The 872,834-nt window shown below is 44.9% G+C and overlaps 1 protein-coding gene, 2 long non-coding RNA genes and 1 other non-coding gene across 14 annotated transcripts; 3 read left to right on the forward strand and 1 right to left on the reverse strand.

Annotated features, from left to right (window-relative positions):
- Positions 1-76,364: 76,364 nt before the first annotated feature.
- Positions 76,365-768,772, reverse strand: NLGN1 (neuroligin 1). 11 transcript variants are annotated; one of them, XM_077348372.1, is made up of 8 exons: positions 768,150-768,772; positions 609,666-610,506; positions 609,113-609,172; positions 437,957-438,016; positions 416,822-416,974; positions 93,312-93,497; positions 80,568-81,357; positions 76,365-79,351 (listed from the first exon to the last, which is right to left on the reverse strand). In XM_077348372.1, the coding sequence occupies exons 2-8, from the start codon at positions 610,156-610,158 to the stop codon at positions 78,517-78,519; spliced, it is 2,577 nt and encodes an 858-aa protein (XP_077204487.1). In that variant the 5' UTR covers positions 610,159-610,506; positions 768,150-768,772; the 3' UTR covers positions 76,365-78,516. The 11 variants fall into 11 exon arrangements, with proteins under 11 accessions (XP_077204487.1, XP_077204486.1, XP_077204482.1 ...); XM_077348371.1 differs by having other exon boundaries at positions 93,285-93,497; positions 437,972-438,016; positions 768,150-768,771; XM_077348367.1 differs by having other exon boundaries at positions 93,285-93,497; positions 768,150-768,771.
- On the forward strand, positions 99,134-102,838 carry LOC143842969 (uncharacterized). Its single transcript, XR_013233411.1, has 4 exons — positions 99,134-99,442; positions 100,097-100,282; positions 100,881-100,964; positions 102,578-102,838. It is a non-coding gene; the product is annotated as an uncharacterized LOC143842969 (long non-coding RNA).
- Positions 313,138-327,895, forward strand: LOC143842970 (uncharacterized). The gene is made up of 3 exons (XR_013233412.1): positions 313,138-313,405; positions 313,928-314,024; positions 327,831-327,895. It is a non-coding gene; the product is annotated as an uncharacterized LOC143842970 (long non-coding RNA).
- Positions 540,107-540,177, forward strand: TRNAA-GGC (transfer RNA alanine (anticodon GGC)). Its single transcript has one exon. It is a non-coding gene; the product is annotated as a tRNA-Ala (tRNA).
- Positions 768,773-872,834: the final 104,062 nt, after the last annotated feature.

Genomic DNA, 872,834 nt, shown 5'->3' on the forward strand with positions numbered 1-872,834 from the left:
GTCTGTTGTGGGGAGAGGAAAGGGAAGGCGACTGTAAGCCGCTTTGAGCCTCCTTCGGGTAGGGAAAAGCGGCATATAAGAACCAACTCTTCTTCTTCTTCTACACCAGACCAGCTCGCCATAGGGTCACCATAAGTCACACACATGTCAGGTCTTTCTCAGCCCCACCTACCTCACAGGGTGTCTTTTGTGGGGACAGGTAAGGAAGGCAGATAGTAAACAGTGGAATCTGAGAACCAACTCTTCTTTGTTTTCTAAAGGGTTAATTTTTTTACTGTCCTTCTCTTCCGAAATGATCCTCTTCCCACTTTGCTGCTTCCTTCCGTGTAATCTGTTCTGACATCTAAAATGCCCCACATAATTTTTAAGTACTCCAGGTTATGTAAATTTTACACTATAAGCCAGACATTCACAGACACCAAATTGAGCTCCCATTCTATGGCAGTTCAGCATTTTTAGTTTACCCTTTTGGGAAGGAAATTGATGATGTGACATTTAAGGGTTTCATTAACAATTCAACGCTACCACTTTAAGCAGAATTACCCAGAATCTACTGAAAAAAATTACTGTAACATAAAGAAACAGAGCACTTGGATGACTGATAATTGAATTTAAAAGCTTTCCTTGGATCAGTTCACTCCAGGCAGTTTGGTGTAGTGGTCAGGAGCAGTGGCTTCTAAAGTGTCCAGCCAGGTTTGATTCCTTGCTCCTCCACATGCAGCCAGCTGGGTGACCTTGGACTAGTCACAGCTCTTTTAGAGCTTGTTTCAAAGCAATTCTATCAGAGCTCTCTCAGCCCCACCTACCTCACAGGGTGTCTGTTGTGGGGAGGGGAAGGTGATTGTAAGATACTCTGAGACTCCTTTGGGTAGTGAAAAGCAGGGTATAAACCTAATTCTTCTTCTTCTCTAGGCCAGACTAGTAGTGAATTTATCTGATTATTAGACATGTTGGCTTGCACAAGAAAAATAAAATTGTTTTACTCCCATAGCACCTTAGAAACGGTTCTCATACTGTTAGTGCTTTTCCCAAACCTGCGGTTATGAATTTTTGAGAGTCAAAGATCCCCTGAAAGCTCAAACCCAGAAAATCGTCTTGGTTTCTAAGTTGCCACTGGACACAAGTCTATCTGATTATCTGGCACTCACTGCACCGTTTCACGCCTGGCTTTATATGTGAAGAAACTGTAGGTCTCGAATCAGATTTTGATGCCTGTCATATTCACCCATGGCTCATGCCACGCTTGGCTTGGCCAGAGTCCCAAGGGGCTTCTCGGGCACCTGATAGTCCTCACTCCTAAAACGTTTCCCTCCCGCCTTCCCACATGAGGTTTCCTCCCTCTGGTTTCTGGGGCCATCAGTTTTCCTTTTCATTGTCATGTCTGTTCTGCCTGTTTCCTGGCTTGAGGGGCCAAACTGTGAACTGGACTTTCACTTTGATGATAAGGGGCACTTTCTGCAAGGTCCCAGAGTGTGGGGAAACCAACTATTGGGGTCTGTGTGTGAGCTGAACCCTATAACTGTCCTGGTTTTCTGTATGAAGCCAGTTTTGGCAACAAAGTCTGAAGTACCTATTAGCATGTATCTCCAAATAAACAAGAATCTTTAAACCGCCCGCGGCAACGCGGGCGCCGCGGACTAAATAAAGCTGTAAGGGCTGTTGGGGAGGAGTTAGGGCGGGACCTGTCCGGGATAAAAACTCGGAGAGGGCCAATCAGGAGCCGCAAAGTGGATCCTGATTGGCCCCCTCCGAGTGCCACTTGGGGGTCAAGTGGTCAATTGGGAGGCGCGTGTAGTGCGCCTCCCTATTAGCCACTTGACCCGCCCCGGACTCCGTGCCCACACTCCGTCCCTACATGGCTCGCTGCTTGCAAAGGAGCAGGGCGGCCGCATCAAAGACGCGGCCGCCCTGCTCCTTTCCCGCCACCGAGCCATGGCCCTTCCCTACCTACAAGCACTCTCCGCGAAGACCAGCCCTGTACCCTCGCCGCCGCCCAGGCCCTCCCGCACCCTTCCCAGGCCCACGACGATCGCCCATCCCCCGCAGCCGCCGCCCGCCGCCCCACCACACGAATTACCGCCTTCCCCGCCTGTTTCCCGACTTCACCGCCACCTCCGCGGCCAGTCCCTCAGCACCTCCGGATGCCGCCAAGATCGCCCAGCCAACCGACACGCCGCCCCCGAGCCGCTCCGCTCCCAGTGACGCAACTCCGCTTCCGCCCCCACCACACAACCCCGCCCGGCCGCCTGCTGCTTCCCTTCCTTCGACAAGCCGTCGGCCGCTCCAGGCCCCAAAATGGCCCCAAACAACGGCTCGACGCCGCGCCGACGCTCCGCCGACACATTGCAGCCCGCACCAAGAAGCCATCCCGATTCTCATCTTGCCTCCGGAACACCGCCGTCCCCCTGCCGCATGACCGCGCCGTGGTAAGTCTACCCCACGCCAAGCCACGCCCCTCAGCGACAGCCTCCAGCCCCGCGATCCAGGCCCGCCCGACCAGCTGCCTGCAAGCACCATCTCCTGGTGCTACCGTCCACTGTCGCCCCCGCATCCCAGGCCCCCGGGAAGCCTTCGCCTTGTGAGGGCTTCCCTGGGGAATCCGCCTAGCGCCCATTTTATTTAAAAAAATAAAATGGGCTTTATTTCTAGTAAAAAATAAAGTTCTTGTGTTCAGCAGTGGAATCAGCTGCCTAAGGATGCGGTGAGCTCCCCCTGCATTCTGCAGGGGGGTTGGACTAGATGACCCTGGATGTCCCTTCCAACTCCCTATGACTCTATGTTTCTACTACCGGATGTGACTCCAGCACATTCATCTTTCTTTGTTATTGTGATTCCTGGCAGCTGAATGTATATGACTCAATAAGACAGAAGAAGAAGAAGAAGAAGAAGAAGAAGAAGAAGAAGAAGAAGAAGAAGAAGAAGAAGAGTTCTTATATGCCGCTTTTCTCTACCCGAAGGAGTCTCAAAGCAGCTTACATTCACCTTCCCTTTCCTCTCCCCACAACAGACACTCTGTGAGTTGGGTGAGGCTGAGAGAGCCCTGATATTGCAGAAGAAGAAGAAGAAGAGTTGACTCGTATATATCACTGAGAGAGCCCTGAGATTATTGCTCAGTCAGAACAGCCTTATCAGTGCTGTGGGGAGCCCAAGGTCACCCAGCTGGCTGCATGTGGGGGAGTGCAGAATCAAACCTGGCTCACCAGATTAGAAGTCCGCACTCCTCACCACTACACCAAGCTGGCTCTCTTTCTTTGTTATTGCTACTCCTGGCAGCTGAATTTACATGACTCAGTCGGGCATTATAGGAAAGTCATTAGATTCATGACAATTCGTACATTCTTATCAGCCATCGTTCATTTCTGCCATCATCAAATAAGGAACACGCCAGTGGGAAGCAGCTGAACGAAGACACCACTTTGGACTGGTTGAGGTGTGCATGTCCATTGGTCATGTTCAGCAGCATCAGAGTGACTTTCCTGCAGGAATAAACTCTCACAGCTCTGACACTGCCGACTGAATGTTCAGACCACCCGATGTCAACTAGAACGCGTGGAGTCAGTTCACAAATGTTACACGCCAATCATCTGACACGGAGAATCGGAGGCAGCCAATCAAAGCAAACAAGGAAGAGTCCCGCCCCCTGGCTCAGATGAAGCATGCATGCTTTGTGTGTCGAAGGCCCCCAGGTTGAATCTCTTCCACATCACGTCCTAAGAGGACCTCGGGTGGTAAAGAATTAGGACACCCTGGGAAAGAACTGCTGCCGCTCAGAGTAAACGATATGGAGCAAGATAGAGTCAAGTGGGTAGCCGTGTTGGTCTGAAGCTTGCACTCGAAAGCTCACAGCTTGAATAAATCTTTGTTGGTCTTAAAGGTGCCAATGAACTCTGATTTTGCTTTTTTGATACTGAACAAGATCACTTGAATTTCTGGAATAAATCTTTGTGGGTCTTCAAGGTGCAACTGGACTCTGATTCTGTTTTTGTTGATACTGAACAAGATCACTCGAATTTCTTGAATAAATCTGAACAAGATCACTCAAATTTCCTGAATAAATCTTTGCTGGTCTTGGTGCCAATGGACTCTGATGTTGCTTTTTTGATACTGAACAAGATCATTCGAATTTCTTGAATAAATCTGAACAAGATCATTCGAATTTCCTGATTAAATCTTTGTTGGTCTTAAAGGTGCCACTGGACTCTGATTTTGCTTTTTTGATACTGCACAAGATCACTCGAATTTCTTCTTACCATCGAAGGCCCTGTCAGGCTCCTAGCTTCATGGCTCTGTGAACGGATGGCTTGTTTGGCGAGCTCGAAGATCAGCGGAGGTGATCTCTTGGAACGAGTCCTGCTCCATCATCTGGGAGTCTGGCTCCTGCTCGCTGGTCACAAGCAAGGAGCTGGTCCTTTGGCAGACCGTTTGGATGCGTCCAAGCAGATTGTGATGCCTTCAGCTTGCATAATTAGAGCTTTCTCGCATGATTACCCTGTTTTTTCACAGTTGCCTCTCCACCACCATCTGTCTGCTGCCTCCAGTTTTCAGAAGGTACATGGTAAAAAGGAAGGGGAGGGGGCACTGGAGATTTTACCTAAATGTTAGGTAAATTTCTCTGCAGAGCGAGTTCAGACGGGAGTCACTCTGCACCGGAGGGCTAATCTTGTCATAAGCTCTTGCCATAAGCAGATGCAAAAGGCAGGCAATGGCATCAACCCCATGTCAGCCACTCAAAGGATGCCCCCAGCTGCACAGGCACCAACAGGGTAAAAGGAAAAAAGGAAAGAGTCCAGGATCACTTCTGCAGTTATGCTTTTCCATGATGTTTTGACACATCAGCCTTCAAATGTAGATTCTGAATTTGTGCCTGACATTATTCACCTGTGGTTTTCTTCCATCCTTGGTCAAGACCCCAATCGCAGCATGTGTTTTGCATTTTCATCAGCAGCGTGGGAGGTCCTACCTCCTGTCATGCCTCCTCTGTTGTTATGGCCAGTACATGTGCAATAACACACTTGCGCACACGTGCAATGACATACAAATATGTGTTGTGACACAATCATGCTCAACGTTTCAGAACAAAATGTGGAAGGAAAAGGGGGGTAAGGCAGGAATGGAGGAGGAAGGCAGGCACCAATCCCAAGATTCCTCACTTGATAGCCACAAATTGCCTTCTAGGGGAGGGAAATTGTGATTACTCAGCCTCACCTACCTCACAACTCCTCCTCCTCCTCTTCTTCTTCTTCTTCTTCTTCTTCTTCTTCAGTAATATCTGGGCTCTCTCAGCCTCACCTCCCTCACAGGGTGTCTGTGGTGGGGAGAGGAAAGGGAAGGTGAATGTAAGCTGCTTTGAGACTTTTTCAGGTAGAGAAAAGTGGCATATAAAAGCCAACTCTTCTTCTTCAGTAATATCAGGGCTCTCTCAGCCTCACCTTCCTCACAGGGAGTCTATTGTGTGGAGAGGAAAGGGAAGGCGACTGTAAGCCGCTTTGAGACTCCTTCATGTAGAAAAAAGTGGCATATAAGAACCAACTCTTCTTCTTCTTCAGTAATATCAGGGCTCTCTCAGCCTCACCTTCCTCACAGGGTGTCTGTTGAGGGAAGAGGAAAGGGAAGGTGACTGTAAGCCGCTTTGAGACTCCTTCAGGTAGAGAAAAGCGGAGTATAAAAACCAACTCTTTTTCTTCAAAAAACAACAACAACAAAAACAGAATGAGTCTGTACTGTGGGCTTAACTGGCAGCCAGAAGGAAGCCTTCAACTAGCAGAAGCCCATGGACGATCAGAGGCAGCTCACCAGCGGATAACGAGTAAAAAGTAAAATATTAGAACATAAAAAAGCACTCCAGCCCAGACGACTAGATTTAGATGGGTATGTTTATTATATATGCACACAATTCTCAGGCAAAAGTTCAATGGGACCCAGGAGTCTGACAACCCGCAGTCAATCCGTAACGCAGTGCCTGATTCTTATTTTCTGCGTGCTGCTGTTGGGGAGAAATCTGAGCATCTGGAATTTTATCCTCCATGCAGAGAGAACAATGATTTGGATCCAGACAGCTCCTAAATGCAACTGTGCCCCTTCCCCCACCTTACAACCATCTTCTTCCACTTGGCTTTGGCCCATGCACTGATTCCCCATGATCCCCAGCATAGCCTTTTGGGGGTAATCATAAGAGATCCCTTTTTGTTTTTTACCAGCTGGCAAGCTGGTTGGATCTAATTCAATACAAAATTACCTTTATTCACTTTGGGGAGGGACTAGTCTTGGCAGCTTTGGGTTGGGACATACCTGGAGACTTTAGGGGTGGAGCTAGGAGTGGGCGGGATTTAGGGCAGGGAGGGACCTCAGTAGAGGAAAAGGCTATGGAGCCCACCAGACACAGCAGCCATTTTTTTCAGGGGGACTGAGCTTTGTAGTCCGGAGATAAGCTATAATTCCATGAAAACAGGAAGCTGCCTTTTACTGGATCAGACTACCAGTCCATCAAGGTCAGTATTGACTACTCAGTCTAGCAACAGCTCTCCAAGATCTTAGGTCAAGGTCTTTCACATCACCTGCTACCTTATCCTTTTTAACTAGAGATACCAGGGATTGAAATTGGGACCTTCTTCATCACATGAAGCTGCTCTACCCCTCTCCCTCTTGACAACTTAGGGTAGTTTCATGGTTTTCATGGCAACCATGATGTTTAGAGTTGGACCTGGTGATCTCAGCATGGATCCTGATAGAATCATAGAATCATAGAGTTGGAAGGGGCCATACAGCCCATCTAGTTCAACCCCCTGCTCAACGCAGGATCAGCCCAAAGCATCCTAAAGCATCGGTGATGTCCCCAAGAGCGACAATTCCCTCTCATCCACTTCTCAAGTTGCAATTATCTAAATTAGCCTTTCTCGACTTTTTAACGATTGAGAAAGCCCTGAAACATTCTTCAGGCTTTCAGAAACCCCAGAAGTGGCATGATCGTGCAGAATATGGTTGGGAAGCACAGCTGTGGATACACCCACCCAGGGCCCCTCCCCATCCTCTCCAGGCCCATCATTGGCTATTTTAGGATGGGAGGAGAGGTTGACATGACCATATATGGTCATATCACCTGATAAATGTTTAACAAATTAAATTTATATTAAAAAAATAATGAACTCCAACAGGAAACCCTACCAGGGCCATCAAAAAACCCAGGGTTTTGCGAAACCCTGGTTGAGAAAGCCAGATCTAAATAACAGCCATAAAACCACAAGTCTTCAGTACTCCCCCCCAAAAATTATACTGGATGCACAACAATTTCCAAATATCTGAGGATGGATGAAGCAGAGCTTCCTAGGTGGCAGATGCTCAGTCCAATATTGCATTTGCCAAATGAACAAGAATTACGATTTCAATATTCTCTGCGCTGGCTCGGTGAAGCGGCTTGCCATAAACCATTCCTTTCAGATCTGGACTGACATCAATCCAATGTGCTAATGCACAAATGCCACATACAAAATGGTCAGCGCTAATTCACATAAGCTCGCAGTGTCACAGCCATACCACTGTAGCCACCAAGGTGATCTTTTAATCAAAAGGCTCAAAGCCCCCTCCCTCACCCCCGTTTCACATGAGAGTCACAGAGGAAACCACACGGGCAACGCAGAGCTTGTGCTCACCCCCCCCCCCGCCCCCCACCGAGGCCTTTTAATTAGGTTGGGCAGCAAGGACCCTGGTTTCACCTTCGCTTCTCTGAAGGGTCTCAGGTTAATTCCAGCTGGGTTCAAATGCAATTTGAAAATGTTATACAGGCTTTATTGCTTCCCCTTGCAGCCGAGCAACAATATGAACTTGCTCGTGGACTTGAAAAACATGATTGCAAAACGAAATCCCAGTTTTGACAAGGCAACAGGAGTAGAAAGTACCAACGAGTTGCAACCCACTTATGGTGACTCCATAGGGTGGTCAAGGCAGGAGGTGGACTTCCTTGGTGGACTCCCATTCAAATATTAACCAGGGTCAGTGCTGCTTAGCATCCAAGATCTTACAAGATCAGGCTAGGTCAGGGCTGATGGGGCAAGAGCCTTCCATTTGCCATTGTTTAATTAATACCCACACCGCTTGCTTTTTAAAATTGTTCTAATGTAGCCTTGTAGAATAGGTTGGAGAAGACTCTTGCGAGTCCCTTGGACTGCAAGGCGAACAAACCGGTCAGTCCTAGAGGAGATCAGCCCTGACTGCTCCTTAGAAGGTCAGATCCTGAAGATTAAACTCAAATACTTTGGCCACCTCATGATAAGAAAGGACTCCCTGCAGAAGAGCCTAATGCTGGGAGCGATTGAGGACAAAAGAAGAAGGGGACGACAGAGAATGAGGTGGCTGGATGGAGTTACTGAAGCAGTCGGTGCAAACTTAAATGGACTCCGGGGAATGGTAGAGGACAGGAAGGCCTGGAGGATCATTGTCCACGGGGTCGTGATGGGTCAGACATGACTTCGCACCTAACAACAACAGAATAGGTTTACCAAACAAGATGGACCTCAGCTTGCCAGATATTATGGCAGGTCAAAAAACAAAAGGCCATCTTACTGTCCGGCTAAATGCATAGCAAACCCCAAACCCATTCCTTTTTCATTTCTGTGTTCCCATGCAAGTAGCCAGACCAGGAGATCTCTCTGAGCTTTTAGTGGCTGGTATGATTTAGTGGATCACAAGCTGTGCAGGCCCATATGAGATCAGCTCTTTGTGGCAAGATTGCCTCTAACCTAAAGAGGGGATACAAGCATCTGTCAGGAATATTTTAGCATCTGAACCTCACCCTAGTCTTGCCATTTGGTAGCACTCATCTCTTGTCCACAATGTTCTTATTTCCGCATCACAGTAACCCTTGTAGAGAGATTCTGACCTCCAGGCAGGGCCTGGGTGTCCTCTAGAACTACAGCTCATGTCCAGACTAAAGAGATCAGTTTCCTTGGAGAAAACAGATGCTTTGAAGGGTGGGCTCTGTACCCCATGGAGGTCTCTGTCCTTCCCAGACTCCATCCCGCTATTTCTAGGCATTGCATCTGGCAAACCTGCTCGCGATCCCCTGCCAGTGACTTGGGCGACCCTAGACCCTTATCATAACCCTGTGGAGCTATTATTATTCTCCTATCACAGACAGAGGACTGAGGATGAAAGAGTGGTTTGCTGAGACAGACTTTCTGGATGATATATGATTTGGTCAGAGCTCATTCTTTTAGGCACTATGTTTAGGGATGCCAACTCTGGTTGGCAGATTCCTGAAGATCTGGGGAATGGAGTCTGAGGAGAGAGCTCAGCTGGGTCTAATGCCACGGAGAACATGCTCCAAGACAGCCATTTCCTCCAGGGTAACTGGTCTCCATTGGCTGAAGATCAGTTGTGATTCCAGGAGGTTTCCAAGCCCCACCTGGAGGCTTAGAAGGAGGACTTCCAATACCCTTGCTGTAAGAAAGAAGAAGGCCTCTTTCACAGCAAATCCATGCACCCACACCACTGTTGGCTCACTCCTGAGTCAATGGGTCCAGGAATGCAAACCCGGTTTTGTGGCATCCCTGATTTCTGATGTATTCAGCCTTGCCTGGATGCTTCTCACACGGGCGCTTAGAGCAAGTGGCTTTCTTCCACCCTGAAGGCTTCACTGACACAAGAACACAAACTCCCCATTCCAAGCCTGGCAGGTCTTCAAGGATTGACAGCTGTTTCCTCTTGGTTGCTACTGCAACATATGGCTCAGTTTTGATGCAGCACAGAAAATGGGGAGGGTTTCTTTTCAAATTTCCCTTCCAGAAGGAGAGACGGAAGAGAAAAATGAGACACATGTCTCCTTTCCAGCATATGCTTGCAGATTTGCCCAACGCATAAAGCTGTCCCACGGAACCAAGAACCGAGATGCCTCTTAAGACCCCAGTGCTTTCAACACATAACTTATTTAGGTATTTATTTTAGAATTTATACCCCGCCTCTCTTGGGCCATGTCGCCTCGAGGCGGCTTACAGAATAAAAGAAGAAAACAGTATAACTCATAAAATCCCATTAAAACATAATAACATTAGTTATTAAATCTAAACAGTCACAAAGATGGCGGTGCAAACAATTTCCCCCAACCCAACTCAGCTGGTCCCAACCAAGGACCAAAATCATGGTCTTAATAGTGTGACTACTGGTCCTGACCTTCCATGTTCCATATGGAATGCACAGAATAGGGTGGGACTCCCAGATCGTAACTCCTGTCAATATAATTGTCCTCCTCCTTGGGCTTTGTGGGCTCCTCCTTGGGCTCCATCCCACTTGATCTCCCACCAGCCTCCGCAAGGCAACAGTCCTCCGGGATTTAATTTCTGGGTCCCCCCTCCACTTCCTGCATACGCCTTCGGCCTCCTGCCACTCAAGCTCCTCCCCAGCCAGCTTCCCATGCTGTCCTTTTAATTCCCTTTCCAATCCAAGTGCCTCCCCTTTTTGCCTTTTCCCCATTGAATCCCCTTGAGCCAAAACCTATTTCGTTCCACCGCCCTCAGGCCTTGATTCCTAGTATAGTGGTTATGGCCAACAGTCTCTAATCTGGAGAGCTGGGTTGGATTCACTCATCTCCACCCACTCCTCTTCCACATGAAGCCAGTTGGTGGCCTTGGGACAATCACAAGTCTCTCAGAGAGCCAGTTTGGTGTAGTGGTTAGGAGTGCGGACTTCTAATCTGACATGCCAGGTTCGATTCTGTGCTCCCCCACATGCAGCCAGCTGGGTGACCTTGGGCTCGCCATGGCACTGATAAAGCTGTTCTGACCGAGCAGTGATATCAGTGCTCTCTCAGCCTCACCAACCCCACAGGGTGCCTGTTGTGGGGAGAGGAATGGGAAGGTGACTATAAGCCGCTTTGAGCCTCCTTCGGGTAGGGAAAAGTGGCATATAAGAACTAACTCTTCTTCTTCTTTCTCGGCTTCATTTAGCTAACAGGGCATCTGTTGTGGGGAGAGAAAGCTGTTGTGAGACTCTCAGGTAGTGAAATGGGGGGAACAAAACCCAGCTCTTCCTTATCCTCTGCCCCTAGCCTAACACCCACCTGCTCTCTGCCCATCTCTGGTGAGCTGGAGGAAGCTGCTAATGTCCCTGCCTTCAGGTAAACTCCCCAGGTGTGAATCAGCCTCTGCTCCAGAATCTAAGACCCTGGGCATCTCTGGACAATCGCCTTCTGCTTCCCGAGTCTTCTCTAAATCAAATATGCCAAACAAAACACCAAGGCTAGCCTTTGTGCCCCAATACTTCAATTGGATGCCTTTGCTTAAAATACCCAGCCTTCTAGTTCTTTAGCCAGCCTAGTTTAATTAGGCCATAATTGTTATTTGTCTTTGCCACAGTCACACTGAGGAGCCAGTGCTAATAGGCTCTGTGCAAACAAAGGCACTGAGAACTGAAACAAGGGCTTCCTTTTCCAAAGTGGCTCGTCCGGGAAGTCAAAAGAGCAATTGCTGCTCTTTCTAGGGGGAGCAAGATTGGAGGCCAGCAACACCCTGAAGACCAACAAGGTTTCCTGGGTAGAAAAAAAGCTAAGGCTCTCTTCATCAGACATCTTGGGCTTTCAGAGGCTTATATCCTAGATGTCTTGTTGGTCTTTCAGACTGTAATCTTGCTCTTCTACTGCAGAACAAGGTGATGACCCACCTTGAAACTATTTCTAGGTGGGTCCACCTAATAATGCTCTCAAAGTATGGAATTCCACCCCACCCCCCACCCCCAAACCTTGTGAACCTTTAAGAAATAATGACTTTGTTTTTAAAGATGTGTTGCTCTCTTTTCAAGTTCCTTCCATGCAGATTTCAGATTTGGGCCTTGCGGGGAGTACATTTTACTTCCTGTAATTATGCTTTAGGATGCTTTGGGCTGATCCTGCGTTGAGCAGAGGGTTGGCCTAGATGGCCTGTATGGCCCCTTCCAACTCTATGATTTTATGATTCTATGATTCTACGGTTTAACTTCTTGGCTTTATGGTTTTACTTTTTGGTTTTTTGGTTTTAGTTCTTGGTTTTATGGATGCTTGTAGTCTAATGTCCTTGGTTTGTAGCATAGTTTAAGTGTCCTTTTGAATGGTGTTGCATGCCATTCTCATTGACTTTATGGTCCTGTGGTTTTTCATTGTTGTGATTCTATACAGGAAATGCCTTAAATGTGCTTTAGAGCAGCAATACTTGGATTGACTCAATAAAGAAGGGAAGGCTGATGCTAAATCAAGAAAAAAAGAAAAGGAAAAAAGAAGAAAGGGAGGAATCAAGTCAACAGATCTATAATAACAAGCCACTTTGGGTAAACTCTCATTTATTTTAGTTATACTTCACCTTTTGATTCCTCAAAGGCAGGTTACAGCCTCAAGAAACCTAGCAATATTTGATCAATTAGTCCGAAAGTAATACACAAGTTATTTATTTTATTTGTACCTCACCTTTCCGCAGTAACAGGTTGCAACCTCAAGAACTCCAGCAATATTTATTTCTGCTGCTTCTTCACGATGAGAAACAGAGAGGAAGTTAGCAGTTCCAAATCTGGTCTGGATTGAAAATCCCAAACAAAGTATAGTAAAACTCGAGTCAGCAGAAACAGAAGAACAAGTTTTGAATATAAAAGTATAAGGAAGTGGATTCTGAACAAAAATATACTTTATTTTTGATTGGGAGAGGTGTAATGGACTTTTAAATTCAGGTATATTAAAGAAGCTATGACTGGAAAGTGGAAATGATTAAACGTGCAGTGTGGAATATGTAGTAATGATGAAATCTGGGGCCTGGGGACCAAGCCCTCCGAGGAGAGGCTGAGGGACTTGGGAATATTCAGTCTGTAGAAGAGGAGGTTGAGAGAGGAGTCATTGGGAGGAGAGCAGGGAAAGGTTCCTGTTGGCAAAAGAGGCTAGGTCCTGCAGGAATGGGTTAAAACTAGATGGAAAACAGAGTTGGCTAGATATCAGGAAAAATATTTTCGCAGTCAGAGTAGTTCAGCCTAAGGAAGTGGCAAGCTCCCCCTCACTGTCTAGTCTTCAAGCAGTGGCTGGACAGATACTTATCCTGGACACTTTAGGCTGATCCTGCATTGAGCAGGGGGTTGGACTAGATGGCCCTTGTGACCCCTTCCGTGATTCTATGGATTTAATAAACTGTTGTAAAATAAATCAGCTATGGAATTTGAAATTTATAATGTTTTCAGTAACGATTATAGTAATTTATAGAAATACCTTGAAAATCAAAATTATAATGAAGAGGATGTTGGGGAGGGATACAAAGACAAAGACGGGCCATTAAGCAGACCATATATATGGTCTGCTTAATGGTTCCTCTTTTTCTTTGTATCCCTTTTCTATCATCCTGTTTTTTTTAAAAAAATAAAAATATTATGATTATTGTGCTTACTTCGGGGGTGTTGTGTGGGTGGGTGTTGCTATGTTCCACAGGATTATTTTATAGCCTCCTGGTATTACCGTGGTGAGCTGTGAATTACCATGCAATCAGAAAAGATTAATTCGCCCCTCTTTGGAATTAACATGCAATGCTAAAGGATTACGTTGTGGTCCTACTTAATTACTTGTGATGCTCTACGGGGGGGGGGGGGACGACATCAGCAGCTCCTGCTTTGAAAGAGAACATTGTGTTGCTTTACGTTTGGGTATTTTAAGAGAATGTATTATGTCTGTTGAAATGTAGCTTCCCACGTTATTATTATTATTTTTTCTTAATTTACTTGTTATCATGTTAGGAAACTGTAATTCACATTCTCTTCTGGAGTAACGGGAAACCTAGTATCCCTATCGAGTGCTAGCAGAAACTGTTTAGCATTTCTCTGTTCATGCTTCAGAAAATAATTAGGTTGTATGTCACATTTGGTATCAGGACATTTTGTGCCTCTTTTGTTTTGTTTCGGTAATTTCCCTGCTGATCCTTGCGTTTAGCCAGGGTTAGCCCAAGGATTTTGGGTCGCCTCGGCAGTGAATGAGTTTGCTATCCCTCTCCCAGGCCACGGGGAAACCACTGCATGCTCTCCTCACCCCTCCCCAAAGGCTTTATTCCCTCACCCTTCTTTCCTAGACCATTTATGCACTGGAGGTTTTATGCTGGACTGCAGGCTGGAGTTTTAGTTGTGGAAGGTTGCCCCACTTCTTCCTGCACCCACACGGGGGAGCATTTGGCCCAGTACACCCCATGCGCTCCTGATTTGTATTCCTGCATGAGAGGTGGGGCACTGAAGTTCCCAGTGCATAAATGGTCCTAGTGTAGCTTTTGTTTTTAATTACTCCCTTCTTAATTACTTACTTAATTACTCTACTCCCTTCTTTGGCTTTGGCTCTTTCCCTTTGGAGCTACCCCATGCAGCAGTCATTCCACTGGGTCATTATTCCTATGATCTAAACATATCTTTATGATGTGAATGATCTAAACCTTAGCTACCCGCGTGAGTTTGCTTTCGTCTTCCCTTCCCCTTCCTTGCTCAAACCACATGTAGGCAGCCAGTCTGGACTGTAAACCACTTTGACAGCTGTGGCTGAATGGCAGCAAGGAAAACCAACATGGCCTCAACAATGAGAAGATGTTCCCGGAGGTAGTCCAGCTGAGCATTGCTCTCTGCATTGAATAGATACCGTTTCTATTTTGAGCCCAACACCAAGAAAAACAGTGCAGAGATCAACCGGATTTTCAGGGCAGAAGCTTTTGAGACTCAAAATGCCCTTTGTCAGACAACTGGACTCGAACCTGACTGTTATACTGCAGATCCAGGCGGCTCCCTGCTGAAATGAACACCGAGATGTACAATTCTGGCGCTGCTCAACTTGGTGCTGCGTTGTTTTTATCGCAGCTGGCTGACGTCTCTTCCTCCATCTTACTGTGACTGTCTTTTGCTTTTTGTAAATCGTTGCATTTTGTTCAAAACACCTTGTTAAGCCACCTTGGAAAACAAATTGCCTGAAAGGCTACAAATGTGCAGTTATAAATTATGCTCGTTTTCTCCCTCTCTCTCTCCCTCTTTTCTGATTGAAGAACACTTTGAATACATCTTGCCCTCTCTTGCCTTATTTCCAATGACTGAAATGTACACGGCTTATGTTCCGTAGGAAAGTACATTATGACAAAATAACCAATAATCACATTGGAGAAAGTTGGATATTATGCATGCAGAAATACATACAATTGCAATATACTCTCTCCCCCCCCCCCACACACACACAGCTCCCTTTGCCCTAACAGCTGCTGTTTGCAATACTCCCTGAAGAATTCAAGCCGTGCTTCCAAGTGGGGGAGGAAAGAGATAAAATATGACTATCTTATCGGCAACGTTTTGATACAACGATTGTCATGCTAATGCAGTTACTGGCAGTATTGCTTTTCTTCAGCTGGTGCCCATGGAGGCTCCGCACAGCAGGTGAACGCCTCCCCGAGGCCCCCCCCTCCCACCCCCATTAGTACACAAATAGTAACGAAGGGTCAGGGGCAGAGAGCTTATCCCGGGTCAGACTGAAAAAGCCCAGAGCCATCAAAAGCTATTTGCCGATGTCCACCTGAGAGATCCAAAAGAGAAAAGTAACAAGGAGAGTTTGTGACAAAGCTGACACAGAGTCCTCTGAAAAGAGCAAAATCAATTGTGACATTTTTCATTTATTTGTAAATGCCTCTTTGGCAGGACGTTCACTCAAAACGACAGTTGCCTCTTACGGATCCAAAGAGGTGATGGCAAAATAGAGGCAGTCTGACAGCTGCTTTAATAAGATTCCGCGGGAAGACCACTCCAATGCTTCCCCGCCCCTATGCCCCTCGCCCCCATTCACTCCTTGCTTTCCATCCCCCTCATCTGGAAGAAAGCTTCCCAGTTCAGAAACACCACCTTCCGCCATATTTCCAGCCCGTTTCCTCCTCCTCCTCCTCCTCACCCCAAGAGCCCCAAAGAGTGTTTTCCCAACAAAACGTAAAGGTTACTAAACGTTGATTGTCTCCTGGCTCGATTCCACCCCTTTTGCCAGCAGGGTACGGTTTTTCTTCCTCGGTAAGCATTTCTGCAGCAGAAAACAAGTCTCGTTCTTCAGAATTAGCAAGGAATGTGTATTACCTTGTAGAATAATCAATGTTTGGGGGTTATTTTCTCCCCTCCTCTCTCACTGATTGTTAACTTGATTTTTAAAGGGCTGGCCAAAACTTCTCTGTGGCTTCATTGTTCTTCTTTATTACTCAACATTTTGTTATACTGCCTGGATTTTTTTTTCCGTATTGGCAACTTCAAGGGAGAAATTAACACTTAAAAAAAATCCCAGCCTTCTATGTGTTGCAAACAACCGTTACTATTTGTAGGTACCCATGTTCGTTCATAGTCATATGCTCTCCACATGATCCAATAAAAGTGTATATGGCATGATGGGCTTCTCACAAGGCTGCCTGGGTAGGCTACCAGTGGCATGATTTGGATATGCCAGGTATTGAAGTTGGACGCAACAGTCATTTTCCATCCATAAAATAGATTTCTAGGCTGGAAGAAATTCCTCCAGTCGGAGAAAGAGGCAGAAAGGTTTCCTCCAGCCTAAGTTCCTCCAGTCTATAAAAAAAACCTTCCCCCAACTTAAATAAATGGGTGTTCCATTGGTGGAAGAGCCTCTTAAATTGGAAAAAGTTTCTTTAGGCTGATAAAAGGTAAAGGTAAAGGTATCCCCTGTGCAAGCACCGAGTCATGTCTGATCCTTGGGGTGACGCCCTCTAGCATTTTCATGGCAGACTCAATACGGGGTGGTTTGCCAGTGCCTTCCCCAGTCATTACCGTTTACCCCCCAGCAAGCTGGATACTCATTTTACCGACCTCGGAAGGATGGAAGGCTGAGTCAACCTTGAGCCGGCTGCTGGGATCGAACTCCCAGCCTCATGGGCAAAGCTTTCAGACGGCTGCCTTACCACTCTGCACCACAAGAGGCTCTTCTTTAGGCTGAAGGAGGGCTTTAAAATGTATTGTCGAAGGCTTTCACCAACAGAATCAACAGGCTGTTTTGGGTTTTACAGGCTCTGTGGCCATGGCCTGGTAGTTCTAGACCCTGACATTTCACCAGTAACCGTGGCTGGCAAGTTGAGATAGGACACAGCAAGATGGAAACCTCTTCATGCCAAAGTGTGGAGCATGTGAACAGCGGCTAGGCATTTCATTTACTTCTTGATGTGAGTGCATGTAATGTATCACAGTCCTGTCTTATCGAGGAGTCTCTCAGGGTTTGGACTGGAATTAGGAAGTGCTTTCCCCATGTCTGGGTGGAGTTCCTGAGGAAGTCCATTAGGAAGTCTTTTTCTGTGGCTGGGTGGAGTGCCTAAGTAAACCCATTAGTCAAAGTCTTACTTGTCTTATCTGATGAACTATTGTGAGATTATTTAGAGTCCCAACTTTTATTCTGGTGTTTTTTCAGGGCTGGAAGTCAGGTTTAATTGATTTTCAGACTTTTTTTTTTACTGTATCAGTGTTTATGAATTTCAGTAGCTTCCCCACATTATTATTATTGTTGTTTTTATTATTATTATATTTATATACCGCCCTCCCCGGAGGCTCAGGAACATAGTTGCTGTTGGTATTGTCCAGTATTTCTTTGTCTTCAGAGAAGATTCTCTGTCCAGATTAGTTTAGAGCAGGGGTAGTCAAACTGCAGCCCTCCAGATGTCCATGGACTACAATTCCCAGGAGCCCCTGCCAGCATTCGCAGCATTCGCTGGCAGGGGCTCCTGGGAATTGTAGTCCATGGACATATGGAGGGCCGCAGTTTGACTACCCCTGGTTTAGAGCATATTCAGCTACTGATGATTTTTCAGGTTGCCTTCCGTGTTCTTTTATTCTTGTCGGAATGGTGTCGTCCCAAAGTATATGTGTCCACAGGTCCATGGTATGTGGTAGACCCCCTAACCTCAGCAGATCCTTTCATACATATTTTTACCCTCAACAAGCATCTATCCAGTCATATTTGATGGCTTAGAATTCCAAACTCAATTCTATATCCCTCAGCATCCAGTTCACACTTTCGGGAAAGGATCACATTAAACTTGCCAGGGTAGCCGATGCCCTTGGAAGCATGTTCCAAATAAATAGCTTATGTTTGTTAGAGTGGGAACGTAGTCTTGTCTAATCCATTTGGTTTCCTTGGATTGTGTTTGTGGCGCAGAGTGGTAAGGCAGCAGACATGCAGTTTGAAAGCTCTGCCCATGAGGCTGGGAGTACAATCCCAGCAGCCGGCTCAAGGTTGACTCAGCCTTCCATCCTTCCTGAAGTCGGTAAAATGAGTACCCAGCTTGCTGGGAGGTAAACGGTAATGACTGGGGAAGGCACTGGCAAACCACTCCGTATTGAGTCTGCCATGAAAATGCTAGAGGGCATCACCCCAAGGGTCAGACATGACCCAGTGCTTGCACAGGGGATACCTTTACCTTTTTTATGCCAATAAAGGTTTTCTGAGTCTTACAGATTTTTATCTGGAATGACAAGAAGCAACACATACCTATCAACACTACATGCTTTCTTCAACACTATGAGACAAGCTAAACTTTCAGCTGCCCAATGCAATGGCAGAGAATGTTCCCTAGGAAAGTCTTTCAGGCCCCAGTTCTTCTGCAAGCATCTGATTTGAGTGATGTACCTTCTCTTGGCCTCAGACTGAGAGACATGAAGGTTGAGAGGTAAGAGTGGTCCCTCTCACAGCTCCTCTCCCCCAGATTTACACCCTGCTGAGCTGGTATGTTGTCTTTGATATCCCCTGTGAACCTTTTAAAGGCTGTGCTCAGTGGCCTCCGTCTAATCAGGGGTTCTTCTGGGACATGCCCAAATCCATGAAGAAGAGTTGGTTTTCATACTCCCCTTTTCACTACTCAAAGGAGTCTCAAATTGGCTTATGATCGCCTTTCCTTCATCTCCCTACAACAGACACCCTGTGAAATAGGCGGGGCTCAGAGAGCTCTGACATAACTGCTCTGCCAGAACAGCCATAAGAGAACTGAGACTAGCCCAAGGTCACCCAGCTTGTTCTCCAGATTACAGGCCATCTCTCTTAACCACTACACCAAGCTGGCTCTGAACCCATCTCCTGAGCAAACTCTCCCACGCCACTCCCTTTCCCTGGGTGGAACTTATAGGCTGCTGACTGGCTGTCAAAGGCCTCTATGTCATTGGCTGTTCCTTAAAGAACCAGCCACCACTGGTCAGCTGACCGGTAGGTGGGCCTTTCCTGGGTGCATCCATGGTTCTACTGAACCTGGTGAATGTCAGACTGGGCAACATGGGGTTGGAAGAAGGAGGGATGTCTGGCAAGGTTCCAGCCAGCCCCGGACACTAAGCAAATCCTCCATTGCTGGGACTATTGTGAACCAGTAGGAAGTTCTCCCACCGCCGTCAAACAGCAAGATATATATTTAGAACTAAATACATCTCCCTTAAAGGATGTCGCAAGGTTTATTGAGATAATGCATGTGAAGTGCTTTGAACAATATAAGTCTACATAAATGCCAAGTATTACTATGATTATTAACTGGGAACACTTACATAGGTTAGTGTGGGCGTACGTTTTGCTTTAGCGCCCGCATTAGGAAGTTTTAAGGGAAAGGAAATTACGCAGTTAGCACGGAAGAGCCAAAGTCACAAAGGCTCCTGAGGGGAGCTGCAACGCGGCCCGCGATAAATAAATAAATGCCAGCGATTGCTTAATGGCCAATTTTCCTTAAACAGTCTCAAGGTCGATTATAATAATTGCGCAAGAGGCAGTGGTCTATTGTCTTTTCCCTCGGGGACTTGCCTCCAAATGACAAAGCATTTTCCATGCTCCCTCTCCGGTTGGAGAAAAGTTCCCTCTGATGCTGAAAGAAGCGCTTTGTTGATTTCCAAGTAATTATCCGCCATTTGCTCGTATTGGGTTTCCAAGAGCGAAATTGGGTTTCCAAGAGCGAAATTATCCAAAGGCCAAAGCGTGGAATAGAACAGGTTTGCAACCAAAGGGCAGATAAGAGACATAATAATGCTGTGAGATAATATCATAACTTTTCCAAACGACAAGAATGTCCAGGTAATTCAAGACTGGTCAAGTCCAAAGCAAGGTATAAACGGTATCCTCCACCTTCATTGTCTCTCCGTTGGGGAATAGATAATTTCTCATGGCTCTCTGCTAAGCCTCAGGTGGTTTTAACTTAATGAGATTTGTTCCAGCAGGGAGTGAAATCCCATGAGAAGGGATTAATATATTATTGGAGTTTGCTTCATCCGGCCAGTTCAGTGTAGTCAATCTTGATGCTGTTCAGTTGGTGGTATTCAGACCTTGTTTTCAAACAGAAAACCAGCTCCTAACTCTGCCATCGGATGCTCTGGTGAAATGTAAAATGCTAGAATATCTCGGGAGAGAAAGTTGGGACTCATCATATCCTTTGATTCCATAGTTCAGTTTCTGTAAGCTATCTTTAGTGTAAACACCATAGATCAGGGGTGGCAGAACTGTGGCACTCCAGATGTTCATGGACGATAAGTCCCATGAGGCCCTGTCAGCATGGCCAATTGACAAGGACTCAAGGGAATTGTAGTCCATGGACTTCTGGAGAGCCATAGTTGGCCATCCCTGTATAGAGTAAGACAGGCAAGGATCAATAGAATACATAATTGTATTGCTTCTACCCTCTGTAAAAAATTCCACAGAGGGATGATCTCCAGTTTCTCATTGATGGCAATTCAGTTTTGAACACCTCTTTTTATCTCTGTGAGATGCCAAGTCAGATCCAACATGATTTTTAAAAAGGGGATTTCCACTATGGATTTCCATCAGAAGATCCAGTGGTCATTCAATTGATAGAAGGGGTTCCAGTCAGCAGAATAGGACTTCTCCGCCTCTTTATTCCTTTTTGCAATTTGGAATTTGGGGAGATTTTATGATTGTTTTAGAGCCTCTTGTGGCACAGAATGGTAAGGCAGCAGATATGCAGCCTGAAAGCTCTGCCCATGAGGCTGGGAGTTCAATCCCAGCAGCCAGCTCAAGGTTGACTAAGCCTTCCATCCTTCCAAGGTCGGTAAAACGAATACCCAGCTTGCTGGGGGGTAAACGGTAATGACTGGGGAAGGCACTGGCAAACCACCCCGTATTGCGTCTGCCATGAAAAAGCTAGAGGGCATCACCCCAAGGGTCAGACATGACCCGGTGCTTGCATAGGGGATACCTTTACCTTTACCTTTACTATGATTGTTTTATGGGGTGTTTTAAACTGTTATGATGTTTTATCGTTAACTGCTGTGAGCCAGCTTGCTGGGAGCGGTGGTCTATAAATTGAATCAATCAATCAATAAATAATAACAATATTTATCTAAACTCTTCCTTGGGTTGTCTTTCTACCAAGTGAAGATTATTCTAGTTTATCTGGTGTTCTCTTCCTAGGTCTCATTTATCCTTCTTCTTGGTCATGTGGTCATGTGTTTACATTTTTCAACATATTCATGCATGTTTTTAATCTGGATTTAATTGGGGTTTTTTTAATTGTTTGCTGCCTAAATTGGGGGTGAAGGCAGCCTAAATGGTTTTAAATCAGAATTAATAGAGTCAGTGGTCACCAGGTTACTCTCCATCTTAGCTCCTGGGAGGGAGGGAGACAATCATAAAAATGACGACGCTTACTGGACCACTGAAAGAAGTTGTGAGAACAGCATCCACGAGTCACTTTGACGATTCCAAAGTGTTATTAGTGATTTGAATCACTGTTGTTGGTCTCATCAGATGTCAGCTCTTGTTGAAAGCTGTCCTGCTTTTTCAAAGAAAGCCACTGACATTTGAACAAGATCTTTGTCTGATTCCCTGTTATCTCCTCCCATAGTGGGTGACCCGGAGTGGGTGACCTTTTCTCCTATGACTCCTCCCCGCACTGATATGCCTGGTGCCAAGATTATTGAACTTTTAGCCAAAGGGGGGGGGGACCATTTGTATGGCTAAAGTTTTTGTATCCCCTTTGAACTGCTTTATTATGGTTGGCTTAATGCTAAAGGTATTTCTGGTTTTATTAAAGGTAAAGGTAAAGGTATCCCCTGTGCAAGCACCGAGTCATGTCTGACCCTTGGGGTGACGCCCTCTAGCGTTTTCATGGCAGACTCAATACGGGGTGGTTTGCCAGTGCCTTCCCCAGTCATTACCGTTTACCCCCCAGCAAGCTGGGTACTCATTTTACCGACCTCGGAAGGATGGAAGGCTGAGTCAACCTTGAGCCGGCTGCTGGGATTGAACTCCCAACCTCATGGGCAAAGCTTTCAGGCGGCTGCCTTACCACTCTGCGCCACAAGAGGCTCTTTTCTGGTTTTATTAGGATTTTTAAAAATTGTCTTAATACATTGTTTGACGGAAACATGAGTTTTATATATCTAAACAGGGAGGGGTGCTACACTGAGAGGTTTTTTTGGGGGGGGTATTCGTATACATACATACATGGAAAGAAATTATTACCATGTATATTAGAAGAAGAAGAAGAAGAAGAAGAAGAAGAAGAAGAAGAAGAAGAAGAAGAAGAAGAAGAAGAAGAAGAAGAAGAAGAAGAGTTGGTTCTTCTATGCCACTTTCCTCTACCCAAAGGAGGCTCAAAGCGGCTTACAGTCGCCTTCCCTTTCCTCTCCCCTGTGGGGTGGGTGAGGCTGAGAGAGCCCTGATATCACTGCCCGGTCAGAACAGTTTTATCAGTGCTGTGGCGAGCCCAAGGTCACCCAGCTGGCTGCATGTGGGGGAGCGGGGAATCAAACCCAGCTCACCAGATTAGAAGTCCGCACTCCTAACCACTACAACAAACTGGCCTTAGCAGAAATAATAACTTTAAATGCCATCTGTCTACGTAAAATCCTTCTCCAATCTGACACTGGCCACAGAAAGAGATCTGGGGCATGCCAGATTAGAAGTTCAAACCCGGCATGCCAGATTAGAAATTCGTACTCCTAACCACTACACCAAGCTGACTCACTAAGACTACTACCAAGATTTCTATGTTTTTTTCTTGAAAAGTCTTGCAACGTCAGAATACATACTGGGATCAGCAGGCCACGATCCTCCCTCTTGAGGGTTTTGGCCACACTGGGTGATTGCCCTTCTGCTGATTGGCTGCAGCTAGGGTGGGGACTGCAATATCACATCTGTATTGATTTCCATTGCAGTTCCTGCCCCCAATGCATAGCATAAGGTGTTTCCACATCCAAAATTGTTGCTGTGTAATGCTATTTACAATACTAATGCAGCACTGACCAGGATAGTCCAGGCAAGCTCTTGGAAGCTAAACTGGGCTGACCTTGGCTAGTATATGAATGGGAGACCTCCAGGGAATACTAGGGGTCAAGGCTTGGAGACAGGAAATGACAAAGCACCTCTGAATGTCCCTTGCCTGGCTGCCAGTCAGCCCTCGATCTCCTGGCTACACATAGGTAAAGGTATCCCCTGTGCAAGCACCGAGTCATGTCTGACCCTTGAGGTGACGCCCTCTAGCTTTTTCATGGCAGACTCAATACGGGGTAGTTTGCCAGTGCCTTCCCCAGTTATTACCGTTTAGCCCACAGCAAGCTGGGTCCTCATTTTACCGACCTCGGAAGGATGGAAGGCTGAGTCAACCTTGAGCCGGCTGCTGGGATCGAACTCCCAGGCTCATGGGCAGAGCTTTCAGGCGGCACGTCTGCTGCCTTACCACTCTGCGCCACAAGAGGCTCATCCACCTACATACTCCATACTCCATACACCTACATACTCCATGCTATAAATAATGGGGCAATTTAGTGGGGCAAATGACAGACTACCCAAATGGTAGGCTGCTCTGTGTCTGTTTTATGTCCTGGCTCAAAACAAAACAAAACAAGACAAAACAAAACCCTTTAACCTTATTTTTAATGCTGGTATTTTAATGGCTTTATTCAGTTTTAATTGTAAGCCGCCCCGGGAAGAAGAGGCGACGTGTGTATTTTCCAAATGAGTAAGTGAAATACATAAACATATCTCTAGACCTTGTCTTAAGGCAGGGGTAGTCAAACTGCGGCCCTCCAGATGTCCATGGACTACAATTCCCACGAGCCCCTGCCAGCATTCGCTGGCAGGGGCTCATGGGAATTGTAGTCCATGGACATCTGGAGGGCCGCAGTTTGACTACCCCTGTCCTAAGGAGTAGAGGGCAGCATCTCCCTTTGCATTCGCCATACATTTGTGAAATAGTTTTTGTGAGAGTGAAAAAACTCCGTGTCACCCCGTGAGCTTCAAGGCGAAGCAAGGATGTGAAAACCTCCTTTTCCGATCGCAGCCTACCTCACCCTGCTGGTTCCTCAGCATAGTCCATTCCCTGGATTTAGGGGCACTGTCCCCTGTGGGCCATTGGGATGTGCCATGCATGGAGCTTTGTTTGACCGTAGGACAGACCGGCAAATCTTCTCAGTAGAGTCCGAAGACGAGATTATTCAACGCCATTGACGGTTTTACCTCAGAATGTAACTGAAACCATTTATCTTAACAAAGGACACATCTGCGTTGCTGTCATGCCCGTCCACAGCCTTGTCTCAGAGAAAAAGTCAAGCTTGTATCCGATTTAACTTACACAGCTGATTTCTACCTTGAGAAGAATATCTGAGAGGGAGGAGGGGGCTGCATTCATGAATCTGCTTAACCTTTTCTCTTGGCACCACATCTGCCCTCCTATTAATTCTCTTCTCTTTGCTCTCCGTGAAAGACTTGGCTTTCCCCTCTATCTCACTCTGGAGGAGTAGCAGCCGAGAGCCTCATCAAATGACACACTCAATGAGAGCGAATACATAAAGGAGGTCTTGGGCTGTTCCTGCCCACGTGTAGAATGAAATGAAATAGCCGGGAGCCAACAAATAGAGCACATTCTTCAGAAGACTGTGTTTGGCTTTTCCTCTTTTGACTTTGCTTCCCAGTCTTGGAATGACAAAATTCACTGCAATCAACTGATTGATGCTAGTTGAGAACAGTGTCCAGTCTGTAACTCCAGTTTGCAATTCCAGATCATATGACCAGCGCAAATGTAGATATCATAGCCGTGTCAGCTTCCAGGTGGGACCTGGGGATCTCCCAGAATTATAGCTCATCTCCAGTCTACAGAAATCAGTTCCCCTTGAGAGAACGGATGCTTTGGTGGGCAGATATTATGGCATAGTTCCCCTCTGGGGTCCCTATCCTCCCCAGGCTCTATCACCAAATTTCCAGGGGTTCCAAACCTGGATCTGGGAAGCCTACCCTGACATCCTTCACTGTACAAAAGTCTAAAAGGATCCATTGCTATACAAAGAAAACAAAGGCAGAGATCATTAGAGTAAGACAAAATGCATTCACGATCTCTCATGGCAAGATATAAAAACTTTGCAACTGGTTCAATTATATCAGGGTTCTGGGATGTCAAAAGAATTTGAATCTTGCTTTCATCCAATCTGGGAAGCCTACCCTGCCATCCTTCACTGATGGCCAGGGTGGACCTGGCGACTCTAAGGTATTTTCAGGATCTGGATGAAGGGTAGTGGATGTGGGTCAGTGATAAAGCACCTGCTTGGTATGTAGCCAGTCCCAGGTTCAATCCCTTTCATCCCCAGTCAGAAAAGGGTCAAGAAGTACATGATGTCAAGGACCTCAGCTGAAGACCCTGGAGAACCACTTCCAGTCTGAGTGGACAATATTGACCTCAGTAGATCATCAGTCTGATTCAGTATAAGGCAATATCATGCGATCTTTGCAAGACCAGGCTGAGAATTGAGGGCAAGCTCTTGTATTCATTGGCCAGCTTGGAAAGTCTCCAGCTTGGCTGATCTACTTGTTGCAAGCTCTCTCAAGCCTCAGCTCGCTAAGAGCCATCAGGGCCAAGTTCTGCTGCTTCAGCAGAATCTATATGGCAACAGAGCAATCCAGACCATGGTTTATTTCTTGCTGCCATTCCAGATTTGTGGGAGCTTCACAGCAGTTACAGAACTGTGGCACAGTGAGAACTGTCTGGATTCACACCCTGCTGGATATTGTGCTACCATTCAGGCTTCCGCAATTTTTATCAGTCCCAGAACCTGTATTATGGAATGGTTCAGGACGACCTCTGCACACACAGGATAATGCACTTATAATAATGAACATTCTCCTGGGGTGATGAGCTCGGATTCCGATCACTCAGCCTCAGAACGTTCTGGGATGTATTTCATTCAGTTAACCTGCATCATTTTTCATTCTTCTAGATTGTCGTTTGTTGGTAGTCTTTTCCAGGTGGGCATTTGCCATCAAGTACTTAGCATTGAATACTGGCCCAGTTTCCGCCACGCCCATGGACATTTTTTTTTATTGATGGACCTTCTTCAGGTTGGTCACTCTAAAGACCTTGAGATGATCTGGTTTGCTTCAAGGGTAGGTTTTGGCACCAGCCAGGGATCCTTGCTTCTTAGCAAGAGGATCATTCCCCAGTAGGGATGCCAGCCTCCAGGCAAGACCTGGGGATCCCCCAAAATTATATCTCATCTTCAGATTTCAAAACTTGGTACCCCTGGAGAAAATGGATGCTTTGGAGAGGGGACTCTATGGCATTGTACCCCACTGAGGTCCCTGTCCTCACCAGGTTCCATCTGCAAATCTGCAAGAATTTTCCCAGTCTGAACATGGCAACCCTACCCACCCATCCTGCATGGCCAGCCAGTTTCCCAGGGCAAGACCAGGCAAGTGAATTTTGAGGTTTAAAAAGGCCCTTTCGGTGAGTACCATTTTATCAGTTCTGTTGCGTATATGGCCAGGCGAACGATCCTACAGAGGTCCAAGCACATGGTCTGAGGTAGGATTAGTCACCAGTGGGTTCTAACCATTGCACTCCAAGCACCCCACTACGGGATCCAATCAGTTTAAATCAACCAGTGGGATCTGGCCAATGGGGTAGGGCCACAGCCAATCTCTGCACGATCACACCACGACCTCCGTTGTTTCTCCAAGCCTGAAGAATGTTTCTCAACAGTAAAAAAAGCGGAGAAAGGTTGGTGTACTCCAAACAGATCTTAGCTAGTGTTTGTGTGTGCTGAAACTGGCAAATATGCATATTGCCTTGTTCACACAAAATCATGATTCGGCATCTGGGGTGGGTGGGATGTGCATGCGGTGCTCCCTGGGCATTCAAAGAGGCCGCAACAGAACCGTAACAACAGGAAAGGGCTTAAATCAAGATGAGGCGCTAAGAGGCACAAAGGAATTGCCAAGTGAAATTATGAATGCTGGTTTCCTTCCCAAATCTTCTGACGCTTGCTACTATTTTTGAGTTATCATCAGACCACTGCAGGGGCGAGTGTGCCAGTTTTCAATTAAATTTGACAAGCAAATAACATTTCAAACCCTATGAAAATGAACTGCTAAGGCCACCCCCCCCCCCAGCAGCCAGACAATTACAAATGCCGTGGCATTACGTTATGTTCCTCGTAGACAAAACCGTGTTTACACAGGATGATCAGGGAGCTCTCACACATAATGTACAAGCCAACGATACATTCTTTCTCTGGTTGCGGTTGTTGTTCCACGGGAGGCTGCATTATCCTAAACTATAATAATGGCAAAATTCAAGCCAAATGCACAACTGTTTCTGAGCTATATCGACAATGCATTTGAGACCAAGCCAGTCTTGAACTGCAAAACAAAATCAGAGTCCAGTGGCACCTTTAAGACCAACAAAGATTTATTCAAGGCGTGACCACTTGAAAGCTCACGTCTTGAATAAATCTTTGTTGGTCCTAATGGTGCCACTGGACTCTGATTTTGTTTTGTGGTGCTGCTTCAGACCAACACGGCTATCCACGTAAATCAGTCTTGAACTGTAAAGTCTTTCTGCAATCTATCAACCAAATGCTTCCCACTCATGGGCTGCTTTTAGTCATAAAGAAGTACTATTGTAACCAATTAGAACCTTGGGCTACCATGTTCTGTTCCCTCCCCCTTCCCCCCTTTATTCAGTCCATGGATCTAGATGACCTCCCTGACTGACAAAAAACTATAGTTTGTACAGGCTAAATATTGCTGTACAGAGATCCAAGGATTGTCTGGCAGCTGGGTAAGAGGCATCCTTCTTCTCCTGTCTCCATGTCATGACCTTTCTTGTTCCTTGAAGGTCACCCCTCCAAATACTAGCCAAGGCCAACCATGCTTAGCTTCCAAGATCTGAGAAGATCAGGCTGGCCTGAGCTATCCAGGTCCAGGATAGCATCTCAAATCCTTATAAGGCAGAAAGGCACCTTATCAAGATCTAGGTTATAGAATCATAGAATCATAGAGTTGGAAGGGGCCATACAGGCCATTTAGTCCAACCCCCTGCTCAACGCAGGATCAGCCCAAAGCATCCTAAAGCATCCAAGAAAAGTGTGTATCCAACCTTTGCTTGAAGGCTGCCAGTGAGGGGGAGCTCACCACCTCCTTAAGCAGCCTATTCCACTGCTGAACTACTCTGACTGTGAAAAAAAATTTCCTGCTATCTAGCCTATATCGTTGTACTTGTAGTGTAAACCCATTACTGCGTGTCCTCTCCTCTGCAGCCAACAGAAACAGCATCCTGCCCTCCTCCAAGTGACAACCTTTCAAATACTTAAAGAGGGCTATCATGTCCCCTCTCAACCTCCTCTTCTCCAGGCTGAACATTCCCAAGTCCCTCAACCTATCTTCATAGGCTTGGTCCCTTGGCCCCAGATCATCCTCATCGCTCTCCTCTGTACCCTTTCAATTTTATCCACGTCTTTCTTGACGTTATGTTTCCTCCAGAACTGCAGAGCACTCGATGGAGAGGGGAGGCAATCAATCTGAGGAGAAATTGGCAGGAGAATCGCCCCTCCCCTCCAGTGTTGCCAGTAAACTGTCTGTGTTAATTCTCTACCCAAAATCCAGGGGTGCACCCACAGTCATATGTTTTCCCCACCATTTCAACATTTTCTCCCCTGTGCTCTAACTGCTCTTAAGAGGAATGGGAGAGGAATAGGAAGGCAACTATAAGCCGCTTTGAGCCTCCTTCGGGTAGGGAAAAGCGGCGTATAAGGACCAACTCTTCTTCTTCTTCTTCTTCTTAAAGGTAGATCCAAGTGGGTAAGGTAAAGGTAAAGGTATCCCCTGTGCAAGCACCGAGTCATGTCTGACCCTTGGGGTGACGCCCTCTAGCGTTTTTCATGGCAGACTCAATACGGGGTGGTTTGCCAGTGCCTTCCCCAGTCATGATCGTTTACCCCCCAGCAAGCTGGGTACTCATTTTACCGACCTCGGGAGGATGGAAGGCTGAGTCAACCTTGAGCCGGCTGCTGGGATTGAACTCCCAGCCTTATGGGCAAAGCTTTCAGACGGCTGCCTTACCACTCTGCGCCACAAGAGGCTCTTTCCAAGTGGGTAGTGTGAGGAAAAGTGCCTGCACTCGAAAGCTCACGCCTTGAATAAATCTTTGTTGGTCTTAAAGGTGCCACTGGACTCTGATTTTGTTTTGTTGTGCTCTTTAAAGTCCCATGAGTTCAAAAAACAGCCTTGGGTCTATTGAAAGAAGCAATAAAACCGAGACAAATGGTTGCTTCCCCCCCCCCTCCCCAGTTTCCGCTTTGAGCAATTGTCCTAATCCACAAATCACTTGGCCGCCTCTCTACCCCCCCCCCCCCCATCACACAGACATTTGGAGGCACTAAAGAAAACCTCAGCCGATTGCCTAAGCAAAATTCTGGACTCTATCCTGTATCAAGAGATGTTCTGAGTAACCAGAGTATGTACTTTTCCTTTGTGCTTTTTTTTTTCCTTACAGGAATCTGAGATGGCTTACATGTAAATAATCAATAAAATTCATTTTTTTAAAAAACCCACTGGTTTGGCTACTATAGACAAACACAGTTGCTCTCCTGAAACCATATTCACAATCGTATATACAACAGGGTCCCAAGGGCATAAAAAAAGCATACAGCAAAATGGAATAATGTCTGGTTATGGTTGCCAGCCTCCAGGTTGCAGCTGGAGTTTCTCTCCTCCCCCTCCCCCATGATCCCAGGGCAAGGGCAACAGAAATCAGTTTACATAGAGAAAAATGCTTGTTTGGAAGGTAGACTCTATGACATTAGATCTCATTGATGTCCTTCTCTTCCCCAAATCCCACCTTCCTCAGGCTCCACCCACAAAATCACCAGGTATTTCCCAACCTGGACCTGTCAACTCTATGTAAAGTTCAAATGTGGGTGTGTGGGTGTGTTTGGGTTTTTTTGCTGCAATACATTGTACATGTAAAAGGTTCTATGCTTTACACAACCTGATAAATACAACCTCAAGTAGACTTTGTCCTAGATCAGCTCCTTTGAAACACAGAAGGTCCCCTAATTCTACTCCCTCTTTACTCGGTCTGTAAGCAAGTTTCCCACTCCATTACTATCAAGCTCGGAGTTGTCTGGCATCGGAGATCTGATGAGATCACAGCTTGAGGCCTTTTAATTTTCCTAGCTGTCATCTCATATGGCACATCGAGTCAGTTCACTAGCCCTAATCTAATAGGCAGTGTGCTGAAACTGTGAATATATCAATCAATACCTATTAAAGTGTATGTAAAATCTGGGAGGACGGGGAGGGGGAGGGGAATAACCTTCCAGGTATCCATTTCTCTCCTCCTCTCGTTCGTGTGGACCCCCCCCCCCAAAATCTCGTACAAAGTTTCCGCCTTCCTCCAGACTTGTGTAACATGTCTTTGGTCATTAGATCACCTCGAGGCCAGCAGCTTTCTTCCTTGCCAACGAAAGTCCTTGCCAGTTCGTTAGGTTAACCGCCTGTCCCCTTGTGGAAGAATGCAGTTGTATCTTCATTGACCTGTCAAGGCACTAGGGGGAAGGCAGAAGAAGACACGAGTTCAGCCTCCTGTGAAATCCCTGTCCCTGTCACTTCGGCGCCATTTCAATTTCCCTCGACATAACTGAGCCCTGGGATGTTTCTCAGATCCATCTCTTTCATATATATTCTAATTGCAGGCCTCTCTCCCACATCCCCAATCCATGTTGTCTGACACAGGCTGTAGAGGTTCTGAAGGTCTGCTGACATCACCTTAGGATAGGGCTGCCAGATCCAGGATGGAAAATAATTGGGTATTTTAGAGCCTCTTGTGGCGCAGGGTGGTAAGGCAGCAGAAATGCTGTCTGAAGCTGTCTGCCCATGAGGCTGGGAGTTCAATCCCAGCAGCCGGCTCAAGGTTTACTCAGCCTTCCATCCTTCCAAGGTCGGTAAAATGAGTACCCAGCTTGCTGGGGGGTAAATGGTAATGACTGGGGAAGGCACTGGCAAACCACCCCGTATTGAGTCTGCCAAGAAAACACTGGAGGGCATCACCCCAAGGGTCAGACATGACTCGGTGCTTGCACAGGGGATACCTTTACCTTTTACCTTTAGGGATGGAGACTGAGGAGGGCTGAGTTCGGGAAGAAGAGCGATCACAACATCCACATAAAATAACAGTCACCTGGGCCTTATTCTCCTTATTTATTTACTTATTTTCTTATTTATTTTCTGGAATTTCTATACCGCCCTCCAACAAGGCTCTGGGCAGTTTGCATAAAACGTCATGAATATACATCAAAATCTAGTGTCAACATAACAGTAGTTCCAAAGTTGATCATAACAGATTATAACAAAATACTACAACAGATTCACAGTGTGACAACAACCCCCAACACTTAACATGAACCGGTGGTAGGTCATCATGGCTCAGATCATGAAGGGGAGAGTTTGGGGGACCCGCAGATGTTGTTGAGTCGGTCGGCCTCAACCAAATGCTTGGTGGAGGAGCTTCCTTTTACACACCCTTTTGAATTGTGGTAGTTCAGTTTAGCCTTTTTCTCATAGGGAAAGTATTCCAACTCCTTGATCGAAGTCTAAAGAGTCAAGGACTTTGAATTAAAGAAAGACAAGTATTTTATTCAATGAGTGATTAAAATATGGAATTCACTGCCAGAGGATGTAGTGATGGCCACAGGCATAGACAGCTTTACAAGATGATTGCAGAAATTCAGGGAAGATTTGTATATCATTGGCTACTAGTCACAGTGACTAGAGCAGTAAACCTCTCTGTATTGCTGGCTGACAACACCAACCTGTTCTTAACTGGGAATTTATTATCTGAGACAGGATGCTGGACTAGATGGACCGTTGGACTGGTCCATCAGGACTCTTTGTATGTTCTTAAGGAGGGAGGACATCACAGTTTTTTGCAAAATTATACATGAGGTGGACAATAAGGATAGAGAGAACTGTTCCTCGTTACCTTAAATAATCATAGAATCACAGAATCCTAGAATCATAGAGTTGGAAGGGGCCACACAAGCCATCTAGTCCAAACCCCTGCTCAACGCAGGATCAGCCCAAAGCATCCTAAAGCATCCAAGAAAAGTGTGGCTCCAACCTTTCTTGAAGACTGCCAGTGAAGAATAGAATGGATGCCAATGAAGTCGATGGCCAGTAGATCCAAGACAGACCAAAAGAAGTACTGAAAGAATAATTAACACGTGGAATTTGCTGCCATGAGATAGTTTGCCAAGGATTCGGCAAATTTAGGGAGAATTGTTCCATTAGTTGCTGTTAGCCTAGTAACTAAATGGAACCACCTTGCTTAGATGCAGTAATTTTCTGAGAAGCAATGCTGGTGGGCAAAAATGAGGATAGTTTAATCCTCTGTGCCCTCTTTGTACATCTTCCCAGGGCCTGTGATGGGCAACTGTCTGAAAGCAGCTGGTGGCCTAGACGGGGCCTGGGTCTATCTAGCACAGCTGCTCTTCTGTTCTTATTTCATGCTGTCCTCCTAGTAAAGTATATGAAATGGGGAGTCTGTTTCTGCACAGGCTGAATAAGTTGCACTTTCTAAACCATGCTATTGGGTATATATTATCAGATGTCCGTTGTCAAGGAGAAATATTACTTTAGGAAACATAATTCAGACCTTTCCCGTTTCTCTTTCTTTCTTCCCCTCCTTTTCAGATTTTATGTTCCATTGACTTTATCATTACTGTAAAGAATAGCCCAGACTTTCCACTCCGTTGCTCCGGGAAGGATTCCTCTGCCCTCTTTTAAGCAAATAAAGCCAGGAGCATCACTTATTTCTCATTTCCTGTCATCAGACAACCTTGAGTGTTAAACCTTCCCTGCCTCTTCCTTGCTCTTGATTTTTCCATGATTACGATAAATAAAAATAAAAATAAACATCTCACTGTGACCTTGGACCAAACAAAGCTAAAGTAGCCAGCAATCTCTCTCTCTCTCTCTCTCTCTCTCTCTCTCTCTCTCTCTCTCTCTCTCTCTCTCTCTCTCTCTTCTGGAGAGGCATCGCTGCGATTAACTTGCAATTTTTTCATTTCAACCTGCCCCTGACGCTTGGCAGGTTAAAATTTTTCATTTTCGCACTTGGCTGAAGCTCGGCGAAGTAGTGATTACGGAGACAGTGACGGCCGGTTTTCCCGCCTTTTTCATCCTGCCGAACCAAACTCAAACAGCACTAAAGAGTCTCTCTTCGAGAGACGGGTTCGTCAGCTGAGAACAACAGGCTGGGGACCGGAAAAGTTAACAGCCGCTCTGGGTTGCTATAGCGAAAGGACACCGGCTGCTTCATCTCTAAAGCAGGAAGATTGAACATCAAGAATGCAGATAACTCCCCCACCGCCTCCCATTCGTGCCTCACAGAGAAAACGGTCTCTCGGCTGCCTCCAGCACTGAAAGATTACGCCGTTTCCGCAACAGCTTAACAGTTGTGATGTTCAATATGCTGCTGTGGGGAATTAGGGTTGACTTTACGCTGCTGGTAGCCTCCACTGCCAGCTCTGGGTTGGGAAATACCTGGAGACTTTGGGAGTAGAGCCAGGAGTAGATGGGATTTGGAGTGGGGAGGGGCCTCAATGGAGTAGAGTGCTATGGAGTCCACCCTCCCAAGCAGCCATTTTCTCCAGGGGGACTGATCTCTGTCACCTGGGGATGAGTGGTAAAACTGGGGGATTCCTTGGGGACTGTCATCCCTAGGGGAGGTAAAGGCAAAGGTAAAGGTATCCCCTGTGCAAGCACCGGGTCATGCCTGACCCTTGGGGTGACGCCCTCCAGCATTTTCTTGGCAGACTCAATACGGGGTGGTTTGCCAGTGCCTTCCCCAGTCATTACCGTTTACCCCCCAGCAAGCTGGGTACTCATTTTACCGACCTCGGAAGGATGGAGGGCTGAGTCAACCTTGAGCCGGCTGCTGGGATCAAACTCCCAGCCTCATGGGCAGAGCTTTCAGACGGCTGCCTTACCACTCTGCGCCACAATAGCTTCAATTTGTAAATCTGGAAAAAGTTGTGGTAAAGTAGTGGTTAAGAGTGGTGGCTTCTAATCCGTAGAACTGGGTTTGATTCCTCACTCCTCCACATGCAGCCAGATGGGTGACCTTGAGCTAGTCACAGTCCTGTTAGAGCTATTCTCGAAGAGTAGTTCTGTCAGGGGTCTCTTAACCCCACCTGCCTCACAGGGTGTCTGTTGTGGGGAGAGGAAGGGAAAGCAGGAAGTAGCCACTTTGAGACTCCTTCAGGCAGTGAAAAGTGGGGTATAAAAACCCATTCTTCTTCTGAGGTAGGTGGCACTTGGAGAGTTCTGAGAAAACTGGGACTGGCTGAAGGTCACTTGCAAGCTTCATGCAGAGGAGGAGTGGGGAAACAAACCCTGTTCTCCAGCTCAGAGTTCACTGCTCTGAAACCCTACAATCTTAATCCGAGAGGACTTCTTTTTCAGGGCTCTCCTTGCGCCATCAATCCCAGAAATTGAATGTGTTGGCCTCAGGTGGGACTCAACCAAGAACGTGGCCATCTGGCTGGTGTACCACAGACCCAATGCACCTCCAGACGCCCTGCCAACTCTGCTAGAGGAGGGAGGCCAGCATCTTCATGATGTCATCTCCTCACCTTAACCATAGGCCTAGCAGAACTGCTTTGTTTTACTGTTCAGTTCCCGGATCTTCTACTCAGCCCAAGAGTTCAAAATTCTCTTTCAACTCTATATTTAGCAACTCCCATCCATGCCTTTTAAAATCCTGAAATGGAACAAATTGATTATGCCACTGCTCTTGAATGTTGTTGAGAGGTTTCAGAAATGCTATACGAAAGAAGTGAGAAGAGCATCCTGGAGTTGCTACACAACAGAATATCTTGGAAGAGGGGATGATTTCTCTGCAGACTCAAGAACCTCCTTGCTCAGGAGGTGCTGGGAAGTCCATAGATAGGTCTAGGAAGGGCACGTTGCACTTGACCTCTATCAGATGCAGGCACTCCAAGAGGCAACCCTGGTCCCATGCTAGCTTCAGAATCCCCTTCCTTGCAGTTATCCTCAGGAACAAGGATGACCACAAACCTAGACAGATGTCACACTCAAAAGTGTTCACTTAGACCATTTATGCACTGGGAACTTTACTGCCCCAGCTCCCGTGCAAGAGCACAAATCGGGGGTGGATGAATTGCACCAGGCCAAATGCTCCCCCGTGTGGGTGCAGGAAGAGGAGGGGCAACCTGCCACGACTAAAACTCCAGCCAGCAGCCTGCCATGAAACCTCCAGTGCATAAACGGTCTTAGTGATGCACCTCCCTCATCCCATCTCATCTCCGAAAGGTCATGTACTGACCTGGGCTTCCAGCATCGCTGACACATCATGAAGGGTGGAGAAGCCAGGTTACTATAAAACATTAATTTGCCAGAAGCAACTCCGCTGCCCTCCAAGAAAACAAATTCCAACCCACGTGGTGCTTTAAAGCACTAGCATCTTGTATTTTACCTGGAAACGATGGGGGGGGGGTCACTGTAAATTGTTCAAGACTGGAGTAATACGGTCTTTATGACCCACTATGCCAAGACCAGAGATATGTAAGGGGAACTGACATTTGCAGGTATTTCCCATCCACCACTATTCCAATGTGCATGCACACTGTCAAGTTTCTATTTTCTACTTCCCCAAGTGAATCCTCTGTCAATCTATGACAGATTCGATTAATTTATCAGCTATTAACCACAATGGCGTAACTAAACCTCCTTGTTCAAAGGCAACACAGTCCTGAATACTTATTGCTGGAGGAAGCCAGAAGTGGTTAAGAGCAGTGGCTTCTAAGCTGGCGAGTGGGATTTGATTCCCTGCTCCTCCACATGCAGCTAGCTAGGTGACCTTGGGCTAGCCACAGTCTGGTTAGAGCTGTTCTGACCGAGCAGTCCTGTCTGAGCTCTCTCAGTCTCACCTGCCTCACAGGGGATCAGTCATGGGGAGAGGAAGAGAAGGCAATTGTAAGCTGTTTTGAGACGCCTTCAGGTAGGGAAAAGCAGGGTATAAAACCCAACTCTTTCCCTTCTTCTTTGCTCTAGCTTAAGGGCTTCCCAGATGTTCCTGGTTGGCCATTGTGAGATGCAATGCTGATGGGGACAGGCTGTGGCCTACCTGCTTGGCATGGAGAAGGTTCCAGGTTCAGTCTCCAGTATCTTCAGTGGAGGGGTGGGAATCACTTAGGTCATGATAGGAAAGGCCTACCTTCCTACCTGAGACCCTGGAGAGTTGCTGCCAGTCTGAGTAGGCAATGCTGACCTTGATAGACTGAAGGTCAGATTCAGTATAACGCAACTTAGTGTGTTTGTGGGACTATTTGGTCTGATCCATCTAAGTTCTTCTTCTACATCTCTGTGTCCTTGCCTTGTGTCTTCACCACACAGATCTACACAACATACTTATCACCATCCCGAGCACACTCCCCCCACCCCATGACTTGATTATTTTTACAGATTCTCTTCTGCCCTTCCAACCAGGCCCCCAGGAAGACGATATCTGTAAATGCTACCAAGTCACAACCAACTTACGGTAACTCCAGCCAGGAGCTTTCGGGGCAAATGAGAATGTGAGAACCAGAGAGAGCTGGTTGACCATTGACAGCCACTGCAGAGTCTTCCTCGGCCGCCTCCCTCCCAAATACCACTCCTGCTTACCTTCCAGGATCTGATGCGATCGGGCGAAGCCATGCCACCTCTCCTCCCCTCAAGGGAGGTTACAGCAACAATAACAGACCCGCATCAAATCCAATCCTGTGCATTCAAACTTAGCAGCACAGAGTTAGAAACAAAAGCACCTGACCGTTATCCCCCAAAGGATTCACTGGGGTGGAATAAGTGACCTTTGACTGGCGGCCAGGAAGCCAGAAAAGAACAGCCCTGCAGACTTCCAGCGTCCCAGAAAGAAGATAGCGCACCTGAAAAGACCCACAGTAAAAACACACACACACACACAATGGCATTCCACAGCTCTGCCTCCAGCCTTCCATCCTCCATACAAAAACCCCATTCCCCAGCCTCTGTGTTTTGTGACAGGTGTTTGTGGAGAAAGGCATTTATTGCTTGGCCCCTCAGGGGTTCGCTTCACTGCCTCGCCAGATAACGCTCTGCTCTCTTATCCTTTTCCAGCAGCTGAACTCTAAATCCAGCCCTCCAATCTCCCAACTTTTATTTGGTGCCAGTAAATCCCGGAGCTAGAACGAAGGAGACAACTTTCGCAGCGCTCGACAAAAAGATGTACATGTCAGGAGGGACTCGTTTTTTGATACTCCCAGCACGATCAGAGCGTTATAAAATAGTTAGCATCCTCCGGGGCCTGCTTAGAACGACAGCATCCATGCTCAGATCAACGAATCCTCTCCCTCTCTCTCTCGCTCGCTCTCTTTCTTTTTTTTATTAAAAAAGGAGATTACTGCAAATTATTATTTATGCATGGAATTATCACAAATTCCCCAAGGGACTTCACTTCAGACAGCAATTTCCTTAGAATATTTTTGGCACTGAAATTGGATGCAGAATTTTGTAATCCCAGGCAAACAATTCTTCTGAGTGGGTAGCAATGCATGCCAATCCTTGAGAGTCGTTCAGACATTATCAACAAGCAGGAGTTCAGGACGAGCATGCACCTGGTCTGTTCTCTGGCTAATGTACTCACTGGCCCTTTGCTCTGTGCAACAGAGTTGAGGTAGGAGACATTATTGTGACGTCCAAAACTGGTGATGGTAGAAGATTAGGCTGCACGGAATAACTCAGGATTTATTTCCAAGTAGACCTGCTTAGCATTGCTTCCAGGATTTGGGAACACTTTTTCACATCCATTTGTGGCTGGGGTTATCCAGATTACAGGGGGCAGGACATGATTAGGAAGCATACTTTGATATGGGATTACGAGAGCATGATGGAAATATGGATTGTAGTACACACTGGAAACATGCAAGTAACTGGACACTGAAAAGGAAAGTTACTGTATTTGCTGGCGTATAAGACGACTGGGCGTATAAAATGACCCCCCCAACATTTCCACTCAAAATACAGTACTATGGGCCACTATGGGCAGCTATGTCTATCCCAACTGAAGTGCACCCGGCGTATAGGACGACCCTCCCACTTGGAGGCATGTTTTTCAGGGGGGGAAAGTAGTCTTATACGCCAGCAAATACTGTAATAGATATATTTCTTTATTTCAAAGATTTCCAGCGGAAAACGTGATCAAATGTGGATCCAGACGTTCAACGCGACATCTATAGCCACATCTGCATCTGTCTCTGTCTGTCTAGCTATTTGTAGACTTGCAAATATATGTTCCTGTTGAACTTCTCTAGCCACATAAGAATGCCTTGCTTACATAAGACCATGTTTTCAAATGCAATTGTGTGGATTTTGGACATCCACGTATGAAGCAAAGCTTCATGTGTGGGACGTTCCAAGGTCTCCTCCTGCTCCCCCCTGGTCAACTGGGGGGTTGTGATGTCACTATGAACAGGACAAGGAAGCCACGTGAGTGTCTGCAGTGAGGGGGATATCAATGGCAATCAGACTGGAGAAAGAGAAAGGCCCAGGCCTTGTTGCTGGCATCAAACAGACAGTGATATGATCACACCAGTGACTTGCAGGCAAGGCTCTGGTAGGTGGACGTTAACTCTATGGTAAAACTGGCCACTGAGCTTTTGTCCTGGAGGAGTGGGTGGAAGAGTGGCTGCTGGTCAAAGACTAAACAAGCAAAACTGACATTAGCAACACCACCTTTGGGCCCGTTCATAAACAGCCTACAGACACATTCTGGGTCCCATTTTGTGTTCTGATAAGTGCACATTCAGACCTACTGTATCACTTTGACCGTTTACGCACTGGGAACTTCACTGCCCCAGCTCCTGTGAAGGAGCGCAAATCGGGGGCAGATGAGGCACACCAGGCCAAATGCTCCCCCATTGGGGTGCTGGAAGAGACGACTAAAACTCCAGTCTGCAGCCCGGCATGAAACCTCCAGTGCGTAAACGGTCTTTGGGAGTCAGTGGAATGATCTTCGAAGCCGGCACCTGACAAAGGGACCTCTGACTCTTGAAAGCTTATGCCCTGGAAATCTTGTTGGGCCTTCAAGCTGCTCCTGGACTTGAACCTTATTCTTCTCCCACAGATCAATATGGCTACCAAACAGAGTCTCTCTTGGGAATGGAGATGAAGGATCGCATGTTTCAGTGCTAGAAATTGAATATAGAAGACAGAAATTTAGGACTGAATATACTGGTTCCTAATGACTTGAGGGGACCACAAAGATCCCAAGCTCTACTTCTGATATGCGCATTACTCTGAAACTTTTTAAAAATTATAAAGTATTCTTCGAAGGGAGCATTTCAGGTAACAGCTACATCTTGATCATGGTAAACGAACCACATATGGGGGATTTTTTTTTTTTTTTTTGCAAGTTGGCTTTGATAAACAAGTTTGGAAAAATCTGAAATAGAAAAACACCAGCTGGGTATCATTCGGGCGGGGAGGGGGAGGGATGACCATATGAAAGGAAAATAACTACTAAAATGCCGATTGTCAGAAAGTACCTTGTTTTGCCTTGGAAGGAGGATGAAATAACATGTTTTAAAGCTTTAGATTGGCGTAGCCAGCGCTTGCGTTCAAATTTTGTGGCGGCTCTGTTGGGATTGTCCAGTTTGACATTTTAACCTTTAGAAATACTTGTCATGCAAACAAAAGGGTTTGGCAGTTCAGTATTGTGAAGTATTCCGTGACGCGTCCCCTGTTTGGATTCACAAAGTCACAAACAGTGAAAATATGTCAAAATTACAAGGTAAAGAGATTTCAGGACAGAATCCTGGGCTTCAGTTATTTAAGGCCCTAGCCTTAAGTTGCCTTCCCATTCCTCTCCCCACAACAGACACCCTGTGAGGGAGGTGAGGCTGAGAGAGCCCTGATATTACTGAAGAGTTAGTTCTTATAGGCCGCTTTTCTCTTCCCGAAGGAGTCTCAAAGTGGCTTACAGTTGCCTTCCCATTCCTCTCCCCACAACAGACACCCTGTGAGGGAGGTGAGCCTGAGAGAGCCCTGATATTACTGAAGAGTTAGTTCTTATAGGCCGCTTTTCTCTTCCTGAAGGAGTCTCAAAGTGGCTTACAGTTGCCTTCCCATTCCTCTCCCCACAACAGACACCCTGTGAGGTGGGTAAGGCTGAGAGAGCCCTGATAACGCTGCTTGGTCAGAGCAGCTTTATCAGTGCTGTGGCGAGCCCAGCTGGCTGCATGTGGGGGAGCGCAGAATCGAACCTGGCTCACCAGATTAGAAGTCTGCACTCCTAACCACCACACAAAACTGGCTCTATGGTGTATGTCAAGGTTGTGAATGCTGTATTTGTGAGTTTTTGATGTTGGATTGTTCTTGTATAGTAGAATGTTATGTTATGGTTTGGGGCGTTACTTTTAAAAACAAAAATGCAGACAGGAGTGAAAGTGTCTCTGTGTACCTGTGAGTTGTGTACACTGGGGTAGGTTGGTTGCGGCTTTCTGTGTTCCGTTGCTTAGGATTTGTCTCATCTTGGAAGGATGCCTTGCATACATAGAATCGTAGAATCATAGAATCATAGAGTTGGAAGGGGTCACACAGGCCATCTAGTCCAACCCCCTGCTCAACGCAGGATCAGCCCAAAGCATCCTAAAGCATCCAAGAAAAGTGTGTATCCAACCTTTGCTTGAAGACTGCCAGTGAGGGGGAGCTCACCACCTCCTTAGGCAGCCTATTCCACTGCTGAACTACTATAGGTGACTGTATATATAGGTGCATTGTGTTCCCCACTCACCCACCTGTATTGTAAGTGGATATTGTCCTGTAGCCTTCCTAGTTGTCATGGAGCATCATGTCTTGAAGCTCCAGTCCTTGAGTCATGCATTGTGTTCATGTTTACTAAGTGATGTTCTGTAGATCATAGTAATAGGCTGGTATTTGTTTGCGTCACCTGAAAGGAAAAGTAACTTGAGGTCAAGATTTGTGAGTTTGGTTTTGTGATTGCATGTCCAAGGTTGGCTGGAAGAAGCAGAAGAGCGGAGAGGGTGTCACAATGAATGTTTACTGAAAGTAAGTGATGTTGGCCGCCTTATATTGTTGTGTGCTTAATGCATTGTCTATCCTGTGGTGTGTGTGGTTGAATCTGAGCATTGTCTTCGGGAGTGTTGTTATGTGACCGCACTGTCATGTGTGCGATGTTGTGTGGGCCGTTGTTTGTGAGTTTGTCTTTCATTGTTGACTGGTGGATACCAATGCCATTGTTCGTGTTGGACGTGGGGACCGCCTGTAGTGGGATTTCATCTGATGAGGACAGAACACTGTTCCCCGTGAGTAAATGGATGCGGTTTTAACAGTGGACTTTGTGGCAGAGGAGTACAGTGAGGCGGTTGTGTTTTCCATGCATGGGGGTCGAATCTCTCTTGGTTTGTAAAGATGGTAATAGCATCCTTCCTCCTCCCATTCCATTGCTGCTTCCGAATAGGACCCTTTGAAACCATATATGTAAATGGGTGTTTGTGAGTGTGTGTGTGTGTGTGTGTGTGTGTGTGTGTTTGGTGGGCTGCAATCACTGCTTAGAATGGATGTTTTGACGTAGTGGTCTTTTGAAATGGCTTCATGTTTCCACTTATCCCTCCCATCTCCAGCGTTATGTGACTTTCTGAGGGGGATACTCTTGAACTCTTTTACTCACCTTTGTGTGTGTGTGTGTGTGTGTGTATGATGCTGGGGTCTTGATGTCCCCTTGTGGGGAAGTCACCCCTGGGCACGTGTTTTAATTTATGAAATTTTAGGGTGTTTTTTTTAGTGTTCTGTCTCTTTTTTTGGGTTGGTAGGCTGTTCTCTGGTCTGTCGGTCAATGGTCTTACAGTTGTATCCTGTATGGGGGGGGGGCATTAGTTAAATTTGGTGGATCCTTGCGCATTAAGCTTCCTTGCAGATGAAAACTGCCATAGAAATGACAGGCGTTGCAGTCATCCTCTGATCTGTGGGTTCTCAAAGAAAGCAAAGTATCGAAAGATAGTACTCACACCTGTCATCAGAAACTGATCATCCAATTTTGCAACCTCTAGCATCCTACTGCTTGCTGGGTGTTATTGGTATGCTGATTTACTGCCATTCATGATCTCAGGGTAACCAACCTTACAGGGTTGTTGTTGTTGTTGATGGGAGCTGGTGTGGGGGAAATGATGTTGCAAGCTGCTTTGTGTCCTCATTGGGGAGAGAAATGAGGTATACATAGCTAAAGATCAGCCTGTAATAGTCCAAGCTCATCCTTGCCAGGGCTGGGGAAGAAATTACCCACCCCCATGAGGGGAAGCCACATTTCTTCATGAAATTCTTCTCTTAAGACCATGCTGTAGCAGTCTTTGTTTCCATGTGATCTGCTTCTTCACGGGAGTGAACGACAACTATTATCTCATAGGTGCTTTCAGGAATGCTGCTGGCATGTGAATGTAAACCTGGTCTGTTTCTCCGTGGAATCAGACTCTGGAAATGTTGTTGGTTTTAAAGGCACCCCTGGACTTAAACATCGTTTGACTTTTAATGCAATATGTGTACCATCATTAGACTGCGCGAGGGGGAGACTTAGAAAAGGCATTTGTCTGAAGTGATCCCTTACATTTCAAGATACGGATTCGATTTTACTTTCAAATGATTAATTCCTACACCGATGCCATATTTTCCTGCTAACATTCATTCTTACTGAATGGGCTTTTTTTTTTAAAGTATCTTATGAACATTAGAACTGGGGGAAAATGTGTATTAGAAATGTGTCTTTTAGAAACAAGCCTTATGTAATATTCATGCAGAAAATTGCAAAGTTTAAATATTCATACCATCAAAGCTAATGGCCCAACACACACGCACACACACACACATGTAGAATGCAAGGAAGAAGCAAAACATTTCCTTTTAGCCACTTTTGAATGAGAAAAGTATCAAAGGGTTACCAAAGAGCAGTGGATTTGGTATGGACAGACCGTGGTCTTCACCACGGATTCCTGCAACGGATTGGGTGGTGGGAGTGCATGGGAAGGAGGTTGAGTTCACCCTCCAAAAAAAACTGGTCTTTGTTGGTTGGAGATCAATTGACATATTGGGAAATCTCCATGTGCCACCTGGAGCTTGGCAACCCTATTCTTTTCTCAAGAAGTGTCTGGCTTCTAAAATTCACTACCATGTGATATGAGGCCTGGAGGAGAGGATTATAACCCTGCATGAAATGAAGGAAGGAGAGGATTTCTTTGACAGGAGCTTTGCAAACCTTCATAGGAATGAAGAGACCAGTCCAAAGGGGAAGGGGGGAAATAGACTTCCCTATGGAGCCTCTCTTTACTGCCACCACACAAGCCTGAAGGCGTTGAGCAAGATGGTACTCGGAGCTGTTGGAGCTCAGGAATAGATTTCTGGCTTTTGTTGATGAGATGGAAGCCACAACAAAAACAGAAGAGGAACCAAAACAAAATCAAAGATGGAGAGGAGAAGTCATGGGGATAGGAGAAAATGGCATTCAAAAAAAAAGTTACAAAATCTCATGTTATTATTTTGGGGGAGAATCTTCTGAAATGAGAGCCATATTTTCAGTAACCCATCTCTGATTTATAGAACTCTTCTGGTATATAAATCTTGGGTTGATTGCTTTATCCAGAAATGGTAAAGCCCTCCTCTAGGTCTGCTGATTCCTGTTTTACCGTTCTGTGTTTTAGACTAGAGCTTTTATCCAATCCACAATCCAGACCCAACCTGTCACTTGGTGATATAATTTGCTGTTTCTGCTCCCAGCTTAATCAGAACACACTGCTCAAGTTTAGTGAAAATTTCCTTTTATTACACTCAGCCCTTTCTTTAAAAAAAAAAAAAAAAAACAGAAATTGACACACCACAAAATATAATGGGTAGTGGAGCTGGTAGGTCAAAAAAGGGGGGCGGATGGCACGGGGTGCAGAGCAGGAGGAACATCCCCAATGTGAGTGATGGATTAGTGACCTCTGAAGGGTGGGGGAAAGGGCAGCAAAGGGGGAAATCCAAGACAGTTATTATGCTTCTGAATTACCTTTACCGTCGGAGGGAAGCAAGGGGGAAAAAAAACATGGTAAAACCACCCTCGCAAAATGCAGGGAAACAACCACCAGAAAGCGAATTGAGCGCTCAAGGAATGAAAATCCAAGCGGAATATAAAAGAAAGCCCAATGGATGTGCGGGATCAAATGGAGACGAAAAAAAGATAACATAACAGGGTTAAACATGCAGAGTTAATCGGCTTTTCTGGACTAAATCCACACTCGTGTGCAGAACTAAAATTTAAAGCACAGCTTTTAGCTCATTTTAGCTAGTTTTCTGCCATGCAGAATATCCCCAGGAATGCATGATAAAAGCAAAGGGAAACACCAGTGCATAAAAGGCCAAACTCTGTGATTCCCAGGAGAAAACTGAATTTAAAAAAAAAGTAGCAGAGTGCAAGCACAGGATTCGAAGTAAAGCTCTACCGGATTGCCTTCACTGAAAATCGAGAGCAAGCTCTGCATGCAGAAAAGGCCTTTGTCTCGCTTTCATGCACGCACAACAAAAACAAACTCTCTAAGCCAGCATTATAAACTGAGAACACATGCTTTGCTCCCCCGCTTAAGGGGGGGGGGAAGAATCCTGGCCGATAATTGCCAATATACACCTGTCAGTTATGATATAGAAGCATCATTGTTTTCACTTCTGGCAGAATGCTGCAACTTTATCAACCTGCAAAAAAAGAACTTTGCTGGAGTCTTCTCTCCAAACACCATCTGCTCTCTCTCAAAAAACAGCATAATATTTGGGCAGAACGAAACTGCACTCTCCCTCTACCACCACCCCCTTCCTGCACTATCGTCCTTCCAGTGAAACAGCATCCTCCTCTTCATGATGAGAATTGCTTACCGAGGGAAACATATGGTCAAAGAAATTTTCCCTCACACCGCACCTTGCAAGAACACCTTTAATTAAGGCAAGCGAGAGTTGGTGAAAGTACGCTCGACTCCCCAAAAGTGAGGTTTTGTTCTTATTCTTCATGAGGAAATCCCATATTGTGTCAAAAAACTAACTAGAGGTTTGCCAAAGAATCATAGAATCATAGAGTTGGAAGGGGCCATACAGGCCATCTAGTCCAACCTCCTGCTCAACGCAGGATTAGCCCAGAGCATCCTAAAGGAAAGGAACTCTTTGTTATTTGTATGCTGATGTACTGCCATTTACAGGTCTTGACAACTGCTTGAATCCAATCTCAGCTATAATCGCTCTGCTAACTATGCATTTTGACTCTACTAGCCCTTCCTGGCAATTAAGTCCACTACCATCTCTCTATCTATGTGTAAGGGTTGAGGAAAATCTGTTTCACTGTATCTGAAGAAGTGTGCATACAGACAAAAGCTTATACCTTTCATAAAATCTCTGGAGCTCTTTTGTACTTGTAACAAATCAGCACTAGGCTCATGCTAGATACCCTAATAACAGAAGCCAGTGCTGGAGTCTGGAGCAAGAAAAACGGCAGAGGGAAAAAGACCAGCCCAAGGTCAACCCGTAAGGCTCATGGCAGAGTGGATATTTGATCCCGATCTGACTTGAGGAAACTCTGTTCATACACAATGGACTGCACTACAATGGAGCTCATTGGACTCCAGATCAAATTTTACATATTGACATTAAGGGAGTTGTAGCTAAGCAATAAAGAGCCTTTTGTGGCACAGAGTGGTAAGGCAGCAGACATGCAGTCTGAAAGCTTTGCCCATGAGGCTGGGGGTTCAATCCCAGCAGCCGGCTCAAGGTTGACTCAGCCTTCCATCCTTCCGAGGTCGGTAAAATGAGGACCGAGCTTGCTGGGGGGTAAACAGTAATGACTGGGGAAGGCACTGGCAAACCACCCCATATTGAGTCTGCCATGAAAATGCTAGAGGGCATCACCCCAAGGGTCAGACATGACCCGGTGCTTGCACAGGGGATACCTTTACCTTTTTACCTTAGCTAAGCAATAAAAATGCAGCATTTCATAGCATTATAAAGGCATATATAATCCATACTGCCCTGGGGGGGGCTGGCCATTCAACTTGCTGACTTAATTGTAAGAGTTTTCAGGGGACCACATTGGATTGTTGGATCAACAAATGCAAGTAGAAATGTGGGCACTGATTGCGGCTGGCAGAAATTAAAAGACTCTGGCAAAACCTTGAGTTATTGTGTGACTGGTTCAAGATCCATCCATTAATTGGTCAAGTGTTCAGATATATCATGAACTGAGCTGTTATGTGCCTCCCCCCCCCCTCTGTTTTCCTAACAATACAAACAAGACAAAAATATAATCAGTAAATGTAAAATACAAAAAAAATTATTAGCAGGCATCGTGGGCCCTTTAAAATATACAGAAAGGTTGCCTGGATTGATTGATAGGCAGAAGAGAGTTGTATATAAAGCGCGTTGCTCTCTTCCGCTATTTCCAGCAGCGGGCGAGAAGCGTGAAAAGGCAGCAGACAAAAGTGAGACAGCAAAATGGTGAGGAAGGGCAATAATATTTAGCACACCATTCAGAGAGTGTAACGCCATTTTTAGCGATGTGCGGAAATGCCCTTCCTTTTCTCCGCGGTTAAAAAGATGATGTAGATCCACCACTTTTTCTATTTTGTTCATGAAAATCACAACCGTGATAGATACTTTCGCCTAATTATTTTTGAAGGATTTATTCAAAATGGAAATGAATTTAAGCACTTCTGTGGGGCTTGCGCCTTCTAGCTTCTGGGCTGCATGTACAGGGCAAAAACGGGGCTCGATTGTGCCTCTGGTTACAGAGAATAGGAGAAATCCTAAAGAAGTCAAAATTGGATTGCAGTCATCATCTTGGTCTGGGTTTCATCCAGTTCTCTCTATGTTTGGGGGTGGTGCTGCGGGTTGCTGAAACCGTAGCCTGCCAGGGGTCCTGCCAGGGCATGATGCTCTTGTGGGGGACAGAGGATCCCCAGATGACCCCAGACGAGGAGAGGAGTGCTTGCAAACGATGCCAGTGGTCAACAGGAATCTCAAGTATCAAATCTGGCAGGTTCGTTGGTAACAAGAGCTCATTCTGGTTTCTGTTTGTGGAAGGGGAGGGAAATTAACCCAGCAAACCCAGTAATTTAAGGGGCCCACTGGAAAAGTAAACGCTGGAAAGAGGACAACACTCGGAAGCAAAAAAAAGCAGCAGTTTACATGAAAGCAAGCAGAGGCTCAAGGCATGCTTAGACAACAGGTGTTGTGACTTCGGTTGCCTCCCTACAGATCCCAAACCGGCCACATGGAAGAGCTGATAGCATGAATGAATGCGGAATTAAAAGGCTCCAGTCCTTTGAAGATTCAGATCCTGAGGACAGTGTAAACGTAATCACAGAAAGCTCAGCGTTTATTCTCTCTTTCACCTCATTCCAGTTGCACTGAAAAATAGAATCATAGAATCAAAGAGTTGGAAGGGGCCATACAGGCCATCTAGTCCAACCCCCTGCTCAACGCAGGATCAGCCCTAAGCATCCTAAAGCATCCAAGAAAAGTGTGTATCCAACCTTTGCTTGAAGACTGCCAGTGAGGGGGAGCTCACCACCTCCTTAGGCAGCCTTTTCCACTGCTGAACTACTCTGACTGTGAAAATTTTTCCCTGATATCTAGCCTATATCGTTGTACTTGAAGTTTAAACCCCTTCCTGTGTGTCCTCTCCTCTGCAGCCAGCAGAAACAGCATCCTGCCCTCCTCAAAGTGACAACCTTTCAAATACTTAAAGAGGGCTATCATGTCCCCTCTCAACCTCCTTTTCTCCAGGCTGAACATTCCCAAGTCCCTCAACCTTGAAGTAATGGGTTTAAACTTCAAGTACAACGATATAGGCTAGATATCAGGAAAATATTTTTCACAGTCAGAGTAGTTCAGCAGTGGAATAGGCTGCCTAAGGAGGTGGTGCGCTCCCCCTCACTGGCAGTCTTCAAGCAAAGGTTGGATACACACTTTTCTTGGATGCTTTAGGATGCTTAGGGCTAATCCTGCATTGAGCAGGGCTTTGGACTAGATGGCCTGTATGGCCCCTTCCAACTCTATGATTCTAGGATTCTAGGATTCTATAACCTATCTTCATAGGGCTTGGTCCCCTGGCCCCAGATCATCTTCTTCGCTCTCATTCTTCATCGCATACATTCCGCTGCTTTTTTCTCCATCAAGTCACAGCCAACTTATGGTGACACCATTGTGTTTTCAAGGTGAGGGATGAAGAGAAGTATTTTCCTGTTCCTTGCCTTTGTGTAGCAACCCTGTCCTTTCCTAGTGGTCTCCAATATCAGTACTAACCAGAGTACGGATGCCATTTCTCAGCTGTGACCTTGAGATTCCCCGGAATGACAGTAATTTGGAGGGTGGACTCCATAGCCTTATACAACAGTGAGGCCCCTCCCTTCTCCAAATCCCACCCACTCCCAGCTTTTCCCCCAAAGTCTCCAGGTACTGCTCATTAAATATGCAGATGACACGAAATCGGGAGGAGTAGTGAACACCGCAGAAGATACAGAGTTCACAAAGATCTGAACGTGTTGGGAAAGTGGGCAAAGGAGAGCAAGATGCAATTCATTAAGGAGAAGTGCAGAGTTCAACATCTGGGTCACAAAAATTAGGAGCATTCATGCTGGAGGGGAGATACACTTCAGGTAGCAGTGTGTGTGAACAAGACCTTGGGGTACTTGTGGACTGTAAGGTAAATATGAATAAATGTGATGCAGCGATAAAGAAGGCAAATGCAGTCTTGGGCTGCATCAACGGAGGCATCACATTGAAATTGCAAGATGTCCGCGTCCTGCTGTATACTGCATTGGTCAGACCCCACCTGGAGTCCTGGGTGCAGTTCAAGGAGGTGATGAGCTCCCCCTTACTAGTAGTCTTCAAGGAGCTAGTGGACAGATGCTGGATGCTTAGGGCTGATCCTGCGTAGAGCAGGGGGTTGGACAATATGGCCTGTTTGGCCCCTTCTGCCTCTATGATTCTAAATCAGAACTGGCATTTCTGCATAGCTCCTAGGACTGGACTAGTCTGGACTATCTGCTCTTAACAACTCATGTTCTAGTTATAAATCACAAAACAGCTCCCCCTTGCTCTCCACTGCCAGTCTCCCTCCATGTGTGTCTCTCTTACACATACACACACGATATTCCCAGTAGATATTTTGTCTTTCTGCCTCTGCCCCCCCTCACAGAATATTCTCAATAGATATTCACTCTCCCATACACATAAACACAAATCGACGCAAGAAACACACCCAAGATGCATACTGAGCCCAATACCCTTTTCCTCAAGCCACCAAATCACATGGGTTCATGTATCCCAATAACATGCTGCTTGGTTGACCCACAGAAAGTTGCAAAAACAAGCTCATTTGTAGCCAGATTCAAATGATGTTTACTTGGAAGGGAAAGCTTATTGGTTGTAATGGGATTTGCATCTCAGTATGTCTGCTCAGTAATTCTGCTTCTAATGCAATTCGTTCCCAGATTGGTATCTGTCTATATGACATTTACGAGGCATATGTAGAAATGAAATTTAAACACGGATTTAATCCTGTTGTTATTCTTCGTCCAGATGGATTGTCAGACCCAACTTCTTCATTCCCTGAGTGTGACCTTATTGGCACCATCTGAATTTTAATCCTCTTTCTTGAGTAAATGGTTCAAAGACTGATCGTACATCCTAGCAACATGGATTTTTCTCAACACACCGTCCCTGTTGCAGGGGCATTTGACTGTCCCATCCTTTATTTTCTTTTCTACCTTGCAATCCAGATCAATGGAGAAAGCGATTCTGCTAGGATTGGTCAGTGGAAAAAAGGAAATCAGGCCAACAAAGAACATGGTGGTTAGACATGATCAAAACGGATATTGCATGGCTGGGGGAGGCGGTGCAGGATCGGGAATTGTGACGACAGCTGTGCCATGAGATCACCAAGAGCTGGACTCAACTGAATGGCTGACAACAACTATGTAAACATCCCGCAACCATGAGATTAGCCCAGCAGGGACAAAAGCTCCAATCTAGCACTTGAATTTTACTCACAGGTAGTAGCTGAAGATCTGAAATTACTACTCTTCTCCGGATTACAGAGGGCAATGATGCTTAGAAAAGGGATGGTTTGGCAGGTGGACCACTCTGAAATCCCTCCCTCTCCAAAACCCTATCCTAGAATCATAGAATCATAGAGTTGGAAGGGGCCATACAGGCCATCTAGTCCAACCCCCTGCTCTACGCAGGATCAGCCCAGAGCATCCTAAAGCATCCAAGAAAAGTGTGTATCCAACCTTTGCTTGAAGACTGCCAGTGAGGGGGAGCTCACCACCTCCTTAGGCAGCCTATTCCACTGCTGAACTACTCTGACTGTGAAAAACTTTTTCCTGATATCTAGCCTATATCGTTGTACTTGTAGTTTAAACCCATTACTGTGTGTCCTCTCCTCTGCAGCCAACGGAAACAGCATCCTGCCCTCCTCCAAGTGACAACCTTTCAAATACTTAAAGAGGGCTATCATGTCCCCTCTCAGCCTCCTTTTCTCCAGGCTGAACATTCCCAAGTCCCTCAACCTATCTTCATAGGGCTTGGTCCCTTGGCCCCAGATCATCCTCCCCATGCTCTTCCCCCAAAATCTCCATGAATTTTCCAACCCAGAGTCCACAACCCTAGTTTTGTGAACAGGCAACAGACAGGTATTGTAAGAAAGTTTTGTCCCTGTCTGGTTTCTCAAGTTCAAGATTTATTTATTTCAAGGGGGTCTTTTGTTCTGCCTCTCCCCATTCAGAAGCATTTGCCTCATACAAAGGGCATCATAAGCAATCACAAATTCCTTGGGGCACATTGATTGGCTTGAGCCACTCATCTTAAGCATCAGCCAGAGGTTTTTGCATGCACTGGGGAACAAATATCGACATGTGCAATGCCTGTATAGCTTGAACAATCACTTCCTGCAAAGACCTACGAGGGCATCCTGATAGAAGCAGCTCCAATTCTGTCGACTTTATTAGCTTTACCTGTTTTCACACCAGGTCTCAATGGGCTTCCACCTTTATTTCTTTTCCCTACTCCCCTTTTCCCTCCCAAATTAAAAGGCAGCTTAACCAGTTGAATCTGTTGGGTATTTCTGTTCCCCAAATGACTTGGAGCTTGAGCCATTCACCCTAATGCAGTCGAAAGCAATTCAGTTATTATTAAAGTCTTATAATTTCAAACACACTTCTGTGATTGCTATTTAGATTGGAATCTTGGAATCTGAATCCCATGCGATATTACTAGTGAGACACAACTTGTGTGTGTGTGTGTGTGGGGGGGGGTGGTTAGAACAGCAGACTACAAGTTTTATTCCCCCATCCCTCCACATGCAGTCTGCTGGGTGACCTTCGGCTAACCACGGTTCTTTTAAGGGTCGCTCAGCCCCACCTACCTCGCAAAGTGTCTGTCGCGGGGAAAGGGAAGGGAAGGCGACTGGAAGCCACTTTGAGACTCCTTAAGGTAGAAAAAAGCAGGGTATTAAAACTAATCTTCTTCTAGTGCTGGCCTTAGCTGAAATCATAGCTCTAAGAACTATCTGGGTACATAAAACTCTTCTCCAAGCTGACACATGCAGACAGCTGGGTGACTTTTGCCCAACCACTTTGAGACTCCTTCGAGTAGTGAAAAGTGGGGTATAAAACCCAGCTTTTCTTCTTTTAGAAGAAGAAGAAGAAGAAGAAGAAGAAGAAGAAGAAGAAGAAGAATTGGTTCTTATATGCTGCTTTTCTCTACCCAAGGAATCTCAGAATGGCTTCACTCCTGTCCCCACAACAGACACCCTGTGAGGTGGGTGAGGCTTAGAGAGCGCTGATATCACTGCTTGGTCAGAACAGCTTTATGAGAGCTGTGGGGAGCCCAAGGTCACCCAGCTGGCTGCATGTGGAGGAACGGGGAATCAAACCCAGCTCACCAGATTAGAAGTCCGCACTCCTAACCACTACACCAAACTGGCCTTAGCAGAAATAATAACTTTAAATGCCATCTGTCTACGTAAAATCCTTCTCCAATCTGACACTGGCCCCAGAAAGAGATCTGGTTATCTTTGGGGTGAACTTCCCCATTTTTCACTCTCCCCTCACCCTCTTTTTTTTTTAAATGGTGGTCTCAGGCGAGGAAGCCTGGCAGTGGGTAACTGGAGACACAAGCTGCGTTTCCAGATGGCGATGAAAATGGAATCTGAAAACTAGCAGAGAGAAACAAAGAATCAGGAGGCTTCCGAGACAGACCCATAGGGAGTTAATCCTTATTTCAGGTCTGATACTACTTGGTAATGAGGGTCATTTAGCAATTTCCAACCGCTTCCATTCATTTCAGTGTCGCCTTATTTCCTGTGGCTAAGAATGCTCCAAAGGTGAATGGACTATTGAAGTGTGTTACCATAGTACGTAAGAAGTGGCTCTTTTTCGGTTCCAGCGAAAGCGATACATGCAGCTGACTCCGTGCCTACAGGAAAGCTTTCTGTTCTGAAGAGCTTATTATTTGATTTATTTCTATAAGGGTTAAAAAGATCACAGCAGAAGGCACCAATGAAAGAAGAATGGATTTGGGCGGGTTTTTTTTTTTTAATGGGAAAGAGTTGTCACCTAAAAACATGGACAACTTCCATAAGACCATGTGAGAAATTTAGATTAATTTTTGACAAGGGGGGCGGGAATGGTTTTTTGAACATGTAAGGCTTGGATCCTGCAGTAAATCTTCAGTACTAGAAGGAATTCCATTCAGAAAAAATGGATTTCCTTCCTGCCCCTTTTCAACGGAAGTCCCAGGAATAGCAGTCAGGGAACCTAGCCCAAATTATCCCTCTCTTGGTGTAGCCAGATTGTTGTAGTGGTTAAGAGCAGCGGCTTCTAATTTGGCAAGCCGGGATTGATTCCTTGACCCTCCATATGCAGCCAGCTGGGTGACTATAGGCTCATAGTTTAACTGCACTAACCTGTCTACAATCTTCTATGCTCCCACTGGGATAGGGTCACCAACACCAACTGTGGGGACTTGTGACCTTTTGATATCACTTCTGGGACAACCTGGAAATGATTTCACAACAGAGGGGTCACACTCTGGCACTCACCCCACTCTGTGGTTTGAACACAGAGGGTTCTTACCCCCCCCTCTTTTGGGGGGGGAATATGCTAGAGCAGGGGTAGTCAAACTGCGGCCCTCCAGATGTCCATGGACTACAATTCCCAGGAGCCCCTGCCAGCATTCGCTGGCAGGGGCTCCTGAGAATTGTAGTCCATGGACATCTGGAGGGCCGCAGTTTGACTACCCCTGTGCTAGAATATGCTCCCAAAGTGATGACATCAAGGTTGTGCCAGAAGTGAAGACACAATAGGGTGGTCTCCTTATGAAGGCCCACCCAGCAGTGCGGAAGGAAGGAGGGGTGCAAGCAGGAGGATCTCTCAGCAGACCAGAAGACTCAGCAGCCCCTCTCTGGGGTCTAGCCCCACGGAATGCAGGGCTACTTCTTTGTGAGTAAAGATGTGCATGCCCCAGCTGCAGAATCATATTAAGAGAAGGAAGGCAGAAATATCAGCTAATCAATCTCCTAACATCACAAAGGTGTTCTCTTGCCCTATATTCATTTTACTTTGTGTATTCCACTATTGAATAAAAGGTGCTCGTTTTTCAAAGAAAGGTTTGTTTTCTGTCTTCCTCCCTTAACCTGCACACAGTTTGTCAATTTAGACATAATTGCCGTGTCACATAATTTGATTTACCATCGTAGCAAAGGCATTTTATCTTGCTTCCACTGCAAATCGTTGACAGAGTGAACACTCTTCCGCTAGGGATCTCCAAAACCTTTCCTATTATTTTCTTAGATATTGCTGCATCTGACACCCCACGTTCAGAGTATTTACTTGCAAAAGGGGAGGCGTAATTTCCAGAAGAGCTGGGTTTCCTGGTTTGTTAATTTGATTCCTAACGAGCGTCGTTTCCCATTAATTTTAAGGTGCAGAAACCCATTTTATTTCTGATGTCTTACTTGTTTTTGTTAACAAAAATGCATATCCCCATACCTGCACATCTCTCCCACAGTAAAAGAAAATTGAAAACTCTTCTGGAGGGGGGAGGGAGCTGTATGTGGGGCAGCCTTTGACGATACCTTGAATGCGCCAACTGGTGCTAAATGCGGTGAAGCAACTCCTATGTGGAATCAGCCACTTGGAACATGCAAGAGCAGTGTCATGTCCACTGCTTTGGTTGCCTCTTTGCTTCCAGGTCCAGTTCAAAGAGCTGGTTCTCCTTTAACGTTCTTCATGGCCTGGGGCCTTCATGCCTCTTGAACCGCATCACCCAGAATACTCCTGTGTAGGGATGCCAGTCCCCAGGTGGAACCTGAAAATCCCCCAAAATTAAAGCTCATCTCCAAGCAACAGAGGTCAATTCCCCTAAGGAAAATGGCTGCTTTGGAGGATGGACTCCATAGCCAGTTTGGTGTAGTGGTTAGGAGTGCGGACTTCTAATCTGGCATGCCAGGTTCGATTCTGCGCTCCCCCACATGCAACCAGCTGGGTGACCTTGGGCTCGCCACGGTACTGATAAAACTGTTCTGACCGAGCAGGAATATCAGGGCTCTCTCAGCCTCACCCACCCCACAGGGTGTCTGTTGTGGGGAGAGGAAAGGGAAGGCGACTGTAAGCCGCTTTGAGCCTCCTTCGGGTAGGGAAAAGCGGCATATAAGAACCAGCTCTTCTTCTTCTTCTTCTTCTTCTTCTTCTTCTTCTTCTTCTTCTTCTTCTTCTTCTTCTTCTTCTTCTTCTTCTTCTTCTTCTTCTTCTTCTTCTTCTAGCATTATAGTCCATTTGGGGCCACTCCCTGCCCCAAATCTAACCCACTCCTGGCTCCATCCCCAAAGTCTCCAGGTATTTCCCAACTCAGAGCTGGCAATCTAGAGCACTGTTCCTCAGACACTCTTCTCCTGGTCATTAGTTCCCCCCAAGGTGGTCTTTCGGCAACCTGCCACATACATTCTTTGTAGGGACCCCCTTCCTCTCGAATGCTGTCCTCCCAAGAAGCTATGTTACCACTGACAATTTTGGGGCTTGAAGACAATACAACTGCCCTATCCTTTACTTGCATACAAAGCAAATACGTTCTTCAAAGGAATGTTCATCTTTAACTGTATATCCAGTTATATGTTCTTTGCTGCTCCCAGGAGGAAGGTCAGATTTAACAAACTTCAGTTACAAGAAGGAAAAATACACTAGAACTTTAGGAGAAATTTCTTGATATGTCTGTAAGTGCCACCCAATCACAGCTGATTTATGGTGACCCCCCAGCAATGGGTTTTCAAGTAGAGATGATGGGCCATTGCCTTCCTCTGCCAAGTTTCCCTTGGTGGTCACCCATCCAAGTACTGGTCCGGCTTAGCTTCTGAGACTGGATGAGATCAAGCTATTCCATGCCACTGTCCCTCCCTAAGCTTCCTAGTAATGACAACAATTAGACAATGGAGTCAATTATCTGGGGGAAGTTCTCTTTGCCTGGGAGACCTTCAAACAGGCGGTGAACAGCCACCTGTTAGGGACACTCTAACTTTGCATTTCCTGCAGTGGGTTGGACTACTCTAGAACCACAAAGAGACTATATTATCCTTTATATTGCTGGTGTGTGGAGTTGGTGGACCCTACAGTGAGCAGGTCAACTTTGAAGAAAAAATGGTAAAGAAATGACAAAGGGCAAAGAAAGTCAACTGGGATACTTAGTGAGAGGGTCATTTGAGTTTTGCCTGGAGGGTAATCCCAGCAGGCTAAGTATTTGCACTTGCTTTAATAGCAACCACAGCAGGGAGCAGAAACCCTAATCACTTCATTAGAATAACAAAATCATTAGAGGAAGATTTGGGAATGAAGTCTGTATTTTTAGACAAATTCTCTGGGACAGCATGCAGGCAAGTCCCAGAGCAGATCAAAGTTGCAGAGGTCACAGCTGTACCAAACAAGAAAAGTTTACTTTAGTTAGTTTAGTTTATTAGATTTTTAGAGTTCCCTCCCAGCAAGCTGGCTGAGAGTACACAGATAGGAAACGTACAATATCCACACTAAAACTGGATTTAAAATGAACGTTAATACATTTTTCCTCTGCAACATGCATGATTGTTCTCCAGTGACCCTACCTTTTCCCCATGATATCCAGGAGTAGATAAAAGCCATGATATTTGAAAAACCGCCACCAGCATAAGTGTAGATCTTTGCTTTTTGCAAATTAATTTACTGCTCTGTGCCTGCAACACTAACATAGCAAAGCAGAGGCACAGATCTTTCACATCCCCTCCCTGCCAAATTCTTATTTAAACTGGAGATGTCAGGGATTGAACCTTGGACCTAAGGCAAGGCAAACAGATGCTGATCCTGCATTCAGCAGGGGATAGGACTAGAGAGCCTATATGTCTCTCCCAACATTAGGATTCTGCCACTGAGCCACATCCCTCCCCAGTTGATCAATGCCAAGCCATTGTCTGAGTGAGTGTGAGTGTGTGTGTGTGTGTACACATGCATGGGCACAACATTGTATGTGTTTGTATCACACAACTCTCACTGGAAGTCTTCCAGTCTCTTAACTGGAGCGGCCTAACAGAGGAAGGACGTGATTCGCAACATTTTGCTGGCCTGTTCAAAATTATTTGAGAACCATTTGATGGCTAAAACAAGCCGTGCCTTGCTTTAATTTATAGCTGCAGCAGTTGTTGGCATGTTGCTGTCACTTTTCAAGCAATCAAACATTGCCCCGTGATGTGTACAAGCAATTCCCCGCTAGATGACCTGCTCAGCTCTAATTCTGATGAGTAGCAATGGGTCTCACACACACACAGCGGCAAACCAATAACATCAAGTATGGAGCAATAATAATAATTCCATGATGATTGTCTCCTGCTCTCCGATGTGGTGCTATTATTTTTAACAGCTTTACTAGAATAATTTGGTTTCTTCTCTGCCTGGTTGGCTTTTATAAAGTATAGGCAGCCTCCTGCTGATCCTGACACATGAATATGACTCAAAAGATCTTCCTCCAATCTTCTTAATTCACAGTCTGTTCAATGATTCAGTCTCAGGGCAGGCAACAATCTCGCCAGCCTCTGCTGTGTGGCTTTCCGGAGACATCTTCATTATAGAAGAAGAAGAAGAGTTGGTTCTTATATGCCGCTTTTCCCTACCCGAAGGAGTCTCCAAGGGGCTTACAGTCACCTTCCCATTCCTCTCCCCACAACAGACACCCTGTGGGGTGGGTGAGGCTGAGAGAGCCCTGATATCACTGCCCGGTCAGAACAGTTTTATCAGTGCTGTGGTGAGCCCAAAGTCATCCAGCTGGTTGCATATGGGGGAGCGCAGAATCGAACTTGGCATGCCAGATTAGAAGTCCGCACTCCTAACCACTACACCAAACTGGCTCTAGAATCATAGAACCATAGAGTTGGAAGGAGCCATCCAGGCCATCTAGTCCCATTCCCTGCTCAATGCACAATCAGCCTAAAACATCCATGACATTATATATTGTCTAGAAAATTAGCCAGAGGGAAATCCATCGTCCTAAACTTGGGAATAAAGCAATCTTAAGTAGCATCCATCCTTACCTAGGTGGTCTGTGCGGGCCCGTTCTCAGCAGATCTTGGAAGCTAAGCTGAGTCTGAAGAATCTCTTTGAGGTTTGTGGCTCATCCATATAGTTAAGTCGAATATTCCAGGAAGGTACAAACTTTGTAAACTACTGGGCTATGCTGTATTCATCCCATTGCTGTCTATATTCATCCCATTGCTGTCTATATATTCATCCCATTGCTGTATTCATCCCATTGCTGTATTCATCCCATTGCTGTCTATATAGTCTAACAACCTGATTTGTGTCCAGCAGCACCTTGGAGACCAAAAAAAGATTTGGGGGGTTTAAGATATGGAGAATCGAAGTTCCCTTAATCAGATAGGAGCTGGAAATCTCTGAGTCTTTATGTCCTAGTAGGAAGGTGGGAGGAGTGTTGCAAAGAAGGAACTCAGTGTTGCAAAGAAGGAATGCACATTGTGATCAACTTGGTTAGAGCAGAGGGGATAATCCTTGCGGGCAGAAAATTAACATCTGTAGATAAGAATCTGATGTCTCTATTCAGCCCTGGGGATCTATTGTTCTGAACTTGTGAATTAAAAGTGCGGAAGTTTCACATTACAATCTTCCCTTGAAGCTTCGTCATTTGAGGATTGTCATTCTCTGACCAGTAATAAACTCACCTGGGAAACTAAACTGTTCTCCCTCTGGTTTTGGGGTGCTGTCATTTTCAATACCAGATTTATGCCCATTTGTTCTTTCACAAGAGCCTCTTGTGGCACAGAGTGCTAAGGCAGCAGAAATGTTGTCTGAAAGCTCTACCCATGAGGCTGGGAGTTCGATCCCAGCAGCCGGCTCAAGGTTAACTCAGCCTTCCATCCTTCCGAGGTCGGTAAAATGAGTACCCAGCTTGCTGGGGGGTAAACGGTAATAACTGGGGAAGGCACTGGCAAACTACCCCGTATTGAGTCTGCCATGAAAACGCTAGAGGGCGTCACCCCAAGGGTCAGACATGACCCAGAGCTTGCACAGGGCATACCTTTACCTTTACCTTTACCTTTTATTCTTTCACATGGGTACTGACCTGTTCATCCAAAGTAGAGAATGGAGCGACATTGCAACATTTGAGGGCACATATAACTTTGGAGGATGAGCATGTGAACAAACCTGAGATGGCACAGTTGGGATTGTTAGGTCCCATGATTGTCACATCAGAGAGAATATAGGAACAGAATAGGCACCTTGGTTCGCTGCAGGCCCTCAGCATGTTAGGAAAGGCATTGTTGTAAGTGAGAAGTTGTTTAAGATTGTCTGTGGGCAAGAAAAAGGTTCCCTCCCAGCGCCGGTAAGAGAGGAGTACCGTGATTTAGCATCATCTGTCAGTCATTAATGATATATTGGACCAAGGGCAGCTGAGAGCTTTAATATGGCTCTCAGTTCCTTCTTGGCATTTCAGTTCATATCTGATGAAGGGAACTTTGGGAAGCGTGTATACCAGGGGTAGTCAAACTGCGGCCCTCCAGATGTCCATGGACTATAATTCCCAGGAGCCCCTGCCAGCATTCGCTGGCGAATGCTGGCAGGGGCTCCTGGGAATTGTAGTCCATGGACATCTGGAGGGCCGCAGTTTGACTAACCGTGGTGTATACTCTTGAAGACATATCTGTTGGCTTTTAAGGTAAGGTGACTCGATTTTAACATCGGTAAAGCGGGACACCATTGACCGGGGCGGTTCTTGATTAAAAATGTGGTCTATATGGAGCAATAAAAAGTTTCATAGAACAAATAGAACGCAAAAATAGTATTATAATGTATATTTTTAAAATTTCAACATAAGTACAATTTGCCAGGTACCCCCAGATGTCCCTCCACAAGTGGGACAATCTGGCCACCTTATTTTAAGGTGCTGCTGCTGAGGTTAGCCATCCAGTCGAGTCCAGCTCTTGGCCCGAGTGCTACTGGGCTCAAATTTTGCAGGCCAAGATGGCTACCCACCTGAAACTATATAGCCAAAGATATTGTCTTGAGAATGGCCCAAGCTTATGTGATGGTAGAACAAAGGGGGAGAAAGTTGAGGAGAGAACAGAGAGAGAGAGAGAGAGAGAGAGAGAGAGAAATGGCATTTTTTTTCACCTCAGGAACAAAATTGGAGATCACATGTGTGAGGAAGTGAATAACAATTCATCACAAGAGGCAATTTTCAACCAGCGCTAGCCCCCTGCAGCAGTTAAAATAAAGATGTTAAGTTGGGTACCTGATTGCTAAATGACTTTGCCCACTTTCACTTCAGCTTCCTGAAAGACAAATGTAAAGATTTTTTTTTCTTTTTTGGCCATTTCCCATGCTCACCAGAAGTTGCCTATTTTTAGCAGAAGCGATTGTTCTCTCGAAAATAGGCAACTGACTGATTAATTATCTCCATTGTACGCGCAAAGGGAATGTTCTTTGCTAGGTGAAAATGAAAAGCTGGAGCAGAAAAAGAAACTTATGAAAAATTAGTGGCGGCCGTAACCATGAAGCGGGAGAAAGATGAATTGGGGGGGGGATGTGCGGGGGGGGGGGATGAACCCCCCTCAGGCCATTTGTATGATCTCTTAGTGGGCCAGCTGTTGACAGCTGACTCTTGACAGGCCGTAGAGACACCAAAGGCTCTAGTGAAGTTTTGCTCGAAAAACATTACTCTTTGTGGGGTAGCCTTTGAAGACTGTTTCAGAGGCCTCGGTTTACACAGAACGGAGCTGCAAGGTCGACGGGAGATACGTCTGCTGAAGAACGTCCTCCAGCAGTCTTGGAAGAGCTATACCGGCTGATATGTCTCTAAGCAGAACAGAAAGGACTGGTCTTTACCTAAATGCTGTGGGAGTCTACTGTTGATAGAAAATGCTGCCCAGTTACCCCCGAATTATGGCGATCCTTGGGGGTTTTCCAGACAAGAGATACTCACACTTGGTTTGCCGTTGTCTGCCTCTGCATAAGACCCTGGTCTTTCTAGGTGGTTTCTCACCCAAAGACTAGCCGGGGACCACCTTACTTGGCTTCCAGGATCAGGCCATTTCCTCTCACACATGAGCAAATTTATTTTGGAGAATGCACAAGGGACGGATGAGGCACATTGTGGTTCAGGGGCTTCGCCCTGCTCTCTAGCCATGCCCTTTAAGTGAAGGGATGTTCATTTATCAAAACACGAGAAACTATTTTAACGCAGTATTAGGAGAAGGAGAGGGAGACCCCGTTTCATGAAGTCCTTTTCTAACTGGCTCATGTGAGCTGTAGAATTTAGATGAAGAAGAGCTGGTTTGTATACCCTGCTTTTCAATGCATGAAGGAGTCTCAAAGTGGCTTCCAATTGGCTTCCCTTTCCTCTCCCCACAACCCTGTGAGGGAGGTGAGGCTGAGAGAGCCCTGATATTACTGAAGAAGAAGAGTTGGTTCTTATATGCAGTTTTTTTCTACCCTAAGGAGTCTCGAAGTGATTTACATTCACCTTCCCTTTCCTCTCCCCACAACAGGCACCCTGTGAGGTAGGTGGGGCTGAAAGAGCTCTGACAGGACTGCTCTGTGAAAACAACACTATGAAGGCTGGGACAAGGCCAAGGTCACCCAGCTGGCTGCATGTGGGGGAGTAGGGAATCAAACTCGGCTCATCAGATTAGAATCCACCACTCTTAACTGCTACACCAAGCTGGCTCCACTGAATATGAAAAATATCATCCTTTTTGGAATACTTATTTGCAGAGAATTCCTGCGACAACCTTCCCCTCCCAGAATTCATACATTTTGGGATGGAGAAAAAAAAAAAAGAACAAGCTGAGAGAGTTGCATTAGATGTTCTAGATCCCTACACATTTTGCTGATTGCTTCGTCAGGGCATCTACGACAAGGTGAAAAATACAATCAGACATTTGATTAAAATGTACATACAGATTAATCATTAAAATATCCTTTAAAACATTACAATTGCTTATAAAATGCATTAATACCTAGTCTGACGGTGTTATAAGGGAACCTTGCATAATGCCACAGTTGGTAACAAAAAGTCTTTAACACTGAAAATGAGCTAAAAGATTATTCTTTTGCAAGGTCCGTAACAGAAAGGTAGAAAAATAGACATGACTACGTACCTTGTACAAAATGCCTCAGCTCCCATCTTGCACAACTGGATAAGCAGGGTAGAGCTCACTGTATTTTATAACCAGGCATGATGCAATGCAGCCAAAAAATGCCTGATCACCATGATGTCCAGAAGGTCCAGGCTCTCATTCAACCCATTTGGGTAGGGGGGGGGGAAATAATCTCAATCAAAGTATCCATTCACCTTCCCTCACCAATACCAGTTTGTCATTCTGGCCTGGTTACCCCCCCAAAAAAAAAAAAGAAAGAAAGAAAGGAAGGAAGGAAGGAAGGAAGGAAGGAAGGAAGGAAGGAAGGAAGGAAGGAAGGAAGGAAGGAAGGAAGAAAGAAAGAAAGAAAGAAAGGAAGGAAGGAAGGAAGGAAGGAAGGAAGGAAGAAAGAAAGAAAGAAAGAAAGAAAGAAAGAAAGAAAGAAAGAAAGAAAGAAAGAAAGAAAGAAAGAAAGAAAGAAAGAAAGAAAGAAAGAAAGAAAGAAAGAAAGAAAGAAAGAAAGAAAGAAAGAAAGAAATGCTGTGCAGATTGCAAACTCTGGATTCAGACATGTCTGGCAATTTGAGGGTGGCAACTGAGAGGGTAGGTTTGCAGGGCCTTAGCAGAGCACAACTGGTGCTGTTACTTGTGCTGTTCACAAAGCACACAATACACAATAGCACAAACATGAAGTTCATCAATAGCTCACTTTATACAAGTATGCAATAATCACATCTGCGACGATTAGTTAGTGGCTCTTCATATTTTGGAAGAGTCACTGTGGGAAGAGCAGTGTCTGGGCCTTGTCCGGGTAGATGGGTGGGTGGGTGGATGGATGGATAATGTCTCTGATAAGTCTGGATATTGGTTATAATTTCAGGAATTCTCCATCCTCGCACCTGGAGGATGGCAACCCTAGGCCAGACTAAAGAAGGAGCTGCTGGGTGGGCAGGGAGGGTATGCTGGACCCTCCCCAGTCTGGCTTGAACCAGAGTGGTGGCCACCAGATACATGTTAGCAGAGTTGAGAGCCAGTTTGGTGTAGTGGTTAGGAGTGTGGACTTCTAATCTGGCATACCGGGTTTGATTCTGCACTCCCCCACATGCAGCCAGCTGGGTGACCTTGGGCTCGCCACGGCACTGATAAAGCTGTTCTGACCGGGCAGTGATATCAGGGCTCTCGCAGCCTCTCCCACCTCACAGGGTGTCTGTTGTGGGGAGAGGAATGGGAAGGCGACTGTAAGCCGCTTTGAGACTCCTTCGGGTAGGGAAAAGGGGCATATAAGAACCAACTCTTCTTCTTCTTCTTCTTCTTCTTCTTCTTCTTCTTCTTCTTCTTCTTCTTCTTCTTCTTCTTCTTCTTCTTCTTCTTCTTCTTCTTCTTCAATACACAAAGACAAGTGGAGTGCCAGGATGCTTAAAAGAATCAGGTGGATCTGCTCAATGCAAAACGGGAATGTCATGAGGTTTAATTTCCGAACTTCATTGACATGTAGTTTTATCTTTCGTCTGTGTGACTGATCACCTTCTAAAACATCTTGCCTTTTTCTCTGCGCTTCCAAATACGGCTCTGGTTCCTAGTTTCTGCCCAGTCTGCTTTCCTTGACCTTGGCTTTCAGGGATGAAAGGCCTTAGTGGCCCATAATTTCCACTTCTGCAGCCTGGCCAGCTTTCGGGAAATGGCCCAGCCCTATAAAGATCCAAGTCTCTCGTCTTCCCCGGTGCAAGGCTCTGATTCTAAGGGCCCCCATTATGCAGCCAAGCTTCGACTTCCATCACAGTCGTATTCCAGGATGGTTTCCGACAGTCAAACCTTGAAATTTAAGTGTGTACCTGAGGCTGACAACACTTCAAGAATGTGCGGCAAAGGACTCAAATTGAGGCTAAAATGTTCCAACACGAGCACAGAAAGGAACGCTTGCCATCTGTGACTTGCCGGAAGCAACCTTTATAATGAGAGACAAGATGAGACTCAGAAAGATTCTATCTGACTGATTCCAAGCCTACCCCCGCCCCCCGCTGTTCAGGTTTTTTAAAAACCTACACATTGGGGTCAGGTACAGACCTGGGGACTGGAGGTTTTTTGGAGGTTTTTTTTTACAAACTCAGGGATAGAAGTGAGGTCTACATTGCAATTTCAGGGTAACATTGCAGCCCCCCCCCCCCCCACTAATGCTGTTGATATTCCTATGCCTTACTTAGTATTAGCTGATTGGGTTAGAAGCTGGAAAAGCCAGGTCAGTAGAGGACAGGGTGTGAGGAAATGGAAGAAGTAGGAAGGATGGGCAGGAAATCTGAAGGGGGGCAGGAAATGCTTCTAGGTAACACTGTGTGTGAATGAGACCTTGGGGTACTTGTGGTTTGTTAACTAAACATGAGCAGGCAGTGTGATGCAGTGGTAAAAAAGGCAAATGCCATTTGGGGCTGTATCAACAGGGGCATCACATCAAAATCACAAGATGTCATAGTCCCATTGTATACGGCACTGGTCAGACCACACCTGGAGTACTGTGTGCAGTTCTGGAGGCCTCACTTCAAGAAGGACGTAGATAAAATTGAAAGGGTACAGAGGAGAGCGACGAAGATGACCTGGGGCCAAGGGACCTAGCCCTATGAAGATAGGTTGAGGGACCTGGCTTTTTCTAAACCAATCAGAGGAGGAGCTCTGGGTGGGCGTGTCCACAGCTGTGCTTCCCAACCATATTCTTCATGATCACATCACTTCTGGGGTTTCTCAAAGCTTGAAGAATGTTTCAGGGGTTTCTCAATAGTAAAAAAATCAAGAAAGGCTAAAAAGGTCTTGTGAGTCCCTACTTGGTAGGATCTAAGTAGCAAATGATCACATACAAAATTATCTGAGAACCATCATGGCCCCTGAGGCCTTCAGATGAAGTGCTCTTGGGGCTCAGCAGTAGGTCACACGGACTGCCTGCAAAAGCTCCAAAATTCAGTCCTTGGCATCACTAGTTAAAGGGCTCAGGGTTGTTGGAAAAGATCTTTCTGTGCCTGTGATTCAAGAGATTGACTGGTTGTAAGAGCAGCTGGTATGGAGCTAGATGGAGCAAAGGACAGTGTGAGCAGCTGAATGAAATGGTTGTTGGTTTTAAGGAAAGTGTCTCAAAGTGGCTTAACAAAGTCTCAAAGTGGCTTTCCAAATGCCTTCCCTTTCCTCTCCCCACAACAGGCACCTTGTGAGGTAGGTGGGGCTGAGAGAGCTCTGAGAAAGACTGTTCTGTCAGAGTAGTTCTATCAGGACTGTGATGAGCGTAAGGTCACCCAGTTGGCTGCATATAGAGGAGTGGGGAATCAAACCCAGTTTGCCAGATTAGAACATCCTGCTCGTAACCACTACACAAAACTGGACAGCAATGAAGCAGAAAAAGGAGGAGGAGGAGGTATTTACCTGGCAAATCCCCAGGAAAACTTTTGTAACCTGCCCTGAGCCTTATCTGAAGAAGACATCTCAAGAAGTATCCGAAGACGTGTGCATATAGAAGAAGAAGAGCAGTTGGTTCTTATATGCTGCTTTTCTCTACCCGAAGGAGGCTCAAAGTGGCTTACAGTCACCTTCCCTTCCCTCTCCCCACAACAGACACCCTGTGAGGTGGGTAAGGCTGAGAGAGCCCTGATATCATTGCTCAGTCAGAACAATTTTATCAGTGCCATGGCAAGCCCAAGGTCACCCAGCTGGTTGCATGTGGGGGAGTGCAGAATTGAACCCAGCATGCCAGATTAGAAGTCCGCACTCCTAACCACTACACCAAACTGGCTGTCAACACTTATACCTTGAATAAACTTGGTTGGTCTTAATCTTGCCACTGGATTCAAACTGCGTTCTGCTGCTTCCGATCAACATGGCAGCCTACCTGAATCTAGACTCATTGGCACGGTCTTCATCAGGGGTGGGCAAACTGTGGCCCTCCAAATATCCATGGACTACAATTCCCATGAGCCCCTGCCAACATCTGCTCATGGGAATTGTATTACATGAACATCTGGAGGACCACAGTTTGCCCACCCCTGGTCTTCGTGCTGGGCGGGACAGTTTATATCCTTCTAAATCTCAGGTTCTATGGCTTCCATCAAGCCAGGGGTAGTCAACCTGTGGTCGTCCAGATGTTCATGGACTACAATTCCCATGAGCCCCTGCCAGAAAACACTGGCAGGGGGCTTGTGGGAATTGTAGTCCATGAACATCTGGAGGACCACAGGTTGACTACCCCTGTTTCTAGCCACCATCTAGCGACCCCGTGGTCCAGAACACAAATTCCTCCTAATTATGGGTCATTCTCTTAGCCGCCACATAACCTATTGTGTATTAAAAAAGAAAATCTGAATTGTCCTTCAGACTAACACTGGTGATCTCACCTTAATCACTCAAATCCCAAGGCCTAGAGAGGTAGCCATAAGAGACCCATAACTAAATTTTCCAGTACAAACACCCACAGCTCCATCTAATGACATCAAAAGATGTGCAGCTTAAGTATCCTGCGAATAGCATCCATGCCGAAATCAATCACACAATGCCATGGCTGGATGACAGGCAATAAAAAATGGGCTGTCATTTCAGAACAGACAAGCGCATTCATTTCCGGAGGGGAAAACATACAAATGAATGTCATCTCACAGTACGCCTGCCCAGCCTGCTTTCGGAAGCACCTGGGTGGGTGATGTACTCAGCGGCGTAATGAAAACAGAGACTCGGAGATTGGTGGGAAGGGAAGCCCTCGCGTTGTGCCTATTCCCCAAACCATTTGACTGCGAGATTTCTAAAATGGTACTGAGCACTTGTGAAAGAGGATGCCATGTTTCATCCTGTCCTTCTCTAGTGGCACAATTTGGAGGAGGTGAGGCAGTTTTCCTAGACAGGCTTACCTCTCGCATCCCAACAGTTGTAGGTTCAGATCCTGACACTTCCAACTTATTTTTGGGGTACCATGTCTGAGAAAGATACATGACAGCCTCCCCGCTCCACACACGCAACCCCTTTTTGTTGTCAAAAACGTAGGGTGACCCCATGGGGTTTGAAAGGAAAGAGACAAACAGAGGTGGTTGGCCATTGCCTGCCCCTGTATAGTAACTCTGAGCTACAGTTGATGGTCTTCCATACAAACCAAGGCCATTCAAACCAAGGCCGACCCTGCTTAGCTTCTGAGATCCGGCTACCCTGGGCTATCAAGGTCAGGCTACTGTAGCGATGGCTGCAACTGCTGAGATGGGGAATTGCTAGAGATTTTAGGAGAGGAGCCTGGGAACATAAGGCAGCCTTTTACCATTGAGAAAGCCCTGAAACATTCTTCAAGTTTCTAGAAACCCCAGACATGGAACGATGGTGCAGAATATCTTTGGGAAGCATAGCTCTGTACACGCCCACCCAGGGCCCCTCCCCTCCCCCCGTATATGAAGAAGAAGAAGAAGAAGAGTTGGTTCTTATATGCCGCTTTTCCCTACCCGAAGGAGGCTCAAAGCGGCTTACAGTCGCCTTCCCATTCCTCCCCCCACAACAGACACCCTGTGGGGTGGGTGAGGCTGAGAGAGCACTGATATCACTGCCCGGTCAGAACAGTTTTATCAGTGCCGTGGCGAGCCCAAGGTCACCCAGCTGGTTGCATGTGGGGGAGCGCAGAATCGAACCTGGCATGCCAGATTACAAGTCCGCACTCCTAACCACTACACCAAACTGGATATGGTCATATCACCTGATAAATATTTAACGAACTAGGGACCAAGCCTGTTGCATTCAAGAATACAACAGGTGCTAGATCGGGTGGGGTGGAAGAACACTGTGGGTGGCCTCCCCCCTCCCCCCAGGACCTGGAAAGGCTGCATCGGCAGGGGCAGATCTCACACGGCACGGATCTGCAGCCTCTGAACCTCAGAGGGAAGTGGGGTGGTCAGGGGTGGGGGATAGAAGGCGATTGGCTGGCTGCTGGACAGACAGGCAAGCTGGTTGGAGGAGAAGGCACTCAGGGGTGGGACAGCCGCCCTGAGTGGGTGTTAAGTGTTGAGTGGCAATTAAGCCACGAGGCCAGCTCCTCCTCCTAGGCTTTACCAGAAATATTAAGTGGAACAGATTTCATATATTTAACAAATTCTCAACCCTGGTTGAGAAAGCCTGACATAAGGGTTTAAGGCAGGGGTAGTCAAACTGCGGATCTCCAGATGTCCATGGACTACAATTCCCAGGAGCCCCCTGCCAGCATTCGCTGGCAGGGGCTCCTGGGAATTGTAGTCCATGGACATCTGAAGGGCCGCAGTGTGACTACCCCTGGTTTAAGGTGAGAAGGGACCTCAATGTGTTACGGTGCATAAAGCCAATCTTCTAAAGCAGCCCATACATTCCTATATACCAGAGCTGGTTGTAGGCAAGCTAGTTTGGGCAGCATGAAGGAAAGAAAGGCGAAGACCCCCTTTTATGGAACCAAAGATTCTGTTGTAAACGTGGGTTTGGAAAACGAAGGTGATTCAAGTTGTGAGAACCATAAACTTGGCCTGCTGCTATGCGAAGATCAAGATCCTATGACAATAGCCCTGAAAGCCATGTCCCTTTAATAGATCATTTGCCAACCTCTTCCTCCGGCAATTCACCCATGAAAGGCATGAGAATGCCGTACGATTCTACAGGCATTCGGGAATATGCATTCAATCAACACAGCATAACTTTATTCAGAGAAGCCTAATGTAAGAACCCAACGGAGCCCTTCCTAGCAGCCCTCTGGCCAGTATAAAACTATGAGTAAAACCTGGGCTGGAGGGGCCCTAGATTCTAGGATCTGGGAACTTGTATTAAACATGCAACAGATGGCCAAACATTACATACGCTGTTTCAAACTTAAGGTAGAAATACTCAAACCAGTCACACATCAGATTCAGGTTGTGTGAGATCACACAAGCCTGGTGAAATCTTATGCTTTCATTCACCTGATTCCCAGGTAGCTTCTCTGCTAATTTGTCATTTTTGTTCCGTTACTTTCTGTTGTTTCCTTCCAACTCTTCATCTTCTGATTAGGCCTCCTGATAATGATTCATAGTTGATGCCAGGAAGATAATATCTTCTGGAACATCAGGGGAAGATGCATCTCCCCAAATAAGGATACCTTCTTAATAAAAATAATATTTTTAACGGGCAGCAAATGGATTAGTTAGAGTTGTAAAGTATGCTTTTAAATTTTATGTACTTCTGATTGATGGTTCACGTTACCCGCCCGGGCCTATGGGAATTTTTAAAAAATTATTATTTATCAACTCTTCATCATCACATAGGCATCAGAATGAATACCCTCATAAGTCACATTTCTAGTGAATTGGAGAACAACTATAAGTTACTTTCAGAGAATTTGTTAGGATAGTTTTGCCTCAGGAGGAAATGAGGCATGATATAGTTAAGTGGGGTCTGTACTCACATGAGTGGCCACCAACAAAGGCTTTACAATGAGCAGAGACTTTCTTGGCGGTCTTCCATCCAAGGACCAACTAGGGTTGCAAGCTCCTGTTTGGGAAATACCTGGAGATTTTCGGAGTGGAATCTAAGTAGGATGGGATCTGGAGAGAAGAAGGTCTTCAGTGGGGTAGATGTCATAGAGTCCACCTTCCTAAGAAGCCATTTTCTCCAGGGGAACAGATCATCTCTATTGCCTGGAGATCACTTGTAATCTCAGGAGACTTCCAGCCACCATATAGAGGTTGGCAACCCTAATGTCAACTCTGCTTATCTTCCTAGATCTGATAAACTTAGGCTATACCATGTCATTTTATATCCACTGGTGATCCCTTAGTGGTTGTAAAGAACAAAAAAGTCCTGGTTAGCCTGGTTGTGAAGAACACAAAAGTCCTGGTTCAAATGACAACAGGGTCATTGGAATCTGTATAAGCTAGCTTCTTACATTGAATGGAACCATATTAGTACCTAGAGTTGCTAGATCTGGGTTGGGAAATACCCAGAGATTTTGGAGATGGAGCCTGAGGTGGGCAGGGTTGGGGAGATACAACAAGGTGTACGACATGGTGGATCAGTAAGCACCAGAAAAATACCTTCTGCAGTCACTCAGTTTAAAGCTGAGACACAAGCCATTGTGAGCCAGGTGTCATTGTGAGCTTATGTCCTGATTGGTTAATGCTGATGAAGAAAGTCATGAAATAGGCATTGCTATACCAGATTCCTGTTCAGCATGCATTGTAGAGAATTTCTCCTTTGGCTTGTGTTATTGTATATTTATGAACATAAAAACTATAGATATATATTTTGCTGTTATCTTCTTGGTTTGCTCCTGTTGCTTGAAAACATCTCTATGTAGGTGTCATTCACTTCTTGCCACATCTCCGGAATGATCTCTCTCTATGGAATCTACAAACACAGAATCCTTTACACAACAACATTAACCAAACTGAAGACAAACAGCTTGGCATGCACTGCGTGCAATTAATCAATTGATTCTTCTTGATACTTTTGCTGAGCAAATTTATCCGCTGCAGCTGGTGGCTGGCCACCCTACAAGATCCAGCATCGTTCCAGAATTAAATCCAATCAAAAAATAAATCTGTTTCAACAAGGCGTGTTCCGAAAACGGAAAACGTCTTCAGAGACCACTGAAGGACAGCTAAATGATAAATCTTCATTTCAAGCGAAAGAAGAAAATAATTCCCCTCCACAGCTGCAGCAGAAATCTTGACAAGCTTGTTGAAAGAATGATTAAAAAAAGGAGGAAAAAAAACGATTTCTCATCCAGAAACAATCGGTTCTTTGTAATTTATTTTGGAGTATTCCCCCCCACACACACAATGATCATCAAATTATCTAATGTTTGCTCATGTTAGATAGCGGCAGTGTATAACAAGTTATTATTAGAAAACTGGAAAGGCTAATATTTTTGAACTGTCACAAGAAAAAACAATTTACAAAACATCAAATGTATACTGTCACAGCAATGGATGGCTTTCTAAAAATTCCCATTCTGTTCGGCCTTTGTCACGAGAATGCCAAATATCTCTCTTTCTCGTGGCATATTTAACATAGATTTCACAGAGTTCTTGACGCTCTGTGGATTACATTTTGCAATGGGTTGAGGAAACAATATTCAATAAAAGAAAAAACTCAGGAAAACTTATTTGATTTGAAGTCATCATGCTTCCTTCAAAATCCCAATAAACTGACTGAGTTCCTTCAATAGGATGTTCGATATTTGTAGTAATCATGAATTGAATGCTTTCCTTGTTTTTTGAACTAAACAGTATATTTTGTGTGGTTCTACTGAGGGAGCCAATCCTACATTCACATGTAAGGGGGGGGGGGATGTCCTTAGCAGGAAAGCTGTGAAGCTCCACCAGAAGAAGAGTTGGTTCTTATATGCCGCTTTTGTCTACCAGAAGGAGTCTCAAAGTGGCATACAGTTGCCTTCCTATTCCTCTCCCCACAACAGACAACCTGTGAGAGAGGTGAGGCTGAGAGAGCCCTGATATTACTGAAGAAGAAGAGTTGGTTCTTAGATGCCGCTTTTCTCTACTTGAAGGAGTCTCAAAGTGGCTTGCATTCACCTTCCCTTTCCTCTCCCCATAACAAACACCCTGTGAGGTGGGTGAGGCTGAGAGAGCCCTGATATTACTGAAGAAGAAGAGTTGGTTCTTAGATGCCGCTTTTCTCTACTTGAAGGAGTCTCAAAGTGGCTTGCATTCACCTTCCCTTTCCTCTCCCCATAACAAACACCCTGTGAGGTGGGTGAGGCTGAGAGAGCCCTGATATTACTGAAGAAGAAGAAGAGTTGGTTCTTAGATGCCGCTTTTCTCTACTTGAAGGAGTCTCAAAGCGGCTTATATTCACCTTCCCTTTCCTCTCCCCATAACAGACCTTGTGAGGTGGGTGAAGCTGAGAGAGCCCTGATATTACTGCTCAGTTAGAACAGCTTTATTAGTGCTGCAGCAAGCCCAAGGTCACCCAGCTGGCTGCATGTGGGGAAGCAGGGATTCAAACCCAGCTCGCCAGGTTAGAAGTTCGCACTCCTAGCCACTACACCAAGCAACTGAGATGCCCAGCCGAACCTCTCATGCTTTCATGTGTATAGGATCCCCTGGGTCCACCCCCACCTGGCCCAACTTCCTTCTACCTGCTCCATCCAAGATAATAGAAAAGGGAAGGGAAGCCTTCCTTACCTCTTCCCTTAGTCTCCCTGCCCTGGTCTTTCTCTTGGCTGCTCAGGGATGCCTTTTAGCCTCTCCCATACTGGGCATCCCCAAGTCTAAAGCTTGGCTTTCTGACCATACTCCTCCACACCTCTGCTTGGTCCCTGCCTTACTCTTGGCTGTGTTAGAGTGATATGCCTGAGTCTCAGCCCCCATCCTCTCTTAGCCTTCCTCAAATGAATCTGGGCTTAAAGGTCCTCAGCTCCGGCTGGCAGGGAGGGGTCAAGTTGGGATCTGGTGTCCTCTCTGCCAAGTAGTTTGGGAAATATTTTGCACATCAGGCCACAAGGTATAACCGGCAAGTGGTTCAGTTCAAGTCAACTGTCTCATTCACCCTGAAAAGAAACAAAATGGCTAACACGGCAGGTCCTTTCCCCCCTAAACTTCCCAGGGCTAGGATTAATGCCTAAACATTGGTATACTTAACACATGACCACCAATCAAGGTCCCTTTCTGGTTATGGTTGTAATTCTTCTGCTAATGCTATGAATTATTATACTAGTGTAAAGACACCTTCCATGAGTAGAAGCAGAGGCAGAAAGGCCATGAGGTCCCACAGTGGAAATCCTGGTGGGTCAATGGCCAATGGACTGCCTGACCCCCAGTGCAGGTGGCCCCCAGAACGGGGAAGAGAGCTGCTACCACATGCCAGAAGCCCCCACCCTACACAGGGGAGATGGGTTTGAGGTTTGCAGGAATCAGCGTTGTGGCAAACTGGGAGCTGCTATGATGGGGGTGGGAGCTGCTGTCACAAGTTAGCAGCTCCTGCTTCATAGGAGCTAGCAACTGTGCCCCTCATAAGATGGAGGGCCATGGACAGGCATCACTGTGGGGAGTGGGCCAAGCCCTCTTCTTTCTTCCTTCCCTCTGCATTGGGGCAGAATCCTTCCAGAGCTGTTTTTGCCTCCCAGTCCACGCCAAGGTATAAATGCACTTTGCTTCATCCTCAACCAATAATCTTGATGCCTATTTAAAAATCAGTATATTGAATGCATAGGACCAAGCCAGCATTTCATTTATTTGTTCATATCATGCTGATCTGCTTTCCGCTGTTGCTTTTGCACCATTCACAGATACAGTTTTTTTATGAAATATATTATTTTCTTTTGGATTATCCTCACAAATATATTTACAAATGTGCAGTAGCCTTAAATCTAGTCTCTTCCATTTTTTGCTTGCAAGTCATATACCATTGGGAACTATTGTTTGGTCACTGGAAAAGCTCTCCACCAAATGATACAAGAAAGAAAATACCACATTCAAAGTAGATTTATGAATTTGGGGAGTAAGTATGTGACAGATATTTACGTACCACCCCATCACTCCATTAAACGTCTCCTATGTTCCATCACATTTTAATGAGCCCTGTGCAGAGGATCCATTCATGCGTCGACTCACCACGTGAGACTGGAAGAATGGGCATAATGCACTCATTGAGGAAGTACCCACCCACCCACACCTTCCCTGACATCAGCAACATTCAGAAAGCAACGACCATTGTCATGGGGAAATATGTACGGGCACTTCCTGTGTGTTTTTGAACTGTGCCAATAATTGGGTGATACAGTGGTGGCAGGGGGCGGGGCCAGAACACTTATTTCCTCCTCTCTCCCCATGTAATGAGTCAACACAAAGATGCTTCATTTCCACAGGGCTACATTTTCTCTATATTTGAAAACTTCAGTGGGTTTTAGTCTCTCTCCTCCCCCCAAAATATATCTTATGGTACAGGAGATTTACTTGGTTTCCAAGTAAATGTTGACTCCATGGTTGCACATGGGGTTCCCATTCCGTTTTACTCGGATTCTAGAAACACCTTGATCAAGTGGTTTCTTAGTCTCTGGGGTGCTGAGAGGCACCAACGTGGCTCTTTCCAACACTTCATTGAAGATAGACATTCGTTGGTGGAAGCCGCTCAGCAAGAGAATCTGTTTGTTGTCGTTGTAATAAATGCAGAGTTTACATTCGCAAGAGCGCCATCTATGCACTATAATGCATATTGTCTCCGGACTGGGGGAGGAGAAGCAACAGACCCCTGCAAACAGAATGGAAAGGGGAAGTCTAGAGTGTGAATTTGGTGGACTGACCCGGATACTTAGACAGACATCGGCTTTGTCACCAGCTCATAGCCAGCATCTTGTGACCATGTGAAAAGACCGCTATACTCCCAGAATTTTCATCATGATTTACACTCACAATGCTATGATTAGCTGTGCCCCAAATAAAAATTGTCATGCTCAGTACACCTAAATGATTTATTTTAACTAATAAAACAATGATCAGAGACGGTATCGAGAGAGCTGTTGCATGATGTATGGTCACCCATCAACAAGCATTAAATGTCATTTGGTGTTGATCACGTTAAGAAAAACACGTTCACATGTAGCCTTGGTCGGTGTCCACCGCTTATATTTCTCGGGGGTTTCCCTCTGGTTTGTTTTCATTAGTCAACATAGCAAAATATAATCTTCTTATTAAACAATAGTTATCTGATGGCAAACAATTCTTTTATTGGTTTACATTTGGCAGGTCACAGTCACAACCACATCAGGCAGAAATTGCACGTGGACCATCCTGAATTTTGAAGACTTTTTGTTTCAGCTTCTATGGGGAGAACTTTGACGGACCACCAGTCTACGATATATTAGTGCCACTGTCCAAAAATTAGGATGTCAAAGGAAAGGCTTCCAAGTGAATACCACTTCTTTTTTCCCATTGGTTCATCTCACCCAAACTCTGCGTGCTCAAAAGTTTAGAACCTTGCACTTGCATCATTTCTTTGAATTAAGCTTGTTCTTTCCTCTTCCTTTTGAAGAGGAACTTCTCCTTTTTGGGGGGCCATTTCAGCATTTGGCTAAGTGGATGCCATGTTGATTGGAAAGTGTCCAGCCCAATCGGAGTCATGTTTATTCAGCAGTAAGATCTGCTGTGTTTCAGAGGGTTTATGTTCAAGACAATATCAAAAGGATTTTGGATTCCAATTCTATGCCTGACTGCCTTGGAGGAAGGCTAGCTGAACATTATCAGGATAATAATAATGGAATTCTAACTCTCCATCAGAGTTTCGTGAATATATATATATATATATATATATATATATATATATATATATATATATATATATATATATATATATATATATATATATATATATATATATATATATATATATATATATATATATATATATATATATATATATATATATATATATATATATATATATATATATATATATATATATATATATATATATATATATATATATATATATATATATATATATATATATATATATATATATATATATATATATATATATATATATATATATATATATATATATATAATGTGATAGAACCACAAATGGCCATATCCACCCATACACCCCTCCCAAAATGGCCAATGATGCGTTTGGAGGGAGTGGGAAGGGGAGGAGCCCTAGGTGTGCGTGTACACATCTATGCTTCCCAACCATATTCTGCATGGTTGTACCACTTCTGGGGCTTCTCAAAGCCTGAATAATATTTCAGGAGTTCCTCAACAGTAAAAAAGTTGAGGAAAAATGGAGAATGGTTTAAGCCACTTTGGGTCCCACTGGGGAGAAAGGCAAAGTATAAATGAATTAAAGTAAAACAAATAATCAATAAATACATTGATTTTAGGAATCTTAGAAGGGGGCAATTCTGCTCACTGTCCTGTCAATGAATTTTTCAGGTTGCCAGCTCCATGTTGAGAAATACCTGGAGATTTTGGGGGTGGAGACTGGGGATGGCAGGGTTTGGGGAGGGGAGGGACTTAAATCGGTAGGATGAAATAGACTCCACCTTCCAAAGCAGCTATTTTTCTCCAACTGAATTCAGATCTGTTACCTGGAGTGGAGTTGTAAGAACGAGAGATCAACAGCTACCACCTGGAGGTTGTCAACCCGACTTACTTCTGAGTAAACACACTTAGGACTGGGCTGTATGACTTGTGTGTTTGTCACATACACATTTCCTCCCGTAAAGAACTGAACGATAGGGTTATGACCCCAAAAGTAGGGAGACATTTTGACAAGTAGAAGGTATACAGAAGTCTTCAAAAGCCAGAACAGTCTCAAGAAATAACTCTTTATTCTGAGACAGTTACCATTATTTCATTTAAAAAAATGACAAAACAGCAATAAACATTTGAGCTCTTTAATGAGCAAATCTCAGGTCTCTTAGCATTGGAATAATTGTAATATTCATTATCCAGATTAGCTTTATTTTTTTTTTCACTCGGTGGCCAACACGACTGGCCGAGAAGTACAAAGAATGTTTGTTTTCCATCTAGTATACAATTTTGCTGAGTGTGTAATAAGCTTTCAATCTTGAAAAAGAGTAACTGAAAAGAAACATTTCTGTTACTGCAGTTAGTTTGTCAGAGAAAGTTCTGCGCATTATCTTACAAACTATCAAAATTGCTAGTAATTTTTTTGAAAAAATGCAAAATAAAAAAAAAAGATTCACGTAACTTTACTCTAATAGAAATATAATACAGGAAAAGAGAAAAAGTACTCATCAGGGATGTGCTCTTTAGTCCATCTCAATTTTTTCCCTCTTTTTTAATATAAATGTACATCTGATTACATATTACAAACTTTTTTTTATTGATTGTGACATATCATTTTCTTTTTAAATTTGAAAGCAACTGAGGGGGGTACAAAGGCCGGATCATTTTTTCAACCATTCCTTCCCAATCTAAAAGACAATGTTAAATATGAGACGCAGAACTGAAACATTTCCCATGTTGACTCTTTCATTTTCAATATAGGGTTGGACCCAGGCAGCTTTTTCACATGCTTTTGGCCATTTCTGTTCCTTACTTACTACACTTCTGTCCCATGTAGCTTTTTTGGAGGCAATTCTCATGATCTCCCCACATAGGCTTCTTGGGTGGTCAAAAGAGATCTTGTTTCCCTTGACCACTAAGAAACAAGCTGCTTGGATCCAGCCCCATCCCTACCACATCTCTCCTTCCTACTCTGCAGAGCTCTTCTTAATGATATTCCCAGGGAGCATTCTTGTCTCTGAAGATACGCGGGCCAAGAAGGGAGTTGTCTGGAAATACCACAAGCAAAACTTTTGACCACATGCGAGATGAGACATCGAATGAACAAGAGAGGTTCGAACCAACGTGATCATTTGCGGTTGGGGAGGGGGGAAACCTTTACGTGTCGCAAAACCTTCTCGGAAATAAATCTTTGGATTTTTTTAAAAAAGAGAAAAGACTTGTATAAGCCTTAGAGACTGTAACAAATCCCCGTCAAAACAGTAACGGCATTGTCAAAACTGCCCCATCAGCATTGCAAACATTGTAAATTAATTAGGCAGAAAGAGAACATAACAACTGAACAGAGACGTTAGTTCATTTCCTTTTGGGATTCCTCTCCATGTGTTCCCTGCTCGGCACCTCCAGCATCATCAAACACCCCTTTAGAAAACTACTAGAATGCCTTCTATTACTTGGGACGCTACCGGGAATTGCCGGGTTGTCAATTAAGGTTTTTGATTTGGTTCTTATTCCTCCCCCCCACCCTTAAAAAAAAAAATAAACCTCCTTTAGGTTGTGCCAATTGAAGGAAGAAGCTTCTATTGAGAACCCCAATGGGACGAGAAGGATTTTAATTACGGCTTAATCAGCAGCACAGCCACCAAGCATAATAAATTACCATGCACATCGTGCTAAAAATATCCCATTTACTTTATTCCCACAGCCTTTATACTGACATTGCTTATGTGATAATGTCATATCTGCCACGTTCTAAAACTCTTTTCTCCTCCCCCTTTTCCTTGGCAGATTTCGGCAAATGAGCCCATTTCTAAGGCCTTTTATTTTTTTTTAAAACAGCATCGGTGCTTTGTATAATTATCCAAATATGTAAATATGGTCTACACAAGAAAACAGTTCGAAATCAAAACTGGTGAAAATTATCTGACATTCCGTTAATGTGTCCCTTGTGCATATTGAGAGAACCTTTTTTTTTTCAAAAAGAAAAATTTTCAGTCATCGTTTCCTTCCTGATTTTGTTGCACATGCCTAATTCCGTTACGTAACTTAAATCCTCAAACAAAAAAAAAAATTAATACTTGAATGTGAATGAAAAAAGTATCATTCAGGACAATTGCTTCAAGCAATTGTAAAAAGTTATACTTTTTCTTTTAAAAGTTCATTTGTATATATGTACAATTCATTTCCCCCCCCCCAAAACCCCCAAAGTTCTTGATATGTATATTCACATAATATTCCTCCATATTTAAATAGTAAGAGTCTTGTAGGTTGAAAGCCAAGTCACGTCTTCGATAATTATCCCCCACTGTAATCCACCAAAAAATAAAAGTTTGTTTCATCTTGTCTGGCTATACCCTAGTTGTTGAATGTGAATGGGGGTGGGGGTGAGGGTGGGGGTGAGGATGGGGCAGAGTGTTATTCTGTCCACCAGTAAATGTATTGAATGTGTGTAGGGGTTGAATCCCTGGTATAGTGTTAGGAATCATTGTAATGGTGTTGGGCGTCATTAAGGGAATATCATCAGGGGACCGCCTCATCGCTAGTGTATAGTCTGGGGGGCAGGCGGTCCGAAGAACCACCTCGTGTGGATGGATGGACTCACATTCATGACCCAAGTCACTGTGCTTCATTTGGAGGGACATTATTTCCTCTTCTTGTGCATGGGTAAGATCATTGGTAGTGGTGCGCTGTGGGCTCCCTCTCCGATGGACGTCATGTCTCCTCTTGTCCTTCTTGTAGTATAGAGCTGCAAAGGCTAAAATGTTCAGGAACAGCAAAGATGCGCCGACGGCAATAGTTACACTCAACTCCGTGGAATAGTCTCTTTGATCCCCGGAAATGAGGCTCGGCGGCTGCTTGGGGTCATCTTGCTTGGCTGTAGGAAAGGCTGAAGTCACAGGTACCGAATTTTTCCGTGTTGGCCTGAAAGTAATATCAGTTGATGGCACTTTAGTTGTCGTAGAGGTATACTGTGAAATGTCATTAAGATTGTGCAGGTGAGGTACCAATTCCAACCACAGGTTCACTTTGTTGGCCCTGTAATGCTCTTTCACGCGTGGTTTTAATCCAATGTGAAGGTAAAGCTGGTCTTTCTGGGAGTATCTGGTCCATGCTACTTCCTCAAACCGATTGGGTTTCGTGTGAATGAACTTTGTATCTTGAGGGACTGGCTGATTTGGATCCCTGCGGGGAGGAAAGTGGACATAAAAAAAAAAAGAATTACTCCAAAATACATTTTTTTTCTCATTGTATCAGCATTTCACAACACACACCATGAAACTGGCTCCTGCTAAGCTCCCTCCGATGCACTGCAAATGTACAACAATGGCATGTGGCCTGCAATTCCACTGAACAATGCGGAAATAGGCTACGTGTCAATAATTTTGCTTTATGTGCGTGTTCATGCTCTAGTAGCCATCCAGCTAAATGAACCAGCCAATTCCACGTGGCTTGAGGTTGATACAGAAATATAATAAACCCTGTTGACAGAAGAGCCAAGTTTGTCGCAGTTTTGTACGATAAGTGCGCATATTTCTATGGATACACTGAAAACCTTTAAACGATCACAAAATGCTAAAATTCAGTACGCACCAAGCCACCTATACAATCTGCCCTGACTGCTGTTCCAGTTGTTGGAGAATACCACTTACAAAACTCAGCAGGGCCCTGTTGCCACATGCTGGTTTGGTTGCCCCCAAAGGATATTACAGCTTGTACAGCAAACAATCCATCTCTTTCTTCTCCTGAAGCCCAACCTACACCTTGTTCCCTCTTGAGTTCGACATTCCCGTTCTTTTGCTCCCCTTGTTCCTCTGCCCCTGCATCTGAGCTGGTGGCGGAAACACAAACACACAAGCTGTCGGGCTGCGAGGCGGATGCATTTGAAACTGGCCAATGTCCTTAACAGGACTGACCATTTGACCAAAGCAACCTTCTGCTGCATTATTCCAATCTAAGCCTATTGATTTCAACAGGCCTAAACTTGGAAGAGAAAAGAGCTCTTTTTTTGTACCTGACTTCTTACTACCCAAAGGAATCTCAAAGCAGCTGATAGTCACCATCCCTTCCACACCCCACAACTGGCACTGTTTGAGGTAGGTGGGCTGAGAGAGCTCTGAGAGCTGGCTGCATATGGAGGAGGAGTTGGGAATCAAACCCGATTCTCCAAATTAGAGGCCGCCGATCTTCAACACTACACTTAGTGGGCTCGGGATTAACTCTGCATAGCATAGCACTGCACATGCATTACTCCTACTTGTAAACTGACTCCATGAAATATACGAAAGCGTGACAGGAAACGACCGTTTCACCACACCGCTATGACAACCGTTGCCGTGAGAAAAGCTGGGCCTTGAATCATGATCTCCAACGTAACGCTACGGGTCGATCGTGGACTTACCCGGTTTTTGCAAAGTTTGTCCAGTATGTCATCACAACTGCACTTAACATGACATCGTTTTTGGAAAAATTACAAGGAAACAATTCCGTAGGGCCTATCATTGGGATCCCCAAAACGTACGGGACCTCATCCCCGTGGGCAGCGTCTGCCCAGGCAGGCACCTGATCTGTTTGGCAATGATGGTAGAAGGCATAAAAATACGTGGGCGATCCAAAATTCGAATGGAGATCCGCCGTCGCCACCGCTGGCGCGACCCACTGATGATCTGTAAACAAAGCCAACAGCGTTTTCCTTCTTGTTTCTGGGTTGTGTCTATCTGCCCAGTCCGTGTACATGAATTTAATGGTTTCCCTTAGTATGTCTTTGCCTTCGGGGTACCCATACAAGTTATCCACAAAGTTAGAGACGGCAAAGTCGAAGTCGCTGGCCGAGATGCCGTCTTCGCTGTCCACAATGTTTTCCACAAACTTCAGCCCTTCTCCTTGGTTCACGCCCAACATGATGTCATAGTTGAGGAACTCCCCTTGCTCCATCAATATCTGAGGGTCATCTGGGATCACATCCCCGTCTATGACGGGACCGAAGGCTATGTGGTACCGAGCGGGCTGAATATCCTGGTCGACGAGTTCTCGGTAAGGCTTCTTCTGCAGACACTCGACCAGTTCTACTGTGTCGGACACGTTGCAGCCAACTTTTGTGGCCAGCATGCGGGCATATTTTGCGGGTTGGAAGCTGACGGCCCAGCTGGAGAGAGCCGTTCCGCTTTGAGCGATTGCCCGCTGAAAAAGTCCTGCATGGGGAGACAGAGGGCGAGAGGTTAGGAAGATGGACTGAAGCCATCACAATCTGACACATGCTTATAATCTCTGAATTAAGTCTGTTGGACGGTTAGATGTCTTTACCATTACCGCTTATGCTTAAAAATATATACTGTTGTTGTTGAAGCAGTTGTCTATAGAGGCAAATCATATAATGTAGGTGTATTATGTATATGTATATGTATATGTATATGTATATGTATATGTATATGTATATGTATATGTATATGTATATGTATATGTATAGGTCAGTCCTAGAGGAGATCAGCCCTGACTGCTCCGTAGAAGGCCAGATCCTGAAGATGAAACTCAAATACTTTGGCCACCTCATGAGAAGGAAGGACTCCCTGGAGAAGAGCCTAATGCTGGGGGCGATCGAGGGCAAAAGAAGGACGACAGAGAATGAGGTGGCTGGATGGAGTCCCTGAAGCAGTTGATGCAAACTTAAATGGACTTTGAGGAATGGTAGAGGACAGGAAGGCCTGGAGGATCATTGTCCATGGGGTCGCGATGGGTCAGATACGACTTCGCACCTAACAACAACAAATATGTATGTGTGTGTGTGTGTGTATAAAATAAACTCTAGTACATTGCAAACCAACAAAAGATAAGTCGGAAGTAAAGGGGGGGGGAGTTGGGTTTTTATTGATCTTCCACCATGTTGGTAATGTTGTTATGTCTTTTAATGGGGTTTTAATGGGGTTTTAAGACACTGTGACCCGCCACGAGCCACAAGGGAGTGGTGGGAAATAAATTGAATAATAATAATAATAATAATAATAATAATAATAATAATAATAATAATAATAATAATAATAATAATAATAATAAAGCAGGATTGCCAACCTCCAGGTGACACCTGGAGATCCCTCAATATTACTACTGCTCTCCAGGTGGCAGAGATCAGTTTCCCTGGAGAAAATGGCTGCTTTGGAGGGTGGAGTCTATGGCGTTATACTCCGCTGAGGTCCCTTCCTGCCCCAGACTCTGCTCTCCATGGGCTCTCTCTCCCTCCCCCCCCCATGTATTTCCCAACCCAGAGCTGGCAAACCTGTTGCAAATTGGTAAGAGGCGTCTTCAGAATTAACAATATTTATTTTAGGTGAGTAGCTAAATGGGTCTGAATCAGTGGAATACACTTTGAGTCTAGGGGTACCTTTAAGACCAGCAAAGTTTTATTCAAGGCATTTCATGTGCATGCTCACAAAACCTTATGCCTTGAACAAAACATTTGGTCTTAAAGGTGCCACCGGACTCCGGCATCTATTTAAATAGGCAATTTTGTGAGCCAGATCTCACTTCACAGCTGTGGCTCATGAAAGCTTAAGGATACAACTGGATTTTTGTTTTGTTTTGTGGCAAGATGGAAGTAGCGGTATATGCTAAGAGAGAGGAAGATCCGGCCCTGAAATATTAAACTGGAGTGCGGACACATGGGCAGAACTGCTTGCATATGGATTCTTTCAGCGTCTGTGCATGGCCCCCCAAATGTTGCATAGAACAAATGAAGGTTGCAAAGGTCTGAACTACTTGCTGTGTGTGATCTCATGACTTTGATCTCATTGAGGATGGAGCAGAGTTGTTCTCTCTTGCCCCGGAGGGACAGACCAGAACCAATGGGATGAAATTAATTCAAAAGAAATTCCATCTCAACATCTGGAAGAAGTACCTTACAGTCAGAGGAACAGGCTTCCTCGGGAGGTGGTGGGTTCTCCATCTTTGGAAATTTTTAAACAGAGGCTGGATAGCCATCTGACAGAGAGGCTGATTCTGTGAAGGCTCAAGGGGGTGGCAGGTTACAGTGGATGAGCGATAGGGTTGTGAGTGTCCTGAGTAGTACATGGGTTTGGACTAGATTAGCGATCCCCAACCTGTGGGCCGCGGACCACATGTGGTCCTTCGACTAATTGGAGGTGGGCCCCGAAGGACGCCTTCTCCCCCCCCCCCCCCCCCGGCCCTTTACTTCATCCCCTCCGGCCTTTTACAACACACTTCATTGTTGTGGCGTGTCTGTCTCTTATTTTGAAGGGATGTTTAAACATTACCATAGCGATCAGAGAGCGTTAGGGCAGTGGTTGAGAGTAGAGGAGTAAACTACCCCCCCCCACCGGGCCTCAGTAAAAGGCGTTGAGTGGTCCCCGGTGATAAAAAGATTGGGGACCACTGGACTAGATGACCCAGGAGGATCCTTCCAACTCTATGATTCTATTACTTCTCCAGTGGCTTCCTTGGAATCAAACGAGTCTGCCAACTGGTTTGGGGAAACCTAGCACATCTCAGTTTGCCTGTATTTAATGGATTAGGTTTGTCTCCTTAGCTGCTCACTTCTATATTGCGGCTTGCAATTAAAAAAAAATACTCAGCATGCAGCACATTCCTTTTCTTGTCCCCCCCTCTCCTCCCAATTGTCACTGTGGTGCAGAATTCAACTGGCTGAGATTGTCTAACCCACGCCAGGCAGAGGGACTTGGTGTGGCATTAGCTGCAAAATACCCAACCCAGGATATGTCTCGATCTCATGCATGGGCCCTTTGCCTTTCCCATGAGAAGGAAGCCATGTTTGAAATGGGCTGCCCCATGTTTATTAGAATGGGGCCCCTGCTTTTAAATATCCAGTCTTCATAAGGTGGTCAAGGAGATTATCTGGGTACGTATGATACACCTTGCTTATATGCTTGTGACTGCAGTCAATGCATGTACAAATTACAACATATTCAATACCTAACCTGGATGTATTTGAAAGCCAAGCTCCTACATATATGCATTCTAAAAAAAAATGGGGTGGGTCTGCAGCTCAGTGGTACAGCATCTACTTTGGCTGTAGAAGGTCCCAGTTTCAACTTCCAGTTCAAAGGGATAAGGTAATAGGTGATGAGAAGGACCTCTTGCTGATGCCCTCAAGAGCTGCTTTCAGCCTGAGTAGACAATGTAGACTGTCATACACCAAGGGTCTGATTCAGCATGAGACGGTTTCTTTCTCTCTCCCTCCTTCCCCATTGCTCTAATTCCTATAAAGTGTCATTGAGGCTTATAGCGATCCTATACAAACAGGAAAGAAGAGTGTTCTGAATTGTACCTACTAGTTTCAATTGCTAGATAGAATTTTGATTAATGGCACTTAAAGCCATCCCTTACTCCTCTCCATGCTCTTGTTCGCAGTTCTAATGTGTCTACTTGGGAGAATTAAAGGAGTTATGCCGCCATCTTATTCCCATCGTTTGTCAGGGGGTTTTATGGTTGTATTGTGATTGTATTGATTTGATATTTTGTAAACCACCACGGGACGGCTGTTGTCGAGAGTGGCGGTATAGAAATTGAAACATACATAAATAAAAATGAAAATACTTAGGTCACTATTATTCCCAAGCTGACATGTGACTTCTTAGACCTCCTCAAAGTTACAGATGAATGGCTGATTCTGTGAAGGTTCATGGGGGTGGCAGGTGACAGTGGACGAGTGATAGGGATGTGAGTGTCCTGCATAGGAGAGCCAGTTTGGTGTAGTGGTTAGGAGTGCGGACTTCTAATCTGGCATGCCGGGTTCGATTCTGCACTCCCCCACATGCAACCAGCTGGGTGACCTTGGGCTCGCCACGGCACTCATAAAACTGTTCTGACCGGGCAGTGATATCAGGGCTCTCTCAGCCTCACCCACCCCACAGGGTGTCTGTTGTGGGGAGAGGAATGGGAAGGTGACTGTAAGCCGCTTTGAGCCTCCTTCGGGTAGGGAAAAGCGGCATATAAGAACCAACTCTTCTTCTTCTTCTAGTGCAGGTGGTCAGACTAGATGACCCTGGAGGTCCCTTCCAACTCTATGATTCTTTGATTCTATGTATTTTGTTTAAGTAAATATATTTCCCCGGCCACCAGTCAGATCATCAGCTTATTTTTTCCCCCCATAGACTGACAAGGTGATTCGATTACGTAGCTGTCATGCTGAAATGTATTCATTTATTTTTCACATTTACATGGCATCCTTCCCCGAGGGATCAGGGCAAGCTTCCAATATATCAAATGTTCAAACAACAACAGATAAAAACATTTTAAACATCTAAAAATCATGTTTACATCAAAAACAGAGGAAGCCACCACCTCCTCCCTGGTAGGAGAAGAAGATGGTGAAATGCTTTGATATTAATTACCAATCGGGTGTACAGGGTTTTTACAATTTCTGTAGGGAGGCCAGTTTATTGGATATTTGTAAGCCTCAACCTAGGCTTGGTGGATCTGCACTGTCTTGCAGGCTCTGAGGAACTGTTTTAAGTCTCACAGGGCCCTGATCTTGTTCAGAAGAACTTCCCACCAGGCTGGCGCCAGGGCTGAAAAAGCCCTAGCTGTGGTTGAGGCCAATTTGACTCCTCTGAGACCAGGGATCTTGGCAGATTTAGTGTGCTCAATTGTAAATTTCAAGTCAAGTGTTCAGGCCAATCAGCTACTCAAGAACCCTTCCTGTTTTTGCAGTACCACTGCTCAATTAGAACTCTCCAGATCACCACACATGCTGCAATGTTGCATTTAGTTAGTTGGGTGACACAGAACCTGGTGTGTTTGCCAAGGGTTCCCTACTGAAGTGGTCCCCAACCTTTTTATCACTGGGGACCGGTCAACGCTTGACAATTTTACTGCGGCCTGGGGTCGGGGAGTAGTCTTTTGCCGAGGGACATCGCTGCCGCCGGAGCTCCTGCTCCACTTTCTTTCCCGCTGGCACCCCTGACTTCCCACTGCCCACTGGGGGGTGCTGCCAGCAGCAGCTGCGCAGTGCCATGCCGAGGGGGAGCTCCAGCCATAGTGGCTGCTGGAGAGCACCAAAGGTGAGCTGGTGGCAGAGTGGCAGGGCAGTCCCCGAGGCAGCAGCCGGGGAGGAGGACGAGGAGCTGTGGCTTGGTAGATACTGATCTACGGACCAGTCCTGGTCCCCGGCCTGGGGGCTGGGGACCGCTGCCCTAGTGCATCAAAGTGACAAAGCTCAAATATCCAGAAGTTCAGCCCGCTCGGCGCTCTCAGGGCTCTGGACTGCCACAAATAATACCATAACAGAAGATGCAACAGGAACCCCACCGTTGTTACTCTGCTGTTCCGTGACCCTGGAAGGAGTGGAATTAGATGGATGTGTGGAGTAGATGGATGTGTGAATGACACGAAAATCCACTAGCTGGACAATAAAATGCAAGGCATGCAACGTCTAGGGAGGAAGCATTCCCTGAGACGCAAACACAGGAAGAGGAAATGGAGCAGGGGGGAAAGAGGGAATGAAGACTGGAGAACAGGTAAACCAAACATGTAAATGAAACAAAGTAGGCCAGGAACTTCATTCTCACTGCTGTCCATATGGCTAACCACCCATCACCTACTCTGGATGAATTAAGTCCTCACTTTAGGGATGCCAGATCCCTGTTGGGGCAGGCAGAAACCTTCCACCTAAGACCCTTTAGAGCCACTGCCATTCAAAGCAGATAATATTGGCCTTGACAGACTAATGGCCACTGTCAGTATAAGGCAGCTTAAAGATGGAGTGAAGGAGGGTGAAAAGCAAGTCGATTATATTAGCACTTCTAGAATACAGGCGTGGCAGTGCAGTTATCAGGGCATCAATATTCAATGGGCTTGAACAGGGCTATCTGTTAATGAGACTGTTGGATTGAGGTGCCTTTGAACATTTCTCAATTAACAGAGATGCTGCTGGACAAATAACTGTTTATTAGACCAAAGGAAGCAATTTGAAGGTGTTCTGCTCAGAGGAAGGCTCAGAGTTCTAGAATGGGCCTCACTCCCTTGGAAGTGCCCTTAGAATTCCAGCCAACAGCTACCATCCATTCTTAGAAGACAGCTTATTCTCTTTCATTCTTTGTTGCACACCAATCAAATTCCTCAACATTTGGACCCCATTTCTCTGCCTCTTGCTTGATATTATCATGTAGCCACATGTCAATGATTTGCATTATTATAGTTTACCATGTGATTCCTGATTGGCTGGGTTCTCTTACTGGACTGATTCAGGAAATGAAAGAATTCAGCAGCAGTGGCCAGAAACAAAATGGCCCCATGGCAGCAGCTACTGACAGAAATAACAACACCAAACAAGAATGGACAAAGGTAATCATGTTGGATTTCAAGTCCTATTTCCATACCCACCATGAAGAAGAAGAAGGAAGAAAGAATAAAGAATAAAGAATAAAGAATAAAGAAGAAGAAGAAGAAGAAGAAGAAGAAGAAGAAGAAGAAGAAGAAGAAGAAGAGTTGTTTTTTATATGACACTTTACCAGGAATCTCAAAGTGGCTTAAAATCCCCATCCCTTTCCTCTCCCCACAATAGACACCCTGTGAAGTAGGTGGGGCTGAGAAAGCCCTGATATTACTGCTTGGTTAGAACAGCTCTATCAGTGCTGTGATGAGCCCAAGGTCATCCAGCTGGCTACATGTGGGGGAGTGGGGAATTAAACCCGGCTCGCCAGATTAGAAGTCCACGCTCCTAACCACTACACCAAGCTGGCTCTCCACTCAGGAACCACGCTCAGACACTGAAACCAGAGAATATTTGGTGAAGCTCTTCCCACTTACTAAATGGAAACACCAGGGAGTAAATCACTTTCGATATTGCTAACAGCCTAAATCCTTGGACCTTGTTCTGAAAGTGTTGGGTTCTCATTTGATGACCACGGGGCTGCTGCTTAACTGGGTTATGGATTGGGCTGTAAGTCACTTGTTCAGAAAGAGCTGATATAAACAGCAGAGCTTGTTAAATGCTCCATTAAAGGCTGGATGAAGTTAAAGGTGGTCGAAGTCCTTCAGCCATAAAGCTCAATTCAGCTACTTTGAAGACAAATTTCCCTCCCCACCCCCCACACACACACATTGAACGGTGATGGTGAAAAATGGATGAAAGGGATGAAAAGTAATGTGCCACTTCAACCCTCAAGCCATTTTCTCTGAAGTAGTTCCATGGAAATTGGGAACATTATTCTAGCCATTGTGGCCTTCCTACAGGAAGGAAGGATTCTTACAAAATAATGGACAGGATCCAGCCAGAGCTGAGCACTCTGAAGCTGTTTTCAATGGGGAATGACTGAAATCAAAGAAAGGTACAGTTCATCTCAATACATGTAAAGTTCCATGGCATATAATGGGCCCAACGAACTAATAAGTGTAAATAGGAAAGTGAAAACAAACATGAGTTTTGAGGCACTCAGAAGGACAAAGGTACAGTCCCAAAAACACTTTCTGCTGCTATGAGACCTTTTTGTTTCCAGCCTCACTGAACAGACCTGCGTATGCTTAGAAGATGAACAAGAAGAAGAGTTAACATTTATACCCCACTTTTCTCTACCTAAGGGGTCTCCAAGTGGCTTACAATTGCCTTTCCCTTCCTCTCCTCACAATGGTCACCTCGTAAGTTAGGTGGGCCTGAGAACTCTGAGAGAATTGTGACTAGCTCAAGGTTACCCAGCAGGCTTCAGGTAGAAGGGTGGGAAGCCATACTAGAGACTGTTGTTCTTAACCTCTAAACCACCAAGACTTGCACCCTCTCATCACTACCCCACACTAATTAGGATGATCCACCCCCAAGGAAGGGTCTCCTGGAAAGATGTCTACCTGAGTTTCTGGAGAGCCACTACCAGTAGACACTGGTGACTTTGATGGACCAAGGATCTGATTCCATATTAAGGCAGTTTCATATGTGTGTACTTTTGGGGAGGGGCTGTGGGTCAAACCGTTTGGACATGAGTGATATCGTCCAGATTTGCAGGACTGACTTCTCCGTCTGTTTGCACATTAAAATTTGCCGTTCCGGGTGCTGACCTAAACAGCCCTCTGACTTGACGCACATTTTGAAAATTCCCAGTTACAGCAATTTCAGCAGTCAAAGTGGAATCTAATTGGGGGCTTGCCCATGAAGAAATGTATGCATTCAGGATTTTCCCCACACCTGCCATTTTGAATCATTTGTGTATGCCCCTTTCCTTGTTACCATCCTTCCTCCCCCTCCCTCTTCCTGCTTCCCTCCATCTTCAAAATCTGACTTAACAAAATTGGGTGATCATGTTACAATGCTGGTTCTAGCAATTAAAAAATAGTGGCAGTCTTTCATGTTGTACTGCAGTAGCATTGTAATGTAATAACTCACTTAAAAAAAGATATCCAGTATACTTGGGGGGACGGGGGCAGGCGAATGAGGACACAGAAGGCACAACAAAAAGAAAGGCGTGAGCAGGCACCATTTTGCAAAAAAAAAAAAAAAGAAAGAAAGAAAGAAAGAAAAGGGAAAGGGGAAGGGAGCAAAGCATGATGGGAGGCTGCCCCCATCAGATTCAGATGAGGAAAGCATATCACAAATTTCAGCCTGGGAAATGAGGTGAGGAAAGCCCAAAAGCAGAAAGCCTAGAGTCAGCTTGCAACATCCAAAGGAAGTTCAGAGGTCAGATCCTTCAAAGGCCTAGGTCTGCCAAGTCCTGGGTTGAGGCCAAAGCAGAGATCAGACTGCATTTAACATTCTTGCATCCACCTCTAGGTTAATCTGCTCAAGAGGTAGAGGATATTTTTGGAGGGTTATTTGGGGATTTTATTGGGCTTTTATGTAGTTTTTATTATTGTAAGCCACCATGAGTCCCTGGAGAAGTGGCGGGATATAAATCTAACAATAAATAAATAAATAAAACCGAAGCTAAAACCAGGTATGTCTCCTAATGCAGAAACGGCCTCAGACGTACATCTGGTTGGTATGTGGAAGGTCACGGGTGCAATCCCTGGCATCCTTCCGCAAAAAGGATCATGTTGTTGTTGTTGTTGTTGTTGTTGTTTTCAATTTATTTCCCGCCACCCCCTTGCGGCTCGTGGCAGGTCACAGTGTCTTAAAACCCCGTTAAAACCCCATTAAAAGACATAAAAATACCCCAAACATGGCGGAAAAAATAAGCAAAAACCCCCAACTCCCACCCCCACTACTAGCAGGATGGAGAAGGAGGTTATGAAAGCTTTCTGTCTGAGACCCTGGAGAGCCGCTGCCTTGGGAAACCAAAGGTCTGACTCAGTAGAAGGCAAGTTCTTGTGTCAAATCAACTGCCTCAGAGTCTCTCAGTCTAACAACACATGCCAGGCCATCTCCCCAAAAGGATGAGGGTGCCAAAATGGAAGGCCTGTGTGACCTCAGAAAGAATTTCCTTCATGTATTTTTCCCCTCAGCCAACTGTCTTTCCTGACCTGGAGGAGAAAGGTGCTAATGACAGAAGGGGAAGAGATACAGAAGAGCAACCTTGATGCTTTGACAACTTCAGATCACACACACACACAAAACAACCCCCACAGACGCTTGTTCTTTCCTTGGGTGGCCCCCAAATGAAACTCTTAACAGTTTCAGATAAAAGGCTTCTGAGCTAACGGATCCTTTTCTTCGCAGTCGATAACAAGTTTGCAACAAGTCAGCCATTTGATACGAAGCAGGAAACTGTGCCACTGACTCCCCTACAGACATTGCTCCTCATAAAAAAAAAGAACCAAACAGGCCTTTCATAACGGATGAAATACAGTTGGCTTCGTACATACGGTGAATGCTTCTGCTTCGCTTTCTGAGACAAGCACCCTTAGGACAGGCCTCAGGAACAAGGCAATGATTATAAGTTTTTCTAGATGAAGTCTCGCCATCATGCGTTCGGCATCAAACCAAGAGTGTCCTTGCCTGCCCTCTCTTTCACCCAAACATCCATTTCTGCGTGTTCACATTGGGATGACTAATCCCCAAGTAAGGGAGCCAGTTCCCAGGTGGGACCTGGGGGATCCCCCGGTTTTACATCTCATCTCCAGGTGATAGAGATCAGTTTGCTTGAAGAAAATGGCTGCCTTGAAGGGTGGACTCCATAGCATTCTAGTCCCCTGAGGTCCATCCCTGCCTCTAATCCTGCCCACTCCTGGATCCGCCCCAAAGATTCCCCAACCTGGAGCTGGAAACCTTACCCCTAAGTGGTAAGGTTAGGGGTCTCCAGTCTGCAGAAATCAATTCCCCTACAGAACATGGATGCTTGGGAGAGTGGACTCTATGGCATCATAACCAACTTAGATCCCTCCCTTCCCCAGGACCTACTCCCAATTCTCCAGGAGTTTCCCAACCTGGAGTTGGCAACCCTAGAAGGAACTAGAGCTTTTTAGACCCCCCTCCTTCCCTCCAACTGAGTCCAAACTTTTAAAAAGAAAAAATGGGCTACGTTTGATGATGACTCCTGTTTTATGCGAAAGCGGCAGGAATTGCATTAAGGATTAACAGCTTGGAACAAACCAGCCGTCAGCCAGAGATGCTGGAGGATGCAGATTTCACCTGCCTTTCCCTCTCTCCCTCATCCCCGTGGACTGCTGGAAAGAGCATGCCTGGAGTCACAGGCCTCGTGGGGGGTGGAAGAAGAAGGGGATGAAATCGCTTCCAGTCCCACTTCCAACAGGGGTCTTGCATTTGCAGACGAGGGAGCATGGAACAATTTGACCTCCCTCCCCCTGCCCACTACAGCCCCCAAACCCCATGGGCCCCATGACGACAAAATGGACAGCTGGAGGTAGAAAAAAAAAAGCAAGTATCATAGAATCATAGAGTTGGAAGGGGCCACATAGGCCATCTAGTCCAACCCCCTGCTCAATGCAGGATCAGCCCAAAGCATCCTAAAGCATCCTAAATCAGAAGCACCCAGAGCTGGAAGAGGCCTCAAAGGGCCATCCAGTCCACCACTGTCGTTTTGGGGACTAAAAAATCGCACACTTCTGACAGGTGCTCATCCAATCTCCTCCTAAAAGCTTTCCACAAATGAGACTCCACCACCCTCCGAGGCAGGGTATTCCAGCTACAAACAGCCCTCTCCATCAGAAAATGCTTTCCAATATTTAAGCGGCACCTCCTTTCCTGTAATTTGAACCCACGGCCCCTAGCGCTTGTCTCCAAGGCTGCAGGAAATGAGTTGTCGCTCTCTTTGACATGCCTACTTTTTACTTAGTTCAACCCAGCTATCGCAGTTGGATCTAAGCGACTGTTTAGAGCAGGGGTAGTCAACCTGTGGTCCTCCAGATGTTCATGGACTACAATTCCCACGAGCCCCTGCCAGCAAATGCTGGCAGGGACTCATGGGAATTGTAGTCCAAGAACATCTGGAGGACCACAGGTTGACTACCCCTGGTTTAGAGCACAAAGGGATATGGGGGTAATATTACGAGCTTTTGGGTACTTTATTTTGACCCTGTCAGAATCAGAACGTCTCAAAATACTTTTAAAATGGTTCTCTTGGGTCTCAAATGGGGCACAAATAAAGGTGGCACCATTTGGACTATTGCCTTGAAATGGAAGAGCTTCACCCCCCCCCCATTCCCTTTGTAACTGGGCTCTAACTGATCCAAATGTCATTCCTCAATAGAGAGAAAGAACACAACCCGCATTAGCATTTTAGATCCTGTGGGTACATTTGGACTTGGACAGGGGGTGGTGGGTAAAACATACAGAGAAGGCCTAAGTTCAGGGAGGTGGAAGCCCTAGGTCATGAGGATTAATAGTTTTTTAAAGTACACTGGGGAAAAAGATGAGTGTGAGAGAATCAAACTGATACTTTGGTGGCAGCTTTCATTGAGACAATGTTATTTTAATTGGCACAGCCAATCAGATCTCCACTGTCCAATCAGAAGCCCACCCACTTTCTAAAAAGTGCTTGCCAGACATCAAGAAAGGTAGCAGGGGGTGCTTAGGTGACGATTGCTGTAAGGGAATGCATGACGTATGACGTGAGATATTTATACGAGAAGTATAGGCAACATCGTTATCATTGTTTTGGGCTTCCCTAGATGCAACAAAATACAAATATACAAGAGCATCACACAGAAGTCAGGGTGGTGGCATGCAGACACCAAAATTGTCAAAATTTGCAACCTGCAATAATACCTTTGGTTGAATTGCTCCAACGGTTACCTTCAGAATAATGGGATAAAGTCAAGAGATTGACACACGAACCGCCGGCACCAGATCCGAAAACGGTGATTCTCAGCGGGTCACCCCCGAAGAACCCAATGTTTTCACTTGTCCACCTCAAGGCCTGAATGAGATCAAGGAGGCCATAGTTGCCCTTGGCTGCTTGATCTCCAGTGCTCAAGAAACCTGCAAGTTGAAGAGGGGAAAGAGGGGGAGGGGGAAAGAGGGGGAAAAAAAAAAGGATTTAGGGCTTGGTTTTTCTCCCTTCTCCCCACCAGATTATGCATGTTGTACAGTCGTCATCTCACTACTGCTTGCAAATGTAAAGGGAGTTAAGTGCTGTGTAAATACATTGTGTTCCTTATCCACTTGGCAACAATTTTACAAGTGACTCATCATCCCAACTACAAATCCTTTGGTGTTTATTATAATAACGTTATGCATGACAAACGACAGCATGCATTATGCAGGCCCTTTGAAGAATATAGGCTGCCGTTCGGTATCAAATGGAATGCGAACTTCGGCTGCAATCCGTTTCACAATTGGGGGCTGCTCTCCTGCCCCCCCCCCACAAGCCCACCTGGCCCAATGGGTTCCTCGACAACGGGTGTTCAGCATCAAGCGGAAGGCAAAACGGGTCCAAGTCCCGGCAATCATGGCAATGACAGGGAGATGATATCTGTCCCTGGCACTAAGCCAAATGCCCCTAAATCCTTTTGTCTCTGTGGGCCCTTTGGCATTCTGACAAGCAATGTTTTCAGCCAATCACATTTCCAATTGATCTCTTAGTAGCCTTGTTGGGCTACTGAGTCCCACCTGACCCCACCCCTTTTTCAAAACACTTGGACCATTTCTGCACTGGGAACTATGCTGCCCCAGCTCCCATGTGAGAGCACAAATCCAGGGCAGGCGAGGTGCCACATGCTCCCCTGTGTGGGAGCAGGAAGAGATGGAGCAAGGTAGCCCAACTCAAACCCTAGCTTGCAGCCCGGCGTGATGCCTCCAGTGTGGAAACGGTCTTGTAGAGCAGCAGGAAAAGTATCAGCAGCCACCGAATGGGGGATTCCATTAACGTATTTCCTACATGTTTGCTCTTTCCCCAGGAATGCCCAAATGTCAAGAGACAACCCTATTGGCTGAAAGCGGTGAAGCATGGTCACATGGTTGTCAGCTGCTTGGTTAAACAAATCTTAGTTGATATAACAGTTTAAATCAGCAATTACATTTCCATTAGTTTGCATATAAATCAGATGATAGTTTTGGAGGGAGAAAACCAGCCTTCTTCTCTGGTTTTCAATGCAAGCCTATAGCTCAGCAAGCCCAGTCTCAGTCATGATATTCTTTCTGGTGTGGAGGTGAAGGTCCTAGGCCTCTTCTGACAAGGTACCCGCTACACGTCGATTCGTGAACACTTTACAGTACAAACAGTCAACACAGAGCAGCCTTTAGAAACCTTTTTGACCGTGGAGGATCCCCTTGAAATAATTTTTCAGGCTTTGAGGAGCCCTGGATGTGGAGTCAGCTGGCCACGCATCCCTGCCACGCCCCCAGAAGTGACATCACCACCTGCATTAACAGGCAGGCTTGAGGAGGACTGAAGGGGGAGAATGCAGGCTCCACCCCCTCCCAGGCACAGAAAACACAAGAGAATTCGCTCATGTTCAGGAGGGGAGAGCAACAGAAACTGCTGGACCCCTAGTTTATGGCCTGAGTCCATTAAGGCAGGAGGGGAAAGGTCGCAGACCCTCTCTGGAGCTCCCATGGATGACCGGGGATCCGCAAACCCCTGGTTGAGAATCGCTGACACAGAGGTTTTAACGTATCAAAAACCATTGATGAATTCTGCAGGGGCGGCTCTGTTTCAACGAATGTTTTCATTCCACCCGCATCTAAACCAGCACCGCATACACGGTTTCCTGTACCTAGTGGTACACGCTCTACCTACTTCCCAGAAGGCAAGTAGGAAACTCCCCTGGTGTAATCCAACTGCTTCCTTATACCACGGATTTCTACTTCCTAGAGTGCAGCTAAATCCCTAAGTGCTGTGATCCCAAATTTAGAAGGGTGTGACTCTTGTTTAGGATTGCACTGTAAGTTCCTTACCTTTGACGCACCCACCTTTTTGACCGGGCCTCTTGGAGGTCAATTTAAACATTACAAACCCCATATGGAGTCTGCCATAAAGTGCCCCCCGCCCCACAGCAAGCTTAACATATAAGAGGCTCTTATCAGTTTTAGATGCCTGCGGTCTCTTCACGCTGGAAGCAAACATCTGCTAGCAAGGAGATGCCTGTCTCTGGCCTTGATCCATACAGTAAGAGCCTCTTAATCCTTATCCCAACTGTGTGGAGTGCTTTGTAAGCATAAATAGACCCTCAAAGTCTGATTGATGAGAGGAGCAAGCTGTCACGGGGATTTCTCTTCAAACAGATCACATTCCTTCCCCTAAAGAAGCTGCTCACATGAATCTTGCCACCCGTTCCCAGCATGCCTCAGCTGATCATAGAGAGATCTGCTCCTTCCTGAGGCACATAAGTCTCCTTCCTTGGTGGGAGTGGAGAAATGTGCAAATGGTAGATAAGATGCACCATGGTTAAGACTTACTAAGTACCAGCATGGTGTAGTGATTAAGAAGGGCAGTTTCTAATCTGGCGAGCTGGGTTTGATCTCCTGCTCCTCCACATGCAGCCAGCAGGGTGACCTTGGGTTCGCCACAGGAGTGATAAAGCTGTTCTGACTGAGCAGTAATATCAGGGCTCTCTCAGCCCCACCTACCTCACAGGGTGTCTGTTGTGGGGACAAGAAAGGGAAGGTCATTGTGAGCTACTTTGAGACTCCCGGTTGAGAAAAATGGCATATAAAAAACCCTAATTCTTCTTCTTCTACTACTTTTACAAGAGGAAGATTTGCAGGTTTGGTCAGTGAGTCATTCAGACATTTCAGGGACATTTTATTTGATGCCTTTATAACCCTTATCCATTAATTTTTGTACTGATATTTACAGGGCTGATATCCTATTGTTTGTGTCAATATGAAGAAGAAGAGTTGGTTCTTATATGCTGCTTTTCTCTACCCGAAGGAGTCTAAAAGCTGCTTACAGGTATCATCTGGACATGGTATTGGGGTCAAAGTGGGTAGGCAGGTAGTTATGAATGTCCTGCATTCTGCAGGGGGCTGGACCCTGAAGGTCCCTTCCAACTCTATGATCCTATAAAGAAGAAAGGAGACAATCTTCCTAAATTCACAGAATAAGCATTTCTGTCAGATCTAGCCCCTCAAAATAGCCAATGATGGGCCTGGAGGGTTTGGGAAGGGGAAGGTCCCTAGGTGGGTTTGTCCACAGCTCTGCTTCCCAACCATATTCTGCACCATCAGGCCACTTCTGGGGTTTCTTGAAGCCTGAAGAACATTTCAGGGGTTTTTCAATGCTAAAAGAGTTGAGAAAGGTTCTTTCAGAGAAATAGAGATGGCTAAAAAGACTTCAACCTTCAAGACCTCAACCTGGAGAACTGCTACTCATCTGAGTAGACAATCCTGATCTTGAGAAATGCCTTATTTTAAGACTTCTACTTGGATTGGACTAGGACTGAGGTATATTTCCCACCCTACAACATTACAAAAGTTACATTTATTCAGTGCAAAACAACCTCATGCGGCTACGAGTGGAGCGGACCCATTCCCCCTGATACGAACAAACTTTAAGAGATGCAGCTGGGGTTGCGAAAATTTCAAATGCCAGTCTTTAACCTTGCAGAGACCAACATTCAACGCAGGAGAGTGCTCAGCTTGCACCCCTGCATTTTCCAGAGGGCAACAGTCTATGGGCTGTTTTAGAAACACCAGAAAACGCATGAACTTTTCATGAACTCAAAGAGGTGCTTCTGTTCATTACTGAATTTAATTATACAAAATGGGGACACTACCTTTCATTAGGAGGAAGAGGGGACAATATTTCCATACGCTCTTTAATTGAAAAATAGATGGCTTAGATTGCCCTTTTCAGAGTGGGTGACGGCACTGGGATAATATTAATAACCCATAATAGTCAAAAAAAGTAGGACTAATTCTGCCCCTAGCCATCTGAAAAAAAAAAATCTTGAATCATTCTTATAAATGTATGATCTTGGTGACCAAAGACAGAATCAGCTTAGTTGTTTGGTTTACTGCAGAGAAGTGTACAGCAGTGCAATTCTGTGCAGAGTTATTCCAGTCAAACTTCATTAATTTCAACAGCCTTCAAATGGAGTGACTCTGTGCAGGACTGCACTGTTGACATCTTTTGTAAATTCATGGGGTAGGAAATATTCACCAATCTCAGTCCGATCCATCTGGAGTCCATCAGAGCAGGCATTCATGTATGTATTCCTAACTAGGTGTTAACATCATGAATACACATGAGGAATCCACATGTGACTCTCCAGACCAACATTTTTTAAAAAGCTGAAATCTGCTGTGGCAGGGCTCAATTTGGTTCCCACTGCATGGAGCTTTTATTCCAACCCCAGATCGATTCAGTCCCTGCCCTCTACACAGAATACGATTTCCGTTTGGATTTGGGGCGATTTAAAATTTCTTTCTGCAGCAAGAAGGATTGATCCGGAGTGACCCTACCTTTATTGTGCGATATCTCAGAGTGCTTTTAATCCTGAATATATTACAAAATCGCATTGTTTTGAATCGGGGCTCTCCTCCGTGGTAGAAGACTGGTGATTGGCCACGGGTGGTCATGTGATGAATTTGCCTTAAAGGAGAAGCCCCTAATTTCTCTCAACTTCTGTCAGTCCTGGATTTCCCCCCCCCCCTTCTCTGCCTTTTTTGATCTTCTCCCCCTCCCCTCCAAGAAAAGAAAGAGGCTCCCTGCTTGGCTCCTCTCCCCCCACCCTTCAAGAAAAGAAAGAAAGAGGCTTGGTTCCCCCCCCCCTTCTGAACTACCCTAACCACGTGCAGAAGACTTTCCTGTTTCAATGGGGAGGGGGGGGGAAGAGGAAGATCTGAGTTCAAAGCAATCTGAATTCAACAGGATTGACAACGGAATAAACAAAGTAAGTGCAGACTCTGCCCAGGTCTCTCTGTGATGCTCTGTTGATTTAGAAGCCTGGTCTATACGCATTGTTGTGTTGTCTGAGTTATTTCAGAACAGATAAAATGTCTGGTATCCTAATCAATATTGTTCAGGGAAAATTAAAGGGTACAAGCCCTACAACAGGGTGGCCAAACTGTGGCTCTCCATATGTCCTGAGGTTCATGGGAATTGGAGCTCATGGGACATCTGGAGAGTCAAAGTTTGGCCACCCCTGTCCTGTGGCAATAAAACTGGCATGCAATGGTAGAGCATTTGAGGACAGCAACCTGGATCCCATGCATCTCCTGCCATACTTTGAAAATGCAAGTAGGAACCAAAATTCTTACTCATCATTGGGGGAAGCTTTTCAAGAAGACACATAGCATGAAAATGGAGCCTAAAGCCAGAGCCACTAAAAAAGTTATTTCAGCAATGACACAAAGGCACTTGTTTTTTCTCCATTGCAAAGGCAAAACATCAGCAGGCGAATGTTTCAGATTAATTTTTAACAGCTTGGTTCTATTAATAACTGCTCCGCTGCGATTTATCTGGACTAGTCTGGAGAAGTAATAACTTGTGATCCGTAACGGCAAGCATATGATACATCTTTGTTGCAAACTGCCTGAAGTCCATATCTGCGCAAGATGGATGAAGGCCAAGGTGATTTTCATTAGGTGAAACATTTCTATGGTATTGTTCCAAAGCTATCAGAAGCCCTCTAACATCACTGACTGCTAACACCACTGATGGATCATGTGCTTTCTGATATCTGGCCAGCCATATGTAGGAAGTCAAATAATACTTCTAAGCAAACAAAGCAATTTCATGCTTGTGCGTAGCTCAAGGGGCTGAGTACTGTACCTCCTAGAACTCCTATGGACTATCTTTTCCTTCAGGGGAAACCCCCTAATTGCAAATGGTTCGGTTCCAGACTTACAATGAGAGATGTCAAGCCTGGCCTGGCTACAAGTGGGATACTGTGGGGAGGAATGTGGTGGGAGACAAACGACAACCTGGCAAAAACTGGAAGTGACATCATACCACTCTAGGAGTTGCTTGAAAGTCTATGGTAAGAACACTGAATATTGTATTACTAATATTGTGGCCAGGAAGAGCGCCACCTGTTGGAATAGGCCAGATCTGTAGTGTGCATAACTCAGCAGCATATGACGACTAACCTACAGGGGGCATTGGAGAAAATGTGTAGTTAACATATTTTGATGAGGAACTTCCTTGTATTTTTCAAATAATCTTCTCCTGTTTCCTGATTGGCTCATTTAGATACTTCCTGCTCCTTTACTGATTGATTGGTTTAATTTCTTGCCTGCCGCTGTTCTCAAGCCGTCTCCCAGCAGACGACAGCAATACACCCCCCACAATAAAACAATACAATTCCAACATTAAAACCCATTCCAAGATGGCAGCAAAATTAAAAAAAACCCACCCTGACCCACCCACCCAGTCCTTTCGATTGTGGCTTGGGAGTTCAGCATGAGTTAAATATGAAATAAAGGTTGCGATTGATTTCGAAGAGTGAATTTGGTTTTACTTTGGGCAACTATCCTGCACTTAGATCAACTCTCCCATCAGGGTTTAGTGGGTGGGCAGCCCATCTGCAAACATTAAGGAACCCTTGATATTTGTGAAGTCAAAGGTAGGGCCTGACCAGGACATTTCAAGATTCGACTCAGTCCGTCCTTCATCTATTCCACTAACTTGCTAGGGATGGAGCCGTGGATACGCATCATTGTACAGAAGAAAAAACAGGAGAGCATCCAAGATCGTTTGCCCCTTTACAGCGAGGTCTGCTGAATATATCATCCGATTCGGCTTTGAAACGTGGGTCTCACAAAGCCTGTCAAACCCCTTCCTTTCACCGCGTCTGGAGCACCTTGAAGAACCCGCTAAGGCAAGAACCAGACGATAATTCCTTTCCAAGAGTCGAAGGTGTTAGAGAAAATACCCATTAATGTCTGATGTTACTGCCAAAAGCAAAATAAGAGAAATAAAATAAGCCGGTTACTGGTGCATTGCAATTCTTACAACAAGAGGCACCGTTTTCAGAAAGGAATTGAAAAGAGTTGTCTCTTCCAAGGCCTTAATTTTGGATGGGTAGCCAGGCTAGTCTGTGGCAACAAAATACAACAGCTGAGTTCATTAGCACTTTAGAGCAGCCCTTCTTTCTCTTTTTATCATTGAGAAATCCCAGAAGCGGTGAGATCCTGCGAAATCTGGTTGGGAAGCATAGCTGTGGACATGGCCAGCCTGGGCCCCTCCCCTTCCCAACCCTTACAGGCCCCTCATTGGCCATTTTGGGAGGGGGTGGAGCGGGTCGTCATGACCATATATGGTCACATGACATGATAAAGATTCAACACATTTAAAAATTCTATACAAAAATTAACTTCCATCCATTCAGGAAACCCTTCTGGGGCCCTCAAGAAACTGCAGGGTTTCATGAACCTTTGGCTGAGAATCCCTGCCTTAAAGTCTAACGTTTATTCCAGCTTAAGCTTTCATGGGCCAGAAGTCGTTTTATCCCAAGGACATCAGAAGACGAAGCCAGCCCTCACTCACAAAAGCTTATTACGGTAAGATGATGATGATACTTTTATTGGTACCCCCCCCCCCCCCAATCCCTGGTCACCTCAGGATAGAGGACAACAAGTTTAAAACAATCACACAGCTGAACGTCAAAGATATTGACCTGTTATTAGATCCTTTTCAATCAAGATTTAAACCAAAGGGAGTTATTTTTGCCCCTTTTTATCAGCCTGGTCAGTCCCGTGATGTTATTTACTGCAGTACCATGAAGAGCTACAAGTGCCCATTTCCAGCCTCTATTAAAGGGACAGGACATTTTTCTCCAAGCCAGTTAGCAGCTCAACATCTGGTCCACAACTCATTCAGAGTCACTTTACACATTCATATAACTCTATGGATAGTTCCCATGAGAGCTCTTTGTTTGGGTATCTTTGCTTCCTCCTCCCTTTCATTGTGGGTTCGCTGTTTCCCTCCCTTCCTCCCACCAGTTATGGTCTGTTCTCACCTCCTCATCAGCATTCATCTTAAGTTTCAACCCTTAACCAAGGGTAGTCGACCTGTGGCCCTCCAGATGTTCATGGACTACAATTCCCATGAGCTTATGGGAATTGTAGTCCATGGACATCTGGAGGACCACAGGTTGACTATCCCTGCCTTAAGCTACGCAGACAAGGCCAGAACCTAAAGGATCATCAACACAGGCTACCTTTGTTGGCAATACAAAAAAAAACACACACACAACCCCCATGCTAATCAAATCCCAGCCACTCCATCCCATGAAGGATATCCACAGAGACAAGCATAAAGGTGTGAATGGTAGATCACAAGCTATTTATCAATTGCTGCAATCTCCATTCAAGCTCAGAACAGCTGGTCCAAGAGTCTGAAGAGCTCTGGCCACTGTCGTTACCGTTTAACCCCCAGCAAGCTGAGTACTCATTTTACCGACCTCGGAAGGATGGAAGGCTGAGTCAACCTTGAGCCGGCTGCTGGGATTGAACTCCTGGCTCATTGGGCAAGTTGGACAACAGGGCATTTTTGCTATACAGCAGCCGCGGCTATTCATATAGGAATTTTTCCATTTAGTCTGAGGTTTTTCATTTAGTCTGAGGAAGAGTGCATGCACTCAAAAGCTCATGCCTTGAACAAATCTTTGTTGGTCTTAAAGGTCCTATTGGACTCTATGTTTGTTATAGTAATGTGTGTAACCCTACTCTCACTTACACAGCCTAGTTTTCTGCAGTGTTTCAAATACCACGTCTATGCTTTGCTTCAGATTGCTTTAAGCACAGTCCAGCTCTACTGTTTATCAGGTGTTCCATCCTATTGACTGTATTAGACTCACCCTGGGCAATCCACCTGAAGACTCGGGGAACCAAGCAAACTGGTACTCATTGGGGGTTTTCTGCAGGCTCACCCAACAGTATAAATAGGAGCTCTCCAGAGCCATCTCAGGTCAGGGCAGAGAAAATGGCGTCAGGCAAAATGCTCTTCCTCCACCACTGCTCTGATCAGATAAACTTTTACATCTCATCTCTCTTAGTCTTATTTTGGGGGGGGGGGCATCATCTGGACATGGAATTGGGTTGGGCAACTAGTTGTGAATTTCCTGCATTCTGCAAAGATTCTGCATAGAACCCTCTGATTCTATTCCCTTTAGGACTCTAGCTTGAGGCCGTGGATCAGTGGAGAAACACATGGAAGAAGCTTGGGTTCCAAATGCCGAGAAAGACCTTTCTCTGCCCGAGACCCTTGAGAGCTGCTCTCCCTGCAGGAGGCCAAAGTGAAACGGAGAGGCCAGCGCTTGGACTCAACACACGAGGCGGCTTCCTACGACCGACCGACTTCTGCAGAGAAAACTAGGCCCTGAGTCAGAGAACGGTGATGCGCTTCATAAGAACCCCACACAATAAATAGTGAGCATGCATTTCTTCTTTGTCTTCTGCTTCATTCCTTTTTCTGTTTGTAAGGACCAGCACACCGGGACAGTTCAAATTAAAACAGGAGAATCTCTTCCTAGGAATTCACACTTCCTATTTTTATTTTTTTGTGCCTCTGCAGCAGCAGAGTCATAGTTACAATCTTTCCAGCCCATCGGTGAAGGCCATCTGTCCCAAGGCATCCAACATCAGTTTCAAGGCAATATCGATCTGGTTCGCTTTGGTTGCAGAGCTAGAGTGTACAAACAACCTCCCCTCCTTTTAACGCAGCCCAGCCTCCCTTCCCGGAGGATTCGTGGTGGTGCTTTCAAAGCAAACATCAACTACTTCCCTAAGTGCCTTCCACATGTTGTCTGGAGCTAGAGGTCCCCCCCGGCAAGAATTGGGGACACAGGTGAACATGGAAACGGATATGCCTGTGTTTGGGAGTGGGGAGGAGGAGAAGCAAATTCTCATCTCAAGACCTCTTTCTTCCTAATATCCCACAGTAGGTATTAAGTGAAATCCGCAGATGAAGCTTAAATAAGAGGGAACAGTATGCTGCACAACAAGAATCTGCTACAAAACACCAGGAATTGCTCAAAAGCGAAGATTTAGAGCAGGGGTGGGCAAACTGTGGCCCTCCAGATGTCCATGGACTGCAATTCCCACGAGCCCCTGCTAGGGGCTCGTGGGAATTGCAGTCCATGGACATCTGGAGGGCCACAGTTTGCCCACCCCTGATTTAGAGGAATGGGAAGAGAGGGCTTCACATATGCTCTGCTATTTATTCTGTGTTTGAGACCCTCCCCCGATTTATAGGGTTTAGGGTTTCCATGGAGGGACAAAGGGGGAGGGGAGACACAAGCAGGCATGTGGTGCTATGTCACTTCCAGTGAAGAACTGGAATTAACATAGGGTAGCTGTAGGAAACATCAGAAACTATGGAAACCATAGAGATTCCCAAAATTCCTAGAGGTAGTCTATATCCTAGAGCTACTCTACATAGTATGCCACTGTTTTTTTTTCCCTCCACTCCTGCTGCTGCTAAGAGCTATGGTGGGCAATGGGATCCGGAAAGTTGTCAGATGGGATTTCAGACCTACGTAAAACAAGATGAACAAAGCTGCCCATCAATTGAGTTACCAGTAATTCAGCCTTGCTCAGTTGTTTTAGTCCTTCCCTTCTAACATATCTTGGGTCATCATTGGCCATTGCTGCAAGGGGAGGCACATCAACATGCCCGTATATGAATCTCAGCATACTATTTGAGAAAAGCAACATCTAGTATTTCTATTGAAGTGTTAGCTGGCACCTACGCCTGAGTAACACCACTTTGCTCCAACCTTCTAGGGAGGCAAAAACTGTTGAGCCATGTCTGCCAATGTACAATCTGTTTTCCTTTGTTCCTGAAAGCCAGCTTGGTGTAGTGGTTAAGAGTGGCAGCCTGTAAACTGGAGAACCGGGTTTGATTCCCCAGTCCACCTCCACAGGCAGTCATCTGGGAGACCTTGGGCCTGACACAGTTCTCTCAGAGCTCTCTCAGCCTCACAGGGTGTCTGTTGTGGGCAGAAGAAGGGATTGTAAGCTGCTTTGGGATACTTTTGGGTAGTAAAAAGCAGGATACCCCCCAAAAAACAAAAACACCTCTTGTTCTTCTTTGCTGTCCAGTAGGATTTCCTTATGGAGGAATACTCGTGAGAAAATGTCATGTTGTGCTGGAAAATGCATATGAATTTTGCAGCAAACTATTTATTTGTGACAAAGAAATAAACACACACACACACAGCCAAGGTTGGGTTTTTCATTGTCCTATGTGCTTATCCATGGGGGGGGGGGGGGGAAGAAATTCCAAATCAATTCTGTGCAGAAAATAAACGAAAAAATTGTAGTGATGATGTTATTGCATTGTTATAATGGAAACTCCAAATTGAATTAAGAAATGTTACAACTGAATTACAACAGACTGACTGAGGCAGAATCTCCCTCTGGTCCCATCATCAGGCTGTGGTGTGATTTGTTTGTTATTATTTCTATTCTATTGTTATTCTTTGCCCAAAAGGGCCAGAGAAATCACACTGAGCTAAATGACAGACAAACCATCGAGGAAAAGAAAAAGACTGTTCTGTCTGCCAAAGGAATGTGAAGGGCAAATCGTCACATTCCAATAAGCAGGGGCTGACAGAAAGTGAAACATTTTTGCTGTAATTAGCAACCAGCTCTTGGGACATTGATGTGAAATTGGAATCTGTAAAGCTCTGGACCAGGGGTAGTCAAACTGCGGCCCTCCAGATGTCCATGGACTACAATTCCCAGGAGCCCCCCTTTGTCATTGGGGCCTAATGTCCAGAGCAGGGGTAGTCAAACTGCGGCCCTCCAGATGTCCATGGTCTACATTCGCTGGCAGGGGCTCATGGGAATTGTAATCCATGGACATCTGGAGGGCCGCAGTTTGACTACCCGTGCTCTAACCCTTCCCTCCAAAACTCTGTACCCTTGGATTTACACCACATCCAAACAGCAGTTCTGACATCCTTGAGAGACTCAAATTATGCTCCCTTTAAATGTTCTTTGAGTTAGGGGAACAAAAATAAGCCTGAAGGGACAAGAGCAGGGCTGTAGAGCAGGTGGGGTAAGGCTTCCCAATGAAATTCTCATCCTACAGCCCTTGCAACCTTTGCAGAAAGAGTAGACCCGTAGCACCATTCCTGTGGTGACTTAGAATCTGTCTCCTCTTGCTTGTTTTGCTCACACGTGTGTTGACAGAGTTCGTTTGGCCGTCGACATTGGAAGAATGCCTCAAGTTCTCCACAGAACTGAACCATCTCTGTGGATTTGCTGGGGCAGATTGATAGTCCACGTAACAGAACTGGATGATCTGCAGGACTGAGATGGGTCCAAACTGCAAATGGTCACTGACAAAGTTTTATTTCTCCTAAATTTTTTGTGAACTGCAACTGAATTCCAGGGGACTGATTGGTTGTTTTGACAAAGAATTATCCTATGGCTGTATTTGGATGTGTGGCATGGTTTACTAATGTAACAGAATTAATTGTTGCTATATTTTCCCAGTGTCATGCAAGGAGTTCTTAGTCTGGGGAAGAGTTCTTGCACTCGAAAGCTCACGCCTTGAATTAATCTTTGTTGGTCTTAAAGGTGCCACTGGACTCTGATTTTATTGTGTGTGTGAAGGTGCCCTTATGAGAACAAAACACATTTGAGTACCCAGGTTATTATGAAGGAACAGAACAAAGTCTGAGTCCAGTGGCCTTTTTAAGAGCAATGAAGTTTTATTCAAGGTGTAAGTTTTCATGTGTGCGCACTTGTTAAAAAGTTAAAAATAGTACGAGGAAAATTGAGCTTGGACACCCAAGAATGGTGGTGGAACGTGTAGAGGGAGGGGAATGACCTTGAAATGGACAGCTGACCTTTGACGGGCAGCAAAAGGGCAGGAGGAGAGAAATACGACGGAATCTATATACTATTGAATTACCTTCAGCTTGGATGTGAAGCAAGGTGAAAATGAGCACAAAACCACCCTCAGAAATACCAAGAAAACAGCAGCCAGAAAGCAACCTGAGTGCTGAAAGCAGGAAAATGGAAAAAAAAGAAAACCTGGCAGACATGCATAGTGAAAACAAGGAAAGATACCTCTGCATAACATGTGCACCCCCGATTGGCCCCCAGAGCCCCGGACTACCATTCCCACCAGTTGGGAGGCACGCAGCACCTCCCAACCAGCCCACGCACTCCCATGCCTGCCTGCGGCCACCTGCCACCATTACTCCGCTTGCTGGCCACGCTACAGGTAGGTAGCCGGAGATGCACATGCCACCACCCCTCCCACCCCATCCTCCCCCCTCCCCGACAACTGCGCCCCTGCTCTGGCCACCGCCCCGACGCACCGCCCTCCCCGGAGCCCTGGGGGGAGACGCGCATGCCCTGGCCCATAGATGTGACTGTCCAAGTGAATTGCAGTTCCGCTGTGACAGCCTCAACAACCCCCCCCCTATTTTATGTAACCCCAAGCAGGCAGCAAAAAGCACCTGCACCTGGTGTGTGCTTCCGTGCACAGCTGGCTGACTGCATTCCACTTGCTGGGTGATGGTTTATGCAGGCCTGATGCGGCCAGAGCAGTTAAATACCCACAGTTCCACATTGTTGTTATGTGCGAAGTCGTGTCCGACCCATCGCGACCCCATGGACAATGATCCTCCAGGCCTTTCTGTCCTCTACCATTCCCCGGAGTCCATTTAAGTTTGCACCTACTGCTTCAGTGACTCCATCCAGCCACCTCATTCTCTGTCGTCCCCTTCTTCTTTTGCCCTCGATCGCTCCCAGCATTAGGCTCTTCTCCAGGGAGTCCTTCCACATAGGGCTGCCAAACTATCTGTTATGGGGGGAGACTTCCTGTGGGCAGTCCTGTTGCCGGGTGCTGAAATTGGCTTCCATAGTGAGATAATAATCCTATATCTCTGTTTTGCCCTGGGGGGTTGGGAAGGATGTCGGGGACGCAGCCAACGAATAATATTTGTCTACAAATATACAAATAATATTTGTCTCAGTGCAACAGGCTTCCTTGGGTGGTGGTGGGCTCTCCATCTTTGGAGATTTTTAAACAGAGGCTGGATAGCCATCTGACGGAGAGACTGATTCTGTGAAGGTTCAAGTGGTGGCAGGTGACAGTAGATGAGCAATTGGGATGTAAGTGTCCTGCATAGTGCAGAGGTTTGGACTAGATGACCCAGGAGGTCCCTTCCAACTCTATTATTCTATGATTTTATGATTCTTCTTTTCCTCCGATGCAGATGGATCCTGCCCCACCCAGATCAGGGACTTCAACTGCTGCAGAGCTGCTCATGGGGAAAATATCATGTTACCTGCTTCCTAGCTGAATAATCCTCCAGGAGCAGCAGAGCTGTGATATTCCGAACAATAACGGGGGGAAGAAGAAAAACACGACTGGCTGTGCTGCATCCCAAAATAAGCTCCACTCCGTGAATCCCATTGCAGAGCTGAAGTTTCCGGCCACTGCCAGTCCATGAGGTGACCAGAGGCTGCACTCATGTGCCGTGCAGAGCCACTGCAAACGCTCATTGGAAGGGGGTAGGTGAGGGCGGATGGTTGCCAAAGCAGAAATTACTGCAGCCACCCTTCCTCTCTGGACAGATCTGTCCCTTTATGTCCCGGACACGCCTACAATGAAAAGTGACCAGTGCCATGCAGAGAAAAAGGGTGAGCATTCGGTAAAGCTAGGAGTGGGGAGTCACTTGATCAGAACTGGGGAGCGGGCAGCTCACTCGCTTAGCTCAATTTGCTCAGCCGTGACAGATCAAAGACGGCCACTGGTTAGCAAATCATCCAGAGGTATCTCGCGCCTGGCCTTTTGCCCCGAACAAGATGACAACAAACCTCAGACAGGCACGGCCGAAGCGGTCGACGCACTGCCCAACGCACTAGTCTAGCAGCACGACTAACAGGGGCTGCTATCTGCTTTGCATGCACATCTCCTATTTCTTCCCTTCCCACCTCCTTTCCCTTGAGTCACCTTTGCAGCTTTTGCTGTCTCGCTGCCTCTTTGCACTCAGGGATATGCTATCGAAGGGTCAGGACGGATATCAGACGGGCTGTGGCTCAGGGGAAGGGCCTGCGTTGCATGCAGAAGGTTCCAGATTTGATACCCAGAAGGACTGAGGTTTGATCCCCAGTATCCCAAGTACACATTTTGCAGTTGTGTGTTATTATTATTACTAGGTGCAAAGCCCGTTCCTAAAAATGGGCTTTGAAAAGCTTTGAAAGCTTAAGGTGGCTTTGGGTGGCAACTCGCAGCCAGTGGGGCGGGTGGGGGCAGGCCAGAAGTCCCTTGTCAGCAGGCCCAGCCTAGCAGGCCAAGAGGCCCTCGTGAGCAGGCCCTCCACCACAACCCTTTGCCCAGGGCCCTCTCCTCTTACCTGCTGCTGTCTCCAGGCACTGAGGTGTCTGAGAGCAAAGAGACTAGAGTCCAGGGACGAAGGGCGGGAGCTGCAGGGGCAGGGCCAATCAGGGCAAAGGTGGCTGCACCCTGATTGGCCCTATTCCAACTTGGACAGCCAGACACGTCCCACCCCCTAGGCAGTTTCATAAATATATAGAGGAACAACAATGGATAAGGATTATTTATTATATTTTTTATCCTGCCACTCCCACAAAGGCTCGTTGCGGCTAACAATAAGCATAAAACCCCCATAAAACCCATAAAACAATTTATGTTCATTGTGTGAAAAGAAACCTACACAGAAACATGCTTGTTTTGCACACATTTCTTTAGTTTGCGTATCTTAAGACGATTTTCAAATGAAAACTATGTATGTTTAGGGCCATCGAGCCACAACCGACTTGTGGTGACCTCAGCAAGGGGCTTTTAAGGCCAGTGAAAAGCAAGGGTGGTTTGCCATTGCCTCCCTTCTACAGAACAGTTCTTGGCAGTCTCCTCTCCAAATTCAAACCTTGTTTACCTTCCAAAATATGATGAGAGCAGGCTATGCACCATGGCACCTTCCCTCCTGCACGAGGACTAGAAACCACTGTAAAAATCACAGTGAGAAGGGCAGACTGGGGAAAGGAAAGGGTTAAGGTCCTTTCCTGACCATCCCTTCCCCCCTGCTAATCCCGCGTTCCCATCCTGCTCTGCAAAGTGGAAGTCGCAATCTGACTTTGAAGACGTGCAAAGAAGGCCAGGCATAGTTCTGCTCTCAACATTCAGATCCATTGGTGTGCATGGAAAACTGTAGCAAAGGCTCAATTCTCGCCCCATCCCCGTCTCCCTCCCTCCCCTCCCATCTTGCTTTGGAAACAACCCCCGAGTGCAGTTGACATGTTGTCATGCTTCACGCATGAGATGAACAACTGGCCCACTTAATTTCACCCTGTTAACCAAACACCCAGATACTCTGGGGCTAATGGAGCCTTCGCATTGGCAGGTGAGCGGAGGCGAAATTTCATCTGTGCTAATTCGCCCAAAAACAGATGGTGCATGAATTACAGTGTGCTAGAGCTGCTTGGCAGAGTCTCTGTTTAGTCTCTTCCACTATTATTTAGATTAATGATCAAGGCTTTCTCTCCCTGTCCTGCTTGCTGTAACTGAAGCACACAAAGCGTGGCGGCAAAATAGAGGTCTTCCTGGAGAAATCCTACCTGTCTCATTGAAACAGAGGACAAAGCCACATGGACATTGGCAATCTTTCAGACCTTTCTGTGCTCCTCTCAGAAGCTACATCTCATAGAATCATACAGCTGGAAGGGACCTCCTGGGTCATCTAGTCCAACCCCCTGCACTGTGCAGGACACTCACATCCCAATCGCTCATCCACTGTAACCTGCCACCCCCTTGAACCTTCACAGAATCCGCCTCTCCGTCAGATGGCTATCCAGCCTCTGTTTAAAAATGTCCAAAGATGGAGAACCCACCACCTCCCGAGGAAGCCTGTTCCACTGAGAAAACGCTCTGTCAGGAACTTGTTCTGGATGTTTAGACGTAATTCTTTTGAATTAATTTCATCCCATTCGTTCTGGTCCGTCCCTCCAGGGCAGGAGAGAACAACTCTGCTCCACCCTCAGTGTGGCACCCTTTTAAATACTTGAAGATGGTGATCAGATCCCCTCCCAGTCGTCTCCTCTCCAGGTTAAACAAACCAAGTTCCCCCAACCTTTCCTCATATGTCTTGGTCTCCAAACCCCTCACCAACTTTGTTGCCCTCTGAAGTGCAAATGAGAAACAACCAAAACATCCAACCATGGGCTGAACCAGGTACGATGCTAGAGAACCTCATTCTGAGCTCCCTCTTCTCTAAAGGTGGCTCAGTGGCAGATGGGAAGGATCTAGATCAAGACCTTTGCAAACCCTTCCCCTACACATCTTTTCGAAGGAACAGGATTTGTTCTAGTGGAGAAAGCAACAGCAAATACCCTTCTAGGTTGTAAAACTGTTTCAGAGCACCAATTCTACAGCAACAACAAAAACCCTGCAGGGAAGATGGGTGTGTTCAAACCAGCAGCTGAACTACAACACTTCTGATTGTGGAAAGGTAAATGTTTCTGCTAGAGTTGCCAGGTCCCCCTTGTCCACGGGCAGAAGATGTCAGAAGATGTCAGTTGTCAGATCAAGGCTGGGAACGTATTGGGAGATTTGGGAGTGAACAGGGGCCTCAATGGGGCACAATGGCATAGCATTCCTTTCCGAATCATTCATTTTGTACAGGGATCTGATCTCTATAGTCTGAAGAAGAACTGTAATTCCAGGGACTACCTAGGTCCCACCTGGAGGCTGGCATCCTAGTCTCAGCTGATTCTACTTCACACAGTTTATGTTAGGAGAAAACAGTGGAAAGGGGAACAATCATTACTATTCTGGGCTCTGAGAGTCTGCTGAGGTTTTCTCAGAATCCCATCACGAATTTTCCATGGGATACAGGGGCGAGTCCCCCAGAGGGGTCTGTCCAACAAAGCAATCTCATTATAATTCTCAGGATCATCCTTCTTACGCTGACATCCCTTAACCCGTCAGTCTTGGAAAGAAATACAGGCTTGTTTGTTTTTTAAGGAGGGGAAGTTTTCACACAATAGCAAATGTCTTGACCTCCCTTTTCTACGACACAATGGTGAAAACTCAGAGTGTTGCTGATCTTCACTGCTAGGCAAAGTGCTTTCCATGGAGGCCTTCGAACATTATGCTCCCTTTCTGACAGTACTGCAAGTCACACTCTGTGGAAGGGTTACCTTCAAAACAAATGTTGCTATGATACGTTGAGGGCTGAATCACACAGTCAGTATTTTCATGTGGCACGCCACAATAGAGATGTTGCTGAACCCTGGAATGCATTCTCTCTGGAAAGTACTCTTCTGATTCGAGTGGTCTCTGCCACAGAACAGAACATTATGCAGATGTTTTTCACACATCTTTACACTGTGGCGCCGTGGACTGAATAAAGCCGTAAGGGCTTAGGGGGAGGAGTTAGGGCGGGGCTCTGTCCAATTGGCCCCTTCCTCCGGACAGACCATTGGCCTGGCCGATTCCTGCCCTGCCGACAAGGAAGCAACTGTGAGCTGCGCGGACACGTCAGGCCACTGGCAAGGGAGCCCCCGCCAGCTGCGCTGCGCGCGACTGCCGGGGGCTCACTTGCCTAGCGCCCGCTGTATTTATTTTACAGTGGGCTTGATTACTAGTTTTCAATAAAGCAGCTTAGGTGGATCAAATCAATTGGCCACAAGTGTCCACCAGATACCACCATAAGGCCTATAAGAAGGAGCACGGAGTCCAAAGTTTCACCAGTTCGGGTTGCTTAGTACAGGGGTAGTCAACCTGTGGTTCTCCAGATGTCCAAGGACTACAGTTCCCATGAGCTCATGGGAATTGTAGTCCATGGACATCTGGACGACCACGGGTTGACTACCCTGGCTTAGTACTACTACTCAGATGGTTCCTTCCCCCAACCATGGAAGTTCCATGTAGTCAGTGTAGTCAGCAGCCATTGATGGATCTTTCTCTATGAACATCTTTAATCCCCTTTTAAAGTCAACTGAAGGGGCCATCACTGGAATTAATGACAATGAATTACACAAGTTATGAGTAAAGAAGCAGTTCTCTTTGCTTTTCCCGAACTGTATCCCTGGATATGCATTAGTATCATGGTGGGAGCGTGGTGGAAATATGTATTACTGGATCTACACGATAACCGTTCATACCAAAAGGCTGCAAAGTTCAGAAACTCAGGGGAGATGATCAGAAGGATGTAGTGTGAGACATAACAATAAAACTACGTACAGAACGAAGCAAATGCCGTTCACCAAACCCAATTTCATAACCGGTTGAGAAACAGCCATCCATGGAATGCTCAAGCCCGCAGGAATTTCATATTCATCACCCTCAAAGAGAAATATGAACACCCCCCAATAGCTTACCTTTAGGTAATGCCTGCAGCTATACAGTCCCAGAATGCCTCACCATGGAAAGAGGATCAAGACTATAATTAGTCACTTGGCATTTACAGTATCTCTGTAAGATGTTTTATTTTGCAAAGGGGTTAATTTCTCCCCCTTTCCTGCAAAATGAGAGAGGGGGAGGGAAGGCATGTATTGAAGTTCTGCCTTGTTTCAACATTGCAATTTCTGATCTGAAAGTCACATTTCCAAATATCCTGGCTTTGAGGACTCTGCATTCTGCCCATGTCCCATTTTATATTATTATTATTATTATTATTATTATTATTATTATTATTATTATTATTATTATTATTATTATTATTATTATTAGTCACAGTTTCCAGTTTCTAGCCGGGGCAGAACACTTAGGAGTCTCTAAGTAGTGAGTTTGTCAAAGGTTTCTTTCCATACGCATACATCCAGATTGTACACAAGTGAATGAATGCATGTTCATTTCCATGTTTGGGCTCAAGGACCAGAATGCTGGCAGGGGCTCATGGGAATTGTAGTCTGTAGATATCTGGAGAGCCACATTTTCACCACTCCTGTTGTACAGTCTACAAGACACTTGAAGTACTGCACTCATACATGTCTTCCATCCACTACACAATATCACCCCCCTCTGGCTCCTTTTGACTGGCTGGAGCACCATCTGAAATGATTGCTCAGTCCCCGCCCCCGCACATTTTTCAAATTCTCTAACACTGGAGAAGCAATTAAAGCTCTTTAATATCTTTTTAAGAACGTGTCTTGATTTTTTGTTAAATGACTTCTTAAAAATTCAGACATTTTCAAGAAGGAATGAGACAATTTCCCTTACTTAACGTTACTTACTTTTGGAAGCCATTTAAAGCAGAAGAGAGGGGGGAAAAAACAGATCACGCTATCAATTGCTGCCACGGGCTTTAGTGGCAAGCGGGAAGGAGATCTAGAGTTTCCTGTGCCTGTCAACCGCAGCTTTGTCTTCCCTCAGTGACTAGATCACACCCTTTCTCAACTTTTTTACCATTGAGAAACCCCTGAAACATTCTTCGGGTTTTGAGAAACCCCAGAAGTGTCACCATCTTGCAGACCATGGTTGGGAACCACAGCTGTGGACAGGCCCATCATTGGCTATTTTGGGGGTCGACATGGCCATATAGGCTCATATCCTTAACACTATTTCGCTCCCTTATATATTTGGGAAACAGCCTCCTGGGAGGAGACTGTCCAGGGCCCTGTCCGTCCAGGTCCACCCTGATTGGCCCCTCTCCCTCCAACTCCCACCCTCCCTCTTTGCCTGCTAGAAGCCTTGTAGCTGTGGCCACCATTGTTGCCCACAAGAAGAGAGGCAGTGACAGGGGTTTGCGGCTTGCAGGTTCGCTTCTGCTGAGAGGGAGTCGTGGAGAGGGAGTTTTCAGCCTCCCTGCGGGCTGCAAAGCCCTGTTGCCACTGGCGGGGGTCTTTCCACTCCCTTTAGCCCACTTTGCGGGCCAAAGGGAGCCGCGGCCACCCTCTCACGCCCTCCTGCCTGCTGCCCCTTTTTAAAATGGGCTTTGATACTAGTCACCTGATAAATGCTAAACAAAGTTAGAAAATATACAAAAAATCAACTCCCACCCATTCAGGAAACCCTTCCAGGGCCATCAAGAAATCTCAGGGAGAAAGCCCAGACTAGAATTGCACAAAGGTACAATGGGTTTCCCCCCTCTGCATAAAGTCTACATAACAGGAGGGGTGTGTGGCACAGCTTGGTCCAAGAAGCTCACAAGCTCTCGGACTGTTAGCAGGATTGATACATGGGTGGGAGACCACCAAGGAAGACTCTTCAGGGGAAAGCAATGCCCAATCAGCTCTGCTTCTCACTAGCCTTGGAAGCCCCTTGCTTGGGTCACCATAAGGGTTGCAGCTTGATGGCACACATGTAAAACAAACAGAAATTGCCTCTGCATTTTGCCTTCTTTTCCTCCAGATCTAGGAAGCCTGCAGCACAAAACTGCAGTGATTCCAAAATAAATCCATCGATTCCTCTCCACGTTGATTTCAGTAGGCTTCGATCAGAATACTGCATAGGACCTTGCTGCAAAATAACAGGCTCTTAAAAAAAGAAGAAAGAAAGCTGGCAATGTGGACCAGCTAACAGCGAAAATGGGCAGTTGGTGGTACGCCCAGACTCCATGTCAAACCCTGGCCAAATGGACAATAGAGGCAACCCTACGCTTGGAAGCTAGAAAGGGCTGCCAGGGATTTTGAAGTGGGATTCAGCTAGTGCCCACGTTGTAACATTTGACCCAAATTTCATTTTTAATGGTTAATTTTGACAGCCAGCTCTTTGCTACCAGACTGTCTCAAGCCTGCTAAATGTGAATCTGACTGTGTGAATCACACTTAACAGGACACAGAGTCTTATATTTGTGATGGGCAGAATCAGGGGGGGGGGGATGCTCTGTTTCCAATCTGGAACAGACATGATCTTTTACTCAGGTACTAGACCATCTCCTGATGCCTGCTATGGCTTAATTATTCTGCTGGAGCCTTTTATACCAAAGGCCTCAAGCCCTTTGTACGGAGACATGATTAATAGATAGGGGAAACCGTTATGAAGCAAATCATTTCGTATTTCAGAAGCAATCCACGGCACATGCTTGCTCTATCCAATTTTGCAAGGGAGGTGGGGAGGCGGAGATTTCACCAAGGTACGGGCCTGTTTCATCCATTTTTAAATTAGCGTTAACAGCTGCCTCTGGTGTCAGCTACGCAGGGGGCTAAAAGAGTGAATTTTCACCCATGGTTCTTTTTTTCCCCCTTTCCCCGAAACATTTTATTGTCTCCCCTCCATGGCAAAAGAAAAAATCTAGCATATTTGCTCCCGCTGCGGGTATTTAATAGGTCTTTCGGTGTAATGAATGCGTTTGGGCAAAGCTAATGTACCGTAAAATCAAGTCGGCTGCATCACACTTGGAAACATACATACGTGCATTATGGGCAAAAATAAACAGCCATAGAGTCTAACTGACTATTGTGAACACACAATTAGGAACCTGCCTTACTGGTCTTGCAAGGTCATAATTGACTCTGATCAGTAGCAGCGCATCAGGAGGTCTGTCAGAGCAGTGGTCCCCCACCTTTGTATCACTGGGGACCACTCAACACCGGGGACCACTCACCAGGCACCACTCAACGCCTTTTACTGAGGCACGGTGGGGCGGGGGGTAGTTTACTCCTCTACTCTCAACCACTGCCCTAACGCTCTCTGATCGCTATGCTAATGTTTAAACATCCCTTCAAAATAAGATACAGACACGCCACAACAATGAACATAAGGAACATTTTATTTTCATGGAAATTTTAACTCATGACAATGACAAATCAATGGGAACCCTGAGCTTGTTTCTCTGCAACGAGATAGTCCCCTCTCCGATATTTAGCCACTATCATTCTGTTGTTGTTGTTGTTAGGTGTGAAGTTGTATCCGACCCATAGCGACCCCATGGGCAATGATCCTCCCAGCCTTCCTATCCTCTACCATTCCCCAGAGTCCATTTAAGTTTGCACCTACTGCTTCAGTTCTCCATCCAGCCACCTCATTCTCTGTTGTCCCCTTCTTCTTTTGCCCTCAATCGCTCCCAGCATTAGGCTCTTCTCCAGGGAGTCCTTCCTTCTCATGAGGTGGCTAAAGTATTTGAGCTTCATCTTCAAGATTTAGCTTTCTAAGGAGCAGACAGGGCTGCTCTCCTCTAGGACTGACCAGTTTCTACCATTGCACAATTCTAAGGTAAAGGTAAAGGTATCCCCTGTGCAAGCACCGAGTCATGTCTGACCCTTGGGGTGACACCCTCTAGCGTTTTCATGGCAGACTCAATACGGGGTGGTTTGCTAGTGCCTTCCCCAGTCATTACCGTTTACCCCCCCAGCAAGCTGGGTACTCATTTTACCGACCTCGGAAGGATGGAAGGGTGAGTCAACCTTGAGCCAGCTGCTGGGATCGAACTCCCAGCCTTATGGGCAAAGCTTTCAGCCAGCTGCCTTACCACTCTGCGCCACAAGAGGCTCTTTGCACAATTTTACAATCACTTTAAAGCCATTACTGCAGAGTAATCCCATCTGCTGCCAACAGGAACTGCTCCCTGCCCTCCTCCAATTAACAACTTTTCAAATGCTTAAAGAGAACAATCACGTCCCTTCTCAACCTCCCCTTCTCCAGGTGAGACCATGGCACTAAAATCAAGCTACGGGGTTCAAATTATGGACTACCTTTTCTTTGTAATTGCAGGCTCATTCTTCTAGATAGTTACCCAATATGGCCAATCCCCCCAATGTTTTAAATAAGCTAGAATCAACACTGAAACCACCCTATGTACAAGTTTACTGCCTTGGTGGTCCTTCTTAGAACAAAAAGGCAGGATATACGTTTTATAAAATTAATTAATGAATGATCATGGGGGTGGGAGACCCAAAACAGCTAGAGCCCAAAATCACAAAATCAATTGGCATGGATAGGGTAGATAACCCTCAACCAACCTCCAGATGCAATAAACAGGTAAGTGTTTCTTCTTTTCTCCTTCTGAATGATGCAGGAAGAACTCTCCTGGACAAGATCTCCCACTTAGAAATATAAGAGGCATATAATGATGGAACATAATCAGCAGCTTGAGGCATCTTCACCAGGCTTTCTGTAGGCATGCTTTTAACACTTGTGATTATAATGCAGCTATGTTTTCAAAAAACATTTTAGAGTGGTGACTTGGTAACCACTCATTTCTAAAGAGTGAAGCACATAAATACCCTAGACTAGCTAATAAGATATGTTTTCCTGGTGAGTCTGCTTGTTTTTATTTTGCTCTTGCCTGCACATGGGTTTATATCCACACTCAACACACACCCCTCTTTCTCTCCTCCCCACCCATTAGGACATGGAGCTGCAATCCTACCTTGGCAGGTTGTCAAGGGGAAGCAGGAAAAATGGAGCACTGAGGGGGTAGCCAGTAAAAAAAGGCTTCTCCTGTCCCTGGTTGATGATGTCAGCTGGCACCGAGCCACAGGCTGCTTGCTTAAAGCAGATGAGAGTCACCTGGAGCACCCAGCAGGTGACCCAATGAATCAAACATGGCTGGGGTAGACACAGGTGCAGGAGCAATGAGAAAGGGTAGCTGATTGGCTCCTTGAGAGGTCAAGGAGGCGGGGCCAAATCAGAGGGGAGAAATAAAAGGAGGGCGCCACAGGGAGGGAGGAAGTCATGCAGTGCCAGGTGGTCTAGTACTGTCCTGGGGAAGAAGAGGCATGACTTGCAGCAAGTGGTTGGCATCCTGTTACTCCCCAGTTCTGGAACACAGCAGTGGTGGGTGATGAACTGTTGCAAGGGGTCACCCACATATTTATGGGTTATGTTAGCTTCTTCTAGTTGTTTTCATTGTATTTTTTTTTTAATTTTGCAAACTGTTCCAAGAATCCTAGGGTTTCTTGGTACAACATAAAATAGGAATTAATTTATAAAAATGAGGGTATTAAAGAGGGGGGATTCCTTCCCTTCCCTTGATCTCAAATTGATTTTCTCCAAGCAAGACATAAAGGAAAGTTCTGCCATCTGTCTTAAAGGGTGGGATGGGAAAGTTAGGACAGAAATTCTTCTGAAAACCATTATGTAAGCAAGTCTGGTAGAGTGGTTAGCGTATTAGACTGGTGACACCTGGATCCAGGTCTTTGCCCACCATGAAACGCAGAGGTCTTTTTTTGTCTTTCTCCACCTAACTTAAGTTGTTGGGCTGCTGTGAGGAAAAAGGGAGAACCGCATAGTTGAGATCTTTATCCGACTTACCAGTTAAAAACGTTTTACAATAAACTGGGTTGTTTCTACAGGCCCAGTGGGAGTAGAAAGTGTTGGGGCTGTGCTGGAAATTTTGCACATGCAAAAGCTTTAGGGAATGCAACCCTTTCCTCCTCATTTGCTTCTATTGTGTATTCGGGCACTGGTAAATCTTATAGTTTGACTGAGACAATGGGCATAATGTTTATTTTTCCAAGAGCACGCACTGAATCACTCCAATCCAGAATTTAGCAGTTCAGCTCCAGGAAAAGGGATCCCCTTCTAAAGCCATTCATTTCAAAGGATTTTGAAGATTATAGGTCTGTTTAGAATTAGGATGGCATGATAAAATGACTGCCCTGAAACTCTGCTTTTATGCATGCTAAATAACGCACTTTGCCAACAGATTTTACTACGTGGAATGGCAAAATCCACTTGCAAGCAGTTCCTGAAGTAGAAAGTTCCTGTGTTTTTAGCATGTGGGAAAGTAACCTTTAAATTCCACATCCCAGGTTTTAGACTGCCTTGCTAAGAAATAATGTAAAAAAAAATAGAACCAATCCTGTGAATTCCAGAGGCCGCCGGTAGGCGGCAGTGAAGAATTCTCAGGTGGGCTCAGGTGGTTTCTGGTGGCTGAAACATTGAAGAGATATTGTGGCTCCCCAGAGTACAACTAGGCCCGTCAGAGTAATCCCCAGTTGTTTTCAGAACAAATGGATTTCAAAATGAGGAATTTTCCTTCAGCAAGCAGCAAGAGACGCTAGTGCCATGACAATGGCACGAACGGGTTCTGCTGACCATCTTGTTGAAGGTGGGCTGGCAAGGTGGAGATCCATCACCAGAAAAATTGGCCTTCCACAAACTGTGGGCAAGGATATGTATTTGTGGAGCTGCTCAGACAAGTAAAAAATTGAACAAGCTCCCTGTAGCTTTAATTGGATTTTCCCATGTTGTATACAACCCATGGCGCTCTGGATGGATAAATCCTGCTCTTGCTTCCTATTTATTCTACATGAGTGACTCTATATAATAGACTTATCAGTAAGAAAAAGCAATAGGCAAAAGGGGGAAAATACACATGGTGTTGAGCTCCTGCAGTGATCTCCAGAGACCGAGTGTGTATTATTTTGGGGTAAAAAACAAATCTCTCCCAAAGCACTCAAGCCATTAACACACAATATAGCTTCTCAAAAGACCACCTGGATAGGTGGCAATAACATCTAGTCGAGTGTAAATGTTATATAAAAGAGGAACACTGAGATCAGAGTTTAGGATGATTGATAATGTTTGCAGCAACATAGATCTTTCTACGATGCATGCACAGAGCTTCTGGACATCTCTGGGCTTCATTTATTATATTTATACCATACCTCCCCACATAATAATAACCAAGGTGGGTAACAATCTATTAAAATTACTATAACCAATTATATTTTTTTAAATGCCACTGTATTGCAGCCAGGCATACATCAAACTAAAAGAACATACTACAAAAGAGATACCACCCTGCCATATAACAGATCTAATGCCAACATTTAAAATCTCCAGAGTTACTAGAGCTTAATGAATAAGGTTGCCAGCCTCCAGGTGGTGGTTAGAGGTCTCCTGGGATTACAAGTGATCTGCAGGTGACAGAGATTGACTCATTCAGAGAAAATAGGTTCTTTGGAAGGTGGACTTTATAGCGTTCTACCTCAGTCGAAGCCCCTCCTCTGGCTAAACCCTGACTTCCTCACTCTCCAATCCAACAACTCCAACAAATCCAGGTCTTTCCCAACCTGGCTGATAACCCTATTAATAAAACATACACAGTAGTTTAAAAATGACTTAGAAGGGATTGAAAACATCTGAGAGGCTCACAGCTGAATCATGGTGAGGTTTTCAAACTAGAGGTTTCAAAGATAGAGGCATTCAGAGGTTGTTTACCACTGCCTGTTTACCACTGCCTGATTCACGGTAGCAACCCTTGTCTTCCTTGTTGGTCTCCCATCCAAATCCTAACCTGGGTCAACCCTGATCAGCTTCTGAGCTCTAGTGAGATTGGGCTAGCCAGGTCAAGCCATGGTCATCTTTGCCTGAAGCCTAAAAGTATGCAAGCATTGAGTCAGGCATGCCTCTAAAGGAAGGGAGTTCCATAACTGAGCTTTCTCTGTTCAACATAATAACTTACCCCTTGAACAGGAATTGTAGATGAGCTTTTAATGAAACACAGCAACATTTGTCCCCAGAATAGTCCTGTTCTCAGCCAATACCAACAAGCTAGTGGTCCCCAGTCTCAACCAGAGCCAGGGCCTTCTCTGCCTTGGCCCTTGCCTGGTGGAATAAGCTCCCAGAAAACACCAGGGCTCTCAAGATTTAGGTGGCATGGCTATTTGTAGTATAACAAAAATTTAAGGTGGATTTTTAAAATCACTGTGTGAGAAACACCATTTTGAGAATATGGGACAAATATAAAGCCAGGTTGTATCCAAAAGAATCATTATGGATTTTGACACCTGAAGCACATTTCAGGGGAACACCAATGGTGAGCAAATTGTGACATTTCCTCCCCATTTTTCAAGATAATCAAAGGAAATACTTGCCAGTGTTTTTTTAAGGCACAATTATCAGAAAGATTTTAGATAAAAAAGTTTTGAACAATCCAAGATGGAATTTGAAGTATGCTAAAATGTATACATTCTTCTTGAAATTTGAGACAGGAAAATGAAATAATGTATGATGAAATGAGTGGAATACTTCGAGTATAATATGCAAAGGGAACAATGGGGAAGCATGTGGTTGAAGTATGTGGTTGAAGGCTCTTAATAGTTTTCTGATCTTAAAGAAAAATTTTCCAGACAAAGTAGCTAGACAGCCAGTTTTGGTGTTGTGGTTAAGAGTGCGGACTTCCACGTTGGATTCCCCACTCCCCCACATGCAGCCAGCTGGGTGACCTTGGGCTCTTCAGGGTGCTGATAAAGCTGTTCTGACCAAGCAGTAATATCAGGGCTCTCTCAGCCTCACCCACCTCACAGGGTGCCTGTTGTGGGGAGAGGAAAGGGAATGCGACTGTAAGCCGCTTTGAGACTCCTTCGGGTAGAGGAAAGCGGCATATAAGAACCAACTCTTCTTCTTCTTCACGTACCCTAGTCCCAAGCCATATTTTGTTCTATATGACAGCAGCTGAATTTATATTTTAAAGTATTTGAATGCCCACCTTTTTCCTGATAAACTCAGGATCCAAGGCTAGGAACCAAGGCATATAAAATATAAAACAAGTGGATAAAAACAAATACAGGAACAAACCTGGTGTAGTGGCCAGGTGGGTTGATCTGGTACGTGCAGTCAGCAGGGTGAACCTGGGCATGTCATAGCCTTTATAGTGCTGTTCTCATACTTTTATTATTGTTATTATTATCCTTTAATTTATATCCCGCCTCCCCCCCCCCCCGGAGGCTCGAGGTGGGTCACATAAGATCAATCCCCTAAAAACAGTATCAAGAACAATAAAACACAGTACACCAATCACAACAAGGCAAGACGAGAATGGTGGCCAGGTTCATGCAACTAACCCAATTTCCATAACCCCACTAAAAGGAAGAAAAAAATGGGGGGGGGCCTGATGGCACACGCAACTATCACATTTGTGTTACAGCAGTAACATCAGAGCTCTCTCAGCCCCATCTTCCTCACAGGGCGCCTGCTGTGGGGGAGTGGAAGGGAAAGCAACTGGAAGCCACTTTGAGACTCCTTTTGATAGAGAAAAGTGGGGTATAGAATCATAGAGTTGGAAGGGGGCATACAGGCCATGTAGTTCAACCCCCTGCTCAACTCAGGATCAGCCCTAAGCATCCAAGAAAAGTGTGTATCCAATCTTTGCTTAAAGATTGCCAGTGAGGGGGAGCTCACCACCTCCTTAGGCAGCCTATTCCACTGCTGAATTACCCTGACTGTGATTTCCCCCCCCCCCCCTTATATCTAGCCTATATCGTTTTACTTGTACTTTAAACCCATTACTGCGTGTCCTCTCTTCTGCAGCCAACGGGAACAGCATCCTGCCCTCCTCCAAGTGACAATCTTTCAAATACTTAAAGAGGGCTATCATGTCCCCTCTCAACCTCCTTTTTCTCCAGGCTGAACATTCTCAAGTCCCTCAACCTATCTTCATAGGGCTTGGTCCCTTGGCCCCAGATCATCTTCGTCGCTCCAACTAGAAAACCAACTCTTCTAAAATAGATTAAAGCCACACTGGAACATCAAACTAAAAGCATGTAATATCTCACAACTGCATCCTGCTTTTTACCCAGATTCAAGCTGCCTCAAAAGTTCTCCAGAATAACTCTGTTTCACAGTGTCACCAAACTGCTTGGAACCCCCCTAAGAAAACATTCCAGACTTGATAAGAAGTAGAGTTGCCAGCTCTGAGTTAGGAAACACCTGGAGACTTTGAGGGTGGAGCCAGGAGTGGGCAGGACTTGGGTTGAGGAGGGACCTCAGTGGAGTATGATGTTAGGGAGTCCACCCTCCCAGGCAGCCCTTTTCTCCAGAGGACCTAATCTTTGTTGCCTGGAGATTCCAGGGGATCCTCAGATCCCACCTGGGGACTGGCATCCCTAACAAGAAGAAAGAGAAGGGACCGAAGCAAGAGAGAACGTCCTGGAGCTTGAAGAGAAATTTCGTTGGACTCCAGGGCTGGATGTAAAGGTTATTACAGTCTATCAGTTTAATAATAAAAAAAGATTCTTGTATAGAATTTCTTCTGCTGAAGGGAGCAAGCCTTGCCATTGATCTCCTGTCACATTCTGGCTTTCTGCTAGCATGAACAACTGCAGGGTGCCACAGAAAAGATCACTGCGGGGCTGAAGCTGTAATAACCCATTAGCATCCTGAGATAATTCTGGGAGTGGAAACACGAGGCAAGTGGGAAAGATGAAGCAATATGTCCTTTCCCCCTATGTTGTGCCCCTGTAAGCCCTAGTGGGGGAGTTTTCCAATGGCACTAAAGGGATTCTGAGGGACAAGCATATAACAGAGTTATTCTGGAGAACTTTTGAGGCAGCTTGAACCTGGACAAGCATATACCTAAGCTGCTAAAATGTTGGAATCTAAAGGGTCTGCAAATTACAGAGTGGGAGGGGAGCTCTCAAACAGGGGTAGAATCATAGAATCATAGAGTTGGAAGGGGCCATACAGGCCATCTAGTCCAACCCCCTGCTCAACGCAGGATTAGCCCTAAGCATCCTAAAGCATCCAAGAAAAGTGTGTATCCAACCTTTGCTTGAAGACTTCCAGGGTGTCTTGTTTCTCTCATGTTTGGTTCTGCTCATCTTCCATCTTCATATTTACACACCTGGACCAGTTGAGGGTAGCGAACACATTGGGCTACGGAGGAGAGGGAGGGTGGCTCAACCTAAAAGGACATTCCAAGCCCAATGTTTGAATTATTAGCAGCCTGAATAGCCCGGACTATCCTGAGTTCATCAGAAGCAGGGTTGTCGATGGTTAGTTAGTTGAGAGACCACCAGGGAAGACCAGGGTTGTGACACACAGGAAGGTGATGGCAAACCAACCATGAGGAGTCTCCATAAGTCACTGGTTATTTAATAATACTGTAATTAGGATTCATTCAGGCAAGGAATTCTGGGCAAGGAGCACTCAGGGGTAGTCAACCTGTGGTCCTCCAGATGTCCATGGACTACAGTTCCCATGAGCCCCTGCCAGCAAATTGTAGTCCATGGACATCTGGAGGACCACAGGTTGACTACCTCTAATCTAGAGCAATGGTCTTCAGCCCACAGATCACAGGTTTCTATGGAGCTGCTATTTATCTTGCTGCCTTTTGAAAGGACTTGCTTTCAAAAGGACTTGCTCCTGGAAAACATGCTCAGGGAGCAAGGGTGCCACACCACCTGCTTTTCATTTCATGCATGCTAAGAACAGAAGATACTGAGCCAAGATCACACAACAGTAGTAAAAACTCCCTTCCAGCACAGGCCACTTTATAGAACTCAACCCACGAAAGTCCTCCTCCACTTCTCTCTTCCTTCAACCTGGCCACCGCCACCCCACACCCCATCTCTTGGCCCATCAACATTCTACCTGTGCTTTCAGGAAAGAATTGCCATCCATATGATCACAACACCTCTTCCTGACTGTGACTCTGGTGTCTCATGACTTCCTGTCACATGCTTGCTATTCGGTGAGCATCTGGACAAGCTCTAGAGCAGGGGTGGCCAAACCGAGTCTCTCCAGAGGTTCATGGACTACCATTACCACGAACCCCTGCAAGCAGGCTATATGAGTGCACTGGCAGGTGCTCATGGTAATTGTAGTCCATGGACTTCTGGAGAGCCACAGTTTGGCCATCTGTGCTCTAGAGCAGGGGTAGTCAACCTGTGGTCCTCCAGATGTCCATGGACCACAATTCCCATGAGCCCCTGCCAGCAAATGCTGGCAGGGGCTCATGGGAATTGTGGTCCATGGACATCTGGAGGACCACAGGTTGACTACCCCTGCTCTAGAGGCCTTTCTCTTAACTGATCTAACGAGATTAGAAAATTACAAGTTGCTAGCCTTCTGAGTAAAGGATCCTATCCTATTTAGTTATATGCACTACCATGGGTAAGCAAGAACTTCCCTGTTCCAGCACTCTGTGGGCCGGAATAAAATCCATCAGACATTGGCAGAACCAATAAGCTTGTAGCTGCTCCACCCAAAATCATATGGGTAGAATACTATTCAGTATGCAAATAATATGGACCATCTAGATAGAATCCTAGAGTTGGAAGGGACCTCCTGGATCATCTAGTCCAACTCCCTGTACTATGCAGGACACTCACAACTGTATCGCTCATCCGCTGTCACCTGCCACCCCCTTGAACCTACACAGAATCAGCCTCTCCGTCAGATGACTATCCAGCCACTGTTTAAACATTTCCCAAGATAGAGAACCCACCACCTCCTGAGGAAGCCTGTTCCGCTGAGAAACCGCTCTGACTGTCAGGAACTTATGTCAGATGAAAAGGAACACTATGGAATAGCAACACAAAACATATCAGTCACTTAACTTACATTTGAAGATATTTACCAGGACTGTGCAGCTTCAGGAAATATGGCTACATGGAACCTTTCTGTCTAGAGACAGTCTCTCTCTCTAGATACCAAATGCCGGGGAGCAGAAGAAAACTGGTGCTTGTATAGGATATGGTTCTCCTCAGGCCATTTGGCTGGGCAACGATAGGTAAGATTTTATTCATTATTGGCCAACTGACTTGGAGAGATTCACAGCAATAAAAATACAATTAAAACCAAACCCGAAAAAAAAACCCCAAAACTACCCCTCCCCACCATACAATGCCTGGAAACGCCACCTCCCATCAAAGGTGGAATAGTTCGAGGGGGAAACCTGATCAGTGTTCCGCCACCCAGCCTCAACCAAATGCCTGGTGGAAGAGCTCCATCTTACAGGCCCTGTGGAACTGCAAGAGCACCGATAGGCCCTCAGCTCTTCCAGGAGCACATTCCACCAAGTCGGGGTCAGGACCAAAAAGGTCCTGGCCGAGGCCAGGCAGACCTCTGTTGGCAGAGTTATTAATGAAGCATCAGCGCACAACCTGTTTAAGAGTAGATAAAGTTTTATTTAGGGTCTAACATACTTGATAGGAAAGAGGAGAGATGGCGATAGGGTTCCTAAGTACTTCTCTAGTTGAGAAAGAGAGGGTAAGACTGAGGGGCTTTTTGCACGCCTTCAAAATCGCACAATGGTTGCCAATTGAAAACACTACTGATTTGCTGTTTTGCACAACGTCGTCGACAATCTGCCACACACCTGAAACCAATCTGCAAAAAGCGCTTCCTTGTAGCGCTTTCAGGGAAATCCCCAAAAGTGGATTCACCCTCCGGAAAGCGATACACTCCTGCAACCAATCTGCAACACTAGCGAAAAAGACCTGTGCGTTAACATTGTTGCGGTTTCTAAAAGTCCCTCCCCCTGGCTCTCTTCTCTGATCTTCCGGCGAAGCGATCGCCATTTTTTTTTTCTCCGAGCGAGCGGGGATAAACGCACCAGCGAGCCTCTTTCAGTTTAGAGGCTTCCCCGGCTTCAGTCCCTCCCCTTCAGTCACTAAGCACACTTCAGTCACTAAGCACACTACTAAGCAGTCACTTTATTTTTTACACATTCATTCAGCCGAAAATCGGGCCCGTGAGAGGGGGGGGATTTTTTTTTTCACTCGGAGGGAGCGTGGCAACGATCAAACGACAGCTCAAACACACCAGGCAGCTGGATGGGTCTCTCCGTTGCAATGAATTAACACAGATTAAAAAAAAACCTTTCTTAAAGGGAAAGGGGCTGTTTGGGAGCATGCTAACGGCTGCCCATTGGCTGCTTGACGGCCAGGGGCGGGACGAGCTCGGCAATAGCGCTTCCTTTCTAGCGATTTCTGCTGAGACCAGAAGCCTGTGGGAAACGCTACAAAATGCAACTGGATTCCACTACAAAGGCAGGTATGCATAACGACGAATTCCACTATTTTGAATGGCGATTTTTCATTCAGTGACCAATTTGCTACAAAGATCCCGGTGCGTAAAGCCCCTGTATCAAGAATTTCTGAGGAGGAGGAATTGGCCCTAAGAGTAGCATTCTGGAGACAGATCAGGAATTACATAAAAGAGAAGGTGCTGACCTCACTCTCCCATCTAATTGTCTTCTTCTTGTCCCCTTCATGGTTGCCTTCTTTGTGCATCAAACATTTTATTTTAAAACAGGATGGGCCCTGGGACTAACTCTTAAGAGGAGCAGAGGACAACATTTTGGTGCACTATTGTAAAATCAAATATAAAAGCGTCGGCACCAGCTACACCCCTCCCCCAACAACCGAACCCTTATGTCAGATTCCTCCCATTCAGTGGTACCTTCTACCACTAGCACCACTGATAAGCGATGCTTTTGTTTTCCTTACTGTCCTCAATTTTTAAAAGAATCAGTGCCATCGCCGTCTTCCTGCTTTCCAACAATGAGAAGCTTTCTTTAAAAGAGCACTATAAAGGAAACAGGGACGCTACATCACTGCCCCTTGCTGCAGAGCCTGCAGCACATTTTAAGAAATCATTTCTACATTAACAAAAGGAAATCTATGGGCCCGTTTTTTAATTAAGGCTTTAAAAAAGAGTGAACTTTTCTTGGTGAAGCCGGTGTCTGACTTTTCTAAAAAAGAAAATCTTTCATTTTTCAATATGAATTTACAGACATGTCACACATGCTGCAAGGGTTTTGTTCTGATTGTTTTTTTTAAACAAATATGGGCATTTTCCTCTTCCAGCCGCTACACAGTGTCTAATGAAATAGCAGGTTTCTCCCTGATCATAGAATCATAGAGTTGGAAGGGGCCATACAGGCCATCTAGTCCAGCCCCCTGCTCAATGCAGGATCAGCCCAAAGCATCCTAAAGCATCCAAGAAAAGTGTGCATTCAACCTCTGCTTGAAGACTGCCAGTGAGGGGGAGCTCACCACCTCCTTAGGCAGCCCATTCCACTACTCTGACTGTGAATTTTTTTTCCCTGATATCTAGCCTGTTGATGTAGCTTTCAAAGGGGGCAGTGGAAGCACAGAGCTAAAAGGGACTTGAAGGGTCATCTGTTTCCACCCCTCCATCATGCACTTCCAAAGGTCATCCAGTTCTCCCTCCCCAATGATGCCTGCTCCGTGCCCACGGTGACATCCAAGCAACAGCCAAAACAGCTGACACCCCCCCCCCCAAGTATCTGTTAGGTTAAAAAGGTGTCAAGCATCCATCTGCTCCTGTAGAGGTGTGAAGGAGGCCAGATCAATTGCAGACAGAAATGCCAAATGATTTCCCTGCAAGTCCTTCATTTATGTGCCTTAGGAGTAACAGCTCTATAGCTGCAACTCGATTAACTAGCTTTAGTGCCAATTAAAGAGCTTTTTAAAAAAGTGCTATTTGGCACATGGCCTTTAAGGTGCATCCACAAGAACCCTTTGCATGTTAAACATCACACTTCAAATGGTTGCGGCTGGATTGGGTTGGGAGGGATCTCCGGGGCCATCTAGTCCAACCCCCTGCACAGTGCAGGAACTCACAGCTACCTGCCCACCCACAATGACCCCAATTTTATGCCCAAGAGACACCCCCCACTCACAGCAAAAATCTCCAGAATCCAGCCAGGCTTGGAGGGAATTCACCGACCATCCCACAGGGGCAATCAGTAATTCCCTGGTTATGTAAAGAAGGGCCACAAGAGTAAGCTGCCCATCTGTCCCGACTTCCGCGGGACACTCACGCCTTCCAGGACATTGTCCCGCGTTCCATACAGGTCCTTTAAAGTCCCGCTTTCGCCTCCTCTTGGGGCACCATGAGCCATGGCCCACCCTCAGCCCCCACCTGACCTGCACCAATGGAGGCCATGCAGGCACACAAGACGCACTTGCAGGAGAGGCACTCAGGAGATGACGGTGAGCCCAGTCGGAGGGAGGGAGGGAGGTCACTGCTGCTGTGGTGCTGGGTCCTGCTACACCTCCCTTCAACTCTGATCACCTAACACAGGAGAGAAACACTGGCACATCCCTTCCTGCCCACCCACTCACAATCTAAGTTCATAAAATCAAACTTTCTGTTAGCTGACTATCTAGCCTCTGCTTAAAAACTTCCAAAGAAGTTTACCACTTGTAAATAAAACAAAGTGAATTCATTTAGTCATGCCCCCCCCCCTCTCCTCAAACACTTTTATTCTTTTTAACCTGGGCTAACTCAGGAGAACAGGGAATTATTGTACTAGTGACATGATGGATATCGGGTGTTTTGAATTTTGAAGAGAAGACGAAGCCCACTTTTGCTAGTGAGAAAAAGTAGAGATGAACAGGAAAGGTAAATGGCAACTGCTGAAAGGTACAATCTAGATTGCTGGAAACAAAGCATTGGGAATCTTAGGGCAGAGACATTATAATGAAACATGAGTCCAAACTCCTGAGGGTTGTCTACATTTTCCCCCAGTGCATCTTAAAGAAATGTCACCATTTTTTGAAGTAGCCCTCTCTTACCTTCAATTGCCCCCACTTGTCTTCAATGTAATCATCACAAAATCTGATTTATGTCCATTTATTAACCCTTGTGTCCTGAGTTCCCGGACTGGGTGGGACTGTGTCATGAATTGAACGACAAAAACGGAACAGCAGCCAAAGAAGTAGTACTTACAAATCAGGAGTAACTAGGAGAAACAATCACAGGAAGGAACAATATTTGCATAATCAAGGTGTTTTAGGGGGGGGGGAAAGAATTACCCCATTAAAACGGCTAGTTTCTTCTTGAAAAATCAAGAGTGGTAAATATTCAGCAGAGCTCTAATTACAATCCGAATAATGAGAAGCAAGAGCTGATCAGCCCCAATAATGTAGGAAGGATTTCCAGCCAATTAGTTTGCCAAACTGCAATCTAATCAGAGCCCTCGGCGGCTGATATCTTGAATGAGAGAATAGCTTTGGTTAACCTCCTAGAATGGGCGAGATGGATATTGCTGTCAAAGTGAATTAGTTGCAAGCTGTAACTGCCTGTTGTGAGCCTATGAGAATTAACCATGACTAAGGTCAGGCATCCTATATGTTTGTTGCTGCAAAATACAATGGACCAAAGAGCTTTCCTGTGTGACATCTACTGGAACAATTGGCCCACACTGGAAAATTGGGGAATGCACAAATGCATGAAGCAACTTTACACTCTGGATTGGGATATACCTGGAGACTTTGAGGGTAGAGCTGGGAGTGGGTGGAATTTGGTACAGGGAGGAACCCTAGTATAGAATAATATGGAGTCTACCTTCAAAAGCAGCCATGTTCTCTAGGGGAAGGTCACTGCTGAAGAGTAATGACACATTGTGATATTAATATTAGTATTTGCAGTAAAAGATAAAGGCATCCCCTGTGCAAGCACTGAGTCAGGTCTGACCCTTGGGGTGACACCCTCCAGCGTTTTCATGGTAGACTCAATATGGGTTGGTTAGCCATTCCCTTCCCCAGTCATTACCACTTACCCCCCAGCAAGCTGGGTACTCATTTTACAGACCTCAGAAGGATGGAAGGCTGAGTCAATCTTGAGCCGGTTGCTGGGATCGAACTCCCAACCTCATGGGCAGAGCTTTCAGACTGCATGTCTGCTGCCTTACCACTCTGCGCCACAAGAGGCTCATCTAGTATTTGCAGTAGACCCCTGCAAATTTAGATATTATATGACCATTTTGGGATTGAACCACATAAACCAAAATATTACCAGAGACTAAGTTATTTTCTATAATTTTGTCGCCCGTAAGAATACACTGAGAGAAGATTGAGTTATTAACAATGTTGAGAGTATCACTGATGAAGATATCAAAAATGGATTATACCTAGGAATCCGTTTTGAAATTGCTTTGAACATTGGCATAAATCATTTCATCTGGAGCAGTGGAAAAGAGCGAGATGGGCATGGTGGGACAAGAGGCAGAGCTTAACTGAGAAACCCCAGGGGGGGAAACAATTTATATACAATCATGAACAATGGATCTTCACACCATTGGTCAGTTTCAGTTTAATTTCTGTCAAAGAACACTTGCATAATTTAATGGTTGGGGGTCACCACAACATGAGGAATGATATTAAAAGGTCACAGCATTAGGAAGGTTGAGAACCACTGATTTAGGCTGATCCTGCATTGAGCAGGGGATCGGACTAGATGGCCTGTATGGTCCCGCTCAACTCTATGATTCTACTGCCAGACCTTTTAAACTGAATATGGGGAAGATTGATCTTGGGACCTTGTGCAAGCCAAGCAGAAGCTCTTCCGCTGAGCCACAGCCTCTCCCCAAGGAAAGGGCTAGGTGGAGCTAAGGGATCCCCCAAATGGCCAGGTTACAACCAAGCAAACCTAGTTACGACAACATTTCTACAATCTCAAAGCATAATCATAGTTTAAAGGTTTACTTAAGTGACTGTGCCGGGTTTCTGAAGCTGGAATCAGACGGATTTTAATTTAAGAGGATTAAATAGGATCAGTGTAGGCAAGTACATTTGACTACGTGGATCTGGAAGACCTCAAGAGGCAATTAACAAAACGTAGTGACATAATTCTTCAAAGGTATAATTCCAAATATCTCCCATACCCAGTTTTATAAAGATAGCAGGAGAAAGAACAAGCTTTAGAGTCACTCTGCCAGCTATCTGTATTTGGAAATGGGTTAGGGACGATTGGATCATTGTGGGGAAACTCAGCTTTGATTCTCAGGGCACTCCTTGAAGGAAATTACAGAAGACTTCTATCCTTTAGAGGGAATAGATTAGAGCTATTTTGATATTTTGTTTCTGATGCCTTTCTGAACAAAGAAATAAATATTGCTTGCCAAAGGCCATTAGTGGAGAGACAGCCACGTGGAGTCTCTTGCATTCAAGATGGTTCGGTGGTATCAGGTGTGATCAAATGGATTATCTTCAAAATGCAATTCCTGCTGGGCCTTTCCTACCTGACACACTCAAATCCTTCCTTAATGAACCCCTGTAGACTCGAAAATGATGTCCAGGGGCAGGTAATCCTAATGGATTTGCAGGCGCTATCTGAAATAAATCTGTTTGAAGTTGAGTTAATCTGCATTTTAATAGTTTACAAGCCGGGAAAGTCAAGATTTGGAAAGTTGAAGGGAGATGTGCTCAGCTGTATGGCAGTTGAAAGGCTGTATATTAAAAAAAACCCCGAAGTCCTGTATTCCCAATATGCAGGTGGCATTCACAGATGTACTGTTGTAACTGATTCAGGTATGAATCAGCCAAATCAGGTCCGAATCAACTTTGTTTCAATTGCTGAATCACAATTCAGCAGGATTCAACCATTCGAACAAGCAGCCTTTAAAGGGAACTTTAAAGGGAAAGAGAAAGGGGGAAGTTCCCCTTTTTGTCTTTTCTAGCCTCTGGGGAGGTGGGGGTTTGAGGGTAGAGGTGCCGTCATTGCACGGTTGCTACATAAGTGTCTCCTCCCCCAAGTTGCAAAAAAGACTGGACCCATCTGACCACCATCATTTCCTATGGTGAAAATTTATCAACAAACCAGAGAATCTGTTTTTATTCCCCATCATATAAAATAATGGAGATTAGATGGGGGCACCCTCTTTGGGTGCCTATAGAATTGTAACCCCTGGTCCAAACTTTTTACAACTTGGGGGTTCTTTTGAGGAGAGGCTTCTGCAGCCATGCTGCAAGTTTGGAGTTTCTATCTGACCCCCCCCCCATTGAGAATGGAAAAGACAAAAAGGTAAAATTTTCCCTGGACATCAATGTCACCATTGGTTTAAATGGCACCGACTTGACTTGGTTGAATCAATTCAACCAAATCATAGAATCATAGAGTTGGAAGGGGCCATACAGGCCATCTAGTCCAAACCCCTGCTCAACGCAGGATTAGCCCTAAGCATCCTAAAGCAGGATTAGCCCTAAGCATCCTAAATCCAAAAAACCTGTAGGTGATTTGGATGAATCAAATTTGGTCTGAATTGCTTTGGACTGAATCTGAAACAGTCTGATTTTTCCCCTTGAACATTCCTATCTAAAATGATTGAGACCCAAAGCAGAATTCCTGAGGGGGGGGGTATGAGAAAAATCACATGGGTAGGAAGGTGTAGCTATGCCCCGGATGGTCCAGGCTGGGCTGAGCTCTTCAGTTCAGATCTTACAAGTTAAGCTGTGTCAGCCCCAGTCAGTATTTAGATGGGAGACCACTAAGGGGTCGTACAGCAGAGGCAGGCAATGGGAAACCAGCTCTGAACACCTTATGCCTTGAAAACCTCACAGGGTTGCCATAAGTCAGTTGTGACTTGAAGGCAAAATACATAACTCAGCTTAGGATGTCATGGCATATCAGCCCTTTCGAGTGAGTTACGCATACAGTCCCTGGGACTTTTTTTGCTTTCCTATGCTTGGCACACTCGGTTTATGCTAACCTCAATCCATTCATCAACAGCTGGCAAGTGGCTAAAATCCAAGAACTCCGCAATGGAGTTTGTCGGATGCCACGGGTGTACGGCGGTTTTCTGTAGCTGATGGGGGAGTTTTGGCTGTAGAGACAATGGAAAGCGAAGAGGTGCTTCTCCACTCCAAATAGCCCCCGCCCCAAATAGATTTGAATTAAAATTGCACATTTGCAACACCCATTCCCCGCCTCTAAATGTGCTAATAGCACACTGCAAATACTTTTGTGCATATGAACATGTAACCTATAGTTTGTTCCTGATTGGAAATCCCTGAAGATTGGGGGGAGGGGGGGACAGCATAAAAAGGTCAGAGCTGGGCGAGGGGATGGGCCTCAGTAGGTTTAATGCCATAGAGTCTGCCCACCCAAAGCCGCCATTTCCTCCAGGGGATTTCACCTGAAAAGAACTGGCATTTTTGCACCCCGCTTCTATTTGCTGATGAATGAACATTTCCAAGGAAGGAAGGTGCATGTTAAGAGGTCAGTGTGTGAAACATCCTATGTGTTCCCTGATATTATTCAGAGATGATTCACATTCCCCCCTGTAGGGGCTATTTGTTTCTCTACTGGAAAGGATTTAGAAAAACTGGACATTGTGGAGAAACAGAGAGCCCTTAAAGGGGTGTGTGTGTATGTATATGAATATGTATGTATGTATGTAGGCTCATATATATATTGAAGTGAGAGGTCCAAGTCATTTTGTAATTTAATTGTAAAGTTGAATTATAAATCCATGATCATGTTAACGCCTTTCTGACCCGGACGGTGTTCCAGGAGTTGATAACATTCCCCTCTGACAAATCCCCTCGATATTAAAGTCACCTAGCTGCAAATTGGCTCCCCTCCCAACCTAATAACTTAGAGTCTGTCACTAAAACAAATGTAATATTAAAATGCCGACAACTGACCTAAAAATGGCCCCGGAGGGCAGGTCTGCAATTTCCTGAGCTGCACTTTCCTTATTCTCTCATTTGTTAAGTTTCGCAACATCAGTTTTTATACCGTTGCTGTTTGATTTGGTTGAGATGGTGGTTGCATGCTAATGAGCTGTCTTCTCTTTGACAAATGAGTTAATGTTTGATAGATTATGTCAGGGTGGAAGAAAACAAACCGCTTTCAAGTTCTAGGTATCTGTATGAGATGCATAATGCCACTCCATTCTCATCATGACTTAAAGCAGGGGTAGTCAACCTGTGGTCCTCCAGATGTCCATGGTCTACAATTCCCATTTGCTGGCAGGGGCTCATGGGAATTGTAGTCCATGGACATCTGGAGGACAACAGATTGACTACCCCTGACTTAAAGAACATACCAGTGATAAAGACCCAGAGATCCTTCCGTAGACCATTAGTCTTCAATGGCTAGCAGATAGGATTGGCAATACCCAGGTGGTGTCTGAACACCTGCAGAATGATTTCTGATCTCCAGACTCCAGAGATCAGTCTCCCAATGGCTTCTTGGAAGGGTGGGCTCCATGGCATTAAACCTAATGGAGGTCCCTTCCCAAGCTCAAATCTCAAGGAATTTCTCAGCCCAGCGTCGATAACCCTAGTTAAGATCAAACACAGGCTTCCATCAAAATAGATTGTGCAGAGAAGCAAGGAGCCAGCAAGGTAAAGAAAGCAAGAGAAACACAGCAAGAAGGAGGCTGGTGGGATACAGAGAAGAATTTAAAAAATGCAGAAGGGAATTGCAGAAGATGATACAAAATGCTAACCCAATAAAAGGGACAGCAGAAAACTGGGAATTCCAAATGAATTTCACAATTGAAGTAAATCAATTGGAAGGCTAGGACTCCCTTTGGTGGTGGGAAGAGCCCTTCAGTCACAGCTGACCTATGGCAGCTCTTAGGGTTTCAAGGCACGAGATGTTTAAAAGTGGTTTGTCCTTGTCTGATTCCACAACATGACCCTGGACATCCTTGGAGGTCTCTCCAGATACTAGCCAGGCCTGATCCCGCTTAGCTTCTGAGATCTGAAAAGACTGAGCTAGTCTGGGCCAGCCAGGTCAGGTTATAAGTTTCTTTACGCTTGCACTAACGCTGCAGTAGTAGTAGTTGTAGTAGTAGTAATAATAATAATCATTTATATACCACCTACACTCGCAGGCTCATGGCAGTGCACAACAATGGAAAAGAATCACAGGTTTAATATGAAAGCATACACATTAAAACATTCAAGTGCCCTTCGCAGTGTTCCACCATTCTAGAACGATGTTGTTGTTATTACTATGTTAATGTTATTGTTATCACCATGCTATTATTACAAATGGATCATTCTTGTTTCATGTCAACTGCCATGAGCCTTCGGGGAAGGCGGTATATAAATACAATAATAAATCTGATGGCGATCGTCAAGTATTTAAAAGGCTGCCATATAAAAGATGGAGGAGAGTTGTTCTCTCTTGTCCCGGAGGGATGGATCAGATCCAATGGGATGAAATTAATGCAAAAGAAATTCTGTCTAAACATCCAGAAGAAGTTCCTGACAGTTACAGCGGTTTCTCAGTGGAACAGGCTTCCTCGGGAGGGGGTGGGTTCTCCGTCTTTGGAAATTTTTAAGCAGAGGCTGGATAGCCACCTGATGGAGAGGCTGAGTCTGTGAAGGTTCAAGGGGGTGGCAGGTTACAGTACATGATCGATTGGGATGTGAGTGGCCTGCATAGCACAGATGGTTGGACTAGATGACCCAGGAGGTCCCTTCCCACTCTATTATTCTATGAAACAAACAAACAAAAACCTTTACAATCAAGTTCCACTCAGCTGTGTCCTCAGTGCAGTCCTTATTGTTTCTGGTGTAGCTACATAATGGCGATTTTCAACGCAGCATTTGGAAATAAAGCTTTTCTCTATCTGGTGTGGTAGGATATATGTCTGCTTGGTAGATTTCTGCTCGACTGCTGGATGCTATGCACGTTCCTTAGAAACAGAGTAATACCAAATAACCAATACCAACTCCAAGTGGAGTGCTGAATACTGAGCTGCCATCTCTGGGCTGGGGAATTCCTGAAGATTTTGGGCTGGACCCTGGAGAAGGATTTCTGCAGGGTATCATGCCGTTCAGCCCCCCCTTCCAAAATAGCCATTTTTCTTCAGGGGAACTGAACTCTGTCGCCTGGCAATCCCTGTAATTCCTTCAACTACTACCACGATCTGGGAAATCCTATGTAGAAGAAGAAGAGTTGGTTCTTATAGGCCGCTTTTCTCTACTGGAAGGAGTCTCAAAGCGGCTTCCGATTGCCTTCCCTTTCCCCTCCCCACAACAGACACCCTGTGAGGTAGGTGGGGTTGAGAGAGCCCTGATATTAACGCTCCATCTGAACAGCTCTATCAGGGCTGTGACAAGCCCAAGCTCACCCAGCTGGCTGCACGTGTAGGAGGAGCGGGGAGTCAAAACGGGCTCACCAGATTAGAAGCTGCCACTCCTAAGCACTACACTAGCGATTCCCAACCTGTGGACCGTGGACCATATGTGGTCCGTTGACTAATTGGAGGTGGGCCGCGAAGGACGCCTTCTCCCCCCCCCCTGGCCCTTTACTTCATCCCCCCCCCCGGCCCTTTACAACACACTTCGGGTGTCATTGTCTCCCGACACTCCCAGATGGGACTATCTCGTTGCAGAGAAACAAGCTCAGGGTTCCCATTGATTTGTCATGAGTTAAAATTTCCATGAAAATAAAATGTTCCTTATGTTCATTGTTGTGGCGTGTCTGTATCCTATTTTGAAGGGATGTTTAAACATTACCATAGCGATCAGAGAGCGTTAGGGCAGTGGTTGAGAGTAGAGGAGTAAACTACCCCCCCCCACCGGGCCTCAGTAAAATTGTCAAGCGTTGAGTGGTCCCCGGTCCCCGATAAAAAGGTTGGGGACCACTGCACTACACCAACCTGACTCTGTAGCGCTGAAGAGATAAGTGCTGTGCATCAGGGTGGTACTCCAAATGAAGTGAGTCTTCCACCAGCAGGGTTGTGGCTTTGGTTGGACCTCAGGAGCAAGTCTATAAAACTCTTTTCGAAAGGAGAGAAAGAGCTCTTGTAAAAATGCCACTCAGTTTTTACTGTGCTCTCCTTAAGGAAGGAGCTGCCCTACGATTCCTTACTAGTTCCGGAAATAGGGACCTATTTGTGAACAATACCGAAGAGCCCTTTATGGCTGGGCCATAACAATTATTTTGATGAAAGACGAATACAAGTAAACAATAGTCGAGCGGAATAGATATTTTACAAACCATGTCCATGCAGGCACGTGGCCCTAGTAAAATGGAGATTTCACTTTTGCTAAGTCATAAACCGGATGCTACTGTCAGCGCGATGACTCTTCAGCTGGTGAGATGATGGCTCTTTTATTGCACTTAATTATGCCTAATCTTTATTGATATCCATATGCCTGAACTCAGTTAACTGCTGTTGGTAAACACAGCCCAGTCTGCAGGCTTTGCTCTAGGGGAGATGGTGGTAGAACTGTACCCTTTAAAGCTGCCTAAGCAACGTTTCTACAGTAGCTGCCCCTACAGTGTAGGTTTCATTCTTTCTCTCATTCCTCTTTCCCAGTGTATTTTTTAATGCTCCTCTTGTCTCCTGCATTTGGGCTGTCTCGATGTTCATGGCTCTGCTGCCATTTTGTGGCTGCCCCCACCATCCTGTGTCAGAATTCCCCAGTCCCCAAAAGGTTAGGGACCCCTGATCTATTTTACCTGGCCGTTAAAATATATATATATGCATTCCATCAACTCCCTTAAGGAGCCTTCAGGGTAGCTGAATCAGCTCTTTAAAATTGATAGCAAGTTCAGCAGCTATTCCAACACAATCCTGAGTCACCACCAATAAATTGAAGCCGTTTCTTCTTTTGACTCTGAACTCGGTGTCCTAAACTAGACAAATTCGACCGTACAGCCAGACCTGCTTAACCATGCAGACTGAAGGGGTGGGCAGTTCTGGTGGTCCTTCTTTTGTGTAACTGTACAATGCACTTACAATGTTCAGACCTTCATGGAATGAGCCTGGACATTCCACATGATTATGTGAAGTATGTTCAAAAGACAATGATATTCACAAAACATGAGGACTCAGGGTTGCCTGGATCCTCCTGGCACGGGATGTGGGTGGGGGTAGGTTTACGAGATTCAGGTTGGGAAACTCCTAGAGATTTGAGGATGGAGCCTGGGGAGGACAAGGGCCTCAGTGGGGTACAATGTCATAGAGTCCATCCTCCAAAGGTTCTATTTTCGCCAGGGCAACTGATCTCTGTAGTCTGGACATGAGTTGTAATTCCAGGGGATCCCCATGTCCTACCTGGAGGCTGGCATCCCTATGAGGACTTGAGCCTAAAGCTATGGCTGATGAGGTTTTGATGCTGTAGGTGGCCTAGGACTATGGCCCTTTTCCACTATGATAACCTGGGTGCACGTGGAGCTGATGCTGCACTCTCCCACATCTGAGAATGGAGCCAGCAGTGTCCTTCCTTTCTCTCACCCCCCCCCCTACCCCTTGACAAGGGATATGGCTTGAGGTTGGGCTGGGGCAGGCCAGCATGGGGGAAGAAAGGATTCCCTGACCTCTAGGACTGCTACTGGTCATGGCTGGAGTTGCTGAGGCCAGTAGGGCTCCCTGTAGCTGCTACTTGCCAGGACCTGCCCTGAATTTCTTTTGAACTGCTCCAGCACCCTAAACAATCAGCTAGGTCTATGAGAGGTGCTCTGTGGCTGAGAATGGAGTTATTATAATAGAGGCAGCCTATTGTTTCAAACGTCCTGACATGGCTATCCCAGGCTATCCCAATCTCATCTGGATCTCAGAAGCTAAGCAGGGTTGGCCATGGCTAATATTTGGATGGGATACCTTCATGGCATACCAGGGTCATGACACAGAGGCAAACTTCTTTTGAACGTCTTTTGCCTTTAAAACCCTATGACACTTTCCACCCTCATAGCTTCTAATCCTAAAAAGTAGCTTCCCCTCTCAGACTATTCAGCCCATTGGCCCGCTGATAAAATGTTCATATTCTGGGTTGATTTTTTAAAATCTGTATCATTATAAGGGCCTGTAGTAACACCAAAATGTAGAATAATGACCCTCCTCCTCACCATTCTATTAGGAAAGAAAATGAATTGTCCTTATGTTTTAAAGCAGGGCTAGTCAACTTATGGTCCTCCAGATGTCCATGGGCTACAATTCTCATGAGCCCCTGCCAGCGTTTGCTGGCAGGGGCTCATGGGAATGGTAGTCCATGGACATCTGGAGGACCACAGGTTGACTCCCCCTGTTTTAAAGGATTCATGTTTTTATGATCAGATGTTGTATTATGTATATTTTATGAACCGCCGTGAGCCAGCAACGCTGGGAGTGGCAGCATAGAAATTCAATTATAATTTTTTTAAAAAAATTATTCATTCCGGAGCTTATTTGACTGCACAATATTTCCACCTGACTATTCGCTAAGACTGCATTTCAGAATGGTCCTTCTTAAATATAGTAGAGTTTCCTCCTTTTTTATGAACAGGTAGTTAAATGACTGCAGCTATCATTTTGAAAGTACAGGATATTGATGCAAAAGGAACCAACTAGTTGAAATCCAAATGGAGGAATATGAGAAAGATTGGAAATGGAGTTTGCTGCTAGAATGGATAATTGTACAGTTGGATCAGTAGAGAGACATTGCGTGGATGGGTGGGTGGCTCGGCGCTAGAACTTCCGTTTGGCATGTAGAAGGTCTAAAAGCTTCTGATGAAACCTTGTAACAACCTAGAAATGCATGGAACCCTTCTGGGAAATTATGCCACTCTTACTGAACACTTTACATCAGGGGTAGTCAACCTGTGGTCCTCCAGATGTCCATGGACTGCAATTCCCATTTTCTGGCAGGGGCTCATGGAAATTGTAGTTCATGAACATCTGGAGGACCACAGGTTGACTACCCCTGCTTTATATCACAAGTCTACCAATGTTACACCAGAGAGCAAATCTCCAAAGTCTGATGGCAACTCTGTTCTTTCTCCACTACCAATGTGCAATATCCGATAGGTGCAGTGACCATTAAGTAATAGAAGCTTCAATGGAAAGAGTCAATAGCACTCAACACTTTCCCTTTTAAGACAAAAGACGACTGGTCAGAAACCATCATGGCCTTCGTGTGGAGATCAATGTGGGCTGTTAAGAGCCCAGCTGAATGGGAAAAGCTCTTAATGGAATGGGCCATATATCACATAACTGCTATGTTCATCTCCGAAGCTTGAACACAAAGTGCAGGGCCATTTAAGCTCTCTGTTTAGTTAAGGCAAAAAACAGTGAACTATAATGGACCGGAAGACCCCAGAGAGACATGTCCTACAAGGTCGCTGGGAGTTCAGTATAGAAATGGTTTGGCCCTTCATTTAGCCTTCCCCGAGAATGTACTACCGTAAGTACTATCCATTTGAAGATTCTTAGAAGAACTTTTCAAGCTATTTTCTCTATAATAAGCAAAAAGAAAAAAGGAAAGAAAAAGGGAGGGGGGCATGCATCAGTGCTTCTGCTTGGGCTTTCTTTTTGACCTTAATGTCAAAAATGCATTTTCTCATGGTTGAAATGCTCAATAAATACTTTCGGGGCTTTAAAAATGCATATGGCTGCTGCCATCTAATGCTTCTGATAGGACAAACTGCTTAGTAAGTTTGCAGGTGTTTAGCAGAATGGGAGGACGGGAAACAGCATACGCCTTGATTGTTGTTTTCCCCCAATGGGTGAAGACTTTTCTGTTTCCTCTGGCATACGCATATATATGTCTATACCTATAAAAGGTTATAGAGCCTCTTGTGGTGTAGAGTGATAAGGCAGCCATCTGAAATCTTTGCCCATGAGGCTGGGAGTTCCATCCCAGCAGCCGGCTCAAGGTTGACTCAGCCTTCCATCCTTCCGAGGTCGGTAAAATGAGTACCCAGCTTGCTGGGGGGTAAACGGTAATGACTGGGGAAGGCACTGGCAAACCACCCCGTATTGAGTCTGCCATGAAGACGCTAGAGGGCGTCACCTCAAGGGTCAGACATGACCCGGTGCTTGCACAGGGGATACCTTTACCTTTATAAAAGCTTGGTTTTTAATGTCCTTTTTATTGTTCACCCCTTTGAGAGCTCTAACTAGGCAAAAAAGACAGGATACAAATGGACACTCGGGGATTCCCAACCAGGACTCCCTGAAGCTCTGGGACTACCTGAGAACTCCCCAGGGAATCCCCTGCTTTCCCCCTATATCCTGCTTTAATGGAGTCAGTCACAAGCTATTTACGGCATTGCTGTGGAAGCAAGGAATCGGCCTCTTCCATTGACCTGTAGGTGGCATTCTCTCATGGTCACCATGCCTGGGAAAGTGGATGAAGTCTGGACACCTACTTCAGCCTCAAACCACCTCCTTCCTCTCCCCTCCTCAGTTATCCTCAGGCATGGTGTGGCTAGCTGACATCAATTCTGGTCCAGTTCTTGGTCTCCTCAAAGCCTGGTAAGTATTTCAGGAACTTCTCCATGGTCAAAAGGTTAACAAAGTACAACGATATAGGCTAGATATCAGGAAAAAAATTGTCACAGTTAGAGTAGTTCAGCAGTGGAACAGGCTGCCTAAGGAGGTGGTGAGCTCCCCCTCACTGGCAATCTTCAAGCAAAGGTTGGATACACACTTTTCTTGGATGCTTTAGGATGCTTTGGGCTGATCCTGCATAGAGCAGGGGGTTGGACTAGATGGCCTGTGTGGCCCCTTCCAACTCTATGATTCTGTGATCCTATGATTCTATGACAAAGGCTGGAAGGGAGAATGAGCAGAAGCTTGCTGACCTCACCCCCTGCTTCCACAAAATTACCCAACAGTTCTGCAAATGCACAGAGGAAGTGCCTTCATATGCTCTGCATCGATGGAGTACAACATCACACTTGCATCCCAGAGAGTTCTGAAACTCACAACTTTATAATGAACAGTGGAAACTGGCAGCCTCCAGCAAACTTACTAGGAAGTAAGGCCTATTGAATTCTGTAGGACTTCATTTCAAGTAAGCTTTTTTTAGAAACGTGCTGAGAGCATGCTTTCATGAGTGGTTCAAAGAAAGTACATTTGGGCACAATCTAGTGGCCTCCTTTAGAGGTGGCCAAGAGCTTTTGTGTGCCCAATAAGACACTTGGGGTACTATTTTTATATTGTAGCACAAGCCGTTCTTGACAGCCCCTTGAGTTCCAAAAGCAGCTAGTGTGCTATTGGGACAGCAAAATACTTGCGACTGAAAATATAAATCAAATTTGAATTATAGTTGTTTGGATAATATAGCCCTTTTACCAAAAAAATAAGGAATATGAAGAGTTTCTTAAAAGTTTGTTGGATTTGTTTAAATCAAGTGCCATGCCCGATTTCTCATCTGCCCAGGGATTCTCTCAGCAGCTCTGGAAATTATTGTAAAGCTGTCTTATGCTTCAAGAGTTTGTCATCGCCATGGTCCCAACAGGTCTGTGATTTGGAAAGCTACTGCATGGGGGAGGAGTCTACTGGCAGAAGCTCTGGAGAGCTTCTTTAGTCTTGTGACACCAAACTTAAAAAAGTGGGGGAGGTATTTTGGCCAGTGCTCTAGTTCAGCTGCATAGTAACGCTAATTCCCTGCCCTACTTTGCAAATTTGCATGGTTCTCTCTTTGTGACTCTCTAATTTGAATCTGCACACTGGCTGTGTGATCATGGCAGTTTTTAAAAGTCTGCCGATCCCAAGCAATTCAAGTGTGGCAGTTTGCAGTAGGTCCATGTGGCTCAGCTACCATTTTTATGGTAGGCTTCTAGGGACTGTCAAAGTAATTCCCTTGTCAAACTTTTATTAAATAATGTGTTAAAGAGGGAAAATGTTTCCCAAACTTTAGGCTTCCCGTTGCATCTCATGTCAATTTCAATCTCTGCTGATGATCCTACCCCCATTATTTTGTTTGCATGCAGTACTGAAATCCTCTCTATTTTTGCACTGGGGATGCTTCTGTTGGTCTCCTCTCTACTCCCTCATTCAAGTCAATACCAGCAGAGAGCTAAACCTTGTACCGCTCTTTTTAACCCACCCCTTTAAAAAAATTAATTCAGCAATCCAAGACTACCAATAGTCTCAAATCCCTAGACTCATGTCACTTGTTCAAAACAATGACAAATTTTAAAATGAGGGGGAAATTGGAACTCATACACCGATGAAGGGGGATAGCAGAGAGTGCTTTTGAGTTATTTCCAACTTGGAAGAAAAACAAATGGAAAATCAACACAAAAGCACTCCCAGAAAATCTGAGAAAACAGCAACCAGAAAGCAAACTGAGCACCGAAGGGAGGAAAATCAATGCAGAATGAGAAAGAAAACCCAATGGACATGCACCGTGACAGCAAGGGAAAACACACATGCATAATAGGCCAGAGTCTGCCTGAAGCACATTTCCTCTTATCAGCCAGTGTTTCAACGCAGCAAAGGGGCCCTGCTGATCAACTACTGCAGTCTGTCTTCAAAGTGATACTATTCCCTGGATTACATGTGTTCTATGATACATCAGCTAGAGCTTTCATGGCCAAAATGTCAGCCATAAGAACAGTGGCTGTTTTGCTGACTCTGTTAAGGACTTTGGGTTTACAGTGGGTCCAACATTACTACTGAAGGAATAAGTTGACATCACTACAAAAATACATTTTTCTAACTTAGATTAGTTCCAGAGATGGTCCCCCATATCTTGACTTGGCTATCCTGGATTTTCAGGACTCGGGGGAGAAAAGACATTTGACTCCCCAAAACAACTGCTGTGAAGGGATTGGTGGCTTGTGTCGATTGACAACCCGGGGAGACAACTGCTGTGAAGGGATTGGTGGCTTGTGTTGATTGCCAACCCAAGGACCGGGGGGGGGGGGGCTTCGAATTGTCTACGCTTCCTGCTTCTCGGCCATCCCGTCAGGAGTCGTGACGAGGCAGTGGTACAACATGGAAGGGGTCTCCAATCAGGCAGTGTGCAAATGCTCCATTTCCTATTGCGAGTTTGCAAGCAGAAGGCAGCATGCATTTTATGCCTCTGTGTGGAATTGGTCAGGGTTTTGTGAAACCCTGCGGTTTCTTGACAGCCCTGGAAGGGTTTTCTGAATGAATGGGAGTTAAGTCTTTATCTATATCTATATCTATATCTATAGCTATATCTATATCTATAGCTATAGCTATAGCTATAGCTATAGCTATCTATAGCTATAGATAGCTATCTATAGCAGCTATAGCTATCTATCCATCTATCCATCCATCCATCTATCTATTTTTTTTAAAGTTGGTAAATATTTATTGTTGATATGACCATATGTGGTCATGTTAACCCATTCCCCCCTCCCCAAATGGCCAATGATGGGCTTGGAGAGAGTGGGAAGGGAAGGGACCCCAGGTGGGCATGTATACAGCTCTGCTTCCCAAGCATATTCTGCACAATCATGCTGCTTCTGTGGTTGCTCAAAGCCTGAAAAATGTTTCGAGGGTTTCTCAATCATAAAAAGATTTAGAAAGACTGCACTTCAGCACTACAGAAGCATTCAGAAAGTTGTTGTAATGAAGGCAAAGAGGCTGTGGACTAAACATGACATGTTGTTATAAGTATTATATTACTGTGTAACTCCTGATTAATTTAACGTGTTATAATGATACTTTTGCCTTGTTCCAGATCTGTTTCAGATTTCTACTTGGTTTTAGATTTCTGCAGCCAAACTCTACTACATTGTTTATTGGACGCCTCATCCAGTTAGATGTATCAACTCTCTCTGTGTATTCTGGGTCGGACACTACTTTGCACGACGTTGCACCTAACAACAATTTAAAATCTGTGAAACGTTTATCGAGTGATATGAACTACCCCCCCCAATGGCCAACGATGGAGCTGGAGGAGGACAGAGGGGCCCTGGGTGGGCATGTCCACAGCTCTGCTTTCCAACCATATTCTGCATGATAGCACCACATCTGGGGTTCCTTGAAGCCTAAAAAATGTTTCAGGGGTTTCTCTATTGTAACAAAGCACGGTTGCTATAAACAATGTAAACAGCATCAAATACAACTGGTGAACAGTATGGATGTTTCACAATCGGCCAGCACTGGTATAAACCAGAACAATTCACCGAGGGTTTGGTCTCATTCTAGAAACTGTATCAGTGAATACAGAACTGCACCCCTCAAGAGGCAACACAATTTTAGTGAAATCTCATTTACAGGTACAAAGTCTGCTGTAACCACATTGTATTTAACCATGTTTTTTTAATAATCCATACTTATATCATTAATAATGAGATAATACGACTTGTGGGCGGTTTCAGTTCTCTTCTTTCAGATGATTCATTTTTATGGATAGATTTTTAGTTATGTAGGCTTTAATATGCTGCTTTTCTTCCCACCAAGAATACAAAGTGGCTCGCGGTACAGGAATAGAACGCAGGCAAAGAAATAGAAGAAGAGATTAAAAGTCTATCAAATGCAGGCTTCAATGGTTGCATAAGGATTGGACATGCTGGAATCTCAAGTGTGAGCGTGATTGCCCAGATAAATTGCTCTGCCAACCAAGAAGAGTCATGCACCGCTACACACAGGCTTAAGAAAGGTATTAATTTCTGTGTCTAAGCCACGTGACGTTTCCTGTGTGTTTATATGGAATATATCTACACAATACTGTGATTTATAGCTACAGCATAATGCATAATTCTGATTTTTGATTGACATATAGCATTGAAAAATTAGTATATTTTACGGGAGGACAGGGAATGGACGGAATTCAGCACGAGGATACATAAAACAGCCCTATAATAAGACACCATGAGCTCAATTTGCACAAGGAGTTCATTTTGGGTTCATTTCCAGGTGCTGGGGATTAACTTCAAAGTCATTCACAACCTGGGACCCATGTGCCTAAAGAATGGCTTCTTTCTATATGAATCTGCTCCACTTTGCTCTCCCATCCCTACTCACTGACCCAACCATTCAAAATGTGTGTTCCTTTTCACCCTGGTGCAGGCTTTCTTGGTTGAGGTCTCCAACTTCTGGATGCAAAAAAGAAGAAACCATCAATCAGGGTGGCCTCTTCTAAAAGCCTTTTTTGTTGACTGTTGATGGGCTGCCTAGATTAGCCCATCTGTGAGCTACTTGGTCAACCAGCCTGACTGGCAGGCAAAGGTTTTGTGTGTGAGAGAGAGAGGATTGTCATAAGATTGTTTTATTGATATAATCATATTAAGAACATCTCAAGAGCCCTGCTGGATCAGCCCAGTGATCCATCTAGTCCAGCATTCCGTCTCACACAGTAGCCAATGAGTTCCTCTGGATGGCCAGAAACAGGGCCTAGAGACCGAAGCCTTCTCTTCTCCAGTGCTGTCTCCTGGCTCTGGGATTCAGAGATGAACTGCATCTGAACGTGGAGGTTCCTCTAAGATAGGAGCCTAAAAGGTTGAGTAGCAGCAGAATATATATTAAATATTAAAATGCAAATATTATTTCAATACATGTGTGCACATGTAGATAAAAACATCTATGAGTCAAAATGTTTTGGATTTGTGCAACAGTGTGTGATATATGTTGATATTTTTAAGTTTCATATATGCACATGTGTTGAAATAAATATTTGCATTTTAATATTTAATACATATTCTGCTGCTGCTTAATTTTTTAGATTCTTTGTTTGCGCACACAGGTTGGGTTACTTTGTTCCCTCTTTTGTTGTTTCATTTTGGTTCCTCTAAGTCACCATGGTTAGTAGCCTATGATAGGCTTCTCCTCCACAAATCCCTCCCTGCCTCCCTGCCTCCCTGCCTCCCTCCCTGCCTGCCTGCCTGCCTCCATCCATCCATCCATCCATCCATCCATCCATCCATCCATCCATCCATCCTTCCTTCCTTCCATCCATCCAATAATTTTGTTACTTTGCCTTGACTGCCTATTGTGTTGTAAGCTACTTTGTGCCTTTCAGGAAAGGTGGGATAAAAATGTTTTAAACTTAATTAAATGAGTCGCATTCATCCCTCAGTTGTAATTGATTATGATTAGCTACCAACATCATGTGTATTTGGTAACATGGAATATCGTTTTGTTTGTTTCATTTTCATACTGCAAAGCAGCGCGCATCAAGAAACAATTCCATCAGTTAAAACAAGTACTTCCATTAAAACAGATTCAAAAATAATAGAATAAATATCCAATAATATCCCGCAGAATCGTATCAAATAATGCAAGTACATGATGCAAGTACGTGAAACAAACATAATACAGGTACATGAATCCCGTCCCTAAAGCCAAAAGGAACCCTTCAATTAACCTCACATATCACAATACTTCACAATCAAGCGATATTATATACCCATACTTCCTACAGACAGGACATAATATTTAAATTAGATCTTACTAACATTCATATTAAGTTCAATGGAAGATAAAAATATTATAATTATATCCTTTTACTATACTTAGCAATCCATGCAGGAAGCCAAAGAGGTGAAATGTACGATCTGAAGAGAAACCAGAGTATAAAGAGGTGAAATGTAGATTCAGTTAAGGTAAAGGTTTCACAATGAGTGATCCTAGTGAGGCAAGAGTTGAGGATAAAAGGAAATCAGCCCAACCATTCTCTTCTTCACAAAGCAACATAGCTGATGTCATTGTGCCAGATTTGAGCCGCTGTAATTAGCCCAGTAATGAATATTAATATTCAACCAGGATCTTGCCAAGCATGTAATGCTAGGTAGGTAAGATCCCATTTCCCCCCAAATACAGACTCAAAATGGCTTGCAATACATCTCCTCTCCTCCATTTTATCTTCACAGCAAATCTGTGAGGTCAGCTGAGAGTCGACTGGCCCAAGATCACCCACAGAGTTTCCATGGGTTATATATAATTAACTTCCACTCATTTGGTAAACCCCTTCATTCCACTCATTTGGTAAACCCCATAAGCCAGAACCGAGACTGCCTGAACATCAGCATGGCTTCAAATGACACGAGTCACCCCACTCTTCTGCTTTGCACGCTGTGTCAGGCCCAGGAACCCAAGAGCAGGTCCTCCCTAATACCAGCTGCGGAAATTTTGCCATCGTCCCCGCCACCTCCGCACATCGCTCAAAAGAGTGCCATTGTCCCTTCTGACAAACGATCTGTGACAAATCAACAATACACATCCCTTGGAGCCGCTGCCGCTTTAAAAAATTCATACCCCCAAATGCGCTACCTCAAAGATAGCAGCCGAGCCTCAAAAACTTCCAAATATCGCAGCCTAATAAAAATTTTAAAGGCTTGAGACCCTCTCCTGGGACGAGCTGTCAGACATCTTTTGAAAAAGAAGAGAGGCCAGCTCCACCCTGGAGTAGGAATGCTTTGGCTTTGGGATTGGGGGGGGGGGGGAGAGACTCAGAAAGAGGGTGGTTTTCACTTCCACGGAATTAAAAAAAAGAAAAGAATTGAAGATAAGTTTTTTTGATGTCCCAATGACAAGGGTTTTGATCTTCCCTCAAAGATGATGGCCTTATCCGGGGCTCCAGAATCCTGTTTATCATAACAAAAAGAAAACCAGAAGATTCACACTGGTATTTTATACACACACAGAGAGAGATTCTACATATGGTGTGTGTATATTCTGAAGCAGTTGGTTGCTCTAAAGCAGGGGTAGTCAAACTGCGGCCCTCCAGATGTCCATGGACTACAATTCCCAGGAGCCCCTGCCAGCGAATGCTGGCAGGGGCTCCTGGGAATTGTAGTCCATGGACATCTGGAGGGCCGCAGTTTGACTACCCCTGCTCTAAAGAATTGCATACGTGCTTGTATTTTTGATACGTAGAAGTGGTGGGGAAAATCTAGAGGAATCTGCTTTTAAGTTTGAAGGATATATCTAAGCATCACGATGTCATAACTGATTTATGGAGACTCCTGCAAGAGGCTGTCAAGGCAAGTGAGGAGCAGAGGTCATTTGCTGTTGCCTTCCTCTGCACAGTCTTTCCTGGTGGTCTAGGGCAGGGGTAGTCAACCTGTGGTCCTCCAGATGTTCATGGACTACAATTCCCATGAGCCCCTGAATTGTAGTCCATGAACATCTGGAAGACCACAGATTGACTACCCCTGGTCTACGGAGGTGCTGTGGCTCCGTAGAAGAGCATCTGCTTGGCAGGCAGAAGCTCCCAGGTTCAACCCCCAATATCTCAAGTTAAAAGATCTGGCAGTAGGTGATGTGACTGACCCCAACAGAGACCCTGGAGAACTGCTGCCCGTCAGAGTACCGACTTGGATAGATCAGCAGTCTGATTCAGTATAAGGGAATGTCACGTGTCCATTTGCTCCCCTCCAAGTGCCAGCTCTGCTTAGATTCCGAGATCTGATCCGATCAGGCTATTCCATGCTGCCTTCCCTCCCCCCGTTGGCGATCCCTGTTAAATAGTCATGTTCAGTTTGGGCCTGGCTGCGCACAAGATAAAGGTTCATTTTAATTCCGTTTCATATTCCTCGGGTGTTTTGATCAAACATTGTCGGAAATTTTGCCTTTTCTTTCTGAGTCTTTCCTTCAAGGCTCCTTGTTGCATTCTGGGCAGAGGTGAAGGATAAATAAAGACCTTTGCTGAACTGTATTTTGTGGCTTCCCCCCCCCCCCCGGGTCACCTCATTGTCACTCTCCCTGCTCACCTATTTAACATCTAAGTGACAGCCAAGTCTGCAGCGTTATACAGAGACGTATTCACTTGCTCTTATAAAGTATGTAGATATCATTGACTTTCGTATGGGGATGCAGGGAGGGATGGTGCCACTGGTGAGAATGCATGCAAAAATGGAACAGTCTCCAGTCATGGAGGTCAAGAGTTTATTATAACACTGCCGGTTGTGGGGCAAGATGCCGTTTTGTGAGCAAAGCCCATAGCAAATCAATATGAGCAACACTCCCCAAGCTCATATTCCGCATTAGGTCTTTGCAAAAAGAGGCCAGCAGCAGGCGGCTAGGTAACGGGATACAATGCTAGCCCTGAAGTACAATAAAACAGACAGGAAAGCAGGACAGATGCCAGGCAGATGGTAAATATGGAGAGCCAGACAAACAGAGGTGCACCTGTTGTCTTGTTCCATGGCTTCCCAGAACTTAAGACACACGCCGGAAAAAATGCTTAGTTCCCAGGACAATTAGATTCCTGAATCAAAGCAGGGGAAAGTACCCCAATGTTAGTCCTGGTACTGCTCAGGCCACACATGATTCCAGCTCTGGATTCCAGCAGCAGAAGACATACCAGAGCCATGTTAAGCCATGTTGACTTCTGGCCTACTAAATACGGGGAGTGGCAGTAGGACCATTAACTGTAAAGATCTGGTGGGAGACATCTTGGCTTCCAGCCATACAGGATTCTCAATCATGACTCTAGAACCACAAGAACAAAATCAGCCTAATTGCAAAGCTAGAAAACCAAATGACCACCTTGTAGGACTGTTGATTTAAGTATGATCAGAATCAGCTCCACTAATGCTTTAAAAAGGGATAGGACAATAAAGCAATGTAGTAGTTACCAGAATTCTACAGGTGCGCCAAGTCATTTGGACCAACTCCTTGTTTCCTAGCTGAAGGTCTGCATATATATCTAGATGACTTCCCACTCCTTCATCAACCTCATCAAGGTTTCTACTTCTTAATTTCCTAGACAGCTCTGTTTCCTCATAGTAAATAGTAGAACCTGAGTCCCATTAGTAGGGACTGGTGGGGAGAAAAAACACTTGGAGGCCTATCCCAACCGGAAGGCAAGCTTGAACTCCTGGCGCAAAGCTTGCTTGAATGTCTACAGAAGCTTCAGAGGGCAGTTCCAAAAGTCAACAAGATGAGGCTGCAGCATAAGAACGGAAGGTAACAGCAAAACTCAGGGATTCCATCTCTAGGAAATGCCATTAAGAAATTAACGTCTGAATGTGCAGTTAACTTCTGCTAATGTTAAACCAAGTCTCCCACTTTTACAGAGCCTGCTACATGAAATCAATGCAATAGATTCACGACAGAGTCTCAAGGCCTTAAAGAAAGAACATGCTTTGGTTTTAATGAAATTGATAACGACGCACTAAAAACTCAGCTTTCCTGGGGCTTAATAAAAAGTGTCTCATATGGAAGCAGAGCGTATTAAACATTTTTTTCAAAAAAAAAACAAAACTCTAAGCCATTGATCAATAAGGAGGGATTTCAGTGAATTTTTTTAAAATAGTACAACAATTACCCACTAAACACACACTCAGCTTGAAGATATGACGTGTTGGAGTCAAGCTGAGTTTTCTCTGGATTATCAGTTTCGTCTCCAAAGGGAGGAAGGGCCCTGATGTCATAATCTCTCTCATTTGAACCAGTTTAGCAAAGATGATGCTCAAGAGGGGGAGGGGGGGCATTCCTGATGCCCTGACTTTCATTACACAGTAATACCATCATTAACAGAAAAAAAGGTCTCTAATTCCCTCCCACGGGAGGATAAGATTAGAAGGGGAGAGGAGCATGTGTCTGAGCACTAAATTCAGAAATCACACCGTAAACGGCACACTAAGGCTGCCCAGACGTACTGGCTGTAAAACTCTGATTTGATAGGGTGTCGGGCAGCAAGTTCTGACCCATACTACTGAGTGATGAATGCTACCAACAGTGCAGGTGCAAAACAGCATGTCTACACTCATGTGACTTGCATGAAAAAGAACATCTCCCATCAATCATCAGAAAGGCCAAAGCTGAGAGTGAGGAGAGCGACGAGGATGATCTGGGGCCAAGGGACCAAGCCCTATGAAGAGAGGTTGAGGGACTTGGGAATGTTCAGCCTGGAGAAAAGGAGGTTGAGAGGGGACATGATAGCCCTCTTTAAGTATTTGAAAGCTTTTCACTTGGAGGAGGGCAGGATGCTGTTTCTATTGGCTGCAGAGGAAAGGACACACAGTAATGGGTTTAAACTGCAAATACAATGATATAGGCTAGATATCAGGAAAACAAATCACAGTCAGAGTAGGTCAGCAGTGAAATAGGCTGCCAAAGGAGGTGGTGAGCTCCCCCTCACTGGCAGTCTTCAAGCAAAGGTTGGATGCACACTTTTCTTGGATGCTTTAGGATGCTTAGGGCTGATCCTGTGTTGAGCAGGAGGTTGGACTAGATGGCCTGTATGGCCCCTTCCAACTCTATGATCCTATGATCAGGGAGAAACCGGCTATTTCATTAGACACTGTGTAGCGGCTGGTAGAGGAAAATGCCCATATTTGTTTAAAAAAAAAACAATTGAACAAAACCCTTGCAGTATGTGTGACATGTCTGTAAATTCATATTGAAAAATGATTTTCTTTTTTAGAAAAGTCAGACACCGGCTTCACCAAGAAAAGTTCACTCCTTTTTAAAGCCTTAATTAAAAAACGGGCCCATAGATTTCCTTTTGTTAATGTAGAAATGATTTCTTAAAATGTGCTGCAGGCTCTGCAGCAAGGGGCAGTGATCTAGCGTCCCTGTTCAGAGTCAATTGTGATAGTCTTGAAGGTGTAACTGGACTCTTGTTTTACTTTCCTACTAGAATATCATCTAGCTCTCCTCCTTCCCCCATTCTGGACATAAATTATCGCCATCATTCCTTGTGCCTAGGTAAACAGTGCCCTACCATTATTTACAGTGAAACAAGAAGAAGAGTTGATTTTTTTTTGTATTCTGCCCAAAGCTGCTTACTCTCACCTACCCTTCTTCTATGCCAGCCTTTCTCAACTTTTTTTTTTTTTTTACTGTTGGGAAACCCCTGAAACATTCTTCAGGCTTTGAGAAACCCCAGAGATAGTTTGACCATGCAGAACAGGGGTAGTCAAACTGCGGCCCTCCAGATGTCCATGGACTACAATTCCCAGAAGCCCCTGCCAGCATTTGCTGGCAGGGGCTTCTGGGAATTGTGGTCCATGGACATCTGGAGGGCCGCAGTTTGACTACCCCTGATGCAGAATATGGTTGGGAAGCATAGCCCCTCCCCTTCCCACCCCCTCCAGGCCCATCATTGGCCATTTTGGGAGGGAGGGGCAGGTTGATGACCATATATGGTCATATCACCCAATAAATGTTTAACAAATTAATAAAAAGATTGACTTCCACCCATTCAGGCAACCCTTCTACGGCTGTCAAGAAACCCCAGAGTTTCACCAAAGCCTGGTTGAGAAAGGCTGCAGTAGACCAAGCTCAGGTCAGGCCACTGTTATTCTATTCTTAAGATTATAAATGATTCATCTACCACTGCTGTATAACTGACACAAAAATGATGCTGAGATATTTGTGAATATTAATAAGGGCAAATTTGGTGCAAGGAAGCAGCAAACTGGAACCACTGAAAATATACATCTAATATATAAATTAACATAAAAATTAAGACATTAATTAAGACATTAATTAACTCCCACCCATTCAGGAAATCCTTCCAGGGCCAGCAAAAACAAAAAACAAACAAACCCAGGGTTTCATGAAACAGCCTGCTCTATCCACATGAGACACCGTGTGAGGCAGGTGAGGCTGAGAGTGCTCTGAGAAGACTGTGACTGGCCCAAGGTCCCCCAGCTGGCTGCATGTGGAGGAGTGGAGAATCAAATCGGGCTCTCCAGATTAGAGGCCACGACTCTTAATCACTACACCATTTGCAATATATGGGATCTATAATATATGTGCAGAGTATAGTCTCCCTGCATGCTACCTGTTGTCTATTGCTCTACTGCCATGGTCCAGGTTCTTCAAGAGTCTTGAGAACTTCTGCTATATACTTACTTATGTACAATCATGACTGCGTTATGGCAACCCCAGCAAAATGCTTCCAAGGCAAGTAGCAGAGGTGGTTCGCCATTGCCTTCCCCTACAGCAGCTTCCTTAGCATTCTACAAGAAGAAGAAGAAGAAGAAGAAGAAGAAGAAGAAGAAGAAGAAGAAGAAGAAGAAGAAGAAGAAGAAGAAGAAGAAAGTTGGTTCTTATATGCTATCCAAGTACCAGTCCCAATTTGCTTCCGAGGTCTGACAAAATCGGGCTACGCCATGCCGCCTTCTCTCTCAGTCTTGCCACAACTCTCACGTAATAGCATTTTACAGCCAGCCTTTATGTACATCCCTGAATCAAATTTGATGGGCCAAGATAAGGAAGCCCTGGCATAGATGAAGCATGGAAATTGCCAGTTTGATTCCTCCTTCGGGGAAAGTGACCTGGAAGAATTCCTACAATACTTCTCACATTACTAATCCAAGATCACACGCTGAAATGTGTCAAGTAGGAGGCAGGTGGTGAAGCTCCAAAGTCTCACCTAGCCACCTACTCATTCTCATCTTGCTTTTTCCCCCTTGGCACAGAGAATGTGACAATATCCCAAGATTCTCTGCTTCTGACGTGCAGGAGGAAAGTTTGAACGAAGTTTTGGAATTCGTATCATTACCCGATAAATTAGATCAGTTAAAATGATGGCTGCCAAATGCGATCAATCTCTTCCTAAGTAAGAGTACAAGGCCTGCCATTTAGGGGTAATTACTGACTTCTACCCATTTCTAAAGATAGTGGCAGAAGGTTAGGCGTGAGCCATGCAATGATTCACTACGTAAGGACAGGTTGTGCCTTCCTCTTTCTTATATAACCTGCCAAAATTGAAGAGAATGCTTTATGCTGGGAAGATTAAATTTCACCTAATGCGTTTTGCATTTACACAGAGCAAAGAATATGTTTGGCGGGGTGTAACGAGCAGATAGCTTGCTGAAGTGTCTTTCGCTCCCATCTTAATTTGGGGGGAAGGATGTTAAGCTGCAGCTGACTCATGGTGACCCTGTAGGGGTTTCAAGTCAAGCGACATTCAGAACTGGGTTTTCTGTAATTTTAGAAAAGTCTGTATATGGCTTTAATGATGTTAGCCACTCCAAGACCATTGTCAGAGAGGGGTGGCCTAAAAATCAGATAGATAGATAGATAGATAGATAGATAGATAGATAGATAGATAGATAGATAGATAGATAGATAGATAGATAGATAGATAGATAGATAGATAGATAGATAGATAGATTGATTCATTGATTCATTGATTCATTGATTCATTGATTCATTGAATCATTGAATCATTGAATCATAGAGTTGGAAGGGGCCATACAGGCCATCTAGTCCAACCCCCTGCTCAATGCAGGATCAGCCCAAAGCATCCAAGAAAACTGTGTATCCAACCTTTGCTTGAAGACTGCCAGTGAGGGGGAGCTCTCCACCTCCTTAGGCAGCCTATTCCATGGATGGACGGATGGACGATGGATCATAGAATCAGAATCATAGAGTTGGGACCTCCAATGTCATGTAATCCAACCCCTTGCACAATGCAGGAAACTCACAATTACCTGCCCACCCACAGTGACCCCAATTGCATGCCCCAGTGATTCCCCCCATCCATCCTGGTCTGGAGGAAATTCACCAACAGACAGACAGGTTATTGCCGGCCTTTGCATAACAATCCCAGACTTCCTTCCTGGTCTCCCATGCAAGTGCTAACTTCTGCTTAGCTTCGGAGAGCTGATGATACCAGGCTAACCATGGCCATCCAGGCCAGGGCCATCTTAAACTATGAAGACTTACTTCTGGTTTGTGATCAAAAGGACAGTTACCGAACAGCCTGGAATTATACTAATGTAGGCAGGAGAAGACTGAATGTCTTAATCAAGCTTTGATCAGAAAACTGGGCTCCGATCGTCATCAACAACACACTCAGAAATTGAAGGTGGCAGCCAGGGTAGATCTGGACTAAGTTTTCCTGTAACAGAAGTGGTAGGGTAATTTCTACCTATTCCCCATTCTTGCTGCAGATTCCCAGTTAGCCTGCCATACATTTCTTGAGGGTCCCCTGCTCCCTAGGAGCTCCCTCATGAGGATTAGTGGGCTCCAATATATTTTTATGTATTGAATTTATTAAAATCTCTATGTCACCCTTCCCTGAGGGTGCAGGGAGGCTTACAACAAACATGAGATGAGAGGGGCTGGGATGATCCATTGCACAGAGAAGTTATTTGCCTATGCGGAAAATCTAGTCTGGATATGATGGGACTGGGACCTTTTCCGCACCAGCCTGGAGTTTGAACCGGGGCAGGTTACCCACCTCTTCCTAGGTCTGTACAGGGAAACATTTTCCATGATGGACCCAGTTCTCCCTGCATTTGTGCCTTCAAACAAGGCTGCCAGCTCGATGAAATTCTGCCACATGGCTTTGCCACTGGGGGCATTCATGGTTATTTTTAAGAAGGTGGGATTATGTTACAATGCTCTGCAGCACCATGGAGCTGCCTGGGGCATTTCCCCCCCTTCCAGGATGCTGTAGTCAAAGGAGAAGCAAGGTCAGACAGCCCGATTCTTCCCTGCCAGGCAGCCAGGGCTAGCATATGGGGTAAATGAGAGCCTGAGTTGAGCCATGCCTGAGATAGCCCTGGCCCACCACCAACTTCATCTAGGAGCGGGCATTAGTCCCGCAACTAGACGAAAACCAACCCAGACCAAATTCCTCATGCGGAATCGGTCTGGGATATACTATGCTACTTTTTCTGCCTCCTTGAAAGGAGGACAGGATTAAAAAAATAATAATAATTGTCATCTTTCAAATCTAGAGTCATGCACTGGGTTCCACTAAAATAGATGAAGCAAATATTTATCCTCCTTCATTCTGCTTTTTCTGTTTGTTTGTTTGTTTGTTTGGATGCCACTAGACTAATTCCAATACCATACATAATTAATCCCTACCTCCAGAAGACTGAATTAAATACATTTCAAAAATTATGAGGAGGGAAGAAAAAGAAATAAGCCACTTGTCAACATCTAAGCAGTAATTCAATAGCATGGCAAAATCCCTAGGGTGAAGATGAATAAACAATTCACAAGGAGCTGGTAAATTATCTTTTAGATCCCTCTTACTGCAAAGCTAGATGCTGGCCAGAGATGCTGAGCTTTATTAAACAATGACAATCCAGTGGATTGAAAATGAAGAGAGTCTCTGAGGACTCCCCCCCTCCCCCCCCAAAAAAAGAGAGAGAAAGGCTAGGCACCTCTATCATAGATAGAATCAAGAAGAGTAACAAGGGATGTTCTAAAAGGTATGGTTTGCCTTCAATTCTTTTCTTTACTGAACAACTGTAGTCTAAAGATTTCATTGTTTATTTTGTGTTAGGGATGTGACATTCAGTCTTATTTCCTTTTTCCTCTAAGGCACACCCTGGTTTCGCATCCTCTGTGAAGTTCCCCATTCATATTTCACATGGCTCCACAAAAACCTTGTTCCTTTGGATGACCTGTTCATAGAATCATAGGGATGGAAGGTACTTTCAGGGTAATCTAGTCCAACCCCCTGCACAATGCAGCAAACTCTCAACCAACTGCCCATCCACAGTGAACCCAATTCCACATCCAGATAATGCTCCCCCCCCCCCAAAGAAAAGAATCCCTGGCCAGTCTGGCCTGGAAGAAATTCACCTCCCCACCTCAAAGTGGTGATTGCTATTTCCCTGGGTATGCAAGGAAGGGATACAAGAGACAACCACTGGCACATCCCCTCCTGCTCACCCATTCATAATCTGCCTAAGTTCTATAATCAGCATTTCTGTCAGATGACTATCTAGCCCCTGCTTAAAAACGACCAAAGAAGGAGAACCCACCCCCCTCCTGAGGAAGCCTGTTCCACTGAGGAATCGTTTTGTCAGGAACTTCTTCCGGTTGTTTACCTGAAAAATCTTTTGAATTCTGTTACCTCACATCTAGGCGTTGGGAAGTGCCATAAAGCCACAGCCATTTCACGGTGACTCTATAGGGTTGTCACAGACAAAAAGAGGTGGCTTGCCATTGCCTGCATCTGTGAAGCAACACTAGAATTCCTTGGAGGTCCTCCATCCAAGAACTAACCAAGGCTAAGCCTGCTGAACTTCAAAGTTCTGATGAGATCAAGCTAACCGGGACCATCCAGATCAAGTCAATGTAAGCGTGTAAAGTACTGTTAAGTCGCAGCTGACTCATGGAGACCCCATATGTCTTTCAAAGCAAGAGTACAACATAAGTGGATTTCCATTGTCTGCCTCTGGATAGTGACCCTAGACTTCCTTGGTGGTTTCCCATTCAAATATTAACCAAGACCAAGCCTACTTCTGTTAACTTCAGGCTAGCTTGGGTCATCTATGGCTCATATCTTACACAATCTCATACCCTGGTTTCCACAAAAAAGTATATAGAAGCAACCAGGAGCTGAGGCCAATCCAGGTTTGCTGAGAAAGCATGCATGGGTGACACACCACCTTTTCCGATAGTACAGTAATGACTACCGGGAAACCACCAACCACTACTCACAATCTTTCCGTTCTGAGCAGTCACCATGCTGTGTGAACGTGCATATTTACTATGTGGATAAAATATACATAAACACCAAGTATCGGTCCATGCATACTGTAATTGCAAGTATGTGTTAAATATGTGCATTACCCATAACAGGTGTGAGGGCTTGGTGAGTTCTTGGGAAACTTTTCATGGGAGCATTGCAAGATATTGTTTATATGTGTATGTGTAATTTTGTCAAGTCACAGCCAACTTATGGTTGTCCTGTAGAGTTTTCAAGGCAAGAGAAATTCAGAGGTGATTTGCCCTGGCCTGCCTCTGCAGATGACCCTGGCATTTCTTGGTGGTCACCCAACCAAATACTAACCCATGCCAATCTTGCTTAGCTTCCCAAGATCTGACGGGTAGCCTGGACCATCCTAGGTCAGGCTTGGTAAGATAGTACATTGGTAATAAAACAGATCCATACAAGAATTCCCTAAGTTAAAATACGAGAACTTACATTTTAATTAAAGTAATGAGAAAGAAAACCTAAATGAGTATCCGCTTCCACTGAAATGACTCTCAGTTTACCAAAATGTACAGTGAGGGTATCTTAAGGAGAGATCCAGATACTAGCCGTACACCGCAGGTGAATTCTTCCAGCGCGTCAAATGTTCTGTTAGATTTGTCACTACCGGTGATGATACTGAGCAATGACAGCATTAAGTGGGTTACTGCGAAGTGGTATTTCACAAAGGTCCCTGTCACTTTTTATTTCAGTGTATCACTTTGCTGGGTGACAGGGCACGGTTTGGTTATAACAGGGTAAGGTTCCATATATTATGAGGGATGAATGCATGCGAGATTTTTTTAAAAGAAATGTTTAAGTAAGCTGTGTGTTTTGTGAGTGTGTTTCAATGTGGCCTTACATTGTTGTCAACATGCAATTTTGGCCATGACCCCAAATGTGTGGATAGACCTGCACACTTTGACAGAGAGAACTGACCAAGCGAGGGGCTGTAGCTCAGTGGACACACCCACCTGGGGACCCTCCCCTTCCCACCCCCTCCAGCTCCATCAATGGCCCTCTTGGGAGGGGGAGCGGGTCAACATGACTATATATGCTCAACTCACCTGATAAATTCTTAACACCTGGCTTAAACCCTGGTAATCTTGCTGGGCTTCAAATTGCTACGGGACTCTTTAACTGCAGAACAACGTGGCTACAGACCTGGAATGGAGCCACCAGCTATGGAGGAAAGTGAAAGCTTGGAGAGTGGACTTTATGGAATTACTAGGGGCCAAGCCTGTTGCATTCAGGAATTCAACAGGCACTAGATTAGGGGGGTGGAATGGAAGAACTCTGATGGCTTCCCCCTCCCCCAGGACCTGGAAAGGCTGTAGGCAGCTGTTGGCAGGGGCAGCTCTCACGTGGCAGGGATCTGCAGCCTCTGAGCCTTGGAGGGAAGTGGAAGGAGGAGGGGGTGGTCAGGGGTGGGAAGGCAATTGGCTAGTTGCTGGACAGACAGGCAAGCTGGTTGGAGGAGGCACTCATGGCCGGGACAGCTGCCCTGAGTGGGTGTTAAGTGCTGAGTGGGACTTAATCCATGAGACATGCGTCTCCTCCAAGCCCTTACCAGAAATATTAAGTGGAACAGATACCCCACTGAGGTCCCTCCCTTCTTTTTCCAAAACCCTGCTTTTCCAAGGGTCCACTGCCAAATCTCCAGGGATCACCCAAGCCAGAGCTATTATAGCACTATTTGCTCAAGAGAGTCAAGGTAGACCTATGCAAGACAGCACTGCTGCTCTTTAAATAAGTGGGCATAAGGAGAAATTTTGCCAAGTACTTCTGTCAAGCCCCCAGTCAGAGGCAGGACATTATAGCAGAAGCAAACAAGCAATGCAGACTTGTACCCTCCTCCCAGTTACCCCGGAGAGGCCTGGTAAATCTTCAAGGCATTAGTCTTTCCAGCCTACGAGCTGTGATAGTTTTTAATTGGGTCTCCTACAGCACCACATGTATCACCATAATGAAATCATAATGGGCCAGTTGTGCTTTTAATGACACGGATATAAATCTCCAGCCGTTTCATAGACTTTGGAGGAGTTGCTCTAATTTATACCAAAAAGAAATGAAATACTTTCAACACATTCAGCATGCATAAGTGCAGCTCCTAAATTAAGATTCAATGGGGAGGAGGGCTTCAGCCCCACCACGAAATGCACATTTGCCATGTTGTTCTTAATGTTCTTTATCAGCACCATGCATCTTAGAATCATAGGATCATAGAATTGGAAGGGACCGTGTGGGTCATCTAGTCTAACCCCCTGCACTATGTAGGACACTCACAACCCTATTGCTCATCCACTGTATCCTGCCACCCCCTTGAGCCTTCACAGAATCAGCCTCTCCGTCAGATGGCTATCTGGCCTCTGTTTAAAAATTTCCAAAGATGGAGAACCCACCACCTCCCGAGGAAGCCTGTTCCACTGAGAAACCACTCTAACTCAGGAACTTCTTCCTGATGTTTAGACGGAATTTCTTTTGCATTAATTCCATCCCATTGGTTCTGGTCCCTCCCTCTGGGTCAAGAGAGAACAACTCTGCTCCATCCTCTATATGGCACCCTTTTAAATACTTGAAGATGGTTATCAAATCCCCTCTCAGTCGTCTTCTCTTCAGGCTAAACAGACCAAGCTCCCTCAACCTTTCTTTATACGTCTTGTTCTCCAAACCCCTCACCATCTTTGTTGCCCTCCCCTGGACATGCTCCAGAGGTAGGGCATGTCACAGCTCCTTAGCAGGGCCAGACTCTTTGTGGCTAGTGCATCTGTGATATCAATCCAGAAAACCCTGAACTAGCCTTTATTGAATGCCCTCCAGTTTCTCTTTTGGGGAGTCTGTCTAGGCTAAAAATGGATGTCCTTGGGCAATGGGTTTCCTGGGCCCATTCTGCACACATAGGATAATGTACTTTCAATGTTCTTTGATGGCTGGATTTTCCTGTGCGGAACAAGAAAATCTACTTCTAAAGTGCATTGAAGGTACATTATCTATTGTGTGCAGAATAGGCCCTGGTACCCATTTTTTTTCCTCTTGAAGTAAATAGCCAGTCCTGGTGTGCCTTCACTTCCGGGTAGCCAAGAACTCAGGAAGTATCCTCTTCAGATCCCCTGGGAGCCCCCGTTCAGAAGAAGCTGCTGGCATAGTAGGAAAATGCTAAGTGGATTTACATTGCCCCACCACAATCTCCTGGCATTTGTTGCCTTAGACGGTGTTGGGAACTCAATTGAAACCCTATAAGAAAAGTTGAAGTTTAACCTTCCTAATGTTGCTCTTGCATTAAAAGATATGCAACATCGGAACATAGAGGTTCCACTTAACCATCATGGGCAACAATTACCAATGGACCACGAAGCTAAATCAAGACAGGTAGTCATGTTAGTCTGTCGGTAGCAGTAGAAAAGAACATATTAAAGATAACCTGAGGAAGTGAGGCATGACTCACGGAAGCTCATACCCTGCCACAAATTGTGTTAGTCTTTAAGGAGCTCCTGGACTCTTGCTTTTTTCTGCCGATGGACCATGTGTTTGTCTGATCCCCCTTTGCATGCCATCTGCCTACAAGTCATCACTCAATCCTACGGCAGTGAATTTCACAAGTTTGTTTTTTTAATGCCCACAGATGTTACCTAGATCTGTAATTAAGTTATTTAATGCTGATTAGTTATATTTCAACCCTCATGTTGCAATGAATTAACTTTCAGCTGCTGACAAATTCCTCCTCAGCACTGAAGCCAACTGCTTGTGTGTGCATGTACATTCTAATAAGAGCACGTATGTTATAATAATATGTTATGATAAGTGGTGGGTTAGGATCTAGGAGAATAGGGTTCAGATCCTTACTGGACCATGACATTTGCTTGGTAACCTTGGGTCAACAGCTTTACCTGCCCTCAAGTAGAGCTGCCAGGTCTACTGGTCCAGGTGGGGGCCTCTTGCTTTCCAGATGCACTGTCTCCCACAACTCCCCTGAAGCTGGAAGAACATCATAACATGCTGGTATAACCTGGAAGTGACATGGGTACACCGGGATCATGGTGGGGGGTTAGGCTCCGTTTTTTGAGAAAACTCTATGGTTTGAAGAAAATTCCACCATAAAGTTTTGCCTAAATGCCAGAGTGTCATCTCTGATGTTCAGATGTCACTTCTGAGTGATATCGGCACATCATGGTGATCCTCCCCACTCCCAGAATGCTCCTGTTGACAGTATAAAAGAACCTAGCAAACCTACCCCCAAGCATTGTTGGAAGCATAAGCTAGGTACTCTGCATTCTTTAAAGCAGGAACTGCAAAATGTGTTACACAAATGCGTTTGTTTGCAGTTTTGTACAGCCTCCCCATCCTGTAATAAAGATGACAATTCTACTGACTGACTTCCAACTGCACAGATGGGAGACTTGCTGTAGGGGGTTGGATTTGCCACACTGTTGCGGCCGTGGAAGAAGACCCCTAAGCAGGGTCTGTACTTGAATGCAGACCATCAAGGAAGGCTCTGCAGAGGATGACAATGGCCAACCACCTCTGCTTCTCCCTTGCCTTGAGCGGCTCTTACAGGGGAATCTAAGAATGGTTGGTACGTGGATGGGAGACCACCAAGGAAGGCTCTGCAGAGGAAGGCAATGGCCAACCACTTCTGCTTCTCCCTTGCCTTGAGAACCCCTTGCTGGGGGAAGCTAAGCAGGGTCTGTACTTGAATGGAGACCACCAAGGAAGGCTCTGCAGAAGAAGGCAATGGCCAACCACCTCTGCTTCTCCCTTGCCTTGAGAGCCCCTTGCTGGGGGAAGCTAAGCAGGGTCTGTACTTGAATGGAGACCACCAAGGAAGGCTCTGCAGAGGAAGGCAATGGCCAACCACCTCTGCTTCTCCCTTGCCCTGAGAGCCCCTTGCTGGGGGAAGCTAAGCAGGGTCTCTGCATGAATGGAGACCACCAAGGAAGGCTCTACAGGGAAAGGCAATGGCCAACCAACTCTGATTCTCACTCAAAGGCCCTTTGGTGGGGGGGGTCATGTTAATTTGTTGGGATGTGACAACACTTACATAAATAAAATATGTTTCCTGAGCAGGAACTACCTTAGACTAACTGATCATGCTTAATGTTAGATGCTGGGCAACATCCTTGTGCAGACAAGGAAAACGTGAGACCCCATAGCTCTGTTTTCTGTACCTCTGGCCTTGGAAAGAAAACAAAAATCAACAGCCACTTACAGGGAAAAAAAACTCTTAACTTCTGAAGATTCTCTTGCTGAAATATTTCCTCTGCTTCCTGGGTCTGAATCATTCCAGCACTTCCAAGTCGGCAAAAAGCGAAGAGTTTGACTTCTCTCATCCTTCACAATCTGATCCATATCAGCACGAAGCTTCTTTCCTCTCATCCCGCCCCCTGACCAAATGAGCAGAGACGCAATTAAGAAACTCTGGCTCCAGGCAACCCACAATCCATGGAAAGGTCGCTCCTCCTAAGGTCCCTGTTGATGAACATTCTGGTTTGGGCAATGTCCAAGCCACCATTAAAACGTATAATGATTAGGTGAGCACATCCAATTGCCCTACAGCAGACTGCTGTCTTATGCACTTAAAAACCAGCTCAAGAAGAGGATTGTCTCAGATAAGGTGACTAACTTTTGCATTGCTTAAGGGTAGAGTAGATCAGAGTGCATGCAGAAGGCCTCACGCTCCCTATGTGGCATCTGCCAGTCAAAGAACCTTTGAGTCCAGGGGGAAATGTGCATGAAAAGTCCTGGAGCAATGGTGACAGGATGAGCTCCCATCTCTGCTCTGTTGTTGTAGGTATTTAGCAAGGACATGGCCAGAGGCACAAGATGAAGGGTTTGGGCCCTTTGCCTGTGACCCTGCATGAACTAGCTCGGTCGATTCAGGACCAGTCTGCTATGCAAGAGCTGCGTGAAAGGCCGATTTCATGTTTCTATGGGCTACTTAATTTTTTCTCTCTGTGAGCCTTGAGAGCTCCCAGTCACAAAATGGCAGCCTGGTGGGTAGAGGCAGACACAAAAGAGACAAATCAGATAAAGATGGTGGCATTCCAGAGTAAGTGCAGGTCTGCAGTGCTCAGGTGGAGATACCGCCTGTTTTCCCAATGCAACCCACCCTCCCAGTGGAAATTGCCCTGCAGGTAAAGGTGCCAATTCCCGGTAGAGAATGAATATCTCTTGGGATTACAATTTATCTCCTGACGACAGAAATCAGATTGCCTGGAGAAAATGGCTGCTTTGGAAGGTGAACTCTGTGGCATTACATCCCACAGAAGACTCTCCCTTCTCTAAATCCTGCCCTCCCCAGGCTCTACCCCACCCTGGAATTGGCAATGCTACGTGCAGCGGGGGAAATATATAGTTACAGCTAGTTTTTTTTCCTTGAAGAAGCAAAGAGCCATCTTGGTGTAGTGGTTAGTACTGCGGACTTCTAATCTGGCATGCTGGGTTTGATTCCCCGCTCCCCCACATGCAGCCAGCTGGGTGACCTTGGGCTCATCACAGCACTGATGAAGCTGCTCTGACCAAGCAGTGATATCAGGGCTCTCTCAGCCTTACCCACCTCACAAGGTGTCTGTTGTGGGGAGAGGAAAGGGGAGGCAAACATAAGTCGCTTTGAGACTCCTTCAGGTAGAGAAAAGCAGCATATAAGAACCAACTCTTCTTTTTCATCAGGAATATCAGGGCTCTCTCAGCCTCGCCCAAGAACAAGAGTTGTTTTTTATTTGCCAACAGAGAAAATCAGCATATAAGAACCAACTCTTCTTCATCTTAAAATAGCAGCCCTGATCCCTGGCGAAAGAGACAAGAACGTGCTCCTTTCCCATCCAGAACAAGGTTTCACAAGCATGTAAGAAGAAGGTGGAGTTACACACCCCATCCAGAGAATGGTGAGTGCGTCCACAGGCAACTAGCTCCTTCATGGGGGAAAGGAGGAGAGAAGCACCACAGGATCTTGAAAGGCAAGGATAAGAAAAACCCATTTACAGCAGCACTGGAATAGAAGCAGAGAGCTTTCAATGACTTGGAGAATGACCGGTCGCTGCCGGGTGAACTTCTGTCAACCTCTGGCCTAAATATGCACTACTGTGTTTCTGTCTAAGCTATTTTAATGATAGCTGGAGGAGGGAGGGGATAGATCTACTTAATTATATAGACTAGATCATACTGGGCTAATAGCCTGACTTCATATACGCTCATGATGTAATGCCCGTTTTTAGATCACGGCACCACTCAAACTACAGTTCCTTTAACAGAGCTGGCTCCTGTTTCATTTCTTTGAAGAACTCAGGTTGGGTGGGGAATGGCTCCAATCCACCGGCACCCAGGAAGCAAAGAAGGCAAGGAGGAGGTGCTGTTAATGAAACTGCTCCAGTATTAGAAGCTACAAAAGACCCTCCCTTAGTCAGGCCAGCCAGCAGCAGGAAAGGAATGGTGCAGTCAGATCGTTGGCTGAAGGACGATCCTAAGCAAACAAACAGCCTTTTAGTTGTATTGAAGCCAATGAGCTTCAAGGGGTGGAATTCTGGAATTTACTGATAGCATCCAAGCCTTTTTGCTTATGTCACATCCAGGTGTACAGGCAATTTGGTAGCCCATATGCACATCACCATTAGTGCAACTTCCAACTTCGGGGAGGGGGGCTCTGGAGCTGCTGGTAGACAGTGCAAGGGGAGGGAGGCCCTTGGCCCTACCCCTAGCCCCCTCTCATGCCTCCCATGCCATCCACTCGCCTGTGTCCATTCGCACCTGGCTGAGAGGGGATCTGATAACCATCATCAAGTATTTAAAAGGCTGCCATGTAGAGGATGGAGCAGAACTGTTCTCTCTTGCCCCGGAGGGACAGACCAGAACCAATGGGATGAAATTAATTCAAAAGAAATTCCGTCTCAACATCCGGAAGAAGTTCCTGACAGTTAGGGAAGTTTCTCAGTGGAACAGGCTTCCTCGGGAGGTGGTGGGTTCCCCATCTTTGGAAATTTTTAAACAGAGGCTGGATAGCCATCTGACGGAGAGGCTGATTCTGTGAAGGCTCAAGGGGGTGGCAGGTTACAGTGGATGAGCGAGAGGGTTGTGAGTGTCCTGCACTGTGTTGAGGTTGGACTAGATGATCGAGGAGGTCCCTTCCGACACTATGATTCTATGGTTCTATTATTGTCATAAGCATTCCTGCCACCTGTGCTCATAGCTGCCTGCACCAAATTTGTGCCCTTTCCAATACCAGTGCTGACTGAAGTTTGCAGCTGCTGTGCGTCACCAGCATGCACTTCCCCATCAACGCTGGAAATCTGGAAGCATGGGCGGGGGAGTGCTTGCAAGCAAGCTGGGGAGAGGTGAACACCTGGGCATACTGTGACAGTGCGCCCCGTCAGAAGCCCTGGGCCCAGGCAGGTGCCCCACTTCAGAGTATGCTGACGCCAGCCCTAGATTCCTTGTTGTCTGAGAAGGGAAAGCCCTTGTAGGTTTACCTTAAATACAAACTTTACAAAACTCTTGTTTTTTCAGGGTTCTGGTTTGTGTATACTGAGACTTAGTCTGTGATGTTTCTTCCCACTGGCAAACTTTGTTGCTGGCCACGGCTCTGAGTGGTGGCGGGAGAAACATTTTAAAAGCAGCGATGTCACCAATGCGACGTCACTTCAAGGTATAACCCAGAAGTGATTAAGGGTAGCTCTAGGAATTGCCAGAAATACTACAGTAAAACCATAGGGTTTCCAGCGATTCCTAGAGCTACCCTTTATCAACTCTGGGATGACATAACGATGCTACCAATGTTGCTGACGTTGTGCTTCTCGTGTCTCCACACCCAGCCCTTCCACCTGTTGCTAGGTTTGGCCTGGCAACTTTAACTGATGTGGCAAGTAGTGGCCAAATAACATGGCAACCTTGTGATAACATGGAAATCTTCAAATACCATGGCAAGAGTTGCAAATAATGTACACCCCCAATCCCTGTGTCTTCCAGAGCCAGTTTGGTGTAGTGGTTAGGAGTGCGGACTTCTAATCTGGCATGCCGGGTTCGATTCTACGCTCCCCCACATGAAACCAGCTGGGTGACCTTGGGCTCCCCAGGGTGCTGATAAAGCTGTTCTGACCGGGCAGTGATATCAGCGTTCTCTCAGCCTCACCCACCCCACAGGGTGTCTGTTGTGGGGAGAGGAAAGGGAAGGCGACTGTAAGCCGCTTTGAGCCTCCTTCGGGTAGGGAAAAGCGGCATATAAGAACCAACTCTTCTTCTTCTTCTTCTTCTTCTTCTTCTTCTTCTTCTTCTTCTTCTTCTTCCTTGTACACATGGTGATAATATTTGAAATGTCTGAATCCATGAAGGATGACTCGAGGGAAAGTGACCCCATCAAAGGATCTATCCTAGATAGTGGTAGATGTGCTCAATCCTGTGCAGAAGGAGGCAAAGGCAAATCACTGTGGGTCATCTCTTACTTCCCAAATCGTATGATGAGATAAAAATTATGAATGGGGTTGTTATAAAAGAAATTCTCTTATACTCTTGGTCCATCAAAGTCGTTGATGTCTACTCAGACTGTCAGTGGCTCTCCAAGCTCTCCGGCTGAGATCTTACCTATCCCCTACCACCAGATCTTTTAACTGGGAGGCCCTGGGGACTACTCCTGGGACCTTCTCCTATCACAGCAGAGCCTCTGCCAAAGCCCCTGCCCAACTTAACCCCCACAAAGACCCTTTCAGCAAATGGCACCCATTGTGCTTGGCAAGCTTCCTTCCTGACATACCTTGGTCACGCGGATGCTGATGACGCTCACGGAAGCCGACCAAAGGTGAGCCACCAACAGGAGAGAATATAGCAGTTGCGATGGTGGGACTGAGAATGCCACAGTGTCGGCTTCCGCACGGAGCAGCAACGTTCGCACAACTGGCTCAGCAATTAACGGCCCAACTAAATCCAGCAAGCGCTGACTCAAAAACTAAGTCTGTGAGGGTGATTAAGCCACAGTGTCACTTCAGTTTTACAAGCACCGTCTCATCGTTTTCTGCTCTCGCTAAGAGAAATCGGTAGGAGCGCAAAGATTATTGCAGCTGACATTCCGGGGTGGGAAAACACCATATTTGCAGCGACAGATAAGTATCCTGAATAATGCAGCGGTTTTTGAAGAGTGATCTCAGGCTCCCTGAAAGAAGGGTGTGAAGGGCGATGTTCCAGCCCGCGTTTCCCAATTAAGCCAATGGTACAGAATAGAGAAGGGTAGCCTGGTCTAACAGCCTGGATCTATGTGCAATTGCAAACTAATTAGCACTTCCGATTGAAGAAACAGGCCTATGTAGTAATGCTTTTGTATCGTAAGAGCCATGGATGTCTCAGACAGGAAGCCCAGTTCCAGCAAATTAATGGCGAGGAACATAAAGACGCCCAGCGTTATACATGGGACGATAAGCATGGGGGAAGAGGTAATGACGTTTGGGGAAATAATCTTAGGATTTCAGCAGGACATGAAATTGCCCTTCATGATGAGAATGACTAACCCAATCTCTTCCTTCCAATTATGCCGGGGAAGAAAAACAGTTCAGAATTGCTATAGCAGTCAAATAGATGAGTCGGGTAGTGCTGGCCACCGTTGATCATTGGTTGAACACAGGGACTATTTTGAGTTACTCATCCAGGCACTTTTGACCTCAACATCCCCAGCCTCCAATCCACCTTTAGCCAAATTAATACACACAGGAAATCTCTCAGTTCTGAAGGGCCAACCAAAACCAGATATTTGGTTGAGGTCAATGAGCTGATGGAATACCACCTAGGGCCCTCCTCCAATGCTGGGTCACTGTGGGTGGGCAGGTAGTTGTGAATTTTCTGCATTCTACTGGGGGTTGAACTAGATGACCCTGGAGATCCATTCCAACTCTATGATTCTATAAATCTATGATTCCTCTCCCATCCTGGACTAGAAGGGAACAGTCTGGTTGACACCGGACAGCTACAGTGATTTGATACATTTTCCTGTTTAGTGTTTTTAACGTAGTATAGTTTTATTATGTTTGCAGACTACTTTTGTTGCAAACTGTGCCGAGAGGGATAGTCATAGAAATCCAATAATGAATAAAGAAATAGTAAGTAAAATAAAATTGTGCAAGGCAAGAAAAAAAGAGTCTTGCACCAAATGTGTCTCATCAAATGCATGCATTTGCCAGTATCTGTGCAGTACTAAATTGTATGAAAGCTCACACTAATGTATGAAAGCTCACACGGAAAGCATTAGTACTGTACGATAGAAAAAAATATACAAAACCAACAACAAAAAAAGAAAAGAAAAAAAGAAAAAAAAAGGAGGATGAAAATCACTGTGGAAACTATAATCCCATATAAAAAGAAATGGTGAATGTTTGCCCATCATAATCAGGAGTATTTCTAAGGTAGCCAACTCCAGATTGGGAAATTCCAGGAGATCTGGGGTGTGGCATTTAGAGGGCCTGGAGCTCAGTGGGGTATAATGCCATGGGGTATAATGCTCCTTCAAAGCAGCTATTTTTTCTTGGAAACTGAGTTCACACGCGATCTTTCCATCTCAGTCTTCCTCATCTGTTCCACTTAATATTTCTGGTAAGATCTTGGAGGAGGAGCGTGTCTCATGGCATAAGTGCCGCTCAGTGATTCATTGTCCCGCCCCTGAGTGCCTCCTCCTCCTCCAACTGGCTCTAGGCTGTATAATTTTGAGATGGAGTCTGAGAAGGGTGGGGTTTGGGGCAGGGAGGGACCTCAGTGGAGTAGAATGCTCTATAGTCCACCCCCCCCCCCCAAAGCAGCCATTTTCTACAGGGGAACTAATCTCTGTCACCTGGAGATGAGCTGTACAACTGAGAGATCCCCTGGTCCCACCTGGAGACTGGCATCCGTATGCCAATCTGAGTACGCAGTACTGACCTTGATGGGCCAATGGTCTGACACAGATACAGCATATGGCGTGTTCATGCATTTAGGTGTCCTTAAAATGAGAAGGAAATCTCCACATTATAACCAACTCATTTTCCTGATGATAGGGCAGAGTTCTCGACCCCATGGAGATAAGCCTTCATTTCCCACAGAAACCAATCTGCCATTTTGTTCTCTGTTTCTTTTTTCGGACACACATTTTACTTCCTTGTGATTTGCCCCTACCAAAGACATTGTATTTGAAAGGCCAGAGAAAGGAGAGATCAAAAAAAAATCTCCATACTCCACTTTTACCCTTCTCTGACCGCCTGACCTCCGGGTTAGCAGGACTTTGACAAAAGCCTACAGCAAGCAAAGGCTGACCAGGAGGTCTTGCAGAATATATTTTCCCCATCTCTTTGAATCCAAGAAAATGACCTTTACATTTTTCTAAAAAAGGATAAGCACAATGAGGATATTTAAGTGTCAGAGCGTTTGTCTCGCTCTTCTAAAACGGATAATTTTCTGAACATGGGAAGCTACATTACGTTAAGCCAGACCGCTGGTATATCAGGGTTAGTATTGTTTTCTCTGACAGGCAGCTGCTTTCCATGGTCTCAGGCAAGGATGCCAACCTCCAGGTTGTGGCTAGTCTCTGCTAGTCTCTAGGTGGGCTCTGGGATCCCCTGGAGTTACAGCTCATCTCCAGACTACTGGGATCAGTTCCTCTGTATGAAATGTCTGATTTGGAAGGGGGGATTCTATGGTATTTTACCCCAATGAAGTCCCTCCCTTCCTCAAACTTGTCCTTCTCAAAATCTTCTTGTAATTCCTAACTCTGAGCTGGCAACCCTAGTCTCAGATACGGGCCCATGATATCACCTACTACCTGATCTTTCTAAGCAGAGAGCTGTGCTCCTGTATTTGATAAATTACACAATGAGACTACTGATTTCCACCCCTAAATAACTCATATTTTCATGGATGGGGAGATATTGTGCAAATCCTCATCTCCCCTGTGGAAAACCAAGGTCAGAAGCACAGAAGAAGATGGCTTTTATCTGAATGGGGACACTTCACTTATTTATGAAATCACAGACCATTAGAGCTGGAATTAATCAAACAAGTCACCTAATCTAAAGACCTGTCCCAAGCTATAGTGCTCTGTATAAAGCTTCCTGGGAGGCAAAGGTTTTCCTACCTTATTCTTTTAAACATTCAAGGAAGAAGAAGCAACAATCTTATGAAGGTGCTTCTTTCTTTGTTGATTGAGCCAACAAGCAAGCCAGCACTTTCTGGCAGTACAAAGAGCCTTCTCTCACCTTGTAGCATAGCCAAAGTCCAACAGAAAACTAGGAATCTGAGAGGATCTATTAGCATAAGTGCAAACCAAGTATACTGGATTTTAGTTTGCTGGCTTCAAGTTTCCTGATGGTTTTTAAAGCACTTGTTGCAGTCACAGTCCTGGGTGTAGTCTGCATGGGGCTTTTTATCCACTCCCAGTCCGAATAAATCCCTGCCGTCTACACTGAATTCAATTTCCATTTTGATTTGGGGTACTTTAAATTTCCCCTCTGCAATATGCATGATTGATCCAGAGTGACCCTATCTTTTGCCTGTGATATCCAGAAGTGAATATAACCCTCAATATTTGAAAAATCAATATCAGGAAGTGTGAAGATTCCTGCTTTGTGCGAATAAACTCCCTTCTCCCAACCTCATAGCAAAGCAGTCTTCCCTAATTAGCTAGTGCATCAGTTCAAAGACTTCCTGGTTCCTGGTTGCAAAGCTTGTCTTAAAGTTACTGCGCTCCAGGAGCCCTAACTTCTCTCAGCAGAGCTTTGCCTTATTTCCCCCTCCTCTGCTGTCTCCAATCCTCCCCCCACCCCCGTCTTGTTCAAGAAAAGAAAAAGGCTTCTGCTACACTTGGCTCCCCCCGCCCTGTTCTGAGCTTTCCCAATCGAGTGCAGAACACTTTCTGTTTCAATTGGGGGGTGGGAGAGGAAGACCCGAGTTCAAATCAATCTGAATTCAGCAGGATCCATAACGGAAAAAGACAAAGTAAGTGCAGAATCAGCCCTGATTGGGGTCGAAGCTATGGTTCAGGGAAAGAAGGGGTTAAATGTCCCCCATAGTAGAGGAGAGCTAGAGAGCTACATCCCTGTGGCAGAGCATCTGGCTGGCATGCAGAAGGTCCCAGGTTCCATCCCTGTCATCACCCAATCATGTTTGTTTGTTCATTCACATTTAAGGTTGTACATCATTTGAAAAGTCTGTACCTCCTGACAGCCTGCAGAGCTACTGCCAATCAGATCTGGCAATACTAACGTGAGAATTACAGCAGGGGTAGTCAACCTGTGGTCCTACAGATGTTCATGGACTACAATTCCATTGCAAATGCTGGCAGGGGCTCATGGGAATTGTAGTCCATGGACATCTGGAGGACCACAGGTTGACTACCCCTGAATTACAGTGCACATTTAAAGAATGATCATGTCTACACTGTACATATAAAGACTAATAGGCACACACTGCTAGAACTTGTGCTCACTGTAACCTATTAGCAGAGTTCCTATAAGGCCCCTACCTTGGTTCATGGGTATTGTTCTGTCGCGAATCGCTCCTCCCATGTAAGCGGTTATTGGACCTAGTGGGTACCCTTGTTGCATTTGTCTATCTTCCCCCTTGGGATAAAAGAGAAGCTGGGGTAGTCAAACTGCGGCCCTCCAGATGTCCATGGACTACAATTCCCAGGAGCCCCCTGCCAGCATTCGCTGGCAGGGGGCTCCTGGGAATTGTAGTCCATGGACATCTGGAGGGCTGCAGTTTGACTACCCCTGAGCTAGAGGAAAGCTTAGGAAAACAGCGTAAGAGGAAGGCTTAAATTCTCTCGTTAGACACTGCAGTCCCCATTCTGACCCTCCCCCAATCTCTGAAGCTACAATTTTCCCTATAGATGGGGGGGGGGGGGAAGTACTGTATGTTTTCCTCTTGTGGTGGAAACAGCAGTCCAATGGGAGCATTCACTATTTTCTAAGAACGAGACTCCCCTGCTTCTCCTTTTTGAGAAATGAATCCATAACTCTATTAAATCCCCCCTCATTTCTCTCTCCAAGGGTCTGAGGTCGCTATAATACGATTGCCAACAGGAGGACATTATTAACGATTAAGCCCAAAGCAGAATTGGGATCTGCGGATCTCTAGCACTCTTTTCCTTTTACCGTACTCGTCTGTATAGTAAGGAAGTACAACTACCATCCCATCAAAGCATAAATTCTTTTACTTAAGAGCCACCGTAGGTAAGCCACATCAAACGACACATCTTATCTCCATTGCCTTGAAAGGTTAATTCTTTCATCTTGCAGTATCTCTCAAAACAGGTTTCTGAGTGATCTTATCAAGTGGGTAGGCAAGTGAGTAAATACCTCAATCTTCACAGTTGTCAGTCACATATAAACCTGTCCTTTGTCCAACAGCGTCCAAAGAGCCATTCTGGCTCCTCGATTTTGCTTGCTCCGAGCACCAAAATTACATCCGAAAGGAACCTGTGGCACATTATTCAACTCTGTAACTTCACCCTATGGAACTCCCTGGCCCCACACAAATGCTGTGCCACAAGGGGCTCCAGAATTTGCAGTCCTGGATTCTAAGATTTGTAAAACTGGAGGAGAAAAATCGTATGGAATATGTAGCCATTTTTGATGTTATTGAATTTATATGCCACCTCTCACCACCAAAGCAGCCCACATAAACGGACCCAACTGATGAAAAGCTAAATGGAAGAATTTTGCATTGCAGGCTCTGTGGGATTTGGATAAGCCTGGCAGAGCCCACTTACTGTCTGACAGCTGGTTCCACCAGAATGGGGCCACCATAAAGAAGGCTATCATCCTGGTAGATGCCAGGCGAACAACCTGAAGACAAGCACCACAGGTGGGTTTCAAAACAGGGTGGGGAAAATGTCAGAAAAAGGCAGTCTGCCAGGTATGTAGGTCCCAGCCCATTTAGAGCTTTAAAGCTAATGACCAGCATCTTGAATTTGATCCAAAATGCAATTGGCAGTTTTGATACTGAGTTATGTTAAGGATGGAGCAAGAAACAATACTCAGTAATGGGACTGCTAAGGAGTTCTTCCCCTTCTTACTTAAGGTTTAGGTAGACATTGAGTTAGATTGAGCACAACATCTCCTCTTGTGCAAGGGGAAGCACACTTGTGATATCCTCATTTGAGTGATACTGTACAACCAAAAAGTCTTGGGATTTCAGCAAGTCGACTCAACAGGATCTTCATCCTGAAAATGGTTCATAGAATATGGGAGAGGGAGGAGACTGACCACCAACAAAGCCCAAGGTTGCTACTCAAAGGCCGACCATAGCAAAGCTCCTCTGAACTTCTCTTCCCTTGAAAGCCCTATGGCGTCACCCTACGCTAGCAACTACTTGACTGTTGTTGTTGGAGTTATGCATAACTTCACCACCCTTGGAGTTATGCATAACTTCACTCCCTGACATGCTACCCTTTGCTTTGCTTGTGCAGTAGCCCACTGCATGGTGTCTGCAGGCTCAGAAAAGCTGGGGACCCCTAGACTAGATGCAGTTTGACTCCACCCAGCACACTAGCTTTCTTATTCGTCAGTGTCGTCAGGAAGGCAAGTGGGGAAGAACTGTATATGCCATGCTATGTAGAGAGCCAGTTTGGTGTAGTGGTTAGGAGTGCGGACTTCTAATCTGGCATGCCAGGTTCGATTCTGCGCTCCCCCACATGCAACCAGCTGGGTGGCCTTGGGCTCGCCACGGCACTGATAAAACTGTTCAGCCCGGGCAGTGATATCAGGGCTCTCTCAGCCTCACCCACCCCACAGGGTGTCTATTGTGGGGAGAGGAATGGGAAGTCAACTGTAAGCCGCTTTGAGCCTCCTTCAGGTAGGCAAAAGCGGCATATAAGAACCAACTCTTCTTCTTCTTCTTCTTCTTCTTCTTCTTCTTCTTCTTCTTCTTCTTCTATTTGTCATGCTAACTTCTTCTGAAGATGACTGGGACAAAACCAAATAGATCAGTGGTTCTCAAGCTTCCTAATGCCACGACCCCTTAATACAGTTCCTCATGTTGTGGTGACCCCCAACCATAAAATGATGCAAGGGTTCTTCCACAGAAATTAAACCAAAACCGACCAATGGCGTGAAAATCCATTGTTCAGGACTATATATAAATTGGGATTTCCCCGGGTTTTCTCAGTTCAGTTCTGCCTCTTGTCCCACCATGTCCATCTCGCTCTTTTCTGCTGGTCCAGACAGACGAATGCTCTATCTCAATCTACCTTGCAAGGCTGTTGTGTGGATGGCGCCCCTCCCGGCCAAGCTGCTTGCCCTGTCATGACCCTTGTGAAAGGATCGTACAACCCCCAGAGGGGTCCCGACCCCCCAGGCTGAGAACCACTGAGATAGATAGATGTAATTACTTAAGCGAACCGTCATTCCTGTAGTTCAGCCTTCCATCTTTCCTTGCTGCTTTGCAGCTCAGAACCCAAAGCAGTCATCCACTTGGGTTCACCCATTTTGATCTGGGAGCAATACTTGCAGTAGAAAACTGTATTCTCCATTCTCACTTTGATTAAGGACGCTGCCAAGCACAGGTATTGTTTAACTAAATTTGATAGTATTCTGGGGACGTAAAAGAGCATGGATCACCTCTGCCCCACTTCATGGGCTTTTCTCAATGCAAGAATTCTGCTTGACTTGGGACGAGAGGGGTCTGTGAACAGCTGTTTTCCCAGGTGGAAAGAAGCTTTATTGAACAAAATGGGCTCATTTCATGATTCATTACCCCACTTTTTAGTCCTCCTGCATACGCAGGCTCATTTCTGTTCCGCAGAGGAGATGAGCACACAATAAGGGTGGAAACAGTTCCATGGAAAAGGTTCAACAAACTCTTGCTCGTATAGCAAAAGGTTCAATGCATCCATTCTGCAGAAGATTAGAATTTGGGGTGGACTTTTTTGTTGTTGTTGTTGTTGTTGCTTTTTAGCCCTAATTTTCTATTCTATCCAGAGTGATTATTTCCCTTTCTTCTTAAACAAAACGGCAAGATTCAACAGCACTGCTGTATGAAAGATGGCTTTCATATTTGGGGCTTTCTTTTAGAAAACAGCTTCTGCAGCACTTCTGATGAGTTTACAATCCCCCATGCTGGAAGTTTATAGTGAATAGTGGGAATCAGAAGGAGGCATGCTAGGAATTCTGGGTCAAGGGACCACAGAATTGGTGAGTGGCAGGACACTGTTACCATTCTTGCCATACTGGACTGATTTGTTTACAGGCAACATCAAAGAAGGATGTGTCTCCTGCCTTGTTAGTAGAACATCCAACCTGCAGCTGACTTATGGTGACCCTGTAAGGTTTTCAGGGCAAGAGACAAACAGAGGCGGTTTTGCCATCACTTGGCTCTGCTAAGAGACTTTCTCCCATATCACCATAAATCTAAAGGAGGCTTCAAATATTGCTCAGTGGAGTTGTAGGAAAAATGCCAGTACTCCCCCTCCCCCCTCTGATGTTACAGTGTCATCATGTCTACATTAAGCTCAGTATAGAGGAACATTTCTGTGTGTCCTGCCGCAGGCATTTAAAACCTGGGCATGGCTAACAGTGGGATATAAAAATAAAATTGTTGCTGTTCCTGTTTTTGTTAGTGGCCTTTAACGTGCCTCGTGACAACAAATTCCACAATGAATTACTTGGGTGTCTGATGAATTATTCCTTTTCATCTATCCTGATCTTTTTGCTAATCAAGATCCCTGAGCAGACGGCCCAGGGCCTGTCTGGGCCTTTTTAGGATCGTTTGCCTTGTCTGCAGTACCCAAATAGATTGTCCACTAGAGTGGAAAACCATTTTTATGATTTTTATTCTACTGCAGAAGAACAAACATGACACAGATGTGATGATCCCAAAAGAGCCTGTGTGGCAAACAATAGAGATACATGAAATTATATAACTTCTCACTGGAGGTGGGTAAAGGTGATACGCTTACGGGTCAAACCAATAACCTAAGATCTCCACCCTTTGCACATCCCCCCCGGACCACCCCCCTGACCACCCTTTGCCAATTTGCAAAGTTACTGGAAAAGGCCCCAAAAGGCAATTTCCCGTTCCTCCCAGCCCTCTGTCCAACCCAAATGGTTTAACATAAACAATTCCAGTTACTTCCACTGGCCTTGGAAATAGTGCAGCTTAACACATCAACACAGGCCATACTGGCAATATATCAAGAGATAGCCAAGTACATCCATCTCACAAGCAAGGCCATTTTGATTAGGAACTAATTCCAAAAGCCAAGTTACAGAGAAGAAAAGGGGGAAAAAACATTACAGGATATTACAGAACCTTGCATTATCACATACAATGTTTTAACCATTGAATGGGTACTTTAGGAATCTTCGCATTTCATAGCACAACAAAAGTGAAAAGTTCACCCCCTTCTCCATCAGGGTGACTGTTTGTGAGTCTAAGCACACACGTCCCTGAGTCTTCTGATCATCAGTTGATGGATGTTGTAACTAAATGGTTCCATCTTGCAGGTGTTACTATCTGGCCTCTTCAGTCTATAGGTCCCTTATCATCTTCAAGGCCGGACTGTGGAATGGTCTAACTCAGGGGTAGTCAACCAGTGGTCCTTCAGAGGTTCATGTACTACAATTCCCATGAGCCCCTGCCAGCAAATGCTGGCAGGGGCTCATGGGAATTGTAGTACATGAACATCTGAAGGACCACTGGTTGACTACCCCTGGTCTAACTGGTTCTTTGTAGAAACTTGTGAGCCACAATGGAAGGTGGGAGAACCAGGAGTGGTAAGGATTCTGGCCAGAATGTATTCTGATTGGTGCGTTGTCATCACCCGACCCAAATTGGCCAAAAGTTATAGGTAGCCTAGGAGTTTTGGAATCAAGCTAGCTAGCTTAGATTTTGACAGGACAAAGCCTCAACCATGATCTGCCTGTCTGCAAGTGGACAATACTATACAGAATGCTTAGGCTAAAGCCTGAGACTGCTTGACCATAAGAATGTTCCATCTAATGCAACTTTTCATTGTGTTAGATAGTCAAGCTAGCATTCGTTATTTTCTTGAACCTACTTGCTTTTAGAAACCTGTGTTGCCTATTAATAGATTCACATTCTTTAGCTTGTTCTAATAAACTTTACATATATATTTTTTTACAAAAGTCTATTTCTTGTGTACACTTGACCTTGGGAACCCACGGGGTCCAATTTGGGACTCCTTGACACAGCATTGTGAGAGGAGGAAACCAATTCCACCCCTTTTCTTCTGTTCTCCTTGGACAGGGAGACGTTCAAGGGCAGGAGCCCAATCTATTTTATATGAAATGGCTCTTATTTACCCACAGCCCTTGTGAGACAGTGAACTGGTAATCAAAAGAGGTAAACAGGGAATTCCTGGCTGGGTTGCCCCGGGCATCACACTTCTGACCTTCTGTATTTCATTGCTTTGGTGCTCTATTAACAGGAGTCTTTATTCAAAGATACTTGTCTAATCTTGGTTTGGTTCTTCCACTACTGTGTAGGTTTATTAGTTCTCATTCTCATTAAACTAAGTGAAACCTCTTGTGGCCTTTGTATAGCAAATGCCCCAGGCTCCGGGGCATCTTGGTGAATTCCTTCAAGCTCAAGGATCAAAATGGTCCTCCTATAATATCCAGGTCATACACCGAGCAAGGGCAGCTGATGAAATGTTGTCCTTGTCTTTCTTTTATGAGCATTAATGATCATTCATAAGAGGAATGCAGAAAGAACATTGCTGGCGTTGCTCTGGGAAGTCTATCCTCTTATAATGGCTAGAAGCAATGTCACTCCTAAGCTTGAAGGGCAAAACAGGCACAAAATAATCATGGGGGGTATTACAAATCCCTCCCCCCCCCCAGGAGAGGTTATTACTGAGCTAGACTGTGGGATAATCAACAGGGGGGATAAAAGAAGGGAAGAAAAAATTGCTTCCTGAAGACTGCAAACAATGAGAAAACCCAAGCTAAGCCCTCATTCATTTCCTCTCTGTACCTACATTGCCCTGTGAACAAACCCTAAATGTGGTCGAATTACTACATGGAAAAGGAAGTCAGTTTGCTCCAGCCAGGAGGGCACTACATCGGGCAGAACAAAGTTCAGCTATCACCTCTGCCTTTTAATGCTGTCTTCCAGTCAGGCAGGCTGAATGTACAGAAGAAGAACGTGGCCACCAACTAGTCCTGTTCTCTGTGCCTTTGGGCACAGAGCGGATGGATACATGGAAGTTACCAGGAAGGACAGTGGGGAAATCTTGTCCCTCCCCTATATATTCAAAATATCTGGTAGGAAGGCAACTTGGTTCCATCTTCAGTCTTCGATCCCAAAAGCCTGGGAACAACAGGAGACTTTTGCCAGATGCTGGCATAGTGCCTTGGTCTACATAGTTTGCCATTTGTATAGATCAAGGGTAGTCAAACTGCGGCCCTCCAGATGTCCATGGACTACAATTCCCAGGAGCCCCCTGCCAGCAAATGCTGGCAGGGGGCTCCTGGGAATTGTAGTCCATGGACATCTGGAGGGCTGCAGTTTGACTACCCCTGGTATAGATAAAGACAAGGACTTCAGATTTTGCTATTAAAGCTCCAATGAATGTGCTCTGTTTGTCAAGGCTAAACCAGATGTGACGTGGGAAATCTATGAACAGAATGTCCCATTTTTTTTTTGGTAAAGAAAAGGCTAAAAACACCCACAAGGGTGACAAATTAGATCTGAGCTATAGTGTTGGTAAAGAGCTTATTCCTTCACCCCAGTACAAGTTTCCAATTTTTAAGCTAATGCACCATGAATTTGTGGTTTGCTTAGTAGAAGTAAACCATGGGCACCAGGTTTACTATACAATTTCCTTCTTAGAGCAAATAGTAAATATATGAGGACAGAGTTTAAAACGGGGGGGGGGGGGCACCAAAAATGGAACTTCCCCATACCTAGTGCCACAGACCCAATTCAATCCCCTCCCAAGTACAGGAGGTCTTGGTCATTTCAGCTGGTCCTCATTGAAGTGGTGAACCTCTTTCTCACCTTTTCAATTCAGAATGCTGATGGGGGATTATACAGCCAAGTGTTTCACCACTGTTAAAAATGATAATTCCTCCACACAAGTGAGGAGGCAAAGTCTAAAACAAAGCTCTTTTCTCTCAGTTCTATTTTATATGTGGGGGGTCATTTTGGGGCATGTCAGGATATGAGCTTCCATCCAGCATTTTGAAGTTCTACAAGCCTTGAGAGGGCCTTCTTGGTTGTGGGATCAAAATCCTGGAATTATCTCAACAGGAGACTTGTCTGTTCCCTTCTGTTGCCCTCTTCTGCTAGTGGGTGAAGACTATTATTGTTTTGTTTGGCATTCCCTTAATGATCCCTACTACCTGCCTGATGTTTTAATGTTTTCATGTCTCTGCATGTATTTCAGCTCTGCTTTAGTTGTTTTAAGGGTGTCTGTGTGGGTTTGAAAAGGGTTTTAAAATGCGATTTTATTTATGCATGTTTTAATGGGTTAGTAGTCCTGGTGGCCCTTGTGAGGGCAGAAAGGCAAGATATAAATTCAGTAAAATAAACAAGAATTAAAATAAAATGGACACAGATTTCATCCCCGTGAGAACTAAGCCTAAAAGTCCTACAAAATTCCTCTCTACACAATTCATTCAAGCTCCCTTCCTAAGGCTGTTTCCCCGTTTCCTGTACTGATGCCTGCTTTTATTCTACCTGTCCTGCTAGGAAGTTGCTAACCCCACCCCCTGTCTCTGTGCATTTGTCCAATCATCTTCTAAGGAGATTCAGCTGCACATATGCCTCCTCCCATTCTGCAAACCCTGTTGATCTTGAGGAAAGAGAGTTCACAGGGCCACATCCTCCAGGTCAGGGGTAGTCAAACTGCGGCCCTCCAGATGTCCATGGACATCTGGAGGGCCACAGTTTGACTACCCCTGCTCCAGGTGATGGCACTCTGGAGATGCCCAAGTGATCGTGCGGAGGCAGGGGTGTGGGGCCAGCCGGCTTGGGACTGTTCTCCTTCCTATGCATGTAGTGAACTTGTGGGGCAGTCATGTGCCCTAGGCCAGGGGTAGTTAACCTGTGGTCCTCCAGATGTTCATGGATTACAATTCCCAGGAGCCCCTGCCAGCGTTTGTTCATGGGAATTGTAGTCCATGAACATCTGGAGGGCCACAGGTTGACTACCCCTGGCCTAGGCTAAAAACCATCTGTTCCCCTTTGGGCTACTGGAAAATGTCAGACCTTCTTTTAGAACTGTTACTTCTGAGACTCCTCCAGGTACTTTCCTTTCTTACATCACTCCTTTGAAATTAACTGTGCTACAGCTTCATTTATCTAAGTAGCCTGCATAGGGGTGGGGCAGGATGTTGTCTCATTTAGATTAAATGGAGGGGGGGGGAAACAGCACACAGCAAATCTGGAAGCATGGCTCGCATTTTATTTGATCAAGGTACCATGTAAGGACGTTGCGAGTGTGAATGCACACACAGACTCACTTCCCACCCCCACTCTTGTTCCTCCTCTCAAGCAGACCAATGCACACGCTATAGAATTTCATAGCTCCTGTGATACATGTAACCTCACGCATGGCTTACGGATAAGGTGAGCGTGTGCCTTGCCTTGTTGATAGAAAACCATGAATTTTACAATGACCTGCCTCAAAATGTGCTTCTGGAAATGGGAAAAACAACAACACATCAACATTTCTCGAATTCTACAACAGGCATCGTTCAGTCCAGTTCCCAAATCACAACCTCCCAGTAAATTAGAAAGCTGCCTGAATTGGCTGAAATTCCTCCCCAAGTTAGACTGGGATTTTATGGTGTTTTTCTTCCTGGCCACAGTTCTGCATCTGGTAAAACAACCGGAGGCCACACAGCTTTTCAGTTAACCTGTGGGGCAGACTTCAGGGTTGACTGGATTTATTTTACAAGGAGAAAAGCTTGGATTAATTCTCTGGCACTTTTCAAAATGTCCTCAAGGCTCTGAACTGCTGGCTCCCCTATTAGTCACCCGACAGGCTTCAGTGTCAATCAGCTTATTTTTACAAGGTTGATTGATGCCATACTCTACTCCTGCAGCTACCTGGGGGACTGCATGTTACCTCCTCTCCTTTCTCGGTAGTGAAGTTGGAATAGCATTTCATAGTTGGCTTTCTCCTGATACAGCCAGCCAGCGCTGGGGCCAAAGTTCTCAAGGGTTCTGAGCCTCACCTAGAATGAATTCATGTTTGTGAAGATTACATCTCTGGAGTCTCTGTAGGAGACTTGGAAGTTGGGTCAAGAACTTGGGTTAGCTTAAAGGTTCGGCCATGAAAAGAGAGAGAAAGTTGCCTGTTGCATTTACAGCAGGCCTGCACAATTTGTCTTTTATCAGGCCCAAGATACCAGCTGTCCCGTGGCCTGCCAAGTATGTCTCATTGTGGCTGCATCAAGCACAAACAGGTCTTTTGAAGACCTGGTAGCCCACCATACCTGGGTAGAATTTATTTGACTTGACGGATTCGGTTGCTGGAAATCCAGACCCAAAAATGACTTGGCCAATGACCTGGAAAAGCAAGGGATTAGGGAGGTTGTTTTTTAATGAGAAAAGCACCATCATAGGAGAGACTTCCATTGTTGTTGACTGGAAACTATCTATTCACAACTCTAGATGATCCTTTGGGAAACTTAAACTGGTCAACAAATTGCACGAGTACTTATCTCCCCCACACGGACCAGTTTGTCAGTTTTGGGGCAAGTGCAATGCCACAATATCTAAGGCAGTGGTTCTCAACCTAGGGGTTGGGACCCCTTTGGGGGTCGAATGACCCTTTCACAGTAGTTGTGGCAGGGAGAGCAGCTTTGCTGGGGGGGGGCAGCACCACTGTTGCCACTCCTCCTGAAGGTGCCTGACAATTTATATACAATTTATAACCAATTTATATACAATCATGAACAATGGATCTTCACGCCATTGGTTAGTTTGGGTTTAATTTCTGTGAAAGAACCCTTGCATGATTTTGTGGTTGGGGGGGGGTCCCTACAACATGAGGAACTGTATTAAAGGGTTGCAGCATTAGGGAGGTTGAGAACGACTGATCTAAGGTGACCTTCACAGTTATGCAGCTTGTGGTCTGCACGCATGCTCCATGAACTATGTGCATGCTCAGTTACTAACAAATCACTGTGGGAAGGCCCCCTAATCACACAGCACTGTGGGGTCCCTGGAACTGCAAGGCCCGTAGCACATGCTCTATATGCTACTCAGATAAACCACTTCTGATAGGCCTGATCCACCAGCAAAAGCACTGACTGGTGGGCAGCAGCCCTATGCACAAGTACAGTAAGAATAAATAATTTATGACACTTTTTCTTCCATCAAGATCTTCCATCTTCCATCAAGGTGGCCTATATAGACTTCCCAAATTGTGTCCAGCCAGATGACACCCGGACCAACATCTTCTTAGCTCCCCTAAGGTTACTGTATATATTGTATATAATACAGAGTTAAATCCCACTGTCATAGACAAACATCTGGAAGGGAAATGGTATTCCAGAGGAGACAACAATTGTTCTTTGTGCCGATCTTTCTTGTGGATATTAAATCCAAAGGAACTAGGATGAAAGCTTCTGCCTATCTGCTCCCTCCCCCCTTCTCACTAGTGTAAAATATCGAGATCTACAAAAGAGGGAGCCGGGGGGGGGGGGGAGTACCCAATAAATCTTATTGAGAAAGCGGTGGAATAAAATCACTCTTCTCTACATATCCCCAAAGGTTAGAAGACTCATTCTTAATAGGAAAGCAGACAACAAGCAAAATAGGCAACTGGTATATTGACCTCGATTCCGTCTCGTTTACTGGGTATTCCGCGTACTTAGCAGTATGTTAATGCAGCCGGCTTCAAAGAAATCACACTCCGGGTGATGGGCTGGCAAACTTCCAAACATCTAATCCACAATGTGACTGACAGCAGTTTAGCTCCCAAAGGAGAGAGATTTTTTTTTTTTTAACATAATTTTCTTTTCCTCTGGAGTTATCTTTGGATTCAATTCAAGTCGTATGCTTTTCAAAAGCTACCAGCTTATTTACAGAAGTTATGTTTCTGGAGCAATTTCTTCTTTTTCTAAAATAAAATAAAAGGCCCTTGTGTTGTCTTTCCTTTCATATTCCCCCTCCTATGTACGATGGGAATTCTTTGTGCATGGCGATGCCTTGAAAAAGATAATTAATCTTTGTTAATGTGCATTCACGTAGAACAGTTTAGGTGAAACCTTTCCAAATTCTCTCTATAGTTCAATTAAGCAGGAGTACCGGACTGCTCTGGTTTGATGGGCAGCTAATTTCTAACAGAGATCATTGACTTGAGAAAGGTCTAAAGCAGGGGTAGTCAAACTGCGGCCCTCCAGATGTCCATGGACTACAATTCCCAGGAGCCCCCTGCCAGCGAATGCTGGCAGGGGGCTCCTGGGAATTGTAGTCCATGGACATCTGGAGGGCCGCAGTTTGACTACCCCTGGTCTAAAGGGCCAGAGATGTTAATTTTCCCCTGCTGATTTTTTGCTGGTGTGAGTTAAGAGTAGACATAGGCAAAAGGCGTGTTAACCCCTGTGTGCCAGTATGGATGGCAACGGATGCCCTGCCTAAGTCCTTAGCTGCTCACGTCTTGCATAAGCAAACGGACAAATCAACATTTTGGGCAGGTAACTGAAGAAATCAGACAGTCTTCTGCTCCTGTCACCACTTGGGAGAGAGTAAAAAAAATCCCCCTTTGAGTGCATTTCAGGTCATGCAATTACTGTAATTCAGTGCCTTTGAAGCTCTTCAGTATGGTATATAAAACTGTAGTGTAGACAATTCTGCTGCCTACATTCTTTTGTTACAATAGACAGTTTTACACACACACACACAAACATACAGAGAGAGAGAGAGTTTTCTAATTCATAATTTCTAGACTCACTGCATTGCTTTGTCCATTAGAGATCTTTGCTGTTTTACATTTATTTTTTGTATTTTGGAATCCAACTTGAGTCTCATTGATAAAGGCAGGCTATACATTAATATTTATTTTATTGATATTAACAAATTTCTACCCTCATAAGGGCCACCAAGGCAGCCAACACATTAAAATATACATAATAAGATTGTATTAACCCCCCTCCACTAAAAACAGCCTTCAAACTCATCATTGCAACTATTAAAACCGGAGCTAAAATACATCCAAAACCACAACAACAACTAAAAGATCATCACCATAGTGCAAGAGAAAGATGCAAATGAGGAAGGGGACTAAGCTGAGGATCAGACAGAAAACCTGTAAGATTCATTGTGGCTCTTGTGTGGGTCTCAATGTTGCACTAGGACATAAGAGACTATGGTTCGATTGAGTCATGAAGTTCATTAGATGACCTCTGGTTGTTCAGTAACTCTCCATCAGTCTCTCATAGGCTTGCGAGGAAGGTAGAGAAGCATGTAAAACACCTTGAGGCCCTTAGAAGAAGAGTGACATGAAAATAAATGGATGTCTTCATTTAAGCCAGGAGGGGTAATTCTCCATTGAAACAAATGGGACTTGGGCAAGAGCACTCAAACTGATTGTAATGGGGCTTACACAGGTATATTTCTGAAAAGACTGTGCCCATAGACTGTACAGATGACTTTCTTCGATCCTGTAGGGCAGAGCTCATGTGAGGCAGTCTTGGAACATTTCTTGGGCTAGTGGGATAGATCAGAAGCTTTTGTTTCAGCCGTTCATTTGATTTTAAAGCTTGCATTGAGATTGTAAGATCTGTGTCTGATTCTCCCATTTTTCTCTTTTCCTCCCTGCATTCATTTTTATAAGCAATTGTGTTTTGAGGAGTGCAGAAGGAGATGTGAAGATGTTCTTATTCCCCCTCCCCCAGACTTCATACACTGAGTACTGATTCTGTATGCTGATTGGGTGCTGATTTTTTGAGAACATCTTTTCCAAAGATCTAAAAAGCCAGACAGAATTGGAAATGACATTGAATTATGAAAATGGAGATTATCGACTGTACACAAAGTCAGAGACGAGGATTGCATGTTCTTCTAGATTTGGACAAGGAAGGTACAAGTTGCCCAAGCAGTGAATACCTGAGAAAACTATCTCTGTTAATGTCAGGGTATGTCCATCTCTGGACAAATTAGCTGACAGCAGGTACAGAAGGGGATGTACAGAGACCCTGCTCTTCCTTGACTTTGAATAGTCCCATGTTGTTGCCCTGCTAATAGACCATTGTAGAGAATTATGAAAGTAACAATGTTCAGTTTGTCATGTTTTGAGCTGAATCTGTTAAAGGAAGGAAAGGCAAGCAATTGATTTCAGTAAACAAAACAAGGTCACGAACATATGAAGCTGCCTTCTACTGAGTCACACCATGGATCTATCAAGGTCAGTATTGTCTACTCTGACAGCACTGGCTGTTCTATGTCTCCGACAGAAGTCTTTCAGATCAGATACTGCATGTGCATGTGTGTGTGTTGTGTGCTGTCAAGTTGCTTTTGACTTATGGCGACTTTATGAGTTAATAAGCTCATAAGAACTTGAGAGAAGCCATGTTGGATCAGCCAATGGCCCATCTAGTCCAGCATTCTGTGTCACACAGGGGCCAAAACCCAGGTACCAAACGTCCTGTAACAGCCTCACTCAGGGCTTGCAGACGAAAGGCCATGGCTTCCTTTGCTGAGTCAATCTATTTCTTGCTGGGACTTCTTTTCTAACCATCTTCAATTTTTCCTAGCATGACTGTCTTTTTCAGTATTCTCAGAAACTACCTGGTCCTTTTTACCTGCAGATTTGAGAGATTGAACCTGAGACCTTTTGCATGTGAAGTATGCAACCTACCATTGAACCACAGCCTCACCCATAATCCACAACATTCTGTTAAATTTCTGATGTCTTGTTCTCCCCTGCTCCCTAACTAGTATCTGGCAAGTCCTCTCTACCCAGCTTTGGCAAGAAGACCGGGGTAAAGGAGGGAGTTAGAAAACAATGTATTATTGAAAGGTATGCAACTTGTAAAGGTACAAAAATGGTAGAGGAGACAAGTGCCTCTGGGGCTCACCTTAATCCCTGGGGTGAAGAATTGGGCCTCCATACCAAGCAAAAGAGATCATGCCATGCTGGAGGATACATATTCCTGTTTCATTTTTTAAAAATAAAAAGTATGAGTATAGTGGGGAGGGGGTGGAGTCATTTCATGCAACTCCTTTCCAGGGTACTCACATGTGAAAAAAAAATGATGACTATTTTAGCCTACTGTTAACCATCAAGTTAATAAAGTATATTTGCAATGTAAGATGTCCACTCAACAAGGTATCTGTTACCCTTGGTCTTTTCAAATGTATTATCCTAAAGACACTCTCAAGGTCAGAATGGACATGGATTGCTGCCAATCTCCAAGAGCACCACCTACAAACCAGAGCACCAATAAACCAAATTGCATTAGGTATTATTCAAAGAGAATGTTAATGTCTAAGGAGAGATCTCGCTCAATACCCGGCACCTCCTCATCTGATGTGCAGCACAATATACGGCATTCAATGCCACATGCCTTCCCATAAGCACAATGAGATGGAATTCATTATTGTACATGCAAATTAACAAATGCCTGGAAGAGGTTTCCTTTCCTAAAGATAGGGATACTTCCTTCCCCAGAAACACTTCCCCCCTTCCCTCTTGGAAATGAACATCCACAACTGCAATATACCTTAAATGTATGTAATGGTGTATCTGCTGGCACATGAGCTCCGCAATGCGGGCATGAGGATATATTTTGCAACCTGACATTGATCAGCAGTTCTAGTGTTTGCCATTGCCTCCTTCTGTGAATCAACCCTACATATCCTTGGTGATCTCCCATCCAAGGACACTAGCTGTCTTTGCACAAATCCCCATCACCTCTTCAACTCTCAGAGGCATAGAAGCTCACTGTGAGTTGGGAGTTGGGCATCCCTTGAGGCTGAGAGGCTATGTCATCGGCTTTATTGGTTCATCCCAAGCGTGTCCCAGTGCAATATAAGATGACAAATCTTGCAAGGAAAAGAATCAGGGTTACAGAAAATAGATCATAGCTAAGAGCTTCTTAAAAGAGCTATGCATGTCCCGGTCACCCCTCTGAGGCCTGGCCTCTGAACCCAGAGAGATTGTCTCTATCAGGAGCCGAGAGCCCAGTCTGAAGCAAACGTACGATAACCTCTTTTAATGCAAGCTGGTTTTTAACTAGAGCCAGTAATGGAATCGAGTAGCGGAATGGATTACGCAGTGTCAGAGCAGCAGGGGTCTTGATATGAGGGAAAACTAGTGGAATTCTAGATGGAGATAAACCCCAATCAGATACAATGCCCAGCAGAATTTAATTTAAAATAAGCGAAAAGCTTAAAAAAAACCCCACTTCCCTTGGTATAATGGTTAAGAATGCTGGCTTAGCATCTGGCAAGCTGTGTTTGATTCCCCGCTCCTCCACATGCAGCCAGCTGTGGGTTCATCATGGCCTTTGATAGCCCTGTTCTCACAGAGCAGTCCTGTCAGGGATCTCTCAGCCCCACCTGCCTCACAGGGTGTCTGTTATGGGGAGAGGAAGGGAAGATGATGGTAAGCTGTGTTGAGACTCCTTTGGGTAGAGAAAGGTGGGGTATAAAAACCAACTCTTCTTCTAATAAACAGGAGCTATGCAGGAGTACACCTGTGGCTTCAAATAATACAGCATTTAGACACTACCACAGATATTCTTGGCATACATTTTTTTTAAAAAACCATATAATAAACCAAACTCTGGGAAGAGAAAACATATGAAAAAAGAGGCACATCAGAGAACTACAGCATAACAAATGCTTAATCTATTTTATATATAGAATATATACATATATACATTATCTGGATGTGTTCTCTGTTGTAGGCAATGTGAAACCATGGTTTAATTAACTATCTACAGTTAACTGTCTGAATCCATGCTACCACACTAACTATGGTTAGTTAAGAGAACAATGTTTGAATCCAGAGGCACCTCTATGACACACAAAGTTTTGTTCAAGGTATAAGCTTTTGTCTGTATCTGTAGAAGTGTGCATGCACACAAATGTTTATACTTTGAATAAAACTTTGTTGGTCTTAAAGGAGCCACCGGATTCAAACATTCTTCTGCTTTAGACCGAAATGGCTACCCATCTGGATCTATGGTTAGCTAGGGTACCTCCATCTTGGATGTGAAGCTGCTTAGTCAATCACAGTTTTGCCTCAGGGTTAACTATATTAAGTTACCTCAGGAATTTTACCCCTGATTTCACCTGACCTTCCCCCTCTATGTTGAATATAATATTTTGTTCGAATATTAAAACTTCTTGACTGTCCTTTAAGTCATAAATGTTATAGGGTGTTCCCATTATTTCCTTCAGGTTCCTGAGCTGAGCAAACAGCTGAAATATTTTATTGTAACAGGTTGGGATGGTCAAAATTCTTCAGGAAAGAAGAAAACAGATTACATATAGGACAGAAAAACAAAGGGAAAATCTTCTCTCTGAGGGATGGAAGTGGACCAGGGACATCCTACCAGGTTTCCCTGATCGTCCATTTGTGTGTTGAACCCTGCTTTCCCAAACTAACCACAAATAAAATAAATTATGCTTTTGTGCAATGTGCAAACTCTATGAGGCTATACAGAGAGCTGGCCTAAACAATTACCGCTCATTCATGCAAAAAGGTGGCAAATGCCAAAATATCTTTTTTTTTTTCTCTTCAGGTTTCCAAATGCTTTTTCTCTTCCCTAAAACTTGCCACACCCCACTGTCACCATTCCCTAAGTGACATGGGCCACATTTCCATAAGATGGGTTTCCCACTGAAGGATGCAACTCTCTGACCTTTTCTGCAATATCCCTACTTAGTATGGATATTATTCATGATGTCATTGAAATGCAGCCCTTAGCAGGATTTTTGCCCTGGCCTGGACCGCCCAGACTAGTCCAATCTCATCAGAGGTCTGAAGCTAAGTGGGGTTGGCTTGGTTAGTATTTGTGTGGGAGGCCAGCCAGGAAATCCACTGATACATAGAAACAGGCAATGACAGACCACCTCCGTACATCTCTTGCCTGAAAATCTTGTGGGGATGCTGCAAGCTGGCTGTGACTTCACAGCACTTTCCACCCACCAGAGGGATTCTTGCGCAAACAAGCCACATTACACGGGAGTGACTTCTGGAAGTCATCCCATGTCTGATATCCCAAACGTGTCAAAAGAAATAAGCAACAAACCCTTAAACTTCTGTGGAGCAGCAAACAATGTTATACGACGTTCCTTGGGGGCATCTTGAAGGGGAAAAAGATTTGAGAACATGCAGCATATTCTCGCTGCAAGAAAAGATCTCGCTGTTATGGTAATCCTTGAATAGCAGCCCAACTTTTCAAACGGCTCTGTGGTCGAGCACCTTCTTGGCATGCAGAAGGTCCTAGGTTCCGTCCCTGGAATCCCCAGATCCAACGGATCGGGTGATAGGTGCAAAGAAAGACATCCTGGAGAATGTCCAGCTGACCATCTGAACAGATGATACCAATCCTGATGGACCAATGGCCGGATTCAATATAAGGCAGTTTCACATGTGAAAAAAAATTGGTTGGATCCAGCCCGTTGTATGAGTCTGGGTAGGGACATAAAAGGTAAAGGTAAAGGTATCCCCTGTGCAAGCACCGATTCAAGTCTGACCCTTGGGGTGACGCCCTCCAGCGTTTTCATGGCAGACTCAATACGGGGTGGTTTGCCAGTGCCTTCCCCAGTCCTTACCGTTTACCCCCCAGCAAGCTGGGTACTCATTTTACCGACCTCGGAAGGATGGAAGGCTGAGTCAACCTTGAGCCGGCTGCTGGGATTGAACTCCCAACCTCATGGGCAGAGCTTTCAGACAACATTTCTGCTGCCTTACCACTCTACACCACAAGAGGCTCATGGGTAGGGACATAGATGTGGGTAATAAAGGACCAGTTAATGTCCTCCTTTCCTTTCCTTCACTGTTCTGAAATGTTGCTCTCCCCTGTGTTCAAACCCTCTTAAAGTTCTCTGAGGAACGGAATTGTTCATCGTGCTACTTTGAGTTCCATCAATGCCTTTGAATCTTTTCCAGTGTGGAACAAAAGCTGCTTTTGAACGTTCGGGATGGTGCGTCACAACCGGCGCGAACAGCCTCCCAACAGAGAGCGAGATGGCCGGCGGTAAGTGCAGCTGGCTGAGCAGCCATACAAGATTTATGTTCCGATGACGATGTTTATTTTATAGCTGTCGTCGGAGATTTTGTTTCGGAGAAGAAGCAGCACTGATAAAGAAGTTTAACTGTCTGTCAGATGCATCTTATAGTGCAGTTGCTCCGTTTACTTCCTTGTGAAATCTCATTCCGGGTCCAGTTCTCCAAACTACCTTCCATCTTAAGGAAGATCCTTAATTAGAGCAACTCTGACAATGCGCTGAAGTCTGGTGATCACGTGCATGGCCTCCCCTCCCTTCTGCCCCCCTTAATCTAATAGACTATTGCTTTTCTATTCTCAAAGAGATCAGGCTCAACTTTGACCATTCAGTCATCAGATTAGGTAAAGGTAAAGGTATCCCCTGTGCAAGCACCAAGTCATGTCTGACCCTTGGGGTGACGCCCTCCAGCGTTTTTATGGCAGACTCAATACAGGGTGGCCTTGACAGTGCCTTCCCCAGTCATTACTGTTTACCCCCCAGCAAGCTGGGTACTCATTTTCCTGACCTCGGAAGGATGGAAGGCTGAGTCAACTTTGAGCAGGCTGCTGGGATCAAACTCCCAACCTGATGGACGGACAGCTTCAAACAGCATTTCTGCTGCTTACCACTCTGCGCTACAAGAGGGATTACCTGTCCGTTAACTTGAATTCCCTGTCCTGACAGGTTGTCGACCCCTCCCAGGCTGTCCAATCAGCCAATCAACACGGAGATAACAACTTCAATTATGTATCTTTTTGGAATCCTCAGTCAAGGGGGCTCCCCCCCTCCCTACATGCTGAGCTTTCTTTTCCCCAGGGCCTTTCACAAGAAATTTCAATTCGTACCTTCATTTCCCCCCCTCCTGCTTAGCATCTGAATAGGCTTTTCATTTCTTAACGACTGTACTTGAAAGAAGATACAGCTTGTGATTGAAAGCACGATTGGGTTATCCGTTGGCAAGGCATAATTTGGTGCAAAGCTATTTCTACCTCTTTTCTGCACCTGTAATGTTGGGGAATAGGCTGACACCATAAACATTTGGCGCCTGTCAAAGCAAACAAATTCATCAAGCTGGGGAAAGTTCTTTTATTAATTTCAACGGTGCAATTTTTTTTTGTCATGTGCCAAACAAACCAACCACAGAGCAGTTCCATTCTATTTTGTAAAATGGGATAAACTGTGTAGAATTACAATACCGGGCGTCAACTGCAGAGAAGAGCATTTTCACCTTACTTAGCAATCTGTTTGTGTGCAGAAACAAGCAAATAAAGGGATAAGAACTGGCCTGACAGCCTTTATTTTAGAAGACATGAAGAAGCTTATTTCCTTGATTTGGACAAAGGGACTTTAAGGGATAGAAACACTTGAAATCCTGTGCCAGCCAACTGTTTTTTTTTTTTTAAGAACCTGTACTGATGAGACAGAATTTGCTCTGGCTCACCCAGGTTATCGCCCTGGAAAATCTGTTTTGCCTGCAATAGCGGGCTTAAGGAATGATCCGCCACTGGGTGGCAGTGCCAGGCAGTCTGGCAGGCCTCTCCAAGGGTCAAATTGGGCAAGAACGGGAGAGAAATCCAGCAGGTGTGCAGGTTCTTCCAAACTCCGGAACTAGCCGTCAAACGGGAAATCCACTAAGCGGGTCAGCCTTTCTGAGGATCCGATCTAGCTGTAGGGTTGTTGGGTCTGGAATGGGAAATACCTGGAGATTTTCTTTGGGGGGGTGGAACCTGGGGAGGGGGGTCGGTGAGGGGAGAAGCCTAAGCAGATTATAATGCCATACAAATCCACCTTCCAAAGTAGCTGTTTTCTCTAGAGGAACTGATCTATTTCAGTTCCACATGGCCTGTAAGGTAAGGTGGCACTCTTCCACCTCAACTATGGCTGAGGCCAAGGCAGCCTAATGTGGGCCTCCCTCCACCCCTCTGAGGTCTCCCCCACCACCCCCTTTCCAAGCCACTAAATAATGGGCAGGAAAAATGGAAAGATGGCTGGAACATGGAAGGCAACATGGTTACTTTAAAGTAGCTGCTGGTCAGAGAGCTGGTTTCATTTGAACCCATTTTAATTGTAACGTTAGAGCTAATAAATCATGCATTACTGTACTTTCTTTTATTATGTTGCAAACCACTCTGAGACCGTGTTGGGAGAGAGGCAGTCTAGACCAGGGATAGTCAACCTGTGGTCCTCCAGATGTTCATGGCCTACAATTCCCATGAGCCCCTGCCAGCAAACGCTGGCAGGGGCTCATGGGAATTGTAGTCCATGAGCATCTGGAGGACCACAGGTTGACTACCCCTAATCTAGAAGTTTCAGCAGCAGCAGCAACAGCATTACTAGTAGCAGCAGCATTGTGAGTTTCCTGCATTCTGCAGGGGGTTGGACAAGATGACCAGAGGTACCTTCCAACTCCATCATCATCATCTCCATTGTCTGGAGACCAGCTGTAATTCAGGGAACTCTCTGGCCACTATCTGAAGGTCAGCAACCCTATCCGGCAGGTACAAAGGAGAAATCCTGCTGGCAGGCAAATCCTTCAAAGGTCAGATCTATCAGTCAGGGAGCAAAAAGAGAACCAGACACACAGGCCATGGCTTAGAACATTGCTGGCCATGGGGGAGGGGTTGCCGGAAGAAGGCAGATTTGGGGAGAGGAGGGAGCTCTGCAATTATATGGTATCACAGAATCTGCCCTCCGAAGCTGCAATGTCCTCCAGGGTAATTGATCTCTACAGTCATGAAGAATCCCAAGCTCAATTTGGGAACAGGCAACACTAAGCTCTTAACAGGGTCAAATCTACCACTTAGAAAGAAAATCCAACAAAAGGCCATTATTGGGGTCAGAACTAGCATGCATGAAGGGCAAATCCAGCAGGCAGGTAGGTCTTTACAAAGGTTAAGATCAGGGATGTGCAAAAAAAAAATTATTTTAATTTAAAAATCTAGCATTTTCCTGTCTGGGTGATTTGAAAAAAAAAATCAGTATTTCTGGAAAATCCTAGATCCAAATAGCAGTATGGCAAGATATGGGACTTTTCAGAAATACTGAATTGGTTCAGGTCCTATGGAGCCGAGATGGAAAAAAAAGAAGCCATTTTAAGCAAAAAGCCAGCCCAACCATGGAGATGGCTGGGTGACTTCTGCAGCGTGATTTAAGCCGGGTCACAGAACAAGCTGTCCCCAGCATCTTTGTGTAGTGAGAAGTGTCTCGCTGTTACCCACAAACCAGAGATCAGCTGGGGGGGGGGGAGGTGGAGTTCAAAGCTCGGCGCCATCTTGGCTGGGGCTGGCTCCTCTTCAATATAGCTGAATATGGCTGAATAAAAGCCCCCCCCCCCACATACACACACATACGCCATTCAGGTGTTATTCAAGCTCTTTTATACCACTAGTCCGTCAGATTGCATTAGGATGCTTTGGGCTGATCCTGCGTTGAGCAGGGGGTTGGACTAGATGGCCTGTATGGCCCCTTCCAACTCTATGATTCTATGATTCGTTGATCTGTCATTGGCTTAAATAATTACCAAAAAATACCGGTAAGTTATTTTCCAGGTATTTATTTGGCTCAGTTTATGCCAAATGCACACGCCTAGTCCAGACTTACTGTTGTCCTGATGTCATTGGTGATTCTTGGGAAGAGCACCTGAGGAGAAGGAGCAGAGCATGACTTCATTCTTCATGCATGACCAGCATCAGCCAGCCTTGAACACACATGAAGGAGTCACAGCCTGCCCCATTCCCTCCAACAGGAAGGAGAGAGGGAGAGATGCTGAGGCTGCACTGACATATTCCTGGATGTAATTTCCACCATGCCTCCCTAAAACCTGGAGCCAACTTTGATCAAAGCCTGCTTTAGGATGCTTTGGGCTGATCCTGCATTGAGCAGGGGGTTGGACTAGATGGCCTGTATGGCCCCTTCCAACTCTACGATTCTGTGATTCTGTGAAAGCCCTTCCAAATAGGGTTACCAGGTTTCCCTCCCGGGAGGGGGCAGATTGAGGTTTGGAAATTTCAGGATGAATGGAACCTGCGGAGGACAAAGACTTCAGTGGGGTAAAATACCATAGCGTCTACCCTCCAAAGCATCCATTTTCTCCAGGGGAACTCATCTCAGTTGTCTGGAGATGAGGTGTAATTCTGGGGGAAGCTCAGGTCCCACCTGGAGGTTCATATCCCTGCCTCTGACATTGAACCTTCCAATCTTGAGCTGCCACTGGATCATCATACAGGCCACATCAGCAGAGAAGCTCCTGAAAAAATCACAAGAGGGAAAATCTGGGCAATTATGTTTCTTTTCCCAGCTTTTAGGAAAACATTTTTAGCCCATGTTCAATTTTGGAGCTATGAACAGCCTTCCGTGTTCCAAAAGCTCATCTCTCTGAGGTCACACAGGGGCAACTTGTTGATTGGTGAAAGTGAAGTCTTTGTGCACAGTTTACATAAATTGGCACAAAATGCAACATGCCCTTCTGTCCCTTCAAGTCTCACACTTAGGCTCGACGCTGAAACAAAAGAAGCACAACAAAGTCCTTGCCAAGGAGAAAACAAGCTACAAAATTGGAAGCCGGGAAGACAGTTTGTTAAAGCTACATAAACTGACAAGCATTATGTTTTCTATCACTTTCCCCTCTTTTCACAGTGGACCGTGACTCATATTCTATTCTCCCAAGCTGTTTGCTTGCAGGATTTTGCAAAACGACTAGTATCAACTTAGCATTTAGGTGGGCTGGGTCTGCCATACGGCGTTTTGCTCAGAGATCTTGTTGTTAAAATAAACTAATTACAAATAAATGTGGCTGACACTTTCCAGATGTATTCTATGGTTTGCCGGATGTTCTTCCAATTTGGTGAGACGCACAGGGGAAAAAGTTGAAAGTCAGTAGCTCTCTATATTTCTCTATATTTAAAATACAAAGGGCCAAATATGGGAAGGGTTTAATGTAACCCAACCAACCCCCTAATTTTCTTTTGTATCAATGCTTTGCAGTTCAGCTGTGGTATCTCGGGAGGTTCATAACCTTTTGAGAAATGTTATCAATGACATTCAAGTCCCCTTTTGGGCCACAGCCTTGCAATTTAATCCAGGGCTATGGCTGCTGTCCCAGTTTCTCCCAGCATCCATGGAGCTGGTGGTTGGGCAGCATCCCAATTATACAAACTTGCTGTTCCCACTCTGGCTTGCCAAGAGATTGGAGTTAGCATCAGTCTTCTATAACTAGGGTTGGATCCTATGAAATATGAGAAGACTTCACAGATTACAACTTTCCTGTCCTCACCCCCCACACCCCTTCTAAGCATTCTCTCACACACCACCACCCTGGTTGTAGTATTCTCCCAGAATCAGAAGGAGAGTTGGTTTTTATATCCCACTTTTCACTGCCGGAAGGAGTCTCAAAGCAGCTTATAAGAGCCAGTTTGGTGTAGTGGTTAGGAGTCCAGACTTCTAATCTGGCAAGCTGGGTTTGAATCTGTGGAAAGGGAAGGTGATTGTAAGCCGTTTTGAGACTCCTTCGGGTAGAGAAAAGCAGCATATAAGAACCAACTCTTCTTCTTCTTCAGTAATCTCAGGGCTCCCTCAGCCTCACCTCCCTCACAGGGTGTCTGTTGTGGGGAGAGGAAAGGGAAGGTGGATGTCAGCCACTTTGAGACTCCTTCAGGTAGAGAAAAGCAGCATATAAGAACCAGCTCTTCTTCTTCTTCAGTAATCTCAGGGCTCCCTCAGCCTCACCCACCTCACAGGGTGTCTGTTTTGGGGAGAGCAAAGGGAAGGTGGATGTCAGCCACTTTGAGACTCCTTCAGGTAGAGAAAAGCAGCATATAAGAACCAGCTCTTCTTCTTCTTCTTCTTCTTCTTCTTCTTCTTCTTCTTCTTCTTCTTCTTCTTCTTCTTCTTCTTCTTCTTCTTCTTCTTCTTCTTCTTCTTCTTCTTCTTCTTCTTCTTCTTCTATAAACACCTTCCCTTCCTCTCCCTACAACAGTAACCCTGTGAGGGAGGTGAGCCTGAGAAAGCCCTGATATTACTGCTCAGTCAGAACAGCTTTATCAGTGCTGTGGCGAGCCCAAGGTCACCCAGCTGGCTGCATGTGGGGGAGTGGAGAATCATACCTGGCTCTCCAGATTAAATGCCATTGCTCTTAACTACTACACCATACTGGCTCTCCATGCCTTACAACTGATATCCAGGCTACAGAGACCAATTCCTCTGGAGGACATTGCTGTTTTAGAGGATAGACTTTTTGGTCTACCATAGAATTTAGGATAAACAGAAGTTCTAGAGTGACATCATATCTTCTCTGAGGTTCTTCCTCTCTCCAGGCACTGTACCAAAATCCCCAGGAATTTCTCAAGCCAGAGGTGGAATCCATACATCATATAGAAGTGAGGATAGATGCTGTTCAGCAGCCCCACAGGGGTACCACCCCTTTCCTTTCTTTAAACCCGGTTCTCAGAAGGCAGTGATAGCAGCGACATAATCTCTCCCCCACTCTCTTTTCATACTTTCCTCCTAGATCCTGGAATAACAGTATGTAAGTTATAGACCAGGGATAGTCAAACTGTGGCCCTCCAGATGTCCATGGACTACAATTCTCATGAGTCCCTGCCAGCGTTCGCTGGCGGGGGCTCATGGGAATTGTAGTCCATGGACATCTGGAGGGCCTCTCTTTGACTATCCCTGGGATAGACTAACCCTAGGAAAAGTAGTCCTGCAGTCTTCCAAAACCAATCTTAGAAATTTCCCATGTTAACTCAAAGAACAGAGAGCAGAATGTGGGCTGAGCCACTGGCTTGGAGGAAGAACCTTTTCTAAAAGTCCCTATGAACTCACTCTTTTCCAGCCAGCTATGGTCAAAGGGAGGACTCAGAGCTCCAAGAAGTAATTCACATTGGTCCACTTTGAGGCAGGATTCCCCCCTTCCATTTCTGTACATAATCCTTTTTACCAAAAACATAATCTGATGATGTCACCCAAGGGGGGAAAATTGCTGGCAGTCTTTTAATAAAACAACTACACTTTTCATTTGCAGACTCTTGTCATTTTCAACCACAGGATATTTAATGGTGTTACCTTTTCTAGACTCCCCAATTACCCAGTTGTGCTTTGATGGTTTTTGCCGGTCTCAGTTTATTATTCTTAATACGAGGATGGCCACGTATGTACTTGATCCATCGCCTATGAAGCACCTTCATAATTCCCCCCTTTAAAATTAGCTCTGGTCATTTCAAGATTAATTTATCTCTAATGTCATGTCCTGTTCCGACTCCACTTAAAGCTGCTACCTCCCGTACTTTGTGCTAAAGAAGTCAATGTCATCCCTTCATGAACCTGCAAATTAATGCCGGGCAGCTCACCTTCTCTGCCTTTTTGAATGTGGAGAACAAAGCAGTGCTTGGGGGGGAGGGGGGGAGATGGCTGGCTACCCTCTGCTTTTGAAGAGTCTCTCTTCTACTTTCTGGTTTAAATGTTCAGGTAACAGATGGATAAACCTTGCCGTTGAACACTGCAGGTTACTATGTCCTACAATATTGATCATGATCTAAGGGGTAGTCTAACTGTGGCCCTCCAGATGTCCATGGACTACAATTCCCATGAGCCCCTCCCAGCGTTTGCTGAGAATTGTAGTCCTTGGACATCTGGAGGACCGCAGTTTGACTATCCCTGATAACAACCCATGAAGGCAGTGGTCCCCAACCTTTTTTTGGCTGGGGACTGGCAGGGTGACGGCCACGCCCGCGCAGCGCGATTTCGGCCGCGCAGCACGCATGTGCGCATGTGAAGCTGGGCCGCGCATGCGCAATGCATGGCACGGCCCTTATTCCCTCTCCCCGCCCTCCCGCAGTAAGAAGCTTCCCGGCTGCAGGCTTGCGGCCCGGGAAGTTTCTTACTGCGGGGGGGGGGGGGGCGGGGAGAGGGAACCGCGGCCCGGCGCCCTGGCCTTCACGGCCCAGCACCGGGCCGCGGACCGCAGGTTGGGGACCACTGCATGAAGGGACAGAAGGTTTAACAAGGATTTTAAGGTAGTGTCCATGCACGGGGGGCACACCAAAGTCCAGTGAAGATATGGACAGCAATGCAGCAGCTTCAATACAAGCACAGAGATCCAGCTGCTTCCCCCTTGGAAAGGGGATCCACATGGGCCATTGATTGTGAACAATGGGGAATCGCCCCAAGGGCATCACAATGGTCTCATTTCAGTTTTAACCTTTAAAAGCCTCACCGTTCTGGTTCGATCCTATACGAGAATAAACAAATAAGAACAAAGAACCCTTTACTTCATTTATTCTGCAATAATTTTAGTAACATTTATAGTAGCCTTGGGATTGATTATTATTAGACCTGGCAGCAGTGTTCATTACAGTCAACCATGGGAGCCTAATGTCTAGCCCAGGGGTAGTCAACCTGTGGTCCTCCAGATGTCCATGGACTACAATTCCCATGAGCCCCTGCCAGCAAATGCCACGTTGGCTAGCCCAGGGGTAGTCAACCTGTGGTCCTCCAGATGTCCATGGACTACATTTCCCATGAGCCCCTGCCAGTGTTTCCTGGCAGGGGCTCATGAGAATTGTAGTCCATGGACATCTGGAGGACCACAGGTTGACTACCCCTGGGCTAGCCAACGTGGCGATTCAAGGCATGGCCCTTAAAAGGCTGCAATCTTTCCTCCAAGGAAAGGGAATTCCACAAATCCCTACCTGCATCCATCATCACCAAAGGGACTTATTTCTAGTAAATGTGCTTATGATCAGGGTGTCAGACTTAAACAAAAAGAAGAAGATAATCCTACAGGAAAGAGCTTCATCCAAATAGACCTGCCCTGGGACCTGTAAATAAGGGCTAGGGGAATCTATGCTGAATGGAAGCTCTTAAAGTCAAGTTCTCAATTTATTACATAATACTTCTTTTGCATTTTCAGCCCTGAAGTTAAATGAATGCCGATCAGGCCCAGGGACTTGGAGCAGTATGAATTTATATTAAAAATGCAGAAAGTACAGTATACACGGAGGTGCAATCTATTGACTGTGTCAGTAATAGCAGCTTTTTCATTTTCCCCTTGTAATCAAAGTCATCGCTTGCATTCAGAATGGATTCCCAGCCTTTATTAATCTCATCAAGGAAGCTGTCTTGGGTTTGGAATCCTATTGATTTTGGTCTTAAAGAGACAGTAGGAACTTCTTTGCTTGTGTCTTGTTCACAATTTATTTCAAATCTGTTATTTGTTTTTAAAAAAAGAAGAAGTGTTGGTTCTTATATGCCGCTTTTCTCTACCCAAAGGAGTCTCAAAGGGGCTTACAGTCGCCTTCCCTTTCCTCTCCCCACAACAGACACCCTGTGAGGTAGATGAGGCTGAGAAAGCCCGCATTTTACTGCTCGGTCAGAACAGTACTATCAGGACTGTAACTAGCCCAAGATGACCCAGCTGGCTGCATGTGGAGGAGTGCGGAATCAAACCTGGCTCGCCAGATTAGAAGTCCACACTCCTAACCACTACACCAAGCTGCCTCTGCAATGGGTCTAAGCACAATTAATATTTGGATTGAAGGCCTCCAAGTAACCCCAAGGTTGCTACACAGAGAACGGCAATGCCAAACCACATTGGAACATTTCCTGCCGTGAAAATCCTACAAGGTCACCATAAATTGGCTACGACTTGATAGAACTTGATACCACCATCATCTCCGGTTAAAAGGATCAGACCACAGAGAATGCAAAAGACCTCTGTCTGAGACCTTGGAAAAGCTGCTGCCAGTCAGAGCGGACATTACTGACCTTGATGGATTCAGGAAGTGACTCTGCTTTAAGATGATGTTCTAGGAATCCCTTAAACCTCTATGGTTGTTATCATAGAGTGTTAGAGGTACCTAGAGCATGTACTGGAAGCAATGTCCCATAGCCAGGGCCCTGAAAATAATGCTGGGCAATAGGGATGCCACCTCTGGATTGGGCAGATTTGGAGATTTGGGGAGTGGAGCCTGAGTGGGACAGGGCTTGAGGAGGGAAGGCTACAATGCCATACAACCCACCTCCCAAAATAATACCTTTCCCCAGGGGAACTGAGCTCTGAGTTCTGGAGATCAATTGTAACAGCAGGAGATCTCCAGGTGCCATCTGAAAGTTGGGAACCGCACAAGGCAAGCATTGTTGCTATACTCATTGTTCTCACAGTACGCTGAATAAGTGCTTTAGGATGCTTTGGGCTGATCCTGCTTTGAGCAGGGGGTTGGACTAGATGGCCTGTATGGCCCCTTCCAACTCTACGATTCTATGATTCTGTGTGTAGGTTAGGGACCGGTCAACGCTTGACAATTTTACTAAGGCTCAGGGGGGTAGTCTTTTGCCAAGGGACGTCGGCACCGCCCCCTGAGCCCGTGCTCGGTTGCTTTCCCGCTGGCACCCCTGACTTCCTGCTGTCCACTGGGCAGCAGCTGTGCAGTGCCACGTCGAGGAGGAGCCCCAGCCATGGTGGCTGCTGGAGATCACCAAAGATGAGCCGGCAGCAGAGTGGCAGGGCAGCCCCCGAGGCAGCAGCCGGGAAGGACAAGGAGGAGTCCCGGCCCAGTACTAATCGATCCACGGACTGGTACTGGTCCTCAGACCGGGGGCTGGGGACCACTGGGTTAGGGGAAGGGTCCATTTTATTGACAGAAAAGGAGTCATGCTGATGCGACTACATCATTTCCGGGGTGATACTGGAAAGGACATTGGCACGACAATCCAGGATTCGCTGAAGTTTGGCTTTCACCACAGAGTTCCGGGTGATTGCAGCATGGGTGTGATGCCAAATGGCCCCCTTGTGTGCATGGATCAAACCCCACCCCAAAAGCAGTCTTGATGCCATTGCATGTAAGGCTGCACGAAGCATCTTTTGGTGCGGTGCTACTGATATTACCTAAAACAACGTCAATTATCTTGATGCACGCCAAATTAATCTTAGAGGGTTCCTTCGTAGTGCTTTATCAACTCGCACATGGATATCAGTTGCACAGATAGAATCATAGAATCACAGAATCATAGAGTTGGAAGGGGCCATACAGGCCATCTAGTCCAACCCCCTGCTCAACGCAGGATCAGCCCAAAGCAGCCTAAAGCATCCAAGAAAAGTGTGTCTCCAACCTTTGCTTGAAGACTGCCAGTGAGGGGGAGCTCACCACCTCCTTAGGCAGCCTATTCCACCGCTGAACTACTCTTGACTGTGAAAAACTTTTTCCTGATATCTAGCCTGCAAATGCAAATGAGTGTAAGAAATGGAAAGCTGTGGGAAATGATTCATGCACAACGTTCTGGCCAAACTGTGAACATTAAAAGGGAGCAAGATTCCTAATGCCTCAGATCCTGTTTTGTAAGAAGACCAAACAGTCTGGAATTCCAGAATTAAACCTATGGTGTAATTCTTACTCTAATGGTCCAAACTCTTTGACATAGAGGTGAGATGCTACCCGTTAAATCACGGCAGAACTGTGTGTACAGAATGAATGGACCACCCCGTTTACATCTTGAATGAGTCAGAGTCAGAGTACCTTTATTGGCATCAAAACGGCAAAGCACAAAAGTAACAGTTTCAGTCACAGATTCCATAATGGAAAGACTTTCCTTTCAAATTGCCAGCAAAGACTTAGCTAACTGTACAATTATTGCTGAGTCTCTCGCACTTAGTATAGCTTTAATCCACTCTTTCACGTCAACACAGAAAGATCACGGTTTCTTCAAATATTCCGCAGGGGTAGTCAAACTGCGGCCCTCCAGATGTCCATGGACTTCAATTCCCATGAGCCCCTGCCAGTTTGCTGGTAAGATCTCATGGGAATTGTAGTCCATGGACATCTGGAGGGCCGCAGTTTGTCTACCCCTGAGCTAAAGGGCGACAATATAAAGCAAACATAGGATACTGCAAGAGTATGTGACATAAGGTGTCAGGGACATTACACCCGTGCAAACAGTGTCTCTCCTGAGAAGGGATCATCGAAAATCTACCTCAAGTGAAGTTTGAAGGTTAGATGTTTAGGTGAGCTAACAGAAATGCTCTTTTTAACAGGTGTGCCTTTAAAGCAGGGGTAGTCAACCTGTGGTCCTCCAGATGTTCATGGACTACAATTCCCAGGAGCCTCTGCCAGCATTTGTTTTTAGGGGCTCATGGGAATTGTAGTTCATGAACATCTGGAGGACCACAGGTTGACTATCCCTGCTCTAAAGTATGGAGACTCAAGGGCATGGTTTTGTATATTAAAGGAATATCCCAGAAACGGGGAGAAGATACGCTGTTAGTAGAGAAATCCAATAACTGTATAGTTAATGTTTTGGATATGAAATAAAATGAAATAGAAACGCCAAGGAAAGGACTACAGGAAAACTGCAGATCCCCAAAATATATAAAATGTGACGGTTCCTCTTCCATAGGATTGCCCAACATTTCACTCAGTATTCTTAGATTAAACAGGTTTTTGGAAACAAATCTTGACTGACAGGAGATTTGAATCCATTCCAAGAGGCATGAATCAGTTATAATGGGACGGGGAACGAAACACTTTAAAGTGGCTGACACTCTGATTTACAATTAAAGCTCAATAAATGTTTATGCAAAAAAAAAAAAAGCAGTCACACGATCACCGGCTTAATTTTTCAGCTTGCTAAATAGGGTGGCTAACAGCACAGTGTGGTGGTCACGAGAATAGCTGTCTTGTGGATGACAGTAGGCAAATAATATTAGCAGGATCGACCCTCGATTCAGTCTTGGTGTAGGGGACTCTAATGCAGCCAGCAAACATGTATTGTAACCTATTTCTGACAACCCTCTGGTTTTAGTAGTTCAAGGCCAACCTTCCCCCCCCCCCCCACGACCACTCCAGTAAGAGATCCTTATAAAGCTCTCTGTATGCCCTCCCTAAACTGGAATGCTGAGACATGCAAATGGAGGATTCTCTGATCCTGGACAATGTCTAATGTTATACCCAAGACATTCAAATGAGAATGTTGGTAGATTCAGGTGCATAGCCAGGTTGGTCTGAAACAATATAACAGAGTTTGAGACTAGCAGGACCTTTAAGACCAACAATGTTTAATTCTGGGTAGAATCTTTCATGAGTATCTGCATCCGATGTATTATTATTATTATCATCATCATCATCATCATCATCATCATCATTATTATTATTATTATCCCGCCACTCTCTGGAGACTCTCGTGGCAGGTTACACAAAAAGGCAGAATTAAACCCCATTAAAATAAATCAGTGGTCCCCAACCTTTTTATCACCGGGGACCGGTCAACGCTTGACAATTTTACTGAGGCCCCGGGGGGGGGGGAGTCTTTTGCCGAGGGACATTGCCACCGCCTGAGTCCCTGCTTCACTTGCTTTCCCGCTGGCGCCCCTGACTTCCTGCCAAGCACTGGGGGGCGCTGCCAGCAGCAGCTGCGCAGTGCCATGCCGAGGGGGAGCCCCAGCCATGGCGGCCGCTGGAGAGCACCAAAGATGAGCCAGCAGCAGAGTGGCAGAGCAGCCGTGGAGGAGGACGAGGAGGAGCTGCAGCCCGGTACCGACTGATTCACAGACCGATACCGGTCTCCGGACCAAGGGTTGGGGACCACTGAACTAAACCCCATAAAACCCATAAAATGGTGGCATAATCCCCCAACCTTCCCCAATGTACAATAAAACCGCCACAGGTACAGGATCCCAGACGGTAATACTGCTGGCTGGATGGGGGGGGGCAGTTGTCCCTGAAACCCGGCCTCAACCAAAGACCTGGCGGAAGAGCTCCATTTTACAGGCCCTGCAGAACTGAGACAGCTCTGTCAGGGCCCTCAGCTCTTCTGGAAGCTCATTTCGCCTGGTCGGGGCCACGACCGAAAAAGCCCTGGCCCGGCTCGAGGCCAGGCGTGCTGCTCTTATACCCAGAATTAAACTTTGTTGGTCTTAAAGGTGCCAATGGACTTGAGCTCTCTTCAAATGAGAATATTGTCGGTGTACAGGATGCTTTACCAGTTTGGGCACCTGAGCCAAAGCCCAAATGTTGCCACTACTTGGAGCTGAAGTTGGTTTGGCTTGGTGGATCACATGCTGTGCAGAGTCTAGGCCAGGGGTAGTCAAACTGCGGCCCTCCAGATGTCCATGGACCACAACTCCCAGAAGCCCCTGCCAGCGAATGCTGGCAGGGGCTTCTGGGAATTGTGGTCCATGGACATCTGGAGGGCCGCAGTTTGACTACCCCTGGTCTAGGCACTGGCGTATGCTAAAGTCTGCTCTCAATCCAGGCACAGTTCATGTGAAATCAGTGAATACACACAAACCCGACCATGTTCTTGCCATCAGAAACGCCAGCCCCTTCCACTGTGCATTATGGAAGCAAAACTCAAACATCTGCATGCAAGATGGAGCGACCTGACAGCAGGGTGGAAGAAGAACAACTTGGGAGAAATTAGGCCAGAGAGCCAGCTTGAGAGAACCAGAGTTCCAAAGTCCTGTCGATATGGAACAACTCTTCAATGAAGCAACCTGTGACCCTGAAGCTCAAGGGTCACTCAGTGCCCAAGGGCAGTTAGAGCTTTTGCTGAGCCGGTTTCATCTAGAATAGTACATCAACCCTCCCCAGCCATGTGCACGGGATCAGGTATAAGGAGTGTGCACTGCAAGACAAATCAGAGGCTGTCGAAGCATCTCGGCAAACTGCAGTCGAGCGGAGTTGCAAATTAATTCCCCCAAAGCAAAGGAAAACAGCCATCCCCACTGGGACCATTCGTGCGGGTCTGGAGGACAAGCCTGGAGAGCCGAAGGCTCAGGGTTGTCTCTGCACCACTAATTCAGCTTACAAGACTGATTAGGGGCTGGAGGAGAGCACCGGGTTATCCGGGAAACTGGGATAGACGACAGCCACTGGATTGTGCAGATGCTAGTTTTGCACTTGGAATTTACAGATCAGTTGCTTGAGCAAATCTTTCCCAAAAGCAACAGGAGGCAATTAATTAACGCTCCACTTTGCGGGAGAGGTAGGGATCGGAATTGGGTTTGCTTCCTGTGAGGTGAAGGGAGATGTTTGTATGTCAACGCGGAGATGTTGATTGAAAGCAAGCATCTGCAAGGCTCCAAAGTGAAATGACACCCCGCGAACTTCCTCTCCTTGAAGCCTTATACGGGGAAAGCCAAACCCTCCCTATGAAATATCTCAGGCTCCCATTGAATCAAAGGAGAGGCAGATCTTAGGTTACTCTCCATAGGTGAGGGGTGAATTTCAGAGGTGTGCAGCCTCAAATCAGTCAGGTTGGAGTCACTTTATCCTTCCACCCGCACAATTTTGTGAACTGAAACCTCCAAATTTATTAGTCCTTTAAGGCAGGGGTAGTCAACCTGTGGTCCTCCAGATGTGCATGGACTACAATTCCCATGAGCCCCTGCCAGCGTTTGCTGGCAGGGGCTCATGGGGATTGTAGTCCATGGACATCTGGAGGACCACAGGTTGACTACCCCTGCTTTAAGGTACACCTTTCTTTTCCCTGTCTCTTTTTAAGAGAGCTAAAATAAGTAACTGGGTGAAGATGGGTGAAAGGGTTATGCTCCCTCTTCCTCAAGCTCAGCTAGCCCCAATCAAAAATTGCTGGAAAGATTGAGGTAAGTCTTCATAGCCATAGGTAGGGTTGCCAACCTCCAGGGGGTGGCTGGAGATCTACTACCTCCAGGTGACAGGAATCAGTTCACCTGGAGCAAATGGCAGATTCAGAAGGTGGACTTTACAGCATTCCATCCCACTGAAGTCCTTCCCTTCCCTTCCCCTCCTCAAACCCAACCCCCCTGAGGCTCCACCCCCCCCCCAATTATCCAGGTGTTTTCCAACCTAGAGCTGGGAAACCTATTCATAAGGGAATAAAAGTATGATAAAATAAGCTGAGATGGAAAGATGGCTCAGAAATGGTTCCTTCACAGGAACTAGTTACAAACAACTGCAAACCTTTAAATGCCACTGATGACTCTCAGTGGTAAGGGCAGCAGGCAGACAGTTGGGGAAGGCACGGCAAACTGGGGAGCATAGTAGTGACACTAGAGGTAGGGGGCCTTCCCTGCAGTCCCTCGCCAGTGAGGAAACTGGAAAGAGGAGAAGGGAGAGTGTGGAGTGAACAGTCGGCCTTCTGCAGCACTCTCCAATGGCAGAGAAGCCAAGTGGCAAATGATAGGTCCTTAGTGGGGGAGGACACTCCTACGGAGAGGCAATCAGAGGCCTGGGGGCAAGCATGGCAGGCCTCTGATTGGTTCTCAGTGTGGAGGGCCTTCCCTACTGAGGGCCAATCAGCGGCCTAACCATGGTTCCTGAGGTCACCCCAGCCCTCTGATTGGCCCTCAGTGGGAAGGAGGGCCCATCAGAAGCCCAGCATGTCCTCGGGTAGTGCGGTCACAATTTTACGTGATACGATATTTTAATGTACAAAGCACTAGAAAGTATGAAACAAAAAGAAATCTTGCAAGGAACAAGCTGGGATGTAAAGGTGGGTCTGAAGCTACAAATTAGTGAAGAGCACCGAGTGAAGGAGAACCAATTTGCAAGCACAATAGCCTTTGCATGGAAGGGAAGTGGCATCAAAAGACCTCTCTAAATCATCAAGGTCTTCCAAAGAAGAAAGCACTCTTTTTGTTCCCTTCTAAGCACCAAGCTTTGAATGAACCTCACAGCAGCGTTTCATCAATACTTAGTTATCTGAATTACTTTGTTTAAGCCAGTGCCGCTAATGGCACTTAAGACCTACTAAAAGCAGCTCTACAGGCTGATGAAGGTGTGCACACTTGAAGCAAGGGGCTAGCATTGACCAGCACTTCCCCCCTTGATGAGAACTTTCATTGCCTCTTGGTGTATTGCAGTTTCCTACATGGAGCTTCAACACGGGTGGGAGAGAATGTGGATGAAGCCTTGCCTATGGTTGCCTTACCAACTAAAGAACGTTGTCTCCACATAGCGTCTGCAGTCTATTTCCTTGAGCCAGGATAGGAAGGTATGCCATCAGAATACCATTCCAGGCAGGTGTATTTAACCAGGGCAGAAATCTTTCTATAGGAGGCCTCTGCAATTGTATTGCTGCTTTGGGTCTTAGATATTGATTATAACAATTTCAGTTTGGACCAGTTTTTGGAAACGATTGTATTGATACTGAAATGTCTGGAGCTTTTGTGTGGGGCTTCTGCTTGACCACTGAAAACAGCTGTTCGGACAAAAGCGTATATGTTCAGGGTCACATTATCATGTTTGATAAAACTGCATGATTTTATTCTGACTTGAGTCTACCACTTGGGCCTATAAGTGTTTAAAATTTATTTATAATAAATTTGTGTATATAAATACATAATAAATGTATGTATTTTCCTATAGGTGCCTCTTGGCAGTTTGGTGTAGTGGTTAGGAGTGCAGACATCTAATCTGGCAAGCCAGGTTCGATTCTGCACTTACCCACATGCAGCCAGCTGGGTGACCTTGGGCTCGCCATGGTACTGATAAAACTGTTCTGACCTAGGAGTAATATCAGGGCTCTCTCAGCCCCACCTCCCTCACGAAGAAGTCTGTTGTGTGGAGAAGAAAGGGAAGGTGACTCCTTCAGTAGAGAAAAGCTGCATACAAGAACCAACTCTTCTTCTTCTTCTTCTTCTTCTTCTTCATATATTGTGTTATATAGTAAGGTACAGCATTACTAAGCCCCATCCAATGGGATGAAGGCACCATTCATGATGGTAACCTCCACAAGGGCACAATAACAAAGAATGAATTAATCTTTCTCCTCCACTCCTGAAGACGATGATGTTAGCCACTCAATCGTGTCTGACTTTGCCAATCCTATGGCTCAGCTATCTCCATGTCTTTTGATCTTGCACCGCTTCTTTTAGTTGTATAATGCCATGTTCTTTGTCAGCCTGATTTCCTTTTACCACTGACCAATCCTAGCGAGCCCAAGTTCACCCAGCTGGCTGCATGTACGGGAGCGTGGAATCAAACAAGGCTTACCAGATTAGAAGTCCACGCTCCTAACCACTACAGAGCCAGTTTGGTGTAGTGGTTAGGAGTGCCGACTTCTAATCTGGCATGCCGGGTTCGATTCTGCACTCCCCCACATGCAACCAGCTGGGTGACCTTGGGCTTGCCACGGCGCTGATAAAACGGGCAGTGATATCAGGGCTCTCTCAGCCTCACCCACCCCACAGGGTGTCTGTTGTGGGGAGAGGAATGGGAAGGCAACTATAAGCCGCTTTGAGCCTCCTTCGGGTAGGGAAAAGTAGCATATAAGAACCAACTCTTCTTTTCTTCTTCTATACCAAACTGGATTAGAATTCTGCTTTGGTCATGACATTCGCCTTGATGTACACTTTGTTAGGATCCACTGACAATGGTGAAGGTTCCATCATTTGTTAGTACAAACAGTGGCTGGGATGGGAAACTAGGATCTCAAAAAGTCATCAGGAGGATTTTTCTCAACTTTGACCCAGGATCGTCTGTTGAGATTTGATGAAGGCAGTTTGTTGCCTTAGCAAAAGCCATTGAAGGCACTGCGACTGCTCCAGCGCGATTTCGGCATTACAGCTCAGATAGGCCATGGTTCCGTAAGCGATGATCACATTCCGCTGCAGAAATTGCGGGTTTTTAATCAGGGAGCCGGAAGATTATCACCGCAATCTGTTGCATTTTACACTGACAAATGACTTATTTTCTAAGCAATTTGCTACTTAAAAGTTTTATCAGGGAAATCTGTCTAGTTTTCCGAAGTGTTCTTTATTGCCAAATCTGAATTAAAAAAGAAAAAAGAAAAAAGAAAAGACACAGAAGAGAAGAATCATCACAGTTCAAGGTCATCTCACTGCCAAGTTTGCAACTAAGCCTCGGATGACTTTGCCGCTTTTCAGAGGGTTTTGAATAATTGGTCGCCCGTTAAGTGAACAGCTGCATAATCTTTGTTTATACATTTTTAATAATAATAATAAAAAAAAGGCCGTGGCTGCCTTTGTGAATTCTGTCAGTCAAGGGGAGACGGGAGGCAAAAGTCTATTTGAGAATGCCTTGGGGGTCTGCAAATGAGGTTCCCTCTCTCCTCGACGCCCTTCCGTTGATTTCTTCAGGCCTTCGTTGCAAACACAGGCCCTTTGTGTGATAAGTGGGGAAGGTTTGAGTGATGGGGATAGATATCTTGTCAGTGGAACAGCAGCTGCAGTGCATTTATGGTTGAAAGCCATTTTAATAGTGAGTCACTTTGCATTACGTGCGCTAATTCCTTGATGTTAATATGCTGTCTAGCTGAGCCTTCTTGGATCCGTTGAGTCTTCTTCGCCTTGGCATGCGGGGCTGACTCTTGCAAGGTCAGAGGCATGGGTATTTCAACCCTCCCCCCCATCAGCACTTAAAGACTTAGGATCAGTTAAATACTACAATACCTCCCAACCAAAGGGACATCCAGGTTGCTGAAATGTGAGGAATGCAGCTCTGTCTGTTTGTTTATGTATTTAGAATTTTTCTTGACTACATTTCGATTTTGGTGTGCTTTTAAGGCAGGTCTGTGGAAAGCTGTAGTCTGCAGGTATATCTCCAGCTGATGTGTGGGGACCAAAGTTTATGGCTGAGCTGTGATATGATATAGGTAAAGGTAAAGGTATCCTCTGTGCAAGCACCGGGTCCGGCTGCTGGGATCGAACTCCCAGCCTCATGGGCAGAGCTTCAGACTGCATGTCTGCTGCCTTACCACTCTGCGCCACAAGAGGCTCTTATGATATAGGTAGATAGCCCTATATACCTGAAGGGCTGCCTACACCATTATGAACCACTGGTCACCCAGCCACTTAGCCAGCTTTAGAGGCCTGGCTTCAGTTGGGTCTTGCCTTCTGAGATTAGGATGGTGGCAACTTGAGGGAGGGCCTTCTCGGTTGTAACACCAAACTCTGGAACTCTCTCCTCGATGGAATTCATCTATCACCTTCTGTTGCAATCTTCCTTCATCGGGTGAAGATTTTTGTTTGTTTGTTTCATTTGGCATGGCATTCCCTCACTGATCCCTCATTCCTGACCAACCAGCCTGGTGTAGTGGTTAAGAGCGACAGCTTCTAATCTGGAGAGCTGGATTTGATTCCCCACCTTTCCACATACAGCCAGTTGGGTGACATTGGGCTAGTCATAGAGCTGTTCTCAAAGAGGACTATCATTTCCATGAGCTCCTGTCAGCACATGAACTTTGTAGTCCATGGACATTTGAAGAGCCACAATTTGGCCACCCCTGCTTCAGGCTGATCCTATACTGAGCAGTAGGGCTGCACAAGAAGAAGAAGAAGAGTTGGTTCTTATATGCCGCTTTTCTCTACCTGAAGGAGGCTCAAAGCAGCCTTCCCTTTCCTCTCCCCACAACAGACCCACTGTGAGGTGGGTGAGGCCGAGAGAGCCCTGATATTACGGAAGAAGAGTTGGTTCTTATATGCCGCTTTTCTCTACCCGAAGGGTCTCAAAGCGGCTTACAGTCGCCTTCCCATTCCTCTCCCCACAACAGACACCCTGTGAGGTGGGTGAGGCTGAGAGAGCCCTGATATTACTGCTCGGTCAGAACAGTTTAATCAGGGCTGTGGTGAGCCCAAGGTCACCCATCTGGCTGCATGTGGGGAGTGCAGAATCGAACCTGGCATGCCAGATTAGAAGTCCACACTCCTAACCACTACACCAAACTGGCTCTCAAGAGAGCTGATATGGCCCCTTCCAACTCTGCAATTCAATGACTCATGGCTGTGCATTTGTTGAACTTTCCAAAGCATAAGGATCCTTTAAATAAAAAATCCACCTCTTCAGCTGTCCCCTACAAAGCACAATGATGAGCCATCATATTGCATGACCCAATTTTTATGTCCACATTGCAGATCAAAGAACATTAGTAATTAAGGAATATACACTTCTCATTTTAATTGATGTAGCCATCATTAGCATAGTGGGTCACTGCTGGCACTGTGTATCTTCAGATGCTGAGATGCTGCTCAAATACTGACAGTGTACAGAAATCCAGCAGAGTGACTGCAGAGGTTGTTAGAGAAAATACATTCATGCCCAGCTTCACATAGAATTTTATATGTAAATATAGCAAGTAAAGCTACATTGTCGATGGAAATGTTCAAATGGGTAGGCCATGGATCAGCACAGAAACCCTTTTTGCACCTCCGATAAGAGATAGGGGACTAGGACCGACCCATCCTCCCACCCACTCACCCATAAACTCAATGTGTGGTCAGTAATAGAATCATAGGAGTTGGAAGGGGCCCTACAGGACATCTAGTCCAACTCCCTGCTCAGTGCAGGATCACCCTAAAGCATCCATGATAAGTCTCTGTCCAGCCACTGCTTAAAGACTGCCAGAGAGATGGATCTCACCATTTCCTTAGGCATCCAATTCCACTGCTGAACTACTCTGTGAAAATTTCCCCCCTGATATCTAGCTGGTACCATTCTCCACGTAGTTTAAACACCATTACTGCGGGTCCTCTCCTTTGCTGCCAACAGGAACCGCTCCCTGCCCTTTTTCCAAGGAACAACCTTTCATATACTTAGAAGAACTGAGTTTTGTACCCTGCTTTTCTCTACCCGTAAATGTCTCAAGGCGGCTGACAATTGCCTACCCTTCCTCTCCCCACAACAGATACCCTGTGAGATAAGTGAGACTGAGAGTGCTCTGAGGGAATTATGACTGGCCCAAGGTCACCCAGCTGGCTGCCTGTGGAGGAGGAGTGGGGAATCAAACCCGGTTCTCCAGATTAGCAGCTGCTGCTCTTAACCACCATACCAAGCTGGCTGTGTGTGAACAGAACCTACATGTATGATGTCTGTACATACAACTAAGAACTCTACCAAAAGTAGCCTCCTCTACACAGAGAAGCCTAATTATACTTTGCACATGTGTTCAGTCTGTGCGATGGGGATATGGCTTGGTATCAGAGCATCTGCTGGCATGCAGAAGGTCCCAGGTTCAATCCCCACAGCATCAGGTATTTGTGATACGAAAGACACCTGGAGAACTGGGGCCAGGCTGAAAAGATACTACTGCAGTGGTTCTCAACCTGGGGGTCCCTTTGGGAGTCAAAGAACCCTTTCACAGGGGTCGTGGCTGGACAAGCAGCTTGGCCGAGGGGGTGCCATCTACACAACAGTCTTGTGGGGTAGATCGAGATAGAGTGTTTGTCTGTCTGGAGCAGTGGAAAAGAGCGAGATCGGCATGGTGGGACAAGAGGCAGAACTGAACTGAGAAACCCTGGAAAAAACCAACCATGAACAATGGATCTTCACGCCATTGCTCACTTGTGATTTAATTTCTGTGAAAGAACCCTTGCATCATTTTATGGTTGGGGGGTCACCACAACACGAGGAACTGTATTAAAGGGTCGAAGCATTAGGAAGGTTGAGAACCACTGAACTACTGCCTTTGGTGGACATGATTCATGATAAGGCAGCCTTATAAATTCATGTGATACGCCTAACTGAACATGCATCTGGGAGCGATGGGGGCTGCTGTCACTGCAATTCCACCATCCCCGTTGGCATGTTCACCCACTTGAGACTGGGGTAATGTGAAAAAGGAATAGAATTAGATATGCAGAAGCTCATGGACACTGACAAACTTAAATGTCCCTTTGTGGATTGCAGCAGGGAAGGGAATTCCGCTACAAGCTTTCCTTCTCCCAAGTTGAGGCAGGTGCCTTGACTAGCAGGGACCTCCATAGGATACAATGCCATAGAGCAGGGGTAGTCAACCTGTGGTGCTCCAGATGTTCATGGACTACAATTCCCATGAGCCCCGGCCAGCAAACGCTGGCAGGGGCTCATGGGAATTGTAGTCCATGGACATGTGGAGGACCATAGGTTGACTACCCATGCCATAAAGGAGGCTTTCTCAACCAGAGTCAGGAATACCAGGCACAGAAACTGCGAGAGAACTCATGCTTGGGAGAGGTGAGGGGGAGCAATGGAAGCAGTTGGTTCCCTAGCTTGTGGATGTCCATTAAGTCAGAAGAGGAAACGCTGTGGACCTTCTTCGAAGCTCCTATGGACCGGTTTTTGGGAATCCCTGGCATAGACCAAGACTTGACTATGTGCTAAATTCAGGAAACTTCCTTCTTCTGAATCAAACCACTGGTCTATCATGGTCAGTACTGTCTACTCTGACTGGTAGAAGCTCTCCAGGATCCCAGGTGGACTGGCGAGGTCTTTCATATCACCTACCACCAGATCCTAAGAGCCTCTTGTGGCAGCAGACATGCAGTCTGAAAGCTCTGCCCATGAGACTGGGAGTTCAATCCCAGCAGCCGGCTCAAAGTTGACTCAGCCTTCCATCCTTCCGAGGTTGGTAAAATGAGTACCCAGCTTGCTGGGGGGTAAACGGTAATGACTGGGGAAGGCACTGGCAAGGCCACCCCGTATTGAGTCTGCCATGAAAATGCTGGAGGGCGTCACCGCAAGGGTCAGACATGACCCAGTGCTTGCACAGGGGATACCTTTACCTTTACCACCAGATCCTACCAAACTCAGGACCTTCTGCATGCCAAGCAGATATTCCACCACTGAGCCGCAGTCCCTTCACCTGGATTCACCAAGCTCCAGGCTGAGCATCTCTCTTCCAGCAATACTGCCAATTAGTAAGCGAAACTCAAGTGTATTTTATACTCGAACCCCCAAAACACATGCACCCGTGCACACAAGAGAATCTACCATTTGGCAAAGCTTTGAAAAGCACATGTAAGGTAATGTGAAATTTTATTTATATCCCGACCTTCCTCAAAGGTTCAAGGCGGGTCACAATAGAAGTATAACAACAGATATCATACCATAACAGTGAAATAAACAGGAAATGCAGTTTATATTCAGTTTAAAATTGAATTCATTCTAAAACACTGCCTCCTCTCTGGCGAGGGGAGGCATGTAAGCCTGTTTGATGGTCAATGGGGGGCAGGGGGTGATTCAACTAATGTTTTGGACAGGAAGGCTAGAATTTTAGTCTTATTTCAGCATACAGCATGCAAGGCCACCTTCAGTTTTCCATACCTTATTTATTACAGGCTATTACAGCAGGTCGATATCAAATATAAAAGAAGCTATGACTGAAAACAAGAATACAACAAATATATACATATATATTTACTCCCGGGCTATAATTTACAATAAAAAAAATCCAATAACACATTTAAACCTGTTACTATGATGGGAAATTGAAACTGACATAGTCAGCTGAATATCAATAAGATACTATGAAATTATCGGTGATCAAGAAGCAGAGAACAACCACCGTTAAAGGATGGATTTGAAGTGTTTGAATCTATATGTATAAATGACAGAACGGATCCAAATTCTCGTCAGTGATTCTGAGGTGTACTTAACCAAAACCTTTGACGGGCCCAGGATTCTAGATACATCTCCTCCAAACTAAAGCTAACCAATGATCATCAGCAAATCAGCACATTAATTACGAGTCACGATACTCTTCGCTACAGTGAACAACTAAATAGCAAGATCTCTTATAGCATGCAAATATGTTTGAGAATTAGCTAACAATACCAGTGGGTCCTCTTGAAATCTGAAAACCAATCATTTTGTTGACTAGATGTCATGTTGTTCTTTTCCACTGCAATTTCCTGTTGCATAGAGGGAAACACAGCCCAGATCTGGGCTCGGAAATTCCTAGAGACTTTTGGGGGGAGGGTGGGGGAGGGCTCCAATTGGGTATAATGCCATAAAGTCCAACTTCCAAAGAGGCCATTTTTGTCCAGGGAAACCAATCTCTGTTTCCTGAAGATCAGTTATCACCCCTCTCTTTCATAGAATCATAGAGTTGGAAGGGTCTTCCATGGTCCAACCCCCTCAAAAGGGCTTTCTTTTGAGATTCAGTGGAACATTTTTCTGCTGTATCCAACCCTTTGTGTGCATGCAAGATGTATGATTGTAGGTTTAGAATCACTGAGTTGGAAGGGACTTCCAGGGTCATCTTGCCCAACCCCCCCCCCACGGATCTCTGGTCAGTCTGGTCTGGAGGAAATTTACCTTCTGAGCCCAAAGTGACAATCAGCATTTCCCTGGGCATGCAAGAAAGGGCCACAAGAGCCAAACTCAGACACAATCCTTTCTGCCCTCCCACTTCCAATTTGTCTAACTTCACAAAATCAATGCTTCGTGTTTGCATGTAGACTTTCATGGAGTGACCTGTTGTGCTCTCTGTGAACTTTAATAAACTGCTCTTGGGCTTTTGGCAAAGAAAAGTCTCAGCTCCTTTTGTGTCCCTGAGAAGTGCATCCCAGGTTTCTGACCCTACTCCAAAGTCACCCAGCTGGCTGCATGCAGAGGAGTGATGAGTCAAACTCAGTTCTCCAGATTAGAGTCCACCACTCCACACTACACCAACAATGCCTTAAAAAAAAGAAAAAGAAAGAAAGAATGCCACCAGGTTCCCTTGGCTCGGTGCCTAGGCTAATCCATCTTTTACTGCCCTCTTATTTTTATCTTGTCAGGGCTCTCTGTGGGCAGGCTGCTGATCCCTTCACCCCTCCCTTCCACGGAGGTGCGGATCACGTTGTTAATAACAGCTGATGCTCCACAACTCTGCACAATCGGGGGCATGTGACAAAGCGTCAGAAGCATTTTAACGCCTCCAAAAATGTGCCGTATCAGACATTCTTTTGTGATGAAACGAGATACAAATGCGGTGCTCAATTAATTGACAAAATTAATTCATTAATCACAGATTTTTTCCCTGTGAAACGATATGTTTTTTTTTTTGCTGACAGATGTATGGCAGTAACCGTTCACTGCAATGGCTTTGATTCGGCGAAATGTATCAGATGATTTTCCAAACTATAAGTCACACCTCTGGCTTATTTCTGCAGATCCTTCTGAAGGCAGGTCACGCCATTTCTGCCTTTTTAGGTCATATTCACACCTGGAGGTTAACAAACCCCTTGGTGCTCTAGATCTGCCATCATTACGGAATTATCTGCACGGTTATATACAAAGTTGGGGAAATGAGAGGTGAAAAGCTGTCGTTTTACTTTTGTGCTCTTGTGGCCATTTGTCTTAATTATGATCAGATCCCTAACAGAGTCCCTTGGATTGCCAGGTGCACCATAGCAAGGGTGGGAGAGCCTGTCTCTTTCCATTTTGTTCCTTCCATATCTCGACATCACAAGCCTCTAAATTCCATTCCGTTTAATTGCTGATGTTCCCATAAAGACATGAGAAGACCCATGCTACATTCAATTAGTGGTCCATGTAGCCCTGCATATTGTTTACTACTAGGGTTGCCATGTTCCTCCCCGCCAGCCAGTGTGTGTGGGGTGGGGGTGGGGGTGGGGAGGGGGAGATACAGTGTCCAGTTCCAAGTTGGGAAACTTCTGGAGATTTAGGGCTGGAAACCTAGAGTGAAAAGGGACCTCAGTGGGGTACAGTGTCATAAAGTCCACCCAACAAAACTTTCATTTCCCCCAAGGGAACTGATTTCTGGAGCATGGAGATGAGCTGTGATCCTTAGGCTGCATTTGGAGGTTGGCATCCCTATTTCATAGAATAGCAAAACACTCGGGGAGGGGGGGGAGCAAACTGGGCATGAAGACCAATGCCTCTCCCTGACATTGCTTCCTAGCAGTAGTATTCCAAGGTTGCAGCTTAAAGGTTCCTTTTAGTCTTCAGGGCTAGTAGCCACTGATGGACCTATCACCCCTCAGTCTAAATTCCCCCTTCAAGCCATCTATGTTCATGGTCATCATTACAATTGCTGCTAGAGAATTTCACAACCGAATTATCCATTGAGTACAGAAATGTATTCTTTGGCCTTCGGTGCCCCTGAGTTCTCGCATTATACTATTCCTGATACGTTTATGTCGTATTATCCCATGTGATGATGCCCTTGATATATGACTTTTACACCCAAGAGCTGATGCAAGATAATGTTGGAAATGTGGTTGTGTTGACGGGAAAAAAATTCAGCCTAATGAAACAGAACATGCTTCAATAATAAAGAATCACGGGCTCCATTTGCAAAATTAAGTTACAATTAAGTTGTTGGCATGTGTGTCCATTTCCTGGGGTTTGGCCAGAAAAGCATGGGAGATATCAACTTTTGTGAAGCTAAGCTTATCTAGGTGGAGTCAATACCTGGGTGGGCAGCCCATATCCTATCCTTGCATTCCAGGATAGAAAAAAGGCAGAGAGAAATCAGAGGTAATCATGGTCTGAAACAAGTCCCTGCCTTTTATTTTTAACATTAAGTCTCAAGATGAGTATCAAAAAACTCAAAAGTGTGCTCACTGGGGGCGGAAGGTTGTTTTTGACTTTTTCTTTGGATCAATGTGGTCTTAACAGTCAGGTGACTTATCTCGAAAGTCTTAACTCCCTCTCTTGTGGGAATCTTGGATGGCTTCCAAGAACCAGACTTCATTTAGGAAAAGAAAGTGATTTATTGAAGAAAGATGACTAGCTCATCAGGGGAACCGTGCTAAGACTGAGGATCTTAGGTAAGCTTACCACTCTCAACCCTGAGCACCCAGCCCCTCCCAGTGCCAAATGGTTTGGGTGGGAAAGATACCTGTTGATGAATTAGGCACCCTGGCTTTCAGAACCTACATAGTTCCCAAGGCAACGAAACAGGCTTTTCACACCTAGACCTTAACAGAGGATAGAACCAGCTGTAGCTTCAAAGACAAAACATTCTCTGGGGTCATGGGATCCTGTCTAACAAGCAAGTGATACTAACCAAGGCAGCAGGCTAGATGCAATAAAACAGAATACAATGCAGATCAAGAGAGACGGCAAGCATCAATCATGATTTTGACACACCTTGCCCATTGTAACAAAGGGCCTTTTTGCTAGACATTCAGTCCATTCATTTTTCTCAGACTCCCAATTTATTTAGTCAACACACTGCACTCGAAACCAGTTCCTGGCTCTTCCATGCACAGATCCAGTCCAACCACATGGGAGTGTGCCACAAGCAGTGGCTCTCTTGTCTGCCTTGTTCCTCTTCACCTACAAGGCATTAACCACTTCCAGGGGTTTTCCTGAGGAGCGTCATGACTTTTCCTGTACTCTAGTAAAAATATATCCCCACAAATCAAGACGAAGCAGACTCCGACTAAGTGGCTGAGAAGATTTACATTCTATTGCTAACCCAGTTATTACTCCGCTGAAAAGCCCACAGCATCAATATAATGAATCCCTCAACCTCTGCCGCCAGCACAATTTTTCTTCCCAACCTCATTGGCTCCCAACTTTCTGCTTGACCTTTTACAATCTGTGTGCGGCAGAACTTCATTACAACCTTTTAATGATGCACAAATGGCACACAACACCAAGGTCACAGCAGATCCCAGGCGAGAACTTTTCAAGCACCACTAGAACATTCGGGGACAGGACTTCATTTAAAGAGGCGGCGTAACCCATGGAGGAAGGCGAAATTCTGGTATCTAGCTACGCAGGAGCTGCTAATGCAAGTGGTGATGAGAAATCAAGAGTTAGTGATACAGACTAACTTCTCCTGGTCATCTAAGAGAGCTGTCAGAACAGCAGGAGGACCACAGATTCAGAATGGGGACTTTCAAATCAATGTAGATACAAATAAATGCAAAGGGGTGCCAGATTTCACATTAATCTTCTACCTTTCGCCGTCCCAATTACCAGTTTTGTTTGGCAGTGACAACAATGAAAGAGCAAGCTCAGGGAAATGTCATTATTTAGTGGCTGAGCACTATCATTCATGTTTAAGATTAGTGCTTCCTCTATGATACCAAACGGATTTTGCAATGTAATCCTAAGGAGAATCCAACCTCATTGACTTAGGTGGATTTACCTTGTAACCCTCTTAGGACTGCCTCACGAGAAAATGTTGTCTTCAAACTATAGTGTATTTACCCTGCTTACCCAAAAAGAAGACAAAGCATTTTTTTAATATGTGCTTCCAATAAAAAAGAGGGGACTGCCTGAAATGTTCAGACAATTAACAATAATTTCACAACAACCAAAGATACCCTTGCATATAACAGCTAAGGCAGCCTTTCTCAACCTTTTTATCTCTGAGAACCCCCTGAAACGTTCTTCAGGCTTTGAGAACCCCCGGGAGTGATGCCAGCTGGCCACACTTCCCGGCCACACCCCAAGAAGTCATATCTCACTAGGAGTGACATCACCCAGAAATTCCGACTAGATTCACATCATGCTCCATTGCCCCCTGCAATAGAAATGGCCCAGCAGACTACTCCACTGGGCCAGGAACAGGGCTAGGGCAGGCACCCACCACTCCCTCGTCCCATGCTGCCCCCAATGCAGTTAAGTTAAAATGAGAGCATTTACCTCTCTGGACTTCAGTCACTACCAGGTGCGATGAATCTTGGCCAGCAAGGTTTTTTGTGACTAGGGCACTTCCCCTTTCCTTCCCTTCCAAGTCCATCATTGGCCCTTTTGGGGGGTGGGTGTAGGTATCACCTGATAACTCTCTCTCTCTCTCTCTCCCCTCCCCCTCTCCCCCCCCTCCCCCCTCCCTCCCTCCCTCCCTCTGTCCGTCCGTCCGTCCGTCCGTCCGTCCGTCCGTCCGTCCGTCCGTCCGTCCGTCTATCTATCTATCTATCTATCTATCTATCTATCTATCTATCTATCTATCTATCTATCTATCTATCTATCAATCAACTCCCACCCAATTGGAAAAAAAAACCATTCTGGGGCCATCATGAATCCCCAGGGTTTCATGAAACCCCTGGTGAGAAAGCTTGAAGTATTTTTTTTTCAACCAGTCATTGTGTATATCATGAATAGTGTATGTGCAGCAGACATGCTGACAGATACGTACGTGCTCCATCTGCAGGGTTTTTTGCTGCCTTATGGTGACCCCTCAAGAGGTTTTCAATGCAAGAGACATTCAGAGGTGCCTAGGATAGCAACCTTGGCCTTCCTTGGCGGTCTTCCTTCCAAGTACTAAGGAGAGCCACCTGACATGATCATGCTAGCCTGAGCTCCACTATTTATTTTACAGCTTGATAATGAAAGGAGCTAAGCATGCATGTCCCTCCCAGAGTTAATGCAAAGATTAGAGTTATTACAGAACAGTGGTCAAGTTTAATAGTTTGTAAGCTTGTTAGGGACTAAAACTTGGTTGACTTATTTTTGCATCGGGGCTTGTTAAACTAAAATTTAACAAAGATTAAACTAAAGAACATGCCTGAGAGGGTCTTCTGGATTAATAAAACGTGGATCGATTTAATTCAGATATTTTTTTTCTGGTTGATGCCCTTTTTTTGTTTGTTTTCCTGCTGTTTGAACATGTTTAGGACTGCCATTGTTATGGCCAATGGCGAAACCAATGCAGTGTATGAATGGTGAGGCAGATTCTTTCTCTCATCTTGGCCAGAGGCAGCATCAGTTCAATGAGTTGGACCAATGTCTCCTTGTCCGCAAGACTGGATCAAGCAACTCCTTCCGCAAAGTCTCCCTCCAACAAGGAAATATGGTTTTCTCATGGAGAAAGAGCTCACTGGTCAGAAAGAATTCTTTCTCCAGACTTGGTGGAAGGCAGCCATTGGATCCAGCGCACTTCTGACCCCAAAAGAGAAAACCAACCAGTACCCTTTCCTTCCTCCTCAATCAATGTTACACTTCCCAATTTAATTTTTACTTGTTGTATTTCACCCTTTTAGTTTTCTGCATGAAGCTGTCTTATCTCGAGTTAGATTGTTGGTCTAGCAAGGTCAATAATATCTAATCTGATTGGCATCCCAGCTCTCTAGGTTCTTCCTGTATGCTTCCTATTCATCAACTCCCTGGAAATCAAAACAATAGCACACCAGGGAGTTTCTAAACTACCTCCTCACTTGCTAGGATGGCCAAATCTCCCCTGGCAAAAATGGGGGGAACAGGATTGACAGGTCGATGGGAAATGCCTGGAGATTTCGGGACGGAATCTGGATAGGACAGGGAGTTCAGTAGGGAAGAACACGACTGTCAAAAAATTCATTTTCTTTAGAGGAACTCTCTGTAGTCTGGAGATTAACTGTCATTCTGGGGGATCCCAGGTCCCTCTGGAGGGTGGCATCCCTATCATGTACTATGACATTTATAGGAAACTTTTAATGTAGGAAGGAACCTTAAAATGGAATTCTTCATGGATGGTTTAAGTTCTTCTGAAGTCCTACCACTGCTGCTTGTGTAGACCAAGGCCTAAGTGCCATCTTTCTTGTCCAAAAGCGACTGTAGCAGAAGCCTCTGTGGCTGGCATCTAATCAAATGGACTTGAATCTCCAGTTGTCAGTACCCCCTTGCAACTAGTGAGATATGGGGACTTACCAAAATAAACAGAAAGGCCCAGGACTCATTGCCAGCATCACAGAGGAAGTGATGTCATCATACTGCAATATCATGACATCGCTCTGGTATTTGGGTAAAAGCTCCCTAGTAAAATCAGCTTCTACCACAGAATTTTTGTCCAAATATCAGAGCATTGCCAGGGCATTGCCAATGTGATGACATTGCATGTACCAGACGTGAAACTGCCATATCACCAGCAATGTTGCCTGGGCCTCTCTCTCTCTCTCTCCTGTCAGCCAGCTGATTGGTGACAGGGGGGAGAGATTGGTGACAAGGGACCTCCTGCTCCACTGGGGGGGGGGGGCTGGCAGCCCTCTGTATTATATAGTTGAGAAGTTGTCTACCAAAGAACCAATTTCTCTTTCCATGTCTTACACACCACCACCTTCAGCGACAAGCTCCTGTCTTCAGACACAAATATATGGAAAGAGAGTTTCCAAGTCTGGATTCAGAAATTACGATTTGGGAGAGGAGCCTGTGGTGGGTGGAGTCTGGAGAAGAAAGGGACCTGCTGGTTTTAACGCTAGAGAGTCTACCCCAAAGGGTGCCATTTTCTCCAGGGGGGCTGATCTCTGCCAATTCGCTCTTCAGGGCACCTCAAAAATCCCCAGTACATTGTACTAATGAGTACTGCCATGGAAAAGTCCTGCTCACTGGTAAGGTGGATAATTTGTGATTGTAATCAAAGCCTGAATTGTTATATTTATCAGACAACTCTTTTTTTCCTTCATGGAGATACAGTGAACCACTGAGAAACTGCAAGATCATTTTTCCAGTGTGGTGGTTCCCCTGTGGTGTTAGAGGCTCCGGGAGTCTTCCAGAGAAAGAAGTCCAAGGTGGAGAAGGAAAGCCACTCAATATGGGCTCTGTTAGTTCTTATCACTGGCTTTCTTTGACAAGCTTCCTGCAGAGGCTTTATTGACACCACCGCTGCCTATGCATCATCATTAGTAAATGTCAGCTCAACCCCGCTTAATTTTGTTGTGATGAAAAAATTACACAAGTTATGACTTCACTTCTGTTCTAATTACAATTTAAGGCCAATTTAAGACCAATTAGGTTCATGGTGAGTTTTCGCTCCATCATTAATAGATGTTTAGATTTTACATCACGCGCACACACACACACACGTTGCAATGCATCCATCCAGTCACGATGCTTCCAGCAGTATCCTTGTGCATTTGCACGAACGATGACAAAATGACAGAGTGCCATTAGGGGAGATGAAAAAAAAATAAGACCCAACTCAAGATGTCAATCAGCAAGTAATTTGTCTTCATGTATGAAAACCAATGTCTTGAAGTATCTCACATTTTCAGAGCCGGCTTGGTTTAGTGGTTAGGAGTGCAGACTTCTAATCTGGCAAGCCGGGTTTGATTCTCTGGTTCCCCACATGCAACCAGATGGGTGACCTTGGGCTCCCCACAGCACTGATAAAACTGTTCTGACCAAGCAGTCCTGTCCGAGCTCTCGCAGCCCCATCTACCATCTACCTCATAGGGTGCCTGTTGTGGGGAGAGGAAGGGAAGGTGGTTGTAAACTGCTGGGCCATTGATAAAGGCAATAGCGCTGAAATGCATTTGGTCCATGGAGGCATTTGCATGTATCTATGTATCTATGTATTGATTTTATCGAGGCTATACTGAAAGCCTTGGGTTTTTAGCGAGATTAATAAATACTGGTACTATTTTTTTTAAATAGTGGTCCACCCTGTATAGGCTTCAGTTCATTTCCCTTGTGTTGACCTTTTTAGGTTCCCAACAAAGAAAACATAGGACATTTGGGGTGACCCGGCCCTCAGAAACTTTCTCATCTTAAGCAGAAAGTTGATTTAAACGTTGCCGGTTCACTCCCTCACATCTCCAGCATAAAGGATCTCAGCAGACATGTTTGAGAACCTGGAAAACCTCTGTTAGTCAGACTAGACAGGATTAATTAATCTGGGCCAGTGATCTTATTCACTAAGAAGCAGTTTTCTATCTTTATGATTTCTGTTTGCAAACTTCAGCAACTTTGTTTTTATCACCACAAACATGAACCGTGATGAAATAAATTGTTTTTTTATAATCCTGTCACAATTGATCTCCTTGTTGTATGTGTGTACGGTATACGCATACACTATTATAGAAGGAGAAGGAGAAGGAGGAGGAGGAGGAGGAGGAGGAGGAGGAGGAGGAGCTGGTTCTTATATGCCGCTTTTCTCTACCTGAAGGAGGCTCAAAGTGGCTTCCAATCGCCTTCCCATTCCTCTACCCACAACAGACAGCCTGTGAGGTAGGTGAGACTGAGAGAGCCCTGATATTACTGAAGGAGAAGAGTTGGTTCTTTTATGCTGCTTTTTTCTACCCGAAGGAGGCTCAAACCGGTTTACAGTTACCTTCCCTTTCCTCACAACAGACACCCTGTGAGGTGGGTGAGGCTGAGAGAGCCCTGATATTACTGCTCGGTCAGAACAGCTTTATCAGTGCTGTAGATCGGGGGTAGTCAACCTGTGGTCCTCCAGATGTCCATGGACTCCAGATGTCCATGGACTACCAGCATTTGCTGGCAGGGGCTCATGGGAATTGTAGTCTATGGACATCTGGAGGACCACAGGTTGACTACCCCTGCTGTAGATCACCTCCCCCTGGTACTTCACACAGAGTTCTCTAACTGAGAGAATCCAGACCAAACAGCTCTCAGTGGCTTGAATGACGAGATCGCTATGGGGTCTAGCTGGAAGGACATACAGGAGATGGTATTTATCGCCCCCATACCTGGCAACAACCCTCCGTTACTCTCTGATTCTTTGTTGAATACTAACTTGACGCCATGCTCCCTGCCTCTCTTTCCCTGTTGCTTTCGCTTCCAAACAGTGATCCGAAAAATGTGTTTTGATCGCCTTCTCGTCCTTCTGAAACGCTGACCCTCCCCAGTACGCCTCTACATTTCAATGTCTTTCAAACTTTGCATACAACTCATTGTAAATTATAAATCAGTCCCCAAGGCCCCTGCTTGCCAAAGCCAATTGCAGAACGAATCCCGTTAACCCTCTAATGAAGTCCCCAGATGGGGCAGCCGCGTTCGGAAGAACAAAAGGAGACGGGCTCCTGTGCGTTTCAGCAGCACACTGGGCATGAAGATGGATTGGTGTCCTGCCTTGTTCTAAACGAATGCTTTGGGTAAATTAGCCCGTAACCAGCAGACAAGAAAGAACAGTGCTTTAAATGGTATCCACACTTTACATTTCCCAGCTGACGTTCCCGTGCGCCGCTTTGAAGCGAGAGTGGTAATATCTCAATAAGAGCCTGTAGTTGCAAGTCGGAAAGTCACATTAATAAGCCACTCTGGATCTCTTTGGGATCCCTGAAGCTTCAAAAAGGGTTTATGCTGGGAGGGGAGACCATGCTGGCTTCAGAGAGTAAGGGCGGTTTCAGCCTGCTTTATGGATATTTCTCGAGCAAAACCACAGAATGCCGCTAAGGAATTTCCGTGTTGGAAAAAAAAACTGAGGACCGCTAAAGAAAGACAAGTTAGAGATACTAATCACTAGTGTTGCCAGTTCGGGGTTGGGAAATATTTGGGGATATGGGGGGTGGGGGTGGGGGTGGAGGGGGGGTTGGGGAAGGACAGAGGAGAGCGACGAAGATGATCTGGGGCCAAGGGACCAAGCCCTATGAAGATAGGTTGAGGGACTTGGGAATGTTCAGCCTGGAGAAAAGGAGGTTGAGAGGGGACATGATAGCCCTCTTTAAGTATTTGAAAGGTTGTCACTTGGAGGAGGGCAGGATGCTGTTTCTGTTGGCTGCAGAGGAGAGGACACGCAGTAATGGGTTTAAACTTCAAGTACAACGATATAGGCTAGATATCAGGAAAAAAATTTTCACAGTCAGAGTAGTTCAGCAGTGGAATAGGCAACCTAAGGAGGTGTTGAGCTCCCCCTCACTGGCAGTCTTCAAGCAAAGGTTGGATACACACTTTTCTTGGATGCTTTAGGATGCTTAGGGCTAGTCCTGCGTTAAGCAGGGGGTTGGACTAGATGGCCTGTATGGCCCCTTCCAACTCTATGATTCTATGATTCTATGACCTCATCAGGCCTTAGACTCCACCTTCCCCAAACCCTATTTTCTTCAAGGGAACTGATCTCTGTCACCCGAAGATCAATTGTAATACAGAGAGATTCTATGAGATCTCCAGGCCCCAACTGGAGGATGGCAACACCGCTAACCATGCTTGCTTTTGATCAGGTCAGTGGTCGGGGTCAAAGTGTAAGCTTGTCTAATTTAGTTTGAAATTATATACATTCCTGCATTTTGTGTATTTAGTTTTATCCTGACCTGGATGACCCCCGTCAGATGTACCCAGAACATCAGAGTTTGGAAGCTGGCCAGGATGTGGATGGGAATACGGAGGTCATGCCTTCAAAGCAGGCACTGGCAAACCACCTCTGAACATCTCATGCCTTGAACACATAATTGATTTACTGCATTTGTTTATCCTTCCTCTTTCCCGAAGAGTTCCAACAGTGTCCACAGTCCTCCCTCTTCCTTTTTTATCATCACAACCACCTTGCAAGGTAGGCCAGGCAGAAAGGAGATGACAGGTCCAGAGCCACTCATAACTCCAACCGGAGTGCCGGCGGCCATAGGCGATGTGTGAAAATCCATCTCTGCCCCCACGCAGCCTTTTCCCACCCCTCTTCCCAACCCATTCCTCATTCCTGATACGTTCCGTCTCGTCACCTGTTCCCCCGGTGCCGTGGAGTGAAGGGAAGCCTCATTGCCACTTTACTTCCCTAAAATATTGATGTTTCTCCTTTCCTGGAATCATCGTGTGCAATTTAGGCTGCCGGATATCAAAGAACAAATGTTGTTCGGCGTCTCTCCGTCCTCAACCTTCACTTCATTGCGCATTCCTTTCCATCAGCGGTGGCGTTTGCCTTGTCTGTTAAACATGACGTCATTCTTCCAGACCTTTTCTTTTAGGCTTCGTTGGAGACTGGGGCTGACTCAGCCACCTGCAAGAGCTACAGAAGGTCAATGGGGTGCAGGAGGGAGCGGCACGTCACGTTTGCCCTGATCTGGACAGCCTGATCTCATCGGAGACGGGAAGCTAAGCACGATTGTCCCTGGGCAGGATTTGGATGGGGGACCGCCAAAAGAAGTCCAGGATTGTTGCATGAAGGTGGCCAATGGTTACCTGTCTATGAGCACCTCTTCTCTTGAAAGCCCCATGGAGTTGCCATAAATTGGTTGTAGGCACTGGGTTGACCCAATGCATCTGTGCCTGCCATGCTTGTGATTGAGATGTGGGAGAAAGCAGAAGGCTAATTCGTTAGAAGCCTATTGCCTATTGCTTATAGTGCAGCATTTAGGGATACCAGTCTGTAGGTGGGACCTGGAGATCCACCAGTTTTGCAGCTCATCTCCAGACTACAGAGATTAAATCCCTTGGAGAAAACAGCTGCTTTGGAGAGTGGACTCCTTAGCATTATACTTCAGTGAGGTCCTTTCCCATGCCAAATCATGCCTACTCCCAACTCCACCCCCAAAGCCTCCCGGCATTTCCTGAAGGAGTCTCAAAGTGGTTTCCAATTGCCTTCCCTTTCCTCTCCCCACAAGAGACACCCTGTGAGGTGGGTTGAGGCCAAGAGAGCCCCGACATTACTGCTTGGTCAGAACAGCTTTATCAGTGCAATAGCGAGCCCAAGGTTGCATGTGGGGGAGTGGGGAATTGAACCCAGCACGCCAGATTAGAAGGCCACACTCCTAACCACTACACCAGGGGTAGTCAAACTGCGGCCCTCCAGATGTCCATGGACTACAATTCCCATGAGCCCTCTGCCAGTGAATGCTGGCAGGGGGCTCATGGGAATTGTAGTTCATGGACATCTGGAGGGCCGCAGTTTGACTACCCCTGCACTACACAAAGCTGGCTCTCTGAAAGGCCACTGATCTGACTCATTATAAGGCAGGTTTAAGGGTCCAAAAGCCAATTTGATTATCAGTTTTACTCCTCTTCTCCCACGTTTACTTAGGCCTTACACCACTACACTTAACAGAGCATGAGAGGGCGTACCTCCTCTTCAACGCAACAGAGGCTTGCAGAATGTTTCTGAACCACTGAGAGGGGACATGATAGCCCTCTTTAAGTATTTGAAAGGTTGTCACATGGAGGAGGGCAGGATGCTGTTCCCGTTGGCTGCAGAGGAGAGGACACGCAGTAATGGATTTAAACTACAAGTACAACGATATAGGCTTGATATCAGGAAAAAAAATTCACAGAGTAGTTCAGCAGTGGAATAGGCTGCCTAAGGAGGTGGTGAGCCCCCCCTTACTGGCAGTCTTCAAGCAAAGGTTGGATACACACTTTTCTTGGATGCTTTAGGATGCTTTGGGCTGATCCTGCATTGAGCAGAGGGTTAGACTAGATGGCCTGTATGGCCCCTTCCAACTCTATGATTCTATGATTCTAACCTTACTTGCAGTTTAATTTCCCTTTTGCTATAATATATATTGAAGATCACCAAAAAGCACAGTGAAGTCCCCCATGTCTTTCCGAAGTTAATGGGAGCTGCAGGGGCTCAGTTGGCATTTGAGAAGATTAATGCTCCCCTCCACTGGCTTCCGCTACAAAACCACCTCAACACGTTTTATTGTGCACCTTATTGCTTAGGCAGTTATTGTGCATTTTCCCTAAATATCGAATTCCAATGGCGGCGTTCCTGACTCTAATAGGGGTTTTGTTTGTTTGTTTGTAGTCAGTTTGAAATCAGGATTCACAGTGGAATGACAGACCGCTGAAAGTTTTCCACTGCGATTCTCTCACTTATAGTAATTAGTAACGAGCATTTTTGCCGGGTAGCATTATTTAAACTCCATTTGCTTCACAGGCTGTTGCATTATTAAACCTCCCTTCTCTGGGGGACTAGGTTTCAACTCCTGGTGCCACTGGTGGAAAACAGGACAGCACACGCCTTGTGGGGTCAAAGGGCAAACGTTGTTGTTCGGTCCGGCCAATCAGGTGACTGGAAGGAGATGCTCCTGATAATCCGTAGAATGGCCTGGAGTACAATTAACTGCCTAGTAAGCCTGGGGGCAAGACGAAGCACGAACGATTCCTCACAGATTTTCATAATGAGGCAAGGAGAAAAATCATAGGGAACTCCTCTAAGGTAAGGAGACAGCTTTAATGGGAGACTGAGGGATGCTCTATGTGTTTTATGGAGTGTCGTCCATCCAGAGGTTGCCCAGATGTTGCCAGGTAATGGTAAGCCATACAGCTGGTAATCTCTGTTTTAAGAGAAATATTGGGGCAACAAAGCCTCACACATTGATTGCTTGCAGTGGCTTAAGCCAGAGAGGGTGGGAAAAGCAGGAGGATTTCTGTGACTACTGCAGGTTGACTTGAAGATTCAGCAGAACAGCCTAAGGGAAAAGGGAAACAGAAGGGCTATTGACAAGGATTATGGTACACACAGAGGTCAAGAAGACTGAGACAAAGAGGAAAAGGTCAGAAGGACGTGTCTGAATGACTGTTTATGCACTGGGATCTTCACTGCCCCAGCTCCCATGCAGGAGCACAAATTGGGGGGTGGATGTCGTGCACCGGGCCAAATGCTCCCCCGTGTGGGTGCCGGAAGAGGTGGGGCAACCTGCCATGACTAAAACTCCAGCCTGCAGACCAGCATGAAACTTCCAGTGCATAAATGGTCAGTGGGAAAGGAAAAAAACATGAATGGGAGGAGGGAAGAATATTTGACCAGGAACTGGAGAGACAGAATCTGAGGTTGACATTTTGGAACTGTGATACCTAACCAACTTCAGGACTGCCCAATTTTGGACTAATCAACTTTGGGATTGAATGGAGCTGTCATCTACTTCCATAGTGCTTGATTAATGGTATAGGCTATAATCAATCAACAAACCTATTTGATTTGTATGTGATCATTCCAAAAGGAAATAAGAATCATGCACACTGCCTTTGTTCTTAGAACATTTTCCTAGCTGTTGTTATCTTCATATTCAAAGGACCACAGTGCTGAAACCTTTTCTACAGCCACCAGAATAGAGCTTGTGAATAGAGCTTGTGTTGAGTTCACCTATATGAATGAATAGAGCTTTTCTCCAAATCAACACTGCACATGTAGCTGTCTATCCTGCATGTGTAGACATTGAGTGGACTTAGACCTACAAGTGTAGACAATGAGGGGACTTATACACTGGACTTACACAGCTGTGTGAAGAACTACGCATGCACCACATGCAGAACAAAGATGTAAGAAATTACCTTTTCTAGACAGATCATAGAATCGTTGAATCATAGAGTCATAGAATCATAGAGTTGGAAGGAGCCATACAGGCCATCTAGTCCAACCACCTGCTCAACGCAGGATCAGCCCTAAGCATCCTAAAGCATCCAAGAAAAGTGTGTATCCAGCCTTTGCTTGAAGACTGCCAGATACTAGGCTTACAGTTGCCTTTCCATTCCCATTCCTCCACAACAGACACCCTGTGAGGTGGGTGAGGCTGAGAGAGCCCTAATATCACTGCTTGGTCAGAGCAGTTTTATCAGTGCCATGGTGAGCCCAAGGTCACCCAGCTGGCTGCATGTGGGGAAGCGGGGAATCAAACCCAGCATGCCAGATTAGAAGTCCACATTCTTAACCACTACACCAAACTGGATCTCAGTCCAGGGTTTCTACGCACAGCTAGACAATGGCAAACCACTTATGTTTGTCTCTTGCCTTGAAAACCCCAGTGGTTCACCATCAGTCAACTGAGACTTGGTGGCACTTTCCACCAACATGCAAATCCACTCTGAAGGAGAAAGAGAACATACAGACTCAGCCATCAATGTAGTGATTCAGTGGAAGTGATTCAGGAGGAAGATCATCTTGTAGAAGGCACTGGACCATTGGTAGCAGGATGGCTTTATTGATGCAACATACTCATCAAGGATAACAAGCAGAATAACAGAATCAAGTGGCTCCTTGAAGACCAAGAAAGTTTAATTCTGGGTACAGGCTTTCATGTACAGGCACACAATACATAGACTCAGATACAAGACTTTCTCAGCCATTACATATAGGTACCGACTACTGACTCAAATAACTGATATTTCTGTGGAGGAGTGACTTAAGTGTAGTTGCATCTGCCCGGTATTGGAAATGGAAACAGGAACCCTTCTGTATGGTCTTACACATATTGCCCTGTCTCTGTGTTTATTTTATTACTTTCTCCAGCAAACATCTGGAAACATGGAGCAGAAACAAGAGAAACAAAGTTACAACAACATGCTTTAAAAAATGAAACAGATGCTCTTGGGTGGGTTGGATAAACAGCGTGATCCATGTTATTCTTGGTTAAGTGAAGCCCTGGGATTAAGGACTCGATGGTTTGCTGTTACTCAGCCTGCGTCTGCTAACAATGGAAGCAGCATCTGCTATGGGAAAGGCGACTATTGCTTTCCCAACATTTTTTTTCATCACAATGCAGATCTGCCCCCCATAATTCTGGTGCTTTGGTCCAAATCAAGGGGCCTTTTACTGATGCAACAAGTTGTTTTGGTGGCAGAGTTTCTGGAGTTAGGCCAAGACTACTCGTGCTGGGTGGAAATGCTACTGTTAGTAGAACCGATCCATAAGATTCAACCCAATGGATTGTATCAATCCAGCCCAGTTCCACTCTTTATTATAGCCCTGCCCCAAATGGCTTTTTTAAAATATGCAGGTCCCATGTGTGTGGTGGCATGACACCATGATTCACAGCATGGCTTTTGCTGTTGGACAAAGGGAGACCATCTTCTCTTAAAACTGGTTGGATTTAATCCATCATTTCTCGTTGATGAGTAATCCAGATTTAGCTCTTTTCTCGTAGGCCCACTAATAACACAATTTATTGGCAGAATGCCCTGGCAGAGATAGGTAGCCCAGGTTACCCCAATTTGGTCAGATCTCAGAAGCCAAGCAGAGGTGGTTCCAGTGAATATTTGGATGGGAGACGTCCAAGGAAATCCAGGATCACAACACTCAGACAAGCAATGGGAAACCATCTCTGAATATGTCTTTTCTTGAAAATCTCATGAGGTTATCATAAATCAGCTGTGACTTGTGAGCAAAAAAGGTTCCAAAATCCAAGTATATCCCAGCAGCTACCTATTAACCAATTGTATACTGCTTTAAAAATGATGAAATGATGACCTTGATCCTTACTTTAATGGTAACTAGTTTCCAAAAAGGATCTGAAGGAGGACTGTAGGTCACTTGGCAACCCTACATGAAAGAGACCAAACTAGGTCTTTGTCGCCTCAGTGTTTGGATGAAACTCTCAACTGGATCTGCTTCAGCAGAAAGCTTCCTACACTAGAACATGGATGGACAATTTGTGGCTCACCAGATGTCCATAGACTCCAATTATCATAATCCTCTGCTGGCATAATGGTAATTGTAGTTCATGGACATCTGGAGAGCCACAGTATGAGCACTAGAAGAATGAATAACTGCATACAGAAGTTCTACCTGTATCCACCTGTTGCATACTGGAATAGAGGTGGAGTCAAGCAAACAAACAAACAATGTTCAAGTTCACATATTAATAGAGGGCAGTCATAGCCCTCCCCCTCTTATTCCTAGGAACCACATGGCAAGTACTATGCAAATATATCCCTCTACGTCAGCCTTTCTCAACTTATTTACCATTGAGAAACTCCTGAAACATCCCAGAAATGGGCCATTATACAGAATATGGTTGGGAAGCATAGCTGTGTAACATGCCCACCCAGGGACCTTCCCCTTCTCACCCCCTCCAGGCTCATCACTGGTCATTTCGGGAGGAGCCGGCAGGTTGCCATGATCATATATGGTCACTGGCAGTCTTCAAGCAAAGGTTGGATACGCTCTTCTCTTGGATGCTTTAGGACGATCCTGCGTTGAGCAGGGGGTTGGACTAGATGGCCTGTATGGCCCCTTCCAACTCTATGATTCTATGATTCTATGCTTTGGGCTAATCCCGCGTTGAGCAGGGGGTTGGACTAGATGGCCTGTATGGCCCATTCCAACTCTATGATTCTATGATTCTATGCTTTGGGCTAATCCCGCGTTGAGCAGGGGGTTGGACTAGATGGCCTGTATGGCCCATTCCAACTCTATGATTCTATGATTCTATGCTTTGGGCTAATCCCGCGTTGAGCAGGGGGTTGGACTAGATGGCCTGTATGGCCCATTCCAACTCTATGATTCTATGATTCTATGCTTTGGGCTAATCCCGCGTTGAGCAGGGGGTTGGACTGTATGGCCCATTCCAACTCTATGATTCTATGATTCTATGCTTTGGGCTGATCCTGTGTTGAGCAGGGGGTTGGACTAGATGGCCTGTATGGCCCATTCCAACTCTATGATTCTATGATTCTATGCTTTGGGCTAATCCTGCGTTGAGCAGGGGGTTGGACTAGATGGCCTGTTTGCCCATTCAAACTCTATGATTCTATGATTCTATGCTTTGGGCTGATCCTACGTTGAGCAGGGGGTTGGACTCGATGGCCTGTATGGCCCATTCCAACTCTATGATTCTATGATTCTATGCTTTGGGCTGATCCTGCATTGAGCAGGGGGTTGGACTAGATGGCCTGTATGGCCCATTCCAACTCTATGATTCTATGATTCTATGCTTTGGGCTAATCCTGCGTTGAGCAGGGGGTTGGACTAAATGGCCTGTATGGCCCATTCCAACTCTATGATTCTATGATTCTATGCTTTGGGCTGATCCTGCGTTGAGCAGGGGGTTGGACTAGATGGCCTGTATGGTTCCTTCCAATTCTATGATTCTGTGATTCTATGATTCTATATCACCCGATAAATATTTAACAAATTTTATATATAAATTAATTAACTCCCACCCATTCAGGAAACACTTCCATGAAACCCTGGTTAAGAAAACCTGCTCTACATTCATCTTATTCCTCTTGTTTTTATTTTATTCTTTTCTTTCAAGATTAGGAGGACCTCTTAAAGCTGGGATTTATTTCGTTTTTGAAGTGTCACCGAATTACTGCTGTGATTTAACAAGAATATTATGTAGCTCTGAAAGGATAATATGGCAGTCACTCAATTTTCGTATCCCCCAAACAAATAATGTTTTTATAGTAAACCTGGTGTTAAAATACTCTCCGCATTGGCATAAACATAAAAACACTGTACATTTTCCATAGCACTTTCCATATAAAAACCATGCGCATGTTCCCCCTTAGCATTTTTGTTCATGGGGAATCAATTAACAATAAAGTTAATTGCCACCTATAAAATTGCTAATTGAGTCAAATTACAAGTGATGGCTTTTTAATTTGGAGGAATGATTGGCTGAAATGGCTACCTCAAACTGAATAAGGGATCCTGCATTAGATTTTATGGACTGCATTTCTGGGGGGGGGGGGGGGGAGAGGAGAAAAGAAAAACAAGAATTCAAGATCTCATAGATACTAAACATAATGTTTTGCTCTGCATCGGGAAGGAGAATAATACGGGAATGTCCACGTCAAAAGATACCCTCAGGGAATTGGGGGAGGGGAATTTATATTGGATATAAGGGTCCCCTTTTCACGGAAGATACTCACATTAGGGAGTTCTCTTAATCTCAATAAGCCACACAATAGGAAAATAAGTTGTCTTCAGTTTAATTTCCTGAAATACTGTGCTGTTCAGTCTTATCGGGTTGCCAAACTCCAGGTGGGGCCTGGAGCTCACCTGACATGACAACTGATGTGCAGGCCATAGAGATCTCCCTCAAGCAAACAGCAGCTTTGGAAGGTGAACATTATGGAAGCACCTTCCTGCTAAGATCTCCCTCCCCCCACCAAATTCTCCCTTCATCAGGCTCTTCTCCTGAATCTCCAGGACTTTCCCAACCCGAATCTGGCAACCCTTCCTCAGGAGGCCCTGTGTTCAAATCTTCATGCAACCATATGTAATCTACCGAAAGCTGCCTTATACCAAATGAGGCCACTGGTCCACCCAAGCGACTATGGCCTGACATTGACTCATACTGCCTTCTGTCTTAAGAGGAGAAAGAGCTTTACGTTCTATTAGAGAGGTCTTAGCTGGAAATGGCAGGGATTGAACCAAGGTCCTTCTGAATGCAAAATATGATACTCACCGGGCGACCTTTCTTCTAACATACTCTCCCAACCTAATCTCTCTCTCTCTCTCTCAAAGCTGTTCTGAAGATAAAATGGAATAATGCACTGTGCGTTCTGGCTTTCTGGCTTTCTGGGAGGAAAGGCAGAATTCAGCCGGCAGAAATAATTGGGCCACGTCTCCTGGAGTGCTGGACTAAGACCTGGGAAAGTTGTGTTCAAAACCTCACGCTGCTGGGAAGCTGGTGGCATGACCCTGGGCAATCGTTCTCTCTGCCTAACCTATTTCACAAGGCTGTCGTCAAGGGGAAAGGAAGAAAGGGGATCCACAGATGCCGCTCTGGAGGAAGGGGAGGATAAAAGGCGACTCGAGAGAGAAGGCACATCCGATAGCGCCTTTGAATTCAGGGCCCACCTTTGAAAACCCCGCGCAGTTTGGATTAAAGGTGGGTGCCCACTGCTTCCCATGCCACGTCATCTTTTGTCCCAAGCTTAAAGGCAAGTCCATGAAAGCAACAACAATCACCAAGTATTTTCAGCGGCTCTTGGGCCAGAGGTCTCTGCACTGGGCCATCCCCACCAGAATAAAAACCACCACCTATGCCAGGGAAACAAGCAAGGTTTATTTTTCCTTCTTGTGTCTTCTGCCATCCCAGGCCTTGCTGAAAGAAAACCACAGGAAATCCACGGAAACACAAAATCATCCCGAAAGTGTCCAATCCTTGCAAGTCATCCCGATTTGCATCATTTCGTTAAACGCATTCTCTCCTCTATCCTTTGGGATCAGAACAGAGTACAGTCGTTCTCCCAGACAGAAAGATGCTCCCAAGGGGCTCGCGATCTCATTAATTGGACTAATTAGGGAGTTTAGGAAATTAAAAAAAAAAGACCTACAATATTAAACACTGCGATTTAATGCTGCGTAAGTTAGAAGTGATTAAAGAGCAACCCTATGAAGAATTATTCCAATCTAAGGACTAGATTACTCTGCAGAGGCTAAGGTTAATTTTTGCCAAATTGACTTGCATTCCTGGTCTTAATTCTTCCCCACTGTGGAAGGTGTTTTGGTTTCCCCTCAGCAGGTTCAGGTGTGACATTCCATTCCATTTCCTTACCCCATCAAAAGAAAGGGTAGTCAACCTGTGGTCCTCCAGATGTCCATGGGCTACAATTCCCACGAGCCCCTGCCAGCAAACGCGTTTGCTGGCAGGGGCTCGTGGGAATTGTAGTCCATGGACATCTGGAGGACCCCTGGTTGACTACCCCTGGTGTAGAGTAACATTTTTGAACACTCAAAATCGTTTTGTGCTGAGTCAGGTCAGCATTGTCTTCTCTGACTTTCTGAGGTCTCAACTGGAGGTCTTGACATCACGGACAGCCTAATCCTTTTAACTGGAGATGCCAAGGTTTGAACCTGGGACCCTTCCTAAGCAAAGCAGATGCTCTGGCACAGCCCCTCTCTTCTCTCACACACACACACACACTCTCACACGTACACACACCACCGGCAGCACCTACCGACCTCACAACCTGAATGAAGTACCGCCACTGAAGCTGGTCATGTGTTTTTTGCTTATTAAAATTTTTCTCCTGCCTCCTGTGGGCAGCAGCGATGCTCAGCAGAATAAACTCTCGATGAGCATGTGACAGATAAATGAACCCTGCTTTTAACAGATTCTTCGCAGAGAATTTGGCAATACCGAACACGAAGGTCGGACTGTTTTTCAGCACAGGATTCCCCACGGTTCGGATATGCGTTAGGCTTTAGGAAATGCAAGCCACCCACTCTGGGGAGGGGGTATTAATCCAAATGGAATACAGAGTGTTGATCCATGTGTCCTCTGTCCTGAATTGCTTCTTTCTCTGAATAAATTCTCTCAGCCTAATCTAACATCCAGGGCCCCTTCTGGCAGAGCTGCCTGCTTTATTCCTGCCATTATGTGCCTTTTCTGTCATTCTTAGAAAGCCTGGTTCAATAGCCTTTCATCTATTTGTTTCCCTATTTGTCTGAATCCCATTATTATCATCGGTGAATATATTTGGGCAAGTAAATTCCCCAAGCAGCAGAGGGATACAGCCTCGCCGGTCCACTGCATTTGTTCCTCACGCTTCCGTAAAGGGCCCCAGTGGATCTCATTTGCTTGAGCTCGCCAGTGTCCGACTGCAGTGCTCGTTCTGACTGCAAAGCCTTCATATTGCCGCGGATTTAAAGAAACAACAGAGCGGCCCATGGATTAGATTAGATTTGTTGAAATACGGCTCCAAGCCAGCTGCAAAACTCACACCTTTGGCAAAACCGGAATCATGGCAGCGTACAAGCGGCCAACAATAAAAACACTTAAAAAATCAGACATTTAAAAACGTTAGATTCAAATGAATAGCCATGTTGGTCTGAAGCAGCACAATAAAATCAGAGTCCAGTGGCACCTTTAAGACCAACAAAGATTTAGTCAAGGCGTGAGCTTTCGAGTGCAAGCACCCTTTGTCAGACTATGAACTGGCCAGCCAACAAATACACAGACACCGTTCTGGAGGAAGAGGAGGATAAAAGGCCACTCGAGAAAGAAGGCCAGTCTGATAACCCCTTTGAATTCAGGGCCCACCTTTGAAAACCTATGATGCAGAGAAGGAGTCCTGCCTGTACCAGTGTGGATTCTGCTATGTAACACTGGGGTCTGATGCTACCCAAGAAACACAGAAAAGGGGCACATAGGGTCTCTTCCATATAGGGTCACCAGCTCTAATCTAGCAACCACCAGGAAATGTGGGTCACAAACGCAGGCATTGTACAACATCACTTCTGGTTATGCAACTGGAAATAACAGTCAACAGTCAACAAGTTGAGGCCGGGCCAGAAAGACCGGATCCCTCCCTTTATAGGCCCATAGACCAGACATTGCCAGTAGATACCCCTTCTGGGGTGGTGGTGGCTGCTGTGGTAGGGGTAGGGGGAGAGGGGTAGTTCATAGATGGGGTTTTGCCGCTAGTTTTGGTCTCTTGTTATCTATGTTTTATGTGGATTTTAAAGATTTGACTGTAAACCGCCACGAGCTGGCTGGGTCGGGGAGTGGCAGTGACTAAATACGATTATAAATAGGTAGGTAGGAGGGTAGGAAGGAAGGAAGGAAGGAAGGAAGGAAGGAAAGAAGGAAGGAAGGAAGGAAGGAAGGAAGGAAGGAAGGAAGGAAGATAGATAGATAGATAGATAGATAGATAGATAGATAGATAGATAGATAGATAGATAGATAGATAGATAGATAGATAGATAGATAGATAGATAGATAGATAGATAGATAGATAGATAGATAGATAGATAGATGCCAAACCATTGAATGCACTTTAAGAGAAAATCCATTTCCAAAGCACATTGAAGGTACATTATCCGACATGCATGGGCCTGTGTTGGCACTGAAACACTGTGGAATCCTGACCAACCAGAATGGTTCTTTCTCTAAGGAACTTCCTGAAATCCAGGCTCTGATTTTGTTTACGTGATATTGTTCCCTGCCTAAGAGGCCCTTATTTTGAGCTGTTGACTCTCTTTCGACTCACTTCAGCTCCTGATTATTCCGCTCGATGCATAAACAAATCGAGGGCTGAAATGAAGCCGGGCCGTTCTCTGAGGACAGCCCAAGGAACGAAGACCCTCCTCCTATATCATCCCAGACGTCAGTCCAGATAATGTGGATATCCTTCTGCACAAAAGGCGAAGCAGACACATGGGCAACACATAATTAAAACAGCGCAGAAGCTGAGTTTTAGTAGATACTAATTGATATGTTTGGTTCTTAATTACCAGACCAACTTGCTAGCTCTTGATTTCATGTTAGAGATTAGCATAAGAGCCTTTTCATGTACTTTAAGATTTAATCAAGCAGGCAGTGCTGAACAACCACTTTTGCAGATTGCTCTTTACTACAGTATGTTAAGCAGAATGTCTATATGGATTGGAATCAGGGCTTAGAACAGCTGATCTGAGCACCGGTTAAATTGCTGGGCAAGGACCCAGGAGACCCAGGTTCAAATTCCCCTTCTGCTACAAAGCTGGCACTGCAATCCTCATCAGAGTCATACTTTTCTGAACCTACTGACTTTAGGGTTGCCAGCCTCCAGGTGGGACCTGCAGATCCCTGGGATCAGGTCCCCTGGAGAAAATGAATGCTTTGGAGAGAGGGTTGTATGGCATTATATACTACTGAGGTCCTTGTCCTCCCCAGGGATTTCCCTACCTGAACCTGGCTCTAGTGACTGGAAGGACCTGGCAAACTTAACTAGACAAAAGGTTGTAACTGTCTAGGATTACTCTGTGCATGATCTTGGACAAGTTAATCTGGCATGCCCTACTACAACTTACAGGGCAGTTGAAAATAAACATGTGATCATGTATGCCACCAAGAACCCCCTTTGAAGAATGGCTATGGCTCAGTGATAGAGCATCTCTGCTAAATGCAGACAGTCACCATCACCTCCCAAAACCTCCAATTAAAGCAACCTTTCCCAACTTTTTTCTGTTGAGAAACCCTTGGAACATTCTTCACACTTTGATAAACCCCAGAAGTAGCATGACGCACTCCCTCTTAGACCTATCATTGGCTTTTTGGGAGGGGTCAACATGACCCTATAGGGTCGTATTGCACGTTAAACGTTTAACAAATTAAGCAAACAAACAAATAACTCCCACCCATTTGGGAAATCTTTCCATGGCCATCAAGAAACTTCAGGGTTTCATGAAACGCTTGTTGAGATAGCCTGAGTTAATGAAAAGATCAGGTAGTCAGTGATTTGTAAAAAAAAAAAAAGTCTCTCCCTCAGAAACCAGAGAGCTGCTTACAGTCAGAATTGACAACTGACTTTGAATGACCTCTTCTCTGATTCAGTAAAAATCAGATTCATGTGTGGATGCAAAGTGAAGAACAAAAATCTGAGATGAGGTTTTTTTTTGCGCAAAATCCCCTGAAGTCACCAAACAAGTTTTGCTTTGAAAAACAAAGGTTTTCCAGAAGAGATTAAGTAGGGTGTGCAAAGCTCTGCAATTATTAACCCAGTGGGTTTTACTGCATGCTAGCTTCTTTCCAGTTAATAAATATTCAATATTCTACATTTTCACAATATTGGATATTCAGTCTTAAGGGACTAATTGCTCACCAGGTTTATGTAGATATGTCTGCAGAAATAGGCCTGTTCCATAAACCAGACACTGATGAGCAAACAGGGGAAAGTATATGCCCCACACTACTATTTGTCTTTTGTACTGTTAGCTCTGAGCTGTGGTCATTGGAGTGATGTCACACAGGAGAACCGTCAAGATTGTGACCTGCTGCTCCATCTACTGACCAAACGCTCCTACAGCAGTCAAAGAGAAGTTGAAAGGGGAAAAGAAAAATCAATCTGAGAACCTTTTCTTTGCCCATCGCAAACAGAACCGAAAACCTAAGTTCTGGCACGGATGAAATGTAGCCTAGATCTTCAACCAACAGTCTAACTGAACAGAGATGTCACAGCTAGAAATACACACTGAAAAAGGTTGAATATAGAGGAGTCAAAGGGAGGCCATTTCCAGCGTTCCTAAAAAGAAAAATACTTGTCCCAGTCAGTTCTAACAAACTACTACGTTTTAAAGCAAGGAATAGCTTGATTACAGTGCAAAGAGTTGTTCTAATGCCACACAGAAGGCCCAGCACTGTCATGAGCTGTTTCCCTGGGGTGTATTTCATTGTGTGTGCCCCATTCCAGGGTAGTTCAACGGTGGAATTGGCTGCCTAAGGAGGTGGTGAGCCTCCCCCTCAATGGCCGTCTTCAAGCAGCAGCTGGACAGATCCTTCTCCTGGGCCCATTCCGCTCACACTGGATAATGCACTTTCAGTGTGCTTTTGGGGCTGGATTGAAAGCACATTATCTAGCATGTGCAGAATGATCTTTGGATGCTGTAGGCTGATCCCGCATTGAGCAGGGGGTTAGACTAGATGGCCTGCTTGATTAAATCTCCAACTCTATGGTTCTAAGATTTTATGCCCCAGTTCCAAGGCATTTAGAACATTTTTGAATAGTGTGTTTTGTAGTTGGGGTGCTTTATCTGAGACAGTGACATTTTCTGTAGGTAGTAGCTTCAAAGCCCGTTCCTAAGAATGGGCCTTGAAAGGGTCCCCTCCCCTGGCCAGGCAGCTTAAGGTGGCTTTGGCCGGCAGCTCACAGCCAGATCAAATGGGGTGGACAGGGGCTGGGCAGCTCGTTAACAGGGCTGGGACAGAGCTCCTTAGCAGGCAGTCAGCAGGCCGGGAGGCCCTCGCTAGTAAGCCTTCCACCATGACCCTTTGCCCAGGGCCTCTTCCCTTACTGCTGCCAGCTCCAGGTACTGAGGCATCTGAGAGCGAAGAGTCCAGGGATGGAGGGCAGGAGCTGCAGGGGCAGGACAAATCAGGGCAAAGCTGGCTAAACCCTGATTGGCCCTATTCCAACTTGGACAGCCAGACACGTCCCACCCCCTAGGCTGTTTCACAAATATATAGAGTAACAACAATAAGGATGGCCATGGAGAAGTTATTGCAATGATCCTTCTATGACATCTTTATCCTCCCTTCTTCTTTCTCCCCAATGCACACGGGTTCTCCCCTCCCCCCTTCTGTCATAATGGCAGCATTGGTCAGGACAAGAGGCAGCAGCTGGCCAAAGGTTATTCCACAAGCTTCATGATGCAGCAGAGATTTGATCCTGGGTCTGCTTGGTCCTCATTGGACATGCTAACTATCCCACCATATTGGCTTAGAGCAGCTAGGGATCAATTATTATGGCAAAGAAGCAGCATCCAACTGGGCAAGTCACAGAGTTCTCTCAGCCTCACCTCCCTCGCAGGGTGTCTGTTGTGGGGAGAGAAAGGGTAGGTGATTGTAAGCTGCTTTGAGGTTCCTTCAGGTAGTAAAAAGCGAGGTACAAAAATTCAGCCTTTTCTTCTCTTTTCTCCAGCAAGGCTTTTTTTTTTTTTAATGTTGCTTTGGCAGCAACGACGATCAAAGCACAAGGATCTTGACTGGCTGACTGGAAGTAAGCCACAGTAGCCATTTTGTGGCCAGCTCTGCTTCCCATGGCAGCCATTTTGCAACTGCCATTTCCCAGGCTATGCATATCAGTCTGTGTTAAAATTCCAGATCAATAAACCCTACCATTTGATGTTGGCTGATCAGTTCTCAGTGGCATCAATGGCTGCCATTCTGTTAGGGTCAGCAGCATTTTTCCCCGTGTGGGTTTGATGCACCCCTGATGCAAGCCTCTTCCACAGACTCATTGAGCAGCTCAGGTCTGATAGGCCCTGCTGAGCAAAGTGACTTCGACTGTCAAAGAAGAGAACAAGGGACAGAGCATGAACATGCCCTGAGCTGATGACATTGTGACAGGGGTGGTTTTAGACACTGTTTGTAGTTGGCAAATAAAAGTTCTGGGATTGATGATCAAAACCCTATATTGCGCCCGTGCCTTTGAAATATGCACTGGAGACCATTCTCCAGGTTCATTCACCCCACCTTGCGAGATGGAGACCAGGAAGAGGGACCTCAGGACCACCACTCCATTTATCCAGTTCCTTCTCCAAATAGGTGTGTGAGGAACCGACAATAATCACATAAACGCTAATCTAAGCCTGGTTTTCATTTTTCAGGGCTTGCATAGATTGATCTATAGTTTCATTAATGCTTGAGGTTATTGATTTTTTCCCAAGGTTCATCTGTTTTTATGATGGTTGCATCACTTCTGTGGTTTTTTCCTTCTCGGTTTAGATTTGTATTTAAATAAATCTCATCACAGGCAGCTTTCTGGCCTTTCAAAAAATAAAAGGAGGCTAAAATAGCTAAGTAACATTTTAGAAGAAGAGCTTTTCACTGCCCGAAAGAGTCCGAAAGTGGCTTACTAACACCTTTCCCTTCCTCCCCCCACAAAAGACTCCCTGTGAGGTAGATGGAGCTGAGAGAGCTCTAAAAGAACTCGTCTGCAAGAATACTCCTAACAGAACTGTGACTATCCCAAGGCCACCCAGCTGGCTATATGTCGAGGAGTGGGGAATCAAACCTAATTCTTCAGATTAGAGGCTGCCACTCTCCACCACTACACCCTGCTTAAATTGGGCTCCTTAGGTAAACTTTGGCAATGAAACATGGGAAACGAGAAACACCGGAGAGCATCTGAGCATGTCCAGAATACTTTTCTGAGAAATTCCAAATCACCTCCTCAGATAACTCTAACTGCCAAACATGGATTTGGAACGCAGAAAATACAGAACTCTTAGGGGAGGAATTCTGGATGTCAGACTTGCCTACCTGACATCACAGGCTAGCCCAGGGGTAGTCAAACTGCGAGCCTCCAGATGTCCATGGACTACAATTCCCATGAGCCCCTGCCAGCAAACACTGGCAGGGGCTCATGGGATTTGTAGTCCATGGACATCTGGAGGGCTGCTGACTACCCCTGCTAGAACAATACAATCAGGCATGACCCCATCCCGCACCCCCTGTAGCGTGTGAAATACCAGAAGGAAACAGGGATAACCACCAGCAGCTCTCTTGCTATACATGGAGACCTCCCCCCCCCTCCTCACCGCCGGTCTGGCTGGTCATTAAGTTCTCCTTTTCCCCCTCAAGTCTCTAAGACCCAAGTAAGGATAAAAAATCAAATCCAGTGAAAATGTAAAGAACAATAAACTATATTCCAGCCTAAGCTTTTGTGACGTAGCCTTCAACTTCACCTGATGCCCAAAATGAACTCAAGCTCAGGAGAGCTCATGCTGAGGTAAACTTTGCTAGTCTTTATGATGACACTTGATTCCTCCTTAGCTTGGCCATTACAGAGTGTCACCTGGAAAAAGTACTTCTTAAGATTCCTGGAGAATATTTCAAAATTTAACAAGATCCCTTGTTTATAGGATGACGAAGCTAGCCTCTGGGTCAAGGATGCACTTCCTGTGCCAAGAGAAGGAAAGAGAGGAAAACCTGTCCCGCAAATAAGGGAAATAAAATAAAAAAGCTTTTCCATGATCATTACTGCAGGTGTGTGTTGACTTGGATTCGAATTCAGTATTGGGTGCATCCCTGTTTGACATTCTGGTGGGTCATGAACTTAACGTGACCCTGAGATCTTTTTCATTTTTAACTGTCAAGTGACAGCCAATTTACGGTGATCCCATAGGATTTATAGCCAGGAACATTCGGAGATGGCTTGCCATGACCTGACTCTGCGTTGGGACCCAGGACTTCCTTGGTGGTCTCCCATCCAGATGCTGACCAGGGCTGACCATGCTTAGCTTCCCAAATCCATACAGGAGAGAAACTATACACCTGCTAGGAGCGCAGAAAGGGCTTTGCTTGGCCATCAATGGATTCGCACAGGGAAGACACATAAATGTCTGGAATGTGGAAAGATTCTCTACTTTACTTCAGTGTTCTCCATCATTTCAGGCATTCCTGTATCCAGCCTACAGTTCAGTGGCAAAACATCTGCTTGGCATGCAGAAGGTCCCCAGCACTTCAAGTTAAAGAGATCAGGTAGTAGGCAATGTGAAAGACCTCTGCCTCAGACCCTGGAGAGCTACTGCCAGCCAGATCAGAGAATGTTAACCTGGGCTGATTGTGCACTTACTTTGTTTATTCTATTGTTCATCCTGTTGAATTCAGATCAATTTGAAGTTGGGTCTTTCTCTATCCCCCCCCCCCCCATGAAACAGAAAAGTGTTCTGCACATGATTAGGGAAGTTCAGAAGGGAGCCAAGTGCAGCAGGAGGATTGGAGACAGCAGAGGAGGGGAAATAAATCCAAGAGGCAAATTTCGGCCAAGAGAAGTTAGGGTTTCTGGAGCTTCTGCTGAGAGAAGTTAGGGCTTCCCCTTTAAGGGAAGCCTTACACCTGGGAACGAGGAAGCCCTTTGAACTGACACCCTGGCCAATCAGAGATTTTCTACAGCGTTGAAGGCTTGGCAGCAAGTTATTTCGGGGAAAGCAGAGAGCTGCACGCTTACTCATGCTGATTTTTCAAATATCGAGGGTTATATCCACTCCAGGATATTGCAGGGGAAAGGCAGGGTCACTCTGGATCAATCCTGCTTGTTGCAGATGAAAAATTTAAATCGCCCCAATTCAAAATAGAAATCACATTCAGTGTAGACAACAGGAACTGAATTGACCTAGGATTGGAATAAAAGCAGATTCAGCCCTGGCTACTAACTGGTCTGACTCAGGAAAAGGCCATTTTGTGTGTCTGTGGCTCAGGTGTCTGTCTTATCTGAACTTGCCCTGCTGCTGACAGCTTCATTAAATCCCTGCTGTGTATATCGATTCTAAAATGTCTCAGAAAAAAAAATGGCCATTAGGGACAAGGTCTTTTCTGTCGTTGCATGTACATGTGTGCAGACAGTGTGCTCTTCTGCGTTTGAGGTATCAGATGAGACATAGGGTAGGTGGGTTTTTGATGGATTTGTTTTTACCTGGGTTATGACTGGTGGCTGATTGTGTATAGGGTTTTCCCACATCTTAACAATGGATCAGCCTTTCTCTACATTTTTACCATTGGGAAACCCCTGAGACATTCTTCAGGCTTCAAGAAACCCCAGAAGTGGCATGATTTTACAGAATACGGTTGGGAAGCATAGCTGTGTACGCACCCACCTGGGGCCCGTCCCCTTTCTACCCACTCCAGGCCCATTACTTGCCATTTGGGGAGGGGAGGCATGATATAGTCATATCGCATGATAAACGTTTAATAAAGTTTAAAATACATTTAAAAAAATAACTAACTCCCACCCATTCCAGGGCCATCAAGAAACCGCAGGGTTTCATGAAACCTTGGCTGAAAAAGCCTGCAATAGATACTGGGAGCCCACACACCATGCAGAATGGAACTGTGTGCTAAGCACAGGCCTCACAACACCTGTGTTCACCATCTGGTATCAATAGGCAAATTTACCAGGTTCATACAGGCCCAGGACACATGAACCCTGAAAATTCCAGTGGTCGGTTCACAGGTACCAAGGCTAAATGTGCATGGCATTTTCGTTGCTCCTGTTTACACAGAACCTGGCAGCCACACAATATCACGATAGGGTTGCCAGATCCCCAGTGGCCACTGGTGGTGGTGGGGAGCTAGCAATGGCCCCATTATTATTGTTGTTGTTGTTGTTGTGAAACTTTTATACCACCGTTCCCTTAGGCTCACGGCGGTTTACAAGATAAAAATTACAATGAAACCCATAGTTAAACCATTAAAACCAATCCACACTATCAACTTTATCGTGCATTGATATCAACCATTATGCATGGTTGGTGGACTCGTAGCATGTGTTCCCATAATATTTGACAAGATCTACAGTCTCACTGAGTTCTACTGATTCTCAACGTTATTTCCAATTGTATTGAGAATGGTGAAGCTGATGAATGGTTTGACTGGCCCAAGCACAAAAAAACAAAACAAAAAAACCCAGCAATAGTTGTTATTTATATGCCAGAGTATTAACCCACAGCTGCAGCCGTCTCCCCAAATTTCAACGTACAATTACCGATGGGGTTACTTCTCTACCGCATGTAGGTCAGTCTTCATAACAACACTGCCATATTTCCAGTGACACCAAAAAGCTAATGGAAATGACTGCAGGGTGTCCTCTCCTTATTTACATATTTTAACAAGAAACAGGAGGAGAAATAAATTGCATTGAGGAATCGTTTATCCACAGGGACTGGAGATCCTTTTGTCCTATTAAACTATATCACCATTAATTTTAATTGCCTCGCTTTGGTGGCAGGCACGAAGAAAACAACCCTCGCTGCAAAAAGTAAGATAAATATATTTGAAGTGCAGAAACTTTGCTCGTCATAAAGAGAGTGGAATTTTTTCCATGCACAACCCTCTACCTGCAATCCTTTCTGAAGGCAGCCATTGCGCTGTGGATCTGGGAAAGCAGCATTCCCCCACAATAAAAGCCCTTGCGTAATTGTATCAGACGCCCGTAAAAGCGTTCATTCCTGCTAACTTTAATATTATGAAGTGCTTGGCAAATTGGAAGGAATGAGAGGAGAACAATTAACATAATTATGAATCTGGGGAGAGTGACTTGCGGAGGAAGTTAAGGAATCTTGCTTATGTATACAGAGTTCTGCCAAAGCCAGCCCAGCCAAGGGTAATAGCCGTGTTATAAACAAGCAATGGCAGTCTTCAGAGACAATGTGCGAGGCGATCACTTGAATGAACGGGCTGCATAAGGAGATGTTTAATAGGTATGTTTAATAGTAGTACTTATGGTACTTCGTGGCGTGTCAAGTACTATTGAGGAAAAGCAATCTAGGAGCCTGCCTATCTCACAAGTGACTCACGAATGCTCCTCACTTGACATTTTGCATTTGGGTACACATTCCCAAGTACATAGCTCCTTTGTCACACGTTGGTTCTGAAGGGCACGCGTACGCTTCAAGTTGCTTCAGCAGAGCTTGTCGGGAAAGGCAGCAAAACTTATGCGCCGCATTCTAGACACAAGGATCTGCTCGCTGGACCGTGCAAGTCCAGGATTTTGAGTCTGAAAACCGCCAACCAGATGCTTCCAAATGGAGGAAGGGGAAGGGCCATCTCCCAAGGACAGAACATCTGTTTTGCACACAGAAGGTTCCTTCTCCAGTAAAAGGGATTAGACCAGTGGTCCCCAACCCCCAGTCCGGGGACCGGGACTGGTCCGTAGATCAGTCAGTACCGGTCCGCAGCTCCTCCTCGTCCTCCTCCCTGTCTACTGTCTTGGGGGCTGCCCTGCCACTGGCTCACCTTTGGTGCTCTCCAGTGGCCACTATGGCTGGGGCTCCCCCTCGGTGTGGCACTGCGCAGCTGTTGCTGGCAGCGCCTCCAGCAAGCAGCGGGCCTCAGTAAAATTGTCAAGTATTAACCGGTCCCCGATGATTAAAAGGTTGGGGACCACTGGATTAGACAACTGGTGAAGTTAAGGGCCTCAATCCGAGATTCCAGAGAGCCACAGTCAGTCAGAGTAGACAATTCTTCAACACAGTCAGAACAGATTTTGACAAACCAATGGACTTTGGTAGACTACAGTCAAGGGTGTGCACCAGATAACTTTCCTCTGACATTTGTTCTCAGTATTTGGTATATCAGAGATAATACTGCTCCTCTAATTAGAGATTCCCTTTAGGAAGTATTATTAACAGTCCTTTATAGGCATAGCCCCCATTTTTTTTTGGTATGTTATTTTTTCAGAGCCAACTTTGTGTAGTGGTTAAGAGCAGCAGCTTCCAATGTGGAGAGCTGGGTTTGATTCCCCACTCCACCACATAGAGCCAGCTGGATCACAATCCTGTTAGAGCTGTCCTTGTAGAGCAGTTCTATCAGAGTTCTCTCAAGCCAACCTCCCTCGCAGAGTGTCTGTTGTGGGGAGAGGAAGGGAAGGTGATTGTAAGCCGCTTTGAGACTCCTTCGGGTAGTGAAAGGTGGGGTATAAAAAACAATTCTTCTTCTTTTCATATTGTTGATATTTTGGACATTTTATTATAAAATAAGCTAGCTATCTCATCCTTTCTTCCCTAGGGTTGCCAGCTCAGGTTGGGAAGTACCTTGGGAAGTACTCCCCCCCCCCCACACACACACCAGTTTTTGCACTAGCTAGGATATGGGCTATCTCAGCTCTCCGCCCAGATATAGGAAAAGTCTGTCAAAACTGACAAACAAAAGCAGTTAACCCCCTGATGAAATTATCTTGCACTCAAATGACAAAGGGCATCCATTAACAGAACGTATAATATAATGGGATATTGACAGACTCATATTCTAACTAGTCAGTTTAATTTGGAATGTTTATTTTTTTTTTGCTGTGGTCTCACAGCTGTCAAACAGAATCTCTATTAACCATACTTGTGGGGACGGGGAAAAACAGTAGAATTTTTTCCGGTGTGTCCTAACGTTCTGATAACCTCCGACTGATGAATTCCCACAGATGCATTCATAATCACTGAAAAAAACCCAGAGATAATAACTGCTTCACCTTTTAAACACTCACGGTGTGAACTACAGAATGTCCAGCCAAATTTCCTGAATCCATGTGGCAATTAGAATCAATCATTCTTACACAAGCCCAAGAGCATCTACTGTGGGCAAGTATATTTTTCTCTCCTTTTCAGTACAAAAGGGCATCTCATGTCATGATCCAGGTGAAAGATGATGTTCTCTTTAAAGGGAAGTGCTATTCTTTTTTTCCCCCCTCCCCTCTTAAGCATTACTTCCAGTAAAATACAAATCAGGTACAGCTCTTCAAGCTCCTTGCCTTTGTGACCTGAGCAAATGCCCTGCTGGGGAGTCTCAAAGCAGCCTCAGGGTTTGTTTTCTATTTCTTCCCCTTAAAGGTTCAGTGGAGAAGAACTTGATTGAAGAAGACCCAATGAGGCATGATTGGTCTGACTTCCACTGTTAGCTTGCTGACCACATGACATGTTTAACTCCAAGCGCTAGTTAAAGTCTCCCCAGATTCAGGTCAGCCGAAAGAATTGCTATGTCATCTACGGAGGCGCTTGAGACTTCAAATGGCAGCCATGGAGTTACTAGAAAAGAGTCTGTAAAGAACTGTTTGGGGTAGACCAGCCTTTCTCAACTTTTTTCTTTTTTTACCACAGAGAAACACTGAAATAGTCTTCAAGTTTTGAAAGGACCCAGAGGTGGCGTGATCATGCAGAATATGGCTGGGAAGCATAGCTGTGTATGCACCCATGACCCCTCCCCTTCTCACCCATTCCAGGCCCGTCATTGGCCATTTTTGGAAAGGGGGAAGGTTGACATACATGACCATATATGGTCATAAAGGTAAAGGTATCCCCTGTGCAAGCACCGAGTCATGTCTGACCCTTGGGGTGTCACCCTCCAGCGTTTTCATGGCAGACTAAATACGGGGTGGTTTGCCAGTGCCTTCCCCAGTCATTACCGTTTTTTACTGACCTCGGAAGGATGGAAGGCCCATCTCACAGCTCTCCATGAATTTTCCAACCTGGAACTGTAAATCCTAGTCCACATAAGCAAGCTATAGTCTACATTGACTGGCAGGTAATTCTTCCAGATCTTTGCCAAGGCCTTCTATTACTCCTTTCTAAGATCCCTTTAACTTGGATGCTTTAGGATGCTGATCCTGCGTTGAGCAGGAGGTTGGACTAGATGGCCTGTATTGCCCCTTCCAACTCTATGGTTCTATGATTCTAACTTGAAACCCTCATGGATCAAAACTAAGATCAGATGCATGCAAAGAATATAATAGACATAAGTATATGTGTGCCACAACCAACTGATGGTGATCCCAGGATTCCCAAGGCAAGAGGTGAGCAGAGGTGGTTTGCCATTCCTTTCCTCTGCATAGCAACCCCTGTCTACCCTTGTGGTCTCACATCCACGTACCAACCATGGTACACCCTGATTAGCTTCCAACTTCTGTGACAAGACTGGGAAAGTCAGGAAGACCATTCAGGCTGCTGTAAAAATTATACTTTACCAATGAACCATGAACATTCCCATATGTGGTAAAGTCCCATCTGAGTTCATATAAAAAGTTGTATTCCTATTGAACAGAGTGATTTAAAGAAAACAGAGTTTATTATGGATTCTAATAATACAAAGGCTTTCAATAAGCTAAGTGCATAAGGGAGGGTTTTAATATGTACATTAGCATCTAGCAGCCATTCCATACATGTTGGATAATTCACTTTTAATGTGCTTTTGCAGCTGGATTGTCCTGTGTAAAACAGGAAAATCTACTAATAAAGTGCATTGAAAGTGTGTGCGGAACGTGTGCGGAATGGGCCAAAGTTCTGTTATATTGTAGTTCAGATCAAATGGCAGGAAGGTACAACAGTAATTTCAAACTGCAACTGGTTGGTGATCCCTGGCACCAAAGAAACTCATTGGACCTCAACCAGGGCCACAGCTTTCTCAGTCCTGCCCCCCACCTGGTGGATTGAGCTCCCTGAAGAGATCAGGGCCCTTCTGAACGACCACAATTCCAAAGGGCCTGTAAAAGAGAGCTCCTCCACCAGACCGACTCATCAACATCTGCTGGTCCCCTAAACACCCACCTCCATGATCTGAGCCATGCTGACCTTCCATGGGTTTGTGCTGAGAGTTTTTGGTGCACTGTGAATCTGTTATGATCAATTTTGGAACTGTTTGTTCTCACAAGATTATGAGGTATACTCATGATGTTTTATGTAAATTGCCCAGAGCTTTGTGGGACGGCAGCATAGAAATTCAAGGAAGGAAGGAAGGAAGGAAGGAAGGAAGGAAGGAAGGAAGGAAGGAAGGAAGGAAGGAAGGAAGGAAGGAAGGAAGGAAGGAAGGAAGGAAGGAAGGAAGGAAGGAAGGAAATGAGCTTTGAAATTAGTGACATGGCAGCTTCTGTATGAAGATTAATTCTGTTTATAGAATGGGAAGAAATCCCATTAAGTTATTTTAATCTCTTTTTAAAAAAGGGGGATTGTGCAATACGGCCACAAGCGGTGGCACACCAAACTCCCTGCATACAAACCACCTAGTTCTGCCAACCTGGGGTTAGTTCTGGCCCAAGGTGGATTGCTGAATTGCACTTACATCCTTATCACGCTTAAGTGATCTTGAAACAAATCTTCTGTCAGCTACTGCTATCACTGAGAGCTTGGAAGAGTGCTTAAAGAGGGTAAAGGGTAATTTAAGGACATTGTTATTGATTTAAGGAAGGTTTTCCTTGTACGTAGCTGAAAGCTTCTGAACTTAAAGAGAAATAATCATTTGTATTCATTTCTGGCACTTGTGCTTTCTTAGCATGAACATCCTGGACCACCTGGGCTTAGCATGCAGATGCCAGACTATCGACTATGAAAGGATAATAGATTCTCCACGAACTTTGAAGCCCCACAAGGACATATCTGAAGGCGTTCTACAGTCCAGCAATTAATCACATGGCCCAGGGCCTGGTGAAGCATAATTATTCACATTACAAAGAGATCATTGGGCAATGTGGCCTGAGCTAAGAATCAATTCACATTTTTTCCCCTATAGCTACATTCTAGTGACTAATTTGAAACTCACACTTTACTCAAGATGCTCATGATTTCCGTGTACCATTGTGGATTGACTACCCTTGAGAGATCTGAGTAGATGCAGATCAGAATGTGGGTGCTGAAAATGCTTCCAGAAAAGGGGAAGGGGAGCTACGGCTTACTCCGCGTATAGAATCATAGAATCACAGAATCATAGAGTTGGAAGGGGCCATACAGGCCATAGAATCATAGAATCATAGAGTTGGAAGGGGCCATACAGGCCATCTAGTCCAACCCCCTGCTCAACGCAGGATCAGCCCTAAGCATCCTAAAGCATCCAAGAAAAGTGTGTATCCAACCTTTGCTTGAAGACTGCCAGTGATATATACAGAATTCCCGATTCAATCCCTGCCATTTCTTGTTCAAAAGATCAGATGGCAAGTGATAAAAAAGAACCTTTATCGGAGACCCTGAAGAGCCACGACCAGTCAGAGTAGACAATACTTGCCTTGATAAACGAATGCTCTGACTCAGTATTAGGCAACCATGCAGGCCTTGATAAATATTCTTTGGTTCTAGAAGCCAGCTCACAATTTTAGGAATCAGGCTCATATTTCATCCTTCTGGGTTGCCAGCTCTGGGTTGGGAAATAACTGGTGATTTTAGGGGTGGAGCCTGAGGAGGGTGGGGCTTGGAAAGCAAAGGGGGTATATTGCCATGGAGTCCACCTTCCAAGGTGGCCATTTTTTCCAGGTGAGAATGGCCTGTTGCCTGGAGATCTCTAGCCATCACCAGGAGACTGGCAACTTGATTGCTGACCTATCAACATTTGCTGCCACAATGCAATTTCTAGGCACCATTGAGAGCCCTGACTTCATGTATGTGTTCAAAGGTATGTGTTCAAAGAGAGATTATGCTGCTCCAAGAGGGGAAAATAAATACATTTCAGCCTCATGCAGGCTGAAAATCATCTACAAACTGCCAACAGCTAACTGTGTTGTTTGCTAAACATTACAAAATGCCATTTGCTTGTTCATCTCCCAAATAACCCAATAAAAAAAAATTGTTCTTGCATCAGATGTTCCACATCAAAAACCTGTTTTGGAGGAAAGCACAGCAATAGGTTGTTTACTAATTCCTGTTTCCAAATCAAGGAGCCATTATCTTAAGAAGGCCCCTGTACAGTTATAACTACCTTGAGAAGTGCCATTAATCAAGTTGCCGATTGTCGAGACAACTGCCGTGATACCTGGAGAATCCTTGCATGGCAGACAACCAAGGGGGGAAAGCCACATTAGCATATCCTGTTCACCTTCTTTAGATGCAGGCATGCCTCCGCTGCCTTCTTACATTCAAAGGGGAATAGACGTAATAGTACAAACAAAATTGTCAGAAGTTGTCATATATTCAGGCTTTGCAGGATGCCCTCATGTCCAAGTGGCTCTAATGTCCTAATGAACAGATCCAGAAGTACTTTCATGGGTATCCAACTTCTCCTAGGTGTGACTCCGGGGAATGGTAGAGGACAGAAAGGTCTGGAGGATCATTGTCCATGGGGTCGCGATGGGTCGGACACGACTTCGCAAATAACAACAACAACAACAACTCCTCCTAGAAGGATGGTCACATTTTCCTTGGCCTCTGGTGAGAAGTGAGGGGCATAGAATTGCCAGCTCTAGGTTAGGAAACTCCTGGAGATTTGGGGGTGAAACCTGGGGGAAACAGGTATTCCAGTGGGGTGAAATTTCATAGATTCTACCTTTCAAAGTATCAATTTTTTCCAGGGGGACTGATCTCAACAGCCTGGAGATACCTGTAATTCTGGAAGATCTCCAGTCCCCATCTGAAGGATGTCAGAACAACAAACAAGACAGATAGTAGTAGGAAAGTACACTCAAGGGACCTAACAGCCTGCTTTAAGACATTCTTATGCAAAGCTGTGGTCCACTGGATTGTTATGGGAAAACAAGATGTATTTGTGAGTCCTAACAGACCCTGAAAGAAGCTTTTTGAAACAGTAAACATACCCAGGAGAGCTACTGGTCTTCATTTGTTTATAAGAAGACTCTTGTCTTTTGGAACATGGTCACAGCAGCCAGGGACTCCATGAAAATCTCCATCAGGCAAGAAAAGAATTTCCCATAGGCTTTTTGTGAACTATGTGTACTAATGACTTTTTGGGTTATTATTGATGGCTGTTATTAATAGATGTTATTTGTTAATACATGATGGATATTTTGAATAAGGGTCTCCACTTTTTGTACACGGTATTTTGTATATTTCTGGAGTGTCTTATCCAAAGGTTAGCATCCCAATTTCATATAGTAACCAAACACTCTGGAGGGCCAACAAATGGCACAAAGGCCAAGGCCTTCCTTTGCTATGGCTTCCACCTTTCCCACTGGGAGCCTGGCATCCCTATTAAAAATGGGCACAAACTGAGAATTTCTGGTTCAGTTTGGGGTGATTCCAAAAACCCCCAAAGGGGGGGAATCACCTAGGAAGAGATAAATGGCTACCAGCCATTTCAGAGGTCCATTTTACTTTTCCTGCTTTGAAGTGGGAAGGGGGAAATTGATAGTTACAGTGGCTGACAGTTTTTTAAACCAAACAGCTGATAGGTAGACCTGCCAATATGTTAGGTTTCAATGGTTGGCGGCCATCATACCCACTGATTTCGCTCCCTCCCACTTTGAAACAGGGGAAGTGGAATTGACTGGTGAAATGGCTGACAGCCATTTCAGTGGTTCATTTCACTTCCCCTTTCTTGTGGACAGCTTAAATAGCTGACAGATATTTAAACCTAACAGCTGATAGGTGGAACACCCTGCTCAGCGATTAGGTTTAAACTATCTGAACCCTGGAATGTCCAGAAAATGTTTGGGGAAGCTGGTTTTCCGAAACACAGATGAAGCAACATATATGATTACATGAAATGCAAGTGCCTTGAATACACAAGGCAATGACGCACATTAAGGAGTGTGCTGGACAGAAAATCATTATTATTTGTGGGAATGGTATCTAACAGTGAAGCAGCAGCCCCCTCCCAGGCTACTTGTGAAAGCAGCAAAATCAGGGCACCTACAGGTATGGCAGGGGGTCTCTAAAAATTTGGAAGACTCTCCAGAAAAAGATATGGTTTAGCCAAAAAGGAAGAAAAAGGAGAAAGAACAGCATGCCAAGGTCTGAACATTGTCTCTTAACATTTTCTTCCCGGTACCCATATGAGGAGCAACAGGTAGAGCAGGCTATAGGTGGACGGTCTCCCACTGATGCAGAAGTTCCTCACTCATTCTCATTTCAAGTTAAGTCAATCAAAGGGTTGATGATGGATTCCTAGAGAGTACCTGGCTGTTCCAGGTGCCCCAAGATCACAGTCGTTGTACCTAAGGTTCCCAGCCCCCACCCTGCCACCAGGCCCCTCCCTCTACCATTGATCAGGTGGTCAGCATGGGGAGTTACCAGGAGAAAGAGGAAGGCCCAGGCAATGTGGCTGTCATGTGACGAGCTCACTTCAGGTGCTCACAGGACATGGCATACCAGGGATGTCTGGGCAATGCACTGTTAAAGATAAAGGTTAGCATCCTGTGCAAGCACTGGGTCATGTCTGACCCTTGGGGTGATGCCCTCTACCATTTTCATGGCAGACTCAATACGGGGTGGTTTGCCAGTCCCTTCCCCAGTCATTACCATTTACCCCCCAGCAAGCTGGGTACTCATTTTACTGACCTCGGAAGAATGGAAGCCTGAGTCAACCTTGAGCCGGCTGCTGGGATTGAACTCCCAGCTCCATGGGCAGAGCTTTCAGACTGCATGTCTGCTGCCTTACCACTCTGCGCCACAAGAGGCTCTAATGCACTGTTATTTGGGCAAAATCTATATGGTAGAAGCCGTTTTCACCATACAGTTTTCAACCAAATGCCAGAGCACCACCTGGGCATCACAGCATGATGACATAATTTACTGTGTGCGCCAGAAGTGATATAGCCTCTCTTGGCAACCCATTCTTATATCATATAGTCACTTATTAAGGAATTGTTTCTTATGAAGAACGCTGATGGGACATTCCACACCCTGAAAATAAAGTGTGACACTTACCCCTTCCAGACACCATGTTTTTGGCATTTCAAATGACGTCATCAACATCCAGCGTCCCAGCAGCAATCTGGCAGCCACACCCTCCATTTTAACTTGCTAGTTGGGGAATCCACAAAACTGGATTCCCCCAGCTTTGATGCGTGTGCAGGAGGAGAACAACCAGCAACAACCAGCAAGATAGCAATGTATAACAACGTGGCCAGAAGTACGGCAATCCCCATCTCCAGCACCCACCCTTGTGTCCACCTCCCTTTCCCTTCTCCCTGGAATGGGGCTTTTTTTGGAGCAAGCTGCCTGGACCAACGGATACACGTTGGTCCATAGAGGCAGAACAAAAGAAATTCCCACCCACCAGTTGGCACACAAAGCGTGCCACTCAACCCTCCCCCCAATAAAATCTTGAAAAAAGTTACTTCTCTTCATCTTCAAGTGTCAAACTTCCAAAATGGGCTGGCTAAACTATGCACTATACTTCTATGATTATATGCATTGGCATAGCAATGGAGAAGTTTTACTTTAAAAACAATTGCTTTCCCTTTTAAGCTAGGAGAAAGCTGATTGGCTGGCAGCGATGATTGACAGGCAGTGGGAGATTTGCTGGTATTGCGACTCCCTCTCTGCAATCATTGTAATCAGCCGCGCGGAATGCCAGGAAGCGTCAGAAAGTGGGAGAAGAAAGCGAGAGAGCGAGGAGGTGAGAAATGGTGGAAGGTGCAGTTTTTTATAGCGTTAAGCAATTGTGGTTGCTTAACGCTATGTTTTTAGAAGTGCGGAATGGCCCTGATGATTTTCACAATATCTTGCTTCTGCCTTCTTTGTCATGCAGCCAAGGCCTTCCATTTAAATGTTGTTAAGAACCCGAGAAGTGTATCCTTCAGAAATTATTTTCTTTTTAAACTCTAATCATTGCTTGATCATACTTTTGCTTATTTATCCTTGGGCTCCATTATGGATTTTAACTTGTTTTTCCACAGTTGTAATTACCATATGTTTTCATTAATCTGATTCTGTTAGCTCTCCGTGTGCCTAAGCGATCATGGTGTCAATCAATTATTCTGCTAGCCCATGCATCAACCCAATTAGGGCAGCTTTTGGATTCTCTCGCTCCAGTCCTTAATGCTGAAGATTAGGTGTCTGTAAAATCATCAGCAGCATCATTAGCGGATTTAAGAGAGAAGGGGACGTTTAACAAAGAGGAAAACAGATATTTTTTTGCTTTTGCATTTAGATTAAGAGTCTGCTGGCATAGCCCATCAATATTGGCTGGGCTAACTAACTAAACAAATCCCTTGAGCTCCTTATTACAGGGTGTGTTTGGAAGGCATGTCATCTGGCGAACATGCTGAACCTAAGCAGAAAGGGATCTCTGTAAGAGTCCACCTGGGAATCTCATGAAAGCCACCCTGAGTTCTGTGACAGAAGACAGGTAGGATAGAAGCATGCATTAAAAATAAAATCATTTAGAGATGCTATAAAGCTGTGCTTTTCATTTATGCATATCTCATTCCTAACATTCAAAACCACGAGGTCCAGTAACTGTGGAAGACAGACCACGTTTTCAACGTAACTGCCTGAGATATCAGGTAAACACCTAGCAATTCAGTCTTCACGTCCTGAGAAACCGATCCAGTAAATCACTTAACTTGTGACCAACTGCATGACTGTCGTCGTTCCTATGGAAAATGATGGTTTCCAATCCTCTGGGGTAACAGAAAACAGCTATGCTCCACCCTCTTTGTGACAGTCCTTTGAGTACTTTAAGATGGCTATCATATCACTTCTTAGTTGTTTAACTTCCAGGCTTAACCTTTCCTCATATAAGATTTTGGTTATTACTTTTACGGCCATACGTGGTCTGGGCCCAGTGTACCTGAGGGATCGCCTCCCCGCCTACACCCCTCAAAGAGCCTTGCACACTACCACCTCCAACGTCCTAGTGGTCCCTGGCCTCAAGGAAGCCCACTTGACCTCAACTAGGGCCAGAGCTTTCTCCATCCTGGCCCCCACCTGGTGGGACGAGCTCCCAGAGGAGATCAGGGCCCTGACCTGCAAAAGACAGCAATTCTGCCAGGCATTTGGTTGAGGTCGATCTGAGCCACCGCTTCCCACTGGCCCTTCAAGCCTCCCTCCGACAATCATTACAGATCTGCCCAAACCACTGGGCCTCAGTACGAGTGAATCAACGTTTCTAGTATTCTCCTGTTCTACAATGTTTATTACTATCATTATCTTGTTTTCATCGTTACTGTTGTTACCACATCACTATAAACTGAGTTAACTGTATTGTTCCCGTTTCATGGAAGACACCCTGAGCCTTTGGGGAGGGCGGTATATAAATAAAATAAATTAAAAAAAAAATTTTTGGAGGGTAGACTCCATAGCATTATATCCCACTGAGGTCCCTCCCCATCCAAAATCCTGTCCATTCCTGGCTGCACCCCTAGAGTTTCCAGATATTTCCCAACCAAAAGCTGGTAAACCTACATGCGATGCTAGCACAATATCTTCTGCTTCACTATTGTAAAACAATGGGTCACAGGATACCCAATGTTCCTAACTGGCATGTGTATACATTGACATCCCTTTGGCTATTTTTTTTTCAAATTCATGCTTTATGGAAAGTTGACAATTTACTAATTATTACCACTTAGAATTCATCACAGCACTAAAACAAAGAAGCCTCTGTACACAAATGAGCAGTCAAAATATTTATCTTTCCATCAAGCTATTTTTCTCGTATAAAATAGCGTAGAACTGAAACATGTTTGGTATGCCAGCAGCAACACATGTTTCTCACTGAAATACTCAAAAAGACTTTAGATGTCTGAGGCAGGCTTTCTCATCCAGGGTTTCATGAAACTTGCACACTTCCAGGGTTTCAGGAAACCCTGGGATTTCTTGATGGTCCTGGAAGGGTCTCTTGAAAGGGTGGGAGTTGTCTGTCTGTCTGTCTGTCTGTCTGTCTGTCTGTCTGTCTGTCTATCTATCTATCTATCTATCTATCTATCTATCTATCTATCTATCTATCTATCTATCTATCTATCTATCTATCTATCTATCTATCTATCTATCTATCTATCTATCTATCTATCTATCTATCTATCTATCTATCTATGTTAAATGTTTATCAGGTGATATGACCATATATGGTCAATGTCAACCTGCCCTCCCTGCCCCCCCCCCCAATGGCCAATGTATGTTTCTGGGGTTTCTCAATGGTAAAGAAATTGAGAACGGCTGGCTTGATTAATTGTGCCAGGGCCAGTTACTGGATCAACCAATTATTGGGTTTCAGCATTTTAGCCACTGAGCCAGAACACGGTTGCAAATAATACTGGGCTTGCTTGGAAGAGCTGCTACGGAGCCAATTAGAAGTCAGGTACAAACCTGGGGAAGGCACTGGCAAACCACCCCGTATTGAGTCTGCCATGAAAACGCTGGAGGGCGTCACCCCAAGGGTCACACATGACTCGGTGCTTGTACAGGGGATACCTTTACCTTTTTATAAAACTCTATGCAAAGCTGGCATTTCTCACACCGGGAATGCCCAGGAGTCCTGTGAGGGTTCTTCAGGAAGTCTGCAATGCCTTTGCAAGGACAGAGAACAAACTCCTTCCACACCGATCCAGCTAATACATAAACCGAGGCCTCTCCGTTTTCTGTAAATGGGGGGTGGGTGGGGGAACTCTCCCCTGAAGAGGACAGAATCCGCTGCTTTCTCTTGTGTGGGAGCTCCTGGATCACATCACAGTACTAGCCAGAGAACAAGCTGGCTGGTTGCCAGGATCGACTCGGTTAAGGACCCCTATTTGGCTAAGAGGCACCGAGGAAACACAGTGCACCTAGAGAGATTACAAGTATTTCTGGCATAAAATTGAATTGGTTTCCACTCTATTTTCCAGTGCAAAGGACTTTGCCATAGAAACAGGCAACAATAGGCAATGCTTCTTTTCAGCTGAATCCTGGCAGTTCAGGTTATGTGTTGCTCTGGCCTTTTCTATTTCTGCCAGAAATTTTGGTGCTTTCTCCCCTGGGCCCGTTGCCACTTCTGCCCCGTTGATCTCTCTCTAGGAGTTATTATTCTGGGGTCTGACATTTTAGCTGTTTTTAATATGAGGCTTTGAGTCCTGCTGAATGGGAGAACAACAAGAAACAAATATTTTACGTTCTATAAATACATTTTAAAAAGCAATCAATAAGGAAGGTTTTTGAGGTCTCCAGTGCAAAATTACATAAGGGGTGCGAGAGGGATGAACTAGGATCCTTGAGTTATAGCTTGGGTTGCCAAGGCCCGAGTAGGAAGCCCCCCTTCCCGTTGTTTTTGCCCATTGCTACTCTGAGTGGCAGCAGGATTAAAACAACCAAACAACAGCAGGATTAAAACAACAGAACAACAACTACCATGAGAGCAAATATGACATGATACCCTTTCAATTTTAAAAAACGGAAGTGACATAAGATATCTCTAGGAATCATCAAGAGAAATTTTCTCTTAAATCTTCTTGTACTCAGTAAAGACTCCAGCAAATTGACAATATAATGATGAAGCTTTCTGCTTCTCTTAAAACTTCCTGCTGACTTTGTTGGACCAAGAGCCTTCACAGATGTCTTGAAATTCCACATCAGGTCATATTCTACAACAACTCTCTTCTTTCCAGCCCGTTTTCTCTGAAAGATATTCTAAGCTATGCTAGAAAAAACCCTGAGAAGTATTACTATCAAAGCATCTTCTTGGCCCAAGGAGAAATCTTTGCCTAGCTTTTGTTTGCAGAGTTCAACTGAGCAGCTAGTGATGCAAAGAAGAGATTATTGTGCAAATTCAGATACATGGTCATGGAGGACGGGTGTGCATAATTCATACTGGTTACTGTAATAATGCCGTACCCAGAGTGCCTGCTCTCACACACCGCATACCAAGTGCACCATCTGGCTGTAAAAGAGATCCCTCATGCTACGCACTTAGCACATTTCTGTATGGTTCACCTCAAGCAGGTAGGTCCCAGTGCATTTTTAAAGACACCCGGAAAACCTGTTTAGATAATATATATTTATTTAGAATGTTTTGTACACTGCCTCTCCAGAGACCTGCTGGAGGCAACTTACATTGCAAACAATAAAGCAAAATCTTTTTTCTAAAAGGCAAAGCCATTAAAACAAAAAACTAAAAATGGCAATGCCATCAAAGGCATACCAAGATGAAAAGACATAAAGAGACATCTTGGCCCACAGAAAATCCAGAATAAGACACACCATAAATGCAGCATTTTTCATTGGTGGTAGAAAGTGACATCAAGCTGCAGCAAATGTATGGTGATCCCATAGGGCAGGGGTAGTCAACCTGTGGTCCTCCAGATGTTCATGGACTACAATTCCCATGAGCCCCTCCAAGCAAATGCTGGCAGGGGCTCATGGGAATTATAGTCCATGGAGATCTGGAGGACCACAGGTTGACTACCCCTGCCATAGGACACGGGTGGCCGAACTGTGGCTCTCCAGATGTCCATGGACTACAATTCCCATGATAACCTAGGTAATAACTATGGTTGCTGGCAGGGGCTCATGGTAAAGTCCATGGACATCTAGAGAGCCACAGTCTGGCCACCCCCACTGTAGGGTTTTCAAGGCAAAAGACATTCAAAGGTTGTTTGCCATGGCCTGCCCCTGTGTAGCAACTCATGAATTCCTTGGTGGTCGCCCATTCCAGATAAACTTCTGAGATCTTACAAAAATGTTTGTTTACATTGGGAATTTTTATTTATAAATACGTTAAGCAAGACTAATTAAACAGTCCATTCTATTTGTTCCTGGGCATTTTTACCCTGTAAAGATTGATTTTCAAAAATTTGCTATACTGCATCATATTTCCCATTCCATCTCTGGTATTTCTTCCCCCTTACATTGTTTCAGATCAATAAAGGAGGACTTGCAGATGGGGAGGGGGGTGACCATCTGTGTCACCACCACCTGTGACAAGGCTGACTATGGAGAAGAGCAAGGCACTGTTTCTCACTTCTCACCATCTTAAGCAGGTCTATTCCGAATTCAATTTCTATTTACTCAGTAGGGCTTACTCCTGGGAAAATGGGAGTTTTATTGGTAGCACTCAAAGTAACTAGGCTGCAGCCATAGAGGTATCCTGACCCATGTCACAACATGATCATTTTTACAAAAGGGCAGGTAGTCTGCAGACAAACATTAAAATAATATAACTATTACTGCCTTGAATGATCTCTTTTAACTATGTCATAATTAGTCATATATTCATGATGGCCTGTACAACGGCCCGTTATTAATTTTCTCAGAGTCTTAGCCAGCCAAAATGACACTTTTGCAGATATCATGGTCAATCTCTTTGTCTCTCTTTGACAATCACGACGAGCCAATGAGTACTGATGACTGGAAATGCCATTTCTTCCCAGAGAGTGAACCCATTGTACTCATGACCTTCATCCCATCATCCATCATCCATGCAGGTGACAGTGGATGAGCAATAGGGTGTGTCCTGCATAGTGCAGGGGGTTGGGCTAGATGACCCAGGAGGTCACTTCCAACTCTAGGATTCTATGATTCTATCTCGGTTGGCAATAGACCTCTTAGCAGAAGTTGCTGGAAGAACACAACGGCAGATCACGATCTCCACACCATGCTTGTGAGTTTTCCAGACATGCACATATACCATGATGTTGTTGAAAACAGCATAGAGGACTACATGTACTTTGAATTCAACAGGCCAGTGTTATCTTAGCTATAGAATAGAGCATTAAAAGGAATTCATGGCCATTGCTCATGACCCTCTTGAGGGTGAGGATGCCTCAGGACTCCAGCATTTTACAAGTGCTTCAATCCCCCGCCCCCCTCAGGATATTTTAGCACAATGTCTTTTAATCTCCTTAGCCTGAGACTATCCCTATCCCAAGAGATTCTAGAGATCTCAGCCAGGACTAGGTAAAGTCTTAGGTCAATTAAAAGAGCAGCAGCTAGAAACTCATCCCTACCTCCTGAATCACACACTAAACTACACAGTGTCTTGTTATAATTAGGCAAAGGTCTAGTGTGTTGTTGAGTTGTAGCCAGCCCACGGCAACCCCATGAAATTTCCCCTCATGAGGTTTTCAGAACAAGAGATGAGCACAGCAACCCATCTGGGTGGTCCCCCATTCAAGAACTGAGCTTGGAGAAAATTGGTAGTTACTGAGCTTTAATCAGGCTGGTACGGGCTGCTAATTTTGATGAATTTTGATGCGATCGGGCTAATCTGGGCTGTTAAAACTAGAGAGCTCACTATTTTCTTTTAAAAAATCTTTGTATCTGGATGTTGAGCGCTGCCATGCGTGTTACGTCTTTAAGATTTTGAGGAAAGGTGATACCTGTCCAAGCACTCATCATTGGGGAGTGAGGTGAGAAACCTTTTTGTTTCCCTTTTCTTTGCCCACTCTAGACCCTTCACTGTGTGAGGTCGACTGAAATGCTGATGGTTTCAGATGGCAGCCATGTTGGTCTCCAGCAGGACTACTAGAGTCCAGTCGCATCTCAGAGACCAATAAAATTGTGTGTGTGGGGGGAGAGATAATAAACTCTCAAGTGTTAAAGCATCCTTCATCCCTTAGCATCTGACAAAAGGAGTTTGACCTTGGAAACTTATACCCTGAAAATCTTGACAGTCTCTAAAGTGCTAATGGACTATAACTGTGATTATGATGTGTGAATGACAACAGCTAGGCAGAGGGTCAGGATGGAAGAAAGTGTGGAGAAGAAGCGTAGGGAAAAGAGGATTGGGGATTGACTTGCTGGCAAGCAATCAAATTTCCTTAGCCTGCCCTAACCTCTCTGATGTGTGAGGATGAAAGGGACTAGAAAATAATGAATGCATCGTCCCCTGAGAAGATGTTCTATGGTAGCGATCCCCAACCTGTGGGCCACGGACCACATGTGGTCCTTCGACTAATTGGAGGTGGGCCATTAAGGGCCCCTTCTCCCCCCCCCGGCCCTTTACTTCATCACCCCCGGCCCTTCACAACACACTTTGGGTGTCATTGTCTCCCATCACTCCCAGATGGGACTATCTAGTTGCAGAGAAACAAGCTCAGGGTTCCCATTGATTTGTCATTGTCATGAGTTAAAATTTCCATGAAAATAAAATGTTCCTTATGTTCATGGTTGTGGCATGTCTGTATCTTATTTTGAAGGGATATTTAAACATTACCATAGCGATCAGAGAGGGTTAGGGCAGTGGTTGAGAGTAGAGGAGTAAACTACCCCCCCAACGGGCCTCAGTAAAAGGCGGTGAGTGATCCCCGGCGTTGAATGGTCCCCGGCGTTGAGTGGTCCCCGGCGATAAAAAGGTTGGGGACCACTGCTATGGGTCACTTCCGATACACATGGGATTGAGCTGGAAGGAAGAGGGTGGGGGACACTTGAAAAGGAGGATAGACAGAGGGAGACATGACAAAACAGGAAGGTTTGGAGATCGTCCCTATAAAACCATATGTTGCTAAGGAAGAGATTAGGCATGGGTGACCTGTGCCTTGCTTAATTTTGCTGATATTCACAAATCTCTTTAATCCATCTGTCAGATATTTATCCCATCCTTCCTCCATGAAACTTGGGGCAATGTGGAGGTAGACTGGATGGAGAGTCGCCCCGTAAGCTTCTTAACAGAATGAATTTTGCAACACTGGGTTCCATTTTTACAAGATAATAATAAAACACACTCACATACCCACTAGGGCTCATTCCGCACATGCTGGATAATGCACTTTCAATGTGCTTTTGCAGCTGGATTTTCCTGTGTAAAGAAGTAAAATCTATTTCTAAAGCACACTGGAAGAACATTTTCTAAGGTGCGCACAATGAGCCGTGTCCCCATAACCTAGCCCAATATTCCAACACACATTTCCTCTAAAGTCATCAGCAAAATTAGCTTGAATATCATGTAAAGTTCGAAGTGATCCACCATCATCCTTGCTCACAGGTAGCTTAAACGAGGAAGGGGATCTATACATGTGTGATGTGGCTTGAACTCACTTGTCCCCTTCCCTCCTATTGGACGGGGTGGATGCCTGTTGGCACTCAAACTTTTTCGCCCTCCCTTGCCTCCACCAGTCTGAGGAACTGTGTGGACCAGGGGTAGTCAAACTGCGGCCCTCCAGATGTCCATGGACTACAATTCCCAGAAGCCCCTGCCAGCATTCGCTGGCAGGGGGCTCCTGGGAATTGTAGTCCATGGACATCTGGAGGGCCGCAGTTTGACTACCCCTGCTCTAGGCTGTACGAATGATCTTACTTTCTGTGTACCGGACATGAGCAAAGCTAAAACTTTGAAAAAAAAGACGGGTCAAAGCTGATTGTTCCCAGTTCCCTAAATCTTGGCTTGCACCTTTTCACAGGGTGTGTTCAACTCTTTCTCTCCCAGAGGGAGAGTGTCGCTCTGACCTATCATCCAATGGGGCTTGAGTCTGCTTGCTTCCCGCTGTTTCCTTTACCCAGCCATAATCAGGAGCAGGTTTCTCTTGCAGACATTCTTTTTGAGAAAGGAAAAGATCAGCAATTAATTATCACTGGAAGAACTTGACTATATTCTGGCGCTCAGCTGACATAGTCTAGTCCCCTTTTTTAATAGAAACTGATGGAATTCTAAAGACACGTTTAACCCTTTAGTGCCTGGAGTCTAACAATCCAAACGGCTTCTTTTTTTCAACAGCAGCCTTTCATTTCTACAAGGTTAATTTCTGCACAGGCCCCAAAATAAAATCAGAGGAACCATAATCATTTTCAATTCAGTGTTTAGCCGATGGTGAACTTTTTCGATTATATACTATTTTTCTGTTCTGCTGTGTGTGTTCCGAAGTTTCGAGTCGATTTTCCAACATAAAGGTATTTTTAATAGGGGCATTGGATGATTTATATATACTGTGTAGAACTACGTATTGTAGAATCATTTATTGTGTGGTTTTTCTTATCTAAAGGGTTGATAAAGTATTTTATATCACATACTAACTTACAACAGTTACCATTTCCACAGGCAAAATGGCCCTGAGGAGAATTCGTGCCAGGTAGAACTGTTTGTCGACTAGTACATTTTTGGATGTTACTATGGCTTGGATGTTTCCTCAGTTCTCCTAAACACATTCATAGGGTATTTTTATCACATAAAGGAATATTCTCTAGCAAATGTCATTTTTTACAGATAGTCTTCTTTATACTAAAATTTATATTGTTATAGGAAAGAACGCATATAATCCGCTCACAAGCAGCTTTCTCCTTGTCCATGAGTAATTTCTTCCTATCAGATGCCAAGGCTTTTTGATAGGCAGACGAGTATGCAATTTGGATAACCCCTACAAGCTATATTGTGCTTCTAATATTTGAACAATTTTGTCTAAGTCTTAAGAACTGGCTGGATGGTAAACTATTTCACATACACTTAGGGTGGTGATTGCCATATCTCAAAATAGATTTTTTTAATCTGTTTTTCTAAAATAACAATTTGTATAAATTATATCCTGTTCCCTTCTGACCATGACATCTAAAAAGTTGATTTTCTTGTCATCCACATGTAGGGGAAATTTAATATTTTAAAGAGGATTTTCTTGGAAAGGGTGCTTTTGCATTTCCCTCGGAATGATTATTATGCTTGGATTGTGTTGCCAGTTCACAAATTCCTGACGGGTGAAGTAGGAATTAATAAAGTAGTAAAAGATGAAACTGAAAGGGGAAAAATGATTATATTTTGTATGAAATATGTATAAAAGTGACTGATTTTGTCAGCTCCGATATATGTAATGGACTTTCACAAGAAAAGGAAGATTTCTTCAATCAAATAGGCAGGATTTTTACATTAAGAAAATGTGTAAATTCAAAGAAGAGAAATTAATTTGCAGGAATTGTCCACACGCATAAATTTCAACTTAACATTTAGCCAAAGCAACTCCTGTTGCTGAAGAGACAATCAACAGGCAATAGGAACAGCTCCACCAAAACAGAAAGGTGCATGAACAGACTCTCTCTTAGGTGACCTTGACTTTCTTTGGACTACACACCCAACCCGGACTCCTGCGGAAACAGGTGGGGAATGCCACTAATAGTGGTTAGATCTTAGAATCATAGAATCATAGAGTTGGAAGGGGCCATACAGGCCATCTATCCCAACCCCCTGCTCAACGCTGGATCAGCCCAAAGCATCCTAAAGCATCCAAGAAAAGTGTGTATCCAACCTTTGCTTGAAGACTGCCAGTGAGGGGGAACTCACCACCTCCTTAGGCAGCCTATCTTACTCTTACATATACTAAAATTAAATCATTTTCAGTGTAAAATGGGCTCTATTTTCCATCTAGAAATGAAGAGTCAAGAAGTTTGAGGAAGCAGTGTTTTAGTGATCATGATTTACAGGATACAGCCATTTTTGCAATATATATATATATATATATATATATATATATATATATATATATATATATATATATATATATTCCACTAGAAAAAGAAAGAGCGGCACAGAGGAATACACCTTGCACTTCTGTTCCTCAGCATCTCTTTAATAATGGATTTCTTTGCCCTCTTCCAAAATGCCCAAAAGTTTGTACAACTCTGCATTAGGTCTTGGAAACAATAGAAGAATTTCTAGGTCATCGTGCTGAATAAAACATGATCCATTGTGAATTCTGACAGGGCTCATTATGCAAGTCACCTAGTCTGACATTGGTGCTAAGAGAAATTGTGAAATTCATATGCTCACATGTTGGTTGCTCAGGAAGCATTGCTTCCTGTCCCTTTACATTCCCAGGCTTTGTGTTCCGCACACCGTAAGCAAGAGGCATAATGCATCTAGTGCAACTAACTTTAAATAAAATCCCCCACCCCGCCGCCCAGTTTGGGACACTTAAAATGTGCCTTAAAAAAGAGGCCAACTGATTCAAAGCCTTAAATTGACACATCCCACTCCAAAGCCTGGTGCTGGAGTATGATAGGCTGTATAACTGGGGCAGATAGAAAACCACGGGGTGCAAAATGGTTTAATATAGCCTGACTTTGTAGGATCTCAGAAACTAAGCAGGATCAGTACTTGGATGAGAGACCACCAAGGAAGTCTCTGCAGGGGAAGGCAATGGTAAAGCACCTCTGCTTAAACACTAGCCTTGAAAACCCTAGGGGATCACTATAAGTCAGCTATGACTTGACAGCACATTACACACTCACAGGAAGAGAACAGCTAATGGCACCAAAACTCATAATTACCCAGACTTGCTGAAATGGTAGTGCTCAGACACAACACAAATAGGAAGCCATTCTCCATGCCTCTCCCTGTTCTTGCCTGGGTTAGATTTGAACTGGAGCCAGAGAGGTAGCCTGTCCTTCTTTCCCTGGTACTTGGAACATAGGGATATTATTGCCGTAGGACAGCAAAACTCAGGAAAGTAGATTTCCCAGGACTATGAGAAGAATGGTCAAACAAGGGAACTTTTGATTGAACAAACCCTGAACTCTCAAGGATCTAAAACGAATAACTGAGGCTATCAGACTTTGGTCATATCATGAGAAGAATAGACTCACCCAAAAAAGCAATGTTAGAAAAAGTTTAAAAGCAGCAGGAAAAAAAGGTCAGTTTTTTCAGTATTTGTTTTTTGTTTATATACCCCTAGTTTTTAAAAAGCAGCACCCGGAGAAAACTCCATTTCCCAAGTTCCTTGGCATTGACACTAACCGTGTCATTTTATTGCAAAGAAACTTCAAGAACAGACTGGAAATGGAGATTGCGGAGATGCAAGTTATTACAACACTCAAAACAATGGAATCCCCAGGCCTCAACAGGGATATTGGTTGTTTATCTCACTACATATGTTTAACTCATTCAACTCTTATATCTATATTCTTTACAATCCATTCTTCTTTTCATTTGGGAGAATGGGACTGTAATGTGATCTAAGTATATATGTAATGTAATTCAGAATCTAATTCTCTGGTTTTCAGACAGGAGAACAAACACAGCAGGGCTTGTCACTTGTGGGGATGATTCCATGCTTGGGTGGAGACGGACGGGACTAGCAACAAGCCTCTTTTACTTACCACTTTCCACAACTGGGAAAGTGTCTGCCATTAATCACTAACCTTAACATTTTTTTTAATCCCCTATGTTTGTGTGAATGACAACTGAACCCAAAGGACAGATTTTGTTATTCTAACAAGGAATTATCCAGCCATTGTCATCATGCTGCATAATTTTTGTGACGCTGTTTACTCTCTCCTTACATCTGTACTCTTATGATTTTTGTTCCATTGACTGAAAAAAATGTGCCTGCACATGAAAGCTCATGCCTTGAATAAAACTTTGTTGATCTTAAAGGTGCCTTTGAACTCACATTTTGTAGCACCATCCTAAATAATTCAAAGGCCTCGAAAAGGATTTGACTCTGTACAGTAAAGACACAACCTTTTAGGAACCAGGGAGGGAGAAAGTTTTTCTGGCATGACCTTCTTCCCACTGTGTTGCTGTCACCACACTGGATCTGGCTAGGTAAGTATGAAAGGGAGAGGTAGGGGAACTTGGAAACCTTGTTGTGCTAACGTAATCAGGATAGTACATTTTTTAAAAATGCGTTGGGAGAAATAGTTTAGTTTTTCCAGTAGAATTTCAATGCAGACTAGGGGTAGACAGTCTGTTGCTCCAGAGAACTCGAAATTCATCCTGGAAAGGTACCCCACTCATGACATACTGCAATGTACATGACACAGAATCATTGATATTATATGTAAAACACAGGCATTTCAATCTATGGGTAATAACAGACCACTGATTGGCAACGGTGCTCAGAAAGAACAAATTATACATCACATCTAAAGCCCTAAAGTGCTATATTGTATTACAATAATAAATACAATTACCATATGCTGCGTCATAATAAAAGACATTAGAGGGCACCTGGAGTTATCCTTAGATTTCCATGGAGCTTGTCTGTACTAGTGAAGAAATAACTAGAGCTAAGTCCAATGGTACCAAAAAAAAAAACTTGTTTTCTGCTTTCCACCCCCAGTAACTTAACACAGGGGTAGTCAACCTGTGGTCCTCCAGATGTCTATGGACTACAATTCTCATGAGCCCCTGCCAGCATTTGCTGGAATTACAAATTACAATTTGCTGGAATTGTAGTCCATGGACATCTGGAGGACCACAGGTTGACTACCCCTGATTTAACAGACATGGAAGAATCCCATCTTGGGATAGGCTTGCACACTTAATTGTTAGTTACGTTCATCAGTCATGGGTGGTCTCCTGCTGCAGAGCTATGCAAGTCGATTCAAGTCAGCTCTTGGTTTTACAGGTTCATCCCCTTGACCATGATTAGTCACAGATCATTCAATATACGCATACACTTTCCCTTCCTGTTAACAGCCAGTGGCTTGGACTTTATCACTCACATATTTTCTCATGTAGAATGGGTCTTTCCTGAGGGTCCAGACTCATATGAACAAAGCTGCCTGGTAGTGGCTGAAATCCTCGGTCTGTCAAAAATTAGTAATGTCTGCAGAGACAGGTAGTGGCTCTCCAGGATCTCAGGCTGAGGTCTTCCACATCACCTATGACACCTGGTCTTTTGAGCTGCTGAGGATTGAACCTGGGACTTTCTGCAAACTTAACAGATGCTCCGTCACTGTGCCACAGCCCCTCCCCAAAGGACAGACAGCAATAGAAAGGAGGAGACTGACAAAAGTTGGGTATGATGGAGTGTATCTCTACACCCTCTTCCCCACACAGAGGTAAATGTTTCCCTCCGAAATGAAGCTCTGTGTCCCACCCTGTCACAGTTCCATCTCTTCTGTTTTGTTCAGCCCCGAGCGCTTCATAGAAGGGGTACAGCCATCTTTTATTACAATCCTTCAGCCAGAAGGGCACTGAGACTTATTCAAACAAATAAAAGATTTTTCTAACAGTACAAAGAAGTAAGGGGTGTTGAAATGGAAAGGCCACTTTTCTTTTTCCAAATCAATGGACTTTTAGTTTCTAATTCGCAGTTCCAGGCTTTCCTTTCAGATGTTAAAGTCCTTAGCTTAACATGGAGGTTTTCTTTCACTGTTTTTATTCTTAAAAATGTCAATTTGCTTTGTTGAGTTCCCCTGAACCACCCTCTGGTTCTTAGAAAAGGGGCATTCTGAGCATGGACCCCAACTTTCCCCCTTTCTGGATGAACCCAACGCCCACTACCTCCTGAGATGACAAGCTCAGCTCCACACATAGATTCCTTGGGAAATACACCCCTAATTTCCCCTTACAACTGGGCAGAAGTCCTCTTTTTTTTCCTTAGAAGGCTTCCCCGTCCAGTGTGGCTTAATTTGGGCACAAACAACTGCCTCCCCAAATTCTGTCTGCCAAATCGCTGCCCTAGTTGCCAGGGCTAATCCTGCGTTGAGCAGGGGGTTGGACTAGATGGCCTGTATGGCCCCTTCCAACTCTATGATTCTATGATTCTATGATTCTATGCCATGTGGATTAGTTCGGATGAGTTTTCACTAAGGTTTTTTTGAACCAGACTTCTCTCCAGCCCTCCAGCCCACAGCTAGTAATATTCCTCTCAACTATGGCTAGCCAGTCACAGAGCTCAGAGCCAGGTGTCATGGGATATCCACTCTAGGAATTTTGATCCATCACTACCTATAGCTGTTGTTACAGTACTCTTTGTTTTCTAGGTGCTGTCCATCACATTGGGACACCTTCCTCCCTGAATGACTGGAAGTTTCTAAAGGCACCATTGTACTACAAAGGCACCACTTCCTCTTTGTGAAAGTCTATATCCTGGGAATGACTGGGGAAGGCACTGGCAAACCACCCCGTATTGAGTCTGCCATGAAAACGCTAGAGGGCGTCACCCCAAGGGTCAGACATGACCTGGTGCTTGCACAGGGGATACCTTTACCTTTACCTTTAGATCCTGGGAAACGTTGTGTGTCATTAAGATTCTACTGGCCTCAGGCTTAGTTCTCCTGCTACAGGCTAACTCGGCTAGTCACTCCAAACACTCTTTGTTGTGTCGTTACAAGTTCCCACCAGACTGTCCACCTTCTTGACTTCCTGATTCTCTTCCCTAGAATTCCAGCTCACTCTTTAGAAAAGTTGACTGATGCACTAGCTGGAAAAGGCATGACTCTGTCGAGATCCACATCTGGTGTCACTTCTCCCAAGAGGCACCGACCTTTTCCTGTGCAAGACACTGCTAGGCAAGGATGCAAATTCCACCTATAACAAAGAACGGCCCATCATTCAAATAGATTCACTAGACATGTGTTCACACACTGTTGCTTTGGAGCATGTTGAGTTGGCAGCTTGGGATATGGAATGTAAGCCAAAACACTTTGCAGCACAGTTGATCTAATTTTGAGCAATGGGTGATAGAATGATAATGAACGTGATATATCCTACAGCCAAAAGGGATGCGTAGTTAAGCAATGCAAACAAAAAAAAAGTTCACTCTTATGCGCAAAAATATAGCCTTTACAAAGAAAAAGCTCTTCATACAACTGGGAGCAGATAATTATTTTGTCTCCTGTGACCATCTATATCAGGGGTAGTCAAACTGCGACCCTCCAGATGTCCATGGACTCCAGCCTACCAGGCAGAGAAGGTTGGAGTTTGGGGAGAGAGTTCCCCATGGATGTTACCTTTTGACCATGGAGGAGCCCCTGAAATAACTGTTCAGACTTCGAGGAGCCCTGGAAGTGATGTCAGCTGGCTATGCCCCGCTTCCACATCCCCAGGAGTGACATCACTACCCACACCCTTAGACCTCCTTTTGTCCCCCCCCCCCCCCCCACACACACACATCTTCATTACTACTATGACAGCTCTGCCTATTATAGGCTGGAAATAAGAGTAGGAGCTGAGAAGACAGCCCAGACCCATTCCAACACCATGCCATTTCAGAGCTTCTGTGGACCCCCTTCAGAGTACCCGTAGACCACCAGGGGTCTGCAGATCCCCAGTTGGGAATCCCTGTTCTAGAGTCCGTAGGCTGAAGATCAGTTGTAATTCCAGGACAACTATAGGCTGCAGCTGAAAGATGGCCACTCTATGCCCAACACAGAATTTTTGATGATCAAAACAAACCCACTTTCTTTTTCAGTAGGAAAAAAAATGGCTGGATCTACCATATTCACACATTTCCAAATTTTAGTGCCTTTAAGAACACCTTTACTTCAAGCCCTTGCAGGTAGAAGGCTGGTAGACCCTTTGATTTGGTTAACTGAGATCCATTGAACATACCTCAAAACAGAGTCATGGATGATCCTCTCACACAAATATAAATAAATAAAATGAAACATCGTGCAGAACCAACCCAAACAACATGTGAAAAAAATGGCATGGCTTCTTCAGCTCCATAGGACCCCAGGGTGCCCAGGGACACTGAGCTAGTGCTTCCCTTCCTTTCCCCCCCCATTTCAGCATTCCTGCTCCTAAACAAATGAAAATGCAATACATGGTCTTGTAAGAACAGCATGTGTCAGGAGACAGTGTATCTTCTCTGGACAAGGGCAATAATTCCTTTTTCTTCAGCAATGACTCTTAACAATTCCTCTAATCCTAAATTTGCCAAGCTTGCTTTCATTCTTTCTTCTACCATTTGATAAATTAATGCACTGCTCTTGCCAAGCCTACCTACGCGATCAACAGTTTAATTGCAGCCCAGTAAATAATGCTGAAAATCCAGCCTCTTATTAGTATTATTTAAATACCAAAATACATTTTGAAAGGCCTGAAAGATTTCGCATATTTAAAGACTAAACATCTTTATGGCAGTAATTTATAGTTTTGCATTAGCCTCCTTGCCTTTTTATATATATTCCTGACTTCTGCAGAGGGTACCGAGCATAAAAAAGGGTTATTATAATTGCTTCTATTTATGGGGAAGTGGCAGCTGTGCCTCAGATTTGCCATGAGAAGCAGCGAAGATGCAGAACGCCACCTATACAAGTTGAAGTTCTTGAAATTTCCACAAAATAGTTCAGTCCTTTTACAGTTAGGTGGATCTGGTCTAAACTGCATGGAATTGACCAAGGAGGTCCCTTCCAACTCTATGCTTCTGTGAATTTAGAGTCTGTACAGAGGATTATACCATGTGCTGAAGAGGGAACATCATGTTTGAATTCTACACCATGTGGAAAAATCCCTACAAATTAATTCCCCTCAACCATACCTAGTATCTCTGGAAGCACCATAAGGTAAAGGTATCCCCTGTGCAAGCACCGGGTCATGTCTGACCCTTGGGGTGACGCCCTCCAGCGTTTTCATGGCAGACTCAATACGGGGTGGTTTGCCAGTGCCTTCCCCAGTCATTACCGTTTTACCCCCCAGCAAGCTGGGTACTCATTTTACCGACCTCGGAAGGATGGAAGGCTGAGTCAACCTTGAGCTGGCTGCTGGGATCGAACTCCCAACCTCATGGACAGACAGCTTCAGACAGCATTTCTGCCGCTTACCACTCTGCGCCACAAGAGGCTCTGGAAACAGCATAGAGGAACACTAAAAATATCTGGCCTGCAGTCTAAAGTGGTAACATCCACCCTGCCAGCTCTTGCCTACCTCATTTTATTGCAGGTTACACCACGTTGAAGCAGCGGCACAACAAAGGGAAAATGTGGTAGGTGAGGCAGTATCCTGCCAGTACTACTGGCAAAAACTGATAATAATGCCAAGATTACCAAGAGCAAAACTCTATGAATTGCCAAAGGTTCTGTGTTTTATGTGGAAAATCCTGCAGCCTTGGCCCTACCATCAGGATGGCACTTCTGTTTTTTCCCTGGCATGATGCTGGCACACCTGTCCCCCATCCCCAAAACCCTCCTCTGAGGTGGTAGCTTGGCATTCCCAGATCTAAGAACTAGTTATATGTTCAACAGAATTCTGTTCAAGCTTCTCCTTAACCAAACATTTCTTTCTTCTATTCCTGATTACCTAAATCAAGAAAAGCATGATGAGAGTGTGTCTCTGTTGCTTTCCCTAAATTTCTCCTACACTCCCCTTTGGCCACTAGATCTTTTAAACATCTTGCAAGACTGGGAGCTCTACCTTATGGTTGTTCTACTTCTTTCTGATTCTATACTTCTTAGCATCTATATGAAGAAGGCTTTCCAACCCTAGCTGGTACCCCAACAGGACAATTCAGCGAGTGAAGCATCCTAAACTCTTATGTGTTGAATTCTGAGTGAATCCAAAAGGGCTGTTCCCGTACATCAAGATATCACTTCTATTTTTTAGTCTGTTAAGACACTGGATAATGACATGTCATCAAATTCCCCTCTTCGCCCTATCACCATATCAAGCAGTGACCAGGGTTCCGGAGGGAGGGGGGTCTCCCACTATAGCAGGAAACCTGAGCGTCCTAATATGAAGTCACTCGTTGAGAGCAAACAGAGTTATAGTTTGCCATCAACATGCCAAATCCTTTTTAGCTATTACAGAGCATCTAGGAATCTATAATCGGCTGGATGGAGGTGCATAAATAATTTCTGCTGCTCTTCCAAAGATTGGTTGAAAGGTATCTATTTTACGTGGCCTTTTAGAAATGGAGACAGTAGTTATGTGATTCTATTGATCAAGCTCCACCCATGGCTCTCCCTCCCCCCGGTATTTGTTTTATAGGATGTTTTAAATCGTTTTTGATATGTCTAATTTTTTTTTAGTACTTCCATTTCGTATGCTACTTTAAAATATCCTGGCGACACATGGGATAGGCAATTCTGTTAATTCTAAATAAATAAGAATGCAGGCGTAACCAAGACCGACTAATCTCCAAGACAAAAACTAAATACTACTTAAAAGAAAATGTTTAAAAGGGATAATAAATCCATACACAAAAGGTTTTTTTCCCGTCATGATCTTAAATCAGAAAAACTAGAAGAACAGCCCATTTTAATGTAATGTGCCGTCCTCACCCAGAAGTGACATTGACATGTTTGGGTCATGGGGAGAGGGGGGACGCTCTAGTTTGAGGGCATAGTTCTATGGTTAGAATCAAATTTTACCATAGAGTTTTCCCCAAAAGCTCTCCAATATATTTGATGTGTGACTTCTGGATGATGTCAGCGCATTGTGTGGTACTCGGAAAATAGTCCTTCCATTCCCCACTAGCAGTGCCAATGGATTCTAATAAAATTAGCACCACTTAAGAAAGGGGCTACAGTTCCCCCCTCCACAACACCAGAGCCTCTGCATGTGTGTGTGTGCAGGAAAAAAAATCAAAATACAGAAGGGGCAACTACTAGTGCTAATTTATACAAAAAAAATTTGAAATATTAAACAAAATTGGACGGCTATTTGTACCTTCCTGTTGCCTTCCATTTAATAGCCACGGGGTCAAACATCATTCTGCATCCCTCTAAATTAAACCCTCCCTGCAAATGGATGGCTAACATCCCTCAACAGCAGGAAATAGAATTTATTAGAGTCCCTTCTTAAATGGCACCGCTGAGCTAGGTAATTGATGGAGCAATATAACAGATTATTAATGGTTGCTGCCTCTGCTAATTCTATTGTATGCACTTTTAAGGACTACTGAGGTAATTCCATTTTTTGTCTTTATTTGGTTTTGTGGGCGTACAAATATGATTTCGCTTCTGTATGTGTGTGCGTGTCGTTTCTTTTCATGCATACTTCTGGTTATTTCCCCCCATGAGAACACAACATTTGGACAGCACAGGCAATTTGTGAAACCACACCTGGTTTATCTTTCTTTTTCTCCAGGAAGGCCCATAGCGGCTTACTTCAGGTTATCTGATTTCAGCCACACAACAAGAGTGGCTGCTAAATTTCTCCTAAAACAATTCAAAAAATTAAACAAATATATACATAATTTTAAAAAATCATATTAAATGCATCAGAAATTTGTTCCTCCCCACAGTTAGTCATCATCTGTGAGGTAAACCCATCACCAAAAGCTAATCAATTACTGAATACACACTCTGTTTCACATTGACCACAAAAGATCAATCGACCCTATATATTTATGATTTTGGTAAGCAGTTAATTTCACTAGAACATAAATCTGTTTTATTTTCAACAAGTACGTCTGTATCTTTGGCATATTATTTTGTTTACAATGTCTGCGGTAAACCAGCCTAACAGCAGTTACCATATGCACAGCATTCAGTCACTGGTCACCAGGGATGTAGAGTGAATAATCTTTACACCGCTCTTCAGGAGCGGTATAAATAAAAGAGTAAGGGGTGTGGGGGAGGGCTTGTTCTGGGATGGGGAAGGGATGCCATTGGCCCCTTGCCCATGGACTGACAAATCGGGAGGCACTTCGCGCCTCCTGACCCCCACCCCCAACTAGGGCCTCCTTCACCCAACAGCCACCATTATGCGACTGTCTGACGACAAGGAAGGTAGGCGGCCGGACGGCCTACCCAACCTGTCGCCCTTGGGCGGGGGGGGGGGGGCTTCGGGACGTACCAAGGAACAGCCCCGCCATGTCTGCGATGTGGCGGGGCTGTCCTTGGGCCCTGCCCAAAGCCTCCAAGTCACCTTGGAGCCGGGGAGGGCTTCACCCGGGCCAGGGACAGCCTCGCTGCGTCGCAGACTGAAAACTTCAGTCAACACTCGGGTCCAATCAGTGGACACCACTGCCTTTTAAAAGTGATTTACAAATGTCATGAGGGCTTGATCCAGGCCCCAGTGTGGTAGGCTGGGGCACTCTGCTCCCACCCCCACCCACCGTGAACCTTTTCAAGTTTCAAAACAGCCACACCTTGAAGAGAGTTAAAATGGCGGCAGTATCCACAGGCAGGACACATGGATGTCTAATCTGGTTGAGGATTTGAACTCGGGTCTCCCCAAGGCTATTCAGTCTATTCTCTGCTGCCCAAAAAGAATGCTTTACATTGCCTTATGGCTAGGTCACCTGAATTTGTATGGGAAGCTGGTTGGGTTTTCTTTTCCTATTTGCAAAAAACTGAGCAAGCAAAATTTCAAGCTCATTTTCCCCCTCTTTCCTCATAAGCAGTCATCCCAACATTCTACTGAAAACAGGAAGAAACAATGAATCAGCTCCTCTAGGATCAGAGTTAAACAATTTTCCCATCAGAACATAAAGCAATGTAGGCTTTTGTCTTCCTTGTCATGGCCTAGTGTGCTGAGATGCTCTGGGGCATGCCTCAACTGACGTGCATTTTAACGCACTGGCCAGGTGGGCAGATTCGATTCAGTCTGCCTCCGTAAGCCAATTGTTACCCTCTGAGCTCCATTGTGCAGCAGGATAGGAGTGAGGGTGCAGGCCAATTTCAACTGTCAGTCAGCCCCCATTTCAGGATGCTTGATAGTAATGAAGCACATTAGCCCGGATGTCTTCAGTAAGACAAAGGCTTCCTCGGTTTGATGAGGCTTGGTGAGGAGGGCTTAGAATTAATTCATAATTTCTTTTGTGTTTGTCATGTTTTGTGAAAATGAACTGCCACTCAATTTTTCATAAGCTGTGCACGCAAGCAGCAGAGGCTTAATTTCAGTCTCTGTGCTGACAGGCCTGAGTAATTTTGTGAACAAATTATGGCCACACACAGTGACCGAGACTCGGATAATTGGAGCAGCAACAATCCGGCATGCAAATATTAACAGAGATCCCCAAAGTCTTTCTCTGGGCCTGCATTTTCAGAGGGATTTAGTCTATCTGCGGTTGCGTTGGGAAATTCTTGGAGATCTGGGAGGTGGGAGTTGGAAAAGGAGGAGTTAGGGGATGGGAGGGGCTTTAGTGGGGTATAATGTCACAGAGTCCACCATCCAAAGTGGAACGTTTCCTCAAGGGGAACAGATCTCTGTTGCCTGGAGATCAGTAGTAATCCCAGGAGACCTCCAGAAACTACCTGCAGGTTGTCTGGTGTAATATCACAATCAATAATAATAAAAAATACCAATGAAAACTGCAAAAAAAAATCCCTTGCTGGCCTTGTAATAGGTTGAGTGCAAAGGAGGAAACTTAAAACTCATTTTGCATTTTGCAGAGTTCATATTTTTTGCCGAGGGGGGAGTAGATAGGCTCCCCCCTCCCCACTGTGTGAAGGGGGAAGAGGAGAGGGTGTTCTTAACAGTCGAAAGGGGTTTGCTTCCCCCATGCTTCTTGCCAGCACTCCACAAAGCAAAAGGCTTTCATTGTCTTCTCCTTAAGAGTTTCATGAGGCCTTGTTATTGATTGCTTCCTGTGGACCTATAAGCCTCACTGCGGTTTCATGCTAGACTGGGAAACAGTTGTGTGCAAACAACCACAGGTGATTAGTGATCAATGAATTATTTTAGCTGACAAGATAAATGCAACCAAACATGAACACTGATGTAAAAAGGCTTCTTAGATTTCCTTCTGAGTACCTCTAAGGCAGATTGGTTGTTGTTGTTTTTTTTCCCCTCTCTCTAAAGGCAGCAAAATAAAACCCCATGAAGAATCGATGCAGCTTGTTGAGTTACTCTCTGATTATGAAGGGGGGAAACACTTTATATTCCTGTTCTCAATTAGAAGCCTTCTTACGGGTTCTCAGTTCTGATTTGTTTTGGTCTGAACAATTACAAGGCCGAAAGAAAGAACAGGTTCTGCTGGGGAGTGCTAATTGATCAGCGCTAACATCCCGGGGCCCAGATCTCTGCTGTGACATATAAAAAATTTTATGAACTGCATTTGGCTGGCAAACATCTGGAGCACGGGTTTGGTTAACACACTCTTATCATATCCAAGCTAGACTACTTGCCATATACTCTGCTTGGGGCTGCCCTCAAAGGCAGTTCTGAAGCTTCAACTACTACAAAATGCAGGAAAAAATTACTAACTGGTATAAATTACAGGTCTTGGCCTGTTTGGCTCAGGTTGGCTCCATCTCATCAGATCTCAGGAGCCAAACAGGGTTGGCTCTGGTTACTATTTGGATGGAAGGCCACCAAGGAGGTCTGGTCTAGCTATGCAGAGGCTGGCAATAGCAAACCACCACTGAACATCTCTTGCTTGGGAGACCTTATGAGTCTCCAAAAGTTGCCTGCAAATTAACGGCACTTTCTGCCTACCTTACATTATAGACCACCCATGAGAGATCACTGATGTAGATGAATCCGTGTCTGAGAGAATTAAGATTGCGTCTCTCTCTCTCTCTATTTTTCTCAGAATTAGCCATAAGCAGAAAGCACTGGTAGGCTTGGCTTCTTCCCACTCCTACTTCTCCAAGCTGGGCCTTTAACCTCAGTTCTTTGACGCTCGGCCTTCCTTGCTTCACTGAGCTACGCAAGCCCCTTTGCCATGACAAGGCAGTACTCCTTGAAGGGGAGGAGATCCTACCTGAAACCAAATCATTCCCAAAGAAAAGTGTGGCTTGCCACTAGACTGCATTGGAGGAGGTTATCTTCAGCATTCAGAACCTTTCCTGAATTGTGACACATATTAAAACTTGTTGCCATCTCTGAGTGGGGAAATACCAGGACATTTTGGAGGTGGAGCCTAGGGAAGCTGGGGTTTGGAGAAGGGAAGGACTTCAGCCTGGTACCAGGCCCTAGAGTCCACCCTCCAAAACAGCATTATGCCCTTGTGAGGTTCCTCACCACCTGAATGGGCCTTTAACCCACCAGAAAGATGATTGCTGAAATGGAAGGACCTCTGTTGATCAAAAGCCATGTCCGGCAGGGAGCTGTGATGAGGAAAGGGAAATACGCAGGTATGTCCGTACTTCGTCCATCAACAGCTTTCCCCCAATGTCAATTCCACCTCCATTCTTTTGGCTCCGGAAATGGGGCAGGGGAAAGAGAGAGACCTTCTTCTGTAGGATGTTGTTTTTTAAAGCCAGAGCTAATTCTGCCTATCCCATGAATTCCTGAGGAAAGGAGAGGGAAACTGTTCAAACACCAACTCAAACATACCTGTGTCCACACAGCAATTGTCTATGAAATGAGGTTGAAGACTGTTGCTCTTATTTGCTAAAATTCGAAAGCAGTTCTCCCTGGGGTCAGGAGCATATCCTTGAGAACTACACAACAATTAAAGGGGTTGGCGTAACACTGAAAACATCTCTTAGGCCAGTGGTTCTCAACCTGGGGGTCAGGACCCTTTCACAGGGGTCGTGGCGGGGCAAGCAGCTTGGCTGGCGGGGGGGGGGTGCCATCCACACAACAGCCTTGTGGGGTAGATCTTGTTTTTATTATTTATTCATCCATTATCTATTTATTTTATTTATATACCGTCTTCCTCTCAGGGCGGTTTACATGAAACGGGAACAATACAATACAATTAACTCAGTTTATAGTAATGTGTTAACAACAGTAACAAGATAATGATAGTAATGAACATTGTAGGACAGGAGAATACTAGAACCTTGATTAACTTGTACTGAGGCCCAGTGGTTTGGGCAGATCTGTAATGATTGTCGGAGGGAGGCTTGGGGGGCCGGTGGGAAGCTGTGGTTCGGATCGACCTCCATCAAATGCCTGGTGGAAGAGCTGCCTTTTGCCGGCCAGGCGGAACTGTTCGAGTTCCGTCAGGGCCCTGATTTGTATTTGCTGGCTGATTTGGGGGCTGGTTTGTAGGCGGACAGAGATTTTGTTGAGGTGGGAGGGTTTTACACATTGTTTCTGCATGCTTCTCAGAATTATCAATGGTCTCAGGAAGGCATAATACCACTTGCCCATGAATTATTCCCTCTGCCTACCCCAAAATCCCCTGATACACTTCTAAATAAATTGAAATGGCTTCTCTGCATTACAAATGCTCTAGAATCTCATTCCTCTTAATGATATTAATCTCCCGGTACCAAAATATTAAAACATTATTTCATCTCAGCAGTGTTCGGGTTGTTTTTGTTTTTTTTTTAACACAAGTACGTTCAAAATACATTCATGCCCACCGTCTGCAAGGGTTGGATACGTCCTCCCATTTTAATCGCCAATTTTTCCTTCTGAGTCTCTGACTGCAGGCCTGAAAAACCAGTTTTGCTTTAAAAAAAAAAAAACATTAAACCAAATCTGGCAGAAGCAAAGCGAGGAAGGGCTGAAGGTTCCTCCGCCGCTTTTTGCTGACCTGCAAAGAAAATTAAGCTGTTACATATTGATTGGCGCTGGAAAGGCTCCAGCCTCACTCCGCGTGGCAGCCCCTAAAGCCAATTACCATCCTGCATCCTTAGCCAAAGTTCCAGTCACAGGGAAGATTTCTCAAAGGACCTCCTTCCAAAGGAGCTTCTCCCCTATTCATCCTATGTTGTTGTTAACAGCCCCAAGCTGGATTTGGGCAGGGCAGGAGACAGATAGATAGATAGATAGATAGATAGATAGATAGATAGATAGATAGATAGATAGATAGATAGATAGATAGATAGATAGATAGATAGATAGGTAGGTAGGTAGGTAGGTAGGTAGGTAGGTAGGTAGGTAGGTAGGTGGACAGACGGACGGACGGACGGACAGACAGACAGACAAAGAAAGAGCTGGTTTTAATAACCCATTTTTCACTACCTAGAATCATAGAATCATAGAGTTGGAAGGGGCCATACAGGCCATCTAGTCCAACCCCCTGCTCAACGCAGGATTAGCCCTAAGCATCCTAAAGCATCCAAGAAAAGTGTGTATCCAACCTTTGCTTGAAGACTGCCAGTGAGGGGGAGCTCACCACCTCCTTAGGCAGCCTATTCCACTGCTGAACTACTCTGACTGTGAAAAACTTTTTCCTGATATCTAGCCTATATCGTTGTACTTGAAGTTTAAACCCATTACTGCGTGTCCTCTCCTCTGCAGCCAACGGAAACAGCATCCTGCCCTCCTCCAAGTGACAACCTTTCAAATACTTAAAGAGGGCTATCATGTCCCCTCTCAACCTCCTTTTCTCCAGGCTGAACATTCCCAAGTCCCTCAACCTATCTTCATAGGGCTTGGTCCCTTGGCCCCAGATCATCTTCGTCGCTCTCCTCTGTACCCTTTCAATTTTATCGACGTCCTTCTTGAAGTGAGGCCTCCAGAACTGCACACAGTACTCCTAGTGTGGTCTGACCAGTGCCGTATACAATGGGACTATGACATCTTGTGATTTTGATGTGATGCCCCTGTTGATACAGCCCAAAATGGCATTTGCCTTTTTTACCGCTGCATCACACTGCCTGCTCATGTTTAGTTTACAATCTGAAGGCATCTCAAAGCAACTCCCCGTGACTGGCATCCCAAACCGTTCACATTTCACCTCAGCCCAAAGAGGCCACCCAACACGACTGTAGTCAACCCCGAAATAAATGCTTTAAAAGGCCTGAGCCCAGTTTCTAAAAAAAGTTTGGGGCTGTTAACAACAGCATAGGATAAATTACACAGAGTTAAAAAATTATAAAACAATCAATACACTTGATTAACAAGACAGATAACCATTTCTTTAAAATTCAATTGCCAACCAAACTCTAATTCCCGCCAGTCAATATTCTTGTTTCCGGGGTGGGGGTGGGGAGGTTGTCGCAGGAGGGGGCCAATGAAAATGTTAGAATCATAGAATCATAGAGTTGGAAGGGGCCATACAGGCCATCTAGTCCAACCCCCTGCTATAGTTGCTAGACTATCGGCCTCAACCGAACGCCTGGCGGAAGAGCCCTGTCTTACAGGCCCTTTGAAACTGAGCTAACTCTTGTAGCTCTTCTTCTTCTATTATATCATGTCCCTATTTCAGAAGGGAGGGCCCTTTTGAGAAGGTGATGTGATCCCACGGTTTCCCCCTGGTGGTTCGTTATACCCGGGATGCATGTTGCAGTCTGTTACTGTGAAACGCCTGCAAATGGTGCATTCTTCATTCTTCCGGGATGCCTTTGGCAAAAGCCCCTTTGCTGTAACAATCCCCTTCGGTTTTGGTGAGCCAAACCCAGCCTGACAGCTGCCACCGGAACAGCCACAGAGTCGCAGCTCCTCTGGGTACCTTAACAATTTTAACTGGGTGGCTGCTCCGAGTCAGTAGGGCGCCTGACGCTTTACAAGCCTAAACGAAGCTCGTTCTAATGACACCTGGGGTTTAATTACTATAATAAAATAAAATGTAATCAGATTTTGATCCATGTGGCACATGAAATAAACTCAGGCAAATATACTGCAGACGTATATTTAACTGCATTGTTATTTGTTTTCCTGGGCACACTTTTCAACTCGGGTAAATAGAATGCTTTTCTTGCACGAACGGCTGCTTGGTTAAGTAAATCCCTTTTTTATTAGCTTTTGCATTCAAAGTCTGGCGAGTGCATTAAATGGGAAGAACTAGCTATTTCCAGCACCTGGCACCATATATTTGCCTAGTTAACAATCAATCCGGTCCTAAAGATTTGATTAATACGTTCAGCTAACAAAAGAACCCAATGAATCCAGAAGCGTCGTCTTCATGCACATTTTAATCTCTAGGGCAAAATCCTGGGTTACCAATTCACAGAATGTCATCCTTCTGCAAACCCTGGTGGTGCCGGAGAAGAAAAGGATGCAGGGAGACATACTGAAAACTGTCAATCTGCAAGCAGCGTTATTTCACTCCAGACGGATTTTAAGTTACCATCACACATGGCTCAAGTAACAGCCTCTTTGGGGAAGACGGTGATAACTGGAGGACAGACTGTGCCTTAAAACACCCTTTATAGGCCTGTACTAATATAAACTTTAAACTCAGGTTAGTGATTAATGGTGGCATCCAGAACTTGTGCTATGCCACAATTTGCTGCAGTGGGCATGTCGTCTTCTTCAAAACTTCTTACCTCTTTCTTCTGTAAGCCCTGATTAAATTAGATTCAAATGGGTAGTCATGTTGGTCTGAAGTAGCACACAGTTTACTAATTCAACGGAATTAATTTTTGCTATATATTCCCACTGTCATGTGGGGCAGGGGTAGTCAACCTGTGGTCCTCCAGATGTTCATGGACTACAATTCCCATGAGCAAACGCTGGCAGGGGCTCATGGGAATTGTAGTCCATGAACATCTGGAGGACCACAGATTGACTATCCCTGATGTAGGCAGTTCTTAGTCTGAGGAAGAGTGCTTGCACTCGAAAGCTCACGCCTTGAATAAATCTATGCTGGTGATAAAGGTGCCACTGGACTCTGATTTTATTGCCCTGATTAAATTGTGTTTCAGAGACCTGACTTATGGGAATTTAACAAGCTCTACTTTAGCAAGACAGAGCCTCTTGTGGCACAGAGTGGTAAGGCAGCCGTCTGAAAGCTTTGTCCATAAGGCTGGGAGCTCAATCCCAGCAGCCGGCTCAAGGTTGACTCAGCCTTCCATCCTTCCGAGGTCGGTAAAATGAGTACCCAGCTTGCTGGGGGGTAAACGGTCATGACTGGGGAAGGCACTGGCAAACCACCCCGTATTGAGTCTGCCATGAAAACGCTAGAGGGCGTCACCCCAAGGGTCAGACATGACTTGGTGCTTGCACAGGGGATACCTTTACCTTTACCTTACTTTAGCAAGGTGACTGCATTTATGCACCACAAGGGAAAGGGATTGTTTCAGGTGGGGAGCTATATTGGTCTGAAGCAGCAGAACAAACTTTGAGTCCCATGGCACCTTTATCCCCCCTTCCCCAAGAGTCAGTGATCAACATTTGCTTAGGATCTCTTACCCTAAAGAAATAAAACTGGCCTTTTCGGCCCTGGCCCTGGCTTGGTGCCCAGTGAGATCAAAGCCCTGTGGGACCTCAAACAGTTCTTCAGGGCTTGTAAGAAGAGCTGTTCCACTGGCCAATGGTTGAGGCCTGTAAATAACATCTAAGTCCAAAAGCCTCCCTACTCAACCCAAACCTACCAAACTAAATCTCGGCAGAAGACCACAAGTAATCGCCCCCCCCCTCTCTTTTCTTTATACAGAAGGTGGGTCAGGCAAAAATGTATTAACATTTAAAGCCCCGCCAATCAGCTGATCCTCAGTATTAGCTGGATATTTCTCTCCCGTAGACCCATCTGAGGCTGTGCAGAGTTAGTTATCTGTAGTTTTAGAGGGGTTTGTAGGGGAAACCCCTCAATCAGCTGAATCGCAAATCAGCTGTATCAACCCAAATCAATTTACGCATCTCTGATTTAGCTGATTTAAACTGCTGGGATGTGAGATTCGGCTCAGGTAAGGCTGAAAAGTAGTCAAACTGCGACCCTCCAGATGCCCATGGACTACAATTCCCATGAGCCCCTGCCAGCATTCGCTGGCAGGGGTTCATGGGAATTGTAGTCCATGGACATCTGGAGGGCCACAGTTTGACTACCCCTGATCTAAGTATTTTCGGGCTTATCCAAGCTGAATCGGCCACTCCTATAAGGCAGCTTCATAAGTCCACAAGTCAAGTTGTCCTTGAAGAGTCTATTTTGTTACTGAAAACATGGTGGTCATAATGCAGTGCAATAAGAATACCACTTTCTGTGCTATAACTGCATGGAGGAGAGCAAAGTGTCTTTCTCAAGGCAATAGCACCATTAACAAGAGCAGCATAACAGAACTGTGCACATACCTTAAAGGCCTGCAGGAATGATTGATGCAGCGTGCTAATTCCTGTTGGCTAAAGAATGTTATTGCACCAAAAAAGGTCATTTCTTCAATCTTCTGGAACATCTTCAGTTTCAGAGTTGCAATTTAGAAACTTTAGTTACCTACTACAGAGGAAAGCTAATCATGTCTAGGACTTGGTATTCTTTAAAGCTTCTCCTCTGTGTACAATGAAAGTATCTTTAAAACATAAAGACCACAAGGAGTTCATTAAAAAAAAAAGAACAACCCAAAGATGTTTTGGTTTATTTGTCTTGAAGTTTGGACACGTTATTACCAATGTGGTTTGCACAAGCAATGAACCCAAATAAAATCTCAATTTTTTTCTTTGCAAGGTTAGCCATGTTCTACTCTAGGAATGAAGGAACGGGTCATTTTCTTTTCATTTGTATTTTGGTCACTATTTTCACTTCTCAGCTTTTCTTGGCTAATCGGGGTGATTTGTTTGTACTGCATAGACATATACATTTTTATATGTACTATATAAGATATTGATACAGATGACACTTGGATGTCATGCTACATTTCTGACAGAAGGGTAAGACGGCTGAGCTAGAGAATATGTATGATGCAAGACAGGTTGGGCAGGTCCTCTGATTCCCAAATGTTAGGAAACCATTGGGTTGCCATCTTTGGGCTGGAGACTTCAGGGGTAGAGCCTGGAGTGGGTGGCAATTGGGTCAGGGAGGAACTTTAGTGTAATATAATGTTATGGAGTCCACCATTCAAAGCAGTCATTTTCTACAGGGGAATTGATCTCTTAAGTCCTGAGATGAGCTATAATTCCAGGGGATCCCCAGGTCCCACTTGGGGACTGGCATCCTTAGGGAACAAACGTCCCCATGGATGGTGGACCATGAAGCTGAATTAAGCTCATGAACAAAGCACAGGGGGAAAGAGGGCCTACAGCCTTCCCTCCCATGCTACTTTTTTCAAGCTGAAATGGCTGTTGTTATTTTAATTTTGGCTTCCGTCATAAGCCGCCTTGAACCAAGAGGAAAGGCACAATATAAATCTTTTAAATAAATAAATAAACATGGTCTGATGCCAAAGAGGCAAGTTTTCCTATGCTCCTCTTTCCTTCACTTGTTTTGTTCGAGCACAGAACGACAAAGAAACTAAAACTCTTCAGTCTCGAATTATGAGCAAGTGAATTCCACTGGTTAAAGCCAAGACTGTGATGTTGAAATTGCAGTGCAGGGGAATCCTGCCATTACTATTATCTGAAACCATTTATTAAGCCATTGTAAACCAAATGGCAGTGGAAACATCACATGGGCTACCAGTCCTAAAGAACAGTTTCCTCGGAACAAGCCCCATCAAATGAAATGTGAATTGCCTTAGGGTGGACAGGATCAGATGCTTCCGTAGGTCTTTGTTATTGGTTGTGTCCCAGGAAAACAGAAGGGGTTGGCTTAACACAGGACAGATCCCTTCCCTACTGAGTAACTAGTTCAAGATTATGAATTAAGTTTGTTCAGCCTGGAGAAAAGGAGGTTGAGAGGGGACATGATAGCCGTCTTTAAGTATTTGAAAGGTTGTCACTTGGAGGAGGGCAGGATGCTTTTCCCATTGGCTTCAGAGGAAAGGACACGCAGTAATGGGTTTAAACTACAAGTACAACAATATAGGCTAGATATCAGGAAAAAATTTTTCACAGAGAGTAGTTCAGTAGAGGAATAGGCTGCCTAAGGAGGTGGTGAGCTCACTGGCAGTCTTCAAGCAAAGGTTGGATACACACTTTTCCTGGATGCTTTAGGATGGTTAGGGCTGATCCTGCGTTGAGCAGGAGGTTGGACTAGATGGCCTGTATGGCCCCTTCCAACTCTATGATTCCGTGACTCTATTATTTTAAAAAATGTATATCCTAACAGCCAAGTCACAACACAGCTCTCATGACAGCCCTTTTACCCTGATCCCTTCCCAGATGACTCCCATCCGGAACACGTCATTCACCCAACATTCTCTGAACCGCATCTGCAATATAGATGGAAGTGAAGGATAAAAAACTTCACGCGTGCCCCAATCCCCTAATTCTCACAGAAGCCAAAAAGAATCACCTGCAAGCACTCCGTTTCAGGGATAGAGCCATAACTAGTCTTTCAGTTACGCACACTTCATCCACATTTCATTTTTCAGATGACTTGACTCACAACAGCTTTCCCCTGAGGTGCACCTTGTAATTCTTTGCTGTGGAACACCACGGCTGTTGAAAGCTGAAGAAACCCCACCTGAATTTGCACAGTAGGTATTAGCTTGCCTTTGGCATGTGAGAAAGAAATGGGCTTACTGGATCAGAGCCAAGCCGAAAGAGAGAAGTACCACAGGCTCAGAATTCCCTAATCTTATTTTCAACAAGACGTTCAGGGCCTACATTCGGCAAGGTATTTTCTGCTATTCAGGTGAGCAACGGCTGGCTCTCATTGCTTCCAAAAGAGAAATAACATGTCTTAGGGTAAAGCCTTTGTTAGGGTTGACGCCACCGTGTAATTTTGTCCGCTGCTGTTTGGTCCGATGTAATATCTTCTTTTTTTGAAACTATTCAGTCATGAGATTAATAAAAAAGGCAGAAAGGACACCAAAGGACTTGCAGATTTGAAACGTTAAAAATACCCCGGGAAACCAAAAATAAAAACCACAAACCTCAACGCAGCTCCCAGATGATAAAAACTCTCCCGCACACATAATATTAGCAAATACAGCATGGTAAAATACAGATTTTAAACAACCCTAACAACTTCATCAGTATAAGGTCAAAAGCATCAGTCTCTCCCTGTTCATTGGCAGCTAACCCAGTAAAAAAAAGAGAGAGAGAAGCAAAATAGCCCAGCTATTATTATACTGTGTTCCTCAAGCACTTCAAGCCCCAGAAGGCCAACAAACAGGGTTGCCTCCTATGGGACGGGGAATGCCTGGAGATTTGGGGGGTAGAACCTGGGGATGGAAGGATTCAGGTGGTGAGGAACCTCACAAGGGCATAATGCTGTTTTGGAGAGTGGACTCTCGGGCCTTGTACCAGGCTGAAGTCTTTCCCTTCTCCAAACCCCAGCTTCCCTAGGCTCCGCCTCCAAAATGTCCTGGTATTTCCCCACTCAGAGATGGCAACAAGTTTTAATATGTGTCACAATTCAGGAAAGGTTCTGAATGCTGAAGATAACCTCCTCCAATGCAGTCTAGTGGCAAGCCACACTTTTCTTTGGGAATGATTTGGTTTCAGGTAGGATCTCCTCCCCTTCAAGGAGCACTGCCTTGTCATGGCAAAGGGGCTTGCGTAGCTCAGTGAAGCAAGGAAGGCCGAGCGTCAAAGAATTGAGGCTTTTGAACTCTGGTGCTGGAGAAGACTCTTGCAAGTCCCTTGGACTGCAAGGCAAACAAACCGGTCAGTCCTAGAGGAGATCAGCCCTGACTGCTCCTTAGAAGGCCAGATCCTGAAGATGAAACTCAAATACTTTGGCCACCTCATGAGAAGGAAGGGCTCCCTGGAGAAGAGCCTAATGCTGGGAGCGATTGAGGGCAAAAGAAGAAGGGGACGACAGAGAATGAGGTGGCTGGATGGAGTCATTGAAGCAGTGGGTGTGAACTTAAATGGACTCCGGGGAATAGTAGAGGACAGGAAGGCCTGGAGGATCATTGTCCATGGGGTCATGATGGGTCGGACACGAGGTCGCAACTAACAATAACAACAAAGATCTCCTCATCTCAGTTAATTTAACCTGGCGATACTATTAACCTCAGTTTTTCATTCGACAACGCGCGTTCTCCTCCCACTCTCTCTTTTTGTTGTTGTTGGTCTCCGTCTGAGCCCTATTTTCTTGGCCCATGCGAGAGGGCATCCCACCTACTTTTATTCCATTATCCTAAGTGCTTAAATTTCATTTCCAATGAAGCATGCCCTAATGAATATTTATGAATAGGTCCCGCAGTGTTCCCTCGGTGTGCAGACTTCCCCTCACAGCAGGCTGTAGCTTTACAGTATGCCTTTTTATTACTAAAATGTTAGCCATACAACTCGAATCCATGAAGAAAGAAAATAAGAAAATAACAGTGGTTTCCATAGGCTTTGAACACTTTCATCTGAGGAGTTGCATGGGTCTCAGGCTCTCCCAGACCCTGGCGCGCTTCTCAGATTGCATTTAATGCGAGGTATTCAACTTTTAATTATCATTGTTTTTTACAGTTAGATCTTGCAAGGTGATCCTTGGAAAATGCCCGGAAGTGTGATCTGGTAGAGGGATTATCTACATCAAGAAACTTCCAGTGCTTCCAATTACCTGCTCGACAGGAAGCCATTGATCCCCTTCTGTTGTCATCTTCCACCAGTGTGGTAAAGACTGTTTTGCTTCCTTTGGCATTCCCTCAGGGATCTCTCCTTCCTGACCGATGTTTTTATTATTGCTTTTTCCCAATATTTTAGCTCTTGTTTTAAATGTTATTGTTAATGCTATTTTGATGTTTTAAAAATGTCATCTTATTGTGTGCGTTTTGAGCTGTTAGCTACTTCGGTGGTTCTTGTGGAGGCAGAAAGATGGAGTAGAAAACTCCTGTATTGGATTTTTTTGGGGACAGAAAGATGGGCAGGAAGATGAAGTATTTGTCTTACAAAAACTAGATTGGAAACCTGGACAAGACCAATGCACGGAAAATGCATGAAACACCTAATACATTTTGAGCTCTATCCAGTCCTTCTTCAAGGCAATAGATAGCATTGAATGCAGACCTTTAGAACCCAAGGCGGTTAGCCTCTTGGTAAAGGAATGTGCAGTTTTAAATGCGATCATTTCTTTGGATAAGTACACTTGTGGTATTGCTTCGTGGTATTTCCATCAAGTGCTGATGGCATTATGCCGTTTTGTGGCTTGAAGACCAAACAGAGGGAAGAACCTCAAACAATTCCATAGGGCCTGCAAAAGGGAGTTCCTCCGCCAGGCATTTAGTTGAGGTCGACCTGAACAAATTACCTTCCATTGGCTCCCGAGCCTTCCTCCCACGAAAACCACCGCTGATTGGTCCAACCCACAGAGCTGTCAGTATGCCAGAGTTAAACTACTGTTCTCACCATTGTTCTTCTATTCCACTGGTCTATTGCCATCACTGTATTGTTACTGTTTACAACTACTAATTTATCTATACTGCTCCCTGTTGCTAAATTTCATGTAAACTGCCCTGAGCCTCACGGGAGGGCGGTATATAAAGAGAATGAATGAATGAATGAATGAATGAATGAATGAATGAATGAATGAATGAATGAATGAATGAACCAACGAATTAATGAGGTGTAAGGATGGCAGCTCAACATGTCTCAGATCTAAAAATTATCATTGGATTTTGGCAGTGAAAGCATATTGCTCAATTGAAAGACCCCTCCCTTTCCTAAATCTGCTTAGGCAGTTACAGGGTGTTTTCTTGATCTCCAGATGGAATGAAATCTTGCACACTTCTAGCTGATGGTCTCTAGCAATGCATGCTTAATCTGCAGGGACCTGATTTTATCTACAGAGTATTCTTGCTGCAAAGTGCCCACAATTCATCTTCACAATCTGCTTGCCTCTGAAAAAAAGTCCTGACTGTTCCTATCAAAGAGATGGCAGGAATCCAAGGGTGTATTGAGGTCGAGTCCAAAGACCTGCTTGGTGAATTCATAGCAAAGTATATATTTGAACCCAGCTCATCTTGTGCAGACAGAAAAGGCAAGTTTCGCTCCTTAAAGGATTTGGAGGCTATATTGAAAGACTTGACCTTCAAAGTGCTGAATGTTCTTGGGCTGTATGTGAGTGAGTGGTAGGGCTCATATGAAACTGCCCACAGTTGATCTCTGGGGACCAGCATTCCCTGACAGCTACAACTGTTGAACACCTGGACCCAGGCTTTCTCTGAAATGCACCCTAGACTCATTCCCTTACAAAACTCCACTGAGAACATCTTATGGAGTTCCATCATAATGAGCTTTCCAGGGGCTAAGCCTTCCCCCTAAATAGCATGAGTTTTATGCTGGTTTAATATTGTGTTCTACTATGATTTGGAGAAATTTTTTATTGGGAGATAGGGCTGCCAAGCTCTGGGCAGGTAGGAGGCAGCCTCCACTCGAAGCTCCTATTCCCTGCAGCTGCAGAAGTGGCAAGGTCCTCTCTAAGAATTACTAGAAACTCTATGGTTTTACCAAAGGTACGTCCAGCAATTCTTAGAAAATCGTGACACCACCTTGGGAATTTTCCTGGAAGGCACATCATGCCATTGATGCTGGCAGCCCCCGTGTCCCCTCTTTTGGTCTCCTGCAAGGCTGTGCTTGCCAACCTTGTTGGAGGAATATGATTTTTTGTGTCATTTATTGTTGGTCAGTTTAGTATTAATATTCTTCCTGGTACTCTTTTTATTCTTTAAAAATTAACGTTGCCATCAGCTGGCTGAGTGCTCTCCAGCAGAAGACGTAGTGCATGCATTTTAGGAGTAAAACTAAATAAAGTTGTGTTCTGCACTTAAACCAAAAATATCCCGAACGTAGAAAGACAAAGGGAGTTTGCTCTAATAATAAATTTTGTGCACATGGTATTCCCTTGCTCCTTCTTTTAGTCCTTTCTGCTAAATTCTTTTCTTCCAATTGAGCAGATTTCAAGCATTTCACCTGGGCTGAGAAGAAGAGTATCATGGGTTGGATGGCCTTTGAATAGGGTTGCCATATTTAGGTTTTGAAATCCCTGGAGACGTTGGGGTGGAGCCAGGAGTGGGCAGGATTTGGGGTGAAGAGGGACCTCAATTGATTCTTTTGTGAATGCAGTAATGCAGAAATCAGGCACTTGGATACTAGCACCAGCATCAAGAAAACAGAAATTATCATTGGCTAGCTCACAGCATCCAGCCTGCAACTGGTTGCTGGAGGGCTCTGCGTAGTGTCAATCACGGGCTTTAGTGGGAACCTCTAAACTATATATAAGTTCAGGTGTTGAGCTGTTGTTTTAGTTCAGTCGTGTGCAATCAATAAAGAGGTGGCACAAGAGCAACTCTGACCTTATTGAACCCCCTATTCAGAAGAGCACACCCTCCAAAGCAGCCATTTTCTCCAGGGGGAACTGATCCCTATTGACTGGGATTTAGAATTTTAGAATCATAGAATAACAATTGGAAGGGACCTCCTGGGTCATCTAATCTAGTGGTGCCCAACCTTTTTATCACCGGGGACCACTCAACGCCTTTTACTAAGGCCCGGTGGGGGGGGGTAGTTTACTCCTCTACTCTCAACCACTGCCCTAACGCTCTCTGATCGCTATGGTAATGTTGAAATATCCCTTCAAAATAAGATACAGACACGCCACAACAATGAAGTGTTGGCTGGGGGGGATGAAGTAAAGGGCCGGGGGGGGGGAGAAGGTGTACTTCGGGGCCCACCTCCAATTAGTCGAAGGACCACATGTGGTCCGCAGCCCACAGGTTGGGGATCACTAATCTAGTCCAACCCCCTGCACTGGGCAGGACACTCACAACTCTCTCGCTCATCTACTGTAACCTGCCAACCCCCTTAAGCCTTCACAGAATCAGCCTCTCTATCTAGCCTCTGTTTAAAAATCTCCGAAGATGGAAATGAGCTATAATTCCAGGGGATCCCCAGGTCCCCCATGGGGACTGGCACCCTACCTGTGAGGAGGCACACTGTGAAGGAGAGGAGGGCTCTGCATTCCAACCCAGCACAGACTCCATTGTTGAAAGCTGACATCCCCCACACAAAAAAAAAATCTCTTTCATTCTATACAATTGGAACAGAAATGGGAGTCTGTGAGTGCCCTTTGTAAGTTGGCCTCAGGGCCTTCAAGAGAATGCCTAAATGAAGAAAAAAAAAGATTAGCATTAACAGAGATGTATGGGAATTGGTAAATTAGCCCATGAAATAATTTGCATAAATGCATTAAAATAAAGAAGCTGTATAAAACTTCTCAGCAACGCCTCATTTACCATCCGTATCGCAACTTTTATGACTGAGTGCCGCTGAACATCCCGAGACAACAGATGGCGCATACCAAATCATAATCAGGTAACAAACTAATGAGTTATTATTGGATAGCGTGATTTATTTATTTTACATCCACAATCTATCATACCACTAACTAAAGCTTATTTGCCCTCAAGTCAGACAGGCAGGGAGTTACTATTCTACGATTGGCATCCTTCAGGTGGCACCTGGAGATCTCCTGGGATTACAATTGATCTTCAGGTGACCAAGATCAGTCCCCATGGAGAAGATGGCTACTGAACATTAGTAAGGCTGGCTATTTCACATGATGCTTTCAAAGGCAGAAGATCATCCCCCCATGAGCTGGTGTTCCACTTCAGCATCCACATGGTTAAGAAGACCTAGCAGATGCATAACTATGTAGTGTCATAAATTACCACATGGTGGGGAAAGTCTGTCTAAAATTGAAATCAGCCTTCCTCTATGTCTTGTCCTCATAAGTGATGTTTATTTAATTCATTCATATTTCTTCAAGAAAACTTGTTCAACAGTCCACTGCTTAGGAAAGATTTCAGAATCTTCAGCTCCTATTAATTTCACTCAAAATATCCCCCGTTGGGTTCTGTTTTGCCGCTCACAAAATGAAGCCCTTATGCTACGGTTTTACAAAATGTGGTGTTTCCTAGCACTTTCTTTTTTAGTGGGGTGCGTTTTTCAAAGATACTTGTGCACCAGTATTCACTATTGAACACAAACAATGTCCACAGTACATTTGATACGCAGGTTTTCCAACCAAACTGTGGGTCATTACAGTTTAGTACCACAGAGTTAAATTTTGCTCTTTGAGCTGCCCCTTGGAATCATATAATTGGACCAATACAAACAAATCAAGTAAGTGCCCAAGCCATTCCATCCAAGTCTGCATGAGTCCACTTAACGTATTTTCTGAAGACCCCAATTTGGTCACTAGAACCAACCCCCAATGAGGTTGATTGGGAGAAATACCATGTAGAGCAGGGGTAGTCAAACTGCAGCCCTCCAGATGTCCATGGACCACAATTCCCAGAAGCCCTTGCCAGCGAATGCTGGCAGGGGCTTCTGGGAATTGTAGTCCATGGACATCTGGAGGGCCGCAGTTTGACTACCCCTGATGTAGAGTATCGAAATAAACACCCTTTGGTGAAGAGGCAGGCTTGAAAATTGACATTTCATAAACTTTCCAATCAGACTTTCTTCTTATTTTAGACAGTAGATATATTAAGGCTGATCTGCTTTGTTACCAGCTCAGTGCTGAAATATTTGACCTTACTAGTCCTCATTGGCCGTCACTGGATTTGACCTCACTAGTCCTCATTTATGACACTGGAATTATTCATGCCATCAATAGGAAAGTTACTGGCGCACATGACAACTCTGGCTCCTTTTGAAACATGCAGCTTCTTTAGTGGTTTGCCTGTGCTTGGGATGGATATCAAGATGCTCCCCAAATTTCTCCCAAACATGATCAAAACTCAATAGAAAAACTTCCATCAAAATGCTGTTGCATTGTGCTGTGAACCAGTAAACTAAACTCTAAAATATGATGAGTCAGACTGGTCAAGTGATATTTCTCCACAGTGGGAAATTAGAGAAGATGATTCTTCCCCACTGGGGACAGGTATCTTTGCATTTTATATGTAAAAAAAAAATCCAGGTTTTGAGCTTGGAAAGGACAGTGAAAGACAGAGCCTGTTGTGAGTTTGCTAGGGTGCAATGGTATAGTTGGGGAAATGGCATAGTTGGCCTCCCTCTTTTTGTGGTTTACAATCTATTTCATAATTGTCCAGTGCTACCTTCTCCAAAAGGAATCGCCTAGTTAGTTCTCATGGTCATCCTCCAAAAGCGGCCCTGCTCAAGAGCCTCAAATGCCCATGAAGCAAGCGGTAATTCACCAGTTATAGGAATTTGGGAGTGGGGGAAGTGAACAGAAGTGAATGAACTGGTCCTGCAGCTATGCAAGACATTTGAACAAAAGCAAGTAATTGGATAACGAGGATAGTAGACAGAAGGGCAAATCATTCATCATTTGTCACTGGAAGGAAAATTAACTCATTTTACTTTTACTGTGAAGATAGATCAAGATGGGTAACTGTGTTAGTTTGTCTGTGGTGGTAGAAAAGAGCAAAAGTCCAGTAGTGGCTTAAAAACTAACAAAATTAGTGTCAGGTAGGGCTTCCAGCTGTAAGTTGGGAAATACCTGGGGACTTTGGAGGTGGAGTCAGGAGAGGATGGGACTTGGGGCAAGGAGAGACATCCACCCTCCAAAGAAGCCATTTTCTCCAGGGGTACTGATCTCTTTGGTCTGGAGATGAATTCTAATTCCAGGGGATCCCCAGGTCTCACCTGAGAACTGGCATCTCTGGGTCAGGTATTCACTTTTACAAGTCACTGCTCATTTCTTCAGATATCTGGAAAAGTGAGCAGTGACTCACAAAAGTCCATACTCTGCCACTCATTTTGTTAGTGTTTAAGATGCTACTGGATTCTTGCTGTCTTCTAAAGGTAAAGGTATCCCCTGTGCAAGCACTGGGTCATGTCTGACCCTTGGGGTGATGCCCTCTAGCGTTTTCATGGCAGACTCAATACGGGGTGGTTTGCCAGTGCCTTCCCCAGTCATTACTGTTTATCTAAGCATGTGCAAAAAAATAAAAAAAAAATGGACATTGGAAACAGTGGAGGTCGGATGGGGGCACCTTCTTTTGGTTCCTGGAGTCCCTGGTCTTATATGCCACTTATATGCCACTTCATAAAAGTGCTCTCTTGAACAATTCCGTCATATGTAATTTGTAAGATTGCAGGAATGTGGGAGCTCCAGTCTCTACCTCATTAGCTTGGAAGACGTAGCTGTGGCAGAATTCTTAATTATGGTTTGGAGCAGGGGTAGTCAAACTGCGGCCCTCCAGATCTCCATGGATTACAATTCCCAGGAGCCCCTGCCAGCATTCGCTGGCAGGGGCTCCTGGGAATTGTAATCCATGGACATCTGGAGGGCCACAGTTTGACTACCCCTGGTTTGGAGCATATCTCCCTATCCTCCCCGGTCTTGTAGTAGGTGTTCCCTTCTCCCTTTGTATTTTGGCACAAGTTACCTCTAGCATTACATCCGTATTGCCATTTCCCCAAGGCCTTAGTATCCCATCTCTCTAGAGTCTGCACATTCATTTCCAGTGATGTGCAAACTTTGAATTGATACCATTTGTTATTACCAAAAACACTACACAAAAACAGCAGCGCAGATGTAACATGCACCCTAACATTGTTTTTTTTTTTGTTGCCTCAGAGGGTCAGACCAGAACCAATGGGTCGAAATTAATTCAAAAGAATTTTCGACTAAACATCCGGAAGAAGTTCCCAACAGTTCGAGTGGTTCCTCAGTGGAACAGGCTTCGTCGGGAGGTGGTGGGTGCCACGAGAGGCCAATCCTCCTGGGGACCACAGTGCAATGTGCTAAAGTATTTTTGCCCCCCCCCCAAAGCTCACCAAGCACTAAAACCACTCCATGAACAGTGGCTACTTTGGCACTTGAAAAGTTGGAGGAGGAGGAAGAAGAGTTAGTTCTTATATGCCACTTTTCTCTACCTGAAGAAGTCTCTAAGTGGCTTACATTTGCCTTCCCTTTCCTCTCCCCACACAGACACCCTGTGAGATGTGTGAGGCTGAGAGAGCCCTGATATTCCTGCTTGTTTAGAAGAGCTTCATCAGTGCTGTGGCGAGCCCAAGGTCACCCAGCTGGCTGCGTGTGGGGGAGCACAGAATTGAACCCGGCTCCCAAGATTAGAAGTCCACACTCCTAACCACTACACCAAGCTGGAAGGGAACAAAAACACGGCATGGCCCGCCAGATCACGACCAGGACCATGAGCATTTTAAAATAATTTCAAAATGGCCGCAGCATCCTTGTGGCAGGCACAAGAATGCCGTCATGTCTAGTTTGGCCCCCAGTGCCCGAGAGAACTGTTTTCAACAGATGCTGACATGTCTGACATTCCTTACTGTGGCTTCAGGATTACGGCATGCCCCACGGAATCCCTTTGAAAAGAGAAAGCATCAGGGGAAACGGTGCCAACGAGAATGACATCATCCTCATTGCTCAATCAGGTTCGCTTGAACATGTTAAGTATTCCGGGGGAGAGAGGGAAAAGTTAATTTTAAGCACTTATTGTCAGCAAGGCCGCATAAAGCATCTTCGGGAGAGAAGGCAAAGATTCCTTTTCCAAACGCTGCCCAGGAGACGTTTGATTTAATGGATGACTCTATTAAAGCAAGTTACTAAACATTTATCTTCCCGAGCCTGTGATTTCTCTCGTGCACAATATGCAAACGTTATTTGTGTTGCGGCCTCATATTTCCTCGCTGACAACTCCCCTGAAATGTCTTCCGGTCCTCTGCCCGACAATCTTGCTCTCTGCTGGGGTTCCCGGCGCCTTGTTAAGGCAAGAATTGAACAGTGTTCCTGCCCCCTCAAAGGCAATGCCTCAAAAAACTTTAGGCCATACGTTACTGAATTATTTATCAGAAAGTTACTATGCAAACAAGGATTAAATAATTCTCTTTGAGCTTCTGGTGGTAAACATGGGAGCTACAGGCAGGCTGCCTAGATGATATCTATGTTCTTTACCAACTTGCCGATGAATTGAATTTCCTCCCCTTCCCATCGGAAAGGCAAAGTCTCAAAGTTTGGGCCTATTATAAAAAGAAAAGTGTGTATTCTGTCTCTTTACAGGTGCCGGGATTTGAGTTTCAAGCGATGACCTTGGAAGGAAGTGACCTAACTTGAGCAACCCTAGCTCGCTCTGGCTAAGAGATAAGAATAACACTTACGACCCCTCCGTATACAGGGGCTCTTCCGCCAGGTTTATGGTTGAGGCTGGAGACGGCAAGGTAGATCAGCGCCCCCCTCCGGGTATGAGTAGGACATCGCTTTGACCTCCTTCTCTACCCCTCTAGTAGTGGGGTTGGGAATGGGTTTTCCACAATGTTGGGGTTTTTATGTGTTTTAATGGGGTTTTAACGGGGATTTTATAAGACTCTGTAACCCACCACAAGCCGGTCTCGGAAGTGGCAGGGAATACATCAAAAATAAAATAAAATAAAATAAAATAAAATAAAATAAAATAAAATAAAATAAAATAAAATAAAATAAAATAAAATAAAATAAAATAAAATAAAATAAAATAATAAAATAAAATAAAATAAAATAAAATAAAATAAAATAAAATAACAATAATGGAAGAGACTGCTTTAGCAATCACTTGCAACTGGCTCGCCCACTTGGGAAAATCCAGTAGCAAACAGCTGCGATAGCACTACAGTAGTACCCTGTACGGATGCATACCATGCAAGGTAGCATCCTTGCATGGCTAAACCAGAGTTTATCAGGCCAATATTCCATAGCCTCTGTAAGAGCCTTGATTTCAGGTATGCTCATTAATCTAAGCAATGCTTCTTCCTGTCCAGATATTTCCTTGCTTCTCCCCCTTTCTCTCTGACTTTGCATTTCCCCATCCTTTCATGTACAGCAGCTGCTTCTGACAGCAGAGTGAAAGTGCAAACTCGCTCTTGAGAGCAGTTTATCTGAACAATGAGCTGACCCTGAGTCAACCTGTGTGGGGCCTACCTGCACACTGGGGTCTTACGAATCATGCATATACTATAATGCAATTCTGGTTCAGGGATTTCAGCAATGGCTCTGCAAGCAAATTAAAAATGGCTCCAGTGTCCTGTTCCGTTCGCATTCGCTGTGTGTTTTAAACAAAACCTCTTGTGGTGCAGGATGGTAAGGCAGCCAACATGCTGCCTGAAGCTATTATCATGAGGCTCGGAGTTCAATCCCAGCAGCCGGCTCAAGGTTGACTCAGCCTTCCATCCTTCCGAGGTCGGTAAAATGAGTACCCAGCTTGCTGGGGGGTAAACGGTAATGACTGGGGAAGGCACTGGCAAACCACCCCGTATTGAGTCTGCCATGAAGACGCTAGAGGGCATCACCCCAAGGGTCAGACATGACTCGGTGCTTGCACAGGGGATACCTTTACCTTTTATACTTATACGTGGCTATGTACCAGCCCTATAAAACACCTTGAGACTTATGGGCTATTGCTGAATGCTGCTAATTTGCTACTTACGCTTTGATTTTGCTTTATACTGTTAATGTCGAGGTGTTGTGTTGGTTTTGAATTTACTGTTAATTTTAACCCATCTTGTAGCTCATCCTGAGTCATACTAGGAGGGTGGTATAAAAAATTAATATCTACTACAGAATAATAATGTTTCCAAGGCATGTGATTCTTGTAGCTAAAAATATGAACTCCGACAACTCAGAAAGCCTAACTTCAGGAGAAGATGAACCTCCCAGCTGCTATGGACCTCTCTGCCTCAGATGGTTATGCTGAGTCAGAGAATAATTTTGTTCTTCCTACCTCTCTTCTTCCATCCCACCCCAGTTTATCTTTCCTCCTGACTGGAAGGTCATGTTGGTAGCAGAAGTAGCCAAGGGAAGGAACATTTCTTGCCTCTTCCCTCTCCCATCTCCTACATAAACTGCCTTAAACTGAGTCTGACCTATCAAGGTCAGACCTATCTATGTGGTTCTATGTGAGAGCCAGTTTGGTGTAGTGGTTAGGAGTGCGGACTTCTAATCTGGCATGCCGGGTTCGATTCTGCGCTCCCCCACATGCAACCAGCTGGGTGACCTTGGGCTCGCCACGGCGCTGATAAAATTGTTCTGACCGGGCAGTGATATCAGGGCTCTCTCAGCCTCACCCACCTCACAGGGTGTCTGTTGTGGGGAGAGGAATGGGAAGGCGACTGTAAGCCGCTTTGAGCCTCCTTCGGGTAGGGAAAAGCGGCATATAAGAACCAACTCTTCTTCTTCTTCTTCTCCAGAGTCTCAGACAGAGTCTACCACATCAACTGCAGCTTGGGTCCTTTTTAACTGGAGATGCTTGGGGTTGAAACGGGGACATTCTGCATGCCAAGCAGCTGCTCTACCACTGAGCCCCTTTCACCATCACCCCTTCTACATATCTTCCTTTCCCCCCCTCCTGTTACGCTAGATAATATGCATCACACCTGTTGTATTTTGTAGAAGTAGCTGCTAGAACACATACCATGATACAGGCATGCTGGGGGATTTCAGACATCTGAAGGGGGAAATCAGCTGATGCTCTCTCTTGTTTCCATTCCAAGGAACAAGAAAAGGGAAACAGATCAAGAGAAAACTGGAGAGAGACTATGAAAATCCTTCCTCTTAACTGCTTCCTGCTGCCACTATTCCTTCCCCACAAGGACAGCAGATAAATGAAGGTGGGGAAGAAGAGTATTTCTGACCAGGGCACCTATAATTCCAGAGTGGGTCAAACGCCTTCAAAAATTCCGACAGTTCCAGCTAGGATAAAATGAGTAATTCTGAAGCGTTATCGGCAAAGAAGTTCACTTATCTAACTGTGAATCCAAGGAAAGGGCTAAGAGGGGCTCTAATAGCAACTGATTTTTGCCACGTTTCAAGGTGTTGCTTATGACCGAGCTTTGAAATCTCATCCTGTGTGGCTGAACTCAAACGCTTGCTTGCCCCGACCCTCTCATTGCTGCATGCTGGCAGACCTGCAAGTCGGTCAGGAATACACAGCGGATTTGATGCTCGGTTTGACCTCGACATATCCGTTCATGTCCTCAGAAAGGGCATGAGGATACCAGGGGCTGAAGGACAGACTTTGCCCATGTCGTCATTCCCAGGGATTCTCCTTCCTGACTACGCTGCAGACTGCTCTGCAATCATTATGGCTGGAGCCACTTTGCTACTGAAAGCACTTTACGAGGATCGGGGCTTTAGGTAGCACAGAAGCATGATGTGCAAAGTCAGCTTCAAACACGGCATTGCACAGGAGGAACCTGAAAGTGCAGAAGCAACTTCTGACATCACTTTAATGCCTTTTCTCCGTATCCATCAACACAGGAACTGTCAGGTCTGGGGGAGAATGTTGGCTATCACCAACACGTCCGGTTCCAGATTTGAAGGGGCGCTGGGTAGAGAGCTCCTATCACCGTGACCCCACATGCCCTCCTTCTCCCACCCCTGCCTGTGCGTCCTCCCCCATGGTGGCTAGTGAGCCCTCCATCTGCCCCTGCTCACCATGCCCTGCAGCCCTTTCCCCAGGGGCACAGGGCAGTGAGTCTTCCTAGGGGCATGGGGTAGAGCACCAGGGAATAAGTGAGTGAAGGGGAGGGTGGACAGTGGTGGGCCTTGCTAGAAGCTCTGGGCCCTGGGAATTGCCACACTTTGGAGTATACAGATGCTGGCCTTAAACACCAATTGGATTTGAGGATGCTTGCAAAAGGTATACTGGATAGTTTTCGGCAAACTTCTGCGTACAGGCTTGGAAATGGCAATATTCCATAGAGCAGGGGTAGTCAACCTGTGGTCCTCCAGATGTTCATGGACTACAATTCCCATGAGCCCCTGCCAGCAAACGCTGGCAGGGGCTCACGGGAATTGTAGTCCATGAACATCTGGAGGACCGCAGGTTGACTACCCCTGCCGTAGAGAATACATATACACCAGTCATTGTTTAATAACCACTCAGACTTCACTATGATCAGGAAGAGTTCACAGGACAGACCTATTCATCTTCTGGCAAAGGCAGCTTTGACTCTAAAGAGATTAAACCCTGAAAAATCTGGTTGGCCTCTTAACTTGCTAGTGGACGCAAATCTAACTCTTCTACTGCAGGCCAACAAAGCTACCCCCTGAAATGATCTTCCATTTCATCTGGAGCTTCTGAAAGTGGGACCCGAAGGTCAGAGAACCTGGAGTACTGGTCACACAAGGTTGTCATCTTGCCTGGCCTCTCTTTCGTGGCCATGAACCCTGAGTCCTCATAATACCCAAACCCTACCAGAGAATAGGAGTCCACAATCAGGAGGGGATAAAATGTGGGTCCTCATCTGAGGAAGGACATGGGATGGGGAGGTGTAGCGTGCAGCAAAAAACAACCCTTTTGCTCTTCCCCTATTCATGGAAAAGCTCATGCATGAAGAGAGAGTGTCCTTTCTGTTAATTTACTTTCTCCACTGCACCTGCACTGGTCCTGATGCTCCCTCAACCTTTAGGAAGGACATAAACATGATTCCAACATATATTGGAAGTTAGAATCATATGTATGTATGTATGTATGTATGTATGTATGTATGTATGTATGTGAACATGTGTATATAAACACACATACACATGCTTCTAACTTCCAGTACACCTGTGCTGTAATACTTTTGGGTTGAAAGAAGGAAAAGAAAATCAGAAAGGTAACTGGAACAAACGTGGATTTGTTATGAACAAAAGAAGGTAGTACTTTTGTCAATGGGGGGGGGGGAAATTGTGATAAATTGCTGGGCACAAAGCAATTCCTGGCCAGAGAAGAGATAAAACAATCATTTGTAGCTGTCTAAACAAAGCATGATTCCACCTTTATCACTTTACATTGCTTGTAAAGCCAAATGTAAAATGGGATCCAGGATTTGCTGAAGTGAACTCCCCGTGAAGACGAAGATTGCTTTTTAAAAGTCTTCAGATTTAAAGATGTTTGGAAACACATATAGAATTCTTGAGTTTAAGCATGGGGGGTGGGGGCAGACTGGTATGTCCTGATGGGAAATAGACAGTTCAGACTCTGGGGTGTGAAAAGGTTGATAAGGGAGGGGGAGAGGATGGTGCCCTATAATGTTATCCCTCAGCTAAGTCCTTGAAGACACAGCCTGTCATTGACTGCAGGACTGAACTGGTGGGTCAGCTCCAGGACACCTGCCTATCTCTTGGGAGAAGGGAATCATGCATCATGATGGTGGGTGGGCTTAAAAGAAGAACAGAAAAACCAAACATCTTTCAGAATCAGACCAAGGTTCAGCTAATACATCACCCTGTCTAGGCAGATGTCCTTGAGACCCTTAGAAGAGGAACCAGCAGGGCTGTTTTTACGTCCTTATGAAGTCTTTTTAGGCAGTGGTCCCCAACCTTTTTATCACCGGGAACCACTCAACGCCAGGGACCACTCAACGCCTTTTACTGAAGCCCGGTGTGGGGGGGGGTAGTTTACTCCTCTACTCTCAACCACTGCCCTAACGCTCTCTGATCGATATGGTAATGTTTAAACATCCCTTCAAAATAAGATACAGACACGCCACAACAATGAACATAAGGAACATTTTATTTTCATGGAAATTTTAACTCATGACAATGACAAATCAATGGGAACCCTGAGCTTGTTTCTCTGCAACGAGATAGTCCCATCTGGGAGTGATGGGAGACAAGGACACCCGAAGTGTGTTGTAAAGGGCCGGGGGGGGGTGAAGTAAAGGGCCGGGGGGGGGGAGGTGTCCTTCGTGGTCCACCTCCAATTAGTCAAAGGACCACATGTGGTCCGCGGCCCACAGGTTGTGGATCGCTATTGTAGAGGATAGCAAAGGCAAACCACCTCTGCCTAATCCAGGGATTCCCAAACAGGGGTGCAGGGATACCCAGGGATGACAGGATTGTTTTGACTCAGCTAATACTGGTCTGCACTTTGCTTCTGTAGCCCATTTCCGTAATTTTTAAAAGATGATGTTTTGTACAAGGACCCAGCTTCATTGGCAATTAGAACAAATGTAAACCTCTTCAGCTTGTATAAACAGGTGAAGTGAGGATTTTTGTTTCACTATTAACTACTTGACATTTATTTACTTTGCATTTCATCAACCATTTTTTTGTCTCTCATATCCCAGAGAATCCTTCTGGGAGATATGCATTTTCTGCTAGAGACTAAACCATGCTTAATGTTTCTCAACAGCAGTCTATAGCTTTTTGGTATTTATGACCCAAATAAGCTTTCATAAGGAACATGACTATTCTCTACAAGCCAGAAGAGGCTGAAGAAGACACTGAGGAGAAGGAGGAGGAGAAGGAGGAGGAGGAGGAAACCATTATGGTATTGGTTCTTATATGCCGCTTTTCTCTACCTGGAGTTTCAAAGTGGCTTACAATCCCCTTCCTTTTCCTCTCCCAACAACAGACACCCTATGAGGTGGGTGAGGCTGAGAGAGCCCTGATATCACTGCTTGGTCAGAACAGCTTAATCAGTGCCATGTGGAGCCCAAGGTCACCCAGCTGGCTACATGTGGGAGAGGAGTGGGGAATCAAACCCTGCTTGCCAGATTAGAAGTCCACACTCCTAACCACTCCACAACGCTGCCTCTCTTATATATATGTGACTGTTGCCCAGGTTTTCTCCAGGATCTCTCCCGAGTGAAATTTCATCCATGTACACACTGACATATAATGCTGATGCCAACCAACTTGATAAGTTTATTCATGGGGATTAATCTTGAAGAATGAATAAACATTAGCAATTTCTTAAAGATGTTTATATCCCACATCCCAAGAGTTATAAGTGTGTGTATGTGTGTAAAGTGCCATCATGTCACGGTTTGGAATGATATTACAAAAAGAAAATGTTTCATTCCTTGAACTATATGTATGTCAAATTTTTGCTCTGTACATGTTGTTGGAATACATTTCTACCAGTGACTGAGGCCAAAGTTTACATAGACAGACACACAAGCAGGCTGGCAGGCAGGCAGATAGATAGAAGAAGAGTTGGGTCTTATGTGCCACTTTTCTCTACCCATATGAGTCTCAAAGCAGCTTACATTTGCCTTCTCTTTCCTCTTTCCACAACAGACACCCTGGGAGGTAGAATAAGAAAAGTTGGATCTTATATGCCACTTTTCCCTACCCGAGGGAATCTCAAAGCGGCTTACAGTCGCCTTTCCTCTCCCTACAACAGACACCCTGTGAGCCCTGATATTACTGCTCGGTCAGAACAGCTTTATCAGTGCTGTGGGGAGCCCAAGGTCACTCAGCTGGTTGCATGTGGGGGAGTGAGGAATCAAACCCGGCTCACTAGATTAGAAGTCTGCACTCCCAGCCACTATACCAAGCTGGCTCTCCATAGAAAGACAGATATTATGGGTGGAAAGAATGAGGAAAAATATCTCTCTGTGTTCCCTCCCTCATAAGAATTAATTTTACAGGAAAAAGGTTCCGAACAGGCAAAGACAGTCACGGGCCATAATTAAATGACATGAGTCCTTATTGCCCCATGTGATGGTGGCCACTAATTTAGAAGGCTCCAGAAAAGGATTCAGGCAAATCTATGGAAGTTAGGCGTCACAATAACTTGGTAGCTAAATAAAGCCATTTGCTCTCCACCAGGACCACCCTGAAGAATTTCGTTCTCCAAGATGATTTTGACCACATTATATGGTTGTATGGCAATTATCACCTGGGAGGTATTATCTGATGCAGTAGCAGCTCAGCTCCATTGTCCCTCTCTGAAATGCACCTTTTCTTCATAATAACTTCTCATGAGCCAGCCAGCTGGATATCAGGCTGAACGGCTTCTGGGAAAGATGGCTGCTAATGTGCTTTTTAAAACTGCGACTGCGTGGCATTTTTAAAATTCATTTATATATATATTTGAATCCCGGTATTAAATTGGACAATCTGAAGTTTTGAAAGTGACCGTGGAGGAATCTTGTAGGGAAAAGAAATGATTATTCTTCCTCCATAAAGTATCATGCCATTGTTCTTGTCAAGTGTCCCTGCAGCCCATCTCCTTAGAATTTCCACAAATTGTACTATGGCATTCTTGTCTTGAAGCACCAGTACAATTTCATGTCTCTTTTGGAAAGCTGAGCTTTTCAAAGGGATATTGTTAACCGGTACCTGAAGGGATGTTTTTATGAGGCTGTGATTCATCATGGAACTCCTAATATGTGCATTAAGTATCTTGTGTACAACAATTGGTATGTAGTTGATAGAAAAATATGATATTGAATACAACAACCAACCAAAGTGCTTTGAATGAAGGATGGATGGTCACTGTAGCAAAGAGTTACTATAAACAATCTTGTTGCTCTTTAGGTCATTCTATTGCTGACCAAAATGGCGACCCTTTCAAACAAGTTACAAGCTGCCGCTTTAGGATGCTTTGGGCTGATCCTGCGTTGAGCAGGGGGTTGGACTAGATGGCCTGTATGGCCCCTTCCAACTCTATGATTCTGTAAGTGCCGACGATGGATTCTTTATGGAGATACAATTAACAGTTTAGGCTGTGGCATTCAAATTTCATGTACAAATTGAGCAACTATAAGGACTGACCATAGACTGAAAAACAAGATAGCCCCTATGTTAATCCTCTCATGACAGTTAGAGCAGTTTCCCAGTGGATCGGGCTTCCTTGGGAGGTGGGGGATTCTCCTTCTTTGGAAGTTGTTAAACAGAGGCTAGATATCCATCTGACAGAAATGCTGATTCAGTCAATTTAGGCAGATTGTGAGTGGGTGGGCAGGAAGTGATGTGTCAGAGCTTGGATCTTCTGGCCCTTTCTTGCATGCCGATCACTACTTTGGAGTCAGGAGGTGAATTTCTCCAAGGCAAGATTGGGCAGGGATTCTGGTTTTCCTGTGGGGGCATCATCTGGACATGGAATTGAGGTCACTGTGGGTGGGCAGGTAGTTGTTAATTTCCTGCATTATGCAGGGGGTTGGACTAGATAACCCTGGAGGCCCCTTCCATGTATGTGAAATGGTAATTTATACATATCTGAGCATTTACTGGGAAAAATAATCTACTACAGTAGCTAATATTACAACTTTCTGGGATGATTAAGATCACAACATTTGTTCCAGATGTTATCATGTCTGTAATTAGCTATAATCCTAATATAAATTATTTAGCCAAGTTCTCTGAACGGTGAGGTAGTAAAACACCTGATTAATAATTAGAATGAGTAAAATTGCAAAGGCTTAAAAGAAGAATGGCTTATATTGTATTAAATATGCTAGTCTCGTTGTAATGGGCATTATATGTTGGTCATTTGTGAGTTATCAGTGATTCATAAAGATTTACCCCCACTAAGAGACAGAATTCTGGGTTTGGTGGAATTTCTGTCTGATACAGACATCCAAGTCTTTTCTTACTTTGATGTTACGACAGTGCTCTGAAGAAGAAGAAAAGCAAAACCAATCTCTTTGAAAATGCAAAATCTTGTTTTCCTTGGCTCCCTCTTCTTTCCTTCTTCTCCCTTTGTTCCCTTTCTGATGTTCCACGTGGAATTTTCAAACTTGCAAAGGCAAAATGAGATGTTTTGTTTGGGAATGATAATAATAATAATAATTAAACAGACTGTTGTGCCCCCTAAGAGATGTCTGTGGAATGACTTTCAAAGGCAAACGGAGGCCCTGTTTGGATTCAGCCATGGTGACCATCACCTTGGGGGCCTTGATATTCTCTATGTGTATCTGCCAGGTTGATTTGACCTCAGTGGCTTATTTGTTATAAATTTTTAAAAGAAAGCTTAGTGGAAACTGTTGCTTTTTTGTCCCTCCCTTTGACAGCGAAGATTTCAGGAAAAAATGTTTTGGCTCTGTCCCACAAATCTCTCTGCCAGCCAAAGTCCCTTTCATTTCCAGTGGGCTTAAGCGGCTAAATTCACAACTCCTCAGTGCACTGGCCATGAAACATTCCTGCGAGAAGCCGGTAATTCACAAGGACTTGGAAGATTATAGCAGCATATAAACTCCTCCATCGGTTCTATATCTTGATTGGTTTCACTATTTTTATCCTGCTTTTCTTCTTCCCAGTGGAGACCCAAACTCATTTATAAAAATATGAAAATACAAGTTATGAAAATGCAAGTTAAATAAACAGAAAGAAATACAGTACACTACATCCGGATTTAGTCCTGTACCAGCAGGCCTAGCTCACTCAGGCTTTGAACACTGAAGTGTAAGGAACAAAGGTTCTTTGGTTCTTGGTCCTTGGCTCATACTTAAGTCTCATGCCTCGGACCACATTACACTAAATATTCACAGATAGAAGGGGAACAAGAGCTCAGACCAGATCTTATTCATCACCCATAGATGTAGTCCTCCAATTATTTTACAATTATGCAACTCTCGTATAACATCTATTGTATCAAATGGCTTCATGGTTTACTAGGTCAGTCAGTGGAAGCCTTACTTGGCCTCTTTAATCTGCAAGAGATGGGGAATGCATGCTGGAAATTCCACTCACATGCCTCTGACTTCCTTGCATAGTTAGTGCAAAGGGGGAATTGTGCTACTTTGGGAACTGCAGGATCTTTAACAGTCTAAAGTCCTCAGAAAATGTCCAAGCTAACCATCCTCTGGAAGCCACCCCAAACATCACTTACTCCATTATAAATAAACAGGAAATGGTTCCTGGCCCTTCTAGGGAAAACCTCAGTGGTTGCCAATCACTTGCTTGTGTAGAAGAGGCCATTTGGTTTACACATTACTCAGAAGTCATAATCTAGATTTTCAGGGGCTCTAAAACCATTAAGATACTGGCCACCTTGAAATTTGTTATTCTTATATTCCCCATTTCTCCATTCTTATATTCCACATAGACCCAAGCTACTGCATAGAAGGTTCCCAGATTCCCTACCCAGGCACTGACCAGACCCACAGCTGCTTGGCCACAATAATGCTGTCCAGCAAGTGTCTTCCAACCATACTAGATTGGCAAATGAGCTCAGTGCCACTAAATCAATAACAGCCCTGTACATGGCAAAGGCAAGTCCTCTGTTCTATCACAGCAGATTGATGAAGACGATGTGAGCCATTCACTCATGCCTGACACTTGGTGATCCTATGCGTCAGCTACAGATTAGAGTCAGGCATTAACCAAGAGGCATCACTTGGTACATTAGTCTGCCATGGAAGTCTGCTATGTGACCTTGGGTTAAAGAAGAAGAGTTGGTTCTTATATGCTGTTTTTATCTACTAGAAGGAGTCCCGAAGTGGCTTATATTTGCCTTCCCTTCCTCTCCCCACAACAGACACCCTGTGAGGGAGGTGAGGCCAAGAGAGCCCTGAGATTACTGAAGAGGAAGGAGAAGGAGAAGAAGGAGAAGAGTTGGTTCTTATTTGCCACTTTTTTCTACCCGAAGGAGTCTCAAAGTGGCTTACATTCGCCTTCCCTTTCCTCTCCCCGCAACAGACACCCTGTGAGGGAGGTGAGGCTGAGAGAGCCCTGATATTACTGCTCGGTCATAACAGCTTTATCAGTGCTGTCATGAGCCTAAGGTCACCCAGCTGGCTACACGTGGAGGAGAAGCCGGGAAATATCTGGAGATATTGGGGGTGAAGATTGAGGATGGTGAAGTATGGGGAGGGGAGGGACTTCAATGCCATAAAGTCCACTTTCCAACTCACCCTATTTCCCCCAGGTGAACTTATCTCACTCACTTGCAGATAAATTGCAATCCCAGGAGATTAAGAGGCTTCATGATATATTAACAGTGCCAACGAGATACACCCATCTGTTGAAGTTGATGAGCCTAGAAGAGGGGAACTTTGCTTAGGACTGTACAATAAGTGCTACTCTGGATGCGAAAATCGGGTCACGTGGAAGTTCAAAGCGTGGGGAGAAACTTGAACCGGAGACAAACTTGGAGCCTTCGGGCCTATGAGCCATGGAGTCACATACATAGAATCATAGATTCATAGAGTTGGAAGGGGCCCTACAGGCCATCTAGTCCAACCCCCTGCTCAACGCAGCATCAACCCAAAGCATCCTAAAGCATCCAAGAAAAGTGTGTATCCAACCTTTGCTTGAAGACTGCCAGTGAGGGGGAGCTCACCACCTCCTTAGGCAGCCTATTCCACTGCTGAACTACTGACTGTGAAATTTTTTCCCCTGAGATCTAGCCTATATCGTTGTACTTGTAGTTTAAACCCATTACTGTGCGTCCTCTCCTCTTATGGCTACAAGTTGCAAGGTACCCTTTTTTTTGTTTTTTTCCAGAACGAGGCGGGTTATGCATCTCCAAAACTGGTGGCCTCGTCGAGGTAGTTGACATTCCTTCTGAGTAAGCGGAGAAACACGTTTTTGAAGGGTGAATAAATAAGGGGGCTTTGTAGGGAGAGAGAGAGAGAGAGAAAAATTAAGGGGGGAGGGCTTTCAAGCAGAACAGAAACAAACATGGCCGAGACAAAGGGAGGCTTTCATATGCTACCATTTCGTGGCTTTTCAACGAGTATCAATGCAGAGAGCCGTTCCTTTCACTCAGTAAACAGAGGGACCTTTGCTGAACTGATAGTGAGTCAGAACCCGTCAACAGAAAAACCGCCTCGGGTCACATGACCACCAAGAACTGTTGTTGCCATAGCAACGGCACTATGACAAATTAGTCCTGTCTCTGCTAAGCATTCTGTTTGCCTAGATGTCTTAGAAGGTGCCGCATGCACTTATTTATTTATTTCCCCCCCAAGCATTTGTTTTCCTCTTGGCTTGGCTTTCTCTTCCTCTTCCCCCTCCCTCCCTCCCTCCCTCCCCACACCTCATCTCCCGAGCTCGTAACCCGATGGAACTTATTCGGTAGGTTGGCTGACATTTCGCTGTGTCGCCCCAAAAGACTTCTGGCCCCAGACCCATCGATTCCTTCTCTGGTCGGGATGGGATCTGTGACTCCCGGCTATTTCATTTAGAATCGTCGAAGGGTTTGGAGGGCTGCTTATATATTTAAAGCACATTGGAACGCCGCCGCATGTGCATCCTGACAAGGTCTGGCTCCTTGTTTTCAAAGCTCCTCCAACAGAGGTTAATATGGATTTATTTCAGGTCTAGTTATTTTCATATTGGTTAATAATTGAGATAAACTGCTCAACTTTCCAGCGCCAGAAGGGAGAAGTTACTGGGAATAGAGGCAGCAGAGCTTATAATAACCTAAGCAGTTTCTTATAAATTAATACATCTAGAAGATTTCTTTTTTTGCCTCGCTTTTTTCACAATACACAGGATTTTTCTTAGTATGGTCTTTTTCTTTCTTTCTTTCTTTCTTTCTTTCTTTCTTTCTTTCTTTCTTTCTTTCTTTCTTTCTTTCTTTTTTTTTTTACATAGATGAATATGACCGTTTCCAATAGATGAAGAATCCTCCGTGTTCCTTTTTTTGTGAATAACGATAGGAACTCTTAAGGATTATTTTTTATGAAATCAGGTAATTCTCATATGACATCTAACAAGTGAGCAAATATATTTGGGCTTAAGCTTTAATTGCCAAGTTGCAGAGATGGGCCTGGCTATCTAGTAGGATTATCACTATTACCAGAGTATTGCTACCAACATCCCAGAACTAATGGCAACATTTCTGTGTCACATGGGTAGTTCTTAGACACATTGCTTCCTGTGGGAAGATTTGTACTCTTTGGGGGGAGGAGAGTTCCACCTCCCCTCCAGTAAGCTGGGGATGGGGAGGTGGGGCCTGGCACCAAGGGAGCTCTGCCTCCACTGGGCAGGGGTCTGACACCCCTACAATCTATGCATGGCTATCCCACCTTTTCCCCAAGGAATATAAGGCGAGGGGGTAGAAGATTTTCCCCACTTTCTCCTCCTAGTAGGCTATACTGAGAGAGATTGACTGGCTGATGTTATCCAGGTGTGCAATTTATTTTTTATCCATCCAGCTGTTGACAAAAAGTGCTGATAGACAAGGACTTCAGCAGAATTCCCCTCTTCTTAATAGCCTTTCCCAACCCCTGGTTGTCTGATGCTGCAGAACCTCCATGTACAAAAGACTACACATTTGGGAGGCTGCAATGAGAGGTGGGGGAAAGAGGCATTCGCAAAAGGGCTGCCAACCTCCAGGTAGGGCCTGAAGATCTCCTGCTATTACAACAGCTCTCTAGATAATGAAGACTAGTTTCCCTGGAGAAAGTCATTGCTCAATGGCATTGTACCCAGATGACCTCTTTCTCCTCTCCAAGCCCCACCATCCCCGGGTCCGCCCACAAATCTCCAGGAATGATCCAGTTTATTTATTTTTGTATGTATATGTTGCCCTTCCCCAAGGGCTCAGGGAATCAGATTTGCATTAAAAGTCTCCAGTTGCGGGGAGAAGCAAAGTGTGTTGCTATTGACTGCTGAATACAGATGTTGGTCATTTGTCCTGGGAGGTCAGCTTACTGGTGACATTTGTAAGTCTCAAGCCTGGCGGAATAATTCTGTCTTACAGGCCCTGCAGAACTGCTTAAGGTCCTGCAGGGTCCTGATCTCACTGGGGAGAGCATGTCACCAGGTCAATGCCAGAGCGGAAAACGCCCCAGCCATGGTTGAGGCCAATATGACTTCTATGGGGCTGGGGATCTTGAACATATATTGTGTGATCGATCATCAATTTCCTTTGGGGGACATAGAGGAGAAAGTGTTTTGTAAGTTGTGGGGGTTTTATAGCTGGCTTGGAGCCATATTTCCATAAATCTAGGGGAGAAGGCAGTTTTTCAGGTACAAAGGTCCCAGACCTTTTTACGGCAGGGGTAGTCAAACTGTGGCCCTCCAGATGTCCACGTACTTCAATCCCCATGAGCCCCTGCCAGCAAACGCTGGCAGGGGCTCACAGGAATTGTAGGCCATGGACATCTGGAAAGCTGCAGTTTGGTTTAGGTCCTTAAAGGTAAAAACCAGAACTTGGATCTTGATTTGGGATCTTCAACCTGGAACAAGTGCAGCTGGGAGTTAAGAGGTAGGCAACCAAAATTTATAGAGTTCTGCTGACAAAAGAGGAAGAAGGGGAAACTTCTGAATGTGCATCTTTATGCACTGATGATCTTTGACCCAACTTTCTAACAAATTGCTGAACTCAGCTCCAAATGCAAATGGTACATTCTTCACACATGTTTAATGATGGAATGTCCTGTAAATGATCTTTTATCAGGATCACCTTTACTGCACAGTTGTGAGGACAAACCGTGAAAGATCTGCTAAGGACTCAGCATACCAATTTGACAACTGGGATTTAGAGCATTAAAATTCTCTTTCGTTGTGGCTCACAACTCTCAAATACCACAGGGAGGCATGAACTCCAATGTTGGAGCCAAATTGAACCTAATGGCTTTGGGAGAAAAAAAATGCTAATAGCAATTGCCCAGGAAAGGGGATCTTAAATGAACTCTGCAGAAGCACTGAGGAATAAGACCCAAGGCTTTCCCCTACAGGCTTTTCTAATTTGAATTACTATTTGCAGTCTACATTTTAGGATGGTGGAGTGTGGCCTTCTAGCACAAGTAACTTACTGTGCAAGCGCATAGCTGCTTGACAGAGTCCTTAGAGACAAATGTCAAAAGACATGTTGTTGTTGTTATGTGCGAAGTCGTGTCCGACCCATCGCGACCCCATGGACAATGATCCTCCAGGCCTTCCTGTCCTCTACCATTCCCCGGAGTCCATTTAAGTTTGCACCTACTGCTTCAGTGACTCCATCCAGCCACCTCATTCTCTGTCGTCCCCTTCTTCTTTTGCCCTCGATCGCTCCCAGCATTAGGCTCTTCTCCAGGGAGTCCTTCCTTCTCATGAGGTGGCCAAAATATTTGAGTTTCATCTTCAGGATCTGGCCTTCTAAAGAGCAGTCAGGGCTGATCTCCTCTAGGACTGACCGGTTTGTTCGCCTTGCAGTCCAAGGGACTCGCAAGAGTCTTCTCCAGCACCAGAGTTCAAAAGCCTCCATTCTTTGACGCTCGGCCTTCCTTATGGTCCAACTTTCGCAGCCATACATTGCAACTGGGAAGACCATAGCCTTGACTAAACGCACTTTTGTTGGAAGGGTGATGTCTCTGCTTTTTAGGATGCTGTCTAGATTTGCCATAGCTTTCCTCCCCAGGAGCAAGCGTCTTTTAATTTCTTTGCTGCAGTCCCCATCTGCAGTGATCTTGGAGCCCAGGAAAATAAAATCTGTCACTATCTCCATTTCTTCCCCTTCTATTTGCCAGGAATTGAGAGGGCCGGATGCCATGATCTTTGTTTTCTTGATGTTGAGTTTCAAGCCAACTTTTGCACTCTCCTCCTTCACCCGCATCAACAGGATCTTTAGTTCCTCTTCACTTTCTGCCATTAGAGTGGTATCATCTGCATATCTGAGGTTGTTGATATTTCTCCCTGCAATCTTGATCCCAATTTGTGACTCCTCTAATCCCGCATTTCTCATGATGTGCTCTGCATACAAGTTAAATAGGCAAGGCGACAGTATACAGCCTTGCCGAACTCCTTTCTCAATTTTGAACCAGTCAGTGATTCCATGTTCAGTTCTCACTGTTGCTTCTTGACCTGCATATAAATTTCTCAAGAGACAAATAAGATGCTCTGGTATTCCCATCTCTTTAAGAACTTGCCACAATTTGTTGTGCTCCACACAATCAAAGGCTTTAGCATAGTCAATGAAGCAGAAGTAGACGTTCTTCTGGTACTCCCTAGCTTTCTCCATGATCCAGCGTATGTTGGCAATTTGATCTCTAGTTCCTCTGCCTCTTCGAAATCCTGCCTGTACTTCTGGAAGTTCTCGGTCCACATATTGCTGGAGCCTAGCTTGTAGGATTTTGAGCATAACTTTGCTAGCATGAGAAATTAGTGCAATGGTGCGGTAGTTTGAACATTCTTTGGCATTGCCCTTCTTTGGGATTGGAATGTAAACTGACCTTTTCCAATCCTGTGGCCATTGTTGAGTTTTCCAAATTTGCTGGCATATTGAGTGTAGCACTTTTACTGCATCGTCCTTTAAGATTTTGAATAGTTCAACTGGAATGCTGTCACTACCACTAGCTTTATTGTTGCTCAGACTTCCTAAGGCCCATTTGACTTCACATTCCAGGATGTCTGGCTCCAGGTCAGTAACTACCCCATTGTGGTCATCAGGGATGTTAAGCTCGCTCTTGTATAGTTCTTCTGTATAATTTTGCCACCTTTGTTTAATCTCTTCTGCTTCTGTGAGGTCCCTACCATTTTGGTCCCTTATCATACCCACCTTTGCATGAAACGTTCTCTTCATATCTCCAATTTTCTTGAAAAGATCTCTGGTCCTCCCCATTCTATTGTTTTCTTCTATTTGTTTGCACTGTTCATTTAAGAAGGCATTCTTATCTCTTCTAGCTTTTCTCTGGAATTCTGCATTCAATTGGGTGTATCTTTCTCTTTCTCCCTTGCCTTTCACTTCCCTTCTCTCCTTAGCTATTTGTAAAGCTTCCTCAGACAGCCATTTTGATTTCTTGCATTTCTTTTTCTTTGGGATGGTTTTAGTTGCTACCTCTTGTACAATGTTGCGAACCTCCGTCCATAGTTCTTCAGGCACTCTGTCTATCAGATCTAATTCCTTAAATCTATTTGTCACCTCCACTGTGTATTCGTCGGGGATATGATTTAATTCATACCTGAGTGGCCTAGTGCTTTTCCCTACTTTCTTCAATTTAAGCCTAAATTTTGCAACAAGAAGCTCATGATCTGAACCACAATCAGCTCCTGGTCTTGTTTTTATTGACTGGATAGAACTTTTCCATCTTTGGCTGCAGAGCACATAGTCAATCTGATTTCTGTGTTGACCGTCTGGTGATGTCCATGTGTAGAGTCGTCTCTTGGGTTGTTGGAAAAGAGTGTTTGCTATGACCATTGTATTCTCTTGACAAAATTCTACCAGCCTGTGCCCTGCTTCATTTTGTACTCCAAGGCCAAACTTGCCTGTTATCCCGGTTATCTTTTGGCTTCCTACTTTAGCATTCCAATCCCCCATGATGATAAGCACATCATTTTTGGGCGTTGCTTCTAGAAGGTGTTGTAGGGCTTCATAGAACTGATCAACTTCATCCTCTTCAGCAGCAGTGGTTGGGGCGTAGACCTGGATCACTGTGATGTTGAATGGTTTGCCTTGGATTCGAACTGAGATCATTCTGTCATTTTGGGGATTGTATCCCAAGACTGCTTTTCCTACTCTCTTATTGATTATGAAGGCTACTCCATTTCTTCTGCGAGATTCTTGTCCACAGTAGTATACCTGATGGTCATCTGAATTAAATTCACCCATTCCTGTCCATTTTAGTTCACTGATTCCTAAAATGTCGATGTTCAGTCTTCTCATTTCTTGTTTAACCACGTCCAGCTTGCCTTGATTCATGGTATGCCTATTGGAACTGTCCATAGAGTTTTCATGGCAAAGATACTGGAGTGGTTTGCCATTTCCTTCTCCAGTGGATCACCTTTTGTCAGAGCTCTCAGCTATGACCTGTCCGTCTTGGGTGGCCCTGCACGGTATAGCTCATAGCTTCACTGAACTACGCAAGCCCCCTTGCCACAACAAGGCAGCGATCCTTGAAGGGGGTCAAAAGACATAAAGGTGATCAAATTAAGACTTCCCCTGGCCATCATGTTTATATCAAAATTCCGTTTTGTTCTCTGGAGAAAGCCATGCCAATTAAAATGGCATATAACCCATATGAGTTTGTAGTGTAGGGATGCCTTCTGTATGAGAAGACACACACAATATTTTAAGAAATCCCACTCTCTTGCCTTCTTCATAAATGGTCACATCTGACTGATCCTAAACTAGGTATATCAGGCAAATCATACAATTGCTGTCCACTTGGCCAAATATGAGGATTAAATGCATTGTTTTAGTTGAGTACGCGATGTGAAATTTGCACCCTAAATCTCAGACTCCCCAGATGACTATAAAAAGGGTCTAGTGTGCTTTTAACTCAAATCCAGATGTTTCAGGATGCAGATATGAATCGAGAGTTAAAAATGTCATTAGGATTTGGCTAGAATGTAGGGCAACCCCCTTCCATCCATGATTCCCAAAGATTCCGAGTTATCAAAGTTCAAATCTATGTAGGAAACATTCTTCATTCAGTTATTGAAATAGTACTAGTCTGTCATAGCCGTCCAAAGTTTCAATCAAAGAACTTAGGGCAACATATGGATTCCTTCCTTCCTCCCTCCCACCCTCCCTCCCTCCCTCCCTCCCTACCTACCTACCTACCTTACTCTTTCTCAGAGGCTCAGGATAGCTAACAGAAAAGTTCAAGATATATAGTAAAATCAAATATTAAGTGTCCAAATTCTAAAATTAATATTTTAAAAATTAAATAATTAACCCAGTTGGTTCAAAGCCTACGGCTGCCTCCTCTTTATGAGGAACTTTCAAATGGCTGCTGAATTGAGAGGACCACACAGAGGCTGTCTTGGTGCTATTTCTAGGCCTCAGCCATAGGCCTGGTAGAATAGCTTCACTTTTCAGGCCCTGCAGAACTGTTAAGGCAAAGCATTCCACCAGGCTGGGGATAGGCCTGTCAACCCCTGGGTGGGTGGGGGAATACCCTGCCCCAAGCTCCCTGAGGATCACAACCATGATGATGTCACTTCCAAGGAAAATCCAGAAGCAATGGCGGTAGCTCTAGGTATCACCAGAAAATCCAGCAATTCTAAGAGCTACCACTGTTGCTTTGGGATTTTCCCTAGAGGTGACATTATCATGCTTAGGTTTACCAGCTCTGGGTTGGGAAATATCAGACTTTGGAGATGGAACAAGTAGTGGGCAGGATTTCGGGCAGGTAAGAACCTCAGTGGAGTATAATGCTATGGAGTCCATCCTCCAAAGCAACCATTTTCTTCAGGGGAACTAATCTCTTTAATCTGGAGATAAACTGTAATTCCAGGGGATCCCCAGGTCCCACCTGGGGCCTGGCATCTCTAACATGCTCACAGTCCTGGCCACCTCCACCACATCCCTGCAGCAAACCCTCTTGCTGGTTGCCAGGTATAACTCACAACCACAGCCCTGTTAGAAGGACAAAGGATGATTCTCCCAAGGTCATCATGCAAGATATGCAGCACTTGAACTCAGAATTATCTGGTCATAGGCTGCTACTCTAACCACCGTGCCAAACTTCATCTCTGCAGAAGCAATTATTTCAAGGCACGGATCACTTACATTTAATCTCTGGCAAACGTATCCTGTTTTGTGTTCCTGTGTCAGTGTGAGGAACTATATTTCTGGAGTTTGTGTGTGTGTGTATGTGGGGGGGGGGAATTCCCTATAGACCTCTTCACCGATTAACAGGTACTCAAGCTTCACAGTGGCATTAACCGAAACCGAGGCGTGCATGTCAAGGGGGGAGAAGGGAGCTAAGTGTGGTGAGCCTCTCTTAATTAGAATATTTTAATGAAAAAATTGCATTGACATTTGTGCCGTGGTGGCTAAAAATAGTATTTTATTGCTTTAGACAGATCTGGGTCTTCATTCTAAAACGGATACCTACTTGAGCAAACCTTTCATATGCAAATACTTTCTTTTGCAGTACACGGAGGCGGCTCTTAAGAGGAACTTTACCATGGCATTCAGGATCAGATTCCTAGATTGGGGGGGGGGGGCTTCCAAATTGTAAAGTTTTGGTTTGTTGGTTTAACAATACTTTAAAAAAAAACTCCTTCTGCCATCACGTTACTGTCTTTCCACCTGAAGGCATTCAAGGCAGTGTACATAAAAAAATAAACAAAGCTTACAGGGGAAATGCTGTGCTTGGTGACATGGAAATAGTCATGGACATGATGTCCATGCGTCCTGCTCCCCTGCCTCCCTAAGCACAGCATAAGAGGCAGGGAAGCAGCTGTAGCAGCAGCCCCAGCAACAGTGGTGAAGGAGGGGGCAGAGCAAGCGGGGCTCCCCCTATCCCTCCGGTGGCCCCTGGCATGGCGGCTGTCAGTGAGTGTTACATTCTCATAGATTATGTCTTCCATATAATCTGCGACAATCTGATTTCAGGACTCCCTCCCCCCCCCCCGAAAAAAAAAAGATCCTTTAAAATAAGCCCACAGTGTGAAGCTATTCACTTGATGAAGCTCCCTTATCCCATAAAGTCAGATCCTAGCTCTGTTTTCCTCAGCGTTATCTGCTCTGAGCATCAGTGACTCTGCAGGGCCACAAATAGAGAAAGACCTTTCCCAATGCCTGTGACTTGTTTTTTTTTTTTTTTTTTTGAGCAAGTGCTGCCAAGTGATGACTTTTTGCATACCAAGTCTTTGCTAGACGTAGAGTTGCCGACTCCAGAAATTCCTGGAAATTGTGAAATGGAGGCTCAGGACAGTGGGCCTTGGGGAGGAACTCAGAGGGGTATAATGTTGTGCAGTCCCCCATCCTACAGGAGAATTGTACTCTGGAGATCAGCCATAATTCCAGGCCCTCTCCAGGCCCCACATGGAAGATGGTAACCCTAGCTATCCCCCGCAGCTCTGGCCCACCCCCATAGCTGTTAAAATAAGAGCCGAAGGACTGATGTGAGAAACGGTGTGATTAGGTTCTCTCACATCACTTAGTTAAGATTGCTTTAAAGCAAATGAGCAGCTCCTTGTAACTGCTTTGAAGGCCGGGTAGGAGCCAGTGGTAGAGCCTTTGCTCTTCATACAGAAGGTCCTGGTTCCAGGCCCTGGGATCTCCAACAAAAGAAGGGTGAAGTAATAGATCCTATAAAACAGTGGTCCCCAACCTTTCTGAGGCTGGGGACCGGCAAGGCAACTATCCCGCCTGCGCATCATGCATGTGCGGCCGAAATCACGCATGCGCAAAAGTGCCGGGCATGCGCGATTTCGGCCGCGCATGCGCAGTCCGCGGCACGGCCCTGATTCCCTTTCCCCGCCCTCCCGCAGTAAGAAGCTTCCCGGGCCGCAAGCTTGCGGCCTGGGAAGTTTTTTACTGCGGGGGGGGGGGGGAGAGGGAGTCGCGGCCCGGCGCCATGGCCTTCGCGGCCCGGCACCGGGCCGCAGGTTGGGAACAATGCTATAAAACTCCCGGATCCTGAAAGAGCAGGCAGTCCTGAACTTGAGAGGCCACACGTCAGATACAAAACGAGATGTGTTCAAGACTCCTTGCACCACAAATGTTTTAATACAAGTATCATGAGACTTTTAGTAAAAAGGTAAAGGTATCCCCTGTGCAAGCACCGAGTCATGTCTGACCTTTGGGGTGACACCCTCTAGTGTTTTCATGGCAGACTCAATATGGGGTGGTTTGCCAGTGCCTTCCCCAGTCATTACCGTTTACCCCCCAGCAAGCTGGGGACTCATTTTACCAACCTCAGAAGGATGGAAGGCTGAGTCAACCTTGAGTGGGCTGCTGGGATCGAACTCCCAGCCGCATGGGCAGAGCTTCAGACAGCATGTCTGCTGCCTTACCACTCTGCGCCACAAGAGGCTCTTACAACATTCACCTTACATCCTGGCTAGTCTCCATCTTTATGTCTAACAATGAAGTGTGATCTTCATCTGCCGATCCCTAACTCTATTCTCACACAAAAAAATATTTTTCTGCAAACCTGGGGCATGGGCGGGGGGAGGGAGAGAGAGATGCATGCGGTGTCCAGTCTAACTTGTGGCCAAGGCAATGATATACCCCATTGATCTGATGCCTCCTGCACATCCCATTCTGGAGGAGGTACCGCAAGCGACTGGAAGCCATATGTGGCTCTCTCAACCATGACAATGGAACAAATACTTGGGAAACTGTTTAGGCAGTCTTGCCAGGTGAAAATGAGCATAACAGAATGAGTGTACAAAATGAATCCTGCTCACATAGCCAAGCGAGAAGAAAAGCAGCCAGAGACGGAGGCTGCAGAGGATCAGCTGCCAGCTAAAAATTCCAGATTTGCTACTAAACATTACCACCTCTGACCATCCAAAACTAAGCAGAATTATACTCTTGTAAGTCCAGTGAAGTCAATGGGCTTAGCAAGATGTAACTTTGTTTAGTGGCCCACTGTTAAGAAGTGGGGGACTCAAGCACTAGGAACAGATTTTACGGTCTAGTTATTGTCTAGTGACCAGAATGTGTTTAGCTATATTTTATATTTATAATTTTGTATTTGTAATGTAGAAGAAGAAGAAGAAGAAGAAGAGTTGGTTCTTATATGCCAGTTTTCCCTACCCAAAGGAAGCTCAAAGCGGCTTACAGTCGCCTTCCCATTCCTCTCCCCACAACAGACACCCTGTGAGGGAGGTGAGGCTGAGAGAGCCCTGAGATTACTGAAGAAGAAGAGTTGGTTCTTATATGCCACTTTTCTCTACTCGAAGGAGTCTCAAAGCGGCTTACATTCACCTTCCCTTCCTCTCCCCACAACAGACACCCTGTGAGGTGGGTGAGGCTGAGAGAGCCCTGATATCACTGCCAGGTCAGAACAGCTTTATCAGTGCCGTGGCTAGCCCAAGGTCACCCAGCTGGCTGCATGTGGGGGAGTGCAGAATCGAACCTGGCATGCCAGATTAGAAGTCCGCACTCCTAACCACTACACCAAACTGGCTCTCTTGTTGTTGTTGTTGATGTTGTTGTTGTTGTTAATGTTGTTGTTATTTCAATTTATTGCCCATCACTCCCAAATGGCTTGTGGTGGGTTACCATCCTCTGAATAAAATCCCAATAAAACCTCCATTAAAACCCCAGACATAAAACAAACATAGATCCAGTAATCACAGCACAAAAAGGAGATACAGAGGAAAAAAACAATTAGAAGCACTAACAATTCTCCCAATTAAAATCTCACAGAGGGGTGCAGGTCTTATTTTATGATGGGTGGCATAAAAATGGAAATAGTAATATTAATAATAATAATTTCTTCAGCCCCGGAAATAAACCGTATCTACAGGATAATTTTTGGAAGCCTGCACATTTTTAGAAAGGTGGCTTATGAAAACAGAATTGGATTTTACATGCCCTCAAAGGGCTGGCCTTCTTCAGCCCACATACTCATTAAAATTGGAATAAAAAAACGAAGGCAGCATTCAGTTTGACAGATTGCGCCTCTGTAGCAGCCTCACCGAATAATGATTTCAGACAAATGACACCATTTGCGACGGAGGCAATGATGCACTTGGAACAAACTAACCCAGGACCGACCAAGGGCGGCACAGGGACTTAATCGGTTTTATAAGCAATTGATGGAAATGCCGTTCGTTGTTGAGGACGGCACATGGAAAATCTTTTCGATAATTAGTTTCTCTTATCAGTGAGGTTGGCCTAGCTATTTGGTTTCAAGTCTACCTATTTGGCACTGAACTTTGCCATGCTAGAAAGGGGATGGGAAACCACCATACAGAAAGGGATTTCGAACAGGAAGAAAATCTTATATCATCGGACATGATGACATGGACTCATTAGGATCTCCTGTAGCACTGCCAGGAAGTAAACTTGCAACCGGTTATCTTTCTAATAAGCACAAAATATCAGACTTTGTAGAATGGGGCTACCCCAGTTCCCTCTCTTGCTATGGCCTAAATACCCACACATTTTGCTCCTGGACGTCCGTAAACCCCTTAGGAGCAGTACAGGGAGCAAACTGAAGAATCGGAAGGAATTGTTAATCCCTTCTTCCGTAAATGGACGTGTCCCTATTTGTATATCACGTAGACTGACCTGATATGTGCTTATTCTGCCATAACTGAGTCCAAAGGGACTTTCTTCCATGTGCAACAAACTGAACAGAATTTGTAGAGGACCAAGTGGGGAAGGGCTGCAGTTCGGAGACTGAACATTTGACTAAATGCAGAATGTCCCAGGATGAAGTCCCAGCATCTCCAGTTTAAAGGATCTAGGAGTAGGTGATGTGAAAGACCTCTGTCTGAGCCCTTAGAGAATGACTGACTATGCAAGGAAGGTTAATGTCCTCAGATGGGGACCTGGAAACCCTATAAAGCTCTCTCCTCCAAAGGGAGCCAACCCAGTAGGGTTGCCAGGTCTCTGATGGCCATCAGCCGTGGATGGGGGTGGGGGTAGGGCTTCCTGGTTGAGGTTGGAAGGCTCCTGGAAATTTGGGGATGGAGCCTGGAGAGGACAGGGACTTCAGTGGGGCACCATGCCATAGAATCCACCCTCCAAAGCATTCAGTTTCTCCAGAGGAACTGATCTCTGTAGTCTGGAGATGAACTGTAATTCCAAGGGATCCCCAGATCCCACCTGGACATTGACACCCCTAGAATGCATAGAGCAATGGCTCATATCCCTGTATGAGGACCGACAGAGCTTCCCATGTGATTCCTCTCTCCCATTTCATTTCACTCCTGGATGAGTGGAAAACACACAGCATACCAGAATAAATAAGGGTCACAGAATAGAGTTCTGCAGACTGTTTCTTTGCATGGAAATATGATTCCTCAGTCTTTCTGTGGCCTGAAATAGGAAAAATATATTCCACTCTGTCTCCTGCTGTGTGCATGCAGAACTATTACGCAGGCTCTAACCCAACGTATGAAGAGGTATAAAAAAGGAGTTAAATAAATGGAAGGACTGAGCAAAAGAGACCTAGCTGGGTTAAAGAACTTTGAAAGCAAAGACTATGACCTTGAATCTGCCCTTAAGAAGGTTCGTGACCTTAAAAGGGGGTACAGAATGAAGAGTTCAGTAGGTTAAACAGCTTAATCTAAGGGAGACCAGATAGATGAAACTTTCTTATCCAATCCTATACTGAAGGTTTGAGTAAAAGTGTTCAAATTGCATGCCCAAATTAAGTTATACAACCAGAAGCCTGTGGCAAATGTCAGCATTTGGGGTCATTGTGGCGCTGCGGCACCCATTATGTTATTTCAGCTGCAGAACAGAAATCCTGGCACAGCCCTGAGAGATAAGGAATGGCAGAGGTAGATAATTTCCAGCAGGAACAGATATTGCCCTGGCCTCTCTGACCACAAAGACCAGCCTAGCAGGTGGCATCTCTGCGAGCCAGCCACTGTGAATTGTTCTATGGCTTGGGTGGACTGTCTGCCAAGGAGAACACAAGAAAGAATAGTCCACATTTTGGAGAAGACACCTGCACTCCTTGTAATATCAGCCAATCAGGCATCATTTTCATTCTGAACCGGGTGGATCTTGTGTGGACATGATGTTCAAGCATAAGTTGAGGTCCAAGAGGGTTGGAACAACTAAACTCAAACTATGTGTACTGCAAATCACAAGGTAAAGGCAAACCTTCTCCCAAGGTTGATAAATTCCTGGCACAACTCTGGCTTCCGTTTCTTTAAATCAGGGGTAGTCAAACTGTGGCCCTCCAGATGTCCATGGACTACAATTCCCAGGAGCCCCTGCCAGCATTTGCTGGCAGGGGCTTCTAGGAACTGTAGTCCATGGACATCTGGAGGGCCACAGTTTGACTACCCCTGCCTTAAATGATTATATGCAGATTACATTCTCAAAGTTTAGGAAGCTTTGAGTTGTTCCATGTATGTAATTCATGGTACAGCTCAGGGAGCCAAAGACCATGCTGATATCACCAAGGCCATGATGGAGCAATATATTCAGAAGCAGGCTTGTAACAACCTGAATTTTCAAGCAGAAGGAAGGGGGAGGGTATATGTAGGGGTGGGGAGAAATGGCTCAGTTTCCAAACTTAAAGAAGGAGTACTTCCGCCCACTGTAAATAAGAAGATATCAGGGAGGTAACACCCAGAAGCAAAGGCTTTCTCCCAGATTATTACCCTGCCTAGTAAGATAATTTGAAAGTGGGATGGGGGGAAGAGCAGGAAGAAGGAACACAAACAAACATGACATAAACCAAAGCCAATACTGTGCATGGCAAATTCTGGTTTGGATGGGAAGGAGAAAGATGGGAGACCTGAAGGCCATGCTCCACGCAGACTAATTTGGATGGGGAAAACATTAGTCAGTTGTCATAGCCCACCAGCTTCAGGGACATTTGGAGGCAGAACAAAACAAGTCTTGATGCTATAGTCTGTATAATGTTCCATGTAAGTTATATAATGTTCAGTGTAAACTGCCAGAGCTGCAAAGAAATGGGCGGTATAGAAATATAAATGAATGAATGAATGAATGAATGAATGAATGAATGAATGAATGAATGAATGAATGAGATGTGTGCAAGTCCCCTGTTCATTCCTTTCTGGGGATTTTTGTCAGTCCAGACTTTCTGTTTTATGCTGCTGCTTTCATTTGCAATCCATATGCATACAGTATGGGTTTCATATGTCATTTTCCATGGACCATATATGATCAAAGTGTGAAGCTGACACACCAATGGCAATGAAAAAGGTGCATGGCTGTACCGGCAGAAGGTGATGAAGGAAAGAGACAATGGGGTCAAAACAAGGAATCCCTGTGTGGATTTGCACAGGGCCTTGCGGGGCTACCAAGAAAGAAAATCAGAAGTTGTTAAAAGATAAATCCCAGGTACGTTCATTTCATGCATATCCATAAATTTGTGCTTCCTTTTCCTCCCTGCCCCCTTCAACTATTCCTCCTTCCTTTTAGTTCTGATGAACATTTCTCAGCAATCAAAGTACTGAATGATGTCAGATCCCAAAATGATATGTCTCATGCTGAATTAGACCAACAAAGTCAGTACTGTCTATTCAGATCGGTGGTGGTTCCCCAATATCTCAGGTAGAGATCTTTCCCATCACCTCTAGCCTGGTCCTTTGAAATGGAGATTCCAGGGATAGAACCTGGGATTATCTGTATCCAAAGCAGAGGCTATTCCACTGAGCTACAGCCCCGCCCCTTGATTTACAAGCTAAGTGAAAGTTTTAAGCCATTCAAAAAAGTGTAAGCAGATGTCACTGTAACAATTTTGAAAACACTGTGATAAAATATTCAGTTAGAGGCTGTTACATTGCAAGGTGATTCTAACAGTGACCAGCTCTCCTCATTTCTCAATACCTTGACAGCAGTACTTCTACATAATGTGTTGTAATGTCTCTGACGACCCAAGGCATGACGTCCAGATTGTCTTCTTAAACACAGGCAAGTTTATTTGCAAGATAAATAAAAGAAAGCAGCAGCAGCGAGTATGAAGGAGGTGAGAGCAAAGAGAGAATAATAGACCAGAAATGCAAGATTGCTTAAAAGCATTGCAGGTGCGTTAAGAGAGTGATCTTACTTAAAGAAACATACATCACACTTGTACTGAGTAGTTCGATGAATTTATTTTTTGCAGACTCTGATGCCTCCACTGTATTTATGCTTGAGGAGTGGGCTTCTCCGCATGGCCCTAAATTAAGGTGACCAGATTTTAACATTGGTAAAGCGGGACACCATTGACCGGGGTGGGGGGAGAGGTTCGTGATTAAAATTTTGGTCTATATGGAGCAACAAAAAGTTGCATAGAACACATAGAACGCAAAAATAGTATTGTAATATATATCTTTTATTTTCAACATAAGTACACTTTGCCAGGTGCCCCCAGATGCCTCTCCAAAAGTGGGGCAATCTGGTCACCTTACCCTAAGTGAGGCCAATTGCCTTTTCAGTCTTGTCTTGTGTTTAAGGAGACAGGGCCCTTGGTGATTCAGTTCATTATGACCAAAAGTTAAGCCAGAGGATACATTACAGTTGCTGCATGGAGCACCATATGAAAAAGGTTAACCTAGGCGTAAACTGCACGGAGCTTTTATTCCAGCCCCAGATCGATTCAGTCCCTGCCAGAATTCAATTTCTGTTTGGATTTTGGGCGATTTAAATTTTCCTTCTGCAGCAAGAAGGATTGATTCGAAGTGACTCTACCTTTATTGTGCCATATCTCAGAGTGCTGAAAATCCTCAATATTCATTTGGGAAAGAAAGCTCTGTGGTAGAGAACCCCTGATAGGCCACACCTGGTCATGTGACACGCTTGCCTTAAAGGAGAAGCCCCTAATTTCTCTCAACTTCTGTCGGTCCTGGATTTTTCCTCCCTCCTCTGCCTTTTTCGATCCTCTCCCCCTCCCCTCCCAGAAAAGAAAGAGGCTCCCTGCCTGGCTCCTCTCCCCCCCCCCTTCAAGAAAAGAAAGAAAGAGGCTTGCCTCCCCCCCCTTCTGAGCCTCCCTAACCACGTGCAGAAGACTTTCCTGTTTCAATGGGGGGGGGGAAGGAAGAATCGGGTTCAAAGCGATCTGAATTCAACAGGATTGACAATGGAATAAAGAAAGTAAGTGCAGACTCTGCCCTACTCTGCTGTCCCTCTCCCCAGGAATGGTTAGTAATTTATGAGTTTGTTTGTTCATGCCCTGCTTTTCTCCCTGCAAGGGTCCAAAGGAAAAATCCTAAACAGAGCAGCATGCTACAGATTCCCTGAGATGAATGCCCCAGATTAACCTGATCCTGCTAAATCTCAGAAGCTAAACAGGATTGCCCCTACTTGGCAGTTGTATGCGAGACCCCCACTGAGGTCCAGGGTTTCTAAGCAGAGGCAGGCAATGGCAAACCACCTCTGAAAGTCCCTTGCCTTAAAGACGCTGAGAGATTGTCGGAAGTTGGCCGCAACCTGACAACTCTTTCCACTACTGAGCAATGAACAAACAAACTACCGTATCTCAGATCAGACAAGATCTTATTAGCTGTCCTGTCTGAAGAAACAGGTTGTGAGTCAGGCAGTAAGAGGCTCTTGGCTCTTGCTCTTCACCTCTGGCCTTCCATAAGCTTTACAGAGTACCTGAAACAGGGCAGCGGAAAAGCCAATCCTCAGCAACGCAGTTAAGCAGCAAGCAGACATTCTACACATCTTTTTTTTATATAAACCTTACTGTCCTTCCAATGACGTGATGAGCCTCTGATTGGCCCTCTCTGGGGGACATTCCCCCCAAGAGGGGGACTGCGATCTCTAACTGAGAGCCAATCAGAGACTCTTCCCCACCCCCCTGTTCCTCCTCCGTGCCAATTCCAGGCACTTGGGCTGAGGAGGAAGAGCCAGAGGAGAGCTGAGGGTGGCCATTCAGCTGTGCCCTGCCCCACTGTGCTTTGCAGCCTCCTGGCCAGTGGGAAGCCAGGGAGGATCATGTTGTAAAGATGGGCTTTACTACTACTATACAATATTTGTCCAATGCTAACATCCCCACTCTTGCTCTACCACCTAGATTTGCCAACCTCCATCTGGTAGAATCATAGAATCATTGATCATAGAATCATAGAATAATAGAGCTGGAAGGGACCTCATGGGGCATCTAGTCCAACCCCCTGTACTATGCAGGACACTCCCATCCCAATTACTCATCTACTGTAACCTGCCACCCCATTGAACCTTCACAAAATCAGCCTCTCCGTTAGATGGCTATCCAGCCTCTGTTTAAAAATGTCCAAAGATAAAGAACCCACCACCTCCCGAGGAAGCCTGTTCTGCTGAAAAACCGCTCTGTCAGGAACTTCTTCCGGATATTTAGATGGAATTTCTTTTGAATTAATTTCATCCCATTCATTCTGGTCTGTCCCTCTGGGGCAAGAGAGAAGAACTCTGCTCCATCCTCTACATGGCAGCCTTTTAAATACTTGAAGATGGTTATCAAATCCCCTCTCCGTCACATCCTCTCCAGGCTAAACAGACCGAGCTCCCCCAACCTTTCTTCATACGTCTTGGTCTCCAAACCCCTCACCATCTTTGTTGCCCTCCTCTGGACCCGTTCCAGTTTGTCAACATCCCTCTTCAATTGGGGTGCTCAGTACTCCAAGTGATAATTGGAGAGCTCCTGGGATTCGAAATAATCTCAAGGTAACAAAGCTGGCCTCTTTGGAAAATGGACTCATAGCATGAAGAACCAGTTTGGTGTAGTGGTTAGGAGTGCAGACTTCTAATCTGGCATTCTGGGTTTGATTCTGCACTCCCCCACATGCAGCCAGCTGGGTGACCTTGGGCTCGCCACAGCACTGATAAAACTGTTCTGGGCTTTATCAGTGCTGTGCTCTCTCAGCATCAGGGCTCTCTCAGCCTCACCCACCTCACAGGATGTCTGTTGTGGGGAGAGGAAAGGGAAGGCAGCTGTAAGCTGCTTTGAGACTCCTATGGGGAGAGAAAAGTGGCATATAAGAAACTCCTCCTTCTCCTTCTCCTCCTCCTTCATTATACCTCATTCCCTCCCCTCTCCAAACCTGACTGTCCTCTGGCTCCACATTTAAAATCTCCAGGCATTTCCCAACTCAGAGATGGCAACTCTGCCACCGGCATCTCTCTCTTATACAGTTAGAGAAGCTCCAGTTTTAAAGTTCCAACTTTAAAGAATGCCTGTTGTATAGGAAAGCACCACTGCACTCATAATGATGTCAGCACAGGTCACAGCTCCCAGATGGTGGTTATTCGTTTGGATAAAAATAGCACAAGGCATTTCTCATCCAAGATTCCCTCCTAAGGCCCTCCAAAGGTCTCCACTGCCGCTCATAGAGTGGTGCACATTTGAGTTTTGCCCTATGCACCTCCCCCAGAATCTCGTTAATGAAGTTGACCCACTTCGCAAGAATGATGAGGGATTAATTAAATGTTTATGGAACTCTTTGGAAATTTTGACATGAAAGGTAGTTTGTAAACACACACATTGATAAACACAATTTATGCATTTCCCCCCACTCATAGACTGATGATGCATGGACATTTCCCCTTGTTTTCACTGTGCACGTTGGTTGTATTTTCTTTGTCATTCTGTATTCATATCCTTCCCTTCAGAACTCAGCTTGCTTTCTGTTTGCTGTTTTCCCAGGTTTTCTTAGAGTGCTTTTATGATGATTTCCTCCTTTGTTCTGTATTCAAGCTGAAGGTAAGTCAAAAACACAGAGATCCCCTTGGATTTTCCTCCTGCCATTTTGTCACTCCTACCCACAAAGAAGGTACCTTCCATGATCCTTTCCCCTTCACTGATTCACAGCCTCCATTTTCCCATCATTTTAAAATTTTAATTTTGTTTTTACAAGTGGCATGGGTCTTGCTGGTTTCAGATCGCTGAATAAAAAAAGAACGGGGCAGGGGGAATTTAAACGGAGCTGCACAGGTTTTGTTCCCTGCTGGTATTGACTTGAAAGGGGGATCAGAGAGGAGGCAAACAGCAGTGCAAAAAAAAAAATACTTCCACTGCTGCATGCAAACAAAAGAAAGCCGAAATTGCCAGCACTGAATGAATTGCAAAGAGGGGAAGACACTGGGAAGCTTAAAGCTTCGGAAACATTTTTTTTTCTCTTTAATGCTTTAATGAGCAAAGTGGGGAGGGCATTTTGGTAGTCTCTAGAACAGTGGTCCCCAACCTTTTTATCGCTGGGGACCGGCCGACGCTTGACAATTCTACTGCGACTCAGGGGGGTAGTCTTTTGCCGAGGGACGTCACTGCTGCCTGAGCCCCTGCTATGCTTGCTTTCCTGCTGGCACCCCTGACTTCCCGCCGTCCGCCGGGGGGGTGGGGGGTGCTGCCAGCAGCAGCTGCGCAGTGCCACACAGAGGGGGAGCCCCAGCCATGGTGGCCGCTGGAGAGCACCAAAGGTGAGCCGGCGGCAGAGTAGCAGGGCAGCCAGGGAGGAGGACAAGGGGGAGCCGCTACCCGGTACTGACTGATCCACGAACCGGTCCCGGGGGTTGGGGATCGCTGCTCTAGAAGACTAACATAAAAATGGCAGCTGAGCCACATGGATCGTCTGCAAACTGCTGAACTTAAAAATTGGTTGGGATCAACCCATTTGGAGGAAGAGTGAAATCCTCACAGGACAGGCTTGAAAAAAAATGCCAAGATCATGATCACTGTACATGATCAAATTAGAGAATGACGGGGAAAACCACACAACTTTCTAAGGAAGGGCAGGAGAGTGGCATTACTATGCAGCAGTGCTAGGGCATCAGCGGAAATACACACACACCTCCCCCCCCCCCCAATTTATTGAGAAAAGTCTTTAAAAAGCTCTCCAAAGCTTCTGCCGGAGGACTCCTTTCCCATACAAATTGCAGCGCTGTGAAAAGTGTAGTAGAGTTGCAGCCAGAATAGCATAGGCATACAAACACACACACACACACACACATGCATGTTGCCAACCATCACAGCTTGCAATGCCAGTGTCAGTGGATTCCACTGTGCATTCTGTGCACTCATTGTGTTTCCCCTTATTATGACTTATTATGAGTGTGCGACTCTCGTTTTTCACAGCAAATGATAACACAACAGAGAATTCCCCGGCAGTCCACAATATGGAAAACAGGGCTTTGCAGCTGCTTGTCGATTAAAAAAAAATCTGGCCCATTTCAATAGTGGGTCAGTTGCAACCCTTTGTCTGGCTTGCATCTGTTCCATTTCAATCCACAGTCTAGTGCTAAAATGCATGCAGAAAACCTGGACCATGAGGATTTTAATGGAAGGCACTTCGTGGACACTACCGCACAGCTACAATAAGGCAATTACACAATTAAAGGGGGGGGGACAACTTTGGGCACTACCTCTCACATGTCACAAGTGAATCAGAGTCCAGGAGCACCTTTAAGACCAACAAAGATTTATTCAAGGTGTGAGCTTTCGAGTGCAAGCACTCTTGGTCAGACTAAGTCACAAGTGATATTCCATCATGATTTAGAAAAGTGTGTGTGTTTTAATTGTAGCTGCAGAATAAAGACAACAGAGGAAAAAGAATGGTGTGCAAGGTAAGCACAGATCCTGAAGTATAGATGCTCTGAACATCTGCACTAAGATATTTGTGCGAAATAGGCCACAGCTAGAAAAACCCAATTAAAGTTCACAATGATTCAATCCTAAAACTCCCTGAGCAAACAGGCTGAAACTTCAAGGAGGGAAAAAGGCTCTGGTAACCATCAGGACATCTTGGCAAAATTGCAGAACAAAAAGGTGTGAAGGAGCTGAAAGTAGGCCTGCCAACTACAGGCTGAGAAATTTCGGGATGGTTGGACAGGGCAAGGATTTCGACGGAGTGTAATGCCAGACCCACAGCAGGGGTCTCTTGGTTAGAAGCATAGAATCCCAGAATCATAGAGTTGGAAGGGGCCACACAGGCCATCTAGTCCAACCCCCTGCTCAACGCAGGATCAGCCCTAAGCACCCTAAAGCATCCAAGAAAAGTGTGTATCCAACCTTTGCTTGAAGACTGCCAGTGAGGGGGAGCTCACCTATTCCACTGCTGAACTACTCTGACTGTGAACTCTGTCTCTATCTTCTGGTTCTCATTGCTGTTCAAAACAGTGGTAGGAGACTTTTTAAAACAAAATTATCACTGGGGCAATTGCATGCTGTCACTGCTGGGAAAAACACTGGAAGTAACATAATGGCCATCTAACAATTTCCAGGAACTCTATGATAATACTAAAGAACTGCCAGCGATTTTTAGAGAACACTGATGTCACTTCTGATTTTCCCAGGGGTTATGTCAACCCTCTATGTGAATCCAGCATTTCTAGAGAAGCACAGTGGCACTTCTGGGAAATACCCAGACATCACACTGTCACCAATGCTACTCTCCATGTCCCAGTCCATGACTGTTTTCTTCCAGTAGTTGCCAGGCCAGGTCAGACAACCCTACAAAGAATTCATTCTCCAAGGCAGCCATTCTCGCCCAGGAAAGTGATTCACATAGTCAGGAGGTAAAAGGTAAAGGTATCCCCTGTGCAAGCACCGAGTCATGTCTGACCCTTGGGGTGACGCCCTCTAGCGTTTTCATGGCAGACTCAATATGGGGTGGTTTGCCAGTGCCTTCCCCAGTCATGACCGTTTACCCCCCAGCAAGCTGGGTACTCATTTTACCGACCTCGGAAGGATGGAAGGCTGAGTCAACCTTGAGCCGGCTGCTGGGATTGAACTCCCAGCCTCATGGGCAGAGCTTCAGACAGCATGTCTGCTGCCTTACCACTCTGCGCCACAAGAGTAGTCAGGAGATTAGTTGTAATTCCTGTGGATCGCCAGGTCTAAACTGGAGATTCTCAGCTGAAAGAAAATTGCAAGTCACCAGCCTGAATTTCCATAATTCGGAACATACAACATACCTTGACACAAAACTCCAAGTGGCTTCAGATATTTACATGTTATAACAGACTTAGAATCATAGAATCATAGAGTTGGTAGGGACCTCCTGGGTCATACAAGTACAACGATATAGGCTAGATATCAGAAAAAAAATTTCACAGTCAGAGTAGTTCAGCAGTGGAATAGGCTGCCTACGGAGGTGGTGAGCTCCCCCTCACTGGCAGTCTTCAAGCAAAGGCTGGATACACACTTTTCTTGGATGCTTTAGGCTGATCCTGCATTGAACAGGGGGTTGGACTAGATGGCCTGTATGGCCCCTTCCAACTCTATGATTCTATGATCTAGTCCAACCTCCTGCACTATGCAGGACACATCCCTATCGCTCATCCACTGTAACCTGCCACCCCCTTGAGCCTTCACAGAATCAGCCTCTCCTGAAGAGACCTCTGGACAGTCTCTTCAGGAAAAGATTTATGGATCTCTGAAAAGATCAGGGACAGGACGACAGACATTCCAACAGCAGGTCCTGGGAGAGCAAGGGTATAGTTACAAGGCCTTCGGAACAATGGGTCACCTTACAGAAAAATCGTGCAGCCCAATAACCACAAGACACAAGGCAAACACCACAGATCCTAGAACATGAGAATTTTTCCTCTTGCTTTGACTTGACACTTTAAGAGAATTTACTAGGATTTTGCCACTGACAATGCCACCTTTTCATTTGTACCCAAAAGAAAATATGAAAAACACAAATGTAGATGATCTACCTTAAAGAAATCCATATCACCAGCAAATTAGATCAAGTTTGGAATAAGGGCCGGGGGAAAAAAAAAGTGTATGTGCAAAACAGATTCTACAGCATTGTTCCCATGACGGCATGCCCTTCCTGGTACAGGGATTTGCATAAACGTACCTTACACAAAAATCTGATGGCAGGGCATTACATTTTGTTAAAGTTATGAGGCCAGAAGAGGGAAGCAGCATACAAAGCATGAATTCGTTCAGGCACAGGCAGAGGAGAGTTTGATGACCAGCAGATTCATCAGGGACCCATTGGAAATTGGGAAGCAGCCAAACCTAGAATTGGAATGGGACTATAGTGGGCTGCCAATGAATCTGACGGGGTGAAGCATCTTCCAGGGGCGGGGGAGGTTTTGGATTTTACACCAACTGACCTTGAAGTGATGAACCACACGCAACCTTAGCATACATCAGGGGTAGTCAAACTGTGGGCCTCCAGATGTCCATGGACTACAATTCCCAGAAGCCCCTGCCAGCGAATGCTGGCAGGGGCTCCTGGGAATTGTAGTCCATGGACATCTGGAGAGCCGCAGTTTGACTACCCCTGGCATACATGGTCACATAACACACATAGAGAGCAACCACAGCCATTCAGCAGTTGTGCTCGTACATGTTACAGTGGCGGTGATCAAGAGGACCCTTGCAGCTCTTTCACCAAATCATGAATGGTTACATCAGCCATTCTCAACTTTTTTCACCATTGAGAACCCCAGAACATTCTTCAGGCTTTGAGAAACCCCAGAAGTGGTGCAATGGGGCAGAATATGGTTGGGAAGCAGAGCTGTGGACATGCCCACCTGCAGCCCCCTTTCCAACCTCTCCAGGTCCATCATTGGCCATTTGCTATGTGGAGGGTGAGGGTTACATGACCACATATGGTCATATCACCTGGTAAATGTATACATTATATGTAAAATGTATACATTTACCAGGTGATATGGCCATTTGGGAAAACCTTCCAGGGCAGTCAAGAAACCCCGACCCACATATAAGCCGAGGCACCTAATTTCACCACAAAATCTGGGCAAACTTATTGACTCACGTATAAGCCGAGGGTGGGAAATGCCCCATCATTACAGGCTCTCCCACCCAGCATTGCCATTCCTTTGCCATTCAAGGCAAAAGGGAAAAAATAAGATCAGAGTCCCTCAGTCAAACCACTGGTGTCCTACAAGCTGCCAGAGCAAGCTCAGCTTGCAGTTGTTGTTGTTATGTGCGAAGTCGTGTCCGACCCATCACGACCCCATGGACAATGATCCTCCAGGCCTTCCTGTCCTCTACAGCTTGCAGTACACGTTTGCAAAAAGCAATGCAACATCTGGCTGGCTGGAGCAGGCTTTTATGTCAATTACCGTACATACCCGCATATAAGCCAAGGAGGGCTTTTTCAGTGTGAAAAAGGCGCTGAAAAACTAGGCTTATACGCAAGTATATAGGGTATATAAAATCAAATGTCAGAATTTTTTAGAACCACAGATTAATCATTGTTTGCATCAGCCATGATTACTGAGATCAATAAAGAGTTTGTAGCCAGCGAGATTTTAGGAGGAATTGGAGGAGAAAAGGAGGGCACAGGTAGTGGAAGGGAGGCCCGGGATTTTGATGTCGCTGTTATCTCGATCCTAAAAGTCTGACCTGAGCATTTAGAAGTGAATGCAGGTTCCATAACATTCTTAAAAGCCTACCCCAGAGGCCAGTGAGTATCACTCCTGGAATTTCCTTCTGTCCTGATGGTGAGAAATGGGGCCCCATGTTTGAAAAAAATGTCTGGCAACCAAATGAGTCCTTAAAAACCAAAGATTTTTCTCAGTTGGATGGAGTATACATAACTCGGATAGGCAACCCCCAGGAAGGAGATCTCTGGAAGTTACAAGGAGTTACAAGGGGCCTCCAGGCTGTAGAGATCAGTTCCCCTGGCGAAAAACCCCCAGTTCCTATGGTGGGTGGACTCTATGGTATTATCAAAGTCCTTCAATTTCACTGGCCCTGCACTCTCCGGTTTCCAGCCCCAAACCACCTGGAATTTCCCAACCCGGAGCAACACAGACTCCGAGCTGAGATTGGAAAACTAGCATTCCATATCTGATTATTTCTCCTGGACCTTTCCAGTTAAAGGCAGCATTTCCCTCCAATACAAGGAAACCCCCACTGATGCTTCTTCCTGGAAGGCCCCTTGTGCCAGAGAAAAGTGGTGTCATCAGTAGAACAGATCTATGGAATCCATAGACTCTGCTATGAAAAGGGCTACAGTTAAAGTTGGCTGGAACATTTTAGCAGGCAGTTTAGCAGGCAGCACAGGAGACGCTTCGATGCGTGGCGCTTAAGATTTGCTGCACTGAAAAGAGCAAAATAAAGCAAAAGTTGAAAGGCCCTTTTTATTTCATGGCAGGCTGGAGACAGAGAGAGAAAGCGGGAGAAGTGCATCTGCTTGCAAATAACATGGTTCAGCTTCATGCACAGTCAGAGGTGGGGTATACAGAACAGAAAGTGAGAACCTCCCAGGATGCAAAGCCTGACCTCTGGCACCTTTCTTCCTGGTTCTCTTTGTCAACATCTCCTAAAGGAGAGCAGATACATCTGGGTAAAACATAACCCTGCAATTAGGCAGCAAGCAAGGTCAAAACGGAAAGGTGGTTGCTGAGCTACTTAGTAACTTGCCGTTTGTCTCCCCAGCCAAGCATCTTTGTCACGAAGCCTCGCATATGCAGGATAACATTACCGGCATGCTCTGCTGCCAATGACATATTCTCCAACAAATGTTGTTTCCCCCCCCTGAAAGTCTTTATTCCATTTGTCGGTACAACAGGCTGTCAAGGGAGTATCCATTGTCAACGTGACGGGGGAAGAGTCTTTAGAGCAGTACAAAGGCAAGACGGAGATGCCTGCATGCCCAGGCATGGCTGCTGGTCACCGGGATGCTCTGAGAACAAAGGTGATAGTGCAAACAGGCTATGATGTAGGATTTAATTAAATGCCAGGCCTGGACATGTAAGACTTCACTCCATCATTTGTTGCTCTCCTGGATGCCCTTGCCTACGGAAGGACTTGGTAATGGTCAGAAATCCCCAAGAACTTTCAAAGAGCTGGTGGGCTGACCCAATAAAGCTCCTGCTTCTAAAATTAGGGCACCAGGTTCTTGCTAATTGGGGAGGGGGCAGAAGCGATGGGGGAAGAGGGTCAGGAACCAAACTGAGCGACCTGGTCCAAGTGAAATGCCAGTTTGGGACAGGGAGGGCTACCTTGCTACGCAGTCAGGAAAACTGCTAAAACCTAACAAGTCTACCACCAAGGCAGTTGGACAGAACTGTTCCTCCTAGAGGGAGTGACTCTTGGGGAATTCTGAGGGATCCCTACCCTGTTTTCAAAGTCTTTGAAAGATTCCTGTCCTAGCTTCAAATCCACCCTGAATAACCCAAAATGGGGGAAAGTTTGGGAAGAACTGCATGCCAAACCCTTTACATTCTAAAGAACATCAAGGCGATTTGTGCGGTTGTTGTTGTTGTTGTCAGCCATTCAGTCGTGTCTGACTTTAGGCGATCCCCGATCCTGCGCCACCTCCCTCAGCAGCAAAATGTTCTGGCCAGTGTCCATTTTGATGGCCTCCAACCACCATGCTCTTTGTCTGGAGTCAGACTCAGGTGCAGGTTGGAGATCCCTCAGTACGACCACTGTCTCCAAGTAACAGAAATCAGTTCCCCTGCAAAAAATGGCCAATCTGAATGGTGGACCCTGCTGAGGTCCCTGCCCTCCCCCAAACCTTGCCCTCCTCAGGCTCCACCCTCAAAACTTCCAGGTATTTCTCAACCCAGAGCTGGAAGCCCTATACATACCAGTCCTTCATCTATAACTTCAAGTATCTACTGCTGAGCCTGCTGCTTGGATAACCACGCCCTCACCCCTCCGTCCAAAATGGATGTGCCCTTACCATCTTAACCCTGCATAGGCATCATCACTATAAGGTGAATAGCTATGAACAGGCAAATGCCAGCAGCACAGAACTGCACAGTAGAACTCCAGTTTTGCACACCATTGAGGCAGGAGTAAGTTATTAAATTACAGGGTTTTTTGGCTCGCCCAAGGGCATCTCAGCTTTGGCATTACCATTGGACTTTTAAGTAGATTTTCCATCTCCTCTTTTTAAACATTTTATGACCTGAAGACACATCAGTCCTCACGTGCTTACTTAACTCAAACCTTCTTGTTGTATTGACTTCACTTTTGTTATTAAAAAAAAATAGCTTGAAGGTTTGGACCACTAAACGTGGCTGACAAGTACGTAAATAAATAAATAGCTGCCCCCCTTCTGACATTTAATAGTGATGTTCCACATCAAGATCAATTAGATTTCATCATTTCATGCTGACTCTTAGTAAAGCCATGTCAGGCCATATGGAAGGCTCAAAGCTTGAAAACCTTGCTGGGACCGTAGATTTTTGTGCCAACGAAGGCGAAACAGCAGCGAACGTAAGATTTGGCTCCGGAGACTGTGAAATGCAGGCAATGTTCCTCTTTGATGTCTTTTGCTAGCTCTTCCATGATTGGCATCTGGGCCCTCCGCAGGCGCCTCTCCTTCACAGGCCTACCGTTAATTACATAATTAAATGAGGCTTTTCATAATGAAGTCACAACACTGATCAGAAGGCAAGTTTAGATGCTTTCCCCCCCAGTTTATTTCCTACACGGGCCCTTTGTTTATTGGACTTGTTTCGTTCCTTTGAAGAGGATCAACGTGGCACACCAAAGTGATGCGCATGATATGGGGCAGAGGGTTGGCAGTTCTGGGGACATTTTTGGAGATTTGGGAGGGTGGCCAGAGGAGGGCAGAGAATGAGGAGAGAGTTCAGCAGGATGTAACGTTCTAGAGCAGGGGGGGCACAAACTGTGGCTCTCCAGATGTGCATGGAGTGAAATTCCCAAGACCTCCTGTTGGCAGGGGTTCATGGGAGCTGCAGTCCACAGACATCTGCCCACCCCTGTCTTGTTAAGGCTGGCATTTTCTCTAGAGGGATTCCTGTCACTGTAAGATCAGCTGCATTGGTCCCAACAATCAATCAATCAATCAACCAACCAACCAACCAACCAACCAACCAACCAACCAACCAACCAATCAATCAATCAATCAATCAAATCTCTTAAACTAATCAGAAATGACTCTATACTGCAATCACTAGGATCTTAAAAAATCCCAGAGTTTTAAATATTTAAGATGATAGGAAACAGCGGTTCCACAGTGGAACGGGCTTCCTCGGGAGGTGGTGGGTTCTCCATCTTTGGAAATTTTTAAACAGAGGCTGGATAGCCATCTGACGGAGAGGCTGATTCTGTGAATGCTCAAGGGGGCGGCAGGTTACAGTGGATGAGAGATAGGGTTGTGAGTGTCCTGCATAGTGCAGGGGGTTGGACTAGGTGACCCAGGAGGCCCCTTCCAACTCTATGATTCTATGAAATAAGAAACAGAATCATCGTACAGACAGGAATCCACTCTCTTCTGCCTCCCTTTTTCTTCTTTTGTGTAAATATTGATGTGTGCAAAAGTGATGACCCAACAAGGTTTGGTTGGCATGAGACAGAAAGAGAAGCCTGGTGAAATCCAGTAAATCAGGTGTCATCAGATGGCCCCTAGAGCACTGGCCAGTAGAGCTTTCACAAGATTCTCTAAAAAAACAACAACAGAAGCTTATCAAAACACAGGCCACCTTGAATCTTGCTCTAAAACACTAACAAATGGCCAAAAATATCACAGAGGCCTTGGTTACACCAGAAGGGAGATGTTTTGTTAACTTGACACAATAGCCTTCTTTAAAACAGGGGCCAAGGCTCCCTTGCTGTTTCGGCCAGTCCTCCTTTTTCGCCAGGGCAAAGTCGAGGTCGCAGTATGTTTACGCTCCATTGTGAACTCCACCACTTTCTCTACAAAGCAGATAATAATCATAGAATCATAGAATCATAGAGTTGGAAGGGGCCACACAGGCCATCTAGTCCCACCCCCTGCTCAACGCAGGATCAGCCCAAAGCATCCTAAAGCATCCAAGAAAAGTGTGTATCCAACCTTTGCTTGAAGACTGCCAGTGAGGGGGAGCTCACCACCTCCTTAGGCAGCCTATTCCACTGCTGAACTACTCTGACTGTGAAATTTTTTTTCCTGATATCTAGCCTATATCGTTGTACTTGAAGTTTAAACCCATTACTGCGTGTCCTTTCCTCTGCAGCCAGCAGAAACAGCATCCTGCCCTCCTCCAAGTGACAACCTTTCAAATACTTAAAGAGGGCTATCATGTCCCCTCTCAACCTCCTTTTCTCCAGGCTGAACATTCCCAAGTCCCTCAATCATAATGTTTCTGTACTGTGGACAGCACTTCACACTTAAGAGAAGCAGGAACACTGTGATTAAATTGCCCTGGCATTGCTAATGGATAAGCCTCGGAAAAGGAAATTAAAACACGCCAAGGCTATTCATATAGCTGAGGAAGAGAATCCATAGTGGTATTCTGGTTGGAGTGTCAGACTAGGGCAGGCTTTCTCAATGAGGGTTTCATGAAACACTGGGGTTTCTTGATGATTACAGAAGGGCTTCCCAAATGGGTGGGAGTGGCCTCCCCAATGGTCATTGATGGGCCTGGAGGGAGTGGTAAGGGGAGGGGAAGGTTAGGGCTCCAGGTAGGTGTGTCCACAGGTACGCTTCTCAACCATATCCTGCATGATCATGCCAGTTTTTGGGTTTCTCAAAGCCTGAAGAATGTTTCAGCGGTTTCTCAATAGTAAAAAATTGAGAAAGGCTAGACCAGGGGTAGTCAACCTGTGGTCCTCCAGATGTCCATGGACTACAATTCCCATGAGCCCCTGGCAGCGTTTGCTGGCAGGGGCTCATGAGAATTGTAGTCCATGGACATCTGGAGGACCACAGGTTGACTACCCCTGGGCTAGACTATGGTTTAGGAGATTTGAATGCAAATTCTCCCACTGACATACTGGTCTCAGGGTGATCTTAGGCCAGGTGCACTCTTTCAACCTAACCGACTTCACAGGGCTGTAGTGAGGCTCAAATGGGGAATCGAGAAGTATGGACACTGCCCTGAGTATTTTAGAGGATGAGTGGAATTAAATGCATGGCAGAAATAAGAAACTTGAACCTGCCGCTAAACAGGGAAAGGCCTGTGTTGAGTTTCCCTTCATACTCCATAACAATAAACACAGTTTATCTGATGTCTGGAATGGTTCTCCAGCTTGGAGAGAGTGAGCTTGGTGTAGTGGTTAGGAGTGCCAACTTAAATCTAGCGAGCTGGGTTTGATTCCCTGCTTCTTTTCCACATGCAGCCAGCTGGGTGACCTTGGGCTTGCCACAGCACTGAGAAAGCTGTTCTGGCCGAGCAGGAATATCAGGGCTCTCTCAGCCTCACCCACCTCACAGGGTGTCTGTTATGGGGAGAGGAAAGGGAAGGCAAATGTAAGCCACTTTGAGACTCCTTCGGGTAGAGAAAAATGGCATTTAAGAACCAACTCTTCTTTTTCATTAATCAATTATTATTAGGGTTGCCAGGCAATAGAGATCAATTCACTTTCATTAAATGGCCATTTTGTCTGAGCTTATACTCCCACTGAAGCCCCTCCCCTCTCTAAAACCTCCCTCCCTTAGGCTCTACCCTCAAATCACCAGGTATTTCCTTATCAGGAGCTGGCAACCCTAATTATTGTGGATCAAATGACAGTTCCTTCTTGGCCGCACCTTCTGGTGATTATCTCAGACCCCTTTTATCCATCTTTTCACTGGCCTCAATTTCTATCTTTCTGGTGTGCTCGTTATCTAGGTATTTCACTGAATATTTGATACTGGGGGGAAAACCAGTCATACAGCTTTGCGTTCAACATAGCACCATAAATGTATGTTAGGAATTTCCTTTATTGGCTTCAACATATTATAAGTTGTGCACAATGAACGTTAATTTAATTTAATATTTTGTGGACACCTAACCTTTTGGTTGGTTAGGTTTGTTATCACCTTTTTGGTTTCCTTGTGGTCTTAAAGCTGCCACTGGACATTAGACTTTGTCCTATTGCTTCAGACCAACATGGCTACCCACCTGGATTTTCTCCCATCGCTCGGAACAGTATGGTTGATCAGATATCTGTGGTTGCTTCCATATGACTCCTTGTAGTGAGCGTCTACCACATGGCACCTTGCCATCCACTCTGTCTTAAATACATGGTGGTAGAGGAAGAGCAGAATAGCAGAGATGAAAAACATACCACTCCATGCAGTATGTAAAGATCCCACGATACACTTAAGTAAAGAGGAACACAGATCAAAATATCTTCTGTATCTCTCAGAATAGATACATAAGTGCAGACTGCGGAGCACAAAGCATTCCCAAAAGCTGTATAGGTTAGTGGGGGCCAGTACAGATTTTGGTTCAGAGATAGAACAGTAAGCCTGAACCTAAAATAAGGATCCTTTGTGTATTTCCCAAAATGTTCAGCTACTAAATGCTAGCACATTAGCGTGAGTTTTCCTTAATAAATTTGGTAAGTTAAAAATCAAGCGTATTTCGACCCCCAAGGGCATAGTTTCCATCTCCCCAATAAATGTTATGAACAAATCAAAAGAGAGAGTTGCAGGAGAAGCTATTTAACAACCATATTATTGAAGTAGCTACCAGCAACCCACTCAGTCTCTTAATACGGATGATAGCTTCTGCACAGATATTTGTCTCTCAAATGAATTGATTACTGGATTTTTACTGATTTTTTTTTAATTCAGTAGAAAGTCTGAGCAATTACCAATCAATTATTTTTTGTATTTTTTCCAATTATTTCCATTTTCTGCCATAAAACCATAAAATAGGAAATTAATTTTTGCACATTCTCTGTCTGTTTTATAGGGTGATTAAAAAGCCTCAGATTGTCACTAACTCAATGTGGCCAATATCATTAAAAAGAAAGACTAATTGGATGGCATTTCTCGATTTGGAGTCCAAATTTCTCTGACTGAACCACTTGGCCACAAGTACACCTTGTACACATTGCCAATAAGCTGAATTTGTAAAGGAGGGTCCTGGGTATGACATATGTACAATGCCAAGGGAATTGGAATGGTTATAAATATAGCCTGAAGTCATCCGATCACAGATATTAAGCAGAGTTAATACTTCAATGAGAGATCAGCAAGGGAGGCTCTGCAGAAGAAGGCAATGGCCAACCACCTCTGCTTCTCACTTGAGAGCCAGCATGGTGCAGAGCATGTCCCTTCAGAGAAGTGGGCATGGAAGTAAGATGTGGGAGCCAGTCACTCAATTGATCAATCATTTCCATTGAGGAGAAAGAGACCAGCCTGTAGACCAGTGGTTCTCAACCTCCCTAATGCCGCGACCCTTTAATACAGTTCCTCATGTTGTGGTGACCCCCAACCATAAAACTATGCAAGAGTTCTTTCACAGCCACAAACCAAAGCTGACCAATGGTGTGAAGATCCATTGTTCATGATTGTATATAAATTGTTTTTTTTCCCCCGGGGTTTCTCTGTTCAGTCCTGCCTCTTGTCCCACCATGCATATCTCGGTCTTTTCCGCGGCTCCTGACAGACAAACGCTCTATCTCGATCTACCCCACAAGGCTGTTGTGTGGATGGTCCCTCCCGGCCAAGCTGCCTGCTCTGCCGCAACCCCTGTGAAAGGGTTGTTCGACCCCCAAAGGGTCCTGACCCCCAGGTTCATAACTACTGCTGTAGAGGAAATGGGCTGCAGTGATGTCTAGTGATGTTGGCAGCCATCCACACTTCTGCAGAGCTATCCCATAACCCCCAGGGATCCCTGGAACCCTGTTTGGGAATCCCTGGTGTAGTAGCTAAAGAAGGGTGAGCTCTAACCCAGAGAAACAGGTTTGATTTCCCACTCCTTCCCCACATGTAGCCAGTCGAGTGACCTTGAGTTAGACACAGTTCTCTTAGATCTTTTCTCACAGAGCAGTTCTCTTAGAAGTCTCTCAGCCCCACCTACTTCACTGGGTGTCTGTTGCAGGGAAAGGTGTTTGAACGCCACTTTGGGATTCTTTCAGGTAGTGAAAAGCGGGATATAAAAACCAGCTCTTCTTCTTCTTGCTCTGAACACCACTTTTTGGAGTTGCTATATGCCATTTCCCCCTTCAAGGATCGCTGCCTTGTTGTGGCAAGGGGGCTTGCGTAGTTCAGTGAAGCTATGAGCTATGCCGTGCAGGGCCACCCAAGACGGACAGGTCATAGCTGAGAGCTCTGACAAAAGGTGATCCACTGGAGAAAGAAATGGCAAACCACTCCAGTATCTTTGCCATGAAAACTCTATGGACAGTTCCAATAGGCATAACGATATGACGCTGGAAGATGAGCCCCTCAGGTCGGAAGGTGTCCAATATGCTACTGGGGATGAGCAGACGGCTAGTACGAGTAGCGCCAGAATGAATGAAGCGGCTGGGCCAAAGCCGAAAGGACGCTCAGTTGTGGAAGTAACTGGTGGCGAAAAGACAGTCCGATGCTGTAAAGATTTTTATTCCATAGGAACCTGGAACGTCAGATCCATGAATCAAGGCAAGCTGGACGTGGTTAAACAAGAAATGACAAGACTGAACATCGACATTTTAGGAATCAGTGAACTAAAATGGACAGGAATGGGTGAATTTAATTCAGATGACCATCAGGTATACTACTGTGGACAAGAATCTCGCAGAAGAAATGGAGTAGCCTTCATAATCAATAAGAGAGTAGGAAAAGCAGTCTTGGGATACAATCCCCAAAATGACAGAATGATCTCAGTTCGAATCCAAGGCAAACCATTCAACATCACAGTGATCCAGGTCTACGCCCCAACCACTGCTGCTGAAGAGGATGAAGTTGATCAGTTCTATGAAGCCCTACAACACCTTCTAGAAGCAACGCCAAAAAATGATGTGCTTATTATCATGGGGGATTGGAATGCTAAAGTAGGAAGCCAAAAGATAACCGGGATAACAGGCAAGTTTGGCCTTGGAGTACAAAATGAAGCAGGGCACAGGCTGGTAGAATTTTGTCAAGAGAATACAATGGTCATAGCAAACACTCTTTTCCAGCAACCCAAGAGACGACTCTACACATGGACATCACCAGACGGTCAACACAGAAATCAGATTGACTATGTGCTCTGCAGCCAAAGATGGAAAAGTTCTATCCAGTCAATAAAAACAAGACCAGGAGCTGATTGTGGTTCAGATCATGAGCTTCTTGTTGCAAAATTTAGGCTTAAATTGAAGAAAGTAGGGAAAAGCACTGGGCCACTCAGGTATGAACTAAATCATATCCCTGACGAATACACAGTGGAGGTGACAAATAGATTTAAGGAATTAGATCTGATAGACAGAGTGCCTGAAGAACTATGGATGGAGGTTCGCAACATTGTACAAGAGGTAGCAACTAAAACCATCCCAAAGAAAAAGAAATGCAAGAAATCAAAATGGCTGTCTGAGGAAGCTTTACAAATAGCTAAGGAGAGAAGGGAAGTGAAAGGCAAGGGAGAAAGAGAAAGATACACCCAACTGAATGCAGAATTCCAGAGAAAAGCTAGAAGAGATAAGAATGCCTTCTTAAATGAACAGTGCAAACAAATAGAAGAAAACAATAGAATCGGGAGGACCAGAGATCTTTTCAAGAAAATTGGAGATATGAAGAGAACGTTTCATGCAAAGATGGGTATGATAAGGGACCAAAATGGTAGGGACCTCACAGAAGCAGAAGAGATTAAACAAAGGTGGCAAAATTATACAGAAGAACTATACAAGAGCGAGCTTAACATCCCTGATGACCACAATGGGGTAGTTACTGACCTGGAGCCAGACATCCTGGAATGTGAAGTCAAATGGGCCTTAGGAAGTCTGAGTAACAATAAAGCTAGTGGTGGTGACAGCATTCCAGTTGAACTATTCAAAATCTTAAAGGACGATGCAGTAAAAGTGCTACACTCAATATGCCAGCAAATTTGGAAAACTCAACAATGGCCACAGGATTGGAAAAGGTCAGTTTACATTCCAATCCCAAAGAAGGGCAATGCCAAAGAATGTTCAAACTACCGCACCATTGCACTAATTTCTCATGCTAGCAAAGTTATGCTCAAAATCCTACAAGCTAGGCTCCAGCAATATGTGGACCGAGAACTTCCAGAAGTACAGGCAGGATTTCGAAGAGGCAGAGGAACTAGAGATCAAATTGCCAACATACGCTGGATCATGGAGAAAGCTAGGGAGTACCAGAAGAACATCTACTTCTGCTTCATTGACTATGCTAAAGCCTTTGATTGTGTGGAACACAACAAATTGTGGCAAGTTCTTAAAGAGATGGGAATACCAGAGCATCTTATTTGTCTCTTGAGAAATTTATATGCAGGTCAAGAAGCAACAGTGAGAACTGAACATGGAATCACTGACTGGTTCAAAATTGAGAAAGGAGTTCGGCAAGGCTGTATACTGTCGCCTTGCCTATTTAACTTGTATACAGAGCACATCATGAGAAATGCGGGATTAGAGGAGTCACAAATTGGGATCAAGATTGCAGGGAGAAATATCAACAACCTCAGATATGCAGATGATACCACTCTAATGGCAGAAAGTGAAGAGGAACTAAAGAGCCTGTTGATGCGGGTGAAGGAGGAGAGTGCAAAAGTTGGCTTGAAACTCAACATCAAGAAAACAAAGATCATGGCATCCGGCCCTCTCAATTCCTGGCAAATAGAAGGGGAAGAAATGGAGATAGTGACAGATTTTATTTTCCTGGGCTCCAAGATCACTGCAGATGGGGACTGCAGCAAAGAAATTAAAAGACGCTTGCTCCTGGGGAGGAAAGCTATGGCAAATCTAGACAGCATCCTAAAAAGCAGAGACATCACCCTGCCAACAAAAGTGCGTTTAGTCAAGGCTATGGTCTTCCCAGTTGCAATGTATGGCTGCGAAAGTTGGACCATAAGGAAGGCCGAGCGTCAAAGAATTGAGGCTTTTGAACTCTGGTGCTGGAGAAGACTCTTGCGAGTCCCTTGGACTGCAAGGCGAACAAACCGGTCAGTCCTAGAGGAGATCAGCCCTGACTGCTCTTTAGAAGGCCAGATCCTGAAGATGAAACTCAAATATTTTGGCCACCTTATGAGAAGGAAGGACTCCCTGGAGAAGAGCCTAATGCTGGGAGCGATCGAGGGCAAAAGAAGAAGGGGACGACAGAGAATGAGGTGGCTGGATGGAGTCACTGAAGCAGTAGGTGCAAACTTAAATGGACTCCAGGGAATGGTAGAGGACAGGAAGGCCTGGAGGATCATTGTCCATGGGGTCGCGATTGGTCGGACACGACTTCGCACATAACAACAACAACAACATATGCCATTTGATGGCACTTACGTATGCAGCTACATCAAGGAAAACCAGCCGCAAATTGAGAGTCAAAGCCAGGTAAACATTGTTTTGGTGGGAGAACATGAAAATGAAGGGACATATGTATGCTGAAGGAACAATAACAGCATGCCAAGATCACCCTTCTTCATTCGGTGGGATGCAACATTTCCTGATGAGACCAGACCATCTCCTGTCAACTGATATGCAAGGGGATTGTTGGATCAGAGGTCAAACCCTAGCAGGACCCAGCCACATAGTTGACCCTCCCAGCTTCAGTTCTTAAGAAACCTGAGTTCATAAACGTGGTAGGTTATTTTGTTTAAATAAATGAGACTTGGATTTGTATTTGAAAAATGAATGGTCAGTATTTAAATGGAAAATGCCAGGACACAATCTGGGTTTAAGTGTTTGGACTCACAACAGTGCTCTATATTAGCGATCCCCAACCTGTGGGCCGCAGACCACATGTGGTCTGTCGACTAATTGGGGGTGGGACGCAAAGGACGCCTCCCCCCCCAGCCCTTTACTTCATCCCCCCCGGCCCTTCACAACACACTTTGGGTGTCCTTGTCTCCCATCACTCCCAGATGGGACTATCTCATTGCAGAGAAACAAGCTCAGGGTTCCCATTGATTTGTCATTGTCATGAGTTAAAATGTCCATGAAAATAAATTGTTCCTTATGTTCATTGTTGTGGCGTGTCTGTATCTTATTTTGAAGGGATGTTTAAACATTACCATAGTGACCAGAGTCAGAGAGCGTTAGGGCAGTGGTTGAGAGTGGAGGAGTAAACTACTCCCCCCCCCCCACCGGACCTCAGTAAAACTGTCAAGCGTTGAGTGGTCCCCGGTGATAAAAAGGTTGGGGACCACTGCTCTATATGATAATGTACACACTGATGCTATCCCGGCTACAGCCTAAATGATCCTCTGTCTACTAGTCCCCCCAGTATAAAGAGTAGGAGCATTAATTGCCAGACTCTAACCTGCTTGCATTTCTCTGTACGAGGAATTCTTGGAGAAGTCAAAGCAAAACATGACCTAATAGAGAAACCAACTTCTGTAATTTCTCAGCTTGTGCTATATAAATTCCACATGTGGTTACATGGCTGTCGAAGCTGGTGGGTCTCCTGATGGCACCTGGGTTTTGGCCACTCTATGATTCTATGTTATTTTGGAATGAGTTCAAAGGAAAACCTGAAATCTGGTCTGAATCCATGGGGAAGGAAACCTTGGGAGCATGCTCAGAATGGAGCTTCATAATAATCAGGCCATTAGATGTGTGTTAAAATTGACAAATTGGGACTGCGGTCCTAGCAGGAGACAGGCAGCTTTCCTGGCTCTCTTAAAAGACACACTCCTTGTTGATGCTTGCACCTACAGGCAGTGGAGATCAGCGTGTTTCCAAAGGGTAGTGTCAATAATTCATAGCCAGTCAGATGCAGCATAGAGCGCTATGAGGTTGCGCTTTGAAAGGGTGAACATTCTCGCTCTCCCCTGCACTGTTTCTAGCCCACCACGATGGGCTTCTCCTTTGAAAGTGAACATCCCTGGCTGAAATGATTCCTTTCAACAGTGGCCAATTTGTAAGTTAAATGACGACAAAACGTGTGCATAATTGTTGGGAATTCTTTCAAATGTCACACAGAGATCACAATTTCAAGTCCCGCGGCTGTCACATATAAATAGATCGAGAGGAAGGGGGGGGGAGGATAAAAGCCATCTGAACAGAGAACCACAAGAGGAGCTGGAGGCAAGAGGCTCAGATGACATGAAAAAGAAGGAGAGCGCGTAGCCTGCCCTTGGGCTGGAGAAGCAGGCACTGGCTAGCGAAGGGGAAACGTTCAAAAAGAAAGCTAGAATAGTCTTCTTTAAAGAAAAAAATGGACCAGTCATCCGGCCCAGAGCCTCCTGTGATCAGCTCAGGCTGAAAACCAGGAGCTAAAGCTTAGAATCATAGAATCATAGAGTTGGAAGGGGCCATACAGGCCATCTAGTCCAACCCCCTGCTCAACGCAGGATCAGCCCTAAGCATCCTAAAGCATCCAAGAAAAGTGTGTATCCAACCTTTGCTTGAAGACTGCCAGTGAGGGGGAGCTCACCACCTCCTTAGGCAGCCTATTCCACTGCTGAACTACTCTGACTGTGAAAATTTTTTTCCTGATATCTAGCCTATATCGTTGCTTCCTTCAACTGGACTGAGAACACAACTTACACATGCAACACATTGGCCCCCGCCTATGGGGCTATTACGTGAGCCCCACAGTATTATCCCATACAATGCGTGGATGGATAATGCTATGGAATTTGCTAGTTGACAAAGACAATCAAAGTTAATTGAGCAATTTCGCCTTGGCAAAGATGGCTGGGGGCGGGCGGGGAGAGAATCTTTGTCTCTCAGTAAATAGGAACTCTCAGTGAATAGGAACACACAGCGATGTCATGGCCAAAATTTAAATCAATGACTATGCCATGAGGAATGGGATTAAGTAGGGCTGCATCCAGTGTTCGCCCGTTTTTATTTTCCCAGGCAAAAGAAGCGGCCAGCTCATGCAATGGTCCCTGCTCACTAGCAGTTTAGTGTAGTTGTTAAGAGCAGCTTCTTCTAATCTGGAGAGCTGGATCTGATTCCCTGTTCTTCCACATGCAGCCAGCTGGGTTATTTATTTATTTATTACAAGCTGGGTTCTGTTTCTGGGAATTTTGGTGGCAATTCCAAGGATTTTGGTGGCAATTCCTCCAAGGAACACTAGGGTCATGACATGGAGATAGGAAATGGCAAACTGTCTTCAAATATCCCTTGCCTGGCTGCTAGAGGTAAAGGTATCCCCCGTGCAAGTACCGGGTCATGTCTGACCCTTGGGGTGACACCCTCTAGCGTTTTCATGGCAGACTCAATACGGGGTGATTTGCCAGTGCCTTCCCCAGTCATTACCGTTTACCCCCCAGCAAGCTGGGTACTCATTTTACCGACCTCGGAAGGATGGAAGGCTGAGTCAACCTTGAGCCGGCTGCTGGGATTGAACTCCCAGCCTCATGGGCAGACAGCTTCAGACAGCATTTCTGCTGCCTTACCACTCTGTGCCACAAGAGGCTCTGCCTGGCTGCTAGACAATCCTCAGATTTCTTGGCTGCACTACACAAGATATATAATTTCAGAGAAGGGTGTCGCCAGTCCTGCTACTGAAGATCCTTCAGTCTTCCTTCCCAAGATCCTTTAGGCAGAGATGTCAGAGTCTAAGACTAGAACCAGATATATGCACCATGGCCCATGGCTGGAGGAAGGATTTACTAGCACAAACCTCTAGCATCTGCTTTTCCAGCAACAAGTTCAGTGAGCAAAGATAAATGGTATTATTTAATTGATTTATTTGTTCAATTTATATACCACCCCGCACCGTGACGTCCCAGGAAAATCCGGAGTTCCTGAATGTTTGAAGACCACCATACATACATGGGTTCTATACACTTATTCCATATATTCTATACACTAGGAGTAGTCAACCTGTGGTCCTCCAGATGTTCATGGACTACAATTCCCATGAGCCCCTGCCAGCAAACGCTGGCAGGGGTTCATGGGAATTGTAGTCCATGGACATCTGGAGGACCACAGGTTGACTACCCCTGCTATACACAATTCTTAATCCCTCCTATACAGGTCTGCTCTGCTCTTGGGAAATATCTGAAAAGAACTCATGTTCACTAATGCTTTATTCTCCAGATGAAGTACTAGAAACATATTTGTCTCACCATTCAGCACACCCTTTTTAGAAGCCTTTCTCTGGAGAGAAAAAAAAGATGGATCTCATTCACGTTCTTGTTGTATAGGCACCCACTGAAACGTTGTCCCTAGGCTTTGTACAATTTGATGGTAGTCATCAAAATCTGTTACATATATATTTTAAAGTGCTCTCTGTAAAATCAGCAAAAATTGCCATTGTCAATAAAAAAAATATTATAAGCTGCAGGCTATAAAGCTAGGGAAAAAGAGAAGGGAAACCAGACACTAGAAATATGTTATATATACTGTATCATTAGAAAACATTTTGGCTTCATTTCTTGAGTGTTGGCTTTGGAGCTGTGTCATCAAAGTTAATGGGGCTACTCTGCAATAAATGGCTTGATTAAATGAACGGTGTCATCAACAAAGCCTAAATTTGTACATTCGCACTTAAGTCAATCTGGGGTGTGTAGGTGCGGACTGAATATTGTTAGTTGTTGGTTCAATGTCCCTGACCCCTCCACCCAGTCAACTCACTTGTACCTATTCCAACTCACTAGACTTCTAAACAGTAGACCAGAGCCATAAATGGACTGTTATTGTTGTATTGTTAGGTGCGAAGTCGTGTCTGACCCATCGTGACCCCATGGATAATGATCCTTCAGGCCTTCCTGGACTAGCCCATTGCAAACTGTCTTGCCTTCCCTCCAGCTCTGTAAGGTGATCCTGCATGATACAAAAACAAAGAGGGACAGGTATGGACCTCTAGAAACTACAACAACCAACTGATTCTACCACGGGATTAAGACCACAGAGGAGGGCAACAAAGCTGGTGAGGGGTTTGGAGACCAAGATGTATGAAGAAAGGTTGGGGGACACTCAAGGTCACCCAGCTGGCTGCATGTGGGGGAATGCAGAATCAAACCCGGAATGCCAGATTAGACATCTGCACTCCTAACCACTTCACCAAACTGGCTCTTCATGCTATGAGTCTTTTTCCAAAGAGGCCAGCTTTGTTACCTTGAGATGATTTCGAATCCCAGGAGCTCTCCAATTATCACTTGGAGTACTGTGTTCAATTTTGAGCACCCCAATTGAAGAGGGATGTTGACAAACTGGAGCGTGTCCAGAGGAGGGCAACAAAGATGGTGAGGGGTTTGGAGACCAAGACGTATGAAGAAAGGTTGGGGGAGCTCGGTCTGTTTAGCCTAGAGAGGATGTGACGGAGAGGGGATTTGATAACCATCTTCAAGTATTTAAAGTGCTGCCATGTAGAGGATGGAGCAGAGTTGTTCTCTCTTGCCCTGGGGGAACAGACCAGAACCAATGGGATGAGATTAATTCAAAGGAAATTCCGTCTAAACATCAGGAAGAACTTCCTGACAGTGAGAGTGGTTTCTCAGTGGAAGAGGCTTCCTCGAGAGGTGGTGGGTTCTCCATCTTTGGACATTTTTAAACAGAGGCTGGATAGCCATCTGACGGAGTGGCTAATTCTGTTAAGGCAAAGGGGTGGCAGGTGACAGTGGATGAGCAATAGGGTTGTGAGTATCCTGCATAGTGCAGGAGGTTGGACTAGATGACCCAGGAGGTCCTTTCCAACTCTATTATTCTATGATTCTATGAATCCTTACTCGTGGCTGAAAGTGCTATCAAGTTACAGCTACCTTCCAGTGACATGTAGGGAAGAGATGCTCAGAGGTGGCTTGCCATTGGCTGCCTCTATGAAGCACCTTTGGACTTCCATGTTGGTTCCCCATCCAATTGCTGCAAACCCAGCTTAGCAGCCAAGAACTGAAGAGGCTGGGCTAGCCAGAACCATCCAGGTCAGGGAAAGGCCTTGTTAGTTTCCAGTAATGCTAGTAACATTTGGAGAATTGGAGATCACAGGTTGCCACCGATTTAAGCTCTAAGAAACCCCCCAGATGAACTTCCCACTGTGGCAAATCATCTGAAGAATTTCAAAGGAAGCCTGAATGTTTACATGAAGATAATGACATTTCTTAGAACATTAGGAAGGTTCTGTATATTCTGTGACAAAACAGAAAAGGCTGGAACCTATGCGTGAGCAGAGAACGGTGCAGGACATAGAATCACATTTCTGCCCCCAAAGGAAACTCATATTGGAAAGGGTGATCATAAGTAAGCCCAACAGTACTCAATTGCGGGGCCTCAGAAAGAGGATAATACCAGTACTTTTAGGTACCGGGTCTAGGTTGGGAAATACCTGGACATTTTTATTTTAATTTTGAATTGATATGCCGCCCTTCCCTGTTTTACAACGTTTCATAAGATAAAAATGATTAAAACATATTAAGCATTTTTAAACTGCTGTCGTACATCGACTGCTCTCCCCCGGGCTTCTTCTTGAACACCGTTGACCTCCTTCTCTTCCACCACCCCCTTTTTAGGAAGGGGGGTAGGAAGGGGATTTTATTATTGTACCGCCATGCTGTGATGTTTTTAAGTCTTTTAATGGGAGTTTTAATGGGGTTTTAAGACACTGTAACCCGCCACGAGCCATTTGGGAGTGGCGGGAAATAAATCAAAATAATACTAATACTAATACTAATACTAATACTAATACTAATAATAAACCACCAATCACATTTACAATACAACAACTGGAAGCTCCCCGCCTTCTCTCCCGTAGGAGGGAGGGGGAGGTACAGTGCTTTGTGTTCATTTCTGAATGGTGTACGGATGCTTACCCTTTGTGTAGGAAGGCTTGTTCATTTGCTAGCCTCAATCACAGGCCCAGTGGAACAGCTCTGTTTTGCAGCTCCTGTAGACCCTGATCCATCCCGAGGGCCCTGATCCCATCTGGGTGCAGCCTGAGGAGGGTGGGGTTTGAGGCATAATGCTCTCGACTACAACTTCCAGGTGAAATCCTCTTATCTGAAGAAATGTCTATATTATATGATGAATTAATTGGTGTTGAGAGCCAGCTTGGTGTACTGGTTGGTGTAGAGAGCGGACTTCTAATCTGGTGAGCCAGGTTTGATTCCCTGCTCCTCCTCCACGTGCAAGCAGCTGAGTGACCTTGGGCTCACCACAGCACTGATAAAGCTGTACAGACCAAGCATTAATATCTGGGCTCTCTCAGCCTCACCTCCCTCACAGGGCATCTGCTGTGGGAAGAGGAAAGGGAAGGCAAATATCAGCCGCTTGGAGACTCCTTCAGGTAGAGAAAAGTGGCATATAAGAACCAACTCTTCTGCTTCATTAATCAATTATTATTAGTGTTGCCAGACTAACAATTCATCTCCAGGGAACAGAGATCAATTCAATTTCATTAAATGACCGTTTTCGGATCGTATGACCTTATATGCCCCTTGAAGCCCCTCCCCAAACCCTGCCTTCCTTAGGCCCCACCCCCCAAATCCCCAGGCAACCCTAATTATTGTGGCTCAAATGACAGCTCCTTCTTGACCGCACCTTCTGTTGATTATCTCAGACCCTTTATATGCATCTTTTCACTGGCCTCAATTTCTATCTTTTTGGTGTGCTCGTTATCTAGGTGTTTTACTGAATATTTGATATGGGGGGGGGGGTAAAGCAGTCATACAGCTTTGCGTTCAACATAGCAGCATAAATGTGTGTTGGAATTTCCTTTACTGGCTTCAACACCCCAGAAATGAAAGGAATCTACATTTCTGTGCTGCTTTCATGACCTTGAAGCAGCAGAGAATGCTATCCAGAGGGACTGCGTGTGCATAAGCACTGTGCTGAAGTGTCAGAGGGAGGCTCATAGACTATAAAAGAACAGTAAAATCAAAAATAACAGGGAGGGGGGGAAAGGAAGAGAGAATTTAAAAATAACATTTAACCAACCAACCCCTCCTCCCCCCCCAAAAAAAACACACTAGAGTATCCGATCAGCATTAAGATTTGTTTTTAGTTTTTAAGTTAGCTGCTGAAACCGACAGAAAGACACAAAGAGATGATGTGCTATTTCTTGGAGCATTAGAATGCTTCCCGACGGCATGCAGCCTTAAATAATTCACTAGATTGGGATACTTGCTAGATCTGGAATTCACGCTTCAACATCAGTCTGTAGCATCTGTGACTTCCCCCAAAAGGACAGAGAGGAGAAAGTCCCAGGAGAAATGCCTTAAATCTGATCTTGTTTTACAAACCGAGCACTCTGGTTTCCACTCCTTTCTCTACCCTCTGGATACCGCCGCATCCACCTCCGACTGTGTTCTTCTTGCATTGTTCAAGTTTTCTCTTGCCACGTTCCTCTCCATTTTAATCGTTCAGAATGGATTACTGGCCACAGAACATGCACTGCAGGGTGCTACTTGCATGTGCTCTTTAAACACAAGCATGGATTACAGTCGGTAGGGATGTTATAAGAACTGTTCCACATCCTGATTTCTGATGAACACACCTCTTCCAACTCACAGCCTCATGTAAGGGCTGGCGCACATGGACTCCCTACTGTCGGGATCTGTCTGTTGGCCAACTCTTGCCATGGTTCTTTGGCATTGCCATTGGCCAGGAATCAATGATGTATCATAGAGTTGGAAGGGGCCACACAGGCCATCTAGTCCAACCCCCTGCTCAACGCAGGATCAGCCCAAAGCATCCTAAAGCATCCAAGAAAAGTGTGTATCCAACCGTTGCTTGAAGACTGACAGCGATATCAATGGTAGCTGTATTGTTAATTGTAAAATGCGGGGGAAGCCTGTTAATACCAACAGGGGAGGAGGCTTGGGAAAGGACACCTGTTTGTAACCGTCTCCATTGTTCGGCCTCCGTTGCGTATCTCTTGTTCTTTTTGCATAGCCCAATTGCCAGTTTTTCCTTCAGAAGAGGGAGAGGGGAGCTTGGACATTATCGCGGGGACTGGACTTGGAGCGGCCATGCACATGTGATGGTGCGGAACTAATCTGCCTGCTTTTTACAAGAAGGCCTGCCTTTTCACCATCGGGGCATTTTCATGTGTGTTTTGGGGTGGGACACTTGGGGTTATATAGATCAGCGTATTGCCTATCAAATTAGTTTCAACAAGAATAATCATGCCCTTCGTACCGCTACCTACTTTTTGCTGCTACTCCAAGTGTCTTCATTCAGAAAATTGGCAGTGATCTGACATCGGCCAGTACCGCATGGCAGTGTAGCAGTTACCACCAGGATCGATCACACAGTGACACCAGTTGCATGAACTGGAACCTTCATCTGTGTAGGGGTCTATTTATGCGGTGACATGGTGTCATTGGTCACTCAGCTTTTGTCCATTCACAAACTACTATGACTGTGTATCTACCCCGTCTTCAAAACCACCAGAACCACCATTTGCCTGACGATGGATCTGATTGTGGCTCATTCATGGCCCCCAAGCACTTGTTGGAAATCCAGTGCAACTTCTGAACAAGCCTTAAAATAACCTGCACCTTCCCTTCTTGAAGAATTGTTCCCTGTCTCCTTGTTAATGGATGCCTAATTTCTACTAACAGCCTAGAGCCTGGGTAAATGCAATGGTTCCATAGGAAGGCCCCCCTTCAGTAGAAGCCCTGGAAACCAGCTCACCGTCTTGGCTTTGTTTTTGGAACGTACATTACCATTGAAAAGGAAGCCTCCATAAAGCCATTAAATCCAGAGTCGAAAATTACTTAACTGCATCAGTGGACAAATGTTCCATTTGTTTAATGGATAACCTGGCCCTGATCAACCTTATCCAGATTGCTATATCAGGGGAAGTAAATTAAAGGCAATTTAAAGCCTCTTCCAACATGTGCAACAACAAATAAGGAGGGGGGGGGAGGAAGTACAGCATGACCCTCCATGTTAAAATGAAAGAGGAATTGTATGATTAACATCAAAGGCAAATGTAATTCTTTTTTCTTCTTTTTTAAAGCATCAAACTACACAGGAGAAGACATTCAGGCCTATCAGTCATACCCCCTAGATCCTTTCTGGCCAACTTTTCTCCTCCAAACTGGACCTGTGATTTAATGACCCAAATCTTCTCCCAACAGACTTGAGTTTCACCTGACTGTTGTGTGCTAAAAAAGAAGCCACACAACTGAGATCACAGGTATTTTGGATCCTTATTTGGAAGAGTACAAGATGTTCTTCATTAAAGTATTCCCCCTCCCCTCTCCAAGTCATAAAAAGTAACTAGAGACATCAAATGGCACCAAGAGGAGTACAAGAACAGGACCATAACAGATGCCATCTTCACCTGCTCTAGTGACCCTGGTGTTAATTCATTTAGCTAATTTGCTTTTAAAGACCCCCATGTGCTCCCTTTTGTTAAAAAAGGAAGTTGCTCTTCTGTGCAGCTTCCTTCAAATTAAATCAAGGCCTGTTCAGAAGGTCTGACTAAGCTGTAAGGAATGGAAGAGCTTAAAGCGCCCATAATGGACAGATTATTTAATCAAATTAAGCACTTAATTAAGTAAAAAATATATTCTTTTTTACTTACCTAAAGTTTGGGGGAATTAATAATAGATGTCAGCTGATGTTTTGCAGTCTCTGCCTAATTTCACTTGTGTGCACATATAGCACATTTGAATGTTTTTTGCTACTTGAATTCCATGGCGGGTTATATTTGAGGTCAAAATGTGGAGCTCCAGGGAGCAATCATAAGAAGGTCTAAGAGATGAGTCTCATTTTTTTTTTAACCTAAGGAACATGTGATTCTTTTTTCTATATGCCATGATGTGATTTTGCACATTGTAAAATGGAAATGGTAAGAAACGGATGTGCCAGCATGGTCAAAGATGTATTTTTCTCTGTATACCGCGAGAGGTGAAACTATATAAAAACTGGTGCGTGCTGTGTGCTGTCAAACTGTTTCCAATTTACGGCGACCCATGAATAAATGATCCAAAAAGTTCTTTCGTTAACAGCATTGCTCAGGTCTTGCTAACGGAAGGGGGTGGCTTCCTTGACTGTATGTATCCATCTCATGGTGGGACCTTTTTTTTTTAGTAGTTTCAAGTTTTATTTATAATCCATTTCATAAAAATACATTTAACTGTCTCAAAAAATAACATGTGAGTAAATTATATTACATTTACAAATAGTCCTTTTGTTCTCCTCCTGCCTTTAACTTCTCTGAACATTAAGGACTTTTCCAGGGCCTCTCGCCTTCTCTTCATGTGACCACAGTTGGGTCATGAAAGCTTAAACTATTGAATTGCTGGTCAACACTGAACAGTGATGGAAGCTTCTCAATGGGAATTTTATTTCCTTCTCCTGTGCAAAGAGAAGAGTTCCCGACGGTATGCAGCCTTAAATAATTCACTAGATTGAGATAATTGCTAGATCTGGAATTCTGGTATTACAGGTGCAAACTGACCAGAAAAAGCAAGCCCAACCCAGCCTGTTCTAGAGCCCTAATGGGTCTGGTTTTATATACATCTGCCTTGTATTTAAACCAGGGGTAGTCAACCTGTGGTCCTCCAGATGTTTATGGATTACAATTTCCATGAGCCCCTGCCAGCAAATGGATTTGCTGTGATCTGGATTTGGATTTTCAGAGTCTGACCAAAACCCAGTGGAGATATTGTTTTGTTACAGAGAAATTATTCCAGCTGTTCTGGAAGAAACCACTACGGTGAAGAAACCAATGGTTTTTTCCAGCTTGCACACTGCTCACAGTTATGTGTGTGAAAAGACAACAGGACCATTCCTCTAATGCCTTAGCTATTTCAGGGCTTGAGGATGCTTCAAGTACAGCCTCATGACTGCAGAAAATATTATCCAGACATCACATTCAAAAGTACAGATGTTGTTTCCTGAAGGTTATCACATGAGGTTGTTTTATCCTTTCATTATGTGTTTTTTTTAAATCCCAGTCATTCTCCAAAGAACTCAGAGCAGCAGGAGATACATGATCTCCATCATCCAATCTGTCCTCCAAGACTATGAGATAGGTCATAAGAACCCAACAGGATCTTGCTGTATCAGACCAGTAGTCCATTTAGTCCAAACTGTGAATCTTCAGATGTCCATGGACTACATTTCCCAGAAGCCCCCCTGCCAGCTACATTTCCCAGAAGTCCCCCCATCCTCTCCTCTCCCCAGTCCTCCTCGGGTCTGCCCATTTACATCACTTCTGATGGGGGCCGTGGCCAGGAGGTTTGACCAGTTGTCTTCTGGTGCTCCTCGAAGCCTCAAAAATTATTTCAGGGACTCCTCCATGGTCAAAAGGTTTAAAAAGTCTGCCCTAAGGCAGGGGTAGTCAACCTGTGGTCCTCTAGATGTCAATGGACTACATTTCCCATGAGCCCCTGCTAGCAAATGCTGGCAGGGGCTCATGGGAAGTGTAGCCCATGGACATCTGGAGGACCACAGGTTGACTACACCTGCCCTCAGGTATTCCAGCTGTGACCTTACAAAATGCAGTCCTAAACAGAATGACACTGGTTACAGCCCAATGAAGACATTAGGGTTAGAAGGGAGTAACTCTGTGTAGGATTGCACTGCCCTAATGGTAGTAGGGCAGAGAACAAAATGCAGCCCAAAGGATGAGGATTAACCAGCAGTGTTTTCTTTAGATCATATTAAAAATTCACACACTTTACAGATGTTTGCATTTCCACATATGCTCTGGATATATATTCTGCGTGGTATCCATGAGTTATCTACATGATTAAACATTTGAGATGCCCCTGTTAAGTCTCTCTTGCTCTGTCTTCATTCACTTGTTAATTTTCTTAGGACTTTTGGAATATTCATTCTTGGCTGATTCATATGCAGTTTTTATTATCATAAATCACTTTAAGACCCTTATGAGGCTGAATAGCCAAATGTCGGTTTTAAAATAAATAATAAATAAGATTTTATGATGATCATTTTTTAACATTAGAAATCTAAAAAGCCATAAAGCCATATGGAAATGTGAACAGTTGACTTTATTACAAAATTATAGCACAGTTGACATAGTCCATTAAATTATCTTTAAAAAAAAAACATAATACAGAGAGTTGTTGAGGTTGCTTCTGTATGCTTCCGCTTTCCAATATTTTGGATGTGATATTGAGTACATGTTCATGCGCATTGGCCATTAAAGCTACTAGGAAGAATAGGGACCAACTCCCACTTGTATGGGGGTCATCCAGGTCCAGGGGCCACCCATTGCCAGGACCACCCCAGACCCCTCCCAAAAGGGGCAGATTCTCACAGGTGGGAGAATGTGGGTTGCTGGAGTGAGGGATGTGGCCTCCTGGCCCACCCTCACCTGGCACAATCTCCCTGGGATGAGGAAGATGATGCAGCCACTATGCCCAGTTTCTCCAGGATGACACTTGGGACAGGGCTACTCCATCCAGCCATACTGAGGGACAGGATGGTACCACCCTGTCTCACCTTGTCCAGTGACAGGTGGTTCAGGGCTGTCCACCTACGCTTGTCTCACAAGAGATGCACCCACTTGGCCACATCCAGTCCACCTGGCCATATCCAGCCCAGCCTCCTTGGCCAGGCACCTCCTGCTCTAGTCTGAATGCTCCCTTCCTGTTTTGAGGGGAAGTGTGTACAGGGTTGGCAAGCTGTCAGAGCCTTTTCCAATGCCATTGCTCTGCCCCCCTACCCATTCAATGTGGCACATGTAACATGTGCTATTGGGCCCTGTGCTTCCAGGGGTCCCACAGGGATCAAGGCCATAATCTCTCTCCTTGCCCCTTTCCCCTTTCTGACACTCTGAGTGACACCCCTTACCACAATGGGGGGGGCCCTCCACCCCAGTCTGGTTGCTCCCACCGCAAATGTACTCTGCTAGGGCCCTGCGAATCCTTAAACTGGCTCTGGTGCCTATCATGCTTACTCCCAGGAAAGTGTGCTGAGAATCTGAATTGTGCATGACCTCTATCCTCTGCAATTTGCAAGCTCAACCTTCACTTTCCATTATTTAAAGGTAAAGGTATCCCCTGTGCAAGCACCGGGTCATGTCTGACCCTTGGGGTGACGCCCTCTAGCATTTCCATGGCACTGGTTTGCCAGTGCCTTCCCCAGTCATTACCATTTACCCCCAGCAAGCTGGGTACTCATTTTACGAACCTCGGAAGGATGGAAGGCTGAGTCAACCTTGAGCCGGCTGCTGGAATTGAACTCCCAGCCTCATGGGCAGAGCTTCAGTCAGCATGTCTGCTGCCTTACCACTCTGCGCCCCAAGAGGCTCTTATTACCCTTATTTATATAAAAACTCATTTATGAACTGTTATTTGAAAGCAGGCAAAGGCCTCCATGGCAACTATGACTGCATGCTAGGCGGGCTTCACAATGCTTGGAACGCTACTGTAGTTTCTGCTCTGTGCAGAAATGCTCCAGCCAGTGCAGATAGTTTCTAATTGTTCCTGACCATTTGGCAGCAGATTTAGATGATCTTCAGACTGGAATGGGGGGACCTCACCCACGCCTAACTGAATAAACCTCACAAAGCTATGTCATGCCCACGCTGTCAACAACGGTAAGGAGCTCCACTAAGCTTGGCACCACTGGAATTGCATTAAAAGAGAATCTGGTCCTCAATTTTAACAGTTCACAGAACCTGACTTCCTTTATGAGAGCTGCTCTTTAATTATTCATACGAGAGAACAGAACGCAGCGCAAAATCTCTATTTGCTGGCAAAGCCCAAACGGAGGAAGTGGCAAGAGACCAAAGACCTCAAAGCAAGCTGCAGGGCATTGGTGGGACAAGAAGCAGTTCTTGCACATGTCCTCAAGCTAAGTTCACGAAATCCCCAACATTTTGGCAATGCTGCACAGAGGGGTTTCCTCTGGCTGGGCAAGGAAGCTTTGGGGCCAACGCATTTATAGTTTTTTTTCCCCCTTTTTAATTCAAACCTAAAGAACATTCTTTAACTCGATTGTCATTTCTGGAATAGAACACAGGTACACTTTAGGACAGTGCAGTTCCCCAGATTTCTTCTACAGAAATGTCAAGAGCAATCACAAAGTGGGCTTCTGCATAAGACACACAATGTCTGCAAACAAAGCGAGGTCTGGAATTCCCAGAGATGCTTAGCTGACACAAGACCCATCCTTCTCAAAGCAGCATAAAATGGAGGGCTGCTCTGGGTCCTTTGCCAATTCCAGGCAAAAATCTCTCAGATCAGCTGCCATGACCTAAGCCTGCAATCATATGGATTGTGGGAGTTAAGCTTTTAGAGTCCTGGATCAGTGGTGTGGATGGAGGTCAAATGTGAGATGCTTTTGTTTCCTCGCTCTCTTTATGGTTTTAATTATTCTCCCCATGATGAATGCCATTTTGGGCTGTATCAACAGGGGCATCACCTCAAAATCACAAGATGTCATAGTCCCATTGTATACGGCACTGGTCAAACCACACCTGGAGTACTGTGTGCAGTTCTGGAGGCCTCACTTCAAGAAGGACGTCGATAAAATTGAAAGGGTACAGAGGAGAGCGACGAGGATGATCTGGGGCCAAGGGACCAAGCCCTATGAAGATAAGTTGAGGGACTTGGGAATGTTCAGCCTGGAGAAAAGGAGGTTGAGAGGGGACATGATAGCCCTCTTTAAGTATCTGAAAGATTGTCACTTGGAGGAGGGCAGGATGCTGTTTCCATTGGCTGCAGAGAAAAGGATGCACAGTAATGGGTTTAAACTACAAGTACAACGATATAGGCTAGATATCAGGGAAAAAAAATTCACTGTCAGAGTAGTTCAGCCGTGGAATAGGCTGCCTAAGGAGGTGGTGAGCTCCCCCTCACTGGCAGTCTTCAAGCAAAGGTTGGATACACACTTTTCTTGGATGCTTTAGGATGCTTTCGGCTGATCCTGCGTTGAGCAGGGGGTTGGACTAGATGGCCTGTGTGACCCCTTCCAACTCTATGATTCTACTGTAGATTACGCAGGAAAGACTGTCAAGAGGGAATGGTGGACATTGGTAGGTCACAGGCCTAACTTGTGAACTTTCCGAAATCCGATAATGCTTGGCTAGAGGGACCGTAGTTTGATCCAACAAGATCATTACACAACTGTGATTGTATGGCTGCTACCCACTTTTCCTCTCCTGTGGAGCAAATATCCCTTTACTGAGCCCTGAGTTATGAAACCTTCTTTGTCCAGAGCACAAAATGGTGACACTCCCACAGCTTTGGCTGCCCTTTTCGGATTCCTCTCGCCTTAAGCCTTAACTCCACTAACTGCTAGTTTCTGACACTGATTCAATTACTGTGGTTAAATGCCTTCATAATGTCGCCGTAATTAAATCAGGGGAAAAATTATGAAAACACAGTATTACTCATCAAAAGGAGGGGCCGGGTGGGCTTGCCACATGCTGAGCCAGCCCTCACTTCCTCTTGCCGCAAGTGACAGACCCTTCACTGTGCACCCATTTTGCTTGTTTTATCATTCCTGCTCACTTATCGGAGCATTTAAGTGCCACAGGTTTTCACAAAGTGAGCAAACTGCGTTTCAGAAGGGAGTTTAATGGAAAGCTGGAGAAGAATTCTACATATTGGATTAAGTATTACTCACTTACACTCCATCACTCTTTATGCCTTAAAAGGGGAAATACACACGGTGAGTGGGGACGGGAAAGATGGCCGCAAGACAAAACAAAATCTTTGGGTTCATGTTTTTGGGTCCTGGGGTTGGAATAAAAGCTCTGTGCACTTTACACCTTGGTCTCTCCAACTGTAGCATTGATAAAGAGTCCAAAGAGACGGCATACTGAGAGAGCAGCGATCATCTTGTCCGGGGATCTTTAAAGTTCAAACAATACAAGAAGGATACATAGGACAGATGAGGGGTGGCCAAACTGTGGCTCTCCAGATGTCCATGGACTACAATTCCTATGAGCCCAATGCTGGCAGGGGCTCATGGTAATTGTAGTCCATGGATATCTGGAGAGCCGCAGTTTGGCCACTCTAGATCTTCAAAACTAAATACAAAATACAAAACTTTCTATGGAATAGGCTGTATAATAAAATATACTGGATTATATCTTATCTAATAAACAAACAAACAAAAAACAATTTTTTTAAATGATCTCAAAAACTTGATTGAAGTAAATTTTCTAAATACGCTCATTCACATCTGGTTTGTAGACAGATTCATTTCTCAGTGTGCCGTATGATAAGTACACTGATTATAAACTTGCTTCATTCCACTTCATCAGATACATGCACATATTCCTCTAGCATTCATGATTCCAGTACTCCGACATACAGAGCTTCTGCAGTGACCATACATAGCCATACATACATAGGGGCTCATGGGAATTGTAGTCCAGGGACATCTGGAGGGCTGCAGTTTGACTACCCCTGGTATAGCCTATTCTGTACACACTTTTTGTATTTTATCTTCAAATTTCAGCCATATAGGGCCCGACTTGAACGGGAGCAGAAAGGGATGTCGGACTGATAATCTCTCCACCCTGTATGGTTTCATCCATCAACATTTTGGCAAGCAAACCCATGAATGAAGCTACGTAGTGAAGATGACATTTTCCTTCTCCTGTAGAGTGGACATCCCTTTACCCCTTGAGTTAGGAAACCAGAGCCAAAATTCTGCACAAAATGGAGACTCTCCATTTTGAGATAATGTTCATGAAAGTATTCCCAGACCATTTGAGAGCCAGTTTGGTGTAGTGGTTAGGAGTGCGGACTTCTAATCTGGCATGCCGGGTTCGATTCTGCGCTCCCCACATGCAACCAGCTGGGTGACCTTGGGCTCGCCATGGCACTGATAAAACTGTTCTGACCGAGCAGTGATATCAGGGCTCTCTCAGCCTCACCCACCCCACAGGGTGTCTGTTGTGGGGAGAGGAATGGGAAGGCGACTGTAAGCCGCTTTGAGCCTCCTTCGGATAGGGAAAAGCGGCATATAAGAACCAACTCTTCTTCTTCTTCTTCATTTAGGATTTTAAAAGTAATGAATTTTGAAACAAATGTATTATTGAAGAGGAAGGGGAGGAGGAAGAAGAAGATTAAGGTAATTATGAAGATAGTGGTAGGGGTGGTGGTAATATCCCCTTTTTCATCTTCAGATTGACTCATCCTCCTGTCAACCTCTTGGTCACATAAATCAGAAATATAATTATCACAACTTTTCTCCGGGTAAACAATTGCAAAGAGGAACCTTTAGTCTGCTCCTACTAAAGAAGAATTTTCTGTGATTATCGTTTGGCCTTTCCCAGTTACATGGCTGTGACCGCACTAAAGCAGTTTGGATCGAAACGTCTATGATAGAGATCTGAAGATTCAAAGCAATTACAGTGCAGGGTTTATATTTTGTATCTGCCACACACACACACCCCAGAAAAAAAAAAAAAAAAGAAAAGGTTAGAACCGCTAGAAGAACCGGTGCCCTGACAACGATGATAAATCAACCATTTAAAAATCTTCTATTGCTCCCGAGCGAACAGAAGTCAAATGTGTACAATGATAGGGCTTCCCCTCTAAAGCACAATGGTGTGTGGCCTGGATGTGTGTGTGTGGGGGGGGGGGGGGGTGGAGCATCTTCTGAGAAGAGAATGCAATGCCTGAGAAGAAGAAACTCATCACTGTGATGCAAACGGACTGAAGACAACGGAAGATCAGGCTCTAATTAAAAAATGTGACAGTAAACGATAATCTGCTAAGCAAGTTGCCGATATGTACATTTATTCGCTCCCACAACAATGAGCTGAGACATGTTCCCAAAGTGATGCTCATGTCTCATTTCCGCAACGGAGACAAAGGCAATTTTTACCGTTGCTTGATTTGATGAAGCACGAGAAGATAACTTTTTACTGTACCGAAGTATGGAAGAAACCTTTTAGATAACAAAGACAACAGATGAGGGTGTTAAAGGGTAATGACAGATGCGGCGTTTTTAACAGAGCTGTAGGAGTGGGTTGTTCCCTCGCGGTGGGAGCCCAACTGCATTGTTTGCCACTAGAGCGCCGCCAGAAAAGATGCGCAGGGAAACAAATGTGAAAGGAATTCATTTCACTGGTGAATGGAAAGCCATGAGATGCCTGAATCAAATGAAAATGGGAGGGAGGATGTTTTCTGGACTGAAACCGCCCCCAAAGCCTCGTTCAGGGAACCATAACAGAAATGTATGGGCTGTCGGGTCACTTCCTCTGAGGAGAAATGTCAGTTTTGACTGTTGCCTTGAAATCAGGAAGAGCACGTGGTAGAAAGGATTCATTCTCCCTTGTGCCACATAGGGCCAGTGCAGCACCTACTAGTTCATTTATCAGTAAAAATGGCCATTTATGGCTCTAGTATGGCACTTACATCTAGGATTTACCATCAAGTCACAGCTGATTTAGGGAAATCCCATGGAGTTTTCAAGGCCAGAGGTGTTCAGAGGTGGTTTGCCGTTGTCTACCTCTGTGTCATAGAATCATAGAATCATAGAGTTGGAAGGGACCAAATGGGTCATCCAGTCCAACCCCCTGCACTATGCAGGACACTCACATCCCAATCGCTCATCTCACATCTACTGTCACCTGCCACCCCTTTGCCTTCACAGAATCAGCCTCTCCATCAGATGGCTATCTAGCCTCTGTTTAAAAATTTCCAAAGATGGAGAACTCTGGTCATGACCCTGGACTTTCTTGGTGGTCTCCCACCCAAATACTAATCAGGGCTGACACTGCTTAGCTTCTGAGATGTGATGAGATGGGGCTAGCTATTCTATTGAGGTTCCAGCATACATATTTTGCTTGTTTTTTTTTAAGGCTATTTCCATGACACTTATTCAGAGTCCTGTTCAAAGTGGCCTACAGACAGATTAAAGATACAAATGCAAATGGCTCCATGCTATTCTTTTATCATTAGTGTTTCCTGCTGGGATTGCCAACCTCCCGGCGGCACCTGGCGATCTCCCGCTCACTTCCCCTGGAGAAAGGGTGAACTCTATAGTAGCGATCCCCAACCTGTGGGCCACAGACCACATGTGGTCTGTTGACTAATTAGAGGTGGGCCACGAAGGATGCCTTCTCCCCCCCCCCGGCCCTTTACTTCATCCCCCCCCAGCCCTTTACAACACACTTTGGGTGTCATTGTCTCCCATCACTCCCAGATGGGACTATCTCGTTGCAGAGAAACAAGCTCAGGGTTCCCATTGATTTGTCATTGTCATGAGTTAATATTTCCATGAAAATAAAGTGTTCCTTATGTTCATTGTTGTGGCGTGTCTGTATCTTATTTTGAACGGATGTTTAAACATTACCATAGCAATCAGAGAGCGTTAGGGCAGTGGTTGAGAGTAGAGGAGTAAACTACCCCCCCCCCACCGGGCATCAGTAAAAGGCGTTGAGTGGTCCCCGGTGATAAAAAGGTTGGGGACCACTGCTCTATAGCATCATGTCCTGATGAGGTCCCCAAACCTCATCCTCTCCAGGAACTGCCCCTAGAATCCCCAGGCCTTTTCCAACCCAAAGATGGCAGCAATTCCCAACAAATTTAATACACTTCTGTCTACTCTTCCTAACCAGTTTGTTCCTTGTCATTATCTGCATCTTTACTATTTCCCGAATCCTCTGTTTAAAAAGCAATTATATCATTTAGGAGCAAATGCAATTTTCCAATAAGAGGCTATACTCAATTTTGATCTTATACAGTGACGAGCTAATGAATTCCTATAATCACTGACTTACTCCAAGTAGTCAGCAATTCCCCTTATTCAATTTATCCAATCCGAGTTCACTGTTTTCCAAATTCATGAATTAATTAAGTTGTGTCCATGTTTTCAAAGTCTCAAAATTAATCTAATCCATTTACGCTTTCAGGTTTATCGATTAACGGAAAGTCTGCTGAATAAGTTTCTCATCTGTGCATTTGTGCTGCTCCGGTCTACACTCTGCCCGAGGCAAGGACCATGAACATGTATATTGGAAACAACAATAAAAGAGACGGCTCTTGAGTTAATCAGAAATAGTGCTTAGGATAAGACAAGAGGGGGAATTGAGATTACATTCCCCCTCCATTCTCCAACATTTTATTTGCCTTCCTTCTAGGGATGCCAGCCTCCAGGTGGGACCTGGGGAACTCCCAGAAGGACAGCTTATCTCCAGACTGCAGAGATCAGTTCCCCAGGAGAAAGTGGATGTTTCTGGAGGATGGACTCTATGGATCTGTACAACACGGGGATCCCTGTCCTCCCCAGATTACACCTCCATATCTCTAGGAATGGATCAGGCAACTCCATCCAACCACCAATGGTCAGGGAGATCCTGGCACTTCTTCTTCCTTCATGGTTGCCCACCCTTCTCTCCGACTGAACTTTCTGTTCTACCGAACAAGCAAACAAATTCTCTTGACAGACCCCTCATCTCAGCAGCCATTCCGAGTTGCCTAGGCAACCAGTGTTGTCTGGTTGCTAGGCAAATCCAAAATGACTTTGGAGCTTTTCTAATATAGACTCACAAAATCTCAGCACAAACTATTTTATGATTGTTTTTTTTTCCATTCTCCTCCCACCCACTTTCGTTAAGATTTTTCTGCAAGTCTGGGTTTTCCCATTATGATTGCAGGACAGTCTCCGCAGCGCTTACCTGGCCCCACTGTGTAGATTTTTCAATCTGCATGCTTGGGGCTAAGTTGAAAGGAAGGCATAAGATTCAGTGGTGTGAAGTCTAACCAGCAGGTGGGTAGGAAAACCCCCAACCAGTTAAATTTATCTTCTCAAGTGAAAAGTGCAAGTTTGAATAGGGACCTCCATAAGAATGGATGCATGCTCTATTCTGATTCTTGAACTATAGTTGAGCCTTCATATTACTATGTTGCAGCTTTGTTCTTCTCCGCAAGGTTAATTGACAGTACGTTCAAACGTCTGTTTAGAATCAAGTTTTTTTCAGTGGCTATGCCATACCTTTGGAACAGCTACCTGGAAAAGAGGTTGGCGAGGGGGGTTTCTACCCTCCCGTTTTTCAGGTTAGGTGGCAAAACAGCCTTTCTGGAAAAAGCTTGGTAAAAGCGGGAATACTCTGTGGGGAAGGGGGACAAGATGCTTTTAAATTCGGCTTCATTTCCCCCCTATCTGTTGTTTTATCAACTTGCATGTGTATTCTTGCTAACTGCCTTGGGTTCTGAAATAGGAGACAGCTGGGGATACAAAAATGGGATGTGAATAAGAATAAGAAGAATTGGATTTTATACCCCACTTATCACTACCCAAAAGGATTACTATCACCTTCCATTGCTCTCCCCATAACAGACACCCTGCCAAGTAGGTGAAGCTGAGAAAGCTCTGAGAGAACGGATCTGAAAGAGGAGCTCTAACAGAACTGTGAACACCCCAAGGTAATCCAGTTGTCTACATTTGAAGGAGTGGGGAATCAAACCTGTTTCTCTGGATTAGAGGCTATGGCTATTAACCACAAGAGATAGAGGCAGGCAGGCAGGCAGGCAGGCAGGCAGACAGACAGACAGACAGAGTGAAAAAAGGGGCAGAGAGAGAGAGAGAGAGAGAGAGAGAGAGAGAGAGAGAGAGATGACGAAAACCACTGGAAACCATGGTGTGTTTTCACTTCAATAAAAATTTCATTTGGACTCAATATTTTCAGGTTTAAATCTGACATTCAAAAAAAAGATAATGAAAAAAAGATATGAAGCCTAAGGATTATTGTAGGAATTCAAGTAAAGAGACAACTCTGAAAATTAAAGTTTGCGTGTTTACAGTAGGATAACAATCAGTGACAAAATTCATCACTACTTTTACCAGTTCAGTCACATACAGCAGCACACAACATTTAATCAGAAAGCAAGCAGTCAAGTCAAGATAGTAGGAAAGCTTTTGTAACAATACTCTTTTGAATTTTTCTTTCTCTCTCTTTTTTTTTACAATCAATCCATAGGGACCAGTCGAGAACTCAGAATAGAAATAAACTAAAACTGACTGTCTTCAGGATCTTGGGGAAACTAAACATACAAAATAGCCCTTTGAATGCTTCCAGACAGCAATAAGGGAAGGGAAGATTCCCTGGATTTACTTTTTCGAGGGGCCTGACTGCTAACTCAAATGAGAACAGCGACCAAAATCTACCCTGTTACAGACCTGCTAATGAGGGAATCTGTTTCCACCTCTCCGGATTCACAACTACAAAAAAGAAGCTGAGGTGGCAATAAATTCAACAATGGATTTTTTAAACCAGAGAATGGTCATGTCTCAGAATGCTCTGCCACGTCATGGATAAGCCATCTCCTTACAATCTCCTGGTTCATTCTATAGGAGGATCAAAGTGTCCTTTTCCAACAACCTCCAACCTTTTTTCCCTGTAAAATGGGAATAGCTAGAGCTAACAACTGCCAGAAATCAGTAGGTAACCCTAACACCTTACAGGATTCAACCAATCAATGATCTAACACAGCATTCTCAGAGTGGCAAGTTGGATACCCTCAAAATCCCACAAAGGAGGTCTAGATTGTCCTCTAGGTCAAGGGTAGTCAACCTGTGGTCCTCCAGATGTTCGTGGACTACAATTCCCATGAGTCCCATGGGAACTGTAGTCCATGAACATCTGGAGGACCACAGGTTGACTACCCTTGTTATAATGCATGCCGATCACATTTGCGGTTAAAGGCAGAGCCACATAAATGGTTAAACCAGAGATGGCTTAGAGGTTTTGGTGGCTCTGGAACCTCTCTCAGGGACTTCCTTGACTGAGTAATCTCATTTGGAGGGGGAGGAGGAAATGGGACCCAGCTGAACCACTTTGTATATTAAAGGTACTTCATAAGGGATTCATAATAACAGGGGCTTGAGGCACAGCAGCAGAGGAATTTGGCCTACACAGGTGGAGTCTGCCTGCTGTGCTTGTTTCAAGGAACAAAATGGAGGATAAGCCAGATCTCCATATCAGGAACGGGCTCTGTACCAGCTTGAAAAGCTTGTGGGGATGTGGAGATGCTGTGAGGAGAGCCAGCCTTTTGCCAAAAGCCTCTAGGCAGCCAGTGTCTGTAATCTCTAAGGAGATTATCCCGCACCCCATGTAAGACATATACTTTTAGAATATTAAACAGTGGAAGCTACATCAGAGCAATGAAGTGTGTGTGTGTGTGTGGGGGCTTTAAGGGAAGAGCAGTAACCTTATTTGATATGAAAAAGAAAGTCTCTTTTCATGAAGGGATCACTGCATATTCTGTTTGAATCATTGTTACTTTAATGAAAGGAAAGGGGGAGGGCGAACGGGAAGTGAGGAAATCCTTGGCGACTCAAAGCGCTCATCAAATTTTAGTGCTCTTCGGTATCATAACATCTTTCTATATTAAAGGCACATGCATTAAAAGTAATGAAATGTTCCATATTTACAAGTCACCTTCACACAAGTTTTCCTCCCTTCATTTTTACTGCATTGAGAAATTCCGGAGACATTTCAAACATTTATTTTTCCTGCTGCAACTTCTTCTTTTCCCCCCTCTAAGCTATGTTAGTGGTCTGCACTCCTGCGATACCCATGAATGGGAGAGGGGGAATCTTATTTATTTAATTTATACCCCACTTTTGTCCTCAATGCACATACATGATTTGCAACATTCTCCCATTCTATCTTTTTTGCTCACAGCAACCCTGTGGTGTAGGTCCTACAGTGGTCCCCAACCTGCGGGCCGCGGCCCGGTGCAGGCCGCAAAGGCCATGGCACCGGGCCGTGGCTCCCTCTCCCCGCCCCGCCCCCGCAGTAAAAAACTTCCCAGGCCGCAAGCTTGCGGCCCGGGAAGCTTCTTACTGCGGGAGGCGGGGAGAGGGAATCAGGGCCGGGCCGCGCCTGTGCGGGCCACGCCCGCTCGGCCCGATCCGCGGGCGCGGCCCGTGGGCGCGGCCCGATCCGTGGGTGCGGCCCGGGCACGGGGCGCGGGCGCGGCTCGGGTGTGGCCCGATCCGCGGGCGCGGCGTGGGCGCGGCCCGTGGGCGCGGCCCGTGGGCGCGGCCCGATCCGCGGGCGTGGCCCGCACGGGCGCGGTCCGCGGGGGCGCGGCACGATGCCCTGCCGGTCCCCAGCCTCGGAAAGGTTGGGGACCACTGTAGGTTAGGCTGAAAACGTGCAACTGACCAATAATCACTCAGCAGGGTCCTGTGGCCCAATGAGGATTCAAACCTGGTTTTCCTGCATCTTAGCCTAACACTCTAACTACTACACTACATTGGTCCTTGCCTTCCTGTCATGTTGTAAATAATTTGGTGGGTGGATGGACCTTTGATACAGTAATCTTGTAAGCTGGTTTCTCAAAAGAGGGCCAGATTCAAGATGACATTTAATTTATTGATTGTTGCACGCGAGCACATAGTGGCACACTGCAAACAGATAAAACTTCTGACTATTTTAGATTGGCTACACAAAATTGAAAGACTGCATTTTTTTAAAAAAAAAATCAATGCATTAAAATACTTGTTGTTATTCAGATACAGTTATTGAAAGACAGATGTTTATAATTTTGCTTTACGGTCAGATGTGCAGAGGTGAGATTCGATAGCATGCATTTTGTTACAACTATATTACAAGAGCTTCAGGAATCATGGAAGGAACTAATTAGGGATGGGTATAAACCAAAACATTCCAGTTCACCAAGCCCAGAAACAAACCACATAGGTTTGAGCTGGTCCATTTTGCTTCCCCTTGCTTGGAAGTGGGAGGGAGGGAGTAGGAAGGAGCAAAATGGAACTCTAAAATGGCTTGGATGCAGATAGGTTCTTTGGAACTTTCTGCAGTCCTCCCCTGGAATCTCTTCTACAAGCCCTCCATGTATGATGTCTCTAGCTTGCACAGGATCTGTCTATATACTGAACCTGCACCTGTCAAAATGACCACTGTGGTCATTTTGACAGGTGCAGGTTCAGGAGTGTATAGAAAGCACCCTGTGTAAGCTAGAGACACCAAACATGCAGTGGATCTTTGGCTGACCCTCCTCTACCTTCCCTGCAAGTTAAGAGAGGATTGGATTTACAGAATCCAAGTAATACCCTCCCCCCAAAAAAATGAAGATGCCTCCAGGCCCATGCTTTCTGGGAAGATGACAGGTGGTAGAGGAGAGTCAGCTTTGCTGCCTCCAGCACATGGGGAGGGAAGCTATTCTACCACCTCATGAACCAAACCAGTTTGTCAGGAAGTTAAAAGTTTTTTGATGGTCCATGATTCAAGAACGATTCAATTTTTCGCTTCTTTGAAACAGAACTTCCTTTTGCAGACATCTTTCAGGGTTTTTTAGGAGAGCAGAGTTTCAATATTATCCTTGAATAAATACAAATATTAGTATAATTTTAGGGGCCTGACTCCTCTCTTTCCCATTGAATCCACTCCACTCTAGCTGCTATTATCTGGGGATTTTCAATTCGACCATGGCAAGGAAGAGACCCCTGCCTCACCCATCCATTACAGTGCTCAGAAGCACTGGGCTATATATACAGGCTAGGAACAATTTTTTAAATTGTGAATCTGGCCTACTAGATGGTAGAGTTGCAATCCTAAGTACAATGAATACTATGGGATTTAATTCTTAATACAGTTTAAATATACTCTTGCTTATATGTTTTAATTTTAATATGCTAAAAATCGGGAGCCTTCCAAAAAAAGAGCAAGTGGACAGAAATAGTGAATGTTCCACCTGGAACAGAGGATATGGCGTTAAGTTGGCTTCAGATTATATGCAGGGTGCACTTACACATCACTGCTTGCCAGCCAAGCCTCAATCATGAGAAGTAGAATGGCAGCCAGAAGAAGGGGAACTTGGCTGGAAGAAGATGTGAGAACTTCCCTTCTAAGAGAGTACTCAAGGGACCACTCACCAACTCCTGCAATCACAGATATATAAGGCTCCTAGCTGGAGTGAGGAAGGGAGGAGAAGCAGAAGCAAGCAAGGCCAGAAGTCAGAGCAGCCAGCTCTTGTTGTGGAAGGAAGAATCATAGAATCATAGAATCATAGAGTTGGAAGGGGCCAGACAGGCCATCTAGTCCAACCCTCTGCTCAACGCAGGATCAGCCCTAAGCGTCCTAAAGCATCCAAGAAAAGTGTGTATCCAACCTTTGCTTGAAGACTGCCAGTGAGGGGGAGCTCACCACCTCCTTAGGCAGCCTATTCCACTGCTGAACTACTCTGACTGTGAAATATTTTTTCCTGATATCTAGCCTATATCGTTGTACTTGAAGTTTAAACCCATTACTGCAAGTCCTCTCCTCTGCAGCCAAGAAGAATGTTTTTGCTTGCAGCAGCCACCTCACCAGTAACTTTGGAAGCCACTTGCTTTGATGGGTGAAGCCTCTATGCAAAAAACTTTGTAGCCTTTTTAATGCAAAAATACCAGACCTTTTACTGTCCTTTCCCCACTTTTTTTTCTTGCAAAAGTAGACCTGACATCACTTGAACCCATTTATAGATTCACTTTGCCTTCCTTATATACATACATAGCTTCAACATGATAATTCATGGAGAGGAGGAATTAAACAGCTGAGTGCTATGGGTGCCTGAGCTTTGCTGGCTAGCAGAGCACCTAGAATGGTCAAAATGCTATTATGGAGGATAAGAACAAGAGGGGGTTGACAGAGGGAATCATGGAGACCAAAAACAAATAATGTTGCTATTGTCTTTTTTGCAAGAAAGGGACAGGATGAACAGCAGTAAATGGTGCCTCCTGAGGCAGGAAGAACAGTATGCTTCAGTATGCTTCAGTATGCTTTAGGATGCTTAGGGCTGATCCTGCATTGAGCAGGGGGTTGGACTAGATGGCCTGCATGGCCCCTTCCAACTCTATGATTCTATGGTTCTATGATTCTATGAGTTTGAAGGAAAACGCCCCAAAGGTGATAGGAGGAGACAAGCAGGTTGGACGGCTGCACGGAAAGAGGTTGGGGGCTGCATGCAGCCCATGGGCCTCAGGTTAGGGACCCCTGCTTTAAATGAATAGGATTTCTTTAAAGCAACTAGGGAATTGTATTCTGCATTTACCCCTAAGCACAGGCGATTTTTGAGTCAATAATTGAGCAATTCAATTTGGATACTGGGAGATTAATGTTCATTTCTGCTGTTTATTCTACTTGACATAATCAAGCAGAACATCCAACTAGGCTAATTTCAAAATTAATCCATAAAATAAACCATAATCAGACAAATGGCCTATATCACTTTGTCTTTGCCTCTCGTTAAAAGACCTGAGAATGCTCTCCCAGGCTCCTGAACCAGGCCCGGAACCCTTTGTCTTCTCTAAAAGCTGATCCATATTGGTCTAGAGGCTCAGACCCGTGCTGGAGCTTGACACACGGAGTAGGTATAATTCATAAGCAAACCTGCATACTCTGGAATCTGGAACTCCAGAACAGAGGTCTGAATTTTAGGGCACACGAGTCAGAACTCCGCCATACCAAAAATTCAAGGGCTGCTTTAAAAAAAGGATGCCTGTGTTGATTTTTCTCCCCCCCCCTTTCTTTAGTGTTTAATAAAATTAGGGATGCCAGCCACCAGATGGGACCTGGGGGTCCCACAGAATTACAACTCATCTCCAGACTACAGATACTAGGAGAAAACAGATACTCTAAGGGTGAACTCCAAGACATAACCCATTGAAGTTTCTGTCCTCCCCAGGCTACAAAACTCCCCAGGAGTTTCCCAAGCAGTATGTGGCCACCCTAACTGCACATCCCCTGACAGTGGGGACCCTGGACAAAACATTTCCCCATTCTGCCTCTAATCTTGTTGTAATGTTAGGAGTGCGGATTTCTAATCTAGTGAGCTGGGTTTGATTCTGCACTCCCCCACATGCAGCCAGCTGGGTGACCTCGGTCTCGCCCCAGCACTGATAGAGCTATTCTCACAGAGCAGTAATATCAGAGCTCTTCCAGCCCCACTTACCTCACAGGGTGTCTGTTGTAGGGAGAGGAAAGGGAAGGGGAATGTAAGCCGCTTTGAGACTCCTTCAAATAGAGAAAAGTGGCATATAAGAACCAACTCTTCTTCTTCTTCAGTAATCTCAGGGCTCTCTCAGCCTCACCTCCCTCACAGGGTGTCTGTTGTGGGGAGCGGAAAGGGGAGGCAACTGTAAGCCTCTTGGAGACTCCTTCGGGTAGAGAAAAGTGCCATATAAGAACCAACTCTTCTTCTTCATCATCATCATCATCCAAAAGAGACAGAAATTCACAATAGGATGGTAAAAAGACACAAGATAAATGTATGCTAATTTTCGCTGTACCGTTTCGATTCTAGTATATGTACAGAAAAGCGAGCATAAGGTACACGGTATATCTGATACACCTCATGACACATAGTCGTGCCTTGTAGCACATTAATGTTTTCCCTTCACAAGTGCCATTGTCTGGGCATGCAATGCCTGCTCCATCTCTGCAAATAAAAAGGCAACTTAATATAAAAGGGCAACAGATTTTATTCTACATTTTTGGTGGATTTCATCATAATGTTACCTAGAATTTCATTTGCTTTGTCTTTTGCTTCCACTGCTACTATAATAAAACCACATGGTCCAAAAACAAATCAACAACATCTACCCCAAAAACAGAGCTTTACAGATTGCCAATCAGATGGCAATTAATGCAAAAATGCTTTTGATGCAACCCAAACACCTGATTCCTCAATTAGCAGCGATAGAGACATCTTGACGAAAACTGAAAGAGCAGCAGGTGACCAGCTCGCCAATGGTTATTTTTAGGAGAAATTGTTTCTGTATCTGCAGGAATCAATCTATCTTTGCTCATTTTTTAAAAATAATAATTGTTGTTTCAGAGAAAAGAGGGAGGATAAGGAAGGACGCATCATTCACGGTTAAAGAGAAGTTATACTGTGTAAACTGCTGGTGAATTACTATTCAGGGCAGAAGAGAAAGCTGGAGGTAGGACTAATGAGGCACACAGTGGGTTCCAATTGGGGTGCCATTTCAGGTGTGGTTTGGAGGAGGCAGAGATTTCAGCAGGGGAAGTCCCTCTGCGAGGTTTAATGGTTTGCACTTAGATATATTCCGTTCTCTATTGAACTGAACGGCAAGGGGGAAGCCCTCCTGGTAATCGGCATGACAGTCAGAAATTTAGAGGATATTGCTCTCCTGCTAGGAAGGGCCAGGTGAAATCAGACTCCAGTAGACGAAGAATAAGCACTGCTAAGCAAGAAAAGGTACAAGCCGTGTACAGTGTCACTTAGGGTCTAAAAAGGACATGGGGGAAAGCCTGATGAGAACACCATCTGGAAGGCTTCCTGTTGTTGGTCACAATGGGATCACTGATAACAGCCCTAAAGAGCCTTTTATGCACCAAGAGACCTCACCCTTTCTATCTCCTAGCAAATTCTAGTCTGTCTCTCTCTCTCTGAAAGCCCTTCTCTGCCAAGAGCAAGAGGATAGCTGTAAGCCTCTTCTTGTTCTAGTCTGAAGCCCGAATAATAGCCAAAGTAAAGGAGTTGCAAAAAATCCCTCATGGAGAATTCCTGGAATTTCTTTTTGTGGGGAGTCACCCTTTGGTAAGCCACAGGAATCAACAGCTTTAAAGGGGATTATATAGATCAGGGGTAGTCAACCTGTGGTCCTCCAGATGTTCATGGACTACAATTCCCATGAGCCCCTGCCAGCATTCACTGGCAGGGGCTCATGGGAATTGTAGTCCATGAACATCTAGAGGACCACAGGTTAACTACCCCTGATATAGATTCATGGAGGGCACTAGCCATGGTGACTGAAGGGAACCTCCTCATTCAGAGGCACTAAGCGTCTGAATCTCAGAGCCAGGAGGCAACATTAGGGGATGGCCTCAGCCTGTATGCCCTGTTCCCCTCTGGAAGAACTGGCTTGCTGCTGTGTGAGACAGGATGCTGAGCCAGATGGACCACTGGCCTGATCCTGCAGGGCTTTTAATATGCTGTTATGGCACAGTTGAGGAAAGGACCTCAGAGTGGCATAATGCCAAAGAGTCCACCCTCCAAAGCAGCCATTTTCTCCCGGGGAACTGTTCTCACTAGTGTGGAGTTAAGTTGTAATTCCAGGAGATCTCCTGCCCTCACCTAGAGATTCACCCAAAGCAAACGAAACCAATAGGCAAAAGGATATGTCTTCTTGAGATTTATTAAATCCTAAATAATTTAACGTTTAGTCACGGCTATGGTCTTCCCAGTTGCAACGTATGGCTGTGAAAGTTGGACCATAAGGAAGGCCGAGCGTCAAAGGATTGAGGCTTTTGAACTCTGGTGTTGGAGAAGACTTGCGAGTCCCTTGGACTGCAAGGCGAACAAACCGGTCAGTCCTAGAGGAGATCAACCCTGACTGCTCTTTAGAAGGCCAGATCCTGAAGATGAAACTCAAATACTTTGGCCACCTCATGAGAAGGAAGGACTCCCTGGAGAAGAGCCTAATGCTGGGAGCGATGGAGGGCAAAAGAAGAAGGGGACGACAGAGAATGAGGTGGCTGGATGGAGTCTCTGAAGCAGTAGGTGCAAACTTAAATGGACTCGGGGGATTGGTAGAGGACAGGAAGGCCTGGAGGATCATTGTCCATGCGGTCGCGATGGGTCAGACACGACTTCGCACATAACAACAACAACAACAACAAATAATTTAACAATTGATCTTGGCAACTCACCTAGAAATTGATAAACGGGTTATACAAGTGAAGTTGGTTTTTTACCTGTACCCGCCATTCTGAGTAGTTTGGGCACGCACTTCTCTTAATCACCATCCTACCTCCCCCTCCCTTCCTCCCACTCCTAAGGGAAAGGTGCCCTAACACTCCCCTCTGCCACCTGGAGCATAATTCAGAGATCACCTAATAATTCAGTGGTGCCTGCTTGTGCCTTTATTTCAATTGCACCCCTTCATTTCATCATTCATCACCAAGCAGAGGCTGGAGGTGGTGTTACAGCCAAGTGGCCCCCACCTTCACCTCAGGCCCCTCACTGATTGCCTGGCCACTCAGGATGGCACGGTCATTGTCCCCAGCAGCAGCCATCACCCAGACGGTTGCTGCTACTTCCACTGTTCCTAAATATTATAAAAGCAGTCTTTCACGTTACAATGCAGCAGTGCTGTAACATTATAACCTTGTTAAAAAAAAACAGGGCAAGGTAATAGAGGGCATTGAATGGTGAAAGGAAGGGGTGCAATTAAAAGCAAGGTGCAAGCAGGCACCATTTTGCAAAAAGAAAAAGGTTTTCAAAAGGGAAAGAGAGCAAAGCATCATGGGAGGTTGCCTCCTTCTTACAATGAGGAAAACATATGGTGAACTACTGCCCGGAAAATGAGGGAATGAAACATGGAAAGCAAAGTGTCAACACATAGCATCCAATGGAAATCCAAAGCAAGGCTAAAACAAGGTATGTCTCCTAATGCAGGGGTAGTCAACCTGTGGTCCTCCAGATGTCCATGGACTGCAATTCCCATGAGCCCCTGGAGGACCACAGGTTGACTACACCTGTCCTAATGCATAAACAGTTTCCCAGGAAATAAATTGTTTATTAACACAAAAGGATTTTTTTAAAAACAATAAAATGAAAACCCTTCCCATTCAGCCTAGTTCAAAATGAAACATCAAAAGTAGAAAGTTGCACAGACAACAAACATTACACTTTGTGAAGACAAGCTGACTGAGCTGAACCAGATATTTTGATTCCACTGAGATTGAATGTATCATTTTAATAAAAAATTAGAAAAAATATTATAAATTAATTTCCTTCTTTTTAAAACATTAAAAGACTTTACCTTTAGAAATTTCTATTGATATGTTGAGCTGATTTTTGCTGTTTCTGCTAAAAAGGAGGGTAGAACACCTTCCCTAAAGGAAAAGGCTAAAAAGAAGGTGAATGGGGAGGGAAGATGACAAAGGTTTATCGTCTTGCCCATCAGTTCAGGTCTTCCTCACCAACTCTATGCTCTGTACCTCCACCTGCAGACTTTTAGGTTCTGACCACAGACAGGACTTCTTAAGTGGTGGCACCTTGCCTTTGGAGTGCCCTCCCCATTGAGCACTGCCTGCCAGCTACTTTGTTTTACCTTTTTTTTAACCCAACCCTATAATTATCTTTATAATTGCAGAAATGCTCTCTGTCTAATTTAATTAGGTAGGGAAATAACTTGAGCACAGTAGCATTATTAAGAGTAATTCGCTTAATACCAGTTTGTATACTTTCTCACTAAAATCCAACCTTCTTTCTTTCTTTCTTTCTTTCTTTCTTTCTTTCTTTCTTTCTTTCTTTCTTTCTTTCTTTCTTTCTTTCTTTCTTTCTTTCTTTCTTTCTTTCTTTCTTTCTTTCTTTCTTTCTTTCTTTCTTTCTTTCTTTCTTTCTTTCTTTCTTTCTTCCTTCCTTCCTTCCTTCCTTCCTTCCTTCCTTCCTTCTTTTCTTTTCGGAATTTTGAGTCTATTTTTAGTCAATTCAATTTTAACCAAGGGAAAATTCAAAGAGAGGAGAGACAGGAAGAGCATTGTGATGGACTGCACTTTTAAAAGTTTAGAAGTGTTGTACAAGCAGGTAAATGACTCTGGAGGTTTAATCCTGCACATAAACAGAGTGCCTTGAGTGACAGGCTGCTCAAAGCAATCTGTTTGGTTAGCAACAGCTGAGCAGAGAAAGAGCTGAGAGCTGAATGGTGAAAATAATTCAATCTGATTTTTGCTTTAACTCAGTGGTCCCCAACCTGCGGGGCTCCCTCTCCCTGCCCCCCCCCCCCCGCAGTAAAAAACTTCCCAGGCCGCGCCCCGATGCCCTGCCGGTCCCCAACCTCAGAAAGGTTGGGGACCACTGCTTTAACTGATTTGAGTCTGATCTCAACCTTAGCTGAGGACAGTTTTACACAGACAGAGAACTGAGGAAAAGTTGGCAAGAAATTTTAGTAAGTTAGGTGAAGACTCTCATTTGAGCCAAAGAAACAGGATAGACCTAGTGAAAAATATCAACCCAGTCAAACAGGGAGTTATTTCTGAGAGTACAGAGATACCTGGCCTGGCGTGGTTTGAAGCTGTCTTTAGATTCCTTAAGAGTCAGTTAAAAATTCAAAATAATTACTGGCGCTTCACGAGAAGAGATTTGGGTACTGGAAAGCATGTACCAGCCCTCTGGAAACCAAAAAAGTCAGATAATATATTTTTAAATTTTATTTCTTATATTTGTATGCTTCCACTCTTGGCACAGCCAGCTCATGGCATGTTGATTACAAATTTAAATTGTACAGCTGAAAACAGTAACCCACCCATACCCACCCACTCCCCTGAAACACTCTCCCCCAACTGCCTGACATCAACCCAACTGTGTACCCAGGAAGACATGGTGATTTCACTGGAGATAAGCAGAATAACAGAATATTCAAAGAAAGTGTAATAGAGTGTTTGGGAAAACATGAGAACAAAAGCCTCTCAAGATAAAGATTTAGTCTGAAACATAAGAACTAAAGACTGTACACATGCTGATTTTACCTAGTTATCAAGTTACCTCAGAAGTTATCAGCCCCTGATTTCCCCTAACCTTTCCCTTCTATGTTAAATAAAACATTTTGTTATTTTGGAATTTTAAAACTCCCTGAGTGTCATTTGTTTACTAAGTCTCCCACTGGTGGCTAGCCTGCCTGATGAGGAGTGATATGTAATCCTATATCCCATAATCATTTGGGTATAAACATGGATTCCCTATAAAGGCCACACAGAGCTGAATCTTTTACATCACAGAAAAACTGAAATAATTTCATTCCTCCAATCTAATTGAGAAGTCAACAGCAGCTCATAAACAAGAATGGGCTTCCAGAAAACAAAACCATTGAAACTTCTGCACAAACCCCACAACAAGAACATTATTGCTTTACGCCGTGGACAATGGCTCGCTTTGAAGTATCGAGCTCTGTGCAAAGCACAGAAAATAAAAGCAAGTAATGAGGTATCATGAGAAATTATCGGGGGCTGAGCTTGCAGCCCCCTGAAATCAATATAAGCCAGTTTCCGTGATCTGCTTTTTCCCACTGCAGTCATCTCGAATGTCATAACATTTTAGTGAACATTCACCTTATGAGCCCCTATAATGAAAAAAGGCAGCCAGGGGTTGGATGGGAGATGATGATGATGAAAAAGATCCAAAGCAATGTTAATAAAGGAACAGAAACAACTACAGATAATGAGGCGTCCAAAGAAGTATCTGGCTTGCTGAATAGGAGGAGGGGGAATCAAGCCTCAGTATGAACACCTTTGCACGATGTGAATGTCAGGCAACAGGGAAGCCCTGAACCTTACTGCAGCATGAGCAGTGTCCTCCATCTTGCCCTCGAGGCAAACTTTCAGACCCTTTACCAATGGGACTCCAAAAGAAAATCATGTAGGATGGTTTATGTCAGTGGTTCTCAACCTTCCTAATGCCGCGACCCTTTAATACAGTTCCTCATGTTGGGGTGATCCCCCAATGATAAAATTATCCAAGTGTTCTTTCACAGAAATTAAACCGAAGCTGGTCAATGGTGTGAAGAGCCATTGTTCATGATTGTATATGCATTGGTTTTCTCCTGGGGTTTCTTAGTTCAGTTCTGCCTCTTGTCCCACCATGCCGATCTCGCTCTTTTCCACTGCTCCAGACAGACGAATGTTCTATCTTGATCTACCCGACAAGGCTGTTGCATGGATGGCACCCTCCCCCACCCTGGCCAAGCTGCTTACCCTGCCGCGACCCCTGTGAAAGACTCATCAGACCCCCAAAGGGTTCCCGACCCCCAGGCTGAGAACCACTGGTTTAGATTGTACACCTCAAGGCAATAAAATGGCCAAGAGGACAGGTACTTGGTGTATGGGTGTGTATAACAAAGGACTCTTCTGGGGGTGGAACAGGGACCATGAGCAATCTGCATAAGGGGGCATTGTAGTTTCCTGTCAACAGAGGCTAAGCGACTCCTTCTCAGGGGTGTGGGGCAGGCTTTAGAATTCATTTGCTAAACCCACATGAAATGTCACTAAGAATCAAGACTACTATAAAATATGGATAGTCCTTTTGCTTTAATCTAAGTGTTCCCAACTCTTTGCCCTCCATCCCTAGCAATGCTGTGGTTGCCAGTGTTTAAGGCAGCTTCAGCAGCCGTGCTGCTAACAGTGGACTGGCCTGTGTTAAGCAATGGTTTTTAGTCTCGTCCCAGAAACTAAGCAGGGCCACCACAGGTTAGTGCTTGGATGAGAGACCATCACAGAAATCCAGGGTTGCTACACAGAGGCAGGCAATGAGGAACCACCTCTGTTCTTCTCTTACCTTTAAAAACCCATGGGAGACACAGCTGTGCCTTGATGGCACTTTTGACCGCCACTGTTTTCCTCATGCAGTGGAAATCTTAACCTGGGCCCATTATGCACACGCTGGATAATGCACTTTCAATGTGCTTTTGCAGCTGGATTTTCCTGCATGGAATAGGATAATCTTCTTCTAAAGTGCACTGAAAATGCATTATCCAATATGTGCAGACTGCTTTCCTGAAGTGTAAAGAGCTGTTAAAGCGAAAAGGACAGAAGTGGATTAAAAAGAAGAAGAAGAAAAAGAAGTTGGTTCTTATATGCCGCTTTTCCCTACCCGAAGGAGGCTCAAAGTGGCTTACAGTTGCCTTCCCATTCCTCTCCTCACAACAGACACCCTGTGGGGTGGGTGAGGCTGAGAGAGCCCTGATATCACTGCCCGGTCAGAACAGTTTTATCAGCGTTGTGGCGAGCCCAAGGTCACCCAGCTCGTTGCATGTGGGGGAGTGCAGAATCGAACCCGGCATGCCAGATTAGAAGTCCGCACTTCTAACCACTACACCAAACCAAATTTATGGTTCCAAAAGCTACAAATTTTTTAAAAAGCATGAATTGATTGTTCAGCAGGAGTCCTGTTTTGCCTTTGAGACTTTGGCTGTTAAAAGAATATTAGGAATAGCATTTTAAAAAAATGATGCTGGGCAATGGCCAGATGTACAAAAGATAACTGTCTGGGCAGATTTTTTGGCATAGACCGATACTTAGATTACCTATTGAGAAAATGCATAGTTGAGTTCATGCCAGAGTGCATGGACTTTGGCCTTTAATTCAAGATTCAACAGTCTGGTTTGAGGGTAATTTATAATTGCAAATCTTCCTGTCCAGGCCTTGAGGTCATTGGATTATCGGAAATAAAGACAATTCCTCATCACTGCTGTGCCTGCCCCAAAATCTCCATTATAATTTTGCTACGTCTGTTTGAAAACTGAGCCTCTGGCTTTTCACTTCTCATTGTGAGGCAGGAGGGCAGGTCCTGGCATACAAAGAATGCAAAAACACAGATTCTTTGGCATAAACTGGCCACAGCTTTATTGCAAACATGGACATAAACAAAAGGCACACAACCATAAGGAGCAGAATCCCATCAGCCCCTCCCCTGCTGCCATCAGCAGACAGCAGCCCCAGAGGGAGGGAAGACCCGTCAGCAGGCCTGCCCACGGGGCTGAGTGACCAGATGGTCAGGCTCCCCCTATTGGGAAAGCGAGCATAGGAAAGCTCCATGGGAGTCCACCTCTATTAAAGCTCTCCCAGCCACTCCGCAAAGTAATGCAGGCAGCTCCCCAGCCGGAGAGTGGCCTCCAATCACATGTGCAGCTTCTTGGGGAAGCTCCCACCAATGGGCAGCAACCTGATCCACAGGCACGGGTTGCGCCCCACTAAGGATCTGCCCCCTTACAAACCACCAGCTGTGACAAAGATAATAAATAACAAAACAATATAATCAGAGCACGGAAAACAGGGAGGGAAGCAGGCAAGGGCCGGAGCAGCGGATGGCAAAGGAGGCCCCGTGAGTGCACCAGCCCCTTTAAAGCCCGCGGCCCAATGCTGCCCCTGGGTCTCATATGATCATTAGATCCTGGCTGTTCATACATGCACATGCACAGGAGACCACCCACTTCTTTGTCTGCTGGGCTCCTCGACACAATGGCTGCCACATGCTGAGGACTGCAATGGCGTTTCTGGTTTCTTGATACCAAATTTTCCCCATAAAAAGTATGATTTTTAAAACTTTCCTTTCATATGAATAGCACATCCTACATGCTAACAACATACAATGTAATCCTAAGAACTTCTTAGGAGGCGTTCCCATTGAATGAACTTCAGTCGCATTCTGATAAATCTCTACATACTAATACTAACCATACACAGTACAAATAAATCCACAAAACTAAGAGCAAAAACTGGAGAACCAAGAACTGCTACTTTATACTGAGTCAGGCCATACATTTATCAAGTGATATGACCATATATGGTCATACCATATATCTCCCCTCCCTAAATGGCCAATAACAGGCCTGGAGGGGGTGGGAACGGGAGGGACTCCAGGTGGGTGTGTCCACCACTTCTGGGATTTCTTGAAGTTTGAAGAATGTTTCAGGGGTTTCTCAACAGTAAAATGTTGAGAAAGGTTGGTTTACTCTGACTGGTAGCAGCTCTTCAGGATGTCAAGTAGAGATCTTTCTCATCACTTCCTATCTGATCCTTTCAACTGTAGATGCAGGGGACTGAACCCGGGACCTTCTGCATGCAAAACAGATGAACATATCAAGTTGTCTCCTCCTAAATCAGACCATTGGTCGATCGCAGTCACTATTGTCTACTCAGAATGGCAGTAGCTCACCAGGGACTTGTGATCTTTCCCATCATCTGATTCTTTTTTAATCAGAGACACAGGGCATTGAAGCTGGGGCCTTCTGCCTGCCAAGCCCTGAGCCACAACCCCTTCCTTATATAAGGGAACGGAATAAGGAACATTGACTCATCCCCACTTTGACTCTACTGAAAATGCACTAATTCCAGCAGTTTCCAGTAGAGCTTTAAACAGTTTATTGTGTTCATGCTCTCTCTCTCTGTCATTTCTGCCAAGTCTAAAATCAGAACAGCTCCCTTCGTATTAAAATCCCTCTGACAAATCTCACCTTTTAACAGGCAAGATGTCAAAGGTGCAGTTTAACAATCAAGCCTTCTACCTCGCTGAATTATTTGCTATTTAAAATCTCTCTAGAAGCACAGAGCTCCCATTATGCTGTTTCTGCCAACTCTCATGCCTCTACTTTGCAACTTAGTGTTGGGGGGGGGAGGGTCCCACCAGGGATGAGTCTCAGCTTCAATATATTTGACAGGTTCACCTGTTAGTACTCATTATGGTCATTATGAACTATTACTGTTCATTACGGTGTTATGCCAGTGACACCCAGATTAGCTGCACTAATGGTGAGAAGGGAGGCAGGATAAAAATACCCTACCTGCACCCAATCCGGAAAACCTGGGTGAGGTGCTATTAATTTCACTGTTCCATTGCAGAAAACTGACATCGTTTTTGCAAATTTCACATGGCCTAAAAGGTGGCAGCCCAGGCTGTTGTCAGGGGCTGGATAAAGAGATCATAGCACTCCTATACTGGATACCCAAAGGTTTCCAGGCACAGTGCAAAATGCTGGTTCTTACTTGTAAAACTCTATCTGGCTTGAGACCAGGGTACTAAAAGGACCTTTTCTACCAATGTTATGCAGCCCACCTGTTAAGATTTGTCTTTCAAGACCTTTTTATGTGTACCTCTGCCTGCAGTGGTGAGGTAGGCAGCAACCAGGGATGGGCTTTTTCAGTGGTGGCCCCTTGTCTCTAGAATGTCCTTGCTGTTTAGGTTTGTCCAGTATTTACCTTACTCTCCTTTAGGCTTGAGGTCAAAACACTTACATCCACACAGACATTTAATTATAGGACTTTGATCATTTAAATTAGATTTCAGAATGAACTTTATATTTCAATGGAATTTTAAATAAAGATGGTGAGGGGTGTGGAGACCAAGACATATGAGGAAAGGTTGGGGGAGCTTGGTCTGTTTAGTTTGAAGGGGAGGCGACTGAGAGGGGATCTGATAACCATCTTCAAATATATAAAGGCTGCCATGTACAGGATGGAGCAGAGTTGTTCTCTCTTGCCCTGGAGGGACGGACCATAACCAACAGGATGAAATTAATCCAAAATAAATTCCATCTAAACATCCAGAAGAAGTTCCTGACAGCTAGAGCGGTTCCTCAGTGGGACAGGCTTCCTTGGGAGGTGGTGGGTTCTCCATCTTTGGAAATTTTTTAACAGAAGCAGGATAGCTACCTGATGGAGAGGCTGATTCTGTGAAGGTTCAAGGGGGTGGCAGGTTACAGGAGATGAGTGATTGGGACCTGAGTGTCTTGCATAGTGCATATAGAGTTCATTCTGACTAGATGACCCAGGAGATCCCTTCCAACTCTATCATTCTATGATTCTATGAAATGCATTTATATCATTTTTTTTTTTTAGTTTTCTGGGAATGTCTTCTTGGAACTCAAAAACCAGCTTTGGGGCTAAGCTCCAGCCTCAATTAAGCCCTGTCCACAGATTTCCATTTGTATCAAGAAGCAAACCAGTACTCCATTAATAAAAACACACTTCATCTTTTGTTTTGCTCCCCCCCATCTACCACTAACTTCATCAACAACCAGGGGTTAAAAGAAAAACCTAATTAAAGCAGAATAGAAGGGAGGGGGGTAGAAATATTGCCACAGTTCCATTTTTTCCCTTAGTATCATTATTTTGCCTGACATATTTCACATTGGCAGCAGGGCTCAATGGTACAATACCAGGTAGCCCCGGGTGTTTTGATTAAACCATTAAGCGAAACCAAGATTGAAATATTACCAGGACAGACAATAAATATACCACACAATTTCAGGAGCTTGAAAAACTATGCCTACATAAAAGCAGCAATTAATAGGAAAATGCTTTGTAGGAATGAGTTTCTGTCATCCTTTATAGTTCCATCAGATCCTTCTATCCCATGAGCCAGGACTTCCTCCAGGTCATTCGGCCCCATGTTCCATTCATTCTAAATTCCGATATGACCAAGAGAACTTCTACTGTGAATTCCAGAACTTCTGCACAGAGAGTTTCCCATTCAACTTATTTGCCTCCCCATCTCTTATGACTTTATTTCATCTACACTAAGCTTTCGCAACGAGGGTTTTGTGAATCCCTGGACTTTCTTGGAAAGGTTTTCTGAATGGGTGAGAGTTAGTTTTTTAAACATTCATTTTAAATTTGTTAAACATTTATCGGGTTATATGACCACATGTGGCCAATAATGGGCCTGGAGGAAGTGGGAAGGGGAGGGGACCAGGGCGGGAGTGTACACAGCTCTGCTCCCCAACCATATTCTGCACAATCACACCACTTGTTCAGTTTCTCAGTGGTAAAAAAAGGCTGGGAAAAGGATGGGGAAGAAATGGAGATAGTGACAGATTTTATTTTCCTGCGCTCCAAGATCACTGCAGATGGGGACTGCAGCAAAGAAATTAAAAGACGCTTGCTCCTGGGGAGGAAAGCTATGGCAAATCTAGACAGCATCCTAAAAAGCAGAGACATCACCCTGCCAACAAAAGTGCGTTTAGTCAAGGCTATGGTCTTCCCAGTTGCAATGTATGGCTGCGAGAGTTGCACCATAAGGAAGGCCGAGCATCAAAGAATTGAGGCTTTTGAACTTTGGTGCTGGAGAAGACTCTTGCGAGTCCCTTGGACTGCAAGGCGAACAAACCGGTCAGTCCTAGAGGAGATCAACCCTGACTGCTCTTTAGAAGGCAAGATCCTGAAGATGAAACTCAAATACTTTGGCCACCTCATGAGAAGGAAGGACTCCCTGGAGAAGAGCCTAATGCTGGGAGCGATCGAGGGCAAAAGAAGAAGGGGACGACAGAGAATGAGGTGGCTGGATGGAGTCACTGAAGCAGTAGGTGCAAACTTAAATGGGCTCCGGGGAATGGTAGAGGACAGGAAGGCCTGGAGGATCATTGTCCATGGGGTCGCGATGGGTCGGACACGACTTTGCACATAACAACAACAACAAAAAAAGGCTGATTTACAACCTGCGTTTCTCCCCAGTGATGATCCAGAACAGCTGACATCATTCTCCTCATCTGCATTTTAACTCTCCAACAATCCTGGAGGGAGGGTTAGTATGAGTGTGTGTGGCCAAGGAAAGTCCCATAGGCTAGCCACTATATTGCACTGAGTGCTCGTACAAATTTTAATTATTTCTCAAATTTATTGAAAGCAGTCTTAACACAATCTGATGTATGGATGCACTTGCCACTGTTCCCTTTCACCAGTTAAATACTACCAAGGCAGAATCCTGAAAGAACTGTATCTACAGTCGCAGTAAGACTGTCTTTAAAATACTATATCAAGGCACAAGTGAACACGGGAAGAAGTGAGGAATACTGAAAGCTACATCAAAAAGGTTAAATAAAATGTATTATAACAGACTAGTGATACCAATCTCATTCATAGTTAGCTTTGGGTCTTGTAAGATAGGCAGAGTTATAAAGCATGTAAAACTACATTCTTGTAAACTATTTTACTATCTTCTGGACGGAGATGGGTACAAACCAGCCCACAAGCTAAAATTTGGGCCAAACTTGGGCTGGTTTGGAGCTTGGGGACCAATGTTCAGAGAAGGCTCATTCCCAAAACATTTGCCAGACAGGTCAGTTCAGTCCAACTTTTGGAACCAATCATTTAAGCCTCACAGCTAAGGAGTACAGGATCCCTAGTAGCCATTTCACCCTTTGTTTTTGCTCTCCACCACTTTGAGCAAAACCAAAGGGTTAAACAATGCCCCTTCTTAGGCAAAGTCCCTTTCTCCTGGTTGCAGTGAACCACTGGCCAGGAAGAAAAGATAAAGGAATTCCTTTCCTAGGAGACCACCCACCATTTTCCTGGTCACGGAGAAACATGATTGGGAGAAAGGGGGAACCAAACTCGCCTGGTTAGGGGCTCAGTCCATGGGCTACGCCAACCCCTGAACCAAATTGCCTTTTTTTAGGTTCGTGCCCATCCTGGGTAGAGATGGTTTTGATACTCATCTAATACCATTTTCTGTCTTGTTTACTCATACCATCTTAACATGTTACACCTTATTCCAAGTCATTGTGATCCTAAGCTGATTGCATTGGTTTACACAGGTAGTCCACCTGGAGTGGGGTTGCAGATCCGGGTTGGGAACTATCATATTCTTCATTTATAAATGTCTTTCCAGCCAAGGCTTCAGGGACAGGAAGTCACTTTTGTATCTGAAAGATTCCACCCAAAATAGATATCTGCCCCCAAAGAGTTGGTAGTTTAACAGAAAAAGAGAGATAAAAGGTAAAGGAACAAAGGGGGGGAGGGTAATGGGAACATAAACATGTTTCACTGTCTTTAGGTTTTTGACATGGTTGAAAGGAAGGGGCCAAAGGTGACGTGGGTACAGAAGAGTAGAGTGACAGTGACTCTACCTGAACTATGATCCCTTCTTTAGTGTTGTAAAAAAGGCATGTTTGTTCTTTAGGTTCATGTACACACTAGAGTTGTCAGTTCCTGGTTAGGAAACACCTGAAGATTTTGGGGCTGAAGTCTAAGGAGTTTGGGGAGTCTTAAAAGTTTGGGTAGGGTCTTCTGTGGCCATTTTATTTAGGTAAACTGATTGTTGCCTATAAACCAGGGGTCTTCAACCCCCGGTCCGCGGCCCGGTACCAGGCCGCTAAGGCCATGGTACCAGGCCACCAGCGGCCGCGCCTGCCTTCCCCCCCTGCAGTGAGAGGGAGGGAAGAGGCAGGCGCGGCCGCTGGCATGCCAGCGACGCAAATGCGCACGTGCGGAGCCACCGCGCATGCTTGTTTGCGCCCCCTGCTGGCGAAAATGCGCACATGCGGCTGTTCTGTGCATTCACATTAGTGCCACCTAGTGGCGAAAACGTGCATGCACGGCAACTGCGCATGCGTGTTTACGTGAAGCTGCTGTGGCCGGGCCGCCGGCTCTCTCGCACCCTCGGAGGCGGTCCCCGACTACAAGAAGGTTGGGGACCGCTACTATAAACCATACAAGAATGTCTTATCTATTTCGCTTCCTGAGGCTAGGGTTGCCACTGCCAGGTCTAGGTAGGGAGCTACTTGGAGATTGGTGGGGGTTGGAGCCTGAGGAAAGTGGGGCTTGGGGAAGGGATGGACTTCAATGGGGTATAATGCCATAGAGACCACCTTCCGAAGTGGCAATTTTCTCCAAGTGAGTTGTTCTCTGTCACTTGTAAATCAATTGTAATTTCAAGAGACCTCCAGCCACCACCTGGAGGCTGGCAACCCTACCAGAGACCCCCGCAGAGCCCTGCCAGTCAGAATAAATAATACTAAAGTTGAACGAATTCTCTGATTTAGTGCAAAAGCAAGCCTCTGATTTATCAACATTTATTAACAATGCAATATGATGCTTTTGTTTAAATAGATATTTGTGTTATTTATCTTGGTGCACTAGAGACCATTCTGATCTGTTAAGGGGAAAGTCAATCGAAAGGATACCATATGCTTTGAGGGCAAGGGGGACTGATATTCAGAGAACAACGGGGTAATATGCTGAATTTCATCACCCGTACACGCTGATCAAAGTACCGAAATAGCAAATTAGATTGCATGAAGAGCTCTATAAATATCCGTCAGAATAAAATGATTGAATCACAGCGAAAGTAAAGCTTTGTTTTCCAAGAATTTTGATAGCCAATTTAAAATACACTAATCAGATTTCTTACTTCGAAAGCTGTCTTCTTTATCAAGCCAATGTTTGCCTTGCAAACTGTAGGCTTGGAGACCTCCCTGCCGACGGAAAGGACTTTAGACAGATCTCTGCAGGAGCAATTAGGAACTATTTATTTCAGCTGGGTAAAAAATAAAAAATAATCCATCAAGGACCACATGTTATTCTATCTGAAATATGGATCCAAGCTCCATAATATACAGTGTCAGGTCAAATGGTATTAAGAACATAATTAAAAGATATTGGCCCTTGTGGGAAAATTTTGTCAGACATATGCCGTTGTGGATCTTGGGGATAGAAATATGTGTAGATCAAGGGAGAAATTTTGCAATTAGGAGATCACAGCTGTGCTAAAGTGAGTTTTTTTTTTAAATTTCAACAAAATTAACTTTTATGTTTATCATTAAAAAAAAAATCAGAAAACAAGGACAATGGCCCAAGCCTATACACCAGCCTATCTCAACTTCTGGACCATTGAAAACCCTCTGAAACATTCTTCAGGCTTTGAAAAAACCCAGAAATAGTGCAATCCTGCAGAACATGATAGGGAAGCATAGCTGTGTATGTGCCCACTTTAAGGAACTGATGTGCTCTCTTTCCATTACTAACATTTAACCTGGTGAATAAGAGTGACAGAGTAGTACATCTGCTCCAAAGAGCCATCTCGTGTAGTGGTTAGACCCAGGTGGGTAGCCATGGGGGTCTGAAGCAACCAAACAAATTTTGAGTCTAGTGACATCTTCAAGACAAACAGAGTTTTATTGTTCAAAGTATAAGCTTTTGTGTGTGTGCACACTTCTTCAGAATCTCCTGTGGTAGGGAGTTCCACAAATTAACGATATGCCATGTGAAGAAATTATTCTTTTCAATTGCCTTGAATTTTCCACACTTCAACTTCAGTTGTTTTTTTTTTTTGCAAAACCTCCCAAACTAGCCTTTTGCATTAATGATACTAATTCATCCTTCTTGCAAAATGAGCAGCTTAATAGGCAGAACGAGCCTGGGTGAAGAAAGTTGAGCTACACTTCAGTAGGGTTCATTTGAGCCATTTTGTCAACATCTGTAAGTGCATTACCATTAGCAGGAACACTTACCAGTATAATACCAGCTTTTAATCACCCAAAGTGAGGCTTTTAAACTTTCCCCTCATCTCTTTCACTTGAATGTTGAGATTCATTTTGGGGAGGACTTGAATGGCAGGTCTCTGAAGACATGACAATGTAGGGGCCTGTGTATGCACACACGCCACTATCAACTGTAATTGTGCAATTTAATTCCTCTACAATTTCTTTTGTTATGGCGTTAACTTCCTTAGCATTGTGGAAGATGGGCTGAAAAGGGCTATACTTTGACTGGTGTGTTTTAAGTGAGTGTTGTCCTATGGTGTAGGCAAATTTCAGATGGGAAGTTGCCCTTTCTGTATTTATTTATTTATTTGGATGTTTATACTGCCTTTCCATACGGCTCTGGGTGGTTTACATAGCATGTTGTAAAAATAGTTACATAGAACATAGAAACATAGAATCAAAGAGTTGGAAGGGGCCATACAGGCCATCTAGTCCAACGCCCTGCTCAACGCAGGATCAGCCCAAAGCATCCTAAAGCATCCAAGAAACATTATAACAATCTGTCAGATAACAATCATAACACAACATAGCATGTTAACCCAAACAGTATTTCAACAGATCAACAACAATGACATATTCCTGGGGAGGTCAGATTGTTTAGTTATGGAAGGGGCATCTGAGGGGGCAACCAGCAGATGTTTTGAGTTGGTTGGCCTCAAGAAAATGCCTGGTGGAGGAGCTCTCTTCTGCAGGCCCTGCGGAATTTTGGAAGTTCGGACAGGGCTCTGATCTCCTCAGGGAGCTCATTCCCCCAGGTGGGGGGCAGGACCAAGAAGGTTCTGGCCCTTGTTGAGGTCTGGCATGCTTCTTTGGGGCCAGGGATCCGCAGCCAGTTGGAGGTCATGGAGCTTAAGGCTATTTGGGGGGTATAGGCAGGGAGGCGGTCTCTCAAATTCACTGGGCCCAGACCATGTATGGCCTTAAAGGTGATTACCAAAACCTTAAACTTAATCCGGAATTCAAATGGGAGCCAGCCAAGTTGTTGGAGTACCAGCCGGATGTGGGATCTCCATGATGTTTTAGAGAGAATCCTGGCTGCAGCGTTCTGCACCATTTATAGTTTCCTCATAAAAGATAAGGGCCTGCGCAGAACGAGTTGCAGAAGTCCAGCCTAGCGGTATCCCTTGCCCGCAACACTATCTTTCAGAAGAGATAAAATCCCAAGGTTCTTTTTTATCAGAAGAACAAAAACTTGCAAAAATAGAGCAATAGTTTAGTTTCATAGCAATTTAAAAAAATGGTTATAAATACCCAAGATTCAACCAGCAAGAGAGATTCAGAGAAGATCTGTGATATTCATATCCCAAAAGAAAAAAACAATTTGTCTACAATACTGGATAAGTACTTTATCAGCAGCATCCTAAGCACATCTACTTAGGAGAATCCTTCTCAAGTCTACTCAAAAGGGTAAGTACTTTCGGGAAAGTATCTTTAGGACTGCCTTATATCAACAGGCTTCAGGAAGTTGTCCAGATTCCATGGAAGAGAAGAAGTTCAGCAACTTTGAAGTTAAGACCCAAAATGGAGAAAGATGCTGAATTTTGCAGGTTTATCAGAACAAATTGACTATCTAATAATACTGAATATCATATCCTGCCGAGCATAACACCATACTGTAGCAAATTTAATGCCAAATGTGTATGCAAAATGATAATTCAGAAATCCCCACACTTGCCAAAACGACATATTTGCCATTCCAGAACTGATCTAAAATGTGGTTCCTCGTTTCAGTAAGCTCAAAATATGTACACATATGACCCTGACTATTTCATAGATGTTTAATACTCTGTTAAAAACATTCAAGCAACAAGGCTGGTGAATATCTGTGTTGGAGACCCTCTGATCTGTCAGGTGAGATGGCACTGAAGAAGAAGAAGAAGAAGAAGAGTTGGTTCTTATATGCCGCTTTTCCCTACCTGAAGAAGGCTCAAAGCGGCTTAGAGTCGCCTTCCCTTTCCTCTCCCCACAACAGACACCCTGTGGGGTGGGTGAGGCTGAGAGAGCCCTGATATCACTGCTCGGTCAGAACAGCTTTATCAGTGCTGTGGCGAGCCCAAGGACACCCAGCTGGTTGCATGTGGGGGAGCGCAGAATCGAACCCGGCATGCCAGATTAGAAGTCTGCACTCCTAACCACTACACCAAACTGGCTCACTGGACAAAGTAGAACAATGTATCCATTGTATAAATGTGTCATAATATGTTGTGACTAGGACCAGTCCAAAATACATGCATCTAAGAATACAACAGAGAATTGGTGGCTTAAATGGACTCTGGGGAATGTTAGAGGACAGGAAGGCCTGGAGGACCATTGTCTGTGGAGTTGTGAAGGCTAGGAGACGACTTCGCAACTAACGACAACAAAGAATCCAAATAAGATCACCAGGAAAACTAAATGTGGTTTAGTATGAACTATAAAGGTGGCTAATTGATTATTTGACCTAATAAACCAGCTAAATATTATTCAATTTCTAGAAGACATGACTGGAAAGGATTAGGTCCTCTTGTCCTCATTATTAATAATAATTGTGTGCTTCCAAGTTGCACATGTTGACCTCAGGACCATAGGTTTTTTTTTTTTTAAGGTGAATGATGAACAGAGGTTGTTTGTCACTGCCCTCCCTTGCATAGCAGCTCCACTCTTCCTTGGTGGTCTCCCATCCAAGTATGAACCATGGTTGAACCTGCTTAGCTTTTAGTCTGTAATGAGATCAGGCTAGGCTGGCCCATCAGGCTCAGGTACGCAAAGCAAGGAAGGATTTCCCTACGTTAGGACCCTGAGAGATGCTACCAGTAACAGCCTGTTCTCCAAGTGGAGAAAAGGAGGAATAATTTCAAATTTCCCCAGACCCAATTTAGCCTGTGGTCCATTCACTATCTTTGCAGTGTGTCACTCATGTATAAACTCTTTGCCAGTTGGCTTGAATTGTGTGCTCTGGTTTCAGAATCATTAGACTGTGATCTGTCATTCATTTTCAAGAACAAAGTTATAATAACTGAAGTGACAAAAAAAAAACAAAGTAATGTTGCCTAATATTAGGCATGGCATATCTTCAGAAGAAGAAAAAAAACATTTCCAGATGTTCTTGTTGTGAGATTGTGTGCCTCACCGGAGGTGCAAGGGTGGCCCAAAAGAGCTTGCTTCCATATGCTTGCTTTACCCTGGCCATCTGTTTCTGGAACTGAGAAGACAGTCCAGTGCTACACAGCAGACACTCGGAAGAGGCAGCTTTTGGGGACTTCAGTGGAGGCTGGAGGAAGTTGTGTCTCCAAGCGCCAGCTTCTCCAGGCCAAGTTCATAAATAGCTCTAGCCTGGGCAAGAGGAAATGGAATAAAACCAAGGCTCTCCCGTTTAGCATAGTTCAGAGGCAGATTCATCTTCCTCCAGTACCTGAAGCTCCAAGTTTAGCAGAACTCATTTTAGCTTACCCACACAGGTGAGCATCCATCCATCTGGCAGATAGATGACAGAAAGATATAGTAATTTTTCTCAATAGTGATACAATCCTACTCTATCCCAGCATAGTTTCCATCCATTGAAAAAGAAGAGTGCCAGAAAAATGTTAAGATGGCATAACACTCCATCCTACCTCACTATGGTTGTGGGACAGAACACTGCACAATGATCTAGCTTCATACCAAGTTGGTTCATTGAGTTGCTTATGGAGTACACTCAAGTACAGCAAACCTCAAGAAGAATAGGGAATTGGGTGTAAGTACAATGAACAACACATGCATTAGTACTTGCTTCTGTCTGTCTATCTGTCTACCTATCCATGACCCTTCTTGATTGTTGTCAGGGGCAGCCCGACACCCCTAGATTGTTGCCAGGAAAGAAAATCAAAAAGAACCATGAATGCTACTCTGAGTTCCTTGGGGAAGAGTGAGATAAATATGTGATAGAAAGAAAGTTATCCTCAGTGCAGTACTCTGTGCTAATTTCCAGATTACTAACATTTCACCACCACACTGAGCCAGTGAGCTGTAGGGTTTAAGAGTATCAAACGACAATAGGCCATGAGAAACTACCACAATTCAGATGATATCCATTAAAAGAAGCAGCAAAGTGATAGAATTCTAGAATGTAACAGATTGAAAGGAGTGCCCCTCCCAATCAACTAAAATAATTAGAGCAAAGCAATATGCTGTTTTTCCTGTTTGTGGAACTTTCCTTTTTGCATGTGCGTATGTGTGTGCCTGTGCATGTGTGCACACCATATGCACTCACAGCCAACGTGGGCTGCCTGTCTAGTTAAAAGCAATAGAAAATGCAAAAAGGCAAAGGTGTCTTTCCCCAGTCTCTTCCAAAAGGTTATGTAATATGAAAAGACCCTTATTATAATAGCATTAAGAGGCTCCTGGGTGTTTTTACAGCATCGTTAATATAGCATGTGGGCAGTTGAAAGTACATGGCCTTTGGCCTGATGTTTCCCAACACACGAGGCATGCATTAATGGCTCTGCAAAGCATGCCTTATAATGTCCCTGTGCCTTCATAAACACTTCATGCTCAAATGCTCAACTACTTTCAATTATGCTTTCCATTTAATTCTGTGCCACAGCCACAAATGTGGGGGGAGAGAAGAAGACTTTCACCTTAAGCACCGATTTATATTTATGGATGCTTTCACATGTCTGAGGCCTGCAAAACCCTGAACCGCCATCCCCACAAAGGGCCTCTGTCCCTTTCATAGACACAATGTCTAGGTTCTCTGAGAAAAGAGCAGTAGAATGAGAACCATAAGCATTCTTGTTAGGAAATCCTTTGTCTAATATCATACCGGAAGTGAGGACTCCACCCCACATGCAGAGAGGAAAGTGGAAGAAAAGGTATTAGGCAGGGAAATGACAATGTGGCCAGCTTGGGGTAGTGGTTAGGAGCAGTGACCTCTGTCTCCTGGAGATGAGCTGTAAAATTAGTTTAAAATGGTGGTTGCATCCTTGTGGCATCTTTGAGTTTCTTGTTGCATCTAGCTTGGCCCTAAATTAAGGGAGAAAGGCTTTGTTTGATATAGTAAGTCTCCTTTTCTGCTGGACAAAATCTCTGGCTGTCGAAAGAAGAAGAAGAAGAGTTGGTTCTTATATGCCACTTTCCTCTACCCAGAGGAGGCTCAAAGTGGCTTACAATCTCCTTCCCTTTTCTCTACCCACAACAGACCCCATGTGAGGTAGGTGAGGCTGAGAGAGCCCTGATATCACAGCTCAGTCAGAACAGTTTTAATGGTGCTGTGGCAAGCCTAAGGTCCGCCAGCTGGCTGCATGTGGGGGAGTGCAGAATCAAACCCGGTATGCCAGATTAGAAGTCCGCACTCCTAACCACTACACCAAACTGGCTCTCAAGAGAATGGAATGGAAGAAAATGATTGAACCCCACTTGGTGGAAAAGAGTCCTTGGATCCAGCCCACACAATCAGAGGCCCATGGTGAATACAGAGAAGTAGTGCCCCCCTTCTCTCCCATCTAGGACTGTTTATATTGTTTTGCATTTTACAGATTCTCACCCAGTGGGAGGAAAGATGTTAGCATGAACCATCTCTGAATGACAAGAATGAAGTTTCATTGTATAATGGGTCTCCCCACTCCACATTTTCACTGGCTAGCATTTCTAAATGCTCATCCCACGAAGCTGCAAGCTCCATCAATACAACCATTCTTGTTGATCAGTGATGGTGCATTCCGCACAATGTGGAATTCTTCACTGTAAGAAGTATTGGAATCGGAGGACACACACATAAGTGTTGCACTCCCAATGGGTTTGAGGAGGACAAACTTGCTATAGGTGATAGAACTACACAGCTGGGGGAAGCTCTTTCTTGTGTCTGAGGGACTTCTGTATGAGAAGAAAACCACTCAGAAAAGAACTGCTGGCTCATCATATTTCTGTGCTCTCTCTTTGGAGCCTTGATATATAGCCCAATAAGAAAAAACAACAACTATAGTATACAATCCATTGACTCACAACCATCAATTCTCTTCCAAAGCAACACTAAATACAGAATGGGATTTATTCAAGGATTGCCACCCCAGGTCAAGGCGGGGCACCCCGCCCCCAGGTTCCATTGCCCATTATGCCTGCCGTAGCAACAGTATTACAATTAATGCAGCCTCATGTACTTATGGGAAGTTCTTACCAGAAGTGACTCTAGGACCAATTATGCATGATGGCAGCTGCTTGGGGTCGCTGCTGGTTTCTTCTGGTTGAGAGCAGGCTCTGCCACTTCTTGTGTACAAATGGGAGAAGATTTCCCTCGCTGGACACTGTCAGCCCCAGATTTCTGCATACACACACACAGCCAGGGCACCTTGCCATGGGGCGAGCGGTGGTTACTTTCAGGAAGGCGGGATTATATCACAGCGCAAAATCACATTTGTGGAAGCTTAAAAAACCTCCCTATTCAACTCCACACTGCCATGAGGTGGGGCATTTTCTGACCCTGCTGGGGCATCATGCACATGGGCCTGGCCCAACATGACCATCAATGGTGCTTGCAGCAAAAAACACATTTGTGTTCCCTTGCCATGGGGGACAGTAGGCCCCAAAGAGTGCCAGGGCCGAGAGGGGACTTGGCCAGCACCGATGTCATGGGTAAGCAGGGATTAACTCTGCTGCCATGCGAGCACCAGCCTGGCCTTTTCCCCTTGTGCGGAATCAGTCTACGAATCACAAGAATCTCTGAGGTTTTATCACAGACTGTCCAGCATTTCCTAGAGCTATTTTTCGTCACTTCTGATAAGCACAGATGGGTAATTAAAAAAAAAAAAAGACCCATGATTCAGCTTTCCCTCCTCAACCTTCCCCACCTATCGCCAGTTTGTTACATTTCCTAAGGCCAATCAGATCTAACTTTTTAAAATCACAAATGCTTGAAAGTATTCTCTTGGAAAACAGCACCATGGACAGCTCTCCTGTCTTTCAATTTTAAGCTTAGCAGAATGCATAACCTCCTCTTTAAAAAGTGCTTCAAATCATATTGGGCCTATAAAAGATGATAAATAATGATGGGTTAGTCCAAGATGTGTGATTAACCTTAATTTGTTTCTTACAGCTGAGGTATCTTTTAAAAGAACGAAAGCCTCAAACACCCCATGTATTGCTTGGTCAAAGCAGCTTTTAGCCTGCCAGTGGTCAGGAGAACATATATTATCCTACTGATCTTCAAAAAGCTTTTTAAAAAGGGAGGTATTAGTGCTTATTATGTAAATAAGCCTGGAGGCAATTTTCATAACATGCAAAAGAGGAACTCCTAAAAAAAAATCCACATTCATGTAATTTACCCCACAGACACAAATAAAATTCCTTTATATTTAACAGCCTGTCATGTAATTATACATTTAAGGTCATTTCCAAGCCACACACACACACAAAGTGTGTTATTTCCTTGACAGGAACTGGAGGGGTTCAAGTTAAGAATGCAACATACAAAAAAAAAACACGACTTATTTATTCTCAGCTGGAGTTCAATGCAAATTGCTCTATTATGCTGTACAATTTTCTCTCCTTGGCTTCTACGGCAGACCGTTATCCGGGGACCACCCGTCAAAACGAGACAAATAATTCTGGGCTCTGTTTTGCCCTTAGCACTGTCGAGAGAATTCGGGGTCCTGGAGCTTATGAATTTATTGTCTGATATATGACTTGTTTGAAGCCATTAAGTGGTGTTGTTATGGGCTGTAATGTAGAGCTGACATTAAAGAAGACACCACCTTGACCCAGTACTTCATAATACGTCTCAATTTTCTGTATCTAAAGAATGGAGACGCTGCTTGGATCCGCACATAGCTGTGCACAGACAAACATCTGTAAGGGAAAGAATGGACTTAACAGTAATTTTGAAAGAGCCTAAGAAATGCCGTGCTGGATCAGACCAGTGGTTTACCTTCTTCAGCATCCTGTGTTGAATTGTGGCCAACCAGTTGCCTTGGAGGGCCAAGGCCTTTCCTTGATATCGCTTTCTAACACTTGTGTGTACACGCTTTCTGCCTCTGAATGTGGAGTTTCCCTATCAACATCTTGGCTTGTTCCCTTTGATGGACATCTCCTCCACGAATGCTTCCATTGTAACGTGAGGAGGAGGAGGGTGATACGGAAGAATTTCTATTTACCGTGCTGTGTTATTTTTAATTGCAGTTTGTAGGGGAGGGGACAGAAAAATAACAGATTTGCTCTTTAGTATCAGTAAATCTAGCAAACATCAGTCTGGTATGTAGGGGGGAAATACCAATCATAGAAAACATAAAGATTTCATTTGGATAAATGAGTAGGGACTGCGGTTTATGCTGCCGTGTATAGCTTTGTACCATTTAAGGTGTCATTTGAATATTATGCTATATTTCAGTTATTCTTGGGGGTTCCAGACTTCTAAAATCATGAAGCTTTGGTTACTGAATGTCCCATTTTTGTGACTGTACCAGCTCACTTTGTGCAATTCACCATGAGTTATAGTGGAAAAGGTGATCTGTCTATCCATCTATCTACCTGTTGTCTGTTCTCTCTCCACTTCCAGACATACATGACTTTTTTGACCACTGACATGTCATAAACAGCCATTTTTAATGTCATGAATTGAAGAACCTCAACATTCAAAAACCAGTTGGAAAACATTTTAACCTTCCAGAACATTCATTTGCTGGCCTGAGAGGAACGGTTCACTTACAAAGGAATTTCAACGGGAGATTAGAAAGAGACTGCTGAGTTACAACTGATAATGAAACTCAAGACAATGCCTCCACCTGGACTGAATCAAGATGGAGGTTTCCTGGTTCATTAGCAATGCTGATTTCTACATGCCTCCTACCCCTCTGAATGTCATACCTAACCCAATTGCACCTGCTACTGACATTCACTGTCTATTAAAAATAAAATACAAAATTCTGTGTGATGTTAACTATTCCAGATTATTCATACAAACACCCTACAAACACACAGCGTATCTCAGTTATACAGAGAGGCTCCCAGTAAACAGTTTAGATCAGGGGTAGTCAAACTGCGGCCCTCCAGATGTCCATGGACTACAATTCCCAGAAGCCCCTGCCAGCATCTGCTGGCAGGGGCTCCTGGGAATTGTAGTCCATGGACATCTGGAGGGCTGCAGTTTGACTTACCCTGGTTTAGATAAACTTTCAGCAGCAGCATCAAGCATTGGCAATGAGTTCACTTTATGTCTTTTTACAAAGAGCATTACCGAATGCTAAATGAAGTCCCTCCATTTCTTTGAGATTAAGTGTTTCTAACTCTAGCCAGCTTGTTTCCTTAGAAGTGGATAACCAGAGAATTAAATATCTCCATTGGTAAGCATCGTAATGCAGAGACATATTAAGGAGGGCCCACCATTCTTGATCTGCTTGAGTTAAAAATAAATGGATCAAATTTTAATTGCCAGCCCTTCAAAATCTCATCTGAAATATAAAGTGGTAGCACATAAAGTATTTTAAAAGGTGATTTTGGGAGAGTGGGCATTTTGACCCTTGCAATTCAAGTAGTCGCTGCTGTTTTTTTGCTTTGTCCATCTAAACAGGTCCATTTTTATCTGCCTCCACAGGAATTTATAGTTACAATGGTACATTTCATTTAATTTTTTTTGGAATGAGTATTCCTAGATATTTAAAACCAATATGCTATTGGTATAGTTAAGGTATTCAAGGCTTTCAGCCACATTATAGGGGAAATATTACAACATATCTTAGATTTAGTGAAATGAACCCTGAGACCAGAAATTTGATTGCATTTTAATAGTTCTTTCTTTATAGATTGTACAGCTACTGTCAAATCAGAGGCGAGGCTGTACCTTCATAGCTTCCATGGCAAAAGCAAAAATGAAAATATACGAGGCAATCCAAATTTATATTAATTACACCAAGCAATCCAAATTTATACTTACCTTTGTAGGGTATTTTTTAAAATCTATACAATGCATGAACATCTATAATTAAGAACAGGTCACCAGGGTCTTTTACACAAAACCAACCCAATAAATACATATCTGAAGATATTTAGAGCCACTGCAAAAAAAAAAGGAAGGAAGGAAGGAAGGAAGGAAGGAAGGAAGGAAGGAAGGAAGGAAGGAAGGAAGGAAGGAAGGAAGGAAGGAAGGAAGGAAGGAAGGAAGGAAGGAAGGAAGGAAGGAAGGAAGGAAGGAAGGAAGGAAGAAAGAAAGAAAGAAAGAAAGAAAGAAAGAAAGAAAGAAAGAAAGAAAGAAAGAAAGAAAGAAAGAAAGAAAGAAAGAAAGAAAGAGTTGAATGGGAAAGGGTAAACATAATTGTATACATTTGCTTCATCTGCATAATTTTGCTGCCTCCAGAGCCAAAGGCTTGAATTACATTTACTTAAGCCTGAGCTTTTCCAAATCACAGAAAACATGAGATTGAATTTTGATTTTTGGTTCAAAAAAGAATGGGCAGTATGAGAACAGAGCTAGCTCTGCTGTCACCACTTCCTTCCTACGTATCCCACCCGGTGGTGTTCTCCTCACTAGCATCCTTGTTAAGAGACACATAACAATAGTGGGATGGCAAATGGGGGGGGGGGAAGTACCCTCTGCTCAATAATTTCACTCCCACACTTTGGTCAATGCAAGTGACCCACATTTCAGAAAGAAACAGAACGGTTCAGCCAGCACATGTCGTTTGAGCCTAAGGATGCAATTATATTTGATGATAGGTGATCTTGGAATAGATTCTCTGTGGTTTCTATAAAAGCAAATAGCAGATAAAAAGGTAAAGGTATCCCCTGTGCAAGCACCGAGTCATGTCTGACCCTTGGGGTGACGCCCTCTAGCGTTTTCATGGCAGACTCAATACGGGGTGGTTTGCCAGTGCCTTCCCCAGTCATTACCGTTTACCCCCCAGCAAGCTGGGTACTCATTTCACCGACCTCGGGAGGATGGAAGGCTGAGTCAACCTTGAGCCGGCTGCTGGGATTGAACTCCCAACCTTATGGGCAGACAGCTTCAGACAGCATATCGCTGCCTTACCACTCTGCGCCACAAGAGGCTCAAAATAGCAGATACAGAGAATATAATCAGGATCAGAGTTGAGATACATGGATGGGATTCTAACTCTTTTCCCATATGCTATTTTCACTGTCTCCCCATTCCAGGTACTCTCTGTCCAACAAAGACAACAGGCAGACATTCAATAGGAGCCTGTATGTTTCACTGCAACCATTTCCACACTGGAAACTTTGCTGTCCCGGCTCCTCTGCGGGAACACAAATCTGGGGCAGATGAGGTGCACTGGGCCAAATGATCTCCTGTGCAGGAGCAAGAAGAGGTAGGGCAACCTACCCTGGCTCAAACTCCAGCCTGCAGCCTGGCACAAAGCCTCCAGTGCAGAAATGGTCTGCATGGGGCAAAAGCAGGGGGAATGGTTGTCGTGCCCATGTTACAGACTTGATCCAAATCTCTTTCTCCATGCCCATAGCTCATCTTGATCGTTAAAAGAAAGTGGAATATCCCATTCAAAAATCTGTCATATCTAGCTTCTACTGTGCATTTTCAAGGAATATGATACAAACAAAAGAAGGTACAGAGGAAGAAAATAAAGACTGGGGCAAATGTACGGCAGAAGGGTTGCCAATGCCCTGTAGGACTGATGGCATCAATCCTGTGTAGGAATGACTGGAAACTCTATGGTTCAAGCAAAGAGTTCAAAGAAGACAATTCCTATGAGGGCCACATTTCTGGTGTTTTTTACCATAGTTTCCAATGATTTCTAGACAGGTATTGTATCATGTATGGGTTTTCCCCAAGAGTGGCATCACACCATCACTGAAAACTGCCCCCCCCCCCATGTTCCCACCTCATCCCCAGTTTCTCCCTAGTTGTCATGGTCAGCCTGGAAACCCTGGATGGCAGCCAAGATAGAGACTTTGTGAAGTGAGCGGATGCATTCACTGGTAAATCACTGGTGCTGACTTTTCTTTTAAGGTACACATCAGCCACTGGGCATTTGGGAGGCAATCCTCCCCCTATGAGTTGCCAATTTTAGGAACAAAACAGATATAGAAAAGGTAACATGTACTTCTACAGGACTTGATGATAGGCGAGTTCAAGCAAGAAATGAGGGACCAAGCCTTTATTTTTTCAGATTTTTTGGAGGGAGTTAAAGCCAGGTCCATACACAACTTTCAGCTCATCAACCTGAACCCAACTCATGAGCCTGATTAAAACACCCAGCTTGTTCTGTCCACTGGGCTCAATCCCTCACATCTAGAACAAAAAAGGGTTGTCAGCAACAAGAACGAGAAAAAGACCCGAACTGGAGACTGCAGAATGATATGGCCAATCAGAATAGACAATATTGGCCCACAACGAGGCCAGAGGAAGGCACCTGCATACATTTAGGCACATCCTTGGAAGAAAGCCAAATGCTGCTCTTAGGATCTGATGCTGAGAACTTTGCTAGCCTTCTTGAATATCCACACTAACCTCCAAGTAAGGTTGTGATGTGATGCATTTCCCCATTGCCCGCAAGTAGCAGCCAATGAACTGGAGTCAGGAACAGGAAAATTATTATTATTATTATTATTATTATTATTATTATTATTATTATTATTACTACTACTACTACTACTACTACTACTACTACTACTACTACTACTACTACTACTACTATACAGAGCCTCTTGTTGTGCAGAGTGGTAAGGCAGCCGTCTGAAAGCTTTGCCCATGAGGCTGGGAGTTCAATCCCAGCAGCCGGCTCAAGGTTGACTCAGCCTTCCATCCTTCCGAGGTCGGTTAAATGAGTACCCAGCTTGCTGGGGGGTAAACGGTAATGACTGGGGAAGGCACTGGCAAACCACCCCGTATTGAGTCTGCCATGAAAACGCTAGCGGGCGTCACCCCAAGGGTCAGACATGACTCGGTGCTTGCACAGGGGATACCTTTAACTTTACCTTACTACTACTACTACTACTACTACTATATTTATTTCCTGCCACTCCCAAGACCAGCTTGTGGCGGGATACAGAATGTCCAATAAAAACCCCATTAAAACCCTATTAAAACAAACAATGAAATCAGAACAGAACAGAACAACAAGGCAGTAATACTTCAAATGCCCCAATCCAACCTCTGGAGGGATGGAAAAAAGGGTAAAGATGACAGGAACTAAGTGCTGCCAAACACCAGGGGGGGCCCAGCGATCTTCCTCACTACCCCAGCATCAATCATAAACCTGACCCACCTGATGGCAACCTAAATGACCAACCTAATGGCATCATCAGGTTTCTCCCTTGCACGGGCCATGACCAGACTGATGCATCTCAGCAACAGCCATTTGTCCTCTGTACCATTTAGTGAGATCCTGAAGTTACATGGCAACCCCAGGTAGAATGCAGCTCAAGTAGATCAACCCTAAGAAGCCTGGCTAGGACTCTAGTGGGAAGTTCTCTATGGTGTGATGCCTACGTTCTAGAATTCTCCCATGTAATCTGATACGGGACCAGTGGGACAAGTTGCACTGTTACATGAGTGTACAAATAACTGAGAAAAGGCTGTAAAATACCCTCATTAAGGGATCCCAACTAAGAACTATAAATTGCACTGGCTTTCTCTTCTCCCAAACAGCAAGGGGCTCAAATAAGACAATCCCAACCAGGGCCACATATTTGATGTGTTTTGCTATTAATTCCCCATCTTTACTTTCACGTTAATGTACCTTTAATTAGGCAATAATATATAATCTTCTATTCATTTATCATCTCTGCTCAAAGCAGGGGGCGGGGAGCCCCCCGGATGGCACTGGAGAGAGAGCGACTAAATAAAATGCCAGCTCTTGGCAGCACCTTTAATGTGTCATAAAAGATAATGGATGTGCCAGTCGCTTACATGCTAATGATTTAACATTTTCCTAAGTTTTATTTTGTGTTATACTATGAAATGTAAAGGAAAGGGGGAGAGGGGTATTCTAAGGCAATGCAAAGCACGGGGATAAAACTTATTAACAGAACAGTGCTCTGGTAATATTCATAGATCCTCAGAGCAGGGGCAGTCAACGTGTGGTCCTCCAGATGTCCATGGACTACAATTCCCATGAGCCCCTGCCAGCGAATACTGGCAGGGGCTCATGGGAATTGTAGTCCATGGACATCTGGAGGACCACACGTTGACTACCCCTGTCTTAGAGCACTCTGTGCACAGAAGGGAAATTTCTGATGACTGTGGTGCCAGACCCTGCAAATTCTGGCAAACCCAGAAGCCTCAGAATCCACTGTATGTCCTCAAGGGGGCCATTTAGAAACTGGGCAAAAAACAAAATGCAATAAACCAACTTATAAAAAACCCCATGCTAGGAAATCTGAATCCTTGAAAACTGCAAAGTGCTGGAGTGGAGTTCTAATTCAAAAAGAAGGGACATTTCCACACCTGATATTAAACCACTGTAAGCCCTGTGCCAAGGTAAAAAATGCCACCCAAAGCTAGAGCCAGTAATACATTGAACTAATAATGCTGTGGTATATTTAGTGGTGTGAATTATATATAATCTCTTTATTAAAATTCTTTTTAAAAATCTTATTGAGATTTTTTTTTCTAAATTTAAATCTCCATCTCTCTATCATTTCTTGTTAAACCTATTGAGACCCTAAGGCGATTAAGAGGCTAAATGAGAACCCACCTTGTCACTATTAGATCTTTTTAGCTTCACTCAGCTCTGCAGAGTTCTTAACAAATCTTTTTTGTTGGAATGGCACTGAGGCTTCCACCCCCAAACAAGGATGGAGGATGGAGCAGAGTTGTTCTCTCTTGCCCCAGAGGAATGGACCAGAACCTATGGGATGAAATTAATTCAAAATAAATTCCATCTAAAAATCCAGAAGAAGTTCCTGAGAGTTAGAGTAGCTTCTCAGTGGAACAGGCTTCCTCGGGAGGTGATGGGTTCTCCATGTTTGGAAATTGTTAAACAAAGGCTGGAGAGCCACCTGATGGAGAGGCTGATTCTGTGAAGGTTCAAGCGGTTAGAAGGTACAGTGGATGAGTGATAGGGTTGTGAGTGTCCTGCATAGTGCAGGGGATTGGACTAGATGATCCAGGAGGCCCCTCCAACTCTATGATTCTATGAAAAAATTTAAATTTTATTTACAAAGAGGGAAAAAAAGTTTGGAATGGAGGAATCACTTTTGTTTTTACAAATGAGTTGTTTCCCAGCTTTTATGTAATAATTACAAGGCTTTCATTTGTTCTTATTGATATTAAAGGTTTGCTTGTAAAAAAAAAAACACACACACACACTGAGAGGTTTCTTTCACTGTATTTATCCCAGTACATGTTAGTTTTATTCTGTCTTCTATAGAGTTCTCCTGATTCTTAGAACATAGGCACTCCATGCATGTACCACTATATTCTCCCTTTCTGAGATCACTGAAGCTCTATCTTGCACAAGCATATTTTAGGAAATATTCCCCTGATTTCCCCTGACAACTAGGCATGGTTCCGCCTTCTCTTCCTTAGAAAGTTTCTCCTCACACTTTGATTTAGTTGGGGAGCAAACACCTTTCTACCCGAATTCTTTCTGCCAAATGACTGTCCTAGTTGACCAGACAGTATGGGGATTAACTCTCAGTTCTCTCACCATAGTTTCCCACCTAAGGATCTGTCAGATTTCTCTCTGACCAGACTCAGACTGAACTCCCCTCCGACTGAACTAAAACTCCCTCCATCCCACAGCCGACATAACAACTCCAAATCAGCTGTGGCTAGCCAATCCCAGGATTACTGCTTTGGTTCATAGAATCATAGAGTTGGAAGGGGCCATACAGGCCATCTAGTCCAACCCCCTGCTCAACGCAGGATCAGCCCAAAGCATCCTAAAGCATAGGGAGTTCATACTCCCTAGTGATGATTCTTTCCTGTTGCTATCGTTACAGCACTCAGAACCTCCTTTCCTAGGTGCTGTCAATCACAGTGACTTCTCTACTTAAATTCCCTCCAACTCTTGGGTTAGGGACAGATGTAACCAAACAAGCATGGCTGACCATTAATGGAAAACCTTAAGAGATCCTTTGGCTTTTGCAAGGCCAAGACCTCTTCCTCTCCTTAGCATGTCCACTTTCGCCTCAAAGCGATTTGTCAGTATGTATCCTAGCTAGGATTAAACCAGGGTTTGAAATAGTGGCATGGAGGGAAATTGTGCTTTGACATAACAAAACAGGGTATGTCATGAAGCTGTGTGTTCAGGGTCTGGGGAGGAAAGGGTGGGAATAAAGGAGATTTTTTATTTATAATTTGCCTTGTAGCCCAGCCCTTCTCAGCCCAGCCATCTCAGGGTGGTGTGCATCACATTAGAACAACATAGGGTAAAACAGTGAAAACACCATAACATAAAACAGTAGAAGAAAACACTAGAATTGCCTCTGCATCTTTGCTAGCAGCCTGTCCTGCATTACTTCTTATGTTTGCCAGAATGTGGATTTTACATGGGATAGTATGCAAGCCCTGGCAGGATTCTTCACATCACAAAGACACCATGCTTTGAAATCTTGACCAAAAAGTATTGCGGAGATAGCCAAGCCTGTCCTTGTCATTTCTTATGTGTACAGCTACTCTCATTGTGAATGGTTTCGATCCTCCCCCATCTGTGTTGTTGGTCTTGATGATTCCTTTCATTCTTTCATGGGACACGGACAATATTTATATGCACAATACATGTCATCTACATCTATACAATTCTGATTTATTGATATAGAAGCAACATGGAAAAATGGGTACATCCGGTCACCGTTTGCACAATGAAATAGAAATTGTCATTCGAAAGATGGGAGGGTTCAACATGAAAAAGAGAGAGATAAAACTGAACTATGGACATTCAAGCGGAACCAACAGAATCCTCAATGTGTTGGTATCTATCTACCTTTCTCAGTTTCAGGCAGGACAAGAAAGCCAACAGAGGGTTTGAAATACTAAGGGAGTCTATGGCACTTACATCAAGAAATTTCATTGCTATTTTTTACTGACAAGGAATAGAACACTGGATGGAGCCTTCACCTCAAAGCACCCTCCCCTCCCCAACACTTAACATTCAAGAACTGACTCTTGAGAATGTAGTTTGAGAACAGCAAGGAACACATGGGAAGGCTACTTATTGAAGGCACAGCTATTCTGCTTATTAGAAACGTTCTTAAGATGAAGCTTCCCTGCCCCGACTGAGAGAGATGTCAGTCATCAAGCATTTTATAAATACATGTTGTGCTGTAGTGAGATCGCATCTAAACAAAATGCTCCTCAGGAACGGAATACTCATTCGGACCTTATTTACCAGCCAGCGCTTATGATCTCCAAAGCTGCTGTACAGAAAAGGAAAATGCCAAAGAGCTCTTTGCTCACTACATCAAGAGAAAGGAAAAAAAAAATCTGGGGAAGGAGTCTAGCAGCCTTTCAGGAAATTATAAAATTGTAATCCCTTCACAGACTATTTCCTTTTCCTGTGCATTAATATTAACGCAAGCTGTCCTCCGAGACACCCTGTTGAAATAAGACTAGCGGACAGCAAGCAGCGCTTGAGCTTCTTCCGCCATTACTGGGGAGGGGGTATCCCTTTGCTCGAAATCAGCTGCATAATGCACACTTGTTTTATTATTAATCAGAGAATTCCCAGAAAAAGAGAAAAGAGCAAGAAGAAAAAGAAGAAGAAAGAGGACTTATCCCCTGGTGGGCAAATTAATTTTTTAACAAGGGTTATGGCTTGAATGGAGAAACGATAGTCTATGGCAGGGGTAGTCAAACTGCGGCCCTCCAGATGTCCATGGACTACAATTCCCAGGAGCCCTTGCCAGCATTCGCTGGCGAATGCTGGCAAGGGCTCCTGGGAATTGTAGTCCATGGACATCTGGAGGGCCGCAGTTTGACTACCCCTGGTCTATGGACACGGGCGTCACCCATTGACTCAGATGGGCGTCACCCATTGACTTTGGCATCCAAGAGATCCTCCTTTTTGCTTCTTCTTGTACTGAACGGCAACACGGATCGTTTTGAAGAATGGACACAATTGTGTTCTTGGATAGATGTTTATTGGCTTTCAAGAGGAGGGGAAACAGTCCAAACAAATCCATGAAATGGCACTGCATTTGCACTAAGGAAAAATGTCCATGCATCCCCCACCCAGGAACCCTGTAGTGATGTTCTGATGCATTGGGGGAAATGCCAAAACGTTCCTGCACACACACACACACACACACACACACAGAGTGAGTCCCATTAAAGTCATTTGAAAGAAGACATTAATCCAAGAACACAATACACAAGTATATAGACCTGTCAAGGCTTCCCATTAGCATGTCCCACTAGACTGAATGGCAGCCCATGACAATGAAGGATACCCATTCCTCTCCCCTCCTCTGATTCTTTTCAGATGGGAGCAAGAGAAAACAATGTCAATAGCAAATCATTGAAATTGTTATTGCTACAAGAAAGGACATTCCGCCTCTATCCATTTTAATCTTTTCTCAGTGCAAGCCTAGGCTCTTCATTTGTAATATTTCTCCTCTGAAAGGGAGGGAGAGAACCAAACCCTAATGCCTAGCCCTCTAAAATTCCACTCTGGTACAGCACAAATTGGCAAGAAGCCCTTGAAAGTTCAAACAGTTGACCTCCAATTCCCCCCCTTTTCCCTCAGTGCCAGTGGCCTTTTGCAAGTTATTTCTACTTAAAACTAGAAATAAGCTATAAAACCTTCTTAACTCTTCATGCAGAGCTTTTCTTCAGAGACCGGGGAGTTCAAGGATATCAGACTTTTCCATGTACCATCCATCACTAAGACAGACAGCTTGCACGGGACTAGCATTTCAACAGAATGGACTGGTCACAGAGGCAGAAAAGGCATAATTTCCATTTGCTTCTCAGCATGGCCCTGTCTTACAGCTGCCATTGGAAGGATGAGCAAAAGCTAGGAGCCAGGCACAAGCTTAGGGACACTGGAGGGACGGAAACCAAGCCCAGCCCACCTCCCTGAGCTGTAGGGTGAGACAGGAGATATTCCTATTCCAAAATATGTTCAGTGCCTGCGTTTTATGGGCCACCAGGTTATAAAGATGCTCAGCAGGTGCCAACAAGTAGGTCCAGGAGGGCAGGAGGCATCCTCACAATAGAACCCTTACTGCCTCCTGGTCGCATTACTGGCAGATACCGCAATACGCTTGTGATATGCAAAAGGAGTAAGAAGATTCTGGCGGTGCATGGCAATAAAGGAAGCAGAGGCATTAATATTATTGGCTGGGTGGAATTTGCAGAGTTGGAGCTTGGCTTGCCTTGCCCTGCTTGCTGGGAATTGGATCCTGCCATGGTGCTAGCAGCTAAATTCCCATGGGGTTGTATTTGCAGTCAAAACCAAAGAGGAGACTTGTAGGAGTGGTTCCAATGGGATTTACACAATCTAGGTCAGGGGGAAAAAAACGTGAGGTGATATTCCTGTCAACAGTGCTGGTCACGCATGGCCAGTATTCTTCCCCACTCTTCAGCTCTTGTTGTAATTAGATTATTCAATGCAGGGGTAGTCAACCTGTGGTCCTCCAGATGTCCATGGACTACAATTCCCATGAGCCCCTTCCAGCATTTGCTGGCAGGGGCTCATGGGAATTGTAGTCCATGGACATCTGGAGGACCACAGGCTGACTACCCCTGATTCAATGCATCCTCGTCATCACAACCCTATTAGAGAAAGTGTTGTGATGTGCTGAAAAACTATAATTAAAGGGTTGGGGGGTATTGTTGTTGTTTTAGAATTCTCCATGAAAGCTCAGATTGTCAACACCTTTGAGGAAACTCTCCACAACCCCTCCTCACCAGTCTCCCCAAAACACATGTCTCAAAAGGGTAGGATTAGAAGTAGGGAGGATTGGTTGGTGACGGCATAGACAGCATGCACAAGAGAATCCACTGTTGCTGGGATGTAGGAGGAATAATGATTTTCATTACCTCGATGCACAATTAATGGAACTCCGAGGCAGTACAAAACAACAGTACCCATGTATCCATGTTTCTATAGATGACTTAGAGCAGTGGTAGTCAACCTGTGGTCCTCCAGCGTTTGCTGACAGGGGGTCATGGGAATTGTAGTCCATGAACCTCTGGAGGACCACAGGTTGACTACCCCTGACTTAGAGCATGCTGAACAATAACCAGACAATAAGGATGCAGCCTACAAGTTCTGGCATTGCCCCAGACTTATCTCTCTCTCAACAGTTTCCTCTCCTTTCAAAAGCAAGTTTTCTTGGGGCAGGGAGGGCTGTCAATGAGTCCATGACAAGCTGAAGCCAAATTCTAAGCCCTCACTTGAACCTTTGGCCACATCACTACTTTAAATCAATACCCAATCATCTGATTAGGAAAACCAGTGCTCGTCAGGTGAGTTTCTAATTTGGTCAGCCTTTTACTTGAGTGCTCAGTTACAAAGACCCCGATTGTCACGAAACAGCCTCTGGAATCAGAATGAGTGATGCAATTAGTGAACAAGAAACACCTTTTCCCTTTTAATTTGATTGCCCAGAGGGAGAAAAAAAAATTAGAAATGCAGAAGGTAAATGGAGCCACCACATGCACACCTGCATATACACACAGATCCAGAAACAGGAAACGTATGCTAAACAGAAAGATGATCTTGCATATCAACTACAACAGCCGAATTACAAATTAATGCCCAACACAGCCCTAGAGATTACAGGTCAATATTTAATTGCCACGAGAAAGCAAAGAAGAGACCAAGTAGCTACGCAAAAGGAATCTGATACAAATCAAAGTAGGGGCTGGATATTTCATACTGTGACATGCACAGCTATTGAATTTCACTGCCTCCCTGTGAAAGAGAAAAGGTAAAGCAGCAAAAATGCACTGAAGGTGGACTGCGTTCAAGACCAATAACAACCAGGAAGACTCAAGAAGCAACATCCATATTTCTACAAATGCATCTATTTTGTTATAATCATAGGGTTTCAAACAGTGGATGAATGCTTCCCCCTCCCCAAACTGTCAATAGCAGGGAATTAACTCAGGCAGCTGTTTAAAAAAAAAAAAATCAAAAGTTCAAAGAAAATTATATCCGCAGAGAACAAGTGGACAAACCCAACGATCAAGTGGTCTTTTTTTAGTGCTAAGAACACTTAAAGGTTGTACAAGGTGAACCTCTGCCTATGAATCACACCACTTCTTGCCTAAACAATTTTGTGGCATTATGGGTAAGCATTCCTCTTAGCGGTCCATGAAAAGTTCATTACACCAGCCTCTACAATTCAATATATTGTGCAATGTTTTCTGCAGGGACTATTCAGAAGTAAACAACGGAACATAACACACTCTTTTCCGAAAACCACAGCTAACAAATAATCTTGTCTCCATCATAAAAAAGTGGTATGTAACATTTGAAGTGGCTAATGAGTATCACAATTGGGATTGTGTTCACCTGTGTTACTTAAAAGAATATCGGTGCAATGCATTTCTCAAAGACCAAAATTAAATTTAAAACAATATCCCTCAAACTCTCTTACTATCCAGAATCCGGAAGCACAATATCCAGGCTTATATATTACTGTGCCACATCTGATAGAGGACCTGCCATTTGTTTTAAATCCCTCTATGATTTGTGAGACTAATTACCATGTTGTTCATACAGGATACCTGGAGACAACAAAGCAGGGTATCATTCTGCATATCTGCCCTGTATTCTATGTCATCAACGTATAGTAGAATTTTGGGTTAGTCTGCAGGGCACAGTAAAAAATGGAAATCCTCATCAAACAACCCTTGTTTCATACAAAAGAAACCTTTCAAAACAGCCAGCGGGATCCATAAATAGCGTCATTGTGGTCAATGCAAAGAGTATCATGTAAGGCAAGAACGAGTTAAAATCTGATTATCTCTTACCAAGTACCCCCAGCCGGTAGTTGACGGTGATGACTATCACATTGCCATAACTTGCCAGGACACTGCCATCATATAAATTTCCAGTGCCTTCCATGTAGGACCCTCCATGAATATACACCATCACTGGTTTGGGCCCCCCACTATCTCGAATGTCTGGAAGAAAAACATTGAGAAATATGTTATCCCCAAGACACTGTGACCCAAGCAAGATTCCTAGCTTGTTACCTTTCTTTCCCAAGCTGTATTTTAAAAGTGTTTCCCAAGCAACATGTGTGAATTACCACAGAGGTGACTTTGATGCAGTCAAAAGAAAATCTCCTTATCCCGTCTTAGCAATACCCATGATCTCAGGAGTGTGGGGTATTCGAATCAAGTCAGAGTTTGCTCAATAATCTTTCTGGTTGTCTTTACAACCAAAGTGCACCCTTAATTTTCCAGTTTGGTTTAAGAGTGATTAATATGTGGCATTTGCTGCCAGAAAATACAATGGATACAGGCATAGACAGCTCTGAAAGGTGATTAGATGCAGATTTCATGGAGGAGCAGGCTATCAGTGGCTACTAGTGGTGATGGCTAAAGAGAACCTCCACATTCAGAGGCAGTCAGCCCCTGAATCCCAGAGCCAGGAAGCCTCAGCCTCTATGCCCTGTTGTGGGACCTCGAGAGAATCCTAGAATCATAGAAAGGGAAGGGGCCATACTGGCCATCGAGTACAACCCCCCGGCTCATTGCAGAACCTGGTTGGCCACTATGTGAGGCAGAATGTTGGACTAGATGAAGCACAGGGCTATTCTTATGTTCTTAAGAAAGACCACAAGCCCTACAAAAAAAGTGTTGGTCCAAGCAATTCATGATTACTGTTGGAGTCAGCACTCGGCTTCATGCCTAACATGCTATGCTTATCCAGATTTCTGTAATCCTTTGCATGTAAAGAGACAATACTAGCACTGGTCTTCTTTGAAAGAACAAACAATCGTCAGATTATAATGCTGGAAAGGATTTTGCTCTGCAGGCCAGGAACTAAGTGATCAGTCAAGGTCCCTAATACAACTGGAGAAGGAAAAAGGGCTTCTGGTGGTTGTTGCTGTATTAAAAGGGGATCTGGGTGTGGGCTTGGTGGAGGGTCAGGGATGGACAGCCTATTTGTTCGCTAGCATTGATGGTCCTCTCCAAAGCCCTTGACATGCCTGTGAGCAAAGTCTGTGCAAGTTAGGACTGCACACAGCGTCCATTCACTGGATGGGTTCAAGCTCTAGATGCCTTTATAGATATCTTCCGAGTTCCTGATGACTATAGGGAAGATGATCACACAAATCTACGCTAGTTCTGGTATCTGGGCCCTGCAGGGTATCAGAATAAGAATTTTAAAAAATTAACTTGGAATCAAACACAATTGTTAGGTATGCTCAATATATTTCCCAAAGGTAATCAATCTGTGCATTTACTTGTTCTTTGATACCTCCAATGTGATAAAAATATTTACAAGCAGACCTGGACTGTTCACCTCCAATTCAAATTGATATTATGACACATATCTGGGAGAGACCAATGTACAGGTTAGCAAAAGGCTAAATGTGGGGACAGGCTGCATGCCCAGGAAATGTAATTCCATTGGTGCAGTCAATCATAATTGCATCAATCAAACTGGATGAAGGCAAGACCACAGAAAAAAACTGGATGCCTGCCATCTGAGTGAGGAAGTCTGAATTTTCCTGGTTCTACTCATGACAGTCAAATCCCCCCACTGGGGGCGGGGGGGGGGGGCTTTTTGTTTAGTTTTAGATCTGTAACTGTATATTATACTGAATGTTTCTGCCTTTCATTTTTTAAAGTAAGTTTCTAGGTTTTTAAAATGCAGAGACACGCCTTTTGTTCTTTCTGCAACAACAACAAAAAACTAGAGACATACTTTGTGTGTGGGGGAGTTGGCTTTGCTTTTTAAAAAGGTATTTCCCTGGCAACCCCTCCCTTATCTGTTGATACTGTTGTGCTTTGTGGAAAGGAATCTTTTGTGAATGGGGGTAAAGCTGAACCAGCCAAGTATAAATTGTGTTCCAGTTGGAGGAGAAGTGTTGTTGTTGTTGCTGTTGTTGTTGTTTTGGGGGGCAGCGGAACATGAAGAAGTGAGGAACAATTAAAGACCCCCTGACCAGGTCAATACTAAAAACTGGAGTGATCTACTAGTCCTATAAATATGGTGTGTTCTATTTCTGTGGAACGGCCTGTTGCAGAAGGTTATTATTATCAGTTTCTTATTTATAGTTTCTTATTAAGTGATCAGGATACTTTACAAATCAGACGAAGCAAAGAATAGAGGTTCCCAGCATTGAAGATATACATTCCAGCAGTGTGGGAAATAACGATGGGAGGAAAAAAGGAAGCAAAGGACAAAAAAAGGTGAATAAAGGGCCAAAATCTTTAGGTGTTGTTTGGGGCTGGGAGCAGGAATTAAGGTCAAAGAGGTTGGCTTCAAAGAGGAATCTTGGGGAAGGGGCTTATGAGAAGGCGCTATAGAGTTACAAGGATGTTAGATTCCCGCTGGGAGCACAGGGGAATCACCATGGCCCACCCCCATTCAAACTGCCAGCAAGAGATTTTTTTCCTAGCTGGCATCACTGCAATGGCATTACATCACCTGCTGGGGAAGCCTAGAAGTGAAAGCGCTTCACTCTAGGAATCACCAGAAACTCTATGCTTTTGACACAGTCATTCCCATTGCAGGTTGTCATCTCATTCAGGTTTTCCCCATGAATTACATAACACCATCAATCTGATGGTACCCCCATACACCCTCCCCCCCCCACACACACACACAAACACACTGGGAAGCAAAGGAAGGTAGAGTTGTTTTAAACAAGAGCAAGAGTGAAAGTGGCTGAAGGTGACAGGGCTACAACCTTCTCTACATCGTTATTATTTTTATTTTTTTAAAGTTAGGGCTGAAAGGGCGTTTTTCTTGCCTAAGAAATGATATTAAGCCAGACTGAAATATGACACTAGGGCCTAGTCTGCACACAATAGATACTTTCAATGCACTTTAGAAGCAGATTTTCCTGTTCTGCACAGGAAAAATCCAGCTGCCAAAGCACATTGAAAGTGCATCATCCTACGTGTGCGGAATGGGCCTAGCAAGGCAAGCGCTATTCTGCATGTGACCTTTCACTAGAGTGGTTTCTTGATTTTCAGTGGTCCTGTGAAAAGACGTTTTCCACACTTCCTTAGCAACCCGGAGACTAGCAGCTCAGGTGGATGCCAATGGACCATGTTAACTAATTGCTTTGCATGGCTGCCCAGTTTCCCCAAGACTTTGTGAGAGGGAAAGGCCACATGGAGAAAATACTTTTGCCTCTGCAGTGTCAAGCTGAAATCAGGCCTTGGTTTCTGAGACTAAAATTCTAGCACGTCCCTGCTACGGCTACCAGGCATCCGGTATTGACCCGGACAGTCCAGTTATTTTCACTGACTGTCTAGGGGTGGTGGGGAGAGACTGCAAAACACACACTGACCCTCACTAGCCCCCTTGCAGTCCTTTTTGTGCCTGCCTCCTCGTGGCTATTTACCCTGCTGCGCTGGTGCCACGTCTCTTCTGGAGCTGGCGCAAGCGGAGGAACAGATAAATTATTAATTTGAAATCACTAAATGACTGTTCGCAGCAGAAACTGTACATGGCTAATTGTATGCTTGGAGGTAGCACAGGAGGAGATTGTTTAAGAATTCATCTTTAATTAAAATTACATAGAATTACAGAGCACCAACTGTGAATAGTAATGAAATCTTGGTTGCATAGTTTGGTCGATCTGGGCAAAAGCAGAAAAAATGATGGGGGTATTTGGAAGAAACGGGGCAGCTTTCTTTGATGGGTGGGGAGGCTACCCCTCTACCAGTCCATTGTAAAGCAAAGTTCAAGATTATAAAGGTTTCTCTGAATAAATTGAGCCTATATAATGACATTTTATGACTTCCTTCTGAATATTGCGCTCTGAAAGGTTAAGGACAGGCAGTACGGCGAGCTCCTATCCATTTATCCACATGCCACGGTAGATAAGAATAGAGATGATGTACATTTTCTCTGCACTGCATTGTCAAAGATCTCAGCACTGACCTAGAGGAAATCCACTTCTCCTGTGAACCGAGAGGTGGTTCTCTCCACACCGCAGCTATAAATGGCAAGAACGTAACTCTAAGCGTTCAGTTTCCGCAGGGCCCAGAAGGAATATCGATCGTTTTTATAAATGCGTATTCCCTATTTGATTTCTTTGGAGGTTTGCTTGTATTTTGGTAAATGGTTCAGGTTCTACATATTTGGAGATTGTTTGGGCATGTTGCATTTAAATATACATATACATATACATATACATATACATATACATATACATATACATATACATATATATATATATATATATATATATATATATATATATATATATATATATATATATATATATATATATATATATATTCATTTCATGGGTCAGTTTATGTCACGTGTATATATCTTTTGGATATAGTAGAAAATCTCCCATGACAGAAGGGGGTAGGATGAGGATGGCTGTCTATTATTCCTGCTGCTGCTGAAGCTCTTTGATTCCCTCCTTGTAAAGTTCTTTGTCTTAGTCTTTGAGAGCCAGTTTGGTGTAGTGGTTAGGAGTGCGGACTTCTAATCTGGCATGCCGGGTTCGATTCTGCACTCCCCCACATGCAACCAGCTGGGTGACCTTGGGCTCGCCACGGCACTGATAAAACTGTTCTGACCGAGCAGTGATATCAGGGCTCTCTCAGCCTCACCCACCCCACAGGGTGTCTGTTGTGGGGAGAGGAATGGGAAGGCGACTGTAAGCCGCTTTGAGCCTCCTTCAGGTAGGGAAAAGCGGCATATAAGAACCAACTCTTCTTCTTCTTCTTCTTCTTCTTCTTCTTCTTCTTCTTCTTCTTCTTCTTCTTCTTCTTCTTCTTCTTCTTCTTCTTCTTGGGGAATCCCTGTCTTAGTCCAACACTCCCATTCTGTTACTGACTCTCTCTTCCAGGGTTTGTCTTTTACATAATCATAGAAATTCCCATTCTGTCTCTCTTATTTTTCCAAGCCTGTACTTATAGATACAATCAGGAACTACCGTAATTTGAGGTAATAGCTCAAGATTCCTTTTTATGCCATAGATCCCAAGTTTCTGCGCTTGACATTTGAAAGTATTTTCAAGGTATCTGATGTAATTAGGAGTGTAATACAGGTTCTTCTTGCCAAATTGCATGTCGGTTGAGGTCCGGGGGACTCCAGGCCTTTCCTTCTTCATTTTAATAGCCACTGCAAATCTTTCTCTGAATAAACTCTCATTAAAATTCCAATTACATGACACCTTTTAGAGATGCGCTAGATGAAATCCTAGGTATCTTTAAATCTTTGCCACTTAGTCCTGCAAATTATATATCCCTTCCTTCTTCGGATTATTCTTACTCCCTCCTTGGATTATGAGCTGGGTGGTATAATGGTGCAGCCGCTTGGATTGGTTGGGTTAGGTGGGGTTGTTCGGCTTTTTTAGAAGATTTTATTGCATTAGGAGGGTTTATGGGGGTTTTATTGTTGTGACCCGCCACAAGCCCTGGGGGAGTGGCGGGCTATAAGTCAAATAAATAAATAAACAAACAAACAAATCTCCATCTTTAGGTGGCAAGCAACATGGGGCAGGGACCTGTCTTTTTTTTTGGGGGGGGGGGAAATAATAAAAAAATTAAACTTGCATTGCATCATGCAGGCCAATACTAATACTACATAAATAAGGAATTGATGCCATTTTTTCTATGAATGGCTCCTGCTCATTCCAATTATAATCTTGAGACTGCTCTGGCTGCCTGTGACTCCTCATGCTATGCTTATTTTTACATAGTACAGGTGCCATAGCTTAGAGGTAGAACATCTGCTTGGCATGCAGGCGGTCCCAGGTTCAATCCCCTGCATCTCCAGTTGAAAGGATCAGGTAAGAAGTGATGTGAAAATGCCTGAGCCTTTGCATGAGTAGACCAGGATTACTCAACCAGGGTTTTGTGAAAACCTGTGGTTTCTTGACAGCCCTGGAAAGGTGTTCCGAATGGGTGGGATTTAATTTTTTTAATATATATTTTTAACTAGTTTCAAAGCCCATTTATAAAAATGGGCTTTGAAAGGAGAGAGGGGGGAAAGGGCAGAGGGCGGTCCCCCTCCTGGCAGCTTACTGGAGAGTAGGCAGAGGGGGAGGAGGCATGGTTCCGGGCAGGGGCAGGCCCCGCGGATCCTTGACGCGGCAATGTGGCTGGTGTTTCCGGCAGAGGGGCGGAGGAACGGGCGTCGTCGGCTGGAGACCTATGCGGCGCAGTGTCACCACGGCCTAGAGAGGCCAGGGCTGTGGCTGGGCACGGCAGAAGGCTAGAGGTGTCAGCAAAGTGGGCTGAGCAGGGGCCGCCATAAAGGCGTGGCTCGGACGGGCCCCCAACGACGCGTGTGCGTGGGAGAAGGCGGGCTTGGCCGGAGCCGCGGCGGTGGCCCTGGGGCAGCGTGGCCCTCAGGGGTGGATGCGGCGAGACATCGGGGCATAGCAGGGCTGCAGGGCAGGTCGGGCGTGGGGCCGGATGGAGCGGCGGCGGCGCGAGATGGAGTGATCAGGCCACGGAGGGCATTCAGGGAGGCGTTCTCTGATGGGTTGGGAAGGTAGGGGTGTGGCCGTGAGGGGTCCGCGGGCGGGGGAGTTCTAGGGGGGTGGCGTAAGAGGAGGGATCGGAGGGACAATCGCCAGAGGGGGTGCGGCAGGCTCGGTTGTGGGTGGGTGGGCAAGTCGGGAGGCTTTCTGGCCGGCTCGGCGGAGCGCAGATGGGAGGATAGGCCAAGCAGGCAATAGACTCCTTGGGCGGCGAGTGACACTCGGAGGGGCGAATTAGGAGCCGCAAAGCAGCTCCTGATTCACCCCTCCGAGTTTTTATCACGGACGGAGCCCACCCCTTTCTCCTCCCAACTTGCCCTTAGGGCTTTATTTATACCACTCCGCAGGAGCGGTTACAGATTTGTTAAACATTTATTGGGTGATATGACCATATATAGACATGTGGACCCACTTCCCTTCCCAAAATGGTCAATGATGGGCCTGGAGGGAGTGGGAAGGGGAAAGGCCTCAGGTGGGCATCTACCCAGCTATGCTTCCCATCCATATCCTCCACAATCGTATCACTTCTGGTGGTTCTCAAAGCCTCAGGAATATTTCAGGGTTTCTCAATGGTAAAAAGGTTGAGAACGGCTGGAGGAGACAATACAGACTTTGATGGACCAAGGGACTTTTTCAGTGTAAGGCAGTTCCATGTTTACTTTTGAGTAACTATGAAAGGGCGTTGACAGTCCAATGACATGGTGAGCTCCATTCACAAGGGCTAGAGAACATACAGAAGAGGAGACAAGCATGCTCATGAGTCACCCCACTCCCTTTTCTCCAGGCCCTTCCTAGAGCTGTGTCTTCTGGGATAGCTCAGGAACCTCACGTGATACCCAGAGACTTAAAAACAAACAAGATTTTAGTTTTGTAGAAAGGACCCTGTCTAAAACCCTAGTTGTGTGCTGTGAACTTCCCCATTCTCCATATTGTTCTGGGAAGGGTCTGTAGATAAGAGCTAAGAGTTCTCCTGCTGGACAGAGAGGACATTTCTGGGTTGTTCGGGCAACAGGGTAAGGCTTCTATCCCAGCACTGGGGGTGGGGGGCGGCAAAGAAATCCTTCTAGTGCAATGTGCAAAGACAGCGATGTCCCTGACTGCTTACACTTCTTCCCCCTCAGCACGGCCAGTCCGCTTAGCCCTGACACCATCTCACTCACTAAGTGATCCCTGATGGATTAGGATCAGATAGCAGGAAAAAAGATAAAGTGGTGCTAACAGAATGTGAAAAGGAGAAGGAGACATTGAGGCTATCATGGAAGTGTACTTTAAGGGCATTTCAGGCATGGCCTTTCCCAAATTCCATCCCCCCACCACCCAAAAATAAAAAATCTGCATGTAAAAATATAGAATTTGAGCCAGGAAGTGCTGGTTAATGTAATGCTTGAAGCCATCTTTTGAAAGGCACAGCTACAAGAGCAGATTTTTTAAATACTCAATTGTTCCTGCATTTGAAATGAACAACTAATTTAGCTCTGGTTTCACATAGGGCTCTGATCATAGGTTTCAGCTTGCCAGAGGCCAAGGCTCACAGGGGGATATTCATTTCATGGAATCATAGAGTTGGAAGGGACCTCCAGGGCCATCTAGCCCAACCCCCTGCAGAATGCAGGCAATTCCAAACTACCTGCCCAGCTGTATTGGCCTGTATGATGCAGAGCAAGTATTAGATCCAGAGAACAGGGCCCACGTCTCACAAAACAGGAAGTCTGGAAACAAACAGAATCAGGAACAGGAATCCCCCCTGCTCAATGGAAAACAGGATTAGGAGGGGCCTGGAACACCTTTGCCGTAAGAAAAAGGTGAACAGTCTGAGGCTTTTCAATTTAGAAAGAAATAGATAATAGGAGCCATAATTCTGGTTTATAAAATGCTGCATGAGGTGGACAAATGCAAAGAACCTTTCCTCTCTCCCCCATTGTACTAGAAACTGAGGGTACCCAATGAAGCTGGTAGGCAGTAGATTCAGGACAAAAACCAGGAGGTGCTTGTTTTAGTTAGTGAATGATTAAATTGTAAAATTTGTCGACGGTGGATGTAGTCATAGATGGACTGAGACATATGTCAATATCAGAAGAAAAACAAGAAGAGCTGGTTATTTTATACTCTGCTTTTCACTATCAGGAGTCTCAAAGCAGTTTACAATCACCTTCCCTTCTTCTCCCCACAACAGACACCCTGTGAGGTAGGTGAGGCTGAGAGAGCTCTGAAAGAAACTGTTCTGTGAGAAATGATCTGACAGAATTGTGAGTAGCCCAAGGTCGCCCAGCTGGCTACATGTGGAGGGGTGGGGAATCAAACCCAGATCTCCAGTTTAGAGGCTGCCATTCTTAAGCACTACAGCAAGCTAGCTCTTAGATTCCTAGACAGAATCATGGAGGACGGGCCTTTCTGTGTCTACTAGACATAGCCAGTAAGGGGAATCTGAATACTCACAAGCAGTAAACCTCTCTATCCCTGTTAAGAGGGCTACACCTGGGGAAGCCTTGGCACAGGATGCTGGACTAGATGGACCACTGGTCCATCAGCAAGGATGTTTTTATGTCCTCTGTTTTATCAGAAGGCAGAATGAAGCAAAGGGTCAAAAGGAAATGGAAGCAACAATTCTGGTTTATAAAATGATGCATGAGGTACACAAATGAAGAGAACCTTTCCTCTCTCTCCCATTGCCAACCTATAATCATACAGGCCAATACAGGTAGGCAGGTAGGACAGGCCTCAGGGAACAAGGCTTACTGTGGTACACAGCTAGGTAACCTATTGAGAGTTTCCCCCTGCTACCTGTTCCAGGGGCTGTTACACAGCCAGCATCTTGCATTCTGCTCTCTCGAGAATGGGGCATTCTGATCTAGAGAATCAGATAGGAGAGGCATTCTGATCTAGAGAATGGGGCATTCTGATCTAGAGAATCAGATAGGAGAGGCATTCTGATCTAGAGAATGGGGCATTCTGATCTAGAGAATCAGATAAGAGAGGCATTCTGATCTAGAGAATGGGGCTTGATTCCCCATTTCTCCTTCACTCTGAAGCCTGCTGAGTGATCTGGAGCCAGTCACAGTTCTCTTAGAACCCTCTCAGCCCCACCAACCTATCAAGGTGCCCATGGTGGGAAGAAGAAGGGAATATTATTATGTGACACTGTGAGGCTCCTTAAGGTCAAGAAAAGCAGGGTATGAAAAATGACTCTTCTTCTCTTGAGAAACTTGAGCCAATGACGCCAAGGCATGGAAGCTCCTCCTAGTTCTGCCTCCTGCTGGTTTAGCAGGTCAAGGAAATAGTGAGCGCATTAATTGTGCACAGCTAGAATGTGTTTCTTTGGCCACATTAAGAGGAGACAAGACTCCCTGGGAAAGACACTAATGGTAGAAATAGTTGAAGGGAGCAGGAAAAGAGGAATGTCCAATAGCTGATGGATTGGCTTAAAGGAAGGCATGGCCCTCAGCTTGCAAGACCGGAGCACGGCTGTTAAAAATAGTTTTGGATGTCACTCGTTGACAGAGTTGTCATATAAGTCAGAAGGAACTTGACAGCACTTAACACAAAGAGAATAAGTTTGATTATAAATCTGTGGGATTTAGGCTTTGGTTGGGATACATCCTACAGTGTTCTAATAATTGCATAGCACAAATGTGAATTGTGGGATTCACACTGGGAAAGTTTGAGACGTGGAAAGGGAAGCAACCGCCGAAGTTTCTAATTAAAAAAGACAAGAGCTTGCATATAACTTACCTGCTACTGGAAATGTGGGCTAGACAATGGAAATGCTGACAGCCCCTCATTGCGTGTAATTATATGGGAGCTTTTCATGAAAGCTACATCAGGGTTTATTCTTTCTGCATTTTCAAGTGTTACCAATACTATTATGATAATTCAGTGCTAGCTCTCTCTTTGTCTGAAGGGAAATGTAACTAATGGCAAAACCAAAAGCACAAATCATTTGAAATTTTAATTTGGATGTTTTCATGGTCGTCAAATGGCTTTTTGGTTTTTTGGTTTTTTTTGCATGATCAGCTCCAATCATAAAAGTGGCGCCAAAAGCCTGTGGCTCAAGAGCTGCCTGGCTCAAACCACCTTGCAAAATTCAGGCTGCAGCCAGCACTCACTGCTCCTTAAGGTGGGTCAGTGATGCTTGTATTATTAGATCTTATGGAAGCATTCGACTTGATAAATCATGAACTTCTTGCACGTTGCCTCACTGATGTGGGGATATGGGGGCCAGCTTTCCAGTAGCTGGTCTCTTTTCTCCAAACTTGGGAGCAGAGGATTGCTATTAGGGAAGAGCAGTTGACCACTGTCAACTCCAATGTGGAGTTGGAGCACGATGCTCTCCCCAATACTATTCAACATTTTTATGCACCCTTTAACTCAGCTTGTTTGAGGATATGGGCTAGGGTGTCACCAGTATGTGAATGACACCCAACTCTACCTGTTGATGAGTGGCTGGCTGAATACTCTAGCTAAATATTTGGCCAGGTGTCTTGGAGCTATGATGGAGTGGCTCCAACAAAGCTGCCTGAAGCTTAACCCCTTGAAGAAGGTGGTCCTCTGGCTTGGAAGGAAAGGACCAGAAAGGAAGTTTGCCTCCCATGTCTGGATGGTGTGCAGCTAAAAACAGCACACACCTAGAATTTGGGGGTGATCCTTAGGGTAGCTCAACAGGTGTTTTTCCATCTATCCTAGGTGAAGCTACTAGTGCCTGGTCTCAGAACACCTAGCTACAATGATCCACATGGTCACCTCCAGAATAGACTTCTGTAACATGCTCTATGTGGGCCTACCCTTGATTCTGATCCAGAAACTACAGCTGGTCCAGAATGCGGCGTCTCTTCTCCTTATGGGGACCCCATGGAAGGTACATATTCAACCGGTCCTCCAATAGCTGCATTCCCTACCAGTTGAATTCCAGATCAAGTTTTAGGTATTGTTTTTAGCCTTTAAGGCCTTATGCAGTCCAGGACCAGCATAACTAGGGACTGCCTGTGCAAATACATCCCAAAAGAGTGTTGTGCACTGTAAATTTCAACTTACTTGTAGTCCCCAACCCCCCAAAAGTTAAATTGTCTTCAACCAGAACCAGGCTCTTTCGGCCCTGGCTCCAGCCTGGCAAAATGAGTTGCCAGCCAAAACTTGGGCCCTATTGGAGCCGACCGTTCAAAGGGGATTGCAAGATGGCACTCTTCTGCAAGGTGTATGGTCGAGGCCAAACCCATGCACAGTATGACATCAGAAAGGGCCCCTCCCCTTCTGTTCCACCTCCCTTACCATCTGAAGATTGACAACTATGGCCAGAATTGGAGCATATTTTAGCTTAGATTTAAAACATTGTCCTGTAATATTTATATTTGCATGTTTTTATTGTCGTCAGCAACCCTGAGCCTGTCGTCAGGGAGGGGCAGCCAAGAATTCTAAATAACAATAACCATAATTATGATGGCCCTTCTTGTCACACAGAGAGTCGAGGGGAAGGGAGCGTGGGTAAATTATCTTAACTGATAATTCTTAACTGTACAAGGTCTTATAGATCTTATGTACAGGGTTTTTAATGTTGTTGGCTGCCCCAAGACTACTGCTGAAGAGGGGGTGGCCTGAAAATCCAATAAATGAATGAATGAATAGCTATGTGGTGGCAGTGCTTGGAGTACAGATCCAGTTACCTTCTGTGTGGCCATCAGTTTGAAGCCAATTGAACAGGACACAAAAGAGGGGGAAAGCAGAAAGAGCTGAGCATGCTGTCCTTGTCTCTTTCTTCTGCAAGCTCTTTTTCAGGAGTTCAGCAATGTTCAGCAGTCGGAAATTTAAGTGAACATGAATGTATGCGTGTGTGAGAGAGGGAAAGTTACAGGGCTCTACCCAATGTTTTTAAACTCCTCAACCAAATTAAGGGACTATTCCGGAGTTCCAAATGGTAGATTTTAGAATAGCCATTCCATGAAGGACGATATAATTCTAGCCAAAGTAATTTTCCATTGGGTCACATTATTAACCCAAACACTGCAGACTGGCCTTAGTGAATATGTTTGAGGCTTCACAGCCACAAGTGCAATGCAGTTGGCAGGATCCATGGAATCATAGAATTGGTAGGGACTTCCTGGGTCATCTAGTCCAACCCCCTGCACCATGCAGGACAGCCACAACCCTATCACTGACAGTGTAACCTAACACCCCCTTGAATCCTGCAGATTCTTTCCCGTAAATGAAAAGTCACACTTCAGTGTAGTCCTTACTCCATTGGAGGAAGGCTCCTCACTCAACTGAAGAAAGCTGTAGGATCCCAACTAGTATGATTGTTGTGTACAGTCTATTGGCAAACTGTGGCTCTCTATACGTCCATGGATACAATTCCCATGAGCCCCTTCCAGCAACTGTATCTGTGGTAAGGGGAACTTTCCCAGACCAGACAAGCACATGGGTCAGTGAACTGCCACAAAGGGGAGATAAGGAAATTGTCCTTGAACATAAGCAGAATTCCAGCAGGTTATATACCTCGGATCTTGTCTATGGGGGAGTAAGGTAAATCTTCCTGCCAGCAGATTAGCAGCAGCTGAGTTCCATCTTGGATAAAATTTTCTTTTCCTTTCAGATATTAAAGCCTGAGATACAAACCCATGGGCATGAGCCTAAGGAGAAAAGAGCTAAAGAGCTCTTGGCCCTTGGTTGCTAATCTATGGCTTGAAGTCTGGGGTCTGTATTAGGCAGCCTGGTTGATCAGAACCAACCTGGGATGTGTTTTTGTTGCTTATTGTGTTATTTGGAAAATTGTATTGGCATTTTATTTTTTTAATTTATTTATTAATCAGACTTTTATTTGAATTTTATCCCGCCACTCCCAGATGAGCTGGCTTTTGGCAGGTCATTTTGGATCCCTTTGGAGGGGGAGGGGAGAGGCATATAGATCTCATCTCACAGATAAATAAAACTGTTGTTCTCCTATGAAGCTTCTACATTTTCTAAGACAAAGCTTTAAAATCCTCTGTTTGGGGGGGGGGGACATGAACCTTCCTACATTTAGTGAATGTATAGGTGACGGTGATTAGGGTATGCAATGCGAAAGCCCAAGTAGTATACACTAAGAGTTTTTTTCAGGCACTAAACAGAAACAACCACTTAAGTCCTTTCACAAATGGCAGAATACTATGATACTTTCTGCTGATACATTTTTAAAAAGACAACAGGGGTTGGCTAAGTGGTTTAACAATGATAATTAAAAGTATGCTTCTTGAGCTTCTGTCAAGCCCATTCCGCACGGGCAGAAAAGGCTGGGGCGGTGTCAGTATGGACCTGAAGCTAATCCCTGTGTTTATAAAGAAGAAGAAGAGTTGGTTCTTCTATGCCGCTTTTCCCTGAAGGAGTCTCCAAACGGCTTACGTTCATCTTCCCTTTCCTCTCCCCACGACAGAGACCCTGTAAGGGAGGTGAAGCTGAGCGAGCCCTGATATCACTGCTCAGTCAGAACAGTTTTATCAGTGCCGTGGCGAGTCCAAGGTCACCCAGCTGGCTGCATGTGGGGGAGTGCAGAATAGAACCCGGCTCGCCAGATTAGAAGTCCGCACTCCTAACCACTACACTAATTCCAGGCCTGGCTCCTCCCCACCCTACGGAGGCCAGCAGAAGGCAAAAAATGCCCTGGACAGCTCTGTGGCACTTCACGGTGCTGTGGAGCGGACCAGGGCTTTGTTTTATTTTGCTGGAAGGTGGGATTGCATTCCTGCAAACAAGCCACCTCTCACACCACCCCCCTGCACCGTGTAACCTTCCTGACGCAGCTGTGTCCCCTTTAGGGACACATTTCAGCACCGGAGCAGATCCAACACTGAAATGCCAATGCTGTACAGGAACATTTTCCTCATGCGGAAATGACCATACAATTTGCAACATGGCTAAATCTGTGGATACTAAAATCTATAACTGAAACTATGAGCCGTCAAGACAGATTTTCTAAAAATCTGAAAATTGCCTGAGAGTTTTTACAGAAAAATCTGAAATCTTTTCTTTAAGGTTTAAAAACAATAAAGAGAGAAGAAAGGAAGCCCATTTTACAATGACTAGAAATTCTGAATACTTTGTAAAAGATTGTGCCTTTTCCAGTGTTATCATCTGACCTAGCTCAGTGCTGGTGTAGCTGGGAGACAATATGCTCACAGCTGCATTGGCTTTCTGATGTTCTACCATAAACCTGTACTTGCCTCCATGTAGACAAACTGTGTCTGGAGCGTGTCCAGAGGAGGGAAACAAAGATGGCAAGGGGTTTGGAAACCAAGACATATGAGGAAAGGTTGGGGGAGCTTGGTCTGTTTAGCCTGGAGAGGAGATGCCTGAGAGGGGATCTGATAACCCTCTTCAAGTATTTAAAAGGGTGCCATATAGAGGATGGAGCAGAGTTGCTCTCTCTTGCCCTGGAGGGACGGACCAGAACCAATGGGATGAAATTAATTCAAAAGAAATTCCGCCTAACCATCCAGAAGAAGTTCCTGACAGTCAGAGCGGTTTCTCTGTGGAACAGGCTTCCTCGGGAGGTGGTGGGTTCTCCGTCTTTGGAGATTTTTAAACAGAGGCTGGAGAGCCATCTGATGGAGAGGCTGATTCTGTGAAGGTTCAAGGGGGTGGCAGGTTACAGTGGATGAACGAAAGGGTTGTGAGTGTCCTGCACAGTGCAGGGGTTGGACTAGATGAGCCAGGAGGTACCTTCCACCTCCATGATTCTATTATTTGTGTGGTGATTTCTTGCAAACCTAAGGGCTCAAATGCACAGCCACAACTCCACTGCCCATTAAGTCTTTGCCATGTGTTTCACTAGAAGGGAAAGTGCCACAAATGTATGTGCTTTACAGATAGGGAAATGCTGTCTCAATTGGTATAAAAGATTAATCTCATGCAGGCATTCCATTGGCCCATCAGAGTACTGTATTAGGATAATTCTTGGTAATAAAATGAAACCATAATGTCTGGACATGTTTGACATTTAAAAGTAATAGTCTGACATAGTCTGACATATACATGTAATGCTAATGAGCTTTTAGTAAGTTCAAGTTTTGCATTTTTATTTTCACTAAAAAAACACAAGCCGTTTCTACATTCAGGGATGTTTTAAACTTAATATAAGAGCTGCCCTGTTGTATCAAACCATATCTAAGCCAGAACTCTTGTTTTCAGCAGCAGCTAGCTAGATGTGAAGGCAACAAATCTTCTCATCTTTGCCCCGAAAATCTATTACTGAGCGTGAGAATGCCGTAGCTTAGATGGTTGGATAAGGTAAAGATATCCCCTGTGCAAGCGCCGAGTCATGTCTGACCCTTGGGGTGATGCACTCTAGCGTTTTCATGGCAGACTCAATACGGGGTGGTTTGCCAGTGCCTTCCCCAGTCATTACCGTTTACCCCCCAGCAAGAGCAAGCTGGGTACTCATTTTACCAACCTCGGAAGGATGGAAGGCTGAGTGAAGATGGTTGGATAAAGTTATAAACTATGTGTCATGGGTTAGGGTTAGGGTTAGGGTTAGGATTAGGGTTAGACCAGCTGCCTCCTCTTCTGAGAATGAGGAGACGGGAGAATCAGGAGCTGTATCAGTGGAATGCACATCTGACCAGCTGGATGTAGAGGCAGAACCAGCAAAAGAAGCCTCAGAGGATGAGGAGGGACAGGGGACAAAAATCTGGCAGGGGACAAAGGGACACAATCAGCTTGTCTCTCACCTTTGGCATCTCCTGAGCCAGCAGAGCACAGCAGATGAAAGTTAAGATTTACAGCTCAGGAATGATGCAGGAGTGCCAGGCTATTAGCACAGTACCACTCAGTCTCGGATCCCATCACTGAGTTGATGGAAGACCAAGGACTCGATGAATGAAGAACGCCTGGGTTTCAATAATTAAGCGGATAAAACGCTAGAGGGCGTCACCCCAAGGGTCAGTCATGAACTGGTGCTTGCACAGGGGATACCTTTACCTTTTACCTTTACCTTAAGGCTCCTCTGCAGTGCTGCAGTCCTGAGATTCCTACTGGTAGCCATGGGTTTAATGGTATCACTAGATATCATTAAAAAAAATGGGACAGATTTAATCTAGCTAATTCCATACAAGCTCTTGGCACACGCGCTGATAGCTGCCATTCTGTCACGACCAAATGGAGCTAGATTTGAGCTGATACGTTTGAATGTGTTCTGCTTTTCTTTGCTTTTTTTTAAGAGTGAAAGGTACTGATTAACTCGACAGATTTTTAGCTATTAGAGCTTGCCCTAGCAATTATGTGGCAAATTAGGAAAGCCACAAAGGTCTGCTGTGTGAATAGCTCGGGTTTGAAGCTATTCCTCAAAATTGTCTGTAAGTAATATGGGCTTTCCCGGTGACTAATTGAATAAAAACTGTGCTTGTAAGCCTTTAAGTATATCATTCTGCAAATAATTTTTTTTTCCATTAATTTCTGGTAATGGCTACACAGAACCACGGTTTAGAAAAGACCAGATGCTTAGAGCGTTAAATGTTAGATGGTTCACAAAGAAAGCCGACAATGCAGAAGAGGATGGCTGTGGGTCAATCACATCCGATAACTTCAAGTGCGTAGCCATGGTTGGTCTGAAGTAGCACAATAAAATCAGAGTCCAATAGCACCGTTAAGACCAACAAAGATTTATTCAAGGTGTGAGCTTTCGAGTGCATGCACTCTTCCTCAGACTATGAACTAAGATCATAACAGTGGGACTATCGAAAGCTCACAACCATAAGGGCAGGCTTTGAAGGGGCCGGGGCAGCCCCCCACCCCCTTGTCCCCTCGGCCAAAGCCTCCTCTTCCCGCCTCCATTCCCCGCGAGTCCCCGGCTTCGACATGACCCTTGGAGGCTGCTCCGAGGGCCGCACCAAAGCCTCCCCTGGCTGCCCCCCTCCCCAGTGTTTCCCCGGATTCTGTGCAGACCTCGGAACTGCGAGGCCCGCATGGAAGGCTCCGCCGACCAGGCACCTACCTGGCAGTCAAGCGAAGGCGGGGAACGTTGTGGGGTGTGTGTGGGCGGGTCTGGAGGTGCTGCATGCCTCCTGACTGGTCAGTCTGGGACAAAGGGGCCAATCGTTGCCCCTCCATCCCGGACTGAGCCCACCCCCACACTCCTTAGACTTTTATTTATACCACGGAACGCGGTTTACAGATAAGCTTTTGTGCGCATGCACACAATATCTGAACAAGTTGGCATGTACACGAAATCTAATGCCTAGGATAAATGTTGTTTGAGTTGGGGCAGCAAGAGGAATTCTAAACATGAACTGCTAAAATTAATTGTCCATAATTTAAAAGACCAGGGTGTGGAATAATATATTGTAGCCTGATATCGTCAGATCTCAGAAGTTAAGCAAGGTTGGTACTTGGATTGAATACCACCAAGGAAGATTTAGAAGAGGAAGGAAATGGCAAACCATCTCAGCTTCTCATTTATCTTTGTGGGTTGCTGTAAGTCAGCTGTGACTTCACAGCACTTCACATACATGCACACATGAACGCACAATTTAAAGATATACGTTCAAAAATTAGGGGGGTGGGATACAATTATCTGTAGTGTCCTAAAGGCAAACTATGTATCCAAGATAGCTGGTTAATTGGCATAAACATTTATTAACAGGTGCATAAATAATAATAATTTGGGGAATTGTTGTTTTCTGCCCTTTTCTCTAAGCCAGGCTTTCTCAACCAGGGTTTTGCAACTGCCCCAGAGGGGTTTTGCCAATTGGGAGTGAGTTAATTTTGTATATATATAATTTAATTTTTAAAATATCAGGCAATATGACCATATATGGTTATGTTGACCCTCCACCCACCCATGGCCAATGATGGGCCTGGAAGGGTGGATAGGGACCTTGACCACCAATCCTTGCTGGTTGAGGCTCATTGCAGGTGATGGCAACTGGAATCCAGAGAGGTTAAGTACTCTTATTTTTAAGAACTGCAAAGGGGAGGCAATGAAGCAGCACAGGCCTGCCCCAGCCATGTAGGCTGCTAGGCTATTTCTGGCACTGGGGTAGGCATGGAAACAACACAGCAGCATAGGCCTTCCCTGACCCTGTTTCTATGGTGGATGGTGGAAGTGGCACAGAGTGGCATAGGCCTGCCCCAGCCCTGTTTCTGCAAACTCCCACTGCAGGCTCCCTTTGGTGAAGAACAACAAACTGGTAGCCAACCCAGAGTGCAGGTATTATTCTTTTCACAAATCATCTGAAAATATTAACATTTTATCATTTCCTGTGCCATAGGAGTAGCCTGGTATTGTCACATCTGGTGGAAATGTCTGGGTGATTGCACTTCTGATGACATTCATTCATTTATGTGGCTCAGGGGAGTTTAATCTGCAGTTTTCATAAAAACAGCACATTGTAAATAAACGTATGGGTTTGAACGTATATAACAGTTTTGACAATAGGAACTTGTGTCAAATAGAAATGGTTAACAAAATCAACAGTTAACAATAGGACAGTTTCCTCCAATTTCTGCAGTGTGGTTTCTATTCTTTTTGGCGAGTGCAGACTGATGGTGGGAGGGACCTCTGGATTCGAGTTGTTTACTTGTCTTGACCAAAGGCCTGGGGGAAGAACTCCAGTTTACAGGCCCTGTGGGATTGTTTTAGCTCTGGCAGGGCCCTGATGTCATCTGGGAGATCATTCTACCAGGTGGGGGACAGGACTGAGAAAGCCCTGGCTCTGATCAAGGTCAGTCGAGCTTCCTTGAAGCGAGGGATCACCAATTTATTGATGTTTCTGGAACGTAGGTAGAGAGGTGACTTTGGCGGCCGGGCAGGAAGGTGTGTCCTGCTCGGATCACTTTGGTGATTTTTTGAAGCCTCAAGAATGTTTTGGGGGCTTTCTTATTGGTAAAAAGGTTGAGAAAGGCTGCCCTATGTATTTGCTCCGGGGAAATGACATGGACTGTATTACTTCAGGTTACACATTTGTGGAAGTGTTTTTGTATTTTTTTAAGGAGAGTTAGGCACAACGTTGAAATGGCCACTATATTTCTCTTAAAATAAAATTCAAGATAATTTTGGTGGGTGATGTTCAGGTAAAACATCTGCCAGAATTTCAAATTTAATTAGAGGAAGGTTGATAAGTTTAATAGAATTTTTCTCCAAAGGGATTTGAATTTTTTAAATTTCCTTTCATGGTTACCATTTTGAAACCTGTATCTTAGGGAAATTATTTCTTTAAAGATGTGATTAATGGACCAGGACGTACATCTCTGAAGGTCTTACCTCTCTTGGAATCAATCTGGATACCATCTTAGATCTACCTGGTATTGCCACTTCCTGTTTCACTTGCCCATCCTCTGCCAGAAATAGGGCCATGTTTTAATCTATAATGGCTTCCTTGTGGCCTTACATCAAGTTCCAACACTATTTTCTTCTAAGAGAGCTTGTAAGAGTTTTATTTTTCAAACAGTATTCCACTGAGCTTGAAGGCAATGAAGGTTCTTTACCCCCTTGCATGAATGGTTCTTGTTTCTCAACGACAATATTATTCTAGAGATCTAGGCTTGCCAACTTCCAGGTGGGGAATTACAACTGATCTCCAAAATCACACCTCCTGGAGAAAATGGCAACAGTGGAGGGGAGATGGCAGAATGAGGTCTACGCCTTCCTAGGCTCCATCGCCAAATCTCAATGAACTTTCCAACTTAGAGCAGACAACTCTAGCAGCGAGCGAGCAGTGCTGTGTTGGGATTTTGTGAGCGATATTTAGATTGATTGAAGGAACAGTTCTTACACACCTGATTATTTCTCACATCTGCCTTTTGTCCATTGGGTATATATCTTTATATATTATATATTATCAGTAAATAAACCATATAGAACCCTATGTAGATATCTGCTAAATCAAGCAAAGGATTTTATTCCTTGTTGCCATTTGGTGAGGGTTAAGCAGTCTGGGCATCTTTTTTTGGATCTGAAGATGAGGTGACCTCTTGCAGTCACAAAAAAAGAAAAAAGAAACAGTTGCTTGGGATACACATTTATACCAGCTTTTCCATTTCATCCTTATCAAACACAACATTTCCATAATTATTAAAAATGGAGATAAGTGGAAGACAAATGAAAACAATGTATCATCTTTGTATTTGGTGAAATATAGAGAAACAGAGGTTAGGAAACATGCAAGAAAGTGTATAGAGAGACTGTTTCAAAAGCGTGTTAGTTATTATGGACAAAATTCGGTTGAAAGTGGGATGCAACATATCGAGAGTTCGTTTCCAGGAAACAAAAGCAAAACACCCTCTTTTTTTTTTTAACACTGTTATCATAGAACTTAACAACATTCTTTTTTAAGAAAAATTAAAATATGTAACAACAAGCAAGAAGACAAAACACATCAAAAATGGGAATTAAAAAGCAAATCTTCAAAAGAAGACAAGAAGTCAAAAAAATAAAAAAAAGAGGGGGAGAAAAAAGATTTTTCAAGGGGGTCCTTGTCATGCAAATCAGTTTGGCGGGAAAAAAAAATACCTTCATCCTCCGCACCTTCATTATCACCTAAATCATCTGCTTGTTTCTTTGTTAGGGGACCTAGGATTGAGAACGGAGAAAATGGAGGAAAAAGACAATTCAAGAATATACAAGACTGAGGAAAAAATACAGTCAATATTAAACTTCCAAGGATGTTTTCAAGAAAAACACTTGAGGGGGTGGGGTGGAGCACGAGTTTTCATCTTTGTTCTCGAAAAAGGATTTTCTTTCCCCAGCAGAATGTACCCTTAGGGTTAAGATTTCTTTTTTCTTTACAAGCAACTAGCATAAAAGGCAAATCAACATCCTACACATTACATGAAGAACTCAAGAACGAGCTTCTGTATTGCTAAAAAAAGACTCCTCATATAAAAAAAATCACTAAAGAGTACTTGAAAGTGTACTCATTTTCTGAAATTTTAATCAATATCTTTTTTAAAGTTCAGTTCTTCATTTTGTTGATGAAATTTTCCGATTTTGTTTTTAAAGAAGAATCAGGCTTTTAATATTTGCTCACAGGGGAAGAGACTGTGAAATTAAAACAAACAACCAAAAAAGCCCAGTTCTGACTTTTGCTAACCCAGCCATGCTAGCTAACGCTTGCCATGCTAACAGGTTAGATTTGGATTGGTTCATCTGTTAGTTCATAATTTAAATACAGCCCTGAAGAGAAGACTCCTTTGAAGCCTTTGACTACCTGCTGACATACATGTTAAAAAATTAAGAGGTTCCAAAATAGGATTAGCACCAAGATATAAGAAGGGCTGTTTTCACAGAGTTGATTACAGTCTCAGCAAGCCGAGGCATTATCATACAGTCAGTTCATAAGACTTAATATCATTCCACGCCCAAGATAGTTACTATTAACATGTGTTAGGAGATTATACATTCTTTACAGGAAGAAAATGGCTATGCCTGTCTCAAGCACATAGCACAGTCAATAATTCTTTTTTAATATATATACTGCAGGAGGAAAGTCAAAAGACATCATCAAACCACTTCTGTCGCCCATGTATTCCTCACACTTTAAAGCACAAACAAAAACCACTGAAACTCTGCATTACATTTATTTGTTCTTCCCCCAAACTAGCACATTTCCATGACATTCTGTAATCCACATGCAAGACACATACACGATTTCCCCCTACTGAAACCAGTACAACCATGGCACTTTAACGTTTTTTTTAAGGCAGCCAAACACAGAGTAGAAAAGCATAAATAAAAGTTTCTCATGCATAAAGTCACAGAAATAGGAAACAGGGTTGGAGGAGATGAAAGTGCATGCCAGAACCTAGAGGATGGGTAGGCAAGAACCATGCGTTAGCTCCCAGCAGTGTTGAAACATCTGCATTTATAAAAGCTCTGCTTCCTTAGTGATTATACACCAGTAAACTAATATGAGATCTGAAATAAGGGGGAAAGAATACTACCTTTCCGAACAGTGAGCTACCCAGAAGTCGGAGTGTTGGCCTGGAAATAGGCATTTTAGAAATGGAACCAAGCCACACACACACAAATAAATTCAAATCAATTACCTTTAAGTCTCCAGGAGTCTCAAAGCTGAAATTGTGGCAGAAAGGAATGCTCCTCTCTGCTCATCATGGTAGCTCATAAAAAGATCTGTTCTCTGCTGCACTTTAGCGCCTCTACTGGCTGGATGGTGGTATTTCAGCTATCCGAAAATTAAAAACAACAACACAGATTTTCACTAGACCCTGGCTTGGTTCCTTGGTCTGAGCTGCCTTAAGACTTCCAGTTCCCTCTTACCTGCTTGACTATTTGCCTCCTTTCCTTAAGGATTATTGTTTCCAGACCATTAGCCTTGACGGTACACTACAATGAATCCAGCAAAAGCATTGCTACAAATCAATCCGAAACAGATCACACTCAAACATTTTATATCATGAACTAGCATCAACCATCACTAGTAGTTGTAAACTTTTTTTTTTAATGACATCACTGTCAATTTTATTGATTGGTTGATTGATTGATTCTTGATTGATTTCTTGATCACTGCTTGGGGCAGATTACAACAATATAATATCATATAAAATAAGCTTCCAATAAAATACAATAAAATACAGTAACGTGTTAATTTCTAATCTACCCTTCTTGTTTTACACTTGAAGCTGGTCAAATTTAAGAAGCAAAAAAGCCATTCAAAATTGAACATATACCAGAAAAGGATCTATATCACAGCACACAAGCCTACGTCACACTGAGTCAGACTGTCACCGTCAGATTGTCTACTCTGTTGAATTGTCTATTCCTCTCCCCACTACAGCTCTGATAGGGCTTCTCTGTGAGAACAGCCCAAGTTCACCCTGCTGGTTGCATGTGGAGGAGTGGGGAATCAAACCCAGCTCTTAAGATTAGAGGCAACCAAGAGGAAATTGACTTGCTTCAATGGTCAGTACAGTACTGGTAGAAATGTGAAAGGATACAAGCTATACTCGTGGGAGTGTCCTAAATTTGGTGGTGTGTGGGGAAAAAACTGCTAATGCAGTTTAAGACAGGTTACAACTTTCTGTATATCTCTTTGTTCATACTTCTAGGAGACGGGCAGGATTATGTTGACAACAAGACAAGAAATCAACATATGCTTCTTACCACTGGAGAAGTGCTAGCACTCTAACTGGACATCAAGCAGTTCCAATATAGGTTGTAAAAACCTGGAATAATCGGTAATTGACAGCATAGTTACATAAGTACAGTTAAGTATAAGAGAGGAAATAATAGCTTCCTGCAAAAATTATTCCAGTTCTGTGTGTGTGTGTGTGTGTGTGTGTGTGTGACCTCCCTTACAGGGTTTTCAATTGTCTGGAGAGCAAAAAAGTCAAGTCCCTTTAATAAAAGCTTCATAGGGCATTACTTACTGTTTGATGTTATCTACCTCTGTCTTGGACTGCAAGGCGAACAAACCGGTCAGTCCTAGAGGAGATCAGCCCTGACTGCTCCTTAGAAGGCCAGATCCTGAAGATGAAACTCAAATACTTTGGCCACCTCATGAGAAGGAAGGACTCCTTGGAGAAGAGCCTAATGCTGGGAGCGATCAAGGGCAAAAGAAGAAGGGGACGACAGAGAATGAGGTGGCTGGATGGAGTCACTGAAGCAGTCGGTGCAAACTTAAATAGACTCCGGGGAATGGTAGAGGACAGGAAGGCCTGGAGGATCATTGTCCATGGGGTCGCGATGGGTCGGACACGACTTCGCACCTAACAACAACAACAACCTCTCTATCAATGAAAAACTTCTGTCCATTTCTACATATTAAAGAGGCTGGACATTTTCTTCCTGAACTTTGAACAACCCAGTTTCCCTTTTTTTTCCCCCAAATAAGTTTTGGGGGAACTTAAAGAGGCACATTCCAGTCCTGTGAATCCTTTCCTGGGAATAAGGCCCAGTGCACAGAGCTCAGCACCCCTCCATACAGATCTGCTTTGGATCACTCTCTGATGCATTGAAGTGTAGGTTTTCATTCATGGGGAGCCCCCAATGAACTCTGAACCCCTTTTTCCCCCTTGCACGTAGCCTACTGCGACCAAAGCCCTAATTCAATCTTCTTCAAAACATTCTTTTCAAAGTAACCGGCATCGGAAAGAACAACATGTCACATTTGAGGCTCTCGATAGTTGACAGTAGAGCCTGAAGGAATATATTTAACGGCCTCCATCAAATGGCCAAGGAAGCAGTAACATGGGTGAGTTTTAATTATTTCAGAGTACATAATTAGTTTCCAGTTAGCTTTGCAGCAAAGCCATTTTTTAAAATTATTTTACAAGGAACAGAAGTCTCGTTTGATGTAAGTGGCTGGACAGATACAGTAATGCTAAGATGGCGGTGTTGGAAAACTCCATCAAGTTGCAGTGGATTTATGGAGACCTCTCATGGAGATCTCTTTCAAGACAAGAGGTGTTCAGAGGGGTTTGCCATTGCCTGCCTCTGCCCAGTGACCCTGGAAATCCCTGGTGGTCTCCCATCCAAAGACTAATCAGCTCTGGACCCTGCTTAACGTCCAAATAAATGGCAAAAGTGGCCTCGCCCGGGCCACCCAAGTCAGTATCTAAACGTACTAGATACTTTAAACTAGAATAGTGAAACAGGAGTTGTTCTAATCCAGGCTTCTCCCTGAGACTCAGTGCTGTCCATTCTTATAGTTAACAAGGAATGGAAATGAGCATTTTCAACAAAATGTGTAGCTCTTACCTTTTAGTAAGTCCACTAGCTACGATGTGCATTCAGATTCAGAGAGCCAAGAAATGGCCAAGGGAAAACAATGAAAAGGGGGGGGGTGGCAATAGGAACTACTTGTAAATTGCTTCGCCCTTATCTTTCTGATCTGAAAATCTCCAGGGGAATCTTTCTTACTTATACCCCGCTTTTCTTCCAAACGCACTTTTCTGCATTTTCTTTGCACAACAGCCCAGCATTGTAGACTAGGTTGAGTGGAGGTGTGACTAGCACAAGGACACCCGGCAAAATTCCACGGCAGAGTTGGAATCCAACCCTGGATCCCCCAGATCCTAATCTAACCCTCTAACTACTACACAATACCAGTTCTCAGTCTGGTCCATCCTTTATCCGGGCCCATTAGGTCTTTATTTTTGACAACCTATTTTAATGTAAAATGCATGCATTTATCATTGTTGCTTGTGCAGCAGCATTATCTATCAGCTATAAGTATATATACAATATGGCTTGGATCCTAGCCTCCTTTCCCCCTTTTGCTATATACTTTTGCTTATGGAAGCAGAAGTATATAGCAGTATATCCTGACAGTCAGAGTGGTTTCTCAGTGGAACAGGCTTCCTCGGGAAGCTCTCCATCTTTGGACATCTTTGGACATTTTTAAGCAGAGGCTGGATAGCCATCTGACGGAGAGGCTGATTCTGTGAAGGCTCAAGGGGGTGGCAGGTTACAGTGGATGAGCGATAGGGTTGTGAGTGTCCTGCATAGTGCAGGGGGTTGGACTACATGACCCATGAGGTCCCTTCCAACTCTATGATTCTATGAGTCTATGGAAGAGAGAACCATGTTTACCAATACTACCCGCCCACATACATACCCACAACCCAGGGTGTTCCTGGGGATCCAGTGAACAATTTGGGGGATTAAAGAAAGCTACCACAAATCGAATCCTATTGCATTGTTTATCGAATGGCGCATGTATCAATTGTACTGTTTCCCTCCACGCAATCTCCCTTGAGTCCAAGTACAAAAGGTGAGCAATAAATATTGTAAATAAACAAATATCACATTTAGCAGCTGAAGCACTAAAGCTGCTATTTATGCTACATCCTCCTAATTGTGCTACGCAAGATCCAAGCTCATATAAGTTTAAATAAACAGATAATGTGAAATAAACAAAATATCAATTCCTGGATTTCCCCCTCCCCCCCCCAATATTCAGTTATTTTGGGGTCAGCAGGTATGGTTCTCTGCTTTGGACAGCTGATTTTGTAGATTCATGTCCGAACATTATGTTTTTATATGCAATATACACAACATTTATATGCACAGTTTGCATCATCTATATACTGAACAAATTTAGAGTCTACTGGCACTTTTAAGACCAACAATTTTTTTATTCAAAGTATGAAATTTTATGTGCACTCACACTTTCCTCAGATACAAAAATGATGTATCCGGGGAAGTGTGAGTGCACAGGAAAGCTCATAGCTTGAATAAAAAATGTTTGGTCTTAAATGTGCTACTGGACTCTAAATTTGTTCTGCTGCTTCAGACCGACACGGCGACCCACTTGAATCATCTATATACTATTATCCATGCATGGCCCCCATCTGCAGACAGCTAAATCCGCATATTGGGGCCATGCAGAGACTAAGCAGATCGTTGTGCACACTTGGGGGACTCCTGACGTTCGCAGAAAAATGTGATATATTTAAAAAATGCATGGGGGATTAAATCCCACCCCCCCCCCCAAGTAAAACAGCATTGAATGCACTTACCTATAGCAGTTAGAGGAGGCTTCAGCAGTGGTGGCTGGGGGAAGTCTCTGCTGGCTTGCTTAGAGCAGCTCCAGGTAAGCCAGCACAGTCCCTCCCCGTAGCTCTCCAGTGAGCCATATAAATGGGAGGGGGGGCTGCTGACTCACCTGGATTTGCTCCAGGAGAGCTGCAGATAGCAGTGGCGGGGCAGTCTCTGTTGGCTTGCTAGGAGGGGCTCCAGGTGATATGCAGAAAGCTGCCAAACAGCCCAGGGTGAGTGGAGGAGTGGAGCGAGGGAGTACAGATGGGATTTCCCTCCCAGTGAGTCTCACTGGCCCCCCACTTGTTTTATTTGTATCGAATGAATGCTGATTTATTAGTATACAAATCATGATGAAAAGAGATGCATTTACACCCCCACCCACCCTCCAATAAGCAAGAAATTGGCATTTTAAAAAATGTAATGGGAGAAGCAAAAGCGAAATGTGAATTTTTCAGGTTGAAAGCAAGGATAAAAAAAAATTAGCCATCTCCATCTGTATTCTGTATCGATGTAACGTGCAGTGAAATGAAATCAAATGTGACTTGGATTGTATAATCGGCGTCCCGCAGTTGCCAACAGGATATGAGCATGTTGATTCAGTCATAACTTCCAGGAAGTCCTACAGCTCTAACACACAGCGCTAACTTCACTAGCCGTGCCATGCCCATATGGGCCAGCTTCTCCAAGCACATAATGTAATTCAGTTTTCTATTCATTATATTCCTCTCCAGTGAATAAACAGTATATTTACATGCTGGGGATTTAGAACTGTTTTAACTATCAATCCCTCTCTACAAAATGCACTGGAGAGTAGAGCTGGAAGAGGTGGCTAGGGAATTTTCAGTATGCTCACCAGAACACAGCTCTCCTCAGGTCTCGAAAGCAAAGCCTGGTTAGCCCTGGCTAGAAATCGGATGGAAGACCACCTAGGAAGCCCAGGGTTGCGATGCAGAGATAGGCAATGACAATTTACCTCTGCCTATCTCTTGCTTTTAAAGCTAGGTGGGGTTGCCATAAGGCAGCTGACATGATGGCACTTTCCACTATGGGAGAAATCTTTTAGAGAGACAAAGGGTCCCTGCATGGTAAGGTAAAGGTCAAGGTATCCCCTGTGCAAGCACCGAGTCATGTGTGACCCTTGGGGTGATGCCCTCTAGCGTTTTCATGGCAGACTCAATATGGGGTGGTTTGCCAGTGCCTTCCCCAGTCATTACCATTTACCCCCCAGCAAGCTGGGTACTCATTTTACCAACCTTGGAAGGATGGAAGGCTGAGTCAACCTTGAGCCGGCTGCTGGGATCGAACTCCCAGCCTCATGGGCAGAGCTTTCAGACTGCATGTCGCTGCCTTACCACTCTGCGCCACAAGAGGCTCCTCCCTGCATGGTAAAAGGAGGTAATAACCTGTGAGGATTTCCTTGGACTGGTGTGAGAAGAGTTTGCTTCAGGGAAACTGGTGCTTCTAGGAAGGAAGATTGGGATTCTAACAGAAGATACCAGCCTTCAAGAAAACCAGGGGAGTTCAAAGGAATTCAAAAGAAAAATACTGAAGTGTTTAGGTAAACACAGAAACAAAAGCCTCTCGGTTCCCTTTTCCTCAGGGGAAATTTAGCTCAGGCTAGTGCTCATCCTGCTTCCAGCTCAGGGCCGGTCCCAGCCCAATTTAGGCCCTTGGTTGCCCTGCAACAAGGGAATGTGGATTCTTGTTCTGGGAGCCTATGTCAGGCCAGGCCCATCTGGCAGGGAAAAATCGGGCCATCCAGCTCCTCCTGCAACCTACAGGGTCCCATACAGGACAATAAATGTCCCAGGTAGCTCCACAGTGCAATGCAATACCCCATTCTTAAACATGAAAAATGGGCCCCTGCCACCCCCAGCTGCCTCGTTTGGAGGCACCAATCTGGGACAGACTGGGTCTAGTAGGGGAAATGCTCCCCAATACAGACTCGGGGACAGGTGGGGCAAACTGCCCTGGTGGAAATATTTGGTGTCAGCCTGGCATGGCGCCGTCAGTACAGAAAAGGTACAGAAAAGTACAGAAAAGGTCAGAAAAGAACTCAGAAAAGAGCTCAGAAACTAAAAAAGGGCTCTTATACATCTCAAAAGCCTGTATTTGGGGTCTGAAAAATGTAAAACAACTGAAGTTTACAACGAAGTTGTATCTCCATGTTCCATGTAACCTTTCCCTGTACGTCAACTAAAATCTTTTTATTTGGCTGGACGTCAACTTCTTCTCCATTATGAGTTCCATTATGAGTTCCATTATGAAAGAGTTTTAGTACAGAAGGCTCCTTCACTATACCTTGTTGTTCCAGACCTGAACTAGAAGCCAAATCTTCTGTCACTGGCAAGATGGCGCAGTCCGCTTTACTATTCTCAATTAAGAAACCATGCTACTTGGGCAACTCAGAGAGTGAGGGAACATACTTTTATTTTTGTAGGGAAAAATTTACGTCAGTGTAGGGAAGTGATGTAGAGCAGCGGTCCCCAACCCCCGGTCCGGGGACCGGGACCGGTCCGTAAATCAGTCGGTACCGGGCTGTGGCTCCTCGTCCTCCTCCCTGGCTGCTGCCTTGGGGTCTGCCCTGCCACTCTGCCGCTGGCTCACCTTTGGTGCTCTCCAGTGGCCACCATGGCTTGGGTTTCCCCCTCAGCATAGCACTGCACAGCTGCTGCTGGCAGCGCCCCCAGTGGGCAGCAGGAAGAGAGGGGCACTCGCGGTAAAGCAAGTGGAGCAGGGGCTCAGGCAGCAGTGACGTCCCTCAGCAAAAGACATCCCCCCCCCCCGGGCCTCAGTAAAATTGTCAAGTGTTGACCGGTCCCCGTTGATAAAAAGGTTGGGGACCACTGTTGTAGAGGGCTTGTCATATATCCCTCCATCAGAAACATCCCTTTAATATTCCCAGGCAAGCCTGCAAAGTTGCTATCCAGTAATTCTGGGACATACATGATTTTGTCTTCAGTGACACAAAAGGTTTTGTTCACAGAAAGAGCAGTCATAAAAGGAGCCACAAGCTACAACTCTTAAGCACCCAGTACAGCTTATTTACAAGGCATGCCATAGCTATAATCTATAGCCCAAACAGCTTTCTACTGGCTGCAAAACTAACCCACAAGAAATCCTAATTAATGGATATCTCACCTCACGTCAAGTTCAGCCCAGAGGGAGATTTTCAGCCCCTAGGATTCAAATCTACTGACTGTACACCACTTTTCTCCCCAGTGAGGAACAAAACTGGCTTACCACACCAATCTCCCCTGTTCCCTTTGACCCACACAACAACCCTGTGAAGCAAGCTGGGTTGAGATTGCTTAACCCAAAGTCAGCTTCCATGGTAGATTATGGATTCAAACCTGGTGAGATAATATCTCACACGGGTAGAATAATCTGTATCTTTTGAAGCTCCACTGATCTGAGATTGCTATAGCTCAGGGGTAGTCAGCCAGTGGTCCTCCAGATGTTCATGGACTACAATTCCCATGAGCCCCTGCCAGCAAATGCTGGCAGGGCCTCATGGGAATTGTAGTCCATGAACATCTGGAGGACCGCAGGTTGACTACCCCTGCTATAGATGACATGGGAACTATTTGCAGGAAGGGAAAAAAGAAATCTGCTACTCTGCAGCGGAGCGTCCTATTTGATTTTAGCACCCCAGAAACAGTTAATGGGCAGGATTGAAAGCCACCTGGAATATCTTGAGGACAGAAATGCTAAAATGAGCTCAGGCAGTGAGCACAGGTGGCCCCCACCCTCAACAGAGTTAAAAACCACCAGTGTATTGAGCTCTCCCTTTCCCTTTACTACCTTTCCCTCCCACTTGCCTGAACACTCCAACCCATAGAGTTAATTAAGCTAATTGCTGACAGTGACAGAATTAGTTCACTAAGCTTTGCCCCACCCGAAATATCTTTTCTCTCCCCAACCAGCAGGAGAAGAATAAGCCATAAAGAATGTCTCCTTGGAAGCTTTCAAATGCCAAGAGGGAAGCTAAGGATTTAGGCAACATGGAAGAGCATAGGTTCAGCTGCTGCTGGATTGGCTAGGTGCTGCACGAAAAAAGTGGCTAGGAGCATGAAGAAGAGAAGAAGGGTTGGCTCTTATATGCTGCTTTTTTCAACCTGAAGGAGGCTCAAAGTGGCTTACAGTCGCCTTCCCTTTCCTCTCCTCACAACAGACACCCTGTGAGGTGGGGGAGGCTGAGAGAGCCCTGATATCACTGCTGGGTAAGAACAATTTTATCAGTGCCGTGGCGAGCCCAAGGTCACCCAGCTGGCTGAATGTGGGGGAGCGCAGATTTGAACCCAGCTCGCCAGATTAGAAGTCGGCACTCCTAACCACGACACCAAACTGAGTTGAACAGGAGACGGGAAGGTACAGCTTGTGCTTTTGCGGTGAGACACAATGGCGACACAATCTTTCCTGCAGTGTGTTGTGCATTTCATCCTGCATTCGAGCACTTTGTCGTGCAGGAAATGAACGGAGGGGGAACATAGCCAAGAGATAAGAAATAGTCTTTGCATGCAGGGGTCTCCAGGTTCAATACCAGTTAAGTGGATGTGATAGTCAGGGGTGTGAAACGCCCTCTGCCAGTCAATCGGCAGTTCTGGCCCTGGTAGACAAGTGATCTGACTCAGCATAAGGAAGCCTCATGTGATTTTATGTCCTTTACACATGACCCAAGCAAGCCCCCCGCCCTGAAAACTGTGTAAACTTCCTCTCCCTCTCATGGAAGCGGTCCCAACCCTTAAATGCTTGTGTGAACTTCAGAGTGTGTGATTTTGTCATCCCTTGATCTTTTTATGCTTATTAATTTAGCCCATTTCTGCATGGCCTCTTCAGAGCCCTGCTCAAACTGGCCTAGAATGAAAAAATATTAAGCCACTAGACATAAACAGCATTTTTAAAAAATCCCTAAAACTTGGAACCCTTTAAAAGCTGAGAAAAACAAACAAGCCGCTAATTAAACGCCAGTGTGAAAGATGTGCTTTAGCCTGGCCCCTAAATGTTAGCAAATTAGACACCAGGAGACCTTCAAGGGCAAGGTGACCAGATTGTCTCACTTCTGGAGGGACATCTGGGGCCACCTGGCAAATTGTACTTATGTTGAAATTAAAAATTATATATTACAATACTATTTTTGCACTCTATGTGTTGTATGAAAATTTGTGTTGCTCCATATAGACTAAATTTTTAATCAAGAACCCCCCCCCCCAGTCAATGGTGTCCCGCCTTAGCAATGTTAAAACCTGGTCACTTTAGGGAAGGTATTCCAAAGGTGAGTAGGTAAAAGGTAAAGGTAAAGGTATCCCCTGTGCAAGCTCCGAGTCATGTCTGACCCTTGGGGTGACGCCCTCCAGCATTTTCATGGCAGACTCAATACGGGGTGGTTTGCCAGTGCCTTCCCCAGTCATGACCGTTTACCCCCCAGCAAGCTGGGTACTCATTTGACCGACCTCGGAAGGATGGAAGGCTGAGTCAACCTTGAGCCGGCTGCTGGGATTGAACTCCCAGCCTTATGGGCAAAGCTTTCAGACGGCTGCCTTACCACTCTGCGCCACAAGAGGCTCTGGTGAGTAGGTACCACCACCAAAAATACCCTGACCATTTCTGCATGGAAACATCCAAGTTGCGTCACCTCCTTGCTTGCTTCCGGAGAGGAATCTTCTCCTGAGTTTGCTGCCTGCCTTGTCCTGGGATTTTGCTTCCTAACAAGTCAGGTGGCTGAGTAGAAGTCAGGACAATCTGCTCCCTGCCCCAAATTTCGGCTTGTCAATCACTGTGACGTGGCATCAGCCACCAAGCACTTTGCAGTGCTGTATTCTCGCATACTAGCCCCCCCCCCCCGCCAACACTCCCAAACGTAGAAAAATGATTTTTATTTTTTTTTAAATCAAGATCCGCATAGCAACACAGATCCGCCACAACATATAATGATTTCAAGTGAGCGAAGCAGTGTTTTCATGTCTTCCCTGCCTCCGTCTGCAGGAGAGCTCGATTTGCAAGCAGCGCAGAGGGGTTAGGGAAAAAAAGCAGTGAGGTGACCCAGCTCTATGCCTCGGCTCCCTCCCACAGGGTCAGGCTACAGTCCCTTTACAAAAAGAAAGAAAGAGCTCGTCTCTCCCCCTCAGCGCCACCTAAGCATAAGTCAAGGAATGCATGCATGAAGTGGACTGGGTGTAATTTCATCACACTGGAACTGTGCAGCAATGCATTTCCATCCTTTTATATTAAATATATATACGCAAGATTGTTTCTGCAGTGCAGCTCCAGGGAGCAGGTTCCCTGGGTGCCGTAAAGGTAAGAACCAACAATCTGAATTGTGCCTGGAAACACTTGGGTAACCAGTGCAAACATCTCAGAACTATAGTAGAACCAAACCAGGGAGGCCGGGAGCCCCTGGGAGGGCCACGGAGTCACTGCAAGCAGCCCACAAATTTGTATATGCTCTAAGCATGGTCATTTTGAGCTTTTTGTTCTTATTCCTTTTCTCAATTGACAGATGTAACAGCACAATTGCTATGGGGGGAGGGGTCTGCAACATGTTTGGGTGTTCACAGGGGGTCCTCCCTTTGAATAAAAAGGGCTGGGAAGCACTGCCCTAAGGACTCCCCCACAAAATGTGCGAGTTTCTTGGCACGACGGGAGCTATTGGAAGTGTTGAAAAGGGATGTAGACTTAACTGGAGCATGTCCAGAGGAGGGCAACAAAAATGTAGGGTTCTGGGAGCTTGGTCTGTTTAGCCTGGAGAGGAGATGATTGAGAGGGGATCTGATAGCCATCTTCAAGAATTTAAAAGCGTGCCATTGTAGAGGATGAAGCACAGTTGTTCTCTCTTGCCCTAGAAGGATGGGCCAGAACCAATGGGATGAAATTAACTCAAAAGAAATCCCATCTAAACATCAGGAAGAAGTTCCTGACAGAGTGGTTTCTCAGTGGAAGAGGCTTCCTCAGGAGGTGGTGGGTTCTCCATCTTTGGAAATGTTTAAACAGAGGCTGGATAGCCATCTGACGGAGAGGCTGATTCTGTGAAGGTTCCAGGGGGTGGCAGGTCACAATGTCAGTTATAGGGTTGTGGGTGCCCTGCATGGTGCAGGGGATTGGATTAGATGACCCAGATGACTCTATGATGCTATGTTCCCAAGCACTGTTCTTAAAACTAATCTGCACATTACTGAGAGAGAGAGAGAGAGAGAGAGAGAGAGAGAGAGAGAGAGAGAGAGAGAGAGACCAAAAAGCATTTTAGACCATCAGCAAAACACAAAAGCTCCACATTCCCTAAGTAGACATTGGCTTTTCCGAGACATTTTCAATGCCAGCACAACATTTCTCTTGGAAGAATGGCTGGATTGTTTAGCCTGTTGCATTTCACAGGGACATACAGCTACTTAAAGCTTTTTTCCGTGAGCGGAGCTTAAAAGGAAATCAAGCCGTGCGGGGCTTTGTGAACGTGGCGGCAGAGCAAGGACAGAGAGTCCGAGACCAGGCCTCTCCTGCAGCTGCACTCCCTTGCTAGGTTCAAAGCACACACTGGTTTCTCCCAGTGGAAATTTTCATTCCCCCACAGGGACTATTGAACAATGGACTATTAAGAAAAACAGAGCCCTGTGAAGGCAGAATTGAAACAAAATACCTCTGCAGCCTCTCACACTGAAGTGTACAGATTAAAAAAAAAAAGATCAGTCCTTTTTTGCAGGTTGCTAGGGGAAAGTTGACAGCCGTGGAACAAAGCTAACTTTTTTTTTTTTTAATTTGGTGGAAATGTGGAGGGGAGGGGGGAACTTAGATAAGGGTGATGGGAGAGAATGCGCATTCAGCAGGGCAGATAAAGCCACAGGGTCTGTGACAATATGCTCCAAAGGAGGCCTAGTCTGCACACAATAGATAATGCACTTTCAATGCACTTTAGAAGTAGATTTTCCTGTTCTGCACAGGAGAATCCAGCTGCAAAAGTACACTGAAAGTGCATTATCCTATGTGTGCAGAATGGGCCCAGGTTAGACAGGGTGTATTTGGTGCATTATTTTGTGCAAAACAGATCCATGGGCAGCACAAAATTGGGGTGGATAGTGGTCTAGGACTCACGTAAAGGCTGGGAGTGCCGACCCTTGCTGGAAAATATTGACGGAGGGGGGTCAAAATGATCCTACCCCGAATGCCCCCCACCGTGAATTTCCAACAATTGGAGGAGGGGTTTGATACATAATTCTTCCTGCTGTCAGGAAATACTCTCAGCAGTTGACGATTCTAGACCAAATTTCATTCTGGGTGGATGCTTTAGTGTGCATGCACATTTCCTCAGAGAGCTAGAAGACCATGTTATCATTTGTGCACTGAGGAAGAACAGGGGGGCCGGTCTGGCTAAGGTCCGTCCACCAAGACAAGAACGTGCAAATCCCTCCTCCCAATCTTATCACCAGAGTAGCCGAGAACTCCCCATTCCCTTCAGTGTGCTCAGTGTCCTCAGCATGGGGGTAAAGAGGAAGAACTGGGTAGATAGGCAGTGCAATGTTTGGGAACATTGTTTCTGTCCTGCTAATGGTTGCCTCAGCTTGGAAGGGAGGCCTATGCAACAGGCTGATTAAATGGAGCCAAGTGTCCGGCTTCCAGCCTTCTCCCCTCCACAGTATCTGACAAGGATCTCTTTGAGACTTCCCTTCCTCCTGAAGTCATCATCAGGTGAATGAATTGGAGAAGAGTTCATCCTCCCTCCCCCAGAATTATTACATTTGTTCTTTTCCTCTGTCAGGTTCCAGCAGGGCTTTCAAGTCAAGAGGCAAGCAGAAGTGATTTGCCTTTGCAACCCCAGATATCCTTGGTGGTCTCCCATTCCTGCTTAGCTTCAGAGACCTGAAAAAACTGGGAGGGTCTGGGCTACCATGTAAGGTGATTATCACCAAGGGTTACCAGTTGGCCTGTTTTTAGATCAAATGTCCTCTCTCTCTCTCTCTCTCTCTCTCTCTCTCTCTCTCTCTCCCTCGTGTCCATCCTCTTTGGACTCTTTTTAAAAAGCAGATGAAAATTCCAAGGTTGTAGCAATTATCACAGCTTAAACAGCAGGGGTACTTAAAATGAGATTTGTCACTGTGATCACTCATATGAAGTAGTCAGCCAGGAAATATGTCCTTTTTTTTTTGCTTTTCAAAATATGGTGAACCCTGCTATGATTGCCCCTCCTTCCCCTTCCCTCCCTCAGAGCCAAGATTTCCCCTATGTTTCTCTTTCACTTTTCTGGCTGAGCTGGCCTAGGGATGTGTTTTTTTTTCTTTGCTGAAGAATTCTGGCTGTCCCACACCATCACAGTATGATATTTTGGATGCTGGCGCAGCCCAGGAACCTGAGTGAAGGATCAGGAGCCCACTTTAATGTAGAGGACTTCAATGGCGCTCAGCCACCTTGCTGGACAGAAGCCTCACCTGACCCCACCTACTTTCTAAAGGGACTTGGTGGGGGCAGGAAAACTCAGGGCTGCTCTAAGGATGGTCTCAGGCAATGACAGCACCACCCAGAATAAGAAGTTCAACAGGAAGAAACTCAGAGAGGTGATGCCTGTAACTATGGAGTAAGAATAGGGGTAGGGTACCTGCTCTAAAGTGGAGGTTTGGCACCACCAGCGATGGGCCACATCTGCTGACTGCTTCTGACCCAACTGGACTGTGGCTGAGTTGAAATTCTGCAAAGTTCGGGGTGGGTGGGTGGGTGGGGAAGGACCCTAATGTCCTACAAAACATTTCCCGAAACCAAACTTCCTCCCTTCATCATTCTCATTCTCCATTCTGTTTGATGCTTTGCAGCATTTTTGTATTTAATTTCTTTTCTTTCTGCTCATACGATACAACCTATCGGGGAAACATAGATCTGGCATGACAGTATCACAGAACATGTCAGATTTCACAACTGCACAAAGGCAAATAAGATTCAGATTAAAACTTCCAGAAGCCATTTCCACAGAAGTCCCTGAGTTATTTCTGAAACGCAGGCCATGGTAACTGAAATACGCTATAAACTAGTCTACGTTATAAACTAATCATAAGAACATAAGATAATCTATGTTGGATCAGGCCAATGACCCATCCAGTCCAACCCTCTTGTGTCACACAGTGGCCAAAACCCAGGTGCCATTAGGAGGCCCACCAGCAAGGTCAGAACACCCAAAATCCCTCCCACTATTGTACCTCATGGTTAGGACAGGCCCTACATGGACAGCACAGCTCAGGCATGCTCACTCAGTATGTTTTACACTCCTAACCCCCCTTAACCTAGAAGCACCACTGCAAAAAGATGTGTCCATAAACTATAAAATGCAATAATTCTGAGCAGCCAGTGGTCCAGAGTGCATTATTGAATCCAGAATGGAATTGGATTCTGGGTATACCCAACCCAGCAAGAAATCAATCTTAGGCAGACAAAACAGAATTTGGGTTCAGTTGCGGACATGAGGAGGACCTATGGGGGAAATGTCACAGCTGACACAACGAATCTGTAAACACAAACATCTGTACTTGTTGGTTTGATAACACCTAAGATGTGAAAGACTAAGAAGCTTGGATCCAAAGCTACATTTCCATTCATCAAGGAAGGGTGGGGAAATTCTGGCCAGCTCCCTCTTCTTATAGCACCCTCCATGCTTTGACCCACATGAGCATCTTCAGGGTCTACTGACAAAGAGGGCAACCATTTTTTTGGGGGGTGGAGATGACTACAGCAGGAAGGGGGAGGCAGGAAGGTGACTAATAATACAGCTCTGCTCAATGCATGCTGCAAAGGATCCAAGTATGATATGCTGATTCCACTCATAGAATAATAGAATAATAGAGTTGAAAGGGATCTCATGGGTCATCTAGTCCAAACCTGGGCACTATGCAGGACACTCACATCCCTATCGCTCATCCACTGTCACCTGCCACCCTTTTGCCTTCACAGAATCAGCCTCTCCGTCAGATCTAACCTCTATTTAAAAATCTCCAAAGATGGAGAACCCACCACCTCCCGAGGAAGCCTTTCCCACTGAAGAACCGCTCTAACTGTCAGGAACTTCTTCCGGATGTTTAGATGGAATTTCTTTTGAATTAATTTCATCCCATTCATTCTGGTCTGTCCCTCTGGGGCAAGAGAGAACACTCGCATTCAGCAACCCCCGCCATCGTTTTGGAGAGATGCTTCCAAGAAGTGGATAAATAATATTAGACTGTTACAACAGCTGCAGCTACAACCAACAAGATTTACTGAGTACACAGGTGGCACAACAAGGGAACAATCTTTTTTTATAGGATGTATAAAAATGATGCACTTGCCATTACTCCAGGGTTACAAATATATAGCCCACCTCGATTCATTGCGACTTGCAAGCCCCATCCCATAATGGTTGTGCCAAGAAGGCACGTGCTTATCACATGCCAACCACTTCCCGGGGGAAAACGTCTCTTCTGCTTGAGCTACGAAAGGAAGAATTCCAACTTTTCTGCTCAAACTTTGTTTCCAAAATGGCTCCTCTGTGAGAGGAAGAAAAAAAAACATCATCAACAACACCCATTTCTGTTGTTCTAGCCCAGCAAGGAATTCATTTGATTAGAACTGCATTTGCCGCTCTGGGTATTAGCTAGCCATACGATCTGCTGATGTGTCCCTTTATTAAAGAAAACTATATTAACACACCATGAGGTAAAAGAATTACTTTATGTAATAACTGCAGACATAAAAGCATTAAGCACATCATTAATAACCATCTGTCCTGGAAAATGGAGCCCTGGGTAAAAGTGGAATCTCTTCTGTTTAGTACATAACCAAATCAACACTTTTCTTAAGAGGATTTGGCTTCAAAAGGGTACTCCTCACGAGCTTTCTCTAGGAATGGGGGGGGGGGTTCTGATGGTTACCCATGGGATCTTTATGCTGTTGCTTTTTTAATTTAAACTACTGTTTACTTGGGCATAGGACTGCTGGGAGGGAGACAGTAGGCAGAATGCATCGCCCTGGACCCTTAGATACCCTGGCTGTACATGGAAGAAGCCACCCAATGTTAGTTTGCTGTCATTTTATGTTTTGCTGCACTGTCTATTGTGATGAGGGTCTCAGATAGAAACTTTGTTGGGGGTATTCACTGCCCCGAAGGAGGGGAGAAGAAGAAGAGCTGGTTTTTCTACTCCACTTCTCTCTACCCAACGCAGCTTACAATTGCCTTCCTTTCCACTTCTCTCAACAGGGATTTTGTGAGGTAGATGGGGGTGAGAGAGTTCTGAAAGAACTATAACCGGCCCAAGGGGAGGAGAAGTGGGGAATTGAACCTGGTTCTCCAGTTGAGAGTCTGCTGCTCTTAACCACCAAACCACACTGGACTCCAAGCGTTGGTTGGGGTTAGAGTGAAACTCTGCAAGTTACTTGAGCCCCACCAAGTGGCAAGATCCAAAATTCATGGCATCCAGGCTGATTCAATGTACATATTTAGTTCATGTATACCCAACCTCACTCAATGGGGATCCAAAGTGACTTACACCATTCTCTTCTCCATTTTATCCTCACAACAACCCTGGCAAGTTGAGTTAGCTGAGAGCATATTACTGGACTGGCCCCAAGTAACCCAGGAAGCATCCATAACACAGTGGGGATATGAACCTGAGATTCCCAGAGTCTAATCTGAGACCCTAATCAGCCTTTCTCAACTTTTTTTACCACTGAGAAACCCCTGAAACATTCTTCAGGCTTTGAGAAACCCCTGATGTGACGCAGCCATGCATAATATGGTTGGGAAGCACAGCTGTGAACACGCCCACCCAGGGCTCCTCCCCTTCCCACCCCCCTCCAGGCCCACCACTGGCCATTTGGGGAGGGGATGGGTTGGTCGTCATGCCCATATATGGTCATATCATCCAGTAAATATTTCACAAATTTTAAAAATGTATTAAAAATTAATTTCACTTCCACCCATTCAGTAAAACCTTCCAGAAGTGTCAAGAAATCCCAGGGTTTCATGAAACCCTGGGTGAGAAAGCCTGGTCTGTATGTCATTCATTCATTTGATTTTTTAGTCCACCACTCTCCGGAGACTCCTGTCTAATCTGACACTGTCTAATTCTCACACAGAAAGACTGCAGAGAGCTCCAATTCTGCCACCTGATTAACCCCAACAAGCACACCTGACTGGCTCCTCCCAGAATCACTCTCTTTCTTTTGGACTACTGCTTTGGTTCATAGAATCGTAGAATCATAGAGTTGGAAGGGGCCATACAGGCCATCTAGTCCAACCCCCTGCTCAACGCAGGATCAGCCCTAAGCATCCTAAAGCATCCAAGAAAAGTGTGTATCCAACCTTTGCTTGAAGACTGCCAGTGAGGGGGAGTTCACCACCTCCTTAGGCAGCCTATTCCACTGCTGAACTACTCTGACTGTGAAATTTTTTTTCCTGATATCTAGCCTATATTGTTGTACTTGTAGTTTAAACCCATTACTGTGTGTCCTCTCCTCTGCAGCCAACAGAAACAGCATCCTGCCCTCCTCCAAATGACAACCTTTCAAATACTTAAAGAGGGCTATCATGTCCCCTCTCAACCTCCTTTTCTCCAGGCTGAACATTCCCAAGTCCCTCAACCTATCTTCATAGAGCTTGGTCCCTTGGCCCCAGATCATCCTCGTCGCTCTCCTCTGTACCCTTTCAATTTTATCTACATCCTTCTTGAAGTGAGGCCTCCAGAACTGCACACAGTACTCCAGGTGTGGTCTGACCAGTGCCGTATACAATGGGACTATGATCAAACACAGAGCTGGTTTGCGCATTAGAGGAAGAACGGGGTCATAGCTTCCTTTACAGAATCAATCCATTTCATAATACTTTTTTGTAATAAACTATTATTGTGCTGTTTCTTTTGCTCTTTTTTCTTTGGTGAGCCTTTTATTTGCCCCTATCATGCTGTGCCAGTTTGAGGGTTTGTTTGTTCTTTTTAAGAGAGATCAAAATGGTGTAATCTTGTACAGAGAAGCACCATCACTTACGTTAAACGGTGTCTTGGAAAGAACCTCTGTAATGGTGATTATGTGCGGAGTGGAAAGAATTATTGAAGACTATCAACTGGCCGGCCATTAGCCTTTATTTATTTGAGACTATTTTATGCCCTTCATCTTGTGTGGACGCATCTGAGAGTGCCCTTGATTTATACACTGATGTTTTGGAGTGGCCAGAGCCAAGCAAACACAAAATTTATAATGAGCATTGTCTTAATAAAAGGGCTGAAAATTTATGGTGCTGTCTCTGAACTGTTCAGTTCAGTTTAGATAAGCATCTGAAATCTGCAGCACGGACAGCAGGCTGTTCGGCATTTGAGGGCGTCTTTGAAAGATCCAGTTGGAGTCCTCGAAACAGGAAGCATGACACATTTGTAGTTCTGACAAAAACAATTTTAGACCTGCACGGTGATTGACAGAACAGTCTGGTGGCTTGTGAATTCCCAAGGAGAATCCCATGGGCCTCTCACATCGCAGAGAGAACTGAATTGAGCAGCCAGGTTCAGCCTAGCTCAGGTCTTACAACCAGCTTGGTGTGGTGGTTAGGAGTGCAGACTTCTAATCTGGCAAGCTGGTTTGATTCCCTGCTTCTCCTCCACATGCAGCCAGCTGGGTGGCCTTGGGCTTTCCACAGCACTGATAAAGCTGTTCTGACTGAGCAGGAATATCAGGGCTCTCTCAGCCTCACCCACCCCACAGGGTGTTTGGGAGGAGGGAGAGGAAAGGGAAGGTGACTGGAAGCCACTTTGAGACTCCTCTGGGTAGAGAAAAGTGACATATAAGAACCAACTCTTCTTCTTCTTGCAGCAGTTGCTTTGTGGCAGTCTGGAATACTGCAGAAACAGCAAAGCCAAAAGGATGTATCGTCTTTACTACTCAGGAGTGTGGTAAATCTGCAAGCAAGGAGCACGTCAATGCTATTTATTTCTAAGACATTCTGCCTAAATCTTGTGAGTAGTTTCTTCGGCACTGCTAACTGATTAGGATTCTCTTAAATTCATTTTGCTTCGTTTTCATATACACATTGTATTACTTGTACAAACTGATAAAACACACTGATGTGACAAGATGTGTAGTTGCCTTGAACTGTCCTAGTTCAACCCTAACTAGGTAGTCAATTATTGTGTAACATTCACATACATGAAAGCATTAATATTCCTGTTGGCCAGCTTTCTACCAGTACTTACATGCTCATCAGCAAAGTGCAGGGGATTTTGCTCTGCAAGTGCTAATCTACTGGAGGTTCCTGGCCCTAAAGAAGCATGCCTGGCCTCAACCCGGGCCAGGGCCTCCTTGGTTCTGGCCCCGACCTGCTGTAATGAGCTCCCAGGAGAGCTGAGGGCCCTAATGGAACTCTCAAAGTTCCGCAGGGCCTGCAAAACAGACCTCTTCCACCAGATCTTTGATTGAGATCAGACCCAAGAACAATTGCGGGTCGGTGGAAGGCTACAAAGCTGCGGTAGGGGGCTATACCGAGCCTCCGGGGGGAGGCGGAATATAAATTAAATCATCATCATCATCATCATCATCATCATCATCATCATCATCTTATTTTATCCTCTTTTTAGCTATGTCCTGTTGTTCTGTTATGGCATGGGGGTTTATCATGTTTTTATGGGGACTTTTATATTGTACCTCGCTACGAGTCCCCAGAGAGTGGTGGGCTACCAATCTAATAAATAAATAAACAAACAAACAAACAAACAAACAAATTAAAAGATGTGAAGGCAGTGGAAGCTGCAACAAACAACACATTCTTCCCAACTAAAAAAATGTAAACCAGAGAAAAATGCCCAGAAGAAATTCAGACAAGAAATTCAGATAATGGAAAATTTGGGAGTATCACTAAATTATAGACTAAGATAGGCTCTCTCATTTACTACAATACATCCAGTACAGAAAATCTATTGTTGATGGATGGAAACTCAGCCTTATCTTATAAACCTCTAATGCCACAAGATTTCACAGATTTTCAAAACCTCCCATCAACCCATCAGTTCTTCTACACTTAGGAACACAGGGATGTGGCAAATTAAATTAACATGCGCGTCAAATGCATCTTGCTTAAATTAGCCCTTTTAAAACATTTACTGTGGGAAGAATGACAAGTACATTTTGGCTGGTACATGAACAGGCATTCCTCAGTTTAGCCAAATGCAGCTTTGAACGTGTGACTTTCTCTCCACACCCCCCCCCCCATATTTTTCAGGGCTCCCAATGGAGCAATGCACACTTAGGTTTAGTTGGATGTTTTTAAAACGTGTCATATCAATGGGACTTGTCACCACAATTCATTTATTTTCATTCATTCTACAGGCACTGAACAATTGGAAAAGCTTACTCGGTTTTGTTTTAGGTGAGTAATGGGGAAGAAAGCGCTATTTATTTTACGGCAACCTATTGAACCTCAAAATGTTCATTCTCCTTTAAAAAGTAGCAGGAAAGAGTTCAGCCCACAAAAACACACACACACACAAGAAGAAGAGTTGTTTTTTATATCCTGATTTTCACTGCCTGAAGGAGTCTCAAAGCAGATTACAATCGCTTTCCCTTCCTCTCCCCTCAACAGACACCCTGTGAGGGAGGAGAGGCTGAGACAGCCCTGATATTACTGAAGAAGAAGAAGAGTTGGTTCTTATATGCCACTTTTCTCTACCCGAGGGAGTCTCAAAGCGGCTTACATTTGCTATCCCTTTCCTCTCCCCACAAAAGACACCCTGTGAACGAGATGAGGCTGAGAGAGCCCTGATATAACTGAAGAAGAGTTGGTTCTTATATGCTGCTTTTCTCTACCAGAGGGAGTCTCAAAGCTGCTTACATTCACCTTCCCTTCCTCCCCCCACAAAAGACACCCTGTGAGGGAGGGGAGGCTGAGAGAGCCCTGATATTACTGCTCAGTCGGAACAGCTTTCTCGGTGCTGTGGTGAGCCCAAGGTCACCCGGCTGGCTGCATGTGGGGGAGCAGGGAATCATACCTGGATGCCAGATTAGAAGCCAACTCCCTTAACTACTACATCAAACTGGCTCCCCATGAAAAACAATTGTCATCTAGACTCTTTCCAACATGAGGAACACACAAACAAACACACACTGGGCATAACTGTAACTTGAATCTTTGTTGGCCCGCCTGTGGAAAGAAATTAGTCTTACATTTGGGTGACTACTGTAATTAGAATTCCAGAAGTATCAAGACTCAATCCTGGCCCATCTACCCCAAAGGGAGAAGCTCTGAGAAGCCCTGGGGAATTGCTGCCAGTCCAAGAAGACATCAGTGACCTAGATGGATCAGTGTTGGCCTCAGAATAAGGCAGCTTCACACATGATTAGGCTCATAATGCAAAGTTCGCACAAAGGGGAAGATACCCAACTGGATTGCAAAATGATAATATTAAAACGAATGTTAATTTCCCATAAGGGAAATGCATGTATTTCACAACCTCCAGCTTACTGGAAAACATATATCGGCCAGGGTTCATATACAAAAAGGATGCTGTTTTCCTGATGAGTCATACTGAATGCCGGTCAGCACATTTATTCTGAAGTCCGTTTTCCAAAATCTGTGTCTTCCCAAGCACATTTCTAGAAGAAGAGACAGTATTCTGGTATAGACATCAACAAGCTGGGAATATTAGTGATCACTATGTCGGAATCAGATTACTGAATGAAGGGGGAAATTATAGGTAGGATGAGCTGACTGGACACTGTCAAATTCTATCCTATAATGGAATACATATTCAAAATAAGACCTTCAACCCTGTGAAAATCTATAAGGAGCTGCTTTATCAAGGTCAGACCACTGACCTACCTTGTCCAGTAGGCTAGCCGCTCTTAAGGGTGTACAGTGGTCCTGTGCTACAAGAGAAATGCTGTATTGCAATAAAAAGGTCCGCTGGAGTTCACCAGATCTACCCACCAAGATAGCCATAGAATCATAGAGTTGGAAGGGGCCATACAGGCCATCTAGTCTCTGCAAGAACATGTCAACCGAGGCATGTCTCTTTCCGTTCTGGCGATGCATTCTGAACAGAGACTCATGCAGATGCATGATGGCTACCTTTAAGCATTTGAAAGGTTGTCACTTAGAGGAGGGCAGTTTTACGTATTGTTCTTTGTTCTTATGTAAACCGCCCTGAGCCTCCGGGGAGGGCAGTATATAAATATAAAAAATAAAATAAAATAAAGGTTCCTGTTGGCAGCAGTCAGAGTAGTTCAGCAGTGGAATTGGCTGCTTAAAGAGGTGGTGAGCTCTCCCTAACTTCAAGCAGTCTTCAAGCATCGGCTGGACAGGTACTTATCCTGGATGCTTTAGGCTGATCCTTCCTTGAGCAGGAGATTGGACTAGATGGCCTGCATGTCTCCTTCCAAGTCTATGAGTCTATTATTCTACTCAGAGTGTATGGCCACTAGAAAGCATGAATCATTCTTACTTTCACTCCAAGTAACGGGATGGATCCAGCTTTCCTCCAAGTGGTCTTCTTGCAGCCTAAGGAGCCTTCCTTCCACTTACCTCAAGTGGGTCTTCTTCTAGTAAGAGCCACTCCATTTGAAGGGAGGCTGCTGAGGTTGGAGGAAAGCTACAATTCTGAGCAAACAGGAAAGCTGGGGCATAAATATATCTATACATACATCAATAGTCTTCACTCAATGGTGTGGTAGGATTGGTCCTTGTCAATCTTTGAAGGTATTAAGTGAACCATGTTTTTAGTTTTGTCCAGAGCCAAACTGGGGTGTGGAAACCTTTAATCTCATCATATTTGCCAATTGAACGAACAGTGACTGAATCCCCCATTTATACAAGTCCTGCATCAGACCGTCTTGACATCAGTGTTTGACGTTTGACTCATGAGAGGCTCTGAGTCTATGCAGTATCCTCTTGTCCTTCAAGGTCCTGACCAGGTCATATATTGGACCTAGACTAAAGTTTCCATCAGTGGAATGAAACTTCCCCCTGTTCATTTCAGCCCAGGGATCTCCATGAGCATTAATGGAGGGGGATCTGCTTAACTACTTCCTCTTCAGCTGGGGGTTTCCCATTTACAATCATCCTCCACTGAACAGCTTTTCCACTTGCATGGGGAAAGGTGTGGCAACCTACACCTTTGGTTCTTTGGGTCACAACATCAGCTTGAGGAAGAGATGTTGTGTGCAAAAGGAATAACTCCATAAAATTATGCACTTTCCTGAAACTCCTGAAACTGTTTGTTTAAATTCTCCTGAAAGATTTCTTATACATCTAAATACTACTGATTGGGCTACTACTCACTGGTAGTTCACCATAGGTCTCAGGCAAAGCGGTATTTCCTAGCCATGCTGCCTGTGAGGTTTTAGACTGAGATGGCCAGAATTGGAGCAAGGACCTTATGTGTGCTGTTTAGGCATTGCACCTTCACCTGCCCAAGATCAGCCAAAACACTGGCTTCTTGACAGGTCTTTACTAAAAGTGAACAAAGAGAAACAGACCTATCCACTGGCAATATGATAAATAAAGAAAAATGTCCTATTTTTGTGGTTTTCCTTGTTTCTTTATTCTTTAGGACTTCTGTCAGAACTGTTTGCTTTACTAAACGTGGCCTGAGAGTGACTTATATGCATGTCACTGACTCACATGGGGCACCCTTTGTTTTAACTTGGGTTACACAGTTTTCATACACGCTAGATAAACTGGTTCCTGTTTTACAAAGCAGAAAGTAAACTTCCTAGCCACAAGTTTAAATATACTTGTGCAACTTCAGCACAAGTTTCTGCCAAATCAGAGGCCACAAGGTCAACAGGAAAATGGAAAAGATGTACTTTTAGAAGGGTTATGAAAATAGAACACAATGCAATAAGAAGTTTGGAAGGAAGGAAACTCGTGCATTCAGTGTAGCGATACATGGGTTGAGAACTCAAGTTGATCCAAGCAAATGAGCTATCATTAGGGGGCTAATAGTGTCAGAAAAGAGGAGAGAAAAGAAGCTCAGGAGTATAATTAAAGACTGCCCTCCATTCTTCAGGCTGTCATGTGAAGGCCCAAACAACTGCATTGTTTTTCTGTCATGCACATTTAGCTGAAAAAAACACCCTGCTGCTAATTAATACAGCTTGAAGATGGCATCCCTGTGTGAATCTCCAGAGGAGGATGACAAAGAAGTTGTGTGGTCCAAGTCAATATCCTGGCTTTGCACCAGATCACAGTAAGTCAATGCACTTTGATAGCATGCCACATTATGCGGGCAAGCCTAAGGACTTCATCAGGCTACAGTTCAAAGCAAAACTACATGTCAAGTCCAGAATCCACAGAGCAGCTCTGAGAAAGAATTTAAAATCCAAGCAATTCTGCCATTTTCATTTACAAGAGAGGAATAAAGAGCTCCATAGATAGTCATGATATGTCTCGTTGCGTTCCGCTAGCGATTCCATTTAGCATATGCAGACTTTGCCTGATTATGAAATCAGAACATTTATTTTAAAAATCCAGATGTTGCTGCAAGTTTCTGAATCTCGATGCAGTGGGTTGGATCCAAAGTCAAGCTTGAGGGTAGAAGTCCGTGCAGAATAGAAATGTGGTCTTGGATCCATCCCAACTTTGGGGGAACCTTTATGTTCAATTGGGTGGTCTTCCAAGACAATTGGCTGGCCACTGCATGGAAGAAGATCTGCTAGACTGGAGAAACCACGGGTCTGATCTACCAAGTCACTTCTAACCTTCTTTATTTAAAGCTTATATTTCCTTACATATGCTCCTAAGCCACATTTCGTGAAAGTTTTTGAACGAACAGCTGATGCAGATGTGTCCTTCTACGTCCAACCATATGTGCGCATGAGGATGCTCATCTGGGCCCCAATATGTGCAGATACATTGGTCAAAATACTTGTCTTTCGATAAATATGCCTCCTCATTAGGGGCCACTAACCATCATCCCATATAATTGTCTGCATATAACTACAGCTGGAAAGTGGCTCTACAAAGTCTATGGACAACCCGTAATATTAAATGGAGACGAGAAACAATTATGTGTAATTTTCATACACATCCGTTCACAATGCAAACATGATCTATAAGCCCAACAGTAAAAGCACAGACTAATACGAAACTAAGAATTATTTCTCACCATACACCATTATTTATATAGACCATTTAATACAGTGGTTCCCAACCTGAGGGTTGGGACCCCTTTGAGGGTCAAATGGCCCTTTCACAGGGGTTGCAGCAGGGCAAGCAGCTTGGCCGGGGTGGGGGGCATCATCTACACAACAGCCTTGCAGGAAATGCCCTCTTTAAAAAAAAATCATATATTTGAGTCACCCGTGGAAGAATCAGAATTGACATGAGGAATTACGGAGCAAGAACAGATGGGAAATTTGAAATTTCTCCTAATGGTAAACATTTCCCCCTGACAAATGCCTCTAGTAATTAAAAGATTCCATATCTCCCAGTTAGAACTGAGCCTATAAGGAGGGTAAAGGTAAAGGTATCCCCTGTGCAAGAAACGAGTCATGTCTAACCCTTGGGGTGACGTGAATGCCGGCAGGGGCTCATGGGAATTGTAGTCCATGGACATCTGGAGGGCTGCAGTTTGACTACCACTGGTTTTCTTGGCAGACTCAACACAGGGTGGTTTGCCATTCCCTTCTCCACTAAAGAGGGTAGGGGAAAGCAAATTCTCTCTGAAAAGGACCTAAATCTATAAAGCCATCTTTCCATTGGGTTTTATCAGGCCCTTTCTCCATAGGCTTGAATAGCCTGGCTTAGCCTGGGTTTGCTAGAGTCTGGAAGCTAAGCCGGATTGGCCTTGGCCAGTACGTGGAAGGGAGATCACTAAGGAAGAGTGGGGTTGCTATGAAGAAGGAGGCAATAGAAAACAGTCTGCTTGTCTCTTGCCTGGACACCTGGATTGTCACGAGTCAGTTGTGACTTGACAGCAAATTGCTCTTCTTCCTCCAAAGAGTTTTGACAATTTCATGAGGTCCTAGCAGCAAAACTGAACTTCAGCTTTTTATCAGCTTCCCTTCCTGCATAGGAGTTTGTACGTGTCCAGGTCTTTGAAGCAGGCAATTCCTTGGAACTTGGATTTCTCCCACCTTAACAGCTACACAATGTGGATCTTTCTTGTCCTTCTACCATCTGGGTCCAAGATGACTCCCTGCCTGCCCACATGGGGTGCTAGAGACCTTGGAACCAGCCCTGAGAGATACTCTGGCAATGAAATATATAACAAGAATTAACAAGGAGAGAATTAATTGTGAGGGGGAAGTACAAATGACACACTCATTACTAGCTCACCAGGACCACCGTACATTTCATACAGTTTAATATAATATTAAAGAACAGAGATGCAACTCTCAATGCTCATGTTTTGGCTCAAAAAGAAGGGGGGAAGTGCTAAAGAGGAATGCATTAACAATCAATGGAAATTAATTTGAGGCATAGAGATATGCGCTAAGGCAGGGGTAGTCAAACTGCGGCCCTCCAGATGTCCATGGACTACAATTCCCAGGAGCCCCCTGCCAGCAAATGCTGGCAGGGGGCTCCTGGGAATTGTAGTTCATGGACATCTGGAGGGCCGCAGTTTGACTACCCCTGCGCTAAGGGCACAATCCTTTTTGAGTTCTATATCTTTAGGGCCACCAAATCCAGCGTTGGAAATACTGGGAGATTTGAGGGCAGTGTATGGGAAGGGCAGAGTTTGGAGCAGGAATTAAGCAAGGTTGTGGTGGCATTCTAGATCTTCTGATTCAAAGTGTCTGGCCATTTGAAGTGACCCTGTCATCCAGGGCTTTCTGTAATCTGGAAGCCAGTTGTATTTCTGGGAAAATTCCAGGCCCTACCTTGAGATTGGTTGGTCTATGCAGGTTTCATTGGGAGAGCAGAACAAGTGCTTGTCTGTCTTCCATAATCAAAATCAGCGTGACTTCATTTATACAGGATGTTCCCTCCACCCCCACCCCCCTTTGGCAACAGGCAGGAACAAGTGTGTATATGGGAAAACCTGCTGTCAGAATAACCTTCTCACCACAATCCAAGCATCCTGCCTTGTTATATTGGTGGTAAAGACCAATTAGTATATGTACTAGATTCAACGCCCGTTCCTAAGGAACTATTGTTAAGGAGCAATATGACTGAGGGCAGAGGGACCCCCACAGTGGAAAAGAGATGACACTTCAAGTGTCCTTAAAGAGAGACATGCGAGAGAGAAGCTATGGCCCTGACCCATGTGGAAAGGCACCACACAAGGCCTCTAGAAATACAGGGACTATACCACGTTCTACATGGACAAACCAGCCCTGCCTGACGGGTAGGTGGGGCTGAGAGAGTTCTCAGAGAAACTGCTCTGCAAAAACAGCTCTAACAAAACTGGGACTAGCCCAAAGTCACCCACCTGGTTGCGTGTGGAGGAGCAGAGAATCAAACTCAGTTCTCCAGATCAGAAGCTGCCACTCTTAACCACTACACCAAGCTCGAAAGAGACCCAGCCTATCCAGTAAGCAGAAGAGAGGGGAGGGAATCCTGTGAGATAAAAGCTCTAAAAATGCCTACAGCTGGTCTTTTCATGTTCTTTTCCAGTGTCTTCTAAGACATGCATGAACTACTCTCCAGCATACGGCGAGCTACCAGTAGATCACAAGCTACCGGCTGGAGACCCTTGTGCTAAAGAAATCTGGGGACACAATCAAAGCAAGTTTGAAAAGTATCAAAATCCACAGCTGGGTATGTTAAAAGGGCACCTCTCCTTCTTTGGTAGCATTTTGACAACATCCAGGAAGAGAAACGCTTTTAACAATAACTTTCCTGGCTTTTCCTGCATCGACTAATGAGATAATATTTGAAGTACTGTTTTGCAATTTTGGCAGAAAGAGTACACGGAGCATATTGCAGAGTCTGAAAATACGCAACAGATGTCAACCAAAGTGACTCAGGGCTGGGAATATAAATTAGAACGAAAACCGTTCTAAAACTAGAGTTATACCTCCGAGAACAGAAGGCTAACGAGGTATTTGATACAGACCAGAAGAGACAGAGAGCTGCCAACGAATGTTCCAAAGAAAAACTGACTCCAAGCCCAGAGCGGAGTTCCAGAGGCCCTTGAAAGACCTCCCAATAGCTGATAGGCACCCCAGCTGCCATAGATTCATTAGCGCAAAGCTGGCAGTGCCTGCTTACATCACCCCCTGCAGGATGGTACAATGTAGAGGAGAAGAAGAGTTGGTTCTTATATGCTTTTCTCTACCCAAAGGAGTCTCAAAGCGGCTTACAGTCTCCTTCCCTTTTCTCTTCCCACAACAGACACCCTGTGAGGGAGATGAGGCTGAGAGAGCCCTGATATTACTGAAGAAGAAGGTTCTTATATGCCACTTTTCTCTACTTGCAGTAGTCTCAAAGCAGCTTACAATCTCCTTTCCTCTCCCCACAATAGACACCCTGTGGGGTAGGTGGGGCTGAGAGCCCTGATCTTACTACTTGGAGAGAACAGCTTTATCAGTGTCGTGGCTAGCCCAAGGTCACCCAGCTGGCTGCATGTGGGGAAGCAGGGAATCATACCCGGCTCACCATATTAGAAGTCCGCACTCCTAACCATTACACCAAGGTCGCTCTGTACCTGTGGGATGGTACAATGCAGACCCATAGAAATTAAATCATTGTTAGAATGCTGGGCTGGGAAACTGGAGGCATGGGTTCCAATCCCCCCTCGGGAATTGTAGGGGCCAACAGTGATAGTTCATAAGCGGGAACAATGTAGGCGAGCACCTAATTCAAGTGTGTCTGTATGTTTACTCTCAGACAAAACACCTTACCCTTAATCTTAGAGATGCCTTCTTTAAAGCCAGAATGTGAAGACATCATACAGGCCACACTGAATTTCCTCCAAGTCAGGCTGGCCAAGGATTCTGGGGCTTGGAATTGGGGTCACTTTGGGTGGGCAGGTAGTTGTGAATTTCCTGCATTCTGCAGGGGGTTGGACTAGATGACCCTGGAGGTCATCTATAATTCAACAGAGGCAAGGAGGAGAGGAGAGATCGAAACCCTTGCAACAAGGAACAATGTTCCATCACAAAGACCCTAATTTCAGGTCTGATCACCAGTACCTGCGATCCCTTACCACAAATTTCACATTTATGCTGGGGTGGGAAATTACTGAGATAGATGAAATGCCGTCTTCAGCCGTTTACAAGCATTTGTATTTGTTCCCTCTCTCTAGCGTGTCTCAAAACAATCACCCTGAACCTAATACATATCTGACATGGGTTAATTTCAGGTCGCCAGACCTCAAGATGGCCTTTGGATGGGAGTAGCCTGAAAATGGAGCTCCCAGGGGGAAATTCATTATGTGACTGTCAACATTCTTCCCTGCTGCTTGAATACACAACCTGTGTTCAGAAGAGGAAACAAGCCCTGGCCCTTTTTGTGCTGGGTGAATTAATATCCTTGTAGAAGTGTGGGTGGGAGTGAACTGCAGACTGAATGCTTACACAGCATTGTCAAGCCTATAGAGACCATTAAAGCAAAAATTGGTGCCACTTTTAATGGCAAACAATTTCATTTCCAGTGTGGGGAAACTATAAAGGGACACATGAACAGTCAAAACCAACAGGGGTTGTCACAGATTTCTGTAACATCTCCATGAAGAACAAACCTGTTCCCTGTTTGTCAGTAAGGTTGCCAGCTCTGGGTTGATAAATACTTGGAGATTTTGGGGGTGGAGTCTGAGGAAGGTGGATTTTGGGGAAGGGATGGGATTTATTCGGGTATAATGCCATGAAGATCACCTTCCAAATTTGGGTGAACTGATCTCTGTTGCCTTGAGATCAGTTGTAATCCTAGATGAGGATAATCCTAGAGTTAGTCATAGAATCATAGAATAACAGAGTTGGAAGGGACCTCCTGGGTCATCGAGTCCAACCCTCTGCGCTATGCAGGACACACACAACCCTATCGCTCATCCACTGTAACCTGTCAACCCCTTGAACCTTCACAGAATCAGCCTCTCTGTCAGATGGCTATCCAGCCCCTGTTTAAAAATCTCCAAAGATGGAGAACCAACTCCCTCTCGAGTTAGTCAAGCAAACTATGAAGGGAACACGGGCTATGCACCAAACAAACAAATACCCAAAAGGCAAACTTGGCTACCTAACTATGATGTATTTGCAACAAGAATTATAATAGGCAATGTTACATGGACAAGAACATCACCTGGAAGATAGCAGCACCACTTGTCAGAATTTGGCCATTCTGGCCTTGTCCAATTGGTTTTCTAGCAGCTGCTTTGGGTGCCATTTTATTTAGAAAACTTGCGAATTGCCTTTCCAGAGTACCTCTGCTAGACGCAGTTTACAAAACAAAACATCATACAAACACAGCACAATGGAAAAGTGAATAATTAGAATTAGGGGTGCAAGGTGACACTGTGCTGTTGGTGCAGGAAGGGGGCACTCTCTGAGAGCTCTCTCCCCCACACACACACTTACCTACACCCGGAATTCTGACATTCCCTGGTAGAGATGTCGACATTTCGGAGATGTCAGGGGTCGAGGTTCTGTCACTTGAGAAAACTATGGTAAAAATAAATCTGCTTCAAACTATAGAGTGTGCTTAAAAGCCAGAATGTCACCCCCTAATGACCCCAGCATGCTGAGGTCACTTCCAGGTAACATCCAGGCATTCCTCCCCATCCCAAACATTGTAATGTCAAAGTGGTAATGACAGGCTTCTTAGAAATGCATTATTCATCCCCAGAAGCCCCCTTCCTGCCCTCACCATCACACCATTCCGCCGCAGGTTTAATTACTCTCATCAACTAGATATTAGAATTTCAACCCAGGCCCAGAACCTTCCAGAAGCTTCCCATTCTTCCCCAAATAGCCTTCTTTGTTCCCCTTGACCTTCACCATCATAGAGCAATCCAGTCTGATCAGAGGGCACTCACACCTTTTGTCTTAAGTCCACCTCAGCCTACGTGACTTTTCACCATGTACCTGGTTAGGAAAAGGGTACATGTTGAAAAGGGTACATGTCCCTTCACCTGGGCACCCCAAATTGCCTCTCTGGTGACCTCAGATCCCACCAGATGCCCAACTCGAACACTGGTTTGTCTGCATAGTTCTGCTCCTCCTTCCTGTGTCCCCCAAATCCAGATTCATAATTATACACCTTTGCTGCCCCTTTCCCCGTAAAACTTAACCATTTCCTTCCTTATTTCTTCCTGCATACATGTGTTAGTGTAATTGCATATAGTCTATTATTGGTCTTGTGTGTTTTCTTTAACAAAGTTACATTCTTTATTTTTAATATTTGTTGTCTGCCTCGGATTCCTAAAAGGGGACAATAACCTCGTAAACTCAGGCAAAAGGTTTAGCTAGTTACCTCCTTTCACATAGCCAATTCCCAAACTTTAAGAACATTTTGAGTAACAACTTCTGCTTATTGCTTGCCTTGAAAGCCCCTTGCTGGGGTTGCCGTAAATCAGATGGGACTCAGCAGAACTTCCCACAAACAAGTCTAACTAAGGAGAAGTGAGAGACTCTTATTCTATTCTACAGATTATCAAATCTCTTCTTTCACTACTGGCTGTGTTTCGACAGTCTGAGAACAGGAATCAACTATGGGAAATCAGAATATTTAAAATTATGAAAAGGCATACTTAGCATTTCTTCCTAAATGATGGTCGCTGGTGCAAATACTGTAGATTTGCAAGACTGTACTTTGGTTTTATTTGTTAGTTGAAATATTTATATCCCACCTTTCAGATCTGATCAAACCCCCAAGGTGAGAAACAACTGCTTATTAAAATAAACAGGACTTATTAAAATCCAAACAAAAGCCAAATAACGAGAACATGCAAATTAATAAACCCTCAGAGGAGAACAAAATCAGGAATAGCAGGAACAAAATATCGTAATTTGCTTTCCTCTAACACCAAACAACAACAACAAACAAGGAAGGAAGGAAGGAACAAGCGAACCTTCCCTTAAGAGGGAGTAACAATGTCTCAGTTCCACTGCAACGGCCTCCTCCTGAGTAGTCATGCACTGGAGATCCACACAGAAACGTATCCAGAAAAGATCTGTGCATGCATGTAGGTCCACATGCTTGTGTTTCCCTTGGTTTCTCAAGTCTAACAGTGACTTGGTACATCATGACTATAGGAAATGTATCTGAGAGTGGACAGCAATGGTCTGAATGTACGGCATCCTTGACACAGCTAATTACTGGAGCCATTTCAGTGTTTCTCTGAGTATGCTGATCCCCCCCATGAACACAAAGTTTTCCAAATAGAGGAGCACTCAAGCACATAATGCATGATGGGCATGGTAATATGCCAGGAGATCTCTACTGTGTGTCCTGTTTGTTCTGGCTTTCAGCAGGCAGCCTTGAGTTAGCCATTCTCTTTCACAGTCTGTTCGCCATGGGGAACATGGAAATTATTACATGCACAAGGCTGGAGAAAAGATGAACGGGAAGAAAGGATCAGAGACCCCCAAACTCCATAAAGTGATAACACAGAATGCCTGCCAGGCTTCTTGATACGGTTAACTGTACAATTAGAAATCTTAGGTCATTGCCATACATTACCATAATGTATACATGTGATAAACAGACATTTAGAGGTAGGCATATATGGGTAGACATACACCAAGATACACCCTGCCAAATAAAGTGCGTCTAGTCAAGGCTATGCAATGTACTTGCAATGTATGGCTGTGAAAGTTGGACCATAAGGAAGGCCGAGCGTCAAAGAATTGAGGCTTTTGAACTCTGGTGCTGGAGGAGACTCTTGCGAGTCCCTTGGACTGCAAGGCGAACAAACCGGTCAGTCCTAGAGGAGATCAGTCCAGACTGCTCCTTAGAAGGCCAGATCCTGAAGATGAAACTCAAATACTTTGGCCACATCATGAGAAGAAAGGACTCCCTGGAGAAGAGCCTAATGCTGGGAGCGATCGAGGGCAAAAGAAGAAGGGGACGACAGAGAATGAGGTGGCTGGATGGAGTCACTGAAGCAGTAGGTGCAAACTTAAATGGACTCCGGGGAATGGTAGAGGACAGGAAGGCCTGGAGGAGCATTGTCCATGGGGTCGCGATGGGTCGGACACGACTTCGCACATAACAACAACAAGCACCTTTAAAACCAAGAAAGTTTTATTCAAGGTATGAGCTTTTGTGTGCAGGCACACTTCCTCAGATACCCACCTCCCTTTGCTCCCATTCTTCTCTCCTATTTCCAAAGCTGGCCCAATCTTCTTCCAGGTCTGACCACATGAGAGCCTTTGAGTCCCACCTCAAATTGCTCTCAGTTTCTCTAAGCCCCTAGGAAACATGCTGTCTTCTACACATCCCATCTTGTGTCCTTCCAAACGCTACAAAGCAAAATAACATGTTTTGTATGACTTAGCGAGATCACAATTTGTTCTGTTCCTCCAAGACCATGGGTGGGTGGAGTGACAGGGAGAAACCCATGTAGCTAATGGGACTTAAATCTAGGTTTTAGTCAAGCAACTGAGAGGCAGCCCTGACCCCCTTGCCCTCCTGATAGAAACAACTCTTTTCTCTTCTTGGTTGGGAACGTTCAGCGAGCTTCAAAATGCTCGGTTTTCATCTATAAACTGAGAGGGGGGAAAGAATCGGAGAATCAAGTGTGTGTGTTTGCTTCCAGTTCTTCTGGCTATTCAAGGACTCAATTCCAAGGTGAACTGCAAAGTTTCCTTAAAGAAAGGCAACTATCTAGAAGCTGTGAAAAGTGGTATACTGTAGCCAATAAGAGGTACTTACAAACCTTTGTAAATAACATTGAGAGTTAGTAAAGTTTGTTCTTTATTCCCCTTCCCAAGCAAACATAATAAAAAAGAGAAAACTAAGAGGGTATAGTTATTTTTTTCTACTAGGATTGATTTAGTTCACTAGAATTAACTTAGTTTTTCCACTAGGGAAACCAGGCATGTTGTTAAGATCAGATTGGGTATCTCCAGGAAAATGGAGGGTAAGAACATGGCTCAACTGCAGAACATCTGCTCGACAAGAAAAATGTCCCAGGTTAAATTCCCAACATCTGAAGAAGAGTTGTTTTTTATACCCCACCTTTCACTGCCTGAAGGAGTCTCAAAGTGGCTTACAATTGCCTTTCCTTCCTCTCTCCTTACAATGGACCCAGTGGGAGGTAAGTAGGAGAGAGCTTCTGATAGGATTGCTCATTCAGATCAGCACTATCAGGTCTGTGAGTAGCCCAAGGTCACCAAGCTGGCTGCATGTGGAGGAGGAGAAGGGAATCAAACCCGGCTCCCCGGATTAAAGGCCGCCTCTCTTTAACCGCAACACCACACTGCTTCCTTTGTCTTTCCCCACTCTTGATGGCTCCTCAGAACACCAGCATTTCAATGAGAATCTAAATCACCTTCTTCCAACTAGCTATTATTAATGGAACCTGAAGGCCATGAGAGATCTGAAGAAGTTCTCCAACATCTTGTGTATCATTTTGTAACCCACTGAATGGATTGAATTCAGGGAGGGATTTCCACAGGGGGAAGGGAGATTTGCACCAATGCATCCATGTAGCAGAACCCTCATTTATGTTGTTGTTGTTGTTGTTTTTTGGGGGGGCTGAGCAGGGCAAAAGCAGGGAAGTTACTCTCTGCTGGTAGAAGTCGCTTCTGCCCATGGAAATTGTGAAAGTCAAAGCCATTGCCCCGAGTTCAGTGGATAGGCATGCAGAACGGAATCCGGATTTGTCCTTATAAAATTCAGCATGCATTCCTGTGATATTATTATTATTTTTTTTTTAAATCAATTTCCTTTTATGGGAAGCCGAGAACAAAATTAAATGGAGAACGCAACCAGCGCCACGTTTTGCAAAGCAATTCTCAAGCGGATGTCCATCAAATCTGGGGAAGCAAATGTTTCGTGGCTTTAAAAACCTGCCTCTCGATATTCAGCCTGAAGCACACCGCCAGGACTGCAAGTCGCTGACGTGGCGGGTATTATGGAGACGCATCCTAATTGCGGTTTAAGACTCGTGCGCGAGCGCCTGCGACGCCTGTGATGCCGGCACAATTAGAGACCCTCCCCCTCCCCCAGGTACAGCAGGTAAAGCGAGAAGGGGAGACACAATGATAAAAAGGCACCTTAAGCGGTAACTGGCAAATTGACAAATGGATCCTGACAGGCAGCCCTTTCTGAATGTCGGATAAATATATAAGCTTATTATTATTCCTTCCCTATCCTATTTCTAACAAATCTGTGTGGAAGCGTCTAATATCAAGAACATATTTAGGCAGATTATGTTCAGCTGCTTTTCTCCCTCCCACTCGCCTGGCCCCAGAGCAGCTGAGCCAAAGGGAGGGGGGAGAGAGAGCAGGCGAGAGGCCAGGAGCAGAAAAAAATTATCTGGATATCCACCTACGAGTGTAATTTTAAGCTGGCAGTCTCTGACTGGCATACTACCCACGTTTTGCTCTCTCCATCTCTCTCTCATCAGAGTGTCTGTCCACTTGTAGCCAACCCCCCAGCCTGTTAACAAAAGCTTCTCCTTGTCCTGCTAACCCCTCTGACCTTCTGCTCCCTTGCAGAGTCTGCCTTTCAATTGTGAGAGACAGTCGGCATACTCATGAACCGCAAGAGGAGATGTTACCGGGGGTTGTCATCAGTCTAGTGACCCGTTTCTCTTTGCCCCTGCCAATAATGCTTTCTCATTCTGAAGAGGGTGACTGGTCCATGTGTCCTGGTGCTGATGGATTCTGTAGAACCTGTAAAGCTATAGATCTAAGTAGGTATCTGTGTCGGTCTGAAGCAGCAGAACAAATTTAGAATCCAGAGGCACCAGGATGGGGCAGAGTTATTCTCTCTTGTCCCGGAGGGATGGACCTGAACCAATGGGATGAAATTAATTCAAAAGAAATCCCATCTAAACATCCGAAAGAAGTTCCTGACAGAGCAGTTTCTCAGAGGAACAGGCTTCCTAGGGACATGGTGGGTTCACCATCTTTAAAAAATTTTAAACAGAGGCTAGATAGCCATCTGATGGAGAGGCTGATTTTGTGAAGGCTCAAGAGGTTGGCAGGTGACAGTGGATGAGCGATAAGGTTGAGTGTCCTGCATAGTGCAGGGGGTTGGACTAGATGACTCATGAGGTCCCTTTCAACTCTGTGATTCTATGGTTCCACCTGTAAGACCAACCAAGTTTTATTCAAGGTATGAGCTTTTGTGTGCATGCACACAAAAGCTCATACCTTGAATAAAACTTGGTTGGTCTTAAAGGTGCTGCCGGACTCTAAATTTGTTCTGTCAAACCATAAACACCCCCTTATACTGCAGCTGATACAAGCTATTGGGGCCAGGAGAGTCCCTGGGGCACAAGGGACTGCAGCTACAATTTAGGCTGATTAATGATGTTGTGGCAGCAGATAAGCAGACCACATTCTGAGTCTTATATGGAATACACATGAAGCTGCCTTATCCAGAATCAGAGCATTCATCCATCGAAGCCAGGACTGTCTACTCATTCTGAGGGAAGCTTTCCAGGTTCTCTGGCTAAGGTGTATTACATAACCTACTGCCAGATCCTTTAACTGGAGGTGCCAGGGATTGAACCTGGGGCCCTTAGCATGCCAAGCAGATGTTCTTCCCATGAGCCATCGCCCTAAGCACTTCCAGTGTACACAGAATGGGAGAGGGCCTTATAGACCACCTAGCCCAAGCATTAGCTCAGTGCAAGACATCTGACCCCAGAACACATCCAGCAGATGGCTTCAGTTTGAAGCCAGAGAGGAAAAGCCAACTCATCCACCTAAATAATGCACGCCTCTTCTTCCCGGATATGAAAAGTACCATCTCTTTATAGTTCTAAAGCTCTGCTCTACATTCCCCCACCCCTTAATGCATTCCCCTACTCCAATCAACTAAGGGGCTTAATAAATACTAACTAAATTTGGAGCATGCCCACTTGGCATATTTTTTTCAGTTCCTTGGTTTCATATGCATGCATTGCCCCTCTACGTTTCCAATGCTTGTGTGCACACACTAACAGCAATATATGGAGGCTGTTTTGGTAGGATGCAAATCCATGCGCCCACACCCTGCCAAAACATAACATCCCACAATTGTATTCTTCACTTCAGGAGCCCAAGTCAGCATTCTCTTCCATCATTTATCCTCACAACAACCCTGTAAAGTAAGTAGCTGAGAGAAAATAGGACCAGGGAATTGTGAACCAAGTGGGACTTGGAACCTGGGTCTTCCAAGGCTTAGCTCAATCCTCTAACGTCTACGTTACACGAGGTCTCAAAATCAGCATAAAGTTTCACAGGAAAGAAGTTCCCCATTGCCCTGAATATGGAGTGTCATGTTGCCTGGTTTTATTCTTTTATTTCTATTTTTTTTTAAATGGGACCCACCTCTAATCATCACCACCATCTTTATGTTTGTATCCTGTTCTGTCTGGCCTCAACCATGGGCTTGGGGGAACAGGTTTGACTAGCAGGCCCTGCGGGGGTTGATTGAGGTCTGGCAGGGCCCTGATCGCCTTCAGCAGAGTGTCCCACCAGGCCAAAGTGTCCCACCAGTCTCCTTACCAAAAAGCTTAAAGGCAACCATTAATGGATAGACTGTGGAAACAAGTACAATAAAGCCACAAAACATCCTCATTAATGACCAGCGGTCACAAAACCATCAGAATAACCTATTACAATGAACAAGGCAAGTACATTGATCAACTTCCCCAATAAACAAGACTGATCAGACAGGGAGAACATCACTGACAAACAGCCCAATCAAAACATCACTCAGAAGCTCCGTGGAAGAGAACTGCCTTATGGGCTCTTCTAAACTACTCCAGCAAGCCTGTTGGGATCATGAGAGAAAAGCCTCAAGGCCAAACTTGAGAGATGGGCACCATCCAGAGGAAGGATTGCTGGGGAAAGTGCTAATGACACATGGGCTTACGCATGAAGGGGGTGTCCTTCAGAGTGAGCTTTAAAAGATTCAACAGACTGAACTGAGCCAAAAGGTATACACAGGTGACTAGTGCAGCTGTTGTAAAGCAAATTCAGGTGGGAAGCCTGAAGTGGCACCTTTAAGACCAACCAAATTTTATTCAAGGTATAAGCTTTTGCATGCATGCATTTTGTGTGTGTGGCACCTGAAGAAGTGTGCATACACATGGAAGCTTACACTTTGAATAAAACTTTGTTGGTCTTAAATTTGCCGCTGGACTCTAACTTTGTTCTGTTGTGGCCCAGGTGTGAGATTTACTGGCACATCCCCGGAAGTAGACAAGTGGCTGCATTTAGTGCTGATGGAAGCTTCTGGGATGTCTCTAAAGACATTTCCACAGAGAACACAATACCATACTCCAAGCTACAGTTTACAGAAGCATGGTTTACTGTAGTCAGATCAGCCAAGCCTAGAAGAGAAGACAGATAACATCAGCATACATGGATGGATGGAAACATTATCCTGGTTATCCAATTGCAGGGAGGAAAGAGCGAGCACCCCAAGCTCCTTATATGATCTACTAAGGACAACCTAACCCTGCGCAGAACTGACAGCTCAGCCCTTCCAGGTTGTAATGCTGGTTGGGAAACCTTTTCTGGATTCTGCTTTCTGCAGTGGAGTCAATGTACTTAGAATCCGATGCTTTCTCCCATTCCTTCATGTCTATTTCCTTAGCAAATGCCGTTCTTGCTAAAACGACACAAAGATATGATATGATGGCTTGTATGATTATAACAAGACCCTTTTGCGCAGAATTTTTTAGCAGTGTGGAATTGTGCACAACTACAAACATTGCATAAGATTGAATAAAATTGCATCAAATTTATTTTGGCATGGCGCTTTACCAATGCGCGGAAACGGATGCCGAGGTCAGTAAGAGATTAAAATTGATGTCATCACCTGTATGATCACATCAAGACTGCATTTTTGTGCTGTTTATCAATGTACACTTATGTATTCAAAACGCAGAAGATAAATGATCTGCAAGAATTGAAGGAACGTCAATCCCTTTATTTCATACAGTCATAGGCCAGCAAATTGAAGGACTGTCATGCCTGCATGCTCCAATTTATTAGAACATTTTAACCATTCCAGAAACACCAGTGATTTTTAAAAATCATCCAGTTTAACCAAAATGCAGGAGGAGTGGACCATGGTCCATTCATGGAACAAAAGAAGAAAAACGGAATGAGGAAATCCATCTTATTGCTAGCCCAAACTCGAAGACGGTGTCAAAGTATAGCCTGATTAGTGTACCAGTTTATGAACCATTCATGAAGATAATGATTACTGTATTGGCAACTTCTCTTAGGTGCACTTGTGGTTGTGTGAAGATATATTGACTTATTTAAACTGAGCATCATCATGCATGGCCTGCATTCCCATGCCTGCTCGTTTTGAAGGCTAGGTGTGCGTTACCCTCCACTGATTTATGTTTTCTTGCTTCTAAACGTCTTTCTTTGAAAGGATCCAAATTATTTTAGTCTTTTATTATGCTCGGAGAGAACAAAGTACTGTTTGAAACCATTATCTGAAAAGCTTCTGCTGCGGTCTTCTATTGTGAGGCTCTGAATGCAGCCACTACTGGAATGCAAGACCCTTCCCTCCTCCTCCAAAACACACACAAAAACAGCAACAAAACTACGGCAGGAGACCAAAAGTGGGGCTTTGTGCTTCCCTGCAGACAGTTAGTGTAACCACCAGCTCCATGGAAGATGACTATAATGGGTCAAATCCTCAAATCCACACGAATTGTAATGGCTTAAGTGCAAATGTAGGTACTACCATGAAAGCCAAGAACGCCCTTTCCAATATACCATCCACATGCCAGATTTAGCTGGTAACATCCACTCCGGAAGAGTGGATGCCCCCAACTGTGGCCCTTGCTTCAACTGGAGATTCATCAATAGCCAATATTCAGGAAGAAGGTGACCCACCGTGATGTAATTATGGAACTGTCCTCCATGAATTTGTCTGACTCACACTTAAGTCCCTCTTCACAAGTAGCCATCAATTCATCTTGGTGATTTTCATAGGTTAATTGGGCAGAAGACAGAATGGAGATATTAACTCTAGGATCTGTTATTTCCCCAATCTTGCTCAATCTTCATTTAATACCTTTATAAGATGTCTCCATAGCTTTGGTCTCCATAGCTTTGGTCAAGTGGCAAAGGACAAACAAAGGGAATTTAATCCAGTTAAGACAGAGGTGATTTTAATTTGGAAAAAACTACCGTTGTGGAGAGGATCCAGTTGAATGTGTTAGATTGGACCCTATGCAACATGGTTTGTCCCATTGGGTCTAATGCCTCTTTATGCCCAGATAAAATAGTTCCACCGACACAGACCAAATCCCCTTCCCACTAGCTGTTTTTACAGCTAATGTACATATCAGAAGATACAATTCCCAGCCCTAAACATTAATTTTGGCCCTTAACCCAGTTAGAAAAAGAAGAGATACCTCACTTTTTACTACCCAAAGGAGTCCCAAAATGGCTTTCAATCACCTGTCCTTCTTCTCTCCAAAACAAACACCCTGTGACAAAGGTGAGATGGAGAGGACTCTGAAGGAATTGTGACTGGCCCAAGGTCACCCAGCTGGCTGCATGTGGAGAAGGGGTGGGGAATCAAACCTGGTTCTCCAGATTGGAAGCTGCCTCTCTTAACCACGGAACCAAGCTGGCTCTCAGCATTGCTCAGCAAACCTCTATCTATCTGTACCTCAGGTTGCAGGTAAGGTCACAATGCTTAATACTCCCCCATCCAGAAAAGAAGAGCACCTGGAAAACTTGGCTATATGAGTGAAGACTGAAAGTCCCTTCCACTGGCATGTACCTCTCAGCGTAAATGCTACCCAATTTACCACAAAAGGGTTACCCTAATTAATCTACCACACTTAAGGGTAGTGACTCCAGTGAGCCCATCTTGGAATTAGCTCACTGGTCCAGCAAACCATCTCCTTGCCCACTGGCTGCTGGGAAGGATCACTTGTAGCTGAAGTCAACGGACCTTCTCCTACCATTGCAAAGGTACACAAAAAACAAGGAATGGATCACAAAAACCAAGGGAATAAGTCAAACCTGAAAGCAGAATAAGCAGCAATCATATTTCCTAGGAGTAATCAGCTGAACACAATCCATGCTGTGAGACTATCCGCTTTTTCTCATTGCGATTCAGGACACATACTGGGCAATTCCAAAGAGAAAATCAGATTTTGAAAAAAAAAAAAAAAGGTGCAGAGTGCAAGCATGGGATTCGAATTGCAGGCACCCCGATGCAAATTCAGTGATAATCAGAAGTAAGATGAGCGTGCAGAAAGGGACACAGATGCAAACATGGTTGCAGAGAAAATAATTATGTCTGTGCTGTATTGACGCTGGGATGTAAGAGATGACATGCGTGCCTGAAAGCTGAGCATGTGAAAGTGCTGTGGTACGGCCATCGCACCCCAAGCAAACTCCAGCAACTGGCTCATCTCAATGATCAGCTGATAGTTCAGTGCCACATTCACCCTGGGAGATCATGAAGCCACAGGAATAGGACTATCCCAGCTTTCAGGCAGAAGAGATGCAGTGTGATGTCATGGTTAGAATGTTGGCCTAGGATCTGGGAGACCCAGATTCCGGTCCCTCACTCTGACATGAAAGTTCGCTGGGTGACCTTGGGCTAGTCACACACTCTCAGGCTACCTTAACCCTACAGGGTTGTTATCATGGTAAAATGGAAGGTAGGAGAATGATGTAAGCTGCTCTGGCTCCCCACTTGGGAGAAAGACAGGGTAGAATCATAGAGTTGGAAAAACCTTCAGGGCCATCTAGTCCAACCCCCTGCAGAATACAGGAAATATGGAGGAGGGCAGGATGCTGTTTCTGTTGGCTGCAGAGGAGAGGAACACGCAGTAATGGGTTTAAACTTCAAGTACAACGATATAGGCTAGATATCAGGGAAAAAAATTTCACAGTCAGAGTAGTTCAGCAGTGGAATAGGCTACCTAAGGAGGTGGTGAACTCCCCCTCACTGGCAGTCTTCAAGCAAAGGTTGGATACACACTTTTCTTGGATGCTTTAGGATGCTTAGGGCTGATCCTGCATTGAGCAGGGGGTTGGACTAGATGGCCTGTATGGCCCCTTCTAACTCTATGATTCTATGATTCTCTGAAATTCACAACTACCTGCCCACCCACAGGGACACCGATGCCATGCCAGATGATGCCCCCCCCCCCAAAAAAAAAACAAATCTCAGAATCCCAGCTCAGTCTGGCCTGGAGGAAATCTGCCTCCCGACCACAAAGTAGCAGTCAGCATTTCCCTGGGCGTGCAAGAAAGGGCCACAAGAGCCAAACACCGACATAATCCCTTCTGCCCACCAACTCACAATCACAGTGTAAATAAAGTCATTTGTAAGTGCTTTCCCTCAACTCGCATCCTGAAAAGACTGAGCCTAGACAGAAGTACACCTCCTTAAGCAAGGATGCAGCTTTATAAGCCTTCGCCTCAGAGACTCCCCAAAAGAGTAGTCCTTGCGCTGAAGGAAGTCTGTTGCAGCTTCTTCCACTGCCTTTCCACATAGATCACCGCAGTCTAATCATCCTTGTGATTAAAAAAGGGAATGAGTGACAGATCTCCTATGTCACAGCTGGGCCGCTGCCAATAAATCTCCCTTTAAAAAGTCAAAACACCCAATATCTACTGAGGCGTCTAGAGGAGCTTTAATCAGATGCCGCTTAAGGTAGGACTCACGGCTTAATTGGTCTCTAGGAAGCGTCCCCTGGGTTAAAGCAGCGTGCCCATTACAGCTAACAAACAAGGCCCTGCTCTCAATACCTTCGGCTCCTCTATCCCTCCTCAAGACACTGTTTTAGAAATATCCCCTGCACCAAATTCCCCTGCGATAAATCTTTGAGCCTCAATTCACTGCGTTGGTGGAGAGGTGGCACGAAGAGAGCTATAGATGCCTTCGTGGTAGAGACAGGGGGCAGGGGAAGATTTATAGAGCCTTCAGCCTCTGGGACAAGCAACCCGGAGAGATTTATATCAGGCTTCCCTGGGAGAACGGGCAATATGGGGAGATTTATCGACACCTTCCCAACAGATGAGGAACCGCCACTACAAGCGCACTTACTCAATCTGCAAAATGGAGTGGCGGGGCCCTGGACTCTGCTGTCAATCCATGACAGCCACAAGCTGAATGGCACACGAAGGAGAGGTGCAAAGACGCTGGCTGAAGTCCTGACCCACACAAGGGCTTGTCAACAGAATGGGGGGGTCATGTCTTTTTAGGCCCAAAAGGCATTCCTTCAACCTCATCCTCAAACTGCTGATGCCAGACTTGGATGTGGGGCCGTCTAGCAGACATTTTCACCTTGCTGTTTGTTCTTGGTTGCTGGGCTGTTCGTTCTTCACGGCTTCCCTCCTTTTATCCACGTTGGCCTCTGCCCACTCCATTTCTCCTTGGAGTAACTTTGGGAGGCCGTCAGCTTACTCTTTTGAACTCCGCCCCACTTTCCGTGACGTTTGCACCTGGAATGCGGTGCTTTTTGTAAGGACGATTGGGACCTGCACTGCAGTGAATGCACTTGTAATTCGGATGCCACTGGTTCGAATGGAAGTTGAAATAAACCCCCACAAACCTGAATTTCTCAGATATAAATTTCAGGAGTCCCAAAAAGTCAGGAGCCCATTCCACCATTTCAGATATCCCTGATATGAACTGCAGTAGTAAATTTGGGGTATAATTTTAAATCAGGGATACCCACATGTGCATTCTTTATAGCACTATCACAAGAAGAAGAAGAAGAAGAAGAGTTAGTTCTTATATGCCACTTTTCCCTACCCGAAATAGGCTCAAAGCGGCTTACAGTCGCCTTCCTTTTCCTCTCCCTCCTGTGAATGTGGAGGGGGGTTTTCATTTATTTAAGAACCCAAAGGTTAAAGATGGCTCCGGATGCTGCAATATTAATACAATAATTTCTAAAACTTGGACCAATTTAACATTGTTATAAACATTGTCTGTGACAAAAGACAGAGCTATAATTTGATATAATTTCAGAGATGTCATATAAACTTCTGCCTTGGCTGATTTCCCGTGTCTGGAATGCGATTCTGATTGGGATTCTTTTTCTGTCCTTCCTCTCCTGATCCAAGAAAATATAGTACGGAAGCAGTATGTTATTGTGGTGGTAGTTTTATTGTATTAATACTGCAATGTCTGGAGCCAGACATTGTGTAATTATGATGCTTGATCACTGAAGCGTACGCTCAGGGTCTCATTAGGTCCAGATTTGACATAACTGTATGATTTTACTCTCTATGGGGCATTCTTTGTGTTGTTCACTTCACCTAACATGTCAAGAATGGTTTCCCCATGTTCTAGAATGACTTTGACACTTTGGGTACTTGGTGGAAGAGAGCATTGGAATCAGCAGGGAGTGATTTTGGCAGGCCGAGGAGAAATGGGTATGCCTGACCAGAGGAAACTGGAGTGCTCACCTGACTTTTCATATTATCAGTCACTTGTTTCAGCAGCTAATAGCAGCATAAATATGTTACAGCATAAATGCTGTTTTGGAACTTATGGAAGAAGCATGGCCCTGATGGAAAAGGTGTGAAGATAGAAATGGGAAATTTGGATAAATTTCTCATGCACTAGAACCTTGCAGCCAAGAATGTGGTTAGCTCTTTTTACAGTGTGGTGTTGTGGTTAAGAGCAGCGGCTTCTAATCTGGTGAGCTCTGCTTGATTTCCCGCTCCTCCACATGCAGCCAGCTGGGTGACTTTGAGCTCGCCACAGCACTGATAAAGCTGTTCTGACCAAGCAGGGACTCTCTAAGGCCCATTATGCACGGAGTGGAAAGTCTGCATTCGGGGTGGAATGGCGGCGGCTAAAATCACCAATTATGCATGCTGCAGGCGGCAACCGGGTGCAGAGTCAACGTATGCCGCCGAAAAAGCCACATTAGCGAGATGCGGAAGGAAGTGGAGCTTCCTGGGACCAGGGCGAAACCAGAAGCGACTCCGGAGTATCTGCGTGCATAATCGGATACTCTGGATTTTGCCGCCGTTGTGTTCCATCCCGTGCATAATCGGTTTGCTTCGCTTCTTCCTCCTCCTCGTTCTCCATGCCACCGTTTCAGCGGCCGTGCATAATAGGCCTTAGTCTCACCCACCTCACAGGGAGTCTGTTGTTGGGAGAGGAAAGGGAAGGCGATTGGAAGCCACTTTGATACTCCTTCGGGTAGAGAAAATGGGCATCCAAGAACCAACTCTTCTTCTTCTTCTGTAATATCAGGGCTCTCTCAGCCTCACCTCCCTCACAGGGTGTCTACTCTGGGGAGAGGAAAGGGAAGGCAATTGTAAGCCACTTTGGGTAGAGAAAAGTGGCATAAAAGAACCAACTCTTCTTCTTCAGTAATAGTAGGGCTCTCTCAGCCTCACCTCCCTCACAGGGTGTCTACTCTGGGGAGAGGAAAGGGAAGGCAATTGTAAGCCACTTTGGGTAGAGAAAAGTGGCATAAAAGAACCAACTCTTCTTCTTCTTCAGTAATATCAGGGGTCTCTCAGCCTCACTTCCCTCACAGGGTGTCTGTTGTGCGGAGAGGAAAGAGAAGGCGACTGTAAGCCGCTTTGAGACTCCTTTGGGTAGTGAAAAGCAACTCTTCTTCCTTGTGCAAAAACCAACCTTCTTCTTCATTATATAAGCTTCAAATACCATTTCCTCCCATAGGTGCATCTCTTCTTTACTTCTCACACTCTTCCTTCTAACTTTCCGGGTCACGTGCTCAGCGACACAGACCGATTGCTGCACATTGGAGGGGCCATCCCACCATCCCCACCAGTGGCCAGGAGGGACCTGACACACTAAGTACGCACCCGAAGTGATAACATCACATCACTTGCAACATGGGAACACTCTGATATTGGGACAAAAACTATATGGTAGAGTTTTACTATAGTTTTTGCCCCAATATCAAAAGTGTCATTGTGGTGTTGGTGGCATGATGACCTCCCTTCCATGCATGAGAAGTTACAGCATCCCATGGCTGGCAATGAGACCTAGGCCTAGTTGTGCTGCCAGGTAGTCTCATTGGCACTGGGAAGAGGATCTTTAGAGTGGGGATAATCCAGTGAGGCCTGGCATACCTAGCCAGAGCGGTGATCATAGAATCAGAATCATGGAAGGGGCCACACAGGCCATCTAGTCCAACCCCCTGCTCAACGCAGGATCAGCCCTAAGCATCCTAAAGCAATGGGATGGGACAGGTAGTTGATGGGACAGATAGTTCCCAGGCAAGCCCAGCACTGCACTGTGCTGGGCTTGCCTGGGAACTATCTGTCCCATCAACTACCTGGGAAGCATCTGAGCCCCATATAGTGTGTGTGTGTGTGGGGGGTCTCTCCCCATCCCTCCGGTGGGAGGTGAGGTGAGCAGGAATGACGCCCTCTTCAAGGGCCATTTCCCCACTCTCACTTGCCCCTGTTTCTGCCCCCATTTTCCACCGGCCCTTTTCCTTACCCTGGTGACGGCAGCTCGGCCAATCTGCAGCAAGAGACCTTTCTGCCCACTCTGCCACATCAGGGTAGCTCAGCCAGTTAATTTCCAGAGGCTCCATCAAGCCCCCAGGCAAAGCTCTTCAGCTTATTTCGTTACGTTCTGCCATTCAGATTCAATCAAATGCGGACACATAATTACCGTTGAGGAATATCTGAGTGAAATACACCCACCTAAGATAAATCTGACAATGGTGCCACTAATCCACTGTTGCCGCACAGTGACAGACTCGCACAGCACTGTAAAAGGAGCCCGAGATAAGGGAGAAACTCCAGCAAGCATCTTCTGGGTGCTTAAACAAGCCAATTTGTATTCAGTCCGTTCACTCCGTACTCTTGTTAGGTATTATGATTTTAAATATTAACACAGGCGTAAAACATTAATGGGGGGAAATATATTCAATTAAGACCTCAGAAGACAATTGTCAGTTTTGTACAGCAGAAGGAAGAATTTGTTGTTGTTTTCTACACACACGTACACGCACGCACACATAGCAAAACACACATCAAAGTATGGAAAATGTAGCTGACGCATATTGAGAGACACAAGCGTTTTGCCCATGGAGAGTGAGTTTCCCCCTCCTGTGACAATACAAAATGCCTCCCCCCAAGCATATTCTTAAGGGAGAGTCTCTTACCTGGAGACTTTGGGGGTGGAGCCAGGAGAGGGCAGGATTTGGGGAGGGAAGGGACCTCAATGGTGTACCATGCTATGGAGTCCACCATCCAAATTGGACATTTGCTCCAGGGGAACTGACCTCTGCGACCTGGAAATGAGCTGTAAACCGAGAGCATTCGTAGACCCTCAAGAACAGGCAACAGCACTGGGGGACATTGGTATGGGGCAGCCCACTTTTGACCCCTGCCTTCTGGAGCCCTAGGACATTGCCTAGCGCCTCCAAGTGGGTAGGCTGCATCTGCACATAATTAGTAAGAGCCATGATAGCACCAGGAGCAACTTGAGTTGCAACACCAAAAAGTGTCATAACAATGCTAAGATAACATTGCAGTGCATCAATAAAGACAGTTCCAATATTTCTCCTAGATATTGTTGCATAGTCCAACAAAAAGCGGTGCAAAACACTAATAACTGAAGGAGGGGGGGACTGTGGCTCACTGGAGGAGCCCCTATTTTGCACGTAAATGTCCCAGTTTTGAGAAAACCTGGTTATTCTGTTTTCCAGGTATATCAGGCATGGAATCCATGCATTCACATTTTGTTTTTGTTTGTTTGTTTGTTTTTTTGCATTTATTTATTTATAGAACCCTGTTTCATTTTCAGTCCTTTCAGCCATGAGTTGGTGGGATTAATAAAACAAGAACAAAGCAAATAAATAAAAACAATAAATACGGAGAACATATAGAAACAGAGGCAAGGATTCTAGCAACAGTTTCCAGCCAGCCCACATCATTTGAAAATAACAGTTTCAGTATAATATAATTGCTAGAGCACTAAACATCAGCGTTGACAAGAGATTCTCTCTTTGGTAATTATCTCAAGGATGGTTCTGATGGAGAATCAAAGGCAATGTAAACACATAGACCTCTGCAGGTGTTATGATATATGCTGCGTGGCATTTGTGCAAAAGCCTGTCTCACATCCCAGACCTTGTCTTTCAATTTTACATAAACTTTTCTTGTTTATGTGCCATTACCTTCACCACAGACACGCAATTAGTAATTTCTCAAGAAGTCTTCATTCCACTTGAAAAGTGATTCTCCATATGGACCCTGACATCACTTGCACAAATCCCTGGCTCCTCTTTACCTGGCAGTGCTAGCATGGTAGAGCGGTTAAGAGTGGCAGACGCTCATCTGGAGGGTTTGACTCCCCACTCCTTCATGTGAAGCCTGCTAGGTGACCTGGGGCCAGTTACAGTTCTCTCAGGACTCTCTTAGCCCCACCTGCCTGTCAAGATACCTGTTGTGGGGAGAGGAAGAGGGAAAGATGATTGTAAGCCACTTTGAGATTCCTTAAGGTAGAGAAAAACAGGGTGTAAAACCTTCTTCTTCTTCTTCTTCTTCTTCTTCTTCTTCTTCTTCTTCTTCTTCTTCTTCTTCTTCTTCTTCTTCTTCTTCTTCTTCTTCTTCTTCTTCTTGTCTTAAACTTCAACTGGCAGACCCAATCAGTTATCAGGAAAAAAAAATATCCACTCATTCTCTTCTTTCCAGTAGGAAGGTCACAGTTTGGCTATTAAAAACACCCTCTTGCCAACAATTTCAAGTAGGATCGTTCATTCTGCCGTCTTCAGATTTCACCACTTCATGCTACAGCATGTGGGTGGGTAGACCAGGAGTCGGTTTGTGACTCCATGGTGGGAACACCTGCTTTGCATGCAGACAGTCCCAGGTTCAATCCAATTAGAAGGATCAGGTAATTAGTCCTCTGCTTGGGACCAATAAGAGTTGCAACCAATCAGAGTAGACACTACCGACCTATGGAGACCACTGATCTGACTCAGTATAAAGCAGTCTAAAGCACCATGCAGCAGAAAGTGAAATAAGCCCTTCTTGAGGGCCAATGAGATGCTTCCATTATGAAGACACTGGCCAGACCACACCTGGAGAACTGTGTGCAGTTCTGGAGGCCTCACTTCAAGAAGGACGTAAATAAAATTGAAAGGGTACAGAGGAGAGCGACGAAGATGATTTGGGGCCAAGGGACCAAGCCCTATGAAGATAGGTTGAGGGACTTGGGAATGTTCAGCCTGGAGAAAAGGAGGTTGAGAGGGGACATGATAGCCCTCTTTAAGTATTTGAAAGGTTGTCACTTGGAGGAGGGCAGGACGCTGTTCCCGTTGGCTGCAGAGGAGAGGACACGCAGTAATGGGTTTAAACTTCAAGTACAACGATATAGGCTAGATATCAGGAAAAAAATTTCACAGTCAGAGTAGTTCAGCAGTGGAATAGGCTGCCTAAGGAGGTGGTGAGCTCCCCCTCACTGGCAGTCTTCAAGCAAAGGTTGGATACACACTTTTCTTGGATGCTTTAGGATGCTAGGGCTAATCCTGCATTGAGCAGGGGGTTGGACTAGATGGCCTGTATGGCCCCTTCCAACTCTATGATTCTATGATTCTAAAGGGGAACCGGAAAATCTCAGGAGACCCATGGATGTGCTATGGATTGCTGCTGAACCCACTGCAATGGCATGTCTGCAATAAACCACTGTCCTTGCCTGCTATTCTGACAACAATGAGCCGAAAGCAAGCCCATTTGCTAAACATGCTGCAAACCTTTAATTCTGTGCTGTAATTACCTATTATACTGTTTGGCTGCTGCTGAGCCAAGAAGAGTGCAAAACAAAAAAAAATGGCACTCAACCACAAATGATTTAATATTCCTTTCATTCTAACTTGAGCAGGGGAGCTAAACAGTATATAGAATAAAAGTAGCAGGCTTTCCAAGAATACAAATGCATGTTCTGGAAAATGAGCAGGAGCCAACTGAAGCAAACAAACAAAACCCTTTGAATGACATGAGTGAAAACTGGATTTCAAAATCACTATTATATACTGGCATATTCCAAATACCCTGAAATCTATATTCTTTCATCCTGTCCTTCCAAGGAGCTCACGGGAGTGAACAAAGTCTCTTCTCCGCATACACATAACATTTCATCTTGGCAACAACTCTGCAAGGAAGGGTTTCGGGGGGGGGGGGGGGGGTATCTGCAGTAGAACAGCTAGATTAAAGGCCAGGGACACCACAGGGACCAAGAAATGTGGGCGGTATAAGCTTTTGAGAAGGAAGCTTTGACTTTTGAAAGCTTGGACCCAAAAGATCTTCTTGGTATCGAAGATGCTACAAGACTCAAATCTAGCTCTCCTACAGAGAATGACAGGCCAAGGTGGTCCCATGTATCCCAAGATACTCTAATCATGATATCAGGACTTCTCAACCAGGGTTTCGTGAAATCTAGAGTTTCTTGAAGGCTTCTCAAAAGGTTTACTGAATGGGTGGGAGTTAATTAATTTCTATTTTTTCCAATTTGTTAAACATTTATTGAGCAATATGACCATATATGTTGATCTAACAACCCCCTAAAAAAATGGCCAATAATGGCCCTGGAGGAGGTGGGACAGGGAGGAGCCCTAGGTGGGTGTGTATACAACTATGCTTTCCAGCCATATGATGTACGATCATGCCACTTCTGGGGTTTCTTGAAGCCTGAAGGATCATTCAAGGGTTTCTCAACGGTAAAATAGTGGAGAAAGGCTGCAATACACCATAGCGACTCTCTTACCAGGGTCAGAATCAAAAGAACAGGTACAAAGGAAGAAGTTCCTGACAGTTAAGAGTGGTTTCTCAGTTGAACAGGCTTCCTCGGGAGGTGGTGGGTTCTCCATCTTTGGAAATTTTTAAACCGAGGCTAGAAAGCCATCTGACGGAAAGGCTGATTCTGTGAAGGCAAAGGGGTGGCAGGTTACAGTAGATAAGCAATTGGGATGGGAGTGTCCTGCATAGTGCAGGGGGTTGGACTAGATGACCCATGAGGCCCCTTCCGACTCTATTATTCTATGATTCTATTATTCTAAGGCAGGGGTAGACAACTGCGGCCCTCCAGATGTCCATGGACTACAATTCCCAGGAGCCTCTGCCAGTGTTCACTGGCAGGGGCTCCTGGGAATTGTAGTCCATGGACATCTGGAGGGCCGCAGTTTGACTACCCCTGTTCTAAGGCATCCATACGTACACTGGCCTTTAACTGCTTGTGTTTTCCTAGGTGGTGTTTCATCAGCTTCACTACTCTCAGCGCTCTTCTGACTTTACAAGAAGGCCAAAATCTGTGCATCCATGTGGACAGGTGGTCCTCTCTATAGCACCGGATAACATCCCGAACTTTCAGTTCTGCAATGGAAACAGGGAGCCAGCTGCAGCATTCACCACATGACTCACTCAGTCATGACTCATGTGTGTTCATGGGCGATTAGGCATGGGCAGTTCGATTCAGAAAAGCTGAAAAGTACCCAAATCAATGCTGATTTGGATAGTTTTCGGTCCTATCCAAACCAAATTGCCCATCCCCTGCATTTAAACGGTCTGAATCAGTGCTGCAGAATCGCGATTCAAAGATTCAGCCACAATTTGGTCCATTTAAATGCCCCCCCCCACACTCAGGCAGTGCTTGAGACGGTGGGGGGAGAGCACCCACCAAACAGCTGATAATGACTTGGGGTCGTGTTTCAGAAGGCACGCTGAGATAGTGGAAGACAGATAGAGCCGGCAGACTTGGTTGGGGAAATAATTAGGGGGGAGGATGAAACCATGGGCCGGCAGACCTGGATAATTAGGGGGGAGGATGAAACCATGGGAAGATAGGGTTTGAAGAGGGGAGGGGCCTCAGCAGGTTAAAATGCCAAAAAGTCTCCACAAAAATGTCCTCCACAATAGGGGTAGTTAACCTGTGGTCCTCCAGATGTCCACAGACTACAATTCCCATGAGCCCCTGCCAGCAAATGCTGGCAGGGGCTCATGAGAACTGTAGTCCAGGGAAATCTGGAGGACCACAGGTTGACTATCCCTGTTCCACAATAACCATGTTCTCCAGGCAAGCTGAAATCAGCCCTCTGGAGCTTGGCAACCCGAAAGACAGGAGACAGGAATGCTCTTTTTATCTCGTTCAGTTCAGTTTGTATAGTTCAGATCCAAGACAGTGTCCCGCCTAAGCCCTGGACTGAAAAAAAAATGTTCCTCCAAGCAGCAGGATAATTAAGTTGTCCTTGGGAGAGTATTAATAAACAGCAAATGTCCTTGCAAACTACTTTGCTTCCAGTTTTGTCACAGCTTTCCTCCTGCAACTCTGTATTATAATAAGAATCAGCTATCTGCACCCCTCACAACCACAGCCTGAATGTGTGACTGCCAGAATCATCTTAGGCCTACATAGACTATGTCTCCTAGGCAACCAAGTAATGGCTAACGCACCACTGTTTTTTGTGAAGAACGTGATATGGAAAGTAATCAGAAGGGCTTGATTTCAGAGGAAATCCCTTTTCAATGTTGAGTGCTTGGTAGTATTACTACTTGTCCCATTCTGGTTTTGGAGATCCTGCCACTTGTGTTGGGCACGTGTGGTTTTTCAGAAGTGTTGTGAGTTCTTCCCTGAGAATCCCACCAACATGCTTGCATAGCCAAGATCTGAAGAAGAATCTGCTGCAGACGAAACAGTACAAGACACTCTACTAGTGCCGCTGGCTTTCTACAACCAGAATGACCCCTGGATTCTTTTTTTAATGGCAGCTATTCTGTGAAAGACCCCAGGGCTATAGCCAGCTTTTGTGGCTAGGTGGAGGTGCAATATTCCCTTTGCTACAGAGGAGAGGACATGCAGTGATGGGTTTAAACTACAAGTACAATGATATAGGCTAGATATCAGGGGGAAAAATTTCACAGTCAGAGTAGTTCAGCAGTGGAATAGGCTGCCTAAGGCGGTGGTGAGCTCCCCCTCACTGGCAGTCTTCAAGCAAAGGCTGGATACACACTTTTCTTGGATGCTTTAGGATGCTTAGGGCTGATCCTGCGTTGAGCAGGGGGTTGGACTAGATGGCCTGTATGGCCCCTTCCAACTCTATGATTCTATGATTCTATGACTTTAAGTGCTTATGTTTTTTTCTGTGTCTATATATTGTGCGGCAACAAGATTGATAAAATGAGTTATTTTTAAATTCAAAAGTTTTAACCTGCTTAAAACAAACACCTTTAAATCACCAAGAAAGGGATTCTCCCCAAGGTCGCTTAAACATATGCTACCCTGAAAAAAAAATCTATGCTGAGTCAGGGGTAATCACAGCTGCACAGTACAGATGGGTAAAGTTTGACCACTTGGGAGGGAAATGCCAACACTGTTTTGTTTTTCTTAATTAAAAATCTCCTTATTCTTAAAAAAAAAAAACCACACTCAAGATTTCTGTCTTAAATTGGAAACTGTAATGTCACAATACTTTCCCCAAATGTTCTTAGACGGAATGAAGTATTTATCACTACTACCCTGGATATGAGCCTCACTGACACATAGCCCCTCAATCCAAATTGCAGCAAGAAAAGTAGACTTCAGTGGATACTAGTTCAGAAGTAGAGTGGACCATGCTCAACAGATCTCCTTGTTCCTCGTCTTTCCTAGCAGACAGTCTAAGTAACCATCCCAGATCTTCTGGTAATGATTCCGCACTCTTGTTCTCACACTTCATTGTTATTATTTTTGTTCAATTTTTGCTACTTTCCAAGCTGCAATATTTCCCAAGTCTGAGGTTCTCCTCAGAATAGAACATCAATTCTCATAAGTGGGATGCCTTCAGATCAAGTTTTCTTGATGGGGTTTCTTGATGGCCCTGAAAGGATTCATCCATCCATCCATCCATCCATCCATCCATTCATTCATTCCACTGCTCCCACATAGTGGCTCCTAGTGGGTAACAACATTCCCTTAAAACAATAAAACCCAATAAAATCCCACCCTAGGTGGTGATAGATAAAACCCTCCTCGACCCTACAGGCTTCATAGCAGTGCCTCAGGGGAACCACAACAACAGGGTAGCCCAATGATCTGGTTTGCTCAGGGAGGGAGCCAGATCCTAACTGCCCCAGCCTCAACCAAGGACCTGGCAGAAGAGCTCCATCTTACAGGCCCTGTGGAACTGGGTCTCTTAGCTCTCCCAGGAGCTCATTCTACCAGGTAGAGGCCAACAGATTAGCACCCACAGAACAGAGCGTCCTGAGGGAGGCACAAAGAGGCAGGTGGTCCTGCAGATATGATGGCCTTAAAAGTTAACACCAAAACCTTGAACTTGATCCGGGCTGCAACCAACAACCAATGAAGCTGCCTCAGCACAGGCTAGATATGGGTCCTCCAAGATGTACCTGTGAGGACCCAAGCAGCCACATTCTGCACTAGCTGCAGTTTCTGGGTAAGGGACAAGGGCAGGTCCATGTACAGTGAATTACGGAAGTCCAGTCTGGAGGTGACTATTGTACGGATGACTGTTGCCGAGCAGTCTGAGGTCAGGTAGGGTGCTAGTAGCCTTGCTTGGCGCAAATGGGATAAAACCATGTAGGGTACTCCTGTGACCTGGGCCTCCAATGAGAGGGAGGCACTGAGGAGAACTCCAAGATTTCTGGCCAAGGGCAAGATATTAATTTGCACCCCAGCCAATGTGGCCAGCCACGCTTCCTGATCCGCTGCCTTCCTGCCCAATCACAGGACCACTGTCTTGGAGGGGTTGAGTTTCAGGTGACTCTGCTCTAACCATCCAGCTACAGCTTCCAAACATTTGACTAATAAATCGGGGGGGGGGGAGTCCAAGTGGACTCCTGAATGTTTCGGAGTTACCATCCCTCAGGTGATTTATCAAGTGATATGGTCATGTCAACTCCCCCTCCAAACGGCCAATGATAGGCCTGGAGGGAATGGGAAAGGGAGTGGCCCCGGGTGGCCATGTACACGGCTATGCTTCCTGGACACATTCTGGAAGATTGTGCCACTTCTGGGGTTTCGCAAAGCCTTAGGAATGTTTCAGGGATTTCTCTGAGAGCCAGTTTGGTGTAGTGGTTAGGAGTGCGGACTTCTAATCTGGCATGGAGGGTTCGATTCTGCACTCCCCCACATGCAGCCAGCTGGGTGACCTTGCGCTCGCCACGGCACTGATAAAACTGTTCTGACCAAGCAGGAATATCAGGGCTCTCTCAGCCTCACCCAACTCACAGGGTGTCTGTTGTGGGGAGAGGAAAGGGAAGGCGACTGTAAGCCACTTTGAGACTCCTTCGGGTAGGGAAAAGTGGCATATAAGAACCAACTCTTCTTCTTCAGTAATCTCGGGGCTCTCTCAGCCTCACCTCCCTCACAGGGTGTCTGTTGTGGGGAGAGGAATTGGAAGGCGACTGTAAGCCGCTTTGAGCCTCCTTCGGGTAGGGAAAAGCGGCATATAAGAACCAACTCTTCTTCTTCTTCTTCAATGGCAAAAAAGTTGAGAAAGGCTGTGGTGGTTATATCTGTCTTGTTCCTGGGCCTCTAGGGTTGCCAACTTTAGTTGCAAAATACCTGGAGCTTTGAGGGGGAAGCCGGGGAAGTGTGGGGTTAGGAGAGGGGACAAACCAGGAGAACAAAGAAGATAAAAACGTATTTTTCTTGGAGGGCTGATAAAAGCTCAGTGGGTGGAATCTATGCAAGAATTGGCTTATACCGAGTCTTTATATGTCCCAGACCAAATGAGGCCTGAAAGGTGCTGGGAGAGTCATTACTGTTGACCTTTAGTTGGAAGATGTACTCAGCCGCTGATCTGGTGAAAATGAATAACAAATGTTGCCATCAACCCTCCATATTGCTTTCTCTTTTTCCCTTTGCCTTAATGATGTGGGGCCAGCTTCTGTCTACTAGCTACATGCAAGCATGAAACAGTTTCTGTTCATTAGCACATCAAAGGACTTAGAACTAGTAGAAGGAACAGAATCATACAAAACTAAATCACTCTTACGAGAAATGAATTGTTCAGGTTTCTCCAAGTATCAGATCATTAGAATATTAATGGAGACCTCTCAGCAATTAATTGAGGCACAATAGAATTCTGCTGCTTTCGCATACAGGCATTTATTAGAGCTTCCCACATAAATGGTTTTAGTTTAGTACACCTTGGAGTATTGGAATCTCCTGCTTAAGCTTCTTCTCTAGCCTTTCTCAACTTTCTTACCATTGAGAAACTCCTGAGACATTTGTCAGGTGTCCAGAAACCCCAGAAATGGTGTGATCGTGCAGACCACGGTTGGGAAGCATAGCCCCTCCCCTTCCCCCACCCCTCATGAAACCCTGGTTGAGAAAACCTGTTCTATTCAGTGATAAATGAAAACTACCTTCAGTACCATTTCTTTTTCCTCTTAGCAAGTTCATGACCATTCCTTATTTGGATATATTCCTAGGATCCAGGGAATATTTAACATTGGTGTAATATTTTGAGTGAATGGTCTTAACCAACCCCTCCCCCCCCAAAAAAAAAAACGTACACCAAACAACACCCCCCTCCCCCGCCGGTCATTTCAAAAGAGAGAATATTTCACATTGGTGAAATATTTTCTCTTTTAAAATGACGGGGGGGGGTTGTTTGGGGTATGTTTTTTGGGGAGGGGGGTTGGTCAAGACCATTCACTCAAAATGGGATGAATATTTATTTAAGTGAGACAATCTTCAGCATTAGATGATGATATTTTTTTTAGGAATGCTATAGACATATGACAACAGGTTTTCAGTAATATGTTTCTTCTGAATAATTTTGGCATCACTTAAATGTCCTGTCATGCATTTGATGGTAATGCATTCTAAAGAGTTCAGTGCTCTAAAGTTTATGTTCAAATATGTTGGGAATCCTACCGACATTTACAGCAGGACTACCGACATATTTGGATATAGTGTAAAGCAGGGGTAGTCAAACTGCGGCCCTCCAGATGTCCATGGACATCTGGAGTGCCACAGTTTTACTACCCCTGGTGTAAAGGGTCACTCTTTCTGTTCAAGTGACACACTTGATTTTGCTTAGTACTCAATAAGTATTTTCTATTTTCTATTTTATTCTCCCCTTTCAAATAGCAAAGTTAAGATACATGTTCTAAGACATCACAGAGAGCAGCTGCTTCTCTCTCTCTCTCTGATGTTGGTTATATAGATAGATAAATTTATTTGTAGATAGCCATAGGCCTTGACAAAATATAAGATACAAGTTTGTAAACAATAAAATAGAATAAAAGGAACTGTATAAAAATATAAAATTTAAGACCAAAGAACAATGAAACAGCATACAATACTATATAGATACAAGAGTATTAAGAGCCTGTTGGTTATATATTAACTTGGCTAGTAGAAAACTAACAGTGTTATCCTAAGCAGAATTACATCTAAGACCATTAATGTCAGTGAACTTAGATAGATTTAATTATGTTCAGGACTGCACTGCAAAGCATTTATACTCTCACAAATTACAGTTTTATAAACAAATTTACATTGTTGAAACAGTAAAATAAGATTAGGATTCGAAACTGATACCATTTCTACACTAGGGCCCTCTCTGCCTCAGCTCCCTTAGAGGAGCACAGACCCAGGGCGGACGAGGTACGCCAGACCAAATGCTTCCCTGCGAGGGAGCAGGAAGAGGTGGAGCAATGTGCCTGGTTCAAACTCCAGCCTGCAGTGTGGTGCAAAGCCTCTGGAGCAGAAATGGTCAAAGTATTGCATAATCCCCCAAATATCAGGTTTTTAAATTAAAAACAAAACAGGGACAACAAAGATAGTTTCCTTCACAGCTTCAAAATTCGAAGAAATATCTCTAGTATAGGGTACATTCTCTCATTGCATTGTGTAATACAGACGGTACATCTGAAGACACACCAAAGCATACTAGTATCTTATATATGAGTAATATAAATTGAGGAGAGAGAGAGAGAGAGAGAGAGAAATAATCTTAAACAGCATTAAAAAATCTTATTACCATTATCAATCATGAAGCATTCTCCAACTACAGTTCAACTGGGTTATCCTATTAATTGCAAAATATATTTAATTTCTCCCTTTCCAACCAGTGGTTAGTTCACACTCTTCTTGAACTCTTGTCAGAGTACAGACAAACTTATCTAATTAATCCTCCAAACAACAAAGATCACACTAGAAAAATAGCAGATATCTGCAACTAAATTCTTGAGATAAACAAAACATGACTATTTTTCTACATTTCTATACATACCTCGGCCTTCCCAAATTCTAGTGTCACATGCCTGGAAAATGTATAGGTAAGAATGGATACACAATTTTCACAATACAAACCCAAGCCATTGTGTCTATTGTATTTTAAGCTGAAGGTTTCCCTTTGCTCCATTTTCTTAAAAAAAAATGTTCATTCTTTTTTCTGTATAAATACATTATAGTTCAACAATGTCTACCTAGTATTTTGTCGAACAAAGCTGACAATCGTATAAGAATCTTTAGGCTTGAACATATGAGATAATTTCTGCTTTTTTGTTCCCAAAATCACACCTACTAATTCCCTATAATTTATTCAGGTCACAAGATTGAATAGCATATGCAACAGTATTGTAAAAGACTTTTAAAAATACATCAAGAAAGCCATGTGGAAATCAACACATTATCAGTAGGGCTGCCAAGTCTGGCTTGGTAACCAATGGGAAACCAGGAGTGCCATGGAGGGTGACATTTAGGCCTATGGCATGACATCATTTCCAAGAGAACCTTGGAAGTGGCATCATGCCACTCTAGAAATAACCAACAACTCTATAGAAAAACCAAAGAGATTCCATCAATTCCTACAGAAGATTGGCCTCATTTTCAAGGAAAATCCAAAGGAAGGAAGGAAGGAAGGAAGGAAGGAAGGAAGGAAGGAAGGAAGGAAGGAAGGAAGGAAGGAAGGAAGGAAGGAAGGAAGGAACTAAACTTGCCAGCTCTGGATTGAGAATAACCTAGAGATTTTAGGGGTGGAGTCTGGGAAGGGTGAGGTTTGGATATAATTCATAGAGTCCACCGTCCAAAACAGCCAAGGTACAGATATACCTTAAACCCCCAGCACTCTTTCCATGTGATTTGCATGCCAAAAGGTATTCCCACAGAAAGTCTGTTTTATCTAAACAACAAAGTGAAACCATTCTTCAAACATCTTTGCAGATGCAAAGACCCATGCATTCCTTTAAAAATTAAACAGTACCAACCATAAAAGGCATGATTTTGGAGGGCAGAAGAAACAAAGGAGTGGCCAAGAGAGGCTGGGAGAGCCCCCTGGGAAAAGCAGGCTTCCTTGAAGGCCCCCTCAGCAGTAGGCATGCACCTAGGCTATGAATACATGACAGAAGGGAAGTGAGGTATTGGGCCTGGTACTATTGAATATATTCATAAATCTTCTGGAGCTAGGGTGAGTATAAATAAAGTTCAATATTGGTAAGTGTACGATAATGCACACTGGGATAAAAAACCCAACTTCAAGGCTCTGAATTTGCAGAGACTGAGAGGGGGAAAGATCCTTGAGGTGTGGTGGATACTCAATGAAAGAATCAACCCAGAGTGCTCCAATATTGAAAAAGGCAAACTCTATGTTACATATAACTAAGAAAGGGATTGAGAATAGAATATTTGGAATACTGAGTACAATTCTGGTCACCATATTTGAAAAGATACTACAGAGGAGGAAAACCAAGTACAAATAAGAGCAACCAAGATGTTTAAGGGGTTGGAGCACCTTCTCCATGAGGACAGGCTGAAGAATGTGGGCCTTTTCAATTTAGGAAAGAGATTATTGGGGGGGAGGGATGTGATAGAGTCACTGGCAGTCTTCAAGCAAAGGCTGGATACACACTTTTCTCGGATGCTTTAGGATGCTTAGGGCTGATCCTGCGTTGAGCAGGGGGTTGGACTAGATGGCCTGTGTGGCCCCTTCCAACTCTATGATTCTATGATAGAGGCTTATAAAGTTGTACATGAGGTGGAGAGAAGTGACAAAGAGGCAATATTTCACCCTCTCTCTAAAAACTAGAACTCAAGGGCATCGAGTGAAGTTGATGGGCAGCAGGTTCAGGACAGCCCAAAGGAAATACTTCTTTATACAGCTGGCGATTGAAATAGGGAGTTCACTGCCAGATGACCACAGGAATAAAGTTTTAAAGGGGGATTAGACAGATTCGTGAAGGATAAGTCAACCAATGGCTACTAGCCATGGTGGCCGAGGGGAATTTCCACATTCAGAGGCACTAAACCTTTGAATCCTAGAGCCAGGAGGCAACATCTGGGCCCTGTTGTTGGCAGGAATTGCTTGGCCACTGTGTGAAACAGGATGCTGTTCTAGGTGGACCACTGGTCTGACCAGCAGGATTTTTCTTTTTTTAAAAAATCCCTCAGTGGCATCCTATATGCAGGAGAAAGGAAGGCACTATTAGCAGATTTCAAGCAGCATGCGGATTGCTTTTATAACCGAGCCTGATTGCCTGTCTTTTACACCTACACAGCTTATGTTCTTAGCCAAAGCAATTTAAAGAGTATAAAAAGCCCTTAGGATTTCAACTCCTTGAGAAAAACTTGCTGAAAATAACTCTGCTGCAGGTACCTCCAAAAACACTGGGAAACGAAAAGCTCAGACTCTTAAACACAAACGCCACACTTCTTAATCGGTTTTCGCTTCGAATGGCTCAGCCCCAGGACTCCTTACAGGAGCAAACCCACTGCAACGATGGGGCAGAAGAATCATTGTGCTGATGGGCAGTCATGGCGAAAGAGATTGCCCTACGCATTGTGTCCTGTCTCCTAATTGTCTCCCGAGTGGGATGGATGACCAGGGGGTGTGCCTGCTGCAATGGAAGAAGGGCCAAATCTTGGAATGTAGGGCCACATTTTGTAAAGTAGGCTATTTGCCTTCGCTTCATATAGAAGAAGAAGAAGAAGAAGAAGAAGAAGAAGAAGAAGAAGAAGAAGAAGAAGAAGAAGAAGAAGAGTTGGTTCTTATATGCCGCTTTTCTCTCCCGAAGGAGGCTCAAAGCGGCTTACAGTCGCCTTCCCTTTCCTCTCCCCACAACAGACACCCTGTGAGATGGGTGGGGCTGAGAGAGCCCTGATATTACTGCTCAGTCAGAACAGTTTTATCAGTGCCATGGCGAGCCCAAGGTCACCCAGCTGGCTGCATGTGGGGGAGTGCAGAATCGAACCCGGCATGCCAGATTCGAAGTCCGCACTCCTAACCACTACACCAAACTGACTTAAGGTCAGAAGCAGAACATGCTGGCTAGGTTCAGATCGGGATGTGAACCATTTGTTCAAACAAGCCATCTGCACTCTTTCATACTCTCCCCATGTAATAATAATAATGTGTGCTGTTGAGTCACAACTGGCCCTAGGACCCTGGGGATGAGCAGTGGTAGTTTGACATGTCTTTCTTCTACATAGCAGCCCCAGTCTCCCTTAGTGGTCTCCCATCCAAGAGCTGCTTAGCTTCCAAACACTGGTGATAAAGGGCTGGACTGTGCTATCAAGCTGCTACATTCCAGCCGGAAAAAAAAATCATGGCAAAGTGAAAAATGATGGACCAGGCTCATCCAGCAAACCAGAACAAAATGCTGCTTGCTATAACAGCTTACTACAGGGACTCCCAAATCCTGGGGGCCCGCAGCCTTTTCCCTCCTGCCTTGATGGACCTGGTGACAACCTTGGGAACCAGCTGCTTCCATTGCTCTCCCTCCCCTCTCCCAGGTGAATGTGTTCTCTCATGGTTTCTGCACCTGGGATGGGGTGGAGCTTGCATGCCTATTCCCACCTTAAACCACTTCCTGTCTCTCTCTTTCTCAGTCCTCTTTGATTGTGCCTGTCAATTTCTAGTGACATGTCACATCTGGGGCAGTTGACATCACTTCCAGGGTTCCTCTAAGCCTGAAAAATTATTTCAGGAGCTCCTCATGGCCACAAGATTGAAAAAGGCTAGCTTACTACCTACAGTGGGGGATGGAGTGAATAGGGTTGCAGATTAAGGCTGGGAAACTCCTGGAGATGTGGGGTTGGAGCCTGCGGAGAACAGGGACCTCAGTGGGGCATAGTGCCATAGAGTCTGCCTTTCAAAGCATCCATTTTCTCTAGCTGATCTCTGTAGTCTGGAAAGTCCAAAATAAGGCACAGTTATGGAACCATCTAAGTGAATTGCTATACATTGTATCCTTCTCAGCTCATTTATTCAGATTTTTTTTGGAGGGGGAGTATATAGTGAATTCAAGAGGGAAAAGAAAGATAGCAGTAAAGTCTCACCCTCTGATCAACGCATATTCATTTAAATGTCAGTATAGGGTCTAAAGAGCCTCTTGTGGCGCAGAGTGGTGAGGCAGCAGATATGCAGTCTGAAAGCTCTGTCCATGAGGCTGGGAGTTCAATCCCAGCAGCCGGCTCAAGGTTGACTCAGCCTTCCATCCTTCCGAGGTCGGTAAAATGAGGACCCAGCTTGCTGGGGGTTAAACAGTAATGACTGGGGAAGGCACTGGCAAGGCCACTCTGTAGTGAGTCTGCCAAGAAAACGCTGGAGGGCGTCACCCCAAAGGGTCAGACATGACCTGGTGCTTGCACAGGGGATACCTTTACCTTTACCTTTTATAGGGTCTATGATATATACCAGCCTTTCTCAACCATGGAAGAATTCCTGAAATCCATTTTCAAATTTCAAGGAGCCCCAAAAGTGATGTCAGCTGGCCACACCCACAAAAGTGACATCACTACCGTAGCGCTCATTTTGCTCCCTCCCCTTTTGCTTTTACTACTACTATGTTTGCTCTTCTCCATCCCATGCTAGGACACTTCAGAGATCCCGGGGACCCCGAGAGAACCACGGACCTAGGGTTGAGCGCTTTGGCCACTGAAGCGCCCAACCCTATTGGGAATCCCTGATGTATGGCAATCAGAACTCTTGAAAAAGCAGGGGTTCCTACTACATGGAGAATGTTGTACACATACAGACTTTGTGCATGCATTCTAATAACATACATGCGCTGCCACAGTCCTCCTTCTCCCATTCACATTTCAATTTACTTTCATACTCTCTTTGTTTGAATGTTTGAAAAGAGCTGTAGTCTTGGATACAAATACATACCTAAATGGAACAGGGGGATGTTCTTGGACATAATGGCTTCCTAGCTCATTCTAGTGACATGACTCCCAAGTTATGCATTGCAACCGAGTTACTAACATCAATATACATTTGAATTAATGTTCTTGATGTTCCCCGCTCCCTTGCCATTTGCAGACTATGACTGAAAGAACAGAAGAGCACTCTGGTGTTTTGCAAAGGAAAAACATGCCTTTACCCTAAGCCGATGCATAAAGCTTCTCCCTTCCTTTGGAAAGGAGGTATCGTTTATTTTCCACTCTCTGTAGCTGTGCATTGCTTGCTATTAATTTAAAACTTTCCTTGTATTTTGTAGGCAATAAAAAGAGCAATAAACCTGTTGTTTTCTGCAAAATGTGAAGTTCTAATGCCCTGTTTCTAATACAGACCTCTGTGCTTTAGGAGGTACGCATAGCTATTTCCCTGCCTTTTAAACACAGTTGTATGTAAGCTGTGACAGCCACAGATCGCAGAAATGAGAGAGCTGGCGTATTATGTGGGCAGTGCTGAACTCAGTTATGCCTAGCAGAGTTCGGTAATTGGCAGTGCAACATGGATGAGCCAACACAATTCCAGGCCAAACAGTTAGACCGATTCTAGTGTGCACGGCTGGACTGACTCAACGCAGGAGGAAGGAGGGAAGCAGTTGCCAGGAGACTGAGAGCCCACGGATACCAGTCGGGCAGCATCAGCTCTGCCTCCCACTGGGTATTGGGTGGAATCACTGCTGGGAGCCAGGTTGGAAGATGGAAAGGTTGCTGGGGTCTATTTGGAAGACAGAATGAGAAACTGACCCTTAAAAAAGGTTGCTTTTTTATTTGAAGGTCAAGTTAAAAAGAAATCCGTACAGAAGAACGAATTCAAAGCCATTTCAAGCTCAGACTGCCTTGTAACCTTGGGTCTTTCCCTACTTTGGTCAATGGGGAAAATCTGGTAAGTTGTAAAGTTCTTATTCATTTATTATTACATTTATATACCGCCCTCCCCTGAGGACTCTGTTATATTTCAAAGAAATGAGAGGGAGGAAGTAATGACTAGACCGGGGATAGACAAACCGCGGCATTCACTGGCAGGGGCTCATGGGAATTGTAGTCCATGGACATCTGGAGGGCCGCAGTTTGACTATCCCTGGACTAGACACTTGGCTTCTTACAGTACCAGAGTTTGTACAAAAGGGGTGATAGTAGTCAAACTGCGGCCCTCCAGATGTCCATGAACTACAATTCCCAGGATCCCCCTGCCAGCATTCGCTGGCAGGGGGCTCCTGGGAATTGTAGTCCATGGACATCTGGAGGGCCGCAGTTTGACTACCCCTGGTGTACATGTTCCTTTCATGATAAGACAAGCACCTCCCCTTACCAGACAGAAAACAAAAGTGTGGCAAGTGGGCGCACCATGTCCAAACTGAGTTCAAGATGGCAGTGTGCAGCTACCGGAAGTTCTAGAGAAAACACTGGCAGGGGCTCATGGGAATTGTAGTCCATGAACATCTGGAGGAGCACAGGTTGACTACCCCTGTTCTAGAGGACTTTGAAGATCTAATGTAGCTTTTCTCAACTTTTTTGTACCATTGAGGAACCCCTGAAACATTCTTCATGTTTCGGGAAACCCCAGAAGTGGTGCAATAATGGGGAACATGGTTGGGAAGCATAGCTGTGGACCCGCCCACCCGGAACTCCTCCCCTTCCCAATCCCTCCAGGCCCATCATTTTCCAATTTTTTGGGGGGAGCAGGTTGACATTACGACATATCATCCATCATATCACCTGATTGAGCTTTAACAAATACTAAAAATACATAAAAAACTCTCACTCATTCAGGAATCCCTTCCAGGGCTACCAACAAACCATGGCATTTTACAAAGCCCTGGTTGAGAAAACCTGATCCAATGATAATAGGGACATGTTCGCTCAGAGGCCTTCTCCTGTTTCTCCTATTTTGTTTTGTATTTTATGCCACTTTGGGTCCCCCCAAAGAAAATAGGGCAGAAACAAAAAAATAATGTGAATTAAAATGGACTGAACTAAATGGGTTTGTCTAATATAACAATTATTAATGACAGAATTTGCTCCCCCAGCCTTCCCCCTCCCCATTTGTGCCACATGGCAAACTCATTTATGTAACTGTGGCTGGAGATATTCAGAGTTGATAGTGGTTTGAGAAAGGCTTCATGTCCCATAGTATACACCCATGATCTTTCAGTGTCACCCAGAGACACTTGGAATCATAGAGTTGGAAGGGACTTCCGGGGTCATCTAGTCCAACCCCCTGCAATATGCAGGACACTCACAACCCTATTGCTCATTGTAACCTGCCACCCCTTTGTTCATTCACAGAATCAGCCTCTCCGTCAGATGGCTATCCAGCCTCTGTTTAAAAATTTCCAAAGATGGAGAACCCACCACCTCCCAAGGAAGCCTGTTCCACTGAGGAACCACTCTCACTGTCAGGAACTTCTTCCAGATGTTAAGACAGAATTTCTTTTGAATTAATTTCCTCCCTTTGCTTCTGGTCCATCCCTCTGGGGCAAGAGAGAACAACTCTACTCCATCCTCTATATGGCCCCCTTTTAAATACTTGAAGATGGTTATCAGATCCTCTCTCAGTCATCTTAGCCTTGGAAACAATATAATCTCCCCCCCCCCAAAAAAAACCCTTTAGTTTCTAGGGGCAAAAGGAAGATGATTCTATACATGATGAGTTAGCCCAACCTCTTAAAATGCCTTCAGCTCTCTTGCCCACCTCCAGCCTTATACAAGTTAGAAAAAAAAACAGGTTTATGATGTGCTACAGAAATGTACTTGTTCTTTATATCATAGCCCGTGCATGGCAGTCCATTTTGCGACGCATTTAAAAAAAATAATAAAGAAAAACAAGGAGATCCTTTGGGAACCAAAAATAAACAAGCAACCCAAACAGAAAATTGTATTTTTTTTTTAAAGTCACTTTTACGTTGTTAAATCCAAAGCAGTGATGTAGATTTGATTTCACCGCTCTGTTGTTGCTGCTCTTCATCGGAAGCAGTTTTTACAAGGTGAGAGATAAAACTAGTCCAGATTACTTCAACTTCAATTAATGAACAAAGTTCACCCAAGGTGCTCTCTGCGGTAGTAAGAATTACTGTAGCAAGGGGGTGGGGAAGGGGGAACTATTGGAATTGTGTTCCTTAAATCTTCTTTCGCTGAGGTTAATTTTTTTGCTTAATCACCTGCTCTGTGGACTAATGCTGTGGGAGCATGGGACTAAAAAGAGTGGCTCGAGCCATCTGTTCTCCAGCAGTCATTTAATATAAAAAAAAGTAACTTGCAGTGGTAGCTGGAGGGGAAATCAAATACCAGAAATGAATTCAGGCCAGCAAATCGAAGCAGCAGTTTCATTAACGCCCATCAAAGCAAAATGCCAGGCTGTGGGCCTTTGTGTTTATCGCTTCCTTGGTTTTTCTGCAGTAAACAGCAGTCTCTGAAAGGCCACAGACTTGACATCACCCCATTCTCCAGCAGCTGCGGTGGCTTCCGGTTGAATTCCGGATCAGACTTAAGGTTTCGGTTATCACCTTTAAGGCCATATGTGGTCTGGGCCCAGTGTACCTGAGGATCACCTCTCAGCTTACACCTCCCAAAGAGTCTTATGTTCCAGCACTTCCAACTTCCTGCTGATCCCTGGCCCAAGGAAGCTCGCTTGACCTCAACCAGGGCCAGAGCTTTCTCCATCCTGGCCCCCACCTGGTGGAATGAGCTCCCAGAGGAGATCAAGGCCCTAACAGAACTTGAACAGTTCTGCAGGGGCTGCAAAAGGCCCTCCACCAGGCATTTGGTTGAGGTCGATCTGTACCATCACTTCCCAAGGGCCCTCCTCCTGAGCCCCTTCCTATGACACCCACTGCAGTTCTGCCCAACCCACTGGGCTATCAGTATGTGTTAATTTAATGTTTTCCATATTTTTCTACTGTTCTATGTTGCTTGTTATCATTTTAAGTAATCTGTATTGTTTCTGTTTTATGTGAACTGCCCTGAGCCTTCGTGGAGGGTGGTATATAAATAAAATTAAAAAATAAATAAATAAGATTTACTGCAAAGCAATCTAAAAAGTTCTTGAAAAGAAAATCTTGACAACGATGGGTTGAGAAGAACCTCTTGAAACAGTGAGGGTTTTAAGGGTTCAGCCTTATGGGCTAGATCCAAGAACTTTTTTTTTCTGATTCAGCCAAACATGTCTACCTTTTACCTTCCCATGATTCTCATCACAGCAGTGACGGGTAATAAACTGGAAGAAATAAAATTGCTGTAGCCTGGCCTTAAAGTTTGTCGGATGAGATTCTCTAGTTCTGTGAGCCAGGGGTAGTCAACCTGTAGTCCTCCAGATGTCCGTGGACTAAGATTCCCATGAGCCCCTGCCAGCAAATGCCCCAGCAGAGGGACATCTGGAGGACCACAGGTTGACTACCCCTGCTGTACAATACATGGAGGGAAGACCACATAATAATAATAAGTAGAAGAATTGGTTTTTATACCCTGCTTTTTCAAAGCAGCTTATAATCACCTTCCCTTCTTCTCCCCACAACCCTGTGAGGTAGGCAGGGCTGAGAGCTCTGACAGCATTGTTCTGTGAGAACAGCTCTAACAGAACTGTGATGAGCCCAAGGTCACCCAGCTAGCTGCATGCGGAGGAGTGGGGAATCAAAACTCTTTACCACTATATCATGCTGGCTCTCACATAGAAGTCATACTTTGTATCAAGAGGGAAGTAAGAGCAGAAGTTTAAATAAGAAGCATTTCAAATTAAAAATTAGTATGGATTGTTTAAAAAATGGCCTGGAGCAGCCATTCTATTCATAGAATCATAGAGCTGGAAGGGATCTCCAGGGACTTCTAGTCCAATCCCCTGCAGGATGCAAGAGATTCACAACTACCTGCCCACCCACAGTGACCCCAATTCCATGTCCAGATGACCCCCCCCCCCAAAAAAAAACAATCAGAATCCCTGGTCAGTCTGGTCTAGAGGAAATTCACCCTCTGCCCCCAAAATGGTGATCAGCATTTCTCTGGGCATGCAAGAAAGGGCCACAAGAGCCAAGTTCAGCCACAATCTCTTCTGCCCAGCCACGCACAATCTGCCTAAGTTCACAGAATCAGCATTTCTATCAGATGGTTATCTAGCTTAAAAACTTCCAAAGAAGGAGAACCTACCAGCTTCCAAGGAAGCCTATTACACTGAGAAACTCTCTGTCAGGAACTTCATCCGGATGTTTAGCCGAAAATTCTTTTGAATTAATTTCATCCCACTGGTTCTGGTCTGACCCTCTGGGGCAACAGAAAACAACTCTTCTCCATCCTCTGTGTGGCTGTCCTTCAAGTACTTGAAGATGGCTATCATCTCACCTCTGATTTCATACTGTTTGTTATGGTCCTTCCACATGCGACTGCTGAGCCAGTGTGTGTGTGTGTCTAATAACCTTACAAATATGAATAAAGAAAGCATACATTTTAACTACTCCTATTTATCAGGGTCAGTCCCCTCTTTTCTGGCTCCAGCCCCATGAATAATAGCTGCCATTCTTCAGTATTCATCTCTTCTCCTAAAGATTTCAGAAGTTAACCTCAGAGTGAGGAATGGATGCATTTTATCTATCATACGTGCCTACAAGTTATGATAGTCTGCCTTTACACAGTCTGCAGCTGTTGAAGTAGATTTTTCCACTGTGGATACCTTACTTATTCTAGGAGAATTACATAAAAGGAAGAAAATGCTCTTCTTGTTTTTAAATCAGTGAAAGACCAACGGGCATATATTGAGCAAAATTTTGTTCCCTCTGAAACGATGGCCTTGGGTAAAGAAATCAAAGAGAATGCATTATTATAACAATGACATTATGGTGATAAAAGTTATACTTATCAAATGGGACCAAGTAAAACACAAGTTATCACCTGATTATCTCCCCTTTATTCTCTGTAGTTAGAGACATGATAAATAACCAAGGTTTAGTATTTTGGGTTTTTCCCCCAGCTTAAGAAAGTGGGAATTGACTACAGCTAACACATACAGATATCTGACAATAAACAAACAGGTAATATAAGATCACAGTAAAACATCACAGTAAGTTGAGCATTGTGGTTCTTAAATATCAGCAAGAAAAGGGTTATCTATAGCAGGGGTAGTCAACCTGTGGTCCTCCAGATGTCCATGGACTATAATTCCCATGAACATTGTAGTCAATGAACAAATCGAGGACCACAGGTTGACTACCCCTGATCTATAGGAAATCTAGATATCTCCTGGACCGATTATGCATGGGGTGGGTAGTCTGGGATGGTGCAGCAGGGCAGTGGGGCTAATCTCTGATTATGCATGACACTGCGACCATCACAGTCCCGGCCAGATGTAGCACCCCGGATGGCCCACAGTATACAAACGCAGGACCTCCCGTGTTCCCTGCAATACCACAGGCGCCATCCACGGCCCTCCTGGGCCGGCCCCATGCATAACAGAAGAGCCGGGCCTTTGGGCCCAGCTCCACCCCTAACCTACGGTGTCCCTGCAGAGACACCACACACCACTATCAGTTCCATAGAGCCGCAGAGCTGGATGGGACATTCCCCCACCCCCATCATGCCCCCCACCACCGATGTCTTGGGATAAATTGCAATAGTGGAGGAGCCACCTGGACGAATCCGCCTTCCCTTACCGCAAGCTATCAGCGGCCCTCAGCAGGGTTGGGAGGCGGCCGGGATGGCGGCGACATGAACAAGCGGGGATTAGCCCCACTGCCCTGCTTCTGCCGGCCCAACCTTTCCACCCCGTGCATAATCGGTCTGTCCTTCACAACACCCACGCACTCACATAAACACACACTGGTTGTCAGACACAGCCAGGCACCTCCTGACAACCCTACCACAATTGCTGTGGGAATCTCAAATACAAAAATGGTGTAGGTGAAACCAGGAAGATGCAGACTTTCCCATCCATATGAGTGCTAGTCTGGCTTTGCTATGATCTTTCCTGCTGTTTGAAGACTGCCACTAAAGGGGTGGTAGCTCTCCCTCACTGGCGGCCTTGGATGCTTTATTTATCATGGATGCTTTAGGCTGATCCTGTATTGAGCAGGGAGTTGGACTAGATGGTCTGCATGTCCATTTCCAGCCCTGTGCTTCTATGAACTCAGCTAAGCAGGTTTGGGAAAGATGTGGAAAAGCCAGGAAGAACTATGAAGCTATGGGAAAGCAGAGGGGCTGGGAGGGACACCCGTTTCCTAACAACATTCATGCCAGGCCCAAACAACCTGTCTGTGGCATCACAAATCTAATACAAATTTGCTACCCAAGTCTGACCAGAACGCTCAGTTATTTCTTGGGAGGAGGGGCAATCATAGGGCTGTATATCACTATAGTAAAGGTAAAGGTATCCCCTGTGCAAGCACCGGGTCATGTCTGACCTTCTAGCGTTTTCATGGCAGACTCAATACAGGATGGTTTGCCAGTGCCTTCCCCAGTCATTACCGTTTACCCCCCAGCAAGCTGGGTATTCATTTTACCGACCTCGGAAAGATGGAAGGCTGAGTCAACCTTGAGCCGGCTGCGGGGATCGAACTCCCAGCCTCATGGTCAGAGCTTCAGACAGCATGTTGGCTGCCTTATTACCCTGCGCCACAAAAGGCTCTTATCCCTATAGTATAGAGACAGTGAAACCCCTTCACCTGTATATAAGCAAGGGATTATTAATGACTTAGGGTGACCTCTGCAAAGACCTTTAGAGTTAATTGAGAAGCAGAAGTGGTCTGACATGGCTTTCCTCTGCAGACTCTTCCTTGGTGTTCTCCCATCCAAGTACCAACCCTGCTTAGCTTCTGAGATTTGATGATATTAGGCTGTATCATGCTGCCCTCCCTCCCTATTTCCTTCATACTGGCACAAATTATTTTTCTTCTTTTAGTGTGAGAGCCTTTCTTTGGGGGGAGGGGGGTAAATCTACCATGATTTCAGAGGAGCATCAAAGTCCATTGCCTTTTGGCAATTAAACTCACTAAAACATCCCTTCCAGAAAAAATTAGCCACTGAAATTGTACCACTTGAATGCTGTTTGAGAGCTTATTTTTGCACTACACTAATTCCATTTTTCAAAAGGAGAGGAACAATTGGAAGACTTTAAAAGATTTCTGATTAATATTCATGTGTTCTCTCTACAAAACTGCCCCGAAAGTCAGACGCTAATCAGGAGACGCAGAAGAAATCTGAACACATTTTCTCATGTTAGGCAGCTAGAGCTGGAGTTTCCTACTTTGCAGCTATTTCAAAGGCCACAAACAATTCTGAAATTGTAATCCCTGTCATTTTGATCTGAAAATCCCCATTCTGATTCTCCTCTTCCCCATCATGAAGCTAACCTGTGAATATTTTTGCATCTTCTTGGGTGGGTGTGGGGTTCCTGACACCCAAAATGTTCCCTTAAAAAATATGCATTTTAATGCTACATTTGCATCAGTAAATCAGCACGACGCATTATGTCCTCTATTCACTTAAGTGTGATATATGCACAAAGTACATTGCACAAAATTGCATATATAGTTTCCTACACAACAGCAAAAGGCAGGAAGCCAAACCCATAGACAAGACCATAAATAAAATGAGAAACACAAGAAAGAACTCATTCTTAACAAAGAGAATGACACAGTTGATCACAAGAGGAAATACAGTAGAGATCAGACAGTAGCTGCGAATTTTAAACAATTCCAGAGGGCCTGGTTCTTATATGCCATTTTTTCTCTACCTGGAGGAGTCTCAAAGTGGCTTACAATCACCTTCCCTTTCCACTCTCCACAACAGACACCCTGTGAGGTAGGTGGGGCTGAGAGAGCCCGGATATTCCTGCTCAGTCAGAACAACTTTATCAGTGTCATGGCAAGCCCAAGGTCACCCAGCTGGTTGCATATGGAGGATGAGTGGGTAATCAAACCCGGATCACCCAATTAGAAGCTGCTACTCTTAAGCACTACACCACATTGGCCAAACATTCTGCCAGGCCAAACTTTGTGGCCAGGAAACAACATCTTGAGCGAGTGTTCTCCCTGCCTGAAAGCCCATGTGGAGGCAGAAAACCCCTCTAAGCTCTGTTCAGTCCTTTTTGTTGGCCACCTCATGAGAAGGAAGGACTCCCTGGAGAAGAGCCTAATGCTGGGAGCGATTGAGGGCAAAAGAAGAAAGGGACGACAGAGAATGAGGTGGATGGATGGAGTCCCTGAAGCAGTAGGTGCAAACTTAAATGGATTCCAGGGAATGGTAGAGGACAGGAAGGCCTGGAGGATCATTGTCCATGGGGTCGTGATGGGTCAGACACGACTTCACACCTAACACAGCATAATTAATAAAAGGCCACTTTTCGTTGTAAAATGTTTTGTTGTAAATAATTTTTTTTGAATACTTCTCTTAACCAGTGGTCCCCAACCCCCGGTCCGGGGACCAGTAGCGGTCTGTAAATCAGTCGATACCAGGCCGCAGGACCTCCTCGTCCTCCTCCCTGGCAGCTGCCTCCGGGGCTGCCCTGCCACATTGCCACCAGATCACCTTTGGTGATGTCTGGTGGTTGCCATGGCTGGGGCTCCCCCTCGGCATGGCACTGCACAGCTGCTGCTGGCAGCGCCCCCCAGTGGGCGGCGGGAAGTCAGGGCTGCCGGTGGGAAAGCAAGCGGAGCAGGGGCTCAGGCGGTGGTGGCGACGTCCCTCGGCAAAAGACTACCCCCCACCGGGCCTCAGTAGAATTGTCAAGCATTGACTGGTCCCCAGAGATTAAAAGGTTGGGGACCACTGCTCTTAACGACCCTGAGCTAGACAGAATAAGGTGGTGTATAAATACAATATTTCTGAATGAGGTTAAAAAAACAAACTGATCTTTGCTGCAAACCCAACAATACTGGATCAGAGAAGTTTTGATTATTATCATTATTACTCTGTTTGTACCCTGGCCCGCCTGGCATGCCAGCTCGTGAGTCATAAAAGGGAGCAATCCTACGCATATATTCTCATTCTATTCAATGGGGCTTACTCTCTTAGGATTGCAACCATACAAACTCATTGCGCAAACCCAGGACTCATCACTCAAGTGACCCAAGTGGCTGCTTGGAGCATCACAGCTGGACCACAGCACAAGCATAGGAGGTGGCTACAGGTGTAACTTCCCATAAGGCTTTCCCAGCCAGGGTTTCTTGACAGTCCTGGAAGGGTTTCCCAAATGGGTGGGAGTTAATTGATTTTTAATATATTTTTAAAACTTGTTAAACATTTCTCGGTTCGATATGACCATGTGTAGTCATGTTGACCCACCCCCATAGCCAATGATGGGCCTGAAGGGGGTGGAAAGAGGAGGGGCCTCAGGTGGGTGTGTCCACAGCTCTGCTTCCCAGCCATATTCTGCACAATCGCACCACTTCTGGCATTTCTTGAAGAATGTTCTGGGGGTTTCTCAATGACAAAAAAAATGGAAGAAAGGCTGCTCTACATTGTCATTACATCCCAGGCCAGCTGCCCTAAACGTGCGGACAACGTTGGTTCAACAGGTATGGCAGGGATGACTTTTGGGTGACGTTCCAGGAATTGTTAATTTTAGTATTTTACGATGCTGTAATGGTTCTATTCATTGTTTTATCATAGAATCATAGAATCATAGAGTTGGAAGGGGCCATACAGGCCATCTAGTCCAACCCCCTGCTCAACGCAGGATCAGCCCTAAGCATCCTAAAGCATCCAAGAAAAGTGTGTATCCAACCTTTGCTTACTGTTGTGAAACACCCCAAGCCTATTCATGGAGAGGGGTGGTATACAATGATGATGAGGAAGAGGAGGAGGAAGAGGAAGAGGAGGAGGAGTCTGGGATGAGATTCCTAACACGTACATTGTATGCTTGCCAGTGCAGTTCTTCTTTTTACAATTTTCCAATAAGCTAAAGAACAACAGAGCCACATCTATTATCCATGAACTGCATATTAATACATAATTTATAACTGGAACCCTTTATTTCAAAATGTTACCAATTAACTAAACAACCCCTGCATTTGCAATTAAACCACAGCTCCCACAAAAGTGCCAGGCACAACAACGTGATAACCTTTAGAAAGGCTTAATACATTCTTACCCCCAAAACACGCACACACACACACACACACACACACACACACACAATGGATGGAAAGAGAAAGATGATATAAAGGCGGGGAAACTCTGAGCAGAATAACTTCCGACATTTGTGGATATTCTACAAAGCTGCTGACAGGCTCCTCCAAAAAGCAATTTCTAAGCTCTTAATGCAAAATATATGAGCTTCGATTTCACACCCCACAGCTTTTTAAAAAGAAGGATCATGAATGAATACTGTAAATACAGTACAACAACAGTAAGTGAGCCTCTCGATAGCTTGGAACTCAACAGGACCATAAAAAGAAGATTTGGTTCTTAGACCCCACTTTTCACAACCTGAAGAAGCCTCAAAGTGGCCTTCCCTTCCTCTCCCCACAACAGACACCCTGTGAGGTAGTTGGGGCTGAGAGCGCCCTGACCTTACTGCTCTGTGAGAACAGCTCTAACAAGACTGTGACTAGCTGAGAGAGCCCTGATATTACTGCTCAGTCAGAACAGCACTATCAGGGCTGTGAGGAGCCCAAGGCCACCCAGCTGGCTGCCTATGGAGGAGCGGGGAATCAAACCTGGCTCTCCAGAGCAGAAGCCGCCACTGTTAACCACTGCACCAAGCTGCCTCTAAACAAAAGGGAGATTTGTTAGCTTCTGCTTAAAAGCTCATTGGTGAACTGGTGTCTGGCAAATGATGGCACTCAGGCAAGTGAGGGCTGCCAGCTGTCCTTGGGTAGGGTGCATTCATTACTATTCAAAACCAAGGGGCAAAGGAAGGCCACAGGGCAGACGTATCTGCCTTTGCCTTCCAGTTAATCTTTAATAGATAAGGGAAAGGAAGTTGAGTAGGGATGCCAGTCCCCAGATGGGGATCTTCTGGAATTACTGGTCATCTCTAGACTAAAGATCCCCTGGAGAAGATGGCTACTTTGGAGAGGGAACTCCATAGCATTATACAATACTAAGGTCCCTTCCCTCCCCAAATCCCACCCGCTCCCAGCTCCACCCCCAAAGTCTCCCAAGTATTTCCCACCACAGAGCTGGCAAGGCTTCTGGGAACTAACATGTGGGGCTGCTAAGCAACCACCTTTTATTACTCCCCGATTAAAAGGATGTGAAGATGACACCTCTGGACCCACAGATTATTCCCTTTTTTCTTCATTCAATTTTTTTCTATTTATTTGTTTTCCATTTATACACCACCCTTCCCTTGAGGGCTCAAGGCAGCTCCCAACGTAATAAAATAACGTATTAAGAAAAAAAATCTCAATTTTGTTAATTAAAATTAGAGATTAAAATATGCAATTTCCTTCTCTTTAATTCTTTCTCATCTAAACCATTACAGATCTCCAGAGGACGGTCTATGGCTCAGGCCAAACATATTATACTTTCCCCAGATATGATCCCAAACACGCAGTGGCCTAAGATGGAGCAGGACCATAGGGTATTGGGAGAGGGGCTTTCAACTTCTCTCCCTATGCACTGGAGATTACTGAGATGGGTTTCCTTGCAGAAAATGGCTGTTTTTGAGGGTGGCCTTTGTAGCTAGAGCCTCTTGTGGTGCAGAGTGGGAAGGCAGCAGTCATGCAGTCTGAAAGCTCTGCCCATGAGGCTGGGAGTTTGATCCCAGCAGCCGGCACAAGGTTGACTTCCATCCTTCCGAGGTCGGTAAAATGAGTACCCAGCTTGCTGCTGGGGGGTAAACGGTAATGACTGGGGAAGGCACTGGCAAACCACCCCGTATTGAGTCTGCCATGAAAACGCTAGAGGGCATCACCCCAAGGGTCAGACATGACTCGGTGCTTGCACAGGGGATACCTTTACCTTTACCTTTGTAGCATGCTATCCCACTGAGGTCTCTAATCTCCTCTGGCTCCACCCCCAAATCTCCAGAAGTTTCTCGGCCTGGATCTGGCAACCCTAATCCCCCAATCTTCCTCCTTTAGCCAGGAATCTGGCAATCCTAGGAGGGAGGGAGGAAGCCATATTGACACCCAAGGCAAGATCATAGAGCATGTTATATGAAAGACTTTCACCTGATACTTTGGAAACTATGGCTATTATAAGGCAGCTTCATGAGTTCACAGCAATGGAACTTAGATTCCAAGGTACCAGTCCCATTCCAACAATATTTAACCATCCATCCTCTGAGAGACTCCCAGCGAAAACAGGAATGGGTAAGGTAGTGGTTAAGAGTGGCAGCTTCCAGTCTGGCAAACTGGGTTTGATTCCCCATTCCTCTGCTTGCAGCAGGCTGGGTGACCTTGGGCTCATCACAGCCCTGATACTGCTGTTCCCACAGAGCAGCCTCTCTCAGAGCTCAGCCTCGCTTACCTAATATGTGTCTGTCTGTCTGTCTGCCTGCCCGCCTGCCTGCCTGTTTATTAGACTTGTTTGTTTATTAGAGCAGCTGACTCAGGGCAGTTCACAGTAAAACATAATAGTAAATACACATAGTCATTAGAATACAGAATTGCGTAACCCATACAGCTGGCACAATTTCCATCCTGCCAGCATTACATCACAGAATATTCCAGATGGCCGCAATCAGCCCCATCTCTGATAAAACCCTGAAACAGCTCAACATTTCTGTTCCCAGATGTGAGTTCACTCATATCACCGGGCGATGTCAGCCCAGGTGAGCGATGACAGCTCGGGGGAGGGGGGTACTGATTACACAAAAATGGGGAAGGACCTGATCACATTTCCCTGGACTGCAGCCCAGCCTCAACCAAAAGCCTGGCAGAAGAGGGGAGATAAAAGGAAGGTGATTGTAAGTTGCTTTGAGACTCCTTCAGGCTGTAAAAAGTGGGTTATAAAAGCCAGCTCTCCTCCTCCTCCTCCTCCTCCTCCTCCTCCTCCTCCTCCTCCTCTTGTTCTTCTTCTTCTTCTCCTCCTCCTCTTCTTCTCCTCCTCCTCCTCCTCCTCCTCCTCCTGTTCTCCTCCTCCTCCTCCTCTTCTTCTCCTCCTCCTCCTCTTCTTTTTCTTCTTCTTCATGTGTAAAACACAAACACACATACGCACAGAAACCACTGAGAAGTAAATAAAACACCCAGCAACTGTTTGCACACTCCATACTTGGGCACAGAGAGATTCCCATTTTGCCATGTCCTACCTGAAAATGCCAACCACAGCTCCTGGCAAAAGGTCAGGGACTAAAATGACCAGCCACACAGCCTGGAAAACCACAACCACCTTTTCTGAATCTTTTTTTGTTATCCTATCCTAACTCCTCTTGTGGCACAGAGTGGTAGGGCAGCAGACATGCAGTCTGGAAGCTCTGCCCATGAGGCTGGGAGTTCGATCCCAGCAGCTGGCTCAAGGTTGACTCAGCCTTCCATCCTTCCCAGGTCGGTAAAATGAGGACCCAGCTTGCTGGGGGGGGGGGGGTAAACGGTAATGACTGGGGAAGGCACTGGCAAACCACCCCGTATTGAGTCTGCCATGAAAACGCTAGAGGGCGTCACCCCAAGGGTCAGACAGGACCCGGTGCTTGCACAGGGGATACCTTCACCTTCACCTTTATCCTAACTCCATGACTGTGATCAAAGTATCTTTTCAATCCAAAAGGGTTTCAGCCACCAGGAATTGCTTTTAAAACCAGGTGCAAGAATCAAATGCAAGGAAGGATTTTAACCAAATATATCTGTTTCACATAATACATTTCTGGTAAGGCCTTGGAGGAGAAGTGTGTCTCATAGCTTAAGTGCCACTCAACGCTTAACACCCACTCAGGGTGGCTGTCCCGCCCTTAAGTGCCTCCTCCTCCAACCGGCTTGCCTGTCTGTCCAACGGCCAGCCAATCCATCCCCCATCCCTGACCACCCCTTCCTCCTTCCACTTCCCTCTGAGGCTTGGAGGCTGCAGATCCCTGCCGAGTGAGAGCTGCCCCCTGCTGGTGAGTTCCCTAACAGCTGCCTGGAGCCTTTCCAGGTCCTGGGGGGAGAGGAAGGCCATCCACAGAGTTTTTCCATCCCACTCCCCTAACCTAGCGCCCATTGTATTCCGGAATACAATGGGCTTGGCCCCTAGTATATATCTATGCAAGGAAACAGCCCTCTGGCAGCACTAGCAGGAGCTTTGCTAATCAAGTCGGAAACAGTAATCAAACGGCCTGGCTGGCATCCATGCCTTGAGGAAAGACTCCTAGGCCAAGGAAGAAGGGGAAAGCATCCAAATCCCGGGGCATGTGTGAGTTTTACATCTCAGCATTTGGGCTTTGTACTGCCTTGTCGGCAAGGAAGACCAGAGGAGACTGCCAACTTCCCAAGCACAGCGGTATTATTTACCTTACTGATGATCATGATGGACAACACATTTCAGCCTTGTGCTTAGCTAGGGGCTATAATATGGCATTATTCACACCTCTTCTGATGACTAGGCTGGAAAAAGGGGGAAATATAACAACTCAGCAGTGACACCAACAGCTTAATCCTATCCCCTGCTGTAGCCAGTGCAATGCAGGCAAATCTCAAGGAAAGAAAACGCAAGCTCATAAATTGGATGGGAGCATTCCCTAACGCCACCACCATCACAGCTGGCTGGTTTCCTAACCAGAAGCACAAAGGGAGACAATGTAAAGATCCAGGAGTTACTCTAGCGGGCTTTAAAATGGACTCAATTCCCTTTCTATCCCTAGCTCGAAGATGATTTATTTCTGAAAGATATGGGCTTTTCTCCATGGATGAACGGCTAGGCTGTTTCCTCCCTAATATCTTTTGGAAGGAACAAGTACATGTGCCACCTTGCCCAACTGGTCTGTCATTTCGGGCTGGGATATCACCGGTATGCTGATGACATCCAGCTGTTTCTGTTAATGGACGCCCATCTGTCAACACCCCTGGACTCTCTGGCCAAATGTCTGGAAGCCGTGGTGGACTGGCTCAAAAGTCGGCCAAAGTTAAATCCAGCAAAGACAGAGGTCCTTCGGCTGGGCTGACACACTGAAGGAGATACGGTGCAATTCCCAGCAACTCCCATGCACCACTGTCAGGAGTCGGGGCATGATCCTGGACACCTCCCTGTCCATGGAGACCCAGATCACAGAGGTTGCCCGCCAGGCTTTCTACCAGGTGTGGCAACTTGGAACCGTACCTGTCAAAAGCTGACCTAGCCACCATGATCCATGCAATGATCACCTCCAGACTCGAATGCTGGCAGGGGCTCATGGGAATTGTAGTCCATGGTCATCTGGAGGGACGCAGTTTAACTCCCCCTGATTTAGAGGGCAATTTAGGATATTTCTATGCTGCCTCTTCAGCGTCCTGCTGGAAGTGGCTTACAAGCACTTTGAACTGGTCTAAGAAACAGATGGATAATCGGTGCAGATCTTCCAGTGTAGATACGAGACAGTCTCTGTAACCAACCCCTGTCCGTATTTTATTTGTATTAATGCACCAACAGTACCCTTTGTTTACATACCTGCAACAAAAACTGGCCCCAATATATGTAAAGACATCTTTTATCATTCTTATCTAGGTGACAACCAGCAGTAAGAGAATCCCACAAGGACTGAGGCAGCTAGGATGAAAATCCATAACCGTTTTCGCACCAGAGGCTTTGTGACGGGCTGCAGGCTGGAGCCTGAGCCAGGGCAGATTGCCCTGTTTCTTCCTGCCCAGGCACAGGGAAGCATTTGCCAGTTGTCACCTGGGCAAATCCCAGCTAAGCTTTAAATCTTCAAGGCCTTCAAGGTACAGCCTTCAGGGCCTTCTATGAACTACACAGGATGCATAATCATCTTGGTGCTGTGGAAAAAGCACTGGACTAGGCAGGAGACAAAGGCCATGGACCCCCTCTGACGCTCCCACAGACCTCTGGGGGGTCCAGTATCCCCTGTGTGGGAATCTCTGATCATCTAACCACTACGCCATGCTGGCTCTCCCCACTTAGTTGCAAAACTCACTGGTTGACCTGAGTGCCACTCACACATTCTCAGCTTAACTTGCCCCACAGTGTTGCTATGAGGGTAAATCAGAGGAGGGGAGGCTGACGAATGCCCCCCTGTGCTTCCTGAACAAAGCCCAGGATCAAATTGTAGGAAATAAACACATTTCCAACCCAAATTCAGGAAGCCAAGACATTTGGGTGGTGTTCCCCCTCCCCCCACCCATATCAAATCAACAAACTGGCAGACAGCGTTACTTCAAGGCTAGAATCTGCCTTCACAATAACATCTCGGATTCTCTCGGGCACAATGCAAGGCGAGCCAGTGAACTAAATTGAACCTTCTCGAACAAACTAAAGTTAGTAACAGGCTGCAGGCTAACATCATGTCCACGGTCTCCATCAGCATGCAAGCTGACGGATGTGCTAAACTGATGACAGACGATTACACTAAATCTCATTCTCAAACACCCATTTGGCCAGAGCAGGGATATGCTTTGCATTGCCATCAACTCCACCAAGCCAGTCACAGAGGAGAGATCTTTGCAATCCACACGCCAAGCAGGTGGGACCTGGCAGCAAAGGGGGAACTGTGGCTTTAAGAACAACAGAGACCACTGGATGACAATTGCATTTCATATTTGCAGACTAATTTACAGAGGCAAAAGCATTGCACATTTGCGATCTCTGCTGCTTTGGGGTTGATGTCAATAAAGGTATTCTAAGTCTCTGACTCTGCTACTTTTGGAGAGGGAAGGTGGCAGGGTACAACCCCATCTTGTCCAGCCCTGGAAACAAAGCATGGCCAGCACTTGTCTGGGAGACCACCAAGAGAAGCTCTGCAAAGGAAGGCAAACCATCTCTGCTTAACACTTGACTTCAAAGCCCCTTGCCCCATGTCGCTACCACCATGAATTGGTTGCAACTGGATGGCCCTTCGGTACTAACCCGCTTTTCTCCTCACCAAAAAATGCATCAATATGATCTGTACAAGGAACACAAGAGACTCCTAGAAGGTGATAGAGTCATCACCTCTGGCCTGAGAAATACCTGGAGACTTCTGGGGTGGAACCAGAAGTGGGCAGGATTTGGCCTGGGGTAGGACCTCAGTGGAATATGATGCCATGGAGTCCACCCTCCAAGCAGCCATCTTCTGTAGGGGAACTGATCTCTTTAGTCTGGAGCTGAGCTGTGATTAGGAAGATCCCACATCCAACCTGGGGACTAGTATCTCCAGAAAGGGAGCAGGCAGGATGGTCATGGTTGCTGCTGGGCTGCTGAGGGATGGAACACCTTCTATTTGTTTATTATTGACAGATTTGTTGGATTTTTATCCCGCTACTCCCCAAAGGCTTGTGGCGAGTTACAGAATACAATTACATAAAACCCCAGTGAAAACACCCCTAAAAATGTATAAAGTCACATAAACTACAAACCCAAGATGTACTACAAACATAAAAACGCCGCCCACTACCTCTGGGGTAGACATAGGGAGATGTCATGAACCGCCAAGGATGGTTTCAAAGGGGGGGTCAGATCTTCCTTGGTGCACTGGCCTTAACCATAAACCTGGCGGAAGAGCTTCTTCTTGCAGGCCCTGTGGAATGCCGAAAGCTCCCGCAGGGCCCGTAGATCTTTCGGGAGCTCATTCCACCAGGTCGGGGCCAGGACCAAAAAGGCCCTGGCCCTGGTTGAAGTGTGCCTCCCTGGGGCTCGGTACAACCAGCAGATTTGAACTCACAGAGCTTAAGGCTCTGCAGGGGGCATAGGGCGAAAGGCGGTCCCTCAGGTATGTGGGACCCAGACCGCGTAAGGCCTTAAAGGTAAGCACCAAAACCTTGAACCAGATTAGGGCAGCAGCCGGTAACCAATGCAGCTACCTCAGCACAGGCTGGATCTGGGCCCTCCATGATGTTCCTGTGAGGACCCTAGCGGCTGCATTCTGCACCAGTTGTAACTTCCGGATCAGGTTCAAGGGCAGGCCCACGTAGAGCGAGTTACGGAAATCTATTCTCGAGGTGACCGTCGCATGGATCACAGTGGCCAAGTGTTCAGGGGACAGGTAGGGTGCTATTAGCCGAGCCTGGGGAAGATGGAAAAAGGACTAGCCTGCTACTCTCTTGACCTAGGCCTCCAATGTTAAGGAGGCATCCAAGGTCACACTCAAGTTCTTGGCCTGGGACGTGATGACCAGTTGCGTCCCTGCCAGTGTGGGAAGGCGCGCTTCCTGATTTGCCCCCCTAAAACCCAGCCAAAGGACCTCCGTTTTGGAGTAGTTGAGTTTCAGGTGACAGCTCAAGCCACCCAGCCATGGCTTCCAAACATCTGGCAAATGGTTCCGGGGTAGAGTCTGGGAGGCCATCCATCAGGAGATGCAGCTGGGTGTCATCTGCATATTGGTGACAGCCCAAGCCGTAGCTCCGTACCAGTGGGGCCAGAGGGTGCATAAAGATGTTGAACAGTGTAGGGGAGAGAACCGAGCCCTGCAGGACCCCACGTGGGAGCCTAGTGGGGCCCAACAACTCATCCCCTACCGCCACCCTCTGGGTCCAGTTTAGGAGAAAGGAGCGTATCCAGCTCGACGCTGTGCCCCGTATCCCCGTCCCAGCGAAGCGGCAGGCCAGCAGTTCATGGTCGACCACGTCAAACGCGGCCGACAGATCTAATAGAACTAGCACGGCTGAGCAGCCCCGATCCAACTGGCAACGGAGATCATCTGTCAGATCGACCAGCACCGTCTCCACCCCGTGGCCAGGATGGAAGCCAGACTTGTATGGGTTGAGTGGTATTCTACGAGTGGCTGGCACAGCTGCCAGAACCAAGAAGTGCTTCTGTCACTTAAAGGTTTCCCCACAATGAGGAGATTTGCTGAGAAGCTTCACCCTGGAACGGCTACAAATAATTGCATCTTGTTAACTTCAATAGCCTGAACCATGTAAGCATCGCTGCTTTATTTTTTAATTTCATCTGCCAAAATAGATTTCCCTTCCCAAAGGAGCCAAAGATGCATAAAATATCTGGCATTTCCCTTTGCCCACTCCATCCATTTAATGAAGTAGCCTCTTGCCTACGAAAGCTCATGCCAAAGAAATACTTTAAGCTTTGCAGTTTCCATAGGAATTCAGGGTCTTTTTCTTTCTTTCTTTCTTTCTTTCTTTCTTTCTTTCTTTCTTTCTTTCTTTCTTTCTTTCTTTCTTTCTTTCTTTTTTTTTTTTTTTGGGGGGGTGGAGTGTAGATCACAGTTAAAGTAAAAAATCATGTTTCATGTGGTCCTTTTAAATATATATATATCTGTTCCACTATATATTTCTGGTAAGGCCTTGGAGGAGGCGTGTGTCTTATGGTTTAAGTGTCACTCAGGGTGGCTGTCCCGCCCTTAAGTGCCTCCTCCTCCAACCAGCTTGCCTGTCTGTCCAGTGGCCAAACAATTGCCTTCCATCCCCCACCCCTGACCACCCGCTCCTCCTTCCACTTCCCTCTGAGGCTTGGAGGCTGCAGATCCACGCCGCCTGAAAGCTGCCCCTGCCGATGAGTTTCCTAACAGCTGCCTGCAGCCTTCCCAGGTCCTGGGGGGAGGGGGAGGCCATCCACAGAGTTCTCCCACTTCACCCCACTAGTCTAGTGCCATTGTATTCCTGAATGCAATGGGCTTGACCCCTAGTGTGTACACACACACACACACGTAGATTCAGAATACAAGTCGCTTTTTACCTGTCAACCAGCCATTAAACGTGCTTTATCAACATAACGATAAGGCATGTACTACAGTAGAAGCAATTACATTACACAAGCATTCTTAAATAGCAAGCTGTAATTGCTAGGGTTATTTTATTTCTAAGAGCAGGTGGCACAAATCACTGTGAAACCCACCAGCAGCAGGACAATTCAGCAGCTTCTTCCCAAAATCATCTCACACCCCATTGGCTTCTGCCTTGGCCACCGGCAAGTGGTAATTTTCTAGCCTGCTAATTAAATTTAGCCATTCATCTAACTATTCCATCATATGGGTGAGGCCGTGTGGCCCTCTGGTTTTCCCTCTTTTGATTCACTTTACGGAGCGTATGTCTCTCAGACCTTAATATGACGATGTAGCCGCAGATGACACCACAGTGCACTGCGCGTAAACGGATGCGTGCCACCACACCATAGGTCAAGGTGGCAAAGCAACCATAGCCGTCACTTCATGTTCTCTGGGCATATAAATTGGTTTAAAGAAAAAAAAGAATTAAACAAAGTAAAATAATGTATTATACCGTGCACTTAAGATGCACTATTTGGCCATATGGCATTAAATGGGCATGTCTCAATTAACACCTGATCTAGCTAATTAGCTCAGCACTTGAGTCCGATGGCACCCTTATGGCCAACATCGTCCAATTCTTTCAGGTGCATGCAGATGAAAGACTGTACCCAGAATTGTAAACTATGCAGGTCGTAAAAGAGCTGAGGGTCCCGGTGTAGCTTTCGCAGTTCCGCAGAGCCTGTCAGACAGAGATCTGCTGAGAATTTGGTTGAGGCCAGGTTGATTAAGATCTATAGACCCCTCCTTGCTTCAACAGAGACATCTTGCTGACCCCCATATATACTTTCTCCCCCTGATGCACGGGATGGATAGAAGGGGTGGGCTTGGATTGAACGCCATTGGGTTTTTAAGGGAATGGGATCCTTTATGGATTTTATTGTTGGATTTTAAAATACTCATAACCCACCTCAAGCCATTGTGTAACTGGGACTGGTGGGTAATAAGCTGAAAAACAAACAAACTAATAAAGTGCCCCTGGATTCAAACTTTGTTCTGACCAACATGGCTGCCCAGCTGAATCTATATTAACACGTGTTCTTGGTAGGTAGGTAGGCATGCAATTATGACACTGAAGAAGCCCGTAGGGCCAAAACGGCCCCATCTTTTTTACTATGGCATTGCTTGTGGACCCCCAATTTCAATATACTCCTTGAGTCTGGTTTATACCCAGCTTGGTGTAATGGTTAGGAGTGCGGCCTTCTAATCGGGCGAGCCAGGATTCAATCCACGCTCCCCCACATGCAACCAGCTGGGAGACCTTGGGCTCACCACAGCACTGATAAAGCTGTCCTGACCGAGCTCTCTCAGCCTCACGTCCCTCACAGGGTGTCTGCTGTGGGGAGAGGAAAGGGAAGGCGAATATAAGCCGCTTTGAGACTCCTTCGGGTAGGGAAAAGTGGCATATACGAGCCAACTCTTCTTCTTCTACTATTGTGGTCTTATCTGCATACCATCAACTCTGAGGCACTTACACTGAGAACTTTTCCACCTGAAGGTTAAATTCATGACCTATGTTTTTAAATTAGTATTTTCACTGCCTTGTATAATACTTTTTTGGCCTAAATTCATTTTGTATTGTTTTTGCTCGACATTTGTGCCACTGAATTCCATCTTGCCATGTACCGAAGGCCACGTGCCCCCACCATCATTACTCCGTGGCCAAGAAAGAACTGGCAAGCATACACTGGCCACTTCCCAAGATGTGTCACTGCTGCTTTACACACACCCAGCAGGGTGGGAAGGCCGGCTGAAAGGAAACGGTGATACCGCAATGTATGTTTGATTTAAGGGAAAGTGCCAGCCTGGCTGCTAATTGCTCGTCGGATCTGCACTGGGAAAACCATAAGACATTCCAACAAAAGACTCAATGCAGGTAAGACTATAAAACCTAATTATTTCTCACAAAGCAGGCCATTCCGCTTAAAATAAAAGAAAGCTATGAGCAATAAGGCTGTGCCATTAACAATTAGTCTTCGGCACACATGATTAGACTTGCAGAGATAAAGCTGCCCCTAAATTTAATGACAAATCCCATATTTCTGGCCAGGCTCAATAGTTCCTGCTAATTATGCGGAAAGACCTTGAGCTACTTTTTAACAGTCCCAGGGCTGCAAAATATGACACCCGTTTTCATAGATTCATGGTTACCACTTAACATTTCACATTGGGTATTGTGTTTTTTGGTCTTTTTTTAAGAAAGCGGCAGGAATTCAGATTTGCATGCAGGGGTTTCTTCCCGCCCCGTCCACCTTCCTCGGAGACGCGCACCTTTCCAAGAAGCTCGGAGTCATGTCATTCCAGGAGCTGTTTGTTAATGAGGATCTTCCTCGGCTCAGGTCAGGTACACGTGTTGTCCTGAACTAAAACGACAAAGGAACATGCTGCCAAATGAACTCTCTGCAGAGGAAAAAGCAGAGAAGGACTCTGGAGCTTCCGAATGGGGCACCTACACTCAGCGACAAACAAGAACACGCCGCAGTACATTTCTGACAAGTGCCAAGTGAATAAATAAAGGAGAACAGGCTGAGAGTCAAATCTCAGGAGCCGTTGCCCTGGCAAAGCGAAGGCAGGACAAGAGCCCTTATTCAGAGACTTTGAGAGCAGCTCCCCCATCCACGGTAATCTCCATAAGATTATTCCACTATTCACTAGATGTGTCTAATGTGTTTACGATTTAAACCCACCGATAACCTAAGTGTGTGTTTCAGAGGTAAATATCCTTGCAGGTGGGGTGGGGAGAGCTGCTGATGAAACTGCAATACTGGGGGAGCTGCAAGTTAAGGGTCAAAGCAGAGTTATGTGAATGAGCTCCCAGGCATTTCAATTTTATCTTAAGAAAACGCTCGTGCAAGGCTGGGATGACAGCACAAGGAAAAAGAGGATAAAGCTTTCCTCTCAAAATTCCCCCACCCTGAAATGACACCCCCCGCAGGACCTTCTGTTTGCAAAACAGACGTCTTAACAGGGAGCCAGGGTCCCTTCCATAACTACTGCTATTTAGGTTTTGATTCTATGATTCTATGATTCTAGGTTCTGGAAGCCAATTAGTTATTTCTGAAAAGAGTACAAATCTTCACCACAACAGTGGGCCCGGCTTGGGTGTTGGCACTGTGCCGATGGACTCAACCCAGTGGCCATGGTAGCACACAACTAACTCTTGTCCTCAGTTTGGGAGGGAAGGCGGAAAAGCTCAAGATGGAACTGGCAAATAAAGATAGGTTGTCTGTCGCTGCATGTAGCAGTAGCAGGAAAAGGGAAGAGGCTAGGGGTGGCCAAATGGTAACTCTCCAGATGTCCATGGACTACAATTGCCATGGGCCCCAAACAGTGGCTCTCCAGATGTCCATGGACTACAATTGCCATGTGTCCCAAACAGTGGCTCTCCAGATGTCCATGGACTACAATTGCCATGGGCCCCAAACAGTGGCTCTCCAGATGTCCATGGACTACAATTGCCATGGGCCCCAAACAGTGGCTCTCCAGATGTCCATGGACTACAATTGCCATGGGCCCCAAACAGTGGCTCTCCAGATGTCCATGGACTACAATTGCCATGTGTCCCAAACAGTGGCTCTCCAGATGTCCATGGACTACAATTGCCATGGGCCCCAAACAGTGGCTCTCCAGATGTCCATGGACTACAATTGCCATGGGCCCCAAACAGTGGCTCTCCAGATGTCCATGGACTACAATTGCCATGGGCCCCAAACAGTGGCTCTCCAGATGTCCATGGACTACAACTGCCATGGGCCCCAAACAGTGGCTCTCCAGATGTCCATGGACTACAATTGCCATGGGCCCCAAACAGTGGCTCTCCAGATGTCCATGGACTACAATTGCCATGGGTCCCAAACAGTGGCTCTCCAGATGTCCATGGACTACAATTCCCATGGGCCCCAAACAGTAGCTCTCCAGATGTCCATGGACTACAATTCCCATAGACATCTGGAGAGCCACTGTTTGGTCACCCCTGCTGTCGGGGCTTTCAGGACAGAAAAGGGGGTAATAGTGGAGGAAAGAAAATGAGATGCCCCTGCAAGTCGTTTTGAGTCCCCTGCTCGTACATCCTGATTTTTCACATATTTACGTCCTTTCTAAACTTTTGCACATACTTACTCAAGAGAGAGGTTTTTCTAGCATTTGAGCCGGCATGCTTTCCATTTATGGGTCTAGATACAGGTTAAGGTTAAACAAATGCTCCCTTGATAGCATAGCCACAACAATCATGCTGCATATGTTGGAACTGCAACTATTATAGTAAGTAAAACACATCCCCTGTGAGATTAAACACTGCCAGGGAAGAGATGAACGATAAACGGACTTACTAACTTTTTGCTTGAGAAGCTAACAAGGCAGAGGTTATTGCTAAGTTCAAGTGAGCATAGGGTCCAGCAGGCAGAGAAGGTCTTCCAGCAACTCAGAATGGAACGGAAGATGTGAAAAATAGGAGTCTCCCTGCACAAGGAAGAGCTGATTTTCATCGGCCCAAAGCTGGTAGGGATCCGCACTATCATACAACACGGCAGGCTACAAATCATTTTCTCACAACAGCTACTGCCAGCAGATGTGGGTTTGGTACAACTATTGCATTGTTGAAAAACAACATCGGTGGCAGGAATTTGCAAAGAACAGAAGTGATTATTATTACATATAAATGTATTTCGCGCTTTTCTACAAAGTCACACATTATTTAAAAAAACATTTTTAAAATAGCCATTTTTTACCAGAGAGGCTTCGTCCCGATAACCAACATGATGACATCACTTCCTGCACACATTGGAAGTAATGTCACCACATTGTCAGCCATGTAGCCTGGGCCTCCTTCCTGTTCCTGGTAAATCCCCCAATCTTCCACTGACTGCCAGGAGGGACCTGGCAATGCTGAACTCTTTAAGTATTTGAAAGGTTGTCACTTGGAGGAGGGCAGGATGCTGTTTCCGTTGGCTGCAGAGGAGAGGACACGCAGTAATGGGTTTAAACTTCAATTACAACGATATTGGCTAGATATCAGGAAAAAAATTTTCACAGTCAGAGTAGTTCAGCAGTGGAATAGGCTGCCTAAGGAGGTGGTGAGCTCCCCCTCACTGGCAGTCTTCAAGCAAAGGCTGGATACACACTTTTCTTGGATGCTTTAGGATGCTTAGGGCTGATCCTGCGTTGAGCAGGAGGTTGGACTAGATGGCCTGTATGGACCCTTCCAACTCTATGATTCTATGATTCTATGATTCTATGATTCTATGATTCTATGATTCTATGATTCTATGATTCTATGATTCTATAACTCAGGGAGTGGTCATACCCCACCACCCCAAGCAGAAGACCACAGACTTCCAAGGATGGAAAGAAACATATCAGAAAAGCACTTAGATGAATGTACAAAGATGCTCTGTGTCTGACCATCAGCTCTCCAGGTACCTGGGAAGACTAAGATGTTTCCCTATCACCTGTTTTTAAAATGGAGATACCAGGATTGAACCTGGTCACTGAGCCACTGACTCCTTGTAGGCCCTGGCCACAAGGGATGTGACAAATGCATCTACTTGCCACCATCAGCAGCTTTGGGTGACTTCAAGGAAGATGGGAAGGGTACATATAGGTTTTAAGCAAATCCTCCAGCCACAAAATAAACCACTGAGGTAATCCTGAGATGTGAGCATGGGTAAGCTCTAACAAAACACAAATAAAAAACACAAGCTTTGCAGCATACCGTGTACTTTGATAGCAGTTATATAAATGTTAATACTACTCTAGTCATGCAATACTTTCTACTCTACTGGGAGTAAAACGGCAAACGACTGCTGAATAGCTGAATAAAGTGGTTGCATAACCTTCCACTTTAGCAGTTTGATCCTGGACATGTATACACAGACGTAAATCCTGCTTGGTTCAACAGGGTTACTCTCAGGAAAATGTAGGATTGCAGCCTAACAGGACCACCCCTTGCAGAATCCCTCCAATCTAAGACTCGTGCAATCAAATGGCTCAGGTGGGAGGAACTTTGCACAGGAATCCCCTGCTGCTCACTACTCAAAAATGGCAGCTATGCTCAAAGGAATCAAGCCATCAATGAACAACGTCCTGCAGTTGACCAGTTTGCTCACATCACTGCATTTTTATTTATTTCTTTGTTCATTTATACTTTATTCTTCCCCAGAGGCTTACAGAAGGACTAAATATATATATAAATGAACATTAAACATTAGGTTTTGAAAGTTCTAAAATTAATAATAAAATTGATAAATTAATAATTATAATTAATGATTATATAAAATAGTTACACCAGATCCCAACTGCCTCCTTCCACACAAATGAGAAAGAAGAGGAAGAATAATCAATTCATTCAAATAATCATTTAGTTGGATGGGTTGCAGACAAGGTTGTCAACTATAAAGTTGTTTCTAGGGCCTAGTCTGCACACATAGGATTATGCACTTTCAATGTGCTTTGGCAGCTGGATTTTCCTGTGCAGAACAGGAAAATCTACTTCTAAAGTGCATTGAAAGTGCATTATCTATTGTGTGCAGACTAGGCCTAGGTCTCAACCATAGGCCTGGTGGAACAGCTCTATCTTGCAGGCCCTGTGGAATGGTTGAAGGCAGAGCATTCCATCAGGCCAGAGTCAAAAAGGCCCTGACCCTGTGGCCAATTTTACATGAGAGCCAGTGTGGTATAGTGGTTAAGAGTGGTAGCTTCTAAACTGGTGAGCCAGATTTGATTCCCCGCTCTTCCACATGCAGCCAGCTGGGTAACCGTGGTCTTATCACGGCCCTGATAGTGCTATTTTCACAGATTAGTAATATCAGGTCTCTCTCATCTCCACCTCCCTCACACAGTGCCTGTTGTGGAAAGAGGATGGGAAGGCGATTGTAATCCGCTTTGAGACTCCTTTGGGCAGTGAAAAGTGGTGTATAAATCCAACTCTTCTTCTTCTTCTACTACCACCACCACCACCACCTTGGGACCAGGGATCCTAAGCAGATTTTGTTCGTTAGAATTTAAGTTCTTTGGGGAACATATTGGAAAAGGTCACCTCAGTGATATAGATATTAGTGATTTAAACTTTGACCTGGGTAACCTAGGCTAGTCCAGCCTTCCCAGATCTCAGAAGCTAAGCAGAGTCAGCCCTGGTTAGTATTTGGATGGGAGACCACTAAGGCAGTTGAGGAGCACAACACAGAGGCATGGCAAACCACCTCTTTTGCCTTGAAAACCCCGGAGTCGCCATAAGTCAGCTGTGGTTTGATGGCAAAGACAAAACGCAAGTGTCAGCTGCCTCTTGAGCCCAGTTGGCTAAGAGTGTTGGGTGCAAATGTCTAAAATAAACAAACACAGAGACAAATAATTGAGTCTGGCAGCTTCCATTTTGACATTGATATGAGATTGCCACAGAAATCCTGTGAAAATTTCCAGCCAGGATATCTGAGTTCCGTCAGGGAATCAGCATTTCTAGAAAGCCCTCAAAGGTAATGTGGGAAAAGGTTGCTTTTATACAGCAGCAGAAGTCTTTCAGGCATACTGTAACACTATTACCAGAATCAGAAATGGTATGATGCATTACTAAACACAAAACAAATTATCATTTTTTGTTTCATTTTTTGTTTCATACTCCCCTCATCCCCTGCCACCCAATACCCAATACCTTAAAACAACATTAAAAAATGTTTTATTGAATTATTTTCTAATTTTAAATGCTGTTTTAAGGGATCAAATGTTTTCCTGTTCATTCTCTTGGGGACCCTAATTGGGATAGAAAGGCAGCATAAAAATGTTTACAATAAATAAAGATGGAGGGAGGGACGTGCCATTATGTAGAGTATGTCAGAGAATCCCCCACTGAAAACAGCTAACAATAGCTTACATTTATTTGTTCGCTTAACTTAAATGCCTTGTTTCTGCCTCCGAAAGGCACCCAAGGTGGCCAGGAATCAAAAAATTTAAAACAACACAAAGCAGCAACCCATAAGATTTCAAGTAAATCAACCAACGGATTTCATTCCCAGCTCCTTCTGAATAAAGAAGTCTTTCATCAGAATGCCTCCAAGGAGGGTACTAATTCTCCATTATGGGAAATGAAATTCCACAGTTTAAGAAAACTCCTTCCTGTAAGAACAGAGATTGTAGAATTCTCTATATCATGCATTCCCCTTAACGCAAGCTGATGTTCTTTGGGGGAGGTGGGGGAGGAACCGGAAATCCATTCTATTTATCTGCCAGAGATCAGGATTTTTTTTTCTTTGCTTCTGCTTTGTAATAAATGGTATAAAAAGGTGGGTATTACATTGTCCATATTTCACTCACTGAGGAATTTCATCCTGTGAAAATGCTCTAGAGCAGCCTTTTTCAACCTTTTAGCCATGGAGAAAACCCTGAAATATTTTTCATGCTTCAAGAAACCCTAGAAGAAGAAGAAGAAGAAGAAGAAGAAGAAGAAGAAGAAGAAGAAGAAGAAGAAGAAGAAGAAGAAGAAGAAGAAGAAGAAGAAGAAGAAGAAGAAGAAGAAGAAGAAGAAGAAGAAGAAGAAGAGCTGGTTCTTATATGCCGCTTTCCCCTACCCAAAGGAGGCTCAAAGCGGTTTACAGTCGCCTTCCCTTTCTTCTCCCCACAACAGACACCCTGTAAGGTGGGTGAGCCTGAGAGAGACCACTGCCTGGTCAAAACAGTTTTATTAGTGCCGTGGCAAGCCCAAGGTCACCCAGCTGGCTGCATGTGGGGGAGTGCAGAATCGAACCCGCCATGCCAGATTAGGAGTCCGCATTCCTAACCATTACAACAAACTGCATACAAGATTAAATTATGGGGCAGGAACATTTCACCTCTGCCAGAAACTTTGCTAGCTATCTCAGGCAAACCAGTACCTCTTAATCTCAGCTTCCCCCACTCATATGAGATGGGGGTACTGACTGTGTTGATTAAAAGATGCCCTGACCTGGATGGCCCACACTAGCCCAATTTTGTCAGATCTCAGAAGCTGAGTAGGGTTGGCTTTAGTGAAAACTTGGGATAGGAGGCCACCAAGAAAGTTGAGAGCCAGTTTGGTGTAGTGGTTAGGAGTGCGGACTTCTAATCTGGCATGCCAGGTATTCCCCAGCCCAGAGCTGGCACCCCTACAGACCGCGCTACTGCAAACCCCATAAACTATTGAGTTTAATATCCAATGCTACAAACATTGACTTTCACTTCTTTTGCTGAGTGGGTTCAGAACAGGTCTTTTAATATTATATACATTTCAATCATTTCTCATGGCTTCCTGCTTTGGCTCACAATACCATACGGAAGATTAGCATCATTCTCCAGAGTGGCCCAAACCTAATCTTGCAATGACCACATACGACGCTTGTCCGATTTATCTCGCTTGGGAAGTGCAGTCTGTCATGACCTACATTTCTGACCTGATATTCTGGCTCCCAGGTGCCAAATAGCACTGCCAGATGTCCCGTTTTATTTTTTATCAGGATTTAGTTCTTGAACTTGCTTTCCTGAGGATAGTTTTATGTGCATTGGTGGGGGGGGGGGGAAGAGAGAAAACAGCAAGTGTGGTCAAATCCTTCATGTGCTTCCTGCCTTAAGTCCTCATCATTCTATTTTTCCTGACTCCTAAGCATTTGAGCCCCCAAAGATATTTACCCTCATTATTTCATTTACCTTCACAATCAGTCATTAATGCTTCCATTTAGACTAGGAAGTGAAGCCAAGAGACAGGGAGAGAGTTGTCAAGGCCAGCCAATGATCGTTACATGCCTGAGGTGTGACTTGAATGGAAAAGTTCCAGGCCTCCATGTGATGCTATCCATTACATCACTCTAGCCTCAAGGTCTCTACACAATTCTAAAACCTTCATGCAACTTTGTCAGGGGTCAAGCAGGAAGATCAACAGATACTCCTAGTTACATGGATTTAAGAGATTTGGGGGGTGATTCTATTTGGTTTTGGTTCCCTGATTCTTCTTCTTCTTCTTCTTCTTCTTCTTCATCAACAACAAAAACAACAACCACAACAGCAATAATAGAATTTGTGTACCACCCTCCCATATGGCTCAGGGTAGTAAACATCATATATGTAATACAAAAATATAAACAATACTAAAAATTATTCTCATTAAATATATCCACACAAAAATCCACAAAAAGATTTAAACCACAATTCACAGGTGTCCTGTCCTTAGCCCTGGCTCAATACAGCCCCCATTGGGCATTTCTGGTGGAGATTTTGCGGGTTCTGGAGGCCCAGTGTAATATCCCTGGATTTCTTTTGAGGTCTCCCATCAAAATACCATCCAGGGATGACCCTGCTTAGCTTCCAAGATCTGAAGAGATCAGGCTAGCCTGTGCCATTCAGGTCAGGGCATAATTGGTGGTAGAAAATGCCATCAAGTTGCAGCCAACGTATGTCAACTCTATGTGATTTTCAAGGCAAGAGGCAAATAGCAATAGCTTGGCCTTCCCTGCCTCTGCATAGCAACCCATGAACTCTTTGGTGGTCTTCCATTCAAGAATTAAGCAGCAGTGACCCTGCTTAGCTTCCTGTATCTGATGCACTAAGCCTAACCTGAGCCACCCAAATCAAGATATATGCAATTCACACATACAATGAATGACATTTATAATGATAATCAACAGCACCGAGCAAAGAAGGAAAGATATTGTGTGTTCAACAGACTTTTCAATAACACTGGAGTCATCTCTAACTCCTTTATAACTCCTGCACCACAAGGACAGTAGATTACGCAATGCCCCTCAAGGATCATTAATGGCAAATGTAACAATGGAAAACCACCTGCTAATTTGGAACACTTCAAGTTTTTAAATAGTTTGTGCATTTCCTAAGTACTGGGAAGTTTAAATCCAAGGTCAAATGTCCTTATAGTCAAAGTGCCACGGCATGCATATTTTGTGGATCTACACTGCAAATCCTTTGCTTCAGCAATAACGAAGCCTTCTCCAGATCGGAAAAAGAATAAAAACCAGGTAAACAATATGGTACTTTTAATTTCACAGATGAGACGTTTCTTCTTTTTGGTCTGAAAATACACCTTCCAGTTACTCTAAAGAAGCAAAATTAAAGGATGAGAGGAAGAGGAGGAGTTTAGGGGAGGAAGAGTGTAAAGAGACTTCATGGAGCAGGAATGGAAGAGTAACCTGTTGGGCGATACAGAGAAAGGCCAAGCAGGTGCTAGGCAAGGGGGCAAAGAAAGAAGTGCCAGTAAAAAGAAAATGGCATGGGAATGAAGAATCCTGGGTTCCATTTGCACAGGGGAGAAGAGAAAACAGGAAGCATACATAGAGGTGATCCAATGCGGTGCTGGATCTAGATGAAGAGAGACCCTAGGCTGTTCCACTCATGAGCCCACCCCACGCCCCCAATTCCTCACCTACCCTAACAACTAAAGGAAGATGGAAGAGTCAAGAGCATTTGAAACAAAATTGACTAAAGCCAAGGACAAGGTTATTCTGAAATGGGGTGAAAGGAAAAATACTGAAAGGTTGTTTAGAGCAGTGTATTATGAGAGCATGTATAAGGAAGGCCTATGGAATCATAGAATCATACAGTGGGAAGGGGCCTCCTGGGTCATCTAGTCCAACCCCCTGCACTATGCAGGACACTCACAAGCCTATCGCTCATCCACTGTAACCTGCCATCCCCTTGAGCCTTCACAGAATCAGCCTCTCCGTCAGATGGCTCTCCAGCCACTGTTTAAAAAATTGACAGTGTCAAAACTATTATCCGCCTTGTCTAGAGGGTGCCTAGATTTTGAGGCTCTAGGCTTCAGCCTACTTAGCCTACTGGTGAATCAGGCCCTGATCCCATGACTTTCTCAAACAACCCTGTGTGCTAGGTGAGGATGAAAAAAAGTGACCCAGTTACAAGTAGGGGCTTGAACTCTGGTCTCCGCAGGCCAGCTCTAACATGATTTCCCTTGACGCTCCGGTAGGCTTGCTAGATGCATCTCAGTGGGACTCAGGCCATCCAAACGATTTGAATATCAAGCGAAACCATTACGGAGACAGAATCCCCAGGAGCACTTGCTTTCATTTGATAGTCTTAGGTTAAACATTCAGCACAGAGGAGCTCAGGACAGCAGGGGCTGTGATCCCAAGGTCTCATCTGGCTGTGAAACACCCCCGCTCCTCAAATTGTCAACACAGAGTGCTATATTGCTGGGCGGTGGCAACCCAGGGAGATGGACCCGAGATGCTGTCACTAACAAGCCCCGTCCGAGCGCCGCCATCCCCGGCTTACCTCGCCCATCGCCTCCCGACGCAAAGCAAATTGAATTTTTTTAAAAAGGAAGTCACCCAAAGGAAATGTCATTGCTTGCAACTTTCTCAGCACCCAGCTTGTCCTCTGGTGTCCAAACGTTTTTCAATCAGTTCGGCCCATCTCTAATGTTTTATTCAGTGGGATTTCCTGTCAGGTCTCGTCACATCACTAACGGAATGGCTTGCTGCCTTTAAATAAAAAAACCCAAGATACCAAAGAGTCCACGGTGGGGTAGGAGGAAAGGGGAGAACCATGGGACGAAATCCAATCAAACTTCGTTAAGGGGAAAGCAGTAGAAACGGCATCTTTGCAGAACGGCTTACCTGAGGCCAGAAATCTGGATTCCGTCTCCCTATCTTTTCAAAACCATACAGAGCCAGTGTTTCCAAGGCCTTTCTGATTATGTTTGTTTGTTTGTTTGTTTGTTTGTTTGTTTGATTGATTGATTGATTTACTGCCCCTCTTGGTTGCCTGTCTCAGGGTGGTTTGCACTGTCTAAAAACTCAATAGCACGGTAGTACATGAAATAAAAACCATATTAAAATTATATGAACCTCAATTCAACACAGTTGCATCAATTTGGTTGTTAAAATCAGATTATAGCCAGCAGATGTTAAGATATAGGGAGGGGGGGGGAGATATGTATGGTTCTCTGTTATAATGTAAACCGCCCTGAGCCTCCGGGGAGGGCGGTATAGAAGTATGATAAATAAATAAATAAAAGAGGGGCGAGGGAGCAGGAGGGAGGCTCGATATTGCTAGACTTGTTATGTTGTGCTATGTTCTTGTGTTCTTGTGTGTGTGTGTATGAGAGAGGGAGAGGGAGAGGGAGAGGGAGAGGGAGAGGGAGAGGGAGAGGGAGAGGGAGAGGGAGAGGGAGAGGGAGAGGGAGAGGGAGAGGGAGAGGGAGAGGGAGAGGGAGAGGGAGAGGGAGAGGGAGAGGGAGAGGGAGAGGGAGGGAGGAATACTGATCAGGGAATTTGTTCTGTGTGAAATTTAAATGAAATTGTTAATTGTGGAGTTTTTAAAACACACACACATTTGCTGTTTGTTCCTAGTATGATTGTTAACGTTTAATGCCTATTGGTATTTTGTTGTAAGCTCCCCTGAGCTCTTCAGAAGAAGGTCAGAGTGAACATATTCTGAATAAATTAAAGCTGTCCTGAAAACTTTTTTTTTAATCCAGTAAATAACATGGCAAAGAGTAGAGCTGGCAGTCATGGTAAAAAATCAGTTTTTGGTATCTATGCCATTTTAAATTGTAAACTTAATTTTTTAGATATTTAATTAATTTTAACAAACCATTTTACCTGTCAATGTTGCTTAACATAATGTACACCAGCCTGAGCTGGTTCGCTGGATAGAGCTGTATATAAATCTAATAAATAAGTGAACTAATTGCATCAATATGCTTATGTATTATTGTATTTATTTATTTTTATATTTATATACCGCCACTCTTGGCGGGAGGGAAGACAGCAGAGTCTAGCCAGATCTCTTCAGATCTCAGATGCTAAGCTGCATCGACACAGCTGGGAGACCACCAAGAAAGGCTCTGCAGAGGAAAGCAAACTCCTGTTTCTCACTTGCCTCCAAAGCAAGTCAGTAGCTACCATGAGTTTAAGCTCGATGGGATTTGTGCAGCAGAATTTCCCAGCAGGTTGTCCCCAAAGTCGAAAATAGACAGCCAAGCTTAGTCTTGTGCTTAAATACATTTCTGAAGGGGGAGGGGGAGGGAATCCATGCCAGGGCTCCATTTATGAGCTCTCACTTCTGACCAACGCACTCCCCTACCTGTGCACAGCACTCTTATTAAGAGGCGAGAACAGTGTTTTGCATTGCATCGTTTATGCGTTCCCTATACATAGGCGAGGGGCTTGTTATCCTTGATCTGCAGTTGGTGATGCTGCAGGGGCACATGCTGCCGCTCTGCAGGTCTTTGTTGCTGTGATCCTTTTTGCTGCAAAAGAAATCCAAGGACGTTGCTGCCGGCCTTGCAGTTAATTGTATTTATTAGTACTTTGCAAAACGGGGCATACGTGTGGCGGGGAGGCGTGAGTTATCGACATAGTTATCTGGAGTTAATGCGGTAGCAGTAACGGGAGTCACCAGAGAGCAAAAGCAGCACCACGGACAGCGCACGTACACAGCCCTTTCTGCCTGCCCGCCTTTGTTATAAATAGCTGTGGCCTTGGCTAGGCAAAGTTAGGGTGAGTCTACGGACCTGAGAGGGGTGCAGATTCAATGTCATGTAAATAATACCCACAAGGAAACGAACAGGGAGGCTTGGAGCTAAACCAGACATCTGCTTTTTTTAAGGGCCTGGTTCCTTGGGATGCAACTCGTGTTCCCCACAGCCATATATATGAGCTATGGGGAATGGCTATTACAAAATAAAGCAGAGATAGTTTAGCCTCAGAATGCCTCTGCAGGGGAGGGAGAGAAGGGGGCCTCAGTGGTTTTCCATGTTCAAATACCTCCAGGAATGGAGGTAGCTTCCCAATTTTTGCTGTTCCATGTTCACAGTTTGGTGTAGAGAGCCAGTTTGGTGTAGTGGTTAGGAGTGCGGTCTTCTAATCTGGAATGCCGGGTTCAATTCTGCACTCTCCCACATGCAACCAGCTGGGTGACCTTGGGCTCACCACAGCACTGATAAAACTGTTCTGACCGGGCAGTGATATCAGGGCTCTCTCAGCCTCACCCACCCCACAGGGTGTCTGTTGTGGGGAGAGGAATGGGAAGGCGACTGTAAGCTGCTTTGAGCCTCCTTCGGGTAGGGAAAAGTGGCATATAAGAACCAATTCTTCTTCTTCTTCACAGAATACTCCACGTGGAACAACAGCAAATGGGAAAGTCACTCACCACCCCCAAGGCTGTTTTGGCATGGAAAATGACTACCGGGGAGGGAAGACCCAACTTTTTAATGAAGTGAGCATGTAGTTTGGCCTTTAATACCTACTAGAATTATGGATTTCACAACAGACCCTTGTGAAAAAAACAGCTGTGAAGGCTGCAGAACATATATATTGAGCATTACTGAACATGATACCACCAAGACATCTGACAGATCTGACGTCATCTGTTTTGCTTTGAATAAAGTCACTGCTTGCTAAAGTCACTGCAAAAGTTAATCTCATACCTGCCCATCCCCCCAGTCTGTTAGGAAAGCTCCCATGCACTGATCATTGATGGTTAGTATGGTAGACTGGGTTTGTATCCCCATTCTGCCATGGAGTTTTGCAGGTGACCTTGGAAATGTTGCAATTCCCAGACTAACTCACCATCACAAATTGGTTGCTTTGAGGATCAGGTGGAGAAGGGAGATATGAGAAGCTGCTTTGGGTCCCGATCGGGGAGAAAAGCAGAATGTAAGTTTAAAAAATCGGTATTCTGCAGAATGTATAAAACTGAACTATTTAGGGGGACACTGTGATAATAGGGAATGTGGTTATTTAACCAAAATAATTACCGTATTTGCCGGCGTATAAGACGACTGGGTGTATAAGACGACCCCCCAACATTTCCACTCAAAATAGAGAGTTTGTTACATTACATTACAGTACTATGGGCCACTATGGGCAGCTATGTCTATCCCAACTGAAGTGCATCCGGCGTATAGGACGACTCCCCCACTTGGAGTCATGTTTTTCAGGGGGGAAAAGTAGTCTTATACGCCAGCAAATACTGTAATCACTTTCCATGATACTGATTTTAGGGCACTGCTCCCCTAATTTTGCGATTCAAGGTTTTTCCCCACTGTTGGCTGCATATCTCCTGTTTGTTCTCATGGCCCTATTTTAAATGGTGAAATCTGTTTTGCAACTCAGCAAGAAGACTAGATTATAAATGAAGTTAATGTATAAATAAAATACCTCTGATGTCGCACAAAACCACCAGCAGGCAAGGCTTCAGGAATCCTGACATTTCTCTACAGGCTTGTGAGTCCCCTGGCAAATGAATCCTAATGAAAGGAGCTGCGTCCTGCCCATCTTCCTTCTGCTTTGGGCTATGGCTCAGTGGTAGAGCATCTGCCTGGCAAGCAGAAGGTCCCAGGTTCAATCCCTGGCATCTCCTGTTAAAGGGATCAGGCAGATGATGAGAAAGAGCTCACTTGAGACCATGAAGAGTCAATGACAGTCTTAGTAGACAATACTGATCTTGATGGACCAAGAATCTGATTCAGTAGAAGGCAATTTCATGTGTCCACATCTGTCTCTATTTTTATTCATCAGCATGCAAAACAATTGGATAAATCCCTCCCCCCAATCTATTTATTATTTGGCTATCTACTTCATGCATGTGACAAAGTGGGTCATATCCTATGAAAGTGTAGGCCACAGTAAGCCTGTTAAGGTTTTTAAGGGGCAGCAGCATGAGGCTAACCTTTTGGAAAACCATAAAATCGTTAAGACTCCCCAAGTTTGGAAAAGGAAAAATCTGTACTCTGTAACGTTTGAATTTTAGAGGAATCAACTACGAGGCAAGATAAAACGAGAGTTGAAAGATAAAAAGTGCAGCTATGCTGAGAAGAGAGTCGGGGAAAAAGATAAAGTTAAATATATATGTTCAACTCGCATATGGTCAATTAGAGAGAAAGCATTTTGTCAATAATTTAAAGCAGAAGAGTTTCCTGTGATGTGCGAATCCAGGCAGAGATGACTAGTTTATGGTAAATCTTAGCAAGGAAAAGAAGATGGATCACCCAGCATTTGACGATCATGATCATAAGGATATTTTACTAGCCAGACAAGTATAGCTGATAGGCAGCAGCATTTGGACATGAACGGTGTTATTCCAACTGGTTTATGGATCCTAGCCAAATTTTCAGTTCTAGGAAAGCCTGTTAGTGCAGGAGAAGCCTTAACCGGTGCATGAAGTTCAAGAAGAGGAGGAGGAGATGTGGGGATGGGGAAAGAATGATTTAAGGAAAGAAGTGTGCGACTGCTAGAAAAATTTATTTTTAATATGTTTAGGCTTACAGGCCGCCCCTCCCTGAATGGTCTCAGGCCGGCTCACAACAGCCTGACAGTTCAAAACCTGTACAAAATATATTTCTAAGTTTTAAAATCCCATTGTCTACACCAGGGGTAGTCAAACTGCAGCCCTCCAGATGTCCATGGACCACAATTCCCATGAGCCCCATGGGAATTGTGGTCCATGGACATCTGGAGGGCCGCAGTTTGACTATCCCTGGGACTCTAAACGTTATCCCAATGAACAATCAGAATACGGTCCATCAAACTTCCCCTAAAACCATCTAATCTTTTGGCTTCCTTGTCAGGACCCACCAGCCAACCACAAGGAAGCATCTTTCTGCCCGTGATGGGAGAGCAGGCAACTGTTCAACATCTGTTTTAAAGTTGTAATTTAATATCTGTATTTAAATGTATATTTTATATGTTTTATTCTACTGTAAACCACCCTGAGCCTCATGAGATAGGGTGATTAATGAGGATGTTTATTAAATACTTCTAGAAGGGAAATTAGAGTAATATTATTGACTATCAATAACTGGAAAAGAATTGATCAGCTTAATGGGGTGGTTAAGAGTGACGGATTCTAAACTGGCGAGCCGGGTTGGATTCCCCGCTCCTCCACAATTAGCCATCTGGGTGACCTGGGGGCAGTCACAGTCATGTTAGAGCTGTTCTTACATAACAGTTCTGGCAGAGCTCTCTCTGCCCCACCTATCTCACAGGGGGTCTGTGGTGGGGAGAGGAAGGGAAAGATGTTTGCAAGCTGCTTTGAGACTGCTTCCGGTAGTGAAAACCAGGGTACAAAAGCCAACTCTTCTTCTAAAAAGCTATCAGAAAAACAATAACAAACTTTGTAAACTCACAAATATGAAGACATTTGTAGAACTATACATGGAAGACTCGTGCAGACCAACAATACATTGACTGTTACGTCTCGTTAAGGAGACATACTGATTAAAGAGACAATACTTTTGTTTTTTCTAATTCCGATACTTTGCTTGTTTTCTTTAATGATCTATTGTTTAAGTAGAAAACTGAACATGTAATTCAGAACAGCATTACAAAATCAAATGGGCTATTTTCTCTAAAATCAATGAAGCAAAATTTGAGTGCAGCAGCACCTAAAGGATGAGCAGTTTCCAGGACATCAAAACTTACTTTGTCAGATCAAAATATAATGAAATTCCCTCAGCCCTTGTATCTGAGTGAGAAGATGGGAGGGGTACGACAAAGAAGGCTGGTTGGTTGGGATGCAGAGGAACAAAGCAAAATGTAATCTGCTTGATTAGAGTTAGGAGATATGCACACAGGTGGAAAAATGCAGAAAATCAGCATCTGTAATAAAATAAGAATCCCAGTCTCTACTTAGCCAGGGGGTTGGTGGCTATTATCAACAATGAATTCCTTCCGTCTGGATATGCTCCCGTGCTCCAATGGTTTGCCTACCCTTGACCTCTGTGTATCACCATCAAGGTCAAAGAATGTCTGTTCCAGGATAAGTCAGATCGCAATTAAAAAAAGAAGCACATACTCTTTATGGGGGGAAATCATGCATATTCTTGCAAATTGCAAGACATTACATCATATGCTTTTAGTACTAGAATAAATTCCAGACAGTTGTCAAATATTCCTCTCTTGATTCAAACATCAAACTTCCCATGGGCATCATAACTTCTCGGTATTATGCTTTACACTATACTTGACAGGGCTCCTTGACATAGTCTGATGTAGAAGTTTTGGAATTGGAGACACTGACTCACATCTACACCCCACTTGCAGCCACCTCAAGCCACTGAAATATATCATTGTTTTGGCCACTGAGATTCAAGACCAGAAGTCAGGTGGAAACATTGACTGATGGCCAGCTTCTCTGCTGGAGATTCATGCCTCTCCTCTCTTTCAAACAACAGGCAAATGTGGAGGCGCATTCTGTTTGCTCTCTTGAGGCTCTGCTCCATGAAGTTCTACGATATTCAACATATAAGATCATTGAAATAGAATGCATTAAAAATAGAACTAATTCTAATCAGAACAAAGCTGGATGAATCCTCTTGCCCTAGTTTCACACACACACACACACACAGAATGTTGTGGTTTTAATGGTTGTACTATGACTGTTCTAAGCTACCTTGAGGGCATCTTCTTCCCAAAAAGCAAGATAAAAGAATTTCAGCAGTAAAGCAAATCTCCCACCCATAAGAAAAGACAAAGCACAGAAATCAATGGGATTCAGTAATTGATGTGAGTCTCATTCTCATTCTCATAGTTGTTTATACAGAATATACTGATGACACCATTTTTTAAGGACAAGATCCCGGATTTGATCCCTAGTATCTCACATTAATAGAGTTCTCAAAAACTGAGCTGGCAGACCACTGTGATTAAAACACTGGAGCACAGCGGTCAGTGATACCCTTGAAACTGTTAATATTCAGTCTTCTAGTATTCAGGTCCATTCAACATACAGCTTATCTTCATAACATAATGTTCCTGCCTTTTGTTTGGTAGGTCGGATGGGGAAAAACTGCTTTGCCACAGTGCCTATTAGAAAGTTTGTTCTTTGTTTCTTAAAGCTATTTCATTATAATGAGAAAGCAAAGACAGGAGAAATAAAAAAAAATAATTCAAAGCAAATTGTCTTGTTTACATGTGTCAATTATTTATTTATTGCAAAAAAAAAGCAGCAGGAAATGTGGTATGTCTAAAGAGAAGACAGTAAATCATCTTTACATCTGAAATTCTGTCCCTTCACTTAGTTCAGTACAAAAGAATAAGACACTTTGCAGAGTTCTGCATTTTGAAGATCTCTTTTAGTTGGCAGGTCATGTGATTAGCAAAAGAGGATTGCACATTGAAGGTTGACGTCATTCTCTAGCATGGCTTCCTGCAGGTTGGAGCTTCCAACCTTGATCTCCAGAGAGACCTAATGGCCTCTGAGTAAACTGGAAAGGCAAACATATATCCCATCCCTCTAGGGAGATCACTATATCCCACAGTTCAAGTGGAGGAAAGAACATTAAATGCATTCTGATCTGTGACTGTCAGGTTTATACTCTTCAAAGTTCCTTCGGCACTTATAGAGTGTCGGTATTACTTTGTACCTAATGTGAGAAACCAAAAATAAAAAGAGGGTTTGCTTGATCCCGTCTGCTTTTCCGGCAATCAGTACCATGAATTTGTGCATGGAGAACATGCATCTCTTGCCGTCTACACATGAACACGTGAACCTGCCTTATACTGAATCCAGGCCTGGGTCCATCAAGGTCAGTATTCATAGAATCGTAGAATCATAGAGTTGGAAGGGGCCATACAGGCCATCTAGTCCAACCCCCTGCTCAACGCAGGATCAGCCCAAAGCATCCTAAAGCATCCAAGAAAAGTGTGTATCCAACCTTTGCTTGAAGACTGCCAGTGAGGGGGAGCTCACCACCTCCTTAGGCAGCCGATTCCACTGCTGAACTACTCTGACTGTGAAAATATTTTCCCTGATATCAAGCCTATATCATTGTACTTGTAGTTTAAACCCATTACTGTGTGTCCTCTCCTCTGCAGCCATCGGAAACAGCATCCTGCCCTCCTCCAAGTGACAACCTTTCAAATACTTAAAGAGGGCTATCATGTCCCCTCTCAACCGCCTTTTCTCCAGGCTGAACATTCCCAAGTCCCTCAACCTATCTTCATAGGGCTTGGTCCCTTGGCTCCACACCATCCTCGTCGCTCTCCTCTGTGCCCTCTTGTCTACTCAGAATGGCAGCGGCTCTCTGGGGATTCAGGCAGAGGTCTTATACATCTCCTACTGCCAGATTTCTTTAACTGGAGAAACTGCGGACTGAACCTAGGACCTTCTGCATACCAAACAGAGGCTCTACCACTGAGCTGCAGTTGGAATCTCTGTCCCATATCAATTCCTGCAGGGCTCAGTTAGAGCTGCAAGATCCCCAGGTCCCTAGGTCTCAGCTTGTGAACCTCCCATCAATCCTATAGAGTAAGTTAGGCAGAGAGAGACAGATCTTGGCCCATGGCCACTCACTACACTTCATGGCTGCATGGGTTCTCAGTACTAGTTCGACATTCTAACCATTAAACCACATATGATCTAAGTCATCATGAAGAGCACCTCTGAGCATGGATGACATGCACTTTTCTTATCACTGCCAAATCACTGCAAAAAATCATGCATCAATTCTCTTTTATTGGTGTAGTGGTTAGGAGTGCGGACTTCTAATCTGGCATGCCGGGTTCGATTCTGCGCTCCCCCACATGCAGCCAGCTGGGTGACCTTGGGCTCGCCACGGCACTGATAAAACTGTTCTGACTGGGCAGTGATATCAGGGCTCTCTCAGCCTCACCCACCCCACAGGGTGTCTGTTGTGGGGAGAGGAATGGGAAGGCGACTGTAAGCCGCTTTGAGCCTCCTTCGGGTAGGGAAAAGCGGCATATAAGAACCAACTCTTCTTCTTCTTCTTCTTCTTCTTCTTCTTCTTCTTCTTCTTCTTCTTCTTCTTCTTCTTTTAGGGGGACCTGCTTACTGGGCATATATGAGTTATAAAACTTCTCTTTTTTAGAAATGAGCCCATTTTTCCTCTGCTCACTCACAACATGAGTGCAGGCCACCATATTGTGACAAATATTCATTATCTCAGTCTCCTGTTCTTATGGCAAAATTCATAAGCACGTGAGGTTGCACATTATGTCTGAACCATGCTCAGTGTGCATAAATGTTATGGTCAACAGTCACTTTCAACCCCTGCCAAAAGTTCTGACAGTATGCCCTTTGGGTCTCTGTGGCTCAGAACAAGATAATCCAATTATGAGAGGTGAAGCTGGGGGAATAACCAGCGGGGGGGGATAACCTCCTTCACTGTGTGAACTTAAGTCTGTGAAGACACTACATATGTGATAACACATACCACCAGTGCATTGCCAGTCTTCTGCACAAACCTGTGGTCCTCCAGATGTCCATGGACTACAATTCCCATAAGCCCCCACCAGCAAACGCTGGCAGGGGCTCATGGGAATTGTAGTCCATGGACATCTGGAAGACCACAGGTTGACTACCCACTTTCAATTAGCTTTTGCAGCTGGATTTCCCTGTGCAGAACAGGAAAACCTACTTCTAAAGTGCATGTAAAGTGTATTATCCAACATGTGCAGAATGGGCCTAACACCTCGCTAATTTCTAAGTGTGTTGATTTAAATAACTTCCTGGTATTTTCAACAGAAATAGAGTTAATAAATTATGAAAGACAATAAGCTGCTTCTTCAACATTATCTGTTTTCCAGATTCAACATGAAGGTTCTAAAAGGAGATGAGAGATTTATTTATTTATTTTCGTAACACGGACCTCTTCTTTCCCTGCAGTTATTTTTTTTTAACCTATGTAAGCAGCAAAACACGGTAGCGGGTTTTCTCTTCCAATAGTCAGTTTGCATTCCATAACCTTTCCTTTCCAGATCAGGTAGGCACAATAGCTTGGAGCTGTGTGGAACGCATCGCTGGGCAAGTCCTGGATTTAAATGTAACCTCAGGTTTTCCATTTCACACCGGTATGTCAGAGCGAGGAATATCATAGAGCTGGCGTTCCAGGGCCTGGGGGAATGGGGAATGGAAGCCCACGCCAACGCCAGTGCATCACTTACAGACAGTCCCTGCAGCACCTTCTGTGCTCAGCCGTTGTGGCTGTTAGCGTGATATTTTGAGGATTGGCTTAATAACATAAACTAAGAGGAAGGAGGAGAACACACAGTCGTTCGAACGTTCAGCAGGTTGGCTTGCATGATTACATGAATTCTGACATTATTAAAATATCACCGCTGCACCCCCAATCACTGATCAGCACCAGCCTCCAGTTTTGAAAACGTGGGTCCCCCCATGCTACCCCTTGGGCAAAGTGCATAGTTCAAAGCATGCACAAGACACCATACCTCTCTAAAATGTATAAATATTTATTAATTTTTCTTATCAAGTGAAATATCAGCAGCGAACACAGCTTCCGCAAGAAAACAACAGAGGCTAACTTTTTACTTCATATTTCAATATGCGATATTAGATGGTGCAGAGGCTTTGGGGAATGGTCTTAATCAAACATTAATCAAACATTCCCCGGTACCTTTGGGCCAATGGCCTATTGATACTAAAACAGTAAGAGAAGGAAAGGCTGTAGGATTTTTCCACTATTGTTACAACAAACAAATTGGAGGAGTCAACCACTGAGGTTGTCACTGAAAACGGAAACCGTTACGGTTGATTCTTCATGTATATAAAACAAATGGTATTGGAATTGAATATATATATTATTACAAGAACAGGGCCTTGGAAAGGTTCCTTGTTTTTCTGTTGATATTCTATTGTGAACCTTCCTTTTTGGTTTAACTATAGTCTTTACCCATCTAGCACCAAACCCAATCAGGAAGCTCACTTGATGGAACCCTCCAGAACAGGGGTAGCCAAACTATGGATCTCCAGAGGTCCATGGACTACAATTCCCATGAGCCCTGGCTCATGTAGTCCATGGACCTCTGGAGAGCTACACTCTGTCCGTTCCTGCTCCAGAAGACGATGACAATCCCTCCTGCTTTCCCCCTGCATGTAGTTGCAGGAGTCTTAATTATCACTTGTCAATTATCAATTCTCACAATGGCAATTGTTACATTGCAGAATCTGGCCTTGAAAAAGATAAGGATAGTATTGGTTGGGAGGCCCAATAAGGGATACCTGCAAGCCAGTGCAGGCCTGATAATATTCACATTAAACCTTGAGGAGAAATCAGGGTGCTTTGCCTTACAGGACATACAGTAAATTGAGAGGGACTGAGATGGGCTACATATTAATATGACCAACAAACCAGAGTTTGTTTGAGATTATAATGATATTTGTTTATTCTTGCGCTCTCACATTTCCCTCTTACCCGCTCAATCCAAAACTGAACACTTCTTGGTTTAGGTAGCTTTAAGTCAAGCCACACGACAGAGAATGAGGTGGCTGGATGGAGTCACTGAAGCAGTCGGTGCAAACTTAAATGGACTCCAGGGAATGGTAGAGGACAGGAAGGCCTGGAGGATCATTGTCCATGGGGTCGCGATGGGTCGGACACGACTTCGCACATAACAACAACAAGTCAAGCCACAGGGTTTGAATCATAGAGTTGGAAGGGGCCATACAGGCCATCTAGTCATAGAATCACAGAATCATAGAGTTGGAAGGGGCCATACAGGCCATCTAGTCCAACCCCCTGCTCAATGCAGGATTAGCCCAAAGCATCCTAAAGCATCCAAGAAAAGTGTGTATCCAACCTTTGCTCGCAGACTTCCAGTGAGGGGGAGCTCACCACCTCCTTAGGCTTTGGTTTTCATATCTTCTGATTACAAATTGGGATTCGTCGTTTGCCTACAAACCAAATCCTAAAAAACATGGTTTTACACATGTTTCAAATGCCCATTACCAGGAAAAAGGCAAACCCAAATTTAGGGCTGCCAGACTCCAGGTGGGGCCTGAAATTCTCCTGGGATTACAGCTCACCTCCAGACTACAGAGATGCCCCTAGAAAAAGCGGCAGTTTAGGAGGGTGGGCTCTAAGGCATCACATCCCCCCTGGGATCCCTCCCCTTTCCTGGGCTCTTCCACCAAGTCTTCAGGAATGTCCTAAGCCAAAATTGTTAAGGCATGTAAACTGGGAGGTCACAAGAGAAGCAGAGGTAAAGGCATTTTCAAGCAGGAAATCATTACTCGCCATTCCAAGTTTGATGGGAACAGGTGGAAAAAACCAAGAGCCTAAGGAATAAAACCAATCTAATTTTTGCTGTGAACAAATTCTGGCTTCTTTTCCAGGTCTGTATCCCTTTCAAGTGAATACTACTAACATCTCCAATTAAACCTGACAACGAAATAGTTAAAAGCTTCTAACACATTGTCAGAATCAACTGAGCTTTGCATTCTCCCTTGGGGAGGGGAAAGCCAACTTGAAATTACAGATCAGCCCTTGCATCTCGGAAATATATTATTTAGAATGGCACCCAAGGTAAACAGCATTGTAAATTCCTTCTTGCTTTTTTTCAGAAAATAGTTTGTTGCACTGGGAAGAACAGGGAGGGAGCTAAGTGTCAATTATTATCCATCAAGGCATCAATCTCTTCCCATTCTCTCTTCTGAACTTTAAAGAAGGCCATAAAAAACGGTTTTATGTCACCTTGCCAAGAGCTAAAGTCTGATGTTTTCGTTTATTTTCTTGGATTTTTTTTTAAATCACTCTGGCATATCAAATAGAATTTTCTGATCTCAGTTGTATAGGAAGAAAAGGATATGCTAAGTCTAGCCTCCCCCTCCCCCCCAAAAAAAAGCTTTGTGCTGAAATGGCCCTAACCATTACTATTCTTGAAAATAATTATTTTTAGTGCAGAGAAGCATTGGGAGGATTTTCCTCTGGCAGCTATTAATTTGTGTAGATAGAGTAACAACCATTGCCGGAGTTTGCTATAGAGAAGGGTTAGTCAACCTGTGGTCCTCTAGATGTCCATGGACTACAATCCCCATGAGTCCTGCCAGTGTTTGCCGGCAGGGGCTCATGGGAATTGTAGTCCATGGACATCTGGAGGACCCCAGGTTGACTACCTCTGCTATAGAGGAATTCATCAGGATGCCCAAGAGTTCCAAAGTGGAAGTATTTTTCAGGCTACTCAACTAGCATTAAATAATCATAGTTTCCAAGAATTATGGACTTCTTTCGGATCAAAGGGAAGGGATGCACTCTATCTTTTGGCCATTTGACTTTGTAGCCCTAGGTGGGATGCTCTAGCTGTGATGTGAACTGGCTTTTCTTTGTCAAGGCCTTGCTCTTTTTTTTTGCCCCTTGCTAGCTAGCAGAAGCCAGCAGAAAGGTATCATCTAAAGAATGGGACATTTAAAATGTGCAGACCCAGTTACTGGAATTCTAATGAGAAATTCTTAGCCTTGTCCTCGATAGCCCAGGATAGATCCAGCGCGCCAGATTAGAGAAGCTAACCAGGGCTGAATCTGCACGGCGCCTTTATTCCAATCCCAGGTCGATTCAATCCCTGCTGTCTGCACTGAATGCAATATCCATTGTGATTTGGGGCAATTTAAATTTTCCATCTGCAAACAATCTGATTGAGCCAAGATGACCCAGGTGCGTCTGAAGCACCACAAGCTAAGTTTAGCTATTTTATGACCAGGTCATAATGACCTTATACTCTATCAAGAGATTCCTTAATAAGTTGAAGTCGGTCCTTAAATATAAAAAAAAACGTCCCTTGAAAAAGCTGTAAGGCGAAACGCGTTGGGACTTGTGTGAAATAATAAGAATAAAAGAATTACTGAAGAGAGACGACTCTATATAAGTCCATTTTGGATATTTTATTGCCATATTGGAATCCTAGTGAGTCCATAGAGAGGTCATCTCCAGACTAAAGAGATCAGTCCCCCTGGAGAACATGGCTGCTTTGGAGGATAGACTCCACAGCATTATACTCCACTGAGGTCCTTCCCCGCCTCAAATCTTGCCCACCCCAAGCTCCACCTCCAAAGTCTCCACCCCAAAGATTATTTCCCAACCCAGAGCTGGCAACCCTAGCTCTTCCCCTGATCTCAGGTGGGTCACAGCGGAAATAAAGGACATTACCCATAAGTTATTATAATGGAACAATCCAAGATGTTCAGTGGTCTTTTGTCACTGTCTCTCATTGTCATTCTGTTTGAACTTCCATACAATTCTGCGGCATTAAAAACTAAAGCAAGCTTCCTTCACCTGCCTGCTTATTAGCAGACCTACTACAGCAGGGGCTTCCCTTGAAACCTTCCCCCCCCCTTCATGTTAAAGTGTTGTGACATTTTAAATATCATCTATAATGATGAACATCTCTCCTATATGCCAGAAGCTAAAAAGCAGCAGGCAGCCACCTACGGTGACACCTTTAAGCACGCAAACACTCCAGCCGCTGCTCATTTTCCAACCCGGTAGCTGGATATGGCATTCATGACAAGACAGGAAAAGAATATGCTAAATTGTTTGGCAGCTCCCTATATTAAGAAGCTGCATTGAAATTCAAACAAGGAGCTCTGTTGAGGGCAACATCGTCCCAGGCAGTGCATTTAGCCACTTGTAAAGTGGGATGAGACAAGAAGAAGAAGAAGAAGAAGAAGAAGAAGAAGAAGAAGAAGAAGAAGAAGAAGAAGAAGAAGAAGAAGAAGAACAAGAACAAGAACAAGAACAAGAACAAGAACAAGAACAAGAACAAGAACAAGAACAAGAACAAGAACAAGAAGAGTTGGTCCTTATATGCTGCTTTTCTCTACCCGAAGGAGTATCAAAGTGGCTTACATGCTCCTTCCCTTTCCTCTCCCCACAACAGGACACTCTGTGAGGGAGGTGAGGCTGAGAGAGCCCTGATATTACTGAAGAAGAAAAGTTGGTTCTTATATGCCGCTTTTCTCTACCCGAAGGAGTCTCAAGGTGGCTTACAATTGTTTTCCTTTTCCTCTCCCCACAGCAGAGGCCTTGAGAGAGCCCTGATATCACTGCTTGGTCAGAACAGTTTTATCAGTGCCGTGGTGAGCCCAAGGTCACCCAGCTGGTTGCATATGGGGGAGGGCAGAACCAAACCTGGCTCACCAGATTAGAAGTCCACACTCCTAACCACAACACCAGGCTGGTTGGGGAACTGGGGGAGTTTCCATTTGTTGACTTATTGAACTGTGACAGCATGTGGAGGAGTGGGGATTCAAACCCAGTTTGAGGCCACCACTCTTAACCTCCATACCATCCTGGCTCACCTACACTATGCTGGAATGGTGCTGTTAGACCAGTGGACCAGTGATTCTCTCTCACAGTCTCCTTTGGCAGCTTTTCAGTTCTAGAAATGCCAAGTATCTATTATAGGCTAGCCTGAGTTCATCACATTCAGAAGCTAAGCTGAGTCAGCCTTGGTTCGAACTTGGCTGGAAGACCACCCAGTAAGACCAGGGTCAGTACACAAATGCAGACAATGCCAAACAATCTCTTTTCAGTTAAAAGGATCAGGAAGCTGTCTTATACTGATTAAAACCACTGGCCCGTAAAGGTCAGTATTGTACGCCGACTGGCCGTGGCTCTCCGGGGTCCAGCTCTCTTTCCCAACTCCTGCTTCCTGGTCCTTTTAACTGAATAGGCCAGGAACCTGGGACCTTCCTGGGACCATCTGCATGCAAAGCAGAGGCTCTTCCACTGAACCACAGCACTCCTTCTCTTGCCTTGAAAGCCCCCTGAGGGGTTGCCACAAGCAAGTTGCAATTTGAGGACACTTTCAAACACCAAAATCACAACACTGGGACATCAGAGTGTTCAGGGGCTGCAAAGAATGTGGTTACCTTATAGCTCCGCCATGCCTACTGCAGTGGTACAATACAACTGGCACTGGGGTTAATTTTGGGAATTTCTGGATATAACCACCAGAGTCTCTTCTGTGTTTGTTCTACATTTTTTTAGTTATTTCTGCATTTTCTCAGTCACATCCAGATGTGCCCAAAGTTCAGAATTCACCCTCAATATACACATTGCCTGAGGAAGAGGCATCCTGATCTAGAAATGCATTGTTTCTATTTCAGAACCTACTGTGCATTTGAAGATGAGCCTAGGCATTTTCATGAGTCTCTAAGTTGTGGGGCAGGCTCATCAAATATACATATGTATGCTACTATATCTATGTCTGCATAAAAAGCATGTTATGCCAGAATTTAGTCTTAATGCCCAGGAAAAAAAGATGACATTAGAGTAACGTTTGCAGCTGCACAGTCCACCTCCCTAGGAGTTTTATCCTGCTATTTTTAGGACATCAACTAATATTCTTTGTGAAACTGCCAGAGATCAAAAGAGATTAGTATTAACGGCGCTCCTTATAGCAGGGGAAGGGAAATAACCCCCTCCCCTGCTCCCATAACATAAAAAATAAGTCATTTACATCTAAACCACAAAATTCAGGGTTGGGAAATCTTATAATAAGGAAGCCACATTGATCAAACTTGACATTTTTAGATAATGCATAATGTACCTTCTCAAATCCTTAAGAAAATGTGAGTTACTGTATGTCATAGACTGATTCTGCATGGGAGGGATAAGCCTGGGCAGTGCTCACACTGGAGTTGTGCAGACTCCAGGGCAGACCATGTGCCCAGGGGAATTCTTCCTGTTAGAACATGGGAAGTGGTGGGGCATGCTGCCCAACTGCTAGTAACTGGCAGTGGCCCAGTGTGGCCACCGCTATGGGTAATTGTTCATAATGTGTTAGATCCTACCAGCTTTTTCACCCCAAACCCACTCAGTTTCATTCCATGTGGCACTTTTGTCCACAAAGATCCAACAATCCTAGGGTTAGAATCATAGAATCATAGAGTTGGAAGGGACCTCATGGGTCATCTAGTCCAACCCCCTGCACTATGCAAGACACATCCCAATCGCTCATCTACTATTATCGCTCACCTACTATTAACCCTTTGCCTTCACAGAATTAGCCTCTCCATCAGATTGTTATATAGCCTCTCTTTAAAAATTTCCAAAGATTGCCAGGGGTTGCCAGGTCAATCCCAGTCACAGTCAGGGGGTAGAGGATAGGGTCACCAGATCCAGGATGAAAAACTCCTAGAGACTGGTCAAATGAGCTCCCAGAGAAAATCAGGGCTTTGACAGAGCTATCACATTTCTGCAGGGCCTGCAAGACTGAGCTCTTCTGTCGGGCCTATGGTTGAGGACAGTCCTGGACAAATGGATATACCAGCTTAAGAGCCTCCCTCGAGGTTATGTCAGACAGCTCCCCCCTCCCCCATCTGCTTCAAAAGGAAAAATCGGAAACTGATACGTCACCAATTGTTTGATTGTTTTAGGTCTTTTTAATATTTGACTATCATGGTATTTCGTTGTTTTTATTGACTGTTGTGACACTCACACACACACGCACACACACACAAACCCCGAGACGGCAGGGCCGATAGTGCAGGTGATAAATTTGGGAGGGAGGGAGGGAGGGAGGGAGGGAGGGAGGGAGGGAGGGAGGGATGGATGGATGGATGGATGGATGGATGGATGGATGGATGGATAGATGGATAGATGGATAGATGGATAGATGGATAGATGGATAGATAGATAGATAGATAGATAGATAGATAGATAGATAGATAGATAGATAGATAGATAGATAGATAGATAGATAGATAGATAGATAGATAGATAGATAGATAGATAGATAGATAGATAGATAACTTTGGGGATGGAGCCTAGTGATGGCAGGGCCCTCAAGTGAAATACCATAGAGTCCACCCTCCAAAGCATCCAATTTCTAGAGGGGAATAGAACTTTGTCATCTGGAGGTAAATTGTAATCCCCAGATTCATCTTTTTTGGCAGTACTCCCTTATTCTCCAGTGGAAAAGCTGTTGGATCCAACCTCAGGGGAGGGCAGTATTTAAATGTAATAAATGAATCATTTTCTAGAGAGACACAGACAGACAGATTCATTTTGAACTGTAATACTACCTATATTTTTGGATGGCAAACATCTTCTTTTGACCAGCTTCCAACTATATTTAACTCTCCAAACTGGAAATACAGAGTTGGCTGGGGTGAGGAGAAGAGGCGGAGGATACTGTAGCTGACTTAAAATGTATCACCCAACTAAATTCTCCTATGGGAATTTTAAATCACTGAATTTCAATACAGTGCTTAAGATACATGCTTAATTTATCTTTGTCTCCTTCTGTATGAATGTTATTTTTTAATACTGTCCAACACGGGGCTCAAGCCATTAGTCTTAATTGGTCCTATTCATCAATTAACGCCTTAAAATAATATGTTCACTGAAGAGTAAAAATACCAATGAATGATGCGGTATAAAACTGTATTTATGTTCCACTATACTTTATATAATTGATTTATTTGGTCAATTAATTATCTGAACGCAATGCAATTAATCAGCAATGACTACAAGCCTCAAAGTAACTTAATTTGGATTAATTTTGGAACATTCACATTAATCTAAGTATATTTTTTAAAAAGTGGTTTGAAGACGTTTCTTTTTATGCCAATTCTTTAGTAGACATTGCAGAGTTAATTTATGATAGATATATTCTGTTTAGGCTTATACTAATAATATCCTAGAAATCTTTGGAAGAAATCGGTACGCAAGAATAGTACAATAGAAAAATAGTCTGGTTAGGGCTGGAGTCACCCAAATTAAATCACATCAGCCATGAAATCACTATCTGGTTCTCACAGTCTTCTTTCAGTGGTATAGTAGAGGATGGAAAGAATTAGGAGAGCAAACTTCCTGGTCTTGAAATAAATTTTCCAATAAATTCCACAGACACTACACATGAACTGAAACTTTTAGATTTGTGCAAACTGAGATTTGTCCATTTTAGTGAACAATTGATAACAATTTGGTGATTGAAACAGAGGAGGTGACAAACGTGAAATCATTTATATGTTGACCTCTAGTAAAGAATGACATGATTAAATCTTCTGCATTGCATCCCAAATGTTTGGGTGTTTTATCATGCAGCACAATGTTTTTTAGGAAAGTATTGCTGTTGCTGTTGCTGATATTTGTTTCACGGTCACTGACGGCCGGATTTGTAAGACAGTGATGGAGGACTGATGAACCACTCAAGTGAGCATGTATAGCTATCAAAGCAATTCACTTGGATTAGCTTTTATTCACATGTCATGTTTGTCTTTCAAAAAAGGTCTTCGGCACTGTTAGGCTTTCCAAACCAATCCCTCACTTTCTATGAAACGCCAATGTTCTGAAGAAAGTGATGTCATTCCAGCACAGACTCCTAATTAGTTTAGGGAAACTAGCTTAAAGGAGACTAAGCAAGAGGAGGTAACACAGGAACTCCAACTATGCTTATAGGGATTGTATCCTTAGAAAACTCTTGAAATAAATCAGTCAGACAGTTGATCTGAAAGACTTTTTATTAAGGGGAATAAAGGGGTACAGCATACACAATGAAAAACACATGCAAGGATGGCTAAAAAAAATAAAGGAGGAAAGGGGAGCAAGTATTTTGGGGAAAGGAAAACTTTACCAGTCTAAAAAAAGAAGAGTTCTATGGAGGCAGTAGTACAATGACTAGGATTTCATGGAAGAAGGGGAACCTACACACAAGTAGGGGTGTGCAGAGAGTCCCAGAACATATACACAAAAGTGGAGCAAGATGCCTCTTGATATAGGGCAAAATGTTTCCCAAGGATTTGCAGACATATTTGCCCCCAAAAGTCTTAATAAGTGTTCCAGGGTTAAACAAATATTTGAGAGAAGTGAGGTAAGATTTACCTATGGTGAACCAGAGGTACTAATGGTTCTTATTGTCCCTTTGAATACTGGACAGGAAAGATATCAAGTCTGAAAAAGGTGTTGTTAAATTGGGGTAAATGCATCCAGAGGAAAAGAGGCTGGAATTTGATGAATTAGTCACAAGTTCTTAGGAAACCTATTATCCTAAATTATGCACCTCCCTGGGGTGAAGGAGGTTGCTAGCATATCAGCTGTTCCTTCCCATACATTTTAAACTAAATGCTTAGACTTATCTCTGCAGGCTTGTTTCTGGCTGGCATCCATCGCTGTGTCCTGTTGGGCTAGACAATATATTTGCATTGATGATCTGGCTGGCATCTATTTCATTGTCATTTTCAGCCAAGCAGGCTATTGCAATTATTATTTGACATAGTTTTGAAGGCAGGACGCTTATTATTTCTTTTAATTATTATTATTATTTATTAAATTTTTATCCCACCATTCCCAGACAAGCTGGCTGGCCGTGGCTTACAGTATTAAAAACATAATCTCATAAAGCTGAAGTGCTGGTCTGATTGATCCAGTGTATGTGTTGTTGTTATTGTTCTACTGTTATATGGATTTTGATAGTGTTCTATGTAAATGTTCCAAAATGTTTTATGTAAACCGCCCAGAGCCATAGGGAAGGGCGGTATAAAAATCTAAATAAATAAATACATACATACATACATACATACATACATACATACATACATACATACATACACAAGCGAAAAAACAAGATAAAATAGAAAAAAACAAACAGTAATCCAGGAAGATGGTTTTCAATCTACAAACAACTCCTCAATGAGAGGAGGGATCTGACCGCTAGCACATTGCTCATAGTAAAGAACATGTAAAGGTAAAGGTATCCTCTATGCAAGCACCGGGTCATGTCTGACCCTTGGGGTGACGCCCTCTAGCGTTTTCATGGCAGACTCAATACGGGGTGGTTTGCCAGTCCCTTCCCCAGTCATTACTGTTTACCACGCAGCAAGCTGAGTACTCATTTTACCGACCACGGAAGGATGGCAGGCTGAGTCAACCTTGAGCCGGCTGCTGGGATTGAACCCCCAACTTCATGGACAGAGCTTCAGACGATAGCATGTCTGCTGCCTTACCACTCTGCGCCACAAGAGGCTCTAAAGAACATGTAGCAGTCCCTAATATGGTGTCTTGATCTCCAGTTGAGGTGTATTTCAGATAAATGTCTAGCCTACCAGTTGAGATCCATCTGCCAAGTACAGTTCTCTGTGTTTCCACTTTCTGAGGTGATGTAAGTGATTACTTTGATTATACTTGTTGCTTATATATGATTTTATTGTGCCGTTTTTACTTTGTGAGCCACCTCTAGCAGGTCTCTGGAGAAGTGGCATTTAAATCTTCTAAATAAGTATCAAAGAAGATGTGGGCTAAACTTACAGAGACTTCTATACAGAGCACTCTGGAAGATTAAATCAGATGGACTCTTGGCCCATCTAGTCTCTTCCTAACAGCACATGAGGTTATTTTATTCTTAACCATCACATTCTATGGGTTTCATTTGGCCTATTTGAAATCCTATGATCAGGAAAAACTTCCTTGTTGGCATAAGTATTTTTTGTTAATAATGATCCTGGCGTATAACAAGAGATCATTCTTAGCCTTGGGAGACTTTTATCAAGATCTTCCTTGGGAGATTCTTATCCAGGCCATTTTCAACATGGGCACTACCAGCTTTATAAAAATACTTGTCTTCTGTGATAACTCATTATAGTAATTCCTATATACTAAGACACTGTTTGTGCAGGGGGTGAGAGAGAGAGAGATTCCTCAGATTTCACTGTTGTTTTTCACAAGCTGGAGGTAAAAAGCATGAAGTAAAAATAACAATGCATGTGTATGTCCTACCTGTGTGTCCTAAGTGATCTTATAACTCTGTTGATACACTTGTCCTTTAATGTGAATGCAGTTTTGCTACATCCCTACCCCACAGTTGAACCCACCCAGCTGTGACAAGATAAAGATTTATCATTCCTTCCAAAGGAAATCTTGTAATTTCCACCTGCTTTAGTTTCAAACTGTGGCCAGGTGAAATGAATTTTGTTTCAAAGGAAGATCATTCTACAGATCAAAGAAGATGTGGAGTATTTTGCATACTGAATGCAATTACTTATTAATAAATCCGGCTGTTTCGGGTGACATTGCTCCAAGCAACATAAAGCAAAATGTGGAGCGCAAACCCAGTCTGAGTACCACAAAAACGCAAGCAAAGAAAGAATATGCTTGAAAAAAAAAGGATCCTTTGGACATTATTTAAATCTTACTATGCTTGTAAAAAGCGCTTTACTAATCTGACACTGGGGGGGTGTCAAATAAATCAGCAGATAAATCAGCAGACATTAATCTAACAGTGACTCTGTTCCCCCAGAAAAATAAGAAAATGTACAAAGAATTTTATAAGAAAAAGCAGAACTGTGACAGGGACAGCATCTGGGGTCTGCAGTGCCCCCCAATCCCAATTCTTGTAGAGTCTCCTGGACTCTAATACCTTACTCCAGGTTTTCTCACCCAGGGTCGAAAATGTCTGCCTTACACTGCTGGTGTCTGTAGCATGTTCAGACGTTTGACTGGGAAAGGCTGCCTTTGTCTAATGTCAGAACACATTACAAACAGCAGTAAGGACCGCAACCTTCACAGTAATTTGGATTAATCCTGAAAGACTGCTATTTATTACAGTCTGGTGATCAGACAGCATGTTGCATGGGGGATCCACAATTTCGAGCTAAAATGAATAGGCTGTGGGGGGATATTTGAATGCTTCATCCCATATATTTTCTCCAGTAAAACACATAACATTAGCCACATTAGGGGAAAAGGTGGATAATCGCGTAATCTCTCTCTCTCTAGGGCCTAGTCTGCACACATAGGATTATGCACTTTCAATGTGCTTTGGCAGCTGGATTTTCCTGTGCAGAACAGGAAAATCTACTTCTAAAGTGCATTGAAAGTGCATTATCTACTGTGTGCAGACTAGGCCTAGGAGAGGATCTATATGGGGGAAAGTAGAAGAGATTGGGTCTGCACTACCACTGAATCAGTCCCACTTGGGGGAGTTGCTATATTTCAGCGTGGTCATATTGAACACTTAACTGGAGCCTAATTGACTCCAATATCCTTTACTGAAATTCTCAAATTATATTTTTTGAAAAACTAACAATTATCTTGTAATAATTATCTGCAGCCTATGTAGATCAGTTTGATCTATCACATTTCCAGTGGCCATGGACAGCAAAAAGTCACAAACAAGGGAACATTACACCACATTAAGCCTGATTTATCACAAAAAAATCACAAAACTCTGTCTCTCTTACTTTGGCCATATCATGTGATCCAACTCAATGGAGAGAGCAAATATGGTAGGACTGCTCAGTGGTGAAAACAAAACCAGGCCAACAAAGAACGTGATGAAATTAGAATCCAGTAGCACCTTGAAGACCAACAAAGATTTATTCAAGGCATGAGCTTTCGAGTGCATGCCCTCTTCCTCAGACCAATGAACAACCATCATAACCGTGGAAATATAAGGCAAAAGCTGATTATGGTAAATTAGTAAACTGTGTCACAACATCCAAATTCAGCCGTATGACGCCCATATGATAATCCTTTGCTAAAACTGCTAATCAGTCCTTTTGAGTTACGTTGTGGTTCACAATAACATTGGAGGAATAAAACCTTCTATGCTAGTAATTAATGGTTGTCACTTTACCAGTTGTTGTTGTTGTCCCATCCATCTCCAACCAAGTGTAGAAACATCCCTGCAAGTGACAAGCTGTGTTGGCAACCATCTTGCCATGATGGTTAGATACAATCAAAATGGACACCAGCCAGAACATTACACAACTAAAAGAAGTGGTGCAAGATCAAAAATCGCAGGAACAGTTGAGCCATAGGATCGCCAAGAGTTGGACATGATGGAATGGCCAACATCACAATCAAAGAAGGTCCTTAGGTGTTAACGCATTTCATTGCTCTGGTAGAAAGCAGTGACCAGCTAGAGAGATATGGAGCTAGGGGGAAAGGATGTTGGTGGGCAGTCAACCCAATCAGTTACGTAGGTAGGACAGGTATTCCAAATCAACTTAATCGATTTCTGAGCAATAGTTAACCAACAGAAGATAATCAGTGAGGCATAGCAAAGCAACAACTCCATCCTCTAGCAGCAGCATAGAAGGTAAAGTGACCCATTTCCTGGTCTACCTGGCACATTAGACAGAGTTGGCCATAATTCAGACACATTGGTTGCAATGCCTATGAATGCACCACAGCCATGTAGTTATTGTGTCCATGGTGTTTTAATAGACTTTGCATCAGAAGTGAACAAGGATGACAAAGTCGACGCCTAACCATCTAAGTTCAGGACCTCTCAAATGGAGGAGTACAGATTGTCCCAACAGAGAAGGGGAACAAGTCAGAGAATTCACTTACATCTTGACAGTTTTATACCTTCAGCAATTAACCCACGGTGGAATTTAATTAAGAGGAAGCTGATCACATCTAATTAGCAGAGAACTAAAACATAATCACAAGCTTTTGGCATTTATTATGCCCTTTACCCCTGACAGAATTGGCCACACATCCATTTTATATTAACCTTCTATTACAATTAAAACACGGGTCCAACACCTTAGAGAGAGACCACATTTGTGGGAATAGTCTCAATGACTTCACTTTTCTCCAGTTTCCAGATATATATAAAGAGAGAGATAAATAATTATTATGATAAAGTAGTCTCTTAGCAAGATTACTTTCAAATGGAAGTGAACTGTCTAAGTAAGGAGACAAATGCATGTATTACCAGGTCTGAAAGATGGAATACATATCAGGAAATGGCTTATTATTAAAGTACTAATAGTGCTAATTTTATGTTTCAGTTCTTCCAAATCAAGATGTGACATTGGTTCTTATCTTGTGACAGAACTAAGAATAGAGGCTTTTCTTCAACAAATTCTCACGCAGAACTGCAGATGTTAGCGTACTTAGCCAAGATGAAATACAACGGAACCTAGATGTTAGGACCTGATTTAGAGCTTCCTTAATGTTTATAAAACAAACTATATTAATGCATCCCCCAGTTGAAGTCAGGCCTACTCAGTCAAGACGTTAACTCTTTCCAATGCGCAATTTTCTCAAACATGACACTCCTAACTGAACATTTAATGATTTATCTTCTTAAATAATTTATATCCTACTTACCTGCAGGACCGTTTGGTTGCTCTCCACTCTGCGGGTATGAATCTACGGGTATGAATCTACTGACTGTCCCGGGCTCCTGGGATGTTCACCTGGTCTCGACCAGGGCCAGGGCCTTTTCGGTCCTGGCCCCAACCTGGTGGAATGAGCTCCCGGAGGAGCTAAGGGCCCTGTCGGAACTACCATCTTTCAGCAGGGCCTGTAAGACGGAGCTCTTTCGCCAAGCGTATGGTTGAGGCCAGGGCAGAAACCGGGTTCTATCCAAGATCCCTGATCCATCAGCCAGTCTTTCTCTCCACTCTCTCACAGAATTAACGTCCGACCTTTCAAAGTTCCAAAGGGCCTGTAAAAGGGCGCTCTTCCACCAGATTGAGGCCAACGCCAGCACTCAGCAACACCAATCATGGGCCCTCCTACTTGTGATTTGCTCCCTCCATCTGAATCCTGGGGAATATAATTTAATTCAAACCTACTTGACCTCAGATTCGTGAGGAGCTTGTAATGGAGCAGTCTTATCTTATCAGGAGTTTTTAGATAATTTATAAATGGCTTTAAAGAATGTTAAGAAAGAATGTATATGGTTTTAAGAGCTGTGGTTCCTGAAGGAGTTCTCTGAGTTCTGCAGGGCTTGCAAGATAGATCTCTTCCTCCAGGCGTTTGGTTGAGGTCAGATGGTGATCCCAGGGTATAAGATCGGGACCCCCGGGTCCCCCCCCCCAAGGTTCTTGGGCATGGTATTAGACTGTGACCGAGCTGCTGGGTGATCTACCCCGTTTTACCGTCATCAGTGTTGACATCTGTTCCAACATCTGGGAAGACTCCAATGGTTTCATTGTGGGGAGAGCACTTTTAGCATTTTTACCGCCATCTTATAGAGTTATAGAGGTATAGTTTTAGCTGTAGGAATTGTTTTAGGTTTGCTGTTATTATTGTGGTTTTATGGAATTGGATATTTGTATGATTATGTGATTGTGAAGTGTCACGAGCCAGCTTGTTAGGAGCAGCAGTATGTATATCCAATCAATCAATCAATAAAAATAACTAAATAAATAACAATGCTAGGTGCCCCGAGACAAATGTCAGAGAGTCTGTTTTACTACTCTTTAATACTGTTGTTATGTTTTTAATATTGTATTATTTTTATGATGGTAGGTGGCTGGGCCATGAATGGCGGCCAACAAATCCAACTAATAAATAAATAAAAATAAATAGAGAGATAGGTGCTAATCAGTCACCTGACGAAGTAGATGCTGTTGGACGCTTGCTGTTTTTGACAATCTTTACTGCATTAGCGAAAAAGAAAGAAAGAAAGAAAGAAAGAAAGAAAGAAAGAAAGAAAGAAAGAAAGAAAGAAAGAAAGCCATAGCAACGACATTAATTGAAAGCAAATGTCCAATGATACAATTTGAAAAAAGAACTGGACCTTTTTTTTTTTTACAAAACTCTGTCTAATAATAAAAAGGGACACCATGATGTCCAGAGACCAATGACAAATGACAAGTGACCCAGTCATGGGCCAGGCACCCTTTGTCATCCTTTTATCCTTTCTGATGGCAGCAGCAAACCTTGACATTTGGAAAGTAATGAACTTGTCCCTATCTGCCAATAATACGAGTAATTACTCCTGGTCTGACCTTCCTGGGAAGCAGAGTATTATGGTCTGCCAAAATGTACTACATTTGGCTTCATATCTTGGACACTGGAATGTGACATGGGACAAATCCTCAATAAACTTTGGACCACAGGAGCGGTCCTTTTTCCCACATGGGATCCCACTGAAATGGCCTTCCCATTCTGCAAGCGGTTGAAATACCTAAGCATGCCTTAGTGAATGTTTTTCGGCACTTGCAGTTCCATAGGAGAGTCAGTGCAAACGTTATGTCTAAGGGTGACGACTGGAAAGGTCACTGCTCAGCCAAGATTTCTGCAATCTATTTTTGTTAGACGAGTGGCTTCCTCCAGTTGCTGCAATATCCCCAGCGAGGGGACTTCCAGTGATTCATTGTATGCAGCTTGGATTCTTCTGGTTGCCTTTAACCTGCAGGGAGGGCAGGGGTCCATTTAGCCAACTTGGTGTAGTGGTTAGGAGTGCAGACATCTAATCTGGTGACCTGGGTTTGATTCCCTGCTCCTCCTCCACATGCAACCACCTGGGTGACCTTGGGCTCGCCACAGCACTGATAAAGCTGTTCTGACCGAGCAGTAATCTCAGGGCTCTCTCAGACTCACCTCCCTCACAGGGGGTCTGTTGTGGGGAGAAGAAAGGGAAGGGAAGGCGACTGTAAGCCACTTTGAGACTCTTTTGGGTAGAGAAAAGTGGCATATAAGAACCAACTCTTTGTCTTCGTTAATATCAGGGCTCTCTCAGCCTCACCTACCTCACAGGGTGTTTGTTGTGGGGAGAGGAAAGTGAAGGCGAATGTAAGCCACTCTGAGACTCCTTCGGGTAGAGAAAAGCAGCATCTAAGAACCAACTCTTCTTCTTCTAATTGATATCCCAGGGTGAGGCTGCATTGGTTATTCAGTACAGCTATCAAGGTATTGGGCCAGCTGTTTGGAAATGGTGACATGTCAGGGTTTTTAAAAAATATTAACAAAGCTCTCTATGGTCACCAATGTCAGTATCCAAAGGACCAAGGCTCTTGTACCCTGGGCTTGAGACTCGCAGGGAAGAAAGCCTTTCCTTTGTCACAAAGAAGACAAACCAGCAGAGTGTTCCACTAAGCACCAGGAGAAGCTTAAGGCGGAAAGAACTTGGCTCCCAGTCAGTAAAGTATACATCATCCTATAACTTGGGAGGGGGGAGGGAAGGAAAGGGAAAGTTGGAAAGAGAGAAAGGGAAAAAGAAAACCTTTGCTTTCCTACAAGGTCTGATTTAGTCACTTGTCAAGGGCTTAGGTGGTGCCATAAAACAGACAAGCCCACAAACAAAACAAACTCTGCAAAGACCAGAAACATTGTTCCACCATTTCTCATACCCGCTTGTATTGGACTTGGGGACTCTGCTGTAAAATAACTGTAGAGCTGCAGCTCTGTCTACAACTCCCATCCATCTGTATAAAATAATGTCGGCGCAGAGATTTATCATAGATCTCTCTATTTCTAACCTTCCGTGAGTACTGGTTATCTGGAGTCATCCCCAACAGCAGAAACAAAAAGGGAGAAGTAAGAGAAACAAGAGAAGGATTTGAGGAAATGCTACTAGTTACCGAGGTCCAGTTCAGACATTCAGGACTGCAGTAAGGGGAATTGGGACCAAATCTTTGAATTGCATTTTGCAAGACCGTGTAATAACTTCGGCAAGCCAGGAGAGGAGAGGTAGGCATGACTCATCTCACATCCGCGAAACTTACGCTCCCAAAACAGCTGAATGGCTCATGGAAATGGGAACTGCTGATATATTCGTATGTACAATCACTGAACTCACACAGATTGGATTCAAGAAGGATGTAGATAAAATTGAAAGGGTACAGAGGAGAGCGACGAAGATGACCTGGGGCCAAGGGACCAAGCCCTATGAAGATAGCTTGAGGGACTTGGGAATGTTCAGCCTGGAGAAAAGGAGGTTGAGAGGGGACATGATAGCCCTCTTTAAGTATTTGAAAGGTTGCCACTTGGAGAAGGGCAGGATGCTGTTTCTGTTGGCTGCAGAGGAGAGGACACGCAGTAATGGATTTAAACTTCAAGTAAAACGATATAGGCTAAATATCAGGGGGAAAATGTTCACAGTCAGACTAGTTCAGCAGTGGAATAGGCTGCCTAAGGAGGTGGTGAGCTCCCCCTCACTGACAGTCTTCAAGCAAAGGCTGGATACACACTTTTTTTGGATGCTTTAGGATGCTTAGGGCTGATCCTGCGTTGAGCAGGGGGTTGCACTAGATGGCCTGTATGGCCCCTTCCAACTCTATGATTCTGTGATTCTAAGAAAGTCAGGGTGGTGTAGTCCTATGTTCTTGGAAGGTAGGATAGATTGAAAGCATACTACTGTAGAAGTCAATTAGGTTAGAAGGTATCTTGGGCCAGTCCTTTTGCCTCAACCTATGTTAACCTGCAGGGCTGTTGAAAGGATAAATTTACCAGAGACTTGGGAATGTTCAGCCTGGAGAAGAGGAGGTTAAGAGGAGACATGATTGCTGTCTAAGGATTTGAAAGGTTGTTCATTGGGGGAAAGAAGGGACAGTTCCTGTTGGCCGTAGAGGAGAGGGCCAATAGGGGTGGGTTTAAACTGCATGTAGAACACTACAGGCTAGATATCAGGTGTGGGGGGAGAACTGCACTGTCTGGAGTAGTTCAGCAGTGGAATAGGCTGCCTAAGGAGATAGTTGCTCCTTTCTTAAGCAGGGGGTTGGACTAGATGGCCTGTATGGCCCCTTCTAACTCTATGATTCTATGATTCTATAGTGAACTCCCCTCAGTGGCAGCCTTCAAGCAGCGGCTGGACAGATACTTATCCTGGATGCTTTAGGCTGATCCTGCATGGACCAGAGGCCACTATGGCTTCTTCCAACTTTATGATTGTAAATCTTCTTGCAAACAATGGAGAGCACATACCACTGCACCATTTCAGACTGGGAGTTCCTGCCCCACCCCCACCCCACGCCTGTTTGCAGCATTGCTGCATCAGGAGTTCAAATAGACATTTCAGTCAGTCACAAATCATATACATCGGTCATAAATAAATATTGTGTTTCATTCCTGCTGCTCAGCTCATCCTGCACATGCTGGATAATGCACTTTCAGAGCACTTTAGAGGTAGATTTTTCTGTTTTGCAGAGCAAAACACAGCTGCAAAAGCACCTTGAAAGTGCATTATCCAATGTGTTGCGGAATAAGCATTTTTGTCTAAGTAATTTTCAGTGACGTTAGGACTGTTGGTCCATTTGGACCAGCAGCTCTTTCACATGTGCACAGATACAAACAGGCAAGCATTCAAGTCGTTTAGTGAAGTCCGAACAAACTGGGGGATAAGTTCATGTCCATCAGGGTGAACAAGGTAAGATCAACTACCATGCCTGTGTGTGGCACAATTGATGCCACCCCAATTTAAGATGACACTTAGATAGGAGATCACAAAGAAACTCCAGTGTTGCTATGCAGAGGCAGGCAATGGCACACTGCCTCCGACTCTCCCTTGCTTTGAAGAAGAGTTGAGTTTTATACCCTACTTTTCATTGCCCAAAGGAGTCTCAAAGCGGTTTACAATTGCCTTCCCTTTCCTCTCCCTACAACAGACACCCTGTGAAGCAGGTAAGGCCAAGAGAGCTCTGATAGGTCTCTGACTAGCCCGAGGTCACCCCTCTGGCTGCATGTGGAGGAGCAGGGAATCAAACCCAGCTCACTAGATTAGAAGTTGCCACTGTTAACCATGACACTGGGGACACCAAGCCTACAAGGTCTCCATAAGTTGGCTGCAACTTGATAGCACTTTCCTTTCCCACTAAGACTGAAAAGTGAAATGTGCTACATTAAAAAAAAACAACCAATGATGATGATGATGTTATCCGTTCAGTCGTGTCCGACCCTCGGCGATTCTATGGGAAAGTCTTCGCCATGCGCCCCTGTCTCTGACTGCTTCTTTTAGTTGGTACATGGTCATCCCTGTATCGGCTTTGATCGTGTCAAGCCAGCGGATCCTATGGCAACCCAACCAGTCACATATCCCTAAATAATATTTGCATAAAATATGATGTATAATGATTACGCATGCAATATTACGTATATAATATAGTTGAATGTCTACTGTCCAAGGAGGCAATGCAAGGCCGGCTGGTTTGCCAGGGTTTTTGAAGTGGTTTAAATGGCAGCCATCTTTTTAAGGGTGGGAATGGAGAAGAATTTCAGGCTTGCTATTTCATCTTTAGATTTAGCTGGTGACGTCCTCAACCTTTTTATCACCAGGGACTGGTAAATGCTTGACAGTTTTACTGAGGCCCGGGGGGGGGGTAGTCTTTAGCTGAGGGATGTTGCCGCCGCCTGAGCCCCTGCTCCACTTGCTTTCCTGCCGGCGCCCGACTTCCCGCCACCCACTGGGGGGCGCTGCCAGCAGCAGCTGAGCAGTGCCACACTGAGGGGGAGCCCCATCCATGGCAGCCACTGGAGAGCACCAAAGGTGAGCCAGCGGCAGAGTGGCAGGGCAGCCCCCCAGGTAGCAGCCGGGGAGAAGGACAAGGAGGACCCGCAGCCCGGTACTGACTGATCTACGGACCAGGACCAGTCTGTACCGGTCTACGGTCTGGGGGCTGGGGACAGCTGTATTATTGTAAGCTGTCTTGAGCCAAGAGAAAAGGTAGAATATAAATGTTTTAATAAATCTATAAATCTATCAATACAAAAACAAATATTATGCCCAAGAACACAGAATGATTCAATCACCACCACAGGACTACTCCCTGTACTACTCCCAGTATGAATCTGTGTGTGTGTGTACATGCTTTAAGAGGAAGAATTCAATAAAACTAACATGGGCGGCTTTAAGCCTTCAGCCTTGAAACCATCTTCTACATGGCACTTATCAATAGTCTTCTTTACGCTTTCAAAACAGAAAGGCTTCTAACTCAGCAGGTGAATAAGGAAGACCAGCAGGATACACAGTTGTACTCTGAACAACACTACAGCATCTAATATCTGCATAGCCCCTAAGGCTTGCTGGTTGCTGTCTTGTCACCTTTCACTGGCTGTTTTCCATGCAGAGATTAGGAAATGTTTCCTCTCTTTTTATAAAAGTTTTTTTTTTACTGTTGAGAAACCCCCTGAAACATTCTTCAAGCTTTGAGAAACCCCAGAAGTGTCCCGATCATGCGGAATGTGGTTGAGAAGCAGAGCCCACCTGGGGCCCCTCCCCTTGCCACACCCTCCAGGCCCACCACTGACTAGGGAGAGAGGGGTCAACATGACTGTATATTGTCATATCACCTGATAATTGTTTAACAAATTTAAAAAATAGAGTAAAAATTAATTAACTCCCGTTTGGGAAACCTTTCCAGGGCCATCAAGAAACCCCAGGGGCTAATGGAACCCTGGTTGAAAAAGCCTGGTTTAGATGACTGTTTTCTGCTTTTAATTGTGTAAATTCCTTTTGTATTTTCTACAGGTGGCATGAACAATGGTCAATGAGCAATGTAGAGTTTGTATTAAAGAGATTTCCCAAGCTCCCGTGTTCATCACGAGGTATATTAGCAGAACCAAAGCCACCTCATTTCGTAAGTAATTCAGAAAACTTGAAATCCCTTTCTTTTCCTGCAGGCCCAAAACACTAGATGAAAACAGAAGACCATTTAATAAGTACCAACAATAATCTCCAGTGGGATCGATGCACTTGCAGATATATCTGCAGGTCTTCCATATGGAAGTCAATAGATATCATGGCGTGTGGAACTATAGATGACATATGAATTCAGCCGATATCTAATTCCATTAAGTAGGAGAAATCCCTTGTGGGGTGGGGTTAAGAAGGGATCATACATAAATTGTCTGGCATGATTATTTCCCACCAAATCAGTCTTTTTTTTTAAACAGCTCTCATCTGAGCTATTATTTAGAGCAGGGATAGTCAACCTGTGGTCCTCCAGATGTCCATGGACTACAATTCCCATAAGCCCCTGCCAGCAAACGCTGGCAGGGGCTCGTGGGAATTGTAGTCCATGGACATCTGGAGGACCACAGGTTGATTACCCCTGATTTAGAGGATGCATTTTCCCTCTGTTTGGTATGGCTTTGGAACTGTGCTAGACTCATTATGGAAGAGCAGAATTAAGATACTGGCTGTCATATCAGTTAACTCAGTGATGACCTGAATAGCCCAGGTCTCAGAAGCTAAGCAGAGTCAGTCAGTATTTGGAAGGGACATCACCAAGGAATGAACACCTGGACTGTGACACGGCGGAAGGGAATGGCAAATCACCTCTGAAGGTCTCTTGCACTGAAAACCAAACAGGCTCATCCTAAGTAGGCTGTAACTTGACAGAAAGATAGAGAGCCAGCTTGATGTAGTGGTTAGGAGTGCAGACTTCTAATCTGGCAAGCCGGGTTTGATTCCCCGCTCCCCCACATGCAGCCAGCTTGGGCTCACCGCAGCACTGATAAAGCTGTTCTGACCGAGCAGTAATACCAGGGCTTTTTCAGCCTCACCTCCCTCACAGGGTGTCTGTTGTGGGGAGAGGAAAGGGAAGGCGAATGTAAGCCACTCTGAGACTCCTTCCAGTAAAGTGGCATATAAGAACCAACTCTTCTTCAGTAATATCAGGGCTCTCTCAGCCTTACCTCCCTCACAGGGTGGGGAGAGGAAAGGGAAGGCGACTGTAAGCCGCTTTGAGACTCCTTCGGGTAGAGAAAAGCGGCATATAAGAACCAACTCTTCTTCTTCAGTAATATCAGGGCTCTCTCAGCCTCCCTCACAAGGTGTCCGTTGTGGGGAGAGGAAAGGGAAGGTGATTTTAAGCCGCTTTGAGACTCCTTCTGGTAGAGAAAAGCAGCATATAAGAACCAACTTTTCTTCTTCTAGATGACAGATAGATGCGAATGGCAAAACAGTCACTATGCTAAGAGCCTAAATTATTGAGGAATGACAGAAACAGTAACACAGAACCAAAACTGATTTATTCGGTTATATTAGTTATTTTATGTCCTGGGTGATTCCCCTACGGATCACTAAAAACTCCTCAGGCTTGCCCTGGCCCAGGATACATGAAATATGCTAGGACATACCTTGAAAGTTTGCGCCAACCATAATTACCTTTCCATTAAGGCCAGCATTCACCAGACATCCTAAATCATCTTTAAAAGTGGGATTTGTCAGTAGCTTGGCACATTTAAGAGGGACAGTAAGGCAGAGCCTCAGTGACTTTCAAGCCAGAAGTCTGAGGCATGCAACAACCCCCACGCACCCACCCCAAAGCCATTACCGGAAGATGATCCAGAAATATTCCCTCCCCACCCCCAAAGCAGTTTTCCTTTTGTCCTGTCATTCTTTAGTGCCATTATCAATGGGAAGAGGTGTGCGTTCCCCTTTCACTGGACAAGAAAAGTGAGATCACATCAGAAATCTAAGCTACATCAAAGTGACAGCACAGCAAGGCCAATTCGGGTTCCAAACGGAAAGAATGAGAAGGGCGAGACAACGGATGCAGACCTTGCTGCACCACACTCATGGGCCTTATCCCAGCATCCTAAGTGCTCTCAGATATTTATCACCCAGGGCTGCGTAACAGAGAGAGGAAAGCAGAACAGATTTCTCTGGTGTTCTACTGAGCTTAAATTTTTAATGTATATTACATTGCTACCTGGAATGAGATGAGCTTCCAGGGCAGCACTAAGAAAGAATTAAAAGAAGAAGAATGGGTGAACGTTATGAATCATAACAGTGGTGCTTATGCAGAACTCAGAAGCAAGAATATGTCTAGTTAGGCTGGAACGGTATTAAAGAAAACTGATGTCTCATTCTGTAGGTTTTTGATCTGAATTCAGGACTTCTCTACACAGGCAGACTGATGTAACTTTAAAAGAATCATTAATTTATACCAGGGGTGGGCAAACTGTGGTCCATGGACTACAATTCCCATGAGTCCCTGCCATTTGCTGGCAGGGTCTCATGGGGATTGTAGTCCATGGACATCTGGAGGGCCACAATTCGCCCACCCCTTATTTATACCTTGTCTTTCCCCTCACTGGAAACCCAAAACAGCTTCCCCCATTCTCCTCGTCTCCATTTCATTCTCACAACAACCCTGTTTGTTCTTCACCCAATAGGCTTCCATGACAGTGTGTGGGATTCACATCTGGGCCTCCCAGATCCTAAACTAACATTTCTATCCACTACACAGGCCTGGCTGTGGAGCGCAGGGGTGGGGGACAGAATGGACTCTACCACCGAGTGATAACATACCGTCAGGGCAATTTAATCTCTACGCATCACTGGGCCTAAATAAACACTGAGCAGAAATATTTATTGTTGAGCTGCTTCTAAATCCTCAGCAGAAGATGGGATGAAACCTGGGGGGTGGGGTTGGGAATGATAAAATTAACATGCTGAGAGCTAGCTGTTCTTGTGGCTAGGCCTGTTATCCAAACACCACCCATCAGCCTCTTTAAGAATCCCCAGAGGCACAAGACATCCAGTTTCCTGCTCTTCAACAGCTGTTGGGATTCAATCAAGGGCATGATAGATGCTCTGCCTCTCCCAATACTAAAGAGCAGCAGGAGCACCAATAACGTTGATCAGCTGTTAGCCACCAGCTGTGCTGATCAGCTAGCAAGCGTCACGTTAACCGATGTCAGTAGTCAAGCCTCGACCCTCTTTTGGCCTGAGGCTAACTTGACTTGAACTTGGGTGCACATTTTGGTTGTTCCGTATGCAAATGCAGCGAATGGCCAGATGCTCGCTATACCGAAGTCCTGCAATTTTGGACAATTTTCTCGTTTGCTACAGACCTCCGATTACTAGGATTAAAGCCTTGTTTACTTTTGTACTCCAGGCGAGAACATAAATATACGTCTCGGCATGAGACAGCTTCGCCAAGGAGGACATAGTTTCGGTCCCATGTGCATTCCCTTGGAACAGAGGGCCTATTATCTGGGCCATACCAGCCTTCAAGCCCAGGCTGCATTTCAGGAAGGTTTCTCAAGAAGGGGGGTCTGGCAGGGGTCTTACTAGAGACCTGGGGATCCCCTGGGATTATAGCTCATCTGCAGACTAAAGAGATGACCTCTCCAGAACAAAATGGATGATTTGGAGGGTGGGCTCTCTGATACTGCACCCTTCTGAGGTCCATGTCCACTCCAGACTCCATCCCCAAATCTCCAGGAGTTTTTGACCCTGGACACCGTACGTTGCTGGCCAGGGGGGGACCTGGAAACCCCAGATGTTACATTTTGCATGTTAAGCAGTAATTCCGGAAGTGAAGCTTCTCTTAGCAAGGAAATGCATGGATGGGAAATTTTCTTGAATGTTTTCCCATGATGCCTTTTCAAAAAAAGGCATGACAGCTGGGTCGGCCAGCTTATCAACTGGCCCCTTCGGCCGTGCATTTAACAGAGGATTAGGCACCCACAGTTAGCAGTTTTTGAGGCTTGGAGATCAGATTTATCACCTGTGTATTGCTTCAGAACAGGCTTCTGTTAAAGGTACAGCAGCAGCAGCTGCTGCTTTAAAAATGGGGAGCTGGAGGAAAAAACTTCAAACTGTTTCTACATCAAACCATAAAAGGAACAAGTTTGTTGCAAATGAGGCTGCTTGAGACAGCAGTGTGACTCAGTGGCTAAAAAGGCAAATGGGATTTTGGGCTGTAACAAATGGAGTATCATGTCCAGATCACGGGAGGTGATGGTACCGCTTTACTCTGCTCTGGTTCGGCCTCACTTGGAGTCCTGTGTCCAGTTTTGGGCACCACAGTTGAAAAGGGATGCAGACAAACTGGAGCATGTCCAGAGGAAGGCAACAAAGATGGGGAGGGGCTTGGAGACCAAGACGTATGAGGAAAGGTTGGGGGAGCTTGGTCTGTTTAACCTAGAGAGGAGAAGACTGATAACCATCTTCAAGTATTTAAAAGGCTGCCATGTAGAGGATGGAGCAGAATTGTTCTCTCTTGCCCCAGAGGGACAGACCAGAACGAATGGGATGAAATTAAGTCAAAAGAAATTCCATCTAAACATCCGGAAGGAGTTCCTGACAGTTAGTGCGGTTTCTCAGTGGAACAGGCTTCCTCAGGAGGTTGGAAATTTTTAAACAGAGGCTAGATAGCCATCTGACGGAGAGGCTGATTCTGTGAAGGCAAAGGGGTGGCAGGTTACAGTAGATGAGCAATTGGGATGTGAGTGTCCTGCATAGTGCAGGGGGTTGGACTAGATAACCCATGAGGTCCCTTCCAACGCTATGATTCTATGATTCTAAGATCACACTTTTGGTTTCAGAGTGAGAATAGCATTCTTGAAAAGGCTCCATTCCCACCCCAAACTTTCATTGCTGGATCAAGTGTTTTACTTATGCAGATTCTCATGTGCATTCCCCTGCCCAGCCCCACTTTTCATTTATGCTATGGGTTATAGCAAATTACAAGGTTTCAGTTGGGGTTAGGTGGGAAGGCTGAAGGGCTTCTTTACCCAGCCCAGCTCATTTTGCCTACCTTACTCAAGGTTTGTTCAGGGAAGCACAGGGGAGTCTAAATGAAATACCTTATGCAAATGTGCTATTTCACTGCTTTGTTATGGATCCCTCACTCATGCATTGAGCTATATAATGCACATGACTGGATTAAGTTACAAAAGAAGTGCTTTTCCTTCATGGTGCCTCCTCGAAAATTCCAGCCTTGCAGTTTTGGCTACCTGGCTTCCATCTGAGCAGGCATCTCTGAGCAAGATGCAATGAATAATGATGACTTGATCAATATTGCCAATGGCACAGATGCAAAAGCGGTGCAGTCCCTTGAAAGCAGCTCTTTCATGATCTGCTCCTGATGACCTTGGGTCATTCATAGTCCATGCGAGCCAGTGAATGGGGACCTGCATTCAAGAGCTGGCGTTGCATAATCAATCATTGCCTAGCTACAACACTATTCCAAAAACCCTTGATTTTTAATGATGACCAAGTCATTGACATGAATTGCTCACCTTAAAAGAAAGCTAGTGTTGTGACCATGGCAAGTTTGATTTTTTGAGAGCCATTTTATGAGCATCAAATAATTATTGGCCAAGAAAGACCAAGAGGAAGCAGGCCACTGTTGTTTATAAACTACTGATCCAGCTGGGCCAAGCTAGCCTGAACTCTTGAAATCTCAGAAGCTACGTAGGGTTGGTATTTGGATGGCAGATTACCCAGGAAGCTGGGGGTTGCTACTTAGAGGCAGGCAATGACCAATTATCTCTGTTCATCTCGTCCTGTAAACCCTATGAAGTCTCCAATAGGTCACATGTGACTTGACACCACTTTCCCCCACTAACGGGTTGACCTGGATGGTTGATGCTGGTCCAGTCTTATCGGCCTGGGTTAGGAGTGTGCAAAAAGGTGGTGTATTTTTTTGAGTTTGGGTATACTGAACCCCCCAAATATCAACATCTATAAAAAAAAAACTCCCCAATACTAATACTGATACTGGTTTCCTTCTTTAGTTACTCTGGAAAGGGCTACAAGATAATAAAGGAGCAATTCAATAATCGTATTGTTTAAAGAAATAAGCTTGTTCCATGAAGACTGACATTCTGAACTGAAGGAAACAACCATCTAATTTATCATGGACTATTTCTCCATTCATTTATTGGACACTGGACCTAAGAATGCCGAGTTGCGACACTGTCTAAACTCAAAAATTAAAGGAGCTCATGGCTCCCAGCCTTAAATAAGTGCCAAATTTCATCTCACTTGAGAAGAAGCAATGATGGGGGAGGGGGGAAGAGGAACACTTTTAGCCAAACAGAAATTAAAAAGAAACTCCTTGTCACAAGATGAATAAAAGTGACATATTATCTCATTTGGACACATTGGGTTGAAATGTATTCCAAAGTGTGTATCTTCCCAATGGATTAATTTAAGTGCTGTAGCTAATTATTCTTCATAAATCCTACTATTTAAGATTGATTGCGCTCCAACCATTTCCATAGTAACCAACGTTTCATAAGGCATATATAGAGAGACCAAGTATTACTTTAAAAGATTATTCGCAAGCTGTTATCGGCTTGAGTAAAACATTCGCTTGCATTTATATCTTTATTTATGGGCTGCCATTATTCCGCACGTGGGAGGAAGAAACACACAGACCAACTGGTCCATGCCTCCGAGGAGCTTGCAATGTGCGTCTTGACATTGTGGAGAGACAAGGGCAACAGTGGAAGACTCTGAGCAACGGCAGGATGTATGCATATACTTCAGTTCTGTTCGGAAATTAAGAAAAATCTATGCTAGGCTGTCAGTTTCCTTCTTTGTTCAGCCTTGACTAGTTCCTCTAATTAAGAAAATGCAGCTTAAGGGGCCAGGAAAGTGCATGGGGTTGAGAAGTGACAAGACAGCTGTAGACTGGCCATCGTCTGATGCAAACCTTTCAGCGATGTTGTGAGCGTCTTTGATGAACTTACTCAGTAGGACTGTGGGATCCCATTGGCAAGCTTCACTCGGCATGCATGCATCGGAATAGAAGTCTCAAGCACAAAGCCACAAGGTTCTCTCTCTGTAACTGGGGGACGCTGATTACTAGGGTTCCCAATAGTGCCTTAGCAAACACTAGGGGATTTGGAGAGCTCTGCCTGGGGAGGGCAGAGTTTGGGGATGATGTGGTGTCACTTCTCAAGGACATCCGAGAAATGATCCCCTAATGCAGGCTTTTTCAACCAGGGTGCCGTGGAAGCTTGGGGTTTCTTGATGGCTCCAGAAGAGTTTTCTGAATGGGTGGGAATTCATTATTTTTTAAATATATTTTTTAAATATGTTAAACAATTATTGGGTAAATATGACTCCCCTCCCTTTTCAGTCCCCATGCAGGTGGGGACTGGAAAGGGAGGGATGAGTGAGGCCCGCTGGTTGGTCTACAGGGGCCACTCACTGGGCACGGTCTGCTCAGAGCTCCCGGACACCCAAAACTGGCCTTGTTTGTATCCCCGCCCTGCCTGTTCTCCTTTAACCCATTACTTTTTGCACCATCTCAAAACTATCTGGGGCCATACCCCTTCCCTAAAGAAACACGGAGGGTTTTTAAAGTTTTACCGAGCACATTCAGAGCGCCTCTCCCAGATCATGGAGTATCTATTGGAGCAGCATTATATTTATTTATTATGTTGATGTATTTATGCTTTGACTTTTATGCAGCCTGTTCTCAAAAAGGCTCGAGCAGGTTACAAGGTCAATAAAACACATGCATTCTTCTAAAAATATACAAAAATAAAATTTTAAATTAGTTAAATACAATTAAAACATTTAAAAATTACCCAGTTAATATTGCCTTTAGTGGTATTTGTATACAGGGGGGGGGGCACTTAACGTAGGTCTCAATGAGGAGTATAGCCTAGTGGTTACAGGCAGAGTTGTCAGTAGCTAGATGTTACTGTAGGTCCCAACCATAGACCTGGCAGAACAGCTGTGTTTTACAGGCCCCATGGAACTATCCTGCAAGTCCCTGATCTCTTGTGGCAGAACGTTCTACAGCTGAGAAAGCCCTCTCTAGGGCCAGGGATCCTAAGTAGATTCGATCACTAGATCTCAGTCCCTCCAGGGGGCCATATTGGGAGAGGCGGTTCCAAAGAATTAGAATTAACCAAAGACAGGTAACAAGGATACTACACAGTTATGAGCCCCGGTACCTCTCCTTTTCAAAACTTAATGCAAAATATATATATGCACCAAAGTCCTGCACAACATTCATCTGGGTACAAATTAAAGTGTCCAGGGAGTATACTGAAATCCTGTCTGCTGGTCATGTACCCAGGCTTCATATGTCCTAGGGTGGCATCTATGAAAGGGCTGTACATGCACGCACACTCTCACACACAAACAAACAAACATGCTACCCAGGAAACATGAGGTCTAAAAATATGGCACTTGGCAGCCAGAATGCTGGAAATGTTCATAATCACTCCCCTTCTCCATAGGTTTTAAATAAACACAGCTAATCTTTTCCTCATAACAATGTAAAAGGATTACAAAGTTGTGGCCAAAAGACAGCATGGCATTAAAAACATGCATATACCAAAGGCAAGCACAAGGAAACACATTCCCAAAGGCATTTTTTGTTGCACTGGGAAGCTAAAGCCAAAAAAAGAGGAATAAGTAAATGAAGCCAAAAAAAAACATTTACAGTAGGTTAGTGACTTTAATTTATTTATGGTCCTTTTGTTTCATCATGCTGCCTTGGCAGGCATCCAATCTCTCTGGAGTTTTTGAGGAAAAACAATTCATTGGCTATTTTTGGGTGCTTGGACCGCTGGCAGATTCAGAAACCACCATGATTTAATAACACACTTCAAGACAGCAAAGAGCCCCCCAAGGCCTCAGTGTCGCGTTGTGTGGTTTTCATTTTGGTTTTCTAATGTTTCATCCCTCTTTCTTTTTTAATCGCCGTTATGGGCGGGACACCAAAACAGCATCCTGTTATTTATGGGCAGAAGTGTGGTAACGCTGTCCCCTTTTCGAGGCAGCTGTTCCTGCAACATTTCAGAAACAAAAGTCATTGTATACTCACAACATACCAATTCTTTCACCAAGGATCACTGGCTGATCCCCCAAGCATTCTCCCTTGTGTGTATATTAAGTGCCATTCAGTCGCCCCTGACTTATAGCGACCCTATCAATTAACATTCTCCAAAATGTTCTATTGTTTATAGCAGGGGTAGTCAAACTGCGGCCCTCCAGATGTCCATGGACTACAATTCTCAGGAGCATTTGCTGGCAGGGGCTCATGGGAATTGCAGTCCGTGGTAGAGGGCCGCAGTTTGACTACCCCTGGTTTATAGCGTCATTCAGCTCTTGCAAACTATGGCTTCCGTGATTGGGCCAATCTATGTCATGTTGGGCCTTCTTCTTTTCCTGCTGCCTTCAATTTTCCCTAGCCTTATTGTCCTTTCCAGTGGCTCTCATCTTCTCATAATGTGACCAAAGTACCATAGCCTCATTTAGCTTCTAGGGAGAGACCAGGCTTGATTCGATGTTGAGCCTGCAGTATCTGTAAAACTGTACATCTGTAAAACTGTGAGTCTTCTCCCACATCAAACTTGTGATCTATTGGATTCTCTTGTCAACTCTGAGGTTCAGTCAGTGCTCTGATAATTATATTAATCATGCCTAGCTTTAATAGACAAAGGATAGTTAACAGCACAGCAACTGTACAGGACATGGTAGCGAGGAAGCCATAAGTACTTCCTGTATGAATGAGAAAGTAACCCAGACCAATCATGTGACAAAATGGCTTCTGTTATAGTTTTCAATAGGTGATCTGAATGGTAATTGAATAGGTTATCATCTAATGAAAATCCCAGTTCACACAATTTGTCAAAGAAGGCATTTGCACTTGATGATAAAAAATCAATCTTGCCTCATTAGATGTATTAGTTGACCTGAGGGTTCTAATATGAATATTTTTAACCACATCTTAATGGCATATTTCCATGTGATTGACTGTAAAGAGCAGTCTAATTTCTAATCTAATTACTGAGATGGAGACACAATTGGGAATTCCCAAGATAGTTCGGAAGAAGCCACTTTGCAGCCTCTCAAGATCTTTAGCTATTTCATGCTGCCATAACGGTGCCCCACATAGATGAAAACTATTTATAATATGCTTTAGATAATTTTTCCAGGTCATTAGAGCATTGAAATCAATGCCCAGATATTCGTAAGAATGAATTTGTTTGAACGCCATTCCTTGCAACCTCCAAAATGACCTGTCTTTCTAGGGTCCCCAAACAGCAGTATTTTAGATTTATTTTGACATATGCTAAGTTGCTCCATAACACAATAATTAATCGATTTGGTTTCTTAAGCCCCTCCTAGTTAATGATTGTAGTAAGACATCTTCAGCATAAAGCATTTTATTAACTTGATGCCCCCCCCTAATGATGGAGAAATTACATTCACTTTTGACAAGAAGGGGCTCATATCATTTAAGTAGAGTACAAACAGGATTGGGGCCAAAATCCAGTCCTACTGCACTCATAGAATCATAGAATAACAGAGTTGGAAGGGACCTCCTGGGTCATCTAGTACAACCCCCTGCACAATGCAGGACACTCACAACCCTATTGCTCATCCACTGTAACCTGCCACCCCCTTGAACCTACTGCTCCTTTTACTCTAGTATAATATTTGTTAAAAGACCTTTCTTCAACCACCTGACCTGTAGAGTTGTGCTAGCATATGGTAATTGAATCAAATACAGTAAACATTTGGCCCACAACTTGGCCCACAACTTTCCTCTATGTCCCTCATCAAATGCCAATTTTAAGTTATTTAAAAGCAGCCTATAATCCATCCATCTTTAAATATGCCTCAGCCAAATGTGACGAGATTATTCCATTACGTACTATAAAATAGCCCTTCCTGAAACCAAGTTGCTTGGGTCTCAAAATATTACAATTGTCCATCCAAAGCTTCAATACAAGTTCCAAATGCATGGCATACAATTCACCCAGCACAGAAAGCAAGCTAATGTCTCTTGGGGGGGTTAAGTGATACCACAAATCATACCACAATTGATTACTGCCAATCTGCAGGGATTTTACCTCTTTGATCTAACACAGTGAAAAAGCAATCAGAAGCAAACCCCACCATGCAGGACTTAAGAGGAACAGTTAAGAATGTCATTTTGCCTGCTTTTAGGCAAGGATTCCACCTAAGAACCTCCTCAGGCTCAACTTCCACCCATATTGCTGTTGTTGTTGTTAGGTGCGAAGTCATGTCCGACCCATCGCGACCCCATGGACAATGATCCTCCAGGCCTTCCTGTCCTCTACCATTCCCCGGAGTCCATTTAAGCTTGCACCGACTGCTTCAATGACTCCATCCAGCCACCTCATTCTCTGTTGCCCCCTTCTTCTTTTGCCCTCGATCGCCCCCAGCATTAGGCTCTTCTCCAGGGAGTGCTTCCTTCTCATTGCTGTAGCAGAGGCTAAATGTTTCAGCTCAGAGATCTTATCACTGGTCTCCATTATCATACAGAAAATGGCCCGCCCAGATTTTGGAGAAATTTCCTAATCACTTTCAAAATGTCCCACCCTTTGACTGTCCTCTGTTAGTTACGCTAAAAGGGGCTTGTACATTAAAGCTCCAAAGCCATCTAGTTTACTTGGGGGTTTAGCCCAAGTTCCTTGTAAACAAGTGATGTGGAAATACTTCAGTATTTCTATCACCTCCCAATCCCTTTGTTTACCGTGCCAACCATGAAAATTCCGTGACAGTAATTTAACCATATTGTTCCATAGGGGGATGTGGCATGGTTCACAAGTAGTCTTTTTTGCATCTGGATTGATTGGATCCATGAACAGCAGGCAAGAATGGATCCATGAACAGCAGGCTTAGACAAAATAACACCCCATTCTGCAGATAAGTGGGAACTAATTGACAATAACTTTCCCTCACTTGGTTGCTTATGAATTATTAGGGCAGATCCCTCTGTGATTGTGATTAGTTTGGGCACAGTTGCTACAGGAGTTACTATGCTCTTGAGGTATTCCCTGTATTTTATGAAGTAATCTCTGTGATTGAGATTAGTTTGGGCTCAGTTGCTACAGGAGCAACTACCAGAGTTGCTTTGCTCTTGGGGTATTCCCTGTATTTTGTGAAGTGATCTCTGAGAGCAGTCAGGTCCCACGGTCTCAGCCACCTTTTGTGAATCTTGAGATCAAAGCAACTGTATCATGCTCCACATAAGATCATATTCGTCACCTGAAATACAAGTAAATCTTGTCATTGCCCTCATGTACAAAAACATCTGCTGATCTTGCTTCCTTCATCCCCTCTTTTTTTCTAGAGATTAGGAGACCGATGTTTGGATTCCTAAAAACGCTTGCAGGGTAAATACTGAAGTCAGAAAACATCACAGCCCCACACGATCATAGGAGGTCTAAAATTCAGCATAACACCCCAAGTTCTAAAAGTTTTCCTCAAAACTGTATGATCCATCAAATTAATTCTGTACGTAGATAACTTGAGCCTCTTGTGGCGCAGAGTGGTAAGGCAGCCGCCTGAAAGCTTTGCCCATGAGGCTGTGAGTTTGATCCCAGCAGCCGGCTCAAGGTTGACTCAGCCTTCCATCCTTCCGAGGTCGGTAAAATGAGGACCCAGCTTGCTGGGGGGTAAACGGTAATGACTGGGGAAGGCACTGGCAAGGCCACCCTGTATTGAGTCTGCCAAGAAAACGCTAGAGGGCATCACCCCAAGGGTCAGACATGACTCAGTGCTTGCACAGGGGATACCTTTACCTTTACCTTTAGATAACTGTAGCAATTTGGCCAGATAATAATCTGGTACTAGTTCCACAGGCTGGGAGTATACCTCTAGAAACAGTGGTTGTTGGCTAAGTTGGAATGAATATTTATCAGTGGAAGGAAATACAATTTAGATTCTAAACCTGGGGAAGAAGAAAAAAATGGTACCCCATTTTCCATTTTAAACTAGTGCTCAGCTGGGTGACCTTGGGAGCTGCTCTGACCGAGCAGTAATATCAGGACTCTCTCACCCTCCCTTCCCTCATGGGGTATCTGTTGTGGGGAGACCCAACAGACCAACCCAAATGTTGTGGGGAGAGGAAGGGAAGGCGACTGTAAGCCGCTTTGAGACTCCTTCGGGTAGAGAAAAGCGGCAAATAAAAACCAACATTGTAATGGCCTATGGCTGGAAAGAATAAAGTCTTATACATACATACATACAATCATACATACATACAATAACCAACTCTTCTTCATCATCATCATCATCGTCGTCTCATGAGGTTTTAATTCCTGCCTTGAATGACTACTTTGACTTCCCCCCCAAATCTTCTCCAATTTCACATAAATCTTGCTCACAGTTTCCGCAATAAGCAGGGTTTGAGAAGCTAACAAGGCTAAGATACAATTCTCACGTCCCAAAGAAATTTCATTTCCACCCTGTTTCCCCAGATGTTGTTCCTCTTGAAAATAGGCACTTACAAGGCTTGACTTCTCATATCTGTTCTTAGGAAGGGTGTCGTGCAATGGAGGACTGACACTTGATAAACTACCATCCATGCTTAATTGTTTAGGGGAAGCTAGCTCATAAATTGGAGCATCTCTTCTTTGAAGGCACCATTCTGTGTCCCGTATATATCCACAGAGACACAGCTTGGTGTAAGTGCTACTCAGTGTTAACAACCAACAGCTGAGCACTCCAAGACAGGAGACTAAAGTGTGAAGAAGTTAAGACTTTCCTTCATACCTGGAGTTCTTTAATTGCTTTGCTCTTCAGTCCCACAGCTGACTTATCATGAACAGTTAAGGAGTGTCACTGTTATTGCTCCTAATTTGCCTTGTTTTAAAAGCAACTCCAGTTTACTGCTTCTTGCAAGTAATGCGGCAGGAGTCAGAAACCCTGGAGTTCAAAGCAATTATAAACAGCAGAGGCAATAATTCACTGCAAACACTCTGAAGCACTTCTTGTAGGCAAAGAAGAAGTCTGTAAACTGGATCTGAGCAGGTATTCGCCACCAGAGGAAAAAAAAGAAAAGCTATCAAAAGCAAAGCAATAGGAGTTTAAAATAAAGCATCTGCTCAGGTTGCCATCTTGCAACCACCCCGTTCCAGAGAGAGAGGGAACTACTACGGTAGCCCATGTTCACTGCTTCCCAGGTCTCTACCTGGCGGGTATATTAGGTGGGGCTAGCCCTGTTGGTGCAAACTTAAATGGACTTTGAGGAATGGTAGAGGACAGGAAGGCCTGGAGGTCACGATGGGCCGGACACGACTTCACACCTAACAACAAGCCCTGTTCAAGATGGTGGTTTGGAGCCACCAAAGCATTTCCCTTAATAGAAGAACTTAAGAAGAGCCTGCCTGATCAGACCAGTGGTTCAGCTAGTCCAGTATCCTGTCTCCCACAGTGGCCAACCAGCTCCTCTGGAGGGCCAGCAAAAGGGCATGGAGGCCAAGGTCTTTGGCTGATGTTTTTTCTGGCACTGGGATTCAGAGGCTGGCTGCCTCTCAACATAGGGGTTCCCTTTAGACACCACCATAGCTAGTTGGGGCCGTGTGTTTAAAACGTCCACAACGCAGCAGTGGTTATCCCGAGAGAACAAAATAGTTTTCCCTTGAGACCTACCTAAGGATAACGTCGGCACTAAGTCAGTACCTTTAGGGAGAGCATCCCAAAGTGGTAATAAAACATGCCACTTAGTCCTTACCAGCTCTGGGCAACCCTATGCAATTTAATCTCATGGGATTTTCAAAGGGAGAAATGAGCAGGGATAATTTGTCATGGCCTTCCTCCACATCACAGCCCCTGTCTTCCTACTCATGATCTACTCATCCAAGTACTGACGCTGCTTAACTTCTGAGAACTGGTTGGACTAGTCTGGGCATTTAGGGCTGCTGCAAAGGGGCAATACTGCCACTACCCATCTATGGTGCTGCCTAATTTAGGGCATTCAGAGAAGTACACATACCCCTCCCCATTAAAGCCTTAAGCAGGCTCATACAAAATGCCTTGGATTTATATGGAGATCATAATGAGTCAAAAACAACACTTTGGACTTCTTCAGAAGAACAAACTCTGTCACTCTTTCGGCAAAAGCAAACCAGGGGAGGGCTCCAAGAATGATCTAGTTCCACTCCAAAGTAGCTTTCTCCTAGTGGAGGACACTAAAAACAAAAGAAAGGAAGAAGACAAACACCATGGTGTCCCCTGGTTCCAATCCACAACTTGTATTGCTGCCCTTTCGGCAAGGAGACAATGGACCCCCTCGTCCACAAACCTGTCAATACATTAGCTCAAGTTTATCCAGTGACTCTCAAGGCAGAGTGGGGACTGAAACCAGGGTCTCCCAGATGCTGTTGTTGTTGTTAGGTGTGAAGTCGTGTCCGACCCATCGCGACCCCATGGACAATGATCCTCCAGGCCTTCCTGTCCTCTACCATTCCCCGGAGTCCATTTAAGTTTGCACCTACTGCTTCAGTGACTCCATCCATCCACCTCATTCTCTGTCGTCCCCTTCTTCTTTTGCCCTCGATCTCTCCCAGCATTAGCCTCTTCTCCAGGGAGTCCTTCCTTCTCATGAGGTGGCCAAAGTATTTGAGTTTCATCTTCAGGATCTGGCCTTCTAAAGAGCAGTCAGGGCTGATCTCCTCTAGGACTGACCGGTTTGTTCGCCTTGCAGTCCAAGGGACTCGCAAGAGTCTTCTCCAGCACCAGAGTTCAAAAGCCTCAATTCTTTGACGCTCGGCCTTCCTTATGGTCCAACTTTCGCAGCCATACATTGCAACTGGGAATACCATAGCCTTGACTAAACGCACTTTTGTTGGCAGGGTGATGTCTCTGCTTTTTAGGATGCTGTCTAGATTTGCCATAGCTTTCCTCCCCAGGAGCAAGCGTCTTTTAATTTCTTTGCTGCAGTCCCCAGATGCTAGTCTGCCATTTTAGTGGCTACCCCATGTTGGTGCTCAGTCTAGTCCTAGCCTAAGCATCCAGCTTGGCACATCTCAGATTGCGCGAGCCTCACACAACTGTGAAAGGCCCAGGGCTATTGTTCTACGTGGTATCCCAACTCTCGGCATTGCTGAGATTTGGCTGCTTACTTGGTTGGCCGGAGGAAGGATGCTATTGCACGGCCAATATATAAACCCATTAGCAAGAAAGCCATATTTTCATATAAACACATTCAACTTTATTAGCCAATATTGTGATTCAGGGGCACTGAAATAAGGCTAGACAAGGAGAATAATAAGGTACTGACTTTCATTTAAAAAAAAAATAGGAAGGCAAGTCTTTGTCCCACCACATCTGCTCACCAAAGTGACATACAACTGTGTTGGTCAATATTGCAAGCAGTCATTATACTTCAGAAATGATTGCAAATTGTCTTAGTCCTCCAGGGCAACTCCGAAAATTGAAGCACTTTGTCACTGCAATCTTTGCACAAGCAAAGGGGGGGAAAATCAATAAGATATAAATTTGGGGAGGGGAAGGAATACTTCAGGCACTACAGGGTATCCATTATTTTTATAAGCTTTGTTTATCGTTCTTTCCTAAGAATATATATATATCCCTCCTGATAACTTCCAATTTGTGGCCATGACGACGATGCATTCCTTAAAACTGGAGGTGACTGGCCCTGGCAGAGGGAGGGGGGGTCCCACCAATAGGAAAAAGGCAGTCCTAGAGATCTGCCCGGCAACTGGTGAACAGCCAACACTGCCTTTTTCCTGTGTGTGGAAAACACCCCTGCTGACAGAGGGCCATGCAGCTGTGCCATTCTGCCCAGGCAACCTGCCTTTGCAGGGCAGCCCATGGGAGTCATCCCCTGCAGCCATTGCTGCTCCCTAGAGGAGGCCAGCTTTGCAGCCCAACTGCCCCCTGTAGCCACAGGAATAGGCTAACCTCACAACTCAGCTGCCTGGCTGCCCCCTGTAGCCCTGGCCAACGTGTCATTCCAGGACCTACCAGCAGGTCTTCACAGGTAGGCCGTCGACTCCAGGGTGCCTTTCAGGGGATGAGGGGGGTAGGTGGGGGGTGACCCCTGCAATTCCGCATGGATAGGGAAGCAAGTGAGTGGTGATGCCCCAGATTCCACGCTCCCAAATCGCAAGGGGATCTGGAGATTCGAGGATGCTCCTCTTAACCACTACACCAACTGGCTCTCGAAGGTACAATGCATATTGTAATCAGCTGGATTAGAGCGGAGGGGAAATGCTTGAGGGCAGAAAATAAGCCTCTGTGGTGAGATGAGAAACCTAAGTCACCTCTGATACTATCCTCATTCAGAAGGACACTCTGGACAGCTGTTACCCATCCTACTCGTTTGTTATAAATTGGTTTAAAACATTTGTATCTCCTCAGCCTCCGAGGAACTGATAGACAACAGTAGTAGGCTACATGGAATGCAATACAGCTTCTCTTGTGCTCTTCTGACAGAACCACATTAGCAAATATCCTGACGTACATAAGCAAAAATGGAGAGGGCGAAATTCAATGCAGGGGGACACATGGACCACACATGGACCACCATTCTAAAAGAACAGGACATAAATGCTTTGGATTCGTTCATACCTCCATGGACACTCTTGTCCCAGCCTGATAATCAACAACAACAAATAAAAACCCAAATGAACAACAGCAATCTCCAATACACTATTTCATACTATAACAAATAATGCATAATTAAGGTATGATCCAGTTTGTACAGGCCCAGAATTGTTATGTGGGTGCTGGGGCATTTCTTCAGGGCTGGTTTTCCTCCCCTGCCCCCTAGATTGAAAAGCAAGATGTCAGACCATTATGGTGGTAGATGTGCAGACTCCACAGTTATCACCTGGCTAAGTACAACCCACTGGTCATAGACTCAAGGTTCTCATTTTAAGAAATGTTCACCTGAGCGTCCAATAAGATATCTAATTAATGGAAGGTGACGGGGACAAACTGAATACCTTGCAAAATACAATGAAATCTCTCCCTTCAGATTAGAAACAAAGTCAGAACAGGTGATCAGAAGGTGTACAACGGAAACTGTTTATTCTGCTTTCTATTTACCCCCTCCCCTCCCTCAAAAAACACATGTCTGAAATTTGCTTTGTGATCTAAGTTCTTGTAGGGATAAGAAATTTGATACACTTTACCTAATTTTTTGCAGGCAGTTTATAATTCAAAATAACCATTTCTGACATTTCCATTAAAGTAACATACAGTTGCTTTAGAACAGTGCCAACTTCAGCCGTGCCTGTTTATTAAGGATTTTTTGCAAATGTGCTCCAAATACATCATTACCACCCACAATTATGCTATAATTGCAAATTTTAATGAAATAATTATAGGTAAACCACAGCAGATGCATAGATATAATTACAGTAATTGCATAAATACCTGATTTTCAGCTTACTTATAAGGAGGCTCTCACAAAATTGGTAAAATGTCATCTACAGGAGCTTGCCAGCAACCAAATGATATACAATTAACATTTATTTATTTATAGGTCACGGGATTTCATCCTATTAAGTCACCCAGGGAGCTTCAAACCCCAAATTTATGTTACTGGGGAGACTTAGGAACATGCTGTCAAAATCGCACTAAAATGTTAAGGTCTTACAGCATATGAAACCTCTGGTCATCTCTTTCTGATCTTCGCGGGCCATCTAATGAAGGCCTAATGAGGTGTGATGCTGGAGTTCCAAGTTGGATCTCGCACGTTTGTGGCCTCCCCACCCCCTTTTGTAAATAGCAGTTGAGTGATATGGAATAGTGCAGTATGGCCTGATCTCATCAGATCTCAGAAGTTAAACAAGGTGAGTGCTCGCATGACTAAATCTTGGGACTTTGGGACTAGGATTGGTCCTGAGTCCCGCCAGAAAAATAAAGCTGCAGAGTAAAAGAGTGGTTTGAAAGTATGCAGTTATTAGTTACTTTTCTGGATGAGGTACAGGACCAGACTCGCAGTGCTTTGAGTTTTAGAAGAAGAGTTGGTTCTTATATGCCGCTTTTCCCTACCCGAAGGAGGCTCAAAGCGGCTTACAGTTGCCTTCCCATTCCTCTCCCTACAACAGCCACCCTGTGAGGGAGGGGAGTCGGAGAGAGCCCTGATATTACTGCTTGGTCAGAACAGTTTTATGAGTGCCGTGGTGAGCCCAAGGTCACCCAGCTGGCTGCATGTGGGGGAGTGCAGAATTGAACCCGGCATACCAGATTAGAAGTCCACACTCCTAACCACTACACCAAACTGGCTCTCAAAGGGAGTAATACTGACTAGGAAAGATTATTTATAAATATATATCATATACATCTGCTCCAGCCTCCTTACTGAAACAAGGACCAAAAGCTTAAAGAGTAGTTACTATCTCTCATTTTCTTCTCCTCTCCCTTTTTCCTGGCTACCAGTGGTGGGAGGTAGAAACGACTCGTATCTAATATTATTTAGCACTTCTACAGCACTTTTAAGTATGCCAAGAATGTCGTCGTAATTACCTCATTCATCTTTACAAAAGCACCATGAGGTACTTGTCTGGAATTCCCATTTTATAAATTGGGAAATGGGGTTCAGTGAAAGAATTATTTTCCCCCCATGGCTGCACATAGCCTGTGACAGGATTTTTACCCAGAATTCCTTGGCAAAGAGCCAAGGCCTAAATTATCTACCTCAGCATCACTGCCAAAAGAGCCAACTTTTGTCTCCTTTGTGCTCAGGCTCCCATACTGCTTTGATAAGATGCACATTGCTAAAGGTTCATACTTGGGTAAGACCCACAATGTCTATGGCATTCATGTGGTTGTTCCTTTTATACCTTAGCAATGTGACAGAGGAAACAGACCTTTGGAACCAGCCCTACTGCTAAGCTGACACATACATTAGACCCAGTATTCTGGTCATAATAACTTGGTGGATATAATATACACTACAGTAAGAGTAAAGTCCTTGAGGACAATTCACTGTAAAGGAGAATATGAAAACACACTTCAGATGCTTGTTTCAAGCATTGGTAAAGAGGGAGACTCAGTTTAATATTAACCATTGTTGATTAATATACCAGTAGAGCAGAGCTAAAGCGGACAAGAAAAAGGAGAGTAGGAATGGGTGGACAGTGAACATTTCCAAGGCTGGCTCTTAAACTTTCAAACCATATTTACATGGATTTGACCATAATGTAAAACCACAGTTTAATTAGACCATGATTAGCGTGGTCATCTGAACATAGGTGCATATACTAACTGTGGTTAGATAGGTTCTGTCAAGCCAAGATATGAAATTATGGCTTTTGAAGTTGGTTTAGTAACCATAGTCAGTCAACTATGGTTTTGCATGATGCATAAACATGAACATCCGAGCTAAGAAGAAGAAGAAGAAGGAGGAGGAGGAGAAGAAGAAGAAGAAGAAGAAGAAGAAGAAGAAGAAGAAGAAGAAGAAGAAGAAGAAGAAGAAGAAGAAGAAGAAGAAGAAGAAGAAGAAGAAGAGTTGGTTCTTATATGCCACTTTTCTCTACCCAAAGGAGTCTCAAAGCGGCTTACATTCGCCTTCCCTTTCCTACTTCTGGTTTTTCTGTGGCAACTACCTGCAATCCACAGCTACCGAGTTGCCTGGCCGAACAAAAGGTAATACTACCAGAATTTGTTCAGACAAACCAGGATTTGAAGGATCACCACTGAGACAAATCCTGGTTTCACAAACTTTGTCAAATATAAACCATGGAGGACGGATTCACATTTGTCTGAATACAGTGTGCCTCAGGAATAAGTGCTGCTTTATGTTAAGCTTAACAATGCAGTGGGTTTGTGAATACAAATTATGACTAACTACTATCAACATCAAAGCGGAGGGAACAGTAAGCCCCTAAAAAGCAGGGTAAAATATGTAATCTGACAACATAAAGTATGTCAAAGTGATAGGACAAAAGAACAAGCAGATATAGTTTCCTCTAAAGAAAAAAAGGACGAGGGATTTTGCGGCATTGGTTAAGCTGTAAGTAGATTAACAACAACAGTTTAATCAGAGATGTATTCAAAGAAGGGGCTTATTAGAATATTTAAACCATATTCCTATAAATATGTAAAAAAATTGCCAAGAACAGCATCTGGCTGCATGGATGCAACAAAGTAAATTAGGTACATTAGAAGTGCAAACTGGTTACCATTCATAAAACAGGTCTTAAGTCGGAGGTTAAATAAATCCAGAGTACAGAAATGATTGAATACTTGTATGCTTTGGTGCAGAAAAGAAAAAATCCAGGTCATTTACACTGAATGGATGCCCCAGGGCATAGACAGTGGCCCATTACGCACGCTCATCTTATTGCAAATTTTCAGAACAGAAAGCCTTTAATCTTGATTTCGGATTCCGTGCCCTCCTTACACAACATTCTTTTTTCTTCTGTAGCCACAATTTTTAAAATGCACTTTTCTAAAGCAGGGTGAAATGTCACCTGCAACATGTTGGGGGTGACATCCAAAGTTTTGTGAGATTTTTTCAAGTTTACACAATTGCCCTATCACAGCTACATCCAACAAGCACCTTCCATTTAAATCTCCATGGTTCAGGTCTTGCAAATGCATTTTAGCGATAGTTTGTTGGGACAAATTTAATCTAATAATAAATAAAAACACAATAAATAAATAAAAAGGAACCCAGGTGAAGGGGAAACCCCAATGTTGAAATTGACCAGACGTTTTTATTTTTAAAAACTTAAAAGCATTTATAAAGCCCCATTTTCCATACTGTGGCATATGAGGGGATTCTTTGCTGTGCTGGAAGAAGAAAGAGTTGGTTCTTATATGCCACTTTTCTCTACCCAAAGGGGTCTCAGCCACTTATCAGCCACTGTGAACAATGGGAAAGAGTCACACAGCCCCATCATATGGGGGATATGCTGTGCGTACAGAATCCACTGATGCTGGCATTGGAAGCTGTGATCATTTGCATTGTGTTTGTGCTGGTGGGTACACCTGGGTAACATTGGCTGCAACTTTACCACACTTTACTCAGAAATACAATTTGTATGGGGAGGAGTCCTCTGGCAGAAGCTCTGGAGAGCTTGTTTGGTCTTATGCCACTAAACTGAAACACCGAATGGGGGTTATTTTTGCTATGCCTTAGTGCACCTGCCCTTCCGTGAAGATTTGTGTCATTTTTCTCTTTGCGATTCTGTAGATTGATCCTACATAGTGGTTGTGGTCTTGGCAGTTTTTTAGACCACATATTCTGTCCTCCAAACGGATCGATCCCAAACAATTCTTAAATTTGGCAGTTTGCAGAAGAGCCATATAGTTCAGCCCCCATTTTAATGTTAGGCTTCCAAAGACTGTCAAAATGGTTCCTGCCCCAAACTTGTTTTCAAAGTTTTAAGCTCTGTCTCTCTCTCTCCCTCTTATGTAAATTAATATTCTGTGCTGATGATTCCCCCTCTTTATTTTGTTTTCATGCAGCACTGAGAGCCTCTTTTTAAGAATGGCAGGTAAACATGACAGACATGCATGGTGAAAGTGTGGGAAAATACCAGAGAGTCACCCAAATAGGATAAATATTCTTTACATTTTTTAAAAAGTTGATAGTAAAAGTCTTCATAGGAGCTTTCATTAGTCATCGCGCACTGTAAAGGGGATGAGCATTAATTCTGAAATGTAATCACACACAGAGGCAGAAACAAACAGCAATAGCTAAAGCCACACTAAGAAAGTACAAGGTGTGTGTGTGTGTGTGTGTGTGTGTGTGTCTTTTCCGAAGACAATGAATATTCCATTTCCACCACCAGAATATTTGTCAAGATTCTATTCCTAACATTTGCATTCCAAGCAATTGGAAGAATATTTGTGAGCATTCTTTTACACGGAAGAAGCTCAGCCAATGTGGGAAATCACTCATAGACATCATACTGGCTTTTACCATAACAAGCATACATTAGCACCATGGAAACGTGAATACAAATATTCTCCATCCATAGCTTTAGGTACAGGACTGCATTCCCGAGATAAGTCGGACTCGGCAAGAAGATACACAGTTGAAAGAGAAAAGACATTAAACATGGCTTCATTCAGTACAGACGGAAAAGAGAAATGGGTGACATTTTCACATTTAGAGTCTGGCAGTAACACCATCAAGCATTACCTTTAGCAGAAAGATGACTCTACAAAAGGCGGAGAGTGTAAGCATTTTTATATTATTTCAGAAATGTGACATTAAGCTATCTCACGTCTTCGGAAAACGCTGCCAATTGATACTAACAGCTCTAGAACGTGAAGGGATGAAAAGGCCTGGCCAGGACATTATTGTAGGGTATGTTTTACTAGCAGAGAAACTCAATGGCGAAGAGCACTGGCGGACATTTAAACAAGGAGAAAAGAAAGGAAGAGACCCTGGAACAAGCACCGCCTCCAAGCAGCAACATCAAATAATATGGCTCTGGTAGTTCACAGCAGCAGGGCTGGAGATTATGAGGCCAAACTGGCGTGCCAGAATTAGTTTGCGTTCAGAGCTGCAAATAAATAAATAAAGGCTCAAGGTTGACTCAGCCTTCCATCCTTCTGAGGTCGGTAAAATGAGTATCCAGCTTGCTGGGGGGTAAACGGTAATGACTGGGGAAGGCACTAGCAAACCACCCTGTATTGAGTCTGCCATGAAAACGCTGGATGGCGTCACCCCAAGGGTCAGACATGACTTGGTGCTTGCACAGGGGATACCAGTCTTTAAATAAATAAGACCGAAGAACACATACAAAAAAAGACTGTAAAACTTAAATGGTGTTTGGTGGAAAACAGAAGTGCCCAGTGATCTGGCTACGAGCTGGCAAAGCTCCAGAGGAGGGAAACAACTGTCAGGAAGGGACTTCTTAATGTTTTCCAGCCTGCCATTCGGGCCCTGAAAATTCTGTTTCTCCTGTGCTCACACAAAGTTCTTCCTTCCTGGATGGAGGAGAATCAACTGCACTCAGACCTCCCTTTGACTCATCTGTCACAGGGTCCCTTTCCTCCCCTGCATGTGTGTAGAGCCAAATGGAAAGTTTCCTGGGTTATGAAGCCTTGAATCAAGTTTCACTTCTTTTGGACATCCCAGTGCAGGCCTGCAGTGACCAGATGTCTGTCTTCCCTGTCCCCAGACTGGGACCCCCAAATTGTGATTAAAAATGTGATATCAATCCTTTTCAGTCATTCCAATCATGTATGTAGGATGCCTGTCAACTGGACATAAGAGAATCATAGATCATAGAACCATAGAGTTGGAAAGGGCCATGCAGGCCATCTAGTCCAACCCCCTGCTTAACGCAGAAGTGTGTGCTACTCACCATTATTCCTGTATGCACGGTCACCATGTTGCATACTCGGGGGGGGGGGATGATGTGCATTTACCCCATGCACCCAATTTATATATAATTGGGTTTTTTCAGGGCGCCCCTCCCCTCGGCCAAGCTGTTTGCCCTGCCATGACCCCTGTGAAAAGGTCATTCAACCCCCAAAATGGTCCCGACCCCCAGGTTGAGATCCACTGGGCTAAATGAAGGCATTTTGATAAGATGATAAGATGACAAATTGGAACTCGAGACAAGGCTTCACAAATCTGGGAGACTTCAGTCATGGGCGAGGCGCACGGGGGACTGGAGACCATTCCAACAACATGAGTTTCTGCTCATCTAGGCAAGCCTCTGTTTGTGAAAACGCCTGAACGCTGGCAGATTTAGTGGGGAAGGGAAGCTTGTGAAGGACACGAAAAAAGCAAGTGAAAGGTTAAATACCTACCCTCTTGACCGTTGCTTTTCCCTATAAATCCCATCCTTGTTCTATTTAGCACTGCAGAAAGAACTGCAAGACTGCCATGCTTTGCCTTGTTCCATGCTGTGACAAACACATCAACCGCGGAATGCTATGCTTTGATCTCAGTGAGCTTAGAGTGGAAGAACCCTGCGTAAGATTGCACTGCAAAAGAGCTTGACTCTTGCACTTCCCACAGAATCAGGAGCTCAAGGTTAACATTTAGCTGCCCCTTTATTCTTCATACACTGCCTTCTACTAAGATAAGCAATGATGTTGACTTCAAAAAAAGGTCTTATGTCTTCCAGGAAGATGGATAATATTACCACCCTTTTCTAATTCATCAGTGCCATGTGCATCCGCCTACAGATGTTTTCCACTGGTTTTGGTAGGTAGCATATCTCTCAGGACACTCTTGCCAGTCATCCCAGGGCCTTCCGCTATCTCAGGCTCCTTGAGGGCTCCTTACTATGGACAGAAATAAGAGAGGAGAAGGGGTTCCGGCAGCCTTAGTCCTTTTCCTTCTTTAGACTAGCTTTCTCTCCCTGTCTGGCAGAGCCACTGGATATCTCCTGGCCAGCCAATGCAGCAGAGTCCTCTTTTATAGCACCACCCCCCTTCAATTCCTGCCTCCTGCTAATTCCCTTGCCCCCGCCCACCTTTCCCATAGGCTGCATAACGTGTCTGTCCCTGTAGCACAGATTCCATTGGCTCCCCCTGTGATTTCCCGCTGTCCGTCACTGCCGGTCTGGCCCACCTGAATTTCCGGACCCAGTAGACTTGCTAGTTTCTCCCAGCAGTGGTGCCAGCTGTGTTACTGAGATGGGCAGAACCCTGCCTTGCAGTAATGAGGCTAACCACAATGCTGAGATAAGTGGAGTCACACTTCACATCAACGAGAGTGGCAGCTTTGCCTACCCTCTTCCTACACTCTTCTGAGGGGTCTCCCGCTGGCAGGGGCCCAAGCCCCAGCTCTGGTGGTCCCAGCCCATACAATATCTCTATCCTAACATTCTCAATAGTTTTCAGCTAGTTTGTATGTTCAAGTTCTCATATATTAAGTCCTTTTCCTAGTAGAGAATGATGCAGTTTTTTATGTACAGGAGATTAGCTGAGCAAGGTCAGACTTTGGCCCCTCATAGGTTAAATTCTGATCTGAGACTTTTGACATAAAAACCTGTTCATAAAAAAAAAATTCTGTCATGCTCTATTAATAAAAGGACGTAATTGTTCTGGACCGTCCCAGCCCTAAGTGAAGGCTCTGGTCAGTATTTGCTTTGTATATTATATCTTTTTGTTGCCTTGCCTTCTGTCCAATGTTAGTATCCTGTTTGTACACTGTCCAATATGTATCCAATTTTAGAACTGACTTTAACCTGTCTTTTTCATTAATATTATTTTAACACTTTTGTAATACCCTGCAATAGTAAACAGCCGGTGCAAATGGAAACAAGCAAAGGCTGAACAGGACTGCCAACTTTTGTTTTAACATGTCTCTTCATAGGACTTGTTATTGTCTCACGTCATTTGGCTTGCTCATTTTTTCAAGGCCAAAGTAGACATTGTCATTTTCATGGAAGGCAGATTCCATATGGTGGCTCTCTATGCAGGGCTTGCCATGTGGATGCTCCAGTTTGTATGGAGCATATACATGACCGTACAGCAGAGGTAGTCAAACTGCGGCCCTCCAGATGTCCATGGACTACAATTCCCAGGAGCCCCTGCCATACAGGATATTCCAGGAAGCACCTACCACTGGGGAGAAACCGCTCACTACCATTACAGATCTTCCCTGTTCTTACAAAGGTCTTTATATTCTTCATACATCAATGCCGTCAATGTCGGCCCATAGCTGCATCATTATTAATTTAAATTATAGGTCTTGCACTAAATCTGACATGTTTTCAAGTCCAATATTAAGAAAAAAAACAAGGTATCAAAAACCCTAATCACTAAAATCAGTAAACAGATGACAGTAAATCCTTGCAAAGATATCTTATGGATACTTGACCAAATGGATACAGGAAGACCATTAGACTTATAGAAGGGGAGGGGATCAATGGATCAGTTTCAGGAATCTATTTTAGTTTCGTGGCCAAACCTGGAAAATCACTGACAGCTGAGCACAATCTCTGATTTAGAGTTGCAGCCTCCAGGGTGTAAACTGCACGGAGCTTTTATTCCAGCCCCAGATCGATTCAGTCCCTGCCCTCTACACAGAATGCGATTTCCGTTTGGATTTGGGGTGATTTTAATTTTCCTTCTGCAGCAAGAAGGATTGATTCGGAGTGACTCTACCTTTATTGTGCCATATCTCAGAGTGCTGAAAATCCTCAATATTCATTTGGGAAAGAAAGCTCCGTGGTAGAGAACCTCTGATAAGCCACACCTGGTCATGTGACACGCTTGCCTTAAAGGAGAAGCCCCTAATTTCTCTCAATTTCTGTCGGTCCTGGATTTTTCCTCCCTCCTCTGCCTTTTTCGATCCTCTCCCTCTCCCCTCCAAGAAAAGAAAGAGGCTCCCTGCCTGGCTCCTCTCCCCCCCCCTCCAAGAAAAGAAAGAGGCTTGGCTCCCCCCTCCCACCTTCTGAGCCTCCCTAACCACATGCAGAAGACTTTCCTGTTTCAATGGGGGGGGGGAGGAAGAATCAAGTTCAAAACAATTGGAATTCAACAGGATTGACAATGGAATAAAGAAAGTAAGTGCAGACTCTGCCCAGGGGCCACCTGGGGATCTCCCATTATCCCAAATTAATCACCAGATGACTGAGATCAGTTCCCCTGGAGAAAATGGCTTCCGTGGAAGGTGGACTCCATGGCAGTGTAGACCACTGAAGACTGGCCCCTCCCCAAACCCCTCCATCCCTCAAATATTCAGGTATTTTCCAACCCACAGCTGGCAAGCCCACTGATCATGGAGGAAGGCATCAGCAAGGGAATAGCGCTCTTCTCTGACTTCGTGCTCTAGCAGTGCAATACTAGACAGAGTGCCACCCTTCTGACAGCACCAAAGTCAATGAGCTTAGAAGGGTAAAACCCTCCTTAGCATCGCTTCTGTAAGTGGTTTGGAGTTTATAGCTTATCTTCACCCACATTAAAGTATGAGGATGCCAGATCTGGCCAATGTTTATCAAGGTGTTATGCGGGCGGGAATTTAAATGAGACGGTGAGACATACTAAGCCGAAAAGCAACATTATCAAAACATTACATGAGCTCCCGGCATGACAGTCAGGGAAGGTAACAGACCGTGACATATTCACCAGACCGTTTTGGCTAATGACAGCCTAACAAGAGGTGCCAAGAAATGTAAAAATCAACAGGGTGGTAAGCAGGCACTCTGCTACGAGGACGGCTAAATGGATTTTATGCTGCCTTTCATTGCTAGAAATACTAACCTTCGCATCAGATTTGCATTGAGGCCAAAGACTGTCCCATTTCTGCACCTTAAGTAATTGCTCTCTGTTTTATATCTGGTTTTTCATAAGAACGCAAGTCCGCCACACAAACTGACATCTCCACGTGTCCAGAACACTTGAGTGGAGTGTCAGACTGATCTCCTAATCCTCCAGTGTGATTAACAACACAGTTGTGTGTGTGTTTTCTTTTTCATGAGCAGCAGTACAACCGAGGTTCCGACTGAGCCCCTTGCCAAAGGAAATGGTATGCACAGGCCTCACTACCAAATAAGCATGTAGAGTAGCGATCCCCAACCTGTGGGCCGTGGACCACATGTGGTCCTTCGACTAATTGGAGGTGGGCCCCGAAGGACGCCTTCTCCCCCCACCCCCGGCCCTTTACTTCATCCCCCCCAGCCCTTTACAACACACTTCATTGTTGTGGCATGTCTGTATCTTATTTTGAAGGGATGTTTAAACATTACCATAGCGATCAGAGAGCGCTAGGGCAGTGGTTGAGAGTAGAGGAGTAAACTACCCCCCTCCCACCGGGCCTCAGTAAAAGGCATTGTGTGGTCCCCGGTGAGTGGTCCCCGGTGATAAAAAGGTTGGGGACCACTGATGTAGAGGACTGTGGCCACTGCCAGACTTCTATTTAGACCAGGGGTAGTCAAACTGCGGCCCTCCAGATGTCCATGGACTACAATTCCCATGAGCCCCTGCCAGCATTTGCTGGCAGAGGCTCATGGGAATTGTAGTCCATGGACATTTGGAGGGCCGCAGTTTCTGCCCCTGAATTTTAGACAATATGAACATCAGGAGAATTGTTTCTAAAAAGCTAAATGTAGTTTACTTAAAATCAGAAAACAGATCAGGTAATTGTACAGTTTGACTACTCTTAACAAGTTCAGATTCATATGTTAGAGAAATTGGTTTTCACAAAGTTTACATACATTTTGGAAAGGAAATACACTGGGTAGGACCCAAAAAGTGATTGAGTGACCAATGGCACCCTTTCACTCCTCCCCTCCCATCTATCATTTTTCACCATCCCTGCCCAGGAACCCTTCCCAATCTATCTTCATCCTCTTGCAAGAGCTCCCCGAGCCAAGAAGAAGAAGAAATCTGTTTTTTATACCGCTCTTTTCACTACCTAAAGGAGCCTCAAAGTGGTTTACAATCTCCTTTTATTCCTCTCCCCACAACAGACAAACTATGAGGTACGTGGGGCTGAGAGAGCTCTAAGATAACTGCTCTGTAAGAACAGGTCTAATAGGACTGTGGCTAGCCTCAGGTCACCCAGTTGGCTGCATATAAAGGACTGGGGAATCAAACCTGGTTCTCCAGATTAGAGTCTGCTGCTCTTTAACCACTACACCTCACTGGCTGACATTACAACGCCGACTTTAAAGACTCCCGCGGCATGAGGAGGGAAGGAACATGAGCTAGTAACTTGACAGCCAGTGTGGTGTAGTGGTTAAGAGTGTCGGACTAGAACCCAGGTTCAAATCCCCACTTGTGTCATGGGTGACCTTGGGCCAGTCACGCTCAGCCTAACCTATTTTACACGACTGTTGAGAGAATAAAATGGAGGAGAAGGAAATGACGTGGAAAGGGCAGTCAAGTCGCAGCTTCAAGTACAAGTGGAGCAGAGCATATGCACACGCATTGATCTCTGTCCATAAAGGAAATGATCACAGAACCATCCCTGCATGCATGGTCCATCTCAGACCATGAAGAGACTGTATTCTGTCTTCATCTCAAACCTCACCCTGTGTGCCTTCACCTATAAAGGAGATGTAGTTAACCATGAGAGGAAGGTTTTGACAGTGGTGTTGCCCCATCTGTGGAATATTCTCCCCCTGGCATGTGCTCTATGGTCTTTGGGTGGGAAGCACCATGAAGTCAAAGCCAACTAATTCCGTGAAGGTTCAAGGGGGTGGCAGGTTACAGTGGATGAGCAATAGGGTTGTGAGTGTCCTCCATACTGCAGGGGGTTGAACTAGATGACCCATGAGGCCCCATCCAATTCTATGATTCTATGATTCTATGAATCTATTATTCTAATGAAAGCCCTGTAGGGTTTTCAAGGTCAGAGATGAGCAGAGATGGGTTGTCAGGGCCTGTCTCTAGCAACCCTGGATTTCCTTGGTGGCTCACCATTCAGATCTAGCCAAGACTGACCTTGCTTAACAGATAGGATTTGATGAAATTAGGCTAGCCAGAGGCACCCAAATCAGGGCCTGCTGTCTCTTATGCACCAGATAAAGATGATTTCCTTGGCCCAGGGTTTTTGTTAAGTGTTTCTTCTGGTTGTCTTACCACTGACTGCTCTGCAGATTACCCACGCCCATTTAATGTAACTGGCCACAATATTCTTTTTGTTCGTCTCACAGGGGAGCCCTAAGCAGAGTTATACCCTTCTTAGACCACTGAGAGCAATCAACAGGAGGGCATAACTATGCTTTGGATTGGACAGCCAGCCTTTCGGTTCAGTCTTCTTGCTGGATGGATGTGGTGGTCTTTACTGTTGCTTTCTAATGCTGGTTTTAGGTTCTTTTATGATTCCATGTGGTTTAAAACAACTCAAGTGTGGACTGTTGGTTGTTCTATTACAGGGGGTGTCCAAACTGTGGCTCTTTAGAGGTCCATGGACTACAATTACCATGGGCCCCTGCCAGCATGTAATAGAGTGACCAGCAGTCCACACGTGGTAATTGCAGCCCATGGGCATCTGGAGAATCGCAGTTTGGACACCCCTGCTCTATTATTTATATTGTTAAAATGAAAAAAAAAATTAAATTGGCCAGCTGTTCCTTGCAACAGAAGAGCAGGTTGCATCAGGATGCAGGGCCACCAGCTCGTGAAAGAGTTCCAGCCCTGCTCTATCTACACTCGCCCCTTGCTGTAGCAAATGGTTGGCAGATTCCTGCTTCACAGTTCACACTCTTGACGTGGGTCTGAATAATTAATTATTTTGGCCGAATGTTGTCTGGAATCCAAGCCGTGAAGTAGACACAGGAGAGAAATGAAAAACCGTGTTTCTGCCAGCCATCCAAGGGGAGGAGATCTTTTGAGTTTATGAACTAGATCCTGAATATATTTGTATAATAGCGCTGTGATAAGGATGTAACTGTCAGAACTATCGGCGTGATAATTTTTGATGATGGCCTTTCTCTGTGGCGACGCCCCCGCATTTATTTTCTATCGTTGTGGTTTGATGTACGTCTGATGCACAGCAGCCGGGACTGTATAAATGAAGTGGTGTTAGCCTTTGACTAGCTAATATCTTTCTGCTTCTTTTTCAAATATCCTGGATATTCCACCCATCATGACAAAGTATCCCAATGCCGGTTCATTTCTCGTGACCACTTGCATGGAACGCTGCCCCGTGCTCTCCCATTGCACACACAACTGAAAAACTGCCTCCAAACACGGTGCTATTACTAACTTGAGTCTTACCAGAAACCACAAGCACATACAGCCTCGATACTAATCCTAATTCTGGTTGTCCTTTATTCTCTTGCTCTTCCTTGCTTTCCCTCATTTGCACTCATTAGATGCTCAGTTCGGACGTAGCATGAAATCATGCTTTCTTTTAACAGGGGTTTGTTTGAGACACGGTTATTCAGCTTGCAGGTGAGCATTCAGATCCTGGTTTCCTTTGAGAAAGGAGGGTTTCATCCTTTTTGATGGTTTCTCCAGATACCCAGAGAGAATCTGCTGGTATCTTAGCCGGCACTGCAGCAAGCGGAACACCAAGGAACCCAACTGCTTTTCTCAGCTTTTTTACTGTTTTGAGAAACTCCAGAAGATCATTCGGAATAGGGTTGGGAAACAGAGCTATGTACACGCCCGCCCAGGGCCCCTCCCCTTCTCACCTCCTCCTGGTCCATCACTGGCCGTTGGGGGAGGGGGTCAACATGTGATATATATGGTCATATCACCTGATAAATGTTTAACATATTAATTATTATATATATAAAATTTTAATTAACTCCCACCCATTCAGGAAACCCTTCATGAAAGCTTGGGCTAAAATTTCCACATGAATCACATGAAATGATACTGAAGACCAACTATGGTTAATAAATTAACTCCAAACCGGATAACAGTTTGGCAGACAGTAACAGAGCTATCCTAGGCTCAGTTACATCCTTATAAACTTATTGACTTAGGGGGAGATCCCTAGGTCCCATCTGGAGGCTGGCACCTCTACTCAGAAGGGTGTAACTCTACTTGACTGAACTGTAAATAACCACAGATAGTTGAGTGACCCATATTCATGGCTAGTTTTAATTAAGCCACAATTTCATGCAGGGTTTCCCACTCTGGATTGGGAAATTCTTGAAGATTTGGTTGTACGAACTGGAAAGGTAAGGGGAGGCAGGGACCTCAGTGGGGTAATGTTATAGGGTCCACCCACCACAGAAGCAAATTTATCCAAGGAAACTGATCTTGTTAGGTAATTGGAATTCCAGATCTCCAGGTTGTACCTGGAGGTTGGCAAGCCCAGGTTCATAAGCGGAACGTGAGCTATAATATATTTAAGGAGCACCTATTTATAACTTCAGAAGAACAGCACCAAACTTTTAACAGAATGAGTACCATTTTATGGGTTACTCTTATAAACATAAGGAGCTACCTCGTACCAAGTCCATCCCAGATCCATGTAGCCCAGCATCGTCAGCCAACTGGGATTAACTCGCTAAGGCAGCCTTCAACCTTTTGCCCACAAAGGAGCCCCTGAAATATTGTTCAGGTTTCAAGGGGCCCCAGAACTGAACCAGAAGTGGTATCACCTGGCCACGCCTCCCTGCGATGCCCAAGGAAGACTGAAGGGGAGAGAAAAATGGGAGTTTGAAGCAGGAGTCCAGACTCCACCCCTTTTCCCAGGTGCAGTACCCACGCACAAACACCACCCCCAGGTAAATGGAAGCGGTCAGTTCCCGGCTTTTCTGCAATGCCAGGAACAGCTTGTTGGTGAATCCATTAAGGCAGCATATAGGGGTACAGCCCTGGTTCGGAATCCCTGCCCTAGGGTGTCAGGCAGAAAAGTCTTTGCCGACAACTGCCACTTGGGCCTTTAACAAGCATGAGGCCCAGCTCATTCCCAAGAAAACAGGACTGAGGAAGTCTTCTGCTTGAGACTAGACACAGCTATCAATAAGCATGGCCAATACCAGAGAGGGTAGACAACCATTCAGTTCAGAGTTCAGCCCTTTCCTCACTCACAGCCCCAAATGCTCAATGCTGCCCACGTGAAATCTCTACATGTATACACAAAATAACACAGACAGGGTCGTTTGCAATTGTTAAGGCCAAAGCATGTCGTAGAAGAAGAAGAAGAAGAAGAAGAAGAAGAAGAAGAAGAAGAAGAAGAAGAAGAAGAAGAAGAAGAAGAAGAAGAAGAAGAAGAAGAAGACTTGGTTCTTATATGCCGCTTTTCCCTACCCGAAGGAGGCTCAAAGCGGCTTACAGTTGCCTTCCCTTTCCTCTCCCCACAACAAACACCCTGTGGGGTGGGTGAGGCTGAGAGAGCCCTGATATCACTGCTCGGTCAGAGCAGTTTTATCAGTGCTGTGGCAAGCCCAAGGCTCCCCAGCTGGTTGCATGTGGGGGAGTGCAGAATCGAACCTGGCATGCCAGATTAGAAGTCCACACTCCTAACCACTACACCAAACTGGCTCGTACAAGGAGCCCTTCTGGATCAGACCAGAGGTCTATCTAGTCCAACCTCCTGTCTTGCACAGTGGCCAAGCAGACTCTGAGCAAACTTCAGTGAATCTTCAGCCTGAAAAGGGGTCAGGGATAATAGATAGGCTTACCGGGGGTGGGGGGTGGGGGGAATCAACTCCAGAAGAAGAGGGGAAACACTAATGAGGGCAAGCTATTTTGGGGGAAATTAATGCATAATCTTTTTCGTCATGCTTTGTCTTAAAACCAAAGTTGAAAGAAGGGGTTGTAATGATCCTTTAATACTCTGTCCTACATTTTGTAAACAAAATCGCGAAGCAAAAGGATCTTCGTAATTACAGTGTGGTTGCAACAAGCAACTTCGTTCCCTGCCCTCTCGATGCAATGACTGGCAGATGAAGGGGTGGGGCCTTTCACCTGGCAAAACCCATACCTGCAGGCATCACTATTCATGTCACCGAGGAGGGGGGCAGTTTTGCACAGTTCAGTGAAACTGGCTGCCCGTTGAAAGAAAACTGGAGAACTCTTGCAGGCAATGGAATGGCATCTGGAGTTAATGCAAAGGATTAGGGGACTGGTCTGTAATTCCATTTTCCTCTTAGCTTCCCAGATTTCATGGGACTGGATATGACCCTTATTTGGTTCAGGACCAGATAGCAGAAGAGGGTTGTGTCTGGGATTTGGAAGCCATCGGATTCCCAACTTCTTCCAGACAGAAAATGTGAAGCTAGAACATTAGAAGATAACTTCTAGCTTCTGCCTGATGACATCTGTCAGATTGTCCTACCAAAAGGAAGTTTCTCCTCATGTTCAGCTGAAAGCTACCTTCTTATACCCTGAAGTCCATCAGTTCTGATTTTCTGTTCTGAAGAGCAAATCGTTGTCATGTTCTGTGTGGCAGTCATCCAGGTATGTATGACAGAAGACTGTTATGTATGTAATAGAAGACTGTTATCAAGTCTATGATAAGGGAGGCAGCATGGTATAGCCTGATCTAGTCAGATCTCAGAACCTAAGCAAAGTTGGTACTTGGAAGGGAAATCACAGAAGAAGACTCTGCAGAAGAAGGCAATGGCCAACCCCTGTCTGCTTCTCCCTTGCCTTGAGAGCCCCTTGCTGGGGGAAGCTAAGCAGGGTCTACATTTGAATGGAGACCACCAAGGAAGGCTCTGCAGAGAAAAGCAATGGCCAACCCCTTCTGCTTCTCCCTTGTCTTGAAAGCCCCTTGCTGGGGTCGCTGTAAGTTGGTTGTGAATTGAGTCTATCCTCTGTTCCTTTTTCCACTCAGGGGTGTGGGGCAAGGGTAACTTATGAAAGGAAATGTTGTCAAAGAGAAGTCCTTCTGTTCTAAGTTCAAAGGCTGATAACCTTCCGGGCAGCATGCCCCCTCCTTTTCAGCCTTCTCATTCCCCAGTTGCTTTGGGACATTTCTTTTTCTGAAAGAGAGAGCCTGCTAGACTTTGTACATTTAAAAGAGATGGAACCCTGCATCTTTATTTATGACTATGTAAAATAAATGTCTAGTAATAGAAAGCAAAAGTCACTCAGCTAATTACACATGCTTGATGAACAGCATAACAACAGCCATTGCTGCCCTGCACGTTGCTCAAAGCATGTAAATAACTGCAGTTATTGTCATATGAAGGAGGTGCGGGAACACAAGATAGTGTTATGCAGAGGAACACCCTAATTTCCCCTGGTGCACATCAATTTGGGGCTCCGACTTCTAGGGTTGCAATGAATCACTTCTTCAGAACAACAGATGTAAAAGGAAGACCTTAATATACATTTTTCAGAAATGTTCAATGCAGTCCTAGGCATGTGTTCTCAAAATTAAATATTACTGGGTTCAGTGCAATTTACTGCCTACTGAGTGTGTTTAGGGCTATACTAATAATCCATTAATTTTTTTGGTGGGGGGGTAAATGTCCATCAAAAATAGACCTATTGGTTTTTGCAGCCAGCTTGGTGTCATGGTTAGGAGATCGGACTTCTAATCTGGCGAGCCGGGTTTGAATCTGAACTCCCCCACATGCAACCAGCGGGGTGGCCTTGGGCTCGCCACGGAACTGATAAAGCTGTTCTGGCTGAGCAGTGATATCAGGGCTCTCTCAGCCTCACCCACCTCACAGGGTGTCTGTTGTGGGGAGAGGAATGGGAAGGCGAACGTAAGTCACTTTGAAACTCCTTCTGGTAGAGAAAAGCAGCATATAAGATCCAACTCTTCTTCTTCAGTAATATCAGGGCTCCCTCAGCCTCACCTCCCTCACATGGTGTCTGTTGTGGGGAGAGGAAAGGGAAGGCGAATATAAACCGCTTTGAGACGCCTTTGGTTAGAGAAAAGCGGCCGATAAGAACCAACTCTTCTTCTTCTAAATCCTGCCTTGTGGAACACTCTGCTGAATGAGATCATGCCTTGTAGGGTGTTAAACATCTCTGTAGTTCTTGTAAGACAGAGATGATCGTTGAGGCCTGAAGATGACATTTGACACCTGCTCACTTCTCCGCAATCCACCCAAGCCTCACTGATGATCGCATTTAGAGCCCCCCTTTCCATTCCTCAGGATGGGGGTGGATTATGCCGATGAGTGCTACTGTCTGTTTGAACTCATGTTGAACTGAATTTTAAATTTTATATTATTTATTCTATTATGCATTGTACTGCATTTTACTCTCCTATGAGCCACCCAAACCAAAATGGTTCCTATGTATAAGGGTTAGACTGAGTTCAGACCAGAGGTCAGAAATTGTGGTTGCCAAGACCAGGGCGGGAAATTCCTGAAGAATTAAAGCAATGAAACCAAAGGAGGGAAGGGATCTCGGCAGGTTACAATGCCAGTTTAGGGACATGGTGCCGTGGACACAACATTATGGATTTAATTACTCCTTTAGAGCAATGGGAATCTGAGTAATTTTCTCAGGGTTTGGGGCGATTCATCCTTTTTTGGCATAGAGTTAGTAACATCACGTCAATACCTGGGAACTGACATGCATGAACGGCTTTTACAGATTTTATTTTTCATTTTCTCTATGGACAATATTTCCCCTAAGGACTTGAACACCCCTTGGGACTTTAATTTTCAGTATTTTGCCATTGGAACCTGCATGCATTCAGTGCATGCCCTTTAATTACACTAATGAGTTGCACCTGGAATGCACCTGTTCATTAGCACAGGGCATGAAATAGGCACAGTCTAAAGATTGAGCCGAGAGCCTGAATCTTGAAACAGAGTTACAGCCAGAATGTCATCCGGTAAGCAAAGAGTGGAAGACACATCCTCAGAATCTGAGCAGAAAGGCCCAACTTGGCCTGAGGCCCGTAGAATAACATCGGAAATAAGGTGGGTTTTTATTGGTGAGGTAGGAGTTTGCAGGGTACATCTGCCTAAAAAAGAAAATCTCTACCCATTTGCCACCCACATGATCTCTGAAGGCACAGAAAGTCAGAGAAGGATCTCCCAAAGTTGACCTCAAAAGATTAACATTCAACAGTAAAATCATGGCTTTAAAGTTTCCACGTTGACCGACTGAATGCTTTCCTCTCCCCAACCATCATGCTTATAAACTTCCACCAGAGAAAACAGAAGTGATAGGTAATTTCAATGAGCTCATTCCCTACTACATTCTTAAGCAAGGTCTAAATCATGTTTTGTTTTGTTTTCTGAAAGTGTGCTTTGTCCCTAAATAGATTCTTTTTCACCCAGGGCCTGTAAATTACCAAAGAAATGAGTGCTGCCATGATCCTTTAAGAACTCGAGATCAGAAGATCATTTAACTTGAAGGAGAAACATAAATAAAGAGAAGTACACAAGATAGGAATCAGCAAGCATTGTCAAAAACATCTTTTGAAATGTCCCTGTCCTATCGGTGAAGAATGAATCATAGGTAATGGAATTAGTAATAGCAGAAATAAGTAATTCACAGATATGCAGTGCAATCGTAAAAGGAGTTGCTTTCTTCCATCCATAACCTCCATTGGTCTTTGAAGGATAACTAATATAGCATTATTTGCCTCCAACACTTAGTATACATACTCAGGAGATAAACTGGTAGGGTTGCCAGCTCTGGGTTGGGAAATACCTGGAGACTTTGGGGGTGGAACCTGGAGTGGGAAAGATTTGGGACAGGGAAGGACCTCTATGGAGGATAATGCCACGAAGTTCATCCTCCAAAGTAACCATTTCCTCCTACCTGAGGACTGGTGTTCTAATAAATGGGGTTTACCTCTGAGTAAACACTGAACTGGGCTGCAATACATTGAACTGGGCTGCAAGATGTCAAGAATATTAGAAATATTGCAAGCAAATGACTATATAATTCTGCCAGGGTATAAGCTTTCAAGACGCACAAAAGCTCCTACCCTGCCACAAACTTTTTCATCTTGAAGGGGCTATCAGACTCTTCCTCTTTTCTACTGCCAAAGATGGACTAATATGACTAACCAGCTTAATATAATTCTGGTACTTAAGAAATAAAATGTATTCTCTATATAGACTCTATATTCTCTAGATAAAGTCCTTGAGAAAAATTAGCACTGAACAAAAATTAAAAAAAACATAGATGGATGCTTACTTTCAGTGGACTGGGTAACATCTTACCAGCTTTTTCCATAAGAACATGCTAGAGAGGTCCTCATCCTTGAAAAGTCCATGTTGATAATCATGGTACATTTGCCAATGCCCAGGTGGAATGTGGAGATCTCCCGGAATTTCAGCTGATCTCAGTCCACGGAGATCAGGTTCTCCGGAGGAAACGGCTACATTGGATTGTGGTGCTTTACTCCAGCGGTAGTCAACCTGTGGTCCTCCAGATGTTCATGGACTACAATTCCCATAAGCCCCTGCCAGGAAAGGCTGGCAGGGGCTCATTGGAATTGTAGTCCTTGAACATCTGGAGGACCGCAGGTTGACTACCCCTGCTTTACTCTACTGGAGCTCCTCACTTCTCCAACATGTACTCTCCCGACACTCCGCAACCAAAGTCTCCTGGGATTTCCTATCTGAAGCTAGCCACTCTAGATCATGGGACCCTGACAGCCCAAAACTAGAAGGGGAAATCAGGTTAGAATGTTCCTCCTCCATGCATGAATGGAAGAAATGGTTAGGTACGATCCATTAAACTGCAAGATAAAGGTATCCCCCTGTGCAAGCACCGGGTCATGTCTGACCCTTGGGGTGACGCCCTCCAGCGTTTTCATGGCAGACTCAATACGGGGTGGTTTGCCAGTGCCTTCCCCAGTCATTACCGTTTACCCCCCAGCAAGCTGGGTACTCATTTTACCGACCTCGGAAGGATGGAAGGCTGAGTCAACCTTGAGCCGGCTGCTGGGATTGAACTCCCAGCCTCATGGGCAAAGCTTTCAGACGGCTGCCTTACCACTCTGCGCCACAAGAGGCTCTTAAAACTTTATATTAGTCAGTACTGTGGATTGCAACTGCATCTTCTCAGTGGGTATACAGATGATATTCATTCCCTTCTAGTGTCCATCTATCCACGTGCCACAATAGAACAGGGCTGATACCAATTCCCCTTTCAGCTGCAATCCAGGAAAAATTAATCTCCTTGAATTTCAGGACCCAAATTTATCCTTTGGTTCTGGATGCTGACTTTCATATCCCAAAGTGGAACTGACAAAGAATATATATTCTTCCTAATTTGAAATCCCAAATCTGCACAGCAACTCTGGAACAAACGTTCAAAAATCTGTAATACTCCTTTGCAAGTGAAAATTATTTGCACAAGTGAGGCGTCCCAGTCTTAGAAAGCATGTCTACTCAGAAGTAAGTCCCATTTTATTCAACATGGCTTACTCCCAAGAAAATGCTCCTAGGATTGCAGCCTCACCTTAGTTTCCCATGTCTCCCATATTTAAATAGCATTAGTAGTAATAGAAGATCTTCATACAGTGTTACGTGCATTGTGTTGGAGCTAGAAAAATACTACTTTTAAAAAGAAAACACACTAGTAACTACACATAATCCCAATATAAGGTTGGGATTTTTTCTCCCCAATGGGGAAAACCCCTGTTCTTTCACCATTTAACTAGCTAATCATACAAATAAATAAAAGCATTTATGGTACACTACGATGAGACTTCCGTTCCATTGCTGGGGTGGGGGTATCATAGTATTTTGCATGGACTTGAAATGCTACTGTGCATTCAAACTTGCGGTAAAACATGCCCTCAATGAATCCACATATGAAAAAAGCACAAACCACAGTCCACATCTCTCAAGAGTCAACCCATCCTACAAAGAAGGGGGGGGGAACCCTCTCTAATTGGCCTATACAAAACAGCAGTGAACGGAGAGCTATTCATCCAGTCTTTAGGCTTCAACGGGGGAAGGAAAGGTTATCCTCTCAATCATCTGCTTTCAAAGGACTATCTCCTGCTTAAACTGGCTTCCAAGCCATTTCTTCCACCTGCACTTCAATCATCAACAAAGCAGCCTGATTTTCTTTTACAGATGTGCTCTTCCTCTGTAGGCTCTTAATGTTTTTCCAACCCAGATTTCATTTGGTGTCCACTTTATACATACCTCCTTTTCTACAAATTTTCTTGCCGGGTTTTCTGGCACATTCCTTGGATATTCTTTTGACTGAAAAATGAATAGAAGACTAGAAAATAACATGGAGCTCCGTCACACACAGTAGGAGCATGCAATTCCACTAGCTAACTTCAAGATGGCCTTCTTTATTTTGCTTATTTTATTTCTCGGGTTAGGTGTGGAAGAGTCCCAACTGCGTATTTTTGCCTACCCATGCAATGGTTCGAGGCGTTGATGCATCTCTCCCAGGACTCAATGAGAGGGAATGAGAATTAGGTACCAACTTTGACCTAAAAATACACGTGCTGAAGGACAAAATAAATGCATCTAGGCAAGAGAAGAAGGAAGGGCGTAGAAGCTAAGAACCAAGGCATACATAGAAAAGCCACATGCATATATGTGAAAAGGAAAGGAAAAGAGAGAGCTGGCATGCAGACAAGAAAGCCGTGCTGGCTACCAGTACACATGAATTAAGAGTAAAAAACTTCCAAGAGGAATGTAAAAGAAAAGAAAATTCTCCTTGCTTTCCCTGCAAATCACTCACCATCTTCAGTCGGGACATATATATTTAAATACAGGCAGTCTTCGTTCTGATCTTGTACGTAGGTTGAAACTATATCCAAGTTATTAGTAAACCAGACGGGAAGCATGACTTCGGGTAACCGGCCCTCTATAATGTTCTGGGGACACACCGGGGCAAACTGTGTTGCATTTTTGATATCTGGCCAGGGAGATGGTGGTTCGGGAGGTTGAAATCGGCGCTCCCCGATGGGCGGGGCAGCATAAGGAACTCCAAGGAACTGGATGACCGGTCCCAAAATCTCATTGTTTAATTCCTTCTTCATCCCTCTGACCTTGCCAAAGCTTGTCGTCACCACTGGGTCCGTATCATCCAATTTTTGTGAGGACACGGCGGCAGCGTGAAGCAAGAAACCAAGTATGCAAAAAGTGAACGTGGCATCCAAGCTCACGTGCAAGAGGCGAACGAGTATGGCTCTCCACACGCAGTTCAGCCACATAGATCTTGGGAAGGCCATGGTCCCACATCAGTTGTCTCACAATGGCCAACACAAATATTATTTGTATATCCACTTGATGGGGAGGGGAGGAGGGTGAGTCAGAACTCTCTTCAGGGGGGCCAGGGAGATGAAATGGACCGAGCCTCCAGGACTTGAGCACGTCAGAAGGCTCACAAACGGTTCTTCACACAACAAGCACCTCCCATCGATTTCATTCTCTTGGAGGTCTCATCTTCACTCACCCCTATTTATCCAATGGCATTCTATTGGCAAAACTGTTTTCCATAGTAGCAATATGAAGAGAGCATCCATTTATTGTAGATTCCCCACTTATAAATCAATCCCAGTTAGCTGCAGGTCTATATCCTGGAGAAAAATGAAAAAACAAATCATTAGTATGAAAGAGCTAATCTGGGCAGAATAATAACTCAGTGTTTTACAAATTACTGAACGTACATTAATAGTTTCTGAAGCAGCGCGAGTAAAATACTACAATGCACAGTTTATGGCTCTGGGAGATGACAGGCCAAATAAAATGTGATCGGCTGATGATGTCACCTGCTGAGTTGGCACATGCATCAGTGAAATGCACATGATGGAGTGCAAGCCCAGGGATTCAAAGGCTGCATGAAATGTGCTTTAATGTTGTATTTTTATTTGCCTCAAAAGGGCTTGCAATCAATTTTAAACTTGTTACCAGAGGCCAATTTAATAAGAACCACAAATCAATTATAATTTTATACTACTTTAAAATATGCAGTAAATACAAGATGAACTGCAGATTTCCAGGGAAAGAAGGAGACCCAGTGACCCGGGGAGCATTCTGAGGCTGTCAAGAAAAGAGGCATGGATGCATTCTTTTCTCCGGGTAGCTGCCTCAGGCCAGTACAGTTACATCCTAAGCAAAGAGACGCCCTTCTAAATCCACCGCAGCCTATTCAGAGTCTCTTAAACCACGACTATACAACTGAGTACAGAATGAATGCGATGTAACTCAATGTACATTCTAACATGCTCATGGTAGCATTAATCTCTCCCTCCCTCCTTCTCTCTCTCTCGTACAGAGAGAGAGAGCTGCAAAACAGGTCAAATCACACCATTATAAAGACACAAAATAGGCCTTTGAGAATATAGTGGAATCCTAAGCAAAGTGACATCCTTCTTAACCCACAGAGAGTCTTAAACCTTGATTGTCAACTGAGTAAAGAATGAATCCAATGTAGCTCAACACACATTCCAATATGTTCATGGAAGTTTAATCTCCCTCCCTCTGTCCCCCCCCTCTCCCCCCTCTCTCTCACACACACACACACACAGAGCTGCAAGTCAGGTCAAACCACACCATTACAAACACACACAATAGACCTTTGAGAACAGACTGCAATGTATGTACTAGGAATGTGATAGGCATGGAGCCACAAAATCAGATCTCTTTGGAGTCCAGATTATCATTATTATGGCTAACCTAACTCCTGGCTAGTTTTTAATCTTTTGGAAGGGTGTGCCTTTTAAACCAGCATAGCTGATTCCCCCACACTAGGTACTTCTTCACACATATGCAGCAGGGAGCATTAAGCTCCTGCTGCACCTTTTTGCTCTGCTTCCCCCCTTCAGAAGCAAGCCATTCCTTTCCCACTGAATCAAGGGGAAGAGAGCTTTCAGCCATAGTACCTCAGTCCCTGCCCAGCAAGACAGAACTAGTTACTTTCTGCTTGAGAATCGTCCATCAAAGGAGAAGGCAAGGTAGTTACTGTCTTAACAACTATCTCATGAGTTTTTAATCAGATTCAACACATAACTTGCCAGCTTGGAATGATGCAATGAGATTATTGGCTTGCCAATATGGAACGGAGAAGTTAGTAGTGCCACCCACTCATCAGTGACATTTGAAGCAGCTGGACAATTGAACCCAGGGTGCGGATTCTTCATAATACGGCCATGCTGTCCATGTGACGTAATGTTTACATTATGTCAGTCACTCTCATCTCTTTCCATGCTTTCGTGCAAGATTTGCCAAGCCATTGCTGCTCAGTGTCTTCACAAGGAGATGCCCACCCTATTTCCTGCCCATCTGTGAATTCTGCTTTCTTCCTCTCATGAAGCTTTCCCCAAAACTTCTGGCCTCCCCTGATCCACTTCTTCTCTGTATGGTTTCTAAGCCTCCATCATTCCATGGGGCGATGTATATAATGAGGCCTGATTCCGAGCAGTGGGGCAGCTAAATTCAAGTCCAGCAGCACCTTAGAGACCTACAAGATTTGGGGAGGGAGAATAGAAGCTTTCAAGAGTCATAGCTCCCTGCATCAAATGTCCTTTAGCTCGCAAAAGTTTAGAAGCTAAAATGACTAAAATGAAGCTTTCATGCTTTTGAGAAGACAGGACAATTTGTATCATTTTTATTTTTTATTTATTTATTTATTTGGATTTCTATACTGCACTTCCCTATGGCTCTGGGCGGTTTACATTAAACATTGTGGAATACTTACATAGAATATTATAAGATAATGGTAAAGGTATCCCCTGTGCAAGCACTGGGTCATGTCTGACCCTTGGGATGACGCCCTTTAACATTTTCATGGCAGACTCAATACGGGATGGTTTGCCAGTGCCTTCCCCAGTCATTACCGTTTACCCCCCAGCAAGCTGGGTGCTCATTTTATTATAATAATACTATAAATAACAATCATAATGTAACATGGCATAACACAATCATAACTTAACATGAAACCCAGAACCGTGTTTTAACAATGGAAAGTGATTTTTAATAGAACAACAATGACAATCCTTGGGCAGGTCTGATTTGTCAGTCGTGGAAGGGCATCTGGGGGGGGGGGAAACCAGCATATGTTAGATGTTTCAGTCAGTCGGCCTCACGCAAATGCCTGGTGGGGGAGCTCCCTTTTGCAGGACCTGCAGAATTGTGGAAGGTCGGGCAGGGCTCTGATTTCCTCAGGGAGCTCATTCCACCAGGTGGGGGCCAGGACCAAAAAGGCTCTGGCCCTTGTTGAGGACCGACGTGCTTCTTTGGGGCCAGGTATCTGCAGACAGTTGGAGGTGGCGGAACGTAAAGCTCTTTTGGGGGTGTAGGCAGGGAGGTGGTCTCTCAGATACACTGGGCCCAGACCGCGTATGGCCTTGAAGGTGATTAAAAAGATAAAGGTATCCCCTGTGCAAGCACCAGGTCATGTCTGACCCTTGGGGTGACGCCCCCTAGCGTTTTCATGGCAGACTCAATACGGGGTGGTTTGCCAGTGCCTTCCCCAGTCATTACCGTTTAGCCCCCAGCAAACAAGCTGGGTGCTCATTTTACCGACCTCGGAAGGATGGAAGGCTGAGTCAACCTTGAGCTGGCTGCTGGGGTAGAACTCCCAGCCTCATGGGCAGAGCTTCAGACTGTATGTCTGCTGCCTTACCACTCTGCGCCACAAGAGGCTCATTGAAGGTGATTACCAGAACCTTAAACTTAAATAATGCTAGGAAAAGTTGTAGGCACCAGGAAAAGAGGAAGAGCCAACATGGGATGGATTAGCTGAATAAAGGATGCCATGGTCTTCAGTTTGCAAGACCAAAGCAAGATAGCCATCAGACAGTAGAGTACAGTACTGAAGAGTCATCACACCAATCTGTCATTTTCTCAAGGGAACTGATCTCTGTAGTATGAATGCCAGCTGTAATTCCACATCTCCAGGCTCTACCTGGAGGCTGGCAGTCCTATTTTACTCTGCAAACACCATAGAGCAGGGGTAGTCAACCTGTGGTCCTCCAGATGTTCATGGACTACAATTCCCATGAGCCCCTGCCAGCAAATGCTGGCAGGGGCTCATGGGAATTGTAGTCCGTGGACATCTGAGAGACCACAGGTTGACTACCCCTGCCATAGAGCATCCTTCATTAGTTGTTAATCACATTTCCCAACCCTACCTCACAATTACAGGTAAGAGAGCATGGCATTTCCCCTGATGCTATAAACTGTGTTTTGGGCCTTGAACAGTTTGCCTTTTTATCCAACTCTGACTTTTTTACAAAAGGGAAGTTAGCAGCTTCTAATGAGAATTCATGATATCATTTCCCTCCATTACATTTAAGATGTAATTCAAAAGATATTTGTTTAACTGTCCATCTTCATCGACTATTTAGCATACAAACAGAAGAAGGTAGATTCAAGTAAGTACCCATGTTGATCTGAAGGAGGAGGACCAAGAATGAGCCCAATGGCACCTTTAAGACCAACCAAGGTTTATTCAGGTTGCAAGTTTTCATGCACACAGCACCCTTCATCAGCAATGACATGGAAATTACCAGGACCCATTCCGCACACATAGGATAATGCACTTTCAATGTGCTTTGGCAGCTGGATTTTCCTGTGCGGAACAGGAAAATCTACTTCTAAAGTGCATTGAAAGTGCATTATCCAATGTGTGCAGAATGGGCCCAGGCTACATATCTAGGGAGAAAGTCGGTCATGGATTAGTACAGGGCATAACGAAGATGTTTACGAGATTCAAAGGCCTTGCAGGAATAACAAACTACAGTAAATTCAAAAGGTCTAGATTAGATTTATTTGTAGTACAGCTCCAAGCCAGCTATAAAACTCACACAACTTTGAAAACTATACTCAAATAAATTACAACAGTGAATAGATGCTTAACAATAACAGACGCTTATAAATCAAACGTTTAATACAGTAGCTGGACTAAAAATATATTAAGGCTACTTTACTTGAAACTTGAGAGATTTCTAATAACATGCTTTGGACGTGATTTGAATGTTACGGCACAATATTTAGCAACCTGTTTGGAAACTTGTTTCCTCTGGGAAGGAAGCTTTTAATTTTCCCTTTCCCAGGGTCACCGGGAATTTGGGACATTCCTGGTTCACCCCAATTCCCCACATCTGCATATACATATTCCCCCTGCTTTTGGGATCTTTTTATACATTCATAAGGTCATATTTTGTCTGGATTCAACTCAGGTGAAAGAAACAGTATATGGACAATAAAAATGTCAAGATTGACGATTACAGGCAGGGGGTGATTTTTTCCCCCCACAAGCCCCAGATCTCCTGTTGTCCTCTACAGCTTTTTATTCTATCTCAGAAAGCCATGAGACACAGAGAGATTTTTGCTGGTTTCATTCATACATCATCTCTCTTCTAATTTTAATAAAACCTCTGCTGAGAAACTGCATTAATGCAAGCTTATAGCCTTCACTCTTCCTGAAGAGTATTTTGACTTTGCTGTGAAACGTATGAATTCCATTGCGCGCACACACAAAAATCTTTTCTCTATGCAGGTCAGCACGTGCATTTGTATTTAACAGGTTACTTCTACACCAAAGCTTTTTTGTGCTTTCAATGGACTGCTTTTGCTAGAATCAGCTGAGAGCAGAAATGGTGGTTCCCTCCCACACTTAACCTGCCCCTTAAATATCTAGCATTGTGCCCATTCCCATGGTCAAGATCCCACTTCCCTGCTTCCATTCCTCTGAAATGCCCGGCTTCTTCTGGCCATCGTCCCTTTAAATGCGCACCTTCCACCCACTTCTGCAGTTGCATGCTTAATGACTTCCTCTTATCACCAGTACCCTAGCATTGCTAAATGGATCTTTAATCAGTGTCTACAGCTGGGAAGGAAAGAGCATTAACTGCTTTTCTCCCCTTTGGCTGCAAAATATGCTTGGTTTTTATTATTTTTCATGGTCATAGCTGTGCAATTGTAGAAAAAAGAAAGTTGAGGGGAAGTGGACGTGCGGGGGAGGGGGAGTTTCCAGCAAAGGGGGAAAGTAGTAAGTAAAGCCCAGGGAAAAGGAAGTGATTAAGGAAACATTCAAGCATGCACAGCCACCATGAATGAGCAAGCAATTAATTAAGCACAGAGAAAGTGAAGCTGCCTGCTCTAACCCAGCAGAGGGAAAGTGGATGGAAGGCAATCTGCACATGGACAGTGTGGCACTCTGATTGTGTTTTAAGTGAACATCTCCACAAATCAGTTCTGGGAGAGGAAAGATGGAACGCACATTAACAACAGCAGCAGCAACAACAGCACTAGAATGCAATGGACTGACACAGACATCTTCTGGATTATCTGAAAATCGAACAAACCAGTAAGGTTTATCCTGTAAGAAACAGAGAATCTGGCAACACCATTGAAGAAACATGTCTACAGTCCCAGTCGGACAATTGCAGGGTCGGATTTTATTTCCGGGATTCAAATAACACTGAGCCGGTTATGGGAGGGACAGCTGTGAATGTAAAAGCCTCTTCTTAACATTCTAGCTCTTTGCAACATCCTTGCATGTACCTCAATTCCCACCTACTGCTACCAGGAAGAGACCCTTTCCCAAGATGCAATCTCACACCTATTGAATTCAGGAACTGCATGCACCAAGCCAACTATGTGTGTTCACCCTACCCAAATCGTCATCTTGCAGCTCCTGCTGGAAAGCAGTGAAGGACGTAAGCCAATGGCTCTAGTCGCACATTTTCTTAATTCAGAGACATTGAGATGTACTAGTGTGACATGGATATATGGGGAAATGTTATAGAATCATAGAATCATAGAATCATAGAGTTGGAAGGGGCCATACAGGCCATCTAGTCCAGCCCCCTGCTCAACGCAGGATTAGCCCTAAGCATCCTAAAGCATCCAAGAAAAGTGTGTATCCAACCTTTGCTTGAAGACTTCCAGTGAGGGGGAGCTCACCACCTCCTTAGGCAGCCTATTCCCCAGTGTAGTCTGATACATTAGCTCCTGATAGGCTGGTCGGAGCTGGACTACAGTTTTTGGGAGGTGTGATGACTTTTTCTGAGGAAGGGGAACGACAATGATTTTCACATTCACGTTCCAAACCAGATGTTTTAGAACTGTTGTGTATCCGCTGTTGGCCTAATTTTGAGTCAAGTGATTCAGGGATGGGAGCTTCGTACAGAGATTCTCCTTCTGTTAATGAGCTGTCTCTAAAGCATTACGGTCATTTCAAACAGTTGAATCACAGAATTGTAGAATAACAGAGTTGGAAGGGACCTCCTGGTAGTCCAGGAGTAGTCAACGCTGTCAGGGGCTCATGGGAATTGTACAGAGGTTTTCCACATCACCTGCGACTGGATCCCTTTAACTGGAAATGCTGGAGATTGAACCTGGGAACTTCAGCATACAAAGCAGATGCTCTGCTCCTGGGTTACAATCCCATCCCATTGCTGAAAATGTCTTCTAGTGTTCTTGCCATTTAGGGGAAATTACAATTTTTAATAAGTCGGACCAAAATTGTGCATATTTTTAGCATCTCCCAAACAACAACAAAAGACGGCAGAACTGACAAGAAGCCTGAGTTTGATCATGAGAAAGACAACCCCTACCCTTGAGCAGTCACTCAGCCTTGGATTTAGAGCACAGATTGAAGACTTCCAGGTTTGAAAGTGATGCCAGAACTGGGCACACTATATTATTAATTATTACTCATAATTAGATTTGTTGATTGCCACTTTTGGACCAGCGAGCTCGCCGTGGTGCACAATGGAATAGTAAAACAACAATAAAATAACAAAAACAGCAGTCAATAATAAAAACCCATGCGTCCCACCCCCCAATATCCACATTCCACCCAACAGATCTAAACTGGCTCCATGCCTCAAGGTAGGTTGTTTGGAGATGTTTGGAGGAGAAGCCATACAGATCTTCCTTGCTTTGACCTCAACCAAATGCCTGGCAAAAGAGCTCCAACAGGGGTCTTAGCTTTTCTGGGAGCTCATGCCACCAGGTGGGGCCAAGACCAAAAAGGCCCTGGTCAAGGCCACGTGTGCCTCAAATGGGCTGCGGATCACCGACCTGTTGGCATTCACAGAGCAAAGAATGGGATGTCTCTCATCTACAAACCAAGATGAAAACATGGTTTAGAATCCATATTCGCTGGCCATAAAGAAGCCATAATGTGGTAAAGTGCCAATTTTCCCCTCACAAGAAAACGAGCTTCATTCAAAACAGCAAGTCTTCAAGTGACAAGAAAGTCACCCCCAGAAAGGCAGAAGCACATGAACGTAAGGATTTACTGTCTTCTTCTTTCAAACACAAACTGGAGTTCTACCACCCAAGTTTCACAATGACTAATTATGTACGGGGTGGAATGCCCAGGCTGGTGGCAACAGGGCTGCGGGGCTAATCCTTGATTATGCCCAATGTCACCGCCATACTGGGTGCCACCGAGCCCTGACTCAGGCCCTCAGTTGGCCTGCGGTAAGAGAATGCCGCGGGCTCCATTGGGGGATAGGTTGGGCCAGCACTGTGCATAATCGGAAAAAGTGGGCCCAAACGCCTCCTCAACCGACCTACAGTGTCCCTGCAGGGAGACCACACGCCACTGTCAGCTCCGTGGAACCGCAGGGCTGGCTGGAGCATTCCCCGACCCCCACCTTGGTGGGAGAGTGGCATGCCACTACCTGTCATTGTGTGGTGGGGGCCCCATGCTCCATTCCCCATGCCCCTGCACCCCTCCCCCCACTGCTGCCACCACTGAGCAGCACACCAGGATTTCCAGTCCCAGCATTGTGCACATATGTAGTCCGTGTATACTGGGGGATTCCCTCCCCTGCGTTTATGCGGGAGGTGGCAGGGCATTCCACCCCGGCGTAAGGACTGGCAGCAGCCCGGCATGACTGCTGCTGTGCATAATGGGTCAATGAGACACAATGTTGTGTGTGTGTGTGTGTATGTATGTATGTGTGTGTATGTATGTATGTGTGTGTATATATATATATATATATATATATATATATATATATATATATATATATATATATATATATATATATATATATATATAAAACAGCATCATTTCATTCCCAATAGCACCCTTTATTAAAACATAATAATTCCAATTTCCTTCTGAATTCTTTTATAACTAGATGATATTTATTTTCACCATTCTCTAACATGCTGCAGAGCTCTCGACATTTTGCCTAGCAAGTAGGCAGCAAAAATACTGCGATTTCCCCCATAATAGAAAGAATGGGTAACTCTTGTCACTTAAGTGCAAAGTTTTAGACAGCTAAGTAATACAGATTTAAATTAAAAATGACAGATGCGCTGGCTTGGAATATAATGGGTACTGAAGTGAATGTTTATTCCTTTTAGCAGTTTGTGGTTAACTCTTAAATGGACCGGCCCACTTTGCAGATCTGTAACTGTGCAACTAAATGTAATGTAGTATGGATCAATGCGAGTGGATAGGAGCAATGCTCCCAGACATAAAAAGATGGAGGGTGATACTAAAATAACTGAAATATTAACAGGTTGTGCTTTTTTAAAAGAAAGCAAGCAAAATTCAGACATGGTAAAATGGAATGTTGGTGAACCCTTTGCTACTGAAGTACAACAGGTTTGGAGGGAGTAACTTTTTTGTGGCGTGTTTTGCATTTCTTTTCGTTCCCATGCATTGTCGAAGGGAACATTTTCATGCTGCATATTTCCATTGTGATTTACTCCCCCCCCCACATGATGTGTCACTTTAATGCAATTAAGAAAAAGGTGTCACTTCTCACAGTGTTATTTCTATCACATTTTGTTTATTTATTTATTTATCATACTTCTATACCGCCCTCCCCGGAGGCGGGGGGGATGAGATACATGGCAGTTTCCGCTAAAGTGTGGAGAAGCTATAAAAGGAATTTGAACTTTTGAAACAAATCAGAGTTTTGTAACAGAGTTGTTACGAAACTCAATAACATTCCCAATTTTTTGTGTAATGCAAGATCCAGCTTCCATTGCAGCATGGTGTGCATCTACGCCATTCCTGAAAGTCCAGAATTTTTTTTTTCAAGGTAGTTTTCTGAACTTTATCTGATAGATTAAAAATGGAGGCTGCAGGCCCTGAAAAAATAAAGGGTATATAGGAAAGGTTTCTAGGAGTCACAGAATGGAATGCTCTCCTGGCAGATAGCTATCTGGCCCCTGCTTCAAGATCACCAGCAAAACTCCACTATAACGGAGTCCACAGTCACACTGTTAGATGTTAGTTGCTTCTCATGTTCAGCTGAAATCCAGCTTCAGTAACAAACCTGGGCTTGCTACTGTGTAATGCAGGTATTCTCAACCAGTGTTTCATGAAACCCTGGTGGGTTTTGACAGCCCTGGAAGGGTTTCCTGAATGGGTGGGAGTTAATTAATTTTTGACATATTTTAAAAGCTTGTTAAACATTTTTGGGTGATATGAGCAGATATGGTCATGTTGACCCACCCATCCTCCCAAAATGGCCAATGATGGGCCTGGAGGGGGGTGAGAAGGGGAGGGGCCCTGGGTAGGCATGTACACAGGTATGCTTCCCACCCATATGCTGCACAATTGTGCCACTTGTGGGGTTTCTCGGAGCTTAAAGGATGTTCTCCGTGGTAAAATAAAAGTTGAGAAAGATTCATGTAATTATGAAATGGCCTTTGTAGTAGTATGGAAAGACCAATGGTTAACAAAAACTTCAATAGCTTTCTTTCTTTCTTCTTTCTTCTTAAAAAATTAGCTACCAAGGACTCCCACATGACCTTCCTCTCTTATTGTCAACAAAGCAAACATCCTAACCCAGCACCGTTAGATTTGAGTCTAGTACAGGGGTAGCCAGACTGTCGCTCTTCAGATGTCTATGGACTACAATTCCCATGAGCCCCTATTGGAAACCAACAAGAGTTGCAAAGTACAGACATTCAAGAGACAAAGCAACCGTACCAGATTGTTGTGAAAATTACAGGATTATGTGATGTGCTTTGACATTCCATGGATGCCATTTATTTATTTATTTAAAAGTCTCTTATCATGTTCAATTGATTTATTCCACCACCGCCCTTCTCAAAATTAAACTCCTGTGATAGTTTCGGTCCTACATCAAAGGTCAGTTTCTGGATTGGTGAACGAGTCATTTATCTCCATACAATTAAAAGCTTCAGCTGTCCATTTCTGCACATTAAGCTGCTGTTAAAAGAAATGGGCATTTTTTCTCTGGGCCTGTTGACTGCTCACTGATTATACCACCCATTTCTTATCCTCAATACAAGCCACATTACAGATTTAAAACAAGTTAATTGCAATTACTTCCCCAAAAGAAGCACAGAAACTGTAAATATGTGATCTAAATCCATAGGTCCAATTGGAAATGAATTCCCAAGATTCTTTTGGGATAGGAGGAACTTAAGGCTTTGGTTGTTCCTGAAGATTCCGCCACCATGAATGTGCACCTTATGCTCAAAATGTTTAAAATCTTTTTCATAGAATCATAGAATCATAGAGTTGGAAGGGGCCACACAGGCCATCTAGTCCAACCCCCTGCTCAACGCAGGATCAGCCCTAAGCATCCTAAAGCATCCAAGAAAAGTGTGTATCCAACCTTTGCTTGAAGACTGCCAGTGAGGGGGCGCTCACCACCTCCTTAGGCAGCCTATTCCACTGCTAAACTACTCTGACTGTGAAAAAATATTTCATCCCCCCTCTGTAGCTGTCACTTAACTTGCATGTTCTAGCGGGATCTGAAGAAGTGAGCAGTGACTCCCCAAAGCACGTACCCCGCCGCAAACATTGTCCGTCTTTAAGGTACCCCTGGACCCGTGCTCTTTTTAACTCGCATGTGCGCGCCACAAAATGAATTTCAAGCTTAGCTTGTTTTTCTTAATTAAAACTTCTTTTTAGCTGCCTGCAACAGAAGTATTATTAAAACTCATTAGTCCCATTCACGCTTGACTGTCATTTCGAGCTCTGCATTGATATAAACGCATCTCTTTCCAAACTTCCTGGATGCCGTATTTAGAAGGGAAATTAAATAATAAATACGAGAGCCCGGAACATTTTTATGAGTTGGGAGGATGAGAAAGTGCCTGAGAGGCCCAGAAGGTTTTGTGCAGAAAAACCATTACAGGCAAAGCTAACATGCTGACACATCTCTGATCTATAAAGTCTGCTGTGATGACAGCAGTAAAATGTTGTGCCTGTAGAGGGGGATTTTTCCTCTACCCCGTGAAAATAGAAACAGGTACAGCACAGGCTGCATTTGTTATTGCAAAGAAAAATACATTCAAATGGCATCCCCTAAAGCAGGGGTAGTCAACCTGTGGTCCTCCAGATGTTCATGAACTACAATTCCCATGAGCCCCTGCCAGCATTTGATGGCAGGGGCTCATGGGAATTGTAGTTCATGGACATCTGGAGGACCACAGGTTGACTACCCCTGCCCTAAAGCTTTTCTACAAAAACATCAACCGTGATTTACTGTTTCCTTCCGAATTTGTGCTTAGATCTTGTTTTCCAATTCGTTGTGATTGTTTCCAGTTCCTTTTGGTTTAGGGCCAAGCTTTAGGATGCATAGAGCAGGAGGTTGGACTAGATGGCCTGTATGGTACCTTCCAACTCTATGATTCTGTGATTCTAACAAAGGCCCTGTTTGAGAGCTCTGAATAGACTAATCTCAGGCATCCTTTATCATTCCTATGCTTTCCAATGCTCATGGAAAGTGAGAGTAGGGATAGGTTTCTTCTTGGGGGCTTTGAGGACTCTTTGCACAGGGGGCTGGTGAAAGGCTAAAAACGAATCCGAAATCTACTTTAAGCTTTTTTACAGTGAACCAAACATTCATGTAATATAATGACCACAAGGGTGATGTTGGAAGCCACCAATAAATGGCCTTAGGCAGCACATTATCCTCCCAGCCCCTCCACCACAAAGTGGGAAGAACGTTGGCCTACCCTGTAAGGCTGTTGTGAACATTACTGTCTTAACGTATGAAACACCTGGACCTCTTGCAATGTGCAATATGACTGTTACCCTGGAGTGTCTTGAAACCCTGGGGTTCTTTGATGGCCCTGGAAGGCTTTCTCGAATGGGTGGGAGTTAATTTGTCACTTGGAGGAGGGCAGGATGCTGTTTCTGTTGGCTGCAGAGGAAAGGACACACAGTAATGGGTTTAAACTTCAAGTACAATGATATAGGCTAGATATCAGGAAAAATATTTTCACAGTCAGAGTAGTTCAGCAGTGGAATAGGCTGCCTAAGGAGGTGGTGAGCTCCCCCTCACTGGCAGTCTTCAAGCAAAGGTTGGATACACACTTTTCTTGGATGCTTTAGGATGCTTAGGGCCGATCCTGCGTAGAGCAGGGGGTTGGACTAGATGGCCTGTATGGCCCCTTCCAACTCTATGATTCTATGAATTAATTTTTAAAATGTATTAAACATTGATCAGAGGATGTGACCATATATGGTCATGTCGACACACCCACCACCTCCCAAAATGGCCAATGAAGGGCCTGGAGGAGTTGAGAAGGGGAGGGACACCAGATGGGTATGTACAGAGCTTTGCTTCCCAACCATATTCTTCCCGATCACACCACTTCTGGGGTTTCTTAAAGCCTAAAGATTGTCTCAAGGGAGTCTCAACAGTAGAAAAGTTGAGAAAGGCTGGTCTAACCATTAGGTCACACTGGCTCTTGTCTTCTTTCCCACAAGCCAGAGGGAACAGCTTTGCATTTGTTTTAGCTAGGTGATATTTTCCCTCTGGCTAATTATACCGTTTAGGTCCTGCCATGTGACTTGACTGGGGAGGAATGTATTATGATCGCTAGACTTCTCGAATGCTAACCCATCTCATCTACAAACAGGCGAGAGAAAACACGTAAAGTGGTTGCTAATGTTCCTTCTAAGATCAGAAGAACTCAGCAAGATGGCTGTTAGTTGCAGCTTACAGCCTATGGAGCCCACCGATCTTTTAAAGAAAGCTGGCTGGAGCTGCGTCAGAGAGAGAGAGAGAGGGAGCTGCATCTGTGCTCTCCCGCACAGAATTAGCCAAAGAAAAGCTCAGAGCTTCAACGCTTACTGAGCCAGGCAGCTGCAGGAGCTGGATTCAAGTCCTTCTTTGATTGCAGGTTTGGAAAAACGCAACTTTAACTTAAAACTGGATAATGAAGGTTTGGCGGGTTTGTTGTTGTTTCTTTTTCAAACTGGACATTACGCATCCGTGAGTTGCAGGAATAGCTCTATTCTTCCGCAAGCCGCATAGAACGGATAAAATACAGCAATATAAGAGAGCGTACTTTGTCGCTTCCACCACACCCACTAGCTCACGCCCACCTCAGTTCTTTAGAATAATTCAGCCACTTCCAGCCCTGGAAGGAGGGCACTCCAATTGTACCCGCTTGGCTCTTAGCCGGAGGACTTTTGCGAGCTTTTCCATGGGTAAAATCTTGATGCTCTGCTATGACATCCCTCCAACTGCTGATACAGTTAATGAGCTGGAGGCTCCTGGGCTGTCTTGTTTTGATAGCTTCAGGAGGCTCACTCAAACGGATGTGCTAGCTTTGGTGAGGCCAACCACCTGCCCCCTAGATCCCTATCCCTCATGGCTCATGAGAGGAGACGACAAGAGGGTCAGGAAACCCCTTTGGGAAATGATAATCCTGTTTACAGAGGAGGTGGTTTAGCCTTCCCTGAAGAAACCCTCATTTGATCCGTGGAACCTCGCCAACTACCGCCTGGTCTCACCCTTAGTCTTTCTGGGAAAGGTGGTTCACATCTGCTGCCAAGGGAGCCTTTATCTTGCTTGCCTTCCAAGGAACTCAAGGCAGCCAGTTGGATGTCCTCCATTTTGCCCTCACGGGAGCCCTTAAGAGAGCTTAGGATGAGCATGACTCGCCCAAAGTCATCCAGGGAGTTTTATGCCCCAGCAGGGATTTGAATTCTGGGCCAAGTCTGCACACAATAGATAATGCACTTTCAATGCACATTAGAAGTAGATTTTCCTGTTCTGCACAGGAAAATCCAGCTGTCAAAGCACAGTGAAAGTGCATTATCCTCTGTGTGCAGACTAGGCCCAGGTCTGTCAAGCCATGGAATAGCAGTACAGGAATTAGCATAGCCCAATGCCTGTTTGCTCCTTCCTCACAGGCTTGCTCTTTGAGTGCATTAGAGACTTTCATTTTAGCACAAACCCTGACCTGAATGCACCAGGATAGCCCAATCTTATCAGATCTCAGATTTGCCACGGCTGATACTTAAATGGGAGATAAACCAAGAAAACAGGGGCAGGCAATGGGAAGCCACCTGTTTGTCTCTCGCCTTGGAAACTCTGAGACTGATGGCATTTTCCACCACCGTAGTTTGCCCTAAGTGGCTGGTTTATACTTCTATCCAAACCAGGATTGCACATCACGATTGACAGATTGTGGGTCGCCCACCCAAATAGTAGCCTGGGCTGACCCTGCTTAGCTTCCAAGACCTAACAAGATTAGATTAGCCTGGGCTATCCAGGTGAGGTGAGGCTTCATGAAGCCTCTACATGACCTGAGGTTCAGGTACTTGACAAGACCACATTGTGCTACATGAAGCACAGCCTCCTTGTGGTACTTGAAAGCCTGTCTTGTCCCCTATGAAGCACCTCCCCAAGTCAGCCTGTGTTTCATGTCTCCATCAGACCACCATGAAGACACCAGCAGACAAATACTGCAGCAGCTGAAAAGAATATGCCAGCTGAGAACCTTCATCGGGGTTTTGCAGAGGGAAATGAGGGAAGGGGAGATATATTTGGACTTCCCTGACCTAGGCCCATTCTGCACATGTTGGATAATGAACTTTCAATGTGCTTTTGCAGCTGGATGTTCCTGTGCAGAACAGGAAAATCTACTTCCAAAGTGCATTGAAAGTTCATTATCCAACATGTGCAGAATGGGCCCTGGATCATCCAGGCTGGCCTGATCTTGTCATATATCAGAAGCTCAGCAGGGTCGACCCTGGTTCGAATCTGGATGGGAGACCAGCAAGGAATTCCAGGACCAACGTGCAGAAGAAGGCAAGGGCAAACTCCCTCTGCACATCTCCTGCCTTGAAAAATGTACTGGGTCTCCCTGAGTCAGCTGCAACTTCTTAGCACTTGACACATGCACACACACATTACTTTCTCTTACTGAAGAGGCCTGAAAACTGGGACCATGTGGCTAGCTCCACAGACCGCCTCCCCCCATCCTGGCTGCGGACAAGATGCACAGAAGAACATTAATTATTGAGATGATAATTATGAACAGCAGAGCACATTGGGGAAGCGTACAGACTTCAAAGGCAGGTGCAGAATGTGGAGCTGAGTCATTAAGAAATCAACACCGTTCCCTTTCGGTACCAGTCGTTTGACGCTGGGTATCGAAGGGGATTCAGCCCAGCAGCTTTGCCTGAAAGTGGCAAGATGGCTCGGTGGGCACTAGTTGGGCGAACGTCCTGCCCCTGTGTTCTAGCTGTGCAGAAACAAGCCGTGGACATGTAACAAGCTGCACTGGGGATGTAAATGGAATATGATACAGCTGAATGGATAAGAGGAGCCCTGCTGGACCCGACTAATGATCAACCTAACTCCGAGTCCTCTTTCACACCATGGGCAACCTGATGCCCTGGAAGATCTGTGGCCAAGACCTCCTCTTATTGTTGACCGCCCTGTCAAAACCATGACTGATGCTTTGCCATGTAACCTGTTTCTCATCATTTGCATGCTCCCGTCAGTGTATTGTGCCTATGCTCCATGCTACCCCTTTGATCCCTTAGCTAGCCACCCTGCCTTAGTTCTTGGGTGTGAATTCCCACCTTTCCTGCTTCCCCTCCCCCTCCACTGGACATCACCTAGGAAACACTCTCTCAAAGACCTTGAGCGCCAAATACTGTCCCTTTGTCAACTAGGTCTGTTTGTGCCCAAAATGATTGGCACTGGGAAGGGCTGTGGGCATTGAGTGAATAGGGGGGAGCATTAGTTTTGAATCTGCAGTCGTAGTAAGGACCCTGTGATGGTCTAATCATTATTTCTTCAATAAAGAGCTTTCTTTCTCCAAATGAAGTCTGTGATTCTCACACTCTCCACTGATAACATAGTCACAGAATCACAGAATCACAGAATCATAGAGTTGGAAGGGGCCATTCAGGCTATCTAGTCTAACCCCCTGCTCAACGCAGGATCAGTATTACAATGCCTCTGAGCATGGGGGATCCATTTAGTCATCATAGGGCTGGATCCTGTGTATCTGTTGTGCTTTGGGGAGACATTCCTGCAGTGGAAAGATCCTTCCCCTGAGTCAAGAGGCCTGGGAAAGACTCTTTGCATAAGGTTTCCATGCACACATTTCGTATCAGTTGAATAAATTTTGCATGCAGGGCCCATTATGCACATGCTAGACAATGTGCTTTCGATGCACTTTAGAAGTAGATTATCCTGTTCTGCACAGGAAAATCCAGCTGCGGAAGCAAACTGAAAGTGCATTATCTGACATATGCAGAATGGGCCCAGGTGTCAATTCATGTCAGAAGACTCCTGGCTCTGGGGGGAAGTATTTGTGTAAGTGGAACAGATCTGCTCTTTGGTCGATAGAAATTGACTAACCTGTCCTCTGTGAATGTGGACAAACCAGTGCAGATAGACTGCACCCTTACTTGGTGCTCTCCTAGCTGTATTTGTGATGCTTTCTCATCCAGCAACTAACATGAGACACAAACACATGCACGCATGCACACACATACACACACACATATATATACACATACGTATACGTATACACGCAAGCCTTTTTCTCCATGCATATCTCATAACTGGATCAGGCCCCCTCTTTTTGAATAACTTCCTTCCTCTCTCTTTTTTCAGCTAGCTGCCAGTGCATCCTAATTCCATTATACATCATGCTGCCATCCAACCAATAGGAACCCATGTATTTCTTCAGCACACCCATGCCAGAACTGCCGCATATTGGCTTGATTTAAGGCTTTTAAAGAACTCCTTCCTTAATACCTAATCCTTTCCTTCGGCATGAATTCCGAAAACGCTGGATTGTCGTATGAATTGGTAAAGTACTAAACAATAGGGCACGATGCTGTTTACCAGGAAAGATTAAACTGCATTTGCATGGCTCCCTCTTTTTCCCCCCTTTACAAACAGAACTGGGACTTCACTCATAGCAAATCCATGATTAAATATTACCGTAGTCTCCGTGACTCTCCGCCCCTTGCTTTATCCAGTATTAAACAGTTTTCTTTTTGCCTGCCCACTGCAAGTATACAGTAAGGAGTTTTCCTTTCTGTGCAAAGGGGTGGCGGGTTACAATAGATGAGCGATAGGGATGTGAGTGTCCTGCATAGTGCAGGGGGTTGGACTAGATGACCCATGAGGTCCCTTCCAACTGTATTAATCTATGATTTTATGTATGTCCAATGAAAGCCAATCAATAGAGCTTCTGAGAACTCAGCCAAATGGACCAAAGCAGGGAAAGCAACGTCCATTATTCAGAGACCAGGCATACTTACTTTGGATAAGGAAATGCAACCTTATTTTTTTCCCCGGTTACAAACTGAAATAATCTCTTACAGCTTGTTTTTCCATCTCCCCCATTCTTCTGCCACACAGGGGAGTCCAATCATACCCGTTTCTTGTCTGCTGTGAAGCCTATGATGATACATGTTGCCAGCCTCCAGGTAGGGCCTGGAGATCTCCTGGAATTAGAACTGGTTTCTAAGTGACAGAATTTGGTTCCCTTGGAGAAAATGGTGGTCTTGGAGGCTGGACCCCATTGGGGTCCTTCAACTCTGCCCTCTCCCCAGGACCCAAATTACCTGGTATTTCCCAACCCAGAGCTGGCAACCCTAGATTGCAGCTAGAATAGAATTACCTCCTCCTCCTTCTCCTCCCCACCTTGCAGCACTGTCTACTTCCAAATCACAACAAAATTTGAATGCAATGCCACCTTTCAGACCAACAAGGATTTATTCAAGGCGTGAGCTTTCGAGTGCATGCAGGAAGAGTGGGGAGGGGCAGGATTTCAGCACTATATATTGCCATAGAGTTCACCTTCCAAAGCACCCATTGTCTCCAGGGGAATTGATCTCTATGGTCTACAGATGAATTGTAATATCAGGAAATCTCCTGGTACAACCTGGAGGTTGTCAACCATATCTTTTGATGATGATGATTAGACCTGCACAGTAGCAGTGTCTTCTGGACCCTGGGATCTTAGAACAAAAATGTCACTTGTGTTTAAGTCTAAACAGCTGAGAAATCATCTTTGTGGCTGGGGGAAATAAGCTCATAGTAGACTTACTCTGTTCTATTGCGAATCAGCGATGTACCTCTGCATAGAATTGTGCAGTAATTCACTAAAACTAAATGGCTTCTCAGTGTGCTCAACAGCCCACTTAATCAGATGGATGAAGATATTGCAGAGTGTATCTGCAACTCAATATGCCTTGCAGAATCTCAGCACACCCATCAAAATAAATCTCTTTGCGAGACCTGAGATATGCTACAAATTAACGGAGGACAAACTTTGCTCAACAACTGAGCAAGTTTCACTAAGTTTCACTATCAAGAGCACGTTAGCCCTTACATGTTTTTACAAACACGATGCAAATCAACACCACGCAATTCTGTGTTTCTACAGAAGGGGAACACAGTGGCCTAGATCGAATGTCACGCCTCTTCCGTTTGATTCAGTTCAAATGTGATACTTGTAAACGAAACCAGTTGATGCATTCAATCATCGGCTCTTGAGTAATCAAAGCGGTGATAAATTATACGTCCGCGTTATGTGAACCAGCTCTTTTGAGCCTCAGTAGTAGAGGGAGATAAAATCCAGCAGATCATTTCAATTTAAGGCTGTAATGTTTCACTAATCCAGCCAATTTACTTATTAAAAATTTTAATCGGTTTTGAACGTGTCCCTGATCATCTGAGCTACACGCTAAAAAAATTAAAAATATTTAGTGGCATGCACCATGTTAGAAGAGGCATTCTCTCCTAGGTCCTCATGCCCACAAGAGAATGCTTCTTTTGGCGATGATGCATGTACCACTGGGGGGGGGGATTAAAGCATGCTTTTTTTTCTTCATAGATTTGCATGCTAATCTCTGCAGGTTTAATTGATCATATGAATTTTAGTTGACTCACTAACATTTAACTGGGTGCCAGTCCTGTTAAGTATATAAAAATAGCACACAGGCTGAAGAATTCCCCTTATGTTGCCTCCTGACCCCCGGATGCAATGGTTTAATGGAAGATCCCTTCAGCCACCATAGCTGGTAGCTCTTGATAGGTCTACCCTCCATGAAGCTATCTAATAACCTTTTAAAGCTGTTGATTCCCGTAGTGATCACTGCATCCCATGGCAGCCAAATTCCACATATTAACCCAGGGGTAGTCATATTGCAGCCCTCCAGATGTCCATGGACTACAATTCCCAGGAGCTCCTGCCAGCGAATGCTGGCAGGGGCTCATAGGAATTGTAGTCCATGGACATCTGGAGGGCCACAGTTTGACTACCCCTGTATTAACCACTCCCTGTGTAAAGCAATATTTCCTTTTGTCCGTCCTGAATCTACTGTCCATCAACTTCACTGGATGCCCTTGTGTTCTGCTATTTGGGGAGAGGAGGGAAAAGGCCTCTTTTTGAGAGAGGCTTCTAATTTGGATAAATTCCCCACTGCTCCTCCACGTGCAGCCAGTTGGGTGACCTTGAGCCAGTTACAGTTCTCTCAGGGCTCTCTCAGCTGCACCTACCTCACAGGGTGTCTGATGTGGGGAGAGGAAGAGAAGGCAGTTGCAAGCTGCTTTGAGACTACTGCGGGTAGTACAAAGCAGGAATACAAAACAAAACAAAAAAGCTCTTCTCCTTTGTCGTCTTTTTTTTTTGTCAGCTCTCTCCATTCCTTGCATATTATAAAACCTCATTAGTCATGTATGCAGAGACTATACTTTGGAATTAAAAAATGCCACCTACCATATTGCATGCCACATTAAGTACAGAAATCAATTTTTTTTAAAAGAAAAAGACAGAGCAGAGCACGCAAAATCAATTGCGGTGGCACCCAAAGAGGCATTAAGGAAAGGGTCAGCAAAGGTTTCTTTAAAGAGAGCTACTTCTGAGTAATGAAAAAGAAAATAATTGCGAGTTACCTTCCCTTCCCCCTCGCATGTTATCAAGTTATCTTCTGTCCTAGAAACGGAACATGAACTCAAAGGAGCACTAGAAAAGATGCTATCAGCTCAATGGCACAGAGAAAATTATTATGAAATAAAAAAAGTTTTTTTCTCCCCAAAGGGGAGAAAAGCCTAGGAAAAAACATTCCGAGATTGTCTCCTGGGTCGTCAAGGGGTTTTATGAGCTACCCTGTATCAGCCGGTGACCAACTGCTAGCTTGCATGCTCCGAGACCCCTGCATTAAGGCCTTCAGACGAGGATAAGCATAATGCTTTCAATGCTCAGCACCGTATTTCTGACTTGTTAGCTTTCTGCCACAGCAAGCTGGCTCCATAAATGAGTGTGCGGAAGTAATTGCTCTCTTTTCTTTGGCCCATCCTTACACCACCTGAATCAAACAGAAACCACTGGAGAGCACCTGCTTGACATGCAGAAAACCACCTGTTCAGTCCCTGCCATCTCCTAGTCTGATGTAGACAAACTGGAGCATGTCCAGAGGAGTGCAACAAAGATGGTGAGGGGATTGGAGATGAAGACGTATGAGGAAAGGTTGGGGGAGCTTGGTCTGTTTAGCCTGGAGAGGAGACAACTGAGAGGGGATCTGATAACCATCTTCAAGTATTTAAAAGGGTGCCATATGGAGGATGGAGCAGAGTTGTTCTCTCTTGCCCCAGAGGGACAGACCAGAACCAATGGGATGAAATTAATTCAAAAGAAATGCCGTCTAAACATCCGGAAGAAGTTCCTGACAGCTAGAGTGGTTTCTCAGTGGAACAGGCTTCCTCGGGAGTTGGTGGGTTCTCCATCTTTGGAAATTTTTAAACAGAGGCTGGATAGCCATCTGACGGAGAGGCTGATTCTGTGAAGGTTCAAGGGGGTGGCAGGATACAGTGGATGAGCGATAGAGTTGTGAGTAGGGTTGGGCGCTTTGGTGCCTGAAGCAGCCAGTCTCTCGCGGCGCAGCCAACACCGTGCTGCAGGGGGGGAGGAGAGGGGAGGCACAAGCGTCAGTGCACTGGAGGGCAGGCGTGGAGCTCCCCACAACAACTGACAGCCACGCCTCCCCTCATTCCTCCACAGTGCGGCGCTGGCTGTGCCGGAAGAGACTGGCTGCTTCGGGCGCCAAAGCACCCAACCCCAGTGTGAGTGTCCTGCATAGTGCAGGGGGTTGGACTAGGTGACCCAGGAGGTCCCCTCCAACTCTATGATTCTATGATTCTAAGGGTCTCAAGCTGCCAGCATTTCAAGTGGTCTCCCTCTTCTTGGGATCATGGAGAGCGGTAGCCAGATGGAACACTGCCTTACTTCAAGAAGGCAACTTCTTCTGTGCATTATGTGCCATCAAGTTGCTTCTGAACTATGGCAATCCTAGGAATGTACAGGCCTGACCTGACCAATCTCGCCAGATCTTCAAAGCTCATGAGGGACAGGCCAGCATAGGATTGAATGGGAGCACCCAGGAGGTCCAAGGTTGCTACACAGAGGCAGGCAACGTAAAACCACCTCTGTCTGTCTCTTGCCTTGAAATCCCTACAGGGCCGCTATAAGCCGGCTGGGACTTGACCCCACTTTCCCACACCATGAATGTTCTATCGCTAACCTCCCAGTTCTTGCAAAATGAAAGCCGTGACTTGTTGAGTCAACGCACATCATGTTGGGTCTTTCCTTTTTCTTACTGCCTTCAGCTTTTCCCAACTTTGTCTTCTCTGCAATTAATAGCTTTGGGCATGCTGGAGAGAAATAAAGGTCTTTGGGCACCCCTGCTGGCACCCAACAGAAGTGCAGCGTCTGGCTGCCTTCAAAGCCCAAGATCCAATGCTTCCTTTCCAAGGGTAATCTAGAAGGGGTGGCCTTTCACAAGGGAGGAACTATAGACTTAACTCCCAGGGGTGCCAGCCTCCAGGTGGGATTTGGGAATCTGGAAGATCAGCTCCCCTGGAGACAATGGATGCTCTGGAGGGTGGACACTATGGGCGTTGTTCCCCACTGAGGTCCCTGTCCTCCCCAGGCTCCATCCCTCTCCATGATTTTCCCAGCCTGGATTTGCCAACCCTAACCCCATTCTGCCCTGGTGGCCAGGTGGTACTCCTGCTTGGTGTAGTGGTTAGGAGTGCGGACTTCTAATCTGGCAAGCTGGGTTTGATTCCGCACTCCTCCACATGCAGCCAGCTGGATAAACTTGGGCTAGTCACAGCACTGACAAAGCTGTCCTGACTGAGCAGTGATATCAGGGCTCTCTCAGCCTCACCTCCCTCACAGGGTGTCTGTTGTGGGGAGAGGAAAGGGAAGGCAAATGTAAGCTGCTTTGTGACTCCTTCTGGTAGAGAAAAGCAGCTATAAAGAACCAACTCTTCTTCTTCAGTAATATCAGGGCTCTCTCAGCCTCACCTACCCCACAGGGTATCTGTTGTGGGGAGAGGAAAGGGAAGGCAACTGTAAGCCACTTTGAGACTCCTTCGGGTAGAGAAAAGTGGCATATAAGAACCAACTCTTCTTCTTCTGTCAGTTTTTGCTAGTACAACCACCCCAACAGGATCCAAGTGCAGAAGAAAGCCAGTTGCAAGGAAAAATGTCCGTGGGGAGAGTCTACCCTCCTGCCTACTGTGACTTCCCTGAAGCTTCACTCATTGGAGCAGCTTCTTCTGCAGATGCCAACCTGCAAAATGGACAAAACCAACAATTGCCCATGCACATGCCTTCTCTGTTGTGGCCCACACCTTCCGGAACAGCCTGCACAAGGAGGTCAGGAAGACACCCACGCTTTCTGCAAACTAGGCACAACTGAATTATTCCCGAGGGTTGTTCTACACCAGCCATAGACTTGCACTGTGCTAAATGATTCACAAAGTTCCTTAGGGAAATCGTTAGTGACCATGGCCTATCCTTTGTCGTAAACCTTCTTGAAACTAGGAACCTGCTATTCAGTTCTGCATTATTTAATGTGAATACAACTGTTTTATTTTTAGACTTCTAGCTGGTTTTACAATGCTGATCCTGTTGCACTGCTTCTTGATGTCTCGCCCCATCATCTTGACTCACTCCTTGAGCCCAAACGAGAAAGGCGGACTATACAAAATGTACATAAGTCAATGATCTCCCATCATTCACATTATGCACCAGACACAAGAGAAACTAGTGCCTTTCTCAACATTTTTACCAGTGAGAACCCCCTGAAACATTCTTCAGGATACGCCGCTATAGGAAACATCAGGCGTGGCACGATCCTGCAAAATATGGTTGGGAAGTAGAGCAGTGGACATGCCTACCCACGGCCCTTCCTGCTCCCACCCTCTCCAAACCCATCATTGGCTGGAGGGGGGGGGACGGACATGACCATAGATGGACCATAGATGGTCATGTAACCTGATAAATGTTTAACCATTTATTAAATATGAAAAGTTAACTTCCACTCATTCAAGAATCCCCTGGGTTTCACAAAACCCTGATCTAGCTTAATCCTAGGCACCGTAATTGGAAGTGGTGACTCAAGTGAGAACAGACCAAATAGGTGAATGAAAATTAGTCTGAGTTACGTGACATGGCTGTAACCCTGAAAGTGAAATTTGGAGGGGCATTTGCATTTGATAGGCTCTCAGAACGGTTCTTTTCTTCCATCATCAAACTTAAATATAAGCTGTGCGGTTGCTTTGACATCCAATTGTCAAAGCAGCCCAAATGTTTAACGTTCTCTCGATAAAAACCCAGCAAACCCACAGTCCTGCCAAGGCTAGATCCCCATTCTCCACCATTCCGTACTGTTGACCAATCTAGCTACAATTATCAAGCAGCCAGATGTTCAAAAAGCTCGGAATGTGGCCTACAATCTGTTCGCGAATAAATGTTTTCTAGTATGAATTACCTGCATTTGTTTACAGGGAACAGGCAGCTGTATAAATGCAAAACAAAACCAAAATCCCAACAGGGTGGCATTGCCTTGGAAAACATTCGCTGGATGCAAGAGGCCAGGGTTGACTCTCAGCACCATGCATGTTCTCAAAAGAGGTTAAAGCTTTTTGTCCGATCGTGATGGCAAACAAGGATTTGTGGCATGGGAGGCATCTTTAAAGCCAAGACTCTCGTGTAAGCCCGTTTCTTTTTAATTTTAAAAAATGTCAAAGTAAAATATCCTCCCCCCCACCTCCAAAAGGTCTAAAAAGGGGTTAGTGGTGGTTTTTTAAGACGACATTCGGTGTAGCAGGAAGGATCCCACAGTGTGTGCGTTTTCTTTAAATGAGCTGTTTAAATAAATCATTTTAACTTAATTGCTCTACAACCATATGCACCCTTAAAATGAATGGAGATAATGCCCTTCCTCAAGATTCTAAGGTAACTTCTAGCTTTTAATTAAAAGTCAATTAATATTAAGCAATCCGACTAATTTTAATTAAACCTTCTGAAAAATTGATTTTTCTTCAGTGAAGCAAGATGAGATTCTGGAACAATAACCCATGAAAAGAAACAGTATTAAGCACTAACTTACGTTACCAATGTAAAATGACACATTTAAAAAAAAAAGTTTCCATGACCCTATTTATAGCATAGCAGAGTGCTAGTAATCTAAAATGCAGAGTTGTATGACAAAGCAACAAGACACATACTTAAAGAGCATCGGTGGCCAAAATGTGGCTCTTTAGATGTCCATGGACTATGATTACCATGACTCCTAGCAGGGGCTCATGGTAATTGTGGTCCATAACCATCTGGAGAGCCACACCTTGGAAACCCCTGTTATAAGAGGTTTGTTTCTTTTTCTCCGGGAATTTGAGAGGAAGCTTCTAAAGCAGGGGTAGTCAACCTGTGGTCCTCCAGATGTCCATGGACTACAATTCCCATGAGCCCCTGCCAGCATTTGCTGGCAGGGGCTCATGGGAATTGTAATCCATGGACGTCTGGAGGACCATAGGTTGACTACCCCTGTTCTAAAGGCTTGCTGTATAAGCAAGGATGCTCAATAGCTATGAGGCCCCATCCTAGGCATACTAACTTTGAAAAGACTGCTACAGATTTAAGTGGGACTTGCTCCCAAGTAGGCACACATAAAATCACAGTTTTACAGTCCAAGTCTATCCACCTTAACTCAGTGCTACATTCTAAGGGACATGTGTCCATGTGCCTGCACATCTTATTTAAGTCTCAGACCCCCGCCCCCTCCTTTTGCTATGTACATGACTGAAATTTCCACTCCTTATTTAAAGCCTCACCGATTTGCAAGGAAACCTTCCTTTCCAAAGTCCCACTAATAACTAGGAAGATAATGAAGCCCACCTGCCCTCCTGTCTTTTAGCAGGCCAGTCTTATAACTGAGGGCACGGAGATCAAAAGCAGAGAACGTCTCGCCACAATTAGGATTTTCAGGTGCTGGCCCCAGAATTCCCACGCCTCCAATTGGCAGGACTATTAGCATTCCTTCTGGGTCTTTTTTGACCTGTTGCTCTTTCCCTTGACTCCCTGGCCGTCTGTCAGTTTCCCCCTCCTAATTATTCTGCTAAGGAAGATCAAGCATGCAGTCTCCCCATGCGCACATAACCTCTGAGCAGTCTCCCTTTGCTTTCCACGGCCTTTCAGCAGCTCCCCACCACAGCCTAGGTATACTTAGGAACAACACACTCACACAGCCCTCCCTGATCCTTCCACTCCACTGGCACCAAGAGCACTGTGATTTTATCCCGTGCACCCAACAGAGTCTTACATGGGCTTTCAAAGCAAGGCATTTGGGGCTGATTCATCAAGGAGCCACTTCTGGCACCGTGCCTGGGGAATTGGGGTGCGGGAGTAAACCTCTTCCCTCGATCAGGAAGCCACTTCGCGTCCAGGGGAAAGAGCCCAGGACGAGCCTATGCAGATGAAGGGGCGGGCTCTGGAGGGGGGCGGAGCCGGTGCTCAATAGATGGGGCAAACCGGGCCAGGCCACGGGCTGGGAGCCTTATTCGCGCACATGCATGCCCGCGCCCTCCGGCAATGTTACCGAGTGCCTCCTTCTCCCACAGAAGCGAACGGAAAGCATGTCTTGGGAGTGGGGGGCTAGGAAGAGACCTCTCCTTGCGCGTGGGGTCGAGAGCCAAAACTGCCACCGACCGGGCCAGGGAGGGCTCCCAAAGGACGGCGGCCCGGCCATGCATGCGTGCATGCGTCAATGGATGGATGCATGCATACATGCATGCACCCACAGGCGCGCGCGCGCCTTCTAAGGACGGGCCTCCCCCCCCCCCCCGGAGCCGCCGTCCCCGCCCGGCTGCGGCCGCGGTTTGGCTGGCAGCAAAGTTAGCTGCCTCTGCACCAAGGAGAGCCGCCCGCTGGAAGGCCGGCCGACCGACCGGCCGCCGCAGGAGCTGCCCGCCTTTCCGCGGCGCACATCCAGCTGGGCTGCCCATGTCAGCCTCCCTCCATCCAAAAGCGGGGGGTGGATGGGGGGGGTCGATGTCTTCAGCTGTCTTCAGCTCCCTCCTCCCTCGCCGCTCCAGCCCCTGTCAAGCTTTCCCAAGCAGCAAGGGAGCCCGGGCGAGCCCCCCACCCACCCGCCTGCCTCTCGCGTCTAGTCCATTTCAGACGCAGGCGAGCTCGCACCGAAAGCAGTTGGCAAGCGGGGGCGGGAGGCAAGGAGGGAGGGATGGGATGGATGGTAAGGAAGGCGACCGCCCCCCTCCCTCCCCCCCACGCAAAGTTGCGGGAGAGCGGAGGTTCCCCTCGACCCCCCCCCCCCCCCAGCCAGCCAGTCAGTCAGTCAGCCAGCCGCCCTCCGCTCCGGTCCCCGCGCAGCACGGCCAGGGTTTTGCAAGTCACAAGCTCTGACCGGAGGGCAGCTGTTCCCACCCGCTCCCCACACACACACACACACACACACCTCCCTCCCTCCTCGGCCCCTCCGCTGTTCCGATCGGCGGACCCACCTCGCAGGCTCAGCCTCCCCCGCCAACCCGCACGGCCGCGATCCTTACATCGGAGCCTCCTCCCTCCCTTTCTACGAGAAAGCAGGGGCTGCCCCCCCCTCCAAGATTCCTCCTTCCCTAGACGAGAAGGGGCGCCTCTTCCTTCCGCACCCTTGCAAAAGAAGCCCTGTTCACACGGCGGGAGGGGAAAGGAGGGCGGGGGAGGGAGAATCAAAGTATTTACCAGTTCGCAACGACTCCGTTAAAAAAAATTAATTAATTTTAAAAAAAGGCAAGTCCGCCGCTAAAACCGAAATTCGCCGGATTCCAGGCGTTCCTCTTGTTCAAAAAGCCGCTGTAACCCTCGAGCCTCTTAAATCATTCCCGGGACGCTTCCGAATTGCATTGATTGATCTAAAAAAAATTGCCCCCTGCGCTTCCCAAACCTACGAGAGGGAGAGGGGGGGGGGGAGAGAAAAAAAATCCCCATCCGGAATTCAACAGCAGCCGCCGATCCGAGCCGCCGCCGCCGCCGTCACCTCCATTGAAATCCGACCATCAGGCAAGAACGAGAAATGATCAAACGGTACTTCTTTTCAGCCGCAATCAGATAATCCTCCTAATCCAATAGATTTATCTCGACTTGAAATTGCCCTCCAGATGAATCCCGTTTGCTGGCTGTCCAGTTGTGTGATTTCCACGGCACACGGCGACGGAAGAGGCGGTTGTATCTGTATGTGTCTAGTTAAAAAAAAAAATCCTCTTTTTTTGGCTCCTAGATGCACTGCTCGCTAAAGGGGGGGGGGGGGGGACGCCGAGAACCTTGGTTTTCCCCTATTATAGGTTTCCACTCCAAATCGCGGCGAGATGAAAAATGGTACAAAGATACCCCTAGTGGCCAAGAGGCGAACTACAAGGTATCCCACTTTTCTTTCCTCCCCCATCTCTCCCCCTTTCCCGTCACCCCCCTCCTGCCGGCTTTATTCTCCTTTCAAGACAGCCGTCTGCTTACAGGAGTCGCTATAAGGTGGCTGTTCTGCCTTCTTAATTAGACCTGTCTCTGGATAGAAGAATAAACTTTAATGGCACCAGGACGGGAGAATTAGAATCGGCAGGTTTCTTTCCTGCTACCTGTATGTGCACTTTTCTTTTCTTTTTTTTTTCTTTAAGGCATTACACGCTGGACTTAAAAGCTAGGAATTAATTGAAAAGCTGCAGCCCTTAAGTCACCGGCAAAGGAGCAAATTGTATTTGCAGCAGATTTTTTTTGGGGGGGGGAGAATAATTTAGTGGACTGTAAGTTGCAGGACACAAGAGGCAAAGTGTGGGTTAAAATCTCCTCCCATCAAAACAAACCACTTGGGCAAACCTGGATTTGCACCTAAACTGCAGTCATCAGAGCATTCCTCAGCCAGCGTTCCCTGACACCACTGGAAGGGTTTCCTGAACGGGTGGGAATTGTTTTATATATATGTATATGTATATGTTTATGTATATATTTTTAAACATTGTTAAACTTTTTTTGGGTGAGATGACCATATATGGTCATGTTGACCTGGACCCCCCCCTTCCAAAATGGCCAATGGTGGGTCTGGAGGGGGTGGGAAGGGGAGGGGCCTGAGGTGGGTGTGTCCACAGCTCTGCTTCCCAACCATATTCTGCACAATCGCACCACTTCTGGGATTTCTCAAAGCCTGGAAAATGTTTCAGGAGTTTCTCAATGGTCAAAAAGTTGAGAAAGGCTGACCCAGAGTTGCCCACTGAGGCTTAGGAAATTTGAGGGTGATATCTGGGGCAGGAGCTCAGTCAGCGGGCACATGCTGTCACTCCAGGTCTCCCCTTTAAACTCTATGGTAAACCAATGAGTCTGCCTTGAAGAATTGCCATTTAAAGAGTTGCCATTTAAATAAATCTTTGGAAATGTAAACAGTGTATAAATGTAACACGTCTGTAACTATTTCCTGTCAAGACTGTTTGATGGGCGGGGTCTTTTCTGATTGTTTTAGAAAAGCTTAATCACTTATCCGTTTAGATGTATTAAAAACGTGCTTCTTTACTTGTTAAAATCCAAAGTCTTGCTCCAAGCATGATCGTAAGGTGTTCCTGCTGGGGAAAGATCCGAATCAACCACTGAGGGATTTGGGGGGAAAGTTGGGTGGGAAGAACCTTAGGAAGCACAAGATGTGAATAAAAATGAAAGAAGTACACAGTGTCACAGCCATTGGGGAGCGGGTTTGCTTCGGGTTGCCAGATCCGGACTGGGAAACTGGGGAAGGGGCCCTGGGGCGGACCGGGGCCTCAGCAGGAAATGATGCCATAGAATCCACCCAGAAGTATATACAGCTGAATTCATAGCTTTTAAAACAGGAAAACAGTATAAATAAAGGTATGGAAAATAAGTAAAATCCCAGTACATAATAAGCACTAAAATGTTAAAGGTAACTCTCTGATGGGGTAAATTTGGCCCAAATTTTCCTCCTAGCCAGTGCAAACAATGACACATTATAACAGCCTTTGTCAACATTTTTACTGTTGAGAAACCCCTGAAATGTTCTTCAGGCTTCGAGAAACCCCAGAAGTGGCAAAAATATGGTTGGCAAGCATAGCTGTGGACACACCCACCCGGGGTCCTGCCCTTTCCCACGTACTCCAGGCCCATCACTAGCTATTTGGGGAGAGGTGTGTGCATTGACATGGCCATTAAAAAAAATATTAAAAATGAAGTCACTCTCACCCATTCAGGAAACCCTTCCTGAATGGGTGAGAAACCCCAGGGTTTCACAAAACACTGGTTGAGAAGGACTGCATTGAGAAGGACACTTGCTAGATGACTGGGCCACTTGCACACTCTCAGACAAACCTACTTTGCAGGATTGTTGTGAGGATAAAACAGAGATGGGGACTCTGTGTACCCCTGGGGTTGAAACTCGAGTACAAATGAAGCAAATATTGTAGCTCAGCCTCCAAGCCCATTCCTATTTATGCTGTTAAAATCTTAGGAGGTTGTCCAAACTCTCATGAGATTCCTCCTTCTTGTAAGGTATCAACCATTGTTTGGGTTGCCATGCCAATCCCAGTGGCTGCTTAGGTGATTAAAAGGATGGGCTGCATTCTCACAGGAGGAAAGAATCTCACAGGCCTTCTGCCTGCTGCATCCTTTAGAAAGAAAAAATAGAAGAGTCTCAAAGCAGCTTACATTCACAGCCCCTTCTCTCCCAGGGACCATGTGAGGCAGATGGGATTGAGAGAGTTCTGAGAGAACTGTGAAGGTCACCCAGCAGACCCCATGTGCCTCAAAGCAGCTGACAGTTGCCTTCCATTCCTCTTCCTATAACAGGCACCTTGTGAGGCAGGTGGGGCTGACAGAGTCCTGAGAGGACCGTGACTGGCCAAGAGGACTCAGCAGGCCCCATGTGTCTCAAAGCAGCTGACAATTTCCTTCCCTTCCTCTCTCCACCACAGGCACCTTGGGATGGAGGTGAGGCTAAGGGACTTCTGAGAGAACTGTGACCAGCCCAAGGTCAATGAGGCAGAATTTTGTATGGTCTGTTTAAAGGGGTAAAAGCATGGCATCGAGTTGCATTGAACTCATGGTGACCCCAATAATTTGCACCTCGTGGGCTTCCCAGGGCAAGAGAGGGAACTGCCATGGTCTCTAGAGCAGGGGTAGTCAACCTGTGGTCCTCCAGATGTCCATGGGCTACAATTCCCATGATCCCCTGCCAGGGTTTGCTGGCAGGGGGTCATGGGAATTGTAGTCCATGAACATCTGGAGGAACACAGGTTGACTACCCCTGCTCTAGAAGATGTTATTTGGCAGGCAGAGCTGTTGGTTGCATGGCAAGTGTGATCTTCCTTGGTGGTTTCCCATGAATGTCCCAACCAGCTTCCAAGCCCTGAAATGATCAGGCCAGCCTGAAGTATCAGGATTTCTGTGCAGCGTTTGTTTACCCTCTCTGAAATACTATAATGAAGGTGTCCTGTGTGGATTTTAAATTTAGCCTGCTCAGCTCAATATAGCATTGTAGGACTGGTCTATGCAGATTTGGACACATCAGAGTGTGTGCGTGTGTGTGTGTGTGTGTGTGTGTGTGTGTTACGTTGTATTGTCAAATCACAGCCAACTATGGACCCTACAGTTTTCGAGGTGAGAGGTGGTTTACCATGCCCTGATTCTGCTTCAAGACCCTGGGGCAATCCAAATACTGACCAGAGCCAACCCAGCTTAGCTTCCGAGAGCTGATGCTAACCCGCTAGCTCAGTAACTCTCAACCTGGGGGTCGGGACCCCTTTGGGGGTCAAAAGACCCTTTCACAGGGGTCGTGGCAGGGTGAGCAGCTTGGCCGGAGGGGGTCGCCATCCACACAACAGCCTTGTGGGGTAGATCGAGATAGAGCATTCGTCTGTCTGGAGCAGCAGAAAAGAGCGAAATCGGCATGGTGGGACACGAGGCAGAACTGAACTGAGAAACCCCCGGGGGGAAAAACCCAATTCATATACAATCATGAACAATGGACCTTCACGCCATTGGTCAGTTTTTGGTTTAATTCTGTGAAAAAAAAACACTTGCATAATTTAATAGTTGGGGGTCACCACGACATGAGGAATCGTATTAAAGGGAAGGTGAGAACCCCTGTGCTAGCCTGTGTTAGTAAGTGGAGGATCGCTTGCCATGGTGCTGAAAACAATTTCTGCAGCCATCAGAGAGTCACAGACAGCTTTTGTTGGTGACCATGATAGGGAAAACGTGCAACAAAAAATGCAAAAAACCTCTCGGAAGCTCAGCAGCCAGTTCCTGAAATCAGCCTTGGTTATTTTTATTTATTTATGTGTTTAAATATTTATTTCCTACCTTCCATCATGGCTCAACGCAGCTTCCGAATGACAAATTTAAAACGTAAAGAACAATCCCCCCAAACCCCCTTCCCTCCTGAAAGATGCCTGCAGTCTATTCACCCTGGAAAACAGCATGGCCTTGCAGCATCACCTAAAAATCTCAAGAGATTCCTGTCACTTCTTGAGGCACCCCGTTCCATGGAGAGGGAACTAGAAGATTTTACTTGGCGGGGAATCCCAAATACGTCAACTGAGGATCAGACATATTTGGAATTCCTGTCTAGTATCTTACTGGACGATGCCCTCCATATTCTATATTTTACATCAGAGATGGGCAAACTGTGGTCGTCCAGATGTCCATGGAATTGTAGTCCATGGACATCTGGAGGGTCACAGTTTGCCCACCCCTGTTCTACATGGTCCCTTCATCTGACTATTTGATGATCCCAGCTTGCTCATTTGGAACTTTGAGGGTGGGGGTGTGCTGTTGAAATCTTATTTGTGTGGTTCTTTAGCACACTGGCACTGTTCAGAGTTCAGCTTCCTCCCTAAGATCTTTCAAAGTGAAATCTTTAGGCCGGAACAGGGTGCGTTTGGTTTGTCGCTCATGTCCATGGGGATGTGGATGAGCACCGAGGCAGTGCATGAGCATGAAGACGCCATCCAGTGAACAGCCTGCTGTTTCACATACCACAACCGTTGGAAGTGTAGTTTCAGCTGCTGTTTGCATGAATCATAGAATCATAGAGTTGGAAGGGGCCATACAGGCCATCTAGTCCAACCCCCTGCTCAACGCAGGATCAGCCCTAAGCATCCTAAAGCATCCAAGAAAAGTGTGTATCCAACCTTTGCCTGAAGACTGCCAGTGAGGGGGAGCTCACCACCTCCTTAGGCAGCCTATTCCACTGCTGAACTACTCTGACTGTGAATTTTTTTTTCCTGATATCTAGCCTATATCGTTGTACTTGAAGTCTAAACCCATTACTGCGTGTCCTCTCCTCTGCAACCAACGGAAACAGCATCCTGCCCTCCTCCAAGTGACAACTTTTCAAATACTTAAAGAGGGCTATCATGTCCCCTCTCAACCTCCTTTTCTCCAGGCTGAACATTCCCAAGTCCCTCAACCTATCTTCATAGGGCTTGGTCCCATGCCATAGGACGATGGAGTTTAACTCAAGAGGATGCACAATTATGGAGAATAGGACCACACAGTTATTAGAGCCTGACTCTCTGAATAGGGCTGATGAAAAACAAAAAAAGAGGACAAAATCCCAACCTGAGAAAACAAGTCAGGAAGCCAAAGGTTGAGCAACAAACTTATATTTAAATTAAAATACAAATACTTATTGAGTGCACATTATTATTAATTGCGCATTAAGTGGAAATTAGAAGTAACATTAAACCTGTGCAATATTGTACATGCAATATGCACATGCAGTCTCAGAGCTAAAGTCCAATCCCAAGTGTGCATCCTCATGTGTAAACCAAATCACTTGCTTTTGGTTTACACGTTAGGATGCATAATCAGGATTGAGTCTTGGCCCTGGACAGAATGGCAGTTCTTTACTATGTGTTTTGATTGTGAGCTCCACATCTGAAATTATTACCCTTCCAGGGCTGTCACGAAACCCTGGTTGAAAAAGCCTACTGTAGCTGAATTGTGCCAGAATTTTGGCACATTTAGTGCTAAGCCCTATATGATTTGTAACCCAATGAAGAAGAAGAGTTGGTTCTTATATGCCGCTTTTCTCTACCTGTAGAGTCTAAAAGCGGCTTACATTCACCTTCTCTTCCTCTCCCCACAACAGGCACCCTGTGAGGTGGGTGAGGCTGAGAGAGCCCTGATATCACTGCTCAGTCAGAACTGCACTATCAGGGCTGTGATGAGCCCAAGGTCACCCAATTGGCAAGAGCAGTGTGGCTGGCACAGAGCGCTCCCACACATTCAGGAGACCCTTCGAGGGCTGTCAAGAAGCTCCAGGGTTTCACAAAACCCTGGTTGAGAAAGCCTAGTTTAAAGTTATCTTTGATGAGACTGAATTTCCAGTAGCATTTCAGCTTCATTCTGTTAGCACTGTGAGTGGTGCCTACAAAGAACTTGACGAGAAACAAAGTCCCATCGTGTATGTTTATTTAAGAATCAGACTGTATTTTTATCTTCCCGCTTTCCTACTCCTGCTGAATTTTCCATCTGGACAGCAAAGTTTGGTTTCAACAATTAAAGTTCTTATTGGCACTCAAGGATGAGGCAGGCAGAATATCACTGAAATGATCTTTCTTTTTTTGACCCAACCATAGTGGTTTGAAATTTGAAATGCTAGGCCAAAATCAAAGAAAAGGCATTCTAAGATGCATATATAATCATGTTTTTTGTTAAGAGGAAGCAATGGAAAAACATGGAACAGAAATATAATCTTTAGGAGCGCTTCCAAGTTACCTATGTTATTATTTCTGTTAGGCACGGATTAAACTTTAAAAAATACAGACAGGGCATTAATGGAGCTTAATTCTGGAAAGCCATTTTAAATCTCTGAAATTCAAAGATGTGTAAATATCACATGTCTGAGTAATAAATTGCCTTGGAAGCAGAGATGATTTTTACAGGAAGAGTCAGCTGCACAACATCAATAAGATGCTTAATCAAGAAGGAACAACTAAGCACTTGGCTTGTATTGATTGTCGGGTGGAATTTTCATCTCCCAGTGCCAAATATCCTCAAAGTCCCAGAATGTGCCATGGTTACCCGCAGACCCTGACACAATGCGTTAGGAAGCGTTTGTACAAGTCGGTGGGCATTTAAAACACTTGCTATAATATCTCTCCAGAAAAGAATGCTGCCTCTTTTTTATTTTACAACACACCAGGATTTTAAAGAATCTTTCCTCGGTTTCTTCACTTTGACAGATGCATTATGAAACCATACTTTGCTAATATTAAAGTTGCCATAAAAACCCTTTATAATTATGCCGTTAAAATAATCTCTCTTTCTGTCTGAAGTATTTGTGCACACATGCAAAGACTAGGGAGACCGACACCAGAACTCCGTTGGTTATCGAAATGAAGACATGGGGGGTGTTTTCTTAAGACATGGCTTGACTGTCGTGTATCCCATTTAATAATGTTGGACACCGCAAACAGCACCAATCCCCACTCTCCTCTCAGGCCTATTTGGTGTAGTGGTTAGGAGTGAGGAATCCTAATCTGGCATGCCGGGTTTGATTCTGCACTCCCCCACAGGCAGCCAGCTGGGGGACCTTGGGCTCGCCACGACACTGATAATACTGTTCTGACCGAGCAGTGATATCAGGGCTCTCTCAGCCTCACCCACCCCACAGGGTGTCTGTTGTGGGGAGAGGAAAGGGAAGGCAACTATAAGCCGCTTTGAGCCTCCTTTGGGTAAAGAAAAGTGGCATATAAGAACCAACTCTTCTTCTTCTTCTCCTTCTCCTTCTTCTTCTTGCATGCCTAGGAATAAATTCCATACTAAAGAAAAGACCAAAGACTTCTCATTGGTTATCAGGCCAGGAAGCAAGGAAGTTCCGTGTGCAAACAGAGGTGAGCAACAAGCAGTCTTATTACATCATGCACATCTCCTCAATTGGGTGGGAACTTTGATAGTATCCAATAAATACTGTTGGATAAAATATTCATCTTGGTGCTTTATTTAGCTTGGTGATGAATCATATTTCAAAGTTCATGTGTTGTTACATAACAAACTCTTAACAACTCCTCCCTAGCCTCTTCATGTCCACAGATGCATTATGTAAACATGTTTCTGCTGTCCTGTTATTCTCGCAAACACAGGACAAGTCTCCATACAAGCCTATATTGATTGAACTATCCTTTTTCAACAGAACCCGGGAACTCTGCAACTGAGTATTTCTAACAGAGAATTTCCTCCACTGTACAGATTTCTACGGAGCAAGCTTAAATGCTAATTTTATTGACTGGAAACAATTATAATCTGAAAATATTTGGGAGGAAGAATTCCTAACATTTAGATTTTATGCCGCCTATAAATAACAAGTGCACTTTTCAAACTGTGAAGGGAAAAAGAGGTGGAATGACTTCATTTCAATTAGGCCCCATTTAATTTTGCTTATGGTCCATTCACCATCTTTCGGTATATAGCCTAGCTGCATAAACTACTTGCTAACTAGCCTGAATGAGGTTGTCACAGTGTTAAAATCATTACAGAGTTATCAGTCATTCCCAATAACGAGATTACTATAAGCGAAGTAAGAAAAACAACAACATTAAATCAACATGGATTGATTTTGGGCTTTATCTTCACACACAAAAAATGTTTCTAAAGACCCTTGTGGTGTAAACATGTGCATCTCCTTGCCACGAGGCCAGAAGAAGAAACATAGATTCAGGACAATATCCTTTCCCCAACCTTTCCTAGGTCACAGCCAATTTCTGCCTTCTTGTATTGCCCAGGCTAGAAATATTTGTAAAACTTGGAAAAGCAGGCACTGCAGAAGCAATCTGAGGAGCAGGAACAAAAAGGGGGTACACAATTGATGGTGATGCTCTAGGAAGTTTCCTGAATCGCTAAGGTAAAGACCACAGAGATTGCAAGATTTCTTACAGCATTCCCCAAAGTAAACACACATCAAGGAATTTCATCAGTTTTACCATCGAGACTAGGGACATTCCTAGAGCATCAAAGAGGACAGGATATCGCTTCCCCTTAAACTTCGCTCAGCCCAGGCACCGCCCCCCAAAGTCTCCTGGCATTTGTCTATCCAGGGCTCGCAGTCTTAATTTGGAGAAACAAATTCTCAAGGCTTCAGTTTGTTAGAGAAAAATGGAACTGCCATCCCTCATGTCTGCCTCTTATAGAATCGTTGAGTCTCTCCCATGACCAACTCCATAAAGAGGTCTGGCTGGGAGAAGCCTAAATAGAATATTCCCATCTTGCCTTGTCCATGACCACCTTCATCTTCGACCCCAGCTGCTTCCAGAGATCCTCTCCCAGGGCATTTCCCCTTGTGCTAAATAATGCAGTTTCAATACATTTCAGTGGCCATTTGCAAGTGGATCTGGCCATTTTACACAGTGAAATCCAACTGCAAAACGGACTAAAAGTGGATTGGAAGTGAGTCATATTGGGTCTGCAAAAGTGCCCAAAAAGAAGCAGGGGCATGAAATGTTTTCTTAATAATTTTTCAAAGTACTGCTGTGATCCAACAGCATTCCAAAACGCTGTACCATCCACTAGGGAAAAAAAATTAATGCAATGGATTTAAAGTCCACCTGAACCAGTGGGAGGGCCTCCCATCCTTGCTCCTTGCAAGCCCCGAATGAATGGGAACATAGCACTGAATTGCAATTGATGTGGATTGCACCCTGCTATTCCATTTTAATGAAGCATTCTCCCCCCGCCCCTATTTTTCTGTTCCTGGCAAGAAAAGAGCTCTGTCCAACAGTGTTCATTTCTCAAGAAGTGTAAGCTTATGCAAACCATTTGGCCCTCGCCCTCTCTGCACTGAGAAAATTTTGCACATCCCCATTTTGAATAGGCAGTCTTGTATGACTTGGCAGGAGAAACCTGGTTTCATTTCCAGTCTCCCTGCCTCAATTGGAATCTATTGGTCTCCAGTAATGAACCTGCTGACCTCCTTCGTAAGCCTGTGGACCATCGTGGGCTTAGTCCAGAATAAGTAAAGCACAGCTAATGTTCCAACACTCTTATTTTAAATTTACCTCTGATCCAAGGCTTTAGGCTGAATAGTGGCATTCAACTATGCATGAGAAATGTAGACTTTTTTTTCCCTTGAAAGGGCTAAGGATTTAAAGCAAATACTACATGACAATGTATTCTTCCTAAACTCTATACATGGCAGGGACTTGGGGATGAGCAGGTATTTCCTATATTGTTTCCTTCTGTATTCAGGTATTTATTGTAAAAAAAAGTGTGGTCTGATTTCAGGCTCCGGCTTTTCATTGTTGATTTGGTAGATTTGTTCGTATTGTATACACATATTATATATACAATGTACATCATTTACACTTATGATGTGCACATAATGCATAATGGTTTATTGACACACAAATAGCACTGGAAAAAAATATATTTTGCAACAAAAACCTGGTGCAAGGAGACAGAAAGTGACAATAGAATAAGAAAATTATAGGCTTAGTTTGCACAAGGGAGAAGCTTAGTCAACAGGGGAATTTGGGAATAGGAACAGTAGAAGAAGAATTGGTTCTCATATGCTGCTTTTCTCTACTCGAAGGAGGCTCAAAGCATCTTACAGTCACCTTCCCTTCCTCTCCCCACAACAGACACCCTGGGAGAGAGGTGAGGCTGCCCTGATATTACTTCTTGGTCAGAACAGCTTTATCAGTGCTGTGATAAACCCAAGGTCACCCAGCCGGCTGCATGTAGGGGAGCACGGAATCAAACCCGGCTCGCCAGATTAGAAGTCAGGACTCCTAACTACTATACCAAGCTAGCGTACACCAAGTAGGGATGTGTATATCACACTGGCCAGACCCCACCTGCAGTTCTGGTGGGCTCACTTCTAAAAGAACATGGACAAAATGGAGAGGATGCAGAGGAGAACAACGAGGGGCCTGGGGACCAAGTCCTATGTAGAAAGACTGAGGGATTTGGGAATTCTCAGCCTGGATAAGAGGATGTTGAGAGGGGACATGATTGCTTGTCATTTGGAGGAGGGCATGAAGTAGTTCCTGTTGGCAGCAGAGGATAGGGCCCGCAGTAATGGCTTTAAACTACATGTAGAATGGTACTGGCTAGATATCAGGGGAACCAATCCACTATCAGAGTAGTTCAGCAGTGGGATCAGCTTCCAAAGGAGGTGGTGAGCTCCCCCTCCTAATGATCTTTAAGCAGCAGCTGGACAGATACTTATCCTGGATGCTTCAGGCTGATCCTGCATTGAGCAGAGGGCTGGACTAGATGGCCTGCATGACCCCTCCCAACTCTATGATTCTGTGATTCTATCAATATTAACTAATCAAAACATGAATTGGAGCATTTCTATCTGTTAATACAATTATTATAACTACGTCAAGGAATAGTTTAGGCTGGGGGGGGGGGGCTTGTAAGTTTGCAGCATTAACTTTATACAGAAAAAAGAGAGAAGGGATGCGAAGGAGGGACCAGGGATGGGAAGGTCCTGTGGTGACAAGGAAGAATGCCATGTGTTTTGATGACAGGCCCTGTGAAACAGCATTGTTTTTCCTGCAAGATGGCTCCATTACAACTTAGCCTAAGGGCGCTATTCAATCAGCCATTTCTTCCTCCCCCCCCCCCCCCACTCTACCGGAGAAGCCTTAACAATGAAACCAGCAGGAACACTTGTCTAATAGAGATGTGTGACTAAAATGGTTCCCAGTTCCAGAAAAGGCGTGACCGAATCTTGCATTTAATTTACAAATCTCTTGAAATATAGTTTTGGCTGTGGAATAGCATTTAAAAAAAAATACTAATTTTTGTGGCTCACATTCACCCTGAAAGCACACACATACACAGAGACCCTGGCAATGTGCATTAAAGTTATTGCACGATGCTTTGCCATCCTTTTAGGAAGCACAGCTGCTTGGGGAACCAGCGCTCCAGAAAACTGCACCCGCCACTTCTTGTTTTTCTCCCTCAGTGATGGCTTTTATGCTTGTGTGGCGCAGAGTGGTAAGGCAGCAGAAATGCAGTCTGAAAGCTCTGCCGATGAGGCTGGGAGTTCAATCCCAGCAGCCGGCTCAAGGTTGACTCAGCCTTCCATCCTTCTGAGGTCGGTAAAATGAGCACCCAGCTTGCTGCTGGGGGGTAAACGGTCATGACTGGGGAAGGCACTGGCAAACCACCCCGTATTGAGTCTGCCATGAAAACGCTGGAGGGCGTCACCCCAAGGGTCAGACATGAGTCAGTGCCTGCACAGGGGATACCTTCACCTTTACCTTTTTAGAAGACGACGGATGTAGCACTTTGTGTCATTGCAATTTGTGTCATTAGTTTGTGTAGCCATGTTCTCCAGGAGTGCAATCCTAAGAACACTTCCCTGGGAGTCAGCCCCACTCAATAGACTGGAGGAGGGCTGCCAGTTCTGGGTTGGGAAATACCTGAAGACTTTGGAGGTGGAGACAGGAGTGGGTGGGATTTGGGGCAGGGAGGGACCTCAGTGGAGTACAATGCTATGGAGTCCACCCTCCAAAGCAGCCATTTTCTCCAGGGGAACTGATCTGTTTAGTCTGGAGAATGACACCCCTAGACCTGAGGAGCATTCTGAGTAGCTGTGCTAATCAACCATTCTTCCTATCTGAAAAACTGTAAGGCCATTTGAGTATTAATTCATTAATTCATTAATTCATTAATTAATTAATTCATTCATTCATTCCTTCATTCATTCATTCATTCCAATTTCTACACTGCCCTCCCAGCAAGCCGGCTCAGGGAGATGTGCATCACAAAACCAGGGCAGTCTTAGGTTAAAATCAATCATGTATTAAAAACATAAAACCAGTTGTTCCTCGCATGATCTCTACCAGTAGATCTTTCCCGATTAAGACCATTGGCTTGGCAGAAGAGCTCTGTCTTGCAGGCCCTGGGGATCTCCTCATTCCACCAAGTGGGAGCCAGGACTAAAAATATCCTAAGCCTGGTTGAGGCCAAGACATAGTCCCATAGGGGCAGGGCCCACCAACCAGTTGGTATTTGCAGAGATAAACTTTTCTTTGGGGGGGGGGGAGCATCGGTAGATAGTTCCTCAGGTATGCCAGGCCCAGACCACGTACAGCCCTGAAGGTACAAATTAATACCTTAAACCTGATACAGGATTTAACTGGAAGCTGCTGCTGCTGCTGGAGCACAGGCCAAATTTGGGCAATCTAAGGTGTTCCTGTGAGGAACCAGGCAGCTGCAATCAGGACCAGTTTCAATTCTGGATCAGGGCTGAGGGCACGCCAGCGTAGAGCGAGTTACAGAAGTCCAGTCTAGAGGTGGATCACTGTGGCTAGGTGCTCTGAGGCCAAGTAGGGTGCTGGTAGTTTGGCTTGGCAAAGATGGAGGAACGGCAGCCTCACTACTCTCGTGATCTGTGCCTCCGTAATAAGGGAGGCATCGAATATCACACCAAATAAGACAAAAACTGTTCTTACCCACCAGCCTGCACAAATATGCCAGATCTTCAAGCGGAGAGTGCAAAGCTAATGAGGTATCCCTGGAAGACCAGTTCTGCATCCTTGGACAACTAAAGATGGGTTTGCCAAGTTGCTGCCCGCAGAACCTGCACCATTATATTCCTCCCGTTTTTCCTGCTGCCCTTTATCTGCCTGTCACCTACACATTATTTGTCCAGCAGGATGTCCAACCAGAGAAACAATGAAGCAATGGGGAGCGGAAGGAGGAAGCCGCGTCTAAAGGATATTCCGCAGCTAGAATGCTGGCAGCCCTCGAGGCAGCTAAAATGGTTTGGGCATGATGAGGAAACCTCTAGCTTATTTCATTTTTCCTTCAATATGCATTGAAGAATTCAGAGGTGTTATATCCATTCGCACTCTTTGCATTTTCAATTCTTGGGTGCTACTGGCTGTAGGAAAATGCTTCTTCTCTTAAGTATCCAGTGGCTTAGAACAATTCACTTTGTGCCTTTAGAGATCCATTCAAAGGATGCTGGTCTTGAGGATTCGTGCCCCAGTCAGTTAACCCTTTTGCTAGTAGACAAGGCATGGATAAGACATGGGCCACCACACTGAGTCAGATCATAGAATAGAATCATAGAACCATAGAGTTGGAAGGGGCCACACAGGCCATCTAGTCCAACCCCCCTGCTCAACGCAGGATCAGCCCAAAGCATCCTAAAGCAAGAATTCAGGATCCTGGTTCCTGACAGAGCAGTTCCTCAGTGGAACAGGCTTCCTCGGTAGGTGCTGAGTTCTCCTTCCGCGGAAGTTTTAAAACAGAGGCTGGATAGCCATCTGACGGAGAGGCTGATTCTGGCAGATTGTGATTCTGGCAGAACTTAGGCAGATTGTGAGTTGGTGGGCAGGAAGGGTTGTGTCAATGCTTGGCTCTGTGGCACTTTTTTGCATGCCCGGGGACCTGCCAGTTGCCGTTTTGGGGTGGGAGGTGGATTTCCCCCAGGCCAGACTGGCCAGGGATTCTGGTTTGGGTGAAGGCATCACTTGGGCATGGAACTGAGGTCACTGTGGATGGGCAGGTAGTTGTGAGTGTCCTGCATAGTGCAGGGGGTTGAACTAGATGACCCTGGAGGTCCCTTCCAGCTCTATGATTCTATTCTATGAAATGCCACCATGTATTATTATTATTATTATTATTATTATTATTATTATTATTATTATTATTATTATTATTATTATTATTATTATTATTAGCTTTCTATGTGGCTGCAGACAAACTGACTCTCAACACCTCCATCTGCAGTTTTGGGAGTAATAATACCGGCCTACCTTATAATGACTGTTGTAAATATTACAGGGCAACGTGCATGAAGTACTGTAGTATAAACACTAGATATTATACTTGCCAAGTCCCACAGAAAAGTGGATGCACTTTCCGCAATCTCTAAACATGCTCGTATTTCCTTTTATGACAGGTCTGCACCACCAGCACAATGCAACACACTCGGAAGAAGTGCAGTGGTGCAGTGGAAAGTCTTGCAGATAGAACATCTCTGGTTTATCCCCTGGCATTTCTAGTCACAGGACTGCAGGCAGGAAAGCTTTGGAACTCCCTTTCTCTGCTTGAGACCCTGGAGAGCTGCTGCCCTTCCAAGCAGACACTGTGGAGCTAGATGGGCCAATGATCTCCACCAAATATGGAGTAGATTGACCATTGATTACTTACCAAGAAGGGTCTTTCTCCTCTGAGGCCAGGAGGAGGGACAGGTCCCAGTGGGTCACAAGCAGAGCCAGGTACCGAATAGCTCTGCCAGCATTGCATGATCTGCTCAACCTGGCCTTTCCCTGCGCCATTTTAACTTTCCAGCATGTGCCTGAGTCTGATTCAACACAAACGATTTTCTAAGTTCATCCTCATACCCTAAAGTCTGCTACTTCTCCCCTCCCTTTATTTTTGCATGCAACGAAGGTAGTTTTTTTGTCGAACTCCCGTACATAACCAGGGGGCTTTGTTAGCGCTTCAGGTCTGATTTATGGCAAGCTTGTTTCCCGTTCCTCCACTAAATCATCTTCATTTAGCAAACAAGCTTTCCTCTTAAGGGCAGGCACTGTTTGGTGGGTTGTGTGGGTTTTTTTTTTTTTTTTACATTTAATACAAAATTATCATTGCAAATATTTCTTCTTACACAGACCCTGGATGCTATATATAAAGCAACAGTAATCGGCACTAAACTTTTATGGCTCATCCTAATAAAGTATTTGAAAAGGCTACACATCTGATATATACGAAGCCTGGTGCCAGGCTCCTGCAGAGCTGCTAGGCATGCAGAATCTTTCATCCCAGCAAGAATACTGCTGGTGCAATCTGAAGAGAATTCAGGGCAAGTGAAGGGCCATTCAGTTCAATGGGATTTCTGCGCCCCTGGGGAACTAAACGGGACCATTTAATTTTGAATGGAATGGAATGCATCTAACCGTGTCTGGATTGCGCTTCTGAGAATTTTCATCTCTTCTGCATGTTTTTTTTTTTTAGAGAGTGTTTGAAGACTTCTTTTGTTTTAGAAGCTGAACAGCTCACTCATTCCCCACACGTTGGATGATGCACTTTCATTGTGCAAAACAGGAAAAAAATATTCTAAAGTGCATTGAAAGTGCCTCAATGTGTGCAGAATGAAAGTTTTCGCAAGCAAGAACTAGCTGTTTAATTCAGCTCAGAGAGACTGCTGCTGCAAAGAAAGAAAGAAAGAAAGAAAGAAAGAAAGAAAGGAAGGAAGGAAGGAAGGAAGGAAGGAAGGAAGGAAGGAAGGAAGGAAGGAAGGAAAGAAGGAAAGAAGGAAAGAAAGAAAGAAAGAAAGAAAGAAAGAAAGAAAGAAAGAAAGAAAGAAAGAAAGAAAGAAAGAAAGAAAGAAAGAAAGAAAGAAAGAAAGAAAGAGGAAGATAAATTTAGGATCGCCAGGCCCACAGTCCAGGATAGGGGGCTAGGGTTGCCAGATCCAGGTTGTGAAACTCCTTGAGGTTTGGGGACAGAGCCTAAGGAAAAGCCCACCTTCCAAAGACTCATTTTCTCCAGGGGAAATGATTTCTGTAGTTTGGAGATGAGCTGTAATTCCGAGGGATCCCCAAATCCTATGTGGAGACTGGCAACCTTAGCTAGATTCGGTTTCAGCAAAAAGAGTTCCAGAACATAATCTTTCAGGAGTCAAAGCTCTTTAAGGAGCTACTAGACCCAATCCTAGCTCTTCTACTATAGAACAAAACAGCTACCTATCTGTGGCGAGTTTCTGTGCAATGTTATGCACATGAGTTCAATTGTGGTACTGAGTTTTACGTTAAAGATGCCTGATTTAAATTAGGGATGCCTGAACTGCCAGTTCAGCCAATGGGCATTATTTTATTTTCCTGCATTCTATTTGCAGCCTTTGGATGAAGGGAACAAAGAGGAAGAAGAGTCGGTTTTTACACCCTGCTTTTTATCACCTGAAAGAGTCTCCAAGCGGCTTCCAATCGCCTTCCCTTCCTCTCCCCACAACCTGTGAGGTTGGTGGGGCTGAGAGAGCTCTGACAGGACGGCTCAGTCAGAACAGCACTGTCAGGACTGTGACAAGCCCAAGGCTTATGTCACAACAATGGCCCTGTGAGGTAGGTCAGGTTGAAAGCTAGTGAGTGGCTCATGGTCACCCAGCAATCTTCCATGGTAAAAGTGGTGACTCAAAACCAGATCTCCCAGGATTTTAGTCAAACGACATCTCCACTATTTCCCATTTTTTCTCGGTTCTATAAATCCTAGTCTTATTGCATTGCTCATTAGTGGTTTTATGCTGTCTGATCACACTGTTTCATACCCAGCAATCCACTCTGAATCACAGCAGGAAAAGCAGGCTATAAGCAGAGTCAAGTGAAATGCAGAATGATCATGTATTTGCTGTAACATGTGAACAGACCTCAAATCAAGCATTTACATTTGGAGAGGAGAAAAGCAAACCTTACACCATTTCCTTTTTTCCCCTGCAGCTGAACTATAATACGTATAATGCTCATATACTGCTGATGTACAAATGTGGTTGGGAAAAAATCACACCTTTTACCAGAGAATTCAGCACAAGTAAACAGCAAATGAAGGGGGGAAATCATAGAATCATAGAATTAGAAAGGACCTCCTGAGTCATCTAGTCCAGCCCCCTGCACTATGCAGGACACTCACAACCTCTTTTCTTGCCAGGAACCGCAATTCACAAAACAGGAGAAATCAAAATGGGGAATTTGGGTCAAAACAGCAAAGATGAGGAACTCAAAATCTCCCCCTCTCGAGTTCTCAGTAAGTGGAACTATGTGTTGCAAAGACTAGATTTGCAATAAAGACTGGGAATTGAACATACTTAGGGTAAATAAACTCACACCAATTTAACATTTCTTTTCCAAGCCTGGGATTCTTTATTTCCTTCCCACCAAAAAGTGTGCAACCACAAGCTCAGAATGTTCACGTACAGGAAAGAAGGTCAAAATGAACTGGACAAGACTTTGGGGAGGGAGGGGGATACAATTAAGAGCCCAAAGTCCTCCAAAATTATTTTTGTAAAAAGTATCATTAATTTTGCTCCGAGGCAGCCCTATTAATAAAGACTAGGAAAACTGTCAAGTCTTGATGCTCATTTCTGCATAATTTATGGCAGGTGGAAGAGCACACAATGTGCTTTTTAATCATAAATTACTGTTTAAGATAATTAATCAGACTCTTTACATTCTGAGGGAGAAAGTGACTCACTGATGAGAAACTGGGACAACAGTATCGAAAAAAAAGGAGGAGCCAGACATGCTAATGATTTGGGGCGGGGGGCTTAAATCACACCAGGAGAAGAGAGCAGATTAACAATTTAAAAAAAAAGAAATCACAGCCTTTGGTGCACAAATTTCAGATCTCCCTTTCATGCAGGCTTCGTAGCTCTCTTCTGGGGTCACCACTTAAAAGCATCTCAGACAGAAACTGAGAGAAGGACATCCACTCCCAATCAACCTTGGGCCAGACAAACAAACTTAAGAATCCTTCGCTCTTTAAAGGCAGGTGATTGGCTGATTAAGTATGAATGATGGGGCCTGGTTTGGTGCACTGATTAGAGCAGGGGTAGTCAAACTGCGGCCCTCCAGATGTCCATGGACTACAATTCCCAGGAGCCCCCTGCTGGCAGGGGCTCATGGGAATTGTAGTCCATGGACATCTGGAGGGCCGCAGTTTGACTACCCCTGGATTAGAGCGTAGTATTAGGAGCTGGGATGACCCCTACCATCGTCAGTGTACCAGTCTTTAAGCTGGGGTTGCCTGGGATGACAGGGAAATAGAGATCAGCTCACCTGGAAGGTGGACTCTGTGGCATTCTATCCTGTTGAAGTTCCAACCCTTCACAAATCTCGCCCTCCTCAGTCTCCACCCCCATAATCTCCAAGTAATTCTAATGTAAGAACTAGTAACATTACTTAAAATCAAGAACAGAAAGTGTCCACGGAACAGAATCAACCTCTGCTGTTCGATGTCCAAATGAAGTGAAGCAAACTCATTTTCTCACTGGCCCACTCCACACTTTGGGACTTTCTCCCCCTGGGGGTGTATTTATCCCCTTCAATTTTGGGCCTTCAGGAGTCTGACAAAGATCTGACTTTTTCAGAGGCCCAGTGATGGCGGCTGAACTCAACTTTACCCTTTTGATCTTTTTTTTTAACCACTGACTGATGGTTTTGTTATTGATTTGTTTCTACGAAATCCAATGTTCTGAATCAGCCCGTGTTAATTAGCTCAGATTCTAATTACGTCTTAATCCTGCTTTATCGTTACTTAGGGCTCTTATGTTCTTATAGGGACAGGGATGGTTATTAGTTTAGTAGGCTTTAAAAGAATATTAGACAAGTTTTGTAAAGGACAGTGGATAACTACCATGACAACAAAATGGAACCTCCATGTTTAGAAACATTTAACCTTCTGAATGCCAGTGCTAGGGAGCAATAAAAGGGATGAGGATGATGAAGGGTAGTGTCATGAACCCCTGTTTCCTGACCCATTGTTTTCATCCCCTTTGAGTTTTATCTCATTCCTTTGTGCTCCCAGATCTCCCATGAAGTTGTGGCACCTTCCTGAGCCTGCTCAAAAGTGCCCCTTCCATCCTCCTCTTGAATTTCAAAGCTTCTTCCCGCATTCCCTCCCTTATCTTCCATTGCTGGGATGGCCTCGCTGGAAACTCAGGCAAAATACCAGATGGCTGGATGGGTTGTTTTGGCACCTTGTAGATCAGAGGAAACTGTATTGCCCTCATCTGCTTGGTTCGTGACAGGTAGGTTTTTATACCTTGATTTTCTCTAACTTAAGGAGTCTTAAATTGGCTTCAGTATGCTGATGACACTGCCCTGCTGTCAGAAACTAAGGAAGGCCTAGAACAGCTGATTACAAAGGTCAATGAAGAAAGAAAGAAATTCAGCCTCTTCTAAAACACTTAAAAGACAAAAATAATGACCACTGCAAAAAAAAAAAAACAGACATGTCTCAATAACAGTTGATGGTGCAGAGATTGAGTGCGTTCAAGAATGCATTTTTCATGGATCACAATTTGATGGAAGTGGTGATTGCAGTATGTAAATAAAATGTCGAATTGCTCTGGGTCGCTTAGCAATGACGAGCTTGAACCAAACATGGAAAGGCAAGGATGTAAGCCTGACTAACCAAATGTAGATTAGTTAGATCGATCTTATTTCCAATAGCTTCTTAGGGCTGTGAAAGGTGGACGATGAAAAAATCGGACAAGAGAAGAATCGATTTGTTTGGACTTTGGTGCTGGAGAAGGCTTCTGTGGGTTACATAAACAACAAAAGTCACGAACAAGAAAATACTACAATGCATAAAGTCTGATATATCCCTGGTAGGCAAAAATCACGGAACTCCAGGCTCACTTGCTTTTGCCGTATCACGCGATCCAACTCCGTGGAGGGAGCAATTAGGTCAGGTTTGGTTAGTGGAAGAAGGAAACCAGGCCGACAAAGAACGCGGTGGCTGGACATGATCAGAATGGGAGACCAGCCACAGCATTGCATGACTGGATCAGGGATCATGGTGACAGCTATGCCATGGGAGTCTATGCCAAGAGTCAGCTATGCCAAGAGTCAGACACAAATGAATGGCTGACAACAACAAAGAGGCTTATGATTGCCTACCCTCCTTCTCACAACAGTCATCTTGTGAAGAAGGTGGGGCTGACAGAGCTCAGTAAGAACCATGACTGGCCCAAGGTCAGATCCAGTTCTCCTGATTAGAGTTTGCTGCTCTTAACCACTATGCCACACTGTGTATGCCACAAGGGTAGCCTTTGGACACCATGGTTAATTTTGTACACCACCTAGAGCTTCCTTTCGGAAGATGGGTCATAACAGACATTTCTAAAACAAAGAAACAATAAATCAAAACAATGCAAACATGCCAGGGGATGACTGGCCATGCGTTTAAGGATGGTATGATAAGGAAAGAGAATATGTTGCTATCATGAAAACCTCATGCTCATACTACACATGACAGCATGGTGTGGAGTAGTTGTGTGCAGCAGCTTCTAACCTGGTGAGCCAGGTTTGTTTCTCTGCTCCTCCTCCTGCAGCCAGCTGGGTGACCTTGGGCTCCTCACAGCCCTGATAGTGCTGTTCTGACTGAGCAGTAATATCAGGGCTCTCTCAGCCTCACCTCCCTCACAGGGTATCTGTTGTGGGGAGAGGAAGGGAAGGCGATTGTAAGCTGCTTTGAGGCTCCTTCAGGCAGTGAAAAGCAAAGTATAAAAACCAACTCTACTGTAATGGTATGCATACTTCCCATTAAAGATCAGAGAAGACCACCTTTTCCTTTCCTGCTTTCCTCTACTCAATGTTGTAAGATATACAATCAAAAGTCTTTAAGAGGAAAATTGTTTGGGGGACAGCGAAGGGCAGATATCTGGAGTAATGAATTAGTAGGCAGGGTATTTGCTACAGTCAGAGAAGTACATGTTCTGCTTTGCCATCCCTGACTGCCCCCTGTTGAATGGGTCACCAGTCTCTTAAACATAGATTTTGTGTAATGTCTAGTTTGGGCTTGAGAGCCATGGACTGAATGAAGGTTGGACAAATGATGGAAAACCTCCAGGAATGGGCAGACTGACACAAGATGTCTCTGTACTACAGGGTCCCTTCTGGGAAACCCTGCCTGGACAAGAGTTCATTTATCAGGTAGATAATGATCCCAAACCTTCTTGACAGCACTGAGAATAAGTTTAGCCAAAAAAAAACCCCACACATAAGAGGAGCCCGGGGAACTAATTAGGATGAAATAGCTCATCCTGAGATGTCCAGAGTGGAATCCAACTGACTTGACAATATGCATAAAATGTGATCCCATTGTAATCTCTACCAGGGAAGGTCTTTTATGTGGCATGAGTTATGAGAAAACATGACATGGGGAGGACGAAATATGGAAATCTGGGTCTCAGCTGATTTGCTTGTGTTTACAAGCTCCTGGCCTGATGCTCATACCTTTGACAACTAAATCTCTGAGAGACGTTCAATAGTCAAATTGTACCATCCTTTCATTAGAGTCCTGTAGCGTGTCATGACAACTTCTACCCACTATTCAAGTGCAAAGAGCACAGGAGCATCCTGCAGTCCAGGACTTAGAGCAGGACTTAGAGCAAGCAGTATACAAGGGTATAGCAGTGTATCTTGAGAACAACTCAGGTGTACCATGACATGGGGGATTCCAAGATGGTGGCCGTTCAGAACCAAGAGCCACCACTGCAGCAGGGCTGCTTCTTTCTGTATGGCTGTGGTAAGTTGGCCTGGCGGATCTTCTGTTGAGCAGCAGGGCCTTTTTGATTGGGAGGGGGGAGGCCTGTTATTTTTTATTATTTTATTTTTATTTGCATGTGGGGGGAGTGACAGGGGGCGTGACCAGCTGACATCACATTTGTGTTGCCTCGAAGCCTGAAAAATATTTTAGGTGTATCTTCACAGTCAAAAGGTTGGAAAAGGCTGACGTTGAGACTAAGTACTAACACAGGAGAAATACTCTTCTGTGATATGGTAAGGAAAGGAAACACCATATTCTCATTCCATGGTGGGATCCACGCATCATTGGATATTGCACTGCTATTATCATTCCTCTGTAGGCAGGATATAGCCAGCCCCACTCCATGTCAGTGACGGACTGCTTTTTCGAAGGTCAGTGTTTGAAATGAAGAAGCACAGGGCTCTCTAAATGTTCAGATCCAAAATCATTGCAGGATTTTGTGTCAACACTGCAACCATGTTGGAAGTACTGTACAATAATATGAGTTTAGGCATACAGTCACTGGAAAATAGGTTGGGAAGAACAAATCTGCTAGGATGCACCAGAATTCATAAATTTGGAGAATATTTTGTCTTGGGATAAGCATCTCCCTAGAGTCTCTTGTGGCGCAGAGTGGTAAGGCAGCAGATATGCAGTCTGAAGCTCTGCCCATGAGGCTGGAAGTTCAATCCTAGAAGCTGGCTCAAGGTTGACTCAGCCTTCCATCCTTCCGAGGTCGGTAAAATGAGTACCCAGCTTGCTGGGGGGTAAAACGGTAATGACTGGGGAAGGCACTGGCAAACCACCCCGTATTGAGTCTGCCAAGAAAACGCTAGGGGGCGTCACCCGAAGGGTTAGACATGACCTGGTGCTTGCACAGGGGATACCTTTACCTTTACCTAAGCATCTCCCATACTGGCTGATACAACTGTTAGAAGACTACATACAGGTTGCTATGTACAGGTTGGGATTGGATTCCCCAGTAAATTTCTGTTAATAGGAAGTGGGTGATTTTCACCAATTTCCCCTCTCCCCCTGCAGACTGATGATTCATCCCTCATGCTGTTCCTGTCCCCTCCCATTCCCTGGGCTCATCCCATAGCTCTGCAGTAAAATTTATTCTCTTCATATCGATTGTGCCCGTTATACATGGCTTTACCATGCAGGCATTGCTCCTATCGTGGCTAGTGATCACTGCTTGCTCTTTTCACCGCTCTCCACAGCCCTCCGTACTATTCATAGCTGCAACCATTTGTAAAAGGCAATTTTAGCAAACAGGAACACTGTGGGATGAATGTACTGAATAGTGGATTCCATACCTCTGACGTGACATCTCAAGAATTCAGAGACCACTGTCAAATTTCAGATGTTAAGAATTCTGGCTAGGCCTAAGTGTAGCCGGTGGCCTGGATTCAGCAATGTACAAGTGGAAATATAAACAAATAAGTAAACTGAACGTTTTGGTACTGACCTTCAAGGCTATATGTAGTCTGGGCCCGGCATACTTGAGGGACTGCCTATCTGAGTAAACACCTTGAAGGGCAATTTGCTCGGCCAATTCAAACAAGCTGATGATCCTGAGAGAAGTATGTATGGCCTCAGCCAGGGCCAGGGCCAGGGCCAGGGCCTTTTCATTTGAGGCCTCCACCTGGTGGAATGAGCTCCCGGAAGACTTCCTGAGTTTCCAAAAGGCCTGCAAATCAGAGTTCTTCCACCAGGCTTTTGGTTACGGGCACTCCCTAAAAACAACCCATCCCTGGAGGATGGGTGAAAGCAGAAACCCAAATTTTTGGCTGATGCAGCTTTGATTCGATTTTAACTGTTTTCAACTATTTTAGGCATTTAATTATTATTTTATTTAAATGTCCCAAGCTGGGAGAGGCAGTATAGAAACTTAATCATAAACAAACAAACAAACACACACACACACACACACACACACATACATACATAAACACATAGACACATAGACAGACAGACAGACTTAACACAGTTCCACATTATGCAACAGTTTGCATCAATTCCCTAACTATTATAGTGTCCAGAAAATGGTTGTGCACGCAGAAAGACCAGTGAGCATACACAAAGTCTGAATCCCTGAAAGTGGCTACTAACATCTTTTGTTGCATTTCTACTTGCTCAAGAGTTCTAGTCCGAGTGTAAATTCTGTGCAGGATCCAGTCTAATGTCATTGCTGAGGTAAGTCAGTCCATCAGTTAACAACTGCAAGCCCGGCAGAGGAAAAATTCAGAAGGGAGTCTATGATCTTGCAACCTGATCCTGATTTCTTCTCCATGGTTAAGCGACTGGCATCTTTACATTTGTACCGACCCATAGCAATTTGCGAGCAAAACTGTAGTGATAAAAATGCTCGCATTTATAACCTCTAAATATGAAAATGTGCACTCTGCATTGTAGGGAAATGTAAATTTAGAACAGGTTAATATTTCAAAAGTTCCTCAAGCATACTGCCATATCCTATAGAAGCTCATTTGCCTGCTGATTCTCAGACGACGATTCCCTTGTTCGCTTAACATAAAACCAGGATACTTATTTTCCTCTGCCAAAAATCAGAGGGTATGCTATTACTCCTTCTCAAGTCTATACATTTATAATTTTTTTTAAAAAAAAACCCTGCAAAAGCATTCTTAGTCTCTAATACTCTCACATCTGGAGGAAACAGACCCAGGAAAGTTTCATCTGAATCTAGTCTCCGTTCCAGAAAGGTAGAACGTAAATAAATAATAAATGATAAACGATAAACAATAAACAATAAATAATGGGTTGGATCCATTCTTCTAGCAGTGATGCTTTCCTCTTCTGTTGGGGATGTCTTCTTATGCTACCACTAGTGGAACAGATCCATTGGATCCATGGGATCTAACCCTATTTTTTTTTTTTTAATTCCTCTGATGTGCATGTAACATGGACCTCAGTTTCATACTCTTGGTCCAAAATCGATATAGCCACAGGGGAGAAAAGTCAAGTAAAAAACCCAAACAGATAAATAATCTGTGTTATGCATACTATACACCAGGGGTAGTCAAACTGCAGCCCTCCAGATGTCCGTGGACTGCAATTCCCATGAGCCTCTGCCAGCATTTGCTGGCGGGGCTCATGGGAATTGTAGTCCATGGACATCTGGAGGGCTGCAGTTTGACTACCTCTGCTATACACAATATATTGCTAAATACAGACAGATGTGATAGTTTTAGTGTATATTACAGAGCTTCCTTGTACCCTCATATTGACCAATCAGGCTCCATTCCCTGTTATTTTCTCCCATTAGAACTACTAATCCCATGCACTTTTGAAGGCAGGGCAGAGACTTTTTGGTGGTAGCAACCATACCAGGGGCCAATCTTTCTGGGAAAGCCTGCCAGCATTCCTTGTTAGTTACCTTCTGACAATCAGTGAATATATTATCTGCTTTTTAAAATGATCCCCACTGCCAGTGCTGCTTTATTGGGTCGTGCAACAGTGTGCATTCATGTTTTGTTGTTTTATCTATCTTTTGTACTAAGAAAAGGCCCATAACACTTCAAGGGCAGAAAACAGAGCACAAATGTCCCTGTATGCATCTTCCTTTTACTCTCTTTTCCCTCCAGCTGTCCTTCCACATGGCTGTGACCCACCCCATACACATAATATTCCACTACGGTTGCCTTTCCCCAGTTGGGGCCTGGGGATCCCCCAGTTCTGTGCCCCCCCCCAAAAAAAAACAGGCTTGCTTTTGCCCAGCTCCCTCAAGGGCTCTCTCCTGCTTCTTTCTCTGGGGCTGCTGCTGCATGGCAGCTTGCTTCCATCTGAGTCCTTCAACTGCATGGGAGAGATAAAAAGTCAAGTCTCCCTTCCCTCCACTGGCTGGGGTCTCCTCCCCTTCCCCCTCCAAAGAGAGAGAGAGAGAGAGAGAGAGAGAGCGCACACCCATGAGAGAGAACAAGGTCTGGATCCCAGCCACAGTACCTTGAAGACCAAGCCTCAGGCATAAGCTGAGGGAGGGTTCTTCTGGTAAGCAAAATCCACCATGAGACTGCCCTGCTCTGGCATTTACTTTGAGACTTGATCTCTCTCATACATACAGAAACTCTCATACATACATGTGTGAGAAAGAGAGAGAGAGAGAGAATGAGAGATTTCAAGAAATCTCCCCAAAAGTGTCCCCATCCCCTGCCTGCAGACCTAACATTCCTATATTCCACTATTTGGGTATTCCCTGCCTAGCTGCCCTTCCACATTGCTGTGAAGACCCTCCCCCCCCCCACCTTATACACAATATTCCACTGGGTGTGTGATCTCTGGTTATATTTCCCATAGAGCTAGCATAAGAGAACTGGAGTTCTTCAAAGGGAGGGGGACATTACATATGTGTCCTCATCAGCAATATTCAGAAGGTATTTGCACCAAAGGCAGAAAGTAATTTAGCACGTTACTTAAAAGAACAGGCAAAATAAATAACCCAACAGAAAATTTTGGCTGATTAAGAGCAAAGCCTTCCTATAATGAAATCTGTTATTCAGTGTAATAATGCCCCAAGGGGATGGTGGAAGCTCATTTCTCCAGACAATTAAGAAAAGAGTAAAAATAAGAGGACAGAACAACAGGAAGAACGCGGGCAAAGAAAAGACCAGTGGTCAGAGTCAGCTCCCTGTTGCATGATTCTTCCCTGTATGGATTTGGCTATAAAAAGACTCTGCCCTGGGCAAAACACAATGTCCAAAGAGATGCAAACTGAGTATCCCACATTTCCCATTATAAAGGACCACTTAACTCCCTATTATCTGAAGGACCACTTACCTCCCTATGTCCCTCACAGAGCTGTTCGCTCTGCAAGTTTAAACAGGTTGGTGTCTCGCCTCAACCAGGGCCAGGGCCTTTTCAGTCCTGCCCCTATCTGGTGAAATGAGCTCTCGGAAGACTTGATGGCCCTGTTGGAGTTACCGTAGTTCCACAGGGCCTACAAGACAGAGCTCTTCTATCAGGCATTTGGTTGAGGCCAGGACATAGACGATCTATATGATCCCTCCTCCATATCTCCAAGCTTTGAATATCTGGTTGGATTAACATCTGACACCCACCCTGTGGCACAGAAGTGGGTCAGGCTAATGGAGTCTCATGGGGAGTGGGATTTGTGGGTTTATTTTTGGTTATTGTTTACTGTGTTTTGGCTCAGGAATGGCAAGTAACAAATCCAATAATCTGTTTCACTTAGTATTTCTGGTAAGGGCTAGGAGGAGGAGCTGGTCTCATGGCTTAAGTGACACTCAGTGCTTAACACCCAATCAGGGCGGTTGTCCCACCTGAGTGCCTCCTTCTCCTCCAACCAGCTTGCCTATCTGTCCAGTGGCCAGCCAGTCACCTTCTGTCCCCCAGCCCTGACCACCCCCTCCTCCTTCCACTTCCCTCCGAGGCTCAGAGGCTGCAGATCCCTGCCGCGTGAGAGCTGCCCCTGCTGGTGAGTTCCCTGCCTAGGGGGACTTCAGCCTGTAGCCTTTCCAGGTCCTGTGGGGAGGGAGAGGCCATCTGCAGAGTTCTTCCACCCCACCACCCAATCTAGTGCCTGTTGTATTCCTGAATGCAAGAGGCTTTGTCCCTAGTAATAAATAAAATAACTAATCCAGATACTGGCAAAGGTGCCCCAATTTTTTAAAATTAAAAGCAAACTGTAACCTGGACTGGTGATAGTGGTGGGGGGAACCTAGAAAGTAACACTCATGTGTTCAAGTGTCAAATGCTGCGGGTCTCAAGCCTGATGCAGCAGGCTCCCTTCTCTCTTCGCTAGTGAGAATGGGTGGTTGGAAGAGGGAATTGCTGGGAAATTGGGCCAGAATACTCAAACAGCAGCCCAGAATCCTCCTTGATGAGCCAGTCAGCTGAACCCATGAGCCAACCCTGTCCCACAGCCTGATATCAGTATCTCAGGTTGCCTTTCTTCTTCTTCTTCCCTCCAGTACATCTTCAAATCCTTGGCTTGTGTTTCCTGTCCCCAGCTATTGATGCTAGTTGCCTGTTGTCCTAGACTTGCCATAAAAGTAAAAGGACATGCAGATGATTCTTACGCCCTCTATTCTGCGCATAATTGTCATTTGACTCAACCCAGTCTTCAAAAGTGCAAATTTAATCCATCTGTTTGTACAGGAGTTTTTTCCAAGTCCCTTTCATTTCTGTGGAGGCAATAACAGGAGCGCAGTGGACTTCCCTCCCACCAACAGACTTCCACACAAGACAAAACTCTGCAAGGCAAAATCTGTCCTGAAAATGAAAATCCAGATTTCGTATCCCTTTGCAAAAATCCCATCTCTCGCCTGAGTAGCCCACAGACCATTGCTCTGTGGTTTGTATGAGGATGAATTGCTGCTAAACACTTCCAAACAATCTCAAATTGAAGCTGACAAAAGTTCAGCCATCATTCATCAGCCAGGGGATGCAGACTTATGTCAGGTCCTTCTTACTAGTGGCTGAAAAGGCCTTCAGAAGATGGTGATTGGCGGTGCAATTTTCAGGCTCAGGAGAGCTTCACATGGTGACCTGATATATCACCTTGGTATATTGCTGATAAGTTCCACATGAAACATCAGTCATCGCTAATGATCTATCGGAGGCTACCATCTCCCTACAAGCCATTCATCAGAACCAGCTTCTGACATTATTATTGTTCCTTTTTGACCACAGATCTGTTGGCCATCCAAATTCATTAGCGTCAGACCTTATCAAATGCAGGGCTAGTTACCAGAAAGTAGAGGTCTCCTAAAAGCCTGGCGAAAGAAATATGGAGTTGCACCATTTATTGCAGAAGAAGATCTGAGTAACGACACTGCTTGCAATAGACCTTCAGCCAGCAAGGAATGGTTCCCCCCCCCCTTGAACTTTTTGTACTGTGCTCTTTGAATTTCCGTCTATATCGAGCCAAACACATTTGATTTTCATGACCATGGCAGCTGTCCTGTCATTGCTGTATTCTTCGGAACCTTTGGAGCTCCAAAATAGATTTCAGGCCCTTGCCAAAGAGGTGCAAGTGTCACCAAATTGACACCAAATTGGGAGGACTGGCAAATACTCCAGAAGATAGAGACAGAGTTCAACGAGATCTGAACACAATGGAAAAATGGGCAAATGAGAACAAGATGCAATTTAATAAAGATAAGTGTAAAGTTCTGCATCTGGGTCAGAAAAATGAAAAGCATGCCTACTGGATGGGGGATATGCTTCTAGGTAACACTGTGTGTGAACGAGACCTTGAGGTACTTGTGGATTGTAAACTAAACATGAGCAGGCAATGTGATGCAGCGGTAAAAAAGGCAAATGCCATTTTGGGCTGTATCAACAGGGGCATCACATCAAAATCCCAAGATGTCATAGTCCCATTGTATATGGCACTGGTCAGACCACACCTGGAGTACTGTGTGCAGTTCTGGAGGCCTCACTTCAAGAAGGACGTAGATAAAATTGAAAGGGTACCGAGGAGAACGACGAAGATGATCTGGGGCCAAGGGACCAAGCCCTATGAAGATAGGTTGAGGGACTTGGGAACATTCAGCCTGGAGAAAAGGAGGTTGAGAGGGGACATGATAGCCCTCTTTAAGTATTTGAAAGGTTGTCATTTGGAGGAGGGCAGGATGCTGTTCCCATTGGCTGCAGAGGAAAGGACACACAGTAATGGGTTTAAACTACAAGTACAACGATATAGGCTAGATATCAGGAAAAAAATGTTCACAGTCAGAGTAGTTCAGCAGTGGAATAGGCTGCCTAAGGAGGTGGTGAGCTCCCCCTCACTGGCAGTCTTCAAGCAAAGGTTGGATACACACTTTTCTTGGATGCTTTAGGATGCTTTCAGCTGATCCTGCGTTGAGCAGGGGGTTGGACTAGATGGCCTGTATGGCCCCTTCCAACTCTATGATTCTATGATTCTATTATTCTCATATTTCTAATTGTCAACATTTTCCATTAAACAAAGTCGACCTCCTATTGTGACATAGGGACATTTTGCTTCTTCTTCTCCTACAATATTACAGTGAGAGGGAATATAGGTAAGAGAGCAAATGCTATCACTTGGCTAACATACAAATAGTCATGCTGAGAACTTCCTGCCAAGCAAACATTCCTTGTTCTACCTCCATGCCCTACATTCCATTCAAGCATTGGGTCAGTTCATCCCATTCTTACTATTTGTCACCAACGCATATGTCAGCTCAGGTGGTTTGGAGTTTCATTTTGCTGTTTTTGCGCCTGCACACTAGAGAAATCAATCTCCACCCCAGAGTTAACGTTGGGTCATGTCATTAAATTGCTCAGTTTGCTCTCTTCTTGCTCTCTGCATTGGATTCATTTGTCTTCTATTGGCGGTCACACCGTGGGTGGTGTCTATTGATCACAATGTTGGTGAGCTTTTTCTCTTCATTTTTTTTCAAGCAAAGCATCCAGTACATGAAGGCAGCCAACCAGTGGCTCTTGATCATGATTCAATAAGTTGCATAGGAAGGGATAGAGCTTCCTCAGAAAACCTGCAAGGGGCAGTACTCAAGGCAAAATTTATTACTCATTGGGGCAGTTACTCTGCTCTTTCTTTAGTTAGTAGCATGAGCTCCATGTGCATTGTATCTATTTATTTTACATTTAAAGTATTTAAAAAACTATTTCTAATGAATCAGAGAAGGAATAAACCACAATTCTCATGATACTATGAAGGAACATACATTGTTCTGGGAAGACAAGCAAGATAAAAATGTGCTGAACAAACAGATCAACATATGGTTCCTGGTTTCCACCAAACAATATTTTGCCATTACATCTGAACTGGCCCTTCAAATTTGGACTGCACACTGTGGGTTTTGTAGGGCAAGCATAGCTTTTAGGTTCAGAGCTAATGGTAAAATATGACGTGCAAAAACAAAACACAAGACACACTGGCACAAATTAGGTCAGAACTTATGGAGAAGGGAAAGACAAACATGAGAATCCATGGATCTCCCAGGCTCAAACACAAAGCATGAAACTATGGTTTTGTACTACATGTGAACCTCACCTAGGAATGAGGAGACAGACAACTGAAGTAACAGTATAGAATGAAGGATAGGAGACACCATTTTGGATTCTGTCCACCAATTAAAATAAAGCAGATCAATGAGAATTATTCTAGCCCAGCTCATTATCCGCCATATTGCCTTGTGACTTGCAGGAATTTTAAACAATTTTCAATTAGTAAAGAAAACCAGCTTGATTTAGTGGTTAGGAACATGGACTTCTAATCTGGGAATTAGAAGTCCCTGCTCCTCCACATGCAGCCAGCTGGGTGACCTTGGGCTCGCCACAGCACTGATAAAGCTGTTCTGACCGAGCAGTAATCTCAGGGCTCTCTCAGCCCCACCCACCTCACAGGGTGTCTGTTGTGGGGAGAGGAAAGAGAAGGCGACTATAAGCTACTTTGAGACTCCTTTGGGTAGAGAAAAACTGCATATAAGACCCAACTTCTTCTTCTTCTAAATTAAATTAAAACATGCAAATCCCTCCCACCCATCTCCACTCTGATGTGCTACAGTGTATTTTGAGATCTCTGGTTGTATAGCCTGTTTTCTTGTTCATTCTGCTGCAGATACACCTGAGATGAAATATGAAAATACACCTGAGATGAAAGAGGTGTTGGTATTTGTGTTATTAGCCATTTTCACAACATGGTTAATTATACACATACGTTATCACTCACAAGAGCATGCACACACAATGACTAGAAGTACACCAACCCCCCCAATAAATAATTTAAGCCCTTACACTGATTCTCTACTTGCTATCTGATTACCTATCAACATAATTCATAAGCAGAAGAGCCTACCAGTGGAAAGAAGCCTCATACATTATGATACAAAGCATACTAAAAATGCTGACCAAGTTGGTTGAAATTCTAATTTCCCCTGCTTGCTGAAAACCATGTTCCCAAGAGGCTAATGTACACATTTCAGAAATCCGGGCTTGTGTATCAGGAGGGTATTTGGCTTTTTCAGTACCTTAATGTTGATTTTCTTTGCAATGAGAAAGCCTCGGTGAAGTTAAAGTGGCTGTTCTTTGCTATCAAATTTTTCATCCCTGCTGTTTCAGCTCTCGACTTGAAAATCCCCGTTTTGAATTTGCTTCTCTCTCATGTGAATCAGACCCATGATTCTTCATTTTTCCCCCCTATTTGTTCATAGCAGTTTTTCATGTTAAATGGGCTCATTTTTGAACTCTGGCTAACTGTGTGAATCTGCTGCAACAAAATAAGCGGAACCTGGAGAAACGCAATGGCTTAACAAGTATTTATTCTAGCATAAACCTTTGTGGACTACAACACAATTCATCAGACACATGCAGGTGCTTTGGAACCAACGTGTCAGGAAATATCTGTGTCTACAAACCTACCAAAGCAACAACAAGAAACAAGAATACTGACAGATATCTCATCTCAGTGGACAGAAAAAGGGAAAAAGCAGGAACTTTGACTCTTCCCTGCTGTTTATCAAGCCTTGCTAATGTTTCAGGAAAATATGTCAAGAATATCTAAAAGGGGTTGGCTCAAGTGCAAATTTCCACTTGTGCTAGTGCTCTTGCATGAGCAGAAATGCAGGGAGAAGACCACTGCATCCACTTGTACTCTTTTGTGCTAACAACTTCTGGGTATATATAGAGATGACAGCACTGGGTACTGTACAAGACCTTGATCCAGCAGAACTATGCCAAGTTGGTTTATCTTGCCACTATCATATTGCTAAATCCAAATCAAGTTGGTTTTCAGGAATAAAGAAGTTCAGCTCATGCATTGACCTTCCTGCGATGGAATTCTGCCACTGCCAAAAGAAGATCTTTTTTTAAAAAAGGAAAACTTCCATTTTATCATCACTTGACATCTGTGCCTGGTCTTACGATACACTGGTCATGAGTTCACTGAGTCTGCTGGAATATTACAAAATCCATTCTGACTTCAGTCCAAATAAATTAAAGGCTGGCCTCTGTGACATAACCATTGGACAAAGTATCATGGGATTCGATAAATCATACTACCCTATTGAAGGTTAAAAGGGAAGAAATATTTCTACACCTCTCTGGCAAAGGAGGTAGAATTATATGACAGGAATAATTCGGTACGCGTTTTCATTGCCATTGGAACAGATTTCAACCATGTCAGGACCATGTCAAATAGGGACGGGTGGACTGCATGCGTCAGAAGGCCTAACTAATTATAGCAGAATATATACAATTCTATGAATCTAATGTCAGCAAATATTTATGGCAAGATTGCACAAAGGTTGGTGAAATCAAGCCACAGAAACATAAGTCCATTCTCAAAACTCCTACTTTGTCTGGAGTTAATTTTTTCCCTTCTCTTGTTCTGGTTCCTGAGCTGGTTGTTACAACTAGGGATGGGCCAAAGGACTCGCCATTTAATGGCTCCCATTTCCTTGGCACTCTTTTTGAGAGTTTTCATGTACTCTCTCACCTATGTGTATCCATTCAGGAGCAAGACAGGATAAGTTATATTGTTTTATCTGCAATTTGTTGCCTTTCTTGTTTATAAACTGCACCCCTGTCAATTGCCTTTAGTCATGCAAGGGGGTTAGGATTTTTAAAGAAAATTTACTGACATCATTTCTCAGCCAAATGTCCGTAACTTTATCTCCTCACTAAACAATTCCTGATTAGATGAGATGACTTTTGTGATGAATTCTGGAAAAAAGGAAGGAAGAACCGCTCAGGGAATATTATCATCATCATCATCATCATCATCATCATCATCATCATCATCATCATCATCATCATCATCTACTGTATTTATATGTCTCAATTTCCTGAAGGCTCAAGACAACTTACATGAGTTAAATCAAACAATGCAAAATTATACAATATAATACAGGTAATAAAATTTAGAGTTCAATTCAAGGTCATTAAACCAGTTTGAACCAATGTGAATATCCATAACAGCAAAGTATGATTTCATTTTAAGAATTGTCTACTGCAGAAATTAACCACCAAAATTGTAACTGAAGGCTATTCAGTTTGAACCCCTGGTATTCCAGATCCTTTCCCAGGGGTTTGACAAAAAAAATCCCAGATTTATGTTCTATATTATCTGTTCCCTCTCTACCAGCTGTCCCCAACTCCCAGTCCAGAGACCGGAACCAGTCTGTGGATCAGTCGGTACCGGGCTGCAGCTCCTCCTCGTCCTCCTCCCCGGCTGCTGCCTTGGGGGCTGCCCTGCCACTCTGCTGCCAGTTCACCTTTGGTGCTGTTCGGCAGCTGCCATAGCTGGGGCTCCCCTTCGGCATGGTACTGCACAGCTGCAGCTGGCAGCATCCCCCAGTGGGTGGCAGGAAGTCAGGGGCAAGTGGAGCAGTGGAGCAGGGGCTCAGGCAGTGGCAGTGATGTCCCTTGGCAAAAGACTACCCCTCCCCAGGCCTCAGTAAAATTGTCAAGCATTGACCAGTCCCCGGTGATAAAAAGGTTGGGGACCACTGATCTAAACTATCCAAACTGGAGATAATGTAAAATACTCATTCATCTAATACACTAAACAAATAGTCTATCTAAATATCTATGAGTGATGCCTATCAGCAGTATCACAAGGGAGGGGTAGACCTGAGTCCCTAAATTCACCTCCAATATCATATTTAGTGGTTGACTGGAGCACAAAATACATGACCCTCTTGTCAATTCTGAACGATGCACAAGTGTGAAGATGTCCCATTAAAACATTTGGAGGCAAAAAGGCAGAACCCTTTGCAATTAAATTACTTTGAACCTATCCTCTCCTTTTAGACCCATGTATTTTGAATACATTAAAATGCACATTCTCTCTTCGATGAGCTGAGAGACATTTTTTTTCAATGTATTTGGGCATCTATACTCTAGCTGAGATACAATCCTCAAGGAACGGAGGACAACTTCAAATTATAGGTACCAGAATTAACTTAAACAGAAGATATAAGCACAGGTCTAATTATAGCACCTGCTGCTAAGGTAACACATCTATGAAGGGAGGCTTTTGTTTACGGGAACATAGTGTTATGCCTTATCCATGTGCAGCATAACAAACAGTACACTGGAGAGCAAACACAATGTCCTGAGATAGAAATATTTTTGTTCATATAAGGGCCATCCAGGTCACAGCCTTACTTGGATGACCCATGCTAGCCTGACTGTCACATCTCCGAAAATAAGCAAGGTCGGCCCTGTTTAGTACTTGGACCAGAAACATAAGCAGGCAATGCCAGGCCTCCTTTCTAAGTTCCTTGCCTTGAAAACCCTACAGGATGCCCATAAGTTGGCTGTGACAACAGTCCTTTCCACCACCAAAACTGAGAAACGGTTTAAGCAGAGCCACAATCACCTTAAACTGGAGTTACTCAAGAGGCACCAGCAGGTTAGGCCGCCCAGACAACAGGCCCACAGCATAGATTCTACAGAACTAAAGTCACGTACAGTTTTGCAGGACCATGGACAGCGTTCAAGGAAGACAAAACTTGGTCCAGCACAGTTAAACCTTTAAAGCAGTGGTCCCCAACCTTTTTATCACCAAGGAACGGACAACGCTTGACAATTTTATTGAGGCCCGGGGGGGGGGGTAGTCTTTTGCTGACGGACATCACCGCCACCACCTGAGCCCGCTGGGGGACGCTGCCAGCAGTAGCTGCACAGTGCCATGCCGAGGGGGAGCCCCAGCCATGGCGGCCACTGGAGAGCACCAAAGGTGAGCCAGCGGATGAGTGGCAGGGCAGCCCCTGAGGCAGCAGCTGGGGAGGAGGACGAGGAGGAGCTGCAGCCCAGTACCAATTGAGTGGCAGGACTGTTTCCGCACTGGGAACTTGGCTACCCCGGCTCCCATGTAGGAGCACAAATCCAGGGTGGGTGAGGTGCACTGGGCCAAATGCTACCTGCCCCGACTCAAGCTCCAGCCTGCAGCCCAGCATGAAGCCTCCAGTGCAGAAACGGTCATTACTTTACAAAACTGACTTGGGCCTCTGAGTACAAGATCCCATGAAGATTTTAATTCCCCTGCATTTCCTTTGCATTTCCTTTGCTGGGATTCCCTGATCGGCAAGCCTAGGATGAGATTTTTTTTTCTCTCTTTAAGAAAAAGATAAAAGAAAATAATGCCGTGCTATCCCAGACAATGATCAATACTGCAAAGCCAGGGTAATAAACGGTGTGTCCTGCCCCCGAGCAAAGGTTGCATCAGTGTATTTCTGTTTCCTGATGAAAGTCAGAAGCAAAGAAAGGGAGAGAAGGCCTGACCCTACTGTTATCCCAAGCAGCTGGCAATCGAGGGAGCAGTTAATTTCACTTCTAAGAAGATGATAGCCAAGCTGAGCCTTGCCTTCGGGCCGACTGCCTGCCCTCTCTGTCTCTGAAAGGGCTGATGGCAAAACTCCATGTCTTTTATCACAGCTAGAGGGGAGCACAGGTGCACCTGTGGATTACGCTTCCTGGTGCCCTGTTAGCTGAGTGGAATTGCTCGTATTTACTGCCTATGACGGCCGTGAACTCCCTAACGATGCAGGTCATGAAAAGTTCCTGGAGCTGGGTGGCTGGAGGCAGAGAAAGCAACAGCCTGGCTGAGTAACTTACGGCCGACAAACGCCAACTGCAGACCACCAGCTGTGACTGGTAGCAAAGCAATACTTGGCAACTCTTTGGATTCCGCAGTCCCAGGAAGAACAGGGCTGCCAAGGGCTGAGCCCTCCGTGGGTTGTTTGTGGCTTTCCTTTAGTCATTAAAAATAGCTATTGTAGCATTTTCCATATATTGAGTTAAGTCCAGTATGAGATTTCCACTTGCACTATTGCTCAAATGGAAGCACAAGAAAAAAATTGCAGGAGTCAAGAAGGTGAGGGGTTTGGAGACCAAGACATATGAGGAAAGGCTGGGGGAGCTTGGTCTGTTTAGCCTGGAGAGGAGGCGACTGAGAGGGGATCTGATAGCCATCTTCAAATATTGAAAAGGTTGCCATATAGTGGATGGAGCAGAGTTGTTCTCTCCTGCCCCAGAGGGACGGACCGGAACCAATGGGATGAAATTAATTTTAAAAAAAGGTCCTGTCTTAGGTGCCTGCCTGTGGGAGGTGCACTGACTTGAACCTCAAACAAAGGTCTCAACCAACAAACAACTGAGAATCATCAGGAGCCTTGTCTGAGACTGTATAGGCTGTTTGTCTGGATGGGCTGAAGTTGTCGAGCTTGGTTCAAGGAAGGATGAAATTCAAGGTTCTGTCCGACTAGTGTGTTATCTGTGGTTCCAGTATGGCTCACACTTGCAACCTACTGGGCAAAGGGTAGCTCTGCACATCTACCCTCGAAACAGCCGCACAGGAAGCTCCTAACAGGACTCCTGACAGACAGAAACACACAGAGCGGTTGTTGGAATGTGAGACGAAGTCGTCTTGGAGCTTCGCCTGTCTTTTGCATTAGCGTCTGATCCTTGTTCATGTGTAAGAGACTGCAGAAGAAATACATTTGTAATGCTAATAAGCATTGTAGCCCTTCTCAGCCTGACATCTGCAGTTATGAGCCTGACTCAAGCGAAGGCCACTTTAAGCCTCATGGCCAAAGGTGGCCTAAGAAGATGTGTTGAGCATCGGCAGAAAGAGAGCACAGATGGGTTGGAGATGTGCCCCAATCCAGGGACAATTTCAACTGTCTCATCCTTATTGCTTTCTTTCATCCGTCCCCATTTTCATTCCCCCTTGTGGTAATTTATGAACTTTTAACGTTTTTTGTTTATTACACTTTTTTTTTTGGCTGTAAGATGTATCAATGGCAAACATTGAAGGTATAGCCATAGGTAAACTGCATATAAAAACTGCACATCATAGACACCCAATGCAAACTTTAACCACAGGCACAGCCTCAATAGTGCATGACAATAGTCCCTGCATTACAAATTTTACAGCATGCACAACCAGCTGGTTCCATCACCATATTGTTTCACCACGGGGGCAGGGAGGGGGAGAGAATTGGGGGCAGCAGGGTCCCATCCAAGAGACTGAAAGATTTCTCAGATCAAACTGGAATCCAAAGTTCATGTCTTACTTTATTATCTCCATCTCTACGCATATTCCTACACTTAGTAGCCAAACTCTGCTCTGAATTTCCAAGCGTCTTTCATTAGTGGCCACTGGGCGTGGGCACGGACTGGGAAATTCCATTTCTGTTCGGGGTGTTCCTGAACTGAAACCCCTGAACCCAGATGACCCAACCCTCCTGAAAAACTAGCCTGGTTTAGGCCACTCCATTTAGCTTCTACCTGCTTAGAAGCAAAACACCATGTTGAAATGGCTTGCAGTCACAGCAGAGAGGTGTGTGCGTCCTGTTGTCAGTCCAAAATATCTCAATGAAATTACAGTACAAAAAAAGAAAGGTTCACAATGAACAATCAACAGAAGAAAACAGGGAAGCCATTATGGTTGTTCCTTCTGGTATATAAAAGATGTAAAAGAAATTGAATTTACTCATTGTATATATTATTACAAACATATTGCCTTAGAAAGGTTCCCTGTTTTCTTCTGTTGATAGTCCAAAATGTCTTGCAGCCTTTTTTGGTTGACAGCAGGGTGTGCACACTCATCTGCTGTCAGCCAAAAGTGACTGCTAGACAAACCACCAAACGGAACGGTCAATGAAATTTTCAGGGGAGGTGCCTTCCCCAAATCTTGGTTCAGGAGGCACGAACTGGGGCATTGTTGTGGGAAAATTTGGTTCATACCCCAGTTGGTGCCCATCCCTAGTGGTTGCTAAGTCAACTCAGTTCAGCATAACAAAATGAAAATACACACAGAAGGATAATTACAAGAGACCTTGCGCTTTGTTGGAATTTTTTGGTCACATGCAATAATTACAAAGGTGAAGAAGTTTCACAATGAAAGTAGGGATTACGTGGGAATCGTCTGATGATATTAAAGACTCTGAAAACAAGACTTTCTCTTCATGCTTAATGTCTACATCTAGTAGGAACACAGGAATTCTTCTGTTAAGATGAAGGAGTAACATTGTTGCAGAATTTCTTTTGCTGAAATTAACTGAAATTTGACTCCTCTTATTCTCTCTTTTTCTTTTAAAAGGTTTTCTCTTTTTATTTTTCTTCACCAAGAAATCAATGCACCCTTCTTTGTAACTTAAACCCTTTAAGTTGTATTATGTGTCACTCCGCAGGTTGCTGCTCTAGCAGAACTTTAGGAAGGACTGGGAAGACCTGGCCTGCCTCTGAACATCTGCAGAGTGAAATTCTGAAGTTCTATAGAAGTACTTTCTCCTGCCACTCCTCTCTTCAACTTTCTCTTCAATCAAAATGGAATTGATTAGAAACTACAGATAAATTTCTTTTTAAAAGGGAAAGAAATGGATCGTTGCATTTCAGAGAGAAACTGGGTGAGGAGGAACGAAGAGAATTTCTCACTGATTTATTTATTTTATTTGTGTCCCAACTTTCTCCCCAATGGGGACCAAAGAGGCTGATATCCCAACAACCCTGTGAGGTAGGCCAGGCTGAGAGTGTGTGAGTGGCCCAAGATCACCCAGCAAGCATCCATGGCACAGGTAGGGATTTGAACCTGGGTTTCCCAGATCCTGGCCCCGTTACACCGCACTGATTATAAAGAGCTATATGCCCCATTTCCCCCCTCTGTTTATGTTTCAATCACAAGACAGTAGAAAACTTTCTGGCACGCCATCAGTTCAAACTGCCACCCCCCCTATCACCTTGACCTTAACAGCAGAGAGCCGAGACACAAAACCACTGACAAGAACATGAATTAATATCACAAGAAATGGAACACGGGACATAGCAGAATTTGATCAAGAGCCACAGGTTCCGCTTGGGGTGGAAATCCTTCAGAAGCAGTTCCAAGATTCTGGGCACGTTCCAAAAATACCACAGTAGACAGGCAGCTCCTGCTCAAACCCAGCAACAGGCTTCAGTTTCATTTTACAGTAGAAAAGACACATTTGCATCCTTGTGCATTATTTAATGTAAATGGTTTTGAAGCAATCTGAGGAAAGTGGGACATTCCCCACCCCTAAATAAATAAAATAACAGCTGCCCATTGAAAGCTACAGTAGTTGTATTAGACGGTCCTGTTATCTTCTTTCTTTATTTTTTACACTGTGATACTACTGGCAGCAAGATGGTAGCATCTGTAGCCCCGACTTGGTGTAAATTCAGGCCTCTAGGGAGCAAGTGGCAATTGCTGCTTCATCTCCATTTCAGTGATCTATTAGGAGAGAAGGAATGTCACAATGCTAAGATCAGGTGGCAGAAAGAGGATGGATACCAAGAGCCAGCTTGGTGTAGTAGTTAGGAGTGCGGACTTGTAATCTGGCGTGCCGGGTTTGATTATGCACTCCCCACATGCAGCCAGCTGGGTGACCTTGAGCTCGCCACAGAGAAAAGTGGCCTATAAGAACCAACTCTTCTTCTTCTTCTTACTTCTTCTTCTTCTTCTTGAAAAGGGGGACCAATTTGTTTACTGCTGCTTTAGAGACAAGGACTAGGAGCCATGGTTTCAAATCACTTAAATATTAGAAAGCATTTTCTGAGAGTGAGGACTCTTCATAGATGAAATGTGCAGTTTGGAGGGCAATAAAATGCTGCCTAATAGGATCTGTTGTTGCTCTGCAGGCTCCAGACAGCTAAACGCCTCTGTGTGTTCTGGTGTCTTATCGAGAGACCCATTAAATAACTAAACAGGTAATGGGCTGCATATTAAATAATTATTTTAAAGCATCAGAATGATGGAGGCATTTAAACCACTGTTCCTCCAGGAGCACTTCTCAGTGTTTTTTTTTCTATTGGGTTTTAGCTGCCTGGAGCCTTACTATTTGGGGGAAGGGGAGACCCGCCCCCCAGTCAAAAGCTGCTGTAAGATGGAAGGATTGAGAACCTCGATGGAGACTTTACTTTAAGACCAGAACAGCTGGTCAACAGTGGAATGAATAGGCTTTTCGAAGGAAGAGGGTTATAACTAAGGTTGCCAGGGATGGGGACAGGTAGGGCTGCCAGCTCCAGGTTGGGCAACCCCTGGACATTTGGGGATGGATCCTAGGGAAGACAGGGACCTCAATGCACCCATTTCCTCCAGAGAAGCAGATCTATTTGACCTGAAGGTAAGCTGTCATTTTGGGGGATCACCAAGTCCCACCTGGAGGCCAGCAGTTAAGTTCTCTTAACTTCAGCTAGAGGATGAGATCGGTAAGGAAGTGAGCATTGCATTTCCACCTTTTAATGGAACAGAAAGGGGTGAAAAGGAAGGAACCTATCTACTCCATACATGGCATGGCAGCTTGAAGGAGGAGGGGGGAAACCTCCCTCCTAATTCTGAGGCTACTGGTATATTTAGCAGGAAATCTTGGAGGTGAGCCCTTTCACCTCCTCACATTTGCTACTCTTCTATCCTCACATGGCCTTAGGCTTTCCTGTTTCTTACTTTTCCTCTTGCACTCTCTTTGTATGTGGCCTGTAAGAAACTAAACATTAGGGCTTCTTTACAAATATGTCCCACTAGGCATTTTTTATTAATGGGGAGGGTAAGTCATTACAAAAGAACAATAATGGTTTCACTCAGCCACATACTGTTTCCTGTCTACAGCCTTGTAGTGAAAGATGATGATGCTTTTCAGATGGTTTTTAGCACCCAAAACCCCCACAAAAGCTTTGCAAATGCTCTTGGAATCCAATTCAACAATGATACCTGGATCATACTGGCATACTTTCAAACTGCTCTCCATCAATTGGTCTAAACCAGGGGTAGTCAAACTGCAGCCCTCCAGATGCCCATGGAGTACAATTCCCATGAGCCCCTGCCAGCATTTGCTGGCAGGGGCTCATGGGAATTGGAGCCCATGGATATCTGGAGGGCCGCACTTTGACTACCCCTGGTCTAAACCATTATCCGAGAGCCTAGATGAGGCCTTGTAAACCAGGGTTTCATGACAGACCTGGAGAAGTTTCCTGAATGAGAATTTTTAAAATATATATATTTTTAATTTGTGAAACTCTGATTGGGTGATATGACCATATATGGTCATGTTGAGCCACCCATCCCCTTCCAAAATGGCCAATGATGGGATTGGAGGAGGTGGAAATGGGAGGGGCCCTAGGTAGGCATGTACACAGCTCTGCTTCCCAACCATATTCTGCACGATTGTGCCAGTTTTAGGGTTTCTCAAAACCTGAAGAATATTTCAAGGAGTACTCAATAGTAAAAAAGTTGAGAAAGACTGGCCTAGAGTGTCTTTTCTTTTGGTTTGTATCTGTTCTGGCCACTTCCTCTCTATGGGGATGATTTCAGACTTCCTATTCCTCCTCTTTTGATCTGGAAAAAACCCTTCATGTTCATTTCACTTTTTGTGTGAGTCAGCTCCATGATTCTTTAATTTCATGCCATTTTCTGTTGACTCATACTAAATTTCCCCCATAAAACGTATGCATTTTTTAGTGTTGCTTGTGCATCAATAAACTAGCAGTACACATTATGTATATATTAAATGGATAGCATGCACACACAAAGCCCTGGATGGAAGAATTTCTGCTCAAACAACATGACTTTCTCACCTCCCTTCTCCAAATACCCCCCAAAAATATTGCTTTTGGGGCTCCCCCGCAGCATTTTGGGCCAAATCTGTATTCCATGGGTGGAATGCTTCCAAAATCCACAGAAGTGATGAACTGGAACTAAGAAATATGCATAAACACCATGCATAAATATCATACAATTTTTTTCTAAATTGGAATAACTGTTGACACCCCCTGACCTGGATAGCCCAGGCTAGCCCCATCTTGCCAGTTCTCAGAAGCCAAGCAGGGTTGGCCCTGATCAGCATTTGGAAAGGAGACCTCCAAATAATTCCAGGGTTCTGTGTAGAGATACCATGGAAAACCACCTTAGAGGATCTCTTCCCTTGAACGCTCCACAAGGTCATGATAGGTCAGCTGTGACTTGACAGTAATAATAATAATTAATCATAGAATCATAGAGTTGGAAGGGGCCATTCAGGCCATCTAGTCCAACCCCCTGCTCAACGCAGGATCAGCCCTAAGCATCCTAAAGCATCCAAGAAAAGTGTGTATCCAACCTTTGCCAGTGAGGGGGAGTTCACCACCTCCTTAGGCAGCCTATTCCACTGCTGAACTACTCTGACTGTGAAAATTTTTTCCCTGATATCTAGCCTATATTGTTGTACTTGTAGTTTAAACCCATTACTGCGTGTCCTTTCCTCTGCAGCCAGCAGAAACAGCATCCTGCCCTCCTCCAAGTGACAACCTTTCAAATACTTAAAGAGGGCTATCATGTCCCCTCTCAACCTCCTTTTCTCCAGGCTGAACATTCCCAAGTCCCTCAACCTATCTTCATCGGGCTTGGTCCCTTGGCCCCAGATCATCTTCGTCGCTCTCCTCTGTACCCTTTCAATTTTATCTACGTCCTTCTTGAAGTGAGGCCTCCAGAACTGCACACAGTACTCCAGGTGTGGTCTGACCAGTGCCGTATACAATGGGACTATGACATCTTGTGAGGTTGGATATCTTATTTTGCACCCTTGTTCAGGTTGGGCCCAGGGCTGGTGGCTCCAAAGCTCCCCCTAATTATGCTGCTGTGTATAAAGTACATCGCCTTTTTTGTTCTGGATCAATCCTGCTTGCTTCAGTTCACCAGATATCAGAGGTCCTCAAGCAGCCCAATCCAGCCCATCGATCTCTGAAAAGCGGTTAGCCTCTTGGGTCAAACGAGGAACCGAAAATAAATCAAACAGTGCGACTCCGTTGTTGCCAGCCATAACGGCTCAACAATCCCCGGAACCACTTGAATTTTATCCAGTGTTTGCTGATCTTAAGCTATGGCACAGAGCCTTCTGCGACACCAGTAAATATTACAGCATGTGGGGGCTGGCCGTTCGCTCCGGGTAATAACCATATCCCGAGAAGAACAAATTGTGAGGAAGGCAGCCAAACTGAAACTGGCCGGGATAGAAGCAGACAGGAACTTTATGTTACTGTGGCACTAGAGTATTTAATTAGGCAGTCAGGCAGAAAAAGCAAAGGGGGGGAAATGAGCTTGCAAGAAGCAAATGGAATAGAATCCACCTTCTCCCATCTTGGGGATGCCAACCTCCAGGTGGGACCTGGGGACCCCCTGGAGTGACAGGTCATTGCCAGACTACAGAGATCAGCTCGAGTAGATGCTTTGGAGGGTGGACCTAGATCTTTGGAGGGTGACACTGTACTCTTCTGTGGTTTCTGTCCTCCTCAGGCTCCATCCCCAAATATCCAGAGGTTTCCCAACCTAGATCTGGCCACCCTACCGACATCTCCTACTGATGGCCAGAAGGGACCTGGCAACCCTATTCTATCTCCATAAAGCGAAACTGGATCCTACCTTTTTTACGAAAAGCAAGGGAGGGAAATGGAGGGTGTGAATGGGTGGAAGGTGGACAAAAAAGCCCTACCAATGAACCTTGCTGACCTTCATTGTCCGGGGCATTCCCTTTCAGTATCATTTATTTCATAAATAAATCTTCACTCTGCCTTTTCCCCGAGGATCTCAAGCTGGCATACGTAGTCCTCTTCTGCTCCCTTCAATTTAGCTTCACAACAATCCTGGCTGGCTCATGATTACCCAGTAAGTTTCATGGCAAGTTTGAACCAGGGACTCACTTGCTTTACCCTGATACCTCAACCACTACACCACATGGGCTCTCTAAGGCTGGAGAATGAATGTGGCCGGATGCATGGAAATAGTCTTGTGGCCACTAGCTCCTCCCCTGTCCTAAGCACATTCATTGCAATGCATTTGCAGAACCTACACACCGCTTGGTGTGTTGGTTAGGAGTGCAGACTTCTAATCTGGCGAGCCGGGTTTGATTCTGCTCCTCCCCCACATGCAACCAGCTGGGTGACCTTGGGCTCGCCACAGCACTCATAAAACTGTTCTGACCGAGCAGTGATATCAGGGCTCTCTCAGTCCCACCCACCTCACAGGGTGTCTGTTGTGGGGAGAAGAAAGGGAAGGTGACTGTAAGCCGCTTTGAGACTCCTTCTGGTAGAGAAAAGTGGAATATAAGAACTAACTCTTCTTCTTCAGTAATATCAGGGCTCACTCCTCCTCACCTCCCTCACAGGGTATCTGTTGTGGGGAGAGGAAAGGGAAGGTTTTGGGAAGCCACTTAGATACTCCTTCAGGTAGAGAAAAGCAGCATATAAGAACCAACTCTTCTTCTTCTACATTCTAGTATAGACATGCATGACTATGTTTCCAAAAATCTTGTTTTATCCAGGGTTCTGCAGCAAAGGACACCCTTGTACATACCCATCCTTTGTGAAGGCAATGGTATGCAAGAGCCTCCACCAGTGTCAGAAAGAATTGGGAATTACACTGTAACTTTCCCACTGAAGCCTATCTTTCTTCTTTTAATGCTTTGCTTTGTGGGGGAGCCGTGTGGAAGAAATGCATATTATAAAACAGAACAAGAATAAAGCATTACAGATTCAAAAATTTAAGAGAGAAGTCTCTAGATTCAGAAAAGATGAAAGGAGACACTGAATCTCAAGACCCTAATGCATCTTTAATTTCAATAACTATACGATCTAATACAAGGAACTGCTGTGAAAGAATTCAGATTAATGATTTCAGTCTGGCCAGAAAGCCAAGGTGGGTGTTCTCCCAAGTAGGAGAAGATGGATGGGCTGATACTGGATGATCAGTTGGTTTAATACTGAGGATCAGACACCGTTAATGGCTGACATTTCCAAAATAACCTCATGCAAGTCCTGTATTGTGCCTTGAGGATAGGACAAACTCTTAATAAGAGCTGCATTAAAATCCTTCCTTGTAGCAAAGTATATTGTTGTCTAATATCTAGTTCAGGGGTAGTCAAACTGCGGCCCTCCAGATGTCCATGGACTACAATTCCCATGAGCCCCTGCCAGCAAAAGATGTCTATTGACGGTGTCGTCCATCAAAGGATCTCCGGCAGTAGGTGTTGGGAAAGATCTGGGTTCATAGAGTGGTGCCGCTATTCAAAGTATTGAGCCAGAGGGACAAATAGTCTGACTATAGCAGGGGTAGTCAAACTGCGGCCCTCCAGATGTCCATGGACTACAATTCCCATGAGCCCCTGCCAGCATTCGCTGGCAGGGGGCTCCTGGGAATTGTAGTCCATGGACATCTGGAGGGCCGCAGTTTGACTACCCCTGATCTAGTTCCCCTGTGGATGTGTTAGATAGGGCAATGGAGTGAGTTATGGTTTCTCCCCAAAGAATACATGGTTATATTTCATTTGCTGAGTTAAGTCTGCTGAGTCCTAAGCCCTGTTTCTGAACAATTCAGGACAAAAAGTCTTACATACTAGGGACAAAGTTGTGCTGGCCTCTCACCAGTGCTACACCAGTGAAGATTCAGCACCGGTGCAGAGTAGGGTAGGGCCAGGAGATTTTTGAGGGACTTGGGTGGGGCTTGGGTGGGACTTGGCAGATATCCTAAACCTCTCCAGCCTGCTCCTTGATCCAGCATAATACAAACCCTGGTGTAACTGGAAAAAGTCCCATGGAAGACATGGAGACTGAAAATCAACTGTCCCTTCCCAACTTACTAGCAGGTCTCAAAGATAAACCACTCTTGGTTGATGTTGATGTTTCTTCCCAAGGCAAAAAGCTAAGGATCGAGCCCTTTGGGTTTTGCCCTTTGGCTCCCGCCCAAGAGCCAGTGCCTCTGCACCTGCTGAAGTTATTAGGACCTTCAGGGAAAGGGGAACAGGTTTAGGCAAGATATAACTGCTACCAGTAAGATCGTCCTGGTCTAACTTATAAGCATAGTTGGTGTCAGGAAGGATTATCAGCTTCCAAGTAGGTCCCAGATTTCTCTAAGAATCACAAGAATTCTGTAGACCAGGAGTGGCCAACTGTGACTCTCCGGATGTCCGTGGACTGCAACTACCATGAGCCCTTGCCAGTACATTCTGGCAGGGGCTCATGGGAAATAAAGTCCATGGACATCTGGGGAGCCAGTTTGGCCACCCCTCTAGACTACAGAAATCAATCCCCCTGGAGCAAAGCAACTTTGAAAAGCAGATTCTGTCACATCACATCTTCACCGAACTTGGCCCAAACTCCACTCCCCCAATAACCTCTAACCAAAAAACTACAACCTAGAGTTGACAACCCTAAGTCCGGGGTTTAGGTTTGGCTTGCACACCTACCTGCCTAATCAACATTACTACACTGGAAAGTCCTGAAGCTAAACATAAAGAAGGCTGGCCTCTGCACTAATGCATGATTGAAGGCAATCAAGTCACCTTTAAATGTATTTACAGGTTGTCCCGTCCCCTCCCCAAACATACAAATGAATTATTAAAGAGCAGCAACCCATTACACATTTGGGAAGTCAAGGTATGCCTACGAAGACAGTCCCTGGAACATTCCCAAGGGACAATCACAACACACACACCCCATGGACTTTTTAATAGGCTGCCCCTTATTCCCCTTTCCTAAGACGTGAAGCTAAGAGAATGGGTATGAAATAAACAGAGTCTTAAAGCCAAGTGCAATAAAAAGAGAATATTACAATCTCTCCTTGTCCCTATAAAATGTCTGCAGCATTCTTCACCACAAAATAAAAGAGGTGGGGGGGGAGAGAAAAGGAGTCAATGGATGAAAATGAAGAAGGAAGAAAACTATATCAGGGATGCAAACGGCAGCATTCAAGAGCACAGAGGAGCTGGGAAACAGGAGGATTATGCAAATGGCGACAAAAGCCTGAGGCAATCGAAAAATACTTGAGGAAGCCAAATTGAAAAATAAGCATCAAATAGTGCCGAGAATCTCAGCTAATACCAAAGAACATTTTAAGCATAATTATACACCAGGCAAACTGACAGTGCGAGAGAAAAGTGATGGACTGTAAAGGAACGCAAAAGGCTCCTTTATAGCGATTGTTTCTGCACCTGTCTTTTAAAAACTGGAGAGGGCAGCTGTTTGCCGAAAGATGCAACATGCAGATATGAATGAAGCATTAAAGAACAAGCAGAGCTGAAACCTGCAATTAACTGGATTGTTCTCCATAAAGCAGTTAAAATCCAAGAAGCAAAACAAGTTTCTCCAAAAAGCACTCAAAGAGCACAGCAACAGAAGGAGGGAGGCAGACGTAACGCTTTTTTTTTTCTTTCCTAGAAGCTCTTCCCCCACTTTTGTTCCATGCAAACTTTTGGTCTCCCAGGTTGAGCTGTAAGTGTCTTCTGTCATGTTGCAATGGAAGGCAGCTGGTGGATAGCTTTGTGTTGATGCTCGTCCTAGGATTTGCTTCCGCTGCAGGTCAAGGATGCGGTATAGTGGTCAGCATCTCAGACTGGGCGATAAAATTTGGAAGAAAGTGTTTGCATTTTGGCCCTGAGGTCCTTGGGATGAAAAAACAATAAGCAGATTTGTGTACTGGCCTATTATATATACACGCCCCCTGCCACCATTACTTTCACTACATTTAGTTTAGTGCGCAGAACTAGCCTACAGATAGTTTACTTTAGAAGAAGATAAAGAGTTGGGTTTTGCATCTTTTCTCTCCTAGGAGTCTCAAAGTGGCTTAGCCATGTTGTAAGAGTTAGATTCAAGTACTGTAAGAGTTAGATTCAAGTCCAGAAGCACCTTAGAGACCAACAAGATGTCCAGAACACAAGTTTTCAAGACTCAAAGTTCCCTCCGTCAGATACAAGATTTCCTACAAATAAAAAGTAATGGATTCTTGGCAGGTATGGACCCAAGGGAAGAGTTCCTTCCTTCACCAAGTCTACAGAAACTATTACAAGAAACCTTGTAAGTTCAGAGTATCGAAGAGGGTTATGCCCCCACAAGTGCCAGTTCATAAAACAACTCTGTGTGTACAGATGATGGCTGCCCCTATTGACTTTGATCAAACTTTATCCATTAAGGTTGTCAGAATCACAAACTGGTGACTTTGGACGGTTGTCACCCCAAAACCAGTGAAGTTCTAGGTTATTAATTGTGTTCAGGCTTGACTGTTTCTGCATTTGAGACATACCTTGTTTTAGCCTCGCTTCATATTCTGATTGGATGCTCAAGTTGACACTTTCCTCCCCTCATTTCCCAGGTTGAAATTCACCATTTGTTTTCCACATTGAGAGAGGGAAGGAGGCAGCCCCCCATGATGTTTTTCACAAAATGGTGTTTGCTTGCAGCTTTCGCTTTGTGGCACCCCTTTATTCCACTGCTCTGTGCCCTCAATTGCCTCCTCCCTTCCCCCCTAGAATGCTGGAAGCAATTAAAAAGAAAAAACCCTCAGTTATCATGTTACAACGCTGCTGCATTGTAAAGTGCAAGACTGCTTTATATATATATATATATATATATATATATATATATATATATATATATATATATATATATACACACATACATACACACACACACACACAATCACCCCTTTTAAATAAAAAATCAGAGTTTCAGAATGGAAAATGGTGATGAGGAAAGGGGTGTGCACAAATGACATAACATGGTGGCCATGGGGGGAAGAACAGAATGTATGTATTTCTTCATTGGTCAGCCCTAAATTAGCTTCCATCTTGAAAGATGAAACTGCTGTAACTGGGAAATTCCCAGCCATTTCCCAACCATGTGGTAAGTGAGAGGGAGATTCAGATCTGTGAGAGGGGGATTCAGATCTGTCCCTTGAAGGGCAGATTTTAAAGTCAGTCCTATAAAATGCAAACCCAAGCAATATCGCGAGTGTGGAAATGGTCTTTGTGGCAAACAATGGGAAAGTGCTTTTTGCTATGAATACAATCGTGTGGGGCTAACAAAGCACACAGTTTTCTGCAGCAAGTGATCCTACCTTAGATTTCACTGAAGCTTTTACTGTCTAAGTTAGCAAGGGGATAAATGTCACATCCATTGATCATTTATATTGTCAAAAAACATTTGGCAGACTAGGAGGGAGGAATACGTGATACAAACTCTGAAGGCTCTTTAATACATTTTCCCAAGCTTTAAAATGCATTTATTCAATCTAATTACTTTAGAGAGTGGCACCTCCCATCAAGATGATGGATGAGCATTAATAGTGGGTAAGTAGGTAGGCAGGTGGGTACACAAAAGTATACAGCACAGAGAAAGGCAAAAAAGTTTTGCTCAGAAAAAATGCGAAAAAGTTTTTTTTCAGGAGCTCTTTATTCAGGCCAGAACCAATGGGATGAAATTAATTCAAAAGAATTTTCATCTTAGCATCCGGAAGAAGTTCCTGACAATTACAGCGGTTCCTCAGTGGGACAGGCTCCCTCAGGAGGTAGTGGGTTCTTCTTCTTTGGAAGTTTTTAAATGGGGGTTAAATAGCCATCTGACAGAAATACTGATGTTATGAAGTCTGCGAGTGGGTGGGCAGAAAAGATTGTGTCGATGCTTGGCTCTTATGGCCCTTTCTTGCATGCCCAGGGAAGTGCTGATCGCTACGTTGGAATTGGTAGATGAATTTCTTCCAAGCCAGACTTGCCAGTGATTCTGGTTTGGGGGCATCATCTGGGCATGGCATTCGGGTCAATGAGGCTGGCAGGTAGTTGTGTATTTCCTGCATTCTGCAGGGGGTTGGACTAGATGACCCTGGAGGGCCCTTCCAACTCTATGATTCTATGACATGGCCATTGCAATATATCCATTCCTCAATTTCAGCAAAAGTTCCATAATCACAGGATTTCGTTGCATCTCATTCCAGGGGGTCCCACTGGCCACACAGTGCCCATGAATGCTTTTCCTGGTGTCCTCCAAGTGTTTTTTGAGAATGGGTATGGTCAGGTGGGGCTTTTCCCCACCAAGGCTTCTAATTCGCTACTGAAGATTTGATCAGCTATGCAGGTATTTAAAAACAGCACAACGACCTTCCCTTGTGTGACTTAAAGCACGCTGTGACAGTAGTTTTGTGGCTGGCTCTGCTTCCTGCAGCAGTTAATGAAGCACCCGGGGAAATAGGGATTTCCCAAGATCATAAACAACAGAGAAATTGCCTTCCTGAACCCCCATCCCATGGATTTAGGGGAATCAGGTTGACTGGGCCCATGTTCCCTGCTACCACTTGACAGCTGAAAGGAGAAAATGGAGGATGGTTTAATGCCACGCCAACACATGACATCGCTTCAGGCATAAACCTGGGGGAGACATTATCATGTCAATATTACACTCTAGGATTCACCCCATACTCTATGGTTTAAGCACAGAGTCAGCATCACCATAAGGTGATGAGGAGTATGGATCAATGGTAGAGCCTTTATTTGGCATGAAGAAGAGCCCAAGTTCAATCCCTGGCATCTCCACTTATAAGGAGTAGGTAATAAGTGATGGGACAAGCCTCTGTCTGAGATTCTGGAGAGCCGTTGCCGATCTGAGTAGACCATATGGACTTTGGGGAGGAGGAAACAGATCCTGCTTTAGGATGCTGTGGGCTGATCCTGCGTTGAGCAGGGGGTTGGACTAGATGGCCTGTATGGCCCTTCCAACTCTATGATTCTATGATTCTATGATTCAATATACAGCAGTGTTATTGGTTCATGTGCTGATGTCACTGCTGGTGCGAAGTCAGAAGTGATGTTGGGTCTTGGTGTGATGCCAAATATCGTGTCCCAACAGCCAAATTCTCTCACAACAGTGCCAGCTAGTTAGGACAGAAGATGGGAAGATTGTCTAATATCCTTGAGAAAAGATTATCCAAACATTTTTGTACCAAGTGAAGTTTCAGGGAGATTGTTCCAGAAATGTTTCCAAGATAATAAAACACATCGATAAAGCTAATAAAACAATCACAATATCAAAAATGGTCTCCTACACTAATATATCATTACAGCAGTAAAACAGCAGGCAGGCTCTACATTTACTGAAAAGCATGCCAGAAGAAAAGAAAGCCATTACAATTTCCCCCCCAAATCTGAGATCCCTATCTCCAACCCACAGTGGTAGCCTAGGGGCACCTGACAATCCTATCAAAACCTACCCCAAATACCTGGAGGTTTGTGGATGGATCCTGGGAAAGCTGGCTCTAGGAAGGGGTCATCATAAAGTATTGTGTCATTTTCTTCTAAAGCAGTTTCTCGAGAAGTGAAATAAATATTTTTAATCAATATACAAGAAATTTATGTAGTCTGAAGATCAGCTGTAATTCTGGGAGATCTCCAGCCCCCACATGTGCACTGGCCACTCCAATCCCATGGCAGACATCCTGAACATTCCAAAAGTGCTTATAAGCCCAATAAGACTGGGGGGGGAGGGGGCTGGAGACAGATTTCGGCAACAATTCCAGGAATCTAACTCGATTCTAGGTATTGTAGACAACCGACTAAATCAAGCCAAGCAATTGATGTAAAAAAAAAAAAAAAAACCTGACACAACTCCTAACAAGTCCAAGATGGTTATTCTGATTTACATCAGCAAAAACCCAATATCTTTTTAAATTTAGGGCACTGTATTTTTAAATTATGCCAGCTTCCCATGGAACAATGATGTGTAATTTGTAATGAATCAGTCATATAGTATGAGGTCTTTCTCTAACACACACATGAACACACACTCACACATATACACACAAAGGTGAAGTTAATAACTCAGCCCCTTGACAGTTTTATTGTCGACAGAATCTCTTCACAGTTTGCATCATAAAACATGGCTTTCTCCTTGGAAAGTGGTTAAGAGGACCAATATATGAATACCTGAACAATTTCTGTGACTATATTAATGCATAATGATTTAAGCATATGAATTCTTATCTTAGCCATACTTATTTAGACCGAAAAAAACCAAGTAAATGGGACAAATTAATAAAGCTTTTAAGTCATATACCTGAGGAGCATCCAGGACTCGCTTCTACTTTGTAACATTTCATTGCTGCATCTCAGAATAATAGGTTGGAAATTGTCTATTTTGCATAAGAATCCTTTTGCTTTTTCTTTCCTCTTGCAAGGCATGCGTGCCTAGAAGCAAATGAGGATGGGTCTTTATGTAGCAAACAATTTAGTTCACCGAGAAAATGTAGAGATTTTAATCCTCTAAAATGTGTAACAGGCTCCCATAAATCATTGTTCAATTAATTTAAAAGGATTTATGGGTCTGTAGTGTGATCTTTCCTGTTTTATTTTATTTTTAAATTAAACATGGCTCATGTAGCCACAGGACAATAGCTTAGGCACTGAGTTCTCCCATCAGACTGGCTAAAAATTATTAAGTTCAACTTCCTGTGAGAGCTCCATCCCCAGCCCACAGTCTTGCCCAGGAACTGGAATATTTGCTTTCAAGGGCCAAATAACTCATTCCCCATTTCAAACAACTAACAATGAATGCCTAAATGAAGCTACAGCCTTCTAAATCTGATCTAAAACAATGTGACTCAACTGAAGATTCCACTGTAATTCAAAGCCGGCAGGCACTCCAGGGAAATGTAGTCCTCATGGACTACGTCTATAGAGACACAGTTTGGCCACCCCTGCTATATAGCATCACATCCTTGATGGGGTCCGTCTTCTCTTAAGACTCTGCCCTGCACCACCCCTTTATCTCCAGGAAGTTCACAATCTGCAGTCGACCATTCTATCAGAACAGCATTTTGGGCCCTCTCCATTATGAAGATGGGTGTTGACTCACTTCGCTCAACACACGTGGCCACGGATGGCCCTGCAGGGTAGTGGACCACTGGAAGCTTTCCTGAAAAGTTAGAAGGCTGGTCCACTCTAGAGCTGCCAATTCTAGATTTAGCAATTCCTGGAGATTTGGAGCAGGGCATGGGGAGGTCTGAGTTTGAGGAGAGTAGATAGTGCTATAGAGTTAGCAATGTAGCTGTTGGGTGGGATGGCTGGGAATCCCCCAAAATACAGCTCATCTGTAGACTACAGAGATCAGTTCTTCTGGGGAAAATGGATGCTGTGGCAGGGGGCTCTTGGGAATTGTAGTCCATGGACATCTGGAGGGCCGCAGTTTGACTACCCCTGCTCTATGGCATTGTACCCCACTGAGGACCCTGCCACCCCCAGACTCTATCAAGGTCTTGACTTGTTGGCATTTGTTGTGTATACACTGAGATGTTTTATGTGTGTCCAATAGATAAGATTTTCTTTTATGTTTTCTAAACGTTTTGAACTCTAATAATAAATTGTTTATATTTTTCTATATGTGGTTTTATTCCTACTCCTTATGGTTGGGTTTTTGTTTCCCTTTATGTTATTTATTCCCTTTATGTTATTATTCTATGATTCTATGATTCTATGATTTGCTATTCTCTCTTCAAATAGCCAGATGTTTCTCAGTTTGGATCTGGAAATCTTACTACCCACCCCCAGCCACTGGCTGGGGGACCTGGCAAACCCAACACAGAGACCACCTTCTAAAGCTTCCATTGCCTTTGGGGGAACTGATCTCTGTGGTCTGGAGATCAGCTGTAATCCCAGTAGATCTCCAGGCCTCACCTGGAATTTGGCAACCCTAGTCCAATACTGCAGTTCTCACTTCCCATTGTTAACCACCACATTTTAGCAGCTCTCTAGACAGACATGATATTACCCTATGACTAATGTCTAGTATCAGGTAGACACTCCAAGAACAAAAGAGAAAAGAGTACAGAAGAACATCAGGCAAAATCAATCTAGGTACAGCCAATAAAATATCCCCTCCCCTTTAAAATGTGTTTATGAAGCTGTCCTGAACTTTTAGTTAAAGAAAGGGTGGGATAGGGATGTGAAAAATTAACACAATTACACAAATGAATAGATACTCTTCTGAAATTAATTCCAGCGTTGTGGATCAATAAAATGAGATCCCTCCAGTCCTTGAGAGTGAATATAGTAATCTGCGGAAACAGAGGTATGTTCGTATAAAATTCTAGGGTGTTATCTTAAGTCTGCAAGGAGCCAGGTATACCTATCACTTTCCCCCCTAAGGAAAGATTTAACTCCGGCATTGTTCAATATGTAAATTCTAGTTACAGTCTAATGAGATTCCTACAAAATATCCTATTAACACTAAAGGCCCTGTGAGGAAAAGGCAAGTTGCTTATCTCTTACTCATCAGGGATCTTTTGTGCTTTTTGGATGTGTCGCTCCACTAAATCATGCCCAAGTATATAAATTATGAGGTTGCTTACCTGCGCTTCAGAGAGATTAGCGCCTGAAATTCAACAGCACCTCCCTGCGCTCTCCACGGTGATGTAGAAAGTGGTACTTAACTGATGAGACTCACACAAAGCCGGTCCTCCTTTGGGAGGAAAGGCTTGAACATCTGAAGCTGCCTTATACTATAGTCCAGGGGTAGTCAAACTGCGGCCCTCCAGATGTCCATGGACTACAATTCCCATGAGCCCCTGCCAGCAAATGCTGGCATGGGCTCATGGGAATTGTAGTCCATGGACATCTGGAGGGCCGCAGTTTAACTACCCCTGCTATAGTCAGACTATTTGTCCCTCTGGCTCAATACTTTGAATAGCGGCACCACTCTATGAACCCAGATCTTTCCCAACACCTACTGCCGGAGATCCTTTGATGGAAGACTCCGGGGCCTGAATCGTCTATGTGCCAAACAGGTGCGTCAAACATGAGCTATAGCTCCTCACCCAAGTTGCTGCCTTATACTGAATCAGACTCCCTGCCCAACAAAGCCAGAGGCTCAGGTAGAATAAGTTATTTCACTTCACCTGCTGTCAGATCCATGAATTTGAGTTGCCAAGGATTGAACCTGGGACCTTCCGCATGCTGAGCAGGGGCTCTACCATTGAGCCACGGCCTGTGCCCTAGTTCATTAACCAGGCAGGGACTGAGTTGTAGGCGCAAGGTGGAAGGTGGACTTGCCATTGACACTGTGTTCTGAGACTAGCACAAGAAGTATAGGATGCTTTGGTGCTTAAATTCACAAACGTTATCTGGAAAACCCAATAAAATCAGAGTCCGGTATCACCTTTAAGACCAACGAAGATTTATTCAAGGCGTGAGCTTTCGAGTGCAAGCACTCTTCCTCAGACTATGAACTACCATCATGACAGTGGTAGCAAAAATTAAACTCTGTTAAATTAGTAAACTGTGTCACACTTCCAAATACAGCCATTTTTGCTTTATATTCCCACTGTCATGGTGGTAGTTCATAGTTTGAGGAAGAGTGCTTGCACTTGAAAGCTTACGCCTTGAATAAATCTTCGTAAAATAAACCTTGGTCCCTCTTGCTCAGAAATGTCTATTCTTACTAACAATGTTCTCTGGGCTCTCAGGCAGAGAAAGACTATCCCCAAAACTCGATAGCTGGAGTTCTTGAATTGGAGATGCCAGAGAATGGACTTGGGCCCATCTAGGTTCAAAGTACATGCTACTCATTTGTGGATTTGCCTTCACAGACATTGTGAACCATTTTCTATTAGTCACATTAAACATGTTATCTACCAATTAGCACCTGAACTGGCTAGTTTTATTTTTTCTCTTTTTGTCCCCTTTGACTTTTACATTGGATAGATGGATGGATGGACAGATGGACCGACGATGGACGGACGGATGATAGATACAATGTAGAAGTTATTTTAAACTGGCAACCAACTGGAATGCTAGGAGGTATAACCATGGGCCTGTTAGATTGTTCACTATGTTGAGGGTTATTTTCTCTGTTTATTGTTATTACTGTTACTTTTCATTCACTATAATCAGTTAGTTTGATGTATTGTTCTGTTACTTTCTATCTGAAACACCATGAGCCTTAGGGGTGGGTGGTATACAAATGTAATTTTAAAATAATAAGACTGAAATGTCTTCTGCTGTATAGATAGAATATTATATGTACTTTGCTCCCAGTTTGTTGTGGCAAGACTCATCCATTTTTCCTGTGACCTCTACCCCTTTTTTGTCATATGCAAGCTCCTGCCTCTTAAATGCCAAGTTTCCCAGAGGCATCTGAGTCATTTAAATAAGACAAGCATCCAGTGAACCATCTTTTTGATTGTATTGCACGGAGAGAGAGAAATCCACAAAATGATTGAAAAGCAAAAAAGGTCAGAGAGCAGAATTGAAATGACAGCTCTCAGTGACAATGGGGGTGGGAGGAATGGTCTGTGATCTCCCAAAACAAAAGCCACTCCCGGTCAGATAGTTCTTCATCATATTACAGTTTCTAAAATAATCATGATAAAAAATAATAGTTATTCTCTTCCGTTTCTAGCAAGCAAGATGCAAGGTTGCAGTCTGCAAATTCTAACAAACTTTATTCCAGTAGCTGCTGGATACTGTAGCATGCCTTAATAACAGCAAAACTAACTATGTTGCAGCATATGATGGATTTGTCCAGAGTCCTCAAAGTATATGACGGGCCGCCCAAGGCTACAAACAACCATCTCCACACAGGCATCCTGACGATGTATCTTTGAGCTCACCAGTCACATTAGTTAGAACATACACAGAATTTTGCTGTTGAAGTAGAAGTAGACGTAGTAGAAGAAGAAGAGTTGTTTTTTCTACCCCACTTCTCTCTACCAGAAGAAGTCTCAAAGCAGCTGACAATCACCTTCCCTTCCTCTCCCCACGTCAGGCCCCCTGCGAGGTAGGTGGGGCTGAGAGAGCCCTGAGAGGAACTGTGATGGGCCCAAGGTCACCCAGCTGGCTGCATGTGGAAGAGGAAAGGGGCATCAAACTCATTTGTCCAGATTAGAAGCCACTGCTCTTAACCGATACACCATGTTGGCTCTCTACTGTGCCCTTAATTTCCCCTCTTGCCACGATCTGGCTGGCCCAAGTTAAGCCAGATCTCATCAGATCTTGGAAGCTAAGCAGGATCAGCCCTGATTAGTAGCTTGGAAGGGCGACCACCAAGGAAGTGCAAGGAAGTGCTCCCTCTCACTGGCAGTCTTCAAGCAAAGGTTGGATACACACTTTTCTTGGATGCTTTAGGATGCTTAGGGCTGATCCTGCGTTGAGCAGGGGGGTGGACTAGATGGCCTGTGTGGCCCCTTCCAACTCTATGATTCTATGAAGTTCAGAGTTGGCTATGCAGAGAAAGGCAATAGCAAACCATTTCTGTCCATCTCTTGCCCTGAAAACTCTACGAGGTCGCCATATGTTGGCTGCAACTTGACAATACTTCCCACCACCAATCTCAGCAGCTCAGGGCCCACCTCAACGGACAGCCAGCGGTTGCTGCTCCAGGAGCATCTCATTCCCCAAACCCTATTTTTCCATGATGCAATTAACCAGAAAGCTTGTGTGCTTCTGCGCGCTCATGTAATTGCAACGAAGACAATATTCCATAACACTTTAGCAGCTGAGTCATTGATTAGCAAAGGCTCTTTCTAACCAACTGAAGCCAAAGTTCTGATGCCCATCAGCTATGCAGGTTTCAAAGGCTGCAGTCTTTGTTCATTTCTTTTATTGTTATTATTATTCAGATTTTTATTTCCCGCCTCTCCCGAAGCTGGCTTGTGGCAGGTTCCAAACAGTCCATTCATAAAACCCCTGATAAAACCCCATTAAATGTATCAAAAAGCAGGACATGAAATCACAACATATGAATAAGGGACATGGCGGTATAAATCAACTACCCATCCCCCCCATAATAACATCCAATAGAGGAGGTGATAAGATGACCGTGGTGTACTGCTGCATTAGTGCCGGCTCAGAGGGACCAATCAAATTCTGGGAAATTTCCTCCTGCATCCCCCCATGGAGTTTACCTGATTCATAGACTAAGTGGCAAAAGTCCCTTTATATATATATTTTTTACTTTTGCAGTTCTGACGTGTTTGGTTTCCTTCATTCCCCCTCCCTCTCCCATCACAGCAGGTGCCCAGCGGCAAGTTTGACTTCATAGAAACGATTTCATTAATACATATTGTTTGTATCATGGCCTCTAATACTAAAGTCCTGGCCCACATACAGATAACGTAAGTAGCACAACAGGGCACAAAAAAAGAGAAGGAATGTGCTACAGATAAGGAGAAATCACAAGGTATCCAGGAAGAAAAGTGTTCGATTGTCCACTTACCTTTCAAGCAATTAGGGTTGCCAGATATGGGTTGGAAAATACTGGGAACCTTTGGGGGTAGAGCCAGGAGGGAGCAGGATTTGGAGCGGGGAGAGACCTCAGTGGAGTATTATTTTATTTTACTTATTCCATAAATATACCACCCTCCCAGGGTTTCAGTTCAGAGTGGAGTGCAGCATCTATAAAACATTACACAATTAGAATAATACATTAAACCATTTAAAATCAGATGGGCCCCCTCTGGAAGACACTGCCACCAAGCCAGATTATCGATGCCGGTGGCTGTTGGCAGGCGTAGTCCCCCTGGCACACCGAGAGGCAGCTGCTATGGATTGAGGGTGATAGTTTTTGCCACCGGGATTTAATTGGGAATTTTAATGGGGATAGTGTGTGTGTTTTTTTAATGCGAGGTTCTTATCTTGTAACCCGCCATAAGATAGATAGATAGACAGACAGACAGACAGACAGACAGACAAATAAATAATGAAGAAGAAAGATAAATAAAACCATCTCTAACTTACATCTCTAACTAGTTCAGCAGTGGAATAGGCTGCCTAAGGAGGTGGTGAGCTCCCCCTCACTGGCATTCAAGCAAAGGTTGGATACACACTTTTCTTGGATGCTTTAGGATGCTTAGGGCTGATCCTGCGTTGAGCAGGGGGGTGGACTAGATGGCCTGTATGGCCCCTTCCATGTTTCTATGATTCTATGATTCTATGATTCTCTATTACAGCTTGTATTCCTAGTGCCACCCCTTTGAACAGGTCTGCTTCCAGGTTGATATAAACGTGGGAGTGTTTTTTTAAAGATGGCCTGTTAGATCTTATAGGATCACGGGCCCCAACCAAAAGCATGGCAGAAGAGCTCCATCCTGAAAGCCCTGTGTAACAGCACCAGTTCTGTCAGGACTCAGGGCCCACCAAGCAGGGTCCACCAAGCAGAGGCCAGGACTGAAAATGTTCTGGCCCTGGTTGAGCTGATCTGCACTTCCTTGGGGCCAGGGACTTCCAACCAGTTGCTGTTTGCAGAGTGAAGCACTCTCTGGAAGACACAGGCAGAGAGGCGGTCTCTCAGGCATGCTAGGCCCAGACCATGGATGGCCTTAAAAGCCAGTAAGGTAAAGGTAAAGGTATCCCCTGTGCAAGCACCGAGTCATGTCTGACCCTTGGGGTGACGCCCTCTAGCGTTTTCATGGCAGACTCAATACGGGGTGGTTTGCCAGTGCCTTCCCCAGTCATGACCGTTTACCCCCCAGCAAGCTGGGTACTCATTTTACCGACCTCGGAAGGATGGAAGGCTGAGTCAACCTTGAGCCGGCTGCTGGGATTGAACTCCCAGCCTTATGGGCAAAGCTTTCAGACGGCTGCCTTACCACTCTGCGCCACAAGAGGCTCTTAAAAGCCAGTAGCAATACCTTAAACATGAGCCAGAATTCAACCGGAAGCTGTTGAAGATGTTCCTGTGAGGACCCGGGCAGCTGCATTCTGGTCTAGTTGTAATTTCCAGGTCAAGGATAAGAGCAGGCCTGTGTAAAGTGAGTTACAGAACTCCAGTCTACAGGTGACCATCATGTGAATCACCGTGGCTAGGTGCTCTGGGGCCAGGTAGGGCACTAGTAGTTTGGTTTGGTGAAGGTGGAAAAATGCTACTCTCATGATCTGCACCTCCATTGTGAATACGGCATTGAAGATGCCCAAATTCCTGGTTTCACACACAGCCATAAACTGTGCAATGTCCAGGCAGGGTAAGTGTGCTTCCTTGCAACTGGTCCGTGGTGGCCCATATCGTATTAATAACTGGACGGAGGTCACAGTGGAGCATTGAGATTTTACCTGCAAAAAAGCTCACAAATGCCTCACTGCTGATATCTGATTATTATTTTGGCACCCTTCCTTGAGGGTGGTTAAAGACCGAACTATCCTAAATAATTGCGTGGAGCATGAGCTAGCAGACACAATGGAGACTGCTATGGAGTCCACCTTCCAAAGCAGCCATTTTATCCAGGGGAACTGATCTCTGTTGCCTGGAGATGAGCTATAATTCCAGGCGAGTCCCAGGTCCCATCTGGGGACGAGCATCCCTAAAAGCAATGGCTACAACACAGGACCTTTGGTACCCACAGAATTCATTTGCAGTCATTTAATCTAAAGTCCGTCCTTTAGGAAGGACTCATGGCTCATGTTTTGCAAAGTTGAAGACTGTGGAGTGCCAGTTATAGCAGACAGTTGGTCTAAAGTAACAGCTGCACTTCCCCACCCTCAGGAACCCGAGGCAACTGAAAGACAATTATCAAGCTTTAAAGCTTATGGCTTCAGTGGTGTCCTGAACTGGATGGCCAAGGCTGACCTGATCATGTCAGGACTTGGAAGTTAAGCAGGCTGACCCTAGTTAGTACTTGGATTGAAGACCATCAAGGAATTCAAGGGTTGCTATACTAAGGGAAGGTAAATGTAAAACATGTCTGTTTCTCTCTTGCCTTAAAAATCCTAAAAGGTTCAGTTACCAAGATGACGTCCACACACATTGGATAATGCACTTTCAATGTGCTTTTGCAGCTGGATTTTCCAGTGCAGAACAGGATAATCTACTTCTAAAGTGCACTGAAAGGGCATTATCCAATGCGTGTGGAATGGACCCAGGTCTGGGTTCGGAATTGGAGATTTGGGGGGGTGGAGACTGGGGAGGGTGAGGTTTAGAGAGAGGAGGGACCTCATTTGGGTATCATGCCGGAGAGTCTACATCCCCAAAAAACATAGCCCTTTTCTCCATGGATCTCCAGGTTCTATCTGGAGGTCGGCAATCATATAAATGAGGGGTCACTAAAATCCTGCTGTGACTTGGCAGCACTTTAAACACAACCCTGGTGGTTCTTCCATTGCTGAAGTTTAGGCTGGTATTGGACTTTACCTGCTCGCCTTCTCTGTTGTCTGGGGGACTAATTCTGTTTTCAACCTAGGTGATTTTCTGAAGCCAAACTCACAAACTGCATTTCTAAACTCAGGGATCTTTAAAAAGAGTTTGAGGAAGAAGCTGCAGCAATAAGATAACACAATATTAAGCTCTGTTCCCGTTGGAACTGCAGCCCATAGCTCCATTCAGTTCAACAGAGCAAGGTCCTGTTCTTTCATATTATACTTTTATTATCCATGGTTTTCCTGTTCAAAAAAAAAGTCCTATAGGCTTAAAATTGGGTGGGGGAAGGGTTACACAACCCTATTCAGAAGTCAAGCAAAAACGAGTAAATTCTACAAACAGCGAGGAAATTCTAATAAACTCGGTAGAAACTCTCATTTATAGCATGCAAACATCGAAGTTAAGTCAGCGGCTATGAAGAGCGGGTATTTTGGTGAGCGTCAGCAGAAAGAAGTTTGGTTTTGCTATGCCTTTTCACTGGAAAAACTTCTGAAATAAAAAGTTACCCAGCCGCAATTGTTTAAGCCGGGCTTTCTCAACCAGCAAGTCAGACAGTACGTTTCACAGTCAGAGTAGTTCAGCAGTGGAATGGGCTGCCTAAGGAGGTGGTGAGCTCCCCCTCACTGGCAGTCTTCAAGCAGCGGCTGGACAGATACTTCTCATGGATGCTTTAGGCTGATCCTGCACTGAGCAGGGGGTTGGACTAGATGTCCTATATGGCCCTTTCCAGGTATGTGATTTATGACCTCAATATGCCAATGGTCTGACTCCTATGCAATGCACACATTGAAATTAACACACATAGAGGGGATCAGTAATAGGTTCCTTGGCCTTGACAATGTACAGTCACTAGCTGTTGAGCATACAGCCTATGCACATGGACTCCCGTTTTCTGGTGGAGAATGCTGTTTTTTCAGACATACCCAATCACAAGGAGAGATCCAACATATCCATGCATTTCTGCACAGCTAGGTTTCATGTGCAGGGGGGAAGTGCAGAGGGGAAGTTGGGGAGTAGACAGGTACCTATTCCCCTCCCCCTACGAGTGGATTCCAATGTGAGGAGAGTCATGAGTAGTGGGCTAGTATAAGGTAGCTTCATATAAAGTAGCTTCACAACTTGCCCCTTCAGGCTATGGTCCTCTACACTTTAGTAAAAAATGTTCTTCCAAGTATGGCCACTGACACTGTCTACTTATTTTACAACTGGTTTTCATCTTCGTTTTAATGGGATTTTTTTTAAGTCTCATATGTTTTGCAAAGAAGAATGATCTTGGGTCCAGGGAAGAATGGAAGTGATGTGCTTTGGTGGCCTGCCAGTAAAAGCAAAGAACTTCATTATAGAACATTCACCAGACCTTAGACAGTTACATGCCTGGGCTAGAGGAATAGCCGGAACATTATTATAATAGATTTCCCCCCTCACCATTTATGTTGGGTTTCTAATATCTAGGCTTTCAAATTCAGTGCTTGTTGTTTAAAAGTCAGAATAAAAATAATAATTATAATGATGATGATGTTATCCATTCAGTCGGCGACCTTATAGGAAAGTTTTTTTCCATACATTTCTATCTCTAACTGCTTCTTTTAGTTGGTTCATGGTCATCCCTGTATCAGCTTTGGTGGATCCTTTGGCGACCACATTTCCTTTTGCCACTGACCATGCCGAGCATTAATGATTTCTCCAACAAGTTTGATCGCATGATGTGTCCAAAGTAAGTGAGCTTTAGCCGTAATATCTTGCCTTCTAATGACATAGTTGGTTTGCTCCTCTCTAAAACTATCTTGTTGGTAACTTTAGCTGTCCATGGGATTCGCAGCATTCGTCTCCAACACCATAATTCGAAAGCATCTATTCTCCTCCTGTCTTCTTTTTCAAGGTCCAGCTTTTGCATCCATAGCCGGCACTTTGTATTAAAGCTGATATCTTTATTTTTTCATATCCGGTTCATGTTTAACTTTGCATTCTGGCCCAGTGTTATTCACCGTTTGATTTCACGGCTACATCCACCACTTTGAGCGATCATAGAGCCTATTACAATAGTCATTTAGAGTTCTCATTTATTTATAATTATTTTTTTAAGAGAAGATATGTTACACAATATACAAAGGGAGGAGGGGGAAATAAAATTTACTCAAAGGAATCATGCCAGACTCTGGGTCTTTGGGTAGGGTGGGAACTGGAGTTCTTCTGGGATCACATCATACCTCCAGACTTCAGAGGTCAATTCGCTTGGAGGAAATTAGAGTTGAAAGGTCTGATAATGGGGAGGGATGAGGGGACTTACTGGAAACAGGAGCAAGGCCCAGCTGATGTGCCTGAACTGCCCGCATGAACCAGAAGTGATGTCATCATGTTGAGGATGTTGGAGTGACATTCCGTTATTTGGGCCAAAATTTGGCTTCTACATAGAGTTTTTGCCCAATACAAGAGCATCGCCCCATCATCCCTGATGTGATGACATCATTCACAGGTCACATGGGCAATGACATAGACACATCGCTGCACATTGGCTGAATCTCCCTCTTTTGGGGGGTAAGTTTACCCCCCAGAAGTTCAGCTAGTGGGACCTAGAGGCAGGGGTCCCCCACCTCCTCTTGGGGGGTTCTGGCATCTATAGAGGAAATGGCATCTTTGGAGGGTAAACTGGGTGGCATCACGACCCTGACATATTCCCTCCCCTCCTCAGATTCCAACCTCTCCAAAATTCCACCCCAAAATCTCCATGGACTTACCAGTTCAAAGTTGGCGACTTTTAGTACGGATGCTATGAAATGCACTGACTTCTACCAGCAAAACCAGAATTTTGGTGGCATTTTCCCATTCCATTCCACTGGAATTAAGTGAATAACCCCTCTAACACAATCTCGGTACGTTGTCCACAGTTGTTTTGTAAACTTTCCGCCGTTTCCCCAAAGGCAGGACCTTTATACCACTGTAACATTATCTGGTGCAGCTTTATAGGTTACATGAAAGCCTATTAATGTCCAGTGTATTAACTAGATCAGACACTGTGGTGGTGACAATGTCTCATACCGGAGGGAGGTCTTGTCCACTAAGAGTTGAAATGTAGCTTAGTCCTCCGCATCGGCTATTATTAAATAAGTGGGGACACGCTGCATCGTAAACCAACCGACATCTGGAAAAATGCAATTATTATTAACTTTACGGTGCCGAACAAATTCATGCTAGAATATGTGCATTGATCATATTTAGTGCAAATGGACAAACACTCCATAACTGCATATACTGGGATACATTCAGGCAGCTCATGTCAGAGTACAACGCTGAGTCAGGCGTTTTCCTAAATAAAATAAACTGCTCACCACACACCGTCTCAGCTGCATGGAATGTAACTTAATTTATATCCAACACACCATAATACCCATGATATTACAGCACAGAGGCTGTTACTGCCCAGAATCATTTCACTTTGCAAAAAATGTCCCCACTGAGTCCAAAACGCTGCTTCTCTAAATAAATGGAACTAAAACCAGTGCTCAAAGAAAATGTCCTTTATAGGGGGGAAAAAACACGGCCAGCATAAATTGCACTATTGTATAAAAAGGTCATGAATAAAGCCGCATTGTAATTTCTCTCACAGCTCATCCTTGGCTTTTTTTTTTGAGTTTGTCATGAGATCAGAGCTCTCCATTCTGAAAGCTAGGGGATAATAACACAGCCCGCGAACCAATCAGGAAATGAGAAATATACAGCAAGGTTTCAAAGATACAACTCTCGCACGCAAATAAAAGGATGGTGCCTTTTATGTCTACTGACAATTCTCTGAGGCGTGTCTTTAGCTGGCGTACAATGGAAGTGTATCCCTCCGTTCTCATTCATCAATACGTTTCTCATTCATCAATGCATGTCATTATTGCATGCATGCACCCTTGTGTCATGCAGTCACAGGCTTCAAGCATGGAAAAGGGGCCGCCATCTGGAATCTATGGCCTGTACCTCTCATGTAATGCATGAGTCATCAATGACTTGCGGCGATTTCTAGCAGTGTTGTTTGAAATCTCTACACAATTAGATTGAGAGGAATGTCCATGGCATAATATAACAATAACAAACGATTTTTATTTGTAGACCGCCTTTCCAAATGCTCAGGGTGGGTAACATCAGTAACATACCAGAGGTTCACTTCGTGCTTTTCCGTGGTACAGGCAGAAGACATTTTTGCCAGAAGCATATTTTAGTGTCATGCAAAGCTTGCCAGGATGTGTGATAAAATTCTTGATTTTGCAATCCCGGGCTGGCAGCACAAACAGGAAGCATACCTAACAATCTGTGGGATGCCACACGCAGCTGGTGGGCCGTGTTCATCTAGAAGACCAGCTTCTTCAATCAAAGCACAAATCCACACTTACAACTGCAAACAATATGATGTACAAGTCTTATGTGGGAGTAAACACCCATGAACCTGCACCTCCTGCTTGAATATGCTGTGGTCCTCCAGGTGTCCATGGACTACAATTCCCATGAGCCCCTGCCAGCTCTTGAAGATGTGTGACTTTCAACTATGCTTTACATGTTTACAATGGGAAGTATTGGTGTAGCCCTATGTCTGCCCTAGTGCAAGGATTTTGGTATTTGTGTTTTGATCAGAGGAACTACTTGCCAGCAAAAGGAGGAGGAGGAGGAGGAGGAGAAGGAGAAGGAGAAGGAGAAGGAGAAGAGTTGGTTCTTATATGTCACTTGTCTCTACCCAAAGGAGGCTCAAAGCGGCTTATGGTCGCCTTCCCTTTCCTCTCCCCACCACATGCAGCCAGGTGGGTGAGGCCGAGAGAGCCCTGATATTACTGCTGGGTCAGAACAGACTTATCAGTGCTGTGGCGAGCCCAAGGTCACCCAGCTGGCTGCATGTGGGGGGACTGGCAGCACATCATCCTCTGGTGGCAGGAAGGCAGTCAGGAATGGAGCTTGACTCTTCTACCTGTGATCTATCGCTATAATGCCATGTACATGGGGAACAAAAGAATATGCTCAGATGATAATTAACTCAGATGCACTCTAGATGCACTGCAGAGAGAACGCCTCAAGCTCAAACTAGGTTCTCAGGGTTAAGTTTTTAGAATGCAAATCCCCTGTTCTTGCACAGACTCTCTTCCCTCTACCTGTGATCTATCATCAGGGAGTTGGCTGTGTACAGCCAGCCATGCTTCAACCAGGGGCCAAACGCGCAGTCAATGATGACTCATAAATTTCGCACAATTGGAAATTTATGCAAAGTAGATTCATCTCCCTGCTTCGTCCACATGGGGTTCATCAGCGCTGAGAGTGCTAGGCATGTCAGATGCTCACCTAATTGATTCATCCCGTGCTGTGCTTTTTAAAAAATTATTATGGAAATAGTGAGTCAAGCCACAAAGTCAGAGATTCAGTCCAGACTTGAAACATCTCATTGGCTGGAAAAGGCAGGTTTCAGGAGATGGATTCTTGTCTAACCCCACCTCCCCTATTATTTTTCACACTAAAAGATTATAAAGGATCTCATATCTGCCAGACTAGATAGAATATACGGGTTACCTTCTCCAAATGAGTGCATTTTTTAACAGCCATACAGCAGCAGACCAGCCCAAGCCAAGAAACCTTTTTTCCACCTTCCAGAATATCTCAGAGTCAAGACACAAATGATGCAGGAAAGCCTATTTTGGGAGAGATGTGGTCTAAAAGTATTGTTGTTGTTTTATTAATAACAGCAACAATAACCATTTCTGCCTCGGTTCATGCCAGGCAGACGAACAGTCATGATCCACGGTCTCTTTCTTCTCTTCTACTATGTCTAAATTAAAACAGTTTGTCTGCCCCCCCCCCAGTAACTAAAAGCAGAGGCATAATTTAGGAATTAGAAGAGATTTCCAGCCATCAGCAAAATTAAGTTTGCCAGAAAATAGGCCCATTCACTTAAATCAGGGCAATGAAAACCGATAATTATATTATTCATCGAAACTGCAACAAGGATCTCCCAACTTCGCAATTAACAGCAGACGTGGGGGACAGCCATCAGCGACAGTGTTACATGATTTCCAGGAAAAAGCCAAAAGTGGAAGCATGCCTCACTAGGAATAGCTGGAAACTCTATTATTGTTTATTTATTTATTTATTTATTTATTTAGATTTATATACCGCCCTCCCCGAAGGCTCAGGGCGGTTTACATTAAAACTAGTCAACGATACATGATACATGTTGTTGTTGTTGTTGTTATTGTTATCATTGTTATCATTGATATCATTGTTGTTATTATTGTTATTATTGTTATCATATTTATAACCCGTATTATGGATATTCAGACATATAAAATTATATGAACTTTGAATTTTTAAATAAAAGAATACATGAACCAAAGATCATGCCTGCAGCATAAGTTCATTACCCAAACACCTTCCTAAGGCACCAAATGAATGGAATGGCATGGAAGGAGACACATGATCCTGTTGCCAATCAAGTGGCCAAGCCAAGCTGAAGAAGTGCTTGGGATGGAAAAATACCTTGAAGAAGAAGAGTTGGTTCTTCTATGCTGCTTTTCTCTACCCAAAGAAGTCTCAACACAGCTTACAATCACCTTCCCTTTCCTCTCTCCACCACAGACACCCTGTGGGGTAGGTGAGGCTGAGAGAGCCCTCATATTACTGAAGAAGAGTTGGTACTTATATGATGCTTTTCTCTACCCAAAGGAGTCTCAAAGTGTGGTACATTCGCCTTCCCTTTCCTCTCCCCACAACAGAACCCCTGTGAGGTGGGTGAGGCTGAGAGAGCCCTGATATTCCTGCTTGTTCAGAACAGCTTTTATCAGTGCTGTGGGGAGCCCAAGGTCACCCAGCTGGCTGCATGTGGGGGTGTTCGGAATCAAACCCGGCTCGCCAGATTAGAAGTCTGCACTCCTAACCACTACACCAAACTGTCTCTACACCAAGCTGGGGCTTGAGCTGCTCCAGGCTACAGCCATGCCTCAGTCAACCCACATGTACCTGAAGATGTCCCTGTGACATGTAAGAGTGCCAACAGAGCAGACCACAGACAGAAAAAATTGAAGGACATAAGAAAAGCCTTGCAGGATCCAACCAATTGCCCACCTGGTCCAACAGGATAGTAGCTAGATGCCTCAAAGAAATGGACACAACAGTCCTCCCCTGTTGCCTATGATCATTGCCTGATATTCAGAGGTATACTGTCTCTTAACACAGAGGTTTCATTTTGCAGCTGTTCGCTAATAGCTGTTGATAGTCTTTTTACAAAGAGTTGTTTCTACTACTGGGTTTTCTTTCGTCATTTAAGATTTGTTTTTTATTGGAAGCTTCCAGAACCGAATAAAATTGGCTGGCAGGTACATAGTCCTGATATAAGTGTCCTGCTACAGATAATATTGTTAGAGGTTTTTGCTTTCTCAAATATTGAGAATGGGATTTTCAGCTTGTGGGAAGGGTAGAAACACTGTGGATGTGACTTCAGAAAGAGATCTCCATGGTTTTTCTAATACTTTTATAAAGCCATCTGTTCTTTCAACCAACGTCTGCTCAGCTTTCCCCCCTGCTGGCTTGTTAGAACAGCTAGAGTTGGGTCTCCAATTTTAGGGTAACGGGAAGGCCATCTTGAGGATATCAAGAAGATACTGACTCTCTTGATCTTTTGGGACCTCTTCATTTCCCCAGTGAATAGACTGAACATCTGTCCTTCAACTCTGTCTCCTGAAATTTTAGCTAAGTAGCACATACTCATTTTCTATTTGATGTGTGCAGAACTTAAGGCAGGCTTTCTCAACCAGGATTTTGTGAAACCCTGGAGTTTCTTGGCAGCCCTGGAAGGGTTTCCTGAATAGGTGGGAGGTAATTAATGTTAATATTTTTTAAATTTGTTAAACATTTATCAGGTGATATGACCAGGGGTTTCTCAATGGTAAAAAAAAAGTTGAGAAAGGTTGACTTAAGGTCACACTTTTTTAGACATACTTACATGGGACTAAGTCCTATATACATTAATAAGATCAAGCCGCACAGAAACTCACTTGGCTTAATAAACAGAAGATGAGTTCTTAATAAACAGACGCTAAACCCCTCATCTTTTCCTGTTCTTCAAACCACACAGAGCACTAACAACAATAAACTGAACTGAAGAGGGCAAACAGTACATGGATAAGTCCCTTCCTCCTGAACATCCTTTCCCTAAGTGCTAATGCCTGTTCATTTATGTTCAAATGAGTGCAATCCTTGCCACTGGCAAACAGCAGTGCTTGACAGGAAGACCAAAAGAAATCTGGAGAGTCCGTGCTCAGAGTAGCCAGAAGCAACAATAAATGTAATTCTGACAATCAGCAGAAAAAGCTTTGATAATGCGCCTCTATAGGAGGAGTGCCGTTTTCAAAAGCTGCTTGCAACACTGGGAAGGCAGAAGCCACTTTTTTTTTCAAAATGATCCCGGGCTATAACCTGTGCAAAATCATGAGTCTTGGGAGAAGGTACTACAAGGTCACAATACCCTGCGAAACCCACTCGGCGGTCACAAAAAGGGATGCATTCGCTGTAACTCAAGGGAGCAAGACCTGAGCAAGCTGAGACATCACTGGCTACTATAATCAATGTCAAGCAACCAAGCCTAGGCAGAATATATGGAGCCCGTCCTTCAACCACACCCTCAGTGCCAAGGATCAGGAATATCATGGTAAGGAAAATCATGCTGGTAGGGACATTCAGCAGGATGCAAACTATCTCACAGGTCTGGGGAATGTTTAGCAGCATCGAGATTCTCTGGGGCTGTTCTTATGTTCCTAAATCAATTATCTTTGTAATTGTCAAATTAAAATTAATTGCAAATCAAATGCTCCATTATAACTGCAGTCTCTAATTTTCCTGCCATATTCCAGGTTCACAGCTGGGGGAGGGAGGGAGGGGGGGGAAACGTGCCATCTACCAGCTATTAGCAGTCAGAACATGTTTTTCTTTTTAGGCATTTGTTTTCAAATACTCTAATATGGATTATCTTTCTCTTGTTAACCCCAAGGCTCTGTTTACATCTTCCTAGAACACTGGCTGTCTCCCCCTTGCCTACGCTTATACGGGTATCTTTTCCTGTTCTTTCTAACAACGCTGGGTTCATACTAATGCTTTAACTGTGTGCACAGCCTTATTGAGAATTCACAAGTGTGTTCTACTTTATTAGCTCAATTTGTCTTCATTGTAATCCTACTCTGTTGACCAATAAGGTATATGGCACCATCTGGAGCATAAGCACCAGCGAGGGTACTTGGAGCCTCATTCATTAGTGTATTGGACACCATTTACAACCATGTGCACAGAAGACAGCAAGAGGGACCCAAAGGATCCAAAATGCCCCAGTTTTACAATGCACTGAAGACTTCTTACCCTGTAAAACAATCAATAACTCTTCCATTAACTACTAACCAGCAGTGCCCAAGTCCACCGAGGTTGCTGGTGCAACGATCATTTTAGATCCAGCCAGGATGAAGCTTTACCCTTGATATATGTTCAAACACTAGTTTCTCCCATGGGAAACCAGTTGGGAGAACAATGAAGAGGGAAGATATGCCAGCTTGTTGCCCGAAGAGGCCTTCAAAACCTGGGTGGTTTATCACTCATGGTAATCAGTATGGATGGGATCTGACACATGGCTATCAGAGTCAGTTAGTGGAATTCCAGAGTTACTGTTTGTTGCTGCACGTTGAATGGAAGTGACCCAATCAAATGAGCTGTAGATACACTACATGAGACACCATGCTTGAATTGCAGGCTGTTCCTGCTGCAGACTATGGCAGAAACCTCCATTCAGCCTGTTTTCATAGAGGTTTGGGCTGCAGCAGACATCCAACAACACTGGCAGATGTGCAGAACTGCCCTCTATCTCCACCCTCCTTGGGTTACAACTCCCAAATCTCCAGGTATTTCTCAACCTGGGATTGACCATCCTAACAGAAGATGCTTTCTGTATCTCTTCTGCAAAGCCATGCTGTAGAGTAGGGAAACCATCACAAAAGGCTTTGACTGAAGACAAACAGAGCTCCCAAAAAGAGCTATTCAGCTGAAAGTCACTGGCACATGGACCTATAAATAGAGAAACAGGTATTTATTTATTTTATATCCTCTCTTTCTTCTCATTGGGGTCCCAATGGGGCTTAAATCATTCTCCTCTCCTCCCTTTTATGTTCATAACAACCCTGTGAGGTAGGTAGGCTGAGAGTGTGTGGCTGACCCAAGGTCACTCAGCCAGCTTTCATGGAAGGGTGGCGATTTGCATGCGGGTTTGTCCCAGATCTTAATCTGACCAATTCCCGCTAAACCACACTGGCTCTTCAGTAGGTGATTTCCAGATCATTAAAGGCTTTAAAGGTTAATACCAGGATCTTCAATTGTGTCCTGAAATTATTTAGCAGGTGCTATTTGTACACTTAGAGCCTCTTGTGGCGCAGAGTGGTAAGGCAGCTGTCTGAAAGCTCTGCCCATGAGGCTGGGAGTTCGATCCCAGCAGCCGGCTCAGGGTTGACTCAGCCTTCCATCCTTCCGAGGTCGGTAAAATGAGTACCCAGCTTGCTGTTGGGGGGTAAACGGTAATGACTGGGGAAGGCACTGGCAAACCACCCCGTATTGAGTCTGCCATGAAAACGCTAGAGGGCGTCACCCCAAGGGTCAGACATGACTCGGTGCTTGCACAGGGGATACCTTTACCTTTACCTTTTTATTTGTACACTTAAGCCAATTCACCCACTAGTGGATCACTGCATTCTGAATAATCTGAAGTGTTTGAGTTATTTTCAGTGGCAGCCCTACATCTGTTCCACTTAATATTTCTGGTAAGGCCTTGGAGGAGGAGCGTGTCTCGTGGACTGAGTGCCACTCAGCACTTAACACCCACTCAGGGCGGCTGAGTGCTTCCTCCTCCACCCTGAGTGCTTCCTCCTCCAACCAGCTTGCCTGTTTGTCTAGAGGCCAGCCAATCACATTCTGCCTCCCACCCCTGACCACTCCCTCTTCCTTCCACTTCCCTCTGAGGCTGCAGATCCCTGTTGTGTGAATGCTGCCGCTACCGGTGAGTTCCCTAGCCTCTGCCTACAGCCTTTCCAGGTCCTGGGGGGGAGGGGGAGACTGTCTGCAGAGTTCTTCCACTCCACCCCCCTAATCTCGTGCCCGTTGTATTCCTGAATGCAATGGGCTTGGCCCCAAGTCTTACAATAATTCAGGAACAGTGATTCTACACCCTCTCATCTTCTATTGATGCCAGCTTCAAGGTGGAACTTGGTGATCCCCCAGAATTACAGCTTATCTCCAAACTACAGAGATCAGTTCCCGTGAAGCAAATGAATGTTTAGGAAGATAGGAGAGATAATAAGCCACTGAGACTCCCTTGGGCAGTGAAAAACGAGATATAAAAAACAACTCTTCTTCCCAAATCTCCAGGGGTTTCCCAGCTTGGTGCTAGCAGGCCAATCCCCCATCCCTCACCAGTGAGCAGAGGGACTGGCAGACCCCACAAGTCAATGAAATTATGAGGCTCTTCACAACTTACAGGTATCTTAAAACTCTGCATGTCCACACATTTCCTTCTACATGAAAATAATTCTAACTCTCATGACTGTTGTAAGGTTTCCATTGACAGCATAATATGAGAACTTGATGATCACATCCACAGTTCCCAGAAATGCCTAGGGTTTATTTTTATTTTGATCTTATTTATATTATTTATAGTCTGCCTTTCTCGCTGGGACTCAAGGCAGTTTGCAGAGAGTAAGTCAATACAATCAACACAACGGGACGTCTAATCAACAAATGCAATGGGGTTTGTAGTGTAGAGATCTGGGACCAACCTGATATCTGAAAACAGAAGAGAAGCAAAGCATAAATATTCACATGATTCACATGATGCACAAATTACATAGTAAGATACTATTTACAGTAACAGACAGACACAGTGGCACAGACCACGTTCACTAAACCTGGTGGTTGCAGCTGGACTGTGTACCTACAAGAATATTTGCCTTCCTCCTTGGACTCAAGGCAGATCACATAATAACACCCCATTAAACACCCTTTAAAACCTTAAAACTATCAAAAATCATCAACACAAGATGGTAGGAAGCAAAATCCTCCAGCCTCTGTACATCTGTCCATGAAGAGGTTCATCAGATGGAATAGCATAGCCTGAGGGGGCCCATATGACCTTAACAAACCCAACCTCAACCAAAGACCTGGTGAAAGAGCTCCATTTTACACACTCTGAGGAACTCTGACAGCTTCATCAGGACTCTCAGTTCACCCAGGAGCTCATTCTACCAGGCCGAGGCCAGGACAGAGAAGGCCCTGGCCCGGGTCAAGGCCAGGTATCTCTCTCTGGGGCCAAGGACCACTCACAGATTAGTACCTGAGGATCATATTATCTCGCAGATCTTGGTATGATTATGTTAGATCATATTATCGTTAGGCTCTTATTGACAGAGAAGGAACTTTGACACTCCAAATGCATCAGTGAACAGAGCCTACCGAGTCCAAATTTAACTGCTACTTCCTCCTGACAATAAACGATCCCATCCTCTGTAGTTATATTACCCTCTGGGTGTTTGAAACTCATTGACTTTTTAAGACTCGTTTAAATTTTGGAAATGAATTTTAAAGCCTCTGACACTGCCAAAATGGTAACTCATGCCGAAACCACAATGCTTGGGCCAAGAACAGCCACACATTTGTATCAATATGATCTCACTAAAACGATACCCGGTACAACAGAAGATGCTGCAAGGGCAAAACTGGAGACGTTTCTGCCATCTAATGCCGAGCAATTTCTGGGGTTTAGTTATGAACCTCAGTTATTCCTTTGGCAATGCTCCACGGTAATTGCACACTGTACCAGATCTACTGTACCAGTTTACATTCCAATCCCAACGAAGGGCAATGCCAAAGAATATTCAAACTACCGCACCATTGCACTCATTTCTCAAGCTAGCAAAGTTAAGCTCAAAATCCTACAAGCGAGGCTCCAGCAATATGTGGACCGAGAACTTCCAGAAGTACAGGCAGGATTTCGAAGAGGCAGAGGAACTAGAGATCAAATTGCCAACATACGCTGGATCATGGAGAAAGCTAGGGAGTTCCAGAAGAACATCTACTTCTGCTTCATTGACTATGTTAAAGCCTTTGATTGTGTGGAGCACAACAAATTGTGGCAAGTTCTTAAAGAGATGGGAATACCCGAGCATCTTATTTGTCTCTTGAAAAATTTATATGCAGGTCAAGAAGCAACAGTGAGAACTGAACATGGAATCACTGATTGGTTCAAAATTGAGAAAGGAGTTCGGCAAGGCTGTATACTGTCGCCTTGCCTATTTAACTTGTATGCGGAGCACATCATGAGAAAGGCGGGATTAGAGGAGTCACAAATTGGGATCAAGATTGCAGGGAGAAATATTAACAACCTCAGATATGCAGATGATACCACTCTAATGGCAGAAAGCAAAGAGGAACTAAAGAGCCTGTTGATGCGGGTGAAGGAGGAGAGTGCAAAAGTTGGCTTGAAACTCAACATCAAGAAAACAAAGATCATGGCATCTGGCCCTCTCAATTCCTGGCAAATAGATGGGGAAGAAATGGAGACAGTGACAGATTTTATTTTCCTGGGCTCCAAGATCACTGCAGCAAAGAAATTAAAAGACGCTTGCTCCTGGGGAGGAAAGCTATGGCAAATCTTGACAGCATCCTAAAAAGCAAAGACATCACACTGCCAACAAAAGTGCATTTAGTCAAGGCTATGGGATTCCCAGTTGCAATGTATGGCTGTGAAAGTTGGACCATAAGGAAGGCCGAGCGTCAAAGAATTGAGGCTTTTGAACTCTGGTGCTGGAGAAGACTCTTGGGAGTCCCTTGGACTGCAAGGCGAACAAACCACTCAGTCCTAGAGGAGATCAGCCCTGACTGCTCCTTAGAAGGCCAGATCCTGAAGATGAAACTGAAATACTTTGGCCACCTCATGAGAAGGAAGGACTCCCTGGAGAAGAGCCTAATGCTGGGAGCGATCGAGGGCAAAAGAGGAAGGGGATGACAGAGAATGAGGTGGCTGGATGGAGTCACTGAAGCAGTGGGTGCAAACTTAAATGGACTCCGGGGAATGGTAGAGGACAGGAAGGCCTGGAGGATCATTGTCCATGGGGTCGCGATGGGTCGGACACGACTTCGCACCTAACAGCAACAATAACAACCAGATCTATTCTCCCAAAGCATGCTGGGTTTTGCTGCTTTCACATAATTTGCTAAGGATTGCAAATATTACTTCTGCAGGGGGTTGGACTAGATGACCCTGGAGGTTCCTACCAACTATATGATTCTATGATTCTCTTCCATGATGCCCAATAACCCACTCCCTCTGAAAGCTTTGCTGATATTTCACTACAGAGTCACGGAATTGAACACCCAACCAATATCAATTATGAAGACATTTTGTGCTGGAATGAAGAAATGCCACCAGACTTGACACGCCTTTGACTGAGAAAGAGTGGACAACAACAGATGTCAACCCAAAAAAAAAGCACTTTGATATAGAAATAAAAGAAAAAGGAACAGGAAATTCCCTTGAAACATTTTTGTAACCCTCAGAGTAGCAATTGATGGGGTAAAACACTACCAGTAGGCATTACTGATTTCCATCATTATGTTCCTGCTTTAAGACTGAATTTAGACTGTTGACCATAATGTCAGTTTAGGGAGAAGTGCAATGTAGTATTCTCATGGGCTCAGGCTACTTCAACATTCACTTCTTTGGCAGGTCAATGCCTTCATCTGCACAGAAAGTTAACCTTTCAAGAGAAGGTTAAGCTTTAAGTCTTAAAAGAACATCTTGTTCATCACAAGGCAGTATAGTGCCATGACATGATTGTGCTATGTAATCCCTAAAGTCAATGCCAGCCATTTAGGAACTCCACACTGGCTGCCCATTTCCCTTAAACCAGTTTTTACCAACATGGCCTGAATACGGATTCAGCCAATGAAATCCATGACAATGCCCACAAACTGCAACCAGAGCAAAATGCTGCAGAGCTAGCTGTGCTTGCTTCGAAACTTCCATGCATACCCTATCACCTTGCTATGAAACATGGCAGGCAAATTTTTGCATTGGCCCATCTGGGTCTCAAAAGCCCAAGGAAAGGTCTATAGTAGTGATTCTTAATGGGGGCCATACAGACTTCTTGGGGAGCATTAAGAACTCCTAAGACCAAATGGGAGAGGAGGCTTTCAGTGATAATGTTACAAACTTGCTGGGTGCAGTAGAGTAATGGAAGGATGACGATCAAGAACTGGAGGAAGAAAGACCTCCAGAAGACCATACTCAAAGGTCTGAACAACTTGTCACCCTTCAAGTGGAATGAATCTCACTAGCCATGGATTCCCTTGTTCTATGACCCCAGAAAGCAAAAACAAGCCACTGTTGGGCGGCCACATATGGCTGGTTGGCTCCAAAGATCATTAGCAGAGGCTGTTTGTCACATATGGGTGAGAATACCTGCACTCCTCAAATTTTCCTCTTGTATTACAATGATAGAAGGACAAGGAAATTCTGTGCCCCATTGTAAACAATCAGTTTCTCCCAGTCTGACCTCCCAGGGGCTCCTCAAGTTTAGAGTTTGTTCAAGTTTACCCTTCTAATTACATTTTAAGATGGGGGGAATTGCATGATTAGCTTAATGCATCACAAAGGATTTGTCTTTTCCACGACAGCTTGTTTTCTGTTTACTGTCTCCTAGATGTTTAATGAAGTGACAGTCACATCGCACAAGATGTTGGGTTAAATTTATCAAAAGCAACCTAACACTTCATTTCTCCCCTCCTATAGCTTCTGTTCATTATGTAAAAATTTAAAAACAACAAACCCAAAATCTATAACTGCAAAAGATTCACAATGTGTTTTCTTTCCTTTCCTTTATTTTTTCTGCCTGAAAGTCAGAGATCTTCGTGGAGAGAAAAATAACGATCAAAACGCAACACACAAAGAAAGCGACAATAATTAACGGCAACTTTGATCTCGACTGTAGATTATTTGCTACATTGAAGAATGCTACAATCTGTCATTTCTGTTCCATCACTCCCTAACCAAACAACTGTAATTAGAGGACAGCTAAAGCAGATGTCAAAGCTCTTTAAGGCAGTGAATAGGTTACAGATAATATTGGGCCGGCCACCTGTCGTGAATTTCTCCAATACGGACAATTCTTTTTAGTGCAAAAATAATGTAAATCCAAGCATTTTTCCAACTTCACTGGTCTTTGGGGGTGCAGCAGATACATCACTCTCAATCACACTATACTTTGTTGTTGTTGTTATGTGCGAAGTCGTGTCCGACCCATCGTGACCCCATGGACAATGATCTTCCAGGCCTTCCTGTCCTCTACCATTCCCCGGAGTGCATTTAAGTTTGCACCCACTGCTTCAGTGACTCCATCCAGCCACCTCATTCTCTGTCGTCCCCTTCTTCTTTTGCCCTCGATCACTCCCAGCATTAGGCTCTTCTCCAGGGAGTCCTTCCTTCTCATGAGGTGGCCAAAGTATTTCAGTTTCATCTTCAGGATCTGGCCTTCTAAGGAGCAGTCAGGGCTGATCTCCTCTAGGACTGACCGGTTTGTTCGCCTTGCAGTCCAAGGGACTCGTAAGAGTCTTCTCCAGCACCAGAGTTCAAAAGCCTCAATTCTTTGACGCTCGGCCTTCCTTATGGTCCAACTTTCGCAGCCATACTTCGCACACTATACTAGAGGTGTGAAACCCTGATGCTCATTTTGTCGAAGGGCCATGAAAACCATCAATGGACAGTAGAATAATACATAGAATTATACCCTTCTAAACTCATTGATTGTACTGGAATTAGAAGGTGTAATTGTGCTTGGGGTGGCACTGTCAGAGACTGTTGTGGGGAGAGGAATGGGAAGGTGACTGTAAGCCGCTTTGAGCCTCCTTCGGGTAGGGAAAAGCGGCATATAAGAACCAACTCTTCTTCTTCTTCTTCTTCTGTATCTACAACATTTTGGCCAATTGCAGTCTATAGACCAAAATGATTTTAATTTACTTTAGAGTTGCCAACTTCGAGGTGGGGCCTCGAGGTGGGAACGACAACTAATCTCCAGACTATATGGATCATTTCCCCTGGAGAAAATGGCAGCTTTGGATTCTGGACTGGATGGCATCACATCACTGTTGAGTTCTTGTCCACCCTCTCCAGGCTCCACTCTCAAATCTCCAGGAATTTCCCAACCCAGATCTGGCAGACTTAATCTACTTTGCAACAACTGCATAACGCAGATAGAGGTCTTGAACAAGTGATGTCCATGTCCAGATCTACCTGAACATTGGTAGAAATAACTAAAGAAACAGGTTGCAGGCTTCGCAGAGCTGAACCAACAGCCCAACTCCACACCACACATTTCAAGAAAGGAGGATGGCAGATTGCACGAAAAAGTAGTGATGGGGGGCTATGGCCTTTTCCAGTCTCATAACTGTCACTGTCATCAGACCGCGTCAATGCAATGCTGTTATGCTCTCATCTACAATGCAGATTTGCTCGGAGAGAACGGAAACCTCAGCACTTCTTGCTCGTGACATATTTATGGGCAGAGCGGGAGCATGATGACCCTGTGACCTTTCGAGTGGCATGGATTTGCTGATTCACTCCTGGCCCCGTTCCAGTTTCACGGGGCAGAAAACGCTTGTCCGAAGCTACGGATTAGAAATGGCTGGTGTAGGCAAAAAAAAAAAAAGCCCCCCCTCCACTGTCTTGTATGTTGCGGCTCAGAAGGTGTCCTAATTAAGTAACAACGTGTTCGTTTTCCCTCCAGGCTCCCTGGGTGTCTCTAGGCAGTCTTATTCTGAAGCAAAATAGTACCTTGCAATTGGGTAGACAGTCTGAACATGCCAGGGGCTCCCTCCCAGGCATGGTTCCTCTCTCACAGCTCGAGAAGATAAATCAAAATTGATTTCATAATACAGTTCCACGCACACACACACACACACACACACAAACCCCTTTCCACTCCCTTGCTTTCAGTACCTTGACACACAAAGCAGGGAGGCTGGGAGGACCACAATGGCCACCAACCGTATTCTAATCTCTACTTATTTCCCCCCCACTCTCTTCGCTGTTACATGTCAAATTCATGTAAAGTCTGGGATGTTGGAAAAGGTCAGTGAGTACAACTGGGATGCCTGAGAGGTTCAGAGTTAGATTTAATTTTTAAAGAGACACAATGTCAAACAGGAAGAGAAGGCTGGACCCCTTGTACATTGGCGTAAACAAAGCAAGAGTGTCTTCACTTGCAGAAATAGGCAGGAGAAGCAGCTTGCTTAAATCAGGTGTGTTTCCCCCTCGCAAGTAGGGATGCCAGCCTCCTGGTGAGACCTGGAATTACAGCTCATCTCCAGACTACAGAGATAAGGTCTGCTTCAGAAAACGGATGCTTCGGAGGGTGAACTTTTTGGCGTTGTACCCCACTGAAGTCTCTGTTCTCCCCAGGGTCCGACCCCCCGATCTCCAGGAGTGCCTCAATCTGGACGTGGCAATCTTACCCCCCCATCCCTCTATTAGCACCCAGACACCTCCTCTTGCTGAGGGGCGGCTTATAGATAGCCACAAACATCCTTCCTCTAATATCATTTCAAATAGCACAAGCCACAAGCTGCCTCACCTAAAATGACACTAAAATGGATGTCAGCCAGAGACAAATTTGGACATGTAGTTTAGAAGTCTGGGTAAGAGCAGGTTACTCTCTAATGACCCCCTCTCCATCCTAGGGAGGCACTTCTAGTCCAGTGGTCTTCAGTCCTGAAGTAGATTGCGGAATCTCACAAACCTTGACTGAGCCAACCTAATTTTTGCAGCTTTTCGGATGGACCTGATCTCACCTAGGAATGCCAGCGTTCAGGAGGGACCTGGGGAACCCTCAGAATCAGGTCCAATATACATGAAAAGAGGCCCTAGCTATTCCACTTATGTGGCCCTTTCACCTCCCATTTTTAAGTTTGTAAATTACATGAGAGGTAATAAAATACTGTGATATATATCAATATGTTAAATGAAACATGTTGTGATTGGTACTAACCTTTATAAAAATGTAGAATATAGGCCCCTCTTGATCTTGAGGCCCTAGGCTGAAGCCTAGTTAGCCTATAGGAAAATCTGGCCCTGCTCAGAATTACAGGTCATCTCCAGGCAACAGAGATCAGTTCCCCTAAAGAAAATGGCTGCTTGAGGGGATAGACTCCATAACATTATACTCCATGGAGGTATCTCCCCACCCCAAGTCCAGCCCACTCCCAACCCTACTCTTAGCACACATGGCTAGAGAGTATGCAACCTTCTTTTGCCTACAGACTTTGCCTATGCGACCTTCTTTTGCCTACAGCCGGACAATGGGAAGTGATCATTCAAATTTTCTTTATCCCCCAAGCAAGACTCCGGATCCTTCTTGTCACATGACTATGTCACCTGTGTGGTTTCCATCCAGGAGCATTAGAAACAACATTGTACAGCACTAGTGATAACTCCTGCTGGGGAAATATCTGGAGATTTCAGGTTGCAGCCTGGGAGAGGCAAAGTTGTAGAGGGGGCAACTCAGCAAGCATGCCATTGGACTCAGCTCCCAAGGCAGCCATTTTCTCCAAGGGAATTCATCCTAGTTGTCTGGAGATCAGTTCTAATGACAGGAGATCTCCAAACCCTACCTGGAGGCTGGCAACCCTATGCAATGCCATGGCATAGCACAACACTAAGAATGCCCCCAAACTCTACAATAAAAACCAAGTTGCAGCCTTGGAGGGTGGGGCTTAGGCATGGGAGGAAACTCGTTGGATATAATGCCATAAGTCCGCGTTCCTAAGAAGCCAACTTATCCAGGATATATGGAATAAACAATTTAGATAAATAAATATAAAAATAGCAAATGAACTATGTAGTCTGGAGCTCAGTTGCAATTCCAGTAGTTCTCCAGTCCCTACCTGGAGGCTGGCAACTTTCCAACTCAGGCAGTGCTTACTTCTTGACTCTAGAATCTTGAGCTGCCTCCAAAGACGAGCATACAAAAGCGGTCTCCTATGCAGTCAGACCCCTGGTCCATCTACCTCTTTTCATCTGAGATCCGCCAAGGCCTCAAGGTAGAGAGAGATTTTCTGCTACTCGAGATCCTTTAATGGGAGCTGCCCAGAAATGAGCCTGGGGCCTTCTGTCTGCAAAGCATTTGTTCTGTTGCCGAACTGCTGCACCTCCTCTGAGAGTTCTATAGGCTTAAGGACAGGTGAGAAAAGCTAGGGATGATCAAGAAAGCCATACAGATTTAAGTAGGGAGGTAAGATGTATCAAAAAAAGGCCTTTGGAGTCTGCTGTATCCAAGAAAGGCCTTTGGATCTTGCAGTCCTGTTCCTCTTCTTGGATAAATGTAAGACTGGATAACAAAAGTGTGTTCGATTCACATACAATACTATATACTCTATTTACATATAGATGGAAGTAGGGTGGGGTGGGGTGGGGGTTGTACTCTGCTTTTCAATACCCAAAGGAGTTTTACAATCGCCTACCCTTCCTTTCCCCAAAATAGACACCCTGTGAGATAGGTGAGGCTGAGTGAGCTCTGAGAGGACTGTGACTGGCCCAAAGTCACCCAGCTGGCTGCACATGGAGGAGTGAGGATTCAAACCTGGCTCTTGAGTTTACAGATCTTAACCACTTCACCAAGCTGGATCTCACTATATAAGCCTAAATTTAATTCAGGGGAGGGAGGCTTTGTAAGCTGTAGGGGACCTATTCCACATTCATCTTCTTATTTATTTTATTTTATTTACTATATATTTCTTCTCCTGCTTTTTTCACCAGTGGGGACTCAAGGCAGTTTACAAAAAATACAAATGAAATTCAAATATACCTTATAAAAAGCATTGGGTCCTTCCAATGACATGCCATGTCTCTGATTGGCCCTAACTAGGGAACAACAGGATGATGGCAGTAACCCAATGAGGACCAATCAGAGCCCCTTCCACACCCCTGCTCCATTCTGCTGCTTCCTGGTATTTGGTGTGAGGATGAAGAGCTAGCAGGAAGTAAGCTGGGGACAGTCATCCATGAGTGCTCGAGCCCAGCCACTCCATGTTCCCCACCCTCCTGGATGCTGGGAGGCTGGGGAGAGTCGTCCATATGTCCTGGCTGCCAGGGGAGTGTCTGCTTGCACTCCACAGCACTGGCCCAGGTGACCAGTCTTACTGCCAGGCCAACCCTTCCTCTGCCTTCCTGCAGCTCATTTTTAAAATGAGCTTTCCTCCCAGTATTTAAATAATCAAAGAAAAAACAAAAGATAAATACCTGGAGCCAATGATGTCCACCAACCTCTAGGTGGGAACTGGGGATGCCCTGGAACTATAACTTATCTCCAGACTACAGAAATCAGTTCCACTGGAGAAAATGGCTGCTTTGAAGGCGCTGTATTCTATGGCGCTGTATTCCACTGAGGTCCCAGGCTCCATCCCCAAATATCCAGGAATATCCAGGAATTTCCTAACCTGGATCTGGCAACCCATTCCCCACTGTTCATACTATGTCCACCAGGCTAGTCCATCATCATGGGCTACAAGTCAAGAGCCTTTTGGTCCCTATCCGAGCCACACTCAGTCTTTAAATACCAGGTGGAGGCTGGGAGCTGCAACCAGTTTTCTATTGCAGCTTGGAGAAGATGATATGCCTTGAAGCAGTTCTCATTGGCTTCTGGGAGTTGTTTGTTTATGTTCAGCACAGTTGCTAAGCCAACGCAAGTGATTACTCACACCAGTGTGAGATCCAAAAGGTACAAGGTACAGGGCCAAGAATAATCAAGAAACTATGGGAACTGCCCACTGATTCTCTATAAACAGAGGTTGACCTTAACATCTTCGTATAGTGGTTAAGAGCAGTGGCTTCTTATCTGCCAAGCTGGGTTTGATTCCCCGCTGCTCTACATGCAGACGGATGGGTCTCCTTGGGCTCATCACAGTCCTGATAAAGCTGTTCTGCCTGAGCAGTAATATCAGGGCTCTCTCAGCCCCACCTACCTCACGGGGTGTTATTATGGGAAGAGGAAGGAAAGGCAGTTGTATGTTATCTTGAAACTCCTTCTGGTAGAGAAAAGTGGGTTATAAAAACCAACTCTTCTTCATCATTGTCATACAACTAGGTCCTACAAAAGGAGCTTTGATACTTGCAAGCTTTTACCCGTTTATCTGTAAGGTGCTACTCAACTTGAATCCAGCTGTTCTACTGCAAAACATCATAGCTTCCCGCTGTCTTACATAGCTTCATACAAGAACGGCATGCCAAGAAATATTCAATTTCATCCTAGATAGTCACTTCTGTAAAATATCCCCCCTTGCCCAAATTTAAGGAACAGCTCACAACAAAATGAAATGTCAGAGGCTGTTTAAAGACACCATTAACTCCTACAGATCTTTCCAAACTCTCCTAGCAAAACAAAATGTTAAGAACAGAAGGCGAACAAACAGATGCCAAGAAAGATTTAACAAGCGAGAGCTGGCAAAAAGGACGCATACCAGAAATTCTTGGCTACCTCGTCTGAGGTGTGTGTTGCCCCGCTTCAGATGTTGTTTCTTCCAGGCCTCAAACAGTATTAGTTTTCATCAAATAATGGACTGTATATGGACATCAGTATTCCTAAATAAATTTCAGTTGACACTGATTTCTTCCCCCTCTTCAAATCAAGCATTATTTCCTTTTGCACCATTATGTATTGCAGGAAATCGTAGCATCTGAGCTGAAAGCCAATTCTGCAGAGCCTGCCATTACAAGAGAGTCCGACATAGTAATTACTTAATACCCAGTTGATCTTGTTTTACCTCCTGTCAGGAGAACATGAATGAAGTCATGTCGAACGCAGCAGCACTATAGCGCATTATCAAAAGCTTCATTACTAAAACAATCAAGCGACGCTTATCTAAGAAATCTCAAAGTGCCAGATAAGGGACTGAGTAATTAAACCGAAAAGAAGTTTGCTTGTGAAAGCTGTCTTCACCAGATCTTCTCGAAATCCCCTGCTGATAAATTATAAATGGTTATTGATTTTGTTCACAAATGACAAGGCCAAAGTTTTATTATCAGAACGGTACCATGTCGTACTGCTGTGTGTCACCAGTTAGCAGAACAGAGGGCACGTTCACACATGCTAAGAGATGCTGTTTCAATCCTCTTCAGCAACCGTTTGTGGGACCTGTCGGCGTTCCGTGGGGCCTGCAAAATGGCGCTCTTCCACCAGGTCTACGGTTGAGGATGGGGTCGGTGAGGAAGATCAATGCCCCCCCCCACTTTGGGTATGAGCAGCACATCGTCAACCTCCTTCCTCTTGTAGTGGGGGTTGGGTGGGGGGTTTTCCGCCATATTGGGGCTGTTTTATGTCTTTTAATGGGGATTTTAAGTGGGGTTACATAAGCCTTTGTAATCCACCATGAGCCAATTCAGAAGTGGCGGGGAATAAATCTGATGATGATGATGATGATAATGATGATGATAAATGGATTTTGCCACTTCACACAGCAAAATTCAGCTGCAAAGTGTACTGAAGGGGGGTTAAAAGTGCATTATTTAGTGAGTGAGGAAGTGTCCTATAGTCAATCATTAATGGGATGCAGTCTATTTAACTACCAGGGTTGTTTTGCTTTTTTGTTTTGTTTTTTTTTAAAATAAAAAGAGAGATTTGACTACTCACTTGCCAGTAATCACTCTTCCACCCTACCCTGCCTTGATGAAAACAAGTGCCAAGCAAAACAGTAAACAACACGATGGCCCATTCCTAACAGTTAAGGAGCTATCGAAGTAAGAAACTGTATAGTTTTATACCTGTATTGATGAGGGATGCTGGGAATTTCCCAGGGAACATGTCTGGCAGGCGAACGTACTATTTTTGACAGCACGACTACTAGTGAACCGAGCCTCAGATCTGACTCAGCATGTCGAACAGCATGGTGGCTGCAAAAATAGCTAAGATGGCGGTGCCTCGTTTACTTCTGCCTTGCAGCCACTTTTACACCTGTGCAGTAAATGAAATTGATTTCCCCTCAGGGTCGTGGATGGTTCGGTCAGGTAATTAAATGATGCTGGGAGATGGAGAACTCCATCTCTAACGGAGCTGTGCAGAAATGTGCATATGTGATCTGCTACAGATCCAGAGAGATCAGCAGCTATTAAATATCAGCAGATGCACACGGATGAACACCAAGCAATAAGACTTTTTTTCATTTAAAAAAAAATATATACCATGTTTGTTTATGGAACTGACAGTTTTTGTTATTCTTCATTTAAACTACTGGAGGTAAAACACATTAAGACTGCAAGTAGGCATGTGGGGAAGATAATGGGCACTCTGCATGCATGGAAAGTAATCTGGCAAACAGGCCCAGACTGCTCACAAGCAGCCCAAACTGGCCAATGAATAACTGGCTCCTTGTGATAGGCAACCAGGATGTGAGCAAACTAGGTGGCGCTTGGGCATCCTTAGTAGTTGACCAACAAGTTGTAGCTGACTGATGGTGACCCCATAGAGTTCTCAAGATAACACAGCTACGGAGACGGTTTCAATTTAAATTCCTGATCTTCGATTTTAATTCCCATGATCTCCTTTGTAGCTCTGACCTTGGTTGCCAAATTAAATAGCAACAGGGCTAACCTTGATTACTTTCCAGGATCTGTGAAGATCAAGACAGCCTAAGCCATTCAGGTCAAGGAGCATGCTTAGTAATGAGGTATAAATACTGTTTAGTGCCTACTCACAGGTAAATGCACACATTTCAGATTCCACCTGTTGGGCTTGCTTTTAAAAAATAATTAAAAATAATTTTCATAATGATTCTGTATAACAATAAAAAGAGAGAAGGAAACAGCCAGCAGCATATGAAAAAAAAAAGTGCATGGGCCCAAATAGCAGCATAACAGGCAGGCATTAAAAAAACAACCAAAATCAATAAGCACAAGAAGAGCCAAAGATTTCCACTAATTCCTCTTCATTTTATGAGACAGCAGAGCAGTCCGTTGTAGTCGGCTGAAGTCCAGCCAGTCTGTGGCAGTAATTAAGAAAAAGTTCCGCCTCCCTTTCCCAATAGGTTTTTTCCCCATCATGGAACTCAAAGCAGCACATATAAGGGGCCTGAATGCTAAGAGGTCTTTGAACAGGTCATTAAGATCAGTATTATGTATCACAGCTCAGTGGTAGAACTTCTACTTTGCATTCAGTGTTGGAATATGCAAGACCTGTCGGAATATGATTCAACAGCGTAAGAAGGATATCCTGCAGGGGACATCAGAGGACATAGATAGTTAGCATATTTAGGTCAGGAACGTCCAGTTAGTTTTCAAATAATCACTGGCCTGATTGGCCCTTTGCAGATTACCTTCTCATTTGAGCATACCTCCTCCCTGTTTGCCTCCTGAACAGACTGAACAAACAGGGCAGTTAGACCAGGGATTCCCAACCATGGGTCGACAGACTCTCGGAGGTCTGTGGGAACTCACAGAATCACAGAATCATAGAGTTGGAAGGGGCCATACAAGCCATCTAGTCCAACCCCCTGCTCAACGCAGGATCAGCCCTAACCATCCTAAAGCATCCAAGAAAAGTGTGTATCCAGCCTTTGCTTGAAGACTGCCAGTGAGGGGGAGCTCACCACCTCCTTAGGCAGCCTATTCAGGAGGAGACCTGTGGAGGAGATCTATTCAGGAGGAGATCTGTGGCCTTTCCCCTACTACTTTAATAGACCCGGCTACAAGCTAGGGAACTGGTCTCTTCTGATGCTCCCTCTCCCAAGTGTGAGTTATCTCGTGGTTTCTGTGCCCAAGAGGGGGTGGAGCCTGCACACCTACTCCTGTCTTCAACTGCCTCCTATCTCTCAAGCCTTCCTGTTAATGGGGGGTGGCGATGTCACACCACTGAAAATCTGGGGCAGCCTTTGGAAGAGAGCTAATGATTGATAACCAGACATCTTCTTTTGTTAAGTGACTCTGATACTTTACAGCTCTTTGGATCTTTTATTGGCTGCTATACATATTTTAGATGTGTTAAGTTCTGGTGTAGTGGTTAGGAGTGCCTACACCAAGAGCCATCTTGGTGTAGTGGTTAGGAGTGCAGACTTCTAATCTGGCAAGCCGGGTTCAATACTGCACTCCCCCACATGCAGCCAGCTGGGTGACCTTGGGCTTGCCACGGCACTGATAAAGCTGTTCTGACCGGGCAGTGATATCAGGGCTCTCTCAGCCTCACCCACCTCACAGGGTGTCTGTTGTGGGGAGAGGAATGGGAAGGCGACTGTTAGCCACTTTGAGACTCCTGGTAGAGAAAAGCAGCATGTAAGAACCAACTCTTCTTCATCTTAATTCTTAAAGTTTTTTTTTAATTGTGCACAATAAAAATAATATAATTTTAACAATGGTAGAAACATTCAGTCTTTAAAGGTCCTGTTACTAGTTGGGTCTTTATGGTTCCACTTGATATAAGACTACTCTGAGTATACATGTGCTTCCCAACTGCAACTTAGTTCGTTGAGTACAGATCTCTTCAAGAATCCATGTCACCAATTTCTGCAGGGATATCTGATTACTTCCACTCTATAGCAAGAGCTACTTTTTTATTCACGCCAGGCATGCAGAATGGATTCCATTTCTAAATCCGCGTTTTTCAAACAACCTAACTACAACATCAAAGGGTCGAAAGGCAAGTAGTAGCCCATTATGTTTCTGATGATATTGATTACTAGCTTCTATCCTATTTGTATCTTGTGACATACCCACCTACAAGGTCAGTAATTTGTATGAGGCAGCCAGATACCCAGCAAGAAATGGGAATATTATTGATTTCATTCAGCCTCCTGGGGATTAGTTACCTTCTTAACCTGACGATGTGAAAGTTTTCATTCTTAATTGGATTTGCCTCCATTGTTTATAATAACATTCCACTGAGCACCAGTAATTATCCACATCAAATCTCTTTCTCAGCTTTCTTTAATTTGTCTTAATGGGTCCGTTCTTTCTAGGGATGATAAAATATTGTCAAGTCTTCCACCACTTCATCCCCCCCAACCCAATATTGATTCACGTGTCATCAAGGAGGTTTCAACTGAAATATACTATTCTGTGATAATATGAAAAAGTCTCATCTCCAGGTAGTCACAGAAAGCCCGATTCTAATGCATATATCTGGATGTATGTCCATCTTCATATAGATCACAAATTCAGCTAAATCTACTCTATTCAGGGTTGAAAGTCCTGCAAAGTTCCATTCTGCTTAACATTAGAAAGATTAACCACAGAGGGAAGAAACTAGGAATGAGAAATGTGACGGCTCCAAGTTCATAATGCTGCAGTAAGGATTGATTTTATTTTATTTTATTCCTTAAGGGGCTTATCTTGGAAGGGGGTCCATGGAAGAATCACTAAGGGCAAATCCGTCATATCTTGTTCAATAGCATAATCCACTGTTGGTTGTCTGAATTATCCATGGCCTTCACTAAGGGGAGTAACAATGATTTATGTATGCTAGATCCGGTGCACTGAGTCCTATTTCGTTTTTTCCCCTTGCTTGCAAAACTTTATTAAGAATTCCTTTTCCCTCCCCTTGCACCCCAGAGGTGAATTTGTCAATCATACTTTCCACTGACACTGAATGAAAGGAAATTATCTTTACCGACGATAGCATTCAGCCAAGTCATGTTAAATATATATATTTTTGTGAGTGTGACTAGCTACTTTCACACACAAATTAATTACACAACGTCAAAAGGCATTGGCAGGACAATGCATTGAGAATGGCAAGCAAAAGAACAAAGAATACTCTTAAGAACGGCAACATGCTTTTGTGAAATAACATGAGGGTTAACCAGTTTTTGACACTAGGGTCCCAAGCCAAATGCTGACAAAAGGTGGGAAGCTCAGGAGGTTGGACAAGAAAATTCCTATTGGGGAGATGTTATGGGATTCCACTGAAAATCTATGATTTTACCATATAATCCTAGAATGTCCTAGAATGTCACCCCACTGAAATGACATTGCTTTGAAAATGACATCACATTACTGTGACCATTTCCATAAAAAGATAAAGGCATCCCCTGTGCAAGCACCGAGTCATGTCTGACCCTTGGGGTGACGCCCTCTAGTGTTTTCATGGCAGACTCAATACGGGGTGGTTTGCCAGTGCCTTCCCCAGTCATTACCGTTTACCCCCCAGCAAGCTGGGTACTCATTTTACCGACCTCGGAAGGATGGAAGGCTGAGTCAACCTTGAGCCGGCTGCTGGGACTGAACTCCCAGCCTCATGGGCAGACAGCTTTAGACAGCATGTCGCTGTCTTACCACTCTGCGCCACAAGAGGCTCTTAGACCATTTCCATAAGGAGGCATAAAACATGTGCTGTCACCTGCTGGAAAATGCACAGTAGGAAACCAGGTATTTGCACACTTCCTGATGGGAGACCCCTCCTGTGTTATCCCATCACCTCATTGTACCTCATTGCAGCTGAACCATTGAGAGGGCAGCTGTTTTCACAAAAATGCAAGAACCCCTAATATCTGACAATTCTATTTGGTAGTTCATCTAAACCAGGCTTTCTCAGCCAGGGTTTCATGAAACCCTGGGGTTTCTTGATGGACCTTGAAGGGTTTCCAAAATGGTAGGAGTTAATGAATTCTTAATGTATTTTAAAAAATTGTTAAATATTTATTGGGTAATATGACCATATATGGAGCCTCTTGTGGTGCACAGTGGTAAGGCAGCGATATGCCGTCTGAAGCTTTCTGCCCATAAGGTTGGGAGTTCAATCCCAGCAGCCGGCTCAAGGTTGACTCAGCCTTCCATCCTTCTGAGGTCGGTAAAATGAGTACCCAGCTTGCTGGGGGGTAAACGGTAATGACTGGGGAAGGCACTGGCAAACCACCCCGTATTGAGTCTGCCATGAAAACGCTAGAGGGCGTCACCCCAAGGGTCAGACATGACTCGGTGCTTGCACAGGGGATACCTTTACCTTTACCTTTATGGGCATGTTGACCTGCCCCCCCTCCCAAAATGGCTGATGATGGGCCTGGAGGGGGTGGGAAGGGGAGGGGCCTCAGGTGGGCTTCCCAACCACATTCTGCATGATCACACCACTTCTTGGGTTTCTCAAAGCCTGAAGAATGTTTCAGAGGTTCCTCAATGGTAAAAATGTTGAGAAAGTCTGATCTAAACTCACAGGGATCCTCAGAGAGAATAGGCTAGTAAATTTTTAAATAAATAAATATGGTGTTGATCCATTTAGGGTAAGAAGCTGAAGTAAATTCTGAAGTAGAAACCATCAGGCAGCTAGTGGATTCAGTACTGGCACAATATGTTTCCAGCGGCTGATCCATTCTTTGCAAGAGTTGCTTCTTTTAAATGGTCTTCAAGGGCAGCCCCACATAGAATTAATTCAAACAAATGTGCAACAATAGCTAGATCCTTTTGTCTGTAGCACTAATAGGGGTGTGAACATAAAAACACATTAGATAGTGGGTGTCCAAACTGTAGCTCTCCAGATATCCCTGGACTACAATTACCATGAGCCCCTGCTGGCAGGGGCTCATGGTAATTGTAGTCCATGGACAACTGGAGGGCCACAGTTTGGACACCCCCACATCTAGATGTTTGAGATCCACACAAAGGTTAATTTTTTTCAATGGCCAGTAAAAAAAAAAAGCGTGGCAAGACACTGGAAAAGTTTTACACTCCAAAAAAATGAATTACATACAAAAGAGAAAAGAATTTGTTCATAAACATGACAGGGTTTCCTGTTTGATACACTTACTTGCTGAACTGTAAGATATAAAGAGCTTGTCTTGGTTGAGCGATCAAGCATATAATTGCTAAAGCTGAATAGCATTTCAAATGAGGGAGGGGTTCCTTCACAAGAAGGTCTCATCAAAAGGAACAAAACTAACTTTATAGAACAGAACACCCACCCTAATAACAGAAAGGTGTCAAGGCTACATGAGTTGTTACCGTTGGATTTATGTATTAGATGCTCTTTTGCAACAGATGAGGGCAACAAAACGGAAACTTAATCTTAAACATATGGTGATTTTAATAGTAGTAGTAGAAGAAGAAAAAGAAGATGAGGGGGAGGGGGAGTGGAGCAGGGCTGGGTCTTATATGCTGCTCTACCCAAAGGAGTCTCAAAGCAGCTTACAATCGCCTTCCCTTTCCTCTCCACACAACAGCCACCCTGTGAGGTGGGTGAGGCTGAGAGAGCACTGCTCAGTCTGAACAGCTTTATCAGTGCTGTGGGGAGCCCAAGGTCACCCAACTTGGCTGCATGTGGGGCAGTGGGGAATCAAACCTGGCTCGCCAGATTAGAAGTCTGCACTCCTAACCACTACACCAAGCTGGCTCCTGAGTGATAGGAGGGGAGGGAGATTTGACCCAGGAAATAGAATAGCCTTGTCTGGGTGGGGTTGCACTTCCCCTGAAGGAGCAGGCAATGGTGGCCAGTGCTTCTCAGCAGCATCACCTGGTGAGCTAGCTACCTGCAGCCCTTCCTGGGCAAAAAACAGCCGGCTTCCTCAGAGGGGCTACCCTTGAAGACTCTCTGGAAGATATAGTTGGTACAGAATGCTGTGGACAGAATGCTAACTGGAGTGGGTTGTAGGAAACACATAATTCCAACTCTTATTCAATTTATACTGGCTTCCTTTTTAGGCTCAATTTAAAGCCCTCTACAGCTTGGAGTTCAGCAGACCTTAAGGATCTCCTTCTCCCATAGGAACCTATCCATCTACTCCCCTCATCTTTGGAGGCCATCTCTGGGTGCCCCTACTAGATGGATGGCAATCCAAGAAAGAGCCTTCTCAGTCATGGCACCAAACTTTGGAACTGCCTCCTCAGGGTGACTTGTCTGTCTCCCTTTGTTCTTGTCTTCTGCCAGTGGGTGAAGAATAGTTTGATTGGTTTGGCATACCCCCGCAAACAGTTATTTATATATACCTCCATGCTTATATACACTTCCATGATTTCAGTATTATGTGGGTTTATCTGCTTTTATTGAATTATTTTTTATATATATATATACTTTATGTCAAGTGTTGTTTTGACGTTGAAATGCATTAATATATTGGTGTTTGCCATCCTGGGAAAAGTGATATTGAAATATTTCATTTTACGGGCTTTCCTTGCAAGATACCTTCCACCAGGGCACAGTCACAGGTTGTTGTTTTGCACAGGTGTTGCTGGCTGGAAAGACACAGACCAGTTGGGGAATAGCCCTCCTGAATATTTATGATATCATGTCATCCACTTCCTTATACATTCAGAAATAATGGAAAGCTGGCTTTTGCAGCTGATAGGTGTACCTTTTAAGAGCTCTGGCAGTTGTTTATAGCCGAAATAAACAGAAGTGTTGTTGCACTTAAAGACAAACAAAATTATATTCCAGCATAAGCTTTCATGGACTACAGGCCACTTCTTTAAATGCTATGAATGGATCAACATTACAAACCTGACTTGAGTTGACAGCAGGTTTCTTGAAGGATGTGAAACAACCAACAGCATAAAGGTCAAAAAGTGCAGGAAGAAAGACATAATTATGCAAAATTAAAGTCTGACCAAGAAAAATACAGAGTCCATTTAGAATTTAGCACCTGTACTGAATGGAGTTCCAGGTTTTGCTACAGTAAATTCTGCTGCTATGGACTAACAGACCTAGTTTTTCTGCGATATTTATGTTTTTAGTTAACATTTCTATTTCTTTATAGGGTTTTAAACTTTCATTGTAAACCACATAGATTCAAATGGGTAGCCGTGTTGGTTTGAAGTAGCACAATAAAATCAGAGTCCAGTAGCACCTTTAAGACCAACAAAGATTTATTCAAGGCATCAGCTTTCGAGTGCAAGCAGTCTGACGAGATGTGCTTGCACTCGAAAGTTCACACCCTGAATAAATCTTTGTTGGTCTTAAAGGTGCTACTGGATTCTGGTTTTATTGTAACCCATATAGTCCACCATAGGAGAAAAGTAGGTTAACAATAACTTAAATTATATGGCTATCTACTTGTTCATGTTAGTCGGGTCCAGAAGTGTTTTTTTTTTTTAAATAAGGAAATGTCACAAAGAGGTAACAACTGAAAATATTATTTTCCAAATTACACAATGGAAACTCCAAGAACTAAACTTGGGCATCACGCACAGTTTTATACTCCACTGTACAAATGTAAGGTTGGCAGTCAGATTTACCCTGAAGTGAAATTGTACATAAGGTTGTCAACTCTGGAAATTCCTGAAGATATGGGGTTACAGCCTAGAGAGGGTGGAGTTTGAGGAGGAGAAACAGCAGGGATGTGATGCTCTAGAGCAATGGTCCCCAATCCCCAGGCCGGGGACAGGTACCAGTCCGTAGATCAGTCAGTACTGGCCCGTGGCTCCTCCTCGTCCTCCTCCCCGGCTGCTGCCTCGGGGGCTGCCCTGCCACTCTGCCACCGGCTCACCTTTAATGCTCTCCAGTGGCCGCCATGGCTGGGGCTCCCCCTCGGCATGGCACTGAGCAGCTGCTGCTGGCAGCGCCCCGCAGCGGGCAGCGGGAAGTCAGGGGCGCCAGTGGGAAAGCAAGTGGAGCAGGGTCTCAGGCAGCGACATCCCTTGGCAAAAGACTACCCCCCTCCCCCCGGGCCTCAGTAAAATTGTCAAGCATTGACCGGTCCCTGGTGGTAAAAAGGTTGGGGAACCACTGCTCTAGAGTCCACCCTCTGAAGCTGCAAAATTCCTCCAAGGGGAACTATTCTGTGTCGTCTGGAGATGACTTGTCATTCTGGGAGAACTCCAGATCCACCTGGGTGCTGGTAACTAATCTAGGCTTTCTCATGCTGGGTTTCATAAAACCCTGGGGCTTCTTGATGGCCATGGAAGAAGGATTTCTCAAATGGGAGAAAGTTAATTAGTACTTTTAATATATATATATTTAATTAAACCTTCATCGGGTGATATGACCAAGTATGGTCATGTTGACCCACCCAACATGGCCAATGGTGGGTTTGGAGGGGAGGAACCCTGGGTGGGGTTCACAGCTCTGCTTCCCAACCATATTTTGCACGATTGTGCCACTTCTGGGGTATCTCAAAGCCTGAAGAATGTTTCAGGGGTTTCTCACTGGTAAAAAATTGAGAAAGCCTGCTCTAATCTTATGCAGAATTTAAACGTTCCTACGCATGCTGAACATTCAAGGGAATTTAAAGAGGAACAAGAAAGGAGTTTTGATAAAAAGTAGAAATGTCCACATTTATTTTACTGAAAGCATTTTAAGGACTGAAAACATGTTTGTTTAACTGAAGTGACTATTCATGGATTAAACTTTCCTTGGTTACAGCCTGCCCCAGCCCAACATAATTATGCTGAATGATTATTATCACACACAAGATTGAAAGCATTAACAATACACTTCATTTTGTGTGATCTATTTTTTTCCCTTATGAATTGTACCACATGTGTTAAGTTAATAATTGCAGGCTCTTTAGCCCAATTCCACATTGAAGGATAAAGATCATTGTGCACAAACTCTTTTATAAAACTTGAACAAAACTTGAAGGGGAAACAAATTGAAAAAAAAAATTTTGGATTCCAAATAGACTGGAAGATTTGGTGATGAATGATGCTATTTTCTGTTCATTCTCTTTTGTTTTCAAAGAAGAATGTAGCAGCCTCAATAGGAAAGGAAATTGCCTTCAAGTTTAACTCCTATGAAAGAAAAAACTGAAAAGCACTAAGTATGTTTTTGTTTCATCTTTTCCCTTCCTTTACACTTTACAGATTTTTCCCCACTTCATCAAGAAATTAAAGTTCTAAGGCTAATCATTTAACACACAAGCATTCATAATGTATACTAATGAGAAGGAGCAGGACAGCACTAAAGGGCTAAATAGGGGGTTACCATTTTTCATTATGGGATCCTTTTCTGGGTAGAGCATCTTGCTACATCAGTGTGGTACTGTCCTTCTCCCATTCTATGATGCCCTCTGGGTATGGGATGCATCCCCTTGGGGACACGCCATCATCTATTAGCGTTGTCAAAGACATGCCAACATCCAAGGCACATAGAAGCTTCACTACCCTTGCTTGGCTCACTGAGAATGCCCAATTCCAGAGAGCCACCCTATAGTTCAGCCACTTCATGCACCATCATCTCCTACCTTCTTCCTTCTCAGGCTCAAGATCCCTTTTCTCAGCATGGTTTCTTCATTTAGTCCTTGTGGCTCCAGCCTTGGCCCACAGTACCCTTCCTGCAAGGTTAGGCCATAAGGACGCTATAATGTCCAGATCTGTAGCCATGATCAATAATGTTGTAGTAACACTAAGGATGAAAGGCAACTCTCACTCCTCCCCCGCTTCCAGCTTCTCCTAGCTGGTCCCTGCCTTCTCCCTTGCCTCCTTTTATCCTCCTTTCCTTGGCTATTCTCAGTTCCTACTTCCTTGTGGTTATCACTGAGTAGGCCCTTTCTCCTATGGAAATCCTTAGCTCAGAGGAGATTTTTGGCATATAGCTACCCAGCACTAGTTGGCCTTCCTTCTCCCATTTGCGCCTCCATGGTTTCTGCAAACCCAAATGGCTCTTCCCACTGGCAAAAGGGGGCAAAAGAGAGAGACAGGTGAATCTTTCAGTGGAAAGATTTCGAGAATTTTGGCACCACTACCAAGAAATCCCTCTCCCAGGCTGCTACCAACCTAATCTCAGAAGGTATGGTCATTGAAGATGACCAGAGTGGTCAGGTAGGTACATAAGGGAGCAGGTGTCCCTGCAGGTACATTGATCCCAAACCATATGGGGCTTTGAAGATTATTTTATTTTCTGTCAAAGAAAGGCCAAAGCTGGCTAACCAGTTAAAATTGGTAAAAGGCACACTTGGCCACAGCAACCACCCGCTTATCCGGACGAAGACAATGACAACGAAGAAGAAGACGATGATGAAGATGATGAAGAAGAAGAAGAAGATGACGATGAAGAAGAAGAAGAAGAAAAGCAACAGCAGAAACAGTTGATTTTTATACTCCACTTTTCACTGCCCAAAGGAATCTCTAAGCATGTTCCCTATAACTGACGATAAATTGTACTGCCATTAGTTACTGTACTGTAATGTAAGGTTCTGACAGAGAATCAGCTCCACATTCTTAAACAGTTGGTTTCTCGACTTCATCTTCACAGGAACATTCAGTTATGACTACCATGATGGACATTCATTGGGTGCTGTTGTGGCAGAATGAAACTTGGAACAGAACAGCTCCCACATGACATTTGTTCCACTCCCGTTAGTGCTAAGAGGAGACTGATACCACAAGGGATCAAGCCTTCACAATCAAATTCTTACAGCACAAAGTAGCAGTCCTCTTTCTTCCGTGGAACCATCAGTAAGGAGCTCAGAGACCCTCACAAATCTTGTTTAGAGAGGGTGAAGAGCTGGTTTCTGATACCCCACTTTTCACTACCCAAAGGAGTCTCAAAGGGGCTTACAATTGCCTTCCCTTGCTCTCCTACGACTGACACCCTGTGAGGTAGGTGGAACCTCTGAGAGAATTACGACTGGCCCAAGGGTACCTAAGCCAGCTTCATGTGGAGGAATGGGGAATCAAATCTCCAGATTAACCAACAGACTGGCTTCATTCAGGGCCAAACTGGCCAATATTATACCCCTAAGTCTACTACAGGAACACAGTGCCATTTCAGAACTTTTAGAACTTTTTGTTAATTTTTAAAATCACTATGGGGGTTCATTCTTTACAGCAACAGCCTCTTTTGGTGAACAACTGAGAACAACCGAGGCATCTGTGTGAGAGAAGAAGAGAGAGCAGGAAACAGACTGAAATCACAGGACCGGCCATGGGAAGAATCTCTCTAGGGCCCTAACAGGGCCATTCTAAGCAGAACTGATACCTTTCGAAGTCCATGATTGGGGGGGGGGGAGAATCCTGCCATGGACCAGGCTACAGGGGACAAAGGACTCCTGTCTACCACAAGCCATGCAATTTTTAAGACCAGCTGGCCATTTCAATTCTTGGAAATGGTGTGTGTGTGGGGGGGGAAGAGGACCCCCTTATCCTACTGTGCTATGGTCATCCATACAAGCAGGTCCTTACAACAATTTTAAAAGTTAGACAAAAACAAATGATGCAGCAATCCCATGGCAAATTTGCCAGCATGGTCTAGTTTGGCCCTCAGATGTAATGCAAAATCATGGTTTATTTTAACTACAGATTTAATTGGTAAAATTAGACAGTCATTCAAATCCTGATTTGCCTTGAAAAATGCTGCTGCTGCTGCTGCTGCTGCTGTTGTTGTTGTTGTTGTTGCTGCTGCTGTTGTTGTTGTTGTTCTTTTCCCCTGCCTCCTCTGACAGAGATCCACCTGATATCCCGGTTTCCATAGTGGTGAGGGTTAATAAGTGTGCACATAACTGGAGTTTGAGTTTGGGATTGTACATGTTTCAGCAGCTGTGGAGGTGGTTTTACACTGTGGAGTCTATTACACTGTGCACTAGGCACTTGCAGTCTTGAAAGACATGGGTCTGGAGCATACAGAAGTGTCTAGTGCCAGGGGAAGCCCACTCTCCAGCAATGGCCAATGAGTACAAAGAACAAAGCACAGGATCCACACCTTAAGCATTAATCTGATGTATACATCCTTGGCGGTAATGGTTCCATCCATTTGAACAATATGCCTTATCACTGCGAGGTAAGAATTCTTCTCCTGTCTCCTCCTCCCATTGACTTCTGATCTGACTCCTTTGATAAGGCATACATCCATGGCAGAACATAAACCCTGTATGCAACATATACACTATTCAATTACTGGCATATCCAATTAAGTGAAACACAGAGCTGGTGCTGACTAAACTGGGAAAAGCTGATGACCAAACTGGGAAAGGTAGCTCAATATTACACAGCTTAACATGAAAGGTGTCTGACAGTTCCAAACTTTCTCAGATGAATAAAGTATGCACATTTCTCATGTAACATGGAACCCTTCATCCCTAGGCGATGGTCTTCAAGAGTTCTGTACAACTCAAAAGTTTGCATGCTCCTGTAGGTGTGTCTGAAATATATCACCTGACCTGACTTTCATTTTGCTATTTTATGGAATCTATGTGAAAAGAACTACCTACGTATCTAGAATTTTTTGCACAGGGAAGAATCGCCTATCCGAGTAGCACGGAGGGATCCATATATTAGGTTGGCGTGTTAAAGTTACATTCAGAATAGGAATTCCAGCTTGACCTGGTGATGAAAACAGTAACCCAGCTTTATTCTGGGCACTTCTGGGAGATGGTGATAGGAACACAGCTTTTCCAGGGCAAAGATTACTGCAAGCTGACATTCCTAATTTTCTGAAATAGGAAGGCTGCCACCTCATTAAAGGGAACAGTGTGTTATTAGTGCACTGGCAATGTACCAGCTGAGGAAAATGCAGCATGCCTTTCCCCATAACCAGAGGAAAGAGGCTGAAAAGAGGCTGTCGGAAGATTATTTCTCAAGGAAGGGCACAAAAGGGGAAGTTTTTCAATGCTCCTATGACAACAGCTAGACATGAAAACCCTCCTGTCTCCAAAAACTGTCCCAGACCCCCATTGTACACCGTTATTTTTTTTCTAATCCATCAGGTCTTTGCTTTCTCTCCTCCTCTAGCCTCCAACTATTCAGTTCAAGGTATTCAGCTGACATTCTTCCACTGGCAAACATTGCCAGCCCAACAAAAGAGCTGCAGTGATCGCAAAACACTCTGAAGTTCCCTGATACCAAATGTGTGCTTGTTCTTCCCTGTGAAGACACACAAACGCCACCTTGCTAGCCCGTCCGTAAACACAAGATAAGAAAGGCTAAAGGGAAGGGGTGGGGAGGGGGGAAGACTTTAACCTACACGTCTTTTTTCGTCACTGTTGTTTGCAAATCTTCCTTATTTTCAACATTTCAGTACTTGTCTTCCAGGGCACAGCGGGAAACTAATCCTCCTTCCCTATCCCCGTTGTTTAAAGCAACCCGGCCCCAATCATACAAGAGAGATGAGTGAATAATACATTCTTTGAAGTTTTCTTTTTTTCTTACTGGGAAAGTTCAGATTCGCTTGCTGGGTCAGCTCAGTTGCCCTAAAGCTTCTCTAATTACCGGGCTGGGTCATCTACAATCAAACTTTGATTGTTTTGACACACCGAAATAAAGACCAAGGAACACGATTTCTTTCCCCTTTCCAAAAATGCACTTTCCCATTTCCCCACATCTTGGCTCCCTCATTTAAAGCAGTCTCTTTATCACCTGCCAGCGGTGGTGGCATTGGGAGACTTGAGGAAAAAGCTCCAGCATTCTTAACATGTGTTAATTGGCATGTCATACACCTTGCTTCTATTTCCATGTGAAGGATTACCAGCAAATGGAATGGATCTGAAATGAATGGCTTTGTTCCATCCATGTGTGTGCTGCCCTTTTCAGAAGAAACAACTAATCTTAAAGATGCATTGTGTCTATTAGGGCTTACAACCTAACATCATCTAATTAGTCATGATCTGTCATCCATCATTCTACAGCCCTCTTCCCAACACCAGCCAGAATAGGCTAGAGGGAAGGAAAAGAAATCCCAAACAACCTACAGAGGAGATCTAAAGTTAGCTGCTGCAATACAATAAATACACCAACACGGAAACCTGTATCCAAGCCCAAGGACAACGTCCCTTAATGTAATTGGATCTTTCAACACCTGTGGAATTTGGCCCTTTCCCCCCCCCCAAATTTTAGGGTGACTGAAGATTAGAGAAGAGCCAAATCGAGTAGCCATGGCAACTGAGACTTCTACCAAATTCATTATGTCTTCATGCTAGAGAGAGTTTAATTTTCTTTTGTGTTCCTACTCAAAGCATCCTACACTGTTTTAATTGATCATTAATAATTACAGCAACAGTGGTAGATCTGGGCTGTTAATTAGTTTAAAAATATCAATTAAGAAACTGAAAATTACAAGGGACCGGGTTTTAAAATGCCAACTTAAGAATGAGTGGTATTAAACGCTGGTAACTGGGTGACATAAACTCTTTCTCTTACGTCACTTGCTCGGCTCTAGTCACTGTGGCCTCTGAATTGACAAATGTTGATGGGTTCCATTTGCTCCTTCCATATGGACCAATGGAGTACAATGCCATAGAGTACATCCTCCAAAGCATCCATTTTTCCCAGGGAAGGGGAATCTTTGTAGTCTGCAGATCAGCTATAATTCTAGGGGATCCCCAGGTCCCACCTGGAGACTGTGGTCTGCAGCAATATTATGAAGAGATCCACTAGGCAGAATAATAACTGGAAATACAACATGATCTGCTTTGTCATTTATAAGACCACCTGATTGACTTGGCTTACATGAATAAGCCTTCCTTCCATTTTCCTTTAGTCTTCCTTGCTCTGTCCCCCTTTCCTTCCTTCCTTCCTTCCTTCCTTCCTTCCTTCCTTCCTTCCTTCCTTCCTTCCTTCCTTCCTGAACCTTTTCATTCCACTTATTTTTGTTCCTAGTGTTTCTAGGTTTCTTTTCTACATTATGTGATTAATATACAAAGACACAAAATTCCAGAGCACATCTAAATGCAAACTATCAGAAAAGGCACAAAACTAATAAAAGGTCCAATTCACTCAAAGGAGAAATAAAATTAAAACAGTGATTTTTCATGTTGAACCAGCAAGGATGAAAAATTCAAAACCATCCCTTTATGTCAGCTTTTTTACCACTGAGAAGCACTGAAGCATTCTTCAGACTTCAAGAAACCCTGGAAGTGATGTCAGCAGGCCACAGCTTCCTGCCATGCCCCTGGAAGTCACATGACACCAGCAGTAATCTCACCCAGACACTCCCACCAGCCTAGTCCACTGGGCAGGGAACCCCAATTCAGTTAAGTTACAGTGAGAGAATTTACCTCTCTGGACTCCAGTTGCTATCACAACAAGCTTCAACCAATGAGGATTTTTATGACCAGGGCCTGCCTTCTCTTCACCTCCTCTTGGGCCATCATTAGCCATTTTCAGAGGGAAGGAGCAAGTCGACATAACCATATATGGTCATATCACCCAATTTTTTTGTTAATTAAAACATTTAACAAGTTAATTATTTCCTACCTTATTAGGGAAACCCTTCCAGGGCTGTCAAGAAATCCCGGGGTATCACAAAACCCCTGTCGAGAAAGCCTCCATTATGTTAGGGAAATAAAAGAGGAAACAGAGTACTTCAACTACAGACCATCCAATAAGAAGAATGGTAGGTAGTCAATGAACTTGGTTGCGAGATCATTTCTACATTCTGTTCCACCGCTTGGGTCTCTAGTTCTGATATCTGCTTTCTTTTTTCTTGCTCAAACGATTAACATCATGGTATCCCTGCGGCGCAGAGTGGTAAGGCAGCAAACATGCAGCCTGAAAGCTCTGCTCATGAGGCTGGGAGTTCGATCCCAGCAGCCGGCTCAAGGTTGACTCAGCCTTCCATCCTTCCGAGGTCGGTAAAATGAGTACCCAGCTTGCTGGGGGGTAAACGGTAATGACTGGGGAAGGCACTGGCAAACCACCCCGTATTGAGTCTGCCATGAAAACGCTAGAGGGCGTCACCCCAAGGGTCAGACATGACTCGGTGCTTGCACAGGGGATACCTTTACCTTTATCCCTGCCAGAGGGAGAAATGATGCAAAACCAAAATGTTATTCCCTTAAATCATAGACATCTTTGCCACCATGGTGTTAGGCCAATCTAATTGCACAATTTCCAATTATTCTATGGGAATTTGGGGACATTTCTTTCAAGGATGTTGAGTAAAATTTTAAAAATCATATTAAATTAGGTTCCAGATTTCAAAATCTCTCCCTTCAAAATTCTATGGCTCGCTAGATAGCCACTCTGACTTGGCAACATCACTTCTGATTTTTTTTTTTGTAGTAATGTTGTTCAGTGGGTGTGAGAATTCTTCTCCCCACACTTTCCGCCCACCACTCATGGAGACTGCAAGTGGACAGCAACAGTCAGAGTTCTCTCAGAACTCTCACACCTACCTCACAGGGTGTCTGTTATGGAGAGAGGAAGCATAGGAGATTATAAGAAGAAGAAGAGTTGGTTCTTATATGCCGCTTTTCTCTACCTGAAGGAGTCTCTAAGCGGCTTCCAAAAGCCTTCCCTTTCCTCTCCCCACAAAAGATACCCTGTGAGGGAGGCTGAGAGAGCCCTGATATTACTGAAGAAGAGTTAGTTCTTTTCTCTGCCGGAAGGAGGCTCAAAGCAGCTTACATTCACCTCCCCTTTCCTCTCCTCACAACAGACACCCTGTGAGGTGGGTGAGGCTGAGAGAGTCCTGAGATTACTGCTCAGTCAGAACAGCTTTATCAGTGCTGTGGCGAGCTCAAGGTCACCCAGCTGGCTGCATATGGAGGAGCAGGGAATCAAACCTGGCTCGCCAGATTAGAAGTCCACACTCCTAACCACAACACCCAGCTGGCTGTCCAACCTCTACACCAAGCCACTTCGGAACTTCTTTGTGGTACATAACTGGAGCTCTTCTTTGTCTTCTCTTAGCACTTCTGTGCATGTTCTCCAGTGTGGCACCCCTTACGTGGTTTACAAAACAGGGCTGCCTGCGGGAACTTGTGGTTGGCAGGTGGCCTTTGAAACAGGCACCACTGAAGGGTCTGGGGGATGGGAAAGCAGTCAAGCTTCCTGAGCTGTTGGCTGCAATGGAAATAAAGGGCCTGTCTTCTCCAATAACCTCCCACTTGCCCTCTTTATCAAATATCTTCTACAAGAACACTCACATGGTCCTTACTGGATTTCAAGCAAAAGATGGAGCCATTTTTTGTTATTCTCTGCGTACCTTTAGTGGATAATTGACCCTTTTGTCAAAAAGAATTCTATTATTTTCCTCTTTTAGGTTCATATTTCAATTCCTTGTGTTCAAGTTTTCTTAAAATAACTTAAATCACAGTGAAGACTTTCTTAAATAGACAGGCAGAATATAAATACATACATTCTCTCTCTCACGCACACACACAGACAAACTAACAAGTAAAAGCCTTGTTTTTATTCAACCTGTTTCTAGGTTCTGCGTCTGGGCTTTGCACAGGAGGCTGATAGATGCCCCTGTTTATCCATACTTCTGCATGCCTACTTTAGGGCTGGCAACAATCCGGACCTAACATAACAAAAACGAATTTACTGAAAGTGATCTGGAATTCAATTACGAAATGGAGCAGGTGGTTTCTGTTGGATCCATTGCCAGAATGAGTTCTTTTGCAACCAGGTAAAAATCTTACTCCTGGCGCCAAGGAGTTAATCAAAAAGCTATTAGAACTTATTACATGTTTAACTCTGAGCCCACAAAGTACTGTAAACACACTTCTGGGCTATTTATGACATCTTCTCTCTCTATTCCAACATTACGGCAATGGGAAAAGGCATAATGGGTTGCAAAAAAACAACCTGACATTCCAGCCAGGTGAAACAAATAAAAGGGCAGTTCTGCACATTGAAAAAAATCGTGTTACGCCAGCAAAATGACGTAATGCTAAAAAATAACACACCTCCAGCCATTCCTCATCTACTGGCTCTCTAGCATTCGTCTGCTGCCTTCTCATGTTTCTTACATTCCGCATGCCTGCTTGAAATGGCGGAAGAGAGCAATGCACTCTGCACATGACTTTCCTATGCCTGTCAATAAAGCTAGACAGTCAATCACCTTTCTCCATGTTTTAAAGGGCCCACAATGGAAGCTAATTTTTTTTAGTAAAACTTCTCCATTGAAACACCGATGAATCTAATCATAGTGCTTTTTATAATGCCACCCCTTATGGAATCACAAGCCTTGAATCTTTTAAAAATTAATTTTGTTCCTATTTTTTTTGGGGGGGGGGACTTTGTGTTTTAACTGGGTGAAAAAACTTTTTTTTTTTGCTTTGCCTGCACGATTTAACGCCTATGTGTTGCTCCAGGCAGTCTGCTTTTCCTTATAAAAAAGAAACGTCCCCAGGAGAAGGGAGAGGAAGGCGGATGCGAAGGTGGGAATTGGAGGTGGAGATAACGCTTCTTCGGCTCCACACATTTGCTTAGCATGTGGCTTGCTGGTTGCTCTCCTCTAGCTTGCACTTTTTAGTTGGGGAAATCCACTTTACACAATTCCTCAGCTAGCACTTTAAAATGGAGGATGAAGCTACCAGTTTGCTGCTTGGACGCTGGATGTTGGTGACCTCATGCAAAATGCCAAAAATATGATGTCTGCATATGTTGAGTATTTCACTGTATCAAGTGCAGAACAGCCCTAATTGATTCTGGGATAGTTCCCCTAAGGGGATCAGAAAGTAGGTTGCAATCTACTAGAAGATCCAGGGCAGGATCATGTAGGGTTGCTAGCTCTGGGTTGGGAATTACCTGGAGATTTGGGAGTGGAGCCTGAGGAAGGTAATATTTGGGGGGAAGGGTGGGACTTCAATGATAAAGAGTCCACCTTCCAAAGCAGTCATTTTCTTCAGGTGAAATGATCTCTGTTGCTTAGCAAAGTGAGTCCACTGAAGAAGCAAGAATGTGGCAACATGAAGTTTCAACTATGTCTTCATGTGGACAACAGTGCGGCATTTGAAATAATACATTAGTGACAATTTTGTAAAATCTACATGCATTTTTTTCTAAGCATTTGAATATTATATTGGAGGGGGGGTTGGTTTTGAGTTTATTCTACACAGCTTTTTTTGCACAGTGACTTCTGGTCTGTTGTGTCATAACCACCTGGATGCTGGCGATCTTAGCCATGGCAGAATCCATTGGGAACTCTCCTGGCCCCATTGCTCACTAGCTAAAATGCAGCTCCCCTCCCCAATTGTACAAATCCCTGAGCGCTTGTCAGCAGGTGATTATGAATTCTCAAATGTTGCACATTCTTCCTCTCAGTGTCTTTCTCTCTCATACGCATTTTATCTCCACATATTAGACATCCCCAAAGTGCTCATTACTATAACATAGAGGATTTCACCAGCAACATGATGGCTTGTAGCAACCACTTGAACAGCTCATAACCAAATTCCGTGCCAAGTTGATTGAATACAATTTGTTTAAAATCCATGAACTTGTCATCTGAGAAATAGATCTGTTAAATCAACATCTTTCAAAGAAATATTCACCAGAAGCCTGTTTTTTCTATCTCTCTCTGTCCAATTTACCTCTGCATGAGGGATTCCCACAATCATTACAATTCCTGTTGTCTGAAGCAAACAGAAAAAGAAAGGCCCAAAGCTCCAAAGGCCACTTGATGGTTCAGCTTCTTGCCAAACTATCTTCTTCAAGAGCTGTTTATCAACACTTTTGAATTCTATTAACAGAATTTTCATACAACTAAACAACTGCAGTGCTAAAGCCAGAAGAAGAATGTTGATGATATCTAAAATTCAGATCCTGAAGATGAAACTCAAATACTTTGGCCACCTCATGAGGAGGAAGGACTCCCTGGAGAAGAGCTTAATGCTGGAAGCGATTGAGGGCAAAAGAAGAAGGGGACAACAGAGAATGAGGTGGCTGGATGGAGTCACTGAAGCAGTCGGTGCGAGCTTAAATGGACTCTGGGGAATGGTAGAGGACAGGAAGGCCTGGAGGATCATTGTCCATGGAGTTGCGATGGGTCGGACATGACTTTGCAACTAACAACAACAAAAATGCAGAGTCAGTAGGACAATGAGATGTGGGTTTGGAACCAGAGTGTATCTCTTGGTCTCAAGAAGAAGAGGAGTTGGTTTTTCATACCCCACTTTTTACTACCTAAAGGAGCCTCAAAGCGGCTTACAATCACCTACCCTTCCTCTCCCCACAACAGACACCCTGTAAGGTAAGTGAGGCTGAGGGAGCTTGTGACTGATCTCAGGTCACCCAGCTGGCTTCATGTGGGGAGTAGGGAGTTCTCCAGGTTAGAAGCCACCACTCTTAACCAAGAAGAGCTCCAAATAGTAGAAATGAGCAAGCTGTCTCCAAGTCAATGCAACATCTTGTTTAATCCTCCACTTTCTGCATTCTGGGAATGTACTTCTCAAAATGCCCCACCACTCAGCTATGGTTCTTCCAAAATTTAAGACCCTTTTGACTACCCCACACTGGTGTTCACAGCCAACTCATCTATGAGCTAGACAATGAGTATGGCTTTCTAGGTACCAATAAAAATCATAGAGGAAGAAAAAGAAGATGACAGGGAAAGAGAATCTATTTTCAGAACTGTCTCTTTTGTTCTCCTCACTTGAGAAAGGATTCTCAAGACTTAGTCATTTAAATCTGGCAGCACAACTTGTAAAAAAGTCTTGAGCTGAGGAAGCATTTCATACTTGATTTAGCCCAAATACATAAAATTGGCAAGCATGCCTGTCTATTTCCAAACTCTCTGCAGAGAATAAATTAGGCAATTCTGATTTCTCTTATCAAATACAACATAACCAAGACACTCAGAGGGCGCTGGAGTCTATCAGTACGGTTTTGGTTCCACTACACACTACTTAAGTCGGTGACAGCCTCACCAGTGACGTAAAACACCTAGAATATGGGGCCTGAAGAGGATTTTTTAAAGTATGCGGTACTCATTCTCATGTTCCCTGCATACAAGGATTGTTCACAAGGGCTTGCTAGGCAAAATTTTGAGCATACAAAAGTGCCAATTGGGCAGGAAAACACCACCCATCGCCACAAACTCAAGGAGAAGAGCTGATAGATACCCTTTTTGTTGCTTGAAGTGGTTTATGGGATTCATGAACAGATCTGCATGGGGAGGTTAGTTATGTATGGACACAAGAAGGAAGGCTTTAGAACCAAAGAGTCGTTTTGTTCCCTAAGGATAAATTCAAATGGGTGGCCATGTTGGTCTGAAGTAGCACAATAAAATCAGAGTCCAGTAGCACCTTTAAGACCAACAAAGATTTATTCAAGGTGTGAGCTTTCAAGTGCAAGCACCCTTCTGAGGAAAGAAATTAATTTTAAAAACAAAACACTTCCACATTGCTATTGGGAGATGCCACAATAGTATAATATTTATTTTTTTAAACGTACACCTCTGCATTGCTCTTGACCACTAAAAACACACACACACACACACAATAGATCTCTAATGACCCTGCCTCCCTGGATAATCCTTACTAGAATACATCGTTAAAACATTTGCATAACACAATTGCTTACAATGTGTATTCTTCTTATTATTATATATACAATTTGAGTAACAGGTATGTGGTCGTTGCACAGTAAAAGGCTGCCATTGATAACAAATTGCCCACTGTCATTCCAGCCCTGGGATCCTTTTGATTGGATTTCTAGTAGCTGTATAGTGCAGTGAGAAGAGCACTGCAGAACACCCACTGAAATGTAAAAGAACAACGTCTTTATATACTCGGCATTCAGCTCCCTAGCATGCAAACTTGGGTCTGAAGAAAGGACATGCAGACTGTCCACTTGATTAACTTTTGTAATTTATTATTTGTCAAGTTACCATCACAAAAGTGTGTTTTTTTCCTCTTGCCAAGAGGTGAGTGAGTGGCTCCCTCTGGTGCCAAAACCTCTGTCCAATTCTTAGAATTTATTCTCCCTGTTTTCTGCTTTAACGGTGGCAGTGAATAGCAGTATCAGGCCCAGGCACAAAGCTAGCAAATGCAATTATAAACTCTGCCATATTTACACAGCAAGCTGTGAAAACTATACACAAAGGCACATCAGTGTGTTTTGTTATCGTCGCAGTGGCTTTTTAAAAGGTATATTAAAATAGTCTGTTGTCATGCAAAACGTGGTTGGGATGCAGTAGAATGAAAAATGACAATTCAGCCTCAGGATATTTTCATGTTTTTACAAAACAACTAAATCTGTGGTTCAACAAATACAAAAAAAGGTATATTTCCTAGGAGCAAACCTCATCTGCACACATACAGGTGGGAAATGCAGAAGGGAAAAGTTATCGTAACATTCTAAGGGCTGATTTTCATTTAAGGTTGCCAACCTCCAGGTGGGTCATAGAGTTCTCCTGGAATTACAATTGCTTTAGAGAGCGGGATGTGTGGTATTAAAGCTCCTCTAAACTGCCTCCCCAGAGCCTCCAGGAAATTCTCAAACCTGAGCTGGCAACCCCCTTTTAATTTTCACTATTACCAGCAAGGAATCCTTTCCCACAGTTGAATAGTAAGCAGATATGTTTTTATTGGCAATATGTAAACATCTGCCTTTCTTTGTGGCATCACAAGATCCAAGAAGAACAGTTGGTTTTATACTGTGCTTTTCGCTACCCGAAGGAGTCTCAAAGCGGCTTACAATCACCTTCCTTTCCTCTCCCCACAACAGACACCCTGTGAGGTAGGTGGGGCTGAGAGAGGGAACTGTGACTGGCTCAAGGTCACGCAGCTGGCTGCATGTGGAAGAATGGGGAATCAAAACCGGCTCGCCAGATTAGTGGCTGCCATGCTCAAGCACTACACCAAACTGACTCCTGTTACAAGGAATGTAACAACAATGTAAGAACAATATAAAACAAAACAAGATTAGAAACAATTTGCACCACAGCCAGGATATTATTCCCCCTTTGTCCATGCTCAGGGTGCCCCCAAAGCTCTCTAAGAACAGCTCTGTTTTGCAACCTTCCAGGAAAACTAGTAGTGATGGACACTCCTGGTCATTTCGTGGCAAGCTCTTCCAAAGGCCACTGAAAAGGTTTAAGACACAAGGAACATACCTTGGATGAGGGAAGTACTGACAGTACCTGTGGGGATGAACTGTAGCTGACACACAAGAATATTCAGAGAGCAGTTCATACAGTAGTGCTTGCCCCACCTGAGAGAATCTCATATTTCTCCCCAGAGCCTTTAAATACAGCACGCGGCAAATCAGACTCTAAAACCACAGCTTAACGATGGCCCTGGAAGGGTTTCACCAATTGGGTAGGAGTTAATGATTTTTAATACATTTTTTTAAAAAATCAGGTGATAATGACCATATATGATGTCGATCAGCCTCCACCTCACAAAAGGGCCAATTATGAGCCTGGAGGAGGTGTGGAGAGGTGGTCCAATTAATCATTCCCGGCCAAGAACCATTGAATGTGTTAGCAACTGGAATCCAGAGAGGTCAGTTAGTCTCATTTCAACTTAACTGTGTGTGTGTGTGGGGGGGGAGGTGTAACATAGTGACATACATCTGCACCAGTCCTCTTTCTGCAAGCTCCCAATGCAGGCTCCCCTTGGTGAAGGAGAGCCAACTGGTAGCCAGCCCAGAGTGCAGGTATGGTTCTCTTCACAAATCATCCAAAAATATTTGGCATTAACATTAGCCTGGCTACACCAATATGAGGCAAAGGATCGGTATGAAGAATATATCCCCACTATTGTGGTACTGCGCAAACACCAACTCCCGGTCCAAACTAGAGATAATACAGAACTGAATTTGTTGGATGTCCACTGGACATGAGACTCTGTACTGAATAGATTCGCAGTATTCAAGGCCTTCGGTCCTCCCCACGATCCCACTTTCCTCTGACATGTTGAACAAACTGAGGATGACGTCTGGGAGTATCACAGTCTACCGACTATGAAAATACTCAGTCCATTTTGTAAAAGCCTGGAGATGATGGTGTCCAACCCAAAATGGATAAGGTAGGAAAACACTAAAAATTCAGACCCGAATCCATTCAAATAATTTATGGAGTCTGTTCCATTACACATCCATAGCTGTAGATCAAGTAATGAAGAAATGGGTTGGATAGTTAATGTGCTGTCTGTCTTGAGCTTGTTTTAGCTTCGGGTCACCTTCGGGTCACACTTTGAAAATATTAATTTTATTAAGCTCTACACAGTGTGCTAGTTTTGCCAGTTCTGGGTTGGGGAGGAGGGGGGAGGCTGGGGAAGGCAGGGTTTGAGGAGGGGACAGACCTCAGTGGGGGTACAATGGCACAGAGGCCACCCCCCTCCCCCTAAAGCACCCATTTGCCATCTAGAGAACAGTTGCAAAAACCAGGTTGGCAGCCTTTGTAACCTTCCAGGCATGATCTGGAAACACTTGTTTTGTGACACTCTACATAAGGGGTGGTCAAACTGCGGCCCTCCAGATGTCCATGGACTACAATTCCCATAAGCCCCTGCCAGCGAATGCTGGGAATCATGGGAATTGTAGTCCATGGACATCTGGAGGGCCGCAGTTTGACCACCCTTACATAGCGTGCAACTTGCATACCTTAAAGGCCTTCTTTTTCTGTGTCTCATCGTAACCATTTAGCATTGTAACCATTTAGCATTTGGGATGCTTTGGGCTGATCCTGTGTTGAGCAGGGGGTTGGACTAGATGGCCTGTATGGCCCCTTCCAACTCTATGATTCTGTGATTCTGTGATTCTGAGCATGCTCTTGAAAGGGGCTTAGTGGCTGCCCCCACTCCTGGAGCACTTCTGAATGTAAGACTTTCCAACTTTGGTTACCTCCCCAACTTTTCTTCCTGGCAGGTCAAGTGTCAGCATTGGTTCAACATCTGCAGGACTCTTCAGTGCAAGAATGGTAGCTACAAGGGCTCTACGTTAGATCAGGCAGTAGCTAAAGAGTAGAGAAAGGTATCAGATGTCCGGCAGGATTGATTCTTCCCTTTAGGCACTGAAGGAACAGTTTCAAAGACAAGCACCATCTCAGGAGCCCAAGAAACTGGATCAATATCCACAAATGAGAGATACCGAACAAGAACTTCCAATGTTTTCAAGGCAGTTGAATTCACGGGAGAGGAAGCAATGGACATTCAACTTTTTCTTTTCTTTTCCTTTTTACATTTCCCTGGTGCTTGCAGCTTATGGTGCAGTATGAATGATAAGAGTCTTACCAGGATATTGTTACCAAATTGCTGCCTAATTAGTGAGAAGGGGTCTTCTACTAATTGTTTGCCCTCAGAGTCAGGCCTAGCACAACATAGCGTCAATGTTATTCGGTGGCAATAGATGTTTCTTCAAGGGATGCTCATTGTTAGGAGATGGTCTCCTGGTAGCCCTGTTCAAGAATGGAATTTCATGCAATGTGAACATTCCCACCTGGAAACATGAGCCTGTGTTTATGGAAGTCTGAGTCCGGTGGCCCCTTTAAGACCATGCAAGTTCTGTAAGTTTCCATGTGCATGCACACAACTTAAGATATGAATGTATGAAAAAATGTTAATTGGGGATGGACAGAGGGAAGGAGATAAATGGCAAGCTGTGGGCTTACTGTCAGAATCCCCAGGTTTTCTTCCATGATTTTATTCTGTTTCCATGATTTGATTTCACTGCTTACTAAAGTGTTGCTTTGACCTGTCTTGCCCTAATGTAACACAGATATTTTGGTTTGACACCTCAAGGTTGTTTCCTGCTGCTATGTTTTATGAATCTTTATCCTCCTTCCACATTACTTCCCCTCCATCCTTTTATTGCCCTGTAGTTTCCCAGACCTTGTATCCCAGATGGCCAAATGGTTATCTCCAACATTTTGACTCCTTTGAACTGCCCCTGGTCCGAGTTCCCAGAGAAGGGGAAAACTGGCTCCTTTATTGCTTGTATTATGCTTTGGACTCCAGTCTTGACTATGCCTTTGTTGAAGATGCTTCATTATTCTTAAAGAAACTTTCATTCTATGAGGTTACTTATTTAGAAATTGAAGTTTCTCACACTTACAGAGCAATGACTCACGGAAGCTCATACCCTGCCACAAATTCTGTTAGTCTTTTAGGCTCTACTGGACTCCTATGGTTTTCTTTGGCGTTTCATCAGCAGTTAACCCCCCTTTTAATTTCTAATAAATATGCTTGATTAAAGGCACAGAGGATTTTTTTTCTCACCCCTGATTCTTTTTTTAAGTTTTTTTTTTTTGTTAAAACGTTTCTCAGCTGGAGGTAAGACTTTTATTGAAAACAGCCCGATAAGTTAATTCTGCAAAAGGAAATTGCTGAACACAAAAAAGAGGAGACAAACAGTCAACATCAAACAACGGCAACTAATGTGCAGCCCTTAAAGAGTGCAATTGCATTAACTTGTTTTTCATCTGAACTTTTAAAGTCTACCGAGTTACAGAAATTAATGACATGAAACTTTAAAGAAAGAATAAATCTTCTGCATTCATTTGTGTGACACTTTGCGATATTTTTGTCAGCTCCCTGCGTCTCCACACTGCGTACTTCCCACTGGCTTTTAAAAGAACGAGGAAGACGCTCGCTGCACGATAGCCAACAGGCCTGTGGATCTTACCTCCCTTGCGCTATGAAATACCGTTCTGTAGTGAGAAGATTGTAAAAGAATGTATCTGATCTGTAATTCAAGGAAAGCCCAGGTCCTTTTGACAACAGCATGTGGCAGCTAGGCCTACCAACCTCCAGCTGGGATCTGGAGTTGTCCCAGAATTAAATCTCATCTTCAGACTAATCAGAACAGTTCCCCAGGAGGAAAAGGCATCATCGAAGGGCAAGGCATGGCATCATATCCCATCCTATAAACCTTACCCTGCCCAAACGCTGTCCCCAGATCTTCTGAAATTTCCAAAGCTGGAGCTGGCAACTGGAACTCCTAGCAGGCTACTTGGACCCAAAATATAGCCAGGGAGAGGGGATTGGATTTAGGACCATGACAAGGGGGAGGTTTTAACTCTTCCACATATGGTTGCCTGGTGTCCCCCACACACACAAGCCATCAGCAGGGGATGGGGTGGGGCTGACATATCCAGGTTGGGAAACCCCTAGAGATTTGGGGATGGAGCCTGGGGATAACAGGGACCTCAATGGTGTAAAATGATATACAATTCACCTTCCAAAGTACCCATTTTCTCCAGGGGAACTGATCTCTGCAGTCTGGAAATGAGCTGCAATTCCAAGAGATCATCGTCCCACTTCCATCTTCTTTCCATCTCTCTGGTTGAAAATGACCCTCACGGCCTGATTTCAGCCCAGATTTCTTTTTGGAGGGGGGAGGGAAATGTCATCTCTAACATGGCTACTTTTTTTACCTAAGCGGCCCCTGCAGGGACCCCACCCTTCTTCAATGTTATGACATCAGTTCACACTGGGACCCAATCAAGTTGTTGTATAGGGGCCAGCTAGCACATCAGGAGTTCTGTTCAGTAAGTGAGAAGATCTAACATAGTTTGTTTTCTAAGGTTAAGCCCTTTAATGAGGGTAGAATAAATATATAAAGCTCCCTCATATTAGGTTAAGGCCAGGGGTAGTCAAACTGTGGCCCTCCAGATGTCCATGGACTACAATTCCCAGGAGCCCCCTGCCAGCGAATGCTGGCAGGGGGCTCCTGGGAATTGTAGTCCGTGGACACCTGGAGGGCCGCAGTTTGACTACCCCTGGGTTAGGCCATTGACCCATCTAGCTCATCACTGTCAAGTCCTGCATTTCTTTCTTTCTTTCTTTGCTGCTTCATAGAAACATAGAACTGGAAGGTACATCAAGGGTCATCTAGTCCAACCTCTTGCACAACACAGGAGAATTCAAAAGTACCGCCCCCCATGCTCCTCCAGTGACCCCCTCCATTTACATCATGCCTCTTCTGCTCCATTTAAACACAGTCTGCGCGTTGTGGGCTCCACTGTAACCCAAAAACACCCCCCTTGGGTTTTTTTGCTTTTTGTTTGTTGGTTGAAGAAGAAGAAGAAGAAGAAGAGTTGGTTCTTATATGCCGCTTTCCCCTGCCCGAAGGAGGCTCAAAGCGGCTTACAGTCGCCTTCCCTTTCCTCTCCCCACAACAGACACCCTGTGAGGTGGGTGAGGCTGAGAGAGCTCTGATATCACTGCTCGGTCAGAACAGTTTTATCAGTACTGTGGCGAGCCCAAGGTCACCCAGCTGGCTGTATGTGGGGGAGTGCAGAATCGAACCCGGCATGCCAGATTAGAAGTCCGCACTCCTAACCACTACACCAAAACTGGCAAACTGGTTGGTTTTTGCTTTGCTTTGGTTTTTGCTTTAAACAAAGTTCTGGAGTTCACAAAAGCGTGGCACTTCTTGTGAGATTTTGGTCTTACTCTACAGTCAGCTTGTGCATAACATACAGGAACCTCTGGCTATCGTCAAATTCTGTAATCCTAGTCCCAGTGCAATGTTCATTTGAGGCATGGCTTGTCATGGAATGTCATGGGATTCTAGGGCTTCTGTTTCTCCTAGGCTTCATAGTATGCCATAGAGTCTGCCTTCCAAGGCTGCCATTTCCTCGAGAAAAACTGCTCACAGTGGTCTGGAGATCAACTGTAATTCCAGGAGACCACATGGAGGCTGACAGGCCTCGTCTCCGTAAAAATGAAGTAAATAAATATACTACTTTAGCTTTCAGGCAGAGAAAGGTCTTTCTTGATGCCTGCTCCTGACGCCACCCCTGCTGAATGACAGAGCATCTGTTGGGCATGCATAAGGTCCCAGGTTCAATTCCCAGCATCTCCAGCTAAAAAATGCTCAGGTAGCAGGTGCTATGAAGACCTCTGTGTGATATTCTGGAGAGCTGCTGCCAGTCTGTGTAGACCAGGGTAGTCAAACTGCGGCCCTCCAGATGTCCATGGACTACAATTCCCATGAGCCCCTGCCAGCAAATGCAAATGGTCTGATTCAGTATAAAGTGGCTTCATGAGTTCATGGTACAGCCACCAATAAGCCACCAATAAGAAACTCATCACCTCCTCATGGTTTGGAATGCACATCTGTCACGCTCTGAAGGTTTTCAGAACAGCTAAGGTGTATTTATTTATTTATTTAGATTTCTATACCGCCCTCCCCGAAGGCTCATGTTTATTCATTCATTCATTCATTCATTTATTTATTCGTGCTATTGTGCTGGAACACTGGCTGGCCCAAGGGTTTCTTTTTTTTGGGGGGGGGGGGCAGGGGAGGTTGTATGCCCTAAAAGAACTATTATTATTGTTGTTGTTGTTATTGTTAAATTTATATCCCTCCTCCCCCCGGAGGCTCGAGGCGGGTCACATAAAACCAATCCCCTGAAACAATAAAAGCACAGGAAAAAATAATACAATTAATTACAAAAAGTTAAGACGAGAATGGCAGCAAGATTCAATATAACTAACCAAATTCCACAACCCACTAAGAAGGGAAAGGGGGGGCAGATGACAGACGCAACCATCACATTTGTGAGGGGGGCTAGATCTTCTTGCTGCTACGAATTTGGGACACCACTCCACCCCTTCCAACAGTGTGAAAAGTTGAGAAGTCAGGAGTGAACATTTGACTTATTGGGCATTCAAAACGAACCATGTGAAAATAAAAATAAACAAGGTCTTCTAAAGCCCTCCATCATGGCAGCCACAGAAAATCTGCATAAAGTCGGAGATTCTCAGAACCAGTAAATGCTAAGATTCTTTTTAAGCCAATAGGAGAGACTCAACTTGCTTTCTTGGTGACTCTCAGACTCTGGGCTTCTAGGCAATCTTTTAGGTTTGTCTAAAGGGGGGACTATTGTATTTGAGGGGTGGGGGGTAGGGACTTTTTGCCGCTAAGTTATTCCTATTGAGAGGGCTGAGTAGAATTTTCATTTTTAATCTTATAACTGGGGGGAGAGGTTCTTATGTTTCCCACTGCGCGATGGATTTGCTGACAGCGGCGGGCCATAAATCCAAATAATAATAATAATAATAATAATAATAATAATAATAATAATAATAATAATAATAATAATAATAATAATAATAGTGGTTGGCCCAGCCCTGTTGAATACATATTTATTCCCTAAAGAGCAATGCCACAATGTATATGTCGAGATCTACTTCTGTCACATTAAAGAAAAGTTACTTCAATCTTCACTTGTGACCGTGAAGACCGAGTGTGGTCTAGCAGCTGGAGCACTTGGTCTGCAGCCAAGAGGCCTGTACTGAAATCCTACATTATAATTGTGCTATTACTACAAATTAATGTGCACAAGGATGCAACTAGACGTTTCTAGGCCCTTAGCGAACTTGCAAATCTCAGCTTCGACTTCAGATTGAGAAAGATGACTTTATTATAAAAGACTGCAGGGGACTTCTGTCCCATGCATGAAGATGTTTTTTTTTTAATCCCATTATTTCAAACATGGAAATAAAATATGGAACCTGGTCCCACCAAGCACTAACAGGATATAGTCACCTCCTGTTTACTGCTTGTTTTTTCACCATTAATGAGAAGCACAGTCTTTTTCAGTCTCTGTACCCCCACCTACCAGGGTTTGATACAAACTAGATAGTAACATGGGCATGAGGATCTTCTTGCCTCCTCCCTCCTGCAACAGCCTGAAATGCTCCCCAAAATTCTGTTCTTGGCATCCCCTCGTTGTAGGGCTGCCAGCCTCCGGGTGATACCTGGAGATCTCCTAGGATTACAACTGATCTCAAATGGCTGCTTGGGAAGGTGGACTCTGAGGCAATGTACCCTATTGAATTTCCACCTCTTCCCAAAAACAACCTTTCTCAAGCTTCACCCACAAAACATCCAGGTATTTCCTATCCCAGAGCCAGGAATCCTCCATCTTCCCCAGGAAAAGGACTGGTGGGGTAGCATTGCGGATGGCCACAAGAAAACGAAGACAAGAAAATCATATTCCATGGACCATAATACTTGTTTCTGTGGGAGGAGGAGGAGGAGGAGGAAGAGGAAGAAGAGTTGGATCTTGTATGCCGCTTTTCTCTACCCAAAGGAGTCTCAAAACGGCTTACATTCACCTTCCCTTTCCTCTTCCCCACAACAGATATCCTGTGAGGTGGGGGTGAGGCCCGATATTATTGCTCAGTCAGAGCAGTTTTCTCAGTGCCGTGGCAAGCCCAAGGTCACCTACCTGGCTGCATGTTGGGGAGCGCGGAATCAAACCCGGTTCGCCAGATTAGAAGTCCACACGCCTAACCACTACACCAAGCTATATTTCTGAGCAGCTACAATTCTTGCCTGTATCTGGTCCCGTAGAAATGCTGCTGAATTTTGCAGTCTGTGATTTTAACTAAAAAAAAAAAAATCTGCCAATTTGTTTTAGCTGATCTACAGCCTCCTCCCTCCCATAATTTTCACACTTTTTCCCCTTTCATCAAAAAAGGGAGGTATGTTATTATTTACTGATACAATACTCGTAGGAGTTTAGGAAAAATGCAATTAAATCTTCCCCTTCGCCCAAAACTGACACAGGTTATGGAAATATCTAATGGTGTGTATACCACCTCCAGTTCTACACAGATATGCAACACAATACCCACTGGTTTCTCTTTGTTTGTTCTGCTAGGCCAGCAGAAGACCCAGGAATGGTTCAGCCTACGGCCAGAGTCCTCCAGAATATTTCAGAAATCCATTTTTCCTTAGAGGTTTTCTAGCACTAGCTGGGGGAAAAAAATAATGCCAGAAGACTTTTTCTGTTAATTGTTTCCCCTCTGATATCTGTAAATGGTTTGATAGCTGCTGGTTGTTAAACCTGAATATAATTTCTGTGGGATTTTTAAAGGCATTTATCCTAATTAGACAGGTGCAATATTTTGGAGGACATTAAATCACAAGGTCTTCATAAGTCAGAAGTGACTTGACAGCACTTAACACACAAAGCAAGTATAGGAAATGGGAAGAATTAAGGAAACCTTTCTCAGTTGTTGTTTTTTTTACTGTTGAGAAACCTCTGGAACATTTTACAGGTTTTAAATATATGAAAGGTTGTCATTTGGAGGAGGGTAGTGAGAGGTTCCTGTTGGCAGGAGAGTAATGGGTTTAAACTAAGTGTAGAACACTACTGGCTAGATATTGGGGGGGGGGGGGAATCAGTCAGAGTAGTTCAGCAGTGGAATAGGCTGCCTAAGGAGGTGGTGAGCTCCCCCTCACTGGCAGTCTTCAAGCAAAGGTTGGATACACACTTTTCTTGGATGCTTTAGGATGCTTAGGGCTGATCCTGCATTGAGCAGGGGGTTGGACTAGATGGCCCTTGTGACCCCTTCCAACTCTATTATTATTATTATTATTATTATTATTATTATTATTATTATTATTATTATTATTTCGATTTGTATGACCACCGCTTTCGGAAACCGCCTCGTGGCGGTTCACAATGTTTCAATACAAACCAGTCCATTAAAACCATTAAAATTCCCCATAAACAATGACTCAGTCACAATGATGGCGATTAAATAAAACTTTTCTCATACAGGCCCACTGGATGGGGAGAAGGGAGCAGATGGATAATCGGGCATAGGGTGGAACAATCTGAGGATAATAATATCAGTCTAATACTAGCCTCCCCCCCTCCCAGGGAGAGGGGCCCAATCTTAGCCGCTGGGCCACCACCCGGCCTCAGACAAACGTCTGGCAGAAGAGGTCCATTTTGTAGGTCCTGCAGAACTCAGAGAGCTCTGACAGGGCCTGCAGCAGGGAGCTCATTCCACCAGGCAGGGGACAGGACCGAAAAGGCTCTGGCCCTTGTCAAAGCCAGGAGTGCCTCCTGGGGTCCTGGGATCATCAGCAGATTCTTACCCGCAAAGTGAAGTGCCCTGCGGGGGGCATAAGGAGATAGGCGGTCCCTCAAGTATGATTCGATTCTAATATGAATGGATCCATCAATTAGTAAAACCATAAGTCCTGCTGGATCAGAAGGTCCTAATTCAGAATCCTGTTTCTCACAGTGGCCATCTAGATGCCTCAGAGAAGTACACAAAAATTAGTCAACAGCATCCCCCTACTGTGGCTCCCCCCCCCCAACAGAGTTCAGGTATGTACTGCCTCTGAACATGGATCTTTCATTTACCCATAAACAGCCATTATTAGACATGTTCTTCTTTTAAACTAAATGAAAGTAATTGAAGTACATTCTTAAACTCTCCCACTGAAATCTGAATTGCACCCCATGTTTGTAGGGGTTTTTTTCTTTGCACACTTAACACAACCTGAGTTGCAAGGTGCTATTAAACTGCAGACTATCAGAAACTCTGTAGAATGACGGAGAGTGAAATTTTCATCATTGTGCTACACCGCTGTCACATTACCTCGGACACCCAAAATTGGTCATTCATGGAACCTGGATGGATGAAAACACCTCAAAGACACAAGCCCATTCTCCGAATGGGCAAGTGAATCAGTTTCATGACAGGAATTGCTCCTTGGGTGGGGTTGCCATTCTCCAGGTAGGACCCAAAGATCTCTTGGTATTACAATTTGATCAGATGCCTTGGGAAATCTGGCTGTTCTGGAGGTGGATGCTGGTGGGATTGTGGCTTATGAGGACCCTCCCTTCCTCAACCCCCACCCTCTCCAGCTCCTACCCCCAAAATCTCAAAGTATTTCCCAGTACGGGCAACCTGTCCTTGGGCCAGACCATTAAGGCACTCCTTAATCAAGACCAGATGCACCAGTCTCCTGAGTTTGCTTACTGTCTGTGTGATGCAATCCATTGCAAGCCAATTGGCACTTACAAAAAAGGCTTTACCACATTTCCCTTGGTGAAAGAAGAAAACCTGACACCTCTGTTCACTTCCATCTTCCTTTTCAGTCTTCTAGATCAGTGGTCCCCAACCTTTTTATCATCGGGGACCACTCAACGCTTGACAATTTTACTGAGGCCCGGTGGGGGGGGGTAGTTTACTCCTCTACTCTCAACCACTGCCCTAACGCTCTCTGATCGCTATGGTAATGTTTAAACATCCCTTCAAAATAAGATACAGACACGCCACAACCATGAACATAAGGAACATTTTATTTTCGTGGAAATTTTAACTCATGACAATGACAAATCAATGGGAACCCTGAGCTTGTTTCTCTGCAACGAGATAGCCCCATCTGGGAGTGATGGGAGACAATGACACCCGAAGTGTGTTGTAAAGGGCCGGGGGGGGGGATGAAATAAAGGGCCGGGGGGGGGAGAAGGTGTCCTTCGCTGCCCACCTCCAATTAGTCGACGGACCACATGTGGTCTGGGGCCCTCAGGTTGGGGATCGCTATTCTAGATACATACCAGCCACTGTTCAGGTGTGGATGCCAGCCTTGGAGGATGGGCTTTATAATATCCCACCCCCCACTGAGTTCCCTTCCCCAACCTTTACCTTCCTTGTGCACTGTCCCTTCCCTCTATCTCTATAGATATCCCAGTTTGGAGATGGCAGCCTTAGAGGTCCTGCCTGTGTATCTCCACTATCTGCAGTAGAATTCCTATCTCTAGCTTGAGAAAATCCTGGAGGGGTGTCCAGGGAGGATGCAGTTTGCGGAAGAAAGATTGCTGTGTTCAGTTTTGGGCACCAGAGTTGAATAGGGATGTAGAGAAACTGGAACGTGTCCAGAGGAGGGCGACAAAGATGGTGAGGGGTTTGGAGACCAAGACTTATGAAGAAAGGCTGGGGGAGCTTGGTCTGTTTAGCCCATGGGTAGTCAAACTGCGGCCCTCCAGATGTCCATGGACTACAATTCCGAGGAGCCCCTGCCAGCGTTCGCTGGCAGGGGCTCCTGGGAATTGTAGTCCATGGACATCTGGAGGGCCGCAGTTTGACTACCCCTGGTTTAGCCTAAAGAGGAGACGACTGAAAGGGGATCTGATAACCATCTTCAAGTATTTAAAAGGCTGCCATATAGAGGATGGACCAGAGTTGTGCTCTCTTGACCCAGAGGGATGGACCATAACCAATGGGATGAAATTAATTCAAAAAGAAATTCCGCCTTAACATCCGGAAGAAGTTCCTGACAGTCAAAGCGGTTTCTCAGTGGAAGAGGCTTCCTCAGGAGGTGGTGGGTTCTCCATCTTTGGAGATTTTCAAACAGAGGCTGGATAGCCATCTGACAGAGAGGCTGATTCTGCGAAGGCTCAAGGGGGTAGCAGGTTATAGTAGATGAGCAATAGGGTTGTGAGTGTCCTTCATAGTGCAGAGGGTTGGACAAGATGACATATGAGGTCCCTTCCAACTCTATGATTCTGTGATTCTATACAGGGCCCTTAGAAGCATGAAACCCATACGTGGAACCCATTTACATGGATAAACCAGATCTGCTCTTTGCCCCCCCCCCCCCCCCGCCTATTGTTCCACATGAATTGTGAATGTAATTCTGAATGCAGCTCTGTGCTACAGGAGGAGGAAATCACAGGGGACATTAGAGAAACCATCCCTTCACTAGTCTTCTCATTGAGGGCATCCTCCAAGGCAGGAGTAGTCAACCTGCGGCCCACGAGATGTTGGCAGGGGCTCATGGGAATTGTAGTCCATGGACATCCGCAGGTTGACTACCGCTGCCCTATAGGGATCCACAGTAGCACATAGAAAAGTCATCCCATGCTGATAACAAGCGCGCAGTGCCTAGGCTGTGATTTCGCCAGCTTACCCACATTGCAAAGGACTTTGAGAGGCTAATACCAAAGGTGCCACTTAACTGCAAAACATTGTCTGATCCAGTCTGAACGCCAGCGATGATTCCGTCTGCGGATGATCGGGTGTGGAAGAAGCTCTTATGTGCAGAGCAATATATCGCTAGACTATACTTTCTTTTGAAACTTAAATCCCCGTTATCACCGGCTGACACAGAACTGCTTACAGCCTACCTAAGACAAGCACAACAGACACGCAGCCATGCATGGCAGTTTGCCACTCGATAAGTTCTTGATTTTTTGTTGCCTGCCTGCAGAAAGCAAGGAGCGTGTGTGCGAGATCAAACATTCAGCACAAATTCGAGGCCGGTGGGCTGCGTTCAGCTCGGTAGGCCGCAGATGGTACAGGCTTTCTATAACGCTGCCTTTCTGGTCTAAAGCAGCTTCCGCTGCTGGCTTCGTAACAGCAAACAGGGGGCTTGTATTTTACCTCTACCAGAAGTTACTCTTACGAGATTTAATTTACCATGCACCTAGATCAGCAGTGTTCCCAATGCAGTAATGAATTGCAGAAGCGACCTCTTGAACTCCAGCATTTGCTTGAAAATTCACTGTCATTTAAGGATCTTTTGACGCTGCAGTATTTAAAGGCACCAAAACCTCAAGGATTTCAACTTTTAGGGCCAATTGTCTCAGAGAGCTGAGTCGGCTCCGTTCGAAGGCAGAGAATACAGGCCCTTCGGTGCTCAATGGCGTCTTACTGATATTGTTACTCTGCCAGTATTAGGCACAGTCTTTCTTCCCTCCCACCCAGCACGGCGGTGTTTGCAATGCAAAGAGCACATGGGGTTTGCTTACTGAGGCGACAGCATGGAACCATTACTTGGGCATATTTAATGGAAATTGTTAAAGAGCAACTTTACAACTGAACACGCTACATAGGCTAACTGTGGCATTGACTTCCTCAGGAGGGTTACGAAGAAAGACTTGGACAAGCAACAGTTAAGGAATGGGCATTTCTGCATACTTGGGCACCCTACAGCAACCTTTTTCAACCTTTTGCCCATGGAGATACCGCTGAATATATTTTTCAGGCTACCAGGAAGTGATGTCAGATGGCCACACCTCCCTGTCACGCCCCCTCAGCAGTGAGAGGAGCCTTGGCAAAGGTTAAAATAGTTGGAGTCCCTCCCCTTCCCACCCCGCCCAGGCCCATCACTGGCTACTTTGAGAGGGGGGCGGGTCAACCTGCCCAACTAAGAGAAGAGTTTTAATTTAAAAATCCTTTTCCTTTCCTCTTTGCTCAGAGCCAGAAACGGCAGCCACAGGGTGGGAGGGTTTCTCCTCAGCTGCCTTTTTGTAACCCTTCACGTTGTGGTACCATTGAGGGTTCTTCATGGTACTGTATGTTAATGTGGTACCATGGTTGGGAAACCGTTCTCTGCATACTGGAGAATGCATTCCAGCTTTCATATAAGGGTGATGTTATGCCTTGTAATAAAAAGGCAAACAAAAATTTGTTTAAGCACACATGCACCTAGAGCAGGGGTGGAAAAACAGTGACTCTCTAGGTGTCCATGAATTACAATTCCAGTGCTGGCAGGGGTTTACGGGAATTGTAGTCCATGGACATCTAGAGGGCAACCATTTGGGCACCCCGGAAAAGGGTCCTACTCAACCCATAGCTCAGAGGCACGACTGCAAGGCTATTCCTGCCAGGACTGGAGAACGATTAACCTACAATTAGGCCAAGGCAGGTTGATGCCTCACCAAGGTTGCCATTCTCCAGGTTTGTGCACCTGGGAGTCTCCCTCTATTGCATTTGTTCTCCAGACAAACAAGATCAGTTGCTCCAGAGAAAATAGCTTCTTGGAAGGGTGGACTCTATGATAATGTTCCCTGTTGATGTCCCTCCCCAATCAAAATCCCACCTTCCCCATGCTCCACCCTCCAAGATCTACAGCTGTTTCCCAACTCAGAGCTGGCAACCCTACTCGTGAATACAACAACAATAACAGCAACAATAATAATAATGTTTTATTTACATCCCACCTTCCCTGAAGGCTCAGTGTGCGTAATAACAGTTTAATAATAAACATAGCAAGTAGTTAGTGTTAAAATTTTTAAATATATTTATATTCAATTTTAAAATCAGTATCTATGAAACGGGGATTCCCTAGAAGAGCACAGTAGTGAAGCTCAGCTGTTCCCTTCCCAATTGTCAATGATATATTATCATATATATTATCATATAAGAGGACGCGCAGTAATGGGTTTAAGCTACAAGTACAACGATATAGGCTAGATATCAGGAAAAAAATTTTCACAGTCAGAGTAGTTCAGCAGTGGAATAGGCTGGCTAAGGAGGTGGTGAGCTCCCCCTCACTGGCAGTCTTCAAGCAAAGGTTGGATACACACTTTTCTTGGATGCTTTAGGATGCTTTGGGCTGATCCTGCGTTGAGCAGGGGGTTGGACTAGATGGCCTGTATGGCCCCTTCCAACTGTATGATTCTATGATTCTGTATAATAACAGCTGTGTGCCATCAAGTTGCAACTGACTCATGGGGATCCCAGGACCGTGGGGCTTTCAAGTCAAGGTGTGGATGGAGGTGATTTGTCATTGCCTCCTTCTGTATAGCAACCCTGGACTTCCTTGGTGATCTCCCATCCAAGTATTAACCAGGGCCAACCCCAATTTAGCATCCAAGCTCTGACGAAAGCAGGCTAGGGTGGGTTACCAGAATGCAGCCTTTTCTGCAAAGTAGACTGTAGGGCAGGAGGCCATTTCCCCTTACTCACTCAAAGAGCTTCCCTAGCCTGTCCTGCAGGCTGGTTGAGCAGGATGATTTTGTGGGCTATGTATACAGGAGCAAGCAAGGTGCAAGCACTATCACAAGAACATAGGAGAAGCCATGTTGTATCAAGCCAATGGCCCATCCAGTCCAACACTCTGGGTCACACAGTGACTAAAACCCAGGTGCCATCAGGAGGTCCATCAGCAAAGAGGTCAGAACTTATTTTAGGGTTCCACAATTCTCCAGTCCAACACTCTGGGTCACACAGTGACTAAAACCCAGGTGCCATCAGGAGGTCCACCAGCAAAGAGGTCAGAACTTATTTTAGGGTTCCACAATTCTCGAGGCAGTTCTTGGCATCTCTTATCCCTTGCTCTAGACCAGGGGTAGTCAAACTGCGGCCCTCTAGATGTCCATGGACTACAATTCCCATGAGCCCTTGCCAGACTACCCCTGCTCTACAGCAGCCATCTCAATGTTTAAGGGATAGCAAGGAGATGCCAAGATCATTTCTCCTGTCTTCCTGTCAAGTGGCATAAGGGGTGGGCCAGGTCTGGTCTGCTTCCTATTCCTAGGAAACTGACATAAGATGCTGAGAACTGAATCTTATTGCCTTTTCTCATGAAAAGAATGGCAGCCCTCTGCTTAATGGGGGCCAAGCTTGCTTGCTCTCTCCCTGGTGCCTGCCGATATTTGTACAAGCCCTTCCCGTGACATGGGAACTGCCTTTTTTAGATCTATAGGAAATACTGCGGATGAAGAAATATTGCCTTATCTACAACCACTTGGGGAGTTTATGGCAGAGGTGAGATTCGAACCAGGGATTTCCTTGTAGACAGCTCAATTTTCAAAAAGAATTCTACGCTAGAGTAAACCCTTCGAAGACTACAGCCTGCATAATATGAACAGATGAATTCCTGAGGGCTAAGTATCAACCCTTCTTGTTCAGGCAGAGTAGCCCCTGACCCCATGAGCAGCTCTGCTCCGTATTATCAGAAGCTACATAAATAGTTCACCAAAAAGCTACAAGGTAATTCTCTAGTTAAGAAATTAGTTCCATTGATTAATTATATTCAATACCCAGTGGCCTGGAGAGCTCATGTGATGAATGGAGCCTGCATTTCTAATGATGTTTTCCTACAATGAATGATTTGTCGATACTGTTAAATGGAACTCCAGCCAAAACATGGCATGATATATTTAAAACAAATGATCAGGGGGGGAATCAGATGCACAAATGTTGTTGCAAGCATCAGCTGCAGAGTATTTAAAGAGGCAAAAGAAAGAAGAGGGCTTTTTGGGCGGGCAGGGGGGACGACAACTAAATTTGCAGCCCTAAGAATACTTACCTGGGCGTATGTCTCATTGCCTAAAATTGGAATGACTTGCTGATGTTTGCTCCCTTAGGCAGGTGTCAAGGCTCTTTCCTTGGGGGGGGGGGGCATCTAATTGAAACTTCAACAGCTGCAGCTCCCCCAATTTGTCTGAATAGCAGCATCCCATCTTTTCTCACCCGGTTATCTTTTCTAAATGCAACTAATGGACTTTTCAAAAAGAAGCCGATCCCTTGTATCCGGAAAACATGAAGACAAGCAAGAAGGATGGAATATATCTACGCACGTGTGTCCATGTGTGTGCGTATTTAGGCTCACAGAGAGAGAGAGAGATATTAAAAACCTCCGGCATCATCACTTCCCCCAGCACTGCAGGAACATTAAATATATTCTGCTGAAAAACTGAGTGCCACAGCTCCTGCTTTTATTTAAGAGGATTGCAAAGGCTAACAGCGGAACCAGCAAGCTTGTGACATTGCACTTCCCACACCCCATTTAATCTAAACACAGAATCAGACAGTCCGAATGGCAATCCCAGCTTGGCTTTTTTTTTTTTTTTTGCACAAGTCGCTTAAGCAGTCTTCCAGGTGCCTTTGCTTTTTCGTCTGAGCCAAGGACAATAGTCATGCTCAGAGTCCCCTCCCCCTTCCAGGAGTATGGACATACACAATCACCCTTATTCCCAATTAGCAGGTGCCTTCCCATCAAATGTGCCCTCCGTATGCAGGTTCCACTTGGTTGTCCAATGACAAAACATTAAAAAAAAGAAAAAGAAAACAGAGCAAAAGATCTATGATCAGATTTCTTCGTGACATCTTTATGGACAAAAACCTTTCAGTAACCGTTCACAGCAATTAATTATTGGCAAAAGAGACACATTTTTAAAAGGTTAACATTTATCCACAGAGAGGAGCAGAAGTCATTTGCGAGAGGAGCAGTCTGCTTTATTAAGCACAAAGATTTTATTTCAGATGACAAAAAGGACACCATTAAAACCTCGTAAAATGAAGAATATTTCTGCAATTAGCTATTTGCTTAAAAGTCTTGTTCCTTCCCAAATATGAACCTGGGATATAAAACGTGGCCCAAAATCATACTAATGGAGACCATGGATCAGGGGTAGTCAAACTGCGGCCCTCCAGATGTCCATGGACTACAATTCCCAGAAGCCCCTGCCAGCAAATGCTGGCAGGGGCTCCTGGGAATTGTAGTCCATGGACATCTGGAGGGCCGCAGTTTGACTACCCTGGATCTTCATGGTCGGAAGGCCAAGCCTAATTTCTTTTCTGTCAACCTTTCCCTGCACTCAGCTGTAATAACTTCACAGGATATAGTTCTAATCCATGAAAGTTCTAATTCCAATTCAAATGATTCTTTCCAATGCAAAGGCCTGGCACCCAGGTGTTCCCCATCACTCTCTTCTCTACCTTTCCTTTTATTATGTTTCTCACCCACCCTGCTGCTCACCAGACAGAAAACAGACTTATGACTGTTTTTCAGCATTTCGAATTGCCTTCAAGGAGCCTAACCAAGAATATAGCTGCCTTCTTATAACGCAGAGCAGATGAAAACCTTAGAAAACAACCTGGAAAGAAGTCATTTCTCTTCTGGAAAGGGGCAGGGGGAGATAATCTAAAGGTAAATGCAAGCACAGTCATCTGGGTGTCCATCGGAAAAAAAGGCACAAACCGAAGTGGGTAGTTTTTTTTCCATATGATGCTTTTTGCAACCTGTAGCCGGCTTTTCAGTTCCCATGGGCACGCGCACACTCAAATGCATATATACACACCCTCAGTCTGTCTGCTTAACTGACTGACAAGCCCCCCAACACACACACACACACACACGCCATGCTTAGCCAAATAAAACTGCAGATCCATTTCACTTCAATGGCTTGTCTTCCCCCCCCCAAGCCATGCTTGCTGAAGAACCTTGTGTGGCTGCAAAGCTGGCCAATCATTTTTGTCCAATGGGAAAAGAGCATGTTTCTTCGCTCCAGCTCTCCCACCCACCCCCTCTGCTTCTGACTTGCCCGGGCCCTAGGTATTTCTCTCTCCTCCTCTCCCTGTCTTCCTGGCTCCCTCTCCCACTCATTCGTCAGCTGCCCGTAACTCACTAGGGCTCACCATCCCAATAGCATCTTGATACTCAGACCTGCCTAGATGTTCCTTCCCCTCTTGGCCCTCCACAAATGTATATCCCTGTCTGCCAACACAAGACTTTCCTCCATCCTTCATAATCGTGCCCACACACACACACACACACACACACACCCTTACTGTGGAGCTGTTCACTAAAATGCCCAAGCAAGGTGAAACACTGCATGAAGACTGCACTCGGAGGAACTGCTGGAAGAGACAGGTCAAGAATCCGAACCTTTCAAAGGCGGAGAAGGCGAGATAAAAAAAGATTACGGTTGGGATGTTATCGTGAAGCTGCAAAATCTGCCCTTGTTCTGATGGACACAACTCCTGGATATTTGGAGCAGGGGTGGGCTCCAGCAACATGCCTTCGGAGCCGCCCCTCCCCTCCAAAAAACAAACACCAACCCAAAGAGTCCTGATCAGTCTTAACCTTACTCCCTGCTTCATCCAAGTCAAGCTGTTTCCTGGCTGAAATGCCTCTTCGGAATGGATGTGCTTCCCCGGCAGGGGGAGAATAAGGGGAGGGGTCTTTTGCTGTTCTTATTAAATCACAACACTTTTCAGTGCCACTTGTCAAGTTCTCCTGGGTGGAAAAGGCAGTGGGGTGGGGGAGAAGGGGGCAAGGAGGGGGGGAAGAGGGGGGAAAAGAGGGGCATTCTGTATTCACCCAGATTGCAGGAGGGGCGAGAAAGCAAACCTTCAGGAAGGGTGGGGGTGGGGGTGGGGGTGGGGGTGGGGGGAGCGCGAGGTCTGCTTCCTCGGAGCCTGCCTTCGCCAGCCCGGCTCCCCAAACCTGGGCAAAACGGGAGCGGGGCAGACATCAACTCCGAACACGGAAGGGAAGAGGGAGGGGGGGGGTTGGATTCAAGAAGATGCAGAGCAGAGCAAAGGCATCCGGCGATTGGCGACAGCCTCTCCTTCCCACCCAGCCCTAGGCGAGCCCATCGGGGTGGAGAAGAGCCCGACGGGCAAGTAGCCTGCCCAGAGGCGCCCCGGCCGGCGTCTGGCTTACCTCGCGCCCCGCTCGTCCTCCGCACCTGCCCCTGGCCCTGCCCGGCCGGCAGCGGGGCTCGTCGCGAGGGGAGGCGAAGTTGGCGCCGTCTTCAGGGGCCCTGCGCGGGCAGGCGGCGCGGCGGCGTCGTCCTCGGGCTCCCGGGGCCGGCGGGCTGGCGAGTAGGATCCATGCGCTCCCGAGAGGACGGCCGGAGTCCCGGCGGGGGAGCGGGAGGGGGCAGGCGAGGCATGGGGCGCGGGGGGGCGGGGGGGGAGTCTCGGCCGCAGCGTCCCCCGCTGGCTCCCCTCACAGACGCGCCTGGCTGCTCCAAACTTGGCACGGCCGGCGCTTCCCCGGCGGGCGGAGGCGAAGGGCGGCCGCCCCGGTCATTCGCGGCGGCGACCCAGAGGAGGGGGATTGTTTCACCCAAGCGCGACGTCCAGCAGCCAGGCGCCGCTTTCGGCGCCGCGTCCCTCGGCCGCCTCGCCTCTCCTCCCCGTCCGCGCGAGGGCTCCGCCAGCCCACTTGCCCGCCGCCAACGCTGCTGCCGCCGCTGCTGCTGCTGCTACCTGTAGACAGAAGAGGCAGGCGCGAGCACGCTCCCGAGGGCGCGCGCGCGCTCACGCACGCGCGCGCGCACACACATCCTCCTACCGCGCAGAACAGCCTCGCAGCTGTGCAGCGGAGGGCTGGAAGGTGGCGGGGCGGGCCGCCGAAGCACGCGCCTGCAAAACGAAGCAAAGTAAAGGGGCTGCCCCTCCCCCGCATTCCCCTTTGATGGGGGGGGGCGAACTCTTTATACTCCCCCCCCTCCTCGCGCGCAGGAGGGAAGGGATTCCCGCGTGTCTTCGGTGCGTGCGCGCGCGATCCTTCCCGCCCCCCCCCTTCCCCCAGCGGCGCGGGGCCAGCGCTGAGGGCCGAGGGCAGGCGTCGTCGACGGGAACGCGGGAGGAGCCTCGGACCCCCGGCCGGGTGCCAGGCGGAGAAGGGGGAGCGGGAGATGGCCCTCCGCAGGGCGGAAATCGATGAAAATTGGCTTCTGAGCCTGACGCCCCAAACCACGCACCCCCCCCCCTCCACCCACCCCCGGGGCTGCTTTTTAATTGATTTATTTCCGATTGCCACTGGGGCGTTCATGTGCAACGTTCACTTTCAGGCCTCTCTCAAGTGCACCCAAGGACAAAATCTGGGGAAGACTAAAGCAGCCAAGGAGGGGCAGAGGAGGAGGAGGAAAAACTGGCGTGGAGGCATCGCTTTTTCCAAACTTGTCCCGCCTGACCTGCGGGTGCTGAGATGAAACCGCCCACCCTAGGGCCAAGCCTGTGGCTGGTGGGTGAAGGATGGGGACCTCGATTAAAGCCAGTCAATGTATGAAGCTGCCGTATGCAGAGTCAGACCTCTGGCCTGTCAAGCTCCGTCTTGTCTACTCTGACTGGCAGCTGCTCTCCAGGGTCTCAGGGAGAGGACTTTTATTTATATTTATTTATTATATTTATATACCGCCCTCCCCCGAAGGATCAGGGCGGTTTACAGGTACAGAAAACACAAGGTAACACATGTGACAACAGCCATAACAGTACAGCAACAATAACCCCAACACGATAACAGCAATAATAATATGATAGAACTGCAAAGGAGCCTCAGCTCAACTCTTATTGGGACCCAGTGCGTTAGGCAGATTAGTGGCGGTCATAATAGGAGGGGGGGGGCTGAGGGCCAATTGAAAGCAATGGTCCGGGTCAACCTCACCAAATGCTAATTCACACCACCAGCTAATTGACACCTGGAACTGCAGATGCTGGGGACTGAACCCCATACCTTCTGCACGCAAAGAAGATGCTCTACCAGTGAGCCGTCACAGGATCCTCTATAACAGGTGTAGTCAACCTGTGGTCCTCCAGATGTTCATGGACTGCAATTCCCATGAGCCCCTGCCAGCGTTTGCTGGCAGGGGCTCATGGGAATTGTAGTCCATGAACATCTGGAGGACCACAGGTTGACTACCCCTGCTCTATAAAATTGATTGGGGCAGTTGTTTTCCTTCCTGTCACTATATCTTTTATATTAGTTAGTTTGTCACCTGCTTGTCAGTTACAGAGTAAAGTTTCCGTGCCCTAATTGAAAGATGGCGGAAGCCCCAGAACAGCATCATGTTTGAAGGCCATATTTACCATCACCCACCTTTTATTATATATATATATATATTTATAATTCCACTTATCAGTCTGCTTCTCTCAACCCAGCTATCTTGCAGCTGTGTACCATCACGTTAAACAACATAGTTAAAAACTGTTATTTCTAAAACAACGTGTACGGCCTTTACTTCCAGGCCTTGCCCACATTACCCTCTCATATAGATGGTCAGAATCTAGATGTTACAGGGGAGAGCGAAACAGGAAGTGGGGGTCCTAGAGGTTACTGGTAGTCCAGCCTCAAGAAGAAGAAGAAGAGTTGGTTCTTATATGCCGCTTTTCCCTACCCGAAGGAGGCTCAAAGTGGCTTACAGTCGCCTTCCCATTCCTCTCCCCACAACAGACACCCTGTGGGGTGGGTGAGGCTGAGAGAGCGCTGATATCACTGCCCGGTCAGAACAGTTTTATCAGTGCCGTGGCGAGCCCAAGGTCACCCAGATGGTTGCATGTGGGGGAGCGCAGAATCGAACCTGGCATGCCAGATTAGAAGTCTGCACTCCTAACTACTATACCAAACTGGCTCTCAACTAAATGCCTAATGGAAGAACTCCGTTTCACAGGTCCTGCAGAACTGGGTAAGTTCCGACAGGGCCCATGTCTCCTTTTGGAGCTCATTCCAGCAGGTTTCAAAATATAGAGAACTTGCCCTCTGCAACAGAGACAAGAGCAGTTGATGAAAGGAAACCATATCCTGATGTTCTTTGCTTACAAGCTGCATTATACTAAGTAGCACCTACTGCTATATGTGTTTCCCCTGGCTATTTGCACGGCTTTGTATTCATGGTCCTTGCAACATCATCCAGCAATCTCCATAGGCATGTTCAAAATGTACTGCAGTTAAATGGACAGCACCAAAGTGAACTGAAGTGCATGAGATGTGAAATTCTTCTAAATGAAGAAAGGCAATGCTACTGCTCAATTTTTAGAAATTTGTAGGAAGAATAACAATAACTGTTTTTTGAGGATTCCTAGATGTTGAATTCTGAATACACGCCTGGAGATACGTAACAGGTTACCAGCCAGACATCTTTTGTTATCAATGCCAGGGGCTGGGATTTCAATCCACAATACTCTTATTGCATATAGGTTGGACTCTGACCCCCATTTGGACATCACTGGCTTAGAGGCAATTTACATATCTGTCTGTAATCCAGGTTCCTCATTGCTCTTACAGATAGCTGCCAAGAACTCTTTAGCAGAAAGGCAAAACAGCCTTACGGCTCAATCAGTGCAATTGGGTGAACAGACGGAACAGAAATATTATATTCTTTAAAGGTAGTGTGGGATATGAGGCAGCCTGGACATTCAGCAAAGTTTCCAAAAGACATTAAACTTCCATGTGGTCATTTGTTAAGCCCTGGAGTCCACATGCGGAGGGACCTCTAAACCAGAAATCTGGCCAGCTTTGTCCAAAATATGGTGCTTTTTTAGATTAAAAAAAGGAAGTGATTTAACACCAAGGATCTGTTTCCTCTTTAAATGCCAGGCTCTAATTGCTTTGCAAACAGGGTCAGAAGCTCCATCTGCTCTGGAGATAAGGGGGATCATGATGCTCAGAGAATCATAGAATAATAGAGTTGGAAGGGATCTCATGGGTCATCTAGTCCAACCCCCTGCACTATGTGGAATGTGGGAGCTTCTTGCGAGACTTTTCTTCCCTAGGGCTGATTCTGCACTTGCTTTGTTTATTCCATTGTGGATCCTGCTGAATTTAGATTGATTTGAACTCTGGTCTTCCTCTATTCCCCCCCCCATTGAAACAGAAAAGTGTTCTGCACATGATTAGGGAAGCTCAGAAGGGGGAGGGGAGCCAAGCATAGTAGGAGCATCTTTTCTTGAAGGGGTGGGGGAAAGGATTGGAGACAGCAGAGGAGGGGGAATAAATCCAAGAGGAAAGTCTCTGCCGAGAGAAGTTAGGGCTTCTGCAGCCTCTGCTGAGAGAAGTTAGGGCTTCCCCTTTAAGGGAAGCCTTGCAAACTGGGAACAAGTAAGCCTTTGAACTGACACCCTGGCCAATCAGGACTTTTCTACAATTTTGGAGGTTCGGCAGCAAGTTTTTCCAGGAAAAGCAGAGAGCTGCACACTTATTCATGTTGATTTTTCAAATATCAAGGGTTATATACACTCCAGGATATCGCAGGGGAAAGGTAGGGTCACTCTGGATCAATCATGCTTGTTGCAGAGGGAAAATTTAAATCGCCCCAAATCAAAATGGAAATCGCATTCAGTGTAGACGGCAGAGATTGAATCGACCTGGGATTGGAATAAAAGCTCCATGCAGTTTCAGCCTAGGTTTTGCACATGTGTCCATCTTAGCTCAGCTTCAGAGCCTCTTGTGGCACAGAGTGGTAAGGCAGCCGTCTGAAAGCTTTGCCCATGAGGCTGGGAGTTCAATCCCAGCAGCCGGCTCAAGGTCGACTCAGCCTTCCATCCTTCCGAGGTTGGTCAAATGAGTACCCAGCTTGCTGTGGGGTAAACGGTAATGACTGGGGAAGGCACTGGCAAACCACCCCGTATTGAGTCTGCCATGAAAACACTAGAGGGCGTCACCCCAAGGGTCAGACATGACCTGGTGCTTGCACAGGGGATACCTTTACCTTTACCTTTTACCATCTCAGCTCAGTTCTTAGCAGACATCCAAGCAGGAATACTGGGGTTTAGTTTTTTGGCTGGTTCTGATACTGCACATAAGATGCTAAGTCATGAAGAATATTCCAAGCTGTATCAAGTTCTACCAGTTTGACATGGATATGGACAGAGATATAATGGGATGTAGTGGATAGAGAGGCCAATTCCCCAGTTGTTACATAGGGATCCCCTAGAATTACAGCTCATCCCCAGACTAAAGTGATCCATTCCCCTGAAGAAAATGGTTGCTTTGGAGGTTGGACTCCATAGCATTATACTCCACTAAGTTCCCTCCCTGCCCCAAACCCCAATCCACTCCCAACTCCACCCCCAAAACCACCAGATATTTCCCAATACGGAGCTAGGAACCCTAGTAGGGGATAAGATGTGGGATCTGCACAGTTCCTGGCCTCTCCAGCTAAAAGGATCGGGTGGTCGGTTATAAGAAGGACCTCTGCCAGACACTTTGGAGAGCTTCTGCCTGTCAAAGCAGACAATATTGACCTTGATGGACCAAGGGCCTGATTCAGTAGAAACTTCATGTGTTCATCTAGACCAGCCATTCTCAATGGGGGCCATATGCCCCCCTGGCAGGCCCTGGCATACATGAAGAGAGCCACAGAATGAAAAATGTGCCAAGGAGAGCCCAAAGGGTTTATGGGGGGCACTGGCGACTGAACTGACGCAGTACCCTTTTTGTCATGTATGACATGAATTGCTAGTAAGTCCGACCTTCCTCGAGGTGTGCTTGAATTAATGCATTCTAATGGGGGGGGGGGGCGGAAAGCATATGCTTCTCTTGGTCAAATCTCTCTTGCTTATATATAAGACAAGGTTTGTCGAGTACACTTAGTTCACTCTTAGCTTAGGCCTTTTTTGCACCTGCAGTCAGCCTACTTCTGAGTATCCTGGAACCTGAGAGGAGTTCCTCAAAAGGCTGTGTCCCAAAAGGCTGAGAATGGCTGATCTAGGCCGGGGGTAGTCAAACTGAGGCCCTCCAGGTGTCCATGGACTACAATTCCCACCACTGCCGGCTCATGGGAATTGTAGTCCATGGACATCTGGAGGGCTGCAGTTTGACTACCCCTGATCTAGACCAGTGGTCCCCAACCTGCGGGCCGTGGCCCGCCGCCGGGCCGCGGCTCCCTCTCCCCACCCCCCCGCAGTAAAAAACTTCCCAGGCCGCAATCTTGCGGCCCGGGAAGCTTCTTACTGCGGGAGGACGGGGAGAGGGAATCAGGGCCGGGCTGCGCCCGTGCAGGCTGCGCCCACGCGGCCCGACCCGCAGGCGTGGCCCGCGGGTGCGGCCCGACCCGCGGGCGTGGCCGGGCGCGGCTCGATGCGCAGGCAGGGCCCGCAGGCGCGGCCCGCAGGCATGGTCCCCAGCCTAATAAAGGTTGGGGACCACTGATCTAGACTATACTAGTTGAGGTTTCCATCCACATTCAAGCCCATTTCAAATGTATGCATGTAGGTTTACACGTATGTTACGGTGGTGAATTTAGACTCTCACCTGGACCCCTCCGTTGCGATAAGTCTCACAGACTCTCTTCCCTCTACCTCTCATTCACCACAACACACGACTCAGGGCTTTTCTGCACATTGGGCATTGTAGCGTGAAGCCTGCTGTATTGCAGAGCGCGAGAAATAATTGCGACTCTGGCATTCCACACTTCTCGAGCTGCCTCACATGTTTCTGGCCGCTTTTCCCGCTTTATTCTTGTTGCGCTTTGACCTGCCTACCAGTGTCAATCACTTTGGCCAGCCAATCCCCTCCTGGCATGGAAGATTGACAGAAGAACTTCTGGTGATCCCTGTTTTGTTTTTTGAACAGACTTATTTGTTTAAACACCTATCCGAATCTTCATAGAGGCACAGAAAATCTCAGCCGAGGCGCGTGTCTGCCTATTTATTGCTCCAGGCAGTTCTCCATTTTTTAAAAGCACTTCCCATCCCCTGGAAGAAAGGAGAAGGAGGGTGGGTGCAAGGACAGGACATTGGAGGTGGATGTAACGCTTCTTCGCCTCCATACCTTTCTTTTGCTGGTGGCCTACTGGTTGTCCGCTGGGAGAAAGCGCGTTTAGTTTGGTGAATCCACTTTATGCGATTCCCCACCGAGTGCTTTAAAATGGCGGATATAGCAAGCAGTTTCCTGGCCAGATGTGGGAGGTTGGCAACGTCATGTGGAGCAGCTGGAATATTGCATCTTCACAAGCATTTCACTCTATTTATCGCGTGCAGAAAAGCCCTCACTGTCTTCTTAATGGGATCACAATTTTTTGCTCAGTGTGTGTTTTCCCCTACACAAACCCTTCAAAAAACATTGATTTGTATAACACAGAAACTGGCAGCCCCATCCATTGGGAGGATAACCCTAAACAAAGAGTCTGAAAAGGGCTTGAGTGTTCATGTTGAAAAGAGAGCTTACTGCTGTTATCCTGCGTCCTTTAACCTAGTGTTTTCCCTGAAGAAGAAAAACTGTTTTTTTGTACCCTGCTTTTAATGAATTGAAGGCACCTCCAAGTAGCTTATCCTTCCTCTCCCTACAACAGGCACCCTGTGAAGCAGATGGGACTGAGAGAGCTCTGAGAGAACTGAGACTGGCCCAAGGTCCCCCATGTGGAGGAGGAGGAGTGGGGGATCAAACCCGGCTCTCCAGATTAGAGACCTCCCTCTTAGTCACAACACTAAGCTGGATGCAGTTAACTTTGATTTGTAAACTTTCTGTTTGGCCTTGACAAATCACCACCCCTCAGCCCAGCCTCCCTCACAAGGTTGTTGTGAGAATAACATGAAACAACACCGAGGCATATTGCCCTGAGCTCCTTGGAGAAAAGGGGGTATAATTCGGATCTATAACACTATTAATGTACATGGAGTTTTACAAAATATTTTTTTTTAAAGAAGGCAAGCTAAATTTTGGCAATGATAAGAAACGATTGGGGGAAGGGCTCCAGGGAAGAAGAAGAAGAGAGCGAGCCGAACACCTCTCCCTCTTCAATAAAACGACTGCAATCCAATTCAGAAGCTAATAGCAATTTACAAGGACGACATAAAGTCATTCTAACCACAAACAGAGCCCAGTGGCTGCCAGTAATCACAATTCTTTGCGCTACCCTGTGGATCTTTCTGTGTTTCTCAATTGGGGAAACCTCGCTAGAATTCAAAAAGGATAATGAGAATTAATTGCCTGTTTTAATATCCAGGGGAGGGAGGGAGGGGGGAAAGCTTCTGAAGTCACTGTAATCATTATCTCTGCTTTCAAATGATGGGGGCCACACGCACACCCACAACTTGTAGGGTGATGGAATAATAAGCCCTGTAATGAAGGGGTCTTTCTTGCAGAGATTGTTCAAAGGACAATGGAGGCTCAACATTCATTGCGGCTGAGAGTCTTTTAAAAAGGGAAAGGAAGGTTTTCTTGTTTAGTTTTGGAAATTTCCTCCTGGACTCTATAAATATTTATGCAAAGCCTCGGTTCTATTTTGGTTCATACGCACACAAATGTATTCATTTGGAGGAGAGTTTTATGGAGACTGCGGACAGCCACAAAGACACATAAGGGGAGCTGAGATCAAATCATACCCCGACTCTCCCTTGAAGCTTAAAATGACTAGGAGAAGACAAGAGTCACTGGAAAAGGCGACAATGGCAGGAGAAGTTGGAGGCAGCAGGGAAAGCGGAAGATTCAGCATGACCATTTCCACACTGGAGACTCCGCGCTGGGCTGGAGCTGGAGCCAGGGCAGGTTGCCCCGCCTCTTCCTGCTCCTGTGTGGGGGAGCATGTGACCTGATGCACCTCGTCCGCCCCAGTTTTGTGCTCCTGCACGGGAGCCAGAGCAGGAAAGTTTCCATTGCAGAAACAGGCCATGAGATAGATCAACTCAAGAAGGCAAGGCACAGCCCTGCGTTGGCAAGACTTGAGTGAGGAGGAGGAGGAGGAGGAGAAGAGTTGGTTCTTATATACCACTTTTCTCTACCCAAAGGAGTCTCAAAGTGGCTTACAGTCACCTTCCCTTTCCTCTCTCCACCCTGTGAGGTGGGTGAAGCTGAGAGAGCCCTGATATTACTGCTCGGTCAGAACAACATATATCAGTGCTGTGTCGAGCCCAAGGTCACCCAGCTGGTTGCACATGGGGGAGTGCAGAATCGAACCTGGCTCATTAGATTAGAAGTCCGCACTCCTAACCACTACACCAAACTGGCCAGAGACATGCCGGGGGAGGGGCAGATCTTCCTTTACCAATGTGAGGGGTTTTTTTGCTTTCATATTTTTCTGCAAAGCTGGTGATCCTTTTAGGTTTGTAGAAAGATATGTCTTGCCTGTTCACAGCTCAAGTCACTTCATTTAAGTATCCAAAGATCGACCCACATCACTCTTAGAATAGAAGAGGCCTATCTTATAGGCCCATTCCGCACAAGTTAAATGTAGCAGGAGTGTGGCAAATTGTAAATGCTACTAATTTGCAGTTATGTACGACGTCGCACACAATCTGCCACACTCCTGAAACCAATCCGGAAAAAGCGATTCGTTGTAGCTCTTAAAGGGAAATCCAGAAAAGTGGATTCACCCTCCGAAAAGTGCTACACTCTTGTGAACAATCTGCAACATTAGCGAAAAAGAACTTGTCCATTCCCATTGTTGCAGTTCCAGCCAAGTCCCTCCCCCTGGCTCTCTCCTCCGAACTTCCGGAGAAGAGATCGCCATTTTTTTTTTCTTGGAGCGAGCAGAAAGCAACGAACCGGCGAGCCTTCATTCACCCAGCGAGGCTTCTCCGGCTACAGTCCCTCCACAGAGCTGCTTTAAAGCTCCCCTAAGTCACCAAGCACAACACAGCCCCGTTTGCAAGTTCCCTTTGTTTTTGGCCGAAAATCACGACTGTGCACGGGGGGGGGAGATTTTTCTTTTCACTCGGGGGAGCATGGCAATGATGAATCGGCAGCTCACACGCCAGCTGCCTGCTAGATGGGTCTCCATGTTAGGAGGAAGCAAGGAATCAAGGAATCAATATTCGTTGCAACGTGTGTTTTTCTTTTTTTAAAAAAACCTGTTCTTAAAGGCAAAGCGGCTTTTCCCGAGCATGGTAGCAACCGCCCATTGGCTGCTCTTATGATTGACGGCCAGGGGCGGGACAAAGCACAGAAAAAAATCGCTTACTTTCTAGCGATTTTTGGCGAGACCGGAAACCTGTGGGAAACGATTAAAACGCTACTGGATTCCACTACAAAGGCAGGTATGCGTTATGGCGAATTCCACTATTTTAAATTCCATTATTTCTTTCTGCAAGCAATGTGCCACATTGATCCTTGTGCGGAATGGGCCATAGTTTTCACATGGACCTCAGTAACCTCTCCTTACAGCTTGGACTGGACATTTAACAGTGCAGTCCCAGGTGGAGTCACACCTTTCTAAACTCCTAGTCGTCAATGGTTTTAGAAGTGTAAAATTCTGATTAGGATTGTACAGCAGGAGACCATTTTCCTCCTCCTTGTTTTGCTGCGATTCCGAAGACTGATCAAGAAGAGAATTGCAGACTGTTCCTATTTCTGTCTCTGCCTCTGTGACGAACATGCAAAGGATCAGTAATCTCTAATTTGGAAATTCCTATTCTTGGAGATTTGCTAGAATCCAGGCCTGATCTTCTTTGGTTTTCCCTTTTTGTCCTGTTTGGATTGCCTGCAATCTTGGTGCATGCAGATAATGGCAGCCATTGACATGAGGAGACCTCCCCAGGGATTTGGAACTGCAAGCTTTTTGCCCAAGGCCCATCGGCCAGTCCTTCAAGACTCCCTGGCCTTCTTCCCCTTTCTTTTTAGGGCTTGCATTACCTTCCCCATCCCTCTAAGAACTTCCATTAATTGCCTGACTACATTGCCTCATTTGCATTGCCAGGACAAGTAATGTTACAAATTCCAGGTAGAGAACTATCTAAATTTCTTGGGCTTCAGGTTTTTATTGGTGCCTTTTTATTTGTTTTCAGGAAAAAAAGATAGAAATATAAGAGGGGTGCCAAAAAGAAAAGGGCTTACATAGAACAAATTGTGTCATTCAAAGATGACTATACATTATAGGGCAGGGGTGGCGAACCTATGGCACGTATGCCAGAAGCAGCACTCAGAGCCCTCTCTGTAGGCACATATGCCATCACCCCAGCACTGAGTTTGCTGAGGCAGCCTGCATGAGGGATGGCTTCCCAGCGCCCAGAAGATGGGGAGGACTCTTCCCACATGTTCCCTGGCCCAGGGAGCAATTGTCTGGCTCGGGTTGCTCAGTTGGGCTGGCGTCTGCACGCATTGGTGGGAGTGGGAAGGCTGTGCCAAATGGAGCATGGAAAAAGCCGAGCCAGGCCAGACCCCTCCAAAGATGCCACACACCACTGCTGGCGCACACGCTTGGCCTCACTGCCTCCCCTCAGTGGAATAATAAAATCAGAGTCCAGTAGCGCCTTTAAGACCAACAAAGATGTATTCAAGGCGTGAGCTTTCGGGTGCAAGCACTGTGTCACAACCAAATACACAGTCTACTGATGTAACAGAATTGATTTTTGCTATATAGTCCCACGGTCATGTAAGAAGATCATAGTCTGAGGAAGAGTGCTTGCACTCGAAAGCTCACACCCTGAATAAATCTTTGTTGGTCTTAAAGGTGCTACTGGACTCTGACTTTATTGGGCTACTTCAGACCAACACGGCTACCCATTTGAAACTCCCCTCAGTGGAGTGAAGGTGAAGCAGGAAGGGAGGGAAGGGAAAGGTGTGTGTGGGGGGGAGGGGTAACAAAACCTAAAAATAAACAGCCCAACAGCAAAGGGGCAAAACAAGGGAAAAGAGAGTGGAAAGGGGTCATACAAGAAGGGGAAAGCAAAAGAAGGGCAGTATTCAGGTTAAATTGCCCTGTTGGTACGTTGGGGCAATAAATGGGTTTGGGGTTACGTTTTGGGCACTTGCTCTCTAAAAGAGAGCTGTTATAGGGTCTGTAAAACAAACATGCAAAAAAAATTTTCCCCAATGCCCTCTTCAGCATAATCATGACAATAATCCTTACTTCAGATATTTCTAACTTCTAGACATTTCAACCAGTCTATTTTAACACTATATTATTAATTTTCATTATGTGTTCCATATGATACTCATCACCTTTACCCCTCAGCTGTAACATATGAACAGTTTTCAGGTCAGAAAATCCATCCTATATCTCACAATAATAAAAAAAAGAAAATCGATAATTAAAATAATGTCATTATTAAAAGTATACCTTCAAATTTAAATTATATTCCCATTCTGCTTTAACGTGGTAACACATGGTGTCTTTTTCTTTTTAGAGGTATTTTGATGTGCTGATTTTTTTTTTAAAGAGCTTTAATCCTCATCAGATCTATGAGCTGGGGCAGGGTGACAAACGCAGTGAACAAATGTGCCCACATTTTGAGAGTGCTGATAGTTTTCCTAATGGTGTTGTGTTTAACAAATATTATTGTTATTTCTCTTCAAGACCACAGTTAGAAAAGATGATCGAGCAGATGGATTTCATTTGTAATTAAAACTTGGAAGGCAATTTGATAGCACAGGACAAAAAAAAAGAGTGGAGTTAAATAAATCATATAACTACGACTTTTTTTGTGGGGGCAGGGCGGGAGAACCTCTCTAGCATTGCAAGTCTGAACTAAGAGTTTGCAGTCCAGTGCCCCGAAAGCATAGAGGAGAAGAAGGAAGAAGAAGGAAGAAGAAAGAAGAAAGAAGAAGAAGAAGAAGAAGAAGAAGAAGAAGAAGAAGAAGAAGAGTTGGTTCTCAAAGTGGCTTACATTCACCTTCCCTTTCCTCTCCCCACAACAGACACCCTGTGAGGTGAGTGAGGCTGAGAGAGCCCTGAGATTACTGCTCGGTCAGAACAGCTTTATCAGCACCGTGGAATTCTAAGCTCGGGACTCAATTTCCAGATATGCATGCACACAAATGGTTATCTCCAGAATTAAATGGTAGGTCTTAACGCTGCCCCTGGACTCAAACCATGTTCTTTCTGTTGCTTCAGACCAACACGGCTACTCACCTGAATATATATTGCATAGTTCTCCAGCTTCCCCCACCCTCAGACATGAATCAGAGAACTCCTTGCTCCATTTCCAGGCAGGAAGCTTCATGCTCAGAACTTACAGAAGACTTCCCAAAAATAGGACTGGGGAAGAGCTGGAGGCAGCCTAGACCCTGAATGAACAGCAGATGGATAATAGCATCCTCTAAAGCAGTGGTCCCCAACCTTTTTATCACTGGGGACCGGACAACGCTTGACAATTTTACTGAGGCCCGGCGGGGGGGGGGGGGTAGTCTTTTGCCGAGGGACATCATCGCTGCTGCCTGAGCCCCCATTCCGCTTGCTTTCTCACCAGCGCCCCTGACTTCCCGCTGCCCACTGGGGGGCGCTGCCAGCAGCAGCTGCACAGTGCCACACCAAGGGGGAGCCCCAGCCATGGTGGCCACTGGAGAGCACCAGAGGTGAGCCAGCAGCAGAGTGGCAGGGCAGCCCCCAAGGCAGCAGCTGGGGAGGAGGACAAGGAGGAGCTGCAGCCTAGTACCAATTGATCCACGAATCGGTACCGGTCTCTGGCCCGGGGGTTGGGGAAGGCTGCTCTAAAGCAGCATGTGCTGAGAGGGGCTTGTGGGAATTGTAGTCCATGGACATCTGGAGAGCCACAGTTTTGTCACCCCTGCTCTAAACTGTAGCGGCGTTCATGAGGTGGGGACTTTGATCCTCAAATGATGGAAGCACACTTGAGTGCCGGTGATGTTTTGTCTGGGGATTTGGAGGATATGAATACAGCAGCTCCTCAGAAAGAGCCATCTCAGAAGCTCACGTTCTTGAGCGATGACATGAGAACTGCAGTGTGGTAACCCAGCCTCAAGGAAAATCCAGACACCTCTGCGTGGCAAGGAACACTCAAAAACCAGAGGCCTAACAGAGCTGCCGCATGATAATGCCTTCCTAGTCTTTGGGATTCTACTGCTTCCTCAAACATCCTCTGTTATCAGACGTCTCATTTCCATATCTGAGAATTCCAGATCTGCTGGATGTAAGGGAGATTTGTGACCGTCCTTAGACTCCGTCTGACATTGCTGTTAATGCTTTGTACTTGCCACGAGTGCATTTGTGCATTTTCATCCTTTTAGCAAAATTGGCACATAGGGAAGCTTTGAACATTCAAAGCGTCTCTAAAAGCACATGGGTTGCAATTATGTAATCCCCACATGGTGGGCTGGGAATCTTGCTCTCTCCATGAGAATACAAGAGAGGCCGGTGATGCTACAAGGCTGGTATGCAGCTCATTGTTCTCCTCCCTGGCTTTCCTGATTATAACCATGGCCTCCTTTCATAGAAATGGGTCTGTTCCCCACCAACACCACCGCCAATGAGGTGGGTGTCTGATAATGTGGACAGTAATTCTCAAATTATGGCACTGGACATATAGCAGACTTCTAGTCTGTCTTGGGAAATAAATGAATCAAGTTACTAAAGGCACATGTGAACCAAAAACACCCGCCCACAGAGGAGGTTGCTTTAGTGTCTCTGCAAGAATAACTGTTCTGATCTTGCCTTTTTCCTAATAGTCTCTGCAGTGACCAAGTAATTATGCCCACTTCTGCTTTGAGAGTTATTGGAATCCTCTTCACATAGACATGCAGCAAAATTATCCACCCTTAGAGAAATATATTGGTTGCTTCTCTGTATGAATCACTGTTCTGTCATAGCCTCCTTCCAATCAGCCTCTGCTTGTGCCAGGTAATTCTGCCATGTCTCTGATCTTCCTCCAAGGAGCTTGAGGGTAGTGTTCAATGGTCTCCATTTCCTGTTTTATCTTCACAGAAACTCTGTGAAAGAGGTTAGGGTGAGAAAGTGTTGAAGGCTCAAGGTTTGAGCCTGCATCTCACTGGTTCTAGTCGGACACACTAGCCACTGCAAGATCTTCACTGGGTCATGCATTCTCAAAGGAGGCTGCCTGTTGTGTCTCTGTATCCCCCATCAGGAAGCATGCTTCAGACATACAGACATCTGTTAAGTTGAGTAGAGTTTAATAAGAAGATACAAAGCATGCATCACATCTGCAAAACAGACTAAGCGAGGATAAAAGAAAAGGTGATCAAACACAATCTCTAACTCTATACACATCCCTACAGTTTCTCTTCTAAGGGATAGACTACATAACCCTTAAAGTTGTAAGCATTCAGAAATCATCCATTACCTTGGTTTTAGAAGGGGTCTCACTCTGGTGATCTCAAGACCATGTCCTCATAATTACTTTCTGTAATTAAGATGGATTTCTTCCGCACTTAGGGTGTGTATAAAACGGAGCCTCTTTTTCAATGTGCTCAGGAGTTTCATGGCCCACCTTAGCCCATCCCTGGTAGACTATCCTTCTCTTTCAGTCTACCAAAAAGGCCCCTCTTCACTTTAACCTCCAGAAGCTCTAGGTGTGACTCTAGCTCAGCCTTTCTCAAGTTTTTGACTGTTGAGAAACCCCTGAAATATTCTTCAGGCTTCAAGAAAGCCCAGAAGTGGCACAGTTGTGCAGAATTTGTGCAGTTGTGCAGAAGGGGTGGTTTGCCAGTGCCTTCCCCAGTCTTTACCGTTTACCCCCCAGCAAGCTGGGTACTCATTTTACCGACCTCGGGAGGATGGAAGGCTGAGTCAACCTTGAGCCGGCTGCTGGGATCGAACTCCCAGCCTCATGGTTAGAGCTTTCAGACAGCATGTCGGCTGCCTTACCACTCTGCGCCACAAGAGGCTCTTGGTCATATCACCTGATAAATTAAGACATTTAAAAAATATATTTTAAAAAATAATTAACTTCCACCCATTCAGGAAACCCCTCCAGGCCATCAAGAAACCCCAGGGTTTCACTAACCCCTGGGGAAGAAAAGCTGCTCTAGCTGCTATAGTCCTCCCCTGGCAAGGGCCATCTGCATTCCAATGGCAATGGGTGACTCTGTGCTTGGAAGGTGACTCACACTCATTCATCTCTCCTCTTTTTCCCCCTGTCAGCCAACCACTGCGTGTACAGAATGCAATTCCCAGAATCATCCTTCAGGACTGCAAACTTTGGCACTAATTTTCAGATGCAAGGCGTTTCACCAGGACCCCTTTCCTGCTGTTCTTCTAGCTACGGCCTTTTAGGACTGCTTTTTATTTGGAAATAAATAAGGGACTGCTCATGCATCTTCTCAGTAATGTCTGGCTTGGCTCGTAGTGCTAGGAATAGCCCTGCCAACTTTTGAATTGGCCACCAAAGCTGCGGCTCTCACCAGAAACTCTTGTGCAAACATTAGCTGTTGACAGTGTTTATCATCAGGCTGTGAAGAGCTTTGCCGGCTGATTGCTGCGCGTCAAGTTGCTGTTAAAGGCACAAGAGCAAGACAAACCAATTGTTTTATGGTCAGTTGGCACTGCTAGCCAGGAAAGGGAGAGGGATAGCAACAAAATGGATTTCTTGAGAAGAGTGTTGGTCTAGATACACCTTCAGGGTTCTTGGCCTGGATATAGTCTACACAGGCTTTTTACCCAGTCCCAGTTCGATTGAATCCCTCCCATCTACACTGAATTTGATTCGCATTTTGATTTTGGACGCTTTAAATTTTCCCTCTGCAACATGCATGATTGATTCGTGGTGACCCTACCTTTCTCCTGCAATATCCTGGAGTGGATATAAGCCTTGATATTTCAAAAACCGCCATGAGTAAATGTGCAGCTCTCTGCTCTTTACGAATTAACTTGTGCCTTCAGTGCTGTAGCAAAGAAGTCTTCCCTGATTGGACAGGGCATCAGTTCAAAGTCTTCCAGGTTTCTGGCTGCAAGGCTTGTCTTAAAGTGACTGCACTCCAGAAGCCCTAACTTCTCTCAGCGGAGATTTGCTTCTTGGTCCCCCTCCTCCTCTGCTGTCTCCAATCCTTTCCCCCCCTCCTCGTTCAAAAAAAGAAATAGGTTCCTGCTGTGCTTAGCTCCTCCCCCCATTCTGAGCTTCCCCAATCGAGTGCAGAACACTTTGTGTTTCATTGGGGGGGGGGGAATAGAGAAAAACCCAAGTTCAAATCAATCTGAATTCAGCAGAATCCACAATGGAAAATACAAAGTAAGTGCAGAATCAGCCCTGGTTGGGGACGTGTTTGTGCATACTCCCTTTAGCAAATTAATTTGTCTTTTAGGGGTTTTAAACATTCCATCCCAAATTAGAATGAAGCATTCCATCATTCCCATTCATATTTCACCACAAGCAGGAGAATCTTGCAATTTTATTCAACAAGATCCCGGCAAGATGTCCATTGATTATTAATTACATTCATAAGTTATATGCTTTTGAAACAAATGCCACAAAACAACAGGGAAGAAGGAAGGAAGGATGGATAACTGAGCGTGATAATTAATTAGGGACAAATTAAGATGTCTTTCCCCCTTGTTCTTTGTCTTCTCATCTATTGCCACCATGAGTGCTTTGGCTTGCCTGTTTTTGCGGCTGATGCTGCCAATGTAAATAGAGATTGCAGAGGGCCAGATTCAATTCTCTATTTTGTCACTTAGCTCCCTGGGCGACCTTGAGCCAGGCACTCACTCTCAGCCTTGTTGTTTTTAGGTGCAAAGTTGTGTCCAACCAATCGCGACCCCATAGACATTGATCCTCCAGGCCTGTCCTCTACCATTCCTCGAAATCCATTTAAGTTTGCACCGATTGCTTCAGTGACTCCATCCAGCCACCTCATTCTGTGTCGTCCCCTTCTTCTTTTGCCCTCAATCGCTCCCAGCATTAGTGCTCTCTCAGATTAATTTATATTAATGGAGTAGAGGCTCAAATGCCCAAGCTCTATAGAAAGAAATGATAAAAATGTGATAGTTACAGGGGAGGGGGTTAACACAATTTATTGTTTTAGGAGTTCCAATATGCAAAGGGCCCCAGCACCAGCAACTTAAAGAATAGATATTATATATATATATATATATATATATATATATATATATATATATATATATATATATATATATATATATATATATATATATATATATATATATATATATATATATATATATATATATATATATATATATATATATATATATATATATATGTATATGAGCCTCTTGTGGTGCAGAGTGGTAAGGCAGCCGTCTGAAAGCTTTGCCCATGAGGCTGGGAGTACAATCCCAGCAGCCGGCTCAAGGTTGACTCAGCCTTCCATCCTTCCGAGGTCGGTAAAATGAGTACCCAGCTTGCTTGCTGGGGGGTAAACGGTAATGACTGGGGAAGGCACTGGCAAACCACCCCATATTGAGTCTGCTATGAAAACGCTAGAGGGCGTCACCCCAAGGGTCAGACATAACCTGGTGCTTGCACAGGGGATACCTTTACCTTTTATATATATAGTCCAACCCACCGCACAAAGGAGAGAAGCTGCTATAGTAGCTTTAACAGGGAAGATAAGAAACAGGTTTACAGCAGTTCTTGAGAAGTGGAGAGAGTTAATTTCCATTGCCTGGACTATGACTGGCCACTCCAGAGTGACCTCGTGCCCCACCCCAGCGCAAATATTATAACAGTGACTTACAAGTAACATTGAAAAAGGGGTGTGTGGTTTATAGGATCACTGAGTTGCAAAAATAGACATTCTTGGGTTTAATTCACAACCAGGGAGAATCAAACTCAAGGTAGAAACATTCAGCTCAGGACAGTAAATTTCTGGAATTGTAAAGCATCAGTAAAAGTGACAAGGAAACGTGAAGGGTTTTTCTTCCTTCGGCCCATAATATTGTATACGCGTGTGCTCGCATGCATGTTTGATGGAGGAGGCCTTAAAATGAACTTGCTGTGAGACAAACGGGGGTGGAGTGGGAAGAGAACATTCCAGGAGGAACAGGCTGGGTAAAAAAAGCGCAGCGTTAATTGTCAGCGGTGGCTTGCATGAGAATTGTCGGAGATTTGCGCTCTCAGGCACAGGAAGCTTCGACCCAAATTAAGTCCTGTTTCCTTTATGAACTCCAGCAGAGTGACAGTTCTGACAGACATATGGGCTGCTTGCAGTCCTGCAGGCTTTTCGGGGGTAAGTGCTCCCAGAATTCACTCAGCCGCACCATGTGATGTAACCACTTAGCCATTCCCGCCTTTCGTTGTTAAAGGCAGCACATCAGGGGAACGTATGAATGAATTTAATTTTGAAATCCCATTGGGGGCTTTATCTAGGTCACCCTCTCCCAGGTCACGGGCCCAGCAGAGCATATGTAACCTGCTAGGTCTCCCACAATGGCAGGACTCGACCTTCAGGTGATGGCTGGTACTACCTGCTACTGCGCCAAGCAACAGCAGGAGATTTTTTTTAAACATTAGCATCCTTTGTGCTGGCAAATCACTTAGGTAAATCCCAGACTGGGCAACTAGGAATTACTGGAACCTCTCTGGCAGGCTTTCTCACCCCGGGTTTCTTGACAGACCTGGGTGTAGTCTGCACAGGTGTAGTTTCCATGGGTGTAGTTTCCACAGCCAGTTCGAATAAATCCCTCCCATCTATACTGAATTCGATGCTTTAAATTTTCCTTCTGCAACATGCACGATTGATTTGTGGTGACCCTACCTTTCCCCCACGATATGCTGAAGTGGAAATAAGCCTCAATATTTGAAAAATTGCCAAATTTCTCCTTTTTGCAAATTAAATGTTGTTGTTGTTGTTGTTGTTAGAATTTATTACCCACCACTCTCTGCAAAGCCGGCTTGTGGCGAGTTACAAGATAAAATAAGTAAATACAAATCCCCTAAAAGACCGCACTAAAACACAGCAATCAACAAAACACAAAGCCAGCAACAAACACAATGGCAACCCAATCCCCCCTTCCCCACCTCATGCCGCCAATGCTGTGGCAAAACAGTCTTCCCTGATTGGCCAGGGCATCAGTTCAAAGACTTCCTGGTTGCCAATTGCAAGGCTTGTCTTGGAGTGACTGCACTCCAGAAGCCTTAACTTCTCTCAGCAGAGATTTGCCTCTTGGATTTATTGCTCCCTAAATGGCCATTGATGGGCCTGGAGGAGGTGGGAAGGGGAGGGGCCCCAGGTGGACATGTCCACAACCGTATTTTGCACAATTGTTCCACTTCTGGAGTTTTTGAAAGCCTGAGGAATGTTTCAGGGGTTTCTCAATGATAAGAAAGTCGAGAAAGGCTGCCTTATGGTTTAGTTACAGAGCTTCCATCAATTCCTAAATCTATCTATTGTCACTACTCCAAGCAATGGCAGGAGAAAAAAAAATAGACCCGCTGTTATCCTCTGCACCAGTACATCATTTTCCGGGACAACCCAGAATGAGTAGCTCTGGGCCTTACTGAAATCTCTATGGCATTAGTTAGTGGTGATTCTTAAAGATATCCATTTTCACTTCCAGGTTAGACCCAGAAGTGAGGTAGTAACACCAGCAATACTGGCAACATCAAATGCACCCCCTCCCATGTCCCTGCCCCCCAACACTCCTAGGCTCATCCTGGCAACCCTACTCTGTCCTGTTTTTTTCCTGGAACTCCCACACCATGAAACAGCAAATATCTGGTAGTCTACACATAGTACATGACTGCTAAGTTGTGTTTGGCTTGGAGTATTGCCATGGTATGTGTCCCTGCTGTATGAGAACAGCAGCTCTAGCAGGACCATAACTAACCCAAGTTCTCCCAGCTGGCTGCATGTGAAGGAGGAGTGAGGAATCCAACCTGGCTCTCCAGATTAGAGACTACCTCTCTGAAACATTACACCAGGGTGACATGCACAAGTCATAGCCCCCTCCCTCCTTGGGCAAATGTGACTTAAATCTTTGTGTGGAGTTTCCCAGAGTCCTCATGTTGCCGCATCTGCCAGGAGATTCGGTTCATCCTTCTGTTCTCCCTCTCCTCCCCTACAGAAATGTGTACTACACAGTCTGCACAATTTTGATCTCATTCATTTAATCCAAATGGCATGGGGGAGCCCGTAGAGATGACAGGCTCTTTTGAAGGGGGGGAAATGCACGTACTTTCCCATCAACATTTCCATGCCGGAGATGGTACATGATGAAAAGATACCACCATCCAGGAGAGCAAATTCAAAGGATGTTAGGAGAAAGGAAAAGCAGCTATGCTTCCCCCACCCCCACCCCCACCCCTCCCAATTCTTTTCAAATTTAAAAATATCTTCTGCGTGAACAAGAGCCTCCTGGGTCCTCATCTCCAAAGCCACTTAAGAAAGGAAACACTTTTGTTATTTGTGGCAGATGCTGCAACATTATAGCTCTCTTTGTCTGTCTGTCTCTCTCTTTCTCTCTCTTTCACATGAATCCAAATGGAGAACATGCTTATCTCCCCGAGCTGAGGTTTATTTATTTATTTAGAGATGCATTTACCGCCCCTCCTGGAAAACCAGCTTGGGGCAGTTCACAAGGTTTAAAATACAATAGAAACGATAAAATAATAGCGGTGCAAGTAAACTAAAATGATAAAATGTTCAAAACTTACAAAACTGCAATGAGTAACTATTGCATCACCCATTACTAATAGAGATATCGTTGCCAGATAATTACACTAGGAGGAGTCAGAGGGGACAGGTAGTGAAGGGGGGGCAGGAGGTAGTGAAGGGGGGCAGGAGGGAAGCCCGAGATTCTCTTGGATAGTTGTTGTTAATAGTTTGGGAGCCAGTTTGGTGTAGTGGTTAGGAGTGTGGACTTCTAATCTGGCGAGCTGGGTTTGATTCTGCACTCCCCCCCATGCAGCCATCTGGGTGACCTTGGGCTCACCACAGCACTGATAAAACTGTTCTGACCGAGCAGTGATATCAGGGCTCTCTCAGCCTCACCCACCCCCCACAGGGTGTCTGTTGTCGGGAGAGGAATGGGAAGGCGAATGTAAGTTGCTTTGAGACTCTTTCGGGTAGAGAAAAGCGGCATATAAGAACCAACTCTTCTTCTTCTTCTTCTTCTTCTTCTTCTTCTTCTTCTTCTTCTTCTTCTTCTTCTTCTTCTTCTTCTTCTTCTTCTTCTTCTTCTTCTTCTTCTTCTAATGATTACTCCCCCCTACTCATATTTACCGTCATTGGAATGAGATGTTTCTTCACAATATCACGCAGCCATCCCTAGCTACATATAATAAATAAAATTCGACAATTGTGGGGGAGTTTTTTTGGTCCTTCCCTCCTTCTCTCCAAGGGAAGTAGGAGGTTTTAGAAGGTAAAGGCTTCTACAAGGGGTTTCTGTGCAAATCGCCCATTGGATCAAAAATAATTGTATGTCTCTGGAATGGTTAAGCCTCAGCCATTGTTACACCCATCGATTGGTTCAGCTTAAAGGTTTGACACCTTGGCCTTGAATACTTAACCATTTAGGCCTCGCGGGGCAAGGTGGCTTTGCTAGGTATTTATCTGAAAGATCTACAATTAAATCCCCGTTTTGGAGAAGAATACCGCGCGATGCCCGTTAGAAAAGCCTGGAAGATGTTGATTCTTCTATTAGCTGATGGTGGGTTCACGAACCTCCCGATTCCCCAGGGCTTATTCCCAAAGGCCAAAGCACTGCCTGTGACACAAAACACAGCATTGTGTTGCCTCTGAACATGCAGTAAATAGTTCGGCTGCTCCACCAGGCCAGCCTCTGCATACCTGTCGTGGACAGAGAGACTAGCAACTTAAAGGTCTGCGAAAGCAGCTTGGGAGAGGATGGTTTTAAGCGGTGAACTGGTGGGAGGGGACAGAGTTAAGGACTCTCTCCTTTCAATTCCCGTCCACCAGTTTCCCACTAGAGACTGCAACCCCCGGGGGAGGAAGCACTGGGAAAGAAAGGCCCAAGACGAAGTAAGTAAAGGGCCCATACTGGGCTATGTCAGCACAGGAACTGTGACCACTTTCAGGAACTGGTAAACTGAGAGCTGCCTGATCTGGGGCCCACACAGCTTCATGACCATCTCCTCTCACATGCTCCCATGCACCTGCTGGCCTGAAGTTGACAACGGCTGTCCAGTAATGCAGCGACACCACTAATGGTGTAACCTGGAAGTGACATCATCACCCAGGGACCGAAGTGATGATGTAATTTCTGGGTAGTGCCAGAAGTGATGTCATGGCACAATACCCCCCTCCCCCCACACACATACTTTCCACAATCACTTTCATACCAGTGGTAAGAGGGAAGATTTCCTGTTCTCTCTAGTCTTCAGGCTGTCACCTGTTGGCTGATTGCCCACCTGCCATCAACCAAAGTCAGGTCTTCTCCATTGCAGTTTTCGCTCTGGCGAGGGAAGCCCCGCACTGGAAATTTAGGGGCTTGTTTCTTTGCCAGTGCAATGGGGTATGGACTGCAGGTATTTGGTAGTGGGAAGGGGGGTATTTGGGCTTCTTATTTGACTTGGTTTTAACCTGTAATGTTGCATTTATTACATGTCAACCAACTTGAGCTGAGCGGCAAGGCAGTCTATAAATAAACAAATGTATACAATTGGGGTACGCTACATTTTTATTATTTAATTTGCTTACATTTGGATTCCGCCTTTCCCCGAGAGCTTGGGGATTTGTCAACATCAAATGCATAGCAGAAATCCTATATCTGTGCAAAGAGCTCACAAGCATATAATAGTCACTGCCTCCCTTATTTTTCTTTAAAAAAATGGGTGTAGGCACAGAAGAGATGAGAATACTATAGCAACCACCATCCCATGCTGTTTGACTTTTTACAATAATTATTAAAAAAGAAGAAAGAAATTAACAGCTGTGCTGAGCTAGATGTGGATTTACGGTCTTCAGCTTCAGATTGTGGAGAAGTGGAGACTTCAGCACGAAGGAGAAAGAGAGAGGAAGCTCATTTACACCAGCATTGAGACGCAGGAATCCTTGGCAGCTGGCGTCAAGGAGAAGCAGATGGGAGCAATACACAACTGAGGAGGAAGAATTTCCCTGTGCTAAAAAACATGTTTGTTTTGAGGGTATTTTTGTTTGGATGGTATTTCCCTCTCTCCCTTTCCACGGTGTTGTTGAGCAAAAGATGTTACCGTTTTCAGCGTCCGGATCAGAACCCAGGTTTGCCTCACCAGGAGCGGTTTGTGCAAATTAGAAAGATACGTTCCGACGTACAACCCGTGGAATCTTGTGGAGCCGTCTTCTGCACAGTTAAACACTTTGGGAAACTTGATTCGCTGGGAAGAGTACTGTCGGTGACTAAAAAACGTGAATTTGGAAGACCCCGTATATTCTGACCTAAACTACTTGAAGGGACAGGAAGCCACGCATGCAAATACTCCCTGGATCTTTCCCAGTAAAAGCCTCTAGTGGAAGTGGCAAAAATGGGAAGTTGTTCTGATGAGTAAAGCTTCCGATTAAGAATTCTGGCGTGTGGCTGGCATCATGGCTGCTTTCTTTCTTAGATGCATCTGGCATTTAAGAAACGGATCAACCCATGCTTGATGTTTCCAAACAGGGTAGCAGGTAGGTCATTGTTGTGGTGTGAAAGGACCCAAAATGGATCCCCCAATATGTGTCTCTGAGTTGCTAAGCAGGTTTAGAGGGGGGAGGGGGTAGAAAGGAGAGCACTCGAGCCGAAATGCAAGAAATTCTACCTCCAGAGATTTGAAAACAATTCTGCCTTGGGAACAGGTGACGTGTGCATCCATTAGGATATTTAATTAAGATTTCTAGGAGCTTTTTTAAGCCCAGAGAAAAGGATGAACAAAAGAGACTCAGCAGGAGATATAAATGGTTCAAAATAGCCAATGAAAGGAAAATGTAAAGATAGCCTTAGAACATAAGAACCTGTCTGGATCAGACCACAGGTCCATCTTGTCCTGTTTCACACAGTGGACAACCAGTTCCTCTGGTGGTCCAATCATAGGGCATAGAGGGTAAGGCCTTTCCTGATGGTGCCCGCTGGCACTGGGGTTCAGGGGTTAACTGCCTCTGAATGTGGAAGTTCTCTTTAATCATTACAGCTAGTAACCTATCCTCCATGCATCTATCTAATTTCCCTTTTGAAGCTGTCTATGCCTGGGGCCATGGCTGCATCCTCTGGCAGCAAATCCCGCGTTTTAATCGCTTGCTGTGTAAAGAAGGATTGTCTTTTGTCCGTCCTGAGTCTGCTCTCCATCAGTTTCCGTGGATGCCCCTGAGTTCTAGTGTTTTGAGAGCAGCAGTAGTAATAGAATGGAACTACAGAAGGTCAAATGTCAACTAAAAATCAAAATGGAACCTGGTTGCTCCAGAGAACAGCCCCGGCGCAAACAAACCAAACCAAAAGGAAATGCAACTATTTCTTTGAGTTTCCCATGGATATTGACCGGAGATGAAACGTGTTTTGATTTTCTTCCCCAAGAAAGACATTTGAGAGAGTCTGCCCTACTTATGACTTGTGTGCGCCTCTCACTTGCAGCTCTGGAGAACAACGTTTTTGTATAATTTACAAACTGAGGCTGCTTTTGGATTTCTCATCCCTGCCCTTGCATCCCCTGCATTCCCAGTTCAGTTCTGAAAACTGAACACAGGATCCTTGATTTTCACCCGGTTTTCTCTTTCTTCACATCAGATGCACACTTTCTCTCAGCTATGACCTGTCCGTCTTGGGTGGCCCTGCACGGCATAGCTCATAGCTTCACTGAACTACGCAAGCCCCTTCGCCACGGCAAGGCAGCGATCCTTGAAGGGGGATCACATACATATCGTTGGATTAAGCAAAACTTTTGTACTGATGGAAAGAGGAGGAAACTTTTGCTGATCCACCTTTCCTGCTTCAGATCGTGCTGTTCCTGGGGAAGTCCGTATCTCCCAGACAAGGTTGCCAATCTCCAGGTGGGGCCTGAAGATCTCCCAGAATGACAACTGCTTTACATGAGAAAATGGTTATTTTGGAGGTTGGACTCTATTATACTCTGCTGAGGAACTGTCCCAAACCTTGCCCCTTACAGGTTCCAGATCTCCAGGAATTTCCCAACCAGCAGCTGGCATCCTAATGCCAGAAGAAGCACTTAGGCAGCATTTTGGAACACAGAATGAAGGTAAGGCAAATGGTCCATCCAGTCCGACATTTTGTGTCACACAGTGGCCAAAAAGCAAGTATTATCATGAGGTCCATCAGTTGGGCAAGATGTTGGAAATTCCTCCTATCCATGGAGATTTTCTGTAGGATCCAACCCATTGACCTTTAAAAAACATAAAAGATGGTGTATAAAAACATCAAGAAGAAGAAGAAGAGGAAGAGTTGGTTCTTATATGCCGCTTTTCCCTACACGAAGGAGGCTCAAAGCAGCTTACAGTCGCCTTCCCATTCCAAAATGTGCACATAGCAACACAAACTGATCTGCACAGCCAACAGCACAAAACAAAGAACCATTGTATAGATGATTTTTTTAAGAAGAAGAAGAGTTGATTCTTATATTCTGCTTTTCTTTACCCAAAGGAGTCTCAAAGTGGCTTACAATCACCTTCCCTTTCCTCTCCCAACAACAGACTCCCTGTGAGGGAGGTGAGGCTGAGAGAGCCCTGAGATTACTGAAGAAGAAGAAGAAGAAGAAGAGTTGGTTCTTATATGCTGCTTTTCTCTACCAGAAGGAGCCTCAAAGCAGCTTAGAATCGCTTTCCCTTTCCTCTCCCCACAACAGACACCCTGTGGGGTGGGTGAGGCTGAGAGAGCCCTGATATTCCTGCTCGGTCAGAACAGTTTTATCAGTGCCGTGGCGAGCCCAAGGTCACCCAGCTGGCTGCATGTGGGGGAGTGCAGAATCGAACCCAGTATGCCAGATTAGAAGTCTGCACTCCTAACCACTACAACAAATGGGAATATTTGCTCATTCCTACATAGATCTGCTTGACCAGATGGAAAAGTGGGGCATAAAATATTTGTTTTTTTTTCATGGGAGGCAAAGCATCCCTCCAACCACATTTGACATGTTAAAACAATATTATATATCTGCAGCCACAGAAGGTATTCCACGGTTGAGAAACAAATGGTAGTTTTAATTGCTGAGATATTAGCTTGCCAGTTTAGCGGGTGTTTTCAATTAATGCATTTATTTTGCTATTTGATCAGTGTTTTGCTTGAACTGATGTGTGTAGCTACAAGCACCTTCTGGCAAAACTAGCAAGCCACAAATGAAATAAACAGACCACTCAAAGGAAAGTTCTGGAACGAGAATAGCCACACCGCTAAATAATTGTGAGAATGGTCAATGACACTGAAGTCACATGCTACCTGCCGCTGTTCCTATTATGAAATCGTCATTGCCTCAATTTTTTCAGCCACAGTTGAGGTCACTTCTGAGTGGTGGTACAAGATGCTGCTGCTAGATTGCTGGCCAAGTCATCACGATCAGTTCTTGTAACACCTGTCTTGGAATAGCTACACTGGCTATCAGTTCACTGCCAGATCTAATTCAAGGTGTTGATATCTTTAAAGCCCTTAATGGCCTGGGACCCTCATACCTACACCACCTCTCCTGTTAAGATCCCCCCCTTCCCTTCGTTCATCTTCATGGCACCTGCTTGTGGTCCTGGGTGCTGGGGCGGCATAGCTCTTTCCATCACGGTAGGGCCTTAAGGATTGTGGCACCCTCCATCTGAAATGCACTGTCAGAAGACATTTGCGCACAACAGGAGCTGATGACTTTTCAGAACCTTTGGAAGGCAGAATATGATGGGTGCATAAAAGGTAAAGGTAAAGGTATCCCCTGTGCAAGCACCAAGTCATGTCTGACCCTTGGGGTGACGCCCTCTAGCGTTTTCATGGCAGACTCAATATGGGGTGGTTTGCCAGTGCCTTCCCCAGTCATTACCGTTTACCCCCCAGCAAGCTGGGTACTCATTTTACCGACCTCAGAAGGATGGAAGGCTGAGTCAACCTTGAGCCGGCTGCTGGGATCGAACTCCCAGCCTCATGGGCAGAGCTTCAGACTGCATGTCTGCTACCTTACCACTCTGCGCCACAAGAGGCTCTTATGATGGGTGCATAATAGCCCCTTATTGTGGAGTATACCTGGATTTTGGGCAATTTTCGATGTTACTTGCAGGAGCTACTACAATTTTAGGGAGGGGACTAGACTGGTTTTATGCACTGGTATTACTTCATAGGATTCTACATTGTTAAATATTTATTATATTATTTTTGTGTTTATTGCCATTGGTGAGATAACCAATGCATTCGGTTTTAATTGTTGCAATTGTTCATTGTTGTAAACCGCTTTGAGCTCTTAGCTGAAGGAATACGCGGTACAAAATCTCAACAAGGGAGCAACATACACACACAACCTTAAAAATGGGTGTTTACTTGGTTTCTACTTAATTATAATTGAAAATATGCGGGTGTATGAAGGATTCAGGGACCTGATAACCCAGCCTACCCCAATCTCACAAGAGCTTGGGAGCTAAAATAGTCAGCTGCAGCAGTTGCTTTGATGGGAACTTACCAAGGAAGACTGGAGTTGCTACTTGGAGGAAGGGAATGGCAAAACACCTCTGCTTAACACTTTCCTTGAAAACCCTCCACGATCATGGAGGCCAAGCAGAGTCAGCCAAGATTAATACTTGGATGGGAGGCCAACAAAGAATCCCGGAGTTGCTATGCAGAGGCAGGCAATGGCAGGCAATGAGTCCCAGAGTTTCCATCAGTGGATCCCTCCGCATTGGTACATCTGGACCCTTGCTCCCATCAAGGAAGAACTCTGGCCCTCTATAGTTGGATAGAGGGAGAGGGTGGGGGGTTAGAACTCTGTATTGCCATCTTTTAATGTTTACTGTTAATGTTAATTTTAATGGGTTTTAATGGGGTCATACTAGTTTTTATCGTTTTATTGTGAGCTGCCACAAGTCTAAATGGAACGAGGTGGTATATACATACAAAAACAAATAAATACACTGCCTCTCCTCATCTCTTGCCTCAACCCCCTCCCCCCATGATCCTGGGGTTGCCGTGAGTTTACTGTGACTTGACAGCACTCAATTATTATTATCATTATTATATTATACAAGATTTATGGAGGTGGGGAGTTGGACTCTGTTGTCTTCTGTGGCTACCAGTCCTCACATGGACTCAAGTACAGGAGGATAGGTTTTAGCTGAGCATTAAAAGAAGAGCAATTTGATAATGGAAGAAATCGCCACAGTGGTTGTTAAAGCCATGGGTTCAGGGTGGACATGGACATGCGAAGTGATTTGAGCTCTTTATTAGGACTCCATCATGATACAAGTAGAAGCAAAGCTAAACCAAGGGAACCCACAACCAACCCCAATTTACAGACACAAGTCATAATAGATCTTCCCGTCAGTGCATGCTATTGGTCAGTTTCATTTTAAACTGACTGGTTCTGGCAGATGGGATCTAGCCATGCATTGGCAAATTACACTGCAGAGCTATGATCCAGCTGAGGACCTCAAGCTCAGTCCTCGGCAGATCTACAGACACAACAGAGGTGATCTTACTCTGGCTGGAGATCATCAAGTGGAGGGTGGACACTCATCCATCTGGATGCTGTAGTCTGGATGTCCTGTACTTGGGGAGGGGCTAGATTGTAGGATTTGAAGACCCTTTCCAACTGTACACAAGTATGTTTCTTTATTAGTAACCTGTTGATGACTTTTGAGAAGGATTAAACAAATGCATGGAAGATTATCTACCAATGACTATTTGCCATGGAAGCTAAAAACCTCTGATAAGGAGAAGACACTCATCTTAAAGCCATCCACACCTTTGCTAAGACTCTTTTGCAGCCTGAACAAACTTAAATTGATGGGGGGAAAGGGAAGCCAGAATGATAAAGCTGCACCTTCTTCTCTTTCAGGGCCAGAAGCGCTTGATGGATTTACTATAAAATTAGACCAGGCAGGTTAATATTTGTAACAGATTTCTGGCTACATGAAACTGCAAGGTTCAAGTTGAAACTTGAACTCAACAAACCATCACAACAGCTCCTGTTATCTGGTACAACTATTGGCCTGATGAAAGCCATGGACTTTGGACTAAATTGGAATCAAACAAGTGAAAGCCATGTTGCAAGATGGGGTTGGATTAATTAAGAAACCAAGGTGGGTTGTTGTTGGGTTTTTTTTATCATGGCCACAGTCCAGAGAAGGCTAGGCAGGGTGAATCTTGTAAATTCAATGGGCTTGAATTTACCCATTCAATCCAATGGGTTGCATCCATTGTAATCCAATGACATGCATCAAAACTTAGGCTGAAGGAAATTCTTACATCCAGAAAAGCCTTTCTCCAACTCTTCTATTACAGGAAGAGTCATTTAAATGAAGGAAAGGCTACTTAGCTAGGGGAAGGCTTCAACCCTTTTTTAGTGGAGGGGCAGGATACATGACAACATCTCCTTTCTGCTAAACAGGGAGTCTTCTTCCCTTGCTCCAGCAAAAGAATATTTTCCATTTTGTTTTGTAGATACCTCAGAGCCATCATCAATTTGTATTTATATCCTACCCTTCCATATCGCTCAGGGCAGGTAACAATATTTAAAACATATGATTAACAATCTTTTAAAAGATCACCATTTCCCTAATACCCCCAGCTAAAATGTCTGCTGATATTTCTCAAAGGGAGAGATTATCCCCTGATGGCAGATTTTTTCAGACATATTGGAAAGGGCTTGAAGCTTCCTGAAAAGAAGGGATTCAATGATTTGGACAGGTTTGGTTTTAAAGGAAACCTGATTCTTTTGCACTCCCAGACAGCTGCTCAGCTGCCATTTATACAGCTAGGGGGCTGCACCAATTGTGGTGGATCACTGACAGTGCTAGAATGGGTCTACATAATGATATTGTGAATGTATCTTTTTATAGTGAAATTGACCGAAGCAGTAGAAATAGGAATAAAATAATTTTTAAGGATTATTAATGCGCAAGGTCAGGAACTTGGTTGCTTTTATTCCTGCACAAAACACCTAGAACATTAAAGGTGCTTTTATAAATAATAAGGGTATAACATGGGTGCCATAAAAGCTTGACGCTATTTAATCACTACATAATGTGTCTGACTGAAAATAGTTCCACCCTCACAGCCATTACAGCAAAAGCTACTGGGGCTTTGAAAGTCCAAAAAGCAGTGGCTTGATCCCCAGAACCCTAATTCATGTTTGGGCCATTTCAATTGGAGCTGGGTATAAAATTTCCATGTGTTACACCAGGCATGAAGCACATCCATATATGTATAAAGTGTCACTTTAGTATTTCTAACCTCCAAATGGGGCCAGACCTTACAAAATTACTGTATTTATTTATTTATATGGTCACAGACCGAGATATAAAAATTAGACATAGTGAAACATTAAAACTGTAAAACATGTTGAAGGGTGTAGGGAATAAAATTAGTTATTGTAAAAAAAAAAACTTAAAGGTGTTTGATTTCCTTCCAGCAAGCTTGAATTTTGTAGGCACACATTTTCACTGTCTGTAGAGAGACTTGAGGCTTGTCACCCATGAGAAGCAATTTGGTCCAATCCGCTTCTATTTGGTATAACCTCCTTTCCAATAGGGGGCAGATGAGCTTGTTACGAGCTGCGGGCAACAAAAGATGTGTTCCATAGATTCCACCTCCATTAGTGGACAGGGGCACAATCTCTAAGACTAGTATTCTTTTCTATCTGCCCTCCAGAAGAACTGTGGGCATGGCCAAGTATCATGCTAATGTTAGCACTCTCCTGTATTTGTTGATGTCAATTGATGAGAGGTAGGCAGCTGGTTTTAATACATAGCTCATGGGTGGCAATAAGAGAAATGATGGAGCGTTTGTTAAGTCCATTCGCCTTTCAATATCTTGTATTTTTTGCTTGGGATCTCACTTGGCCTGATCTTCACCCAGTCCGAGTAGATCATTTGGAGAGAGGCCAACTGATCTACAGATAACCGACGTCAGTTCTCCCAGAGCAAATGGTAGTTTGGAGGGTAGACTCTATGGCATTATGCCCCATTGTGGTCTCTGCCTTCCTCAAACTGTCCCATTTTTCAATCCCAAATCTTCAAGAACTTTCCAACCCCTACCATCCAGCCCTTTATAGATGTTAGTCCCCAGGTGGGCCCTGGGGATCTCTTGGACTTGAAGCTTATCTCCAGACTACAGAGATCAGTTCCCCTGGAGAAAAGGAATTGTTTGGAAGGTGGGCTCTGTGGTACTGTACCCCATTGAAGTTCTTGTCCTCCCCAGGCTCCATCCACAAATATCTAGAAGTTTCCCAACCAGGCTCAGGAATCTTCATAGAGGTGAGTTAAACTAGGAAGCTTTATTGGAGACTCTCAGGGGAGCACCTGCAGGAACCTGCTATTAGAAAGGAAACATTGCTAAAGACCCCTCATGGAGTTTTCCAGGACCAGATATACCCTAAGCACCAAAAGGCATTCCCAGGGAAAGGCTGTGTTCTCTAAACTACAAAGTGAAACCATTCTTCAAACATCTTGGCACCCAGACTTGGAAGAGCCAGGCAAGATCATTTACATTCATGAGAGATAACAGGAGCAACTTCAGAAGGCAGAAAGAACATGGGATGGGCAAGGGAGGCTGGGAGATACACCTTGGGGAACATGAGCCCCTTCACAGGGTCCCTCGACTGAAGGTATGTACCCCAGTTGCGGGTACATGACACTGGATCTGCCAACCCTGCCTTCTTATCCCCCACAGGGATCCATAGCAGATCTGGCAACCTAAAGCCTTTCCCTTTCCTGAATCACAGAAAGGGCAAGCCCAAGTTTAGAAAAAATCTGGTCTACCAAGCTAAGAACGTTTCTGACCGGCAACCGTTCTCAGGCAAAGGCCTTGCTGAAATCTCATGCCAGTGTCCTTAAAGATGGCAGGAACTGAGCGCTGGGCTTTGTTGCATGCAAAGCATGTGCCTCTGCCACTCAAAAATTAGATTTTGAATCCTTGGGGGGACAGGAATCCATACTGTAAACAAAATGGCTGTCGACCTTCCTGCGCTAGAGGAAAAGATAAATGCAAAGTAGTCTTTTCCTCTCTGCCTGGAGAATTTTGTCACTCTGCATCTGCCTCTGAACTGCCGTGCCTTTTGCTCTTCTCCGTGACAAATTGATACGAATAGCTCCCAACAGCGGGAGCTGTCAGACATTCCTCTGTGTGGTCCGGGAGGGGGGATCCCACCCACCTCCCTCTGAAGGGATCATTGAGATTTTTCAGGGCCTCCTGTTAGTCACCTTTTGTTGAAGATGAATAAGGCTAGGGTGGGCGGGCTGGTGGAGCCTGTTAATCGCTGATTGTTTGCGCTGGTCAATCTGAGTAGTTCACTGAAATGGAAGGTTAACAAGTACTTGTGTGACGGGCTTCAAGGGACCCTAAGCTCTACCAAAATGCATTAGCTAATTGCAGGTATGGCATCAATGTAAGAGCGTTCTGTAGTATAATCTTAGCAGGAAGGTGGGCTGAGTGAACGGGAAGCTTGATAGGGGATCCTAGTGAGAGGAAAAAGAAGTAGACAGGAGGATATAAATTGATTTTATTGCAATTATTTTTGGAAATGTGGCTGGAGAAACCTGAGGGCCAGTGCAGTGTAGTGGTTAAGAGCGGTAGAATCTAATCTGGAGAACCAGGTTCCATTCCCCACTCCTTCTCCACATGTAGCCAGCTGGGTGACCTTGAGCTAGTCACAGTTCTCTTAGGGCTTGCTCAGTCTCACCTACCTCACAGGCAAGAGGAAGGTCTGTTGTGGCAAGAGGAAGGAAAAGGTGTCTATAAGCTGCTTTGAGACTACTTTGGCTCATGAAAAGCAGGGCATAAAAAAATAGCTCTTCTTCTATGCTAGAGCCCTGAAGAGCATGATCTTGCAAGGGCTTGGAAGTTAAACAGAGTTGGCAGCAGTCTGTACAAGGAAGGCTGGGATAGCTCTGTAGGGGAAGGAAGTGGCCAACCAACCTCCACTCTTCTCTTACTCTGAAAACCTCATGGTCCTGGAGTAACCATGAGGGCCATTCCGCACGACTTTAATGTAGAAGAAGGCTTGCAAATTGTAAACGCTACTAATTTGCAGTTCTGCAAGACGTCGCACACAATCTGCCACACTCCCTCTTAAAGGGAAATTGGGAAAAGTGGATTCAGCTGGTTGCATGTGGAGGAGCAGGGAATCAAACCCGGCTCACCAGATTAGAAGTCCGCACTCCTAACCACTACACCAATCCATAACTGGGGGCACAACCTATCACTTCACATGTACCCAAACTGGGAGGGAGGAATCAGCTATACACATATTCTTACAGTTGTCACAGATTACATCTGTTTTTTTTTTTTTACTACAGATCATATCTTTCTGTCTGCATCACAGGATTTGCAATCTATGTCTTGCAACCATGAACGTGGGAGGGGGAAATTAAGGTATTGTATAATCTAAATATAACACATCATGCAGGCCCTCATATTCTCAGACGTATCTGTTTCACTTACTGTGGAACACAGAGGGATTATTTTTGTTCATAGATTGTTTTTATAATAGATGAAGAACAGCAACCATGCTTGTAGTCCGTGTATACTTCAGAAGAACTTTGGTGGTATTAATATTGTAAGTAGGAAGAAGTAGTGATCTAAACATGAACATAAGAAACTTGATGGACTGGATTTTCAGAGCAGAAATTCACCTCCTGGTTTTTAAAACAAGAACTGATGTTCTTCTAATACACATGGAATGCCCCTACCCTTTGCAACATGTCGAGCCTAGCTCTCTGAACTATTTGGCAAACTGAGTTACTTTTGTAATTTCATCTTTGTATGCACAGGTAAGGATACAGCCGAAAGTGGCTCAAGCTCTGGCCTGCATTAATTAATTATCTGACAGCAGATTAATTAATAAGGACAGCAGATGCAATGTAATTTATCTGCAAGTTTCAGGAAATCCTTGATAAAGTTCCAGAAAGTCGGCCATGCATAAACCGACATGTCCAGGATTTACTGTAACAAATGGAAGCAGGTAGAGAACTACAAGCTCGTTTTTAAAAATTGCAAAGTAATTTAAAAATCTACATAACCAAATATTTTATTCATATACCTTACAATGGAAAGATATATTGCAATAAAGCAACTGGTAGCACCTTAAACTCAGACCAGTGTTGCTTTTTACTACAAGAAAGAAATGGAGACCCAAATAGTCAACGATAGCAGGGGAATGGGGAAAGATCGGAGGAAGGTCCAGCCACTTGCCCAAAATGCTCACAGTGGGTTGCTGCCTTGGAGGGCTACCAGCCAAGCGGAGCCTCAGGAGCAATGACAAATGACCCAAAAGGCTCTTGCCTCTGCTTCATTTCAGCATTATTCTCAGCTATGCTCTAATCCACCCCAGTTGTCTTCTCAGCAGCCAGCTGACAATCTTATTGATTTGGTGATCCTCTTAATTGGCTTTGAATCCAAACCCTGCAATGCTGACAGAGTTTACGTAAAAGGGACTCCCATTGAAATCTACCACACTTTCTTCCAGGTTTTTTTTTTTTAATGAAAAGCTCCCTAATGACCTCAAGCCCCAATTACTTTGAGGCAGGTGATGTATTATGTGAAACATTTCAAGATCCCTTTAAAAAGTATTATATTTTATCCCCTTACTTAATTGACCATTAATGTGCAACTTTGTTGCCCTTGATGTTACCTGTGTTCACAAGCAGCAGACCAACTCCGGGTCTTCTTGGATAGAGGAATGGGAGAGGAACGGGAAGGTGACTGTAAGCCGCTTTGAGATTCCTTCGGGTAGAGAAAAGCGACATATAAGAACCGACTCTTCTTCTTCAGTAATCTCAGGGCTCTCTCAGCCTTACCTACCTCACAGGATGTCTGTTGTGGGGAGAGGAAAGGGAAGGCGACTGTAAGCTGCTTTGAGACTCCTTCGGGTAGGGAAAAGCGGCATATAAGAACCAACTCTTCTTCTTCTTCTTCTTCTTCTTCATAGCTCACCTGCTTTGGGCCCTTTTCAGTCTGGCTTCAGGCCAGGATTTGGGACACAAGGCAGCTTTCATTTGAGTGTAGACGAAGGTCGTGTCTCTTTGTGGCTCTTATTGGATCTATTGGCACCTTTTGATGCAGTCTTGTTGAGGTGCCTGGAAGCAGAAGTAGGTATCAGATGGCGCTTGTTGAACTGGTCCCAGGATTACAGATCAGACCCAAAGGATGGCTATTCTAAACCAGTAGAAAAGAGCACGAGTCCAGTAGCTCCTTAAAGATTGACAACATTTGTGGCAGGGGATGAGCTTTCATAAGTCACTACTCTCTGACTCTTGAAAGCTCCAACCTTGCCAAAAATTTCATCAGTCTTCCGCTTATGCACGGGGCTGGCCCAATCCAGCCCCCGCGGCATCCCAGGGAACACGGACGTTTTTGCATTTCCTTGTTGTGGGTCTTCCGGGCCACTGTGCCGGGCCAGGGCTGGGATGGCGGCAGCAGGGTGCATAATCGGGGCTGCCCTGCTGCTGCCATCCCGGATTTCCAGCCCCGTGCATAATGGGTCACGGTGTCTATTGCGGGGAGAGGAAAGGGAAGGCGATTGTAAGTCGCTTTGAGACTCCTTCAGGTAGAGAAAAGTGACATATAAGAACCAACCCTTCTTCTTCTACAGCTGTCAGGAACTTCTTCCAGATGCTTAGCCAAACATTCTTTTGAATTAATTGGTTCTGGTCCAGCCCTCTGGGGCATCTTCTATATGACAGCCTTTCAAGTATTTGAAGATGGTTATTATAACACTTCTCAGACGGAGCATGCACATTGCTCCCATTGAGCAGATGCTCCACTGGCTGCGCATTAGTTACTAGGCTCAATTTCTGGTAAGGACTATTGCCTATAAAGCCCTTCAGGACCTTGGTCCGTCAGATCCATGGGAACTCCATCGGACCTGTTCTCAGTATCTGTTCATCAGAAGTGCACTCCCATTGAAGACAGCAGCCTCATTATCTCTCATGGCTAATTGCCATAACTCTCGTCCATGAATTTGCCTAATCCTCGTTTGAAGCTCTCGGAGACAATGTCCACCATCACATCCTGTGATAGCACATGTGATATGTTAATTAAGGTTTCTTTGAAGAAATGCTTTCTGCTCCCTCTCCTGCCAATCTCCCACCAATCAGCTTAATTGGATGACCCCCAGTTCTAGCACTGCAAGAGAATAGTTTCTCAGGATCCATTTCCCCCATGCCAGGCAATCGTTTGTAAACCTCAGTCCTGCCCTTCCTTTGTTGTTTTGTTAGCCTTTCTTTGTCGGGTCGGTCCTCCAATCTTTGGCTCCGTTTGATGGACCTTTTCTGCACCTTTCCCATTGCTCCGGTTCACTTCTGAAGCTGGGTCAGCCCAAATTGTACCTGATGCTCCAGATGTGGCCACAATGTAGGTTTTTCATACAGGCATTATGAAATGGCAATATTTTAAATCCTTTTTTACTGCCACTATATGCTTCACTGGCTTTTTTCATTGAACCCTTCACCTTGAGTTCAAGATCTCTTTTTTTAGTAGTCTAAATGTCCAGAGGGGAAATGATATCTATCAAATTAATAGTTAATCAGGGCGGTTTACATGAAACAACAAAATAGTACAGGTAACATCATTCAGGTAACAGTAAGGTGGTAACAACAATAACATTAACATAATAATAATAATAACATTAAAGGAAGGTGAAACTGCAAGAGCATTAGCTCAACTCGTACTGAGACCCAGGGGTTGGGTAGATTTGTTAACAGAACTTTCATTCTAGAATGCATGGCAATTTTACCCCCACATTGCACATAACTTGCCCATGTCGCCCAGGGTGGGGAAAGTATTAGATAATGTCTGGAAGAACTGATCCAGAACCACTTTGAGAGGAATTATTTTAAGAGACATAAACTCCCTTTCAAAAGTGCATTATTCAAATTCAAGTTTGCAAAATTTCCAATGCTATAAATTTCGATGATGGATTGGAAGACAATGAAGATTTAAAACCTGGCATAGTATTTGACCGCAACAAACAGAGCAACTGGAAAAGCCTTATGGCCCAACTCTACTTTTAGCAGTAAACATTAGACGTTTGTGTTTTATGTCCCAAATCTTAGATACAAGGCTGTTGGGTTGTTGTTGTATTTTAAGAAAAGTGCTTCAGTGTAGCATTTTGTCACATCAAAGACAGCAGTCCCCAGCTGTGTCGAGGAAGAAACACAAGGCCATACATGCTCTACAGATGCACGAATCTGGCTTCTTCAAGAGATCACAAGCTGATGCCCATATCTTGCGGAAAAGCAGTGCTAATGAGAGTCACCAATGGGCTTCCAAACAGAGACCTCCCATGAGCTACCCCATGCCACCAAGGTCTTACTCAAACATCAGAAGAATGAGTTGTTCGGATTCACATCATAGGTTCCCAAGGTGAGCAGGAGGATTTTTACCCTTTTCCCCTCCCTCTGGTACTCTGATGAAGGCGCACTGATAATTAGGCACTCTATTAGGGTTCCGAAATTCCTGGAGAATTGAGAACAGAGCCAAGGAGAGTAGGTAGGATATAAGGCCATGCAGTCTACCTTCAAAAGCAGACATTTTCTCCAGGAGAAGAGGAATAAATGTTTTCGATAAATGAAAAAAAAAATGTATATGCTGTTATGTAGTCTGCAGAGCACTTGCAATTCTAGAAGACCTCCAGCCCCACCTGGAGGATGGCAAACCTATACTATGAAAACCAAATGACAATTGCAGCAGACCCAAGGTGATAGAGGAGCATTTGGTAGAAAATCAGAAACTGTCATAGATATGTAGCATGATTTTAAAGTATGTATACATTTATTTATTTAGATCACTTTGTAATTTAGATCAGCGGTTCCCAACCTTTTTATCACCGGGGTCTGGTCAATGCTTGACAATTTTACTGTGGCCCGGGGAGAGGGGCAGTCTTTTGCTGAGGGATGTCGCTTCCAACTCTATGATTCTATACGACTATTAAAAACTAAAAGAGGTCATGAAAAACCAGCAAGGTCACAAACGGTGTAAAATGGACACCGAGAAGCCTACAATGATAAAAACAAAACCATCTTCAGACCAGGAGACCCATATGAAGGACCCAAGCGCCATTTTAGATCTACCCACAGTTCCCCACTAACCATACTTCCAGCCTCCTGTCTTCTACAAGAAATGTGGATTCAGCCCACTCATTAGGAATGGACACTCAGTTCAAAGTCTCACCTTATTTCCTCTCGTTTTTAATTATTATTATTATTATTATTATTATTATTATTATTATTATTATTATTATTATTATTATTATTATTATTATTATTATTATTATTTCGATTTATTTCCCGCCACTCCCAAATGGCTCGCGGCGGGTTACAATGTCTTAAAAAACCCATTAAAACTCCCATTAAAAGACTTTAAAATGTCACAACATGGCGGCACAATAATAAGATCCCCTTCCTACCCCCCTTCCTAAAAAAGGGGGGTGGTGGAGGAGAAGGAGGTCAACGATGTTCAAGAAGAAGCCCGGGGGAGAGCAGTCGATGTACCCCGGCAGCCCCAGCCTCAACCATAGACCTGGCGGAAGAGCTCCGTCTTGCAGGCCCTGCGGAACGTTAAAGGGTCCCGCAGGGCCCGCAGCTCACCCGGGAGCTCATTCCACCAGGTGGGGGCCAGGACCGAAAAGGCCCTGGCCCTGGTCGAGGCTAGGCGTGCTTCCCTAGGGCCGGGAACGACCAGAAGATTCTCACTCGCAGAGCGCAGAGCCCTGCGGGGGGCATAGGGCACTAGGCGGTCCCTCAGGTATGTGAGTCCCAGCCCGCGTAAAGCCTTAAAGGTTAGAACCAGAACCTTGAACCGGATCCGGACAGCAATTGGTAACCAGTGCAGCTGCCTCAGCACAGGCTGGATGTGGGCCCTCCAAAGTGTGCCGGTGAGGACCTTAGCGGCTGCATTTTGTACCAGCTGGAGTTTCCGGATCAGAGACAGGGATAGGCCCGCGTAGAGCGAGTTACAGAAATCTAATCTGGAGGTGACCGTTGCATGGATCACAGTGGCCAGGTGTTCGGGGGACAGGTAGGGCGCTAGTAGCCGGGCTTGGCGAAGATGGAAAAATGCCTGGCCGGCTACTTTCCTGACCTGTGCCTCCATAGTCAGGGAGGCATCAATGGTCACACCCAAGTTTCTGGCCTGGGACGCGATGGTAAGATGCGCCCCTGCCAGGGTGGGTAAATGCGCTTCCTGTTCCCGCCCCCTACTTCCCAGCCACAGGACCTCCGTCTTGGAGGGGTTGAGTTTCAGGCGACTCTGCTCAAACCATTCTGTCACTGCTTCCAAACATCTGGCGAATGGTTCCGGGGGGGAGTCTGGGTGGCCGTCCATGAGGAGATAGAGCTGGGTGTCATCAACGTACTGATGGCAGCCCAACCCAAAACTCCGTACCAGCTGGGCCAGAGGGCGCATGAAGATGTTAAATAGTGTGGGGGAGAGAACCGCGCCCTGTGGGACCCCACAAGGGAGTCCATAAGGGCGCGAGAGCTCATCCCCCACTGCAACCCTCTGGGTCCGGTTCTGGAGGATGATTGTAAGATAACTAATCTAATCATTTAAAAAATAGCCCCAATATGCAGTAATATCTAAATTCCTCTTGTGGGGGAGAGCAAGATTCACAGTCCTGCAACAATCGGATCATAACCCTCAAATAACCGAAGGCATTGCAAAATTATTTCACGGGATTTTCTCCAAGTGATCTAGGATCTGAACAACCTTGTCTTTCATATAGATGTTTTATTATGATTATGCCAATAAAAGTATTTGATTTGATTTTGAATATCTAAACATTTCTGAAAATTATCATTCCTCTGGCACCCTACTGTCTGTTTTTGCAGTTGCACAAGATCCAAGAAGGGAATTGGGAAGAACAGTGAGGTAAGAAATTGACTCAGTAAATAACCTAACTGACAAGAGCTTTTTCCAACCAGAAGAGCAAGCGCATTTTTCCACTGAGGAGGATCTTGTGTAATAGGTATTTCGGCATATGGTACTTCCACTTTTAACCAGTCATTGCAGCATTCCACTAAGGTGTTTTCCATAAAGGAACAGGCTTGTGTCATTTCCCTATTCCCTCATGCTGTTCCTGAGGAGCTATTGGTCCCAGGAACAGCATTTGAGGGACCATTTGGGGCCACAGCAGAAGGGGGCAGGTGAGGAAGACCTGTTCCACTGAAGAAAATGCCTTTTGATCAAGGAAATTAGCTATGGGATCCAAGCCTCTTGCTTTGCCAATTTCTGTTTCCTTGCTTCAGTTTTTCCATGTATATTGTACATACTTTTTATTTGAGAAATCACATCATCTGATCCTAGCTGCCCTTCTGTAAGGGAGCCTTCGCTCATCTCCTGTTTGGGAGCTGATTGAGAAATAAAGGCAGACTAAGGAATGACAGAAAGACACACTCACACACAATGCTCCACAATCCAGAAAGACGCACTCACACACAATGCCCCAGATACCAGATGTTTTAGAAGTGCGTTTGTAAACTGATGGAGAGGCAAAGGAGTGCTTGCCAATGTGGGAATGGCAGCAAGAAACTCTCTAATGGGAAGCCGACCTGGGCAGCCTCCAAAAGCTTGAAAACTTGGATGCTTCTGTCGCGCTGAGACCTTTTTCACCTGTATACTCAATTTATCACTGAATCCTGGAGCTGGTCCATCGTAGCGAGGCAAAGTGAATGCTTATTCCAGAAGAGATGGGAGATGCGGATCTGTGCAGCTTATTTACAGAGCTGCCTGGCTGCCTCCGATGGTTTCGAATACGGCTGCTGCTCTAATATTTCAAGTTAAGCTCCATATTGGCCGTTATTTCATTTGACGTTTTTATTCCAATGCTTTCATGGCACATTGGGGAGGGGGGGGGAGAGAGAGAGAGAGAGAGAGAGAGAGGCTTGGTTGGAAGAATTAAACTTTCAGCTTGACTAATTGTGGCTGTATGTAAAAATTTCTGACTATTGCATATTTTTTTGTCTCTCTCTGCCTCCAGGAAACTCCAGTTGTCCCTTTTTCCATTTGATCCCTACAACAACCTTGTGAGGTAAGCCAGGCTGGTGGAAAATGACTGCCTGAAGGCCATTCCATGATATTTGTGGCTAAGTGAGGATTTGGAACCCGAGTCTCCTAGCGTCAAACATTAACCGTTTTATTGCAGTGGCCATTCAATGTTTAAATATCATCAACAAGGATTTATTTATCGTATGGCCTGTGTGTAATACAGCCAGGCGATCCTAAGATTCATAGAATCATAGAATCATAGAGTTGGAAGGGGCCATACAGGCCATCTAGTCCAACCCCCTGCTCGACGCAGGATCAGCCCTAAGCATCCTAAAGCAAGATTGTCTGGCTGCTGAGCAAGGTTTATTTGGAGGGGGTTTGCCATTGCCTGCCCCCACCCCATGACCCTGGTATTCTTGGTGGCCACCTTTATAAATGCTAGCCAGGGCTGACCCTGCTTAGCTCCTGAGATCTGATGGGATCAACCTTGTTTGGGCTATCCAGTTCACAGTATGGAGAATTATAGATACTTAAACCTGGAGAGTTGGGCCATGGATAAACAAGACTTCATTATGGAAAGAAATCAGATGTGAATGGTCTGAGACCAGCGTACCTACAGGACAACCTTTTCCCTTATAACCCCCCAAGGTCACTGAGATCCTCACAAGAACATCTGCTCAGGGTCCCCAGCCTGAAAGAGGTGAAGTTGGCCTTGACCAGGGCCAGGACCTTTTCGACCCTGGCCCCAGCCTGGTGGAATGTGCTCCCAGAAGAGATCAGGGCCCTTGGGGACCTAAATCAGTTCCCCAGGGCCTGCAAAATGGATCTATTCCACCGCGTTTATAGTCAAGGTCAAAAATAACATCCATCATGGAAGCTGGCCTCACCACTAGGGGAGGGGGAAGAAAGTGATACAAGATTGGCTCCTGCCAAACATCCCCCATCCGATATTCTAGTCAGGGGTATGAGTTACAGGAATTTGGAAATGTTTTTCATTTTTTAAATCTTTGTATATGTTTTAATGTTGTTACTTGTCCTGAGAATTGAGAAGCACAGGATACAAATACATTGTCATTGTTGTTAAATAATATAACTGAAGATGAGGGAACAAGGTTAGTTGGTTAGTGGGTGGGAAGGAGGAAAGAAAGCAGGGAACTGTGAAAATATGGGGCATGTCAGGACAAGAGAACTGAAAAGTGATATTTTCCCTCCTCCTGAATCCTTGAGGATCCTTTGCTTGTATCCCCTGAAAGTATGTATGAGTTCCTGTTTTTCTGTGCATATGAGCATATGAGCCTTACAATGAGTCAGATCATTATTCCGTTTCACGCAGCATGATTTACGATTTAAAATGCAACGCTGACATATACGCCGTCGGTTGTATCAAGTGTAAAAACTCACAGAAAAGTTTTGCATGACAGATTTTTTCCCCTCCCCGGAACAGATCCAATTTCCTTTACCCAGTAGCCTCCGGAGTGGTTTAAAGATTTGCTGAGACCCCACCACCACTGCCACTTTAAGGATCCACAGGGATTTGTGTGTGTGTGGGGGGGGTGCAGTTGCACTCATTAGAGGCAGAGAGGCGCCCCCTAGTGGAATGGGGTGTCACTACCAATGGCTTTAAAGAGAAAAGGGGGGGAGGATAGAGGCTAAGGCCCTGATCCATGGGGGGAAGGCACTGTGCGAGGCCCCTGGAAGCGCAGATAAACCAGCCCTCAGTAGCCTCAACATCTTCTCTGAGCATGGAGGCAAGAAGGACTCCATGTCATTAGAGAGGAGGTCCAGACAACCTCACATGGCCATATCCAGTCAAAAAAGCTCATACCTTCATAGAATCATAGAATCATAGAGTTGGAAGGGGCCATACAGGCCATCTAGTCCAACCCCCTGCTCAATGCTGGATCATAGAATCATAGAATCATAAAGTTGGAAGGGGCCATACAGGCCATCTAGTCTAACCCCCTGCTCCACGCAGGATCAGCCCTAAGCATCCTATAGCATCCAAGAAAAGTGTGTATCCAGCCTTTGCTTGAAGACTGCCAGTGAGGGGGAGCCCACCACCTCCTTAGGCAGCCTATTCCACTGCTGAACTACTCTTGACTGTGAAAATTTTTTTCCTGATATCTAGCCTATATCGTTGTACTTGTAGTTTAAACCCATTACTTGAATAAAACGTTGCTGGTATTAAAGGTGCCAGTAGACTCTAAACTTGTTCTGACCCTAACTCTTATTAGGGGAGATGCTGGATGAGGATCCATACCCCTGAAATCTGATTCATCCATGTCCTTTTGGGAAAGCAGGATTCAGCAGTGGCCCTTGGAATTTTGGCAGTGAAATGCTTTCTGGCTAGCCCAAATGCACCCATGTGTAGCTTTCTGCAGAGGAATGGATGGACCTGCTTGCATGTATCTATATTTCCAACTGTGTCTCCCAGAGCTGACATAGCGGGTCATTTATTGATTATTACATGCTTGCAAACTTCTGCAACTCATGTCAGCAGCTCAGATTACCCATGTAACAGTTTGTTCATAAGAATGCCAACTGGTTTGTAAAACTGAGAGTAAATATGCAATTGGAATCAGATTCTGGAGTGCTTGCCTGATTTTTTAAAAAATGGGTATCAACAAAAATCAGAAGCAAACCCGTAGCAATTACTGCCAAACAATTGGTGACAGGGCAGAATTAAGGTTGTTTAAAAAAAAAAATAAAATTGGCAAGGAAAAAGCAGAGACAATTGGGATAGATGCTGTTTCCCCCCTCCCCTACAGTGGTATGCTATCAACTCCTTTTAAAATGTTGATTTCACTTATGCATTTGGAAGCTATTCTGTTCTCAGGAATCAGCTCCAAGCAGGTTTTTTTGCTTTGTTTTCATCACACCATCTGCAGGCTCACAGATGTGCTCCATATCAAAGGCTTCATGAGACTTCTCTAGGGTTGCCAGCTTTGGGTTGGGAGATACCTGGAGACATTGTGGATGGAGCCATGAGTGAGCGGGATCTGGGGGAAGGACCCCAATGCTATGGAGTCTACCCTCCAAAACATCCATTTTCTCTAGGTGAACTGATCTCTGTCACCTGAAGATGAGCTGGTAAATGGGGCAATCCCCAAGTCCCACCTGGAGACCGATACCCCTAGACTTCTCTTGGAAGAAGCCCAATCGTATTCTTTAGTGGTAGAGCACAAGCAAGTGGATCAAGGTAGCAGGGAAGGCCATAATGGCAAAAGAGCAGCCTTGTTGGATCAGACTAATGGATCAGCTTGGTATAGTGATTAGGAGTGTGGACTTCTAATCTGACATGCCAGGTTCGGTTCTGCGCTCCCCCACATGCAGCTAGCTGGGTGACCTTGGGCTCGCCATGGCACTGATAAAGCTCTTCTGATCAAGCCATAATATCAGCGCTCTTTCTAATCTAGTATGCTGGGTTTGATTCCCCGCTCCTCATCCACATGCAGCCACCTGGGTGACCTTGGGCTCGCCATGGCACTGATAAAACTGTTCTGACCGAGCAGGAATCAGGGCATTCTCAACCTCACCCACCCCACAGGGTGTCTGTTGTGGGGAGAGGAAAGGGAAGGCGACTGTAAGCCACTTTGAGCCTCCTTCAGGCAGAGAAAAGAGGCATATAAGAACCAACTCTTCTTCTTCATCATCTATTCCAGCATCCTTATTATGCAGTGGCAAACTGGTGGGCCTGGAGGGCCAATAAATAGGGCACAGGAGCCAAAGCCTATCTCTAATACTGCCTCCCAGAAAGAGGCTAGAAAAAGACCTTGGATACTGTCCGGCAATCAGTCTATCCGGATACTGTCGGATAGACGGAAGACTAGTTGTCTCAGCCTTGAGCAGCTGTATATGTTGACCGCTCGTTTTCACATGGATGCCATCATTGAGATATTCTGGAAAACAGGCAAGAAAGCATCATTGCCATTCCACCCTGAGATGTCTCTCGATTGGGGTTCAATCCATAAATCAGGGCATTGCCTGCTGCATTTCTACCACAGACAGACTTTTATGCCTCATGTTTATGGAGCATTTAATGTTTCCTTACCCTGCATTCCCAGAGTTGGCATGGAAGAGCTCTGTTCTCTCCTCCTATTAGAGGGGGGCTGGGAGGAAAATTTCACAGCCATATTCAGGTGGCGCGGAGGGAGGCGTCTCTCTTCCCCTGACCTTGCCGCGTGCTTGTGTATCAAATACAGACAGCAATTTTGTGCGAACTAATGCATCCGAACACATTATTAAGCATCCATTGGCAGGCTCGTTTCATCCTCCGGAGACCCAGTATACTGAGCCAGTGGGGGGAACCATTCCTGATCCTAAAGCATCCCGCCTCTTAACCCGAGCTCTTATGGTGAATGCTTTAAGGCCCAGACAAAGCGGCAAGTGTCCCAGATTATTGGGAAGCACTTTGATACAAATGCAAATACATATGTATAAACACGGCGAGTGTCACTGCAAAATAATTTATGTAAAGAATGGCCCTGAATGTTAAACACCTTTATGGGAGATGAATGACAGAGGATTCCCCCCCTCCCCCTACTCCTATTCTCCTAGGGAGTGTTTTACATCTGTTGTCAAGTTGTTGCTGAGATACCGCGTTAATACGGTGCTCATACTGTGATTTATAAAAAGAGACACATTCTGATTGTATTATCCTTGATTGCCTGCACGACCCTCTTGAGCTATTTGCCTGGATTGTCTATGCTGAGACTCAGGAAAAACTGAACAAACTGGAGTCAATGGGCCCATGATTGTATTTGTTCAGGATGTCTCTCTGTTGTAGCATTCCGTGACAGGAGAGGTTCATCAAGGACGATCATATCTCATAGGAAACGTGCTGGCCTTAGGTGGATCATATGACTGGACCACCCACAAGCAAAGGTAGGTAGGTGCCTCTACCAATGCTGGAGGGCTCCACAAATAATGCAAGAAAATATGACTTTGAAAATGAACCAGGAGAATAAGACTTAGGCCATTTATGCACTGTTTTTTCCTGTGGTTTAACAGTCCATTCCCCTCGGTTTATTTTAAAATTTCTACATCTAACTCCACTTTCCATTTGGATGTGTTTAGTCCTTTTTTTCATCTGCATCATTTTTGTGACGTTCGGGGGTCCTTCATGAAGTCAGTTCACTTTCCCTCCGAGATATCCAAGAGTTCATTTTCCCTGTTTTTTTAAAAAAAATAAAATGCATGCCTGTCACCATCTTTCATGAGCAGGAGCAGTTTTAGACACTGCCCAGAGAAGGACTAGGTTAGCTCCAGAAAAGACAGTTGACAGCAGAGGATTGAAAAAGCAGAAAGGGAGACAGGGAATTTGGCTAAGTGCTTAGAGGATTTTAGACTGGGAGATTTTGAGGAGACAGACTGGATTTCCCAGCTGTTCCTCCCTCCTACTATTAATTGCAGTCCCCAGTATGTAGAATTTTATTTACAACTTTTGTAATGAAAGAGGAAAGGCGATGCCAAGGCATCTATGTAAGCGTGTGTACTTGTTAAGCATTTATTTCATTTATAGCCCACGTTTTTCACTGAGATTCAGGGGGGTTTACATGGTGTAAACCAGTGAAATCAATAAGTCCAAGTGATCTCATCAGCAATGCAAGAGGGCTAAGATTATAAAATAGAAACAATGCAAAAAATGTATCAAACACAATATATCAAATAGTGAAGAAAATGGAATTACAAAGAGGAGAACAATGCAGTAAGAACAGAATAATTAATACAATGAACAGATAATTCCTGGTCTACACAGTGGCATAGACTATGGACCCATTCTTTTTAAAGAAGTGCCTTCCTGAAACCATTCCATTATACTATAGCCCTGTTACCCTGATAAAAATGCCTTCCTGAACATTTCTCTTTTGCATACTTTGAGGAATGACAGAAATGTGGAAGCTTTCCTGACCGCTTCCAGCAGGCCATTCCACAAGGTAGAATCATAGCTGGGAGGGGCTACACAGGCCATCTAATCCAATCCTCTGCTCCAGGCAGGATCAGCCTAAAGCATCCAGGATAAGTTGCTGTTCAGTCACTGCTTGAAGACTGTCAGTGCAGAACGAGGGGATACGACAGAAGATCTAAATGTATGGGAAGCTGCCAATCTTATTTGTTTGCAGGAAAGCATCTTCAGAAAGCTTTGCGGCTGCAGCACTGCCAGAAGAAGCCTACGGTTATATTAGAATCTGGTAACAGCTTAGAGAACAATTCTCAACCTAATCCGCGGTTTCAATTTGTGACCCACTAGGCCAAATGCAGCCTACCTGTTGTGTATCCCAGGTACTATGTGGGTAAGCCTCCTCTTTGGAGGGCTGGGGCGGTGGGGGGGGGAAGCTCATCACATACCTTGCAGTCTACAACATGTGGCTGACGGCCACCTTTAGCTTGGTAAGTCACAAGCTGTGCAAGACTGGCTTTTCTGACTTACCAAGTTATTGAAAGAAGAAACAGAATCAGTTGAGTGGGAACAGTTGTGGTGAGCATGTGAAATTTGTTATTTTGAGATATTCAGACTTCATTCTGGACAGCACGGAGCCAAAATTGGCTGCATAGGCTGAGGACGTGAGCTGTGAAAATTATCAGAGCTGAACATTGAGCTGCGTGCAGGTGGTCTATAGCAGGGGTAGTCAACCTGTGGTCCTCCAGAAGTTCATGGACTACAATTCCCATGAGCCCCTGCCAGCGTTTTCTGGCAGGGGCTCATGGGAATTGTAGTCCATGAACTTCTGGAGGACCACAGGTTGACTACCCCTGGTCTAAAGGAGAGCTCCCTAACATGGTGCCTGTGAGCGTTCTCCTTCCCACCAATTCCTTTTCTGAAGCCTCTAAGTGTTTTTAGACAGTGTGTTGGGCCAGCCAGGCCTTGTCCCCAACAAGGACACTGTAGATTTGATTGGCGGCACAGACTTTTTAAAAACATGGCTTCAGCAACAGCTGCCGTGTATGGATCCCAGTCACCTCTGGGGATCCCTTGGTTTTACAGCTCAGACCCAGTTGCTAGAGGTCAGTTCCCCTGGATAAAATGGCTGCTTTGGAGGGTGGGCTCTATGGTATTATATTCTGTTGAGGTCCCTCTTTACTTCAAATTCCACCTACTCCCAATTCCACTCCCAAAGTCTTCAGGTACTACCCAACCCAGAGCTGGCGAGCCTACTGCCATTACTGAATCTTCATTGTATAGTGGAAAGTAAGTTGCAGCTGCCATTTTGTGGCTGGCTTTGCCCCAGTGGCAGCCATTTTGTGACTATGTTCACCATGCTGTGTCAGAATTCCGAAAATCCCTGAAGTCTCAAAGAGGTTGGAGACCCCTGGCCTAAACAACAGATGAATAACATTCATGGAAGAGAAGGGGATTACATCCATTGGATCTACTCCCAGATTTCTGAAACTCGCTCTATGCAGGCCTACCCTTATCCCTGATCCGGAAACTACAGCTGGTCAAAAATGTGGTGGCCAGAGCCATCACAAGAACACCTTGGAGAGCCCACATCTAGCCCATACTCCAACAACTGTAATGGCTACATTAAATACCAGATCAGGTTTAAGATCTTGGTAATTACCTTTAAGGTCATATGTGGTTTGGGTCCAGAATACCTGAAAGACCATCTCTCTACCTACATCCCCTCAAAGAGCCCTAAGCTCAGCCAATACCAACCAGCTAGCGATCCCTAACCCCAAGGAAGCAAGGTTGGCCTCAACCAGGGCCCGGTCATTCTCTGTCCTGGGCCCCACCTGGTGGAACAAGCTCCCAGAGGGGATCTAGGCCCTGTTCAAACTATTACAGTTCTACAGGGCCTGCCCCCACCCCTCATATCCAGACAAGCACACTCTATGGGACTGCAAAAGAAACATACCTGAAACATGTTGTTGACACTAAGTATGTTGATACGGTTACCAAATATGCTATTATATTATGACTGTTGTTAAAACTGTTATTACATTTGATGTTAAAATTGTGCACAGTTACCAAACTTACCTGTATTCCGTTACCCATTTCTGTAAAGCTCCCTGAGTCGTACGGGAGGGGGGTATATAAATGAGAATGAACGAACAAATGAACATTAGAGTCTTTGCTGACATAACCAGTTAGAAGAAAAGCTTGGTTTTTGTACCCCGCATCTGACTACCCAAAGGAGTCTCAGAGAGGCTGACAATCACCTGCCTGTCAAGTTCCTATTGTCACATGTCCTTGCCATGTTGTTTTCATGAATTGTGTTGTGTTTTTTGATATTCATACTGCATTTCTCCTGTAATTTTGTGCCATATATTTGCTGTAATAATTTACTGTGTTTGACCAAAGGATGGGGGCAGCTGGGAAATGGGAACTATGTTATTCTAACTTTATAACCCTGGGGAGGTTCCCAATAAATTTCCAGGGACCTTATCAGTGCTTCCTTGTTTTTTCTTCACCATGGATGGCAGAGACAGCTCTCATGGTATATCTTCATTCGCTTTGCTTTGGCAGCCTTGTGGTGTGGGAACTATGACTGATTGCACCTGATCTCCTTAGGGTTGGCTATTGAAGGAAGTTCTAAGAGCCAGCTTGGTGTAGTGGTTAAGAGTTGCAGATTCTAATCTGGCGAGCCGGGTTTGATTCCACAGTTGTCCACGTGCAGCCAGTTGGGTGCCCTTATCACAGTAATTATAGCACTGATAGTCCAAGCAGTAATATCAGGGCTCTCTCAGCCTTGCCTATCTCACAGGGTATTTATTGTGGGGAGAAGGGAAGCCGAATGTAAGCCACTTTGAGACTCCTTCAGGTAGAGAAAAACGGCATATAAGAACCAACTCTTTTCTTCTTCAGTAATTTCAGGGCTCTCTCAGTCTCACCCACCCCACAGGGTGTCTGTTGTGGGGAGAGGAAAGGGATGGCGAATTTAAGACGCTTTGAGACTCCTTCGGGTAGAGAAAAGCGGCATATAAGAACCAACTCTTCTTCTTCTTCAGTAATCTCAGGGCTCTCTCAGCCTCACCTACCTCATAGGGTGTTTGTTGTGGGGAGAGGAAAGGGAAGGCAATTGGAAGCCACTTTGAGAAGTAACTCTTTTTCTAACCAGCAAAAGTTTCCTTTACTTCCGGGGCACTGGACTACAGACTTTTTGTGAACCACCGAATGCTGACCACTATTGGAGACAGAGCCAAGGGCAAGATCAGCGGCTTTGAGTCTAAGCCATCAAGTGTCCTGTGTGGTATGTTTGTGGTCTCTTTATTTTGGGGAGAATAGAAAATGTATTCATTATGGCAAATGTCAGAAACTTGTGATTGTTGGTTAACATTTACTAGCATTTCTTAAGATTTTAGGTCTGGTGGGAAATACCGTAATGTTTTCTGCCATGAGGCTTGTTTTTAACATTTCCTACTTGTAACATGGAATATATACTTCTCTAATAAATGGTGGAAAAGAGGATCGCACTTGGACATTTACTTGAAGGCTCTCAGCCTTCTTTGACATTTATAGTAAATATCATTTTCTGATATTTGGAGCTCTTAAAATCTTAAGAACTCTCGGAAATGTCAGCTCTTCTTATGTTTACTGTAACAAAGACATGTGTCAAGAATTGAATATATGGTATGATGGAAATTTACCAAATATCTACTAATATTATTCCGGTGACGTAAAATAACGTCACATTTAGGCCATTTTCAAATTGCCTTTGTGCTCTGTTTTAGTAACCGCTTACTAATGGATCCCCCCCCCCCCCCGGTCATTTCAAAGAGACCCATTTTAGTAACTGGCTGCTAGTAGAATTTATTTAGCTGCTCATACAAACCCGCCTGATTGGGTTAGAAAAGCATGGTTGAGCCACTTTGGAGAGAAACTGTTTTCTTTCATTTTCTACCCCTTTGTTGTGCTTCTGAATTACTGTGGTGTGCTGTTTAAAATGTTCATAGTGTTTCTTACAGTGTTGCTCTCCCTGACCTTTCTTTTTAGTCTTGAAAGGCTCATGTTTTAAAAATAGTTCATTTTAAACTTTTTTTTTTACTTCTGAAAAGCTCATGTTTTAAAAACAGACCTCTTTTTAAACATGAACATTTAAAGAGTAAAAAAAAAACAACCCAAAACTCTTGGTGAAAAAATTAAGACCCACTAGGCTAGGCTCAGTCTAGCTAAGGATAAACCACCTCAGCCATGTTGTAGATTAAGGCCTATAAGCCCGACACAGAATGTTCTCTTGTGTTTTTATTTTCTTAAAGAAAGACATGCAATGGCTCATTGCCATCATTTGTTAAAGAAAGGAATCCAAGTGTAATGCATCCCCTTCACTTAAAAAAAAAAAGAATTGCCAAGATGGGAAGGGAAGGGGTGAGGAAAAGAATAGAGGGCAGCCTTGGTCAACATTCCCCCCTCCCTTGCTGGGTAAAGCACAGGAGGGAGAAGAGAGGAAGAAGTAGGTGTAGGCAAGAAGGGCTCATCTTTACTTCTTCTGACATTAATGGTGCACTGTGCTTCTCACAACACTTAAGGGGGCTTATAAAGCAGAGAAAATGCTTTTACAGCATAGAAGCTGAGACAACATGAAGGCAACACTAAAATGGAACTCCAGAGGTGAAAGCAGCTTTAAGACTACTCTTTGCTTGCAGTTTCAAAGACAGTCCCTGCTGGAAACTAATCAATTAGCATAGACCAGGGGTAGTCAAACTGCGGCCCTCCAGATGTCCATGGACTACAATTCCCATGACCCCCTGCTAACGAGTGCCAGTTTGACTACCCCTGGCATAGACCTTTTCACAATGTTCGTGCTGGAGGCACTGCTGGTGGTGGGGAATCTGACAGGGATACTGCATCTTCTTATAGAAGAGAGTGTGATGGGCATGCATTTCTAAGATTAAGCAGGGAAAATCCATTCAGATATGTCAGGGAAAAAGTTGTGACTCTGTGTTCAATCCTGAGCAGTGCAGATGCGAGGGAGGGGGGAGGGGGGAGGGAGGAGGGGGGAGGAGGGAGTGATGAGCACCAAAATAGCCACCCAACTCAAGTGCAGATTGATTTTTTTTAACCTGAGCCAAATTAGCTTCAAAAGCCCAGTGCATAATTAACCCTGGAGAAAGCGGCCACTTTGGAAGGTGGACTCCATTGAAGTCTCTCCTTTCCCTAAACCCTGCCCTTTTCAGCCTCCACCTCCCAAATCTCCATTATTTCCCCAAACTGAAGTTGGCAGCCCTACACAGGGGAGACTGATGTCAGAACTGCAGGCATTTCACCCCCTTTTGTACAAAGAGCTCACAGAAGATAAGAAGGTTTGTGCTTCTGAGGTCTCCTTGCTTACACTGCAGGGTTACTGGGAAGGGAAGTCGGAAGAGATCCATTCTGAGAATTTGTTCTGTTCACTGTCAATTGGATCTGATCCACTTATATATGTCACTGCAGGGAGCTCTATTTGGAATTTCTGTCTCAAAAATATCTTGTGTCCACCCTTCTAACAAAATGCATTTCCTTTCACAAGCTTCTGATAACTTTCCCCTGCACGATGATCCACGTACTTCTATCCATTTGACAATCCTTAGGGCCCACCACTTCTTTTTTACACAAGCAGATGTGTATAATTTGTTCAAAGTATCTCACAGATATTTCTAAATGAATAAGGATCAATAGTTTTCATTATGCGGAATGGGAATTATTTTGGCGTGCCCTTTCAGCAATTTGGTTTATACAATCTCAGATGCGAGTCAGCCATTTATCCGGCTTTTCAAAGCTGATTTCTACAGCTATTTCAGACAATTGCTCTTTAAGCAAAATAGCACAATACAGTTTTCATAACAGAAGGTGCCATGATGTGGAAAAGTTGTGAGCTCAAACTCGAATCAATGGGATAAAATTAAGGCTCTTGGAGAGGACAGAAAAGATCCCCCCCCTTAAAAAGCATTCTAGTTGTTACAAAATAAGCTTTGATTGCTGCAGATAAAATGAACACATAGTTTCCCCGTGCATTTTGTCGCTGAAAGCCTCCGTTTCAACAGAAAACACAAGTTCTCAGTAAGCGAGAACATTTACAAAAAGCTTCATGACAAGTAACCCTCCCCAAAATTGTTTCATGGCGGGAGAAAAGACACAGCGATACTGGAGAACTGGGCCAAACTTGATGACTCAAAATTTGAGCTCAGCCTAGACTGGAATTAGGTTTGCCAACCTCCAGAGGGTAGCTGGAGTTCTCCTGGGGATTACAACTGGCTTCCAGATGACAAAGATCAGTTTACGTGGAGAAAACGGTCATTGGGGCAAGTGGACTGTATGGTATTACATGCTTTCCCGAACCCTGCCCTCAGAATCTTCAGGTCTTTCCCAACTCAGGAGCTTACAACCCTGACAGGAATCTAGACTTCTGCCATCAAGCAACCCTTCAGTAACAGTCAGTTGGTCTTTTTAAAGGCCATGCATGCAACCCTGAAGACCCTGGGAGCAGTTTACAACAATGAACTAATAACAGTATGATAATATTTTCTCCAGGAAGGACTCCCTGGAGAAGAGCCTAATGCTGGGAGCCATCGAGAGCAAAAGAAGAAGGGGACGACAGAGAATGAGGTGGCTGGATGGAGTCACTGAAGCAGTAGGTGCAAACTTAAATGGACTCCGGGGAATGGTAGGGGATAGGAAGGCCTGGAGGATCATTGTCCATGGGGTCGCGATGGGTCGGACACGACTTCACACCTAACAACATAACAACAACATTTCTGCATTTAAATATCTTGAGAGGTTAGGAAGAACAGCAGTAATAAAATAAACACAAGCCTTAGTCACTGTTCAGTACCATTAACACAGCATTCTAAAACCACAGCAACCTAAAAAACATTGTAACAGTGAGGAAAATTCATAAGACACATTGGGAAATATTTGGAAAAACAAACAAATATCAGCAGAAACTGGACAACTAATCAGGGACTTTAATCGATATTACTGGGTATAGTTTGCAGTAAGTTGGATCTTGCTATATAATTTTGCAGTTTCAGTTCTTGGTTTTAAATTTCTGGTTGCTTCTGCAACCCAAATCCTTTTTTTTGAAAGTCGTATGCTGTGAATAGTGTTGACTCACCCAGTGTAATCCATCGAGTCCCAGTGAGAAAGATAGACTACGCAGAAGATCCCAGGTTCAGCCTCCAGCATCTCCACTAAGGATTAGGCATTAGGTCAATGGTAGTCAAACTGTGGTCCTCCAGATGTCCATGGACTACAATTCCCATGAGCTCCTGCCAGCATTTGCTGGCAGGGGCTCATGGGAATTGTAGTCATGGACATCTGGAGGGCTGCAGTTTGACTACTCCTGCATTAGGTGAAGCAATAGAACTCTTCCTGAGACCCTGGAGAGCAATAGAACTCTTCCTGAGACCCTGGAGAGCTGCAGCCAATCTGAGTAGACAATGCTGACCTTTATGGACCAAGAGTCTGATTCAGGACATGGGTTAATATGGATGTGAGATGGTTTAACTGCTGCATGGTTATGCCCTTGGAGAGACCATGGATGATGCCTTTAAAGGAAAGCCTCTAAGACCGTTTACGCACTGGGATCTTCACTGCCCCAGCTCCCACGCATGACCAAAAACCGGGAGCGGATGAGGCGCACCGGGCCAAATGCTCCCCCGTGTGGGTGCAGGAAGAGGTGGGGCAACCTGTCACGACTAAAACTCCAGCCTGCAGCCTGGCATGAAACCTCCAGTGCGTAAACGGTCTAAGCAAGCGTCGCCACCAATGCTGGATGTCAAAAATGCCAGTACAGGCAGAGGGGCAAAATCAGAAGCAGTTAGGAGACGATGGGTAGACCCTGGTGGGACAAGGGTGGACCCAAGAGGTAACACTGAACCAAAACAATTACTGGCCAGTTGACCATACAGCTCTGCCTTGTCTGATAGCACATTGCACAATGTGAGTGAATGTTGCTATTGTGTGAAATTCATAGAATCATAGAATCATAGAGTTGGAAGGGGCCATACAGGCCATCTAGTCCAACCCCCCGCTCAATGCAGGATCAGCCCTAAGCTGATCCTGCGTAAATTCTTTATCTGCGTCTGAATCTGAAGCACTATCCAAAATTCCACAGAATTCCGCACCCTTACAAACATATCCAAGCGTAAGGGAAATGTTGGCCTTGAAAGCTCAGTGATTACACTTTTCAGAGAATCTGTATAGGATTGCCTTAGCTCTGGGATTTTTTTTTTTAATAAACATGTTTATTCATTCCCTGCTGGTGTTTTCACACTGGTGATGTTTCTTGTCAGTCTCTGTCTCTGTTTTTTAATCTCCTGTTTGATTAGTCTTGTTGTGGTATTAACAATTTTAATATTTTTTGTACCAGTGTTTTGATCTTCTGCTGTGTTAAGGGTCCTCTGGGAATTCAAATTGGGATAAAATAGTTTAATATTTTAATAAGTTAATAAAAATAATCTTCCTTCATCAAACAAAAAATGTCTTTACCAGACATTATAAAGGCCTAAACCCCTTCATAATCTCTGTCCTTGCCAGTAGAGAGAACGTGAGATTATGACAAAATAGCAGGCCAATCAGCTTAGTCATAGCCTTCACCTGGACTGAGGCGCTATTTCCCGCTGGGAGAGGAATGGGAAGGCGACTGTAAGCCGCTTTGAGCCTCCTTCGGGTAGGGAAATGCGGCATATAAGAACCAACTCTTCTTCTTCTTCTTCTTCTTCTTCTTCTTCTTCTTCTTCTTCTTCTTCTTCTTCTTCTTCTTCTTCTTCTTCTTCTTCTTCTTCTTCTTCTTCTTCTTCTGTGCTATTTTCCCTTGTATTGGAACCCACTTCTAAATGCAGCAGCCTGGCTGGCCTAATACTGTTTTGCCAGTCTTGGGAACAGGGTCTCACCATCTTGCTACTGTGAACACTTTTCCGTTCTGAAAATGTTAGTACTCTGAGAATGAAATATTATGTGACAATAAAAATGTCAGCATGTATCACATCTCAGTGAGAAAAGGTGCTCTCTTGGTTGGAAAGGAAATTAATGTGCATTTTGAACTTGGTGTTTTGGAAAGTCTTTGGTGAGGCAGGCCATCTGACTGGCGTATTTGGCTTGGTCAGCACAGAATGAATATATTTCTGGATGCAAAAGACATCATTTCATCCTGTCAAACTGTGGGAAATATGGGTACATCGGTGGCGTCCATTACCTGTCCATTTAGTTCCCTCAAATCCAAAGTCCCTACCCAAAACTTTCAGAGGAGAAGCTGTTTTTTCCACCTCGCTTTTTACTACCCAAAGAAGTCTCAAAACGACTTCCCTTTCCTCTTATTTATTGTTTGATTTCTATAACCACGCCTCCCACCATGGCTGGCTCGGGATGGTTCACAACACTTAAAACTGCACAAAAATATAACAACAAATCAACAACATTCAATATAAAATAATACACCAGTCAACAAGCTAGTATCTATTTGACACCCTGTGAGGCAGGGGAGGCTGAGAGAGCTCTGAGGGAACGGTGATTGGCCCATGGTCACCCAGCTGTCTTCACGTGGAGGGATGAGGAATCAAACCCAGTGGGGAATCAAACCTGGTCCAGATTAGAGGCCATCACCCTTAACCACTACACCAAGCTTACTTAACCATTACACCAAGCTGGGTAAGACTAAAGGGCAACAATACAATCTAAAAGTCTTATTTGCCAGCTGTGGCTTGTACTGTTCCCAGCATTCTTCCCAAATAGGGCCCCATAAAGAAATTCCAAACATATCTCTACAGCCTCCAACATTCCACAGATGAAAATAGTTGTAGGATTGTCCTATACCTATTCCACCGTTTCTGCACTGGAGGCTTTGTGCCAGGCTGCAGGCGGATATTTGAGCTAGGGCAGGTTGCCCTGCCTCTTCCTGCTCCTGCCTGGTGCACCTCATGCACCCCAGATTTGTGCTCCTGCACAGAAGCTGGAACAGGGAAATTCCCAGTGCGGAAACACTCCTGAGCTTCATTCTCTTCAGCATTGTTGAAGGTTCCGTCCTTGCTGCTGTCTTCTATATTTATTTACTCAGAAATGGCCTGTCTGCTAATTGACAATGGTGGGTGGGCACTGCCTGGAACTCACAAGGCCATCAGCTTGTAAAATCTGGGCTGTGTTTGTCTCTTTTTAGTTGCAGGTACTTAAGGCCTTAGCAGGGATGATGGAATGAGCCAAACAGCTCCGAGCTCTTAGTCCATGACTATGGTTGCCAACTTCTAGGGGGTGGCTACAGTTCTCCTGGGACTACGACCAATCCCCAAGTGACAGAGATTAGTTCCTCTTGGAAATAATTCCAATATTACTAGATATCCTTTGCAGAAGGAAGCTGAATGGATCTTTAAATGAAAAACATTTCAACTTGAGGGACTAAATCATTTGTTGGACTTAACATGTATTTTGTAATTGACCTTTGTTTATAATTTGTGGCAAGTGGAGTATACTCTTTTAAAAGACTTGGAGAGGAATCTGTATCAGAACAGGTGCAGTTTATTAAACAATGTACCTATGAGTCACAGTGAAATGGTATGTGTTCCCGGTGTAACTAATTAAACAATGTACCTAATGAGTGTGATCTGCAATGAGTTGATCTACTGTTTTATAAATATAGTGGATATCTAGAGGCTTTTGGGTCATTTATAAGATAGTTACATTCATGGACCTTTGATATTAATAGACCCAAATTATATGGCTTAAAATATAAGGTATAAAGATATGAGGTATGTATATTTGACATATGTTATTTAATAATTCCCTTTTTGATGTAAGATTTTTTAATATAAAATGTATATATTTGATTCCATATTTAGGTAGAGCCAGTTTGGTGTAGTGGTTAGGAGTGCGGACTTCTAATTTGGCATGCCAGGTTCGATTCTGTGCTCCCCCACATGCAGCCAGCTGGGTGACCTTGGGCTCACCACGGCACTGATAAAACTGTTCTGACCGAGCAGGAATATCAGGGCTCTCTCAGCCTCACCCACCTCACAGGGTGTCTGTTGTGGGGAGAGGAAAGGGAAGGCAACTGTAAGCTGCTTTGAAACTCCTTCAGATAGAGAAAAGCAGCAAATAAGAACCAACTCTTCTTCTTCTTCTTCTTCTTCTTCTTCTTCTTCTTCTTCTTCTTCTTCTTCTAGTGTGCTGAAGACTTTGTTAGTATGCTTGAAAAAATTAAGAAATAAGGTAGAAAACTATTTTATATGTATGTATGTATGTATGTATGTATGTATGTATGTATGTATATATATATATATATATATATATATATATATATGTATATATATATATGTATATATATATATATATATATATGTATATATATGTATATATATATATATATATGTGTGTGTGTGTGTGTGTGTATATATATATATATATATATATATATATATATATATATATATATATATATATATATATATATATATAAAGAGAGAGAGAGTTATATAGATATATATAGTTTTATATATGTTATGTAAGGTCTGCATGAAGGCATGATTTACTTTGATTTTGTTGATGAAGTAAAATACAAAAACGAGGTTTTATACCTAGGAACTCGTTCTGTTGTTTGAATAAAGTTTTTGCCATCGCCAGCTTGAAAATTTCTTTCTTGTCTACTGATCTTTGGCTGACGGGTCATCTCTGCCTGTGCTGATTTGACTGGCATTTTTGTAAGTTGCTTTGGGTGCCCCCTGGGACTCCAAAATATACTACATACATTTATAATTCCCATTATAATAATCTAAAAGCCAATGAGGGCTCTTTCGGGATGAGCTACACTAGAAAAACTTAGGTGTGCCCTGTGATTGACAGCTGAAAGCCTATTTTATCAGTAGCAGTGCAAAGTGGACGCTAATGCCCTGTGTGATGCCCCAGTATTCTTGTGTGCATTGCTGTGCAGGAGCAGTCGGGGGAAAAAAAACAGATGCAATCCACTCACTGTCTCAGAGATTTAACTTTCAAAGGCCCTTGGTCGGGGGCTCAACCCTGAAGAAACACAACTGTAGCAACTCGTACGAACATCTTCAAAAAGCACAAAGAGAGACAAAATAAGGAGCGATTTACCGGGGGAGAACGACCAGAAACTAGGGAATGTCCTTGGTACGTCAGGATCGTTAGAGCTCACTTCGCGCCATCAAAAGAATTCCTTCTTCTGAGGATTGCTATCAAAACTGTAGCCCTGTTAGGCAATTTCAGTGGGAAAAAATGAGCAGGTGAAGGTGAGAGATATCTTTTATCAGACTTTTGCAAAAGGTGTGAAAGCTCCCAGAAATAGAGAAAAGCTTGTCAAAATGCAAAGTCTTCTCACTCTCTCCCCAACAGATACTGGATCAACAAAGCACTGTAGCTTGGTTCAGGCATAATGCAAAACCGTGGTTTAATGAATTGAATAAAGGGCATTGCGATTGTCCAAAATACAAAGGTCAGTCTCCTAACCATGGCTAGTTACAGCCTGGGGAAATGTGATCTGAAACCATGATGTATGTTGCTTAACTGTTATTAGGCTTAACGAAGGTTTTGTGTGGTACTCAAGCACAGATAACCCCAGCTTAATCCTGGCCCCAGACTCACTCACTCCCTGGGTAGAGTGCTGCCTGGTCAAAGCTGTTGGTGGAGTTTACTTAAGCAAAGGAGGAGTAGAGCACCAGATTTCTTAAAGAATAAAATAGCTTATCTTGTGTAGAGAAACAACTATGTATAGCAAGTGGAGAGAAGAGACCTAATTATCTATTCGGGCTGCTGGTTGCAGTCATTCTGTTCTGCTGCTGTCCTGCAGGAAAGAAATCTCCTGTTGAGCTAAACAGGATATTGGAGGAGATAACTTGAAAATTTATTTATTTATTTATTTACTTATTTATTTATTTAGATTTCTATATCGCCCATTTCTTTGCCACTCTGGGCGGTTTACACTGAACATTACATAACTCACACGAAACGATAAGCAGACTGTAACATCAAAGCAACTTTCCATAAAGCATCCAAAGATTACAAATCCACATTATAATATAAATAACAATTAACAGTATATTAATTAAAATCAGGAAGTTCTCGTCTATGCTAAATATACATCTCCTCTGCTGCCCCCTGCAGGACATCCTTGATATTCTGCTCAGTTATGCACACTGCAGACCTTGCATATTTCAACAAAAGCAAAGGTGATGGAACCAGCGTCGGTCAAGACAAACCTGGGTTTGAGTAACAGGCTGCAAGTCAAACCCTGGTTTCACAGACTAATCATAAGATAAGCCTACGATTGCCGAATGGCCTGGAGAAAAATGCCCTATCTCTTTAATAGAGATTTAATGTTGAGAAAGAGGTTGCACTTGCCAATGTTTTTAAGGGCATGGGGATAGATGACATTCTATTAAGTCTGTGTTTTTGCCAGCCCATCTGGCAACCCTGTTCTTTGGACCCACAAGCCAATTATATCAGACATACTAGTTTGATTTTGACAGTAAATTATGTTTTCTTCTGCCTTAGGATTATTTCCATGGAACATTTTACTGAACATTTGAGCTCTCAGGGTGTTTCCCCATTTACTTATGATCCTGTGAAACAGTTTAGGCTGAGAAATGAGACATGCCCACAGTGCAAACTTATCTTGGTTTTATACCAAGTCAGCTATCATGGCATCTTCCCAAGGGATTTTGGAAAGTTGGCTCAAAAATACAATGGGCAATCAGAGAAGCAGTAATGAAGCTGAAAATTATATATTGATGTATTCAGTGGTTGGGGTACCTAGCCTGCACACCTCACAAGATATGTCCATTATTTTCTAGGAATGGAGAATTATTGAACAAACTGGGCTAAGAGGAATGCTAGTCCCCAGGTAGTATCCGGGAATCTCCCAGTTTTACAGCTCATTTCCAGGCAACAGTTTCCCTTGGAGAAAATGAAGAAGCAGAAGAAGAGTTGGTTCTTATATGCTGCTTTTCCCTACCCAAAGGAGGCTCAAAGCAGCTTACAGTCGCCTTCCCATTCCTCTCCAAATGGCTGCTTTGGTGGAAGGACTCCATAGCATTATACTCCCTCCCTGCCCCAAATCCCACCTACTCCCAGCTCCACCTCCAAAGTCTCCATGTAATTCCCAACCCAGAACTATCAGCCCTAACATTCTCCATCCCTAGGACACCATGGTGCAGACATTCATAATGTTCAGTTCCAAAATTTCTAATGAAGAAGCCTTTTCTCACAAGGGAATGCCAAAAGCTGCACAAGAAGCCCATTCCCACACTGGGTCTTCCTCACTTCACCAGCAGCCCATTCTTTTCCACTCTGAGCTCTTTTTTCATTGTCTGCTACCCTTTTAATGCCCTGTTCCTAGTACCCTCTTCTATGGCAGGTCTTCATTCCTGAGTCTAAGCCATTCCATGTTTCCATTTTACCCCTATTGGCATTCACCCTGGCATTTTCTCTCTTGTTATCCGTGAGAAGGTAATTTAGCAGTTCTGACCATTTTTCATTATTCTTTTCTTTAAAGAACATTCTGCATCAATACTTTTATCACAGGTATTTGTATTTTAAACAAACTCTCCTCCACAGAGTCAGTGCTGTGCTTCAAACTCCAGGACAGCGCAAAATCTCCTTGAACTCTGTGAAACCACTAGAGACTCCTGTTCCCCAAAACCATGCCTTAGGCACTCCACAAAATCCAGCTCTGTCCCTGAACTACTTGTAAAGGTTTGGTTAACAATTAAAAAGACATTTGTAAAATCCCTGCGGAGGACCAAAAAAAATAGAAAAGGTACATATTCTACACTTTCAAAGAGTGATTTAATGCAGGGGTAGTCAACCTGCGGTCCTGCAGATGTCAATGGATTACAATTCCCATGAGCCCCTGCCAGCAAACGCTGGCAGGGGCTCATGGGAAATGTAGCCCATGGACATCTGCAGGACCACAAGTTGACTACCCCTGATGTAATAACATGAAGTGTGTGCATGGGGATGCCAGCTTTGGGAAACAGCTGGAGATTTTCGGGGTGGACCCTGAGGGGGGTGGAGGGTAGGGCTTGAGGAAGAGGGTAGTGGGGTTTGAAGAGGGAAGGGATTCAATGGGATATACCATGTCTTAGAGCAGGCTTTCTCAACCAAGGTTTTGTGAAACCCTGGAGTTTCTTGATGGCCCTGGAAGGGTTTCTAAAATGGGTAGGAGTTAATTTTTTAAATATCATTCTAAGATTTGTTATACATTTATTGGGTGATATGACTATATATGGTCATGTTGACCTGTGCCCCCCTCCCAACATGGCCAATGATGGGCCTGGAGGGGGTGGGAAGGGGAGGGGCCTCAGGTGGGCGTGTTCACAGCTCTGCTTCCCAGCTATGTTCTACTTGGATCATGCCACTTCTGGGATTTCTCAAAGACTGAAAAATGTTTCAGGGGTTTCTTAGTGGTATAAAAGTCGAGAAAGGTTGGCATCAAATCTACCTTCCAAAGCAGCCATTTTGTCCAGGTGAACCGATCCGTGTTTCCTGGAGATTTCTTGTAATTTTAGGAGCTCTCCAGCAACCAAATGGAGACTGGCAACCCTACAGATGAATGATCAAATTATTCCATTCCTGTTTTCAAAGTAGAGCAGAAGAAGTTATAAAGAGAAGTTATTACAAAATCTGCAGCACCAAAAGTCACTTCCCCTTTTTGGTGCAGTTTTGATTCCGATCATTTACAGCTAGGGTTGCCAGGTGTGGGTTGGGAAATACCTGGAGCCTTTAGGCATGGAACTGTGAATGGGTGGGATTTGGGTCAGGAAACCCCTGGAGTTTAAATCTATGGAATCCACCCTCCAAAGCAGCTATTTTCTCCAGGGAAACTAATCTCTGTCACCTAGAGATGAGCTATAAAACCAGGGGCATGGGGTTATAATCCCATATTAGAATCATATTTGATGATGTTATCCGTTCAGTCGTGTCCGACCCTCGGCGATTCTATAGGAAAGTCTTTGCCATGCGTCCCTGTCTCATATTTGACTTTTCCTAAATAGTAATCTGAGCCATTTCCAGAACCCAGTGAAACAGAACCTCACACAAGGCTACAGTGTTTGCATTATGAAGAGCAGGAGTAGAATCATAGAATTGTAGGGTTGTAAGGGACCTCTAGGGTCATCTAGTCCCCGCACAATGCAGGAATTCACAACTACCTGCCCACCCATTGTCACCCCGATTTCATTCCCAAGTGATCCCTCCACCAAAAATCTCCAGAATCCATCCTGGTCTGGAGGAAATTCACCCACCATCCCACAGTGGCAATTATCAATACCCTAGGTATGCAAGGAAGGGCCAGAAGAGAAAAGCTCTGGCACATCCCCTCCTGCCCACCCACTCACAATCTGCCTAAGTTCATAAAATAAGCATTTCTGTCAGATGACTATCTAAGGTAAAGGTAAAGGTATCCCCTGTGCAAGCACCGAGTCATGTCTGACCCTTGGGGTGACGCCCTCTAGCGTTTTCATGGCAGACTCAATACGGGGTGGTTTGCCAGTGCCTTCCCCAGTCATTACCGTTTACCCCCCAGCAAGCTGGGTACTCATTTTACCGACCTCGGAAGGATGGAAGGCTGAGTCAACCTTGAGCCGGCTGCTGGGATTGAACTCCCAACCTCATGGGCAAAGCTATCAGACAGCTGCCTTACCACTCTGCGCCACAAGAGGCTCAAGATGACTATCTAGCTTCTGCTTAAAAACTTCCAAAGAAAGAGAACACATCACCTCCTGAGGAAGCCTGTTCCACTGAGGAACTGCTCTGTCAGGAACTTCTTCTGGATGTTTAGCCAAAAAAAACTCATAAAACCCAATAAAATACCTACCCCTGTTCCTGTCTTCCACTTTGCACTGTAGCTACTTTACGTGACTGTGTACCTGAGTTGCCCATGGTGCGTGTGTTTGTGTGAAAGAGCCCTTTGGAGAAGAATAGACAGAATTACATGGACAGCTGGTCTGACCTGGCACAGCTGCTCATCAGAAAGGTGTCCTCGCTGCGGTGAAAGGTCCAAATCAACCATCTTTTTGAGCAGGAAACAGAGAGCACTTCAATGTAATTAAACAGTGAACTCTGGGGGTTTTTTTTTCCCCCTCTCCGCCCCAAAGGATTGAACCATTAGTCCCACAGGTGTGGAGAATGCTTTGTTACCATCTCAGGCCTTTTCATCCTGGTGTTATTAGTGGGGTTTCATGTGCTCCTTCCACCAGTGATTTGTCTGCTCAGACAGAAGGAATGGTAGAATGGTACAGAATGAAGGTGAGTAATTGGGATGTGGGTGGATTACAATTATGTTTCCATCATTATGGGCTAAAAAAATATACACAGAGAATTGCCGTGCCACTCGTTTCCAAGAGTATCAGGGCCTTGGAAGTCAGGGTTGGTGCAAAATTGCAGACTAAACTTTCTTTGAACTACAGTATTTCAGGAGGCATACTTTGAGTGGCGTACTTTGAAGCATCTATCTAATTTGCATTAATTGTGTCACATATTGACCTTTATAAAAACCACAGTTGGCCTATTGTTCCATGACAACTCCCTCAGAATAACACACCATAAGGATCATATTCAGGGCTGCCTGATTTGCTAAGCCCAGTTTCTGCATACAATAGGCTATCTTTATTCTATTCTGAACCCAGGGCAGGTTGAGAGGAGGGTCCAGAGTAACTCTTCTGTACTGTAATAAATCACCCCAAAATAAGCAAACTCAGAGCTCTGGCAAAAAACTCAGTAGTTTATTTCAGAAGAGAACTAACAGCATCACAGTACTCCTATGACGTTAAAGACAAAAGCAATAGGGATCAAAAGGCAATGATAGAGACCAATACCCATCATCACTAAACATTATAAAGCTGAAGTTTTGTACATACAGCTCACTCCCTAACTCATTGGCCCTCCCTGAGATGTGCCACCAATAGGATGAGAGCACTCTACCATTGCGGGCCAATCAGTTCAAATTGTATGCAGACAAATCAATTCATCCCTGATTTGTCCTCCTTGGGGGTGTGCCACCAATAGGAGAGAGCACTCTACCAATGAGGGCCAATCAGTTCAAATTGTGTGCAAACCACTCACTCCCAACCTAATTGGCCCTCTTTAACGGTGTGCTGCCAAAAGAGAGAGAGCACTCTGCTAATGAGAATCAATGAGGGCCAATCAGTTCAAATTGCATGCAGACAACTCAATCCCTACCTGATTGGCCCTCCCTGGAGGCATGCCACCAATAGGGAGAGAACACTCTTCAAATGAGGGTCATTTGTAGGGCTTATATGTCCTATTCTTCCTCTTCCTTATACTTACTGGGTAGAAGAGGAACTGGCCTCTCTGAAAGGCCCTGCTGCTGGTAAGTTGTCTACGCCTCTTCCCACCCTCCATTGCCTCCAGGCAAGGGAGGCAAGCCAGCTGTTTGTCTCCTGTGTTGGTATCAGGTTTCAGCTCTTTACTGAAAGAAAACACAGATGAGCTTTCAGGAAGGCAGAGAGAATAAGTATTTTAAAAACAGAATCCACAGAAAACCAGAGCTCATTTTTTCAAGCAGGGTCTAATGGGGACTAATTTGGGGCTGCCCAGTATGGAAATGCATGCAATTGGGTTTTTTTATTGTCCACCAACTTCATTGAGTACCCCCAAGTTCTAGTGTTATGGGAGATGGAGTAGAAAAGAGAATGAAGGAATACCTCTTCAGGTACTACAGTGCTACAGACAACACGGATGTCTATGTGGCACCCTAAGGAAGAATGGCTGGGACTAGCAAACCCCGTGAGCATAAAGGTGTGTTATGTCTTCCTGAACCTCAGCAGGTGCTTTTTGTAGGCTCTTGGAAGTCAGCAGCACAGACGGACTGCTTTGCGTTTCAGCAGGTTTGTGACAATCCTCTGCAGCCAATACTCAAGAGACTCTATGCCCCAAATCAAACTGAACACAGATATATGTTTGTTTTTTCTTTAGACATTCTAAGTTTCCTCAGACCTTGTACATAGTTCCTTGGATTCGTAAATCTTTTATAAGCACAGAAAATTGTGCTCGTCTCACAAACCAACAGGGTGCATTACTACACACACAGCCCTCAGGGGAGACAATGCGAGGGGTGGGAATCTGGAATACCTCATGCCACAGCGTGAGAGTAACACTGGCATACATCCTCACAGCAAACTCCGAAACTAGATTATTCACAAATCCCTCAGTAAGGGAAGAGAACTAAAACTTAGAAGCAGACATTTTCTCTGTATTATGCACTGAATTTCTCATGAATAAGGTTGCCAGCTCCGGGCTGGGCAAAGTCTGGATATTTTAGGAATGGCGCCTGATGGGGGTGAGGTTTGGTGAGGGGAGGGATTTCAATGGAGTATAATACTATAGAGTCGACTTTCCAAAGTGGCCTTTTTCTCCTGTAGAAAGATCTGTTTTTTTCTATCCATGGACCCAACCTCTGGATTTAAGTATCCACAGATGGGACCAGATTCTGAATTTTAGGAATGGCGCCTGATGGGGGTGAGATTTGGTGAGGGGAGGGATTTCAATGGAGTATAATACTATAGAGTCAACTTTCCAAAGTGGCCTTTTTCTCCTGTAGAAAGATCTGTTTTTTCTATCCATGGACCCAACCTCTGGATTTAAGTATCCACAGATGGGGCCAGATTCCGAATTTTAGATTCTCATAATGAGATATCTATCTATAATGTCACACCCCTATACATTCGAAACAGAAATTGTATGTCAACATAGATAAATCTACGAAAACAACAAAAGGTGAAGAACTGAAACTATTGGGGGGGACCATAAACAACTATAAGAAGAAACTAAATTGGAATATTTCTTGATCTTATTTATGCTGCAGCGCCACCACTCTAGATGGCTAGGGACTGGCACTGCACCTTCCAGCCTATCAGTGATCAAGCTATATAAAGGGGTAGTAGAGTCATGGCTGGCACTATACAACTTCCTGGAATTGTCTGGCTCCATTATCTGATCTTATTGTCACTCAGGTGCAGGATGACTGGATATTGCCTGAGTTCCCTGTCTCTCTGTGACAGGGGATCCTACTGTTTTATCCTTGCCATTCCTGCTGATCAAGGCCTCCATTGAGTGCATGGGAACGGCTTAAGGAAATTGAATGACAGGGACCTGTGTCGGTAATGTGTGTATGTGTTTTTTAAAAAAAACTAGCTGGAGTCACTCTGAAAAGAACTCGAACATGTTTAAGTAACTCTTAAAGAAATTACCCTCCCACGACTTCGGTTTTCCGGTTCCCTAGGTAACCTTGAGGGCAGAAGTTTCTGGTTTCGTGGTGTTCTTTTCTTTCAAAGTCAGCGCAACAGACAGTCACACACACACACACACACCCAATAGACTGTGAGCACTGGAAAAATACCTTCTGCCTTTTAAAAGATTCTGGCTCAAACAGCGGTTGCTATAAATCACGTCGCGATTTCTGGGAGAGAATGGGGAAATTTTTAAAAGGTGTTAAGTGGGATACTGGCTCGTTAAAAAAAAATGAGAGACCAGCTGGGTCCATGAAGCTACCTTATTCTGAATCACACCATCACTCCATCAAGGTTGCTATGGCCTATGCAGACTGGCAGTGGATCTCTAGAGAAACCTTTCTCGACTTTTTCACCATTGAGAAATCGGGAAACCCAAGGAGAGGGGTACAATCGTGTAATTCTAACCAAACCCAGCAAAAATCAATGTTAAAATGAGAGTAACTTGTTCAAAAGAAATCTTTGGTAGGGGTTACTGTTGAACTTTCTCCATGCTCTCTATCCAAAATATTTCATTAGATAATTGGTTAGGTTATGGGATTGCTCTTTCTGAAAACATAACAGACCAGCAAATCTCAGTCCTTAAGTCCACTTGATGCCGGGGCTTAGATTTCCTTGGGTTAGGGCTGCTTTTTGTTGGCAGTCCTTTCCAGCCCACACAGTTAAGGTTCCCACAATGTCTGTTTAGAGCAGCTTGCTACACTTTGTGTTCCACCAAAGCTGCCGCTAACTTGGCCAGTGGTCAAACAGTTGCTCTGGAGATTCCACAACAGGGCACAGAGGCCAAGGCCTTCCTTAGAACATAAGAAGACCAAACCAGTGGACCATCTTGTCTAGCAACCTGCTTACCCAGTGGCCAAACAGTTGCTCTGGAGGTCCCACAACAGGGCACAGAGGCCAAGGCCTTCCTTAGAACATAAGAAGACCAAACCAGTGGTCCATCTATTGGACCAAACTAGTGGACCATCTAGTCTAGCATCCTGCTTACCCAGTGGCCAAACAGTTGCTCTGGAGGTCCCACAACAGGGCACAGAGGCCAAGGCCTTCCTTAGAACATAAGAAGTCCAAACCAGTGGTCCATCTATTGGACCAAACTAGTGGACCATCTAGTCTAGCATCCTGCTTACCCAGTGGCCAAACAGTTGCTCTGGAGGTCCCACAACAGGGCATAGAGGCCAAGCCTTCCCCTGAGGTTGTCTCCTGGCACTGGTGTTCAGAGGTTGATTGAATGTGCCGGTTCCCTTTAATCACCACGCTAGCAGCCACTGATAGCCCTGAGCTTATGTATCCGTCTAATCCCCTTGTAAAGCTATCCATGCTTGTGGCCATCACGATGTCTTCTGTCAGAAAATTCCATACGTTGATCACTCGCCGTGTGAAGAAATATCTCCTTGTGTCTGTCCTGAATTTACTTGGTATAGCACAGCAGTGGTGCACTTGCAGGAAAGCGAGGTTCTTCTTTAAAGGAAGAAAAACCCCACAAACACTAATCAGAGATTCTACCCAGGATTTAACACCAACTGCACCAGTTCTTGAGGAGCTGTTGCCTGGGGAAATGGCTCCTGCCGCAAACAGATTCGGAGGACATTTTCGACACCAGCACTCCCTCTGCTGAACCTTTTCCGCCTTTTCTGTTGTTCTGTTTTGTCCCCGCATCATCCCAGTAATCTTTGTGTATTTCCCGACCATATGTGCTCTCCTCTCAAGATAATGAATTGATCTTTTTGGTCTGTTAAGTAATGCTGGGAGCACACAGCTGTGCAGAGGCAGACCAGTAATTGATGGGGTTTGCGGTAAAAAACAAAAAAAAAGAAGTTATGTGGCAAACACAGCTGTTGGGATCAACTCCCGGGAACTTAAAAAGAGCATAGAATCATAGAATCATAGAGTTGGTCATCTAGTCCAACCCCCTGCACTAGGCAGGACACTCACAACCCTATCGCTCATCCACTGTAACCAGCCAGCCCCTTGGACCTGCACAGAATCAGCCTCTCCGTCAGATGGCTATCCAGCCTCTGTTTAAAATTTTCCAAAGATGGAGAACCCACCACCTCCTGAGGAAGCCTGTTCCACTGGGAAACCGCTCTGTCAGGAACTTCTTCTGGATGTTTAGATGGAATTTCTTTTGAATTAATTTCATCCCATTGGTTCTGCTCCATCCTTCTAGGGCAAGAGATAACAACTCTGCTCCATCCTCTACATGGCAGCCTTTTAAATACTTGAGGATGATTATTAGATTCCCTCTCATTCATCCGTCCAGGCTAAACAGACCAAGCTCCCCCAACTTTTCCTCATACGTCTTGGTCTCCAAACCCCTCACCATCTTTGTTGCCCTCCTTTGGACACGCTCCAGCTTGTCTACATTCCTCTTCAACTGTGGTGCCCAGTACTCCAAGTGAGGCCGAACCAGAGCAGAGTAAAGCCATATCATCACTTCCCATGATCTGGACACAATACTCCATTTGATACAGCCCCAAATCCCATTTGCCTTTTTAGCCACTGAGTCACACTGCTGACTCATGTTCAATGCATGGCCTAGATCCTTTTCTCACATACTACTTCCAAGACAAGTCTCCCCCATCCTATATTGGTGTAGATGGTTTTTCCTACCTAAATGCAGAACTTTACATGGATTGACTCTCAATACTGGAGGACACAATTCTAGTATTCTCAGATGCTTGTCAAGTTATGAAGGGTCCACGTGAGAAGCTGGCCACACAGTGACACATCCAAAGCTGATGCTAACATCAGGCTTCAGTAAATTATTCATTGCACATGAGCAAGTGCCAGACTACCTGGTCGAAAATGCTGAGATGCCCTTAGTTATATACAAGGGTATTTATATAAAATTTGTCTCGCTAAATGAGGTTATTTGCAGGTATGACGCACCTGGATGTTGAAAGAAAGGGTTATTTTAGAGCTGGGCTGCATCATGCACAGGCTATTTTTGCATATTCACCTGTCACCACTTGAGATTGACGTGACACGGAAATGCAGGAATCGGCTGGTAGTAAAGCAGCACATGGAGCAGCAGAGGAAGGAATTAGGAGCACTGTGCACCCAACAGGGAGGGTGCCTCATCATGAATACAGAAGGAAGGAAAGGACCATGGCTCAGTTGGCTGAGCATTGGCTTTGCACGTGGAAGATCCCCAGTTCAGTTCTTGGCACCTCCAGTTAAAGAAGACAGTGGGTAAAGAGAAAGATATGAGACTCTTTGAAGTTGCTGCCAATCAGAGTAACCAATCTAAGCTTGTTTCCTGAGTTTTCAAAAAGGATAAGTGTGACCAAGGTTGCCACCCTCCAGGTGATGACTGGAGATATCCTGGGATTACATCTGATCTCCAGGAAACAGATGTCAGTTCCCCTGGAGAAAATGGCTGCTTTGGGAGATGCACTCAATGGCATTGAAGTTTCTCCGGTGTTCAAACCTCATCCCCCTCAGGCTCCACCCCCAAAATTGCTGCCCGGATCAGGTTCAAGGTTCTGGTTTTGACCTTTAAGGCTATGCACGGGTTGGGACCCACATACCTGAGGACCGCCTACTGCCCTATATCCCCCGCAGGGCTTTACGCTCAGCGGGAGAGAATCTCCTGATCGTTCCTGGCCCTAGAGAAGCGCGCCTGGCCTCAACCAAGGCCAGGGCTTTTTTGGTCCTGGCCCCTACCTGGTGGAACGAGCTCCCGGGTGAGCTGCGGGCCCTGTAGGACTTACCAGCTTTCCGCAGGGCCTTCAAGACGGAGCTCTTCCGCCAGGTTTTTGGTTGAGGCCGGGGTCAGCGAATGAGTGTCAGCAATTCCCCCCCCCCCGGACCTAGTAAGTTACATCTCCTCCCCAACCCCCTGCCGCTCTGATAGCAGGGGATAGGAATAATGAGAGCTTTCGCCATGTTGGGATTGTTAGTAAAGTCTTTTAATGGGTATTTTAATGGGGATAAGACTATTGTGACCCGCCACGAGCCTACGGGGAGTGGCGGGAAATAAATAACAATAACAATAACAATAACAATAACAATAACAATAACAATAACAATAACAATAACAATAACAATAACAATAACAATAACAATAACAATAACAATAACAATAACAATAACAATAACAATAACAATAACAATAACAATAACAATAACAATAACAATAACAATAACAACCTTCATGCTCTTACTTGCCAAGTGTAGCACCCCTGACATATTGGTGAAATAGTGTAGAAAAATGTGAGATGGTTACAGATTCCTCTCCGAACACTGAGGACGGGCGGAAGTCAGTGGTGGGGAAAGATGGTAAAGAAGATGAGTGGGGTGACTCCAGTGGAGGGAACATCAAGCCAGCTGTGGGGCCAGTGGGCTTCCACATCTTTCCTGTTGCTAACTTGGCAACGTAGCCATGTGAGGTTGCCAATGCCAGGGCCTCATGCACTCTCTCCAGCCTGGCTAAGATTTCAGAATGTGGCCTGAGACCCAAAAGCACATCTTCAGTTTCAGGATGAACACTCTAGTGCTGCATGCATGACACGTGTTCACGACAACTCACCTAGGGGGAGCGGAACTGAACCTGCTTTAGGCTGGTCCTGCATAGAGCAGGAGGTTGGACTAGATGGCCCGTATGGCCCCTTCCAACTCTGCGATTCTATGTTGTCCCCCACTCACCCACTGCAGTACAGAATTTGTGGTCCCCAGTCTTTCCCAAACATATTTGCCTCCATGGGAGCCCAATTCCTACACCTGTACATATTAATACTAGCAGAGTTTCCATCCTTGGAAGCAAGGAAGTGACTTATTGAACATTTGCCAATAGGGGGACAAAGGATACTTGTGTTGTTTATATAGGCCTAGGGACTTTGTTCACACCTGTAGAATGCGCATAGGCTGGGACAGTGTGAGTACTGGCTCCCACATGACCCTGGATACACGCATGCCATCTGTTCAGGCTTTGGCTTCTTCCATATCCAAGCTAGCATCCTGCAAAGAAATGCTGGCGGAGAATACACAAATAGGAAATCCCTCCCGCCTACACACATTTGCCTCTCCAAAACACCACAATCTATTAAGAACTTAAGTAGGCCAATTTCTCCTTCCCCTCTTTTTTTCTTCTTCCTCTGCATTAACTGACACTCGACTGCCTGGAGCATATTTTTTTTTATCATTATTATTATTTTCTTTATTTTGCAGAGTGTTATTTTACAGCTTACCTGGGGAGTCCCTCAGGCCTGCAGAAATCCCAACTGTGCCTGCAAGCAATGCGGTCATAATATGTACTCAGCCATGAAGTTTGCTATTAGAGCAAACAATGGGAAGGCCCACGAAGGAATTGCTCGGTGGGGGGAACGCCCCCCAAATCTCTCCATCTTGCTTTCTGTAAGTGCTCGGGATTTCGAGCAGGAGAATTCCTCCATCTCCTGCTCGAAAAGCAAAGAGTACTGTTGAATCAAAGCCAGGAATTTCTACCTCAAGGGGATTCCAAGGCATGGCATGACCAGAGCATACTTGCTATTGCCTTCCTTTGCACAGCACTACCCACATTCCTTGCTGGAAGTATTATATGAGAGAGGGGACATGACTGCTCTCTTTCAGAATCTGAAAGGTTGTCACTTGGAGGAGGGCAGGGAGTGGTTCCTGTTGGCAGCAGAGGATAAGGACCCTCAGTAATGGATTTAAATTATGTGTAGTACAGGACCAGCTAGATATCAGGAGAACAATTTTCACAGTCAGCAGTGGGATCGACTGTGTAAGGAGGCAGTGAGATGCCCCTCACTGGTGGCCTTTAAGCAAAGACTGGGCAGATACTTCTCATAGATGTTTTAGGCTGATCCTGCATTGAGCAGGGAGTTGGACTAGATGGCCTGTACAGTCTGCTTCTGGATTTCCATTAAGTCCGTTGTGACTTGACAGTACTTACATATGTGGTTCATAGTGATATCAATTGCTATCAATCTGTATGGATCAGCATGTCATGTTTACCTTTGGCTGATGCTTTGGCTGCCTTGACCTCAAGATCATCATGGGGCAGCTGGAGGGCTTCTTCCCTTGAGTCCTCTTTCCACGTATCTCAGGCCATCTGGCCTCCTATCATGCTCTGAATGTTATGGCTGCCCTTTCCTTCCTCTAGGATGATAAGATGGTACATCCTGTAAGATCATAGGATGTGAGAACAAATGGCACAGGGGTGGGAGCTGACCCTATATCTCTTCCCTACTTTTGCGAGTCTTTTGCTTTAACAACAGAGCATCCTATGTAGCCATTTATAGTCTACTCAATAAACTACTCAGCTTCTAACCAGGACTCTGAGTTTGCCTTGTTGGGAGAATTGCCCCAGAACATGGTACAGCATTGTTTTTGTGCATGCATGGTGTTACCAAAGAACAACCCCAAACTGTGATATGAATCTGTTCAGGAGCCATTCATTTGGTTCGCATTTGGTTGCCAAACAGATGTACTGCAAACTTCATGGTATTCCAATTCCTTATTGCTTCCTGTCCCTCCCCAGAATCTAACTAAAGAAGTTAAACCGTGTACATCATGCACCAAACACATTTCAATTAATGCTCAACTGAAGGACCATTCATAGATTTCCATTTAAAGGTCAACTGAATTCTTACACCCATTATTAAATTTGTGATTGCTTCTTGAGATAATTTTTTTATCACAATGGATATATATACAAGTCAGAATGTTACCAGATTTCCCAGCAACATAAGGCACAGCTGCTATACCCCTTAATAGCACCTACTTAATACATCCATATGAGCCTCTTGTGGCGCAGAGTGGTAAGGCAGCCGTCTGACAGCTTTGCCCATAAGGCTGGGAGTTCAATCCCAGCAGCCGGCTCAAGGTTGACTCAGCCTTCCATCCTTCCGAGGTCGGTAAAATGAGTACCCAGCTTGCTGGGGGGTAAACGGTAATGACTGGGGAAGGCACTGGCAAACCACCCCGTATTGAGTCTGCCAAGAAAACGCTAGAGGGCGTCACCCCAAGGGTCAGACATGACTCGGTGCTTGCACAGGGGATACCTTTACCTTTACCTAATACATCCATTAATCCCTCATTTTCACATGAACTTATCACGTATTCACATCATTTGCATTTGTTTCCTTCTCTTCCAGCACATCTTATCTCTGTCTAGAAAGGTGCTTATTTTCATGCATCGAAATTACTGCCCTTAGCTAATGTTCTATGTATTCTCAATTCTTTCTCTTTCACACAGCCATGAGGACTTAAAGATTTGCAATTCTGAATTCTGGTTTGTTTATGTATTTTTATTAAGCTGTGTAGACCTCGCCTTCCCCATGATTCAGGAGGGTTTACAAAATTCAGAATATCTAAATTCAATAAAACCGTCAAATAATCCCCTTCCAGTTTTACAAATGCCGGAAGCCTACACCCCATGAAAAGTCCTAACAAACTGAATAAATTTCTGGTGTCCCTGAAGTAGATAGGGCACCTCTGGCACCTGCTTCAGGACCCTGTTCTGTAGGGTGGTGGAAGAAGCATGAGCTTTAGTCGATGCCAGAAACTAAATAGTTTCCTGTACAGTGACACTGTAGACCAGGGGTAGTCAAACGGCGACCCTCCAGATGTCCATGGACTACAATTCCCAGAAGCCCCTGCCAGCATTCGCTGGTAGGGGCTTCTGGGAATTGTAGTCCATGGACATCTGGAGGGCCACCGTTTGACTACCCCTGCTGTAGACTATCAGAGCAGTGGGTTGGATCCAGACAGCTCTTCCACTCCTTCACTCTCATCCAGATCTTCTCCTTGCTACAGCTGCCATCCTGTATGGGTTTTGTCCATATAGGTCACATGATCCTCAACCTAATCGTGTTGGGTAATCAAAGGGAACCACTTCCTCCCTTTTTCGACAGCAGAAATGCTGCTTGGATCAAACCCACAGTTTTGTTTTCACATTTAGAAGAAATAAAGGAGATTTGGCAACATGAAAGCTAACCAAGCCACCCTTCTGATTGGGACTTTTCAAAGGAAACTACCACTTTAAAATATATATATAGCTTTTTCCTCTTTAAAAGTGCATTGCATAGCTGTCCCTCACCCCTCTATTCAGAAGCAATGGCATTTTAAAAGCCTGTTAATTAGAAAAAAGTTCCTGTCATATGTAGCTGCTTTAAACTACTGGACCATTAGCCCAAAGCTGTCTGTTTGATGGGCAGCCACTCTGCAAGGTCTCAGGGAGAGAAAGGTCTTTTCCAACACCTGCTACCTGATATCCCTGGAGAAGCCAACGATTGAACCTGAGACCTTCAGCATGCAAGGCACATACTCCGTCACTGAGCTGTGGACCCTCCCCTGCCAAGGTTAGCTGTCTTTCCAAAGTCATCTATGGCACCTGACACATCTATTTGCATGAAGAGGGCATTATGCCAGTCAACATCTGTGTTCTCTCGTAGTAGCAATTCTGTATCCCATAATTAGTCATCAATTCTGCTTCAAAACACGCAAACTACTATACTCCTTAACTCAAAAATACGTTTTGGATGTTATTTTTCCCCTCTCCCTTCCCGAAATCTAATCAGAATTAGTTTCACCATGTGGAGGGCATCCCAAGCCCTGTACAAGTAATATTCACCTGAAGGACTATCCACAAACATTCATTTAGTAGCAAACTCAAGACATCGTAGATATTATTTCAGCTCACATATACAATTTCAGTTGGTTCACTGACTAAAATATTTCTGCGGTTTTTATTTTAAAAGAACTAATCTGGACAACAAAGGCTCATTTAATTTTGATGGATGGGGAGGAGGAAAGTGGAGGCCGTCGTTCCCCCAAATCCTTCACATTTCGTTTTTGAAAGAAATGGGTGTCAATATTCCATCGTTTTGGAAACCTGCCTGGCAGTCAATAAAGGCCGGCTTGGATCTGAAGCCAGCGTTTGTAAGGTCAATTTGATTGGCTGAGGTCAGTTCTGTTTGAAAGGGTGAGCCAAGAGCAGAAGTAGAAAGCCACTATACAGAGAAGGAGGCTGAGGGAAAAGGAAGGGACAAGGACCTTTAGCATGGTGGACCACATTGGAATCAGCATCCAGCTCAAGTCATCTCACAGGCCAAATGCATTGGTCTCGATTTACTAAGGGCAGTCAAGCCAGCTCCAGGTTTGGGGATCCTGGGTAACAGGTACTCCTAGCTAGGGTTGCTGGATCCTCTGAATGAGGTGGGGGTCCCCCACCACCAAGTCCTACCACCACATCATTGATCACCCAGAAAAAAAAGTCAACATTGCAGCAACTTATTGTCATGAACCCTGATTCATGACATCTAGAGCTCCATTCCATGCTTCATTTCTCACACCATTCCATGCTGCATTTCCTACACCTCTCTGATCTCCCTGGCCAGCTCTGGCCAAGGCCATAAAGCAATAAACCTGTCCTCTGGGATCCTCACTCCCTTCCCTTCCCAGTGGGAGAGACTCCATGCGAATGTATCAATCTTACTGTAAGTGTCCTTGCGGAGACAACTCAAAGTCTCAACAAAGTGCCAACGGTTTGATAAGGCTCCAGGCCATCTGGCGGCTTGGGAACCGACCTTCTCCTGATACCTTTCCACTCTCCCGCCGAAACCTCTTCGGCCCCCCTCCCCTATTTGGTGGGCTCTATAACTGCCCTGGTTGTTCCTATTGTTCCTTGTTATTATCAAGATCTTTGCTTAGGAAGATCTTGGCATGCTTTAGCGTTCTGTGGACTTTGCCTAATAAAGCTCTTTCTTGGAAATTTGCAACTGTTGGATTTCGAATGTGCTTTCACCTGGGACTCCACAGGCTGGGCTCAGCCTAATTCCTGACACATATCTGCACCACATCCCACATGCCCTGGAAGTGACATCATTATATAAATCTAATATTAACTCCATCCTCAACACATCAGGAAACAGTGGGGATGCCAGTCCCCAGGTGGAACCTGGGGATCCCCTGGAGTTTCGCCATGTGGCAGAGATCAGTTCCCCTGGAGAAAATGGCAGCTTTAGAGTGTGGGCTCCATAGCATTAAACTCCACTGAGCTCCCTCCCTGCCCCAAATCCCACCCATTCCTGGCCCCGCCCCCAAAGTCTCCAGGTATTTCCCATCCCGAAGTTGACAACTCTAATGTGTAAGGTCACTCTGATGTGTGTGTAGAAACTGTTGAGGGAAGCAGGTTTTTATTTGAAATGGTAAAAATTCAGAATGATTGTTTCAGGGCTGTGTTATCTAGTGGGGAGTTCATTTGGGACCCTCATCTCAGAAGCTGGTACACAGAAGGTTTAGCAGGAGACTTTCTGGGCCACCCACAAGAGAAACTTTGGGGGTGACAGACGGTGAAGGAGGGGAAAGTTAACTGCTTGGACTGCCAAAGAACACTGTTATGCTGTCTTTCTTCTATGTTTTTGTTACATGATACGATGTTAAGTGAAAAACCTGTTTATGTTCTTTGAGTTCATCTAAGATCCATTCTAAGTTCTACCCCACAGAACCCACGAAAGGAGGTCACATTTTCATCATGCATTCTGCTTTCCCCAGTTTTGTCCTCATGGCCACCCTGTGAGGTAGATTCGGCTATGAGTGCATGACTGGCCCAAGGTCACCCAGCAAGATTCTGTGACACAAGTCGGGATTCAAACCTGGGTCTCCCAGATCCTAGTCCGGCACTCTAACCCAGGGGCAGTCAATCTGCGGCCCTTAAGATGTCAATAGACATCTTTTGCTGGCAGGGGCTCATGGGAATTGTAGTCCATAGACATCTGGAGAGCCGCAGTTTGACTACCCCTGCTCTAACCACTACTCCATCCACTACTGCACTATGACTGAGAATAACTTTTTTGTAGCGTGCAGCCTACCATATCACACTGCATGTCTTGAGGTTCATTTTGAAAAGACCATTATAGGCTAACAAGTCCTCTTTTAGTAAAGAATAAGGTAATATCATCTGTAATTACATGAATACATGAAGCTGCTTTATTCCGAATCAGACCTTCAGTCTATCAAAGTCAATATTGCCCACTGAGGTTGGCAGAAGCTCTCTGGGGTCTCAGATGGTGGAGGTCTTTCACCTCTCCTGTTGCTTGACCCTTTGAAATGGAGATGCTGGGGGCTGAACCTGGGGCATTCTGCATGACAAGCAGATGCTCTACCACTGACAACTCAGAAGACTTATGCCCAGCAGGCAGCAGGCAGAAAAAGCTATAAGAAACGTGCATTGGTGATGTATTCCTGGGCTCTAGCAATATTCCCAGAGTAAGAACAGGACTGTTGTATGTGCTTAAAGGTCTCTGTGAAATGGAACTGACCAGGAATTCCTTCCTTCCTTCCTTCCTTCCTTCCTTCCTTCCTTCCTTCCTTCCTTCCTTCCTTCCTTCCTTCCTTCCTTCCTTCCTTCCTTCCTTTCTTTCTTTCTTTCTTTCTTTCTTCCTTTCTTCCTTTCTTCCTTTCTTCCTTTCTTTCTTCCTTTCTTCCTTCCTTCCTTCCTTCCTTCCATTGGATTTGTAGGACCACTGCTCCCAGAGCTGGCTCATGGCAGTTTACAATTTTGATATACAATCCATAAATATAACAATAACAATCCCATTAAAACCATTCTAAAACACAACCCAAGCTCTGGCGAAATACAATTTAATATATCTCCCACACACACCCACTGGGTGGACCAAAGACGGCCAATGGAAATTGGGATGTTGTCACTGGGGACGTGGGAATGCCCGTGGAATGCTCTGCCTAACGAGATCAGAGCCCTGTGGGATATTAAACTGTTCTGTGGGAACTTAAAACTGATTGCAAGACACGGCAGTTCTGCCAGGCCTATGGTTGAGGACTGACAATTGCATCTGAAGTCTGCTGGCCTCCCTGACCAAACTTTCCCATTTATATCCCATCCCCTGGAAATAGAAGATGATTCTGAGTGAATTGAAGCTACTTATTTTAGATTACTGTAATTGTGGTGTGAGAGGAATGGGAAGGCGACTGTAAGCTGCTTTGAGCCTCCTTTGGGTAGGGAAAAGTGGCATATATGAACCAACTCTTCTTCTTCTTCTTCAGAGCCAGCTTGGTGTAGCAGTTCAGAGCGGTGGACTAATTTGGAGCACCAGGTTTGATTCCCCACTCTTCCACATGCAACCAGCTAGGTGACCTTGGCCCATCACAGTTCTCTCAAAGCTCTCTCACCTACCTCACAGAGTGTTTGTTGAGGAGAAAGAAAGGGTAGACAATTGTGAGCCATTTTGAGACTATTTTGTAAAAATAGTAAAAAGCAAGGTATCAAAAACTAGTTCTTCTTCAGTCGTTTTGAAAACGACTTACAAATGGGGCTTCATTACAACCATTTGTTTGTCCTGTGGTCTGCATTATATGCTTACCATTCACAATGCCATTCAAAATGGAAGAACTCATTCCAACTGTCCCAGTAAGGAATGCACTGAAATGGTTCCCCCTCTAATTATTTCCACAGGGTAAGCACTGATGCCATTATGAGAGCTCTATGGGCTACAAATAGGGAAGAGGAATTCCATAAACCAATGCAAAGGTTCCCCAAGCCAAGCTTAACCATTTTAAGTCCTGCACCCTTGAATGGAGAAGGCAACAAACCTTGTAAGAGTGCATACATTTGAATGCAACCTCTTCTGAGAGGTCTGAGTTGACTGCATTACGGAGCCCTTACTGTTCAATAGGTCTCCCTGGCATGGTGAATACAAAACTAGGGAAGCACATTGAATGCTAAAGCTCTCCTCGGCGTGGCAAAAAAAAGGAAACCAAATCAGGTCCAGGCCTGGGTTTCGGGCTGCTGCCCTCTCTCCCCTCTGAGATCAAAAGGCTATTTCAGGCCACTGCATCAAAGAAGGTAAATATGGGAAATGAATTTGACGGAAATTATTTTTGAGTCATTGTGGTGTGAGTCATCTTCCATTACTTTGAATATATTGCCACTTGGAGAAAAGACAGGAAGCCTAAGCAGAGCGTGCCTCGGGCGACAGCAAAGCCAGGAGGGGTGAAAGAGAAGCTCAGCAGGCATCATCCGCATACGTTGCTGGAGATGTTAAAAGATTTCAGCCAATGGGCAAGGCAGCACAAGACAGTCCTCAATGGGCATGCTCAGCCGCTTCCAAGTTGAGAGCGCTCACTGGGAAGGCCTTGCTCAAAGGCCTTCCAAATGCCTGGAGCCAGCCCTGAAAAAAACTGCCACTAGAAATCCTTTGTCAGGGGGAAAAATGGAAACAGTTATACTGATGGCTGGTTGGCAATAGGGCTGTTCCGATAACACACCTTGTTTGCCATGCTGCCTTTCTACTAGCTCTGACGATGGGCCTCCATCCCGTGACATCAAGTCTTGTGATAACAGTCATCATAACATTTAGCCTCCTGTCGTTATTCCTCTTAACCATTGGAAGGCACTAAAACTCATTTGGTTGCAAGCACAGTGATTCTAGTGCCAGGGATGGTCCACGAAGCAGAATGTGCTGGGAACCTGGATTATCTTCCCATCTGCTACACGGTTTCTGCCAAATGGGAATGGATTTCTGCAAAGTCAACTCTAGCTTTCATTTCAATGTATCAAATAGATGCATTGTGTGCATGGGTATGCATAGGGCACTACTTGTTTAAAGTTCCTGTCACATGAAGCTCACTAGGGATTTCTTACTTAGTGTGGTGAACACCCGAAGCTATCAGTTCATTGATCCACCAAGGTTACTATTGTCTGCTCTGACTGACAAGGCTTGGTGTAGTGCAGGGGTAGTCAAACTGCGGCCCTCCAGATGTCCATGGACTACAATTCCCAGGAGCCCCTGCCAGCGAAAGCTGGCAGGGGCTCCTGGGAATTGTAGTCCACGGACATCTGGAGGGCCGCAGTTTGACTACCCCTGGTGTAGTGGTTAGGAGTGCGGACTTCTAATCCGGAGAGCCAAGTTTAATTCCACATTCCCCCACATGCAGCCAGCTGGGTGACCTTGGGCTCCCCACAGCACTGATAAAGCTGTTCTGACTGAGCAGTGATATCAGGACTCTCTCAGCCTCACCCACCCCACAGGGTGTCTGTTGTGGGGAGAGGAAAGGGAAGGCAATTGTAAGCCACTTTGAGACTCTTTTGGGTAGAGAAAAGTGGCATATAAGAACCAACTCTTCTTCTTCAATAATATCAGGGCTCTCTCAGCCTTCAGACAATGAAATAGAAATCATCAGAGTACATCGATAAGCAGACAGTAAATTAGCAGTAAACTAGAAAACAGCATCGTGAAGATATCCAAAAAATATGCAGCATAATGAAGAAGCCGAGGTAGAACTAGAGGTGTTTTGTCTGTGAGGAAGACATGTGTGACTTCTACTGGAGGAATTCTCTTTGTGGCAGTTCAAAAGCTAGCTCACCCAGATCTCAGGCAAAAGCCTATTAGATTCTTGGGGTGGAGTCACGGAGTTGCTAATGGCCTAGCAACAGGAACCAGATGCTGAGTTCTCCATTGACAGTAGTTCAGTCTCCAAGGTTGATTCAATAGTCTCTATCATTTGAAATGTACAATTCAGAGATCATCATAACTTTTAAAGAAACCTAAACCCAACTTGTACCTCTGGTATCCTTTATCCTTGAGGGAGGACAGACACATCCCCCGATGTATAATATCCACAGTGTGCCTATGCTGGACCTTCCTTCAAGCACAGGGGTGGGTTTTGCATGCTCCTGACTATCCACGACAAAAGACAGGTGAGAAGAAACTAGGCTGTAATCCTGTGCACACTGACCTCAGATTAAGAGCCCCTGAACTCAAGGGAACTTATTTCGGAGGATAAACACACTTAGGAATGAGTGGCAGGTAGCCAAATATAACAAACAGTTGCTAATGCTGCACCTAGCCTGACACAAAATGGAGCTTCTTATTGTTATTAGAGACAGTAAGTCCTATTATACTCCTTGGATTGATTGACAAGGAACTTGATCTCTGGCAGTAACTGGCAGGAATAGATGTACAGATGTGCACTCACTTGGAGGCAACAGGAGCACTATGATGTAAATTTAATATTTAACAATCTTTGGACTGGTTTTTAGAATGGATTGTTTTAACATATTGTAAGCCACCCTGAGCTATCAGGAAGAGCGAACAAGAAGAATAAAGATGATGATGATGATTTTATTATTATTAGTTAGATGTCCCCAAAATACTTCCTTCAACGCAGTTGTCTTCCCCATAACAACCTATGGATGCGAAAGCTGGACCCTGAAATAGGAAGACAGGAGGAGAATAGATGCTTTCGAATTATGGTGTTGGAGACGAATGCTGCAAATCCCATGGACAGCCAAAGTTACCAACAAGATAGTTTTAGAGTGGAGCAAACCAACTATGTCATTAGAAGGCAAGACATTACGGCCAAAGCTCATTTATTTGGAAACATCATGCGATCAAACCCGCTAGAAAAAATCATTAATGCTCGGCATGGTCAGTGGCAAAAGGAAACGTGGTCACCAAAGGAACCGCTGGCTCGACACGATCAAAGCTAATACAGGGATGACCATGAACCGACTAAAAGAAGCAGTCAGTGACAGGGACGCATGGCGAAGACTTTCCTATAGAATCTGCGAGGGTCGGACATGACTGAATGGATAACATCATCATCATCATCATCAAAATACTTCCTTTGACCCCTTCCTGTCTCCCTTGCTAGAAATCGCTCATGTCAGTCGAATGAAAACACAAATAGAGCTTCCTCTTTTCAAATGAACTGTCTCCACCAGCAGCCACTCTGAAGGGCTGAGGAGAGGGAGAAATATTGGATTGGTAAGGTCAACAGCATGCTCACCTACTCATCAAAGAATTGCATAACAGCATTTGCTGCTCTAAGAGACATTTAGAGACAAATTATACTCAGTGTGTCACCGTCAACTACACTACTCTGGCCCTAACTTTATTAGTTAGAGGCAAACATCTCCTCGCTCTTCCAAGGTTACTGAGAATTACTTCTCTCTTATGTGTGTGCCGGGGGGAGGGGGGAAGGGGGTTGACAGATACCGCAGCGATCTTGGACTTTTCCCTTTCAGTGGTCCGTATTTTGAGCAGGAAAATAGATTTATTTTGCCAATAGGCACTTTTTGATTGACCCTGCCACAGATGTGTGTGTCACGGTTTCAGGGTTTTTTTGGAGGAGCCAATTTCCAAGGATTAAACGTCTCAATTGAGTGGAAGTTCAGCTTCAATTTTCTCCTTCAAATTGTGCATCAAATCACATTGTCTTTCTCCTCCTCCGCCAGCATTTTACTGATTCTGCAGTCTGCAGATATTTTGCTTGACAACTCTCAAGGGTCAATGCCCCACGATCAGACTTGAATTTCCCCCCCCCCAGCAAGTAAGCCATAAATCTATACCGTTTAGTGCCTTCTGTTGGACAGGAACCCCAGATATCTCCACTTGCTTTGAATCAGGGGCTTAATGTGACCCATGAAAGCCTGCTTTCTTGCCTGAATCGAAGACTGTATATCCTCATAGCCATGCAATAAAATGGGGCGGACAAGTCCCCAGTGGGGGCAGGGGATTCCCCACCTGCAGCTCTTGTTGCTTGCTTCCTCTCCAGCAGCAATGCAGGGGGGGGGGAGAGTATTTTTTAAAACCCAGCTGCTTCATCAGCACGATATCACTCCCAGGGAGAAAAAGGAAGTAGCAGTGTGTAGCTCTAGGAATCACCATAAACTCTATTGTCCCCACCTCCAACCCTCCCACCAATCATAAACATAGATTTCCAGTGCACTACCTCTGAATATCTGATTGCACTGGATATCTGAATAATCATGAGAAATGATTCCACTGATCTGAAGAAGGGGATGAAACTTGTAGTTAGTAGAGGTACGGTCTTGGATATTTCCATAGCTACGAGACTCATTCTCTGGTATTTCCATTTTCCACTTGAAAGGATCTTAATGTAGCAGAGCAGGCCAAATAGCTTGCCCAGACACTTGTAAGGGGACAATTTCTGGGTGTTCTGTATATGTTAAAGTGGATGTCCAAGCTTTAATAAGCACCTAAGAATTTCCCCCTCAAACCTAAGTGTCTAGCACTCTACTTAAGCAGGTCTAGTGTGTGTGTCACAGCCATCTGAAGAGCAGGCTTTAATAAAAAGGAGAAAGTGGAGACGTTGCCGTGAGGCTGTGGTTTTCCTTCACACTTTTGTCTAGAGCACGTTTCTCACCTGGAAGGAAAATTTCTATAACATGTAGAAATCCTCTTGTTCTCCGTGAGATGTAAAACCTGCAAAGAGGGTAGCTGGGGGTCTTCAGGGATTGCAACTGACCTCCAGGTGACAGGGGTCAGTTCACCTGGAGAAAATAGCCACTGAGAGGTAGACTCTATGACATTATATAGATTCAAATGGGTAGCCGCGTTGGTCTGAAGTAGCACAATAAAATCAGAGTCCAGTAGCTCCTTTAAGACCAACAAAGATTTATTCAGGGCGTGAGCTTTCGAGTGCAAGCACTCTTCGTCTGACGAAGATTCTATGACATTATATTGCTGTTCCTTCCCTTAGGCTCCACCCCCAAAATCTCCAGTAGCTCCCAACAAGTTCCTTTAGCCTCCTGCCCTGCCCCATCAGATTCCCTGCACACAGAAAATCAGACCTAAGGAAGGAGGATTGACGAAAATCCTTACCAGAAATGCAAAAATAAATTTTATAAAGAAGATGGACTAATCATGTGATCAGTCCCCACTTGCAGCCTGGAAAGGGCCTGAACCAGATGCAATAGGATCGCCTTGTTGAAATCCATGCGCAAGGCATCAGTGTGCGGGCGTGAGACAAACAAGCATCTCCCATGCAAATTCTATCAGAGCACTTTATTTATTAAACAGTGCTTGTCAACCTTCTTCTCCCCAACGCCAGGCCCACATGGGGCTCGCTTTGCTTTCCTTCCAAAGCTGAGCACAACAGCTGTTTGATGGATGTCTTTGAGACTTCCTGGGATGCAGATCCCCCGCCCTGCCATATTATCTCAAAAATAGGACTTCCCAGAGTATTCGTACCAGGAGTTTGGCTAGGCTGTCACTCACTCTGCAGAAAACGACAACGGTAGCAACTGAGCAATTCTGCTCCCTACAGTCGATCTCCTTTTACTTAAAATGGGAGTGAGTGTTCTGACTTATTCTGCGTGGTACGTGCTTGCCTCCCCGCCCCCCTGGCCAGCACTGCTGTCGAGCAAACTGGAACATGATCACAGCTGCCATGTTGGGAAAGAACAATTCAATTCTGCAGCTGTTCCACCTGTCACTCCTGGTTTCTCTGCCTCACATGCTCAAATTGGAAACATGCTCATGCGAGGAAGTCCCTGTTGATCTGTACTTCATGGGTTTCACCGCTAAGGCTTTCTCCCCAAGGACTCTGACATGCATCAGTCACACTTGCCTCCTTAGAAGACTGTACTGGAATGACGGGCAAGCATCTATCCAGTGTGGTGTAGAGGTTAAGAGCGGCGGCCTCTAATCTGGAGAACTGGGTTTGATTCCCCACTTGTCCACAGCTGGGTGACCTTGGGCCATTCACAGTTCCCTTAGAATCATAGAATAATGGAGATGGAAGGGACCTCCTGGGTCATCTAGTCCAACCCCCTGCACTATGCAGGATACTCACATCCCTATCGCTCATCTACTGTCACCTGCCACCCCCTTGAGCCTTCACAGAATCAGCCTCTCCTTCAGATGGCTATCCAGCCTCTGTTTAAAAATGTCCAAAGATGGAGAACCCACCACCTCCCGAGGAAGCCTGTTCCACTGAGAAACCACTCTGTCAGGAGCTTCTTCTGGTTGGGTAATTGGGGGCAGGGGGTTGAAGGTATGATTTGGAGATCAGGGGGACCTCTGTGGAGTCTTGTGCTATGGAGTCCATTTTCTCCAGGGGGACTGATCTATATAGCTGTGGGGCTAGCTGTAATCCTGAGCAAACTCCAGGTTCTGCCAGGTGTTTGGTGAGCCTATTGTTCACCCGTTATCTCTTCCATATATCCTGAGTGAAAGTTAAGCCTGTTCCCAGATTTGTGTTTTGACTGCAGGTCAAGGATGCTTCTGGTCTTTTTCTCTACCTGAAGGAGTCTCAAAGCATTTTCCTATCCCTTTCCCTTTCCTCTCCCCACAACAGACCCCCTGTGAGGGAGGTGAGGATGAAAGAGCCCAGAGATTACTGAAGAAGAAGAAGAGTTGGTTCTTATATGCCACTTTTCTCTACCCGAAGGAGTCTCAGAGTGGCTTACAGTCGCCTTCCCTTTCCTCTCCCCACAACAGACACCCTGTGGGGTGGGTGAGGCTGAGAGAGCCCTGATAGCACTGCTCGGTCAGAACAGCTTTATTAGTGCTGTGGCGAGCCCAAGGTCACCCAGCTGGCTGCATGTGGGGGAGCGGGGAATCAAACCCAGATCACCAGATTAGAAGTCCGCACTCCTAACCACTGCACCAAGCTGGCTCTCACACCAGCAGGAACAAGTGGACTATTCAAGGGATGAAGGAGCTCTGTGTGTCTATAAGTGAATACGTTGTATTTGGCCTCTTTTCTTTACTGGGCACCAACGGATAGGATTTGACTCTGTTCCCAGCAAGCTTTCTAAATCTTAGTCAAGCCCCTGTCTTTCCAGGGGTTGCTCTGTCCATTCCACTTTTGCCTGTGTTACAGTGGGCAGTTGTAATATATATGATAAATTATGTTACCTTGAGAATCGACCATCTTGGGTATTTTTCTTGAAGCAATTTCATAACTGCCTGACAAGCCACAAGGATGCCGGCATTTCTTCACCCAAGCCATCCCCAGCTCCGCATTAGGAAAAATGTAGGAGGGGAGGGTCTGTGTAGCCAGAGTTCTGCTGGGTTACGGTCAAATGAGATGTACCACTTCAGACTGCAGATAGGGGAGGGTCACATGGCCTGGTCTCTCCGTGTCCAAATGCTCCCTGCCAATTAGAAGAGTTTTTATACTTTGCTTTCCTCTACCCAAAGTGGTCTCAAAGCAGCTCACAGTCTCCTTCCTTTCCTCACAACAGGCCCCTTGGGAGGTCACTGGGGCTGAGAGAGTTTTGAGGGAACCATGACTGACCCAAGGCTTCACATGGAGGAGGAGTGGGAAATCAAACCTGGCTATCTAGATCTGAGTCCACCACTCTTAAGTGCTACCCCAAATCTGAAAAGCCTCCAGCACTTCAGGGAGTTTCCAGGCTAGCTGCAGGCATGCTGTGCTAATTTTCTCCCTGCAGAGACTGTTGGGGGGATTTGAAAAAGGGAAAACCTCCCCTGCTGTCTGTATTGTCCCTTCTGCCACTTTGTTTCCAGCTCATTCAGCTGCTGGTGTCCAAAAAACGTATGAACCAAAGGATCATAGAACCATAGAGTTGGAAGGGGCCATACAGGCCATCTAGTCCAACCCACTGCTCAACGCAGGATCAGCCCTAAGCATCCTAAAGCATCCAAGAAAAGTGTGTCTCCAACCTTTGCTTGAAGACTGCCAGTGAGGGGGAGCTCACCACCTCCTTAGGCAGCCTATTCCACTGCTGAACTACTCTGACTGTGAAAAACTTTTTCCTGATATCTAACCTATATCGTTGTACTTGTAGTTTAAACGCATTACTGCATGTCCTTTCCTCTGCAGCCAACGGGAACAGCATCCTGCCCTCCTCCAGAGTTTTTAGTCTAACCCCAAAAGGCAAGCTCTGCTGCCACACCTTTGTTTGGGATGCCCCTCCCGCAACTGCTGCTGCTCAGAGCAATGGCAAGATAAGAAATACACTTCCCACAATGCCGCCTGCAGCATCGCATCAGTTCCATTTTTAAAAGGAAGTGACATAGGGTATCTCTAGCTAAAGCCATAGAGTTTCTTGTGGCTCGTAGAGCGACCTTTGTCACTTGGGGTTTTTTTTAACCTGAAGTAATACCACACCTGACATGGAAGCCCCCCCTCCCCCCGCCAGTGTCCCAAACCTTGCATACCCACACAAGATCTGTGTGCAGGTGACATTGGTTTGAGAGAAAATAATGCTCAAGTAAATTCTCCTAGATCTAGTTTACATACAAAAATGTGCATGTTTTCCTAATTATACTAAAAATATTAGCAAAATTAGGCTCCTTGGCCAGCATTCTAATCTTTGATTACAAACTGCGAGGTCAAGAAAGGTTCAACTACAGTTTTCCTGAGAGTACATAAATTAGCCAAATGCCACCCAGGAGATGCGCTTTGAGTCAAATCGATACAGGAAAAAATGAACCTATGGGAGGATTTGTCTCAGAGATGAAGATATTAGCTAGCAACGAGGAACAGGGAAAGCACACCAACTTCTCCATTGACCCCAGAAGTCATGCACTGCAATCTGTTTTGGCCACCAAAACAGTCTGGGGGTTAGGAAGGCCATAGCCTTCCACTCTCAAGTGGGTCGTTTAACTAATTGCAGTGGGTTTGTTTCTTATAAACCGAGTTCTGCACAATAGTCGATTCCCGCATCCTGCTCTGTGAGTGGGCAAACAAACAGTCGTTTGTTAAAGCACCCAATCTGGATGTCACACACAACTCCTGGTGCTTCACTGAAGACTTTCTAGTTTGCAATTTCAATGAAATATGTTAGGGAAGGCATGAGAGGAAGCGAACCCCAAAACCTTGATTCCTTCTCATCACAAGCAAATGGCAGTGACTTTCCCCCATGTGAGTTTCTCCAGTTTTTTCAGACAGCCACAAACCTAGCACAAAACAATGACTATAAACCTAATAAGACACAGTACATCCCAGGATGGCTCACTAACAAGGTTGACCCCAGGGAAGGCCATGATTGCTACACAGAGGCAGGTAATGACAAACCACTGCTGTTCACCTTATGCTTGACAACCCTACGGGATCACCAGTGACTCCTTGGCCCTTTCCAGCACATATACATATTTAACCATGCTGTGGTCCCCAAATGTAGCTGAAAGCGATAGATCCCTGGACAGTTTTACTATGTGGTTCTCTTTGCTTACCAGAGTAGAAACATCTAAGTTTACCAACTCAGGTTGGGAAACACCTGGAGATCTGGGAATGGAGCCTGGAAAGGACAGGGTTTAGGGAAGGGAGGAACTTCAAACATGGTATAACTCCATAGTGTCCAACCCACCTGAGCAGCCATGTTCTCCATGGAAATTGACATGTATAGTCTGGGGAACAGTTCTGAGGGATCACCAGGCCCCACCTAGAGCCTGGCATCTCTAGAAACATCCAGTTTCCAATCTAAATACTAGTGTAGTGCAGAGGCAAGGAAACACTTCTTCCCCATAGCCTCTGCTGCTGACATCTACAAGAAAGGTCAGAAGATGGCATGATCCATCACTGGCTTTCCAGCCCCTCACAGGCACCCCCAAGGGTTCTGAGATGTCAACGCTGTTGATGCCATCTGCCCAGAGCTGCGTGTCACCCTGTCCTTTGAAAAATGCCTAACCTTCTCCACGGTCCTGAATTTTTAGAATACGGTGTGCTTTTTCTCTTCTTAATTCGTTGCTTTAGCAAAAGTCAACAAGGACCATATTCGGATTTTTTTTTTAATCAAAGACTTGAGTAAATTAACATGCTCTTCCGTGGTGTCTTAGTTCCTTCTTGATTTATTTCCCCAAAAGAAGGTGATTGAAGGATTAAACCTCTGTGTAAGGTTGCCTAGTGATAATATGTGGGCTGCAGTTCTAAATCTGTCTACATTTCTGATGTCAGGAATTTGCTGTAGACAGATCTACAAGGAAACGGACCTTTATTTGGAAGGTAGTTGAACAAACATGGTTGCGTTTGCTGACACCGGGTACCAGCTCCTTCATGAGCCCCGAATGAGTGACACAACATCACTGTGGAGTCATTTCAATGAGGTACACACTAGTGGATTTTGCCCTTGAAGAAGTAGGGTAGGGTTGCCAGCTCTGAGCTGGGAAATGCTTTAGGATGCTTAGGGCTGATCCTGCGTTGAGCAGGGGGTTGGACTAGATGGCCTGTATGGCACCTTCCAACTCTATGATTCTAAATATCTGAAGGTTTGGGGGTGGAGTCAGGTGTGAGTGTGATTTCGGGTGGAGAGGGATCTCAGTGGAGTATAATGCTATGGAATCCACCCTCCAAAGCAGCCATTGTCACCAGGAGAACTGATCTATATCACCTGGAGATGACTTGTAATTCCTGGGAATCTTCAGGTCCCAGCTGGGAACTGGTATCCCTAAATGTTGCCAGACCCAGAAACCTGAAAGTGATGTCACACCTCTTTAGGAATCATCAGAAATACTATGGTAAAACCATAGAGTTTCTGGCAGTCCTTAGAAAGGACTGGCATCACTTTCATTCCCTCCCCCCCCACACACACACACAAGGGATAACAGTCCTCTCCAGGAATCTCCACAAATTCTGTAGTCTCAGGGGGTTCCTAGAGAGGTGTGATATTTCTTCCAGTGTCCCTAAAAGTGATGCCCATTCCAAAATTATTTTTCTCCAGCCACTGTTCTGAGCAGGCAAATGGAACTGGGAGACTAGCAAGACGAAGACGAAAAAGACAAAGAAAAATCTGGTTCTTATATGCCACTTTTCTCTACCCAAAGGAGGCTCAAAGTGGCATATAAGGGTGCAAAATCGAACCTAGCATGCCAGGTTAGAAGTCTGCTCTCCTAACCACTACACCAAACTGGCAAATGCTGGCAGGTGCTCATGGGAATTGTAGTCCATGAACATCTGGAGGACCACAGGTTGCCTACCCCTGCCCTTCACAATGCAGGATCAGCCTTAAAGCATCCAGGATAAGGATCTGTCCAGCCGTTGATGAAAGACTGCCAGTGAGGGGGAGCTCACCATTCCTTGGACAGCCTATTCCATTGCTGAACTACTCTGACTGTAAATATTTTTCCCTGGTATCTAGCCAATATCATTCTACAAATAGCTTAAACCCATTATTGCATGTCTTATCCTCCATTGCCAACCAAACCTGCTCCCTGCCCTCCTCCAAGTGACAACCTTTCAAATACTTCAAGAGAGCCATCATTCCCCTCTCAATCTCATTTTTTCCAGGCTGAACATTCCCAAATCCCTTAACCTTTCCTCATAGGGATTGGTCCCCAAGCCCCAGCATCCTCATCACTCTCCTCTGCACCCTATTTTGTCCACACCCTTTTTGAAGTGAGGCCTCCAGAACTGCGCACAGTGCTCCAGGTGCAGTCGGACCAAGGTGGTACACAGTGGAACTTTGAGATTTTGATGTGATGCCTTTGTTGATTCGGCCCCCCAAATAAAACTAATGTTGTTTTCATGACTCATAAGGAGACAGGATTGTGGAGAGGAGCATGGAACAACTTTATCCCAAGGCCAGAGAAATGATGCTTGGGCCATGTTGCTCAGGGGTAGCTAGGAATCCTGTGGCCTTCATGGCCAGCAGGTCTGACAGGCCAACAAATCATGTTTGACAGGCATGATTGTCCATGTGCTAAACCGCTGTTGTGTTCGCTAGTCCACCATCTGCCTCAAATGACTATCAAACACCTTTACGGAGGCGCAGTCGCTGTGGCCCTGGAGTTTTATTTCTTCGCCTCGTGGAGGCTTCTGAATGCGTGCAGCAGGAAAGATTATTTTCGTCCAGTCCATGGGCGGTCAGGTAGTTAAATAGCAGAAGGGAGGGAACTACAAAGCTGTTTTCACATGCACAAAATAACATTAGGAACATGGACTTATGAATACCAAACAGTACGGCTTCTAAAAATATATAGCGTTTATTTATCATCTCTTAGTGACTGACTTATTTACAAAGTTGGCTGCCAAGCAGTATTGATTTTATTTATTTATTGAACGGCATGCGTGTCACATAGCCAGGAGGATCCTAAGACTGTCTTGGCTGCCAACCAAGACATGTTGAGAGGAGGCTTGCCATTGCCTGTCCCTGCATCACAACCTCTGGTATTCTTTGGAGGTCTCCCATCTAAATGCCAACCAGGGCCAATGCTGCTTAGCTTCTGAGATCCATCAGGATCAGGCTTGTCTGGGCTATCCCGCTCAGGCCAAGCAATATATGGAGACAACAAGCCTGTGGGAGAGGGGGGGAAAGTCAAACTCCCATTGAAATGGGAAATGGCTATGCCGAGAGGGACGGTTCTATAAAAACATTAAATCAAATCAAATCCGTAATGAGCCCATGCAAGAAACATTGCTGATTGCACCACGCTGGAAGGTACCGTCTGAATACCTGAAACGGAGCCTGTCAAATGGGCTTGAAATGTTCCTAAACAGCTGATGGAGAAAAAAAAATGGCTCTCAGTTTGCAACCAGTGAATAGGCCTGGAATTCCCAATAGGCCTGGACTCCATGAGATCTGCCCAGGGATTCTCCCAGCCTATCCCCAATATCCTGCCTGAATGGACTTGGCCACAAGCTATTCCCAGCGTTGCTGGGGAAAACAGCAGGGAACTTGTAGCTTCCATTCGCCTGGGGTGGCATTCTCCCATGGTTACCATGCCTGAGAAAGAGAGCAGAGCTTGGATGTCTACTCCTGCCTCAAACCAGCTTGGTGGAGTGGTTAGGAGTGTGGACTTCTAATCTGGCGAGCCGGGTCTGATTCCGCACTCCCCCACATGCAGCCAGCTGGGTGACCTTGGGCTCGCCACCGCACTGATAAAGTTGATCTGACCGAGCAGTAATATCAGGGCTCTCTGAGGCCCACCTCCCTCACAGGGTGTCTGTTGTGGGGAAAGGAAAGGGAAGGTGACTGTAAGCTGCCTCTACCTTCAGGTAGAGAAAAGCGGCATAGAAGAACCAACTCTTCTTCTTCTTCCCCCAATCCTCCTAAGGTGTGGCAGCGAGGCGTGGCCAGCTGGTATCTCTTCTGGCCCAGTTCCTGGAAGCCTGAAAGAAATTTCAGGGCCTCCTCCATGGTCAGAAAATTGAAAATTGCTGGAACAGACCATGAGCTGACCTGGTGGTGGGTGACATATCCCTAATGGAAGCTTCTAATTAGTATCCTTGTATGCAAGGGACCAAGCCCTATGAAGATAGGTTGAGGGACTTGGGAATGTTCAGCCTGGAGAAAAGGAGGTTGAGAGGGGACATGGTAGCCCTCTTTAAGTATTTGAAAGGTTGTCACTTGGAGGAGGGCAGGATGCTATTTCTGTTGGCTGCAGAGGAGAGGACACGCAGTAATGGGTTTAAACTTCAAGTACAACGGTATAGGCTAGATATCAGGAAAAAGTTTTTCACAGTCAGAGTAGTTCAGCAGTGGAATAGGCTGCCTAAGGAGGTGGTGAGCTCCCCCTCACTGGAAGTCTTCAAGCAAAGGTTGGATACATACTTTTCTTGGATGCTTTAGGATGCTTAGGGCTAATCCTGCGTTGAGCAGGGGGTTGGACTAGATGGCCTGTATGGCCCCTTCCAACTCTGTGATTCTGTGATTCTATGATTCTATGCACCTGTTACCAAGGCTGCTCCTTCTTGAGAGTGGGATATCAATTCTGTATGTGTAAACACCCATAATTCAAAGGAGTTCTAGTGTACCCTTGCACAATTCTGTCTAGGGGCCAATGCAGTACTTTCCATAATCTCCTCTTCTGGCCACAGCTCCTCACGGATCTCCAGGAGACCACAAGTTCTGATACACATGCCAAAGTATTGGGATAGTTGCCTAATATAGCAGAGATTTTACCCACTGTGATACTGAGGGTAGTATATAAATAAATCTCCACAGAAGTAGATGGACAGAATGGACAACTTACATTTATTCAAGGTGATCCAGTTCACATTCAGGAGAGAGAGAGAAATCTAATTTCATGAGTTCTTTCTTTATTACAAATGGCCAGCTTGTCCAGTATCATTTCTGTGGGAGTATGAGGACATCATCTCTAGAGGACATGTCTTTCCATGGAAGGCCATGTGGAGAAAGAGGGAGAGAGTGGTGTCAGAGGGCATGTCTGAGGCTAAGACAAGGAGTTCATTTATACATCCTTAGAGTGATGTAGCACCCCCCAATATCCAGATATGCTGAGTCACTCTTTCCCACACAAAGTCCCTTGCATGGTCCTTTATATCATAGCCAACATGTTCAAAAATGAGTAGTTCTTTCAGCTTTATCCTTGGACTGCTCCAATGATAAACCAGTTGTACAAGTAATGGGAAGAACAGGCTTGCCATATTTCCCCACTCGCCTGGGGACCCACTGGGATGATCTGGCAACCAGCAGGAGAATCGAGGGTGGGGATATGGTATTGAGGCTGGTATCCTGAGTTTGTTGACATCCCTTCCAGGGGGAAAAATGTAAGTGGTAGATTTAGGAATCACCAGAAACTCCATGGTAAACCATAGAGGTGCTGCCATTGCTTCCAAGTTTCCCCAGAAGTGATATCCTCACACTTGTGATGCCTGTAAGATTTTCCCCTTTTTTGGTCAATATTCCCCCTGCCACCACTTGGAGGAGGAGCAGGGAAAGGGAGCTTGAGGTAGGGAATATTCTGCCTTGACCAGGTCTTGGCAGGTCTGCATCAGCATCATTTCTGATACCAGAAGGCATCCAGGCAGTGCCTTAGCTTCAGGTTTCACAAGTATAAGGTTTGGTAAGCATGGTTACATGCTAAATGTAATTTCATAGTTAAGCAACAAAAACACAGCATGCGCATGGATGTCAATCAGATGATGATGCAACATATGGATGGTGCTGGTGTGAAGGCTTGGTTGTGTAGCTGGTGAGCGAGGATACATGACACATTCCTTTGTTTCCTCATCACATGTAGGGCCATGGGGTCTCTTACACTAGTCCTATTGGAGTGACACTGCATGCCTTACAGCACCAACCTAAGAAAAGATCCCTGAGAATCAATCCCATTGAATCAAATGAGAACAGATCTGGTTTGAGAAAGGTTGAGGGTGCTTGGTCTGTTTAGCCTAGAGAGGAGACGACTGAGAGGGGATCTGATAACCATCTTCAAGTATTTAAAAGGGTGCCATATAGAGGATATGGATGGACCAGAACCAATAGGATGAAATTAATTCAAAAGAAATTCCGTCTAAACATCCGGAAGAAGTTCCTGACAGTCAGAGCGGTTCCTCAGTGGAATAAGCTTCCTCAGGAGGTGGTGGGTTCTCCATCTTTGGAGATTTTTACACAGAGGCTGGAGAGCCATCTGACAGAGAGGCTGATTCCGTGAAGGCTGAAGGGGGTGGCAGGTTATAGTGGATGAGCATAGTGCAGGGCGTTGGACTAGATGACCCAGGAGGTACCGTCCAACTCTATGATTCTATGAATCTTGCTCCATGCTTATTTGTATATTAACCAAAACTGAGATGCATCCGAACAACTTCAAGCCAGCTCATCGCAGCTGAACCACTTAGCACACTTGAAGAAGAAAAAAAGCCAAGATGCGAAAACCGGAGCCGAGAGTCAGAAAATATTGATGAATCTGAACTCTAATGTTTAGTCCTTGTGACTCACTGTTTGCATGTTATTGATGGTGCCTGTTTTGAAATCGGTGCTTCTACGTATTCACCCTCTATGGATGAATAACGAGCAACTAAAATTAAACTTCAGAATTTGGAAGAATCACGTAGCCAACCTTTCTTCTTTTATGTGTGCATGGTTTGGTGTGGGTTGGGTTTTTTTGTTTGTGTGTTGTTGTTGTTTTTTTGCCCAATAACATTTCCTCTCTAATAAATATTTTGAAATGTACAGCTGCCAATTGAAAAGATGATTTAGCACGAGGCAGGTGTGGTTTCCAAGAGCCGTGCAGGTGCAGGGAAATATGCTGGGTTCTAAAACAATACACAGCTAGTAGCCTGTAATTTATAGTTACTCTCTCAGTGATTCTTCGTTTGGTATCTCTTTTAAACTTGATGGAATGGGTGGGGGGGGGGGGGAATCAGTCCAACACATTAGTGATTACCATTTGAGAACATTACCACAGCTTGATTCTTCATTAAAGTATCAATAATCTTCCCGACACCGCTTGCCCCAGAATTCCCCCTTAAATTACGGCCTTAATTATCTGCCTTTTCTGATGGACAGGTAAAAGGCATGTGTGTGCAGAGTCTGAAAGGGAAGCCATGGAGAGCACTGACTTCCTCGGAGATGTAAGGATCCTGGCGAAACGCCATGGCAACCCTGGTTAGTTTGAAATGTCAAGTTTCTTTTAAGGCAGGCAATGGCAAACCACCTCAGAACAACGCTTGCCTTGAGAAACCCTACAGCGGGGTGCCATGAATTGTCTGCAGTTTAACCTCAATCTCTGTCACCAACACCACAGCTAGGGTGAAACGGCAGCTGCCCCTTTCCCCAACCACTTTAAGAATATTCGGTAGAACATAAAAACAGAGTCCTGTAGCACCTTTAAGACCAACAAAGATTTATTCAAGGCGTGAGCATTCGAGAGCAAACTTTGGCCAACCCCTGCTTAGCTTTCAGGCTCTGACAAATTCAGCCTAAATAGGGCTCTGCGGGCTGCTCAGAAATGGCTTGTGTTATAATTTTAAAATCATAGAATCATAGAGTTGGAAGGGGCCACACAGGCCATCTAGTCCAACCCCCTGCTCAATGCAGGATCAGCCCAAAGCATCCTAAAGTCGGATTCTTGTAATCCATTCTAAGAAGCCTGTTAAGGAATCAAAATTTCCTAAATTAAAAACAGCACCGAAACATTAGCAAACCTAATAAAAAGGAACAAGCTGAGAGATATAAAGTATCCCAAGAGAAAATACAGGAAATTTGCCAAGGAAAATAGCTTGCATTAAAAATGCTTTTCTCAATCATGCTAAATATCAAAAGAAATGACAGCAAAATACATGCCCTTCCATCACTCCTGGCATGACAGAAATGGCTGGAATCCTTCTTTGCCGTAGGAGCAGCAGACTGAAATGGACCTCCAGTGATGGCCTAGGTTAAAAGGTGTCCTATTGGAAGCTAATTTCCACTGCCTGTGCCGATTTTGTCATGGGCTGTTACCACTGGAGCCCGCTTGCTGACTTCCTGTTTGGAAGTCACACACACACGGAATTTTTCTCTGGCCAGTTTGATCATTAGGCTAGTCCACCACAATCATTGGGATTTTGGAATGGTGCACACCACAATTTGAATGGTGGAGACCTTATCCAAGCAGAGTTGTTGTTGTTATTGCTGCTGTTGTTGTTCTTTTTGAAAGGACAAAACTTGCTTCTGCCGATGCTGGGTGAAGACAGAGACATTTTCGGACGGGTACGTCTGGCTTACAGCAGCTTGTGCTCAATTTATATCTCTCAGCTTGTTCCTTTTTATTAGGTTTGCTAATGTTTCGGTGCTGTTTTTAATTAAGGAAATTTTGATTCCTTAACAGGCTTCTTAGACTGGATTACAAGAAATACGAGGCTTTCTTCTGATGTTCAGTGCCTCAGCTTATACCAGCTTTCTGGGTCTGTTTATCCTTTCTAGTCACCTAGCAGTGCCACCAGACGTGTAAAGGAAACTTGTTTGGATATTCAGAACATGGTATTGATTAAACTAATGCCATTAAAATGGGGGGGTTCGTTCTCCGTTTGTCATCCCTGCCTTTTCAAAGCTCTTGCCTTTAGCTGCCTCTGCGTTGATGTCGTTTCCTTTTTCTGTACACAACACAGGTGTGCCGCTGCCAACCTTCAGGTAGCCCCCGTAGACCTCCTGATGTGACAATTGCTCTCCAGAAGACCAAGGTCAGGTCCCCTGGAGAAAATCGCTACCATGGGGCTGAGGTCTTTGGCTGAGAGCCAGTTTGGTGTAGTGGTTAGGAGTGCGGACTTGTAATCTGGCATGCCAGGTTCGATTCTGCACTCCCCCACATGCAACCAGCTGGGTGACCTTGGGCTCGCCACGGCACTGATAAAACTGTTCTGACCGGGCAGTGATATCAGTGCTCTCTCAGCCTCACCCACCCCACAGGGTGTCTGTTGTGGGGGGAGGAATGGGAAGGCGACTGTAAGCCGCTTTGAGCCTCCTTCGGGTAGGGAAAAGCGGCATATAAGAACCAACTCTTCTTCTTCTTCTTCTGAAGTCCATCCCGTGTCCAAACCCTGCCCTCTCAGACACCACTTGGAAAGCAGCATGGGGGAGGGGGCGGATGTCATTTTAAAAACCTCCAGGAGCCCAGTTTGGCTTGGAAACACCATTTCCCAGAATCAAAACATCCTGGCAAGGAGTTATTGGCATAACTATGAAGCTGCACATGGAGCAGATGGGGCCGGGCGATCTCCTGGAATTTTCCCTGATCTCCAGACTACAAAGATCACTTCCCCTGGAGAAAATGGCTAATTCGGAAGGTGGACTCTATGGCATTATGTCCCACTATGGCATTCTTCCCTTCCCCAAGCCTCACCCCACTCTGGGTCCTCCCCCAAAACTCGAGGAACTTCCCAACCAAGAGCTAGCAATGGTCATGGGCAGGGGTGGTCAACCGGTGGTCCTCCAGATGTCCATGGACTACAATTCCCATGAGCCCCTACCAGCAAATGCTGGCAGGGGCTCATGGGAATTGTAGTCCATGGACATGTGGAGGTCCACCGGTTGACTACCCCTGGTCATGGGGAGTGTTTGGGACACATGCATCTCCAAAGCTATGCAAATAATTCCTGGATGGGGTTCATTTAGGCTTCATAGGGAGGAAGCAAGAGCCCCTCCTTGCCCAGTGCTGCAGTTCCAGGCCAAACTGGGCTCACACCAGTTTTTGAAATGACATTCCCTGCGGCTGCTCCGTGGGTGCAGAGAAAGCGAACTGGCGTACCTGAGACCTGACTTGCCAAAACACAGATTGTGTAGTTTGGCCCTATGCCCTGTCACGGCTGAGATACCAGACCTATTAACCAGGAAGCCTCTTTTCCCCCAAAGGACCATGGAAGTAAGTGGTTTTAGTTGATCTTTTCCAAGGACCAGGGGAGCAGGTGGTTGGAGTGGCTCTTTTCCAAGGAGGTTGGGTGTAGGTGGTTCGAGTTGCTCTTTCTCAAAAACCATAGGAGTAGCTCCCCCTCACTGGCAGTCTTCAAGCAAAGGTTGGATACACACTTTTCTTGGATGCTTTAGGATGCTTTGGGCTGATCCTGCGTTGAGCAGGGGGTTGGACTGTATGGCCCCTTCCAACTCTATGATTCTGTGTGATTCTGTGTTTTAGTTGCTCTTTTCCAAGAGTTCGAAGTTGCTCACTACTGTCACAAACTAGGACAATGTGCTTGTTCTTCCTTTAGCCAGAACTGGTATTTGGGGATGATTTGCAAATTGGCCAGCTGTGGGATTTGCTGCTTAAAGTAAACCAACCAGGGGGGTGCAATCAGTCTGGGATCCCTGATGCGTACATCTGAACACGACATGCATTTTCCACATTCGTACCTTAAGTTTTCAAGTGTTTGTTTAAAAGCTTAGGGGTAAACCTAAAAATGTACAGTGTAAAGCAGCCCGTGGATTAAATTCCTTTTTGCAGGCAAGAACATCCTTCAAGATGAGAGTTAGGAGTAAGAGGTGATATATTCAGGGGTGGGGAGGGGGGAGGAGTATAAAGATGTACTATAAAAAAGAGGGGAGAAAACGGAGGTGCATCTTAACCTCAGCATATGTGATCAAGAACACTATAATCACATCATAATTATGTATAATACCTGAGAATTTTCTATTCATCTTACTTAGAAGTAATGCAATATGAGTCACTAAAATTACGAAACTAAATTGCCGTTTTAATTCTAGGATATTATTACTTCAAGTTGCACAGCCCGGAGAGATTTGACTAGGAATTACATTTTTAAACACACGCTTCTATTTATGCAGGATCTCACACAGGGAAGAGACGAGATGTAAAAGAATTTGACGTCTCATTGTTTCGAAGGTGGGTCATCGGGGCCTTGGAATGCTGAGGATATGGTCACTCAACAGTTCTTCTCTTCTCCACCTGCTCTCTCTTCCTCCCTTCTTTTCTTTTGGTTTATTTATTTTTTTGCCATTTCCCCCCCCCCCCACGTGACAAGACTGGTAGAGGTCGGAATACAGAGATCTGAGTGGGTGATATCTATCAATCTTTCTCCGCACACAAGTATTATTGCTAGGCAACTGGAAGCTGCTCGCCACCCACGTCCTGCAATTTCCTCCTGGTGATTTAGTCTTTCACTCTTAATATATTAATTATACCAAACTTTCTTTTGTATACTTTGGGTGCCAACTTCAAGAGCCCCGAATGTCATAACGGCACGTAATTATCAGCTTTGCTAGAAAGGCTGCAGGATGCACGGTGAATGACGTTACCGTGCTTCGTAATGTGACAGCAGCAGAGGTGTCCGGCGGGGGTGTCATTACAGAGACCGATGAAGGGGGACATCTTTCTCCTAGAAGGAACCCTTCCTGTTGGTCGCTATCTTCCCCAGCTCTGAAACTATTATGACTCCCCCTTCCTCAAGAGATAATGGCCTCTCCCTGACTTTTATCTAGATTCTCAGCAGGAGGGTCATGAGACCTTCTTACCAGCAGTAGATTTCCAGGTCAGACAGACCTTCTTGCTGGTTTGAGCGTCGAGAAGATTTGTTGCCCGCTGTGCTTGCGACACCTCTCCTCTTGTTCTGCCAAGTCACCAGCATGACCAGACAGCTTCCTTTTTTAACCTGGTTCAGATCAGCCTTTCTCAACCTTTTAACTGTTCAGAAGCCCCTGAAACATTCTTCAGGCTTTGAGAAACCCCAGGAATTGTGGGATCCTGCAGAATATGGATGGGAAGCATCATTGTGTACAGCCCACCCGGGGCCCCTCCCCTTCCCAGGTCCATCATTGGCCATTTTGGAAGGGAGGAGGGGCAGATCTTCTGCTTTCACAGAAGTGTGTCTTTTCTACCATATCCATGATGATCTTGACTGTGTCGCTTTTTGCCTTTCTCATTTTCTCTAGGTTGGGCTCCAGGAACATATTCCCAAGCACCAGGGGTTCATTGCACTGAGGACACCCACATGGTTTTTCCCAAAAAAAGGTGGCTTGTCAGACACAGAACACAGTGTCCAAAATACTGGATAGCCCTCACACCCATGCTGGTTATTTTGATCCCTCCATGGCGGGAGGGGTGTAAAGCGCCATCAGATCACAACCAACTTACAGTGACCCCTCATGGGATTTTCAAGGCCAGAGATTAACAGAGGGGGCATGCCTCTGCTTAGCTACCCTGATCTTCCTTGGTGGTCTCCCATCCAAGTAACAACTGGGGCCAACCCCGCTTAGCTTCCAAGATCTGATGAGATGAGGTTAGCCTGGGCCAACCAGGTCAGGGCTCTTTGATGTTGCCTTTTGGGGAATAATATTCTCTTTGGTAATTGTTATGTATGTGGACACTGAACTAGACTTCAGTAGTATGCTAATGAAGGATTGTAATGTAGCCAATAGCTAGGTTTTCTGTATTCAGCTACGACCAATGGAAAGCCTCTTGAATGGACCAGTCAGGTTCCTTGGTGAGAAGCCTGAGGTTTATATAAGTCCGTGGGGTTCTGATGTTTACTGTTCGGTGTCTTGGGTGTTGTTGGAGTCAATAAAGAGCTGATTTTACTGAAGAAATTATCTGTGTCTAATGACCCTACATATCTAATAGTTTGGGGTGGGGTGGAGGTTGCTTGATTATGGTAGGTTGTGTTGGGATAACCCTGATATTTAGTCTATTGGTCTCATTATAGATCCACGTCCTCAGGCATCCTTATATTTCTACTCTCCCAGACATTGAACTCCCGTGTTACTTGATAAACATGCTCTGCTACTGAGAATTATTATTATTGGTTTTTTAACTTCAGTTTTCACTGCCCAAAGGAGTCTCATTACAGCTTACAAGCACCTTCCCTTCCTCTCCCCACCACAGGGGAGGCTGAGAGAGCTCTGACAGGACTGCTCTATCAGGGCTGTGATGAGCCCAAGATCACCCAGCTGGCTGCATGTGGAGGAGTGGAGAATCAAAGGCAGCTCACCAGATTAGAAGCAGCTGCTCTTAACCACGACACCATGTTGCCTCTCACCATGTAACTCTCTTGCTCTAGCATTTAGGCCTCTCTGTGACCATTTATGCACTGGGAACTTCATTGCCCCAGCTTCCATGCAGGAACACAAATTGGGGATGGATGAGGTGCACCAGGCCAAATGCTCCCCCATGTGAGTTCAGGAAGAGGTGGGGCAACCTGCCATGACTAAAACTCCAGCCTGCAGCCCAGCATAAAACCTCCAGTGCATAAACGGTCTGTGTGTTCAAGGAACTTTTTGTCAAAGCGTTCTGGTCTACGTGTTGAAGGGGAGACCCGGATTTAAAGGCAATCCTCCCCCCTCCCGGCTCTGTCATTTGCTCTTACAGAAAGCGCAGATTCTTTATTAACCACCCCGTACTGGAATGTGCTTCGTTTCCAGACACTAGTTTACCATATGGTGAGCTAAGCAGGAAATCTAATGAAACTCTAAGAGCATATTAATAATGCCAGAAATGTAATGTGCATTGTCACAACATCTAAGAAACATGCGGGGAAGAAGAGGAGGAAATAACAGAGTCACTATATAAAAGCCAGTGACCTCTGTGAATCTATATTAAGGTCTAAGCCATAAAAACAGCATATATTTTTTAATGTCCTTATATTAAGATGACTTCTTTGTTGCACCCTGTGTTTTCTTATACAGGGATGTACATGGCTCTGGATCTCTATGGAAATGTGGCAGATTTAGATTAATGGCATTTGTGGCCCGGTTCCACAGCTGGAAGACATACCTTTCCTCACCTCTGAAGTCCAACGGAGCGACTCAGCTGACTGCATCACATAAAAATCTGGATGGCTTTTTTCTTAATGATTACATTGTTCCCTGCTGCACGTTTTATGCAGGATACGAGGCCACATACCCTCCCAAACTCCTGCCAGCCGCTGAGTGAGAAAATTATACTAAGATCATCCTGATTCAGTGTTGGAAAAATCTTTTTGCATATTATTTTTTTGTAAGGGGTCTTTGTGTGATGCCGGGGTGGCCAACGTTGACAGACCTGGCCCCTGTGCCATTGAGAACAGGCTGACACGCCAAAATGACACCAGCGGAGCTTGTCCTAGCATGACGAGAAGTGGGAAAGCTTAATTACTTCCATGACAGGCTGCCTAACAAGTCTGGGAACAAGGCCAGTTTTTTAAAAAACACACACAAACAGACCAAAGTTGCTACCCGACATACGTGTGTCCACCATTTTTGCCCGTAGCTTAGCAAAATGCTTGGAAAGGTTTGTTTACTTACTTGTTTTGTTTGTTTGTTTCCTTAGATTTCTAGGCCACCCCTCTCCGAAAAGGTCTTGGGGCAGTTTACAGCATAATAAATAATTTTACAGCAGAAGCTTTAGAATCTTAACACTCAACTAAAACACTATAGTCGCCCCATACGTTAAGCCATCCCCCAGGCTAGATATGAAGACTTATGAGGTTAAGATAATTGGCCCAGCTATTATGGAATTGGCCCAGCTATTAAGCGGGGGGGGGGGAGTAGACAGGGGGGGGCTTTCAGGATGGTAAAAGCACAGCCTTGACCTCAGCCTGGTGGAAGGGGGCCATCTTGGTAGCTGTCCTTGCTCAACCTGAGCTCATGAAACTGCCTATCAAAGTTAGTGTTGTCTTCTCTGACTGACATCTCATCAGATCTCAGAAGCTAAGCCCCCAAGGAAGTCCAGGTTACGACACAGAAGCAGGCAATGGCCTTCTACTCCTACAACCCCCATAAAAGGTTGCCCTGAGTCAGCTGTGACTTGACAGCACTTTCTACCACCATCAGAAGAGCTGGAATCCAGTAGCAGCTTTGAGACCAACAAAATGTCCAGAACATGAGCTCCGGAACAGGGTTTTACAATGGCCCAGATAAACATTTCACCAATTGGGTGGGAATTAACTTTTCATAT

This window comes from Paroedura picta, chromosome 8 (assembly GCF_049243985.1).
Source record: "Paroedura picta isolate Pp20150507F chromosome 8, Ppicta_v3.0, whole genome shotgun sequence".
In the NCBI taxonomy this organism is placed as follows: domain Eukaryota; kingdom Metazoa; phylum Chordata; class Lepidosauria; order Squamata; family Gekkonidae; genus Paroedura; species Paroedura picta.

Bases quoted from the DNA above. Each gene is read 5' to 3' on its own strand.
- NLGN1 (XM_077348367.1), bottom strand. From the start codon at position 610,158: ATGGCCTTCCCAAGATCTATGTGGCTGAACTGCGTGTGGAGAGCCATA. The intron at 609,173-609,665 runs GTGAGTGATTTG...TTCATTTTTCAG, and splicing joins ATATGTCCCGACTGAAGATG to TCAAAAGAATATCCAAGGAA. The intron at 79,352-80,567 runs GTAAGTCCACGA...TCCTCCCCGCAG, and splicing joins ACAAACTTTGCAAAAACCGG to GGATCCAAATCAGCCAGTCC.